Source organism: Monodelphis domestica, chromosome 2 (assembly GCF_027887165.1).
Source record: "Monodelphis domestica isolate mMonDom1 chromosome 2, mMonDom1.pri, whole genome shotgun sequence".
Taxonomy (NCBI): domain Eukaryota; kingdom Metazoa; phylum Chordata; class Mammalia; order Didelphimorphia; family Didelphidae; genus Monodelphis; species Monodelphis domestica.
The window spans coordinates 89,309,562-90,462,994 of NC_077228.1; the positions used below are offsets into that span (position 1 = coordinate 89,309,562).

Consider the following 1,153,433-nt stretch of genomic DNA (forward strand, 5'->3'; position numbering starts at 1 on the left):
AAAGAACTATATCCTTCAGAAAGAAAGTTTTATTAAGTGCCTACTATGTCCTAAGAACTTGCAGTCATACTTGGGTGATAATTAAAATGGTGTGCTCTTGATATATCTTTGTATATATACAAATATGATATGTGTACATATTTACAGAGAAAGATGGGGGCGGGAGGGAAACAGAGAGAGACAGAGGCAGAGAGAGAAAAAGCAACAGAATTTGAGTTTAGGCAAAATGAGGGTTTTTTTAGACATATTGAATTGAAGTTACCTATGAGATATACAAGGAGAATTGTCAAGCAAATCATTGGAAATAGGAGAATGAATGAATTTCAGGGAAGAGATGAGCTATATAGACACATGGAAAATGCATATATCTAGGAACCATCTGAATGAAGATGATTAGTGAAAGCCTAGGAAGTGATGAAATTACTAACAGAAGAAAGAAAAGAGAGGGTCCAAAATAGAGCCTTATAAAATGCATTTTATTTTTCAGTGACTATATGTTAAATTTTACTTGTTCTTGAGATATGGGAGTAGTATACCTTGGAAATGTCACAAAATTGAAGTTTTAAGTGACTGATGCACAACATTATCAATGAAATTCTCAACTTCCTTCTTATATATGCCCATATAGACCTATGCTATGTTTAAAAAATGAGAAAAAGACCACCTAAAGGTCAATTCCCATTTTCAACCATTTTAATGGTTGGCTGATCATCTTGTAGTTGACTCGTCTGGTTGTTGCACAGTCATTCATGCAGCTGAAAATTCTGATGTGTGCTTACCACAGCTCAGTAAATAAATGCAGCAATAATCAATAAGTCACTGAGAGGTTTGGAAGTAGGAAAAATAAAGTTGTCTTTCTTCAAGTCTAATTCTCCACATGCAGCTTTTCATAAATATTTGCCAGGTGCTGATGAACATTTATGAGAAAACCAGAACTGTGGAAAGAGAGCTGGATGTGAAGTAGATACACCTTGTGTTTGAATCTTGTCTCAGATAATTATTTACTGAATAACCCTGAGCAACTGCTAGCTTTATAAGCTTATGATTCCACATATATAAAATGGGATAATAGCAGCAACTACCCAAATATCTAACAAGGTTGTTGTTATGATAAAAAGAATATGGAAATTTTATCATTATTTTTTACATGAACCTATTCTACATATGCAGACTTAATTTTAAAGATAGCAATTGTAATTTCCTTGACAATATAAGGCATGAAATACTATTCCTGAACATACTTCTTCCGAATGTCAGAGAAAAAGTTTTAGGCATGACCTAAGAAAATTTTTATAAAGGAAAAATAATTAAGGACAATTCCCTAAATAGCAACAGCAAAGAAATGTCCCATATGGCATTACTGAAATATGGAGAGGGAAAATGAAAGTATAGGAATATTTCTCTGGAAGCAAAATTCTGAAAATTTAAAAATGGTAGAACATTATTTTTTCTGGAAACAACAGTCATGATGTCAGTAGAGTAGGAAGAATAAGGTGACTATTAGGTGTAGGCATGGAAGATGATGTGGGTGGCTCCTTGTGCAACATATGGAACCACACTCTGAGATGTTTCTGCTGTGCTGAAGCTAGGGGAACAATAGAATTAAGAGGAGACTGATAGAACCAGCACTTCTGTTTCAGAAGAGCTAGATGAATTGGAATGAGCCTCCTATACATTAGATCAAGTTGTTCTGTAGATGGTAATTAGATTTATGATAAGAATACATGGAATGAATGCAGGGGAAAGATTAAATAAAACTGAAAGGGACAGTTCAGATGCAATCAACTCATGTTTTGGGCTTTCTTTTTCAGTTACATCACTGGTATAAGTTGGAGCAGATCAATTTTTTTTCTTTCTCACTCCCATTCTGCTTTAATTTGCACTGTTATGATTAAGATCATCTGGAGACTGTCTCTTAGTCTAATAATTATTATTCATTATATAGAAAAAAGTAGGAGAGAGAGAGAAAGAGAAAAAGAGAGATAGAGAGAGGGAGAGAGAGAAAGAAAGAGAGGGAAGAGGGAGAGAGGGAAGAAAAGAGAGAGAGGGAGAGAGAGAAAAAAGAGAGGGAAGAAGGAGGAATGGAGAGAGAGAAAGAGAGAGAGAGAGAGAGAGAGAGAGAGAGAGAGAGAGAGAGAGAGAGAGAGAGAGAGAGAGAAGGGAAGGGAGGGAGGGAAGGAAGGAGAGAGAGGTGTGAAGGGTAAATTTTAGGCTTGAGACTGAATATATATTTTTAATTGGTCATCCAGGGATTAAAATTCTAAATAATGAAATAAACAAGTCAGAATGAAATTTTACAGTGGTTAATTTACAATAGAAGGAAGAAATTAAAAATGAGGGAAAGAGAGAGAGAAAGGGAAGAAGATATCTTCCAGCCTGGTCTGAGCCAGGGGGAGTTCAGAGGCCTCAGCCAAAGGCCCTTCCCAGAAGATTAAATCTAGCTTGACTTCTAGTCATGAGGCCTCCTCCAAGATGAGAGGCCTCCTTGAAGGGTAGTGACTCCAGAAAGAGCCAAGGAAAGGGGAGTCAGAGTTAACACTCACTACATGCTCATCTCAGGGAAGCAGTCTGAGGTCACACACTTGATTCTTCCAAGTCAAGTTCCACCACCAAAAGTCCTCTCACAGGAAGTGACATGAATTATAAAGGCAGTTCTTTACATCACTTCCTGTGTCTTACATATACCAATGGTGGCTTAAACTTGGCTTTGGACAGCCCAGGAGGTCAGTCAGTTGTTTCTGATTTGTCACTTGCTAGCACACGCAGGTCATAGACCTTCCTCCCCCACACTTAATCCTTAAGGGGAGGTGTATAAATTCCTGGTTGATAAATTCTAATGACTAAGCTGGGTGGAATAAATCTAAAATTCACAGAGGGGAAGGTAGAGAAGCAGGAGTCACATGTAGACAACTAGATTTTTCAGCTACCTCCTCCATAAGTAGTCTGAACCAGTCCAGAACCAGACTGTGTGCCCTCTTGGGTTCCTGATTCCAGGAAAAAGAGATCAACTTCCTGTACTCTCCACCAATATATAATCCTCATGATATCCCTTTCCTGAGTTTCTTTGATCAAAGGACTCAGACCTCAATCAGGACAAGAGGCAGAACTGTTGAACCCCACAAGTAGCTATGCAGTATTAAGAAATGTATGGTATATGGACACTTTTCTCTACATGGCTCTGACTAACTCATTTAATTACTTTCTAAACCCAAGAGACTTCTTGTTTACAGATAAATAAAGAACTTGTCTCAGTTCAGGCTGGGGGGAAAGCCAATTTTACAGATAGGACAATTTTTTAGCATTAAAATCAAAAGGTTGTTTTCAGAAGCTGAAAAGGGAGTGTAAATTAATATTAACTCTCCACAATTAGAAATGTGAAGAATTAAAAGTGGCAAAAGCTGAGGGTTGTTCTAGTCTAAAACTATCTACTAATATTGGAATAGCCATGCTGAATCCACATTTCTCTTTCCCATGATAGTGCATCCATACTTTTGAATTCCATATTGAGGAATTTATATTTGATTCCAAAGCTTTAAGAGAATAATGTGATTTATTAAACAGATGAATGAAATGGTCAGATCTATACTTTAGGAAAACTATTTTAGTGGCTCTGTGAAAGATGGACTAGAGTGGGGAAGAATGTGAGGCACTAAATAATCCAGATGATAGATGATGAGGACTTGAACTAGAATTATGACTGTGTTAGTGGAAAGAAGGAAATGTATAGGAGGGATAGGTTGAAGACAGAAACAAGATTTGGCAACTGATAGAGGGGAGTGAGTTGTAATTCCCATTTCTTCCCTACTTAAAGGAAGACTTTGGGAGAAGTTTATTATACCCCCATCTAGCCCTTTAATCAGAGAGAGAGGAAGCTAAGGAAGGTGGTATCCAAGACTTTAGTCAGCAGTGTGGTGAAGAGATTAAAAATGAATTCATATTGGGAGGAACATCTTGTTCAGTGGAATTGAAACAAGGAAGAACTATAGGTACGAAATTGGAGGGGAATATTCCATTGAGCTTGAGATGTCTATGGGACATCCAGTTTAAAATGTCATGTATTCTTTTTGTGACATTAAGCTACAGCTCAGAGGACTGATTAAGGTTGTATATATAAATTCAGGAGTCATCTACATAGAGATGATAATCAAACTTATTGTAGTTAAATAGGCTCCAATATGAGAGAATATAGAGGAAAAAAAAAAGATAAGATGACCCTGATCAAAGTCTTTTAGCACATTCCACTAGAGGGTATTACTTGACAGCTTGCTTCCTTTTCTTTTCCCTTCTTCCTACAAGTTTTCCAACTTAAAAGTCTTAGAATGTTGCCTGAGGCCTTGAGAGCTTAAGTGACTTCCACAGGCATTTTGTGTCAGAAGTCAGCTGTTGTTCAGTCCTGCCCCACTCTTTGTGACCCCATTTGGAATTTTCTTGGTAAGAATAATGGGCTTGTTTGTTATTTCTTTCACCAACTCATTTTATAAATGATAAAATGGAGATAAATAGGGCTAAATGACATCCATGGTCAGACAGCTAAGCAATATCACAGGCTGAATTGAACTCCAGTCTTACTAACTCCATACGCAAGCATGTTAAGGCTTCCCCTGGCAGAATGGGTGGATACAAGTAATTTGTTCCAGTGGTTATGAAAGTGGCTGAAGCAGGCACTATGTAATACTTCAAATTTAATTGAATGTCAAAAAGTCCATGTCATCCACTACATCTTGGGTCATTGACAGTCACCTTGAATTTTGTATCATGATGTCTTTATGTAATTCTACCTCATTTAATACAAACCAATAATAAGTCAAGACATCACCCCATGATGCCATCAGTTTTCTCAGCAAATTAAGAGTTAATAACAATTACATGAATAATATAGTACAAAAAGGATTCTGAGAATCATCCAGAAGGAGATAATTTGCCACCATTCTATGTCTCCTTTTCCACTTATCCCTGTTCATTGTTTCTCAACTCTTGATTTATAATTTTAGATATCGCCCCACCATAATCAATTCGGTCATGCCCTGTGTCTATCTATACTCCTAATAATTGCACTAGCAATGATAAAGTTCTTAGGAGTTAGACATATCTTCCCATGTAGGAATATAAACAGTTTAAACATGAGATATGTTATGATTACTATTTCCTGTTTACCTTTTAATGCTTCTTCTGAGTCTTATATTTAAAAATCAAATTTTATATTTAGATCTATTCTTTTCATAAGGAAAGACTAAAAATTCTCTTTATTTATTACCTATTTACCACCCAGAAATATTCTCAGTTTTGCTGGGAAGGTTATCTTTGATGTAATCCTAGCTCCTTTGCCCACTCAGTCCTCTGATCATTTAATGTAGACCCTGCTTGCTAAATTTTGTCTTAGTGTGACACAGATTCCTCAAAACTGATTTTTTTTTCCTTCTGCCTGTTTGCAATACTTTATCCTTATCCTGTGAACTCTGGAATTTGCCAGTCATATTCCTAGGAGTTTTTAATTTTGTTTTGTCTTTAAGAAAATTGACAATGATTTCTTTCTTTCTTTTTCAATTTCAGCTAATATTTATCTTCATTTCTTCTATGTATACTCCTTTTCCTTGCTCTAATAGTGATAAAGTTCTTGAGTATCTTAGTTACTTTTCATACTTAGTTACCTTTAAAGCTTTAAAAACCTTACCTTTCTCTAGAATAATAAATATCTTAATTACTTCAAAGATCACTTTCCCAGATATGAATGTACTCAAATCAACATTATCAATCCTTAAGTTTTTACTTTACCTTTTATACTTCTCTTGAGTTTCAAATTTGCTAATCACATCTTTTCAGCTTCATTAGGAAAATCTGAAATTAATTTATTTCATTGAAAATCAATTTCCCTCTTGGTGCACTATGCTTACTTTTGCTAGTTATATAATTCTAGGTTGTAGTCCTAGATCCTTTGCATTTTGTTAAATCATATTCCATGCCTTCAGATCCTTTAATGTGGAAGCTTCTACAGTCTGTCTAATCCTGACTGTGGCTTCTCGATATTTGAATTATTTCCTTCTTGTAGTTTATAATAATTTTTCCTTGCCCTAGAAGTTTTGGAATTTGGCTTTAATAATTATGGGGTGTTTCATTTGGGGGTCTTTTCATGAAATGATTGATGGATTCTCTCGATTTCGAATTTCCTCCATTGTCTGAGAATATTTGGGCAGTTTTCCCTGATGATTTCATGCAATATGGTGGCCAGACTCTTTTTTTGTCCTGATGTCTTTCAGGTATTCAGATGATTCTTAGATTATCTCCCCTGAAACTTTTCTCAAATTGGTCATGTTCCCAGTGAGCTATTTTAAATATTTTTTTCATTTTTAAAATTTTTTGTCATTGTTTCCTGATGTCTTATGGTTACATTAGCTTCTATCTTGTGAACCTTAAAAATTCCCAGACCCTACTTCATAAGATTGGATTAAGACCATTCCCCATTTGGGCAGTGAACTCTACTTAGATCAGTAATGTGAGAATTCACCTACTTAAGTCTGCCCTAGGGGAAGATAAAGTTGTAAACTCTTTTCTGAACAATGAAAAGTACTTAAACCCATACTTAAGCCATGCCTATTTTAGGACTAATACAAAAAGGGTGCTAAGTACCTATAAAGGTCAAGCAACTTGTGAACTTACAAGGAGCAAAGAGGTGAAAACTTACTCAGAGATTCTAGTCTACTCAGGTGTGAATTACTCAAAAGATTAGTCTTCTTAGGTGTAAACTAAGAATTGTCTGTCCTTTGAAAAACATCTACTGTGATTGGTAGATGGAAGAACTTAGGGGAGGTGACATAGGAGAAAATTCTCTATATAAGGACAGAACCAGTCTCTTGGAAAGAGAGTCTCTAAGGAGGCTGTTGAGAAGACGGTCTCTAAGGAGGCTGTTTGGAGAGAGCTCTGGAAACAGGCTCTTGGGACAGTCTCTGGCTGGAACTCCCTTTGAGGAGGACTCTGGCTGGAACTCCCTCTAAGGAGACTCTGTCTCTCCCGGGTCTCTCTCAGGACAGTCAGCTGGGAAGTCTGAATTACAGCTGGTGCCTCTCTGATCACTAGAATCCTTGCTTGGACAGATCTTGTGGTGAGTGATTAAAGACTGGCTGATCTCTCTCTCTCTTAAGACTCAGGTCTAGGCCATGTTGGCTAAGACCCTTCATACTTATTCCTTTTTTATTCTCTCTCTCCTTCTTTAATTCCTCATTGGGTTAATTAATTAAAATCTCTATAAAACCAAGTTGACTTGGGTATATTTCATAATTGGGAATATTTGCCTGGCGATCACCTTATATTTGATTTAAAAACAAGACACTGTAGTGAAACATATTTTCTGTGGTCAAATTTACTCACCTAGTCTTTATATCTATCACAATTATATCTTCCACTATTTTAATCACTACAGTTTAAGGCATATACTATTTTAACTCTTACAGTTTATGGCTCCCACTCATTTAACTGCTACAATCTGTCCAATTCTATTTCGGAGGAAATTATTTTCTTCCTTGAGCTTTTGTGCTTCCTTTTTGATTTGGCCAATCCTGCTTTTTAAAAGAGTTGCTTTCTTCAGTGTTTTTGTTGTTGTTGCTTTTTAGTTTTTGCATTCATTTGCATTTGGTCCATTCTATGCTTTAGAAAGCTCTTTTCTTTAAGATATTTTTGTACCTCCTTTTCTTTTTGGCCTATTCTAATTTTTAGCGGGTTGATTCATTTGATGATTTTTCCCCCTTCGCTGTTGAGTTTTTCTGTCAATTCTTTGATAACTTTAAAAAATTTTTCAAGGTCTTCCAGGAATCCTTAAGGGCTTTACATCCTTTCACAATTTCCTTTGAGGAATCACATTTCCTTTCTGATATTGTTATCTTCTGATTTCATATTTTGGACTTCCCTGCCACTAAAGCAACTTTATGAGATCAGGATTTTTTTTTTGCATTTTGCTCATTTTTCTAGTTGTCCCCCCCCTCCCATTACCCTATCTATCTGTTAAGGTTCTCTGTTCTTGGGGTACAGGGAGTACTGCTGCAAACTTGTAGAATTCTCTTCTCTGGCACTTGGTGTAAGTGTGGCTGACCTTGTTTTTCATAGTATGTTTGTCAAGTGAGTGGCCCTTTTTTTTTTCCTTTGGGGAGGTTTGCCACTATTTGATCCATCTAGATTCAGCAACTTATACTACTAGTTCCCTCATTATTTCAGAGCTCTTTCACCTCAGGCACTCTACTACCATATGAGAGTAAGTAGGTTCTTATAGTTCCAGTTCTCCCTCTCTGCTCCCTTGTAGCTTCAGAGCTCTCTTGCCTTATTGAAGTTTGTAGGTTCCTTGCCTTCTCTGCCATTTATTCCTGGGTAGGCTGGCTCAGGCTGGGTTTATTTCCACTCTGCAGTTTCATTTCCTCTGGTCGAGTCTTAGTGTGTTGGACTGCTCCATGTTCTGCCCATTCTAGCAGATATTGTGCTGCATTGTGTGTGTGTGTGTGTGTGTGTGTGTGTGTGTGTGTGTGTGTGTGTGTGTGTAGTGATTGGGAAAGTGGATAATTCTTTTCTTTGCCATCTTGACTCCCAACTAGAGGATTCTTTGCATTTTTATTATAACCACTCATTCTCAGACAGTGTTGGCAATCATTTTTGAGATCTTATGCCCAAAGTGCAACTGCAAGCTGTCTGTTAGACCCCTACATTACCCCAAACAGTGGAGGGGAGGAAGTGATTACATTGGACAGCTAGACAGAAGGGCAGGGCATTTGTAAGGGGTAAAAGGGAGTTTTTATAAAAAGGTTGGAATGAATTATTCAAAAATATGGTTGCCAGGAATTTTATGAAATTCCAAAGACATTTTATTTACAATTATTTACAAAATATAGAAAGAGTGAAGTAGGAAATCAGAGAGAGGATAAGGTAAGATATCTAGCCTAAGATCTAAGTATTTTGCTCCAACCCCTGGCTTAACCCAGGCAGGGAAGTTTAGTCCTTAGCAGGAGAGGCCTTGGCTTTTGAGCCAAGGACCTGGGGATGTAGGGAGCCTCTCTCAAGAGGATATGTCTTTTCTGAGCTTACTCTCTTCAGAAAATCCAGGAAAGGAGTCAGCTCTTTTCATTAACCACATGTCAGTCCAAAGGGAGAGATTTGAGAACAGTCTCACCAGGAACAGGGAAGGCAATTTGGAACTATGCCCAAAGGGCTTATAATGACTGCATACCCTTTGATCAATCAATACCAATGCTGTATTTGTACCCCAAATAGATAATAAGGAAAAAATACTAATATAAAATATTTATAGCCAATTTCATCATGGCAGCAAAATAGCAAAAAAAAAAAAATAGAAAATCTGGGGGGGTGTCCCTCTAATGGGGATGGCTGAATAAATTGTGATATCTGATGGTAATGAGGTACCATTGTGCATTAAAGAATGATGACCTGGAGGATTCTCATTAGAAATGAAAAGACCTCTAGGAATTGATGCAAAACAAAATTAGGAGAACCAGGAAAACATTCTACATAGAAATGAAAAAATTTTGGCACAATCCAATGTAATGGACTTCTTTACTATTAGCAATGCAATGACCTAGGACAATTATGAGGGACTTATGAGAAAGAACACTATCCACATCCAGAGAAAGAACTGTGGGAGTAGAAACAGAGAAGAAAAATATATGATTGACCACATGGTTTGATGGATATATGATTGGAGATTTTGACTTTAAAAGATCACTCTATTGCAAATATGAATAATAATTGCAAATATGGATATAGCTTTTGAACAATGATACATGCATGCATAACCCAGTGGAAGGAATTTCTTGTCAGCTGGGGGGAGGGGGAGAAGGAAGTAAAGAGGGGAGGGAAAGAATACAAATCATGTAATCCTGGGAAAATGTTCTAAATAAATAAAATTTTTTAAATGTTCTTGGGAACTGTGGAGAGGGGAATAGAGTAGCCCTCCATATGCTTTCCCAGAACTTATGCCATGGCTTTGCCAACACAGTTCTAGAATATTAGAGTAGTTTTCCTTGATAACTTCTTATAATATGATATTATGATAATAGGCACTCCTTTTTTTAATGTATCTTTCAAGTACTCCAATAATTCTTAAATTATCTCTCCTCAATCTATTTTCCAGGTGAGTTTTTTCCAATGTGATATTTCACATTTTCTTTATTTTTCATTGTTTTCACTTTGTTTCTTATTTCTTGATATCTTGTAGAATCATTAGCTCCCACTTGCCAAATTATAATTTTTAAAGAATTGTTTTGTTCACTGAGTTTTTGTATCTCTTTTTCAACCTGGTCAATTCTACTTTTTAAAGAGTTCTTTTATTCAGTGAATTTTTGTTCATCTTACCCCCTCATTAGGCTAATTTTGCTTTGTATAGAGTTTTCTCACTGGATTTTTTGTACAACTATTTCCCATTTGACCAATTCTACTTTATAAGAACGTCTTCTCTTCATTGGATTTTGGGTCCTCTTTTGCCATTTAGTTTTACCTTTTGTTTCTCAATTGTTCTTTTATATTTAAAAAAAGATTTTTTTTTAATTCTTTGAAAAGTACATCAATATTGACTGTGAATCAAGTCCATGATATTATGTGTAAACTGAAATAAATTGTTGCTTTGAATTTTTAGCTTTTTGAAAGTTGAATAATTTACATTTGTTAATATTGACTATTTATATAGGAATACAATACAAAGAAGTAATTTGTCCAGTTCATTAAAATATTAACAAACTTGTGGGAAGGAGAGCCTTTTTATTAAGTTGAACAGTGTCTGAAATGGGTAGCAGTTAATCAGATAGCCTGATGTAGTCACATCCATTCCCATAGGGAAATACCACTAGTTTCAAAGGACATCATCTGGAGCATGGATTAGCAAACTGAGGACAGTGTACCAAATCCAGGCACCTTTCTGGTTTTGTTCAGCAAATAAGCTAAGAATTTGTTTTTTTGTATTTTAAAAAATAAAACTATATTTTGAAATAAAAAAAAAAACCTGAGGTCCCATGCCAAAAAGGTGGCAAGATGTATTTGACACTTTAGGCAATAATGTACTGATCTCTGATCTAAAGCATCTCCTTCATTTGAAAAACTAGGAAACTAAGACCCACAATCCTGAAGGTCTTGTTCAAGTTTACTGAGTTAAGGATATAATCTAGACTTAATGAAGAAACAAAGGTTAAATGCTTTGAGGGGCCCATAGTATACTTTTTTTAATTGTCATCTGAACAGAAAAGCCTCAATGAAACTGTATAAAAACTCAAATTTACTGCTCTGGTGAGTTTATGTGTTGCATCACAATTTAATTGAATTGAACTACAAGAAGCAAAATGTAAAGCTATTAGCTTTTTTTCTGGCTGATTATCTTCATTACCTTATAAAACTTATTTAATTCAAAGCATATATGATATATCATACAAAATCCCATGCTAACTAGGCAACTATTCCATAAAATATTTAATTTATATTAAAATTAGTTAGGTAGGTAGATAGATTGATAGATAGACAGACAGATAGAAAGTCTGATAGAAATGAAACTGTGCTTAGAGTCAGGGAACTATATATAGTTAAAAACTTTGCTCTGCTTAAATAGATCTAGTGACCTTGAACAATTATCTAAGCTCTCTTTTTCTGTCTCTCCAGAGATTAAAATGATGATGTTGAAGAGGGTGATATTTCAAGGTTCTTTTTAACATTTTATTATATACATACATAGAGAGGGAGAGATACACATATATGTATATCCTTCTATAGATAAACATATGCCACATATATGTATATATACTCATACACATATACATATATTCATTTATATATGTACATCCACACATATATAAAGGAATTGTTTAAGGTTTAGCTTAAGAATTCATTACAGATTCATCCTTTATGATAGAGTCCTAAGTTATTTTCAAGCAAAGTTGGAAAAGATGACTTTTCAGGCTTTTGATAGAGATTTTTATTTGAATACCGTTCACTTCTGTTACTCTGAAGTTATCAAAGCATCTTGGCCAATTTATAAGTTTTTATAATAATATATGATGCATGAGTTAGAACATAAAATCAGGATTTTAGATATTGGTTGTCCACATTCTGAGAAGATGCTTCAATACTTCTCTCATTTGCCATTACTTTCCATGTTGGTAATCTCTTTGCAATCATTCTGCAGATTGCAGCTCCTCTAAGACTTGATAATGAATTTCAAGTGTTTAGACAAAAAAAAATTTTTTTTTAATCCATCTCCCAACAGCTAAATAAGCAATGAGCCTCTCCAAATTTAGCAAGACTTGTCTTCAGATTACACAGTTCTGCACTGTGGCCCTATTGAAGCTCTTTTAATTCCCTTCCTGACCATATTACTGACCTTCTGGCTTTTGAAATCATGCTTCTACTGCTGTGTCACTCTCAGGCTTTGGTGCCTAGAGCCTCCTCAGCTCTGTGCAGACACTCTCTATGGTCTGCTCTCCCTATAAAATTCCTCTGCAAGTTCCAAGATCATTTTCTCATTGGTGAGTTGTTTTTCTTTTCCTGAAGCCTTCATTTTTGTGTTCAGGTGTTCAGATTTACCTTCATTCTCCTCCTGGTTCCTTTTCCTAACTTTCTGGACTCCAAGCCCTTCCCTGGATCCACACTCCTGCTTTTCATCTTCATATTGTGTATTGTCTAACTTAATTAAAATGTATGTCCATCAGGACAGAGCTATCAATCTTTTTTGCTTGTTTTTGTAACTCTAATATTCATCATAGTTATTACAATACAGTAAGTGCTTAATAAATGTTTGTTTTCTTTCTGCTGCTTTTTTTCAGCTTGGAACCGCCTCCCAAATGCTTACTCTACCAGTACAGCTTTTGAGAACCAAGACCATAACTCTCTATCCCAATGAGACACTGAATTACAATTTTACTGAGGCAAATTCAGTGTGCTAAATTATTTAGGATTAACATATTTAACAACATGTTTATTAATTATACTACCAAGAATTGAATATTTCTACCTTTGCTCTATGTGAATACTTATATTTTCTCTACCAAAAGAAAAAAAAATGTGATGTGCATTTGGTTTGGATCAGTGTAGATAATTCTTCAGTGAGGAAAGTCCCTTATAGCCATGCAGTCAGGCAACTATTCTACAACTTAAAATTCTTCAAATTTGCCTGGGACACTGAGACATTAGATTACTTACTACAACCATTTTGTAACAGAGGCAGGATTATAACTCAGGTCTTCTTAACTCATAAAAATCAATTCAGTCCAATATGTCATATTGCCTCTAAGATGAGACTATGTAGGGGGAAATAAAGCTTACACATCAGACTGTGATTTTATTATGAAAATATTGAGAAGAGAGAATATTAAATTGCCACAATATCATTAAGACGTGTTGCCTATGTACCAAAATTTATTGTGATCCAGAGATCAGAAGAATTTAATATGAAATAATTTAAGCAAAAATAAAATATTTTGCAGAAATTCATTCTTTTTGGATGTCATATAAGATTCTGACTTTTCCAAATTGCTAGACATTACTAGTACATTCTTCTCAGGTCCCCCCACCATTATTGCCTCTTTGTTCAGTTTAGTTGTGGCTGTACTTTTGCCTGTGCCCATGCAGAGCACACTATGTCAAATAAGAACTGACAAATCCACAGAAGTATAAAGCAAGAAAGCCAAAAGGCATGCTGCTAGGACCCTGTTGGTGCTTCCTTTTACCTCCTAAAAAAGAGAAAATATGTTGGCTTTTATTATCTAGGCTACTATTCTCCTGTTTTACATATTTTGTTGGTTTATTGTTTCACGACATTTCCTAGTTTTTAATTTGTCAGGTTCCATTACCCGTCTCAAAATTCCTAGAGCTCCATTTCTTACCATTACAAGCCTCCAAAACAATACCAACCAAGTTCTTGTAATCTTGTCAGCTATGTGGCAATGCAGTGAGAGTACTGAGGTCAGAATCAGGAAAAAAACATCTCAGTCATACTGGGTGGCCTTGGCAAGCTTCTTAAACTCTCTGTACTTCTTTTTTTTTTTCATCTATAAATTTGGGGATTAGGCTTGATGGAATTTAAACCAGGGTTTCTTAAACTTTTATGTCATAGGCTCTTTTGGCACACTAGCAAAGCCATGAACCTCTTAATATAATAATGTTTTAAAATGCAAAAAGAAAATATACAGCATTACAAAGGAAACCAGTTATCTTAAAATATAACTATAATTTTTAAAAATTATTATCTCTAAATATAATCATGGACCCCAACTGGCAAAGAACATATTAAGTAAGATTTATTCCGGTTAATTTTTTTTTATTTTATTATTTAAACTAAGAGGCATTGTAGGAGTAATCTCTTTATCTCTCTATAGGAATGCATTGAAAACTCAAGATAGATTCTTTTTAAAAAAAATTATAAATCTTATTTTGCCAGGTGCATGTTAATACAATTTCTTAATATTTGTTTTCTGATACTTTATAATCCATGTTTTCTCTCTCCATCCCACACCTTTTCCCACTTTAAGAAGGCAGTTAATATGATATCATTTTATGTATGTTATTTTACAATATATAGTTCTATGTTGATCATGTTGTGGAAGAATGTCTATTGCTTACAGTAGAGAAAATTTCATGGATTAAATAAAATGAAGAATAATGTGTTTCAATTTGCATTAAGACTCTTTTTCTTTTATGGCAGTAAATGTCTTTTTTTTTTTTCATGAGTCTTGGCATTATACTGGATTCTTGTCTTGCTGATAATAGTTAAGTCATTCACAGTTATTCATCATACATTATTATTGGTACTGTGTTCAGTGTTCTGATTCTGTTCACTTCATATATGTCTTTCCAGGTTTTCTTGTCATCATCTCATTAGTCATTTCTTGTAGCAAAATAGGATTCCATGACAAGGCATATACCACAATTTATTTAGTCATTACTGAACTGATGGAATCCCTTCAGTTTCCAGTTCTTAGTCAATACAAAAAGATCTGCTATAAATATCTCTGTACAGGTAGGTTCTTTCCTTATATTTTTAATCTCTTTAGGATACAGAACTAGCAGTGGTATTGATGAATTAAAGGCTATGCATAGCTTTATGGTTTTTGAGGTATGGTTCCATATTGCTTTTCAGAATGATTATATCAGTTCACAACTCCATCAGCACTGTATTATTGTCCTGATTTTCCCACATTCTCTCCAGTACTTATCATTTTCCTTTTCTATAATAATATTTATTCTAAGGGGTATGACATGGTACACCAGAGCTTTTTTATTTTATATTTCTCTTATCAATCATGATTTGGAGCATTTTTTCATTTGACTAAAAATAGTCTTAATTTATTCCTCTTAGAATTGCCTGTTTATATACTTTGACAAATTGTCAAATGGGAAATGCTTTGTATTCCTATAGATTTCATTCAGTTCTCTATATTATAGCTGAAAAATAATGCCCTTGTCATATAGACTTGCTATAATTATTTTTCCAGTTTGTTGTTTGCCTTTTAACCTTGGTTGCATATATTTTGTTTGTGCAGAATTTTTTTTAATGTAGTCAAAGTTATTAATTTTAAATCTCACATTATCCTATCTTGTTTTGACTTGAATTCTTCCTTTATCCATAGGTCAGACAGATAAAATATTTTGTACACCCATAATTTGTTTATAGTATCACCATTTATTTCTACATCTTGTATCCATTTTGACTTACCTTGATATATAGCAAGAAGTGTTGGTCTATGTCTAATTTCTGCCATACTGTTTTCCAGCTATTCCAGTTGTTTCTCAAATAGTGATTTCTTCTTCTGGAAGCTTGGATCTCTGGGTTTGTCAAATTCCAGGTTGCTATAATCATTAAGATATATATATTTCTCTCTCTATTGACTATTTATAATAGTCCTTCATCTTTATTGTCTCTTGAATATTACAGGAAATTATGCCAATTGTGTGGATGGATTTTAAAATAAAACTAAAAGATATGTATGTCCTTTATATTTAATATTATCTCAGCCTTAGACCCGGTTTCTAAGATCTGATTTAGTGACCTGGGAGGCAGGGTAGTAAGTGGATCATCTTAGAATCAGGAAGACCTGGTTTTAATTTCTTTATCCAAGATATGCTTCCTTTGTGATCATGAGCAAGGTACTGAAGCTCTAATTTTCCCAGGCAATTTTTTTAAGACTTGAATATGATCTACATTTCTAGAGGAGTTTCCACATCAGTAACTATCTATATGGTTGTATTTCCAGGTTTCTTTCCCACTCCAAGTGTGTGTCTAAACAAGCAAATTAAGGAATGAATTGTCTATGGACTTTGAATGAATTGTCTGTGGAAGTATCTTTGCATAAAACAAAATTTTTCTAATCCTCTTGTTTCTATTATATGTATAACATATAATCTACATGTGTATATGTATATATTCATGCATCATATATATACATATATGTATATATATATAATTCAGCTAAAAGTAAATATCAGTTATCCAGAAAGTCATCAAACATTTATTAAGCAATTGTAATTTGTTAGATACTATGTTAAGTGTTAGGGGTACAAAGAGCTCAAAAATATTTTAATAATGTAATTTGTTTTATTTGGTTGAAGTTGATATATTCTTCTTAGTTCCTAGAAATCTTTGAATACAAATATACTTGAGTTTATTTTTCTGCAATTAGCATTTATCAATGAAATTTTGAAAGCCATTTGATAGAAAATTAGTCCTATCTCATAACATGAATGATTTGAGGAAGAAGGATCTGGGGAAATAAAAGGAATTAGTTCTTTTATACTATTATGCAGGATCCTTCAGTATCCCTTCAAGTAGCCAGTTATACTTACTATCAAAAAGAAAAAAGATATGGGTAACTAAAGTTGGCATGGCATCGTTCGAAAGACAAGATCCGTCCAGTCACCAGGCTCATAACCTAGCTATTATATTCTATTCCTGATTCTCGCAACACCTTCTCCCTTCCCTGCAAAGTCATCAAATCTGTTTCCGAGACCTTGTGATTTTCCTTTGTAGCATCTCACATAGACATATCCCTTCTCTCTTTTGACCTACTGTTCATAATGTTTTTCATGTTGTGAGATAGAATGTAAGACAATTTTTTTTTGCGTTTTCTTTGTATTTGAATTAGCGGTGTGTCTGGTTTTTACTATGTGTTTAATGAATGTCTACTGATTGATTCCAGGGAAAAAAAAAGATATTTTGTGATCACATCATCCCATTCCTTACATCAAAAGTTCTTTTAAGTTACATCAACTTGAAAAGTGAAGGACCAAATTAAACTTACTTTTTAATATTTCAACCAACATGTACTGAGTGCTTAGAATATATAAATATAGCAGGAACAATGCTTAGAAACAAGGCTTTTTTCCTTAGAGAAGCTTATATTCTAGCTCCTAAGATAAGAAATGTACATTTGAAAAGTTAAGTACACTTTAAATACACAAAAAATTCAAAGCTTAAAGCTAAATGCCTTAAGAAATTGTTAAGAATTTTGGGACCTGACCAAACCACTGCAGTAAAAAGCAGTCAGGAAAAGTGTTATAAAAGCAGGCAGATTTGAGTTTCATTTTGAAGGAGATGAGCTTTCAGGACTAAAAAAAAAAAACCAAAACCATAGGATATAATCATCAAAAGTTTTGAAGCAAGTATATACTCTGGGGGATAATTGTTTGGCCCGACTGTCTGAAGTTGAGAGTTCGTATTAGGGGAGTGCCGGTCATGAAGGTTGAGGACAAATTGAAGAAAGCCATGAGTTTTAAGTTAAAGATTTTTGACTGTATCCTAAAGGTAATGTATTTGTAGTAAAGATAGAACTATGTGTTGAAAGTATAATTTCATGAAAATGAGCCAGAGTAGCCAGGGAAGAAGAGAGAAAAAGAGACTGGAAAGATGAAAAAAGACTGTGAAGAGCAGAGTGACATGAAAGTCAAGGAAGAAGGGAGTTCTAAGAATTAAGCAGTTATCAACAGAACTAAATATCGTAGAGCTAAGGAGTATAGAAGAATATGGACAGAAAAAGGGAAATGATGTGGAAATCAAGGGGTTGTGAAGCATTATTGAATGTGAGGTTTCACTAGAATAATGAGGAAAAGAGGCTAAAGTAAAAATGAATAAGGAAGACATTGTCAGAGTAAGTTTTGTTGATTATGCATGAGCAACATGACAATAGATGGAAGAAGAAAAATGGGATACCTCGAGTGGCATAACAATAGCCAAAAATTTTTTTTTTTGCATGACAGGAAAATGCTCTGCATTCTCACAATTATAATAGCTGTAGGTAGTCTGTGGTATATTCCACTGCCCCTCTCCACCTACAAAAATTATATCAAGACATATGGAGTTCTACAGTGGGAGGCAAAGTCAACACTAATACTATATAAAGTTTGAGGCATCACACTTCTCACCTACAAGTGTCAAAAACACTTCTTAATGAGCACGGCTTGCTCACCCAACTGGCTTTTAAAATAGAATGTCCAAGTTCCCAGATAGAGAATGCATGATTACATTCTGACTCTACTGGTTCATTGGAGCAAACATGTTGAGGGGAAATACACTTTCTCTGATTAGCAATATATCTCTTAAGCTACTCTCCAATATCTTTTCCTTCCTTCCTTCCTTCCTTCCTTCCTTCCTTCCTTCCTTCCTTCCTTCCTTCCTTCCTTCCTTCCTTCCTTCCTTCCTTCCTTCCTTCCTTCCTTCCTTCCTTCCTTCCTTCCTTTCTTCCTTCCTTCCTTCCTTCCTTCCTTCCTTCCTTTCTTCCTTCTTTTCTTTCTTTCTTTCTTCCTTCCTTCCTTCCTTCCTTCCTTCCTTCCTTCCTTCCTTCCTTCCTTCCTTCCTTCCTTCTTTCTTTCTTTCTTTCTTTCTTTCTTTCTTTCTTTCTTTCTTTCTTTCTTTCTTTCTTTCTTTCTTTCTTTCTTTCTTTCTTTCTTTCTTTCTTTCTTTCTTTCTTTCTTTCTTTCTTTCTTTCTTTCTTTCTTTCTTTCTTTCTTTCTTTCTTTCTTTCTTTCTTTCTTTCCTTTTTTTTTCCATTCTGGCCAGAAGAATTATCTGATGATGAAAATTAATGCTTTACTTTTGCTTCTGTATCATAATTAGGCTTTTAAAAAAGCAAATAACTGGTTCAAAGTAATACAATTAAAGAGTACAAAATTAAATTATTTCACAAATTATTTGTTCTATAAAAGACAAATTTGGATTAGGATTAATTTTGGCTTCTTTTTTCACTGAATCAACCACTTATTATGGATATCAATGAATGCTGTTTGAGCAACTACCCCTCAATAACAATTTGTTATCATCTGTCATGCAAATTAAAAGCATAGGGTTATATGATTGAAAGATAAAAAGAAGCTGAATGATCATCTTTTATATCTTCTCCCCCAAAAAACTAAAGCTATATCATTTTAAAGATTAGGATTGAGTCTAAAAGAGGTATACTTATCCAAATGTACATGGATAATAATAGTAGAGTCATGATTTGAAATAAAGACTTTTACCTCCAAATACTAAAGTTGCATTGCTGACTAATGAATCTTGATTTTCACAACAACAAAAAATTAATTCTTGTGATTTTGATTTCTTTTTATATGAATTTAAGACTAATTAAAGAAATTCTTCAAAGTAGATAAAAGTAGAGTATGCTAAGATTAATTATTTTGGGGGATTTTGGAATTTTACCAAGAAAGTTAGTTTTCATCTTGTTAGAAGATAACATATTAGTGGCATAATATATATATATGTTTATGAATATATACATACTTATATATTCTGATATAAAAATTAGTTTATAGGATTATAGTTTTGGAGCTAGAAGACAGACATAGTTTCTCCTTGGGGGTAGGAAATCAAAGCTAACAAAAGACACATGAACAATGCTAAAGTGTCATTTTGAGAGACTTCCTATGAAACAGTATTTATTATAGCAAAAGATATTTTTCTAGATAATATGGACAATAACAGTATATAATGATTCATTTATTTGAGACAGTGCTCATACAAATCTAAATAGTCTCTATGCCTTAATGACAGAGTACAATGACTCTACTACTATGTGGTGTTTTGATTCAATATATAAAATTAAAATAGCTTGCAGTTCAGTTGACCACTAAATTATAATTTTTAGAACCCCAAACATCAATCAAGTATTTCTAGCCTTTAATCAATGTGTACAATGACCAAACCAATTCAATTCTTTTTGCTGACTCAATGGATTGTCAAAATCATATTCCCATCTTTTAAAATCTAATTTACAGGATATTTTGTCCATGAAATCTTCTCCGGTAATTATTTTTCCCTCGCAATATCTTCCATCATATGATACAGTGTGACAATTAGGCATTATTTTGTATTATAGTTATTTATGTATATCATATTCCCCTCATAGATTGCAAGCCCCCAGAGGGCAGGACTTGGGACTGTTGCGATTTTTAGCATTTTATCAGCTTTTAATTTATCAGTATCTAGAGATGAATCTACATTTTGGGTCATAGGTTGTTCCTCTGTTTCTGTCATCCAGTTTGTAAACAAAGCATGTCAAGCTGTCCATGGGGTTTTCTTGGCAAAGTTATTAAAGTGGTTTGCCATTTTCCTCTCCAGTGGATTAAGGAAAGCAGATGTCATAGGATGCGAAGTTAAAAATAATAGCAGCTCAATAAGAGAAATTAAAAACAAACAAGACAACTAACAGCAAGAATTGTCCAAAAGCCATAAGCATGAAGATTTAAATGAAACAATCAAACCACAGTCCATAAACAAAGGATGCTACATAGGGTAAAAAAAGTAGAGTTCTTCAAGAGAATAATTGAGTATTCTCTGGTTTTGTCAGAAGTTGCTCATGTGTATGCTTTCAGTTTTTTTGGCAGCTTTTATAAGCAATCTCACACACATATACATACACGTGTGTGCCTGTGCATATATACATATACTTTAACCATGTATATTTCTGTACCTCTTCCAGTGTCAAAATCTCATGCTTTTCTCAGGGATTTCCCTAAGAAGTACATACAAGAATTGTAGTGTTCTGACACATAGGAAAAATCAATTAGATTGCATGCAGGAAAGTTCTAAGTAGTTTTCATTTAAATCTTCATTTTTTTAAAGCTTTTATCCATTCTAGGCAATCTGATACCAAAAATTTTCTTGTCTTTATAAAGAATCTAAAATCTTATAGACTTAAAGGCCAATACATATAGACCTGGGGTTAATCTTAAAATAAATTAAGCTTAACTTCTTCATTTTGTAAAAGATTAAAAATGAGGTCTAAGAAGGTAAGTCTCTTACTAAAGTTTACACAGATCAAATGGCAGAGCTAGGATTCAAACCCAGGTCCTCTAACACCAAATTCTAAGATTTCATTTTTTTTATTCCTATTTATTGATTCATTTATTTGGACATGAACCCTTTTTGGTGATGTATTACTGGAGAACAAGAGATTCACAGGTTTGAGTTGCCATTGCCCTTATATGATAAGTCTGTGGAATATTGATTGGACCTTCATTGGTTTGGAAAATTCCAGTATAAACCCATCATATTCATAAGAGTTCTTCAAGAAGAAAATGGTGATGGGTTACTCATTATGAAGTAGTTTGTGGTACATCAAGGAAGTATTACAAGATGTCTTTTATAGATCTATCATATCTGGGAAGTTATAAGTATGAAGTTAAGATAGGATAAGTTTTGGGGAATGATGAGCATAAAATATCTCACAAAAATTGTTGCATTCTAGTTGGATACATCTATGCAGGAAATTGGTGAAGCAAAACTGTCAGCAGGCAGTGGGAAAAGGCAGGTATCCTTTTATGGGGAAGTACTATTTTGGTGAGATGCAGTTGTAGTGAATCAGTCCATTCTTTTCTTACTGTCATATTACTTGCCTTCTTGTGGAAGGGGGAGGAAGAAAAAAATTAAAAAGAAATACAAAATAAAACAGGAGAGATGTACGGTGATGAGAAAGATGCAAATATTTGAAAAAGTGTTGGCAATGTTGATGGAAATCCTCCCACAGTCATAATAATAGTGCAGAGGAATTCATCTAAATTGGTCCCAAGTAGATTTCTCAGATGAGTCCAAGATTAGGTAACTGAATTCACAAAGATGGTAATATAATTTCCATTTTTTATCTTTCTTAAGAAGGACATTCATGACTTTGTTGACCACACTCTTGGAATAGCATAAAGATATATTACATGAAGTAACAATTCTGGGAGCAAACTCTAGTATTAAAATAAAATGAAAAGAATTTGGGTCTAGCAGAATAAGAAATATGCAAAGGTAATATATAATTCCCACATAAGAATTTAGCAAAACACATTCTTTAAAGGTGCCTGATCTTTTCACAGTAAGATTTTCTGATCCTTAAATAAAATGCAAAATTGCCTAATCTTTTGTGCAACTACTTAATTTGCTCCCATAGGGGGAAAAAATAAGCAAGGTTAAATTGAAGAAGATAGGGGGGAAAGTACTTTTGATACATCTTTATCAAGGGAAAGTAGCTTACCAATGATGTGTTATTATTATGAAATTAGAAAAATAAAATATTCCCTTTTATTTTTGTCTTAAAGAACTCATATGATTCAAGTTCATATTTGTTCTTTTGTTCTTTTCCCTCTCCCCAACCTTAGTATGGACTCCAAGGAATTCACTCATTAAGTTTTCCTTAGTAATCTTAGTGGAGACACTATTTTTTCTTCTTTTGGTGTCTAAATTCTCATTATTTTTTTAAAACCCTTACCTTCTGTCTTGGAGTCAGTACTGTGTATTGGCTCCAAGGCAGAAGAGTGGTAAGGGCTAGGCAATGGGAGTCAAGTACTTAGTGCCCAGGGTCACACAGCTAGGAAGTGGCTGAGGTCAGATTTGAACCTAGGACCTCCCGTCTCTAGGCCTGGTTTTCAATCCACTGAGCTACCCAGCTGCCCCCTCTCATTATTTTTAAGAATATTCATACTCAAAAAAAAAATCCCTAACTAAGGGTCTCAATGAAGCCTAGGAAGAATGGTCTAGGAGACTCTGGAAAATTACATTTGCTTCTGTAGTCTATTTTACTATAGGTACCATTACTGTTAGTGTCAACCTCTACTTTTAACCATATTCCTTTAAATCTTTGTGTATTGACATTTTCCCTTCCTTATAAAACTAAGCTCTCTTTTATTTCTGTCTGTGCCTTCTTTTTCTTAATGTTTTGCTCTTTGAAATTACAAGAGCTGAAATCTTCATGCCAAATAATGATAATAATAATCATCTACATTTATATATCATTTTAACTAGTGATACAAAGTGGCAGGATGTTCCATATCATACTATCCCATAATTCCTTGTCCCTGCTCAAACTATCCACCAGTTAGAAAATTTTCTCTTCTTAGGAAGACATCAGAAGTATTTTTGTGGTCTGAAGGAACTTCTCTGCATCATCCAACAGACAGGCACTTTCAGTGAAGCTGGGTAGAGCACAGTAGGCAAATTGTGATAGGAAAGAGGACAAGGTGGAGGCTACTTTAAACAGATCTCTGAGGAATTTTTTCAGAGTAAGAACCAGAAAAAAACTTGCACTAGAGCAAGGATTTTGGAGAGGGCTTCTGAACCATCCAGAGGAAAATCTTAGGAAATATAGAGGAAATATAGTTCAAAGGCATAGGATTTCCAATTACACACTATCCCATTCTAGGCTCTGACATTCAGGTCAAAGGGTTGAAGGAAGCAGGTATTGGAAGGCAGACAGCAATTGAATTTCCAATAGAAATCTTATGACTAGAGAAAATGGGAAATTGAGAAGTATCTGAGAACAAGACCTCACAGAAAAGGTACAGGAAAGAAGAAAGGAAAGCATCCATTAAGCATCTACTATGTGCCAGAGACTGTGCTAAACCTTTTTACAAATATTATCTAATTTTATACTTGTGACATCTGAGGAGGGGGTTGTTGGTACCATTGGTATTCTCATTTTACAATTGAGGAAATTGAGGCAGACAGGGATTAAGTGACTTGTCCAGGGTCACACAGCTAATAAGTGAGGTAGGATTTGAACTCAGGTCTTCTTAATTCTAGGCCTATCCATTGGAATGAAAAGGAAAGTAAGTAGAGAAAGATTTACTTTCCAAAAGGTGCTATGTAGGCCTATAACTATTTCTTAACATTACTTATTGTAGATTTGTTAACAGTCACAACCCATTATTCTGATCAGTGAGAGTGGAGCTAATGAGGCTAAGGGAGTCAGAATATCTTCAGGCTAGTTCTATCACAGTAGGTTATGATTAAGAGATTTATTCAATCTTTTCTTTTTTCTGATCCATTTTCTAGGCTGCTGCCAAATTCATAATTCTAAAGCATGGGCTTACTAAAGCACTCAGGAGTTTTCCTGACTCCCCATTGCCTCCAGAATTAATATCAAAAGGAAAAAAATAACCTCCCAATTTGAGTTTGAATATTATTATGTGACTATATCTGGCTTATCCTTCCAGGTTGGTTAGATATTACACTCCCTTCAAAATGTTTTAGGATATTTTTGTATTTTATATGTTTTCCAGATTACATATAGTTTAAATAATAATTTTCTCACATTTTACAATACATGTACTTTACCTTCCTCCCACCCCTCACCTTTCTCTGAAATGGGAAGTAATATGATATAGGTTCTACATTTGCTATTGTGTAATACCATTTTTCATGTTCCTCATTTTGTGAATGAAGACATATATGGCTTATATTAGAGAAAAAATTCATGGGAGAAATGAAGTGAAGAATAGTATACTTCAATCTGCATTCAAACTCAATCAGTTTTCTCTATAATGGTGAACAGCTTTTTTTTGCCATAACTCCCTTGGCACTATCGTAGATCCCATACTCTTCATTCAGCAAAAATGCCCTTTGGATTCCCAGTATACAACATTCTACTTCCCACCCCAATGCCTTTGCAACGGGCGTCTTTCTCATTCCTGGACAATTTCTCTTCTTTACCTCCATATTTTGGAATGCCTAATACTTTAAAACTTAGATCAAGTGTTCTCTTCTATAAGAGACATTTCTTTATCCCACCTTTTAATAATGGTTTTGTATTTTATCTGTATATATGTTATATTCCATTCTTATATCCATGGAATAGAATAGAAGCTTCTTTTTTAGTAATATTTAAAATTTTCCCAGCTTACAAGTCAATACAATTTTTAAAAAAAATATTTGCTTTTTGACATTTTGTAGTCCATCTTCTCTCTCTCCCTCTTATTTCCCCACTCTAACCAGGAAAGCAGAAAATATCATATAGGTTATACATATATTATTATACAATACATACTCCCATGTTGATCATGTTGTGAAAGAATAAACACATTGTCCATTGCCTACACTAGAGAAAATTTCACAAAGGAAATAAACTGTAGAATGGCATATTTAATTTGCATTTATAGTGGTGGATATCCTTTTTTCATCATGAGTTTCTTGAAGTTGTCCTAGATTGTTGATCATAGTAGTCATTCCCAGTTGATTATCATGTATTATTGTTGTTACTCTATATAATCTCCTCCTGCTCATTTCATTTTGCATCATTTCATGTTTTTCCAGTTTTTTTTTTTGGTGACCCTTTTGTTTATTATTTTTTTGTGACAATAGAATTCCATTATAAGCATATACCACAAAATTTTCAGCCATTCCCTAATTGATGGATGAATTCAGTTTCAAGTTCTTTGCCATTACAAAAAAAAATACTGCTATAAATACTTTTGTCCAGGTAGACTCTTTCCCCCCATCTCCAATTTCTTTGGGATACGTATCTAGTATTAGTATTGTTGGGTCAAAAAGTATGCAGTTTTATGGCCCTTTGGGCATGATTTCATATTGCTCTTTGGAATGTTTATATCCATGGGCAGTGCCTCCATTAGAATGTTAGTGTCCCGATTTTCCCACATGTCCTAGAACATTTATCATTTTCTTTTTTTTTGTCATGTTAATAAATCTAATGTGCCTGAGGAAGTACCTCAGAGTTTTTTAGTTTGTATTTCAATAATCAACATTGATTTGGAAATTTTTTTTCCAGATAAAGATAGTCTTAATTTCTGCATGTGAGAATTGCATATTCATATTCTTTGATCATTTGTCAATAGGGAAATGCTTCATATTCTTATAAATTTGAGTCAGTTTTCTATATAGTTGAAAAATGAAGCCTTTGTAATAGAAATTTGTAATAAAGCTTTTTTCTCAGTTTGTTGTATGATAGATTTCTAATTGAGTATGGATGTATTTCCACTTCATGTCAATTTTGATGAGAGTAGGGTCTAAGCATTTCCCATCACCCCACTTCCATATTACCTTCCACTGTATTGATTCTTATATTCCACCTCATGTGAGATAATTTACCCCTCAACTTTCTCTCCTTTTGTCTTTTCACAGTGCTTTAGTTTTTCTTTTCCCTTGATTTTTTAATATTATAATAAAATTCTTCCCAACTTAATTATATTTAGCAACATAAGTATCCCAAGTACATTAGTATATAGATATTTCAAGTATTATAGATATCTTAAGCATTTTAGCTATCACCTTCCTACTAGTAATGTATTCAGTTTAACCTCACTGTTTCCATTGATTACCTCAAGGTATCTTAAGTATCTTAAATATCTCATATATATCTTTCCCATGCAAAGAAGACAATCAGTTAAGCCCCATTGTTTCTCTTGATTACTTAAAGTATATTAAGTACTTTAGGTATCTCTTATACTATAGAAATCTCAAGTATCCTATTGTATATCTTATATCATGTGTATAATAAGATTAAATATTATTTCCATTGAAATATGCAATTAAATTTCATTGATTCCTTTTTATGTTTATCTTTTTAATGCTGCTGAAAGAAATCCAAAATTTAAAAATTTCTGAGGAGTAGGATAGGCAAATTCCTGAATTCCCAGGCCAAGAAGCCTAGGAGAAAAGACTACAAACAGCCAGGAAATAAAACAAAACAAAAACTATTCAAATATTGGGGAAGAGCAAACAAGACAATACAGAACCTAGCAGCTTTTAAATTAAAGGCTCAGATGTCACAGAATATGACATTCTACAGTGAAAAGGATCTAGGTCAAAAACCAAAAATCAACTACCCAGTAAAACTGAGCATAATATTCCTTGAAAAAAATGGACATTTTGTGAATGAGAGGAATTCCAGGAAATCCTAATGAATCAAACAGAACTACAAAGAACATTTTATGATCAAATTCAATACTCAAAAGAAGCATAAAAAAGAAATTGAAAGAATCAACTTTCAATTTCTATTTCACCCTCTTGTTTAAGAACATAAGGACAGTTTTCTCTGATAACTTCTTTTTATATGGTATCTAGTCTATTTTTTTTTATTATTATAGCTTTCAGGAAATCTAATAATTCTTAAATTATTTCTTCTAGATCTATTTTCCAGGACAGCTATTTTTCCAGCAAGATATTTCAAATTTTATTCTATTTTTTCATTATTTTGAATTTATTTTATTGTTTCCTGCTGACTCATGAAGTAGTTAGCTTTCATTTTTCTAGTTTTGATTTTTAGGAAGCTATTTTCTTCTTTGAAGCTTTGTACTTCCATTTTAGGGAGTTATTTTCTGGTTCAAGATATTGTTTCCCTTTTTTTAGAAAATTATTTTCTTCAGTAAGTTTTCATTCTAAGATATTGATTTTTTTTCTATCATTTTCTTCTCTAATTTTTCTTCTAAGTTTCTTATTGGTTTTTAATCTTTTCAGAGCTCTTCCAGTGGTTCATTTTGGGCTTGACATCCTTTTTTCACTTTCCTTTAAAGTTTCGCATGTTTTAATTTTTGGATTGCTATTCTTTTCTGAGTTCATATTTTAATCATCTGTCTTGAAATACTTTTCTAGCTTCAGGCTTTTTCTCTGTCTTTTGCTCATTTGAGGTTTATTTTTCCCTTGATCTTGTCTATATGTTGAAGTTAAGTTTTGTTCCTGAAGTGGTGGGTACTGTCTAGCACTCATATTGCACCTATCTAAGTCTAAGTCTCAGATTGAGCACTCAGCAGAGGCAGTCTGGTTGGCCAGCTATGTGGAGGTTTTCAGGGGTTCAGTTCAGCTGGTTCATGTTGGGTTCAGTTTCATCCTGCCAAAGCTGGACCTTTTTGGACCAGTTTCCTTTTACTGTTGCTTGTTTTGTATTGCACCAGTCTCTGCTCTTCCCTTGCTAAGTCTCAACTGAGCCAGCTGTACACTTCCCCCTGCTACTTGTAGTGTATTGTGTTTGAGTTCCCAAATAGAAAGTTTTTAAAACAAAGATTTTTATTTTGTTATTGATGCTACCATAATGTCTATCATAGAAACATAGACACAAAAATGTACTTAATTTTTGTTGATTTTAATTTTATTGAAACTTTTAATTTTACAAAAGGGGAAACTGAGTTGTAGAGAGATTAAATAGCTTCCCTATTACTACATAAATGACAAATAGCAAAGTCATAAATCAAGCCAGGTACTTTTGCTTAAAATCCATTGTTTTGGCCCCCATCCCAAAATGCATCTCTAGAATGTCAAAGCTAAAAGAGGCCTGAGAGACCATAGTCATTTTGTCCAACTCTCTAATATCACAGATAAAGAAATTGCAAATCAGAGGTAAAATGGCATTCCCTAATATCACACAGATAGCAAGGAGCAGAGCTAGCAGTTGAATTCAAATCAAGTAGTCTTTGAATTGTACCTCTGAGGGTCTCTTTGAGTCTGATCAGCAGTTTTCTTACATCACAATATCAAATTCATTATTATTTCTAAATAATTCTGCATTCAGCAATATGCTGCATGGTGTTTAGTTATGCATCAGGCATACCAAGTAACTGAGCTCATTGAGATTAAGGGGGAAGAAACTTGCATCATTTTATAGGCCTTAAAGCAAAATATGATGATTTGTATTTCATTAGGAAATCTGAGTTTGCTTATTATTTCATATTATCTGCAATATTTAAATCAAGTTGAGACTTGAAAAAAATAGATTCATTAAATTGGAAATAGAACCTGTAAGAAATCTTCTATAAAAGAACTTGTCTAAAAGGCTTTTCCAAATTTTCTGCTGGGGGGAAGAGACTAAGGTCATATCTATACAAATAATCAATGTGAATATTTACCAAGTAAATTTAGACTATGTACATGATTGAGAATTAAAAGATTTAATTCAGGCATGTTGGTATTTAATTAGTAACTACTCCTAGTCCTGGCATAAGCAAGAATCTTGGACACTTGGAAACTTTGTGAATTTGATCACTTAATCTTTGTATGGCTCACTATTCTCATCTCTAAAAATAGCTCCTACCTTTAGGGTTATGAGGATCAAATGAGATAGAAATTGTAAATCATTTATCCCAGTTCTTGGCACATAGTAAGCACCATATAAATGTTAGCAATTATTTTACTTTTTGTTGAGTGACATAAATATTATGCTCATCACATTTGTAGATTACATGATACCAAAAGGCATTATTTGGAAATTATTTGGAATTTGAAAAGCTTGGAATTTTGGGCAGCTTGATATAACAGTGTATAGGGGAGACCTAAATTCAAATCCTGCTTTAGACATTAATTTTGTGAACATGGGCAAATAACTTAATCTCTATCTTTTTCAGCATCCTCATTTATTTAATTTTTATATTGAGTATAGTGAAAGCTCTTACCTTATAGTATCATTAAGAGGACCAAATGAGGTATTTGTAAGCTTATAGTAGAGTGTCTAAAACATGGTAGGTATTATTTAATAGGAACTAAATTTAAATAAGCTCAGAGATAAAATAAATAAACAATTTTCTACTTTTCATCCGCTGTCCTAACTATTTTTTGCTCCCCAAAATGTTCTTCCTAAGAAAAGATCATAATTTCTAAACTCACTACCATACTGTTAGCTCATGGCTTGATTGAGACCTCCTCCCTCAGCATCTTCTACCCTCTTAATTAAGAACTGGGGAAAAGAACACCAATCTCCTCCCAATGCCTTCCTTTACAGAGGGGAGAAAAATAACTCTCTGGTCACTCTATTTTTCCTCTGCTGCCCTACCTGATTACAGCACCATAGAATAAGGTGCTACCATGCCAGGCAACCTGGTGTCCCTTTACCCAATCCCCTCTTTTGTGCCTCCTTTTGTATGCTTTTTACACTCCATTAGATTGTAAACTCATTTAGGACAGTGACTTATCTTTAATGACTTGTAAACATAGTACTTAGCATAGTGCCTGGCATATGATATGTGCTTAAAAATCTTTATTAAAAAGGAGATAAATGGGTTCATAGGTAAAAGTCCTAGGGCAGCGATGGCAAACCTTTTAGAGATGGAGTGCCAAGCCCCAGGCCCACCCCACCCTACTCCCAGACTGAGTGCTGTGCTAGCCCCTCACTCCAGAGATGGCATGCGTTGCCCCTCCTCTCCATTGAGTGTTGGGTGTACCCTGTCCCCATCCTTTCCCCCCCACAGGGGTGTGAGGAAGAGCCCCTTTTGGGCTTCTGAGTGGATGTGTGAATGAAGTGAAGAATGTCCTCAGCTAATTTAAAGAAGGGTAGGGGAGTGGAGCCTCTAGCTCTGCCACCTGTGAGCCTCCCACCTTACTCAATGTGTGTTCCCATTGGGTTGCTGGGCAAAGGGGTGGACGATGAGGAAAAATGTTATCAGGCACAGAGGAGAGGGTGAAGGGAGCAGTTCAGTCTGTGTCCCTCTGCCATTCTAGTAATGAATTTGGGGTAGGGGACGGGATGGCAACCTCATATTCACAGAGAGCACTCTACATGCTATCTTTGGCACCTGTGCCATAGGTTCACCAACACTGACTGACCTATGGATTCCAAGGGATTTCAAGCTGAATATGTTAGTGTAATGATACAACAGAACTAATGTAATCTCTTCCATAAAAAAAGACAGTAGTTCCCCCCCCCAAAAAAAAAAACAAAGATTTTCCTTAAAGAACAAGGATAACTTGTTGTTTCTCAAAATGTTCAACTAATTATCTTTTCTCTCCAGGATCAAATTGTATAAATTCCTTTGTCTAGAATCAAAAACCTTTTGCAAGCTGGCTCTAGCTAGCCTACATGTCCAGGCTTATAATAGATTCCTCCCCTTCACATAGGAGGTAAGTGGCAAAGAGAGTAGAATGCTGGACGTGGAATTAGAAAGATCTAAATTAAAATTTGGCCTCAGACTCTGGCTAGCTCAATGAGCTGGGCAAATAACATTTTCCCTCATCTATACAATGGGCATAATAGTTTTTATCTCACTTTGTTGTTGTGAGGTTGGATTATGATTTCACATATATATAGTATGTATTGTAAAAATTGCAAAAAATATAAAAAATATTGTAAAAATGCTATTATTGTCATGATAATGAGTAATTTTAATAGTCTACCCAAGCTTGCCGATTTCTACTTCTCATAATTATCTTTATGCTTTTGGATAGGCTATCTCTTGTACTTGTAATACAGCATCATCATCATTATCATACCTTGTACCTCATTATCTCTTCTATAGATAGATGTACAGTATGAAATTCATTCATTTTCTTTTAGACCAATGATAATAATTTATATAATACTGAGAGATCAATATTGTTTATAACTAGAGAAGAATCAGAAAAAGGGAATTATTTAGAGGTAAGATGATAGTAAAGATTTACAAACTCTGAACTTATTCTAATATGAATCTTTACAATATTGAATTTCAAATCTCATAAAATGAAACATTCCTGAATTCAAACATAAATTAAATTTAAAAATTAGTCCAAAGTTAAAGTCAAATATGTATGTATACATATGCATATATGTGTTTGTATAACAAATTTTATTTTAAATACACACTATTCCCTCCCCAACAGCTAAATTTATTCTTTTTTTACACTATATCTAGAATTCTTCCTCTGAATCTCTCTTTTCTCCTACCAAGCTATTAATTCCTATCCTGTGTTATATTTATTTGTTCATGTAGCCCATATGTCAAAGGGGAATTAAGTTTCTTGAGAATAGTAGTACTATGCCTTACATATAGTCTGTGCTTAATAAATGTCATTGAGTGTTTATTTTAAAAATAGACCTCTACAAGGACCAGATTTTTAGTCTAACACATGTATAATGTCTAACCATTGAATCAACTCTTTCAAAATATCTATAATTTCATAAATAATGTACACCCTCCTAGAAACATGGCTTTCATTTTTCCCTTTAAAAAATGTCCTGAAGAAAGACCTTGAGTTATGGATAGTCCAAGGGTTAACTTGATAACAGATGCTTTTGTTCCTTTGAAGCCCTTGGAGGGACCAAAGGTTTATAATTTTTTTGTTACTATAATGTTTTCCATTTATCACTGTAAGTTACAACCATATAATCCTTCCTACCAACTCCCAATGTGATTTTGCTTAGAGACTAATTTCATATGGTCCTGAAGGTTTCATCTACTTGATAAACTATTCAGATAGTTTAAATTTAGGGGAATGATATTTTTTATGGAAAATTTGTTCAATTTATTTATTATATTCGTGCTTATGATTCTCCATTTTAAATTACATTTTCACAAGAAAGTTCATATTTAATACTTCTATTTAAACATAAATTTAACACACATGTACTACATATATATACAAATAGTTAAACATACTAAAAAAGCATGTTAATTGGAATACTGAGAAAATGAATGCATCTATAGGGAAGAAGGAATGGATCTCTAGGGAGTCATTGTGTTCAGAAGAAAAAATTATTTCCTTCTACATGACAGTACAATCCAAATATATATATTGTTTCCCCATCCCTACCTTTTGGCAGTGTATGAACTCATTTTTTTTTATTTTTATTTTGTCTTTGTATTCTTGTACATGTAATATAGCACCTGACCCAGGGTCCTATAATGAATGCTTGTTGGCTTGGATTGGATTGCATTGCAGTTGAAATTCCCCCAAACATAGCCAGAGGCAAATCTGATGATAGAGCAGTGTAAGGAGCAAAATGGCCTCAATTGATTTGTCAGTCTTGGCAAAGCAGAATGGTTCCTGTTTTTCTTCCTTTATAACTCTCCAAATTTGAAGTTCCATTTTATCAATAAAGACTCCCAGACTACAGCAACCAATATCGAATTTTCTTCTGTGACCTCTGGTACCACCTAGAAACTACACTTTGCAACTTGCCACTTAATCACACGTTATATATTCTTCTTAGTTTCAGGCATGCCAGTAAACCATGAGCTCTGCAAGAACAGAGGTTATATACCACATTTTCTATCTCTTCCATGGTATTTAACTACACAATTCTTTGATAAGTATTAATTAATTTATTGGCAAATAAGTTTCAAATTTCATTAAACTAATATCATTCTGCAGAGAGACTAAATCATAGAGTAAATGGAGGAGGTTTGTTATGATTACCTATCATACACCAATTCTAATTTCCGGAGATATTGTCATAGCTTGATGAATTCTGTAATTATTTGTATATAGCAGACATATCATTCAGACCAAGTCTAACTCTATAGACATTATTAAGATGCATGAAGAGTCATAGTTGAAGTGTGATCTCAACTGTAAATGATATAAAATGAGAATGGCTATGTTGACAGCCACTTAATTGTGTTAAATGGTTCTTAGTCAATCTTGTAATATTGTTGAAGTAAAATATAATGCATTGAGTAAAAATATCAGACTCAGAATTTTTTCTTCAGACTTAAAAAAATATTGAATCCAGCAAGAGAACAGACACATCAAGGTTTTGCTCTAACTAATTGAAATGTTATTCTTGACAAACTATGAATTTTTGCCTGACTCTCTGTGACAAAATTTTTTATTACCACAATTATTGGTCCAGAGGCAATGAATTAATAGAATGGTTGCTTCATATAATGTATAGAGTTGGCTTCAGAATTAGGAAAACCTAGGTTCAAGTCCTATTATAGGTTTATTATTTTTTTTTATATTTAAATGTCACTTGATTTTTGTAAAATAACAAAAAATAACTAAAATAAGTCAAAAAAATAATAACTAGCCTTTATACAATGCTTTAAGATTTTTTAAGTGCTTTATAAATATCATTTCATTTTGTCCTCACAACAGTCTTGTGATATTAGAGCTATCAGTATCTCCAATTTACAGATATGGATACTGGAGCAGACCTCTGAGGTAAACTGACTTGCCCAGATTCACAATGCTAATAAACATCTTAGTTAAGATTTAAAATCAGGTCTTTCCAACTCTAAGTCCAGAGCTCTATCAAATAAATCTCAAAATTGCTCCCTTTTTGTTTCTTTCATATTCCCCCCAAAAATAATGTCTTCAGGGTCCTGACAAATCTCTTTTAAACTTTCAGGGTTGCAGATAACTTAGTTGAAAAACAGATGTTGATTTGCTTTGGCAAAGGGAATTTTCCCAGTGGTAGTCGAGAAGGTCAATTCAAATACATCAGTGAAATCAAAGATATTGTCTAAAAAATATAAGGAGGGTAAAGAGGTAACAAGCATCATAGGACAACATGTTGGGTTTGGAGTCAAATACTGCCAAGATCCTAGTGAGTTGTGAGACCCTGTCCAACTCAAATAAAAATGGTAACTGCTAAACTGAATATAAGCTTCTCTGTGGGACAACTATGAACTTGTAAGACCACACATTAATATCATCTATGTTTCATTGTATTTTATGCATTTTTAAAATCTATAACAATTACATTTTAATCAGATTTGGGAGTGTTGTGGGATCTATCAACCAAGTGGTTGACATCTCTGTCTGTAGTGCACAAATCTAACTGATATAACAATTAGTTTCTAGAGAGGGAATAAGTGACTTCATCAAGCTATGACCTTCTTGTTGCTAAGAGTTATCAGAGACAGCATTTCAGGCATGAGGGAGTACTATGTGTGAGAAATGGATAGAAGACCAGTTAGGTTGGGTTAGGAAAGCGGGTCATGTCTAATGAATCTGGAGAGATAGATTAGAGTCACATTGTGACAGTTAAAAATTCCAAACAAAGTAATTTATGTTTTATCTTTGAGACAATATGGAGTCATTAACACTTACTAAGTAGAGGAATTATCTAGTCAGGTCCAAGGAAAATCACTTTGGTAAGCTGTATAGAACTAGATTGGAAGGGGAACACTTGAAGCAAGGAGATTATTATAATCTAGACAGGATGTAATAAACCTGAGCTAATATGTTGATAAATAAACAAATTTTGGTAGATGGGCAACACTATGGAGGGAGAATCAGCAAGATTTAGCAACTTATATTTGTAGCATGAGGGAAAATGAGGAGTCAAGAAAAATGTTAAAGTAAGTTACAAACATGGAAAAATGAAAGAATGATTCTGCTTTTGGAAGCAATCAGGAAGCTTCTAAGAAATCCTCCTTGAGATGAGGTGGGGGAGTTCTGTGAGATAAGATCCATTTTGTCCATATTGAATTTGAGAAATCTATGGAACATTCAGTTTGAACTATATCTTCCTACTAGTTTTCTCATCAGTAATATCAGGAATTTAAGTAGATTGCCTCTATACAGCTGTCTATGATCCCATAAATTAGAATGATCTTTAACTGCAGCTTTAGGCAAAAGTGTAAAATTAAAATAGTGGAATGAGGAAAAGAGAGAACTGCATAGTCTAAAGAGCAGAAAATTGTCTAAATATGTTTGTGGGCATCTCATTAATAAATGATATATGCTAGCTGGTTTTAACTAACTCTCTTGTTGGAAAAGAGGCACATGAATGAAAAGATAAACAAATGAAAAAAGTATTAAGTGAACTTACAATATCTAGGATACTAAATAAAATAAAAATTTAAAAGAGAGTCCCTGCCTTCGAAGAGATTCTGTTCTAATCGGGAGAGATCATCCACATGGAGAAGTAGGACCACGGTGTGTTTAAGTTAGGGGACTCAAAAAGATTTTATGATTATTTACAGTGTAATCAACTGGTGTGTCCTTTCCAGAATAATTTGTAAAATGTATTTGATTACTTGTCCAGAGGAGAGAGATAGAGAGAGAGAGAGAGAGAGAGAGAGAGAGACAGAGAGACAGAGAGACAGAGAGAGAGAGAGAGAGAGAGAGAGAGAGAGAGAGAGAGAGAGAGAATGTTTTTGAGGAATGGTAGAGAGATACACATGTTGCAAGAGCAGATAGCAATATACTTGAGGAGGTAGACAGTTGTACAAATGGATAACTAGATGAGATATGGAATGTCATATTCTGGGTGTTGGTTAAATATAGAGGGCTGGGTATGTATTGGGCATTTTGTCCATCAGAATACAACTGGTTATCTAAATCTTGTGCACTGTCCAGTCACATCCATAAATCTACATATAGACCAATCTCTACAGACCCCCAACCTGACTTCTAGAAGAAATAAATAAAACTCAGACTAGTAGTAACACTAACACTACAACAACTTTTACATTTGTCATTCAGAGTTTCCTTCATTTTTATTGTTCAGTTAAAACAATATGAGGATTCTATTTCTCTGGGAGAAGGGAAAGGAGATTCCTATTTTTAGTAACTTTAATTCCATCCGTGTTACTTTTAAGTGTTCAGAAACCATTTTGGAGTCTGACCTCTCAAGTAATTTCTCCCACCTCATTTTCCCTGCTCCATTTCCTTTAGCCCATCCGCATAGGCTAAAGACATAGGCTAGATCTAAACAACCATTCAGAATGAGACATAATGGAGATATTCAGTGCTCTAATTCACCATGACTAATGAAGATTAACTCACCAACAGACAAATACTCCTAGATCTACTAACTTGTAAGACCTTTGCTATCTACTGGAAAGACTGCTGGATTTTTGGAGTCAGGGAAACTGGGTTCAAAACACAACTTACTGTGATTTACACACATATCAGATAAAGTTAAAAGTCTCTTTGTGTCATAGCGTCTTCCAAATTCTCTTTTCTGGCACCATTTTTCAGTCTTTTATATTTCTTGTGAATTAAAGCTAACCAATTATACCATATTTCTACAAATTATTGAAGTCCAAGATACTCTCATGTCTTACAGAATCTCAGATTTGATAGAAACCTCTAGAAGCCTTAAGAAGTCTGCCAGAATTCTAGACCTAGACTTCTACCTTTCCTCATATCTGCTTCCTGATTTCCCTAATTTCCTTCAAATCTTTTAGTAAATCCCAATTTCTGCAAGAAGCCTGTCCCAATCCTCTTCATTGTCCAAAATATATGGATATATATGTCCCTATATTACCACCAACTTACCTGTCTATTTCCCATTTATACATAGTTGTTTGAATTTTGGCTCCACCATTTGAATGTGAACTTCTTGAGAATAAGAACTACTTTTGACTTTCTTTGTACCACCCACACTTAGCATGGCATTATGATAAGTGCTTAATAAATGCTTAATGAACTTTACTGATAAAATCTCAGATGAATATTCGTCTAGGTTTTACTTGAAGACCTCTAATGATGAGGAATATGAAAAATATATGACAAAATATTGTAATCGGTAATGATAGATGTAGTCTTCATAGTAGAATGTGGAGAGAAGAAATGAGTCTGAAAAGAAAATTGTGGGTAAAGAGGAGCTTGTTAACAATGAAAGTGGGATTCTATAGGTTGTCATGGAAGGAGTGTGAAAATGTGAATTGGGACTTAGAGAGGGTTGGATGTGTTAGAATGAGAATCAAAAGCAGGATGAGAGGGGAAAGCATTTACAATAGTCATAGTTCAGGAGGACAGAGGAATAAGAACTTTGGTAATGCTTTCCATTTTAAATTTGTTCAAGGATCTCTGGGAAGTTTTCTTTGATAATTTTTGTAATATGATGTCCAAGGTTGTTTCTTGATTGTGACTTTCAGGTAGTCAAATCATTCTCAAGTTTCTAGGTCAGTTATTTTTTCAATATGATATTTTATGTTTTCCTCTGTTTTTTTTTTCATTGCTTTAATTCTGGTTTATTGTTTCTTGGTTTCTCATGAAATGAATAGTTGATAGATATTCAATTCTGATTTTTAGGACATGATTTTCCTTTGTCAGTTTTTGATTCTTTTTTTAGTTGGTCCATTTCGTCTTGCATCACTTTCCTTTCTCCTTGCATCACTTTCATTTCTCTTCCCCACTTTTCCACCTCTCTTAATTGTTTTTTTGAGCTTGTCCAGAATCTGTGTCCAATCCATATTTTTCTTTTGGATGTTAGGTGTCTTTCCTTTGCTTTTACTGTCCCTTTCTGTGTCTGTACCTTGCTCTTTGTCTCCATAAAAATTCTTTAGAGTTAGGTGCTTTTTTGTTATTTTCACATTTTTTATATCTACTTATAGGCAGGCTCTGTTTTCTGGGTAGTTGGAGTACCCTCTTAAACTTCAGGCCTTTCTTGATGCTATTTTCAATTTATTTTCTGCAGTTTTAGCAGTTTCAGTTTTTGGAGGATAATGTGATGGTCTAAGGGCCAAGAGCTCTGAGAGCCCCTCCCCTGATGATTTGATTGACCCTTGAGATCCTGATAGCTCAAAGACTTGCCTTAGGCTTGGTTGTAAGCTTTTGTTTTTGTTTTTCTCTTGATCAGGTCAAGAAATACTTAAATTGTAGCCTTGGGTGTAGGTACAAGTTTTTTGTCTTGCTGTGTACTTGTTCTAATTGGTCACATCCTTGATTGCCCTAGTTTTGTAGGTCAGCCCAGAGTTTTAGCCAAAAAGATCTAGTGCTTCCCCTCAGTACTATCAGCCACCCCAAACTGTGAACTATGTCCTCACCTCAAGCTCAGACTAGGACTCTTAGCTTTGCTCTGGGCCCACAGGGATTACCAACTTCAGGCCAGACTGGTTTGGTCTATGTCACTGGACCTCTCCACAGGTTTGAAATTTCAAGGAGTGTGGGTTGGCTTGTACCACTATTGGGACAATCAGGATCTAATGATCTGAATATAGATTTGTCTTTAGGTTCTGAACCTGTAAAAGCATATGTGGAATGGGGGAGTGGAGGTTGCTCTTGGCTTGCTCTTCCCTCTTGCTACAGCCTCTTGCTTGCTCTACTGTCCTCTTGTCATGGGCATTGTGCCCCCTGAAACTCAGGAAAACGATTATCAGGGAAATTCCTTTGCTCCCTTACACTCTCTGTCTGCCAACCCAAAACATCTGACCCTGAGATTGTCCCATTGATTTGAGATGGACAAAGAGACACACCTCATTCATCTGTCTTCCAAATCATGAGAACCACCCCCATACCTACGGGGAAATCTCCTCCCCAATGCATTGCCCCAAAATCATGTCCTCATTGCTGCAAAATATATAAAAAGCCCAGAACTGAGGCATTCTGGGAGCAAATTCCCTTGTTGCTCCACTCATGCTGTCTTGCTTGCCAAAAATTCAACATTACTAATAAATCTCTCTTTATTTTTAAGTTTCATGGTCTTGCATTCTTGCAAAAGTATCCTTTCCAAACCACAGGGGTATACCTCTACACCCCAAAACATCTGGAGCCCAATGTGAGGCATAGAGGACATTTGGCACCCAACATTTTTGTCTACCCTGGATCATCCATGAGGACACAGCTTCTCAGGTAAGAAGGCACCTTTCTTGGACACCTGAAACCCCCATCTTTTGGGTGACATCCTTGTGGGACCTCTCTTGTGCTCTCTCTATCTCATTGGCCCCAGAAGTCAGTCTAGTCTGGCCACTGATTCTGGGGTCTATTTGCTCGCCTTTTTCATACTAGAAGATATTCTGGTGAAGGGGAGACTCTTGCCTCACTAACATGAGTGCTATAGGTTGGGCAACCTCTGTGGATGCACAATTGTTGACCCTTGGTGTGGAATTCACCATTCCACATCTATCGTTGTGGGTTTTCATGCCCACCAGCCCCAGAAGTCAGTCAGTCTGGTAACTGGTTCTGGGATCTATCGGCTCCCCTTTTTCATACTAGAAGATGTTCTGGTGAAAGGGAGACCCTTGTCTCACTAATGTGAGTGCTATAGGTCGGATAACCTCTGTGGACATAGAGTTGTTGACCCTTGGTTTGGAATTGGCCACTCCACATCAAAATGGGACAGAGACAGAGTGTACCCTGAGATTCCCCTTTGGGATGTATACTTGAAAATTGGCAAAAATTGGATCTATATAACTTGAAAAAAAAAATATATATATATATAACTATATAACTTGAAAAAAGAGAAACAAATTTCTTTTTGTAATGTTAAATGGCCATGTTACACTCTTGATAAGCAAGAAGCATGGCCTATCCATATCCTAAATTATAATGCCATCCAACAGTTGGACCTATTTTGCAAGGGGAATGGGAAAAAGATAGCACAACGCTATATTTCAGTATTTATTAAACTCAGTCTGAATCCTGAGCTTAGGAGTGCTCGCCATATGCACCTTTCAGCACCTTTACTTTTCTCCTACTAGGAAAAGCCCTCCAGAGGACATTTTGGATGACTGTGTAAGAGGCGTGAATAAAGAGAGGATTTACAAGCCAAGCCAAGCATGCAAACCAAAGTAAAGGACCTGATCTTGCAAATCCTCTCTTTCTTCATGCCTCATCCACAGGATTCAGCACTCAATGGCAAATTTGCCGAGGGAACATAACAGCTCCCCCACCATCTGAGGTTTGACCACAGTCTTCCTCTCCCCCAACCTCCTCAGAACTAACATTGACTTTAGGATCCCCTCCAGGTTCAACTATTTCCTCTTCTCAACTCTCTGCTCCAAAACCCCCACCTTAATCTCCAGTCTCAGAGCCTGAGGCCATTCCTGTCTCCCACACTACTCCCAACCATAATATCCTGTTGTACCAGCCACCATGGCCTGATAATGTTACCTCACCCATCCCCCAACAAAGCCCAACCCCCAACCAAGCCCGCTCCATACCTGAGTGGACTGAATCATGGTGACAGGGTCCACCTCCTCTGTCTGAGAGAGGTGCCGGCACCAGATGGGCTGGCTCGGGTGCATGTCCCTTTTTCTATGACAGATTGAGCCCAAATTAAGGAGAATTTAGGTCTCTACTCAGAGAATCACTCCAAATTCATTGATGGGTTTCAATTCCCTTACGCTGCAATTTCACCTGTCCTGGGAAGATCTGCACATTATTATCTCCACCTGTTGCACCCCAGATGAGAAAAAGCAGATCTGGGATTTGGCTGTAGAAGTAGCAGATGAGGAGGCCCCAGGCGGCACATGGGCTGGAATCCCTGACACTACAGCTATCCCAGGGCAAGACCCCTGGTGGGACTATAAGACTGAAAGACACAGACAGCTTAGAGATCACATGATCGGCTGTCTCCTGGAGGCCATGCAGAGAGGCATGAGGAATCAAGTAAATGATAACAAGCTCAAAGAGGTTACTCAAGAACAGGAGAAAAATCCAGCTCTCTTCTTATCCTGATTAGTAGAGGCCATGAAACAGCATACAAATGTCTACCCAGAAAGCGCTGAGGGGGCAATTATCTTAGGCCTCCATTTTAGAGGACAGTCAGCTCCAGACATCAGGCAAAAACTGCAAAATCTGGGTCAGGACCCCAAACTCCAATAAGCCAATTAGTAGATGCTGCCTTTAAGGTTTTTCACAACAGGGACCAGGAGAAAATGGAAGGACAAACCCCTGAGAAACTGCTCACAGCAACCCTCGCCTCTCTGATCCATGGGCAGAGGCCAAGGAGTTCTTGCTATACCTGTGGACAGAATGGACATTGTTCAAAGGGTTGTCCTTCCAAGGGAAGACTGTGCTCGACTCCATGCCCAGCCTGTGGGCAATGAGGACACTGGAAACACCAGTGCTCCTCCACACAGAGACCCCAGCGACCCAAGAGGTGTCCACTTGTCCTCCAGTCTCCTGAAGACTTGGAAGAAGGGCACCCAGGGCCGAGGTGCTCCCAGGTTCCACTACTATGACCGAACCCAGGGTTAATCTCGAGGTAGAAGGTAAGATGATTGAGTTTCTCATAGATGCAGGGACAACTCACTCTGTCCTTACCTCACATGAAGGTCCTACAATCCCTTCACAGCACCAGGCTATTAGAGTTGGGGGTAGGATACTTAGATGAAGGGGAATAGCACCCCTAACGTGTGCCCAATTCCCCCGTATCTCAACTCTAATTTCCCTAGCCACTTCCCCGCAAAAGCCTCCAACAATCTCATCAGTTTCTGCCATAGTCCAAATGACAGAAGAGGCATCTAAAATAATTCTAGGCCAAACCCCAGAAACTCTGACCCCACATATGGTCCTGAATATTCTAGAGACTAAAGGCCACCTATGGCTCACTAGAGTCCATTTCACTAAATACCAAGCTCTCACAATTGCCTTAACTAGAATCGGGATGGCCCCTTGAGTAAATCTAGGGTTGAGCCCATTTGAACAGTTGTATGGGACTGCTTTTCTAACCTCTGATGTTCTTTTAGATACAGAAATCCATAGTCTTGTTAGGTTTTCTAAGCAATTTGGCCCAATCCTCCAGGTTCTGAGAGAATAGGATAATCATATCCTTCCCAAGCCCTCAAGAGAGGATATAAAGGAATCCTTCCACCCAGCCAGAACAGGAGATTTGTTATACCAGAAAACATGGAGTGGATCAAACCAGCTAACACCTCAATGGGAGGAGTCACATCCAGTCATTCTATTCAACCCCTTCCTCCTTTTTATTTCAAATATCTCTTGCTCTAGCTATGACTATCCTTTTCTTATACTTTCTGTCTTTTCCTGTTTTTTAATCATGCATGTCCAGCCAGATGGACAGATAATTCTCTGATTTGTAACCTTGTCACTTCTCTACTTGCTTGTAGTGTGAAAGCCCCCATTGGAGTCACTGAGGTGCCATTGCAACCCCGCAACCATCCCAACCTGAACCCCTGGACATTGCCTACAGTCAATACCTCTCTCTCTCCTCACAATAGGAAGGGACAGCTCTACAACCATTCTCAGCTCTGAAGAAGCTATAGAAGACTGAGACCATTTCCCTTTTTCTCTTAGCTATTTGGAGAGGGGGGAGATGGCATGGGCATTGTACCCCCAGAAACTCAAACTATTATCAGGGAAATTCCTTTGCTCCCTTACAGCCTCTGACTCCCAACCCAAAACATCTGATCTGGAGAGGATTATCCTCCTTTGATTGTCCCATTGATTTGAGATGGACAAAGAGACATACCTCATCCATCTGTCTTCCAAATCATGAGAACTACCCCCATGCCTTTGGGGAAACCTCTTTCTCAACCCCTTGCCACAGAGTCATGTCCTCATTGCTGTAAAAGAATATAAAAAGCCCAGAACTGAGGCATTCTGGGAGCAACCTCCCTTGTTGCTCCACTCATTCTGTCTTGCTTGCCAAAAATTCAACATTACTAATTAATCTCTCTCTTTACTTTTAAGTTAAGTTTCAGAGTCTTGCATTCTTGTAAAAGGTATCCTTCCTGAACCCCAGGGGTACACCTCTGCACCCCACAACACTCTCACCCCAGTGCCCCAGATGTTCTTTGCTTACCTTTTGGTTTTTTCTTTTCTTGAAAGTTGTTTCATTCTGTCTCCTTGTTGGTTCATTCCTGTATTTATTTTGTGGTGTTGGTAGTATTTAAATATTGGTTGGAGAGGATTCTCATGGTGATTCTATAGCTGCTCTGGTTTATTCCACATCTTGGCTCCCCAGAATTTTCTGGATGAGCAGAAGCAAACTACCAACCATAAGGAAGGAAGGGTATAGAATACAAAGGAAACAAATAGAGAAAATGATCCCTATTACCCATAAAAGCTTCAGAGAAGTAGCTTTATTATTGTCAGGGCTGAGCAGATGGTGTTAATTCTAGATGGTTCTGTTACAGTGGGTGGAAGCTAGGTGGTACAATGGAAAGAACTTATGGTCTCTAGTCAAGAAAACTTCAGTTCAAATTTGATTCAGACATTTACTAGATATGTGATTCTGGGCAATTCTCTAAACCTATTTCCTTCAGCTTCCTCATCTATAGAGTGAGCAAAAGAAGGAAATTGCAAACTATTATTATATCATTGCCAAAAAAAAAAACCCTCAAATGGGTTCAGGAAAATCTTAAATAACAAAATAGCATATATGGTGAGTAACTGAGTTGATCCATAATCATTCTCTATATATACTAACATTCTAAAATAGTCAATGAATTTATGGTAAGGTGGGTGGCTAGGCAAAATCACTCAAATTCTCTCTTGTGTTAACCAACAAGTAAAGAAGAAAAAAAAATCATATTTCCAGCTATATGTTAGAAAAGCAAAGATATGTGGAAGTTTTCATGATTTATACATATGAATTTTTTTTCTTTTTCTTACAAAACAATCTATGAGGATCATTTTTCTATTCCAAAAAATAAAATAATACAAAGAAAAAGAAAAAGTTTTACTTATGCATAACTGTTGTAAAAAATGTTCTGTGTAACTTCCTTCTACTACCCAAAACTAGAGAAAAAGATGTTTTATATCTCTTTCTCTTCCCAAATTATCTCAAAATTAAAAAAAAAAAAAGCAGAGTCCTTTTTAGAAATAAACACAACAAACCAAAAACATAACCAGTATTTGGGATTTTCAGTAATGTATGTCTTATTCCATACCTTTAGTTTATCATCTTTTATTTTTTTTTAATAAATTGAAGGTTCCAAATTTAGATTTTTTTAAATTAATTGTTGGCTAACCATAACCATTATTAAACAAAACTGTAATTGGCTTGTAGTATTCATTTTGAATTTCAAACTCTTGGTATTGTGTACCAAAAGATTCCTTCTCTTTCCAATTTCTTATATAAACAATGCTGGTTAAAGAAAAGTTCTTTACTTTAGGAATAACTATGTTTCACAGAAAACCAGAAAGATAATTAATGAATTTTCAAATTTTTTTCCATCTATGGAAATTTCCTGGTGGATGCATTTTAAAGCCATTATATAAAACATATATAATTGCTATTTTTAAATGCATTAATTCAATAATAATAAATATTTCAAATAGCTACATTATACAGAAAATAAATATATAACTAACATTTATTTCCCCTTTATTTTTTGCTATTTCTTATGTCAAGAAAGGGGTCTCCATGTCAGCTATATTCTTATCCTTGGTTCCCAGATCTTTATCATAAAGAAATTAAAAAAAAAAAGAAAGAAACAAAAACACTAGTAAAAATTCAAGTTCAAAATTCAAAATTCCAATGTATTATCAGAATCACAAAGTTTTTATTGTCAGAAAGTACTTATACATGTATCTGCTTCAATTCATACTCAAAAGGAATTCCCCACAACAAACTATCTTACCAATTGAGCCTCTGCTTGAAGAATTAAAAATAATTTTTGTTGTTATCGTGCTCAAGCCTAGGTCTATGAATAAAGACATTTTTATTTCCCCAAGGATGGGAGAATTTTCCTAGATATTTCATTTAACTATGGACCTGTAACTGTTATTAAGAATTAGGGTGAACAGAATCTTATCAGTCATAAGAATTTAAAGTCAATGATGAACAAATCTGATTTTTAAAGAAAACAAGAATAAAAAGAAATAACAATCTATAGAAATATTCATGTGTGTATGTATTTGCCTAATATAATAAAATGGATTTCTAACAGCTAACTGAATCTGAATAATTAAGCAGATATATGTATAATATATACATTTTATGTATATTCAAAAAGGATAAAATAAATTTCATTGGTATATTTAGCTGTGATTCTATTTCTAGCAACTGATAGTAGGATATGACTTTAAGCTAGAATTCTCAGACTTACTCATGATTTGGGTTAGGTTGAAACAAGAAAAAATATATGCTTTTTAAGAAAAGACCAAGCAAGTAAAAGGATAGGAAGAATGGGAAGAAGGAGGAAGTGATTTCACCCAGTTGTGCAAAAGCATTTGCTCCTGCATTATAGGGTGAGTCAGAGAAAAGAAAAGACTACTCATTCAAATAAAAAAATATTTCTACACAAATAGCATGTCTGTTTAAAAGTTCATTTGCCTGGACTGAGCCATTATTTCATTTGTATGATGAAGTCTTGGGAAGTAAAATTGCTTTATCAGTAAAGATCAGTAACTTTTCTGCAACTAATAGAAAGTCACATAAATTGCTGGGAAGATTAAGTGATTTGAGAGGCATACAGAATGAATCAGAAGTGGCATTCCAACCCAGGTCTTCCTGACTCTCAAGTCACTCCTTTGTCCACAGACGCAGTGTGCGCTCTCTCTCTCTCTCTCTCTCTCTCTGTATTTTTCTCTCTTTCTGATAATATCAATAATTAGTATTTACATATTGCTATAAGATTTAAAAAACAGTTCATAATATATTATTTAATTTGAGAATTGAAATAATACTCTGCATTGTTAAACCACAAGAATCAGTAAACTCCTCCCTACTCAAGCCTAGATTGACTAGTTCTGAAATTTGGTCTGAAAGTGGATCTATCTTCTGTCTACAGAATTTACCTATATAGGTACCCATAAACTCTTATAGACTTACACAATCATAAAAAAAAAAAAACTCTTGTCTACTCATCATAAAATGGAAACAACATTAACTCTGGGGTCAGAGGACATTCTTTTAGAATTGTCTTCAATATTTTCTTCTGTGTCCTTGGACAAGTCCCTCATGATGCAAAGACCTCATTTTATTCCTTTGAAAGATGAAGGGGCTGGAATAGATGGTTTCTGAGATAATTTCAAGCTCAAAGTCAATAATTCTACTATAAAACTGAAAATAGTAATATGAAAAATCCCTTTACATTCTATCACTCATAAGCCATTAATCACAATTATCTAAATATTATGTCCCTGTTGATTTGAATTTGAAAATGTGAATATCTAATGGAATAAAAGTTTATTACCAGTAATAGAGCAATCAGATAAGTTAGTATGAATGAAGAAGTAAAAATTCCACTGTATATTTTCCTGCTCAGATGATATTTTAGGCTCTAGTAACCTTGAGAGATTTTTAGAAGACACCCAGAATACTGAAGTGCCTAAGATTTCTGCAGGATGAAGATCTGTGGAAGGATTTAAAGTTTGATGGGAAAAATCATGTTTCTCTTTAAGTATTCACAGGAAAGGGATTCAAATTGTTTTGTTTGCCAGAGTTTAGAGGTAGAAGCATTGGAAATGGCTGTGAATTTTAAAACTGTTCCACCCTACTCAGACCATACTTTAGAAGATCTGATTTAGCTATTTCCTGATTAGTAAAAATGGAGATACTTGGTTTAACAGAATCAAGTCTTGGGAACTCTACATCTCTCCATCCTACTTAGTTTAACAAGATCAGGAATGTCTGCACCATACTCAAAGATTTAATTATCTGAGAAGATGGCCTTCAACAGACATGTGCAGAAACAGCAGACAGACCCCTGGGCTGTCCTAAGTCAAGCTAAGCTATCATTGGTACAGATGAGATGCAGGAAAGTGATGTAAAATCGTCTATATAAGACACGTCACTTCCTCCCTTCTCTTTCTTTTCCCGGAGAGGTGTCTCTGGCTGGCAGCGTACTAAGTGTTTCAACATCTTGGTGTGGTAGCAGCTATTTGTCTGGGTTTTGGTGGTGAGTTTGCCCTTGAGCTGATTCGGGTTCCGGCATCTTGGCTAAGCCCTTTGGAGTTCAGGCTGATTCCTTCCTCCTTACTCTTCAAAACCTTATCTTCCTAGAGCCTCTGGTCTTCCTCCTGGCACTAGCCAGGTGGGAGAAATCCTACACCCTTTTCCTTCTTCCTTCTTCTTAATTTCTTTCCACTATATCAATTAAATCACCATAAATCTCCAGCTGACTTGGTTATATATATATATTTTTTTATATTTGGGATATACATGGCGACCAAATAATTAACATAGTTTAGGTCACAACGCTAAATTATCCTTTACATGGCAGAGAGAAATTTAGACTTGAACTCAGGAAGAGTTTCTTACCATTTGTTGTTGTCCAGTCATTTCAGTAGTATCCAACTCTTCATAACCCCATTCAGGGTTTTCTTGGCAAAGATACTGAAGTGTTTTGTCATTTCCTTTTCCAGCTCATTTTACAGATGAGGAACTGAGGCAAACTGAGCTAAGTAACTTGTCTAGGGTCACAAAGCTAGTGTCTGAGGCCAGATTTGAAGTCGGGAAAATAAATCTTGGTAATGCCAGGCTGAGCATTCAGGCCACTGGACCAACCATCAGAGTTGCACAAAAGTGCATTGAAAGTAGTGAGTTTCCTCTCTTTGGAGAATTCCAAAGCAAAACTTATTAAGGAAATATACATACAGTTCATAATCTGAAATTCTGTGATATATTTATAACCATAGATATATACATATCCTCTTTGGTGTGTACAGACATTGGATCCTGAAGACCAATAGGCTATTTGTTCTCTTCAGAAAGGAATTTTATTTCCCCTGGTTGGCCTATTCAACAGGCAGTCTTTCTGTATCTTCTTGTACATTCATCTCTCAGACCTCAATACAACCTCAGGGACAAAGAAGAAGATCCAAATGCTTACTAAGGAAATATAAATAGGATTTTCTGACCAAATCTTATCTCATTACTCATGGAAATAATATACTATTTAAGAAGTGTGCTACCAGCTAAGCTTAAAAAATCATGACAAAGCTAAAGAAGCAACCTCCTGAACTTTCCAAATCTCACTCATAGAAATAGCCAGGAATCTGAGGCATTTCCAAAAATCTATAAAAATGATATGAATCATTGTATTCATTACAGGCACTACACACACACACACACACACACACACACACACACACACACACACAAGTAATTTAGAAAATAAAGCTATAAATTACAAGTAATATGATTTATCAGTGTTGTTTCATTTCCTTAATTGTAAATTATTTTCCCAGAAATTTTCTAAAACCCCAGAAATAGTATCACAAATAGTTTGAAATGATCTTGATTCTTGCAGTTTTCAAATGTTTATTATTATTTCTTTGAATTATCCCATGATCAGAAACATTAAGATTTCAGATTTTTTTTGTCAGTTTAACCCACTTATTACTGTCTTATAAAAGACAATTTTGGTTCAATTGTTTAATTTTGGGGTGGATAAATTTTTTCAAAACTCAGAATAACACCACAAATAAGAATAGAAATGTAGAATAATAGAAATTATAAACAGTCATCATTCTTGGGGCTTTAAATGTCAAAACATCCAGAGGTTGCCACCCTCATAGGGCTCGGCTCCACAGTGACCTTTTTTATTTTCCATATTAATATGCATATAGTACCACCTCCACTCCTAAAAAAGCTAAATGAGAAAAGAAAATGTTCAAAAGCTAAAAGAATATCTTGGTTGGGAACCGGGTGAAGGGAGGAGAAAGAAACAACCGATTTCAGTAACATCATTACATTTATGGCATTGGTGCTCGAAATTATCTTAATAGAAAAAATCATATTGTTGTGCCTCAGGCATTTCATTAGAGACTTCGGTAATAATCTTCATGAAGACAATGGAGGCATCTCATTTTGTTAAAGAAAACAAGAAATTGTGTCTTGCCTCTTCCTGGGAAAGAATTAGAATAAATGTTGAAAATACAGATTATAATTTTTAAAACGTTTCTTCCTTAAGTCAAGCAAACAGCTTCTATGCAGAGATGAAATTGGGATAATGAATCTTGCCTCGTATTATGTGGCATACAGAACAGAACTCCAAACAGCATTGTATTATTTCATTGATAGAGTAATCAATATTGATTTATAGACTTACTATACTTAGAAGGGAGAAATAAATTGGAATAATGGTAAGAGACAGATGAACTTTAGGTCACAGATATAATTCAACTTAAAAAAATGCCTTCAATGGTTACAGAGAAGAAAGGAACTACACTTTTATTCATCTATAATATTTAGTAAGGCCATTATTACATGAAGTCTATTGAGCTCTTCATGGGAAGGAACTCTCATCTCTGGTTCTCAGGAATGCAGCAGATTTACTCTTGCTGAATGTATGAATTTCTGTATTCATGTATTCCTAGTCAGAGTCAAGCTCTACAGAATGCATTTGCATACTGAGGAGTCAGCTACTCCCTGCCCTGAATAGGATATTACATTAAATGTTAGTAAGCTAACCTGATTGCTTCTTTATGTTTTTAATAGGTTAGTTTGAATAGCCTCATAATGTCAATAGCCATTTAGAAAATTATGTTATTTGGAAAGAGACATGGTCTGCCTTTCCCTGTTGCCATCCCTAGTCCAGATCTCCATAGCCAAAGTGATGTGGAGAATTGAGGTAATTATCCAGGAATGACGAACCCTACCTCCTCACTTTTACTCAAGATTGGACGAGCTCCACCAAACAGATTGGGCAAATTCCCTCTGAAGCCAGGATATGAGGCAGAGGTTCCAAGGAAGGGAAGCCACTGCCAATCTTTTTTCCTTGGCAAAATGCAAACCATACACATCACTCCATAAGCCCTGGTTGCACATATCTGATTACTTTATGAGGGACCATGACTAATTCCAACTTTCCATCCCTCCCATATTTAAGTAATTTGATCAGTTTGCTTTTTTAATTAGCTTTGAGAATCTAATTTCAAGGTGTAAAAATTCTTTTTAAAAATGGATATCAATAATGTTTTTTAAAAGCTTTCTAATATTACATTTTAACCAACTCCAATTATTTTTACATTACCTATGCCTTTTCTATCCTACCCTCTCCTCCCTTTTAGGAAGCCAACTCTTTTTTTGTACAATTACAATAACGTTTTAATTTCCCCCATTTAGATGGGAAAACAATTTTGGAGATTCATTTTCTGACATTTTGAATTCCATATTTTCTCCCTCCCTCCCTACCCTAACCTCTCCCTGAGACAGTAAGCAATCTGCTATTACTTATACATGTGTTGTCATTCAAAACATATTTCCATATTCATCACTTGGAAGAAAACACATAAACCTCAAAAACAACAAAACCTGAAGAAAATGAAGTGGAAAATGGTCTGCTTCAATATGCCTTTAGATTCCACCAATTCTTTTCTCCAGATCTGGATACCATTTTTCATCATAGGCTATTTGGGTTTGTCTTGAATCATTGTATTGCTGAAATGATCTTTCCTTCACAGTTGTCCATCATACATTATTGCTTTTCTTGTGTGTAATGTTCTCGTGATTCTGCTCCCTTCACCCTGCATCAGTTCATGTAGATCTTTCCTGTAATATTTTTTTCTAAAATCCCACTGTGTATCATTCCTTATAGCACAATAGTGCTTGATTACAATCACATACAACTTGTTCAGTGATTCTTCAATTGATGACCATCCCCTCCTTTTCAGTTCTTTGCTACCATAAAAAGAGTTGATATAAATATTTTTGTACAAATGTATCTTTTTCCATTTTTTTGGTGGGGGGTGGGGGAGAATTCCATGAGATTCAGAACTAATAATAATTTTGCTGGATGAAATATGTACAAGCACTTTTGGCACGCTTCCATATTGCTTTCCAGAAGGGTTGGATCAGTTCACAATTACACCAAACGTACATTAGTGTGCCAATTATATATATATATATATATATATATATATATATATATGTATACATATACATATATATATATATATATTTGCCATTTTTATCATAAAGGTTATTTGAAACTCAATTAAAAATTACAGGACCAAAAAACAATCCAGGACTAGCTACATGCATACATGATAACTAGAACCTAAACATGACAAAAAACAAAATTTCTCATTCTCCCAGAGGATTTTCCCTGCCAACAGCTTCATCATCTTGTTAGAAAAAAGAAAAAGAAAAACACCTTCAGGTTTATTCCCAAAGGCTATAATTTTGGAATGACTTTTATCTCATTACCATCCTGTACCTAGAATATCTAATCACTTTCTAAAGCATAATCTTCTTATTTGTTCTTACTGAAATCTTTATCTTTTTTTTGAGTTGCCAGTAAAAATGGCTAGATTACTTTGTGGGAATAGAAGGTTCATGTAAAGTATTGGCAGAATGTTTGCTTAAAGAGATAAACTAGGGGCAGATTTTTGAAGGTCTTTGTTGTGGTCAGAGCAATATTCTAACCACTGCCCCAGGTGAATTTTCCTTAAAAGGTATTAAAAATAATCCTTCAGATTTGATTAGTTCAACTAAAGACTTAGACTTTTAATATCAATCCTAGTATCATAAACCATCAAGAGAAGCTTTCTTCACTTTTCTGATAACTGACTAATGGGAAAAAAGAAGAAGAAGAATTAGCCAGTGAAATTCTCATTTCTATTTCAATATCAAAACTAAACATCCTGGAAAATGGCTTGAGTACACACATAGTACATTATACTTGTAAGAATTTTGGAGCTTATTCAATAGACAATATGCTATTGTTATTATAACTGTCATGCAACCTTTTCAGTCCTTTCTGATGAATCTTCATGATCCCATTTGTGTTTTCTTGATGAGGCTAGTGGGAAAAGTTTGCTATTTCCTTCTCCAGTGCATTTTACAGATGAGGAAATAGAGACAAACAAGCTTAAGTGACTTGCCCAGGGTCAACAGCTAATAATTTCTGTGGTCAAATTTGAACTCAGGAATATGAGTTTTCCTGACTTCAGACCTGGCGTTCTATCAACTGTTCATCCTATCTTCCCCAGACGAACTGCAGTTAGTCGTTATTTTATAGAGGATTGGCTGTGTATTTTTTCAGAGTTAAAAATATAGTAACTGAATGGGAGAAGAGATTAGAAACTAAGGTAATCTTTGATACATAAATAGACTCAGAAAAAGATGCCCTAAGAGTAAGATCTTCTCTGACTTTGTTAATTATTTCAAGTGACAATATTTTATTATGTATGTCATTGCTTTCAATGAGGCAGTTTTCATGAATGTTTGTTAATTTGAAAGAAATGGGAAATTATTTCAGTAATATAGAGATATGGTAAGGAGAGCCTAGATTAGCATGATGACTATGGGCATGGAAAGTAGAGGGTGAATTTGAGAGACATTTATAAGAGAAAAATTGCAGGATGTTGTAATTAATTAAATATAGGTTGCCAGAAAAAAAGAAAGAGTCAAATACTGGGAAAATATTAGTGCAATGATTGAAGAAGTAGGAACTGCTTTCAGCTGAAAAATGCTGAATTTAGTTTTTAGTAATACTGAGTTTGAACCAGATCTCAAATTACATTATAAAGCAGTAATTATGAAAACTATCTGGTTGGGAATAAAAAATGGTAAAATAGATGGCTAACACAGATTATCTAAACAATATTTACTTATAAAAATAACCATCACTCTGTTTAACAACTAATAAGTCTAAGAATACAAATTACTTGGTAAAGCACTCTTAATTCTAAGAGAACTGCTAGGATTAGAAGTTTGCAGTGAAATGGATTTAGACCAACAACTTCACACTATCCATTTCAAAAAATTTCAAAATGATAAGAAATCTAAATATTTTAAAATCACTCCAAAAAGATGATAAGCAAAGGTTATGTCTACATAACTGTAGAAAAGGGAAATATTATTAACTAGGAATGAAATAGAATCATAAAAGAAATTAGATTTTATTCTATGTAATAAGTTTTAAAGAAATAAAATCCATGCAGTTAGAATCAAAATAGCAGATGCAAAGCTAGAAAAAATTAATGCACTATGCATCTGTGTTGTTACTTTTGTACCCTTCAAATCTGCACACACATTTGTTAATTATCTGGTTCCCACTTTCCTTTCCAGTCATTGCAACATTATTACCCTTCAGAAACACTCAGAAAATTGTCTGTAAATTGCAACCTATAAATGGTGTTATTTCTCTTATCTACATGTCTATATGTAGTACCTATAATTTACTTCTGGTGCTTAGCACAGTGCCTGGTACATAGTAGCTACTTAAATATTTTTATTGATTGATTGATTACTTTTTTATTTATGCCTTTTGGGTTACTTGGTTTCCGTCAGATAAGAATTCAAAAGACACTTACAAAATAAGGCCTGATTCCCCAAGTTATTACCACCTTCTTTCCCTTCAAATGTATTTGTATTAATTTTTAGATATTTAGCATTTACTATCCTATGGACATGTAATATCCCTGTAAAATGTAAGCCCTGTGAAGCCAGGAGATATTTTGTTTTTATCTTTACACCCCCAGGATATGCATAGGCCTAGAACATAGTGGACAATTAATAATCATTAGTTTAATTGGCATAAACAGGCTTTTTTCAAAACAAGGAACAAGTATAGACAGTAATCTGAAAAAGAGTTTGAAATCTTGAATAATTATGGAAATGTAAATTAAAACAATGAGGTATCATTTTTAACCAGTCAGTCAAATATGGTAAAAAAAAAAGTCATAATCTTGATGTTATGGGGAAACTAATGCTAATTAAATGCTGATAAAGCTATGATTTTTTCTGGCTGACTGGGAAAGCACTAGTCATACATTTTGTTCCAATAATCTCATGGTTTAAAGCTCAAAGACATCACTGATGGGAAGAAAAATCTTATTTGTCCAAAAATATCGATAGTGTCACCATTTGTAATATAAAAGATTGGTACATTTTGATACTTGGACCCTTCATTACTTAATAAACAATAAGAAAAAATAAGTTACTATTTTTATATTGAGTGTTTATTTGTTAGCTTTTTCTATTTGCATAGAAAAATTGGAGGTTATGGATAGGGAAAGTATTTCTCCTACTAAAATTTAAGTTTTTACCTTTTCTTTTAGAACTTTGGTATATTGAAATTCACTCAATGCATATGGAGTATGAAAGACTTGTGTGCAAGAATTCCTCATAACATTCTTTTCTTCTGTGATTTTCTGAACTCATCTTCCATGAGACAATTTTTCTTTCATCATTTTCTAGATTTTCTTGCATTGTCCTTATGTTTTTTTTTCCTAATTATTCTACAACACCTCTCATTTGATTTTTGAAGTCTTTTTTAAACTCTTCCAAAAAGGTTGTTTTTTTTTCTTTTGAGCTTTTGGCCATTTATTGTATTTCTTTGCTGTTTTTGAAGTAGATGATTCTACTTCAGTCTCTTCTGAGTTTGAGCCACAATATTCCACATCCTTCTAAGAGTTATCAATACTTGGGTTCTTTCTCCTTTGCTTGCTCATTTTTAATTAACTAACTTATTTAGAGGCCAAGCTTATAGACCTAATTATTGGCTTTTTTCTGGAGTCCTGAAGTAACTACTATAAGGGTGAAAAAGGGGTTAGTTATATAAAAAGGTTGGACTAGATTATATTTAAATAGGGTCCCCAGGAATTTAATTTATTCCAAAGAGATTTATTTACAATTTATTTACAAAATATAGAAAGAGTGAAGTAAGAGAATCATAGAGAGGATAGGGTAAGATATCTAGCCTAAGCTTTAAGTAATTTACTTCTGGCCCATGGATCAACCTGGGCAGGGAGAGTTAGTCCTTAGCCAGAGAGGCCTCTGCAAAGCTGAGGACCTGGGTATATCTCTCTCAAAAGGTAGGTCTCTTCTGAGGCTAGTCTCTTCAGAAAATCCAGGAAAGGAGTCAGCTTTTTCACTTACCACATGTCAATCCAAAAGGAAGAGATTTAATAACAGTCTCACCAGGAACAGGATCTCAGGTCCAGTGAGAAGAATCTTCTCCAGCCTCAGTTCCAAAGAATGAAGAACTGCCTCTCACAGGAAGTTCAACTCCAAGTAGAATTCCAAGTAAAAAACTGCACTCGGGAAGTTGTAACTCCCTTTTAAAGACACTTTCTTTTGCATCACTTCCTGTGCCTTCCCCTAATTTTACATCTACCAATCACAGTTGAAGCTTGCTTTAGAATTGTCCAGGGGCAGTCAGTTTAATTCTTATTCATCACCCACTCTTGTACATGTGAGTCACAGACCTCCTCCATTCAAGTGTGAATGGGGTATTTAGCCCTTTGATGATAAAATCTAAAAATGGACAGGGGAGTTAATTTGGTTTTCACAATCAGGGGAAAGTTAATTAATTTCATTTTCACAAGTAGGGGACAGTTAAATTTAATCTTCACACTACTGTGTTGATGTATATTATCTTGGTTTTTAGGATTTTTGTGGGAGTGTTTGTTTTTTACTGGGTAATATTTAGTTAGTGTAATTTTTAGAGTTGAGAGTTAGATGTACTCCTAGGCCCCTATTCAAGCCTCAGTCTGTGATTAACCTCAGGAAGCCCAATGAGAACCCTCAGGCAGTTCTACTACCACAACTTCAACAGCTACTCCACTTCCTTCTATGGCAGTGTCTCCATTCACCTGGCATTGACCTCTGGCTCCATAGCATAGTCTCTTAGCATATACATCATTGTTACAGATGCCTTCCTCTCTCTTCCTCAACTATTGCTTTAGCCATAGACAAAGCAGATATCCAATCCAATTTTTTTTTTTGGTTGTTGTTTTTGTTTTCTGGGCATCCAAGTCCCTTGTTAGTAATGGGGCTTGAGTTCCTGTCTTTAGAGCCTAGCACTCTCAGACAGGGCCCTCTGGCTCAAAATCAAGTTCTTTGTAGGCTCTGCAAACATTGTGAGTTTGCTAATCCTTCCCTTCAGGATTTCTTTGTGGATTCCCTCTGAATATTTTGTTGGGCACCTTCCTCCCTCCATTGACCTTCATAATTCAGCTTTTCCTAGGGATTCTTATTTGTTTCTGCTACTTTTAGTCTTGTTTTTGTGGAGTTATTTTTGGTTGTTTGTGGGAGTTTTAGGAGGGGTAGAAAGCTTCAGATCCTACTCTACTATTCTCCCACAATGCCCTCCAACTATTTTAGAGAAAGGATTTGTAAAGTAATTTAGAAACATTTCTAAAACGTTTTAACAAAGATTTACCCTTATATGTATATATACATTTCACATGTACACAAAATTCACAAATGATGGTAGGTATGATCATGTATACATATATGCCATCATGTATACATATATGCCAACACATGTGTATACATTTACCTTAAATTTTTTTTATTTCATGAGTCAAGTGAAAATTATTAAGCAATGCAAACAAACTATAATAATTCTTCTTTTTTGGTCTCATCAATAAAACAGAATTCTTTGCTGGTTATTTTTTTCAATGTTCTCTTATTGTTTAAATGGGAATATGTTTTTACCTCCCCAAAATCTTATATGTAATGTCTGTATCACATATAGACTATTTAAAATGCAAAACAGGACTATCTGTGCCACTTTTGTTATCAGGAATAATACAAGGAAAGTCACATGATGGACAAAGCAGTTTGCCATACCATAGGGAGTTTCTTTTCTTTCTTTTCTTTTTTTTTTGTTCTTTTTTTTTAATGGACTCTGCTGCAGGGACATAGTCCAGAGAAGGAGCAGCCAAGATTGCAGCTTTCTCTTTTGGTCTGGATTTCTTAGAAGAAATTGAGAGACCCATAGAGCTCAAAAGAATGATAGTCAGATTGTTGAGCAATTTTCTCATTTCTAGTTTCTTTTCTTTTGCTATGCTATGAGGTTGTTTTTTTTCCTTCTTTTTTGGTAGATTAGAACCTTAAGGAGAAAATATTTCAAAGAAAAGCAAGGCAAAATGCATGTGAAACCTATTGATAAATGTTATGGTTAGAGCTTGTTAGGTGGGTGCTTGCAAGAGCTCCTGGCTTTAAATTACAGTGAAGTATATTGGGTAAATAATATTCCCTGTAGAGAGAGGCTTGTACATAGAGAAATCCTGTCGGGAAATGTTGAATACCTACATAACAAGAACTACTTTTCAGCAAGGAATTCTTTCTCTGAAATAATATAGAGGTCAGATTTGCATGAAAATATGTCTTAACTGATGTCAGGACTTTCAACTGAAGTAACTTCCAAGTTGGGATATAAAGAACTATGGATATTAATAAGAATTGCATCAATCTCTTTTGTGGCTTTTTTTTCCTCCCTGTCAATGTCTATGATTTTATTGTTATGGGAATTTTCTTCCAAAAAAGGCAAATTGGCAACTAATTCAGAACTTAAAATAGTCACAGAAAATTTCCCAGACAACTTATTGGGTTAAGTGACTTATCCAAAATCATATATAATGTTTCAGGGTGTTTACTTCAATCAAAATTTTCTGCCTCTGAGCTTGGTCCTCTATTCTTTATGAGAAGTTCAATGGCATAGTGGATAAAGTACTGAATTTGGAATCAGGAAAATCTGATAGCAGACACTTACTAGTTGTGTGAACTTTGTTTAGCCTCAGTTTTTCTCTATAAAAAATGCAGATAATAATAGCATCTACTTCACTGGGCTACTAGGAGGATCAAATGAGAATATACACAAAACATTAAAAAAAACTTTGAGTGTGTCATAAACATGAGTTGCTGTTATCCCATAATACCTCTCTAATATACAGGAAGGAATAAGAATGAGTTGGATTGACAGTCACATATTAGATTGCATGTAGGCTACTGAAAGTTCTAATTTGTTTGTGCATAACACTGTGGATATTCAAATGAGGACTTAGCCAGAATAAATTTATTTAGAAAATTAATTGGATTAGGTAGACCAAACTGCTTAAACATAACAACAATCAGATTAAATATTTCCAATGTGACTAGGAGACCTGAGTAAACAATAATAGTTCATTCATTCCTTCTTCCATTCACTCATTTACAAATTATTTGTAATACCTACATCAGTGAACCTTGGTGAATTTTGTTTTCTAATTTCAGGAGATAATGACATCAAGCATTCAGAAACTGACACTTATAAATGCTTGATAACCACGAATCAGTTTTCTTTATGTTAACTTTTCTGACACCTACTACTTAAAATCCCAAAGACAGGAATTATCCAAGGTTCCATATTCCTAATTTTTACTCCTAAGGGGGAAAAAAAAAGGTTAAGTATTTTTTCATGACATATTTTTATCCTTTTGAGTTCACTTAAGGCACTTGGATTATAATAATACAAATCTATTGCTAAAACTAAACACCGTCCTTGTATTCTCTGAAAAGTCACAATCTGTTTCCCATTATGGTGTGGAGATGACTTAGTTTCCAGGGTTATCTTCACAAAGTTCAAGCTGTAAAAGGTTGTTTTGTTTTTTCCTTTTGTCCCAGCTGAGAGGGCATTTAACATGGTTTCTGGGCAGACTGTGCCTTTTGTCTTAGGCTAAATATAGATAGGCTTATCACCATTAGGCTGGTGAATTTTTTTGGATATGACAATCGATTAAATAAAGATAAATCTCAACCTTGGCCTCTGTGATCACTTTCTGCTTTCAAAATAATGATGATGAAAACTTGTCAAAGAATGCTAAGAGTCATCCAGATTATACCCCATCCATGCACAGCCATTTAACTATTATTATCATAAATATGAGAGATTTTTCAAATGATCATTGAGTTGGCATCCTAGGAAGGAACTGAATCATATCAGTATTGATATCCTCACTTTAAATACTGTAAGAAAAGATAAAGAAATTAAAATTAAGGTTCTACTTAGGGATGAATAAAGAACTTGGCAGAGTTGAAATTATCATGTAAAAACAAAACAAAACAAACATATTTTCCTAGGACACTGTCATTTCAACTTGTATTGCTAGTGATGATGATAAGATTACCACAAAGTATAATTAGTGCACCAACATCTGTTGCCAATGATGTAGCACATAAATTCCATAAAGAACTTGACAAGATCATTCGTATGTTGTAAATTAGTCTATACCCTTTACCTATCCTGATGTCTGATAACTTCAGTGATAAAGTAGATCTTTGGGGAAAAGAATGGGAAAGGAAATATTCTGTAGGAAAACATATTTTTGAATTTCAAAAAAAGAAAGAGATGAAAGGTTTATAGAATATGAGCCTAAAATTCATGTTCCAGTTATAATTTTTTCTTAGTCTTGTATCCTTGAAATTTAAAAAAAGATAATTATTTTACAGAATAACTTGTTTTCTTTATAGTTCTCTATGCTTTACACATTTAAAAGCATTATTCTGAAAAGAGCTCATAAAGTCTTTATTAGACTACCAAAGAGCTCCATGACACAGAAAAATTTAAGAATCTATTCTTTAAAGGTTATGGTCTCCTCATAGATTGAGATTAAGGCTGCCTTAGAGTTTATAAGAATCTTTAATGGATCAGCATAAAAATTGGGATCAAGAGGATCACACTGCTATAATCTGACATAATATATACTATGGCTACATTTTATCCTATCCCAGATGTTATTTTCCCTTTAAGATATTACATCATACAGATGTCACCATTTAGTACTTATTCTATGACTCTAAAGCTCCATTATCTCTAATACTTGTTTATAATGTTGTTTCCACCTCTCATTTAGGAGTCATTGCCTAATAAGACATATTCTATAAAGTACAGTTGTTGTCATAGGAAATTAAGGAATCTAATTAAGTGCAGTTTACCCAAGTCCCTTAAGACTCATTGTTGACAATCCTAATGAAATTTCTTGGCTCTGATCTCAAGCAGATCTGATTCAAGAAGAGTTCTAAAATCAGGGTCATCCTTTGTATGCTTCTTTCTTTACTCAGCAAAAGTTCTGGTACTAAATAAAATGTAAGCCTCTAATCACATTAACTATCATCTAAAAATACCTTTGACTTAATTTTAATTCGTGCAAGCTTATCTCAACATTGCTACATTTTAAATTTTACTTAATGGGTGAGTCAACTTCTAATAATAATTCTCCAAGCTTTAGATAACTGTCTGTTAAGGATATCCAGGATTCCAATGACTCCTCTTCCATTTAAGCACAAGTCTAGGATTATAAATATTCCTTTCCATATGTAGACTGATCACAAAAGACACCGCAATACCAGCATACAAACCCTATCCAAAGTAACCCCATGCCAGAGTGTAAAATCTCTATTACCCTAAGATTTATTTATTTTAATGATGTTAATCAGCTAGTTTTCACACAGAGTATGGGGATCCACCTTTTCACTGGGACAGAGACTCAAATCAAGTTCCCTAACACAGATCCTTGAAAACGAAGAATCATTGTGTATATTGATATATGACTATAAAGCAACTTCCTTATCTGAGCCCAAGAAAGGGGAGATGTCTAAATTGATGACATACATTCCATTTTCCCTCATCAATTTGCATAGTATATTCAGAGTTTATCGTTGCATATGAGCATTTTCATCATTTTCTTGCACTAACTTTAATTTTTAGATAATATTTCCTTTGTAAAATTGAAAAATTCATGGGTGAGAAAGACTTCTTCAGTCCTCTATTTTAATCCATAACCAAAAATAATCTCTTTTACAACATACTCAGTGGGCATTATACAAACTTTACTTAAAGACCTCCAGTAAGGGAACAGGAGAAGAAGGTGAGGAGGAATGGTCCAAGGGATTTCATAAAAGTTTTGCTCCTGTGAATCATTAATTTTCTGCACACATACATGCAAAATCAGATGCCAGATATAATAGCTATCTTACCAAGTTCACTATGTTTGGCTTTATTTAAAAATAAAAAAGAAACAATTCCTCAAGCTAAATTGGGCCCAAATGTACTTGTGTACACTTATTGAAACAACATACTTGTAATACATATGTTTGTAGGCATACATGCATATTTAACACTTAGCTCTAAAAGTTTTCTAATTTGTGTGTCAAGTGCTTCAATCAAACATTCATCTCATTGCTGTTTTAGTATAACAAATGTAGTCAGATTTTCAAATCTCTACCAGTATCTCAGCACTTCTAAAATAGAATTCATATGTCATTAAAAAATATCTTTTCTTTCACCAAGGTTTAGCACTCAGTAAAATGTCTCCTTTCCTAGAAAGTGACATCTGGGAGCTTAAAATCTTTCAGTCTGCATGCATTTAGTCTCCAGTTCTTTTCTGAACACAATTACTAACCCATGAATATATTTTATAATCCACTTTTAGATTATTTTTGCATGGTCAGTTTTACTTTCACCTATATGCTGAGTTCCTGAGTCTCTTGAGCTCTATGATTAGTGGTACAATCTCTTCTCTCTCTTGAGAATGATTCTCTCTATTTTTGTAACAGAGATGTTATTGTGCAGACTTCATGATCTTGTACCTTTTTCAGCTTCAGTCTGTCCTTTTTTTTCCCCCAGATTCTCCAAATTCAGAAGGATCCCAAGGCTTTTTACTCTCAAGTGGTATTATCAATCTCTTAGTTGATTTTCTGAGTCCCTTAATCTGAAGTCACTTGAATTTGTAGTCTTCATTGTAATTGAAGGTTTTGTTTCATAAAATCATAAGATGTTAGATCATAGATTTAAAGTTGGAAGTAATTGTGGAGGTCACTTAGTCATAGAATCACAATTAGATTTGGAAGACTCCTCAAGGTCTATCTTGTTGAGCTAATCCCCCCCCCAATCCTTCCAGAATATACTAAAGAAGTGGTCACTTGAATTTTGCTCAAAGGTCCCAAAAATAAGCCAATCTTCTACCACTCCATGTTGTCCATTTCATTTTTAACCAGTTCTAATTGTTAATGAGTCTCTCCTGACATCAAGCCTAAATCTGCCTCTGTATTTTCTGGGCATTATTCTTGTTTCTCTCTTCTAGTGCCCCATAGTAAGTCTAAGCATTCTCTTACATTATAACCCACAAATCTTTGAACACAGAAACCCTGACTCCTCTGAATCTTCATTGCTTCAAGCCAAATATAAATATTTCCTTTAATTATTCAAGGCTCTGTTTGCCTTCTTTGGGTATCTCTTAATTTTTCATTGTTTCTCTAAAATTGTTATGCCCAGAATGATAGCAATACCTAAGATGTGGTTTGACCAGAGCATACTGCAGTGGGATTATCAATTCATTATCCCTGAAAACCATGGCTTTCAATGCTGTCAAATATCATAAAGTTTGGGGGATTTTTTTGCTGTCATATCAAATTCCTCTTCTGTAAAATGAGTATAATAATAGGATTGCTTTGATGATCAAATGAGATAAAGCATTTTTTCTTTCATAAATTTTTATTTTTTTAGATGACATGTCAATACAATTTTTATTGTCCATTTTCTGATATTTTGCAATCAATATTCTTTCTTTCCCTCCCATTCTCCAACCTCATCCCCAAATGACAAGTAATATGATATAGGTTGTTCACATATTATCATATAATGCATATTTCCATGTTCATCATATTGTGAAAGACACATATTGCTTACCCTAAAGAAAAATTCATGGAGGAAATAAATTAAAAAATGGCATGTTTCAACTTGCATTTGGGCTCCATTTGTTCCTTCTATGGTGGCAGATATCCCCTTTTTTGTCCCAAAAGTCTCTTCAAATTGCCGTGGATCTTTGTCGGTCACAGTTGATCATCATACATTATTGTTGCCATTTTGTACAACATTCTTCTAGCTCTGTTCTCTTCACTTTGCATCACTTCACATAAGTCTTTCCAGGTTATTTGTTGATCAGATGATCAACATCAATGTCATTTCTTCTGGCATAATTGTATACAATTAAAAGCATATGCCACAAGTTATATAAACATTTACTAGCCCTTTTTTTGACAAATTGCTAACTATGCCTAACCTCATCCTAATAGTAGCTTTTTAAGTCAATTCCTTGAAATCATGTAAAAATATATATTTTATTCAATTCCAGGTTAGTAGCCCAATTTAATGAATGAATACATTAAAAAAATTTAATAAATGCTTATTATGTGCTATACATCATGTTAATCACCAAGGTGACAAATACGAAAGACTCTTTTCCTCAGGAGCTTATTATAGGAGGAGAAAATATATATGATGAGTAGAGCCACAGAAAGACTATTTGGTCTGAGATGTCATGGATATAGTGATGACAGCAACAGAGCAATTGATTGAAATAGCTTTCCAGAAGTAAAGGTCATATTGATTTAGTTAGAGTTTTCAAAGAAGATTTAGAAACTCTTTTATAATTGAAAAAGTTATATACATACTATATTGAGGTGGGATATTCCTGGAGTGCATAATTAGGTCTTCAAGGAGTTCAGAGCTGAGTGGTTTATGTCCTCTAGGGCAAGTTGTAGCCTATGATGTCATTCTTTTTGGTTTCTGATTCTGACATTCAATATGTTATTTATTCTTCCCACATTTGTTTCATCTCCAAATTTTACCATCATGTCACATATTCCCTTGTTTATATTATTTTTTAAACCCTTACCTTCTGTTTTAGAATCAGTACTGTATTTTGGTTCCAGCAGAAGAACTGTAAAGACTAGGCAATGGGGGTTAAGTGACTTGCTCAGGATCACACAACTAGGAAGTATCTGAGGTCAGATCTGAACCCAGGACCTCCCATCTCTAGACCTGGCTCTCAATCAACTGAGTAACTCAGCTGCTTCCCCTCACCACCCCCTGTGGAAAGGAAACAAGACTGACAGTTTGTGGGGGAATTCGCAGTCAGATAAGTGGACTATCTTTTCTGATCGTAGAGGGAGCTGAAAATCAGTTCAGTCATCAAGGCAATAAAAGACCTTGTCGGCCCCCTGCTGTTTCCTCTCAGCAGGGGGCATCTCCCTCCTTTGCATCACCAAGCAATATTCCCTCTCTCTCCTTACCCCTATACAAACCTCCAATTATCCCCCATTTTTCCAATCCTATTTCCTTTCCCAATAAATATTACACCCCCCATTTATATTTTTGATAAAACTATTAAACTATGCAAGGCAAATCATAACCCCTGAGTCACTGTACCAGGAATCTTCCATGAAATTGATATCAGGACACTAATGACTCCTCATTGAGTACAGTCCATTTGATCAGTTCTAAATCAATGCAATTATATCATTTTTCATCCAAAATCTCTCTATCTTCTACATATGGTCAATGAGATAGTTTTATCAAATACTTAGCTAAAATTTTAAGAAGCATTTTCTTAATCTGGTGAGTATATTAGAAAATAAATAACTAGACTTAGACTGATATGACCTGTTCTGGGAGAAGTTTTGTTACCACTTTGTAATCATTGATTCCTTTTCTAGATATCCATTAGTTATTTTCTTTCATATTTTATCTTAGTATTTATTTTTTGGGGGTAGTAATGTTCACTAGTCAATAGTTGGAAATTTTAATTCTCTTTTTGAAAATGTTGAAAATCAGGTCATCTCTTCTATTGTTTAACAGTGCCACATTGTGTTTTCTGTTCCTTGATCTTTCAAATATTATTGAGAATGGTTTGTCTTTTTCAGCAACAAGAATTAGAAAGAGAAATCCCATTCAAAATCACCTTAGACAAAATAAAATACTTAGGAATCTATCTGCCGAGACAAACACAGGAACTATATGAACACAATCACAAAACACTCTCCACAGAACTAAAACTAGACATGGGTAGCACAAGCTAATATAATAAAAATGACCATCCTACCCAAACTTATCTATCTATTTAGTGCCACTGAACTTCCAAAAACTTTTTTACTAAATTAGAAAAAACCATAACAAAGTTCAAAACTGCAGTTGATGCCCAAAGGGCTTTAAAAGACTGTCTGCCCTTTGATCCAGCCATACCACTTCTGGGTTTATACCCCAAAGAGATAATGAGGAAAAAGTCTTTTCCAAAAATATTTATAGTTGCTCTGTTGTGGCAAAAAAAGATTGGAAAATGAGGGGATGCCCTTTGATTGGGGAATAGATAAACAAATTTTGGTATATGTTGGTGATGGAATACTATTGTGATAAAAGGAATAATAAAGTAGAGGAATTCCATGTGAACTGGAACAGCCTCCAGGAACTGATATAGAGTGAAAGGAGCAGAACCAGGAGAACATTGTACACAGAGACTGATATACTGTGGCAAAATCGAATGTAATAGACTCCCCTACTAGCAGCAATGCAATGATCCAGGACAATTCTAAGGGACTTATGAGAAAGAACACTGTCCACATCCAAAGAAAGAACTGTGGAAGTAGAAACACAGAAGAAAAACAACTGTTTGATCACATGGTTCAATGGATATGATTGGGCATATAGACTCTAAATGATCACCCTAGTGCAAATGTTAATGGTAAAGAAATGGGTCTTGATCAATGACACATGTAAAACCCAGAGGAATTGCGAGTTGGCTATGTAGAGGGTGGGGTAAGGGCAGGGAAAGAACATGAATCTTGTAATCATGGAAAAATATTCTAAATTAATTAAATAAAATGAAGAAAAAAAAAGAATTCTCTCAAGTCAGTCTCAAAATAATACTTCAGAATGAATGAATACCTGAGTGGCAGAACCAGCACAGGGACAGTTGAAGCAATCTTTCTTCAGAACACAACTTGAAAAGTAGCGAGTGTCCTTTTCACTGGCATGCAAGGGGAGTACAACCCAGTTCAAGGCTATACCTGGGCAACCCATCACTGACCACTCACTGCTTAAGGTTCTGAACTCAGGATCAGGCTAATATCAAGACCCTGAGACCCTGCCTAGGCTAAAAACAGAGCACCCTCACTCCTTGAAGACCTCAGCATAAAACAGCACTATATTTGGCCAGAACAAGCAGAAGGTAAGGTCCAGATGTGTTGTCCAAGCCAAAGGTGATGTCCCAAGTACCAGCAAAAGGCTTTTTTACAATGCCCCTGACCCTGCAATCCAACCACATTCCCTGTTGGAGACTATGTCAGTATCTCCCAGGTTTATTATAGCCAAATTCCAGAGTTCTAAGACCAAGAAGAAAATACTACAAATAGCCAGGAAAAAAAAAACAATTCAAACATAATTGAGCAAATGTCAAGATTACAAAGGACTTAGCAGCTTCTATATTAAAGACCTGAAAGGTTTGAAATATAATAGACAAAAAAACAAACAAAAAAAAAACAATTAGGGTTACAACCAAGACAATTAAATAATATAAATATTAAATCTATCTATCTATCTATCTATCTATCTATCTATCTATCTATCTATCTACATATGTGTGTATGTGTACCAAACTGTATAACCTCCAAAATTTTTAAGGAGAAATTAAATGAGATATAGGAAAAAAAGCTATCCAAGTGGAGGACTCCAATTAACCCTCTCAGAACTAGATAAATCTAACCAAAAAATTATCAAAAAAGAAATTAAGAAGTTGAATGGAATTTTCAAAAAGTTAGATTTAGTAGATCTCAGGAGAAAACTGAATAGGAATATAAAGGATTAAACTTTCTTCTCAGTGATACACGGTACCTTGACTCAACTTGGCCATGTATTAGGATGTAAAATCTCACAACCAAATGCAGAAAAGTAGTAAATGCCATAAAAATTACAATCAATAATGGCCATGGAAAGACAAATTAAAAATGAATTAGAAACTAAACAATATAATTCTCAAAAAAGGAGTGGTCTAAACAAAAAAAAACATAGAAACAATCAATTTCATTTCAAGAGAATGACAATGAGAAAATGTATCAAAATTTATGGGATAATATCGCACTGTCAGAAATAATGAGTAGGAAGATTTCAGAGAAATATTGGAAAAACCCACATGAACTGATGCTCAATGAAGTAAGCAAAACTACAAGAACACTATGCTCAATAAGCAATATTCTATGATAATTGAAGTTGAAAGACTTAGCTATTCTCATCCATACAACAATCTGAAGGTATGACAAAAAATTCTATTTTCTTTCAGAGAAAGAACTGTTGAGTCTGAATGCAGATCAATGCATACTATTTTCATTTTTATTTTATTTGTGTATTTATTTTGGAGTTTTGTTTTTTTCTGAGTATTCTCTCTCAATAATGACCAATATGGAAATGTATTATAAGAACATATGTGTACAACCCAGATCAAGTTGCTTACCATCTCAGGGAAGGGGAAGGGGCAGGGAGAGGGAGACAATTTGGATTTTATAATTTCAGAACATTTATGCTAAAGATATTATTACTTGTAATTAGAGAAATAATATATTTTAAAAGAAAATAGAATTAAAATAAAATAAAACTTTTGAATCCCTTTTCAAATCCAGTGCCTTTCTATGGTGCCCCTTTAAGGGAATTTTTATTAATATATGTCTTAATAGACCAAAGAAAACCATTTTCAGTAGAATTTTCCATGAGTGTTTATTTCCTAAATATTCCAGTCTTTCTTTGTTCATTACTAAGGCTCTATAGAGATAGTAATTCAGTAACATTACTTATCATGTTCAAAAATATTCACTAGCTTCCAGTTTTGTTTCATCTATACATGCTGTTATTTTTTTTTATTTCCCTATGTTTTTAAAATCATTGTTTGTCAGTAGATATTTGGTATCTCATAACACCTGCCCTAAACTTATATGAACTACTTCTTCGCTTATTCTTTAGATACAACCTTTTTAAATCCTCTTTTCCCCCCCTAAACACATGTTTAGTGTTTATATTTTGTATTTTATTTCAAATTGTAGTCCAATCTCATTTGTCCATTTTTGTTTTCAGTTGTTGCTTCCTTTCAGTTATTTGCTAGTATCTCTATTGACAAAATCTTAAAAACTAACAAGCTAAACAACTTAACACATACTTGGTGACATAAAAATATGGTTATTCCTTTATTATTCATTAAAGATACTTTAATGTTTTCAAATAGAATTTCTAGTTCACTTATTCTCACTCCTAGAGACACATTTTCCTCCAATAAGTTCTTCCATATTTTCTCTTTCAACTCCTATAGATTGTTATTCTTTATTTTTCTCCATCTAAAAGCTTGCTATCTACCATTTTAACAATTCCTTAATTTACTTTCGATCAGTGTCAGTTCTAGGAGAGAAGAGTGGCAAGGGTTAGGCAATTGGGGTTAAGTGAATTTACCAGGGCCACACAGAGAGAAAGTATTTGAGAACAAATCTGAACCCAGTGCATGCTGACTACAGGCCCCACATGCTACCTTACTGTCCCAATAGCTATTATTATTAACAAGCAACAAAATGAAATTTGACCTCATTTTATTTTATTTTTACAATGAATTAAGTCACTCATTTTCTAGACTTTTCTCAACTCTACCACAAAATCAGTCAAAAGTTGGATGAATGCCCACCAAAAAGGAAAATATGTCTTCTACTAAATTCACCAACAAGCTAGCTCCTGAAGTTTCAGTCACAAGCTCTTTCTACTATATCCCATAAAGGCTCAAACTCAAAATGTATATAGTCTGTTTTTCATTTGATAAGAAGAAAAAAAAAACCTTCATTGCCCACTTAAACTGGCACAGTCTTAAGAGTAATGGGCATTTTGGTAACACAATCTGAGGCAAATTCTTGCAACTATTTCTGGACATTTATCTCCAATAGGTCCCCCCACCCCCCTTGAGGAATGGCCCAGGCCAACCATTTTTCCCTCTTGTCCAAGTTTTTCAACTGATATGCCCTTTCCCAACCATCTGTTTTCCAATTTCTTTTAAAGTGTTGACATCCCTAGAATATAAGCTCCTTGTGTATGGATTCACTTTCTGGCACAAAATTAGCATTTAAATTATGTCTGTTTACTTGATTTCTAAGACATCTCAGTATTTAATTTATCCCCTTTTAATACCAATTTCTTTATTTGTATATTCCAGTTTCTTGAGATCAGGGGCTGCCTTTGCTTTTCTATTTGTATACTTAGCACTTAGCACAATGCTTGGCACGTAGTAAACACATAAGTTCTTTTTCATTCAATCATTCATAACATGTTTAATAAACTTTCAGTAAAACTGATACATTTTCACCAGCATGACCCACTAAGAAAAGAAAAGAATTCTTGGCAAGTAATGCTTTATATTTATAACTACATTTTATTGCTTGGTTAGCCTTTGTAAAATCTTCAAAATACCATTAGACTTAGTTTTTGCTCCAATGCTTTTGCTTGTTTAAGTCAAGTATTTTGGTTGGTTTCTTTGCTTCATTACAAATGAAATTAAAGTGAACTCTTAATTGCTATATTTTGTGCCATTTCATTTGCAACAAAATAAGCAAGGCCAGTTCCAGACTACAGAGAAGAAAAATTGTTCTTATAGCAGCTGGTCATAGAGAAGGATTGCTCCCCCAAGAACAATAAAAATCTTCCAATTGACAGCAGAGCAGAAAAGGTGGGAAGAAAATAAATAGCACTGTTAACAGGACCTGTCAACATGATTAATCCTAATGAGAAGTAATTAATGTGGATCTTTTCAAACAAGGTCCTTGGCTTGAAACTCAGAACCCACTGACTTGGAGATGGGTACAAGGAGACAGACAGACAGACAGACAGACAGACAGACAGACAGACAGACAGAGACAGAGACAGAGACAGAGACAGAGACAGAGACAGAGAAGATGAAATCCAAGTTCTGAGCCTGGTTGATTGAGGAGACAGTCAAAAATAATAGGAACAATAGGAAGATAAGAGGGTTGAAAAAGAAATCAGTCATTAAACATTTATTAAATGGCTACTATACTGTGTAGTGTTGGGGATACAAAACATGTAAAAATAAAATATATACATATATATAATCCCTGACCTTAAGGAGCTTATATTTTAATGGGAGAAATAATATGTGAAGAAATATACACAAAACAAGCTATATACAAAGTAAATAGGAAATAATAGAAAGAAGGCACTAGAATTGAAAAGAGTTGGGAAGGCATCCAATAAAAGATAAGATTATTTTGGAGACTTTTAAGAATCCAGGAAAATCAGCAGTTGGAGCAAAGGAGGGAGAGAATTCTTGGCACAGGGAACAATGAAAGAGTAAAGAGATGTAAGGTCAATGTCACTGGTTCCAAAAGCACACAATAGATAATGAGTTCCATTTTAAACATATTGAGTTTTAGATGTCCAGAGGTATCTAGTTTGAGATATTCAATAAACAATTGTAAAAGTAAAATTGAAGGTCAAGAAAGATTTAAGGGATGGATAGAAAGATTTGAGAATCATCTGTACTGAAATGATAATTGAATCAATTATTGCATATTAAATTGCCATGCAAAAAATATAAAAGAAGAGAAGAGGGTCCAGGACACAGCCTTGGAAGACAAGCATGTTTTACATGTACAGACTGGATGAATATTTAGCACAGAATGCTGAGGAGTGGTAAGATAGGAGAACTAGGAGAAAACTTTCATGAAAATCTATAGAAAAGAGAGTCTCAAGAAGTACAAGGTGTGTGAGTTTCCCAAAGCTTACAGTGTCATAAAATAGAGAGACTGAGAAAAGGTTATTAGATTTGTTGATTAATGAATTACTAGTAACTTTGGAGAAAACAGTTCCAGTTGAGGGAGGAGATCAAAAGCCAAACTGCAGAGAGTTAAGAACTATTTGAAGAAATTGGAGACTGGATTTCTTGTCTCTTCTGAATCCCTTGGTATCTCTACTATTATTCTTTTTCCATGATTACCAATATATCCAGATTAGTAGACACACATCAACAATTCATGTACTCTTCTATCCTTTTCAGTTTTTAAGCCTTGCCAAAAGAATGGCAATACTCCATCCAAAAATAAATAAAATGAAATTACTAGCCTTTGCTAGGTGTCCTCCATTCTTGTCCAAAAGTATTAACATCCCTGTATTTTAAATGGTGGTCCAGACATACAAATTACATACTTGGACACAATCTTCTTAAGTAGCCCTTTGGTACTTCCAATTTAATTTATTTCCTGAAGACCTTGCTTTTCTTTGACTGTATTAATGAAACCAGCTACTGTGACTTCAAGGAGTTGAGTTTCTTTACCTAGGACATCACAAGATTTAACAATATTTTAAAAATGCTTTCTGTCTGTGTCATTATTGCCCATGTATGTAACTAGAAATTAAAAATAATCACAATATTTTTTTTAACTGAGGTTCAACATCACACCCTGCAAACATACACAGGAAAACAATATTATTCATTATTCTATATTGATCATTCTATATGAAACATAGAAGTGTTGGATTGACTGTTGTGTAAAATGTTGCTCATTTTTCCTTTTCCATGAAAAAATAAGGTTATACACAAACATATAGAATATGTTTATTTCAGAGATATGGTCAAGGAAGACTCAAAGGATTGGAAGACTGATTTGATTTATAGCACTAGGTAATTTAAATTATAGATATATCAATAAGCGTTAGAAGCTAAATGCCTTTTTCCTATCATTACATAGATTCCTCTCTAAGAAGACCCTCAAAAGTTGTTCATTGACTTTATCAAATAAAACATGAATATTATACATCCCAATACACTTGACTTCTTGCTGCCAAAAACAATGGATAGTAATACAAGAAGTATCAACTGTGCAAATTGTAGTAGCTTAACAAAAATGTAACATGTACTACTGTACAAAATGGTTTGGAAAGAATTGAAGTAGGCAGAATAAGTACAATATGGACTCAGGTCAATGTAACAGAGGATTTGTTGGAATTATTCAAGAATATCAGTTCTCAGCAAATGGTATCAGATAAAAAACATTTTGACTAATTATTTGGTAAATTCTCAGTGCATAACTTCAATTTCCATTTGACTGTAGAAAAATAATCTGGAACAGTTGCATGAACTAGTAATGGTTATAAGCTTTTTCAATGAAGTGGCTCTCATCTAGTGTGTAAAGTGGAACTTCTCACTCTCTCAGCTTAATGAGTTTAATAAAACTTAATGAAACATTTTCAAAGCTAATGAAGCACTTTAAAATGCAAAACAAAGGAAAAATAAAGGGCAGCATATTGCTACCAACTGAAAAGGACCAAGGTTCTGAAGTGGGATGGAGCCATCCGAATGGAATTTTAGAACAACTCTACCATATCACTGGGTATTTTACACAGTTCAGAGAACATGTCCACGTAGAACATGCTGGGTAAAAATCAATGGAGGGAAGAAAATTATAGAATCAGATTTTTAGAATTGAAAGTGCAAGAAATGAATCTGATTGTAAATCAGCAAGCATTTATTGTATCCCATACCTGGAAAGGAATCCTTGCTACAACATGCCCTCAAAGTGATAAGCCTGACTTTTTTGAAAACTTTCAGTGAGGAAGGATTCATTCCATCTGGAGGTAGTTCATTCCATCTGCAGAGAGATCTAATGCTTGGAATGTTTTTTCCTCAAAATAAGCATAAAAATTTCACTTTGTATCTGATGCCCATAATTTCTATTTCTGCCTTTTCAGAGCAAACAGATCAAGCATAATATAATCTTTCAAGAATATTAATTTTGTTATCATATCCTCACCTCCCCTTCCTTAGTCTTCTCTTCTGGAGGCTCAATTCCTCCAATCCATCCTTATGTAACATGGACTCTAAGCCCTTCATTATCATGAAATCCTTCCCCTGAACTCTTTCTGGGTTATCAATGACCTTTCCAAAATATGGTACAAGGAATAAAACTTAAACCTCTCACAAAGACTAAAGTATAATTATTATTGCCTCCTTAATCCTGAAAATTAGTCCTTTCTTAATGTATTATCACTGCTTTCTGGCTGCCATGTCACAATGCTGAGTAAGATCTATATGAGCTATGAAGAGTGAAACAAGCAGAAACAAGACAACATTATGCATAGCAAATAAATTTTATTTGAAAAATGAATTGTGTGCCCAGCTTCAGAGAGAGAATTGATAAATAGAAAAAAGCAAGATAAAGTTTTATGTATACATATATCTTTTTGTCAATGCTTTCTCTAATGGAGAGAAAAGAGGGAAGAAAGGAGTGATCTTGGTATTTTAATGTAACAAATAAGTAAGTAAATTTAAATTAAAAAAAAAAAACAAGGGAAGGAAGCAGAATTACCATGCTCATAGTAAATATATCCTCAGATGGTACTTTTATATGGGAAGAGAGGTTAGGACATCTATTATTTTTTTTTTTTGTTACAAATATAAGGTTGACTGTTAACAAGTTTATGATGAGCTGAATATCCCAAATTTCAGAATCTTGATGAAACTAATTTTAAAAAATAAGGTAAAAAAGAGAATCTTGATGGAGAAAAGTTCTTGTAATCCTTTAGATGAGGGACTTAAAAATGTATTTTTGTTTGTTTAAAGCATGGCTTGCTACCCTAAGACCTCACTAATTCAGAGTGATAAAATGAAGTATAATTTGAATCAGTGAAAAGTATGAGCTATATGATAAAAAAATTATATTGTAATGAATTCTATACAATAGATCATGGAAAGTTAAAATATGTTTTGTTAATATCCTTTGATTTTATTTTTTGAAATTTTTATTTAATTAGATGATTTAGAATATTTTTCCATGGTTTAAGACTCATGTTCTTTCCTTCTCCTCCCCCAATCCCCTTCCATATCTGATGAACAATTCCGTTGGGTTTAACATGTGTCATTGATCAAGACATATTTCCATATTTAATATTTGTTGTTATTAATATTATAATATTTAATATTCCATATTAAGATCATTTGAGAAGGAATAAATTAGAATTTGTCATTGTGATTGTACTTTTGCACTATTGAGGGACAGTACAGAAGTTAAGAAGTAAAAGTTAAGGATTTGAATCCAGTTAATCTTTCTGATTATGATTTACTGACAAATGAAATGAGAAGGTTGGACTAGATTACTGCTGATATCCCTTTTAACTTTTAATCCATGATCTTATTACTGCCTGAAGCCTCATCTTCCTGTGTTCAAATTTAGCCTCTGATCCTTCCCAGTCGTATGACCTTGGACAAGTTATGTAACCCTGCTTGCCTCAGATTATTATGTATAAAATGAGCTGAAGAAATGGCAAACCACTCCAGTATTGTTGCCAAGAAAAGTCCAAATGGGGCTCATAAAGAGTCTGAAACAGCATGATTCCCACCTGTACCCCTTTTCTATTCCAAAGTAGGAGTCATTTAGTATCTTTCAAAACACCAGAGCAGATTTTTGAATATTTTAGAAGAAGATTAGCTTTAGGACTGAATGGGACTATAGGAGTCACCTAACTTAGCTCTATGACTTCACAAATGAAACTGAGAGCTAAGGAATTTAAATGATTTGTTTAATGTCACACAGACAGTAAGTCTTGAGAGAAGGAACTGTTCTCTGCCTCTTTTAGAATTACCAGGTGTTAGTACTGTAGGATTTTAATAATAATAATAATAAGAGAGGGAAAGGAAAAAAAGGTTCTTTCAGTCAACTGAGCAGAGCAAAGAGAGCCAGACTTACACCTGCAACACTTTACCAAAAGCACAAGCTACAAAAAAAGAGCCCCTCAGCATGGGTTTTAGCCAAATTTATCTCCCAAGCATCCTTACCTATAATGAGGATGTAACTTAAAAGGATGCTGGGAATGTAGCTCAGGTGTTGAGAATTTTCCATCCCCACAGTACTATGGATGTCTTATTAAAGTTTTATTGACTGATAGCAAGTGGTAGAGTCAAAGTTTGAATGCAAAACTTTGACTCTAGACCCAGCACTCTTTCCAGGACCCTACAATGCCTTTGACTAATTGAATCTTCATGACCAATCTGTGAGAAGTGAGCTTCTACCTTTGTGCTAGAAGTCCTGAAGGATTCACCCATGATCATTGTTCTTTGGGGAGCATTGTGCAAGAATTCTAATGAATGAATTATACTTTATTGCTTTCTTTAATTCTCTTTACTTTGCCTGCAAGACTATTGTCTCCTATAGGAATGCAACTGCTAAGAATAATCATAGAATCACATTGTTTGAGTAAGGAGGAGACCTTAAATGTCACATGGTCCAAACTCCCCTGCCTTCTCTCCTTTTTATAGATACTCAGAGAGGTTAAATGATTTTGATTAACTTATTCAGTCCAAATAAAACAGAGACCTAATAGAGGACTTATTCACATAGTATTGTGAAAGAAAAGCATATTAAGGTCATCCATACATGCAAGAGGTGATTAATTAATAATATGTTGTATATATCCAATAGTAATTAGTGGCTTAGAGAAAAGAAATTAAAACAGATCAGAGTTCCAGGAGAAGACTCTTTATAGGTCAGTCCAAAGGAATGGGTCTTCCTATAAGAGTCTAGTCTCATAATATTTTAAGAGAGTCTATTCAATTTGGAAGTTTCCCTACTCACTGAAGCTTCTCAACCACCATGGTCACTGACAACCTAATTGGGGAGCTTAAATACCTTTCAAGATGACCTGGGGGCTTAGGGCAAGAGGGACAGTTGATTGACTTTACTATGGCAAGAAAGGAAAATTAGGAGTTCTAGCAGGAATAACATGCCCTACAATGGACACAAAAGGGAAAGACTCAGCCCAGGGCTGGGCCACCTTGGTAATGGACCTTAGCTGAGGGGGAGAAACCATTGGGACAAAAGAGATACTTCAACATCAGATGGGATTAGCTATTCCCACCCAAACTACCAAGGATGTCTATTGTCTGGTGAAGTAGGACCTTCCCTCAGAGGGAAAACTCTCCTTTGACAAGGTCAAAACCTGGTGTTTCTACCTCCCAACTAAATAAACTGGGGATTTCTAGATTTCCACTTTGACAGCTATTTTCCAAAATAGTTTATAAAGTATTGGAATGAATCTTTCTTTAATTTTTTGGTAGAATTCACTTGTTAACCCATCTGGCTCTCAAGATTTTTTTTCTCAGGAAACTCATTGATGACTTGCACAACTTCTTTCCAATAATTGATTAATTTCCTCTTCATTGGTTGTGTACTCAAATCTTCATTTTTGATAGTCGTAATTTATTTTTCTTCTCTTTTTTGATCAAATTAATGAATTTTTAAACTATTTTTTCATAAAATCAGCTCCTGATCATATTTATTAATTCAATAGTTTTTTCTTACTTTCAATTTTATCAATCTCTCCTTTGAAATTTGTTATTTAATTGTAAATTTGTTCTTTTTCTATTTTTTTAGTTGTATGCCTAATTCATTATCAATTTTTAATTTTGTTGACCTAAACATTTAGAGCTATAACTAAGTACTGCTTTGGCTTTGCAATAACATTAGGAAAAAAATTTGGAATTGTGTAGAATACAAAAGAATAAAGATATTGCAGAGGACCTGGAGAGATTAAATGTAGAAGGACTATGGGGATAGTCTGGGCAAGAGGTATTGAGGGACTGGACTAGGGTAATTGTATTGTGAATGTGAAAGGGTGATAGGTGAATGATGCATCTGAAAAGACTTTGCAAATGATTGGGATTTGTCCCGGAGAGAGAAAATAAAGAGGCTTGAATGTTTATACAAGTTACAACCTGGGATGTGGGTGGGGAAAGGAATATAACTGATAACTTGAATAGAAATAGATTAGTAGTAATGATGATTGGATAATTAATGGTGGTGAGTCATTGTATATTTATAGGAAGAGAATTACAACATTTAAGTCACGAAATGAAGTGATGAGCAACATTGTCATTACTCCAAAGACCAAGAAAGCTGAGAATTGAATAAAAGGACATCTTCTTGACAAGGGAGCTTATTGGTTACCTTTCAGAGAGCAGTTTCAGTTGAATGATGTATTTGGAAGCCAAAAGCACCAGTTGCTAAGAAGTGAGAGCAAGGAGAGGAAATGAAAGAAAATAATGTTTGTCAAAAAGGAAGGAGTTAAAGCACAATAGACTGTGTAGGAAGTCAGGTCAAAGGAAAGTTTGTTTTTAAGAGGGAGAACATGTTATGGAATGTTTGCAGGAAGCACGCAGGTGGTCAACTATTTATTAAGTGTTTACTCTGTGCCAAGCCCTGTGCAAAGCAATGGGGATTCAAATGAAGGCAAAAACATGTTCCTTGATCCCAAGAAGCTCATTTTCAAATAAAGTTAACAGCAGGCAAACACTATGCATATATGAGATATCTTTACACAGCCCATAAGTGATGAAAAGTAATCTCAGAGGGAAGGTATTTTCCATGGGGGGAACTGGGAAAGGACTCCTGTAGAATATGGTATTTGAGTTGACTCTTAGAGAAAGGCCAGTGGTACAACTGAGGAGAGAATGAAGGCCACTATAGGTGAATTGAATAATATGTGGAAAATATAAAAAGCTTGGAATCATAGCAAAGGGCCAGGTTGTAAAGGGCTTTAAACATCAAATAAAATGTTTTATATTTAATACTTAAGGCAATAGGGAGCTATTGAATTTTATTGAATAGAGAGGTGACATGGTCAGACCTGTAATTTAGGGAAATCACTTTGGCAGTTGAGTTGAGGGTAGAATAAAGCAGGAAAAGATTAGAAGTAAGGAGTCTGCCACAAATCACTATTGAACATATAGTTCCAGAGGTACAAGAGGCAGGTAGTAATGGGAAACTGAGGCTCATGAGAGAAGTCAGAGTAGGATACATAGATTTTTAAAATCATTTACATAGAAATGATGATTGACTCTACAGGAATTGATGAAGATATAAAGGAAAGGAATAGGCATTTAGATAGCACCTACTATGTGGCAGACACTGTTTTAAGCAATTTTTAAAAATTTGGTCTTCACAATGCTACAAGAGAAGTGCTACTATTTTTCCATTTTACAGCTGAGGAAATGGAGGCAAACAGAGGTTAATTAACTTATCCAGGGTCACATAGCTAATGTCTGAGGCAGAATTTGAACTCAAAAAACTTCCTGGGCACTGGGAGGCCCAGCATCATATCCTCCATACTATCAGCTGTCTTTCAAGGTTCAAGAAATGCATGTTGGGAATATCTGTGATTGTCAAGTGTTACCTGGATCAAGAACCAACAAAGGGAAAGGAAAAAAGAGTGTTCATATAGGTAGTGGAAGAGCCAGGAGAAAAAATGTCAGAAAACTCTTAAAGGAAAGAAAGTATTCTGGGTAAAAAGATTATTAACAGAGTCACATTCTATACAAAGTTTAAAAAAGAATTAAGATTGAGGGAAAATGGTACTAGATTTAATAATTAGGATTGTTTTGGAGGGATTAGTTTCAATGGAATGATGAAGTTGGAAGCCATGTTGCAAAGGGTTAAGAAGCCAATGAAAGGAGCATAAATGGTGGCACCAAGTGTAAATGGCTTCTCACAAGGAGTTTAGCAATGAAGTTGTAGAGAAATATAGGACCTCAGTTAATGAGAATAGAAGGATCAAGTGAAGATTTTTTTTTTAAGAACAGAGGATTTAAAATTGTTTTTTATGAATAGCAAGAGAGGTTCTAAGACATAAGGAAATTAAAGAATAAAGAGAAAGTGGAAGTGTTAGAGGGAGCAATATACTAGAAAAGACACAATGGAATTAAATTGCTTTTGAATCTAGGGTAATTTGTCATGGCAAGAAGAGATGCAACCTCTTTATGAGCAAAGGATAAGAGAGATGGAGAAGATTCCTGAGTGAAATAAAATGAGTAGGAAGAAAGAATAGGGAGTTCATATTCAATGTCTTCAATTTTCTTCAGTAAAATATAAGACTCTGAATGAGCCATTGCAGAGGGTAAAAATGAAAGAGAGACAGAAAGATAATTTAGACAATTTGATAAAAGAAATTAGAGGGACTGGAGGCAAGAGAAAAAAAGAAAGAGATTGGACTCAATTAGGAGAAAGGCCACCCCTTTAAAAGAGATGAGAATTTTAAAAATAGGAATGGAAAGATGAAAAGGGTGAATATACTACCAATGAAGATGAAATCAAAGCAATTATTAGGAGTTATATTGTTTAATTAAGTGAGAATAAATTCAACAATGAAAAAGAAATAGAATACTGTAAAAAATAAACTGCCTACACTATCAGAGTAAGAATTAGAATGACTAAATTAAACTATTTTAGGAAATGAAACTGAACAACTCATAAATGAATTTCCTAAGGAAAACCATCAGTAGCAGATGGATTTACAAGTGAATTCTACTAAACATTGAAGTATAAGCTAATTCTAATATTAAGTAAATTATTTGAAATAACAGCAAAAGAAGGAGCTTTACCAATCTCCTTTTACAAAACAAATAATGATGCTGATACCTAAACCAGCAAGAGCAAAACAGAGAAAGAAAAGTACAAACTAATTGCATTAATGAATATTGATGCAAAAATCTTAGACAAAATACTAGCTAGAAGACAATAATATGTCACAAAGATAAATCAGTGTGAATAGGATTTATACAAGGAAGTCAGGGGTGGCTTAGTATAATGAAAACTATCAACATAATTGATAATATCAATAACAAAAATATTAAAAGGCATGTGATTATATCAATAGATGCAGAAAAAGCCTTTGATAAAATACAACATATTCCTATTAAAAAAACACTTGAAAGCACAGGTATGAATTGATTTTTTCTCAAAATGATTCAAAGCATTGACCTAAAACCATCAGCAAGTATAATTTTTAAAGGGGAGAAACTAGAAGGTTTCCAAATTAAAAAAAAAAAGGAGAATGAGAATGACATAGTAACATATTCTCTTCAGCAACTATCATCACTCACCCATATACCATTGAATTAGGTTTCCATGCTACTATAACTTCTCAGGACCCTAGGTCTATCTCTGAATAATTTTAATACTTGAGCTCAAAGGTCCACTTTTCACTATGATTATTCATTGAAAATTATTTTAACCATTAATTCGTGAGTAGCTTTTTTAAAAAAAGGTTATTTATTAAGGTAATATGGTAAAAAACAGTTGGTACAAGGTAAACCCACCAAAAGTTTGTGACACCTCCCACAAGAATGGACCAGAGTATATGTGAAAGTAGACTCAAGCTTAGAAAGAATAAATGGCAAATGGGAAAATCATGGTTCCTGATTCCTTGAAGTCTTTATCTCTCATTAGTGAGATGTTCAAAAAAGGTACTTTAAAGCATGGTGAGTCTGCCACATTCAGACTCTTTTAAGGTGACCCAACAACAAATGGGAGAAGAAGAGGAGAAGTCCAAGTCCAAATTCAAAGTACTTTTCACTCAAGTAATTCTTTTCCAGAAGGTTTAGGGGGAAATTTCTGCCTCACTTCTGAGTTTCTATTTTATAAAGACCCACAGGATATGACTAAGTTTCTTAGCCACCTCAAATATTCTTCCTATCAAGTCCCTGCATTTCATCAAAGGACATTTCAGTACTTAGTCTAAAGTGTTTGATGGGTTGGTAAAAAGTGTTCTCACCTCCTTATAGTATAAGTCACTATATCATTAACTTTAAATAAAGGGAGTCTTTATTTGATTAATTTATCTAATGAACCCACCCTTACAATAGTAAGGAGTTTTGAAGTACAGAGTAGCAAAGTAGAGGGAACTTGTATTAAACTAAAAAACTGGGTTCCATAACATTCACTCATTGTTCCTAGTACTGCCAATCATTATATAAGTTCAATCCATATTCCAAATGAGATACCTTCACATTCTTGAAGACAGCTGTGATCACCCTGTCTGCTCTTCATCTAACCAAATATTTACTCTTTATTTAACCTATCTTCATGCCTTGTTAGTCAGTTAATTCCAAAAAGTCAAGCCAATTTATTTGCTTACACATCTTTAAATGTTAAATGATTCTATATATTTCCTTTTTATAATTAAGCAAAGTTTTTTTTAAGGTAGAAAAAGTTGTCACTACTCATTTGCTTCTATTTATGTGATTATTTAGAGGAAATTTTCATTATGAACCAAAGAAACAAAAAGGATCCATCAAGGTTTTTTGTTTTCTTTTGTTTTGTTGATTAAGATTAGGATACCTAATTAAGATTAGGATACCTCTTTATGTAATGGACTTTAAATAATAATACCTACAGAATGTTCATGTTTTCTAAATAAAATATAATCAAACCTAAATTTCATATCAGCAAATATAAATTTAATAAGTAAAGCACATCTTAAAAGAAATAAAGAAGAGGTTGGTACTATATATAGAAAAAATATATGGCTCAGCTCCACCACCCCTCTCACCACCCCCTACAATTTATCTAATGATGATTTTTAAAAAGCACCAGATTACACAGTGATCAGGAAATCCAGGGAAAAACTACAATGGGTCATCTCTATAAAGTAAGATCACAAATTTGACCTACAGTGTTAAGGTCCGGGATTTCACCCACCACCAAGGAAGACCAAGGACAATGCAATCAGGCAAGGAAAAAGGCCATTTATTATGGAACTGGTATGCATGCACCAGGGGGAACCTCTGCCATCAGAGTTCCAAGTTGCTTCTGAGAGGCTGGGCTTTAAATACTTTTTAGCATGTATGCTTATCTGCTACATATCATCCTTGGAACTTTGACAGTTTTATGTTATTGGGGTCTCCTTGCCCTTTATCTGGTACCCACTTCAGCTGGGGTTTAGCATATTTATGCTTCTTATGTTATTGGCCTTTATCTGGTACCCCTTACAGCTGGGGTTTGGCATATTTATGGTTCTGACTAACTTCCAAGGCTAGCCAGCTTGTTAAGGCCTTCCTTTACTTTCAAGGCTGGTCAATTTTGCCTCCCTCAACAGGAAAGGATTAGGGTAGGAACTTTGGAACAGGGGCTGACAGCAATTCCAAACTCAGTACCAAGCATTCTGAGCTAATAGCACAGCATATCCAGAGTACTAAACCAAGTCCTCTGTCCATGATAATAGCCTTTCGTGTCCTGGAAAGTGACTCAACTCCAGGACCAGAAAAGTTCTGGGATAGCAATACTATCTCTCCACAGAGCAGATTAGAGGAGACTCAGCCCTGGTTCACAAAAGGGCTAGTCCAGTAAGCATGATTACTTTGAACCTCCAGAGCTTCTATTTGACTACTATAGACAACATCTAGCAAGATATGGCTCAGTGACTAGAGCAGAGGACTGAGAGGTACGAAGACCAGATTTCAAATTCTGTTTCAGACATTTACAAAGCATGGGACCCTGAGTAGCTCTCATAAAGTCCCTTAGCCTCATTTTCCTCATTTGTAAAATGAGGATAATTATAGCACCTCATTACAAGACCATTGTAAAGAACAAATAAAGTAACAAGTAAAATACTTGAGATTCCTTAAAGAGCTATATAAATGAAATAAAACTTCCTGGTTGCCTTTATATTGAATATTTTTATGAACACACAGGATGTATCCCCTTGTAGCATCTAAGTTACTTGAGGGCAAGGAGTGCTTCAATTTTATCTCTGTGTCTCTGGCAATTATGGTATCTGACACATAATAGACATTAAGAAATTCTTTTAATTTTTGATTGACTTCCTGGTACATCCATCTTTTTCTCTAAGGAACAGGCTTTGTCATGGTAGTCATTTCTCTAAAAAGGCTATCATCTTAAGTATCATTCTACTGATTTGTGAGTGCTTTTTCATAAACATTATTTTAGGAGAGGCTCCATCCATGATTCACTTACTCCTTCCTTGCCAAGTACTTAGTAGCTACTCTTCACTATATTCTTTTCTTCCTCCTATAACTTCAGTTTTGGAACCATGAACTATGATCAGTGCTTCAACTGTTCTTAGATGTGATGATCAATCTAATTCATAGTGGTCTCATCCATTATCCTTGAAACATTCTATAACAAAGTGCTCCTCTCTACTACATTCCGAAGTATGGTCTTTTCCCCTTTAGAATATAAATTCCTGGGGACAGTTGGGAAGCTCAGTAGATTGAGAGCCAGGCCTAGAGATGGGAGGTCCAAGGTTCAGATATGGCCTCAGACACTTCCCAGCTGTGTGACCCTGAGCAAGTCACTTGACCCCCATTGCCTATAAAAAAAAGTTGTTGTTTTTTTATTTAAAAATTAAACAAAGAATATAAATTCCTAGCCAAAGGCAGTGATCTCCTCTACTAGAGGAGGCTAAGACTAGTGGCTACTTGATGTAGGGGTACTAAACTATAGTATGGTTAAGATTGGTTAGTTGCTTGAAGAAAGCCTGACACTAGATGATGAGTCCACCAGAAAATGACTACTAAGTAGGGCTGAATTAGACCAATTCAGAAAGAAACCAAACCAAACAAAAACTGAGTAGGCTAAAACCATTATACCAATTTGTAGTTGAATTGTTTCATGAGTGGGTGCCTATAATAACATTCCAGGCATAGGAAAGAAAGAAAGAAAAAGAGAGAGACAGAGAGAGAGACAGAGAGAGAGAGAGACAGAGAGAGAGAGACAGAGAGAGAGAGAGGAAGGAAGGAAGGAAGGAAAGAAGGAAGGAAGGAAGGAAGGAAGGAAGGAAGGAAGGAAGGAAGGAAGGAAGGAAGGAAGAAAGAAAGAAAGAAAGAAAGAAAGAAAGAAAGAAAGAAAGAAAGAAAGAAAGAAAGAAAGAAAGAAAGAAAGAAAGAAAGAAAGAAAGAAAGAAAGAAAGAAAGAAAGAAAGAAAGAAAGAAAGAAAGAAAGAAAGAAAGAAAGAAAGAAAGAATAGAGAGGAAGATAAAGGAAAGAAAGGGAGAAGGGAGAGTATAAGAGAAGAAAAGCAGATGGAAGGGAAGGGAAATGAAAAGAAAGGAAGGGCAGAAGAAAAAAAAAGAAAGGAAAAGAATGTAGGCTCCTTTGTTTTTGTATATCTAATTCAGGAACTTAACCCAGTACTTGGCATGCATTTAAGTAAGACTCTAATAATGCTTTTTCATTTGACCATTCATTCATGTCCTCTGTTTGTCTAGGAAATTTTATCTGAAGTACCAGAGAAGCCCTGAATTTTCACTGTGGAACAGGGAAATAGAGCAATTAGAGAGGGATACTATTAATATTTGGGAGGAAAATGGCAAATAGACTAAGTCTTTCTGACATTTTATAGAACCACCTCCTCACCTGTCTACTATTCAGTTTCATTTCCAGTAGGATTATGGGCTTATTGTGGTAATATAATGCTGAATGTCTTGGGAAGGAAGAAGAATGGAATTTCTGTGGGAATACTTTTAGACTGACCATGTAGGACCCATAGTATTTTTGTCTTTGGAAGTAGACTCAAATATTGCTAACATTCCTGGTTTGGGGAAAGTTTAGATTGTAATGTGGAATATCTCCACTACTTTCCCATTGTTTTGTTTCTAAATACCTTCCATGGGCATGAAGCCCTGTGAAGGTCAATTAAAAGTTTGTGGTGTCTCATTGAATGATGTATTTGTGCTTGGTACTGTGACATTGATTAGGGTCAGTACTAATTCTGGCATTCAGCATAATTATGATGAACAAAACCATTCTGAGACTTGAATGAATTGGGATAGGATCAGAGTAATATATATTTGGGTTATAGGCACCTTTTCTAACTTCTAAATTGCATAGAAATTCTTCCTCCATAATTTTGATCCTCACTTTGTTACAACTTTCAAATATCATTCTGCCAATTTATGGTATTATGACATTCTGACAGTTTATAAATATTTCTAATTGGCAAGAGCAGAGTTAAATTATAGTGGCAATTGGGGAGAAAAGTGACTAGATACCTAAGGGACTTCAGGGATTCTTTCAGTGTATGAAAAAGAGATTTGCTAATATGAAATCTGTAGTGCTTTTCATGTAGCTAAAGGAGATTAGTTTCCAGGACTTTTATACAGATATCTTGCACAAACACCAAATTAACATTTTTTTAAAAAATTCAATACCTCAAATGAAGTAATTGAAGTGAAATGAATAACTATTAATATACTTTGAAAGTGAGCTTTTTTAATAACTACAGTTCAGATCTATAGATGTTCTCTATCTTAACATTTTTTCTTTGAACAACTACAGAATCTGATGCAAGTTACCAAAATATATTTAATAATGAAAACAGAATAAAAGTAATATTTTAACATCTTGGAAAAATGCAATGAAATTAACTTTGTCATTTACTTTTTTTATGGAGTTTTTAGAGGGGTAGATGAGTAATGTATTTGAAGTTCCCTAAATCAGTTGACCATTTCTTTGCTAGATACCTATTTACACTGACAATATCCTTGGCAAGATAAAGAAAAGGGTTATGAGGGCAATGGAGAATACTAGTATAGCTGCATGGATTCATCTTATGAGTGTCAGTTGAGTAAGTGAAATGCTGATTAGTGGATGAATAAAAACCTAGATAGCATCCTTTATTGGATTTTCATAGGGAGAGAACTGGAGCTAGAGTGCCTTGGTATACCTCTTTGCTCTACCTCACTTATATGACTTCGATCAAGTCAATTAACTCACTTAGGTCTCACTTTCCTCTTCTGTAAAATGAGGGGTTGAACCGAATGATTTCTAAAGTCTCTTGTGATTCTAAAATTCCATGATCCTAGAAATTTTATTATAATCTATTTTAGATGACAGAAACAAAAATGAAATTCAAAAAAGAGGGGACAAAAATTAAAACCAAATGAAATTATATGGTAATAAAATTTTTGAATTTATTTTAAGAAATCACTTACTGTCTTTCCTAGTATCAGTTCTAGGATAGAAGAGTGGAAAGGGCTAGGAAACTGAAGTTAAATGACTTGTCCAGGGTCACAAAGATAGGAAGCATTTGAGGCTGATGTGAACCCAGGTCCTCCTTACTGGAGACCTGGTGCTCTATCTACTACCTAACTGCCCCTCTTGCATTTATTATTATTTTTTTTAGAAAATCTATTGTACAAATATAGGATTGAGGTCTAGGGGAAAAGTAATTTCATACTTTAGTTGATCAGGACACAATATGTCAAAAGTCATAGAACATTTTTTTCCCTTTGGTGATTTGTAATAATATTTCTGCTTTTATAAACCTGCCTTTTTATATCCTTTAACTACATTATTCACAAAGTCACAGAATTTAAGAATTAGAAGAGAACTTAGAAATCCAACCCCATCTGAAAAAGAACTCCTATGGTAGCATATCCAATAAAAGATCATTCAAATCTTCATTTTCAAAATTCCTTTAAGAGGGATCCAATTATCTCTCATGGCATACCATTTCAGTTTGGGGGTAGATCTAATTATTAGAATTTTTTTTCCCTGCCATAAAGTTTAAATTTGCTTCTTTATTGCTATCACTCATTACTCTTTATTTCAGCTTCAGAGAACTGGCCCTTATGGGTTCCTCTGGGGCCAAGCAAATCAAGTCTAATCTCTCTACCTTTTAAAAACCTTGAAAATGACGATGATGTCCCTTATTTTTATATCCCAGAGAAACATTCCTAATATCTTTAAAGAATCCCGTTATGGCATGCCTTTGAGGACTTTCACCATCTTGGTTGCCTTATTCTGGGCACTTTCTAGCTTTAACAATGTCTTTTCTAAATCATGTTTGCCAGAAATGTACCCAGAACTAGACACATGGTCTGAAGAAGGTGGATTGCAGTGGGACTATCATCTGCTCATGAAAGAAGGAATTAAATAATGAAAATTGATTGAGATTATTATCTGCCAAGTATCATGCTAAGTGCTGAGGATGCAAATAGAGTACAAAGTGAGAAAGTTCCTGTCCATAAGGAGCTAGTGGTATTTAAATAGATTGAACTGTATAATGTTACAACATAAAAAAAAGCAACAAATAAAGGGTGTATTTAGGGAAGGGTATTTTAGCTTGTGCAATGGCGGGATGGTAAGTGGGACTACAGGGAAGTTGCAATAGCATTATTGATTGGATTGTAGTTCTCAGAGGAAGACATAGAAGGGGAGACAGTACTTAAGTTGTAGCAGGGCAGATTGCAAGAAGATGGATGGACTAGAAGGTGAAGTAAGGCTGGGGATATCTAAATATATTGAGCCATGTGAGTCTTTCCTCATGCTTTGTTAAACAGGATGGTATGGGACCTAGACAATAAGTTTCAGAGTTGAGATGACTAAGTCTCCCAGAATAGTCTGTGTAATCTAGTGGTCCAAAGTACTATCCATCAAGGCAGATAGCAAGAAGATGGCTAAGGCAGAAGGTGAGGCATGACTTGGCACTAGCTAAATAGAGTGTTTTGTGGTATTTTACACTCACATATTCTCCAGTGAAATAATTAGATGGTATGAGGATAAATTTTTGTGACTGAAATCAAGAAGAGTTGAGTTCAAATCAGCCTCTAGTTAATAAATCTGGGCAAGTCACTTAACCTCTGTTTGCCTCAGTTTCCTCATATATAAAATGAAGACAAGTGGTTCTTATGAGGATCAAGTGAGAATATTTCTAAAGTGCTTCAAAAAGCTAACACAATAATAGTAATAATAGCTAATATTATTATCAATGAGGATAATTTGGGTCCAAAAGTTGTTTGTCTCCTTAGATTGAATCAATGAAAGTTCAAAGCTCGACTGAAAATTGCTTTTAGTTTTACTTTGTGCTGCTCAGACCATACATGAATTATTCTATTCTATTCTCAGGATCACACTTTGAGGATGATATTAGTGAATTAGAGAGTATCAAGAATTGGGAAGCAAGACTTTGCATAGATAAATATATTGGGCCATGTGAATTTTTCTCTTGCTTTGTTAATCAGGACAGTGATGAACAGTGAGAAGCCCAAGATCCATGATATATGAAAAATGATTAAAAGAAGTAAAAACAACAAAAAAAAAAACAAAAAAAAAACAAAAAAAAACCTTGGGGGTGAAAATGAGGGCTGTCATGACAGCTGTTTTTTTTGAAAATTCACTAAAGTGTGTTTTAGATGTTTGCATTCTGTAATAGCTATATGGCACCAGGAGTAGAGTTGTTTTTATTTTCATAACGACTGAAGAGATTTTGCTCAGGCCAAATGTATCATGCCCTGTCAATGATCCCTTGTCTACATATATCAGCATAGAGGTTGAACCAACCCTCTATGAGAATGAGGAGATGATTGTGCACTCCAGAATTTTCCCAAGTAAAAATTCTCAATTTGTGAATGGAAAAGGACAATTGTATTCTGTGATTAAAAGTTTGCTTTGAACTTCCAAATAGATGCATTCTGCCTGGTATTCTAATCTAAACAGCCTATTTTTGCTGGTTTACTTAGTAACTTCCAATGGAGATTTGGGGGTTGGTAATAAGGGTAAATAGCTTTCAAAGGCTAGGTCTCTACTGAAAAAGGAAATTAGTGAATTATAGGAATGATTAGGGTAACTCAGGCACTAAAGTCTAATTTTTCTGGAATTACCTAGCCTTCTGGCCTAAATGTTTCTGATAATTCTCTCAAATTGTTGCTCTGCTAATGGAGATTTGGCCCAAGAGGGAACTTTAAGACTGTTTATAGGGCTTCCCTACAAGCTACCTCTTGAACAGCAGAATTAATCAGAATAAGGCTATGGCCTGAATACATTTCACCATATGAAAAAGTATTTTTTTATTTAAAAAATTTTTATGGAAAGCTGCTCTATATTTTCTTCTTAAATGCATGACCTCTTTTCATTCTTCACAAAGATCAGTAATACCTGTGCCCCTTCCCTTAAGAGCAACTGCAGAAATCTCAGTTTAAAAATTGCTTAAGATAAGCAGTGAGCATTCTCTTTTTGTTTCACAGACTTTGGAACAGATGAATTTGAGTCCCCCAAATCATACCCTCTTCTAAACTTCCCGAATGCTAACAAAAGAACAACCATACTCATAGTCACGGCAGTCACCATGATCATAACCTCTGTGTGATCCTTGACTCCCCCTAGAATTTACGTCACACATCTAAACAGTTGTCAAATCTTGTAATTTTTACCATTTTTTTTCTTACGTAGATGCCACTATGACATGGACTCCCATCACCTCCTTTCAGGAATACTTGCAATAAGCCATTGAATGGACTCCCTGACTCAAATCTCTTCCAAATTCAGTCTATTCTCCATTTAGTAACCATAGTGATTTCCTAAAGTCCAGATCTGACCATGCTATCCCTTCCCCCCAATCAATAAAAACCATTGATTCCTAATCACCTGTAGAATCAAATAGCAAATCTTCTATCTGGCTTTTAAATTTTACACCCCTCATCACGTGGTATGCCATTTTTTCCCAGTCTTCTTACATTGTAATACCCTCAGGTTATTCTTCCATTTAACAAAAGCAGTCTTATTCGGGGTCTTTGTATGGAACACTCCATTTCCTGACTCAACATTTTCACTGACTATCCCCCAGTCTCTGAAATGCTGTCCATTATCTGCTCTGTTTCAAGGCTTCCCTTTCTTCTTTCATGTCTTAACTAGGATTCTTTCTTTTGCAAAAGCTTTTACTGGTCCCACCCACTATATTGCTTTCCTTTTGAAAAAGAGGGAAAGGAGAGAGAGAGAGAGAGAGAGAGAGAGAGAGAGAGAGAGAGAGAGAGAGAGAGAGAGAGAGAGAGAGAGAGAGAGAGAAACAGGATATGAGGGAGAAAGGGAGGATGGAGAGGAGAGAGGCAGAGGGGGGAGAGAGACACAGAGAGAGAGAGAGAGAGGAAGGAGGAGGGAGGGAGGGAGGGAGGATGGAAAGCAGGAGACAGGGAGAGAGACAGACAGAGAGAGAAAGAGAAAGAGAAAGAGAAAGAGACAGAGACAGAGACAGAGGAAGAGGAAGGGAGGGAGGGAGAAAGGGAGGATGAAGAGAAGGAAAGAGGGAGAAGAGGGAGAGAGACAGAGACAGAGACAGAGAGACAGAGAGAGAGAGGGAGAGAGAGGGAGAGAGAGAGGAATGTGGTGTATATATATGTGTATATAAATATATATATATACATATATATATATATTTATATACACATAGTTGTAATTTATCCCCCCTGTTAGAATGTGAGCTCCTTAAGTTCAAGGATTGAATTTTTATTTTATTTTATTTTTTGTATCTTCAGTGCTTAGCACATGCTTGATATGTAGTAGGTACTCAATAAATGATGGCTAATGAGCCCTGGACATAATAGATACTTAATAAATATTTTGGGGGCAGTTAGGTACACAGTGGAAAGAGTGCTGGGCCTGGAGTCAGAAATACTAATCTTCCTGAATTCAAATCTGGTTTGAGACACTTAGTAGCTGTATGACCCTGGGCAAGTTGTTTATTATTTGCCTCAGTTTCCTCATCTGTAAAATGAGCTAGAGAAGCTAATGGCAAATCACTCCAATATCTTTGCCAAGAAAACCCCAAATGGGATCAGAAATGACTGAAAATGAGTCAATAACAAGAAAAATATACCTAAATAGTATTACACTGGATTACAGTGATCTAGAGTCTAAGCATCTTTAGGGCAAAAATTCTGCTTTATACCTTGAATATGCAATTTGATGATATTACTTACTTTTGCTGATAATAATTATAATGGTGTATATAGCATATATCAATCCTAGTGAATATATGTTAACAGATGTCAGACTTTATTCAACAAATCAACCTGATGAAGTTAATTAAACATTCACTGAATTTTTTTAAAATCAGAGAGAGAACTTCATCTTGATAACAATATAAAAAAATGAGCAGAATATGGAACTCGGAGTCATTTAATGGGGCCTAATTTTCAGACTTTTAACAATTCTGTTTAATTTAGCATGATTTTGTTTTTTGAAGTCTTATTTTTCTATCTTAAAAAATGAGAATAATAATAATAGTCTTCCTCTTCATGGTTAATTTGTGATTGAATTAGCCAGAATCATGGAGAAATAGAGAAGACAATTTTCTCTTGATAGATAGATAGGTAGATAATCTCCCCAAAGATTTTATTAAATCTATTTCTGCTTCCTTTTATTCCGTATCCTTCTTTCTACACCTTATATTCAGACAGTGTTTGTAAGATATTTGTGGTATGTCTGTATGTGCATGTTTATGCATCCATATATGGGTACAATTTTCTGTCACACCAAATAAGGTGTCAGGCCTTGGCCAGATAAGCTCAGACCTATTCAAGACTTTGCTAACACTTTAATGGTCAGGCATTTAATTCCAAATAAAGAGCTATGTACAGAGAAGATTTCAATAATAATTTTATTGATTAGACAGACACTATCAAGAATATTTATAGTTAGAATTGCAAAGACTGCTTCAAGGTGAGATAAGTGCTTTCCAAAACAGCTTTCTTTTTTTTTTTCCAATTCACCCTGTATTGTGAAATTTAAGGTTTTAACCATCTATGTTAAATTTAAAGCAATGTGACCCTATACCTGGCATGGCCTACCAACAAGTAGTCGGGAGATTCACAAAATGTAACTGAAATACCAGTTTGAATGTTTGAATAAAAACAAAAGTATGAAGGATAGAATATTTAATAAAATAAAGAATGGAAACTAATACACTTTAGGAAAATATTCAGCACTAAAATTTTAGAACAGTATTTTCTAGTTGACCTGCAATTAAGCAAATGAAAACCACCCACTTTCTGGAACTATTTATCAAGCTCTTAATACTTTTCTATGTCCTGCTTGGCCTTGGGTGAGGAATTGCAAGTTTCTTGAAACTCTCTTTCCCTAAAGATAAAGAATTTTAAAATTATATATGTGTACATATTGTAAACCTTAAAATTTCTTAGACTTATAAATGTTGGAAATTTCACCATTGGGAAATTTCATACTTGAAAAATTTTCTACTGATAGTCTATTGGAATGTTAACCCCCTTGGCATGGGAGGGTCTTTCTCCTCCCTACTTAAGATTACTTTAGGACAGAAACCTTTTGCTGAACAATGGATAGGGCTTTGACCTATGCTTAAGCATAGAACAGGAAGTTCTTTGAGTCATGATTGATTTTAGAATTGATACAATAGAGATACTTGGAATGACAGAACCAGGTCTTAGAACTTCCAATCTCCACCCTACTCAGGGTAACAGGATTTAGGAAGGGCTGCAGCAAAAGGATCAAAACTTAATTATTTGAGAATATGACCTTCAACAGACATGTGCAAAGGGGCAGACCTCTGGGCGGTCCTGGGTTAAGCTAGAGCCACCATTGGCACAGGGAAGACACGGACAGTGATTGGTAGATGTGAGAAGTGAGGGGAGGGAACTGAGATGGTTTGCTTAAAGATAGCGGGGTCTGAGGACTGGAGTTGGTTGGAGAGGTTTTGCTCCCAATGGTGAAATTTCCAACATTTATAAGTCTAAGAAATTTTAATTAATTTTAATATCTACATATATCATCTATACACATGTGTACATATACACATGTATATATATATATATATATATACATATATATACACATGCATACATATACATACAAATGGAGTAATTTTAGAGAATTAAGACAGTATGGCAATGGACAATTCCTTCACCTAATATATTTTTTTCCTAAATGCAACCCTAGACTATAAAAGGACTCTAAAGAATTTTAAAAGAGACCTTATAAAATAGATGATGTAATTGGTGCTGCAGAATTAGTGCTCAGATAACTAAGGGATTGCTATGACATATAGGAAGCACAATGAGGCAAGCAGAGCTTTTTATTCCTAGTCACTGAAGTGCTGATGTGATTATTTTTTTTTCAAAGTGGTGCAGAGGAAGGACTTCTGAAAGGGATTTGGCAGCTCAAATTTAAGCTGTCTCTTAGTTGGAGCTCACCCTTCCCAGGAATAAAAAGGATAGAATAGTTCCATGACAGTCTCAGGGGACTGAATTCTCATATCCTCCATCTTAGTAGCATGTGATAAGTGCCCAAGAATGACACCCCTTATATAATGGAAAATGGGGCACTGTTTTGTTTCAAAGATAAAGTTAAATAGGGGATAACTAGCCTTTTATCAACACTATTTTGGTAACCAGAAAAGGCAGAGACTGCATAAATAATTTCTTGTATCACTCAGTATGATGATAAGGTCACACCTGAAATACGTGCTAACCATTAAGAACTGAATGTTAACATATTTCAAAAAATCCCATGTTTTCTTATTTGTTTTAATACAGGATTGAAAGAGATTTTACCAAGTTCAGTGCCTTGTCCATAGGGCTTCAATAAATGTTTGCTGGATTGAATTGAATCTTCAGAAAAGTTTTGGATGACAAAAGAGAGTGGATAATTAGCACCGTTATTTGGATAATTCAGATGTTCAGTTAAGTCTAAATGATCTGGATAATGTTTTGAGTTATGAAGAATACTATTTCTAATTTTTGTTTCGCTTTGGCATTAAAACCTGTTATATCTGATCAATGTGCAACCCTATATTTGACTAAATAAAAGGGAAATATCGTAATGATTTATTCTACTTAGACTACCAAGAACTCTGTTTCCTCATAGTTATTCTAATCGAAGCAGTAAGAAACTTAACTGATTTATTTTTATATTTAAGGGAAAGAGTATATTTTTTAAATGTACCAGAACCCTATAAATATACTTATGAAAAATACAAATGTAATGAGCTTAGATAAAACATTTGGTATTTTTAAAAGTTTAGTTTAATTAGGATAATTTAAAAAAATGTTGACTATAGTAACATATCACTTAAACTGAGGTCACTTCTCTTACAACTACAGTTATACAGAACAACATGAGAAACTAGAATGAAGCAAGAAAAGCCTTTGAGTATATATTCAATTGACCTAAAGTTTGTACACAATATAGCTCATAAACATTGCTACAAAGGTATCATTCCAGCATAATTTTGTTTTATTTTAGACATATTTCCAAGCCCAAATCAGATCTATCACAGTGGTTAAAAAAAATTAAGAGGAGTTTATGGTTGAACTAACTAACTAAATAAATTGAACACAAATGGATAAATCAGGTATTTGGAAAATGCATACATGTAAGACAATTGATTTGTTGATAATATTACAAAAAATGTTTGGTGCTGTTAAAAGCAAATAAAGTAAAATGTGGGGTACTGGACTTAAGGCTAGTCTTTGAGTTAAAGGATATGGGGTGACATTCTGCCTCAGACACTTACTAGCTATGTGACCTCTGTGTTCATTTCCAAATGTATAAAATGACATTTTGGGACTTCATTATTTCTGAATTCTTTTCAGCTCTAGATCTAAAATCCAATGATTAAAACCTTCCTTGCAAAAAATATAGAGTAGAGTTATACATTCACCAACCATTCAATTGTGAATCCTTTGGAATGTGCCATGTTCCTTCCAGTTCTACTGAAACTGTTCTCCTTAACATTATCAGTGACTTCCTAACTGTTACATTCAATGCCCTTTTTTTGGTTCCTATCTACTTTAACCTCTATGATGTTTATCATATTTGAGAATATCATTCCTTCTCTTTCTGTTCACTTGCTTACTGTTTACTATGAAAAGATTGTACTTACCCTCAACTCCGAACACTAAAACCCTTGTAATTCTTTAAGATCCAATTTCAATGTAACTTTTTCTATGAAATTGACTCTAATATCCCTAGCCCAAGACCAATATCTTCATCATTTCTCACATCTCTTATAGTTTTTTGTTGGTGTTACATAGGCATTTAATTCTTGCTATTTTTATTATTATTTGTATATGATATATCCTATTTCCCCTAGAAGAATATAAATTCCTAAAGAACAGGGTAGAGATCTAATTCATCCTTCAATTCCTAAACATTTGGACAATACCATGAACATAGTAGGTGATTAATATTTTGGGAACTAATTAAATTATGTTTCTTCTGGAACCAAATACTCATATAGCACCAGAATATAATAAATTAATATTTAAAAGGAAATGCATCAGACAAAAATGAAAGTGCTTTACTGATTTTCTTTCATTTATTCATGCTAACAGATCTGCTGGAAGTTGTAACTGTCCTATATATTTGTTTGTTTTGTAAATTTTGAAAACATTAGATACAATTCTTCGATAATGCTTATATCTGATCTCAGTCATATTGTGATTCCTCCTATCAGTAGATTCAGATCCCTCCATGTCTTCTCATCTCACATAATTCTTATTGATGTTTTCCACAGATTCTCCTTATTGAGCTATCCCACTTATAGTGGATGAAATTATATGCATAGGTATAAGAAATCTTACTTCATGGGATATATTATATACTTGGAATATCTTATCTCTTTCTTGCTCTCCCTTAGAGATCTCATCTATTCCACATCACTTTTCTGTTTTGGATATCTTCCAACCAGTTTTAGCACTATTTTTGCGTCTCTTTTTGATTCATCAATACACATATCCTTCCACTTCAATGTGAATTTTCTCCATAGTCATTTCTGGGTCCTTCTTCTCTCTCAATGATCTCATTAGTTTCTATGGGTTCAATTATTATGTCTATGTGGCTCCCAAATCTACAAAAAAATAGCCCCTTGTGGTGCATAGAGCTTTGCTTTTTGTTTGTTGGCAGACCTTTGTAAGCTCACTTGGCTGACCATTACCATTCACTTTTCACCTTTCATTCAGAGCAAGAGCTTTAGGAATGTTCTCAAGTCTGTGGGTCCATGTAGACTATACACTATGCATATATTTGAATCAAACCTAATTTATCTCCTATAGTCTTGCACTTTACACTGACTTCAATTCAATGTCTCAAATTTAACTTTTTATCTTCCCTTCAAACTTCCCTATTTCTGTTGTTGACACAATTATTTACTAACTTCTCTCAGATTTGAAACCTCAGAAATGTCTTCATACCTTTCCTTTATCCTACTTTATTTATTGAATCATTTGCAAAGATTTATCAATTCTGTCTACCTTACAGTTCCTCAATCTGATTCCTCTTTTCACATAGTCACCATGATGCTAGGTGTTCATTACTATTAACCTAAACTATTTTAATATCCTCCTCATTTACTATCTCTGACTCTAATCTGTACCTTTTCTAATCTATTCTTTATGAAGCTGCCAAAATAATCTTCCCAAGGTAGGATGGATCATGTAATTCTCTTATCCCCCAAATTTCCAGTGACTTCTTATGGCCTACAGAATAAAACTTCAACTCCTCAGTCTGCTCTTTAAGGATCTCTATAGTCCGACTCTTTTGTTCCTTCCCACTTTTCTTGTTTTTTTTCATTGCTCTTATTACTACATATACTCTATGTTCCTGCTACACTGGATTTAATAGCTCTTTCTTGAACTCAGCAGTTCCACTTCTATACACTCACAGGTTGCCCCATTCCCCTTCACTTTTCCTTCTCATCTCTGCCTTTTATATTCTTTATCTTCCTTTTAGTTTCAACTAAGGAAGAATATCTATTTTTTATAACAAGAAGAGGCATTGTTTTAGTTAATTTTACAAATCACTTCACTGTTTGGCTTAATAGAAGACCAATTCCCATTTTTGCTTTTGTATCAATCTATTGCAATATAGTATTTTTGTTGAAGTATATGGAAAAAATCTAGCCTCACATAGATGTGTAGTTGGAAAAGGGAGGTATTTTTAGTATTATTATGAAAATAGTTTTGAGCTTGCACTCTCTCAAAAGGGTCTAGGACAGTGATGGAAAACCTTTTAGAGTCCAAGTGCTCAAACTGCAACCCTCATGTAGCATGTGAGTCCTCCCCCCATCCCCCTGCATTTATCCCAAACTGGGGAGGAAGGAAGTGCTCCCATTGGGCTGCTGGGCAGAGGGGCGAGTCATGTGAGAAATGCCATCTGGCATGCATGGAGAGGTGGAAAGGAACAGCCGCCTCCAGCAAATGTGCCATAGGTTCACCAACACAAGTCTAGAGGATCCAGAGATCCTTGGACTTCACTTTGATAACCCCTATACTAAGATTTTATCATGGTTCTCTTAATATTTTATGGATAACAGTCAACTATTTAGATTGCCCATTGTATACTTCACTGTTATTACAGAATTGGTACTCCCACTTTTCCTCAACACACATCCCTGATGATGTCTTTAATTATTTTATGTTAGGAGTAATATCTTTCATGTGGTCTTCTCTGGTCTCCCAGAAGAAAGTTTTCTATCCCATCTGAAGCAAATTCATATGGCTATTTCCTCACTCTTCTCCTTGTATTTTACTCCACTTTATATGTGCCATATGCCCCTACTTCCAACCTTCTCACTGTATTGAGTGATAAATTCTTGAAGGTAAAGAAGGAAATTTTCATTCACGTGTTTGCATACCCAGCACCTAGCAAAGCATCTTAGACAAAGCAGAAACTTAATGAATGTTGATAGAATTTGATTAAATAAATTTTTCTGTGAAAAATTAATGTCTAGCCTTAAGAATTGAATCATCCAATGTATATCCTCCCAAATGATTCTGTTTTGTAAGATGGTCTTATGTCCTTATACTAAACACCTATGCTTCAGAGTGGGTAGAATGTGGGACTTTGAGTCATGATTTTAAATTCTTCTTTTTGTTACTTATTAGTTGTGTGACATTGCACAAGTCATATCCTCTTTGTCAGTCTATTACATCATCTGTAACACTGAGATAAAAATGGCACCTACCTCATGAGGTTGTTCAAAACCAAAGGATACGTGTAAAATGCTTTGCAAATTTTAAAGCACTAGATAAAGCACCATTCTCATTATTATTACACGGAATATGCATATTATTTAAATTAACATTCTTTTAATTTTTGTTAAAGTACTGCTTCTGAATTTATGACTGTTTGAAAGTATTTTGTAGGGTTTTTCATTTGATGACACATAATCAATCAGCTACTAAGTAATGTCCAAAACTAAATTATTTCTAATGTGGGGAAAGAATAAAAGTTAGAAGTGGAAATTTTCATTTTAGATAATGTTTTTTTAAAAATCTCCTTTCCCTCCAAATAATTCTTACAAGTAATTAATTAACTTCTTATAAGTAATTAATGAGATTGCTTTTCTCTGACTGTTGGAACAATAGGGAGAATCCATAGTTATAGTAAAATGAAAAGCAATTAAAGAGAAACAATGGTAGGTAGGAAAGATCATCTAAAAAATGAATCAGTAGACTAGAAAAATTTGCTAAACATATTTTAAAGAAGAAATGTTCAATTGGCTACTTAAACGAAAAGAATAATGTGGTAAATTTGTCTGATGTAGCAAAAGAAAGCAAGTTAGTTTAAAAAAATGTGATCTAAAGTTTTCTGAAAAGAAAAGGTTAACCATGCTGCTCAAGTAAATTATAGAAATAGAAATGGGATTGTAATAGTATATTCAAAAATATGATAGAAATACAAATTCTAAGAATTCTAGTTTTATAAAAATGGGGATGTGATATGGTAGGTCAGTGGATATGACTTTTAAGTTAAAGAGTTTCAATGTTAGAAATCAATTCAATACTTATTTATTAAGTACCAACAGTTGACTAAGTTGTGGGAACACAAAGATGAAAATCACTCTTGTCCTCAAAAAGCAATACTTCTTAGAAAGATAATGTCACAACCTATAATAATAATATTAAATTTAGATAATCATCATTCGAGTTTAGACACTGAAACTAGCATTTTCTAGTAACAAACAATATAGGAAATACTTATAATTTCATTGGAAGATGGAACTCATGGGTCAGAAAACCCTCTTGGCCAGTGCAAGTGGGGAACCTTCTATAAAACTTAAAACTTTAGAAACCTGTCCTGAGCATTGAGAGAGTAAGTGGATTGTCCAAATCACAGAGAAGCAAGATTACACAGAATTCTTTCTGGCGTTGTGACCATAGAGTATAATGAATGACTTGAAAAGAATATAAATTCAAGTAAGACTTCAAATTGTCATGCCTGACAGATATATTGCAGAGTTATCTTAGTCAGAAATGAAAATAATGATTTTTCTCTGCAAATGATACATATTTACATATAAAAGAGTGGTCAGAAAACAATTTCTGAAGACTGTGTAATTTATCTTGTTCTTTACATAATTAAACTCTCAAAATGTGAAGTATTCTATTTACTTTATATTTTCCAATTTGAAAATAATTTTTTTCCCTAAATGTTGAGGAAATGTAACAATTAGTATATAAATGTGATGCAGACTAAAAATCCAGGCATCAATTTGATAGTGCTCTCCATTCAGGAATCAATTTCCATAATTATGGTAGGGAACATCATCTTGACCAAAGAATTTGGAAATACTAACATCCAGCTTTACTCCAGAAAGAAAACAAACATGTGAATTACTGACTATGAAGTCATTTTCACTTTAGAAAATATTTTGGCAATCTGATCAGTTTCTTTTAATATTGGCATAATTTTATAAGCAATCAAAATAATCAAATAGCCATAACAATCCTGAAAATTCTGACTTGTGGTTCAGAGTAGGATATAAGTTGTTAATAAAACATATACTATATTCTGTGTCCAACTTGGTTTGGGATTCATGAGTAGCTTTGCTGGTAGGGAAAATCTGAAGGTACTTTATAAAGTCAGAACTAGACTATTATTCATTCTCTGACTAATGAAAGGAGACAAGAAAAGCAAGTGGGAAGACTGCATTTAGACAAGGAAGAATCATCAATGTAAATTATTTGAGTGGTCTCATATTTTCTATAATCATTAATGTCCTGGGAAAGTTATTTACAAGTTTCAATGACAGAATTTAGTTTTTAAAATAAAACTGAAACTCACATCCCTCCTTAAAAATTGATTTTTCTACCTAGTGTTGAATATAATTAAAATAATCTGTTTATGAGAAAATACATTATTCTAGATTTGAAAACTAATCTACATAAGGGTCATTGTGTGACTTTTAAAAGATCAGAAAATATTCCAACTGGAGGAGACCTTAGAGATCATCCAGGCTCACATAATTTTGGGAAACTTGAGCACTACATTAGTGATTCAAGTCATGTTATTAGTTATTGACAAAAACCGAGGTGCTATTCTAACTCTCACTAGCTTTCCCTTCTGTTTAGACCCAAGAGATTCTAATTTGAATTGAGATTCTATTTCTACTTGCTATTAATAACAATGAAAAAATACAATTTAGTTAAAGCATTATATCACATTATAAGGACTGGTATTTAGATGATTGATTTAAATCATTATTCCATTTGATTTACACAACAACTCTGACAGTTAAGTACTGTTGTTATCCCATTTTTTTCAGATAAATAAACCAAAACTAAAATATACTAATTAACTATTATGCATAGACTATGACAACAAATCCAAATCTAAGTTGAATGCTTTTTTCACTGATTGTGAGAGGGGAAACAAAACTCTTAGTCTTTCAGCAACAAGTAACTACTGCCTTTTGATATTGCTACCTAGATTAACACAAAGTAAAATGGAAAGTTGGCATCCTTAATTTGATTAGTGTGGACATTCACACATGATAATTCAGACCCGGGGAATCTTCATTTTATACTTGGTAGGGAGATATGGAACACACACACACACACACACACACACACACACCCACACACACACACACACACACAAGAATCCTTTCTTGGGTAGAGGATATTTGATAAATAGAAAAGTACATACTGAATAGTCAGTCCTTGAATATATGAATTGTTTGTTGTCCTACATTTTGAATTAGCACCTAACAGGATGTTCCTGTTGTGTTGCAGCTACTTAAAGAATGGTTGTTTAATTGAATTAGTAAATACAATTATGCTCAATTAAAAGCAATGATTAAAAACTGGGCACCAACTTTGAAAAAAAGAAATGCAATATAAGTTTGTGATTAATTTCCCCTATTGTTTGTCCTTCAATAGGAATACCAAAAACAAAGTGACATAGGCATCCTTGTTTCTGCTTACTTTTTAGAAGGATAAAACAAACATGAGGTCAAGGATGGAGTAAAATATAGCCTTTTTTTCCATAACAAAAATTTCTCATGTATAGACAATGTTATGGCTTAACAAGCACATTCTCCACATTTAAATTTTTGGGAAGCTATGCAGATGAAGAAACTTCAGGTCTGGGAAGTCAGCTAACTTGTCTACAGATAAACTCTTAATAAGATGTAGAGCTTTAGTTGTTCGGATTGTATGTGTTTCTTATATGACACCATTATATTTCTCTTATAGCTAAGTTTAACTTAAATTTGAAACAAAAACTGAGAAGAGGAAGAAGGATCTTTATGGCTATATCTTTACTTGTAGCAGCCAGGGGTAGCCTATCTATATATATATAACCTAAGGCTCTATTTAGCTATCTGAAAAACCAGTCTGTGATTCTTGATAAGGCAGGTGCTGACACTGGAACTGGGATAGGGACAGATGTGCTGAGTATAAAGGATGTTCCCTGAAGACTTTATGAACAAGAATAGTAGGTTTATTTTAAGTTTAACAATGGATTCCTAGGAGAATAGTAGAACTTTTTTTTTTTTTTCAGAGAAACTAAAAGGCTACTGTTGTCGTTTGGAGTGCAGGTCATTGTGTTTGTTTTGTTTTCAGTCACTTTGAATATTTTTCTGATTGTATCTTTTAAGAATTTATTGTCATTATATCACATTTGTAAAAAAAAAAAAGCTGTTGAAGGTGGTGATAAATCCTTCTTAATTCTCTAGATTTTGGCCACCAGAAGAGAAACAGGCTATTGGTTGATATTTTTAGTATATTAGAGATTAATGGACACTGGAGTCACATGATCCTTCTATACAAGATGAATTGATTCTTATTGAAGTTAACACCAACAAAAATAATGGTGAGTAATGTATTCATATCTTTACATATAGTGAATCTCAACACAACAGCAGATTATAAACTCCTTGAAGGTAAAGATATTTCTTTTTAAAAAATTTCTCATGATTACTAAGACCTAGCAATGGGCATAAAAAAGATTAGTTAGGGAATTTTATTCATTGTTTTATTGGAATTAGGAAAGAAGTATTCCATTTTTCTTTACGATACCTAAATAAACTCACCAGAACAACCCAATTAAAAATAAAATACTTATCAATTAGGCTTCTTTTAAAATGTATTGAAAAAGTTTTGGAGAATGAAAGAATGTAATTTTTTATAGCTGTTTGTAGATAAGTACAATTACTTAAGCTGATTCAGCAATTCTGGAATTGAAATATTTTAAGAAACCATTTCTTTCTCTATATACTTTTATAATTAATGAGATGAAGTTTAACGAGTTAATCCCAGATTGGTTCCCTATAGTGTTATTTATTCAGCACCAATATTGAGTGTGTGGAATAGGGGGCAGAAAGCTGGACCAGTTGTTAGCAATACATTTGCTTGCTCTGTGATTTTGGACGCCTTAAGTTCTTATAGCTTTAGTTTTCCTCAGATGTAACTAGGGAGGATAATGGTTGTAGTAATTTACAATGGGGATCAAAGGAAATAAGAAACATAAAGTATTTTTATACCGATGTTCAATATAGATTTTACCTACTATCAGGAAGTGGAACTTACAGAATGTTTTTGATGCAATATCATGACATGTTTGTTAATTTGATAGTTTAAAATTGTTACCAGGATGTTTTAGCATTATAGAGCCACAGTGTCTAAGAATGAACATTTAAAAAATTTTTATCTTAGGGAGTTGTTATCTTAGGAAGGGAGTTATCTTCTCTTGAATCAAGAAAGCAGGAGGTATTACCTTTTATTTCTTTTATGTTAAAGTATTAAAAGCAAGTGGTTTTGCCTTCCCTTAGAAATATTAGTCATTTTCTGAGTTTTTTTTTTTATTTCCTCAAACCTGTCTTATTTGGACCAACAATGAAAGGAGCAAGACATTGCCCTTGAGTGCTATCTGTAATCAGGGAAAAGCTACCGAGTCAGATACTACTTATGGTTAATTTATAATGTAAAAGTAATACTCATACCCACAGACAAATAAAAATAGATATCTCAATATTCATTAAAACAAATGTTTCAACAATATATGTTTTATATAAATGTGGATATTAGTTTAAAAACCTAATTAACTATCAAATAATGTTTTCAAAATTATATGTATGAATAATTGATTTACTGTCCATATCAAGCATTTAAATGGAATTCAATGTTATAATGAAAGGTAAGCTCCTAATAAGATGTTAAAAAATTATTGAATATATTTTTAAAAATGACAGTTCTCCTTAGGGTGTAGGGACATCTTTACCCTGCTCTGAATTTTCCCCAGGCACTATTTAATTAAATATTTAAGTTATGCTAACAAATTATAGTATATAAATAGTAGTCATACTATTTTATTGATGTCAGCAAAATGATTGAATAGGAGGCACTCAGTAAATACTATTTTAATTAAATTTAAAATGTCTAATATTAATGCTCACTTCTAGTTACTAGAAGTTACAAAGTAAATTACTAAGGATGTTGCTAAGGAAATTAATTTCCCTCCTATATATTCTAGTTATAATTACAATGATTTTTTTTCTTTTATGCATATGTGTTTACTTAGGAAGAAGAAATAGTCTAATTTCTAAAACAGTGAGTGATTTTGAATTGAGAAATGATATTTTGAGCATTTTGGGGATATTCATTTCTAGGAAGAATTTACAAATTTGAGTGATAGAAACAGAAAGCCACTCTTGTGCCATCAACAATGAAAATATTACTGAAGAATGCAACATTTTACCAATATTTCAGTTTTCCATAAGGATTACAAAAGAGAATCCAATTTGCATCAAGCAAGGAACCTTTCCAGTGTTTCCAATAAAAACAAAAAATAAACAAACCAACATGCATTTTCCCCAACCCCTAACAAAGTTATATCAAAATAGAAGTCATTTCATGGGGGGAAAAAAAGGAATCCCACAGCACTTCTTTTTAATAACTGTTCAGCTACAAAATTTTATTGGTATCCTTTTATGTTCCCTCTAGAGGATGTAATGCACAAAAGCATTGCCACGGAACATATAAAATTACAAATGAAATTTATTGTAAAAAGTAGAATGTCTTCTAGACTGGTGTCAGTATTTATTTCATTCATAAACCAAAACTGCAGGTATAATATATTCATTGTCAGCAAGTTCATGTGTAAATTGCCATCCAACGGTATTGACTGATATAAGACAGATATTGAAAAGACAATTTAAATTTACTCTTCCAAACATAAACTGTTCCACAAAAGCACTGTAAAAACTCCTTCAAGGTTTTGGGTTGTGCTTGACATTTATGGTTAACTACATAATTTGGTTGTGTCGTAATCCATTGTGTTTGGCAATTTGGAGTTAAAGGCCTGCAAAGCAGATTGAATTCTCACCACCTCACTAGTCGACAACTTGAGTCTATGACGAAGCAAGCAAGAGAAAAGGTCAAGCCGACGCTGACCAGGTGGGGAGAGTTTATTTACACGGTCCCTTATCTCAAGCAGCTGCAAAAGTGCTGAGTCCTGGGATCCCTGAGTATAGGGGTAGTCCAGCTGCAAGATCAAATCCCGAATTGCTTCAGGGTCAAAGTGCATGCTGTAGCCAAATACTTGAATGTTGTTGATTTTCATGTAACCCAGATTGCGGGAAGGGTCAATAAACTCCAGGGGTTCATAATAGATGCTTTCGTTGCCATTTGGACCGTTTGACTTGATGCGACTCCTCAAGTAGATATGCACTGTTTCAAAAAAAGTCTTCCACTTGTTGCCCAGAGTCAGCGTCCAGTTATAACACTGAAGTGGTAAGTCCAACTTAGTCCGCTCCCAGTCTGGGAAGCTATTTTCGTTCACGGGCATAAACCAACTCTCAGAGTGGCTGCCTCCAAAAGGATTGACATAAACAGCCAAAACTGGCTCCAAGGTGCTATTTTTAGTTAAGCAGATCTGCAGAGAGAGCCCCAAGATCATGTGGACAAGGCTTGCTTTGTATTTGTTGCTCTTCAGGGTAAGGAGCATTCGTTTGCGCCAGGAAGGATCAAACCAGCTATTAAGGCGCATGTCGTTGCTGATGAAAATGGCATGGACTTCGATTCTCCGGTCAGTCTTCTGCAAAAGATATTTCATTTCCAGGTCCTGCAGGTCAGTCTCAAAACCGATATAGTGCTCTGTGGATTCTGCCACTTCCGGTTTACAAAGCCCTTGACTCAGCATATATCCGGTATTACAGTTTCCACAGCGGGTACGATTATCGGGAGCACAGGTCAAGCAGGAAGAACCGTCTCCCACAGTGCAGGGGAGGAACCCGTGGCAGGCCACCTGGTCATTCGGGCAAGTACAAGAGTGGGTTTCTTCAGAAAAGCTTCCAAGAAGGCCATTTTCATTGCAGTACAGAAATGACTGGATTCGGGTTAACCAGTAGGTCGAAGATCTAGGTAAAAAAACAAAATGAAAGCATAAGGAGAAAGTCATTACGATGAAGTCATCTCCTTTTTGATGTTATTATAAAGTAAGCTCTTGGACTGGGTGCTACAAAATTACAGATTCTGAGTTGAAGGGGACTTCCGAGATAAACTTGCCCAATTTATACCTGAGGCAAGAACCAACCCTTCAACATAGTAAGATCTGAATGAGACTTTAAAAGATCTACTTGGCCATAGTTCTTTTGTTTGTTGGTTTTTTTGTTTTTCCTTTAGATTAAAAAAGTGGTCTAAAGGGATTAAATAATTTATCCAAAATCCTAGGAATTAAGAGACAAATCAGGACTACAATATGGTTCCTTTCATTCTAAATTCAGCTTTCCTTCTGAAAAGTTAGCTTAGTCAAAATAGCCCCAAGGATGAAGAACTCCCTGCCTAATAAGCAATTCCAATACCAAAGGGCTGATATTATTTGAGTGTTTCTCCTTATACTGAGATAGAATTTAGTTCCATGTAACTTCTGCCCAATGGCACTAATTCTGTCTTGGGGGCCTGAGAAGAACAATTCTAATCCTTCCTCTACATGATTAATCTCCATATAATTGTGTCTTCCTTAACCTTCTCTAGGCTAGATTTCTTTAGTTCCTTAAACTAATTGTTATAGACTCTTCAGAGTAGTTGTTTGTTTTTGTTTTTTAAGACCAGAAAAATATGCTTATATATATGTATTATATATGTATTATATATGTAGCTTAATATGCCACATTGGAAAGATTTTATAATCCGTATAACCATATAGAAGGGTATATGCAGATGAGTCAAGTCTGAAATAATTTTTTGGTTTTATTCTAAAAATATCCACTTTAAAAGAAATACTAGCAATCATCTCCTAGCATAAACAATTTGTTTGCAACTTGATTTAATTTTTTTTATTCCAGTGAAAGACCTAAGATATAGTGAAATGAGAAGCCAAGATAAAAATATAGTTTTTTTTTATCAAACAAAATGCTTGTAGCAAACTTAAGTTATACAGAAAAATGCTTAATTTTCACTCATTTCAAACTCAGCAGCAGGAGGTATTAGTGCAGGAGCAATGATGCATAGAAAGTAAAACAGATAAACAGAAGAAAAAGAAGAAATGCATACATAAATGCGCATATATATATTTATTTAATCAGTGTATTTAAATCTTGGAGATTGATCCAGCTAAATAGACAAATGAATATCACCTGAGGTAAGTATACTTTTATCAAATACATTTGTTTTTTTTTTTAATTTTTTTTTCATTTGTTTTTTTAAGGGCCTTATAAATAATAATTTCTGTCTTAGATGTTTACTATGGGAAGAATACATAGTTTAGAGATGATATGCAGAAGGCTCAAAGGAATGCTTAATATATTTTATTTCTGTTTTGAACATTTTTTTCAGATACATATTTTAAAAAAAAACAAGTTAGTCATGATATCAAGCTTAGAACTAAAAATCAACTGGAAAATAATTCCTTATTTTCCATATCTTAAAAATGTAGGTGCTATTTAGGTCTCATAGCAGAAGGTAAATTACCATATTTTAAAATATGCTATTGTGTAGATATTCTGGTATCTGATGTTTTGAGTTAACAGTTTTCTAATAGCTCTGTGATTTTTAGAATTGACCTGGAATATCAGGATTAATCTGATAAGGCAATGATGCATGCCCAGGAAGGGACTCCACAGTGTTCCTAAGCAAGAATAGTTCAGTCCAGCCCTGAAAGGTCATCAGTCCCTGCAGATAATAAGTCAGTTTTCTTCCACATTATCAAAGTAACATCCTTGTTGACATTCCAGGTTGCTGAGGAACATCTGTTTGTAGGCAGAAGTTTCTTTCTTGTTGCCTATTCCTATAGACCCTCTCCCTTCTTTCTCAAAACATGAAAACTCTAACCTCTTTCTCTTCAGTGGACTTGGGTTTATTCAAACCTCCACATGCATCTTAATTCTCTTTTTAAAGGGAATAAACAAATTCACTAAGCATACTGATTTGGTTTTCAAGGGTACAGAATAGAGCATTGGTGTCAGTGTTGTGGGGTCAGAAAGATGAAGCCCCATTCTGCTCTCCATGGTCCAGCCAAAGTATGGTCCTTAGAGAGGCATTTACCAACTCAATTTGGGCTCCCACAGATTGCAGTGAATGATCTGCCCTTTTTCTAGTTTTGATTCCTGAATATCCCCCCCCCTCCCTTTTTTTTCTGATACAGTGACATTTTTTTCTTTAAGTGAGTGAATTTCTGGTGTTGTGACTGAAGAGAGCACTTGTCTGTCTCTTCTTGGGAGAGTTTTTGGCTTTTTGCTTTGGTTCTTTACTTTGGTAATGGGAATTTAGATTAGCAACAAGAAACTGCCTAAGGAACCAGGTGTCAGAGCATATAAATTTGAATTATCAACTTCCAGGAAACCTTCAGTGGGAAGCAGCAGTAGGTAACAGACATCTCTGTTATTTTTGGGTAAGGATCATTTAGTTTTAATCATGGTTAATAAAAATAACTCCCATACTTTATTGGCCAGAAACCGGGGATCAGGACAAAATTATTTAAACAAAATTGGCTCCAAAATTTAAAAAAAAGCCATCGTTTCTTCTCTGTTCTATGTATTTGTTGGTCTGCATTTGCGTTTGTGTGAGTTATGGGAGAGTGTCAATTGATGTCAGTCTCTGGGAATCTGTGTTTTGGTCCATCTGTGTTCAATAGTACACACAAGCTAGGATTTTAGAACGAAAATCTTTATGTGTCTTGTGATTTGTTTTAGAACTTTTTCTGGCTTTTCCTCATTATTTTCTTGAAAACTGAGAATGTTTTGAGAAAAAGAGAAAGATAATGGAAAATCTATGTTGTCATGAATTAATTAGGAATTACAAATCTTTAAATTGACCTTTAAATTATTCTTATGATATTGGAAGTATTATGTGATATTTTGAGTTGATATTCCATAAATTTTAAGAGAAATTAATTTAACAGGAGAAATTAAAACTATCCCTCAGAATGCTGGATTTATTTCTTTCAATTGCCAAGGAAGGAAATCATTCTTGGTTTTAGCAAAATTGTAGGAATATTCAAGAAACCTTTGTCAAATGAGGGTTAAAATTAAAAGTAAATAAGTTATTAGGATACTTAATTAGATGTTTTCTGTATTTTGAAGTGAAGTAGAAGTCACTCCTGAAAGGAAAAATTAATGAGCAAATTTGACATTCCAGAGAAGCATAAAAAGGTAGTTTCAATAAAGTTGAATAGAATACATTAATACCTGAGAAGGTGATAAATGAAATGATTAAGATAACTATGATATTTAAGATACATAAGACACTGAAAAAATGCAAGATAACTAAAGTACTTAAGAACTTAATCAGTATTAGAGCAGTGAAAAGAAGTATGTATAGAAAGAAGGAAGGAAATTTGGCAAAATGGGCCATTTAAAAAAAACAAAACAAAATAAGAGAGAAGAGAAAATGAGAGTTATAAGGGGGTAAATTATCTTTTATTAAAAGGTCTATAAGATGTAAATACAGTGAAGGAGAAGATGAGGGTGGTGGAAGGGCTATGCTTGAACCTTACTGTCAGCAAAATTGGCTCAAAGTGAGAATATGTTAAGGGTGAATTTTTAGGATTGACCCCGAATATATTATTTATTGGTTGCCAGGGATTTAAATTCTAAATCCAAAAGAAATAATCATGTCAGAATAGAATTTTATGGTGGTTTATTTACAATAGAAGGAAGAAATTAAGAATGAGGGAGAGAGGGAAAAGGGGAGAATAGCTGCCCTGGCCTAGTCTGAACCGAGTGGGAGTTCAGAGGCCTCAGCCAAGTGGCCTTCCCAGAAGATTAAATGTAGCTCGGCTTCTAGCCATAAGGCTTCCTTCAAGATGAGGGGCCTCCATGGAAGCTGATGCCTTCAGAAAGCCAGGGAAAGAGAATTCAGCCTTAACACTTACCATGTGGTCGCCTAAGGGAAGCAGTCTGAAGTCTCCATGCTCCAGGCCTCCAAGCCAAGAACCACTATATAAATCTGCCAAGGTTCCTCTCACAGGAAGTGACGGAAGTGACGCAACATATAATATAGGCAATTCTTTACATCTCTTCCTGTGTCTCACATGTACCATACTTAAACTTGGCTTAGGACATCCAAGGGGGTCAGTCAGTTGTTTCTGATCTGTCATTTGCTAGCACACATGGGTCATAGACCATCCTCCCCCACAGTTAATCCTTAAGTGGGGGTGTATACTTTCCTGTTTGCTAGAATTCTAAGGATGAAGCAGGGTGGAGTAAATCTAAAATTCAAAAATAAGACACACATTGCTATAGAAACCTACCTTACTTTATAGGCAAGTAGAAGTGTAAGTGGAATAAGGGAAGGGCAGGAGTAGAGGAGAAGGATGGACAAAAAGAAATATTAAAGAAAATATTTCAAAATGCTTATAGTCTAAAGTGTTATAACTAACCTGGAAGAGAAATCTTTATCATTATATCTTTAACTATCAATTACAAAATGATGCCCTATTCTTTTCAGATAAGCCCAGGGAATAAATTCTCCTTGAAATAATTGGGACCATGTGGAGACAAAGGCAAAGTGCCTTTGACTGCTTTACCATGACTAGATTAGGGTAATCATTAGAGGAAATAATGGGATTCTCTTTGATGGAAAATTCTTAAAGGGAATGGTCAAAGAGCAATCTTATTTGTTCTTAATATTTCTTCTTTTCTGATGGAATAATTTATTGTTTGGCCCATTATGATTTCCTTGTCAATATTTCCCCCCTTAAGTATTCTATTTTGAAGCTCTAATTTTATTTCTTTCATTTACTCTTATAGTCCAATATCCAGGACATTTATTTTTCTGGAATTCTATTTATATTGTTTTAAAAGTTACTTTCCTATTTTGAGTTTGCTTATCGGGCTTCTCTCAGTTGAAAATATTCATTTTCTTTGGTCATTTCTTCTGTTTACTCTTATCTCTCTAACTTCAATTTCTGGATTAGATACAAAGATGTGGGCCAGACTCTATTTCCATACTCCTGGATAGTATAGATAAACCTTGATTGATACTGAATTTAGTGACTAAGTCTAGGTCCTTACTTTTTCAGAAAATGTCTAGCCTTATTCTTTTACTATGGTTTTGGTCCATACTGACTAAGGATCTGGATGGTGGGCTGAGTATGCTCTTGCTGAGTGCTAGCCTGGTGCTATTATGCCACAACTGGGGCCCTGCATTTCCCCATGTTGGGCATAGTTTGGTTCTCAGTCTTGCTTTGGTTGGAGATTTCAAATACTTCTACACTAGGCCAGGTCATTTTTTTTTTGTACACATCTTTTTACATAGTCCTGGATAGAAGAATCTATACCTGATTTTCATTGATTTTTCATAATCATTATTCCTTCTGGTACATTTTTAGATTTTAGTCATATGTTTGTGAGAAAGATGGGCTCCTTTAAGTCCTATGAGACCATTTCATAATTCAGTGTCAGAATAAGAGTCAAAAAATACCCTGTTGTATTTTAGTTTTGATACATTCACTTAGAGAAAATTGGAGGGACACTGCACAAGAATCATTTTTATATGGGTCTAGGAAACTTGGTTGTGCCCCAGACATTATGCATAGATTGCTAAACTAGTTAGAACCACACTCTTTCGAGAAGTTAGAATAAGAATGATTTATTTAGTTGCATACACCGATTAGTAAATATGCGGTAGAGTGGAAATTTTTCAAGATGATGCAGGTGGAATGTAGCAGATCTGGGATTTAAACTATCAATGATTGGTATGAAGGAGTATCATATTTAGAGATCATGCAAATCTGAGACAAACAGCTAATAATAGTTAACAAAGACAGCATCTAAAATATTGTCGAGTCTTTAAAATAATGACCTAAATATAATAAGATAGAAATTTGTAATGATTAAATTTGTGTTTAAAAATTATTTTCAGTATAGAAGCAATTTGACATAAAGTGCCTAGAAAAAATACATAAGGGTTGCAGCAAAACATGAGTTTAGAAGGAGTCAACACTATGATGGGACATTTCCTGTACCTATCCAAAAAAAAAAAAAGAAACTCCATCATTTAGGCTATATGCAGTGCCTAGAATATAGGTGGAAAGAGTTTCCTATGTTTTGTTTTGACAATCTGAACTACCATCTTATGTTCTGGGTACATTTTTTAAAAAATGACACTAACAAAAGAGAAATGTGCAGGAGTGTAACTAGTATGATGTGAAGGCTAGAGACTCTATTGTACAAGAGTGGTTGAAAAGAATCAAATACATCTAAATATTACTAATATGAAGAGCAGGAAGAAACATAATCCCAGTCTTCAAGAAATTTACATTATAATGTGGGAACACAAAAGAGAAAGCTGAAAATGAGTGGGACTAAGCCTAGGAAAGAATGAAGTAGTAGGAGAAATGGGGAGAAGTTGAATAATGTATTTTAGATTCAATATAATGAAAAACTTGAACATCTAAGCTAAATTTCTCCATGGGCTACATAAATCTATTATGTTTAATTTATTAGACAGAGTATATAGTTGATGCCCCCAAAATATGTGATAGAATATTTGCATAAATTTAATTGTGCTTTTAAAGGATAAAAACAAAGTCTGAAAGATTTATTTATATGCATATATAAAATAAATATATACACATACATATATATTAACTTTGAAGACAGGAAGAAAAAAGACATGACAAAATAAAAAGCAAAGGATTATGATTATTTTAACTTCTGTCTTCACAAAATGTTCAACTAGCTATATTAACCAAAAATAATCATATGAAAAGGTAGGAAACAACATTTTGAAAGGAGTAATTTAATTGCCTTTCCAATAGATGTTGGTGTCTCAATTGTTATCACAAAACAAAATAGAAAATGCTAACTTTCATCCCAACTCTCTATTATGTTTACTTACATTTATATATTGTACTACTATTTTTCATATTTCTTATTCAGAGAAGACTGAGAAAAGATTGCTTTCTGGTGAATGTATAATTTTTATCATTTTACTATAAAATAGCCAGCATTATTTCATTCTTATACTTATAAAAACCATACAGTAATTCCATTATGTACAATTAGAGTAAAAAGAACTCCTACATATAATGCAGTTCTTCAATATGTGTATATAATCTGACAATAACTTAAAGTTATCTTTTCTAACCATTAAGTCACCTCAGAGGCACTGGAAACAGTCCCTCATTACAACTTTCCAAAACCTTTATTACTATCCAAATCTCTATGATACATCAGTGTTTTAAAACCCACAAAATATAATTTCATAATCTTTTTAGAGGTTAAATACCTTTTGAGGAGAGACTATTTCATTTCAGCCTTTAATTTTTTAGTATCTTTCTTGATTGTAATAGTTTAACCTAAACATGTTATTGGAATTTGTCATTGTTAACAAGTTCTAAGAGCATAAGATACTTATTCGTTCTATTGCAGATAAATAATAACAAATATTATTTAGTCATTCTCTCTCTCTCCATGAACTGTTTATCTCAAGCCACGCTTATAGTAGCTCCACTTTGAAAACTCTGTTTCCTGTTAATAATGCTCCTATTCTATGTAATGAAGTATCAGTTTTAAATTGGCACCCTTCTTCCTTCTTTCCATAAGGGACCTCAGCCTCCTGACCTGTCATTATTACATCTCAGGAAATTAAACATAGCTACATAGAGTATTATTCTTTGTCCCTTTATTCTACACTGCCCTTTTCCCTATTCCCTAATCTTTTTAACAAATACTTTTTTTTTTTTGCTGTGAATCTTTTATGGTTTATAATTTTCAAATATATTAAAGTGCCTGGCAGAGAACCAACGAGAAGGTAGAATAGATTTTATTAAGTATTTTGACTTATTTTTAAAATAATACTATTTAGAAACAAGGTATCACAAAAAAACTAATCAATCCAAAGTTACATGTTTATTTTTTAATTCTTATGAATGAAAAAATGAATTAAAACTATTTGCTTAATATATACATGAATGTTGATGGTAAATTTCAAATAAATTAAGAGAAACAAAGGCCATTAGAAGAAATAGATCAGGGGGCAGCTGGGTAGCTCAGAGGATTGAGAGCCAAGCCTAGAGATGGTCCCAGGTTCAAATCTGGCCTCAGACACTGTGGGTCTATCTGGCCTCAGCCAATACACAGTATTGGCTCCAAGACAGAAGGTTAGGGTTTAAAAAAAAAAAAGAAAGAAGAAATAGATCATTGTTAATGAGAGAGGAAAAATTAAATGGATAGGGAAAAGAAAATCCCAGAGTATCTTACAAGTTTTAAGGAATAAACTATACATACAAGTTTTAACAAATAAAAAGCTATGGTATAATTATGTTTAATAACAATTAAGGGTTAGTTAAATAACTAGGAAGAAATGACTACATTTTTTAAAAATGGTTGTTATCATGAATGAATGAAAAATGATTGGCCAGTTCATAATTTCTGCTTACAACATGAGGAGTACAAAAAGCAATCTTGTTGTTGAGTAAATAGATTTCTAATGATGAGTAGACATGAAATGAAAAGTATGGCTTAAAGTTGGGCCCACATTTCCAACATGTAGTAAACAAGTTGTATTAATTCAAGAAGTTCAATAAGCAGAGGGAAAAAAATAAGTTTCCAATATGTAAAGAATAGCTTCAATATTCTTGAGTTTGTAATCTATTTGAAATATAGTTTTAAGTTTGTCCTTTCTTGAACACACTGATATAAAATATTTGATAGTTTCCTTTTTCTGATTAGACAATTAGAAAATAATATGGTATTTTAAGGACTTTTAATTTTTTAACCATGAAACCTTTTTCTACTCATGGAAACCTTACTCCTATAAAGCAAAGTGGATGATATTTGAAGCTGCTGTGGCTAAAAATGTTTGTAATGATAATGACCACTCAATGTTGAACTGGAAGCAAGGAAGACCTGATTCAAACCCAGTCTAAGATAGCTAACAGGGTTCAAAAACTTATCTTTTACTTACTCGTTGTGTAACCATGACTTGTAATTGAGTTTGAAATTAATTTCCCTAATCTATAAAATGGTGTTAATTCTTAATTCCTAACTTTTGTTGCTGCAAGATGGCACAGTAGATAAAGTTCTATGCCTGGAGTTAAGAAGTCTCTTCCAGAGTTCAAATCTGACTTCAGAAATTAGCACTATGGCCCTAGGCAAGTCATTTACCCTTATTTGTCTCGGTTTCCCCATCAGTAAAATGAGGTTGAGAAGGAAATGGCAAATCATTCTAGTATCTTTGCTAAGAAAATCCTGAATTAGGTCATTAAGAATCAGATATAATTGAATAGTCTAAACAGTAACAACAATGTAATTCACAAAGTTGCTGTAAGATCAAATATATTGATCAACTGTGAACGACTTAACTATTATAAACGAGGCATGAATCCAGAACAACTTCAAGCAACTCCGTGAAGAAGGCTATCCACTACCATAGAAGGAACTGATAGAGTTGTAATGTGGATTGAAAGATACCATTCTTCACTTTTATTTCCTCTATGAATTTTCTCTAGTGTAAACAATATGTATTGTTTCAAAACATGACAACATGCAATATATAGTATATGATTACACATTTACAACCTATATCATATTAGCTGCATTTTGGGGAAGGACCAGATGGAGGGAGGAAATTTTCGCTTGCAAAATATCAGAAAATGATTATTAAAATTGTATCAAAATGAATTCTGTAAAAAATTAAAATAATAAAAATAAGATATTTCTTGATTAATTGATCAATCAGTTGATAGGTAAAGTGTTCCATAAGCCTAATTATACTAGATAGATATTAGCTATTCCTTCTTTTGCCAGACTCTTTTAAAGGCTTTTCTAGCTTGGTAGTACCTAGAAGACTTCATATTTTACTAACAGAGTCTTAGAAAATCCAGGGTCATCAGCCCACCGTGATGAGGCAATGGAGGAAGACTTCAGTGGGGGAATGAAAAAAGTTATTTTCAGAAGAGAATTTAAGCACTTTAAGACCAAGAATTGTTAGCACAATACTTAGTAAGTGCTTATTGATAGAATGAAAAGAAAATATAGCATCATAAATATTGCCTATATCTCTAGACTTGTTGGTGATAGAGATTTATACATTTTCAGCTGGAAAGGATATCAGAGGCCATACATTAGAATTGTCTCATTCTATACATAAAATTGTGTCACAGAGAGGTTAAAAACGAATTGCCATAGGTCACACAAGTAGTGACAGAGGCAGGATTCCAATCCAAGTCATGTGATTCAAACACTATTTTTTCCATTATTTCATACTTCCTCATTTGATACCATACTGCATCAGCAATACTATTTGAGAAATAAACTCCTCAAACCCTCCACACAAACATGAAAAAGAAAAGAAATCAGCTCAAAATAAAGGAAAACAGGAGGAACATGTCTCACTGGAATAAGAAGAGAGAGTAGCCCAGGCAGAGGTGGAATTGGAATGAGCCCAGCCTAAGCCACTTGATGGACAGTGAGGGGGCCAGCCTAGCCTAAATCACTTGACATGGGCAGAAAAGTCAGAAAGGGCAGGAAAAATCCCAACTCTCATGTGGCAACACAGCCTTTGAATCAGTGAAGCAGCAGGAAGGAACCAGCCCAGCCTAAGCCATTCCACAGGGATAGCAGGTAACCTACTCATTCCCATAGGACAAAGAAATAGCAGCAAAAGAAATAGCAGTGGGGTGGCTCAGCCTAAGCCACTTGGCAAGGGTATCAAAGGCAGAGACAGCATGAAACCTACTCACTCTCATGTAGCAGCAGAACAGCTGAGGCAGTGAACTGACAGTGCCTGAGGCAACGGAGCATAGGGCAGGGGACCTGCCCAGCCCAAGCCACTTGATAGGGGAAAGGAAGTGGCAAAGTGGGTCATCCCCCAACATAACAGGGAGACTGGTAATATAGGACCTATCAGCTTCTATGTTAAAGGATTAGAAGGTACATAATATGATCTTCTAAAAGGCAAAGGTTCTAGGACTATGACAAGAATTATAGACCCAGTAATGATCTGGTGAAAAAAATTGAGGTTTAATGAAATAGAGGGGTTTTAAACTTTTTTACAAAAAAAAAAAGCTTTTAAGAAAATTTGATGAGAAAATTCAACATTCAAGGGAATCATAAAAAGAAACACTTAAGGGCTTCAGTTAGGTACATTCATGCCTAGGAAGATGATATTCAAAATAATTAAGATTTCTATGATACTTGAGATATTTAAGGCACTTGAAACATGCAAGATACCTCAAGTACTTAAGAACTTTATCACTATTTGAACAAAGAAACAAAGAAAAGAAGTGTATGTAGAAAGAAGGAAGGAAGCTGAGTAAGATGTGTTATATACAAAAATAAAAATCAAGAGATGAGGAAGAGGAATATATGGGGAGAAGAGAAAAGGAGAGAAAGAAAGGGACAAGCTACCTATAATAAAGAGGGAAATAGGAGAAGATGAGATGGGGTGGAAGACTATGCTTGAATCTTAATACATATCAGAATTCACTTAAAGAGGGAATAAAACACACATGGCATCAGCTAAAGAAATCTGTCTCATGCTATAGGTAAGTAGTAGAAGGGAAGGGGAAGATGGACAAAAAACAGGGCAAATTAGTTAGTCAATCATCTAAAACAAAACGTCTGTGACCATGGATAGGTTAAAATGAGAGAAAGGAGTAAACGGAGTAAATAAGATAAAGGAAAACAAAATTAATAATCATAATTATGAATGAAAGTGGGATGAACTCAGCCATAAGACAGAAGAGGATAGCAGAGTGGGTTAAAAACCAGAATTACACAATATGCAGTCTACAAGGGGAAAAAAATAAAACAACATTTAAAGCAGAGATACAGCATAGTATAAAAGTAAGGGGCTTACACAGATTCTACTATGCCTCAGATAAAGTAAAATTAAAAAAAAAAGCAGGGGTAGTGATCATAATCTCAGACAAAGCAAAAGTAAAAATTGATCTAATCAAAAGAGAAAAGAAAGAAAAGTACAACATTTAAAAAATAACATCATAGGCAATGAAAGAATTGACATAATAAACATATATACACAAAATGCTATAGTTTCCCAGATCCTAAAGGAAAAGTTACATGAATTACAGGAGGAAATAGATGACAACCTTTCACTCTCAGAAATAAATCCAACCAAAAATAAAAAGAAAATTATATTAAGGAGATAAATAGAACTTTAGAAGAGTTTAATAGAACAGACCTAGAAAAAAGGGAATGGAAATAGAAAGGAATACAGATTTTTCTAGTCAGTATATGGCACCTTCACAAAAATTGGCTGTATAACAGGGCACAACCAATTGTAGAAAAGTAGAAAAAATACATGAATGCTTTTCAGATCATAATGCAATAAAATTATATTCAACAAAGGGCAGCAGAAAGACTAAAAAATTGAAATGAATTAATATTATTCTAAAAAAAGAATGTGTCAAAAACAAGTCATAGAAACAATGAACAGTTTCATTAAATAAAATGATGAGGTGATAACATACAAAAAGTTTATAGGATACAGCCAAACCTCTCCTTAGGAGAAAATGTATATCACTAATTGCCTGTGTCAGTAAAATAGAGAAAGAGCAGATACATGCATTGAGTATGTAAGTAAAATATTAGAAAAATAAAAAAGTTACAAAACTTCCAATTAAACACCAAATTGAGAATTATGAAAATTAAGGGAGAGATAAATATAATTTAGAGTAAGAAAACTATTGAACTAATGAATAAGACAAGCAGTTGGTTTAATGGTAAAACAAATAAAATAGACACACCTTTAGTTAAATTGATTTTTAAAAATAGGAAGAAGAAAAAAAATTGCCATTATTAAAATTGAAAAAGATAAAGTTAAAATTAAGAAGAAATTAAAGTAATTATTGGAAGATATTTTGTTTGTCTTTATGACAAAACACCTAGCAATCTTAGTGAAATTGATGAATGCTTACAAAAAATATAAACTACCCAGATTAACAAAAGTGGAAATAGAATAAATAACCCCAATTACAGGAAAATTAATTGAACAAACCAGCAAAAAATTTTCCCCAAAGAAAGTCCCCAGGGCCATATAGTTTCATGAGTGAATTTTACCAAACATGCAAAGAACAACTAACTCTAATACTAAAGTAACATTTTGGAACAATATGGGAAAAGGGAATTCCTCCAAACTTTTTAAATTTTTATTTATTTATTCATTCATTTATTTATTGGATTCTTAATTATTTTATTTATTTTAATTGATTAATTATTTTTAGATTTGAAAATTTTTATTTAAATAATTGATTTAGAATATTTTCCATGGTTACCTGTTCATGTTCTTTCCTTCCCCTCCTGTCACCCTCCCTCCTGTAACCAATGAGCAGTTCCACTGGATTTTACATGTGTCATTGATCAAGACCTATTTCCATATTAATATTTGCACTAGGGTGATTGATTAGAGTCTATATCCCCAATCTTAGCCCCATTGACCTATGTGATCAAGCAATTGATTTTTTTTTTCCTGTCTTTCTACTCTCACAGTTCTTTCTCTGGATGTGGAAAGCATTCTTTCTCATAGGTACCTCAGAATTATCCTGGATTATTGCATTGCTGCTAATAGAGAAGTTCATTACATTCGATTGTACCAGTGTCTCTGTGTATAATGTTCTGTTCCTTTCACTTTGCATCAGTTCCCGGAGCTCTTTCCAGTTCCCATGGAATTCCTCCAGTTTATTATTTCTTTGAGCATAATAGTATTCCATCACCAACATATACCTCAAATTGTTCAGCCATTCCCCAATTGAGGGGCATCCCCTCATTTTCCAATTCTTTGCCACCACAAAGAGTGCAGCTATGAATATTCTTGTACAAGTCTTTTGCCTTATGATCTCTTTGGCATATAAACTCAGCAGTGCTATGGCTTGATCAAAGGGGAGACAGTCTTTTAGTGCCCTTTGGGCATAGTTCCAAATTGCCATCCAGAATGATTGGATCAATTCACAACTCCACCAGCAGTACTTTAATGTCCCAATTTTGCCATATCCCCTCCAGCATTTGTTATTTTCCTTTGGTGTCATGTTAGCCAATCTGCAAGGTGTGAGGCGGTACCTCAGAGTTGTTTTGATTTGCATTTCTCTAATTATAAGAGATTTAGAACACTTTTTCATGTGCTTATTGATAGTTTTGATTTCTTTATCTGAAATTGCCTATTCATGTCCCTTACCCATTTATCATTTGGGGAATGGCTTTTTGGTACATTTTTTTTTGTATCTTTTTGTATCTCAGAGGCTAAAACATAATTATATGAGACCTTAAGCAATAACAGATTAGTAAAAGAAATATCAACAGTTAAAGGTAATCATAAAATGGATGTTGTCAAGTAACTCATGATTATTTGTTAAATCAGTCAATTGTATAAACAAAATCTGTAAATAGATTTCTTCTTTTTAAAAAAACCCTTACCTTCTCCTTGTATTGATTCTGAGGCAGAAGAGTGGTAAGGACTAGGCAATAGGTGTTAAGCAACTTCCCCATGGTCACATAGCTATTGTAATTAAATTTCTGAGAAGGAAAACAAAATTCTTCCTATTTAGGATTTGATGTGATCTTAAAATTCATATAAATTTTGGACAGATGAGAGGGAAAGTTGCATGTGCAGAACAGAAAAAATACTGAACTGTATGTCTTCATGACTCCTAGGTCATACATATTAATCCTAATGAATGGACTTGAAAATTTTAAATCTGGTTACTTAATAATATTGATCTCAAAGATCTATTCCAAGTCATAGCATCCTGTTTTTCATTATAATTGTATTTTAAAGATTTTATGCCCAAAACATGTTGCTAAGCCATTGTGAAAACATTTTTTTTAATAAGGGGACCCGGGGTATAAACTTAATCAAAATGAGTTAATGTCTTAGGACAGTGATAGTGAATCTTTTAGAGACCAAGTGGTATGCCCTGCCCCACCCAGAACAACCCCACTCACTTACCCAAGGCAGGGGAGGGAGAAAGCCTCCCATTGAGCTGCTGGGCAGAACAGAGGGAGAAGTGAAAAAATGTTCTCAGGAATGCATGGAAAGGAGGAGCCTGAGTTTTCTGGTCCCCTTCAGCTTTGCCACATGTTAGCTACCCACTTTACCCCAGACAGGAAGGAAGAAGTGTTCCCATTGGGCTGCTGGGCAGAGGGGCAGGTGAAGTTAAAAAATGTCCTCAGGTACAGTGGAGAGAGGGAGGAGAGAATCTTGGCCAGTCTCTGTACTTTTCTAGCAACTAACTCTGGCAGGATACAGGTGTATGGCTATAGAGAGGGGTTCCATGCCCACCTTGGCATGTATGCCATAGGTTTGCCATCACAGTCTTAGGGGATTCAGGGGAATCATTCTTTTCACTCTGTGGTCCATTTCATCCTCACTCCAGAGTTGGAGAAAGTGTCTTGAATTTGGCTCATATCTATAGCCTACTCAAATGTCATTAATAGGCTCCCTTTTAAAAAGATACACAATTATTAAATTTAAAACAATTATAGACAAATTGACAGAAAAATAGATCAGACTGACAGACAGACAGCTAGATAGATAGATAGACATAGAGATAGATATCTATAGACTGAGACAAATATAGAGATAAAAAGAAAATCAGGTATAGGACAGCTATTTCCACAAAAGTCCCTATTCTTGAAAAGCTTGCATAATGGAATAGAATACACAGATAGATACATACAAAGTAGATACATGAAAATCTTAAAAAAAATCATTAATATCTTAGGAGAGTTGGAAGGACTTCTTGCAGAAAATTTTACTTATGAATTTTTAAAGAATTTAAGGATTTCTGAGTCAGAGAGGAGGAAGGAGTACATTTTAGGCATGAGGAAACAACCAGTGCAAAGGCATGGAGAGAAGATATGGAATGACTTGTTTAAGAATGAATAAGTAGGATATTAATACTGGAATAGGACTGTATAAAGGAGAATAATGCTAAGAAATTGGAAATATAGTAAAAGAATAGCTTTTGTAATTTTAAATGAGAAATTAAAGTTTATATCTAAGCTTAGAGGGAATATGAGATCCCTGGAGTTTAATGAGCAGGGGGTAAAAGAGTCAGAACTATACTTTAGGAAAACCACTATGGTAGGTATGTGGAGGATTGATTAGAGTAAGAAGAGATATGAATCAGGAAGATCAGTTAGGAATCTATTGTAATAGTCCTACTGAGTGGTGATAAAAGAAGATAATGTTCATGTGAGTGACTAGAAGGGAATGTATACGAGGAATAATTGGTAACTTTATAGATAGTCATTTTAGACAAAGTCATATTGACTTATTGACATATTGACAAACAAATAGAGTTTATGAAACAGTTTGAGTGAGAGATGTTGAACTACAAAATATGGATAGATTTATTTTTTAAAGATTTTGTCTTCTCTTTTTTGCATAGGTAAGAAGTGCGATGGCCACCCACACACCAGATCCCACAGAGAGCTTTGCCATACTTCATTTTGGACATGGGGTGGTGTACTTTTCCTTAGACAACACTCTCCTTCCCCTTGCAGGATCATATAATGTTGTTACTGAATACTGACTTTGGATAGGTTTATTATTCCATTAAAAGATCAGAACTATTGAGTTCAAGAGATCCCTCAGCCTAAAGTTACAAATAGATTTTTCCAAGTATCAACTGGGTTTTGGGGAACCCCAATTTTCCCTTTGTCCCCTGAGAACTCACCCATAGGGAAGTCCCAGACTGACCCATTTCAGACTGAACAATAGACCTTAAAATATTTAATGATCCCAGTTTAGGTGGGACTAGTAGATGCAGTCAAATGTTAAGTACCCTTTTTGTCCTAGACTTTTCCCTCCTTGTATCAGAGAGTCATTAGGAAGAAGACCCACACAAGTGCAGGAGGCATCCTTTTTGTATCCATTGTAGTATGTGAATTTTAAAACTACTCCACCCTACTCAGACCATACTTTAGAAAATCTGAATTAGCTATTTCCTGATTAGTAACAATGGAGATACTTGGCTTAACAGAATCAGGTCTTGGGAACTCTAGCTCCACCCTATTAGTTTAACAAGGTCAAGAATGTCTGCACCATACTCAAGGATTAATTATCTGAGAAAATGGCCTTCAACAGACATGTGCAGAAATAGCAGACAGACCCCTGGTCTGTCCTAAGTCAAGCTAAGCTATCATTGGTACAGATGAGATGCAAGAAAGTGACGTAAAACCGTCTACATAAGACACGTCACTTCCTCTCTTTGCTCTCTTTCCCTGGAGAGGTGACTCTGGCTGGCAGCATGCTAAGCTTTCCAACATCTTGGTGTGGTGGCAGCTATTTGTTTGGATTTAGTGGTCAGTTTGCCCTTGAGCTAATTCAGGTTCAGGCACTTTGGCTGAGCCCTTTGCCGAGGTCAGGCTGATTCCTTCTTCCTTACTCTCCAAAACCTTACCTTCCTAGAGCCTCTGGTCTTCCTCCTGGCACTAGCCAGGTGGGAGAAATCCTAGACCCTTTCCTTCTTCCTTCTTCTTAATTTCTTTCCACTATATCAATTAAATCATCATAAATTTCCAGCTGACTTGGTTATATATTTTTTTATATTTGGGATATCCATGGCGATCAAATAATTAACATAGGTTAGGTCACAATGCTAAAATTATCCTTTACAAGTGGACCCCTCCCACATACCCCAGCCTCTGGCTAAAGCCTCTTTCCTAAGGCTACTTATAACCTGTCAATGTATGTTTGCTGTACCTACTTCCCCAAAAGGTACATAAGATCCCTATGTTTTATTGTTCTTCAGAGAATCATCTTGTGCTGTGATTCTCGCCGAGATACTGTTCCCAGAGTCCCAGAGTCCTTGGCTTTGTGTATTTTTTAGGCGCTTGACACTGTGTGGCGGCCAAATATTGAACAATCTTTCCAGATTAAAGATTTGGTTTTATCTGAATACTTTTGTAGTTCTGTGTTTTTCTTAGTTGACACATGGGTTTAGTTGAGAAGAGGAGAGATAGGTGATAATAGTCAGGATAATAGGATGTAGTGAAGGGTTGTGTGTGTGTGTGTGTGTGTGTGTGTGTGTGTGTTTTAAGGAAAAGGAAGATTTGGATGGTTTTACAGGTGACAGGATAGGAACTGAAAGAGACAGGGAGTTTGAAGGTAGTGAGAATGCTAATAAAGATGATCTGCTGAGAATATTGGAGGGGATGGGATCAGGGGAGTAATATGTTAGTAAAAGTTTAATGCTGGTTCTCCACAATAAAATTACATGACATATTTTATTTATTTTTAAAATCATTACCTTCCATTTTAGAATCAATACTGCATATTGGTTACAAGGCAGAAGAATGGTAAAGGTTACACAATCATGGATAAGGGATTTACCCAGAGTCACACAACTAGGAAGTGGCTGAGGTCATATTTGAACCTAGGACCTCCAATCTGTAGGTCTGGCTCTCAATCTGGTGAACCATCTAGCTGCTCCCCACATGAAACATTTTCAATTTTAATCTGTACTGTTAACATTTTCTTTGTCACTTTCTTCAGTATAATCAACAAAATAATTAATTTTTAATATTTCCTGACTTCTAAGGTATAAATGCTTATACTCTAACAACAGTCAGTCATCCTAGCCCTATATAACTGGATCCAACACACCAATGGATCAAAGGTACAACATGTAGAGAGTTTGGCCTTGTAAAGAGAAGGACCTTCTTTTTTTTTTTAATCCCTTACATTCCATCTTGGAGTCAATTCTATGTATTGGCTTCAAGGCCAAAGAGTGGTAAGGGCTAGGCAGTGGGGGTCAAGTGACTTGCCCAGGGTCACATAGCTGGGAAGTTTCTGAGGCCAGATTTGAACCTAGGACTTCCAGTCTCTAGGCTTGGCTCTCAATCCACTGAGGTACCCAGCTGCCCCCTAGAAGGACCTTCTTATCATCAATCTATGAAATGAATTTGTGCACTATTATAAAATTGAGTCCATATTTGTTCATTCCACTTCTGGAAAGAAGTGATCTGGCTCAGTGATGATAGATTTCCTCTGGACATTCTTAAGCTTTTCAAAATCCTTTTTAAGTGGATAATCTCCATTGAACACAGTGCTCTAAAAGACCTCTGCCTCCCATGAAGAGGTGGTAGTTGCCTCTGCTTAAAGTCTTTGAACAAAAGTGTAGACAATCCTCTGTCAGGTAATTGGGGAGATTGCTTTCATGCAATTCTTTAATTAAATGGCAACTAAAGTCCTATCCAACTCTGAGATTCTATGATGTGATGACAACCACATAGGTAAAATTTTTACATTTTTCATCAGGATGTAAGCATGAAAATTCCAAGCATTTTTTAAAAATAAAAAGCTAGCCAGCAAGCATTTTATTAAAAGTCTTCGTTGTTCAGGTATTGTGCTCATAAGGAACTCAAAATCTAATGAGACAACATGCAAACAATTATGTTCAAACAGTTGATCCAGAGTACATATTGGGTTTAATCTTAGAGTAAAGATTAACACTAAAATTAACCAGAGACTGTGAAAGGAATCTTGAAGAACATTGGATTTTAGCTTAGACTTGAAGGAAGTTAATAATGGAAGAAGACAGATAAGAAAGAAAAACATTACAGATATGGGTGACATTAACAACAAAGGAAAAAGACTAACATTAAGAGTTAATCAGGAAAGGTTACTCAAAGGTAAGATTTTAATGGAGGCTTGAAGGAAATCAGGGAAGCAAAGAGGTAGAGATGAGAAGGGAAATAATTCCAGGTATGAGGGATGACCAGTAAAAATGCTAGGAGTTAGGAGAGGTCACATCTTTTTTAAAATTAAAGAAAGGGAGCAGAAAGCAGCAGAGGCCCTCAGGATGCTGCATTGCAGGCAATGACCAGAAGATGGTAGCGAAAAACTGCATAAAGGAGCCATTAAACTATTCCCAGCAGAGGGCAGTGAGAAGAAAACTCTTTTTTTAGCAGAGAAAGGAGCTTGCCTCATGACATCACTAGAGGATGTGGCTCTATAAAACTGGAGATGGAAATCTCCCTGGACATGAATATTTACAGCTCACAGATATTCCTTCCCTTCACACATGTTCTCTGGCCACATGCAACACTTTCACATGTACTCCTTGATGACTGTTACATCTTCACATGTTCCTAGCATGTGTTCCCTACCCAAAAGTTAAACTGGTAATCTGCTGAAAAATTTACATCTGGGTCTATTTCTCATAAAACTAATTTTCTTTTTCTTTTGTAATTTTCTTTTACTTCTTATTCTGCAATAAAGACAATTAAAGTAAAATTTCACTCCTTGTAATGGTTGGCTTTCATAGGAGGATTATTTTCTCATAACCTTTAGAAACTTAAAAAAAAATCTGTAAAAAGGACTTGTCTAGATGGCATGGATTCTCTGTTCAATTCTGAACTATATCCCCCACATAGCTATGCATGAGTTGGCAGTATTGGAAGCTTTTGGAGCATGGCAAAATTTTAAAAAAAATAGGGTAATTTCACAAAGATGTAATATAGGTTTGGGAAAGCATGGTGATTATTTGAGGAGAAACATCAAGAAAATGTCAGATGTGTCTTGATTAACTAAACTCATCTGATGTTGGTGACAGCAATAAATTGGAGCTTTAATGAACAGCCAGGTCCTATCTATGCAAAGAAATCCAATGGTTCTAACACTTTGTTCTTGTCCCAAGAAGCCCTCTATTACCAAAAACTGTGGAAACTTTTAATAACACCTTGACAGTGGGAAAGTAGTTGTATAGTGGAAAAACCATTAGTTTTTCAGTCAACAGAACTGGATTTAAATCCTGCTTGGCATTTACAATGTTGGAGATTTAATAGAGTATTTAGTATCTTCTGGCCTCTGTTTCCTTGTTTTTAACAAAATCAATTAAATAACCTCTAATTATTCTAGATCTAAATCCATGATCCTTTTTTCCTCCTACTATGTTGTTGCAAAAACACAGTGATTAATCAGGAGTTGAGACTAATACTCCCCAGGAAATATTGAATGGGAATGACATACATACATTGAATGGGCGCATGGAGAATTTTAGTAATTAATTCAATTCCTGGTTATTTTCTTGTCATTCTATTTTAACGATATGCCTTTTCTGTGAAGAAATATTTTATTTACTCTGAATAGAATACATGGGATCCAGCTAATTTATTTGTTTTTGTATTGTTATTTATTAGATAAACTATTGAAACAGGTATCAACAACCTAGATTTATCTTATGTAAGATATGGGTATTTAATTTTTGGTGATAACTAGTTGTTTAGTTATATTTTGGTGATAAAGATATATAGTATTTTGGTGATAGTTTATCTTCATAGAAAACAGCACTTATATTTTCTCTTTATTCATAATAAATAAGCAAATTGGAAACAATTTTTAGCAAAGTAATCATTTAGTGGGTAATTCCTTCACACTAAAGACAATGTCTAGAGTCTAGCTAAAGCAGTTGGTAACTATATATATATATATGTATATATATATATATATATATATATATAAAAACTCTAATAGCTCACATTTATATAGTACCTTTCTCACAATGTCTATGTGAGCTAGATAACACAAATATTAGGATAGCCATTTAATTTTGAAGAAATAGATCTATAGTGATTCAGGGATTTGAATTTCCTCCCATAGCTAGATAATATCAAAGATGAAATTGCAACTCAAGGCTTCTATCTCCACATTCAATAATGTTTATTCTACCCAATATCAGAATTTCTTTATGGAATAGTATGATATCACTTATATTAATCAAATTATTTGGGGTAATCTGCTGAACACACTTGAAAATATATTTAAAGACTAAAAGCACACATTTTTGTAGGAGGCTGCTTTCAATATGGCACCATGATATAACATGCAATAACCATCTATGGTTACATTTACTGTTCCTTCTTTACCAAAAGTTTGTGATGGACTTCGCTTCACCAATAAGTCATAATATGTTCACATTATCTTAATTTATTTGTCCTCTCAGAATTTATACATAACATACCAAGATAGAAGTAAATTACTAAAAATAAGGAATAAGCTATTCAGAAAGGTCAAAGTTTAGAAGGTTAGCTTTTGTTTTCTTTAAAGCAAACTTGAATTTCCATGGAGCTTAACTCTTTTTTTTTCCCATTTATCAGTTCATCATCTAAAAGTGAACTTTCACAAGTTATTCTTCAGATATTAAAACGATATGTATATGCATTTTTTTGTTCTGGTTACTTCACTATTCATGATCTCATTTAGTTCTTTCCAAAATTTATTAATTTTGCTCACTTTTGATGATGACACATTAGTATTCTATCATAATTTTTTTTAGCCATTCCTCAATTGATGGGCATTCCCACATTTTCCTATTCTTTTCCACCATGTAGATCTGCTATATTTTGAAATCTATAGGTTCTTTTCCTTTTTCCCTGATCTCTTTGGGAAATAGACCTAGCAATAATATTGCTGGGTCTAAGAGCATACGTAGTGTTATAGCTGTCTGGGAATAATTTCAAATTACTCTTCAATATGGTTGGTACAGTTCACAATTACATTGATAGTCTATTTGCGCCCTTACTTTTCTATATCCCCTCTAACTTTTAATTTTTTTTTCCTTTTTCATTTTAGTCAACCTTATAGGTGGCTTCACTCTCTAAATAATGGGAAAGGAATCCTGTTTATGTATGAGATATGTGTGTGTGGGGAGGGAGAGAAAGAGAAAGCAGAAACAGAGAGAGATAGAGAAATACAGTAAACACATGTACATATGTCAGTATATATACATATATACTGTATATATATATATATCTATATATATATATAAATTAAACAATGGACATATGTAAGGGTATATATGTCCATTGTTTAATTGTAAGGAAATTGGTCTCTGGATGGTTTTATCAGTTACACAAATCCAGTGTTATTCAGAATAAACTCTTACATGTAGAGACAATTACTACATTACACATTAAAGCCTCATCAACTAGCAGAAGACAGAACATGTTTGTCTTTTATGCAGTTTAATATATTTGAGGAAATATAAATTATGATGAAGTCCTCAGAGCTATTGGTTGAGGGCTATTATTATTTTATTAATACCAAATTCATTTAAAAATATTTTGTAAAGGAGTTAGCAGGCTCACTTTTACCTTTTGGTCTTTAAAAATCATTTTGATGTTCCATTCAGATTCAGACATATTTACCTTTATCCTCTCAAAATAATGAAATAAAGTAGATATTTAGATAAAGAATAACTATATTAGTTCTGGGATCAGCATTCTCTTTAGTTCTGAAAGCCACTGTGTAATTAAGTAGTTGCCACTTAGAATTACAAGTAAGTCTTAGGTATAGGAAGATAAGAAGGGAAGGGAATGAACCTCTATTAAATTTCTACTATGTGTTAGGCATTGTGCTAAGAGCTTTTCAAATGTTTTCTCAGTTGGTCCTCATTACAACTCTGTAAAGTAGGTGCTATTAACTTTATGTTACAGTAGAGAAAACTGAAGAAGAAAGAGGGTAAATGACTTACCCAGGATCATTTATCTAATAATTGTTTGAGAATTGGAGTTGAGTCCAAATCTACTAGACTCTATCCATTGTACCATTCCATCACCTGGATGCTTTTAGAAGAACACAGAAAAGCAGTGGGAAGAAATTTCTGGAAACCTCTTGGTTTGTCTCCTAATCCAGATTGGACAGGTATTTGAGAAAACATTCTAAGGAGGTGAGTAAAGACACTGGCAAATAGTGAGGTATTGTAAGTGATTTTGTCACTATTAAGGACAATGTGAGTCACAGGTATCTTCTAGATTCCAGGCTTCTACAACCTAAATATATATTGTTCTTCCTATTTGAGTATATATTAGTGAATGATATGTATTGATCTAGCTGTTCTCTTGGATTCCTTATTTATACTACAGTCATAAGACTCACCCAATGGGCTTTCATAAAGAAAAGTAATTTTTTTTTTATTATGTATTGTGATAACTACAGTGGGTATAAGGTTCAATTCCATTATCTCTAAAAATTATTTTAACTTCAAATTTCTGTGATTCTTTGGTTCAAAATTTCCTCCCTATTACATATTGATTTATGACTGATTCATCCTCAAATTACGATTGTAGTAATAGTGAATTGGTCAGAGCTATATGGTAAGACAAAGGACAGGAAACTGAAACATCCAAGCCAGTCTTAATTCTAGAAATGATATTAATAGCATAAAATCTGTGGGAATGATGAGGTTTCCTTTTACAAACTGTCTAGTGGTAAAGAAAGGAGCTGACTTACTTTTGCTTCTTCAATCTTTAGAAATCATCTTTTCACAACAAACTGGGGTGAATAAAACCACAGATTAAAATGATCTCAAGAAATACTATTGCACTAGACTACATTGATGTTAAGGTTACTTCCTCTAATAGCCAATAGCATAGGCTTACTTTGTATCTTCCCCTGTCCCCCACCACCCAGACATTATTTGAGAATGAGTCTGTGTCCTCTTGGAAGAATCATTGTCATATATCTTATCAAGATTGTAAAAAGATACTTCTCTGACATCCTTGTAAAAATCACATAGTTGGAGACAGCAAAGATTTGTAGAATAGAAAAAATATGAATAGAATAATAATGATGATTTTTAAAAGTTTTGCCTTCCAAGACATAGATAATTGTAGTCAAAGCATTAGAGACAGTAAACAGGGAATATTTGATTTCTTTTCCAAAGATCAAACTGCTGACCTCTCTCCTCAAAAGACCAGGACAGAAATGTGAATGAGGACACAAAAGAGAGGGAAAATGAAGAGTAGATAAAATTCTGTTAGAGACATGATGAAAAATCTGCAGCATATTAGCAATGGTGATGAGCCACCTAGGATATTATATGTGGTTTGCCAGTGTTAATATGACAAAGTGTGAACTAAGAAAGCTGTTAAGCTAAAAATGAAAGTATCAGTGAAACCAACATAAAGATTTTTTTTATTAGGTGTGTGTTTTTAACCTCCCCCATTATGGTTAAATTTTTCCTTCCAAATTCTGTATCTTGTACTATGGAATGTCAGAATATTCCTAAATTGGAATTATTATTCCATTTCAGGGATGTGTACTCCTTAGAGGTGCTAGTTAGAAAGACTATTTTACTGAATATTTTTTAGTAAAATTATACCATGTATTTTTAAGCTATGCAGTCAAAGAAGTCAATGTGGAGTAGCCTACACATTTTTATGATTCCTGTGTTTCTGCACAAAAAAAGATCAGGATAACAATTTGTTATTCAAGTTCTTGAAACAAAGTCAGTGAATGAGAACTCATAAATAAATAATGCATATTTTTCCTCTTTTGATGAGCCAAAAGCCTTTCAAGTTTCTTTTCAATGTCTTTATGGCATTATTCATATTCTTTTGAGAAATGATTTATGGTATGATTTCTATTTCACTTTACTCTCACATATATTACCTCTGAAAATAGTCTGGGGAGGTTTAGCCCATTTCCCTCCCTCCAAATTGAAAGATACTTGTCATCCTACATCACTGCCTTAAATTGTTTGGATGAAAACCATGTTGAAACATTATGTTTTCCTGTAAGGTTCATAAGCTTTAATTCATTATCACAAATCAGTAGTTGCAACATGATTCTCTCATAAGCAAATACATCATGGTATTCTTAGGTTAAAAAGCATTGATAAATTGTTTTATCTACATTCTTCTATCCTACCAATCTGGGGCACTATTGTGAGAGCCAGCAATAAATACTTCTGGAAAATGAACTTTAGCTATAAAGAAAGCTGATAGGATATCTGCCTCTGATGAAAGGATATCAAAGCACCTAATCAATCAAAATAAATCTCTGAGTTCAAGAAAAATGTATTTTAAAAACTCATCAAATAAATAGATTCATAAGAATCACTTGAGACAAATTGATCACTTGATTGGACATATTCTGATTATTAAAAACATTTCTATGATGTTGCAGCAACATAAAACTCTTGTTCAAACTTCTATGGCCAAAGAATCTTAGAACTGGTTGTAACCTCATTTAGCAAATGAGGAAACCAATCAGGTTCATTTAGATGAAAACTGTAAGAACTCATATGGGAACCTAAGTCTCTTTATTCCAATTTTATCGTTCCTCTTTGTAAACTAATCTAGAGCTAAAACTGTAACAACTGAGCATGCCTAAGATAATAAGGATGGAATTTCATGTCAGGACTCAATAGACAGTGTTATCATATTCTTCACTAACTTCCTCTAGGATCTTATACAAATTTTCTTATAATTAAAGGTAGCTACTGAATTTCTGTAGGAAATATATAAAGAAGCCCATAATTGAATTTCTTCACAAACCCTGTGTTTTTAATGAGAATTAATAGAAAAGAATACCTTTGGTTGGAAGAGTAAGTCAGAAATTAATGTTATGATCTTTTATATTGACCTAAAGGAAACAGTAAAATGATGATTTTGTTCAATGTGGAACCACAATAGCTGTTGATGATTATCATTAGCATTTAGATATGATTTTTTAATATGGAGAGCCTCTTTAAGTAAGTTTAATTTTCTAGAGAGATAATGATTTTAATTAGATAACTAGTTTTATATATACTTGTATATATATAATTTATATATACGTATATATATTTAAAATTTACAGAGTAATTTACAAAAGCTCTCATTCACCTTTTATAACAACTCTTTGATATAGTTACAACTGGAAAAAAAGAAATTTAAAGATTTTAAATGACTTGCTCATGCCCCATAACTATTAAGGGTCAGAAGCAGAATTCATATACAGGTCCTTCCTCCAAATCATATCTCACAGTGCCCTTCGAATGTAACACAAACTCTTTCAGACTAACCCATCTATAAATCAGCAATCATTTATTTATTTGTTTATTTTTCTGGATAATTTTTTAATCCATGGAGAGAATAAATATGCCATTTCTAAAAAAAATTGTATTCTATAGATTAGATTTTATATATAGATTTATAAATAGATTTTACTTCCTTTTCATAACCTAACAGTTCAAACAATAGCTCATAAAATTTCTATTATATTAAGTTGTTTAAATTTGATGATGGGCTTCTTTATTTTATTTTAAAAATGTATTTATGTATTTGTTTATTTCATTTAAACATCAAATTCCTCCCTCTCTTCTCTTCCCCATCATAGGAAGCCTTACATATAGTTGATATAAACTGTCTTAAAGCTTACTTACTATTGAAAGATATTGTGCTAGGTGTTAGAGATACAAAAACAAAAATCAAATAGTCCCTGTCCTTGAGGAGCTTACATCCTAATGGGGGTGGGGAGCCATAATGCAATTTGAAATAAGCTCTGAATACAACTAGGAACTTTAAGAGGTAGAGGAGAAAAGGGAGCACACTGTAGTATTGGGAAACCACTCATTTAAAGATCTAGAAATGAGAGTTTGGATGAGAACTAGCAAGAAGGCCAAGAGTAAATGAAGGAGAAAAATGTATAATAAGGTTGAAAAGATAGGTACACATACTGATGGATAGTTTGTCCATACAAATAGCTACAAGCTGCCATGACAGACACATCATAACAGGCAGCTAGATGGCACAGTGAATATATCTGGTACCTAGAATTGGGAAGACTCACCTTTGTGAATTTAAATCTAGCTTCAGACACTTCCTAGCTGTCTGATCCTACATAAGTCATTTAACTCTGTTCGTCTCAGTTTCCTCACCTACAAAATGAGCTGGAGAAGGAAAAGGCAAACCACCTGGGTATCTTTGCCAAGAAAAACCCAAGTGATGTCAAAAAGGGTCAGTTACAAGTGAAGAAGAACAGCAAAAACTTGAAATCATAAATATGTATGTGTAATGTGTGTCTGTGGTTTTCTGTGTACATTATATATTGCTTTGGCTGATGTACTGTTGTAAGGCAATTTAAAACCTCATAAAAAGCAAAGGTGACAGATCATTTCCTACTGCAATTCTAACTAGGCCTATTTAGTGTTTGTTTATTTAAGAATAGTTTGTTTAATGGCCCTTAACACACATAAAATATGGTATATGTGATCAATTGCCAGTGTGTGCCCTATGTAGTTTTCTTTTTGCATTAGAAAGATAATAGAGTTTGAAATGAGTATATGTGTCCCTCCAAGGAAGCATCTGAAAATGTAATCAAGTATACCAACTCAGAAAGTCTAAATGTGACAGTCATTTGGTGGGCTTTGAGAAGCATCTTACCTTTGCTAATCTGTTTAGACTATACCTATTTCTTCCATTTCCTCCTACAGGGGTTAGTCTCTGTTCATTACTTCTTACCTACTGTAAAAATTAGAATTAAAATGGAACTGTTCCCTAAAGCTAGCTGTTCACAATACTGCAGCTACTTGGTAATTTTTAGTGAAACGGATGTAACACTACCAAGGATTTCAGCACCCTAAGCTTTTCTACAGAAGAAATGGCATGTTGCTCCTAAAAAGCATTAATTTAATGTACCTGCCTTTCACAAAGGTAGTTAAAAGCCATCATTAATAGCTGGAAGTTGATTGAAGTAGACATCTGCTTTTAGAAAGAAAGAATCTACAAAATAACATTATTGGCAAGTGGGAATACACACATTTCAGAAACACCATGGCATGTCCCACATATGAGAAAATGAGCTTTCAGAGCAATATGTCAACATTAATTTGAAGAGCTTTGTAATATCACTAATTGTAATCAATGAGGTGAGCTAAAACCACCTGCTGTCTTTTTGGTTATTTCTTGGTAAGATCAAATCCCAAAGTAACATGGCCACAACTTAGCTGAATACCCTCCCTAGGGGAAGGTGTCCTAGAATTTTCTTACAATGTCAGCATTTACTCACTTCTAAACTCATCACTGCATAAGGAGAAAACACATGTTACAATAATTAGATTTACATTCCATTTTCTAATAGAGTTTCTGATTCCAAAACTGAGTTGGCATACATATTACTTTTTATTTCCAGGGTGCTACTTGGAAAGAGATTGAAGGATAAAACGTACCTGGGAAAGGGGTTGGATATTTGTAATTGAAACACCATTTATAGAAACTTGTTCTCTACTGTTTAATATGTTTGGATATTGCTTGTTCCTCTCTGAAAGCCCAAACCAAAAAGACAGGCAGATTCTGTTTTTTTTCGGGGGGGGGGTTGGGGGGGGTTTGTATATGATTATAATGACATTTTTTTTGGTTCAGGGACTTCATAATCCTCAGCAGTAAGTCTAAGGTTTCAGAAGATTATTACATACAACTTGTTATGTTTTGTTGAATAAGGAACTATTTACCACTGCTTTTACAGTATTTAAACTCTTAGTAAAAGCAAAATGTGACTGACCTCCTAAAGGTAAAGTCTCTACTGACTGAAGAACTGAAAGTGTCAAATTCTCTCCTAATTCCCCTTTCCTCCATCACAGTGAGCAGATCCAGTGTCATTAAACTTAAATTGGCCAAACAGGACGCCTACGAAAAATTGAATGTTTGTCAAGTGCTTCATATTTGCAGCAACTATCCCACTAATGATTTAAGTTTAATCGTTTAAGACCACTACTCAAAAGTCTTCCTCTTTTATAAAACTTTTCCCCAAATTTAAATAGCTAAAATGCATTTTAGATAGAATTGCTTGTCAAAATATACTCATTAAAAGTATGTTAACTGATGCAACTTTCACACTCCCAGTTTAGGAGCAGAAAAACTAATTAATACCTATACTTACATGCCATCTAAATAATTGGCCCTGTTCTTCAACAGGCTCTAAAGTTTCCATAGGATCAAATAAATTAATGACAAAGCATTTATTAAACACTTATATGCAAAGCTCTTATAATACAAATAAAAATGCACAACAGTTCTTGCTCTCAGGGACCTCACATTTTAATAGGAATAGTGTGAAAAAATGTATAAAGTATAAGCTCCTATCATATGAAAAGTCTCCACAATTGTTGGAATGAAGAGACAAAACTAACCACCTATTTCCTTAATGTCAATTATATTAGTAAATATGGAGATAAAATCATATAGTATCAAGGACTTTGGCAGCAAGAACATTCTTTTTCTTGGTTTTAGTTATGGTGGCTGAAGAGGAGAAAAAGTTTCTGGGTCACTTTCCACATGAGAAATTTGAATGGGAAAGTTCTCTTCAGATTCACCTGTGGGTGGGAGAATCTAGTTCATCTTGGTAAAGATACTAGAGTGGTTTGCTATTTCCTTCCTCATCTCATTTTACATGAAGAAATCTAGGCAAAGAGGCTGAAGTGACTTGCTTGAGGTCACACAGCTAGCTACTAAGTGTCAGAAGGCACAAGTCTGAATTCAGGAAAATGAGCCTTCCTGACTCCAGGCCCAGCGCTCTCTCCACAGCACCATCCATCTAGCTACACCACTGACTGAATTACATTTACTTATATTGGGAAAATGGTGTTATGTTTTAGTCACAAGAAAAAAGCTGGTAAAAAATCCTGATATCTTTAGCTAATGAGACATTATAGCATATCAAAGAAGAGAACTTAGAAGCCATCAGATTCAACACATTCATGAATAAGACTGCTTTCCAAAACATCACACTGAATATCCTTCCAGGCACTCTCCCTAACCTCCCTCTCCCTCTCTCTCTCTCTGCTTCTCCTTCTCTCTCTCTTCCTCTCTCTCTCTCTCTCCCTCCCCCCCCCCCCCCCTCTCTCTCTCTCTCTCTCTCTCTCTCTCTCTCTCTCTCTCTCTCTCTCTCTCTCTCTCTCTCTCTCTCTCTCTCTTCCTCTGTGTGTTTTGTGTGGTAGGGGGCAGAGGAAGGCAGTCCAAAAGAGCAGTTAGATGGGAGGGAACCTATTACCTCCTAAAGCTTCCCATTGTATATTTTTCCATTTTTTTCATTTTTAGAAGTTGTTCTCATATAAAGTTCATATCTACCACGCTACAAAGTCAGTGTGCCTTGCTCGTAGTTCTGTCTTTGGGGGTCAAACAAAACAAATCTAATCCTTCTTCTACTAAATAGCTCTTCAACTATTTAAAGATAGTCTTCATGTTTTCACTTAGTTCTTTCTCCTCTGGACTATTTGAATGTAGTCCATTTAACCAATCATATTAGGTCATACTCTAGATTGTTTACCAGTTCTTCACCTTTCTTGGCTTAAGTTCCTGTTTATCAATCACTTTCTTTAGATGGAACTCCAAATGAAGAGATCTGACCCATTTATCATCTCTCTAATTCTGGAAACTATATCTCTATTAGTTCATTCAATCTTAAAAATGCTAGCTTTTTTGGCTATAATATTAACATTATTATTCATATTTGGATTGTATTTCATTATAACCAAAATATTTTATTTTTTTATTTAATTTACTACTTAGCCACAGTTCTGCTGCCAAGTTTTACTTCTGAAGCATTTTTTAAAAATCCAAATTCAAAACCTTTTATTCTTTTTAAATATCCCTTTACCCTTTTAGAATCTTTTCAGACTCAAACCAATATTCTTTTCTGCCCAAACTAATTGTATACTACCTCATATACTATGTTTGGTAGCTTAATGTGGCTAAGTACTTTACAAATATTATCTCATTTGATCCTCACCATAGCTCTAGGAAAGAGATGCTATGATTACTCCCATTTTATAGTTGAGGAAATGGACACAGACAAAGATTGTTACTTGCCCAGAATCATACTGTTAGTGTTTAAGGTTAAATTTGAATGTTGTTCTTCCAGACTCTAGATCCAGCATACTTTCCACTGAACTATTGAATTTCCTTAGGAATTCTCTGTTATACTAGTTCAACCAGCATGATCATTTTTATTTCCCTTTATTTCTACAAGTCTCCTGGGAAACATACACAATCAAGTACTTCATTATTTTTAAAAAATGACTTCTATGGTGAGGAATCAAAAAAGGTATTTGTTGTATTTTAGAGAATTTGCCTTAAACCTAAAAAAAAAACAATATTATTCAGGTTCATTAACAGAGACATGGGAATAGCTTTACTATAGGAAATGATTCATTGTAATGACATTCTTTTTTATGGGATTTTACCTGTATATTGCTTTGAAAGAACAGAGTTTTCCTAAAACTATATATTTTATAAATAATGGACACAACTATTAAAGACAACATTTGAATTAACACAAATCATGTACAGATTATATATCCCTCACCTAAAAAATGCATTAAGTTAAACTATAACAAGTGGTACTGAACTGAAAATTAAACTAGAGAAAATAGAAATAAAAGGGGTCATTTAATATTGTCAACTAAGGTAAAAACCTTATGGGTGAAATTAATTGGAGGATTATGAATAGATCCAGTGTATTTCAAAGCTAAAATAAGATCAAGAAACACAACCTCCTACTGAGTCCTATACAAAATATTCTAAGCCTATAGTTAGCTTTGTTAATGGCAGAATGTTACTGGTATAATCACAGAAAACACAGAGCCATGCTTTACTACATAGCTAGAAATTCTACAAAATAAAAGGAATTTTATGGAAAAAATAAAAATAAATTTTATAGTATATTCTGAATACCAAGATCTTATATTATCATTGAAAAAAGAAATATGAATCAAGACCAGCATATCCGAAGATGGTTTGGCCAGATTCACTGAGCTGGTAAACATTAGGAAATGAGACTTGAACCAACTTCACTAAAGTTCTTCTAGCACAAACTTTTCATTGTGTAAGTGAAGTGACTGTGGCCAAAAAAAGGTCAAGTTACTTGACTAAAGTCATGCAGGTAAGAAATAGCAGAGGTAGCATATGAATTCATTGTCTATAATTCCAGTTATAAAAGCCAGGGTGGGGAAATAGAATAGGCAAATATAGTGAGGAAGAAATAATCAGATGGTAAAGAAGAAGGTATTTCCTGCCTTTAAGATCTATTTAACTGGAGGAGAGGTTATTTTGGTTAAAGAGCAGTGGTAAAAATGATTTGCTCATATTTATTTAATTCATCCATTAATATTCATAATAAGTACATAATAAATGCTTTGCTTTATTCTTTCATTTAAACAAATTGATTAAGCACCTAATATGTCCAAAGCACTGTGTTAGGCATAATTCCTGTCCTGGTAGAGCTAGTAGTGTTAGAGATTAGACACAAAAATAAATAAAAATATATATTAATAGTATACAATATTATAAGTACATTAATGAGTTAGAAAACAAAGTTCTATGTAAAGTCAGAGAGAAGACTGTTACCAACAGGGAGATCATGTAAGTCTTCATAGAAGCTAACTTTAAAGGATACTTGAGAATTCAGCTTTCCAAGTGGGAAGATATATATATGTGGAATATATGTAAATATATATATTTCATATATATATATATATATATATATATGAAACTAGTATGCACAAAGGCATAAAGGAAGTAAGAGTTAAAGGTTTGTGGGCTTGGAGCAGAAAACAGTACAGTACTAGCTGGAGCACTATTTGCAGTATAAATATTAAAAAGAGAATAATGCCAAGGTATGAAAGACCTTAAACTTATATTTTATTTAAATGTTTTATTTTTCCTATTACATTAATAATTTTCAATAAGAATTTATTAGTTTCTTACTTTGTTTCAGGAACTGTAGAATTAAAGATTTCTAAAAACCATTTGGTTATGTGAGACAGTGGCCCAAGAGAGTTACTATGGCTGAATATATATTTTTGTATGAAGATGATCAGTAATCACAGAGGAACTGATGAGATCACTAAGTGAGATATTGAGTGAAAAAAGAAGTTGACCAAGGACAGATCTTAATAGACAACTGCAGTTAGTGAGCATGACATGATGAAGAATCAATAAAGGAAGAGTGAATGGTCAAGCAGCAATGAGGGAAGTATGAGACAAAAGGGTGATGGAACCTAGAAGAAAAAGATGTAGAAGAAAGGGATCAACAGTACCAAATGTTAAGACAGAAGATAAGAGTCGGTGATTGAGATCACTGTTATCCTTTGAGATAGCAATTCTAGCTCAATAAGATTGAAAGGATGACTACAGATGGTTTAGTACAAAGTAAGAGAAGAGAAAATAAAGGCAGCAATTGCATACAGCTTTCTCAAGGAGTTAAGTCAAGAAGGGGACAGAAAGTACCAGATGATAACTAGCAGAAATAGTAGAACCAAATGAGGATATTTTTAAGGATGAGCGAGACATGAGCATATTTGTCAGCAGCAGGGAATCAGTAAGTAAGGAGATATTGAAGTTTACAGAGTAGGTATGGCAGTGTGAATAATATTCCTAGTGATGCAAGGGACAGAAATCAAGAGTCATATAAAGAGGTTAATCTTGCCCAAAAAAATGACTATCTTTTCTGAGACTGGAATGTAGGGGAAGTTAAAGAATATTTCTGAGTGAGGAGGAAGAAAATCTCTAGGCAAGTGACCATTTTTTTCACTTAGGCATAATTTAAACTTATTAGTTGAAAAGGTGTGAGGCTGTAAACTAAGAAGGGTCAAGGTAGTCTGGACCAGCCACAGGAGGAACTCATTACAAGTAGAATGATTCCCTTATTGTAATGTTTTCCAGTTTTGATATGAGAGTGAAAATTTTTGATGAATCCAATAAAAAGATTTTGTAATTTCCTAGGCCTTCATTCAGCAGTATGTGAATAGAAGTGAAGGAGATAGTTTGTTGGAGTACCAGTGTTCATTGAGTTATGACTTTTTATAAGGCAAAGAATTTGAGAGTAAAAGATAGTGTGGAATAGAGATGATTCACCTACAGTATGGGATGAGAAAAAGAAAATAATTTAGCCACTGTAGAACCTAAGGGGAAAACAGATGGAGGTTTTGGTGAAGAGAAAGGACAAGGTCGTGGTGGTGGGGATAAAGCATAGAGGAGTATGGAATTTTAAAATATATGAATGAATTAAGGAATATTGTAGCTTGTGGCATGTCAATGGAACATTTCTGGGTAATCCCATATCAAAGAAATGATCATGTTTGTGTGTAGATGAGACAGGGCATCGAAGTAAGTCAAATGAACTGAGTAGATCTGAGGAACTGGGATCTTAGGGTATTGGAGGGATTATAGTATATATATATGTTGAAGGCCAAGATTTGGAGGAATGAAAGACAATAAGGTGCTGATCTTTTTGAGCAAGTAAGGAAATTTCATAATCTATTATTTTAGGCACCAGCATGCTAGACCAGATATAAAAAATTGTATTTAACATTAACAAATATATCATTCTCCATCTTCAGCATTAAAAGGCAAAATTATTGTACTCAGCAATAGTTTATTTCACTGCATATGATGAAGAAAAGGGAAATGGCAAAGAGAATGAAGGGAAGAGAAACAATTTGGTTTTGGAATATATTGAGAGTATCCAAAACAACAGAGTATCAAACATGGTCTCAAGGGTAAAACACACACACACACACACACACACACACACACACACACACACACACAAACCCTTGAGTCACATCTGAAATATTTAAACCCACATGGCTTCTTACTAGTTCTAGGGATCCTATCCAGAATCTACCTATTCCCAGGGGAAACTTAAAAAAAAACACACACACATTCAGTTGGGAAATCCTACAATCCTGCGTCTTTCAGTTGATGAATTAGAAGTAACAATTCTTAAATTCTCTTCATAAACCTCACTATGGCCCAAATGTAAAAATCTCCCCCATGATTTCAAAAGCATAGCAAAGCTATATTCTTTTTCCTACATGGGGAAAATTATTTTCAACCATTTTAAGTTTAAAACTATATGATATAGAGCTAATGCCTGAACTAAGCATTTCATAACTAGATAAATTTAGTTATATTGTAGACCAAAGGATGGCTTCTATGTACTTAGTAATATGGTACCTAATTGTGTTATTCTACCCCACAACAAAAGCATTAATATGAGTTTCACTACAATTTTTTAAGAATGAATTTTATCAGGAGTCTTTTCACTTCTGAAAAATTAAAACTATAGAAATCACATGTTGTAAATCTTAGCACTATGTTCCCCATGAATTGAAGAAGTAAACGACAGGCTTCTTTCACATCTAACCCTGTGAGACTTTTCCAATTAAAATATAATCCTAGAATATTTGTATTATGGCTGGGCATGCCAATGTTTTCCATTTTAGCATTATCTTCTTTGTCACGAATGAACAAGTATCTCAACTGTTTATTCAGACCATTCGAAGATTTGAATACTTCATAAACACAGCACATTTTCAGCCATCTGGCAACCACGTAGCTATTTTAAACACACACACACACATTTTAGCCAGGTAAGAGTTTAATGTGTTCTTTCCATTTTTCAGGGAGGGGGAGAATGTTCCTATATGCAAAATGTTTCAATTGTCATTGTTTAAAAACCTTTTTCAGAATAGAAAGTAGGTAATATTTTCAGGATTAATAGAGTAACTATAATTCTTCTTTTTGATTTCAGAAGGACATGAGAAATGTTTCACCTAAGACAGCAAGTCCAGCTCATGGTATACATGCCAAGTTGGCTTGCAAAATGACTGTTATACTGCTAGTCCAATTAATAAAACAAAACAGTGTAGAAGCACATATTTAAGCTTTTTGAGAATTGCAGTTCAGTTCCCTGTAGATGTTGTTATCAATAACTGAAAGAAATAGAGCAACAAGCTTAATTCTAGGTTTGAGATTAGGCTTACGCCATACATTGGGAGCATATAGAAAAAAAAATAATAGGAAGACTTTGTTTTTCTTTCTTTCCTTAATTGCATAATCATTTGGGGAAAAAAAAGAAAAATAGCTTTATTTTACATAATTAAAAAGAACGTTAAATAGTATATAGTAGTGTTATACAATTTACAGTGGATTTTACATGAAAGAATTAATCAAGGCTTACAATATTAGTGTATGATAGATAGCATAGGATTTCTCCTTATTTTAATGAGATTTCTAGAGGATAATGACTCATTCATGGTCACATAGTTTGAGTCAGAAGTGAGATTCAAACCCAAGTCTTCTTCACTCTTTTGGTGTCTCTTTGCATTCTTTATTTTGTTGACTTCACCAGTTCTCCTGGTTTAATTATCATCTCCATGCAGATAACTCACAGATCTATATATCACAAATCTCTATATATGGTCCTAATGTCCTCTCCTGCCAGTACGTAATATATATAGAGAAAGATGAGTGGATAAGAACAGGGGATACGGAAGGTTTGTAGCAGGGAATGGAGGAGTTGAAGGGAGAGAGGGAATATGGCTGCTGGTTAGGCAAAAGGAGAGAAATGCCCCCTGCCGAGAGGCTATTTTTTGAACAAAATGGGGTGTCCGAGAAATGGGCCACTTATGATAGCCTGCATGGATGTCTTCTCTATGGATTGATGCCAAAGATGCCCCAGAGCAGATAAACATGGACCTTCCTGAGGGACGAGCCTTTCCCCAGACTTTGGTCGCCCAGTAGGGGTCTGATAAGGACTATTTGTAGTTGAATGACTGAACTGAGGTTCAGCTCCCTCTATGCCCCCTGACAAGATAGTCCACTTATCTGACTGTGATATTCAAATAAGATAAATTTTAATAACCAGTTCAGATTGGAGAGGTATCAGGGAAGAGGGAAGAGGGATTTCCCTATATAAGGTTGAGTATTTCTCAGTTTTGGAGCTGAGGCCCGCCTCACAGGCTGGTGGAGGGTTTCTCTTATTCCTGTCTATGCTATATCTGTGCTAATCTTCTTAATTTCAACATCTTAGCAGTAGACAGCAAGCAATAATAAAGTTCTGATCTTCAGGGCTGGTTGGGCCTGTCTCTTTGGACTGAAGAAAATAGGGGCACTTCTATCCAGAGACTGGGAAGAAAAGCTCCTCTCACTTCCCAGGCCAGGGAGAAAGTCCTAGTCACAAAACCAACTGCCACTCCCAGTTTCCCCTTCCCCCACCAACTGTCAGTCTTGTCAATTTCTTCTCTCTCTAATATTCCCACTCTTGCTTGTTCCAACACAGTGGCAGAAAGTCCAGAACTTGTTTTAGTTTCCTTTCCAAAAGTAATACTAATGACCTAATGTATATTCTCCAATGGATGTCAGTCACCTCAAATTCAATGTATTAAAAATAGATTGTATTATATTTAATATTAATCCAACCTTGAGTTATCTGCATGGAGATGATAATTAAACCAGGAGAACTGGTGAAGTCAACAAAATAAAGAATGCAAAGAGACACCAAAAGAGTGAAGAAGACTTGGGTTTGAATCTCACTTCTGACTCAAACTATGTGACCATGAATGAGTCATTATCCTCTAGAAATCTCATTAAAATAAGGAGAAATCCTATGCTATCTATCATACACTAATATTGTAAATCTTAATTAATATAATTAATAAATCCAACATTGACTTAGTTTTCAGTGATACATTTCCAACTCCTCTTTGATTTAATATCATACTCCTTGTTGCAACTGGTCTAAATCCCTTCTGTTTCTAAGACTTTTATACCCCTACCTTCCCATTCATTTCACAATAGTATTTTTCCTCCTTTATTGAGAAAATGGAAACTATTTCACCATGTTTTCTTGTCCCATAGTCCACAACTGAAGCCATTCTACATTGTCAATCATTCTATCATTCTTTGCTCTAGTCTCTGAGAAAGAAGTAGCACTTTTCCTTGCCAAAGGCTGCCCCTCAACTTATTCCTTTGATCCCATCCTCTCTGATCCCCAGATTTTCAGTTCCTTAACCATTCTCCCTTATTCCTTTCTCTCTTCCTGTTGTTTTCAGAATGGAGGGGCTATTTTTCCAATTATTTGAACCTTGTAATCTTAGGTAAGTTGTGGACTGAGGAAGTATTGGATCAATAGGTGAAGAGTCAACATGGAGTTAAACTTTATGACAGGTTATTATAGGGAAAGTGTTATTAAATTGCAGTCTTTCTCCTTTCCAACCTATTAACCACATAGATGCCAACTGATATTCTTAAAGAACTATCCTAATTATGTAAAACTCCTATTCAAGAAGTTTCAGTATCTCTACATTGTTTCTAAGACAAAAATACAAATTCCTCCATTTGGCATTTAAAGTCCATAATGATTCTGTTGCAACCTATATTTCTTTCTTTCTTTTATTTTTTACCCTCACATTTTTGTCTTGGAACCAATACTAAGTACCAAATGAGGCAGAAGAGCAGTAAAGGCTAGGCAATTGAGTTAAGGGACTTGCCCAGGGTCACACATTTAGGAAGCGTTTGGGTTCAGATTTGAACCCAGGACTTCCAATCTCTAGCCCTGGAACTCTATTCACTGAGCACTTAGCTACTCTTGCAACCTATTTTTTCAGAATGATTTCTCATTAATGCCCAACATACACTTTATAGTACAACCAAACTAATCTACTCACTGTTCCCCATAATCACTCTTCTATATTTCATACAACAGTATGTAAATTCCATGAGAGCAGAGAATGTTTAGTTTCTAAATCATTGTATTTCCAGTATCAAGGACAATACCTAGCACAAAGAAGGCAATTAATAAATATTTGTTTAATAAATAAATGGATGAATGAAGTTATCTTCCATGCCTGGAATATTCTCCCTGACTGTTTCTAACTCTTCAAATCTCTTGTTTTCTTTTATGTTTATGGCAGGTGCCATCCCCTTCAGGGTGACTTAACTGATCCGCTCAGAAATAAGCATCCTTGCCATTCTAAATTAATTTGTAGTTATTTATATTTAATTCTTTGTGTTCATGTGTATTCCCCAGAATAATAAAAGCCTCCAGAGTCCAGATTCTGAATCATTTATGTATTGGAACCTCCAGCAGTCTAGCAAAGTTCTTTCAACATAGTAGATGATTTCATAAAAGCTTAGTGAATTTAATAACATTTGTTAAATGTTAGAAATGACTTTCCAATATTGATTTCAGGTCCAGAATGGACATAGCTTCCAAAAATATTAACCCAGTAATAAGTAATGATGAAAACATCTTGGTCTTAACAAGTATATTTTCATAAAAATCCAAGATTTAAAAATTTTGTTTGAGAAAGATCTTCAAGGAAAGAAGCTTGCTAACTCCTAAAATCTAGAGAGTGAACTGTTTGCAGAAAAATGCCTGAAAAACCTACACTATATCAAGAAGATCCAGAATGAACTTTGGGTGTGGTTGATTGAATATTTATTTTGAATGTATACTCTTATGCCAAAAGGGGACTACCCCCCAATTGGTTTTTGTCAATGTGCCCAGCAAAAACAGTGGTTTTGCTGTCACTCTCTTCTGTTTCCATCTTATCTCTAACTATTGTTGTTTCCTCTTAGAAGGTGAAATTTTGTATGTATCTGTAGTTAGAAGATTTAGAGGTACAAGATAATTATGTTATGTGATCAGTTGGGGATACTAGTCTCCCAATCATCATCAGGGGAGGATTGTGAATTTTAGATTTAGACTACCCTGCTAAGCTTTTAGAATTTTAGCAACTAGGAATGTATACACCCCCACTTAAGGATTGAGTGTTGGAGAGGAAGATCTATGACCTGTGTGTGCTAGCAAGTGACAAATCAGAAACAACTGACTGGCCCTCCACTGTCCAAAGCCAAGTTTAAGCCACCATTGGTATATGTGAGGCACAGGAAGTGATGTAAAGAGCTGCCTTTATATTTTGCATCACTTCCTGTGAGAGGGATTTTGGCGGTGGAACTTGACTTGGAGGAGCTCAAGCGTGAGACCTCAGACTGCTTACCTGAGATGCTCATGTGGTGAGTATTAAGGCTGACTCCTCTTTTCTTGACTTTCTGGAGGGACGAGCCTCTGAGGAGGCCCCCATCTTGGAGGAGGCCTCTTGGCTGGAAGCCGAGCTAGATTTAATGTTCAGAAAAGGCCCCTTGGCTGAGGCCTCTGAACTCCCACTGGGTTCAGACTAGGCCAGGGCAGCTATCCTCCCCTTTTCCCTCTCTCTCCCTCATTCTTAATTTCTTCCTTCTATTGTAAATAAACCGCCATGAAGATTCCATTCTGATTTGAGTATTTCATTGGGATTCAGAATTTAAATTCCTGGTGACCAACTAAAATATATATATTCAGTCTCAACCCTAAACTTTACCCCTTAACACAAGCATTTAAAGGTTAGGGATAAATTAAATATGTGTATATAAACATATATACATATATCCTATTAAAATATTTACCTAACCTCAGTGAAATGTTAAAATACTAACCTCATCTCAAACACACACATGCAAATAAATGTAGTCCATATCTATCTCTTTCTAATTATAAATATCTATCTTGGAAGAGAGTTATCGAGACCTAATGATTAGTATTTAGTTACTAATATAATTTTGAATTGAGATTTTAACAATCTATACTTTAAAAATTCAGAATATTCTAAATATTAAATATTTAAATTCTAAATATCATCTAATAAGACATACTATGTTTAAAAAGAAGGTTGATGGGGGAAAGGAAGGATACAACAAACTGAGTGAAATCATTGTTTAGGAATGAATTTTTATAAACACACATATACACACATATAAACAAGTTCTGATCACATGGTAACTTGAAAATACAATATTTTACTTATCAAAATGAACAATTTGAATAAGAAATGACAATGACAATGTAGAGAAGAGGTATTAAATGATAACTGCATCTTGTTCAACATAAAAAGAAACTAAGATGTGTAACATCATCACATTCATCTCCTTTTTGCTTACTGTACTTATACTGGAGTGCCTTTTGAATTTTAAATAAGAGTAAAGAGAAGAGCAGAAGAATATTCAGAATTCTAAAAATCAGGACAAATGAACAAAAACTAAAAAGAATCGTGGCCTTTTAAGTTTATAGAAAAAAGTTACAGAATGATAAGCCAGAAGTCTAGAAAGTCTATGATTGGATGTTGTCATGAAAATCCAAGTTTTTAACATGTTATAATGCTATTTTGAATAACTAGAAAGAAACAAAGTAGCAGGAGGCCTCACTGGTCTTTAAATCCAAAGCTGGCATTCCAATTTCCTCTTTCAAACTTGTGCGTGATCAGAGATGAGTTATTTAACTTCTGAGATATTTAATTCTTTCATTTGCAAAAAGCATACTTTTACTATTGACCACAAAATACTGTGAATGAACTATTTTATTATCTATTAAGCTCTCTATCTAGATGTGTATTTAAATATACCTCTAAACTTATTTTTAAAAATTAGATAGAGCTCTTCTTCAGAGATATCACAATACACATGGGATATTAGATTTTGTGACAAGATAAATCTGGATTTGCTTCCTGCTTGGCACCTGGTAAGTGATTAATAAATACTTGCTGACTAGTTGACTATGATCATTAGTAATTGCTGGCAAACCATGTGACCTCCCTGAGCCACAACTTCATAATCAGTAAAAGAACAATAATTCCTGATGTAGCTACCCTTCCAGGATCCTTATGAATAACAAATTAAAGAACAAAAGTAAAAGCAATGTGCAAACTTTTACAAGTTTTATGAATGAATGTCAGCTCATTTATCCAGGCAATAACAACCTATGGTTAAGGTGTATTTCTGTTATCAGACTTTTTTTTCAAACCTACCTTGCTTTATTTATCCTTAATGAATATTTCAGAAGATCTGTGATTTTACTAATATGGGCACAGTCTTTAGGAATATATGTTGTAATTGCTCATTTTTGCAAAAACTTTTTTTAATGAGGTCTTAATACCAAAATTGTTTCTCTCAGTGGACAGTCTGTCCATTATTCCATATTCAAAGTCTCTCCAGCTTGGGATGCCTTGGTAGAAATTGGAATTAATTCATATTCTCTTTAAAGATGAAGAACATCTCTGTCATTATGAGATATCAGGTAAAGGCTGTAGTGAGGGTATATAAATTAAGTCGTTTCTATGTAGAATGATAGAACTAGACAAAACTCCCTGAGAAGATGTGTGTGTGGTGCACTTATGATCTTACAATTGGTATGGAGAATGGCTTCACCATAATGCAGCTCTGTAGGGAGAGTGGTATTATATTGAGGAAACTGCTGGGACAGGTGGTCAGGGCAGACTGTATTTAGACTCTGGAGAATGATAAGACAAACTACAGGGATGATGCTCACAGTAAAGAAACACATTAACCTCTGAAAAGAGTGTGTGGCTTTCTCTGCACTGATATTGATATCCTATTGAAAAGGCTTATTTGCCTTTTTTTCAGTTACTTTCTAAAAAGAAGTGAAATGGAAATCCTTAATTTTTTAACTACTGAGTTACCTAGTTAGCAAATTTAATTATTCTTTTAAAAAGAACACATTCCTTTAATAAGGAATATCAAAGCATAGTTTAATGATTGAATGCTAAAAAAAGAGAAAGAAAATGGAATGTTAATTAAAATGATAGTTTTTTTCCCCAAATGACAGATGGTCAAAGGATATTAACAGGCAATTCTGAGATGAATACATTAATATTATCTTTATTCATATGAAAAAATGTTCCAAATCATTATTAATTAGAGAAATGCACATTAAAACAACTCTGAGTTACCACCTATCAGACTGACTCATATGACAAAAGGAAAATGATAAATGTTGGAGGGGATGTGGAAAAAATGGAACACTAACATATGTTGATGGAGTGATCTCTGAAATGATACAACCATTCTCAAGAGCAATGTGGAACCATGCTCAAAGTGTCATACAACAGTGTATATCCTTTGATCCAGCCATACCACCAACAGGTATGTATTCCAAAGAGATAAAAGTTATGTGGAAAGAACTTACTGTTACTAAAAATTTTTATAACAAGAAGGTTTTGAGGTGGCAAAGAACTGGAAACTGAAGAGATGTCCATCAGTTAGGGAATGACTGAACAATGTGTGGTATATGTTTATAAAGGAATATTATGGTGCCATCAGAAATGACAAACAAAATAATCACAAAAACCCTGGAAAGACACATGAAGAGATGCAAAGCGAAGTGAGCAGAACCAGGAGAATGTTGTCCTCAGTAAAAAACAATAATCTATGATGATCAACTGTGAATGACTTAATTTTATTTTTTTTTAATTTTGAACATTATTTTATTTGGTCATTTCAAAACATTATTCACTGGAAACAAAGATCATTTTCTTTTCCCCCCCTCCCCCCCTCCCACCACCTTTCCCTCTCCCATAGCCGAAGCACAATTCCACTGGTTATCACATGTGTTCTTGACTCAAACCCATTTCCCTGTTGTTGGTATTTGCATTAGAGTGTTCATTTAGAGTCTCTCCTCAGTCATATTCCCTCAACCCCTGTAATGAAGCAGTTGCTTTTCATCGGTGTTTTTATTCCCACAGTTTATCCTCTGCTTGTGGATAGTATTTTTTAGATCCCTGCACATTGTTCAGGGACATTGCATTGACACTAATGGAGAAGTCCATCACCTTCAATTGTACCACAGTGTATCAGTCTCTGTGTACAATGTTTTCCTGGTTCTTCTCCTTTTGCTCTGCATCACTTCCTGGAGGTTGTTCCAGTCTCCATGGAATTCTTCTACTTTATTATTCCTTTTAGCACAATAGTATTCCATCACTAACATATACCACAGTTTCTTCAGCCATTCCCCAATTGATGGGCATCCATCCCCTCGTTTTCCAATTTTTGGCCACCACAAAGAGCGCAGCTATGAATATTCTTGTACAAGTCTTTTTCCTTATTATCTCTTTGGGGTACAAACCCAGCAGTGCTATACCTGGATCAAAGGGCAGACAGTCTTTTATCACCCTTTGGGCATAGTTACAAATTGCCCTCCAGAATGGCTGGATCAATTCACAACTCCACCAGCAAAGAATTAGTGTCCCCACTTTGCCACATCCCCTCCAGCATTCATTACTTTCCATAGCTATCATGTTAGCCAATCTGCTAGGTGTGAGGTGATACCTCAGAGTTATTTTGATTTGCATCTCTCTGATTATAAGAGATGTAGAACACTTTTTCATGTGCTTTTTAATAGTTTTTATTTCTTTGGCTGAGAACTGCCTGTTCATGTCCTTTGCCCATTTGTCAATTGGAGAATGGCTTGATTTTTTGTACAATTGATTTAGTTCTTTGTAAATTTGAGTAATTAAACCTTTGTCAGAGGTTTCTATGAAGATTGTTTCCCAATTTGTTGCTACCCTTCTGATTTTGGTTACATTGGTTTTGTTTGTACAAAAACTTTTTAATTTGATGTATTCCAGATCATTTATTTTGCATTTTGTAACTCTTTCTAATTCTTGCTTGGTTTTGAAGTCTTTCCCTTCCCATAGGTCTGACATGTATACTATTCTGTGTTCGCCTAATTTTCTTATAGTTTCCTTCTTTATGTTCAAGTCATTCAACCATTTTGAATTTATCTTGGTGTAGGGTGTGAGGTGTTGATCTAAACCTAATCTTTCCCACACTGTCCTCCAATTTTCCCAGCAGTTTTTATGAAATAGTGGATTTTTGTCCCAAAAGCTGGGATCTTTGCTTTTGTCATATACTGTCTTGCTGAGGTTGCTTGCCCCCAGTCTATTCCACTGATCCTCCTTTCTTTCTCTTAGCCAGTACCAAATTGTTTTGATGACCACTACTTTATAATATAGTCTGAGATCTGGGACTGCAAGTCCCCCTTCCTTTGTATTTTTTTTTTTCATTATTTCCCTGGATATCCTTGATTTTTCGTTCTTCCAAATAAACTTTGTTATGTTTTTTTCTAAATCAGTAAAAAAAAAATTTGGAAGTTCCATGGGTATGGCACTAAATAGATAGATGAGTTTGGGTAGGATGGTCATTTTTATTATATTGGCTCGTCCTACCCATGAGCAGTTAATGTTCTTCCAACTGTTCAAGTCTAGTTTTAGTTGTGTGGAAAGTGTTTTGTAGTTGTGTTCATATAGATCCTGTGTTTGTCTCGGGAGATAGATTCCTAAGTATTTTATTTTGTCTAATTTAATTTTGAATGGGATTTCTCTTTCTAGTTCTTGCTGCTGAGCTGTGTTGGAATTATATAGAAATGCTGATGACTTATGTGTGTTTATTTTGTATCCTGCAATTTTGCTAAAGTTGTTGATTATTTTGATTAGCTTTTTGGTTGAATCTCTAGGATTCTTTAAGTAGACCATCATGTCATCTGCAAAGAGCGATAATTTGGTCTCCTCCTTTCCTATTTTAATGCCTTTAATTTCTTTTTCTTCTCTAATTTCTACTGCTAGTGTTAAATACAATGTCAAATAATAGAGGTGATAATGGGCATCCTTGTTTCACTCCTGATCTTAATGGGAATGGATTTAGTTTCTCCCCATTGCAGATGATATTAGTTGATGGTTTTAGATATATACTGTTTATTATTTTTAGAAACGACCCTTCTATTCCTATGCTTTCTAGTGTTTTTAGTAGGAATGGGTGTTGTATTTTATCAAAGGCTTTTTCTGCATCTATTGAGATAATCATGTGGTTCTTGTTGATTTGCTTGTTGATGTGGTCAATTATGTGGATAGTTTTCCTAATATTGAACCAGCCCTGCATCCCTGGTATAAATCCTACTTGATTGTGGTGGATGACCCTTCTGATCACTTGCTGGAGTCTTTTTGCTAGAATCCTATTTAAGATTTTTGCATCTATATTCATTATGGAGATTGATCTATAGTTTTCTTTCTCTGTTTTTGGCCTGCCTGGTTTTGGAATTAGTACCATGTTTGTGTTATAAAAGGAGTTTGGTAGAACTCCCTCTTTGCTTATTATGTCAAATAGTTTGTATAGTATTGGAGTTAGCTGTTCTTTGAATGTTTGATAGAATTCACTGGTGAATCTGTCAGGCCCTGGGGATTTTTTCTTATGAAGTTCTTTGATGGCCTGTTGGATATCTTTTTCTGATATGGGATTATTTAAGAAATTTATTTCTTCTTCTGTTAGTCTAGGCAATTTGTATTTTTGTATATATTCATCCATATCACCTAGGTTGGTATATTTATTGCCATATAATTAGGCAAAGTAGTTTTTAATGATTGCCTTAATTTCCTCTTCATTGGAGGTGATGTCCCCCTTTTCATCCTTGATGCTGTTAATTTGCCTTTCTTCTTTCCTTTTTTTAATTAGATTAACTAGTGCTTTGTCTATTTTGTCTGTTTTTTCAAAGTACCAGCTTCTAGTCTTATTTATTAGGTCAATAGTTCTGTCACTTTCGATTTTATTAATTTCTCCCTTAATTTTTAGGATCTCTAGTTTGGTTTTCTTCTGGGGGTTTTTAATTTGTTTGTTCTCAAGTTTTTTAATTTGCATTTCCAATTCCTTAATCTCTGTCCTCCCTAATTTGTTAATATATGCACTCAGCGATATGAATTTTCCTCTAAGTACTGCCTTGGCTGCATCCCATAAGGTTTGAAAGGATGTCTCACCGTTGTCATTTTATTCAACGAAATTATTAATTGTTTCTATGATTTCTTCTCTAACTATCCGATTTTGGAGTATCATATTATTTAATTTCTAATTAATTTTTGATTTGGCTCTCCATGTACCCTTACCGATCAATATTTTTATTGCCTTGTGATCTGAAAAGGCTGCATTTATTATTTCTGCTTTTCTGCATTTGAGTGCCATGTTTCTGTGACCTAGTGTATGATCTATTTTTGTGAATGTGCCATGTGGTGCTGAGAAGAAAGTGTATTCCTTTTTGTCCCTATTTATTTTTCTCCATATGTCTATTAACTCTAATTTTTCTAAAATTTGATTCACCTCTTTTACCACTTTCTTGTTTATTTTTTGGTTTGATTTATCTAAATTTGATAGTGGTTGGTTCAAGTCTCCCACTAATATGGTTTTATGGTCTATTTCCTCCTTTAATTCTCCTAGTTTCTCCATTAAAATTTTGGATTTGGTGCATACATGTTGATTAGTGATATTTCCTCATTGTCTATACTTCCTTTTAGCAGAATATATTTACCTTCCCTATCCCTTTTGATCAGGTCTATTTGTGCTTTGGCTTTGTCAGATATCATGATTGTAACTCCTGCCTTCTTTCTATCAGTTGAGGCCCAAAAGGTCTTACTCCAACCTTTAATTCTAACCTTGTGAGTGTCTACCCGCCTCATATGTGTTTCTTGAAGACAACAAATGGTAGGGTTTTGGGTTCTAATCCAATCTGCTATTTGTCTACATTTTATGGGTGAGTTCATCCCATTCACGTTCAAAGTTATGATTGTCATTTGTGGATTCGCTGGCATTTTGATATCTTCCCCTAGTTCTGACCTTTCTTCTTTAGCTATCTCCTTTTGAACCAGTGATTTGCTTTGGGTCATTCCCCCTAGTCCCCTCCCTTGAGACGCTTCCCTTTCTAGCCCCTCCCTTTTTGTGCTCCCTTTCCGTCCCCCCTCCTCTTCCCTCCCTTTTTATGCTCCCCCCCCTTAATTTTCCTTTCTTTCTTGCCCTAATGGATAAGGTAGAATTCAGGATCCCACTGGATTTAGATGTCCTTCCCTCTCAGATTTAATTTCACTGAGAGTAAGGTTTAAGTAATTCCACTTCACGCTCTCTTCCTCTCCTTCTTATATGAGAGTTCTTCCCCTCCCCTTCCCATGTGTATCTTTATATGGAAAATATTATTCTATTAAGTCCCCCCCATTTCTTGAAGTAAGTCTTAGTATTATTGACAGTTCCCCCCTCCCTTTTCCTTTCTTTGCCCCCACTTTCTCCAAATCTTCTTAATGCTCCAATCTTTCCCTATGCATGTTTCTTCTCACTACTCTTATGATGATGCTAAAATTTTTGAGAGTTACACAAAACATTTTCCCCACATATTAATATATATAATTTGATGTAAATGTAGTCCTTATAGAAGAGAGTTTGACTTAAAGAAAAAGATAAGATTCATCTCCTTTTCCCTTTCTTTCATAATTGCCTTTTCATGTTTGTCTTGCTTTCTGTGCTTGGATATCGAACTTTCCACAGAGCTCTGGTCTTTTCTTAGCAAATGCTTGGAAATCTTCTATTTTGTTGAATGCCCATACTTTCCCCTGGAAGAATATAGTCAGTTTTGCTGGGTAGTTGATTCTTGGTTGGAGACCCAGCTCTCTTGTCTTTCTAAATATCGTGTTCCATGCTTTGCGGTCTCTTAGTGTGTTAGCCGCTAAGTTGTGTGTGATCCTTATGGGAGCCCCCTTATATCTGAAGCTCCTCTTCTTGGCTTCTTGTAGGATTTTCTCCTTTTCTTGGAAGCTCTTGAATTTGGCAATTACATTCCTAGGGTTTGTCTTTTGGGGATTTAGAATAGAAGGTGTTCTATGAACCCTTTCTATTTCTATTTTGACCCCTTGCTCCAGAAGGTGGGGGCAATTTTCTTTTATAATCTCCTGTAGAATAATATCGAGTTTATTGTTTATCTCTGGTTTTTCTGGGAGACCGATAATTCGGAGGTTTTCTCTTCTCCCTCTGTTTTCGAGATCGGTGACCTTCTCAGTGAGATATTTTATGTTTTCTTCTAATTCATTAATTTTTGGGGTTTGCTTTATTGATTCTTGCTGTTTTATGATCTCACTTTCTTTGAGTTGATTGATTCTGGTCGTTAGGGACTGGTTTTGCTTTTCAGCTTTGTCTGCCCTTCTACTGGATGCTTCGAGCTCTTTTTCCAATTGAGCAGTCTTATCTGTCAGACTGCTGATCTCTTTCTCCCATTGTTCTTTCCAGGTTTCCATCTTTTGGGTAAGCTCCAGTTTGAGATCTTCCAGAGCTTGTTGATAGTTTCCATTTTGGGAGGCATGTTCTGATTTTTTTTAATTTCCTCCTCATTCTCTTCTTTTCCTTGGGTACTTCCACCATAAACGTTTTCAATAGTCACCTTTTTACCTTTCTTCCTGGAGGCTTGATTTTGGGCCATGTGAGCCATCCCTTTGGTAGTTTTATTCCCCTTTCCTTTTTGGTCTGGGGTCTGGGTGATGTGGGTGGGTTTTCTGTGAATTTAGGTTGCCTCAGACTAGTTCTTCCCAGTCTCCAAGGTTTCTTACAGTGCTGGGACCCTGATCACAGCCACACTGCCCAGGTGTTCAGCTCCGCCCAGATAATCAGCATGTGGTCCGCCCCTGGTGTTTAGCTCCGCCCAGATGTTCAGCACAACCACCCCAAGTACAGCTCCGCTGACCTCCGCGCTCAGAGCCGGTTCTCCAGTGAAACCACCCTGAGACGTTTTTTCCTGGCAGTCCCCAGATCCCAAGGATCCTGGAGTGCCCGCCCACGCCCCAGACAGAAACGTTCCCCACTCTCTCGCTGTCCCAGTGAGCACTCAGGTAGCTCACTCTGGTTTGTGGGGGAGGTGGGGGGGGAGGGTGGCTCAGTTCACGTTTCTGTGCAAGCTTTTGTCCTTCTTATTATAGTGTGGAAATGTTCAAACCCCATGTACCTTCGCCTCTGTGGAGTACTAGGGAGTACTGGGGTGTCCTTCTGTTCCTCTAAAGGTGATTTTTATGCTCCTTTGATGTAGTCTGTTTTGTTTGGTCCCGGGGAGAGGAAGAGTGTGGCATCTAGATTGCAGCCATGATTACCCGGAAGTCGAATGACTTAATTTTTAACAACAAGGCAAGGATCCAGGACAATTCCAAGGGATTCATGATGAAAAAGAATATCAATCACTTAGAAGGAATTGATGGAGTATGAATGCAGATTGAACTACACTCTTTCACTTCATGAATTCTTCCCTTGTATTAGCAATATATGTCTTGTCTCACAACATGATGAACAGGTAAATATGTATTATAGGATAGTAATATATGGCAGCCAATATCATATTATCTACCTTCTTGGGGAGGGGAGAGGAGTGAGAGAGAGGGAGAGAATATGGATTATGAAATGTCAGAAAACCAATATTAAAAACTGTATCAAAATATAATCTGGAAAAATTGGAAAATCAAATATTTACATGCAGACACCATATCTGTGATTTTAAAAGTACAGCACACTAAATGATGCTTATCTTTTAGATAAGTATGATTATTATTATTCTACTTCAGGATGAATTTCTGATGTGAATTGTATAACCATCCTATTGTTTATTTGCATATTGGTGCCATGGGAAATCAAATCTTAGCCAACATACTGCTGGACAAATCATAAATTCTCACTCAGAACAGAAATAAATTCGTGTTAGTTCCTATTCAGTTTGATGACCCATTATAGCTAAATCCATGATCAGTGCTTTTCTATGGGCACAATGAAATAAAAGGTGGAAAAACTTATAATTGATGAAATATTGTTCCCCTTTCCCTTGCTACTTAGGTTCCCTCCCTCTGTGTAACTAACTCAAATTTATTCATGTCAGCCAATAATTAAAAATAAAAGTATCTTTTCAATGGTAAAAAGAGTAATTTTATTGTCTAGTAAATGAAGGGCATGGAAAGAGCCATATTTTTGGTCATCTACATGCAAATCAGCATTGAACTGTAATTTTACTTTGCAATGCTATATTATTTACCAGTTCTGCGGATACTCGTAATTCATGCAGTAGATAATTACAGCATTATGTGCTTTTAAAATCCATTAAAAGAGAACAGGTGCAGTTTTTGAACACGGAGGACAATAAACCAATCTGTGTTTAGAGTGGCATGCCTTGTGTGAAGAATGAGGATGCCTTTGACAAGCTGAAGACTTTTAAACTGTAGTTGATGTTAGCCAACAAAAGGTTGTTTTTAGCTTCCTCATTAATAGCCTCCCTTATTCCTCTAGCATTTCATCCCACAAGCAACTGTAAGGCACAGAATATTTATAGAAAAAAATGGTTACATTAAGATCATGTGACACAGGTCTTGCTATTTATGTTTTCTATCTCTAAAAGAAAAAAAGAGATTCAATAAGATCTAAATAGTGGGAAAAAGCACTTGAACCAGATAGCATTTTCTTCATTTTTAAAACAATACTGTTACATGCCTATGCTTTGGAGAATAATAAAAGGAATGATTTTAAGTCTGCTTTCAAAGTTTAATGTTTGTCTCTCTACCTACATATGTATGGACATACAGAAAGAATATAATTATGACTAGAACATATCAAAGGCAAAATTGTGATTTTGAAAATAAGTATGTAATCACTATCTTTTGATTGTTCCTTTTAGTATTACTTTGCCCTATTTCTGTTTTCAGATACCTTATGCCTTCCTACAACCTCTGTCTTTTCTGGGGCCCACAATTCATAGCTACATTTTACCCAGGCATTCCAGTATTGTCGAGTTTTTCTCTTATAAACTATGTGCTCTCTCAAAATCTTTCTTTTGTAAAGAGAAGGAGATATAAGGAGGTTGAGGACATGGTGAGGAAATTCACATTTTCTGCCAACTAACAATGAGAAAAAATGAAGAAAAAGCTAGAGAATTCCAATATTTTTGAGAGGTATTATTGTCCATTTCTCCTCCTGTTGAGGGTAGGGGTTGACAGAGTAAAAGAGTCTATTGGAAAAAAAAAAAAGCTCTGTGATTGCAGGGGTACTTTGGTCTGATAACATATAAAGAGTGAATCAGAGAAGGATTGTGATAGTTAACTAATGTGATAGCTTTTCCAGAGAACATTATCCTACCAACTACTATAATGCTTTAATTAAAATCTCCTTAAAAATAATCTTTAATTATACCAATAAAATGGCAGGTCATAGCAGTAATAGGCACAGGTTAAGATGTATATACTTTTTTTATGGGAGTTAGTGTTATATTTATGATGGAAAGTTTTCTTTCTGAAATCCTTAATTGACATTCAGTAGGTGGTTACTGGACTGTATTGTTAACTATATTTATATATTCTTGGTCTTCTTTCATTATTGTTTATTTTTCTATTTTTGGTCAGTCTTAACATTTTATGGTGGCCTTTCATCTTCACATTATTTCGTCTTGACTCACCCTCTCACCAGAATGAACCCTTCTTTGTCAGAAAAAAAAACATTTTTAGAGGAAGCCAACTCACATAGCCACCATATCTATCAATGCAGATCAATTTCAACTTCCAGTCTCCACCTCTTTATGGAAAAGAGAAAGGCATGGTTCCTCCCTATCAAATTAATGAATTATTCATTATTCATTAGAGGTCAACACTTGTTTAAAAATTTAAGTAGTCTTTCATTGTTAAATTATATGTCTATTTGCTGAATCATGGAAAAATTAAAAAAAAATTGAGATTTCATCATTTGTCATTTATATGCATTTTCTTTATTATCACCTAACTCTGGAATTCTTTTTTTATTGCTTCTTGTCAACTAGTGGGCAAGATAAAAAGATAGGAGGTACAATTTTCAAAGAAATATCGACAGAGAACTAGTTTCTTGGTCAGGAAAAAACTGATTTTGGCCAAACCTCTACCACACAGTGAATGGTTTTGGGACTTTGCTCAAATGATTTAGTCTCTTATTTCTCTATGCAAGTCCTTTCTGGAAAATTAAGAAGATCAGTAGAAAAGCTCCAGCTCAGTGAGGTAAAAGGGCAATATCATCTACCATAGGTGGTGTCCAGGGAATTTACCAGCTAGGCCCCTATGTCACAGGCAGAAATACAAGCACAAATGGACCCATCTTTAAGTTCCCAAACAGTCAGGGCCCCTCAAGCCCCATGTCCAAGATCCTTTGAAGACTATTCCCTATATCCCAGGGCAGAGCCTAAGTTTAGTATAAACGAAGTCAAGAAATAGTCTAGAAAATGAGAAAAAAAGAAAAATGAATTTGCCCAGAGAAATTTACTGTGGGTACAGGGAAGATCGAAATACAAACTGAAATGAGTATGACAGAGTTAAAACAGGTATAATGCGAAGCCTCAAAGAAAAATATGAAATGGTGTCAGAACCAAAAAGAATTCCTAGATCTCAAAAAGGATTTTTATTTTTATTTTTAAAGGTCTCAACATAGAAAATTATTTTGAGTTTATAGAAGAACAACAAAATCAAAACTGCTACATCCAAAACCTCAAAGAAAAAAGGTTAATTTTCTCAAACCCAAAAATGATTACTAGAAAAGCTAAAAAAATGAATTGAGAGAGGTAGAATAAACATTTGGAAAAGAAATGAGAGTGATACAGGAAAATAATGAAAAGAAGTCAAAAGCTTCATAAAGAAGGCACAAAATATACTGACAAACTCAATACCTTAATAACAGAATAAGATAATTGGTAAAAGAAACACAACAATTCAATGAAGAAAATTTCTTAAAAAGCAAAATTGGGAGGAGGTAGCGTGGTGGCTCAGTGGATTGAGAGTCAGGCCTAGAGATGGGAGTACTGAGGTTCAAATCTGACCTCAGAAATGTCCTAGCTGTGTGAACCTAGGCAAATCACTTAACTCTCATTGTCAAGCCCTTTCTACTCTTTTTTTTTTTTCTTGGAACCAATACACAACAAATTCTAAAATGGAAGGTAAGGATTTTAAATAAAAAAAATATAAATAAATGAAGTTTTTAAAAATGCAGAATTGGCCAAATGGAAGAAGATAAATAAAATACAAAGAAGAAAAGAACTTTTTAAAAGGCAGAATTGGTCATATGGAAAAAGAGGTACACAAATTCACTGAGAAAGACCTCTTTACAAAGTAGAATTGACCAAATAGAAAAGGAGGTACAGAATCTCACTCAAGAAAATCATGCCTCAAAAATTAGAATTGGGTAAGTAGAAGCTAATGACTCCATCAGACATCAGGAAACAAAGCCAAAAGAATAAAAAAAAAAATAGAAGAAAATGTGAAATATTTCATTAATGAAACAACTGATCTGGGAAATAAAACCAGGAGAGATAATCTAAGAATTAATGTACTACCTGAAAACCAAGAACAAAAAAGAGCTTAGAAATTGTCTTCAGCAAATTATCAAGGAAAACTGCCCTGATATCCTAGAATCTGAGAGAAAAATAGAAATTGAAGGCAACCATCAATCACCTTCTGCAAGAGATTACAAAATAAAAACTCTCAGGAATATTATAGACAGAGCTTCTAGGCCAAGAAAAGTACTACAAGAGTAAAGCTTACAGAGAATTTAGTAACTTCTACATTAAAACATGAGAGAGTGTGGAATATGATATTTCTCAAAAGCAAAGGAGCTAGAATTAGAACACAAAATCACCTATTGAGAAACTGAGTATACTCTTTTGGGTTGGGGCTGGGATCTGGGGGGCAGAAATTGATATTTAATGAAATAGAGGGCTCTCAACTATTTCTGATGAAAAGACTAGAGCAAAACAGAAAATCTCATTTTCAAATATAAACTTAAGAGTTGTATTAAAAGGCAAAGAGGGAAGAGAAAACATTAAAGATTCAATAAGATTACACTATTTATTTACATGGAAAAATACTTTTAATTCTGTGGAACTTCATCACTATTAGAGCCGCTAAATGGAGCATACATGGATAGGGGGCACGGGAGTAAATTGAATATGATAGGATGATATTCCCCTACCCCCAAAAAATTAAGGCGTGAAGAGTAATATTAACTATGGAGAAGAGAGAAAGAGAATAGGGGAAAACATATGAAGAAGAAAGAAAGATTTATTACACTGGAAAGGAAGTTGGGGGATGATAGCAGTGCTTGAACCTTACTCTCATCATAATTGGCTCAGAGAGAGAGAATAACATCCAGACTCAGTTAGGTATACAAATTCTACAGTACTCTGTAGAGAAATAGGAGGGCAAAGGGTTTAGAGAAGTGGCAGGATTGATAAGATGGAGGGTAGTTTGGGGAGGCAGTGATAATAGAAACAAAACATTTGTGATGGAAAGGGTTAAAGGGAGAGACAGAGAAAGAGAGAGAGAGAAAGACAGAGACACACAGAGATGTAGAGAAAGAGAGAGATACAGAGAGGTAAGGACAGACAAACAGAAATAGAGACAGACAATGACAGTCAGACAATGACAGAAAGAGAGAGGGAAAGTGAAAAATTATGTGGAGAGAAATACATAGTAATCATAAGAATGAATGTGAATAGGTTATGAAAAATCACCCATAAAAGGAATAGGATAGCACAATGTATTAAAAATAAGAATCCTACAAAATGTTCTTTATAAGAAACGCATTTTAGGGACACACACACACACACAGAAAAGGTAAGGGTTGAAGAAAAATGTGCAGATAACGCTTTCTCCACTCTTTTTTTTTTCATAATATGGACAAAGTTTATCCTGTTCTTATTCCTGAGTCTTCATGTTCTTTCAGATATCCTTAAGAGTTTCTCAGGACTGTATATTTACAATTTTATGTGTGGCACATAAGGTTTACAAAATATTGTGTTTGTGTGCGTGTGTGTATAAAATCTCCTTTGATATTTATAACAACCATGGAAGTATGGGTTTTCTTTTCAAAATGTTTACAAAATATAAGTCATTTAATGTATTCTCAGTTTATCAAATCTTTTTCACAACTAGAAATTTCCTTCTTTATAGAATTCATTTATCTTTGCATTTTCAGAATTTCATTTTAAGAGCTTTTCAAACTTCCTAGACTCATGATGACCCCTGAAGAATTTTAGTTCATAGATTCCTATCAGAATTTTTAAATATATTCTTGAAGGTCTAGAGTGTAGGAATTTCCTTATGATTCTTTATCATAAATACTAAGAGATTCTTAAATGGTCTACACATGTGTTATGAACTTCTTTGGCAATCTATAGAAACATAAGGACACTTCTCAAAATGTATACACACACACACACACATATATATATATATATATATAATTAAAGTAAATGTTAAAACTTTAGGTAGAGGTTAGTAAAAAGGAAGACATAGTTTTTTCCCATCAAAGTCTGGTGAAAGCCTAAAATTTATGACCAAACCTTTTAGGCATGTTTTCTTTCCTCTAAGGTTCTCATTATTTCTTCTTCAGCAATTTGTCCCTTCTGGATGCTGAAAATCACGTCCAGAAGAGCAGATACGTTTATTGCTTTCTTCACCTTTTGAAGGATAAAGTCCTCATTAACACAAGCCAAGAAATTATTACCTGTTCTGCTTTTATCAACTAGAGAGCTCTAGCAGTCATCCAACTAATCGCAATACCCCATTACTACTATATAATGCCTATATCAATCCACTTTGTCCTAACAGGTCTCATTAAAAAAAAATCTGGAATGGGGAAAGTTTAAAGCTATTGGCTTATATGTTCATTTTAAAATACATGTGTGAAGACTTGTCTATCCCCAGATCAAATAGGTAAGGTTTTAATGTAAATAGTAAAACAAGTTTAATCTATTACTTCCACTATGTTGGCTGGACTAATTCTCTCAAGCATGTAAGAGGTTGTAGAGAAGGAGAGGCATTGATGAAACTAATTCCTTTCTCTTCCTTTCTTTTCTTTTCTTCTTTATCCTTTTATGCTGGTTTATGAGTAAAGTATTATTTTTTCAAATTTTGAATTCTTTGTTAGTACTTATATATTTTTTATTTATTTATTTATTTTTATTTATTTGTTCTTTAATGAAAATGCATTGTTAAATAGAGAAAGGAAATTAATCAAAAGAATTTATTAGTAGTTTTTGTGTTTAACAATGTGTAATATTTGGCTAAAATCTGTATTACTTTATTCTTATTGTCAAATATGCAAGAATGTATATGCCACATTGAAATAAAAAATAAAATAAAAAAGAAAGGAACCTGGGATGGCCTGGCCAATCTAGAATTTGAGCATTATTCTTTAAGAAGTGACATTCTCAGTAATTCTTTTTTTTTAAATCCTCACCTTCTGTCTTAAAATGTATCATGAGTATCAGCTGCAAAGCAGATGAGCAGTGAGTGCTAGGCAAAGGGGGTAAGTGACTTACCCAGAATCACTCAGCTAGGAAGTGTCACCAGTTTGGAAAATGTTAAATTTGGGTCCAGACATAGATTTCCACAAACATATGGTCAAGGACAATGAACTGGCTTTTAGTACAGAATAAACCTTCATTCTAGACGTGAAAAATATAGCAGGTTTTCTTAAGCAACTAAAGCTTTGAACCTAGTAATCCTATAATACCTATGTGGAATTTATCCTACTGAATCACTTGTTGTCATTGTTGTTCAGTCACGTCAGACTTGACTGCCTTTCAGGTTTCCGTGGTAAAGGTACTTGAGTGGATTGCCATTTCTTACTCCAGTTCATTTTGCAGGTGATGAAACGGAGAAAAATACTGTTCAATTATTTGCTCAGGGTTGAGAAGCTAGTAAATGAATGAGACTGGATTTGAACCCAAGTCCTCTGGACTCAACACATTTTCCTCTAACTACTGAATTTACCTCCCTGCCCTAATGTAATACAATGAATGAATCATTAAAAATTGGGTACTGGATTCCCCAATCTATTGAATTTTTAGACAGATTATATAATTTGTTAAAGGACATAGGTACTTACTATGCCAGTACTATAATTTCCAGGTTTCTTCTCAAAACTATGCAAAATGTGTGAATAGAGTGACAAATTTCAGGAAGTTTTCAAAGAGATATGGGACCAGGAAGCATATCTGCCTGATGGCTACACCTAGCAGGCAATAAGCAGGACAAAGAATTTGCAGGGATGACCACATAGTCTGAGTGAGTGGCATAGTCATCTTAAAATGGTTTATTCGAATGAAATACATATAGTAGATGACAATTACTTATAGCTACAAAATCATCCAGTAGACCTTAGCTTGGATTATAAATAACTTTGAAAACTTTAAAGGAAAATAGTTGGCTGCTATAATTGCTGATATGAGAAAAAGTTCTTTGTTGTGAGAGATATTGTATAAAGTTTTTGGCAGAGTAAAATTTGGGTTTGACCCAGATCTATCACTTGTGAAAATTTAGTTGAGTGACCTCTGGCAAATCATATAAACTCTCAATTTCAATTTTCTTATTCATAAAATACAGAATTTCACTGATGGATCTACCTCACAAGGTTGTAAGGCCCAAATAATATAATAATATAATAATATAAATTTTTAAAAAAGAAGAAAAAGCTGCAGGGTGAACCTTGTGCATCAAAGGCAAAACAAACTCAGGGTCCAGTCTAGAACTGGGGGGTGTGAACTTCTGTGTCTTCTAAGAGAAGCTACAACTGGCCATTGAGCAGAGCTCCTGAGACCTTTTCCACATGCATAATTGGAAACAGAGGGGACTAATCAAGAGGAGGGTGGGCTTTTTTCTTCCCATTTGAAACAGAACCTTTATTTTTAATAATTACAACAATATATAACTGATTGAAGGATCCTATTAAAAACTGGGCAGCAATATATTCAAATTGATCAAACTGATTTTTAATCCCTTTGGAAGACACACTGATAAAATATTTCCTATTTATTATGGTTTAATTATTGCTATTGTAAACAATATTTCTTATTGATGATGATGAAGAAACAAAATATCTTATTGATAAACTAGGAAAATTCTTTCCTTGTTTAGTATTGTCTGAAAGTTTCTAAGTTGAAAATAATAGGCTATGTAGGCATTATGGAAGATTCTCTAGTTTTTTGAGTGGAAAATAGTCAAGAGTCATGTGGCACTCTTCCTTCCTGCTTCTCCAAACCAATAATCCAAGGCATTCATATCATAGAAAATTTTGACACAAGTAATGTCCATACTCATACAAATTATTTTTAAAAAATATATACCTTCTACTGATGTAAAACCTGCTTTCCTATGACATTTTAAGAAATATTTTCTAATCTGAAGATTTATATACATGTGAATATAAATGCATCTGTTTTATATATTTGTAATACAATCCTAGTTTATATATAATGTATTCATATATAAACACCTTATATCATATATATATATAACCCATATATATAGGTATGTGAATATACACATACACACACATCAACATATTCTATAAGTAGAATTAAATCTCCAGATTGGTTTCCCATATGAACATAGATACAGGAACTTAAAGCATTCATTAGAACTTCTATAAAAATAGCTTAAAATAACACAAGAATAATGTTATAGGATTTTTAATTTTTTTAATGTGGGCTATTTTGCATGATAATTTCATGTAAGACTTTTCATGCAACTGCTTCTGGAAACATTCAGCACTCTAGAGTAGATATGACTTGTGTTAGAATTATTACTTTTGTTTGGCATTCATTACATTCAGCCTTGTCGACAGAATACTTTTCCCTGCTCTCAAAAGACATTTGAAAATTCTACAGTAATTTCTAACAAGGTAGCTGTACTTAATGATGTTTTTCATGGCCAGCACTGAACAACAAAAATGCCTTTTGGAAATTAAAGGAATAGAGAGAGAGAAGATTTGTCATAGTGAAAAGGAAAGGGTGAAATCTAGGCATTCTTCTGTATGTTACAATTTTCACATAGATGCCATAGCAACCAAGCATATTTTCTGAGATAGTTATGTTTCTAATGACAATTGTCCCCTACTTTTAAAATTTAGACCACTGTCTCAGGGATTCATCTTTTATGGGGTGTGTCAACACTTATTTAGTGAGTGTTTCCGTCATTTAATTTTGTGTTTAGATTAGAGCACCATTAAAATTACTTTGTTTTTATGATTATGCTATAAAATGTATAAGCCTAGAAAGAATGAGTTGGCAATTAAAATAATGACAGAATATTTAGATTCATAGCCTTCTGTTCTCCATCAGTAAAACATCATAGTTTCTCCCATACATATGAGATTTGCTTAAGCTGAATGTTTTCTGAGTAAAAGAAACATTTTTGAGGGGCTTATGAGAAAGAAAGCTATCCACATTCAGAGGAAGAACTGTGGGAATGGAAACAGAGAAGAAAAACAACTGCTTGATCACATGGGTTGATTGGGATATGATTGGGAATGTACACCTAAAAATGATCACCTGAGTACAAATAATAATAAGATGGAAATAGGTCTTGATCAATGACACATGTAAAACCCAGTGGCATTGTACATCATCTACAGGAGTGGGTGGGGGAAGAGAAGGAAAAAACAATAATTCTTGTAATGATTCTTGTAACCATGGGAAAATATTCTAAATGAACTAATTAAATAAATATGAACTAATTAAATAAATAAGGAATCCTCCTGCTAGACTCAAATTAAAAGGTATGTCTCCCAAAAGCCTGAATTTGAGAACATTCAGATTTAAGGGGAAGGAAGAAGGAAGGACCCCTCCCCTACCTATAGTACTGAGCCTCCATCAGTGGCTGGAATTTCTGGGCAGGCAAGGGAGCTAGTCTGGAGGGAGTACCTTGTGGGCAAAGCTATGCCAATCTCAGAGGCTATGAACATAGATGACGGAGAGGCAACTTGAGGAGAAACTCAGGGAAGGTAGCCCAATCACAGCTGAGACACTCCATATTGCCCCCCACCCCCTTCCCAAAGTTTTGGGCTCAGGGCACATCCAGTTGTGCAAGTACAATTCAGCTCTGAAATAATCTTATCAAGCCTTCAGAGGGCAGGGAAACTCAAGCTCCAACATCCCTCCCCTACAGACTGCTCTGAGAGCCTTGCTGATAAAGCCTCAAGAGTGAAGGCTACAACTACTATAGAACACCTTATTAATGAGGTGGGAAGCACAGCTCATTTTCAGCTTCTACTGACAGCTGGGGAAGATCTGACATCATGACTCAACCTGATCAATCGGCAAAGCAGAGAAGTTCCTTCAGGAAAGAAAAGCTCAAACCCACAGATCCAGCACATAACGAGAGGAGTAAGACTACAGAAACTACAAGGGGAAAATTAGGGGCAAATATAAGCAAACAACAGAAAAAGAAAAAAAATGCAATCGACAGATTCTGTACAGGCATATGAAACAGAGGAGGATCAAGGAACACCAAGGAAAAACATATAAACTCCAGTGAATTGAACCCAGGTTTTGGAAGAACTCAAAATAAAATTCAAAACACAAGAGAGGCTGTAGACAACTGAGAAAAGAACTTGAAAAGTCATCTGGAAAGAGAGGCACTTGAACTAAAACAAGAAAATAATGTCATGAAAATGAAAATTAACCAGCTTGAAAATGAGGCAAAGGACATGAAAGATGAGGCAAAGACAATGAAAGATGACCTACAAAGAAAAATCAGACCAGAAAGAGAAAGATGACCAAAAAGCCAAGGATGAAATTCAGTCTTTAAAAACTGGAATACAACAATTAGAAGGAAACGACTTCATAAGGCAGCAGGAAATTAAAAAACAAAATCAACGGAATGAAAAAAAAATGAGGAAAATATAAAACATCTCATCCACAAAACAGAAGATTTAGAAAATAGGTCCAGGAGAGACAACTTAAGAATCATTGGTCTACAAGAAGATAATGACAAAAGAAAAAGCCTGGGCTTCATTCTACAAGAAATTATCCAAGAAAACTGCCCCAACATTCTAGAATGAGGGAAAAGTGGAGATTGAAAGAATCCACAGACCACCTCCTGTAATTAGTCCCCAGTTGACAACACCCAGGAATGTTATAGCCAAATCAAGAACTACCAGACCAAGGAAAAAATATTACAAGCTGCTAAGAAGAAATCATTCAGATACCATGGAACTATAGTTAGAATAACATAGGATCTGGCTGCATCTACATTGAAGGACTGAAAGGCATGGAATATGATATTCTGGAAAGCAAGGGAACTAGTTCTACAACCAAGCATCAACTACCTAGCAAAACTGACTATTTTCTTACAGAGAAGTATGGTCATTTAATAAAATAGAAAATTCCCAAGCCAGGCAGGTCAAAAACAGAGAAAGAAAACTACAGACCAATCTCCTTAATGAACATAGATGCAAAAATCTTAAACATGATACTAGCAGAAAGACTCCAGCAAGTCATCACAAGGGTTATTCATTATGACCAGGTGGTACTTATGTACTTATCCCAGTAATGTAAGGATGGTTCAATATTAGGAAAACCATCCATGTAATTGACCATATATATATATATATATATATATATATATATATATATATATATATATATATATAGTAGCAGTCTCTCGGTAACCGAGGATGACGATTGTCTTTGTGCGTTTTCATCTATGATAGATGAGTGTGCACAAAGACACTTGTGCGTGAAGGTGATTTAAGTGGAAAAGTCGATGCACAGAGACAGTCCCACTCTCTCGGCATTGGAAGCCTGGGTCCATTGGCACGAAAAGTAATTGACCATATTAATAAGCAAACTGACAAAAATCACATGATTATTTCAATATTTGCAGAAAAAGTCTTTGACAAAAGACAATACTCATTCCTATTGAAAATACTAGAAAGCTTAGGAATAGAAGGACTTTTCCTAAAAACAATAAACAGTATATATATCTAAAACCATCAACAAATATTATCTGCAATGGAGATAAACTAGAAGCATTCCCAATAAGATCAGGAGTGAAACAAGGATGCCCATTATTACCTCTATGGGAAGCGGTGGTGGGAGGGGAGGGAAAGAATATGATTCTTGTACCCAAGGAATAATTTTCTACATTGACTAAATGCAATTTTCTAAAAAAAAGAACATAAATTTCCCAGAAGGTGCTGATACAAATCAGAAGATTTGTATCTTCTGTATTTGTATCAAGATTCTTCCAGAAAATCCAGTATGAATAAAATCACAACTCTAGTCCATAGGTACTACTACAATGTATTTTCTTAAGGGCAGAAATTCTGTAATTTTTTTTTTTAATTTTTGTCTCCATAGTACCTGACACAGTGTATCTCACATAATAGACCATTTTTTGGAAGAAAAAAACAAAACAAAACCACTTACCTTCTATCTTAATATTAATTCTAAGAGCAGCAAGGGCTAAGTGATCAAAGCAACTTGTCCGGGGTCACACAGGTAGGAAGTGTCTGAGGCCAGATTTTAAAATCAAATCCTCCTGACTCCAGGACTGGTGCTTTATCTGCTCTATCCATAGCTGCCTAGCTGCCCCTTCCAATTATTCTTTTAAAAAATCCTTATCTTCTATCTTAGAATCAATATTGAGTATTAGTTCCAAGGTAGAATAGCAGTAACGACTAGACAACTGGGAGCTAAGTATTTTGTTCAAGTTTACATAGTTAGGTCCCAAGATGTTCCAAATCTAGGCTTAGCTCTCTATTCACCTAGACATCTATCTGTCCCTAATTATCCTTAATTATGGATTTTTTTGGGCATACTTTATATTTCCAACCAATTTTGACCCCCTTGAGGATTTGGATGATGTCTATATTTTATCAAATATTTATAAGGTATCTATTCAATGGAAAGTTCACAGGTTATGTTTGGGAAGAAAATAGGTACAGTTTTCTTTCTGCACTTAAATATTATATTAAAAGAGGAAGTATTTGAGAGTGTTGACCACATTCTCTTTCTGAATAGCTCTACATATTTTATGAGAGGTTCTGCCTGGTCTCCTCAAGCTGTTAGTACATTCCCCTAAGTGTATGTTTTTCTTTACTGTATTATCTTTTATATACCTATATGTCTCCTCCATTAGAATGTAAATTTCTTGAGGCCAGGCACGGCTTCCATTCTTCCTTTTTGACCTGAGAAATAGATATATAATAATTGCTAGTAACTGGTGCACAGTAAGAGTTTAATATATTCTTTTGATTGACTAATTAACTGAATATTTAATGGATCATAAGAAAGGTGGTCATTTCTATAAGATTATTCAGGAAGAATTCTTCAAGTCCATTAGGGAAAATAAAGGAAAAATGTGATGAAGGTTGCAATTAGCAGAATTATAAATGATGGACATAATTTCCACAGCCAGAAATAAAAGAAAAGTCATTATATATTAATAGAATCATTGAGCCCAAGAAAGGGTTTTTTCTGAATCTTGCTTCTGTCTCTCTCTTTCTCTTGTATTCTTCACAATTATGTTGAACAGTTCCTTACACATAATAGGTACTATATATATATATACATATATGTAATATATATGTATTAAAGGATGGATGAATGACAACTACAGGTGGGCTATCACAAACATTAGGTATCTAAAACTTATCTCTTCATATTTTTTTATTTTCAAAGATAGTTTTCTATTCTGTCTTCAGAATTCAAATTCAAAAGGAATTCAAAGAATTGGGGACACATTCTAAAATCACAAAAAATGACAAATAAAGAGATCCCAATTTTATAAATCTTTAAACCTACTTAAGAATACAGAATATATAGAACATATTTTTGAAGAAAACTTTACTTTTCAATAATACCTAATATAATCACCACTATAAGAGAGTTCAAGGAAGAACCAGCAAGTGTTGCTACCACTATATAATTAAATTATATATTTTCCCCCTCTCATATGAGCTTTCCCTCTGTCACTCTCCTTCCAACTCTGTTTCTTCAAGCTTTGAATCCTATAAATAGCAGTCGATTAATAATCAGTAAAGCCTTATGTGGCAAAAAATATTTACGTTTCACTTCAGAATTTATAAAACAAATGAAATTATATAATTTAAGAAGTGTAGTTTCTGTCACAGACAGTTTAAAAAAGTGGGCAATCAAATACATCTTTGTGTTTGCAATGTTTATAATCAAATTCCACAAAAGCTAGTCAGAACTATTCTGAAATAATTCTTCTGTTCATTTCATTAATGAGAAATAAGCTGCAATAATTGGTTTTCACTAATCATTTCAAATTATATTTAGTGTAATCTTTAACTTCAAATTTTACTGACTATTTAGTAAGAAAAAAGCCCTCACTTTTCTCTACAATATCTATATTTATATTTAAGTAACCCTTTTCAACATTATTATTAATGTCCCAAAATTATGTTAATAATCATTTAAAAAGAAGCAATGATTTTTGTGTTAGCCTACCTAGATAGTTTAAAAAGGGATGTGAGATACCTTGGGAATATTTATTAAGGTAAAATAGTGTAAACACCTTATATTTATGACAAAATTAGACTCATTTGCCTACCAAAAAATAACTATCCATCATTTATTCAACCAGTGTCCTCAGATTTGTTTATCCTTAGCTCAAAAACAATAAATGAATAATTAGTGGGAAACCTATAAAGTTGATCTTTGCTTTGATTAAAGCTGGATGTTTTAGAAAGTTGGAAAAATTAGTGTTTCATCATATCTAATCATCAGCTCAACATTTGGGGACATTTAAAAAAATCAAAACCTCATTAAGAAAATATTTGTTAACTTGCTGTAATAAAGTGAATCAAAACTACAAAAATTCCCTTTTACAGACACTGAACCGGTCACATAATTCATTGATAACAAATTTAGTAGTCTTTGAATCCATTCAAGAGAAAGCACTGGTCGTTGTCTCTTTACTCATACTATAAGCTATTCAGAAAGCAATACAAGCAGCCTAAGGAGATTATTTTTGCCAAGTTTCACAGGTGCCTCCTGCAGAGAATGTCCCTATAGTTCTTCACTTCTTCCTTTCAAAACATGAATCTCTATTCATAAGAGATAAAAATCTCCCAGACAGAGAGGCTATTTTTTAAAATCTTTGAAGCCAATCCAATTTAGAGCTTTAGCAGTTGTACCTCCTTTTAAGCACAGGTGCAGAATGATACAGTGACTATCTTTTAAATATTTTTGAATGGGATCATGGCCTCCTCTATTTAAATGCTCTGAAGCTTTAAATGAGGCCTCTTCTTTACAGGTCTCTCTATTTTAAATTCATATAACTCTTAACTTGGGATGTCTAATCTTTTTTTTAAATCTATTGAGTGAAAGGAAGACCAGAAAAAGTGTAGCTCATGTAAATTTTATCAATGAAGTGTTAAGATGATTTCTTCCTTAAAAACATTATTTAGTTTAAGGGAGAAAAAAACAAAACCATTCCAAGATAGCTCTTCCAATCCAGTAACAGTAAAACATCTGCTTATCGATTCTCTGTCAATAGACTTTTACAGAGCCCATCACATTCACTTGCACTGGTAACTCATGGGATAGCTGGCTGCTGTTTTTCTCTGGTCTTGTAATAGAAGAAAATTAATTAATACTTAAATAACTTTGCTTAAATTAAACTTGGGCTTTTCTTTCATCAAATAATTTTGTCAGAGATGTAGTAGAGTATAGAGAATAAAACACTATCTATTAAGAGTGAGGAAGACCTTGGTTCAAAACCTTCTTTCCTTGTAACTTTTGCAAAGTATTTATTCTCTCATTTCCCTCGGGGGAACTTTTAAGACTTCTTAAGTGAAGGAAGGAAGGAAATGAAGGAAGGAAATGAAAGAAGGAGAAGAGGGGAGGAAAGGAGAAAGGGCGAGAGAAAGAAAAAGAGGGAGGAATAGAGAAAGGTAGGGAAAATGAAAAGATCAAAGGGGAATTAAGGAGCATAACTAGATTATCTACTATGAAAGTACCTTGAATGGTCTTTGGTGCAAGGCTAGATTGCCTAATAATTAAGCATTCTGCATCCCCTTCTACAACTTCCTTTGATTGGCTGCCTAACTAGAATAGAGTATGTCTTTAAAACTGCTAAGACTCTCAGACACTATCTGACTCTATAGAGAGTAAAGATCACAACATAGTTCAACCACTAATCTTCAAGGTCTTTTCCGGATCTAATTTTATTTCTAAATAAATTGGTTTTTTTTTTAAAGTTGTTCCCTTCATTATTTCCATTGTTCAGGATAAATTATGCATCCTATCAGATGAAAGACTAATGGTTAGTGAAAATTATTTAAAAATATAAATGTAAGGTTATATAGTATATTCAAGTTTCTCCTGGGATTACATCCTTAATAATTTTATTTTTGAGGGTAAACGCTGCATATCATCATTCACTTTATTTCATCTATGAATTTTTCTCTAGTATAAAGCAAATGTATCTTCTTTCACAACATGAGGCACATGGAATCATATATTGCATTATAGCAAATGTACAACTCATATCATATTATCTGTCATCTTGGGGAAAAGGAAATGGCAGGAGGGAGGGAGAGAACATGGATCACAAACTGTCAGAAAATGATTACTAAAATTGTATCTATGTGTAATCTGGAAACATATAAAAGATAAAACATGAAAAAGTGCAAAATATATAATATCAAAGTGATTCTTTCAACTCTTTTGGCAAATGTCCTTTTTTTTTCAACAAGCTATATTTGTGCATCATCAGTAACGTTCTTGATAATTTAAATTAATTTACAAAGATATATTTTAGTATAAACACAGAGCTTCATGTTTTCCATGTGTGACACATGACAGATGATAATAATATTCATCCACATCTCCTATCATATTGTCATGACCACAGCTATTGCATTTTCCACTTAATAGATTCAGCATAAATTAATGGCTATAAAAGGCAATTCCCTCCTCCACTTAATTCCTGTGAAATTAAATTTCGATTATAAAAAATAGAAATGATATTTTGTTCACTTACTCTATCTCCCAAAAGACATTGTGAATGTTAATATTTTTCAAGAAGTGTTTTACTAGATTCTATTTGCTGTTCCATAGAAGATAATCCAGGCAAACTGAATTAGTATGTGACATATCAATAAAAACCTATTCAGAAAAATTAATGTTACTTACAGGATTATAATGTAAAGAAATCCTTATTAAAATTTATTAGGAAAAATCTAGGAGGAACAAATATCGTGACAATTGCTTCTAACAGAAGTTTAAAATCAATTTCCACATTTCAGAGAATTATATTATTATAAGGAATCCTAAATTCATTTATGCTCCTAAGAATTTCTGCCAACAATTTGGAAGAAAAAATCTTCAGTAGCAATATTATTTTAGTAAAAATTTTCTATAACATGTACTGAGAATTAAGGACAACTCCAATCTTTTTGCATTCCCATTTTCTTGCAAATAATGATAATTTTTATTTATTATTTTAATTTATTTTAATTTTTATTATTTATTTATTATTAATTTTTTATCTCTATAGTACTTTAAGGTTTATAAAACATTTTGTATCTATCTGTATCCTCACCACAACCATGTGAGGTAGAGCTTATTCATTTTACAGATGAAGAAACTAAGTTTAAATGATTTGCCCAATATCACATAGCTAATAAGTATCTGAGACAGGCATTTTTTATTCTTTACTCAAGGTCTAACTTTCTGTCCTCTGAGAAAACAAGATTCCCAGAAAAATAATTATTGCAGATGAGAAACCAAGTTTCTATTTCATTATTTTTGTACACAAGGTGCCATTTGGTCCAATCTCCCAATAGATTGTACAAATCAACTGGATTTTAAATTTCATATACATCTAATTAATACTATTCAGTTTGTGACCTATGAAAATTTCTGATATTAAAATTATGCTATTAATTTATTCAGAATTTTTTGTCATTCATCTTAATTTTTTTTCCAAAAAAGCAATCAGGATTAGAAAACAACAACACAGAACTGTATAATCAGAAACCTTTCAATGATAATATAGTTTTGCCTTTTAACCTAGTATAAATGATTATTTTTGGTATAACCTCTTTTGACAACTTAAATTGACTTGAATCATGAGTTTGTTATACTTCAATATGTTCATGGATCTCTCTGATATGAGTACTCCCTCCAGTGGTGAAAATAATATGCCTTCTATGATTTAAGCTGATCACCGAATTTTGCTTTCTTTTATGCGTCTTAATATGATGTGGATATCAAGGAAGTACATGTGTTGTAACATGAGAATTGTCATCATGTTAGTTAATATAATAGTGACTAGCTGAATCCAATCTAATCCAGCAAGCATTTATTAAATGACTTCTATGTAAAACGGACTAGCAAAGGCACTACAGACACTAAGATTAACCAACAAGAGATCCTCTATTCTACTGTTTTTTTTTAAACATTAAGTAGGTTTCTGTTTTTAAATATAATCAATCTGTGGTTTTGAAGACGATGGAATGAGTAAATTAAGCTCACAGATATTTCAGTCAAATCTATTTATGCTGTTACTTTTAACCTCCTGCCCAAATAAATCTTCCCATGATCTACTAACAAGTAATAAAATGGATTGATTGGAATTTCACTTCTTTGCCCTTTCACTTCCCACATTTATAGAAAACAGGGAAAAGGCCACAATGATTTTGGCAAGCAGCCATGGTAATCCTGTCATCTGATGGCTATAGCTGAATATATATATATATATGTATATATATATAATTTTATTTTATAGTTCTTTGTGCTTATCCTAAGGAGGATTTTAATGCTAATAATATATTTTTTAATTTAATGGATTTGATATAAAAATGTTTCTAGAAGCAGGGTTTGAAAACTGAATTAAAATTATTAAAAAAAACATTCTGTTACCTTTAAATCTTATACTATATCATGTATTTCAAAGCATTTCTATATACATTATTCCTTTATATCTTCACGAAAAATCTCATGAAGTGCAATAGTTATCATAACCTCAATTTTACAGATAAATTGAGTACTAGAGAGATAACCATGGGCCATATATCACATATATATTATATGTATATTCCTAAATTTAGAAAGGATATTGAGGATATATATTCCAACTTTTTTCACCCCATTTTACAGATGAAAAAAGGGAACATAGATGGGAAGACTTAACCAAAGTCACTTATATTTGAACCTCTTACTTCAAACTAGTGTTTATTTTATACTGAAAGAAGCTATGCATAAGTTGTTATTAGGTTTGTGGTCTCTTGACTACTGCAAATTTAATGCTTTTCTACCCACCATTATGTGGAGTTTTCCATTTAATGAATGAAAAGGACTCATTGTTATTATGCAATATACTGTGTCACATGGTGGGATTAGACAAAGAAAAGGTAGTCCTTGCCCTCAAGGAACTCATGTTCTAATAAGTGGTTTCATCTGTAGTTCTAATGGAAAGTCAGCATCACATCAGTGGATATACTTGCTTTTTCCTGTTTTATTAATAAGACCATATCTGTTTTCTTTATTTATAAGCAACTTATAGAACTATTCACACTTCAATTTTTATACTTAGGAAAGTAATTATAATAGACAGGATTAATAAAATGGAGAAATGAAATTCGTAAATTTAATCTACACTGTCTGTTACAATTTAAAAATAATGAAAATTTGAATATCCTGCAAATTGATAATTATGTACTAAGCACCATAGTTATTAAAGAGTTTTTCTTATCTTGGCAAACAATAGTAGTTTCTCACAGCATTGTTTTCTCATGGAATCCATCTGAACCTTAGCCCAGGGAGCACGCATCATTTCAATGCACCTTATAAATGGATCACTGTCTGATAATCTGGGTAGCAATGTATTTTTTAAAGGTGCTAAGCTTTTATGAGTGAATATATAGGGCTTCTGATACGTTTCCAAGGTCATTTCTGCAAGAAGAATGGGGATATTTACACATTTCTGAATAATAAGAACCATTGTTAGCAACAAATAATAGCTTAGGAAGAAAGGGAATATCTGTGGGAAAGGTACAGCATAAGGCATGAGCACTTTAAAGAATTTTTCCTGTTTTAACACACTTTATATATTACTCTACCAAAAAAAGAAATAATAAAATCACAGAATCTCACAGCTGGAAGGGATCTAAGAAATTATCATGTTCAGCCCATTCTTTGCTTATGAACCCCCTCAAATTTATCTTTTATTTCTTCAAGTTTTATTTTTTCCCAATTTCATGTTAAAAATTCATAAGCAATATTTTATTAAATTTTTGGTTCATTCCTTTTTCCTGAGTAAATGAACAATTTGGTATAGATTTTGGTATAGATTTAGTTTAAACATGTGCAGTCATCCCAAAAAATATTTACACATTAAGAATGTTTCAGAGGAAAATGCAGATCAAAAATGACAACAACAACAACAAGAAAGAGAAAGTTTTAAAAAAATCTGCTTTACTGTATATTTAGATTCCCTCAGTTCTTTCTCTGGTGGTGGATAGCATTTTTTATCAGAAATCTTTTGGGATTTTCTTGGATTATTGCCTTGCTGAGAATAGCTAAACTATTCACAGTAGATTAGCATATAATATAACTGTTAATGTGTGCATTATTCACCTGTTTCTTCTTACTTCATTTTGCATCAGTTCATGTGTTTTCCAATTTTCCCCCTGAAAACCTCTTGCTCATCATTTATAAAGGCATAATTCTATCCCATCATAATCATATATTATAACTTGTCCAACCATTCACCAATTGATAAGAATACCCTTAATTTGCAATTCTTTGTCACCCCCAAAAAGCTGCTATAAATAAATATATATATATATATACACACATATCTATCTATCTATCTATCTATCTATCTATCTATCTATCTATCTATCTATTGAGAGACCTTTTTATGGTGATAAAGAATTCAAAGAGAAAGGAAAAGGAATTATAGATAATATAGAACCATTTTATAATATAACATCATATATAATATCATATAATTCATAAAATAAAATAAAGATAAATTAAGACAATAATATAATTTATAATATTGTCTATATCTCATATATAAATATTACTTGTAGCCCATTTTCCTTTTTTAAAAAATTCTTTGCCACACAAAGCTAGTAGGGTAACCCTGGGTCAATGAGTATGCAGTTTTATAGCCCTCAGAGAATAGCTTCAAATGTTATTTAGAATAGTCAGATCAGTTCAGAACTCCAATAATGGGTCATTAGTGTCCCAATGTTTCAACATCCCCTTCAACATTTATCATTTTACCTTTTGGTCACATTAGTCATTCTGACAGGTGTGAGATGGTACATAAGAGTTATTTTTTTAAAAGGTCAAAAATATCAAGGGAATCAATAAAAAATAAAAGTGAAGGACATTAGCCTATCAGTAGCAGAATTAAAAAAGTATTATAAAGCAGTAATCTTCAAAATAATTAGGTAATGGTTGAAAAATAGAATGAGTCTTTGTCCATATATATATATATATATATATATATATATTCTTAATCTGGAAGATTTAGAACAAAACTATATTTCTGGAAGATGGGTTTGAAAACTGAGTTAAAAATAACCCCTTATGTCTAACTCATGGGCCCACTTGGTGTGAGATGTGGTTGTAAACCTTGTTTCTGCCAAACTGTTTACTAGGTTTGCCAGGATTAAAAAAAATATTGACTTTTTGTCCCAGCATCCTTGGGTCAAAGGAATTGAACAATTTATTCACTCCAGGTTGATAATTCTAAATTAATTTCCATGGTTACACCAGTCCATAGTCTTACTAAAAGGCAATTACATTAATAATCAGGGAATTACTGATGGAAATTATTTTTGTTGTCACAATTTTCACGGGACTTAATAGCATTTTAACATATACATGGACAGATCTTTTTAGAGGATGAGCTTTCAGGTTCCTCTTGCTCTCCTGAATCCAATATTTATTTTAGTCAAGTAACAAGGACATTTAGTCATTTACATGAAAGTAAAGATATATTTATTGGCATAATATTATTTACCAAAGTTTGCCTATTCCATTTCATTACTTCATTAAAATATCTTCCATACTCATGTAGCTTTTAAACATAAATGCTTTGAAAACAATAGTTTGAGTAAAGTAGGCATAAAGGTTTGTTATTACTAATGTTCTCACTCTCTTTTTTTCAATACTAATTATGTCTGTGAATTCTTTCTAAGACTATGATCCCATCTCCTCTTACATACATATTGAAAAGAAATCCACTAATATCTTCAAAGTTGATTTATCACTGGAATGGCCCTGTGTACATGCCTGATTTGGGCCATTTCTTATTCCCATCATTGTCCTCTGGACTATAACTTCTTGCTATCCATTGTAGATTGAGGTGTCATTTTCAAATGTGACAGTTTATCAGATTTAGATGTGAAAAATAGGTTATCATAAGACATCTGAAAAGTATTTTTTTTCATTTTCATTACTGTCCTATGAATTTCGTCCTTAAATGCCCTCTTGATTATTTGGTTTACATGTGCCACTCCCTCACCATTCTTTCCCAATCCACCTATCATTTTTTTTTAAATGGAGATATTATTTTGCTCTTTCACTGATTTCACACACACAAATCAAATTATAGACAGAGGCTATCTTAGGCTATTTTCTTTACTCAATAAATGGAACAAGTATTTTGTAATTGAGGAGTTTCTTAGATTTTTTTTGCCTCTATGTAGAAGTGACTGATTTATATTGGCTAAATTTTCTTAGGATGCATTGATTGCTTTGAGTTGAGGTTCATTTTTATATCCATATTCCTCTTTAAGTATCAATAATTTATTTTTTTCTTAATTTTTCTTCATTTAACTTTTATGCCAACAACTTATATTCAAAATTTGTTTGGAGTTCTTTCAATTACACACCATAGCTTTTCATTGTAATTCTAATTTTTGATTAATTTTGATCATTGCTTAAATAAGTTAATAGTATCACTAAATACAAATAGGTAATATAGAAATGACAATTATATAAGTAGAAATTATTTTCTAGTTCTTCCTATAAAATATTTTTCTGCTGTTTTTCTGTAGTCACCCTGTCTAATGCTTACCTTTTCTCTGTGAAAATGACATACAATCTCTAAATAAAATCACAAAAAAGAAACCATTTTAATGAGTTCATTTTTCTGACCTAAGACCTCTCCTTGACACAAAGGTCCATCTTTTTGTTTTAGAAATAATGTATTTGTTGACATGCTCTATGATTCAAAATTATAGGATATGACAGACTTAAAAAGTAAAATTTTGGGTCACCTAAAGGTGATGTAGAAGTCACTGGTGGGTGTGAGAATAGGTTTCAACATTTTCCCCCTGATGAAAGAAAAATTATTTGCATGATGTAAGCTGTCAAGTGATGGGAAAAATAGTCACAAAGTTAACATTAAAGTGAGACCTGAGAGAATTGATGGAAAGCTCACTCGATTGTATTAGTGATATCTGTGTATTTTGTAAATATCAAAAGAGAAGCAGTCAGCATGTTGGGTGAATCTCCTATAAAAGACAGAAAGCATGGATAAGGATCATGTGTCATAAAATAATCCACATGAGTTGAAATCTATATTGTACAAAAGCTCTGTCTATCCACAGTTCATCACGCCACCTAATACCTCTTCTCTTCCCCATTTTCTTTTGGAGCTTCCCAAACACCAGGCTAGCTCTGGCAATGCATGCATCAATTTCATCACCTACATGGACATCCCTGTAATGTACACTAATGAGTGAATTGATCAACATCCTCCAAAATGTCTTCGTTTACTGGTTCCACATACAAATGCATCAGTGTTAGCTAGTGAAGAACCTCTGCTTTTTTTTGGTATCGATTGTCAGGTCAAAATTAGCATATGAGATGAAAATTGATCCATAATCTGTTGCAGCTCCTCCTCAGGGGCTGCATTGACTGCACAATTATTTCTCAATCAAAGGTTGAATAGTAACTCTCCTTCCTCCTTACTTTGCCAAGGGCCACCATTGTTTTCCTCTAAATGTAGATTGATGCAATTTTAAAATCTAATCTATTTATAATGCTGCAGTCGGATTATCTTATTATGGTAGAATGCCGTAAACAATATTATTTTTTTAAATAAGGAAAAGGTAATACAAGAAGTTTTGATATCAGCTATGAATTATTGCCTCTCTATGAAGATAATCTCATTTAGGAAAGGTTTTTTGTTTGATTGTTTGTTTTGTTGTTGTTTTTTTAAATAAATGTGGCAAAATGACCTGTCTGACAGCATCAGGAAAATTCTGAAAAAAAGCATGGGAGCAAGTACATAGCTATGCTCTACTCTGCTAGTGACTGAGAAGACATGAGCTCATTGTCCTTAATTGGGATCCCATGTGAACATGTATAGAAGTACAATATGGATGAATTTCTCCAGGCAACCGAATTTCACCAAGATGTTCCACAAGCCCTTTTGACTGACAGAAACCAAAGGCCTTGGTCAGGTTGATGAATATTGTATGTAATACTCTGTTCTGTTATGAGGCAGCACAGTGCAACAAAAGAAGGCTGGATTGGGAGTCAGAAGATCTGGGTTCAAATCCTTTGTTTACATATTTGTCACTAAATTTCTTAATCTGGAAAATCAAAGATTTAGACTCTGCGATCTCTAAATCCCTTCCAGTTTCAAATACATGATCCTATTAACATGGGATTAATTGAAAAACATCTTTTGTTCAGGTCTGTGAATTTTAAATGAGCCTGTTGTTGCTCTCTGGTACTTTATGTAAGTCAATTTGAATAAAAGTTAGGAAATAAAGAGTCCTATCAAATTGCCAAATTGTATTTTTGGACACAAATATAGTTTTGTTACATAAAACAGGGAGAGCAAAACAAAAGAAAGTTACAGAATTTCTTTAATGAATACTGATGTAAAAATTTAAATAAATTAGCAAGGATATTACAGTAATATATCATACAGATCACATACAATGATAAGATAGGATTTACATTATAGGTGTAGGGTTCAATATTAGGAAATTATAAGCAAAATTTCTATATCAATAACAGTAACAATAAAAAGCATTATTTATATTGATAGATATAGAAAAAACTTTGAAAAATAAAACATTCATAACTACTTAGAAACACTAATAAAAACAGAGAAATCAATGGAGCCTTTCTTAAAATACTGAGCATCATATAGAATGGTGATAAATTTGAAGCTTTCCTAATAAAATAATAAGTGAAGCAAGGATGTCCATAATAACCAGTATTAGTCAGTATTGAAAGGATAAAATGCCAGAAGTGACCAGAAAGATTCTTCCTAAGTTCAGTTCTGGACTCAGACACAAAGAGTAAACCAAATGAACAACAAATGGAAATGCTATAGTACTAAAACAAGAAAAATAAATTGAATGACTAGGCATGAAAAGGGAAAGTCCTCCTTTTAATTAGGTCTGACTGACTAGTTGATATTAATTGATAATCGGTGGGTGAAATTCACTTGAGAAAGTTCTATTTTTTTTAAAGCGATATCATGACCTTCAGATTCTTGGAATTCTCTAGAATTCTGTGGGGAGAAGTAGAAGCTTTACTCTGGGCACCTGACCTACCCCAGTTGGAAGTGAAGCGGTTGGAGGTTAGTAGTATCAAAGCCATCTTGTACTAGATCTAAATGAATGTATTTCATCAATTTAAATTTCACTTGCACTTTGAGGACACATGCTTCCTAGAGATGAATTATTATCACAGGATTCTTGTTCCTCAAATCATGGATATATAGCAATAGTATAATGTTATGAAGAACTGAATGGGAATTAAAAAAATAAGGGGGGGGCAGTTGGGTGGCTTAGTGGATTGAGAAGCAGGCCTAGAGATGGGAGGTACTCATTTCAAATCTATCCTCAGACACTTCCTAGTTGTGTGACCCTGGACAAGTCACTTAACCCCTATCGGCTAGCCCTTAACACTCTTTTGCTTTGGAACCAATACACAGTATTTATTCTAAGACAGAAAGTAAGGATTTAAAAATAAGAATAAAAAGTGTGTTAGAAATAAAAACTCTTTATAAAAAACATTATGAAGTATAAAATTTGATATTGACCATCCTAAGATCATGAAGAATATTTTATAATATGAGAGAAAAATTGAAGAATAACTTTGTAGGCTTTTGAAGATACCTATAAATTCTATTTAAATATTTATTTTTTATCCACTTATAAAAGGCTTTATCTTTTGTTTTCATACCTAGGGCATTAGTTCCTTTTCAAAATCCTCTGAAAGTATTTGTCATGCAGACTAAATTTAAATTGTATAGAAAGTAAAATATAATTGGAATTTGAGCTTTTCATAATTTCAGTGACTCTCCTTAGGTTTTTAACCCTACACATATTCCAGACATTCTCCATATTAGCTCCCAGAACAAATGCTATAATAACTTTGTGTGTGAGTGTAGTTGTTGTGAATTAACTGCTATTAACAATAACTAACATGATTATCAAGTAGCCAGCATAACCCAAATGCCAGGGAACTAAAAGCAAAATAATTCATCAGATTCCTGACATCTATTTTTGAAAGCTCCAATATGATTCCTAGAAATTCTTTTTCCCAATGAACTTTCAATTAGCACTTTGCATCAATAAGTCTATTTCATTTTCTGATTTCATTTAATCAGCAAGTTTTTCCTTTTCTCTTCTTAATTGCTGCTTATACTAGACCTGCTAGTTCATAAAATTTTCAAATCACCTTTAAAAAAACAACATGGAAATAAATGAACTGAGTAAACAGTTCTTCAGCATATGGAAATTTAGTTTTTTAATAGATTGAATCATATTGTTCCCTGGGTGGGCAAACATTTAATTTTCTTGACCATCAATTCAATTAAATAAGTAGGCAATCAGATTGTCATAAACTCATTGAATATATCTGACTTTTTAGGAGTGAATTTCTATTCACATTAGCAAAGCCACTTGTATTCTATAGAGAGTTCCAAGTGATATTGTATTATTATCCACAGAGGTAGCAGTTTTTCAGTTTAAAAACTGGCTACTTTGGAAATCAATTGATCCCCATAAAATATAGAATGACATAAATATATTTTATATATAAATGTCTTTTGCACACAAGTAAGAGCTTTTTATTTTCCTTTAAATTTTGGAAATAATTGGGTAGTGGCATTAATAGTATATGTTTCTCTTTGCTACTTAAAACTGGATTTTGTTATTTTCTCATTGATTTAATTTTCACTTTATGTCTTGCTTTCATTCTAGTCTAGATTAAGTCTATTGCAGTTCGATGAAAGGTATTATTACTTCAGACTATGTCTTTTTGTTTTCTTTAAGAAACTTATATGAAGACTGCCTGCTGAGTTTAATAGAACAACCACAACAAAATGACCTTCATTTTATTCCACATTCTTTTGTCACATCGCTGTTCTTTTGTACTATTCTATTTGCTGCTGGCTGAAGTGCACCCGAATGTGAGATGAGAATTTTGATCTTAATTGGCTTGATTCCTGAAATTTCTTTATTTACTTTTAACTTCTACTGACTCTACTTAAAGGAAAAGGATAAAATACTTTGTTATTCCTAGGAGTTTATTGGGAATGTTTCCTTTTCCACTGTTGATTGATAATTTGTTTTTAGATGTGTAGATTAATATTCAATAAGAGACAGTAATTTTATAAAATTTATATGGGTATTCAAAAGTCTGTATAGTGGGTGTAGGTATATGTGTGTATATATAATATATATAAAACATGTATATTTACATGTACACGAGTAAGGTAAAACTTTTAAATATCTAGCTACCTACGAACCTACCTATCTCTGGTTCTGTTTTCTCATCTAAAAAATAAATAAGTTAAGTTAGATGATACTTAAAGTCTTTCCTACCTGATACATTCTATATTCCAGTTTGATATAGAGTGATGTATGTAAATATGTATATGTACACACACACAGGTATCTGTTGTTTGTTATTACTTAGTCATGTCCAACTATTAACCCATTTGAGGTTTGTTTTTTTTTTTGACAAAAACACTGGGGTGATTTTCCATTTACTTCAACTGGTTTTACAGATGAGGAAACAGAGGCAAACAGTGTTTAGTGACATGCCCAGTTCCACAAAGTGTCTGGAGTCAGATCTGAACTCATGTCTTCCTGACTCCAGTAGCGATACTCTATCCATATTCACTGCATTACCTGACTGTCTTTGAAGATGAGGACTAAAAACAATGAAGAAGAATTGAAATTTTATCCTAGAGAATCACTAGAGGTAACCGAACAGAGGTAGGGTCATTTTAATAGATTAGGTGAGAGGTGAAAAGATCAATAACAAAGCCTAATGGTGTGTGAGTAGAGAGAAGTTTTCAGAAGGAACATAAATTATGAAGGCAGAAATATCGAGATTGGGCAAGTGATTGAATAAATAAGCTGAGAGAGAATGAAGAATGAAGAATGATTCTAACTTGAGGGACTCCAAAAATTGAGTTGCTGATTAAAAATTTCTTGTTGAATTGACTGACAGATGATTTTTTGTCTGTTTTGTTTTCCACATTAATAGTTATATTAAAACTTTCACTAGAATGCTAGCAGCTTTATGCTAGAATAGACTAATCTCAGGGACTTAGTCTATAAATATTTCTAGTTTCATCTTTTATTCTTTTAAATATTGTTCAAACAATTTTCAAATCTACATAACAATTATAACAAGAAAAACAAATCTGAAAAGATTATAGAGGTGTAGTTATTTTCTTTTACCCCTTTAGAATTTCCTAGCTGATATTAGAAGGACTATTCAGGATATTTCATTCTAAAATAGTCAGAAAAAAGTCTGCAATAAAGGAATGGAATGGAAATTAATATCCTCTTTTCCTGCAGTTCTTTATAGAGTTATAATCAGAAAATGTAGCATATATTACAAACTAAAAACCACATATTAATTGTATCTGACATTCTATAATATTAAAACATTTGGAAAGGGCAATGCAATATTTTATCTACCCTACATTGTATATTCCAGTGCTATGTTGCCTTCAGGTACAGAATTTATTTAAGGAGGCACAGAAGTTAGAATTAGGAATGTCCCAAACAGGACCCTGAGATTTTATAAGACAAATGACTCTATATCACTTAGAGGCAATGTATGTGATTCTGGGCAAGTTATGAAGTTAATGGAAAATTAAAGAGAATAATTTTACATATAATAAGGACCTTTAATGTTGGTAAAGATGTACACTAAGTTCTAAAGATAACAGATTTTTAAAAATGGAATAATCTCTAGTCTCAGTGATATAATTAAGGTATAACATTCATAGAAAATATATTCATACATATATAGAACTATATTTTATATATTTTATTAATGCACAACTATGTCAGATATATTTTATACATATACTTATTTTTGTAAGTACATATATATACACACATACATACATACAACCATAACACAAATTAGTCATCTACATTGCTTCAAGAGACCTCTCATGCTTCTTCCAATTGGTAGAAGCCCCTCAAATTATTATTTATTTATTTTCTAAATGGTTTCTATTAAGTAAATGTGTGTACATGTTCTCTTCTTATAAAATGTAAACTCCATTGTGGATAGAATCTAAATAACCTTAACATAACCAAATAAAAGGAATAATAAAAGTTATGGGGTTAGTAAAGTACACAGGGCCTGGATTCTCACAACTCCAGAGTCCTTGGTTGGGTCAAACTGCATTATCAAGATGAAAAGTCCTTACAAGTTTCAGGAAGGCAGGAGGTTCACACTCACTAACACTGTCCACCCGAGTGAAGGGGAAAGCTCACTTAACCTCTTTTTAAAGATGATCCAAGTCTCTGGCAGCTCCAAAGTTGATTTCCTCCATGTAAATACTCCATGATTATGACTTGCAAAGTCTAGATGTCATATTTTTACAGTATCCCAAAGCTTAGAGAGAATTCTCCATGTTCATAAAACTAGCAAATGTCTGAGACATGATTTGGACTCAGTTTTTCCTTATCTGGACTTCAGCATTCTATCTACTATTCCCTAATGTACCTAAGCTAAGCTGTTTTTTTTTTCCTTCAACATCCTCATGAAACTCCACATAGATTTTGCTCTCTACTGGCCTTTAGTTCGTCCTTGTTATGACTCTCCGAACATGACAAAGACAGTGTCAATGATAGTTGTTCCATGGACATTGCCACAAACACTCATGGGTACTGCAGATCCTTCTTATCAAAGTTCACAAAGTTTTCTCATTAAATAAGGTAATGGAAGAGAGAAGAAAGAAAGTCAATCTTTCACATCCAAAGGAAATTTCCTTTCAAGTGTTCTTCCCCATTAAATTGGACCACCACTACTCAACTCATTATTGTCAGAATGTGTAGTTCTAACATTGGTCTACACAGCTCCAGAAATGCTTCATATAATTTCAGCAAATCACATTTGAGGCATTATTTATCTTCATCCAATAATCAAAACATTTTATTTTCTCAAATTTATTAAGGACTTGTTGATATCTAGTTTATGCCTTGAGAAATAAGTTGAAGATTTGGGCATTTATTCTATTCTCCAGTTTTGCACTACTCTTAAAATGACATATTATTAATTCAAAATTCATAGAGGAAAATATGGAAAAATAGGAGAGAGAGAAATAAGTTACTTTCCTTGCTGGTCCATTTAGATTGCTACTGTGGTCAACATTAGGGCCCCCTATTCACATTCACAGAGAAGTCTTGCCATCAACAAAAATGGAAGAGAAGAGAACAAAAAAAAATCCACTCTTGCTTCAGTTTACCAAACTTTATTTTCCTACTAACTCTCATGCATCATCTCTCAGGAGCCAACTGTGGCTTTCTATTTTGCCTGGGATGCCCAGAGGGTATTTAGGGGGCAGTGCAGGGGACATTTGCCCTTCCCTCTGTCTCATGATCCCTTGATTCTATTGCCACATTTTCTGGCTGCCATTCTATCCTTGTTACCCAATCTACTCAATGATTTCCTTCACATAGTCCTCACCTCAGGGTCAAGTACAGGCATTCCGAGTTCCATTGGAAAGTCTTTTCAAAAATTTTCTGATGCCAAAGGATATTAGAACCTTACTAGATATTTTAGGTATCTAGGTGGCACAGCTAATAGAGTGCTGGGCTTGGAGTCAGTAAGGCTCATCTTACCAAGTTCAAATCTAGCCCCAGACACTTACTGGGAGCTGAGCAAGTCATTTAAACTTACTTGCCTCAGCTTCCTCTTTTATAAAATGAGATAGAGAAGGAAATAATAGACTATTCCAGTATCTCTGCCAAAAAACAACAACAAAAACTCCAAATGGTGTTAGGACAAGGCAGACATGATTGAAAATAACTAAATGATTGAATTTAGATTAGACATACTTAACCTGAACCCAACATGCTCAAAAATCAAATGCATTATCTTTCCCCCAAGACTCCTTCTCTCTTTCTAAATTACTTAATACTCCAGAGCAGCATGAATGAACCATTTAGAGATTGCCTCTCCCAAAAGCACCTTCAAGCCATCTGTGAATCTCTCACATTACCCCAGAGAGCAGAGGGAGGAAGTGTTCACATTGGGCTATTGGGCAGGGGGGATGGGACATGCAAAAAAATGTCCTCAGGTGTAGTGGAGACAGGGAACAGAGCAGCCCCCTCCATGCCTACAGGGCAAACATGCCATGTCTTTGCCAATATCCTTCTAGAGGATACCATCATCCCTCCCCCCACACCCAGTCACCCATATTTGGAACCTTGATTTTTTTTTTCATTTCTCAGGTAAAATCACATCTTTTACCAAAAGCCTTTCCAGGTCCATTTAACAGAGAGAAAAAAAAAATATATATATATATATATATCAGATTTTTAATACCAGAAAATACTTAGTTATACCCAAGTAAAAACTATCTAGGTTACATATTTTTAATTATGAATACCACACCAACATTGAATCACAATCTGTTTTGTTAATATTTTATCATTGATGAAATTATCTGACTACTAATAATTAAACCATTTAAGCCTAATTTTCTATTGAAAGTTGGTCATTTGAGGTTATATATACATACATAAAGACCATTTAAATTGAGCTACCTCTTTAGCAGCATGATTATTTCACTGTATTCTATATAAAGAATTTTTTTTAAATGCTGAACTCAACAAATATTTAGCAATTGATGTAACTTGAAACTCACATGCATTACTCAAGGTAAAAAAGTCAGAGATTATATTTAAGTTTCCTTGTTCACTTATAATTTTTTGCTATTAATGGGATGATTAACTTTAATCATGTGCTGGGGGAGACTGCATGTTAGGAAATGAGGATTCTGAGGCCAGATCTCTAGCAAATAGATATGGTAAGCTTGGACGTGTATAAATATGTGTGTGCATGTATTTATATGTAATATGTAAGTATGTAAATAAATATGCATATGATGTCTATTTACATGAGCTTTCATTTTAACAATATGAATGATCAGTTCACTAATATAAAACATATACTAATTTTAGGATCATAAGATTGTGCCTAAACTTTGAAAATCATTTTAAACTTTTAAGTTTTATGTCATGTCATATAGACAATAACTTATCTCTGGGAACAAAGAAAAGCTTTTAAAGAAAGAGAAATAAAGAATTTTCACTTTGAAAAAGGAAGGTTATTTAGCATGGTACTTAATGTACATAATGAAGCAAAGAAAAATGTCTAATAACTGCACAACACCTATTTTGTATTAGAGTGATTAAAAATAAACATTGTTAATGAAGAGGAGTTATTGGTACCCAGGTAATCAATATGAAATTAGATCATCTCAAATTACAAAACAAACAACAGCAACTAAAAACTGTCATTAGGATCACCTCATCCCATATTAATCATTCCTAATAAGATCATATGTCAAATAGAACTACTGGTTTCCAGAAACCCCAACTAGGTCAAATATTGCATTAATATTGGGTGCTAAATGCATTAACATTTGAGGAAAAACATGTTGGAAAACTTGGGAAAGATAAGATCAAGAAAACACATCTCCTGCATATAAGGATGGACCTAACTAGATAACACAACATAAATCGATATTCTATATGTGAAACTACCATAGTGAGTGATTTTTTAGACTATTTTTCATTTTAAGTTTACCAAAGACCCATTTTTCAATGAAACTTAACAAAATTATCTCCTTTTTATTTCTTTTTATTTTTTATCCCCAAGGAGAAAGACTGTATTGATTCTTTACTAATCTTTCTCTTCTTAGTTATTTGCGCATCAAATTGATGTTTCCATACATAACCTGTATGAGTACAAAGACAGCATGTTACATACAGAGCTTTATAGCTTCATAACTTTTCTTTGGAAACTTTATTTATTTGTTTTGTCAAAATAAAATAAATAAAAACACTTTTACTTACACAAAAAAATTACTAAATCTGGAGAAAAAACAAATACATTTCCTGCAAACAGTGGAACCAAATAACATAAAATGTATCACCTCCCTCATAAAATTTTGCCAAGCTTGCATGGCAGTTTGGGGAATTTTCTGAAAATACACAAAGCAAAATTTTCTTTGCTGTTTGAACTAGTAAATATAATAAACATTTCCTAGGTTTATTTTCAAGTACATATAATAAACATTTTCATTTCAGAAGTAAGAACATTATTATGTTCATTGTTTGCTTGTGTGGCAATGTTTTTATTTGCTTTTCTGAAGAATTACCTGGTGACTACCTTCACATGATTTATTGATTCTGATAGCATACATAAAGACAAATGAGTTAGTAGTTTCTGTTTTCCTGTTGTATCACTGCTTTGGGGAATATCTGAGAATAGTAATTCTAATGCACTAGAGGATACATTGCTGTCAATTCATCATTAAGGATATAAAAGCCAGTGTGCCCAGGGCTAATTACCATACCTGAAATCTGAAGAAGAATTCAATGTCAAAACAATGATCCCAGTTTCCCAGATTGTCAAAACATGTCTTACCTTTGTCTTGGCAGGCTGATGAGTGGTTGTTTATGACACCTCTTACTAAGGCTAAAAAGCTTGTGTACAATTTTCTCTGCCTTTAGGAAAAGTTGTTTCATGCTGTTCTCCAATTGTTCATAACGACGCTGAAAATTAGAATCCATTGTCCACAAATGCATTATGGTAGATGTGTTGAGGAAATAATTCATGGGAAGTCTTTTCATAAAGAGCTTGAATTCATCTAGAGAAATGGGGAGAAATACTTTAATGATGAAACATTTATTTGTTCTAGTAAATAAGCTTCTTATATATGAATGGAAAGTAATTATCCTATTTCATTTTTGAATATGGATAGCCTAAAATAATAGGAATATATACATAGTAGCATCAAATGTAATCCAATAGTTCTTTATATATGCCTCAGAATGGGTCTATGAAATCAGAGGAGATGTCAAATAGTAGATGAAAAAAAAAACATGTGCCAAAAGGAATTTAGAAATACATAATTTGTTTTAATTTTCATAATACAAATGCATTTGAATTAACTTTGTTCTACATATGAAGACCATTAATTTGATTTCCATATCCCATTATGACTTTAAGAGTCTTTTTAAAAGGCTTTCATAGTCAGATAATCTTTTGGGAAAGTTTTTTTTTTTAATTTAATGCAGGAAATGTGATCTTTGTCAACAAAATTTTAACTTTAACACTTTTGGAATTTAATAAACTTTCTTATTCCCAGTAATAAATTTGATTATCTTTTCAAATTATTACGTTTAAAATTGTCAAAACAAAATAATTTTAAATACCAGAAGATATTTATGTAATCAATATATAATTTATATAATCAATCATAAGAAGAAATCTTAGGAAGGCTTTTCATCTTCTAATTGTTGTCAATCATTTTCCAGTTTGTAATTGGTTACTATGCAAGTTGTTGATTATATAATAAACAAATTTTAGGAATATAAAGGAATGCTCCAAATTAAAAATGAAATAAAAGTATAAGAATGACAAGGTGGTGTCCAGTTACAATTTAATACAGACTGTTGTATAACATTTTCAAAAGAAATACATGAGTACAGTATTCCTGAATGTTTTCATATGTATTATCTCTATTTTAAGACATTAAGTTGCATCTTTTCAGTACATACAATAGATTTGTTTTAAAATATTGCAAAATAATAAGAATTATTTGAAAGGCTGTTAGCAGATCAGCTACTTAGGATATCAACACAGTAGTCATGCACTCAGTCAATGAGATATACATCACCTTTGGAAACCCATTGTTTTTACAAAGTCAAGTTAGTAGAGAGGAATTTTAACAGTATAATTCAATAAATATGGGGTGTCATTTGATGACCAGAAAAACAAGAATTCAAGCTATCTCCATGTCTCTAAAATGTCTTGATGATTAATTTAAAAATCCCTTATTTTATCTGCACCTCATTTTATTCATCTATGAAGTTATTTAACCTATGTCAAAAAGTCTTTTAGCTGTTAAATTCTTTCATTTAATGAATCAGTTATTTTTTTAAACAATTTGTTAGCAATCAACTGATAGGCAGTTACTAAGTGATTTTTTAACTAGTATGAAAACAACAATAACAAGAACAACTGGATATCAATAATTGTAGTGCCTTACCTTTATATAATATTTATAAAACTCCAAGCATTTTCACACATTTAAAAATGCTTATTTCTTTTGACTTGTTTTCATATAATGGTCATTTATAGATATCCTCCTACATCCCACCCACAACTGTAACATCTAATGATATGCTTTTGAAATTAATTAGGTAAACTTCCACTTCTGGTAGCTAACATGGCAGAGTAAGGAATATTCCAAGCTCCCCTAGAACACTTCCACAAAACAAGAAAGGGAAAAACTACCTCAAAACAAATTTTGGAATGACAGAAGCTACAGAACACAGAGTGAAGTAGAGTTTCAGTCAAAGAAAATGTAGAGGGGCAGCAGGATGGATGCATCTTGCAGAGGTAAGAAATAAGAGCAGTAGAATCAACAGGATGAGGAGTGGCCCAGTCCAAGCACATAGTGAGGAGCTTGAGGAATGAGCTGTTGTAAAGTTATCCAAGATAACCCTCAGTGAAAGGAACAACTCAGGCACCCACATCACTAGGGGAGCTGGCATCTGAGGAGTGAATACAGGCTAAATCCACAGCCTATAGCAACCAGTAAAACACAGGGACAGGACTCCCTCCACCTCAGATGTGGAGATAAGCCTTAACATATATGTAAGATCATGAAAAAAAACTTTTCTAACAAAATATAAAGGAAAGGACTGACTGGAAATGTATTTCAGCAAAATGGATGATTGAAATGCAAGCTCAGAAGAAAACAGCAATAGTAAAATGGGATGTGAGAACCATAAAAGGAAATAAGAAAGGCTTTAAGGCCCAAAGTAAACTCCTGGAGGAGCTTCAAAAGATACTAAAAAATAATAAGACACTTAGGAGAAAAACATTTTTAAAAGGATGATAGAAAAAGTCTATCTGAAACCATGATAAAAATAAGCCTGATCACCATATTACAAGAAATTATCAGGGAGAACTACCCTAATATTCTCAGAAACCTAGGGAAAATAGAAATTGAAAGAATGCACTAATCATTACCTTAAAGAGATCTCAAATTTTATATCTCAGGACTATTATAGCCAAATTGCAAATCTCCCAAGCCAAGGAGAAAATACTTCAAGTAGCCAAAAAAAAAAAAGATATCATGGGACCACATTCAGGAACAAACAGGCTGTATCAGTTTCTGTATTTTTGGGCCAAAAAGTTTGAAATACAACATTCCACAAAGCAAAGGATCTAGGACCAAGAATAATCTATGCAGTAAAACTGAGCATAATACTTCAAAGGAAGAAACACACATTTAATAAATTAGAGGACCTCCAGGCATGTTTGATGAAACAACCAGAGCTGAAAAAGAACATCCAGTGATCAGATACAACACTCAAGAAAAGCATAAAAAGATAAAAATAAAAGGAAAAGCTCAACAAACTCAGTAGGGTTGGAATGATCACACTCCTACATGAGAAAGTATCAGCTAAGATACTTGTGAATATAGGTTACTAGAGATACTATAAGTACTTAAAATACTTAAAGTAATCAAGGGATACAATTGGGTTAAGTTGATTGAATTATGACCATTAGGTGATAGCTAAGATACTTTAAGATATATTATATATACATATATATATATATATATATATAATTGAATGCCTAAGGTAACTAAATTACTTAGGATATTTATGACTTGGAAGATGCTTAAGAAGTTTATGACTATTCGGGCAGCGAATAGACACATGCATATATAGAAAGAAGTGAGTGTGTTTAATATGCTGGGATGATATGCAAAAAAGGCAAAATAAAATAAAGTGATAATACAATGAATAAAGAGAAAAGGATAGAGAAATCTCATGTAAATTCTATATCATGAGGAGATGCCTAAAAAGCAATACAGTAGAGGGGAAGATGGGAGATGGGTGGTGGCAATGTTTGAACTTTACTCTCAGAAGAAATGGTACAAAGAGAGAATTACATGCACACATAGTAGGCTATAGAAACCTATTGTGCCCAATAGGGAAGTAAGAAGAAAAGGGGCAATTAGAGAAGGGGAGTGGGAGAAAAGGGAAGTCAAACTTGGGGTAGTGGTAGTCAGAAGTAAAATATTTGTGAGCAGAGAAAGGCTGAAAGGAAAGAAAGGGGAAAATAAGATGGTGGGATATACAAAACTAATAATCATATCTTTGAATGTTAACTGGATGAACTCACCCTTAAAAAGGAAGAGGATAGCAGAGTGGATTTAAAGCCAGAATCCCACAATATGCTGTCAACAAGAAACACATTAACAGCAGAATGATATACAATAAAGGTAAAGGCCTGGAATGGAATCTACTATGCTTCAGCCAAAATTTAAAAACATGTAGCAATTATGGTCTCCAATTGATTGTAATGGAAAACTATTTGCCATATAAATTAATGAACAAGATGATCACAAAAGAAAAAATCCTGGAAAGACTTATATGAAGTGATGAAAAGTGAAATAAGCAGAACCAGGAGAATATTGTACACAGGAATAGTAATAAAGTACAATAATCAACTACGAATGACAATTTTTGCCAGCAGTGTAATGATGCAGAACATCTCAAGGAACCTATGATGAAAGGCTACCTGCTGGGAGTGAAAATGATTTTTCTATAGTATAAGTGATGTGTCTTCTTTCATAACATGATAAACAAGGAAACATGTATTGTATAATAATACATTACAACCAATATCATATTACTATGTATATAGTTCTTTATTTCTGCTTATGCCACTCTGTATCAGCTCATTCATATATTGTCATGATTCTTTGGATTTGCTGTATTTTCATTTATGGGACAATGTTATCCCATGGATTTATATATCATAATTTATTCCTCTGTTCACTGATCAAAAAGTACTTATGTTGTTTCCAGTTTTTGCTACCACAAATTGTTCTTATGCATGTATGTGTATAAGAATATCAACACATACAAAACACTCCTCTTTTTGGTTTCACATCTTTGAGGCACATACTTAGCAACATTAACTCTGGGTCCAGATTTATGAATGGATGAATTATTTTTCTACTAAAATTAAACATTTTTTTTCCATTATAGTAAGCCAAATTCATATCTCTTTGAAGCTGATTCAGAACGACTGTTTTGTGGCAGCCTTTCCAGAACTGTATGTTTAAATATCTTACCACTTTTGCCAATTTGCTAGGTGTGAAGTAAAACGTTAGAATTGTTTTATTAGTAATTTGCATATTTGGAGTAGTCTTTCATATATTTATTCAAATATTGCTAATTTTCCTTGGAAAATTCTTTTAAATTCCTTTGAACACCTGCAATTGGTTAGGTTATTGAATCATTTCATGATAGCGTGCTACTCTTTGTAATGACACTAAGCAGGGGAATAAGCCAAGGATAGCTGAATTTAGGACATGAGGGATAATTCAGAGCAGTTGGTGCTTTCCTGGGGCTGCCAAATATCAGCTGAATTATCAGAAGTCACTATGTAAAGAGTGTCATTCAAGTGGAACTGAAAATCAGAAAGTTTATTGTTATTTCTACATAGTCTTACATGAAGTATACTATACTACCTTTCACATTTGTTTAAAGGAAGAAATATTAGCTATTTCCCTCCCCTAAAAATTAGTATTCAGTTGATTAAATGTAAAAACAATTAATTTTTAATGAGATAACATCTTCTTGATTTTATTACTTTTATTCACATCCTTCAATACATCATTGGTTTAATTCTATTTAAACTTGCTTTTCATTAACTAGAGCCAATAACTAAACACTGTATAAGTCAACTTAAGAAGCATTTGTCAGGTGCCACCTCTATTCTAAATACTATAATAAAGTGCCAGATACAAGGAAAAAAGTAAAAAAAAACTATTCCCTGCCCTCAACGAATTAACATTCTAATGCATTACAAGCACATAAAAATAATAGCTGTTTTGTTCAGTGGTTTTTCAGCTCTTTGAATCTTCGAGATCTCATTTGATGTTTTCTTAGCCAAAATATTGGAGTGTGTTGCCATTCACATTTCCAGACCATTTGACAGATGAGGAAACTAAGGCAAATAATCATTCAAGGTCATACAGCTATTATTATTAACTATATATAACTATTATTATTAAATTATTATTAAATATTAACTGAGAAAGATGAATCTTCCTAATTTCACTCTTGCCACTTCATCCACTAAATAAAAATAGCTAGCATCTTTATATTCATTGTCTAATTGTTTTCTTCACAACAACCCATCTACCTGAAGGTAAGTGCTCTAATAATATATACAATTGAACATTTGTAGACATATAATTACACAATATGTAAATATTATCTCTAAATATACTATGTGCATATAATATATAATTATTAAAGATACTATATAATGAAGCCAAGTCAATTTCATTGTAAGTAATCTGAGGGCAATGTCTTCCTTCAGTGAAATACCATTGAATTTGAAATCCTAATAGGGTCTTTGGCAAAATCCTGTTATTTACTATCTATGACTTGAGAAAATTACGTGATGGTATTTAATATACCTTCTGCTTTTCTAGCTATAATTTTATAATTTCTATTCCTTGATCTAAGACTTAAAAAAAATTACACATTTCAAAGTTTATGTTAAACCATGCTTTATTGGCTGCTTATATGAGATGATTTCCTTCTTTGAAAAATTCCTGGTTTCTATTGAGACAAGCTCCAGGGACTATACCAGAGGGTTGTATGTTCAAGCAACTAGACGTATGAGTTGGACTAAGAAAGAACCTGTTTGAACAATGCAACATCATGGCTGAAGTTCAGGCTGCTGATAAAGAGACATCTTACACTTTCCTTATACCATTTATGTGGACATCTTTAGGTCAGTACTGGCAGCTGAAGAACTCTTACATAAGTTGACACCATTACCACTTGGAAGTTAAACTCCATCTGAGAGTTAACTGGATTTTTGAGTTTTTTGAGTTGAGTTTTTGTTTGCTTGGTGAGTAACGGGTTTCTTGGTCTCTGGACTTAGATTCACAAGTAGACAGAGAAGGAAATGTCTTACCAACATTCACTTCCCAAGGCCTGGCCTAACTCTAAAACAAAGAAAAACAGAAAAAAATGAAAAAAAGAACAATTTTAAGGTTTGTCCAATTAAGAACTAATGATGACTTGGACTGATAAATTGTTGAAGTCTCCTGAGTCACTTGTGACATTCTGAGCACCAGAAGTTCCCTTGGCAAAAGTAAAAGCATAAACTGATTTGTGAGTTCTCTCATTAATATGGCAGTGAGCCAGTCACTCCAAGACACTAGGGAGGTTCAATATTGCATTTTATTATCTTTCTATGTCCTACAGCAAATGTTCTCTAAATTATACTGTGAGTTTTCTTTCCTTTCAGATAATTTGAAATGAGGAAGGAGTTAAGAATATTAATAGGAAGTGAGAGGTGAGCAATATTTGGATGTTTTCCCAGAATTCTAGGAGGGGAGGAATAATGACCCAATTTATGAAATAATATATGTCAATTTAAACTTTTGACAATGTTGAAAGGAACTTGGGTCAAAGAGAAGGGCAAGTAGTTTTTCTAAATATAAGAAAATAATGTTGAAGTATATACAAATATACATTTAAAGAATCCATAAATATAGATGGTATTTAAACAATACTCTATTATTTATACACAAGGACACTCTGAAACATCCCTCATCATATTTTAAAAACATATACTTTAAAATAATTTAGTTTTGAAAATCCTACTCAGAACATTAAAGAAAGTGAAGTAGTGATAACAGGGTGATAGAGCAAATGAGCATTAGTGTATGAAGAATATTGAAACAAAGTTAGGAAAAAAGAGAAATTAGATGTTAAGAAATTATAAGTTGCAACTTTGTTCATGGACTAAAAAGAGATGAATATGTTCTTTTAAAGTTTTATTTCTCCAAGGTAAAATGTCTTAACTTTGGATAATCAATGTAGCATTTGGAATCTTAGAGAAATACAATATTTCATTTTTTGAGGATTATTTATTGATTCATGAAATGGTCATACTAAACAACTTCGAGCTCAAGGAAGTAAAAACAACATGAAAATTTTGATTGAAAAATCTATGAAATGTCCACCAATTTTCAGGTAAGATGTGCTTGATTCTTGGTGAAGCAAGTTAGGTATTTGCCAAAGATCAGTTTAAATGTCTGATACCCCACAGATAAAACACCCTAAACACAGAATAGAAAAGTCATAATACTTGGGGTGACAGAATCCTGAAATCAACATGCTGAAGTCTAGAGGTGACAATTTGAGATTTAATTAAATGACATAAATTATATCATAGATTTTAAAATCTTTATTCCTTTTATAAGCCTAGTATTGTCTAAAATTTTGATATCTCATTTCCCCTTCACAACAATATTTTCCATTGCAATAAAAGTGAATGCAGGCTGACCAACACTGAATTTATTAAACTGAAATCACAAATTACAGAGCTACTGAAAATGTTATTTGAGTGATTGATCTTCAGTAATAATACTATTTCCAGTTACCAAATAACTGTTCAATAAAATATTTCTTAACTATTATTCAAATATTATTAAGGTGATTTACAAAAGCTGTATGGCCTAAAATAGCCTCCTGTGCCTAAAATGCTTGAGATAAAATAAATAGTAAAATGTAAATATATTTTCTTTTGTGTTCCAATGATTTTGAGATTTTCATAGTATATTGCTTCATTCATTAACCTAGAGTGCCTTTTCATGATCTCAGTTATTGATCTTCTGGCCTGCTTCATGACTTTATAATCAGGAACAGAATTCATGTCCATTTCCTCATAATTTTCTGGCCATGGGTCAAAGGTGTATTATTCCTGGTCTCCTCAATGAATTCATTTCTCTCTCTCTTAGTGAGCAATTCCTCCATCAACAAGAAAAAAAAATGAGCATAGTCTGGGCCAAAGATTTTAATCACCCTCTGTAATTCTTTTATGACCTTATTTGGATTGTCAAAAACGTGAGAGGCTCTACACTTGATTGTTTCCAGGTCTTCTGAAGTGAATAGCTTATGGGTCTTAATTTGAAATACTCCATCCTGAGAAACAACTGGTATATCCCTCAGAGGAAACAGATTAACTTGGGTCTTATATAATTCTGCATTCTCTTTTTCTAATTTAGAATTTTTTAAACATTTATGTCATTTATATCATCAACCATATCATTTTCCTGTAAACCATATCCAACACCAACAGAATATCCTTGATTACTTTAGGTTTTGACTCGCACAAACTCAAAATATTAATTTGTATAAAAGTTTCTAATGTAACTAATATCAAAATTATATGACAATTTTGTTAAATTCCCCTCTAAATTTTTCCAAATAAAAGAATATATTGTGTTTATAGAGACATATTCAAAATTGGAATTCATATTTTCCATATTTTGTCAATTTCATTTTTCAAATATTTCCTTTAAATTTTGTCATTGTTAATATGTAGTTGTTCAAAACAGTGCTTTTGGAAAATGATCTATCTGTTTCAATCTGTTTTACTTCTCTGTCATGCTAATAACTTTTGTTCACACCTTTCCTTCAATAAAAGAGGTCATCGTACTTTCTAATTAATTTTATTAGTATTAACTATGAGATATGGAGGAGAAATGTCAATGCCATATAACTAAGATATAAATTAGGAATACTGGTTGATAAATGAATTGTTCTTCTGCCTCTTAAAATGCTCTTCAATAGTATCACTATCCTTATGAGTTTTATCTGTAAAATAAGGGGTGGAATAGGATATATGTTAGCCAATTCTCTACTCTTGAGTTATAAAAAATTATAAATGTTTAGATAGAATGCTTTACTGGTTGTGGAAAATAGTTTATTTAAAATGAAATATAAATAAAATGTGGCCATTAATATGAATAAAAGAAAAGCTGAATCTGGATTTAAAGAAAAAGAGAGAACCAAAAGCACACTGACATCTTTAAATTATACAGATTCCACAACTCAAAATGATTCAGAATATGTCTGAGAATGAAATTTATTTATCAGCATTGCAGTAATAACCATATAAACTGAACTGAGTAGATTTCACCTGAATTAGATCATGCCTGCCAGTATCTTTTCTTTATTACAATGTCAGGATAATGTTCAAAATATCTCAGCAAACTCCCCCCTTACAACTTTAATAAGTAGATTTGCCAGGTGTGACACTAGCAGGAGGCACAAAATGCACTTAAGGTTGAAAATGAGGCAATTATTTTTCAACGTTCTGATTGGCTACATCTTAATTTCTGGACTAGGAAATGAACTGATTTAGCTACTGACTTTCTGGAAGAACACTGTATATTGCACCTGTTCATTTTATTAAAACAGAAACACCTCCACAGGGGTGAGAAAATGGATACTAGTTATGGAAGCAATGACAGCTTAGAGAAATCTGTTCTTTAAATTGATCACATTTTTGTCATTCACACATATAGTTAAGATTAGCCTTACAAACTAAATGACAAATTTACAAATATAATGGGAATGTCCAGAGGTTATTTAAACTTAATTTTTATATTACTTGACTTCTTTCAAAATAATTTATATATATAGTCATATATATATATGTATATAGTTATTTTTCCACTAAAGGACATTTTCTAAAAATCTTCCAATTATTAAAATATAGCTTAAATTTGAATCAATCTTATTAGGAAATTTTAAAGAAACATGCAATATGAATTATTTTGCCTAAACATTCACTCACTCAGATGTTATAATAGATGTGGAATATATCAGTATAGTTTATTCAAATATTTAAGCAATCTCATCAAACAAGTAGTTTCTTGTTATATAATGAAGAAATTGATTTCTCTTCCAGTTCAGTTAAAATTAAGTCTAGCTGATGTTTAATGTTTTTGTTACCTTTTGAGATGAAAGTGGTGACCTTTCTTTAATATTTTTAAATGTTTCAAGACTGCAACAAATCTGCTCAGTCCAAAATGCTATTCCTTTTATACACATAGAATAATACCTTTAAATACTTTCTCATCCTTGGGTAATTATTGTCTGTTTCTCTGCCCTTACTCCAGATTCTTTCAAAGAGAATCTCTCCAATATACTGAAGGCTTTAGTCTGGATTTTTTTACGTTTCTTCAGTTCCAGGGGTTCAAAATTCAGCTGCCTATCTACAGTCACTCCTTTTCACTATATGGCAAGACAAGTTCATTCTGAAATTACATTTGTCAATAACATATAACCTATACTAATTCATTAAAATAGATTGCAGCCTAAAGTAAAGCAAAATGAGTCTCTGTGCCACTCCACATCCCTTTTAATGTGATTCTTTAGTAAGTATTGGGTTCTTTTTCAAGATTTGCAACCATATAATTCTATCAGAACATCTGTGTTAAGAAAATGTATTATAATTTTATTTGGTTTTATTCTGTTTTTCTAGTGACACATTTAAGTAATTTTTAATTTTATTTAATTTTTATTTATTTAATTTTTAATTTTAAAACACATGTAAATTAATTTCCAAAACTCCAAGTATTGTATTTTATAAAGTTTACTAATAATCACTTGAAGTAGAAATAAAATAAACTAAGAAATAGATGTTCAAACTTAATTATCGAACAAAAAGTAAACCCACATGAATGAGTTCTCCAGCCTCTCACCTCATGCCACCTCCACAAAAGGCGATCAGGGGAAGAGAGAGAGAGGCAGGGTTACCCAAAATGTATATCCTCCTTATGTCAGCACATAACATGAGAAGGAAAGTGGGATGCTGCATGGGACTATTGAAAGCACTATACAATTTTATAAACACAATTCAGCCAAATTTCATCCTAATATTACATTTTAGGCTCAAAACACTATCTGCTTGCAATGTCTATCTTCAATATGTACTGATCTACTATCCAATAGACTGCCCACCTGATCTGAATGCAATCAGCACAAAATAACCTATTTATAACATCTGAAACACTTTGGCATGTATAGAGGGTTATTCTTGCTTACACCATGACACTTTGTAATGATAGTAAAAAATTAGAATGAAATGTTTTATTAAACAGTGAGTTCTAGGGCTCTTCCAGTTCTAGGATTCTGTCAAAGTAGTTCAAAATTGTAATATTACACTCAGGTAGAAAATTTTCTTTCTATACAATGTCAAACAATTGTATATTATTCACAAGCATAAAAAGGGTCCACTGCTGAAAGAAATGGCCATACATGTATTTGCACATCTATACATATACACATCCAGCATGCCTCACAAGTCTCAGTGATTTTTTTATGCTTTAAAACTTGCAATGTGTGTATTTGTACATATGTATATGGCAGACTCAAACAGGAAAATACAATAGGTTAAAAAACGTAATTTATGAGAGGAGGGAATAGCAGTAGACATCTTTAAAAGCATATTTGAAATTTGATATAAGTTGGAAAATGATAATTTATTTATTACATTTTGAAAACTTTACCTTCCAAAGAATATAGGAATTATATAGGACATATACACACATATATCCCATATATTATATATACTTGTATATAATATATGTATGCCACATATATTACATAAATATCATTTTAATATGCTAAGCATTTCACAGGTAAATATATGAAAAATAACAAAAGGTCATTTAGGTAATTTATTTTTTTATTGTGAACATTATGCTCAATGGCACAAATATTAAATAGCAATCCAAATGAATATTCAAAAAAGTCTGATCAAAAGGTAAAATAATCAATGTGATCTTTTGCACAAAATTTCACATATCTTTAAAGGAACAGAGATGAATCATAGTCTAATGTACTCCAAGTAAGTTCTCAGGATCCTAATTTAAATCCAGTCCTCCTGAGACATTTAGTTCCCTGATCTTTGCTAACAACATCTCCCTGATTAAGAGCTCTAGGAATAAGCCAGGGTGTCAAAAGTGATTTTATAATGTCTTCAACTCAAACCTCCACTGTTGTACTTTCTTCCAAGATAGTCAATTGAGAAACATTTAGTCAGTGACCTTTGCATAACTTTTAGAGAGGGATATTTACTGTGGTGGTACCATAAACGCATTCCCCTAACAGTATGCGACAGTCTCCAACAACTACATGCAGAGTCTATCTATGTAAAAGTGGGCTCAATCTGATAAAGCACTTGTAGCAGAAAGGTTATTCATAGATCTTGGATAATGGAAGTTCTTTTTTTCTTATTTATGAGGTGTTCAGGAAGATTCTCTTAAGCATGATAAAATGCATCCATCTCTGTCCATGGCTTCTGATTCAAACTCCCTTTGGGACACCATTTAGGAAATTGATAAGGAGATGGGAAGTCCTAGATATCCTGGACCCTTCAAATCTAAAAGGTCATTATATGATCAAAATAGGAGTGGGAGTCAATGGAGACGAGTGAATCCAAGGTCTCTTCTCTCCCTCTTCTCTCTACATAGTTCCTACTCAGGAGTGTTATGGAAAACCATACTTACCTCAAATTATAGGATAGCTTCACCTCCAATGATTCAAACTATAATACAGAATTCATGAAGAATTTAAAATAACAACTGAAACAGATCTCTTGTTTTTTATAGTTTCCTTTTTCTGTCTTTCAAAGATGTTTCTCATTTAGTCTAAGGAGAAGGTTATTAATCTTATATTTTGAAATATACACACACATAAATATACATATAAATACATATATACTTGTATTATATTTAAATATAACTGGTTTCTTCCATAATCCCATATATGCATATATATTTTAATGAGGTAATTAAATATTAATCTGAGACACCACCAGACACTGAGTCTGTGTCAAAATATATGAAAAACTCCTTGTCTAAAATCTTTTGATTGAGCATGTTCCAACATAGTAAAACTATAATGCTAAAATTAATTGGTTGGTTTCAGATCAAGTACCCCTTAGTCCACAAGAAATTAAAGAACCCAATTAGCACCAGTCATCCTACTTCATTAGTATTCCTCTTAATTTTACACAAATTGCTTTTAGTTTATAAAAGTAATTCTTTCACTTGACCAATATGTCTAAAATTCTAATCAGGAAAGATGGATCTGCACATGTAGAAGAATATTTTATTCTTAAATGGTAAATTTCATTTTTAAACCAACTACTATTATATTATGCATAGTGGTGGTTTTCTTAAAGATAATAACATTATACATAAAATATACAGCTTTCAATCGAATCTTGATTTTCTTTCTAGTTTCTATATGTGCTAGAGATTAGAGTGTTTTGCCTAAAACTAAAATTTGAATGTCATTGACTTATTCACAAAATATATCTAGTCAGTTAACTTATGTAGTCAAATAGAAACATTTTAAAAATTTCCCATCATTCAAAAAACTGTATAGAAAATTTAACAAGTTATTAAATTGTTAGAGGGAAAAGTCAAGATCAAGTTTTTACTTTTTTTAAATAACCCAAACCACATGGTATAGTGGATTCAATAGAATAGGTACACAAGAGATTTTTGGAAGAACACATAAACATGCTTTGCATAAAAACTAAAATAGAACCATTTTGGACACTGATTGAAAGTAAGATATGTAATATAAGCTTTTGTATTAACTGTTTTGTGAAATCATTTTTTGTTAAAAATAGAAATTATGTTTTCCTTTGATGGAAAAATGTTTCATTAATTTCAAATAGTTAAATTAGTCCATCTGTTACTTTATTGAATGTAATACAAAATGTATATTCATTACATGATTAATATTGATGTTTTTCTTCACCTTTGTCTAAGACTGTCACACTGATGAAATAATTGTTTAAAATGTGGAAAAATTCTTATAACCAAAGGTATAGTTTATTTTTAAAGGAATTATAAGGTTGTCTTAGGAAAGTTTAGACAATACTGAAATTTCTTAGCAATGATTAATAATTATAGTTACTACTTATGTAGCACCTTTAGATTTGCAAAATACCTAATATATATTAATATTTCATCTTAACAACTCCTTAAGGAATTATTATTATTATATTTCTATTTTTATCCCTATTTTACAAATAAGAAACTTAGGCAGACAGAGGTTAGAGGCTTATCCAAAGTTGCAGAGCCAATGAATGTTTGTGGCTGAATTTGAATCCATGTTTTCATGACTTCAATTGAGTGCTATCTGTGTGCACTATACTAACTAGCTACCTATAAATATAGGAGTAACCTTATTAAATATGTGTCCTATATTCTATTATGATGACATCTGATGAATTTTAATTAAGTATTTATAACTATAATTATATACATATATATTATAACTAACTCAAATACTTGTTTTCTCAAAAAATGCAAACTACACTTGGAAAATTCAAGATTGAAATAATCTTTTGATGATGACAGTTTCATGATAGGAACATATCATTATTCAACTTGTGCCATACCCCAAATAGTACTAATTGAATATCTTTTAGTTAAGATCATGTTACTGGATTTTTTCCCCTAAGAATTATTGTGAAAATTATAGATTTGGGAAAAGCCATTTAAAAACCTGTTTTCAAGGAGTATGTTGTTTAAATGGCCCTTGAGATACTAATGAAATGCACCAATTTAGGATGAACAACCGTAGGATAGATTTTTGATAAGAGAACAGCTGCTTGTCTTGAAATGGTCGAAGCTAGTCTAAGAGGTCATAGGATATAGCGGCACAAAGAAGATATGCTAAGCATTGAACAGATGGTAAAAATAAATGATTCAGAATTGCTCTCTAGTCATTTCTTTGGGTACAAAGAATAAGAGGAACTATCTTTGCAACAATACTTGAAACTTTAAGTATTCAAGATACTTCTTTTCATGCATCATTCATTTACAATGAATGTTGAAAATGTAGCTTTTTAAATAGTATGTTTAATTAGGTTTTAGTTTATAAACTGACACTGCCCATAGTATATCTTGAGTAGGATTATATGTATAATTACAACCTTGCAACATTCAACTTAGATTTTCCTAAGATTCCAGAGGCAAAATCAAATGATAGTGACCAGCTCTCAGCTTATCACTAGATGCTCAATAAAATGCTGGAAGGAATGAACAGCCTGGATGGACAATTATATTTGGAATACAAAAAGAGGAAAATATTAAATCCTTACTCCTGGAATTTGCTGACCCAGAGAATTTATGAAATATATATATATATATATATATATATATATATATATATATAATTAATACAAATGTGATAAATATATGTATACAATATGTGGGTATATCCATGTATGTGTATTTGAGTGTGCATGTATATATGTACGTATATATAAAATCAAGAGTAAAGTAAATTAATTCATCATTAAATCATGACCTTAGTTTGCTCTTTCACCTCAGATGAGATATTAATTTCTGGTCCACACCTTAGATTCTTGTAGCAATTGTTAAGGAAAATATCACAGGTTTAATTCAGCAACACCATTACTCTTAATTGTCCTTTGGGAGATGACCAGTATTTTGGAACTGCCAAACTGTGAAAGGACATAAACTGTCTGAGCCAACATTTGTCTCAGAATTCCCTGGACACCAGAGAAGCAATAGCAGTCAAAACATATTACCTGGAAAATACACTCATAGGTTTAGAGCCATGTAGCCCAATCTTCCCAGTTTATTTATGAAGAAACTAAGACTCAAGAGAAATTCAGTACCTTGCCTTAGTTTACACATATACTGATAAAAAGATTTAAACCTCAGACCCCTGATTCCAAATGTTGTTCTTTTTTCCACTGTACTTCAGAGTCCAAGTATGGACCAATAGACTTACTTTCAAGATAGCATCCTATTAATGTCCTTTAAATTTGGCCACAATGTCTCATTTGCTCCATTCTGGTTATAGTTCTGCAGAAATGACTTCATGAAACTCATGAAATTAGATATTTTGGAATGACCCAGAAGTCCAGAGAGAGTTGACACATGGACATTTTACTCAGAATCTTTAGATTCAGCGTTTATTTCAGAGAGCATAGAAATTAAAAACAAAATAAAATTGTCTTTTATAATTAGTTCCCTACTTCAGAGATGTTATTTAAGACTTTCATCTAGGTCTTAGGCCATCTGAATGCATTCCCTATTTAAATGGTCAATGTTTTGGACTCCAAATCATAGGAACTGGCATTGAAAAATGCATAAAGACTAAAAAAATAAGTAATAGGAAGAGTCTCTATAGTTTTATAATACTATACCCACAGAGGTATAATTATTATATAAATTATTCTTTAACTGAATCTAAGTAATTACAATAGCAAATATGAGAAGATTGTTGTGGGATAATATTTTATTTGTTTGTCAGGTTTTTGAAAACTAATATACTGAATGGTATTCATTCATAACTTAACAGCCTTTTTTAATTGGTTGGAATCAAATCAACAAAATTCTACAATGGTTAATATCCATAAGTATAATATTGAAATGATCACTAGTAATGATCATAATAGGACAATCTCTATGGTGCTCCAAAGAATATAGCACATAAAAAAGCACATAAAATAGGTTTGGAACTCCAAGGGACCCCAGGAGGTCACCTAATTTAACTCTTGCACTTTGTAGATAAGAAAACTATTAATCAGAAAGTTAAATTAAATCATCCAATATCAAATGGATAGAAAGAAGCAGAACCAGGATTAAAATTCAGTCCTTTTGGCTCCCATTTCCATTCTTTTTTTACTATTCTCTTGTATTAAAATAATTTAATTTGAAAAGTTTCTTAATATGATATTTCCCTACTTTTAAGAAGTCAGTTCATTATTGTGTTCTTTTAGAGTTTATAAGGAAAATTTTTAAAAAAGACAATATTGGGATTTGAAGGCTAAAAGAATTAACCTTAAAACCTTTATTCTTTTGAAAAATCAATTTCTTACTCAATTCTTTCCAAACTAACTAGATTGTTACTTTGCTCCTTCTCTCAACACTATCATCCTTGAGAGATATAGTTTTATGTCCTATAAAGTAATAATCAGAGCTTGTTTGAACATTTTTAAAGTTGCCATAGAAATTTAGGAATTGTTTTTAAAGGTTGTTGAACAGATATAATTTTCTCCTTGAAGTCTGGCAAGTAGAAAAATACTTTCATTGTGAAGGGAAGTATAAGGGAATATTTGTGTATGAATATGTGTGCATATATGTCGGTATGTATTCATATCATATTTTGTCTATGTATATACATGTTGATAATAATAATATTTATATAATGTTTTAAGGTTTATAAAAAGCTTAAATATTAAAGGAAAATGAGAGGAAGCATATATCCTCTTTTCACAAACGAGGAACTTGAGTCAGATGTTAAGTAATTTATGTGTAATCATATAGCTGTTAAGTGTCCAAGATGAGATTCGAATTTGTGTCTTCCTGACCTAGAGTCTAATCCACTGGATCATATTTTATGCACGTTTTATGTTTATTCCTAGGACAAATCATACACATATGAACTTTTACTTTGCTTAGGTAGAAGCATAGAAATAGAAGACTAAAATCATCATGAAATGCTAGAGTGTCTGTACATAATACTGTAAACAAAGATGACTAATGATTATCTAAATTATTTCTCAGCTCCCTATAGTCAGGAGATCTGATTTATAGAGTCTGCAATTTATTATGTAGGTAGACTTTTCAAAATCACAATATTTCTGGGTCTGATTTTCCAAGAAATCTGTAAAATGAGTGATTTGGACTAGATAACCTTTAAGAATCTTTCTCTCTCTAGACATATTTTAATTCTATGATCAAATTCTATAGTTAGACCTAAGGTCACCAATAACAGTCAGCATTTCATTATCCTTATTGCTCTCCGAAAAGAAGAAAATTGCTTCCAATGAAAATCTATGGTCAATCCACAAGAGAGCAAAATCAGGACAAAATACCAAATATTGGTACTTTATTAAAATTTGTTTCTTTCTCAAATTGATTTGATCATTTTGATGGTGTATGCCAATTTTTGGCTAAATGTATTGGTTACATAAAATGATTATACATGAAGATATATGCAAACTTTGTTTACATGCTCAAATTGACTTTTTAAAGTCAAATTCATTCAATAACACTTAAGTTGAAAACAACCACTTTATTTCAGTCCTGACTGCACTGATCTTATTTTAATAACTAATCAACAATGATTACAATGAAAATTTCCTCTTATTAACTTAAAAGATAAATGTTGAACCAATATGTTTTAGGTCACTAGAAGTCTAGCATAATGCATATGGATAGCTAATTATACATTATCATGAGAAAAATGATATTGAATTTGGAGGTGGAATACTTAACCTCACATTGTATGAAACTTTTTGCTATTGTCATACTGCCTGAATTTCCACCAATTAGTTGTAATTTGGGTCTATAATCATTGTCTTATAAATATGCAAATGTATCTAAGAGTTTACAAATGTAATCATTCACACACTACATTCCTCATATTTACCTGAAGAGAATATTTGTTTCATTAGTGCTATTATAATATATATTGAGCATAACAAAGTTATAATCATATTTTATCAAAATATATAGTAGACATTTGCAACAATTGGAATTTTTCAGAAGCGAAACTATATCTTCTTTTTATAAAATAGATCCATGACATTGGAAGTATTCAAAGATAAACCCATTCTCAATGCAGAATTTCAAGTACTCTCATGATTCTATTCTAGTTGATTACATTTAGACAAATTTGAAGTTATTTCACATGTCAGAGATATAATAGAACACATCTCTGAAATATATAAGAAATTTGATATTTTGCCTCAGAAGAACAACCAGACCTAAATATCTGTGGTCCACTTGTGTTTCTGTCATTGAATGTATTATCTTGCCAATCCAGAGCTACAAAATTGGTCAAACTGCCTAATATACTGACAAAAATGTTTATATTCCACAGCTCCACAATGCGTGACAATATTAATGTATACCTTTTTTTATTATTGATCTTAACTACAAACAAGGTCCTTCCAAAATACTTTATCAGATATCCCCAAAAACAGTTTTAACTTTTGTCAAATTTAGAGCATTATTCTTGGGTCTAAATTTGAAAAAGAAGCCAATGTTCATTTGACAAATTGTATAGTTAAAAAGGTTAAATGTGAATTCCTGTGCCAAAAAATTTAGCAATGTCATGGGTATATCTTTATTATTGAAGGAGTGTTACAGAAACAGTTATTGTTTTTATTGGGGGAGGTTGAAGAGTTCTGATGAATTTAAAGCAAATAAGTATAGCAATGGGGAAAAAAAAACACTGTACTCAGAGTCAAAAAACCTTTATTAAAGTTTTAGCTCCTCAAATAACCTTGATGGCCTTGAGCAAATTGTTTAACTTTTCTGGGAATCACCTATAAAAAGAGAGGATGGGCATAAAAGGAAGACCTCTAAAATCATTCATTGGTCTAAAACCTCTAGGATTTTCAACATATATAATCATATCTTCTGAAAAAGAAATAGCTTTATTACCTCTTTGACCATTTTGATTTCATAAATTTATTTTATTTCTCTTATTGCTATAATGATTATTTTAATACAATATTAAATAATATTTGTGATAATGGGAATCCTTATTTCACTTTTGATTTCATTGGAAAGACTTCTCTCTTTTTCATGTTAAAAATATCACTTGGTTGATTTTAGGTAAAGTCCACTAATACATATATCTTTTAGTGTTTTGTTTTGTTTTTAAATGGGAATAAGTGTTATACTTTGTCACATATTTTTCTTATTTTTTGTCACTGATGTAAACAAGTATATTGATAGCTTTACTTATATTAAACTATTCCTACATTCCTAGTATTAATACAGTTTGGTCACAATAATTGTGTTATATAGTTTTAGTATCCTCACTATTTTTTTTCATTTAGGGTTCTTATATCCAAATTCATTAATGAAATTGTTCTATTATTTTCTTTATTTTTGCTCTTCCTGCTTTAGATATCATTATAATATTTTTACATATAATTTAAAATAATTTATTTAATTTTGGAATCAGCTGATCTTTAAATGTTTGGTAGAATTCTCTTCTAAATCCACCAGGTCCTAAATGTTGATTTTCAGGAACTTCATTTATTGCTTCTTTAATTTCTTTTTTTGTAAAATAGGTTTATTTAAATAGACTTCCCTCCTCTGATAGTCTAGAACAGGGATAGTGAACCTTTTAGAGATGGAGTGCTGTGCCTGCATCCTCAAGTCCAAGTGCAATGCTCTCCCCACCTCCCCCCACTGCCTTGCCCCAGACAAGGCAGGGAGAAAGTGTTCCCATTGGGCTGCTGGGCAGAGGATGGGTGATGAAAGGCCTGTATGGAGAAGAAGAGGAGAGTGACCCCAGCACTCTGTTCTCCTTCAGTTCTCCTCTCCTCTAGCTATGTGCACTGTGAGATAGGATCCCCTCAAACCTAGTTCTACTCCAACACAGGAATCCACAGGAATCACCTTCACCACAGATTCAATAGGTTGCCATTTGTGGCACACCATCATGTATTATGTGAGTTACCCACCCCACACACCCAGCACCTTACTCCAGTTGAGGGGTAGAAGAAAAGCTCCCATTGGGTTACTGGGCAGAGGGGTGGCTGAAGTGAGGAATGTCCTCAGGTCAATGGATGCAGGAGTGGAAAAACTTCACCCTGAGTCCTTCAGGTTTTCAAACTCTGGTTTACAACAGCAGGCATGCCCCCAGAGAGGGCTCAGCATGCCCTTTTTGGCATGTGCCATAGGCTCACCATCACAGGTCTAGACAGATTATATGTTGTAGGTATCCTTCCATTTTACTTTAAATTGTTTAATGTGTTGACATATAATTTGGCAAAATAACTCCTAATAATTTTTCTGATTTTATCTTTGTTACAGGTATTTTCACCTTTTTTATCTTTAATACAGATGATTCATTTTTTCTCTCTTTTAAAAAAATATTAACCAAAGATTTATCTATTTGGGGGATTTATTACATAAAACCAACTCCTAGATTTATTTTTTAAATCAATTCCTTTCTTACATTTAATTTTATTGATCTTGTCTTTGATTTTGAGGATTTCCAATTTGTGTTTAATTGAGGATTTTTAACTTATTCATTATAATTTTTTTAAAATTGTCTTCTTAATTCATTGATCTGTTCTCATTATGTTGATATAGCATTTAAAATGTAATTTTTCTGCTAACAACTGCTTTTCTTGTATCTCATATGCTTTGATATGTTTTCTTATTATTATCATTGCCTTTAATAAAATTATGTAGTGTTTTTATTAGTTCTTTTTAACTCATTCATTCTTTAAGATTGTTATTTAGTCTTAAATTATTTTTGTTTCCATGCCCCCTTATTAAATGAAATTTTATATCATTATAATCCGAAAAGAATGCATTTAATTATTTCTGCTTTTCTGCATTTAACTATAAAGTTTTTGTGTATTAATATATGGTCAATTTATGTATGGGTACAATGTACCATGGAGAAGGTGTATTCCTTTCTATTTCTATTCAGTTCTCTCCAGGTAGCCATAATATTTAGCTTATCTAAGATTTTTTAAATACAATGAAATACTGTATCATCAAAAAGCAGTTATTCTATTCATCTCGAACTTGAGCAGAAGTAAGGACTGATAAATCAACATATGATTAGAATGATCTAAATTAAAAATTGACTATCAATTATTATCTATAAATTTATATACTGGAGGTGACAGTTATGTTAACAGTCAATAATATAAACTGTAGATACAAAAAAGTCTTTTGTTTATTCAGACAATATTCTGATTCAATATTTCATTTACATATTCATATAAATAAGGTATTTCTATTTTCCTAGTCTTGCAAGATATGAATCTGTTATTATTTAAAATAGAGTAATGTATTTTAAAATAAACAATTCTTCAGTGCACTTTTTAATCTTACTGAAATTAATATTTACATCCCATAATAAAATATGAAGACATTTTAAATTTCTAAAGAATTAGTGATTAAGAGAAATTAAACTCCTCTAGCTTGGACTATACTCAGTAAAAATGGAGTTGAAATCTAAGCATACAAAAATCACACACAAACTAATATATCATTTGTCCCCTGGAATCCCTACAGAAGATTCCAAGGGGTGACATTTACAAATACTGTCACTGCATTGCCATCATCCCAAGAAAAGAAAAAGCAGGTCAATCTTCTATACAACTCATTTAGAGTCTCACTGGCAGCTACAGCTGCCCCAAGGTAGCACAAACACTTTTATACACTTGTCATTGGTCCAAGTAGCCAGATAGTTCTATTATCCTATTTATACCCAAAGCTATTAGAGATGCTTTGTAAATTCCATATTTTTTGAAATAGACAGTGATACACAAATGACATTCCATAACCAAAATGCACTACAATAATGATCATTATTTTACTAGGAATTATTCTATTAACACTAACTTAGGGACATGAATTTCATATATTTATAACCAGAATACAAACCATACTTATTATATAGTGCCTGGAACTTAATAGTCTTATATGAGAAAATAAATGAAAAATAAATGACCAGATTCAAAGTAGATATTAATCAGATAGATTTTCTATACTTTCAATATAACATTAACTAGTATGCACTAAATTTTTTATAATATAATTGTGTTTTAGGGTGGACTTGATCCTTCAGAGCTTATTAATGGAAGTCCAAGGGAGATCCAATTAGAGAAACAATATATTAGAACATTCAGTCTTTCACCTGTAAAGTAATCTTATAGCATTGATTCTGAGAACACTATTTCTCCAAATTTCCTGTTTTTACTGAAAAATTTGCTTTAATAAAGTTTCTAGTTAGGGTGATAGGAATGGTATTGATGATTTTTAATTAATTAAAATGAATGTCTTTTATTTAATAAAAAAATATTTTAATGTAATTTCATTGGTAGGGGGAGCTGCTGGTGAGGAACTCCCTCTACCACTACAGATGGGCATCAACTCTACACCTTATAGTCTTGAAATGTTCCTCAGGGTCAGAGAGTTTACATGAATCAGCCTCTTTATCAATCTATCTGATTTTAAATAATTAAATCTCATTTTGAATAAATGTATGGCTGGTGGAGTCAATAGATGGAGCCCCCCCCAAAAATCTCAAATATAGGGATAAGATTTGTAACCATCTCGCTGAAACTAATAATTAAAAAAGAAGGTACTAGTAAATTACTTGTTTTAAATCATTAAAGATTCTTGTTTGTACATCACTTAGATGATTAGAGTGTGATCAAGAAGTTGTTCAGTAAAATGCAATTAATGTCAGATAAACTAAAATCCTGAACATTCAACATGTCACAGAGGGAAGTTTCAGGGAAGCAAGATTCTGGTAACAAATAAAGAAAAAATGAATTAGTTGTAATTAAATCAAGTTTCTGTATCCCAAAAGACCCTGAACAGCGGTGTACCCACCAGCCATTCAGGTCATATATAGGCATCATGCTCAACTCATCACTCTCTCAGTTCCCATATATAGTATGTTGCAAGTCCTTTTGATTTTCCTCTTACAACATGTTTCAGATATATCTTTCGTTTCTCTTCTGCCACTGTCATTTTCCTGGTACAGATCTTTCCCCTCTAATATCCAGATTAATGCAGTAACTGCCTGGCTAGTCTTGCTGCTTCAAATCTCTTATCTACAGCCCATCTTAGATTTAGGTGTTAAATTAATCTTCCTAAAGCATAGATCTAATCACATCAGCACCTTAAAAAAAATTGTAGTGTCTCCTTATCACCTTCAGGATCAAATACAAAATTCTATTTGGCATTCAAAGCTCCTCACAAACTGAGACCCTCCTACCTTTTCAGTCCCCCTCTATGCCCCCCTCTATATACTCTGAGATCCAAAGGCACTGAATTCTTTGCTGTTCCTGTAGTAGACTGGCCATTTTCATTATCTACCTCTAATTCCTGGAATCCTCTCCTTCCTTATCTCCCCATGTTGGCTCCCTCCAAATCCCACCTAAAGTAATTTTATTTACAAGAACCTTTTTCTCATCCCCTTATTAATGCAAGCACCTATCCTCTATTGGATATCTTCAATTTTTCCTGTATATACCTTTTTCACACAGAGTTGTTTGCATATTATCTCCTCCATCGATTATCAGCCTCTTCTACCTTAAATTTTCCTCATACTTTCCATACTTAACTCAGCTGACAATTTAATCTTCCTAAAGGATACATCTGATTGTCTGAGTCCCTATTTAATAAACTCATTGAGCTGTTTATTGCTTTTCTTTTTGCTTAGCACACAGTCCTTAATAAACTCTTCTCGCAAACTGAACTTCTGATATGTACAATTTGTTGTTTTAGATAGATACATACAAATCCAGATACACATAAACATATGCTTACTTTTACATTTTTAAATCTTATTCTGTGCATTAAAATGTTTTATTGATGCTTAAAACAACATTTATTTTTCTTTCCTTCCTTTCTTCCAAGTCTATAAATAAAGGCTCCTATAAGTACTAGAAACAGTTACATTGTACAATGCTAAAGGGAAATGTAATATGCCTAATCAAATTAGTATTGCAACTGTTCCTTTTTTTCATGATTTTGAATCAATTAGCTGTCCAGCAATTTATGTCATAGTCATAAGCCACCAAATCTGGTTTTGAGTTTGCCTTTTTCAAATTTATAAAAATTCTCTGAGACAAATGGGATTGTGGGGTATATAAAAGTAGCTTTATGGCTTTAGGGATGAATCTTTTATGTTTTGCGTTTTAATTTTTTAAATAAAACAAACTGGGTCCTCTATCCCTGTACTATTAACTTAAATATTTGTATAGGAATTGAGGGTTCTTTTTCTTCTTTTCTAGACACCTAGACCTGTGGTATATTCTAATGTCCCTAGAGGAGACCACAAGTTGATTAAAGTAGCCAATTTCTGATGTTCACAGCAGACCAAAAGTGAAGGCTTAGTGAGATTTCACCCATCTTAGATCAAACCTGGTTTGTCTAGAGACAGTAATTCGGTCCTGAGAAATGGGTTGCAAAAGAAAAATGTGAATTCTGAATCAGAGAATGAAAGCATTCCTATAATGTATTAAAATTCACAGACAGCTTATTCAACCTCTTCTTCAAGACAATCTGCCAACAAATGCATCTAATGCAGCCAGATATTTTATGGCAATAGGAATAGTAGGAATTTATTTGTCTGATTTAATATTTTTCTCTTATAAGAGATAGCTGATATTGTTCAAGGGGCATTTGACTCTGAATCAGAGAAGTCAGTTTCAAATCCTGACTATGTTTCATACTTCTTGTGTGACTTTGTATAAACCACTTTCCAATTCTGAATGACATTTCAACATTTATTAAATGAGAACTGATGTAAGAGGCTCTCTGAAGTCCACTTAAGCTCTAAATACTACAATCTTGTCAATCCTCATCATTGTGGGTATCACAATGAAAATCAAAAAGTCCCTGAATGGCCTTAGGGAAATAGCCAATAATCACTTTCAGAATTGGAAAAAAAAAACACTAATGATAGGAAATGGTAAAAATATGCATTACTCTTCATGTCCTAAAGGATTAGAGCTATGACTGATAGGCAAATTCATTAGATTAATTCTCTCTTGAATTTTTTTAACTGAAAAAGAATGCTAGTTTGAGGAAAAACTTGGTCTAGAGAGAAGCATAAAACAAAAATTCAAGTTTTGTTGATGATATTCTCCATCCGTACTATGCTGTAATTCTTGCTTCTTTCTTAGTAAAGATTTTTTTAAATTCAAATGCATCCTAACAAGCTGCAGCCCCATTAAAACAAAGTGAATGTCCTACCTGATTCCTCAAAATCATTGTTGTAAGCATTCCAGGTCTCACTTATTCGAAGCAGATTTTCTTCCATGGCTTGAATATCCATGTAAGGACAGTTGCATTCTGGAAATTTGAGGCCACATTGACACCAACAATCATTGTCTTTACAGATAAACTCTCCTTCTGAATTGCAGGCAATATAACTTAGAGCTGCCTGTACAAAGCGTTCTTGTAGGTAGTCTGGAAGGATAACCTGAAGCCCTTTATTTAGGAAAAAAAAAGAAAATTAATAATAATTTTAAAATCATATACATTATTCCATTAATTAATGCAATTAAAATATTTATGGAGAACATATTATATGTTCTGGACAACATTGTCCTGGGCCCTAGGAATTCAAAGATAGTGCACCCTTCTTATTAAAGAGATTATATTCTCCCATAGGCACACAATTTGCACACAGCTAAGGAATTGTAAAATCAAGACATGGGATGAATAAAAAAGACTTCATGAAGGAGTTTTTAATTGAGATCATCCTTTACAGAAAGTAGACTTAAGAGGTGGATCTGTGGACTTTGTTCACAACATGTGGGATAGACTATGCAAAGGCCCAAAGGTGAGAAAACAAAATGTAGGGTAGGAATAGCTCATAAACCCAATCTAGTCAGAATGTAGTCTTGGAAAGGTATGGATGAAAAATGAGTCTAGAAAGGTTGGTGGATTCAGAACTTGATAGGTTTTTAGTATTAATCTGTGCATTTTGCATTTTATTTAAGAAATGTTTATTAGTTTAATAATAAACAGTTAACATATCTATACTTGACATTAAAAGATTCAATATGATAAATTATAGATTTTTGGAATTTTAATTCATCAATTAAATCAATATAGGGCTTTAAAAAAACTAACCTGAAGAGAGAATATTTTATCTCTCAGTCAATCAAAAGGTATTCTTTTCTATATTTTAGGTACTATGCTAGATTATGTTGATAAAACAAAAATTAGTATTAAAGAACTTACATTCCAATGAGGAAGATTAAATAAAGTGATATATTCATATTTACACATATATGTGTAGAGATATAAACCTCCACATATATGTGTATTTGGTGCATATCTCCATAGTTAAGAATATACAAGATAAATACAGAGTAGATAGAAGGTAACTTTGTAGGGGTAGAGGGTAATAGGAAAGGAAGACTCACGGGGGGTGTCATATGAATGGAATTTTAAGGAAGTCATTAATTCTAAGAATTAGACCTAAAAGGGATAACATTCCATGTATGGTAATGATGATCACATAAGCATAAGACTGGAATGTTTTGTGTTAGTAACCTATTAGGTCATCAAGTCTGAAAAACAGAAAGCAAAGAGAGCAGTAGAATGTAAGAAACTGGAAAGCCTGAAGAATGGAGATTGTGAAGATCATTAGATGATAAAGGAATTCATATTTGATCATGTTGGTAATAGGGTTAACAAGATTTTGAATCTAGGGGTGAACTTGTCAGATACACAAGTTATGAAAATAATTTTGGCAGCTGTATACATAGTGGAATAGAGTGTTGAAAACCTTGAGGGCAAGAGACCAAGGAGGTGTTTGCAATAGACCAGGTATGAGGTGATGAGGGTCTGAACAAGGATGATGACTTATGTGAGTGGACAGAAGGGGATACGTGCAGACAGTATTACAGAATGAAGAACATATTTCTGTATATGGTTATATAGTAAAGGAAATAGAAAAATAGAAATTAAAAAAATAGAAATCAGAAATAGAAAATGACAAGGTTATGAAAATGGGTGACTGGCAGAATGGTGGTGTCCTCAACAGTAACTTATGATATTTGGAGGAATTCTAAGGATTTTGTTTGGGAGCAAAGAAAGTATGTTCTGTAAAATTATCTTCCTTAAAGTTGATCTCAGATCCAATATTATCTTTTTAAAAATCATTATATACATGCATATATGTATGTATATGTGATAAAAATGAACCTAGAATTGTACGAAATATATCACCTCTAATTTCTATTAGATAGAAATATAATTACATAACTGTAACTCCCATAGGGCAACTTTATTGATCATTAAGGCTGGCCACTGGGAACCATACAGACTAATTTAGCCATGTTACAGTTCATTTCCTTGTCACATGTAGGAACAACCTTTGTCATTTTCCTTGTGAGTTCCTCAGATGAAAGATTTAATAAAGTGGATTTCTTTTAGGTGGACTGTCAAAGAATGAAAAAAGGGCTATAAAACTTTCATTGTTAGGCAAAATTCAATAAATGTTAAAATTTCTGAGATCTGTGCTATCAGAAAGCACAGGGGAAAACTGCAATTTGGCTATTCTCATTTGGTATCGATATTTGAAACTATAATATAGAGAGTTGAATACACAATATGACAACTAATAGGAAAACAGGAAACAAAAATAAGAAAATGTGTCCAATTACCCATTGCATTTTGCTACTAAAATGTATCATTTGGTATGTTCTTTAGTCACAAAGAAATAACTACTTGATTAAATTGTTGGTATTATCTGTGCTGTTGATTGAAAAAAATGAAAGTGAAAACTCATGCCTTGTGTGTGTGTGGGGGGAGTCTTTGTGCTTTTCATGAGTTGAGATCATGTCTTACCACAACTGACACTGGCTAGTTGATTTTTGTCATTACTGAAACTTTCAGATTTTATTAAGGAGCAATTTTTGTTTTAATGTTATATAAATATGTGTTCAATCAGTAGATCTTATGCTATGTGGGTAAAAAAGATATTCTTAATTCTCTCTTTATCTCTGATTCTGCTACTCCTTCTCTGTCTCTGTCTCTCAAAACTCTCTGACACAATAAATAGACGACTGTTTTTTATTAACTCTACCACTGCATACGTATAAACAGAAATTAAGGATAGAATGTTGATTATATTTTACCATGCTATAGCATCTTCTGAAAAACATATTCTTTGAAAGGAACAATATAGGTGATAAGTTCATACAGTTTAGTCACTATGTTGTTATTTTTTTAAATTAGAAATTGAGAGGAAATATTTTAATAATTTTAATAAAAAATGATGACAAAATGAATACTAGGAAAACATGTCTAATGTTAATTTAGATTAGTGTTAAATATTTTAATGACTATCTGGATGTTTTTATTTATGTTGATACCTTGATATTAGTTTTTTGATTTAGATATTATTTAAATAAACTGGTATTTGACCAAATTCCTTGATTTTGAAAATTAGACAAATTTTAGTAGGCTATTCTCAGTCACTCTCCTACTCACTGTTACAGAAAATGGAAACAGTTACTTTAGTGCTATATAACTTGAATAATGGACTAAAACAAGGCAGTTTTTCTTCTCTGTCTCTTTCTCCTTGTTTTAGAATCTCTTGCTTATAACATTTACTTGATCAATACACCCAGTATAGCCAGATATTTTATGGTAGTATCGGTTCATTATTTATATATTGTATAGCTATGTTAGGTTTTGATACAGTGTGTGATTATATGCAAGTAAGAATATATATCCATGCAAACCCATGGTACTAACTTCTTTTGACTGACACATTTTTGGTAGGACAGCTTCTTCTATTGACTCACCTAATACTATGAAAAATATATATTCTAGAAAAATTTTGAATTATTTTCAATAACATAATAAAAAGGAAAGAGATATTCTGAAGATACATTATAAATTCAAATAATTTAAAGAATTATAGGTTCTGTTTACCAGAAGGCAAATATGACTATGAGTAATAGTATTAAATTCATATTTTAAACAAATTATGTTGTCATAGTATGAATTCATATGTTTAAAACTGTGGAAGGAGGAAAATTTCATCCAGAAATAGAAATACACAGTAAATGGTGAAGATAATGGTTGTTACACCTAAATAAAATTTTAACAAGATAATTCATTTCACATTCTTAGAGAGCTATACATATTATGTTATCTGGATGTGTGTGCATATATATGTATATATATGTGAATATATGTTTATAATGCTTAATGTTTACCTATTATGAAGAAAAGTGAATATATGATATTTTCTCAAAGATGTCAAGAATTTATCAGAAAAATAAAAAACTGACATTTTTAACATTTCAAAATTCCAATATATTACAGATTATGTTAAAAAAGAAATATCACTTAATAAATGATATCCTGTTTCATATAAATTTAATGAAAGTACACCTACATACCTTGTAACTGAATCTTATTCTCAGGACTTTGAACCAGAACAGAACTGACTGAATCTAGGTTGTCATAGTTACTGCAGCCAAGAGGACCAGTTCGTGTTTCTGTTACCTGATGAACAAAATATTAACTTATTATATGAATCAGGCATTTAAGATATCCATTTCAAATCAGTTTAGTTGCTACATACAAATATTTTATTTTTTGTTGTAAATATTATTGAAAAGTCTAGGAACTGGAAAGGAAGAAAGAATAAATACTCCCTACCATATAAGAGAAAATTGTCTTCCTTTGCCCCAAATTCCCCACAAAACCCCACATATATCTTTTAAGAATATACTGAAAACTTCTCTATGGTCAGAGATACCATTCACAGATTGACATTAGATTTACATTTTGTCACAATAAAAATTTGTGATGTAGAGAAACTGAGGAACAAAGTTCTGAGCAAAGTCATTTTATTAGCAAACTATCAGTTGCCAATAAAGTGAGATCCTAAACCCCTCAATGATCAGCAATGCAATAGAGCAGACATCACAAACTTTTATTCAGTTGTTTACATAAGGTTTAGTGATGCTGAATTGTTGATTGTTATTGTTCTCTAGAAAAGGCAGAGCAAAGGTATAGAGTGGGCTAATATTTGGCATAATCATGCTGACATCTAAAAGGAAGGCCTAGCATAACAAGGAAAACAATTTGTCAACATATTCTGGATAGTCATAAGGCAGTCTCTTATGACTCCATCCACTTACTTTCCCTCCTCTCTTCTGTAATGGGAAAAGGATAGACATAGGATAAAATTAAGAGATGTGGAAGGCTGTCTTTAAGGTACATACTAGGAACTCAAGGGAAAGGATTTTAGCTGGCAGAAGGCAGAGGAGATACCATTTGGCAGTGACAACTGCTAGAGAGTAGTGACTTCCTGTTGGAAGTTAGGTAACTTCCTGTCCGGGAATGGTGGAGGAAAGCCAGTCTTGACATAGACCATCTACCTTAACCTGACTGTGGAGAAGGGGTAAACCCCTAATTCATCTTTGGAGGTACTCTATTGAACTGAGAAAGATGAAAAGGATCCGACCATACCTGCTGTGCTTTTCAGAAGGTTTTATCTAAAAATCCTGTCAGATCGGCTTTGAGATTTTACCTCAGGAGTCAGACTCCCTGGTATGAACTTAGCCATTGGAGTTCATTCATAATGGTTTTTGGAGACAGCTTTTAGGGGATAAATTAACCAACAACTGAAGGTCAGTTTTGGGGACACCTAGATAGAAACAAGGAGCTGCTAAGTTAGCTAGAAGACCAGAAGACTCCCTCTTGCGAAGGACATAGAGGATTATGGGAAGTTAGATAGATCCTTTAGAGTTAGGGACACCCTGTTCTGACCTTCAGTTTGTATTCCTTCTTAAAATAAAGAGATACTGTTTTTTTTTTTTTAATATCAATTGTCTCCAAGGCATTTGTGCAAATGGCCCAGTGAGAGAACGTGATTAAGTTTCACTCTCACCAACCCGAGGTTAGAATACTGGGAAGCATATTCAGGGGGAATCCCCTAGTGGATCTACTTTCATTAGCATCTGTGGGTCTCCCCTTATATTCTTTTTTTTTTACTTCTGAGTTAAGATAAAGTGAGTCCAGGCTGTAGTCCAGAGGAATGGGGAAAATAAACTTATAAAGAAGTCAAACTATTTTATTGATGCTAATGTTAAGAAGTCAAACTGTCTTGTTAAATCAAATAAATTCCTACATATTGATTCAAGTAATTAGAGACATAATTAATGCATGATACAGAATAGAGCAGAGTATCAATTTTCAGTTTCACATTCTACTATGATAAAAAATGCTCCTGAACATATAAAATAAACATATTCTTACATGAGAAATTTTTTCCCTAAAGTACCAGTTGTTGGCAGTCCTCAAACATAAAATAATTATAATAACCAAAAGTAAGAGCATGGAAACTATTTATTAATAAAATTTCTAACCAAATTACATACTATTTTTTTCCTCTGTAAACTGATCAGTTGTATTACCTTCCATCATTATCACCATGTCTCCAAAAGAGTATTTACTCCCAACTTTCTCATTTTTAAAAATGTAACATCTACTCACAAAAGTTAAAAATCTTATTAATCTTTGGGTCATTCTCTTATTCATTCTTATCCCCAATCAGTTATTAAATTTTTTAAGTTTTTTTTTCTGAAAAATTATTTGTGTATTTATTCTTCTAGTCCATTCTCACTACTGAAACATTATCCCAACCTTTCATCATCTTAAGCCAGAATGACTAGGACTTTGGTTCTACTGGCCTTCCTGTTCTTTCACTTCTCCTTATGGCTCAAGCTAATCACAAAATCTTCATGATTCTACCAACGAAAATAAACTATCTCTTTTTAATATCCCTTTTAAAATCATTGATCCCACCTATGAGCATGGGTAAAGTTCATTTTCTCTAACTTACAGTTGTTTAAGCAGAGATATACCAACAAATTATGAGAATGTAATTTCTTTTAAAGTACTGAGTTAGTAATTTCCCCCAGATTTCTATTTACTATGCCTAGAATAATATCTATAATAAGAATTTAATAAATATTGACATGATATAAAGTATGAAATTGAATTGCTAGTCTGCTCTAAGCCAATTCATTTTGCTTACTGCTATGAGAATAATTTTATTTCCCTTTTCCTAATATGAATCTTCTACACTATTTAGTTCACCTTCTGTTTATCACATAGGAATCCTCCTGGGGTAGAAAGTATCATTATAAGAGTACTGATTCTAGAGTCAGAAGACTTGGGTTCAAATCTTACTGCTGATATTTACTATTTGCTTGGCCTTAAGCAATACCTTGGACCTAGGTTTCCCACACATGAAGAGATACTATTAGGGTTCTTCCATCTCTAGGTATGATCCATTCTATGATTCTTATCTATAATCAACTATGCATTTCAATTTAACTTATTATTTTTTTAGTAAGAACATTGAGTAATATGATATGTTAGAAAATAAACTACTGTCACGACTTGATGGGACAGATATTACCTAACCAATCAATAAATATTAACAATAATAAATAAATATTAAATAAATAATAATAATAAATAAAAATTAAGTGCTTATGTTCTGGGGGTTATAAAGAAAGAAAAGAGATATTCTCTGCTCTTGAGGAACTCAGATTTTAATGGAGGAAATAATATTTATAACTACATACAAATAACATGTATAGGATAAATAATGACATGTATAGGATAAATAAGAAATAAAAAAGAGAAGGCACTAGAATGGAGGGGTATTAAGAAAGCCTTCTTATAGGAATTGGGATTTTATTTGGGATTTGAAGGAATCCAGGAGACATAGATGAGGAAGGGGAGCATTCCAGTTATGGGAGACACCAGTAAAAAATGTAACTAATGCAAAAAAAAAAAACCTGTTGCAAGAGGAAGTGCCTTGTTTAAGAACAGGAAGGAGGCAAATGTCACTGGAATGGAAAGTATTTGAGGTTGACATAAGGTGCTGGAAAAATGGGAAGGGACCAGACTATGATTGGTTTTCAGTGACTCTTTTTACTGAGAAATAACAATTTTTTAAAAAAATTAACAACTTTTCAGAGCATTTTTTTATTGAAATTGTTATCAAATTTCTTTTTTAAATCTTTTTTAAATCTAAATTCTATGCCTTTCCATATCCATCAAATATTGTATTTATTTTAAGAAGACTCCTTAACAAGTTTGGCTATATGTCAAGGCAGAGTCCCCTAAACAGTATTATTTAGGATCTTTTGTATTTTGATGAATCTTTTGATCTTATTGACAATGATATGATTCATTAATATTGATTAAGATTGCCCTACACACCCCATCCTGTGTAATTCTATTCCATATGTTCTATTATCTTTCTTCCACTTTCATCTTCAAATCTTCTTCAAATGAACTGGATGAAATGGGATAGTAAACCAGGTTCCTCTGCTGGTTCATTGTCTCCTGTCTTTCTCTAGTTTGGCAGTATTCTCCAAATGAACTTGTCCTCTAAGCCAGCATTGCCCTTGTAGCTTTTTTGCTCGATAGCAAGATCAAATATTTGTGGATTGTACTTTTGCCCTTTTTGTTGTGATGACCATTTTATGTCAGTTAAATTTTCCAAAGAATTGATGACAAGCAGAGTCAGTAGACACTTGTGCAATTCACATAATTTCAGGGACAGTAGCCTATTTAAGTCAGTAAAGTTGAAGTTACTGTAATCTCACAGTTCTTATTAGATCCCCCCACAGGCCAAACTAGAGCTATAGAGCACTGGAGAGTGCCCTGTAGGTGAGATGGGAGAATGCATGTAGCAGAAGGGTTGAGCTAATATCACTGTCTCACCCACTGTCTTCCCTCCGATTATAACTGAAACAGCCAAGCACCTGAAGTCCAAAGAATTAGGGATGTCCTACAAACTACCAGACCTATTTCTGTGACCTAACACATGCAGTTATCATTGAGGAGAGCAATCGTGGTGGAGAAGGGGTCCACCATTCTCATTATCACCAGCAACAACTGACACCAACAGATAAATGAGCCCAGGACCCCTTAGAGTTCCGGTCCTTCTTTAAGCCCAGCTTTTCATAGTCATTGTCTTAAACTGCAATTACTATAGAAAAGGTCCTGTTAATCTCCAACAGCTGCCAACGAACTGTCATGTATTGGACAGAAAAACAAACCTACTTGAAGTATTGGGATTCTCTAAGGGAAATGCAGTAGCCAGAATTGTGCCAGGCAAGTCAAATTATAACTCCTACCACTTTGAACCCCATTTCCCCAAGAACTCTTATGGAAATAGCTCAGGACCATGAAACCAATTCTTTTTTAATAGTAGTAATGCACAAGTCATATTTATTAATGATCCACAAAACAATTGCTATCAATGTCTTTGGCCCTGTTAAATGGTGCAACATGAGAAACTCATATGGTTTTATCAGTTGAAAATACATTAGAGAAGAAGCATTATAATGTTCTTTGATTCTGCTAAGAACCATGGAACATTTTTATCTGGAAAATAGCTGAAATATTCCATATATGTTATTCACCTCCATCCAGATGTGAGCTCCTGGAGAATAGGGTCATCTTCCTTTTCTTTTTGTATTCCCAGGGTTTAGTACAATGCTTTGCATGTAGTAAGCACATAATAAATGTTTTATTCAATAAGCCAGTCAGTCAATAAATATTTATTAAGTGCCTTCTACTATACAAAAACCGTTCAAAATCCTAGAATGTGAAGAAAGGCAAGAGAGTCTCTGCCCTCCAGAAGCTGACAATCAAATGAGGAAGAAGACATGTAAACACTTAGGTACAAACAAAATATACAGGATAAATAGGAAACAATCAACAGAGGGAAGACATTAGAAACTGTGAATTAATTCTTGTAGAAGATGAGATTTTAGTTGGGATTTTAGGGAAGTCAGGAGGCAGAGATGAAGGAAAGCAATCCAGGTAAGGACAGAAAGCCAGGAGATGGAGTTTCTTAAAATCACAGGCCTGAAGAATACAGAAGGTAATAAGGTGTAAGAAGACTGAAAAGGTAGGGGTAGTCTATCTAATTTAGGGCTTTGAGAACCAAATAAAGCATTTTATATTTAATCCTGTAAATGACAGGGAACCCCTGGGCCTTAGTGAGCAATAAGGTGACATGGTTACACTTACACTTTGAAGAATTACTGTAGAAGCTGAGTGGAAGATGGAATGATGTGGAGAGAGACTTGCAGCAGGCAGACCAAACTACAGGCTAATTCAATAAAACAGGCATGAGGAGAAGAGAATTTACACTTCAGATTAACATTATCAAGAAAAGAGAAGGGGGAAGGGGCTTATTCAGGGACATTGACAAAGGTGAAATTGACAGATCTTAGCATCAGATTGGATATGGGGGTGAGAGATAATGAGGAGTCAAGGATAATCCCTCAGTTGTTAGTCAGGTAACAAGAATAGTGATGCCCTTGACAATAATAGGGAAGTATGGAAGATAGGAGGGCTGGAAGTTCATTAACTCATTTATCCTTTCTTCGCTTCTAGTATTTATTTTGGTCTTTATTCTAATTAGTTCATGGACTCATTTAACAGACAATTTTTTTTAAGTCTTCGGTGTCAGTGATTTATTATTTCCTATCCTTTCCAATATATATTAAAATATCTTTTCTAAGGTGTTATGAAGATGAACAATATCTAGTTCATATGTTCTAAGCCTAAAATGTTTTAATTTTAGAAGATGTTTTGTGTGTGTGTGTGTGTGTGTGTGTGTGTGTGTGTGTGTGTATGTAATATGGGGATAAGACTTATTTATCTTTTAATTGTGAATTGCATTTTCCACTATATTTTTCAATATTCTCTCTCATTGCCATCTTCATACTAAAATCAGTGACCATCAAGCTTTACTCTGACTTTGTTTAGAGGACTTTGTCAGGTACTTCATAGAATTATTCTAGCTTTTTTATCCTTTGCCACAGATACTGTCATTTAAGGTGCAATAGTCTCCATGGAATCCTTTTTTGCTTATGCTAAGTTTGAACAATTCAAGGCAAACTAAGTTTCTATTTAAATAGTGTTTCTTCCTGTTTCTGGGCACATGATGTAATCATCTTAAGCAATGCCTCTGTGTATCTCCATGGAGAATCTGTGAGACACCTTTCTATTTGATAATGCTATCCTTAAAAATAGTCTAACTTGTAGAAACCACATCAACATTGATGTAGTTTATTTTCTACCTAGATTATAAATTTATTGGTAAATGGAGATATAATACTTAGAAAATCAACAACTGATCTGATAATTATAGATTATCAAAATCTGGGAGATTTTTAATTTTTGCTTCCTTTTAATTATATCATTGTATCTGCAGAAACAGAAAAAATCACATTAAGATTATTGTGTAGGGGGCAGCTGGGTGGCTCAGTGGATTGAGAGCCAGGCCCAGAGACAGGAGGTCCTAGGTTAAAATATGACCCCAGACACTCCCTAGCTGTGTGACCCTGGGCAAGTCACTTAACCCCCATTTCCTAGTCCTTACCACTCTTCTGCCTTGGAACCAATACCCAGTATTGATTCCAAGATGGAAGGTAAAGGTTTAAAAAAATTAAAAAAAAGATTATTGTGTAATTTTTTATTTTTGGTTACAGGTGTCTTTCTTCAATTAGTGCTCAATAAATTAGGACAACTGACATTTTGTAAGTCTTTAAATTTTTTACCCTTTACCCATATAAAGATATAACCTTTCTCCTTCCCAAAGCAACCCCCCCCATGACATACAAGTGATCTCAATCTATGATGCCTTTTCCAACAGATTTCCCCTCCCATAATTCGTACCCTCTCATTAATCTTCAATCTCTTTCTGTTCACTAGCTCTTTTGCTATTGTCCACAAACATGCTTGAATATTTTTCAAAAATACTTTATGTTAGACCTCAATACCCTCTAAATATCATCTTAGATATCTCCTGGCTTTGTGAGCTTCTCTGCTAAAAAATTCATTGGGTTTATTTCTTTTCTTCCACTCTCTTCTTTATGTAATCTCTCATCAGCCCTCAAAATTCAACTGAAAGTGCACATTTTGAAGTTACTAGTGTTCTGTGAATGATCAAGTTTAATGATATTTTCTCAATCCTCATCTATCTTGATTTTTTCATAGCATTTGATACTATGAATCACCCTCTTTTCCTTGACTTTCCCCTATCTCTAGGTCTTCATGATGCTTCTCTTTACTAGTTCTTTTCCTACCTGTCTCAGTAACCTTTAATAGTTCTTTATCCAGTTCTTCCTGCTTCCTAACTCTGAGTGTGCCCTAAGGCTATGTGCTGGGTCTCATTCCAGTTTTCCTCTATAATATTTCACTTGCTGATCTCATCACCTCTCAGGATTTAATTATCCTCTCTTTGTCAATAATTCTCAGATCTATTCATCCAGCCTTAATATCTCTTTTAGTCTATAATACCGCATCTTCAACAGTCTATTAGACATACAAACTAAACCATTATCTTTCTCCCCAAACTCTCCCCTCTTCCTAAAGTCCCAATTAACATGGCGGTCTCCAACTTCTTTTCAAGAACCCAGGCTCATAAATTCATAGTCATCTTTGACTTCTCAGGCTCTCTCATGTGCTCTTGTCTCATATATATTCCTTTGCCAAGCCTTATTAAATTTCTCCACACACTGATGTAGGCTATCATCTTTTGCCTGTAATATTTCAACAGTCTTCTGGTTGATTTTTCTATTTCAAGTCTCTCTCTATTCTGTTCCATCCTCCACTGAGAAATTAAAGGGATCTTCCTAATATACTGGCCAGATCATGCCACTTCCTGTTCTTTATTGGCTTTACTGGTTTCCTCTTACCCCCAACATCAAATTTCAGACCACTTCCTACCTTTCTGGATTCTTACACTTTACTCCATTTCCATATAGGATCCAACCAAATGACTTGGGATTCAATAGCCATCTTTGTACTTTATTTCTCAACTTTGTGCAATTTTATTGGCTGTTCACCATTCCTGAAGGTCTCTCTAAATCTATTTACATGTTGTCTCCCTCACTAGACTGTGAGCTCCCTGAGTAGAGACTGGGTTATGACCATCTTTTTTTTTAAATTTCCAGCACATAGCACAGTGATTGGCACATCATTAAATATTTGTTGGCTTTAGTAAACACAATCTAATTTGATTCCAACATCAATTCTGTAACTTAAGTCCTAATATGATAGCATCATCCCCATTTAATTGAAAAGGAATCTATGTCTCAGAGAGGTCACATTATTTCCACTGTGCACAAAGGTAGCAAATGTCAGGGGTATGATTTGAACCAAGTCTTCTTCACTACAAGTATAATACATTAGAAAGTAATACCACTACCAATCTACTATTAATGAACTTATATGAACTAGGTAGTCTGGTCCTCATACAGCAAGCATAAACTGTTCAATAATTGCTACTTTAATTCTTTCCAATTTGCCATAGCCTCCTTGGTTTAACATTCCACTAAAGTAGCTTTTAAGAACCCTCAACAGTGATGGGAAACACTGTCTTGTCATATGATTTTTATAAAGATGCCTTTAGCAATAATATATATGTACATACATATATATACCCACACATACCTTTATTAAATGGATTAATTTAATCTGTTTAATAACCCTTTCCTGCTCATTGTAAACCCCAGAAGAAGTAGGAAAGTTAAGTTTTTGTTACAATGGAGTAAGTGAAGAATAGATACAATTTTCCAGGTCTCAGGACGGTCCCTAAGTGAGAAGTGTTTGGCATCAGAATAAAGACTTGAAAGAAGAAGATAGGAAATATTATTAGAGAGGAAATACCAATTTTTTTTAGCTCTGAAGACTTTCCCAAGAGCAATACTTCTTAGTTAGGTAAATGTATTCCTGGGTATTTGTCATATGTTACTGACAATTCATGTGGTTACTATTACACCTCATGTAAAATACAGACCAAAAACACAGTGTAATAAAATATCGCAACAAATAGATGCATTTTCTTTGAGAATTTCCATGCCCTGTTTAATTCAAATCACTTCTGTGTTTTCACAGTTAGAACAGTTTATAGAAATGAAAGCAAGGAAGCAACCCTCCACAGCAAAAAAAGAGGCAATACAAAAGCATAAGCAAATATTTCAAAACACATTTTATTTAGATGAAAAAAATAAAGACGGGTAATATTTTTCATGGAAAGTAAATTAATTTTCTTTTGAATTCAGCTATAAAATACCCACCTTTGTACAAACTCAGTGTGAAGTTGAAAATGGTATTTAGGCACAGAAACCTGAATTCTTGCATAAAAATTCACCACTTCATCACAACATAATAATAATACAATACTGTTTATATACTGAGATATTTTGACTTCCTGAGGACAATCCATATATTTCTCATTATTAACAGTTTATGTAGTCTTGATGCCTTATTGAAAAATCATTTATACATATTCTTTTATATATCTGGAGAAAGGCATTAGGAAAGTAATTTTTCAAAGCAGATTGTAAATGTCAGGAACCAAATACATTTTTACCCAGAAAACTAAACATATGCAGCTTGTGTGGGTTAGAAGAATGACAGCATTTTGATAAACAATAACACTTGCTTTGTTACCTTTGTGATCATTTTTGTATTTGTACTAATTCTTAAAAATACTTCTTTAGTTCGTCTTTAAAATCAGTGAATATATGCAAACATATTTAATATTTTAATGCGAATACAGTACTCATCTCAGTCAAATAAACAGGCCTGACAGTGAAATTGATTACTGGCCAAATTGGTCACAACAGATGAACTTTGCATAATTTGTCTTCTAGGACCTAAGAGATACACAAAATTGTGAAGAACCTCATTTTTCTTTAGCTAACAATCTCTACTCTCTAGTGCCTAACAAATTTATTGTGCAGAGAAAATATAAACAGATTACATGATTAGAAATAATTTGTAAAGACATATATAAATAAGTATGAGAAAGTGAGATATTGACTATACATTGACATGCTTAAGGAAAGGAAAGAAAAGCTTCAGAATGGGAAAATATGATCAAGAGGTACAGGGCAAAATTGAGAAATGTTTTGTCCCCATTCCTTCAGGAAGCTTCCATGTACTTTAAGTGAGCCATTTATTACCAATATACACATGCACACACATATGCACACACACAAAGAAACCATAGGAAATCATTTAACCTTGTTGGCCCAAGTTTCTTCATCTATAAAATAAGCTGGAGAAGCAAATGGGAAACCACTTCAATGACTCTGCCAAGATATCATCAAGTGAGGTAATGAAGAATCAGACATAGCTGAAAACAACTGAACAGCAAGAGCAGTCCTATGTTAAGAATATACAGTTTTCTCAGTTTCACTTGATTAAACTATCAATGAGAAAACTATCAATTGGTAATATGTTAATTATAAAATATTGATTTTTCTTTTGTTGAAGGTTACATTTTCTCTTAATGTTATTGCCTGTAGAAGTTTACTTTTACATCATACTTGGTGATTTCCAAAGTATTTTTTCTACCAATACCTTGTGAAGCAGGTAATTGTACATTTTTTTAACCACCATTTTTCAGATGAGGACACTGAGGTTCAAATAACATAGGGTCAGAATTGGAATTCAAATGAAACTGATTTAGAGTCAGTATATACTCTACTCTGCCTAGGAATCAGATACTGTTCCCAATTTTGTTACATATTTTTACATATTACTTATTGTTACATATTTTACCATGCATTGCACCTTTTACATAGATAGATACATACATACACATAGATGCAGAGATACAGAGATAGCTATTTAAAGTTATTGCTTTGACACAAGTAAAACCCAGTGGAATTGTGTGTTGGCTATGGGGAGGGGAAGAGACGAGGGAAAGAATATGAGTCATGTAACCATGGAAAAATATTCTAAATTAATTATATAAAAATATCAGTTAAAAAAAAATAAAGTTATTGCTCATTGAGGAAAGGTAGCAATTATAAAGTTACATATCAAAGTGAAATTACCTTTTTCTGTGTGTAAGTCTTGAATCCTAACTCCTAAATGAATATTGCTCATTTCCTGAATCCTTCCAAGGCCTAATGTAGTGCTTTATACATAGCTAGTAGTCCATAAATATTTGTTATCTTATCATGGTTATTATTTTTATTATTTTGTTTTTAAAAAGGGAGAAAAAAGAGTCAAAGCCTTCAAAGTGCTTATGAAAAGAGTAAATGGTACCTATAGTTTTCATTAAACTAAAATATCTTTAACATTTTTAAAATTCAAATCCATATTTAATAATTTCAAAATATTGCATATATGCATTCATCTCTAAGTCTAAGTTTAAGAATTACTATAGTTTTTAAGACATTTAAATGATAGCTAAATTTTTGATTTGTCTTAACATAGATGTGATTTTGTAGGCAACTGGAAATAGAATATCCTATAAAGTAGAAAAACAGACGTATGTTGTTTCTTAATACCTAAAAGTCTTTAGGTAGCAGTAAATGCAGATTATAATAATATGGAATTATTTATATGAGTTTCTATAAGGCAAGGAAGTTATTTCCAAAGTTCAGCTTTCCCTAATAATATGCAAATACTGCTGTTCTTAGTTATAACAGTTTTCAGTTTCACAAATAAATACTACAACTTAGCATTAATGTGACAACTACCTACAGTGCCATCTTAGTTAAAAATCAGGTGATGATTAGGATATTGAAAAAGAGACACACTAATATTATAGTAGTAGTAACGAAAAATGAAAAGGTTCTTTTTTTGGGAGGAAGAGGAATAGAGGAGGAGATGGGGCAAACTTAGTTCTGTGATTGTGGGCCAATAACATTTAACATTCATTTGCTTTAGTTTCTCATCTATAAAATGAGACACACTGATGAAGGAAATGGCAAACCAATGCAGTGCTTTTGACATAGAAAACATGGATAAAAGTCCATGGTCCTTATAGTCCTATACAATCTAATGACTGAAAAATAACAGCAACTGTGAGAAAGGTTTTCATTTGTTTGATTGTGTTTCCCCCCCCCCCCCAATATCAAAGCAAAATTTTCTTTTTAACAAGCTTTCAACCATCATTTCTTTTTAAAAAATTTATAATATTTTATTTGATCATTTCCAAACATTATTCATTAAAGACAAAGATCATTTTCTTTTCCTCCCCCCCATCCCCTATAGCCAATGCATGATTCCACTGGGTATCACATGTGTTCTTGATTCGAACCCATTGCCATGTTGTTAGTATTTGCATTAGAGTGTTCGTTTAGAGTCTCTCCTCTGTCATGTCCCCTCAACCACTGTATTCAGGCAGTTGCTTTTCCTCGGTGTTTCTACTCCCACAGTTTGTCCTCTGCTTATGAATAGTGTTTTTTCTCCTAGATACCTGCATATTGTTCAGGGACATTAAGCCGCCACTAATGGAGAAGTCCATTACATTCCATTATACCACAGTGTATTAGTCTCTGTGTACAATGTTCTCCTAGTTCTGCTCCTCTCACTCTGCATCACTTCCTGGAGGTCGTTCCAGGCTACATGGAATTCCTCCACGTTATTATTCCTTTTTGCACAATAGTATTCCATCACCAACATATACCACAATTTGTTCAGCCATTCCCCAATTGATGGGCATCCCCTCGTTTTCCAATTTTTGGCCACCACAAAGAACGCAACTATCAATATTCTTGTACAAGTCTTTTTCTCCAATATCTCTTTGGGGTACAGACCCAGCAGTGCTATGGCTGGATCAAAGGGTAGACATTCTTTTATCGCCCATTGGGCATAGTTCCAAATTGCCCTCCAGAATGGTTGGATCAGTTCACAACTCCACCAGCAATGAATTAATGTCCCTACTTTGCCACATCCCCTCCAGCATTCATTACTTTCCTTTGTTATCATGTTAGCCAATCTGCTAGGTGTGAGGTGATACCTCAGAGTTGTTTTGATTTGAATCTCTCTGATTATAAGAGATTTAGAACACTTCTTCATGTGCTTATTAATAGTTTTGAATTCTTTATCTGAAAACTGCCTATCCATGTCCCTTGCCCATTTATCAATTGGAGAATGGCTTGGTTTTTGTACAATTGATTTAGCTCTTTAAAAATTTGAGTAATTAAACCTTTGTCAGAGGTTTCTATGAAGATTTTTTCCCAATTTGTTGTTTCCCTTCTGATTTTAGTTACATTGGTTTTGTTTGTACAAAAGCTTTTTAATTTGATGTAGTCGAAATTATTTATTTTACATTTTGTGATTCTTTCTATGTCTTGCTTGGTTTTAAAGTCTTTCCCCTCCCAAAGGTCTGACATGTATACTATTCTGTGTTTACCCAATTTACTTATGGTTTCCTTCTTTATGTTTAAATCATTCACCCATTTTGAATTTATTTTGGTGTAGGGTGTGAGGTGTTGATCTATTCCTAATGTCTCCCACACTGTCTTCCAATTTTCCCAGCAGTTTTTATCGAATAGGGATTTTTGTCCCAAAAGCTGGGATCTTTGGGTTTATCGTATATTGTTTTGCTGAGGTCACTTGCCCCCAGTCTATTCCACTGATCCTCTTTTCTATCTCTTAGCCAGTACAAAATTGTTTTGATGACTGTTGCTTTGTAATATAGTTTAAGGTCTGGGACTGCAAGGCCCCCATCATTTGTGTTTTTTTTTCATTATTTCCCTGGATATCCTTGATCTTTTGTTATTCCAAATGAACTTTATGTTTTTTTCTAAATCAGTAAAGTAATTTTTTGGGAGTTCAATGGGTATGGCACTAAATAGATGAATAAGTTTGGGTAGGATGGTCATTTTTATTATATTGGCTCGTCCTATCCATGAGCAGTTAATGTTTTTCCAATTGCTCAAGTCTAGTTTTAGTTGTGTGGAGAGTGTTTTGTAGTTGTGTTCATATAGTTCCTGTGTTTGTCTCAGGAGATAGATTTGTAGGTATTTTATTTTGTCTAAGGTGATTTTGAATGGGATTTCTCTTTCTAGTTTTTGCTGCTGAGCTGTTTTGGAGATATATAGAAATGCTGATGACTTATGTGGGTTTATTTTGTATCCTGCAACTTTGCTAAAGTTGATTATTTCAATTAGCTTTTTGGTTGAATCTCTAGAATTCTTTAAGTAGACCATCATGCCATCCGCAAAGAGTGATAACTTAGTCTCCTCCTTGCCTATTTTGATGCCTTCAATTTCTTTTTCTTCTCTAATTGCTACTGCTAGTGTTTCTAATACAATGTCAAATAGTAGAGGTGATAATGGGCATCCTTGTTTCACTCCTGATCTTATTGGGAATGCATCTATTTTATCCCCATTGCAGATGATATTAGCTGATGGTTTTAGATATATACTGTTTATTATTTTTAGGAATGACCCTTCTATTCCTATGCTTTCTAGTGTTTTTAATAGGAATGGGTGTTGTATTTTATCAAAGGCTTTTTCTGCATCTATTGAGATAATCATGTGGTTCTTGTTGGTTTGCTTGTTGATGTGGTCAATTATGTGGATGGTTTTCCTAATATTGAACCAGCCCTGCATCCCTGGTATAAATCCTACTTGATCATGGTGGATGACCCTTCTGATCACTTGCTGGAGTCTTTTTGCTAGTATCCTATTTAAGATTTTTGCATCTATATTCATTAGGGAGATTGGTCTATAGTTTTCTTTCTCTGTTTTTGACCTGCCTGGTTTTGGAATCAGTACCATGTTTGTGTCATAAAAGGAGTTTGGTAGAACTCCCTCTTTGCTTATTATGTCAAATAGTTTGTATAGTATTGGGATTAACTGTTCTCTGAATGTTTGATAGAATTCACTGGTTAATCCATCAGGCCCTGGGGATTTTTTCTTAGGAAGTTCTTTGATGGCCTGTTGGATTTCATTTTCTGATATGGGATTATTTAAGAATTCTATTTCTTCTTCTGTTAGTCTAGGCAATTTATATTTTTGTAAATATTCATCCATATCACCTAAATTGGTGTATTTATTGCCATATAATTAGGTAAAGTAATTTTTAATGATTGCCTTAATTTCCTCTTCATCGGAGGTGCTGTCCCCCTTTTCATCTTTGATGCTGTTAATTTGCTTTTCTTCTTTCCTTTTTTAAATTAGATTAACCAGTACTTTGTCTATTTTGTCTGTTTTTTCAAAGTACCAGCTTCTAGTCTTATTTATTAAATCAATAGTTCTATCACTTTTGATTTTATTAATTTCTCCCTTAATTTTTAGCATTCCTAGTTTGGTTTTCTGCTGTGGGTTTTTAATTTGATCGCTTTTGTGTTTTTTTATTTGCATTTCCAATTGATTGATCTCTGCTCTCCCTAGTTTGTTAATATATGCACTCAGGGATATGAATTTACCTCTGATTACCGCTTTGGCTGCATCCCAAAAGGTTTGAAAGGATGTCTCACCATTGTCATTTTCCTCGATGAAATTATTAATTGTTTCTATGATATCCTCTCTAACTAAATTATTTTGGAGTATCATATTGTTTAATTTCCAATTAGATTTTGATTTGGTTTTCCATGTACCATTACTGATTATTATTTTTATTGCCTTGTGATCTGAAAAGGCTGCATTTATTATTTCTGCTTTTCTGCATTTGTGTGCCATGTTTCTGTGACCTAATGTATGGTCAATCTTTGTGAATATGCCATGTGGTGCTGAGAAGAAGGTGTATTCCTTTTTAACCCTATTTATTTTTCTCCAAATGTCTATTAATTCTAATTTGTCTAAGACTTCATTCACTTCTTTCACCTCTTTCTTAATTACTTTTTTATTTGATTTATCTAATTTTGATAATGGTTGGTTCAAGTCTCCCACTAATATGGTTTTACTTTCTATTCCTTCCTTCAATTCTCCTAGTTTCTTCATTAGAAATTTGGGTGCTATGTTATTTGGTGCATACATGTTGATTAATGATATTTCCTCATTATCTAAAGTCCCTTTTAACAAAATATAATTACCTTCCCTATCCCTTTTGATCAGGTCTATTTTTGCTTTGGCTTTATCAGATATCATGATTACCACTCTTGCCTTCTTTCTCTCAGTTGAGGCCAAGAAGGTCTTACTCCATCCTTTAATTCTGACCTTGTGGGTGTCTACCCGCCTCATGTGTGTTTCTTGATGACAACATATGGTAAGGTTTTGGATTCTAATCCAATCTGCTATTTGTCTACATTTTATGGGTGAGTTCATCCCATTCACATTCAATGTTATGATTGTCACTTGTGGACTCCCTGGCATTTTGATATCCTTCCCTAATTCTAACCTTTCTTCTTCAGCTCTATCTTTTAGTCTAGTGATTTACTTTAAATCAGTCCCCCTTGTCCCCTCCCTTGATATGTTTCCCTTTCTAGTCCCTCCCTTTTTGTTCCCTCCACCTCCCCCCTCTTCTTCCCTCCCTTTTTTGTGTTCCCTCCCCCCTAGCCCCCTTGGTTTTCGCTTCTCCCTTCCCTTGTTGGGTAAGATAGAATTCAAGATCCCAATGGATCTGGATGTTCTTCCCTCTCAGAATTGATTTCCCTGAGAGTAAGGTTCAAGTAAAAACTCTCTTCCTCTCCTTCTTATAGGAGTTTTCTTCCCCTCCCCTTCCCGTGTGAATCTTTGTGTGAGAAAGATTATTCTATTTGGTCTTCTTTTCCCCCTATTTACACATTACATTTTCCCCACATGTTAATATACATAGATTGATGTAAATGTAGTCCTTATAGAAGAGAGTTTGAGTGAAAGAAAAAGATAACATTTTTCTCCTTTTCCCTTTCCTTCATATTTACCTTTTCAGGTATTCCATGCTCTTTGTTTTTCGATATTGAACTTTCCACAGAGCTCTGGTCTTTTCTTTGCAAAAACTTGGAAATCTTCTATTTTTTTGAATGCCCATACTTTCCCTTGAAAGTATATAGTCAGTTTTGAAGGGTAGCTGATTCTTGATTGAAGGCCCAGCTCTCTTGACTTTATGAAAATCATGTCCCATGCCTTACGGTCATTCAGAGAGGAACTTGCAAGGTCTTGTGTGACCTTAATTGGCATTCCTTTATATCTAAATTGTCTTTTTCTGGCTTCTTGTAAGATTTTTTCTTTTGCTTGAAAGCTTTGGAATTTGGCAATTACATTCCTGGGAGTTGTCTTTTGGAGGTTTACTGTAGCGGGTGTTCTGTGAACTCTTTCAGTGTCTGTATTGCCCTCTTGTTCTAGGATCTCTGGGCAATTTTGTTTGATTATATCTTGTATTAAGCTGTCGAGTTTGCTGTTTATTTCTGGCTTTTCTGGTAGTCCAATTATTCTTAAATTGTCTCTTCTCCCTCCTTTTTCCTAGTCTATGACCTTGTCAGTGAGATATTTTATGTTCTCTTCTAATTTCTTGTTCTTTTGGCTTTGCTTTATTAATTCTTGCTCGTTGTCTTTGAGTTGCCTAATTCTGAACTTTAGAGCCTGGTTTTCCTTTTCACTTTGGTCAAACTGGTTTTGTAGATGCGTGAATTTCTTTTGCATTATTTCCCACTTTTCCTCCCAGAAGTCTTCCATGTTTTTGATCCTTTCCGATTCCAATTCTTCATGTGTTTGTGGAGAGTTTCCTTTTCCTTTGGAAGGTTTCTGAGCATTTGCTTGTGTTTCCTCTTCTATCTCCTCTGTATTTTTTATTTTTGCTCCATAAAATGTGTCCAAAGTCACCCCCTTCTTCTTGTTTTTCTTGGAATTTTGAGGCTTTTGTGCTTCTGTGGAGTTTGCCATGTCGATCTGAGTGGGGAGGACTAGCTTTTCTTATCTCTGTCTGGTGTTCAGAGATTTTAGCCCTAGGCAAATTGTCTGGTTCTCCTCAGCTGTTCTGTCTTCCCGGGGAGGCCAGGAATTGCTGGTGTTTCTGTTTTGCTGCCCTCCTCAGTTCCCTCCCGATGCTTCTCTGTTGCCTTACTTCCACGCTCTGAGCCTGGCTCGGCTCTCTGTGAGGTTTTTCAGTGCCTTAGCCGGCCAGAAGAGCCTGCACTCTGAGGGGGTAGGGTCCACGGCTTCCTGGAGCTCCGAGGGCTCCTGATAAGATTAACTTTCATTGGGTTGAACTGTGTATGCCCTGGGGAAGGGACCTTCTGTGAGACTCCAATGGAAGGATCCAGCCAGGGGGTTACAGGCTCTCCCGTCTCTCTCTGTTTCCCTGCTGTCTGGGTGCCCCCAGGACTGAGTCAGGTTGTTTTCAGGAAGTGGCCTTCAGAATAGCCTGCCCTGAGGCTCTGAGGTTCCCTCTGCTGCCTGGGACCCAGTGCTCTGGGTTGGGGGGATGGGTCCTGGGACCCTCCTTCTTCCTACCCCTTAGGTCCAAGTGATCTCGGGTTCTGGCTTTTGGGGGGCCTACCTTTTGGTCTAGGTCCAGGAGGAGGATTCTCGGGGTCTATGCTGTTGTTTGTTTTGAATTACGGTGCCCTAGGAGCATATAGTTTGATTTTGGTAGGGAAGGGTTTCCAGAGATCTGAACTTTAGCTTTCTCTAAGCCACCATCTTGACCAGAAGTCTTCTCAACCATCATTTCTATTATTGTCCTTCAAAGGTGAAACAGAATAATCCCTCCTCCGTGACAGTATTTAAATATGGGAAGAGAGTTATTATATTCCCCAAAACATATATATATATATATATATATATATATATATATATATATATATATATATATAACACAGAAAGAACAGATGACTTAGGCATATTAGCAAAGATATTCTAAAAAAACTGACATTGAACCATTATTAAACTACTCTGTCTGGCCATCAGATCAGTTCTGAATACATCTAATGGTCTTATTATCTAATCTACATTTATCTATCTTTTTCATAAAAATACAATGAAATTATTCCTCAAATTATTTATTAAAATTTGTGCAAACAGAGGGGAGGCCACTTTCCTGGCATTTCCTGGGTCTGAATTGGAGAACCCACGACATGTGTCAGAGGGAGCTGCTTTTCTTCCCCTCTCCACTGTGTCTGAAGGCATTTCTCACATGACCCATTTGTCTGCTCAGCAGCCCAACCTGGACTAATTCCTACCTCCCCTGTCTGGCATAGAGGGGTGTTATGTGAGGGTTCCAATTTGGCCACTCAGTCTCTAAAAGGTTTGCTATTACTGGCTTAGGTGATGGACCTGCCTCAAACTTGTATCCAGGCTTCCAGATCTCACCCCCAGCAGGACTGATGTCTTGTGATCCATTCTGGCTTCATTGTGAGTTCTACCTATGACTTCCATCTCTGAAAGAGACCTTCCAGAGAGGCCCCACAAGTCCTCCCCATTTTTTATTTTATGACTATTAATGAATACAAAAATGTTTATTAGGCTAGTGTACTGTTAGTTATCATAATTTATAGTTATATCAGTATTATTTATACCAAAATCAATATAATAAGATGAACTTTAAAAAATTTTGGAATTTTAATATGTAATAAAGTGATTCTTATTTAGCAAAATACTTTTATTTATATAAAATATGCATGTACATATATAGTTATAATAGTCAATTGATTAAAAAGTTAGAACATACAAGATTCCAACATGCTTATTCTTTTTGATTATGTGAAAAAAATTTCAAAAACTGGGTAAAGGACTTATTTGTACTAAAATATTTATAGTAGCTCTTTTTTTTAAGGTAAAGAACTAAGGGTTTTCATTATCTGGGGATTGGTTAAGCAAGTTGTGCTACATGATTGTAATATAATTCTACTGTTTTATAAGAAATGATGAACAAGATTATCATAAAAAACAGAAAAGATTTATGTTAAGTGATGCAACATCAAGTGAGTAGAAGAAGGAAAATGTCATATACAGTACCAACGATAAGGTAAGATGATTAATTATGAATGATTTAATTACTATCAAAAATACAAGGATCCAGGACAACTCCAAGGTATTCATGATGAAAAAGGTTATTCACTGCTTTAGATGGAATTACCAGACTGAACACAGATTAAAGCATATCATATTTTATTTCCTTCATGAATTTTTCTTGATTATAAATTTTGTCTTCATGATGAATATGGAAAAGTATGTTGTATGATATCACAAATACAATCTGTATCATATTAATTAACCACTTGGGGAGAGGGAGCAATGGGAAAGAGGGGGAGAAGATGGATTAAAACATTTAGAAAACGATTACTGAAAATTATATTGATATAGTTTGGGAAAAATAATTGAAAAATTTAAATGTCAAATTTCATCCAAGCAAATGTTCCACACTTTATACATAAAAATCTACCTGAATGTATTAAATTGTACACCTATAGATATAAATTTGCTCATTGGCCTGCTGATCAACGAATATGATACAGGTAATAAAATAGGAAAAAATATGCCTTAAAAAGGTATACACTACTAGATTCAAAAGATTCATTAGAGTTCAAATTTAAGAGAGAATCCCAATAATTCTGTGAGGTTCTCCAAATGCTCCTTTATGCAAATATTGATTTATTCCTTATCTGAAACCTTATATCAGATCTTTTCATTAGAAAATTCCATTATCTTCTCCTATTAAATCATATTCATCTTTTCCTAATTATTTTATTTTTTATAAGCCTATTTTCTTTTTGTCATATTGTAATCCAATATTTTCTCTTGTTTATTGTGGAAATTATCAGGTCTTGTGTTATGCAGGCTGTAATTCCTTGATATTTGGTCTGCATCTTTCTGGATTTTATTACCATTTTCCCCCATGATATGGCATTTCTGAATTTTTGTTACAAATTTTCAGTTATAACATTTTTTAAGGTTTCTTTTCAGAAAAGATTGGAATATTCTTTTGAATTTTCCTTTGATATTTAGTTCTAAATCTAGGCAGTTTTTATTTATCATTTCTTAAATTATAGTATCCTGACTTTTAAAAAAATTGTGGTTTTCAGAAATGTGAATATTATCACATATCTTTTTTCAATTCTTTCCATATATTTTGCTTTAATATAATATTTTATTTTTTCTATTTCAATTATTTTGTTCTAATATTTCTTGTTATCTCATTTGAATCACTTACATTGGGATTATCCTAATTTTTGTGGATTCCACTTCTTGAGAAAGGTATGCAACTTTTCATATCGTCTGGGCTACTTATTCTACTACCAAGTTTTCCCTCAAGATTTTTTTTTGATCAATTTTTAAAATCACCTTTTCCTTTTTCTTTCAAGTATTCATATAGGCTCTATGGAAATTCATTTTCCTTTGAGACACTGCTTATAGTTATTGAGTCAAATCTGTTATTTTTTTTATATTGGTCACTGATTTTCTTTATTTCCCCATTTTCATTTTTTTTAATTGGGGTTCTCTGCCAGTGCCAGACCCAGTCTCCTAATGCACTTTTGGATGGAGGGGTAGTCACCCCTTATTGATCTTACCTAGGTCCCCTAAGTTATTGAAATAAACTTCACTTCCTAGGTTAATCCACATTAGAAGTTTGAAGTTAAGATCATTGGATTTTGAAAGCCTTCTCTGACAACTCAGGACAATGTATTAGGGGAACTTATATATACTTGCCCAAAAAAATATTGATAGCAGATCTTTTTGTGGTTGTAAAAAATTGTTATTTTGGGAAGGGATCAGAGTAAGAAGGGAGGAAGAGAACATAGATCACAAAAAGTCAAAAATGATCATTAAAAATTGCATGTACCAGTAATAGGGGGGTAATTAATTATCTTTCTTCACCTTTTTAGGAACAATTAAAAAAAAACTTCTTGACTTCATCATTAGTTCTTGATTGTAGATATGTATGTTCTTAAACAAAAAGACAATTAAAATATTATGTGGGTCACAAAGAGAAATTCTCAAGTTTTCAGTTGTCATAGTCTCCCATTTGTTAACTAATTAAGTAAGGACCAGAGAGAGCTGATAAGCCTGCTGCACTGCAAATGAATGGGCTCAAACATAATTATAAAGACAGAAGTAGAGATATATGTTCTTTGTTCAGAATTACCTAACTGGTATTGTTTTCTTATTTTCTCAGAATTAAATCTAGACATAATTGGCAAGAAAGTGTAACAGAATTTCAACATCTTTACCAATTCAAAGCTGTTTAAAAAAAGTCTCTAAGACAAAGGCACCCAAATCATGAATTATCAAGGCAGTAAATATCAAAGTCTTAGGTTTTATCTGAATAGTATAAGTATATTTTTAAATCTCTGAGTATGAAAGAAATGCATTATCAGTTATTAGTTATCAAATCAAAGAATAGCTTTATGTATGATTTGAACTAACTTCTGTCTGATTTATAATGTAGTCAGAGAAAAAATAACTTTAAAAATTAACCTTTAGGTTAAAATTTGATCAGTAACATATGAAACAAGAGAACAAATACAGTTTCATATCTACCATATTAAAATTAAATTAAGTTAAAGAAAGGAAACCTGAGAGCTTCATAGCTGTTAATTACACAATTAATATATTTGCTTTAATTAACATTTGGCCCCACATCTTTCACTACTCTACATTATCTTCCTTTAGAGTACTTTGTCATCAGTTTGCAGATCAATGAAGTAGCAAATATCATTTGCTTGGTCTTTAAGAAATAAAATGAAACAGATTTGTACATTAATCTATAATTTCTTATTGTATTCAGCAAAACTTCAAGTATCAGCTTTGCTGTAAAAGGACTTTTATAGATAATTTGTGATTTCCTTTTTCAGAATAAAAACTATTTTTTAATAATTTTGCATATAAATATTTTGAAATACACAATACAATTTACTTCCTTTTAAAATGGAATATAATAGAGATAAAGTGTCCCAAAATTCTTTGCTCATGTTTAAGGTTTGATTCCTGAAAATCAGACAAAGTTTTTGTACTGTATTTTGTTGGTCTTGTTTTTTCTTAATTATACATTATAATAATTCTTAAAATATTTATAATGCTTCATAACAGAGCATAATAATCAACTTAAACATATTTGAGGGCAAATTAGGTAGGTCAGTGGATAGAATGCTAGTCTTAGAGTAAGTAAGTTAGACATGAGATCAAATCTGATCTCTGACTATTACTGAATGTGTGATACTGGGCTAATCACACTATCTCTCTCATTCTAATTTCCTCATTTGAAAGGTGAAGAATAATAATAGTACTTGTGAACATAAAACCAAATATGCATAAAGTGCTTTGCAACCCTTAAAACTCTCAATATGTATTAGCCATTTTTATTGTTATTACTTTGATTGTCAACATAGCTAAAGGGGTTAGGAAGAACATGATTTTAGAAATTTTATATGGAATTTTTACTTTTCTTTGTCCTATTTTTTTTTTGCTGTGAGATAACTGTGGGTCCTCTTCTGTTGATTCCAGTATTATTTGACCTGGAAACCAACCAACCAAGTGTGGCTGAATTGTATAAATTGGCCTTTTAGTGGGTAGGTAATGTTTGGATTGAGATCTGTATCCTTGTACTGAAAAAATTAAAATTACTTGGGTTTTTGTTGATGGCCTAATAGAGATTTCCCTATGAGAAAAGTATATCCATTTTAGTGCATAAGCTTTCTGATATTTATTTTGAGTCCTTAGGGGTATAGTTTTTGCTTTCTTCTAGGGTATATGTGAATTCTATACAAATGAGATTGCCAGATTAAGTAATATTCAAATAAATGATGTGTTATTCTATTGCTATATTTAAAAATCCATCCCTAAAGATTACCTTTAACATTATAGCATACAATGTAACCAAAATTATGAAGCATAAAACACAAAAAACCTGGCAATTTAAGTAAATACAAAATAATTAATTATCTGTGAAGCAATCTAAAAATCAATACATATACAATTTAAAAATTTCCTTAAATTGAAAAAAGTAAACTTTACTTAGAATGAATAAGTGTTTACATAAATAATAACAGTAGCTAGCATTTATATATAATCTACTATGTGCCAGGCACTATGCTAAGCACATTTACAAAAATTATCTCATTTTATCTTCAATATAACTTTTCAGATAGGTGTTGTTATCATCCTTATTTTATAACTGAGGATACTGAGGCAAACAGTAACTTGCCCTGGGCCACAGATTTAAGAGGTGTATGAGACCAGGTTTGATTTCAACTCTTCCTGACTCCATGTCCAAAGCTCTATTCCTTATAACCACCAGCTACCTCATTCAACAAATGGATAAATTATGGCATGTAACTATAATTGCCTACTAGAAGATATTTATCATCCTGATAAATATAAAAGGCATGTGAAAACTTACATGAATGGATGAAAAGTAGAGAGAAATATTTACAATGATTAAAATAAAGTATATAGAAACAACAAGAAAAAACCTCCTGACATACTATGAAATTATAATGACCAAGTTTGGACCCAAAGAAAAGATATAAGAATGTGTTTCCCTATCTTACTTGAATAGGTTAGGGAATATGTGTGTGGACAACATATAATAGAAGACTTCATTGCTATATTGATTTTCTTAACAAGTGTGTACATACAGAAACACATATACACATTATATATTTATTTTCTGATTACAGGGAAGTGTCTCTGAGAGTAGAGGAAGAAAGAATGTATAAAGAGTGTGACATAAAAAATAAGTATATTTTTGTTCATAAATTGCAATGGTTTCTAGCCTAATTCTGAGACTTACTAGCAAGACAAGTAATTTGATCTCTCTGAGATATAGTCTGTAAAATGGGCATAATAATGTCCCTACTACCACCTGAAAAGATTGTTGTGAAGCTCAGTTCTGAGCATATTTAAACCACTTTAGGCTTGAAAGCTAAATATCAGTAATCATCATTCTTGTTACTGCATCAACATTACTACAAATTTCAGATGCCAACTGAAGAATATATTGACCTTGTTAATAGTTGGATTTGATATATGAGAGCACTTATCATAAATCTGTTGAAATACGATTTTCCCAAGCTCAAAAGTAACAACAAAACTAATTATTTAAAAAAATATGTCTTTAGGGAAGTTATAAACAAAAGCAATGTTACACCAGAGAGAGGAAAAAATCTCCATTATGTAGAACTTGTGCTAGGATTGAATGAGAGATAGAGATAAATTGCATTTTGGAAATTGTGCAGTGTTTTCACTTTTCCCAAGCTACTGTCCAGGACTAAATTCCCTATTTTTTAATAACACTATTTTTCCTACTATTTCTATGTGGGTGTGACTCATAGAACTCAATGATCACCAAAGAATAAAAATTATAGGTGACTCAAAAGGAAATGGCAAATTATGCAGTAGGTATAAGTCGACTTTAATTTCTTAAACCATTAACTTTTATTCAATAGTCAATCTATGTATCAGATCCAAGGTAGAAGAGTGGGATGGTATAGGAAATTGGTGTCGTGACATGCGCAAAGTCACATAACTAGGAAGTGTCTGAGATCAGATTTGAACCTAGGACTGCCATCTCCAGGATTTGTTCTCTATCTTGCCTCAGTTGTCCTATAAGTAGAATTTAGTATATTGGAAGTGAACATTTAAGTAGCAAAAAAAAATCTTGGAAATTGAGTCAGAAGAAGGATGTATGCTAGTCATGCAGTAAGAGCATGGGATAATACATGGACCACATGTAGTGCTTTGTTAAATGGCTAATGGTAAACTAATTAAAAGGAAAGACTCCAAAATATTGAATATAAATATTTATGAGAGAAGATAAGGAATTACTTCATTGATACCATGAAGTAGATGCAATATTCCCATTAATTTGAACATAAAAGTCTAAGTATGTATCTAATGAAAAAAATTTGAAATACCAAAGCCACAATCATGAAAGGCTAGAATATTTCCATCTGGCAGTAATAATGACTGGCACTGGGATAAAACAATGATGTATATAAATGACTTTATAATAAGGATGATAACAATAACTCATTTATATTATTTTATAATTTCCAATGAACTTTTCAGGTGTAATACCTGTTCACATTTATATAGCACTTTATGGTTTTTCTAAGATTTTGATGAAAAAATCTTGTGAAGTTAGTATTCTTTTTAAAAAAAATAATTTATTTAGTCAATTTAGAACATTGTTCCTTGGTTACAGTAATCACATTATTTCCCTCCCTCCCCTCCACCCACCCTTCCTACATCCAGTGCACAATTTCATTGGGTATTGTGTCCTTGATCAGAACCTATTTCCATGTTGTTGTTTGCACTAGGATGTTCATTTAGAGTCTACATCCGCAATCATATCCCTTGGACCCATGTATTCAAGCAGTTGTATTTCTTCTGTGTTTCTACTCTCACAGTTTTTCCTCTGAATGTGGATAGTGTTCTTTCTCATAGATCCAAGTTTTTCAGGATCAATGCATTGCCACTAATGGAGAAGTCCATTACATTCGATTGTACCACAGTGTATCAGTCTCTGTGTACAATGTTTGCCTGGTTCTGCTCCTCTCACTCTGCTTCACTTCCTGGAGGTTGTTCCAGGCCCCATGGAATTCCTCCACTTTATTATTCCTTTGAGCACAATAGTATCACATCACCAACATATACCACAATTTGGTCAGTGATTCCCCAGTTGAAGTGCATCCCCTCATTTTCCAATTTTTTTGCCACCACAAAGAGTGCAGCTATGAATATCCTTGTACATGTCATTTTTCCTTATTATCTCTTTGGGGGTACAAACTCAGCAGTGCTATGGCTGGATCAAAGGGCAGACAGTCTTTTAGCGCCCTTTGGGCATAGTTATAGATTGCCCTCCAGAATGGTTGGATTAATTCACAACTCCACCAGCAATGCATTAATGTCCCAACTTTGCCACATCCTCTCCAGCATTCATTACTTTCCTTTCTGTCATGTTAGCCAATCTGCTAGGTGTGAGGTGATACCTCAGAGTTGATGTGAATTGCATTTCTCTGATTATAAGAGATTTGGAACACTTTTTCATGTGCTTATTAATAGTTTTGATTTCTTTAACTGAAAATTGCCTATTCATGTCCCTTGTCCATTTATCAATTGGAGAATGGCTTGATTTTTTGTACAATTGGTTTAGTTTTTATAAATCTGGGTAATTAGACCTTTGCCAGAGATTTTTGTTATGAAGATTGTTTCCCAAATTGTTGTCTCCCTTCTAATTTTGGTTGCATTAGTTTTGTTTCTACAAAAACTTATTAATTTGATGTAATCAAAATTATTGATTTTACATTTTGTGATTTTTTTCTAGCTTTTACTTAGTTTTAAAGTCTTTCCTTTCCCAGTGATCTGACATGTTTACTATTCTGTGTTCACCTAATTTGCTTATAGTTTCCTTCTTTATATTCAGGACATTCACCCATTCTGAGTTTATCTTGGTGTAGGGTATGAGATTTTGATCCAAACATAATCTCTCCCATACTGTCTTCCAGTTTTCCCAGTAGTTTTTTTTTTCAAATAGTGGATTTTGATCCCAAAAGCTGGGATCTTTGGGTTTGTCATAGACTGTCTTGCTGAGGTCATTTACCCCAAGTCTATTCCATTGATCCTTCTTTCTGTCTCTTAGCCAGTACCAAATTGTTTTGATGACCACTGCTTTATAGTATAATTTGAGATCTGGGGCTGCAAGTCATCCTTCCTTCGCATTTTTTTTTTCATGATTTCCCTGGATATCCTTGATCTTTTGTTCTTCTAAATGAACTGTGTTATGGTTTTTTCTAATTCAGTAAAAAGTTTTTTGGTAGTGCAATGGGTATAGCACAAAATAGGTAAATTAATTTGGGTAGGATTGTCATTTTTATTATGTTAGCTCGTCCCACCCATGAGCAATCAATGTTTTTCCAATTGTTTAGATCTAGTTTTAATTGTGTGGAGAGTGTTTTGTAGTTGTATTCATATAGTTCCTGTGTTTGTCTCATCAGATAGATTCCTAAGTATTTCATATTGTCTAGGGTGATTTTATTTTTTTTTTAAATAGTCAAAAATTTCTCTTTAATCAAGGGCAAAAAGGGGTTCAGTGCTAGGAGTCCTCAATACCGAGCTGTGTACCACACATGATGCACAGTCTGAGAATTGAACTCTGGCTGCTCTGGACATTGACCCCTGAGAGTGCCACTTAGGATGATTTTAAATGGAATTTCTCTTCCTAATTCTTGCTGCTGAGATGTGTTGGAGACATACAGAAATGCTGGTGACTCATGTGGGTTTATATTGTATCCTACAGCTTTGCTAAAGTTGTTGATTATTTCAATTAGCTTTTTGGTTGAATCTCTAGGATTCTTTAAGTAGACCATCATATCATCCACAAAGAGTGATAGCTTGGTCTCCTCATTACTTATTTTAATACTTTCAGTTTCTTTTTCTTTTTTAATTGCTACTGCTAGTGTTTCTAGTACAATGTTAAATAATAGAGGTGATAATGGGCATCCTTGTTTCACTCCTGATCTCATTGGGAAGGCTTCTAGTTTATCCCCTTTGTAGATGATGTTTGCTCATGATTTTAGATATATGCTGTTTATTATTTTTAGGAAAGGGTCTTCTATGGTCAAAACCTCCTGGAAGGCTGGAGGAATATGAAGGGTCTTCACCTCTGTGATCAGGCTGTCAGCTCTGCTTTCCCTCTTTAGTTCCATCCCCACTGCCTGTGTTTGATGCTCTGAGCTTGGCAAAGTCCTGCCTGCAAGGTACTCCCTCCAGACCAGGGTCTTTGCCTGCCCAGAGGTTCCTGCTGTGCTGGAGGCTAAGTGCTCTAGGTGGGGGGAGGTATCCTGGGTCCTTCCTCCTTCCTTCCCCTTAAATCTTAGTGTTCTCAAATTCCAGCTTTTGGAGGGGTGTACCTTTTGAATTGAGTGTAGCAGGAGGGTTCCTTGGCTCTGTATTGTTGTTGGTTTTTATTTTCAGTCCCCTAGGAGCATTTAGTTTGTAATTTGCTGTCTCTACACTGCCATTTTCTGAAGTTAGTATTCTTAGTAGTAATGTCACCATTTTTACAAGAGAAAGTTAGAGCTATCATATATTTGAGGTTGATATACATGCACTTTATCTATTTGTATTTTTTCATATTTTACATAGGAATAACTAGTTGTGAGAACTAATAAAATCTTAGTTTGCACTAAAAGTGTTATGAGTAGTGTCCAGCCTGGGGTTGAAGGTGATTAGTCTACTGTTACCTTTCCCTTCTCAGAAAACATTTGAATTATTACATTCTGTTTTCGGTATTTTATTTTAGGAGGGATACTGATAGGTTCCAGAGGACCTTATGTAAAATTATGTCAAGTCACAAGATCATCCCATGTTAGGATTAATGGAAGGAAATGGATATATGTTCAGTTAGAGGGAATACCTAGGTGAGACATATTTTCTTTAAAATACTAGATATCGGAATTCAACTTCTTGGTCCTAGAAGAAGGAATAAGGACCAATAGGTAGAAGGGGTACCGAGGCAAATGTGACCTAGCTTTGTCATATGGGAAAAATTGTTAGCAATTTGAAGTATACAAAGTGGAATATGCTGCATGTGGAAAAAAGGAATTCTCTCTCTCTTGAGATTTTTATGCAAAGAATAAATAACTACTTACTGAGTATGTGGTAGAAAGGATCCTTATATAGATGACATGACTTTTGATGTATTCCATCTCTAAGATTATATAATTTTGTTATATATTTTTGTTTCACTGTGAGCAGAGTCTTTCTGTATAGAATTTTTTTCAAGAATGGAGATTAAAGTTAATGAAAGGCATGTCAATATCATAAAAAAATAAAGAAGGAGCAGTATACCTTCCTCTAAAGAATTGGTTTTCAAAACCAGATCTTTTTATAGTATTATAACAAAGTAAAATATTTCAGAAAAGTTATAAAAAGAAAATACCATTGTCACGATTGTTAAAGTTGTGAAGTATCATTTCATCTTATTCCTTCCCTTTTCAATTCACTGTTTTCCCCAGGCACAATACCATTTCCACTGAGATTCTCAAACTTCATATTAAATCAAAGGTTAACTTCTTCAGAGATTGAACTAAATTACTATGGCCACTTCTCAGTTACGTGAAAGTGAGACTACATTTTTCACAGATGCCTAAAAAATTTAAAAAGCTTTAACCTTTGAACTACTCAGAGTCAAACATAGCTAAGGCCATAAACTTAAAAGTTGGCAAGATAATAGTATTCATGAATGAAAGTCAAATTTTTTTTAAAAATATCTACTCATATTTAAAGTGACAAAGGTTTCAATTTATGAGTCAGAAAATTTCCAGTAGATGACTGTAGTTTTAAGGAAACTTCAATGAAGCTCAATTCAGATCTAGTCACCTAATTTAAGTAGACAAGAATTTTGGACAAATATCAAATCACTGTGGCATTGTCAGATATCTGCCCAATGGGTAAAAGCACTTTAAAATGGAAATTAACCTTAAATTTTGAGACCTGGCTGAGAGACCAAAGCTAAGATCTATTCCCAGCACAACTTAACTCTATTCTGACTTTAAATCAATTAATCTCTAAGCCTTGCTTACACAGAAAGGTGGACTAAATATTCTTTTTAAAATGAAGTAAATCAGTAATGTTATTAAGCTCCATATTTGGTTACAAATTAATTACTTTAGATAGAATTATTTTTATTAGGGACCAAAATAGGAAAAATGAGCATATAAAAGGACCCTTTTTAAAGAAGAATTGATCATCTGTTGTATGTTTACAATGTGGTTCTGAAAATGGATATATGAGTGCTATAAATGTAGGGATATAAATTTCTTTAAAAAATTCACATCTAAAATCTGGAAAACTGAAAGAATAGTTCTCTAGGCATATTCTAAAATGTATCATATTTAAACATTTATTTTTACCAAGTAATTGACACCATAAATATGATAAATATATATTTAAAATTTTGTTGCTGGCTATATTATTCCCTTTTAGACAATAATTTATTTACCTTATTACCAAATAATCTAGAGGGTAATACAAGATTTGGATAGCACTCATATGAAATTATAACATAATATTAAAAAGTAACAATGTTAGTGGCAATTGAATATAAGGAAACAGCTAATGTATATTTAATTGATTTATGGAAAAATAATGAAATATAAGACTCATCACTTCCCTTAAGATAGGTAGGATGCAATACCCTCAATTTGGCTTAGTTCCATTCTTCTTCCATAGGCCACATTATCTCCTGTGACATAAATTAAGTTTCCCCTAAAAGGAAACAAAAGAGCCCCTGGAGTCTGATTGACTCTTGCTTCCTTATTCATTTTTTTCTATAAGCATAAAAATTCCCAAATAAAATGAAATCAAGGTTTCTCAGATTTGTTGGGTACTTGGAGACTGGGGGGAACCCTACTCTACCTGCATCACCTCTATTTCTATAAGAAAGACAAGACTATTTTTACCAAAGCTGATCCTAAGTGGCACTGTGTCCTCATTGTATGCCCTTGCAATTAAGGACAAAATAAATACCCTATTTGCTAACATCTCAGTGACTTAAAAATATCCCTTTTTGTCCCCAAATCTAGGCTCCATTACAAGGGGAAAATGTTTTTAGGTTCAACTTGAACACTGAGGAAGAAAGATCTTCTGGGAAATGAGGCAGAGGGGAGATAAGTTTGATTTTGGACATAATTTTAGTGATGTGATATCAATACAGATATTCAATGGGAAATTGGAAATACAGTACTGATCCTAGAGTTAAAGTGAGATTGGGATTAGGAATTAGAATAAAAGTTACAATAAATATAGCTTCTTCACAATTACCAAAAGCACATTCTTTCAGTATTTCTTAATGGATAATACAAGTATTCTCTGATTACAGTACTATATGGATGACTCATCACAATGTGAAAATGGCCTTAGTGCTGTAAAAATAATAAAGCAATGGATTGAATATTGATTTATAAACATCCTTATAGTACTCTAATCTATGTTAGTGGTGCACAGCCTTGGCAGGTCATATAAAGCTTGAAATGCTTTGAGTAGAGGCCCAAGGCTGGTCTGTAGCTCTATGGTCAGAGCACCAGCCCAATTTTATATATAGAAGCTTATGAAAAGAAGGGTGGCCACAAAGCCATAAATAGGAAGTGTGTCTTTAGGGCCAAGGTAGTAGAAGAAAGAGTTAGAATCTGAGCATGACTGGGGACTGAGGTCATTGGTGCTATGAGGGCTGAGAAAGTAGAAGGAAAGTCAAGATGATCAAATTAGAATAAAAATTGAGTTGGCAAAGCGGACTATGGACCACATAACCCAATCACTGGGGAGGAAGAAGACTCCATGAATATAAGAAGACAGAAATCATATTACCATAAAAGATCTAAAATGATGAGTTTAATAATAACAGAGCAAGGTTCCATGGTAGCCAATCAGAAGGGAGAACAGAGGAGACTATGGACTTCAGGAGGTTATTAGAGTAGTGTGATAAATATGGAAAGAAGTATCAGGAAAAAGGAGTTAAAATGCATGTGTGTGCAAGGAGAGAACATAGGTGGCCCAAAAGAAACATTACAACATTCCAACATCTGTCCTTAATGTCAGCCCTAGGGAAAGGCTGTGGCTACCTTCTGCTAATTATAGTTCAGAATGGTTCACAGGCATGGCATCTCAAGAACCTATCTACTAAGAAATCCTAATTTCTATATCACTAGCAGCCTCTAGCAACTAAGTTCCATTTGGGGTTTTAAATCTATGTTATTTTGATTATCCATGTCTCTCCTGAAAATCTCTTTCATTTGGTTCATTGTAAGGAGGATGTTATTGCTCATTAGAGTTGTCTGACGATTCAGCAGATTGACTCGCAAAGTAGAGAACTCTTCATTAGACAATCTAGATAATTATCTATTTGGGATATTAACTCATTAATTCATTCATTTAACACACATCATAGATCTATTAAATACAATATAAAGAGGCAGAGTCAAGATGGCTGCTTAGGAGCAGCAATAGTTTAGACCTCTGAAAACCCTTCCTTACTGATCACAAACTAAATGCTCCTAGGGGACTTAAAATCAAACCTAACAATGAGACAGAGTCGGGGAACCCTCCTACTAGACTCAATTCAAAAAGAATGCCCCCTTAAAAGCTGGAATCTGAGAACACTCAGGCTTAGGGAGAAGTCAGAGGGAAGGTCCTAGGACCCATCACATCCCCCCTCCCCCAATGAGAGTGCTAAGCCTACAGTGGCAGTGGGAACCTCTGGGTGGGCAAAGGCACTTGTCTGGAGGGTGTACCTTGCGGGCAGGGCTGTGCCAGGCTCAGAGCATTGAACACAGGTGGCAGTGAAGCAGCTGGAGAGAGAGCGAAGAGCTGTCAGCCTGGTAAGAACAGCTGACACCCTCCATATTGCTCCAGCCTTCCAGGAGGTTTTGGCCTCAGGTCACATCCAACCCAACCAAGCTGAAATTAATCCCATCAAAAGTCTTCAAAACTCAGGGAAGCCCAAGTTCCAAAACCCCTCCCTCACTGACTGCTGGACTTTAATCCAATCAAAAGCCTCCAGAGGACAGGGAAGCTCAAACTCCAACACTCCTCCACCAGAGATTGCACTGAGAGATCTGACAAAGCTCTAAGAGAGGAGACTGACAGAAAGCCCCAAATTTAAAAAAAATGAGAGGAGCAACAGCACAGACACATATGAACAACAAAGAAGGGGTAAATATGAGCAAACAACAGAAAAAAGAAGAAAGAAATTAGAAATGACAGCTTCTGCACAGGCAATGAACCAAGAACAAACAATACACAGGAGGCAAGTAATAAAACATAAATCCTAGCGAATTGGATACGGGCTTTAGAAGAACTCAGGATGCAATTGAAAACACAATTAAGAGAGGGTGAAGATAATTGGGAAAAGAATTTAAAAACTAAGATAAGTCATCTAGAAACAGAAAATAGTGTCTTCAAAGCCAAAATCAACCAGCTTGAAAATGAAGCAAAGGAGATGAAAGATGAGGTAAAGGAGATGAGAGATGAGGTAAAGAGAATGGAAGATGACCTCCAAAAAGACAATCAGACAGAATTATTAAGTAAAATCCCATACATTTAAAAAATTAGTGGCATCATTTTTATAGTCTCAAGCTTTTGGGGGCATGCATTGACATTATAGCAAATGTATTTTAAACTTACATTACTGCAAAATCAAAAAAGTTAAAGAAAATCTTAATGCTGGTGACATGTGCTTCAAATATAAAAAAGGAGAGAAAAAATAAAAAAAACCTGAAATAGTATGTTGCACATGCAAGAAAAAATATCAATGAAAGAGTTTTAAAAATTCAAAAATTCAAAAAAAGCTTATAATCATTGACACACTGTGTCAGCTAAGAAAATATAGAATGCAAGGCTTTCTCAACAAAAATGAGATAAATTTCCTTTTCATATCTGGCCATGATCCACTGTATGAGCAAATGAATGTTAAAAGTTTTTTTTTATTTATAAATAACAGTATTTCAAATATGTAGATATCAGTATCCCAAAAATTCTCAATAGCCCAACTTATTACAATAACAAACAGACTATCATAATTCACATAAGTTGCTGTATAGCATTTTTTTAAAAGCCTATGAACTGATGGATATTTCTCACAATTATTTCCAAACGTAGCAAATCTTTCAACCTTGGTGAATATATTTTTAAACAAAGTAAAACTCATTTGGGGTTTAGAACATCATCAAGAAATCTAGATATCATTCTGGTGGAACTAAAATAGTGAGCTGAAGAGTATAAATGTGTGATCTTCCTTTTTTGGAGGCTTTATAGGGGTACAAATGCCCTGAGATTAACTGCCCAACTTCCATTCACATATTTAGAAATGCGGGAAGGTTGGGGGTTATAATTGTATTTCACTTCAGCTACTAGAATGGGCCTTACACCTCATGTTAGGAGCAGGCAAAAATGACCAGCGATTGTTAAGAAAATTCTAAAATTCATGTCTAAAAACCCCTTAAAATCAATTGAGATATTTAGCACATTAAATTTTCCAAAGGTTATTATAGCAATTGTAACCAGTTCTTTTTTTTTTTTAATGGGCTATTTATATTTATTGTTCACAATGGTTCCTGGGAGGTTGTTGTTCGGTCGTGTCTGACTCTTTGTGACCCCATTTGGGTTTTTCTTGGCAAGGATCCTGGAGTGCTTTGCCAGCTTATTTTATACATTTGGAAACTGAGGCACATACAGGCAAGTGACTTCCCCAGGGTCATCCACCCAGATTTGAACTCAGGAATTCTTAACTCCAGACCTGGTGCTCTGCCCACTGGACCACACAACTGTCCTACCTCGTGTGGAAAGCAATGAATAGTTCCTCACCCTTAACCTAGTCCATCTTCAGCATTTTATAGAGGAGACAACCGGCAGCCCACAAGGTAAGGCCCTGGGCCATCCAGATGGTATATGATGATTCAGCTGTGGCCCCAGATAAAGGGGAACCAGTAGGGTGGCTCCGGGTGTCACTTGGGTCTCTGATCTCTCATGTGGCCGTGGGCACTCTCCCTTCAGCCTCAGTTTGCTTATCTGTGAAACAAGGCTCACTGTGGTGAGATAATGTTCTTAGGGAGCTTCGCAAACTTGAAAGCAGTATTTAAATGTCAATTATTTGTTTGTTTTTTCAAAGTACCAGCTTCTAGTCTTATTTATTAGTTTAATAGTTCTATCACTTTCGATTTTATTAATTTCTTCCTTAATTTTTAGGATCTCTAGTTTGGTTTTCTTCTGGGGTTTTTTAATTTTTATATGTCAATTATTGTCCTTATAAGCTCATAAAACGAGGCCTCTGAGGCTCAGCTGGAGTCACCTTTCAATGTTTTTATGCCCTAATACATGGTCAACTTTTGTAAATGTACCATGTGCTGCAGATAAGAAGGTATATTCCTTTTTGTACCTATTTATTTTTCTCCACATGTCTACTAACTCTAATTTTTCTAAGATTTCATTCACTTCTCTTACCTCTTTCTTATTTATTTTTTGGTTTGATTTATCTAGTTCGGATAGAGGAAGGTTCAGATCTCCCACTAGTATAGTTTTTCTATCTATTTCGTCCTTGAGTTCCTCTAGTTTCTCCTTTAGAAATTTGGATGCTATGCCATTTGGTGCATACATGTTGAGTACAGATATTTCCTCACTGTCTATACTGCCTTTTATCAGGATGTAATTACCTTCCTTATCTCTTTTAACTAGATTTATTTTTACTTTGGCTTTGTCAGATATCATGATTGTGACTCCTGCCTTCTTTTTCTCAGTTGATGCCCAATACATTTGGCTCCACCCTCTTACTTTCACCCTATGTGTATCTACCTTTCTCATATGTGTTTCTTGTAGACAGCATATGGTAGGGTTTTGGACTCTAATCCACTCTGCTATTCGCTTGTGTTTTATGGGTGAGTTCATTCCATTCACATTCAGAGTTATGATTACTAGCTGTGTATTTCCCAGCATTTGATTTCTACTCCTGGTCCTGCCTTTTCTTCTTTCACTATTTCCTTCTACACCAATGTTTGCTTTTGAACAGTCTCCCTTGTTCCGACCCTTATTTTACTTCCCTTTCTACCCCCTTCCTATTTATCCCCCCTTTTTCCCCCTGTAGTTTTTCTAAAATTAACCCCTGCTCCCTCCCTCTCTTGTACTGATTCCCTCCCCAACAGACCATTTGTTACCCTTCTACTCCCCTATAGGGTGCAAATCTATTCTCTGCCCCCAATGGATTGGATTGTTTTTCCCTCTTTGAGTCACTTTCAAAGCACATAAAAGTTGAGTATTTCATGTCTCTGACCTCTTTACCCTTCCAGTGTATTGATGTTCTCCCCTCTCCCACCATGAGCTTCTTTATGACATATAAATTTACCCCCATTTGTTTCTTTTCCCATTTCTTTTAATATTAACCTATTTTTAAGCTCTAGTTATATATATATATATATATGCATACTCATGCATATGTATTTTTGCATGCATATATCTATATACCTATTTATGTCTTGTCCTTTCATCTTATACAGTTTGTTGCTGTTCTCTCTAAGTATAATTCTTTTTGCTGCCCAGCTAATAACAACAGTTTTTAAGAGTTACCAATGACCTCTTTTCTTATAGGGATACATATCATTTAACTTATTGAGTTTTTTTTAAAAAAAATTTTTGTTTTTCTTTTTTCCCCTCTTTTTTAATTACCTTTTTGATTATTCTCTTGAGTTCTGTGCTTGGACATCAAATTTTCTGTTCAGGTCTGGTCTTTTCTTTATGAATTCTTGAAATTCTTCTATTTCGTTGAATGACCATACTTTCCCCTGTTAGAATATAGTCAGTTTTGCTAGGTAGTTGATTCTTGGTTGTAGACCTAGTTCCCTTGCTTTCCAGAATATCGTATTCCATGCCTTTCTTTTTTTCAGTGTGGATGCAGCCAGATCCTGAGTTATCCTCACTGTGGTTCCTTGGTATCTGAATGACTTCTTCTTGGCAGCTTATAATATCTTTTCTTTGGTCTGATAGTTCGTGAATTTGACTATAACATTCCTGGGTATTGTCAGTTGGGGATTAAGTACAGGAGGTGATCTGTGGATTCTATCAATCTCCACTTTTCCCTCTTGTTCAAGGATTTCGGGGCAATTTTCTTTAATAATTTCCTGTAATATAATGTCCAGGCTTTTTCGTTTGTCATGGTCTTCTGGTAGGCCAATAATTCTTAAATTGTCTCTCCTTGAACGAATTTCTAAATCCTCTGTTTTGTGAATGAGATGCTTCATATTTTCCTCAGTTTTTTCATTCTTTTGGCTTTGTTTTATAGTGTCTTGCTGCCTTGTGAGGTCGCTCGATTTAAGTTGTTGTATTCTGGTTCTTAAAGACTGGATTTCATCCTTAGTTTTTTGGTCGTCCTTTTCCTTTTGGTCGGATTTTCTTTGGAGGTCATCTTTCATCTTCTTCACCTCATCTTTCATCTGCTTTGCCTCATCTTTCATCTCCTTTGCCTCATTTTCCAGCTGGTTGAGTTTGGCTTTCAAGACACTATTTTCTGTTTCCAGATGACTTATCTTAGTTTTTAAGTTCTTTTCCCAATTGTCTTTAGCCTCTCTTAATTGTGTTTTGAATTGCATTTTGAGTTCTTCCAAAGCCTGTATTCAATTCGCTGGGATTTCTGATTTTTCCTTTGCTGGGTTCTCCCCCTCTGTTTCATTCGCTCTTTGCTCATTACCTGTGCAGAAGCTGTCTATTGTAATTTCTTTCTTCTTTTTCTGTTGTTTGCTTGAGTTTATCCCTTCTTTGCTCCCCGTATTTGGCTGTGCTCTTGATCCTCTCATTTTGTTTTGGTTTTGGGGCTGTCAGTATCCCCTCTTGGAGCTTTGTCAGATCTCTTGATACAGTCTCTAGGGAAGTAATGTTAGCTTCCCTGTCCTCTGGAGGTTTTTGATTGGATTGAGTTCAATTGGGTTGGGCTGTATGTGGTATGAAGCACTGAGGCTCTGAAGACTCCTGGAAGGCTGGGCTGCCCAGGCTCTCTCCAGTTCTCTTTCTCTCCAGCTGCTTCTCCACTGTCCGCAAGTGCCTTTGCCCGCCTCCCTAAACTCTGAGGAGTTCTGATGGGATTAGTTCAACTGGATTGGTCTGGATGTGCCCGAGGCAAGGGTGAGACTGGAGCCCGATGGAGGGATCCAGCCACAGCCCGTTTCTCCCTGGCTTCCTCCCCGCTGTCCAAGCTGGATGCTCTGAGCCCAGCACCCCGCTGCTCACAAGGTAGACCCTGCAAACCAGCACCTTTGCCTGCTCAGAGGTTCCTGCTGCTGCTGGGGGCTCAGACCTCTGGGTTGGGGGGGGGGGGGTCCTGGGACCTTCGCTCTGCCTTCCCCTTAGCCCTGAGTATTCTAGGATTCTGGGTTTGGGGGGCGTACCTTTTGATTTGAGTCCAGAAGGAGGGTTCCCCGCTTCTGTCCTGTTGTTCAGATTGAATTTTGGTGCCCTAGGAGTATTCAGTCTGTATCAGTAAGGAAGGGTCTTCCATGAGGTCTGAACTTTTGCTGCTTGCAAAGCTGCCATCTTGACTCTGCCCCCTCTGTAACCAGTTCTGATGAAGTCCATCTATCCTCTATGTGACAATTTACAAAGTCAAAAATACAAAAGCTGTTTTTTATCCGGGCTTATTCAATGTTTATTCAGTATGGTTATAGGGGAAAAGCAACAGAATATAACAGTAGTTAAAACTCAGTACTTTAAAATGAACAGTGTAACAGAAATTTGTTGAATGTTGTAATATATGAACTTAAAATCACAAAGTTAAATCTTAAACAAAACAAACAGTAAAATGCAATAGAATACAGAGATTTTCATTGGAGTCTGAAATGCCTTAAACATATAACATCCACTCTTTTTAAAGTTCCTTGTGTTTTGTTGTTTTTTTTTTATCCATTTAGATGCCTATTGTTAGAAGGCAGATTGGTAATGGTTAAGCAATTGGGTTTAAGAGACCCATCCAGGGCCACACAGATGGGAAGATTCTGAGGCCAGATTTCAACTGAGGACCTCCTGTCTCTAGGCCTGGTTCTCAGTCCACTGAGATACCCAGCTGCCCCTCCAAAGTTAGCTAAAGATTTGCAGAGAGCTGAATTTCTTTCCTGAATCTCATGTGAGGTTAATGAAAGGACCAATATAGTTAAAAGATATCCTTTTAAATCAGTCATGGTTATAAGTTTCAGTTTGGAAAAGTCTTCTTTCCCTTTCTTTCTCCTCTCCTGTGATTCCCCTGCCCCCAGTCACAGCCTAAGGGAAAATTACCTCCCTGTCTTTTACCAGCTGATAGAAATGAATCTTGAAGAAATCAGGTCTGCTACCAGCAGCCTGGGTGATGAGCCATCTGGGTTGGAGGCCAGAGGTGCGGGAATCAGCTGGGCCAGGTGTGCGGGATCTGGGTTAAACAGATCCAGATTGCAGGCAGACAGAAACAGGCAGAAGCAAGCTGGGCCTGCAGGAAAAGCTCAAGGAAGTTCGAAGTGGATGGCTGCAGGCAGGCAGTCATGGACTGGCTGGGCCGGGCCTGCCTGGGAACCAGTGAGATATCTAATGGCTGGAACAAGCTGGATCATCAACAGCTTTGTGAGGGTAAAAAACCTCGGCCAGAGAAACGTGTCTTAAAAAAAAATCAAACTAGGCACTAGCTATTAAAGGCTGATCAGAAGCTTGAGGGTATTTGTTTTCCCAAAGTGGTTACACCAAACTGTTATGATTAAAAATTGCCAAACTGTGGCACGTAAAAATTATTTTATCTGCCAGAAGTATTATATTTTTATGAGGTTTATTAAAGATTAGGAATTTAATAAAATATAAGTAATGAAGAGGAAATTAAGGCAGTCAATAAAAACTATTATGCCCAACTATATGGCAACAAATATGGCAATCTGGGTGTTATGGATGAATACTTTCAAAAATATAAATTGCCTAGACTAACAGAGGAAGAAATAGATTTGCTATACAACCCCATATAAGAAAAAGAAATCGAACCATCCATTAAAGAACTTCATAAGAAAAAGCCCCGGGGCCTGAAGGATTCACAAATAAATTCTATCAAACATTCAGAGAACAATTAATCCCGATATTATAGAAACTATTTGACAGAATAATCCAAGAAGGAGTTCTACCAAATTCATTTTAAGACACAAATATGGTACTGATCTCAAAGTCAGGGAGGTCAAAAACAGAGAAAGAAAACTATAGACCAATCTCCTTAATGAATATAGATGCAAAAATACCAAATAGGATACTAGCAAAAATATTCCAGCATGTCATCACAAGGGTTATTCATTATGACCAGGAATGCAAGGATGGTTCAAAATTAGCAAAACCATCCCCATCATTGACCATATTAACAAGCAAACTGACAAAAATAACTATTTTCTCAATAGATGCAGAAAAAGCCTTTGATAAATTAAAACACCCATTACTATTGAAAACACTAGAAAGTATAGGAATAGAAGGGTCTTTCCTAAAAATACTAAATAGCATATATCTAAAACCATGAGCAAACATCATCTGCAATGGGGATGAACTAGAAGTCTTCCCAATAAGATCAGGAGTGAAACAAGGATGCCCATTATCACCTCTATTATTTAACATTGTACTAGAAACACTAACAGTAGCAATTAGAAAAGAAAAAGAAATTGAAGGTATTAAAATTGGCAATGAGGAGACCAAGCTATCACTCTTTGTGGATGATATAATGGTCTACTTAAAGAATCCTAGAGAATCAACCAAAAAGCTAGTGGAAATAATCAACAACTTTAACAGAGTTGCAGGATACAAAATAAACCCACATAAATCATTAGCATTTCTATATATTTTGAACCCATTTCAGCAGCAAGAAGTAGAAATTGAAATTCCATTTAAAATCACCCTATATAAAATAAAACCACACAATAAAAAATACTTAGGAATCTATTTGCTGAGACAAACACAGGAACTATATGAACACAACTTCAAACACTCTCCACACAATTAAAATTAGATCTAAACAATTGGAAAAACATTGATTGCTCATGGGTGGGACGAGCTAACATAATAAAAATGATCATCCTACCCACAGTTATTTACTTATTTAGTGCCATCCCCATTGAACTACCAAAAAACTTTTTTACTGTATTATTAAAAAAAATAACACAATCAATTAGGAAGAATAAAAAATCAAGGATATCCAGAGAAATCATGAAAAAAATGCAAAAGAAGGAGGACTTGCAGTCCCAGATCTCAAACTATACTATAAAGCAATGGTCTTCAAAACAATTTGGTACTGGCTAAGAGAGAGAAAGGAAGTTCAGTGGAATAGACTTGGGGTAAGTGACCTCAGCAAGACAGTCTATGATAAGCCCAAAGATCCCAGTTTTGGGGACCAAAACCCACTATTTGATACAAACTGCTTGGAAAATTGGAAGACAGTATGGGAGAGATTAGGTTTGGATCAATATCTCACACTCTACACCAAAATAAACTCAGAATGGGTGAATGATCTGAATATAATGAAGGAAACTATAAGCAAACTAGGTGAACACAGAATAGTATACTTGTCAGATCTATGGGTAAGGAAAGACTTTAAAATCAAGTAAGAGCTAGAAAAATCTCAAAATGTACAATCAATAATTTTGATTACATCAAATTAATAAGTTTTTGTACAAACAAAACTAATGCATCCAAAATTAGAAGGGAAGCAAAAAATTGGGAAACAATTTTCATTACAAAAACCTATGACAAAGGTGTAATTACTCAAATTCATAAAGAGCTTAACCAATTGTATAAAAAATCAGTCCATTCTCCAGTTGATAAGTGGGCAAGGGAAATGAGTAGGCAATTTTCAGTTAAAGAAATAAAAACTATTAAAAATACATGAAAAAGTGTTCTAAATCTCTTATAATCAGTGAAATGCAAATCAAAACAACTCTGAGGTACCACCTCACACAGCAGATTGACTCACATGACAGCAAAGGAAAGTAATGAATGCTGGAGGGGATGTGGCAAAGTTGGGACATTAATGCATTGCTGGTGGAGTTGTGAATTGATCCAACCATTCTGGAGGGCAATTTGGAACTATGCCCAAGGGCGCTAAATGACTGTCTGCCCTTTGATCCAGCCATAGCACTGCTGGGTTTGTACCTCAATGGGATAATAAGGAAAAAGACTTGTACAAAAATATTCATAGCTGTGCTGTTTGTGGTGGCAAAAAAAAAAATTGGAAAATGAGGGGATGCACTTCAACTGGGGAATGACTGAACAAATTGTGTTATCTGTTGGTGATGGAATACTATTGTGCTCAAAGGAATAATAAAGTGGGGGAATTCCATGGTAACTGGAACTACCTCCAGGAACTGATGCAGAGCGAAAGGAGCAGAACCAGGAGAATATTATACACAGAGATTGATACACTGTGGTACAATCAAATGTAATGGACTTCTCCATTATTGGCAATGCAGTGATCCTGAACAACTAGCGGGAATATATGAGAAAAACCACTATCCACATTCAGAGGAAACACTATTGGAGTAAAAACACCAAAGAAAAACAACTGCGTGAATTCATGGATCAAAGGAATAAGTTTGAGGATGTAGATTAAATTAACATCCTAGTATAAACATCAACATCATGGAAATAGGTTCTGATCAAGGACACAAGTAATACCCAATCAAATTGCACATGGGCTGTGGGAAGGGTAGGTGGAGGGGAGGAAGGGAAATAATGTGATTATTGTAACCAAGGAATAATGTTCTAAATTGACTAAATAAACTAATTCAAATGGAATAAAAATAAATAAATACAATATAATGGAAGTATGGTATATCTTATGTAATGTAATTATGCTATTGCAACTTTTGATCTAGTAGAGGAGATAAGGTACATATGGACAAAATCAAAATATAAAATAAAAGTTTTATATATATATAGTGTGTGTATGTGTGTCAAATGAAGTTGAGGAGGGGAAGTATTATAGCCTCACATAAAGTATCGGCAAAGACTTCATGCATGATGTAGTTTTTGAATTGAGCTTTAAATAAATGTGTAGACCTGCCACAAAATAAGCAACCAGAGGGAGGGCCTAAAATTCCAAGATTTGGGAATAGTATAAACAATAGAAGAAAAGCTGAAAGCCTAAAGGCATATATAAAGAATGAAAAATAGTCCAGTTTTGCCAAAAGTCTGAGTATGTGGAAAAGAATTATAGCATAATATTGGAAAAATTGTAATGTCAGGCCGTGGAGCACTTTCAACATTAGACTAAAGGATTCTAACAATTTACTGGTGACTAGGAAATAATTGAAGAACTATAAGAATCCTACTTTAGGTAGTAAGATGGATTGGAAGACCCTTAATATACTTTTAAGCTCTGTCTTTTGATAATTCCAACAAGGCCTATGATAATCTACCTTATCTGGGGTATTTCCTTGAAATTCCCTACCCTTTGATATTTTTCTTCTCTTTTAATCATAAAAAAACTGAAAAAATCTAACCAATTCTTTATGATCTGTGTAAAACAAACAGATTCAACTCTATAGAATTGCCTTAAAATCATGAATTTATCTCTTGCTTCATGATGGCAGAAGTTGTTTTACATAGGCTGAAATAGTTTTCTTTAAGGAAAATGGGAAAATCATTCTTGGGATTTGGCTCTTAGAAGGCAACTTAGAAGTCAACCAATTTAACATACCTCACTGGATATCAGATGCAGAAGAATCCCTGCATATGAGAAGTTCCTCAGTCTTGATTGAATCCCTTTGACTGGGGATATTAATATATCTTTCTGAGCACATGCTTTTTGAATCGTAAATGCAGAGGAAAGTTGTGTCTACCTGAAGAAATGTCTATTTTCATTTTGAAGCAGATATATTTTTAGCAAATTGCATATGGTCCATGAATCTTTCATTGCATTCCAGTCCAGAACTTGAATCACTTAATTTCTCTGATTTATGACTAGCACTGAGTACCACCACCACTCTTCTCAAACAAGGTATGAATACTTTCAGAAAATGTTCCATCCCCTGCCCTATGTTTAAAATTAAGTTAAAATGTTGAAGATGCCATTCTCTATTTAGGAAATATTTATTTTAATATAAGCCAAGCCTTAATTGGTCTATTGACTAAACCATTTTCATTTTGTTTTGCAGGAATTAAACTTCTACAGAGTTTAATTCAATTTCTACTATTACATAACTGATACATAGCTGTCCACTTACCTACTCCTATTTTTATTAATGCCCTGGTAACAGCACATGTTTTTTTATCTATGGAAATGTGGATGGAGTTTCATGGTAACTCACCCCTTCCACTCATCTAGCATGTATCAGAAAAGGAATATTAACATATGGTTCATAAATCCAGGGGAGGAAGATTTCTATCATGATCAATTGAATCAATGTTTTGGAGCCTTAAGGCACAGAAGTCTCTATTTGCTTAATGCTGATCAGATTTCCCTCCTTCCAAAGTAATATTTCTGCTTTCAGAGTTCTCATTGTAGAGAAGTGTTACCATAGTCCCAAGGGTAGAGGTAAAAACTGTGCAGCATGTGGCCTAATTTGACCAGAGATCATACCTCATCCCTCCTCTTTTTTCTCTATTAAGTCAATATGATTGAAAGTGAGATATTCACTCATTAGACTTAGAAGAGTTAACCTCTATATAGGAATAAATGCATGCTTTTGTAGTTTAAGATTATTGTAAGAATCTTCCTTTTATTGTATATACATCATTATTGATAGATTTTAATGTTGATGAACAACTGATTCTTGTAATAGTCTATGTGTTTGTTAGTTCACTTTACCTTAAGCTAAAGAATTCCCTTAAGTCTATACTTGGTTGATCTCCATTATGAAAAGAAAACAACAAAAACCCTTTCTCTGAACAAAATTGTAATTATCTAATTTTTTCATTTTTATAGATTTGCTAAGACCAAGGTCAAGAGATTCCAGGAGTTTCAGTACCCCCAATAGAATTAGGGGTTCAGTGTACTCAAAAGCTTATAGAAATTATAGGGAAATGGATATGTTCTCACTTCAAGTTTTACTGACACATGTCATAAAATAATGGATGTTTAAAACAAGGGAAAAGTATTGTTTTTTATGGAGGAATATAAAATAAATTTCATTTTTGACCAATTAATGTCTTTTTGATCACTAAAAAGATACTTTAAAAGATCTCCAGAATTCATCAATAAAAATATACATGATAATCCAGGAGGATTTAAAAGGCTCGATTTTTTTTATTTGATAGCAAAACATGAAAGGAAAAGCCTTAATCTATGTCTTACCATTATAACAAAAGATACACACACACACACACACACACACACACACACACACATACACAGAAGGCTCAAAAGCCTTTGTGTAAAATGAATCTGTATTTCTAAAAAATCTGGAGCAGAAACTGGAGTTCAATGATTTTGAACAGCTGATAAACTCTACCTCTTAAGATAAAGACAAAGATATAGAAAGCATCTGACAACATAGTTGTCTACCTGTTAAAACTTCATTAGATTAATTAGTGTTGGTATCAACAAACTATTTTTAAACCCTTATTTTAGCTTCATATGCTGCTTAGGAAATATTAGTTCTTCAGAAATGTTTGTAAAGAATTATTTGTGGTGGCAAAGAATTAGAAATTCAAGTGATGCCCATCAATTTCAGATTGTTTAAGCAAGTTGTGGTAAATGACAGTAATGGAATATTGTCCATAATAAATGAGGGAAAAAATGGTCACAAAAAATCTTGGAAAGACTTATATGAAGTGATGCAAAATGAAATGAGCAGAAGCAGCAGAATGTTGTATAAAGTAACAGTAAAAAAAGTATGATAATCAATTGTGAATGACTTCACTATTATCAGCAGGACAAAGATCCAGAACATCTCCAAGAGACTCATGATGAAAAAGGTTATCCACCATCACAGAAGGAACTGAGAGTAAAAATGCAGATTGAAGTACACCATTCTTTGCTGTATTTTCTCAATGATTTTTTCTAGTGTGATATGTTGTCTGTTACAAAACGATGAACATGGAAATACATATTGTATGTTAATATATGTATAACATATCAAATAACCTGCCATCTTGGAGAGGGGGTTAAAAAAGAGAGAGAAATCATGGATTTTTTGAGGAAAGAAAGACTGTTGGTGATATGCTTCAATCTATATTACATGAGGATATATTACTGATATTGACAGAATGTGAATGAACTGTGCTAAAGAAGTCAATGCAATGGCTTCAGTCTCTAAACAATCTTATGACCTTGACTGTACTATGAGACCATGGCTTATAAGTTATCTCAAAAATATGTTTTTATTCCAATGAAAATTGAAGGAAAATGTGGGCAAATCAGTACAAATACACCACTAGTGATGAAAATAATAATAGCTAACATTTATATAATATAAACAAAAAAGACTCAGAGCAGATCTGAGCTAACTGATTTCACTGGGGGAGGTGTATATCACAATGCTTAGGGTCTACAGAGGTACCCAGCATGGTCTGAGGAATATTATTATATCTGACAGATATCTATAGTTTTAAAAGATAATATAGTAAGAAGTTTGATTACTTTCTTTTTCAAAGGGTGGGGAAGTACAGGTTTTTTTCTCAGGTTTTCTTTTACAGAGGTCTGTGATGTGAAATATTATATCATACATGGGTAATTTGAGCATTCTGGAACCACAAAATGTTGGTCTTACAGCAAGGAGCACAGGTTTCATACTAGCCACTATCTGTAATAGGTCTTGTTATATATTTTAGAGTTATATTGTAGCATGTTCTGAGATGCTGTACCTAGGCATCTATTATCTGTTATCAGACATAGAGGAAATACTGTGACCTATGGATGGTATGTACAGTCTTCCCTCTCTCTTAGGGAAAGAGATCAAAATTATATATTCAACACACACATATATTTATTTAATTATCTTTTCTTTCTGTGTCTTTTTAAATTAATTATTTATTTTGGTTTGTTACTTTACCATAGCCAGTGACAAAGAGATTATTATATGTATGTTTATACATATATAGATATATATTGTAATTTCTGTTCATAATTTCCTTCTCTGGATGTAAACATACACAAATAATTCATAAAACAATATTTCTGTTGCTATATATAACATTCTATTGGTTCTGTTCATTTCATCCTTCATTATTCCATGTAGTTCTTTCCACATTTGTCTGCAATTATTGTGTTTTTAATTCAATTCTTATTCTTATCATTTGATTCTATGGTTTTTGTCAGTATTCAAACATTCAATCAACTAATAACTAATGTCACTGTTATAAATTGTAAATTAATAATAATGATTAGAAGCTACATACTTATAAACTTTGTCTTTAAAATAGTGTTAAGGTTTGTAAAATGCTTAACATTTCTCATGCCATCTTCACAATAACCCTGGGAATAAAGTGTTCTTGTTATCTTTGTTTTAAAAATTAAGAGACTGAAGAAGACAGAGTTTTAGTAAACTTATCCAGAGTCATATAGCTAAAGTTGAATTTAAATGAAGGTCTTCCTACAGCACATCTAAATCTGAAGGTCCAGGTCTCTAACTTCTGTGCCATGTAGCTCTGCTGACTTAGTATGATTTTATATATAATCAAAATCATATTGTATTCTCTTCAATAGTTTTAAACTTGATTAAGTCATAAAATTATGGCAGAAAGTTATATGATACTTTACTTCATATTACATCTGTTCAGAACCTGTATTCAAATTATAATATAATCAGTTCACCCAAATCAAGAGATTTTTTAGCTAACAGTTTACTAGTGAAAGTACATATTCTGATCTTCTTTTAATATAACTTCATTTAATTTTAATATTAAAAAAATTAACGTGGGACAAATATTTTTATTTTTATTACTTACCTTCCATCTCTTCCTTTCCTCTATTCATAGTATTAAAAGAAGTTTTAAAGATCAATAAAGCTATTTTCTCAACCACTCTCATTGATGCTACATGTACTTTTAGTGATATTGACCTAATCTGTGGTAATGCTTTTACAAACAGAGAAAGAGGTACATCAGATAGGAAGAAAGGCAGAGACACTTAAAAAGAAAGAGACAGACACACAGCCAAAGACAGATGACAAAATAGAGAGAAGGGAGAGAGACAGGTAGACAAGTTGTGGAGGTAGAAATTAAAAAAAATTATTAACTGATGTGTGAGTGAATGACAGTAAAATGTCAAAAGTAACAATGAGGTTGTTATCCAGGATACTATAAGAATGATATCTTTGAAAAAAAGGATGCCCATTATCACCACTATTATTTAACATTATGCTAGAAACACTAGCAGTAGTAATTGAAGTAGAAAAAGAAATTGAAGGTGTTAAAATTGGCAACGAGGAGACCAAGCTATCACTCTTTGCGGATGACATGATGGTCTACTTAAAGAATCCTACAGAATCAACTAAAAAGCTAGTGGAAATAATCAACAACTTTAGAAAAGTTGCAGGATACAAAATAAACCCACATAAGTCATCAGCATTTCTATATCTCTCCAAAACATCTCAGCAGCAAGAATTAGAAAGAGAAATTACATTTAAAATCACCCTAGACAATATAAAATACTTAGGAATCTATCTGCGAAGACAAACACAGGAACTATATGAACACAACTACAAAACACTTTCCACACAATTAAAATTAGATCTAAACAATTGAAAAAATATTAACTGCTCATGGGTAGGATGAGCTAACATAATAAACATGACCATCCTACCCACACTTATTTACTTATTTAGTGCCATACCTATCGAACTACCAAAAAACTTTTTTACTGAATTAGAAAAAAAAAACATTACAAAGTTCATTTGGAAGAACAAAAGATCAAGGATATCCAGGGAAATCATGAAAAAAATGTGAAGGAAGGTGGCCTTCCAGTACCAGATCTCAAACTATACTATAAAGCAGTGGTCATGATAACAATATGGTACTGGCTAAGACACAGAAAGGAGGATCAGTGGAAAAGAATTGGGGTAAGTGACCTCAGAAAGACAGTCTATGACAAGCCCAAAGATCGTAGCTTTGGGGACAAAAAATCCAGTATTTGGAAAAAAAAAACTGCTGGAAAAATTGGAAGAGAGTGTGGGAGAGATTTTTGGATCAACACCTCATACCCTCCACCAAGATAAACTCAGAATGGATGAATGACTTGAACATAAAGAAGGAAACTATAGATATATTATGTGAACACAGAATAGTATACATGTCAGATCTTTGGGAAAGGAAAGACTTTAAAACCAAGTAAGAGCTAGAAAAAAAATCACAAAATGTAAAATCAATAATTTTAATTATATCAAATTAAAAGTTTTTGTACAAACAGAGCCAAATGTAACCAAAATTAGAAGGGAATCAAAAAATTGGGAAACAATTTTCATTTCAAAAACCTCTGACAAAGGTCTAATTACTCAAAGTTCCAAAGAGCTAAATCAAATGTACAAAAATTCAAGCCATTCTCCAATTGATAAATGGGCAAGGGCAATTTTCAGTTAAAGAAATCAAAACTATTAATAAGCATGTGAAAAAGTGTTCTAAATCTCTTATAATCAGTGAAATGCAAATCAAAACAACTCTGAGGTATCACCTCACACCTAGCAGATAACATGACAGCAAAGGAAAATAATGAATGCTGAAGGGTATGTGGCAAAGTTGGGACATTAATTAATTGCTGGTGGAGTTGTGAATTGATCCAACCATTCTGGAGGGCAATTTGGAACTATGCCCAAAAGGCACTAAAAGACTGTCTGCCCTTTGATCCAGCCATAGCACTGCTGGATTAGTTTCCCAAAGAGATAGTAAGGAAAAAAGACATGTACAAGAATAATCATAGCTGAATTCTTTGTGGTGGAAAAAAAATTGGAAAATGAGGGGATGCCCTTCAATTGAGGAATGGCTGAACAAATTGTGGCATATGTTGCTGATGGAATACTACTGTGCTCAAAGGAATAATAAAGTGGAGAAGTTCCATGGAGACTGGAACAACCTCCAGGAAGTGATGCAGAGTGAGAGGAGCAGAACCAGGAGAACATTGTACACAGAGACTGATACACTGTGGTACGATCGAATGTAATGGACTTCTCCATTAGTGGCAAGGCAGTGATCCTGAACAACTTGGAGGAATCTATGAGAAAGAACACTATCTACATTCGGAGGAAAAACTGTGGAAGTAAAAACACTGAAAAACAACTGCTTGATTACATGGGTGGAAGGGGATACGATTGGGGATGCAGACTTTAATGAACATCCTAGTGCAAACATCAACAGCATGGAGACAGGTTCTGATCAAGGATACACGTAACACCCAGTGGAATTGTGTGTTGGCCATGGAAAGAGCAGAGGGAGGGGAGGTAGGAATAGAATATGATTTTTGTAACCAAGGAATAATGTTTGAAATTGACCTAATAAAAAATAAATAAAAAAGAATGACATCTTTGACAATAACATAAATTTAGCTAAAATGGAGGAAATGATATTGCTTAACAGCTAATTAGAGTAATAAAATTTAGTAATTTTTAAGTATGCGGGGTACTTAAGCATATTTAAAGTTAGTAAGGCACGAAAGGTAGAGGATAATTATTGTGGAAATCTGTAGAAGACATGAAAAAGATATGATAAAAATGAATACATCATGATGTGGTTCACAAGGAAATGAACTACCTCTTCATCAGAGGACAAAGTACAGGAGCAGAAAATTGGTTGAGAGGATCTGATATCAAGAGGATTTGAGATGAGTGGGAGAACAGGGGAAAATTTCCACAAATGGCTTTGATTTTCTCAGTGTGTTATTCTTTTCTCTCAAAAATTCACTAAGACTATTCCCTTCTCTTGATAAAAGGTAGGATGCTGGAACTCTAACTTTCACAACATAAGACCACTTAGGAAGTCATTTCTAAGGCCAATGCTTTTCATAACATTTCCCTTTTAAAATTTATTTCCATCAGGAAGGCTAAAGATTCCAGATTTGTGTTGCTGAGGCAATCACCTCACCTGTCTCTAAGAGGCTGGAATTCAAAAAGTTTGATGCACTGTATAAACTTTCCTTTTATCTCTCCAGGAGACTTGGGTTCAGAAAGAATTAAGGTTTAGGAAAGATCCCATCAATCAACCAACAGGTGTTTATCATGTGCCAAGTTCTGTGCTATGCAATGGAGATACAAGTCCAAAGAATGCTCATAAGAAGCTTATACTTTATGTAGAGAAAGGGGAAACAAGTACATATTAAATATAGGCTGCATAATGTAAACTTAAAGAAAACAATACAAAATAACTAAGTTTAAGGGAATTAGGAAGCAGAGCACTAACTAGCATTGAGGAGATTGAAATGTTTCATACAGAAGATGGTACTTGAAGAAAGAGAATGTTTCTATGAAGGAAAGGTGTAGGGGGAGTATATTCTAGGGAAAGTGTATGACCAATGAAAGCACACCAATGTAGGACATGAAATAACAAAGAAAAGTTTCATTTGGTTGATTCACAAATGCAAAAGGTCTAGTCCAATGAGACTGGACTGATATATTGGGGCAAAGCTATATAAGGCTTTAAAAACTAAATACTATTCTATTCTCTGACAAAGTAAAGCATTTCTCTCTCCTTATATGAGGTAGCTAGGTGGAAGAGTGGATAAATTGATACATCTGGAATCAATAAGTTGTGAATTCAAATTTGGCCTCAGACACTATTTGTGTGACCCTGGAATAATTACACTTAACTGCTTTTTTCTTCAGTGAATTCATCTCTAAGGTGGGAATAATACTAGCACCTTCTTCCTAGTTACTATAAGGATTTTTAAAATTCTTTGTACCGTTATTAAATGGTTATTCCCCTTGTTTCCTCATTGAAGAAAGAGAGTGTTTCTATCATTTCATTAAAAGAATATGTAATTATTCCCAATCTCATGGAGAGTAGAAATGCATAGACTAAAGTGAGTTCTGTATTTGTGCTTGTATGTATATACACCAACATATAGATACAAAAATGTTTATATATGTATATACACATATATGTATATATGTTAAAAGCTACTAGAAGAAATACAAACTTAGAACACTGGCACATTATAAGTCTCTTAGTCTTCTGTATTCAATAAATTATGACCTCAATAAAATGTGATTTGAATTAAATTACTCATATTTTCCCAATAAACAATTTATCAATAACTTACTTTCTAAGGAGATACATAGAACATTAAAAAAGACTATCAACTAGATTTCAGGTTTTCATACCAATTTTCTTAATATATATATATGTGTGTATGTTCATATATTATATATTTATATACACATGTATCTCATTTATATAATTGTTATTAATTTGACCAATATTTATCTCTTAAGTATCTACATTTTCCTGTTTTAAAAGCCTCAGTGATAAGCTGATCCTTTATAGACACCAGTAACTTTGTCAGGCTAGAGCTGTACTTCAGTTTCACAAATGAATCTCAATATCACTTTGTGAATTCTTATAGCTGAAAGCCCATTACATTGGATATGCTCTGAGCTTTGAAAGTTTTTTTTTCCTCTTGATTCAAAAGCTTTCCAAACTAGTGGGTGAGTTTTGCTGCTCCCTTGGGATTTGTTCCTTAGAGACATCCTACTCACTAAATTTATTTCTATAGTCCTGGGATTCACTAAATCTAATGAACAATTGGTAATTGAGAGAAAAGGAAGAATTGAAATCTCCCCACTAGAAAGAATTCAGCAAGCTCCCTTGGGCAGACAAGCTCCAGGTAGGTGTGCTGACCATAAATGTGCAATAATTCTGAACTATACACCCTCAGGTAGTATAAGAAATAATAAGGTCAAATAAGAAATAATAGTTAGAATTAATCTTTGAGGCTCCATAAGACTGTCGAATGGTTGTATAACCTACATTACCCACACGTTTTATTACTTACCTTTTTCTAGTCTCTATATTGGTTCTATCTCCATGACTTGCATCTACTATACTTCAGAGTGATGATTATTTCAAAAAGGGCATGAAAGCTCCAACTGTAAACATGTTATATTGATTTGTAAAACATTTTTCATTTATGTACTGTTAAGAATGATATTGAAATTTATCATTTAGATATATAATCCTAAGCATATTGATCTGTTATATGAACTAAAATACCCATTGAGACAATTTCTAATCAAAGTTACTTTATCTAACATTAAAGCATCTGGCATCGTTTCCACATTTTCCCCCATTTTAAAAGCCTTTGAGCTTCCCCCTACCCCATATTTAGTTTATATTTCAATGCTATACAACACAAATCAACTAAAAAGTTTCCAGAGTTTCTTTAAGCTGAGGAAAAGTGAATATCCTCTCTCTTACTGTGTGTTTAAAGGCTTTTGTGACAGCAAAGACTTTAAGCTTATTGCAAAAATCTGACACTCTAAAGATAATGGTTTCCCTGGACCACTCATTATCAACAATTCTTTCTGGGTTTCTATAGACCCTCTCCCTGTGTAGAATGTTTCTTTGTGTGGAATCTGAGGACCCAAGGTATTAAATTGAAGAATGTTATCAAAGTTCTTGCCTCCAGGGCTTACTGAGGTACCCAGCAGGTATATTTTACACTGGGCTTTCCAGCAATACAATTTAATAGAAAAGAGTTAGGTTATCTTTAATAGTGCTGGGTAGAAGCAAAAGGCAATATATGACTGTTCTTGAAATTACCTAGTGACCTTTGTAAAGCTCTCATTTCCTCACACCATTTATGTCTTAAGCCCTCGATCCAACACTCATACTATTCACATTTCCATTGGTACATCAAAGGGGAGGGGTGAAGGATGATCTTCAAATATACCTAGTATGGTTTAATTTGATTCAGTTAGATAGTCTGCATTTAGATAAGTTTTCAATCTAAGAATAAGACCTTTATATGTGATGGTACTACTTTTCTTGTTTCTATTACTAATTAATATTTAACAGTAATAGTTTAGTGATCAAAATGACAATTTAAATTAAATGCATGTTTTTAAAGATGGTTAAGACATTTTCATTTTCTTTTTCTTTTCTTTTTCTGTCTAGTATTGTATCTTTTGTATTGTATTGTATACTATATATATACACATATATAGTATAGTCTAGTATTGTATGTATTGTATAGTGTAAGTAAAATAGAGAACTACTCCTTGACACTTCATCCTATGTAGAGATTCTATAAGCTTTTCTACTTCTTTGTTCTTAATTGAACTTTATCTAGTCATGGGGAAAAAGTATATGTGTGCTCTAAGAAAGGTTTGAAAATCTTGATTTATGGGTATTACTGTGAACTAGTAGCAATAATTAAAGAACACATGCTTAAGTGATTTAGATGAGATTTTCTGAGATTAAATATAGGAATATTTATTTTAAAAAAGAACAAGTAAGTGTGAATGCATATTTGCATTTTAACAGCATGGGTAAAGAGGTTAAATCAACAAAAATGCCAAAAAAAAGTCCAATGTCTTATTAGGTGATTAATGCCTATGCCTTGAATGCCACTTCATACTGTATGGTGCTATTTTTGAATTTTCCTTCTCAGTAACATTTACTCAACTCCCTTTGATCCTACTGGAAATCCTTTCAAGAAGATATCCTAGCTTTGAACCCATTGCAGTCTTAAGTTTCATCCACAAAAGGCAAACTCTAAATTTCAATAATAAGACACTGTTCTATGAACTGAATTTTAAAAGAAGTTTAAGAGGATTGCCCAAATCAAACATTAAAAAACTTCCAACTTATTTTACTCATTTTATACCACAAGAAATATAAAATTTTATAATATAACATGATTCAGCTCATATTCACATAAAATAATAAAAGAGGTGCTAAATTTTTAATAACGATATACTGGACACCTGAATATTAATATGACTTAAAAACCAATATACATATTAAAATCTAATAAATGGGTTGTAGAGAAAAATATAACTTTTCTGAAGGAAATAATTGTGTCTTTGGGAGATAGTGTCCAGCAACAAGCAGAAGATGATTATATTTTAAAATAAGTTAGTAATATATATTTTAATTTTGTTATAACCCTCAGAATATCAGGATCATTGTATCCAAAAGAAAGACTAGTTTTAAAAACATATAAGTGGTAGATTGAATACTAAAACTTAAAATTTACAAGTCACTTTGTTAACTTCTGAGGCTATAAATAGAAAGGATCAAAAAGCTCATAATCCAAAGAAGGTAACACAAAGAGGAAATTTTCAATGCAAGTCATATAAAAGATCCACTCTACTTTAAGTTGCAGCTGTAAAGTCCATAACAATGTGTCTTCTTTGATATTTTTTCAATTGTTAAATGTGACATCTATTTCAGGAATTAAACTATTTTCTTTTTTAAAATTAATTTATTGAGTCAATTTAGAACATTATTCCTTGATTACAAGAATCACACTTTTTACTTCCCTCCCTCCCCGGCCCTTTCTGTAGCCAACACACAATTCCACTGGGTATTACATGTGTCCTTGATCAGAACCTGTTTCCATGTTGTTGGTGTTTGCATTAGGATGTTCCTTTAGAGTCTACATCTCCAGCCATATCCCCTCAACCCATGTATTCAAGCAGTTGTTTTTCTTTGATGTTTCTACACCCACGGTTTTTCCTCTTAATATGAATAATTTTTTTTCTCTTAGATTCCTACAAGTTGTTCAGGATCACTGCTTTGCCACTAATGGAGAAGGCCATTATGTTTGATTGTACCACAGTGTATCAGTCTCTGTGTACAATGTTTGCCTGGTTCTGCTCCTCTCACTCTGCATCAGTTCCTGGAGGTTGTTCCAGTTCACATGGAATTCCTCCACTATATTATTCCTTTGAGCACAATAGTATTCCATCACCAATATATACCACAATTTGTTCAGCCATTCCCCAATTGAAGGGCATCCCCTCATTTTCCAATTTTTTGCCACCACAAAGAGCGCAACTATGAATATTCTTGTACAAGTCTTTTTCCTTATTATCTCTTTGGGGTACAAACCCAGCAGTGCTATGGATGGATCAAAGGGCAGATGGTCTTTTATCGCCCTTTGGACATAGTTCCAAATTGCCCTCCAGAATGGTTGGATCAATTCACAACTCCACCAGTAGTACATTAATGTCCAGAATTTGCAATACCCCCTCCAGCATTCATTACTTTCAAATTAAACTATTTTCAAGTGTCAAGTGCCTTGGGATTAAGGTGGTAGCAAGATAGTTTGGTTTCCAAAATATAAAAATCTGAATCAAATACAGGTAAAAAGTAACATTTTAGGAGTTCCAGAAAGAAAAGAGACATGTCATTAATTAATAACTACTACATTCACTGTTCAAGTCATGGCAATTATAAAGTCAAAATCAGTAATAGTCTTACTTAAATAGTTTATATTCTACTAGGAGACTATATTTTTATATTTATATATATACTTGCATATGTATATATAATAAATATATCTACATATGCATATATATGTAATAAATGTATACATGTATAATAAATCCTAGATGATTTGAGGGAGGATGAAGAATCAAATACTTGGAAGATCAATGAATTATTCCCTAACATCCCACACATTAGCTGAATCTTAAAGGACTAGATATTCTAAGAGGTGGTGAGAAAGAAGTGAATTTTACATAAGGAACAGCCAATGTAAAATTAGGTAGTCAAGAGATAGGGTGCCAAGTTCAGGCCAAAAATTAGACTAGGAAATAAAATGTAGAGTGTTTAAAAATGACAAGCAATAAGCCTTGTAAAGACAGACTGGAGTTAAATTATGAACGTCCTTAAATTCTAAAATAAGTATTTTACATTTATCCACAAATCAATAGGAAACCACTAGATTGTCTTTAGGAGAAAAGTGATATGGTCAGCCTTGGGGAATAAGGAAAATTATTTTGGGAGCTATGTAATGACAAATTGGATAGATAAGATCCTTGAAGCAAGCAATATAATTGGAGATGCTATTTCAGTAGTTTAGAAAGGACTACAATGCCCTCAAACCAGGACACAGTAATCAGAACATAACAAAATAAATAAAACAACAAAATATAGATAACATGACATCATAAAACTAAGTCAATATGTGGCCCATGAAGATCTTTATTTTTTTTTAAACCCTTACTTTCCATTTTAGAATCAATAATAAATATCAGTTCAAAGGCAGAAGAAAGATAAGAGCTATGCAAATGTGGTTAAATGACTTGCCTAGAGTCACATAGCTAAGACATGTCTGAAGCAAAATTTGAATCCGGAACCTCCAGTCTTTATGTCTGACTCCCTATCCATGAAGCCGCCTAATTGCCCCTTCACAAAGGTCTTTATATGTGAATTAGTCCTCCTCCGCTTCCATTTTTATTTGAGCTTAAGACCATTGGGATAGACTATAGGTGATGAAAGACTGAAAGTAGGTAGTTGTGACAGGAGAGAAAGGGATACATGCAAGATATATTGTAGCCATGCAAAAGACAAAACTTGACAATCAGCTGAAGATGAGTAAGAATAAAACAAAGAGAGATATTTTGAAGTTGCCTCAGTAAGATCAGGATTGTACTCTTGCCTCAGAAATTTACTATCTCTGTGTCTCTGTGTCCCAGACTGTAAATCCACACGAGACAATTAGATTCCATATTCTCTGCTCTCTCATATTCCTTTAAATCTACAATCCTGTGAAACTACGGAAGCTGGTAAGATCATCAAAAAAGGATGTAGAAACAGAAGAGTGTTCCAGGGAGAGCATTGAGTTCATCCACAATTAGGGAGCAGGGAATGCATGATATTCCATGAAAAGAGAATGAGATGTGGTCAAGCAGTTAGAAAATTCAGGCAGAGATTAAAGTGTCCTCCAAATCCAGGAAGTAGTAAAGGTGATCATTAAGATCAAAAGTTGAGAAGTCAAGGATTAGAATTTAAATTTACTAATTAAGAAATAGCTGATAACCTTCAAGAGAACAGTTTCAATTGTTTGAAGTCAGAAGCCAAATTACTAAGGAATTTAGAGGTAAAAGGAAAGAAAGTAGAGGATATTATATATATATACATGTATGTATATATATATATAATATTTAAATTTTAAAACAGCAGTAGTTCGGGTTGAAAGGGAGGAGAAATATATGCCTATGCCTTGAGGAAGTAATACGGTCAAGTAAAGCAGTTTTTGGTTTAGTCAGTGGGGCAGGATTCAGCACATTTTTTAGAAATTGAATATAACAAATTCATAGAAAAAATGATAGGTTTAACTGAAGGAAATAGAGAATAGATAGAGTCAAGGTCTTGAGCAAAAGAATTTGTTTTAGTGATAATTGCCATCATGTCTTATTAAGGACTGGACAGAGGATGAGAGATTATGGAATGATGTTTGGGGACTTTGAGGTATAGAAATGGAAGGGAAATGGAATATAAAGCATATAGTCTCTATTTTCAAATAAAGTAGATAGTGAGGTTCCTATGCTGACAACGAAGTAAATTTATTGTAGGAGGTTTGAGGAAGAAAGGGTATTTTAAAAAGTATCTGGCAAGAATTAAATTCAACAATGATTTACTAAGTGAAATTTTTTTCCAAGTTTTGCTAGATACTGAGAATACAAATACAATAAGGAGTTCCCATTCTTAAGGATGTCTTCTCTTGAAGACAAATACTCAATATATACATAGTAATTTGTGGAGCAAAGTCTTAGATATCATAGCAAATGTTAGTTTACAAGACAACAATTCCAGAAAGCTCTATGGAATGGTAGTAAGGACTGGGATAAGAACACTTGAGTAATAGAACTGACCCAAATTAATGTGAGGCAATGGGAAATAGTGGTACTAGAAGATTTATACTAGGCAGTATATAATTTATTAACAGAAGGATTCTGTGTGTCATTTTTCACAGCAGCAAAGGTAGAGTTAAAGTTATCTTGATGATCAATCCTTGTGCAAGATGAATAAAAGATATAGAAAATATATGAGAAAAACATAGAACATATTTACAAACATAAAAATATATTAAAATTTTTATGAAGCAAAAACTTATAATTGCGTGAGAACTTTTTACGTTAGTAAAGATGATTCATATTTATTTTAAATCTCTTTAACAAATGGTATTTATCTTATAATTTAGGAAATATTTACACAAATTCCCCTCTTGCTTACATTACCGACCTATATAAATAATGATGATGCACACATTTCTTTCAATAAGGAGAACCACTATCCTAATATAAAATTTATTAAGTTCTCATTTTTATTTTACCTTCTACTTTATTGTGATTCATTTATTGCATTTTCTTTTTGGCCTTATACATTTAGAACTCATCCCTCTAGGGGCTATCTATTTTTATAAATAAATGAAGTGTGGTTCTGTTTTCTCTATGAAATTCCCAGAAATTACTTTATGAATTTTACATTGTGTTTCCTCTTTTCGTTCATTATATATATATGTTCTGATTTCCCCCTTAATTTCAAATTTATATTCTCACTCTGTTCTAGCCTTCTCTAAATTGTTAGATGTTGCTCTCTCTATATATGTTTGTACATATATTTTCTTATTTAAAAGGATTATATCCAAAATCTTCATTTCAGATATGATCAAGAAATTGGTATTCAAAGAAATTAATTTGACATGCCTTCATCAGACATACAGTTATTTCAATCTATTCATCTCTCATGACCTATTCTTCCATCCTGTATCACCTAAACACAAAGACAGTCATATCCTTGATGGTCATTATCCAAAAATCCCTTCCTTCCTTATAAAGACTTCCAAAATCCCCTTATATGATAATAACCAATTGCCTTTCAATTAATCAAATAACATTGATTGTGTCTAATATATGCCAGCCACTGTGTTCTACCACATTTGCAACTTTACTGCCACTGGGTCTACTTGCCTCAAGTCTCTTCCTATTCGCAACCACCAAAGTGGTTTAACTAAAGTGAAGGTCTCATTATGTTTTTCTACTTCTTAACAAATTTCAGAGTCTCTCTTTTGCCTTCAGGATCAAATGCACAATCATGTTTGGTGCAACCTTCTCTTCCCCTTTCCAGTCTTCTTTTGATTCATTTCCTGATTATGTACTCACTATTCAATCTAGTGCTACTGGTCCCCTTTATTACTTCTCAAACAAAATACTCCATTTCTTAGCTTCAGGTATTTTCTCTCACTTTTACCTATGACTAGATTGATCTCCCTCCTCATCCCTGCCTAATGGCTTCAACGACTTCCTTCAAGTCCCAAATAAACTCCCACTTTTTGTTAAAAGCCTTTACCAACCTCTCTTAATTTTGTGCCTTCTCTTTTATTTCCTTTTTTCCCATGCTTACCTTGTTTGTACATTTTTATTCACTTGTCACCTCCATTAGATTGTGAGTTCAGGACTCTCTTTTTGCCTCTTCTTATATCCCCAGTGCATTGGCTGGCTCATAGTTTGAATTTAATAAAATTTTATTGATTAACTTATTCCTTTGATTTGTCATTTAAACCTTTAGACTTCCTCAATGACTCTCATTATCTTAAACTGTCATTGGATAAAAACATATGCATGTGTAATTATGTTTTCACTTTTCCTTCTAAGTGCTTATATGCTGATAATCACAGGAATTTACTAATTAACATACTCTCTTGACAACTTAAGTGCATGATATTATTCAGCTGATTATATCTGTTTTGCTGGGGGTTCCAAGAACCTTTTAGACCTATCTTCAATTCAGCTGCTTAGTAACTAAACCAAAGATTTATATGTCTTTTTTTAATATTTCCTTTTTCTCATAGCATATTCAGGTCAAAATGGCCCTGAGTTACACCTGAGCTCCTTCTTTGAGTTTATTCGTCCTCATTTATTTCATCATTGGTGGCTTCCTCAGCAGGCTAAGATAAATGTGTATGAATAAAAATTACATGCAAAGTTGATGAAGTCTAGTAGCAAAGGTCACATCATTAACCTATCCAACTTTTGAGAGGAAACAAAGTGCATGCATTGAATTAACATGGGAATTTATTATCAATAAATTTAAATATTTATGCAGGCTTCAAATTATACCTATAAATACATTATTCCAGGCTACTTGTATCATGAATGTTGTGATACCTTAGACTCTTATGAAGTATTTTGGAGAGCCATTTGAAATATACACTATACTGCTATTTTTCTTAATAAGATTTCTATTAATTCTGCATGTACTATATACTATACTCAGAATGAATTTAGCACTCAATAGTTTAAATAATAAAATATAAGAAAAGAATTAATGTTGTTTTCAGAGGAAGAAATCCAAGCTAAAACAGCCATGTGAAAACAAAGTTCTGCATCAATAATAATTAGAGAAACTCCAATTAATATAATTCACAGTTGTCACCTTACATCCTTCAGATTGGAATGGTTGACAAAAAAGAGTGTGAAAAATGGTGGAGGGTCAATGAAAAAACAGGTACACTAACATACCATTGATTTAAATATAAACTGCTTCAACCAACCTGGAAAGCAATTAGTAACTATGTCAAAAATATCAATTGAACTATGCATATCCTTTGACAGCAGTAACAATGCTAGAATTTTACCTCACCAAAAATATTTTTAAAAAGGAAGAGTACATACATATATAAAAAATACTAATAGCAGCTCTTTTTGTGATGGGAAAGAATTTAATAACTGATGGAATTTGATGGCTGAAAAAGTATTGAATATTAATATAATGGAATACTATTGTTATCTAAAATTTATGAAAAACATAGTTCCAGAGAAACAAGATTTATACAAACCAATTTAATATAAATTAGACAAATTAGAAGAAAAATTTATACAAAAATATTAAGACAAATAGTTTTAGAAGAATTGTGATCAACAAAATAATCAAGCAAAATTCCAGAACACACTTGTTTAAACATTTTACCTACATCTAGAAAAAGTCACAGAGAGAAAAAGAACATTTTGTTTAGTTATCTAGATCTATGAATGAACCTATCTATCTAATATTATACTATAGTATATTATATAATAATATACTATATTATCTTAAATTATATATCTTAAATTATAAGCCAAGTATATCACATTTAGAAGGGGTAGAATTATTCTTAATGAATCTTCTTCAACTGCAATCATCATATTAATCAAAATTCCTAAGTCTTCCAAAGCTTTCCTAATGGCTTTACATGATCATTGTTGTTAACATAGATGTATATGTAATATACATGAATATATAGATAGATAACTATACATAGATAGACATAGAGATAGAAAGATAGCTATTATATATGTATAAATGTGCATATATACATATTTATGTAAGATTTTTATTTAGTTTGTTTGCATATATTTGTTTCCTTATTGTTAGACTGCTAGCTCCTTTAGACCTTTAGCTCATTTTGCCTTTTTTGTGTGTGTTACCAGCACTTGGCATAGTGTCTGATATATGGATGGTTCTTAATGTTTACGATTGATTATATGGTATAGTAGATTGTATATTAAATATTATGTTGTATATTACAAGTTATATATGTATATAGTAATAGATTGGTATATTTCTGGAGAAGGCCTATGTGAGAATTTGTTTTAGTTTGCAATGGCTTTTGTTTTCCATACATTTTTAGTGGGTGAAGAATAGAAGAGAAAGAATAAGGACCTGAAAATGAAATAAATGTGATTTAAAATAAACATATAAATACAAATAAATAAAAGAAAGGGAAACATATTAAGGGTGGAGATTAGGGGTACTGAAAAAAAGCAAACTGGTTTAAAATGATAGAGCAAGAGAAGAAAGGAACAAACTAGGAGAGAATATCAAAATGCTGGGGAATACACAAGTGGAAGTCATATATTAAATGTGAATGGGATGAACTTACCCATAAAATGAAAATAAATAGCAGAGTGGATCAGAAACCAAAATCCTACCATAGGTTTTCTACAAGAAACACACTTGAGGTGGGTTAGAATTAAAGGTTGGAGCAAAATCTATTGGGCCTCAACTGAGAGAAAGAAGGCAGGAGTTACAATCATATCTGACAAAGCCAAAGTAAAAATAGATCTGATTAAGAAGGATAGGGAAGGAAACTACATTCTGATAAAAGGCAGTATAGATGATGAGGAAATATCAGTAATCAACATGTATGCACCAAATAGTATAGTATCCAAATTTCTAAAGGATAAACTAGTGGAATTGAAGGAGGAAATAGGTAGTAAAACTATACTAGTGGGAGACCTGAACTGACCACTATCAAATCTAGATAAATAAAATAAAAAAATAAATAAGAGGTAAGAAATGTGAATGAAATCTTAGAAAAATTAGAGTTAATAGATATATGGAGAAAAATAAATAGCAACAAAAAGGAATATACCTTCTTTTAAGCAGCACATGGTACATTCACAAAGATTGACCATGTACTAGGGCATAATAACATGGCAAACATGTGAAGAAAAGCAGAAATAATAAATGCAACCTTTTCAGATCATAATGTAATAAAAATAATAATCATTAAGGGTACATGGACAGCCAAATCAAAAATTAATTGGAAATTAAATTATATGATTCTATAAAATCAGTTAAAGAACAAATCATAGAAACAATAATTTCAATGAAGAAAATGACAATGATAAAGCATCCTTTCAAAAACTATGGGATGTAGCCAAAGTAGTACTCAGGGGGAAATTTATGTCCTTGATATCATATATTAACAAATTAGGGAAGGCACAGGTCAATTAATTAGACATGCAAATCAAAAAACTTGAAAGCAAACAAATTAAAAAGCTACATATGAAAACAAAATTAGAGATCCTAAAAATTAAGGGAGAAATTAATAAAATCAAAAGTGTTAGAACTATTGAATTAATAAATAAGAGAAGAAACTGGTATTTTGAAAAAAATAAACAAAATAGACAAAGTACTGGTCAATCAAATTAAAAAAGGAATAAACAAATCCAAATTAACAGTATTCAAAATGAAAATGGAGACCTCACCTCTACTGAAGAGGAAATTAATGGCAATCATTAAAACTTTTTTGCCCAATTATATGGCAACAAATATGGTAATCTGGTGATATGGGTGAATATTTACAAAAATATAAATTGCCAAGATTAAGAGAAGAAATGGAATTTTTTAATCCCATATCAGAAAAAGAAATTGAACAAGCCATCAAAGGACACCCTCAGAAAAAAAAAATCTCCAGGGCTTGATGGATTCACAAGTGAATTCTATAAACATTCAAAGAACAACTAATCCCAATATTATACAAACTATTTGACATAATAAGTGAAGAAGGAGTTCTACAAAATTCCTTTTATGTCAAAAATATTGTACTGATTCCAAAGTCAGGCAGGTCAAAAACAGAGAAAGAAAATTACAGTCCAATCTCCTTAATGAACATAGATGCAAAAATCTTAAACAGAGTACTAGCAAGAAAAATACTCCAGCAAGTGATCAAGAGAGTTATTCATTATGATCGGGCAGAATTTATACCAGGAATGCAAGGATGATTCAATATTAGGAAAACCATCCACATAATTGACCATATCAACAAGCAAACTGACAAAAATTACATGATTATCTCAATAGATGCAGAAAAAGCCTTTGACAAAATACAACACTCATTCCTATTGAAAACGCTAGAAAGTATAGGAATGGAAGGTCCTTTCCTAAAAATAATAGGCAGTATATATCTAAAACCATCAGCAAACATTACATTATCTACAATGGAGATATACTAGATGCATTCCCAATAAAATCAGGAGTGAAACAAGGATGCCCATTATTACTTCTATTATTTATCATTGTACTAGTAACACTAGCAGTAGCAATTAGAGAAGAAAAAGAAATGAAGGTATTAAAATAGGCAATGAGGAGACCAAATTATCACTCTTTGCAGATGATATGATGGTCTACTTAAATAATCCTAGAGAATCAACTAAAAAGCTAATGGAAATAATCAATAACTTTAGCAAAGTTGCAGGATACAAAATAAACCCACATAAGTCATCATCATTTCTATAGATCTCCAACCTATCTCAGCAGCAAGAATTAGAAAGAGAAATTCCATTTAAAATCACCATTGACAACATAAAATGTATGTATTTTAGTAACAAAAAGTGCTGAAATCTAGGTGTTGCTTCCATGAGTTCATTAGGCTTAAGAGGAAAGACCCTTCCCATCACTTTTTGTATGAACATTTTAAGAATAAAAATTGACTTTTGAGTAATTTAAATATAATAGAACTGGTATCTAGATGAAACATATACCAAATGAATTGAAACAGGTACAGATAATGCATTAAAGCACATTTTAGTCATAAAAATAGGCAATGAATATTAACACACTTATGTAATGTTTTATGGACATAAAATACACACATTATCAATTTGCTTTCTGTGATAAATCTGTAAAGTAACAATTATATGATGAATTGTTATTGACTTAATTTGATGGGTAGAACGTTGGCTCTGTGATAACTTAAACACTAATGCAATAATAACTTTTAAAATGAGAGTGAAACTTTGCACAGACAATTAAGAAGGATGGAATCACAAAATACCTGAGATATGTTCTGAAAGTAAAAGTTTAAAAGAAGTTGGAAATGAAGTGAGGGTACTCTTTTGTCTACCAGCATCAAACAAATGAGTGTATGTAAAGGGTGTGCAATAAACCAAGGTTAGGCCACCTGGGATCAGCAACATTTTATTTTTTAAAGCAAAATAAAGCTGCTATACAAATACAGAGACAAAGTATGAAATTAATTCATTGATTTTTGCCTTTTGTAAGCAAACTACTTCTCTACCAAAGGCCTTGAGAGAATTATTGTTGACTCATGTCAAAATAGTATTTAAAATTAATATAAAGTCATTTTCTCCATACAAAAACTTGAATGGTTTGGGAATATAATCTTAATTTCTCTTGTAATATTGTATGATGTTCTGAATATAATAGGGTATATTGAAAAAGGTATCAAGTCTAAAGTTGTAGTGAGAAAAATTGACCTTTAATTTAATTTTAATATTTCTTTCTAGCAATTTATTTTTATATTAGTTGTGAAGACATTTGATTTGAAATGTTCAAATTTGCCTGGTTTATATTTCTTTAATTTGAAAAGAAAGCTCAAAATGCAGAATACATTTAGGTTCATTTAAAAATACATAAACTACTTCTTTAAAATTCTTAATTTTTTGCTATGTGTATATATGTGTGTATGTATATATTTATATATGTAATCTTACTTTTAAATTGGGATATTTAGGCAAATATATTAAAAAAACTCAGATCTTATGTTTTAAGTGTCAAGTAATGAGGTGTATAAATAAATGCTACATATACACACCTATATATATGTAATATATATACTGACACCCAGCTCTCACTTGTGGCTCCTAATAGTTGCTAGCATGCAGCAGCAGCCACACCCCGGGCAATGGCTTCGACAGGCGGGCTAAACCTTGTGAGGGTAGCCATCGGGTCTTCGACCCCTGGTGAACTAAGGCTTTGCTCACCCAGAATGTGAAGACTGCTTCGGCTGAACAGACGGAAGAAACCAATAAGAAGGTTCAACAGCTGAGAAGGCAACGCAGCAAGGCACTGTGGAGTGCTTAAGGCGTGTTGGAGCACAAAAGACAACACAGCCATCCAATGCAGCTGAGGAAGTCTCCAGGTGTAATGATTTTTCATGCCACTGGACCCAGGCTTCCAACGCCGAGAGAGTGGGACTGTCTCTGTGCATTGACTTTTCCACTTAAATCTCCTTCACGCACAAGTGTCTTTGTGCACAATCATCTATCATAGATGAAAACGCACAAAGACTATAGTCATCCTCAGTTACCGAGAGACTACTACTACTATATATATAATCCTAGAAGAAACATTGAGTTACTCTTCTGGGAGAAAGATGTATTACATATTATTATAATATAATTTTATATATGTGATATATAATGAATATAATAATTTATTTTGCTAGGGAAAATTAACTTCAAACATATCTTTTCAGGGAACAGAATGTTCTGGAAGTAGAGACCAATTATAAACTTTATAATAGACTTCTAATTATAGACGAAAACATCATTCTGAAATTAATAGTTTTATATATACATATAAATATATATGTATGTATATACATATATATATATATCATTTTCATAAAATTTAATAGTGAGCTAACCAAAACATTCAAATTTAAACAACTTTGCATTTATCCATGAATTGATGGACTATAGAAATGATGGAAAACCTATGACACTGGTGTCAAAGATGGTACACAGAGTACTTTCTGTGGGCACTTGGCCACCCTCCCTCCCCACCACCCATCCCCAGACTTTGTTACTAGAAAGGCAGAGGGACTCCAGCAGAGCTGTTTCCCTTCTGCTTCCCACCATGTCTGACAACATTGTTCACATCCCCTACCCTAAGTGTAGTAGCCCAATAGGAGCACAGGGAAAAAAGGTGAACAGCTCCCAGGTGGCAGAGCTGGAGGGGGTTCAGAGTGCTCATGTCACTCCCCTCACCCTCTCTACATTCACTTGTTTGGCTCAGTTTCTTCATCTATAAAATGAACTAGAGAAGGAAAAGGCAAACTACTCTAGTATCTTTACCTAGAAAACTACAAATGCTGTAACACTGTCAGATGTAATTGAAACAACTGAGTAACAACAAAATTCACAATATGATCAAGTCAAATTGTCCTTCTAACTCAATCCCTTTGAAAACATTAGAAACAAAATAATAGCTCTTACAAATACGAGTTACATTTCCCAAATATATATTTAACTATCCCTGTATCTAGATTTGCTGAACAGAAGGAATTACACCATTAAAGATATAGACATTAATTTTATTTTATTTTATTTCAGTTTTTAAAAATACCTTGTAATGGTATTACAGTATTTTCTCAACCACTCCAAAAATTAAAATAAAATAAACCAAGTCATTGCTTATACAACAAAACACTGTTTTGTGGTCTATTTATCTGAAGATTTATACTCCTTTAACTCACAAGAGTTCATAGAAATTAGACATGTAAATCTCTCAATTCTTAATTGGATAAAACCCCATTTTGAATAATAATGATGTTGAATGCAAGAAAGCAATAGTTTTATAGGGTACAGCCTTACCCTAAAGGTATCTTCTCTGAGAAAAAATATGGTTTTATCAAATTTTTCTTGAAGAAAAAAGCTGCCAGGTCATTTAACCTAAATAATACAAAAATGAACATTTCTAAAATTATTCTAGATATGTTTTGGAAATTAATTAGAATTTCTACACAAATACAAATGAGATATTATTGTAAGAATTGTGCCAAACTGTTCAATGTTGAAGAAGATTATATATTGATTATATATACACTAATCACAACTCATACATTCTGGACTCTCTACTATTCTGGACTCTCCCTATTCTTGTTATAATCCTGCCATACTCACATCTTATTTTTGTGGAGGATACCAAAATAGTTCTAGTAAAGCAGACTGGTAAACAATGTTATCTTTAACACCTTACTCTCATTCACCCTATTCATTCTAAATCTTTCCATTTGTATAGCATTCCTAACTTCTACCCTTCCTCTCTTCACTCAGGAAATCACCAAGTTGGTTTAGTCTCTTATCACCTCTTATCTACACTATTACAATTGTCTCCTAATTTGTTTGGAAACCAAAAGTATTTTACATCCTCAAATAACCCTTCACACTGATGCATAATTGATTTTCTTATGCATAAATCCAACTTTAGAGACTCCTTATTATAATCACAATAAGATAAAATTTTCTGATACTTTAAAGTTTTTCACAATTCAGTCCAAACCTATATTTCTGGTCTAAAACACTCTTATTTATACATTCTAAAGTCAATAAAAGTGTCAATGTTATTGTACTTCATGCCACGAACTTTATTTCAATGTACCTATTATGTTCCAGGCACTATGTTACATCTGGAAAATAATATAAGTGAAAGAAATACAGTTTTTACCCTCAAAGAGCTTACACTCTAATATGGTAAGATAATCCACAAAAGAAAAATGAAATGTAAAGGGAATGAAAAGTTAAGGCAAGGTACTCAGAAAGCCATGATAGTAGGGTGAAATCTAGGGTATTAGCTTTTGGGAAATAAATATAAGATCTTTTCTGATTTCCCTTTCCCAACTGCTAGTGCCCTCTCCTCCAATTTACTTAGCTAGTTAGTTTATTTATATAGACAAAAATGGATAAAGACATATTTATATGTAAGAACCAGAGGAATTATGCATAGGTTGTAGGAGGGGAATTAGAGGAGGGCAGGGAAAGAACATAAATCTTGTAACCATGGAAAAATATTCTAAATTAATTAAATAAAACTTAAAAAAGACATATTTATATATTCATGTGGTTGGATAGATAGATGGATAGATAGATAGATAGATAGATAGATAGATAGATAGATAGATAGATAGATAGATAGATAGATAGGAGAAAGAAAATATTCTCAGAGGGTAGGTCTTGAAAATCAAAGACTATTTGCTTCTGTCCTTTTAACTCTACAATGTAGTAAAGTATCAGGCACAGAGCTGGTGTTTAAAAAATGCAGGTTAATTTATTACAGAAGAATAACAAGAAGTAAGACTTGGAAGGAGACACAAATCATGAACAATATTTAACAAAGCAGCTCCTTTTTAATATTCTTGATCAATTTGCAATTGTACACAAAATATCTTGAGGAAATAAAAGGCATCTATGTGGACCAATGGATAGTGTGCCAAGCCTGGAGTTAGGAAAACAGTTTTATTTATTTTTAATTTCATTTATTTATGTATTCGTTTTTAATTTAGTTAATTTAGAACACTACTCCTTGGTTACAATAATCATCTTCTATGCCTCCCTCCCCAAACCCCTCCCTTCCCATAGCCCACTCATAATTCCACTGGGTATTACATGTGTCCTTGATCAGAACCTATTTCCATGTTGTTAATGTTTGCACTTGGATGTTCATTTAGATTTGATATCCCCAATCATATCCCCTTTGACCCATGTAGTCAAACAGTTGTTTTTCTTCCTGGATAGTGTTTTTCTTTTATCTGGACAGTGTTCTTTCTCACAGATCCCTCCAGGTTGTTCGGGATCACTGCATTGCAACTAATGGAGAAGTCCATTACATTTGATTATACCACAGTGTGTCAGTCTCTGTGTACAATGTTTCCCTGGTTCTGCTCTTTTCACTCTGCGTCATTTCTTGGAGGTTGTTCCAGTCTCCATGGAATTCCTCCACTTTATTATTCCTTTGAGCACAGTAGTATTCCATCAGCAACATATACCACAATTTGTTCAGCAATTCCCCAATTGAAGTGCATCCCCTCATTTTCCATTTTTTTTTTGCCACCACAAAGAGCACAGCTAAGAATATTCTTGTACATGTCTTTTTCCTTACTATCTCTTTGGGGTACAAACCCAGCAGTGCTATGACTATGTCAAAAGGCAGTCAGGGAAGACAGAGTTTTATAAGTTCAAATCTAGCCATAGACATTTATTGGCTGTGTGACACTGAGTAAATCCCTTAAACCTGTTTGCCTCAGTTTCCTTGTCTTTAAATAGAACTGGAAAAGAAAATGGCAAGCCACTCCAGTATGTTTGTCAAGAAAATCTGAAATAGAGTCATAAAGAGTTGGATACAGCTAAAACTACTGAACAACAATGATAATCAAGAGGGGTTAGTCATGACATCCTCACTTTTCTATATGTTTTCAGTTTATTGTGACAAAAAGTCCTTTACATATTCATGCCTCCATGTATTTATATGCTAGATTACTAAATGTTAATTAAGCTAATGAAGCTTCATGTAATGGACTAGTTTAAGAAATCAAGGATTAGAGATAACACTAAAACTGAGCACAAGCCAATAAAAACAAAATGGTACAGCTGAATTTTTACACAATTAGTACTACTTCTTCAGTCACTTTGTGAGTTAAAAGCAAATACAGCTTAATCAGATTGGACAAGAAGTTGGTTAAAAAAATTACAAAAATTACTTTGATAATGGGATTTTATTTTCTATCATTAGTGATCAGCTTGATTGACTTTTGTTGTTGGTCCTTGAGATATTAATGATATGAAGCCATTACAAATACCAAATTTTTGTAAAGCTAAGATTTTCTTGCTAAAACCAATGTAAATATTACCTATAAAAATTCCATTTTGGAAATATAATTTTCCTAGCTATTTAAAAATCTCCCAATGAGTTTCAGTGGGTTTTTAATACCATTTGTTAAGCATACTAAATGCAATAATAAATATTTTAAGAACAATTGACACAGGAAAGGTAGAAATTTATTAGATGAATTTCAAGCAAAACTTTGCAAAATTGGTGGATAGGATTATAAAATGAGTATTATGACTTAATTTTCCTAGTCAACTACAATAAATTTCTGCCTTTTAGATCCATTTTATATAATTTTGTGAAGCATATTTTAGCTACAAAAGCCATTACAACCAGGTATCAGCATATATTGATTTAAAATTGTACTTACAAATTGGTATATGACAGTATTTTAAACAAAGATAGTAATGAAGCAAACTCATCTCTACTATTCTTACTTAAACCATTAATGGTATCTTTAAGTGCAATGAACATGATGATTTTCTTAAAATTAAAAAAAATAAATCTTTCTAAGCTTCAGTTCCCTCATTTATAAAATGAGGAGATTGAATTAGAAAGCTTTTGTGTTTCCTTATAGCTCTTGTATGATTCTAAATACACATATGCATATGTAAACATATAATTTTTATTTCATCTTCATAAAATCCCTTTAAAATTCTCCAGGTTGTATATCTTAGAGGTTTTATATATAATACACATATTATATGTGTGTTGTGTGTGTATATGCATATATAATATCATAGTAAAATATAAATAATGTATGAGCAAAGAAATGTTTACTTATTGGACAGTACAAGCTACAAACCTCCTATAAGTAGGGATGGCTGCCCAATCACAAGAGTTTAGATATGTCTAGGCTAAGTCAAGAAACTGACACAGTGTAAAAAGAACAAAGATTTTGACTAAAACAAGAAATTCAGTCACCATATTCAAGTTAACAGTTCTTGACCCTTTTTGAAAGAAAATAATGTCTTCATATCAGCTAATTAGGGTAGTTTTAATTTTATACTTCCTAATTACAAACTTTAAGGATGAGGACACAACTTCCAGGTAAAATTAGTGTCAACATTATCTTACAATTACAAATGTCTATCGTAAAGAAATAGGAAACAAAATAATACTCTTAGCTAATATTAATGGTAGTCAGTGCATATTTTACTTTTTCAAAGAAAGAAAACTACAGAATTATACGTTTGCAAAACAAATTCATACCTTTATGGCAGTGGATGCAATTTGAATGTGGTGAAGTCTCCGTAGTGTGCTGTCCCTATCAATAAAGTAGGAAGCAGCAAGTTGATGAAGGGTCTCAAGAGTAACTGAGGAACTATTTGTTGTTGCCTCACTTCCTTCTGATCTTTTGCTCAACTTCCGCTTGTCCACAAAAATTGTGAGTGACTCCTCTCCTGAATGAAGAACATATTGAGTAAGTCATTAACTTCCATTGAGTATATCATAAAATATACCTACATATTTTCCTTTCTACCCAAAGCATTCCTTTTCAGGTTCTGAAACATTTTACACTGGATGTTGTAGTATTCTCCTCCATCAATATTAGTTGTATTTCCCTTTAAAATACAATGATTATGCTACTATTTTGTTCAGAAAACTTTTTGATCTCTCACTTGCCTATAAAGTCTAAGTGATTTAGTCCTTCAAAAAGCACATACAACCTCTGCATTACTAAGACTCAAGGAATTTAAATTCTTCTTTTAATACTATTTGCATGACCTTGAGCAAATAATTTAAAATCTCTGAGCCTCAGTTTCTTCATTTGTAAAAGTAAGAGTTTTGAGAAGATAATCTCTCAGGTTCCTTTTATCTCTAAGTCTAATTTTAACTCTAATTATTCCTCCACACACTCGTGCTGTGTCTTACGTCTCCAGTCATATTCTCCTTGATCTTTTCTGTGTTCTAGACAATGAATATTCTCTATAATTAGCCAAATAGGCTCTAAAGTTTTTTGGTTTTTTTCTACTCTGAAGATTGGATTTAGCGATCTCCTGATTGTAACAATGAAGATACTTAGCTCTTTTTTATTATGAAGATAAAATTGTAATCTGATTGTAACAATGAAGGTACTTAGCTCTTCCTTTTAGCTAGAATTGTACCATACAATCTATTTTTAGGTTTTAACTATAAGAAGGTGCTAAATAACTACAAAAGGTGAATCAATCACAAAAAGGTGTAAACTACAAAGGGTAAATTTAACAAAAGAGGATTTAAGTAGCCCCCAAAGATATAATTTAACCAGGGAAGGTGAGAACTAAAGAGTGGGCAGTCTTACAGAAAATTGTTTGCTGTGATTGGTAGACGTGAAAATTTAGGGGACGTGACACAAGAGAAAAAAATCTTAAAATAGAGGGAAAAAAGATTGAAGGACACATTCAGTCACACAGGCTTGGAGTGAAGGATCAGTCACTCAGAGCTGAAGAGAAGATGGACATTCAGACAGTCAGTCACATGGGTTTGGAGTGAATGATGGAGGAGCAACTGGAAGACAGACTCAGAGGAGAGACTGGAAGACCAACACCCAGACTTCTTTTAGACTGTTACCATTTGTGAGTGAAAAGCTGACTTAGTGACCCTGCCTTTTTGGAGGCATGAAACCTACAGGAAAGGACCAACTTCTTAAGACTCTCTTCCCCTAGCTGGGACTTAGAATTTCTAACTGATATAAGAAGCCAGAGTTTTCTCTCTCTCTCTCATTCCTTAATATCTTCCTTCTATTGTAAATATTGTAAATACACTACCATAAATTCTATTTACTTTAGTAATTCATTTTGGAATTTAGAATTAAATCCCTGGTGACTACCTAATTAATACATTTCAGTCTCAACCACAAATAAATTTAACACTTCCCTTCTTCTTTTTCTCACAACATGCCCTTCATAGAGTGCCCAATCTACCCACAACTACTTTGCAAAATATTTTTTCCATGGATTTTTCTCTAGTTTCAGAACATGACAAATAGGGAAATAAGTATTATATGATAATATGTGCACAACCTATATCATATTACCTGACTTCATTGGGAGGAGTGGGAAAGAAGGGGAAAAAAGAATGAAAGATAGATTTTTGGACATAGATAATGGGTGGATTTGTTTCTATTAGATAAGCATATTTATTAAACTTTATTACATATTTAGAATTAAAATATGTATTATATTGTTATTATGCTATATATTATAATGTTACATATGACAAAAATAGAAATAACTGGTAACCAAAAATTATATTAATTCTTCTATTTTATAAAACTATCCCTAATCTCAAAGAAACAGAAAGTCTTTTTTCTCTTCATGGTTCTCAGCTTATCATTGTAAGTTTTATGACCATATTTTATAGCACTTCACTCATTCCATATAGTTATCATTATTTACCATTTATTTTGATGTCTTAAACAGTATGGTCTTTTTAATTACTCCATGCATTCCACCTCCTTTATATTATTCATCTTCCCACCACCTTCCTTCTTATTCCCTACTTGTTGTTATTCTTCCCTCTATGAGCTGATTAGAATGAGGTTAAGATTTAAGTATTACCCATCATCAGCCTCATCTTCTCCTCCACTGTAATGGTTTCCATTACCCCCATGACTATTTATGTGATATAATTTACCCCATTTTACTCCTTCCTTCTCAGTGTAATCATCTTTTTCACCCTTTGACTTTTTTGCATATCATCTTAAAAAGATTACTACCATACCCTCCATCTATGTATACTTCTTCTAAATACTATGATAAAGATAAAAAAATTAAAGTTACAAGCATCATCTTTCCATATAAGAAAATACACAATTCAACTTTATTGAGGCCATTAAATTTTTTTCTCTTTCTTATTTACCTCTTTTATGATTCTCTTGAATTTTGTATTTGGATATCTAATATTCTGTTTAGGTCTGTGTTTTTTTTTCTTCAGGAATGCTTGAAATCTTTTGTTTTATTAAATGGCGATTTTTACCCTGAAATAATATAATCCATTTTGATGGATAGATGATTCTTTGTTGTAAATTCAGTTCTCTTTCCTTCTAGAATATCAGATTCCAGTCCTTCAAATCCTTCAAAATTGAAACTGCCAGATTCTATGTAATCCTGACTGGGGCTCTATGATATCTGAATTTCTTTTTTCTGACTGCTGTATTTTCTCCTTCACCTGGGAATTCTTGAACTTGGCTCTAACATTCCTGGGTGTTGTCATTTGGGGATTTATTATAGATGGTGATCTGTGGATTCTTTCAATTTTGATTTTACTTTCTTATAAGAGAATATCAGAGCAGTTGTTTTTGAGAATTTCTTGCAATATGATGTTAAGGCTTTTTATTTATTTATTTTTCATCATGATTTTCATTGAATTTAATTAATTTTCTTTCCTGTATCTATTTGCCAGGTCAGTTTGTTTTTGTTTTTGCTTTATTTTTCAGTGAGATATTTTATATTTTATTTATTTTTTATTTTTTAATTATTTTTTGATTCCTTATTAAGTCATTAGCTTCTATTTTGCCCATTTTAATTTTTAAATAACAAATTTTGTCCATGACCATTTTATCTTCCTTTTTCATTTGGTCCATTCTACTTTTCATGGAACTCTTTTTTATTGGATTTTTTGCCTTTTTTCTTTACCAAGTTGAAAAATTTTTCTTTTTGTGCTGTTATTTTCTTTTTTCATTACTTTAATTTGTTTTCCCATTTTTCTTCCACCTCTTTTATTTGATTTTTAAATTCCTTTTTTCAGTTCTTCCAGCAGCTGAGGACAATTTCCATTTTTCTTTGAAGTTTTTCATGTGGTAGCTTGGATCTTACTCTCTCCTATTGACTCTGTGCCTTGCTTTTTGTCTCTGTAGACATTTTCTATGGCTAGGTGTTTCCTTTGCTGTTCACTCATTTCCCCAGCCTTTTCTTTCCTATGGACTAAAAGTTCTGAAAGCTGCTGAATCTGTCTACTCTGCTGTTGGCTTGCAAGGGCACAGCACTCTGAGCTATTTTGTCCTTGGGCTAAAGGATTCACCACAGCTCAGGCTTGAAAGGGCCAAGCACTACAGAATTAATAAACTCAATGTGGGCTGGTGCCAGAGCTTTGGAATCAAGGGGTATATGTGGGGTGCTCTGTTATGGGATCACAAAGTTGGTCTATTCCCAGGCTCAGAACCAGGCTCAGTAGGTGGAGGGTGGTCAAACAGCACTCCTCTGTGTGCAGTTTTATTTCTGATTCCCCCTTATCCAATAAAAATCAATTGTCTCTGCCTTCCTTTCAAGTTGTTTTCCACAGGAAAGTCCTCTTTCTCCATCTTGATATTGTTTTTTTGACTCCTGTCATCTTGAGGTACTTTTTAAGATTGCTTCATAAGGATTCTCAGATTAATTTCAGTTTTTGCTACCCCTAAGATTTCACCATGGCTCCTCCAGGATAGTATGGTCCTTGAAGTTAGAGGCTTTAAATATATTCTTAGCACCAGCACATAGTATATATTTCAAAATTGTTTTCTAATTAATATTAATTAATAAGTATTCATAATATTTTGTGGGTTTGAAGACTATAATTAGATCTATTTTCAGAGAGCAAAAGAAATTTGGAACCAGATAAGAGTATTATATCAAAAATTTTATATTGAATAATTTTTAATATTTATTACTGAAGTAATTTTCATCCATTTTTATTTCCATAATAAAAATTTTGACAGTTCTTAAGTATATCCAGTCTTCTGGATACATCTGTATTTGATTTTTATAATAGTATATGTGAAATTATAAGTACTATAAAATATTTTAAAATGGATCTCTATATTATCTATTTTTAAATTATTGTTATAGTTTGTAACAACTATTTCAGAATTCTAAAATTGCTCTAGTTTAACATCCCACATGTGAGTGCTACAGACCATATCTACATTTTTGTGGTCAATAACAGTTAAACTTGATGCTTGATATATTTCTCTTGCATTCCCATCTGTTATTATGGCAATATGCCCACTAGCAAGATAATATGCAAATTCCAAGCAAGCATATGAGGCAGACAACATACTCTGGAAAGATATAAAGCTTATCCTTTCCTCCCTACTTAACATCCACCCATATACACTTATGTATGTATATATATATATATATATATATATATATATATATATATAAAACCATGTTGGAAAATTAATTCAAATTGAAAACACATGCTTCTCTATGAAAGAATTTTATATACATTTATATATTTATTTTATACCATTATATATAATATATAATGAAATCTAAATATTATATTTATATATATTTACAAAGGGGTAGCAAACACCATTATCTGAAAAATTACATTTCCAATTCATGTTTCTAGAAAGAATACTACAACATTGGTTCAAATACTTGTTGAAATTTTCCTCAAAATTTAGGTTGTCTGAAACCTGAATGCAGCCTAAAGTTTCATAGTTAATGAACTAGAGAGCACTCTACTAGGGTATAGTAAAAAGTACACCTCTCAAAAGTTTTCCTAAGGAACATCAATAGTTGTAGCATCATCTTTCCTATGACCTCTTGTCTACATTTATACTAGAAAAAAAATTGTGCACGGTAAATTCCTCTCTTATATTGAACCAGCTGTTTGCACACATCCAGTGAGGACCTTCATCCTACTTGCAAAGTCTCTTAAAGTAGATTTCATTGCAAAAGGCCAATGCTGTGAAGTTTTCTATAGGAATCTCACTCCAATGAGATTGCACTACATTGTTCTGATATTGGAGTTCAGCTTCCCATTTACCAAGATGCAGGGCAAATATTGCTTGGAACTCAGTCACAATGCTGAGGGAAATAGAGTTAAGTAATGGACTCTGTAATATAATAGGGTACCCAGGTTTGGCAACCAGGCTAGATATCACCTTGATGAAACAAATGAAGAAGGAGGTAGAGTTCAAGTAAAGTAAACCTACAAATGCTCTGGCTACTGTCTGTTTCTAAGAGTTAGAATTTAAGATACAATTAGTTCTCAGTATATACTGAGAATTAGTACTGGCTACAGAATTCATTGTCATAATATCTGAGTTTTTTATAACCTTGGGCAAGCCACATCACATCTTTGAGTATCAATTTATTCTTCAAAATTTTCTTATTTTAATGAAAAAAGATCAAACTTGAAGATAGTCTATACTCAGGCCAATATGATGCATTTTACTAATGTGTGAAACAACAATTGAGTACTACAAGGATAAAAACAATATTGTACCAACAACTTTCAAAGGTATAAAAATCATAATCAATGCAATGACCTAAAATTCACCAACATGGCTAGAATTCAAATTTCCAATTTGATAGGACATGCCAAAGTGTGTAATCTGCTAGCATGGCACTAGAGAACCAAGGATCACTATCCTACTATTAAACACTTAGTAGCACTCCTGAAACAGCCTTATTCTGAAATGTTTTAATAGATTTCTTTACATTTTGAAATGTATATATTTCAGAAAAACATAACATGGTTTAAAGGTTGGAGCCTTGAAGTCAGGGAATCTGGGCTGAAATCTTAGTCTTATCACATTAGTTCTATGATAATAAACAAATCAATTTTTAAAAAGTATATAAATAATTTTATTTCATATATGCAAATACATATACAACATTAGAAAATATTTTCTACAATTTTCTCAAACACTGAAAATTATGATGTTCTGTTCTTAAAAAATAAAACAAAACAAAACAAAACACATCACATCACCTTTTCTATTTCATTGCCACAGGAATAACCCACAGAATTTACTCTTATTCAGTATCATCACAGTCTTTCTTTTTTCGATTTCTGACATCCATCAAAATGCAGACCTGTATATAAACCAAGTCTTCTCCCATTAATCCTATTCCTATAGCTCAAAAGAAAAAAAATAAATTTGTAAGTTTAAATTAACAGAAAATGTTTTCCCATATATATGCCCTATTTCATTGTAGAGAATAGTTTTATATTGTAGACTTAACTAAAGGCAGAATGTATGCCTCAAAAATGAGCATTTCAACCAATTTTATAGATAGTTCACACTTTATATGTAATGGGGCCACACTATCTTTAATTTAATTTACATTTCTATACCACAAAAGAACAGATTGAGAAAATCACTTAAAACTCTTTCTTTTTGACTCCAGGAAACTAAAACTTAAAATTAGATCTGAATTTTTAGGAGTTTCTTCCCCAGAAGTTTCCTACATTGATGAAGCCATGAGTCCAGATTACTTTCAATTTTTTTTAAAGAAATATGTGATAGATGCTGGATCACTTGGATTTTTAGAATCTCAGAAATGTTTTATGTAACAGAGACCACTAGCATTACAGGGTGATGCCTTGACTTGAATTTAAATGAGATTTGCACAGTTATTGGCTTTACTTTCTCTTCCAGAGTCATTAAAGTCCAATGGCAAGAAAAAAAATCAGTAGAACTGATGATGGCTTAAGATGAAATGGATGACCTTGGCATCTTTGATGTCTGACCAAATTCTAAGTGGTTCACAGAGCTTGTTTCAGCTACACTCATGGCAGAACAAATTATTCTCACTCACTCATTCTGCTGGAGGAAGTCTTCACATATTTGGTGCATAAGCCCCCTAATTTGCCAATAGACTTGAGGCCCTTTGGATAGACTTAACCTTTTGGCTGAGATAATTTTATCAGGATACATATACTACACATGCTATAGCTTCTTGGAGCTCAGAGATAAGAGTTGGGTGATAGGTAGACAACAAAGGTAGATGAGCAGCTCTGAAATGGATTTAGCAAGTTCTCATACCAGAGGTGCTAGTCATCCCACACACTCAAATAGGTAAGGATGAGACAATAAAATTTGTAATATTTGAGTGTTTTTTCCTGGGTCAGGACAGCTAATGAATGATAGAAAGGGGAACTGAGCCCAGGTTTTCTGACTTCAAGCCCCATTTTTCTTCCCAGTATATTCTGGTATATCATATATGCATATATACATATATACCCTGCCACCATAGAAGAGTTTTAGTAACATCTTCTCCATGATGATTTCCGTAATCCCTCCAGTAAGGAATGATTCCCTGTATTTTCTGAAAATTACAGGTCTGACCTACGAAATTTTCTTTTTCCAAAATTGCAGGTCTGACCATGCCCCACACCTGCAAAATACAGCCTTGTAGCTGTATTTTACCATCCTTTACCTGGCTTTTAAAATCCTTCAATATCAGTCCCCAAAATGATTGTATCACTGTCTGTCCAATTTTCTTATACCATTTTACTCTTGTCAAACTCTGCATTCCAGTCTTATTGATCCTCTCTTTGTCACAAATAACATTGCTTTTCTCATCGACGTACTTTTTTCTCAAATTGTTCCTCTACTCTAAAATGTTTTCCCTTAAGCAACAATTTGGGAAAAAATCTTTATAATATAAACCTCTGACAAAGGTCTAATTACCCAAATAAATAAGGAGTTAAGTCAATTGTACAAAAAATCAAGTTTTTCCCCAATTGATAAATGGGCAAGGGGCATGAATAGGATATTTTCAAATAAAGAAACCAAAACTATCAATAAGCACATGAAAATGTGTTCTTAATATCTTATAATTAGATAAATGAAAAAATTCAAAACAACTCTCAGTTATCACCTTACAACCAGCAGATTAGCTAATTTGACAGCAAACGGAAGTAATACATGTTGGATAGGATGTGGCAAAATTGGGACATTAATGCATTGCTGGTGGAGTTGTGAATTTATCTAACCATTCTGGATGGCAATTTGAAACTATTCCAAAAGGGAGCTAAAAGTCTGTCTGTCCTTTGATCCAGCCATAGCACTGCTGGGTTTGTTCCCCAAAGAGATCATAAGGAAAAAGACTTATACAAAAATATTCATAGCTGCACTCTTTGTGGTGGCAAAAATTGGAAAATGAGGGGATGCCCTTTGATTGGAGAATGGCTGAACAAATTGTGGTATATGTTGGTGATGGAATACTATTGTGCTCAAAGGAATAATGAACTGGAGGAATTCCATGTGAACTGGAATGACCTCAAGGAATTGATGTAGTGTGAGTGGAGCAGAACCAGGAGAACATGGCACACAGAGACTCTGTGGCAGAATTGAATGTAATGGACTTCTCTAGTACTAGCAGCAATGCAATGATCCAGTACAATTCTGAGGGTTTTATGAGAAAGAATACTAAATTCAGAGGAAGGACTCTGGGAGTAGGAACTCAGAAGAAAAAAAAAAACAACTGCTGATCCTATGGCTTGTTGATTTAAGATCACCCCATCCCAATTTCTTTACATGTCCAGTTCAGGAAATTTTCTCATTCAAAGACAGTAGGCCAATTTGTAGGCTTTAAATGGGGCATTTTAGGGAAAGTTCTCCTGAATATTTTCATTAATGGATTCAAAGGATTCTTATGACAAAAGTAATCAAACATATGATAAAAAGCTACAGAACAGAACAAACATATGTAAAACCTACCGAAAAAAACTGGGTATTGATTCATTTTATAAGCATTTCCTTTTTGCATTGTTTAAACTTAGTTCATCTTGAAAACATGCCATATACTTCAGAAAAGATAAAAAAGGGAACTTTTGAGATTTTTAGGTTTTTCTAGTGTGAACAATTTTATTGTTTGTGGAACTGTATTATTGTTATTATTTCAGCATATATATTGCTATTATTATTTCATTATTTGTCACTATTTTATTACAAAACTATTATTTGATTCTGAATACAGTCAGGCAAAACAACTACTCACCGAAAGATCAGTATCAACAAAGAAAAATGATAATAATGAGTATTTGGCAATATGGCAAAGAATATTAAAAACTGATCTTGGAATAATTCCACAATCAGTGGCAAAATGCATATTTATGGATTTGAATCTGAGGACTTTTGCTAAATAGAACTGTTTTAACATATTTTAGAGTAAGTATAAGGAACAATCTAAGTCAATGGAGAGGAAAAAACACATGAACCCTAAAGAAGATATTGAAAGTTTTAAGTGGAATCTATACAGTTTTCTTCTTCTTTTTTTAAGCCCTAGCCTTCTGTATTAGAATCAACACTGTGTATTGGTTCCAAGACCAGAAGAGTGGTAAGGTCTAGGTAATGTGGCTTAAGTGACTTGCTCAGGGTCACCCAGCTAGAAAGTGGAATGTATTTAGTTAAAGGATTAGAGGATGATAAATCTAAACCTGGAAGGGAACTAAGATGACATGAACAACCCCATCTTATAACAGAGGAAGAAATTGAGCCCCCACGAAAAGAAGAGACTTGCTCAAAATCACTAAGGAGGTAACTGAAAAATCCAGTAATTTTGATACATTTTCTTTAAAAATAACTTCTAAGGAAATATTATTTTAATAATTGGAACAAGTTACAGGAATGAACTTAGTCATATATCTGCTAAAAGATCAGCTATTTCAGTTGGACCTAGATGATTTATAAAATTTTTAGAGTTGTAACAACCAATGTTTAATTGCAAAGACTTACTTTTCTCCTAATCTAACAGTGTCATGTGAATGTTTAAATTTAAATAAAATAGAATTATTGCAATCAGGTAGAGGGCATTAACTTTTTTAATATTACTTGAAACACATGGGGAAAACCTAAAGTTTCAGAAATTAGATTCATTGTTAGGGACCACAATATTATATTAGCTAACTTAATAATACTTGTTGCTACTAGTATATCTTATGTCATTTGTTTTCTGAACAATGACTGAACAGTTCTTGATACCCCATAACATTCCAATTCCATGATGAATTATAATAAATCGAATCAGCACTAAAAGGGAGGTTGAAGGAGGGAAATTTATCAGAAAAGGATTTACATTAGCTATTTTATAAATATAATTAACAAAATAGAATGAGATGAAAATTGGATTTTTAAAAATATAAAATAACAAAGTTTTCATTTCTCCATTCACCATTGTGTTTTAGTCGATGAAGTTCTCTATTTTCTACTGTTCACTAGAGACAAAATTGATAAATGATACTGTGTTGGGTTGACTCATTTTAGTTCCAACTTAAAGGATTTGTTTGTTTATATATACATATTATACTCCTACTGTCAGATATAAATATCTGTTTTTCAAAAATTAATCTTCTGTCTTCACTATAATTGTTAATACCAAACAATGAATAATAAAGTTTTCAATTTCTAAAAGTTAGGCTTTTATGAAGGTTTATTTTCATGGCAGAGACAAAGGTCAAGTCTTGTCCTGATACTTGGAAAGTACTTTATACAAATAATTCCCCCTGAGCCTCAACCCTATGGCCTCTGCAAAGCTAATATGATGAAAATGAAGGAGAGAGATAAATTGTCTTGCCCAGCCTAACATATCTTATAAATAAGGGAATCAAGGCTCACTTCCACATATTGTCATGCAAAATCTTTTAAACTTTCCTTTTTACCAGGATAGTTATAAAGATTTAAGATCTTTCTTGAGTAATAATTAATTACCCCTGAGTATAGAATTTTTATAAACATAATTTTAATTCATAATACTCCCTGAATTTATAATATAGCATAAGTATGAAAGAAATTTTAATAAATTGCATGACCAATTAACTTTATTAAAATAAAGGAATGATATTTTCATATTGTTTCCCCTCCCTCAAATTTTTATTTATTTTATTTTATATTTTAATCTTTATTTTAATATCACATTTCCACATGAGTCTTCCAAAGTTATGTGATTCATGTTGGCTCCCTCTCTTTTTTTCCTAAGCCCTGGGTTATACACATGGATTATCATGCAAAATAAATTTCCATGTTATTCATTTTTATAAGTGAATTATCTCATAAAACCAAAACCCCAAATCATATACCCAAGTAAAAAAGAGATTAAATCATATGTTTTCATCTGCATTTATATTCCCACTGTTCTTTCTCTAGAAGAGGATAGCATTCTTTTTGATAAGTCCCTCAGAATTGTCCTCGATCATTGCATTGCTGTAAATAGTAAAGTCTATCATATTTAGTCATTCCACAATATTCCAGGTTCTATGGATAATATTCTTCTGGTTCTGCTTATTTCACTCTGCATTGATTCATGTAGGTCTTTCCAAGTCTTTCTGAAATCATCCTCTTCATTATTCCTTATAGCACAATAGCATACCATCACCATCATATATTGTAACATTTGTTTACCCACTCTCCAATTGAGGGACATCCCTTTAGTTTCCAATTCTTTCCACCACAAAAAGTGCAGCTATAAATATTTTTATACAAACAGGTCCTTTCTCATTTTTAAAAATCTCTTTGGGATACAGATCTAGCAGTAGTATTGCTGAATCAAAAGGTGTTCATTTTTATAGTCCTTTGGGCATATTCCAAATTGACCTCCAGAATGGATCAATTCATAACTGCACCTGCAGTGCACTGGTGTCCCAATTTTGCCACATTCACTCCCATATTTTTATTTCCCTTTACTGTCATATAGGTCAATCTGCTATGTATAAGGTGATACCTCAGAGTTGTTTTAAATTTGCATTTTACTTATTAAGAGGGGTTTAGGACATTTTTATATGGTTATTAATAGCTTTGATTTCTTCATTTGAAAATTGCCTATTCATATCCTTTGACCATTTATCAATTAGAGAATGATTTGGATTCTTATAAATTTGACATAGTTCATTATACATTTGAGAAATTAGAGCTTTATCAGAGAATTTTGTTACAATAAAAAATTGTCCCCCAAGTTTATTGCTTCCTTTCTTATCTTGGTTAAATTAGTTTTGTTCATACAAAGATTTTTTTTAACTTAATATGATCAAAATTATTCCCTTTACATCATGTAATATTCTCTATTTTTTGTTTGATCATAAATTCTTCCCTTTTCCACAGATATGACAGGTAAACTCTTCTAGCATCCCCTAATTGACTTATACTATCACTATGATTAAATCACATACTCATTTCCTCCTTATCTCTGTATAGGGTGTGAGAGACATTGATCTAAACCTAATTTTTGCCATACTGTTTTCCAGTTTTCCCAACAATTTTTGTTAGTATCTTTGGGTTTATCAAAAATTAGATTGCTGAGGTCATTTAACCCTGGTCTATTACATTTATCCACCCTTCTATTGCTTAGCCAGTACTAGTTTGTTTTGACTTTGCATATTTCTTATTTGAAATCTTCTATGTCAGCTTTGAATACTTATTATTATAGCTTGGCTACAACAGAACATGGCTTTTAGATGCTACAGGGGCAGCAAATTGAGGAAGATTCTGTGCAGGTCATCCTCTATGTAAGGAAAGTTGGAGTATTTTTAATTTCAAAAGATATTTATTAAGTGAAAACTAAATATGCATATTAAATTAAAACACAATTGAATATTAATTCATTAGATAGAAAAGTGAACTATAAACATTTATTTCATAGATACTATAAAAAAGTAAATGTTCTTAAAAATTTTATCTTCATTTGGGGTAAATCAAATATCAACCTAAACATACATATTTTTCTGTAAAGATATAAAGATAGATTACAAAGTGATATAAATGAAAGAAGTATTTATACTTTATAAATTTCATTTTTCCCAATTACATATAAACGTTTTAAACATTTCAAAAATAATTTTGCACCTCAAATTTTCTCTAATCTCCCCAATTCCTGTTGAGATGGATTATCATCTCATATAAATTTTATATGTGCAATTATGTAAGGCATTTTTATATTAATTCTTTTATGGAAGGAAACAAAAGTATTTCTAAATGAAAGTGAAGAAAGTTTGTTCTGGTCTAGGTTCAGTTTTTATCAATTCTTTCTCTGGAAGCAGACAGATGGAATTTTTTTTTTCATGAATCCTTTGGGATTGTTTTATTTTTTGTATTTCTGAGATTAGCTAAGTTATTCACAGTATCCCTGTTTCTGTGCAAAATGTTCTCTTGGTACTGTTTATTTCACTCTGTTTCAGTTTTCAGGTCTTTTCCAGGTTTTCCAGAGCTCCCCTGATCATCATTCCTTACAGCAATATAGTATTCCATTACAACCATATAATATAACTAATTCAGACATTTCCCAATTGATGGATATGCCTCCAGTTTCCAAATCTTTGCCCCACAAAAAGAGCTGCTTCAAATATTTGTGTGTGTTTGTCCTTCCCCTTTCTGTTTTTATCTCTTTGAAATATAAACCTAGTGGCACTATTGCTGAGTCAAAGTCTATATACTGTATTATAGCCTTTTGGCTTAGCTCCAAACTGCTCTCCAGAATGGATGAATCAGTTCACAACTCCCCCCACAATGCAGTAATATCTGAATTTCCCCACATCCTCTCCAAGTTTGATCATTTTCATTTTCTGACATAATAGTCCATCTAATCAGTTGGTGATGATACCTCAGAATTGTTTTAATTTACTTTTCTCTAATTACTAATGATTTAGAACATTTGTTTTGCATGACTGTAGAGCATTTTTATTACTTTGTCTAAGAACTCTGTTCATATCCTATCACCATTTATCAATTGAGGAATAACTTGTATTCTTATACGTGTGACTCATTTCTCTACATATCTGAGAAATAAGGACTTTATTAGAGAAACTTGTAAAGCATTTTGCAACATTATGATTGTTTTCTTTTATTCTCCAGTCTATTTCTCCCTGTGTAGTTTCTGACCACCACATTTTGCCTGGTATATATATATATATATATAGTTTAACAGAGGGTCATTTGTATTTGAAATGTGAATGAGGTACTGAAAAAATATCTGTAGCATAATAATTTGATGATTAAAAATCTATGATCACATGACTTTGGCTGAATAGACTGCAAAATGTCCCAAGGGAGCAGACACTGGGGCTTGTCACAAGCTTCATCAATATAGCTTTACATCTTAATTTTGAAATTTCATCATACAAATTGGTTCTGTTTTTGATCTGGCAAACTATGTCACAATCACTCCATCTACTGTTATTTGACAATATTTGATTTCTTCACTGCTTCAACTGATGGCCTATTGAAGATTTTCCCTGTTTCTGCTGTTCACCAATGGTAATGACTATTCCAATTTGTCTCAGCTCATGTAATAGTTACTGAGGATTCCTGCCACCAGATTCCTTTTTCATAACACCATATTGTAAAAAGGATTGGTTTGAAGGAGTTGGGCTGACCATATTTGAGGATATTTCCTTTGATTATTTTTTTCCACTAACTAGCCTTGGTTCAAAGATGATATTGATAAAAAGTTCTTGGAACAAAATGGGCTCTAACAAATTCATGTTGAATAAATGAATAAATGAACAAAAAGCTGGCAAAAGCATATATGATATCCAGATATGCCTATAATGGTTTTCAGCTTTTCTTCAAACCTCAGTATTGCTGAAGACAAAAGTTCAAATATTTGATGATACAGACAGGGGAAAAGTTCAGTCCTAAACTAGAAAAAGAAGATCGCACAGTGCTTAGTGCAATGCCTGGAACACAGTGGGATTTTAATAAATATTTTTGATTGATTTTTCAAAAATTAAAAATTTAAAAATTTTATTATATAAAATTGATTTTTAAAACTATACACTATATGAACATTTAGAATAGGAACAGGTAAAGGCAAAAATTCTTTATGTTCTTTTTTCTGTAAAAATATTCTCATTTCCAATATATGCATAAGAGACTGATTAACATTAATGATAATAAATATATTAATATTAATAAAATAATGATAATTGGGTAAAATATGGCAAGCACTTTTGAAGGAAAAATAAAAACTCTCAAGAAAAATGAATTATATTATAAATACTCAAACAAAATAAATAAAAATTAAATTAATGCAAATTAAAATAATTTTAAAGTTCTAGTCAGACTGAGAAAAGAGAAAAAAAAAGGAATATGACCATTTTCAGAAATGAAAAAAGGTAGCATAGTGTATAGCTTTTGGTAATAATTTTCTTTTAAAAATTTTTATTTGAGAGGTCCTAGGTTCAAAAATCTGTTGTCAGACACTTCCTAACTGTGTGACCCTGGGCAAGTCACTTAACCCCCATTGCCTAAGCCTTACCACTCTTCTGCCTTTGAGGCAATACCCAGTATTGACTCCAAAATGGAAGGAAGGGTTTAAAAGAAAAAAAATATTATTTGATTGAGTAATGGGATGGATGAATAATTTTTAAATCATTCCTTAAATATAAAAATATAAAATACACAATAAAAAAGGGTAGGGGAAAATTAGGTATTTTGATATTTGTCACAATATCACAGCTTGTTAGGTTTATTTGATTTTTAAATAATCTTGTCAGGTACTCTGTATTTTTATTACAAAGCTGAAAGAGGAAGAGTGTCAAGCCTCTTTTTTGATAACTTCTTTCACACTATGAACAATTTTACACATTCAAACATTCAATCAATTAGAATTTCTTAAAAAGCAGCAATTACTTATGTGTAAGGTAAAATGTAGCATTTAAAACATTCTCTGCCATCAATCTGTTTATAATTTTATTTTAGGTGATACAAATACAGAGGGAAAAAAGGACACAGACAAATTTGCCATTTTTAGAGCTCTTCTACTCTTTTTAATGGTGTTCCCCTTTGTTCCTGAGCAACTAGGATAAACCTCTTCACATGAAATATTAGAATTAAGTATGTTGTGACAAAATTTCCAGTTATCTCTAACAGGGAAGCTTGTATCAGTAGAGCTTTGTTGCATAGATCTTCCTGTGCTCTTTGCAGTTGGCTTTCCACTCTTGGTTTATTGTTTTTTAATTTTTTAAAATTTTTATTATATCATCCATCATTCCTTTTTTCCCATCAAAAGCAGTACAGATTGTGATCATTCCATATAAGTTGTCTAGAGAGTTGTCATAACCAAATCTGTCATCCTGTAATGAATCTTGCTTTAAAATTATACAAATACAGACACATTTAGAGAACCTCACGATTTATAAAAGAATCTCTCATACTTGGACACAGTACAGTGGTGCACATTTTTGTCAGGCCTCTGTTTTCTAGCTAATTGTCTAACTCACTACTGATAAATAATACATGGGTGAAAAAAGCACATCATGACAAATCTTGTAAAGAGTGAATTAAAACAAATGTTTTAATTCAGTGTTGATGGAGTTGTGAAGATATATTGGAAAGAAATTTGGAATAATGTCCAAAAAGGAATCAACAATCAAAAAGGGATATACATCTACACATCCTTACCCTCACTCTATGTATATCTATTTTTGTATCTATATCTATATAGCAGTTGCTATTGTAATGAAAAAGACTCAGAAACTCAGATTCTTATCTATTGACAAATGATTGAAAACAGAGTAACTTTTCAGCTAAAATGTATACACAAAACTATAATTATGGACTCCCCTAATCCCTTTACTTGCTTGGAAGATTCTGAGACTTGAATCATGCCTGAATAGGAAAAAAATAGTTTTCATTAATCATCTCTCCCCTTAACCCTTTAATCATAGAATTCTAGTGATTGCGTAAATGCAATCAAATACTATTATGATATAAGAAATTGCTGTAGGGATAGTTTAAAAATATGGGACAAATTATGACATCATGCCAAGAAATGGGAAGATAACAAGGAGAACTGTTTATAAAAATACCAATTTTATTTCATTTACATTGATTTTATTCTTAATGGCAGTATTTTAAATACAAATAACTTTGATATACTTAAGAACTCTGATTAATATAATGATCAACCACAGTTCCAGATAGTAAAGCATGCTATCCATTTCCATAAAGAAAGGTTACAGATACAAGTTGCAAAGTAAAGTATTTTTGTTTTTTGACCTGGTCAATGTAAGGCTCTCTCTCTCTCTCTCTCTCTCTCTCTCTCTCTCTCTCTCTCTCTCTCTCTCTCTCTCTCTCTCTCTCTCTCTCTCTCTCCCTCCTTCTCTCTCTCTCTCTCTTTCTCTGTCTCTGTCTCTCTCCCCCCTTTCTCTCTCCTCCCCCCCTTCTCTATCTCCTTTACTCCAGTGAAAGAGGTGGGGAAAATCACTTATTGTTTGATGAAAATAATTCTAAAAATAGATAGAGAGACAGACAGATAGATAGTCATGGAATCCTTGACCAAGTCATTGGTGTCACGATATCTATCGGGAAATCTTTGATATGATGTTAGTATACATGTGGCAAGTTTTTGTCAGAGAAAAGCTATTAGGATGTGTTTTACTTTGCTTAGTTAAATGTATCTTCTGTAATTAATACAAAGATAGGAAGAAGTAAATCCCCTATCCCTTTCAGGAAATTGTGTAACCCCATAAAAATTTGTTTTGTTTTGGGAATCAGAAAAATCCTGCATTCTCTTTTCTCATGATTTTTGTCTGGGAAAGAAATCCAGTGTTTTGGATAGATCTTTTATGTAAGATATATAGGAAGATATAAAAGAGAATAATACAATTAGAATATATGAATGGATTGTAATTTATACAGATGACGTGAATGTCAACATAAATCAGAGCACGGATCCATTTAAATATTGAATTATATCTTAAAAATAATTTATCTATTATAAAGAAGAATATATGACTATACTACTAAGCTTAAAAATACTTTATTTTGTCTAATATACTTACTTTCCTGGATAAAATTATTTTATTTAACCTAGAAGTAAAATTGTTTCGTTTTTTAAGAGCTCACAATCTGACGAGTGTGAGAAATCTTTACTATATTAGGCAGATATGAAGAGCCTAGTATTGTAATTGGCTATGAATACATAGGTTCAGATGAAAAAACACTTGTAAATACATAATTAAGAGTTCAATCCTTCTCAAATCATGAATGACTATTACGTAACCATAGGTTAATATGTTCAAGAAATTTTACAATTGTAAGTGATGCCTAAATTTCTCTTTTACACATATATTATTCTCTCCCAACATCAATTTTGTAACTTTTTATCAAAAGAAGCAAAGAAATAGCATGATATTTTTATTAAGCAAAGAAATAAATATTTCAGGCATAAAAGTTAAATATAAACAGTTAGGTTCTCTGGTATAATTTTAAAAAATATCATTTAAAAAATTACATATTATTTTAATGAACAATAAAAATAATCTATCATTTTATTGGTTAAGTCAACTAATTGAAATTATTTAGGAAATTAGTTCTAGTTTTATTCTATTTTAAAATAAATGTAAGTTTAAATATTGGATATGATAGCCAAAAGGGAGATTCTCAAGTTGCCTATGAAAATAATAATTAATGTTTTAACCAACATATGAGTACTTCATAAATCTTGGATTTTTCCAGTGAACCCAACTCCCCAAACATGTGCCACATTTCTCTAGCTTAATAAATGAACTTCATGAGTTGCTGTGGCCAAAATATATTTTTCTTTTAATGAGTCTCCGGGTACTAACAACAGCTGTTGATGAGCTTCTTTTACTTAGTTAGGGTTGGTCCTCAAACAATTCATTAAGAGACTATGACTGGATCTTTATTCAGTGTCTTTACAAGTTGAAGCCAGTCAAATTTCACATATTTCCAATCAGCCAGAGCTTGGGCTTTGCTCGCACAAAATTTTAGAACTCAGTGTCACACTACCAGCACACTTTTAAAAATAAGGTACTAAAACATATTCTTAATATGTTTCATTATAGATGATTTAATTATAAATCTTTACTTTTAAAAATTATACACAAGTCAAGTAAAGTAGATTCATTTTCTATTCTGTCAGGATAAAACTTTTATTTTATATTGCAATATTTATTAATTTCCAAATGATGTCTACTTTATCCTGGTATGACATTTTTTTTTCACTCAGATGATTTAAACAACTAAGGATTCTCTTTCCCCCTATTTAATAGTTGTCTACTTCTGTATTCAGTTCAATAACAAAGGATTTGATTTCAGTGTTTGCTAAATATTGCATCATGATGAAACATATTACAAAAATAATTATGAAATATATTCCAAGCCAAAATCAATACATCCTGGGTGTGCAATCTATCTCTGTATTGACTCTTTGAATGAAATGCTTATTTTAGATATTTAAAGTTATCCACTTTCAATATCTTTTCCCAAAACAAAAACCAGCCAAGTAACTCTCTTGATAAATAGTTCATATGTATGGTGAAATGTACTAAAGGTTTTGTTTTTCTTTTCTCTTAAAATAAACTTTTGAACATTTTTCAAAAATATAAAGATAATATACCAATAATAAAAAATAATAATGGATTTTACTATTATAATAGTATAGTCATTAAAATATCAGATATGCACCATTTTTAAATGTTATTGTTAATAATTTAATGAAGTCCTAATACAGTGCTTAATGTGGTGATAACTATGTAGTAAGAAAAATGCTACTTCTTTTCGAACCACCAAACAGAAAGTCATAGATTATGAACTTGATGAAAAAATGTTCCTTCATTAGAGGACTAGCCTAGCTAAATTAAAATATCTCATCACCTGGAGATTGGCCACTAAGTGAGGAATTCCTTTTTTTTTTTTAGCTAGAGCAACTGAAAACACTGAGGGACTACCAACAATAATAGTAGAGTGGATAACAAACCCATAAAATTATAAACACTCAAATTGTTGACAGTAAATCATTTATTTTCATATGACTCCTTTTTTCATCAGTTCTATACTGTCTCCACCAAAACAAAATTTTTTTTACAAAAGCTGTTCAATTCAAGCAAAGATAGAGGTACTTTTTGAAACTGGTAGTTTGAACAAATTCAAGAACAATCTATTTTTACCTGATATAACAAAAGTTTAATCAGTGGGGTGAGAAATTATCAATATCTAGATGATGCATATTGCTCATTTCATAAATGGATATAATTTGATTATTTATGAAAAATTTCCAGAATAGTCAAAATGTCATTTCATAATATTCCTATTGAAGATATTATTTCTAATGAGGTTTCTTAGTTGATTTCTGTTCAAGAAATTCTGTGAGTTTTCAAAGTAACTTAGTAGAGGTTATATCTGATTGTGATATAACAGAAGGCATTTAACATTAAATAATTCTCTTTACATATGCGGATAATGGATGAAAGGAGATCAGTCAATTAATTCTATTTCCATTGGTCATACAGATTTGTTACATAGGCTTAACACATTATTTTAATATTTAATATTGACTTCATTTCTTTAATTTACTCTATTGCTAAATTATGAAAATTAATTAGGTTTTACCTAGGAACTAAAGGACATGGACTCACTCAGAAATATCTCATATTTTATATTAGCTACTTTCACAACTGTTTTAAGCATCATGGAATTTTTAAAAAGGTTAGATTATTGTTAGCAGTTAATATGATCCCTTTACAGTCCAACTTTTAGAAAGAGTCAGTATATTTTTAGAAACCATTTCTTCAGCTTCAATTTTCAATCCCTTCTAGTCTGACTCCTGATCCTGCCTCTTGACTGAAACTATTTTCATCAAGGTCACTGACAGTTTCTTAACTGCTAAATCTGATTGCCTTCTCTAAGTTCTACATTATTTTAAATACCAACATTTTACTTTGTTGATCAATCACCTACTTTCATTGAATGCTCTCTTTCTTGGCCTTCATTAAAGCTGTTCTCTCTTGTTTTTTTTTTGTTTGTTTGTTTGTTTTTCTGGCTTTTCCAACCATTCTTGCTCTATAAGTGCTAGTAATACAAACTCAATCTGGGTCCTCTTCTCTCTACATATCTTTTTTTTTTTTGTAATCTCATCAGCTCTTAAGAATTTTATTATCTCTATGCAAATATGCATCTCTATGTACATTTGAATATATCTGTAGATATATACACATATACATATACATAGAAACTTACAAATATATATATATATATATATACCTCTACTTATTTATATACTCATGTGTGTATGTATATATACATATTCCCTATAACACGCATATATACATATATATATATATATATATATATATATATATAGTTTCTCCTGAACTCTAATCCCAATTACCAATTGCTTCCTGAGGATCTCTACTCAATTATCCAGTAGAACATATACTATATTACACAAAAACTATTTCCACTCCAACCTTTTTTTATGGTGCCAACCTTGTCTTAATTACTTAGGTTCATAATCTTGGAATCAAGCTTACCTCTTCATTCTTCCTGTCCCACTCTTACCAATATCTAATCATTTGTAAATTATAAATTCCTTCTTCACAACAATCTCCTCTGCTCTCTGTTTACCACTTGACCTCAAATTCTTATCACATCTAACTTAAATTGCTACAGAACTCTTCATATTCATTGACCTGATTTATCTGTCTCTATTCTCCAATCCATTTTTATATAAGGGTAAAATTAATATTCCTAAAAACATATAAGACCATAATGCTCCTCTCCTTAATAATTTTCAGGGCCTTCTTATTGTGTCTACAATTTAATGCCCCAAACCTCAAATTGGCATCCACAATCCTCCAAAACTTAAAGGAATCTTTCATCATATTTTATATTTCTCTCTATCACAAACCCCATGTAGTAGTCAATATGCTTGATTGCCTTTGAACAGACCCTTCCTCCTTTCTGAAATGTATTTTCTTCCTCACTTTTCCCACTTAAAATATCTATTTTCTTTTAAAGAACAGATTAGGAGGTAATGTCTACAAAATGATTTTCTTGACCATCAGGACTCTATTAGTGCCGTGAGTGTTATCTCCCCCTAGAAATCACTTTTCATAAGCATATATATTTACATATATGTGTATATGTTTCCTTTTGTGTGTTGTCTACCCCATTAGATTGTAAACTCCTTGAGAGCTGAGACTGTCTTTTTTGGTTATTTATATTTCCAATAGTTAGTATAGTGCCTAGTACATAACAGATTCTTAATAAATATTTATTGGAAAAGATATATATGTATATGTATGTGTATGAGTGTGTATATGCATATATTTTTAATAATGCATTTGTAAAGTAGAAATCAAATTACTTGAGATAAGAGATCATTTCTTTTCTTTATTGTAGGAAGGCAAGAGGAAATCTTTATATCACTAGTATCCAACTCAGTGCCTTGTCCACATTAGGTTTTGTGATTGAATTCCATTGAACAAATCAGGAAATGAAAAACGATATCCAAACTACATATCTAACTATATTTAGTTACCTCATTATGAAACTGTCATTAATCTGCCCACAAGAGATTATATTCTTTGAAACTTATAGTGAATTTAGCATAAATTTACAATGTTAAACACTATTAACATTAATTCTGGTTATTTGTAAAATGCTCAAAGAATTAAACTATTTAGAATTCAAAAGGTTCTTTAAAAAAAGAAATCAACTTCAGTACCCTCATTTTATAATTAATGTTCCCTTGGTGGATTACAAACTCCTTGTGGTCAAAGAAAAGAGTTTACAATTGATCCTAAAAACTTCCAAACTATTACATCTCAGATATTAGAACAACTCAACAAATATATGTGGGAGGAATGCATCTTCATTGTCACAAATGTTAGAATTTTAATATCACATCATAGAGATTGTAGTAGATAATATTGGAGGGTATATTTGATGGATACCAGATAACTAATAGATCAGGCAGCTATCTTTCTTTTGCCTATCCTCCTCCCTTTTATACCTCCCTTCCTCCCTCTTACAATTTCCCTTCCTCCCCTCTTCTTCACTTCAGTTTCCCCTTCCCCCTTCTTCTTCAACCTCCTTCTAAATTACTCAGGGTGAGCTATGATGTTTCAGAGGAAATACTCTTTTCTCTTCTTCATCTCAAGTTAAGAGTTAATTGGGAAAAACAGGAAAGATGGAGGATGAAGGTAAGAGGGGTGAGATTTCCCTATTATCTACAGTGAGTCATCATAGTTATAAAATAAATTCAGGGATGAGAAAATATCCTGCAAATAATAATTTTTGTTGTTATTTTTTCTTTGTAGGAGGAAGGAGATAATCACTCTTAAATGCCTCCTATGTGCCAGGCACTGAGGTAAGCACTTAATATTCTTATTTTGTATCCTTATTACCATTATTACTGAGGGGCAGAAGGTAGAGGAATAGGTATTAGCGAGCTAGATACCATCATTGATAGGAGAATTTGACCTGAAATCAGGAAAATTTGCATTCAAATATAACTTTGGATACTTACTATGTTACCATGGGTATAGTCATTAGACCTTTGCCTTTCTTTTTCCTCAGTGTGTAAAATGGGGATACCAATAGTTCTTACATCCTAGAGTAGTTTTGAGGATCAAAAGGGATATTTCTAAAACACTAATTATATAAGTAAAAGCTAATATTGTTATTATTTTTTAAAGATTTTTTAAATTTAATTGAATAACAAGAAAGAAGAAACTAAATTTACAAAAGCATAGCTCTTCATTTTTTATATTAGTCTACACTGATCTATAATTCAAACATGTGATATCAATAAAATAAAATTTTTGCAGATAGTCATACCTCCCAAGGTGGCTGATAGCAAGAAGTGGGTCCCATATTTCTTGATGAGATTTTCCGTGATTTGCTGAAGGGTGGGTCGACGTCCCAATAGCCTTATATTGCGGAAGAATTCAGGGGCAAGAGGCAGTGGGGAGCCAAGGAAATTTCTTCTCTCCACAGCAAGATTATTTACTTTCCAGCGGCCAAACTCCCTGAAAAGCAAATTAACTTTTATTCATAAACACATAATCTAAATATGTGTTTTCATTTGCCAAGGTCACTTGATAGTTTAGCTGGGTCCATTGTGTTACAATTCCTTGTCACAGTCATGTGTCATTTTCTATCAAAGAAGAGTGATGTTAATAATGGATTTAACTAGAGGGAATACGCCATTGATAAATATGAAGAAGACAATAAGCTATTTTGAATGGTATAGTTTTTAGTATTTTCTTTCTGTTTCTCTCTCTCTCTCTTCTCTCTCTCTCTCTCTCTCTCTCTCTCTCTCTCTCTCTCTCTCTCTCTCTCTCTCTCTCTCTCTCCCTCCTTCTCTCTCTCTGTCTCTCTTTTTTCATAACAAGAGGTGAAACAGCTGTTTGATATAACATGGATAAAATGTAAACTGCAAAGCCTGTAAGTCATAAGTTCTATTTATGCTTCTCACCCATACTAGCTATGTGATCATGGGAGAGTTATTAATCTCAGTGACCCCTGGTAATTCTCTAATCCCTTAAATTATGGCTCCATTGCTAATCTTCATTGATGGAGTGAGTTTAAAAACCAAAAATTCAATGGTCCAGATCAAATTAGCAAAGAAACAAAACCTTAGAGAATAATCAGGAAATAGACAGTTATTCTTAGAGAAGCCAAAGAAACAATTTCACTTCCTTATATACTTCATTCTCCCCACTTCCACTTGTCTCAAAATAATATAGAAAAAATCAACTGCCTATGTGGTAAAAAAAAATACCTAATATTTATCTTTCTGGAACTTAGCAGACGTTGAGCCAGAAAAGAGTCTTTGAAGAATACAGGAAATCTTTTCTTCTTTTAATAACTCCACAGGATGCAATATGGGACAGAAGCATGGGGTACATGTTCTTTGAAATTCAGTCAAAGATACTGTCTTTTCTATGAACACAGTGGCCTGTTGCTTTTGATAACTAGATTTATAATTAAGCTAGTTTCTCCAGATCAGAACAAGAACATTTGGTACTTCTCTCACTAAATAAGCATATTGACTGCTGTTTATCACATTTCTTTTGTGAAATTTTATTTATATGATTATATGAATGAGTTTGTTATTTCTGTTCTGTTGATTTTAAGAAACAAACATGAAATGTTTACTTTATAGACTTTGAAAATATTATAATAGTCTGTACAATTAAAGAAACATCTAATGAACATTCATGAATTTTAAATTAAGTTAGGACATGACCTGCCCTTAGTACCTAGGCAGTTGGGCATTTATATTTAAGGTACATATATCAGTTGGGAATATATTACTATCCCATATAAACCCTGCCACCACCACAGTTGTACCATTCCCCCTCTAGGCACAATCACAACTTTACACATGACAAGATAGATTAGAGTCACTATTTTATTATGTTCTATCCTCTCTTTTACAACACGTAAGCAATGCCTTCAATTGTTCTTTAGCATTTTTCTCATCTGTAAAAGGAATTTAAAATTCAATTCCAAAAATATGTTAAATATTTACTATGTGCAAGGCACTTTGCTAGAAAGTAGTGATAAAGAAATGAAATAATACAGATCTTGTCCTCAAGGAGATTACATGGATGAAGATGTGTGACAGGGAATTAAGAAGTAAGAAAATGGGTTAAATGCAAAGTAGAATTATAGACAAAAGAATGTTTTGTCATAGGTTATAGAGATCAAAATTTATAAAGCTTGAATATCTTACAATCCAACCTACTTCAGGTAAGGAGAGTCTATAAATTCTGTCAGAAAGTAAACAAGCTTACAAGCAGTATTCAAAGATATCTAAAGATGGAGAACTTACTACTTTCTAAGGTAACCCTAATTTTTAGGAGAAAAAAAATAATACAGAGCAAAAATGTCTGTAACTTTGTCTAAATTCTACCTTTTGCCAAGAGGAAAAATATATAATTTCAATTACATTCAATGTTAGCACCAAGTATATATAAGATTAAAAAAAGACGAAAAATTGTTTCTGTTTTCAAGGTTCTTTCGATCGAATAATATTAATAATAGTTTTTATAGTACCAGATACTACCTGCCACTTTACTGTGCTGTTTTTTATAAATATTATGTCATTTAATCACCACAACAAGCCTGGTAGTCAAGTACTACTATTAGCCCAATTTTCAGTTGAAGAAATTCAGGCAAACAGAGATTAAGTGATTTTTGGGTCATTCAGCTATTAAGTGTCTGAGACTGGATTTGAACTCTTTATAAACATCTTGATATTTAGTAGATATGGATTGGGCATAGACATAAAAGCCTGTGGTGCAAAGTAAATTGCAGTCAAGTCAAAGTGAGAATTCCGAATGTTATAAGAAATATGTAGGGGCAAAGAACAGTTTCATCTGGGAGGAAACAAGGGCACGTTCATGGAAGAACTGGTACGTGAGTGAGGCTCTATTAGAAGGGAAGAATTCTGAGAGAGATGAGATGACAAAGAAGGAAACATACAGCCCAGATCCCCAGATAACTATTACAAGGAAGGTTTCAGTCTATCTAGCACCAGACTGTTCAGAAAAATGAGATATTATAATGTGTCATCTATCCAGTTGAAGAACACAAATTTGAAACACAGGTCAAAGTGATAAGAACAGACACCATAGAATAAGGTGGACAAACATCACTGACAAGATCCTAGCAGCAGGAGAAGAGACTACCAGGCTGTTACTCTAAAGTAGGAAAAGGAATTTTAAAGTTATAATATGAGAGACAAAGAGGCCCCCTGGTACTGTTGCTCTGTTGAAGTTATTATTGGAATAAAACACTGACAGTATAATAATTGATGAGACAAATGACAACCTTATCAAACAACTATAGTCTGGTGAAACTTGTATAAGCCAAATTTTTTTTTTTTGATATTGACAAATATTTATTATATGGATAAAAAAAAAGCTTTTAGACAAGGTAAGGTATACTTAAGGATCCTCAACTCACTCAAGGAACTTTTTTCTATGAATGAAGGGGAGGGAAGCAAATTTCTCAAGAGAAAGGAATAAAGGTTAGAATGCTGGTGGTCTTCAGTGGATGAGAGTAGCTGGAGTGACTGAGTTAGTGTCAAAATGTAGGGAGATGAAAGTCAAGGTAAACAAGTTGAACTTTATACTTCAAGGTAATGGGGAAACCTCAAAACCTATTGAAGTAGGATTGACAGTAGCAGTAAAGAAAGATCATGGGGAAGAGTAAGAATCAGGCTTCTATTTCTTAAAAGAGGTGGGTTGGAAGGGACAGAAAAGAACTAGAACCAGTGAGCCAAGTTTTGGAGATCAGACAAGTTATTGTAATGAAAATTTCCAAATTTCTATTATAACAAAATATGATGGTTTGGAAGGCAGGTTGTCAGTCATAAAACATCTTCAATAGACAATGTGAATTACAACTTGTTGGGGACTGTTTATTACTAATAAACATAAAAAGCCCTTCCAAACCTAAAACAAAATATGTAAACACAAAAAAAAGTGGACTTTATATGAAACCAGGAATGCTAGCATCATACCATTTTCTTTAAGTATAAAATTCTTTACTTTCATTTCAAAATATTTGTCATGCTATTTGAATTTCTCTTCCTTTGTGTGAATTTACAATATTGCAATGGCCATTAAGACATCATTATTGCTAAACCCAACCTCATTTCTCCTCCAAAAACAGTGTTGAGAGGATTTCTAACACCAACAAAATTAATCCCCATATTGGGATTAATCACTGTAGTCAAAATATAGGTTTCTTTATGCATTCGAGTCCATCTCTTCTGTCTCAAAACTTTGTCCAGTTGTCCAGTTTTTTCATTACTTTCAGCATTATTTCTCTTTACATTGTTGATTTTAATTCTTGATTCTGCTCATTTCACTCAGCATCAGTTCACACTACCAGGATTCTTTCTACATTTCTCTGGATTCCTTTGTTTCTATTCCAAACTTCACACTCAGTTCTGGTCTTTCCATCAAGAATGCCTGAAAATCTTCTACTGAATCAAATGTCCATTTTTTCCCATATAGGATTATGCCAAGTTTTGAAGGATAAATTATTCTAGGTTGTAAACCCAGGTCTTTTGCTTCTCTAAATATTGTATTCCAAGATCTCCTCTCATTTACTGTTGAAGCTGCAAAGTCTTGTGTAATCCTAATTGTAACTCCTTGGTATTTGAACTGTTTCATTCTTGATTCTTGCAATATTTTCTCCTTGATATGGGAATTCTGAATCTTAACTATGACATTCCTGGGAGTTTTCATTTGAAGATTTCTTATAGGAGGTGATCTATGGATTCTTTCAATTTTTACTCTCCCTTCTGGTCCTAATTATAAGCCAAATTTTATTTCAAAGTCCTCATCTGGAAAATAAGATTTGGAAAATTATTTTTTAATTAAAATATAAAAAGCTATTGTAAGTCCATGGAAAACCAAGAAAAAACTCAGAAAGGAAGAATAACTGCCAAGTATTTAAATGAAGTTCATAAAACCATAAATTATATACTATAGTAATTAGAATTTATATAATATTTAATAATAATAATAATAACAATAACTAGCATTTACATAGCACTTACTATTTGCCAGGCACTTTGCTAAGCTCCTCAAAATTATTATCTCATTTGAACTTCACAATAATTCTTGGTGGTTAATGCTATTATTAATATCCATTTTGTAGAAGAAGAATATGTCAACCAGAGGTTATATAACTTGCCAATAATGACATAGCTGGAATCTATCTGAATTTGGATTTGAATTCAGGTGTTCCTGACTCTGGGCCTGACAATATATCTAATGTGTCAACTATCTGTAATTTTTAACTTAAAAAAAAAAGGATTGAAAGTAGTTAATATGATGGATAAAATTAGATTTCTTTTTTCTTTTCTTTTTTATTTAAAATTTAAACATTTTATTTAATTAATTGATTTAGAATCATTTTCCATGGTTATATGATTCATGTTCTTCCCCTCCCCTCTCCTCCCTCATAGCCAACAAGTTATTCCACTGGGTTTTATATGTGTTATTGATCAAGACATTTCCATATTAATATTTGCATTAGGGTGATCACTTAGAGTCTAAATCCCCAATCATGTCCCCATCAACCCATGTGATCGAGCAGTTATTTTTCTTTGGTGTTTCTAATTCCACAGTTCTTTCTCTGGGTGAGGATAGTGTTCCTTCTTATAAGTCGCTCAAAATTGTCCTGGATCATTGCATTGCTGCTAGTAAAGAAGTTTATTATATTCATTTGTCCCACAGTGTATCAGTCTCTGTGTACAATGTTTTCCTGGTTCTGCTCCTCTCACTCTGCATCACTTCCTGGAGGTTGTTCCAGTCTCCATGGAATTCCTCCACTTTATTATTCCTTTGAGCACAATAGTATTCCATCACCAACATATACCACAATTTGTTCAGCCAGTCCACAATCGAAGGGCATCCCCTCATTTTCCAATTCTTCGCCACCACAAAGAGTATGGCTATAAATGTTTTCATACAAGTATTTTTCCTTATTATCTCTTTGGGGCATAAACCCAGCATTGTTAAGGCTGGTAAAATTAGACTTCTAATGAAAAAAAAACAACCTCAAAAAGCAAAAAAAGCTGTGGTAGAAAGACATTATAATTAAAACTTAGTACAAACTTAGTACAAGAGGTACATAATCTTATCCAAGTTAAATTATTATATGAATTATTTAAATTATCTGAAAATTAGCATCAATTAACCAGAAGGTGAAACTCCATGAAACAATAAGAAATATTAGAAGTCAAACAAGTTTAAAAAGTTGAAGAAAGTGTAAGGCATCTCATATCATGAAGAGGTAATCCAAAAAAGTAATCAAGGGGTAGTAATTTTAGAATCTTTAAAGAGCCTGAAATCTTGAGAAAGACTGAAAACCATGACAAAAAGAAAGGAAAGAAAAGAAAAAGTCTATTACTTCAAGAAAGTTTGGGGGTAAATAGCCTAAATAGTTCAGAACAACAGGACAATGTGAAAATAGAATCTATTTACCCCCCTCCTGATAGAAACATCAAAATGAAAACTTCTAACAATTTACTTGCCAAAACCTAGTGTTTAAAGCTCAAGGTGCATTGAGGGTGGGGGTTGGGGTGAAGCAAATCCTATTGCAATCAGGAAAAAAAAATAAAGAAACTTGAGTCAGAACCATACATAATTTGGCAGCTTCCATTATAAAAAAGCAGAAAGCAGGGAATACAGTATTCCAACAAAACAGAACAGTAGTGAAACCAAGAATAATTTATCATTTACTTATCAAAACTTAGTCTAATTGTATGGGGGAATGGCATTCAATAAAATTAAGGATTTCTAAGAATTCCTAATGAAAAGACCAGAGATATGTAGAAATTATGAAATATAAAGACTAGATTAAAGTGAAACATAGAAAGAAAAATATGTGTTCAAATAAAAGGGACTTTATGAGGACAAACTGATTTTTTAGGCATGGGGATGGAATAAGTGTTCTTTCAAGATCATAACATCATTAGAGGTCATTAAATGATTAAAATAAAATGGAGTATCTGTGAGAGGTATTATATTTTGATGTTCTTAAAAAGAAGACAAGAAAGAGGAGGGATAAAGGATGCACTATGATAATAGGGGGAAAGGAAGATTGGAAGAACTTTTTTTTTGTCTCACATAATCAGTTAAGCAAATAGAAGATAATACTAGTTTATTAGATGTAGAAATTTTAGGTGTTACCTGAAATCTTACTGTCATATGAATAAAGTACCTGACCATGCCCCCTCCAGATTTTGTTATAAGAATATAACAATGTAATTAAGGGGAAAACAGATTCTGTAAGAGATAAGTTATAAGCAAAAAAAGCCCCCCATATATATATATATATATATATATATATGTACACATCTTAATTGTGAGATGTGGGAGGTAAGAAAGAAAGAAAGAGAGAAAGAGAGAAAGAAAGAGAGAAAGAAAGAAAGAAAGAAAGAAAGAAAGAAAGAAAGAAAGAAAGAAAGAAAGAAAGAAAGAAAGAAAGAAAGAAAGAAAGAAAGAAAGAAAGAAAGAAAGAAAGAAAGAAAGAAAGAAAGAAAGAAAGAAAGAAAGAAAGAAAGAAAGAAAGAAGAAAGAAAGAAAGGAAGGAGAGAAGGATGGAAGGAAGGAAGGAAGGAGAGAAGGAAGGAAGAAAGGAAGGAAGGAAGGAAGGAAGGAAGGAAGGAAGGAAGGAAGGAAGGAAGAAAACTTGCAATAAATAGAGTGGGGAGGAAAGAGAAGAAAAATTATAATGGAATAGCGTAACAGAATCACAATGAAAAGCAAAATGACTTATTGAAAATATGTAGACAGTAAAATTATAACAGTTGAGACTTCAATGTACTTTTTCAAAGCTAGACATATCAAGTATTTGCCCTTCCTCAAAGACATTAAGGACTGAATGGAATATCAGAAAATATGCTAGATCACAAGTACATTTTAACAGAAATAAAAAAGAATATATCTTTTAGTATGCATGACACTATAATATATTGTTTATACTTAACCCATATTATAATAGAAAAACTTCATAAATATATAAAAGTCATAATATTAAACATATCTTTTATTAAACACAAAATAATTTTAAAAATACATATTCAATAAAGGTTCAATGAAGTTTTAAAAAATTAGCTGAATATTAAAGAATATAATCAAAAAGAATTGATCCAAATAGAGTATACCACTTGCTTCAATCTCATAACCAATCACATCAAGTTAGAAGCCCTCCGGTTTTGTATGCTAGTTCACTGAGGAAAGACTATATTGGCAAGGTTGGGCATGTTCCATCTGCTCCAAAGGAACGACTTCAATCTGTACCAGCTGAAGACATCTTCCATCTCTTTCTGACAGCCCAATCACCAAGTTTGTATAAGGAGAAATTTCTGTCCAAAGTTCAACCCCTCCTTCAACTTCAGAGTCCCCATATCCTACTTTGCCTAACCTTAGAGGGTACAAGAGTGGTGCCCTCCGACTCATTGAAAAACATTCTCACAATTGTTCATACCCATTACATGCCAGAGGCTCTGTACTTTTGTAGATCATCATCCAAACTCCATTTGTAATTCCTTCCCTCCCAGTTATTCATTTCCATCCATCTCAATAATCCCTACCCAAATTTCATCCTACCTATCCAATACAATGCCCTCTAAAAACCTTGTTCCATATACAAAAAATTTACTTCATCTTAAATCTATTCCTCTTCCACTTCTTCTATATATTAGTTCTTAACGAAAGTTAAGTTGGATTCTTTCTGATGACAGCCTCTTTAGGCAATCTTTACCAATACCTTCCAATGCCTTCATTCATTCTTCTTGGCTCATCAATCAAAGAAATTTTTTTCTCCCCATTCCTACTTCCAGGTTCTCTCCTTTCCTTCATTACTTAGTAACCTATCTTGCTTTGATGTTATTCATATCTAGCACCCAACTGACATCTCTGTAGCTGTTTTTGAAAGATTCCTCAGGACAGTCTCTTTCCTTCCTCAATGAGCTTCATACCTAGCTTATGATTTTTCTCTCTTCCCCAACTATTGTGCTCAGGCAAAAGAACTTCCAAAACACACACACACACACACACACACACACACACACACACACACACACCTATATATATATTATTCTTCATATGCATTCACCACACATTTCCTCAGCCTACTCATCTTCACCCCTTCTTTGTCACACACAAAGAGGGTCATATCCTTTACCTTGCTATCATCCAAAAATGTTCTAAATCCATGTCAATAATTCTGAAATACCATTTTCTGATCATAATTTATTGACTTTTTACTTCTTTTCCTCTGTCTTCCTACCTATAACCATACCCTATGTCCTCCTGACCATCTCCAAAATCTTAACCCTTCATTTCTCTCTCAACAGTCTCTCTAAACTAGAAATTGTCTCCTTTTATGTCCTATTTGGATCCTTGGTGAACTATTTCAACTCGGTATTCTATTCTTATAAATCCCAAGGCCCTGTATCATATTGCCAATTATGCCTAGTCAAACCTCAGCCCTGGATTACTTCCATCATTCATTGTCTTTGCCTCTACAACTGTGTCATTGAATGAAAGTGGAGAAAAATTATACAATCCTTCTGACTATCCACTCTATATTTATGTCACAGTACCTTAACTGGATGCTCACTGCTTCTAGTAAATACTACTATTCCTTATAAATTGACTCATTATTCCATTCTCCACAGTGATTATTCTAAATTTTTTTCATTACTCCTTAAGCCTCCCATGACACATTCTCTCTGCTCTTCCACTCTCTCAGCTCAGAAACTCACTTCATATTTTATACAAATAATTGAGACCATTCACTTTGAACTGTCTCTTTTCCTCATACCCTATCATTCAGATGCCTTCTATCACTTTTTCCTTCTGTCTGACATGAGGAGAAGGTATTACTTTTTACTGAGGCTATCGTATCTACTTTGTTTTGGCATATATAACCATATTAAAAAGCAAATTGAGGCATTTTTAAAATCCTACTGCATTCCCATCAAATTGGTAAAAAATATCAGAAAATAACAAATATTTGAAAGGATATAGGAAAACAAATACATTGATTCACTCTTGGTAGAATTATGAATTGTCTAGGTATTCTGGAAAGGAATTTCATACTATGCATAAAAAGTAACTAAACTCTCTCATATAAGTATTAGACTTGTATCCACAAAGAGATTTTAAAAAATAAAATAGGAATAATTTCAATGTGCATAAAATATTTTAGCAGCTCTTTTTGTGGTAGCAAAGAACTGGAAAATTTAAGATATGCCCATAAATTGGGTAATGGCTAAACAAATTAGGGCAAATGAATATAAAATAGGATATTACAGTGCTCAAAAAACTGAGGAAATTATGCTTTAATGGAAACCTAGTAAGACATATATGGACTGAAATAAAATAATGTCAGCAGAACAAGGAAGGAAAAGTTGAGGGACAAAGCATTGGGAACATTTGAAGAGTCTGAAATGTAAGGGAGAAGAGGGAAGAAGGAAGCCACTTCATCCAGGGTACAGAAAGTAGGCAAGAGGAAATTCCCCTGTGTAAAATGTTATAGAAAAGTTAGACAGATTAGTTCTTTAAAAGAAACTTCACTAGACTTGATCATAATGTGAGAGGATTATAGGATTTGGAGCTGAAGGAACCTTGCAGAACATTTAATCACTTTCTCTCATTTTACCAGTGAAGGGCCTGTGTGGGTGGGAAAGGTTGTGTTCAAGCAAGCAGAAAGCAGCTGATCCAGGATTCAAAACCAGGTTGACTGTGTCCTTGAAGACACTAAAGTGAACAGATTAGTAAGAAGTAGGACATAAATCATAAGTTGAGGACTTAGAGGCAGTGAGTGTAGACTACACATTCTAAAAGTTAATCCATAAAGGGAGAATGAGTAAATTAGACTAAGGTTAAAAAAAGAAGGAAATTCATGCCACAACAATTTTTGTCCTTTGCTCTTATAATTTGGAGTTAAAATATTTAAAATTAAATTCTCTTAATTGACAGTAAAATATTAAAAATAGAATGTTTAAAGTGACTGAGAAAATTGACTTTCTCACTAATCATAGATGACAGTTTAGTTTGATCTCATCTTCCTCGGATTTAAACTATAATATTAAAAACATCATTTACTACCTTGCAACTATGAAATTTAGATTATTGATTAATAACTAATAGTTTTAACTAATTAATAGAACCCATATTTGCAGTAATATTTATATTCAGTTGTATGAGTCTCAGTGGTAGAGTTTATAAATGTTTAACTCCTCTATTATTATAAGTTATAGTATGAACTCAATCAGTTTTATTCCGGAAGAGAGGAAAGGGATAAAGAAAGGTGAATCAACCTGGTCATGAGATGCTGTGCTTACTAGCACAGGGCTTTCTAGAGGATGTTGACCACAACTATGTTTTCCTCTTTGCCATGGATTCTGGAAATCCCATCTTATGTTTAAGCAAAATATAAGTTTAATCTCTAGATCTCCTATAGACCAATCACAGTTTCAGTTTAGTTTCCATCATTGGACCTTATGTAACCAACTGTATAAAAAGTTGCTCTGACAGTCAAATGCATCCTTTGACACTGGAGTCTTGGATCTCAAAATATTGGGAATTATTAACTTTGTTAATAAACTGATCATGTTTAAACTTCTATCCCTCTGTTTTGATCACAGGTCTATTAGGACATAATTGAATATAAAAAGTTCATCATTGTAACTTTCCTCTGTTACCAGGCTATTTTCCCACCTGCAACTCATTCATAGATTGCCTATTTGAATGTCTATTAGTTAAACAGACTAATTTATTTTTGAGTATGTACATTTACCATCTTTAAATGTTGTCCTGTAATATCCTGCCTCTTTGCCTCTTTGCTTCTGTACATGACCAGAGCTAAAACATTTAAACCATTCCCTTTGCCTTCTCTGCTCTCTTTTGCAGCAAAGGGGTAATGCCATGTAAAGCAATATTAAACACCTCTATGCTGAAAGCGTAAAATGTACAAGGAGTTTTTTTTTTTTCCCCGTCAAGTAGTCTAGTTTACTGTTTTAGCATTTTTAGCTTCCTCCATTTCTTCCTTTATCAATTCATTTCAGATTTTTTTCTTTTTTTCAGATAAAAAAATCTTAGGTAAGAAGATATTTCAGAACATTGTATACAACAATGACAATAATGTATCATGATTAACTGTGAATGAATTAAATATTATCAACAAGGAAAGTATCCAGGACAACTACAAAGGACTCATGGTGAAAAATAATATCCATCAACATAGAAGGAACAGTCTAAATGCTGAATGAAATATATCATCTTCCACTTTATTTCTTCCATGAATTTTTTCTAATAAGCAATATGTGGCTTGGTTCACAATAGGGAAATCTATTATATAATTATATATAGATACATAAATGTATATTTATATACATTCGATATCATAACATCTGACTTCTTTGGGAGGTGGGAGGCATAGGAGAGGGAAAAATTAGGCATGAGACAGAATTTTGGATATAAAAAAGCTGTAGCCTTTTGGGAGAAAAAAATGGTTCTGGGAAGTGAGAGCAGATATTTAAACTGATTTCCTCACAGCCTCAAGGCTTGAGAATGCTTTAAGAAGGATTAAAAGTTGGTGGACTAGATTTGTGAGCCTGGTGTAGCATAGATACAAACTAAGCCACTTACAGAAAATTGTTCATTGTAAAGACACTTTTGGAATAACAGAGTGAAAAAATCAAGTTGTGAAATCAAATGTCTGATTAGGTAGTTATAGTTATGGTGCCTGAGCGTTAATATGGCTGTACTTATATAGTCATATACCTACTTGTCAGGCCTAATACATGCCGTCAATATAAAAGAGAATGCGCATTTATAAACAAGACATTTTAAAAACAGAGTGCAGTTAAAAAGTGATTTCTTTGTTTTTTTTTTCTGCTCACCCTAGATTATTTTTATTGTGTTTCTCCGTCTGTTAGAGCAATAGCAATTGCATGAAATATCAAGGAAACAAGGAGCACTGTCACCCTAGGCTATTATTTTCAAGTCAATAAGCTTGAGTAGCTGATACTGACATCTATTTTGCCACACGCTAAATAGATCCAGTTATTTGATTTTTTTCTGAAAATAACTCGCCAATACCCATAGGTATCACAACAAGAAAAGTCTATTCATAATCTTTATCTTATAAACCATGCAGAAATATTATATTTTATCTATTCTGGAGAAATTATCTGTAACTAGAAAATATAATATTCAGTATGCTGTTCTATAACCCTACTTTTTGTGCTGTGCCCATGGCTTGTAGTAAGGAAATGATTCTTTATCCTGCCTATTTATTTCCAATCACCATTTCATTTTATTTTATTTTTTGCTCTAGTTATAAGGAGGAGAGGTATTCTCATGAATACATTCAGAGCTAGAAGAGACTTTAAAAATCATCTAATACATATGTTATAGTTGAGGAAAGTAGATTATCAGATGAAATTATTTTCAAGGTGCATGGTGAGGATTTGAACTTAAATATTCTGATTCTAATGCTATGCTTTTCTACTTGATTATAATACCTATCCTAGGACAATTGAATTAAGACCTAAAATAGATATTATTGGTATGCATGCAGATTTCTCTGGTTCAGGTACATGTTGACCAAAATGTCCTGTCCTTCAAAGTTTTCAGTTCATTTCCAGAAATGCAGGGCTACAATACATCACATTTTGCAGTGACTTTATGAAATTATCTTAACTTTTCTATTTAATCCAAAAAATATCCTTTCTATTATATATCATGTATTAGTAGCCTTCATTTGGGTCTGTGTGAACTAGAAGTTTGAAAGTATATTGAATATGTTACTCTTGAAAATTAAGGCAAACTGATAGACAATGGTTTGGGCATGATCAATTTCTGTTACCTTGGCAATAACCAGTACATTAGGGAAGTTAGGTAGCACAGTGGATAGAGTCAGGAAGACATGAGTTCAAATTCAGTCTCAGACACTTATTGGATTTCAAAACTTGGGCAAATTACTTAATGTTGTTTGCCCCAGTTTCTTCATCTATAAAATGAGCTGGAGAAGCAAATGACAAACTACTTCAGTATCTTTGCCAAAGAAAACCCAAAAAGTGGTCATAGAGAATAGTACTGATTGAAAATGACTAAACAAAATAATAACCAATAAATTGGGTCAGTGGTCTCTTTCAATTACCAATGACCCTGAGTGAGGGCTGACTACAATTTTTTTTTAATTTGGAAATTTTTATTTAATTAATTTATTTAGAATATTTCCATGGTTACAAGATTCATGTTTGTTCCCTCCCCTCCTCTCAACCCGTTCCCATAGCCGACATGCAATTCCCCTGGGTTTTATATGACACAATCTTTTAAACTAGCTATTCCTAGTTTCTTGGCCTGCTATCACATCCTTTGAACCTCTCAAGGAAAGAGAGAGACAATCTTTATTGGCAAATAATTTGATGAAGAAGTTAAATAAGAGCCATCTTAGCTCTTCTCCATTGCTTCCTCATCAAGAGATGGGAGTAATCCACAAGTGTCAGAATTACTCTGTAGACATGTACAAATCTGCCATGACTTTGAATTAACATGAATTCCAGTTAAGAGGGTGGCAAGGAGATATTAATTTTCAATTTTGTAGATGATAAGATAAAGAAAGCATAATTCAATAATGTATTATGTTTCTCTTAAAGAAAATGAAATAATCTAAGCATTCAAAGGTTGTCAAGGATGTTTGGGAGTTGGGGATATCTTCAAACAGTGATAGATCACTAGAAAATACATAGATGTACTTTAGTCCAATCAGACAAGTTTAAGCTTCTTTGTCACACACAACATTCTATCTCATATCTTCATGCCATTGCACAAGGTAATTCCTCCTAGGAAAGGTGCCCCCTACCCTCCACCTCTTAAAAACAGATCATAGTTATAATGTCATCAAGTTGGGCAGTTGCATTGGAACCAATCAATTCATCTACCTCTGGCTTTAATTATATACATATTATATACACTGTGTATTATATATGCTGAATAAAAACTTATTTTAAAGTATTATATTACTTCTTTTATCACAAAAATGGCATGGTTCTATATTTTTATTAAAAAGAGTGAAATTACCAATAGAGTTTCAAACAATTATAGATTAAGTAATTGGTATAGTAGTTCAAAGATAATATATATTTTTTATCCTTCTTTAAGGAATGGCACATTTATTCTAATACATCTTTCCTTTAAGAAAAATGGGATTTAGGGTCAGAGAATAAAAAAATTAAATTATAGACCAACTACTCTACATATAACCTTGATCTTATCTCCATCAATATTCTATAGCAGACTGATTCCCCCATCATCCCCATTTTAATCTTCTCTTTTCTACTGATGACAAATATATCCATCTTTCTCATCATGAAAAACAAAAACAAAAACTAGAACCTAATATTTCTTCAATATATCTCTTCCCTTCACAGCCAAGGCAGTAGAAGTAGCTTAATTTATTCTTTTCTTCTTACTTCTCAAAGCTTTGTAAGCTAACTTCTGACCTCATAACTCCACTGCTCTCTCCTTCCCAAAGATCTCTTAATGGCATTGACTTAATGCACTTCCTTTCTGAGCTTTCTGAAGCACATATAACTGTGAAATTTTCTTGTAGAATCTCTCTGTTTTCTGTGATTCTTCTTTGTTTCCTTTTCCAGCCTATTATTTCTTGGTTTTCTTCCATTCTTCATATCCTATTTTCTAAATGTGGGTTTATACCAAGGCTTTGTTCTAGCAATTTTTTTGCTCTCCTTCACTCTTTAACTTAGTGACCTCATCAGCTTACATAAGTTTAATTATCATCTCCATGCAGATGTCTTTCCTACCTATATTCTTGAGCCCTAGTCTCTCTACTGAGTGTTTCGAAATGAATGTAAAACTGGGGTCTATAATTGAAAAAATTCTCAAAACAAAACACATTATCTCTCCTCACCTTCCTTTTGAATTTTTCACTTTCTTCCAAGAGCACCACAGTCCTCTCAATTGTGCAGATTCCAAACCTCCTTATTACCTTTAAATTCTCATTCTTCCTCACCTCACATACTAAATCAGTTGACAAATCTTTACATCTTGAGTACATCTCTAAAAGCAATTCCTTTCTATCTATGCACAGTGCCTTCATATCTCCTTTTGTATAGACTATTCAATTGGCCCCCTGCCTACCTCAAGTTTCTCTCCAATGTTATCTACTTTCTACATAATTGTAAAAGTGATTTTCCTATACTGCTGATATATCAACATTATTTTCCTAATCAATAAATTCCAATGACTCCTTATTTGCATTAGGAGTGACTATAAAATCCTTGATTTGAATTTGAATGTCCTTCACAGTCTTCCCATTTGCACTCCTTTACACGTTTTCTTGATTTTTCAGTTCATTATCCACTTCCCTATGTTACATTATATTTATTGATATATGCTTATCAATGTAAATATCTAACCCATTCAAATATATGTTCCCTGAGGGCAGAAACTATACCATTTTTGCCTTAGTATCGCCCAAACCTACCAATTGAGATATTTGATAAAATACTTGGTTTTTTATTTGTTTATACTGTATACAGTCTAATTATAACAGGAAAGACAACAGAGGTAACCATTTAGTAGCTATTTATCAATATTTAATTCAAAACATACCTTTTTCCCTTTAATTTGGTAAGGTTCCAGGGATCCTTAAGATGGAAAATGTTCTTTGAAGCATTGGACACTATTGACCAATTCCTTTCTTCACACTTCTCCTGTTGCTTCAGATATAATACACTCTCCTGGATCCCCTCTCTTTTAAAGGTTCCTTCTTAGTCTTTTTCACTGTTTCAGTCATCCTCTTCTTGATAACAAGGTGGGCATACTCCCAAGGTTCCATACTTGGCCTTCTCTATTATCTATCTACTTTGTCTCCTGGAAATCTCATTAATTCTAACAACTTCTACTATGCAAGTCTAAACAGGTAAATATATATCATATATAATGTATATTATATATACATATACATAACATGTGTCTGCATGTCAGACCAGTGTCATTGACTAATTAAAGAGGAGTTCCAACTGGATATTCCATTGTCACATAAAAAATCAACATATTCTAAATCTGAACTATTATCTTTCATCCTAAAATTATTCTATCTCTTTTACTTTCCTATTTCTGTCAGTTACCACAATTCTCTCAGTCTTGAAGTTTGGCTCTTTGTTATTGTCTTTGACTTGTCCAGCTCCTTGAACTCTTTGAAAAATCATTTGTGAAATATTTTAATCTACTCCTGCAATATATCTCAAAACAATACTTTCTTCTCTTCTCACTCTCATCATCTTCATCCATGACCTCACTACCATCCACTTGAACTAATAAAATAACTTCATAACAGTTCTCCCTCCCTTCATTTCTCTTGCTTCCAATCCATCCTTCATACTGCTACCAGAATAAACTTCACAACAAAGTCTTTTCATGTTACTTGGCTCAAAAATTCTCAGAAAGTAACCTTCATAATAGGAATATAAACAAAAGCAGATACACTAAATTTTAAGAGCTGTTCATATCTTATAAGGGCAGTGATGAAGATAAGTTAATTATTTATAGATAAAAGCAAAATAGTAGGTGATAATGAAGATATGGTGATTCTGGCATGAAAATTCCTTTTACTGGTACTGATCTTAAACTTGATTCATTGTCTTAGAAGGATGCCTGGGCCACTGAGTGGCTAAGTAACTTGCTATGGTTAGTACATATTAGAAGAAGTCCAGGTCTCCTTCTCTCTATCTCATGTCAGTCTTTAATTTATTTATTACATTATGCTGCTGAATAGGAAAATATGGAATGGGGGTGAAATCTTTGCTTCATACAGCAATCCCATAAAAATATTCACTAATTGATCAAAGATGCCTATACATAATGAGCATATACAATCTACGCTAAAAGCATTTTCCCGCAATAATCAAAAGATAACAATTAAAACAAATTAATCTGAAGTAAACAGTAAAGCATGACCTTGATAGAAAAGTGCAACATAAAAGTAGCAGGACTTCCTATAGCAGGAATGAGGCATCTCATTTCAAGAAAGATTTGGATTTGAAGCAGGCAAAGATATTTTATAACAGTAATATTAATAAGAAATAGTTGAATGTATTTTCATTGTAATTGCCAGGAAGAATTAGCAACAAAAATACCCTTTTAATATAAACCTGATGCAATTGTATTTTTCTAGAATAATTTTTAAATGCATTATATATTTGACATTCAAATGACTAAATAGCAAATGTTGCTCATTCTATTACTAAAATGTTCTGACTTTTTCCCCATAAGGTATGTAAATAAAAATTATTTTGATATATATTTGAATCGGTCAATGTTAAAAAATTAAGTACAACTTCTTTTGACATGCTTCTAGTTTGATAATTTTCTCATTTGTTAACTCTTCATTCAAAAATGGAGGGACTGACTGGCCATATGAATATGAGTGGGTCTTGAAGAGCAAAAAACTTCAGGAAGATTTATGATCTAATTTTCCTGGATATCTATCAGTATTCATCTGGTAATAGTAACATGTCACTGTGAATCAAAGACATGAATTGTCACCAGTAGTTTTATGAATAAAATACCTGTAAAGTGAAAATTGGTAGTGCCATTTCTGTTCTGGACTTTACTGTCAGATTCTACAGCTTACAAATTGGACATTGTTGCCTCTCAGGCACTTAGGCCTCTTATCTCTCAGGCTTAATATTTATGTTAAATTACTTGGGAAAATAACACACACTACAGACTTCAAAGTTACTAGTAAACACAAGATATTTTATCTTCATCAAGTCTTATCGATGGCAGTGCTTAAAAAAGAAAGGAGAAAAGAATCTCTTTCTACATTAAAAAAGAAGCAATAATTTCAGGAAATAGTGCAGTCATATCAATTTTTTTTCAGTTTATTTCACTTTATTTCCACTATGAACATTTTTTCTTTCAAAGTATACACGAAAATGTTTCTTATAGCCCATTTTAGAAGTAAATTTTGTGCTTTCCATTTTAAGACTAATTTATGGGCATCATAACTTCAACTACATGTGGTGCCCCATACAAAAATAAAAAACATCTCCTGCTCTGAGGCTTTCCAATTCTCTTCCACTATCATTTTTTTTCCAAATCTATTTTTCATACTATGGCATTATTTCATACATATTTTATTTTTTTAACTCACTGGCAGAGTATTGTTATGTTCAATGTAGTCTCTGGAATGTTTTGAATGCTAAATTGTTAGAATTAAAGAGAATACATATTTTTTCTTCCCCCTGCTAGAGACTTTTCACCATTTTTAAACTAATCAATGATCATACCATCCTTGAATTTATTATTAAACTTTGCTAGACACTAATAGAATTTTAACTTATATTGTATATATTTCTACACACACCTTATACTCATTTTTATATCATAAATTTCTTAAAGGAAGGGATTATTTTGGAGAAGTTTTTATTTTATTTTATCCCACAATGCTAAATTTCCTTGTAAAAAGATAAATATAGCATTTGAGGCCAATGCCATTTAGAATATAAATTCATTTACAAAATCACATAAAGGAGGAGGATTGAAATTAATCAAAAATATAAATTCTTTAAAAACCAAAAAGCGTTTTATTGTGAAAAGAAAGTTTGCAGAAAGACAGTTGTCCTACACTGCTTATTTAAACCAAATCATTCCAAGAACACTTCAAGATTAAATTGGAAAAACAAGAGATAAAAAAAATAGAAAAGACACATCACACTTTCTAAAATAAATACTTTTCTCCTTTTATGAATGTGGAGACCTCACATTTGTGTTCTGATGTAGTACATAGAGTAACAAAGAAAATGAAAAGCCAGCGTGTCCAAGCATACAAAAGGAAAGTTATGAAGTGACTAAAATAATTTTTCCTCCTTCATGTGGAAAATAAGTGATTGATTCTTGGGAATTTGAAAGAAAAGAAGATATTCATGACTAACAAAAAAAACACAGATATTAGTATGTTTAAAAAGGAACTGAGGAGACATAAATCATGATCACATTCCTGTTTTTAACTGTACAAAATATTTCCCCATGAAAAAAATTTCCCCATGTCAAAGATATACTTTTTTTTATTAACAATATTCTATTGATAACCATATTTTAGTTACCTCATTGACTAAAAATGAAAAGAATGCTAGAGGCATGCATCCATTGCAAAGAATTTGTGAATATAAATATATGCAAGTCACATATGATAAGGGGCTGTGGATAGCTTGTGAAGAACATTACTATGGGGACTGATACGTGGGCAGCTAGGTGGTACAGTGGATAGAGCATTCGGTTGAGAATCAGGAAGACTCATCTTCAGGAGTTCAAAGCTGGCCTCAGATACTTATTGGCTCTGTCACTCTGGGCAAGTCACTTAAACTTATTTGCCTCTGTTCCTCATCTGTAAAAATGAGCTAGAGAAGGAAATGCAAACTACTATAATATATTTGACAGGAAAATCCCAAAATGTGGTGACGAAAAGTTAAACACTATTGAAATGACTCAATAACAAAGGGATTGATGAAATCTTGGATCCACTGAAGCACTGAAGTATTTCCCATCCATTACATGAACTTGAATTTAATAAGTGTTTGCTGAATTGAATGCCCATTTGAGGGTGGAGAATTAAAAGTTGAAATTGGTCATTTCTTTGATGATTATTTGCAGCTGTTATAAAAACTTGATTGAAGCTGCAGTTACTTACAGAGTGGCAGAATGGTTCAAAGCAATCAACTTGTGTGACAATATAAATGATCAATATTTGAGGGATTTTGTTGATCCTACTGCCAAGTAGAAGTTAATTTAATATCCAATATTTTAAGTGAGTAGGGTGCTGGGGATCATAGTTTTTAAGGTAACATTTAACTTACACAGTCATGCTAAATGCCCCATGCTAATTGTTTTGGGGAAAATATAGTTAGAACAGTTGGGGGGGTTATTCTGATATTCTATAGAGTCTAAGTATAGCTAAATCAGATTGCAGGCTCCTTATTATATATAGCCCCAACAGGAACAACATTTAGAAATTCCATTTATGTTTCAGTGATCAGTGTTTACTGACACAGCCTGAACCTGAACATTAACAAAAATGATTTTAATATAAATCTGATGCAAAGGTATTTTTGCTAAAATCAAAATAGAAAAAGTAACATACATAATATTAACATTTTAGTGTTTATTAAGTAATGCTTATTAATTTAAAGTTTTTTTAAGGAGTGTTTCAAGTCTACAATTACATAAAGACACCTTAATGTGTTAATGCTAAAACAAAACTCTTCTTTTAAAATCAAATAATTGTTGTTGTGGTGTGTATACCTATTTGTTATATAGAGTAAGCAGTTTTCACTGGAAAAAGATCCAGCCTGGATCCCAGGAGGACCTAGAGCACCAGGGAGTGATTAAGGAACCTGGGTTTGAGTTTCACCTCTGGCACAAACTGTCAATTTATTCTTGGGCAATTTGATTAACCACCCAGTGTTCTAGCAACAGAGAAGTTGACGATATACATTGATTGTTATGGGAAATGTCCTCACCTAGGAGTTCCCTGTATCAATGAAATCATAAGACCAGTCCTAAAGCTCTAAACCTCTTTGGTATCAAGTACAACTTGAGTACCTGGTACCACAATGGTAGTACACATATAAAGTTGATAATATTCACAACCACATAATCAGTTTTACTCACTGAATAAATGTCTTTTAAAAATATTCGCTGATTATTACAAATAATATTGATGTTGCTATTACAGTTAGTACTACTACAACTCCCACCACCACCACTAACAAAACTACTACTACCAACAATAATAATAATAGATGACATTCATATACTACTTAGCGATTGACAAAGTGTTTCATTCATATTACCTCATCTGAACACATTTAATTCAGCCAAATCAATATTAAGAGAGAAAAAATGGACCTCATTTTTCTACCAGCTTTTAGAGAAAATTTAACAAATAAGAATTTATTGTTATAATCAATCTTCAGAGTGAAAGCCAAATTATAAAGAAAATTTTTGTCTTGTGTAAACCAATTAAAATATATATCTTATCTATCTCAAAACTTGGATCACTGCTGGAAAAAACAACAACATGTTCTTATACAAGGCTTTTAAGAGATTCCTGAAATTCATTACATTATCTGCTGAGAATAACTCTTTAAGGAAGGTAGGACAAGTAATTAAACTTGTCATTTCATAAATATGTAAATCAAATTCTTGGATGTTAAATGATTGGCCCAAGATGGTAATAGACAAAGCTGAAACAAAAAGTCACCTTCTTATGTTAAATACAGTGATCTTTGAATAGTACCAAGAAGAATATAGAAGACATCCCTTTTATAACTTCTTTAACAACAAATATGTATGTCATTTGTCAGCTTGTCATTTGAAGTGTAAAAATAGAAAATTACTTTAAAAATCAAACCTCTGTACAAAATTGTGCCAAAGCTCCATAGAATCTGGTTCATCAGGGACTGAGCGGAATATTATTAGTATTTATTTAAAATAAATTTTTTTCATACAAAATTACTTAGCACAAAATTTCTGATTCTCAAATTGAGTAAAATACTTAACTTTTAGATAAATAAATATGAACATTAAAATAATATCTAGATTTTGAAGTTGCTACTTCCAACAGCTTCCAGAATATTGAGATGTGGCAAGGTGTTCTGTATCCCACCATGATTCTTAACTTAAACTCATTTCCTGGCTTGAGCAGAAAATCACTAACACAGAGCTAAAAGCTTACTGACACTATTGACTCTGACATGATTAATAAGCTTTTGGAAGAATGATAGAGTGACTTCTTGTTTCATTTGCAGGAAAATGTTGTAGGAATGTATACAATGTTTATATAGCCTAAGTTCTAGTAGCTTAAGTGGTTCTGAAGGGCAAGAACTTGAAATTCTTAAATTGTGGTTCAGGAGAAGGTTGTTCATCTTCACAAACTTATAGGAATACTTATAGGAAGTATACTTATAGGAAGCTGACTCCCAGAGATTTGTGCAAACCTAATTTCCAACTTGTAGGGAGAAGAAATTAATTTACTGTATAATTAAATTTATTCTTAGCTTCTTCCCCATATGGTCATGCTTAATACAACATACCTATGTTATCAAATGTTTAAAAAGGGGAGAGTTAAATATCAAATATAATCAATATATTTTATTGTACTTGTGAATGGAAAATATATTTTGATTTAACATGAAATTTAAAGACAAACTTTTAATTGATGCTATGACAATTTTATCCAAAGGCCTAATTTAAATAATATTTTTTCATATTTAGATATTTACAATGGCCAGAATTACAATGGAAGACTCATGAAATTCAAGAATTAAAAAGAGAATGATTATATTCATGATCCATATATGATCAAAAAACAAGGTTAAAAAATAAAGGAAAAATAACCAAAATAATAAGGAAAGAATGTACAATGCTCAGCAGGCTTCTGAACAATCTTCCGAGGGAACCTACCCCATGTAGGTAGACAAAAGTGGCAGTTTTTCATGAATAATTTCAGGGTGAGTTTTCAAAGACTTAAATTAAAATTTATCCAATTAAAAACCAAGCAGTAAGGATCTAACTACACTATGAAGTACATAAAAGCATCTGCCCCAAAACAATGATTTTCTTGTAGTGAAAGGAGTTTCTATCTCCAGAATAACAAATTTATGCTCTGCTGGATAGGTAGATTGAGTTCTTCTTTGCAGAAAATGCAAAAATGTTTAAACTGAGTGAAGATGGGTCTGAGATCTGGCTTAGAAAATCTCCCTACTATAGAGGAAGTGATTTGGGGCCTTCATAATCCAGACCCCATGATAATAAAATAATACAGTGCATGAAAAATAAATTCTCATAGATTTCAAATGAGATACAATGTAGATTATTTTATCTGTTTTTCATTTTATCTTACATAATTTTATTTTTTTCAATTATATGTAATAGATTTTAACAAGTTTTATGAAATCATAAGATCCAAGATCTTCCTTCCTGAGATGGTAAGCAATTTAATGTGGGTTATATATATATAATGATGCAAAACATACAAAACCAAAACCCTGAAATAAAAATATTCACAAAAAATAAAGTGAAAAATACTATGCTTTTTTTTCTGCATTCAGACTCCATCAGTTCTTCCTTTGAAGATAGATAGCAGAATGTAAAATTCTTGAGGAGAGTAATTGTTTTATTTCTAGAAGTCTATATTTCCTCAGCATCTAGTATCATATCTGGCAAATATTAAGAATTTAATAAATGATAGTTCATTGAAGAATTGATTGATTTCAATTCACATGTCCTTTTATAATGACATCAATGAATTAAATCTCTTTGCTAGACAAAGTGGACTCCAAAATAAAGATTAGGATCACTGAATACTTTAATAAGACAGACTGAATTCAGGTACACAATCTGACATCCCCCTCACTTTCTAGTCTTATTTCAGATTACTGTTTCATGCACTGAAATTGAACTACTTTATCCTTAAAATATGTCATATCTTTTTTCCATATGTATGATTTTGCTTCTGAGGTTCCATGAAGCTTTTACTAATCTGACCTGAGTATTTGTATCTGTTCCTCCTACATGTCCCTGTCTTTTTATTTGAGAGGTAGCAGGGCACAGTAGATTGAAAGGTGGTCTTGGAGTAAGCATCACTTGAAGTTAATTCCTTCTTCTGACATACACTAGTTGCTTAACTATGGATTACTCATTTAACCTTTCAGTTCCCTAGGCAAATCTCTAAATTGTAGAGAAATTATCAATCTTTGTGTATGCAGGGAGTTAACATAGTCAGTGTGTCAAACAAATAACAAGGACATACCTTCTACAACTAAACAACACACAGACAATATATAGGTATATTTGTTTTATCCTCAATATTTTTATCCAGTTGGCATTTAATGTTGAGTTGAATTATATTATAACACCCTCTCAATAAGTTTTGTGATAGTATAACAATTCCTATCTCTATAACACCATTATATTTCATTTTAGAAATCAAGAATTATACTAAATACTCATTCCTCTTTTGGTTTCTTCCCATTACATTATACCCTAAAATAACCAAAATCCTGATTTTGCTATTTCTTCTCTGATTGTTTAGAATTCCAAGATTCTATCTGCTCTAGGCATTCTTCCTTTGTTTTATTTTCTTGGATCTCTTATTCAATCTCCTGGTTTCAAATATAAATTCTAGGCAATTGATTCCAGGATCTACATAGCTATCCCTAACTTCTTATGATGGCATGAATCTTTCACTAAAAATTGTCTGGCTAAGAAAATATTCAAATATGCTACTCTCCTCAAAAACCTAAATTGACACTTCATTGACTACCATATAAAGTATAATTTCCTGGTTATATTATGGAAGGATCTCCACAATTTGGATTCAGTCTCTTATATTCACAAACTTTGTTTTCCATGAAAACTGACTTTTCATTTTTTGTTATATTCTTGATTTTTCCCATCTTTGTGCCATGGATCACACCTTCCCTCTCTGTTAGACAGTCTGTTCCAATTAATCTGTGTTTATGGAAGTTCTTCCTTTTTCCTAAAGACTTATCTTAGGTCAGAAGTATAAAAGGTAATAAGTGAAGACTAATGCCTCTGGATTTAGGGTTTGCTAAGCTCTTTTCAGTGTGAAAAATAACTTTTTTATTGATTTTGATTATTGATTGATTGATCTATTGATCCATGAACCATCCATCAATATCTATGATCTCTCTAGATTATTTTAATTCAGTATTGCTCAGTTTATTATGATTATATAAGTGATTGTTCAGTATACCCATTCATAACTAATCAATCAAGTTTGATCATATAACTATTGATCCATATTATACTTACATCAATCTAAAGAGATTTTTTCTTACTCTTAACATCAGACTTTTTAAGTCATTAGAAACAGATTTAAGATTGTATACTGAGGTACTAGTGCTCTTACTTAATCACACACACACAAAAGGTTTACCCAGAGGACCTCCTCACATATGCCCTAATGAATAAATGCCAACATAAGGGAGAGAATCAACTGGACCCCCAACCTTTGATATTTTATCCTATCCCAACATGGAGATATAAGCATTCCAATGTCCATCTTATGACCCTTTAGTCAGCAATGAGTGTATATTCTTCCCATCCTATGAGTGGCGATAACCCTTATTTTGTCCCTCTTGGGATCACTTATGGAAAGTCCCCAAATTACTTTAGTAGCTTCTTTACCCTTTGTAATTTGATTTGATTGCCTAAATTTGGGTGGGATTCTGCCTACTTAATGATTGTCTAACTTCTGCTCATTGCTAGGGATTGAATGGATATCTGTCCCTGCAGCCACCCCACCCCCATTGCTTTGGGACCATTCATAACAATTTGTATTTTATATTGCATCATCTGAACTGTCTGAGATGTAAGGGTTATAAAATCTGGATGGAGGAACATGGGGGTGTCTCAGATCATGAGGAAAATCTGAAGTACCATTCATTATAGAGGACCAGATCCCTTTAAGAAATGATTTTTGGCTAGGTGTTTATCCTCAGTGGTTTTTACTGAAATTTGGGCAGATTTTTTTTTCCATTACATCAAGTCTGCTCATTCACCTTTGGTATCTACCTATCATTAAAATCTTACCTGTGGCTCCAAGAATCTGTAGCATTACAATAGCCACATCCCAGTAAAACCAAGGCTGAACCAGACTGAGAGTAATCAATAGTCCTCAAACCAGTCAGTGAGTTAAAGGGATATCCACCCTAACATGTAAAGACCTGAAACAGAACAATTTGTTCTAATCACCATAAAGATGCAGCTGAAGCAGACATTGCAGAACACTTAGATCTTAGACAGACATCTAAGATGCCAAGTTCATCTACTGCAAACTGGACCATTACCAGGCACCCTGACTTTCATCATACTACTGGACTTTGAAGACTGGATGAATGAGTGAAACGGATTCTTTGTGCAACTCTGTCTCACTTAAATGTTCTTCATAAAAATCAAGATATCACCCTGTGATGTCATTTATCCTTTTCAAAAGGAAAGATGAACATCTCAGCTCCCATTCACTTTTCTGAAACTCTACCCATTTCCCTCTCCAACTGAAAATAATAGTTCCCTCATTCCATTTTCTGAAGCACTTTACCAGGATCTCCCCTTGTATCTATTCCACAGTCACCTATAATAGGTGAAAATATCTTCTAACTTTCAGATTCCAACTTCCTTTGAATAGTCTCTTCATTTTATTTATAATTTCATTTCTAATCCAAGAACTATAGAATGTACTTAATGTATATTTAATTAAACAAGATGAATACATAAACTGAATTGAATAAATAGATTAGGTAAGGATTCCACCAACTATCTTTACCAGATTGTTATAATTCAATTTGCAAATTAAGGCTTCAATTAGTTTTTCTTTTCTTTTTCTTTTAAAAATTCTTTAGCAATGAAGGCAATATGAAAAAGCAAAATGTTCAGCCACCTCCTTGAAATGTAATTTAAAGAATACAACACCAAAAGATCTCATTGTTCTTAAATGATCTTCCAAAAACATGTACAACTCATTTTCTGCTTTACTTTTAGAATCTTTACTATTGTTTTAGTATATAATGGCATAGAATCAGTATAGATAGTCCAATGTATGTAGAGATTTAGCTTCTTCACTATAGTTGAATTAAATTCTCTCTCTGATCTCTTCCATCTTCAAAATTTTGGTTGTATGTTATTATAGAAAATTAGTGCATTTACTTTCCTATTACAAAGTGCTATTTTAAAGGCTAATGCTTAATGATATAGAATATATGATTCAAATATGAATGAAAAATTCTTAGGATGATGAAATTTTGATAAATCTTAAATTTAGTTCATTTATTTGTAATGAAATATGGTGGAGGAAAATAAAATCCTAATTACATAAAAATATTTTCTTTCAAAACAAAAACTTATTTTTCATTGATAGTGGTAATAAAACTTCTATGGTGACATATCAATATAGATTTCAAAATGAGTTAATGATTGAGACAATTCATAGACAGATTTTTTTATTCAGGTTTTGTGAAAATATTTACTATGATATTTTTTAAAAAATCTATATTATTAGATTTTTCTTTCCTTTTTATCTGGAATATTTTAGGAGATACATCTTTTATTGTAGTAACACTTAAGAAATATTTCTATTATACACATGGATGCATATATAAATATGTTTATTTTTCAATGTAATTCCAAGCATAAATTTTTAAGTGGTAGTGCTAAATTTGTCAGATATTCTGGAAGAAATAAATTAGAAAGAAAAGTTATGAGAAGGAAACCATTACTTTGTATATTAACAGAAAATATATTCTGTAAATGCATCAAAATATTTTATTTAGAGACTTACTGTTTTTTGGGGGACTGGATTAATATTTAGAAAAATTAGCCACTATTCAATTACCCTGTGGGATAGTGATTGAAAAATAATTATCAAAAATAACTCAAACTAATCAAAATTCCACTAGGAAGGTCACCTGGAGCAATGAATTCCAAAGAAAGTTTTGTTATTTATTCTGTCACACAAATTGCTAATGAATATTTTTGTTACAATACAGAACTTTTTTTGGACGATTGTTGAGGAAGAATGAAATGTTGCAGAAATACTTCTACATTACACAGAAGTGAATTATTTTAATGTACTAATATATTTGAAATGCTCCTTAAGAAGAGGCAAATAAAGGACCGAGAGTACAGGAAACCCCAAGGTAACTGAAATATCTATTTCTGTGATGGCCAAACATTTGTTCAAAGAATGAAAGTTTTGAAATGAAGTGAAAATATTTATTGAAATTTATTTAATGAAATATTTATTTATTTTCTAAAATAAAGTGTGCTTCTGGAATAAGGGAATTTAACTTGATAATATAAGTTAAGCAGCTTTTTAGAAGGAAATGTCAAACTAGGCTGAATAGATAAGATGCTAGATCTGGCTTCCAAAACATTATGACAGATTAGAATAACAGAACTCATCAAATGAGATTCAATTTAGTATAAATCTATAGGGTACAGGTATAACTCTACTAGATTCTCTGAAAAAAAATTGGTTAGTTCCCGATTGTTCCATATTTCCATAAGATCGTCTTCCCTCCAAAGCCCTAGATACTTTCAAGGTTAGTGAGTAAAAAAGAGTTAGCATGATTCCTAACCTTCTAAACTGGAAAATGTAACCTGTCTGGGAATCTAAGAAAGGAGTTTAAGAACCAAAGCTTTCTCTTGTACTATTAGATGAATAGAGCACTACTAACTCTCCTAGAACACTAAAGAATGTCCTCTGAGAAGTCATGGGACTCTGTGGAAGGTAATGGAAAGAACAGTTAGGGGGACCTAGATCAGTGCAACATTAACGCAAGGACTAGAAGGAAAATAAGGGAGGAAAATAGACAAAGGTGTCTCATTTTTTGAACCTTGACAGAATTTTTGTATAATTTCATAGAAATAAGGGTAGATCCATCATCTTTAATAGTATTTCTTGCTCATTCAGTCAGGGAGACAGTTCTGTGGCCTTGTTTCATAAGAATACTGGAGGATAGCATTCACTGAAATGATATATTAATTAATAAATACAAATTAATAACATGCTAACTACTAAAAAAAAGAACATTTTGGACTTCCGGTTAAGATGGCGGCTTAGAGAAAGCTGAAGTTCAGATCTCCGGAAAACCCTTCCCGACCCATCTCAAACTAGAAGCTCCTAAGGCGCCGAAATTCAAAACGATCAACAGCACAGACCCTGGGAACCCTCCTCCTGGACCTGGACCCGGTTCAAAAGGTACGGCTCCCCTTAAAAGCCAGAACCCGAGATCCCTCGGACCTCAGGGGTAGGAGCGCAGAGTCCAAGGCTCCCGGAAGCGGCAGCCGCGCCGGGCTCAGAGAGCAGGGTCTGAGGAACAACAACCCTCAGGGTCTTCTACCCAAGTCCCAGTCTGGGTGAAAGTTACTGCCTGGGGCCTCCGCTGCAGAGAGCTGGTCAAAACAACAGCAACCCTCAGGGCGGGCAAGACAGCCTCACGGGCTGGATCCTGCTATCCAAGTCTCAGTGAAAGTCTGTGCTCTCGGAGCTTGGGGAAGCGGCAGCCCATCCCCCCGCAGGCCGACGAAACAGCCTCACGGCCAGGGATTCTGAAGGCAACTTCCGGAAATCGAGCCAGGGGGAGAGTGTGGCCTCGTGGTCCGACCCTTCCATTCCAGTTCCAGTGAGGCATATTCAGTTTAACCCAGGGAACGCTCATAGAACCAACATCTGCCCAGGACTAAAGCCTCTGATCATCAGACAAAGACAAGAAAAGCCAATCCTCCACGTTCAGAGATGACAAACTCCACAGAAGCACCGAAGCCCCAAAATACCAAGAAAAATAAGAAGAAAGGGGCGACTCTGGACACATTCTATGGAGCCAAAATACAAAATACAGAGCAGATAGAAGAAGATATACAAGAAAATTCTCCAAAATCTTCCAAAGGAAATAGAAACTCTCCACAAACCCATGAAGAATTTGAATCAGAAAGGACCAAAAAGATGGAAGACCTCTGGGAGGAAAAGTGGGAAATGATGCAAAAGAAATTCACGCATCTACAAAACCAGTTTGACCAAACTGTAAAAGAAAACCAGGCTTTAAAGCAAGAACTAATAAAGCAAAGCCAAAACACCAAGAAATTAGAAGAGAACATAAAATATCTCACCGACAAGGTGATAGATCTGGAAAACAGGGGGAGAAGAGAAAATTTAAGAATAATTGGACTCCCAGAAAAGCCAGAAATAAACACCAAACTGGACATGGTGATACAAGATATAATCAAAGAAAATTGCCCAGAGATTCTAGAACAAGGGGGCAATACATCCACTGACAGAGCTCACAGAACACCTTCTACACTAAACCCCCAAAAGACAACTCCCAGGAATGTAATTGCCAAATTCCAAAGCTATCAAACAAAAGAAAAAATCCTACAGGAAGCCAGAAAAAGACAATTTAGATATAAAGGAATGCCAATCAGGGTCACACAAGACCTTGCAAGTTCTACGCTGAATGATCGTAAGGCATGGAACATGATCTTCAGAAAGGCAAGAGAGCTGGGTCTCCAACCAAGAATCAGCTACCCAGCAAAACTGACTATATACTTCCAAGGGAAAGTATGGGCATTCAACAAAATAGAAGACTTCCAACTTTTTGCAAAGAAAAGACCAGAGCTCTGTGGAAAGTTTGATACCGAAAATCAAAGAGCAAGGAATACCTGAAAAGGTAAATATTAAGGAAAGGGGAAAAATGTTATCTTCTTTTACTCAAACTCTCTTCTATAAGGACTACATTTATATCAACCTATGTATACTAATATGTGGGGAAAATGTAATGTATAAATAGGGGGTAAAGAAAGACCAAATAGAATAATGGTTCTCACACAAAGATTCACAGGGGAAGGGGAGGGGAAGAAAACTCCTATAAGAAGGAGAGGAAGAGAGGGGGGGGTTTACTTAAACCTCAATCTCAGGGAAATCAACTCTGAGAGGGAAAAACATCCAGATCCATTGGGATCTTGAATTCTATCTTACCCAACAAGGGTAAGGAGAAGGGAAAACCAAGGGGGGGAGGGGGAGAGGGAGAACAAAAAGGGAGGGAAAGAGAGGGGGGAGGGGGAGGGAACAAAAAGGGAGGGACTAAAAAGGGAAACATCAAGGGAGGGGACAAGGGGGACTGATTCAAAGTAAATCACTGGACTAAAAGGTAGAGCCGAAGAAGAAAAGGTTAGAATTAGGGAAGGCAATCAAAATGCCAGGGAGTCCACAAATGACAATCATAACTTTGAACGTGAATGGGATGAACTCACCCATAAAACGTAGACAAATAGCAGAATGGATTAGAATCCAAAACCCTACCATATGTTGTCTTCAAGAAACACACATGAGGCGGGTTGACACCCACAAGGTCAGAATTAAAGGATGGAGTAAGACCTTCTGGGCCTCAACTGATAGAAAGAAGGCAGGAGTGGTAATCATGATATCTGATAAAGCCAATGCAAAAATAGACCTGATCAAAAGGGATAGGGAAGGTAATTATATTTTGTTAAAAGGGACTCTAGACAATGAGGAAATATCATTAATCAACATGTATGCACCAAATAATATAGCACCCAAATTTCTAATGGAGAAACTAGGAGAATTGAAGGAAGAAATAGACAATAAAACCATACTAGTGGGAGACTTAAACCAACCATTATCAAATTTAGATAAATCAAATCAAAAAATAAATAAGAAAGAGGTAAAAGAAGTGAATGAAATCTTAGAAAAATTAGAATTAATAGACATATGGAGAAAAATAAATAGGGATAAACAGGAATACACCTTCTTCTCAGCACCACATGGCACATTCACAAAAATTGACCATACATTAGGTCACAGAAACATAGCACACAAATGCAAAAAAGCAGAAATAATGAATGCAGCCTTCTCAGATCACAAGGCAATAAAAATAATGATTAGTAATGGTACATGGAAAACCAAATCTAAAACCAATTGGAAATTAAACAATATGATACTCCAAAACCGTTTAGCTAAAGAAGAAATCATAGAAACAATTAATAATTTCATCAAGGAAAATGACAATGGCGAAACATCCTTTCAAACCTTTTGGGATGCAGCCAAAGCAGTAATCAGAGGCAAATTCATATCCCTGAAAGCTCATATTAACAAACAAGGGAGAGCAGAGATCAATCAATTGGAAATGCAATTGAAAAAACTCGAAAGCGATCAAATTAAAAACCCCCAGCAGAAAACCAAATTAGAAATCCTAAAAATTAAGGGAGAAATTAATAAAATCGAAAGTGATAGAACTATTGATTTAATAAATAAGACAAGAAGCTGGTACTTTGAAAAAACAAACAAAATAGACAAAGTACTGGTCAATCTAATTAAAAAAAGGAAGGAAGAAAAGCAAATTCACAGCATTAAAGATGAAAAGGGGGACAGCACCTCCAATGAGGAGGAAATTAAGGCAATCATTAGAAATTACTTTGCCCAATTATATGGCAATAAATACACCAATTTAGGAGAAATGGATGAATATATACAAAAATACAAACTGCCTAGACTAACAGAAGAGGAAATAGAATTCTTAAATAATCCCATATCAGAAATTGAAATCCATCAAGCCATCAAAGAACTTCCTAAGAAAAAATCCCCAGGGCCTGATGGATTCACCTGTGAATTCTATCAAACATTCAGAGAACAGTTAACCCCAATACTATACAAACTATTTGACATAATAAGCAAAGAGGGAATTCTACCAAACTCCTTTTACGACACAAACATGGTACTGATTCCAAAACCAGGCAGGTCAAAAACAGAGAAAGAAAACTATAGACCAATCTCCCTAATGAATATAGATGCAAAAATTTTAAATAGGATACTAGCAAAAAGACTCCAGCAAGTGATCAGAAGGATCATTCACCATGATCAAGTAGGATTCATACCAGGGATGCAGGGCTGGTTCAACATTAGGAAAACCATCCACATAATTGACCACATCAACAAGCAAACTAGCAAGAACCACATGATTATTTCAATAGATGCAGAAAAAGCCTTTGATAAAATACAACACCCATTCCTATTAAAAACACTAGAAAGCATAGGAATAGAAGGGTCATTCCTAAAAATAATAAACAGTATATATCTAAAACCAACAGCTAATATCATCTGCAATGGGGATAAACTAGATGCATTCCCAATAAGATCAGGAGTGAAACAAGGATGCCCATTATCACCTCTACTATTTGACATTGTACTAGAAACACTAGCAGTAGCAATTAGAGAAGATAAAGAAATTGAAGGCATCAGAATAGGCAAGGAGGAGACCAAGTTATCACTCTTTGCGGATGACATGATGGTCTACTTAAAGAATCCTAGAGATTCAACCAAAAAGCTAATTGAAATAATCAACAACTTTAGCAAAGTTGCAGGATACAAAATAAACCCACATAAATCATCAGCTTTTCTATATATCTCCAACACAGCTCAGCAGCAAGAACTAGAAAGAGAAATCCCATTCAAAATCACCTTAGACAAAATAAAATACCTAGGAATCTATCTCCCAAGACAAACACAGGAACTATGTGAACACAACTACAAAACACTCGCCACACAACTAAAACTAGACTTGAACAATTGGAAAAACATTAACTGCTCATGGATAGGACGAGCCAATATAATAAAAATGACCATCCTACCCAAACTTATTTATCTATTTAGTGCCATACCCATTGAACTACCAAAATACTTCTTCACTGATTTAGAAAAAACCATAACAAAGTTCATTTGGAAGAACAAAAGATCAAGGATATCCAGGGAAATAATGAAAAAAAACACATATGATGGGGGCCTTGCAGTCCCAGACCTCAAACTATATTACAAAGCAGCAGTCATCAAAACAATTTGGTACTGGCTAAGAAACAGAAAGGAAGATCAGTGGAATAGACTGGGGGAAAACGACCTCAGCAAGACAGTATACGATAAACCCAAAGATCCCAGCTTTTGGGACAAAAATCCACTATTCGATAAAAACTGCTGGGAAAATTGGAAGACAGTGTGGGAGAGACTAGGAATAGATCAACACCTCACACCCTACACCAAGATAAATTCAAAATGGGTGAGTGACTTAAACATAAAGAAGGAAACCATAAGTAAATTGGGTAAACACAGAATAGTATACATGTCAGACCTTTGGGAGGGGAAAGGCTTTAAAACCAAGCAAGATATAGAAAGAATCACAAAATGTAAAATAAATAATTTTGACTACATCAAACTAAAAAGCTTTTGTACAAACAAAACCAATATAACTAAAATCAGAAGGGAAACAACAAATTGGGAAAAAATCTTCATAGAAACCTCTGACAAAGGTTTAATTACTCATATTTATAATGAGCTAAATCAATTGTACAAAAAATCAAGCCATTCTCCAATTGATAAATGGGCAAGGGAAATGGATAGGCAGTTCTCAGATAAAGAAATCAAAACTATTAACAAGCACATGAAGAAGTGTTCTACATCTCTTATAATCAGAGAGATGCAAATCAAAACAACTCTGAGGTATCACCTCACACCTAGCAGATTGGCTAACATAACAGCAAAGGAAAGTAATGAATGCTGGAGGGGATGTGGCAAAGTAGGGACATTAATTCATTGCTGGTGGAGTTGCGAACTGATCCAACCATTCTGGAGGGCAATTTGGAACTATGCCCAAAGGGCGACAAAAGAATATCTACCCTTTGACCCAGCCATAGCACTGCTGGGTCTGTACCCCAAAGAGATAATGGACACAAAGACTTGTACAAAAATATTCATAGCTGCGCTCTTTGTGGTGGCCCAAAACTGGAAAACGAGGGGATGCCCATCAATTGGGGAATGGCTGAACAAACTGTGGTATATGTTGGTGATGGAATACTATTGTGCTCAAAGGAATAATAAAGTGGAGAAGTTCCATGGAGACTGGAACAACCTCCAGGAAGTGATGCAGAGCGAGAGGAGCAGAACCAGGAGAACATTGTACACAGAGACTAATACACTGTGGTATAATCGAACGTAATGGACTTCTACATTAGGGGCGGTGTAATGTCCCTGAACAACTTTCAGGGATCCAGGAGAAAAAAAACACCATTCATAAGCAAAGGATAAACTATGGGAGTGGAAACACCGAGAAAAAGCAACTGCCTGAATACAGAGGTTGAGGGGACATGACAGAGGATAGACTTTAAATGAACACTCCAATGCAAATACTATCAACAAAGCAATGGGTTCAAATCAAGAAAACATCTAATGCCCAGTGGACTTACGCGTCGGCTATGGGGGGTGGGGGGAGGAAAAGAAAATGATCTATGTCTTTAACGAATAATGCTTGGAAATGATCAAATAAAATATATTTAAAAAAAAAAGAACATTTTAAATGAGGTTGGCTCCATCAGAAGATGGAGTGCATTCATTATTTAAAAGTAGAAGATGGTGTCATTAATTTTTAAAGTTAAAACTTATCATATCACTAAAATATGATTAGAAACACTAGCTCAGTTAATCAGCTTTGCCTACACTTTACAAGATGTTCTAATTGGTGAACTATAATTTACTTCTGAATAAATTCATTAATCAATATATTTTAAAAACATATTATTATAAATAGAATGGCTATTTGAATGATTAGCTCATTATGATCTACTTAGTGAGACCTGGATTAGCTAAGCTAGACTTTGGGTCCTGTCTGTCTATTTGTCTATTTTCTTAATTTGTCAGTCTGTCTAGGATTTATACCTCACCTTCTCATAAAATAATTTGAGGGTTTTTTTAAAAGCAAATGCAAAATGAGATAATTAGGAATAACAACAGAAAAGAAACCTGTTTATGAAGCATTAAAATAAATGCTATTAAGTATCTCCAATGAGCCTACTAATATATTTTCACCCTGAATTTGTTTCTAGTTTTCCTGGTAGCTAAGGGTAAATGTTTTCTGTTGATTTCTAGTTAAGGGAAGAAATTCCCTGTAAAAAAATTTAAAAAGAGATCTTTTGTTTTGTTTTGTTTTATGAAAGTTAACTATGAAAGGATCTATCAAGTGTATCATTTTATAGCAAATACTAGATAATACAGTGATCAATATATTGAACTATGATTATTTTTTAAACATAGAAATGTTGAATACTGGAGATTATTGTATCTCCTTTCTATAATGGCAGGGGGTATATTAGAACATAAATGTGTGAAAATATTTTGGACAACAAGAAAATGTGGCTAATATTTTTATATATGCTTAAATGTGGATAACACTTGAAAACTTTAGATCAATAGTTCCCAATCTTGGATCCAGAGTCATGATGTGGAGTTACTGAAAGGGATTGATGGATCCATATGTTATGTTGGCAGCATCATTTCATTCTATATTTAGCTACAGTAAAAATTTTCAGAGTGACTATAAAAAAGTAAGCTGAAAAAGGACTCACAACTATATAATATTTTAAGTGAAATAATACTAACATTAATAATAACTTTTATATGACACTTACTATGTGACAGGCATTGTGCTAAATGCTTTATAATTATCTCATTTCATCCTTACAATAACTCTGAGACATAGGTGCCATACAAAATGAGGAAATTAATGAAGACAGGTTAAGTAGATGGGGAGCATAGTCAGCATGCAAAAATATAAGTCCCTTAAGGTTTGAGGTTGCTTTGAATTTGTCAGGGAGGCTTCTCTCTTCTTCACCATAAATCTTATATCGCCACAGCTTTCCACTGTGCTCATTACATGCTGGGGGTTAATAAATGTTGGGTAGAGTAAAATGAATGTATTTTTTCAGTTAGTGAATAATAATAGTATAACTTATCAAATGTGCATATTTTTAAAACTATTCTGACAATTTTCAAAAAGGTTAGGAAAGAATGATTTAGATACATTGATTGGCAATACATGTTCAAATCCTGATTCTACTATTTATTGTATGTAATGTTAAGCAATTCACTTTCCTGTGCCTCAGCTTTATGATTTGTAAAATGAGTGTTGGAATAGGAGACCTTTCAAGTCCCTTCTAGTGCTAGGGTACTGATTCTCTCAAATATGAACTGTCCTTAGCATATACGTCTCGAGTACCTGCCAGGTTTGGGGAGTTCTATTTCTTTTAGCATGTGATTTTCTGTCTTTTTTTTCTACTCTAGCCTCTATTAATTTTTGAGAGGATTTATTTCTAATATATTAAATTATTTCAATTATATTATATTAAGACTCAGAATAACTCTCAGTCTCTGTACTCATTCCTTTGTACCTAGAGAATTCAAGAACTATCCCACCATGGAAAATCTTCCATTGTATTGCTAATAGAAAAGGGTGGTGATTCTATCTTGCCCAATAAATTAGAAGCAGTATAGGCAAGTAGCAAAATGGTCTTTTATCTCTCATTGAACAGTGTTATCAAAAGACACTCCAAACTAAGCAGAGCTTGATTTCTCCTCTAAGTTGGTGGGGGCATGGGAACAAGTATGTAACTATCACCCATCACCCAAGGGATGGGGAGAGGTTGAGTATTCTGATGGACCACTTACTTGTTGGCTATTCACCAAATAGAGTGTCTTGGGATGTCCAGGGGATGCTAAATAATGAGCTACCAAAATTATATTTAATGATTCACACAGTGGAATTTCTTTGTGTTTGATCACCAAGAAATATCACTGACCAATTTATTTATTGGTTACTGAAGGATGGATCAATAAATTGATTTCACTACCTGGAAGCTAGATACTTATAATATTTAATCATTACATTTGGCAACACTTAACAAAATAAATATTCAAGTTAATTATTAATAGAGGCTTTCTTTTGACTATATTACAGTCTCTGAATGATCTTACCCTTTAGTTCACAAATAATACTGCTGCCAGTCCTCTTCCCCCAAACTTTACTTTTTTCCCTTTATTTAGTTTCAGAGAATAAGATTGCCCTCTTTTTATCAAGTCTAATTCTTATACTCATGCCCTTGCTTATACCCTTTCTATCTCTCTTGGAAGCCTTCTTCCTCCTCTCCCATTTTTCCCCAGCTTCCCCTCACTCCATATCTTTTCTTTGTCTTCTCATTTTCTCTTCTTCCATCTAATTTTTAATCTACATCTATTGTCTTCCCAATCCTTTCTGATATCATAATATTTTACTTTATATTTGAAAAGGATGTGCAATGAGGTGATATGGTATAGTGGAGATAGAACTGTTCATGTTCCAGCTCATACTAAAAAAGATATATGACTTTGCAAGACCTTTAACCTTCTAATACTCTGAAAAATACCATAATACTATAAATTAGATGGAAGGTATTGACCAGTATTTGAAGGAGTTGGTTCTTATACTTTTAAGATAAATATCCAATCTCTATACTTTTTGATCAAATGAGTCAAAATGATCAACTTTGTTAAAAGCACTTGGTAATGTTCCTGGCCCATAGTAGGCTCTATGTAAATCATATTCCTTTCCACTTCCTGTCCTCTTTTAGAGGCAGCATGTCTCCATTGCAAAATATAAGCTTTTTCCAAAAGGAAGTAATTATTTTATTTTTGTCTGTATGTTACTAGTTTTAAGCAGACTTTAAACTAGGTGGCACAATAGATAGATCTCCTAGCCTGTTTTCAGGAAGACTCATCTTGATGGGTTCAAATCTGACTTCAAATGCTTAGTTATGTGACCTTGGGTAAATCACTTAATCATATTTGCCTCAGTTTCCTCATTTGTAAAATGAACTGGAGAAGGCAATTGTAAACCACTTGTTTTATTTTGTTTTGTTGCCACGAAAACCCCAAATGGGTTAGCAGATTCTGTCATGACTGAAACAGCTGAACAACAAAAATATTTATATCTTGCCTGCCTGTCTTTCTCTCTCAAATATGTGTATATTAAAAATATCACCATGTACATATATGTATATATGATTAATTGTATATTACATATAGTACACTTTTAAACTAGAACAAGCACAGAATATAAAACAGTAAAATCTTCAAGGTCACTGCTCTCTGACATTGGCCTATCCTGTGAATAGTAGGTACAATCAAAAGTTTAACAATAGCTGGGTCTTTGACACAAATTTAACTTTATTTAAATCTTTATGTTTTGCCCATGGCCCAGAACTCATGAACTCTGAGCATGACCTAGCACTAAAGAACATAAAAAGCACAGGGTGATACGCATGTGATACACTCAGGAATACCCAAACCCGTTAGCCAAACTGTTCAGCTTTGATGAAATTCTGCGTATCTGTACTTTCTCCCCTTTAAAACTAACATTTTCTGTTTCAGAAGTTTCTTTAAGTGGGTCTGAAATAGCAGCAACAAAAACTCTACTTCTTTTTCTTACTCTTTGTATGTGGTGTCCAGAGGCAGAAACGGGTCCACTCCTCAGGGTTGCTGACCTTGGTTTCAGCCTTGATGATACACAGTTCAACTCTATTTCTTTTTTGGGTTAACAAAAAGTGGGTCCAAATTAAACTGATAGAAATATGTGGGGATTTTTTAAAATTCTAAAATACTTTTAATCCTTTGTACAAGTTATAAAAGAAATACTACCCCTTTTTTCAACTCATGTCATCTCATCTGTCCCTTTCTCTGGACTCATACAATAACCACTCCAATTCAGACATCCATTGCCTATTCCTCCACTGGACTACTAGTTGATCAAACTCAAAGTTTTTGTGACACTACTCAATTCTACAGAAGTGCCAAAATTAATTCTTAACATGTGGATTAGACTATGTCGGTCACCAGCAAAATTCAGCAGTTCCTTTTAATCTCGAGAATAAAATGTAAACTATGATGTTTGGCACATGAACTTTTAAAAAATCTTATGGCTTTCTTATTGTTCCTTTATGTGAAATTCTATCTTCTTTTTCCAAAATGTTGAAAACTCTTTCGCGTATACTTGGAATACAATCCTACTCTATTCTACCTCTTATAATTCCTAGTATCCTTAAGTGTTCAGCTCAAATTTCATTTAATATATTTGACCTTTCTTTTTTTTTAAATACTTATCATCCATATTAGAATCAACACTGTGTATTGGTTTCAAGGAAGAAGAATAGCAAGCATTAGGCATTGGGGGTTAAGTGCCCAAGATTACACAGTTAGGAAGTATTTGAGGTCAAATTTGAACCCAAGACCTCCCATCTCTATCTAGGTCTAGCTCTCAAGCCACCAAGCTCCCTAGCTACCCCTCTATTAGATCTTTCCTGATCCACCCAAATACTAGTGCCTTTCCCAGAAATGTGTCTGTGTGTATTACTAACTTTGTCTAAATTTCTCTTCTTTTATATTTGTGCATATTGTTTCGCCTAGACAGCTTGAGGGATCAAAGGTTAAAAATTGAGCATAGAGTGAGGAAGACATGATTTCAAATCCATCCACAAACATTTACTAGCTATGTATTTTGAGACAATTCACTTAACTTCTTTCCACCTCAGTTTCCTCACTTGTAGAATGGGAAGAAAAATAGCAGCTATATTATAAAATTGTGGTAATAAAATATTTCTAAAGCATTTAGCACAGTTTATGGCACATTATATATATAGTTAATGTTTATTCCTTTTCTTCCCTTTCCTGAAAGAACATAAGCTTTCTTCATGAAGGGACTATTTGATTTTTTTACTTTATATCTCCGGAGCCCTGAATAGTTGATTTCTCACAGAAGCTATTTAATAAATGCTTGTGGATTTGACATTAAATGGGTTCTAGACTCAAGTTTTGCCTTTAACATCTATGAAACATTGAAAGTGTCAGTTAACTCACCAGTCTCAGTTTTTTGATCTTTTGAATCAGGTAATATCTACTCCTTCTACTGCAAATATTTACTTTCTATATTAAAAATGTCATTGTATTATAACAATAGCCATGTTAATATTTTCTAATCATTTTCCTAATGAATTAATAAATATTTTTTAAAGATGCCTATCAGTAATGGAGATGACACTTACATTTGGAGTCTTAAAACAGTTTCCCCTTTTTGGATATTCAAAATTGTTAGCAATAAGTTAGTATTAATTTATAAACAAACCAGTTAAAACTCATTAATAAAGTTAAACATAATCTAACAAATATGTTTTGTTCTTTACTTATCTCTGTAATAGTAATTTTTCATTTACATAGTTTCAATAGAGAAAAATCTACACATTTATTTACATTATATGTTCTTTTATATAATTTAATGTTCCTTGCGTTGATTTAAAAGCAACATCCAATAGAATTATATAGAAGGAGAGGCAGAAAATTATTCAAGAGTTAGTTGGATTTGGCTCAGCTTTTGTTTTATTTTGATCATACAAGCATTCTCGTAATATATACATTAGGGAGAGTAAAATTGTATCCTCTTCGGAAAATAACACTCCTGGATGCAGGCTTCCCTGCTCAGCCCCACTATTATCCCATACTATCAGACTGCAGAGAGAGGCATCTTCTGGAATTATCTTGAATATCCTCATATCCTCCCAAGGTGCATGAAGACTCAGTGTCATCCTTAGAAAGAAAGGTTGGAAGCCCTTTTAAACCTTTGGTAGCTCAAATGCAAATGCAAAATACTTCCCAAGGACAGGGCAAACAAAACCTGTTACTATGGTCTTCATTCTGACCCCGGCTAACATTTGGATCAATGATCTGTCAACAGTTCAAAATTAGCATATAGCTGACCACTGGACAGTTTAACCCAAGACCACATACTCACTAGAAATGCATGTAATACAATAGCAAGAAATCAAGAGATTTTCCCCTTTCCTCACAGTGTATCAAAGCTAGATGCAGGGAGAAAAAGTATCCTGTATCAAAACAAGATATGTATCCTCCTGCAATTGTAGGGTAGTCTTTGTAAGGAATGCTTCTTTTGAGGAATTGCATGACTTTCCCTATTATCAGATGAGAGCTGAGAAGAGCTGCAGGCAGAGAAAAATAGCAATATTAAAGAGATGACTAGAGGCACCAATGGATGTCATTGATAATGAGGATAAACAAGAGGCTCCCCTGCTGGGGCTATTCATAGGCAGGAGTCCTAAATCTTCCATGACCTCTTTTGTGAATACTATTTGTTTTCTTTGACTTATGAATTAACCTTTCTTTTTTCTTTAAGCATTATGAACCATGTTTTTAAAAGGGAAAGGGGTGACAAAATACCAAGTGGTTTCTGATAATGAAGTTCCCAGAAAACATGAGGAAATGTGTTAGAAAAGTAAGAAATCCTGCAAATGTGCCCAAGTTGCTTTGTGTCACATTAAAGTCTTGGATAAAATGGAAGAAGATAAAAAGGGAGGAAAATAAGAGAATGAAAATGGGAGGGAAAGAGAGAAAGTAGGGAAGAAGGAAAGAAGAAAGGAAGGAAGGAAGGGACAGAGGGAAGTAAGAAATAGGAAGGAAAGGAGGGAGGGAGGGAGTATGATACTATTATATATGTTATAACAAATCAAAGACTGACTTTTTTTTACATTCCAAATCATCAAACTTCTTTATGTCTCTTTTATTGATATACCAATATATTGGAAAATGAAAACTGGTAAATATTCAATTAGAAAATTAATAATTTTACATAGGGTCGATCCTTAATAAGCTTTTCTTCATATATTGTAATTTAAAAACAGTTTGTTAAGTATAAATAAGTGTATAAGCAATGCTGATTAAAGATTAAAAGAGAAATATATACATAGAATTGACCAAAATTTAGGAAATAGAATGAGGATTGATTGCATTTTCACTTTCACTGATATAAGTTCCTGGTGAGGAACTTCTAGCAATTTAGGTCTGTATTTTCTCTGAAACATATTCATAAAGCAGGGGCTCCTAACCTAGGGTCCATGAACTTTTTAAAAAATAGATTGATAACTTCAAAAGTCTATAAAATAATGTTAAGAACCATTTTTAGATAGCATTATCTAAAATAGCATCATGTATAGCACTTGGAAGCTTAAGTAATTTGTCCAGAATCACTCACTCAATATGTGTTGGATTTGATTTGAAATGACATCATTTTGATTCAAGGTAAGATCTCCATCCACTGTAACATAATACCTTTAAAAAGAAATATCTAATACGGAAAGCCATTTTCTGAAATAGCTAAGTTGTCAATGGGTATGGATAAAAGATTTTGGAAACAGATTTGCAAACTATAAATGACTATATGAAGACATGTTCTAAATTACTAATAGAAAAATAATTTTAAATTTAAAACAATTCAATATTTATCTTCTTAACATAGAAATTGAAAAAGATGAAAAATAGAAACATTTTCTGAAAGGAATAGAATATTTTTGTAATAACTATGAACAGAAAGAATTCAGAGAAGTATGAGAAGATTTTTATGAACTTATTTAAGGCAAAATAAGCAGAACCAAAAGAACAATATGCATATTGATGACTTAATATATAAAAAAGAGCTTGTTGTTATGTAGAGAGAACTGACTTTGAAGCCAAGGGGACCTTACTTTATGTCTTGCTTCTGACACATACCAGCTATGATGCTTAGCAATTGATTTAATATCCTAATGTTCTAGGAAAGATTTTGAGAGTATAAGTTTCAAATAAGATATTTTTTGTCTTTGTGAAGGGTAAGAAGCAGTAGCTACCTGAAAATTGTTCATAGTAATCTAATCACACACCTAGCCTCCATTAATGTCCTTAAAATAAAATCACCTTCTATTTTTTGAAATTTTATTGAGCATATACTACTCTTTCCTTGAAATAAAAGTATTAACATTAGCTTGTCAAGTAGTAGATAAGCCTTTGGCATATAAATTTGTATGTATATTTTCATATATTATATATGCCTACATATATATTATATTTAAAAACTGAACCAAATTTTCAAATATATTTTGTGTAAGAAAGTGAAAGATACTTTTATTGATCACAAGATCCCCATAATAGCCAAATTCTAACTCTTCAATATAAACATTTTACTTGGTATGATCCTTGACTCCTCACGTAGCCCACATATTCAATTCTATGCCAATCTTCAATTATTTTATTCACTTACATATTATATGTCACCCCTTTACAAATACCACCATAACCCTAGTTTAGATCGTCATTACTTCTTATTTAGACTACAGAGAAGACTATGAAGAATATTCTGGTAGTCCCTCTATTCAACAGAGTTTTGATATTTGTCTCAGCTCCTCTGGTTGTGTTACCATCCCAACCCCACCTTCAGCTTTATTCAATGAGTTTCAGTGCTTCCCTATCATTTCCTTTATTAAAAGTAAATTCTCATGTTAAGCATTTCAACCACTTCATATCCTTGATCCCTTCTTATCTTCCTGGTTTCTTATATGTTTCTCTCCCTCAAACACTATATGATCTATCTAAATGTTCCTCTTATAGTTCTCCAATCATGACTCCATCCCCCATCCCCACACCTCTTCACTGACTGTCTACTCTGTTCAGAATTCTCTGTCTTCTCACCTGCACTTTTTAGTTCACCAGTCTTTCTTCAGAACTCATCACAGAAACCCCATTTTCTCAAGTTGGCTTTTCTTAGTCCTCTTAGTTACCAACACTACCTCTTTCAAATGACCTTCCTAAGGGTAGCTGAGTAGCTCAGTGGATTGAGAGCCAGGCCTAGAGATGGGAGGTCCTAGGTTCAAATCTGGCTTCAGACCCTTCCCAGCTGTGTGACCCTGGTCAAGTCACTTAACCCACCTCTGCCTATCCCTTGCCACTCTTCTGCCTTGGAACCATTTTTTTTCCTAAGTATTCTTAGACAGAAGGTAAGTGTTTAAAAATAATTAAATGATCTTCCTCCAACATGTTGAGTGAACTTTTAGAGGGACTGGAGAATAGATTAATTGGGATCTTATGTTCATGATTTAAAGTGAACTCCAGAATTGATGTAATAACAGATTCATTTAAGAATAAGAGTATTTTTCAACAATAACAATGAAAAATATTCACTTAGTATCTTCCATATAATTAACATTTATATGAAATTTGTATGTGCCACTCACTTTGTTAAGTCCTTGATAAATATTTCATTTGATTTTCACAAAAACTCTGTGAGTTCTGTGTGGTTATTGTCCCCATTTTACATGAGGGGAAACTGAGGCTCACAGTCTATAAGTGTCTGAGGCTAGATTTGAAAGAATAAAATTATTTTCAATTTTAGGTCCCATGCACTATCCACTGTACCATTTCATTGGTTGCATTTTGTAATGTCTTACATCTAAAGTCTGTCTTTACATTGAAGTCAATGAGTTGTAAATAAATATGCTGATTTAATTTTGAGTGTCTTATTAAGTTCTCTGTATAATTTATCTTCCTCCTTTACAATAAATGTTGATGACATTACTTTCATGACAGTCTTAGTAAATTCTTACTGTAAGTTTGAGTATCCCAGCTTACAGAGAGAAGATATTTGGTTCTAGAATTTCTTCAGATCCTGAAAGCAGAGAATGACTTTATCAGGAAGCCAACATATGAGGGAGATTCCCACCGTAAAGTGTTCAGAGAATTTGCTATAGGTGCTAACTAAAACTTTCTCTTATGGCTGAGCTAAGATTTCTTAATCCCAATCGGAGAGCTCAAAAGAATGTCTTGTCAGGCATATTCTCATATATATAGTAAAAGATCTTTGTTTGCTATCAGATTGGCTAAACAGGCTAACTTGTTATTAGCTATATGTATTCAATGTGGAATTGGCATTCAAGGTCACACAGGCAGTAAGCACCAGAAAGGGAGTGTCAAGTCTTGTATATACAGGTCAGGTCATTCCTTTCTCATTTAGAGATCGAGAGCAGAAACTCAGCTTGAAAATAAATAATTATTTTTCCTAGAGAAGCAATATTTAGATGGGATGGCCAGAAAAAATTCCAAACTGGTACTTCCTCTGTCTCAGGAAAAGAGTAACCAGCTTCTGGCCAGAATCAAAATATCCCACAATCTAGCAATATCTATTCTTAACTCTTTATGGACCACATCTAGTTGAGCCCATATGGATACACATAATACACATGGGCAAAACACAGCATGCATACCTTTTACACTAGTTAATAAGAGGTAGTGCTCCAGAAAAATCAATATGTTTCTCTTTTCTAGGCTTAAATAATCAATTCTTAATCACTCTGTTTACCCACTGAAAAGAGCTTGCATTGCTACATTTTAGGACAAGAATAAGAAATAATACTGATTATAATGATAACATTAATAATGTAGGCTTTATATGGTACTTTGCCACCATTAAAGTTCTACATAAGTGTTATTGTTATTATCTGTAAAAAATAAAATTGAAATTCAGTTAACCTGGGTGTGGAGTTTTTATTTTGTTTCTTTTAATGCCTTTATTTGGTTTATGTCAAAATACAAATAATTGTCTGTTAGTTGTGAGATTTTTGTTGTTATTATTGTTATTTTGTGTGTCTTCTCAGTGTCTTCTGATATAATTCACCATTGCAATGATCTCATGAACCAAAGGCTCCTCCTCTCTAAAAAGAAACTTCCTCAATTATTTTGCTGCCTTTATAGCATGGAGAGCAATATGCTCTCAGGGCAACTGTGACCTGTAATCTTAATAAACTACTTTATTAGAGGTGTGAGGATCTATCAGGGCAGAAGTCACATATAGTTGGCAATTATATGCAAATAGAGTACATAAAAAGTCTAGCTCACTGAATAAATCTTTCTTAGTGATCCCTTGCTTCAACTAGCCCATCTTGTCACCTCACTTTGACCCGTTCCTCTCTCAAATATTTCTCTTCCTGTATGCAAGAAAGGTCTCTTCTCTAATGAGTGTTGGTATATGGCATTTCACAGAATCTCCGAGTAAATAGCTACAGTAATGCTCTGGAGAGCTGGAAGTAGTTTGTTTCTACTGAGTGGTCTGGTTTTCTTTCCTGTTCCTCACAACCCTTTATTGGTAGCCCTGGCTATTAATGATCCACAAGGGGCAGTGAGGAGCTCATATGGTGTCTGATTCCCCAAGTTGTAGATATATGGTGTCTGTGTTGCTTTAGGCACAGAATATTCAATAGGATATGTTAGTGATGATGATGTGCTATGTTCTGTAGATGTGGCACAGTAGATAAAGTGCTAAGTCTTAAGTCAGAAAGACTCTTCTTCCTGAGTTCAAATCTGGTCTCAGACAATTATTAGCAATGAGACCCTAGACAAGTCACTTAACCCTGCTGGCCTCCATTTCCACATTGGTAAAATAAGTCAGAGAAGGAAATAGCAACGAATTTCAGATTTTTTCCAAGATAATCCCAAATGAAGTCATGAAATGTCAGAGACTGAACAACATTCTTCATGAGAGGAGAGCCCTTTCTTTCAGGAAGGAAAAAAAAAATCATCACTGGGTATCTTGATGTAAAATACACCATTCTCAAAAAAACAAACAAACAAACAAACAAAAACTCTTTTGCCTGCTTACCTTACAAGGAATTAGTAGAGCTGCTGAATAAGTTGAGGAAATCATGGGAGAAATTTCAGAAAATAACCAATTCAGAAGGAATGTTGTTTTTGCAAATGAGGACACCTCTCTCTGCTCCCATTATCAACACCTGCCCTCAGAGTCCTCTATGTTTTTCTGCCTTTATTTTTGAAGGCAGAAAGCACTTAGGTTGTTTTCATAGTTTGAAATAGCCTTTTAACCCTGACTAATGTTGTCTTAGGGAGTACTGGGGAGTGGAAGATATTGTTGATTCGATGACACTGTTAATAGAGAAAGTACTTTGCAGAGACACCAGCCACATTTCAAGGCTGCACCCCAGGTGATTTTTTAATCCATGCAGAGAAAGAAAGACAGCACAATGTTAATGTGAGGATTAAAGAACATTACCCAGGCCTACATAATTAATTTAATTTCAGTAGCTGGTAGCTTTCTGGAACTGGAAAGTTGTACTATTGAGTGAGATTAACAGAAGGGTATAAATATATATCAGATATGAGAGTCCAGGATTTAAAAGAGCTAAAATTTAGCTGAACAAAAGAATGGAGATACAAAGAAATGGTCAAAATTTTATTAGACATATCACTGAGAGCCAGTTGCTTGCTTCAGGCACTGGGTGAATTTGTGCCTTGGGACTAGCACAAATTTACCTTCTTACATGGCAAAGGTAATCATCTGTCTTGGATCAGAATTAGGAAGTGCCATTTATGCTAGAGGAACCACTAGAATGAAAAAGAAATGACCACATGGCAAAATGAGATGGGAAATTTACTTAGGACTTGGGAGCCTAGAGTGGAATCATTCATCTCATTTGATATGAGAAGATGATGATAACTTCTTCATGGACTATAACATACTTTTAGGTAGTTTCTTCAACAGAAACCACCTCAAGTGTACATGAAGTTACCTCAGGATCTAATTCCAAAGCACTAACAACAACAATCACAAAAATGACAATAACTACCAGCATTTCTAACATATTTTAAGTCTTACAAATCACTTTTCATATATTATCTCATTTGATCTTCATATAATTACTCATTGAAGGGCATGTTTTTATTAACCACGCTCTGCAGGAAGGAAACTAAGGCTAAGAACAGATAAATGACTTTTCTTGGGTCATAAAGACTTTAAGCTTATAAGACGAGTCAAACTCAGAACTTCCTGACTCTAAAACTAGCACCTCATTCATGAGGTCACTGAAATACTGATGTAACTGCAAATGTGCTAAGAAAATAGGATGTGAATCAGGTATAGTCTCAGTGAACTACCATGGCCTAATTGATAAGACCTTAAGTGTTTTTGACAAATAGTATAGGAATGCATTCTCTCTATGCACAGAAAAGTTCTTAATTCAGCAAAGGAGGAGAACATTTTAGGCATGAGTTCAAATGAATATAAAGCATAGATACTTTGTAAAAATCTGTTTTGTTTCCTTCCCAATAGGATGTAAACTCCTTTGAAAGCAGATTCTGCCTTACTTCTACCTTTTTATTTCTATAGCCTGGCACAAAGTATGTTCTTTGTATGTGATTGTTTAATGAATAAATGATTGCCAGCAGGGAACCCCTGTTCTTTGTCCGTTAGGAATAAAGAAGATGGAAGGGCAGTACCTTGCATGGACTGTAAGATCAAGGAACTAACCATCTGCAGTCATTAACTCTTCTCTCAAATATCCTAGAAAGAATACAAGAGGTATGCATTCATATCAGACTGAATTTTCAAAGGGATCATACTGTCCTGAAAACAGCCACTGAAAATAAATAGAAGACAGTTTTACATGCTTGATTTGCACATGGAAAAACTGATTTCTGTAGACCCTTTGGCATTGCTGATGCTTCAGTAACATTTCAGCATTCAGTCAAAATTTCATTGTACTCCTATACTATTTGTTCATCACTAAACACTTTAAAAATATTTTTCATATTATAAACAGAACTATATATCTACTATGAAGAAGTTAATCGAGTTGGCTTATAACATGGAGAGTGGAAAACTACCTTTGATTTTGACATGATTTGATATCATAAGGAAGCCGTCCATGATTTAATTAGAACAGGAAATTTTGAGATGAGGAAATTTCCCCTTCAAATTTAAGTCAGCTTCTTTGTAATTTCTCTTCTTAGAATTACAAAGAGCCCTGACAGGTTCACTGACTTGCTTACATTCATACAACCAATATATGTTAGAAGCAAGGACCCAAATCTAGATCTTGTGAATTTTCTAGCTAGTCCAATGCATAGAGCATTGAACCTGGAGTCATGAAGACCTGAATTCAAATTTGATCTCCATATACTTACTAACTCTATGATCCCGGGTATGTCACTGAAGCTCTGTCAGGTTCAATTTCCTTGTCTGTAAAATGAGAAATTAATAGTATCTATCTCCCAGTGCTGTTATGAGAATCTAATGAGATAATATTTGTAAAATGCTTAGCAGAGTTTCTGGAATAGAATAAATGCTATATAAATGTTGGCTATCATTATTGTTATTGTTAAAACAATTAGCACGGAGTCTGGCACATCGTATTTAATAAATGCTTATTTCATCATTCCCTTACTTCTGGTTCTGGGGTCAGTTTTCTAACTAGTATGCAATATTTATTATTATCCCATTTCATAAGTTGAAGAAATGAATTTTTCTCAATATCATGTGATATTCATTACATTGATTTTAGTAAAAGATATGATCTAGATTGTTTGCAGGTCAGATGTAGCTGGGTTCCAATTCCTGAAGTAGAATTCACATGGGGTTATTTAGGAATTAGAAGTTTGTCCTTGACCAAAATTTTATGAAAAGAGTCTAGATTTCCATGGAGGCTGGAATAATTAGGAGGTTTTGGATGCTTTGAAGAAGTGATTTGTAAAATGAAAAAAAAAGTGATTTGTGATTGTTTCATTATTATGAAATCATGTTCTTAAACATCTATTTGTTTTTGTATCAGAGGTTCTTTTTGGCATTATGTTTACTGGAAGAATTTTAGGTGACAAACTCAGGAACTGTGAAACTGAATTCACAGAATATAATTATGAAATAAAGTAAAGAAAATTACTGGAATTAAGACAGCCTTGGAATCAGGAGTTCAAATTCATTCTTTCTTTGGAATTTTACTTTCAATCATTTGGAAAGAATATGGCAGCCATAAGACAGTCTACACTGTACACAAACATCTACTAAATTTTGAAGAAATGTGTCCCTGTTAGTACATTGCTTAAAAGAAAAGCTGTACTTCCTCAATATTTCTTTAGGTAATTAAAATATCAAGGCTTGGAATTACAAACCTAAATCTATGATCCTAAGGACACAGTGAGTCAGACATTTCATTATGGAGTCTAGAAGAAACTAAAATGTAATATAATTATTTATAATTTTGTTTTGGGGAAAAGGAGAGATTTTTGCTAAACCCAAGACTCAAGGAAACAATATTTAATTTTTTTTTAAATATTGGGAGCATCATGTCACCTACAACTTCCAATTTATCTTCTCCATTTCCCAGAGATCCTACCTCATAATCGATAATAAAAAAGATTGGGGGAAATGATTAAACAAAACTAACACAAAAATTGATTTTGATAGCAAATGAACTATCCTATATTGACAGTCTTCTGATACCAACAAAAAAGTGGAGCTGACTGGGAATCAGTTTAAAATTTCTTCAAAGTCAAGCTTGGTTACTATAATTCTATAGCACTGAGTCTCAGTTGTTCTTTAGTTCTTTACATTTTGTTATTATATTATCTAATTTTGCAAATTTTGCAGATTCCATTTACCTTACTTTGCAATGGTTCATATAAATCTTGCCAATCCATCTATATATTTATCATAAATTTCAATTATCACACTGTAGTAATACCCCAACTATGTACATATTCTATAATTTCTGAGCTTTTCCCAAATAAATAGGCATCTCATTTCTAGAACTTTCTTTTCTTTTTTAATGAACAAAGAACTGCTCTGAATGTTTTACTTTATATAGAACCAATAATAATTCAGTAGATGAGTTAAGGTTTTCCTGTTATACCAAATCGAGATCTAGAAGGAAGGTTATGGAACTTAACAATATCTAAAGAATGTGTGAATGAAAAATTCATGTCTTTTTCATTCTTAATATACAAAAATTGTGGAAATCATTGGAGATACAAACAGAAAAATTAGACAGTCCCTGTTCTCAAGGGGATCATAGGAGAAACAACATAGATGGAAATATTCATCTGTTAATCAGATTGAAAAGTCTCAAAGTCTTTAAACGTGCAGAAGCAAAACAGATGTTAATAATGCCTCTTCAATGATTTTTCCACTGATAAAATACCAAACCATTTGGCAGTGCCAAGACATTAAAATTGTTAGAACTTTCTTTTCTGGGTCTCTAGTAGCTGTGATTGTACCAACTATCTGAGCAGTTATGAAACTATCTTTCTAAAGATGATGCTTCCTAGATGATGCTTATGGGTACTGGAGAAAAATTATGGCTACTTGCAAGGTTCATGGTGTCAAAATCTTGAAGTGTCTTCATTGTAGTTTGAGATGAGATGGTGACTTGCATGTCAAACCACTATTACCACCACCTTGACCACTGAATGTGTATTTTTAGTGTCAATTGTTTTGTTGTTCTTCCCATTTACATTGTTTTAATCAACTATATGGGCAGCTTTGTGATGCAGTTGATAGGGCACTGGGTTAGAATCAGGAAAACTCATCATCATCATGAGTTCAAATGCAATCTCATAAACTTATTCATTGTGTGACCCTGGCCAAGTCACTTAACCCTGTTTACTACAACTCTTCATGTGTAAAAAAGAACTGCAGAAGGGAATAGCAAATCATTCCAGTATCTTTGACAAGAAAACCTCTAAATTGGATTGCAGAGAGTAAGACACAACTGAAACTGTTGAAAAATCATAACCATACTGTATATTCTTTGCCTAGTTCTGCTTATTTTATTTTACACTACAACACATCTATGATTTCTGATTCTGTTAAGAATTAGGTTATATCTTTTCAAAAATATTACCTAGATGTCTACCCAATAAGCAGTACATCTTCCCCTAGATGTTTTTTAATATATGATAGCTATCAATGCAACTTTCATTCATTCCATCTGTTGCTTCTATCTTTCATTTCATTCTCCTTTTACAATCATACATGCTCTAACTTATATATTTATGTCACTTATTGCAAACAAGTAAAATCTGTACTAAGCTTCAGCTTTCTTATATCTACTATATGTCTTTTCATAGCTCTATTGGTTCCTATGAGATATTATTGACTGCCACACAGCATAACAGAGTAAATACGGATGCCAAAAAGATGTGCTTTGGCAGAAGCTTGTTCCTCAAATGCTCACCAGCCTGTTTGCTCCCTACTACTTAGTCTGGGGCATGGTTCATTTCCCACATACAATAGCTGTCTCTCACACACATGCAAATTTGCATGTATGTTGATATTTACAAATAACTAAATAGAATACTCATCCTAACTTCATCATGCTTTTATGTCTCCTCTTATATAGTTGCCCTTTCCATTATACCATATTTTCTCTTTTCCTATTCTAAAGTATACATACATACACAAATATCATAGTGGAATATAATAAATTATCTTCATATGCCTCATTTTTCCAAATCACAAATTTATCTCTCACCACCATATTTTGAATTTTAAAAAGCTAGATCTCACTTAATTTGAATCTTGATCTTGATTATCATTATCAAATGAAATAATATATTCAATTTGATTAGCAACTCTTAAACATCTATAAAAAAATATCAGCTCCTTTGCTTGGTGTTTTGTAGTGGTGGCAATCTCTGTATTTTACCTTGCTTCCTCTATAATACCCATGGTATTTCCAGATAATTGATTATATCACAGTGTTTCATGCCTAATTCGTTTTTCTATAATTTTGCCTTCCCCAAGATAAGAAAAAAATATCTCTTCATAGATGTCATCAAGACATTCTTTTTTTTCAAAATCTTTATGTTTTCTCATACTATCAGTTTTAAGACAGAAGAGTGGCAAGAATTTGGAAATCAGAGTTAAGTGACATGTCAGGGGTCACTTAAGTGGGAAGTGTCTGAGGTGATATTTGAACCCAAGTCCTCCCAACTCCAGGTCTGGGGCTCTATCCACTGTGCTACCTTGCTGCCTCTTGTCAAGGCACATCCTATGCCTATTTCCAATTCCAATTTTAGCCCTAAACAGGAACAGGTCAAATAGGGCAGTCCAATATCTAATGCCATTTATGGTAAAATTAGCATAGGGTATCTAGGAATTGGCCCAGGTACATAAGTCCCAAAAGACATTTCTTTCTCTAAGGAAATTCTTCTTTTTTGATTCATGATTGTGATTCCATAGTCCATCATGATATCTTCCTTTTCCTTACTGCCCATAATATTCCATCTGATCTAAGGAGCCATGTTACACATAGTTCTGGATCAGTTTGGATCAGTAGAGTGATAAATGGGACAAGTTTTGGAGAAGAACAAAGACCGTTAAGGACAGCATGCCAGTCAATTCAGTCAGAGACTTTTCTAGACCTTATGTGCTTCTGTCCACATTTTCCATTGTGTGTCCTGGAACCATTCTCTATTTTTAAAGTTGTTATCCTTCATTTCTTCTCATCACATTTCTTTTTATTGTCGTATAATCTATGAAACCTACATTTCTCCCAAAGACACTAGGTCTTTTTGCACTATTATCAAAAAATTGTTTCTTCACTTCTACCCATCTAAATATCCTGGTTAAGAAGAGATTTAGTATATTCGCTTACCAAAGCCACTTTTAGACCTTTCCTCTGGTGCCATTGCACATAATGCTCTCTTTTCCTTTAAAGGTTAATACAAATTTTCTTGATGCTTGTTGCTGTAATCTTTGGACCTTCAGGTCACATTCTATCATTTTTAAACAAAGTCAAAACATTAATCATGGTCCTCGCTATGTACTATGTCCCCTTTAAACACCTTGCCCTTAACCTCAACCTCCCTTACTCTAATTACAACTTTCTCTAGTCAAGCTCAATATTGAGAACATTTGTCAATAATTTAAAGTCTTTATCAATTTCCCCTGCTCTTCTTAATCACACTCCTAGATGAATCTGAATTTGTTCTAGGTATTATCATTTCTCTGAATGTTTCTCAAAGTAAGGGATTAGACTTCTATTTTTGTTTATGTATTTGGCTTTGGGGAGGATAATGTTTTTTTAGTTTATAATTGTTTCCTATAATTGGTTTCCTAGGGGTTACTTATTTTAAAGTATATGATAAATTCTATGTATTTACATAATTTTCCTGCTTCCCTTTAATTTCTTCTGAATTTCTACCTGTTATACACCTGAAAAACATTAAAATGTCTGTCTGAATTTTGGCATGGATAGTGCTAATACCTTTTCACATGGTCATTATCCAATTATAAATTGAGATAAAGAGAAAAATTATGAAATGCAAACAGATAAGCAAAACAAATCTGTATAGTTGACATCCTCTAAAAATGCATACATTTGTCCTATTTACCTTTTCTGGCACTGCACCTTGTATGTATCACCTTTCTCTCAAGAGGTAAAGCCTTCATTATAGGTCCTTGTGATATGGTTGGTCATTGATATCAACAGAGTTCCTAGGTCTTTCAAATTACATTTTCTTTATAATGTTGTTTTCCTTGTAGAAATCATTCTAGTTTTTAATTTTTCCCCTGCATCAATTCATGCTAACCAGGATGCTTTCAATCAGGAAAATTTCCCCCATACTTAAAGAATCAGGAATTTCATCAATGTGATTGAGTTCTACAGCACACTCACTGTACTGATTTGATAACTTGGTTGTTGTCTTGTCAACCTTTGCCTCCAAGGTATTGAAGTTAATGCTCAAACAAAAGTCATGTTGAAATCAGTAGGCCTGTATTTAAAGACTTTTCACTTTCAGAGAAACTGCCAGAGCTTGAGTTCCTCTGCCATAACCTTCAAGAGCGCAGGGTCACTTTCATAGTACAATAAAACTCTAGAGGACTTAAGAGATTGGCCAACTTCCTTCTCAAATTAAAAGAAAATTTGGATGCATTAACTTAAATTGGTGGGGTACATTACACTAAACTTAGTAATTGGAATATATCATTTAATTTTCTGGATCTCAGCAAAAAGTAACAGATGGGACTCATACAAATGGTCATAGCAACTTGAATTTTATTAAAAGGTCATGCAAATAAATCCCTCAGAAGAGTAATTAAAATTAAAACCTTTTATAATGGCCTTAAGCTGTAAAAACTCTCAAACACTTTGTTTAAAACTTACCTGAAATCCTTTGATTATATTTTCAATGAAATATTTGATAGCCAGTGATTGCAAAGATGAAAGGGACAAAGCAGATTTTAACATGTATTATATACAACTAATATATTTCAAATAGAAAGCATTGATTAATTTCTATTGGTAAATGTCAATACAAATGTACTAGGTCAAACTTCAAATTCAAATTTAAAATGAAGTAGGATGTTCAATTTATTTCATACAATTATAAAATTGATATTAAAGAACAATGAACATTTAAAACCAAAGATCAGTCATTTAATCAATTTAAAAGTGGATTAGTATTCAATGAAATTCCAATTAAGTGTTCTAACAAGTGGCCCTACTCTTTGTAGTTTAAGCTTGAATAACTATTTTATAAATTAGGTATTAGAACTCTTGTGAAAGAACTGGGTCAATTAAAAGTTAGCAAAGCCAGCAGTCCAGATGGTACTCAATTCACCCAACTAAAATTAACTACACCAGTTTTGGCTCAATCTCATTATTCAATTATTCATGTGATATATGTGAATATCTGGCAAATTGGAAAATTGCCGGTAATGTGCCCCTTCAATGGGAGATGACTCACTTCTACTAATTGCATACTAGGATGCAGGAATTTTCCTCAATTCCCAAAATGTTTATAAAGGAATGGGTTCCACAATCAGAAATTTTAATAACCAAAAATTACAGTGTAATTTTAATTTTTATTCTACTAATGACCTATCCATATCATACACTCTAATCTTTGATGATTATCTATAACATTCATTGAAATTCATGAGATTAAAATTGTCTGTAGCTAAAAAAGTGTCAGAATATAATTAAAGAAGGGTTTTTAAATATTATATTTTCCCTTAACTTTGAAATCACCTTTTTCTGCTCATAGATGGGAAGGAAATAAGTATTTGTTAAATATCTACTATGTGCTAGGTACTGTGTCAAGCACTTTATACTTATTAAATTATCTGATTCTGACAACAGCCCTGGGAAGTCTGAGCTATTATTATCATCTCCATTTTATAGTTGAGGAAACTTGGGCAGATAGTAATAAATGACTTGTCCAGAATCATGCAGCTAATTAGTGTCTAAGGTTGGATTCGAACTCATATTTTCCTGACTGCAGGTCCAGCACATTATATAATCTGCTACCTAATTGCCTCAGCTACATTTCTTAAAATATTCAACTAATATTGAAACAGAGAAGAGAGAGAAACAGCTTGGAGAACAAGGCAGCCCAGACCTATCATCAATGTAGGGAGCTCCCAGTATGGAAATTGCCTTTGTTGATGCAGATGAAAAAATGATCTATAATTCATAATTCTACAGAGTTCCTGGTGGTGCTATGGTTAAGTGACTTGTCTATTTTCATACAGCTAGTCAAAGGGAAGGCTTCTATCTAGTTCTTTTTATTTACATGATCAGCCTTTGGCATCCAGAGACTTAATTTTTAAATTTATGAAAAGCAATTATCTTCTCCTAAACCTCGAGTATTTACTTTCCATATTCTAGAAAGCATGTATAATGTTTTCCCACAATTAATGAAAGCTACATGAGAGTAAAGGAGGTCCATTTTTCTGTGTATCTCCACTACTTATCACCATGCCTAGTACTAAATAAATACTTGTTGATCATTTGATTGATAGAATGAAAGAACAGAAACAATCCAAAAGATTATTTAAACTAATTTTAATACAAATAATATAAATTACATCAAACTACTAAATCTTATTACTCAATCATGGTATACTATTGCAATGTTTATTATTCACATTCTTTTAAATTATGAAATTAGTGCCATATTTCAGATTCAGATTCAGATTCAACACACAATCAGCATCACAGAATTTCAAAGTTGAAAAGAAAGTCCCAGGATAGCAGGACAACTGGTATCTAACCAAAAATTTCTGCTACAAAATATTTGACAAATGCTCATTCAGTATCTACTTAAGGACATCAGGGAAGCCAAACCCATTATTTTTCCTAGGCATTTTGCATCTCCATTTAAAAAAGCTCTAGTTCTTGGGAAGATTTTCAGTTCTTTATCTGTGTTATTGAAAGTTTCAACTATTGTCTCTTATTTATAACAATAATATGCAAATGCAACAATGACAAAGTAGAGTCACAAGGCAGAGAAGAGATAAACTAAGAGATTATATTCCCCATTAATATTTTTTCCATTTAAATTAGTTTATTTAATCAATTTAGAACATTATTCCTTGGTTACAATAATCACATTGTTTCCCTCCCTCCCCTCCATCCCCCCTTCTTATAGCCAATGTGCAATTTCATTGGGTACTACTTATGTCCTAGATCAGAACGTATTTCCATGTTATTTTTTTTTTTTGCACTAGGATGTTCATTTAGAGTCTACATCCTCAACCACATTCCTTCGACCCATGTATTCAAGCAGTTGTTTTTCTTTGATGTTTTTACCCTCACAGTGTTTCCTCTGGATGTGGATAGTGGTTTTTCTCATAGATTCCTCCAGGTTGCTCAGTGTCATTGCATTGCCATTAATGGAGAAGTCCATTCCATTCGATTGTACCACAGTGTATCAGTCTTTGTGTACAATATTCTCCTGGTCCTGCTCCTCTCACTCTGCAACACTTCTTGGAGGTTGTTTCAGTCCCCATGGAATTCCTCCACTTTATTATTCCTTTTAGCACAATAGTATTCCATCACCAATTTTTTGTCCTTTGGGCATAGTTCCAAATTGCCCTCCAGAATGGTTGGATCAATTCACAACTCCACCAGTAATGAATTAAAGTCCCAACTTTGCCACATCCCCTCCAGCATTCATTACTTTCCTTTGCTGTCATGTTAGCCAATCTGCTGGGTGTGAGGTGATACCTCAGAGTTGTTTTGATTTGCATTTCTCTGATTATTTTCTTTTCCTCCTCCCCCCCCACCTCTCCCATTGCCAACGCGCGATTCCACTGGGTATCACATGTTACTTGATTCAAGAATCAAGTTACAAGAATCACATGTTCTTGATTCAAACCATTTCCATGTTGTTGGTATTTGCATGAGAGTGTTCATTTAGTCTCCTCAGTCATATCCCCTCAACCCCTGTAGTCAAGCAGTTGCTTTTCCTCAATTTTATTACTCCCACAGTTTGCCCTCTGCTTGTGGATAGTGTTTTTCTCCTAGATCCCTGCAGATTGTTCAGGGACATTGCATTGCCACTAATGGAGAAGTCCATTACGTTCGATTGTACCACAGTGTATCAGTCTCTGTGTACTATGTTTTCCTGGTTCTGCTTCTTTCGCTCTGCATCACTTCCTGGAGGTTGTTCCAGTCTCCATGGAATTCCTCCACTTTATTATTCCTTTTAGCACAATAGTATTCCATCACCAACATATACCACAATTTGTTCAGCCATTCTCCAATTGAAGGGCATCCCCTCATTTTCCAATTTTTGGCCACCACAAAGAGCGCAGTTATGAATATTCTTGTACAAGTCTTTTTCCTTATTATCTCTTTGGGGTACAAACCAAGCAGTGCTATGGCTGGATCAAAGGGCGGACAGTCTTTTATCACCCTTTGGGCATAGTTCCAAATTGCCCTCCAGAATGGTTGGATCAATTCACAACCCCACCAACAATTAAATAATGTCCCTACTTTGCCACATCCCCTCCAGCATTCACTACTTTCCTCTGCTGTCATGTTAGCCAATCTACTAGGTGTGAGGTGATACCTCAGAGTTGTTTTGATTTGCATCACTCTGATTATAAGAGATTTAGAACACTTTTTCATGTGCTTATTAATAGTTTTAATTTCTTTATCTGAAAACTGCCTGTTCATGTCCCTTGCCCATTTATCAATTGGGGAATGGCTTGATATTTTGTACAATTGATGTAGCTCTTTGTAAATTTGAGTAATTAAACCTTTGTTAGAGGTTTTTATGAAGATTGTTTCCCAATTTGTGGCTACCCTTCTGATTTTAGTTACATTGGTTTTGTTTGTACAAAAGCTTTTTAATTTGATGTAGTCAAAATTATTTACTTTACATTTTGTGACTCTTTCTAATTCTTGCTTGGTTTTAAAGTCTTTCCCTTCCCAAAGGTCTGACATGTATACTATTCTGTGTTTGCCTAATTTCCTTCTTTATGTTCAACTCATTCACCAATTTTGAATTTATCTTGGTGTATGGTGTGAGGTGTTGATCTAAACCTAATCTCTCCCACACTGTCTTCTAATTTTCCCAGCAGTTTTTATTGAATAGTGGATTTTTGTCCCCAAAGCTGGGATCTTTGGGTTAATCATATACTGTCTTGCTGAGGTCACTTGCCCCCAGTCTATTCCACTGATCCTACTTTCTGTCTCTTAGCCAGTACTAAATTGTTTTGATGACCGCTGCTTTATAATATAGTCTGAGAACTGGGACTGCAAGGCCCCCTTCCTTCGTATTCTTTTCATTATTTCCCTGGATATCCTTGATCCTTTGTTCTTCCAAATGAACTTTGTTATGTTTTTTTTCTAAATCAGTAAAGAAATTTTTTGGAAGTTCAGTGGGTATGACACTAACTAGATAAATAAGTTTGGGTAGGATGTTCATTTTTATTATGTTGGCTCATCCTACCCATGAGCAGTTAATGTTTTTCCAAATGCTCAAGTCTAGTTTTAGTTGTGTGGAGAGTGTTTTGTAGTTGTGTTCATATAGTTCCTGTGTTTGTCTCTGGAGACAGATTCCTAGGTATTTTATTTTGTCTAAGGCGATTTTGAATGGGATTTCTCTTTCTAGTTCTTGCTACTGAGCTGTGTTGGAAATATATAGAAATGCTGATGACTTATGTGGGTTTATTTTGTATACTGCAACTTTGCTAAAGTTATTGATTATTTCGATTAGTGTTTTGGTTGAATCTCTAGGATTCTTTAAGTAGACCATCATGTCATCTGCAAATAGCAATAATTTGGTCTCCTCCTTCCCTATTTTAATGCATTCAATTTCTTTTTCTTCTCTAATTGCTACTGCTAGTGTTTCTAGTACAATGTCAAATTATAGAGGTAATAATGGACATCCTTGTTTCACTCCTGATCTTATTGGGAATGCATCTAGTTTGTCCCCATTGCAGATGATATTAGCTGATGGTTTTAGATATATACTGTTTATTATTTTTAGGAACGACCCTTCTATTCCTATGCTTTCTAGTGTTTTTAATAGGAATGGGTGTTGTATTTTATCAAAGGCTTTTTCTGCATCTATTGAAATAATCATGTGATTTTTGTTGGTTTGCTTGTTGATATGGTCAATTATGTGGATGGTTTTTCTAATATTGAACCAGCCCTGCATCCCTGGTATAAATCCTAATTGATCATGATGCATGACCCTTTTGATTACTTGCTGGAATGTAAAATAGAAATAATAAAGATGGTCCTTAGCTTATAAATCTCGATTATTATTATTATTGTTGTTGTTGTTGTTGTTGAGAGAAAGAAAGAAGCTATAAAGAAGTAAGAATTTTGGAAAAAATGATAATGAGATCTATTTTAGAAAAAAATATTGATTTCAATATGCCTATAAAATCCAGGCAGAGATATTTAGCAAACAGTTGTAGATAAAGCACTAGAAGGAGAGAGAAAAGACTAATTATGTAGATTTGGAAGGCATTTTACTAGAGAGAATAGATGATTCTGTGGGAATTGATGAGATTAGGAAAAGTAAAAAAAGAAATTTGGGAGTTCCTTTATGCACAGTGTGACTAGTAAAAAAAAGAGGAGAGAGGGGGATAATGATGATCATACTACAGAATCAACTGAGACATAATCACACAGGTTGGAGGATAATCTACTCCACAAAGCAGTATTCTTTTTTTTAATTGAAAATTTTTATTTAATTAAATAATTTAGAATATTTTTCCATGGTTAAATGATTCATGTTCTTCTCCTCCCAACCTTCTCTCCCCCCAGTCTAAATGCAGTTCCACTGGGTTTTTACACATATCATTGATCAAGACCTATTTTACAAAGCAGCATTCTATTGCAGAAATCCAAGAAGTAAAGTTTGTCAAAGAAAATGGATTTTCAACGTTAGCAAATGTTGTATGTAAGGGTATCAAAAAAGGACAAAGACTGAGAAAAAGCCATTGAATTTGGCAAATTCAAAGATGACTGATTAATTTGGAAAGAGCAGATTTAATTGAATGATAAAGGTAGATTAAAAGGGATTGAAAAATGGGAAGGAAGAAAGGGGAGAAAATGATGACAGGTAACATTTTTCAAATTTTTTTAGCAAGTTGTAGCTATAAGCAAAAATTGTAGCTTGATCTAAGAACTTACTTGCTCTTAAATAATTTCTCTCTGTGTGTCTCAGTTTCTGTATGTTTATCTGTCTGTCTCTCCTACTCTCTCTCTCTCTCTCTCTCTCTCTCTCTCTCTCTCTCTCTCTCTCTCTCTCTCTCTCTCTTTCTCTCTCTCTCTCTCTCTTTCCCTCTTTCTTGTGTATATATGTGTGTCCTCTAAGTTCTCCAGACTCACAACTTACTGACATCTTGAATGCACTCTCTCTCATATTCTCCATTGTCCAATCTGTTTCCATTCCTTATCATTTCTAACTCTTTCTCCTAATCACAGAATAAGTACCCTGGGGCATGCACTTGTCCTCTCATTGTATTTGCAATAATATTCAATAAAATTATAATACTTTTCCACAAAGTTCAATAATATCCAATTAATATTCAATAAAATTAAATTTCTCAAATTGCAGATGTGTCCATGTCAGTCCCTTAATCAATAAACTAGTGATCCCGAATTATCTCTAAAATCAAATATAAAATCCTGTTTTCCAATTAAAGCCTTTTCCAACATATTTCTCCTTTTCTAATTTTCTTACACTTTACTTCCCTCCATGTTCTCCATACTGATCTTCTTGGTTTTCTGCCTACTCAAAAAAGTTTTCCCGCCCAACCTTTATTTTAATTCATCTTTTTTTTTTTTAATTCATCTCTGGTTCTTAGTTTTCCTTCTTTTTTCCAAAATTCAGCAAAAACCCTACCTTCTGCAAAAGGACCTTCCTAGTCATCAGAATTACCTTTCTTCTCTCTAAGATTACTTTCCAAATGCACTACATTTATGTATTTTTTAGATAAAGAGATTATATTAATTACATATATTCACATATCTCCATCAAACTGCAAGTTTTTAAGGGCAGGAATTGTATATTTACCTTTCTTTGTATCTTAGTACATAGCATAAGGCTTGGCAAATAGCAAGATAGCATTACAAATGCCTGTTGGATGAATAATTTCTTCCTTGTAGATACAGATATATATATATATGTATATATATATATATATAAATATACATATGTACACAGATAAAGCAAGCATTTGTTAAGATCTTATTATATGTCAGCCCTCATGCTAATCAATACAGATAAGAACACAAGCAAAAAAGTCCTTATTAACTTCAAGGAGTTTATAGTATTGATTACTTATATATCTAATGGGTAAGACAAGATATAAAGGAAGAAGGGAGGGAATTAACTTTTACAGGGGCAAAACAGCTGGTAATCAGACTAGAAAACTGAGCAATTGTACTGATTTCTTACAGATATATACTACCAATGGTATTAATAATGTATATCTTCAGAAATGGTATATAAGCCAAAGGGAGAATATATAATGAAGCTCAACTGTGATAATTTATGTAAAACACAATGTAAACATTAAATAGCTATGTCTCAGTGATTATTATCATATTATTATTATTAAAATTATGGCACTCTAAGCCATTTTTAATTTCATATTGAAGTTCCACAACACTGTCAAACATTTTGTTCTGTTGATATTAACAATAAATTGTTTACTAAAGGATAGGTAAGTATTGAATTCAATAAGCTTCTATTAAGTGTATAATCTAAATGAAGCATTATGTTATTTTCAATTAATTGTTAGTTGAATCTCTATGATTTTCAATATATATCACGTTATCATGTAAGAAAAGAGATTGTTTTACTACTTCTTTGCCCATTCTGATTCCTTCAAAATCTTTCTCTTCTCTTATTGCTATGGCTAACATTTCCAATACAATATTAAGTAATAACAGAGGTAATGGGCATCCTGTTTCACTCTTGACATTGATTATACCAGTTCTTTCATATAATCCACATTTCTATATGGCTTATGTCACAATTACACATATAATAAAGAAACTCAGGAAAAATAAAGTGGAATATAGTATATTATAAATTTCTGCCTCTGATTTTAATGTTTCTGGATTACATATCACCACCATGTTTGTTTCATTAAAGGAATTTGGCAGGATTCCTATTTTGCCAATTCTAAATCATTTATTTCATGATGAAATTAGTTTATCTTTAAACATTTGGAAATTTTTACTTGTAAATCCATCTGGTCCTGATGCTTTTTCTTAAAAAGTTCATTTATGGCCTATTCAATTTGTTTTTCTAAAATAGCAACTCTCTTTGTGGTGGCAAAGAACTGGAAATTGAGGTGTCCATCATCTGGGAAGTGGCTAAACAAGTTATGGCATATGTTTGTGACAGAATTTACTACGAATTAAGAAATAATGATCAGGTTATTTTTAGTTAAACATGGAATGACATACATGAAATTATGAAGAGTAAAAAGAGCTGAACCAAGAAAACAGTATATGCAGGCCCAGAAATATTGTTTGAAGAATTTGTATGTATACTTATACCCCTAGTGAATGAACTATTAAATAGAAACAAACAAGACATAGTTTGATATATATGTATATATATATTTGTCATAGTTAAATAATGGCTTTTCTAGTATGGAGAAGGGATGGAGTATGGGAGATACATTGGGATTTTAATGTCACAAATAAATAAATAATTTTTAAAATAGAATAAAATTCAGGAAAATGCACCATGGCAGGCACCGAGGATGAAAATACAAAAAGGAAAAATGGCACCTGCCCTAAAGAAGCTAATCAGTAAAAATATGTAAGGACTTGTGCTAAATATTGTGACATATAAAATATTATGCAGTTTGAGAACTTGCCCTCAAAAAATTAATATTCAGATGATGAGGATTGGAAACATTAATTAAAAAGACCAACCATAGTTGTTTCACATACAAATGCCATATTAGATAAGTTTAACAGAAGTGTAAATTAAGTGTAAAAGTTTTACAAAGAAGAATTTCAAATTGAGAGTGAAATTATTAGGGAGGAAGCATGATTTAAGCCATATCTCTGATTAATAGAAAGGGATAGGATGAAGTCATTCCTGATTAAGCAAATTCTCTGAGTAAATGTTTTAACAAAGAAGGGTCCTTTTATTTACCAAGGCCAAGGCTTCCACATATGCCCTCAGTCTCAAACAGATTACCAACTCCAAAATACCATTTTTTCTCTATAATTTGCAGTCTTTCCTTAAATATTGTTTCCTTTTTTCTCTACTGCCTTGAAATATTTCTGTCTCTTCAATCCTTAGAAACCTTAAATAAACCTTTTCTTCCCCTCAAGCTATTACCCTATATCTTGTCTTCCCTTGGCCAAATTCCTGAAAATGGCTTAATAGACTTGCTGCTTCCAATTCATCTCTTTTCACTAACTATAAAACTCTTTAAATATGGCTTCTGAATCATTACTCAAATAAAACAGTTCTCTCAAAACTTATCAATGAATACGTAATTGTAAAATCCGAGGGTCATTTACAGTCTTTATCTTTCCAGTCCTTTCAATTATTATCTGCTAAATTTGAACACTATATACCACTTACTTGAAATAGAGCTCTCATGTCACTACTTCCTTCTGGTGATCCTTCTTTCTGTTTTATTTCTTCCACTTAGTTCTCTTTGATGATTCACAATCCAAATGATGGCCTAAAACTAGGTATTTCCCACAGCTTTGTTCTTGTGTCCCATTTCCAGTTGCCACAATGGCAGAGTAAGTAAAGATCCTAGTTGGTATTTGTCCAAACTTACCTCTAAATAGCCATAAATTTTTAAACTCCAAAACAATTATTTAAATACCTCATTTTTTTTCTGGAGAAGCAGAACCAACAAAACAACAAAACAGACTGAAGCAAGGTTTCAGTCAAAGAAAGTGTTGTAGGACAACAAGAAAATTCTTTCTAGCTACGGTAGAAGAGGAAAGCAGTAGAATCAGCAGCAGTGATGAAAGAATCTGTGTAAGCATACACTGAGGAGTATAAGGAGTGTCCTGGTGCTTGTGACACCAAGGGAAATTGGGTAGCTGAGCACATGGCACCCCAGTGAATCTGGGATAATACTCCCTTGACCCCAGAAGTAGAACTGAACTTCAATATATAGAAAAAACCTTGAAAAAGCCTTTGAAAATGAGCAAAAGAAAAAGAAAAAGCCTGACCCTGGAAAACTATTTCAGCAGCAGGGAAGACCAAACACAAGCATAGAAGAGGCCAGCACTTCCAGAATGGAAACTTGTGAAGCTTAAAAGTTTTGTTTTATTGATTTTATTGATCATTTTGATTACATGAATTTAAATGTTTTTGCACAAACAAAACTAATGCAGTTAAAAAGGAAAGCAGGAAACGGGTGGGGGTGGGGGATTGCAACAAGTTTCTCTAATAATGGTCTCATTTCTCAAAGATATAGGGATCTGAGGCAAACTAATAAAAATGAGTCATTATCTAGTTCATAAATGGCCAAAAGATCACAAGCAATTTCCAGAATAAGAAATAAAAGCTATCAATAGTCATATTAAAAAACATTCAAACTATTATGGATTTGAGAGATGCAAATTAAAACAACTGTGACACTACCTTATGCCTATCAGTTTGCCTAACATTACTGACATTACTCATTTAGTGTCATATCAATCAAACTACCAAATGTACAAACCAACAAACTGTAGGGGATGTGGAAAAATGGAGACACGGATGCATTGTTAGGAGATTTGTGAACAAGTCTGACCATTCATTCTGTGGAACATTTTTGAACTGTTCCAAACAGGCTAAAAACAGTGCATATCCTTTAGCCTAAAAATACCACTAATAGGTCTCTGTCCCAAAGATGTAATAGAAAAGAGAAAAGGACCTATTTGTGAAAAAAAATATATAGGATATTTTTTGTGGTCTTAAATAATTAGAAATGGAGGTGATGCCCATCATCTAGAAAATGGATGAATAAATTGTGGCATATATTGTACTGGAATACTATTTTGTTAAATAAAAATGATGAACATGATTATTTTAGAAAAACCTGGGAAGATTTATATGAACACATGCAAAATTCAGTGAGCAGAACCAGGATAACATCACACACAGTAAAAGCAATATTGTAAAGATCAATTGTGAAAGACTTAGTAATTGTGATCAACAATAATCCAAGACAATTTCAAAGGACAAGTTATGAAAAAGGCTACTCCACTCCAGAGAGGGAACTGACAAACAATTCAGATTAAGGATTGTCTTTTTACTTCATTTATCTTGTTTCATTTTTTGTCTGTTTTCTTTTGCAACATGACTAATATGTAAATATGTTTTGCATAATTTCACACGTACAATTAGTATCATTTCTTGCTTTCTAAAGGGGGAGTGATTGGGAGAAGGGAGAGATTTTGAAACTCAAAATTAACAAAATTAAAATTATTTCCATATAATTGATAAATATTTAATGAGATAAAATATACCTAAATAAGTACTTGTTTTTGATTGATAGAAAATGCAGTGCATGTTTAAACCACAAATAGTAAGTAAAAGTTTGCTAAAAGATGGCAAATCAGAGTTCTAGACCTGGAACAGATAGCTCTTCAGGAAGGCAATATAAATTCAGTATAATTGCATAATCTATTCATGGTAACTAAGAGGCTCAGAGCACTGGACCTTGAGTCAAGTAGACCTGTGTTCAAAAAATATCTCAGATACTTACTAACTGAGGATTCTGGTCAGATATTTTAACCTCTGCCTGATTCAGTGTCATCCTCTGTAAAGCAGTGAAAAAAGAAACACCTAACTTTCTCCCCCCAAAAAAGTGCTAATGTGAGGATCAAATAAAATAATATTTTATTGTGCATTGCAAACCTTAAAGTTCTACATGAAGATTTCACTGTTTTTTAAAAATTATTCTTAGAAGATAAAAGTAGGGTATATTCTTCTACTCATAAGCTTTGACATAAATACAAGTTACAACTTTGTTGTAATTTGGTATTTTTCATCTGTAAAATGAGAGAAGGGTTGAATAACATAAATTCTCTGACCAAAGATTGATTTCAACCTTAATAATCAAAGATTTATAAAACAAATAACTATAAGACATGTATCTACAACTTGTTCTACTTGATGCTTTCAGATGCTGTAATAATTATATTCATATTTAACTTCAAAATAAAGAAGCAAAACATATTTTATTCAGTAATACTGCTTGCATAAAGTCTAGGATGGGTCTTTTCTCTCTGATAGTTCTGTTTATCATTTCTTTGACTTGCATCATAATTTACAACCTTAAAAATCAAAGAAAAACAAGATAAGTCTATTTCCTATGGGAAAGTTAATGAAATTACACGCTGAAAAATAAAGATGAGAGGAATGAAGGTATTTTCACTACATGCAGTGTAGGAGTAATTCTGTGGCACAGGAGGTAGATCGGGTTACTACAGAATCAAGACCATAGAAAAAAAAACTGTTTTAGGGTACGGGACCATGGTCTTCACACAGCTATCAGAGGGTTTAGATTTCACTGCAGTCTGGCAGAGACCATTATCTGCAGTATTCTATTACTTGCAAGAATATGCCTACACAGGCAAATCTGGTTATCCATTCAATCAATAAACATTTCTTAAATGCCAATTTTTGTTAAATATGGTTTATGAACTACATTCAAACTAAATAAACTTTGCTGAGGTAAACAGATTATTTAATATGTTTACATAAGTAGAGTAACCCCTATGCATATAGTTCATAAAACAACATTGTATGTTTTAATTAAAAAACTATACAAATGTATGTCTAGTATATATTGCTATCCTAATTTTAATAGCTGTGTTTAACGACCATAATTTCAAATGCCGATAGAAATAGAAAAAAAATTCCTTTAATATCAAGCACCTTTCTTCAATAAAACTGCACCATTTAAGAAATGACTTTCATCATGCCCTCCCCCCCCTTTTTGCATCTCTTAGACCTATATGTTGGCAAAGGGACAAAAAGATAGCTACAAATCTTAGAAAAGCTGCTTAACAGTGACATTTTCAAGAAGAGTTTGTGCTAAAGGAATCAGTAAATTTATGATCAAGACACTTAATTCTCAAGCAATGCTGATCTTACTCCTGAAGTTATAATAAAAATTATTTTGCAAGCAAGCTACAAATGATCGGTGTAGAAACTAATATAAATATTTTTACAACTCTCAAACCTAGTTTACTTTTTATTGAACACAAGATACAACTTTATACAAGACGACAAAACTGAGCCATTCAGAGATTCACAAAAAAGAAGTTTAAGGTGAAATAAACTTTAACTATCTTGATTTTCTGAAATTTGTTGCTCCTAAGTGGTTATATTTTTTATATCCCAACTATAAAAATTAACATGTGAATTAATTTTGCAATATTCCCTAAATATTACCTTCCTCTCATTTACACCACAGGCTAAATGAGAGTAAAACAAATCAATTAAATAAAATGATATAGACATTCTGGATATATTATATTATAAAACAAATCTAGGCAAGAATTAACGAATAACACTATGCCAAATCAATATTAATATGCTAATAACAATATAATTTCAAAAAAGAAATGTTCTTTGGATGATGCCACTCTTTTCTTTTAGTGGATGAACTATATGCCCATTTAAAATGAAATAAATGCTAGTGCTTAATAGCTGCAAAAAACTAGGCTCTAGTGGGATTTTGAAAGAGCAAGTGAGCAGAGTCGTATGTCAGAAATAAAACATTTCTAGGTCATCATATGAGAGAGATCTAGTTTCCTTGTAAATGTCTATCTTTTTGTTATCACAGGGAAATGTTAAGAAATTTTATTAGTATTTATATAAAATATTGCAATGTATAACAATAAGAGTATTTTACATGCAATTCCACCAGACAAGACATACCCAGGAACATCATGAACTTAACTACAAAACACTTTTCACACAAATAAAGTCAGATCTAAACAACTCAATAAAACATCATTTGCTCATAGATATGCCAAGCTAATAAAAATGAATATTATTGCTAAATTAATTTATCTATTCAGTGTCATATGAATCAAACTTCCAAAAATATTTCATAGTATTAAATAAAATAATGAAGATAATCTGGAAGAACAAAATGCCAAGAATATGCAGGAAATTAATGAAAATAACATAAAGAAAGATCATTTCACTGTACCAGATTTTAAACTGTATTGTAAAGTGGAAAAAACATCAAAACAATCTTCTACTGGCTAAGAAATCAGGTAGTAGATCAATTGAAAATATTAGGTACTCAACATGCAATAGTAAATAACCATTTTAATCTAATGTTTGACAAAAACCCATGCTTTAGAAAATAGTAATATTCAGAATAAAACTACTTGGAAAACCAGAAAAGAAGATGGCAGACACTAAGCACTAAGCCCAGACCAACATCTCCTATTAAATGCCTACTAAAGTACTGTGGTACAATCAAACATAATGGACTTCTCTACTAGCAGCAATGCAATGATCCAGGACAATTCTGAAGGACTTATGAGAAAGAACACTATGCACATTCAGAGGAAGATCTGTGGGAGTGGAAATACAAAAAAAACCAAACAAACAAAACAAACAGCTGCTTGATCAGATGGGTCAATGGGGATATGATTGGGGATGTAGACTCTAAACAATCACCCTAGTGAAAATATTAATAATATGTAAATAGATCTTGACCAATGACACATGTAAAACCCAGTGGAATTGTGCACTGACTATGGGGGGGTAGAGGGAAAGGGAAGGAAAAGACCATGGTTTTTGCAATCCTGGAAAAATATTCTAAATTAATCAATTAAATAAAAAAAATTTTAAATGCCAAAGTAAATTTAAAAAGATACCATTTAGAAATTGAGGGCAAAGCCATAAACAAAATAGAAGAGCATAGAATTCTTTTCCTGTCAGATCTATGGACAAGTGAAAAATTTATGTCCAAACAAGTTCAAGAGAATATTATCAGATGTAAGATAGGTAATTTTGACTACATAAAATTAAAAAGATTTTGCAAAAACAAAGCCAAGGAAACTAAGATTAGGGAAAAAAAAAACCAACTGGGGGGAATTTTTATAGCAAGTGTCTTTGACAAAGGCTTCATTTCTCAAATAGATAATTGAGTCAAATGTACATTTTATATAATTGATACAAACACAAAGCCCTTTTCACTTGTCAAGTGGTCAAGAGATAATGACAAGTGGTCAAGGGCAGTTCTCTGATGAACAAATTAAAACAATCTTTAGTCATATGAAAGAATGCTTCAAATCACTATTCATCAGAAAAATGCAAATCAAAACAACTCTGAGGTACCACCTCATAGCTATCAAACTGATTGATATGATAGAAGAGGAAAATGATAATTGTTGGACTCTGTGGGAAAAATGGAACATCAATACACTGTTGGTAAAGATGTGAACTAATACAACTATTATATTGAACAATTTGGAATCCTGCCAAAAGGGCCATAAAAACCTGTGTATACTCTTTAACTTAACAATACCACTAATAGTTCTGTATCCCCAAAACATTGAAGATAGAGAAGTACCTACTTGTTGAAAATTATTCTTAAGAACTCTTTTTGTGGTAGGAAACTACTGGAAACTGTAGGGCTGTCCATTAATTGGGCAATAGTTGAATAAGCTGTTTTAAATATTTATAATAGATTATTCTTGTGCATAAGAAATAACAAAATGATCATAAAGTACCTGGAAAGACTTATATGAAGTGATATCAAATTAGTGACTAAAACCAGTAGAATATTGTACCCAGTGACAGCAATAAAGTAAGATGATCTCCTGTGAACAACTTAACTGTTATCAGCAATGCAAGGATTCAAAGCAACTCAAAGGGACCCATGACAAAAAAGGGATATTCACTGCTATAGAACAAACAGTGTTTTAATGTGAATAAAAGTATGCCATTCTTTGTTTTATTTCCTCCATGAATTTTTCTCTAATATAAGCAATATATGTTATGTTTCACAAGATGATAACTATGGGAATATGTGTTGCATATTAACACATGTACAATCTATATCATAATACCTCTCATCTTAGGGATGGGGTAAGGGTGGGAGGAAGAAAGAGAACATATCAAAATGTCAGAAAACTAAAAATGGTATCAATATATAACTCAAAAAAAGCCCTAAATACTTATTTTAAAATAAAAAAGAGGTATTTGGGGGTGAACCTTAATTTTCCATCACAGAAATTTGAAAATTGCCATTATAATAGTACAAACGTCTTATTTTTTTCTGATGTCTTTAACTTAAATAGATTTTGAGAATATATACAAATGATTATATCATTTGTCCTTCAACTCATACATGCAGAACTTCTTTTCTGGAAATATCAGTAAAATGAAGATTATCCTCTTTTCCATAAATATGTCAGAAGTCAAGTATAACCCACAACATCACATGAAGTTGTGGAAATTTTTATTCAGATTTTCCTCCTTCCCTTGATCCAAACTTCTAAATCCCTATGTCACTTTCAGGGCTATTACACAACACTTCCTTCTTTATCAAAGTTCTCAATGCCACTCTTCTCTTCTGCCAGGTAGCTGAAAAGCCTGTATTTTCTCCTTCTGATGTCTTTTTTTTTTCTGCAAACCACAATCACCTACTAAAATCCTACTCATCCTGCAAGACCTAAATCAAATATAACATCTCCACTGAAATTTCCATTAATTTCTCAACTTATATATGACCTTTCTTCCATGTTCACATACTATTTTGAACCATTCATTATATCAAATTACTGTTTTTAGATCTATTATATTATATATCATCTTTACTGGTATTGAAACCACGTGTTAATTACCATTTCACCTAGTGCTAGCAAATAGTAAATGAAAGGTAAAGTGAAGAATGTTTTTCAAAGGGATCAAGATTAGATGTAGATGAACTAGAAAATGAGTTTGTACCAATATGCTATAGTTATAAAACTGGGAAAGGATCTCCTTCCCTTCTTAGGTGATATATGGACCAACAGTTCTAAGGGTTAAATCTGAAGAATCACTGAAAGAGTGAAAATGTCATGAAACAAAATTCCTTTGGTACATTACTAACTCAGCCCCATCTGAATAAGGTAAACACAAAAGTCTGCTCTGTTTAGACTACAACTAGGACTTTCAATGTACTCAAATTATAAGAATTAGTGCATAACTGAATAAATATGTATATACACCTATACACATGTATGTATAAATGAATATATAAATGCATACTTATTTATGTACACATATGTTTACATATACATATTTAACATTTAAATATGGACTATAATTTTAAGAGATTAAAAAAAGAACATGGGGGGCATCATAGAGAAATGGGTAGAAAGTCATTTCAGAAGTTATCAAGACTTTTCTTTGAGTATTGTCTCTGACAACCAAATTGGTTGTGTGGGCATGGGAAAGTAATTTTTTTCTTCAGTACTTTGCGTTGATATTATATGGTCTAGGACATTTTGGTTTTCATCAGTGAAGGAATTTCTAACACTATGAATAACCTAAATTATAAAAAAATATAAAAATGTATTTCAAAACATCTGTTGTTAAAATGTTGTAATAGGGGGGTTTTAGGGGTAGGATCAGATGGGACATCAACGGATTACTTTGGGCCAGTATCAGGATTTCCAACTGTTAGTTGAATGGTCTAACAGTTAGCCCTGACCAGAACAGAGCCTGATCTGGGACCAGCACACAGATTTACTCAGTCATAGTAAATGGATGGTGTAATTTATTTCCAGAGAGGGGGTGGGGAGGGGGGTTTAAGGGTAAGGGCAATCCATGTCACTAATTCACTAGCTACAAAACCCAGTCTAAAGCTCCTCCTGGAGGGTCTTCAAAGATTTAGTAGACTACACTTATGACCCTCTCCTCTCTAATCTATCAACCCAGTCCCTGTTCTAAATAACTTGCACTAAACCCTTGGTTATTACTAGAGTTGATGGCCTGTGACAGATTTGTCAGGGCACAGGGTAGGTCCCAGGTCCAAATGGACCCAGACCTCGGCTTACTGACAGTGCAGATAGCTGGTTCAGGATCACAGATTTCTTCTCCCAAGGAAACACAGCAATGGGGTAACAACAAAGACAGTAAGCAGGATAGGATCAGCAGCCCCAGGACAGGCAGCCACAGTCCCCAGGTAGCATCCAGAGAGAGACAGCCAACCTCGCTGAGTTCCAACATCACCCCTCCTTCTAGCATTCCAGAATCTTCCTCTGCAGGTCTCAGGCATCTGTCATCTGCAAATCTTCATTTTCCGATTAACTTTATCTCTACCTCATAACAATGCACATGGCAAAAATCATCAGTCCAAAACAATAATATGAATAATATATAGGTATGGGCATATTTATATAGCCTAAAGGACATAAAAGAATGGAGAAATAAAAATATTAGCACTTCTAAAATATTTATAATTTGTAATATAAAATGTAAAAATGTCAAATATTTAAAGTATTTTATGAATATCTTCTAATGTTATCCTCACAAAGATCCTGTAGACATGTAAATAATTTAAAAAGATGAATGTTTCTATGCATGCAGTTCTAAAGAGTCCACTATAGTTTCCCAGAAATATTTAACTAAAAATAAGAGAAAAACTCCATTCTGTTCCTCAATCTGCACAATCACAGAGCATCAAATTTCAGAGACCTAAAACTGATCTTGTCTCCCTTCACTACACCAACAAGTAGTAAACCCAATCTCTCCTTCTCTTGAAAATGATTCAATATTTACCAAGGCAGCAACTTGTATTACCTTCATTCACCTCTAATCATTAGGAATGCACACATTGTGCCTAAATTTCCTTCTTTACAGATTTCAAACATAGCCAATAGTTCTGTCTTCTTGAATGTAAGAGCTTCTTCTATATAATCATCCCTTAAAAACTTGGATACAATTATGAAATCAACTTTCCTCAATTATTTTTCCAGGCTAAATGTGTCAACTTTTTAAAACTCATCTCATGGCATGATCTCTAGTCTCTTTTCAAGAACTCAAGAGAAGCATTTAGATGTTGCCTAAAATGTGTTCGATATTGTGCTAGATCCTGAAGATATGAAGAAAAACACACATGTACACATAAACATACTCAATGTTTGCCTTTAGAGTTTAAAGCCCTTCACAACCTGTGTCCCACTACCCATAGGAAGTAATGTAATAGAGGGGATAAAGTCCTAGCTCTGAGGTCCCAAGACCTAGTTTCAAGTCTAGTCCATGATAATTAGAACTTGTATCTATGAACCAGGGGCAAGTCACTCAACATTCCAGCATACAAGCTCTTTATTTGTAAAAAGAAGGGTATAGATTATTAGGGTCCCTCCCAATTTTATATCTATGATTATATGATCCTTTCTTTCCAGAATAACTTTGTATTCCTAATATGATACTATCTATACAGAAAGATTTTGCAGATTCATTCTACATTCCAGCCAATCAGTGAAACCTAGTCAGTCCTGACTGTCCATGACATTCTATCTCCCTCCTCTACATTTTATATAGGTTCTCCCCTATAAGTTAATGGATAATGAATGATAATTAAATAAACATTTATTAATTGCAAAGCATTATGCTAATTGCTGGATATATAGTTAAGAGAAGCAAGACAACCCACAATCTCAATTAGCTAACATTCTAATGGAGGCGGGAAGGAAAACTCCCCATCTAGCCAGAATAACAAATTTCAAGTCATTCCAAGTCTAATATGACTCAGATTGCCTAAGTATGTCTTTTAACTAGAGTTCCAGTTAGTCATTGTTCATTCAAATTTCAATCACAGAGAATATAGCCATACTTCATTAACTCTAATGGGATGTTTATACATTTGTTACCACATCAATATCTCATCTCTTGTGCTTACATTCTCTAACTCCATCATCTGAGCTGGGGTGGGTCATTTGTTTTCTCATTTACTTTGGAAAAATTATTTTTAATCTCAATAATCATCCAGATGAGATCTTACTTAAACTTTACAATCTTTATCATCAACATGGCTTCTTCTTCCAATGGCATTCACAACCAATTCATGTGGATGGCCAATGGACATTTATAAGCTCATTAAATATTCCTAAGACCTCTTTCTATCCCTAAAAATCTTTTTATTAGATTAACTATTAATCTAATAAATTATTTAAATATAATTGAATGGAGTAGATTTAGATATTGAACAACATATGTCCATATGTTAAAAGTCTACCATATTTTTCTTCCTGTATTTTTCATCTTATCAATTCCAGACTTTTTATTTAGTTTAATATTAAAATAAAACACTTTCATACAGAGAGTGACAGTGAATCTACAACAGGAGGTATAAATACTAAACATTTCCAAATTAATTTCTCTAAAATTTTTTGAAGCAAAATTTTAATTCTGCTACTTAACTTGGTATACTTACTTTCAAAAGGTGAGAAAGAAATCATGTTACATCAATGGTAATTGAAGAAGACCAAGACAGTAAAATGGATTTTTCAAAATTGATTTATATCATTTCTAAATTACCTGAGATTGTTGCTTCTAAAAAACCAAACAAACTTGGTCTTCAGTAAATAAAAAGCAATGCCTAAGGATTTCTGTAAAACTCAGAAAAGTTTAATTTTCTTAATTATCTTTGTATCATATTTCCTCTTAAGGAAAAATTGATTTTCCCACTATTCTTAGGAGTTAGGAAGACAAAAATAAGTTAATTAAAAGGATTAAGTTACTTAAAATTGTGTCTGATTTCTCCAGATGCTTCTCTAGCTGGCAGAACCTGTTTCATTTTTCGTGTAACTTAATGTTATGATAATTATTTTGTCAAATAAGCATCTTATAAACCTTGGGTGGAGAAAAGTTGTTTTTTCAAGTTAGAGAGGTGTGGTAAGAATCATAAAATTAATTTGACCTTGTGAGGCTTCCAAGGCAATGACAACTATAGACAGATGAGAGATAATGATGATAGATGAATAATTCCCTAATTTACTTTGCCAGTCAATGTAGAAAACCAAAGTACTTGATGAAGCCTAATTAAGTTCCTGAACAAGGGAATGTCTAACAGTGAGAGCAATTTTTAATATCATCTCTGCTATAGTCCTATTTTCTTCTTAGGTTTTATAACTATCAAAGTATTTTTCAGAGAAAATTAAATTAATCTATTTGTTACATGAGCTCTGTTTACATATATTTTCTTTTGATCAAATGTTTCTTCTGTGTAATTCTCATTCAGAGACTTATAGACAGGAGGAACCTGAAAGGTCATTTCAGCCAACTTCCTTTCTTATAGATAAGGTAATTGTGTCCCTAAGGTTTAAATGACTTGCTCAGTATCATGTTTATGGTGTCTGGAAGGACCACAAAGGAGAGAGTTGAGTGAAAGTTAGTTAATAATATAAGAGGGTTCTCCTTGGCCATAATTGGGAAGAGAGTGACTAACTTAAGAGAATTAAAGTTGAAATAGTTATGGAAAGAGAGCAGAGGAAAGAGTGGTTTTCACTTAGCCAGGACTCCTTTGTCTCTAGGACTGGGAAAAGAGGAGTTCAAAGGAATTTGTTAGCCCTAAGACTATAAAGCATCACCTTCTGACTGGGGCTTTGACCTCCTTGTGAGTTCTAAAAAGAGAAGAGGACAGAGGTAGTTGTCTTTCAAACACTACTGAAGAATGGAGTTTGTCCATTCTTCAGGATGTTAAGGACAAAAGGATGTTAAGGACCTTTTCTATAGATGAACTTCTGAAAGCAAGAGTTCTGATGTATGAATATTTGGTTCTAGGCTTGGTTCTTGGGAAAGGAGGTCTGTTCAGGAAGCTCTGTTGCTAGAGATAAAAGATTTCATGTCGGGAATTTAATTTTAAAGGGTTTATTATTTGATCCTATGTCTAAGACTATGCATGGAGGTAAAAGATGAGGTATGTGATGCTTTAATTGTAGGGTGGGGTCAGTAATAAAGGCTCCTCACTAGTCCTGGTATGGTGATAACATAGAAAGAGATAAGCTGGAGCATGCTGTATGAAGTCAGAGCAAAAAAGCAAACTCCATTCTAGCAGGGTGTGAGGGCAAAGCTATGGAAACCAGGATACAAGAAGACATTCTTCCTTCTCTCACCTACCTTCCCTGTAGATGGCTGGCTTGAATCAAAAGCTTTCTAATTCCTGTGGTCTTTGTTTTCCTGCTTACTTTACAAGGTCTTTTCTAGTTTCAAAGTATTAAATGTATATTGAGAAGTCTAATTCATTTTCTTTTCTGAAATGTAAAGGCAATTCATTCTTGAGTCTGCCAGATGTCCATTCAATTCAATGAACATAAAGCAATTACCATGTACCCGTCTATCATCAAGTAACAAACCCTAGGGATACAAATACAAAAATGAGCCTCTTGTCATGTTCATGGAACTTACGCTGTACTAGGAGAGAGAAAAATGCACACAAATGAGTGAATTCTGCATATGTGCAAAGAAATTTTGGAGGAAATGGAAAAAGTATTTGTGTAGGAAGTGGCGTGTGGCCTGAAATTTGAAAGGAGTTAGGGATTTCAATAGTCAGAGGTAAGTTAGGGAGAATATTCTAAGCATGAAATTTATAGTGTGGCCAAGTTAGCCACAGGGAAGAAGTAAGACACCCTGAGGGAGAAACAAGAGGCAGTAAGTGCCAGGCAAGTTTAGTCAGATACAGTAGTCTCCTGGACACAAGGAAGGTGTTCTAAGGAGCTATTATTATTCCCAAGATTCTCAGGTTCTAGATCTTGGGCTAGCTTCATGCTGGTCTCAGGGGAAATTGGGGTCAAGGCAATACCAGTGGTTTAACTTTAAGTCTGACTCTGGGGAGAACACTTCAAAATAAACTGCAAATAGAAGAATGGCATTTTGAAACTTTGAGATAAATTACAAAGGAATAATTATCAAAACTTGTTGCAACTAGCTAAAGAAAAAATTGAAAACTAGGTCAGTGAAATAAACTAGAGAAACAAGAATCAGGGGGGAAATGAACTTGATTACTGTACATTATTAGATAAACTCAGGAAAACTGGAAAGCAGTCTGGCAGAAAATGGACATAAGCAAGCATCTTATGCTATATCTCAATAAGTTGCAAAAGGGATAGGTACATGAGAATTAAGAAATCCTAGGGCTTCTAGTATGATCATTTTTATTACAAAAATGATATCTTTTTTTCCAAGTACAAATTATTTCAAAATTACTGGACCACTAGTTCAGCTACTAATCACTGATTAACCATTCTATATTGTCGGTTTTAACCAGAACAGAAATAGTCCATTTCCTCTCCATAGCCTATTCAGCTGACTATAGAAGAATAAGTAAGAGTGAACTCTAAATAGAAAAATGGTAAAAGAGAAAAGAAAATCAGTTTCCTACCAACAACACATATTTCAATGAATAAAAGTTTCTGTCTTTCCAATATCCTTAGTTACTGAATATAGAACATTATGCTTTAAAAGACCAAACAATCAATGGTTTAAAGCATTTTAGGCTAAACTTTAAAAATATTAAAAACGTGGACATATTTTGTGCTCAAACAAGGTAACTAACTTTTATGTTTAGAACAACAACCAAAAAAGTAAATAGCTCCTTGTGACAAGGCACCATCTTTAGGAAAAACAAACAAACAAAAAAAATCAGAAAAAAATTCAGGCCATATCTCCATTTCACAAAGACATCTCCAGCAAATAAAATTGACAATGAGAAATAAAGCAGTATTTTAAATGAAAATAAAACTAAGTATACTACTGAGATATATTTAACACAACGTGAAAGGTTTACACTGGGTTTTGCTCATTTGTGCTATGAATGCTTATTTAACTGTTCTGTGTGCTGGAATAATGTAACTCTTGTCACTGCGATTACATGAGGAAGCAAGACAAACATGACAAGCAGGCCAGAATCATGAAGCAGCTGCATAATTTCCAGTTCAATAAAAAGCCTGAATATATTTTATAAACTGTACAGGAAAATCCCACTGGTAGGTTTGTAGTTCAAATGCACAAAAAAAAAAGCTCTTGATAAATACTTATCCTTTGTGAAAGAAATATATAAAATTTTACAAGTTGAAGTACAAAAATAATCAGTGTTTAAGAGGAGCCAAACACATTGGCAGTAGGATATACTTCTGGCATTGGAGATATGAACTCTAGGCCAAGAAAAGGAGGCGGGATACTTTTTTTATGACCATCCTACAGCTAAGGCAGTTAAAGCTGCCTTGCAGAATGATAAGAAGTAAAAAGAGTGAAAAGAGTATCATTCCTGACATTTGGAAAAGGTTGCCAGTGCTACTCCAGCAATATTCTTCTTTTCAAGACCAGCTATTCACTCTGAATTCTACAAGGCAGTGGGGGTTGGTGGATGAGAGTGTAGGAAAAAAAGGATGCTCTTTTGAGAGAACCATAGTTGTTTTTTTCTTGATGTTTATAAAAAGGGGGACAACATAAGAAAGAAGAAAATAGACAATAGTAAAAAGTAGGGTAAAATGTAAGGAGATTTATTTTGTAGGACTGTTCAAAACTCAGCATCCATGAGGCCAAGGACCAAGGCCAGTTAACTTCACTCTGTTCTACAGTCATAGACTATGCCTCAGACCCTCAACAGCTTTCCAGGAAATACTGAAATTAAGGAAGTAATGCAAGAATATGATAGATCAGGAGTAATATATTTCCATTTGGGGTAAAATAAGTCATGGAGACTCTCAGATAATGCTTAGTATTTATATTAACATAAAATGACATGGAATCATATTATTATCTCAGTCAACAGAAATTTATTCACAAATAAACACATGAAGTTATTAAAGTTTCAAGTCAAAATAAACATGCATCACTTAAAAAATCTTGTCAAAATAAATGCATGTTTTCCTTCTTTACAATAAAGAATAATACATAACTGTGTTATATACCCATGTATCACTATGACTCATATGTCAAATGGCAAGTTTTGGTCATTTTAGAAATATGCTCTTTATAAATTACTTTATATATATATTCTTTATTAATTTTTATGAATGTTACACATTCTTCACATAATATAAGCTCCTTCATTGTAAAGATTTTTTTTATTTTTCCATTTGTATCTGTAGTGCCTAAAATAGTACTTGACAAGAAGGAATTCTAATAAATTGCCTTTATACTGAATGGAATTGAAAGTAATCAAGTTATCTAAAGAAAAGGTATTTTAATTTCTTCTAAGGATTATAAGTGTTATGCTAATTATTTATTACAATAATTCACTTACAACACTTTGAAGCAGATAATACAAGTATCATTATTTTCACCTAATAGATTAGAATTGAGATATTAGAAAGGTTCAGTGATATCCTCCACGTCTCCCAGCTAATCAGTAGATGGACAATTCTCTGAAATAACTGTTTTGTTTGTATTATTGAATTATGGTCACAGTTTTAGAAATCACATGTATAACAGAAACTGTTCACACAGCCCAGCATATGAAGCATAGTGCTTTTTAGTAAAAGTGAGTTAATCTTTAGTTTCCAGTTTGTTTCTTTATAAATCTCTTCATAAAACAAAATCACATAGTTGAGATGATATGGTAGGAATTCTGATGCCTGTCTGCTTGATAATTCTGGATTGAGAAATGGGTAATTTGTGAATAGAATAGTTGCCAATGTCCTTAACTATAACAGGTATTGTACTATGCATTTAAAAAAAAGTATGACATGTAAAACCCAGTGGAATTGAGTGTCGGCTACTGGAGGGGTGGGGAAGAGGGGAGGAAGAGTACATGAATTATGTAACCATTGGAAAATTATTCTAAATTAATTAATTACATAAAATTTTTCAATAAAAAAGGAAAAAAGTATTAGACAAAAATAAGATCCATAAAACATAAAACATTTTATTTTTTACAAAATTATCATCTTAATAATCCCTTTTCATCCAAATATTCACAATATAGGCATTATCTATTACACTTCATAGCACAGAATTACCATAGGATAATCATATCTCTAGAAAAGGAAGCTCAGAAGCTATCTAATCTAATGACATCATTTTGTAAATGAGGAAAGGAGACATAAAGAATGCAAGATTCTTCCAAGGTCACAATGACAATTATTGTGATTCAGGTAGAGAATGAGCCTGGGATTGAATTCAAGTTCTCTGACTCTAGAAGCCATGCATATATTATTCCGTGTTTAAACATATTGATGTCAGCATCAAGAAAGGTTTACATAGGGAGTATATGATGAAACCACTTTTATCTTGGTATAATTTTCTTTGCTATATTTTCAGGGTCTTTTCTTCATTGGAATAAGATCACTTTAAAATCACATTATTTCAAATAGCATTGATTGATAAGATGGCCTAGATATGAGGAATAATAAAAAAATTACTGAGAAAGCTCGTTATGATTCTAGGCTCTAACATTCATTAGCTGTATGATCATCCATAAGTCATTTAAATCTCTTAGACCTCAGTACCATCATATGCAAAATCAAGACGTTATATTTCATGATATGCCCCCAAAACTTCATATGAATAAGTATTGTATTAACATAAGTTATGAGCTCTCAGGCTATATAGTACATACTTTGATCTCCATGGACAAAGACTTCATCATCTAGTGAGGAAAAACTGCTGGATTTTATCTCTTTCTATGCTTAGTGAGGGTGAACCCAAGATACCTGAAACAATCTTCATTCAGATTCATATTTATAAATGTTGAAATTTTCTATAAGCTGCAGAGCTGATACAACAAATATGACAATCTTAAAGGATCTAACTTGGTCTAGTTAGCTAGGTAGGTAAAATCAGGTGGTAGAACTGTGCTTATTACTCAAATTTTATTATGTAGTTAGATGGGCAGTCTTTTTATTTAGTCTATCACACTATATAGAAATTACCTTTGTGTCAACAGTGTGAAGAAGCAGGGGAGAGACAGACAGACACAGACACAGAGAGATAGAGAGATTCTAAATGTCAGCATCAATGCCATGAAAGAATAAGAAATGTATATAAATATATTGGACCATCACTCACTAAAGACCAGCAAAAAGCTCAACCCAGAAATGAATAAACATTCAATTAAATGGGAAAAATAGCATGGTGCTTTCCATGATGCAAACCTTCCCTTTGCCACTAAAGCCTGTCTTTGAAGTGTCAGATTACTAAGAAGGATGGCAATTTATACAAAGACAATTAACTGAGTTTCTTTTGAAAGATAAACAATGGGTAGTCAGTCAGCCTTGGTGGAAGGATTGGAAGCAGTAGTGGCACCCACAGACACCACAACACAGGGGGGGAGATAAGGCTAAGTTCCCTAAGAAAAGGAAATACTATACCTAAAACAGGAAAAATTACTCTCTAATAAAGAGAATACAAACTCCCAAAGAAAAAAAATGACTGCCTAAAAATTAGAATTGGACAAATGGAAGCCAAAAACTTCACAAAAGAGTAGGAAACAATAATTAACAAATTCAAAATAATGCAAAAAATGGAAGAAAGTTTGAAATCTCTCACTGGATAAACAACTGACCTTGAAAATAGATCCGGAGAGTTAAAATAACAATCATTGGATTGTTTGAAAGCCATTATCAACAAAAGATCCTCATATATAAGGAAATTATCAGGGAAAGCTCCCTTGATATTCTCAAATTGGAGGAGAAAAATTTAAAAGAAACCACATCCTAAAAGAAATCCCAAATGTAAAAATCTGAGGACTATTATAGCTTACTTATAGGAATCCTAAATCAGGCATTCTTGATGAAAATGCCAGAGATAAAAAAATTCAGTGATCAAATCTGATACTTAAAAAAAGCATAAAAATGTAAACAGATAAAAAGAACCAGAAGGGTTAAACTAATCATATCCCTAGATAATATTTTAATAACTCAAGGGATAAGAAAGTATATACATCCTAAAAGAGAAAAAGAGAGAAAGTTAGAGGGTAAATTATCTCATAGAAGTAGGCTTTAAAGGAAAAAAATACAGAAGCTGTGAAGACAAGGGGTAATGTGCAATGTTTGGACCTCACTATCATTGGAATTGGCACAAAGTGTAAATAACATACACATAAGTTATAGAAATCTATCATATTCAATAGGAAGTAAGAAGGGGAGAGGAAAAAAAGGAAATGAGACAGATAAAAATAAGGGAGAATTTAAGGAGGACTGTAAATAGAAACCGAAACATTTGTAATTAAGAGAAAGGCTAAAAAGAAAGAGAAAGAGAAAAAAATATATGGAAAACCTTATGAGATATAAAATGGACAACTTTGACTACATTAAATTAAAACAGTTCTATATAAACAAAACAATGAAACCAAGATTAAAAGGAAAACAACAAAGTGGGAAAAATTCATTATGGCTAGTCTCCTTGAAAAAGGCTCTATATTTCAAACATAGAGAACTGAATTATATAAGAATACAAAAAATTTCCTAACAAGTGGTCAAAGAATATGAAGAGACAATTCTCAGATGAAGAAATTAAAACTATCTTCAATGATATAAAAAATAGCCCAAATCAGTATTAGAAAAATTCAAATTAAAACTACTCTGAGATACCTACCAACTTACACACATCATATTGGCTAACATTACAAAAAAGAAAAATGATAAATGTTGGCTGTGAAAGGGAAGAATTAGGGAACCAATACAGTGTTATTGAAGTTGCAAATTGATAGAATGATTCTAAAGAGCAATCTGGAACCATTCCCAAAGGGTCATAAACTATGTGTACCTTTTGACTCAGCAAAATCACTACTACGTTTGTATCCCAAAGAGATTAAAAAAAGGGAAAAAGAACCTAACTGTCCAAAAAATATTTATAGCAGCTCTTTTAGTGATGGCAAATAACTGGAAACTGAAATAATGCCCAATAATTGGGGAAAGACTGAACAAGTTGCTTATAATGGAATATTATTTTGACATGAAAAATGACAAAAACATGTTCACAAAAAACTGGAAAGACATATGAATTGATTCAAGCTGAAGTGAGCAGAATCAGGAGAATGTTGTACATGATAAGAAGAATAATATGTAATAATCAACCGAAAGACTTAAATATTATCAGCAAGGCAAGGATCCAGGGCAACTCAGAAACTAATGACCAAAAATTATATTGATGGTAATATCCACCACCATAAAAGGAACAGAAGAATTACGAGTGCAAACTGAAACACAGTATTGTTAATCATCCATGATTTCTTCTCTAATATAAATAATATGTATCTTTTTTCACAACATGAAATACATGGAGAGATTATATAATAATGCATATACAACCTATATCAGATTATTTTAGGGAATGGGGAGATGTGGGAAGTAGGTAGATAAATTGAATTACAAAATATCAGAAAGCAAATATAAATAAATTGTATTAACATATAATCTTAAAAAATAAAATTCATTATAAAAACTAAAAAAAAGAAAGATAAGCAGTCATTTGGCTAAAGGCAGAGATGGCATTTTTATCAAATTTGCGGTCATATATTCAGAATTTGACAATACTTTAATATGCTAGAACATTGTCCTTAATCTGATAAAAATAATCTATAAAAGTCATTAACAATCCTTTAATGAACAAATATATTTTAATTTTTATGCTAAGCAGTGGTGATTCAAAGAATAATTAACAAACAAAAAACTTTTATTTCAATGAGTTTACAATTAAATGGGAGAGATAACATGAAAATATTTTAAAAAGAGTTGCCAAATTAAAATAATATTAGAAGGAATTTTATATAAATATTTAAAATCTGTGATCCTGGATGTATTGCCTACCCTCTGTCTGCCTCAGGTTCTCATTTCCTAAATGGAGAAAATTATAGCACCTTCTTCTTAGGATAGTTATGAGAATCAAATGAGATGTTTGTAAATCATTTTGCAAACCTTAAATTTCTAGATAAATATTTTTTTTACATTTACATGAACAAAATTAACCTCATAGCATCTAAATGAGTGAGGCATGACTACACCAAATCATTTAAAAATTGGAATGTGCATTATATTAATGTATAAACTAGGAGAGTAGGCACTCTATATTATTAAAACCACACTTAGGTGTAATAAAAACTCAATATTACAGTTTCTTCAGAACAACTTTTTAGGCAAGGCAACAACATTCAACAATGTGAAAATGTAATTTACATAAATATTGTTTATGATAGCTTTCTTTCAAAAACCTACCTTCAACACATGTTTAATTCATTCTCAAATTATCCACATTTATTTTTCTCATTTGTAGCACGACTTTGGTCTTCTTCCTCATACCACAAGAATTTTATTATACTGTAAGATCAAATCAGCTTTGGTACTCACACCTCACTTTGGTACTCACAGTTGATCTCTCTAGTCCAGAAACTACTCTGAAAAATAGGTGAAGCTAAGAGGTCTGTCCCATACTAATATTGAGGACAAACCAGAGGCAAGTATTCACCACCACCATTCCTTTCAGCTTTCTTTTCTATGTTGCTTTTCCCCCTTTAGATTGTAAGCTTCTTGAGAGTAGCAATTGAATGTTCTTTTATTTTTGTAGCCTCAGGTTTAACATGAGTTCTGGCACATATTATGCCTAATAAATGCTTATTGACTGAACATATAACTGAGAAAGTATGCATGAGCCAGTATTTGCAAATTTCTTTCAAGCAGTGTGTAAAGAGGAATTTTCACATCTTTAGTAAACCCCCTCTTCCACCTATATTGAACAACAATCCCCTCAATTCCTTCAAAACTACACCACTTTCACCCAGACACCCTCATTCACTTGGTCTAGTCTAATTTACTTTTCCAATATTTGCTTCATCAGTTCCATTTCTAATTCTTAAGAAAGCATAATTGGCACTGTGATGTTAGATTTTAAATGTACTGGCATCATCGTCCTTGATGGTAAAAGAGTATATAATAAAAACCTTTACAGGTCTTTTCCTATTTGCTACCTGTTCATTGTCTTTCTTCTAGTTTCATTCTCACATGTCCTTGGGATGACTCTAGTTAATTTGATCTCTCACAGATTTTTCTTTGAACTTCTTTTTATGGCAGTGTTTCTTACTATTTTATGAGGTAATACCACTTATAATCTTCCATCTTCAGGCTCTAAAATTTTATAAACAAGTTTGTCTTCTAAACAATCTTTGCCCTTGTTTGATATCTCTCAGCCTGGAAAGGAGATCTAATGTTTACTACTGAGATAATTTCTGGGTAATCCTGGTTTTCTTAATACAGAAATTAAATTACATTAATTTAACCTTTTGGGGGTAAATTGTTATAATCACTGTTGATGTTATAAAAGGATACATGTCATTTCCAAATTATGTTACCTTGAATCTACAGACAATAATTTCTTTCTGGGTTAAGCAATCATTTCAGTTGTAACAATAATGAATGGCTTTGCTTCATTTTCTTTTTCTACAGGATTTCTCAAACTCTTATAGAATATACAATGTCTTTATATTGTATTCCATAAGATTTGGAATCTCTAGCAAAAGTTAGATTTGATAGTCAATTTAGAATGCTCATATTGTTATTGTTATTCAGTCACTTCTGTATCGTTCAATATTTTCTGACCCTATTTTAAGTTTTCTTGGCAAAGATGGTACAGTGGGTTGACATTTCCTTCTCCAGCTCATTTTATAAAAGATGAAAGTGAGGCAAGGTTAAGTAACTTGACCAGGGTCACAATAGTTAGCAAGTGTCTCGGGATGGAGTTAAACTCAATTCTTCCTGACTCCAGGCCCAGAACTCCATCCACTAGCTACCTTAGTGCTCCAAATACAATGAATAAAGGACTCTTAAAAGTCAGAAAGAGATCTGTCCTATGATTTATCCCAGTGTTAAAATGTAGTAAATTAAAATTTTTTTCATCAATAATATATACTATTCCCAATTAGAAACCTTTATTCAGAGGCTACATAATATAATAGAATGAGTGATGGTTTTGGAATTAGATAATTTTATTTTGAATCCCAAATGACATGCAGATGACATTTCAAAACCTCAGCTTTCAAGTAGTAAAGGAAAATAGAACAAGTATTTAATAAAAACTTTCTATGTGCCAGGCATTGTGCTTAAAAGCTTTACAGATTTTTCTCATTTGATCTTCACAGCCCAGAGAGGTATCTGAAATTATTATTGTGTTTTACAGTTGATGAAACAGAGGCAAACTGTGTTATAATCACTTACCCAAGGAAACACAACTGCCATAAGTCTGAGGCTAGATTTTAACTCAGGTTTTCCTTATTCCATTTCATTGTATTATTTGTCTCTCAGGTTCAATTAACTATTAAAGTTCCTTCCACTTCTAGCACCCTAACTGTGTTCCATTTGGCTTTTTGTATCCTCTGATCTAGAGATATATGTACTTAAAAGATGATGATGATGGCTATACTCATATCAATAGTGTAATAAACTCTACAGTGAAGATACTTTCTCATCAATTCAAAGTGGCAACTATTTTACAATTTATGATTATTGTCAAGGAAATTAAGAAGCTAAATGGTTTGTCCAGCATCACACAAGTAGTATGTTTGAGTGGGAAGACCTAAATATGAAATCATCCCGACTGTCTGGGAGACGTTCTATCTATTTCTATCTACTGTATCTCATTTCAAATAAGATACATAAATATCCCATGAATTTCCTTAAAAAGAGTATTGGCAAGGAGGGAGGAGGATGTATGTTATAGAGGCATCCTATAGTTGAGCTGCTTTACAATTTATGTATATTTACAAATTACAAAATGCAAAATAAATAATTTTGATTACATTAAATTTAAAAAGTTTCTGTACAAACAAAACCAATGCAATCAAAATTAGAAGGGAAGCAACAAACTGGGAAACAATATAACAAAATCCTCTGACAAAGGTCTAATCACTCAAATTTACAAGGAGCTAAATCAATTGTAAAAAATCAAGTCATTCCCCAATTGATAAATGGGAATGGGACATGAATAGGCAATTTTAAGATGAAGAAATCAATACTATTAAAGCACATGAAAAAGGGTTCTAGATCTCTTATAATCCGAGAAATGCAAATCAAAACAACTCTGAGCTATCACCTCACATCTAGCAGATTGGCTAACAAGACAGCAAAGGAAAGTAGTGAATGTTGGAGGGGATGTGGCAAAGTCGGGACATTAATTCATTGCTGGTGGAGTTGTGAATTGATTCATCCATTCTGGAAGGCAATTTGGAACTATGCCCAAAGGGCAATAAATGATTGCCTGTCCTTTGATCCAGCCATAGCACTGCTGGGTTTGTACCCCAAGGAGATAATAAGGAAAAATACATTTTATAAGAATATTCATAGCCTCGCTGTTTATGATCAGAAAAAATAGGAAAATGAGGGGATGTCCTCTGATTGGGGAATGGTTGAACATATTGTAACATATTGTGGTATCTAATGGTGATGGAATACTATTGTGCTCAAAAGAATAATAAAGTGAAGGAATTCCATGTGAACTGGAACCATATCCAGGAATTGATGCAGAGTGAAAGGATCAGAACCAGGAGAACACTGTACACAGAGACTGATACTGTGGTACAATAGAATGTAATGAACTACTCTACTAGTTGCAATGCAAAGATCCAGAAGTATTTGGAGGGACATATTAAAAAGAACACTCTCCACATCCAGAGAAAGAACTGTGGGAAAAGAAACAGAGAAGAAAAACAACTATTTTATTACATGGGTTGATGGGGCTATGACTGGGAAAGCAGACTCTAAAAGAATACCCTAGTGCAAATATTATTAATATGGTAATGGGTCTTGATCAATAACACATGTTAAACCCAGTAGAATTGCATGTCAGATACAGAAAGGGGGTGGGAAAGGGTAGGGGAAAGAACATGAGTCTCGTAACCTTGGAAAAATATTCTAAATCATCTAATTAAAAAATTTTAAAAGAAAAAAATAAAGAAAAAATCAATCAATCAATCAATCAATAATTTTCCAGGGATTTGTTTCAGGTAAGGCTCCTTAACCTGTGTTCTATTCTCTCTATATTAATCTTAAATGAAGGACTTAACATTAGCATCAGTAGCAATAATTAAATTCATACATAATCATGATAGTAGTAGTAGTAGTAGTAGTAGTAGTAGTAGTAGTAGTAGTAGTAGTAGTAGTAGTCACAGCTAACACTTATATAGCACTTTTGATGTGTAATGTACTTTAAAATATAGGGTGTCCCAAATTGTAATGCTTTAGGAAGAAAATAAGGTTTATGTAGCTCTACTATACATGCTATGAAATCCTTTCCCAAGAATTAGTTGATCAATATATTAGATTTTTAAGAGGAGAGGTTGAAATTGCTCTTATGAATATATCTACCTGTCTCTCTACTCCAGATGGCAACCTCTCTTCCAGAGATCAAGCACAGAAATAATGAGATTCTTTACAATACAGAACAGATTATATAGAGTAATGGTTAAAAATTTTACTCCACCAGGTTGTAAGCTCCTGGTACACTGGTTTCTTTGTTTAAACTTTAACTCTGTATCTTCACACCACCATTTCCCAATAGTTTATCACAAGTTTCTTGTGATAAATATATACCTAATATACCTATATATATATAAATATACCTAATATACACTTAATGCATGTCCCTTATTGTTGTACTAGAACAAAAGACACTACTGAAAATAAAACTATTTGGTAAACTGAACAATTTTTTTTAATTTGGAAAATATTATTTAATTAATTAACATAAAATATCTTTCCATGGTTACATGAATTATGTTCTTTCTCTCCCCTCCCCCTCAGTCCTCCCATAGCTGACACTCAATTCCACTCAGTTTTACATGTTAAACTGAATATTTTAATGCAATAGGAAAGTCTTTTGTAAATAGAGTGATACAATCAATTATGGTCTTCATCTATAAATACCCAGAGTTATACATTAGCACTTAGCAAGACACTTCAATGGAGAAAGACCTAGAAAGGGAAGTAGGTATGTTTTGCAAATGAACTAGACCAATGGCCAGCTACTTCAATATGGACCACTATTTCCATTTTCCTATTGATTGCTCTGAAGAAAGTGAATTGTAAATTGTAATTCATTATGGAAACATAAGCATTTTTATTAATACATGTTATACATACCATCAATATTTACTGAATAAACTCTAGCTTTTCTTATTCTTATTTATGGAGACCAACTAAATCAATAGTGCTTAATGTTTTTGTTGTTCGTGTGTGTGTGTGTGTGTGTGTGTGTGTGTGTGTGTGTGTGTGTGTGTACTAGACATCTTTGGCACTATTGAAGCCTTTGAGAAGAATATTTTTAAATAATTGAAAAAAGTGAAATTTATTTAGAGGACAGTAAAAATAAATATTTATCCCCCCCAAATTCACAACCCCTTTGAAATTTAACCAAAGATTAAAACTAGGTCTAAATAATAATGAGAACTTGGACAACTTAATAGATCTTAAATTGCAAGGATCCAGGGGCAAATAATCCATTTGTGACTTCAATATGGATTTAAGGGAAATAATCAGATTTAAAAGACTGTTATACCTGCTTATTTTACTAGTATTTGTACTAGGGCAGGTGGCAGGGGAGCAGTCCTTTGCCACAGTCTGGATGGTACTTTAAACTCTTGTATTTCATTTTGGCAAGAGACCAGAGATTGGCAGGAAGCCTTGAAATGGCTGGCTTCCCTAAGTTGGCTTCAAAGTTAGTTTTTTTTTTAAATTGAAGGGATTGAAAGTAGCAAGAAATGTATATCTAGGGGAAAATATCACATGTGAATTTGGTAGTCATAGCAAGTTGTTATATGTGTCAATAACTATTTTCTATACAAAAGTTATATGCCTCTTCTGTACTCAGATGATGTAGAATGGGAAAAGGAAATTTCAATCATAAATGCATTTAATTTGAAAAACTTCAGCAATAATCAAGAATTATATTATATTATTATATATTTTATAATTATATATTGTCTATTCAATTTAAATAATATTTTAAGTATCTACTACATGCAAGGAACTGGGAATAACCTTTTTGGGAATTAAACCTATATTTCTGATATAATCAGTGTCATACTCAATCAGACTAAGCAAAAGAGCCTTGTATTTACCAGAGTTTATCACTAAATCCTAGTAGTAATATATTTTCTGGTATATATTTTATGTAAGTCTCTACATTTTCAAAATTTTGTCCATACCAATAAAAAGAAAAGCGACTGAATATACCAAAGTTCACCAAATTTTAAAGCAGTTTAACTTTTAAGTTTGTCCATAAATAAGCCAGAAAAATAGGCAAACATTTAGAATCCATATACATGGGTGCTCTGACAAAGCCTGAAATGGAGGACTGTTGTCATGATGCTTCTTCATGTAGTCAGAAATGATGGGCTGACCATCAGGTAGCATGATTCTTTCACATAGTCAACAAGCATGTCGCCATATTATAAAGTTCTCTTTCATCTCCACCTCTCCTTTTCCACCTCCCCTCTCTCTGTTACTTGATATATTTCATAGGCTGAAGTAAGATATTTGATAGAATATTTTATGCTAATCATATACATATTGCATATGCAATGAGCTACTTATCAAGAAGAGAGTATAGTGGTATTAAGAGAGTGTAGTGGTATTTTTGGAAGGGATTCTTAGTCACAACATACTCACTTCACTATCTTTAGAAGTGTGTTCTTTCACTGTATTCCCAAGAATGGCTAATATGGCTCTGTTAATATTTTCTTTCCTTGAGGCTTTACTGGGTGCCTAATGCATTTCCAGCTGTTCCAAAGACATCACTAGCATTTTAATTTGAACTATCACTTTGGCAAATGATGGTTGTCCCAGAATGTTGCTATAAATTGAAATTTCCTTCCTCTGTACAGTCAAGGCCAAAGAAATTCTGAAGATTCAATTCTCAGTCAAATTTTAGTAAAAACAAAAATAGCTTTCAACATTACTGCTATTGAAGTAGAAGAAAGTAGCTTCTGGGCTACTACATATTTAATTCTTTTTTAGGATCGAAGAAGAGATAAAACACAAGTATGTCTAATCAGAAATAGAGTATACAATGGGTTAAGTACATCTGCTATAAAAATAAACTTTACCAGTTCTAGGACTAGCAATTATTTTCATGAACTATCTTGGGATTTGGCCATGCCCATTAATCAGTGTCGAAGCATTTTTCAGGTCTCATTTTATTTCAACTGAAATAAAATAGTTCCTTCATTTAAAACCATTTGGAGACTTTTCCCTTTGGGAGAGTATGCAAAAGGTAAAGAACAAAAGCTGAAGCAGAAGGAATAGGGATTAAAGATGGAAACCAAATTTATAACAAAGTATACCTCTCATCTAATGAAGATCATTGCCTTTTCTCCTGAAGTGACTGGGCTATTAACCCATTTATAGAAATTTCCTCCTTTATTTGACTTCTGTAGAGATTATCAGAGGGATGAGATATCTGTGATCACTTAAGGGGAAAACTGGGGTGGAGGGGTTGCAAGAGAGGGAAGAGTGGTTTAGAAACATTAAATGACTATTGCTTTATTAGATGGAGAATGTTGACTCCAAAGCATGTTTTTAATATTTTCTCATAAAATAATCCTATAAATGTTACCTCAAATTGGGAAATGAAGATGTCTGATAAGGGAGAGTGAAGTTAGGAAGGGGAAGTATGGGAGTTTGGATATTCTCTCTCAATGAGCTAGAAATTCTTGGATTTAGGAAAAAAGTTAATTTAATAAAATTCGCTTCTGATGGTCTATTTTTATTCAGTAATTCAAGATAAAAAACAGTTTGGGCTTAAGTGGACTCAAATATCAAATATGCTATTCAGATCTCCAATGAACTAGCCAATTGCTGCCAGTTGAAAAGTTATGCAACACTAAATATTTCTCTTGATAAATCTAAATAATAACTTGGGAATGTAGCAAGGTTTAGAAAAAAGAGAATTACACAATTTAGGAGATTTGGACTTTAAATCTAAGCTCTGCTATGAGTCAACACTATGAAAACAGATTAGTAATGTAACTTCTTAGGACCTTTTAATTCATTTGGAAAATGAAAGGGATAGAATAGGTAATTCTAAAAATCTTTCTTGTTCTAAAGTTCTTTTGTTTCCATGATTATAAATGTAAGGGCCATTTTATAGGATGGAAAAACCCATTGAATTTAGGTTCAGGAAGAAAACATCTAAATATGAAAAACCAACAGTTTTTGAGGGAGAGAATTCTAATCCTGGCTATGCCCCCTTCCTACCTTCAACTTGAAATATTGCATCAACCCTCTAAATTAGTTTCCTCATTTCTAAAAATAAAGGTGTTAGACTAAATGGTCATTTTGAAAACTAAATTCTATTAATTTTGCTTATTCTCTCTACTGAATGTATTTTTGGCTCTTAATAGAAGATTCTTTAGGACTTGTGGGCAAGGAAGAAAGAAGATTCATTAATACTTGTAGACATTTATGTGATTGCGTGTGTAATTGCTAGCTAATTACATCAGTGGAGACAAAGAAAAAAGTACAATAGGTTTTAGTCACTATTAAAGTATTCTTTTGGGGAAGCAGTGTATCTTTTCAGAAGAAATATTACATGCTCTCAAAATTTGTCTCTATTAGAGAAAGCAGAATATGATACAAGATTTATAACTCCTTGTTTAAGCTACTTGGTTTTTCATAAATGGTTGCATTATGAAAGATAATATCATTATTTTATGACCTAAGACCAACATTTAAATAATCTCTATTATTAAATACAAAGGATCTGAGAAAACTAATTGAATCATAATGCTGTGCCAGAATGTCCCTTTCAGTGATTTCATTGAATAGTTGTAGTCTTTGAGTGAATATTTCTAATGAGGAAGAAACCACTATTATGCTACCACTTTGAGATAGTTCTAACTGTTAGGAAGCTTTACCTTACATCAAAACTAATTCTACTTCACAACTACCATGCATTGTCCCAAATTCTACCCACTGAAGTCAAGTTTGTGTTCCTATAAAAGTAGATCCTCTTTTCCCTATAAATATTAGTATATTGGTGCAATTGTGTCATCTGGATTTATATGTAGATTGTGATAAATTTTACAATTTATAAATTTGTTTTAATATATTAGTAATTATGATACAATTGTTTTGCCTTAAAAAGAGTTATTTTAAGAACTAAAAGTACCATTATCATCAAAGACTAGTTATATAAACATTATACATTGGGTGAACATTAAACTTTGTGAGTAGGTAGTTATATAGACAGAAAATGCAGTAGATAGGGTCTCAAAAGCTACAGAAGTGAGTAAGGAAAATATAATTACCTTCATCAGAGAAATCTGAGAATTAAATTTCAGAATATAAATGTAATCATGTAATGATGATCTATCTCTGGGAACTTAGACTTGCTTGCATAAGAGCATTTGGAGGAGCAAATTAAACACAACGAGTATCTTTCACTGTATTTACAAGAATGGCTAATATGGCTCTGATAATATTTTCTCTTCTTGAAGCATTAGAGGGTGCCTAATGCAGTTCCAGCTGCTCCAAAGACATCACTAGCATTTTAATTTAGACTACCTCTTTGGCAAATAATGGTTATCCTAGAATATTGCTATAAATTAAAGGTTCCTTCCTCTGTCCAGGCAAGGTCAAAGAAATTCTGAAGATTCAATTCTCAGTTAAATTTTAGTAAAAACAAAAATGGCTTTCAACATTGCTGCTATTGAAGTAGAAGAAAATAGCTTCTGGGCTACTACATATTTAATTCATTTTTTAGGATTAATGAAGAGATAAAAAACTATATTGTTTAATTAGAAATAAATTAATCTAAAAGAAAAATCTTGGAAAAGATTTCCTCGGGCCCTATTGGTGAATGTCATATGCTCTAAAGATGTTTTTGCCTAAAAACACCTTAGATGAAGTCATTTAATCATGATAGAAACATCACATGAGAATCAGTGCAGCATAGTTAATAGAATGATGAACTTTGAATCAGGAAGGCATGGGGACAGATGCAGCCTCTGACATTAGTCAGTTGTGTGACCACTAGCACGTCATCAAGTTACCAAATCAATAGCTCAGGCCTATGACATATAAGTATAAATTTTATAAGTAGAATGACAATGCATTATTGGTAATCTCCTGATAGGGAAATACAATCTCATTTGATTATGTTTTTCTCCCTTTCTGATATTGATCAAAATCTTCTAGTTAAGAGAATGAAATCATAGATAAAAATTAATGAAGCCTAGTACTTGAGGTTGCTGTCCATCACAAGTTCATGTGCAGAAAATTATTCATTAATCACTGAAAAACTTGCCCATATCTTTTTAATAAACAAATTGAACTTTCATGAAGAACTAAGGTGCACAAATATTGAAGAGGATCTAAAGTCCTTTTCATCTCCCCCCCAAAGGCACTGAAGAATTTTTTTTGGGGTATAGATGTGGTCCATGAGAATGAACACTGTGATCCTCATCCAAATAATCAGGAATTCCCCTCCAATTTACTTTGCACATTTAGATAAGAGTCAGAACACAAATGAACATAAGTGCAAAATGTCAAATGTTCACAGCTATCAGTCATCTTTAATTCTCTCAGCTATGAAGGAGTTTTAACATTTTGACATGCTAGATAATCCATCTGGATAATGATAGTGCCAGACCTGGTATTAAATTATGATTTTTCATAGGGGAAAGTTCGTTATTTGAAGAATTTCACATCTACTGTAACCTATACACCATAAATGACCTTAAGGGAGAAGAAATTAAAAAGAGACTATTAGGACAGGGTGATGAAATACACTAATTAAAATTAGAAGTGGTGAGCACTTCAGGAGCTGTATAATTGGCTTTTGTATTATTTTATCTAATATACATCACATATGTTGTCATAAAAACTATCCAAAATGATTAATGATTGTATAAATCATGGGATAAATTTCAGATCAGTACATTATGTCCATTAACCTACACAGTATTTTTAGGAATGCCCCCTGTTCAGTTACAGTTTCCTTTCAATGTCAGATCTAGTTTAAAGGTTGTAAACATTGAGAAGCATGAGCCTCAGAGAGACCTCAATAAGTCATCTAGTTCAGATCTTTGCCTCCAGCCAGGTTTGCACTTAAGCCATCCCTGGAAGATAGATGGCTACTTTTTTTTTAAATATCTCCTTAGAAGATATTCAACAGCCTCCTTCAGTGGACCATTCTAAACCCCCAACTCTTAATTTAAGAAATTCCAACTACTGCTAAATACAGACATGACAATCATCTTAATATTTTAAGGAAATCAAGTGTGATTTTTCAGGCTTAAAGTACCCATTTTAAAAATGTTTTTCTTTTTTCTGTTTCATTCATCTGTGCCTTTGGTAGGATTGTGTCCACCTGCAGCATCTAAAATTCTGTATTTAGTTATTCTCTCTGTGGATCAGTATGAGAACATAGTGATGGAATCAGGAAGCGTGGGTGAGGTTAAGGCAAACTGGTTAAGTCTAATAATGTGTTTTGTTTAGTTTAGTTATTTTGTTTTTTTTTTTATTTGTGTTAGTCTTGTGGAGAGGCTAGTGTGTAATAAAGGCCTGTATTTGTGGCTCTAAAATTATAAAAACAAAACAAACAAAAACAGAAGCAGCTTATTGAAGAAAGTCACCAAGGTGAAATATGGGAGGGCATGGAGAAGAAATACATACAATGAGAAAGCAGGAAATGTCTTCAATCTGCACTAATACAGACAAAATCCACAATTATAAGATGGTTAATATACAGGCATGTAATCACTTCATTTTTGCTTAAACTTTTGACAAAACTTAATCTGAAGCCTATAATCTGCCCTTAAGATAATGAAATCATTCACTGGAGCATAAAGTGCAAGTTCTCTTTCCTCTCTCAAATTACCAGGTTGTGTGTGTGTGTGTGTGTGTGTGTGTGTGTGTGTGGTATAAGAGGCATTTTGGCACAGCAGATAAAGAATTGGTCTTGGAAGTAGAACAACCTGGGTTTAAATTTCACCTCTAAATCCATATAAGCTATGTGATCCTAAATAAGTTAGCTAATCTCTCCATGCTCTAGGGAACTCATTAATACTTTTAAAAAGTTAGATTTCATATGCATTTGTGTTATGTCAGGCTAGCAAATAATATTTCTGACCTCAGAAGATAATCATTACGAGTTTTCTTGGCCAAAAAAGTCATTCCCTGATGTTTAACCTCCAGGTGATGAGACTTTTCAATGTTAACTAGGTTAATCTTTTTTTCAGTAGACAAGTCCCTTTTCTCAGTCCTTGTTCAATATTTTTTTTTCCTAGACCAGTAAAAATTATTAAAGTCTGTTCCCCTGGTGTTAGCTTTAGAATCAAGGTTCACCTTCATATCACATTGGAACAGAAACAGTAAAGATTGTGATTGACATATGAAAAAATTATTTAAAAAATCTTACAGCACTATTCCCTTTGCAAATAAATGCCTCATTTTATAACCATTTAATTGTTGTGTTCATCACTCTAATTGTTCATTTTTCTGTAGTTTTCAATCTGCATTAATGAAAGTTATATGACAAATTTTCTCAAAAGATGTTATGAAAAGTAAGTAGATATGAAAGAAGGATTAGATCTTTTAAAATATTGCTCCAAATGACACAATTAGAAAAGTGGGATAACAAAAAGGCTTTCTTTTGCTTTGTATGATTTGAGTTTATGGATGGATTGTGGTTATTTTGTTTATACTTGCTTTTGCATTCTTATTAAATAAATGCTTCATGATAAAGGGTTTTGGTATCATTTTGGTACCCTGGTGGACCTCAGGGAGTATATTTAGTTCAGAGTAGCAAATATATATCTTGACCAACAGCAAGATTGCCTTTCAAACTATAATGAAAGTTATATCCCCTGACCAATTCTATGAGGAAACATGTCAACCATCCATAATAAATATAAGTAAGATGAATGAGTGAGTGGACCTTAGTCTAGGAAGAAATTGTCTGAAGTGAGTTGGTACACCATGCCTACTCCTAAGGCTATAGTGTTGAGTGTCTATGTGCACACTATGCTGAAGTTCTAGAGTTTCTGGCATTCTTCTCAATATATTTATAACATTATTGTCATTTTTTCACTTAGTCATTGTCTTTAAAGCCAGAGACAACACTCTAATGAGAATCATTCTACTGAAATTAAAATTAAATGAAAAATGTGGATCATTGATAGATTCTTAAGCTAAAGAGGGTTGTGATCTCTGTCAGAGGCAATGCCCACACAAATGAAATTTGGGTCTTTTTTCAGCCACTTCAACCTTTGGACTTACCCCACACTGAATACAACACTTAATGATGTGTGAAAAGTTGTCAGTGATTCCTTTTTTAATTATCACAACTACCAAAATATATCTAAATTCTATTGAATTCCAAAGGACTCATTTTGAAACATGTTCTTTCAAAATCAAAGGATATCATAAGAGAATTCAGGTCATTTATTCTAATCCACATAGGGTAGAAATCATTCTTGATTAAAAAAAAAACAGTTTTCTAAACTCAAGTTTTCTACAAGCAAGATTTAAGGGAAAAATAATACATTCACACAAACATATACAAACTTATGTATATTTATACTGTTCCTCTCTACCTACTTATTCAAGGTTCCAAAAAAGAAATTACTCAAAATCCTCTCTCTCTCTCTCTCTCTCTCTCTCTCTCTCTCTCTCTCTCTCTATATATATATATATATATATATATATATATATAACCTGTATAATTTTTCTTTCTTTCTAAAGTCTCTCCAAACATTTGACCAATTGCAAGTCTATCCATTCCCACAAAGCTTAATTCAAACTCCCCATACATCATGAATATTTATAGGATGCTTCAAATCAGTAAATCTCTCCTGCTTTGCCTTCATTTAGCATTTTGTTTTGAAACTGTCTAATCCATTTTGTATTATCTGTTTGCATCTTTTCCTCTTACCAGATTTATAAACTCTGTGAAGTCAAGGATTATGGCTTGATGTATAAAACACACAGCATGTATTTAATAAATGTTTATCTAAATTAATACTGATAGGATGATCTCCTCTTAAAGTGATGTTACCTGAATGAATCTCCATTACTTCTGAACCAAAAGCATTCAGACTAGATTCAAGCTGTATCTCCTGGAATTATACATTTATCTATTTAGAAGCTTATTTCAAAGGTAACTTAACTCATTCATCACTATTCTTGGCCTTCCTTGACCCCAAAATTACTATCTATCCTCCAAACACCATCCATCAGTTGAGCCACCCTTCCAATATGTACCCATATGATTTATCTAGTGACTGCCAGATCATTTACTTATTACTCAGTTTCTCTCTATGGTTGGAAAGGATATTATGATCCAAGTGAGAAAGGAGTGTGAGGTCAAATTCTAAGGGTATAAATGTAGATGCTGTCCCTGGGAACTAAACACCCTGCAAGCCTAGAAGTAGTACAAGGGGTGATGATGCTTTCAGAACATATATTCTGGTTGAATAGGAGTTTTTTAGTGCTCTTGATTGGTGCCAAGGGCATCAACTCTAGTAAGAGAGAAGAAATTTGGGGTTCTAGAAGTGAGGAAAGGAAAATGGGCAAGGATCAAGGAAATTGTCTTAGAGTTGAATAAAACTCCTGCTGGTATGAATGTTATTGCTTTCTCTCTTTCTGGGCTGAAAAGTAATAGCTACAGATGTCCTCCCAGCTGCAGTTCCCATCTTAAAAAGCTACAATTGCAAGAATCCAGTGCTTCACAAATATGGCTCTAGTGTGCAGATATGCAATGCATTTCAAATCTTGAGAGTCTTTGGCTTAATTACTAGATGAGTTGCTAACATCTTACCACTCCCTGTCTTTACCTCAGGTTGATATCTTAATATAGCAGGTCAAAGAGTTTCAAGATGATGAACTCACAAAAACCTATGAGTTCAGTTTTCTTGGTGAATGCTAAGATAAAAACTGAGGACTCACCACCTTTATTCCCTGAAATTTGTGGTTTGGAAAATGAGTGAGGAAAATGGTTGTTTATTTGAAGTCTTATTTCGTATTTTATCTTACATATCACTTTAACAAATATTCTTTAGTGTTACTACATTTTCACAAAATAAATTATGGCTATTTGAGGAGTGAAAAACTGGGGGCTATAATCTATTTGCCAAATAAATGGGAAACAATAATAGATTCTAGAAAGGAGGCTGTGGGATGACTACATAAATAAATCTCAGACAAAGTTGAGGATAAATTTCCAAGATTCATCCATAAAGAAGAAAGGGAGCTTGGTCTGCATCTGTGATGATTTGGGGCTGTACTATTAAAGGATCTTCTATTCCTCCTTCAGTACAGTCATAATGTGATCACAGAGAATTTTTGGAGAACACAAGGCAAACGCTCACACAGATGTCAGAGGAAGTAATACAAGGACACTCTCCATGTCTTTCTGAAAAAAAAAAAACTTTGGAATCAATTGTGAGATATGAGAGACACTGGCACAGGACTATCCAGTATGGCATGCCCACATTAAAGAAAGCTTTGTACTCTATGAACAAAGCATAAATGCAGTTTCTCAAAAGAAATGTAAAATGCATATATTTAGAGCTATCTTCAACCCCAATTTTAATATAGGCTACTTGTGATCAACCTGTAGGAGAGCCTTCCATGATCATCCAAACTATTAATAAGATTTTGGTCCTCAAATGTGAAGGACAAAAAAAAATCAACCAACATTTATCTTTCTACTGCAATTCAATTCCATCCATTAAGCCATGTTGTCTCATAATAGAAATAATGTTTAAATTTGAAATATACTATTTCAGCACTGTTAGTGTTAATGTCTTTCTTGAAATGGAATAAATAATTTTGAAAAATTGAATACAAAAAAGGAGTCAGCCCATTTGAACTAGAATAACTAAAGAAAATGATAATTTAATATTGCATAGTCAGTATAAGTAAGCATTTATGAAACTAAGACTGGTTCATATAAAAGGAACTATAGGAAGACAGGTAAATTGGTTCTAAATGGAATAGCTTCTAAGATCTCCCTTTTTTTCCCTAAAGGATTTAAGATACTTTATAAAATAATAAATTATATTAATGGTGGGATTCAATCAAAAAGCTATATGGCTACACATTAAAATTTGTAAGATAAATTCATAGATCATTCAGGAGTCTAGGAATCTCAAGAAATATAAAAATTTTTAACAAATTCTAGCTTTGCATTTATGGGAACTGGGGCAAAACATTATACCTCCTGGGACTTGTTTCTTAATCTGTAAAATTGATGAAATTGGAATAGATCAAATGATAAACATTCTTTTAACTTGGAGTCTGTGAAATGGTTTTAAAAATGAATTTATTTCCATATAATTGGTTTCCTTTGTAATCTGGGGCACTTTAAAATATTATTCAGAGAATTTCATAGGTTTTGTTACACTGCCAAAGGGAATCCATGATGCACAAAAATGGGTAGGAATCCCTAATCAAAATGATGTCTAAATTCCTTTCTGTCTCTAAATCCAAACTCTATGAATATTCATTTTTGTTTCATTGCAATGGTAATCAATACCTATATGAAAGTTATGAGGGCATCTATTTTTTTGTTTTTATAGTTCATTGAGTAGGAGAATAAATTGTGAATATACCCAATAAACATGTTAAATGGGATCATATTTTGTAGTTTCATTATTATGAGTAATCAATGATTTTTGCAAACTTTTCTAACCTATACAGTATTTGATACCAAAATTCTTCCAACATCACGACTATATGTGTGCATATAAATATATATTCCTATACATATGTATGTATTAATACCTATACCTATCTATATCTATCTATCTTTTTAACTTTGGCAAAAAGAAGGAAGGAGAGAGAGCGAGAGAGAGTGAGAGAGAGAGAAAGCATAGTATGTATGTTTATTGCCCAAAGGGAAGCCTTAAAAACATGAACATATTAAAGAAAGTCAGAAAAGTTTAAAATATTTTTGAGAAAAATAATACTGGCCAACTAATACATTGTACATTATTTATCTACCAATTATACCAAGCTAAGCTTTACTAAGTTTCCAGCTATACACTAAGCCTGTTTAATTCTTACATAGCTTGTTTGAATAATTTTAAACTGATCAGTAGCTTCAGTAAGGATATGAACTTACTGATATTTTCCTCCTCAGAAAATGTGTGAGTTCTTTCTCCACTGATAAAACACTTGATTTTATATAGAATAAACTCAGTAAATGCTACTTATCAAAGACCAAGATAAATAGTGATTTGAATGATGGACTATACATGGATAAGAAATCCAAAGTCTTACTGGGGAAAGTCAACTGTCAGATCTTCTGATTACAGAGAGAGAAAAAAAATAAGTCAGAGAACAAATAAATTGTATTTCAAACTATAAATCTATACTCTCCTCACAACCAATTAGTAGAATCCATCTATGAATAATGAGAAGTTCTTTTCCTCCTGATGTGTTAGTATTCATGCCTAGAAAGAGCTAATTTATTGGACAGAGAACAACTCTAGCAGGAGAGGAAAGAAAGATGAAATATTTTTACTGGGGGAGAAAACAATACCAAGCTTCTTTGAAAAACAGAGTAAGGTAAAAATAATCAAAAGACTATTGGTGTTTTTTTTTCTAAATTTGTGTTTTTCTCAGGAAAAGTTACATTTTAAAATATTAAGGTGAAAGTGTGGCAAGTGTCCTTTGAAGAAACAGAATGTTTTCTTTGTATCATACTTTGTAGATATCTCATATTTTTAATAAATTCCTGTTTATATAATAAATGAATTTTTAATACTATAAGGGGTATTTAGAGATCATTTTGTTCAAGTCTGTCCTTTTATGAGACAAAGAAATATGATTTGTCCTTCTGTGTGCAGTCTGTCCAACTAAGATCAAAATTATGAAGCAGCTAAAATTTATCTTTGGTGAGCTTACCTTCCCTTATCTCCCTCGTGGATCTTTTTGTTGTTTTGCACTTTCATTGTTTCTAATTTCCCCCCTAACAATAGGCAAACAGACCCTTTATTCCCACTACAGTCTAAATGACTAACCTCTTAAAATATTACTTCTCCATGTGCTTAAACAGGGATTGGAGATATAGGCTAAATAAATGAAACTCTAAAGGTTGAAATATCTTGCCCTAAGAAAGATCCAAGATAATGGAGTAGGAAAGACAGTAGGGGCAGGTGAGGAAAAAATCCATCCAGCATCACTTAAATTGCATCAGATAAAAATTTGTACATTTTCTTTATAGTCAGGGCAGCCCTCTATCAAGGTATAATTTTCAAAGACAGAAATGTTCTTTAAGATAATATTGTCCCTTGGAATCTTAATGAAAACAAAAGGAGAAAAGATTACTGGTGTATCTCTGTTTTCAATGCTTACCTCCATAATTAATGCATTTTGAAGCCTTTGTACTCAATGGCATATGTCCATTCAAGTTAGGAAAGAATTATAGGGAAGAGTAATAATAATTGATCATGAAACATTCACAATATGAAATGGTCAAAAGGTTGCTTCTTGCACCATATGTATTGTGCAACATGATAACAAACTGTAAATTATAATATTATGAAACCTAACTTCACAACTCACACTATTTTGATTAATGGTTAAGTGAAACAATAGATTTAGGAGTGAGTAGGTGGGAGAATTGTCAGTAGCATTACCTCTCATTAAATTTTACAATTTAGTTTGATTAGGTTTTGACTATTATCAGTCATGGGAATGAGCCTGGTTACTTATTCAAAATTAAGCATTCCACTTTTAAGCACTTATAAATGGAGAGTCACATTCTGAAAAGAGATCAATTTAAGAAAGTTTTTCTATGGCAGTAGATATTCAATATGATATTTATATTATAAGCAATACTATATATATATGTATACTATATATATATATATATATATATATATATATATATATATATACTATAAGAAACAATATATAAGAATATAATGTTGCTGTCCTCAAGGCAAAAGGAAACCATTTAGGTACCATGATTTTTCTAGAATTCTCTTACTTTCACTCAGTATTTGTACAATGGATCGATGAATATACAAAGTAGAACTGGCAATATTTGCTTGTCAAACAAAATTTGGCCAGGGAGAATGGTAGATGACTTCTGATAAGTAACTATCTAGAGAAAGATTTTCAGAAAATAAGGAAATGAGAATAGTTTCATCCAACACAATGAGAAATCAAGTTCTCTCTTATTTAGAAAGATTTGCTTAAAAAGCTTGCTTAATAAAAATCAAATTTCCTTTACCTAAAACCTGTTGCTTTGCTGCAGTGTGTATGTGTGTGTGTGTGTGTGTTTACATGCATGCAAATATATATGTTTGGGGAGTAATACCTATCTGAATCAACTGTTATCTCCTGGTAAGAAAAGTTTCCCGGCCACTTCCGGTTAAGATGAAGGCTTAGAGAAAGCTAAAGTTCAGATCTCCGGAAAACCCTTCCCGATTCAAAACGATCAACAGCACAGACCCTGGGAACCCTCCTCCTGGACCTGGACCCGGTTCAAAAGGTACGGCTCCCCTCAAAAGCCAGAACCCGAGATCACTCGGACCTCAGGGGTAGGAGCGCAGAGTCCAAGGCTCCCGGAAGCGGCAGCCGCGCCGGGCTCAGAGAGCAGGGTCTGAGGAACAACAACCCTCAGGGCCTTCTATCCGAGTCCCTGTGAAAGTTACTGCCTGGGGCTCCCGCTGCAGAGAGCTGGTCGAAACAACAGCAACCCTCAGGGCGGGCAAGACAGCCTCACAGGCTGGATCCTGCTATCCAAGTCTCAGTGAAAGTCCTTGCCCTCAGAGCTTGGGTTAGCTGCAGCCCATCCCCCCGCAGGCCAACGAAACAGCCTCACGGCCAGCAATTCTGAAGGCAACTTCCGGAAAGCGAGCCGGGGGGAGAGTGTGGCCTCGTGGTCCGACCCTTCCATTCCAGTTCCAGTGAGGCATATTCAGTTTAACCCAGGGAAAGCTCATAGAACCATCTGCCCAGGACTAAAGCCTCTGAACACCAGACAGAGACAAGAAAAGCTAATCCTCCACATTCAGAAATGGCAAACTCCACAGAACCACAGAAGCCCCAAAATACCAAGAAAAATAAGAAGAAAGGGGCGACTTTGGACACATTCTATGGAGCCAAAATACAAAATACAGAGCAGATAGAAGATAATATAAAAGAAAATGCTCCAAAACCTTCCAAAGGAAATGGAAACTCTCCACAAACCTATGAAGAATTTGAATCAGAAATGACCAAAAAGATGGAAGCCTTCTGGGAGGAAAAGTTGGAAATAATGCAAAAGAAATTCACGCATCTACAAAACCGGTATGATGAAACTGAAAAGGAAAACCAGGCTTTAAAGGCCAGAATCAGGCAGCTGGAAGACAACGATCGTGTAAAAGAGCAAGAATTAATAAAGCAAAGCCAAAATACCAAGAAATTAGAAGAGAACATAAAATATCTCACCAACAAGGTGATAGATCTGGAAAATAGAGGGAGAAGGGATAATTTAAGAATAATTGGACTCCCAGAAAAGCCAGAAATAAACACCAAACTGGACATGGTGATACAAGATATAATCAAAGAAAATTGCCCAGAGATTCTAGAACAAGGGGGCAATACAGCCACTGACAGAGCTCACAGAACACCTTCTACACTAAACCCCCAAAAGACAACTCCCAGGAATGTAATTGCCAAATTCCAAAGCTATCAAACAAAAGAAAAAATCCTACAGGAAGCCAGAAAAAGACAATTTAGATATAAAGGAATGCCAATCAGGGTCACACAAGACCTTGCAAGTTCTACTCTGAATGATCGTAAGGCATGGAACATGATCTTCAGAAAGGCAAGAGAGCTGGGTCTCCAACCAAGAATCAGCTACCCAGCAAAACTGACTATATACTTCCAAGGGAAAGTATGGGCATTCAACAAAATAGAAGACTTCCAACTTTTTGCAAAGAAAAGACCAGAGCTCTGTGGAAAGTGTGATACCGAAAATCAAAGAGCAAGGAATACCTGAAAAGGTAAATATTAAGGAAAGGGGAAAATGTTATCATCTTCTTTTACTCAAACTCTCTTCTATAAGGACTACATTTATATCAACCTATGTATACTAATAAGTGGGGAAAATGTAATGTATAAATAGGGGGTAAAGAAAGACCAAATAGAATAATCATTCTCACACAAAGATTCACATGGGAAGGGGAGGGGAAGAAAACTCCTACAAGAAGGAGAGGAAGAGAGGGGGGGGTTTACTTAAACCTCAATCTCAGGGAAATCAACTCTGAGAGGGAAAAACATCCAGATCCATTGGGATCTTGAAATCTATCTTACCCAACAAGGGTAAGGAGAAGGGAAAACCAAGGGGGGGAAGGGGAGAGGGAGAACAAAAAGGGAGGGACTAAAAAGGGAAACATCAATGGAGGGGGCAAGGGGGACTGTTTCAAAGTAAATCACTGGACTAAAAGGTAGAGCCGAAGAAGAAAAGGTTAGAATTAGGGAAGGCAATAAAAATGCCAGGGAGTCCACAAATGACAATCATAACTTTGAACGTGAATGGGATGAACTCACCCATAAAACGTAGACGAATAGCAGAATAGATTAGAATCCAAAACCCTACCATATGTTGTCTTCAAGAAACACACATGAGGCGGGTTGACACCCACAAGGTCAGAATTAAAGGATGGAGTAAGACCTTCTGGGCCTCAACTGATAGAAAGAAGGCAGGAGTGGTAATCATGATATCTGATAAAGCCAATGCAAAAATAGACCTGATCAAAAGGGATAGGGAAGGTAATTATATTTTGTTAAAAGGGACTATAGACAATGAGGAAATATCATTAATCAATATGTATGCACCAAATAATATAGCACCCAAATTTCTAATGGAGAAACTAGGAGAATTGAAGGAAGAAATAGACAATAAAACCATACTAGTGGGAGACTTAAACCAACCATTATCAAATTTAGATAAATCAAATCGAAAAATAAATAAGAAAGAGGTAAAAGAAGTGAATGAAATCTTAGAAAAATTAGAATTAATAGACATATGGAGAAAAATAAATAGGGACAAAAAGGAATACACCTTCTTCTCAGCACCACATGGCACATTCACAAAAATTGACCATACATTAGGTCACAGAAACATAGCACACAAATGCAGAAAAGCAGAAATAATGAATACAGCCTTCTCAGATCACAAGGCAATAAAAATAATGATTAGTAATGGTACATGGAAAACCAAATCTAAAACCAATTGGAAATTAAACAATATGATACTCCAAAACCGTTTAGTTAAAGAAGAAATCATAGAAACAATTAATAATTTCATCGAGGAAAATGACAATGGCGAAACATCCTTTCAAACCTTTTGGGATGCAGCCAAAGCGGTAATCAGAGGTAAATTCATATCCCTGAATGCTTATATTAACAAACAAGGGAGAGCAGAGATCAATCAATTGGAAATGCAAATGAAAAAAGTGGAAAGCGATCAAATTAAAAACCCCCAGCAGAAAACCAAATTAGAAATCCTAAAAATTAAGGGAGAAATTAAAAAAATCGAAAGTGATAGAACTATTGATTTAATAAATGAGACAAGAAGCTGGTACTTTGAAAAAACAAACAAAATAGACAAGGTACTGGTCAATCTAATTAAAAAAAGGAAGGAAGAAAAGCAAATTCACAGCATTAAAGATGAAAAGGGGGACAGCACCTCCGATGAAGAGGAAATTAAGGAAATCATTAAAAATTACTTTGCCCAATTATATGGCAATAAATACACCAATTTAGGAGAAATGGATGAATATATACAAAAATACAAACTGCCTAGACTAACAGAAGAGGAAATAGAATTCCTAAATAATCCCATATCAGAAATTGAAATCCAACAAGCCATCAAAGAACTTCCTAAGAAAAAATCCCCAGGGCCTGATGGATTCACCTGTGAATTCTATCAAACATTCAGAGAACAGTTAATCCCAATACTATACAAACTATTTGACATAATAAGCAAAGAGGGAGTTCTACCAAACTCCTTTTACGACACAAACATGGTACTGATTCCAAAACCAGGCAGGTCAAAAACAGAGAAAGAAAACTATAGGCCAATCTCCCTAATGAATATAGATGCAAAAATCTTAAATAGGATACTAGCAAAAAGACTCCAGCAAGTGATCAGAAGGATCATTCACCATGATCAAGTAGGATTCATACCAGGGATGCAGGGCTGGTTCAACATTAGGAAAACCATCCACATAATTGACCACATCAACAAGCAAACTAGCAAGAACCACATGATTATCTCAATAGATGCAGAAAAAGCCTTTGATAAAATACAACACCCATTCCTATTAAAAACACTAGAAAGCATAGGAATAGAAGGGTCATTCCTAAAAATAATAAACAGTATATATCTAAAACCAACAGCTAATATCATCTGCAATGGGGATAAACTAGATGCATTCCCAATAAGATCAGGAGTGAAACAAGGATGCCCATTATCACCTCTACTATTTGACATTGTACTAGAAACACTAGCAGTAGCAATTAGAGAAGATAAAGGAATTGAAGGCATCAAAATAGGCAAGGAGGAGACCAAGTTATCACTCTTTGCGGATAACATGATGGTCTACTTAAAGAATCCTAGAGATTCAACCAAAAAGCTAATTGAAATAATCAACAACTTTAGCAAAGTTGCAGGATACAAAATAAACCCACATAAATCATCAGCTTTTCTATATATCTCCAACACAGCTCAGCAGCAAGAACTAGAAAGAGAAATCCCATTCAAAATCACCTTAGACAAAATAAAATACCTAGGAATCTACCTCCCAAGACAAACACAGGAACTATATGAACACAACTACAAAACACTCTCCACACAACTAAAACTAGACTTGAACAAATGGAAAAACATTAACTGCTCATGGATAGGACGAGCCAATATAATAAAAATGACCATCCTACCCAAACTTATTTATCTATTTAGTGCCATACCCATTGAACTACCAAAATACTTCTTCACTGATTTAGAAAAAACCATAACAAAGTTCATTTGGAAGAACAAAAGATCAAGGATATCCAGGGAAATAATGAAAAAAAACACATATGATGGGGGCCTTGCAGTCCCTGACCTAAAACTATATTACAAAGCAGCAGTCATCAAAACAATTTGGTACTGGCTAAGAAACAGAAAGGAAGATCAGTGGAATAGACTGGGGGAAAGCGACCTCAGCAAGACAGTATACGATAAACCCAAAGATCCCCGCTGTGGGGACAAAAATCCACTATTCGATAAAAACTGCTGGGAAAATTGGAAGACAGTGTGGGAGAGACTAGGAATAGATCAACACTTCACACCCTACACCAAGATAAATTCAAAATGGGTGAGTGACTTAAACATAAAGAAGGAAACCATAAGCAAATTGGGTAAACACAGAATAGTATACATGTCAGACCTTTGGGAGGGGAAAGGCTTTAAAACCAAGCAAGATATAGAAAGAATCACAAAATGTAAAATAAATAATTTTGACTACATCAAACTAAAAAGCTTTTGTACAAACAAAACCAATATAACTAAAATCAGAAGGGAAACAACAAATTGGGAAAAAATCTTCATAGAAACCTCTGACAAAGGTTTAATTACTCATATTTATAATGAGCTAAATCAATTGTACAAAAAATCAAGCCATTCTCCAATTGATAAATGGGCAAGGGAAATGGATAGGCAGTTCTCAGATAAAGAAATCAAAACTATTAACAAGCACATGAAGAAGTATTCTTAATCTCTTATAATCAGAGAGATGCAAATCAAAACAACTCTGAGGTATCACCTCACACCTAGCAGATTGGCTAACATAACAGCAAAGGAAAGTAATGAATGCTGGAGGGGATGTGGCAAAGTAGGGACATTAATTCATTGCTGGTGGAGTTGTGAACTGATCCAACCATTCTGGAGGGCAATTTGGAACTATGCCCAAAGGGCAACAAAAGAATATCTACCCTTTGACCCAGCCATAGCACTGCTGGGTCTGTACCCCAAAGAGATAATGGACACAAAGACTTGTACAAAAATATTCATAGCTGTGCTCTTTGTGGTGGCCCAAAACTGGAAAACGAGGGGATGCCCATCAATTGGGGAATGGCTGAACAAACTGTGGTATATGTTGGTGATGGAATACTATTGTGCTAAAAGGAATAATAAAGTGGAGAAGTTCCATGGAGACTGGAACAACCTCCAGGAAGTGATGCAGAGCGAGAGGAGCAGAACCAGGAGAACATTGTACACAGAGACTAATACACTGTGGTATAATCGAACATAATGGACTTCTCCATTAGTGGCGGTGTAATGTCCCTGAACAACTTGCAGGGATCCAGGAGAAAAAAACACCATTCATAAGCAAAGGATAAACTATGGGAGTGGAAACACCGAGAAAAAGCAACTGCCTGAATACAGAGGTTGAGGGGACATGACAGAGGATAGACTCTAAATGAACACTCTAATGCAAATACTATCAACAAAGCAATGGGTTCAAATCAAGAAAACATCTAATGCCCAGTGGACTTACGCGTCGGCTATGGGGGGTGGGAGGGGAGGAAAAGAATATGATCTATGTCTTTAACGAATAATGCTTGGAAATGATCAAATAAAATATATTTAAAAAAAAAAAAGAAAAGTTTCCCCTCTGGGGCAGATAAGTGGCTCAGTAGATAGAAACAGAGAGCCAGGTCCAGGGTTCAAATCTGATCTCAGACCTAACCCTAACCCTAATTGTGTGACCCTAAACAAGTCACTTAACACCAGTTACCTAGCACTTAACAGCTCTTTTGCCTTGGAATCAATCCTCATCAATTCTAAAATAAGGGTTCAAAATTTTTCCATTATACAAATAAATCAGTGAAATGACTTGATGATACAGCAATATGTGAACCCCAGGCCACCTGTCTTCAGTGCTAAAGCTCTTCCTTTTATGCTTGCTTGCAAGATGCCATTTGCAAGGAAGGCATTAAAATGGGGAAATTTCTGTCCTTCACTTCAACTCTCTATTGCTATCCATCCATAAACTCATCAGGTCATGGCTCATTCCATCAACCAGGATGTCAGGGTCTATAGAGTCTATCCCCACAACCCCATGGGCATCTACATCTTGCCCAGAAAACAATATTAAAAGCAATATTTTCATTGTTAATGGAAAATGCTTTGTTGATCTACCAGCCTGTGGCTCCACTTACAATCCTTGTAATTAATCAGATCAAAGCTCCCCTGCTTGGACACTATGATCTATGTGCTATAAACCCCTCTTCCCCTGAATCCCCACTAAGTAAAAATAAATATATTCCTAGAGAACAGGTGCAAGCTTACTTATATTTGTACCCTCACCATCCAGCAAGGAGTCTGGTACATAGTAGGCACTTAAAAAAAGCTGATGGATTGATTCATGGTATTAATGGAGATACTTTTTCAACTTTCTACCCTATTGATCCTGTGTTCTGAGAAACATTCCATACTGTAATGATGAGTAGTTTGCTAGTTTATTTTAGTAAAATTAATGTTTTAATTCAGGAAGGCTAGATTTCAAATCCTGTCTTATACACATATTACTCTATGATCTTGACCAGTTCATTGAACCTCTATGAAGGTCTTTCCTTATTAAAAGAAAAGTGTCTAGTGCCTCCCATCTCATAATACTTATCTGGGTATCATTAACATCACATAGGTAAAGCACTTTGCAAATCTTAAAGCACTATATACATATGAACTATTACTATTAGTGCTGATAACCATTGGATTTGAAATTTATATCACCAAGTTTCTTGAGCAAAATATGACCATAAAAGATATTTGTTGCATTGAATTGAAATGTTAGGAGAAAGTAAATTTAAATAACATTTTTGTGACTAATCAAATAATAATACTAATAAACCAAGCTAATAATAAAATAGTAATTTATTTGATCTATCACCTTTTTTAGCAGTAACCAATATAGATTTTATTTAATCTGGGATCCATGCTAAGAGGCACATTAAATAGAAAATTGGATATGGAATCTGGAAGACAAACCAAAATCCAGGCTCAGACATTTGTTAGCCATGTGACCCCATGAAAGTTATTTAATCCCTGTCTGTGACATTTTCCTCATCTATAAAATGGAGATTATTAATAGCAACTAACTTGTTGTGTTGTTGTGGGGATCCAATGGAATAATATTTGTAAAGCACTTTTGCAAACCTTAAAGCACTAAAGAAGTTGAAATTATTATTTACTCTTATTATATAGGTTTATGATTTTTAGCTAAAGATTAGGCTATAATCATTCAAAAACAATTATTAGCATTCATATGGCTCCTCTATCATTTCCTGTCTTTAGGAAAAAAATAGATAATATATGAGTTTTTCACTTGCTAGTTTTTAAGTAAAAATTGTCCTTGCAAATTTATAGTTTTAACCATTGAGACACATTCCAAAAGCAGTTTTTTTCTTAAAAGATATATTTTTAAAAATCAGCAATCCCTATTCAATAATCTTAATTTTTTTACTCTTCAAAGGTCAGGGTATTTTTCTCTTTTTAACAAGTTTCCCTAGAACTGATCTCAAAGGTAAGTTCTTGAAAAAGCTTTCTTTAAAAAGAAAGAATCCAAACTAAATTGAAGCAAGTAATATGAAATTTCAAATGACTCCTGTAAGGGATTGATAAAGTTGGAACTTAAAGGGATTTTTTTAAAAAATGCATACATAGGACATCTTTATTAAGAATTCTACCGTAACTTGGGTGTTCTTTCTTTTAAGTTCTGCTTTGCTCCAATTATATTTTGTTTTATAAATTCAACATGAGCTAACATTTGAAACAAATGTAAGTAATGTGTACAGTCTACATTATTAATTTCAATGTTTTGCCAGTATTTTATGGCTAGAAAGTGGTGGGAAAAAAACTTTAAAAGGCATAAAGTTGGCATAGTAGCTAGAATTCTAAGTACTGAATGAGAGAAATCTGAGTTCAAAACTAATCTCAGACACTAGCTGTGTGATCCCAAGCAAGTCATTTGATTTCTGTATCTCATTTTTCTTATATTAAAATGAGTGAAACAATAGCACCTGCCACCCAAAGTTCTAGAGGATCAAATGAAATAATATTTATAAAGTGTTCTAAAAAGGGCCTTGCACATTTTAGCAATAAATGGTTGTTCCTGTCCTTGCTATAAGCTGGTATGTTATTATAAGTATAAAGGATAATCTGTAGTGTAGAAATTTATTAAGGAATATATTAATGTCTATTTTTAACATCACAATTTATTGTGCTAGATTTTTTAAAGAATAATGAACACAATATATATGAAGATGAAACTTCCAGAGATAAGCAAAGGCATGAAGGTGGGATATTGTCACCCAGCAAATAGGTCAGTTTAACTAGAATATATTGAAATATGTTAGGCTGCTCTTCATATACAGAAATAATGAAGAAATCCCATTAAAATGGTACACTGTGTTCAAGAGGAGGATTAGAAGCTAAAGAAAGAGCCAACTTGATATCTTTGAGAACCCTATAAAAACTGAATAGATCAGACTGGGACTTAAGAGATGAGAAGAGCTATAATGGGCAAATGTCTACAACTAGAAAAGATGATGAGGAAACCAGGAAATTGAGAGAAATATTAAGTAATCCTCTTTGGGGAAGACAAATAAGAAAAACCTCTTCCTCCCAATCCTCTTATCTGAACTTTACTAACTTTATTTCAGCAGAAGATTTTCCTTTGTTTTATCAATAAGATATTTTGTCATGGTGTACAAAGGAGAATGGATTTCCTGGATATTTTTCAGGCTGAGTAGACAACTGTATTCTCTGTATTCTTACTGGTCAATGAACAAGAAAACTACCAAATTTCAATCAGACCTTAAATAAAATAATAATGATAATAATAATCTGGTCTTTAGAATAATAATATGACTTGAATGATAATAATACAATAACAGTTCCTGACATTTTCATAGCATGTTGCAAAGCATTTTAACAGATTACTGTCTCACAAGTTTCTGTCCCTCTCTGACTCTCCATATATATATATTTATATTCACATATGTGTGTGTATTATACACATAGTCACAATGAAGTTTTATAAGCCAGCAAGATGTAGTTCCAATCTAGCTTCTAGCTTATCTTCAGCATCATGGCAACATGGAAACTCTGAAACTCTGAGGGACAGGAACACTCCAAACTCTAAGGGATCAAGGACCATGGGGAGTAGCATTATTTCCAGTCTCAAGGGAGAAGGAACCTTGAGTTGAAGTATTAATTGCAATCCCAAGAGATCAGGCATCTTCTTTAATAAGGACTAGAGTATATACCAAGAGAGGAGTGATCATACCTCTTGCCAGATTACAACAATCTGAAAGCACCAAAATCTTTTAAAACCCCAGACTTACACATGCAAAAAAAGAAGAAAGGTGAAAAATCTTATCAGAAAAACAACTCACCATGAAAATAGATCAATGAGACCTAATCTAAAAATTATTAGGTTGCTTAAATGCCATAATCTAAGGAAGAACCCATATGTCATATATCAAGAATTGATCAAGCAAAAATGACCTTAGAACAAGAGAGTAAAATTGAATAAAATATCCACTAATAACCTCAGATTGAAATGAAATCTTCCAGGAACATTATAGCCAAATTCCAGGACTTCCTGGGGCCATAAAGACTCTGACAATTTCTTGAATATTATATCTAGGCCTTTTATTTACCTTAATTAACATAATATTCACAAATATTAATTTTAACATAATACTACTTTAAAGGAGCAGAGCATTTTGAATATTTGACTTTCAAATATAAGACAAAGAAAATCACAAAAAGTTAAACATGAGGGGCTCAATACGGCCAAAATATTTATCTTTCTATATAGAAAAAATGATAAATGTACCTTTTTAAGAACTTTATCATTGTGAGGACATTCAGAAAAATTCTACATAGAAAAAGGGCTTAGGAATAAGTCAATTATGTTGAGATGATGTAAAAAATGGATAGGTAAAAAAGTAATGCCTTGAGGGAAAGAGGAAATTTGAGGAAGGATGGGGAGAATTATCTCATTTAAAAGAGGCATGCAAAGAAGTGCACTTACAGTGCAGCAGAAATTGGAGTGACGGGGGCAGCAACGTTTGAACCTCACTAACATCTAAATTCGTTCAAAAGCATAAAATAATAAACATACATTCAAATGATAATTGAAATTAATCTTATGCAACAATGAAGCAGGATAGTCAAAGGATGAGAATATAGAGTGAAAATAAAAGAGAGGGCAGATAATCAAAAAAGTAATAATCAGAAGTAAAACAGATTTTACTTTTTTGGTTTCTTGGTTTGTTTTTTTTTAGTAAAACAGATTTTAGAAGAGCAGTAGGAAAATTCATTGTTAGTCATCATGACTGAATGTGAATGGGAAAAAAATCACACAAAAATGAATGTAGCAGAATGGATTAGAAAACAAAATCCAACAATATGTTGTTGCTAAGAAATGCACTTTAAACAGAGAGATACAGTTAAAATAAGGGGCTAGAGAAAAACCAATTAAAGTAAAAAAGGGCAGAAGTAACCATCATGATATGAGACAAAGTAAAAAATTAAAAAATAGACCTATTTAAAAAGTTTATGCAGAGAAAGTAAAAGAACTAAACTAACCTAAAGTTAAAATGAAAAAAAAAAAACCATAGGTGATAAAGTAATACAAATGCTAAACATATAAGCATGAAAGAAAATAGCATCCAAATTCTTAGAGGAAAAGTTAAATTAATCATTTGAGGAAATAATAAAACTCACCTAGTGACAAACCTCAAATTTTTCTCCTCAAAGCTAAATAAATATGACTACAAAATAAATGAGCTAGAAGTCAACAAATTAGATAGACTCTTAAGGCCTATTTGGTCTTAATCATTGATCTTGATTAATGATTGAATTCTGACAAATATTTAAGGAAAAATTAATTCTAATACCATATGAATTTTGAAAAAATATATGGAAAGTAGTCCTAACGAATTCCTTTTATGTCACAAATATGACACTGATACCTAAACAAGGCCAAGCAAAAACAGGAAAAGAAAACTATAGTTCAATTTTCATGATAAACATTGATGCAAAATTTTTAAATAAAATATCAGCAGATTGCAGTAATATAGAACTAAGATCATACAAGCTTATCAGGTGCAATGTATACCAGGTATGCAGTGCTGGTTTAATATTAGGAAAATTATGAGCATAATTTACCATGTTGATAAGAGGAACAACAAAAATCATCTGATTGCATCAACCAATTCAGGAAAAAAAATCTTTGACAAAACAAACACACATTTTTATTAAAAACACTGAAAAGAATTTGAATCATGGAACCTTTTTTAAAATAAGTAGTATCTATCTAAAACAAAATAAGAACATTATTTGTAGTGACATAAAATTGAAGTATTCTTAAAAAGATCAATAAATATTGCTTATTAAAGCAAGAATGTCCATTATCACCATTCTTATACAATCTTATACCAGAAATGCTAACTATAACAATAACAGAAGAAAAAAGAAATTGAAATGATAAAAATAGACAATGAGTAAAGAAAGCTATTATTCCTTGCAGATAATATGATGGCACACTTCAAAAACCGTATAGAATCAACTAAAAATAATTAATTGAAATAATTAATTACTTCAGCAAAGTCAAAAGATATAAAATAAATCCATGTTATCAATTAACATTGCTATATATTAACAACCAACCCCAGCAAAAACAAACAATAACTAGAAAGAACAATTCCAATTAAAATAACTGCGGAGTGGACAAGTATGTGGCTCAGAAAATTTAGAACTAGGCCTAGAGATGGGAAGTGCTGGTTTCAAATGTGGCACTAGACAATTCCTAGACATATGACCTTGGGCAAGTCACTTCACCCTTGCTGCCTATCCCTTACCAACCATCTGCCTTGGAACTAATACACAGTATTGACTGTATAATGGAAACTGAGGTTTCTAAAAATTAAAATGAGTGCAGAAAATATCAAATACTTGGGAATCTACTTGCCAAGACAAATTCAGGAATTAATATAAACAAAATTATAAAATACTTTTTTATGCAAATAAAGATAGATCTAAACAATTGGAGAATTATTCATTGCTCCTAGGTTACTGGTCCCATAAAATAAAAATTACAATGTGAAGCTAATTTATTTTTTCAGCATCTTAATAATCAAATTACTAAGGAATTATTTTATAGACCTAGAAAAATAGCAAGAAAATTCATTTTATACTCATAGTAATTTCTTATTGCTTTCTCTGGCTTATTTTACAGATGAAAAAACCAAGGACTTGCCCAGGTTCATAAAGCTTAGTGTGTGGGGACAGATTTGAATACTGGAAGATGAGTCTTCTTGATTCCAGACTTGGCGCTCTATCTGATGTGCCACCTAACTGCCTAAGAAATTTTGATTACATGAATTTAAATATTTTTGTATGAACAAAAACAATATATTCAAAATTAGAAGGAAAATAGTAAACTGGAAGAAAATCTGCAGCTCTTTCCTCTGATGAAGGATTAATTTCTCTAATTAATGGGACTGAACCAAATTTAGAGCAGCTAAGTGGCATCACAGAGAGGATGCCAGCCTAGAGTTAAAGAGACTCATCTTCTTTCCTTCAAATCATATCTCAAACCCTTGCTGACTATATGACCATGAGCAGTTCACCTAACCCTATTTGTTTAAGTTTCTTCATCAATAAAATGGGTAGCACACTAAGAGTAATGCAATGATCCTGGACAATTCTGAGGGACTTGTGAAAAAAAAACACTATCCATATACAGAGAAAGAACTATGGAAATAGAAATGCAGAAGAAAAACATGATTTATCACGTGGTTCTATGAGTATATGACTAGGGATTTTTAATTTGTTTTGAGCTATAAGACATGTATAACCCAGTAAAATTGCTTGTCAACTCTGGGAGGAGGAAGGAAAGAGTGGAGGGAGAAAACATGAATCATGTAACAATGGAAAATATTATTAATTAATTAATTAAAAAGAAACAAAACAACCAGGAGAAGAAAATGACAAACCACTACATCACCTTTGCCAAGAAAATCCCAAGTGGGGTCAGGCTGAAACAGACCTTACTGAAAATGACTAAATTTCTTCAAATAAGAGCCACTCCCTAGTTGAAAAATGGCCAAAAGTTATGAACAGGCAGTTTTCAGAAGAAGAAATTAGAGCTATCTATATAATATTTTTAAAATACTTTAAATCACTATTGATTAGAGAAATACAAATCAAACAGCACTGAGATACCATCTCATACCTATCAGCAAAAGAAAAGGTCAAATGATAGAGCTACATTGAAAATCAGACCACTTATACACCATGGGTGGATTTGTGAATTAATTAGTTCAACTATTTCCAGAAAATAATTTGGAACTATAAAATTGTGCATACCTTTTGACTTGGCAGTATCACTACTAGGACTGTATCCCAAAGAGATAAAAAAAAATGGAAAATTATCTATCTGTTCTAAAATATCTATAGCCACTCTTTTTTGTTGCCAAGTAATTGGAAATAGAGGGGATACCAATCAATTGAGGAATTGTTAAACAAGCTGTGGTATATGACAGCAATAAAATTCTACTGTGACATAAGTGACTGGCAGGAGTGTTTTAGAAAAACCTGGGAAGACCTGAATGATATAATGTGTGGAGGGCAGAACAAGGAGAACACTGTACATAATATAAGAAAAGTTATAGGGTTGATCAACTACAGAGATCAAGACAATGATAAAAGACAATTGCAAAAGGACTCATGATAAAAATGTTATCTCCTGATAAAGAACAGAGGTACCCTGAATGCAGATTGAAGAATATTTTAAAACCATGTCTTTGTCTTAATTGTTTTATTTTGCTTCATTACTAATATGGAAATATGTTTTGCATAACTTCACATGTAAGATAAAAATCAAGTCACTGATCTCAAGGAGGAGGAAGGAAGGAGGGAAGCAGAGAACTAGTAATTCAAATTGTTTTATTAATTTAAAGTTATTTTTCATGCAATTTGGAAATATTAAACCCAAACCAAATAGCTTTAAAATATTAAATAATCCGATAAAATGAATGAAAATCAATAACCAAGGGTCTCCAAATACTGGGTTAACTTTGTCATAGTCAATTTAACAACTGCTTGAGGACACAGTTTCAGTTTCTTATTAAAGGTCAATTTAATTTTTTCTAACCACAACATCCTAATGCAATACTACCACAGATTCAGAGAAGTCTATCACTTTTCCTAGATTCCAGCTTAATAAGGTGTCTACAACATACATCATCTCATTCTAAAGAAGATTTTTTTTTCTGTACCTGTACTGTTGGAATTCTATAATTGTTTCCATGGTTATACTTTTTAGCATGATTATATTTTTGACACTTTAAGGTAGCTCTTTTATATTTCTGATGATCCTTAACATTAAAACCTGTCATACTAATGATAACTTAACATCACGAAACAATTTTAATTATAAAATTGGGATGACATAACATAATTAAAAGTAACTATGATAACTGTTAAAACTTTCATTTTTCAGCTGAAATAATTCAACTTCTTAAATTTGAAATAAGTAGTAAGGAGACATTTAAAAATAAATATTTTCTTGGGTTAAAATAAGTTTTTATAAAAATAAAATAAGAATAAATGAGTACAATCATAACTAAAAATGATGTTTTCAGATTTCCTTCCTCTCTCTCCCCAAGAGTCTATGAGTAATCCTTGCAATTATCTTTGAACTCAACTGCTAAATATTGTACTTTGAAATTTTGGCATTTTTACCAATGGTTGCCTGGTCATGTCATGTATATTTTCACTAACTCTATTTTCTATCAGAAATAGAACTATCTCTAATTTCACCCTTTTCTATTATATCACTGAATAACATAATTGAACATTTGGTCTCGAATTAGTTGATAAAAGAAGCTATATACATTGGCAAACTATTTATATTTGGGGAACATTTTTGCAGTGACTATAAGGAAAGCTCTTAACTTCATCCAATCCTCCTTTGTTTCCACTTCAAAAATGTGTTGCTATAAATATTTATATGTATATATGGAGACTTTCTCCTTATAGACGGCCTCCTTGACATATAAGGCTAGTTATAGTCTGTTACTCTATTAAAAATTACTCAATTCAATACTACTATTACTGCATGTTCAATAGTGACATATAAAGGGACAGATAACTTATTTATTAAACAGATGATATGTTTATCAAACTTGAAAATGATGTAAAACTAGGAGAAAGAGAAAGCATGTTCAAAAACAAATTCAAGATCCAAAAAGTTCTTAGTTGGCGAGTATAGTAGGGTACAATGGAAAGAATGGTGATGAGAGTCCGAAAATTTTAGATTCAGATCTTTCCTGAGACATTGCCACCTTATTCAATGCTAAAAGTCTTCAGACTCTATGCTCAACAATCCTTCCATTTAATCTCATGGCCTCCATTATTGCCAATGTTACCTCATTTATTTTCAAGGTCTTTTTACTATCTCATGTTTTACATCTCATTTCAAACACTGGACCAAAATATGGCAAATTATCTAACTTTCCCAAGCTCTTTCTTATGAAATTTTGTTCTATCTTTTCCCAGATTACTAAAATTCCATGAACTCTTAAAGGTTCAGGTAGTTAGCATTTTATGATTTCCCCCCATAATTCCTGTGAAACTACTTTGTCCATGTGCACATACACACATATACATATGTGCATGTATTTATGTATGTATTATTTGTCTGTGACATATTTTCCCCAGAATAACATAAATTTCTTGAAGGCTGCAATGTGTTGTTGTTGTTGTTGTTGTTGTTGTTGTTGTTGTTGTTATGATTGCTATCATTATGGATTGGTTTGGTTTGGTTTCAGTTTTTTTTCTTTTTTTTCTTGGTAGTAATTGTTTCTTCATTGCCTACAATAATTGCTTGACACAAAGGACACATTTAATAATTGTTTATTGAATTGAATTTCAAAAAGTCAAAATTTTTGCATATCTTCTTGGATTTTATGGAAATGTTTGCTAGTGGAGAAGCAACTAGTACTTATTATATTCTTAATATAAGTTCCTTGAAATTTATTTGCTGGTTTTGTTATGCTGAGTATAATTTTTAAAATAGAGATAAGAAATAGTTGGCATCTATGTAGTACAGTAAACATTATTTATGTGAGGCTCATTTGAATCTATTGAGGTAAAAATCACATTTGTTTTAATTTCCATTTTAAATATGAAGATATTTATAGTTAGGAGATGAAGTGACTTGCTCATGGTATCCACAGAAAGATTTGAATTCAGCTCTTTCTGTTTTCAAGATTAGCATTCTTTTCACTTTTGTGTGAAAAAATTAATAACTTAGTTTAATAGGTGAAAAATGCATGACAAAATAAAAATGCTTTCAATTCAAAGACTATTCTTAAAACAACTAACAATACAACTTTGTACCATGAGATTGAAATAACAAGCTGATTAAACAGTATAGCAAGACTCTAGAGGATTCTGTCCTTTTGGAGCAAATTAAATTCCATATGTTTGTATTCATCAACAGTAAATTCACTATTTAAATAATTTCTTACCCTCATTCTTCTGAACAATAAAGAATATAATTTTTAAAGAAAAGTTCCCCCTAAATCATTTGATTTGTAAAAACATTCCCTTTTCCAGAACATAAAACTAAGTAAAAGAAAAGCTATGCTAGCTATTTTCTGTTTTGTATCTTCTCTAATGAGAATTTTAATTCCCCTTCATGACATACTTAATTGTAAAAACAAAAAAAAATCTATCTGTGTTACAATAAAGCCAACTCTTCCATAAAAACACAATTTCAGAGATTTTCAAACTACCAAAAAACCACCTTTATTGCAACCAAGAAAATACCTTTTTGATAATTATAGGGCTCCTTGAAATCCAAGGGGCTCAAAACCTGTTAGCACTAAATTAAAAACATTTTCACAAGACTAATAGAGTCCCATAAGCATTTTTCAAGCTTGAAAAATTCTAAATGTTGGTAATAATATTGCAGATGCAACTGACTAAGAAATACGGCAGAAGAGGTAAAATCATTTGACTTTTATGTTACTCAGAGGCTTGTTCTGATACTCATTTGATTCTTAAATTGCAAATGACATAAAATCTAGATGGCTTATTATCCTTACAAGAATGTGACATTTTAATTAATTATTTACCAAAAGTCTGGGTGAGAACATATATGTATTTTTCTATTGCCAGTTTGTCTCTTGTCTGACAATGTCTCTTTCTCTCTATGTCTCTCTCTCTCTCTCTCTCTCTCTCTCTCTCTCTCTCTCTCTCTCTGTCTGTCTGTCTGTCTCTCTCTCTCTCTCTCTCTCTCTACATATATATATATATATATATATATATAAATAAATAATGTGTGTATGTCTGTGTCTGTGTGTGTATTTCTTTGGATTATCTGTACCCACTTAGATATATGTGTATACTATATGAGAACATATAAAAGATCAAATTCCAGAAATTAAGTTTCTGTTATATAAATTTTATTGTATTAATTTTGGATGTTTGCTATTATAACTGGTTCATTATATTTTTAATTAATAGCTACTTTTCACTACATAGAACTTTAAAGTGTAGAAAACACTTATTGCCTCCTATCTTGTTCCTCACAACCCTGTAAGGTACAATAATTACCTTATTTTAAATAGCTAGTAAATATGTGAAGTTCGATTTAAACGCAGGTTTTCATGATACTGAGTACATCTTTCTATCAACTACATCACACTGTCTCCAATTAATAAATAAAATAGTTCAGTTAAAATTTTAATCCCTTGATTAAGAGTTTTTTCATCATTTCACTCTCATTGTTCCATTTCCTTAAAATATTTGGATTCAAGTGATATACTTGATAGAGGAAAGGTGGGAAAGAAAGGAGAGAAGAAAAGAATGTAAAATAAATTGATATATTATCAAGAAAATTCAAGGAGAGGTATACAGAAGCCATCTCCTAAAGTTAACTTATAATTTTTCATTGTGAAAATCTGCAGTAAAAATTGAAAAACACCACACTTAAAAACTTGATTCATTTATTTTCTAGACTGAAAAGGAGTGGTAGAGAAAATGTTAAAGATGCATATTAAATGTAAAAGTGAATCATGCATGCCTCTATATGATATAAATTATCCCACTTTTGTATTCCCATTTCTCTTAGTGCAATCCTCTTTATCACCACTCAACTTTTTTTCGCATATCATTCTAAACAGCTTACAACTACACCCTCTGTCTTTGTACAAGTCTTCAAAATACTATGATAATGAGCAAAACTTTAAGAGTTACAAATTAAAGAATGAATGATCAACTGTTCTATTATCAGCAATAGTATGATCCAGGACAATTCTGAGGGACTTATGACACAGAATAATATTCACCTCCAGAGAAACAACTGTTAGAGTAAAAATGCATATATTTGGATTTTTATTTTGGGGTTTTAATTTTATAATATTATTCATAAAAATAAACAATATGAAATATGTTGTACATAATTATATATATATATATATATATATAACTCGAATCAAATCACTTGTCAGTACTTAGAGTAGGAAGGAAAATAAGTTTTATAATAGAATTAGGAAAACTCATGTGGAAATTTATTACATGTTATTGGTAAAAAAAAATTAAATAATTAAAAAATTAATCATGCATTTTTGGAGAACTGGTTTTAAAACCTTATCAGCACAATCCTGGTTTAAAGCTAGTTTCAAGAAAAATAATCAAAATGGTTAATTTTGCCACAATCCAAATATCAATGATGAAATGAAGTTTTACCTATATTATCCTTACACTAAATATTTTGGTCAAAAGTTGATTTATGAGCGATTCCAATTAAACTGAAAATACTGCAAGCCACTGGAGTCATTTTCTTAGACTTAAGTCTTGGAAGCTGGGGAATTAATTTATGAGATTATGCTGCATCATATGGCCTTTGAATGGAGATGTCCCATTGGATTTACTATACTTTAGAAAAAGTTATGAAAAATAATCCTAGGAAATACTAATGCTGGACAAGGTATCCCAACCTTTACTCCCTTCAGTCTTTGAAACAGAATCTTCTCAAGTTTTCTGAAGCTATTTATCAGATGAGATCCACCATGAATTGGGAGATCCTAACTTCTTAATTCCCCAGACTTGTACATTCATCTGCTGTGAGTATAGCATCTAGACCCTAACAGTACTCAACATCTACATCAGCTATGAGGTTAAAGCTCAGTCAAGAACTTAAAAAGTCTAATCATCTGTCTCCTTCATCACACCTCTCTCCCACCACTGACCCTCTACTTGGACTCATTCCTGAAAATTAGGATACTTTTACCCGATTATAATCTCCCCATCCCAGTAATTCTGAGCCCATCTGTCATTAAACAAACCTTATTTCCCATCTCCCACTATCCATAGTGTTAACTCCCATCATGTGTTAATCTTCTCCCACCTTGGCCCCACTGGTCCACTCCAAATATACCTGTCCCTTCCACTGTACTCTCTAGAATGTCTGATCCATAGAAAACACACTTACTTTTACCTTAAAAACTCTTTCTTTCCCATTCTTTCAATCTTTTGACTCTCACTGAGATCAGTCTCTCTTCCTACTGAAAGTCATCTTCTTTCAGATCCCAGATTCATTAATGTAGAATGTCCTCTGTTCTCAGTGCCAATTTTAGACTTTCTCTCTACCATCATCACTCACCTCTTCTATAAGTTTATTAATTCTAAATTGATAATTCAATGAAGATTCTGGCTGATGTTATCTTCCTCCCTACAAAATTATCTACTTCCTTCCTTAATGAGTTCAGTGTCTGAATCACAAATTCTCACTGCATCTCAACTGCTATACTCATTCTAGGAGATTTTAACCTAAATATGAATACATGAATACCCCCAAAGTAGTTTAATCTTCTATATTCTCAATGCTCATGACCTAGTCTATCATTCTACTTCCATGTTTAATATAAGCCCTAAGGGTCTTGTTCTTTTTTCAATTTAAATTTACTCTTCTTACCTTTTAAACATTTCCAAATTACTATGTACTTAGAAACCCTGTTATAGCTTTTTCAGTTGTATAGACATAGGTACACACAGGAATAACACCTCTCATCTTGTAATAACCTAAATAGTTAACTTCCATGTTCATAAAGTATAAAATTCCTTATCTGATCATAATATTGTATGATTCCTCCTTTCCTTTTGCCTAATTATACCTAACGCTGTTCTTTGTCTTCACCATGACCTGCAATTTGCTTTTCACTCAGTTTTGTTATTTTTCTTCCCAGTTCATGATTCCATTACTAGTTATATTATCCTTCCTTCCTTATCTTAATTCCTTGGTGAATTTGTTCATACCCAAATTATTTTCCACACTTCTCCATTTTGGGGAGATGGTCATGTTTCATTCCTCTACTTGCAGTTCATCTATTTATCTGTCATGCCACTGGCATGGGTACTTTTTCCCTTTCTTTTTTAGATCCTTTTACATATCTTTTCCTACTAGAATCTTTTAGGGAAAAGACTATTTATTTTTGGTTGTATTTTTATCCCTAATATTCAGCATACTGCATAATACATTATTTTATTCATTTGGTCATTATTGTTATAGATATTGTTATATTGTTATTTTTATTAATTCAGTCATATATGGTTAGTCATTCAGTCATGTTTGACTCTTTATGACCAAATAACCCATAAATGTCCATTGGTTTTCTTGGCAAAGGTAAAGAAGTAGTTTGCCATTTTATCCTCCTAAAGTCCTAAAGAAGTCCTAAAGTAGATCCTTTTGTCAGGCAATCAGAGGTTAAGTAACTTGCCCAGGGTTACATAACTTGAAAGAATTTGAGGGTAAACTTGGAGATTCTGGCCTTCCTGACTCACAGTGCTCTATCCATTGGCCCATCACCTGCCTCTTACCACTACTTCTATCCACTAAGCCATCAGCTACTGAGGACATTGACAGTGCTTTATAAATTGTTGTTGCCTTGACTTGATTAAAGAACATGAAACTATGCTGACTGGATCCATGACAAATTTATAGTACATAATCTTATCTTGACTCTCACTGCAGTAAGGCATTTCTTTTATACTTCCTTAATTATTTCAATATTCTACTCAGTACAGTATTTCAAGCTTTTTCATCCTGCTTCAAGCCTCCCATGACATCCATTCCCACCAACTCCATAGCTAAAAATCTGCCTTGTAGTTCAAGTAATTCTCCTTTTAACATTATTCAGATTTTGTTTTCTTTACTAACTCTTGTTTCACCTTTTCTCATTTGAAAAGTTGGTACTTTTCTTTGTAAAGGAAAGCTCCATTACATGTAGTCTTATTTCATGCCGTCTTCTCCTTCCTATTGCCCCCCTCTCATCTCCATTCTTTAAATAATCCCTAATCTTTATTTTCTACAAACACATCCATCCATCTCTTCCCCATCCTCAAAAAATCTCTCACTTTATCTTTCCATTTCTCCTTTTTTTCCTATATTTCTCCTCTCTTTTGTGACTCAATTCCTTTTAGAAGCCTATCTACAATAATTTCCTTCATTCCCTTTCCTCACTCTTTTAAACTCACTTTTAAAGCAGTTTGGGTTTAAAACATAACAAAACTGAAATTACTCTCGCCTAAATTAACACTGATGTATTAATTGGCAAATTTAACAACCTTTTCTCAAGTCTTATCCTTCTTGACCTCTCTGCAACTTTTGTTGCTCATGCTTTTTTCCCTTCTCTAGGTTTTCCCAACACTGCTATTTCCTGGTTCTCCTACAGGAACATAATTGTTTTCTTTGTTTCTCTCATATAAATTTGAGTGCTCTGGGAGGTCAGAAAATAGGTGTTTACTTTTGTACCCCTAGCACTTAGCCCTGTGAATGGCACAGAATAAGTGTTTAATAAAAGCTTGATGACTGAATTAGATAATGAATTATTATTATTCCTTTTTATTATTGTGGACTCTGAAGGTGAGGTTAGTAACATTGGTAGGAAAAAGAGTGAAATCAAGAATCTAGTAGGGTTAACTCCTTGAACATCTTGCTTACAGTGACACTCCATTGTTTCTCTACCCAAACAAAAGAAGTCCTAAATTCCTATAGTCATATTTTTCTTGCTTATTAATAAAAAATCAGAGCTACTAATTATAATATAGTCTTCAAATGGGTTGGCCTTCAGTAAAATTTTGAATAATATAAATATTCTGTTTGATCATAACCTTGTCTCTTAGTAACTCTACCATACCACCATCACTTCCCCATCCCACCTTCTCCATTTATAAACCAGGGAAACAATTTTCTCCAGATAAGTCTGATTGACCCTCAATCTCATGGAAATGGCAAGCAAATACTTAGTGTGTAAAACTATTCTTCCTTTTAAGGATCATATTTATTGAACTAATTTGTAACTTGAGCTAATATGTTTTTATGTATTCATAATCCTTATTTTAAGGTCATAAACTTTCAAAGGTTAGAATTTTCTCAGTGCCACATATTATTTGGGAGACAGCATGGTGTAGTGAAGCAAGTCTTGGGTTTGAAGGATTTTGATTCAAATCCTGGCTATTCTACTTATAATGCACCTTGAGATAAATTATTTAAAGTCTGGGCTTGAGTTTTCTTATCTGTAAAATAAGGTCTGGGGTGGATCATATAAGCTTTACAGTTCTGTGTGAACTGTAGACACATTGGAAATTTCCATGTGGTTTCCTTCTTACTTGGGCATAAACACAATATGTGTGTGTGGCAGGTTGGGGGTGGGTATATCTGGGAAAAGTGACCTCATAAAATTATGACAATCAAAAGCTGTCTGCTGAAAGTTAGTTCAATGATTCCAGATGAGTTGTAGAGAAAACTGACTTCATTTGTCAATATATTTGTTGATATATCAATCACAAAAGAAACTTTTATCATGAGGCTGTGTGAAAAATCCCCATGAGAACATATGAAAAAGGGACAGAATATAAAATTTTCATTAAACCCACTATCAAATCCTCATTAGTCACACAACCTAATTGTCATTCAGCACACACCGATGTCTTTTCAGCTGTAGGCCAGTACTTATTGTCAGGGCTATTTCAATATCTTTTCTTCTTTTCATGTAGAAGTGTGGGGAAATTCATGTCTTCTGCTATTAATAGTATTTTTCAACTTAGGGCTTTGTAGTCATCCTGAAGCTTCCATTTAAAGCTTACTGAATTCTGACCAAGGGAAGAATGAATTCTAAGTGACTAACAAATGGTAGTGACAGAAATATAAGTACAAATGCACAGAAATACCTCAAGGTCATCAATACCTTTTGATAAAAGAATGTGGCAATCAATTTTTCCTTACACTATAAACTATTTATTCTTAAAATACAATAATAGCTACAGGGGAGAGTAACCCTGTTCTGCAATTCTCTGCAATTCTATATTCCTGTACAATCAATTAAAATGTAAAATTCGTAAAAATAAGAAGAGATTGTGAAACAGCAAGATGCATGTTCAATCCAGTCCCTGAGGGTCTTCTTTTTTTAATTTGCATTTATTCTTCTAACTCTTCCAACTTTTCCTAATTACTATGCACTTAGAAACCTTGTCACATCTTTCCCTGTCTACACAACAGGGATTTACATTCTCTTTCATAATATACTACTACAAATGAAAACATTGTTTCTAATTCCAACAGCGAATTCAATAGTGGCCAGAGAAAATTAGAAATGTGGGTGCATTAACACAGTTCTAACAAAATCAGACTGTAATTTCATGTAGAGTGCTTTAGGAATTCTACACCAGAAAATTCCTATAGGACTGCATATTTAACTAAGAAGTTTTGGAGCTTTAGGGAGGATTTGTGGATGCTGTATTTTTAAAGTAGAAACAGAGAAAGTTCTTTTTACTCTCCAGAAGGAAAAAAAATGGAAAGCCTATCATTAATCAATAGAAAAGCAAAAATCATTTTAATAAGATCTTTTAAAATAATGACTTTCTTGATTTTCCCAGTCACTAATGGTCTCCAATACCTTTATTATTGTGCATACATCTGTATAAAATATATGTATAAATGTGCTCTTCCCCAGAGGGATGTAAGCACCTTGAAGGTAAAAAACTATCTTGTTTTGTACTGGTATGCCCAGTATTTAGCACATAAAAAGCACTTAAATGTTTGTTAATTGGCAGATAAAAATAAATCCCATAGAAAGGCAAACATGTGCCTTCTAATTCCTTTGCAAAATGGCAAACATATATTTTCAGAATCATTGATATTTTTTTTGTTTGTTTGTTTTGCTTTGTTTTTGCTGAACTGTCTTGGCTGGTCTCTTTTCTTTATTGATTACAAGGGATGATGATCTGAAAAAAGAAAACATTCCTTTTTCATAAAACACAATTAAGGATGAAAAGGGATGAGTCATGGGGGTCATCTCACCTAATTTGAATGTGTATGTTTCATAAGTAAAAGAGTAAAATTAAATAGAAGATCAATATACACATATGAACACTAAGATTTTAAGAAGTTGTTGATTTGATAGAGGAAATTTTGAGAGTTATGACTTTGTTTAAAAATCAGAAAACAAACTTTCATTTAAAATCTCAAGAAGAATATGGAAGACTAAAAGGCCTCAGGTTTAGCAGGAAGAGAAGAATCAAAATCTGAGAGGATTTTAAGCACAATACGTGTGTGAGAGACAAACAGAGACTAAGAGAGAAAGAGAGAGGAGAGAGTTAGAGGAGAGAGATAGAGAGAGAGAGAGAGAGAGAGAGAGAGAGAGAGAGAGAGAGAGAGAGAGAGAGAGAGAGAGAGAGAGAGAGAGAGAGAGAGAGAGAGAGAGAGGGAAAGGGAAAGGGGGAGAGAGAGAGAGTGGGAGAGGGAGAAGGTGAAAGGGAAAGGGAGGAGAAAAAGAAAAAGTGGCTTCATAGTTATGACAGTCAAAAGAAATCAGCTGAGAGAAGGTTTCAGTTCAATGATTCCAGAGGAGTTGTGGAGAAAACTGACTTCATTTGTCAAGAGTTCCAGAGACAACTACCACCTTTCATCTCACCAGGACCCTTCTAAAAGTTTCTCTCTGTTTCCACCTTTGGCTTGAGAAGAGAAAAGCAGAAGAGGCTGGTACAATTGCTATGTTATCCTGGAAAGCTGTTCTTAAAAGTGAACTTCAGCTATATCTTGGTGATGGCTTAAAGAGAACTAATATTCCTATTAAACCCTAAATTCTTTCTCAATATTCTTTTATTTTAAGGGTGATGGTTAATTGGAAAAGCTTGTAATGGATATTTGAGTAGAGAAGAAATGTTTCCATAGCTTAAGAGTGGTCAGGCTCAATAGTTGAGCAGGATGCAGAGAAGCCTTTTCATGTGGTGTGGATATTTCTGATAAGATAAATAAGGTTGAAACCCAAAGTTTAGCATTGTGAACTGCCCTCTGCACCTGAGGGATCTCTCATCGTGTGCTTTCATGCTAGGCTCCTATAAATATAAGCCCATTCTTTTCCACTTTCATTGATGCACTGGTGGGAAAGTGTGATCTGGGTTTTAAGTGTATATTATAGTGTATTATAATTTATGTAACTGGTTTAATATTTGAACAAAATCTATACATAATATTATATCATATATACCTATACATAATATAAATAAATCTTAGTATTTATTTTGCCTTATTAAATAAATACAAAGATTTAAATTTTACGTGTCATTATTGATAATGCCTAGCTGTGAAAATGTCAAACACTTCATGAACACACTGCTTTATGAGTATAAATAAAAAACATATTGGGTTGGGGGCTCACAAGCTGTAGGGGTGAATAGAGAAAAAAAAACATTTTCCCTCAACAGGGTTACCTCTAGGATCAGTAGAGAATTTGAATGCAACCACCATGTACTACTGGTAAGAAATCTCTGGGAGTTTAGATAGTCTAGTGTAAAAGGAAATTGGGTGAGTGACCGAATCTCAGAGAGAAGTTAGGCTTTGATATACTTTAGGTGACATGTGGGAAGACCAAACTTGACACAATAAGTGCATTGATATAGTCCCTGGTGTCCACCCCATCCCATTAGGGTCATTTGTTTACATTTATTTTTTTAAATAAACATGAGCATTCAAGACAGTTTACCTGGCAGCTCTATGTGCTTTTGTCAGAAATTAAAGCTGCTTTTAAATATTCAGAATTCACCCTCCCCCGTGACATTGGAGATGTGATCACTGACACAATTCAAGGTTAAAAAAAACTTTGCCAACCAGGATTTCCATTTTCTCTCTGCACACTGTGAAATCATGAAAATTGCTGTTTCTCTTTCTCACCACACAACTGGCACTACATCAACTAGTCACCCCAATTTGGCAGACCATGTCGCACAAGACCTGTCCAATTCTATTTGGTTTTACAGACCCAGCCTCAGAGTGCATTTCCTCAAGTACTTTCACCATTTAAATTTGGAAAACTGACAACCAGCATAGATACTGTATTGATTTGTATCTTCTCAGTGGTGCAGGTGGAGCAGAGAGATGAAAGAAGGTCCTTGAAATTAGTAAATTGGCACTCCTCCATCCCTGGGTGTATTTTCTCCTCACTATTCATCTCATTTTGACCAGGATAATATCTAACTGGATGCTTTGTATGAGGGTCATTCACAAAGTAATGCCCCTTGGTTTTTAATTTCTTTGGCCAGCCATCAACCTACACTGGAATAGTTTCTTTTGGAGAACTTGAATTTCCTGTTATATTCTTGAAATAACAATGAAGCCTGACCTTGTGGCTCATGGAAAACACTATTAGTCACCACCTTTAGATTGCAATAATATGAGACAGAGTAATTATCAGCAAATAGAGTAGCAAGAAAACATGCTAATTAAGGTGGAAGACATCTTTCCTTTTGCAGAGGCAAGGCAATCAGTGCATCCTTTTATTTTCCTGGCAAAAGAATGCAGTCTCATAGCTGAATATTTTTCTGGCTCACTCTACACTTATAAAACAATGTGCACATTCAGTACATATGCTTCATTTACATTGGTATGCTTTTGACAATTTTAGTGTTTGTTGTTTTTATTTTTTTTGGCAGTAGATGCTTTATATTTACTATGTATTTACCAATTTTTAACCCTGATCATGATTACTTTAAAACTGGCAAAAGATGTTAGTCTTTGTATGCAAAACAAAGTGGCGTTTCCCCCCAAGGTAGCTTTTTTCCTGAAGTTCATACTTTGTACTTTTAGTTAAAGAAGACAGAAAAAGAGGAGCATTATCAGAGATTCAATGGGTTACTTCACAATCAATGGAGCATCTCCACTGAGGGGAAAAAAAACAAGTGTCATTCAATTCAAAATTTCGAACATGAGCTTTCTCCTGTTACCCAAGTTGAAAAGAAAAAAAAATAATGCCAATTCACATTCATTAGCATTCCAAGCTTCATGATATACTGCCTTTGGTCAGTTAGCAAGCATTTATTTTGTACTTGCTGGGTACCAAATACTCTACTAAGCAATGAAGATATGGAAAATAATTAAAAAACAAAAATAGTATCTGACTTCAAGGAGATCACATTTTAATGGGAAAGACAATGTGAAAACAGCCACATATATAAAAAGCAACATCCAGCAGATGGAAGATAATTTCAAAGGAACAGAAAAGGTCTGAAATACAGAAAGTGGGATTTTATCTGAGTTCTGAAGGAAGCCAGGGAACTCAAGAGGTAGAGGTAAGAAGGGTAAACATTTTAGGGGAACAACTAATACAAAAGGAAAATGGAGGAGGAGTGACATGTTCAAAGAACATCAAGTAGTCCTATATAGCTAGATATTACAGGGTGTGGGAGGAAGTAAAATTTAAGAAGTTTGTAAAGTTAAGGATAATAGCTATGAATAGCTTTTAGTGTCCTAGAAACACTTCAAAATTTTAGAGGTAACAAAAGAAAGCCTCTTCAATAAAATCAGACACCAAGTGATTCCTGGTTGTAAAAACACCTGCTAACATTAAAATTATCCACAAACCAAGGATAATTAATAATGGTAAAGTGGCATTTTACATCTGTCAGATATGTTAAAGATGGAGATTCCTTTTCACATGTTGTATATCCTAAGTGGCCACTGAAGTCTATTCCTCTATGATTTTTTGAGAGTTTCATTGCTGGTTTTATATCATCAATAGCAATATATTTTGCATACAATAGGCACTTAATAAGTGCTTGTTGAATTTAGCTGAATTATTTAAATATTTAATGTTTTATCAAAGTGAATACTCACTTCACTGATGTTAAATTCGTCAATGGAAAGTACAACCCTTACTTACTATATAGTTTCTGAGACTATAGTTTTATAAGTAACTTTTAATCTAGCTTCAGACAACCTGTCAATGAGTTTCTTCAAATTTAATGGGATCGATCCTCATATAACAGAGAATGTATCATTATCTACATATTCAAAATCTTTAAAATTTGTAAATATCTGCATGTGCATTGTAAAATATTTCAAATGTCACTCTTCTCCATCAAAGTTATAATCTTGGGTTCAGAACTGATTGTACAAACAAAAAATGGAAGAGAGCACACTTGAACTGATCACAACTGGGTGTTAGAGTCAATCTTAAATTTAATGCTAATCAAGAGAATCACAGAATCAAAGAGGCTATCTAGTCTCACCCATGCCTGAAAAACAGGCTAGATAACTTGTCATCCAAACTTTGACTAAAAATTATATTGTTCTTTTTTTTTCTACTTCTTGAGAAAGTTATTCTATTTTGGGTAGTTGTAATCATAAGGAAGATTTTCTTTAACTTCAAGAATAAATTTGCTTTTTGACAACTCTGATTCTTCTAGTTTTGGCTTTTGGAGGCAGGAAGGACAAATCTAATCCCTTTTCCATATGACAGTGTATGAAATATTGGAATCCAGCCTTCCTGTCCTTTATAAGTCTTCTCTAGTTTAAACATTCCCAGTTCCTTCTATGAGTCTTCATATGGCATTATCCCAAAGCACTTCATAATAAAATTGCATCCTCTGGGGTCTCTACTTTATTAAGACTTTTCATAAAATGTGGAGACAAGAATATAATACTATTCAGCTGTTACGATGTTAAAAGTCCAGAATAGTTTGACTTCTCTAAAATTAGACATAATTACTCTCTCAGTACAATCAAAAATTACATCAGTATTTTGGGTTGCCATATCACACTACTGACTCATTCAAAGCCCATGCTTAGTGCTCAAAAGGACAAATGTAAGCAGAGGCTACACTAATAAATGAATATTGTCCATTTTTAAATAGAGCATATTTGAAATATTGTGTTCCATTCCCTGGATCTTAGGGGGTGTATGGAAGAGTCAATAAATACAGAAAGGAGGGTAATTAGAAAAGTGAGGGGTCTGGAAATCATAAACCATTTGTAGGATAACTGGTTCCATCACAGTGTGATTAAGGTGCAGGTATGTAAGTACAAGTAAGAAAAATAATATCTAGAATAGGGTTGAAAGAGAAAGAAGCTTCCCCCTGATCCCATTACTAGAAAGAGATATTCATATCTAGGGGAAAGGTTCTCCCATACTAGTCAAGACATTGGATGGAGGTTACTCAGTGGCCTCTAAGTTTCATTCTAAATCTAAAATTCCATGAATCTCCGACTTTTGGTGGAAATAGAAAATTACTGTGTCTGAAATAGATAGTGAAAAGACAGGGATAAATTTTCAATATTTGTCCAACATAAAACACAATTAACAAATGAGATTTTAATCATATAAATTGGAAAATACAAATACAGAATAGAGAATGTATTGGGAAATCAGGTTTGAATAATAGTGATGTAGGAGACAAAGAAAAAGTTTGAGTACTTTATTAATATAATATATAGTATATATAAGATAATATATAGTAATATAATCAATTCAGCTAAAATTCTGAGATGATCTTCTAATATTCTTCTTATTTAAAAAATAAAAGAGCTTATCTAGATCAGTTTTACAATGTATCTTTTTCCATGTATATGAATTCAGCTATGTGATCCCTGAGCTCATTTTCACAATGATACTGTTAGCTATACTGTATCATTCTATAACATTTATATTCTTAAAAAATGAAGTTATAATTGAAAAAAGAATGATGCTATTGTTCAGTTCATAGAGAAAGTATGCATTAACCCTTATGGGCGTTTTAAAATGAACTCTATGTAGGTTCACAACACTTCTATAAATGTGGGAAGAAAAGATGGAGAAAGACAGCTTCTAAAGGAGATTTTGAACTTTTACTTTAACATGTATAAGATGAATTTTACCAAAATAAAGGTGTTATAAATAATATGGTTTTTCTAATAAAATACATGAAATTTTAATGGAAGAATTTAAATGTCTTTCTTATGCCCCTACCAATTACACACTGCATCCTAGATATCTGTCAAACCTCTCTTTCTCTCTCAGCACTAATATATATTACACAATCCACTCCAAATCCAGAGAAAGCTATAGATCATTCCTGGAAATAGGTGGAGCTATGTATACATTTATGAATATTATAAGACAAAATAATCATGGCATTAATTTTATCAATATGTTTATATGATAGCTTTTGTTTGTTAATTAAATATTTTGTTTTTTAATTATGCATTTTTTTCTATAATTTCCAATTGATTTACCAAATTACACTGAAAATTTATCTTCTTTTCTTTTCCATGGGACACTGGGTTATTTTCAGATGAAATTAGTTCTCTAATTTCTATAATTTGGTCCTAAGTGTTTAATGCAGGCTCTCATTCTCAATGATTAGAAACAGCCAGTTTTCTAAAATCTTTCTACTTTAGGGTACAATAATACTACATATGTAATATGTTGAATCAAAAACTTTAATTCAGGCATAGTTGCTGTTCATTTGCTTTTCTAACCAGCAGCAAAAGAAATAGATTTTTAAGCATTCCCAGATGATAGAAAGCTCAGTAAAATTACAACAATAAGAAACTATTAAGCTTTAGATCAGACCAAGAATCTGGTTACTAAAAAGAAAATCAAGGAAAAAATTGTAATAGCTAGGCATTTTATAGTACTTTCTGGGTTTCAGAGCACTTTATAAATACTTCCTCATTTCATTTTCACAACATTAGAAGGCAGGTGCTATGGTTAGCCCCATTTTACAGTGAAGGAAATTGAGGCAGAGGTTTAAAAATAAACAAATGGATATATTATATATATATGCACACACACATATATATGTGTATATATATATATATATAATTTTCTTTCTTTCTACCACAATTGATATTATTTTCCTAAGCCTAAAACATCCCTATTTTCTATCATTGCCTTTTGAATGTTATATTTCTATAAAGGTCAATTCCAAAGTACTACTTCCGTGATGAAGTCTTCTGTAATGAGAAATCATCTCTCAACTCCCATCCTGCATACCACTTAAATTTCAAGTTACACAATAATTTACCTACTTTGAAATGTGAATACACAATTATTTACATAATAAATAAAAATTAATCTCAGTAGAAGGTGAAATGGAAAATGTATCTGGATTACCACAATCTTTTGATGTCTCTAACTGGCTAGCTCTTAAGGAATAGAGTTATACATTATACTTCCAAATAGCATACTCATTATAAGAGACTACATCATATTCACCTTTTTATTCTCCATAATGATTAGCCCATTATTTTAAGGTGAACTATTAATTAAAGTAAAAAGAAAGCATTTATCAAGTGCCTATGATGTACAAAGTATTATAATTAGAACGGTGAATACAAAGATTAAAAAATAGTCCTTGACTTTGTCACTTACATTCTACTATCAGTTATGGTAGGTATACAAAGAAGTATGACATGACACTTAGAAGGCTAGAATTTGAATAAATCTATCCTTCATTAGATTCATGATTCATCAATAATCATCACTCCCTCAAAAAAACAAACAAAAAAAACAAATTGCAAGTCATTAACATTTTTTTCAAATCTTTTCCATGTCCACTTCTAAACACTCTAGTTTTCGAAGTGAGAGCTGGAAGTGAGGAAATGATTCATTTTTCTAGATATCTTGAAATTAAGTATATATTAATTCAATTGTCATTATTGAAATGACACTTGACTGTCATTTGTTAACCTTAATCCTCATGCTTTGACTGACACAAACACTTATTTATCTTTCAGCCTCTTTATTATCTGGCATGTCATTTAGAGAGTACATAATCCATCCTTCATAATGTGCTTTAACCTTTTTATATTCTCCATCCACTTTTCCTTTGCCATGTAGGCAACTCATTTCTATAACTGTTCAAATCCATTAATAGATACACAGCATCATCAAAGGGATAATAATGTTGAAAACTGATCTTTGTTTCAGTGAAAAATTGAGAGTTGACTGAAAATATTATACAATATCTCAAATGCAATCTTCTTCATCCTCTTCATTCTATTTAATTCCAAGCCTAGGTCATTGTCCCATTTAAAGGTCTGCCCAAATATAAATGATGAATTGATACTGTGGACTACACATAGAATTGCATTCCATACATAGAATTGCTTATCACAGCTCAGGCAAGCAGTTCCCAAAGTGTGATCTAAAAACCATTGGGGATCTCCAAGACCTTTTCAATAAGGCTTTGAAGTAAAAACTATTTTCATAATAATATTAACATGTTTTAACTTCTAAAATGGTAATTACCAAAAAGCAAGTTGTTTAGGGATAGGTTAGTTTCAATACATTTTAAGAACTTAAGAACTTGCTATGATCAAAGAGTTTTAAAAATTTAGGTCTAGTCAGGAGACAGTTTCCATCTACTTTTTAAATCTGTTTTTTCTTTGTGTAGACAATTAAGTCAAAACATTTTGAGAAATAAATATTTTCATTGAAGAGATTTGTCATGGTTCTAGAGGCTGACCTAAAGAACTCAATTTTCATGAAAAAGGAATAATAGTAGGATATAAGATATTCAGCTTCAGCAATGTGTCATCATAGGGCATTGGATTTGGTTTCAAGAATACTGAAATTCAAATACTACACTAGACACTTGGCTGTGTGATCATGGATCGTAACTTAATTTCCTTTTAGAATAGGGAGTAAATTAGGGAGGCTAATATTTGTAATATTAACCTCACAATGTTATTGTGAGGCCCAAATAATTACAGATTAATAAAATATAAAAAGTAACATATGAATGTCAATTATTCCACTTGAGTGACAAAGTGGCATAATGGATAGAGAACTGGTCTTGAAGCACAGAAGACCTGGGTTCAAAGTCTATCTCTTATACATACTAGAATTATGATAATAGGGAAGTCATTGATTTCAATGTTTTAAGAAACTTTTTAAGATCATTAATTGCTCACAGTTTCATCACCAAAGAATACCCCTTTACCAATGAACAGATCTAGCCCCATTCTTATTACTCTACACTGACTTCTCAATGACAGCGATAAATGTCTTTAGTGAAGAGGGATTAGCAAGCAGTTAGGTGACACCATGGATAGAGAACTATGCTAGAAGTTATGAGTACCTGAGTTTAAATCCACCCTCTAGACACGTACTAGCTATGTGATTCTAGACAAGTAGCTTCATCTGTTTGCCTCCATTTTCTCAACTGGTAAATGAGGATAATAATAGCACTTAACTCTCAGAATTATTGCTATGATTTTAAAGTGCTTAATACAGTGCCTGGAACATAGTAAATGCTACATAATAATGATGATAATAATAATTATTATTATTAACTAATTTCCTATATTATGCATCTTTTGATAGTAATAATCATAATTGCCAAAGTTATCTCCATTTTGTGTATTGTATATTACCGTAACATTTGGCACATTGACAGGACAGGACCCAAAAAGAGTACACAGGGCACTCATAAACAGAATCTGAGGAGACCAAAGTCTCGAAGCTGTCAAGTCTCTCATTGCTCCCAAACTTCTTCCCTCAGGACTGGCAGTTCAACCCTCTAAGAAGCCTCTCAGAATTCTGAGTCAGACCCATGAACATTCTTTCCCTTGCACTCCAGCCAAAATCTTCTATTTTCACTCTACCACAAATTGTATTTCCCTTTATCGTTCTTTCCTTTCTCTTAAAGGATAGCAGAAATCTATTGGTCGTAGGAACCAAAAACTTTGGTGCAACTAAAAAAAGCAATTAATTACCTATTTAATTCAATCATTTTATTATTCATAACCTTATCAACATTTCCACTATTGTATGACATTATATTCCCATATAAAATATAAAACTTTCCAATATACTGCTCAAATATACTGATACAAAACTATCATTACTATCATTTTTATAAACACAGGGCAATAAACTACTATTACTAATTGATGGAGAATCTCCATCCATACCTTCAACATCTCAAAAAAAATTTAAACTAGGCTACTTCTTCATTATCTTTATCCTAATAGCATCACTTGTCCCCAATCAATCCTAGAATTCTCCTTTTGAAATATACACTCTGACCCTTATAGATTCTTATTTTTCTATATCTAATCACATTTTCTTTTAACAATAATTAATCTAGACTCCACTAACAACATATTTCAATTGTTTACTGGCTGAGAAGATGTGGAAATTATGTCATTTAAGCTCATTGGATAATGATATAGATGTACCAATAACAGCCATACAAGCTATACTTTATTGGCATATTGACTTTAACTGTAATATACCATTTATTAATAACTCATGGGTCTTCAATATATTTTATAACTGATATAAACATGCTAGCTCTATGAGGACTAATTAATGTTGCTACAGGAAAGTCAGCCCAATTTGGCCTCCATCCATTATTCTCTTCAGCCATAGAAGGACCAATCCCATTTTTAGTTTTGCTTCACTCAACCACTAAAGTTGTTGCATGTATTTTTATTTAATTCAATTTCATTCTATAATAGGAAAAAACACAGTGCTAACATTCGCCCTATGCGTAGGTGCTATAACAATAACATTTGCTTATATTTGTAAAATTACACAAAAATGATATTTTTAAAAATTGTAGCATTCTCAACATCCAAACAGTTAGGTCTTATAATAGTAAAACCAAGATTACAACAACCACATTTAGCCTTTCTCCATGTTTGTACACAATACTTATTCAAAGCAATGTTATTCCTATGTTTTAGTTCCATTATCCATATCTTTAATCATGAGCAATCCATCCAAAAATTAAGGAAGTTTGTACCTCCTCTCCCCTAATAACAAGCAGCTTAGTACTATTAGCAACACCATTCCTAGCAGGTTTCTGCTCCAAAGATTCTATAATCAAAGCTACAAGTACATGATATTCTAAGAAAAGAGCCTTTTCCTTGTTACTTCCTTGCTACTTCCCTTATAGATGTTTATACTCTATGAAATTTCTGTTTTATCCTATCAAACCTAACACTCTTCCTTTCATGATCACCCATGAATGCAAACAACCCCAACTTAATCAACTAATCATGTGCTTAGCTTTAGGAAGTATTTTACCAGGTTTCATCTTAGCCATAACCATTCCCCCACATCTATAATTACTATAACCAGACCAATTATACTCAAAATTTCAGCCCTTGTTAATAACAATTATTGGACTAATTGTAGGAAAATAATCTCTCTCTAACTTATAAATCTTTCATCAACATAAAACATACTCAAAACTTCCCAAATATATTATGGTATTTCACTCATATTTTCCATCAAATTGTAACCTTAATAAATTTACAACTAGGCTAACATATTGCTACCATACTCGTTGATCTAGACTGATATGTAAAAGCAGGACCTAAAGACCTTCATGCCACAGCCTCTGCTTATATTATCTCAATTCACAAAAGTTTAATTAAAATATACTTATCATTTATTATATCTATTCTTATTAATTTTAATAATTAATTAATGACCACAAACCACTTCTAATATAATATAGTCTAATGGCTAATGCCTTCTCCCCTCAGGCTGTCTTCCATCTAACTTATAAATGTCTTCTATGTACATAATTTTTCATGCTTTTTTATTCCATTAGAATATGAACTCTTTGAGGTCAGGGGCTTTCTTTGTTTAGCTACTATTCATCCCAGGGCCTGCCAAATAGTAAACATTTATCAATGCTTGCTGACTGATGTGCCATTCATTATATCTCTGTAGGAACTAAATGAAGAAGGTCTCAGTAAATCCTGAGGTCTTCTCTTATATTTAAAAAATGTTTCTTTCACTTTCACTCCTTACTTAAGCTTATTTAGTCTCATCATTAGAGAGTATTTAATGAACTCTTTGAACTGAATAGAACTTCTTTTAAAAAAAATACAAATGGGATTATTAAACAGAGTACAACAATTAAAATGTCATTATTTTCAATAAAACTGATTTTAACTGGTAATGAGGGTCTAGTGCTGCTTTTCCAGCTACTAATTCTTTTTTCTACAGAGGCTGTGCATATGCACATGCCAAAAAAAAGCAAAAGCCTTAAATTTATATAGTAACAAAATGAGCTAGTTTCTTCGATCAGCACATTTTAAGTGGTAACCTTAAGGGCCCTTTCCTTTTCTTAAATAAGTTACTTCTGTGATGTCATCTATTTGTTACTAGAGAAAGGGATAAAATTAAAACATGAATGCAGGATTCTTACAAGATGAATGATGATTAAGAAATAAAACCTGAGGATTAAAAAATGTTTTTAAATTTCATATTTTATCAAGACTTAATTCACTATTATTAAATATTACCATTTGTTATTCTAAATTATCAGTTATTATCTTAAAAAGACCTTTACCATTAATATTCCCATAATTTGCATTTATATCACTGAATTATTGTTTATAATTATTTTTAAGATCTTTAATGTAAATATTCTCATAATTATAAAAATTATGTGGGCATTTGTATATTTATCAATCATACCCACTGAGTAAATGTAGCACTTATGTATTGTCAAAAGATAATGCCCTTTAAACTATAAAGATCTGAAGAATCCAAAGATAATTGTATTTAGCTTTGTTAATGTTTATATGAGGAATAAAAATCAAAACCAAGCAGCAACACAACACATAGTACTTCTCTGAGCCTATCCACACAATGATCAGAAATGAAAAGATAATATGTAGTCAGTTGGAAACTGGAAAATGAGCACTCAACTTAGGTTATGAACAAATGTTTTGAAGAGCAGAGTTTTTCATTGTTAATAACAAGAGAAAAGAGCATATTCACAAAATTTCATTTATTTATTTTGCAAAATTATATCTTTATTAAAACCTAAAACCAGGATCCTTCTCTTCAGTAATGTGTTTAAAGCAAGACTGGGAGAAATACAAACACAATTAGGCATCTGAATTCCTTAGCCTAAGCTATTATAATGACCTCTTTAATGCAATTATGTTCCTCCCTCATAAACATGTATGGCACTAGTATACGCACATACCCCAAGGTTGATTAGATTGTTTTTGCCTACTCATTTGAAAGTTTTCTTCAACTTGAAACCTCCAAGAGCTTCCCATAGCAACTCCTAAGTCCTGTGTCAGCAGTATTTTCAATTTCTTTCCTCAGATGCCAGAAAATACACGCAATTCAGCATAAATAATCTGTTTGCCTCCTGCTTTGACTATTGACATTTAGAAAAGTATCTATTTGTCAGACCTACCATGGCTCATGTCAATGTGAATCCTTATGATCAGAAGGGAGTAAGTTTTCCCTTTCAATGGAATGTAAGCTTCCTGAGGGCAGGGGCAGAACCTTCAGTGCCTGATCCAAAGTAACCACTTATTAAATGGCTATTTGTTTGAACCTATAAAGACAAAATTAATACAATCCTTGCAAGGAGGACATTAAATGTTATGAAAAGGGTGTGACATGTACCCATAAAAGTAAATAAAAGTGATTCAATACATGGAAGAGTGGAGGAGATATTGGGTTTGGAACCCTGAGCAAGTTGTTTAATATCAGTATTCAAAATAACTAAGACTACAAATTGTGCAGAAGATGAAGATAAATATGTGTGAATAATATTTCCTCACTAGAGAATTTCCTAAAATAATGACAGGTCTAATTGCTATTCCTAAAGATCATTAACAAATAAGGTAGGATAGACCCAGAAAGGGTCTCATTGCAAGGGCTGTACCTGAACTAAAGCTTTGAAAGAAAGAGATTCTGGGGAGTAAAAAAGGAGTACATGGAAGGCAGCTAAGGTCATCTTGGCAAAAGTTATGATGGTAAGAAATCCTGTTGCACATGTCTAAAATATCAGTCTTCCTCAAGTATAGGATATACTGATGGAATGAAAAGGAAAGGACAGTGGGAGATGGACTAAGAACACTTACAAATGCCACATTAAGAATAAAAATGATAGTAAATGAAAGACTTTTAGTGAAGGGAATAAGTAAGGTCAAACCCTTGACTAAGGGAGACTATTTTGGCAGCTGTAGAGAAAATGAATAGGAGAAGGTAATATCAACTAAGATATTATTAAAAGATTTCAGTTAAAGTGTGTTAGAAACCTATATATTGCAAGGGCTATTAATAATGAAAAAGAAATTTCTGAAAAAGATGTAGAAAAGTTGTTATCTCTTTTTGACATTCAATGGTCTGTTTCACCCACACAATGGATGGTAAGGGATATTTCATAGTCTACTATAATGAATTGCTTCCTGGAAGCATCTTTGACAGCAAAAGAGAATTGTCACTTTCATTTGAGTTGTTCACATCCTAGAAAAAAGACTCTATATTGTGTTTAACTACAATTTAAGTACAATTAGGTGCTTAGTGATATGTGTGTGTGTGTGTGTGTCATTTAACATCTTTTCTATCATTTCTATGTGATATTTGAATCATGGGATATCTAATGATCATGAAGGGATTTTAGGTACCTTTTGGTCCAAGTGCTTCTTTAGATGAAGAAAAGAAGGATCAAGTAGGTATTAAATTGTAAAACTGGGACTAAAATTCAGTCTCATTCTACATCAGTGCTTTTTCAAAATAATTTCATCTATGAAACTTAAGGAAAACACATTTGCCTGGAGACTTCAGAATCAGAAAAAGAGCCTTTTAAATTGAAAAAAGGAAGTCCAGGTAAAGGTAGGAAATTGCCTACCTTCCTTTACTAAGTGAGATAGGAGGTACATCATAAGCAGAATAGGGAAGGAAAAATTCACATAAATAAATGTTTCAAAAAAAGGAGCATTAAATAGGTTCAGTCAATATGAAGTAATTTAGTATATACAATAATTAAATAAAGTAAGGTAAAAATGTAAATTAAACCTTAGAAGTATCATTGAAATATAAGGAAAATGTCCATTTAAAATAGAAATATTTTAGATATTGTAATTATGATGGCATTAAGTAAATTTTCCTTCTTATATCTTTAGGTGGAAATCAGTGGAAGTAAGAACAGGTATATGAAACCATTCAATAACAAAATTGCCATATACAATGAAATATCATTCATAATAAAACATATTTAATATAGTAATGTAATGTTTACAAAACTTTCATTTAAGACAATATTGGAAAATAAACATTAAAATTATTATTACTTCTATTTTTATATGAAGATTTTTCCCAGAGTCCTAGAGCTAGAGACTGAAAAAGTCAAGACTTGATATCCAAACTTATGACACTAAAACCTAGGCTGGTTTCAATATAGCTCACTGATTTTTAGTGAAACAATACTAAAAAGAAGCATATGCCATAAAAAGACTCCTTTAACCAAAAGAACGAAAGAATTAGAAATACATAAATGCCAATATTATATTCAAATTTAAGCAAGTATGAACTTAAAATGCTCCACTGAAGACTAAGGACCAAGAAATGTGATGACTTGGGGAAGGAAGTGAAAAGAGAATATAATAAGCCATTGGAAAAGGATTGAGACCTACATGTTACTTGTTTAAATCAGATCATTTTACAGAAATGGAAAATGAAATCCAGAGGAGTTAAGTGATTTTCCACAAGTGACAAATTCTCTCTAATTGCATATTAGTTTGTATATTCATCACCTTTATCATCTTTGGTAACTTTAATATAACTCCCACTGTGTGCCAGACACTATGGAAAGCACTTTACAAATATTATGTCATTTGATCCTCACAATAACTCTGGGAGGTAGGTGCTATTATTATCCCCATTTTACAATTCAGAAAACTGAAGAAAAAATAAAGGTCAAGTGACTTGCCCAAGTCACTAGTTATACCTAGAAGATGCCTGGGGCAGTTTTTGAGCTGCTGAACTCCATCCTTCAGTTCCAGTGCTTCATTCATTAAGCTGCCTCTATATGTATGAATATTGATTCTGATATTTTGAAAATTCATATTACTACAAATTCAGCAGTGACAACATATTGTATAAGTATTTACTAATAGAAATTTGAAGATTTCTAGTTGTTTATCTTAATAGACATGTAATTCAATCTGCTTTTTTTAACCAAATGAATACTGAAAAAGATTACATCTTGTCTTAGACAGATGAAGAAAAAGGTTCCAAATTAATCTGATTTCTTTTTAAATGTGTTAAGTCAAGGAAATAAAATCCTTTTTTTTTCATTTAATTGTTTCGGTGTACTATATAAGTCAGATACTTATTTTACCTTAAATCCAATTACCTTAAAGTTTTGTGTAAAAAAAGGAGTCAGCAAAGTTCCAATTCATGTTTTAAAAAATCAGTATTTAAATTGTCTCTAATGGTGCAACTTTGAAAAAGGGTTAGTTGTTAAACATATCAATAAGGGTGCTATTCAACTTTAAAAAATCCAATGCAATAAGCTAAGTCTACAAGATCTTAATAACAATAATTAGAATAAGCAAGAATTTCTTTTTGTTCAAAATTCAATTTTTTAAATGTGAAATACTCAATGAAATAAATCTATTCTCCCTCTTTTATTTCTCTAACCCACTTCCTTCCTCTCTTCTATCTAAATGCTAAAGGCCATGAATAAAATTAGAAGTCTTCTCCTGAGAACTAATTTGGAATTCTCTGTATGCCTTCACCAAGTTACAATGGCTTAAAGCTAAGTATAAAAGTAACACTGCTTGGGCAAGTAACTGAACTATGCCTTTATAAAGTGAAGCAAATAGTTACCCTCTTAGATTTCCCAATAGGTTTTACTAATTAGAAAAACAAAAATAAGTACTTGGATCTCTTCCACTTCTTTTTCAGTCTCATGATGAGGATAAGCAATAATGAAATTGAATCAGGAAAATGGACAATCTGTTTTCCCCTCCTTAATATTTAGAATAAGACTAAAATAAGAACAAAAGAGAGTATCTTTAAAAATTATAGAGAAAACAAATTAGAAATAAAAAATACTGCAGAAATGATTAAAAAAATAAAAGGTGGTTCTTTTAAAATTTAGTAAAAGTGATCAACTTTAAAGCTAACCTGATTTTTTAAAAAATTGGGCAGAAAGTTAGTTCAGCAAAATTAAAAATGATCTTGGTAAAATAAACAAAAAGGAATAAATAAAATATATTCTCATAATCTACTTTCCACAGTTATTTGCTTGTACAACTGAGAACAAAAAGAAACAGAGGAATATATTCAAAATATTAAATATCCCAAGAAGAGATCTTAATCTAATTTTGGAAAGAAGAAAATGTTCAAAAGGAACATCCAAAGGGTGGGGTGGGGAGAAAAGTTACGTTTGGTCATCATATAATTATTGGTAAAGTCTATCAGCTTTTTAAAAAGATTTTAAAATACAAAATTTATTCACAAAAACTCAGAAATAAAATTTTATATGAAAAAAATTTAATAGGACAAATATAATCCTAATCGCTAAATAAGAATGGATAAAACAAAGAATAAGACATTAGCATTGTAAAACACTATCAATTCAATTTTTCACAAAAAAATATGTCTAAAATATTACCAAAAAATGTTTTTCTAATCCTTATCTTTCACCTTGGAATCAATACAGTCTATGGGTTCCAAGCCAGAAGAATGATAAGGGCTAGACAATGGGGGTTAAGTGACTTGTCCAGGGTCATATAGGTGGGAAATGTCTGAGATCAAATTTGAACCTAGGACCTCCTATCTTTGGACCTGACTCTCAATCTACTGACCCAGTCAGCTATCACCCCAAAGAAAGTTTTAAAGAAATAATTTGTTAGGATCAATTTATAGTCATACTATGAATATCAGATGATTCAAGATTAGGAAAAATATCAACGTAATCATATGATTTTAAAAATACTTAATACTACATGATTTTCACAATAAATGAAGAAAAGACCTTTGACACAGTACAATAATTATTTATGGTAAAAAGCCTCACACAATTATAGGTATAGCAATATCTTAAAAAATATTATCATAAATTAGTGTAACCAAGATCAGAAAGTGAAACAACAAACTAGGAAAAAATTTTTAAAACAATTTTTCTAATAAAGGCCTCACTTCTCCAATATGTAAAGAACTGAATAATACTTATAAAAACATGTCATTCTCTTTGTGAAAAATGGTAAATGGATATGAACAAACAATTTTCAGATGAAGAAATCCAAACTAATAATCATATGAAAAAATGTCCTAAATCACTCTTGATTAGATAAATGCAAATTAAAATTACTTGGAGGCATCATCTCATACCTAGCAGATCTATCAATATGACAGTAAAGGAAAAGGATAAATATTGAAAGGGTTCTGGCAAAAAATGGGAAACAGATGCCTTTTTGGTGGATTTGTCATCTAATCCAATCATTCTGGAGGGCCATTTGGAATTATTTAGGGTTATAAAACCTTGCATACCTTTTGATCCAGTAATATAACTATTAAGTCTGTGTCCCAAAGATATGAAAAAAGAGGGGGGTGGAGAAAGGACCCATTTTTACAAAAAAAGATTCATAGCAAGGTATCTGTCAATTGGGAAATGGCTGAACAAATTATAGTACATTATTGTGATGGAATACTATTGCTCTATAAGAAATCAGGATGATTTCAGAAAACCTGGAAAGAAAGCCCTAATTAAAATGATCCAGAGTGAAGTAAGGGGAATATTTTATGCAGAAATAGCAATATTGTATGATGATCAACCATAATACACTTAGCTATTCTCAACAATACAGAATAATTCTGAAGGACTTATGACAAAGAATGCTGTCCACCTCCAGAGCAAGATCTGTTGATAGAAAGCAGACAAAGCATACTAGTTTTCGCTTCATTTTTTTTTTTGCTTTTGTTGCTGAAGTTTGGTTTTATGAAATTGTTCAGACAAAACTGACCCACAGGGAAATATGCTTTGCATGACCATACATGTCAAATTGTCTATCTTTCCATCTTCAGGATGGAAAAGGGAAAGGAAAATAAATTTCAATTATATAATTTTGGAAAACATATGTTGAAAATTATTACATGAAATAGCTAAAATAAAACATTTTAATTATCATAAGTATATAACATCAGAAGTGAGCATCAAATTCAACTAATATAATAACTAGCATTTATATAGTGCTTTTGATAAGCTTGCCAAGTGCCTTATATGTATTTTCGGTACAAATTTTCCCTATAAACTCAGGAGTAAAGTAAGAATGGCTATCCTACTGGCTATTATTTAATAAATGTCTGGTAATTCTAGAAAAAAATGTAAGACTTAGAAATGGGGAAAGAAGATTAAAGGCTATTGTTATTTGCTGATGTTTTACTTGGAAAATTCAAAAGAATTAGGAAGAAAAAAATAACTAATTGAAATAAATGCTTCATCAATGTTTTAGACTTAACAACAACTCTGCAGATCAGCAGCATTTCTATACATGTTTATAACAACAATAAAATCCAAGAGGCATTGATAAAAAGTAAAATAGCAGTAAAATATGTATAAAATTATCAAATTGGTTGGATGTCAGTCCACTAAAGAATATTTCTATGTATTCTAACAAGTAAGCATTTTTTGTCAATGTGCAAGGTAGCATTGAAAAAAAAACATATATTTTTAGGGCTTCTATAGCCACCATAGATCTTTTACTTTATTTTTTTAATGTTTTAATTTCCCAATGGAATATAATAACAATGTTAACATGATTTTTCCAATATTATAACATCAAAATTGTTTCTCTTACTTCTTCCTTCTCTTCTCCTGGAGATGATAACCACTTGATCTGAGGTATACATATATTCTGTGCAAAATATACTCACAACAGGGCTTTTAGCTCTACATTTTCCAGTAATTTCTTCAATTTTATATTTTCCTTCTTTTAATATCTCTATTAAGCTTGTTCATCTCTGAGAGAGGAAAAAGAGTTTCCTTCTGTCATTATTACTGTGTTTTGTTGGAATTCAATTACTTTTTCCTTTGTGAATTTAATTGTATGCAATGTGGAACAGAGATGATTGCTATTGATATTGTTTTGTTGTCATGATTCCTTTAAGCATTCTGTGACTTCTCTGTTCATTTGTTTATGCTCTTAACCTTTGATTTACATTGACTGAGAATTATTGCAACTTCTGCTTTTCTGCATTCTTCTGATTCATGATATATTTTGTTTCAATCTCTCTTTTTGTTCTTTGTATTGTTGCTTTTGGGCTGTTTTCTTTAAAACAATAATAATTTTGTAATGTTTCATTTTTTTCCAATCATTCATACATGTTTTGTGATAAATTCATTTTGTCTTTTCCTTCATTTCTGTCCTGAGTATTTTCTTTCTCTAAATTGAGGGGATTTTTTGGTCCACTTCTTTTAAGTCAGTACTTTGTCACTAAAGTAATTTTGCTATATCTTCCCCATGTCTGCATGTTTCCTTCTCCCTACCTTCATCCATAACTCTCCTCTTTTTGTCAAAGCTTTCTTTAGTTTTGAAGTTTTATTTAAATTATTAATTTTCTTTCCTTTGTTTACCTCTAAGATTCTATATCTTATTGTTGCCCTACTCATTCACTTCTCAGTCAAGTGGTTAATCCAAATCCCCCCTACTTCTGACATTATCTTCTATTTTTATCTTTACAACTTTTAGCATAAAACTAGCATAAGGGAATAGTTTAATGGATGCTTTTTAACTTTACTTTTTTTGGCATAGCATCCAAATTTCTAAGGAGAAACTAGTGGAGCTCAAGGATGAAATAGATAAAAAAATCATACTAGTGGGAGATCTGAACCTTCCTCTATCAGAACTAGGTAAATCAAAGCAAAAAATAAATGAGAAAGAGATAGAGAAGTGAATGAAATCTTAGAAAAATTAGAGATAATAGATATGTGGAGAAAAATAAATAAGGACACAAAGGAATACACCTTCTTTTCAGCAGCACACATTATATTCTCAAAGATTGACCATGTACTAAGACATAAAAACATTGAAAACAAGTGAAAAAGAGCAGAAATAACAAATGTAACCTTCTCAGATCACAATGAATTGAAAATAATAATTATAATGGGTACATGGAGAGGCAAATCAAAAATTAATTGGAAATTAAACAATGATTCTCCAAAATCGGTTAAAGAACAAATCATATGAACAATAAATAATTTTATTGAAGAAAATGACAATGATGAGACATCCTTTCAAAACCTATGGGATGCAGCCAAAGCAGTACTCAGGGGGAAATTCATATCCTTGAGTTCATATATTAACAAACTAGAGAGGGCAGAGGTCAATGAATTGACCATGCAAATTAAAATAAAAACAAAACTAGAAAGTGAACAAATTAAAAACACTCAGATGAAGACTAAATTAGAGATCTTAAAAATCAAAGGAGAAATTAATAAAATTGAAAGTCAAAGAACTATTGATTTAATAAATAAGACTAGAAGCTTGTACTTTGAAAAAACAAATAAAATTGACAAAGTACTAGTCAGTCTAATTAAAAAAAAGGAAAGAAAAAAACAAATTGACCGTATCCAAGATGAAAAGGGAGACCTCACCTCCTCTAATGAAGAGGAAATTAAGGCAATCATTTAAAAGTACTATGCCCAATTATATGGCAAAAATATGGCAATCTAAGTGATATGGATGAATACTTACAAAAATATAAATTGCCTAGACTAAAAGAAGAAGAAATAAATTACCTAAACAACCCCATATCAGAAAAATAAATTGAACAAGTCATCAAAGAACTCCCTAAGAAAAAATCCCCAGGTCCAGAAGGATTCACAAATGAATTCTATCAAACATTCAAAGAACAACTAATCCCAAAATTATACAAACTATTTGACAGAATAAGCAAAGAAGGAGTTCTACAAAATTCCTTTTATGACACAAATATGGTACTGATTGCAAAGCCAAAGCAGATCAAAAACAAAGCAGGTCAAAAACAGAGAAAGAAAATTATAGACCAATCTTCTTAATGAATATAGATGAAAAAATCTTAAATAGGATACTAGCAAAAAGACTCCAGCAAGTTTGTACCCCAAAGAGATAATAAGGAAAAAGACTTGTACAAGAATATTCATAGCTGCACTCTTTGTGGTGGCCAAAAATTGGAAAATAAGGGGATGCCCTTCAATTGGAGAATGGCTGAACAAATTCTGGCATGTGTTGGTGATGGAATACTATTGTGCTAAAAGGAATAATAAAGTGGAGGAATTCCATGGAGACTGGAACAACCTCCAGGAAGTGATGCAGAGAGAAAGGAGCAGAACGAGCAGAATATTGTACACAGAGACTGACACACTGTGGTACAATCGAAGGTAATGGACTTCTCCATTGGTGTCAATGCAGTGTCCCTGAACAATCTGCAGGGATATAAAAAACTCTATCCACAATCAGAGGATAAACTGTGGGAGTAAAAACAATGATGAAAAGCAACTGCTTTACTGCAGGGGTGAAGGGGATATGACTGAGGAGAGACTCCAAATGAACACTCTAATGCAGATACCAACAACATGGAAATGGGTTCGAATCAAGAACACATGTGATACCCAGTGAAATTGCACGTCGTCTATGGGAGAGGTGGGGGGGGGGAGGGAAGAAAAGAATATGATCTTTGTTTCCAATGAATAATGTTTGGAAAGGACCAAATAAAACAATATTTTAAAAAAAGACTCCAGCAAGTGATCATGAAGGTTATTCACTATGAGCAGGTAGGATTCATACCTGGAATGCAAGGATGGTTCAATATTAGGAAAACCACCCACATAATTGACCATATTAAAAAGCAAACCAACAAAAATCACATGATTATCTCAATCAATGCAGAAAAAGCCCTTAATAAAATAATTACAATACCCATTTCTATTAAAAACACTAGAAAGCACAGGAATAGAAGGATTGTTCCTAAAAATAATAAACAGTATATATCTAGAACTATCAGCAAACATCATCTGCAATGGGGATAAACTAGAAGCTTTCCCAATAAGATCAGGAGTGAAACAAGGATTCCCATTATCACCTCTATTATTTGACATTGTACTAGAAACCCTAGCAGTAGCAATTAGAAAAGAAAGAGAAATTGAAGGTATTAAATTAGGTAATGATGAGACCAAGCTATCACTCTTTGCAGATGACATGATGGTAGACTTAAAGAATCTTAGAGAATCAACTAAATAGCTAGTGGAAATAATCAACAACTTTAGCAAAGTTGCTGGAAACAAAATAAACCCACATAAGTCATCAGCATTTCTATATATCTCCAACCCATCTCAGCAGCAAGAATTAGGAAGAAAAATTCCATTTAAAATTATCCTAAACAAAATAAAATACTTAGAATGAAGGATACAAGATAAACACAGAAACTATATGAACACAACTTCAAAACACTCTCCATACAATTAAAACTAGATCTAAACAATTGGAAAAACATTGATTGCTCATGAGTTGGACAAGCTAACATAATAAAAATGGCAATCCTACAAATATTAATTTACTTATTTAGTGTCATACCTATTGAACTACCAAAAAACCTTTTTACTAAATTAGAAAAAAGTGTAACAAAGTTCATTTGGAAGAACAAAAGGTCAAGGATATCCAGGGAAATCATGAAAAAAGAAATACAAAGGAAGGTGGCCTTGCAGTCCCAGATCTCAAATGCTATTATAAAGCAGTGGTCATCAAAACAATTTGGTACTGGCTACGAGACAGAAAGAAGGATCAGTGAAATAGACTTAGGATAAGTGACCTCAGTAAGACAGTCTATGATAAACCCAAATATCCCAGCTTTGGGGACAAAAATCCACTATTTGATAAAAACTGCTTGGAAAATTGGAAGACAGTATGGGAGAGATTAGGTTTGGATCAACATCTCACACCCTACACAAAGATAAACTCAGAATGGGTGATTGACATGAATATAAAGAAGGAAACTATAAGCAAATTAGGTGAACACAGAATAGTATACATGTCAGACCATTGGGAAAGGGAAGACTTTAAAACCAAGCAAGAGCTAGAAAAAAATCACAAAATGTAAAATAAATCATTTTGACTATATCAAATTAAAAAGTTTTTTTGTATAAATAAAACCAATGCAACCAAAATTAGAAGGGAAGCAACCAATTGGAAAACAATCTTCATAACAAAAGCCTCTGACAAAGGTCTAATTACTTAAATTTACAATGAGCTAAACCAATTGTACAAAAAATCAAGCCATTCTCCAATTGATAAATAGGCAAGGGACATGAATATGCAATTTTCAGTTTAAGAAATCAAAACTATTTATAAGCACATGAAAAAGTGTTCTAAATCTCTTATAATCAGAGAGATGCAAATCAAAACAACTCTGAGGTATCACCTCAAACCTAGCAGATCGGCTAACTTAGCAAAGGGAAGTAATTATTGCTGGAGGGGATGTGGCAAAGTTGGGACATTAATGCATTGCTGGTGGAGTTGTGAATTGATCCAACCATTCTGGAGGGCAATTTGGAATTATGCCCAAAAGGTGCTAAAAAGACTGTCTGCCCTTTGATCCAGCCATACCACTGCTGGGTTTGTACCCCAAAGAGATAATAAGGAAAAAGATATGTACGAGAATATTCATAGCTGCGCTCTTTGTGGTGGCAAAAAATTGGGAAAAGAGGAGATGCCTTTCAATTGGTGAATGGCTGAACAAACTGTGGTATATGTTGGTGATGGAATACTATTGTGCTCAAAGGAATAATAAAGTGGAGGAATTCCATGTGAACTGTAACGATCTCCAGAAATTGATGCAGAGTAAGAGGAGCAGGACCAGGAGAACATTGTACACAGAGACTGATACACTGTGGTACAATTGAATGTAATGGACTTCTCCATTAGTGGCAGTGCAGTGATCCTGAATAATCCAGAGGGATCTGTGAGAAAGAACACTATCCACATTCAGAGGAAAAACTGTGGAGCAGAAACACAGAAGAAATACTACTGCTTGATTACATGGGTTGAGGGCGATATGGTTGGGATGTAGACTCGAAATGATCATCCTAGTGCAAACACCAACAGCATTGAAATAGGTTTTGATCAAGGACAGATTTAATACCCAATGAAATTGCATATCGGCTGCAGGAAGGGTGGGTGGACAGGAGGGAGGGAAATAATATAATTCTTTTAACTAAGGAATAATGTTCTAAATTGACTAAATAAATTAATTTATATTAAAAAACTACTTTTTTCATTTTTATATGTTTTGTACAACTATGTATTTGTTTTAATCTTTTCCTTTAAGTTGTCTCAGAATCACAGAATTCAAGAACTAGACTTAAGGTGTTCCTAGTCAGTGCTAAAAAAAGAATTATGTCTGCCAATACACCTGGGTATCAGTAATTCAGGTTTTTTTCTCTGAATACCTTGAATAAGGGGTAACTCATTGTTTCCCAAGACAGGCCACTCCACTTCTTTGCAGCTCCAATTGCTCAAAAATCTAATTATTACAACCTCTTATGAGTAGTGATCATGCCTCATTTTTGTACTACATTCCTACAGCGTATACAGCAAGTAGTGAAAAAAATATTAAAGGAATAAATGAATACTCTGTTGTAAAGTATTATTAAAAATCCTGGGAACCATCTGATTTCATGGATAACCACTTCTGCTGCTGAAGCAGATCTGACCAGTCTATTCAGAAACAAACAAATGGTCAGCTCAAGCTGTGAGCCACATAAAACAGTTTGGGAGTCAGCAAGAGGAAAATTATTGAATTTAATCAGCTGATAGATTATTTTGAAAACAGCAAGCTTAATTCAGTGAAACAACAAAAGGCTAATTAGTTTCTCTTTTTTAAATAACTGGCCATTCCACAGAACATAGGGCTTGTTTGCCTTTTCAACCAGTTTCTCTGACAACTACGGTTATGTGACAATTCATTGTTTTAGCATGATTTGACTATGAAACAACCATTTTAGTTAAAGCGATGGCATTAATCCAGGATAGAAATTCCAGTTCACTGAAATTATTACCTCTATGAAGAGAACAAAGTAAGCATTTATGAAATGCTACTACACACCAAGCACTGAGCTAAGTGCTTTTTGCAACATCCCTGAAATATAGAAGCCATTATTTTCTCCATTTTACAGCTGAGGAAACTGAGGAAAACAGAAGTTAAGTGACTTGCCCAGGACCATATGGCTAGTATCTGAGTGTCTGAGGCTATTTTCTAATCCATCTATTCATGACCTTTGTTTCAGTGCCTGTTAATTTATATACTTTTCGTGGTATAATTCTTTGGTATTCATTTTGAAAGTGAGGTTGTCATTCCACATTTTCATAGGTTCATAAATCTCCAGCTGTCATAATGTGGTAATAAGAAAGGGTAAATATGTATTGTATCCATTTTAATTCTGCATAACAAAAACTTTTCTTTCTGAAGGAATAAATAATAATGACTGTTAATGACTAATACTAATAATAATGAAATAATGACTAATAACAAAATATAGAATATTCAATATACAACATTAGCTAACTTGGAAAAAAATTAAGGGCAGCATTTGAAACCCATAAATTGCTCTGTGAATTAAAAAGTATCTTCACAAAAGAAAATTCATCAAATGCTCATTAATAAAACTTTCTATTGTAGTGGCAGGAGCATAGTATGACAGGGAGGACTTAAGATTACTAATCAGTGAACCAATTAACATTTCTAAATTCAAGAAAGTCACATCACCTCAGTTATCTTACCTATGAAAAAGTCCTTGCAGCTCTAACATTCTATGATTATGTGTTGAAGTCATGTTTCCTGTGGTACTCTTTCCCAAAAATTTCCATAGTAGTAGAAGTCAAATTGGTCATAAAATATTTTTTCTAATTTATTAAATGATTAATAATATAATATTAATGGTAATAAAGTCCATCAATAACATTTTCATGTTCCCTTTGTATTTGGATTTGTGAAATTTGAAGACTAAAATATATATTAAAATGCAGATAATTTAATCAAGGCCAATGAAATGTTAATGCTTTTTTTTAAAAATGCTGATTTACCAAAAATGTAGAACCTGCAATTAGTTCCATCATTAAGAATATTTAATATTGACAATAAATTTCAAAATCCAATTTACTAAGAGGAAAACCCTTTCCGTTTCTGCATCCAAAGAGAATTTCTTTTGAGTTACTTCCCATGGAGTAACTGTCTTATTAAATTCACCAGGGAGATTTCACAGAACAGATGAAGAAACTCTGGGCTTGTGTATTAATGCAGATATAAATACAGAATTAAGATTGCACTTCATATTCAAATAAATAAATGTAAACTATATCAAAGGATCTTGTCAAAATGGAGCTTTCCATTCTGTATGACGAGGTTGAAATACTATTTGTAAAAATTCTATTAACAATTGGTCATTTGATTTTGTCAGTAAATAATTAATCATTGCTTTCTTGTCTTCTTTGAAGGACCATTTTAATTTAGTTTCTTAAAGGTATAAGAAAATATTACTTTTTGTCTTTAAGAAACACTTTTTCATGTAACTTATAGAATCTCAGATTTCCTTCAAAGCTCAGCTCAGAGGCCACGTCTTAAGGGAAGTTTATGTTAATCCTCTGTTCCTTGTGTGCTAATAATATACTCCTCAAAAAATTACTTAGCATATATTTTAGATTTAATTTCCTTGTAAAGTTTATTTTGCCAACAATAGAAAATAAGCTCTGTGAGGGAAAAACATGTTGCCATTTCTCTCTTTGCCTGGCACTTAGTGCGTACTTAAATGTTTATTGGGTTGAATGAATTGATTTTGAAAAATAGAATCCTCTTAAAATGACATATACTCAAGCCATCTAAAAAGCCTGTCTGATAACAGATCATGATAAAGAAATGTAGCAATCTGGCAAGAATCTGATCTGGTATACAATAGGTTTTATTACTCTATTTTATGTAAGAAGAGATTATTAAATTGTATTCATTTAAGCCCTCAAATTCAATTGGACAGAAAACAGATTCTAAAGCCAAAAGAGCAGCTGTATAACCTCAGGACTTGTGTGGAATTTTCTAGCTAATAACCACATGAGTGAACCAAAAGGCATGACACAGCTGAGCACAATGAGACTGGGCACCAAATATCATCAAGCCATATCAAAAGGGGGGAAAATGACAGTCAAATTTTCCTTTTCTACAGAAAATAATAAAATCGATAACCATTCCACCTCATCCTACAAGTTGTATGGGGGCAGAAAAGGCTTCCTCCTTCAAGGAAAGTTCCCTACCTTTATGAAAGATAATGGTAGCAAGGACTAAGAAAATATTGAATGTTGTAGTCAAAATGTGTCTTTGGCATTTTCCTCCTTTTTTGATGATCTTTCTCTTAGGTTACCCATAGATAACAGAGGCCAATATTCCTTTGCCTTCCTTTTCAACCTTCCATGTTTACTTGCTATTTGTAATTGCCAAGGATGTTGACTATTAAAATTGATCTATGCTTTATGACTTTAGGACCCCCAGGTAATTTAAAATTTGATAATTTGATACAATTCATTATGCTTATTTGAGAATATTCCAGGTACCAAAAGTCAGTGTATCCAAAACTAAATTTATTTTCTTCCTCATGACACCAACTCTCTTTCTTGATTTTCCCATTTCTGTACATGCCCCCATCATTCTCTCAGTTCTACCATTTGATGACCCATTTAGTACTCCTTTATCTCATATTCTGCATAACTAATCAGTTGAGTCCCCAAAATACCAGTGCTATCTTTTAAGTGTCTTTTGTATCAATCCTTTCCAAATCCACTAACCCTCCCCTAGGCTAGTCTTTGCTATAATTTCCACAGATCATAATAATATATTCCTAAATGATTTTTCTCCCAAGAGTCTCTTCAACTCTCAGGCATTTTCCTCAAAACTAACAGATAAATATGTCTAAAATACAGTTATAATAGAATTACTTCCTCATATATACTCGAAAAACTAAACTTCCACAGTAAAGTTAGTTTGCTTAATGTAAAGAGTGTTAGATTTGGAGGAAGGATGTCTGGGTTAGAATCCTCCTTCTGACTGAAAAATTCATTTCACCTAACTCGACCTTATTTTCCATATATGAAAAAGTAGATTAATAATGATTGTACCACCTACCTCTGAGTGTTCTTATTTATTGAATATTTTATATAAATGTAGTCTCCTGATATGGCATAGTGGATAGAGCACTGGACCTGAAGTCTCATTTTCATGAGTTCAAACCTGCCCTCAGACACTTAATAGCTGTATGACCCTGGGCAACTCCCTTATCACTGCTTGCCTCAGTTTCCTCATCTGTAAAATGAATTTGAGAAGTAAATAACAAAGCACTTGTATATCTTTGCCAAGAAAACCCCAAATGGATCTATGAAGGGTCAGACTCTACTGAGCAACAACAACAACAAACCCTGGCATTCAAAATCCTTTGTGTTCAAGTTTCACATTTTTTCCCATAACCCTATACTTTGACTAATGCCCATGTTCATACAATATATACACACTTCCCAATATATACATTATTTTAATGACTACAGGTCTTTGCTCATAATATTTGTCTCAGTTGGAAAGTTTCTTCCAACCTTTTGAAATTATATTAATGCTTCAAGATCTAGCTCAAATGATACCTCCTTCATGAAGCCTTTATTCATCAATCAAATGAGAATGAACTTTCCCTTCTCTTATGTATCATATATATTTCTGAGGACAGTAACTCTCTTATTACATTAATCACAAAGTTTTAAAAGTACTCCAAAAGTCATTTAATTCAATTCAAAATTGAACATGAACCTAAGATCATATTTTCATAAAATGATCATCCAGCTTCAAATGAGAGAGTTTCAATGCCTGGGAATTTACTATCTACAATACAAACTCATTTTATTGATGAACAGTTTTAATTTTTAATAGTTTTGCCTCTTAAATTTAGCCAAAATATACCTCCTGCTCACTTCTATCTAATTCTGCCCTCTAGCACCAAACAGAAATGTCTAAACCCACTTCTAAATGACATCTTTTCATATATGTGAAACCAATGATCATGAACTAGGTAATAGGAATGTGTCATACTGAGAGGGAATTGTTAAATGGTCAATGTGAACATTTACACTCCGGAAATCTGCAAACACTACAAATCAGGGCTGTTGTTTTTTGATTGACTTGATTTATTATAGTGATGGAGAACATGTTGATAGTTCAGAATTAATTAACTTAAAAGTCTGCCACAAACAAATTTTTCAGTAGCGCTATTTATAAACATTTACCAGTGTATCTTTAGTTCCTTATTCTCCTTTTCCCCCAGATTAAATATGCTTCTTTTTTTTTTCCAAATGATCCCCAGATGGCATGTTTTTAGTTGCCTCATCATTATGATTGTTCTCTGGAATACTTTCTCTTTTAAATATGTTTCCAGAACTATGAAAAATATTCTATATGAAGGTAGAAAAAGATAAAATACAGCAAGACCATCATCTTCATTATGAACATTATGCTTCCATTATTATAATTCTAGATCTTAAGGACTGTACTGAGAGTCAAAGGGCATGGGTTCAAATCTTATCTGACATATACTGGCTATATGACCCTAGAAAAGTTACTTAGTAAATCAGTAACCCATGTAACTCTCTAAAACTATATGTTAGAGAATAATAATGTAATGATAGTGGTGGTTCTTTGCCATGTGTTCCCTTAATCAATGATATCATAGGTCTGGTGATTAGATAACATTTTTTTGACTGCTACATCACATTACTGCCATCTCTTGAACTTGAAGGCCCTTGTTCTTTCCTTTTCCATTCTGTATTTGTAAAAATGATTTTTTTTAAAGTATAAGTACAGGGACATTATGAGTCACTATTAAATTTTATTTTTGAGCTATTCTTCACTGGTAAAAATTCACGCAACCCACTGATTAAATAAGGACATCACTGATGCAACCATGCAAATAACTGCTTATTTTTTAAAAGCATTAAACTCTAAAAAGTGATCAGAACCAAGAAAATGGTCCTAGATGTTAAAAAATCAATCACCAGGTGGACAATCATTTACCAATCATCTTTGCTTCTGGTCAGTCTACAAATTCTGATTCTCACCTAAATGTAATGTTACCTGGTTCATATTCCTCCATCCAGTCCACAAATATATTGTGATAAATTTTGTCGAATGCCTTACCAAAATACTATACCAAAAGGAAATTTGGTATTTTTTTTCATGAAACAGTGTAACAATTTCTGAGGTTAATATGAATCACCATTTCCCTTCTTAATTTCAATATATATTTTCATACCAAAAATATGCTTTGAAACTCATGACAAAAGAAAATTTAAAACTACTCAAAAACACTGTTTTCATCTGGAAATGGAGAAATATTAAAAATTTAGATGATAGTGATTGTTATTATAATCACAGTCCATTGAATTAAATTAAAAATTAATTAAAAAACACATCAAAGCAATAAAACTTCAAACTATGAGACAATAATATGATTTTGTTCAAAAGCATTGAATTTATAACAGAAAAATATATTTATGAAATGATTTGAGAAAGTTGAACCATATTGAATTGAAATTAACAATGAGTATAAATATTGATATAGAAAAATATGATGTTTACTGAACAATAGAAAATACTATGATACAAATTGTGATCCTTTGTACTGAATAGAACTATTGTATCTGCCAATTTCCTCTGCTACTTATGTCCTTGTTCATTAAAATACTTACTTCAACTTACATAGCAGAAGACTAATAACTATTCAAAGGCTTTATGATTTGTAAAGAAATAATGAAAGAATCATATTACTCAAAAGGATCAGAAAGAAAATCATCTCTGGAAAAAAGAACGGTACTGAATATAGATGTAGTTGTCATGATTAACATTTATAAATAAACATGGAGCAGTGATGGTGAACCTATGGCATGGGTACCAAATGCAGGACACAGAAAGCTCTCTATGGTTACACACACTGCCCTTTCCCCACCAGAGTTCTTTAATAGAACAGCAGAAGGACTTGGATGGACCTGCTCCCCTCTCCCTCTCCACTGGGTCTGACAACATTTTTACACATGTCCCACCTCTTTGGCCAGTAGGCCAACAATGGGAATATACAGGGGGTAAGGTGAGATGGGCAGCTCACAAGTGTCTGAGCAGGAGGGGAGCAGAGTGCTCAGGCCACTCCCCTCCCTTTATCTATACTTGCTAAGGACACTCCTCATTTCACCTGCCCCTCCACCCAGTAGCTCAATGTGAGGGCTTTCTCTCTTCTCTCTTCAGGATAAGGAGAATACTTGCCACTCTGTGTAGGGATGGGGTAGGGGGCAGGTCCCGGCACTATGTATCCAAAAGGTTGGCCATTGCTGATAGAAATCTTCTTTCTGATTGGATTCTCTGATCTTTCTCTACCAAAGTTCTTGTTGGGAAAAACAGTTTTAGAAATTTAACTCATCACATTAATAACTCAAAAATGGGCAAGAAGGAGAATGAATTGAAATGAACAAGCAATTGTCACAACTCTTAAAGGAGTGATGTGTGAAATGCCTAAAAAAGGATTCAAAAAGACATATGTCACATAAAGAGCCAGGGTACTATGGGTCTCCTATTTGGCAAGAGCTTTGGGATTGTGACTTTGAACATACCATTTAACCTTTAGAATCCTCACCTTTTCATTAGTAAAATTAATAATTTGGCTACAAGATATTTGAGGTTCATTCTAACTCTTTACAAATCTATGAAAGGTAGATGAAAGACAAATTATGGCAAACTTTGAATGTTACACTAAGCAATTCACATTTTTATTGTATAAACAATAGAAAGGCAAACAAAAAAAATGAAATAAATAGGGCACAATGTGAAATAGATTACCCTGGCATTAGTATGTAAGGTAAACTGAAGGACAGGAGTTGGGGATGAGATTAGTGAGAAGACAAAATAAAATGTATCAAACAAACATAGTAAAGGCATTAACTACTTCAATCATGTGTAAAAATGTTCTGAATTATAATAATAATGAAATTATTACAGTGGAAAAATTTCCCAATTCAAATGACTTAATTTTATAAAAAGCTGAACTCTGTAAGGGATAGATTTATGCTTTCTGAAAAAGAACATTTCTAGAAGTGCAATTTTATCCATGTATATAATTATTCTATCATATAGATCATGAAAACTTCATCTGTTATCATACTCTCTTTGCAAGGTGCTTTGGCTAAAATATGTATCACCCTACAACCAAATTAATAGTAAACTTCTCTAAAATAAACAAGGTTTTACCTCAGATGAGATATTCAATCAAATTTTGTGATACATTCATGTATGCTTCATACCTTCACAAACTCCCAGTGCCTTCTATATCATAAATAGGACACTGGAGGAAAATTTTAATATGGGTGACATGGCAAAAACATACTTGTAATGATAAAAATCAAATTTTCTACTCCATAAGAAATGATGAACAGGCTAATTAAAAAAAGAAAAAAAAGAAAACTTAGAAAAAAACTACATAAAATAATGAATATTGAAATGGGTGGAAACAAGAGAACATTATATAAAGCTACAGATTTAATATTCTAGAATAATTTATAAATATTATCTGTATAGAATGAATTGAAAAATGGATACATGAAAGACATTATCTGTGTATACATATCTGTCTCCCAGATGATGCCTTCTGTGATGTGGGCAGGTTAACAAGGGGGTTTAGATACTTATAAATAAATTATATTCATGAGAAAAAAATTAAAATCAACTTTTCTGTATTAATAGTATCTGAGTTATATTATTCATAATATCATTCTTTCTTGTCTGTACCTTTAAGAAATATAAATGAAGACTGAATCATATATATACCAAAGAATGTCAATATCATCAATAATGAATGTATATTGACGTAGAGCAAAGACAGTGGAATATAGGCAGAAACCCAGCTGAAATCTCTAAACATTTCCCTACAATGAGCTTTAAAATAGTGCCTTAATTCAATTTTGCAGCAATAGAGCCAATATAATGTAAGAGACAGACATTTTTTCCTCCCTAAGATAACACTGGAGATTGACAGGAGGGTCAGGGCTCACATAGCAGCAGCACAAGCACTGGGCTTTAGAGGATGCTGCTGTCACCATGGAACTGCCAACCCAGCTACTTCAAGGGGAATGGAGAACTGTTCTGAAGTAGATTAGAAGGAATTCTTTGATGGCATTGGTGCAAATAGAGCTGACTGAAAATTCTATTGCTCATTTTCAGTTCTAGGGCAGAGAGGAGCACTTGGGGTAAATCACAAGTGAATAGGGACCCTGGTCATAGTTCCCAGGCAAAGAGGTTGCATAAGGACAAGACATCATTCCTAGGTAATGACCAGGATGAAAACCAAGACTGTGGCCATGTTTTTCTCCAGATGGAAGCATTTTGGAAGCAAAAGCATTCAGACCCAAAATTAATTCCCTAAAATTAGAATTAGGTAAGTAGAAGCTAATGACTCCATAAGATATTAAGAAACAATTAAATAAAGTTAAGATATTTTTAATGAAATATCTCACCAGAAAACAACTGGACTATAAAATCAATAGAGGAGAGATAATTTAAAAATTATTATGCTAACTGAAATCCATCATTAAAAAGAGTCTTTGCATTATATTTCAAGAAATTATGAATGAAAACTACTCTGATATCCTAAGCATAACAAAAGTGGAAATTGAAAGAATCCATCAGTTGCCTCCTAAAAGAGCTCACAAAATGAAAACTCCAAAGAATATTATAGTCAAATTTCAAAGCTTCTAGTTCAAGGAGAAAATATTGCAAAAAGTCATGAAGAAACAGATCAGATATCACAGAGGCATAATCAAGATCACACAGGTTTTGACATTTTCCATGTTAAAGTATAGGAGAGCTTGGAATATGATATTCTGGAAAGTAAAAAAAAGCTAGAATTGCAACCAAGAATTACATACCAAGGGTAGCCCCCAGTAGTAAGAGTAGGCCACCTGATTTGAGTCTAAAAATTAGTTGAGTAAAAGTCATCTCAGTTCCTACACTAAAGCTGTGGAGAAATGTCTATCTATGATAAATCACTATGGTCAGCATGAACAATATATTCTAAAACATACTCTGAAAAAAAAAAAACCTGATAAAAAATACAAGCTTAGAATTCCATTTCCAAGCAAATAAAATTGTAATTTAGTTTTCTAGCCTTACACAATTCATACAAATCAGACACTCACCATGCTTTCACTTGTTAAATTTATATTAAAAAAGGAGCAGATGTAACCCCCAGTAGTAAGATTGATCCCAGGAAAATCGAAACCATGCAGGAGATGGAGTCAAGATGGCAGCTTAGAGGCAGCAAAAGTTCAGACCTCCACAAACCCTTCCTCACCAATAAAAAACACAATGCTTCAAGGGGACCCAAAACCAAATATAACAATAGGACAGAGCTATGGAATCCTCCTGCTGGATTCAAATTAAAGGTACGCCCCCCCCCCCAAAAAAAAAACCTGAACTCTGGAACACATGAGTTTAAGGGGAAGGAAAAAGGAAGGTCCCAGGACCCCTCCCTTACCTACAGTGCAGCCTCCAGCAATGACTAGAATTTCAGGGAGGGCAAGGGAACTAGTCCACAGAAAGTACCTTGCTGGCAGAGCTGTGCCAGTTTCAGGACCCTGAACACAGGCAGCACAGAGGCAACTGGAGGAGAAGGATAGAACAGGCAGCCTAGTTTCAGCCAAGATGTTCCATCTTGCCCCCCCTCCTTTACTAGGTTTTGGCCTTGGGGCACATCCAGCTTTGCAGATCAACTCCTCTACCCTGGATCAATCTCATCAATATGGAAGATAAAAAGTCTTCAGAGTGAAGGGAAGCTCAAGCTCCAATAACCCTCCACTACAGACTGACCTGAGAGACTTCTTGACTAAGATCATAGGGCAAAGACTGCAACAAACTACAGGCTACAACCTTGATAACAGAGCAGGAAGTCAAGCTCCTTTTAAGCTTCTGCTGTCAGCTGGGGAAGATATGACCTGATCAATCAGCAAAAAACAGAGAAGAAGCCCTTTCAGGACAGAACAGACCAAAACCACAGCACCAGCACTTAACGAGAGGAGCAAAACTACAGGCAACTACAGAGGGAAAGAAGTGGAAGAGTATGAGTAAACAACAGAAAAAGAAAAAAGGAATTATAATTGGCAGCTTCTATCCAGGCAATGACAAAGAGCAAATGGAACAGAGGAAGATCAAGGAATACCATGTAAAAACACAGAAACTCCAGTGAATTGGACACAGGATTTGTAAGAATTCAAAATACAATTAAAAAAAATTCACAGAGGCTGAAGACAACTGGGGAAAGAACTTGAAAAGCAAAACAAGTCATCTGGAAACAGAAAATAGTGTCTTGAAAACCAAAATTAACCAGCTTGAAAATGAGACTAAGGAGATGAAAGATCAGAAGGAGAAGGATTACCAAGAAGCCAGAGGTGAAATTCAGTCTTTAAAAACTAGAATACCTCAACTAGACACAAATGACTTCACAACACAGAAGGAAGCTATAAACCAAAATCAAAAGAATGAAAAAATTGAGGAAAATATGAAACACCTTATCCACAAAATAGAAGATAAAACAGGTCCAGGAGAGACAACTTTACACTCATTGTTCTACCAAAAGTTCATGACAAAAGAAAAATCCTGGACATCAATCCAAAGGAAATTATCCAAGAAAACTGCCCAACATTCTAGAGCAAGAGGGAAAAGTATAGATTGAAAGAATCCATGGATCACCACCTGTAATTATCCCTCAACAATTGACAATTGATAATACCCAGGAATGTTATAGTCAAATTCAAGAACTACCAGACTAAGGAAAAAAATAGTACAAACTGCTAAAAAGAAGTCATTCAAATACCAGGGAACCACAGTGAAGAAAACAGAGCATCTAGCTACATCTACACTGAAGGACAAAAAGGCATGGAATATGATATTCCAGAAGCTAAAGGAACTAGGTCTATAACCAAGAGTCAACTATCTATGAAAACTGACTATAATTTGCAGGGGAAAGTATGGTGATTTAATAAAATAGAAGACTTCCAAGCATTCCTAAAGAAAATACCAGAATTGAACAGAAAAGTTGATGTTCAAACACAGAATTCAAGAGAATCACAAAAGGTAATTAAGAAAGGGAAAAAACAAAAAAAACAAAACCTTTTTTTAAGGGACCGAATAAGTTAAAATGATTTGTATCCCTACAAGAAAAGTGGATATTGGTAAATCTTTAAAATTGTTATTATCGGGCACTTCTGGGTAAACATGGCTACGATCTAGACATGAATCAATTCCTCTCCCCTGGCACTGAACAAAATAGACTACCTCAAAAGAGCATAAAAATCATCTTTGGAAGAATGGATGGACTCTCCAGTATGCCACACTATAAGAAGGAGGAAAAGCTTTCACAAAAACATGAACTGAGCTATACTCCCCCACCTCACTTACGGAACCAGAGTAGGGGACAGTGTGCTCAAAGGAGACAGCAAGTGAGCAGGGAACGTCTGGGGGCACACCAGGGCCCTTGGGGTCTAATGAAGACGGCCAGGGAACTACCCCTCAGAGTGGTTTCACTGGAGACCCCTGAGCACTGGAGAGCACGCAGACCGTGGGTGCTCTTGCAAACTGCAAACACTGTGGAGACTCTACAAACTGTAGAAACTGCCTGAGGCAAAAGCTCCATTCCTCGCTGGAGTGAGGGGGGCATTCCAGGGTCCTTGGGAACTGACAAGGGCTACCAGGGAACTACCCCTCAGAGCAGTTATAGAGGAGACGCCTGAGCACCAAAGAGAAGAGACCACAGAGCACAGGGGTGGGTGTGCTAACCAACTGTGGAGGCAGGGAAGAGCTAGTCTGAGGCAAAAGCACCGCCACTTAAATGCACAGAAAACCCACTCATATCACCCAGAACTCTTACTAAAAAGGAAAGAGAAAACCATCAAAGAGATGGCTCACACTGCCCAAGATCAACCCTCCAAGAAGAAAGGGAAAAAAGTGACTATTGAAAACTTTTAAGGAGGGAAAACCCAGGCTACAGAGGAAAAAGAGGATGAAATTCAAACAAAATCAAAACATGCCTGCCCTCCCCCAAATGGAAATTATCCACAAGCCCTGGAAGAACTCAAAATGGAGCTTATCCAAAAGATGGAAACCTTCTGGCAAGAAAAATGGGAAAGAGTTCAGAAAGAGGTCAGTAGCCTGACAGACAAAAACTCCCAATTGGAGAAAGAGCTGGAAGCCTCAAACAGAAGAGCAGACCAAACTGAATAGCAAAATATGTCCTTAAAGATCATAATTAAGCAACTGGACTACAATGATCTTGCAAAACAGCAAGAATTAATAAAGCAAAGTCAAAAAATTAACGAATTGGAAGAAAATATAAAATATCTCACTAACAAGGTGACAGACCTGGAAAACAGAGGAAGGAGAGACAACTTGAGAATCATTGGTCTACCTGAAAAACCAGAGATAAACAAAAATCTCGATGCCATACTACAAGAAATGATTGAAGAAAGTTGTCCTGATGTTCTCAAGCAAGGTGGCAAAATAGAAATAGAAAGGGTTCATAGAACACCCTCTATACTAAATCCCCAAAAGACAACCCCCAGGAATGTAATTGCCAAATTCAAGAGCTTCCAAGCTAAGGAACTAGAGGTAAGAAATAGGTTAATACTAAGAGAAAGGGGAAAAGAGAAAAATGCAGTTAGTTTATATTTCATAAAGAAGCACATGGCAGGAGTGGGGGAGAAAACCTATACACTGGAAGGGTAAAGGGTTGCAGACAGAAAGTACTTAATTCTTATGTGCATTGAAATTGACTCAAAGAGGGAAGAACAATCAGATCTATTGGGCAGAGAATTGATTGGCTCCCTATAAGGAAGTAGAAGTTACCCAAACAGACTGGTGGGGAGGGAAGCAGTAAAAGGGAGGGAAAGGGTTAGGGTATTTTAAAAAGACCCTAATGAAAAATAAGAGGGAAATAAGAAATGGGGGAAAAGAAGAAAAACAAAGGTGAGAATTAGGGTGCCTGATTATAAACAAAATACTGGTGTAGAAGGAAATAGTGAAAGAAGAAAGGGAAAGACTAGGAGTAGAAATCTAATTGTTGGAAAATACACAGTTGGTAATAATAACTCTGAATGTGAATGGAATGAACTCACCCATAAAACATAAGCAAAAAGCAGAGTATGGATCAGAAACCAAAATCCTATCATATATTGTCTACAAGAAACACACATGTGGATGGTAGACACACACAGAGTAAAGGTAAGCAGATGGAGCAAAATCTATTGGGCATCAACTGAGAAAAATATGTCAGGAGTCACAATCATGATATCTGACAAAGCCATAGTAAAAATAGATCTAGTTAAAAGAGATAGTGAAGGTAATCACATCCTGATAAAAGGCAATATAGACAATGAGGAAATATCAGTACTCAAAATGTATGCCCCAAATGGCATACCATTCAAGTTTCTAATGGAGAAACTAGTGGAGCTCAAGGATACAGTAGATAGGAAAACTATGCTAGTGGGGTACCTGAACCTTCCTCTATCTGAACTAGATAAATCAAACCAAAAATAAATAAGAAAGAGGTAAGAGAAGTGAATGAAAACTTAGAAAAATTAGATTTAGTAGATATGTGGAGAAAAATAAATGGGGACAAAAAGGAATATGCCTTCTTTGGATTGACCATGTAGTACGGCATAAAAACATTACAAACAAGTGCAAAAAAGCAGAAGCAATAAATGCAATGTTTTCAGATCATAATACAATGAAAATAATAATTAATAAGAGTAAATGGAGAGCTAAATAAAAAATTAATTGGAAATTATATAATATGATTCTCCAAAATTGGTTACTTAAAGAACAAATTACAGAAACAATAATTTCCTTGACAAAAATGATAATGATGATAAATCCTTTAAAAATCTATGGAATACAGCCAAAGAAGTACTCAGGGGGAAATTTATATCCTTTAGTTCTGTGGAATGGAAAACTGAATCAAACTTTGAGCCTTTCTGTTACTCAGGTGAAACCGACAGCAGTTGGAATGTTGGAGGGAAGACATTGACAATGATGACAGTTGTTGGGGGGAGGGGACTGGGAGAGTGACAGTTGATCTTGAGGTCTCTCTTTCCTGGCCCTTGGACTGGATAGAGGTATATCTATTCCTGATTTTTACCAACTGTGTGCTCTACCTGGATTCCTATGATTGTATCATTCGACAAAAGGATTTAAAAGGAGAGGCTTGAACTGTAAGATCAGTCTTTAGGGCATTAGCCTGAAGAGATAGGCCCAACCAGCTCTGTTGGTGGAGCTGTAAATTGATATAATCATTTTGCAGTGCAATTTGTAACCACATCTAAAAGGTTATAAAACTATGTATACCCTTCAATACAGTAATATCACCCAAATAGGCTCTATATCTCAAAGAGAACAAACAATGAAAAGTGACCTATTTGAACAAAGATATTAACAACAACTCTTTTTGAAAATAAAGAATTGAAAACTGAAAGAATATCCCTGAATTGGGGAAGGGTAAACAAATTATGGTAAATAATTCTAATGGAATGGAATTGTGCCATAAGAAATGATGAAAAGAGCAATCATATAAAACAAAGCTGAAGAAACTTGTTTGAATTGATGCAGAGTGAAATTAGCAGAATTAGAACGTTTTACATAGTAACAACAATGATGTGTGATGATCAACTATGAATAATTTCTACATTATCAGCAGGCAAGGATCCAAGATAATTCCAAGAACTCATGATAAAAAATAATAGTTAACATTCACCATAGAAGGGACAGATAGAGTGTGAATGCAGATTGATGCATGCTACTTTTCACTTTATCTCCTTTGTGAGTTTCTTCCTTGTTTTAGTGATGCCCCCTTTTACAACATGATAAATATGGAAATATTTATTGCATGATAGAACATGTATATCATATATTATATTAGCTGCCATCTCTGAAAGGGGAAATAGAGGAAGGGAGAGAGAGAACATGGTTTACAAAATATCAGAAAAAATTATTAAAAACTGTATAAACAAGTAAAAAAATTAAAGCCATTCTTCAATTGAGAAATGATCAACTGATTTGAAAAGATAGTTTTAAGAAGGTATCAAAGATACTTATAGTCATACAAAAAAGTGCTTTGAAAGTCACTCCTGATTAGATAACTTCAATTTAAAACAACTCTTAGGTACCACCTCACATCTATCATAAATTATAAATGTTGTAGGAGAGGAGGGAAAATATGCAAACCAATGAACTACTGATAGAGCTTTGAATTGGTCTAACCATTGTGGAAAACAATTTGGAACTATGTTATAAAACTGCATATTCGTTTATCCAGGTATACTACTAGGCCTATACCACAAAAATATTAAAATAAAAGGAAAAGGGCCAATATGTACAAACATACTTATAATAGATCTTTTTTTGATAGTAAGGAATAAGAAATTGAGGGAATATTAATCAAATGGGGATTGGCTGAAGAAACTGATATGTGATTGTGATGGAATGTTATTGTTCTGTAAGAAATGAGAGGAATGGTTTCAGAAAAACCACGACAAACCTTTATGAAACATGCAAAATTGAGGAAGTTGATGAAATTTAAGTGCAAATTGAAGTGTAATTGTCCTTATTTTCCTTACTTTTTGTTATATGGCAAATATGGAAATATGTTTACATGATTAAATTGTACTAATACAATTCATATGATATTGCTTTGCCTTCTCAGTGGATGAAGTAGCGATGGAATGGATGAAGACAATGTTTAACTCAAAATTTTAAAAGAAAAGAATATTAAATTATATAATTTATATAACTTAAAATACTATTTTTATAGAATGTAATAATGAACCTATATGGAGCTATAATAATGCAGTACAATTAAAGTCAGAGATACAGATTGAAAACTTAAGAACTCCTTCAGAACAGTAATGCAGAAGAAAGACAGACACAGAAAATCTGATCCACACATATGGAAAGGAAAAGCTGAATCACCAGCCAGAATATTCTGAAATGAGGTAAAATGTATCACTGAATTTCAATTTTAGCATTTCGGTTAAACTTTCTTAATACCAAGTATGAATTTAATGAGACAATCCATAAATTGCATTTTCCTATGAAGTTGTCTTATCTTTGGATAAGCCAGATATCCTACCCTGTATACACAGAAATAAAACTAATCCAAATTAATCCAAATTCATTTCAGATTTTTAAAAAAGGTATATATCCTCTCATACTAACATTGTACTAAGCAAAGAATTCAAAATTTCACATATATATGTACACATAAGGATTTATATACAAGAAACTAGATATATGCATAATATTTTTAAGGTTGACAAAATAATTTGCACCCATTTTCTCATTTGAGTCTTACAAAAATTGTCAATAGGAGCTTCTATTGTCCCTATCTTATAGTAAAAGAAATTGGATTAGAAAAAAGTGAGTTGCTTTTTGTAAGCACACAGAGAACATCTCTAATGAGATCTGAATCCAAGTTTTCCTGACTCCAAGCATATGTATATATAAATTTATGAGTAAACACTTATACATATGTAATAGGTAAATTTGTTTATAAAGCTTATAGATACATTCCTTCCTTTTTATTTATATTTGGTTTTTGAGGAGTTTTGTTGTTGTTAGACACAGGTTCAGCATATCTATGGAAAAGTACCATAATTCCTTGTTAAATATTACAATTGATAAATTCAGATTTAGTTAGTATTTTTTTTAATTTCCACCTTCTTCATCTGTCTCTAACAGCAACTTTTCCCCCAAATGTACATTTACACAAAAGGAAAACAGAATATAAATGAATTTGTATAACAAATGGAAGGAGAAAAGACAGACTATTTTAGAAACTTCTGTGACTGAAAAGGTAACTGCTCTTTTCTCTGAAAGGAGAGGAAGGTTCTAGTGGACCAACAGGAAGAACAAGACGACAGGATGGGAGCAAAACAGTCTGCTTGATTGAGCAAGCGGGTGACCCAACAAACTGTTGAAACTTATTTAGGGGAAGCCCTGTAATCAGTTTTCCTTGTATAGCAGAACAATACTCCATGAGGTTCATTCAGTTAAATGCTGCAGAATGCTGCTGATTTCGGAGTGTACTTCAAGCCAACCTAAAAAGCTATATCTATAGCCCAGGGGGGAGTAGAGTGAGGAGGATGTTATTACCAACAGTCAGTCTCTCTTAGAAGTAATATATTTCTTTTCTTTCAAGTTTGACCTATAGTTTTATGGACCCACTGGTGAGTAAGTCTCCCTTAGCTCTCTAAGAAGTCAAGCTGAACAATTCCCAGCACTACAAACCTGTTTTTTGTGAATACTGCAAAATCTCAGCTAATATGTAATGTTTCCATGATTAGTGCTTTTAATGCTCATTATTAATGACTCCATTCACCATTAAATAAATAAAAATAAATTCTTATAAGTAGCATTTTTCCTTATAGGTCCTTTATAAATTTATTTCTTCTAAATTTTATTAGAAATTTTTAAATTTCAGAATACTCTTTTGCAGTTGGCCATATTCAAAGTATCTGTAAAAATAAGGATTCCAATGATCATGTTTCATCATATCTTTAAACTAATTTAGTAAAATATCTTTTTTCCTATCATTTGGAGTTTCTTCAGATTTTGACATGAGATTCAGGGTTCCCCCTAGACACCCCAAAATCACATAGATATTCCAGGACTTTTTTCCCTTGTATTCCTACAGTGTGGAAGGAAGGTAACTTTGAGCTGGGAGGCATCCCTTTGTATCTATCATATCAAATCATCCCTTGTGGTAATTTGGAACTAAGCCCAAATGGCTTTAAAAGACAGTCTTCCCTTTGATCCAGACATACCATTGCTGGGTTTATACCCCAAAGAGATCATAAGGAAAAATACTTGTACAAGAAAATTCATAGCTGCACTCTTTGTGGTGGTAAAAAAATTGGAAATTGAGGGGATGTCCTTCAATTGGGGAATGGCTGAACAAATTGTGGTATCTGTTGGTGATGGAATATTATTGTGCTCAAAGGAATAATAAAGTGGAGGAATTCCATGTGAACTGGATCAACCTCCAGGAAGTGATGCAGAGTGAGAGGAGCAGAACCAGGAGAACATTATACACAGAGACTGATACTCTGTGGCACAATCAAATGTAATGGTAATGGACTTCTCTACTAGCAGAAATGCAATGATCTCTACTAGCAGAAATGCAACAATTCTGAGGGACTTATGAGAAAGAACACTATCCACATCCAGAGGAAGAACTGTGGGTACAGAAGAAAAACAATTGCTTGATCACATGGGTTGATGGGATATAATTGGGGATTTAGACTCTAAGCAATCACCCTAGAACAACTACCAATAATATGGAAATAGGTCTTGATCAATGGCACATGTAAAACCCACTGGAATTGGGCATTGACTGGCGGGGGGTGTGATGGGAGGGAAAGAACATGAATCATGTAGCCATAGAAAAATATTCCAAATTATTTAATTAAATAAAATTTTTCAATTAAAAAAATCAAATCATCCCTTGAACTGCTCATGTCATCCTTTCTGTCTTTGAGGCCCAACACATCGCCCTATCCCTGATCATATAGCTCCTGTTGTCTAAAGGGTATAATTAATACAAAATCTTATCTCTTTGGGGAAGTAGCTTCTTCTCCTACACTTGCCTTCTGGTCATTCAACTTCTATTCAACCTTACAAATTTCTCTATTTTTAAGATATTGGAGCCTATCATTCTGGATGAAAGCATCCTTCCCAGCCCTGGATTTTAATCTCTAGCCCTCCCACAATGGTTTTCACCCTGAAAAATTAGGTGGTATGTATCCCTTGCAAAAAATTTTTCCAAACATTAGAAATCTTTAAATTATACCAAAATATCATTTATCTTGTATATTAGAGATTTTTGTATTATTGAGTAAGTATTTACTAAATATTTGGTGAATTTAATAGGCATATTGGATTGGGCCTCTGAGATTGTGACAAAATCCACATTATTTTACTTGAGGTGACTTCTGATAAGTCCTAGAGGCTTAAGGAAAAAAAAGCACCCTATTTCTAAATATTTATTCTAAGGCCAGTGCCAATTAAAAATAAAATTTTCTTTTTTTTTGGATCTTAAAAATCCCTTGAATATACATTCTCAAATTCTAAAAATTAGAATATACATTTTAAATATACATCACAATACATTTGTATTTTTTTTGATAAATATACCTCTCAAAAGACTAATAAAATAATTATCTCAGAGCATCAATTAATATGGTTAGCTTCAATGACTTGAGCAGTACAGCTCTTTTGGCAAGTAGGATGCCTTGCATTTATACAGCATTTTAAAATTTACCAAGTACTTTCCCCTGCAAAAGTCCTAGGAGTTAAATAGTTCACATTATTATGTATTTTATTTTTAATTGAAACTTTTTATTTAATTAATTAATATAGAATATTTTTCCATGGTTACATGATTCATGCGCCCCCCTTCCTGCTCCTCCTCACCCTGTAACTGTTGTGCAATTCCACTGGATTTACCTGTGTACGTCACTGATCAAGACTTATTTCCATATTATTGATAATTGCACTAGGGTGATTGTTTAGAGTCTACATCCCCAATCATATCCCCATCAACCCATGCAATCAAGCAGTTGTTTTTCTGTGTTTCTGCTCCCAGAGTTCTTTCTCTGGATGTGGATAGTGTTCTTTCTCATAAGTCCCTTCAAATTGTTCTGGATAATTGCATTGCTGCTAGTAGAGAAATCCATTACATTTGATTGTGTCACAGTGTATCTGTCTGTCTCTGTGTATAATGTTCTCCTGGTTCTGCTCCTTTCACTCTGCATCAGTTCCTAGAGGTCATTCCAGTTCCCATGGAATTCCTCCTGTTCATTATTCCTTTGAGCACAATATTTACAGTCATACTCTTTGTAGTGGCAAAAAAAAATGGAAAATGAGGGGATGCCCTCCAATTGGAGAATGGCTGAACAAATTGTATTAGGATTCATTTTAACAATGAAGAAACTAAAGTTTATGCAGTTTATTTGACTTGATCAAAGAGCACAGAACTAACGAGTGCAAGAGCCAGAAATCAAAATAAGGGCTTTTGAATTCAAGCCCAAAATGTGATTCAGCCTCCTTTTACCTGTGTATACACTTTGCTATGTATCTCACAGAGCAGTATTATCCAACAATTCAGAACACCACAGGCAAAGATTTAGTCCCATTAAAAATAATAATTCATAACTGGATTCTTCAGAAAAATGGATTTATTTGTATTCTTTTCATTTTCAGATCAAGCACGAAAGAATCATTGTATCTGAGAAAAAGTAGAATTGTTACTGTCTTTGCTTCATCTGTTACCCTCTCTCAACTCGAAATAGAGATTAAAATGTTTTGCCTTCAGTAAAGCAGCTTTTCAAAAGTCACATAAAAATAACTTTGATATTTGTGAATTTGTAGTGGTGCTGAGTAAGCATCCAGAGACATTCATAGTAGACTAGTGCATAACAGAATCAAACAAATAAACAAAGGATAGAACTTAAATCTAGGTTGGGTAGTAATAAAGTTTAAGAACCTGAAAAACACTTAAGGCAAGTTGAGTTCTTGTTTAGCAATCCTCTCCAAATAGGGGGGAAAAAACAACTAGAAGCCTAGCTGAGTAATTACAAGACTCAGTTCTACAATAGGAAAACCAGATTCTCTGTTCGATTCAGGAATGAATTATACAGGGAACCACCTGAGCCAGGAGTTGACTACATAATGGATATATAAACTTTTCAAGACCCAGGCTGCTTAAACTAAAAGCACAAATCCTACTGTTCTTTGTATTCCCATGCTAAATATCACCTGGACTGTGCAAAATTTGGTCAAATAAGACACTTGAAATACCTGTTAATATCTTTAAATCCAGGGTAGGAGTCAAAAATTCTTAAATAGAGAGAAAATCCATTAAAGTAGTGTCTCTGATTTGGTCAAATAAATTAAAATCCCTCAATTTTCAAGAGTTAATCTTTCTGTTAGAGATCATCTACTTACAGGTTATGTAATAAAGATTAATTTCCTATAATAGAAACAGACAAAGCTTGTTGAAATCATCATACATTTGTTTAGGCTTCTATATAATACCAAATATTGAATTATGAATTTTTTGTATTAATTCTCAAGTCTATATTGATTTATTTGGACTCTATAGTTCTTATCATGCCAATATATTAGCTAAATTCTTAGGACATATCTCTACTTCATGAAATTATTCAGTAAATTTTTGAAAATACATTCCATGATAGTCTATATTCTTGTTTTAGTGCCCAAGGAATCTGTCAAGAATTAACTTTAATATTTCTCTATGTTTTTATATGCTTTGAAGAATAAGGAATATAACTGGCCCTTTCTTTAGCTTCCTAAATAATTTCCATTGTGAGCATATAATTATATGTTATAGGCTGTAACATTGTACCTACATAATTAGCTAATATAGAATGTGCCTATAAGGAAATTTATATTAGCTATAAATATTTATAAAGAAAAATTCAACATGAGATAATGAGCCATAGTCTGCTTCCCTGGCATAATGGATGACTAAGAGCAGATGTGGGAGGAAAATGGAAAATAAAGCAATAAAAGCCAAACTTCAGAATTTTGTGGTTGTTTATTTTCTTATAGTCATTTCTGACTCTTCATGACATCATTTCAATTTGGGGGGGGGGCAAAGATCCTGGAGTACTTTGCTATTTCCTTCTCCAGGTCATTTCTACAAATGAGGAAACTGAAGTAAAAAAAAGATTAAGTGACTTATCCAGAGTCAAACAACTATTAGGTCTGCAGCAAAATTTGAACTCCAGAAGATGTTGTGACTCCTAGCCCAGTGTTTTATCCATTGTACCACAGTATCTGTCCTCCTTCAGAATTGTTCATTTTTAAATATTTAAACTTTCCACATGTACAATAAATAATTGTTCTATAATCGACATGATTCTCTTATTTACTGCTATTGCCATGCTTCATATTAAGAGCTTAAAAGAAATCAGTGGTAATAGAGTCAACTCCTCTCACCTCCCACTTTACAAATAAAGAAACTGAGATCCAGAAAAGTTATTCCTTGTCCAATGTCACACAGCTAATGTGGCAGAGGTAGAAATGAAAATCAAGTGATCTGACTTTTATCTCAGTGTCCCTCCCATTGCACCAAGCTGGCAGAAGTCTCATGCAACCAAACCTACATAAGGATGGAAAAAATACTTAATTTCTTCTTCAACAGGAGGCAAATGCAGGATTTTCTTCTCTTGGTGATTTCAGAGGAAAAAATCTGTTCAACTCAGAAGTGCTAAAAAGAAAATTATGTGAAGATTTTTCTTGGGGTTGTTTTTAAAACTAAATAGTTCCAACTCCTAAGGACTTTTAACAAGAATAAACATGGCTTGTTTTAGAAGACAGTAGCCAGTCTAAATATCATATACTGATGGTCTGGTGAACACAACTGAGTCCCACATTTTGATCCCCTCACATGAGCAAAGAAGAAAATCTTACGTATTCCTGGGGATATCTTTGTTATTTAAGATTACCATACTTAACTTTCCTACCTTTTATTAGTGACCTAGGCTTACTAGATCTTAAAGGATTTCTTTTTAGCTCTTAACATAGGACTTAAAACTCCATTTAAATAATGACTTATCTGTAGTAAAACAAATTGCTGTGACAGAGATTTTTGCTTATTCCCTGAAAATGTTGGAATTAATATTCAAACTAATATGGATTCATAATTAAAGATAAAGAAATATCCATAAATAAGAAATAAATATTTCATGGCATTTATATGTTTTTTCTTACAAAGTAAAAATAACACATAAACAAAATTATAACTTTAGCATTATAAATTAGTAATTCCATATTAAATGTTATGATATTTAAAAATCTATGAATATAATTACATATTACAAATTAGTGACTTTCAATATAATGCCAATTTTTTTGTTTCCTTTAGAATATTAACTATGAGGAACAGTACTCAAATTTAGGTGTGTGAGATACTCAAAGGATCATAATCTGACATGCTTACCTTTAATGACATAGTAAAGTTTGCTTTTAGTGTTCTATAAATTGTCCTCTCTTCTCTGCCTTTTTTAAACTCATGTGCACACACACTCAAACACATACACATGGTCAATTATTTTGGGCTTTATCAAGTTTATATACACATTAAATTTACATAAATATGAACATAGCATGCATTTTGGTTCTCTATATATTGCAGATAACCTCTTTGGATTAATGATTATTTTCCTAAAATATTCATTCAAAGCTAAACTTTCATGAAATTGTACTTGTTCAATTTATGTTTATTCTTAACTAAATTATGATTTCCACTACTAATTTTACAATGAATTGCTACTTGAGTCTTCAAAATAACCAGGTTCTTGGGGATTCTTGTATACTCTTCCCCAAGCTGCTCATAGCTCCTCCAAAATAAATGTTACCTGTCAAGTTTAAGTAAAAACTTGAAAAGAAATTAAATTAAATTTGATCTATTTTACTTCAATTACATATTTAGCACCTACTTTACTGTGCTAGGAAACAGAGTCAGAGACCAAAAAAAAAAAAGACAGCCAATTCTCTCAGGTAACTTACATTATTCAAGAAGATAATTCAATTGGATAAATAAGTAAATAAAAGGTAATTTGAAAAGGTAGATGGCCTAATAACTTGTGGGAAATGAAAAATATTTTTTATAAAAGAATCACTCTTTAGTTGAGCTTGGAAGTACACCAAAGTTTCCAAGAGCCAGAAGTGATGGAATAGTGAATTCTAGCCTATGAGTCAGACTATATACAAAGGCATGAATGATAGGGAATATGGCCAATCATCAGAAAACAAATAAGTCAGTTTTGGCTAGAAATAGAGAATTAGTTAATGGGGAATAGTGATATGTAATTATTCCTGAAGAGGTAGGTTAGAGACAAAAGGTGAAGGACAATAACTACTAATCTTTGTGTGTGTGTGTTGTTTGTATGTTTGCTCTGTTTATAGTTTATCCTCAAAAATCACTGAAATTCATAATCAATGAAAATTCATTACTTGCAATGTAACGTGGCCAGATTTTTGCTTTACAAATGTTTTGGGCAACTATGTGAAGACAAGAGGGATTGGAAGCATGATGACTGGACAGAAGATTATTACATTAGGTCAAGTTAGAAGTGATTTGAAACTCAAGTAAGGTGGTGGCTTTGTAAGAGAGGATATCTTCTGATTGTGTGTATGGGGGACAAGGGACAATAAAGATCTTTTTTGAAGCAATCAATGATTAAGCATTTACTTAGCAATAACTATGTGGCACTCATTAAACTAAGTGTGCGGGATATCAAAGGGAGTAAAAGACAATTTCCACCTTTAAGGAGTTTATAATCTAATGGGGGGAGATCACAATGCAAACAAATATATGCGAAACAAAGATAAATGGAAAATAATGATTAGAGAGAAAGATTATCTATTAATTCCAGAAAAGCCAAAATATATAATATATATGCATATATATACATACATATATATGTATATACTTTAATGACATAGTAAAGGTTGCTTTTAGAGTTCTATAAATTTTCCTCTCTTCTCTGCCTTTTTTAAACTCAGGTGCACACACACTCACATACACACACACACACCAATTATTTTGGGCTTCATCAAGGCAAATCCACAGTGTGAGTTGCTAGGACACTTTATTTTCAAAAGAAAAACAAAAGGTCATGTATGCTTGTGCCCCATTGAATAGGAAACTTTGATGCCTGTGTCAAAAAATGAAGTTTCAAATCCTACCTAATCCTTTTGAATTTCATGAATATTATCATATCAAAACTTCTTAGTTTCAGTTTACTTTTCTGTAAAGAAGGGACACTAAGACTTAAACTATGTTTCTCAATGGGCAGTTAATAGGGAAAGCAATTTGCAAACCTTAATGTGGTTAGAGTAGAGATTTTTTTAACCAAAGGTAAAGATTTTCACCCAGAGCCTCCATTTAAGTGAGGATGGGACCCAGGACAACCACCTCATAATCTCCCACCTGGCTGCACTCCTACACTTTATCATTTTCATCAGAAATGTAACTTCCAGTAAGATCATATTAACTCTGAAACACAAGTAACCCCTGTCCCTGGGGTTCCCTCCCCTCTCTCTGATGAAAGAAGATTAAGGTTGGACATTTGGAAAGCTCCTCTCAGATCCACCACATGGGTTCAGGGAAATGATCTTAAATTTATTATTTTCCAATTAGCTACAGGACAGTTAAGCACTCTTCCTTTTCCCAATACATCTACTATTTTTAATGTATAGTCTTTCTCCATTTGATAAGGAACTCCTTGATGATAGAGATTTTCTTTGTATTTCCAGAGCTTAGCATAATTGCTAGTACATAATAGATGCTTAATAAATATTTATTGACTAATGATATTAAAGGAATATTTAAAGATTTTTTCTGGAAGTTCAAAAATGAAACAGATGAAATATATAATGCTCCCTTAAAGGAAATAGCACAGTTAAGTAAAAATTTTTTTCATGTTAGTTGTTTTGATATTTTGGTTTGTATGTTTAGGAGATTGTTATTGTTGTTTTTTTTTTAATTTTAAACATTATTTTATTTGGTAATTTCCAAACATTATTCACTGGGAACAAAGATCATTTTCTTTTCCTCCCCTCCCCTCCTCCCCTCACCTTTCCTTCTCCCATAGCAGACTCACGATTCCACTGGTTATCACATGGGTTCTTGACTTGAACCCATTTCCCTGTTGTTGGTATTTGCATTAGAGTGTTCATTTAGAGTCTCTCCTCAGTCATATCCCCTCAATTCCTGTAGTCAAGCAGTTGCTTTTCATCTGTGTTTTTACTCCCACAATTTATCCTCTGCTTGTGGATAGTATTTTTTAGATCCCTGCAGATTGTTCAGGGACATTGCATTGCCACTAATGGAGAAGTCCATTACCTTCGAATGTACCACAATGTATCAGTCTCTGTGTACAATGTTTTCCTGGTTCTGCTCCTTTCGCTCTGCATCACTTCCTGGAGGTTGTTCCAGTCTCCATGGAATTCCTCTACTTTATTATTCCATTTAGCATAATAGTATTCCATCACAAACAGATACCACAATTTGTTCAGCCATTCCCCAATTGATGGGCATCCCCTCGTTTTCCAATTTTTGGCCACCACAAAGACCGCAGCTATGAATATTCTTGTACAGGCCTTTTTCCTTATTATCTCTTTGGGGTACAAACCCGGCAGTGCTATGGCTGGATCAAAGGGCAGACAGTCTTTTATCACCCTTTGGGCATAGTTCCAAATTGCCCTCCAGAATGGTTGGATCAATTCACAACTCCACCAGCAATGAATTAGTGTCCCCACTTTGCCACATCCCCTCCAGCATTCATTACTTTCCATAGCTGTCATGTTAGCCAATATGCTAGGTGTGAGGTGATACCTCAGAGTTGTTTTGATTTGCATCTCTCTGATTATAAGAGATGTAGAGCACTTTTTCCTGTGCTTATTAATAGTTTTGATTTCTTTGGCTGAAAACTGCCTGTTCATGTCCCTTGCCCATTTGTCAATTGGAGAATGGCTTGATTTTTTGTACAATTGATTTAGTTCTTTGTAAATTTGAGTAATTAAACCTTTGTCAGAGGTTTTTATGAAGATTGTTTCCCAATTTGTTGCTACCCTTCTGATTTTGGTTACATTGGTTTTGTTTGTACAAAAACTTTTTAATTTGATGTAATCCAGATTATTTATTTTGCATTTTGTAACTCTTTCTAATTCTTGCTTGGTTTTGAAGTCTTTCCCTTCCCAAAGGTCTGACATGTATACTATTCTGTGTTTGCCTAATTTTCTTATAGTTTCCTTCTTTATGTTCAAGTCATTCACCCATTTTGAATTTATCTTGGTGTAGGGTGTGAGGTGTTGATCTAAACCTAATCTTTCCCACACTGTCCTCCAATTTTCCCAGCAGTTTTTATGAAATAGTGGATTTTTGTCCCAAAAGCTGGGATCTTTGGGTTTGTCATATACTGTCTTGCTGAGGTTCCTTGCCCCCAGTCTATTCCACTGATCCTCCTTTCTGTCTCTTAGCCAGGACCAAATTGTTTTGATGACCGCTGCTTTATAATATAGTCTGAGATCTGGGACTGCAAGACCCCCTTCCTTTGTATTTTTTTCATTATTTCCCTGGATATCCTTGATCTTTTGTTCTTCCAAATGAACTTTGTTATGGTTTTTTCTAAATCAGTAAAAAAAAAGTTTTGGAAGTTCCATGGGTATGGCACTAAATAGATAGATGAGTTTGGGTAGGATGGTCATTTTTATTATATTTGCTCGTCCTACCCATGAGCAGTTAATGTTCTTCCAATTGTTCAAGTCTAGTTTTAGTTGTGTGGAAAGTGTTTTGTAGTTGTGTTCATATAGATCCTGTGTTTGTCTCAGGAGATAGATTCCTAAGTATTTTATCTTGTCTAAGGTAATTTTGAATGGGATTTCTCTTTCTAGTTCTTGCTGCTGAGCTGTGTTGGAATTATATAGAAATGCTGATGACTTATGTGGGTTTATTTTGTATCCTGCAACTTTGCTAAAGTTGTTGATTATTTCGATTAGCTTTTTGGTTGAATCTCTAGGATTCTTTAAGTAGACCATCGACCATCATGTCATCTGCTGGGGCCCTGATCACAGCCAAACTGCCCAGGTGTTCAGCTCGGCCCAGATAATCAGCGTGTGGTCCGCCTCTGGTGTTTAGCTCCACCCAGATGTTCAGCGCAACTGCCCCAAGTACAGCTCCATGGACCCCCATGCTCATGCCGGGTTCTCCCGTGAAACCGCCCTGAGATGTTTTTTTCCTGTCAGTCCCCAGATCCCAAGGACCCTGGAGTGCCCCCCCCCCAGACTGAGACATTCCCCACTCACTTGCTGTCCTGGTGAGAGCTCAGGTAGCTCACTCTGGTTTGGTTGGGGAGGTGGTGAGGGGAAGGGCGGCTCAGTTCACTTTTCTGTGCAAGCTTTTCCTTCTTCTTATTATAGTGTGGAAATGTTCAAACCCCACGTACCTTCACCTCTGTGGGGTACTGGGGAGTCCTGTTCCGCCAAAGGTGATTTTTATGCTCCTTTGATGTAGTCTATTTCGTTCGGTGCCGGGGAGAGGAAGCATGTGGCATCTAGATTGCAGCCATGATTACCTGCTTATTGTTGTTTTAAGGACAGGAGATATCTGAATATGTAGGAATTATGGATGGAACAGATAAAAAAAAGAGACTAATGATAAAATAAGTGGAATGATCAAAAAGGGCAAAATCTCAGACAATAAGGACAGGTATATAAACAAGGGTCTGGTCTAGCTTTGACTAGGAGAAAATGTATCTCTTCCTAAAAGATTAGAACAAAAGAAAATCAGAGATGGGATAGAACTCTGAGGTGCAGGGTAGGCAAGAAGGAATATAAGGCAAGCCTCTTTTGTTTGCTTACTAAAGTAAAAGATGAGATCAGCTGTTTAGAAGAAAACTAGAAGAAATACTATAGAAAAAACAAGAAGAAAATAAATTAAGCCAATTTTAAAGGGGGGACAGGATAAAACAAATAATAAGATTTCTATATAGTACTTGGGGTCTGGTTTAAATTCAATTGTGGGATTACACAACTTCACCGAGTTATATTTGGCAGTGGAATATCTTGTGACAAAATATATAAACTACAGGTGTCACAGGTATTTATTTATTTTTAAATTCAGATTAGACAAGTATATAATATCATTTCCAAATAGACTGTCCTAATATTTAAATACTTGTTTGTTTGACTACAAATTGAAAAGAAGAGGTAGGAGAATAGTGTGAAGAATATAACGGGACAATTAATGTTCAAATAACTGACCAAAGTGAGACTGGGAAAGAAAAATTGTCCATTATTTACAAGCAAATTTGTAATAAATCCAACTCTGTAGTTCCATATCACTGACTCCTCCCTTGGTGGTATTGTCCATTCTTCCTTTTCTTAACCCTGCATCTGCAATCCAAATCTACTCTACATGGCCTTTGGAGTAAAGTGTTCTCCTCCAGTCATTCTGCCCAGAGAAGAAGTCTTCATATGCTCGGGGTAGACATCCCCTGTAAAAGTAAAATTAAATCTAAGATGGTTTTTCTTGGTGTGACCATTGCCCATGCTACAGCTGCTTGGAGTCAGGTGAGAACTGGGGGACAGGTAAACACTACAGGTGCAAGTCCTCCCTGAATGTCCCATACATAAAAGTATTTTAGAAGTTGATATTGATTACACTGTTATTTAACCTCTTTGGACTAAGAGAAGAAAACAACACCCCCAAAGAAGATGATAAAAAGCTCTCAAGATGGGAGAGAGGACAGGAGGGAGACAGCTCAGTGAACAGTATGTTTAACCATCCATAAAATAAAGGGTTTGGACCATTTGAACTCTGAGGTCCCTTCCATATCTAGATCTATGACTCTATGGTCTAATCTGTGACCCTATGATTCCTCTCAAAATTCACAAGACCAAACTATTATGGTTCAGTTGACATTTTAAAAGAACAAAAATATGCAGCCTCTGCCTTCCTGCTATTTAATTGGAGAATCCTTGTTTTGAAAAAGAATATTGATTTTTTTCTCTTCACTCTTTTCAAGGTTGCTTTCTGAGGTCAGATAGAGGACCGATTAAAATAAGACAGTTCTCTGCTGAAAGAAAGAGATGGTGAAAGAACATTTTTGTCCCCAATGAGCTACAGGAGTAGAAGGTTTAAAGAGTAGAGGCAAGAGCTATCAATCAACAAATCCTTAATATAATCCAGGCACTATGCTAAACACTAGAGTTGTAAACAAACAACAACAAAGCCAACTTCCACCTTGTAAAATAGAAAATTGATTTTAAATCCTGTTTTGTTAAGACTTACTCTAGCTAGGTTGAATATCGCCCTTCTCTTTTCCTTACTCTTGCAAGTTTACTCTGGTAGTCAGATTTAGATCACAATTATACCTTTGGCACCTGTAACTTCACCCTTTACCTATATTCAAGAGAAATGTGCTTAATCTAAAGGTCAAGTTGATTCATTCAACGCTGTCATGACAACTCCCAAAGTCTATGTTTGTGGTTAAGTGAGTTTCAAAAGGGGAGACCTTATTTGTGGTTTAAGGGGACACAGAAGGGGGAATCCAAATGTCATAGCATCAAGCTGACAGGAGAGGTTTTTACCATCTAGCCAGTCAGAAGAAGGCACCTTTTTTGTTGTTTGAGATGTTGCTCTGTCATCTTGTAAATCACTATAAAATTCTGTAAGCCCTCACTTGGGAGTTTTGTACATTAATGACCATTGACCCCTTTATTGAGAATTGCTAACCTTGCTAATAAATGAATCATGCTCAGAACTTTGTGTCTCAGAAATTCTCTCCCTACAGCCTTCAGAGATCTCACTTTCTAAAATGGGGAGGAAACAAACACATTTATCTGTATACAAGAAGCATACAGAATATACGAAAGGTAGCCATATAAAGGAAGCCACGAGCATTTGGGGAGATAAAAGCCTCCTATAAAAGGTAGTATTTGTATCGAGTCTTAAGATACTAGGGACTCTAGGAAACAAAGGCAAGGAGAGAACATTCTAGTTTCAGGAGAAGTTTACATTCTAAAGGGAAAGACAAGTACACATAAACACACGCACATTTAGATAGATAGATAGATATTGAAAATTTTATTTAATTAATTAATTTAGAATATTTTCCTATGGTTACAAAAATCATGTTCTTTCCCTCCCCCTCCTGCCCCAACCCCCTTCCCATAGAAGACGTCAATTCCACTAGGTTTTAAATGTGTCATTGATCAAGACCTATTTCCATATTATTGATATTTGCACTAGGGTGATTATTTCATAAACACATATATAAACTATAAATAAAAATAAAAGCAAATACAAAATATTTGGAAAAGAAGGCCAGAAGTAGATAAGAGGATCATGAAATATTTCATATATGTATGCATATATATTGCACATATATATGCATATACATATGCATATATGTATGCATAATATATATATATATTTTTTTTTGGTTATGCCTTGAGCTCTTGAAGAAAGAGAGATTCTGTGAAACAAATAAGGAAAAAAGAGCACATTCCAGGCAATTTGTAGTTGAGTCTTTTCAATTGCTTACAATTCTTTATAACTCTATTTGGGGTTTCTTGGCAGAGAGAATAAATGGTTTTCCATTGCCTTCTCCAGCTCTCATTTTATAGATGAGAAAACTGAGATAAACAGGAATAAGTGACTTGCCTAGGATAGTAAGTGTCCAGGGCCAAATTTGAACTCAGGAATACCAGTTTTTCAGATTCTACGAGCAGCACTCTATCCAGAGTCCCCTAGCTGCCTTATCCCCAGGCAAGGGAGAAGACCAATTAGAAAAACACAGAGACAGGACATATGGTTCTCTATGTTAGGACCAAAGAGAAAGCCATTCAGAATGGATTTCAATGTGTGGAAGCAGGAATAATTTGCATATGAAATAAAATATTGACTCACTTTTAGCATTCTAAATGTGAGATCCTTGAAAAAAAGAAATATAATATCGGATTTGGACGTACTATTCAATGAGGTTGTAAAGATAGGTTGGGGCCAGGCTATCAAGTATTTTAAAAGCTAACGGTTTATACTTTTATCTAAAAGTATTAGGGAGCCAGTGGAGCTGAGTGAATGGGAGAGTCAGTGGGTCAGATTTGTGCTTAAGGAAAATCACTTTGACAGCAGAATGTAGAATGTGCTGGAATGAGGAGAGATTTGAAAGATATCCATTAAGATGTCCTTGCAATGGTACTTGAGAGAGACTGAGAGTCTGAACGAATTAGATAACTATATGAGCAAAGAAAAGGAACCAGATGGGGCAGATATGAAGGTATAAAACACTCAAGATGTGGCAACCAATTGGAGATGTGTGGTGAGTGGGAGATAAAGAATTTCAAGATATTTGCACTGCTTTGAACTGGGGAAGACTGAAAAGATGTTTTTGAGAAAAGTTTGGAAGAAGAGAAGATTTACAAAGAAATATCAGTATTTTTAAATTCAAAGATATTTTATTTTCCCAATTACATATAATAATTTTCAACATGTGTTCCAAAATTATAATATCCAAATCATCTCTTTCCCTCCCTTGCTTCTCCCCACTTGGAAATGGGAAGTAATTGGATATGGGCCATACATGTATTATCATTCAAAAAAACAATTCCATATATTGGTCATTTATATAAGAGCAACCAAAATTAACACCAAAATAAATCTGTAAACACACTGATGTGAAAGATAGTATGCTTTGATCTATGTCCATCCAACTCAACAGTTCTTTCTCTGGAGATGAATAGTATTGCTCATCATCATAAGTCTTTCTGAATTGTCCCAGATCATTAGTGAATATCTTTTTTGATGTGTGGATTTTTAGATGTTTTGTGGATATTCAGTTTGAAATATCCAAGAGGCTCTTTATCAAAAAGAGAGATGGTATGATAAAATCAACAGAATTTGTATGATTTGGAGGAAACCAAAAGGGTATTTTAAAACTTTAATCAAAAACCAAGAAAATTTTTTATATGTTTTAGACTTTTATTTTTCAGAGATGTAAAATTGAAATGCAATGCCTATAAGTGTATCAGCATCATGACTTGATCTCAATAGGAAAACATATTTGAAATAAAATCCTGGCAAGAGGATGTTTATACACAGCTGAGTACAATGTTTAAAAAGTTAGGATACTGAAGAGATATTTTCCACAGAAATGTATTTTCTCTTCTTAGTCTTTTGCTTAAGTCTTCCCTTAGATATTTATCTTCTTTCCTGACTACCTGAAGAAATCAGTTATTTCCAGAAACAGTAGTCAAGTTCAAATGCCTAGATATAGGCCTTAATCGATTCAAATGGGAATTTAGACTAAAGCATTTGCAAAAATATATTTTTTCAGATAAGGTCATATTCATACATTTGAATTATTTACATGTATTTAAATATATTTGTCTCTCATGAAATGCAATAGAAATATTAGTTGTTTTTTATATGCACTCACAAAATTGAATTTGAGGGATAAAATTAGATTTTTCTCTTTGGATATTTACATGGTACTTAAATAAGATTCATCCAGCAAAGAGATGACTTTGCAAGTATCTTAACAGCTAAAACTACTCATGAAGGAAAATCCACATTATAATGCCAAAGAACAATGATAAATGGAATTTATTTGCTAGAGAAACTACAACCTTTAAATTGGTTGGGTTGATGTCCACTGTCATCCAAATAAGTAGGAGTATTATCTCCCAATTTTTTATATGCTGCTTTCAATTGACAATCTATGGACCAAAAAGAAAACAAGAAGTCATAAACTGCATGAGTGAGAAAATAGTAAATAGACCTCCTTTCTTTTTCATATTTATATCCTTACCACTTAGTTGCACATTTTAGAAAATTAATATTTATTTACTATTTACTGTGGATAATTGACCTGTATATTAACCAAATGGGCCAATGATTCAGGAAGTAAAACAACACAAATGACAGTGCCCAAGTGCAGTCAAGTTAAGTCAACAAGAATTTATTAATCACCATTTATGAGCCAGGTAAGTACAGAATTGATCTCTCTTACTATCAACCTCTGGCATGTAATAGTTTTGTATATATAGGCAAAATTTTATCTTTCTAAGCATCAGTTTCCTGATCTATGAAATGGGAATGATGTTACATGAGAGACTCTATGGAGAAATGAATAAAGAGCTGGCTTGAGTCAGAAGAACTAAAGCAATTTAGATTGGTTGCATGATCTTAGACAAGTCATTTAACTTCTTTCTGCACCAGTCAACTCTCAAAAACTGTTAAATATAAAATAGTGATAAAAATTGGTTAAAGTATCTCTTTGATCTATAGCCATCCAACTCAACAGTTCTTCTCTGGAAATGAATAGTATTCTCCATCATCATAAGTCTTTCTGAATTGTCCCAGATCATTAATGAGCATATTTATCAGCATGTGATTATGGGCAAGTCACTTGACCACAGCTTTCCTCAGGTAAATTTCTAAGATTATAAACTAATAAATTGCTACACATGTGGAGGGATTTTCCACATGATGAAATCCCAAATTGCAATACCCATAGTAATAATTTTTTCCAGGATTATTGTGAAAATCAGGTGAGAGAACAAATGTAAATCACTTTGGAAATTTACAGCCCTCACAATATAAATGCCAGTCATGATAATATAATAATTAGATTGGTTTTAGGTATTTAATGTACTTTCCTTACAATAGTTTTGGGAGGTAGGTATTGCAAATATTAGCATCCACAGTTTTCAGGTGAAAAAATGAAGTCTCTAACAGATTGACTTTGGACCCTGATTTGACTCCAGGTTCCATTCTTCTCCACTATATCACTGCGTTGAGAGTTTTGATGGTTCACTAGGATTAATCCTGTGTTCAAGAGTCAAAATTCAGCTTGAACCTACTGACTAGTACCATACTGACAGCTGGTGAAATTAAGTAGCATAAGCATGATTCATTTATTAAAATTTTCTAGACATTAACTAAATGGATCATTTTCCTAACTCTGGGCATTCTACTAATATCAGTTAGATAAATTAGTTATTCTAATCAAAACCCAATTAAAATAAATTCATAAATTCCTCATCTAATTTTAGTAGTGTATTTGGTTTTCACAAAGATGTATATATCAAATGGCCATTTAAGTCATTCAACTGCAAAAACTATCATCCTGCCCTCAAACTCAGAACAGATCTTATCATGTCTAAAAAGTAAAATAACACCAATCCTGTGAGTTCTCTTAATAGCACCAACAATTTCATTTGGGGGACCAACAAAGATATTGTTGAGATTTTATGGATTGCCAAGACGTTGAACAGAAAGTTAGCAAAAAAGATTGCACTTACAATGGGATGTCAGTTCTTCATCTAAAGGTTTCTATTTCAGTTAACAGAATAGAGGTTAGAAGAATAACCCAGTTCAGTCAAGCCTGTTAAACACACAGGTCAAAGGTTTCCTACTCTTCTGGCTTCTGCAAATTTAATAGCTACATGATTCTCACTTACTGTGAAAAAGAATAACACAAATTTCATCCTTGACTGCTGCTATGTCATGTCAACCTAAGACTTTTATCAACTAATAATCTGAACACATTCAGCTTTCATCAAAATATCATGTTCTAGATCAGGTAGTGCCAGGAAGCATTTCAAACTAATTTCAAAATTATGAATTGGTGCTGTCTATTCAAATGACTTTGACAGAAAGGTGAAACCACTTTGATCTTTAACTCAACACTAATTATAACTGAAGAATGAACTCTGTATGTTATACTTCAATAAAATCTTACCCATTGAATTCATTATGTGTGCATTTAGTAGATGCTATAAAATTCATATCACAAATGTCATATTTTTAGCATTAATTGGGACATTCAAAATTCACCATTAAGAGTCACAGCTGTGAAGCATAATTGAGAATAGTGCAGTGAAGCAGATCATCCATAGGACCAAATGTGGAAGAGTTAATTTGCTCCCCAAACACATCTAGCTGTGTAAACCTGAATATCTAATAGCTATTCTGACCCTCAATTTCCTCATCTGTAAACTGGACATATTCATTGTGGAATTGTGATATATAAAAGACCATTGCAAAACTTAAACCATTAGATAAGTGTGAATTAATTTTTTGGGGAATTCATTCAATAAATTGTTTGTTGAGTGCTTATCTTTTAAAAATGAATTGATATGCTTTGTCTTTACATTATATACATCTACAAATTATTCCAACTTCCTGAGAAGCCTCATAACAAAGTAAAGCAGTGACTTCATTTGAAAGTCCATCAAGAGGCTATCCAGACATTAAGAAAGAACTGAATGTATTGTGATTTATGAATGTGATGGAGTACTATTTTACTGTCAGAAATGATGAAAATGGTAAAACCCAGTGGAATTGTGTGTCAGCTATGGGAAGGGGCTAGGGGAAGAGGAGGGAAAGAAAATAAATCTTGTAACCACAGAAAAATATTCTAAATCAATTAATTAAATACATTAAAAAAAGAAATGAAAAATGATGACTGAAAAACATGGAAAAGTATACTATAGGTACCGATGCAGAAAGAAGGAAGTAGAACCAAAAAAACCACGTAGAACAATTTTGAGTGCCCACTACATGCAAGGCAACACAAATAACACAGTACTAAATAAATAATGTATGAAATACAAAGGCTATGCCATGATGCCTAGTTTGATGGAACTTCTGATCTAATAGAAGAGATAAAATATACATAGATATCTATAATACAAGATGTAATATTACAGTGAAATAAGAGAAATATAAAGTACTTTATTCAGTGTAATTACTTTCATTTGAGAGAAATGGGGAAGGTGTTTTGGAGGCACCATGCATGGTAGAAAGCATACTAAAGGGAGCACCTGGGTAGCTCAGTGGATTGAGAGTCAGACCTAGAGACGGGAGGTCCTAGGTTCAAATCTGGCCTCAGACATTTCCCAGCTGTGTGACCCTGGGCAAGTCACTTGACCTCCATTGCCTAGCCCTTACCACTCTTCTGCCTTGGAGCCAATGCACAGTATTGATTCCAAGACGGAAGGTAATGGTTTAAAAAAATCATACTAAATTTTAAAAGAGAAATTCAGTTTAATCCAACATGAATTTGTTAACTGTCTACTTCATGCCAAGTATAATTTTTGAGAAAGGATACACTAAGACCATAACAACACTGTCCCTCCCCTCAACATGATACATTCCATTGAGGGAGAAGAAGTAATAGTAAATAAGTGGGGGAAAGCATTACTAAGTAATTTCATTGGAAAGGAAAAGCACTAACAACAAGAGAGGAGAGCAGGAAAACCCTCCTATTGAGTTGAGCCTTAATGGCTTTTAGAGAGGTGAAGAAGGAGAGAGTTCTGGGCACAGAGAAGAAGCCATGGAGAAATACAGAAACAAAAGATGAATATTCACGTATTAGTAATAAACTGTGGTTCAGTTGGAATAGCACATAGATCATGGGGAAGGCAGTAATTAAAAATAAGTCTAAAGAAATGAGTTGAAGTGAGTGACTGGTAAAAGAACTTTAGAATCCAAAAAGAAGAGTATCCATTTTATAATCAAGGAAACAAGTAGCTTTTTGGAGCTGTTGGAGCAGGGAAATGACACCAGATATTTATTTAGAGTTCTTCAGGTCATCTAATCTACCACATTCCATATATAATTTTTAACAGATGAGAAAACAGAGGTTCACATAGGTTAAGTAATTCATTTAAGATTACATGAGTAATAAATAGTAGAGTTAGGTCCTTTGTACTCTTCCTAATGTATCATACTTCTTTGAGGTCAAATCTGTGCTTTAAGAGTATCAATTTGGAGTTGTGTGAAGGACTGATTAGAGAGGAGGAAAGATTAAAGACAGACCAATTAGGAGGGTACTACAATGTTCTTGTTTCTTTTGAATCTGTCCTTCCTGTTGAATATCTGTTAAGGAAATCACCTTCCTTTTGTCACTCAGTCTTGCAAACTCTAGGTTAATCCAAACTCTTCAATCTCTCGAATTCTATTGTTACTCAGTTCTGTGAGTGACATGATGAGGGTCTGACCTATGGTGATAGTCATCTGAGGGCACAGAAAAGGATAGGAATTAGATATTTTATAGAGTAGTGATTGGGGAACAAACATTTATTAAATGTTCACTTTATTCAAGGCTCTGTGCTTAAAGGCTTTATACATTTTTTTCTTCATCTAGAAAATGAGCTGGAAAAGGAAAAGATGAACTCCAGCATCTTTGCCTAGAAAACATCCAATGGAGCCAAAAAGAGTCAGATACAATTCAAACAACTGAATAACAACAGGATTAGAGAGACTAGAGATTTTAGGTTGACACGGAATTTGCAAATCTGAGAGATGAAAGGATAGTGGTGTCTTTAACAGATAATCATCAGGAAGCCAGTTTCCCAAGAAATTAGAGTTTTGCAATTTATTGATTTTGAGACGTGAATGGGATATTTTGGTGTCAAAATACAGTAGTAATATGGTAAATCTAAAACTGCAGAGAGCTCAGAGGAAACACAAGGGCTGTAGAAGTAATTAGAGAATCATCCTAATAAAGATGACAAATGAATCCAAAATAGCTGATGTGATAAAGAAGAAAGAGCACATAAAAAAGAAAGGAGGACATCTACCTACCCTGTGACAGATATTGATAAGGGCAATTGGAAATAGGTGGTGATCTAATTACACTTGGGAACTAATTTCCTATGATATTTACAAGCTGTCAGTCTCCTGATTCTTAAGATGGGGAGAACAATCTCTGGAAACTTCCCAAGTAAGTTGTTACAAGGATCAAATGAGACTATGAATGTAAAGAACTTTGCAATTCTTAAAGTGTATCTGGTCTCCATCTTGAAGGAAGAGGAGGAATTAGGGAGGCAGAGCTGGCATGGAAATAAACATTCCAGATGAAGGTATGTATTAAAAAATCATGGAACTAGGGAAACTTTAGTTATGTTTCAGGAAATGTGTGTGTGTGTGAGTGTGTGTGTGCATGTGTGTGTGAAGGACAGCAGGGGTGAACAAGGAAGGAAAGATAAGTTGTGCCCAAATTGTGAATGGAACTCAAGAATAAGCAAAGAAATTGAAAGTAAACATGCAGATAGATATAACCTTAAATTTGTTGTGTAGTCTTCCTGTAGCTAATGAATCAAGAGATACATATTCATTTTTTCATTACTTCTACTTTATTTTAACTTTCTAATATTCTAATAATTCTAGTCATTTTAATTTTTATAATATTCTTTTATGATTTATATGAAAAAGATGAATATGACAGTAAATACATACATCCGGCCCAGAATTTTATCTTTTAAAGTATTTTATTTTTTATATTTTATAAAAGTCACTTAACTTCATTATTTAAAAGTATTTTATAGGGATATTTTATAAAAATCTGGAATTGTCTTCTATCACATTAACCTCAAAAAATTACAAGTATATAGAAATTAGACATTTAGTTACTGTCTCTTAATATTTTAATAAGGATGTCAGTAAATGTATCTGAATGCTTATTAAATTCATGTACTTTTATTTGTGTCATTTCATATAATAATGGAGCTTCCCTGCAGAAAGGATATTATTCCTCTTTAACTGTTTCTATATCCCACTTCCCATATTGACTGTTCTAAACCTTCTGTTGTCTCTTAAACGCTTTCACATGCACACAGCATATGATTTAAGAAGTTGCCTCAGACTTTATAGAGAAAATAGAAACTATTCTCTGGGTCCATTATTTTCATTTTCTCTTCATCTCACAGCCCTCTGACATGATGCCCCATTCTCTCCTTCTTTGCTCCTTTAGCTGACAAGGAGGTGGTCCTTCTTGTCAATGTTAGTCCTTTTTAATATAGCCTATTAAAGCATCTCATTCTTTCCATTCCAGTAAATTGCAACCACAAGCTTGCATCTCTGTTTTCTGATCTCCAGCTTTTCCCTATTTACTTTCCCCCTAGTTACTTTCCTGCTGCTTATAAATGTGCTCAAATCAATCCTTAAAATCCCTGACTAGTTCCTAGGATCCTCTGAAGTTACAGTCTTTTAACTTTGTTCTCTTTCTCAGCCACATGCCTTAAACAAGATGTCCATACTTCTGGCTCCACTTCCTCTTTTCTTCTAACCTTTCACATCCTACCTCATCACTCTACTAAAGCTGTCCTTTCCAAAAGCACCAATATCTTTTTTTTTTTCTTACCTTCTGTCTTAGTATGACAGAAGAGTGGCAAGAACTAGTCAACTGAAGTTAAGTGACTTACACAGAATCATAATGGAAGAACATAATCCATATTTGAACTAAAGTCCTCCTGATCCCAGGGCTGGTAAACTATTCACTATGCGACTTAGCTGTCCTGACAAAATATTTACCATGTAAAGAGATCAGGTGGTTATATTATGTCATAAACATTCAATGCAAAAATCATGTATTATTCATATTTCAATTTATCAAAGTACCAATGTGTTGGAGTTTAGGCACAGTATAGACTAATCACATTGATATAAAAATATCAAAATGAAGTGGTAAGAAATAGCCTAATGCAATTGAAAATGTTTATTATCTAGATTTCCTTAAGTATTTTATGATTACATTTTCTGATCCAGATGGATCAGAAAATATAAACTTAAAATATATGTAGCAGGAATCAGAAATATTTGAAATAAGTTTTACTAAACATAAACTATATAAATTCTCTAAAACCATATTCTCAAATTGAAAAAAAAACACATCTACCAACACAAAATGGTATATAATGCACATTTAGGAAAAAAAACCACTATATTTTAATATTAGTAAATTATACTTGAGCTTTGAATGTTCAGTGTTTTGTCCTCCTGTGCAATTTAACACCTTTAAAGTAGGATAGTTTATAATTTCAATTTATATGAATTTGGTGAATATACACTTTATGAATAGATGCTTAATTTGTTTCCTTTTATGTACAAAATGCTACATATAATTTCATCAAGTAATGAGGGAACATATTTCAATTTTCATTCATCAATGAAAAGGCAAGCCAAACTCTAAATTTCTTAATATATTCAATTTAGTCATAACTTTCAAGTATTATAAATGTAAGAGGAAAATAAAGTTTTTTTATTGCATTATTTTTCAGTTTTATTATTGTCTAAACTGCAGTGCTATATTATGCTTTCTTTTTACCTGTAAAGACAGAAAATTTTACTTTTCCAATCTTTAATTTAATTAAATTACACAGACATTTATTAAGGTCCTAATGTATATAGATTATCATCCTAAATTTGGGGGGGGATTTCTTGGGAGTAGGTTAGAAGAGATATAAAATTTAGGCAATAGGGTGTATAAAAGAATAATAAGAATTAACATTTCTAAAGCTTTAAAAATTTGCATAATTATCTTATTTGATTCTAAGCACAATGGAGCCATATATATGCTATTAAAATCCCTTGAAATTCAGACTCAGGAAGTTGAGGTAACTTAAGCTACTATATATCTGAGACAAATCTGAATCAAAAAACTATTGGTTTGTGCCCTAGACATTATTCACTGACATGCTACCTCTCAAATCTGCTAAAATTGAGAATACAAAGAACTTAATTCAAATGTCTGCTCTATTACTTATTATCTTTGTGTCATTTGGTAAATCTTTCTGAGTTTGAGTTTTCTCATTTTCTCAATGAGAAGTGACCTTTATTATCTACAAAGCTCATCTCCAAGAACCAACTCTAGTCCTCAATTGAATGGCCTATAAGAAAACTCCTGCCCCCTAATAGTTTATAATTTAGTGGTGGCAAGGGAAAGAAGATAAATAAGGTAATGTGAAAGAAGACTATGCAATAATTTGTGATAAATGCATTAGAAGCATGCAAAATAAGATAGAAGGTAAGGAGGAGGAAGGAGATATGCATATATATATATATATATATATATATATATATATATATCTTCTACTCTGTGCTAAGTACTGGGACAGAGGCTGGCAGTAGAAAAGGCTAGGACTAGTAGTGCAAAGGGTCCCACTAGCTTTCTCATTACATAACATAAGACCAGGGGACAAGTATATGTAAAAAAATTTGCCAAAGACAAACCCACAGAGTCCATACGATGTAGCTCTCACCACTCCTACATCAATCAAAGTAGCAGGAAAAGATTCTTGGCTTCATGAATCTCATGTTAAACATCACTATGCCCATGATACCATACCAAAAGACAACTTAATGGAAGCCCAAGAATCCATTCAAACAGAGAAGCCCCCAAAACAACCCTTGATAAATAAACATAGAGCCCATGAATCCAACAAAATCTCACAAGAAGAAATAGAGATACTGAACAGAGACAGTGAAACCAAAATAAAATAATTGCCAAGACAGGTAGTATAAATTGGGTTAGTTAGATTAGGGAGGATTAGTGTAGCCTGTGAAACACAGGAGAAGCCATTCCTTATGGAACCTGGGAGTTTATTTGGGTGGATTTAGAATGCCTTAGAATTATTAAAACTATATACAAATTTCAATCTCAAATCTAGACTAAAATATCATTAACCTCTACAATCAACCACATAGGAATAGTATAATCTCCCTTACAATCATAAATTAAGAAAGATACCTACATTCATTACATAAATAAGAATCTCACTTGCACACATGAGGATGGCACAAATATCCTGTATGAGGTTGCACTCACATGCATCAACATATTCACTCTTACATGCATGCATAAGTTAATCTTACACACACACATAATCGTATAGTTCCGAATACCTGAGATCATCTTTCAAGGTGAGACGACAGGCAGGTATGTATCCTGTAATGGAGAAGGCATCCTGGACCTGTGACAAATTTCAAGCAATACCAAAGGATGGAAGATACACAGACAACTGAAAAGAACTTTGAATCAAAGACATTATGGGGAATGAACTTCAGGAAAACGGGTCATGTAAGATTAATTGACAATCACATTAACTTCACATATGGGGAAGTACATTCACATTGGAATGAATATGCATCCACTACGATGTATCTAAAACATGAACAAATTTCACACTGACATTAGGGGCTCTACCATAAATAATGACATAAACTGTATATCTATAAATAAATCTCTACTGTCAGAGGATGTATATATGTATATAAATAACATGTGACATATGTAAATGTGTATGCATAACAGACATGTATAAACATATGTAACATAATAATGATCTAATACAGTAATAGATAGAAAGGAGAGAGTTAAAACACCAACATTAGACATTAACATTAGACAGTGACAGAGTAGTTTAGGGTGGAAAAGGGAATGTTGTAACTAGAGAGATAATATAGTGACAGGATAAATCAGATTATATTTAGATACAAGTTAATATATATATACATATATATATATATATATATATATAAATGTTATGAATTGTTACATTGGAATTAGTATTACATAATGCATAGGATAGCTCAATTTTACTTAAGTTAAATTTTATATTGATTGCAATAGGAATGACTTTTGTATTAAGGAATTGTTATATTGTAAACATTTTGTTGGCACATAATCCTAACCTTCTTCCCACAACTCAATATTAGCATAAGATAGGAATTTAGATTAGCAAATAGACAGATTAGGATGAGATTTATTATTTTGGGAGGGGTGAGGTTAGATGGGAGCAATAAGTAACACAGATAGATTAGAATAGATATAGAAGGTAAGTAACTGGTGTGGGCCAGGGTGACACCACACGAACAACAAAAAAATGGAGGATTTGTGACAGAGGCTGGCACTAGAGAAAAAATGCCAGGCTAAAGAGTATGTGAAATTGATCACCTCAACTGGGGAGGGGATCCAGGAGTGGATTCCAGAGGATGAGAAGACTCCAGTTGGGAGAGGAAGGTCTCTTGGTCTTGAGAAGTCAAAGAGAGCAGTTGGAAAAAAGACTTTCTCCTGAGGGTTACCCATTTAGGGGTACAGAGCTAGTAAGTGAATGAAGCTAGATTTGAAGTCAAGTTTTCCTGACTTGCTTTGTATCTACAGACTCAACAGATGCCTCAAAATGTGGTTATGGTTTGCTGTAGTTGGTCAAGTTCAGTTATTCGGTCATGTCTGACTCTTCATTCATCCCTGGGACAATGGACAATGTGTCCATTTGTTTTTCTTGGCAAGAATAGTAAAAGAGGTTTAACATTTCCTAATCCAGTAGGCTAAGTCAAACAGTTATTATATGATTTTTCCTCAAGATCAAACAACTAGTAAGTGTCTAAGGCCATATTTGAACTCAGGACTTTCTAACTCCAGCCCTAGCATTATGTCCACTGATCCACCTACCTATCTCCTGGGGTTAGGGTTACCATACACAAAAAATTAAAAATAAAATAAACATAAAGAAAATAATCCTGTGCAAAAGGGCCTAATAATGCAAATGTGTGATTTACTACAAACAAAGAATGATATGTAGTGCTTAGTTTCAGTAGGCAAATGTCAGAGATCTGGGAGGAAAAGATTTATTTTCCTAGAGTAGTACAATTATATGACCTTTTTTGAATTTATTTATAAAAGTTCAAAAAGAAAGAAAAAAATTTAAATGTCAGCTATGTACATATCTCTAGGATAATCTCAAAACTCAGAAATATTGTTAATTTAATTGAGAACATAATTAAATATTAGAGATTAAAACATCAACAATACTCAGTATGAGACTATTCAAGAAAAAAAGATATATTTAATTCTGCTACATGCCTTGATTACAATAATTGACTAAGTCCCCATGGTTTTATAAACATCAGGGCACACTTAATTAAAATTAGATTGCCCAACTACAAAAAAAATGGCATACATTCCTTCTTTCCCATTTAATTTCTGTTTGTTTCTTATGAAAACTGAAAATGATCCCACTGAAGTCAGATGTTGGCATTTTTCTTATTCTACTGATAAAGGAGTATCATTGATAAATATGGAAAGATTCATTTCTAAACATGGGGTCTATATACGGGGTTTTTTGTTAGCTTAAATTTTTTAAAAATCATTTAATTACTTATTTCATTCAGAACAGAAAGTTAATTGCACCATATTGTTTGATCTCCCCTTTTGTAAATCATTAAATCTAGCATTTATTAAGCATAGGTAGTAGATATTACAATAGGATTTCTATTGGAGCACCATTCCCTCCTATATATCAATCAATGACTGCATGGTAGAGAGGGTGTTTGTGAGGTCATGGGAGCACACTCCATTAGGAACTGTGGAACCCTTTTTAGGGCTGCTATCCTGCTTTGGTGTTTACCAGCCATGTAGCTCTTACCTGTGCCTCCAAGAATCTGTAACATGCACAATGGCCAAAACCTTGGTAAAACCATCTTGACATGCAGATGAGTTAAACCAGATAGAAGCTAACAGAGAGGCACCAAACCCACTGATAAGTTAGAGGTGTATCTTCCCCAAACATGTGAAGACTTCCCCCTATGAAACTACCAGATGAAAACAATTAGTTTAAATGGCCCTGGAAGTGGCTAAAGTAGAGACTGCTGAAGTGGGTACCATGGTTAGGCATTGAAAAAGTCAAGGTCATCCATTGCATCCCAAGCCACTACCAGTTGTCTTGACTTCTGTCTGGCCACTAGTCAGGAATGAATCTCTAAGAGAGAGGGAGTCTGATGACTTTGTGCAGCTCTGATTTACTTAAATCCAGTTTTTGCTGGTGTCAAAAGACATCACTAGTAATGTCATTTTAGTTCAGGGCAACAACCAAACAACAAAGGAGTAGATTATAACCAGATGATATAACATAACAAATTATTATTGATAAAAATTCTGTTTATTGCTGATTAATAGCATTGAAATATGCAAGTCCATTTGGTATTCTTCATACATACATTTTAGCAGTTTTATTGGAAAAAAACTTTTTCTTATAATTTAGTGTTAAGAAAAAGGAGGATCTTTTTCTTATAATTTAATGGTTTCCAAAGGAAAACGGTAGGCAGTACTAGTGAAAGATAAAATCTTTAACAAGTCTGGCCAAATCCAGCAGTGGCAAAGATGCAGACTCATCCACCCAACAGTCATATAGAATTTGGATATGAACTTGGTGCAGTGAATGGAAAGAAAAGATTATAGTAAGTCTGAGATCACTCTCGGTAAAGATCAAGGAGGTATAAATCTGAAGTATAAAAAAGGAGTAATTGCCAGGTGTTAGGGAGTGATAGTTAAATAAAGTGAATGGTTTTAACTTCTATGTATGTTGGCTATATTTTTGAAGTAACCATCCCTTACTAATAGCTGATAGATGCTAACTGGTTAAATGGAAATAGAGTGGATGGCAGTAGAGAAAATACACTAGAATGGATGCTAGAGACTATAGGATTAGAGAAACATAGATCCAAAACTTCTGAGGTCCCCTAGAATTCTGAGACAATTTCCTAGTCTTATTTTGAGAGAATGTGCTGAGTGTTTCTCTCTATTTAATTATCTATTTAATTATATGTGTAGGTATGTATATAGAGTTATACAACATAGGATGTAGTACGTATATCATGTACATATGTAATATATATGCATTATATGTTTCATATATATTAATTAATGGAGATAGAAGTGTATATATTTAAATAGCATGTATACATCTCCAAAAATAGCATCTAAACTTCTTGAGAGTAGGAACTTTTTTCATTTTTTCCTTTGTAACTCTAATGATTGAATGGCATAATGCCTGGCACACAGTAGTTGTTTAATGAATATTTTATTGACTGATTGTTTTCAATATAAAAATATTTTGGAAAAGCAATTTTTCAAAGAACTATAAGTTTTCTATTTTAAAAGAAAAGTTTGTTTACTACAAGCCCCATAAAGACAAATTATATTTTCAACTTAAAATATCATTAGCTTCACTAAATATACATGACTTAAAATTTTAAACATAAAATCTATTTTTGTATTTTGTTGGAAAATTTTATTCGCAGCAGCCTTCAACTTTGGGGATAAATGTTAATGGCTTCACATACCGGAATTTGTTTTTATAAAAACCGACCCATCACAATGAGAAATTCAATGCTCATTTGCATTCATACAATGATTCGTACATAATAAGAGATCATTTAGTGCAATAACTGGTCATTGAAGAAATCTTTTCATTCTGCAATAATTGACTATAATCACTGGTATATTTTCTTTTTTAAGTGTCTGAAAACTTTCCCTCTGAGGGTATCATAAGAAACTAAATTCCAGGGTCTTTCAACAATGGTGAAAATTATCTATATATCCTCAGATTAAGGAAATCAACTTCCAATCATTTGAATAAAAGCAACCTCAATTTTAAGTCAGAAAGCCATGGTAATCCCTTTTACTATACATCAGAGGATTTAACAGGCAAGAGTGCACCTTATGACAAAGAATTCTATTTCACACCTTGAAACAAGGACATTAACAATAAACCAAGTAAAACAAAATGAACCCTTTGAAATTAGACTGAGTCAAATGGTAACACTACATAACAGCTAAGTTGGCAAAAACCTTTGTTTGACCTTAAGGAATTATACTTGTAAGAATTATTTCCTAATCAATAACCATTAGACACAAACAATGTTGATTTGTGTCTTTATTGAAAGGTAAATGGCTCAAACTGAAATCGTTGTAATAAAATCTTCCTCTCTTAACTGTGTCCATTTCAACAGGAAGCCAATAAATCTGACTTTCATAAAAAGTTAATGAATAATGAAAGAGTGAAAGTATTTTTTAAACCATCAAGAATTTGAATTTTCAAGTCCATATACAATAGTTATTTTTTCAGCATCACATTTATTTTCTGATGTATTGATAGATTTATGGAAATTAAGAATTGAGCAAATATGTTTTATTCAATTCTCAAGAATCTTCACTTGTTATTTGGATGAGAAAATATAACAATAAATGTCTATACCAAGTACATAATTCCCACAGCCATCTCTAAGGGAGAGATCCTAAGATCTCTGGGCAATACCTCTCTCCTATCCCTCATTCTGTTTGCAAGAGAAACAGACTAGATAAAACTGCTGAAGATGCAACTAGAGAATGTAATTTAGGCTTAATTTTGTTCCCTTGTCTAGATAACCAGACTCCTTCTATTACCTTATCCATTAGCATTTCTCATTCTCTGTTCTTCCTCTTTTTATTTCTATACCAGCATTCTCGATGAGTAATACATCTGATTTTTCTTGTCTCCAAATATAAATGTTGAGCATGTTTGCCTGTAATGTTGAGTAAATTTATCAGTGTGAACTTTTTAAAGTTAAATTAGAGCCTTGATTCTCTCAACCATAGACCCGAGGCAGTCCAGAAATTCAATAAGCTTATACAGGGAAGAATTCTGTAGATGTGAGAGAAGTTGATTTTATCCCCTACTGGAGGCTCCAATGGAGAATTCTCTCTGACTACTAAGCCTTTGGAGGGAATGTTTTCAGAATCTTGAAATTGGAAAAAAGAGATGGAGGCTGCATGATAATAAATGACTGCAGGCTGAAAAGGTTTTCTCAATTTCCAGATCTTTAGTTTAATGATCACCTGTTGTACAAAGCTTTTCACTAAGTACCATGGACAGATTTAAAGAAACAAAATTTGGGAAACAAACCTAGTTTGGATAGGGAAAAATGCAAACAAATCATTATTTAGCTTTATTTCAATAAATTTAAAGAAATATTCTTATACTTCACCTTACTCAGTAAAAAGTTAACTTATATTTTTAATCAGAACTTTTATAACTTTATGTGTGTTTTAATTGTATTGTGGAACTTGTTATTAAAAAGAACCTTGAGTGATTACAAGTAACCATATATTTTAAAATGATTAATACCCTACTTTTTATAAACAAATTAATTTGCTTAAATAGGGTCCCAGTTGAATAAAATATTCTATTTATAAAATAACTGGTTTTTAGAATTATTTTAAACAATGAAGATAATCTAGGCCAATTTATGTAAATAAATTCATGATAAATAAGGATATCAAAATTTATGTTTCCCAACTTAAAAAGTAATATACAATGTTGCAGTACTTCCTGCAATTCCACTTTATTTGAAGAGTTGATGGAGAACCAGGCCTGTATTGAAGAAGAATTGAGTTCAAATCCAACCTCAGATACCTGCTGGCTATGTGACCCTGAAGCAAGTCACTTTAATCCATTTGCCTCAGTTTCCTCATTAAAATGAGCCAATGTAGGCAATGACAAACCACTCCATTATCTTTGCCCAAAAAAAAACCCTGAAATGAAGTCACAAAGAATCAAACATAACTGAAATGATTGAAAAATAACAATAACTTTAAAAACTATTTAGTTGTCTCTTTGCTCTAGCCATGCCACGGCTGGATTTGTACCCCAAAGAAAAGAGACATGTACAAGATTATTCATAGCTGCACTCTTTGTGGTAGCAAAAAATTGGAAAATGAGGGGCTGCCCTTCAATTGGGGAATGGATGAACAAATTGTGGTATATGTTGGTGATGGAATACTATTGTGCTCAAAGGAATAATAAAGTGGAGGAGTTCCATGGGGACTGGAACAACCTCCAGGAAGTGATGCAGAGCGAGAGGAGCAGAACCAGGAGAACTTTGTACACAGAGACTGATACACTGTGGTACAACCGAATGTAATGGACTTCTCTTCTAGCAGCAATGCAATGATTCAGGACAATTCTGAGGAACTTTTGAAAAAGATGCTATCCACATCCAGAGAAAGAACTGTGAGAATAGAAATGCTGAAGAAAAATATATGATCAATCATGTGATTCAATGGGGATGTATTTGGGGTTTTGGTATTAAAAGATCACTCTATTGTAAATATGAATAGCATGAAATGGTTTTTGAACAATGATACAAGTATAACCTAGTGAAATTGCTTGTCAGCTCTGGGAGAGGAAGGGAATAGGGGTGGGAAAAATCATGAATCTTTTAACCATGGAAAAAATTCTAAATAAATAAATAAATTTTAATTTTAAAATGTTTTTTAAACCCTTACCTTCCTTCTTGGAGTCAATACTGTGTATTGACTCCAAGGCAGAAGAGTGGTAAGGACTAGGCAATGGGGGTCAAGTGACTTGCCCAGGGTCACACAGCTGGGAAGTGTCTGAGACCAGATTTGAACCTAGGACCTCCTGTCTCTAGGCCTGGCTCTCAATCCACTGAGCCACCCAGCTGCCCCCCATTTTTAAAATGTTTTAAAAATTATTTATTTGTATTAAATGAATGAGTGTGGCTCTTCCTGAAGTAAAGGTGGTTTCTCTGGTGTGATAACTGAAGGGGTTTCTTATATAGCTCCTACCTCTATGTTCAGAATTCATTATTGCCATAAAGCAAATCTGATAAGACTATATAAAACATCAAATTTGTATAATTCTTTTTTAAATTCAACAGACTTTATGTGCCTCCCATACACAAAGTACCCATGTTGGGCAACAGGGATAGAAAGACAAAATTTGTCCAACATCACACAACTAGGAAATATAAATAAAGGCACTGAAAAATTAAAAGGAAGTTGTGAAAAAAGCCATGAACAGACTGAAGGAACATGCAATTTGAACTGTCTATGTAAAAAAAACTGAGAATAATAGTTGAAATTATCCTTCTACAAGAAATGATCAAGGAAGTCTTTTCCCATTATAATGAAAGAGAGAATGAATGATGTGCAGAGGACAAAATATATGGGGACTTATTTCTATAGTATCTCATTTATCTCATGAGAAAAAATTGAGTATTCTTGTGAAGAAGTGTTATCCTGAATGAACTTAAGTTATGGGATTGTTTTCAGAAAAGAAGAGGACATCTATAGTTAGAAAGAAGGGTAGAAGTTACTCTGGTTGTGATCATTTAAAAAAATAAAACATTACATATAATCAGGTTTTTGTTTTTATTGTAATTGGTTAGTAATAAATTATATATTCAGTAATTAATATTTATTTAAAATAAATTTGTATTTAATTGAGAACAATATGGATAACTGCTATTTGGGAAAGCAGATTTATCTAGTTTGTAAAATAAATAATATTTGGGTGAACTACTTGGGAGTTCTTAGTTTAGTTGAGATATTTGATAAAATTTTAGTAATTAATAAAAAATACAAAGAAAAATATTTTGACTCAACATAAGGTAAATTTCTTTAAAATGGAGCTATTTGGAGATGTTACCATCTTTCTTTGTAGATAGTGAATTTTCCACTATTATTAGTCTTTAAGTTTCAGTTTGCCAAGGATACTTCACAGGGGAGTCTTATTCAAGTGAAAGATGGTCTAAGTTTATAGATGTGAAAATTAAAGTCCATTAAACTACTAATTAATAAATTAGCATTTAAAATAACAGTTGGGTTTTAAAATCATAGAAGTTTGCTAATATAAGACATCCCTTGGTAATGTGGGTTCAAGGCAAATAATTCTTTTTAGTAACCTAAACAGATTTTGTTTTATTTTTTTTCAGTTGCAATTTGATTTAAGCATTAAGTAAGGGGCAGGTCAGGAAGGGATAAAAGAAGACATAAAAAGTCAACATAATGCTTAAAAATTGCTTGCCACCCGCCTATCTGTCTGAGTGTAACTACGTGTTAGAATTAAGGGATTCTACAGGTTCCTGTTAGTACAGAATCCCCAATCATCCCAATTAATCTTATCCAAGGAAAGGCTGTGATTTATAACTCCCACACATTGTATTAAAACCATCATCATGAAAAGTGTCTTCATGTAACAGAGAAGCCAAACTTCTAAAATAAACCCCCTCTTATTTTAACTCTGTTATTTTCAAAAATTACAGAATGCTATCAGAATTACAGAGTTGGAATGAAGCTCTGAGGCTAACTTGTCCAACTAGGAATTGAATCTGAATTTTCTCTACAACATACCCAAAAAGAAGACATCAACTTTGGCCCTAAGATCTCCAGTGAATTGGGTATGCCCCTCACTCACAAGGCTGTGATAGCTGACATTCTTAGGAATATTATTCCCCTTATATTAAGTCTAAAGTGTGTTTGTTTTTAAAAATAATTTCCATGAACTCCTAGTTTTATTTTCTAGGGCCAAGCATAACAAAGGGATAACTTTTCACTTGCAAGTCCTTCAAGTATTTGAGAATAGTGATAGTATTTTGTACGTCTTCTTTTCTTGAGGATAAAATCATTATCAGGTCAAAGAATTTATCTAGGGCTTAAAGGTTTGCAGAGTGTTTTAAAAATATTATATCTTTTTATCCTCAAATAACCCCAGAAGATAGGTGCTGTTAAAATTCTCATTTTAAAGAAGACCCTTAGGCAGGCAGTGATTTTGTGACTTGCCCTGGGTCACAGAGACCCTGTTTTATTTTTTCCAGATTTCATTTTGATACAATTTTTAATAATCATTTTCTGATGTTTTTCAATCCATGTTCTCTTCCACTACCACCCTCCCCAAGAAGGTAAGTAATATAAGTTGTACATGTTATCATTAAATACATATTTCCATATTTATCATATGAAACAAGATATATTTCTTACTCTAGAGAAAAATTAATGGAGAAAATAAAATGACGAATGGTATGCTCCAATCTGCATTCAGACTCCATCAGTTCCTTCTATGGTGCATGTTTTTCTTTTTCAGCATGAATCCTCTGGAGCTGTCCTGGGTCCTTGCTTCATTAATAATACCCAAGTCATTCACTCTTGATCATCATACACTGTTGCTGTTGCTGTGTTCTCCTGGTTCACTTTGCATGGTCTTTCTAAGGTTTTTTTTTGTCTTCATTTTGTCATTTCTTATGCCATGATAGTTTTTCATTTCTACCATATACCACAACTTGTTCAGCCATTCCCCAATTGATAAACATTCCTTTAGTTTCCAATTCTGTGTCACCACAAAAAGAACTGTTATAAATATTTTATAGAGGTAGGTCCTTTCCTCCTATTTTGAATCTTTTTGGGATACAGACCTAGTAGAGTTATTTCTGGGTCAAAGGGTAGGCACACTTTTATAGCCCTTTGGGCATAGTTCTAGATTGCTGCTCAAAATCATTGTACCCATTCATACCTCCATCAACAGTGTAGCTGTGTCCCAGTTTTTCCACACTCTCTTCCACATTTCTCATCTTCCTTTTTGCCATATTAGCTAGTCTCAACACTAAGTGTCCTATGTTGAACTGGAAATTCTTCCTGACTCTAGACTTATTGCTTTATTTACTTCATCACCCAAAATGTCCATTTCCTTCAACCTGTCCTTATGTCACATATATTGGAGACCTTTCCCTACCCTTATTGATTTCTTCTCTTTGTTCTCTTTGCTACTAATCTGTAGGGCTCAAAATTAAACTTCCAATAAGAAACAGACTCTGATCATGTTCAATCATTAAAACTGTCAAATGACTTGATATTATTTTTATTTGGGCATATACAAGTTATCTTACACTAAAAAACTAGAGGGAAATTTTACTTAAATTAAATTGTAATATTTTAAGGATGATCAGTCATCAGCTTTCAGACATATAAAAAGAAAATTCACAGTCATGAAATTCATATTACATTTCTTAAACTACTAGTGTTGCTTTTTTTTACTTCAAGAAGCATTACTGTTGTCCTCTGAAAATTCAGATTTAATAAAATTAGTGAAATCCTTGAGACCAAGTATGAACTTCTTTATATCCCCAGAACTTAGGGAGGATTTTAATAATCATTTTCTGATGTTTTTCAATCCATGTTCTCTCCCACTACCACCCTCCCCAAAAAAAGTAAGGAATATAAGTTGTATTATATTGCATTGTATAGCATTGTATAGTAGCTGCTTCACAAATGGTTGTCAGAATAAAAAGTGAAGCCAATCTGTGATCCAGAGCCCCAGGAAAGCCTTCTGCATTTACCAGAGTTAATCTTAGGGATTTTTTTCCATGAGGTCATACAGAAAGAAATTATTATGCTAAGCCTACTCCTACTTCAAAGTGGAGGATGACTTCAATCACTTAGAATGTAAGTAGAATTACTGTCCCTTTAAATCATGGTATTACGAAAACACTAATTTGCTACTTGGTTCTCTCAGCTTACTTCTCTCAGTTCTGGGCTTTCTCCAGGGATTCTGCTGCTTGATCTAGATGTGACTCCATTATGTGGCTAGTGCTCCTCCATGACCTATCTGGTTTCCTGAAGTAATCTTGTGGTTTCAGAAACCTTTCTCCAAAAAAAAAAACCAAATATATACCCATATGTAGGTGCTCTTTGCTATCCATCAGAACTCTTCTCTGTACACTCTTTTAAATGCTGTTCTATTTTAAAGGGAATTTCAAGTATAAAAGAGTACTGTGAACTAGTCATGAACTTGATTTGGTGCTAGAACAAAATTCTTATTAGTGGTACAGGGAGAACTTTACCCTTCCTCTTGTCAAAGAGGCATGAGAAGCAGGAGCCTCTCAAGTTGGGGCATTCTTGGTTATTCTGGCTCCTACCTGTCAGTTTGTCTACATTAAAAAGTGAAACTGGCTCCTCTCCCCCTTCATTTGATTTTGTAAGCCTCCATACCCTAGGCTACCCTATTCCAGAAAGACCCATATTTCATTTACCATGAGGTGATTCAGGAAATATTCAACTATATTTTAAAATCTCCTTAGTCATACCATGATAAATTGCAAAATATTGTGCATGGCCACTCAGTAAATTAGTTGCTCAGAATATTAATCAAGGTAATGTTCTTTCTGGAGGTATAATGGAGAATACATTAAAAAGATCAAATTATAATAGCAAAGTAACTCTCAGGTATTAACTAAAATCATCATAAAATTTAACAGCACTGTCCATATCATTTTTGTCAATATTAAATAAACAATAAAACAAGATACTCTTTTTGTGAAAGATTGAAGTTAAATATAAATAGGCACTGGATTTTTCCAATCATTTTCTCAGGAATATACAGAGTAGAATAATTACTACAACAAATAAACATTTTTACAACCTTCTTTTTTAATTAAAATTATTTTATTTTTGTTACATTTTGAGTTCCAAGTAGCTTCCCTCTTCCCAATTCATTTGATAGATAGATATAGAGAAAGAAATATGTGGAACCATAACATATATACTTCAATATATTCATTTTTTCTGTGGATGTAGATAGCATTTTCCTTCATAAGTCCTTTGTATTTGATTTGAATGTTTATATTATTCAGAATAAAACATTTTAGACAAATATATTTAGTATTTGTTATTTTGTGACAAATAAAATTTTTTGAAATTTAAATTTATTCTATTTAAAGGCCACAAGTACACATATTCTGAATACAAGTATAAAATATATCCCATCATTATTATTCATGAAAATTCCTTCTCCAATAATACAACCATTATCAGTATTTGATGATCTGTAGTATTGGTTCAGACATTTTAAATGGAAATCTAAATTGGGACCAAAGTGATATTTTCTGGTTAAGGATGAAATAAATTATAACTTCAAAATGTGAGGAAAATATAAGCTCAATAAAGGTAGAATTACATTATTATAATTAACACTTTCCATAAAAGTTACACTTTAAAGGTCTTGAAAACTTTATAGTGGGTTATAATTTATAAACTCATTCATTCAATATTTGACTGGTATATAGTAAGTACTTAATAAATGCTTATTGACTGACTGACCAACTACATTCAATATGCAAGGCATGGTGTTAGATATTATTGGAGGTTGAATTTTTTTCAACTATCTCTAAGCCCCTCAAAGATAGGGACTAAGCAAATACACAGATAATAAAAGGTATTAAGAGATTAGATACCCTTAAGAGTGCTGGGAAAGGAAAGTTCTAAGGAAAACATGTCTAGTTTTAAGAGAAATATATATTATATATATATGTTATAGGTTGAATATCATTCAAAAGCTTGACATGGTAGCAAAAAAAGTAATATGTCTAAATTAATAGAGGCATAGATTCGATAACATTGCATAGCTTTAGGCATTGATGTCACAGGTATGGAAAGCCACAATTATGATGCGTTCTGCTCTAATTAGATGACAGTGGCATTATTCTGTTCAGTCTAGAGCCTCCTTTTTTTGGAAAGATGTAGAAAAAATATATCAAGATGGTGCAAGTCCTGGAGACTACAACTTATGAGATTTGTCTGAGAAACTGGAATTGTTTAGCCTGGAGAAGTGAAGACTTAGGGAGGACATTTTAGTAGTCTTTATATATTTAAATATCTACATAAAAGGGTTATGAGACTTGCTCTTCCTGCCTCTTAAGGACAAAATTAAGAGGAATGAAAGCTTCCTAAGAATTAGAACTATAGTGTTGTTTGGTATGAAAATAAATAGAATTATCATTTTTAAATTAAAAGTTATGAACAGACCATGATTAGAAATTTTAAAAATGTTATTCTAATCTTTAAAAAAATTGCACTGCCAGGACCATCTATCTCTAACAACCTTACAAGCAAAATAAACCAAGTGACCAATTTATAGCTCCCTTTTATTCCATCATTATTGAAATAAATTGCCCATACTTTTTCCAATAGTCTTTGAGAATCTTAGAAGATTTCAAAATGAACTTATGCTGTCTTGGTTTTCTCTCTCTCTTATTGAATCAATTCTTCATCTCCCTCTTTGATCAAACCAGATATAGCTGTTTACTTTTAACTTGAATTCAATTTAATGTATGAAGAAAAAAAGCTCAAATACATGTTAGTCAATTTTGTTATTTGCACAGATAATAAAACCTATAATTTAAATAAAGTTTAGAAATGTATGGGATTTTCATTTATCTAAAGCCTACATTAGGTTCAGCAATAATTTCCAATGATCGATGAGATGAAGAAATTATTGAATATTAAATGAATACATCCTACATTTTATTCTTATGAAGAATTACTTTCAAATATTAGATTATTGACAAAAGATCATAATTTAATTTCATGAAGCAACCAATTCAATTGTAAAATTTTCTGTTGCAACTAAGCATTAAAATTAAAAATTTTAGTATCATGCCATAATTTTAGATGAGTTCTGATTAATTATTCATTCTGTCAAATTGTCTCTTTTGTTTTTGTAGAAATGCTTTTTGGAGGGTGATAAAAATTCTTGAGAAACTATAGGGACTGCTAACAGGCCACAGGAAACAATGACATTTATGACAGATGGTCTACCATATATAAATGCAATTGTAGAGAATTCCTCTTAGATAAATGTAATTTAGAGGTTAGGACAAAATAGTGTATGATTGGCATTCTAACATTAAAAATAAATTTGCTTGTAAAGAAAGTAAATTCAGGAAATTTACTATTTCCTAAACTTTTGGACAAGTTACATGAGATTTCATGAAATTATAAACTTTATTGAATTATTTATAATTCAGGTTATCTAAGCAGGTTTTTTGGTAACATTAAATTAATTGACTTTTCAACTATTAAGTATTTTTAATTTTTCATCCTCATCATTCCTTAATTATAAAAGGAAACATAATGATCTACCTGAAATGCTACCAAATTTTATCTAGGAACATTATATCAAATACAGGAATATATTCATAGACATCAAATATAATAGCATTCATAAGAAACCAAATCTTTTTTTTTATTTAGAATTTTCTTGCATTTTTGCTTCTTTAAATCAGAGTTAAGGTAAGCAAGATATCTAGATCTTTGCAACATTATGTTATACTGTATATGTTTTACAAAAACTGCTCAAAAGTTTTCCTGAATTGGTAAGAGATATTGTTTTAAATGCCCCCTTTTGCCTCACCATCCCCAGAGTCATTCATATTTAAAGCAAAACAAAATAAGTGGAATAATTCATGACATCCAAGGCTATTTTCCATATGAATATCTTTGGAGAACACAGTACTGAAGTACTACCTAACTCTGCTTGGGGTCAGACATCTGCACTGGAAATTCTTAGGCACAACCAGAAATCTTTGAATACTAAGAGCTTTCTCTGAAGCCAAACCTTAGGTAAATTCCATTTTATTTGACAGAAGTATAATAATGGTTGAATTATCCACTTCCTCACCTCAAACTAAAACTATGTATAGCAAAATCTTAATATTACCATCCATAATTCATAAGATTGGGTATAGCAAGGTTCCAGTCTAATTATTTTTAATATTTGGGTATACAAAATTACTTTATTTTTCTTCTATTGTCATCATTTTATGCTGAGAGAGATAAATGACAAGATAACCCTACCTACTGATTACAAATAAAATCTAAATATATTTATTATTTATAGCATTTTGCTACCTACATGTAGCATGTTTAGCATATTTGCTACATAACATGTATTATTTGTAAAGTGTTTATCAACGTTAGAAATGGCAATATGATGAACCTCTGAGAATTTGTTTGTTTTTTAATTTTGGGGTTTTTAACATTATTTAAAACATTTTTAAGTAGGAGGGAATTTTAAAGTGTTACAGTCACATTTTTGATTCACAGATAAAGAAACTGGATCCCTGGAGGGTTCAATGTATCAGAGCTAAAATCACAATCAAAGGTTCATTCAAAATTTAGTTTCTTTCCACTACACTACGGTCATAAACTGCCATCTATTAGACCTCTACACATGTGACATATTCTGTTGTCCTACACATGCATGAGGAGTACCTACATTCTAGTAATAGGTAAAAGCTTTTATATCCCTATTATTCTGGAACTGAAGAAATGAGATTAAGCTAATTTTGTGCTTGTTTCTAATCTGGACCAGAGGGACTCTGTTCTACAACTGTGCCTCTCAATTAAAATACCACTTTAACTTATTAGCAGGAGAATATAGTATGTTTGTCACAGGAACACTGCATCATGTTGATAGGAGCCCTCCTGGATCCCCAGTAGATCAGGGGTTAAAAGATATTAATAGGAAGTCTCAAAACTATAAATAACAACAGGAAAAAAATCCATCATTATCAATATAAAAATTGCAGATGAAAACCTCTCCGAGGTTCTACTTCCTGCCCAAAAGATGAGGGAAAAAGAACAAAATGAGAAAATGGGCTTTTCTGGAGATGCAAGAGGAGGTCAGGTACACTCATACAGCATTTTCAGAGCTTTGATTTAGTTCAGCCATTTGGGGAAATAATTTGGAGCCAGACAGAAGAGGTCAGTAAACTGTACATATCCTTTGACATAGTAAAAACATTTTAAATAACCTTCACAAAGGAGAATAGAGGCAGGAGAGAGAGGGAGAAAAAGTTAGAGATAAGGAGAAAGGTAAGGAAGAAGGGAGGGCAGGAGAGAGACAGGTAGACAGAGAGAAGAGAGATGATAGACTGATATGTAAACACACATCCATATGGTGTATATGCAGGTGTAAATCTAAATATACATATATGTAAAATGAAAATATGTTTAATTTTTAAAGCTACCTTCTCCCATTCTAATTATTTTTACATGCACATATGTAAATCATTTACACTCAATATAATCTAAATTCCTTATTTTATTTTATTTTTATGTTTTTTCTTCATATCTTCAAAAATTGACCAATATTGGTACTTAATAATTGCCTTTTGGTTAAATGAGTAAAATTATAATTATAATTAAGAAAACTGAGAGTGAGATAAACAGGACTTGCTCGAGTCCACACAGCTAATCTGTGGCAAAGGAACTTATATTTTCTCTTTCCAATTCAAAACCATCCCTGCTGCCTCTCCCAAACAAAGCCTTGTAGAGTAATATCAATTATAAGAGGAATAAGCTAAAAGGGATTATAGGATGGGAAATGGCTGAACTAGTTGTGGCATATGATTGAGCCATAAGAAATTATGAAAAAGATGATCACAAAAATACCTGGAAAGATTTATATGAAGTGACACAAAATAAAGTAAGCAGAACCAGGAGAATGTTTTACAGTAACAGCAATGATGTACAATGATCAACTGTAAATGATAACTCTTATCATTAATACAATCATCTAAGACAGCTCCAAAGGATTCATGGTGAAAAAGGTTATCCACTGCCATTGAAGGAAGTATCAGTATGCATGCAGATTGAAGCATACCATTCTTCCTTTATTTTATGAACTTTTCTCTAGTGTAAAAGATACATGGAATCTTTCACATGATAAACATGGAAATGCATATTGTAAAATAACACATGTACAGACTATATGTCATATTACCTGAAGACTTGAAGAGGGGGAGGAGAAAGGGAGAGAATATGGATAATAAAATCTCAGGAAATGATTATTACAAATTATTCATGTAACAATGGAAAAATATTCTAAATTATTTAAATAAAATTTTTCAAATTAAAAAATTATATTGACATGCAGTTTGTAAGATTTAAAAAAAATAAGTATTGCAGGAGAAAATTAAAGCCTTGAATCATAAAAAAGAAAAAGGAAAAAACAATTTTGTTTATTTGGTCTTTTTCCATAATCAAAATATAAAAAGTTTTGAAAATATAAAAAGATTTGAATCACTTTGGCCCTGACAAAAACCCAAATTGCAAACTGGCAAAGAGCATTTGCAGAAGTTAAGAGTTTTATGAGGAATGAATTTTTTATTTGTGAAAGCTGGTCTCTAGAAAAGCTTGAGCCAACAGTGCTGAGAGGGGGGATTTGAGATCACATCAAGGAATCTTCATTCTCAAGCAAAATGATCAAGCTGGATTTAGTCATCATTGAAACTTTAAAGTCTAAAAAAAAGCATGGACAGAGACCTTGAAGCTAGCTTAGTCTCCAAGGCTAACAAGAACTAGTTTAGGGTACTAGGTGGCAATGTGGACAGTGTTGGGTGACCAGGAGTGAGAAATATCTGAGTTCAAATCCAGCCTCAGACTCTTGTTACCTGTGGGTAAATTACTTGGCCCCCATTTGCTTCATTTTCCTCATTTATAAAATAGGGAGAACAATAGCAACTACCACTCACAATGAAAAATATTATCCACCTCCAGAGAGAGAACTAATGAATTCTGAATGAAGATTAAAGCATTTTTTCACTTTCTTTTTTATTCATTTTTATCTGTTTTCTTTTGTACCATTGTTAATATGGAAATATGTCTAGCATGACTACAATTGTGCAATTAATATAAAATTGCTTGCCTTGATAAAGAGAGAAGAAAGGCAGATGGGAAGGAAAGAATCCGAATTCAATTTTAAAAAATGAATGTTAAACATGTTCCTGTCATTGGGAAATTCAACAAAATAAACAGATATATGAAAAATCTCCTACCTTCCAGTTTTTGTGATGATAGAATGAGATTATATTTGTAAAGCACATTGCAAACATCAAAGGGTTATATAAATGTTAGAAATGATTATGATGACGATGTGGTGATGAATAAAGGTGAAACAAATTATATGGAGAGGCTATTTCCCTCCAGTGCACACCAGGAGACCTTTACACTAGCTAAAGAAAGACAGAAAAAGAAAGATTACAATCTCTAGGTGATTAGGTAAGTAACTAAAGGTTTAATAGTTTTAAGAAGAACCAGCTAAACTAAAGTTTTACATGTTGCTAACCCCTATGTTTTAAAAGCAAGAAGAGAATAAATGAACTCAAAAGTACAAACACTTTTAATCCCCAGGATGCCAAAGAACACATGGGTATGATAACAGAGGTTATTGGTAGTTTATAGTGTAGTCCTTGGGCACACCAAGATTCAGATATGTTGCCAGGAAACTTTAATGTTAGCACATATCTTTAAAGATAGATAAATAACAATGAAATATAGTATTATAGTTTCCAGAATTCGTGCCTGAGCTTACTACTCTATTCCTTTTTTTCATGATTACTTTTGATTGTCATTTTTGCATTTGATAAGAGTTCGGGTAGAGACAATACAGGGATAAATGGCTAACTTCTTTTTACATTGAGTTTTTAGCAGACGATTGTGTAGGTTAATAAAACAATCATATTTGTAGCTAATTGCAAGTTTTAAGGAATAGACTCATATTCTATAGATGCCCTGAAAACATCTTCTGAATAGTAACAATAAAAAGGATGGCAATGGTTTATATGTATCTTGTCCTGTCTCTGCCTAGTTTTGATTTCTTCTACTAGTTCTGTATAATTTGATAACATCTTATTCCAAGTAGTTCACAGGTTGTGTTAAATATGGTGACTTCTATTATTATTATTATATTTATTTTTATCATTATTATATTAACTGATGTTTCTCATCCTGTTCAGTGAAGTTTGGAGGAAAATAGTCCTGAGGCAAATTGCTATCCTGTGGATATTATTTTATAATCAATGTTAAAAGGACTATTGCATGGGTGAATAAAAATTACTGCTTTTTGTAGTTGAATAATGGTATTAGGATATTAATTTTTCTTTTGTAGATTCATTAAAAACATCCCCATTGCAATTCTAGTAGCAGACAGAACAATAGGAATTATATGTACCTCAACTTGTTCCCATATCAATTTGATTATTTCCACTAAATATATTTAAGAGGTTTTCATTTACTAAATATATACATATGTTCTATATGAAATATATTACATATATAATAAATTTTATGGACTAGTGTTATATGGAACAGTAATTAATAGTAGTATCTCTGTAAAGAATTGACAGTTGACATCCTCAGGCACAAAGGTCTGCTTAGAATTCTAATAGAAAACAAAGTTACTGACAGAGCTTTTTTGTTATCATACTTTGGTTTAGATAAGCACAAATGCTCAGGGGAGATCATTTTGCTTATATCTCAACTACTTTATATGTTTCATCTAGAGGTTAAAAAACAAAACAAAACAAAATTTAGTTAACATTTTAGAGATAAAATGATATGTATCCATTTCAGTCTTTATACCTGATTTTTAAATAATATTCCCAAAGTGTTTCAAATGTTTTTTACCTGCTTTCCATGGATTTTGAGAAAATTTATCAATCCTTGAGAATTCTACATTCAGAATTCTTCCCAAAATCTTATCTTTCCAGTTTCTGTGGAATTTATCTTTGGAGCTTGACCTAGGGCCATCTTAGTTGATTGATAACTTAGTAAGAAACTAGTGCACAAAGGTCCACTATATCCATTGGCTACTTCTAGACACTGTGCTCTGCTTTCAGATTCATTCATTCCTCTTCCTTTCTTGTGATAAATTATCATTAATCATTCTATAGTTGCTTCAAAGTAATTAGCCCTGTGTTTCATTACTACTCAATGGATTTTTATTAGGATACTTTCCAAATCTGCTATGGTCCATTTAAAGTTCTGACAGTATATGTTAAGGTTGGTAATACATAGGTGTTAATTACTTTAATCATGTTCTTCCCACTGAACTTTAAATTCAGGTTGTCAAAGAATCTCTTGACATATATAGTCATATCTTTCACATGAATAATTCCATGATCAAAGTGTCTTCCTTAGAGGAAACCAAATTATTCATATAAGTATTGACTTAGTCCACTGGTCAAATTGGCTTCTAAATTCAAGCTGAAATCTTTTCATCTTTTTTCCCTTAATATATGTCAAGAATTTTATATTTGAATTCAAGATATATTATCATATCCTGGAGAAAAATCCTACAAGATTAAGAATGTTCTTATTATGCTTTTTAGCAGAGCCATGTGTAAACTTCATGGCATGTATGTTATTTAAAATGATTAATAAAATATGATCCTTTTGGAAGTACAAATGATAATGGGTTAAAAGATAGGAAGAATCATAAGAAGAATAAATTGTCTCCTTAGAAGTGCTCATGTCTACATCAGATTTTCCTATAATTATTGTTAGTGGTATGTTTTAAAAGAGAACACATTCCATATGGAAACAAAATATTCTAGCATTCTTTACCAAATATATTGTGGAAAATGTTCATTCATGAGGACAAATGGCATAAAAAAATTAATCTTTTGAAAACCTTTGCTTGCTGATTAGATTCATGCCATGAAATTTTAAATGAGTTTCTTCAAATTTCACTCAGGTATGGCCATCTCCTTTTTTCAAAATTATATGTTACTGATTTTTTATCCTTTTCATTATATGTGAAAATATCTGAAGTTTTCAGTAAATTAATAAATCCAAAAGCCTCAGTTTCTTCAATTTTTTCTTTCATATTTTAGTAGCTCCTTGATTTTAACTAATTCACTTAATTAGGTTTAGGAATGAAGTTGTTTTTTATTCTTGGTCTACAACACATTTATGTGTGACTTGGAGTTGAAGATTGGCAAAAAGCATAAGCATGGTAAGATTCCCTTCCAGTTTAAACTGATGCAATCCTAACATTATGAAAGGATTAATTCATTTCAGGAACACCTGTGGTTTTCCTGCTTTAACAGTAGTATTATCTCAAAATGAAACATTTTTGGTAAGTGAGGTATTGGTATTTCTGATTTTTTTCCTTCTCTTTATACCAGAAAATTAGTGAACATAACTCATTTCACTGTCCTCAAGTTGATCATCAAAATATTTCTGAATAAAGCCAACCTGAAATCCAGTGTCACCCTATCTTTGACTTTGGTGAATAAATGTCATATACTGACAGGGATGCTAACCCGATCAATTGTGCTACCAGTGTCCAATTAAGCAGTGTTTCAGGGTTCCTCCCTGTTTTAGAGTTCCTGGTCATCAGAGCAACCATAGAGATATCTAGGCACATTCTCCACCATATATCACTCTAGCTAGTCTTTCCCTACTTTTATAGCCTCCCACTCACTCAAGAACCAGAAGAAAATGGATTGCCAGGGAAGGGGTAAAAGTATGAATAATGAGCCACCGCCATCTGGCGACTCATATTTGAATTGCAGCATGGTAATCTAGCCCTTCTCAGAATGTTTTTAAATGCATAAAATAATATGGATAGGATACAAAGGAAATAAACTATACTGTAACATTCATATAAAAACACTTAATATCACAAGTTAAAAATACAAGCTTTAATTGGCATACATGGTAAATGAAAAGGAACCATCAAGTAGTCAACAATTTGAACACAAAGAGGCTCTGAGGCTCCTTAATTTACATCGGAAATGTAAATTATAGCTATATTTTAGTTCTCGGATTAATCATCCAATTTCTTTGATACTTGCTTTTCCCACCTATTATACTGGGGGGGAAAGGAGTAAAGGTGGATGCTAGGTGAATAGAGAGACTAATATGATGAACTTTTTTATATATTGATCATTGTATTTCTATATAATTGTTTTCCATTCTAATTATATATGTTTTATTAAATGTATTTAAAAACATTTTGAGAAATGTACATCAGCTTTCATCAGACTTCCATAGTGGTCTATAACACCAAAAAGTTTAAGAATCACCATGCTAATTATAATAATTTGCAAAGTTCTTCTTAACTCATTCCTATGATATGCCTTGCTAACACTATATTATGGCATCTAATTTTATTACAAAGAATCCTAGACTATGAGTTAAGAGATCCAAGTTCCAAGGTTAACTATGTGTTATGTGTAAGTGTACTTAAAGTTCTTCATTTGTAGAGTTAGAGATTTAGCATAGGTTTTCTCTATACTTTCTACCAACTATTAAATATGTCTTTATATTTTATTAAATATATAAAATAACTATATTTTATCCACAATTATAGTTATAGGACTTCAGTATTTAGAAAATTGTAACTAGAAAGGATATAAAACACTACCTAGTATTACTCTCTCATTTCCCAATTAAGGAAACTGAAGCAAGGGAAAGGGAAATGACTTGCCTATGCCATATGGCTTGTTAGGGTTGGAGTTAGGACTAAAACTCAAGTCTTCTGATTCTTTAAATAATATTCTCTTGTTATACTATACATTCCTTCCAGTCTAAGCGAAAGTCCCAGCTTCTTTAAAAAAATTCTTTTCAGATCTTTATTTATCTTGTCTTCCAAGATTATTTCTAGTTTATCCTTTTTCTACATAGATCTTTGCATATTGTCATTAGACTTGGAATTCCTTGAGAATGGGGATGGTATTTTTTGTTGTTGTTTTAGTTTGGTTTATATTTGTATTTGTCTTTCTTTTTCTCTCTGGCATTTAGCACAGTGTCTGGTGCATAGAAGACACTTAAATGCTTTCTAACTTCATTACCAAAATATTTGTGTATACTATATGGTTTTAAATATAATGTAAATGTTATAATTTTAAACTTCTTGGTCTACATTTAAAATTGTCAAATGCTGCTTTTTTAACCTTTTCTTTCTGTCTTAGAATCAATGCAAGTATCAATTCTGAGGCAGAAAAAATGGTATGTCTAGGCATTTGATGTTGAGATTTGCTCAGGGTCACACAATTAGGAAGTTTGAGGTCCGAAAAAGAATCTCCCATCTCTACTTCTGGCTCTCTCTCCACTGAGTCACCTACATGCTCCTAAAAGTTGTTTTAAAACTACTGAATAATATTTTTAATGCTAAAACTAAAAAACACTAATTTAATTCAACATTAGATGTGAATAAATTCACTTTACAATGTTTATGGAAATCTAGTAGTATCCTGAAATTCTCTAAGGACAGTATTCCACAGTATCCTGAAAGTATTCTCTTTTGAAAAGATTCATAAGAAAACTAAAAATAAGATCAGTCATCAAAATGAGAACTAAAAAATTATGTGTGTAATTTGTAATTTCATCATCATAGAGCTTTTAGTGAGCAAACTCCAGCAATCCATTAAAGAAAACATCTTGGAAGGAAGGAAAGAACAAACAAATGAACAAAGGAATGAAGGAAAGAAGGAAGGAGAAAAAAGCATTTATTAATTGCTTACTCTCAGGCACTTAATACAAACATACCACTTTCCTTATATCACTCATCAACAATTTATTTAGCATAAGATCTGAGAAATAATATATGAATGAAATCAAAGAAATCTGGTTGTTTCTTCAACAAAAATATACAGTTTAAATTAATATCTATGGATCCAATATGAACTGTCAAAAAAGGCTTAAAATGGATTTCTCATAAAAGGAGTTTCCTTTTAATTGTTTGTTTCATCACACATTGAAAGAATTGATTATTTGTTTCATTATGCATTTAACTTCGTATGTACTTTAATGCCTTACTATAATAAAATATATAGTTCTGGAAAATGATTCAATTCTACAAGATATTGCAAGTCCAGATACAATTATGAAATCTCAATACTTTTGATTATGGATTGAGATATAGAAAGGACCTTGAGGTCACTTAATCCAACTCTCTCATTTTATAGATGATATAGTTAAGACCCCCAAAATTGAACATGTTTTGCCAAAGGTCTTGCAGTAACCGCCACATTTCTTGTATTCAATATTCAATGGTCTACATAATAATAGCTTCTGTAAAACCACTGTATATCTAAGAATACAGTGGAATTGGGAATCTATAACATCTAACAGAATGTCCCTTTTGTATTTTAATAATTAAAATTCTTGAAAAAATGTCTGAAATAATTCCACTTTTTAAAACTGAATTCTGCTCTTAGAGAACTACATGTAGGAAAAGCTATTAGATTTCTAAGCCAGAGGAAGATGTCACAAAAGCATTACATTTTTCATCAAGCCTGGTACAAATCTCACCTTTTACATTTACTAGCATGCAGCTGTATGCAATTAATTTACCTTCTTTGAGTCTCAGTTTCCTCATATGTAAAATGTGAATAAGATAATAGAAATATAGATTTTGAGCTAGATGAAAACTTAGAGGCATTCAACCTCAATCCCTTAATATTACAGAAGAGAATATTGAGACTCAAGATTATATGATTTCATCAAGTATATGCTGCTATTCGATATCTGAGGCAAGGTTTGAACTTAAAAGTAAATTGTCCATCTCACTGAAGAACAGTTTTCTAAAAATATCAGATCTGAAAAGCCCAATTTCTTAAAATGATCAACTTATTTTCAGTGGTTGAGAAGAGATTATGATATATATATAATTTAAGTTATTTGAAATTTGTTGTGAAAATTATCATTATTATTTCAATAAGAAAATTAGTTTGCATCATTCTCTTATTGGCAGTCCATGTGTGTATATATACCATACAACATTTACAAATAACACATGTATGCATCCATACCCATAAACTCATTTTCATACATGCATACATGAATATATGCATCTACATTTCATTTAATATATACTTTTAAAATTACACTCAACAGATTCAGATTCAGATAAATTCTTCTATCTTGTGATTTATAGATTGAAAATTTCACATTTGTTGATGTTTGTAAAGTTTTTAATTTAAAAGAAAAATATTTAAAGAACTAAAGGTGTTGGAAAAGAAGCATACTTGGCAAAAGTGGCATGAAGTATAAATAGTGGAATTTGACAGAGAAAGAGAAAGAGAAAATTTTCCCCATCTTAACATCTCTCTCTAGGTCAACATTTTTAAAGGAATTATCTTCAGGAAGAGGAATGTATTAAAGTGGTATCAGTTACTTACACCTTTTTTTGATGTTGTTTATATTGTTTATGATAGTGGTATTTTTTATTTTCATAGGAAATTTTGTCCAATTTTTAATTTTGCTTAGAAATCAGCCTTGGGTCCATGCAAAGAGATTTAGAAAATTACCAGAATCATCCATGATGTATAAAAAAGGACAAATGAATAAAATAAGAACTATGACTGAAATTGTCAGGAAAATGAACAATTTCAAAATGATATATGTGTAGGAATTTGCATCTATTTATATACATATACATACATCTATATACACATATATAATACACATATACATGTGTGTTTGTTCACTCCAAGACAAAAGCAGTCTAAAATAAAAAGCAATAAGGTAAAATGGTGGTTTTTGAAAGTATCATGAGTGCTAGATTATGAAGAAAAATCACAAAGGATGGAATGACTGTTGAAAGTCCCCAGAGCCCTTCAAGTTTCCCATCAATAAAAGGAAATGAGAAGCTGAGTAAAGGAAAGGAATAGGTGGGGAGAGAAGAGACAAAAATAGAAACAAAGACAGAGACAAACAAAGACAGATACTGTCCCAGGCAGACAGAGGGACTATAGGGGAAATACAAATTTAGATAGATGAATAGAAGGCAAAAAGAGAAAAGATTATAATAAAATGAAGAAACTTCTATAAGGAAAGAATTAAATACAACTGGCTCACCAGAGCAGAAGGCACAAAAGGCTTTGGAATGAGGAAAGAACAGGTGAAAGAGAGGAAGGGATTGGAGACTACATAAAAGAGCAGGTCAAGTTGAAGATGAAGGCAGAAAGCATGACAGATTAAAACAGCCGAGGTATGAATCAGAGTAATGGTAGTCTTTTGTCCAATCTACCTGTATCTAAATTGAAATCTGTCCAGAAGTACAAGGTCCATTTTCTTGTTCATTTCACACTGTCATGCAATTCTCTTTTTTAGCTTTTTGCTACATATTTTTAATCCTGATATCATACCGTAGGGTATAATTTGATACAACATATAATGTCAACTTGAATTTGTCTGTATAAAAATTCAGGTTTCAATATCCACCTGACATAAAGGATATATCTACATTGCGTTTGTAGGGATTTGCCTAATTTATAGCCCTCTATATTCAATGTTGCTTGTTATTTAAGCTATAAACTATATAATAATAATAAACCACTATTCCTATCAAAATAAAACAAACTATATATCAATTCATATATGAAATATTTTTGTCTTTTCCCAAAATAAGCCCTGTACTTTTCCACTTTCCTCTCTCTATTCATGCTATAGTTGGCTATATTCAGTCCACCAAAATACGTTTCAGTTCCATATCTTCCTGTTGACAATTACCCAGATTCCACTTCTAAAAGTTTTATTGATAATTCCTTCTATAAGGGGCCCCTTCCTCTGCTCTGCCATTATTCTTACTTTGTATCTGTTTTCCATAACTGATCACATTTTGCCTGATATTATAGGTATTCATATATATGCCTTTTTAAATAGATTATAAGTTTGGGGGAGCAGTGATCCATTTTTCTACATTTCATTTCATACATAGCAGCCATAACAATGTCTTGCATAGAGAAAATAATAATAATAATGCCAATGTCTCATCCCTAAATATCACTTTATGGTTTATAAAGTGCTTTATACCAACAAAAATTTGTTGAGTGAAAGAATGAAAGTGAGAAATTGGTTTTAATGCTATATTTCTAAGATTCTCAAAATCAACCTCAAAATCAATTTCAAAAACACAAAGCCTACATAAATTAAAGCATCTCATGGGACAATAGTTCTTAAACTTCCCAAAACTTTAAAGTGCCTTATTGAAATTAAAAGATAATAAATGAAATTAAAAAGATCTTTAAAAACATTTAAAGAGATTATTAAAAGAACATGGATAATTCAAAATATGCTTTCTGTATCAAATATGAAGGTTTTATATTAATGGAATCTAAGAACCTATCATAAAGGATATCTAAAGGTCATCTATTCCAGTCCACACCTGAAACATGAATCCTCTTTACAACTTCCCCAAAAAGAGATCATTCAGCTTCAACTATAACACTTTCACTAATTGGGAACATTCTACTTCCAAAAGTGACCCATTTCAGTTTTTAGTCCTGAATTGTCACAAAATACTTCCTGATGTGGAGCTGAAACATACCTCTAAGAAACTTTGATATATCATCTCTAGTCCTAATCAGAATACACTTAATTTTTCTTCAACATAATTCCAATGAGCCTATGATCTCACCAATGCAGGAATACCTTCCAGCAAAGCAAGTTGCAATCCATCCATACCCACCCATCCTGGGCACTCTCACATTCATGTCCCATAAATTCAACATGTTTATATTCTCAAGTCAAGTGAATAAGCATTTATTAAACACTTGTTATGTGCCAGGCACTGTGTTAAGAACTTTACAAATATTTGTTAACATAAACATGAAATATAGTGTTTAACTTGATCCTCCCCAAAACTCTGTGAGTAGGTGCTATTATTATCTCCATTTTGCAGTTGAAGAATCTGATTCAAAGTTTGAGTGACTTGCACAGCCATACGATTAGTCAATATCTGAACATAGATTTGCAATATATCCATTATGCCTTTGAAGTAAAAAAGCAAAATCGATTCTTTTCTTTAAGAATTTTACAAGCTAATGGGGGAAGACATGCAGACAACTCTTTACAAGAAAACATATAGGGGAAAATTAATATTTATTGGAGGTTGTGGAATACGACTTGAATAATCCTTTGGCTTTTGAAAATTGTCATCATATCTTCTCTCCAGTTTTCTTTTATAAGCAAATCATTCCTAGTTCCTTCAACTAGATAGAAAGAATTTTCTTTATGACATGATATGACTACTCTTCTATACTGTCTCTGGGCACATTCCAGCTTGTCAAATGTTCCAATTAAAAGATCGAGCCTAGAAACAACAGTGCCCTAATAAATGTTTAACTCTCTCCCTTTCTCCCACCTCCTAAAAATAAATACACACTTGAGCACAATACACTTTTAAGTTTATTCTGTATTATTAACATTTTAACCATCATTTTCTTATGTCCAGACAATCAACAAAACAATAAACCAAGATCAGTTTTACAGCATTTGGCAATTTCCAAAGTGTAAATATTAAGTCTGAAAAGTTGATACTTAACTCCAGTTTAAGTCAGCTCTCTTTGAAGTAAACAAAATCCTCTCATCTTAAGGTTGAACAACACAAAATACATTGGGTATGATAATAAACTTCTATGCTCTGGAGAATATGCTTATATTCATGGAGCCTACGATTAGTCAGCCAATAAATATTTAAGTGTCTACAAGGGTCAGACACCCTGCTAAGCACTGGGCATGCCAAGAAAAGCAAAAGACAGTCTCTGTCCTCAAGGAATTCACAATCAAATGGGAGAGATAGTATCTATTTTGGGTGCCACATCACAGTTTGAACTACTATTGATTCTGATGTCTACTCAACCCACCAGACCTCTTGAATTTTTATCTAACCACATTTCTTCACCCTGTCCTTATATTGTTAGTAATATGAACCTGAGTGTAACACTATATTTACTTAACCATTCATTTGTAGTCATGACTTTGCTGATGAAGACACTGCCTCCAATACAATTTTCACCAATACAATGTTAATCCAATTGTCCCATCCAGAAGACCTGCATTGAAAATGGTGAGTGATTTCCCAGTTTTACCTGGATGTAAAGAAACTGTGCTACACCTATTAGTGATGTCTTGTAAAAGACTTATATTTTATTAAATTTAAACTTTATTTGACTTGGTTCATTTTTCCAGGGTATAGAACTTCTTTTCATAACCATTTCCCCTCTTCTCTTTCCCTCACATATTATGTATCAAGCCATAGGTTACTGTCTCATAGAAATTTAACAAATATACAGTTTTGTCTTTCTCCATGTCACTGAAAAGAATTGACTATCATAATGCTAAACAAAGAACCATATATCAAAGACTTCCCTACTGGTTGACAACAAACTAGTAATCAATACTCTTTGAGTATAGTTCTACCAGGTCCACATTGATCTAGCTATACTATTATCGAGAGTGCATCCCTCTGTCATATGCACAAAGATATCTTGAGAGATTTAGCTGAACACCTTGCTGAAATCTATATTTAATATACTTATATTTGATTCAAAAATAGTCCTTTTAAATAAGGTAATGCCATTATTTATTCACAATGGACATGCACTGCCTTAGAAAGGAAGACTACTTCCTTTCTAAGTGCACACAATCTATCAATTTCGATTTAATTCAACAAGAAATGCCTCCTATGTTACAATATTATGCTAGGTACCAGGGACACAAAGACAAAAAAAACATACTGTGTCTAACCTAAACTTGTATATAATATGTATTTATAGGAGTAAATATATATATAGGAGTAAATAATAATATAATATATATATATTATATAATAAAATAATATAATAAATAATAAAAAGTAAATATAGGAGTAAAAAAAAAAGCAAAGTAAATTCAGACAGGAAAGAACAATAAAACTGGGGAAATAGGAGGATTAGGAAAGCCCCTGTATAGAATATTGCAGCTAAGCTAACCTTAGGAAGGAGCTAAAGCAGAGATTTAAGGAGCAGAAATGAAAGGAAAATATTCCAGGAATGGTGGACAGGCTGAGCAGAACACAGAATCAGTCAACAGAACTTCAGGCAAATTGAAAATAGGTAGAACAGTTTGTAGAGAGAGAAGAATGTGGAAGGAGAAGAAATGCATTTTTTAAAATAAGGAAAAATAAGCTAGTAAATGATTATGAAGGGCTTTAAATATCAAGCAAATCTATATTGTATGTTGGGGATCACAGAGAATGAGTAAAGCTTTTTAAGCAAGATAGGGACAATTGAGGAATATCAAATTATCATCAATAAAGAGTATAGTTTGGGAAGGGAGGGAATGGAAACAGGGAGAGCTATAAGGGCTCCACTGTAACAGCGAGGTAACAGGTTATGAGGTCAGGGTCTAAACTGCTATGGTAGTCACATGACTGAATGGAAATTCACATGAAAGTTGAATTGATAGGATTTGACCACGTTTCATTTGTTGGGAAGGGGTAAGAAAGTGAGATAAGGGGAAGGAAATTGAGTCACAATTGAGAGTTAAGGTCACTCTAAAAATGATGGTGGCATTTTCAAAGAAAAATTAAGACGATAATGTGTTTTGGGGAAAATAATAATATTGCATTTGAAAATATTTGAATTCCAAAGCAAAATAGACTGTTAGGCATGGACTAGAAAAAAGAGAAAAAAGGATATTCAGAAGAAAATAAATGAAGGGAAACACAAAGTAGGTAATTGAAACTATGAATGTGAATGTGATGAGTTTACTCTTAAAATGGAAGCAAATGGCAGAAAGCATTAGACAACAGAATCCAGCAACAAAAGACACACTTAAAACAGAAAGACACAGAGAGACAGTTAAAATGAAAGCCTTGAAGAGATATAATGATTCAACTAAAGTAAAAAAGTTAGGGGTAAAAAGCAAAAATAGACCTAGGTAAAAGAAATAAACTGGGAAACTACAATGTGTTAAACATACAATAGACAATGAAATCAAAAGAAAAAAAATTATAGCAAGTTTCTCTGATAAAGGTTTTATTTCTGAAATGTATAGGGAACTGAATCAAATTTATAAAAAAGAGTCATTCACACATAAAAAATGGTCAAAAGATATTTACAGTTTTCAAAAGAAGAAACCAAAGCCAAATTTAAAAAAAAGGGGGTTAAATCACAGTAGAGTAATTCAAATTCTTTAAAATTCAAAGATATTCCATTAAAATACATAATAAACATTTTCAACATATATTTTCCACAATTTTAAGACCCAAATTGTCTCCTCTTCCTTTTCTCCCTATTTCTGGAGAGGGTAAGCAATTTTATCTGACTTATATATACATTATCATGCAAAACACACTTCCATATATGGCCATTGTTGTAAGATAATACACATACAAACCCCAAAACAAAATTGTAAATATTATAATGTGAAATATAGTATGATTTGATCTGTATCTAATGCCTAACGGTTCTTTCCCTGAAGGTGGATAGAATTCTTTATAATAAAGTCCTTCAGAATTGTCCTAGATCAGAGTAGTTGGAGTAGCTGAGTCTTTCAGTGTTGATGTGGTTTTTACTATGTGCCATGTTCTCCTAGTTCTGCTTATTTCATGTAAATCTTTCCTTTTTTCTGAAATCATGCTGTTCAATTTTTTTATAGCACAATAGGTATTCCATCACAAACATATACCACAGTTTGTTCAGCTATCTCACAAATGATGGGCATCCCCTCAATTTCCAATTCTTTGCCACCACAAAACAAGAGCTGCTGTGAATATTTTTTGTATAAGTGATTTTCCCTTTTTTAGTATCATTTTTGTATACAGACCCAGTAGTGGTACTATAGGATCAACGGATATGCACAGTATTATAGTCTTTTTGCATTGTTCTAAATTTCCTTCCTGAATGGCTGGATCAATGTGCAACTCCACCAACAATGAATTAGTGTCTCAATTTTACCATATCCCCTCCAACATTTATCACTTTCCTTTATTGTCATATATATATATATATATCTTATACATGTGAATTGATACCTCAAGGTCATTTAATTTGCATGAGAAATACAAACTGAAACAACTTAGAGATATCACTTCACATCAATCAGAAATGATAAATGCTGGAGGGAATGAGGACAAATAGATACACTATTAAACTTCTGGAATTGTGAATTGGTTCAACCATAATGGAGAATAATTTGGAACTGTGCCCAAATGGTCATAAAACTCTGCCTTGAGCTAGCAATACCACTACTAGATCTGTAACCCAAAGGGATCAAAAAAAAAAAGGAAAAGTACTGAAATATACAAATTATTATAGCAATTCTTTCTGTGTTGGCAAAGAATTGGAAATTGATAGGATAGCCATCAACTGTGGAATTTCTGAATGTATGCCACATACTTGTGATGGTATGTGATGGTAGGAGCTTGTGGCATATGATTTTAACAAGGGGCTTGTTTCAGAGAAAAAAAAAATATGGCAATATCCACAAGAACCAATGCAAAATGAAGTGAGAAAAACTGGGAGATCATTGTGCACAGTAACAGCAATGTTGTAATAATAATCAACTATATGTCTTGGTTAATCTGATTGATAAAATAATCTAAGAAAATTCCAAAGGATTCATGATGGAAAAAAAATGTCTGCCTTCATAGGGAGACAGATAAACTGTAGTGAAAAATGAATCAGAATTTGCTCACTTTCTTTTTCTTTTTTTGAAATATGGTTAATGTTAAACAGGTCTTATATAATTTCACATGTATAATTGATATGTTGGTTGCCTTTTCATTGGTTGAGGGGTGGGGAGGACAAAAAATTCTAGAAATCATAATTTAAAAAGAAAAAATGTTTAAAAAATAGCATTTTAAAAAAGAAAATAAATTGGTATTCATAAGCTATCCAGGCAAAGATATACAGAAAGTCCACAGTGTGAGAAAGAACATGTATATCTCTATGCATATGTCTGGATATGCATAATGCATATATGTGAATTTGCATATTTATAATGGATATACATATATATGCATAAATGTATTGGAATATGTATATGCACATATGAAGGTCACCTGCATGAAAATAATAAATGAATTCATGAAAACTGAGAAGATCCTGAAAGAATTTAGAAAAAGAAGACCCAAGACTCATACAAAGGAAAGATTGAGAAGGAATAATCTGAATGGTTTATGGGCAAATCCCTAAGCAGGGATCCTTACTCTGTGGCTAGGAAATTGTTCGATTTTCTAAAAAATGTCTTAGTATTATATTTCAATATAACTGGTTTCCTTTATAATCCCATGTATTTTATTTTATGCATTTAAAATATCATTCTGAGAAAGGGTCTATTGGCTTCATCAGACTAATACAGGAATCCATGATAAAAAGTGTTAAGAAAGCCCTTAAATCTTAAATCTTATAACTATTAAATGAGAAGGCTGGTTCTTCCAGTTTGATAATTCTAAAATACAATCTATCTTCAGGATTAGAATCCTGGCTCTAGAGTTAATTTTCATGGTAAACTAAGCATTAAAGAGTTAATCAGAGAAAGGAAGCAATTAATAGTATCAAACTGCAGAAAAGTCTGAGAAAAGGTCATTAAATTTAACAATTAAAAAATCATCAGTAACCTTTGAGAGATAAGCTTTAAATGAGGAAGAATTTGGAAACCAGATCAGAAAGCACTGAGAAGTGAATAGAATATGACAAAGTCAACTTAGATTTTTCTTTTTTAAAGAATCAGGATCAAGTTCTATAATTTGAAGAATCCACACTATTCTCAGTTTTGAAAATAAAAGCAAGGTTTCTCAGTCTCCAGGGGCAAAGCACCTTCCATTTCTGACAGTGGCTCATCTCTATAAAGATCAAGTTCTTTCAATTCCCTGGGATGTAATTCATCTAGGCCACATGATGAACTAACTAATTTGCAGCAGTTAGGTGTCTGCCTACTAGCTCTATGCTTATCTTGGATTTCAATTTCCTCTTAACTATTTTTTTTTTGTTTAATCTTATCCAGTTTGATGCTCATTCTTCTGGATAGGGAAAATGGAAGCAAAATTTAATTTGTGCAATCTGCTCATTCATTAGTATTTTCCTATTCATCCCAAGCAATGGATCTTTCCCACTATTTTTCCTTTTCTTCAACATAACTTTACAAAAACAATTCTTTTGTTGCCCTTTTAAAGCTTCAAATCACCTCATTCTGGGCTTTGCCTTTAATTATTTTGGTCTTTATCTTTCCTTATACTATTCCTAGAAAACTAATCTATAACTAATTCATATTCAGTCCCAGATTTAAGCTTATATATATATATATATACATATATATATATATATTTATAAATTTTTAAATCTTTGCCAATTCCTTATGCAGTTAAACTGGTTTATTTAGCAATGCTCATCTTTCCTTTTCTATTAGAACCGTTTGTGATAGAACATTTAGAATTTGACAGATTCCCTGTTCATCTTGGGCTGACTTTTCTTTGACAGGCTTAGGCCATAAAATCAGACTTTTACTTTTCTCTGAGCTGTGATTCAGGGAAATGACTTGACCATATTCATTCACATAAAAATAAATAATCCAAGTTTTCTAACATAAATTCAAAAATTTCTCAATCAATTGATCCCTACCCTCTTTATTCCCCTCAGAATACACAGAACAGAAAAATGTCTAAAGCAATTTGATTCTGATTACCATGTTGAAATTGGAATAATGTGTAGGATTTTAAAAAAACTATTTTCACTTTAGAAAGATTCACAACAATAACTTGGGATGGACTGTTGAAGATCTATATCTCTGGAGAGGGTTACCTACAGAGATAAGAGTACAGATGTATTAAAGTTAATAAATGTGCCATATGTTCATCAACTAGTATACTCAAATGTGATAGGTATTTTAATCCACTCTTATGAAAACAGAATAGTACTGCGGAGTTGTAATTGCCATGAATTCATAACATAACATGTTAGAGTTAGAAAGGAACATTGGAGAACTTGTCCACAGACACAACTATTTATAGGCAGGCAACTGTTTTGTTTTTGTTTTTTTAAACATCTCGGTGTTAAAAAGTCCTACTTTTTATGTCACAGATCCCTTTGGTGGTGAGGTCTCCCCATTAACCTCAGAAAAAGTGAATAATAAGTCTAAAATTAATCCACTCTGGTCAAAATCCACAGAATTTTATATAAAATAAATAACAGAGCAGAAAGAAGATTTATGCCCTGGCCATCTCAATTTCTAAAGTTGATTCCTTTTTCTTGCCATCATATGTAATCCCTTTCTTCAACCCCTACTGGTTGTTCTCAGTTCTGTCTCCCAAGAACAACGGAAACAAATCTTTTCTCTCTACAACTTTCAAATACTGGAAGGGTATTATTATCCTGCTTTCTCCTCTTTCCACAAGCTTGTTCTCCAGATTAACATTTAGTTTCTTTAATCAATCCTCACATGATCTCTAATTCACTATTCACTCTTCTGGTTGCTCTCAAAATTATCAATGTACTTCCTAGAATGCCATGCCCAGGACTGAACAAACTATTCCAGATGTTCTCCAACCAGAATATAGTTTAATAAGACTATCATATCCCTACTTTTATATATAACTCTACTCTTTGTGCAGTCTAAGATAAACCAACTGCTTTTCTTGGATGTTGCTGACCTACTAGAAAATATTCTAAATGCACTGACTTTTAAAAATTCCTGTAAAAATATTTCACCACTTATAAATGCCAGTCTTTTGTGAGCAGCAATGATCAATGTACTAAAAAAGGACTCAGTCTTCTTTAGATTGTAATAATAGATACAAATCTATAAAGAAGTAAAATATTAATTCTTAATAATAAATTGAGTATAGCTTATATATTTTATATACATGTGCATTATATATGTATGTGTATATATCTCTATATAATAAATATTATATAGGTAATGACCTAATGAAGACTGCATAATGCAGAGTGTGTGTGGTAAAATGAGCACTGCTTTGGTCATCAGAAAAATTAACTGCTCTGCCCACTCTGCAACCATACTAAGTAGGTGCATGATCTTAGCTCCCTCATTAATTGAATAATACCAACTTATACACTATAATAATTGTATTTATATATAATGTATAAGTAAAAATGTTTCCTGCCACAGTAATTTTCCTCACTAAGAGACTATAAAATAAGTCACATTTGATAGAGATTCAGTTAGGTAGAGAGAATGCTGGACTTGGGATCACAAAGAACTGAATTAAAATTTGACCTTAGAAACTTACTAGGTGTCCTAGCCACTTAACCTCCCCACCTGTTCAATTTCTTCATCTGTAAAATGGGACTAAATCATAGCATCTTCCCCCTAAGATTGTTGTGAATATCAAGTAATATGATATTTAGAATGATTTATAAATTCTTAAGCAACATAAAATGCTATTATTATTATTATTATACCTTTAAGATAGTAAACCATTTTTATACAAGCTCAAATTTGACAAATAATATAGCTACACTTATAGTGACATAGAAGTACATATTGTTCACATATTTTGTTTTCACTATTAAGATTTGGAAAGTACATCATAAAATAAGGAAAGACTTACATGAAATTATGAAAAACCAAGAGTACATTATAAACAGCAACAGAAATAATCTTTGAAGAATGACTTGTGTATCTACCTCCAGAGAAAGAACTGCTAAAGAGAAACAATGGACAGTTTAAATATACACACCTCTTTTTGTAAAAATAAAAATGTGTTCTCTAAAGGGGTGGTAGGGGAGGAAAGAAGGAGTTGTGTGAGTATTGTAATATTTTAAATGTTGAAACAATTTTTATATCAAGATTGACACTTATAGCAAGAGATATTCAACAAGGGAATTCATTCCACCTTAAGTGGATTCAGCTGAGTGAAGCCCCTTTCCCATAGTTGCCCATTATAGTCTAGTGGTTTTATATTCAGGCAATCAGAAACCGATGCCAAGAACCAAAGGTTTGAGTCCCCTGAGTCAACCAAGACTGAAAGATATTTTTACTACTTTTAGGAATAAAAGTAACCTAACTTGGAGAAGGAAATAGGATAATGTTCCCTCTGCAAGTGCCACATATTAATGTCATTTCCAAGGGAGGGGAAAAGAACACTTTAATTTTGTTTTATTGTTATTATTACCAATATAAAACAACAACTCATATGGTCCATTCAAAGACATTGTTGCATAATAGAAGGATCACTGAATTTGAATTCAGGAGTCCTTTAGCAGGTTCTAATTCCATTTCTGCCATTACCCTATTAAATTATCTCAGGCTAGTATTCCACAACATGGTGTCTGTTTTTTTTTTATATATTTGTCTATATTTTGATGACTGCATTTCAAAATAATTTCTTTCTTTTATTATCCTATGATTTTTTTTTACTTTGAATCTTTACTTTGAATAGGGTTCCATAGGCTTCATCAGATTGCCAAAGATGTCCGTAACATAAAAATGGTTAAGAACCCGTGCCTTAAGTAAATCACAGAATACTTTCAGTCTAAGTCTCACCTTTTATTCCCTGTAATAAAAAGAGTTGAGTGAGATGATACTGAAGAGTCCTCTCTCTAGAATTCAATGAAATAGAATGGTCACATTTTTATATAATAGTAACTAAATCTCAAGCTACATCAACCAAGGAATATGGGATATGTAAGTAAAAAAAAAAGACAGAGATAGATACCCATGACATTTAGCCAGAAACTAGATTGTCAAAATAATTTGCTGGTACAGTTTGATACTGATTTAGGATAAGGACCATTGGAAAAGGGAGGTTACCTGGTAAATGTCACATAAGGAGAGAATATAGAATAGAGGCTAAGCATGTGTGTGATGCTGTTGAGATAAGGAATAGAATGTAGTAGAAAGACCCAAATTAGGGCAGCAAGATTCGGGGAATAGTCTACAGAGATATTATTTCCCCCTAATAAACAGGGCTCTAATTTCAGACATTTCAAATCAAAGTAACAAAACATCATTTCTTTTAAAACTTTTAGGATTTTTCAGCACAACTTTCCCTTATTAATGAGGATTGCAAGAGGCAGTATGGCATAGTAAATGAGGAGGCTGCTAGGAAGCACCTAAGTTCAATACCTGATTGTCACATATGGGACTCAGAGACAGGACCTCTCTACATTCAAGGAAACTCAAAATGTAGAACCAAAGTGCAAATGTGAACCTGCAGTGGCAGATGGAATTTATCTTACCAATAAAATCACCATTTCTATCCCTATTTCTAATAAGTTTTTGCTACTTAAAGCAAAACAAAGAAACCTAATTTAAAAAATAATTCTCACCCTTTTTCTTGTAACAAAAGCTTTTTTTATCTTTTATTAAACAATTTAATTGCATTAACTTAGTATCAAGATGGACATTTAGGATTTAAGCTCCTGTGAGATCCAGAAAAGCAAGCTAAGTGATTATGTATCTTTTAAAAGTAATAATCTCAAGCATTTTTCTTTAAATTAATTAGTTCCTATTCATTGCTCCTGTCTCTATGATCTTTCAGGATTTCTGGCATTGGCCTTCCCCTCCTCTCCATGATCCCTTGCCTCCTCTCCATGCAGGATTCTTTTGTATTGTCTTTACTCATTAATTGTCTTTCCTCATTAAAGCCTACTTGTAGAGATGGGAATTTTTTTGTTAGTTTTTATTTAATTTTGTGCTAGGGGTTTATAATCATGATCTCATTTGATCTTCACAAGAACCCTGAAAAATTGGCACCTATCAATGAGGCCCATTTTAGAGGTGAGAAAACTTCAGCAAACAGACTAAGTGACTTAACCTTGGTTAGTTACACAACAGAACGTGTCTGAAATCATATTTGAACTAAGATCTTCCTGATGTCCCGACTTGAGGTCCAAATGCTCTTTTTCCTAAGGTAGCAATATATTTACATAATAAACTTTTAATAAATTCTGTCTTCTTTCTGAAACAAATGAATGGAAAAAAGCATTTATAAAGTCCATTCCTCAAAATTTATTATCAATTCCATGCCTTATTTTCATAATAAATTTAAGTGCCTAAAAATATTAACAACTAAAGGAGTAAGAAAGAAGATAGAAGATGTAATATTTGTTTTAAAGTTTAATGAACTCTACTAAATTCAAAGTAAATTTAGAGACCTTCTTTCGGATGACCAATATCTCAGACACAAAATACTTGGCTTTGTTTTAAAGTTGTAAACTTATTCTTCAAACAATTGATAGATTTTCTTAAGATTGAGAAACAGACAGGATCTTAATGATGACCAAAGCCTATTCCTTCATTTTTATAGGCAAGGAAAGAGATTAGGTTAGTTCAAAAGATCACAGAAGCCAGTAAACAACTTCATAGGCACTCTTCTGAATTTTAACTGCCCTAATTGGGATTTTATAGCTGAACTGGATTTTTTAAACGAATATCTATTATTTCAAAACCTACCATTCTTTGCCTAGCCATATTCCCTCCCTAACATTATTTTTGATGTGTTGGAATGTTATTTTGTGTTGCCAAAAGGTTATGAATGTGCTTGTAGGTAGGATTAGATCCTGAGCATTATCATATCCTCCTGAAGAAGATTTTGAAATTATCCTGAAGGTTCATAGACTAAGATTTTTTAAAATCAATTTTAGGCAAGGATATCACCAATAAACTGGACCAGGACAGTAGATCTCCCCAAGAAAATGCTGTGAGGACCATTGTGATTCCAGATGATCTTAATAAGATAATAGCAATAGAAGATCTGCCCAGAAATCATACTGCATCATGAAACTCCAAGTAATCTTTGGATATAACAAACTGAACTATGGAGTTTGGGCCTCCATTGACTTCCATCCTCCTCATGTAGTAATATTTTATTTTAATTGTAAAACTTTTGTGCCAGAAAGGGGGAATGCCCCCTAATGGTTCATTGTCAATGCATCTATCAATCATTTTTTTAAATGTTAAGAAAGATTCAAATGTAGTTAGACTCTTCATGTAATATATAATGTATTTGTTTTTTTCAAAACAAAAAAAATTCAAAAAAATTTGTTCAAACCTGAAATGTATAGATATCATATGTGGACTGATTCACTGGGGAGACTAAAAAGACTCCCAGGGGGATTGTGAGAATTCTCTAGGCTGAATTCCTATTCTTTTGTGGTAACGCCACTTTTTAAATTTTTTATTTAATTTTTTATTGATTAATTAAGAATATTTTTCTATGGTTACATGATTCATATTCTTTCCTTCCCCTCCTCCCACCATCCTTCTATAGCCAACTTGCAATTCCATTGAACAACTCCACTTTTGATTACATTAAGAAACAATGCCTGAAGCTTCTCTGTATAAGGAAACCCATCTACACTCTGGTGAGGGGATCAGAAGGCACGTGGCTTCCTGGCACTCAGAAGACACTAGTCTCTTGTCCCACGTGACTCCCGGCATTCAGGTGACTGGCCTCTGACCCGCCTGAGTTCACATCCCACCAATCGGAGAAACCCAGGAAACCATTGTCGCAGAATGTATAGGTTTGGATGGAGAGAGAAAAACCCTTTTTTATCTGGCTCTGTAATCACAGCGTGAGATGCAGCTGTAGTGGCACCATGCAAGCAGCTCAGGGAAGACTGGCTAGGTGAGGAGGGTTAGAAAGAGAAGAGCAGGCCACATGCAGCTGGTGTCTTTTCCTTCTCTGACTCGTTTTTTTTTTAAGTGTTTAATAAGTAATTACAAATTAAAATACATTCTCCATAAAATTTTAAACTTAACAGATGGAAGACAAAAATGTGAGATGCATGTCACCATCCAAATCCAGAGATTATTGACTGTCTAGGCTAATTTTAAAATATTATTTCAGGTAGTTGGGGACTACATACTATGTTTGAAAATGAAATCTTACCAAGAAACTAAATTTGTATTTATAGAACATAAAGGGGAGAGACTCATAAATTAGAAGGTACGAATTTGAAATAAAAATTCTGTTATTATGACATTTTATTTTCAAAAAGAAGGTGGGATTTCTCATAAAAATATATCATGGAAATGTTAACTCAAGTTAAAAAATTAATCCAAATAATTTTGGGTTCCTCACAAATTAGAGAATTTGGTTTGCTATGCTGATAGTAATAATAATAATAAGTGGAATTTATATATTACTTTAAAGTTTGCAAAGTGATTTTCTGTGTTATTTGAGCTTCATAATAACTGTGGTAGGCACTACTGTTATATCCACTTAATGAATGAAGATAAAAGAAGATAAGTCACTTGCTCAGAATCAAATATTCAATATCTGAGTCAGGATGTGAACTGAGGTCTTGGATTCAAATTTAGTTCTATTTAATTCCACATCCAGCTACTTATCTGATATTCCACTTAACTGCATAATAAGAGTCAAAACATACATTAATATTGATCAGCAGTAGAAGATCCCAAGCCATTTAGCTGTATTTCCATTGGGAATACAAATTCAGTTCAATAATATCTCACCAATATTATTTCTATTTAGTAAAAAACAATTTATTAAAATACTATGTCCTCCTTCCTTTCTTCTAATTCTTAGAACTCCTTTCTTCCTTCATTGATCAGCTCATGTTCCATCTTCTTCAAAAGATCTTTCCTTATCAGTTACTGAGTGTTCTTCTCCAAATAACTGTGTTTATTTTGCATATACTTATTCTGGGAGTATGTTGTATTTCCTGTATTAATTCAAACTCCTTGAGAGCAAGAACTGTCTCATTTTGGTACTTTTATTTCTAATGCCTAGAATAGCAACTGACCTAATTGTTTTAAAAATGCTTGTTGATTGTTTTATTAACCAATGTTATATCTGAAAAGTATGAAAGAGAAAAGACAGAAATATTCAATTTCTCATATACAAGCTACAAGTCCTATTGATTGTATTTCTCAAATGTCTCTAGCATCTTTTTTTTCCGTCACCAAAGTCACTACACTAAGGTAGTCATCATTGTATTGATTGTCACCATTGGATTGGAGTCCTGTAAAAGCTTCCTAACTGGTCATCCCAATTTCATTATCCTTCCATCTAACCTCTATGTCCTATGACTTCCAGACTAAATATTCCCTGTGCATAAATCTGGTCACAGTGCTACTATGCTTAAAAATCTTCAGTAGCTCCTTTATAATATGGCTCCATCTTTACTTTTCTGTCTTTTCTCAAATTACATCCATCCATATTCCCTATTCTCTATCTAGACAGAACTACTTGTTATCCTCCAAGCATGCACTTCCCTTTGCCATCTCTATGTCTTTCCTTCCTCTATTTTCTATTCCTACAGGATGCTTCCTTACCCTCTTCAAAAATTTCTACATGTTCTTTAAACTTAACCTCAAAAACCATTCTTCATAAACCTTCCCATTTTCATCTCTATAGGTAATATTCCCCCTCTGGAACCCCTTGAAACTCATTAATTATTTCATATTATGTATATGCGTGGAATAATATCATATTAGAAGAAATTGTGAAATTGAAGAATTCAGAGAAACAAAGGAAGAAATAAACAAATTGATAACATACAAATCATTAAAACTAAACCCAGAAAGAAATCCAGGGTAACCGTTTTAGTCAGCTCTAACAACCATGCAATTTTTCAGCTATTTCTTAACTCAGAGGAATTGTAGTAGTTTCATACTATTTTATCTCTGTCTAGAATTACAGTCTAGGTCTGAGCAGCCACAATGGCATGGGCAACAGTCTTTTATATAGAAGCATTTTATGACTGCACAAAAAAAGGTCTCAGGCTTCTTTGGAATACATCAACCCTAAGTAATCTATATCAGCATAGATAGAGAAATGCTGGTTTTAGGGGTTTCTTTCATGGATCTAACAGTGATTCTGACATTTTCTGTAGACCTGCTTGCTCCCTTCCTCTTTATAGGGGAAGAGAGGGTAAAGAGGGGAGGGAAAAAGAAACTTAATAATATAATATAAAATATTAATAATAAATAAAACAAATATATTTCATAATATATAATATAATTTAAATTAAATTAAATATAATAAAATAATAATAAAAGTAACTTAAAAAGAAAGTTGACCAGAACACAGTATGAACAGATGATAACAAATTGAATGAATAAATTCACCAATATTAAATCAAAAAAGGCAAATTCTAAGGAAAAAATCTACATTCTTTTAACACTCAATCCTTTTTTTGTTTTCATTTCAAACTTCTGAGTCTAGGGAAAACAAGACAGAACAGCATAAATCAATGTCTGTCATAAGATAATAAAGATGGAGTTATCTTTAGAATTATCTAGTTTAATCTATATAAAATCAGAGTACCAGAAATATACAGAATTTAATTTAAGGTATGGGGGTGTCAAGTGACAAGCATGTGGAGTTGAAGTCCAACCTCTATTATCTATTCAATCTAAGCAGCCTTTCTGAACATATCATGTTGCTTTTTTTCTAGGCAATCTTTTTTAATTCATATAATGTAATTGAAAAAATTACATACAAAAACAATTTTTGACAATTATTTTTTGGCATTTGTGATACAGATTCTCTCTCTCCCTTCCACTCTCCCCTACCTTCCCCACAGTGGTAAATAGTGATACTAATGCTTTTGTGCAACATCTATTTTCATATTCTAAGTATCTTTATTCTTAAAATGGAGATAATACTTTTTTAATACTTTCATCACAAGGGTATAATGAGGCTCAATTATATATTTCTCATGAATGTATTTTATAAAGCACATATATATGTTATGCTATGAAATATGAGTTATTACTGATTTGAAAAATGTTTTGTTTTTTCTCTCAATACAAGTAAAAGCAATTTTTAATCTTTTGGTTTTTATTTAAAATTTTGAGTAAAATTCTCTCTCTTCTTTAGCTATCATCCCTTCTCCCTAAGACAGAAAAGAATCTGAAAGAGTTTTTACATGTGAAATAATGTAAAACACTTTTCCTTATTAGTCATTTTGTGGAAGAGAATTCAAACAAAAAATGAAGAAAGAATGGGAAATGTTATGTCTTGCTCTTTATCCATACACTTAGTTCTTTCCCTGGAGGTGGATGGCATTTTTCATCTTTGGCGCACGCTTTGGATCATTGTATTTCTGAAAATAGTTAAGTCAAATATAATTGTTCACCATACATATTTTTGTTACTCTGTACTATGTTCTCATTCTGCTCACTTCTCTTTGAGTCAATTCATATAGATCTTTCCAGGTTTTTCTGAAATCATCCTTTTAGTCATTTCATGTAGCAAAATAGTATTTCATTACACTCATATACCACAATTTGTTCAACCATTCCCCAAATGTTGAAGGCTATCTCACTTTCAATTCTTTGCTACAGGAAAGGAACAAAAACACATACACACACATTTACACACACACACACACACACACACACACACACACACACACACACACACACACACATATATATATATATATATATATATAATTCCTTTTCCCTTTTTAAAAAATCTATTTTGGATACATAGTAGCATTATTGATGGATCAAAGGGTACAGCTTAAAAATTGTTTGGACATACTTCCAAATTTCTCTTCAAAATGTTTGAATCAGTTCACAACTCTACCAAAAATGCATTAGTGTCCCCAATTTTCCCACACACTACAGTATCTAATATTTTTACTTTCTGTCAATGTTAACCATTCTGATAGGCATGAGGTGATACTTCAGAGTTATTTTCATTTGTAATTCTGTATTCAAGAGTGGTTTAGAATATTTTTTCATGTGACTTTAACTAGCTTTGATTTTTTTCAGCCAAAAATTGCATGTTCACATCCTTCGGCTATTTGTCAATTAGGTGATGTTTGAGTTGTTATTACTTTTAATGAATAAGTGATTTACTTAAGGTCATCTAGTGACTAAATGGAAGAACTGGGACCAGAATTTGAGTTTCCTAATTTCCAGGGCTATAGCATTCTATTTATAAAATCTTAATGCTCTAAATGTTAGATAAACTCAAATAAATATATCACTATGGAGTCACATTTTACATTTATCATTCAGTATTAATTTTAACAATATCAAAAACAAATACTTTTTGTACTACATGCATATAAGGTGTGTGTAAATATACATATATGTAAATATACCCATCCACATATATTACCTCTACCACAAGTCAGCATTAATCAGTAGTGAACATTTCTTAATAGGATTTTTTATGTAATTGTATTTTAGAGTATATTTTGTTAAGCTCTATACTTCCATGAAAGCCTCAAGATGAAACGTTCACTACCCAAAAATAGGACATGCTAGACAATAAGCTTTCTATCTGAACATATTTTTTCAGAAATATCAGTAAGGAAGCTCTTCTGTTGTCAGTCAAATTATAAAAATGTCCTGCACTAGAATTGTGGTGTGGGTGATAGAATATTGATGTATGGTTAGATTTATCTCTTCAACAATAAGAATCATACATATTTAAGTTTGTCCGTTTTTAAAACCCTTACCTTCTGTCTTAGAACCAACACTATGTATTTGTCCAAGGCAGAAGAGTGATAAGGACTAGGTAATGGGAGTTAAGTGACTTGCCCAGGATCACACAGCTAGGAAGTGTCTGAGAACAGATTTGAATGCAGGGCCTCCCATCTCTAGGCCTGGCTCTCAATCCACTGACCTACCCAGCTGCCCCATTAAATTATTTAAACCCAGTTTTTGTTGATAATTTACATAATAGTTTATTTCTAAGGTCCCAGATTTTCAAGATAAACATCACAAACCAAAGAAGAAATTTTATACAGAGAAGTACTTATGATAGAATTTTTCCCAAGACTATTTTCAAAGACATCTAGTTATCTTAGTAACATGATTCACTTTTTGTTTTAATAGCTGTAAATTCCAATTGTGGCAATTTAAAGGCCAAAATTTGTTCATTCAATTTAAATCTAGATTTTAATCACTCAGTCTCAATGGAGATATTACCAGACACAGTCTTGCAATATTAACTGAAGCTTAAATAACTTAATAAATAGAACAGATACATTCTTTTAGAAATGGTAACAAGAGAGGTAAACCTAAAAACAATGTTCCTCAGAGATATTTAGGTTATTTTGAGCAAAAAGCAGTTCCTGGCAGACTGAATGGGAACACAAGGAAGAGGACTGGGAGTAGAGCAGAGTATGAAAATGTTAGAAGACCTGAAGGGCATAGAAAGGGAAAATTTAGCCTCTGGGGGAAAAAAGACTTAAGAGTGACAGGCTTATAATTGTCATATATCTGAAAGATTGATAGGTGGAAAAAGTGTTGGACTGAGTCTTTCTGGCCATAAAGGGCAGAATTAGGAACCATGGGTGAAATTTACAGGGAGGGAGCTTTTAGACACTATTAAAAGAACTGTCAAAAATGAGAAGCCTGCATTCCCAAATTTAACATTTGCTAAACTCCTACCCTGCATAAGGAACTGTGTGGGTTGTTGAAGATGCTCAGCAGAGGATAAATGACCATTTGTCAGGAATGCTGTACCAGTAATCAGAAGCTCAGGTATAAACTGAATTAGTTAAAGTCTAAGATTTGTGAAAGTATTCTTATCTAAAGCAAAAAATTTAGATGGGAAAGTTGGAGGTCCAGGTCTGAGGTGAGAAAAATGAATTATCCTTAGATGACAAAAGTACATATGGAAATGTAACCATTTTTAAAAACTAAAACTTGTGAAGAAATCAGTGTATAATAAGTCTGTTTTCAATTATTTCCATTTTACTTTACTTTCTAAAATTTGCATTCTAAGAAAAAAGTGGGAGTTTCTTTCAAAGTAAAAATTTTCTCAAAATAATAATAGCTTATATTTATGAAGCACATCAATCAGTAAGCACATCCCTTCTATGGATTCTATGAATTCATGAACACTTTCCTTAGTCTCTAAGACAAGACATTCCATCTGATTCCTTGCATTTTTCCTGGCTTCTCCCCATGTCTGCAATGTTTGCCCTTCACATCTCTGCTTCTTGGCTTCTCTGGCTTCCTTTGAGTCTCAGCTAAAAATCCTGCCCCCTACAAAAATTCTTTTGAGCTCCTCCTTAATGCTAGTGTGGTGAGTGTGCCTTCCCTCCGAGAGGACCTCCAGTTTATCCAGTACATATCTTTTTGTACAAATATTTTTTCATAGTATCTCAAAGTAGAATGAGAGCTCCTTGAGGTATCAGCCTTTTTTTGAATCCTCAGGCCTTAACAAAATTCCTGGGACATATAAGCACCACAATGAAGAGCTGACAAATGTTATCATTTCTTACAATAACCCTGTATGATAGGTACTGTTATTATTTATTTTAGAGAAGAGGAAATAAGCCTGAAGGAGATGAAGTGACTTCCCTAGGTCATAAACTTCCTACTATTCAGGGCTTGTGACTTAAGTCCTACATTCTATCTAGAGACCATCTAGTTTATTCCATTAGAAGCTAGTTTATAAAACTTCAGGGGAGTCATGAATCTTTAAAAAATTAATAAATAAATTCTACACTCATTTCAAGTTGCCTTCATTAAAAATATGGGTAGTTTGCTATTTTAACTAACTAGATGAAAACCATAAGTGAAAGGATTCTTTTTATGGAAAACCTATCCCAGAATATAGTTTCTAGTCTTAGAAATGTGGAGCCTTCATGTGGGGGCCATCCTAATACCAGGAGTGTTGCCTTTTGCCCTGAGGAGGAGGTATTAGTTGTTGCCCTGGTTGTATCCTTCCATAGTTGTCCCTCTTCCTATGTTCCACTCCTGAGTGGAACACCTTTGAACCTTCCCTTATATGAATTAAAAGAAGCATTAATAAAATTTTATTACGTTAAACATTTTACTGGATAATCAGATTTTTAAAGAGCATCTCCCTTAAATTCTCAAAATGATCTGAGTGATTAGGACAATAAGAGACTAGTGATTTTATTATAGTATGCTTATAATTCATTGAATATAAAAATCATGATGGCAATTTTTTATTTTTCTTCCCTTCATCCTTTTCCTCATTTTTTGGCTTCATAATAAAAGAATTTAATTCACTGACTTGATTATTTTTTTTGAAAGGGGTAGGAGGAGTGATCTAGACCTATGAGATCATCTCTTTAGGGAATGTCTGGCATAGAAATACTTTGGCATCAACCAAAAACTCCAATGCATGAATTACTATTTTAAAGAACTGCATGAGAGATAAAGAGATAGTGACCTAGTCATGGTCATTAAGCCAGTAGGTGTAGAAAGCAGTATTGAACCCACAGTTTTCCTAAGTCCAAGATCAGCCCTTGATATACTCATACCAGGTTGCTTCTTCCTTTCATATTGACCTTAATGAATATTTGTTGAATTGACCTGAATTCAGAGGAGCTATGTCCAGGTAAATAATAATGACCAAGATAGAGTAAGACTCTTCAAATGACTAAGCTTTTCATTTGTAGAGGTGAGAGAAGAAATAGAGAAAACATTTCCACTGAGATCTTCTTTTTCCCTATAATAAGAACTCTATCTTAAAATAGCAAAACTGAATATTTGTTTACCAATAGTTTACCTTTGGGGTGGGAAGCTTTTTAACCATATAATTCTGATAAAATATTAATACAAACTCCAGGTACAGTTTTGGTTAAATTTACATGAGGACTGTTTTTTGTCACTTTTTTAATCTCCAGCACTTAGCAGAATATTTGGTACATAATAGGTTTTTAATAGGTGTTTATTGACTATTGATCTTCATACTGCGTAATCTGAACCAAGCTATTTTTTAGACAAGCACATTACATGACTGTAAAACTTTTCCAAAGAAAGGCCCAATTTCATTCACACCTTCATATATTAACTCCATTTACTCAGCATCTTATAAAAAAATGAAGAAAAACCTAGAAAATAAATATATATTTTTTTTAATAAAACCCTTACCTTCCTTACTGAGTATTGGCTCCAAGGCAGAAGAGTGGCAAGAACTAGGCAATGGGGGTCAAGTGACTTGCCCAGGGTCACACAGCTGGGAAGTATCTGAGGTCAGATTTGAACCTAGGACCTCCCATCTCTAGGCCTGGCTCTCAATCCACTGTGCTACCCAGCTGCCCCCTAGAAAATAATTATTATGATCTTTCATTTAGGATTTTTCTGTCTACTAATGTGACTGGCCAACTTTTATCAGGCAGATTAACATTTGCTCAGAATTTATTTCTTTACTAATTAACTACTATGAGCTAGATGTTTAGAGAGGCGAACTTGAATTTTTTTTAAAAAGGCAGGTTCATATCCTAATACAGATGATTATTGGTTGTATGGCCATAATAAAGTCACTTTACTTCGCTGCACCTCAATTTCCTCATCTATAAAATTAAAAAATTGGATTCAATGACTCCTAAAGTTCCTTCCAGTTTTAAAAAGTATGATCCTATAATTCTAAACTCCCTAAGTATTATATACAAGCTTCCAACAAAGACAACTCTTCAAGAAAATAACTCCACTTCCATCCCCAACATACACACATATTTTGCTATATTTCTTGGATAATGGATGACAAGAATGAAATGCATCAGTTTCATGGTAGGGAGAAGGAGATAGAGGTCATTAATTCTCTGGATGTTTGTGATTGGTTTCTCTCTAATAGGTAAGGAAGTCAGGTATCAAGAGTTGACTATGAAAGGCCAGTTGAACAAGCATGAAGCACACAAGTTTCTGGAAGACTTCAGAATATATCTGGGTGAGTTGCTAAGAAAGAAAATGTAACTAGGGAAGAGACACCTCGCATTGAAAGATTAGACCATTACACATATATACTAATCTTACAAACTCAAATGTATAAAGTAAACATATATGTCACAAGTATTCAGGAATTAATTTTTTTTCTTTAGGTGTGAAATTCAAAAGTTGAAAACCAAAATAAGAAAATTGAAAAAATGAGAAACAATACCGGTTTCAGTGTTGCAGTTAAATGTGTGAAAAATCAGAAGGGGCACTCCTTGTGAATCATCATTTTTTTTTCTTTGGAAGTTTTTTTTAATCAAATTATAAAGGGCAGAATGTAAGGGTTAATATAAAAGGGGTTAATATAAAAGGTTTGGCTGGATTATTTAAGAGTAGGGTCACCAGGAATTTTAATAATTTCCAAAACTGTTTTTAGTAATTTATTTATAAAATATAGAATGAGTGAAAGTAAGAAAATCAGAGAGAAAATAGGGTAAGACATCTAACCCAATACACTAAGTATTTTGCTCAGACCCCTGGCTCAACCCAGGCAGGGCTAATTAGAAACTGGAAGGAAATATCTTTGTCAAACCTTTTAGCTTTATTTTTGTACTCTAAAAGTTCATAAAACTCCCTAATCTCTCCTTGTTTGAAATAATTTATTACCTATAAAATGGTAAAGAAAACATGAATTTAAAAACACAGATTCTGCCTCCTGGACACTTCTTTTTTCTCTTATTTTGGAAAATTTACTGTCAGAACTCTTAGGAAATATATTATCCACAGGATATTTTCTTATTTGAAACAAGTGTCCTATAAATTGGTAACTGAGTCCTTTGGTTGGTTTCTCTAAGCTTGAACAAGCACACACACACACACACACACACACACACACACACACACAAATATACACAAAAGACTGAAGACAGCAGATATGGTAGAGAAAGGGAAGATTAGTGGAGAGTAAGTGACAGTAGCATGACCAAAAAAAAAGAAAATTCGAGAACAAGTCCAGTAATTTTAACCTTTTCTGTAAGAAAGCATTCTCAATAAATTTCCTTGGAAGAAAAATTGTACTTATTAGAAATTTAAATGTTGAAGGATATCCAATGATTTCATTGCTATACCCCAAAACATCTGAGTTCTATTTTGTAATACTTTTGTAGTAATTAAGAAGGCTAATAGAAAGAAAATTGCTCCTTTGACAATATACAGCTTTTAATAGCTGCATATATGTAATCACTGTGAGATAATTTAATAAATCAATGTTTGGTCAAATTAATAGGTATAGATTAGTACAATTCTTGGGTATTGTACCTTTATTTTCTAGGATTTGGGTGCATAGAATTAAACTGCATTTTAGTTATTTCCATTACTATAATAGCAAAACTGTTGATAGTTTTCTGTTTTCTTACCACATAGAGAGTTAATTAATGTGTAACAAATTCAACAAAAAAATGATAGACGCATTGGATAAATTTGTAGAGGGGATGAAGAATCATGTTAATGGGAAGACTGAATCAATCAAGGTAATGAATTTGGTGTGAACAAAGCCTCAATCACCGCACTTAAAACAACTTCTCTTAGTCAGATGAGAGCATCTCTATTGAAACACCCAACAAAGGACATTAAATTAAGTTCAAAGAATCCTTGAAATCCACTGGATGAAATATATGATATTGCACAGGAGTTGTATTTGGAGTGGTAGAAGAAATTCAGATATACCGTGTGAATCTTTCATTAAAAATAAATCTATTTTGGAACACATGCATTAGTCCAGTGTGGCTAGAAATTGGTAGAGATAGTCACCACTAAGTTCCTAAGAAGGAATGTTTAGAGGCAAGAGATGAGAGTGAGGTGAAAAATAGAACATCTTTATCTCTTACCCTCCCTAGACCAGAAGATGACCTTGAGAACTTTGGAAAGTTGGAAGATTTGGGATTTCTAATCATCATTCTAGCAAATAGAGAAATAGGCAAACTGGATCTGGGAAAAGGTAGCTTTGATATTCTATGAAGAGTTTTCAAAAACTTATCCCCTGCATAAGGGGAACTTTATGAGGTCATGGTGAGTGGAAGGAAAAAAAGGGGAATTTTTGTGGTTTTAAATGATCATCTTTTCACAGGTACTCTAGGTTTAAGCCTAATTTCCTCTGGAATTAACATAAACTTTTGGTAGAGCATATCAAATATCATATCAAATATTTAGGGGGATATTTTATACCAGATATTTTTACAACTTTACCTTATAATATACCTTTCTAAAAGCTAGTTAAGTCTGGTTGACTAATTAACAACAACTGACAATCATGGAAAAAAGCTTATGAATAGGGACCATCTTACAACTCTTTGGGTCCCCTAGAACCCTGAGGAGGCACATAGTTTCTCTCATTTTGTGGATCTGACTTGTCAGGGTCAATAAGATTTAGAGTATATCCAAAGCAGGTAGGTTTACCGGATAAAAAATGAATACAGTCTAGCCTCAATAACATAGCAGAAAGATAAAGTCTACACAAGTAACTATAATAAAAGTTAGTTTAGCAGAATGTCTAGGAGAAGTTAAAGAGAGGTAGATGTAGAAGGTTAAATAGAGAACTTGGCCTTGAGTTGTTCTTGTGTTCATGACCCTATATTAGGACTCTAAATAAGAATGCTAACTCAGATTCCCAAGGGCAGGAGTACCTACCAATATACAATGAATAAGAGATGGAAAGGGTCTTAATTATTAATAGAAATGTATACACACACACATATATATATTATATCAAGCAATAATAATTTTTTATAAACCTTGGAAGAAGGATAATCTTCAGTTGTAATATTCTAAAAACTGAGTTTATCTCCATAAACATTACAGATGTAATACAGGAACAGAGAAATAAGACATTATAGAAAGCAATGAAAGTTTGATGGCCCTGCTATAAGGGCTTCATTATCACTGCGTGTCCAATCCTCACCTAGCAGCTGCTGAATTGCTGAATGGGAATAAGCATTTAAACCTGCCTCATTCTGACTCTTATTAGTTGGACACAGGATGGAGACACTCGATTCAAGAAGCTTTCTTTACTTCTAAAAGAAATCCCTAAGCTCTGTAAATGAAGATGTGCCAAATGAAGCAGCCTGTGTCTTATAAAGAACTCTTCTTAACTTTCCTGGGCTGCAAACAACAAACCAACTAACTGACAATATGTACTATCCATGGCCCATTGACTTAAATAAGGACAAACTCTCAGTTTCCATTCATTCATTCAAACCAGATTCTTTACTTTCAAACAATATAGAATGTATTCAAATTCTATCTTATTCATTCAGCAACTACTATATCATGAGCATTCCTACTTATACTTACCCTAACAAGTACCTAGGTGAGAAAAAAGGTTCTCATCATCTTTTTTGGCACTGAATGTAATTGCCTTTCTGATCTCTGCACAATTTGTACTGACAGAACTAAAGAAGCAATTAAAAACAAACATTTGTTTTCAATGCCAAAATAAATCAACATAATTCACTTCTTCTAAATGAATATTAAGAGGTAAAATATTGATTATCTGTGATAAGATGTATAAAATTCATCAATGAAAAATAAAAAGTATCAGAATAAAATAAAGAATAGATTTAAGAACCAATGAGTGTTCAACAATTTAACAATATTAACTGATTTTTTTCATGATTAAAAATAAATAATTCAGCCACTAACCAAAGAATAAACTCCAAAGGTTAAATGAGTCTAGTGAATTTCTAGGGACTACATAAAGCCTGGATTGTCTTTCAACTTCTTATTTTTAGAACACCCAATTTTCATCACTTTCTTAAATTGAACATAATTCATTATTAAATTCTCATAATCCTTTATTAGAATGTATGAGTTATAAGAAGTTTTCTACCACATAAACTGAATTTTCTCCTTAAATCCTACTATCACAAGGCTATATGGAAATAGATAATTCCTAAGTATTGCAAATAATCTTCCTTCCTTCTAAGACACTTATGATTTTCTTAAATTATGCCTTAATAAAAAATTTAAAAATAAGTTAAACTAATGAGTGAAAAGCCATTTATTAAGCAGTTTCTACATGCCAAGCACAATGCCAAGCACTTTAAAGATACATATGTACATGAATACATATATATTCATATATAAAATTGCTATATTATTGGAAAGATTTGGAAAATATTCATGGAGTAGGCCACCAGGAATGGATTTTTTGAATGAGGAGAATCAATCTAAAAGAAGCATCAGGGGTTAGAATCCCCCCCTCAAAAAAGGAGAAAAATGGATCAAATCTAGGGATTAAACTATAGTTTTAATCATACATTTGCTTTGTTGTTTGAAAAATAACAAAAGAACAAGTACTTGGATGCCTGCTAAAGCAAAAATCAATGAACCTTAGATCAAGAAATTAAAAGTCCTTGTTTCATGCTTTGATGCCTCAGTATTGAAACTTTTCATGTATCCCATATCCTAAGAAAGGATGATGAAACTTTGGATAAAAGTTATAACTCAGTATGTGTCCCAAAGATATTAAAGAAAGGAGAAAAGAATCTACCTGTATAAAAATATTTATAGTAGCTCTTTTTTTCTGGTGGTAAAGAACTAGCAACTGAAGGGATGCCCATTACTTGGGGAATGGCTGAACAAATTGTGCTACATGATTATAATGGAATACTATTGTGCCACAAGAAATGACAAACAAGATAATCTCTCTCTCTCTCTCTCTCTCTCTTTCTCTCTCTCTCTCTCTCTCTCTCTCTCTCACACACACACACACACACACACACACACACACACACACACTAAAAGCTGGAAAGACTTAGATGAAGAAATACAAAGTGAAATGAGCAGAACAGGAACATTATACACTATAAAGCAATAATCTATGATGATCAACTGTGAGTGACTTATCTATTATTAACAGGGCAAGGATCTAGGACAGTTCCAAGAGGCTCATAACAAAAAAAAAAAAAAAAGGATATCCACGCCATAGAAAGGAATAGGTGGATTCCTATTCATTCTTTACTTTATTTCCTCCATGATTTTTTCTCTAGTAAATGAAAAATGTGTCATCTTTCAAAGCATGATGAACATGGAAATAGGCATTATATGTACTATATCATATTATCTGCTTTCTTGAGGAGGGAAAAATGGGAGGGAGAGAACATGGATTGCAAAATATCAGAAAACAAATACTGAAAAATTTTATTGACATTTAATCTGGAAAAATATTTAAAAATTTTTAATTTTTAAAGTTATAAACCCCTGTCACCAAAACAACTCTACCTTGGGTTTTATATTATTGTTTTAATATAACTGATCTTAAAAATAAGGTGTGATAAGACTATGGTTTAGTTGAAGGTCTGTGAATCCTTAACATGAATAAAACTATATGAACAGCCTGAATAGATAGTTAGTTTGAGTTTATATTTATAATAGAATAACTAATAATACAAGCCCATGATTTAGTGTCATCAAACCTACCCTTAGCTAAAGGAAATATGTATTTCTTAATAAAATGATTCCCAAATTAGTACTTTTAACTAAGTAAGCAACTGTTTCTTTACTCAAAGTATGTTCAAATGGAAAAAAGTTAACTATTTATGCTTTTTAGAAGTTCATAAATTAACAGAAGAACAAAAAATGTTGAAATAAGAGTTAAGCTTAAAATAATTTCATGAGTCATTACACATTCAAAATGTAAAATATATGATAAATGAAGATATATGTATTTTGAAGTAATATCTTCATAAAATGATTATATGCAGGAGTTTAATCAATATAGGTTAACTGCCATAACCAAGAACCCCAAAAATATCTTAGACCATAAATTCCTGCCTTAATTACCAAAAAAGAAAACATATTGCTACCAAAGGCAAATATTGAGTTAGAATATAAACTTGTTTGTGAAATCCTACAAAAAAAGGATGACAGATGATTATGAGCCATATCATCTCAGTAAGCACAGAGAAACAGTAGAGGATAAAACCAGCTTAAAGAAAACTTGGAATGATATCAAACTGAGCAAAACTATCCTAAGGGCATTTAAGGATGAAAGTGGACTAGGAAGAGAAAACAAAATTGGAAGAGATTTGCAACAAAATAAAGTATTGTTAACACTGCCAAAAACAAAAGCACTCTTAATAGACTTTTATCCAGAACAGTAATTCCCCCACCCATAGCCTTAAATCACACTCCTGGAGATATTTACAAATGTAAACAGCACTTAAAAATATAAAAAGGCAGCTAGACTAGACTGAATACTTGTAGAGAAGATCCATGCTAGAATTAATGCAAGAAGGAAAGCAAAGACAGACCAACATAAAGTATTTAAAGGGGAGAAGATAGTAAAAGCATGTAAAAAATGTCAAACCACAATTTTTTAATGATCAAGAAAAGATCATCAACTAATATCAATATACCTATTATCCCATCTATACAAAAATTTTATTGCAACCATCTATACATATCAGGGCATCTCTGATAAGACTATCTATCTATAGAAAATAAGGCTACTGCAAGTGGTAGTCAACATGGACCCTGGCTTTGTCATTTCACAATTGAAAGAAGTACAAAATACAAGATCTCATTGTGCTTATTTTTGTTATGAAAAAGCATTTTGAGATAGTAGAACAAAGTGTTGCCATATAAGACTCTTAACAAAGCTATTGCAGTATAAACAACAAATTCATTCAAGATTCACTGACAAATATGACCAAAATGCTCTCTGGTAATAAACATCAGCCAAAGAAATGTATTTCACCACTACACTGGAGGAAATCCAGCATGGAACCCAAGTTAAAAACGGTTTCCTTGTGAATGAGGAGACCTTCCAGATGTCTTGTTTGCAAATGGCATTACATATAGCTGGATTGGCAATCCAAAAGGACAGTAAGTTGGGCCCAGAATTGAAAAGATGGAGAATGGTTTCTCTTAATTTTGAAAAATTGCAAAGCACCTTTGCTGCCCATAGGCTTCATACCAAAGCAAAGTCCATGTTTTCAAATCTAGCATTCTACCATTGTTATTGCAGAGCACTTTTGCTAACTGGAAAAAAAAAAAAAACTTCCTCCAAAGTACTCAACATAAATAGTACACAGAAGACAATGGAGAGCTAAAAGATGGTTATCAACATGCTTGCTACAACATATAACAAGGAATTCCAAAGAAAAATACTGAATGAAAACATCATCAGGAGAAGGATGATGTGACGAAAATCACTGTAGAATTTAGCTACTTCCTAAGAAGGAATAGATATTAAAAGAGAAAGTAGAAGGAGATATCTTTAAAATATGGAAATTATCTTAAGAAATTTTGGTAAATTCTAAAAAGACTCTTGGAAAAAAATACACTATGCCAAAAATACAATTAACCATAAAAAGAGTAATTTTAAAGAAGCTATAAATTAGGCATTGGCCCAGTTGAAGTTATTTGTTTTGTTTGTTTCGTTTTGTTTTATGATATGCTATGGCCAGTAAAATAAAAAAAAACAAAAAGAAAGAATTGTTCACTAAACTTATTTAAAAGACTAACTACTTACAGAGAGGAATCAAGTACATCAAATGAATGAAACTGTGAATGAAAATGCCAGATTCCTTTATGGGGTCATGCTCTATGGATTAAGCCATTACTAAGTAAAAGGATGATGTAAGCCTAAGAAACAAACAAAATTATTTCACTGGAAAGAATGAGGAAAGGCCATGCTCTTTAAAATGTGTACCCAAAAACAGGAGTTTAAAAACTAGGAGAAAGTACATTTTTTTTTGTGTATGATTTGGATTATATTTTGATTCTGTGTTCATCCTTTCATAGATAATGTTCTGTAAAATAACATTAGAAATTTAAATGCCATAATCTTTCACTATCCTCCCATTATTAATTCCAAGAGTACTTAATAAAATGTTCACTGGCAACTGCATTATTTCTGAAATATATACAAAATCAAATGCAAATTGTTATATAGTTGAACTATGGTTTTAATACTACCCAAGTCTGGCTTTGGAAAGAAAATAGAAAAATAATTTTAAAAAATAACAGCTTTTTTTCCCAACTTATCTTGTTATGAAACAAAAACTTTCCTTCTACTTTAAAAATTCAGAATTGAATGACTGATATGTCAAATGAAAGCATAAACACACACACAAAACCAAACCAAACCAAACTAATACCACACACACACACACACACAAAAAAAAACAAAGGTCATGGTCCTTCTGGTGCTATGAACTAATTTCATTCATTTTAATTAGTTCTTTAAAATTCTGCCCCAAGTTACTAAAACATAAGATATTCTTACTGCTTAAAACTTAAGGAATTTGCTAGTTTGTAGCTACCAATAAGATGATAGCTCTCCAAAACCAGTTAATGACCACTAATGAATAAACAAACAAACAAAATGTACCAGCTTCTTATATTCCAATAAGATATTTGATCTATTGAATGACTCAATTGTGATTTCTGAAACTTAATTTTTATATTCTTTTGTTTTTGACAGATTTTTTTTAAAGATTCCTTTCAAAGTTGTTACAAGGTAATAAACCTGTGTTACAGTTCTATGAATCAAATAATTTTTCTTTATAAATTAAGCATTAGTATAAACTATACTTTAACACTCATTCTATATAGTCTCTTCCACAAATTGAATTTCCTGAAATGATTTACAGGCTATTTCTCAGTGTGCTGTGCAAAATTCTGTATAAATATTGACCTGCAGCACAGTGCCCTCTGGTGCACACAAAACAGAAAATAAATCTTATAGTTATGTAGCACACACAAACACACACACACACACACACACACACACAATTTCTAAACCAGTTTTACATTATTCTAGAATTTAAAGTCAATATTTAGGGATTCTACTCATAAAAAAAAAACACTTCACATATAACTATTATATGAAATCCATGCAGATGACCATTTGTGTATTCTTCTAGTTTATGGGTTGATCGGATTTGGGGCAATAGCACGTAAAAGCATCAATCAAAATAGATTTAAAATATAGACTTATTTTCTGAAACATACAAAATCAGATGCAAAATAGCAATTAAAGAGTGAAAGATTGCTTTTCCAATTCATTTTGTCCTTGATTAATTCCTTTCTTGCTGCCTTTTCTCATCTGTTTTCTCCCCAAAACCTTTGAAGTCACAGGTATTTTTATCGAGGCTACAATTTTAACATCATATCAGGATTCATACTTCAGTAACTAACTCAAAATAGTTTTACATTTGCATTCTTCTAATATGTTATAAAGCATAAAGCCAAAATAATTAATATTAAAGGGAGACAAAGCTTCCAGATAGCAAAACTATTTACTTTTTTAATTTTAATTGTTTTTATGAGCTTGGAACATTCTAGAATTTGTAAGGCACAAGTGGTCACTGCCATTCGATTTATTTCCAAGTCCTTTAAATCATCAATAAATACTTTTAAAATGGAGAAAGCACTCCTGTGATATACAATATACAACAACTACATATATATTTAGCTATGGTGATTTTTCTAGGGCTGCGTAATTTTGTTCCCCATCTGAAACTTTCCCTTAAAGAAATCTATCATTATTTATATACAACTTCTAGGATGATATCTCTGTAATTGCTTTCCCTTTGCTTCATACCTGTAAATCTTGTATCTTGTGCTAAATCCCTGCCGGCTTCTGTCCACAAAATCTGTGTATTCCTGTGAGCGATGGAAGGGTCCCTTATCAGAGAGGAGCCAGTCGAAGGGGCTTGTGGCATGCTGATCCGAAACAGCAGCAACTGCTAAAACCCAGCAATGAAGACTCAGTGCTATCCACTCCCATAGAGCCATCAGAGAGAGCAATTCAGCACCAGCACTGCACCGCCATATCATGCTTCCACAGGGTACTTAGAGCCTTCATTCTCTTAGCTTTCCCTCAACACCTAGACAAAATACACAGGCAATTAGTTAGCCTTTAGAAGCTCAGACCATTCCTTACTAGCAACTTTCAGGTGTGCAATCCTTCTTTTTTCCCCCCTTTTAAATAGCATAAATCTCAATAAATTAAGTGATAACACAACTTTGAGGTATTTGTTACAAAATAATTATTTTTACAATTGTGAGACTTTTCCTAAATGCTGCTTTTCTCTTTCTTATATTAAAATTTAGAATCACCATGAAATAATGCAAAAAAATTTCAACACTAGTATAAAACGAGTTGACTAAAAAGTCTTCACAACCTACTTATTGTGTTCATTTGGAATTGAATGACGAAACAAGGGATTTGGTGGTCCAGTATTCTTCACAATTTGGCATACTTGCACCATATGTTTTCATATGACTTCGATTTTTAATGCATCATTCTATTAGCAATGATGCTATAGCGAACTTTTCAAACTTGCACACTTGTATAATAATACAACATTACACAATGCTTTAAATGTGAATTCTTCTGAAATATTGTAAAATATAGATTTTTTCACTAAATATTTCATGGATAGGATTCAACATAGAAAAAACTGGAAGGAATTATATTCTATAAACTTATTTCCACATTTTAGAAAAACCATGAAATTAGTATTGGTAGGTTAGCTATAAAATTTTGAAGAGTTTCACCAAGAATACTTAACATATACGTATATGTGTGGATATGTGTGTAAACATGCACAAACGGATGACTATTCATTTTCTTTCCACATTTTTTTAGAAATACCAGTGCTTCCCTGCTTACTTAAAAATAGTTAAATTCATACATGTATCTTAATTTTATCTGTGTTTTATATGTACACATATTCAGACATAAAATTCATATGCAAACACATAAAAGGAGACAATCTTGGTTATTTATAAACTAAGCAAAATAAAATATTTTATGCAATTCATAAATAAACAAATAAGAGCTTTACTTCTTGCGAATTATGTTCCAAAAGAGTCATGAAAGAAACAATTCATGTAGTGTGTATGTTCAAAGAGAAATATTCTCATAGATTATATTCTAGTTCAGTTTTATGCTCTTTACATATATACCTCCTTGAATATAGCACAAAGTTCAGAATGGCTAGTCTGGATTCTACTTAAATCAGAGGCCTTTAAAATATTAAATAGAAGAGCTTCCATAAAACATATCTTTCTTCAGTAAACAACTGGAATACCAGATGAATATGAAAAAATTATTTTTGAGATTCTATTGTGAGATAATATTGTTATATTATGGGAGCTGACATCTTTTAATTAAGTTTCCAAAATGTAATCCTGGGGGGGTGGGAACCACTATTTTAACATTATCACATACATAGAATTAATTTAAACAAAAATGTTTAAAATTGAGTATTCACATTAAAGTGATTTTATTTTCTTTCTAGCATTTTGTAATTGTGGGTCTTCTGCTAAACTGGAATATCATCCATATTGGAAACAAATTTTATAATGATAACAAACTAGCTATTCAAACATGAATTTGTACTATTTTGGAAGCAAAAAGAATAATGAAGGGAACTACAGTAGTCATACCTACTGATGAGAAAAAATTAAGGCACTGTATTGATAAATGTAATTAAGAAGGGAAATATTAGCTGTAAGGACTTTATTACTATTGTTCGGTTGTTTGAGTTGTGTCTTAATCTTTGTGACCCATTTAGGGTTTTCTTCACAGAGATACTGGAGTTGTTTGCCAATTCCTTTTCCAGCTCATTATACAGATGAAGAAACTGAGGCCAACAAGGTTAAGTGACTTGCTCAGCTAATGAGTCAAAGTTTTGATTTGAACTCATGAAGATGAGTCTTATTGACTCCACTGCTGACACTCCATACACTGCACCATCTAGCTGCCTCTAATGTATTTCAGAAGCCACTAATTTAAAATGAAATCAATTTTTTTCTAATCTACCATTAATCAGGAAAGAAAAATTTAAACCTCTCAAAATTCAGACAAGTAAGCATTGAAATCTGACTATTCTAAAGTATCATACATAAGTTAATTTTATTTTAGGTGCTAAAAAACTAAGTTATAAAATGGAATTCTTCTAAATAAATTTTTCTATTAGCTCATTCTCAGTCAATCCCTTTGCAGCACTAGAACATCTTAGGGTCAACTCTCTTGAGTGCTTCTCCTGTTTGCCCTTCTTTCTCCTTTTTCTCTTGGGGAAGTTGGTTGTGAAGCATAATGTAGTTTTGCTGTTGCTACTATTCAAAAGAATAAACTAAAAGTTGGAAAATAAATGGTCAATAAAGACAAATCACAGAATTACACTTTCATCATTCCTTCTCAATGTATTTTCATACACAAATTTCTGTGAAAGTGACTTCTTGTGTGTATTTGTTAACAATCATGTATATTTTATACAGACAACTTGTGATTTCATTTGTTAGGGAATTTCTGGATGAACTCCCTCAATCTTTGTCTGTGTCTTATCTCTGTCTCTCTTTCTCTGTTTCCCCTGTGTGTGTCTGTCTATATATATATCACACATCTCTGAAAATAAATAGGAAGAGCAGGAATGACTAAGGCAATGTAAACAAACAATTAAATGTTTTTCCAAAAAAATCACTATGTGTGAAATATCAAGATAGACTCTTGGATAGACACAAAACTGAGGCAAATCTAGATTCGGGACTTCATGAAGCTTGGAGGGGGTATGTGGGATACAATAATATAGATATTGCTAATATAAACTATAACATGATAACTGCATTAGAATTACAAAGTAAAGGACAATGTTAAGTCTGAGGCAAAATAGATTAGAGAGACTTCATGGAGGAGATAGCTATGTTGTGGGGCATTTAATTCTAGTAGGAGTTAGATATGCAAAGCTGGGAAGGACTGTATTTCTAGGTATAAAAAAATGGCTAAGCCTGTTATGGTATGTACTCAGAAATAGGTCTATTTGCCAAAAAGATGAATTTGTCTGCAAATGGACCAATTAGTCCTTAAATATAAAGACACACTTGTGGTCTTTCAAACTAAAATGGGTTCATTGACTCTGACTTCAGATAAACACAAAACAAATCAATGATACTCAATAGAAGGTATTGCTGAGACAGACTTTGAGAACCTGCCTTAATCATTTAGAAAAGCAGGAAAGGTTAGTTTAACTAGATCTCCCCTAAATGACTGTTTTGTTTCTTTTTTATTTTACTCATCACAAGAAAAAGTAACTTCACATTTTCATCTTCTCTTTCAAAATATATCAATGTTTCTGTTTTGAATGGCTTATATTTTTCTACATTTGGTACTGTCTATTAGCTGCACCTATCTTGGCAGAAGCCAATCTGCTAATAATTTGGCTTCAAAATATAATATCTATATGCATAAATGATTAAAAAACAAGGTAGTAGCAACTAATATCCTAATTAGGAATGAAGGATCGCATGAATTAATATTTGTGGCTAGAGAGGCCTTTATGTTGAAAAGAAAAGAAGGAAAATAGAAAAATAACTGAGGAATCTCTATACATCAATCAGCAATATGTATCCCTTAATCACCTATTACTGGACAGACATGATGATAAGCATTGAAGATACAGATATGAAGAATTAAATAATTCATCATCACTCAGGAGAGAAAAATAAGCACATATATCAGTAGATTTGGAATAAATATATGTGGAATAAATATAAATATAAAGGAGGAAGGGACAGAGAATAGTAATAGTGAGAAAGGGAAATAAGGAATGTCTTAATATAGGAAGTAGTGCTTGGGCTTCATCTTTAAGGAAGAGATAGACTCTACATCAGAGATTAGAAAAGAATAGAAAGTGTTCTAGATATATGAGACAGCAAATAAAAAATTATGGAGACTGGTAAAGAAATACCATATGTAAATGTAAAACAATATAAAGGCCAATACCATCAAATAGCAAAGTTAGGATGACTAAAATTGATTAGCCAAATCCTTAGAAGAAAGAGGAAAAAAGGGAGAAAGGAAATATATTTCTATATAGTCTATTATTTCTGCATATATTGGCCAAAAACAGGTATCCATGCATAAAACATGCTAGTATGCCACAATTAGAAGGGGAGGGGGGAAGAAGAAAGACAAAGGTGTTTTTAAATAACCTCTGAAGATACTGAATTCTTCAGGAGAATGTGAGATTGTGAAAGGCAGGTATTATTTTGTTTTGTCCTTTTTGACTCATAGTAGTCATTTGATAAATTTTCAGTGAATAGATGGGTAGGAAAAATTATATTGTTTCAAGCCAAACAACAGTTATCATTTTTTGGTAAAGTGAAGAGGGGCAACAAATATTAAAACTTCTGTTTCATTAAAGTGATAGTTCCTGATAAGTCCAAGGTTATAGACTGTGTACTCATGAATAATCAATTACCTCTAGACACATAAAAACAGCATAAAGTCTCACTTGATTCAAGTTCATCATTTGGATACTCTTGATGTAGAATCTATGTATTCTTAGGGAAACCATATACATGTTTTAGTATATATGCAAATTACTAAGAATTATTTGAATAGTATACCTGATAAAAATGCAATAGTTTCTTATCTAGGGAAGGATCACTCAAACATGTATCACAACATTACAAAGAAATGACAGTTCCAGTTAAAATGGTGTATATACAAACAAAACGTCCTCTGAAGATTAGTACAAGATTGTAAATAGAAAACTATCCTGGAACTTGGGAAATTTGAGTTTTTTATATCAATTATTATACTTAATAGCTGAATTACTTTAGGATAATTCTGCTTTCTAGGCTTCCATTTATTTCTTCATCTTTGCAATGAAGGAATGGCATCTTGTAGGTACCTCCCAACTCTAATATTCTAAGATTATATAATCTATGTGTTAATTTTAATTTTTAAAAAGCATTAAAAACAAATTTTTCCACATCCAAGGATAAAAAATATAAAGAATCCCAAAGAAGAGTAAAAATCAGATGATTCATTTTGGGTCAGGGTGGGGAGTAAGACAAAAACCGGAAAATAAAATATTGATTCATCACTTTACTTCCTCATACCTTTTACATCATTAGGAGAATGTAAACCACACACACACACACACACACACACACACACACACACACACACACACACACACACACACCATTGGTGAACGTGTGAGGAAGGAAATGGAAGTGCTTTACAGATGACTTTCTTTAATATGCCATATCTCAGAAAATCACACAAGTATCTGTGAGGTGTGTTTATTGTGTTTATTGTTTGTTTATTAGAAACTCAATGACTAATTTTGATAAAATAATTTTTCAATTTCTCCATGAAGAAGGTATCTCCCATGTATAAAATAATATAATTCCTTGATAGATACCATGATAAACCTATATACAACTATTCCAAGTATCATTGGTGATGTGTAGGAAGACATGTGCTCACTAAATGACTTCACAAAGAATGGATATCCTTTGTCATGGCAGAAGTATTTTTGCAAAATATTCAAACAGAAAATAGATTTTCTGTGAATGGCAAGATTATTCAGATGCTCTTATTTAAAATGACATTATATTGACTACTTCAAATCCAAGAATGTAATATCAATTTTCCTAATGAAATGGGAAATCACAGATTAAAAAAGATTAATTTATCAATATATTTTTTCAATATATATCAATATATTTATCAATATATATCAATATATACACAAGAGAAATCAAATGAATAAAGTATATGCATATATACATGTATGTGTGTTTGTTTGTAAGATGGACAACAAGGTGAGCTCAAAACTGAATAGAAAGGGGAGATTGTGTTGCATTTTATTTGGGTAATGTTATGAGATTATCTGTCCTAAATGATTCCCAGACATAAAACCTATTTTTGTACTTCAGTATTCTTCTGGCGATGCAATATGACTAAGAATCTTAAAAACAAACAAACAAAAACTTTAGGAAAATCAATGTTATAGGTAAGCCAAAGGGAAATGAAAGATAGTGGGGATAAATGGGTTGCAGCATATTAAAAATAATGTTCTACATATGGGAAAAATGTCATAAAAATCATCAAGGGCATGGTGGTCATATATAATAGTAGTAAGGAATAACATGGGGGAAGTACGCACTAATACTCATGACATATTCAAAGGACCAATGAAAAGCCTTCAATGGAATTATTTGGTAGTTTTGCTATAAGAAGACATGTATGAGAATGACAAACAATGAAACTTATTATGACATACACCAATCAGGTTATCCACATCTTTTGGATTACTCCAATATTTTAAAACAAGAAATTGATCTAGGTCACATTAAAGAATCTGCTCTCTTGCAAATCAATAACTATTGATATGCTTATATTTTATTTTTAAAAAATAGTTATCATTTTGGAAAAAAGCACCTATGATTTTATACTATTATTGCTATATTTTAATTATTCTCTCACATTTCATCAGTCTATTCCTTTATCGTTTCATTCAACAAGTTCCTGCTCTATGCAATGAACTGTGTTAGTGAAGGATATTCACAAATAAAACAAAAATGACTAGACAATCAGAACCTCTGACATTCAGAGGCTTTCAAATATTACAAAGGCTTCTAATGGAAAGTTTAAGTCTAAGGTGTGACAATTATTGCTTGTTTATTGCAACAAATAGATTTATATGAAATCTTAAGAAACTGAATAAATCATCTTGTCTAACTCTCATTTAACTGAAGAAAATATCGAAACTAAGAGTTGAAATGGCTTGCCTAAATGTCATTTATCTCTGTGTCTCCTAATTCCTCCTTGTCCAATAACCTATCGACTACCTCTATATTGCCAGGGACTGATTCTATAAAATAAATTTTAAAATATAGTTGTTTGCAAGACTCCAAAACATGGAGTTTTAGAGCTGGGGGGATATTCAAACTACCTAGCCCACTTTCTTCATTGAAAAGATAAAGAAACTGAGGTTGTAATGCTTTTGATTATATAATGTTATCCTCTAGGGATAAAACCAAGAAGGGAGACTGGATCTCCTAGCTGCTAGCCTGGTACTCCTAACATTAAATTGATATATAATTATCACTATGATCTCTGGGCAGGGAGTCAGGAAAATCTGAGTTCAAATCTCACCTCAGACACGTATTAGCTATATGAGTAAGGCCAAGTCATTTAAGATCTGTTAGCCCTGGTTCTTCAACTATAAAAGGATGACAATAATAGCACCTGCCTCCTAAGATTGTTGGGAGGCTCACATGACATAATAATTACAGGTGTTTAGCATAGTTCCTGCCACATAATAAATGGTATATAACTACTAGCTATATTATAAAGATGATGATTAATATTAGTTGAGTCTCACTTATGAAACATTCAAGGTTAATGATGAAAAACACAAAATATTCAATATCCAAAAGAAAATCAATGCATAACACCAGAGATTTTCCTTCTATCATTATCCTATTTAGCATTTTACCTTATTTTTAATGCTAGTAATACAAATGAAAATTTGAATTAAAAATGTTGAGCCAAGATGGCATAGCAGAAGCAGAAACACTAAAATTTCCCTGAAAACTCCCTCCAATCAACCTTAAAAGAAAACTTCAGAATGAATATTGGAGTGTCAGAAACAATAAGGGGATGACATATGGCAATTTTCCTGCAGAGAACAATTTGGAAGGTAGATAGAGAAGGTCTTTTTTTGCTGCAGTCAGAGTGGAGTTCAGTCTTTATAACAAAGCATCTCCAATAGTGTAGGTCAATAATGAGTGGCCCTGTCCCCCACTGCTCAAGGTTCTGAATCCAGGCTCAGGTCATCAGCTAGACTCTGAAACTCTGCCTTAAGCAATGGCAGAGCATTCCCACATTCACCCCTTGTATTTCGTGATCCTAATACAACCCCCAAATGCCTGGACAGTGCAAGCCTGTAGTGAGGGCCCAAAAATCACCACAATCCCATAGTAAGATCCTGAGTCTCAGCAAATAAAAAGCAGACCCTGAAGGAGACTGAATCAGTAGTAGGAAGTATCTTCAAGAACTCTCAGCCCAGAGGTTCCTCATATAACCTTCAAAGAAAATAAGGTGGACATGAAAGAACTGAAAATTGGAAGAACTGAAATATGCAGACACCCAAAAATACCTAAGAGTGGCAGCAAGAAAATACAAAAAATTCTCTATCCTGACAACAGAGCCTACCTTTATGTTAAAAATAAAAGTCAAGAAAAAGTCTAGGAAAATGTGTGTACATCTAAAGAAAAAGACAACTATAGAAAATTATTATGCAGATGAGATGGAGCAAAGCACAAACTGAGAAAGGAAAATGAGACCAAGCAGCTACATGTAAAACTTCAAAGAAAAGAGGAATTGGTCTCAAATTCTATTAGAGCTCAAAAAGGATTTCAAATTTCAAATAAGAAAGGCGAAAGAAAAATGGAGAAAAAGTACTACGTGAAGAAAATAACACTTTAAAAAGCAGACTTGATAACATATAAAGGAGGCACAGAAAATCTAGTGAAGGGAATTCCTTAAAAAGAGAACTGATCAAATGGAAAAAGGTACAACAACCCAATGAAAAAAAAGAACCTCTTAAGTAGAATTTGCCAGATGGAAACAAAGATTCAAATGTTCACAGAAGAAAATAATTTCTTAAAAATTAGAATTGGACAAGTAGATGCTAATGACTTCATGAGACATAAAAAAATACAAAATTAAAAGAATGAAAAAAGATGAAAACATACAATATCGTATTTTAAAAACTGACCTGGAAACTAGATCTTGGAGACACAATTTTAAAATTATTGGTCTTCCTGAAAACAATAATTAAAAAAAATTAAACATCATATTACAAGAAATTATCAAAGAAAACTCCCCTTATATGCTTGAACCTGGCAGCAAAATAGAAATAGAAAGATGCCATCCATCATCTTCTAAAAGATATTCCAAAGGAAAATAATATAGCCAAGTTCCATAGTTCCTAGGTCAATGAGAAAATATTGCAAGGAGCCAAAAATAAATAATTGAAATCATCATGAAGCCACAGTCAGAATTTTATAGGACTTAGTAGCTTCTACATTAAAGGATCAGAGGGCTTGGAACATGATATTTCAAAAGGCAAAGGAGCTAGGTTGATGAATAAGAATCATCTACCCAGCAAAATTGAATATATTCTACCAGGGAGAAATGATCACATAAAGAAATAGAATATTTCCAATATTTCTGATGAAAAGGCAAGAGCTGAACAGAAAAATCTGAAGCTCAAATACAAAACTCAAGAGAAACATAAAAATGTAAACCCAAAAGAGAAATCTTAAGAGATTCATTGAGGTCAAATTGTTTACTTTGCTATATGAAAAGATGATAATTATAACTCTAGAATTTTATCATTATTAGAGAAGTTATAAGGAGTATGTATACATAGACAGAAGGTAAGGGAATAAGTTGAGTATGAGAACATGTATTGAAAAAAATCAAAGGACTCAAAAGAGGATTGCACCAAGAAAAGGGGGAAGATGTAGTTACGTAAATTGTCTCAGTTGAGGAGGTGCAAAACTGTCATTAAAATGGAAGGAAGGATGAGGATGATGATGCGCAATGATTAAACTTTACTCTCATCAGAATTGACTCAGAAAGGGAACATCATCCACATTCAGCTTACCCTATAGGTTATAGGCATGTAGGGGGGAAATAATAAAAGGAGGGGCTAATAGAAGGGAGAGTAATTCCAGGGAGGCAGTGGTTAGAAGAAAACACTTAAGAGGGACAGAGTGAAAGGAGAGAGAGAGCAGAAATGAATTGATCTAGCCATACTGTTGCTAGGTTTGTACCCCAAAGAGATAATAGGAAAAAATACTTGTACAAAAATTTTTATAGCCACACTCATTGTAGTGACAAAAAAAACAAAACAAAACTGGAAAATGAGGGACTGTGCATCAATTGGGGAATAAATGAACAAATTGTAGTATCTGAGGGTGATGGAATACTATTGTTCTGAAAGGAATAATGAACTGGGGGAATTCTATGGGAACTGGAACAACTTCCAGGAAGTGATGCAGAGTGAAAGGAGAACATTATACACAGAGACTGATACATTGTGGCATAATCGAACTTAATTAACTTCTCTATTAGCAGCAATGCAATGACCCAGGGCAATCCAGAAGAATTTATGAGAAAGAATGCTATCCACATCCAGAGTAAGAACTGTGGGAGTAGAAACACAGAAGAAAAACAAATGATCAACCACATAATGAGATGGGGATATGATTAAAGTTTTGATGTTAAAGAATCACTCTACTGCAAATATGAATAATATGGAAATGGGTTTTGAACAATGATACATGTATAACCCACTGGAATTACTTGTCAGCTCCAGGAGATGGGGAGGGAAGGATGAGTGAACCATGAATCATCTAACCATGGAAAAATATTCTAAATAAAAAAATAAATAAAAAAGAAATTAAAGGTATGTCCATCAGTTGCAGAATGGCTGAACAAATTACAGTATCTGATTGTGAAAGGATACTAGTATGCCAAGGATAAGCATGACCTCAGAAAAACCTAGAAGAGGTGATGCTGAGTGAAATGAGCAGAATCAGGAAAATTTTGTACATAATAACAGCAATACTGTACAATGATCATCTGTGAAAGATTTAGCTATTCTGGGCAATACAATGATCCAAGATAATTCTGAAGGACTTATTACAATGAATGTAATTAACTTCCTGACAAAGAACTGATGGAATCTGAATGTAGATCAAAGCTTTCTGTTTTTAAATTCAAATGTATATTTATTTTTGGATTTTTGTTTTATATGAGTATAACCTCACAGCATTACTTATATGGAAATATGATTAATAAGATCATATATGTGATCCCAACTAGATTACCAAAAATATTTAGTTGAGCTAAAAAAATGACAAAATTCATTTAGAAGAATAAAAGATCAAAACTATCAAAGGAATCAATGAAGAAAAATGTAAAGGAAAGAGGTCTATACCAACTCTTAAATTATATTATAAAGCAGTAATTACCAAAATTGTCTTGTAGTGGCTAAGAAAAAGAAAGGTAGACCAGTAGAATAGAACAAAAATACAAAAAATAGCAATAAAAGATTATAGTAATCAGGTATTTGACAAAATCATTGATCCAAGATTTGGGGATAAAGCAACACTGGTAAAAATGTCTAGGATAACTGGAAATTAGTTTGGTAGAAACTAAGTGTATACCAATATCTCTTACACCATTCATTAAAATAAGATCAAATGGATACATCATCTAGACATAAAAGGAGATATCATGAGTAAATTAGAACAGGAAACATACCACCTCTCAGATTTATGGATAGAATAATTTATGAATCTACAAGAGACAGAGGGTATTGTCAAATGTAAAATGGGTGATTTTGAATACATTGAATTGAAAAGTTTTCAGACAAAAAAGTGTTGCCAAGATTAGAAGGTGAGCAGAAAATTGGGGGTGGGGGATGGGATTTTATAGGCAGCCCTTAAGACAGTGATATCATATCTAAAATACATAAAGAAATGTGTCAAATGTTTAAGAATAAGAGTCATCCCCCAATTGATAAGTGGGCAAAATAAATGAATAGATAATTTTCAGAAATCAAAACCATATATAAGTTTGTAAAAAAATAGCCCAAGTAATTTCTGATTAGAGAAATGTAAATGAAAATCTCTGAGATCACCTCAAACTCACCTGACAGGCTAAAATGACAAAAGGGATAAGTGACAAATGTTGGAGGGGATGTGGAAAAATAGGGACACCAATGCATTGTTGGCAGAGATGTGAAATGATCCACTCTTTGGAAAGCAATTTGAAAATATACCCAGTGCTATAAAACTGTGTATACCCTTATGCCCAGCAAAAAAAAAAAATTGTTGGGTTTGTTTCTCAAGGAGATCAGGGGAAAAGGGGGGAAAATTATGTTCCCCAGTATTTATAGCAGCTCTCCTTGTAATGGCAAAAAATTGGAAAACTGAAGGGCTATCCATCTATTGGCAAAGAACTGAACAAATTGTGGTATCTCATTGTGATCAAATAATATTGCACCATAAGAAATAATGAACAGATTGATTAAAAAAACAGGAAGGGTCTATAGAAAAGAGTGAATAGTGAAATGAGTAGAACCAGGAGAACATTATACAGTCACAATAAATTGAGAATGTTATTCTCTCAATTTATATAATAAATATACAATACAATAAATTGAGAATGTTACCATACCAGAAAGTAAACAGAAAGATAAAACAGAAAAGACTTTATATAAACATGTTGACCTCCTATGTGATACAGGGAGGGTGAGGAAGGGTTGTGACACTTGTGGATAGAATCTATTATGTAGATATGAAGAAAAATAAGCTAAATGTGTAGGAGATTTGTGATTTAATTTGTGAAATATCCTCTTTATTTATATATACATATATGGAAATGTTTGCTTTCTTTGATTTTGTAAACATTTGGGATAATAATATTTATTTAAAAGGGGGAAAAAAAGATTATACATATATAATCCAGATCACCTTGCTTACCATCTCAGGGAGGGGAGAGGAAAGGGAAGGACAGTGTCAATTTAGATTTTATAATTTGGAAAAACATGGAAAAGATTATTACATGTAATTGGGGAAACAAAATTATTTTTTAATCTCTAAAAAAGGCTGAGCTATTATTTCCCCTTATAAAGTAGTCTGTTAAATTCATCCATGGTAATTTTTGGAAATATCAAGAAAGAACTATAATTAGCAGCCTTATAAGCCTGTGACACTTTTCTCTGTAGGGAAGTCACCATTATCATAACTATAGTTTGTAAAAATCTAAGATATTTTCCATTCCATTTCTTTAGAGTTTCCACAATGATCCAACACACTTCACATGAAAAAGAAATTAAGCACAAATTCTGCTGAACAGGAAACTTTTATTATGATATGATGGATTTTGAAAATATTAAAGTAAAAAGACTCTTTTCCCAAATGAAAAGTAAAAACTATTGATAATCAAAAATGAATTTTTCATACCACCAATTATTTTTAAGTATTGTATTTTATGACATTTAAAATTTTACTGTTATTTCTTTTAATATCCCTAGGAGGTAGATAACATGGGTATTATATCCTACTTTTATAGATGTGAAGATTGAGACAGGTTAAACCTATAACCTGTAATCACCTAGATTATAATTGGAATCCAGGATGCAAACTAGTTCTTCTACATGAAATCCTATTTCTTTCCTTCCCATGATTATTTAAATTATTTTGCCTTACCAACTGTAATTGCTCACTAACATTTTTTAAAACTTATGTTCATAATTACCTCTGAGTACTCTGATGGTATCAATAATTCACCATCTTAGTATAACATGAGAGCTTATTCATAGAATGGAAGTGAGAGACATCGTATGAGTTGATCTGAAATTATTGTAAACAAATTACCATTAGTGTAACCATTATTGAAGACTACACTGAGTAACCTGTGTGCTATTCAGAGAGAGTGTGATGCTGAAGGTATCTGACCTCTTAATTTAATCAATCATATTATGAAATGGCCCACCTGCATTAAAATAACCTCCATTTCAATCAAGAGAGTAACAAAATCTGACAGTGTAAAAATGATGCAGGTGGTGGCTGGTGATATGAAGCATGATATTTCAGTAAAGAAATGCCTTGTAATATTTTCCTGAAATACAATAGCAGATTGGTGATTAAGGTCAGATTTCTTCATGGCCCCTAACAGACTGGATAATGGAAGTGGATATGAGGGTGATTTCTAGCATGTAGTCATTGAAGCACAATTTTGAAGGGCTATCGTCCAAAAACTTGAGAGTATATTTCAAAGATATTTTTATAATCCTACTTGATGATTAGGTGCTTTGAGGTAAGGAAGGCAGGCAGACAGCTGTAAAGGTGCTGTTTACCTATAATAATGGTAAACACAAATCTATTGAACATATTCAAACCTTTCTGAACATCATATATCCTATATTAGACTTAGTGCATTTGTTTATGGGTTTTATATTACTTACTAGTCTCTGTATATAGACCCAGATATTACTTTGGGGAATATATGTTAAAGGAAATAAGTAATTATATGCTATTATACTTGTTATAAAATATTTGTCAAGCTCCATCTTTTTTTTATTTCAAAGATGCATACAAAGAGTAAAATAAAAATATTTCCCATTCTTTGATAATCTCTAGTGCAAAAACAATAATCACACACACAGGACCTGTAGTGTTTATTTCTAGAGTAAGGAAGTAAGACATCATATTAGAATGTAGTGTTTATTTCTAGAGTAAGGAAGTAAGACATCATATTAGAAGGTACAACTATATGAGGATAGAAGTCCTATCTTACTAATCTTTGTAAATCCCCAGATTTTAACCTTTTTTTTCTGCATATAGTTCTGTTTAACTGAAATAGTCCATCACTGATCAGAAATCACTTAGAGTCAACTGATTTTATCAGTTTAGTGGATAGCTGTCATGGATCTATGTAAGGACTGGGAAAAGTCAGTTTATTTTTCTATTAAAGTCTTTTTCTTATTTAAATCATCTCTTTGGGGAAATAAAAAAATATGTAAAAAGATCTGACAGAATCTGTTTTCCCTAAGACAAACTGTGCTAGTTCTGAATTTTTTTGTTTATGAAGAGGAGGAATTTCTATGTATACATTAATACTTATGTGCTATTGTAATTTTCTATTTGGTTTCATCAGAAGAATGAATTTGGGGAGTTTGTTTGGACAAGTAGCATAAAAGTTCAGGCCTGTTTTAGAATTGCACTCATGGAATCTTTCAAGTCATTTAACTTTGCTAAGCCTGTACATCAGTTTCCTACTCTTTTATTTATTTTAGCTGATGAGGCAATGCAGTGTCCCTGAATTACAACTTTAAGTGTTTTCCATCTTAATGAGGGTTAGTATTTCTCTGGGGAATGAATAGTGTTAAGGGAACTAATCTTCTGCTTGATCTTGTCAATAAAATCTTGTCTTACCAATAAAGAGGAACTTAAGTGTGAGCATCTGACAGTGGAACTGATTGGGGAGGATATAGGAAAGTGGATGAGATTGAGAAGTATCCCATTCTTCAAATCCCCTTAGCACAAATGTGAAACTATTCTTAAAAGTCAAAAGTAGGATAGCACATCCATCCTCTTAACAGTAGGAAATAATAAAAATTAAAGATGATGGAAAATGTGCTTCAGTAGATATGGCTCAAATTTTCTATGGGAAGCCTCTAATTCTAAGCATGCCTTCCTTCCATTATTCATCATTTCTCCTAAATATAGCTTGTTTGTACACATGTGTTTGCTTATTTTCTCCCTCAGAGAGTCCCTTCAGGGCAGAGACTGTCTGACTGTCTTTTGCCTTTTCTTATGTCCCCTAGACTTAGCACAGTACCTAGAACATAGTAGTCAATACATTCTGACTAAAAATTGACTTGAACTAAGCACTGAGCAAAAGTGATTGAAAAATAAAAGAATTGAATTTCAAAGATCTAGTTACCGTCAGGTACAACTTTCTCTCCGTGTTTGTTTATGTCCTTCCTAAAGTCATGCACAGATCAGGGTGGTGGCCATTGCCTCCTTAGTATAAACAAAATGAATAACTTTCATCATTGCTATATTGCACTGTTGCCTCATATTGAGTTTAAAGTCCACTGAAACCCCATAACTTTTTAATATGAACTGTATATAGCCATATCTCTCCCATCTTGTGCTTGTGAAATTGATTTGTGGAACCCCAGTATAGAACATTATGTTTAGTTCCATAAAATTTCATAATATTAAATGTAGCTTCTCACTTTAGCAAGAGATATTTTTCCATCATATACCAATGTAATGCTTTTCTGTTGTTTTTGTTTCATCTGAAAATTTGATTAGCATGGTATCTATGCTTTCACCCAAGTCACTAGTAAAAATAAATAAATAAATGAAACACACAGTAAAGGACAAGCTTCGAAGCACCCCAATGTCTAGATTGACTCTCCAAGAGTGCTTAACATACTTGATCTTTTACTTAACAGAAAAACTATCCCAAAGAAGCTATAGAACACATATTAGAGTTGAAGGACCCTAGGCCCCATCTACTCTAACCTCCTAGTTTTTTAGATTTGTACCTAGCTCTGAATCTGAAAAAGGTAAAGTGATTTGCCTAAGGTCAAACCATAAAGTAGTGATAAAATTGTGACAATGCAAAACAGACGTGAATTCTTTCTTAGTGCAGTGATATTTAGACTACACAACAATAAAGTCTGGCAAGGAAAAATATTTTTCCTTATGTCTTCTAATATCAAAATCAAAGCATAGCTGTCTTAAAAACACAAAATTCCAACAGAATGAGCTAAAATTTTTAGACTAGAAAGAGACAAATAATTATACTGTATATCAGGCATGCCATGGATAAGATGGTACTAGAAGACCTTTTATAGCACTTTCAAAATTTCATAGCTTCCACATATCACTGTGGTAGTTATTCTTCATTATCTTACATTCTAAAATAGGCTTCTCCATTACACTGATGCCATAGGGACTAGCTAGGGAGATTTAGCTCCCCCTACCACTATAACTTTTGTCTAGGTATAATGTGGAATACAGTTATATTGTAATTGCAAAACCTGACAGTAGATGCTGCTAATAAATTATGTAAAATTATCTATAGTGCTTAAATTTGAGGTTGTAAGGTAAGCAAAATATTTACCTTACTAGTACTTTAAGTTCAAAAGTCAACAAAAAACATTTACTTAAAATAAAGGCCATCTAAATATGTGTTATTCTTATAAGGAGAGCAAGTAGACTAGTTCTAACAATTAACTTGTTATTTAACAACAACAACAAATTATCAAGAGAAATTTAAAGTAGCTAGCTTGGACATGATTTTAATAGTTTTGGGCTATAAACTCCCATTATCCCCAAATTTGGGAGATTTTCTCCTCCAAAAGAAGAGGTTCAGAATCACAGCTAATAATCCTATTAGAAGAACTGGTGGTTCTAATTAAATAAATATGACTAAACAATGAAATATGTATATATTGTCCAAAGGTTAATATATAGAATATAATCTAAGTACATCAGTAGACTATTATTTATTTCAAATGTCCTACCACTTTTTTCTTCTACTTGTAAACAGAAGATCTAAAGCATTTCAAATATCTTTCTTCTTCTCCCTGTGTCTACATTCTCTTTTGTCCCTTCAATTTTGTCATAGAACAGGAAGAAATGTGTGTTAAAAAAGAAATAACCCATTAAAACAATACCAAAGAGAGTAGTAAGAAATGTTTGAGGAAATGAGTCTGAGTATGTAGAATTCTTAGTCTAAAAGGTTGATTATGAATAACATTTATATGAAGTCGATTTTTCCATATGATGAAGAAATTAGGAGTTATTAATACTACCCACCTTGATATAACTGTGTAGTAAACAATTTATTATAAAACCTAAGCAAATCCCAGTAAAAGTGCTAGAAAGCCCAGCAAACAACACAATATACTGGATTGATCAATAACCTTCAAATTATGAAGACTTAGGTTCAAGTTCTACTTCAGACAAATTAAGAACTGTATGACCCTGGACAAATTATTTAGTCTCAGTCACTGAGAAAATTCCCTAAAAGTATGTAAAAAATAGACTCGAATACAGGACTACAATCCCCACAAGCCTTTGCTCCACTTCCCCAAAATGCTTTGTAATCTCACAGGAATTCTGAGGTGGGCCGAGATCGAGGAAGGATTTAAGCTGGTGGCAAAGGTTTTTGGGTGCTCTTTTGGACTTCCCTTTTGGAACAGGCACGTCTCTTGTGTGATGTGAGGTTATTTTGTCTAGGCCTCTGGCCTAGGCACATGTTTCTTACTTGTATATTCTTTAATCTTTAACCTTTAATAAACCTCTAAAAAAATATAATACTCCTTGCAGAGAGAAACTAATTTCTACCTGCCTCAGTTGCCCAATATTCCCTAATTTTAATCTTTACAAGTATACCTCAAAGAAGACTTACTAAACCACAGCATTTGAAGGGATAAATGAGGGGAGGATCCATAAAATGGAAATTTCCATACCAATGAAATCACAGATCTTGATGAAGCAACACAAACCATAGGCCTAACTTAACAGCTAGTTATGAATCATATCACCTTTTTTAAAATTATTTTTTCTTCTTTCTTTCATAATAAAATGTATCAGATTTAACCTATTTCACCTGTTACTCTTAGTGGAGTCATTGATATGTCTTTTTTTAAATTAATAACACAAAAGGATTTAATAGAACTGCTAATACTAGGTATTAGAACTTCCACACAACAGCAGACAAATAAGAGTAAGTTCATAAAAGTAATAGTAATAAAATAGTCTTTGTTAAATATCTTTTTTTTTAAACCCTTACCTTCCATCTTGGAGTCAATATTGGGTATTGGTTTCAAGGCAGAAGAGTGGTAAGAGCTAGGCGAGGGGGGGTCAAATGACTTGCCCAGGATCACAGAGCTGGGAAGTGTCTGAGGTCATATTTGAACCTAGGACCTCCTGTCCCTAGGTCTGGCTCTCAATCCACTGAGCTATCCAGCTGCCCCCTTTGTTAAATATCTTAACTGTTTTTAGGTCATGTTTGTTCCTTAGTTTTCAGAGTGGATAAAACAATATTTAAAGATATATCTTCATCACAAATATACATATGGATTTTTAATATGATATTTTACATAAAATTCACAAAGCTTTTAAAAACACAATAAAAGGAAAGGCAATTGATATTAGTTGTTTTAAGTAGGTTTTTCTTTGACTAAAATGCTTAATGCAACTTCAAGTCAAAGCAATGATTCTTCAATCAAAAGTAAAGTGAAACCAATCCTTGATTTCAGAATTCTAAATCTAATGAAAAAGTGATATGATTCAATTTACATAAAATGGAGATTTTGATGTTTAAAGTAAAAACACACATGAATGTATACAAATATGTGCATATATATGTATATAAAAATAAGATTCTTAACATAACTAAGAAAAATAAAGTTAGTAGGGAGAATGTTTTTATTGTTTTTAAATATTCAGATATTTTTTCAGTGAATTGGACTTTTCAAAGAAAGAAAGTAATGACCAATATTGAGAGGGGACCTAAAACTGAAAATAATTGAAGGAACTCTCAATGCTTAGTCTACAGGGTCATGAGAACTGTTTTCAAATATTTGAAGAATGAATGAGATCTATTCTATAAGCACTTCAGAATTAGAACCAAGGTTAATAAAACACAAGTTAACATCACAGAAATTTCAGTATTAGGAAGAGCAAATTCCTTAAGTAGAATAGGGTACCTCATAAAAGTAGTGAATTTTACATTTCTGGAAGGGCTCAATTGGAGACTGGAGGATCCCTTTATTAGAGAGATTATAGAAGTAATTGCTGAATGGAGAGGGAGGTTAGATTAAATTGCTTCTCATTCAACTCTAATATAACAAATTAGAATATATAATAATTACATAATGGCTTTTCTGTTTTATATTATTATGGAGATCAAGCACATACTGGTAATTTTATAGTATGTTATAATAGAGAATATGCCATACTCAGAGGCAGAAAACCTTGTTTCAAATCCAGCCTCTGATGGACATTAGCTACATATTCATGAAATAAATAACCTCTCTGGTTCTTCACTGAATCATTGGAGATAATAAAATCTGAAATACCTACCTCACACAAGTTTTCTGAGGCTAAAATGGAAAAAAATAAGACTGTAAACTTCAAACTGAACATAAATATTGTGTCGTTACTATTGGTAATAAGAGAAAAAATTGTCAAATTCAAATTGTAATAAAAAGATAACTTGATTTTTTGTTTACATGTTATATTAACTCAAAGCTATCCTACAAATAGCAACTTCAAAGCCCATCATAAATAGAAAACATTAGCATTACATATGATTCTAGAAACCACATATCCAATTAGATATCAGGTATCACAGTTGTATGTTACAGCAAATAATTTTCCTTTTCTTAAAATTATCACATTTAACATAGAATTATTTGAAATATGAAATTAATCCCATAGTCTATGAAGCTAGAAATATTTTTGTACTTTTTTTCTTTTGTGGAAATTCTTTGCTAGTAACTCCACCAATCTTTCTGTTTGTTTGTTTGGAATTTATTTAAGTCTCAGTAATCTGGTCTTCCTAAACACCAACCAGTCCTACAGAATATTTTTTATTAAAACTTTTAGAAACAGAACCATTATCTTTGATGTATTCCAATCATATTTTAATAAGTGTGTGTCACAGGTTCAAATCCTAAAGACATGATTCAGAACTATCATATTTAAATGACCAATTATATTCAGTTACAGTATATCTTTTATGTTATATAAGAAAATAGAAAAGAGTGGAGGGAATCATTATGTGAAGTCTGTACCTGTGTAATTTTGAGTGGACAATTTAATTACCTTATAAATTTTGCTTTTAGGCTCTTATGCTTTATTATAATATTGTTTAGAAAGTATTAATATCTGATAAGGTTGCTTCTCCATTTGTATAAATAAATTTGAGTGGTTATCTGACTTTCTGATATTGTAAAAACATTATGGAAGTAATCACTTGATCACTTGATGATCATTTCTTCTCCTGAAACTTTCTGGTTGATTTTTGTACTAACTCTCATTTTGATCTCTTTTAAACTGTGAAAGATCCTGTTTATTTATTTTCATATTTGAAAGAAGTTCTTAAAACTTGAACATTAAAGAAGATGATTCATAAGATATATGAGTACAAAGGTACCTAAAAAATGCTCTATGTTATCTATAAGTTATGGAGCAAATAAGGATGGCTGTACACCTTACCAGAGAGGAGCTTTTAAAAAAGGTAGTTTATTAAATATAACCTTTTATTTTGAAACCAACTTAGCAAAGAGGTTCTTTTTTTTTTCAAACTGTTTAGTATATAAAGACAAAGCCTAAAATGTTATTGAAGAAATTATATAGGGCCTAGCATTCTAGCATCAATAATCAAAAATTAGAGAAAACTGCTCTACCTAAGACAAGGTTATATTTCAATACTTCAGAATTTCAAGAATAATTTTCAAAATTCAGTGGCAAGCATCTTTTAATTTTTTTTAAATCAGCTCAAGTTTGGTTACTATTTCTGCAGAAGTTAAGATGAATAATTTTTTAAAAGCAGATGCATTGAAATACATCAATAACCTTCTCCAATAAATTTTCTAATAGAATTTAAAAGGGCTTTACCATATATATGAATTATTTCTTTTGTGTTTTTATAAACTATAGAGTTACAATACACTTTATTGTAATGTTCACATATTTATTAATTCATTAAATCAATAAATGTGGATTTTATAGATTTCATTTACTGGAATGGTGACAAGTTATCTATCTTGCTCTCAGTTATTTTAGACCATTGATAATGTTTGGGTATTCATAAAAAGTTCTGCATATCAGAGAATGCAATTATAAGTGCTTAAAGAGTTCCCAAAGGAGGAAATTTCAATTAAAACACATAGCATAGCAAAAAGTATGTTTAGGTTACCATTACCCTATCTTTCTATCCAATAGCTATTTAAAACAGAATTTTTTAAAACAAACAAAAAAAAACCAACCAGCCCATTCATTGTTATTGAGAAGAGAAAAGGAAAAGATTAAATAGTTCCATTATATGCCAGTCTTCATAACTAAATTTATAATACTTAATCAGAAGTAAACTGGTGTCTAGGAGACAGAGATTTGGTGCCAAAAAGATCTATTAGGTCAAATAACAAATATTTTTAAATGTAGTATTCCAGACCTCTTCTACTATAAAGAAAGAGTATGAAACTAAATATAATTAAGCTTATTTTAAGGACAAACTCATCAATTTGTTATTGAGTAGTTACCTGGTAGATACATAACAATGCAAAACAACATCACACTGTTTGTAATGTGTAAAAAAAAAAGTTGAGGTAGAAAAGAACAGATTCATGGATCATAAAATAATTGTACATTAAATCCTAGTAACTGGATAGCACTGAGAATGGGTAATTGGATACAAATACCTTGAAGCAATTGCTCAAATGTGCCCAAAATTGATAGTGGCAAAAGCTTTTGAATCTTGCTGACAAGGTTATTCAATGACCAGTATTAAACCTTATGATTAATTTCTATTCTACCCCTCCCCCATCTCCTACAAATACAAATGATGGATTTAGTATCATCATGGCCAACTTTCCCAGGAAGGCCAAAGCTAAAACTAATTCATTGCAGGAAAGTACAAGTATTCTTCCTGTATCTGTGCAGGACTGAAAATGTTTACACTCACCTACATCTTAATTGAAATTAAGATCATTCCATTAGATCCTTTTAAAATACTAGATACTTACTCTGCCCTCTTTCAGAACTAATGCATTGTAAACTTTAAAATCAAAATAGAAAAAAATGGTAATAATTTTAGAACATGGTTGGAAGAACACTACTTCCAAGTTGTTTTGATGAATAAACCAAAGCAATTTTCTCTCAGAGGTCCCTCATCATCAATGACCAATTAGCTAAATATGAAGAATTTTCTAAAAGGTTTCTGGAATCTAAAAAAGTTTTACTTTTTAAATTGTTCAAAAATTTTAAAAATGCAAATATTTATGTGAACATGGTATTCTCTCATCTTTTTCTCAGCTCCCTCAGCACTAGAACACATCAACACAAATCATCAAGTTGGTGTCTTCATCTATAAAACTCCTAAGAAATCAAAATCATCTAATTACATAACACTACTGGAAGGAAATTAATATCAATGTATTGATAGAAGTGAATATTTACAATGAATACCATGAAATCAACATAAAATAAAGTTTAATCTGTACCAGAATTTATACTCCTTCAAACTTCCAGGTATGCTTTAGAAAAGAATACCAAAGCAAATAAATGGTTGCAAAAAGAAAAATCCAGACCAATTGTTCTTTGGTATTATAGGCTAAAAACATCTATTTGCATTCAATATCCCTTTTATTTAAATTGAATTCAGCAAAACTATTTGAAACTAAAAAAGTTTGACATATGTAAATAAATTTTAACAGTAAAACATATGTATAGAGAATTTTTATTGTGTAGAATTACTTTTTTATATCTTTATTCACACAGTCCTTTGAAGAGCAAGTGCTAAATTTCTTGATCTAACTAAAGACCAAATGGAGAGTGGTCTACCAGAAAGGTCAAGTTCACATGACCTAGTAAGAGGCAAAGTTAGAGCCAATGTATTGCAAGGGATGTTACATTAAGCATTATAAGTTTCAGGTTCAAATCTTAACTCTGTCATTTATTCTGCCTGTGACCAGGTGCAACTCACAATCTCTGGGACTGTTTTCATCATCTGTAAAATCAGAGGATTAGCTTAAATGCTCTTGAAGGTCCCTTCCTACTTGAGATTCATGATACTAAGACTAGAACCTGAGAGCATTAATTTTTAGTTGAAAGGGTCCTCCAAGATCTCTGAGCCCAGTGACTTCATCTCAGAGATAAGAAAACTGAAGCCACAGGTTTCCTAATTTCCAAATTCTATCCTTTTTTTTTTCATTAGACATCATCAGCTTCAGGGCAAAGCCTTGTCTTCTGCATTTAAGTAGAAAAATGGGAGAAAGCATATCTAGATAACATCCAGCTTTAAGTCAGAAAAACAAAATAACTTCCTCTTAAAACACAGTTGATTGAAAATGTGTTCATATTATTGACATGGGATATTACTTTGTATAACTGATACTTTTGATATAAATAATTTATGAGTATTCAATTATTTAAGTTATATTTAGCAAGTATTCTTCTTAACTTCCAAAGGAAAAATTAGAATGGTGCATTTAAAAGTTTTTAAGATAATGTCAAACCCTGAAACCACTAAATTGTTTATAATAAAATGAAATGTTGGCCTAAAGTAGAATGTAAAAGTTTGAAAATGTTATTGGACGTATGCTGTGGAATTATTGAGAAGAAACATTTTTAAAATATCCTGGGGGGAAAAGGCAAAATATTTTAAGAAGGGGGTAAGGGAGAGTCAGCATCCAATGATATAATTTCTAATAAAGTTAACCTGAAAGGATGCTTCTTTCCTAATCTATCCTCTTCCCAAGAGTTCACTCCAAACTTCACTCAGTTGACTTGTGTTTCATTTTTTCCTTTTTGTTTAAAAGAAAACTAGAATGGAAATATATTGTTTGCAAAAGTGATTAGTAGGTATTATCAGTCTCTTAAAAGAAAATGTACTATTGGAGTGTTAAGTCACATTTCATAATCTCATTCTAAGACAAGTAAAATGAACCATTTTAAGACCACACAAATCATGTCTAGACAAAATTTGAAAACTATTAACAATATGGTTTTTAAAGAAAAACATTCCTCCCCATCCTCTAGCATAATAAACATATTCTCTCTAGAAAATACACCAAAAACAAAAATATGAAGGGATTGAGGGGGGGGGGAATCATACTCATTGATGAGGTTCCCTTTCCAGTAGGAATAAGAACTATCTTTTTTCATCATGCTCAGTCAAGTGTTCTAACTTCATTAGTTTATGTCCCTAAAGTGCCATGTTTATCCTTTATTGCTTGAAGGTTCTATTGGTGAGTCTTGCATGCACCAAAATTATTGATCTGGGATAGGCATCGATCGATGTAATTAGTAAAAGTATTTCTTATCCAAACTCACAGGATACAAGTTCTTAGATTAGAAACAGCATCAAAACTAAAAGGAAGACTTTTGCAATTAAATCTTAATAATATCTAGTGTCCAAATGCATAGTGCTCAAATTAGACTTCTCTAAAAATCTATGTAGTACAAAACAAGAAACAAAATTAGTTTTAAACAATTCTTAAAATAATTCTTTGCACAATTTGGTGGCCTAATACTTTAACTTAACTCTCATGTCATTGTGATGTGAATTTAAAACATCTTTCATTTTCTGAGTGTCTGGATACATTTTGTTTACTGTTTTTAATAGATCATAGTTTTATCCACTGAAGTAAGCTATAACATTGCTTTTTATAGTACATTTTTTAATTTTTCTCATCATTTGATGATTGAGATATTTTGAATATATTACTTTTATATAATTTGAGGATGACATGAAAGTTCCTACCCAGTATTGTTTTCAAGTTTGTCATAGCAATTATTTCAGGGTTCAGGAATGGCTGGATTTTTTTAAAGAAGTTGTTCTCTTCTCTCTTTGAGAAGTTTATCTCAAAGTAATACTTTAAATGTATTTTAGCATTAACCTTCCACATACATCATGGTCATGCATGTTATTCTTGAATTATCTATCCCTCTTCTGTCCTCCAAATTGCCATTTGGGTCTTTTTTACCCCAAAGATGAGGAATGGAAACATAAACACTCCAAAAGATTCATAAGAGATAAAATGTGCAAGTTAAGATTCTATGCAACAGAGTAGAACCTAAAGGGGAGGAGGGGGGTGGGGTGGAATCTAGTACTGCTGGAAAGAGAAAGTCATTGCAGGATAGGTCTCACATACAAGCTAGCTAAATGTAAATGGGAAATTCATACTACAAAAGCCAGATCTTTATCCCTTACCTGCTCAAATGCATGATGTCAAAGACATTTAAATATCAAAGATGGAAAAGGGGGGCCAGAAAATGAGGCTTCTGTCCTCCAACCCGATGTGGCAGCTTTACACCCTGCAGTTTCCTTTACCTTGCTTCTTACACCAGCCTACATATAATTCATTACTTCTGTTGCCTAAACCTGGTTAGTACATTAGTAAGTGATGCCGGGAATAATTTGCAACCCAGGTCGTCTCTTCCTTATATCAAACCGCCTTTGGGCAGCTCACGCAGCTGGAAGTATACACCTCTGTCTTCTGGGGGGGGCACAGGCAGGGAAGCGTTTCCCCTGAATTATTCCCATGAGAATCGCCACGATGGAAACAGGAGGGCGATTCTAACTGCTGTTTGCCATGTACTGCTGCGTCCTCAAAAACTGGTGCAAAGTAAGAGCCTCCCAGGTTTGACTCTCGTGGAAGAGGAAGAAGCAAAGGCAGTCAGTGGAGACTCAAACTATCTGCCTGCCACTGCTTGGCTGCAGAACCAGCTGAGAAGCCAGTAGCCAAGAAGCACCACCCCCTCTCTCCGTAATGCCAGAGGAAAATACACTTTGAGTCCCAGACCCTCCTCCTTTTCACCACCACCCCCCTTCCCCCACTTCCAGCAAAGTAGAGAGAGAGGAAAAGACAAACTTTAAAGTGGATATTCTAGGTAGTAATGAACCCTGAGCATTAGTAGCAAACATATTATGGAGGGAGCTCCTCCAGCTTTTAGAGCTTCTCCATGATCGAGCTAGAGCTCTTTCACGGAGTTGGAATTCACATTTCCCTCAGCATCTCCTGGACTGAGAGAAAAAGAGGATCAGGAAGGACACCAAGATCATTGTGGGGTTGAGGTACGGAATTCAATGAATGAATGTAGACCAACCCAAGGCAGCCCCAGTCAGCACTGGAAGCAATCTCTCAAGATGCTCCCAGACTTCTCATTCCCAAACTGAAATCTTTATGCTGGTCTAAAGAAGAGGGAAGAGTGGCTATTCTCCCGCCTGGCCCCAGAGACACTGGCAGTGGAGCGTGTCAAAGAATGGTGGGGAGGGGAGTAGGCATTCCCAACTGCCGACGCGCCTGCTCGCGGGCTGCAAATGCCCAGCAAGCTGGTGCTGGCGCCTGTGGCAGGAAGGGGCCGGACTGGACAGACTCACAAGAAGCATTTCGAGCTTGAGGGCAGCAGGACAGAGCCACGCTTTGGTACGACAGACCCCCCCACACACACCCTCTTCTTCCCCTCCACACCCAACCAACATCTGGACCAAGCTGTCAATGAGCCAGTCAGTCTGATAGACACCTTAACTATCCTTCATGCTTGCTCACACCCTGGCGAGCATCCAGGGATCATTTATAGGCGTTGCTCTTAGCTGCAGGAAAACCTAAAGAAAGCGGGTTAGTTGCCTGTTGCTAACCTTCTAAATCTCAGGGTGCTCTTTTGCAAATGGGAGTTTACCCTATATGCAGTCCTAGGGGAAAGGGTCGGGGGAGAAGCAGACTACTGTACAGCCACTGATAGGCACTTACCTAAAAGACCATATGTCTGTTCATTGCCAGAGGAGAGACTAGGTTAAGGAGAAAGCGTCAGGCTGCGCTGAAAGTTTGTTCCCCCTGACCCGTGCGCAGAAGCAGCAGCAGCAGCAGCAGCAATCCCCTAACAAGAATTCTGAATTGGTTAATTGTCCTAAATCTTGGTTGCTCCAGAAGTCAAGGGAAATGATCTCCAGGAGACACTCCCCTGCTAGGCTAGGCGATTGAATGAGCAAGACCTCAACCATACTCGGAAAGGAACGAGGGGTGAGGGGCGGTAGGCGCTCAGATTAGAGTGTCTGTTGAATCTTAGGCGGCGACCAAGGGGAAAGAACCCTTGAGTCCAAAGTCTGGGAATGGAGACCCAGGTGAAGGGAACACTTACACATCTGGATGTGAGGCTTTTGAATTCAGTCACGTTAGTTGCTTTCCGAGAACATTAGCAATGACAGGACTACAAAGGGAGAGGGGAAAACTCTAAAATGATATTTTCAAATCTATTTATCTTGCAAAGAGGATTTCAAAGCCCTCATTTGCTTTTTAATGGATGGTATGGCAGAAACAGTTTAAAAGCATATGCATACATTACCCATCCAGGCAGTTTTACATTGAGTGAACCCTGTACTTCCCACAAGATGTTTGAAGAGATTTATATACTCAACATATCCTCACTGGAGAAAGAGAAGATAATCATAATAATTCATTAAACCCATAAAAATTTCAAACTACTCTAAGGGCCACCTCCAGGTACCTGTTCACCCTGAGGATTTTTTTGGGGGGGTAGGAATAGGAGTGGAGGATTGGGGGAAGAAGAGTAATGGGGAAGGGTTAGGGTGGTCAGATTTCTCTAGTAGGAACTGTCCGTGTTTGACTTCTAGTACAGACAAAATAAAGTTGTTTTCTTTTAATCAACTCACCTTAACCCAGTAAAATATACCCCTGTGCCCAATTATGTTCACCACCAGATAAGTACATATAACATGAAATGGGATTAAGGGACCCAAATAATACAACTGAATTATGCTATATTTGCTACCTACATACAACACTTCTTTCTTGTATTATTTGGAAATGAGTAAAAATAAATGTCCCCAAAAGGCATATTATTTTGCATACTACCTATTAACATTTCACTCCTTGTGTTTCTGTAATCCTAAAGCTTTTTCTTATTCTATCCTGAGAGTACACTTAATAAGGTTCCTTTAGTTCAGTCTTATAATTGGCTCAGAATAGCAATATAATGACCTGAACAACCTTCTGCAGATCAGAAGGAGTAATGAACTTTCTTAGACCCTTGTCCCCCAACCCACTCAAGGAGGACTTTATAAAGCTCTCTTAAGATACACACATATAACTTAACCTTTTTCATAGCTCAAATTTTAATGCCAAGAAAGGGTTAAAGAACAGACAGGCTAGAGATAGATCATATAATGCAAATGTGAACAGAAGTGAATAAGCAAAAGAATGTAAAAAATGGTAGGAGTTACCTAGTTGCATGAAGTATGATTTGGTTCCTGTGTCTGACTAATATGTTAATTAGTTGATTTAATTAAAAATCTTTGAGTTCTAAAAGTGTCAAAGATTTAAAAAAAAACCTTCAGAAACAAAGGTTTTTTTTTTTTTTTAATTCCTTAGTACCATTAAGTTCCAAAAAAATATACAAAGGGAATAACTTACCAGAGGAAATTTCAGGAAGCAAGATGACTGTGAGAATAATGTATCCAGAAATCAAATAGACATTCCATGATGTTGCAGATCAAGCTAAAGCAGTGATCTGCATGGTGGTGGGACTTAGAAATAATCAGCAGTTCTTTGTGGCTTGGAACCAGGAATAAGCCAGATATACAGAGAGTCACCAAATCCCAAACAAAAGGAAACAAAAATGTGAAGAGGAGAGGAAAAGTGGATTTGTGAAGATCCTCAGGCAGAAAAAAGTGAATAATTACAGGTTGTGGAATCCCACAAGGGGGGGAAAGAAAGAGGCTGTGAAAACCCAGTCAACAGGGGGAGGAATACAGATAAATCTGCCCGGAGAAGTAAAAGGATGTGGGGAAGACAAGGAGATAAAGAGAGAACTAGTGAGAGAGGCTGTAGTCATCCTGATAGATATAGCAGCAGGAATGATTTAGGGAACCAGGGAGGATCCAATGAGAATTCAAGAGAGGACAGCCTCAGAAATCCTGCACTGCTCTTCACAATCTCAGTTCCTCTCAAGATACCCGAGTTGTGACCATTATTAATAGGACTAATAGTGTTCAGTCAGTCAGTGCCTTTTATTTGGGATTTCCCTCCAAACCCTCTCAACCAGCAGCAACTTACTGCAGAAGGGTGTTGGGGAAAAGGAACCTACAGAATCAGCCCCTACTGACAGGAGCCCTCCAGCTGGCTCTATTCAAGGAAAATCAATCGAGGGGCAGAGAATGTGGAAGAAACCCAGAAGATAAGGAGCTCTAAAGGGGCATGTTGCTGATAGGCTTAGGGAGAAGCAGGCTTTGGGAAAGGAAAGTGACTAGTTCCAGCAGTCACAGCAGTCACAGCAGCAGCAGCAGCAGTAGCAGCAGCAGCAGCAGCAACAGCAGCAGCAGCAGTCTGCTTCTTGGATGAATTCCATTTGCAATCCACTTAAAGGGATTGCCTTCCTTCTGAAACCACAAGTTCCCTTATGAGAAGCGGATGAGGGTTGGGAAAAGCACCTACGATTGTGTTTTGGGAATTCCAGGGGACTATCCCTTGGGAGCAAAGGCAATGTCGTGATCAAGCCTTCCTCCTCTCCTTTCCCAATGCCCCTATTTTTGCCTTCGTGCTTGATTTCTAACGAGAGGAAAATTAGAAATGGCTCTCTCCTGAATGCATTTATCTTGCAATTTTCCTAATCCTGATTCCTCAGCCTGAAACTGAACAAACGATCGTATGATCGATTGGGTAAGATTAGCTTTATTCTTTCCCCTTTCCCCCACCCCCTTTCCAATTCCCTGTTCCCTTCCCAGTTCCCCCATCCTACCCCATTACCTCCCTATGCCCAGAGTCCTTTAATTTTCTGGGCTCTTAAAAATGTTATTTTTAATAGGGGATTCAGGAACTTCTTTTCCCTCTTTTGAGACCAGCTTTCCTTTGGGGATCTACCTAAATGAAGGAACTGGTAATTTTATATGTGGATTTATACGTGGCTGTGATGGGCATGATTTTCCTCCTTCTCTCCTCTGCCTAGCAGAAGATCCCTATTTCTCTTGTTCTTTCCCCGTTGGGTTCACTCTTATAGCATGGATCTGTATAAAGAGTTCGGTGGGAGCCTTTTGCCCTCCCTAGATCTTCAGGAGAACCCCGAAGCTTTAAGAATTGTCCATCTCTCTCTTGCGGGAGTAAGAGAGAAGGTAGGATGGAAATTGATTTCTTGCAGAGACTGAAGCGCCGGATGATCGAGGGAATAAACATTTGCCCTAGTTCAAAATGTTCTTGGTAAGTAATCTTATTTTCTGCAGCAGAGAAGGAAACACACCGCTTTTCCCTCCTCACATCCCCCACCCTCCCACTCCCCACACCCAGCCACCATTCATTTACTAGCTCTGTATGTAAATCACGAGCTGGGTCAGTCGAAATTTTCCTTTCCCCCCTTCCCAAGATCATGGCTAAGTGAAAGAACGATTTTGAAAGGGGATTTTTTTTTCCTTCCAGGATGCTTTCCTCTCCTCATTTAACGTTCTCTGATAGGCTATATTGGAAATAAACACTGACCCGATGAAAAGCCAATTTTTGATGGCCTCTTGTGCATTTATTTAAGTGATGCCCTAAATTTCTCTGCTGTTCTTCCTTAAACTGAGTATGGTTCTGTGGATTTGTCCTATTTCTGCAGCATTAGCATGGCTTGACCATGTTCTGAAATATCTTTTAAATCTTCAGTCACAACCAAAAAACTAGCATGCTCGTTTCCCCCCATAACCTTAGGTAAATGAATCCTGTAAGAAAATACATTTTAATGTGCATCTTGGTTTGGGTCCTATTTATTGGATACACCTTAGAATTCTTATTGGCCATTTACATGTTCCAAGGATACCTATAAACTTAGAAAACCCTTATGTGAGTCTACAGCACCCCCAGCCTGCAGATCCCCATTATGTTAAAAACAGAGAATGTGGGAGAAAAAAGCAAATGATAGTCTTTGATTAAGCTTAAATTACAGGGTCCACAAAAATAAGTTTTGAAGTAGCAAGTTTTGACATATAAGCTGGTTACATTTCTGTGTTGAACGAAAGAAAAGGGGAAATAGTATTACCCTGAGAGAATGAGTTTCATAGTTGGCATGTAGAGGCATATAGTTTTTTATGACAAAATATTATTTTTTAAATAATAAATTCTCTCTGTTGTGATATATGTTTTCCCTCTCTGCTCAAAAAGCTGGAATAAAGAGGAAAGTAAGCAGAGGTCACCTCTTGTATAAACAGGACAATGTGAATCTTGTCTATGATTTGATTTCTAGCTTCATTGACTGGCAATAGACTTTGTTCCAGTCAATCCATATGAATATCATACATTTTCTAGAAATTATAAAATCCCAGAAGAGAGTTCTCAGATGAAATACTATGCCGGCAATGCCAAATAGTGCATGTAGCCCAAAAAAGACAGTGTTTATTATTGTCAAACTTGTTGAACTCAAAGAAAAGCTTTTCTCATGAAGATTGTTACATTTGTGCTAATATCTTTATTTTTTTTTCTCCTCCTTAGGCTTCATTCCAATCCTAATGATATCTCTGGCCAGATAGATTTCTGCAGTCAACTCATTTTACCAAGAGGGCTATGGGTGTTGTTCTCGGGGTTTGGAGGAAGTGGGAAAATGGGGAGGTCTGGGGGTGGGAGGAGCAGAAATTAGAAGACTACAGAATGAAAGAGAAACAATCAACTGCAATAAATTATTTAAAATTTTTAAATGAAGAATTATGAAGCATTTTAGTGAGCAAAAGATCATAAGATGTTCTCTAAAGCAACTGGACACCAGCTGTTCTCTTTTAATGTTCATAGTAGTCCAGATGTATGTAGAGCTAGTAACATCTCACCTGAACTTTTTAAAATTAGAATATTATAACATTCATTTTTGGAAGAATGTATGTGAGACCGTTCTCAAATATTTAATCATAATTTTTAAAAGTCACAGAATAAGGGTGTTATTGTTCATCGATTGTATGGTATACGATTACTAAACTTTAAAATGTGTCATTTCATTTTGCTCAAGGATTTTAAGTACTAGACTCAGGGTCTGTTCAGATGTGATCACTGTTTATGTAGAACCATAAGGCCACTCTAACTAGGCTCTCTCAACCCACCCACCTGCTTACCTATTCCTTTCCCCTGCTACAAGATACTTAATATTCTTTAGAATTTAGAAGCCTTTTAAAATTTATACATTTTATTAGCAAATGATTTATCTGGTAAGTATAATACACTTCATTTGCAGGTGGTTCCTTGTAAAATTTTGTGGATTGGCAATATTTTATGTGAGATATACTGCCACCTTAAGTGCCTGGATCCTACTTAACACATTCTTGTCTATCATCTAATCGTCTACCATAATTTCTGTTCTAAAAACTACATTCTGGATATGTTCTGTTAGAGAAACCATACTTGAGTATTTGAAATGCTTAGAGGAGCAATACCTCCAAACTACCTGAGCATTTTAAGAAATCATCTTAGAAATTATGGTTAAATCAAGGTAATTAAGCTCTGAATTGCTTATGTTGGTTATGGTCTTTCATAGGAAAGGAAGAAAGTTCAAAGCATGTATATGAAATGTGCATATTTCCTTCGATAGGAAGAAATAAGTAAGCATACTATTTTTAGTAATTCTATCACGTATGCTTTTTTTTTGGTCTCTAAAGCTCCTCAAAAGTCTGAATGTTTTAAAGCTTTAATGCCTCTTATTTCCCCCCCTAACTCATGCATCTTAAAAGCAACCTGACTGGAACTATGAAGGTATGCTATGGAGAAATCAGCCTCCAAAATATAAAAACATATATTCTAAACATAGAATTTTGGAGCTGGAATGTATCTTAGAGCTCACTCAATATAATGCCCTCATTTTAGATGCCCAAGGAAACAGAGCTAGAGAACCAGAAAACTTAGACTCACAGGAACACAGACATAGATCCATAACCAAAACTTGAAGGGACCTGAGGTCATACATTCCAACCTGAGGAACCTCAGGGTCAGGGAGGTTTAGTGACTTACCCAAGATTAAATAAGCAGTTAGTGGCAGTTCCTGTGACTAGAACAAAGGAAACAAGTATTTATAAAGCACCTAATATTTCCAACCACTCTGCTGAGAGGGCTAACTATATTACCTCATTTGATTCTCACAACAGACTTAGTATATAGGAGCTATTCTTCACAATTTACAGCTGAGGAAACTGAGGCAGACAGAAGGTGACTTGCCAAAGTCACACAACTAGTAAGTAGTGAAACTGGATTTAAACTCAGCTCTTTCTTACTCCAGAACCATCAAGTACTCTTTCCACTGCATCACCTGGCTAGTGTAAGCCAAGTCCCTTCAAAATTAAATCCTTTCAAGTATTTGGTGGATATCAAATTCATATCACTCAAACTTTTTTTCATTCCTCCCCATTTTTCCTCCTATACAGAAGGACCACTTTTATTTCTCATCGTGTCATTCATGTGATTGGACTCTCAAATGTCTGAAGAGGATAAGTTCTAGCAGGTTTTAGCAAGCTAGAAATATTTCTAAGTCTCACTTGGATGTCATCTTGAGTCCAGAAGTATTCAATCTTCAACAAGAAGGTTAGCCACCAATTGACAAACCTTCTGTACATGTCACCTCATGAAGGCAATTTGCTAAAGCATGGAGGGTTGTGATCTGGATTTGTTATTTGAGTACCCACAAGGATGACATCATTGATACCCTCAAATATTTAAATGAAAAATAAATGTTTCTTTCATACTTTCTTATGAACTGTATAGTCCTTCAAGGTGGAATCTTGCATTTTTTAAACAAATAAGTCACTGCTCTTTGTGCTTTCTGTATATAGAACACCATATTATCCCCAAACTTATCCAAATGACTGCCTCAAATTCTACCCAGTTGAGATTTGATACTCTTATCATGTCACCTCCCTTTTCTTTGAAGTTTATAAAATGTTCTACTAATCTAGAAAATAGGATAATTCAAGAGAGGGAAAAAGGTATCATCTACAAATAAATTTTATCTAATACCTAATCAACTGTAAGGAAAAGGAGTTTCCTAAGTCTTTAGTAAATGTGAATTAGGTTATACGAACAGAAAAACTAAGATGATGTTTCTATAAACTTTAATAAACTTTAAAAAAATGATATTTGTTGCTTTCAATGGGGGTAGGGTGTGGAACAATAGCTAGATTAGTTGAGACTGAAAATAGCAAGAGTTATTGACAAGGTCCCATGGGATGCTTCATTCAGCCATTATTGGGGCACATAGTTATTAAGGCTCCTGCAAGTGCTTTTGCTAGATTCAAGCCACAGCAGCTAACTTCACTCTCTTACACACATCAACAAAGCTGGGCCTTAAATACAGTCTTTTTACTGAAACTAGGAAATGGAATCTAAAAAGGCAATTTTCAAATCCAAAATTGCTTTTGCTACTGTCAATATTTCAACTGTGTAATCATTCACTGATTGACGGTCTGGGCTACTAATGGAATGAAATCAGCACAGCAGTCACATTTTAAAATACCTATGTCGGACTTCCAAAAAGTAGTCTGAAAGTTAGTTTACAGTTTGTCAACACTAGAGAAATGCCACCTCAGTTATATTATATTGTCAGAGTAGAAAACCAAAATTAGTTTTTTTCAAAATTTAATTGTAGTTATATTTAGATTCCTAAATGCATGTTAGAATAATAAAAAAATAGGATGAAAGAACAAGGTAAATATCATCCCTGTTATTGTTATGTGTTTGTAAAGTCTCATGTTTGCCCATTTTAATATGTAACTATTAATATATAAATATACATACACATTTGTATATGTGTATAATACATATGGGGCAATTAGGTGGCACAGAGGAGATAGACTGCCAAGTCTGAAATCAAGAAGATTCATCATCTAGAGTTTAAATCCAGCCTCAGACAATTAATAGCTATGTGACTCTGGGAAAGTCATTTAACCATGTTTACCTTAGTTTCCCCATCTGTAAATTGAACTGGAGAGGGAAATGGCACTCGAGTAGGCAAAACACTAACAGAGGTCATAAAAAGTTGAACATGACTAAAAATGACTGGTCAACAACATTCAATACACATGTTAATACATACAACACATATATAATCTTATATGTACATATAATCATGCATAACCATTTATTAAAAACCATATGCCATCCTCTAGGGATACAAAGAAAAAACAAAAGCAGACTATTGAAGAAGCTTCTAATAGAAAAGATAGCATATAAATAAGTAGGATGTAAGAAAAATACAGAAGTGAAACATACATAGTTTCATCAGTATTAATAAACCCAACCAATACACTTCTCAATCCTTGTACAAATCAATTGATTCATCTTCAAGAATTTCTGTTAGATGAAAAATTAATAATTTTCTGTAACTAACCTGGAGATGAACTTCTCTAGTATTTTCTGGTTCTTGGTTAGCAATCCATTAATAAAATTGTATTAAACACACACAATATGCCAGACACTGTGCTAAGCACTGTGGATACAAAAAAGGCAAAAACTATGCCTACCATCAAGGGGTGGTAATCTAATACAGATCAATATAAGCAAAGTAAGCCATATCCAGGATTAATAGGAAATAACTTACAAAGGTAAGGCACTAGAATTAGAAGGAGTTGGGAAATGCTTCCTATAAAATATGGAATTTCAGTTGGGGATTAAGGAAAACAAGAGAAAGAAATAGATTGAATTGGGAAGAATGAATATTCCAGATATGAGGGACAGCCAAAGAAAATGTCCGGAGAAGAGAAAAAGCCTTTTGCTAGGGCTGCACGCAAAGCCTTTCTAGCTTGATCAGAATTACCAGAGATAATACTTTTCCAGGTTTTGAGAACCCAGCATTCTTCCCATTCAGGAAAAGACACCAGAGTAGGACTTTAGTGGACAACACATACAGGGATGTCCCAAAAGCCTTAGTGTGTTTTTAAGTTTTTAATTGCATAAAACTGCCCTAAGACTTTTTGGCTAGCTGTATATACAGCTACATGCATAAATAAATACATAGATGAGAGAGATAAAAAAGAAAGGGGAGGGCTTATTTTTCATCTCACATAATTAGAAAGCACACAGTAATTAATTAGTAAAGGATAGCACATCCACAAAATTTTCCCTGGTTGTCATAGTGTCTATGAGCTTATATAGAAAATATTTCTAAGCTTTCAAGTACTAATTTACATTTATAAACTGCCATTTTATATGATCCTCAAAAGAATCTCATAAAGTAAGGTAAGTATGATATCTTTATCCTCATTTTACATAGGAAATTGAATTGTGGAGAAGTTCAGAACTTATTGTTTGTTGTTTGCTGAAGGTCAGAGCCAGTTGGTGGCAGAATTGACTAAAACCCATTTCTAAATTATTTGACTTTGGATCTTTCTACTGACCATCACTGATTCTTCAAAAGATCTTATCTAACTCACTGGCATGGGAGAGGGTGATGGAGAAGAAGAAATGAAGATTGGTTGTATAATGTTCAAAACCTCTTATAAAGCACTATTTATTAACTATTTACATGCAAAACAGGTTGGAGGGAATGATGGCAAAATCTGTTCATAAATGTAGTCTTTTTAAAATTCAAAAAGGGAAAGAAAAACAGGAAGGAGGGAACAAAAGAGAGAAAAAGAAAGATAAAATAAAGAGAAGGAAGGAAGGAAAGCAGGATGGAATGGAGGAAGGGAGGGAGAAAAAAGGAGGGATAGAGAAAGAAGAGTTCTCAATAAGTCTACTATTTTCATAGAAAATACTGTATTCACTTGCTAAAAGGCAAGTGCTATGAATACAAATAAAAAAGGAAGATTCCCTATTCTCCAGGAGCTCACTTTCTAATGGGGAAGCCCACACATAGGAAAGGTAAAACAAACATTTATGAATCGAGGTGTCTATGTAACATTTTTTTTTCTTCCTGATCCCAAAGAATAAGGAAAGACTACCCTGTGACAAACAAATATAATGGAATGCACAATACATGCACTCCCAATTATAAAATAATGCATAAGCACCATTGAAAGATTAGTGATTTCCTTAGTGTGCAGAAATTTGTCCATAAATTACAGTGACAACCATCTGAAACTTGTAAAAATCATAAGTTCAGAGCTGGAATGAATCTTAGAAGCCATCCCTTTCATTTTTAGATAAAGAATCTGAGATCCAGAAAGAATAAGAGATTAGCCTAGGGTTACAAAGTTGAAAGAAGCAAAGCAGAGATTTAAATTTAACTCCACATTTAGCCCTCTTTTTACTGTGCCACCCTGTATCTCAAGACTTATGGAAGTACACAAAAGTTAAGGAACTCCCCCAGGATGACAGAAGTAGTGTCAGAGATGGGATTTGAGTCTTAGACCTGGAAGGGACATGAGAAACCATAAAATACAAACCATATCTTAATAAGAATCCTTTCTACCATATCCCTGACCAGTGTCAAGTCATTCATCCTTTCCTGGAGGACCTGTATTGAGGTTTAATCCACTACTTTCTAGGATAATCATTCTATTAATATTATTATTCTTTGCTACTTCTTCCATCAACAGTATCTCAGAGTTGGAAGCGATAGATATAAAAATGTCAACTTTTGCATAATAAAAAAGAAATATTCTACAATATATTTAACAAATGGTCATTTGGTCATTTCTAAAAACTTATTGTGAGGAACAGTTCCAATTCAATGTCCAAATCAACTTCTCAATAGATCTACTTGATAGGAAACTTTTCCTTTTATCAAACTTTTTGGAAGCCCAATAATCTAACCACTATCTGCATTCCTAAATTTATAAATACAAATTGATGAAAAAAGTTTTGAGATAATGTAAAACTATGGCTTACAAACAATTGTACTTTAAAATATAATTAATGTGGTACAGTGAAGAGTAATGTACCTGGAATCTAAGAACTCAGGATGGCTCTTTAACTATTTTTCATGACTTGAGGAAATCAGTGACTGAGTCTCATGTGCTCATCTCTGATGCAAAGCTGTTGCACAATATTATCTCCAAGCATTCTTCTAGTCACCTTGAAGAGGCTATGAAGTACCAGTCTCTAATGATACTGTTTAGATTTTTGTTTGTTTGTTTGTAATAATCATTAATTCTGTTGATTCTCTTTATGACCTCCTTTAGCTTAGTCAGTCACTCAAATGCAAGAGGAACTGAAAGGTAGAGGAGCTAGCATCATTTAGAGATCCTAACACAAATTCAAGTAGAGTCCATTTATCCCCTCATAAATGTGATCCTGCATCAGGATCTTGAAACCCAATTGCAAAGGATGGAAGTAGGGAGAGAGATGAAGTGCCATCTAATTATATCCAAGATTTAAAATAATTAAATAGCTTGGGGAAATTTTTTAAAAACTTTTTTGCTCCCTGTTTAGGCATGTAATTTAAGAATTGGAAAAGTACAAGTCTTCGAATGAGACAAGTAATGAGTAAAAGTGCTTAGGAACACTTCACTAGGAGATAGGTCAACTACCTATGTTGTTGACTCCACGTAATACCCCAATGTATGAACTTTAGTCACCCCATTTTCCCACTTTTTTTTTCCTCAGATTTTCTCCTTTATAAAATGAGTTTGATTTTTAAGCCCCCCCCCCGTCAGCTCCAAATCCTCAGATTAATGTCAGAATCAAGCAGAAATTGGTAAATAATAAAAGAAAATATGTAATACAGAATGGAACAAGAAAATGAATGACTGACAGAGAGTGGGATGATTTAAAAATTAATGTAAGAAAGCAATCTTGAGGACCTATTGATATAGAGCAATCTTAATCTTTCACTCCTTTGTATTATATGAAATACTATAATCAAGTAAGGAGCTGAACATTTAGTGAAATTAGAAAGTAACATTAATTTTGGTATCTTAGGAACAACTAGGAAGTTTAACCCTCTAAATGAAAATAAACAGAAATCAAGATACATGGTTCTCAATATTCTTTGCAAGTGCAAATCTTTCTAAGGCTTGTGCCATCTATGCAAAAGACACACATAACAGAAAGGAAGATGAAAATGAATCATTCAGACCAATCATGGAATTATTTTTCCTGTGCATAAAATATTCTTGGACAGCCTAAAGCATCTTGGCAGCATATTTAAAATGAATTCATTGCATATCAATGGAAAGGAACCACAATTCTTATCACAGGGAAAATAATTTTTGCTTGTTCCATATCATTTCATTTCTATGTCTTTCCTACTACAGGCGAGTCATTACATCTGTAAAGTAACCTCTGTGGCCTCAGGGTCTTCGATCCCTATCCACTTTTAAGAGTACAAAGAGGTTCAGTGACTTTACACAGCTAATTATTTGAAGATCAGGGATTAGATTCATATTCATAGAATAGGTAGAATTTCAGTTCAGGTAAAGACCTCCAAGTTCTTTTAGTTCAAATTGAACATGATCAGGTATCTTCTATGTAATATCTCCCTTAAGTAAACATGCTGCCTATATTTATAGACCTCCATTGATACTGGAATTCACTGCACAAAGAAACATAACATTTCTATTTAGTACAGGGCTACCTTCTTGAAGTGTTGCCTCATGTCTAGATGAAATCTACTTTCTTACAAATGCTATCCACCCATTATTTAAAGTACTAACACCTGAGGACATGGGGGGAAAATAATTTTACTTGTACATAAGAACCGTTCAGTTCTCTGATTTTATTTCCTCAATCTTGTTTTCTCCAAACTAAGCATCTTCAGTTTCTCCAACTAATCATTACATAGTATGATATGAAGTCCTTGAACAATCCTAGTAGCCCCTTATCTAGAGTATTTCCAGCTAACCAATGTCATTTCTTAAAAAAAAAAAATACACAAAATTAACTTCTAAATTCCAGATGTGGCCTGAGGGGAGCAGAGTATTGAAATATATTTCTTGTGGAAATAGGGTTATTCTTATTCTATTTGATGTCAGTGGGAAGAGGGAATAAAAATGGGTTAGCTATAAACAGGTGAAAGTTAGTCTTGATGTTAGCAAAACATATTTAATATTAGGACTATCCAAATATATAATTGGATACCTTTGAATGTTGGGATGTAATGGGTTCCTCCTCATTGGAGTCATCAGAAAGTGGTTATAGTGGTGCTATTTCTGTTCAGACATAGACCAGGTAGCTGCCTCGTCTCTTCTTAGTCTAAAATTTGATGAATCTGTGAGTGAAAAGTACAGGGTTCTATTCACATGGGCTCTGGGCCAGCTTCCACCTCTTCAGCACAAATCTCTCCTTCTGATAATCCTATGTTGCCTTGAGGTTGAAGCTAACTTTTTTGTTAGCTCTTGTCACTCCCAAATTTAATTTGAAGCATTATTTTAAAGATATTTAGAGATGAACCCTGCAAATACTCAACTTAGTGTTTATTCTTGTTTCCAATATTCATTAAATAAATAAAATTACATATATATGTGTGTGTGTGTGTGTGTGTGTATCTCAGTAGATATAAAGATATACACATATATTCTGAATTTCAACAATTCATCAAATCAGATACTATGCTAAAAGAAGACTATTAAGAGGAAATCTGATATCAATGGTATTAATTTTTGAAAGATTATTTTCTATAGTAAGCTTTTATACAGCTTTATCCATTTGGCCAATTTTGCCTTTTTTTTTAGAAATTCTTTCCTTAGTGATTTTTTGTATCTCATTTTCCATTGACCTATTCTGCTTTCAAGGGGTTCTTTTGATTAGTAAGTGTTTATCCCTCATTTATAATTAGAGCATTTCTCTTTTCTGTAGTATTGTATTTTTCATTAATTTTTGTGCCTCTTTTACCAAAATGTTAATCCTCTTCATATTTTTCTTGCATCACTCCTTTCTTTTCCCAGTTTTCTTCTACCACAATTTTTTTCCTGTAACTCATCAGGGAATTCTTGTTATTCCTGAGTCCAATTATTGTTTTTCTTTGAGGTTTAGTAGCAGCAATTTTATATTGTTGTCCTCTGCATTCTTGATTTGGTCTTTCCTTCAAAATAACTTTTTGTGGTCAAATTCTTTGTTATTGTTGTTGCTTGATCATTTAATAATCCTCTTTCTTGACTTTGAACTTTATATGAATAGGGAGGCACTTACTCCCAGCTTCAGATTTTTTCATCCTACTGTTTTCCAAGCTAATACTGTTTTCTGGGGGCTTGAAGTTTTCAGTGCTTCCCAGGTTGAGTAATCCAGAGAGAGATGTAGGTCACTATTTTCTTGGCCTTTTCTCTGGTGTTTATTCAGGAAAAAACTCATGTTCCCCTGTAAGAAGAAATGCTAATGCTGCTTCTCTTGGCCCTGGAACTGTGATTAGGTCCCTGCTCTTATGGAGCCACAAGTGCTGGTGTTCCTGGAAGCAATGGGACTATGACTAAGTTCCCTGCCCTCTTGAGGGAATGTTCCTTTCCCAACTAAAATTGTAACCTAAAAGTGCTTATGAACAATAGAGTTACCAATTAGTGACAGATGCACCCAGTGTCAGGAAAGAATTCTTTGTACTTTCTTTCTGACCAGTTGTCTACATCCTCTTCTCCCCAACTGACTCTGCTCTGAGAATTCCAAAAGCTGCTGCTACATTGCTCTCTAAATGCTACCTCCAAGGTTCCTGCTTTTCTCTGGACCAAGCCTAAGCCCTTACCTGGTATCATGGACCTCCCCTGAGAATATTTTAAATTATCTTAGGCTTGAAAAAATGACTCACTCTAATTTTTTTTTCTCTGCCTCTCCTAAATTTGATTTGAGGAATTATTTTAAAGTTGTTTGGAGGTGAATGTTTGGAGAGTTCAGCTGAGTTGCTGCCTGCATATAATCTACTACCTTAGCTCTACTTGTCAATATTAATCATTTTGTCATGGAGTCCTGTCAAAAGAAGACCTTGTCAAAAAGAGTAATTATAGGAAAGGAGTTCAGGGCATAAAGCACAAGTCTTCCTTCTCTTCCTCTCCTTTTTCTTTTTCTTCCTTCCTTACCTTCCTCTTTCCCTTGATTTCTTGCTTCTTCTTTTCCTTCATTTTTTCTTTTCCTCTTTCTCTCCCTTTGTTCCTTTTTCTCTCCCTCCATCCCTTTCTTTCCATTAGATGAAAGAAGGGGGAAGGACAATAACAATGCTTCATAATTAGAAAAATTTTAAATTTTGTAAAAGTTGGGGTCAAGATGTCAGAGTAGAGGTCACAGTCCCCAAGTGAGGAATTCCAAAGGAGCAAGGACCCTTCCTGTGTAAAGATCATAGGAAAGATGAGGAGAGACTAGTCCTTGGATCACATGACCTTAGGAGAGTTACTCAAACTGCCAGATATGCAGAACTAGTTCTGAAAATAGGAATGTTCAAAAACTTGAAGCCCAGAAAAGGGAATCCCCACCCCATTTTCACCCCACCGTGGAAAGTAAAAGATGACATGACAGAGGAAGCAAAGGTTTGAACTTCTAGAATACAGATTTATCAAGCAATGCATTCCAGTTCTCTAACAAATTGGGAACAGATCCATTCTTAACTTAGGGGCCCCCAATATAGGGAGAGACAAAATTATATATATATATATATATATATATATATATATATATATATTAAAAACAATGAATAAAATCACACCATTATTTAAAATGAAATAATTAACCAAGATACAACATTAGGTGATCTGAATTCTAATTGGAGGAAAGATGTGTACTTTCTAATTTTATGATTAAAATTCTCTTGAGATTATTTTAAAATTCATAATTTTTTATTAGATAATGAAAAGCAGGCCAGAGGAAAAGAAAGACATTAGCTATGTGTGGCTGGCTGCCTTCCCTTCCTCACACCTTCTCATTCTGGAATTCCAGGGAAAAACCTCACATCCTTCCAGTGCTGCAATTTATGCTCTTTTGGGGCACTAAAAGACTACCTGCCCTTTGATCATAGCACTGCTGGATTTGTATCCCAAAGAGATAATAAGGAAAAAGACTTGTACAAGGATATTCATAGCTGTGCTCTTTGTGATGACAAAAAATTGGAAAATGAGGGGATGCCCTTCAATTGGAGAATGGCTGAACAAATTGTGGTATATGTTGGTGATGGAATACTATTGTGCTAAAAGGAACAATAAAGTAGAGGAATTCCATGTGAACTGGAAAGACCTCAAGGAATTGATGCAGAGTGAAAGGAGCCGAACCAGGAGAACATTGTACACAGAGACTATAACACTGTGGTACAATTGAATGTAATGGACTTCTCCATTAGTGGTAATGCAGTGATCCCGAACAACCCTGAGGGATCTTTGAGAAAGAACACTATCCACATTGAGAGGAAGAACTGTGGGAGTAAAAACACCAAAGAAAAAACAACTGCTTGATTAAATTGGTTGAGGGGAATTTGTTGGGAATGTAGACTCTAAATGAACATCCTAATGCAAACACCAATAACATGGAAATAGGTTCTGATCAAGGACACATGTAATGCCCAATGGAATTGTGCATTGGCTACAGGAAGGGTGGGATTAGGGGAGGGAGGGGTAGAATATGATTCTTGTAACCAAGGAATAATATTCTAAATTGATTAAATAAATTAATTTAAACAAATTTATGCTCTTTTTCACATTGCTTTCCCAAGACTTTTTGTCTGGAGAACTTCAGTGTCAATGTGGACCAGAGATGGGTCTTCCAGAAGCCAGGAGTCAGAAGAACTTTAGCATAACTGCACAGTTTCTAATATCCACTTTTTTCTGCTACCCTCTCTTAAGAGGTTTGTTTTCAGATATGCAAAAAAACTTTGTTTCCACCCCTTATTTAGCAAGGGATAGAGGAAAAAGCACTTGTAGCTTCAATCTTAAAATTTAACTTTTTTTCTTCCTTTTAAAATCCAAACATTGACTTGTGCCAAAAAAAAAAAAGGTTATAGCGCAGTGATAAATTTCTACACCAAGTTGAGATTGGGGAGGAGTGAAACAAATACAATTTTTGAAATTAGAAAAAGAGGATTCTTCCTCCCCAACTATCTGTACCCATCAAAGAAACAAAAACATTAACTGATTGACCAGTGCTCAGCCAGTTTTCAGATAAGACACTTGGGTTGCTTGAGATGTAAAGCTGTGAGAAAAATCATTGTATCAATCTTTGGATTTCTGGCTTTCTAGGAAACATAAACAAAGTCCATAGTTAAGGGTCACTAAATAGCAAGTAGTGGTATTTTAGCCTCCTAGCCACACCAGACTAGTTTTGAAAAATACAATAAGGTTTTCTCCAAATTCCCATAATTTAATAAAGTTTTCTCCTCCCAAGACAGAAGTTGGACTAAACTCATAATTGAATCAAAAAAGAATTGAACTATCTCCAAAACTGAGTAACCAGATGGAGTCAGTGTCAATTCCCATATTTAACCACTTGCTTTTTTAATCTCCAAAATTTCCTCAATTTATCCTGTTTGGTTTATGGAAGAGTGGGTAGCCCACTCTGACTATAAGCTAAATTTAAAAGTTTGTTTTCATATAATCATAATCAAAATTACATAAGTCATGTGACAAATCAAACTCTTTTCAGGACTCACAATAAACTTAATTTGAAGAAGGGAGATTTACATGTCATGAAGGTAACCAACAGAACTAAACATAAACATAAATGCCATGAAATAAAAGGGCAATATATTATTACAATAATCATCAGTATTAACTAGCATCAAGTATCCTTGCATTCTAAGTTAACTGATTTTCAATATCTATTTAATCAGCACATTCTGAGTCAGATTTCTCATATAAGTGTCCAATAACTAGAGATTTCTTGGACATTCTGGAATAGACTGCAATCTCAGGGCAACTCGAAAGGAGTTTCTGCTTCTCTGGTTCCAAATCATTTGAAAAGGTTCTGAAAAAATTCTACTAAAAAGTGATAGTATGGGAATTATTAAATTTAAGTACAATCCCTTATATTTGGTTCTCCAAACCTGAAACTTTAAAGAATTTTTGTTCTTTACATACAACTTGCCATTTTTATCTTTACCTTAATTCTGTGCCTGATAAAATAATCTAAAAAGAAAAATTACCGTAAAATGAACTCTTCTGTCTTTTAAAATTATCAGATACTTTAAAAATGTGGAAATAATTTTACTTCACAGTTATCAATATAATTTTATGTATAAATCCTTAATCCAGTTTGGAGAATTTATTACTAAAACATATTCAAAGTCTGAATTTCCATGTTAGGTTATTTAAAAGTCAATCATATACATATGTTTATAGTTCATAGAGAAAAGTCTAATCTATTATTTCTCATAATTTTAATTACATATAAGTAGAAAATTTTAACATTATATCTTTGTCTCATTACTTTAATTTCTCCTTCAAAAGGATATCATCTCTATAATTTGATCACAATACACATTAAATATTATAAAAACTTTCAAACTTGCATTTTATTATATTCTGTTACAGTAAATCAGAGATGTTCCAGTATCAATCTACTAATTAATAGATTTGATATTATACTCATAAAACTTTTTCTACTCATCTGTCCTAATTATAGACATTTCCTATGAAAGAAAAAGGAGAGATATAGCTACAAAAATGTCAAGACTTGTACCTTTAAGGGCACAGGGTGACCTGACATATACCAAACCAGTGGGAAAATTCCATTAACTCTGATCCTCTACATGAATCAGATCTGAAAGCCAATCATATAGAGTCACAGGGTAATAAAAGTTAGGCTCAGTATTAGCCAGGCAGGGAAATCTATTCAGAAAAGAAATAGAATAATGGGTTAATTGAGTCGAGAGGACCTACCTTAGGTCATGTCAAGGTTGTACCCTCAACTTTTTCCAACTTATCTTAAACTTTAGTTTTTACCTTTAGTTCTCTGATTGTAGCAATTGCCATTGCCTACTATTGACTTTGTGACAATTCAGAAAACTATTCCTGCAATCAAATGCAGAACAATGATAACGTATGATCTTAATAATTATTATCTCAAATAGTAAATTTTCACTAACCACAACTTATTAGTTCTCACCTTCTTTGGTTAGATTTTCTCCAGAACTGTCCATTCTTTAGTTCTCACCTTCTCTGGTTAGATTTTTCTACAGGACTGCCCACTCTTTAGTTCTCACATTCTCTGTTTAGATTATATCTTTATGGGTTACTTATCATCTCTTTTGTTAAGTTCATCTTTTGTAGTAACTTAACACCTTTTTGTAGTTAAAATCTAAAAATAGATTGTAGCTTACAATTCTAGCTTCACTATAAAGGAAGAGCTATGTATCTTCATTGTTACAATCAGGAGATTACAATTTTATCTTCACAATAAAGAAAGAGCTAAGTATCTTCACTGTTACAATCAGGAGATAGCTAAATCCAATCTTCACAGTATATAAAGAAGCAGTTTTCCCAAGAAAAATAAACTATCAATAGTTACATTAAAAATTGCTCTAAATCACTCTTGATTATAAAAATGCATATTAAAATAATTTTGATATACCACTTTATACCTTTTAGATTATTTAACATCACAATTAAGGAGAATAATAAATGGTGGATAGGATCTTGAAAATTAGTTACGTAAGTCACTACTGGTGGAGTTGTAGTCTGGTTCAACAATTTTTCACAAAGTGCATTTCCCTTACCTAGCAATATGTTTTGGACTGAATCCCAAAGATATCAAAGAAAAAGGAAGGTGATCTATTTGTACAAAAATATTTATAATAATCTTTTGTGTTAGCAAAGAATTTGAAATTGAAGTGATGTCCATCAATTAAGGGATGGGTAAATGTATTATAGCATGTAATTGTGATAGAATATTGTTGTTCTTCAATTAATAATGATCAGAATGGTGTCAGAAAAATCTTGGAAGATATGCTAAGTCATGCAGAATGAAGTGAGCAGAACCAGGAGAACATTGTACACAGTCATAGTTTTATTATAAGGATAATCAACTGTGAGACATTACAACTCTATCAAGACAATGATCCAATACAGCTCCAAAGGATACATGCTGAAAAATTCAATTTACCAGTAGAGAGTGAACTGGGGAATTTTGAATGCAGATTGAAGCATATTTTTTCACTGTCTTTGTTTCTTAACTTTTATTGTTTTCATCTTTTTTATCAATATGAATAATATGGAAATATATTTTACATGATTTTATGTGTATAATCAATATCATTTCTCACCTTCTGAATGAGTGTAGGGAAATAAGGGAGGAAATTTGAAATTCAAAATATTTTAAATGAATTTTATAAATCAATATAAAATAAACTAGTTAAGCAAAATCATAAATATTTTAAAAGACTAGTCATTATACTATTCCTATCACTACAAATTTTTCTTTCTTAGGCAATATAAAACAATATATACATCTACTATTCCTAGATGATCATATATTACTGACCAAATAAGCTTGGAACATTGCTTCTCCAAGTCTAAATATAATGACCTCTTAAGATCACTTCTAGTTTTAAATCTTTGATCCTATGAACCATTAGATGTACCAAATGTCTTAGAGGGAATTTATTCATATTGCTTCATAGTTAGTCCTTTCCATAGACTGAATTTTCATTTCTATATTTATTTCATATATTTATGCATTTTCTTTCTCAGGGAGATACTAATCTCATCAAGGGATGGGATGTAGCCTTCTGTTTAATTTATATTACACCACTAACTGCACAGAGATAATCTGATAAAGTAAAACAAGTTTAACATATTCCAGTGAGTTAATTGTCTTTTTTTCAATTAGTGGAAATATAGACTTTCATAACCTTGAAAAGTAAAGCTTTTTGTTTATTTTCATTATAAGGAAGAAACATGAAGTAGCTGGCAAAAGCACAGGCAGAGTTTTTTTCTGTAAAAGTGGGAACCTGGTTTTTCAATGATGTAGTCCTGTTCTTATTCTGGCATCTTATTGTTCTGTTTAATATATTGAAGCAGAGCCTTCAGAGGATTCTTGTTAAAGCAGAGTGATTCTATTTTATTTGAACATGATAATTAGAAAAGATAATCAAAGAAAGTTTTTTTCTCCCTATCAAAAGTTCCAAAGGTTGTGTCACTGTACCCTCTAACACCAGGAATGAGATAATCAAATTGAATAATAATCTCCAACATACTGGACATTTTAATGGGATGTTCATTGTCCATGTAAGGAGTGGATGTCATCATAGAATAATAGCAAATATTCATTAAACTTTTTCCTGAAATACTCATGGGGAAAAAATCTACATTTCAAAATATACAAAGGGTGTTTTTTAATTAAAACTTTTTGTAACTTATTTTGTTATGTATAAATAAATCTTCAGCTCTTTTAAAAGCTGAAGTACCTTCCTCCAACCCTTTTATGCACTTTGAATCTTCTTAACTGACTCTACCCCTCCACAGGTCTTTGGAATCAAATATGAAAAATGGTTATTTCAATGAGCTAGTTTCAAAATTCTACTTGAGTGAAAAATAATTTTACTTGAATTAATAGCACTGTATGTATGCCTTTGACTATAATATTACTTTTTTATGGATATATCATTTATTCAATATTTGATATTCCTTATTGTGAAAGTAAAAGCAAACCATACATGAGACTACAAAATAAATATTTATAAAGCTCCTACTATGGGCCAGGCAGAGGATCTAAATAAGAAAAAAAGAAAAGCAATTCCTGCCCTTAAGGAGTTTACAATCCAATGGAAGGAGACAAAAGAAACTGAAAGGAATTGAGCTGGTGGAAGAGGATGGTTTACAACTGGGAGAATGGTGGAGAAGTAAGTCAGAAATTTCCGTATAGTTATTACAAATAAAATTATCTAGAGAAACTGATTTTGGGGTAAGAATACAAGTTTATTGATTACATTAGGTTTGTTAGTTAGGTCAGCATCATAACTAATGAAACAATATAGGTCTCTGTAATTCTTTCTGAACTAGACATCAGCTGAGCTGGGTCAGGCAGCTTAATAAATAGTTTTGGGGGAACCCATTATTTACCTCCTTCCTTGACTATCCCAAGACATCTTTAACTGGTGATAGTTAATTAGAAGTAGTCTGTCAACCTGTCTACATATCTTCATCCCCACAGATTAGACGTGCCACATATGCATAAAATAACTCATCCCCTTCATTAATTCAGCAAATTCTGTTAAAAAGGAAGATATTTCTTGACATTACTAAAGACAAGAAAATACAAAAAGCAGCAGAGATGTATTCATGACCAAGACCACAATCACAGGAATACACAGTGATTCTCCTTAATAAAGAGGAATTAATGCAGTATATGAAAAATCAATTCTCATAATCCTTTTTCTGCTTTTTGGGAAAATTGGATCTCAATTTCCCCAACCACAAATATGGTGTCTATACATTACCTGGAGGACCTAAATATGATGCTTGGGTGTTTATAATATAATGCCAAAAATGAATTATAAACTCATAAATACATAGTTATTAAGGGTTAGCACTGCTCTTCTGGGAAAAAGAGATTTACAAACAAAATAATGGCAAGTGGGAGAGACATGAAAGAAATAGATCTATAATGGCTAAGCTTTTAGAGACTGAGTGCCCAAACTGCATCTGCATGCCACATGTGAGCTGCCCCCTTATCCAAGAAAGGGGAGGGAAGAAGTGCTCCCATTGGGCTGCTGGACAGAGGTGCAAGTGATGTGAGAAAATGTCCTGAGGTATGTGGAGAGGAGGAAGGGAGCAGCCCCCTCAGGCATGCATGCCATAGGTTCACCAACATATGAATAGGTGATCCAATCCTGACTTTATGTCCTGTCCATTATGTCTACTCCATAAAGTCTCATGATGCAGCAGTCTGATTTCTGAGGTCCTCTCATATTACTGTCATCTTTGGCCATCTGGAATGATGATGGTCCTTAAAGCATTTTCTCTGGTTGATCTTCTTTGTTCTGGTCCAGGGTCATTGATGACCCCTTTCCCTAAAATTGCTTGAAAAATACATCTTCATACAATTTAATAGTCACCAAATATTTTCATTGCCAATAGTTAGGTCAGATGAGAGTAGCTAACTCAAACCTTAATATCCTAATTTTATTCATATAAAAATATCTAATTATGAGCCTCCACATTAAAGAATTTACATTTTCTATCCTTTTTGCTGTTTTTTTTTTTTTAAATTCCTGTCTGCACCAAACACTTACTTTGGAAAACTGCCAATAACAAACAAAGGATTTTTTTAATCTATAAGGATTTAACCTTTAGAGATAGCTTTTCTAAAAATAAATTGACATATACCCAGTTTCTGCAACTTGGCATTAGAAAATGTTCAGTGCCTTAGAAACAATTAGAAAAATATTTGACACAAATAATCATTTGATTTTTTTTTACTTTCTGCAGAAATTTTCACTTCAATTATTATCTCATTCTTTTCCATTTCCACAGTTGGATAGGTCATGTGAGTAGAAAAAGAATCCTTGAACCCTTTGATTATTAACTGAATTCTATTAAAAAAGTAAAATATTCCCTGGGATTCCCAAGAACAAAAAAAAATGCAAAAAGCAGGACACTTAATGGTATTTCTGACCCAGATCCCAAACACAAGAATACAAAGCAATTAATATAATAATTTTTTTAAAAAGGCATTTTACATAAAATGTTTAAGTCTCTGGACTAGTGGTCTCAAATTCAAATAGAAACAAGGGCCATTGAACAATACATAAAGATCCCCTGTGGCCCCACTGACTTAGAAAATCACATATTAACATTATGTTCAGTTGTTCAGTTGTATCTACTTTTTTTCTGGACTCCATTTAGGATTTACTTTGCAAAGACACTGGAGTAGTTTGTCATTTCCTCTTCCATCTCATTTTATAGATGATGAAACTAAAGAAAACAAAGATAAGTGAGTAGCCCAAGGCCATACAGTTAGTAAGTGTCTGAGGCCATATTAGTGACTCCAAGCCTAGCACTCTATCACAGTGACATCTAGCTACTGTAAGAATGTTATATCACAAAAAGGACTAGAAATCCCTAAGACAGTGTAAGGGGGGAAAGGGGTTAATTTTTAAAGGGTTGGACTTGATTATTTAAGAGTTTGGTCTCCAGGAATTTAATTAATTCCAAAGAGATATTATTTACAAAATGTAGGAAGAGTGAAGCAAGAAATCAGTGAGAGGTTAAGGTAAGATATCTAGCTTGAGCACTAAGTAATTTGCTCCTGGCCCCTCTGGGCAGGAAGAATTAGTTTCAGACAGGCTTGGCAAAGCCGAGGACCTGGGAAGTCTCTTCAGAAAATCCAGCAGTTTAGAGTCAGCTTTTCACACACCAAGTCTCAGTCCAGTCAGCAGATTCCTCTTCCCCTCTTCACTAGCCTCAACTCAAAAGCATGAAGAACTGAATCCAGCAGAAGTGGAAGTCCATGTTGATCTCCACTCTAAGAAATTCTGTCTCCACTTTCAAAAATGAAGAACTGAGTCTCACAGGAAGTGACAGCCCCTTTTAAAGACATTTTCTCTTGTGTCACTTCCTGTGCCTTCCCCTAATTCCACATCTACCAATCATAGTTGACACTCTGTTCTAGGACTGCCCAGAAGGCAGTTAGTCGATTCTGATTCATTACCCATTATTACATACATGGGTCACAGACCTCCCACTTCATGATTAAGTGGGATACTTGCATTTTTTGTGATTGAATCTAAAAAAATTGGCAGGTCTTCATTCTTAACTTTTAAGTAGGGTGTTTACACTTACTGGGATTAAAATCTAAAAGGAGATATGAGTTACAATTTAAATCTTCACAATCAGGGAAGGGCTAAGTACCTTCATTGTTACAATCAGGGGAGAGCCAAATCCAATCTTCACAATAGGCATGAGATATAAATACTCATACAGAAGTATAAGTATTTCAAAGTATATTAGAAAAGATATGAAACAACCACTTGGCCATAGCAACTGGCAATGAAAATTAACCACAAGAACTATATCTTTCTAGGGATCTCAGTAAAAGTAATTGGGATTGGCAAATATTTTATTGTGCCTCTCATTGAGCATATTATTTGTTTTTCTATCAGTCAGTGCTTATTAACATCTGATTGTACACAAAATGTAGCTCAGGCACCTTTCTAGAGAAGGTAAAAATGTTGGAAGGATGTTTTGTAACTTTTCTTATTATTAGAAATAACAAAATATGCTTTGAAAAGAAGGATGCATTTCTATACTGATGAGAAAGTTCTAACTTGTTAGGAGATTAGACAGAAGAAAAATGTGACAGGGGAACAAAGGAGGAAAAATCAATGGATCTTTAGAATTTTGTAATGGCTATGAGGTTCTTTCCATTATGTGTAGGATTTATTCCCTAGGAAAGAATGTGACTTCTTGTACTCTAAGAAATTTTCAGGAAGATCTACATGTCATGCTACCTTGGAGAGAGAAGGAAGAGAAAAATCATGTTGTCTTGTGATTCTCTACTTAAGAGTACCGAGGCAAACATATTTTAACCTGATATGGATTATTGAGCGTTCATAGGTATATAGGTCATGATGGAGAGCTTCCTGAGACTTGTCAAAATTTACAACCACTACTTATTCTAGTGGATTCATGCTGATACAAATTATGCTGCCACAAGTAATTTAGAAAGCATTATGGAAGTTTATGAAATTCTAGGTGAGAATTAAATACACTAGGGGCAAAGGTATCATTGCTGTCAATTGTAGGTAGAGACTTCAGAAGTGAAAAGAAAATTTGAAAGATAAATAGCTAATTAAGATAATGATGCTGAAAATGGAATTTTGAATTTTGAAACATGGCTTTAAATGTTGGAATAATGGTATCTTGGCCAAGAATTTAGTGTATCTAACATGGGCTTTTAGTGTATATGTATTTATGTATGCAAATATATACATGTATATATGTATTTATGTGTATGTTTTAAACATTTTGTTTAATTTTTTTTTTCATTTTTTCCCAAAGTTTTTCCAAAATTTTCCATTTTAAGGAGGGAGACTTCTAATATTTTTATAAATTTGGCAAATTTTATTTATTTAATTAATTAATTAATTTAGAATATTTTTCCTTGGTTACAAGATTCATGTTCTTTCTATCACCTCCCACCACCACCCTTCCATATCCAATGTGCAATTCCACTGGGTTTTACATGTGTTGTTGATCAAGACCTATTTCCATATTCTTGATGTTTGCACTAGGGTGATCATTTATAGTCTACATCCCAAATCATATCCCCATTGACCCATGTGATCAACCAGTTGTTTTTCTTCTGTATTTCTACTCTCACAGTTCTTTCTCTGGATTTGGATAGTGTTCTTTCTCATGAGTCTGTCAGACTTGTCCTGGTTCATTACATTCCTGTTAGTAGAGAAGTCCATTACATTTGATTGTACCACAGTGTATCAGTCTCTGTATATAATGTTCTCCTGGTTCTGATCCTTTCACTCTGCATCAATTCCTGGAGGTCATTCCAGTTCCCATAGAATTGCTTCAAATCATTATTCCTCTTAGTACAATAGTATTCCATCACCAACAGATACCACAATTTGTTCAGCCATTCCCCAATTGATGCATACTCCCTCGTTTTCCAATTTCTTTGCCACGAAAAAGAGTGTGGCTATAAATATTTTTGAACTAGTCTTTTTCCTTGTAATCTCTTTGGGGTACAAACCCAGCAGTGCTATGGCTAGATCAAAGGGCAGTCAGTCTTTTAGCACCCTTTGGGCATAGTTCCAAATTGCCCTCCAGAATGGTTGGATCAATTCACAACTCTACCAACAATCATTAATGTCCCAATTTTGCCATATCCCCTGCAACATTTGTTACTTTCCTTTGCTGTCATGTTAGCCAATCTGCTAGGTGTGAGGTGATATCTCATAGTTGTTTTGTTTCTCATTTCTCTAATTATAAGAGATTTAGGACACTTTTTCATATCGCTGACATTTTGAGAAAGTCATTTAATTTTTTAGTACTCCAGGTCAATCTATGCTAATGAAAGGTATTTCACACTGGAGCATCTTACACTGAATAATAAACATACTTTCAACAACAACAGTAATAATAATAGTAATAATACTACTACTAATAAAATGACTTCTGAAATTTATATAGCACTTTAAGGATAACAAAGAACTTTACATATATTTTCCAGGTTGATCTTTACAAAAAGTTTTGGAAGTATGTAGTAAATTACTACAAAAAGGGGTACTCCTATTTTATAGTTGGGAAAGGAATTCATATTAGTAATCTCCTCTATGACATTCACCAAAAATGATGATCTAAGATTGCTTATTCAAGACCACTAAAATGGGAAAAATTATTAGCAGATAAGGCATTTTATTTCTCTTTTGAACAATTTTAAATGTTAATATATTTCTTTTTATCAATGCATTCTCTACCAACTTCCATTCTGTGAATCTTAAAAACTACTCAGACTGTACTTTAGAAGATTTGATTTAGTTATTTCCTTATTGTAACAATGGAGATACTTGGTATAACAAGAATCAGGAATGTCTTGGGAACTTTACATTACTCCACCCTACTGAGACATGCTTTAGGGGAAGCTAAAGTTGCAAACACCTGATTGAACAATGAAGGTACTTAACTCATAGTTATAGTGAAGCTAGAACTTTAAGCTGTCTATTTTTAGATCTAATACAAAAGGATGTTAAGTACCTGTAAAGGTTAAATTAATAACAAAAAGGTCAAGTAATTCACAAAGGGTAAGCTTAACAAAGAAGTGTGAAGTACTCAGAAGATATAATCTAACCAGAGAAGGTGAGAACTAAAGAGTGGTGAGAACTAAGAATGGACAGTCCTGGAAATGGACAGTCCTGGATTGGTAGGCATGAAAATTTAGAGGAGGTGACATAAGAGAAAATTTCTTTAAAAGGAGGAGTAAAAAGTCAATTCAGGCAATTCAAGTCAAGTGGAATTCAGTTCTGAACTCAGTTCAGGAAATTGAGTTCAGTGGAGGACTGGAACCCAGCTTGGAGATGGTCTCCTGGTAAGTGATAAGACTGACTCCCTTTCCCTTAGAATCTGTGAATTTCAAAACTACTCCACACTATTCAGACCATTCTTTAGAAGATCAGATTTAGCTATTTCCTGATCAATAGCAATAGAGATACTTGGAATAACAGAATCAGGTCTTGGAAACAACATTTTCCACCCTACTCAGTGTAACAAGATTAGGAAGGGCTGCAACAAACTCAAGATTTAATTATTTGAGAATATGGCCTTCAACAGACATGTGCAAAAATAGGAAAAACCTCTGGGTGGTCCTATGTCAAGCTTGAGCCACCATTGACACATGTGAGACACAGGAAGTGAGGTAGAGAACAGCCTCTTGTGTTCTCAGGACTTCCTGTGAGGAGGGTGAGAGTTCAGTTGGATCCTGGTGCCTGAGGTTGGAGGAGCCCTCAGACTGTTTTCCTTCAGACTGGTCACATGAGTGATAAAGACTGACCCTTTTCCCTGCCTTGGCTCTCCAAGGCCTTAACACCCACTTTGGTTCAGCCTGAGCCAGAGTGGTTCTGAGTTAAACTCCTTTCTTTCTCTCTCTCTTTCCTTCTCTCCCCCCGCCCCTCTCTCTCCTAATATTTTCTTCCTCCTGTTGCAATTAAATCACCATGAAAATTTGGCAGCTGAATTGGGTAGTTTATTATTTGGGATTTCCCTAGGTGACCATTTAAATTTAGATTTTTTTTTTCAGTCTCAACTATAATTTTAACTGTTACAGTTCAGGTAGGCCACTTTGGCCTTTAACTACTGCTGGGCTCATCCTGTGCCAGACCAGTTTAAATTAATTCTCTCTCTCTCTCTCTCTCTCTCTCTCTCTCTCTCTCTCTCTCTCTCTCTCTCTCTCTCTCTCTCTCCTTAATTCCTTCTCTCTCTATTAATTAAAATCTTCATAATTCCCAGCTCACATGGTTATTTTATTATTTGGGAATCATTCCAGGCAACCAATTATTCAGATTTTAAGTCAAAACACTAAAATTATCTTTACACTTTTGTAAAGATTCTTATTATGTTCCTGGAGGGAAGAGTGGTCCAAAAACCCCAAATATAATAACATTTATTTTTATTTTTTCCACATTACATATCAATACAATTTTCAATTATTGTTGTCTGACATTTTTCAATCATGTTCTTTTCCCTTCCCTAAGACACAGGGTAATATAACAAATGTTGAACATGTGTTATCATATAATACATATATTAATGTTCATCATGTTGTGAAAGAAGGTACATCACTTATACTAGAGAAAAGTTTATGGAGGAAATAAAGAGAAGAATGGTGTACTTCAATCTGTATTCAAACTCCATCAATTCCTTCTCTGTCGATGGTTGAACTTTTTTTCATTATGAGTCCCTAGAGGTTTCTCTGAATCCTTGCATTGCTAATAATAGTTAAGTCATTCATTCACAGTTGATCAGTATACATAATTGCTGTTACTGTGTAAAACATTCTCCTGGTTATGCTCCCTTCATTTTGAATCACTTTGTATGTCTTTCCAGGCTTTTTTCTGATAATTTTGCTTATCATTTATTATGGCATATCATTAAAATCATATACCATATCTTTTCCACTTGATGGACATACCTGCAGTTTCTAATACTTTGTCAGCACAAAACGAGGCAATATAAATATTTTCATATAAGGAGATCTGTTTCCCCTATCTTCAATATCTTGGAGATATCGACCACCTAATGGTATTGCTGAATCAATGGGTATAATAGTTTGATGGCCCTTTTGGTATTGTCCCAAACTATTCTTTAGATTGTTCATATAAGTTCAAGGATCCATTAATAATGTGTTAGTGTCTCAATTTTTCCATATATCCACCAACACGCTTCATTTTTCTTTTTTGTCACATTAACCAACTCGGTATGTGTGAAGTGTTACTTTAGAATTTTTTAAATTTGCATTTCTCTAATTAATAGTGACTTGGAGCATCTTTCATATGACTAAAGAGTTTTAATTTCTTCATCTCAGAATTGCCTGTTCATATTTTGACCTTTCGTCAATTGGCAAATGCTTTGTATTCTTACAAATTTGACTCAGTCTTCTATATATTTGAGAAAGGAAGCTTTTGTCAGAAAAATTTGCTATAAAAACTTTTTTCTCTGTTTGTTGCTTCCTTCTAATCTTGGTTGCATTGGTTTTGTAACTTTTCAACAAGATAGTTTTTCAAACCCTTGAAGACAGATATAATACCAATCCACTTCCCTAATGAAAAGTCTTCCCTGTTCTGTATTAGACATTGCTAGGTCCTTGAAACAATCCTCTCATAGAATAGTTTCAAGTCTCTTCACATTCTTAGTCATCCCCTCTTTTCTTGTTAATATCCAGTCTTTCAATTTTCTTCCTCACATATATTGCCTAGAATTGAATATGTTGTTCTAGATTTTGTATGATCTAAATGAATTGAAAGACAAAAATTAAAAAAAAAATACAAATAAAAAATTTAAATGGATTTAAAGAAATGCATAAAATGGAAGCAAGCAGTGTATATATTTATAATAGTGAAATGATTGTTAAAAATAGTTTCCTTAAGAATATTATCTAAAAATACTAAAATTTATAGTAAGCTTAGCTAGACTAGAATTTTTTTAATTTAACTCAAATTGGAGGTAAAAGCAAGATCTAAAAGGCAATGAAATGATAGTAGATAAAATATTAGTGAATGATGGAGAGTAGGAAATCTTAAATGTTATTTTTCATTTTTTCTACCAAGAAAAATCATCTAAGGACTAAGAAGCATAGAGAAAAAGTACTCATGTGAAGTTGAAAATCAAGATGAATAATAGCATTTTAAGGGGAAACCTAGGTGATTTCAATAAGTTCTAGTTACCAAAACTGATAAATTATATCCCATAATAATATAGGAAAACCACTTGCTATGTAGTTTTTTAAAAAGCAGTAATGATAAATAGATATGTTATTTCTGTATAGTGTATAAAATTTGCCCTTCCTATATTTATACTTCAAAATCTCGTTTTGGAACCTTTTTTGACCATGTTCAATATTTAGCCATGCATGGAAGTCTTTGAGTATTAAAAGGTCATGTTGAGTTCAGTGGTGGGGGGTGGCAGTGGTCTTATTGAGTTTTTCATTAAATAAACAAAATAGAGTGAAATACACAATCAGAAATTGTAAATATGGGTAGGCTGGAGAGGCAGAGTCAAGATGGTGGCTTAGATACAGACAAAGTACAGACCTCTGAAAACCTTTCCTCACCAATTGAAAACAAAACGCTCCTAGGGGACTGAAAACCAAATCTAACAACAGGAAAGAGGTAAGGAACCCTCCTGCTTGACTCAACTTAAAAGGTACACCCCCAAAAGCTTAAATTTGAGAACTCTTGGGTTTAAAGAGAAGGAAGAACAAGGTCCTTGGACCCCTTCACCATCTGTAGTACTGAGCCTCCAGCAGTGGCTGGAATCTCTGGGCCAGCAAGGGCACTAGCCTGGAGGTTGTACTTTGCGGGCAAAACTATGCCAGGCTCAGGGCTTTGAACACAGGTATTGAGGATGTAGCCAGAGGAGAACCTCAAAGAAGACAGCCCAATCCTATCTGAGATACTCAATATTGCCTGCCTCTCTTCCCCAGGTTTTGGCCTCAGGGCACATCCGGCTCTGCAAGTTCAACTCAGTTGGGATTAATCTTATCAAGCCTTCAGAGGGCAGGGAAGCTCAATCTCCAACACCCCTCCCCCATAGACTGCTCTGAAAGCCTTGCTAAGCTCCAGGGGAGAAGGTCAACAGAAAAGCCCAAAACTACAGATCTAGTACATAATGAGAGGAGCAAGACTATAGGCAATTACAGAAGGAAAAGAAGGGGCAAATATGAACAAACAACAGAAAAAGAAAAAAGAAATTACAATCAACAGCTTCTATCCAGGCAATGAACAAAGTGCAAATGTAACAGAGGAAGATCAAGGAATACCAAGCAAAAACACAAAAACTCCAGCGAATTAGACACAGACTTTGGAAGAACTCAAAATACAATTCAAAACAATTAAGAGAGGCTGAAGACAACTGGGAAAATAACTCAAAAAGCAAGATAAGTGATCTGGAAAAAGAGTCACTTGAACTAAAATGAGAAAATAGTGTCTTGAAAGCCAAAATCAATCAGTTTGAAAATGAGGCAAAGGAGAGGAAAGATGAGTCAAAGAAGATGTAAGATGTCCTCAAAAGAAAATCAGACCAGTAGGAGAAGGATGACCAAAAATATAGGGATGAAATTCAGTCTTTAAAAATCAGAATACCACAATTAGAAGCAAGCAACTTCACAATGCAGCAGGAGACTATAAAACAAAATCAAAAGAATGAAAAAATTGAGGAAAATATGAAACCTCATACACACCTCATACACAAAACAGAAGATTTAGAAAATTGTTCCAGGAGACACAACTTAAGAATCATTTGTGTATCAGAAGACCATGAAAAAAGAAAAAGGCTAGACATCATCCTACAGGAAATTATCCAAGAAAACAGCCCCAATATTCTAGAAAAAGAGGAAAAAGTGGAGATTGAAAGAATCTACAGATTGCCTTCTGTATTTAATTCCCAACTGCCAACACCAAGGAATGGTATAGCCAAATTCAAGAACTGCCAGACCAAGAAAAAAATATTACAAATTGCTAAGAAGAAGTCATTCAGATACCATGGAACTACAGTGAGGATAATACAGGATGTGGCTGCATCTACACTGAAGGACCAAAAGGTCTGGAATATGATATTCCGGAAAGCAAGGGAACTAGGTATATGACCAAGAATCAACTACCCAGCAAAACTGACTATATTCTTACAGGGGAAAGTATGGTCATTTAATATAATAGAAGAATTCCAAGCATTCGTGAAGAAAATACGAGACCTGAACAGAAAATTTGATGCCCAAACATAGAACTCAGGAAAAACATCAAAAGGTAATTGAGAAAGTGGGAAAACAAAAACAAAAACAAAAAGAACCAAAAAAACCCACTTTTTTAAGGGAACCAATAATTTAAAATGATATGCACCCCACTTTTTTAAGGGAACCAATAATTTAAAATGATATGCATCCCTACAAGAATTGTCATCATCACCTGGGTAGCTAAAAGAATTACACATAGAGAGAACAGTGACAAACTCTATAGGATGAAATGCCAAGACATAAATATATAGACATATTTAAGTATAAATATATGTATATTTATGTATATAAATATATATACATATATATTATATACAACTAGATTTTTTTAAAAAGAGGTTAATATTAAGAGAAATAGGAAAAGAAACAAAATGGAGTAAATTTATATGTCACAAAGAAGCTCATGGCGGAGGTCAGGGAGAACATGAATACACTGGAAACTTAAAGAGATTGGAGATAGGAAATACTCAATTCTTACATGCACTGAAATTGAATCAAAGAGGAAAGAACAATCAAATACATTGGTGCAGAGAATTGATTTTTGCCCTATAGGGAAGTAGAAGGGTAACAAATGGACTGGTGGGGAGGGAAGTAATACAAAGGAGGGAGAGGGTTGGGTGTAGCTTAAAAAGACTATAATGAAAATAAGAGCAGAATAAGAAGGGAGGGTTAGAAAGGGAAGTAAAAGAAGGGTGGGAATTAGGGGGACTGATTAAAAACAAAACAATGGTGTATAGGGAAATAGTGAAAGAAGAAAGAGCAAGACTAGGAGTGAAAATCAATATGCTGGGAAGTACACAGCTGGTAATCATAACTCTGAATGTAAATGGAATGAACTCACCCATAAAATGCAAGCAAATAGCAGAGTGGATTAGAAACCAAAACCCTACCATATGCTGTCTACAAGAAACACACATGCGCTAGGTAGACACACATAGGGTAAAAATAAGAGGATGGAGTCAAATCTATTGGGCATCAATGGAGAAAAAGAGGGCAGGAGTTGCAATTATGATATATGACAAAGTCAAAGTAAAAATAGATCTAGTCAAAAGAGATAGGGAAGGTAATTACATCCTGATAAAAGGCAGTATAGACAATGAGGAAATATCAATACTCAACATGTATACGCCAAATGACAATGCATCCAGATTTCTAAAGGAGAAACTAGTGTAGCTCAAGGAAGCAATAGATAGAAAAACTATACTAGTGGGAGACCTGAACCTTGCTCCATCTGAACTAGATAAATCAAACAAAAAAATAAATAAGAAAGAGGTAAGAGAAGTGAATGAAATTTTAGGAAAAAATAGAATTAGTAGATATGTGAAGAAAAATAAATAGGGACAAAAAGGTACACACCTTCTTTTCAGGAGCACATGGTACATTCACAAAGATTGACCAAGTACTAGAGCATTAAAACATTGCAAACAAATGCAAAAGAGCATAAATAATAAATGCAACCTTCTCAGATCACAATGCAATGAAAATAATAATTAGTATGGGTACATGGAGAGGCAAATCAAAAATTAATTGGAAATTAAGCAATATGATTCTTCAAAATTGGTTAAAGAACAAATCATAGAAACAATTAATAATTTCATTGAAGAAAATGACAATGATGATACATCATTTCAAAATCTATGGAATGTAGTCAAAGCAGTATGCAGGGTGAAATTTACATCTGTGATTTCATATATTAACAAAGTAGGGAGGGCAGAAGTCAATGAATTGTACATGCAAATTAAAAAAAAAAACTAGAAAGTGAACAAACTAAAAATCCTCAGATGAAAATTAAATTAAAGATCCTAAAAATCAAAGGAGAAATTAATGAAATTGAATGTCAAAGAACTATTGATTTAACAAATATGACTACAAGCTGGTACTTTGAAAAAACAAATAACATAGACAAAGTACTGGTCAATCTAATTAAACAAAGGAAAGAAGAAAACCAAATTGACAGTATCCAAAATAAAAAGGGAGACCTCACCTCTAATGAAGAGGAAATTAGGGTAATCTTTAAAAACTATCATGCCCAATTATATAGCAATAAGTATGGCAATCTAGGTGATATGGATGAATATTTACAAAAATATAAATTGCCTAGATTAAGAGGAAGAAATAGAATACATAAACAACCCCATATCAGAAAAAGAAATTGAACAACTCATCAAAGAACTCCTTAAGAAAAAAATCCCCAGAACCAGATGGATAGTAGTAGTAGTATTAGTCTCTCAGTAACCGAGGATGACAATTGTCTTTGTGAGCTTTCATCTGTGATGTAGATGAGTGTGTACAAAAACACTTGTGCATGAAGGAGATTTAAGTGGAAAAGTCGATACACAGAGACAGTCCCCACTCTCTCGGCGTTGGAAGCCTGGGTCCATTGGCACGAAAAATCATTACACCTGGAGACATCCTCAGCTGCATTGGATGGCCGTGTTGTCTTTTGTGCTCCAACATGTCCTAAGCACTCCACAAATGAATTCTATCAAACATTCAAAGAACAACTAATCTCAATATGATACAAACTATTTGACAGAAAGGAAAAGAAAGAGTTCTACCAGATTCCCTTTATGACACAAATATGGTACTGATTCCAAAGCCAGGCAGGTCAAAAAAAGAGAAAGGAAACTACAGACTACTCTCCCAAATGAACATAGATGCAAAAATCTTAAATAGAACACTAGCAAAAACAGTCCAGCAAGTGATCATGAGGGTTATTCATTTGACCAGGTAGGATTTATACCAAGAATGGAAGAATGGTTGAATATTAGAAAAACCATACACATAATTGACCATATTAACAAGCAAACTGCCAAAAAAACACATGATAATTTAAAATATGCAGAAAAAGCCTTTGACAAAATACAACACTCATTCCTATTGAAAAAACCAGGAAGCATAGGAATAGAAGGGCCTTTCCTAAAAATGATAAAACGTGTATATATATAAAACCATCAGCAAACATCATCTACAATGGGGATAAACTCGAAGCCTTCGCAATAAGATCAGGAGTGAAATAAGGATGCCCATTATCATCTCTATTATTTAACATTATACTAGAAACACTAGCAATAGCAATTAGAGAAGAAAAAGAAATTGAAGGTATTAAAATTGGCAATGAGGAGACCAAGCTATCACTCTTTGCGAATGATATGATGGTCTACTTAAAGAATCCTAGAGAATCAACCAAAAAGCAAGTCGAAACAATCAACAACTTTAGCAAAGTGCAGGATACAAAATAAATCCACATCAGTCATCAGCATTTCTATATATCTCCAACTCATTTCAGCAGCAAGAATTAGAAAGAAATTCCATTTAAAATCACCCTAGACAATATAAAATATTTAGGAATCTATCTAATACAATTTATTATTGCTGGAAGGTACAATAAAGTTGCAATACAAAAGGGAAAATTTAAATCTCTAAAAGTTTTAATCAAGCAAAGAAACAAAAGCAGATCAATGAATCTGGAATTGAACTAAAAGTCCCCCAGGAAATAAATAAATTAAAATCCCTCAAATAAACAGCAAAATAGAAATTTTGAAAACTAGAGGGAATAATAACAAAATCAAAAGCAAAAAATACACCAAATGACCCAAGTTACCTCCTCATATTTCCCACAATAGTATGAAAGATGTAATAAATTGGTAAATCATATTTAGAGAAATGCACTCATCTGCCAGTATACTGGCCTCATTAAAAATGATGAAATGGAACTAGTCTATCAAGACCTATTATTGATCAATCATTTATCATTCAATAAACATTCATGAAATGTGTACAATATGCCAAACATTGTACTGTGCCCTGAGTCCACAATGAAATTCTATTATCAATGATGTCCTTTTTAATGATTTGTTTCCTTCTTTTAAGAAATCCATTCTAAAATTTTAGAATGTTGCCAGGAATCTGAAATCAAGTTCAATATCCAATAGTTCTTCCATATGTATCCTTCATAATTTTTCAACTCTTAAAGATAATAGAGCAGTAATTACATCACTCAAGAGCCAACATCCTTGGGAAGTGACCAAATTTCTTGACCTCATCAAGAGCAAATAAGTATTCCCTTATATTGTAATTATCTAGGTAGGGTATTAATTCTTATTGAGTATTTTTGTTCTGGAATTTCCATTCCAAATGTTATTCTCAGAACAATGGAGTAGTTACTTAGATTGTAATCTCTGTCTAAACCACCAGCCAGCACTCCAAGCCTTTGCCTACTTCTAATATGTCTAAATCTCTACTCAAAGAGTAGGGGAAAAGCCATAGCCTCCTTGTGCATTTCTGTCTTCTTAGCTAGGGCCTGGAATCACTGTCATTGATATTTTATAAATTTATCAAAATTATCTTAGCCCTTATTTTTCACTAACATTCTTATCTCCTTATTTGCATATAACCCAAAGTGCAATTTTACATGTGCAATTTTACAATATACTACAATTGCTGGAAAAAATCAGAAATTAAAAGTATATGAAAATTCTGGACAGCTTTACCATTTCAATAAAGTTTTGAATATTTCCATTTTCTTCCTCTGAAACCTAAAAAAGGTAATCCCAGCAATATTCAAGTGACCTTTTAGTAGAACAAATTCCTTTTCTTCACTTTCAAAATCAATGAATAAAAGAGAAATTGTTTCACCAACACCCACTACTCTCCCTGGTGCCAAAGTGAGCACATGATCAGATTCATGGTTTGGAGTCATCTTTAACTGCTATAAAGAGCAGTCACTATTAACCATCTTCCCTAGAATCTATTCTCTATACTGGTTATCTCATCTTTCTTCTCTAAATAGGCTCTGGTTCATTAGTGTCTTCAGTATCCTTGTGCCCATGGACTAATAAGCATTTCACATTTCATATTTCAGGTAGCCCTCAGATTCCAGAAGCCTAGGGCTGAGAAAGAACAGGAGTGCACAGTAATCAGCTTCTATAAGATAGATCATTTAATATTCAATGTGAATATTTACACCTCAGAAATTTAAAATCTCTACAAATCAGGGCTTAATTTATTATTTATTGATCATCTAGGTTTAGGAAAGTATTAATTATGTAGATCAAACTATTTAAATAAAATATCCTTTTTTTCCAGATTACATATCTTAATAGATGTTTCTAATATTTTGCAATCCATGTTATGGCTCTCCCTCTCACCCCTTTTGCCTTTGAACTAAAAAGGTAGGTAATATGATATAGGTTATACTTATCATGAAATATTTATTTCCATGTTCTTCAGGTTGTGAAAGAATACACAGATTGCTATCACTAGACAAAAACAATCATGGAGGAAATGAAGTAAATGATGGCAAGTTTCAATTTATATTTGGATTCTCTTCATTCTCTTGCTCTTAGGGTTATGCTGGACCCTTGCCTTGTTGTTATTATTTATTACTAGTTGATTATCATACATGATTGTTCCTGTGTACAATGTTTTCCTGGTCCTGCTCACTTTACTTTGCATCCCTTCATAGAAAACTTTATGGGTTTTTAATGATCATTTTGTCATCTTGATGGCACAATAGAATCCCACTGTTAGGGTGGGATCTCTTGCACAAGGTGGGCACCCACATTCACTTTACTTGTCTGCAGATCCTGGCCGCAATAGTACTCCTAGTATGGGATGCTGACAAACTAACCCTCGGGGAGGCCCTCCATGTGGCCACCTCTCACATGATCGAGGGAGTCCTTAGACAGCCTCCCAGCAGGTGGCTATCCAATGGCTTGCCTTGCCCACTACCAGAGTCTGTTACTCAATGTCCCCTGAATCTCATTCCAAGTGACTTTTGCCCTGAACCTCTCAATCCTGCTGCCCGACTCAGAACCGGATGTGCCCCTCCATGACTGCCAAGAAATCCTCGCCACTGCCACCTCCGCCCATCTGTGCCTCTCCCAAATGCAGACCACATATGTTTTACGGATGGCAGCAGCTTCATCATAAATGGGCAATGAAGGGCGGGCGCTGCAGTGGTTGATGCTTCCGGTAACCTCATCTGGGCAGCTGCCCTTCCCAAAGGTACATCAGCTCAAAAGGCAGAACTGATCACTCTGTAGAAAGCCCTGGAAGAGGTAGAAAGGAAATGCCTGATGGTATACACCAACAGCAGGTATGTCTTTGCCATCCTACATGTTCACGTGCCCATTTACCAGGAAAAGGGGTTCTTGATGACTAGGGGGAAGGAGGTTAAACATTTAACTGAAATCCAGGGCCTTCTATCAGCAGTATGTCTGCCAAAGAAGGTGTTGGTGCTTCACATTCCTAGACACAAAAGGGGGAATTTCTGGAGGCTCAAGGAAGCAGGGCAGCAGACAAGGAAGCATGAGAAGTGGTACTCAATGCCCCCCATTTTAACCCTTCCCATGGTGATTTCACCTCCCCCTGAAAGGAAATCCCTCTGAGACAGACCTCATGTGGATTCAAAAGCAGCAGGGTAAGGAGGACAGCCTCTGGTATAAAGACCCAGAGGGCAATATACTTCTCCCTATAACTCTGGGACAGCTGCTGAGCACCCACCTGCACTACCTTAGCCACTTAGGGGACAGAAAACTATCCCAACTCCTGGAAAAAGGATAATTGCAATTTCCAGGGAGATGGAAATTCTTAACCTGCTTCGTGGAGGCTTGTTGGGCCTGTCAGTTAATGCACTTGGCCAAACACGGGAATCACATTGGCCACTGCCTACGGGGAGATCGCCCCTGTCAGTCCTGGGAAGTGGACTTTACTGAAGTAAATCCTGGACGGTTTGGATTCAGGTATCTCCATGTTTTTACTGACACCTTTTCAGGATGGCCTGAAGCGTTCCCAACTAAAACTGAAACAGCTCAAAAAGTGACCCAAAAGTTCCTGGAAGAAATCATTCTCCGAATTGGATTCCCCACATCCATTGGTTGGGACAATGGACCAGCACTTGTGAATAAAATCATGCAGGTAGTCACCACAGCCCTAGGAATAGATTGGAAATTACATTGTGAATATAATCCCCAGAGTTCCGGACAGGTAGAGAGGATGAATAGGACAATCAAGGAGACCTTATATAAATTGGACCTCAAGACTGGCATAGATTGGGTGACCCTCCTTCCTTTAGTCTTGTTCTGAGCCCGGAACATTCCCGGCCCATATTCTCTTTCCCCCATGAGATTTTTTTTAATCCCTCTTCCCCCCCCCCATCCACCCCCAATCATACCTAACCCTCCTATCTCCCTGATACCTGGCATCCGGGGAGACCTTCGATCTATGCTGTTGTGACTAGTAGACCTTCATCAAGATATATGGCTCCAATTAAGGGAGCTTTTTCAGGCACCACCACATACTCCCCACAACTTCCAACCTGGGGACTGGATTTGGGTCAAAAGGCATAGGAAGGGGAACCTCAAGCCTCATTGGAAAGGACCCTATGTTGTCCTCTTTGTAACCCCATCTGCTCTTAAGGTAGACAGAATTGGGCCTTGGATCCATCATTCTCACATCCATCCAGCTGCTCTGCCCTCACTGACCATCAGGAAGAGGTGGAAAGTAACCTGGCACCCAACTGACCTGTTTATGTTGTGCATCACTGAGGACAGTAATGCATGATGCTGCAGCATTCCCTAGTCACTGTGTTGGGCTTGATCCAGACTGATTTCTTTTATCAACCTAACTGAGAGTTGTTCTGTATTCCCCACTAACCCTGGAAATGGACCCTGGGAAGTTGGGACTCCTCTACTATCCTACAAACTTACATTATTTCTGGCACTCCTAGTTTAATTCTTCTCCCCTGCCATTTTATTGTCGCAGCTGAATCCTGTGTGGTCAAGGTCCCTGGGGCCCTACATATGCAATTCACCTACAACAACTATTATATTTACCCCTCCTCAAATCTAGGACTGTCCTATTGTAACTCCCTGGGACATTACTATTGCTCTCATTGGGGATGCGAGATGCAGTCAACTGGTTGGTCTCCAGCTAGGCCGGACCTGTTTAACTCTCTTTTCTGGGGACCCCAGGGCTATAAACCCCATATAGATCCAGGGAGTCACATGGTGACAGGACATATTAAATCCTGGATAGATTGTTAGAACTTCAACTTAACAGTCCTTAGCCTGCCCACAAGATCAGGGGTGGGTCTTTGGCCTCAATTGGGGCATACATGCCTACATGAGCGGTGAGGATCCTGGAGGGTTGTTTGTGATTAAGAAGGAACCTCCTTACCTAGCCCATGCCCCTGTTTGGCCCCATTAGAATATTGAACACCCCCGCAAATCCCTGCCAACCCCAGAAAATCTACCCCACCCACAGAAAATCCTAGCTCCTCAGCAGATGCATCCCCACTACCCATGGCTACACCTTAGCCCCTTGGCTCCATCGTGGAACCCCAAGAACCATACCCCTTGTGGTCCCTCTTGCAAGCCTCATATACTTCCTTACATCAGACCACACTGAATCTCACTGACTTGTGCTGGCTCTGCCTTGACACCCAGCCCCCCTACTATGATGCCATCACCTTGAATTCAAGTTTTAATGCCTTCCAGTAGGAATTCCCACCCGAGTGTGATTTGAATGAAATGAAGTTGGGCCTGACCATGCAGTCTGTTCTAGTCGCTGGTCTCTACATAGGGAATATTTCCCCCCTCAGTCTCATGTTTGTGCTCAACACTCTACCCTGATGACTGGTAAATATTTTATTCCCCCCCCCATTGGAACTTGATGGTAATGCACAACTATCGGTCTGACCCCTTGTATCTCCATCACCACCTTACAACAGACACAAGAGATGTGCCTTCTTACTATCATCATACCCCATGTCCTCTATCACGCCAAGGCTGATATTTTTGGATTTTGGGAACCCTGGTCTGGTTCTCCTGCTAGAACATGAAGAGAGTCAATAACCACCATCACCCTCACTGCCATCTTTGCCTTGCTTGGGTAGGGACGGGTATTGACTCTCTCACTCTACACCATCAGAGTCTCTCAGCACTTAGGGCAACAGTAGATGAGGATCTTGCTAGGATTGAGGCTTCTATAACCCACCTTGAAAAATCTCTTATCTCCCTGTCAGAGGTAGCACTCCAAAACAGGTGAGTATTAGGCCTCCTATTTCTGCAGTAAGGGGGCCTCAGTGCGGCTTTAAAAGAGGAATGTTGCTTCTATGCTGAGCATATGGGCTAGTTAAGGACTCTATGTCCAAACTCTGAGAAGGCCTTGCCAAATGCCAAAAGGAGCGGGAGTCACAAGAATCATGGTATAAGCAACTTTTTCCACTGCTTTCCTTGGCTGAAAAGCCTCATATCTATGTTATTAGGTCCCCTGATCATCCTCCTTCTCCTTTTAACCTTTGGCTCATACATTCTTAATCACCTAGTAGCCTTTGTCAAGGATTGCATTAATACCGTCCAGCTAATGGTCCTTCGCCAGCATTATCAAACCCTGACTCCTACCGAATCACCTTATGATGATATGGTCGCATGAGTAAGATTCTTCATGTACAGCAAAAGAAGTGGGGAACGAAGAACCAGCTCCTGAACCTATTTTTCCCCTTCCCTGTCCCCCTCCCTCATAGAAACCCTTCAGGCAAGTTATCACATCCTGACATATGCCAGGAACCGATAACGACTCCAATCCCAGAAGTTCCTATTCACTCCCCCAAACCCAGAAGTTCCTGTTCACTCCAGTGTATAAAAGACCTTCGAGCCCAGGAGGTGGGGCTTGAACCATTTTAGAGAGCCAAGCCCAAGCTGCAGTTTGTTTAATAAACTCCCTCTTGTGCTTTACATTGTTGGTCATCGTTTCATCCTTGGGATCGATTCACTGGGCACTTCACTGAATTCCAGACTTCAACTTCAATTCTTGAAGCTCTGGACCAGCAAGAGACATATTCTATCCCAGGAAATTTTGGAAACAAAGTACCTATCCCTAATCATTTCTTTTCTATTGATTTTCTCCAGTGGAATAAGGTTCTTTAGGGCAAGGACCATCTTTGCTTTTGCATTTGTATCCCCAGTATTTACCACTCTGCTTGGCACATAATTAAGTTCTTAATAAATGCTTTTTTCATTCATTCCTTTTCTCCGGGATCTAAAAAATGCAGGAAATTGCCAATGTAGAATATGAGTTAGTGAAAATTCTAAGCTTTTGCACCTGGGTGACTGAGAAGACAGTGATATCAGCAGCAGAAATAGGGTGCTTAAGTGGAAGAACAGTTTTTTGGGAAAATATCAGTTCAATTTGGGGCATGATGAATTTGAGTTGCCCACAGGACAACCAGGTGGAGAATTCTATAAGACAGACGGAGATGATGCAAGATGGGAGCTTAAATACAAAAATAAATCCCTGAGATGTTCTCTCATATGACTCCCCTGAACCAGGCAGTTCATGCTTTTCCGTCAAAATGTTTTATTTTAAAATTTAACTATGAATTAGTATAAAAGAAAAGAATGAGCATAAATAATAATATATAGAAGTAAAAGGAATATTGTGACACGTCTAAACACAAATGTTAAATAATTAACTTAATAAAGCTTTTGGTATTGGAGGTAACAGCTTATTCTACAGCTTCATTTGGAAATATCTGACAGCCTTTTCATTGTGGAGAGATCTCTGTCCTGCTCTATTTGAAACTAGCTGCTTTTAGGGTGTCTAAACCTTAAAACTGGCCTATGGCTATCATTACTAAAGGAGGTGCTGAAATGAAAATTCCCTTTGTCTTTTTTCCCTGGGTATTTCAAGTGAACAAAATTTAAACTAACAAAGTAACACGTTGCGCCCCCACCTCCCCCATATTCCCTTGTCAAAAAATACCCATCTGGCTATCATACTTTTTCTACATGACTACTTCTGTTGCCTCTCTTACATAAATGAAGAACATCTCTAATTGGTTATTTTATTTACTAATTTATCTGCTTAGATTTAAAAAAATTATTGGCAATCTGAATTAGAGATTTCATCACAACTGAAGGTCTTTTCCAGAGGGGTTAAGCTCTTTTTGTTTTGGTTGTTCTTGTGTGAATTTTTAAAACATGAATAAAACAGAACCATTGGTGGTTTTTTAAAAAAACTTTTTAGTGGTACATAGAGAGATCATTTCATCTTGTCTGCCATCTGACTACTGAGACAGAGTCACTGTGAAATAGAAGATAACTAACTTACAGTATGAGAAAAGAGATTTATTAGTTATATCAGAAGAGGAAATTATTTCTCAGCCTCAATTTCCTCATCTGTAAAATAGGGATAATAACTATTGGATGCAGGTAGTATATAAATCAAAGAGTTCATAGGATTCACTATATGAAGTTGGACAGGACCTTTAGAAGTAATGAAATCCATTGCTCTTATTTTTTAGATGAGAAAATGCATAGGCACCTGAATTTCTTAAGATCACACAGTTAAGTAGAAAAGAAATTATCTGACCCCAAGTCATCTGACTCCAAACTAAATATTCTTTCAACTATAATTCCACTGAGCATAAAGATATAAGCTTCTTTGAAAACATTAAGATGTTTTGTAAAAGGCATTTGTCATTATTATGGAAAATCAGACTCAAATTAGCCTTAACTTCAATTTACTAGCTTCATGGCCTCAGGACAATTGATTCTATTCAATAAAAATTTGTTAAGCACCTGCAAGGATTTGTTGAGTTCCTTGTAGGTCAATGAACCAATAAAGACAAAAATTCAGACATCCTCTCTTTAAGGAACTGATTATATCCAACTTGAATGATACAATAGCTAAGAAAAGGACAAAAAAAAGTATATTTACACAGATAGACAAATATAATGTCCTGGAGAGAGTAGGGAACTTTGAATCAGGATTACTTGAGTTTATAGTGCTCAAGAGACATTTGATAGCCGCGTGACCATAAGAAGCTTTCTTTTTTTGTGTGTTTGGTTTCTTCATCTGTAAAATGAGGATTATAATAACGCACAGGTCTTTTTATGAAGAGCACCTGAGATAATATACATTAAGTGATACATGAATGCCAGTTATTATTTGGGGAATGAGAGCTTACAACTAGCTGGAGGATCATAATAAGGCTCCCTAGGGGAAGTGGAACATGAATTTAGACTTGAAGGAATCTCAGGATTCTTAGAGATATGAAAGAAGAGAGCATGCATTTTTGATATGCATAAGTAGAAATTCTAGGCATGGTAGGACTAGATACAAATAGCCTATGCAAAAGCCTGGGATATGTAATGTTGGGCTCCTCCCATTTTTATGTCATGTAGAAATTTGATAAGCCTGTTAACTTGGGCCTTATCCATATTATTGATGAAAATATATAGAACAGGAATAAGAACAAATCCCTGGAGTCCTTCACTAGAAATTTCCATCCAAGTTGCTATTGAATCATTATTGGGTCCTTTTTGGAACAGTCATTCAACCAGTTCTGAATTCATTTACTTGCATTAATATCTAATCCAAATATCTCTATTCTTTCCACAATAATGGTATAAAGGACTTGATCATATGTGTTCATAAAATCTAAGTATACATATATACATCTATGTATATCTATGTGAGAGAAAGAAAGATAGAGAGCATTCTTCTGATTTATCATCTTATAACTGTTAGAAAAGGAATGATGTTAGTCTGGACCATCTTTGAATGAAACCATGATGACTCTATGACCATTGCTTCCTTTTTAAGACAGTCATTAGCCATCTCTTTATCAATACTGGATAGAATTGTTTTTTTCAGAAATCAAAGATAAAATCATTATGTTTCCCTTTGCTGGTTCCACTCTTTTCCATTTTTTGAAAATTAGCACATTTTAGATGAGGAAACTGAGCCACAGATGAAAAACTGATTTTTCAAAAATCATACTGATCAATAATAGCAGGTCCAGGATTCAAACTCAAGACATAATTCTAAATTCTGTGTTTCAATCAAACCATGTCTTCTCAGAACCTCTGGGTTACCATTAAGCTCTGATAATACAAGAATCCATTGATTTCTATTATCATCTTTAAAGGGGTGCTTATATTCCTTTGTCCAAACCACATTTCTAGGGCAGTTGTGAAGAGAATGATTTATAAAATTTAAAAAAAGTATATAAATATGTGTTGCTATTATTTTTCCTTTGTCATCTATGTGTATTGGAAAGAAACCTCCATTTCCTTGACATCTAAAACATTTTAATCCTTTTGTTAGAGAAAGTTTTATTAAAACTAAATATTTTAATATATTTTATAATATTGGCATAACCTAAGTATTATATTGCTTTATGTGGGCATATTTCATAGCTTAAGATAAACAGTACTAGGCTCTCATGTAATTTTTATAAAAGGGATTTTCTAAAACTTGTAATCAGTCAGTGGGAGGAAATTTAAACTTCAGAGAATAATTTGGAGATTATCATCATTGCATGCCACTGTGTGCAAATTTGAATTACCAGAACTAATTAATCTTATTTTTGAATTAGAAACTAACTTTAATTATATTACCAGTAAGAAGAAATGCAAAAATAATTTTTTGCTATAATTTAATACAAATTTTGAGTGGATTATTTTTCATATTAGTTAAAATGAGAAAAATGGAAATAATGATATCATTATTACATTCATAGAATTCTCTTAGAAGACACATTTATTTGAATATAGTAGACACTTAATAAAATAACTGTTGTGAATCAAATTGAAACTTCAAAGTATTTATTCTAGAAAAAAGTTAATATAACACAGATATCATCCTAGGTATGTTTATAACCATCCCCAGACCAGAGATAGAAAAAAAAAAGGTCTCAAAATGTTAAATTATAGTAACACTGTTTTTGGTATTAATATATTAGAAACAAAGTAAGTGCCCATCAATTTAGACTGTAGTGGATGAACTTGGCTCCTCCAATGCTAGCTAAAATCTAAGTGCTCCATTGATACTTGCTTTAGCCATTTTCATGGTTGTGGAACAAATTGTTCTCCTCTCTTCTCTTCTGCTAGAGGAAGTCTTTACATGCGTAGGGTTGACACCCCTAAACTCACCAATGGATTTGAAGTTTATTGGTTTCCCTCAACCTGGTTTAACCCACATGTTGAGATAGTTTACTGAGGTGTGTCTTCTGTTGCTGCTCCAGCTTCTTGGAGCCACAGATAAGAACTGAGTGGCAGGTTGACATCAAAGGAAGAAAGCAGCCCTGGAAAGGGTCCTCACACCAGAGATGCTAGTCTTCTCTTAAACCCCTATATATCCCATATGTGCATATTCACAAAATGAACATATGAGTATATATATATATTTTTGTAAACACATGTAAATATAAATACAAGCTCTTTTGGTAGTGACCAAGAACTTGAAACTAAGAGGATGACTACCAATTGGGGAATGGCTGAACAAATTATGACCATAATGAGGTAATATTTTGTTATGAGAACTAATGAAGGGAATGGTTTCAAAGAAAACTGGGAAGACTTGGATGAATTAATGCACAACAAGGTTAGTAGAACTGGAAGAACCCTATATACTATAACCATACTATTTTTTTCATAAAGGAAAAATTTCAAAATATTTATGAAATTTAATCAGTGAAGTGATTAGTCATAATTCTGGAAGTCTGATGAGGGTGAAGTCAAACTACCTCTTGATAGAGAGCTGGTGAACTAATATGCAGAATACAGCACATTTTGGATATGGCCAATATTGGAATTTGTGTTGCTTAATTGTTTCTGTTTGCAACAAGGGTTTTCTTTATCTCTTTCCATTTTGGGGGAAAAGAAGAGAAAATAAATGTTAATTTAAAAATGTTAATTAAAATAAGAAAGTCACTTTTGCTTCTTAACTTTATGGAAAAAATAGAGATGAGGAGGGCTGCTAGGCAGCTCAATGGATTGAGAGCCATGTCTGGAAATGGGAAGTTTTAGGTTCATATCTAGCCTCAGATACTTCCTAGCTGTGTGAGCCTGTACAAGTCACTTAACCCTTTACTGCTTTTCTGCCTTGGTACCAAAACACAGTATTGATTCTAAGACAGTAGGTAAGAGTTTAAAAATAAAAGAAAATAAGAAAAAAACAATAAGCAGGCCTAGAGATGGGAGGTCCTGGATTCAAATTCGACCTCAGACATTTCCTTTCTGGGTGATCCCAGACAAAACACTTAACCCCATTTGCCTAGCTCTTACCACTCTTTTGCCTTGGAACAAATACACAGTACTGATGTTAAGACAGAAGGTAAGAGTTTTTAAAAATACAAATGAGGCTATATATATATAATAAAAAGCATTAGTAATGTTTAAGAGACTTTAGTTGCAGTAGACAAAAGTTTCTTCTCCCTTTTCCTTTTTTTTAATTAAAAACCCTTATTTTCTGTCTTTGAATCAATACTGTGGATTAGTTCTTTTTAAGAGCCTGCCCATCCCAGTCATTTTTTTCCACGGAGGGTAGCATATAAAAATCTTTAGGTCCCAATCCCTTTCCACACTCCACATGTGTGTTTCTAGCCTGCCATAGCCTGTATAAGCCCATGAACATCTTGCCTAAAACCCTTGTCACTAAATCCATTGAAGATCACATGTTGCCTTTGTTAATCATCATATAGATGATGATGGATGGATTTCAACCAAACTGGCTAAATTCTATGCAACCTTTGGAGAATTTTTTTTTGTTTTTCTTTTACTTAGATTTTTGTAGATATAAGACTTTTACATTGTGTATTTCATCCACAAGTTATTTTTCTTTTATTTGGATTTTTTGATGTTTTTGTTTTTCTTATGCAAATTGATTCATATTCCTCATAACTCAGTCATGTATCCCTGTATCCTCCTCAGAGGACATTATTATTATTATTATTATTATTATTATTATTATTTTCCTCAGGGGTGGGACTATGTAATTACTGTGATGTTTTATTTGATTTTGAGCAATTTTAGGATAAGAAACTTGCTATCTCCCAGAGTCCAGAATGCACCATGAAGATAGATGCCTGCAGAGACCACATACTGGACCAGAGGATCCAGAGTGAACTTTGGGATGTGAATTGAACTATGAGGGTTTTAAATGCCTTTGTTTTGAATGTATATCCTTATGCCAAAGGGAATTGCCCCCAAATTGGCTTTCTGCCAACCTAGTAATCATTGGTTTTCTTCTCTTTTCCTTTTATCCACAAATTATTGCAATTTTTAAGTTGATTATGTTTCCATGATCCTTTTGGGGAAACTGGCTTCCCAATAGGATCACATGGAGATTATGTATAAATGGAGATTTTGAGCCTTTGGACTTCATCCCCTGGCAGTCCCTTAGTATTTCCCAAAATTCCCTTTTCCTGTTGCCCCTGCATTTTGAGTGATTGTATTTAAATGACTATAACTCTTCTGCTCTTGGACCTGTGACCAGGCTGAAATCAGGCAGTTCTTTTGTTTTAGTTATTATTAAAAAACCTTTATAAAATATAATATTTAGTTGTTGTATATAATCTTTATATAAGAAGGAAGGAAGGAAGGAAAGAAGGAAGGAAGGAAAGAAGGAAGGAAGGAAGGAAGGAAGGAAGGAAGGAAGGAAGGAAGGAAGGAAGGAAGGAAGGAAGGAAGGAAGGAAGGAAGGAAGGAAGGAAGGAAAGAAGGAAGGAAAGAAGGAAGGAAAGAAGGGAGTTATCATTATTATCCTCTTCTTTGGGGAGAAACATTATTACAACAGCATATCTGTAGACTGTACAATCCTTCAGGGGAAATCATTTTTTCCATTAATATACCATTTGAAACACAGCTCACTAAAAAAGAAACTTATTAGTACAAACTGTTGTTTTCAATTGATATTAGGATGATGATCAAAGTAGCCATCCTCTCAATTGAAAGTAATTTTCTCCTTTTCATGAAGTTCCATTCAAATTCTACGATATAGCTTCATGCATTCTAAAAATAAAAAGAATTTTGTTGTACACAAATGTCATAGCTTATACCCTGGAAAAATATAAAATAATACAAATAAATAATTATATAATAAAACTAATTATTAGAAGTTGTATTAATGGAGGAATCCACTTCCGTGGGGGGCAGCTGGGTGGCTCAGTGAATTGAGAGTTAGGCCTAGAGATGGGAGGTCCTAGATTCAAATCTGGCCTCAGACACTTCCCAGCTCTGTGACCCTGGGCAAGTCACTTGACCCCCATTGACTAGCCCTTACCACTCTTCTGCCTTGGAGCCAATACACAGTATTGACTCCAAGATGGAAGATAAGGGTTTAAAAAAAAATGAGGGGATGCCCGTCAATTGGGGAATGGCTGAACAAATTGTGGTATATGTTGGTGATGGAATACTATTGTGCTAAAAGGAATAATAAAGTAGAGGAATTCCATGGAGACTGGAACGACCTCCAGGAAGTGATGCAGAGCGAGAAGAGCAGAACCAGGAAAACATTGTACACAGAAACTGATACACTATGGTACAATTGAAGGTAATGGGCTTCTCCATCAGTGTCAGCAATGTCCCTGAACAAATCTACAGGGATCTAAAAAATACTATCCACAAGCAGAAGATAAACTATGGGAGTAGAAAAACTGAGGAAAAGCAACTGCTTGACTACAGGGGGGAAGGGGATACGACTGAGGAGAGACTCTGATTGAGCACTCTAGTGCAAATACCAACAGCATGGAAATGGATTCGAACCAAGAACACATGAGAGATACCCAGTGGAGTCGTGTGTCGGCTATGGGAGAGGTGGTTGGTAGGGGGTGGGGGTGGGGTGGAAAAGAGAATGATCTTTGTTTCCAATGATTAATGTTTGGAAATGACTAAATAAAATAACGTTTAAAGAAAAAAAAAAGAAAGACATCAACTGTCAGGAAGACCAGAGTTCACATCTTGACTCAGACACTTATTAGTTGAATGACCCTAGGCATATCACTTAACATTTATCTGCCTTCAGTTTCCTCATCTATGACATAATTATAATAAAAGCAGCTACCTCCAAGAATTGTGAGATAACATTTTTAAATGCTTTGCAAATCTCAAGAATCTATGTAAAATGGAGCTCTTGTTATCTGAAAAGGATTAATCGCATAGAAAGTATTTTTAAGATAAAAACATTAGATCATATTTGGAGAAAACATTAAAAACTGGTTATCATGCAGTTAGAGTTTAACGCAGTAAGTGTGAGCCTGCGACTAATTCTAAGAGATTAATTTAGTGTAATCAAATGGCCTAATACAGAGCACTGTAGGTGTACCTTGCTTTATAATAGTTGTGTTGTTGCCAAGTTGAGTGAAAATCAGGTTTCTGTAAATCAAATCTTATTTTGCTACTCAGGTTATAATTTCATGCTTCATTTTCTGATGATTTCTCAGTTGGCCTCAGTCCCTGATACTTTAGCTGAAGTGTCTCTAGGTTCTGGCCTCTCAGTTAAGTAGTTAATGATCTGTAAGCAAACACTTAAAGCTACTGGGGGTGCTAGTTCAGTAAAAGGACTCTGCAACAAATCTTTTGGAGACTGAAGAATTTTTTTGTAATGTAAACACATGCCATTTTACCTATCTGTTTTGCAATATGGATGTTCAGATAAGGCTTCTGTGGAGTCTATCCCTTAATACTTCCAAGGCAGAATGGTATAGCAGTGGCTAGTGAACTACAAAGACTGGAACACAGGTGTTTAAGGGTCTTGTCTATAAGGAAACACTGGCTATGAAAGCCTGTGCAAATCACTTTAATAACCCCATTAGGACTCTAGGGAAGACTTGAATTTGGGAAGAATGTGGAATTCCCTAAATCGGTGAAATCCACATACCAGATTTGTCAATAAACGTTTATTAAATGCTTAACATATGTCATAGCGTTGTTATTTTTATAGTAATATTTTCCATGCACAATGTGTTACAAGGGAATCACTTTAAAAGACTGATATATATTAATTTAAGGTCGCCAAGGAATCAGCTATGTAATTCCTAAATGAAAAACTCAAGTCAGCCGTCAGCCTTTTTTGGAGTTTAATTACAATAGGAGCAAGAAAGGAATTAAAGATATATATAGAGAGAGAAAGAGGAGAGAAGGGAATAGGGCTTAAATACCCCTTCTGTTTAGGCTGGGCCAAAAGGCCCAAGCCCTTAGATAGCTGGGGCAAAGAAAAGAGATCAGTCCCTTTCACTCACGTGTCCAAAATGGAGAAACAGTCTCAGAGGCCCCCACCTTCAGCTTCCTCCAGAGCAAGCTTCCTCCGAGCCCAGCAACCACACCGACCAACAACTCAATCCTCTCCTCCAGTCTCCAGACCCTCCTATCTTTAAGGACACCATCCAAGTTGCCTCCCCTCAGTCCTCACATCTACCAATCACTCTTCATCAATTTCCCTGTCAATGGAGGCTCTCGCTTAACCCAGGACCGCCCAGAGGTTTCTGGCTTTTGCACATGTCTGTTGAAGGTCATATTTTCAAATGATTAAATCTATACTCCTTTGCTACAGCCCTTTCTAAATCCTGTTAACTTGAGTATGGTAGAGATTGGAATAATTAAATTTTGATCTAGGCTGCAGCCCTTACTCAATCTTATTAGGACTGAATAGGGTGGAGTATCTCCATTGTATCAATTCTAAAATCAATCAAGACTCAAAGAAATTCCTGTTCTATGCTCAAGCATAGGTCAAAGTCCTTTCCATTGTTCAGCAAAGGGTTTCTGTCCTAAAGTAATCTTAAGAAGGGAAGAGAAGGAACCTCCCATGCCAATGGAGTTCCCATTCCAATAGACTATCAGTAAGAAATTTTCCAAGTATGAAATATCCCAATGGTGAAATTTTCAACAATTATAAGTCTAAGGAAATTTGAGGTTTACAAATGCTTATAGCTAGGAATAAAACAAAAGGTAAAAGAAAGTCCTTGTCCTGAAGGAGGAGGTGGCAGGTAAGATGACTCAATGGATAGACAGCTGAGCCTGGAGTCAAGAAGTGTCCAACTCTTCCAGACCCCTTTGGAGGTATTCTTGGCAAACATCGTGGAGTGGTTTACCATTTCCTTCTCCAGATCACTTTATAGATGAGGAATTTGAAACAAATAAGGTTAATCAAGTTGCCCTGGGTCACATAAGTCTCTGAGGCCAGGTTTGAACTCAGGAGGATATGTTTTCTTTCCTCTAAGCCCAGCACTCTATCTGCTTTGCTTCCTACCTTCCTAAGAATTCTTCTGTTCAAATACAGCCTCTGATATGTATTACTAGGTATGTGACTCTGGGCAAGTCACTTAAATATATCTTAATCCACTTGAAAAGGAAAGGAAAGCCACTCCAGTATCTTTGTCAAGAAAATCTCATGGATGGTGCTGGGATACAATGATCCAAGACATTAGGAAGAGGACAACAAAGACTTAAAGGTAATCAGACTCTAATAGGATGAGAAGGTGGATCCTGAGGGTTTGATGAAGTCCAGAGGAATATATCTGTTGGAAAATAATAAGATGTCAGCCCTGAGCTCCTTCCTTCAATGGAAGATTTGAGAGTGCTTACCACTGTTTACCCTCCACTTTCTCCAAGAAAATGGAAGGAAGAGACTTCAGAAATAGGATATCAAGGACATTCCAATTTCTGGGTAGATAGCATCATTGAGGATGCTGAAATTTCATAAAATATGTTTCTGGGTAGATGGGATCATTGAGGATCCTGAAATTTCAGAAAATATGAAATTTGGAGTTGTTTATCCAGTAGGAATACTTATTATCAGAGTACTAATTTTTAAAAAGGACGAGGGAAGGGTAGTGGATGGACAGTGGCTCAGTGGAGAGAATACTGACCTTCTAGTCAAGAAGACTCATCTTTCTAGGATCAAGTCTGGCCTCAAAAACTAGCTGTGGGATGCTGGAAAAGTCACTTAATCCTGTTTGCCTCTATTCCCTCATCTGTAAAATGAGATGGAGAAGGAAATGACACAATATTCCAGTACCTTTGCTAAGAAAACCTTAAATGGCTACCTCCCAGATTTTACTCCAAGCCTTCCCTTGCCAAGAAAATTCTCTTATGAAGTCAGTCATGGGAAGGGGTGGAGGAAGGAGCTATTTCATATCCATAGTTTATATTGCTCTCTTTCAGATACCTGGTATAGCCAAATTGCTATGAACTCTTGATCTAGATCTAGCATCCTTTTTTCAGCCTTTCCTGGCCCTAAGAGATCTGACTGATACCCAGACCCTGATTATAGGTGGCTTTTCATGAAGGCACTCTCTAAATAGCTTCCCTCTTGGGATGGATATTAGCCTGTCAGAGGATAAAAAGACAGGAAAGAGAAGTGCACAACATAGTTGGGAGCTTAGCATAGAGAAAAATGTTGCTTTGGCAAATCTTGGGTAATGGGAGAAATATAGATAGGGCAGTGTTACAAGGCAAGTGACATTTGGGGGAAAAGTGGTGAGAAAAAAAAACTTTATTTGTACTTTTGGAAACCTGGAGACTAACCAATATGTTACCCCTCTTAATTTAAAGAGCCATAGTTTTGCTTGACTCATATGAGTAACAAAGAACAGGTGGTCTGGAGGCTCAGCACCAGAGTTATAAGCATTTATTAGTAAAGAGAGAGAGAGAGGTTGATAGAGATAGAAGTCTCAGACTTTCTCACTTAAGGTAGATCAGCTTCCAGATTTGAGCCCAGAGTGGTCCCCTCCATGCTTCACAGCCACTTACAAGCTCAAGCCTAGGGGCTCATTCTATTTAAGAGAAGAAGTAAAAAGTCTCTCCTTCCCTCATTTGTCTTTTAAATCCCACTAGCTCCTCCCTCCATGGTGACAGTGCTCCTTAATGCTTATGCTGACTCATGCTAGGGCTGGACTCAGATCTTGGGATCAACTTCCCCTAAATAGTTTATTTCACACAATTCCCCCCATCTTTGATTCTTTTGGAGACAGAATGTTAAATCTCCCCCGCCTCTTATTTCTCCAGGAGATGAACATGTCAGATCTCCCCAATGAATCATTCCACACATGGGGTTTAGGATTTTCTCACTAGGGGGTATAAAAATATAAAATATATTGTACATTTCATGGAGTGAGTTACCACAATTTGAATAATAAAAGAGAAAGAGAAAGAAAAAATGATTGATGGATGTGTTGACAAAAAGGCCAATTAAGGGACATTCCCCTTTGGCATAAGAGTTTATAATCAGAATAAATGGCAGACTCAGACCTCCCTTCAGTTCAGTTCATTATATCCAAAAGTATATTCTGAATCTCCCCATGTAGTGTTTTATTTCTGAAAGCATCCTTATAGCTTCTTCTCCAGAAGATCTGATTTCCTGGTCCATGGTGTTGGCAATTAAATTTTCCTAAAATTATTTTATAAGATCTTAAACTTTGAACTTTTAGGATAATTACACAAATGTCCCCTCAGAAGGACATATATCAACAATAGAATTGACATAGGATGCATGGCTAATCTATAAGGTATATGAATCAATTCTCCCAAAAACAAGAGGAGAGAGAAAAAATAAACTAAAATGTTAAAAAATAATATATGTATAAATATGTATATGTATAAATAATATGTATATGTATATATGTATAAATAAATATGTATAAAACTAAATTTAAATCATAACATGTCCTTGATTTACCATTAAGGTCCAGTTTAGATAATTCATATCTTACAAGCATGTAGGACAGGTGCAGCAATTTTGCACTTATCCATCATCAGCCTAGACTACAGAAAATTGCTATACTAAAGAAGAATAAAGGGACAAAAGTTGAGGAAAAAGGGAAATATGATTCTCTGGTCTGATTTCTACTTCAATCACAGGGAAGGTGAACCAAAGTTAAAGCCAAACATATATATATATATATATATATATATATATATATATATATATATATATATATATATATATATTTAATTTCATGTACATGTAGGAAAGAGGGAAGTCCAACTTCAAGACTTGTCAAACAGCCATTTCCCAGAATCCTCAGAGATAGCCCCTCTGCCTTGGCATAGATCCTCACCAATCCCACAGTGAATGTTGGTCACTTTTACCTTGTGCTCCTTCACACTGATCAGTGACTCGTTAGCAGTCCCTCCTTCTGAAATCAGACACGAATATCAGTTAAAAGTCCCATAATATTTAACAGCCAGTAGCAGGTTTCAATAGTCTTAAGCTTTAGGGTATGCAATATTATCAGGTCTAATAGGTATTATAAAATGATCTTTCAATATCAAAATATCAATACCGATTCCATATATACATAGTTTAAAAATAATCAAATTTAAATTGGGAAAAATAAAGGAGAAAAAATAAAAAAGAAAACATATTGAACATCCCATTAAAAATGGACCAGCCAGGGGGCAGCTGGGTAGCTCAGTGTGTTGAGAGCCAGGCCTAGAAACAGGAGGTCCTAGGTTCAAATCTGACCTCAGACACTGCCCAGTTGTGTGACCCTGGGCAAGTCACTTGACCCCCATTGCCTAGCCCTTACCACTCATTCATCTGGGTTGAGGCAGTAACAGTTGTAAAATACATGCAATTATGTATTCCATCCTTTGTGTTTTCTAGCTTTGCCTTTGCACAAATAAAGGTTGCAGTGGGGAATGGAATGGTGAGATTGCAATTTACATTGTCCCCCAAACACCAACTACTTAATAGAACCTGACCTCTCTTCACACACAAGTCAAAGGTGATTAGTCAGAGGTAATGGGGCTCCCAAATATCTGAAAACCACATAAGAAGACCCATTTAATCAACTGAAATTTTCAGCTCTTAAAATTTCTCAAAGATCAACAATACAGGTTGTGATCAATAAAATGGAGATCATCTATCTATCATTATTTAAATGACATTAACAAAAGCAAAAGGAGCAAAATGTTTGTTTGACCTTCCTGGGGTGCATGTTATGGCAATGTCTCATTCCTAGAGCCTGTAATTGTTGCCCATTCCTTGGTGTAGATCTGCATTTAAGATTATATTACATGAGATTTTTCAATAAGGAGAGGGTAGCAGACTGAAATAATTAGCATCAACAAGACTCTGGGATATGAAAAGGAATAAACTTCACCTCCAGACTCCTTGAGGTTACTTCCCCTCCCTGGTGCAATTAGAAATCCTGATTATTTTGGCCATAATCCAGATTACTTTGGTCAACCCTGTGATAATTCCTCTATGATCCCTCACAGTGAATACAGGGTCCTTGAGGGGTGTTATGGTTTGAGTTATGATTTACCTCATTAGAATTATTAGTTCTGTTGGAGGATCTTCATCTGTTCCGGTTTTCCTAATTCTTCTTCCTACAATTCATGGCTACATGGCCTTGCTTCCCACAGAAATAGCATTGTATTGACCCTCTGCCTGCCAGGGACCTTACCACTTTTCTCAAAGGGCCTGTGATTTCCTCAAATACATTGGTTAAGACAGGAGCTAAAGTAACTACTTCATTTACTTTGTTCTGTCTTTTCTAATTCCTCTTTTTCACCTTTTTCCTTTTCTCTCTTTTCATTGCCTGCAAAAACAAATCCTTCTATTCTCTTCAATCTCTCTATGTCCATATTAAAGCCAGTTTGGACATCTCTTCTGAAAATACTCTCTAATTTCTAGGAAGAGTGATTTACAAAATAATTCCTTATAATTCTAGAGTCTGTCTCTTTTGATGCCTCCAGTCCAAGATATCTAGCTCTTAATTCTACAAATTTATCATAAAATCAGTCTGTTTATGTCCAAGGAGTCAAAGTCTCATGATGCAGCAGTTATTCAACTCCTGGACTCATCTGCTATTGCTATTATCTTCTTTGGTAATCTGGAGTCATGCTGGTCCTTAGAGCAGCTCCTCTGGTAGATCTGCTTGCTCCTAGTCCAGAGTCACTGATAAGTTAATTCCTTAAAATTGCTTGAAAAATAGATCTTCATACAATTGATGAACTTATGAAGAGGATGACCAGCTCAGTGGGGCCCAGCAGTATATAATCAAGTCCTTGACAGAAGAAAAAACCATGAAGTCATTCAATAAGAAGAAAGATGAACAGTCAATAAGTCAGCAGAGGTGAAAACACCAAATCACATAGCTGATTCACCAGACTAAGGAGTGAGAATTGGAACTGAAGAAGTTAAGATCTAACATGGGCAGATCTTCCCACTCAACTTCAAGTACTGTGCTTACATGTCTGGTGATTAAATCAACAAATAGACAGAGGATTACAATTTACATTAACTGTTACAATCAGGGGAGAGCTAAATTCAATCTTCACACATTATTAATCTGTTAGTATTTCCATTAATATTTTCCAACTTTAATACTTAATTCCCCCCTCCCCAGCAAAGGATGAGATTCTTCAAGGGACCTTATCTTTCTGAAATTGCCTTAGATAATGGCACTATTTATAAACATATGGCTTTTATGCACAGCCTTGATGGTAATGTACATGAATTTATTTAAAAGATGTTATACTCTTTCCATTATAAAATAGACTTTGAATGGGAGTCATAAAAAACTAGGCAAATTATGTTGCATTATATTGAATAAATTATCCAATGTCCAAAATAATCAGTTGATAACCATGCTTAAATAAACTAGATATTACACTTACATAAGATTAATGATTATCCTGATCCCCCTGTATAATCTGCTTGTGTTTTAGAATATAGACCACACTCAAGTGCTGGTATTACAACAAATATCAAGTTGAGATGTCACTTAGAACTAAAAAAAAGATAGAAATTCTGGGTAAACATGGAGGCAGTCTAGACTCAGGATACTTTCTCTCCTTAGCACCTACAGATATAGAGTACCTCAAAAGACCAAAAAACCCCACAAATTTATATGAATGAAGGGACTCTATAGTAGGGCACAGAATTGAAGGTACTTTGGATTTGGGCATTGCCACAGTATAAGGGGGTGAAAAAGCTTCCACCAAAATGTGAGCTGATCTACCATCCCCCACCCAAACTACTGAACCAGAATCAGAGCCAACCCACACTAGAATCAGTGAGTGAGTGAGAGGCACCTCTAGGTGTTCTTAGGCAGCTGACTAAGACCACCAAAGACCTACCCTGAGAGCAGCTACACCTGAAACCCTAGCAGGTTGAAGAGTTCAGACTGACCGTGGGTGTCTACTGGGAGATAGCCCAGAGAAGGGCAGCAAACAGTAGAAGCTGCAGAGATTTGAGAGCTGGCCTCAGGCAAAATCCTTGCTCCTTAGCTCCATACACAGAGAGCCTGACCTCCTCACTCAGATTTCTGTCTGTAAAGGGAAGGAAAAACCAGCATAGTGATGGCAAACAGTGCCCAGGAACAACAACCTCCCTCCAAGAAAAACAAGAAGGGATTGAGCCTGGAAAATTTTTATGGAGGTAAAACCCAGGTTACAAAGGAAATAGAGGAGGGATTTCAAATAAATGCACCAAAACCTTCCCCAAAATGAAAATTGTCCACAGGTTCTTGAAGAATTTAAATTGGAGCTCATCAAAAAGATGGAAGTCTTCTTGCAAGAAAAGTAGGAAATAGTTCAAAAAGAAAATAAAAGTTTAAAAGACAAGAACTCCCAATTGGAGAAACAGCTGGAAGCCATGAAAAGCAGGATAGATGGAAACAAAAAGGAAAAACAAAAGATTATAGCAGAAAACCAGGCCTTAAAGACCAGAATTGGGCAATGGGAAGTCAATGATCTTGAAAAACAGCAAGAATTAACAAAGCAAAGTCAAAAGACTGACAAAATAGAAGAAAACATAAAATATATCACTGACAAGATAATGGATCAGGAAATCCAATCATGAAGAAACAATTTGAAAATCATTAGTCTACCTGAAAACCCAGAAATAAACAGAAATCTTGACATCATACTATAAGAAATTATCCAAGAAAACTGCCCTGATGTTTTTGAACAAGGGGAAAAAATAGACATTGAAAGAGTTCATAGAACACCCTCTACACTAAATCCTCAAAAGACAACTCCTAAGTATGTAATTGCCAAATTCAAGAGCTTCCAAGCTAAGGAGAAAATTTTACAAGAAACCCAAAAAAGACAAACCACATATCGTGGAGGACTAATCAAGATTACACAAGATCTGGCAGTTATAACACTAAATGACCACAATGCTTGGAATATGATATTCAGAAAGTCAAGAGAATTGGGTCTTCAACCAAGGATCACCTATCCATCAAAACTGACTATATATACTTCCAGGGAAAAGTATGGGCATTCAACAAAATAAAAGATTTCCAAGTATTTGTAAAGAATATACCAGGACTAATTGGAAAGTTTGATATCCAAACACAAAGATCAAGAGAAACATGAAAAGGTAAATAAGAGAGGGAAAAGGGGAATTTTTTTAATTCAAACTTTCTTCTTTAAGGGCTTCAATCAGATCAAATTATTTATATTAATATATTGGAGAAATGTTATTTGTAACTCTCAAAAAGTATATTCACTATAATAGTAATTAGAAGAATCATTCACAGGAAGAGATTGAGGTAATAAGTGGTATATGATGATATAAAAAAAAAGAAAAAGGGAATCAGGAATCAAAGGTGGCACCAAGAAATATTTGAAGAAATAAGATAAATAATATAATATTTATCACACAAAGATACACATGGGAAGGGGAGGGGAAGAATAAGCTTATAAGAATGAGAGGAAGAGAGTGCTAATAGGTAATACTTAAACCTTACTCTCAGTGAAATAAATTCTGATAGGGAAGATCATCTAGATCAGCCATTCTCAACCTCTCAATTTGAAGCAATGAGAATACATAATGCATATCAGTTATTTACATTCTGAATCATAACTGTAGCAAAATTACAGTTTTGAAGTAGGCACCAAAATAATTTTTTGGTTTGGGGTCACTGCAACATGAGAAACTGTATTGCAGGTTCAGAGCATTAGAAAGGTTGAGAACCACTGATCTAGATCCATTGGGTTATTGAATTCTATATCACCCTACTGGGAAAGTGAGAAGGGAAAATTAAGGGAGTAGTGGGGGAGGGAGTACAAAAAGAGAGTGAAAGAAAGGAGGAGGGAACTTAACAGACCCTAAAAAACTAATAAGAAGGTAACAAAAATGGTGGGTGAAAAGGGAAGCATATTAAGGGTGGGGATTAGGTTGGGACTGATTAAAAGCAAACCACTGTTTTAAAAGGATATAGCAAAAGAAGAAAGGAAAGAACTAGGAGAAGATATCAAAATGCTGGGGAATGCACAAGTGGCACTCATAACTTTGAACATCAATGGGATAAACTCACCCATAAAACGAAAAGAACTAGGAGAGTGCATTAGAAACCAAAATCCTACCATATGTTGTCTACAAGAAACACACATGAGATGGGTAGACAAAGTTAGAATTAAGGTTTTAGAAAAACCTATTAGGCCTCCACTAGAGAAAGAAGACAAGATTTGCAATCATGATATCTGACAAAGCCAAAGTAAAAATAGATCTGATTAAAAGGGATAGGGAAGGTAACTACATACTGATAAAAGGCAGCATAGACAATGAGGAAATATCAGTAATCAAAATGTATGCAACAAATGGTATAGCATCCAAATTTCTAAAGGAGAAACTAGTGGAGTTGAAGGAGGAAATAGACAGTAAAACTATACTAGGGGGAGACCTGAAACTACCACTATCAAATGTAGATAAATCAAATAAAAAATAAATAAGAAAAAAGATAAGAGATGTGAATGAAATTTTAGAAAAATTAGAGTTAATTGATATATGGAGAAAAATAAATAGGGACAAAAAGAAATACACCTTCTTTTCAGCATCATATGGTACATTCACAAAGACTGACCATGTACTAGGTCATAAAAACATTGCAAATAAGTGTAAAAGAGAAGAAGTAATGAAAGCAAACTTCTCAGATAACAATGCAATGAAAATAATAATCAGTAAGGGTACATGGAGAGCCAAATCAAAAATTAATTGGAAATTAAATTAAATGATATTACATTCTCCAAAATCGGTTATCTGAAGAACAAATCATAGAAACAATTAATAATTTCATTGAAGAAAATGACAATGATAAGATATTCTTTCAAAATCTATGAGATGCAACCAAAGCAACAATCAGGGGGAAATCTATATCCTTGAGTTCATATATTAACACATTAGGGAGGGCAGAAGTCAATGAATTGTACATGCAAATCAAAAAATTTGAAAGTGAATAAATTAAAAATCCCCAGACAAAAACTAAATTAGAGATCCTAAAAATTAAGGGAGAAATTAATAAAATCAAAAGTGACAGAATTATTGAATTAATGAATGAGATTAGAAGGTGGTATTTTGAAAAAAACAAACAAAATAGAAAAAGTACTGGCCAATATAGTAAAAAAAAGGAAAGAAGAAAACAAATTTATAGTATCATAAATGAAAAGGGAAACCTCACCTCTAATGAAGAGGAAATTAAGGCAATCATTAAAAACTATTTTGACCAATTATATGGCAATAAATATGCCAATCTAGGTGATATAGATGAATATTTACAAAAATATAAATTGCATAGATTAGCAGCAGAAGAAATAGAATCCATAAATAATTCTATATCAGAAAAATAAATTAAACAATTCATGAAAGAACTCCCTAAGAAAAAAATCATCAGGGCCTGATGGATTCACAGGTGAATTCTATCAAACATTCAAAGAACAACTAATCCAAATATTATACAAACTATTTAACAGAATAAGCAAAGAGGGAGTTCTACCAAATTCCTTTCATGACACAAATATGGTACTGATTCCAAAGCCATACAGGTCAAAAGCAGAGAAAGAAAACAATAGACCAACCTCCCTAATGAACATAGATGTAAAAATCTTAAATAGAATACTAGCAAAAAGACTCCAGCAAGCCATCACAAGAGTTATTCATTATGACCACATGGGATTTATACCAGGAATGCAAGGATGGTTCAATATTAGGGAATCCATTCACATATTTGACCATATCAACAAGCAATCCAACAAAAATCACATGATTATCTCAATAGATGCAGAAAAAGCCTTTTACAAAATACAACATTCATTCCTATTGAAAACACTAGAAAGTATAGTAATAGAAAGTCCTTTCCTAAAAATAATAAACAGTATATATCTAAAACCATCAGCAAACATCATCTGCAATGGGGGTAAACTAGATGCATTCCCAATAAAATCAGGAGTGAAACAAGGATTCCCATTATCAGCTCTATTATGTAACATTGTACTGGAAACACTAGCTATAACAATTAGTGAAGAAAAAGAATATTTTAATATCTTCAATTTCTTCATATCTCTTTGCAGATGATATGATTGTCTACTAAAAGAATTCTAGGGAATCAACTAAAAAGCTAGTGGAAAAAATCAACAACTTTGGCAAAGTTGCAGGATACAAAATAAACCCACATTAAGTCATCAGTATTTCTATACATCACTAACATCTCTGCAGTAAGAATTAGAAAGAGAAATTCCATTTAAAATCACCCTAGATATATAAAATACTTAGGAATTTATCTGCTGAGACAAACACAGGAACTATATGAACACAACTACAAAACACTTTTCACATAAATAAAACTATAAACAATTGGAAAAACATTAACTGCTAATGGGTAGGATGAGCTAACATAATAAAAATGACCATCCTACTCAGACTTATTTAGTTATTTAGTGCCATACCCATTGAACTACCAAAAAACATCTTTACTGAATTAGAAAAAAAAAAAAACAACATAACAGTCTTCATTTGGAAGAACAAAAGATCAAGGATATCCAGGGAAATAATGAAAAAAAAAATCCAAAGGAAGCTGACCTTGTGGTCCCAGATCTCAAACTATACTATAAAGCAGTGGCCATAAAAACAATATGGTACTGGCTAAGAGACAGCAAGGAGGATCTGTGGAAAAGACTTGATGTAAGTGACCACAGCAAGACAGTCTATGATTAGCCCCCAAATCCCAGCTTTTGTGAAAAAAAATCCACTATTGGATTAAAACTGCTGGGAAAATTGGAAGACAGGATGGTAGAGATTAGGTTTGGATCAACATCTCACACCCTACACCAAGATAAAATCAAAATGGGTGAATGACTTGAATGTAAAGAAGGAAATTATAAGTAAATTAGGTGAAAACAGAATAGTATACATGTTAGATCTTTGGAAATGGAAATGTTTTAAAACCAAGCAAGATTTAGAAAAAATATCACAAAATGTAAAATAAATAATTTTGATTACATCCATCAAATTAAAAAGTTTTTGTACAAACAAAACCAATTCAACAAAAATTAGAAGGAAATTAACAAATTGGGAAACAATCTTCCTAACAAAAACCTCTGACAAAGGTCTAATTACTCAAATTCATATACAGGTAAATCAATTGTACAAAAAATCAAGCCATTCTTCAATTGATAAATAGGCAAGGGACATAAATAGGCAATTTTCAGTTAAAAAAAATCTAAACTATTAATAAGCACATGAAAAAGTGTTCTAAATCTCTTATAATCAGAGAAATGCAAATCAAAACAACTCATACCTAGCAAACTGGCTAACATGACAGCAATGGAAAGTAATGAATGCTTGAGGGGATGTGGTAAAGTTGGGACATTAATTCATTGCTGGTGGAGTTGTGAATTGATCCAACCATTCTGGAGGGCAATTTTGAATATGCCCAAAGGGAGCTAAAAACTGTCTGCCCTTTGATCCAGCCATGGCATTGCTGGGTTTGTACCCCAAAGAGATAATAAGGAAAAAGACATGTATAAGAATAATCACAGCTGCACTCTTTGAGGTGGCCAAAAATTGGGAAATGAGGGGATGCCCTTCAATTGGGAAATGGCTGAACAAATTGTGGTATCTGTTGGTGATGGAATACTATTGTGCTCAAAGGAATAATGAACTGGAGGAATTCCATGTGAACTGGAAAGACCTCCAGAAATTGATGCAGAGTGAAAGGAGCAGAACCAGGAGAATATTGTACACAGAGACTGATACACTGTGGTACAGTCGAATATAATGTAGTTCTCCATTAGTGGCAATGAAGTGATCCTGATAAACTTGGAGGGATCTATGAGAAGGAGCACTATCCACATCCAGTGGAAAAACTGTGGGACTAGAAACAGTAAAGAAAAATAACTGATTGTTTACATGGGTCGAGGGGGATATGATTGGGGATATAGATTCTAAATGAACATCCTAGTGCAAAATCAACCACATGGAAACAGGTTCTGATCAATGACACATGTAATACTCAGGGGAATTGTGCATTGGCAACAGGAAGTGTGGCGGGAGTAGAGGGATGGAAAGAATATGATTCTTGTAACCAAGGAATAAAGTTCTAAATTGAATAAATAAAATTTAAAAATTAAAAAAAAGAAATAACAAAATATTGAAATCATTTTTCTTTAAGATAAATGGCTGCACACAAATTGTCTCGGTCAAAACCAAAAAAAATATGATCTTATCATCTTTTGAAACACATTGGAATTATATCCTGATCTTGATGTTCCCACATCCTTGACTAATTATATCACTCTGAAATATTGGAAGTATTATAAATAATTAATGATAGACAATAAAGCCAAATACTTATCTTATTTGATTGTGTCTAAGGATTAAAAAAGAAGTATAATTTCAGATTGATTAACTTTGATGCTTAACACCAATAGCTTAGAAAATTTTAGATTTAAACCAAAAGAAAAAAGATTTAATATAGTATTCATATTTTTCATTGATCAAATGCTCTGATTAAGAGGAATTTGTTATGAGTGGAAAAGACAATGACAAAATGCACACAACATTATCTCAGGACCTTTTGGTCTGTTTGAATTCATGTATGAATCATAAAAACTCACCAGGCAGCCACAGGGAATCACAAAGAGTTTCAGATTCACTTAGGTGTCTTATCTCCACCATCCTTAGGTCATTCTTTTAACTGTCCCAGAGGCAGACCTCAGAAGCACATGGCTGTTCCCTTAAATTGATGGAGGGTCAGATTCTTAAATCTAAAAAATCTTAGAATAGAAGCATATTAAAAGCCCCAAAGCCTTTCCTCCAAATCAAAACCTTCATCATATATAGCTTAGGGGCTTAGGGTTAGATTATTACATATTCTTTACGCCTCAATATTGATGAAGCATACTACTGATCTTGTCATAAGAATAATTAAAATCTAAGCTTCCAGAGTGAATAGTAGTTTCAAAAATATAACTCCACTATATTTCAGTTATTAACAAATACAATTACATGATTTCCCAAATGATCTAAAAGAAAAAAAATTCTCATATAAGATTTAACTCATAAATGTTTCATATTTTACCATACAGAAATATTCAGTTATGTATGACAATACAGAGTTTAAAAACACTGCCAGAAGCCTGATAAGATCTAATAATCATGTTTAACAAATAAAGATTTGAGAGGAATTTACTATTTCTTTTAAGAACTTAACTTAATATCCCTTGTCGAATAGTAGAATAGAAGAGAAAAATTATGACATATTCAATGTTCCAATTTAAAACATCAAATTTATTCTTAGTCAGGTGATAATAATTCAATTCTAAATTCCCTTTCACATTTTATCAAGCATACTCAATAACGTTTCCAAACTAATATAGAGAAAAAATTTATAATTTATGATAAAATACTTCTGCAAAATAAATTCTTAATGACCCACAACCCTACCCCCATGCTTATTCTCTCTAATGGAAGAGATAAGAGATGTTATATACTTTAAGCAAATAAGGAGATTTAAACAGATCTCTTCAACTTTCTCCTTTAAAACATCTAATTGATAGGATAAGTTTAAAAAGTTAATTTATTATTTCTATAAATAGCCATGAAACCCAAACAACCAGCATAAAACTTAATGCCTCTAATTAGAATTTAGAATTAGATTTAGAATTAAACTCCAGAACAAAGCAGTAGACTATATTACAACTTTTCCAAATATATGGACACACATACACATATGTATCAACCTGAAAAACAAAACACTAAACCACCAAAGAAATTACAAAAATTTAATGTTTAATCAGGACAAGGGAGACAATGCTCTTTTGGCATTTTTGGCACACAGTCACACACACACACACACACACACACACACACACACACACACACACACACAAACAAACAGAGTTTTCCAGTGGAACACAATCTCCAGGAAAAAACACCAAGAATGGAAATTTACTTAGAACCAAAAAACTTAGTTTTATATTTACACCTAATTGAGTACAACAAAAGAGAAAAAACAGATAATCACATAGAGATTTGGGAAAGAGATTATAGCCCCAGACTAGTGGCACCTGAGAGCAGCTTAAATACAGTAAGAGAAACTAAGACAAAAGGATACTTAAAACAAAATATGCTAAAGTATTAACCTATTGTCTTATCTTAAATATTATCTTCATAAACAATATTTAAGAATTAAAAACATGAAATAATCAAATTTTCAAAGAACTAGCTAGAAATCAACAACTTTTTTTCAGGTGAAATAAATTTAGGCATCACTTGACTTATGATATTGGGTTTAATTGGAATGGGACTCTCAAGGACTGTCAAGCATCCTTCTAAATTTATGATTTCTTTTGAAGAGCCAACTGTCTAGATATACACAGAACTGCTTTATTACATTTATAACATATTAAAGTATTTCATATCAAGTAACGACATTCCATGGAAAATATTATTACATTTCATTAAAGAAATAAGTGGTTATTTATCATTATTATTTACATTCAGTTGTGAGTCAATAAAACTATAAACCTGAGAGAGCTTACTTTCAAGACTCAGTTTGAAAATTTCAGCTCCCTCTCCTTTCAAAGAACTGGATCAATTTTTTGTTTACTACATGAAAGCCAATCAATTCTTTTGTCCTTTTAATTCATCTTGAATATCTTTCTGATCTATGGTAGTCTCAAATTCCCTTCCCCTAGTAGGCAAACATGTAGGGTGTGCCTCAACCGAAGTATCTGGGATTAGAGGGGAGAATAACCTCTGAACAGAAATGAAGAAAGATGCTTGGTACTCTATCCTCTCCAAAAACTGATAATAACCATGGGCCAAAAAGAAATGTTAAACTCTTAACTCAAGACATACTCAGAAATGAAGAAATCACAATGCAAATTAAGAGGAATATTTTAATTCAGATGGAATTTTGAATTTCTAAATGGAATACACATACCAACTTTCTTGCAACTCACTCTTGTCATTACTCAGTTTCATGTTATTTTTATTACCCTCCTCCCAAACCGGATACCTTGGCAGAATTTTTTCAAAGGGAAGGTTTGGGAACTTCTAAATTTGGGGAATTCAAGTTCCATTTCAAAAGAACATCTGGAGTTTCCTTAATTACAATATCGATAGATAGTTGGCTCTTCAAAAGAAACCATAAATTTAGAAGGATGCTTGACAGTCCTTGAGAGTCCCATTCCATTTAAACCCAATATCATAAATGATGTCTAAATTTATTTCACTTGAAAAAAAGTTGTTGATTTCTAGCCAGTGTGTTTTGATTGTTAAACTTCAAAGCTAGATTCAACCTAATCCTTTCCAATATCTTCCAATACCATGTTGGGAGAATGACATATAGTTTTCTTTCTCTGTTTTAGCTCTTCTTGGTTTAAGGATCAGTACCAAATTTGTGTCATAAAAGGAATTTAGAAGAATTCCTTTTCCCCCTATTTCCCCAAATTGTTTAAATAGTATTGGAGTTAGAGTTGATAAGACCACTGAGAAGTGTAGTAACTTGATAGGGGTCAAAAAGTCAGTATGTATCAGAGGCAGAACTTGAATCTAGGTCTTCCTGACTTAGAAGAAGCTCTTTTTTTATATAAAAACTGTCTATGTCTATCTATGTGTGCCCTCCTCAAACTGCCTTAGTGTTTAACTACTTTACATTTATTATCTGAATATTTATTACATATACATGTATGACCTTTTTGTTTCTCCCATAGCTCCTTGGAACTCTTATGTAAATGGGATGTTTCATTCCTTCTTTTTCATCCCTGGTGCATAGCACACAGTCTCCTTGATGTAGAACCTTATTTAAAACAGGTTTATTGATAAAATAAAAATAATTTCATTACAGAATAATATATTGAGCAAATAATAAAAATACAAAGTCTTATGTGAGGTCTGTGGGGAGCAGATGATTGGAAGTTGAGGTCATAAAGGTGGTTTTTTTGGAGGTGTTATATTTGAGTAGGGCTTTAAAGATGCTTAATAATTCAATAAATATGTGGTTTGAATGGGATGAGAACATGGCAGGCAGAAGCAGTCACATGAATAAAGTTATAGTATCTAGAAAATGCAGGATCTAAGAAAATAACACGTCTAGTTTAATTATAGTGTAGAATTCTGGGAAAGAAGAAAAGGGAAATTAAATCTGGAAAAAGCTGTGCACTGCCAAATTGGGAAAAGACCTAAACACCTTCTAGTAGGCATTAATGAACCACTGAACGTTTTGAGCGGAGATGTAACAGAGGAACAGAGGATTATGTCAGTGGTGTGAGTTCTGTTGTGGGAAGGATGAGGAAGGAGTTAAGGCATGAAAATATGTGAGCTGATTACAGTGATTCAGGTAGGTAGTAATAATATCCTGTTCCTGTGGTAGTATATTTAATTAACAACAAATTCCATATTTATCTAATGATATTCATGTTATCTAATGATCTAAAACCAACCAAATGAGAAAAGTGCAAAGGTTAATTGATAATATAATGTCTGGCTTTTTTCCCCCCTAGAATGAATGTATACTGAATGGATTCATTTTATAAACTTCTTCCTAATGTCTACCTCATTTTTCATGAAAGAAGGAATGCTTTTATTGTGGCCATGAAATTTAGAAAACTTCTTTGGGAATGTTTTCATAGGAAAGCTTTAGGAGACTTTTGGAGAGATGGGCTTACAAGCTACTCATCCAGAAATGTCTATTTTGTTATCTTTTCTCGTTGAAATTTTCCCACGAGGACTCAAAAGATCAGATTACTGGTTATCCTGTTACCTTAGACACAGAATCTCTGCTTTCTTGAGCTGCCACCCCTTCAAACAATTTATTCTTGCTCCCCTGATCTTATGTTGTCATGTGTGCTTTTAAAATGCAATGAATCATCCCTTATTTGCATTACTTTTCCCTCCTTTGATCCCTCATCAAGGTGACATGGTTTTTTGTTCCCATTCAAAAGCTCCATATTTTAATGATAGAATGTATCAAAGAAAAATAATTTTGAGTTTAATGCTAAATCCATAAAATAAAAAAGTCATGACTATGGGGAAATAATTTACTCTCTCTGAGCCTCAGTTTCCTCATCTGTTACATGGAGATAATACTATTTGTACATTACATCACAAGGTATTTTGAGGAAAGCACTTTTCAAATTTCAAATCACTGCGTTAATATAGGCTTTCATTACTACCTCAAAGTCCTACATTTTATCTTATAATGAATCACAATAATAATTAGGCTACTTCCCTTTTCTAGTCCTAGAGTTGAGACAGCAAAGTTGTGTAGCAGTTCACAGCTATGTTTACTCAAGACAGATAATTAAGCCATAAAGTTAAGCCTGAGAAGAGCACATTCTCTGCCCTGTGCATGGCCAGTAAGGCAATGAACTTTGATCCCAACTAGTTTGGGCTCAAAAGTAGGTTTCTTTGTTCTCCCCAGGCTGAAAAAGGATCCGCCCTTATCTTATGACAATTTACCTTTCTACCAATGATAATCCCCTATGTCATTAATTACTATGCATTATGTATCTTGATACATAATGATTTGTATGATAATCAATATGATTATGATATGATAATCAATATGATAATCAATAAATAGATGAGCCCACAGGCCCAGCCCAGCTTTTACCACTCATCTCTCTTCCTTAATACTATCTCTTTTTCTCTCTCTCTTGGAGATGGCCTCTGGCCATGCTCAGCACCTCTATTTCTCTAATCCCTATCATTAAGCCTTAACTGTCCCTGCTAATAGCATGGGTTTAAGGACTGTGGCTGGTCTCTATTGATCTCTAAACTTATTTCCGTCACCCATGATATTGTGTTATGGTCTTCTCACTGTCTCATGTGTCTATGAAGTGGAAGGCTGGAGCTTTTCTGTGGGCTCGATTTATGTATTTGGTGCCTGGTTCTCTCTTGCCATCCCTCCGGGCTTCAGATCCTGGTTCCCCCCAGAGATAAACTTCTATCTATCTTTCCTCTTGTGCCAGGGCTGCTGGCCAGTCTCTCGTCACAAGTTGTCTATTAAATTCTATCTTATTTAGCATTTATTTTGAACAAAACCATTTCTGAAGATACAAGAGACCCATCATTATTTATTAAAGATATATAGCTTTAGGAAATTGATATATACACAAGGATTTTCCAGATCTTGGTGCGGCACCCCTAACCCCCTGTGATGTGGAAAGGAACAATGTATATACTTATTATTTATGGGCCACAGAATATGTGGCTTTTCCTAGCTCAGTAGCCAATTCTCTGACAGAGCCCCGCCACCTTCTACACTCCATATCAAGGGGACTAAGGAAGCAACTAGATCTTGCATGCAGGGAGTCAAAATGCACACACCTAGCTCCTTGGAAAAAACACCAATTTACTGCTTCATTTTCTAGCTTCTTTATACTTTAAATATATATATATATATATTTGATAAATATAAATTTGAAACTTTGCACATTGGAAATTTTGCTTAGTGCTCTGGTTTGCTTCATTCCTTGCAATGTGGTCTTTGGAGCCTGAGTACTTTGTTCAGGCCTTGGCTCTGCCACTTAAAAGCTGTGTTGCTTTATTGCCATAAGGGTAGCTCACTTTTCTCAGCTATTAGATAATGGGTTTGGAGAAGATATAGTGTAAGATCCATTCCAACACTAAGTTTATGATCATATGATTCAAATAGTAAGTTTGAACTTTCTCAATCAATTCCATGACTGATAATAAATGACCTGAGAAACCTCAGTTTTATAGTCCTAAAGTCCATAAAGTTCTCACAAAACCAAACAAGAATCATTTTCCTTCATTTTTCTTTTATTATATCATAGAAATTTCATATTCCCAAACCCTTAAAAGCCAAACTAATAGCTTTATTTTCATTCTTTCTCTCTGGGTCACATTCCAGTCCCATGTGCTTTCTACACATCGTACCTTTCTTTGCTGAATTGCTTGCCTTTAACTTTTTTTTTTCATATGTTTCATAAATGTATTCTGGTCCTCATGTCTGTAACAATATGTGACTTACTGATTGCCAAACCCCTGAGTTTTCTGTCAGTCTTGATTCGACTCAATATTGCTGTGGCCTTTCACACAATCAATCATAATGTCCTTATCGCTTGACTTCATGGGGTAGCAGTGCTTACCTGGCTTGCATTTGATCTTTCCAATCATTCTTTTTAGCTTGTGTAGGGAAGAAACTTCCTAAGATTCATAATATATCACTTATAGAATACGAAGGGCCATGCAAGTACTTTGGAGCACCATGGGGTTTCTTGCTCTATATAGCATTTCCCAAATCTGGACTCGGCTCTGCTCTTAATAATAACAAAAGCACTGGGAGTGATATATTGAGGGAAAAAAAGAAGTTATTTTAAAATAGTATTGTTTTCTTTGAAAATAAATTCTGTGTTCAAATTATCTTGACTTTTTTTTCTATACTGAAGATTTAAATCTATGCTTCAAAATTATCTTACTTTGTGATTTAGAACTAAATTCTCAATATTGGGGCTTTCTGGATGCTGTTTTGTAATAATCTCTTTCCTTTTAAAACTAATCTTTGTGTTCAAATTATCTGGATTCTTTCCTTCAGTTGAGATGTAAGTCTATGCTTCAAAATCATCTTGCTATATAATTTTGAACCAAATTCAAGACACTGGAGATTCCTTTTCTAGGCAGAGTTATTAAAAATATAAGTAACTATGTCTAACTTGTTGATGAATTATTTCAGTAATAACACATTTTTTGTTCTTCAATTTACTGTCATAAATTTATACCTATGCTCTTTTTTATAGGTTTTCATATTTGAAATGTAAAAAGACATTCTTTTGAAAGTTCCAAAAAAACCACTGATGGGACCTGAGAGTATTAATACAAACATAATTCTCTAATTAAACATATTGACCTATTTTTAAAATAATGAAAAAAACTAAGAAATATTGAGTGACTTTAAAACAAACCATCTTATAATGTTGACATCAACATTTAGTTTATTTATAAATGTTCCAGGACTCTTACTTGGACAATACAATCATAATTCAGTGATTCAAATGTCTCATTAGATAAAATTTTTCACTTATCATGAAGAGGCCAAGGTATATTCACTCTGTTCCCATCTTAATATGCCTTATGGACTTCTTCCTTACCTGTGTCCTCATATCCTAGAGATAATTCTACCCAGAATCCATCTCACCTGATTAGAATATTCTAAACTCAAATTCCCATTTCATGAGGGGATCCTGCCACCATAATTCCCTCTCAGCTCAACCTATTTTCTGGACCTCCTTCCCTCCTCACCAACAGCCTAGATTTTTCATGGATATCATCTTTTTGAACCCCATTCCTTTTTCAGGTCCCCATTGTCTTATGTTCCTCCAATATTATATCATATTTTCCCATTAAAATATAAGTTCCTTGAGGGTAGGTATTCTCCTTTATTTCTCTATCTCTGTATCCCTGGTGCTTAACAGTCTACCTGGCAGATAGTAAACAGTTAATAAATGTTCTGACATTTTATCAGGAAACAAAGAATCACTACCCTCAGACATTTGTAAAAATGAGCTGGAGAAGGAAAAGGCAAACTACTTCAGTATCTTTGCCAAGAAAACCCTAAATGGGCTCATGAAGAGATGGATGCGATGGAAAAGACTGAACAACAATGAAAATAGAGATAAAGATATGTAGATTGATAATTTATTAAGATTTTACTATGTGCTAAGAACTATGTTAACTGACTAGGCTTTGGGGATATGAGTAGAAGAAAACATTCCAGTCATTAATTACAGTTCTAATAATGAAAGGAGCCTACTTTCCAACATTTCAATTAGAAAAGACTAGAGATGGGAATCATCTGAGGAGGATATTTGTCTAGAATACCTCAAGAAATGTTGATCTGAGTCAAGAACTGACCAATCAGTGAGTAGACTTCAGAGGAGAATTTAAGGAAAAAATCAATTTAGTAGAAAATTATATAAAATCTTTCTGGTTTTGTTTTGTCCTTATAATTTCCTGAGAGGATAATTTGAAAGTTAGCCATTTGGAAATATTCAGATCATTTAATAAATATGTATTAAGCACTTATTCTGAACCAAGCAACTAAGTTATGAAAATAAAATAAAGTGGTACAATTGGCCCCTGCCTTCAGGAAGCAAACAGACTAATGAATCTTCACAAAATAATATGCTATTACAGCTTGTTAGATATATTTCTGAGCATAAAGGGCTATAAATGTGTTTATAACCTTTATCCCTGAATTATCACTACTAGGTCTCCATCCACAAGAGATAAAATAAAAAGGAAAAGAAACTATGTGTACAAAAATATAACAGGTGTTTTTTTGGTTGTTTGTTTGTTTTTTTACAGGTGTCAAAAAATTGGAAATTGTAGGGATGTCCAAGAATTGAGAAATGAATAACTAGTGGTACTATATGATTTTGATGAGAAAAGAAATTATGAGGGAGATGGTTTCAGGAAAAAAAATAACTTAGAATAGCTATATAAACTGATACAAAGTGAAATGAATCAGATAATTGCATACAATAACAAATATTTTAATGATAATCAATTGGGAAAGACTTAGCTACTCCATTCAATATAATGGTCCAAGACAATTCCACTGGATTCATAGTGAAAACTACTATTTACCTTCAGATAGATTGATTAACTTTGAATGCAAATTGAAGTAAAATTTTCTACTTTTCTTTTGCAACATGGCTAATATGGAAATATGTTTTCTTTGGTTTCACATATATAATTAGCATGCTATTGTTTTTCTTCTCACTGAGTGAGGGCTAGAATTAGAGGGAGGGGGACAATTTGTAAATAAAAATTTTAAAAGATGTTAAAAATAAATTAATAATTATAAATGTATGTTTCTGAATTGTTCTAAGGATTATTTAAAATGGTAGACCATCTAGCATCACATTAACATAGAATGTCCTAAAATATCAAGTCCATTACTTAATTTTTCTAAATAACATTAACCTTTAACCTCCCTCTCAAAAAAATGAAGTTGAAAGTTGATAGTCTAATCAAGTGAAATGCTTTTTATTAATTTTTTTTACATTTCTTTGCATATAATAGGAAATTCAAATCTTTATCAGTATGTCACAATCATTTGAGTGGGGTATATTAGATTGCTTTGAATAATTAGTATATATGTAAGGAAAATTCCTTTAGCCAATAGAATATGTTTTATTATTTGGCAGCTAGGTTTTTCAGTGGCTAGAACCCTGGGCCCAGAAACAAGAAGACCTGAATTCAAATCGAGCCTTAGACACTTACTAACTATGTGAGCCTGGGTAAGTCACTTAACCTTGCTGATCTTAGTTTCATAATTTGTAAAATGAGCTGGAAAAGGAAATGGTAAACCAATTCAGTATTTTTGAACAGAAAATTCTAATTGAGGTTATGAAGAATAAGGCCTGATTGAAAAACAAAATGTTTTATTAGTAACCTAATGAGTTCATGAAGCACATTTTATTTCTTTTCTATCACTTTCCACTTATTATAGATACCAAGCAGTACTACTTACCTTAGTTTATTGAGTACCCAGTAGCCTTATCTCAAAAACTTCAAAATGTTTCAAGGCAAAATTCTACTTATATATGAAATGTAAATAGTTATTCAGAATTTTAAACTTTGTGTATATTCAGAATTTGAACAGTTATCAATAGAAAAATTTCCCCTTCAATAAATAGGAAAATGCACATTTAAGGTACATAATGTATATAAAACATGGTGGTCAGTTTTTATTTTTCTCTATTTTTTCTCTTTTTCATTAAGCTTCTGAATGTCAACATTAAATCTGTGCTTTTAATGTGCACATTTTGTTCTAAAAACTCCCCCAAATTTAGAAATAATATTTTATTTTTCAAAAAGACACCCCAAAGCCCATTGCTTTTTTTTTATTTAGATCAGATCTGATTTAAAGGGAAAAAAATCGGCAGAGTATTTGCTTGTACTTGCCAAGGCATGGAGGGAAGCTGGATTAACCTAAGGCTAGATATAATTTTCCCTAATACTTAGGACTTGAGCTCTGCAACCATTTTCTAATTTACATTTAGTTTATTTAATGCTGTCTGCTTCTCCTGACAAGTACAAAGGACAGCTCCATTTGGCCATATCCCTTTTGCTATATTACCACCTTCTACCTTTATATGATATTTGAAATGAATATTCATTTTAGAGAGCATTTAGAAGAAAATGGAAAATTACTCAATGTGTGGTATAGAAAATGGATTTTCACTTTCACCATGCACAAAAGTGGCTACCTATTAAATAATATTTCATGGATTTCCTAAGTGGACAAAAAGTATGATTATCCTGGCATAGAAAAGTCTGTTGATTTAATTATAAAATATTTATTTGTTTAAAAGTTATATATTGCATTAAGATCAAAAGGATGATAGAGGGGGCAGCTGGGTGGCTCGGTTGATGGAGATCCAGGCTTAGAAAATGGAAATCCTAGGTTCAAATCTGGTCTCAGACACTTCCTACCTGTGTGACCATGGACAAGTCAGTTAACACCCATTGTCTAGCACTTACCACTCTTCTTCCTTGTGTGTAATTGAAAATCTGTTACCATAAAAAATAAACTACATTTCCCGGGAGCCCACTGACTTCCTTTTGTTAAGTACTTCCTGTAGTCATGGGATATTTGGCAAGGATATGAGGGGTTCAACTCTTTTTTTTGGCCCTGTCAGCGAGCATGATGGTGGTGAGTAGGGATTTTAAATGGGCTTCCATTGGTACATGGTCTTTATTTTGTATCCTCTTTATTCCTTTATTCCAATGATCATTAATAAATCTCCTAAAATATAATAATTTTATTATTGAGATTTAATTTAAATTTTAATTGATGGCAACCACTTGGAGAAGGAATTCTTAATCTTTTTAAGATAGTCTAGATAAATTTTTTAAGCCACATTTCTCCTGCCAAGGCTTTTTGCCCCTTCCCAAATCCCCTACCCCTAGCAAACTCCCAGAGAACTCCAAACTCTCTAAGGAGTTGCTGTTTTACTTCTCATGTCCCTACCTTTTGCCTGGTCTCTCTCCCTACTGGCCAGGCTATTTTTAGCCTGGGACTCTTGGAGAAGAGGTGATAAATCACTTCTCTTGACCATCTGCTTGAGTCCATGTTCCTCAGTTCCTCACTGCTGCCTCTGGCATTGCTGATACTGATTCCTCCTGATCTCTGGCCCCTGACCCCGATCCAGCCCCAGCCCCAGCCCTGGGTCCCAGATTGCTGGTAGTTGCTTCTGTGTCTTTGGAACTCACAAACTTGGAGCCAGTCTCTGGGCAACTGGTAAAAATCTGGGGTATATTTTCCTTAGGCAACAATTAACCTCCCTGTTCATGTGGCAGGGGAAACAAACTGCTTCCTAACATTTTAACTCAGGGGGGAAGGGGAAGGAAGGAAGTTACTCTTCCAAATGGGAAGTAAATTACAAACATGGCATACTCTATGAAAGAGTAGTACCTTGCCTATTTCAAACAGTTTCTACCATTCATGAATGCACTGATTCTTTCACTTATCTTGCCTGAAATTCAGGGGAAAAAATCATCTCCCTACAACCCATTGCCATTTGGGCCTGCCCAGTCTCTAAGATTCATCCAATTTGTAATTCCTCCACACTATGCACAGCAAGGATTTCTCCCTTACTATGGGAGATCCAAGAGTTCTGACAAAAGGAATCTGAACGGATAGAGAAAGCAACTCTAGAGAGACTGGAGGTGAAAATTTAAAACCTTTTCAGACTCCATTGTTTTATGAACGTCTGTATTTTATTGTATTTTGTCAATTGTCTGCTTTAAGATTTAATTTTGTTTTTTTAAGTTCATATATTAATGTATTCAATGCTATTCTGTTACACTGGATCATTTTAATCTACTGTGTTTAATTTATTAGATATATTCTGGTACCTTTCTGCTATAACTATGCTTTTTGAATAAGCCCCCCCAAACCAAAACAAAACAGCTTTTTCTTCCATTTTTGCTTTGTTAATTGTCACAAACATGATGGATGGATTTCATCAAAACTGGTTACAATTGTGTAACAATCTTTGGAAAATGTAATGAGCTAAATATCTCAAATTGATTTTAAGGGGTCTTTAGACATTATATTTAGATTTTTTTCTTTCAATAACTCTGACTGATCATTTTGCCTACCTCTGAGTTATTTGTAACAAGAGGTAAAGGGTCCATTTTAGTAACTGAAGTGACATGCAATTATAATCCCCACATCCTACATTTGCAAAAATGTGAATGGATACCAAAGGAGCTGGGAAGTTGATCCCAGGGCCTGGTACCCCTGATGACTCCCAAGAGGGAGCAGCTCTCATTTTTATCTCTTCATCTCACTCTACCCTTCCACCAGAATGATCTAGATTCTTGGTGACATTTTTAGACCCAACATCAACAGTATAGAGGTTTGTTTTTTTTCCTAGACCCCTATGCCACATTTTTGTAATGATGGCAGTAATAGATTTTTAAAAAATATCTCAGCCAAGGTTGAAATATTGCTATACATGAAAAACATGTGACAAGTATCCATTGGCTTCTAAGGTTTTTTAAATGTCATACAGCAGACTCATGTGAATCCTAATGAGAGTGTGTTTGTTTGCTATTGTCAATTAATGGGCTATTGTAATTTTGATACTTCTTGAATGCGCAATACATGTTGTACTATTATTCTTTATAAAAACTGTTACTTTGAAAATCTGTTACCCTAAAAAAGAACTACATTTCCTGGGGGCCCACTGACTTCCTGTTATTATGTACTTCCTGTAGACAGGGGATATCAGACAAGGATATAAAAGATCCCACTCTTTTTTTGGTCCTGTCAGCAACCATGGCAGTGGTGAGTGGGGATTTTAAATGAGTTAATCAGCCATGGGCATGTTGTCTTTATTTTTGTATCCTCTTTATTCCTTTATTCTAATGATCATTAATAATTCTCCTAAATATAATAATTTTATTATTGAGTTTTAATTTTAAATTTTACACTTGTAACCAATACACAATATTTATTCTAAGATTGAAGGTAAGGGATTAGAAAAAAAATGATGCTAGACCTTGAAAAAAGATAATATGTTAAGTTATAATCATATAAAAATATATCCATGGACTGAAAAGTATATAAAAATATATTGTGGAAATCAGTGATCTCATTTTTACAAAGGAAGACCATTTTTATAAACTGAAAGACCAGAGTTATGAAATTATTGTTCAAGATAACTAATCACTCACATTTATATAGAACTTTAAAATTTCTAAAGAACTTTACAAATATTATCTTTTTTTATCCTCATTACAACCTTTGGAATTGATGCTGTTATTATCCCCATTTTGTAAAGGATGAAACAGAATTCCTATAGCATTTATTAAGTGCCAGACACTATGCAAAGTGTTTTACAAATATTATTTTATTTGATAATCATGATAACCTTGGGAAGTAGTTATTATCTTAACTTTACAGATGAGGAAACTGAGGCAGATAGAAAGTTATGTAGCTTGCCCAAGGTCACAAAGATGGGAAGTGGCTGAAGTGCTACTGATAGGCTGATTACTATATTTGAGAAAGGTACCATGAAAGGTACTCTTGAAAGGCTCTTTTATTTTACTTATAGCCATTTTTTTCTAAACTTAGGTTTTCCTGACTCCAGCTACAATGGTCTATCTATGGTACCACCAATCTTCTAAGAGCAACTTAAGACCACAAGGCATTAGACTTGAAACTGAAACTTGAGTCTTCTGCTTCTAGTTCATGGTACTTTCTATGACTTTCCTTTTGTGATAAGTTTAATTATTTTCTCTCTCTACTTTGAGGGGAATTTGGGAGGTAAGTAGACCAGACCCTATCCTTATGGGGATTTCCAGGGTGGAAACATTCTCCAATAATGAAGCTAGCCTCTTATCGGTAATTAATTACAGGGTCAGAGAGTAGAAAAGAATCTTGGGGGTTGTCTATTCCAACATATAAGCACAAGGTTTCCTGATAAAAACCTAATATTTGGTCATGAAGCCCCAGCTTTGAAGATCTCCAATCAAGAGGAACTCTTATTCTCTTGAAACTTTCCACTCTTCTTTTGGATAACACATTATTAGGAAGCTGTCCCCCCTCTCCCCCCGACAAGGTCTAAATTTGATTCTTTGCAACTTGCATATGTTGTTCTTAGTTATGCTTTCTCAGATCACACAGAACACACCTATTCCTTATTTCATATGACAAAATTTTAAATGATCAAGCCAACAAGCATGTATTAACAGGAGCTTACTATATTCTAGGCATTGTGATAAGTAATGATGGGGTGTTCAAAATAAACAAAAAGGACAGTCCCTTTCCTTAAGGAGCTACTTGAGGAAGGCAATGAGTAAGAAGTACCTAAGAATGGAGAGACAGTATTTACCTGGGGACTTGGTGGTGAAATCTAGAAAATCAAAAATGAAGCTGGGAGAAGAATGAAGGATGTCAGGCCTAGACCCTCATTCAAATGGAAGTTCCAAGAGGAATTTACCAATGGAAGAAGATGAGTGTAGTGAAAGAATCTTCCAGAGTGAGATGTTTAGATGAACAAAGGGTGCTTCTATATTGAGAAAGTACCTGAGGCATGATGTCTAAGTCCAAGGAACCAGTGCAACCAAGGGAGGAGGGAGATGTCTGAGCTAAGTTGCTTCCTTAGATGGAGGTTTGAGGTTCATAGCCCTTCCTTCCAATAATAGAGAGATAAGGCAGTAATGAGGTGGAGTAGCAAAGCTAAACAACTCTTAAAGGATGGGGAGATTATCCCAAATATGAGCTTCCTGGGATAGAGTGGAGGAATTAGTCATAGAAATCTCAGAGAATTGCAGCTGGTAAGAAACAGGATCTGACCAGGTCTAGCACTTCTGGTGTGAGGATTTTCTGAGCACTTTTCATCCATCCATCCATCCATCCATCCATCCATCCATCCATCCATCCACCAAGAGTCTTCTGCCTTCTAGTTCAAGGATATTTCTATTTAATTTTAAAGTCCTCCTTTTCAATGAATATAGAGTTTGCAATGGTCACACTTTAGTAAACTATCTCAGTAGATGGGCTAAAGTAGATATAGATGGTAATAGTGGGCCACAAATTCATTGGTCAATTGGGATTATCTACCCCAACCTGTGAGGCCTTCCCCTGATTTAATGAGTGACTGACAGCAATTTGTTCTACCTGTGAAGGCAGTTGAAGCAGGTACTTTGTTGAGATTAGAATTTGGTTAGACATCAAAGATGCCAAGATCATCTATTGTATCCTGGGCCATCACTAGTTGTTCTGACTTTTGTCTTCCACTGAACTTTGAAGACTCCAGAAGAAAGCATGTGCTTAATGACTGCATAATTTTGCCTCACTTAAATGTAATTCATACAAGAATCATATATATATATATATATGTGCATATATATATACACTTTTCATTTACAAATGTCTTACTATGAAGATTCTTCATGACATTAAAGTAATATTGGAGTTTAGAATCCTGAAGATTATGACATTTAAGAAAGCTCTAGCAAGTTCTATAAAGTTAGAAAAATATTGAGTTTGGACGGTTTAGCTCCAGCACTTCTTTTTGCAAGCTGGTTTTTTTTTCCCCCCATCAGGCTTGAAGTGAGGGAGCCTGTACTCCCATACATGAGATATGATTACTGTCCAGGAAGATGTTGTCCAGAAATTGAAATCAAGCTAATGTTATTGTCTCTCAGGGTCTTTTCAAATTCCTGTTCTTATTTCAGCAATACCTAATCTTTTAGAGTTGTTTTTCTTGTTTAGTTTTTGCTTATTTGTTTCTGAAACTATAGTATGTACCAATTATAAATTTGGAACAATTTGGACCTGGAAGATACTCTGGTTCCTCCCATACAAATATATAAATGTATATTACATCTGTTGTGAATTTTAGATTTAATCCACCCTGCTTAGTCTTTAGAATTTTATCAACCAGGAATGTATACACCCTCCCCCTTTAAGTATTAAGTGTGTGGGAGGAAGGTCTATAACCCAAGTGTGCCAGCAAGTGACAAATAAGAAACAACTGACTGACCCCCTGGGCTGTCCAAAAGCCAAGTTTTAAGCACTATTGGTACATGTGAGACACAGGAAGTGACATAAAGAATTGCCTTTATATTTTGCATCACTTCCTGTGAGAGGGCTGGGTGGTGAAACTTGACTGTGAAGGAGCTTGAGTGTGAGACCTTAGACTGCTTCCCTTAGATTGTCATGTGGTGAGTGCAAGGCTTACCTGCCCTTTCCTTGGTTTTTCTGGAGGCAACAGCCTCTGGAGAGGCCCCTCATTTTGGAGGAGGTTTCTTGGGTGGAAGCCATGTTAGATTTAATCCTCTGCCCTCCCTTCCCCCTTGGCCCCCTTGGGCCTCTGAACTCCTGCCTGGTATCTCTCACTTTTTCATCTCTTTCTTCCTTTCTTGATATCTTCACTCTATTGTAAAAAAAAAAAACACCATAAAATTCCATTCTGATGAGTATTTCTTGGGATTTAGAATTTAAATCCCTAGCAACCAACTAAAATATATATTCAGTCCAATCATAAGTTTTACCCCTAACACTGTTAAAGAGGTGAAAATTATCTCCTACTGGAAAAAAAAAAAGTGTCTCTGTTGGCCAAGGGTTTTAACCTAAACTTTGAGGAATCCAACTTGCCAAAGAGAAAAGTGATTTTTTTTTATTTCAAGTTAAGAGTCTTCTGTGACTGATAATGAAGAATCAATGATGCTTAGTTCAAAGATACTGATCACTTGATATTTGAACAATAGATAAAAAATATTTTAGTTTTAGGGATTCTGTGAAGATGAAATTAACTCTCCCCTACCTATTTTTAGATTTAAGCACCAGAAGTATATATACACCCCCATTTCATTCTTAAGTGGGGGAGGTCTGTGACCCATATCTGCTAAAGTGGATGATGAATAATAAAGGACTGACTGCCCCATGGGCAGTCCTAAGCAAAGCTAAAGCTACAATTGGTCCACCTAAATTGGAAGGAATGCACAGGAAGTGATGCAAAGAAGCATTTTTAAAAGCAGTTGCAATTTCCTGAGAGAGGAGTTCTATGGTGTTTGAAGTTTGAATTGGAGGCTGGTGAAGAATCTGCTTTGTGGTCCTGAGATTCTGAAATTTGGTGAAACTGTTCTTGAATCTCTCCCTTTGAACTACCATGTGGCTGAGTGAAAAGGCTGACTCCTTCTTCTGCTTTTCTGGAGAGACAAGCCTCTGGAGAGGCCCTTGTTTTGGAGAAGGCTTCATGGCTGGAACCCTAGCTTAGTTGACCTCTGGTTCCAGTCTCTGAAGCCCTGCCTGGCTCAAACTGGGCCAGAGTATTTGTCTACTCTACTCTCTCTCATTACTCTTACTTTCACTCTTTCTCCTTTTGTAAATAAACTGCCATAAAAAGGCATTCTGACTTGAATAATATATTTTCAGTGACCACATTTTTATACCTTTAGTCCAACCTTAATTTTAACCTTTATAGTTCTAAGGAGTGCATAACAGTGCATAGAACCTTCTACTAAGAATGTGAAGGGTTTACAACATGCATAATTATAAGCAATATCTATAGTAATAAAAACTGCAGATGTTTGGAGGTACTGAAGTAGTGTGTGAGCTGATAAATGTTTTCATCCAGGTCTCTGGGGGAAAATGTATAGCAACTTTAAGTTAAATCTGCATTATTGGCTTTTTTCTCCATTTCTTTAGCCTAGACAATCAACAAAACAATAAATAACTTTCTTAGTTACAACCTTTGCTGATTTCTAAGATTTATGTGTTGGAACTAGAAATATAACAATTAACTCTCCCAAGCCAACTAGAGCTGGCTCTGGTGCATCCCTATATTGACATATATAATATCAGAGCTTCTTGCTCCCCCTCCCTTTATTCTTCACTTCCTAGCCATATATTCAGGCCTTAGAGTGTTGACTGTATGTAGTATTACAATAAGGAGAAACAATTTGTCTGATGGCAAGAAACAGGCAGACCTAATGAACTTCTTTGATTCCTCCTTACCCTCAAAAAAATGATACAGTGTATTACATGCAGAACATACTTTACCACATTTGCTAAAGAATGGTACTTGTTTTAAGATGACTATCTTGGATCTTATCCAAGACCTTATCCAAGAGAAATAAGTTACAGAGTGCCAAAAGATATATCTTGGCAAAAATAAGTAGTTTCACATATAAATCTTTATCTTGGACTCTAAGGCCTCACTGTAGAAACAATACTGGGTAGGAAGGAAGGAAAAAAGAAAGGAAGGGAAAAAAGGAAGGAAAGAACTCACACACCAATTAACAAATAAATAAAAAGAAGATTGAATTTGAAAAAAAGGCTTCCAATTTAGGCAATGTCCAACTCCTATGCTTGCTATTTCACTTTAATTTTTGCAATATCTGTGGCTGACAGTCATAACAGTAGCTGATTATGTCATTTGGATGAATCATTTTTCTTTTCTTGGATTCAGGTTCTTTATCTAGAATATGAGGAAACTGCATTAGATGAAATATGATTTATCTTACTGCTTCATGGTTCTATGGGTTGCTGCCATTTTCAACTAAGTCTTCAGGTGTACATTCTATTAATTAATCCAGGCTAGGTAGCCCTAAATCTAATTTCCTTTAGTCCCATTTGATTAAGTTACTTTCTACTTCTTATTTCCAGGTGGACCCACCTCTAGCTTTTCACTACTAACTACTAATGAAATTAAAGTTAATTCGAAAGAGTCATAGAACCAGACACTTTTCTTTCAGAAAGGATGTGATCTGCCACCCATCATTGGATTATAAGTCATTTGGGGCACTCTGCTGAAAGGACATTACCAATAAACTAAAATACTTCCCCAACCTATCATTTCAACTAAGAATTCATGGACATATCAATGTGGCAGTGTATTCTCAAGCTTTCTTCCCTACGAATATGCAGAAATTTTACTGGTAACAACATATTTAATATGATTTTGCTAAATAGTTTGTATAACTAAAAACATCTTAGATCCATTCACTATAATTGTTAGGAGATATTGAACATATATATTGAATATTTGTCATATTTGTTTTTAGTATATTTTTTAGTATTTTTTTAAAATAATGTTGCTTAGAAAAATAAAAATATAGTCCAGCAATGTTTGAAAGTCTGAAATTTGGGTCAGCACTGCCACCCAAAGCAATACTTTTGTGCTTCTTGATGTAGCATTTTAACATTACGCCTCATAGCTTTCCTGTCAGCAAAATGACGATGATATTCATTTGACTCATGGGGATGGTATAAGGATTAATTAGATAATCTTTATAAAATGCTTTGGAGATGAAAAGTGCTAAGCATTATTATTATGCTTATTATTTCAATCTTGACTCATCTCTGTTCCTAAAGGACTTAATCTAGTATTTGGATAGCAATCAACATTTCCATTCATCAAAGCTCTGAAAATAGCTTCAGAACCTTAGCAAAACTTCATCTCAAATATCCTCCTTTAGAGGTTGTCTCTTACTGAAGTAGCAGACATCCGTTTACCACATTAAACTCAATCTAATGTTGTCATACTTATTCAAATAGACCTTAAGTAGCATAAGCTCTTTCCCCAGTAATTGATCTCTTTTAGTGGATTTTGGATATTGATTTGGCAAAATGTATATACTGGAAAAATAATAACTTGGAATGGATGGAATGCTTGGGTTGGTGTCAAGATAAGCTAGATTCAAGTCTGTTCTATGACATTTACTAGTTGTGTTATGCTAGGCTAGTCACTGAATCTCTTTGAGTCTCAGGAAATATTCTGGGACATAAATATTAAGGTATAAAATATGTCATATATAATATATGTATATATCATATATAACCTAATTTAGAGAATAAAATAATGCACTTAAAATTCAAATATGGCATGACATTGTAATGAATATACTATGCAATTTACACATATTAGCTATATACTATACCATCAATACTTAATTATATGCACATATTATATCATATATAAGTATTTGTGACATATAATGTATCATAAGCATATGTATGTTTTATATGTCATTCATTTGATATGATGTATAAATGTTTATTATAAATACAATATGTACACACATTATATTGTGTATGTTCACACATAAAATGTATAAATACATATATATTATATAAATTATATCTTAGATTATTTAATATATAATATATTAATATATTACATTACATTATATCACATCATATCATATCTTATCACATTATATCATACCATATTATATTATACTATATCATATATTATATAATAATATACTATACATCAGTCCTGACTGAGGAGAGTCTGACTAAGAGACTAATGAGATTAGAGTGAAATGGTACAGCAAAGCTTTATTGGAGGCAAGGAGGACAAGGGAGGAAGGGAGGAAAGGAGCAGTAATGGAGAGAGAGGCCTGAAGGCAAGAGAGGCAACTACAGACTCACATCTGAGTGAGGGGAGGGAAATGGGAAAAGGTATTAGGGAGGCATCACCACCACCAAAGGTGGCTACTGAGTCTCCGCCTGAGTGGAGATAGATTAATGTTTTTATCGGGTTGTTGTCAAGGATGAGGAAACTTGGATTGCCTCTGTTGGTTCAGGTGAGCTTCTTGGACTCAGTTCAGTGAGTGATCCTATGGGTGGGAGGTTTTGGTTTCTGAGTGTGGGGAGAAGTTCCCAGGCTTCATGGTTAGCCATACAGGATGGACTAAGGAATGAAAAGAGTCTTGGTGTCCTACCAGACAGGTGTTGGGGCTGGCAGATGCTGGGGTGGAGGGATTTTGGTTTTTATAGAGATGATGGGAAGGGGGATTTTGGTCTCATAATCTATCACTATATTATATTAAATTGTATTGTATCATGTTATGTTATGTTCTATTCCATTATATTATGTGTGGGCATGTATGTATGTGTTGTTGAATGTAGCAGCTGACCATCAGATGATTTTGCTGGGTTTCTAGAGCCACAATTATCTGAGAATAGATCAAACCACTTTCCTTCCTCCCCACCCTTTGGCTACTGACATCGTTCCCAGTTTTTGGACTTTTAGTTGTTAATACAAAACCATGTATGTAATCTCTTCTCCAGGCTGTGCCTCTAAAATTTATTTAAACCATATTCTGGTTGTCCCTCATATATACTCCCATGCTCCATTGTCGTGAGGGACCCTGGTTTATAATATTTTTGCCTTGATTAAAGACTTTTTTATTATTAATTTGGTAGTTTTGTTTTATTCAGGTTGATAGATCAATTGATAGATGATAGATTAAATAGAGATGTAGACATAGATAGATTAGATAGAGATATAGACATAGATATATGTGCATGTGCATACACATGAACATACATACTCACACACAATAATGACTCTGTGCAGGAAGTCCCATGCTAGGTACCCTCTGTACTGATGAAATCATCAATACTTCAAGTTTTTAGATAGCTAAGTAGTGGAGTATATCTAGAATATCAGATCAGAAATCAGGAAGATCTGAGTTTAAACACAACCTTAAATACTTACTAGTTGTTACTTACCCTCTTCTTGTTCAAGTTTCCTCAAATATAAAATGGGAACACATAATATTAACGCCTTCCTCTACAGACCAAACAAGCTTTGAGAAGAACAATCACTAATGTTGGTACCCCTGTTGATGCCACTACTGCAATGTTCCTGCTGCTACTATACCTTGTGCCTGAGAGAAGCCTCACTACTTCTTCTCTTAGGAACATTTTAAAATAAACTTGTCTACATGAAAACTCCCTCAATTTCCATATTCTATGATCAATTTCTCTCTTCCTGAATTGGAAACACCCCCTAGAATCTTCAGCAACCTAAGTCTCCTTTCAAGACAATCAATCTAAAACTTGACAGAAGGACTGAGACAGAGAAATATTGATTGTATCATATGGATATAAGTACTGTAATTACTGCTTAAAAACAAAGACATTGGAAGGCAGAAAGCAATGTACCCTATTACTGGCACTTCCAGAGATGGGAATTCCTGGAAAATGTCATTTTTGAGCCCAAAATTCTGTTTTGAAAAGGGCAGATTTGGCTTATGTTCCATAAAGTTCTATGGGACCACAGCCATGCTCTTTCATTTGTGAATTATCCATGGTTTCTTACACACTACAGGGAAGAGTTGAATATTTGTGATAGAGACATAGTCATTGCTTTGTAGTGATCTTCAATGCACAAATCAAGGTGATTTGGTTATAATGATTCTTTAGAGTGCCACATCTATCACATACCTTGACAGTTATTTTTTTTATTGACAGGGTATACACATCCCTATATGTCTATTCTGCATTGGATCCAATATAATTTGAATTAATTTGATCAAACAAAACTCTTTCTTCTAAAGTCATTGAAGTCCAGTGTCAAGAAAAAAGCCAGGATGACTAGAGATGGCTAAGGATGCAGTGGATGATCTTGGCTTCTTTGATGTGTAACCAAGTCTTCATATGCTTGTAGCAGAACTAGCTCACTGAAGGACTTGAGTATTGTTGGTTAACCTCAACCTGGTTTATCCTGTCTTCTGAAATGTTTTTTACTGGGATGTGGCCACTACAAGATGCTACTGCTTCTTCAACCCACAGGTAAGAGTTGGGTAGATCCTAAAGATATATGAGGAGCCCTGAATAGGTCCTTCCTGAACACTTCATACAACCCTGACCTAGGACATAAATACCACACCCTTACTGGGTTGTGATCTTCACAGCTCTTATAGACATAAATACCACACCCTTACTGGGTTGTGATCTTCACAGCTCTTATAGCAAGGAAGGAATTCTCATAACAAGGTTTCCTATACCCATTAAATAACAGACCATTTGTGTGTTTAATGATATGTAAATAAACAATGGAGATAAAAACAGAATCCAAGCAAAAAAATATCACTTTTATTTGGGAAATGATAGAAGAGGGAAGAACAAGGAAGGCTTCCTGGAAGAGGTGGCATTTAGGCTAATTCTCAAAGCATGGGTAGATTTTCAATAAATAGACATTGAGGGAATTGAGGTTGTCAGAGAATATTCGAGGAATGGTTAGAAAAGTGAAAGAGGTCCCTACAAAAGTAGTGTGTGAGTATAGGGAGTTGCAAATAGTCTACTTAAAAGATAAGCATGGTGGAAATCAAGATAGAAGACTAAATATGTTCTTTTGTTTTTCTTCAAGATACACAAAAACTTAATGAGATAAATTAAAACCCTAAATTCTTCAACTAGTCTCTTTGACAGTATGACAAACCTTTATTTCAAGTTATAACAAGATAGATTTATGATTTAATCTAATACTTGAATTTGAATTTCCAATTCTAGTGATAAGTATCATTGAAGTATATAAATACATAACTATCTCTTCTAAGTAATAATCTTTTATATGACTCAATTTAATATTACACAAATGTATTATGTCCTCATTTTAAAAGAAATGTTAGAGATCTCAGTTTCTTGAAACTAGATCATACCATCATACATATGTAAAAGAAGTAACATTTGTTCTTTATACAGATATGATTGCTCTAGTTCCATCCTGTTGCTCTATTCCAGCTTAATTTAGAGAAAATTACAATATACTGTTAATATATTTCAAAGTATGCTAATATATTTTACTTTGACCATATGGGGAAAGTAAATATAGATCCTCTTTCCTACTAAGGCAGTATCTATTAATAGGATCTATGACTACAATGACATGTAAAATAGGATACAAGACTTTGTTTCTGCTTTATATATTAAGCGAAGATTTTATGGATATTGATTGTTAAAATCCTATAATAAAAAGTAATTGTGACTAGCATATGAAATCTGTGGGGATGGAAACACATCACTTTTAGGTCACTGAATTAGTATATCCAATGCAATACCCACAAAGACAGATCTTGGGTTCCATAAAACAAGATATTCTGTGCCTTAGATATGTCTCTGTCTTTATTTATAAAGATAGTAGAATTATAGACAGTGAACATATTCTTTCAGAGGCCTTTGTCAGTTTAGTCAAACAGCATCATCTCCAGAAAACAATGGGGAGATAAAAGAATTATTCTAAACCCAGGTATGGCAAAACAACTTCTTAAAGCTCTAGTTTAGAGCTTCAGAGAATGAAGAAACTTAAAGAGACCAAAAAGATGTTACTTTTAAATTTGGTTCATCCTAGCTTTAAGGATCCTTACATAAGTTGTGATTCTGTCTCTTGTTAAAGTTCTTATACTCAAATAGACTAAAAGAGGACAGAAAGGAACGTTCTATTTCAGTGGTGGCCCTATACTGAAAAGCCTAGGAAAATAGAAATATAGGGAGCCGTATTTAGTTATTTCTTAATGGACAGTACCACTGGTTTATCACTTTTTTGAGATTAACATATGAGATGTGTTGCAATTAAGTAAGAGTTTGTTTAAGTTACAAAATCAGCAGCATCTGTGACTTACAGATTTTTTACATTTTGGGAGATGTCTATGCAGTCTACAGAGAACAATAAGAATATATTATATTCATATGTAATGCTTTCTTATTTAAGGTTACAAAGTTTTTTATGTATGTATGTTATGCATATATGATCAAATATTATTCTTTATATATATATATATATATATATATATATAAAATCTCATGAGGTAAGTAGAGCAATTTTTATTTTCGCCATTTTGCAGATTAAGAAACTAAATCGTAGAGAGTTTTAAGTAATTTTTTTCAATTTACACAAGTAGTAGTTGGTGGACTTGTGGCTCAAGCACATGTCTCTCTAAATGCAAGTCCAGAGTTCTGTCCACTATATGATCAGCCCACTATATTTTGTTGTTATCATTGTTCAGTTGTTTTGGTTATGTCCAACTCTTCATAACTCCATTGTGGTATTCATGGAAAAGATATTGAAGAGGTTTGACATTTTTTTCCAGATCATTTTAACAAATGAAGGAGTGAGACAAACAGGATTAAATGACTTGTCCAGGGTCACACAGCTAAGCTATCTTGAGTATCTGAGATCTAATTTTAACTTAGGTCTTCCTGTATCCAGCTCTGGCACTCTATCCACTGAACCCTCTAGCTGTTCTGCCCCACTATATATTGTATCAGTAGAGACACTATGTAAGTTTCTATTTTTACCTTAATCAGGCTTTTTTCAGATGTGTTATAATACATATTCGCAATTTTCTTATTTCCAAGATTTTTTCCCCTGCTATTATATCTATGACTTGCTGTTGTCCTCATTCTTTATGTCTTTTTTCTTTAAAATACAATTTGATTATATCTTCCTCTAAAACAAATCCACTTACATTAATCTAAATTCACTCTACTTCATATTTCCTACTGTAGTGTCTCTTGTTTGGGACTATTATTGAATATTTATTACTACTCAATTTAAGCCCCCACCAGGAACAAGTGGCAACAAAGTACCACTTTGATATTCACAGTAACCCATTTATTTACTCTTCAATTTCATAAGTATCAACATATAAGCATCAGAAGTATCAGAAGATTTATGAGAGGCAGAAAGAAAATTGGGATGTTTCCATTTCTTTTTTTTTTCAGGTGGATGAAAACCAAGACACTTAGAAACAGCATGTGAACTAGCTTAGCATATAGTTCACAAACTGAGCTATGTTTATAAAACATTTATTCAAAATCTCATTACTTCAATGTACTGCATTTGTATGATTCCATCAATGATGGCCCTATAAAAATAATTTTGGATTAACCAGAAAACTATCTAGGTTGTCTGAGAAAGAATGGAAAGGCAGAGGTATAGTTATATGATATTACAACTATTTGGAATTCACTCCATACACTTCAATTCCTGAGCAAGCATCTCATCTTGGCACTTCTACCTGCTTACATAATATTGCTTGGAGCAGAAATCCTACTTCTTTGAGTTAAACCATGTAGTCCCACTTCTTTCTCTAAAGGTGGGTAAAAGAAAAAGATAGAATAGCTCTTTTGTGCAAGGATCATATTAACCGAGTACACATTCTCCTAAAAATGAAAGTCCTTGGAGACTTTTCCAGTGTGTTTGGAAAATTATTATCTTCATGAAGCAAGGACTGGTGGGGAGAATATAAGAGAGCCTGTGCTTATCTGTGCTCTCACAGTGGAAATCTATGGGTAGGAAAAATAAGAAACTGTGATGCCCCTTGCCTTTTGTCTTTAAACATTCATAAAATGCAGGAAATGTGTCTGACAAAGTATTGCCCCATAATAGCATCAGCTATAGCTGCCATAGCTGGAATGAAAAATGCATTAATCCCTATAGAGTGATATATAAGACTCTGTTTATTGTGGAAAATTAATATTGAATTGTGATATCTTTTCTGAAATTATTTTTCCTCTTTTCTGTCCCTCAGAGTCAGGATGAAACCATCTGATTCTAAGGGGAAGCTAAAATAGTTTCTTCCCTCACACTTTGAAATTGGGTTGGAATGTCCCTTTTGTTAAGACCTTTGTTAAGGATGAAATACTTAAGGGCAGGGCTGAGCAACCACTTGACCCAATTGAATAATTAAATGAAATCAGTAAGTTCTAGCCACCATATTAGAAAATCTGGTGGCCTGACCATATGGTGGGGAGTATAGGGCATGTTGGTAACCTCCTGAGACCTACATCTTCCTGTAATGAAGTAATTAGAAAGGTGTTGGGATATCTAAGTTTGCTTCCTCAGTGGCTATTTACCAATAAGATGTCTTGGGATGTCCAGGGAAACGACTGAGTAGTGAGATCACAAGGGGTATATATTGTCCTGACTATGAGGAATCCTCTATCTTTTGTCCCTCTTTTGTTGCACTTTTTTTTTCTTTTGCCACTCTCTCTTTTGCCCTGCTCTTTGATCCTACTTGATCTCTTGTTCACCCATTATGGTTGTGGAGTAGATCTACTTGTCTTTCCAGATTGTCTTGAGGGTTGATTAATAAATTAAATAAAAATTTTAAAAATTGTCTCAAGAATTTCAATTATTATTTCAAAGATCTGGAAACAAAATTAAGGTTATCAATTTATATTTTGTTGTCCAGTCACTTTCCGTTGTGTCTGACTCTGTGTCCCCATTAGGGATTTTCATGTGATAAGTTTGATTATTGATTAGGGATCATCATTTTTTAAAAATTGAAATTGTTGATTTATTAATCTGATTTTGTAGTAAAAGATAATTTCAGATATTAGTAAATTGAATAGTGGAGGTGCCATTAAATATTTAGAATCTAATTGTAAGCACTTTAATCTAACCATGCATAATGATTTAGAATATATAATCACATTAATCATACAAGTGTTTTAGAGTGGCTGTTTTTCTTTTACCCACACTTTTCTGTCCACGTGAAACCTGTTGACACCTTCACAGAGACTCAAAGAGATCAATCTCAAACAAGAAAACTCCAAACAAACCACAAAAGACCAGAACAGAATGAGGTTGCAGAGTCTTTCTTCAGTTTTTCCTGTTTGCTTTGCCCTGATTTTTCCCATTATTTTTGACATAATCACTTGCTTTAAACATAAATAAGTAGCTTTGTTCCTTTTTTTGTGTTTGTCTATAAAAATCTGTAAATATTCCTATGCAGGGTCTTGGAACAATCTGCAATGTCTTTAGATCTATTGATTCTGTATGCCTTGTAGACACATTAGTCAGTGTAGCAGAACGTGTGTTCCCACAGACTAGTTTTCTTTACAGATGTTAGAGTAGCTTGCCATTTCCTTCTCCAGGTTATTTTATAAATGAGGAACTGAGGCCAAAGGCCAGTTTGAACTCAGGAAGACTCATCTTCCTGACTTCATGCCTGGCACTCTATCCACTGTACCACCTATCAATTTATATGTAAACTAACAAGCCATGATATAGAGACATGGCTTAATATGATAGCTCCATGAGAAATGATAGCTTCTGGCAACCCTGAAATGTACACATGAACTGATGCAGTAAATGAACAGAACTAGGAAAATAATCTATATACTGGCAATAATATTAAAATATAAATCTTTGAACAACTTACAAATAATGATTAGTGAATGGCTTTAGAAGATTGATAATATAGCATATTTTATACCTCTTGGTAAAAAGGTAATGGGCTAGATATAAAATGAGACAAATATAAAATGAGACAAAATATGAAACGAGACAAATATTTTCAGATTTAACCAATTGTACATTTGTTTTTCATGGCTAAATTTGTTATAAATGAGTAGTTTTGGTGGTGTATGAGTGAGAAGTGTATCCATGTAAAAGGCAAGTTGAAAGATGCTTTGGGGGCAATTTTTGATCCCTATATGATAGAAATAAAGTTCCTACCAACACATTTGTTCAATATCTGAGGAACTTTATTCTTAAAATCTTTTAAAAAACCTTAACTTTTTTCCCTTGGTTGGACATATGGAAGAATAAACAATTCAAGATGAAGAGTATGATAAAGAGAAAGCAAAGCTACAGAAATCTTACTTCTATTTTCTCAGATAAAGATAACAATCATGGCATTATGAATAATAAAGAAAATGGGTAACAAGCAACCCATTATGATAAAATGGAGATAATAAGAGAGCACCTATGTGGTACAGTTGGAAAGAGTACTAAACTTGGAGCTAGAAGATCTAAGTAAATAGTTTGACTTTTCTCCCCTACCTTAGACCTACTGCCTAAGTATCATTGGGGGAAAAAAAAGACATGTCTCTGAGCATCATCTGGTAATCCTGAAGTTCATGACTTGTACCCAACTATAAAACTTTAGATTTATCTCTACTGAGTTTCCTCTAACTTGATTCAGCCCAATGCTCTAGTCTGTTAAAATATTTCTGGAACCTGTCACCCACTATATTATCTATCATTCCTAACTTTGTTATTTAAATATTTGACTAGTATGCTCTCAAAATCCTTATCTGAGTAATTGATAAAAATGTCAAACAGCCTAAGTCCAAGGAATAGTTCTTTCTGAAATGTTCTCCAGGAGTAAGATTAGATTTTGGGTCATGGATGATGATGTAGCTAAAGAGAAATTGTTAGTTCCTTCCTTCCTTCCTTCCTTCCTTCCTTCCTTCCTTCCTTCCTTCCTTCCTTCCTTCCTTCCTTCCTTCCTTCCTTCCTTCCTTCCTTCCTTCCTTCCTCCCTTCCTCCTTCCCTCCCTCCCTCTCTCCCTCTCTCTCTTTCTTTCTCTCTTTCTTTCTTTCTCTCTTTCTTTCTTTCTTTCTTTCTTTCTTTCTTTCTTTCTTTCTTTCTTTCTTTCTTTCTTTCTTTCTTTCTTTCTCTCTTTCTTTCTTTCTCTCTTTCTTTCTCTCTTTCTTTCTCTCTTTCTTTCTTTCTCTCTTTCTTTCTTTCTTTCTTTCTTTCTTTCTTTCTTTCTTTCTTTCTTTCTTTCTTTCTTTCTTTCTTTCTCTCTTTCTTTCTTTCTCTCTTTCTTTCTCTCTTTCTTTCTCTCTCTCTTTCTTTCTCTCTCTCTTTCTTTCTCTCTTTCTTTCTTTCTTTCTTTCTTTCTTTCTTCTTTCTTTCTTTCTTTCTTTCTTTCTTTCTTTCTTTCTTTCTTTCTTTCTTTCTTTCTTTCTTTCTTTCTTTCTTTCTTTCTTTCTTTCTTTCTTTCTTTCTTTCTTTCTTTCTTTCTTTCTTTCTTTTTCTCCAAAGCAATTTAGCACATTTCTTTCTTTTACCTTTTCTGTTCTAATTTTTCTGCTGACCTTCAATCTTGCATTTTCAACTGCCCTTTAGATATCTCAAATTTGATGTGTAGTAGAGATGTTTAACTCAATACAGCCAAAACAGAAATTAATATCTTTCCCCAAAACTCTTTCTTCAACCTACCTTCCCTATTAATTTTGAAAGCAAGAACATTCTTTTAGTCTCCCACCCTAGGAGTCATCTTGAATTCCTTACATTTTTTAACCCACCACACAAGCTATTGCCAAGGCTTACCAATTTTATCTTTGCAACATATCTTGAATATGCCAGTGCAAGCCCTCATCATCTCACACTTTGTTTACTACAAAAGCCTGCTAGTGGGTCTGCCTGCTACTAGTGAGTCTGTCTCAATTTTCTCTCCATTTCAATTCATTCTCCATTCAACCACTAATGTAATTTTCTTACCACAGGTCTGATCATGTCACTTGTTTTTTCATTAAACTCCAGTGACTTTCTATTGCTTCCAGGAACAAATTCAAAGTTCTCTCTTTGACATTCAAAATCCCTTGAATACCTAGCTTCCTCCTATTTTTAGAAATCTTCCTAAACTTATCTTCCCCAATGCAAACTCTTCATTCTAGTGACTTTGGTCTCTTGGCTATTCCATGAACAAGACACTCTTATGTTTTGTTCTGAGCATTCTTTCTGGCCTGGAACACTCTCCCTCCTTCACTCTGACTTTTGAATCTTCTAACTTCCTTTAAGTTCCAATTATAATTTCTACTTTCAACAGGAGTAGAAATTCTACAATTTTGCTTAATTCTAGTGCTTTTCCTCCTTTAATTACTTCCTATTTAATCTATATATCATTTTTGTTTATATATATGCATATCTATGACAGAGAGAGAGAGAGAGAGAGAGAGAGAGAGAGAGAGAGAGAGAGAGAGAGAGAGAGAGAGAGAGAGAGAGAGAGAGAGAGAGGTTTATGTTTTGTCTCCCCAATTGGATTGTAAATTCTTTGAAGGCAGGGACTATCTTTTGCTTTTTTTTTTTTGTCTGTGCATAATACAAGGCCTACACATTACAGGCACTTGATGAATGTTATTGATCAATTGGTCTATTCAGTAGATCATCTGTTTCTTCTAGCCATAGCTATTACAGAGTAGAAATTCTGAATCTTCCAACTTGTCTATAGTTTTCATCTGGAGACTATTTTTTGCTCAGTCCACCAAATTTTAACATGCATATCAAATTTTTCATTTAAAAATTTTTGTACATATTACACTTAGATGCTTATAAAGACCAGAGAATTCACAAATTATTTCTTTTATAGGAAATATTGTTTGTTATTCCAATAGTAATTACAATGAAGTAACTAGTTTCCCATGGGAGTTAAAAATCTTTTACATAAGGTGAAATATTCAGTCCCACATAGACCTTTCTAAGGGTCATTGAATCAGAGTCCACACTGCTTACTTGGGTTTTCATAGGCATGGAAAGTACATTTTGAGTCACTGCACTCTGTAAGTGAGAACTTTCAGGTTTATTTACCTCCATGAAAGGAAGAAATGAGAAAAGGAAAGAAATAATCCTTTATTAAATACCTACAATGTTCCTGGCACTATGCTAAGTGCTTTACATTTTTATCCCATATGATCCTCGCAATAATCCTAGGAAGTAGCTTGATTATGATCTTCTTTTATAATTATGTAAACTTAATCAACACAGAGGTCAAATGACTTGCGCAGGATCATATAGCTAGAAAGTATCTGAGTTTGGATTTCAATTCAGTTCTTCCTGTTTGCAAGCCAGAGAGCCTTATCCCCCCCTTTTTTTTAACTAGTTGCCATGGGCATAGATCAGGAAGACTGTCAAACCAACACTGTGGAGTCAGATCATCATATAAGAACAACAGATGGCCATTCAAACAAGCTTGGATCTTGTAACATCTCTCCATGCCAAGTGTCTCAACCTTTAAGATGATACTACTCATTAATGAGAAGAAGATTCTCTTCTAGTTGCTTATGGCAAAAATGATGTGGTGTTCTTCAGAATACACATGGACCTAATTCAATTGACTCTTGTCACAGTCACTTAAAAATTATAAAAACTGTTGGTCTTTTTTTCTGAGCCTTTATGTACCTTCTAGAGAGAAACTTCAAGACTCGTTTTCTCATAAAGTGCCCAAGTAAATCTCTCTTACCTCTTCTGGGCAGTAAGAACACTCAGGTGCTATTGAGGTTCCTGGGATATCAATCAGACTGCTATAGTTTTAGAACAATATGATTATTGTTAGAATCATTTAAAAAATCCCTAACATGGAATTTTCAACAGCTAACCCCCTTTCTCAACCTAAAATATTTTATCAAAAGAGGGTAATAAGGTCTCATCTCACTCAGATCACCAGAAAAATGAATATATATATATATATACATATACACATACATATTCCTTAGAAATGCACTGATCTCATTATGAAGAACATTATGATTATCAATGGTAAGAATTTTACATCAGTCATTACAGACATTTTGTACAATGATGATGACTATTTAATATCTAATTAAATTCATTGGTGGGTATTGATATAGAAATTAATAACTTAAGGTACATAGCATGTGAAATTGATTGGTTCACACAATACATGCCATGTTCCTAATTAAACTATTCACGATTCCTTCCAGAGAAGTATTCAACAGGAATAATAGAGTTGTGTTTTTTTTTTGTCCTAGAAACAGTAGACATTTTATAATACACAATATTGGCTGTGGGGTGGTACATGTTGTTTTTGTGCATGCGTGCATGTGTTTGTGTGTGTTTGTCTATATGTTTGTGTGTGTTTGTTTTTTGAAAATGGGAGAGGATTATTTTTAAATTTTTTCCCAGATGAATTGTTTCTCTTTTTAAATTAATTTTTTTTTCAATCAGTGAAAATCTGCCTTCTTCTTCTACCCTACCATTAAAAGAAAAGGATAAACAAATAGAAAGAGAAAAGCTTTGAAGTATATTTAACCTAACCTTTTTTGGCTCAAACTCTATGGGAGGAAAACTTCATCTAAAGTGTGATAAATGAATTCAATATTAAAGGGCTAGTTTTCAGTAGTCCCCATGTTGATCACCAGTAATAGAGTAATCTATTTACTAAAGTGTTTCAGTAGTTTCCCTTGTGATTAATTTGAGTCTATTTTAGCAGTAAGGTAAAATTTAATTCATCCTAAAGACATGTATACTATAACAAGAATATATTCATCATTATGGCATTTAGAGATTTAAATAAAATCAAATTGTAAGTTGGCAAGAGATCCACACTATATATTATTTTCTCTGTCTTTAATAGCTGGAATTAATATAGATATTAAAGTTAGCAAATCTCTATTAAGACATATACACATATATTTAAATATTATCTCATTTCCTTATTTGAGATTCATATAAACTCCTTGGTAGAGAACCATGAGAAAAGGAGGCATCATTAGTTTGTCCATCTCATGCTCTAATCTTGAAAACACTTGGATATTAGAATAATGTTAATTTAAAAAATTATCTACCACACTTCTTTAAAACACAAAATGCTATTAATATTTTTCTTCAATGCTTATAGTTTTTAGGTTTATTGTTATCATTTTCTTAATACAAAGGTCAGGTTCATACCTGACAGCTCTATCTACATAAGAGAATTTTGTGAACTTGTACTTTAGTAATTATTACAATCATGTATTGTAAGCCAGCTAGAGCAGGTAGATGGCACAGTGCCAGGACTGGAGTCAGGAAGACTCATCTTCCTAAATTCAAATTTAGACATTAACCCTTACTAGCTAGACCCTGAGAAAGTCACTTAACTCCTTTTGCCTCAGTTTCCTCATGTGTATAATGAGATGGAGAAGGAAGTAGAAAACTACTGTGTTTCTAGTACAATGTTAAATAATAGAGGTGATAATGGGCATCATTCTTTCACTCCTGATCTTATTGGGAAGACTTCTAGTTTGTCCCCATTGCTGATGATGTTTGCTGATTGTTTTAGATATATACTGTTTATTATTTTTTTTTAGGAAAGGCCCTTCTATTCCTATACTTTCTAGTCTTTTCAATAGGAATGAATGTTGTATTTTGTCAAAGGCTTTTTCTGCATCTATTGAGATAATCATGTGATTTTTTGCTGGTTTGCTTGTTGATATGGTCAATTATGTGTATGGTTTTCCTAATATTGAACCATCCTTGTATTCCTGGTATGCATCCTGCCTGGTCATAGTGAATATCCCTCGTGATCACTTGCTGGAGTCTCAATATTTTAAAAATAATTTTGAGTCTCAATTTCCCACCTCCCTGCCACTTCACTGAGATATTAAGCAATAGATATAAATTTTACATGTTCCATCATGTAATTTTTTTTTGCTTTATCCTTTTGTGGAAGAAAGCCTGAACAAAAAAAAATATTAAGAAAAATGTGAAAAAAAGATTTTCTTTGGTTTGGATTCAGATTTCTTTAGTTTTTTTTTTCTCTAGCAACAGATGGCCTTGTATTTTTAATCATGATTCCTTTGAGATTCTCCCATCTCCCACCTTCCACTCCATTATAAAAGATCTTTCAGGCCTCTTTTTTTGTGAGAAAACTTACCTCATTCTCTTTCTCCCTTCCCCCTTCTCCCATTGCATACCTCCTTCTTATCCCTTAATTTAATTTATTTTTTCATATCATCCCGTCATATTCAACTCACACCTTTGCCTTCTGTCTATCTATACTTCTTCTAAATACCCTAGTAATGATAAGGTTCTTAGAAGTTACAAGAATCATCTTCCTATGTAGGGATATAAACAGTTTAATTTTACTGAATGTTTTTGATCCCTCTTTCCTGTTTATCTTTTAATATTTCTCCTCAATCTTGTATTTGAGAATTAAATTTCCATTCAGACCTGGTACTCTGTAATGTTCAGAAGTCCTGTATTTCATTGAATAGCCATTTTTCCCCTTAAGGATTTATTCACTTTTGCTAGGTAAGTTATTCTTTGTTGAAGTTCTATTTCCTTTGCCCTCTGGAATAACATAACCCCATCACTCTTATCATTTAATGTAGAAGCTCCTAAATTTTGTGTTATTCTGAGTGACTCCATGGTATTTGAATTGTTTCTTTTTTGGCTGTTTGCAATAGTTTCTCCTTAACCTAGAATTCTTGAATTTGGTCATAATATTCCTGGGAGTTATGTTTTTGGGTTCTCATTCAGGACATAATCATTGATTTCTTTCATTTCTATTTTAACCTTTTGTTCTACAATATCAGGTCACTTTTTCTTGATAATTTCCTGAAAGATGATGTCTAAGCTATTTTTTTTGATCATGGGTTTCATGTAGTCCAATTTTTTTAGAGTATCTCTAGTAGATTTATTTTCCAGATAATTTGTTTTTTTTCCAATGATGCCTTTCCTATTCCATTCTAATTATTTTGTTCTTTTGACTTGTCTGATTGTTTTTTAATATCTCATGGAGTCATTAACTTCCACTTGCCTAATTCTAATTTTTAAGACAGGGTTTTCATGAGTGAGCTTTTATACCTGCTTTTCTATTTGTCAAATTATATTTTTAAAGAGTTCTTTCCCTCAGTCAATTGTATATCTATTTTTTTCAATATGGTCAATTCTACTTTTTAATAAATTCTCTCCATTGGATTTTTGTGACTCTTACCAATTGGTCTATTATGTTTTATAAATATTAAATTTCTTTAGGATTTTTTGTGCCTATTTTACTAAGCTGTTGACTATTTTTTCATGTTTCCCTTATAACTTTCATTTCTTTCCTCAATCTCCCTTTATTACTTGATTTTATTTGATTTCTAAAATCATTTTTGAGTTCATCAATTATTACTTTTAGAGCTAGTGACCAATTAATTTTTTTTTCTTGGAGGTTTTGGATGTAGTGGTATTGACTTTATTATCTTCTGAGTTTGTGTTTTTCCTCACCAAAATAACTTTGCTTATTTTCCAGCCTTTTTCTTTCCTTTTAATTTAAAAACAATCAAACAAAAAAAAAACTGTTACCCTTAATTTCTCTGCTTGTGGAGAAAGAGGCACTTGTCCAACTTCAGGTTCTTTGTTCAGCTGCCTTCAGAGATAGCTCTGGGATCTATAAAATTTCAGTTCTTCAAAGTGGTATGATGTCAGGAAAGATGCTTAATATTCTCCCCGCCTTTACCTTAATCTGCGAGCAACCATAGCCACTCTTTTCTACTTTGCACCTGCTCACCTTGCTCCATGATGGCTGTAAATGCTGATGTGTGCTAGTGCTTCTCCTCACCCTCATACTGAGATCAGGATCTGGTATGAGCAATGCAACAAGAATCTTGTACCCAGATCCAGCAAAGGGACCTCTGTAATCTCCTTCTGAGCAGTTGTCCAATCCTCCCTTACAGTCTTTCTCTGACAGATCTGGAAGCCTTTGTTGCTCATTCAGCCACCCTCCAGGCCTATTGCCAGGATGGGGTCTACCTTGGGATGCTGTTTTATGCTCCAGTTGGTGCAATAGATTTTTTTATGCTGGTCTAAGTTGTTTTGGGGTGAAAAATTATGTTTTCTTTTTGTGGATTATACTGCTTCAGAATTTGGTCTTTTCTTTACAAATACTTGGAAATCTTCTATTTTGTTGAATGCCCACACTTTCCTCTGGGAGTATATAGTCAGTTTTGATGGGTTGGTGATTCTTGGTTGAAGACCCAGTTATCTTGCCTTTCTGAATATCATATTCTAAGCCTTGTGTTCCTTTACTGTGAAAGCTTCCACATCTTGTGTGATCCTGATTGATGCTCCTTGATATCACAATTGTCTCCTTTTGGCTTCTTGTAAACATTTTTTCTTATCTTGGAAGCTCTTAAACTTGGCAATTACATTCCTGGGGGTTGTCTTTTGAGGATTTAGTGTAGAGGGTATTCTATGAACTCTTTCAAGGTCTGTTTTTCCCTCTTGTTCAACAGCATCAGGGCAGTTTTCTTGGATAATTTCTTATAGTATGATGTCCAGGTTTCTGTTTATTTCTGAGTTTTCAGGTAGACCAATGATTCTCAAATTGTCTCTAATAGACCTTTTTCTTTGTTGTGAGATATTTCATGTTTCCTTCTATTTTGTCTTTTGATTTTGCTTTATTAGTTCTTGCTGTTTTTCAAGATCATTGGCTTCCAATTGCCCAATTCTGGTCTTTAAATTCTGGTTTTCCACTATGATCTCTTCATTTTCCTTTTCGGTTTGGTCTATCCTGCTTTTCATAACTGCTAGCAAGTAATTTCTGGTCTTCAATTTGTTTATCATTTCATTATATTTCTGGACAACTTTTTCCAATGTTGAGACTCTGTCTTTTAAACTGTTATTTTCTTTTTGAACTATTTCCCACTTTTCTTGCCAATATTCTTCCATTTTTTTTCATAAGCTCCAATTTAAATTATTCAAGAGCTTGTGGTCAATTCCCATTTCTGGAAGGTTTGTATGCATTTATTTGTTCATCCTTGTCTGCTATTTCCTCTGTAATCTGGAGTTTTCCTCCATACAAATTATCCGGAGTCATTCTCTTCTTCTTGTTCCTCTTGGTATTGGAAGGTTGTTGTTTCTGGGCATTGTTTGCCATCACTTTGCTGGTTTTTCCTTCCCTCTCCAGTCAGAAGTCTGAGTGAGGAGGGCAGTCTCCCTGTGTATGGAGCTAAGAAGCTTGATTTTTGCCTGTTGGCCACCTCTCAAGTCTCTGGATCTTCAACCATTTGCAAACCATTCTCTGTTATATATCTGTGCCCAAGGTCTATGCTCTTCCACATGTTGGGATCTCAAGTCTAACTGCTCTCATGGTAGGTCTTTGGTGGTCTTAGTCAGCTGCCAAGGACCTAGAGGTGCCCCTTGCTTACTCACTAATTCTAGTGAGCACTGACTCTGAGTCTAGCACACTGGCTTCATAGGTGGGGTGGGGGAGAGTAAATCAGCTCATGTTTTGGTTGAAACTATTTCACCCCCTTATAGAGTGGAAATGCCTAAATCCCACATACCTTCAATGCTGTTCCCTACTGTGCAGTCCTTTCATTCACATGAGTTTTTTTTTGGGGGGGGTGAAGGGGGATTTTTGAGGTAGTCTATATTGGTAGGCACTAAGGAGAGGTAGTTTACTATGTCTAAACTGCAGCCATGTTTACCCAGAAGTCCCCTCTCCTGAATATGTTTTAAGTCATTAAATCATAGTCATTTGGAGGGTAATAAGGTATAGATAAGGTGGATCTATATTCCTTCTCCAGCATCTTGGCTCTGCCCTCAACAAGCATTTTCTTAAACATCTACCATGCATTTGCATTAGGGAAACAAAAAATGAAAAAACAAAACAATAACAAAATAAAACTCCTCAAAAAGTCCAGGCTATTTTGGGAGAAAAAATGTAAAAAAGCCCAATGTATGAATATATGATATATGTACATATATATGATAAATTAGAAATAATTCCAGAAGGAAGACTCTAATATTAAAGAAACTTAGGAAAGGTTATTGAAGCAGGTATATATTAATTGAGACTTGCTGGGAACCAGAAAAACTAGAAGGTTGAAGATCAGGAGATACTGAATTCCAGGTATCTGAGGTAGCCATTCGAAATATGGTTTCAAAGCTATGGTACACAGAAGTTATCTACCAGAGTACAGATTGACCACATAATCGATATTCCCAGAGTCAGTGAAAATGCTTATTATTGAGAGATGAAGTGTCTTATGGGAAAAACAAATAGGAAGTCAGTGTGACTGGATTATAGAGTACATGGGGACAAATAAGTTGTACCAAGGCTATTTTCAAATAGTTAAAGGATTAATATTTTGGCTCTAGTCTATTGCTATTATTGATCTACAGCAGTGAAATGATGTAGAGGCTAGGAGAGAATGGAATGTTTTCTGTATTTTATAAAGTGCCAAAATCCTAGTTGTCTATATTGAACTACTGCTCCCCTACTATACAATTTCCAAAATTTGATTTATAAGTGATATGGTGCTAACAAATAATTTTTATATAATGAAACCCACTTACTGACACAATTTATAAAATTAAATTACCTTAGTGAAAACTTAGGAACTATTTTCTTTGTCATTTCCACTGGACTTTTCTGTTAGAATGTAAACTTTTTGTGGCTTAGATTTTTTCATTTCATCTTCAGTGTCCAGCATTATTAGACTTACATTAACAATATAATAGCATTGAACATGGATAATACTGCCAAGGTGTTCTTTATGTTATTTTTTTAAAATTATATCTAAGGCATATTAATAAATTAAAACAACAAATTAATTAAATGATTTCCATGAAATGATATTGTTACTCAAAAAGCAATGCAAAGAGAGGGGCAGCTGGGTAGCTCAATGGATTAAGAGCCAGGCCTAGAGACAGGAGGTGCTAGGTTCAAATCTGGCCTCAGATAATTCCCAGCTAGGTGACCCTGGGCAAGTCACTTAGCCCCCATTGCCTAGCCCTGACCACTCTTCTGCCTTGGAACCAATATACAGTATTGATTATTGATTCCAAGATGGAAGGTAAGGGTTTAAAAAAATCAATGCAAAGAATAACAATGAAAAACTTCAACCATATCCAAAATGTAGTATTTATTACTAATATTAACTAAATACTACTATTTAATTATTTATTGTTATGCACTTAGGAATATTGATACATCAATGTATCCATTTCAATGCTTTCATTTTAATAGACAACTTAAAACATGTTCTCAATGGATTTTGATAGGAAGTACATAGAAATAGTGTGAAAATATCCCAATATCTGCAGCAGTTCTGGAGTTAAATGAATGAACATATTATATTCTAAGATAAAACAAAACAAAACAGCACACTCTTGTTATGTATTTTCAGGTAGATTTGAAGGTTTGAACAAAGGCTACTTGAACATCTTTTTGAATATAAGATGTGAACAAATCCCCACTGAAAATTTTCTAAGGGAGGATCTCATCATGTTCACATACATGGAGGCATCTTGTTCATCAGTGTGAGATATATTGTAGATGTCCTGCTGTTCCATTTATAGCAAATACCATTAACTATTCTCTTTTAGAAATAGAACAGGGAGACAGGCTTTGATCCTGTAGCCTCTTAGCTAAGCCTGTAGACTTTGGGATTCAAATATATTAGAACTTTTGATTCTAGGATAAAGAAATATACTTAAGGTTTTGAAACTGTTTTCCTGTGGTCAGATTGTTTAGTTTTTGTTTTGTTTCCTCCAATTTTTGCATATAGTTAAGATTTTTGTACATGTTTAATAAAATCTGTGTGGTTATAAAAATATTTCCTTCTCCCATCTCTCTCTGTCTCTCTGTCTCTGTCTCTGTCTCTGTCTCTCTCTCTCTCTCTCTCTCTCACACACACACACATACAGACACACACATACAGAGAAAGAGAGAGAAGGAGAGAGAGACAGAGAGAGAGAGACAGAGACAGAGAGAGAGACAGAGAGATTTAAAAAAAAAAGTTATACCTCACTTTGTAATAAAAAAAATTAAAAAGATAATAAGTAACATGAGGTAGTAGACCAAGAATTAGAATGTGAATAATGCCGATTTGGGTTCCAATTCTGCCTTTGAGGTGCAGTGACTATGTGTCTTGAGCCAGTTATTTAACATCTCAGTTCCTTTGGCAATTCTATAAGACTTGCAGAGATAATTTCCTCACTGGGAGTTCCATAACTAATGAAAACCTAGATTCCCCTCTCCCCAAGCATGTTCTGAAACATGAAAATAAACTGACTTAATTTTTAAATTATTATCCTAATGTACTGTCTTTTAATATGACATAGTTTGTTGCTAAGTTGAGTACCTTGGCAATATATTTGTCTCTGATGGTCTAAGACAGTGTTGGTCAACCTTTTAGAGATTGCATGTCCAAACCACACCTTCAAGATGCCTGTAAGCCCCCTGCATTACCCCAGACAATAGAGGCAGGAAGTGTTGCACTGGGCCACTGGGAAGAGGGGTGGGGCATGTGAAAAATTCCCTCAGTTGCTGTGGAAGGGGGGAGGGGAGCAGCCCCCTCCTTGCCTCCAAGCATGTGTGCCACACTCTTGCCAACATGCTTCTAAAACATACAAGTACTCTGACTTAATTCTGAGACAGTCTGTGTTCATTTTGAATGTGGCTTGAGCAGTATGTTAGAGCAATACTGGAATCAGAATGTTTCTATAAGGGTGGTACAAACATAATTTATCTAATTGCATGTAGATGATGAGAAATTAATTATTAAAAATAAGAAGGAGGATCATTTGCAGAGGAGACTAGAGATTGAATGCAGAAAGAAGTGAGAAAGAGAGAAATCTGAAAAGGACAAATTTCAAAAATTCATTTTTTAAGACAAAAGATTAAAGTGATGCATACTATAGGTGTTGCAAAGGAGTAAGTCCATTTGAGCAGATAAATATCTTGGAAACAAAGAACTGGAGAAGTCATCTAGTGAATAGATTAAATTGAATTAAACATGTCTACTGATGAATTAATATAGAAATTATAATTATCAAAGAAGTTTTTTGGACAGCGTGTCATAAAGAAGATGCTAATTTGAATAGATAAAGAGTTGTGAATTACCTAAAGAACATGAATTTTCATCATTTGTATATTTCTTTGTCAGCTTTCTTTAAGAGATATGCATACTTTCTCTTACAATATACTGGTGAGAAAGTGTGACTCAGGTTTTATATATATATATGTTGTTATATATTTAGGAATCTTGCTTTTAATATAAAGATAGCTGTGACAGTATTGTTCCTTTTACTTTACTTGAAATATAGAAGTGTTATTATTATGACTATGGATTTATGTTAAAAAGAAGCATGTTAATGAGGCTCAAGAACTAAAGTGAGGATAAAGGGATGGGTATATACCTCATAAGAGGATTTTCACTAGACATTTAAGAAAATTTTAGTGTACTTGTGTGGTGTTAGTATTTCCTTGAGAAACTAGACCTTCCAGTGTGAGGTAAGGATGGAGAAAACAAGAGAGCCCAGAGAATCAGTAGGTATTCATATATTATTCAAGTTTCCTATTTAGCAAAAGCATCTACTTTCTATCTACTATATCACTTAGCTTCCAGGGGATGTCAGGAGCAGTTTTTGATTATTTTAACTGTTAAATCAATGTTGAAGAGGGTGATCAGCATATATCCATAGCAGATCTCAGCAGGATAAAGAAACTAATCTGTCAGAATTCTATTTGAGGCACAAATACAATTTTATCCTCACAAATTCATAACTGATAGAGCCAGGTTACTTTTTTCCTATTTTTTTATTTTTTAAAATTCTATTTTTAAATATTTTCCATAACATGATTCATTTTCTTTCTCTCCCCTCTTTCCTCCCCTCCCAAAGCCAACAAGCAATCCCACTGGGTTATATAAGTGTTATCAATTGATACCTAATTCCATATTATTCACTTTTTCAATAGATCAATCTTTTAAAACCAAAACACCAAATCATATACTGTAAGATAAGAGAAGAGAGATTTTACATGGACAAGACATTATCTCTTGGAGAGACTTGCTGAAAGAACAGGGGAAGGGAAAGAAAAAAACTGTTCCTTCTAAAGAAGGAACAGAGGCTTGGAGATCCAACTGGTAACTTTCTTCTGGCCTGGGGAAGGAGAGGTGATAGGTGGGTCCCCAGAAGCTAAGGAGAAACACATTTCTTTGAAGATCTACTGTCCTTTCTGAACCCCTCAATAATTCCAATCAAATTTTCAGTGACAATCTAAAGTCCTCAATGGGAATGTGGATTGGGACATTTTGAAGAGATCCTTTCCAAGGATTTCTCTCTCTGTCTCTCTCTCCCTTACCTCTCCCTGGACTCCCATATTCAATTTTTATTTAGCTTAAGAGTAGAGACTAAAAGGCAATTGGCAAGAGAGAGGGATCAAGCTGAGAAGCCTCGAACCCCTAGTCTTTTAAGGACCAACCTGCTAGAGGGGGTAATTGTAGGGCTTCCCTGTATACCCACTTTCCTACTTGATATCCTTGCCACACCTTTCCCTGCTTGAACCCCAATAGATCACCTGATATTTAAGATTTAGGTCTGGGCCAGTCTCTAACAACATAGTGAAGGGACTGAAGATTTTTGGAGGCTCACACCTCCCCCCCAAAAGTGAGTTGACATCTAGATCTCAGGAATTCAAAATTGCCTGACCTAAGGAATAGACATCTCTCCATGGTAGCTGAGAAGTCCTAAGATCCTGAAGGGGACTTGATGTCCCTGGGGAAATCAGAGGCACTAGGAAATCATCTTGCCTCTCAAGGCTCCTCTGAGGGGGGCATCTTGTCATCTCACTAAGGCATTCCTTCTCTAGTCTCCTGTCCTCCATCTCCCAGAAAACATTCTCTAGGGGGACATACTTTCCTTTCAAGGAGACAGGATTTGGCTATTTCTCCTCAAAAGTAAGGGAGGAGAAGAAGGATCTCTTCGCTCTCTTTACCCCATTCCCTCTTTCTCTCCAGGATCATTATCCCTTCTCCAAATCCATGCATTGTAATACTCATATAAAAAGTGCCATGTCATATGTTTTTCTTCTGTATTTCTACTCCCACAGTTCTTTCTCTTGATGTGGAGGGGAAAAAAAAAAACTATTCTTTCTCCTAAGTTCCTTGGGATTGTCCTGGATCAGTGCATTGCTACCAGTAGTAAAGTCCGTTACATTGGATTGTTCCATGTTTCACTTTTGGTGTATAATGTTCTCTTTGTTCTGTTCATTTCACTCTGCATCAGTTCATGGAGAGTCTTTTAGTTTATGTGGAAATCCTCAAGATCATCACAATAGTATTCCATCACCATCATATACCACAATTTATTCAGCCATTCCCCAATCAAAGGACACCTTCTCATTTTCTAATTTTTTGTCACCACAAAGAGTGTGACTATGAATATTTTTGTACAACCCTTTTTTATTTTCTTTTTGGGGTACAAAATTAGTAGTTGTATTGCTGGATCAAAGGGCATATATTCTTTTAAAGCCCATTGGGGATTATTCCAAACTGTCTTCTAAAATAGTTATATCAATTTAAAACTCCACCAGCAATGCCACATCTTCTCCAACAGTTATTATTTTCCTTTACTGTCATATTGGCCAGTCTGCTAGGTGTTGTTTGATTTGAATTTCTCTAAGCAGGAGGGATTTAGAACACTTTTTTAATGTAATTATTGATAGTTTTTATTTCTTTGTCTGAAAACTGACTATTCATGTCCCTTCCCCATTTATAAATTGGGGAATGGCTTGATTTCTTGTAAATTTGACTTGCTTCCTTATAAATTTTAGAAATTAGACCTTTTTTCAGAGATTTTTTAATAAAAATTTTCCCAGTTTGTTGCTTTCTTTCTAATTTTAGTTGCATTGGTTTGTTTGTACAAATCCTTTTTATTTTAATATAATTGAAAATATTCATTTTACATTTTGTAATATTCTCTATCTCTTACGTGGTCTTAAATTCTTTCCTTTCCCATAGATATTACAGGTATACTATTCTATGTTCACCAAGTTTATTTATAATTTCCCTCTTTACATTTATGTCATTTGCCAATTTTGAATTTATCTTGGTATAGGGTCTGAGATGTTGATCTAAAACTAATTTTTCCCATGCTGTTTTCTAATTTTCCCAGAAGTCTTTATCAAATAGTGAGCTCTTCTCCCTAAAACTAGGATCTTTGGGTTTATCAAACACTAGCTTGCTGAGGTTATTCACCCCAAATGTATTCCATTGATCTACCCTTCTACCTCTTAGCCAGCCTTAGCCAGTACCATATTGTTTTGATAATCACTACTATATAGTACAGTTTAAGATCTGATACTGTTAGGCTTCCATACTTTATAATTTTTATTATTTCCTGTGATATCCTTGATCTTTTGTTCTTTCATATGAATTTTGTTATTTTTTTAATTCTAAAAAATGTTTTTGATAGTTTGGTATGGTAGTGAATAAGTAAATTATTTAGGTAGAATTGTCATTTTTATTATATTATCTCATCCTACCCATTAGCAATTAATGTTTTTCCACTTATGTAGATCTAGTTTTAATTGTGTGAAAAGTGTTTTGGAATTGGGTTCATATAATTCATGTGTTTGTCTTGGCAAATAGATTCCTAAATATTTTATATTATCTAGAATGACTTTAAATGGAGTTTTTCTTTTTAACTCTTGCTACTTTTACTGGAAATATATAGAAATGCTGAAGATTTTGGTGGGTTTTCTTATGCACCCTACACCTTTGCTAAAGTCGTTAATTATTTCCACTATTTCTTTATTTGATTTTTTTCTCAGATTCTCTAAGTACACCATCATATGATCAGGTTGTTCTTCTTCAACAACTTGCCTCAACCACTAGTCACTTAAAATTAGCCTAATTTCTCATACAATGCAACAGGTATGAAACTAGTATCAGGCATTAAAGATACAATGATAAAATAAAAAAAATAGTGATAACTTCAGAGAATAGATATAATAGACAATACAATCAGAGAATATATATGGAATATATACAAAAGCACAAATAATAGTTGGTGTCTATAAAATTATTTTGTAAGAGATTGACCTTGAACTGAAGTCTAAAGAGTAGAATTTTCAAGAAAAGGGACATGTATGGGACACCACCTGTACAAAATCTAAAACCTCAGCTCCACTATCTATCCTCTTCTTCCTTAAATCTAATTAAAAATAAGAATTTCTATATTGGTGTAGTTTGTAGGAAAAAAAACAATTCAATAAAGCAATATTAACATCTTAAAATTGTGTCGGATTTTCCCTCTATGTCCAATATGTTACATATTTGTGGCTTATCTTGGTTAGCAAACTGAAGTGACAAATTTAGCTGATTTCCTGTCTCTGTGCATCGACGTTTCCACTTAAATCTTCATGCACAAGTGTCTTTGTCCACAAAAACACACAAAGACAATAGTCATCCTCGGTTACCGAGAGATTACTACTACTACTACTACTACTACTACTACTACTACTACTCCTGAATTAACACTAAACCTATAAATTTTTTTCATCACAAGTTAGGCTAGTAATGATTGAAAATTACTTGTAGAAGGTTACTGATACAGTTATATTTCAGTTTGATAGCAATATTTGGGAATACTGCTTTTGTCTATGTATTTAGGATGTGACAGAGAATCTCAGAAAGTCTTATTAAACCTGAGAGGGTGATAAATTTGAGTTCAGAAAAACTAGATTTGAATCCAAATGAGTCATGTATTCCTTTGTATGACTTCAGACATATACTTTAATTTCTCTGAATTTCCTTATCAACAAAACAAGGATATTGGGCTCAGTTGTTACAAATGGGAAAACGTAAGGAATTATATAGTCTTCAAATTAAAGACATGGGCACAATCAAAGTATCAGAAATAGGAAGAAATTTAGTTGAATTGTGGCCAATATTTGAACCTAAAAATCTTAAGAGCTTTTCCTAAAATAAAATAAGACAACTAATGTCTCAAACTCAAAATCTCAAAGGATCTTAAATTATTCCTGAAAAGCTCATTTCCTTAAGTAATTAATTAAAGAAAAGTACATAATTTTTGTGTCCCTGGTACTCTTGGATTTGGAAATTTCCTGTGTTCTCTAAGATTTGAAAAAATTGAATTCATCCTTGTCTCCTTACCAAGAAAAATTACTCTCATATATTTGCAGCATAAATACTTTACTTTCCAGCTCTCAATGTACTTTCTGCTTGTATTTAGTTGTCTTCCTTAGTTTATATATAGTTCTGCATCAAAATCTAAAAATTAAAAAATGCCAATTTCTTTTTTTGAAGTGTAAAACTTTGTTGGAAAGAAATACTACATCTTCACTTTTTAAGATTTTCTGAATTATACATTTTCCTCTTACTTGGAAATGAAAACCACATTAACACATATTCTAACATTATGTAATTAAATGAAATCTGGTGTCTTTCTCACCTGATCCTAAATCACAACACTAGCCATTGGACATCTCTGGGTCTCAGTTTCTTCATTTGTAAAATGGGCATTATAGAAGCACTTCCCTTACACAGTTGTTTTGTAGATTAGATAAGCTAAATATAAACATGTTTTCAAAACCTTAAAGTACTAAATAAATGTCAGCTAGTAGTAGTAGCATTGCTAGTAGTCATGGTGGTGGTGGGGTGGTGATGGTAGTAGGAGTAGTAGTATCTTCTCTATGAACTTTAAGACTAATTTTTACAAAGGCTGATAGATCAATAGTTTATGCCCATGTAGACTTCTTAGAGGAAGAAAAGGTGCAAAATTCTACTATAATACATTTATCAAAGTATAAACAACATTGAAAAGAATTTCAATTGAAAAATAAATATAAATTGATTAAAATTTATTTTAAAGTGACTATTTAGATGAAAATAATGAATCTCTACTTTCATTGATACCAAGTATTGGATAGAACAGTAGACTTGAAGCTTGGAAGACACGAGTTAAGATAATGTTTCCTACAATATTCAATACTTCCTGTCTGATGAAATGATCTTAAATATTATTATTGATAACAATAATGTTAGTTATTATCAGATCATTGATGCTATTGGGATTTTTTTGGTATTATTATATGGGTAGTCCTTCAATAGTGTACACTGAAATCCTGCTAATAGCTGCATAACTTGGGTTTTCCATGTCCTTGAATGAATCTTACCCAGAGTTCACCTAATGTGCTATCTTCTCAATTGTTTTTATAATGTGTGAAAACCAGTGGAGTTCACAGGCTATCTAGTGCTCATTTCAGCTATGTGATTTGCCAGTTTCTTTTGATGGTCATACATTCCTCTGATAATATGCTTTAGATCCCTTCTAATGTGTAATTCTTTATCAGCAATATGCTTCAGTATGTAATTCTTCATTAATTGTTATTATTTGAAACCTTTCTAAGCCCACAGCTCCTGGTGCCTCACTGACTCTTCATCACACTGAAATGATTCTGTTTTGCATTTGTACATATTGCATATCAACTTCTGTATATGTGTTGTTTCCCCTGGTAGAATGTAAACTCTTTGAGTCAAGGTCTGTTTTATTTTTGTTTTCATGTATCCAGTGGATAATATATTCCTGACATAAAAAGCTTAATAAATGCCTTTAATTGAGAGACTGGCATTCCATTTTTACAATGCTTGGATGAAATCTAAAAGATATAGTCTTTTTATCTGCATAATAATAAAATATTTTTGTTTTATGAACACATAAGACCATAGAATATTTGATTTTTCACTGAAGCATTGGATATTATAGGGATACATACTTTAAGTATGAAAAAAAACCTGATTCCTAACCAGACCCAACAGGTCCATTCTAAGAGTTCTTAAGCTCTTTGGACACTTTAACGATAGGAAATAAAAGACAAAAATAAAATTCAATTAGACAAAATGATATAATAAATTTCAGTCCTACTGAACTACTCCAAATCAGCAGTAACCCATATGCATTGACACAATATGTTCCGAAGGCCCAATTGTTTAACAAATAAAAATTCTGTACTCCCTTACAAAAGATGCCTCACCCTCCTAAGCATTCACTTTATATTCCTTGCTTCCCCTTTCTTTTTATTCACTGGTAAAGACTAGCTTAGCTTTATAGCTCCTGTCAGTACTGAGGGTGATGTGTTTCTCTCAATACAATTTGGATAGTACTCCATGGAACAGTTGGTAGGAGATATCAGGGCATTGTATAGCCAGTCATCCTCTTTCCCAGAAAACTCTTAAATCCTTTTTATAACACACTTCATCATTCCCATCCAAGGGCCTGATATCCTGAGTCTATTTCATGAAAATGGCATAGCTCAGCTTTGAGAACTGTCTATGTATTGAATTGGACTGTACAATATATCTAATAAATGTTGGTTTAGTAATAAAATTAGTGGGCATTATTTGTTTACTTATAGGACTTAAATTCCCACCTGGCATTTGTTACCAGGCATGATTCAATTTTGAGAAAGCAGTAAGCATCCTGTTCAATCTATTAGGTCTTAGCACAGATGAAGTCATTTATGTATAGACATATATATGCACAATGAAAGGTATAAGCTGCTTGAAAACTACTCATTTATTGCAAATTATTATGGAGGAAATTTGCTTGTTTTTTATAATAGCTATAACTGAAAAACCTCTCTTGCATTGGATGCATGTTATATGAAAGGTTTATGAGAAGTGAGAGACAAGAGTCACACAGGATAAGATGGCACAAATAAGTTGTAATCTATTCTGTTGGAGGGATGATTACATTTCTGAGGTCATGGATCCATTGAAATATTGAAATATAAATATAACTGAGAACATGCATCTGCTATTTATGGACTTTCTTTTTAACATATGAATTTGGTGATTATGTATACCATAAGAGAAATAACTATGTTATTATGAACTGGGCCAGTGGGACCGGCCATTTTGCTAGTCTCACTCTTTTATCCTTCTTGACTTTCTTGCAGCATTTGCCATTATTGATAATTCTCCACTTCAGAACACCCTCTTTTCTGAGTTTTCATGACACTGCTTTTTTAGGTTCTCTTTGGCTCCCTTTGCTGGTCTTCAAATCTAACTACTGAGCATTCCTCAAGGCTCTGTCCTGGGATCTCTTCAGCTTTCTCTCTACATTTTCTTTTCTGGTCACTTTGACATCTCTCAAGCATACAGTCATTATCTCTTCAAATGACTCCAGATCTGAAGATACTGCCCTAGTGTCTCACCTTAATTCTAGTCTTAAATCACTTAAAACCTGTTGTACATTTATTGAACATTTCAGAAAGATATTCCATTAACATCATACATTCTATAGGCCCTGAACCAAATGGATCATCTATGCTTCCTGTGTCTATACTCCTCTATTCTTCATAATTTCCCTATTACTCCTGATTATACCATCTTTCCAGTTGCTTAGAATCCCAACATAGGTATCATCCTCAACTCCTTACTTTCTCTTATTTCCACAACATCTCTTAAATGTGTTTCATTTGCTCTGTTGAATCATTGTCTTAGTTTTGAATCTTACCACCACCTCCCTGAACTAATACCACAAAAATTGTTCCTGCTGGTTGTCCTCTCTCTGGTCTTTTTCCACTCCCATCCATCCTCCACATAGCTGTGAAAATGATTTTCTTAAAACTCAAGTCTGGCCATGCCATTCCCATACTCAATAAATTCAAATGTCTTCTTATGTCTAGAATCAAGTATACATTTTGATTTTTAAAGCTTTTCACAACCTTTTACATGTATTCTACAGCCCAATCCTAACAAATGTTCCTTATATATGATCCTTGATCTATTGCATCTGTGACTTTGCAGTGGCTCTCTCCTTACTCCCTGGGATGTATTTCCTTTACCTCTGACTCATAGAATAACTGCTTAACTTCAAGACTGATTAAAATCCACCTTCTCCAATCAGATGTCTTGAACATTTCTTCACCAGGATCCCTTTATCAGTCTGGTGAATCCTATGAACACCTTCATAGAAGAATGATTTTAAATGTATAAAATTCCTTGTAAATTCCTTGAGGGTGGTGACTATTTCCTTTTTGCCTCTGTACCCTTAAATATTTTTCATGGTGTCTCAGACATTATGGAATGTGATAGAGGCTAGACTTTTGATTTCATTTGTTTTGGGAATCCTGGATGAGGAAATTCCCTTTCTCAATTTAAGCTAGTAACTTCTCAGAAATTTAGTTTTATAAAGTTGCCTAAATAACTGAATGTTTTCTAATCTGTCCAAGGTCACAAAACCATAAGTGACAGAGCAAGAATTAAACTTGGGTTTTCCTAGATCTAAGACCAGTTAATTAATTAGTAAATTAATTAATGCTTATCAATTGACTTGTCTTAGTAAGTTGGAGGGAGAGAAGGAACACCTAGATAATCCAACTAGCCAAATTGCAATATGTTCAATGTTATTTCTCTCCAGACTATGAGAAGAATATAGCTTTAAAGTGGAAAGGATTCATGGGGTCATTCTGGTCCCTTCAGTTTATAAAAGAAGTATACTCATGGAACTTAAGTGGCTTTTCAATGTGATTTAGATAACAGTCAATAATCAATAAATTTCAAAGTATATGAGATATTCAGAGAACCTTTGGCATGAGAACTTGCTGAGCCCTTTTCAAGGCTACTTTCCTTTTTTGGTATCTACCTGCCACCCAGCTCTCCTCTGTGATTCCAAGAAGCTATGATATGCACAGTGGCCACATAAACCATTTCAGCAGGCAGGTTAAACCAGGTTGAGGTTAATCAGCAGACTACCCAAGGCATGTAAAGGCTTCCCCCAATGGAAGGGGGCAGACAACAACAATTTGTTCAGATGACCAAGAAGACCAGAAGCATGCTCTGTGGAGAGCTTAGAATTTGGCCAAGACATCTAAGAATTTGATGTCATTCACCATATCCTGATCCATCATCAGTAACTTGACTTTTATCCTGCCACTGGTCTTAGATGACTATGGAAGAGAGAGTGAAACTGATATCTTTATGCAATTTTGCCTCATTTAAACCCACCTTATGTGTGAGTCAAAGGGAAACCAACAAACCAACCAATCAATAAATGTTTATTGTCCATTGTGTAACAAGCCCTATGCTAAGCACTGGGGACAGAAAAAAGAAAAAAAGAGAGTCCCTGCCCCAAAGACCTTACAGTCAAATGAGGGAAGACAATAAGCAAAAGGAAGCTGAAAAGAAGGAAGAGGATGCCTCCAGAAGACACCCTGCCAGTGGGGGTATATTGCTCATGGAAGTGAAACCAAGCAGAGCAGCTGATAGGAAACAAAATTAGGTGGAAAATATTGAGCCCTTTATAAGGGGAAGCTTTGGGAGAATTTGTTACTCCACTCTCCATCCTTCTGATTAGTACAGAGAAGCAACTGACAGTACTGAGGAGATGAGTGTCAGAGCTGAATAAATCTCCATGATTGTGAATTTCAAGAGATATAATAAATAAGAATACCTGGACTCAAATCCACATCCTTTGCTATAAATCTGGAACCTTTTTCTCTGTGTCATGTTGAGGCTCAGGAATCTCTAAACTCACCAGAGGCTTTGCTTCATTATGTCTTTTCATGTTAGAACTCTTGTTCCAATAAAGTCTCACACGATAAGAGCAAAAGAGAATAATGAGTCAGATTTCACAATCTTTTTTCTGTTCAATAAGTTTGGTTTATTTGAGATGCTCTGTGGTACAGCTTATGACTTAAGTTCAATGTGAATGAACTAAATGCTGTCAATATTTAGAAGAACTAAAATGCTGGATTTTGAGAGGCATCGTGCATTGTAGTGAATGTAATGTGACAACTTGAGTCAGGAGACCTGAGTTCAAACCATGACTCAGACTTGCTGTGTGGTTCTAATGAAGTCTCTCATGTGCTCTAATCTTCAGTTTCCAACCATTTAAAAGGGTAATAATAATTATATTGTTTATCACCAAGGGTTTTTTGTGAGGAAAGCATCTTGGAAACCAGAAAACATCATATAAATATGACCTATAACTATCATCATTATTATTTTAACATAGCTCTCTGGGTACCTTCCTTTGGTGGTTCCCTCATCCCTCCTAAATTGAGAGTACCAGGTGGGATCTTAGGCTGAACAGCTGGTTCAATATAGGGATAGTGCATTGATATGTAAGGTTTGACAGACATATTCCTATGTGCCATTTTCTTCTAGAGAGTGAAAATTTGTAAAATTTATAAAAGGACATATACCCCAAAACAACCAAGATAGAATTTAACAATGAATTAGGGGGAAAATTAGCAAATGTCTCTAACAAAGGTCTCATTTCTCAAATATGTAGAAAATTGAGTCAAATTATAAGAATACATAGCATTCCCAAACTGACAAATGGTCAGAGGAGTTAAAAAGGAAGTTCTCAGTTGAAGAAATTAAAACCGTTTTAATTAAATAAAAAAAAATGCTTTGAATCACATTAAATCAGAGAAATGCAAATTAAAATAATTATAAGGAATCCCCTCATACCTATAAGGTTTGCTAATATGACAAAATAAGGAAAATTATAAATGTTGAAGGGGAGATGGTAAAATTGGGATACTAATACCTTGCTATTGGAGCTGTGAACTGATACAACCATTACAGAAGGCAATCTGGAACCATGCCTAAAGGGTAATAAAATTATGTATAATCCTTTGACCCAGGAATAAAACTTTTAGGTCTATATCCCAAAGAGATAAAAGAAAAAAGGACTTTGTAACAAAATAGTTATAGCAGTTCTTTTTGTGGTGGCAAAGAATGGGACCGAAGGAATGTCTATCAAATAGAGAATGGCTGAACAAGTTGACAAATGATTATAATGGAATACTATTGTGCCATAAGAAATGATTTGAACAAGATAAGAACAAAAAAAAATTTGAATGAATATATTTGAAGTGAGCAAAACCAGGAGAATACTGTACACAATAAAAGCAATACTATATGATGATGAAATGTGATTGACTTAACTTTTATCAACAAGGCAAGGATTCAAGAAAATTTCAAGTGACTCATGAAAAAGGCTGTCTACTGCCATAGAAGGAACTGATGTAGTCTGATGAATATTGAAGCATATTATTCTTCACTTCATTTCTTTAATGAAATTTTCTCTTTTATAAATGTCTTCTTTTACAACTTGTCAAACATAGAAATTACATAGAAATTACATGATCACATATGTGCCACTTATATCATATTACCTGCCATCTCAGGGAGGATGGGGGGAATGTGAAAGGGATGGGAGAGAGGGAGGGAGAAAACACAGATCACAAAATGTTAGAAAATGAGTATTAAAATTATATTAATATCTAATCTGAAAAATATAAAATTAAAAAATTTGGAAACATAACTTGAAGAAATATGAACAATGAGTGAAAGCTACAAAGAGAACAGTAATAAGCTTAATATAAGGAGTCATTTTCTTACAATCTGAGGTGGAATGGTTTCCTATCCAAGGTGAAATGGCCTTTCTAAGAAGAAGGTTCTTCTTCATGAGAATGTTCAAGCAAAAGCCTGATGACTACTTATTTCAGATATTGGTTAGACTAGGTGACCTCTGAGGATCCTTTCAATCTTGAAATATTATTAATTTCCATATCCCCTTTTGTATTCTTTTTTATAGTATGGTTTTCTGAATTTTTGTGTGATAATAGACCTGCACACAGCATGAACCAGTTATGCTGACTTAATGCCTAACTTTTTTTTTAGAAGGACAGTAATGATGGATAGATAAACAGCGCTCCTAGAGAGGGATGTTTTGTTCAGCTCCTACCTCTGTGTCATGTCACCTGTAAGAACATTGGTAAATTCCTTGTTTCAAAGAAATAATAGGAAACTGGGATTTTAAGAAATTCATTGTCATGAATTACCAGTCCTCTTGAAGTTTCCTAGTGCAATCTTCTGGACGAATTTCCACCAGTTCTGACCTAGGTTAAATGCCATTTGTTAGGCAGAGTAGGAAGAAAGTTTCCTCATCTATGAAACAAGAAAGTTGGACTCAGTGATCTTAAGGTCCCTTTCAACTCTGAATTTTAGAATGCTCTGAGGCCTAGGATGTAGTTTAGGCCAAGAAAGTCTTGGGAAGAGACATGTCTACTTAGATGGGACTAAAGTCAGAGATTTTAATGGAATTTTGGAAAGTCAGGACTATTTGGAAGTTGATTCAATATCATTCTGTCTTCTGGTTAGGCTCAGACCTTTTTTTGAGTGTTATAGTGGACTCCTGTTCTAGGTTCCCAACAATATTCAGAACTCTTTAACATTTTACTCCTATTCTATAGATCCTTTCATAGCTACAGCAGCACTATTCAATGTCCTATATAAATTTATATGAGAACTTAAAAGAAATCTCATGTTTCCTCTGGAATAGCTTGTAGGAAAGGTGAGATATTCTAGATCTTATTGAAATTTAGTATTGTAAATATCAGCCTTTAATGTATCAGAGATACATAAGGGAAGTCAAGAATGATTTACTTAGGGCAATATATATATATATGTTTATATATATATATATATATATATATATCTTTGTCTCTTTCTCTGTCATCTATTTCTATATCTATCTTTAACTATGGTTATGTATGTGCATATATGCATACAAATGTTTATAAACATATCTATAAATAATCCTTAAAATGGATTTTGTGATGACATAATTTTGAGCATGTTAAATATTAGCTATTATGTTTGACTCTATGATCAGAATTTGAGATGGCTTTTGGGTATATTGCAGGTAAATATAAATTTCTCTCAATTTAAATGAATTGAAAGGAAATCATTAATACAATGATAGTTTTTTTTTTCTACTCTCAATGAGTAAGTGCCAGCAAGCAATTAAAAACACCAAATGTGCAAACTCATAACTCAAACTATCTCAATTTGCTGTTGCTGTTCAAATTACTTAGTTGAAAACAGAGTAATTTTTGTAAATAAGTGATTTTAATTAAAACTTTGTGGTCATGCTAGCAACTGTCATATAGGAAGTCTAAATCAAATTGATACAGGAAAGAGGTTGTCCCTTGCTTGATAATAACAATGTGGATAACTATAATTGATGATGTCCTTTCCATTTAAATGTAGAAAAAAATTGCACTTTTTCTGGTTTGTAAAACCCAGTATAGAATTCTAGTGAAAAATATTGAGCCAGTATCCAGTGATCAAAAGTAATTGCTTTTTTGCTTTCTACTTCTTAAGTGCAGGAAGGCATAATGAAAAATGTGCTGGATTTAGATTCCTTTTCAAACTCTTATTGAATAAGTGCTTGACAAGTCACTTAAATTCACCAGTTCAGTGATATTTTATATTTCTCATGTTTATCTTGTGATGTTATTTGTAGAGTAATGAAGTTGGCCTGAATGACCTTTGATGTCCTCCCAGTTGTAGACTTGTGATTTTATGTGTAACTTTGACTTGAGTTTATAAGGTAGATTTACAAAACATGGCCTGCATAAATATTAATTCAACAATTACAAGTTATGAAACAGCTTATGTTTATGCCAACAGTTAGAGAACAAAATTCTTAAATAAAGGGATAAGAATTGTGTTTCCAGTCCTGTGTTGGAAAGATCCCTCTCTCCTGTATTTTCACAATTCACAAATAAAAAGGACACATGACAAAATAAGAACAGAGTTAGCCAGAGAAATTTATGAAAAATTAAATATAACAAATATATTAATTAACAATAAAATTTTTTTAAAACAAAATTCAGTGGAATCAAGGCTGGGGCAGGTTAGGAGGCTTTTTAATGGCTTGTTTTTTCTCAATTTTCCTGTTTTATAATTAAAAACTACCCAATCAGAACCAAACTTCCAAGCTCATCTATTTAGAAGTCATCCTTCCTGGTCCAAAGAATAAACTGAAAAAGTGGGAGAAATTGGGTACTATCTGGGGCAACTTGTGCCAAGAAATAGTTTTCACCTTTCCTTTCTTCTCTCCTAGTTTTTCTCTAGATTTCTTATATACTTGCTACATAATGTAATAAAAAATTCCCATTTCCTTAACTGATATTCAAGATGATCTTGAATGAATTTCTTCTTTCCAAACTGAGAAAAAGGACAATCTTAGTTTGTTTGTTTGTTGCCAGCCAACTCTTTGTCAGAAATTTATGTGAATTGCTTATTTCTTTGGATCTTACTTTAAGAATACTCACATCCTCCAAACTGGGCATCCTTGTAGATGTGTGGGCAGACGCATTACAGAGTTATTTATAATAAAAACACTCACTATTGTTTTTGTAAAATGACCCATGTCCATATATTTCCTTAAATATGCAAATAAAATTTTTGAGTAATTAAGAAAGGTTATTTTGAGAAATTGTTGGAGAAATTAATTATGAGAAATATTTATAATGGTGAAATGTCTTGCAGATTTTAACCAATTATTTTTGGAAATAGAATATTTTAGTCATATCATTACATATGGAATATCTGGTAGTGAAATAATTGCTGACTTTTAAAGAAAATCATGGCCAAATATATGTTATGTGTTTTATAATATATACATATGTATGTATTTACTCCTGAAATAAAAGAGGCCAAAGGCTTATGGACTAGCTTGAAGTATTGAATAAACAGATCATGATTACAGGGATAGTAGTAATTCCCTAAGTAGCAGTCATATTGGCTGTTTAGAGCAAAAGTGAAATTAAATAACAAAGTAGAAGAGAGAATAAAGACTAGAAGAAGACACAGATGGAATTATAGAAGTACCAACCCAAATTCATTTAAAAAAAACCTATTAACTATAAAATGTTAAATGTACAAAATAAAATGTTTTACTTTTTATCCTGTTTTAGAGAAGTTCACACTAGGATTCTTCAATAGATCTGAAATTTTATTGTGATCCATCCCTGTCCATACATCAATCTTGTCAATTTTCTTCCATAAATCCTTCACTAGAGTCCATCCAACATGCTTGGAGCCTTGATCTAGTTCTCTTGTCTTTATATGGATATTAATGAAGTATGTAGTAATCTATGAGTTATTATCTTTTTCTACCCACATGTCTAGTTCACCTTCCATCCAGGTCATATATTTCTCTTAACACATATTTTTTTCTTTCTTAACTTTTTTAGTATTTAAAGAATTATGTTATTTTGACCTTTATAATAATCAATAAACAAAACATTTCAATATCAAATAAAACAATAAATATTATCATTGGGAAAACTGTAGTTTAAAAATAAATATGTTAATGATTGTAAGATATAGAATACTGGTGTGCTACTAAATATTTAACAGCTAAAAAAAACATTAAGCATTTTAAAATTTAATCTATATTATCTACAATTAGTCCATTCCTTTCTTAAATCTAAACAATTAACTGAACAATAAATCAAGACCTGATTTAGAGTATTTGCCAATTTCCACAAGTTAAATGTTTTTACTGAGAATTCAACTGACTTTTGGAAGCAGGTTCAAGCTGGCTCCAGCACACTACTAAAATTATAATATTTTCATATCCTTCAAGTACTTCTCTCCTGCCCTTTAGTTAACCTTCAGCTTTTACTTCCTGACAATTGATTGTCAATATTCAAAAAAGGATTAAACAATTATTTTGAAAAAAAAAAATTTTAAGGTGCTGCTTCTGGCAGTCAAGATGGCAGAATAGGGAATGCACTGAATTTGTCCATTCGTCTCCAAATACTGTGCTCTCCCTCTACCAAAAAATGTATCACAATAAATTCTGGAGCATCAGAATCAACAAAGGACAGAATAAAGCAGTGTTTATATCAAAGAAAATGTAGAGAGATAGCAGGAAAGATTTGTCTTGGTCTGGTAAGAGGAAAATACAGCACCATAAGGAGCAGCCCAATGCACACAGAATAGTTCAGTGCATACAGAGAAGCAACCTGACACTTGTTAAAGAAGATGAGGAATGGCCCAGTACAAGGACAACAGGGGGAACCCTCAGTGGAAGGACAATCTGCAAAGCAACTGTGAAAGAACATCAGGCTCAAAATGAACTGGAAAAGCTCCAAAAGAGGTGGTACTTGTTTTAATTGTATTTTGGTGATGTGACTCCTTCACTCACTGTATCTGGAAAAGACAATATTGACCATTAGGGTCAATTGAGGTCCCTGATGCTTTCTCCCTATATGCAACATTTTAGTCCTGTAAAAGCACCTTTCTCCTTAGTTTCTAAGCTTATTTTTCCCTTTTCAGGAAAAGGAGATTAATCTTAGAGGAGAGCAAGCTAAAGGAATCTAGAAGTCAGGGTATAGAGTGAGTTTTGTAGTCAGTCTAGCATTGATGCTCTGAGCACCAGAGAGTGGACTGGCCTTTTGGACCCAAGACAGTGGAAACTAAGATCAGGACTCATTCAGACCATCAGACCAATCCAATGTGGGAAATGAGCTAAAGGCATATCCTGGAGTTGTTAGGTAAGTAATAACTAAGTCTTTATAAAATGTAAAACATACAAATACACATGCACACAAAACGATGGATACCTTTTATTTTTATTGTCTTTTATTTTCTGAAAAAAAAACACCTTTTTCTCACTAACTCCAGATTGAATCCTCTCTTGTAACAATTGAATATTATTATGGTTAATGTATAGAACTGAGGATTTTTATTTTCATAAGTTCATAGTTTATTTTTATTTGTCTTAATTTCCTGAATTTTCATTGTCAAAGAATTCATCACCTATTGATAATGAACTTCTAAACAATTAGGTAACTCTTTGGAAAATAAATTTTGTTACTAGGATTATATCTCAAACTTGTTTAGCCTGGTTGAACCTATTAGTTCCTGTGCATTTCAAGGTCACCTTGATAACATATTTTCATTTTAAACTTTATTGAATAAAAATGGGGGTTTTTACTCATTTATAATTATAGGAACTTATTAAGTAATGTGAAAACTCTACTTTAAAAGTAATGATAGAAAATAGGAGGAAAGTTGTGGAAAGATAACTGGATTAGAATCAGATGTGTCTCCTGATCCATCTTTGTCAAACTTAGTGTTCATGATAAGGGATTAGAACTCTCAAATTGATGGGATGATAATAGGTAAAGGGGAGAAGACAGAATGATTAAACTTTTCATTTTCTTCTTTCTCTGTTTAGAAAACTTATCTTCAGACAAAAAGGAGGGAAACAAAAGTGGCTAATGTGGATAGGAAACCCAAGGGAACTCTAACGCCTTTGCTGATTGCGGATCCTAGAATTCTACTCCAGATTTGAGGAATGTTATGAGTGAGGTTTCTCACTCATTAAAAACCATGGCTCAAAAGAAACTAGTTTTTTTTTTTCCAACATCAAAAGGAAGAGGACACAATATTAAAAAACAGCAACAACAACATTTAAACAAGATAGCAAGAAGTAACAAGAATGATTCCTTCAATTCCAATGGAACACAATTTTCCCACATCAATAGTGGGAGAAGGGAAATATGTCAGAAATATGGATGGAAGGACTCCTTTCATTTTTATAGGGAACAAATGTGTCCAGGGCATCTTCTGAATCTATCTAATGTTTCTTCTTGCTCCCTTTCAGAACGAAAATGTCCTATAGTGAAGTCATGGAGTAAGTTCCTTTCTTTTTTCTTAGCTAGAATTCTTCATTACTCTGTTCTCTGTGCTGTGAATTTCTCTACTGGGTTTTTCTACTTCACTGTTATCTGCATATCTTCAGCTGTTGAGTTTCTTCCTCCCACATAGGAGGACAACTGTGTCAGTTCATTCATCTTTGGTGACTTCAAACCTCAATCATTTAGATGCAGATAACCAGGTGAGCTTTTTAGGCATTTATTGGTTTTTGGTTTTTTGAACTGGAGTTTACTGCCATGTAAAGTCTTTCCATCAAACCTTTTATGTGAACTATGTAGTGAAATTTCTTTTTACTCATCATATTTTTGGGTTGAACTCCACTTAGTGAGAGCTGAAAGAAACTAGGTGAAGAATATTCTTTTCAACTTATGTAATACTGGCTGTCAAGTAGTTCAACTCTGAAGTCAGACATAAGAGGGTGAGGTGGGGCTAGTAAAGCTAGCAACTTTTGTCCTGTTTCCTTACAGTGACAAAAAAGACAGCTACATTATCATATCCAATACCTCAATGAAAACACCTTAAATTTTGGTCATGATATAATTTGCACACCAAGCAAGAGCAGTACTGGACATAAAAATTTATTAATTCCATAGTCTAAATGATTTACACTTTAAATAAGCCAGGATATAATAAAAGAGAATATAGATATTTACAATGCATTTCTTACAAAACTCAAATAAATAGTAATCCCAAAAGTCAGTATATGTGAATGCTGATCAACTCTCCCTGGTATTTGAAGGAACATGAATGCAAGATATTCCATAGAATTGAAGAATGAAAAAATATCCTAATAAAAAAAAAGAGAAACATAGACAAGTATGTAAACTATAGGAAACTAAGTTTGACTTTGATTCCTAAGGTGGAGAGGGGAGGGATGAATAAATAAAGGAATGTTTAGTGCACATTTGAAAAGGTCAGTCTTTATTACTAAGAACCAGCATACTTTCATCAAAGATAGATAAAAGAAAACTAATATTGTTTTTTTACAAGATATTCTTGTAGATCAGGACCATGTTATAAATATAGTCTCCCTTTTCTTCAGTGTACATGTGTGTGTACAACTATCTATCTATCTATCTATCTATCTGTCTGTCTGTCTGTCTGTCTATCTATCTATCTATCTGTTGTCTGTCTGTCTGTCTGTCTCTCTCTCTCTATGTGTGTGTGTGTGTGTGTGTGTGTGTGTGTGTGTGTGTTTATATATATTTATATGGGCAGAGCCAAGATGGTAGCATAGTAGCAGGAACATTCTGAGTCTCCTTCCAATTGTTCATTACAAAGAGTCTCAAAAGGACAGAAATCAAAACAGGATGAGTAAAGGGGCTCTCCCACTGGATACAGCATTAAAGGTAGGCAGTCAGTGGAGATCCTATGCTATAAGGGGGTGAAACTGTACTAATCAAACTGCAAGCTAACTACCCTCCCTCCATACTATGTTCAAAGCCAGAATTAGAACCAGGGCTGGAGATATCTTTAGATTCTTGGGAGATGGCTGAAAGTACCACAGACTTACCCCTGAGGGCAGTGCAAGGCCTTGGCACTGAAACTCGAGGCTGAAGCATGGGGAGTTTTGCAACAGGGCACAGATCTTGGGCAGAAACACTAGTCAAGGCATCATGGGCTAGAAAGATAGACTTAGGGCAAAATGCTTTAAAGCCCATGCTACTCAAATAACATCACAGATCTACCTGCCCTCATTCAGGGCTTCTTCTGACAGGGAAGGGAAGACACTACCAAGGCAATGCCCTGCAAGACAGAAGGAAAGAAAGCTATGACCATCAATATGCAGGAACCCCAAACCACTAGTGGCAAAAGGAATAAGCAATAGCAAAAATAACTCTTGACCCTGGATAATTTCTATGGAGAAAAAAAAGAGCAAAATGTGGAAGCAACAGGAGAGAGTGAAAAGAAAGCAAATACATCCAAACATTCTCCCCAAAATGGAAATTGGTCACAACCTCTCAAGTATCTCAAAAAAAAGTTCAAGAACCAAGTAGGAAAAATAGAAGAAAATGGGAAAAGGGGAAAGAGAAATGAAAATAATAAAGGCTTAAAAGACAAAATTGCCCATATAGAAAAAGAGGCACAGAAATCAAATGAAGTAATAAGTAAATTGGAGACCAGAAATGAACTGTTGGAAGTCATGAAAAGCAGGATAGACCAAATGAAAAAGGAAAATCAAAAGCTCATAGCTGAAAATCAGTCTTAAAAGACTAGAACTGGGCAAATAGAAGCTAATTATTTCAAGAGACAGCAAGAATTAAAAAAGCAAAAGCAAAAGTGAAAAAATAGAAGGAAATCTGAAACTCACAATTGAAAAGACAAATGACTTGGAAAACAGATCCAGGAGAGACAATTATTGGTCTATCTGAAATCCTGGAACAAAATAAAAGCCTTGATATCATATTACAAGAAATTATTCAAGAAAACCGACATTCAAAGAATCCATAAATCACCCTCTACATTATATATATACATATATACACACACACACACACACATATATATATATATATATATATTCCTGAATTGCTGATTCTCATATCTGATTATATTTCTACCTTAATAGTTGACCATCAGCAACCAGTATATTCACATTTCTATGTGTACATATAATAATCTTTAAATATAGACAAAACATAGAGGTACCACAGTGCTATAACTAAGGAACTACAGTTCCACTCTGTTCTAAGATTGAAGGGACCTCAAGAAATGACCTTAGTGTTTGAAAAATGGTTTCCTTTTAGTATTCTTCATTACACTGATTTTTGAAATGATTTTACAAGTCTAAAGGTCATACATCACATCTATTTATATTTCCTGTGTATGTATCATCAAAAAAGTCCAATAAAGGAATATGGGTTGTTTTTATTTTTTTAGACAGAGTCATTAAATTAGTGTTAAAGTCTATGTGCATGAGCAAAACATTTGTAGAGAACAAGAACTGTATCTTCTTTATAAAAAATCAAAGAAAGTAAATTATATATATGTATATATAATTATGTTTTTTACACTTTTAAAATTTTTGAATATATGAATATTTATCATGTTTTGAAGGTGTTTCTTTTAAGCTGTAAAATATTTCCAACTTTACTTCTGAGTTCTCTCCATATGTGTCTCTTATAAGGAAGAAGGGTAGAAATTTAAATCAGATACCAGGAATTATATTTGAAAAACAAAGTAAAAAGAAAAAAAAAGTCACAGATAAGGAATTCCTACAATCCTTGAGGAAGATAAAACTATATATCACTTTTAATTTATTAATATTTTCTCCTAATGAGATTGCTATATTCCTTTCAAAAAAGTTTTTTTAATAAATTTCATTTTTGAAAATGAGGGTAGGTAATTTCCATCTGTAATCAGGAATGTACTTTTTATTTTCCCATAAATCCCCTGAGAAGATGGTTCAGATTTTTTTGAGAAGTTTTTAGAAGTATAATTCTGTAAGAGAGTCACTGAAATAAGGTTTGACTTAGCAATGTACAACCTCTTAGGACTGATATCTCAAAGTCAATGAATTGCAGAGATGGAAGTTTCTGCACAAACCATGCTATTTTACCTCTACCAAGAAAGGAATCTTGTCTTCAGAACAGCACGCAAGAAATCATTCAGAATTTGACTAAATAACTTTTTTATAACATCCTGTCAACACTCTACATCTTTTTGCTTACCATTCTACTATTTATCTCTAATTGTGAGGGAGTTTTTATTTCTATCAATATTTGTCTTTGCATCTTTCTACTATTAAAAATAGCCCCATTGGATGGCATTGCACAAATAACACACCACATTTTTGGCGAATCTTGATAAACTATGTCCATAGAATCCATTTTATCTTTCAAACTAGTAAATGCCAAAAAAGAAAATGAAGTTAGTCTGACCTAAACTTAATTGAGATCACTCTTTCCATTGCTTTAACAGTTTTTCTAATGATTTTTATTTATTCACATTTTCCCTATATCCAGTATATCAATGATCTTTTAAAAGTGTTTAATTTTTAAAGAAGACATATTTTAAATATTTTTCTTGTCTTTTCCTCATTAGGAACCAAAAATTTTAAGCACAAATTCTTTTTTTTCCCCAAATCTTACCTTCTATGATAGTCACAATACAAAGTATTGATTCCAAGGCAGAAGAGTGGTATTAAGAGACTTTTCTAGGATCACATAGCAAGGAAGTATCTGAATCCAAATTTGAAATGCCATCTCCAGGCATTCTCTATACACTATGCTCCCCATTGTTCAACTTTTCAAAGGCATATAGGGTTAAGTGAGCAGCTCAGGGTCATATAGGCAGGATTTGAACTCAGGAAAATGAGTCTTCCTAACTTCAGGCCCTGCATTCTATTCACTGTGCCATCTAGCTACCCTAATCACAAATTGAAATGAAGCATAAAGTCCAAGGAAGAAGAGTTTGTTGGAATAAAAAAAAAAAGATATAAACTCTGGGTAAGAAGACTAAATACTTCAAATCTGTAGTGGAGGCAAAATCAAATTCTGAAGACACAAAGAGAAGTTCTTCACCTCCAGAAGGTTAAAAAAAATGGTGACATTTTGGTTTTGACTTCCTACTTACCAGATCAGAGACTTTGGAAACTTTTTTCTCTTTAAGAATTTAAAACTAATCTTACATGTGCTTTTTTTAAATATAGGAAGGCAGTTTTAAAACTTCTAGAAAAGGAGTTCATAGTCTGAGGGCTATACTTTTTTTCATTTTCATAACAGTATTTCAATATAATTGCTTTTCTTTATAATCCTTTGTATTTTATTTTATAAATTAAAAAAAAATATTATTCTGAGGAGCCCACAGGCTACCAAAAGGCAGTTTTACATTTAAAAAAAAACTAGAGAAAAAGGACTTTTTCACAAATTGTTCCTCAATGAATTCCAAGAACTTAACATAAGTGTTATTTTAAAGAAGTCATTTATTTCCTCCTTGATTCATTGATTTTAAATAAAATGCATTATTACAATATAAGTGTTAGTCTTCTGCTTTTATCTTGTGGTCCAAATAGGCTTTAATTTTAGGTCTGACAAATTGAGATAGAGAATAATACAATTTCCTTCTCAATTATCCTTTGTTTTAGATAAAATACATTTCCTTGATAAAAATAGAAAAAGCAACATTTAAGAGCCATAATTTAAAATTGTTACTGTGGAGGAAAAAAAGTAGAAGAATATTTTTTCTCACCAATCCCTGACTTTTATCAATCTATTTAAACTAACCTGATTTTCCTGTAGATTTGAGTAATAATAGCTCATATTTATATAGTACTTTTTAGTAATAATATCTATCATTTACATATTACTTCATAGTTTAATAAGGCATTTTATAACAAAATTATGACATAGATACTATTATTATTACCATATTAGAGAGCTGTTAGGCACAATTTCTATGGAACTAACCTTCATCATATTATAGAATTAAAGCTAACAGGAAGGGGCAGCTAGGTTGCTCAGTGTTTTAAGAGCCAGACCTATAGATGAGAGGTCCTGGGTTCAAATATAGCCTCAGAAACTTTCTAGCTGTGTGACCCTGGGCAAGTCACTTGACACCCATTGCCTAGCCCTAAGTGCTCTTATGCCTCGGAACCAATACACAATTTTGATTCTAAAAATTAAAAAATACCTGATAGGAATTTTAGGTACCATTGAGTTCAGTCTTCTCATTTTGTCAATGAGGAAACAAAGGCAAGAAAGGTTAATTACTTAAGATCATGAAGGTAATTTGCTTTATCTGGTAGAATTGGAGCAGAGATTTTCCTGACTCCAAATTCAGTGCTCTTTTCATTATAACACATTGCATGATCCTCTTTATCTCACATTGAAATTCCTCCCAGAATGATTCTAGGTGATTTGGTATCAAAACCTTAACAGGAAATATATTGCTCCGGAAGTAATTTTCTCTAGCTCTATTAGAAATGGACTGCATTGTCCTAAGGATAGATCTTGGTTTCTCTTTCTTTTTTTTTCCTTAGTAGCATAACCAAAAGGAAAAATACATTTCAAAAGCCTTTTGGTTCCTTCCTCTATGAAACAGAAACAAAAATGGTAGAATGTAGTTAAGTCTTGCAATACTGTTTTTCCACTCAGAAGTGTTCTCACCTGATTTTACTCCATTCTCCTGACAAATTCTATCCCTCTTTCTTTTCCACCCATTATGCACTTATTTTACATATACATATAGTTGTTTCCCTCAGAAACTTGGGTTGCCTTGAGCAACAAACACATTTTCAAACTGCTTGGGATATGAATGATTTTAGGGAGAAAATTCTAAAGGAACTTACATCTCTCAAAGAATAAAGTATTTTAAAAAATTTAATCAGATCTGAAGAGATTCAAAATGGGTTCATGATAGTTGTTTCCAATATGAAATACACAGTTACTTCATTTGTCAGTGTAGAATAGACTAGGGTGATTGATTTTTACCTAGAACTGAATTTTAAAATATATAGATTTCCAAAATCAGTTTGAAAGACTCATAATCCTGCAATCACCACCTCAAGAGCAATGATATAGTTAGGGCCCACTGTGCTGGATAAGAAGCTTTTGCAAATAATTTCTCATTTTGCAATATCTCCTTATGACGCTACTCCGTTATTGTGATGGGAGAGAGAGTCTGTCAAAAGCTTCCATTCATTTAAAATAATTTAAATAATTATCATTAACTGGTTAGATTGGATAGACCAGAAAAGTGATCATATTGAGAGAATGATCCACTGAAGCTCTTAGAGATAAATAAAAAGAGAACAACAACAGATTGAGGTTATTGATTGTGGACATCAATGTTATATTTGTGAGGAAGTATTTACTTAAACAAGGGGAGATGCCAAACACAATACACTTTGTGTATCATGTATATTGAGAAAACTACTGCTGACTAAGGATGGACAAAAACCAAATGATGCAGGGACACAAATACTTGACCTTCAACTTTTATCAATTCAAATATGGCATAAGAAGTCTCAAGTAGCAGGCGTAGCTCTATGAATCCAGTTTTGCTTTAAGAAAAGAAAATATAATAACCAAGCATAGTAGAGAAAAGCATATATACTTAAGGAGGGACATTAAGGCTACATATTTACACTTGATTAATTAACCAAATCATTGTTGGAATAGGTATAGCTGACAGCACAAAGCTTGCCAAAATTAATCTTTCCTATTGTATAAGTACTGGTATGAATTGAACACACAAGGGAACTCCAACAGCATTGATGTACATTTCAAAATGTCATTAGTATTTCCTTGTGATTTAGAAATGTTCAGGGGAATTTTTTAAATATTCAAGTTTGTTAGAAATTCTTGTTCATTAATATTTCACTTTAGGATGCTGGACAGAAGCAGTGTATCACATAATACTTTTCCATAAGTATTTTTATTTATTCAACTTCCATTCTTCTCCTTCTGAATAAACAGATTTATGACATTCACTGTATATAGAATGTCATAGTGGTAAATAATTTTCAATACTGTATATAAAAAAAAGAAAATAGAATTTCTGGAACTTGGCCATGTTTTGATTTGGTCTCTTGTTAGGGCTAATATTAATTCTGAAAGCATAGAAAGATAATTGATTTGTGAAAAATGATGCAGAGAGAAAAACTATCTGGTAAAGATAAGATATAAAATCTTCCGTTGCATTAATCTTAGAAACAAGTATATTATAAGATAACCTTTAATTATATAAATTTCCTCCTCCCTGGTAATTTCTTCAAAATTGTCTCAAATATGTAAGATGATGGGACTTTGTTAAACTTTTTTTTAATTTATCTTTTATTATGAGAACAGAGCAGATACGTGAGATAAATTTTACTTCCAGCTTTTTGTGTCATTATTGCTGATCACATGGTTTCCATCACATTGTCAATCCCTAAGTATTTTAATAAGTACTTACTATATGACAATTACTGTGCAAAATTTGGGATCCAAAGAAATGTAAAAACATGGTCTCTGACTGCATGGAGCTCATATACTAAGAAAAGACAAAATCAAATAGCTATGTATAAACAATATTTCTATATCTCTATATATCATAAATGGAAGGTAGAGAAGACAAAATTAAACCTACTACAATTTTCAGGGAAAATTACATCATGATTAGTGATAGACTCAGCATATTTCATGTGAGAGACATTTTGGTATAGTTAGAATGTGGGTCTAGAAGCACTGAGTTTTAGTCCTGGTTTGGTCATTTTGTAGTTATGTAACCTTAAGAAAATTGCCTTGATTCTCCAGGACTCTGTTTTCTCATTTATATATAATGGAGGTAGTAATCCCTGTCTGATAGGAGTGTTATTGTTATCCCATGAGATAACAGGCAGCAAAGCATTTGGACATGTATGAAATATCTTACAAAGAAAGAGGATTTTCTCAGCACTTGAGACTGGGAGCCCAAAATAACACTTCTTCATACAGTTTAGTGTTAAGATACCTGAAAAAAAGGGTAGTGGTAATTTCTACTTTAAACTGTTAACATATAAGAACTTAATTCCTTTCTCAAAAGGAAAATTCCAGTCACTCTGAATTTTTCCTGAATCTTTTTATTGATGTGTTGTTTCTACCCATTAGAACATTGTCTCTTTGAGGGATTGTTTTTGGTTTTGTTTCTATCCCTAGTGTTTTAGCATAGTGCCTGGTCTTAGTAAGCACTTAATAAATTCTTGTTTTGATTTGTTGACCCCTCTGTGTTCCAAGGGTTGGTTGTTGCTGCTATATAATCTGAATTTAGTTTCTTCATCCTTGAGACATAAATACTTACTAAATGCTAGAACAAAGAATTTATATTCCCTATTTCTAAAAGCTTGAGAAAATGAGGCAAAAATATCATATGAAACTAGATTGTAGTTACTGTGACATAATATAATTCATAAGTTGGATGTATGTTGAATATATATTTTAGTTACTATGCTATCATGTTACTACATTATCTAACACATAACTAAATCAACCCAATGTCTCAATATCTAAAACATTCAAATGTAGTTAAGTTTAGATATCAACATATGAGTAAGTGAACTAAGAATACTTGAACTCAAAATGCTTGGAGTTGAGATCTACCTCAGCAACACACTATCTGTGTAACCATTAGAATGTTACTTAATCTCTTGGTGCCTCTGTTTCCTTGTTTCAAAAAAGAAATAATAGAATCTATTTGCTCCTCCTACTTAAATTGTAGCCTCAAAGATTCAGAGTTGCTAAAAGAATTATTGAATAAAAAAATGCTATGTAAACCATAAAGTTCTGTGTGAGTTAGTAGTGTGGTAAAGTTATACTTCCAGTTTATTTGATTTTTTTAACTATTAAGTATATCAACAGAAAATAATCTCTATATCCATTTCTATTCTTTACACTATTCCTCTTTTTATCATCAATCAATTGCCAAATATCACAAAGCATGTCGGCAAGGCAAAAGACTAAGCAAAAGTGTGAACAAAGGTACTATAACAAAGGTTGCTATTATTAAAATTCTCTTGTAAGTGTTCTGAAACCTTTCTGAAAAAAGATGACTTTGTGAGGCAAAATTTAAAATTCTCAACTTCTTGGAGTACTTTTTCTGTCTCAGGCTCTATTTCTCTGTCTCTGTCTCTGCCTCTCTCTTTCTCTGTATATATGTATTATACATAAGCACCCTGTCAGAGGCTATCACATGAAATAATACAATTTGGGGGATTTTTAAAATATACTTCTGGATTATTGCCTCCATCCAGAAAATCTGAGAATTTTCCTCTATGCCATCACTCAGTGTTTTGTCATTCACTTCCCTGGAAAGCATACAGTTTACAACATAAGAGAAAACAACACCAACACCAAAAATATTATTTACAGGTTGAAAATCCAATGGACCTCTTCTCATAGAGAATATTGGCATCCCTTTGAACAGTCAAGAGATGCCTACATATATCCAATCACCTGTTGATTAGCCCTAGTTAAACTCCTAGTGGCTTGTTGTTGCTGCTGACATTTCCTCAGTTTCATGCAGTATCTCTCTCCAGTTCCTAAAAATAGTTTGTTACCTTCCTCTTAAGCTCCTCATAGTCCTAAGCCTAGTGACATTTGGTTTCCTTCTTTGTGGCTCTCTTTTGCTCTCACGTTGAGACATTAGTGACAGTTTTCCCAAAAGAAAAGCCTCTATTCTGTCATGGCCCCTGGATGGTATTACAAGGGGGCAGATCCATAACTAGGGCAGGATAAAGGAGGCTTTAATGCAGGTGCCAAAGTTAGAAGCATTGAAAGTACTTTATTGATTATAGCAACATATATGAAGACAAACCCAAGAACTATATCATCCCAACTATACACTTCACACAAATAAAATAAGGTCTACACAATTGAATAAAACATTCATTGTTCATGTGTAGACTAAACCAATATGATAAAATGACAGTTCTCCCTAAGTTAATTAACTTCTTCAGTGCCATGCTAATCACAATGCTCAACAATTATCTCATAGAGATAGAAAAAATTCAACTGGAAAAACAAAAGTCCTGGAATATCAAAGAAATTAATAAAACATATGAAGGAAGGCAATTTAACTGTATCAGATTTCAAACTAAGTGGGAACCATCCAAACAATCTAGTACTGGCTAAGAAATAGAGTAATAGACCAATGGAATGGTCTTGGCACTCAATACAGAGTGATAAATAACCACAGGAACCTAGTGTTGACAAATTCAAAAATCTAAGGCATTAGAAAAAGAAATCATTATTCAACAAAAACTTCTGGGAAAACTAGAAAACAGTATGACAGAAATTAGACATAGATCAATACCTCAGGCTATATACCAAGGTAAAATCAAAATGGATACATGACTTAGAAATAAAGGATGATATTATAAACAAATTAGGGGAGCAACAAATGCTTTTCACATTGGACCTATGGATAAGGGAAGAATTTAGGTCAAAAAAGGCATAGAGGACATTGAGATGTGAAATAGATAACTTTGATTACATTAAATTAAAAAGTTTCTGCACAAACCAAAGTAATACAACCAGTATTAAAAGGCAACAATAAACTGGGGAAAATTCTTTATAGCAAGTGTCTTAGAGAAAGGATTCATGTCTCAGATATATAGAGAATTGAATCAAATTTATGAGACTTTTTCTTATGAACATTTCCCAATTTACAAAGAGTTAAAGCATATGAAGAGGCAAATCTCAGATGAAGAAATTAAAACTACCTTTAGTCCTCTGAAAGAAATACTCCAAAGAACTACTGATTAGAGAAATACAAATTAAAACAATTCTGTGGGACCATCTTATACCCCAAAGATTGGCTTACTTTAAAAAAATGATAAATGCTGGAGATAATATGGAAAAATCCGAACACCAGTACACTGATAGTGGACTGTGAACTGACAACCATTCTGGAGAACAATCTGAAACCATGCCCAATGGGCATAAAACTATGTAAACCCTTTCACATAGATAAACAACCACAAGGTCTGCAGCCCAAAAAGATTAAAGATAGGAGCAAAGAACTTAACTGTACAAAAATATGTATAATACCTCTTTTTGTGTTAGCAAAGAATTGGAAACTGAAGGGATGTCCATCAACTTACGAATGATTAAATGTGGTTTATGCTTGTAATGGATTACTATTGTGCCATAAGAAATGACAAACAAGAGAATCTCAAAAAATAACATGGAAAAATTATATGAAGAGCTGTAAATGAAGGAAACAGACCCAGAAAAATGTCATTCACAGTACAAACAATAATGTATGATGATCAACTGTGAATGATTTAACTATTAGCAACAAAAGAAGGATCCAGAACAACTCTATGAAACATATTACAAAAAATAAAAGATATCCACCACCATAGAAGGAACAGAGATTGTCTGAATGCAGAATGAAACATACTATACTTTATTTCTACCATGAACTTTTGTCCTGTGTAAGCAATATGCCTTCTTTTACATTATGATGAACATGTAAATATGTATCATATGATAATATATACACAGTTTATGTCCTATTACCTGTCTTCTCAAGGAGAATGGCGATGCGGGAGGGAGAGACAGAACATGGATTGTAAAATATCAGAAAATGAATACTAAGAATTTTTATTGATATTTAATATGGGGAAAATTATTGAAAAGAAAAAAAAAGAAAATACTTTATCTTTTCCATGATAGAAACAATAGAGCTTCATGTGTACCTTTGCCCTGTTTAACATGGCCATTATTCCATAAAGATAAAGAATAAGATACCACTAAGTGAAATGTAATATCAGACTCAAAATATGTCAGCAGTGGTGAATCCATGCAGAACTGGAATCAATGGGCAGATCTATTCTCCTCCACTTACCTTTTCCCTACATCCCATCTTTTTCATGCAGGAGATCATCTTTCACATCCAATTTCCCTTCTTTGTGCTATTGGAAACTGTGGCCTAACTCCAGAGAAGAGGTAACAAAATGCTGAGACCCTTGCATGAACAAAACACATCAGGAGGGAAGGTTTTTGAAGAATGTTTCTTGTTTGTAGCTCTGCTACCTGGGGCCAAATGAACACTTTCCTGACCCCACACACCAGCATGATTTTAGGTGGATTTGCTGCCACTGTGATTAATTCTGTCTACTCCACCCTTTCCTCATCCATGACTTAAAAAAGCTGATTTGAGGTTTCATTTCCTGGCACTGCCCCAGGAGGCACAAATAGAGCTAGCTGTGGTTCTGTGTGATCCAGAGTTCAGAGGTGGTAGTGTTATAACCCAAACCTGGACCAGAAAAGAACATCTAAATGGCATTATTGTTCCAAAAGATGCCTGCCTTCACAGAGGACTGTTTTGAGGAGATAAGAATACTAATTTATTATTTCCTTTTCTGGCCCTGTTTCAGTTATTGATTTCATACTGGATTTGGGTGAATTCACAATTAATGTCCCCTTTCTCCTAGATCTTGGGTGACAGTTCTCTTTTTTTCACTACTTCTTACTGGCAAAAAGGTTATATCATTGTCAGGTTTTTCTGTTGTTCAGTTGCGTCCAATTCTTCATGACCCCACTTGGAGCTTTCTTAGCAAAGATATTTGAGTGACTTTGCTACTTTTTCTCCAGCTCATATCACCAAAGGAGAAACTGAGGTGAACAATGAAGAGACTTGGCCAGAGTCACCTAGCTAGGAAGAGGCTTGGTCTTCCAGATGCACAACACAGTATTCTTTCCACTGCACCCCCACAGCTACCCTATTGTTAGCTCCATAAAAGATGAATCTGAGTGAAAGGAGAGGAGAATCTCTGCTTTGTCAGTTGTAACCTTTTCGATATTGGGCATGCCATGTAACCTCATTTTAGGACCTCAATTTACTCATCTGTAAAGCGAAGGGTTTTAAGTACATGACCTCTGAGATCCCTGCAATTATAAATCTGTTTTTACACTTCTATGATAAATCAGGAGTATAATTAAAAGGCTATTGTAATAGATCATAACATCACAAAATCCCTGAGTTGGAAGAGACCTCAAAGGCAATCCAAATGAACTCATGCATGAAAATTAATTGCCTCTATAACCTACATAACAAGTGGTCATCCAGAGATTGTCTGAAGATCTCCAATGAGGCTAAATCCTGAGGCAGACCATTTTGGCTTTGGATGGTTCTAATTGTTATGGATTTTTTCTTATATTAAATTAAAACCTGCCTCTTGACATATCCCTTTTAGAACAAGTACTTCTGTTTGAGGCTAAACAAAAGCCAAATACTATACTATAAGATAAGCCTTCCGAAACTTGAAAAGAGGTAGAAAGTCTTTTTTTTTTTCCCTAGGTTGAATATCTTAATTTGCTTCAACTGATACATTATTATAGGTTTCCTTTATATCAGGCCTAAATCTCCTTATTTACAACTTCCCTGTGAGATAGAAAAGAAAAAGGCCATTGGCTTCCCAATAATAGTTTTAGGGAAGAATATTATTGAATTGAAAAAGTGTTATTTGGCACTATGGAAGCAATACATTTCCTCCAGAATGATTTACAGCTGTGCAGTTAGTCATCATGCAAAGGGAAGGCATAGAGAGCATTCAAGTACCTCCTACCAGCATAGATTCATGGAAACATAAATATAAGTGCTACAAAAAGAAGACTTTAACAAGGTTGCATCAAAGGGGGTTGTGTCTCGGAACAAGTCCAATTATTTGTAGAAGTTACTGTTGTGTCTTACGTGTCATAGGATGAGTGTCATTAAAATTGTTTTTCAGCATTCATATAAAAGATGAACTTTTGAACTTTGTGAAATTGTTGGCATCTGTCTTCTAGAGAGTAAGAGCTTGACATTGTTGATTTCAGTCCTGAGCATTGAAAAAGACATTTTAGCTTTTCCTTTTTCTCTGCATTGCCTACTGTACATAAACAGACAGAGACATAAAGTTGATGATTGCTTTACTAGGGCACATTAACTCCTTCATAGTGCATTTCAAAAGACACTTAAATGCTTTGACTCATTTTTAAACTCTTATTTATTGAAGTTGTGAAAAGTTTCAAAATGCAAGGCATCCTTAAAAAGAATATATTTGTTTGCTTCATTGTCTTTTTTTTTTAAAGAAAGCAATCCCTATTGGAAATGAAGATAAAGAGGGATTCAGGAGTGTGCCAAGGCTATTTTCTCAGGAGAACATCTCTTTTAAAGTAAAGTAACAACACACTAAAGCAGCCAGTATCATATTTTTGGAATATAAATTAAAAAGGTCAGTACCATATTTTGGGAAATTTTTTAAAAATGGCATCTGCTTTTTTGCTATCACACCCTTATTCAAATTCACATCGTATATTCTATCCACCAAGTGGCTAATCCATTTAATTTATTCAAAAATCTATGTTTCTAAAAAAATCTATGTTTCACATTAATTTTGGATGATATTTTTCAGATATATTTCACAAGCATTTTGGGGTTTGGGATTTATATTACTTTTTTGGAAGGTCTTTGCAAATTCCTTAAGATCCATGCCTCACCTGCACTTAAGTACACGTAAACACACTTTTTAATATTAAAAAAAAAATGTTGCATCATAAATTTTCTCTCTTCCCCCCACCCCAACTGAGATAGTAAGCAATATGACACAGATTTTACAGGTGAGATCATGTAAAATATTTCCCCATAGCAATTATTTTTTGAAATACAACTTAAAGAAAAAAAATAAGAAAGTGAAAAAGTTTGCTTTGGTCCAGATTCAGAAACCATCAGTTACTTCTCTGGAAGCAGATGGCATTTTTTATCATGAGTCCACTAGGTCTGTTTTGTATAATTATATTGCTGAGAATAGCTACATAATCCACAGTTTTTCAGTGAACAATATTCCTGTTACTGTGCACAGTGTCCTCTTGGTTCTCCTTATGTCACTCTGTATCAGGTCCGGTAAGTCTTTCCAGGTTTTTCTGAGCTCCTCCTATTCCTCATTTCTTATAGCACAATAACACTCCATTATAGAATTTCTCCAGTTGATGATGAGCATCCTCTCGCTTTCCAATTCTTTTCCACCACAACAAGAGCTGAATTAAAATTGCTGTTCATATAAATCCTTTTATTTTTTGTTTTTTATCTCTTTGGGATACAAATCTAGTAATGGTATTGCTGAGTCAAAGGATATTTACTGTGTTACAGCTCATTAGACATAGATCAAAATTGCTCTCTGTAATAATGATTGTATCAGTTTATACCTCTCCCAACAGTGCATTAGTGTCTCAAGTTTCCCACATCTATTCCAATTTTTCTGTAATGATAGTCAATCTGATAGGTGTGTGGTTGTAACTCGGAGATATTTTAATTTGTAATTGTCTGTTTTATAGTGATTTTGAGCATTTTTTCACATAACTATAAATAATTTTAATTACTATGTCTGAGAACTGCCTATTCATATTCTTTTGAACATTTATCAATTGGGGAATTATTTGCATTTTTAGATACACTTTACTTATTGCTTTATATATTTCAGAAATGAGAACATTAAGAGAAACTGTTAATTTTTTTCACAATTATGATTTCCATGTATTACTTTCCATTCTCTGTGACTTACTATTTATCTTTGTTTCTCACTTTTGACTATCTCCATTCTTAAATGTGTTTAGCTTCAGACTACAGCCACCCCCCATTTTCTCCCCCAGTTTCTATCAGACTGGCCCCTTCTCTTATGTAAAATAGATTTCTATACCCAATTGATTGTGTATGTTCTTTCCTCTTTGAATCAATTCTGATGAGCTTAAGGTTCAAACATCCCTTTCCCCACTTCTCCCATATTCTGCTCCATTGTAAAAGCTTGTTCATGTCTCTTTTATGTAAAATAATTTACCCTATTTCTCCTGTTCCCCTTTTCCCAATGCATTAATCTTTCTTACCTCTTAATTTTATGTTTTTAGATATCATACCATCATAGTCAAATCACACACTTGCCCCATTTATTTATACTCTCTCTAGGTGCCCTAAAAACCTCTAAGGAGTTACAAAAAAATCCCATGTAGGGATGTAAAAAATTTAATCTTATTAAATATCATTTGATGACTCTTTCCTGTTTACATTTTTATACTTCTTTTCAGTCATATTTAAGAGTCAACATTCCCATTCAACTCTGGTCATTTCATGAGAAATAGTTGAATGCCCTCCATTTCATTAAATGCTTATTTTTTTCCCTGGAGGATTATTATAAGTTTCCCTGGGTACATGGCTCTAGGATAAAATTCTAGCTCCTTTGATCTCTGGAATATCATATTCCAGCCTCTCCAAACCTTTAATGAAGAAGCTGCTAAATCTTGTGTTATCTTGACTGTTTCTCCATGATACTTGAATTATTTCATTTTGGCAATATTTTTTTTCCCTTGAACTAGCAATACTGGAATTAGGCTATAGTATTTCTGGAAATTTTCTTTCAGCATCTCTTTTAGGGATATTAGTGGAATCTTTTCATTTCTATTTTATCCGGGGGTTCTAGAAAAGCAGAAAAGTTTTCCTTGATTTCTTGAAAGATGATGTATAAGCTCTTTTTAAAATCTTGGCTTTCAAGTAGTCTTATAATTCTTATATTATATTCCTGAATCTATTTTCCAGGTCAGTTGTTTTTCCACTGAGTTATTTGACATTGCCATCTATTGTTTTTTCCTTCTTTTTGTTTGTTTGTTTGCTTCTTTATGGTATATGGTGTTGTTCCCTTGCTCAAGTCTAATATTTAAGGCATTATTTTCTTCAGTGAACTTTTTCAACTTTTTCATTTGCCAAATTCTAATTTTTAAAATAGTTTTTTCTGCAACAAATTTTTGCCTCTTAACAATTTAATTAATCTGTTATTTAAGGTATTATTTTTTCTGCATTTTTTGTGCCTTCTTTACCAAGCTATTGACCCTTTTTCCATGATTTTCATATGTCATCCTCATTTCTTTTCCCAATTTTCTTCTAATTTTTTCATTTGGTTTTTAAAAATATTTTCAAATTCATCCATTAGTTATTTTTGGGTTTGAGAACAATTCATATTTTTTTCTTGGAAGCTTCAGATGCAGCTGCATTGAGTTTGTTGTCTTCTTCTGAGTTTATGTTTTGTTCCTCCCTATTACTGACATAAATTTATATATTATGATCCCCCCCCCATTTTCTAGTCTTTTTACTTGAAACAAAACAAAACTATTATAAATAGGTGTCTTTCCTGTGGTAAAGGGGATACTTTTTAAAATGTCAGGTTCTTTTTTTGGAACTTCATTCAGAGCTATCTCTAGGCAAGTTTTTAGTTCTTCCAAGATGGTATGATTTAAGAAGATTGTTAAGGGTAAAAGTTAGGGTTGAGACTAAATATATATTTTTAATTGGTCACCATGGAATTTTAAATAAAAATTAGAATTTTAAATTCTAAATTCCATTGAAATACTCAAGTCAGAATGGAATTTTATGGTGATTTATTTACAATAGAATGAAAAAAATTAAGAATGAGGGGATGGGGAAGGGGAGTATAGCTATTCTGGCCTGGTTTGAATCTAGTGGGAATTCAGAGGCCTCAGCCAAGGGACCTTCCCAGAAGATTAAATTTAGCTCAGCTTCCAGTCAGGAGGCCTCCTCCAAAATGAGGTACCTCCTTGGAGGCTGGTGCCTCCAGAAAGGTCACAGAAAAGGAAAAAAGCCTTAACATTCACCTCATGATTGTCTCAGGGAAGATCCTCCATAGTCAAGTTCTACCACCAAAGTCCCTCTCATAGGAAGTGATACAAAATATAAAGGCAGTTCCTCCCCCACACTTAATCCTTAAATGGGGGTGTATACATTCCGGGTTGCTAAAATTCTAAAGACTAAGCAGGGTGGAGTAAATCTAAAATTCACATAATGTGTATTTAATATTCTCCTGGCATGGGTTCTTGTCTATGAGCAACTACATGTTTATATCCTGGAACAGTGATCAGTGAACTCTGATTCCCAGTGGATGAAATCTCTGTTGTGTTCTCTTTCTTGTCTTGGGACTTGTATAATTGAAAGTCTTTTACCCTAAAAAAGAACTACATTTCCCAGGAGCCCACTGACTTCCTGTTATGTACTTCCTATAGACAGAGGATATTAGGCAGGGTTAGGATGGTCCTGGCTTTTTGCTTCCTGTCCTGAGCTTGGTGGTGGTAAGCCAGGCATTTGAACTGGCTGATCAACCATGGGTATGTGGTTTTTATTTTGTATCCTCTTTATTCCTTGATTTCTAATGATCATTAATAAAGCTCCTAAAAATGTAACATTTTATTATTTGACATTTAAATTTAAATTTTACAGACTACAACCAAGGTCAGAAAAATGGGTTTGCATATGAACAATGAAATAGTCTTATACTCAGAGCCAGAAAAAGAACTATTATTTCCTTCTGAATAATTTTCCTACTTCCCTTACTGTCAGTGGCTCTCAAGGGCTAGGCAAGTTTCCTTAGTGGAGGCTTCCTTGGGGTCATGCTATACTTCTAGCCTGGTACAACAGATGTCTCCCAGCCTTCTAAGTTGTTTTGGGCTGAAACTTTGTTTCACCTCATCATTTTGTGATTTTTTATAACACCAGAATTTATTTTTAGGTATTATATCAAAGTTGTTTGGTGAGGTATTTGGTAGAGATCAGGGGAATCTGTGTACCTGCTCTGCCATTTGGCTCCACCTCTCAGTTTCCTAAAACATAAAGTTCTATTTGTGCCTTTATGAAATTAGTTATTCAATTCTTTGAGCTGTGTATGACTCTTTGTGACATGATTTAACATTTTGTTGGCAAAGATACTGGAGTGTTTTGCCATTTTCTTCTTCATCACATTTTACAGAGGAGAAAATGAGGCAAATGGCATTAAGTGGCTTGCCTAGAGTCCCACAGCTACTAAGTGTCTGAGGTCTTTCTCACTCCAGGTTTGGCACTCTATTTAGTAGCCTTTCCTTATGAAATAACTATTACTAAATTCATACATAAAGCATTTTCATTAAGTGGATGTATTCTATAATCTAACTTTTATCTGGAAAAATAGACTATTTAACTCTAATTCTTTCTTAAATTAACACATTGTGATGATTGTCCTGAAAGCATATTTGACAATTCACTGACTATTGACAATTGGCCACTTTCACTGATCAATTTATAGAGCTTTCTCTGAATTTATGCTCCCCACTTTGGTACTGTTTTGATAGTTATTGAATTCTGTGCCCACTACTTTTCCAAAGGTGTTTATTTCATTAATTTCCTAAATCAGGAAATATGTTTATTTCATAAAATTAATTTATAATTAGGCTCCTCATATTGAATATAGGCATAATATATCTATGCTTTCTTTGTAACATCTAAATAAGCCTATTGCAAAATATGTATTAGATACTGAATAAATCTTTGCAGAAGAGAATGAAAAGGAAATCATAGTGAATATAATAATAGGTATGCTAAATGGTAAAATCAACATAGAGACAAAATTAAGTTAAAATCACACTGAAAAACTAATGTAGACAAAGACTTCAGATAAAAAACAATGGGAGACAACATGAGTGAAAAACTGTCAAAATAAATGAGAAGGATGTAATTTTCACTAAGAAGAATTCTTCAGAGGAGACTGATGTGGGTAGAAGAAAAGAAAGAAATTAGAAAAGCTGCAACCACTTGTTATATTCTTTGCTTCCTTCAAATAATTTCCAAAAGCTATTTCTTCAATTTAAGTTAATTCAAGGTTACACAGCTTTTCATTCCTCTTGAGGAAGCTGAATTTCTTGTTCTCATCTATCTTTTACTTGTGTTCTGATACAGCATTTGATAGCTGGATTTGTCTGTTACATTTTTACTGGTAGGAGCAATATTTTTTCATTAATTCTCTAAAAAAATGGGCCACATTGATGAATAATAGCATTTCTCCATAAATTTTCATGAATTATTTCTTGTGTTAAATTGTAATTAGGGGTTTGATTAAATCTGTAATTAATTTGTAACAGTCAACCACAATCATAAGCTTCCATTTATTCTACAAATTTTTGCAACATTCTTTTGAAAAAACTGCATCCAAAATACCTGCTAGTTTTTTTTTAATTGAAATGATTTGCACATGTATAGATCATTAATACGTAAAAGATATTTTAATAAGATAAGTGTAATAATTACAACCTCAATTTTATATGATATTTTGTATATATATACACATATATGGTATTTTACTAAAAACATCTCCTTTTGGTTGGTAGTGCAAGAATTATTATTTCCATTTAGATATGAGAAATTGAGTCTCCCCAAAGTTAAGAAATTTTCCTACGCTCACAAAAGCATTAACTGTCTGAGCTAAGATTCAAAGCTAGTTCTTCCCTGCCTCTAAAGCCAGTTCCTAAAATATCATACTACCCCTCCTTTAGGCCTGAACAAATCCTACTTTATTATTAAATAAGAAAAATATATTAAATAAGTTTATAAATTGAGCAAATTTGTTATATTTCTTCATATATATATAGTCAGATGACAAGGAACCCTTGTCTTTAATAAACTTTATATCTCTTCACCTCCCTCTTATGCTCTCCATGAAGTAGTTTTAAAAATATTTTTGAAATCAAAATAAAATGTTTAATAATATATAATATATTAAAATATGTATTTACCTCATTATATTAAATTTGTGCTAGTTTATTATTAAAAATAAAAATAAGTCTTTTTCTTCTCTGTTTCAGTTAGTACTAGTTAACTATCAAAACACTCACCATATTCACCACCTTTGTGAATTTTGATATATTTATTTAAAAGTGTTTGATTAATGCCATTTGCATTATGGTTATCTCTGTAAATACCCATCCCTACCCCAATGCACAAACAATAGCAACCTTCTTTGCAACAAAGAAAACCAACTGTGAAGATTAAATTTAACTCTCCCGTCATTGAGAAAATGAAATTAGTTAACTTTCCTTGGATTGTGATAATTAAATTAACTCCCCTGCCCATTTTTAGATTTAATCACCAAAAGTATAAACATCTCATTTAAGTGGGGGAGGCCTGTGACCCATGTGGACAATAGTGGGTGATGAATCAGAATTAACTGAATGCCTCCTGAACAGTCCTAAACAAGGCTTTAGACTATGATTTGCTCATGTAAAAAGTGGAGGAAGACACAGGAAGTGACACAAAAGAAAGTATCTTTAAAAGGGAGGGACAACTTCCTATGAGATTCAGTTCTTTATTCTTTGGAGTTGAAAGTGGTGAAGAATCTGCCAACTGGACCTGAGAACTTGACTTTGGCATGACTGTTCTTAAATCTCTCCCTTTCGACTGAAATGTGGTGAGTAAAAAAGGCTGACTCCTTTCCTGGATTTTCTGAAGAGACTAGCCTCAGGAGAGACCTACCTCTTGAGAGAGGCTCCCTGCAACCCCAGGTCCTCATCTACAAGGGCAGAGGCTTCTCTGGTTAAGGACTAAACTCCCTTGCCTGGTTTTGAGCCAGGAGTCAGAGTAAATTACTTAGTGCTTAGGCTAGATATCTTACCTTATCCTCTCTGATTTTCTAACTTCACTCTTTCTATCTTTTGTAAATAAATTGTAAATAAATCTCTTTGGAATAAATTAAAATCCTGGAAAACCTATATTAAAATAACCTAGTCCAACTTTTTATAAATTAATCCCTTTCCAATTTACACAGCCAATGAAATGATCATATCTGACCACATCATTGTAGCATTCTGCCCTTGTAGTCTTCTTGCTCTCTACCATAAAGACGAAGGTAATTGCCATTATTTTGGAACTACTGCTATCTTTTTTTCCCTTCACTTACAGTTTGGTATGCCTTTAGTGAACTTTGCATTTATTTTTTGGTGGGGATTTATATGTATGTGTATGCATACATATTCACAATACATATCTGCATATATTCTCACACATAAAATGTATAGAATATCTGTATGTATCAGTGTATTATATTATCCATATTTATATATATGCATACATATACATGTATGTGTATATGCACACATATACATGTGCATGGAAACACATTAATCCACTGATAAAAATTCTTTAATTTTTTAAAATATTAAATTAAATTAATAATAATTTAATTTAATAAACTTTAAATTAATGGATCTTTCTGCAGACCTTGAGGGAAAGTTAATTTTGTTATAGAGGATGAAGGAAAGGATGGAGAGGGAGAAGCAGGGAGGGGTATGTAGAGGAGGGGGGCTCAGAGGAGTGTAAGGGGTAAAAATTAGGGTTTTTGACTGAATGTATTATACCAGTGGTTGCCAGGGATTAAAATTCAATCCCAATAAAATATTCAAGTCAATTTAGGATTTTTATGGTGGTTTAATTACAATAGAAGGAAGAAATTAAGAAGAAGGAGAGAGAGGAAAGGGTATAAGATTGCTCTGGCAAGCCAGGTAGGAATTCAGAGGCCTAGGCCAAGGGGCCTTCTCAATCTAGCTCAGCTTCTAGCCATGAGGCCTCCTCCAAGATGAGGAACCTCCTAGGAGGATAGCACTTTAGGAGGTAAAGGAAAGAGGAATCAGCCTAAATCACTCACCAAGAACTCTAAGAACGCTGCCACAAGCTCCCAATGCTGAAAGAGCCCAATGTCTCTGCCAGAGAGACACAAGCAAGAGCAAGAAAGAGCTTGGAGGGAGGAAGTGATGTAAAATATATAGACCATTCTTTACATCACTTCCTGTGTCTCACATATACCAATGGTCACTTAAGCTTGACTTAGGACAGCCCAGGGGATCTGTCAGTTGTTTCTTATTTGTTATTTACTAGCACATGTGGGTCATAGGCCATCCTCCTCAACACCTAATCCTTAAGTAGGGGTGTATACATTCCTGGTTGCTAGAATTCTAAGACTAAGCAAAATGGAGAAAATCTAAAATTCACAGGATCAAAAGTGGGAATAAGAACATGAAGGCTTGGGGCCACTCATATTGGCACCTGGCCTACCAAGAGGAAGAACATGGATGGGGAGCTGAGGGGGAGACACTTGAAGACCTGAGAGACATATAGTAACTCAGCTCAGAATGAAGTCTAGCTAGGGACAGACACAGAGTGGGGTGACCAATGTGGAGAAAAAATCTCCTCTCTAAGTGGCAAAGCTCTCAAGGCAAGCCCCTGATCCAGGCATAGGTCTCTCTGCATGTGTGTGTTTTTTTTAATTTTAATTTTTTCCAGATTACATGTTGACATAATTTTTAATATTCATTTTCTGACATTTTGCAATTCAGTTTCTCTCCTTAGCTCCTACTTCTCCCCCTGCCCAAGAAGCCAGGTAATATGCGATAGGTTGTACCTATATAATTATATAATATACATTTCCATGTTTGTCTTGTGAATCTCTACATCTGTTCCAATGGGTTTTTGTTTTTGTGAGCATGGTAGGAGGCTTTAGAGGATGCATCTGAGAGACAGGGGCTAAGGAAGAACATGGTGCAGTTGGGGTAGGTTAGCTTTATCATTGGCATAATAATAAATGGACTAATTGGAAGAGTTAGATCCATTCACATAAGTATACCAATGATGAATCTGGGTTCCCACCTTCCCACAGCCTTGCCAACACTGACTTTCTTTTTTCATTGTTGTTCTTTTTACCAGTTTCTGAAGTGTGAGGAGATACTTAATTGTTTAAATTTGCATTTCTTACTATCAGTGATTTAGAGTATAATAGAATTTATGTGGCATTTTAAAATTTGTAAAGCTATACATATATAGGAATGTTTATATGATACAAGAAATTTTCCATTTGTTATTAACCACATATAATTAAAAATTAGGGGTAGCTAAGTGGAGCAGTCTCCTGACCAACCTGGAGTCAGGAAGACTAATTTTTCTAATCAAATCTTGCCTCAGATACTTGCTGTCTCTGTGACCCTGGGCTAAATACTTAACCCTCTTAGCCTCTTTTTCCTCATTTTTAAAATGAACTGGAGAAAGACATGGCAAATCAGTCCTGTGCCTTTGCCAAGAAAACCCTAGATGATGTCATGAATAATCAGAAATGACTGAACAATAACAATTATAAATATAAAAATGAAAAACACATAAGGAAATCAAAATTGAGGAAAGTTTTATGACTTGTCCAAGGAAAATCATGTAACTAGTATGTAAGGCATTGTCTGAACTCGGCTCTTCCTGATACCAAGTCTAGCCCTCTTGCTAACCTGCTAACTAGCTGCCTCAGTAGGTTTTCATAGTGCTATAGTGTGCCATTTTTATTTCAAAAGCTATTATTTACATGAGACAAAATCCAAGAAAAGAGAAAATAGTGAAGCTGATTTCCCTCAAGGATTATATGCAAACACCATTTCTATATAATTACAACAAAGAAGAGAAACCAGAGATAAAAATAAAAAGGGCATCTTTAAACCCTTACTTTCTGTCTTAGTAACACTTCTAAGACAGAAAGGCAAGTACTAGGCAAATAGGAGTTAAGGATCACAACAGTGAGGAAGTATGCAAGGTCACATTTGAACCCAGGACCTGCCTATTCCAGGTCTAACTATCTATTGCGCCATCTAGCTTCCCTGGGAAAGGACCTTTTTGATTTCATCAGAAACACTGTGATTTAGTGTGATAAAAAACATGATTAGCATGTAACCTGTAAGAAAAAACAAATTAAAAAGAAAACCATGATTAATATGTGACTTTGGTTAGGTAACATTTTTGAATCAAAAAGTATAGAAAAATGGGGTTGAGATAAAATTGAATGTTAATGCGAGAAAATATAGGAAACAGGGCAGATTCAGTATGACAGAATGTATATGAGTGAGGAACAGAGATAGGAGAAGCAGAAATGATCTTGTCAATTGAGAATACTATAGAGGACTTGACAGAAAAAAAATCAAGAGTTCAAAAAACATTAAAAGTCTAATACACAGGCCAGATATAGCAGTAATGATGAATTTTAGGCATCCAAACATCTTTTGGTCTTCCCCTTTATCAAAAGGAATTTATTTGATCTTTCAAAAGGGAGAAGGTGTGAGATGTTATGTTAAAGCACAAAAGATGCTTTAATACTTTTATCAATGACTAGAATTAAGGCATGGATAATATGTGCATCAAATTTTCTTATGACATAAAACTTGAGGGATAGCTAACATAATGTATAACAAGAGTCTAGATTTAAAAGGATCTCGATAGGCTATAACATTAGTCTAAATCTAATAAGATGAAATCCCATAATGATAAAGTCTTGAACTTGAGGGCAAAAAAAAAAATCAAATGTACGAATATAAGATGAGAGAGGAGAGAAAAAATGTTTTAAATGGAAGAGTGGGTTAAACAGTTAGATTTGAAATTGATAAAATCTGAATTTAAATCTTGCCTTAGACATTTCCTTAACGTATGACATCAGACAAATTCCTTTAAAAATGGAAACCTTGAGAAGGGGGGAGTTCATCTTCTTTAGAGATCTTCAAGTAAAGTCACTTGTCGAATATGTTATTTTGGAGTTTCCAAAGGAAACATGTGAGTTAGACTAAGTTTCCTTTAATTTGAAGTTGTTTTAATTTGAAGTTGCTTCAAATTAAACTTTAGTGACTCTATTCTGTTTATATCCATTAACTATTTATCTATTGAGGGATGGCTTATGTGTTTCTATATTTTTGTCGGTTCCTTGTGTATCTTAGATAACAGAATTGTGTATGTCAAAATATTTCCCTTTACTTTATGGTTCTTTTCTATCTTCATTAATTTAACTTGTACAAATATTTTGTTATTTTGCTTTGTAGTTTCATGTAATCCAGACTGTCTTTTATTATCTCCTCTGTCCCTTGGTTAGGAATTTACTCTTTAGCCATAGTTGTGAATGATACATATTTTTTTTCTACCTTTCATGTGACCTTTATATTTGGGTCATATATTCATTTTGAGACATATATATATATATATATGTATATATATATACTCTAGAATCTTGAGATGTGAACCACTATTACTAAGAATTAATAATTCATGTGAAATCCAGTATAGAAAATACATTGCTATATGTATTCCAGGATCTTAGAAGAGGGATTTTTTTTGAACAAATGTTGTAACACTAAAATAAATATTAGGAAATACTTATCATTTCCATAAATTATAAAAAAAATAATGAACTATTATTGGAGATATAGCTTTAAAACTAACAATCTTTGTTGTGAAGTTTAATCACTCACAAACAAGCTCAGTCATAAAACTGAGGCCACAAATTTGTCTCACCTAAATCTTTTGAATCAGCTATATATTAAAAGAATGGAATATTCCTGTTCCCACACTCCCCATCCTTAATAGTTAAATAGAATAAATAAAATAGAAAATGTCTCAAGCTTTTTCATGAAAAAAAGTTGTTATATTTTATTTTCATCCTTCCCTTTGTTTTCTCTAATGAAGTTTGAATTACAGATTCTGACACTCGAGGGACTTCTAACCTAAACCTATTTTCCTAGCTTTAGCACAAATGATTCTCTTATTCTATCTTTTAGCCAAACTGGATTTTTTGTTATTCTTCCTTGAGTGTTATACTCTTCCTTCTCTGAGTCTTTGCATGCCCAACTCTTCTCCCTTCCCCAATAGTTTCCTTTGTCCATCTTCATCTGTTAATGTGACTTCTTCTCTTTAGACTTTAATTTATCTATCCTATCCTTCATTAAACATGTTCTGACTCTTCCTTACTCTCAGTCTTAGTGCTTCCTTTCTATCATCTCCTTTTCATTATACAGCCCAAATCTCATTATGAATTGCTTGTTCCAATCTCTCCTTCTAAGGAAGCTCCTTGAGATCCTTGAGATTTTTTATTTTTTGCTTTTCTTTATTTCCTCCTCTCTTAGCACAGTGCCTGACACATAGTAGTATTTTAGTGGGTGTTTAATAAATACTTATTGAATTGACTTGACTCTAAAATATCTACTTTGACCACAAGTTCATATGATGTCTTTCTCCTCAATTTTCTCAGAGCACTTGATATGGATGACTCCTTTGCAGATTTTTTTCAAATTTTATGCTTTCCATTTTAATTTAAATACATGCCTTTTGGCCATTAGCTTGTAAGTTCTTTGAGTTCCTGGTTACATAAGTTTCTGTATCTCCAGAATATAATAATAATATAGGCACCACTCATTTAAAATTTTTAAAGCTTGCAAAGCATCTTACAAATATTATCCTATTTTTCCAGCAGGAATAAGTACTCTTTTGAATCAAATTGAATCCAAAGATATTATTGCTGAAATGGGTGAATGACCCTTGAGTCCATGACTTGAGTTTATGCTTTAAGACCAAGACACTTAATCTATTTCAGCATTAGTTTCCTCTTTTAAAAATGAGGATAAACATAACAACCCTGTCTACCTCTTTGGCTAGTTGTAAAGATCAAATGAGTTAATGGCTAAGAAAATACTTTTTAAACTATAAATGTCACAGGATTTAGAATAGAAAAGAACCTTCTAGACCATCTGGTCTAACTCCCACATTTAATGGATGATAAAACCAAAGCCCCAACAACTTGTTCACCCAACATCACACAGTGAATAAATAACAGAAACAGGATGAGAACCCAAGAGTTCTGACCCAAAATCTAGCACTCTTTACCACTATCTCAAATTTTCTTTTAGCTAAAAACTCATATCTATACAGTACTTTAGGGTTTACAAGATATTTTTCTCACAACAACCATTTAAAGTTTGCAGTATTGTGTTACTGTTATGCTCCTTTTAAACATGAGAAAACTGAATTCAGAAAGTTTATGAAATTTACCCAAGGTCACATAATTAGTACACCACAGAACTAGGACTTGAGCTGATTCCAAAATCAGTGTTTTTCCACTGCACTATGATATGTCCCATTTAAATATAAATTACAGCTATGGGCAGATGGTTTTCTCATCATTTTGTACTGTCCTAATATTTTTCCTTGAATAAGGTAGCTTTGCATTTTGAATTACAAAGGCTTATAATAGCATAAGCAGGAGTTTATAGAGTTCCTATTATGCAGGCAGCATTTAGGGCACATTGACCAGTCCTTGATTCCCCATATTGTCTTCAGGTCCTTAGATTTTGGCAAAAGTTGGTGCCATGCTGTAATATAGGTCATTCACTTTTATGAGCTATTGTTTCATAATTTCACTGTCAGGGTTTTATGATACTTAGTTGTATATAAAATAGTGCTTATCTATATTCTTATTCCACTGACTGGAAATTGTGATTATACAAAATTTAGATGGGATAATGGGTGCAGTCCCTACTAAATAATAGAGGGATGAATAGGCAAGAAATGCAGTACTACTTAATTAATCATTGGGTTCTTTTCTTAATTAGGAATTCTTCAAAAATTATAAAAAATTTTAATATATTTAATTTGCAACATATTGAAATAACCCATAAGATGAAAATCCCTCCATCAATGAAGATCATTAGTTAAGAATTGGAAGGAACCTTAGAGGTCATGCAGTTCCCATTTTTTGGTTGAAGGTTAAAACTCAATAACGTTAAGTGACTTTCTAATTGGTATACAGGTATTATCTGATAGAACCCATATTTGACTCTTATTCTGTGTTGTCTACAGTAAATAGACTATTTAGACTATTTCCTCCTCCTCCTCTTCCTTCTTCTTCTTCTTCTTCTTCTTCTTCTTCTTCTTCTTCTTCTTCTTCTTCTTCTTCTTCTTCTTCTTCTTCTTCTTCTTCTTCTTCTTCTTCTTCCTTCTTCTTCTTCTTCTTCTTCTTCTTTCTTCTTCCTTCTTCTTCTTCTTCTTCTTCTTCTTCTTCTTCTTCTTCTTCTTCTTCTTCTTCTTCTTCTTCTTCTTCTTCTTCTTCTTCTTCTTTCTTCTTCTTTCTTCTTCCTTCTTCTTCTTCTTCTTCTTCTTCTTCTTCTTCTTCTTCTTTCTTCTTCTTTCTTCTTCCTTCTTCTTCTTCTTCTTCTTCTTCTTCTTCTTCTTCTTCTTCTTCTTCTTCTTCTTCTTCTTCTTCTTCTTCTTCTTCTTCTTCTTCTTCTCCTCCTTTCTTCTTCTTCTTCTTCTTCTTCTTCTTCTTCTTCTTCTTCTTCTTCTTCTTCTTCTTCTTCTTCTTCTTCTTCTTCTTCTTCTTCTTCTTCTTCTTCTTCTTCTTCTTCTTCTTCTTCTTCTTCTTCTTCTTCTTCTTCTTCTTCTTCTTCTTCTTCTTCTTCTTCTTCTTCTTCTTCTTCTTCTTCTTCTTCTTCTTCTTCCTTCTTTCTTTTCCCAATTTGAATGTTTTCAACATTTCTTGAACTACCTACAATACCTCACTAAAGTTTTGCAAAAAAGAATCATTTATAAATGTTTGTTATAGAAATATGATATATATAGTTATTTCTATAGTTTCTATAAATGTCTTTTCTTCCTCAGTATATCATTTTCTCATAAGAGGAAAGATTAAGTAAGTACATGTTTTTATTCTCAATAGTTCCTAAGAGTGCAGTACACATAGAGGTACTCTAAAATTTGTAATATGAATGAATAAACTAAAAATTTTAACATAAATATATGAAAATTGGATGGTAGATAATCTAAGATTGAAGAAAGAGTAAAGCTAAATCACTAAAATGGGAAAGATCAAATATTTTCAAGATAGGATAAGATCAGCCTATTTGAAGAAAAGAAGCCCTGCTCAGAAGTAAAGAGGAATATTTCCACAGCATTGAATATTTTCCAAGTACATTAAAAAATGGAAGGGAGAGAGAGACAGAGAGACAGAGAGACAGAGAGAGACAGAAAGACAGAAATTGGATGTTCAAGGTACTGTACACTCAAGATTTTTGTAGAGGAAACTATGTTCCAGGGTAATTTAATGACTTGTACAAAGTCACAAAGTTGGGATTTGAATATAAGCCTTATAATTCCAGTCAGTACAATGGCTCTAGGTATCTGAAGGCAGAAATGGACAGTATTGACTATCAAGGAGTTTTCATTCTATTAACTAAATAGAATGTGCTAACAGATAAGTGAATAAAAGGTATTTTGAGGAGGGAGATCACTGACAATTGGGGAAATTTTTTATGTCCTGTACCCCCTTGGCAATTAGGGGAAACTAATGCAACCCTACTCAGAATAATGTTTGTTACCTATATTCATAATTGAAGGAATTGAAATTTCAGTTATGTTAGTGAAAATGAAGTTCCATTTTTTTTCTTATCCAAGTCCATAGACTTTCCAAATCTAAACACAAATCCCTTGTATATTTATGTATCTTAAATTAAGAACCCTTGAGTTAGAGAACTAGATTTGAATCCCACTGCTTCTGTTTACCCCATATGTGACCTAGAGCAATTGATTTTTTTGGCTCTGTCTCTTTATCAATACAAGGAGTTTAGATAACTTTCTTTGCATCTCAGATCCTATTAAGGGATTAACCCTGTAAGGAAAATAGGATAGATGTCATTATCCCCATTTCTAGATAAAAAGATTGTGAATGAAAAAGAACATAAACTTTCTGGCATAATCAGTTTTGGAGTAGCCTTCATCTTCCTCTGTTTGTGACATTCATACTGGCAACACATGCCTGTTGCAACAAATCTTGGCTTAGGGTAACTACTCAGATAACTAGTGGTAGAACAGCAACTAGTACTTTAGTCTATTTCTGGTATTCCTTTCATATAACTTAATGGAGGCCAGTTGGATTTCTAGCCTGAAGAACCTATCAAAGATGTATTTTTATTTGAGGTGAAGTGGCAGGCAGATATATTTAGTCATTATTTGTTAATATATGATGAAGCATGTGGTTGAAAGAAGGTTAAAAATGATTCCCCAATTTTGACATGAATGATACCTCCATCACAGGGGGCTCAGTTATGTGTTATTTCATAACAGAGTACATGTTCAAATTACACATGAAAGGAAAAAAATGTTTTACAGTCTCAAAAGGAAGGGTAAAATGGAATTGGAAATAGAGCACTTTCTGAATGTATGAAAGAGGAAGAGATAACAGACCACAAAGCTCGAGGGTATTTTTCAAGATTAAGAAGTAAACAACTCCATATTTTAACATTTTCCCATTATTTTCTCTAATCACATAATGTTATTTCAGCTGTATGCTACTACATACATAATACATTATATGTTTCTTTGAAGGAAAAAACTCGATAAATATGAGAATTGATTTGGGGGGGAGAGTATTTTTTTTATTTGAGAATTTTGAAGAAAAAAAAAACAACTTGTCTATGCATACTGCATTATATTAAAGGAGACTTTCAGTAAGTCCCAGTCTCCCACATTGAACATATGCTGCTAGAGTCTGATGTTGGATTTCTTATTAACAAAATGCATTAGCATCCAATCAAAAGGGTACCTCTGAGACCCTTCTTTCCTTAATGGACACCAGTGACCAATGACATTAGCACATTTAGAACTAATTGTAAGCTAAAATCTGCCTATAAATGCTTTGAAATGTCCCTCAGAAATGCACTAGTTGTTGATTTCACCTCTCAATCTTTCACAAAAATATTTGACAAGCATTAATCTCACAAGGAGAAAAAGCTTAGATTCCAAAGGAAGAAACATTAAGACCGATTTAGATTATTTGGCTCATCTTAAGTGTTTACCATATACTTTAAGCTATTTAGGGCTTGATTAATGATTTCCAAAAATGTAAAATCTCTTACGAAGAAGATTATCTTTTCCTGCCAGAACAAATAGAGCAAGCCCTTTAAAAATAAAGTGCTAAAATTTCTTACATGTCTTAAATATATCTCTCTTCCCCCAAACAAAGTATTTCTGAATCGATTTTATAATAAGGGGGAAATTGTGAATCTTTGGGAACATAATCTTGACAACCTTATCTACAAATAGCATAACTCTTAAGTTCTCAACTACTTGATTTTCTCAGTTCCCATGATGTATTCCTTCACTCTACTTCAAATGCACAGAGATGATCATACCAGTAATTCTCTCATAACTCACAAGTATTCCATTTAAATGCTCATGAAATCTGTGATTTCTTTAATTGATTATTATCTTTTGTCATTTTACTTTTTTTCACTGGTTAAAATCCCTTATCTTGTACTCCTCAGCTAAATATTCATGTCCTTCAATTATGACCTGTTTACATCTCTCTACATGGTCTCTTATATGGTAATTTCTCCAGCTATCACAGATGAAAATATTATAACCAAAAAGATGTTTCTCAGGTTTATCTAGACCTAACTTGTCTTCTGACTTCCATCTTTCAACTCTGTTTATTAGACATCTAGAACTGGATGCCACATAAATACCTTAAACTCAACCTGAACAAAACTGAATTTATTATCTTTACCTTTAAACTTTTCCCTCTCTTCTTCTTAATGTTCTTATTACTGTTGAGATAGTCACCATCTTCTCAAGGATGAAGATTTCCAACCCAGGTATTATCCTCAATTATTCACTATTTCTCATCATCTCTATCTAATCTGTTGCCAGGCCCTGTTGTTTCAATCTTTGCTGATGTTTTTGTTTCTGAATTTCTTGTGTAACTTCTTCATTCTGACACCACCACCAAACATAAACTATTGCAATAATTTTCTAGTTGCCCTCCCTGACTTGGGTGTCTCCTCACTCTAGTCCATCTTCCAACTGGTTACTAAAGTCATCTATTTAAAGGGCAGATTTGGCAATGTTTTTTCCCTCCCCAATCAATACATTCCAGTGACTCCCTAATACTTCTATAATCACATTTTAGAATCCACTGTTTTTCTTTTAAAGTCCTTCATTTCATTCTGTTCCTTAGACAATTCTGATTCTGCATTTTTATGCTGTCCCCAATGCCTAGAGATCTCACCTTCCTTACTTCTGCCTGCTGACTTTTTTTGGTATTGTTTAAGTCTCATTTGGAATTCTTAAAAAAAAAAAAAAACCCTTCCCAATTCCCTTGTATATTAGTATTTGATATCCATTATTTATCTCTAAGTTAGCCTATATATCTTCCTTGTATATAGGTTTTGTATGTTATTTCCTCCCATCAGATTATGAGCTCCTTGAGAACAGGGACTATCTTTTGACTTTTTGGGAATCTCCATTGCTTAATACAGTGTATGGCAGAGAGTAGGTACCTAATAAATACTTGTTGATGGCGATATTTCTTTCCATGATTCCTCTTTTAAAGAAATGGTCAACAATCATTTGTGATGTCTTTTCCCTTGTGTCAGTTTTCAAATTTTCACAATTTTTAATTATAATTCTCCAACCTATTTCCCTATTCTTTTTTGTTGTTTAAATTTTCCCCAAGGTTACATCTGTACAATTTTCATTAATCATTTTCTGACATTTTTAAATTCTTGTTCTCTCCCTCAATCCCATGACTCCTCTATCCTCAAGATTGCCGGGAATGTGATATAGATAATATATATGCTATTATACTATATATATAGACATATACATACACACATGTATTATGTTCATCATGTTGTGAAAGAAGATAATTAATAAAGGAAATAAAATGAAAGTGGCATGTTTTGATTTGTACTCAGACTTTACCAATTCCTTCTATTGCAGTAAAATACAGCCTTTTCATCATTAATTTCTTAGAGTTATGCTGGACCCTTGCATTGCTGAGAGTATTTAAATCATTTAGAGTTCATCATCATAATTTATTTCTAATATTCTGCATAACATTCTCCTGATTCTATTCACTTAATATATATCTTTCCAGATTTTTTGTGATCATTTTGTTTGTCATTTCTAATGTTTCAATGGTATTCCTTTACAATCAGTATAGAGATCATAATTGTTACAACTGCTTTAAAAAGTGACTGAAGTATAGAAAACTCTATTCTAGCTTTTTACCTTTACTCTCTGTTTGTATTCCTTCTTTTAAGATATTTCTTATAGACAGCATATTGTGGGATTCTGGTTTTTAATCTACTCTGCTATCCTCTTCCATTTTATGGGTGAGTTTATCCCGTTCATATTCACAATTACAATTACTACTGTAACATGTTTACCTCTACTTTATTTTCCCTTGTTTATCTTCTTCCTCTCCTTACAGCCTCTCCCTATTCACAAATATTTTTGTTTCTGACATTGACCTTCCACTCTTCGCTTTCCCTTTTTCTGTCCCCCCTTTTTCTTATTTCTTCACATTCTCCTTCATTCCCTATATGTAAGATGGGTTTCTATAGCTATCTTTGTCCAAATGTTATTCCTGCTTTGTGCTAATTTCTATAAGATTGAGGTTCAACCATCATCTGCTATCCTTATCCCTGTCTTCCCTGTCACTGCACTTGCACCAAACTATTTCTTTTTCCTTATTCATTAATCTTTTTAGAAAAAAAATTCCTGTCTAGTATACCCTTTTATTAGTGTGATTCTAGTCACACTAATAAATTGGAATTCCTAGGTTAAGAGAAAAATAATATTTTTCAACTGATTTGTTATTAATATCATTATTTTTATATTCAATGTTTCCCATTATATTCCTCTGAGAGCTATCTGTTACAACAGTAGTGGGGAAAAGAACAATGATACACAAAAAGTTCATAAAAATTAACCAACACATTGAAAAAATGACATTTTATGCCATTTTTTTCTGTAGCATTTCACACCCAGAGATTCCTTTTACCCCTTTGCCCTGATCACTTGATGACTGGTGATTAGTACTTTCTGTTTCTACTTTGAGATTAAGCTTAGTCATTATAATCTTGTATTCAGTTTCATTAATTTTGTAGTTATTTCCATTTACAACATTATAGTTGTGAGTTTAGTGAGGAACCATCTAGAGAAAATGGACTCTGGAAAGTCATGATCATATACAATAGCAATGCTTTGCTTTCCAATTTGGTGCATGTACTAACATTTTATAACTGGTACTGCTAACCCTGTGGTATAGAACTTCTTTGATTGAACAGGATTTTTTCTATCCTTTCTGGAATTGAATGAGAAAATAATATTGTCAAGGACTCACATATGTAAGAGTGATATTGGGCCCTATTTAACCCATAAACATCTTTATATGAAGCCAAGAACACTTGACCATGCTATTGTTTCCAACTCTGATGTGTCTTCCCCTCTTCCCCTTTCTAGGTGACAGTGATTAGCAATATTTAGAACCTTTTGAGTTTCAAAAATTCAGATGTGTGAGCCATGGCAATGTTCAGGAGGAGAATTTCTATTGGATTTTATCATGAGCTAGTTTTAGCACTGAATTCCCAAAGATTGACCTTTGGGTCTCAGTTCTTTAGGAATTAGATGTGGACACTAATAGCTATGTGGAATTTACATGTGATCTCAGTGAGACCAATGCTATATAGACATTGTATTAAAAGTGAGCCAATCTCCTAGGGATAGAGGATATTGTGTCCCTTTGTGTTCCCGGGAAAATGTTTGAATTCATTTTCTTATTATATTACAAAAGTTAATACTCTCTTGTAATAAGCTAATTGTGGTTACTTGGTAAATGAAACTGTAGAATGACTGACCAGCAGTTAATAATGGTGGTTGGGCAGGGGGGATCTAGAATTATTAGTCAACAGATATTTGTGTATTGACTACATTAATAGACCTGGTTTTGAATGACCCAAAAGAACTGACAGAGGTTAACTGAGAACCATTGGTGCATTAGAAATAGTATTTATTTTTTTAAAGTATCAACATGCATATGGAGCAGAGAAAGCCTAGTTTTAGCTGTTCAAAGACAAGCTATGGCAACACCATAATGATTGTATCTTTGAGAAAAGTGGAGTTTAGGAGGTAAATAAAGTCAAGGAATGTTATTGGTGCTCAGATATGCATTCACTTAACTCAGATCACAGATCTTTTGAAATGTCTAAATCTCAGAGCCTGCATAATGGTGAGAATGAAACACTTTCTTAAGGTTTTACTGTTCTGTCAGAGATATCACTTCACCATCATATCCAATGGTTATTGAATTTTCTTCTCCCTGTATATCTGGGAAAAAGGGAGCTCAAATATAAATTTAAATCTATGTTCTTTCCATACCTACTATGTGCCAAAAATATATTTTTTCTTTTCATTGTTGTTCAGTCATTTTCAGTCATTTCTGACTCTTTGGAATCCCATTTGGCATTTTCTTGGCAAAGATATTGGAGTGGTTTGCTATTTCCTTCTCCAACTCATTTTACAGATGAGCAAACTGAAACAACTAGGGTTGCTGACTTCCCCAGGATTATAGAGCTAGTAAATATCTGAGGACAGATTTGAACTCAAGGAGATGAGTCTTCCTGACTCTAGGCCCAGCATTCATTCTATCTATCATGCCAACTTTCTTCTTGCCAACAATATTACCACTACACACACACACACAAACACACACACACATACATGCAGTAATGGCTATATCTATATATTTTATAAATAATATATCTATTTCTTATACATTAAAATATTTATAGCAACACTTTGTGTAGAAGATTTGGTCCATGAATATAACAGAATATCACCATTCTGTTAGAAATAATGAATTACAGAAATAGAATAGCATGGGAATGTGAAATAACAATAAATGGACAAATGAGAATCTCAAATGCCACATGTATATGCCAACTGCTCTGGCCTTACACCAGGATAAACAAAGTTCTACGAGTACCAGTGAATGTTTGCACACATATACACATCCATGCTACAGATATGGTGATTTATAGAGAGATACACATGTGTGCATATGTGAATTTGTGTGTTCCTATAAAATATTACTCTCGAGGGTATATATTTAACAAAAGAATTTCTGAGTCAAAGGTATGTAACTTATTCACTTTCTTTCCATAATTTCAATTTGTTTTTAGAATCATTGGAACAATTCAGAGCTCTCCTGAAAGTGCATTAGTGGACTAATTTTTCTACAAAATCTCTAATATTTCTGATTATGAACTTTTACATGTTTGTCAGTTTACTAGGAGGGGGAAATTTAAACTTTGAAGTTTGATTTTTAGTTTTCTTATCACCACTGAGTTACAATGTTCTCTTAAGAAATGTTCATATTTTCTGACCATCGATCTATTAAGGAATATTTCTTCTTCATTTCTATTAATTGACTACATTCAAAAGTCATGGTGTAGTTTTAAATCACAAACTTTTGTCTTAAGTTTAATAACTTAAAACTATACTAAGACTTTTAGGGCATGCGGTATGTCTTAAAAATTAGACTTTTCTTAGAAATCTTTGATAGAGATATCTAATACAAAGATATTTTCCCCAGTCAATTGCTTGTATTCATTTATTTGCCTTAATTGTGGTCAATCAATCAAAATTAATTCAATCAAATCACATTAAAAAAAAGCTTATCAATTCAATGGAATCCCAATTACACATTTTATTTTATGTATATAAACCTGAACAAGGTTATCTTCTTAATGCTGCAAATATCTCTTTTCTTTAAAATTACAGATGAGTTGCTAGTCTTCATCTGTGGTGAGATTTTCCCTAGAAATACTTCCCATACAAACACATAACACATGCACATATATGTATATGTATATTATATATATAATTTTGTTGCATAATAATAGCAATAATGTATAATGATCAAGTGTGAATGACAACTTTTATAAGCAATGAAAGGATATAAGGCAACTCCAAAAGATTAATGATGAAAAAGGCTATTCACTACCATTGAAGAAAGTAATGGATGCTGAATGCAGATTGAAACATACCATTTTCACTTTATTTACTTTATGAGTTTTTTTTTTTAGTGTATGAGTGATATGTATAAGTTAGTCTTCTTTCACAGCATTTTTTATGGATAAATGTACTGCACATGTACAATCTATATCATATTATCTGCTCCATCAGAGAGAGAAGACAGAAGGTAAGAAGGGTGGAAAACAGGAAGAGAACATGCATGACAAAATGTCAGGATATGATTATTAAAATTTTATCTATATGTAATTGGAGAAAATGCAAAAAAAATTAATTCTGTAATAACATGTAACCCCCAGTAGTGAGAATAGGTCCCAATAAAATCAGAGCCATCAGCTACTTAGAACCAGAGATAGAGCTTACCCCATGCCCCAGCATGAGATCTCAATCCAATTTCTTCCCAAATACTAGATGTTCCTCTAAGAAATCAATGGTATAAGAACTCTCTGAGAAACTCTTTAGATGGTTACACATTGACATATTGAATTACTATCCTATAGAAAACTCTGTTTAGAACCACTGAGATCATCTAAATCTATTGACTCCATCTGAAGAACAAAAGACCAGGATATCCAGGGAAATCATGAAAAAATGCAAATGAAGGAGGACTTGCAGTCCCAGATCTCAAACTATAAAGCAGTGGCTATCAAAACAATTTGGTACTGGCTAAGAGACAGAAAGGAGCATCAGTAGTATAGAGTTGGGGTAAATAACCTCAGCAAGACAGTCAATGTTAAACCCAAAGATTCCAGTTTTGGGGACCAAGACCCACTGGGGTTCAGCCATTGGGGAATGGCTGAACAAAAACTGCTGGGAAAATTGGAAGACAGTGTGGGAGAGATTAGGTTTGGATCAACATCTCACACCCTAAACGAAGATAAACTCAGAATGGGTGAATGACTTGAATATAAAGAAGGAAACTATAAGCAAATCAGGCAAACACAGAATAGTATACTTGTCAGACCTTTGGGAAAGGAAAGACTTTAAAACCAAGCAAGAGCTACAAAAAAATCACAAAATGTAAAATCAATAATTTTGATTACGTCAAATTAAAAAGGTTTTGTACAAACAAAACTAATGCATCCAAAATTAGAAGGGAAGCAACAAATTGGGAAATAATCTTCATTATAAAAACCTCTGACAAAGATCTAAATACTCAAATTTATAAAGAGCAAAACCAATTGTACAAAAAATCAAGCCATTCTCCAATTTATACAATGGGCAAGGGACATGGATAGGCATATTTCAGTCAAAGAAATTAAAACTATTAATAAGCACATGAAAAAGTGTTCTAAATATCTTATAATCAGAGAAATGCAAGTCAGAAGAACTCTGAGGTACCATCTCACACCTAGCAGATTGGCTAATATGACAGCAAAGGAAAATAATGAATGCTGGAGGGGATGTGGCAAAGTTGGGACATTAATGCATTGCTGGTAGAATTGTGAATTGATCCAACCATTCTGGAGGGCAATTTGGAACTATGCCCAAAGGGTGCTAAAAGACTGTCTGCCTATGATCCAGCCATAGCACTGCTGTATATGTACCCCAAAGAGATAATAAGGAAAAAGACTTGTACAAGAATATTCATAGCTGTGCTCTTTGTGGTGGCAAAAAATTGGAAAATGAGGGGATGCCCTTCAATTGGGGAATGGCTGAACAAATCGTGGTATATGTTGGTGATGGAATACTATTGTGCAACAAGGTATAATAAAGTGGAGGAATTTCATGGGGCCTGGAACAACCTCCAGGAATTGATGCAGAGTGAGAGGAGCAGAACCAGGAAAACATTGTACACAGAGACTGATACTCTGTGGTACAATTGAATGTAATGTACTTCTCCATTAGTGGCAATTCAGTGATCCTGAACAACTTGGAGAAATCTATGGGAAAAACCACTATCCACATTCAGAGAAAATACTGTGGGATTAAAAACACAGAAGAAAAACAACTGCTTTAATACATGGGTCGCAGGGATATGGTTGGGGATATAGACTCTAAAGGAACATCCTAGTGTAAACAACAACATGAAATAGGTTCTGATCAAGGACACAAGTAATACCCAATGAAATTGTGTGTTGGCTGTGGAAAGGGTGGGTTGAGGTGAGAGATGGAAACAATGTGATTATTGTAACCAATGAATAATGTTCTAAATTGACTAAATAAAATAATTCAAATGGAAAAAAAGTTATTATTTTAAGAATTGTTGAAGAGGTTTTAATGCTCTAAAGTCAATAGAACAAGTAAACAACCACTGTGTCTTCCAACTAATATCGTAAAACCAACTAAGAGTTTTTTCTTTAGTTTCTCCATTTCTCTCTTTATGGTAGGAATCATAATCACAGTGAGTTGGGCACCTATTGATAGGAGGAGAGGGTTATGACACTCATATGCTCTCATGAAGAAGAATCTAAAAACTACCCAATACTTTTATCTAACAATCCATGTCAGTGGTAATACACCATTGTAGGTCTGTGATTTGGACACTTTTTACTATTAACTAAGGACAATCAGGGCTTTGCCCCTTTAAGTCAATCAATATCAATTCATTAAACATCTATTTGCCAAGCCCTGTGGATGCAAAGAAAGGCAAAAGAGTCTTTACTCTCGAGGAGCACAAAATCTAATGGTGAGGCCATACTCGAATAACTATGTACAAACAAGCTATATACATAATAAACTACAACTTATCAACAGCAGGAACACTAAATTAAGGGAGACTGTGAAAGACTTCCCATAGAATATATATATATATATATATATATATATATATATATATATATATTTATTTATTTATTTATTTATGTATGTATGAGCTGAGACTTGAAGAAAGCAACACTTGGAGCACAGCTTAGCACTTAGGGCCCTTTGCCAAAATAGAAATAAATGACTGGATCCATTTTGCAAAATTAATTGGCTAAAAAAAGAAGATATCAGATGGCAGAATAGGGCAATTTTCTCCTTTAGTCCATCCAGATCTCATACCAACAGACATACAAACATGTATAGTCTTGTCTTTGCTAGTTTTCTCTTTTATATTAATGTGTTTAGGTGAATGGTTTCTTCCCATTACTTTCCTCAGGGGTCATATAAACTTCGATCCTAATATTTAGCTTTGCTGATTATTTCCTCAGAGGTAATACCACATTTCTTCATGTCTTATGGACTGAGTGAGATCACCTTGTAAAGATATAAACTGGTAAATATTACTCTCTCTTTGGGTTTTGGAGTTTCAACATTTGAATAACAGTAGATCTATTTAATTTGGATTCCATGATGCTATTAGCAACTGGCTTGCTTGAAAAAAATAATTATTTGACTTTTTGAATGCCTGGCACTTTGTATTATTATTATTATATATATAATGTCTTCTAAGCAAATATAATAATTTAAATAGGCAACTCTCCTACCCTCCTTCATCTGAAACTTTTAAAAATATACTTAATTCTCAACTATATCTTCAAAGAAAGAATTTATATAATCCAAAAGGTTTAATAATTCACAAGTAAATTGCATATAACATCATTAGTTTTGTATTTGTATTTGTATACATATTTGTATACAAAATACATCATTTGTATTTACATCATTAATTTTTGTATTTACATTTGGATATAGCTACTTCTAATATTATGCAAATTAACTTCAAATGAGATTTTAAAAAGCTATTATGACAATATGATTCCAGCATACTAGAATGATATTAAATTAATCTGTCTTATTCTACTACTTGTTCCACCACCATATGGAAAGTAAAGCTACAAAATGGTTAAGATCTTCTCCTCCTTTAATCCAACTCTTTGACAAAGGAGGCCAATCACAACCTTAGTTTGATAGTGGTATACCTACACACACAGTAAACAAAAGTAACTTTTATTTCAACAAACTAATGAGTTGACTATTAAAATATATACTTTATTAGAATGCATGTTAACCGTCTATGAAGTGAAAAATGATACTTTCCAAGAAATCTCAGGAAATGTGTAATCCTGAGAATTATAAATAATTCATTCCATATATTTGGCATTTTCCATTTACTTTGAATTTGAAATGTTTGTTGTAAGTCAATAACTTATTTCTTTATATGAAAGTTATTTTTCCCCAATTTCATTTTCTTTAGCTGCTTAGTCATATAGCTTTCATGTGCCTCATTCCTGAATATATTCTGACTTTTTAGAATTCCTATATTCAAAGCTCAATTCAAACACCATCTCATATATGAGACCACAATCCTCTCAAATGTCAAAGTTTCAATCCTAAAATCACCTTGTGATAACTTAGAATATATTTATTTACATGTACATTTTATTTACCCTGATAGAAGTTTCTTGAAGGCAGGGGAGACTTCATTTTTACCTTCATAAAATTCCAGTGTCTACCACCAAATATCCAGTGCCCAGGAGGTACTTAGTAAATGCTTATTTCTTGATTGATTGATTTTTCTTGACTAATCCAAACTTTTTTTTTTGCCTTAGCTCTTCTGTATTCATATCTTGTGATATTAGCCTAGACACTTGAAAACTCCTATTTTTTTAAAAAAGTTTTAAACATTTATCATTTTCCATTATCCTTTTGAGCAATTGTCAATCCTTAGTTTGAAATCTATTATTTTTCTCTGAGTACTTCATAATCATTCCATTAGCCTGCACATAACTCCCTTATGCTTTGTGTCATTGTTATTGATATGGTGATCTCTTTGGTACAGGTCCTGGGTAACACACCTTTTGTTCTCCTATCAAACATGCTATTGATAAATCCTGAAAATAATTCTTACATTGATTCCTTACAAATATTCCTGTTTCTTGAAACTAAATTCTTTTTATTTTGTAAAATTTAATTTGTTTCATATCTTCTTATGATATATTAACCTCTTTTCCTTTTCTTTATTCTATTTCCATTCAAACTGCTATTTCTCAAATAATTTCTTTTTCACATCAGTAACCATATCAATTACCAGTTTGTTGTATTAAGCCTGCTTTACCTTCCATATCTGCATTATTTTTGAGTCTATTTATAGTTCTTTTGCTTCTTAGACCTTCCTTTCTCACTTTTCCCCACATAACCAAATTATTTGTTTCAGTCACTTTTTTTTAATGTGAATAAGTCAAGCAAATTGGTGTCTTCATAATTGTTGGAAAATCCAACCTGCCAACAAACATCCTTTAAACATTTATGTACCAGTTACTATGCTAAGTTCAGGGGATACCAAGAAGGTCACATATATTCTCTTCCCTCGAGGAGCTCACATTCTAATGGAGAAGATAATCTGTGAAATGCTAGATTCCCACATACTATATATACATACATATATATATATATGTGTATATATATATACACAGAAGATAGAAAGTAATTATGGAGGAAAAAGTATTAACAGCTATGGGGATTACAAAGGCCTTCTACAAAAGACAGATTTGAGCTGAATCTTAAAGGAAACTAGAGAAGGAAGCTATGGAAAGAGGAAGAGAATTCCAGGAATGGAGGATAGAATGGGAAGTGGAGTGTCATCTATGGGAAGAGCAAGCAATCTAATATGGCTGGATCATAGAGTTCTTTAAGGAGAATCAAGTTTAAGATGACAGGAAAGTTCAGAAAAGTACAGGTTATAAAGAGCATTAATTGGTAGATGATTTTATTTTTGATCCTGGAGGCAGTAGGAAACCACTGGAGTTTATTGAGGAAAGCTATACAGTCAGACCTATGCTTTAAGAGATTTTTTTTTGGCAGCTAAGTGGAAGATGAAATGTAGTAAGGCGAGAATTGAGACATGTAACAGTTAAAATTAGTTTCTCTGCTAAATGTATTATATTTTTTTTAGGTTTATTAAAGATTATTAGAATTAAGAAATAAAGAAAATACAAAATAAGGAAAGCACATGCCTAGGCCCAGAGCCCATTCACAACCACTTACTCTACATCTTGCCTGCTAGGTAGAGAGCCAGGTGTGCAGGGAGAGAGACCAAGTAGGTGGTACAGTCAGTTTAAATACCCATTTTGTTCTCGGTCCAGGTGGGTATCTTCAGTGGGATTATAGGGAATTCTGGGAGCTACCAAGGACTTCTGGGAATTGAAGTCCGGGGTTCAAATCTCCATTTTTACAGACAGTGAAATGAATTAGAATCCGACCTCAGATTTCTTGTTGACTCTTGGTCTAACACTACCCATTTTACCATACTACTTCCTAGTTTGTTGTCATATGACATGAAATCAAATCTTTCCACTATCCTGTTTGCCCTCCTCTGAATATTCTTCATTGTATCAATTTCATTTCTAAATTGTGGTTCCCAGAAGAGGCCACTTTGCTCCCTGTGTGGTCTGACTAGGAGAGAAGGAGAAGAACTCTCATTTGCTTATGTCTAGAAAGTATTCTTCTTATTGTGTGGTCCAAAATCATATTAGTTTTTTTTCCCCCTACTGTCATTTTACACTATTGACTCACAGTTAATTTGTGGTACACAAAATTCCCCAAATATTTTCCAAGCAAAATACTATTTAATCATGTTCCCACCCCTCCCTCATCTTTTGATTTTGATTCCTTAAACCAAGTATAAGATGACATTCTTTCATCTTTATCCTTATTCAATTTTTTCCTGCCCAATTTTTTATATTTTTTCTTTTTTTAATCTCCCAGAGCTCATTTAGTATGTTAGCTACCTACAGCAGCATTGTGTCATCAGCAACTTCTAAAAAGATGTCATTTGTATTTTTATCCAAACCAATGATAAAAATGTTAAATAGCACAGTATCAGGCATATATCCTTAGGACCTTCTTTTCAAATTGAAATGGAATAACTAATCACTCTTTCAGTATGACTATTCATCTAGTTTTAAATCCATCTAATCATGTAGTTGTCTAGTCTGCATATGCCATTTTGTCTATAAGAATCCCAATTTAAAATATATATATATATATATATATATATATATATATATATATATATATATATATATACTATTTCCTTGATGTGCCATTAAGTAATTCTATCAGAAAGGAAGTGATACTAACCTGGTATGATCAGCCTTCTTGAGGCCATGATGGATCTTCATGATTATGATTTCATTTTCTAGCTGTTCTTTAGCCACAGCTTTCATAGTTCATTCTAACATTTTTCCAGGAACTTAAATGAAACTGATTGACCTGTGGTTATTAGATTTGTTTTCCTTTTTTGGAAATCAAAAGAATATTTACCCTTCTTTTGGCCTTCAGAACTTCCACCATTCTCTACAACCTTTGATATATCACTGGCAGTAGCTCAGCAGTCACACCTGCTAGCTTGTTCAATACCCAAGGATGTAGTTTATTGGGGCCTAGATGCTTGATTTCACAGAGGGCAGCAAGGTGTCCCTTACCAGTTCAAAATTTATCTTGGTTATTAATTCCTTACTAGTTATTTTTTGTTTTGTCCTTTACAGTCATTGGGTAATTCTCCTTGGCAAAGGAAAGCGAAATAGAAACTGAACAGTTTATGACTTTTCTTTCATTGATTATCATCACCTTGTCCACATTGAACAATATCTCTATCTCTTTTTAATTCACTTTTGTCCTATAATATAATTTTTTTAAATTTGTTTTGAGTTAGTTTTTAACCTATTTCATCTCATTCTGAGCTTTAGTTCTCCTAAGACAGTCTTTCATTATTACATTATACTTTTGTCTATCTTTCATCACATGTTACTTTTGTCATTTTTCTGTTACCTCATTTTGCTTCTATGTTTTGTAAGTATATTTTTATCCTTTTACAAATATTTTCCCAATTACATGTAATAACAATTTTCCTCATAATTTTTTTTTAATTATAAGATCCAAATTGTATCCATCCTTCCCTTTTCTCCCTTATCCCAGAGACATTGGGTTATAAATTTGTCTTTGTATATCTGTTATACATGTACTGTCACTGTAAATATCTTTTAAAATTTTAAGTTGCCTGGTGAGTTCTCAGTATCTCCATATGATTAGCTTCAGACAAGTCTTACTTTTTTTCTTCCTAAGATTTGCTTTCCTTGATGTCTTCAGAATTTTGTTCTTCAGTTTTTCAGCTGACTTCCCCTGTCGAATTTTACTCCACTCTCCTATACTTCCTCTAAACCCTTTGAAATCTCTTAAGATGTTCAGTGCATTTCATACTGCACATAGATTTCCTCTCCTCTATCACGAATTCTGGCAGTGAGAGATCACGTTCACCTAAGGTTTTCATTATTTTCACCCCAGCAACCAGTTCTATTTTTTTCCATTAGACTCATGTCTAGAATAGAATTTTCCCATGTTGATTCCTCTACTCTTTGAAGGATTAAATTTTCATTAAGTCAGGAAGTTATAAGTTCCTCTGATTTTTGGAAGAGGAGATTCAACTGTTTTCTCAATGACTCATGATCTCCATCAATCCTATCTGTTGTCTTCCTGCCAGTTATATGATCTATTTATTGAGCTTTTCATCTATTTGCTTGTTCTATCTAGTTATATACACTAATGACAAAATTTCTTTTGTTTCTCTTTTCCCCTTACTGATCTTCACCTAGACATTTTCTATCATTGCTTCATGGATTTCATCATCAGTATGCCTTGTTTCATATATCTTCCTTTATATCTTTCCTGATTCTTTGGAATAAGTTATACTTTCCTTGCTGTTGTTTGGCTGTTCAGTTGTATCCAATACTTTGTGATCTCACGGTTCATGCTGTCCATGGAGTTTTGTTGTCAAAGATACTGGAATAGTTTGCCATTTCCTTCTCCAGTGAATTAAGACAAACAGTGATTTGCCTGGGGTCACATACCTAGTAAGTGTCTGAGATCAGATTTGAAATCAGGTCTTCTTTACTCTACTCTATTCAATACATCACCTAGTTGCTTCCTGTGTTATATCTAGCCAGAGACAAATTTCATTCTTGAGTCTCACACCACTAAATCTCAGTGAGAGCATGGGATGAATTCACCTCTTTATATTAGGAAATCTAGATAAATTTTCTGTTTCTATAAACTTTTCATATTCAACAGGTATTCAAATATAGTGACTTTTACTATAGACTTCTTAGTTTTTGTCTCATGGAAACTTCTGGCTTAATTGCTATTTTTACTTCACTGTAGTGATGCTCTCTGTCATCTTTCTTGGATATTATATATATATATATATATATATATATGTATGTACATATATAGGTATGTAGGCAGTTTTCTCCCACCCCATTCCTTTAGACTGGAGGAGATCCAGGAGAAAGCAGTGTTAGGAAAACCAGAAGAGGAGAGAATAGCCAGAAAAAAAGGATAGGACTAAGAACATGTCTTTAGAATTAGAAATTAAGAGATTTAACTAACTTTGTCACTTTGGAGAGAGAAGATCCAATTAAATGATATGATCTGGAGTCAAATTGCATAGGTATAATGCATATGTAAAATGAGAGGAAATGGTGGTAACTAGTGTGAACATCTTTCTAATGTAGTTTGGAAAATGAGAAGACAATAGCTAGCTCAAATAAATGATAAATGAAGTGAGAGGTTTTTGTTTGTTTTTAGGATGAGAGAGATAGAAATATAAGTAGCAGGGAAGAAGTCATTAGATGGGGAGATATTGAAATTAAAAGAGTTGAAACACTAATGGGTCATTCTGATGGAGAAGAAAGGAATGATAGCATCAAGTATATGCATATTCACATATACTCATCCAAATAAACATACACATACACATAGATTATACTTAAATACCATATATTCCTTAACCAAGTTGGGATTGAAAGAAGAGGTAGTGGGGTAATATTTCTAAATAATGAGGTGAGTAGCAGAATGAAGAAGGGGTTGGTGGAGAATGACTTATTTTATTAAAGTATGAAGTGAGATCCTCAGCTGAGAAACTGATGTAAGAATAGTCTCAGAGAGGCTTAAATACAGATGAGGTGGTTTGTAACACCTGCTGTAAAGAGTGGAAAAGTGAATTGATCAGGGAAGAATAAAATCATTATCTTAGCATAGTTTTTACTCAATTGAAATTAGAAAACATAAATTGGCAGTGGAATTGAACCTAGTTGTCACAACTCCATTGTTTTCTTTAGCTCTTTTCAGCAATATGTGAATAGGAATGAAAGAAGGAGGATGAGGAGTGTAACCTATTGCTGTGTTATGGCAAAGCATAATTGTCCATAGTAAAGTAAGGCAAGAGTTTCTAGAATGCAGTGTAGAATTGACCCAGTACTTCAAATGGCTCAATTATTGAAGGGTAAAAAGGAGAAAGATCTAGGGACTAGAAGGAATGGAAAGTACAGTGAGTATGGGGAACAGGATTAGGGTTCAAAAGACAGGGAAAGGTGAAATAGGAAAATATTATGATCAGATAAAATAATTTGTTGTTCATGAAAATGGAAGGAAAACATATGATTGATTGCCAGATCAAGGGTATCACCATATCACTGTGTAGTGGATAGAATGAGGAATAATTAATGGGAATTGCATAGATTAAAGAACTGAGAAATAAAGGTGTTTGAGAGGGTCATATTAAGCATATTAGAATCTTCAACTTGCTCACCAGTTGAGAAAGATGAATCAGGAACTGAACTTCCTAGGAAAGGAAGAGGGACATCCTGGAGGAAGGAAGGGAATATACACACACATATGATTTTGCATATGAAATCATTGAGCGATTGTGGTAGAGGGGGAGCCTGAAAGTAGCAATGAAGTGCTATGTATTCTAACATCCCAAGAATAATGAGTCTATAGGAATAAAAGAAAGTCTAGGCAGTATTGAAAAGGGAGGAGAGGGGTACCTTGTTAATCAGAGACAGCCAGATTTAAGCAAGTAACAGAAGTTGAATGCCATAAGAAAGTAAGAGATAAAGGCTCAAAGGAACTTTATTAGTGACATAACTGATATCCCAGAGGGTTCATTAAAAGGGGCAGACATGGGACATGGGAGTGGGCAGGATGGAGGCGGAGGAGAGTAAGGAAACAGGCAGTTGGCAATGGGGTAATGGGTTTGTATATTGATAGTTAAGGGCTTAATCTGTGCGTTGCTGGGAATAGAAGGGATGAAAGTATATTAACCCTTGTGGATTAAATGCAGGTAGAGTATCAGTTTTAGAGAGAAGTCCATCCAGAGAGGAGTATGATTAGATAACCTGAATGTGGCCTAACGACCCAACTGTGTGTCATATGGTAACGGCGCATCATTTCATGCCTTAGTTTACCTGTCTCAGAGAAGGCAAGAAGAAGTGTGGAAGGCAGATCAGGGATGTTATGGCTTTGAGGCCATGGTAGCCAGAAGGCAAGGCAATGGATATGACCCTGTAATCTTGGTAAGGTGCATTCTAGCTCAGGCTAGAAGTTATTTTTGAACTTTAATCTGTGGTTCAGAAATCCACCTTCCATTCTCTGATACTTTCTTGGCCAATTATTCATTGCACTGCCACACAGATGGTGACAGATGAATCTAGAATCATATGTAATTTTTGTTCCTCAGTTGACAGTGGATCCTACTTTCCCTTTTGCATCAGCTTTGTGTATTTCTTTGTTGTTCTTCCTGGGAGGAACATTTTCATAAATTCATTCATATATTTGTGTCCTAGAGTAGTTGGGAGATTGGTGCTATTATCTCCATTTTATGTTTGAAAAACCTGAAGCAAACAGAAATTAAGTACACTGAAGATCACAGAAGTCATTTTGGGAAGCTGCTCAAGAAAACACTCAAACTTAGATTTTGCTCTCCAGCATTTATTGGCGAGCTTGTCCGGAGGTATTCTTTCTGGTCGTACATAATCTATGCTTATAGCATTTTTGGCTCCTCAATGCAAACATCCCCCTCCCCCCTGAAACTAATTATAGTTCAGAAAGTTGCCATTTATTTATGTTGTGCAATGGAAAAATATTTTGTTTCTCCTATACACAGGCACCCTCTTCCTAAGCCACATAATTTACTTATTCTTCCTTCTTGTAAATATATTGTGGATTTCTTATTTGAATCTTAGAGTCAAATCTATTAAAAACCCATACACTAAGCCTGCTATCACATATCCAGGGTTAATTTCTTCCAAAGCCCTTAACATCAGTACTGAGGGTACCTCCTGGTGCTCCTTAAATAGGCCAGCAGAATGACTCGCTGCTGTGTATCTTTGCACTCTCAGATACTGCATGCCAGCCTCTTTGGCCAGAATCCTCATTATCTGACAGATATTTCTTTCCCGTATGCTAGAGTATTATAGTAAGGAGAGAAGCACAATAGATGATAATGACAGTCCTCTGAAAAAAAACCCAAGCTATGAAGTCAGTCTTTTATTAAAGGATTATAGACTCGATCTAGTGATATATAGTGTCCTTAGTGGCCTTTTTTTCATTAACTGATACCTTATTTTGACTGCTGTGATCCATCTCCTAGTTCAGATGCTACTGATGTATGAATTTCTACCTGTATTACTAAAGCTAAGTGATGGAGCAAGCCAGTATTCTTATAGTTTTATCATTATTATCATCACTGTTATATTATCATTATTGCTCACCGTATGCTGTAAACATAGGTTCAACTGCCATTTGGAAGTACTTTTTTTACTAAGCAAAAGAAACACTTGATTTATGCATGCTTTATTTTGATCTTTTTTTTCTTGCATGTTAAAAGTTAATAGTGTTCTTTGGAGCATAGCTATTTGTAGCTTCATAATTTAGCATAGCGGAAAGTTCAACATGTTTTCTTTTGTTTTCCCCTTCCTTTTAACTTCTACAAAAGGTCACCTTCTCTGTAGCTCCTATAAAGTTCTTTCTAAGGATATTTATTAGTGTCTCAGCTGAGCAGATTTCCCATTCTAAGATAACTGTCACCTGACCATATGCCATTTTAAAGTTAATTATAAACACCAACCTAACATAGATTTTCCTCCAGACAAGAGTTACCCTTACTTGAAACAGAGCTTTTTGTCTGTATCTACAAGAGTAATATCAATTGAGTGAGGTCCATGCAGTAAAGAGAGTAAAGAGAGAACAGGACTAGAAGTCAGGAAGATCTGAGTTAAAATCTTTCCTCAGACACTAGATCTGTGACCCTAAGCAAGTCACTTAAATTTCTGTTTGCTTCAGTTTTTTCAAATATAAAATGGAGATAATAGCACCAATCTCCCACGGTTGTTGTTAAGATAAGATGAAATAATATTTGGAAAGTGATTTGGAAGCCTTGAAGTGCTATAAAAAAGTTATTGATCATTATTTCACAAGATTCATTGCTGTCAAGGAGCTGTCCTGTGATCCTCTTATGAATAGAGTCCCTACTTTGGTATGAAGAAAGCTAATGAAATAACAAATTATGGAACAGGATTCTGGTATAAGTCATAAGATATAAGTGATTACTTCCATACCTCAATAACTAATGAAAGCAAGGAAATTCTAGAGCTGACCTAGGGAAATTTGGAGTGTTTCTCTCAGATGCTTTGCTCTAGGACTCAATTATGGACCCTCTGGATAGAGAGAGCATAAAGGCAGTTTTTGCAATTTTGTCAGAGTTCATGAAACTACAGAAAACCTCCTTGGTAATGTCCTTGTGGCCTTTCTGTTCATGTTTTATTTGTTTCTTTCTTCCTGAACCACTTTCTAACCATCTTGAGCATTCCTTCCATATGACGATTGTGGAATATGTTTTTAGTAAAAAGTCTACTTGTTTGAACCCTCAGGACATGAGTGATCTAAGATATCAGATGCAGAAGAGGGACCTAGACATGGTTCTAGATCCAAAGGAACACGGAACATAGAACATTTTCAACAGGAAGCACCCAGGGTAAGATGTTGACCCTTTTCATGTTATCTTACTTCAATAATCATCAAATATTCATCAAGATATAACTCTGTAGTTCATAGATTTCAATCCATATTCATATATATAAGTAAATGTATTCATAAATATCAATAAATAAAACTGAAGCGCATGAGTTATTTGTTGAATTTTCTTTTCTTTTCTCTTTTGTCAGTGATGTGGAGCTAACATTAACCTTATAACTAAATAGTTAGAGAACCTTTTCTGCTAGATGATGGAGAAAAGTAAGGAGAGCTTGATCAACCCTCTGATTCTTCTTATTATACCCATGAACCTACTAAAATATGTAGCTAACTACTCAGATGCTTGTATTTTGCAACACACCTTTCACTAATTGTTAATATCTGCATGTATATATGCACATATGTATCAAGGAGTCATAAGGGGTAGATTTGGGAGCAGGTATGCACATAAACAGCCATACTGATATATGAATGGGAGGGTACTATAGTGTAGAACACTTTTTTACCAGAAAGGGAGAAATCAAACAAGTTCTTCCTTTTATTCAAGTCATGGTAGAAGAAGCCTGTTCATTTGTCAAGGGGTTGGAGTAGAAAGTGAGAAATAACTACTGTTGAGTTAACATTTTGGTAGACAAATAACTTTTTTTGGGGGGGGTCTTCTCAAAGTTACAATTAGAAAAGCAATTAGATCCCTTGTTTTGATCATGAGGATTATAAATGACATATAGTAAGTATAGCATTTTAAAGAATAAAGGCAGCTAGAGAAATTCCTTTATAAATATGATTTAAGCAAATATTTTTCAATACTGCTCAATAATTTAGTAATGATTATTGAACAATTTAACTTTTGCAAATGATTATTAGAAATTTCTCTTAAGTGATTAGAGTCAGGAACATCATTGTTGTTTATAGGTAATGGTTCAGTTTTTAATTATAGATCTCTTGCTATGACAACACTCTTGCTATGTCCAAAAGAAGGTGTGAAAATATGATGAAACTATTTCTGTTTACTAAAGAATATTACTTATTTTTGGGACAATGATGTACTTTGTGGAAAGAGTAACAGGAAAATATTATTTATTTTGTCAGATCAGAGTATTTAGATCTGGAAAGGATTTTTGAGATAATCTAGTCAAACCCATACATTTTACAGATAAGGAAACAGAAGCCTAGAAAGGTTAAGTGCATTGCCCTATATCACAAAGGCAGAAAGAACCAGACTTGACATTCAAAGTCAGATTTGCTGATGTCATATCTAATACTTACACAATGCTGCCTCTTCCAAAAGTTCTTTATTTGCTGTGAATAGTGGGAAAGGAGAATAAGCCTTTAAAAGAAATAATAAAAGCTTAATTACTAATTTCATTTTTGAATATATGATTAAATTTGTGGAATATCTTTATGTACAACAAGAGAATGTCAAAGCAAGGACTAAATGTAAAAAATACAAGTGGCCAGTTTTCCTATTGAACCTTTTCATTTTTTTTCATTCAGTTTGGATATTATGTCTGCCAATGGAAATCACAACTCTATATTTCATCATTTGCCATGACCAAATTATTATTTGTTGACCTCCTACCTTGTAATGATGAATCTCATTGTACCTAACCCTGTAGAATGTAATCTCCTTGTGATTAAGATCATTTTAAAACTTGTTTCATTTAATTTTTATCACCATGAGCATTAACACATCAGTCAATCCACAAGCATTAATTATTTGCCTACTTAGAATTATCTACAATTTTGAATAGTCCTAGATGTAAGTACTGATGAACTAACTTGATGAATTGTCCTTACAACAGTATATCATAGTTAGGACAAAAGGATTTTCTACTTTTTTTTTCCTTTATGAGTTGGTAGGCTGGTCTCTTCTGAGTAATCATAGGTCTCACTGAATATTCTGAGGTTTGATGCATTTCAATATAATATCATGAGAAAAGAGGAGTATATTTACTAATGCCAATTACAGGTAATCCTTCTTCCATTGGGTCTTATATTCATATATCCATCATTTAAAGTTGTCATACCTCCTAAGTAGTTGTAAAATGTCCTCAGTCTTCTAATAAAAACTAGGAATTATTTTTATGAGGATTATTCAAATTTTAAATATGTATAATTTGAAATTACAAATTTCCATTAGTAAATTGCTTGTTTGGGCATAATACATGGGCTCTAGAGATTTAAGTAAGTTAAAATTCACAGAGCTTTGAAAGGGCAAATAGTTTACTCCATTTTACTGATTTGATAGCATCAGATTCATTCAATGGTTATTGATCTTCTAGTACAATTATATGTGAATCAATGAATATGTGAAGGTCAATTATATGTTATAAATGAAAGAACATTTACATAGATATATTTTTAAATTATGTACCTCTCTAATATACAATATCAATATAGATAATGATACAAGCATGGATGAGAATTAACCACATGATTAAAAATAGACTTGTAATAGAAAGTTAAAAATTGATGAAATAATAATAGAACCAACCATGATCTTTCTGATTTTGCAGCAAGATCCTGCTCTACCAATCTGCCTTTGTTTTTTAGATTTCTTTTTTTTTAAATCATTACCTTCTGTCTCCAAATCAATACTATGTATTGGTTCCAAAGCAGAAGAATGGCAAGGGCTAGCCAGATAGGTTTAAGTGACATGCCTAGGGTCATACAGCTAGGAAGTATCTGAGGCCACATTTTAAACCCCAAATATCCTGTCTCAATGTTTGGCTCTCTATTATAAGAGCCATCTAGCTACCCCTGTTGTTCTGAATTCAATAGTAGATTTATTTTGCCATCAGAAACAGGATGGAGGGCTAGGTGATGCAGTGGATAGAGTATCAGGACTCAAGAGTGAGAATGACTCATCTTCATAAATTCACACGTGGCCTCTGATTTCTACTAGCTGTATGACTTTGGGCAAGTCACATAACACTGTCTTAGTTTCCTCATCTGCAAAATGAACTGGAGGAGGAAATGATAAACCCCTCCATTGTCTTTACCAAAAACATCCTAAATGGTGTCAGGAAGAGTCAGACAAGGCTGAAACAACTCAACAAGTAAAAGGAGTGACAGGAATAGGGAGGATGGAAGGAGAGAGGGAAATGGGGAGAGAGGGAGGGTGAAGAGATACTTCTTCCCCCTCTCTTTTCTGAGAGAGAGGGTACCCAAGTCTTGTCTCCCTGACAGAGGGAATATGTCTCCTCAGAGGATAGTTCTGGGAGATGGGAGGACAAGAACTGGAGAGATTAGCTTTGGCAAGATGACCCAATGGCTCCCTTTTGTTCCCAGCTGTTGTTGAGAGGCAGGATGGATTCTTCTGCCTCTGGTCTCCTTAGGGACTCCCACTGTCACTTCCCTTTAGAAACCTGGGGTCACCCCACTATCAAGGAGAGCTGCTCCTTGGGTGAGAGTTTGGATCCCTGGGATCCTGAGCTAACCTTCCCCTTTTGGGGAGATGTGATTCTCCCCAAATCTTCTGCCCCCTTTCCTAGTGTCAGAAACCAGTCAGACCTAATTCTAAAATAGTAAATAATTTATTTGGGTTCATGCAGTGAAGGACAGGTAGGGGTGTCCGGCAAGGAAAGTGGGGAAGTGAGAAGCCCTAACAATTGTCCCCTCTGGCAGACTGCCCCCCAAGTTCTCTGGGTTCAAGGCTGAGTGCCTTGTATCCTATTCCAGCCAGCTACCAGTTTATCCCTATTCCTCAGCTAACTAGCTTTTAATTCAGGAGTCCAGAAACAGGTCAGGGAGAGAGAGAAATCTCAGGGAGAGATCTGGATGGGTCTGGCCAGAGTGAGTTTAAATCCAAAACCCCCTTGAGAATTCCAGTAGCTGTTCTTGAAGAGTCCTAATGGAGGTGTTTTGGGTCCCAGAAGGAATAACAGCTTCCAAACTGATGAGCTCTTTCTCAGCTTCCAAGAAAACCACCTCCCTCCATCTCCCAGGCTGGAAGACCATTGGCATTTGGCTTCAGAGTTCGAATCCCTTTAGAACTCCTGGCTTCTCTCTCTGCCCCTCTCTGCTCTTCAGCTGATCTCTCCTTCTCCTTCTCATTGCAGCCCCCTGGATCTCTCTTTCTTACATTACAAACAACAACAACAACAAACAGAAGGGAGAGATATCCTGGAAAAAAAGGGGGAGGGGTTCTAAGAACTAATAGATTAGCTTTAAAAAAGCATAAAATGAAATAAGTAGTATTTATTGTTTTATTTTTTTGCCTTAGAATTTTCTTCAGATCACATCTTGAAAGAAAGGTTTGTTGGTTTAGCATATGATAATAGCAAGCTTCAAGTTAAAGCCTAGTCCTTTGAAATGAGACTATTTGGTCCTTGTAAGTGTAACTTCAAGGGCAGCAGAGAGATAATTCAATACATTTAACAGATAAAATGATTGGAATCTAAATAATAGCATCATAATAGATGTAGACTCACAAAATGCTTTGTTTGATGAAATAATTCTTCTCTTAAAAGCATCAGTCCTGAAAAAGACCAATCCTAGGTGGTATGAAACATGAAACAGAAAAGTCACTGCAAATTGAATTTAGATGGGCACCATTCATTTCATTGATGCCTTCTTGGATATGTTCCATTTTTTTACCTGTGACATTTAGTACATTTGTTACAAGTCTCACATCTATATTTACCTGCTAGTCTATGTTCACATAGGTCTTTTAAGAGTCAGAAATAGTCAGCAATTATGAACACATTAGGGTTTGACTGAGTTTTGCTTAGTTTCTATAATGACTGAATGTACATAATTAATAATTATTTTATTATTATATAATATATAATAGATTTTATGTAATTAATGTATAACATGTAATAATAAATTCTAATAGTTGGCAAAGTACTTTATATGCTCTTATTTGATCATGATGAAAACTCTGGGAGCTTAGTGTTATTTATTGTAACCACTGTATAGATGAGAAATCTGAGGCTGAGAGGGGATGAATATGCTGCCTCACAGCTAGTAAGTGCCTGAGGCAGGATTTGAATTCAAGTCTTTCTGATTCTAAGTCCAGCATTCTAGGTACTATTTCCTTTCCTTCTTGTCTTATCCACAAATAATCAGAGTTCTTTACTTCTAAATAAATGGATCCAAATCAAAGATATAAAAACTTTCCTCCAATCTTATAGATTGATACAAACTCAGAGGATATTACATGGAAAGAACTAAAAAAGTTCCACTTAGCTCAGACCTATTATATAGTAACTAGATTGAATCTTAGTGAGATGAAATGACTTGCCCATGATCATACGAACATGCTTTATCTAGAGTTCTTTCCATTAATCTCACTTCATGCTATAGTAAAGACATGATCCTTAATTCTTGAGGGTCTACATTTCCAAACTGGGATTAATTCCTGGGGATACACCCAAGACTAGATTGCTGTCCCACTTCCAAATGACTTCCAGTGTATCAAAGGCAGTGGTCAACACCAAGAACAAGTACTGTATGTACAATTTTTAAGAGGCACAAGAGACTAAAGTTCTTTTTTATTATAATTTATAGCTTAACTAAATTGATAGCTAAGAAAAATGCTTTGCATCTTATCTTCATTTTAGAAAAATGTTTAAGAAAATTTCCTGTTCTCTTCTAGTATAAAATATTGTGAGATGTACCCAAGATAATAATGTAGTTTTCCCAACTCACTGATTGAGAAGAGGAAATTTGAATACTCTGTGCTCTTCATTTTTACTTTCAGGTCCTCTCTATACCTCCATAACTCATAATGTTTTCCCTTTTGATATTTACTCAATCCATATCTGTCACCCAGTCACAATGTTGATATCCACCAGAATTTGTCATCCATCCACTTCCAGGACACGTCCCCTTCTTTCCTCAATGAGTTTATTTCTTGGTTTATAATTCTCCCCTGCTCAACTCCTACCTTAATACTAGGAAACATGAATATATATCCTGAAATGCCTTCAAATACCAAACTTGTCAGTTCCACAACTTTCTTATTTCCCATGACTTCTTCTACCCCACCTTAACTACACAAAGAGATGGCCATGCCTTTGAAATTACCATCATCTTCAAATATACCACGCCTGTGCTCATGAACTACAAAATTCCCTTATCTGATCATAATCTGTTGAAATTACATTATTCTCTTTGCCTCACTAGTCCAAACTCCCATTCTCCATCCTCACTATGACCTCCAGTCCCTGGACCCCTTATTTTTATCTGGCTCCTCCAGGCCATTACTCCTATTCTGCATCCATACTTTTTCTCTTCCTCTTCTTGACCCCTTAATATACCAATTCAACTGTACACTATCCTCTTCCCTTTAAACCTTTTCTTTTTATTCTATCACTAATCTTGCCCAGTCACATCTGAGCCTTGGTTGACTCCTACCATCTACTGCATCCATTCATACTTACAGGGTGATGATTGAAAGAGAAAAATCACCAAATGATATTAACTGGATCTACTAAAATTTATGTAATCTCAACTGGATCCTCACTGTGGCAAAGCAATCCTTTTCTATCTCCCTAAATAACTGACTCTCCCACTAACCACATGGATTTTCATCCAGTGGTTAAACCTTTTGTATCTCTGCTTCCCCCTATCCTTTCAACTGATACAATTTCTTTATATTTCATTTAAAATCTTAAGGCTATTTATTAAGATCTTCATCTAGGCGATGAGTGATAACCATGAGTGTATCACAGAGCATTGGTATCACAATTTCCATATTCCCCCCACAATTGCCATTTTCCTTTTCTGCCATGTTAGCTAATCTAATAGTTTATCCCTGACACAAGTTTCTCCCTACTATTTTATCCTTAACTTATCTGGCAAAGTAATCTTCCTAAAGTTCAGGTCTGATTATATCAGTTCCTCTACTCAATAAAGTCTAGTGTTTCCCTTTTACCTTGAGAATCAAATGCAAAATGATCTGTTTCATGTTCAAAGCCTTTGATAATCTGTCCGCTCTAACCTTACTAATCTTCTTCCACCATATCCTCCACCTTATACTTTGTGACCCAGTTATATTAGCTTCTCTGTTAATCTTTGCATAAAACTCTTGCGTTCTGAATCTAGGATTTTTCACTCTGTTCTTCATTTCAAGAATACTGAAATGTTCTATTTCCTTCCTTGTTTCCCTGGTTTACTTCAAGTCCTAGCTAAAATTCCATTTTACACAAGAAGCCATTATATAGAGACATTGGATAATACAGTGACTATATTGTTAAGTCAGGAGTCAGAAAGCCCTGAGTTCAAATACAGCCTGAGAAAATTATTATTGTGTGACCCTGGGTAAGTCACCCAATTTATGTTTTCTAAGTGTAAATGTAGATAATGAAAATATCTATCTCACAAGGTTGTTGTAAAGACCAAATGAGATAATTTTGTAAAATTATTTAACAGTGTTTGGAACACAGTAGGCACTATATAAATACTTATCCCCTTATTCTCTTTTGGTTCCCCTTTAATTCTAGTGCCTTCCTTCTATTAACCATCTCTAATTTATCCTGTATATATCTCATTTGTATGAAGCTGTTTGAATGTCATTTCCTCCATTAAACTAAGAGCTCTTCAACATTAGAAACTGTTTTTTGCTTATGTTTCTAACCCTTTGCCCAACACATAGTGTGCTCCTAAATGCTAGTTGAATGACTAATAAATGCTTTCATTCATTCATTTAAATAGAAGCAAATAATACGATCTTGAAAGAGCTTATTGTCTAAGAAGTGAGAACATCAGAGTTAAGGGAGGTAAAATTATAAAGAAGGAAAGGACAAGAATACATTTCCAGTTATAGGAGTCCAATGTGAGGAAAAGGAAGACCAGATATAGATAGTATGCTCTGGAGTAGAACTGATAGTGATTAATTTTTCATGGCTATACTTTGACAATATAACAAAAATGATGATACTACCTAAGTGAATTTATAGATATAGAGCTATACCAATCAAACTCCAAAAAGATTACTTCATAGCACCAGGAAGAATAATAAATTTTATTTGTAGAAACAGAAAGCCAAACATTTCTAGGAAAATAAAGAAAAAATGTAGGGTGCCTTCAATTATTAGGTCTCAAATTATACAAAATAATAGTCATCAAAAACAGTTTTAAGCTGGTTAAAATAAATAGAACACCAGATAAGTAATACTTGGAATTTAATAAACACAGTAGCCAATGTTCAATAAACCCAAGGGCACTGAAGAAAATTATTGTGTTCTAAAAATAATAACAGCACCAGAAAGACAATAATGTTAAAGGAATAGTGTTTGGGGAGCATAACTCCTATGGTTGCTGGAAGCCTCCATAACAACTTACTTTCTTATTAATAAGACAGGTTCCCAAAGCTAAATTGACTACACATTTCTCTTGGGTCCTAGAGGTAGCTTTGTGTGTCATGAGAAATTTTGTGTCATTGTTTAGAGGTAATAATAAAAACTGTAGAAAGAAAAGAGGTTGATCAGTACGTGATTTCAAACCACAAAAGTTTTTTCATTAAAGTGATTTGGTGTTTGTTTAAAAAAAGAGAGAGATGTCTGTGAGTGGAAGGTACATAATATACAGGAATAAACACACATACACACAACAGCATCCCAGTGGCACTGGAAGAGCAGGACAACCAAAGTCATGGCTTTCCAGTGTACTGAGTTGTGTTTAGAGTTAGTTAGAAGATGCCAAATGGAAAGCTTCAAAACTCCTTTACTTATCCCAAGCTTTTTTTTTTTTTTTTATAAAAGCAAAGGCCAGTCACCAAAAGTCTTCTCGGGTGATTGGGAGTAACAGGGAAAGTTCTCATTACAAGGAATAACTTTTCCTCTTTGGCCATAGCTGTTTGACTACTCACAGTGTGTGGATTGGGTGGGAGTAGACAACTCTATCCACTCTGATGAGATGGAGAATCACTAGAACCTACCTGCTTCCCTTCCACTTCCTCCTAAAATCCTCCAGACTACCTTATCTACAATCTGTCAGTCCAACAGCATTGTCATCTTAAATATTTTCATAACCTGAGTATTTCTAGACATTACTATCTTCCACAAGCAACATGCTCAGGATTCTAGACCTTTAATCTGACCGACAAACTTTCTTTTATATGTTGTATCCTCCTGCTCCTTGAGAGTGGAAACTATCTTAATTTTTTCTTTTTTTTCTTCGTATTTTCAGTGTTTAGCATTGTACCTAGCATGTAATAAGTCCTTATTTAATGCCTTTTAGCTAATTTATTCATCTTAATTATACCAGTATCCCATTGATGTTAATAAATGGCACTATGTCATAAAATATAAATAATGGGGGGCAGGGTTCAAGAGAAAGAAAGGTTGATATTGATCATGTTAGGCATACTCCACACCCTGGGTTGTACTTATGGAAGAATAATGAAAATAGTTATAAAGGATGGGCATGCATCAGTGTTTGCAATCTGTGTTGTTGGAGGCAACTTGTTTTTTGAGATGCTAGATAATTTGAATATTTGAATAAAGGATATCTTAGTCAAGCAGTGGTCATCAAAACAATATGGTTCCGGCTAAGAGACAGAAGGGAGGATCAGTGGAATAGACTTGGGGTAAATGACCTCAGAAAAACAGTGTACAATAAACTCAAAGATCCCAGCTTTTGGAACAAAAACCCAAAAACTGTTGGGAAAATTGGAAAATAATATGGGAGAGATTACATTTAGATCAACATCTCATGAACTATACCAAGATAAACTCGAAATTGGTGAATGGCTTAAATATAAAGAAGAAAACTATAAGTAAATTAGGCCAACATAGAATAGTATACCTGTCAGATCTATGGAAAAGTAAGATATTAAGACCAAGCAAAAGATAGATAAAGAATATTATGAAATGTAAAATGAATAATTTGAACACGTTAAATTTAAAAAAGTTTTTGTACAAACAAAACCAATGCAACCAAAATTAGAAGGGAAGCAACAAATTGGGAAAAAATCTTTATAACAAAAACCTCCTAAAGAGGTCTAATTACTCAAATTGATAAGGAGTTAAATCAATTGTACAAGAAAAAAAAAATCAAGCCATTACCCAATTGATACATGGGCAAGGGACATGAATAGGCAATTTTCAGATAAAAAAATCAAAACTGTCAATAAGCACATGAAAAAATGTTCTAGATTCCTTATAATTAGAGAAATGCAAATTAAAACAACTCTGAGGTACCACTTCACATCTATCAGATTGGCTAACATGACAGGAAAGGAAAGTATTAAATGTTGGAAGGGATTTGTCAAAATAAGGACATTAATGCATTGCTGGTGGAGTTGTAAATTGATCCAACCATTCTGGATGGCAATTTGGAATATGCCCAAAGGTCATTAAAAGACTGCCTGCCCTTTGACCCAGCCATATTACTTCTGGGTTTGTATCCCAAAGAGATCATAAGGACAAAGTCTCGTACAAAAATATTTATAGCCATGCTCTTCATGGTGGTCAAAAATTGGAACATGAGGGGATGCCCTTCAATTGGGGAATGGCTGAACAGATTGTGGTATCTGTTGGTGATGAAATACTATTGTGCTAAAAGGAATAATGAACTGGAGGAATTCCATGTGTATGAACTGGAATGGCATCCAGGAATTGATGTGGATTGAAAGGAACAGAAACAGGAGACAAATACACAGTTCACAGAGACAAATACACAGTGGCCCAATTGAATGTAATGGACTTCTCTACCAGCAGCAATGCAATTATCCAGGACAATTCTGAGGGATTTATGAGAAAGAACGCTATCCACATCCAGAGAAAGAACTGTGGGAGTGGAAACACAAAAGAAAAACAACTGCTTGATCAAATGGCTTGATGGAGATATGATTGGGGTTATAGACTCGAAGATCATCCTAACGCAAATATCAATAATATGGAAATAGGCTTTGAACAATGTCACATGTAAAACCTAGTGCAATTGCTTATTGGCTATGGGAGGGGCATGGTAGAGAAAGAACATAAATCATGTCACCATGGGAAAATATTCAAAATTAATTAATTAAATAAATAAACAATTAGGAAAATAAATAAATTATATTTCAGGAAATTCTCTGTGGCAAGAGAGCATATTGTAGAGGATTTAAAACAAATAAACAAACAAACTGGTCTTCATCAGGGACACTGTTTTAATTCTTGCCTCTAAAACACCTTGGTTGTGTCCTCTTGAGCAAGTTAGTTTAACTCTTAATTTTTTCTAGATAATTCTCTAAGATTATAAGTAGCAGAGAAGTTCCTGCTGTGTATTTACAAAAGGAGTTTCCTCATCAGCTTGAATTCAAATGAAGCATAAAAGTTTTTGATCCAGTTTCCCATTTTCAACATTGTGATTCAAGTCTGTTTCTTGAAAATAATGTGTTGTTAGATTTTCCTATCTAATTCATTCTATCTTATTCCATATTGTGGGTGAACACATCTCATTTACATTCATAGATGTGATGATTAATTTTGTGTTTCCATCTATCATATCATTTTATATATTTCCTTTGTTACTGTACCTCCCTCTTTATAAATAAGATGAAAATGATAGAAAAGAAATTTGTCTGATATTGGTGTTCTTATATGTGAAACAGTTCATTCCTTCTGTTACAGTTCTTTGCTTCTTACTCTATCCCTATGCCCAGAATTTTTACTCCTTATTTTCTTTTAATCTTCCCTTCTTAGTTCCCTCTCCAACATTTAAGGTTATTTTACTTATGACTATTTTCTTACATAGCCTTCCCTTTCTTTTACTCTTATCTTGATCCCCTTCTTGAGGATACTATTTCCATTTTAAGATTAATATTTTCTATAATGAGATCTCTAGACAGATACATCTATTAATCTTTTGTATTAATTGTATTAATCTTCTTTTATCTGATTCAGACTAAAGAAAATTTCATAGGATGCCCAATTAAATTAGCCCTTGCTTCATGGCCATATGGTTTTGATCTTATTCACCTCTATAATGCAATGTTAATTTTCCTTTCCCTCCTCCTTAATTCCCCTGTATAACAACCTTTCACATATTTGTCTTCTCCAAAGGCCATTAAAAAGGAGCAAAACTATCCATAGATCATTTGTTATTTTAATTTCTCTCTATGACCTTTAAAATTATTAGTGTTCTGAGAAGACAATTGTTTCTTAAAACTATATTAAGGTGGAAATAATTAAAGTATCCTCACATATTAATTTTCAAACATATATATGCATAATTCATATGTTTATCTTCATATCTACATTTCAATTTCTAATATCTACTCAGTTATGCTATTTATGTTAGGAATTCTTTTAAATCCCTTTTTCATTAAATATCTATGTTTTTTTTCTCTAGGATTATACCTAATTTAGATAGATTGGTTATCTGTGGATATTAAATTCTGTCTTTTGCTTTTCATGATATCATCTTTTAAATTCTACTCCATTTTTAATGGCAGTTGCTTTCTTGATTAACCCATAATGACTTTCTTTGAAGTTTGAACTTCTTATTTTTGGCTTTTGGCAATATTTCATTCTTTGATTTTTTAAAAATCTATTTGGAGTTTCTTTCTGATGACAAGTGAATTTTTTTTTGTTTTCACTTTCTATATTACTCCCACTGTTCTAATCTCCTAATCAGACATTTCCTGTCATAATTTACAGAAAGTCTTTAAATTCCTAAATTGTTCCTCCTTGACCTGTTTTCCAAGTTATTTTTTAATATTATATTTTCTTATTTGTTTTTTTTCAAAAATTTTCTTGGTTTTGTTTTGATATTTCTTTTTGTCTTGTTGAAAAAATGGGTTTGGGGAGTATAGTTCATTTTAATTCTCAGGGCATTCAGTTCTTGCATACAGTTTTCCACTGTCTAATCAAAGGTGTCAATTTCCATTGCCAGTCCTTCCTTCCTTCCTTTCCTTTCTATTCTGTCTTTCTTGGGTCCTGAAAGAAACTGCATTTACATTTACAATTCTTATGATCAGGGAATTTTGTCCCTTGATATGTTAAGATTGTAAGATTTTTTTGTAAGACTGGTATTATTTTCTAGATTTACCCCCTAAATGTCTCTCAAATCAAGCTAGTGATTTTCTCAGGGTGTATGGAATATTCCTTGATTGTCCACTGGGGCTTGGATGGGGAAGCTGCAGTTAAGTGAAGCTCTTCAACTGAATGATATGGGCATACCCCCATTCTAAGTAAGTGGGATAGACAAGTTCTCTCCTTCAAGGGACTCTGAGGTTGTTTCAGTGCTAGGATCTGTCTGGAGGGTCAATCTTGTCACAGGACTTAGAGACCTCTATCATACTGTAAGAAATTAAATTTAGGGATTTGAATAAATTATGGGAATTCTAAGTAATATTTTGGTTGCTGATTTTAAAAATATTATAGCTCAAATCAAGCAACTTTTAGTAGCTTTTATTTACAAAGAGGTGGAAAGAGTGAGAGTAGAGAAATGTAAGAGGAGGATAGAAAAAATATCTAGCTTATCACACTAAATGTTGCTCTGGTGTCTGTCTCAGCCCTGGCAGGGCTCATTAACCTTCAGCCAGAGGACTCAGCGATGTCTTATACAAAGGTTCCACCAATTCAGCCTCCTCCAGGAGAAGGAGACCTCTCCAGAACTAATCTCTTCAGAAACCAGGAAGGGAAAGCCATCTACTCACTCACTCAATAAAATGTCCAAAGGGGAAGATCCAGGAGCAGTCCTCCAAGAGGCAGTCCAAGAGCCAAGGTTCCAAGTTGAAACTGAAGGTCAAATCCAAAGCCACCTCCAAAAGCCAGTTTACCAGGGGAAACTCCAAGCCAAAGATCCAAGCCAAAGGTTCTTGGATAGGAAGTTCAGGACTTTTTATAGTCCTTTTTCCACATCACTTCCTGTCCCTTCCTCCACTTTATGGGAACCAATTGCAGTCTTTAAATTTGCCTAACACTGCCCAGTAGCAGGGAAGTCTCCTCTGGGGTTGTCACCCACTTTTATTAAATGACTTGGGAACTCCCTTACTTAGTGTTAAGCAGGGGTATTTAAGCTTTTGGTTGATTAATTTAAAAAATGCTGATTGATAGACAAAAAAAATTCAATTCACTTCTTCATATTCCTCAGGTCCAACCTGAGTTGAAAGTTTATTCCCATACTGGATTCAAAGACTACCCAGAATAGATTTTGCCAAGAAAGATTGTCACACTGTTTGACCTTGTCCACTTATATTTTATGTCTATCAATTTTCTTTTTTACAGATTACATGTCAATACAATTTTAAAATATTCATTTTCAGATCTTTTGCAATCCATGTTCTCTCCATCCTTCTCTTCCCTCCTTCCTCTTCAAGAAGGCAGATCATATGATGTAGGTTGTACATATATCATCATATAATATATATTCATTGTTCCTCATACTGTGAAAAAGACTTATATATATTTCTTACACTAAACCAAATTGAGGAAGAAAATAAAGTGAAGAATGGTATGACTTTGGCCATTTTTATAGCACTGAACCCTGCCTGGTATGTCATGAAGCTACTTTCTCTGTTAAGTTAAAACTAAGTTTCCATGCTTTTGGGTCTGGGCTGGAGTCCAGCTCTAGAAGTGCATATCTAGATCCACCAGGAATGCCTCGAATTTGTTCTCTTAATATCAGGCAGTCAGTCATAGTTTAGGAAAGGCTCGGGTGCTATCTTTCTTGGCCAAGAAGCTACCCCCAAACTACCCAAAAGTGCTTTCTTCCTAACACAGGTTTTAGAGAAGGTTCAGGCTAGGCTTGGAGTAGAGATGCTTGGTTGCCATAGTGTTTGATAAAATAGTGCAAGATTGTTCTTGAGGATTTAGGGGCCACTGCCTATGTACTTGTTCTCTGAACTTTGCTTTTGACCAGCTTTAGCTGACTGATTCGCATTCTCAGAAGGACCCTCTGTAGCTTCTTGGGTTGAGTTAATGTTGCTATATCTGTGCATCACTAATCACTAATGGATTGTTTGTGTGACATTTGCCAACCTTTTCATCCTAGTATAAAGTCATGCTTCCACAATCTCAGACAGCACAATTGACAAATATTATATGACTTATTCCCAATATCAAACCTATAACATAAGCACTATTATTACCTCTGTTGTACAGATGAGAAAACTGAGACTGAGAGAAATTAAATGACTTGCTAGTGGGTAAATGTCTGATTCTGAATTTGAACTCAGGCCTTCCTAACTTCAAGTCCAGCACTTAATTCCACTGTACCTCCTAATTGCCAACCCTGATTTATTTCAAGTGTGAAGAAGGGAATTGACTGCTAAAAGTGAACTAAAATAAATTTTGGAAGATATTTGAATTATTGTCAAGCAACATGAGTCAACATAAGAGAATAATTTGTTTGTTGTGATTGAATCATTTCATTTATGTCCAGCTCTTCATGACCCCATTTGGTGTTTTCTTGGCAAAGAAACTGGAATTGTTTGCCATTTTCTTTTGTAAGTCATTTAATATATGAACAACTGAGGCAAATACAGTTAAGTGATTTCCCCAGGGTCATATAGATAGTAAGAGTCTGTGGCTATATTTTAACTCAAGTCTTCCTGACTCAAGGACATTGGTTTATCCACAGGATCAACTAATTTTTTTAGTGATTTAAAGAAAAACAACTTTGAAATGTAAGTTAACTGCTCAATCCAATGATCAATCATGACTTCAGATGACCGAAGATGGAATATTCTTATTACTCATGGTGGAGAAGTGATGGACTGGAGGTGTAGAAGGATACCTACAATTTCAGACATAGATAAGCTGTGGACTTATTTTTAAAAATATGTTTGTTTATTTTCTGCAAAGAAAGACTTTAGCTAAGAGTGAGAGTTGTTGGGTACTAATAGTGATACAAAGAAGAAAAGAAAAGAACAGAAATGACTTCTTTAAATACTCAGAATAGATGATAAGGAATTTTTTTAAGTTGAATGATTTGCATTTTGGCTATCACACTTTTATTTTAATTTAATTGTTATTCAATTTAGTTATTATTTAATGACAAAAAATAAAATATAAATTAAAAATAAGATAAATTACCATACTACAAGAGAGAGGGAGAGACTAGGAAAAGAAATAGTTCAGTACTCCTTAATGGATTTATTTTTTGCTTTATTTTGGTGCTCTTAATATAGTTACACACCATTTATTGTGACTTCATAAATGGCTGACATTAAGTGCATTTCTGATATATCTCTTATGTTTGAGCAAATTTTCTCTCTTCTTGGAACTTGATGATCATAAAATCCATTTATACTTTGCCTTCTAACAAGACTCTAGTGTGTGGTATATTTTTAGTTTTTTTCTCAAATTAATATATTTGCTACTAAGAGATTTGTTGAACACATATTTAATCAAAATAGCTTCTTCTGAATGTTCATTATCTCTCAAAAATAGTTAGGTGAGAGGTAATTCTCATCAACCAATATTTTCTACCATTTCTTCCAGGCTTTTTCTCACCACAATAATTTATTAAAATTAATTAATGCTAATAATTGCTTCCATTTTTTATTTCTATCTTTCATTCATTTAGTGTCTGTGCTTTGGACATTTTTTCCTTTCTTCTAGTTAAGTCTTTATCCAGGAAATAAAAGTTTATTCTCTTGTTTTAGTCCTTGTACCTATCTCCTCTCACTTTTTTTTACCTTGTCTTAACTCTACTCTTAGGACAATGATTATTCTATTTTTGAACCTTTTTCCTCCTTTCTCAAGCCTGCTCAGATTTCACCTCTTATTTTCAATTATTATTCCCCACAATCTTCTTTTTCCTTAATGAACTTTTCTTGCATTTGTAGAATTTTCATCTATGCACCTTGCTTTAATTGTTCTGTTGAGTCTTCCAATTATGTCTGGTTTTGTTCCATGGTCCCTGAAAGAGCTTCCTACTGATTTTATGTCTATTTTTATTTAGCTCCCTACATTTTTGTGAGACTAAGAAAGAAGAAATTCATATCAGTTTGATGCACATATGAAATTTTCTTCTTGCTTCATCTTCTGGAAACATGGGGCTTTTCATTGTTCTTGATGGAAGACATCCAAATATCAAAGCTGCACTGTGTTCTCACCTTGACAACATAGGGAAGAAATATATGGAAGAAAGAAGATAATAAAAGGCTGATAACTGACATTGAACAAAGTGAATAGTTGCCTCCACGAACCGAATTCTCACTTTTGAAAAACTTTTGATTACAGAAAAATACATCTGCTGTTTTACTTTGACAAAAGGAAAAGAAAATGAAGCTAAACAAATAAGTGGGATATAACATGCAGGGTGGCTATTAAATTCTTTTTATTCTTCCTTCTTCATCCAGTTATGAATATTGATATCCTACTTACCAGCTTGGGGAATATGATAGTTTCAAAGTTAGGGTGATGACTGACAAAACTGTGATCTTAAATTTATCAACAGCATCAAAATGAATGACTTAAAAAGTCATTTATTAAGGACTTCTTATGTGCCAAAATTATCTCAGGCATTGGAGATATGAACAGAAAAATCCAGTACTTCAAATTCTGAAAGTTTTTATAGCATTATTTTTGGGGAAAAATAGAAAAGTAAGCTCAGTTGTAGGGTATTTGGAAAGACCAAAAGGTCCTAAGAATTCAGCAGTAATGGTGACAAGAGCCAGAAGTCCATTAGTGGGACAATTGACAGTAATGATCTGGAGATTGTAAAGGCAGATTATATATTAAAACTTGGAGGGTATTAGGTGGCCATTTCAGGTCAAATAATAGGACTTGGTAATCTTCTATTGATATGTAGATCTGTGACATATGACAAATTAGTATGTGTCAAAAGATGGTTATGAACCTCTAGCTGTTATGGAATGCTGAATCTCAGTTAATGATTAATATAAATTTATTTATAGCAATCTGTAAAGAAATACATATGTTTTTAAACCTTTAAGACAAACTTTTGTTTATTTTCAACCATGGCTCAATATAGCATGCTATAACAGATTTATTTAAAGAGAGATTTACATTGTGACTCACCTCTGAGTGTTATTAGAATGACTTTGAGTATATTGTATATAATCTTTGAATTTCACTTTCTTCATCTGAAAAATGTGGATATTGATGTTCATGGTAATGGATACAAAGTGTTATCATAAGGATGAAATGAAATAGTTTTTTGCATAATGTTCTGTAACCTTTAAGATTCTATATTGGATGTTTCAAGGAAGTTTAATAACTTAAAGTTGTACTAAGGTTTTGAACAGTACAAAAATGTCAATTATTTCTATGGCTCTTGCTGTTACTACCAATACTAACATCATTTCCCCTATGAACATCACTTATGGTTATACCTTAGACTTGAACCAAAACTGATTTTTAGTTCATCTTGAATTTTTTTTTTTGAGTAGCCTCTGGAAGAGCAGAACTTTTTTCTGATAATAAATTAATAAAAAGAGTCATTAAATATTCTCTGTAGTACTCCCAATTAGTAGGACTGAGTTCTCTAAAAACTACTTAAAACTTCTGATTGCCTTGCTGATTCAGTCCAATCTTTAAAAGGCTACTCACTTTTTAAGGAAATATTACATTTTTTCTTCCAGAACTTAACATTTAAAACATTTTAAAACCTGTAAAATGTATTTCAATAAAACATAGTTTTTTCACAGAAGTTATGTCTGCATAATGCCAAAAGATGTATTCAACTAAATTGGGTAAAATGTTTGTGTTTATTTGATGCCAAAAAATAAAAGGATGCACTATTTTAACAAACTATTTAGATTTTCTATTCTTTTGGTCTATTTAATACAAAAATTTGCAAATTAGAAGAAAAGGAAAAAGTACATTATTTCTCAATTTGTCATCTACTATCTTCTGTAGAAGAAGTTAAGTGTAGATCAGGTATTATAAGATTTTCCAGTTTTATATTACTTAGAAATTGTATGAGAACAATATGTAAAAAGCACTGTAAAACCAATTTGTCATAATGAATAACCAAAGAAATGACTTTACTACTAGTTATAAATCAATCAACATTAATTTTTTCATAGTTTTGTATATTTTGTAATTTTCCTAATTTTGTACATTTTAGCTAATTTTATTTTGAATTCAAACTTTCCATTTTAATGTATTTTGAGTCATAAACCTAACACAATTTGGCACAAGACCATTTATTCATTTCTTCACAGATTACATGTTCATGCAATTTTAATAGTCATTTTCTGAGGTTTTGTGATCAATGTGTCTCCTTGGCTCTCAAACTTCCTCCCTTCACAAGATTGGATATAATACAATTTAATTTGTACAAGTGTTATCATATAATACATATTTCCAAGTCAGTCTTGTAGTAAAACAAGGTGCATATAACTTATACTAAAGGGAAAAAAAGAACTACATTATATAATTTATACTAAAGAAAAAAAAAACAGTGTAAATAAAGTGAAGAATGACATGTTTGAATCTGCATTCAAACTCTGTTACTTCCTTCTATGGTGGTGGATAGCATTTTTCATCATGAATTCCTTTGAGTTGTGTTGGATCCTTTAATGATGATTATAATTGTCATTCATAGTTGATCATCATACTTGATTACTGTTGCTGTGTACAGCACTCTCTTGGTTCTTTTCATTTCACTGTGCACCACTTTTATACTTTTTTAAGGTATTTTTTGTGATCATCTTGGGTTTTTTTTATTCCTTATGGCATAATAATATTCCATCACAACCAGATACCACAACTCATTCAGCCATTCCCCATTAGATGGACATCCCTTCAATTTCCAGTTCCTTTTCCATGACAAAAGTTCTGCTTTATATATTTTGGTACAAGTAGGTCCTTTGTCCCAATCATTGATCTCTTGTGGATACAGACCTAGTAGTGGAAATGTTGGGTCAAAAGGTGGGTGCAATTTGGTGGCTCTTAGCTCATGGTTCTAAATTGCTCTTCATAATTGTTATGTCAGTTTTCTCAACTTCATCATCAGCGTATTAGTGTCCCAACTTTTTAGAAAATAGTTCCAGGAGAGACAACTTAAGAATTATTAGTCTATCAGAGAACCATGACAAAAGAAAAAGTCTGGACTTCATACTATAGGAAATTATCCAAGAAAACTCCCCCGATATTCTAGAACAAGAGGGAACAATGGAGATTGAAAGAATCCACAGATCACCTCCTGTACTTAATCCCCAACTTACAACACCCAGGAATGTTATAGCCAAATTCAAGAACTATAAGAGCAAGATTAAATTATTACAAGTTGTTAGGAAGAAGTCATTCAGACAGCATGAAACTATAGTGAGGATAACACAGGATCTGGCTGCATCTACACTGAAGGACCAAAAGGCATTGAATATGATATTCCAGAAACCAAGGGAACTAGGTCTACAACCAAGAATCAACTACCTAGAAAAACTGACTATATTCTTATAGGGGAATGAATGGTCATTTAACAAAATAGAAGAATTCCAAGCATTTGTAAAAAAACTACCAGACCAGAACAGAAAATTTAAAGCCCAAACACAGAACTCAAAAGAATCATCAAAAGGTAATTAAGAAAGAGGGAAAAAAAAGAAAAACAAAAAATATTTGAGACCCAATAAGTTAAAATAATATGTATACCTATAAGAAAAGAGGTCATTGGTAACTCTTAAAAATTGTTATTATCACCTGGGTAGCTAGAAGAATTATACTTAGAGGGAACAGTGACAAATTGTATAGGATGAAATGCTAAGACATAAATATGTATATAGATATATGTGTGCATAAATTCATATATATGTATGTATATATATATATATATACAACTAGAGCTGAAAAGAGGTTAATACTAAAAGAAATGGGAAAAGAAACAAAATGGGGTAAATTTATATGTCACAATGAAACTAATGGTGGGGGTGGGGGGGCAGGAAGAACATCAATACACTGGAAGTGTAAAGAGGTTGGAGAGAGGAAATACTCTATTCTTACGTGCATTAAAATTGACTCAAAGAGGGAAGAATAATCCAATACATTGGGGCAGAGAATTGATTTGTGCCCTATAGAGAAGTAGAAGGATAACAAAAGGACTGGTGAGGAGGGAAGCAGTAAAAGGGAGTGAGAGAGTGGAGGGTAGTTTAAAAAGACTGTAAAGGAAATAAGAGGGGAATAAGAAGGCAGGGGGTAGAAAAGGCAGTAAAATAGGGTGGGAATTAGGGGGAGTGATTAAAAACAAAACATTGGTGTAGAAGGAAATAGTGAAAGAAGAAAAGGCAGGACTAGGAATACAAATCAAAATGATGGGAAATACACAGCTGGTAATCATAACTCTGAGTGTGAATGGAATGAACTAACTCATAAAAAGCCAATGAATAGCAGAGTGGATTAGAATCCAAAACCCTACCATATGCTGTCTACAAGAAACACACCTGAGCAAGGTAGATACACATGGAGCCAAAGTAAGAGGATGGAGTCAAATCTATTGGGCATCAACTGATAAGAAGAAGGCAGGAGTCACAATCATGATATCTGACAAAGCCAAAGTAAAAATAGATCTAGTCAAAAGAGATAGGGAAGGTAATTACATCTTGATTAAAGGCAGTATAGACAATGAAGAAATATCAGTATTAAACATGCATGCAAGAAATGGCATAGCATCCAAATTTCTAAAGGAGAAACTAGTGGGGCTTAAGGATGAAATAGATAGAAAAACTATACCAATTGGAGGCCTGAAATTCCTCTATCAGAACTAGATAAATCAAACCAAAAAAAATAAATAAGAAAGATGTAAGAGAAGTGAATGAAATCTTAGGCAAATTAGAATTAGTAGATATGTGGAGAAAAATAAGTAGGGACAAAAAGGAATATACCTTTACAGCAGCACATGGTACATTCAAAAACATTGACCATGTTCTAGGACATAAAAACATTGCAAACAAGTGCAAAAGAGCAGAAATAATGAATGCAACCTTCTTAGATCATAATGCAATGAAAATAATAATTAGTAAGGGTACATGGAGAGGCAAATCAAAAATTAATTGGAAATTAAACAATATGTTTCTCCAAAATTGGTTAAAGAACAAATCATAGAAACAATTAATAATTTCATTGAAGAAAATGACAATGATGAGGACATCCTTTCAAAATCTATGGAATGCAGCCAAAGCAGTACTCAGGGGGAAATTTATATCCTTGAGTTCATATGCTGGAGGGGATGTGGCAAAGTCCGGACATTAATGCATTGCTGGTGGAGTTGTGAATTGATCCAACCATTTTGGAGGGCAATTTGGAACTATGCCCAAAGGGCGATAAAAGACTGTCTGCCCTTTGATCCAGCCATAGCACTGCTGGGTTTGTACCACAAAGAGATAATAAGGAAAAAGACATGTACAAAAATATTCATAGCTGCACTCTTTGTGGTGGCAAAAAAATTGGAAAAAAAACTGGAATGTCCTTCAGTTGGGGAAAGGGTAAACAAATTGTGGTATCTGTTGTTGATGGAATACTATTGTGCTAAAAGGAATAATAAAGTGGAGGAGTTCCATGGAGACTGGAATGACCTTCAGGAAGTGATGCAGAGTGAAAAGAGCAGAACCTGGGGAACATTGTACACAGAGACTGATACACTGTGGCACAGTTGAAAGTAATGGACTTCTCCATTAGTGTCAATGCAGTGATCCTGAACAACTTGGGGGGATCTACGAGAAAGAACACTATCCACATTCAGAAGAAGAACTGTGGGAGTAGAAACACAAGAAAAACAACTCCTTGATTACATGGGTCGAGGGGGGTATGATTGGGGATGTGGACTCTAAATGAACATCCTAATGCAAACACCAACAACATGGAAACAGGTTTTTATCAAGGACACATGTAATACCCAGTGGAATTGCACATCAGCTATGAGAATGGTGGGGGGAGAGAAGTGTGGGAAAGAATATAATTCTTGTAACCAAGGGATAACATTCTAAATTGATTAAATAATAACTTACAATGAAAAAATAAATCTTATAAGGTAAAGAAATTGTCTTAGGGCTTTCATAGAATAGGGAGGGAGAACATACTCAGTTTAAATTTCTTAGTTTACAAATTATATTAAGTTTTTCTTTCGAATCTATGTCTAAGTAAAATACTAATGATTTATGTCCTGAGTAAGTAACATTTTTCTACTGAATCATCATAGGACATTCTCATTTGTCTAAACTTCAGAGATTGAATCTCTCCCTGGGTAGTCTCAAGAAGACTATCTCAAGTAGGTCAAAAAAATAAGACATGATTCCCTAACCTGAATATTTGAATTTTCTTATACTCTGGGAATCTCAAACAGGATGAAAGCAGAATATTGTACAGAAAAAGTTAAGAAAACTGAAAATGGTTTAAAATAGTTGCAAAAGTATAAAACTTTGTATTTGCTTATGGAATATTCTCAGATACATTCTGATACACTGTTGATGGAATTGAAAAAATTGATAAAAACCATTCTGGAGAGCAATATGCATATTAAGATCCTTTGAATTTGATTCAAAATTATGTTCTATTAAGTTTTTCTACTACCATTTGGATACTACTAGTTAGAAGATTATGAGAGTGATACCCTGGAAATTGAGGGAACACAAGTAGAAACTGAAGAATCAGGCATTTTATTACTCACAGACTTAAGTTTCTTACTTCATATCTCCTTTGTCCCACTGGCAAGGACAGGTACCTGTGGACAGTACCTGTGGATAGGACCTATGGACAGAGAGATGAATACTCTCATCAAGAACTCAGATCTCTGAGTTTCTGCCATTCTATCTAATTTTTATATCTGTGAAGATTCAGAGAGACCAAGTGACAAGAGCAGTCAATTGGAGACTGACCAGGAGCAAAATCTTCCTTAATAAACACAAAGGGCATGTGATTAGAAAAGTTTGAAAACATTGCATGACTGGATTAATTGAAACAGGTTATTGATTATGATCAAGAGACCCTTGAATTCCTTGCCTAATTGATACTGATTAAAATAATTTTAGGTATATATAGAAACTTCAACACAGATGGGTTAATCAGTATTCAAACATGGAGTTACATTTATCAATTAGGACCTAGTTACAAGCCAGGCCCATATTAGCTGCCCTATCTGATACTTACTAGTATTCACAGAGAGATCTACAAATTAAAACTGATTGAGAGAATAAAGAGGAAGGGATTCCTATTACATATCTAAATTTGAAATGGAATTAAAGTATGCTTCTATAGCATGATAAAACTGAAGAGTTCTAAATATATACTCAAAGAAACTTGGTTTTGAATACTGTCTCAAGCTGGTTATTTGAATATGAAAAAAAATCAAGAAAACTTTTTAATCCAATATCCTTTTCTATAAAATTTAAATATTAATACCTCTAGGAATATTTATCTCAATGAGTTATTATGAAGTTCAAATAAAGTATATACTTTGCATTAAACAATCATATAAATATTAACTATTACCATTCCCTCATTCCTTCAGAGAGCTACTTTATCTGTATCATTAGTATTTTGTTCCAATTTTTCTAAATGTCTAGTGAGATAATGATAAATGTATAGAAAAATAATTTCAAGAGAGGTGAGGCTAGCTAAACTGAACACCCCCTTCCCATCATCTTATTGGTTTTAATAAACAATCTGTCAATAAAACAAATTCTCTGTGATAAAACAAAAAATTTAATCATAGGACATATTTTAGTTTTGTGTTTCAAAACTGTTAAAGGGAAGAAGTTTTAGGATAATAATGTCAAAAATTAGCACGTAGAATTTATATTAAAATATTTTCTATTATTAACATTTATTATTTTCAGTCTAGCTCATTAAATGTAGCTTCATATTCACAGCAGGCATCATTATGAACTTTACTGAAATAGCACATTAATCAAATTGCACACTGTCATGCAATGCTGGATATTATGGAAATTGATTGTTACATATAACCATTGTGCAAAATTCTAAAATAGTATAACAAGGTCAGAAATCTGGAACTACATTTTAGATGGTACCGCTACCACTGAAAGTCCTATAGAGGATCAAAAATGAGTGGTTACTGTTTGCTTTAGAATTTGGAATTCATACAGAATAGAAATCCTGTAAGATTCGAGACTGTTTTGAAAGTTCTAAAGTGAAAACACAAAACGGGTGGAGTGGGGGAAGAGCCAATTTTGTAGTGATGTATAGCGTGATTAGAGTGGATCAATCAGATAAATGAATTTTAATCATGAAGGTAAATTATTGGAATGACTAAAATAGATCAGCCAAATATCTTTTGATTCCTATAGTTAGTATTTAAAAATTAGAAACATGTTTCAGTGTTTAGCTTTGTAGCTTATTTTAAATGTTATGTATTTGAAATATTAATTCATAATTAATTCATAATCAGAGATCAACATTATAAATATTGTCATGTATGATAAAAGGAATATATACCTATCACAAACTATTTTGAGTGAGAATCATTACATTTATTCATCAAATAGGTGAATATGAATGATTAGTACTACATAGTAAATGCTACAGGAAGAGAGAAAATAAATATTTATTTGACTTGAAACCTGTTTTCCAAAAAAATAATGGGAAAATTTCCTTAAGAATAAGTACTGTTATTATATTATTATTATTATTATTATTATTATTATTATTATTATTATTATACCAGAATTGGTGGTACATGCATATAATCCTATCTGCTTGGGAGGCTGAGGCTGGTAGATTTCTTGAGATTAACTTCTGTTAGTGGGCTACATGTGAGTGACCAATATGGTGAGGACCTGGGAGGTCATCTTGGTGACAAATGGAGTGTCAATAAAAGAATCAGGTAGCAGAAGACCCAGTCTTTAAGAAAGTGAAAAAAAAAACATGATAAACATAACCACCACATAACATCATCAATAATAATTTTATTTGTATTTTTCTTGGGGAATCAAGGGGAATGTTAGAAAAATTGTCAAAATGCTCCAAAAAAGGCCTGTGTTGAAGACCTAGTTTTAAATTTTCGAACACCAAATGAATTTCAGTGATTAATACTGAGCATTTTATAGTTTTACAAAATGCAGAAATGTTACATTTGACAATGATTCAGAAAAATCAGTTACACTACAGAAGGACCTATTGCTAAAAGAAATTCAAAAAAATATTGAATCTTGTTGAAATTTAAAAGCAAAAGAGCAAACAAGTTCTCTTGGTTTGCTCTCTAACCTTTCACTCCAATGTCCTTTAGCTTCTTTGTTTTTTATTCTCTTTCTCATGATAAGTGGCACTGTTTAACCATCCTTCCTTGCCAATCTGATTTGTCCATAAAGAAGTCAAAATTTCAGGAAGACAGCTTCAATCAGCTGTCCACTGAAGAACATATTTTTAAAAATCAAATTTGCATTGTAGATTCATTGGAAAAGAAGTATTTGTGTTTCTTGGCCAAGCAATGGCGATTTTATGTTAATATAAGAATCTCAGTGAGTGGAATGGGGGGGTGGGGAATGAGGAACAGGAAAAAGATCTATTTTTAATGGGATTTCTGTGTTGAGTCTGAAAAGGATACAGAGGAAAGAAGATGATGGAAAGAGTAAAAGAATGCTAGCAATTCTTGAAGGGGAAAAAACCCAACTATTCAAGGAGCAAATAAAAGCAAGTTTTTTTTTATTATTTATTGTCAACTCAGTAAACAATAAGGTTGATTAAAGTTCAATTTTATTGATTTTTAATTATTTTTTAAACCCTTACCTTCTGTCTTGGAGTCAATACTGTGTATTGGCTCCAAGGAAGAAGAGTGGTAAGGGCTAGGCAATGGGGGTCAAGTGACTTGCCCAGGGTCACACAGCTAGGAAGTGGCTGAGGCCATATTTGAAACTAGGACCTCTCATCTCTAAGCCTGGCTTTCAATCCACTGAGCTACCCAGCAGCCCCCAATTTTTAATTATTTTTGAGGTTGTATTTTTAAAAGCTGCAGAGCTTCTTTAAGTTGTTAATTTAATAAGGAATTAGATAATTGTTAATAAGAAGAGAGGGCATATACCACTTTCTTTTTATTTACTACTATTTTAATTTTTTACTCAATAATTGATCTTCAAGAGTTATTGTAGAAGATGGGAGAATACAGACAGAAAACAAAATAAAATTTTTATCATTTGAACATTTATCTCCAAACAACTATAAATAATTCTACAAAAGACCAGAAGGCAATAAAAATTACATTCAACAAAGAGCAGCAGAAAGACAGACTAAAAATTAATTGGAAACATTAATTATATTCTAAGGAATGAATGTTTCAAAAAGCAAATTATAGACCACTATAAGGAATTTCATTAAATAAAATGACAATAAGTAGACGACACTAAAATTTATGGGATTCAATGAAAGCTGAACATAGGGGAGATTTATATCTTTGAATTTTTACATCAATAAACTAGAAAAAGAGTGGATAAAAAAATTGGGCATGCACTAAAAAAAGTAAAAAGAAAAAATTAACCCCCAATTAAAAACAAATTGGAAATATTAAAAACCAAATCATATTTTAATAAAATTTAAAGTAAAAAAGTATTTAACTCAAAAATAAGACAAAGAATTGTTATGAAAAAATAATTTGAAAAATTATTTTTTAATTTGGTTTCAAAATTATCATTATCAAAAACAAAAAAGATGAATTCACAACTAATGAAGAAGAAATTAAAGTAATTATTGGGACTTATTTTGACCAATTATCCACTAATAAATCTTACAATCTAAAGGAAAAGATGAATATTACAAAAATATAAACTGTCCAGATTTATCAGAAATATAATACTTAATTCCATAACAGAAAAACAAGTTGAGCAAACAATTAAAAAAATTCTCAAATAAAAAGACCCAAGGACCAGACAGATTCACAACTGAGTTCTACCAAACTTTCAGTGAACAATTAATTCCAATAATACATAAACTCTTTGGCAAAATAGGAAAGAAGAAATTCTTCCAAATTCCTTTTATGACAGAAATATGGTATTAATATATAAACTAGCAGGAGCTAAAACAGAGAAAATTATAGCCCAATCTCCCTAAAGAATATTGAAAAAATTTTCTAAATAAAATAATAGCAGATTACAGCTTTATATCACAAGGATTATACACTAAACCCTTGAATTATATACCTGGAATGCTAGGTGATTCAATATTAGAAAAATTATCAATATAATTCATCATATCAATAATCAAATAAATAGAACCTATACAATTATCTTAAAAGAGACAAAAAAAGGATTTTGAAAAATACAAGTATTATTTACAAAAACATTAGAATAAAGGGAAATTTCCTTAAAGTGATAATTGGGCAGCAACCTAAAACCCTCAGCAAGCATTATCTTAATGAGTGCAAACTAGAATCTTTCAAAATGAGATTAGGAATGATACAAGGATACTCATTATCACCACTACTATTTAATGATATACTAGAAACACTAGCTATAGTAATGAGAAGAAAAATAAATTGAAGGAATCAGGATAGGCAGTGAGGAAATCAAACCTCCTTCCTGGCAGATGATATGATGGTATATATAGAGAACCTCAGAGACTCAATTAAAAAAAAAAACCTAGTAAAAGCAATTAACAACTTTAGCAAAGCCATAGGATACAAAATAAACCCTTATAAATTGTCAGCATTTCCGTTTACTACTGTCTAAATTCAACATCAAGAAATAGCAAAGGATATCCCATTTAAATAACTCTAGACAATATAAAGTAGCTTGGTATATAGTTACCAAAACAAACCTGGCAACTATGTGAACATAATTACAAAATATTTATTCCTACAAATAAAGACAGCTTTAAACACTTGGAGAAATATTTGCAAACAGATAAGCTGATCCAATAAAAAAATAACAATCCTGCCTAAATTAATTTACTTATTCGATACCATGCCAAACTACCAAAAATTATTTTCCTAGAACTAGAAAAAATAATAAAAAATTCATTTCTAAAAACAAAATATCAAAAATATCAAGGGAATTACTGAAAAAAATTTTTGAGGAAAGAAGACTAGCTATCCCAGGTCTCAAACTATACTATAAAGCAGGAATCATCCAATCTGGTATTGTCTAAGAAATAAGTGTAGTGGATCAATGGAGTCAGTTATGAAATCAATGCATAGTAGTTAGGACTATAGTAACCAATTGTTTAGTAAACCCAAAGATCCAAGTCTTTAAGTGAAGAACTCACTATTTAACAAAACAGTCAATTAAAAGTGATGCTTGTCCTTTTAATTAAAGATCAAACAAAAAATAAAAAGGAAATTATCTTTCTTGACTGTGGGTAGGGCATATATTCTCAACTAAATAAGGGACAGAGGCAGTTATGAAAGATAAAAAGATAACTGAGGTTCAATGAAATAAAAAAGTTCCCAAACAATAAAGAAGAATGCATCTAGGATAATAATAGAGATTGTTGTGTAGGTGAAAAAGTAACTTGGTAATACATTTCAAAGATAACTCCTTTGTATCCCATATATCTATATACATATTTATATATCTGTAGCTAATTAAAATATAGACATATTGTATACATGTCAGACATACACATAATCTATTCTTCAATAGATAATTGATCAAATGATATAAACAATTCATAAAATAAAAATACTCTAATTATTTACTGGTTATTAATAATGAATTACTACTAATAATAAAATTGGATAATAACTTTGAGCAGATTGGAAAAGATAAAAAAGATAGGCACAATCAATATTGGAGCATCTTGGGGAGAATATAACCATATTAATGAATGGTTGATGATGTGCATATAACTATTTTAGAAAACAAATTAGTTACAAAAATAAACAACTACACTCTCCATACATGTTAACCCAGAGATTATACTCTAAGGAGGTAATTTATAAGAAGAAAGTAATAATAATAATAGTTATAATATAATAATTACTATATGTCAGACACCATGCTTGGTACTTTATAATGATCTATTTTGATTCCAACAACAATCCTATGACACCAATGTTATTATCCCCATTTTATAGATGAGAAAACTGAGGAAAATGGAAGTTAAGTGATTTACCCAGGGACATACAGCTACTGAATGTCTGAGGTTGAATGTGAACTCTCTTGTCTTCCTGATTTCAGACCCAGAATTTTGTCCATTATACTATTTTCCTTGTTAACCCCAAACATTCATTCATTTATTTGTTTGTTTATTTATCTTCCTTCCTTCCCTTTCTTTCTTTCTTTCTTTCTTTCTTTCTTTCTTTCTTTCTTTCTTTCTTTCTTTCTTTCTTTCTTTCTTTCTTTCTTTCTTTCTTTCTTTCTTTCTTTCTTTCCTTCTTTCCTTCTTTCCTTCTTTCTTTCTTTCTTTCTTTCTTTCTTTCTTTCTTTCTTTCTTTCTTTCTTTCTTTCTTTCTTTCTTTCTTTCTTTCTTTCCTTCCTTCTTTCTTTCTTTCTTTCTTTCTTTCTTTCTTTCTTTCTTTCTTTCTTTCTTTCTTTCTTTCTTTCTTTCTTTCTTTCTTTCTTTCTTTCTTTCTTTCTTTCTTTCTTTCTTTCTTTCCTTCCTTCCTTCCTTCCTTCCTTCCTTCCTTCTTTCTTTCTTTCTTTCTTTCTTTCTTTCTTTCTTTCTTTCTTTCTTTCTTTCTTTCTTTCTTTCTTTCTTTCTTTCTTTCTTTCTTTCTTTCTTTCTTTCTTTCTTTCTTTCTTTCTTTCTTTCTTTCTTTCTTTCTTTCTTCCTTTCTTTCTTTCTGTAGTTACAGAGAACTAGAAACAAAGATGGAATCTATTGAATGGAAATTACTACTTAAATTATGGTACATGAATGGAATAAAATTTTTTGGAGAAGCATGGAGAGACAACAGTGTTTGATGGAGAGTAAAATAAGCTGAGATAAGCAAAAAAATGTACCCAATTCTTACCATGAAACAATTGCAAGTAAATGTTGCGGAATTAGGGAAAACAAATATGACTCCAGAGAAAAGGAAAAAAAAAAGAAAACTCCGACTTTCCTTAGCCCAGGTGGGAGACCTGCTGGGTATAGAGTGTTCTATATATTTTCAGACTTGTCTGATGAATGAGTTTGTTTTGCTGATTTTTCCTCCTCTTTTTCCTTTTTTAATCTTTAAAAATATACTTTATTATATGGTATGTTTCTTTATGAGTGTGATGGAAGAGAAATACTGGGCAAAATTTAAGTAATTTAAAAATGAGTTTTAGATAAAATTTTGTTTTAAAAAAGACTATATTCTTGAGTACAGGAACTAGTTGACTTTTCTATTTGTATATCCAAAATTTATAACAAGCATTGGCATATATTTAGTACTTAATAGACATTATTTATTTCATCGAATTGTTCATCCTTTCATTCATTATTCATATTGTCAGGAAGCTTTTTGAGAATTGCATTGTCAGTTTATGAGCTGAGCAAAAAAGTCATCAGTATTATTGCTTTGGCATACTTTAGGTTTAAACTAAAATGCTATTATACAAATTAATTGCATAACTTGATCAAAAAGACAACCTTTGGATTTAGAATTCTTGGATTTTAATATTGGTTCTATAACTTACTATCTAGGTGATCCTGGATAATTCATAACTTCTGTGGACCCTGACTTATCATCTGTAAAATGAGGATACAAAGTTCGATGAGATGATTGCTTAAGATCCTTCCAGGTTCATAAACGATGAGTCATTAAGATTTGACTTTAAATTACTCGACAGGATAAAGATTTGTCACCATTAAAACAAAAAAATTTCAATCGTTTAGAGAGAGTATGAAATAGTTTTAAGGGAAAAGGAAATATTGATGGAGAGGTGTGAAAACACTTTTTTCAATTGTTTCTAAAAATGAAAAAAAAATAAATGGATTTATTAATAAAATCACTGGGAAAAAGGAAGGTATAATCAACAGATGTTAGGACTTTGAAAAAGAACACTCATTTAAATATATAAATTTAATACTTAATTTGTAAATACATTTAAAATGTCTATAGTAAATTTTCTCTACTAAAATTTCATGTAGAGGCATAGGGAGAGAGAGAACTTGTAAATCAAGATGCAAGAAAATGGAGACCTATCTGTCAATCAAAAGAAGGAGTTTCAAAAACAGAATGTTCCCAGGAATGGCAGTTGGGGGTTTCTGTACCCACTGAGAAGAAGGATCTAAAAGGCTTTGGACTTTGTCTCTGGCTCTGAGCAGATGAAGCTGACCAGGGGAGAAGCTTTTGAGTTGGTTGTCTCTTGGAGAAAGTTGAGCTGGCCAGGAGAAACTGAAAGACTTTGGACATTTTTTTTTTCTCTCTGGGGTTAAGCTGAGAGACCTTGCTGATTTTTGTGAAGAAAAAAGATTCTAAAGGCTGTTGTCCTCCATCTCTGACTATCCTTCTATCACACTTGTGACTTCCCAAGTCCTCATAATCCTTATTTAGATTAGGGACATCCTCATCCCTCTCACCTCAGTTTCCCATCCTGTTTTCTCAATAAACCCCTCGACTTGAAAAAGGAACAGAAAAGAGAATCTTTGTAGTTCACTCAGGGGGAGGGAAGAATTGGGAGGAGAGGGTGGCAAGAGGAAGAGGGTTGGAGAAGGGAGAGAGTGAAAGGGAGGAGGAGATTAGAAAGATATACTGATCCATCAGCCATCAGTAAGGACTAGTAGGCAAACCCTAGAGCAGACCCCAGAACATTCCCTTGTAGGCAGTTCCCCTGTGTACCAGCTTCCCATAGATTTAAACTAGGCTGATCTACCTTTCCTATTAATAAACTTTACAAAATTAATTAATGGATAGATATATTAATTTAATTATAACACCCAGGAGCTCTACAAAGGAACTACATGTCAAACTTTCTCTGGACTCTACCCTAATTCCACCTACACATCCAGCTTGATCCTGTTTATCACAAGTCTTGTGGTTTATCTTTCCTCCTATGAGGTTTCATCACCAGAGTGAGAAGACAATGCTAGCTCATTATGATATAATTCCTCTTTCTATGTAAAAGATTTCTGACCCAAACTTTAGGCTTCATCTTCAGTATGTAATTCTTGTTTATCTCCCTGATACAACTACTCTGAGAAGTATATGCTATTATTATCCCTATTTCATAGTTGAAGAAACTGGGGAAGATTGGTTATATGAATTAGCCTAGGGTCAAAAAAAACCACTACTGAGCATCTGATATCAAATTTGAACTGCAGTCTGCTTGACCTCAGAAACATTATTTTATCTACTGATCTCCATAGCTGCTTAATAGTTATCATATATTTCTTTCTTTATCCTTCAACCGTTCTGTTCTTTTTGACTGGCATGGCCTTCCAAAGTCACATAAGAAGCCTTATGAGACATTACATGAAGTCTCGGTGACACATGTAGGGAAAGATGCTTGATTATCTTGGGTTCTCTAATCAGCAAAGATATGCTATTAACAAGGCTTCCATAGGGGGGCAGCTGGATAGCTCAGTGGACTGAGAGCCAAGCCTAGTGATGGGGGGTCCTAAGTTCAAATCTGACCTCAGACACTTCCCGGCTGTGTCACCCTGGGCAAGTCACTTAACCCCCATTGCCTAGCCCTTACCACTCTTCTGCCTTGGGACCAATACTCAGTATTGACTCTAAAATGGAAGGTAAAGGTTTAAAAAAAAGTCATGTGTACTCCATCTGGTAGTTATAAAATTGAATTTTTGAGTACAAGAATGAGAATTTACATTTATCTATGTGGAATTTAATTTTATTAAATTGAAAATACATTATCATTATGATAGCATGTCTTCATATTTCCAAGACATAATGACAACCTCTTAATAAAGCATATTTCCAAGAGATAATGACTTAACTTCTCACTTTGATGTGATTATATATGAAACAAAGAATCCAATTCTTAATTAAATCTGGAAACCTTAAAAGTCCACCCTAAAGTTGTATTGAGGGGTCTCGTCAGTGAGAGTTTAACTGAATAAAGGAAGTATAGGAGACAAATATGTGTGTGTGTGTGTGTGTGTGTGTGTGTGTGTGTGTGTGTATTTCAAGGAAGAAAGCAGGAAATTAAGAAAAGTAACTTTCTTCATTGTTTATATATTACAAATAAATGATCAGTCATTACTTATTATGTGCCAGGCACTGTTATATGAAATGGAAATATAAATAGAAAGAACAGTCTCTGCACTCATAGTGGTTATAGTCTAATTAATGTAGGTGACCATGAACAAAAAAAGAAAAGCAATTAAAAAAAAAGAGGAGTAGGGAAAGGTAGGGATATGATGAAGAAAGTCCAGAATGTCAGGAGTGGATCATAGAGAGTACTGAAGACATGGTTGACTTAGGCAATCAGGGACTAGGCAATCAGGGAAAGCTGTATCAGAGTAAAAGTAAACTTATACGGTACGAAGGCTGCTATAGATTGTAGAGAAGTTCCAGAGAGACAGGAGTGGAATTGGGAGAGAAGTATAGAAAGAAGAAAGCAATTTTTGAACTGATGCTATTGAATCTGAGGCTTTGTGTGACAGAGATAAATCCACTTTTCCTTAAATCTTTGCAGCTTGAAAAATGCATTTTTCTCATTCTTTACATTTAGATATCTTTCTGGACCCGGATTCAATATTTTCTTGTGCAATTTAAAATGGGGTATCAGAATTATATTAGAAAATCTGAGAAAACCAGATATTTTATGTAATAAAATACATTGAGTCCTATGTATCACATGTATATATATATACATATGAGCCCTATACATTTATAATATATACATATATAAGATGCATAATTGGTTTTTATGATGATATGGATCTTGGATTAGATGTACATGGGAGATTCACTCTAAAACAGTCAAAGAAACAAGCTGGATGGATGATACTAAAAGGAGATGACCTTACTGTACTACAAAGTGTCTCTAACGAGAAATATATGATCAGTGATGTCAGAAGGCACTCAGAAGACCTACATATTATTACCCTTAGTTACACTAGCTGGGTTATGAATAGTTCCTCACATTTTCCCAGATTATTTTATCTTTCTTTTATATTATTAAAATAACAATAAGTAAGATCCCCTGAGTTTTTTCTATTAAAATATATATAAATAATGAATATACTACATATGTATATACAAAATAAGAGTTTTGGATTACATACTAATTTTTTCTAGTCCTTGGAATGTAAAATTTGTCTTTAAATTGTAATATGACATTTAGTCAATAAGTTCATTGGAAACTATATGAATTACTACTTCTGTGATCTTTCTTATGAACTAAAAATCTGTCAAAGTACTTTTAATGCATTAGCTATGCTATACAATACATTTTGTGTTATTTCTATTTTCCTTTAATAGCTGTCTAAACACAAGCCCAAAGAGATTAAGTATCTTGTAAAAAGGCAGAGAAAATTGCTTTTTGATTAGTAAATGGAATTGACCTAGAATTTTTGACTATCATCCCAAAGGACTGCTTATTTGAAAGTATTCTTTTATGCTTTCCCTAGATATGTTTTCTCATATCTATATTATATACAAAATGTCATTCAGAAGTGATTTCCATGTGTAAATTTATATTTTAGAATTGCTAAAAGATCATTTTGGTGATTGTATAGTAATAATAGTAAAACTATATCTTACTATAAATAAATATTATTAAAATGTTATAGCAGATTACTTCATAAAATAGTCTCTAAATATTAATAAATAACTAATATGAGAAGAAAATAAAGTATAAAAGCATTTATTTATTTAATCATTTAATTCCATTGTCAGGTTTTGAAAATATTTATACAGGGTGTTTCAAGTTTAATGAAGTTTTAAGCTAGTAAAGTTTAAAACAAATAAAATGTTTGCGGTACTTTACATATATGCAAATGTATGTATACATATATTTACATGGGTGTATATATGTAGCTATGTCTATACATACATGCATATGTAAATATAGATATATAGATATGCTTGAATTAAATCACCAAATTGAGGGCAATTGAAATTATGAAGTAAAACGAGTCTCAGTAACAAACTAGATGTCTAGAATTTGAAAGTAAAATTTATTTCATATTGTATTATTTAATTGTTCTCGGTCTACTTGATCTGTTTCCAGTTTTTTAATAAGGTTAAATGCCCCTTCTTTCTGGTTACTTTTTATCTTTTATTTTCATTACACTCTTCTGTTATGATATTCTTTCTATTTGTTGGCACCAACCTACACAATCTCATTTACAAGATTATATTCATGTATTTCCTCCCATAAGCTGATATAACTTAAAGTTTTATCTAAGAACCTCTTCTTTTTTCTACATATAAATGATATCTATTTTGTTCCCCTTCCATTTCTAACTTCCCCGTTGGAGAAGAAATTTGGTTTATTGTTAAGATATCAGAAAAGTGAATAACTGGAGTTTAATATTATAAGTATCTAGAATCAGAGTGCAGACTGAAGTATGCTATGCCTCACTTTATTTTCTCAATGAATTTTTCTCTAGTATAAATTATTTTTGTCTTCTTTCACATGATGACCATGTAAATATATATTTTATGATAATACATATACAATCCACATCATTTTACCTGCTGTCTTGGGGAGGAGAAGAGGTAGGAGGGAATGAGAGAACATGAATCACAAAATGTCAGAAAATTATTTATTGGAAATTGTATTGACATCTAATCTGAAAAAAAAATAAGCATCAAGTAGCATATTTCAGTACTTACTTAAAGGATCCATAACTTCATGAGACACTGTTAGTGCTCCTACCAGTGCAGATTGCAATCCTGCTATATCTCAATAATGTGTTCTATTTGAGGGGTGGTTTAGTTGTAATCGAGGGTTTCAGTTTTTCAGTATTAAGAGGTGGAAAAAAGAGGAGAACCTCCCTTCTTAAAAGCTGGGTTCAGGGGAGACAGCTGATGTTTAAAATTGGCTCAGAGAGAGAAGAGGGGTTTTGAAGATTTTCCCCATTCTGCCTTCCCCCCTTAGCTAAGGCTGCTCTCCCAAATTCACTCTTGTCCCTCTTGCCCCCCTCCACTGCTTGAGACCAAAGATCTACCCTTGATCTGTTCACTCATACTTATTCACAGCTTGGGGAACAGAAAACTTTTAATGTCAATTCAATCAGAGTAATACAAAGAATAACTAGCAGGGAAAGAATGGGGAAAGGGGTTCCCAGTCTCTAATTAAATCATTTCACCCTCCCTCCTCAAGTTTTGGGGGGAACTCAAGCCTTGGCAGCCTGAGTCCCCTGAGCCCCCCCCCCCCCATCCTCCCCGGAGAGAAAGTCAGGTTGTCTCACCCTGGGTTTGGCCTCTTGGCCACAGTTCAGACTCTGGGAAACAGGAGCTGAAGTAAATTCGGACAGAGATTTAAAATGTCTTCAATAGTCTTTTCAGTTGGGGAATATTGGGGGGAAGGATTTCCAGTCACAAGCAGGAAAATGTGGGTAACCCTCAGGAGAAAGTTCTATTCCACTTTCTCTCTTTGGCTTCTCCAGACTGAGAGCCTCACTGCTCTCCCAGCCAGAATATTCTACTCTCCTCAAGATTCCCACCTCCTGGGGCCCCGCCCCTGTTGAGGTGATCAGTTTCAGACACTTCAGTCTGGCACTTCTTCATGTACCAGCCTCTGTCACAGTGTAAAGGAAGTTATTTAAGGGATCCTTGATCATAAGGACAGAATCCAAGCTCTGGTCAGTGGGAAAGCCAGAAATTAAGCTGGGGGACAAGGAGGCAGAGGAAATGTCCCAATTTTTCTGCCCTAGCAAAGAAGGAAAGGGAAGGCCAACAGTTGGCCCACAGGCATGACGAGTTGGCTGGGGAAGGTTTGAAAAACCCAGGCAGGAATACACTATGCTCTCCCTGGACTCTTGAGATACAACAGCCACACTGCTGTTGCATTTGGCCTTGCCAGCCAAATGGAGAATTGATCCTAATCAGGATCATCTTTCCTTAAAGAAAATGAATCTATATCTCTTTTTTCTCTCATATATCACTCTCTCATTTTATTAATAAATGTTCATAACTCCTTCCAGACCACTTTTTCTTATGAACAATATAGAGTTTTTATGAGGTGCTTTAAACAAAATAATCAGCACAATCTTGTTGAAGCCAAGCTTACTTTTGCAGTTACACATTCAAAAGGCAATTAGTCCTTCATTAGAACTGATATGAAATCCTTCTAGGTTAAAAGAGACTGCCATAGTACAGAGTTTTTGGACATCACACTATCCTGAGGCAACCAGTGAACATTTGAATGGAAGCATTTCTGCAAATATTAATTTATTAATTCTACAAGAATTTATTACACATCTTGAACAGAGCGAAAGGAGCAGAACCAGGAGAAAACTGTACACAGAGACTGACACACTGTGGTATAATCAAATGTAATGGACTTCTCCATTAGTGGCAATGCAGTGATCCTGAACAGCTTGGAGGTATCTATGAGGAAGAACACTATTCAGAGGAAAAACTGTGGGAGTAGAAACACAGAAGAACAACTGTTTGAATATATGGGTCGAGGGGGACATGACTGGGGATGTAGACTCTAAATGAACATCCTAGTGTAAACACCGACATCATGGAAATGGGTTCTGATCAAGGACACAAGTAATACCCAGTAAATTTTCACGTCAGCTATGGGAAGAGAGGGGGAGGGGAGGGAGGGAAAGAATATGATTCTTGTAACCAAGGAATAATGTTCTAAATTGACTCAATAAATAAATAAATAGAAATTTAAAAGTTCCTCCACTAGGCATTGAAAATCATAAAACAAATATGAAATAGTTCTTTGTGTTCAATAATAACATAAAAAGTCTGACATTTGTTTTTTTTCCATTTTTCTTTTTAGTATTGAGCTTTAATGTGTTCAGCATGAACCTAATATTTTTAGCAGATTTTTATAAGTGTATGTGATGACTGTCCCTTGAGTTTCTGGTTCTAGTCTATTTCACTAAATGTTAAAAAACAGGTGACATTTTTATCTCTTTTTTTAAAGTGCTTCTTAACATTATAGAGAAAAATAATTACAAATGGACAATTTAAACCTTTTAAGGCAAATTAAATCAGGTTGAGTTCATGGAAATAGCATACTGTAACCAAAAACTTAAGAAGCTCAAACTACATAATATGAATAAGTGAAACATATATATTTTTCTATTCTCCCCTCTCACTCCTTCCAAAGTAAACTATAAGTTTCTTCAAAGGCATGGGGTATTTTAAGAATTCTATCTTCATATTTCCACCTAGAAAAGTAGTTTGACTATTGTGATTAATGACATTTAAATAGATCTTTATAGCTTAAAATCATTTATATTTTATCCCTACAAAAATTCTATGAGAAAAGTACTATTGATTGTATTATTTCCATTTTATAGATGAAGAATTTAAGGCTTACAGAGCCTAGAAGATTTTTCCATGGTCTGTTGATTGGTTAGTTGTTGTCCTTTTAACTTGAAGTGGTCCAAAATAGCATTACTGGTGATATTTTTTGATTCATGAATAAATTGGATCTAAGTGAGTCAGAGTGGCACAAATATCCATTTCAGTCTTCATTCCAGTCATTAGAGTGTAAGACAAAAGTCACAAAGTAGGTATGCAGAGATAGGATTTAAATTTGGGTCTTCCTCACTCCAAGTCTAGCAACTTATTCATTGCTCCAAACTTTTATTATTCCCTGAAAGAACTTGATAAATCTGCTGCTGATTGTCACTAAATTTTATTGTTATTGGTTCAATGCTAATATTCACAGAAATTTCTGTATATATCAATGCCCATAAAATGAAGAAAATAATTCGGTGCTTTTGACTTGGACAAAGAAATTCTCTCAGTATCCTTGCTTTTGTTTAAAATAATCATCCAACAATCAAGCATCACTAATGTCTACTTTGTAATACAAACTATATCCTGTAGTATAAAAAGGCACGAATTTTAACACGGAATGATGGCAACATTTCATCATTTTTTTCAACTCTCTATAGGAAGTAGGAATTAAATGATTGGCTCTAGGAATCAAAATCTTAATTAGTCCTGAATTATTAGTGCTATAGGATATATTAAATAAGCTGTAGTTAGTAGTAACACTGAGAGAACCTTTGGCCTTCATTTCAAAGATGCTTAACCACAACACTGATTCACAATGTTCTTTTGGATGCTGCTATTCACTAGGTTTTTTTATTCTTGAATTTTAGTTGAGGTGAAGGATACACATGTACAATATCTGTTTTTATGTTCAGTGGGTTGAGAGGTTAAAAAGTAAATAAGTTAATTTTAGGATGCCCAAATTTCCTAAAGCCTATAAGAACTAACTAATAACAGGGCTCTTTCTGTAGGAAACTGTTACCAAGGAGGAACTGGTTGTGGAAGGAGTCAAAAGACAGAAGCTAAAATCACCATTTAACATGGGAATGGGCCAGATATTTATGTGGCTCAGGTTGATTAATCATGTTGCCTATTCATAAAAACACAAATGCCTGGAAGAGTGATAACCAGTGTGAATGAAAGTAATTTAACTTCAATTCTGAAAGGAAATAAGAGTAATTTACTAAACCCTTAAGAGAAACCTGTCTAGCTTAATTCAAGATTCAGCTCAAATAATAGTGTTGTCTACTTCAAAAATTATTTTGTATATATTGTCTAGATAGTTATAGGTGTATGTTTTATTACTCTCTTCTTCTCAATTGAAGTATAATTTCATTGAGGACAAATACAATTTACTTTTTGTCTTTGCATGATGTAATAGAGACTTAGTTAATGTATGCTCAATTAAGTTTAATTTTGGGATGATAGGCAATCTTTTATTATTAACCATGTGTTTCACTACATATGTAATAAGGTTTGTTATATTACTTCTGGCACTATCTTCTGAAATTTTTTTCAGCAAGTTAAATAAAGAATATTTTCCACAGATCCTACCTCTTTTGGATTCCTTGCCTGATTTAATTAATCATTAACTTTAGTTTGTGGAGTTTCAGTTAGCAGAGATGAGGTACTTAATAAATTCTTGTTGATTAATCGATTAAATGATTAGATCATACCACGAAGCATTATTTTAAGGCAGCTTCCTGGACTTGACCAAGTATGTAACACAAAGCATTTATTGATGAACATTTTAAATAATAGAAAAAATAAATTTCTACTTCCTTTAGATTAATTCTCTGAATTAGAAATTATTGTATCCATAGTCATCCCAAGAGGAAAACTGACCTAATGCTGCCTTGCTTATTTTGCTTTCGGGAAGCCAACATCTTCAGTGGTTAACAAGAGAAAGCACTTCCCAATTCTTGGTAACAGAATATGATAAATGTAAATACATCTTAAAACACTTCATTTGTCACAAAGTAAGTTGGAAGCCAATATTCATGAATTTTTTATTGCTTATTTTTATGTTATAAGCCAGTCCATTATCCATTTGTGCAAATCTCCATTATAGGAAGTAATTTATATCATAATCAGAACAGCAACAAAAAAAATAAGTCACCTTGTTTTTCTGTGAAGTTTCAATAGTTAATTTTTTTAAGTTAAATGGAGAAATATGGAATCACATTCAAAAGTTTTGATTAATGTTAAGATTCTTTCTATTTCTTGCATCATAAACTATGTATTTATAGACAATCACCATTGCAAATCAATTTAATAACAATATACTAAATTCACCACAGGAAATGCTCATTTTTAATATGCCATCCTTACTATCTTGCCAGGTGGTAAATCTCCCCCCATAATAATTATTTGGAAGGGAAATAGATTATGAGATTCTAAAATATCATTAATACCCTTAATTATCTCATGGCAATAGGTTGCAATCTTGTGACATTAGACTATAATAATTTAATCCCTATGACTTACTTATAAAAATGATAAAATGAAAAATGTTTTCATAAACACATGGAATGATTACTAGATTTAACAAATTATTTTCAGGTTGAAGAGATCATAAACTGAGTCATATTTTAGCAATGGATACCTCATTATTTGTTGCACTAAATAGAAGAGATTGAGTCTTCTAAGTTCATCCTTTTTGAGACTCAGTTTATTTTAGAGATCTCATGCCTGAAATTAGGCTAGATGTCACTGGCAGCAGTCAGATCTTTTCTTGGAGCTCAGGACAGATAATTTAGGTCTTGTTAGTTGTGACTCTTTGATTCATCACCTTCCTATTTTCATGATTTCTCTTTTCCTAACATTAATTATATTTTAGAACTATATGATATTACTTCAAAAGGTCTTACCTTTTTACTCATTCAGATATCTCTTCCACTGAGATATATTATAAAGAGTTCACACTATTTCACACCTTAGTAGGTAGTGACATTAATTTTAGTAGTGCCCAAAATGTTTCTATCTGATACCCAAATATTTGGTGATTATCATCTCTTAATTTAACTAGATGGATCCTCACACAACATTCTATTGAAAGGAATAAACTTAAAACATTTCTAGCTGTATAGCATATGCTAAAATATGTCTTTGGTTGGCATAGACTTCCTGAATGTATATGGTCATTACCATGTCAAAATGAAACATTTGAACAGAACTTCAGTGGAAACTTTAGGATATATATGTTCATTGTAATAACAATATTAAATCTCTAAATAATAAAATATTCATTTTGCCTACTCTAAAGTCCTTCTCCAATTGATCTTCCTGACATATAGGAGACCCTGGGTTGTTGAAAAATAAGAAGGGAGCAAAATATCTGGAAGGTCCTAGAAAATGAAAAGGTTTGCAATAAATTTTAAGTGATAGGCTAAGGATCTATGACAGAAAGACCAACAGGACTAAATTGGGAGAGTGTCATTATTACCAAATAGTTATAGTTACTCATTCATAGCCATGTTGAAAAGATTTATCTAGCAATTGAGGGAGAAGAAATTTCAGTGAGATCATTCCACATCTTCTATATTTTCCTCTGTTCAAAGCAAAATATTATCTTGAAAATATGTCTTATTTGAATTTGTTTAGTGCCTGCCTAGATAGTATAATGGTTAGGTAATTGGGTGTAGAGTCAAAGCTAAATGGGATTAAATTCTATAGTGTGAAATTAGTATAAATTATACATTTTCTTTCTTTTGGAAAGGAAAGTTTTGAAACAGACCCACCCTTTGATTAGTCACACTTAAGTATTATGGGATGATGTAGAGGCTTCATGGTTCCCTGGCATCATGGAACATATTTCGCTCTCATCTCCCATGATTCCTGGAATCCAGAAGACTGGCCTCTGTAAGGGTTAAAATAAAAAAGGATGGAATAAATGTATAAAACCAAAATTATATCACTCAAGTCAGGATGACTTTTTATGGTAGTTTATTTACAAAAGGAGAGAGTGAAAGTAAGGAAATAAGAGAGTAGATAATTACTCTAGCCAGTCCAATACAGATGGGGCTTCAGAGGCCCCAGGAAAGGGGACCCAGAGGTAAATTAAACAAGGGTTTTAGCCACAAGGTCTCCTTCAAGAGTTAGTACCTCCAGAAAAAGCCAGGAAAAGAAATCAAGCTTTTGACTCACCCATGTGGCAGTCCTAAAGGAAAATCCAAGAGCAGTCTAAGGTCCCAAGCCAGAGCTTTTTCAAGCCCAAGTTCGATGGCAGAAAAAGTTGGTCACAGGAAGTTACCACCATTTTTAACGACAATTCTTTGCATCAGTTCCTGTGCCTTCCTTCCACTTTACATGGACCAATTGCAGCTTTAGATTTGCTTTGGTCTCTCCAGGAGGCAGTCAGTCATTTTTGATTTGTCATTCATTAGCACATGTGGATCATAGAGCCCCCAACCCCCAATTAAGAATTAAGTAGGGGTATATACATTCCTGGTGGCTAAAAAATAAAAATAGCTAGGGGAGAGCTAGGGGAAAGTTAATCTCATCTTTATACCCCCAACCCAAAGTGAAGTGAAATCTGTCTAGACAAGGAAAACCCAGAAGGATTGGTGATGCAGGCATTATAAGAGAGGGGATTATTGAAATGACAATCTTTTTTTGACTTTAAGGTTCTTGGCATTTGGTCTGGAAAACTGATCATTCACAACAGCTTTGGCTAGGTTTGCCACCATTTTCACTTTTTCTGACCCAGCTAAGCAAACAGATAAGAGGTGCCTCAAACTCATATGAGCTCGGCACAGCTAGGAGATTATATAATTATTTTTCTCTCTCTAACCCTAACCTTTATTATCTATTAAATAATTATAAATTAGTATACTGTCTCTAGATAATTTTAATCCTAACACTATTTCTGACGATTTCTTATTTGTGATCTTAGATAATCCTCATTATCTCAGAATAGCAATTGCCTCTTATTCAAAAAGGTGATAGTAATGCTTATGGTAACTACCTCTAAGGCAGTGTAATGTAGGGGTTAGTGAGTGATTCAGCCTTAGAGTTAGGAGTTCTCGAGTTCAGACCCTGTCTCTCAGGTATAGTCACAGGGTGACATTAAACAAATCATAACCTCTGTGCTCCAGGCAAATTACTGATACTATAAATAGCAGAGTGGTTGTTGTAAGGGGAAATTTTAGGGTTGTGACTTCATCTAAATTTAATTGGTTGCCAGAGTATATCCCAAATAAAATACCCAAATCAGTTTGGAAATTTATGGTGGTTTAATTAATAGAGAGGAAGGGAATTAAGGAGAAGAGAGAGGGAAAGAGTATAGGATTTCTCTTGCCTGGCTTGTGCCAGGGGTAGTTCAAAGACCCCCACCACGAGGTCTTTTCAGAAGATTAGAGGCTTTCCTAAGAGGATAGAGTTTTGGAAGGTAAAGGAGAAAAAAATATCAGCCTAAACTCCAAGAGAGCTCAGAGAAGACACCTTACCTGAACTAGGTTACTAAACTTCCCCAGTAGTGTATCAAGTACTTTCTCAGCCAAACCTGGACAATAGCTTCTGCCACTCCAAGATGCCAAGATGCTCAGCATGCTGCCACTAGAGCCACCTCTCCACGAAGAGAGCCAAGAGAGGAAATGACAAGAAATATATAGACCATTTTTACATCACTTTCCTGTGTCTCACATGTACCAATGGTAGCTTAAACTTGACTTAGGACAGTTCAGGGGTCTGTCAGTTGTTTCTGATTCGTCATTTGCTAGCACATGTCTGTCATAGGCCATCCTCCTCAATACTTAATCCTTAAGTAGGGGTGTAGACATTCCTGTTTTGTTAGACTAAGTGGGGTGGAGTAAATCTAAAGTTCACATTGTCAAAGTGCATCATTAAAGGAAATGTTGTCATAGCACATTCTTTTTTGTCAAAGAAATCCCTGGGCTTATTTCCTTCGTTTTCCACCTATTCACCAATAACAACAAAATGTCCACTTCTGTTTGAAGCACAATCTATAGTATAATGTAAACAAAAGGTATTGTGAATGTTAAAATATTATACAAATATCAAGTATTATTATTAACCCTTCCCACCCCTATGAGTTCTGAATTGCTCTTTATTTTTTGGAAGGTAAAGGAGAAAAAATATCAGCCTAAACTCTAAGAGAGCTCAGAGAAGACACCTTACCTGAACTAGGTTACTAAGCTTCCCCAGTAGTGTATCAAGTACTCTGTGAGCCAAACCTGGACAATAGCTTCCGCCACGCCAAGATGCCAAGAATTCCAGTCTTTACTTCATGATGATAGCTGATACAGATTTTTCTTTAATACTGACTGAATAACAAGAATCTACAGGAAAACAACAAAAGAAAAATAATTTCCCTATGAAACTCATTTTAAATATGTACACAAATACATTTATATCTATGGATATATGTACACATTCATAGCTTTTAATACATCCTGTGTCTATATGTATATGTGTATGTTTGCATGCATATGATACACACTTTTTATAGAGGACACACATGATGTTCTACTCTGACATTTGGAGAGTTATATTCATTTCTGTGCATCAAATTTTACAAAAAGATTCACAAGTAAGAATATGTTCAAAGCAGGTTAATAGTGACCTGCCCAAATCCTATAGTATGAGATTTGATCAAAGGAACTTAGAATATATCACCTAGAGAACAGAAGACTTAGCTAGTATGTAAGAATTTTTATTATATTTGAAGGATTTGTACAATCTTGAAAGAAGGATTAATTTAGCCTGCTTGGCCCTAAAGGGCAGAACTAAGAGCAGTGGATAGAAGTTGTTCAGGAGATTGTTAAGATTCAATGTAAAGAAATCTTAAGAATCAGAATCATACAAAAGTGGATTGGGTTTTTCAAAATAATATTTCACTTTTTGTAAAAGTGGAGTTTTCATTTTTTTAAACTGTAGACTGAGAATATGACTTTATTCAAAGATTGGTGGACTAATTTTTTAAATTTAGTTTTACTTTTTCAACAATCACATGTACAAATGTGTTTCCAACAATTAAAAAAAATGAATGTCAAATTCTATTCCTCCCTTCATTTCCCATACCCCTGCAGAGATGGTAAGCAATCTCATATAGATTTTGCATGTACAAACATGTAAAAGATTTTTCCAAATTAATCTTTTTATAGAAGAAAATGAACAAAATATTAAGAAAGTGGAAAAAAAAAGTTTCCTTGGTCTGGATTTGAACTACATCAGTTCTTCCTTTTTTTCAAATATCTTGAAATCAATACTACATATTAGTTCCAAGGCAGAAGAGTGAGTGGTAAGGGCTAGGCCAGCGGTTCTCAACCTCTCAATTTGTAACAATGAGAATACATAATGCATATCAGGTATTTACATTCTGAATCATAACTGTAGCAAAATTACAGTTTTGAAGTAGCCACCAAAATAATTTTTTGGTTTGAGGTCACTGCAACTTGAGGAACTGTATTGTGGGGTCACGGCATTAGAAAGGTTGAGAACCACTGGGCTAGGCAATGGGGGTTAAGTGACTTGCCCAGGGTCACACAACTGGGAAGTGTCTGAGGCCAGATTTGAACCTAGGATCTCCCATCTCAAGACTTGTCTCTCAATCCACTGAGTAACCCAGCTGCCTCCTACACCAGTTCTTTCTCTGGAAGCAGATGGCATATTTTTATCATGAACCCTTAGAGATTGATTTGGATCATTGTATTTCTGAGAACAGGTAAACTATTCATATTTATTCATCATAGAGTATTCCTATTACTGTGTACAATATTATTCTATTTTTACTTATTTCACTTTGCTTCAGTTCATGTAAGTTTTCCAGGCTTTTCTGAGCTTCACTTACTTATCTTTTCTTAAAGCACAATAGCATTTCATTACCATCATATATTATAAATTATTAAACCATTCCCTGGTAGATTGGTATCTCCTCACTATCAAATTCTTTTTCTCCACAAAAAGAGTTGCTTTCAAAAAAGAATTAGAACATTTTTACATGACTTCTGAGAGCATTTATTAATTTGCCTGAGATTTGAGAACTGCCTGTTAATATACTTTGATGATTTATCAATTGGGGAATGATTTGTATTCTTATACATTAACCTCATTTATGTATTTAAGAAATGAGGTCTTTATTAGAGAGACTTGTAAAAAATTTTAAACCATTATGATTACTGTGAATTCTTTTTTTTTAAATTAAATTAATTAATTTAGAATATTTTTCCATGTTGACATGGTACATGTTCTTTCCCTCTCCTCCTGTTGCTAATGGGTAATTCAATTGGGTTTTACATGAACCCTGATTCTTAATAAAGATAACAGAAACAATAATTAAATCAGTAGTAGCAATAGGAATGTATTACAAGGACAATGTGGTATTTGCTTTTGTGAAGGATTTAAATTCACTGTAGGTTCCTCAGAGTTTATGGCCTGGAGAATCCCCTTTGGTTTATCTTTGTCAGTGTTATAAGTTAAGTCTGATTATGTCAGTCTAGTATTTATAGTATCAAATAGAGATGACTTAATTGTATCCTGATCAGATTTATTTCCATATTTTGTTATTGTGATTTTCAAACTGCACTGATGAATGGTGCTTGTGTTATATCTTCAATCATATGCTCTAGAGACTGAGACATCTTTGGTGGTGATCTTTGTAATCCAATGTCTAAAGTAAAAAGTGTTAATTAGTGCTAAATTATCAGAAAAAGAACAAATAGGGGCTGCCTGTCTTAAACCTTTATTTGTAATTTATTAAATATTTTAACAAATATTTCCTAAATGTTTGTAATGCATTTTGTACATTTAGTTTTATTAAACATTTTTGTTAACTGACTGTCAAAAGACTATAAAAAGGACTGTTATCTAAATGAGGTCATTCTCTACAGACAGGGTGTGATGAGATCACTGACTATTTACCCACAAATAAAGTCAGTTCAAGTTCAGAAAGATGGCACAGTTTTTCCTTATATGTTATAGAGTTACAAGAATCATCTTCCCATATAGATATAACAGCTAGTTTTTTGTACCTCCTTTTCCATTTGGCCACTTTTACCTTTTAAAGAGTTCTCTTCCTCACTGAATTTGTCTCTTTTTCCTTATTGCCAATTCAGTTTTATGAAAAGTTGTTATCTTCAGTGTATTCTTGTGCCTCTTTTACCAATTGGCCTATTTTGGTTTTTAATGAATTAATTCATCCAAAATTGTTTGTGTCTTTACCAAATTGTTGTCCCATTTTTCATGTTTTTTCCTGTATCACAGTCATTTATTTTCCCATTTTTCTTCTACCTCTTCTTTGATTTTTACGTCTTCTTTTTTTATATCCTCCATTAATTCTTTTGGGACTTGAGAGAAATATATATTTTCTTGGATGTTTTGTGTGCAACAGTATTGACTGTTTTCCTCTGAGTTTGAGTGTAACCTGTCACCAAAATAACTTTCTATGCTGAGTTTCTTTTTTTGTTGTTTGCTCATTTTCCTACCTTTTTCCTTTCTTTTAATCTAAAAAAATGTTCAAGTTGGGTTTTGTAGCTCTGGTGAAGGGAGCACCATTCCAAACTTTGGATTCTTTGTGCAGATGCCTTTAGAGCTGGCTCAGGCGATCTATTTGTTTTCTTTCTTTCATTTCTTTCAAGGTGGAAGATTGAAGGAGAGGTGTATTTAATACTCTCCTGGCCTGTGCTCTTGTCTATGAGTAATCACAAGCATTCGTTTTTCCCATTGGAACTGTGACCAGAGTCCCCTGCTTCCCAGTGGCCACAAGCATTAATGTGTGCTATTCCTCCTACTCACCCTGAGACCCTGACCCAGGAATGCAACCTGGATTTATGTATGGGCAATGTGACAAGAGTAAAGGAATCCTTGTAACATCCTTCTGAGCAAGTGTTTGCCACCTTACTCTCTGTGGCTTAGAGATCTGGATGTCTTTGCTTCTTATTCAACCACCCCCAATGCCTCTTGCTGTGGTGGAATCTGCCTTGGCATATACTACTTTGTCTTCCATTTCCACTCAAGGGTAATAGATCTTTCATTCTAGCCTTTTAAGTTGTTTTTGGCTGAAAAAATATTTGCCCCATGTTTTTGTTAATTATGCTTCTCCAGAATTCATTCTGAGTTTTAAATCATAATTATTTGGAGGTTAATTTGGTAGAGATCAGTTAGGTTTGTGTACCTTCTCTGACATCTTGGTTTTGTCACTGCAAAAGTGGAGCTCTTCAAAAAGAAGCTGAATAACATATGTGGGCAAAGTTTTAAAGGAATTCTTACTTAAATATGAATAGAACTAGCTGGTTTCCCAAGAATCTACCAGCTTTGAGAATCTGTTATCTTTTTAATTTCTTGTCTATGATTCTGCACTTTCTGCTGAAAGAATCTTGTCAGAATCAAACATATTTTTATTCAGAATGATTTAAAATCTTTTTGAACATAAGCATAGCATAGTAAGAAAGCATAAAGAAACCTTTAGGATGCAGAATAATGTGGTTTCTTCACCCTGTATACATTGAATAAATGTTTTATGTATAATTATGGTTAAAGTCTAAACTACAGTTAATATTTTTAAATTTTCTGCCCTTGGATGTCTGTTAAAGAGTAAGATAAATAAGTTTCAAAGACAGAGCAAAACTCAGGTGCCACTAGAGAATAAAGCCATTATAAGAACAACAAAAGCATCTTGATTCAGTCGCATCTTGAACTCTTCCATCTACATTTGCTCGCTCTCCTGAAGCCAAATCATTTTTTAAGTCAGTCTGATTTTCACTTTACAATATCTCTCACTTTCAACCTCTTTTCTATTTTCTCCACTCATGTGGCTATCGTTCCAGTTTAGATCTTCACAAATCTCTACCTAGACTTTGTAGTAACCTGTTCTTGGCTCCACACAAATATCAAAAGTATTTTTCCATGCCACAGTTCTACTTAATAAGTTCCCTTGCTCAGAAATGAAAACAGTTTGAGGCGGGTTATGAGAAGATTATGGATACTAACTTGATGGGAAACATTAAGTTCATAAATACAAAGAATCTGACCTACTTAGTTCTGAAATTTTGTCATGTCATTTGCATATCAATTTTAATAATATTGAAAATATGTATCTGGAGGTAGGATATAATTTAACTACTTTAGTTACTATATGTGCATATATTCCCTCTGTAGTTCAAACAACAGAGTTGAATTTCAAAATTAAGATATATTATTCTCATGAAAATGCTACAATCAATCACATTTTGGTGACAGATGATGAAGAGCCTTGAGTTTCATCATAGAAGGAATAGTTGAATCAACTGGGAAATTTTAGCCTATAGGAAAGAAGACTTAGATTGTGTGGTAGAGAGTGAAAATAAGAAAATTGTCACAGTGGAAATAGGTAGTGAATGAGATCTCCTAGACTATAGAGAGCAGATCTAGAAGTGGCTTTAATAGTGGTTTTCAAAAGCAGAGTCCAAAGACTTATAAGTGATCCTCAAATTCCTTTCAGAAATCTAAAATATCAAAACTATTTGCATAAATTTATTAAGACATTATTTGCCTACTGAAATATTCTTCCTTTTCTCAGGTACATATCATTTGTGTAGTTGGATTTTCTTTATATTTTTAAATTTAGAATATTTTACTATGGTTACATGATTCATGATTCCCATCCCTTTTCCCTTCCCCTTCTTGGCTGACAATCAATTCCACCAGGTTATACATGTATCATACAGGCTTTCTTTATAACTGAGGCTTCAGGGAATATCCTGAAAATTCTCCTTCTTGATACAGCAAATCAGATGTGCTAGCTCAGTGCTTTGACACTTTGGGGATCACCAAGGCTTTTCTTGTTTCTAGTTATGTGTGATCAATCACTGGAGGATTTTCACTATGATATGACAATATAACTTCTTATTGGCCATTTCATAAGGATACCAGATCATTCAGTAGATCCTTAAAAAGAGTGACCTACCCTCATTTAACTCTCTCATATTTCAACTCCACAGTGTGGTAAGTAACTCTTTTACTAGCTTCCTAAAAAGGGATAGAGAAGGGCCCTACACCACAGTCAAAGATAAGAGACTCAAATAGGCAAGGTTAGGGCTGGATTCTAGACTCATTTTCCACTTTCTGTTTTCTTTTCTTAGTAGATGATTACATATAGACGTATCCAGAATTAGAAGTAACCTTATGAGTTCAAGAAGCACAGAACTTCTAAGACCAAGAGGTAGTGCTTACTGGAGGCAAAAAAAAAAAAGATTTTACTTTGGAGTAAATTGATTATATAGTAGACTTTAGCTTTGAGAGAGAGAATAAAGTCAAAATGAAGTACAATTTTTCCACAACTTTGTGAATATTTTGAAAAGATTTTAAGTTTTAATCTTTAGGAGATTATAACTGGGTTGAAAATTCTTTGGTGTTCCTTCAACATGTAAGGAAGCAAAGGATGGAAGAGCCTTGAGCATGGTTGAAGACAATAGAAACAATCATTTGATAGGAAGGTGTTGAGGATTTTTTAAAATTTAAAGGGTGATCCAGATTTACATATAGAAAAAAATTCTTTCACATTTTCCTGAACAATTTCACTCCTATCAATGTACAGGGAAACTGAGATCCAAACTCATCTAATAATAGGATAAATTAGTTTAAAAAAGAAAGAAAACAATATTAAATGAACCACAAACATGAATGGGATTCTCATATAGATGATTTAGCAGCTAGGCATGTTGGATTTAGTTCTTCAATTGTGGGTGTTATCCTCATATCTAACAATAGAAATTATTACTACAGTGCCCTAGGACCAAAGGTCTGTGATCCTAAACTCAATCTTTTCCCACAAAGGTGTGAATCTGTTCTTGATCCATGCAAGTGGTCCAGAATTCTTTCAGTCCCAGGGGAATATGGCCTTTAATGAGATTGGTTAGACTTTCCTCTTATACTTTTTGCCTCATAATTAAAAAAAAAACACTTATAATTAGTTGTCATAAACCTAAGGTGGGGTGGGGGGAAAAGCATGCTTTTCTATCATCGTCTCATGGACTTAAAAGAGATCTATTTGTCTTATAGGAGATTTTAAGGAAGATATAGGTGACTGAGGGTAGATCACTTCACTTAAATTATTAATTGAGTCATTCATTCTTCCAGATCAATGGCCAGTGAGGGGACATTATCTCAAATTGCCTCAGTCCTCCAATTGAACCAAGTTACATATGGCAAAAGAAATCAGTGATTTGTCATTTCCAAAGCACCTAATATTCTTTAGCAAGCACACAAGGCCAGCAGGAATCAGAGAAGACAATTTGGTATAGATCCTGTTGCTAATTTCCCTTCTTTTCAACCCCTTTATGCTCATTCTGTGAAACTATCTTAGTGCAATTCACTAAAAATTTTGCACTATAGTTAGAGATTTAACTAAGTTGTTGAGGAATTTTGTTTATGATTTTAATGAAGCTTTGGAATATATCCAGATCACTCTGAACACAAAGAAACCCTGTATCTCCCTCTACCATATGGATAAAAGTAGCCTCTTTTAATTGTTTTCATAGCCTATAAAAAGCTGTCAGACTACAACTTTCCCTCACCCCTGCATGTTGTTTCCCATTATATCCAGAGAGCCATGATTTCGGTTCACCCACAGAACAGGTGCATTGAAATGATACAAACTCTTTCACCCCAGATCTGAGAAACGGGTATGATATTTCCCTTAGTAATCATTTGTTCATCTTACTTTCAGGTACAAGTGATATTCTTCCATTGAACCTGGAAACCATGGTGACTAGGGAGCCACAGTTGCAGATACAGTCAGCCAAACTGGTATAGAAGCCCAGAGAAGCCAGTGTGCCTGGAATTTGAGCCCAAGACAAGTTTTGGTGTTGGAACTGGAATTGTAATTACATAAGTGAGATAAATTATAAACCTAATCCATTCCACAGAGATTGAGGTGGTGTCATGGTAGAGGATGATTAATTTGTTCATGTTGGGGAGTTAATTTGTTTATTTGTGATTATACCTTTGAAGTAAATAATTCTTTGTAAAATGAAATTTAACTATTCAAGATTCAATGATACTGGGGTGCTAGAGACCACCCTATACTTTGAGGGTAAACTATCAATGGGAGCTGGAACTGCTGGCAGAAAGCCTAGATATTTCAAAACCCTTGTGGGTACCAAAAAGTATCTGAGAAAGGGGTGATATATAACACAATTGTTTTAAAGCAGGGGTTGTCAGGGTAGCAAACATTGCATAAAATTTTTTTTTTGCTCTCTATAGAGAGCTCATTTAAAGATACAGCTATCAATCTGAAAGAATTTCTTCAAATCCCTTTGCTCCAACTCATCCTTTCCTTTCCTCTTCTCCCAACATTGCCTGGGGCTTGGTTCTAAGGAGGATGTGTAAACAGAACCAGGGATATGTCAAGAAGAGGTATTGGCAGTCACAATTCCCTAAACATTTTTATTTCAGTTCCATAACCCATTCTGTTCAAACCAATATCATTCTGACTGATTAAAATTAAATCAATAGTTCAGCCTATCTTATATCTATATTAAGAAAATAGTATCCCTTTTTGCATGCATTGATGTATCATTTCCCCAGATGTGTCCCTGTTTTCTCCACAGTAATGGTAGAAGAGATGGAAATGGTAGAATGGTTAAATGCACAGTATTTCAAGATTGAATGCATTAGTCATATAAATGAAAAAAAAAGTTACAGATAAGGAAACACGGAAATCCATGAATACAATTAAATTTGGTCCAAACTTTTAAATAATGAAAATAATAATGATAATATATATATATATATATACAGACATGCAATAACAATAATAATAGCTATTAGTTATATAGCACCTATGATGTGCCAGATATTCCTAAGCACTAAAATTTTGTCTCATTTGATCCTCACAACTATCTTGTAAGGTAGGCATTAGTATTACACATATTTTATGGTTGAATAAACTGAGACAAGGAAATATTAAATAACTTGCCCAAAGTTACCTAGCCATTAAGTATCTGAAGTAGGAATTGAACTCAGATCATCTTGAATCCAGGGCCAATGCTATATCTATGGTGCCACCTAGCTTCCATTATATGAAAAGTACAAGTGCTTAACAAATATTTTTAATGATATCTAAATCTTCTGTAATAGAGAGAGAGAGAGAGAGAGAGAGAGAGAGAGAGAGAGAGAGAGAGAGAGAGAGAGAGAGAGAGAGAGAGAGAGAGAGAGACTCAAGGAAATTCTAGAAGGACTAAACTATGGTTAACTACAGGGGAAACTTTATAGTCCTCAATATTTCAAAACATATTAACTTTACCTGTGTGGATATGATTTTGAATCCCACAGTTCTCCTTAAGTCTGATAAATAAATCACTTTTTCTACTAAGAAATAAGGTTGAGTAGGAGAAAGGATGTGTGAAAGCATTAGATTTTACTTGTTTCCCTGCTTTTTAGTATAATGCTTCACATTTGTATTTTAGTGATACTGCTTTACACCATTCAAAAACAATGATGTTTGTAAAATAATGAGGGGAAACACCTTATTTGCCTCAGTTCCATTTTCAATAACTCAATTTAATTTAATAAGTATTTATTAAACATCCACCATATCAAGGCATAGTGCTAGGGGCAGGGGATAAAAAGAAAAACAAAACAATTATATTGGTATTTATATTAACACAGAAATTATAAAAAATTATATAATAACCCCATGATAAAATTATTTTTTCCATTGGGTTTTATTTTCATATATATATATATATACACACAAATATGAGGAATTTCTAACAAGTACCTCATATATAACAATCAAATATATTTCCTATATTTTCATTCCAATTCCAATACAGAAAATAAATCCTCAGTTAATTAGGACAGGAAAATGGAGTTTATAAATAATTCTTTCAGCTAATTTTTTCCCTTTTTATAAGGAACCAATATCTCAGGTTCTTGGGGGGAAAAATTATTACCATAGCCCAGTCTAAATATAGCTTCTGCTTTTTGTTTTATTCCCTCTCCAAGGTCCTGAAAACTAAACATCTAGTTCTAAAATAGGATTCCTAATAACTGAACCGAATATTTAGTAGCAATTACAGCAGTCTTAATTTGTCTCTTTTGAGCAATGTTTCAATACTGTAGTGGTGCATGGGAGTTTGATCTGAATTAGCAGCTATAATTTTAGACTTACTTGTTAATATAAAGCACAGAAAAGTGTCTGAGAAATTAATAATGCTTTGATTAAACTGAATCCTTGTAGACTGACAAATGAATAATTTCAGTTAATAACTCAACCTGCTTAAAAACCACTATTTTATTACTTCCAAGACACAAATTCCTGTATTCTAGCAAAATACAATTTTGATTTTTAACATTTTTGAAAAATAATGAAACATAAATGGAAACAATTTGATCAATCTTAATTTTTACAATCTGGTGTTGAAATTATATTGCTTATGATTATTAGCATAAATAAATCATATTTTGTGAACTTTTGTAAATATCTCTCATTTTATTGCACTTTTATTTATTGTATTTCCCATATACTGCATGTTTTGCTACTTGATGATTTGTGGCAACTCTGTGATAAGCAAGTCATTTTTTCAATACCATGTCTCTGTCACATTTTGGTAATTATACTATTTCAAACTTTTCATTATTATATCTTTGATCAATTACCGTTGTCATTTACTATTGTAATTGTTTTGGGGCTCCATGAACAGCATCTATGCCCTATAAGATAGCAAACTTTAACTGATAAATGTTGTATATGTTCTGACTGCTCCACTTATCAGTCATTTCCTCATTTTTTGTCCTCTCCTCCAGCTTCTATAGTCCCCGGGACACAATAATATTGAAATTAAGCCAATGAACAATTCTACAATGGACTCTATGTCTTCAAATGCAAGGAAGAGTCAATCAATGAGGCAAAATTCATTGTTTTCTTACTCTACAAAAATTGCCATAGACACCTGCAACCTTCTGCCACCAGTGACTTGATCAGTCTGTAGTCATCAACAAAAATATATCATAAATCACCAAAGTCTCAGATGACAGGCAGCATATTTTAAAATAAATTATTTTAATGTATGTATATTTTAGACATATTACATTCTTATTATATTACTGTATAGCATAAACATGAATTTTATATGTAATATGAAACTAAAAAATTTCACGTGGCACACTTTATTACTGATCTGGAGCCAAACCTGCAATTTCCCTGAGATATACCTTTTTTCAAAGCAGAGGGGCAAACTATGTATTAGGACTGCCTTCTTAGCAAAATGATATCTTGGAATATAATCACCAGACCTATGTTCAAATCTTGTTACCACAATATAATTAATGTCTGACTGTGGGCAAATCATTTAGCACCTCTAGTCCCCAGGATCTTCACATGAATAGTGAGGGCTTTGAACTTGGTGATTCCTAATGACTCTTCAAGCTCTAATCTATAAATTTATGAGCTGATGAAATTAAATCAGGAAGAATTCATAATCTAAATCAATATCATTTTCCTCAACAAAATTCTATTAAATATTTATATGTAAATATTTAAAATTAGTAATAATCCAACAAGTGTGATACAAATGAATTAATAAATATTTCTTGGGCACTTAGAAATTATCCAAAGAATAATTAGATCTTATTATTGGTTTTTGCATGTCCTTAAATTAAGATTTTAGTGATTAGAGAAAATTTTGGAATAGATGTGTGTGTCATTGGTTGTCCAATATTGAGACTTTTTGCCTTTTGAGGGCATGAGTCTTCAAATATTCTGTCTAGCATTCAATAATTGATTTATTCTTTCAATAGCCACTTATTAGGTACCTACTCTGATAAAATCTCTGTTCTGGTGCTATTGGGAAAACAAAGATAATTAACACATAATTGCTATATTTGTAGAGCTTAGAATTTAATCAGGGAGCTGTGACTTAAATAGAAATATACCCCATCATATACAATAAACTCATAAAAATTTTAAGTAAATAAGAATCAGAAATTGCTGAAGATGCTCCATTATAGAAAAAAAAAACTTTCAAAGAAATTCATGTAGGAATGGGTAGAATTTTAAAAGGGAAAGATGAGAAGAAAAGAATTCTAGGCATCAAGAATGACCCAGGTATTGGGTGGGGGGATTGGAGTAAGGAGTGTAGAGTTAATGATGTGCACAAATATGATAAATATTTCTGTTTTGTTGCTATTTGTGTAATTTCGCAGAAGCATTATCAGATGAGGTTTAAAATTTAGAGAGAAATTAGCTATAGTGACTTCTGTGTGTTATACTAAAGAGTTAGAACTTTGTTTAATGGAAATCACTAAAAAGTTTAAAAGGGGGGAATGACAGGATAGCACATATTAATAAGGAATATTGATCTGCCAGTAGTTTGAAGAAAGCACAAAGTCAAGATAAATGAAGACCATTTAAGAACTATTCTTTTCTCTCTTTTCTAATTTTGGCAATCTAAATTATGACTGCATCATTCAATGGAAACTACGTTTTTTTCTATGTTACTGGTGATATCAAAACTGCCAAATTGAATGACCTTTTCTCCATTCTTAACTTTCTTCACATTTATTGCCCTTAACACTATCACCTTCTTGATACTCTCATTTCTCTAGGCTTTATAATACCAGTTACTCCTGGTACTCCTCATACCTGTCTGCCATTCCACATTATTTCTTGCAGATTATTTATCCAGATTATGTCCATGAGCCTTCAGGGCTCTCTACTGAGCCCTCATCTCTTCTCTCACTACGTAATTATATTTAATTTCATCATTTCCTTTAGTTTAATCTTCTCTAAGCACACGATTTTCAGATCTACTTGTCAAAATCCAAATTCTCTCCTGATTTTGCAGGCTTATGTCTCCAATTGCTTTTTGGACATGTGAAACGGGATTTGGAACAGTGTCCCATAGACATCTGAAATTCATCATACACAAATCTGAACTCATTATCGTTTTCAATGAAACCATCCTGTCAACCTAACTTCCCTATTAGTCTTGAGGACACATCCATCATCCTAGTTACTCAGTCTTTCAAACAAGGTGTCATCTACTCAACATATCTAAGTCAATTTCCAAGTCCTGTCAATTCTACCTTCCCAACATTTTTGTATATATTCCTCTTTTCTGATACTGATTGGTGTAGAGCTTCAGCACCTCAGAGATTATTGCAGTGTTTCTCATTGGTCTCCTTACCTCATCTCATCTCACCCCCCTCCAATCCATATGCCATTTAGCTACAAAAGCAATTTTATTTAAGTGTAGGTCCTCCCTCCCAGTCAATAAACTTCAATGGTTTCCAATTACCATAATCAGCAAATATAAAACCTGCAAATTGTCTTTTAAAGCCTTTTATAACCTGCCACCTTCCTAAATATAGTCTTTCACATCTTGTTCCCTTTCAGGTATTCTTCATCCAGTGACTATGCCTTCTTCCTATTGTACAAGACTCACCATCTCCCCACACTATGCTTTCGCTGACTATTCCCCACCTTGGAGATTTTTTATTCTCATCTCTACCTCTTGATCCTCTTGGCCTCCTTAAAGTATCTACTAAGGTCTCAACTTTTATAAGAAGTTCTTCCCAAACTGGTGCCTTCCCCTTGACATTATCTCCAATGTAAATATATATATATATATGTATGTATGTATATATAATTAGGTGTGTATGTATATATATAGACATATATATACACAAATAATTATTTGTGACCTCCAAAAAACAAACAAAAAAAAAACCTTATTTTCCCTTACATTTCTTTGTGTGCCTAATATTTAGCATAGAACCTGGAACATATTAGGTACTTAAGTGAGGCCAACTTGACTTATCTAAGTAGGTGATAATAAGTATGTATAACAGTATAGTGACTGTTGCAATTCAAAGAACACAACCTTCTTATAGCAGATAAGAAAGCAGATACTTTGAATTTGTACTCATACTTCTTCCTCATGTCATGATCACTTAGATGATACATTTTATTGATCAACAATTTTTCATTATTTCCTGTACTAAATTTGGAGAATATAAAGACAAAAAGAGAAATGGTTTATATTTTCATAGAGATGACAGTCAGGCCATAGGGGCCAACACTCATATATATGCACACAAAAACACACAGAGGTGGGCTGATTAATGTTTCATTAAGTCTACATTTGACCTTGTAACTCCTGATATTCAATCAACTCCAGTGCTACAAAGGAAGGAAGGAAGGAAGGAAGGAAGAAAAGAGGGAAGGAGGGAAGAAAAAATATACATCCATAATACTTTTAAGTTTAATATTCATTATTAACATTTTCTTTACTATATTTCTGTCTATCAAATCAATAAAAATAAATAAATAAACTCTGATTCATGGTACTTAACCAATTTACAAGGTATAAATACTGGCACTGAAAATGCACAATTGGCTCTACCTAATCAAGTTGAGCTGCCTCTATTACACTCATGCTATGAATATTTAAAACACAGAATAATAGAAGGTGATTTTTATTTTTTGGAGTAGGGGAGTAGTACTACCAGTGTTGGGTTAGGAATGTTGAAAATAGAGCAAATAGTAAAAGATAACAATTTTGAGCATGGATCACTAGGTGAATGTTAGTGAAAGAAAATCAGAAGAGGTTTATTTGGGAGGAAAGGTAAATGTTACATTGTAGAAGACTGAATAATTAAATTGTTGGGAAGGTAGGAGTAAATGTTGCCACTGGTCCTAATCAGGTACCTCTCTCAAAATCTGAGTAATGTTTTAAGGCTAAAACTGCCTCTTTTGGAGAGGAAAGGGAGCCAAATGACATCTCTTTGTGGAAGAAAGGTGTTCCAGAATTCCTGGGTTTTATTACTTGAGTATTTTCCCCCACAGTTTCTCTCTTTATTGTGTGTTCCTTAAGAAAGTATTTTTATAATTAACAATGCTGGAAGCTGTTAAAGATTTGGGGCACTATATTGGAAGGTTTGTCACTGACAGTTTTGTGTCAAAAAGTCAAGAATAGGCTTTTCTTGAGACACTCACTATTCTGAATCTCTTCTTATCAGGCCTTTACAATATATTGTATTTTTTGACTACGTTAAATTATGAGTCATGCTGGGCAATTCAAGGACAGAGTTCCAATAGGTAAGTCAAATTTGCATATAAGAATGAAGAAGAAAGCTTGAAATAAGAAATAAATATTTGAAACAAGGCAGGTAGAAGCATAGAAATTGTAAACACTGGAATGGATAAGATTATTAGGGAAGCAAATATTGGGGGAAAATGATGATGGCTAACAGAGGTAAATACTATCTTTGTATGAATAAGAGGGTGGAATTCCAAGGGATGCTTTGTCCTTTTTTTTTTCCTATTACATTTTCTAGATAAACATAATCTTTTAAAAATATGTATGATGCTAAAACATTATCTTAAAGTCCAGCCTAATCTTTGGTTCATGAAATTTATTTTATTTTATTATTTACTTATTTTTAATCATACCTATCATTGAAAGACCACAGTAAGCTCCTGATGACATATGTCCTCTAACAATATAGCCTAGAATCAACTCTGTGTCTTAGTGTTTTTCTAGTGAGTTCTTAATTCAAATATTTAACGAACAACTTAGCATTAACTTTGGCTCATTCCTTTAGTTTGGGCTGTATCTAGATTCTGAAAGCATTCCAGAGACCTCAGAGATCTGTACCAGATTAAAGAATTATAGCCCATTCTGGCTGAGTCCTTGACATTAAGCAGGCTGACTATTTTATTCTCCATCAGCTACAGCATTCAGGTCATCCACAAAGGTAGGACCAAGTAGAATACATTGCAGTAATAAAGTCTTGAGGTCATAAAGTCATGTGTAACTGTGATAAAGCTTTCTTCTGGCAGACATAGCTACAATCTCTTTGGTAGAAAGGAGTAATTTGTGGATGAAGTCAATCCAACACATAGTTTGATATTTCAAGAGGAACCTTAAGTAAAGAAATATAATAGATTCTTCTTATTACATGCTTCAGTTTCATTATATAGATTTTAATATATCAAAAATCTAATCCTGTGCCACAAAGCATTACTAAGCAAGCACATTTTTAATAATTCTGTCCTTCATCCTCATGTCCTGGAACTGCTGTATAATTAAAAACTACATTTTTTTTTCCAGGAAGCCATTTTGGTCTTTCAACAACTATGTCCCTTTGGATAGCCAAATCAGTTTTGTAACAAATTTCATGTTCCAAGTCCAAGTTATAAACATAACACCAGATATATCATAGAAATCATTTCTGCTACTAAATCAAATATGGAAGAGTCCTATAATATATCAGGGTCCTAAACTACAATATTAAAAAGGAATTTACTATTTTCTTGAAAAAGAAGGAAAACTATAGCATTTTTTTTCTTAATCTGCCTTCTAGGATTAAACTGAAACAAATTCCCATGAATCTGAATTGCGTTTAGTGATTGAAATGACAGAGCATGTTTAGTTGTTTTTTAAAAAATCATCATAGGTAGAAAAGATTTTTCTATTTGTACCTAACATATATGACACAAAATGATAAAAAATGAATTTGTATATAAATCTAGTAGCCTGGTTTATGGAAGGGAAAATATTTATTTAAAAAATAATTTGGTTTGAGGTCCCTGCTATGCAGCCTTCTACAGAGACTTATAAAATCCATTTTTGTGTCTATTTGTAAGACCATGGCATATTGTCATATTTAATGCTTCCAGAAAGATCATTTTGTTATGACTTTAATGAAAGTAAAATCCTTGAAGATATAACTCATTATGATTAGCTCTTGACTCATTCTTTTCTGTGGAAAGCAGAGGCTGTACCTTGCTCAAAGTGTAAAATGATATAAAAATAAAGAGCAAGGTAGCATAAAAGCAGCAAAACCAGGCTAGAGAATCTTTTTGGAGGTCATATTCACATTTTTGTAGTATGCCTCCCCAGTAGAATCATACTTCTAGGAAAGGGAGAATCATAGAATTGTATAGTTGACACAGATCTTAATGACCATATGGTAACAGAACCACTGAAATGCATGCTTTTAGGGAAAGGGAGGGAGAATCTAAGAGATCATCTTTCTAAATTATACCAGGAAAGGAATGCTCTCTAAAGCATGCCTGAAAAGTGATCACTGAGCCTCCCACTCAAAACAAAAACAAAAACAAAAACAAAAACTTTAGTGCCTAGGCTTTCAGCACCATTTTGAGGCAACTTTAATCGTTAAGCTGTTTTCCCCCATGTTGAATTAAATATATCTCTCAGCATCTTACACCCAGGGCTCTTAGTTCTGCCCTCTGGGGCCAAGCAAAGAGGTTCTGATCTTTCTTTCACTTGACAGCTTTTCAAAAGGTTGAAGCTAGCTATTGAATTTCTCCTCTCTCTTTTCTCCAAGCTGAACATCACTAGTTACTTCATCTTATCGTCATATGGGAGAGGAGGTTGGACAGAAAAGCACTGGACCTAGAATAAGATGAGATGTTAAGATAATTTCCACAGCAACTAAAATTTGTGTGGCTATCGGAAAATTAATTAAGCCCTCTGAAGCTCAATTTCCTAATTTGTAAATCAAGAACAATAATATCTTTAGTATACTTCTCTGTGAGAATCAAATGAAATGATGTATATAGAATGTTTTTCAAAGCTTAAAGTGTTATATCAAACATCAGGTAAGCTTTGGTCTCTAGTCCTTCACTGTCTTGATCACTCTGCTCCAAAATAGGTGGACTTTATTATATCACATTTGTTTTTTCCTCAATTCTCCCAAAAATGAAAACAGTCCACTATGCTATGACCTCACTTTTGAAGGATGCTAATTATATTTTTAAAGTGATTAGTCTAGAAATGTAGTAGTTTTAATAAGAGCTTGCCTATCCTTCCATTTCATATATTGGCTTATACTGAATTTATATTCTATCCTAACCCACAGTATTTTTTTCATATTTTTTTATTAACTATATTTCAGTTATGTCTTTCTTATTCTATATATCTGTGCAGTTAATTTTTCAAATTTTTCAAATTTCAAAAGAGATTTTTATAATTATTCATACTAATTTTAATATTATTCAGATCAAGTCATTATTCTAGTCTATTAAGATTATTTAAATCACTATACAGTCACTTATGGTATCAACTCTCTTTCCCTGCATTGTTATTGGAAAAATTGGTAAACATAAATCTGTCATATATACCTCCTCATTTCTCTTAGAATTAGTCCCTCATCATCTCTTGCCTAGATTGTTGAAATAACATTCCAATAGGTCCCTCTTCTTGAAGACTATTCCCATTGAAATTAATTTTTAACTAAGCTGCCAAAGTGATTTTACTAAAGTACTGATGTGATCATGTCATATCCCTACTCAGTAAATTCCAGGTGTACCCTATTAACTCCAAGATATAAAATTATCTATTTAGTATGTGTTGCTCCTACAACTTGGCATCTTCTTAACTTTTCAGTCTTTTTATGCTCTACTCCCCTCTACACATACTAAGATCATGCCACACTAGTTTACTTGCTATCTCACACAGTTGACACTTCATCCCTGATTTCATGCCCTTAAAATGTCTGTCATTCCCCAAATATTCTTCTATACCTTCTCTTCCTAGTTTCTAGCTTCATTCTTTTTTATTTTGGTTATTTATTTTTCCAGGTTAAATAAAAAAATATTTTAATATTGTTTTCTGATATTTTGTGATCCATATTCTCTCCCTCCTCCCACTCCATCCCTTTCTCCAAGTCAGCAGACAATATGATATAGGTTATACACGTGCTATTATATAATACATATTTCCGTGTTTATTGTGTCATAAAAAGATACATATTGTTTATACTAGAAACACCTGCATGACACATGTTTGTGTGTGTATATCTATATAATAAATATATTTATTTGCATATTGACTGTTCCATTCTATTATAAGCTTCTTGAGATCAACAACCATGATTTTGCCTTTTTTTGTGTAGTATATGTACTTTCTGGCCCTATACTGCTGGAACTAGGCTGCTCCATCTGTCCCTTTAGGGTGTAGACACTCTGAGTTATTGGGGATTTTTCTTTTCCTGTATATTTACATGAGGAGGATTAGTTTTATAATTTAGCTCAGTTCCTACATAGAATTTGCCCTACTAAGTTATTGCCAGATGAATGGTTCCAATGGGCAAGTGTTCTAAAGGTCCTAAAGATGACTGCTTGCTCCTAAGAACACCAATGATATTCTGGTTGAAAAAAAAAATGGATTCTGCCTCTTGGATTAGTATGGTTTGCTGTTCAGAAAAAAAGGTTGGAGACTCCATTCTTTCTACCTAGAATGGAAAAAGAGAATGAAAAAACAAAGGAGTCCTGTTTCTTTTTACCCATGTGGACTCATGTGGACTCAGAGGGGAGAAGGCTTTAAAGCCATAATCCAACTGCATGGTCTTTCACTGAATGATAGGAGGTAAAAATAAATAAGTTTCCTAGATATAAATGAAATAATCAGGTCACTGAATCTAATAAGCCTTTTTGATGCCTAAAAAGCCTTCTTCCAAAACATTCTCTGGCTTTGGCCAGAACTAGTTACAGGATGTCTACTCATGTTTCATACTTACTGAGAGGATCTTCCCTTGTATTTCACCAAAATTCTCCCAGAAGCAAACTCCCCAGGGTCCTCAAAGTGAAGAGAGCTAAGTAAACTTATGGAGTATGTATGTATCAGACTCCCTATTATATTTGACTCCCTATTATATTTGTATGCCCATTGCTTAGTATGGTGTTTGGCAATACTAAAAGTGCTTAGCAAATATTTGTTGACTGTCTAATTTAATCTATCCCATTTGTTAATTTGATTTTAATATTCTATTGCTTTTTTGCCCTTTGCATTTCTCTGTGTCTCCCTTAAGATATACATTTGACAACTTAACAATGAATTATTTTTCATTCAAAATGTTTTAATAAGGAAAGTTGATTGTATTCTTCCTGGGTATTTTAGAATTCTCAGATTACATAGTGTTCAAATTCACAACCATCTTATTATAGTTAACTTATAAATATATATGCTTATATCCAAACATACAAACAATGGAATCTTTAAAAAATGCTCTAAAAGCAATTCAAGGACATCTTAATATTTTAGAATTTCTTAATTACAAGTTAATTATTTAGGTAGCATGAGAATGTGACTCAGTAATAGGCAATGCACTAAGCAATGATTTTGATTAAGTAGTTTTAGATTGGAATGGCTCCAGAATCATTTCCCAGCTCCCTCAACTACCATCTTTTTTTTTTCCTTTTCCAATAAGGTGAAAGCAAAACAGAGACCTGGCTAAACTCCAACTCTGGGACATTAATGAATTATAAAAGAGAAATAATTGGATAGTTTTTCTGAAAGAAATCTTGGAGACTCAAATAGTAAGTAGAAGAAGCCAGTGTATGAAGCTTAAAAAAATTAGAATTGGAGGGATTTAGAAGAGAAGAAATCTGCTAATGATTATTTAGCATATTGCTTGGTCTTTACAAGCTTTTCACATAATCTTGGAAAGGCATAAGTAAACAGTATCAATTTATTAGACTTTTAAGATTTGGGGTTATACATGACTTTGAAGATTATGGGCCATATATATTTTAATAAATGTCCAGTTTCACTATAAAAGGTGATTAGAAAGATTAAGGCCCATAACATGGGGGTTTTAGAATCTAGTTGATTTAATAATCATCTTCAAATCTAAAATTTATAATTAGCAATCAAATCCTTAGATTCTACTTTAGATCATCTTATTTGTTTTTTCTTTTTAATAGATAAAAACATCAAGCAAAAAAAGTGATAATATAACAAATATTTCAGAATCTTAGTTTTTCCTGGCATTTAGGTATATTTTATTAGATACATGTTTCCAGTATGTTTATGTTGTTGTTATCCATCATATCCAAAGAGGACAGAATTATACCAATATATTCGGGGGGTCAATGAACATTGTGTTCATTTGTGTCTGATCAGACCAATACAAGATCTGAAAACTATGATCAGGCACAAAGTCCCTATGGATATTTTGAATGAAGATCTCTAAATTGCACAGCCCACATTTCTTTTGAACTATCATAATTCTGCTTTGTTTGTATAGCATAGAGTTTTGTTCATATCACCTTTTTGAAGAAAGATGCCATGCTTGATGGTCCTTTGCTAGCATCTATTATGTCTCACAATAAAAGTCCTCATATTGCTTTCTCTTACCTCTGTGTGAGCATTTTTGCCTTATGTAAATTCTCCATAAAAGACTTTTAGGAAAATATGTTTCTAGCATTTGAATAATGTGGCTAGCCCAACATGACTAGCCTTCCTAGTAAACATTTACCAGTTCAATTTAAGAAAGGGCCTCAGTGTCTGGTTACCTTATCTTGCCAGCTGATCTTCAGAATCTTCCTGAAACAACTCAGATGAAAGCATTTCAATTTCATATATATTGCCCAGTTTTCACAGGCATACAATATAAGGTTAGCTCAAGGACAATTGTTGAACTGGAAAAAAACACAGAACTATTAAAGAATCAGAAAAACCATTTCTCTAATTAAGGTGAGACATGCAGTGATTTACTCAAGGCCTCCACTCAAATGCCCCAATCCTCTGGTCATTCTGGCTACTGACCCCTGGGAGTGCCAACCTTCCTAGACTGATAGCTCCAAGGAATAAAAGAATTTGGGAAACATATACTTTTTAGGGGAACTGAGGAAGTGAGTATAGTTGATTGACTTTACAATGGCTACAAAGCAGATGAGGGGATTTAGATAGGATTATCAGGGGAAGGCTGATGCTTTATAATGGACACAAAAGGGAAAGATCCAGCCTAGGGCTAGAAAAAAGACTTTTACACAAAGAGAGAAACTACAGGGACCAAAAGGGTACTTAATACCTATTAGCTAGTTCCACCTAAACTACTTTAAGGTCTATTGTTAATTTGAGACTGAGAAACTCTCATGTGACAAGGTCAACCTTGAGGTGTTTACTTTCAAGTTAAACTGAACTTGGGGGTGGTTTTCAGATCTCATGTGACAAGTTTGGATTTTTCTAGATTTCCAAGTTGACACAATGAATAAGTCAATTCCATCCTATACATGTACTTCACTGGAAAATATGATGCCAAGTAAGTGAAATTCTCCATAGCATTCAAAATTTTCTCCATTAACTATAACTGATGGTTCTACATTTGAATGATGTGGTGCTGACTGGTAGACAACTATTATTTTTTTAGTATTAATTTTGAGGACAAAATTAGCAAAACTGGCAGAAAATTGATCCATATTCTGTTCCATCTCAGCCTCAGAGGTTACACCAAGTGCACAATTATCTGCAAACAGAAATTCATTCACTAACTCTCCCTCTGCTTTAGTCTTGGCTTGTAGCCTTTTCAAGTTAAATAATTTATGGTTGATGCAGTTGTTGACTTTGATGCCATTTTCATTCTTGTCAAAAGCATTTTGGTGACTGGGAAAACTCAAGATCATTATTGATTATCCACAGCTTCTGGCAAGTACACCTCCATGAAACTGCTGTACAATATTATTGAAGTTCTCTGGGCAATCAAAGTTTACTATGATCTTCTACAAGCCCTTGTATCTAAGAGTATCAAATCCCATCAATGATTGTCCTATTCTGTTCTGCTCCTACTATTTTTCCTAGAGTGGTTGAGCAACAAACACCACATTGGCCATTCTTTGGCACTTTCTGAAGACTGGATCTCAGGTAGTCAGGCATCTTCCAGGTGAAGAACAAGTCTAAAGGAAGTTATTCTAAGAGAGAGACCCCCCTGCCCTGTGATTGTCATAGGATGGACAACGTAGATATATTTGATTTCCTAAAGGATAACTTCCTCTTGTCATGTAACCCAGAAGATTTCAGTCAGCTTTTGCAGGAGCAGAAGACCCCCTATCTTGTAAATCTCTGCTGGAACAGAATCAGCACCAGGTGCCTCACAACAGTAGAGGAGTCTAGCTAGAGAGGGATTGGCTTCAATCTAGGGTATACCATCAGTTATTTCAGCATTGTTTCATGATGGTGTATGGAAACCATTCCAGAAGTGTTCATCTCATATCTCCAGCATCATGTCCTTATTCCTGTCACTACTGCTCCATCAACATTAAGTAATTAAGATGAATTATAGGTATTTGACCCATAAATAGCCTTTTGGGCCTGATAGAAGATCTTTGGTTTGTTGCTATAGGTATAAAACTGAATTTTATTTGTGCTTTTATCGAACCAAAAATTCAGCATCCCTCTAACCTCCACTTGCACTTTAGGTGGAGTTAAATGTTGCTTTCTTTGAGACAGTCAAAATGCCTTCCTGGTAACCTCTGGGATGTTCCCATTTTTCATTTAGAGGATTCTAAATTTCTCCATGACTTGCATCAAACCCATTCTTGATTTGGAGCTGTATGACCCAACTGAGTTAATGCAGTGCTCTATACCAAATCTTTGACAGCTACCCACTCCTTTTTACTCCACTTTTGCCAATCATGTGCTGGCTCAGGTGTCCCTCTGAATCAGACACAAACTGTCTCCTGACCCCAAAAAGCACTCTAATCTGATAGAGTTAAGTCTTCTGGAAGTTGTCTTGGGAGCAAGCCACAGCTCTTGTTGAATGCAAATGTTTAACTTGAAGAGGGTATGTTTATGACTGGTTCAGCATCATAAAGAGCCCTTTCACTCTCACATCCTGCATGTCTCTTCTCACAACAATAGTCTATTAAATGCCAATGTTTGCTGTGAGGGTGCATCCAAGAAGTTTTAGTGCATTGAGGTAAATGGAAGACAGTGTTGGTAATGAGATCATGAGACACACAAGACAGTAGCAAGTGACCAACAACTGATGTTGTTGCTTCTGACTCCATTCCTCCCAAAGACTCCCTACCATGCTTGATAATCACTGTGCCTACTCTGGCATTAAAATCTCCCAGAACTACAAGCTCGAATAACAGTTCTAGTCTTTTCTGAGAACCCCATGTAGCCCACTTCTGATATAAAGTGAGAAAAAATAGATTTATAAAAACACATGGCAGAGAAGATGATTTCTGTCTTAACAATGTAGGACTCAAGAGCTGGAAGAGACCTCAGAGGCTATCACATCAACCCCCTTAATTTTATATTTGATTAAATGAAGGTCCAATGGGGTTCTGGGATTTTCTTTTAAAAAGACAATCCAATTTCAGTACTGACAAAATTAAATTAATTTAGCAATATAGGTTTTTTAAAGGGCCTACTATTTACAATGAATTGGGCTAGGTAGTTTTGTAATGGGAAACAACACTAAAATAAGAACTGATTCCTACTTTCAAGTAGTGTTCATTCTAGTTACAGAGGAAAATGTGCCTATTTAAAGATAACTAACATATAACAAAATAATAATTAGTGGAAGATGAACGATGTAGAGGAGAGGTATATTTGGAAGAGGTCATGTTATCAAAGTGGGTATAATTCCTGTAAAGTTCATGTTTATTATTAATTTTCATACAATATGAAATCTAACATAAATTCATCAAGCTGGGTGACTCCTTTGTAAGAGAATTTTCTGAGTCAATCAAGATTAGAAGGCATGGCTGGATGAATTGTTATCTGCACCATTAACCTGAACAACCTTGATAAGATTGGAGAGCCATTGAAGTAGATAAGTGTGTCTTTTTGAAAAATATTATTTGAATTCAGTTATGCACAATTAAAAATTACTTAGTCTTTTTTGAGGATTGAAACAAAATTCCATAAAAATTTAATCATCCAGTAAGATTTAATTCCCTTGCCAATATTTCATAACACTACTTTTTGACTATTCTGCAAACCACTAACATAAAGTGTTATGATATATAAACAGAAAAAGGTTTATGTCTTGTGTCACAAGCACCTCGAAGAGCATATTTAGCACAAAATCAATGTCGATAGAACAATGTATTTCTTTAGTATAGAGAAGTTCTTGTATGGGAATTCCTTTTCCCAAAAGATACACTACTTCTATGGATACTTTAGTTACTAAGTCTTGGGAGGTGACCGAGAGAAATAAGGACTAAATTATGTGCCCAGGGCAAATTGGTACATGTCAGAAGTAGAATTTGTAGTCGTCTTTCTGATTCTAGCCCCAGAACAATACTACTAAGTTGTGTTGCGTTGATGCTCAGGGGTAATTACAAGATTATTATTATGATGTGGTGAAGTAAAGCATGAGATAGTAGAATGAGCTCAATTTTGAATCAGAAAACCTGGGTCTGAATCTCAAGTTTATTGTTTATGTGATGCTTGATAGATCTCTTTTGACTAGTTTCTCCATTTGTTAAAAAAAAAAAAGAGTATATAATGGAGTAGAGAATTTTCTGATCTAAATCTATGATATTTCACTGATGCATTTTCGAGTGCTATTCCAAGCATTAAAATAATGATCTGGATTTCCTGCCTATTCTCCAACATTTAACAGCTAATATTTTCTCAGTTAGTTATATACTGAATGTTATTCTACCACCACTAAAAGGTAAAAGCAAAACCCAAGGAAGAGCTAGCACAAAGATATTTTTTATGGCCAGGAGAGAAGTTTGGTGTTCTTAAATTGGAAACTATTGCAGAAATCAGTTATATCCATTTAGACCACAGGTGAATAGGAAATGTGGAGTATGGAAGCTGGCAACAATCACCTCAGCTACTTCCTTTGGGTCTGTAAAATTTCTTCTGATCCTGTAACTGCCTTTTCCACACTATAACATATGCCAATGGCCCCAGGTGAGATGTTTTTTTAAAATGTGGCTTGGGACTGATTTACTCCTGCTCATAGTAAAGAGATTGCTTCTAACATCAGTTCCTAAGAGTAAACCAGTTCCTCCCAAATGTATTTGAAGCTTTGAGAGTACCAATCATCCTAGTACATATGCCTGAATTTATGGGCAGTTCTTTGGAGTGCTAATTGACCTGGGAACACGTGCCTACCAAATTTACTGTCTTTTTTATACTTCTGCTTGGTCTTTGACCTTTATCTACCTCAAGTAAAGTAACTTGTTTTCTGGGAAGTGAAACTATAATGGATCAGTTTCTATTATTAACCTAAGGATAAAATATGGTCAATTATAGATGTTCATGGTTCTCTCAGGAAGAACAGGCTCTTCTCCTTGCAAATTAATATTCAACCATGACAAAAGCTAATTTGATCTAAAAGGTGATGGTACTTTGTAGTTTTTTTAAAGTCTAAAAGAAAACTTATACTTCTGATAAGTAAATTTAAGAGATTACAATGTGTAATACTTCAAAGAAAACTATTCTTTCTTAACAGGCAAGCAAAAATGATTACAATTAACCATACTTAACAGGAAGGTTTATTCTGCTTAGGAAAGATATCTCTCAAAATATGAATAATATAGTCTGGCATCATTTTCCAGATAGAAATTCGTACAGCTATAGCACCTCTAACCATGAGGTAGATCATATCATTCAAAATAAAGTACCGACTGATGAAAATAAATGCCAACCAGGAAAGGTAAGAGTTACATTAAATTATTCTAATTGCAGTTACTCACGTGTTATAAATGCTTAAAAGGTAAAATATATTTATGTCCAGAAGAGACAGAGTTCTTTAAGTGAGAGAATTTCAGTCTAAAGCAGATGCATTGTTAACTATGGATTAAATGTAAAGAAAGTTTCAGAAAATGAAGATACTTAACCGTGGTTCAAAATGTGTTGACTACTCATGCTAGGTTCTACCAGGAGAAATTATATTAGAGGTTTTCCAGTGGCCTTGAGTTATAAATAATTATTGGATAAATTTTAAATTATTATTCAGTTATTAACTGGTAGCATCCAGGTACCAGCATTATCCTCACTTTCACTTTTTAAAATAATAAATGTAAATCTATTTAAAATAGAAGTTAGAGAATATAATCAATCTAATCAAATCCAATAAACATCAATTAAGTTCCTATAACATTCCAGACAGTTTTTTTAAATTCTGGGGATGAATTCATTAGAATAATAACTAATAAAGATAGATAGCCTCTCTCCTCAATGAGTTTATAATCTAGAAGGAGAGACAAAAGAGTGCTGAAAAACCAGTAGGGACATCTCATGTGGAGTTGAAACCAGAAAGGAAAGCAGATGCAAAGAGTACAAATATATATGGAATTATTTAAACTGTGTAGACTACTTGTATCACATATCGTAGTGTTTTAAGAAGCATAAATGAAAATGGATAGATAGAATGAACTAATTCAGTGTGGAGAAATTTGAGTATGGGTTTATATGTGTTTTGCTATAATCCATTTATAGGGGAGAGCTAACCATTAAGGAACCATTTTCAGTTCAAATTCTCTTATTGTAACAAACAATAAAATAGAACAATTTGGTTTCCATCTCTGAGACTAATTTAATTTTTATTGGATATATGAGCCTCAGTGGGATTCCAAGTATACTAAATTTATCAATGTTTCTCTTCTTTCAAAATGCTATTTCTCTCTATTTCTCTCTCAAATCCACTCCCACACATATATACAGGAAGACAGAGAGAGAGAGAGAGAGAGAGAGAGAGACAGAGACAGAGACAGAGACAGAGACAGAGACAGAGACAGAGACAGAGACAGAGACAGAGAGAGAGAAGGGAGAGAGAGAGAGAAGGGAGAGAGAAGGGAGAGGGTTAGAGAAGGGCAAGTGTTTACTATTGACAGATATATTATCCTAGTTCCAGGCAAACAGATGGTACAGCATATAGTGCTAGACTCAGAGTCAGAAAAATCTGAGTTCAAATCTTTTCACAAATTTATATACTATATGACTCTGGCAAGCCATTTAAACTCTCTCACCTTCAGTTTCATCATCTGAAAAATGGAGATAAAAGCATCTATCTCTAAGGGTTGTAATGAATTTAAAATGAGATATGGAAAGCACTTTTTAAAAATTTAAAGTACCATAAATAAATGTTAGTTATTAATATTATTATTCAACTTAGCTAGTCAGGTTAGTATATTCATGAAACTCTTTTTTTATCCCAGGAAATGTATTGATTTTTATCCTTTTCTATTCTCAAATTTTGTATTTTATCCTTATTTAGCAGTTTGCTTAAGATAGTTGATAAGGTTGAAGATACTGCCTTCAAAGACACCAGTTCCATCTGATTCATCGTACTATTTCCTCAAATGGATTACTTCTATACAGCCATTTGCAAAGTATTAGAGATAATATCTCTTATCATTCCAGTCCTTTTCCTTTCCACTAGATGACTAATGTATTTCCAGGAATGGTTATTTTTATCTTTTCCAATATTTCAGATAGTTTAACATAGAGAATCTCTAGATCACGCTTTTTTATTCAATGACTTAAGATGCTTGACTGCTATGGAAAAATAATATGTAATTTATAAAGCAGTTCTATTCATTTCCTTCAACCTACAATACAACATGACTAGTATTTCTCACTGTTTTCTGTAGTTTTCTATGAAAATCCCTTTCTTAACTCAAATTATTATAGTCGAGTCTCTTAAAGGTACAAAATCAATTCTACTCAAGGACTTTCACAACTCAATGATTTAAAAAAAAAAAAAAAAACTATTAGGCAGTCCTTGACTGAACTTTGAAAATACTTCTGTTATAACCAAGCAATGCTTATTTTCATTACTTGAGAGTTGGAAATCAATCACTTTAAAAGATTCCAAAATCAATATCGTTCTCATAAGTATTTTGACTTTTTCTGTAGTTTTTTGGCAATCTAGACATCATTTGTGATTTTTTTTTGCTCTCATCTTGGGAATTAGATATAGGTATCATACAGAGGGCATCTGATAGGTAAGAACAGGCCGTAACACATTATTAAGAGGAGAACTTTAAAGAAGTTAAGTAGAAGATGTCAACAAAGAAACATATTCTGGCAAAGAAAATGGGCTGATTATGAGTGTATAAGAGTCAATGTTCCATTAGTATTCTTGTGATATTAAGAAAAGTTAAGTGTATCTAACAACATGTTATATGGGCTTATGTAAAGATATGGATAAGAATTTAAGAATATGTGTAGGTTTATAATGACTGCAATCTGCATCTCATTAGGGGGAGTAAACACACTAATGGGATCACAGATCCATATAATTATTTGATACTTGGAATGAAAAACCTTGAACCTAATAACACCACTAGAAGAATATTGTGGATAAAAGTATTTAAATTGAATTTGAATAGTGTTTTTAAAGAATTTCTATTGAATCAAATCTAAATTCACTGCTGATCAATGAGTATTTATTAAATGTCTACAATTTGCAGAGTACTGTATTAAGTAGAAATTTAACATTTAGATAAAATATAAATCCTGCTCTTTTGTATCTTACAATCTGGGAAGTTAAAAACCAATGAAAGCAAATATGCTAAACAATATCCTGAGTTTATATTAGGATATATTCAATTTTACAAAGTATTCACCTCATAAACCCTATTTGTTGGATAGCATGTGTCATCCTGAAGGGGGTGAAGAATATCACAAATTGAAGGCAAATAAAGACAGAGACATTAAAAAGAAAATGGAGAAGCCTCAGTGGGAAACTTAACATTCTCACCCTAGAAAGGATGGGAGGCATGAACACATTAATTACTCAGGAAGAGGTCAAAAAGACTATAAGAATTCCTCAGAGGTAGAAACAACATTCACACCTTTGTCCCTAGCCACTCCTCTAGAAAAGATTCCTAAAGTTGTATAAGAGGTCAAAATAAGGAATTTACCCAAAGGCAACATGAAGTGGTTTATGGAGGGAAGAGTCTTTTGAGCAATGAAAAAAAATAATTGGAAAGCTGAAGGTAATCACACTAGTTGAGGAGGAGATAGTGCCCTTTCCCTGGGCTTCCAGTCAAGTAGTAGATGAGATTAGAAGAAAGATGGAAGCCAACCATCAAAGTGTCCAGAGAAGAGCAGGATGACCAGGTAACCTCCCTGGTCTAGCTCAACAACAGCAAACAAGGCTTCCAGGTCCCAGAGTTTCAGAGTGGGTAGGACACGAGTCCCTACAACTGTTCTTTGATTTTGTACCTCCTCTTTCCCCTTACAAGATTGGGGGTGATATTGGTTGAAATTCTTTTGTCATAATGTTTGAGTAAAATGTCTTTACTATAGAACTGTCTATTAGATGATAGACATTATTAGATGAAAAAGGAGAAGCACATCAGTGGGTATTATTGAGCTAGTGGAGGAGGAAGATGTACATCCACAGGATGATGCCTAGATTCTGGAGAGTAAGGTTCCTCCAGGTTTCAACTTCCCTTCTGGGAACTTAATTTGCCAAATGGTATAAGTTGGGCCAGTGAGCCCAAGGGGACTGCATAGCCAGGACCATTGACAGAATACCTATACATGGTCCACAGTCTTCAAGACACTTCCATTTCATGTCATCACATTTCTCCCAGAACTGAGGTCCTTAGCTTTTCTACATGCTGATACCCTGGCCTGGGCACTCTGAACATTCTTCAGACCTCAGTTACAGTATTATTCCAATATTACCCAGTAAAGAAACTGAAGATTCTTTAATAAGTCATTACTATAGAACTGTAAGGAACCTTAGAAGTCACCTCTTCCACCCTCTCACTTTCAAATGAGGAAACTAAGCACTATAGAGGTAAAGGAACTTGCCCAGGTCTATTTAGTTAGTAAACGGCAATGTTAAGATTTTAAAGTAGGTTCTATAGACCCAAATCTCACATTTTATTTGTGTCATTACTCAGAAAGGTAAAGCAATCTGCTCTAGATCACATGGCTAGTAAGCAACAGAGGCAGAATTAAAACTCAGATTTCATCTAGGTCCAGACACCACACTGCTAACATTTTCCTCAATTTAATGGCATTCTGTCACTTATTTCTGTTTTTGTGCAATACAAACTCCATCCCTCTTGTGAACTTCCTCCTCCTTGTCTCTTTTCTCTTTCTCTCTCTCTCTTTCTCTCTCTCTCTCTCTCTCTCTCTCTCTCTCTCTCTCTCTCTCTCTCTCTCTCTCTCTCTTTCTCTCTCTCTCTCTCTCTCTTTTTGTATGTTTATCTGTCTGTCTTTCTCCAAATTCTCTACTTTCTGCAAGTGTTAGTTTATGTCCAATCTACCTGTGGAAACCTCTTCTGATGCCACCAAGAACAATTCTCTCCTTAAATTACTTGATATTTACTCATCTGAAAATAAATTCCTTCAGGGAAAGCCTGTTCTCTAATTTTTATCTTTCTATTCCACTGCCTGGCATAACACTGGATATTTAATATCTGTTTATTGAGTTAGAATGAAATACATTCTTTCCAATAATTATCCTAATTGCAAGAAGCTCATTTCCTTTCTAGTGCTACTCCAATATAGTTTGCCCATAGAAATAGTCTAGTCCATTGTTTCCTTTGAAAACCTCATGATTTTTGAAAGAAAACAAAATAAAGATTTCTCTACATCATTATCTTTTCATTAAATATTCATTCTAGTTCCTTACACTAACAAAATCTGATTTTGTCCAAAATATGTCATATTCAAAGGTGTGCTGATAATTGTTTAACAATTGTCTCTGTGAACAATTTGGAATGATGTTTAAGTGTCTAAAATGCTTTAAGTCCTTTGGCACAACAATATCACTACTAAGTCTGTGTTCCAAAGAAATTTTAACAAGGAAAAAGGAGCTATTTGTACATAAATATTTATTGTGGTAGCAAAAAATTGGAAATTGAGGGGAAGTCCTTCAACTGGCAAATTCTTGAACAAGTTGTGGTATATGATTGTAATGCTACAGCTGTTTTTATAGCACTATTGTGCTATAAAAAATGACAAGATGATTTTAAAAAATCCTCAAAATACTTACATGAACTGATGCAAAGTGAAGTGAACTGAACCAGAAGAACATTATTGGAAGTAACAGAAATATTTTTGATGGATTAATGTAAATGACTTGGTAATTCTCATTAATATAGTGATCCAAGATAATCTCAGAGATTCGTGATGGAAAATGCCATCCACCTCCATAGAAAGAAATGGTGGAGTCTTAACCCAAACCAATTCATACTATATTTCACTTTCTTCTTTCTTTTATTTGAGATCTTTTCTGCAAAATGACTAATATGGAAAAATGTTATACATGATTGCACAGGTATAAACTATATCAGATTGCTTACCATCTCAGGGAGCCAGGAGAATTCAAAGGAGTAAAGAGACGGATGGGACAGAGGGAGAGAATTTGAAATTCAAAATCTTTTTAAAATTATAAAATTGTTTTTACATATGATTAGAGCATATTAAAATCTTATAAAAACAATTGTCTCTCTAGAAAAAATACTGAGGTAAAAATACTCATATTGAAATTTTAACACAAGACTCTCAAGAATCAGTTTGAACTGGATCCAGCACATTTCCTGGTTATTTTCATAGTAACCTTCTGCAGTTGACAGTATTCCCACTCAAACCAACCCAGACCCAGGAAGAAGGGCAGGCAAAGTACTTGCTGCTTCTAGACAATTTCTATATAATGACATGTTAAATTCATGAAATCCATATATGCTATACTTTTCTCATTCTTGTCATTATCATTTGCCTGTATAATGGCATTCTTTCCTATTTTCTCAATCACATTAGTAAATGACTTATTTTCTTTCCATATTTGCTTTCACCATTCATTTTCCTCAGAGACCTGGTTTCATTTTTTTAAAATCTCTTTCTCCTATGTTCCAAAAAGAGATTTTCAGAGATTAGAAAGATGATCAGTCTCTCCCACTAAGCCATCAAGTACCCATTGAGCATCCTGAAAAATAGGACAGGTATATGCAGTCTTCTAAATTTCTCTTTTTGTATGTAGACCTCTCCAAAGTACCCTATCCTGGGGCTAAAACCTCTTTACTAAGCCCCTATGTAATCAGTCAGTTATTTCTCTTTACTTATATGGCATAAGGTATGTGTGTGTGTGTGTGTGTGTGTGTGTGTGTGTGTGTGTGTGTGTGTGTATATATATATATATATATATTATGGCATAAAGTATGTGTATATATATGTATATATATACATATATATATATATGTATATATATATATATATTTCCCAAGTCCTTCAGTTGGAAGGAAATTCCCTTTCTTGGTGTTTTTCCTGGAGATATCATTCCCAGAGTCTCAGACTAGGTGGCTCTATGGTGTGTTTCTGTGTATGACTCTCTGTGTAGGCTATAAGAGCAGTCTCCCTTGTGCTAATTAAAAACCTGCACTTTTGTAACTGCTTTGGGGGTTATGTGTTGTGTTGTTTTTTTTTTTCAGGATGATAATAGCAGATGTCATATTACCTGCCTTCTTGGGGTGGGGAAAGGACAGGAGGCAGGGAGAGAATGTGGATCACAGAAAACAATTATAAAAAATTTTATAGATAGGTTAAAAAAGGAAAACAATAAAGTTATGGCAATAAACCGTCTAAAAGAGAGAGAAACGGCTTTGGAAGTAGTTGTAATTTTGAGATGTATGAAACAATTGACTTTTCAGAGAACTTAAAGATATTGCAGAGAGACAACAAAAGCTCTTAAACCTTTAAAAAGCAATAATAATAATAACTAATATCCAAATAGTGCTTTCAGCTTTGCAAAGAATTTTACTTATGTTTTCTCATTTGATCCTCACAACCACCTGGGAAGGTAGATGTTATTATAATTAATACCCATATATTATATTCCCATGAAGAATTTGAGAATGGATAAACTGAACGGCTTGTGCAGGGCCATTGAACTGGTAAGTGATCAAGGACTCCAAGTCTTTACTCTATTCTCTGTTCTACTTATCTGCCTGAACATATAGAATAATTACAAGTTTCAAGGATCCCAGTTTTTCAACCATGGAGCAAACGAGTTACACTGTTAGTCAATTTAGTATAAATATTTGTTCTGTTAGGAAGAATTCTCCTTTTTTGAAGACTGCAATGGCAATGACACTATATGAAAACAGTAATAATTGGATATGACTCCTGTCCAAAGTATCTTGATGCTGAACTTAAATGACTACTGCAGACAGATATTGGCACCTTATAGGCATGGATGGCCTCTCAAAGTCACAAAAGGTCTGACTGGACAATATTAGGAAAACCATCCGCATAATTGACCATATCAACAAGCAAACCAACAAAAATCACATGATTATCTCAATAGATGCAGAAAAAGCCTTTGACAAAATAAAACACTCATTCCTACTTAAAACACTAGAAAGTATAGGGATAGAAGGGCCCTTCCTAAGAATAATAAACAGTATTTATCTAAAACCACCAGCCAACATCATCTGCAATGGGGATAAACTAGAAGCCTTCCCAATAAGATCAGGTGTGAAACAAGGATGCCCATTATCACCTCTACTATTTGACATTGTACTAGAAACACTAGCAGTAGTAATTAGAGAAGAAAAAGAAATTGAAGGCATTAAAATTGGCAACGAGGAGACCAAGCTATCACTCTTTGAGGATGACATGATGGTCTACTTAAAGAATCCTAGAGAATCAACTAAAAAGCTAGTCAAAATAATCAACAACTTTAATAAAGTTGTAGGATACAAAAATAAACCCTCATAAGTCACCAGCATATATATATATATATATACAAAAAACATATCAGCAGCAAGAATTAGGAGGAGAAATTTCATTTAAAATCACCCTAGACAATATAAAATACTTAGGAATCTATCTGCGGAGACAAACACAGGAACTAATTGAACACAACTACAAAACACTCTTACACACAATTAAAACTAGATTTAAACAATTGGAAAAAAAATCAATTGTTCTTGGGTATGATGAGCTGACATAATAAAAATGACAATCCTATCCAAATTAATTTACTTATTTAGTGCCATATCCATCTAACTACCAAAAAACTTTTTTACTGAATTAGAAAAAAAAACCATAACAAAATTCATTTGGAAAAACAAAAGACCAAGGATATCCAGGGAAATCATGAAAAAAAATGTGAAGGAAGGTGACCTTGCAGACCCAGATCTCAAACTATATTATAATCATCATCAAAACAATTTGGAATTGGTTAAGAGACAGAAAAGAGGATCAGTGGAATAGACTTGGGGTAAATGACCTCAGCAAGACAGTCTATGATAAGCCTGAAGATCCTAGTTTTGGGGACAAAACCCCACTATTTTATAAAAACTGCTAGGAAAATTGGAAGACAGTGTGGGAGAGATTAGGTTTGGATCAACACCTCATACCCTACACCAAGATAAACTCAGAATGGGTGAATGACTTGAACATAAAGAAGGAAACCATAAGTAAATTAGGTGAACACAGAATAGTATACATGTCTGATCTTTGGGAAAGGAAAGATTTTAAAATTAAGTAAGACAGAAAAAAGCACAAAATGTAAAATAAATAATTTTGATTACATCAAATTAAAAAGGTTTTGTACAAACAAAACCAAAGCAACCAAAATTAGAAGGGAAGTAACGAATTGGGATCCAATCTTCATAGCAAAAACCTCTGACAAAGGTCTTATTACTCAAATATATAAAGAGCTAAATCAATTGTAAAAAAAATCAAGCCATTCTCCAATTGATAAATGGGCAAGGGACATGAATAGGCAATTTTCAGTTAAAGAAATCAAAACTATTAATAAGCACATGAAAAAGTGTTCTTAAATCTCTTATAATCAGAGAAAATGCAAATCAGAACAACTCTGAGGTACCACCTCACACCTAGCAGATTGGCTAACATGTCAGCAATTGAAAGTAATGAATGCTGGAGGGGATGTGGCAAAGTAGGGACATTAATGCATTGCTGGTGGAGGTATGAATTGATCCACCCGTTCTGGAGGGCAACTTGGAACTATGCCCAAAGGGCATAAAAGACTGTCTGCCCTTTGATCCAGTCATAGCACTGCTGAGTTTGTTCCCCAAAGAGATAATAAGGAAAAAGACTTGTACAAGAATATTCATAGCTGTGCTTTGTGGTGGTAAAAAATTGGAAAATGAGGGGATGCCCTTCAATTGGGGAATGACTGAACAAATTGTGATATCTGTTGGTGATGGAATACTATTGTGCTCAAAGGAATAATAAAGTGGAGGAATTCCATGTGAACTGGAATGACCTCCAGTAATTGATGCAGAGTGAGAGGAGCAGAACCAGGAGAACATTGTACACAGAGACTGATGGTACAATTGAATGTAATGGACTTCTCCATTAGTGGCAATGCAGTGATCCTAAACAACTTGGGTGGATCTTTGAGAAAAAACACTAGCCACATTCAGTGGGAAAACTGTGGGAGTAGAAACACAGAAGGAAAACAACTGCTTGACCAAATTGGTTGAGGGGGATATGATTGGGGATATAAACTCTAAATGAATATCTTAATGCAAACACCAACAACATTGAAAAAGGTTCTGATCAAGTACACATGTAATACCCAGTGTAATTGTGTGTGGGCTATGGGAAGGGTAGGGGTAGGGAGGGATGGATAGAATATGATTCTTGTAACCAGGGAATAATGTTCTAATTTGACTAAATACAATTTTTAAAAATGCTTCCAGAGGAAAGGAAGGGTTCCATAGCACCTAATGTGTTCCAGGCATTGTGCCGAGCACTTTGTAACTATGATTTCATTTGATCCTCAGAACACCACTGTGAAGTAAGTGCTGCTTTGTGACCCTTTTATAATTAAGGTAACAGGTAAACAGGTTATGTGACTTGCCCAGGATCACATAGTGTTTAAATCTAGAATTGTACTCAGGTTTTCCTTAACTAAGCCCTAAGCCCACACTCTATCCTCTGCAGCACTTAACTGTCTTTCTCAGAGGAGATCTTGTTGATCTTTTTTTTTTTTGGAAGGTTCTAGACAAGAAACATTTGTAAACTTGGCTTAAGAGATTTTTCTCTTCTCTGAGGGGGCATAGTAAGCCAATGGCAATGAAAAGACTTCTGATCACTGATGAGTACACCATATTCAGGGTAGTCAAAACCAGTAAAACCCAAGAAACTCTGAATTCAGTGGGGAAAAGAAACACAAAATAGGAGAGTAACTAGGATGTTAAGTGATAAGTCTCAAGTACACTTAGACAAGCATATGTACTTATTGCATTGTAGCAACAATTATAATTACACTGGTGATGCAGGACAGAAGCGCCCTCTACCCATTCATGGAAAATCCAACAAAGAGCTAAGGGGAGTCTGAAATCAACCTCCTGGAAAATGGAAGAAGAGAAAGAGATTTTGTGGTGAGAAAGGGAATATTTGGGAACCAAGATAATCCTGGTTTCATAAAAGGTCAGAACATGTATTTCAGCTGAAGTGGTCAAGACAGAGGCTCAGCACCACTCATGCCTTGCCAGATAACCTCTGCAGACCCAGCCCCAAATATGTATCATATGGGAGGCTTCAATTCAATTCATGCAATGCTTTTTTCTTTATTACAAAGGTATTGACAGTAAAAACAGAGAAACATATAAAATGAGGTGGCAGTCTGAATGGAGTGAAGTCAAGGGAAATTTTAGCATGTTGGTTACAAAAGCAAGTAGAAAGGGAGAGGTTAAAAATGAAGGAGAGAAAAAATGATAAATAGGACAAGTTCTTAAAGGAAAAAGAGGCTGTATGAATGATATAAATATAAGGTTTGTTCTATGAGTAAAATTACCTTTTTTTCAGAAAAGTAGTAACAATGATAGGTTAAAAAAATAGATATGGTTGAGAAATCCAAGATTTAATAGAGGAGTTATTCATCTCAATCAAATATAAGGCAAAGTTGTGGGTTGACAGAAAGGAGTATGAGATTAGTGAATTAGTGAACAGTTGAGTAGGGGGAGGCTTAGAAAAATCATTGAAGGAAATAGGTTAGAAACAAGTAATAGGATTTCAAGACCACAGTGAGGTCAATTTTTGATTATTATGTAACAAGGATTAGTAGTAAAGGCAAATTGTACAATTTCATTGTCATTCAGTAACAGAGAAGATAAATCAGGTTGGATGATTGATTGGTAAAAGAGATCTGACTTGTAGTAGGGTGATTGGTGTGATATTATTTATCAGCAAAGTTTATCAATAGAGGACTAGCAGCATTAATCCAATCTAAAGATAAATAAGGGTTACCATAGGGACTCAAGCTTTGCTTCCATTTGGTAAGGGAGACATTTGGATGAAGAGACTCCCCCAACCATTACAGTTTGGCACCTTTTTTGAAATTTATACTCTTAGAAAATCCCTTGGAGCAATAAGAGATAAAGTACTTTATCCAGGATTACAGGGATAGTCCACATCAGAGGACTGGCTTAAAAACAGATCCTCTTATGTGGTTTTTTAGGTAGCCTCCTAAGTGACTTTCAGACTCAGTTTTGAGACTGCTAGTTCAGTGGTCCAATCATTTCCTTTCATGAAATTAATGCTAGAAGCTGCATGATACAATTAAGGACCAAAAGATTACCAGGAATAAGATTCCCAAGTATATTTCAAAAATACCAAAACTTCTTTACTCACTTAAAGCAAAGCATTTGAGGAATATTATTTTAAATTCTAATAAAATTCATTTTTCAAAGGATAGAATTGATGAATGGGAAAAAATAACATTGTGGAGCTGATTCTCATGAATAAGGAGGAGCTCCCTGTGTACATAAAATCTTATAGCAATCTTGGGAGGAAGAGCTCAAGCCATCAAGAGTAAAAGAGAGAAGAAGGCAAACGTTGGTCATGGTCTATCATATCCTAGATGTTTGGAGAATTAATTTCAAAGAGTTGAGAGATGGAACTAAGGAGACTGAAGTAGAGATTATGTGATTTGCCCAGAGTTATCCAGTATCTGATTATCCTAGCTTTGATTTGAACTCCCTGACTCAAGGGCTTCATCCACTATGTCACCTAGATGCCTCTGATTAAACATAATGTATGTGTGTATATATATATATATATATATATATTTAACACATGACTACACACATACACATGCATATGCATACTCATATATGTGTGAATATTTATGTAGATGTACATATACATTTATACATATACTTATTTCCACACATATGTATGTGATCTTTCTATCTGTCTGTCCGTCTCACCACCCATCTATTTATCTTCAATCTACCCTAGTTTAAAGCACAAAAAATAAAAAAGCAAGTGAGCAATACTATTAAAAATAACTTAAGACTTGAAAAATTATTCCCAGAAGTTAGATTTTTTTCCCTGAAGAAATATAACCTGATATCAAAAATAGAGAGGTCTGTACTCTTACACAGAGGATATATACAAGATGTGACAGAGAACCTCCTAAATCTTGTCAAACTGAATGGCTACCACCCACTTATTATGAGTCACTTGAATGTAAACAATACTGCAGACACTTTGTATACTTAGTTCTTAGCATACTGCTTGGCATGTATTAGGAATTTAAGTGTTACTTATTAACTCATGGATACATATATATGTACATATATATGTATATATATTAATATTTGAGGTTTTTTATGTTTCTGTGCTTATGGAAACTCAGACATGATTTCATTGATATAATGAGCTCCCATTGTGGATCAGACATTTTTCTGAAATACAGTCTTGGAATGTTGTTTGTGGAACTGAGAGACCAAAGGACTTGCTCCAGATCATAGCCATGCCTGGACAGAACCAGGACCAAACCAGGTCTTCTAATAATCAGCTTAATGATTCTCAAAAATATTATTAAATATTAAATATTATACTTACTCCATTGTTTTAGCTTTTTGTGATCTTTTGAGTTTATCCATCCATTTACCTTAATGGTCATCTTTTAAGCTTTGTGTCATCTACAGATTTAATAATTATGATGCCTATATCCTAATCCAAATCATCAAATAAAACATTAAATAGAATGGGACTATGACAGAGATCTGTGATAACACAAAATTTCCTCTAGTGGCCTTCTTACCCAATTTTTTTTTCTTTTATACAATTGAACTGGCAAACATGAACTTTTGAAACAAAGACCAGAAAGGGGGATTTCATAGGTAACCATAAAATTTTATTTATGTTTATTTAAAACTGAAATACTTGCCTATATCCCCTTTGAAGCTTCATTTTTCTTTTTGAGTAATTTTCAAAGAGCTTCATTTATTGATCTTTTCTTTTCTTCCATTTTGTATCACTCTCATTGTCCACCAACTTGACTTTCCAAAATAGCAATCTTCCTTTGGAATGAAAAAGCATAGTAAAACAAGATATTTGCTATTCATAAATTTGAGTCTCTTTCTGCACTTATAATTCATCAACTGATAAGAAGGAAAGTTTGCTTTCTTAGAAGTCTTCAGAAATATTGATTGGTTTTACTGCTTTGACTGGAATTCTGAAGTTGTCAGTATTCAAGTTTTTCCCTCTTATAGACCCTCATTTGGTCCAGGGGGCCAAACTACTGGCCTGGGTCCTGGTTGTTTCTTGGGCTTGTGCTTGCAGATCCCAGACTCTGTCCTGGAGTCAAGCTCTCATTAGACTCGAAGTTCACTTTCCCAATGTTTCAGAGTTAATCAGTCTAGCCTGAAGTCCTTTAACCTATAAATAGGAAATAATAGATACAATAGAACAAGATGTGATAGGATGCTCATGAGGACACAGGCCACAAGGAAGTCCCTGATCCCATCTAAGTAGAAAAAAGAAGATGCCTTGGCCAATTTATGCCTTTTCAATGTTTTCTTTGTCAGTCAAGTTCAAGCCAATTGGAAGGGTCCTCTTCTCACATCATAAGAGGTATACAAAAATTCAGAATACTTTAAAAAGTTCTGAATTGGAGAGGAAGTCTTTTCTATTTTTTGTTTGTATTTGTTTTCAAGAAATATGCTTTCCAGGCTATTTCAGTGGCATGACAACAAGGAGAGCTTGTGACACATGCTCTTAGGGTGAAGGTGGCAGTGTTTAAGACTTCATACAATACCTTCTTGTGTTCATTATTTAAATTGTCCCTGGGTTCTGCTTACTTTACACTGTGAGTGTAGTTCTGTGAGTTCCTAAATGAATTCTTGGGTTTCTCTAAATTTGTCATTTTTGTTATTTCTCTTTTTAAGTATATATTTCATTGATTAACTTATATATTACCTACATTTACCTCAGAATTCAGTTCCCTTTTTCCTCCAAGAAAGTCATCACTAATAAAAAAAGGAATTGAAAAAAAAAATGGAAGAAGAGAAAACATTCAGCAAAATAATCAACACATTAAAAAATATGAAACTATATGCAACTTTGACTAATTCATGATTTTTTCCATTTATATTGTTGTATGATCCCTTGGCTCTGCTTACTTAACTTTGCAACAGTTCATACGTTTTTCCATCAGTTCCTAGAAATGCACAGTTTGAAATTTACCCATAGAGTTATGGTAGTTTTTTCTTATAAAAATCATTTATTAAGTTATTGATATCTTCTATTTCTTCTTTTGAAAACTGACATTAGATTAATTTTTGCCATTTATTGTGGGAATGTTTTTTATTTACATGTATTCATATCAATTGCCATGTTGATGTCAGAACGTGATCAAATATATTCTCTGTAATTTTTTTTGTTTTTCTCATTTAACTATTTCTCTTTAACTTGATATTTTTATACAAAAGCTTTTCAATTTTACACAATTAAAATTACACCTTAACTCTTAATTTAAAAAAAATCTTTCTTCTATCAAGAGTTGGAAATGTAGTCTTCCCTTTTCTAAATTCTATAGGATATTACTGTTTTATGTTTAGGTCATGTAAGCCATTTAGACTGTTGTGGTTTTTGTTTTGTTTGTTTTTTATTTTTGTTGTTGTTTTTGTTTTTACTATCTGATGTGAGATTTAGGATTTAAACATAATTTTTGCAAGACTATTTTCCAATTTCTCACCATTTTTTCCCCGAATAGGGAGATACCCAGAAGTTTACATAACTTTTTATTAAATGGAAATTTTTATGTTACTCTTTTATTTCCATCCCAATTCCATTGACCTTTTATTGGTATTTAGTTCTGGAAGGTAGAAGTCATCTAGTCAACTCTTTTTCTCTCTATAGCATGAAGTCTCTATTCAGATTAGCTAACAATTGGATTTCTAGTTTCCAAATGAAGAATCTGAATAGTGGGAACCTCTTTACTCCTTGGGTGAATATGTTCCATTTTTGACATTTCTTATCACTAGGGAATTCTTTATACGAAGTTAAATTCATTCTCCCTGTTAAGTTCATCTATGGAAGCTTGCTCACCAAGTATCATCAGATAAAGTTCATATAACCAAAAAATGTTGGCATGTATTAGAGTCATGTCATTCAATTTGTTATTCATTTAGCATCTGACTGAAATATAATTGTGATGACATCATAACCCTCGGGTAGGAATGGAAAAATCAAAGACCTTGCCAAAGCTTTTTTCCTAATTGTTCTTTGGTTACACTGATAACTTCAGAACATTCAAATATTGAAACCTTTTTATAACTCTAAATAATGGCTACCACAGCAAAGAGCTATGTAATGTCTCGTTTATGTGAAAAACTCAGTGTTTTGATAGCACAATTGGTGTGAGTTAATGACTGATAAATAATTAATTGGGTCTGAGAACATTTTAATGGTCCATGACTTTGCCTTAGGCTGCTGAAAACTAACTTGGTCCTTAGATAGCAAATGATTTAAAGGTACTAATACATTATTATTAATGTCTTCATACTTGTGTTTAAGACACTGCTAGTCTAGAAAAGTGTTATATAAAATGTTATAAGGTAAAAATAATGGTCATAGTTGATGAGGAGGTTGGATTATCTGCTGCAGTAAGAAAGTTTTAAATAAGTTGCAACTTGATGACTTATGTAAGTGAAATGAGGAATTACTTCAAATATATTGCATTGGTAAGGAATGGAAGTAGCATCCGTTATGCTTCATCTGCTCAAAATTATTTCAAGCAGTAAAACTTAGTCTATCAATTTACAATAAAAAAGTATAAAATTTCATCTGCACAGAATGGTTTGATAATGACTTCTTTCTACTTTAATAATGGCTTAGATTTTAGTCTATATATTTCATTCCATCAGATTTTTTCAAGACTCCTTGCCTAGTATCATTTTCAGTTATTTTAGAAATACTTGGATAACTTCAAGAGATAGATATAGCAGTCATACATCTTTATGTGATGCTTTTTTTTTTCATGTCCACATACTTCCTAATAATTACAATGACATTGTGGAGGGAGGGCAAAGGGAGTTGATACTGAATTTACACATATTTATTTTCTAATATAATAGCTTATACATATATAGACAAATTTTAAGTGTTACAATCCTGTGGGTTAGCATGACTATTGTTACCCCCATTTTACCAAGAAACAAACATTCCATTATGATCATAGATCTGGAAATGGAAGTGACCACAAAGGTCAGAGTACTATAAGATTGTGAATCTAGACCTAGAGGAGTCCCCACTAGCCATGTACTTGAATTTATCTCCTTTATATATGAAAAATCTGAGGTCAAGGGAGGTTAAGTGAATATCCCAAGGTCACATAAGAAGGAAGAGCAGAAAAGTGATTTGAACCTATGCCCCCTAATTCCAAAATTAGTGATTTACAAAATGGCACATAGCTAAAATTTAGAACATGAATCAAATCTCAGTCTTTTGATTATATCTAATGTTCTTTATACCATATCATCCTGCCTTTCTAAGGTCATTATTGGGAGATGGAATCTTTATCATATATTTTAGGTTATTGTTTTCTGAACATATTACCTAAAATTGGTCCACATTAAAATTCCCCTATCCTTTCCTCCTATTCAAATCTTTTCATGAGATCATCTTGCAGTGTGTTTCCATCATCTTGGCATTTCATTCAATTGAAAGACTTTGTGATATCTTCAAATTAGGAGATTGCACTGTGTTCTAATTCTTTAAATGTAGCAATACTGAGACTTCTTTCAGCACAATTCCAAAGTAGTCTCTACTCTTTGCTCTTCTTAATTCAGAAAATAGCAATTTCCTTTCAATTTTATTTGTGACTGAGGATATTTAGTCCCATGGTGACTACTTCTTTTTAAATTACACGTTTATATCTTTAGATTGTAAGCTCATTGAGAAAAGAAAACTGTCTTTTGCCTCTTTTTTGAATTTCTGGGGCTTAGAACAGTGTCTGCCTAATAAATATTTGTAGAATAATTATTTCTTATGAAGATTTGTCTTGAAACACTTCATATGCTTGTTTTACTTCACCTAGTATAGCTGAAAAAGGCATTTCCTTCCTTTAAACCTTTATCAATACAATAAGTGACAACTTCATGTGTCAATGGGCCTCCAATAGCACTAATTTTTATTATGCTTTTTTCATATTGTGATTTGTGTATATCAAACCTAATTATGGTCTAGAAAACTTGGTCACTTAAGCTTTGAAGAAAGTGAGCTGATAAGTACATTTTCTGACCTAAACAAATTATTATAAAATGTATATGAAAGTCATAATAATTTAAAATAGGTGGAGCCAATTGTCAGTTGCTAAGCTTCTGTCTCACAGATATCTCAATTAGTCTTTGACAAATATTTATTTTTCTTTAATAATGATGGTAGTTGTGGAAGCCCACATAATATAGCCAATTAGATCATATACATAAAGAAAATGCTCATTTAATGAATGAAGAGGAAAAAAAGGTACTAAAGTGCTTATACAAGATTTTAAAATGCTACAAATGCTATGATTAACATAGATGTTGTTAAAGCAAAATATAGACACTTTAGGTATTAAACTACTTTCTAATCATGAGAAAAATTAGTTGACGATGCAAGATAAGCTGTCACTATTTCTGGGTCCTTCAGTTCAATCAAATGTTTTATATCAACTGCTCTTCTACCATAGAGATAAATAGAAATAAGCCAATTTGAAATGAGTTGTTGCTTAGAGAGACAACACAAGTGAATGTAAGGATTTAAAAAAAAATATTGGTCAATATAGTAATTTTTAATCTAAAAGTGCCAGACTAGAAGCCAATATAATTGAACAGCAAAGCTGTGAATTCCATATGGTTTGAGACAGAATTTCTAGCTAAAGTATTTTACACCAGCTGGCATTTTATTCATACATGCTGGGAAACCAGCAAAAAGAACATTTCAGGACTCTAAATACAATGACCCAAAAGACCTCATCACCAGCAAGATAGAAAGTTGTGTATTCTTGGAAAAAATGTCCCCAGTGTCACAGCTGGCAAACTTGATCTGAATAGAAACATTATTTCAATATCAATTCCAAATTCCTCAGCACTCCACTGCTAGTCAAAGGGAACAAATTCATCAGAAAGTGAGAAAAAATATGATTGAAGTCATTACCTAGAGAAGATCCTAAATAGTTCTACTTTTTTCTCCATTAAGCTGTAAGAATTTTCAGTGCAGGAAAACAATGTACACGCACACACACACATATATGACTTGACATAGTAAAGGGGAAAAAAAACACAGTTCAATTAGCATACTCTAACTAAATGTACCATGACTATGTTCCATCAGCATATGAAAAGATCATTCTAGGAAAGTAAAATTACCATAAGATTGCTCAAGCAAACAATGAGGTTCAGGAAATAGTTTTTTGAGGTTCATAGGATTAATGAGTAACTGGACTTGGGAAGGAGAGGACACTATATATTAGTGAGAACCATAAGATGTTTTGAAACTTCACATAGAATCAAATAACCATAAATGTATGGGTTAACTGGAGTCACATATAAGAAAGTTAGCAATAATCAGTATTTTCTAATAGTTTTATTTTTATTTTGATATATTATTAACAAATCCTGGTATTATATTTGAATTTGATGTCAGAAATATTTCTACAAAGGGATACAATGGAGTTTTGTAATTTATTACAAATGGATAATAGGGTTTTAGGGCAGGAAAAGACCTTTTAAACCATCTAACTAAAGAACCTCATAAGCAAACTAAGGTCTATTAATATCACACTGTGAGTAAAAGTGTTTGACCAAGTCACAACCTAACTGAGTCTTCAGCAAATGACTTTCTATCTATTGCCTATAGGAGAAAATACAAATACTTGATTTTATAACTTGAAATACTCTGCAATAGGGTTGTAGCCCTTATTTCATTCTTTTATTTATGACACACTCTTTCACTTAACTAGTACTATTGGCTACTGTATTTTCTCACCTCCATACATTCACATGGGTCATTTCTCATGCCTAGAATACACCCTCTTCTCATCTCTAGCCACTGAAATTTACTTTCTTCAAAGATAAGGTACCACTTTCCAATGAAGCCTTCCTTCAATCTTTTACTGAAGTTGATTTCTCACTTCAGAAGCCTCCTTAGAACATCATTCTTACTGGTATCAAACTTACTAATGCAGTGTGTGGGGCTTATTATTAGATCATAAGCTTCATGAAACCAGAATTAATGACATCATCTACTTTTTACTCCAATCCATAGCTTAATGTTATATTAATTTTTTTATTTTTTTGTTGAGAGACATAATAGAGGCTAAAATTAATTTTTGATTTCCAGTTTTGTATTTTTCCAATATTGACTGTGATGATTAATAATTTTAATTAGGTGAAAAACAGCAGTCTATGGAATGAATGAGGGGAATATACATTTGTATATAGGTTAAATGGGCAATTAGAGATGTAGAGATAATTTAGTTGTTAAAGAAAATATATTTGTCATCTGAAACATTTCCTTTCCAATGTATTTTCTATAAAATAAAAATAATTTAGAATTATTACAGCTAGTGGCTCTTTAGTTGATTTTTAAAATTTAAACAGAATTTTCAAAGACTACATCTTGATACAATTTTCAACAATTGTTTTATGATATTTTGCAATGAATATTCTCTCCCTCCCTTCTATCCCTCCCCTTTCCCAAGATCACAAATATTATGACATAGATTATACACATATTATCATATGACATTTTTTCTTCATTGTGTTGTGAAAGAAGACATATATTACTTAAATTAGAGAAAAACACATGGAGGAAATAAAGTGAAAAATAGTCTACTTAAGTCTGCATTCACATGTCATTAGTTCCTTCTATAGCAGTGGATAGTTTTTTTCATTAGTTTTTCCCAGATCCTCACTTTGTTGATAACTATTTAAAACATATATATATATATATATATATATATATATATATATATACTCACAGTTGATTATTATAAACTGTTGTTTTTACTCTGAACATCTTCTTGGTTCTGATCATCTCACTTTGCTTCATTTTAAAAATGTCTTTTGTGAGTTTTTTTTGTTTGTTTGTTTGGTTTTTTTGGATGGCCTTTTTCTTTTGACTGCAATCAACTTGTAATGAAGAATGAGTGTTTCAAGGTGATCATTTGCATTTAGGCATCTTGTATATCCTCATTAATGCTACATTTTAGGGGAATTTTGCAAAAATTCATTCCATTGGAAAACAGCTAACAGAAAAATGATGAAAAACTATTTTTGTAAGGAATTAGGAAGTATATGATTTTAAAAGGTATAGAAAAACATATGAATCATGATACAGATTGAAGTAAACAGACTAAGAAAAACATATAGTTAACATAAATATTATAAAAATAATTTTGAAGACATAAACTGATGAAATTCATTAGAAATAAGCAGTTAGGCTAGACTACAGGGGTTGAGGGGATATGAGTGAGGAGAGACTCTAAATGAACACTCTGGTGCAAACACCAACAACACGGAAATGGGTTCGAATCAAGAAAACTTGTGATACCAAGTGGAATCGCGTGTAGGCTATGGAATAGGTGGGGGGTGGGGGGGGAGAAAATGATCTTTGTCTCCAATGAATAATGCTCAGAAATGACCAAATAAAATAATGTTAAAAAAAAGAAAAAAAAAGAAATAAGCAGTTAGGAGAAAAAACATGTAATAAAAACACCATAAAACTCAACCCCTTTGAAAGTTGTATGAACTATGATCAACACAATGATTCCAGAGAAAGATGATGGAACATTATCAATTGCCTAATAGAGATGATTGATTTTTAGCTTGTAGACTTACATATATACATTTGTATATAGCTATTGAGATAATTTGTTTTGCTTGACTATATATATATTTGTTACAAGGAGTTTATTTTTCTTCTCTATTTTTCAATGGAGTGGGGAAAGAATAGGTTTCTTTTAAAAATTAAAAATAAAAAGGGAGGGTACTATGTATGTGGAATGTTACATTTTAGATGAGATCATTGTGTTTTAACTTTTGATTTATTTTACTTTATTTGAGGCATTTCATGGAATGGAGGTAATCTATAAATGTAATGCAAAAACATATCATGTCAATAAAACTTTTTAAAAAAGATAAAATTCCAATGAATTCTAGTCCATAGATTTTTACATGCTCCAGAATACATTTATTAAAACTCAAAAATGTCAGGAGGAAGTGATTTAAAGAGGTTTTCTAGTCTAATTCATAGTTGACTAAAATTTCCTTTTCAACCTCCCCAGAAATATATCATTCAGCCTCCCTTTGCAAACTTCAAGTGAGGGGTAACTATTATATACTGGGCTATACAATTCCATTTTTTGACTAGATTTTATAAAGCTTTTCTTTTTATTGAAACTAAACTTATGTCTCTGCATCTTCTGCTTATCACTCCTACTTCTGCTTTCTGAGGCTAGATTGAACAAGTCTAATCTTTAGGAAACTTTGGTTAGTGATTAAAAGTCTAGGATTTGAGTCAAGGAGATAAGTATCCATGCCCTTTTTTTCTGATGAGCACTAACTGCAATCACTCAATTTTTTTGATCTACAAAGATGGTGATTGCAAACCATTCCCTGCCCCTTGCCTGCTGGGGTGATGAAAAGACAAAGGGGTGATGAAAGGCACAGGTGGAGGTGTGGAAGGAAGTAGGCCGAGTGCTCCACTCTCCTCCAGCTCTGCTCCCTTTTAGCTATGTGGTACATTACAAGCTATGCTCCCCTCCAACCTCAATAAGGAAATCACCTTCACTATGGACTCAACAGCCTGACATCTAAGCTACACCCTTACATATCATGTGAGTTCCCCACACCTCCCAGGACCTTATATCAGGCAGGGGAGAGAGGAGGCATTCCCAATGGGCTGCTGGGCAGAGGGGTGGGTGAAGTAAGGAATGTTCTCAGGCACATGGTGTAAACCTCAAAATTTCTCAGACTTATGAATGTTAGGGGTTTCCCCCATTGGGGAATCTTCTACTTAAAAAAATTCCCAAGCAGATGGTGAGAACTCTACTTGAGTATGGGGGATCCTAGCTATGGGAGTGTCCCTGCTCTACCCTACTTAAGACTGCTTTAGGACAGAAAATGGCTTGCTAAACAATGAAAGTACTTTCATCCATGCTTATGGAAGGGACAGGAAATTCTTTGAGTCATGACTGTTTTAAAATTGATACAGTGGGATGCTAGGTACCCATATAGGTGGGACAATTTGTAAACTACTTAAACCTAAAAGGGTGATAACTTATTCAGAGGTTTTTTCTTAATGAAATTTGTCGATACAGCAGCATTTTTTTCTGACTTACTAAAGAGATTAAAACTACTCAGCTGTGAATTCAAAATGGGTGGTCCTTTAGAAACATCTACAGTGATTGGTAGATGTAAGGACTTAGGGGAGGTGACAGAGGAAATTTTGCCCTTAAAAATAAGAGCTTGAAGCTCATTCAGGGATTCTGGATTTCTGATTCTCATTCTGAAGGAGAGCTCCTTGAGGAGCTCCTCTGAGGAGCTATGTCCCTCTGCAGTAGGAGCTCTGGAGGCTCTTGAGAGAGGCCCTTTGAAATAATCTCTGGCTGTAAGACTCTTTGAGGAAGGACGCTGGCCTGGTGTTACTAGAATCCTTGTTTAGTCAGACCTTGTGGTGAGTGTTAAAAAACTGACTGATTTCTCTTTTAAGACTCAGGTCTAGGCCATATTGGCTTGAGGCCCTTCATACTTATTCCTTTCTTACTCTCTCTCTATTTTCTTTGATTACTCATTGTATTGTTGATTAAAATCTCTATAAAACCCAATTGACTTGGGTATTTGAATAATTGGGAATATTTCCCTGGTGACCACCTTATATTTTATTTAAAAACCAAGACACTGTAGTGAAACATATTTCTGTGGTCAAATTTACTCACCCTCTCTTATATCTATCACCATTTATATCTTCCACCATTTTAACTCACTACAGTTTAAGACCTCAACCATTTTAATTCTCACAATGGAGAAGGAGAGGAGAATAGCTCTACCATGAGTCCCCCTGGCTTTGTAGTAATGAACTCTGGTGGGTCACTGCAGGCATGCACACAGAGAGGGCTCTGCATTCCCTTTTTTGGCATGTGTGCTATAGGTTCACCATCACTATACTAGGAAATGCTCAAAAGCTTTAAGTTACTGAGAACACAGAGTTCTTCACTCTGATGGAATCAGATCAGAACTCATTTTCATTGTCTTGATCTCATCAGCATTCTTTAATCATTTTTGATTATCATATCCTTAGTAGTTCTGACAGTAAACTTCTAATTAATTAAAAGTATCTATGTACATTTAAAGAAGAGCTCATCATATTTAAAAATTTTAACACTAATATTGTTTTTTAAGTATTTTTCTAGAAGTTTTAAATTAGAAAATCTGGCCATCTTTATTAGTAAAATATATGGATATGATCTCTGTTAAAATTCATGTGTGTGTGTGTGTGTGTGTGTGTGTGTGTGTGTGTGTGTGTTTGTGAATGCATTGTATAGTGGAAAGAGCCCCAGATTTGGGACAAGAGGAAGTGAGTTTCAATTCTGGGTTGGTATTACTAAGTATAAAACCTTAGATTAGTCACTTAATTTCAATCATCTTTGAAATCAGTGGATGGAAATGCAACTCCTGCTCTTCTGTTAGGTGGCTCCAAAATAAACTATATATTGATGTCTCCCCAAATACCCTTTATAACAAGTTCCTCAGTAAAGTGAATTCTCATGACCTACCCCACTACATCTCAAATGCACATGGATGATTTAACACTTGATCTTCCCATCACCTGTGGCTACTTGACTTCTAGGAACAAGAGCACTGATATTCCTTTATATTTTGTCCTCTTAAGCACAACTTCTCTCTATACCTACATAATATTAAATCTTTATTCTTTCTATCTACAGTCTCTCCTCTCTTCAATACTTTCTCAGACCAACATTTCTCCTTTAGCTTCACCTTCTCTTCCCAATCTCAACCATATGGCTAACCAGTTCAATTTAACACTACCTTTTATTTTCAAATTCCACATTCTTTTGTCCTAGCACTACTTATCACTTTCCAAATCTTCAATTACTTTTACCATTCATCTTCTCCACACTTACTCATGTACTACTAAATGGATCTAGACAAAATAGAAAAATGATAAATGTTTGAGGGGATGTGGAAAAATTGAGGCACTAAACAGACTCTTGGTGGATCTGTGAACTGATACAACCATTCTGGAGAACAATCTGTTCTGATGCCCAAAGAGTCTTCAGATGATGCATACTCATTGATCCCGCAATACCACTACTAGGTCTGTGTCCCAAAATGACCAAAGATAGGGTAAATGAATGTTCTTGTACAAAAATATTTCTCATAGCTCTCTGTGGAAGCCAAGAACTAAAAACAGAAGGAATATCTATCAACGGGGAATGATTCAAGTTGTGGCATAAACTATTGTACCATAAGAAATGATGAATGAAACGATCACAAAAAACCTGGCAAGACTTATATGAAGTGATGCAAAGTGAAGTGAACAGAACCAGGAGAATATTGTACACAATATTAAAAATAAAGTAAGATGTTCAACTGTCAATGACTTAACTATTATCAGCAAAGCAATGATCCAGGACAATTCCAGCAATGCAATTTGATCCAGGACAAAGGATTCATGACAAAAAGAAGGCTATCCACTGCCATGAAAGGAAATAATAGAGTAAATATCAATGGAAGCATATTATTCTTCATTTTTCCTCCATGAATTTTCTCTAGTGTGAGTGATATGTGTCTTTCACAATATGACAAACATGGAAATATGTATTGTGTAGTAATGCATTACCGTCTCTCTTGGAGGAGAGGAGGATTGAGAGAGGAGAAGAGAATATGGATTGCAAAATGTCAGAAAATGATTAATAAAAATTATAAATATATATATATGTATAAATAATAAACAAGGGGAAAAGCATGTAGGTCTACTGGAAAAAAATGTATGATGATTCCTCTAATATTTATCCCACGGACTTGTTGTGAACCTCAAATGAAGCAAAGGAGAGAAAAATACTTCTTACATGTCATTTATTATGCCATAATATTTAATTATATAACATTCATTTAAATAATATATCATTTAATATGTCATATATTAAAGCACTCTATTAATGCAATTTTAATTTACAAACTTTTAAAATTATTTTGCTATCTGGTTTCATATTGTAATGATCACAGCTGCTCTTCTTGCTGCCTACTATTTTTATTAAAAAGCAGGCAAAATATTTAAAAATATATTTCTTCTTCTCAAAAAACAACCCCTCTCCCAAATTACTCTTTCTTTGATTGTCTCCAAATAGGGTTATTGTAAGGATAAAATAAGATAATATTGTAAAGCACTTAGCATGGTGCCTGGCATTATTATTATTATTATTATTATTATTATTATTATCATCCTCAAACTTGACAATAATCTCTTAGTTTTAGTAGCAAGAAGCCTACATTTAAAAACAAGTAAAGGATCTAAAAGGGAAATATGCCTATTTGGTAGGACAGATTTTGAATTCTATATCTTGACTTTGCTTTGCCTCAAGGTCTTACGTTTGTTATATCCAAAGGTAAATTGACATTTATATTATTACTTCTCTATAAGATCTCCTACTTAAGAAATTGTGTAATGTCTGTATTTCAGAGTTCCCAGGATTTTTTTTAGTCCTCAGAAATTAGTAAGTTTCATTCTAGTAGAACCCTTATTTTGGTAGTCTTTCATCTGATAAAACCACTTTCTATAGATCTGCAACAACTACAAAGGCACTATGGTGGAGTTGAATGAGTGTTTAAATGACACTGGGACATTTGAGTTCCCAATTCTACATCCATTAGATTATGTGATCAAAGGTGAATTACTTAATTTCCTCTGTTCCAGTTTGTTCATTTAGAAAATCAGAATAAAAACTGTTTTATTAGAGCCAAGAGAAGCAGATGAATATGTTCCCTTAACAAGCACATCTGGTTTCATATCTCATCTCTGACATAGACTCATTGAGTGACCCTTGATAAATCATTTAATTTCTCTGTACCACATGAAACTTCTAGGAAATTAATTAAAGAACAGTTTCTGTTTTTTATTGGCCTAGGAAACTTCCTTAATAAGAGGTCTCTGTACTATTAAAATCATAAGTCTATATACAAATAAATCAATTAATTAGGTGATATGCCTTAAAGGACTATTAGAGCTAATTAAATAATGAATGTAAACTATAAAATATAATGAATAAAATTACTAATTATAGTATTGTGGGATTTACATCTCAAAACAAATTTTAGTATTATTTTGACTGATCCCCTTATTTAAAGATGAGGAAACTAAGGCAGAGAAAAGCTGATTTTCCCAAGGTTTTACAATGGTCACAGGTGAGTCTTGAATCTTGAGACTTGAATCTAGGTATTCTGACTTCAAATCTAATGATTTTTCTAATAGAGAATGGTAGGAATAATAACAGCTGTGCTATCTACCCCAAAAGTGTATTATGAGGAACTCATGGGGAAAATAAAACAAATTTGTGAATGTGCTCTGTAAACATGCATGCTATTCAAATATGAGACATTCTTATTAACTTTCAGCAGTATATCATGCTAATTATCTGTGACTGGTTCATCAAAACCTTAATGAAATGCTATCATTAAAAAGAATGTCTCAAATAGATATATAGAAACCTCTTAGGAATCATGTGAATCTTGTTTTTGTTCCTCTGTCTCAGCTATAAAATAAGAATTTTGAGTAAACATAATGAGGAACGGGTTGCTTTGTGTTTGGACTTCAAATTAAGTCCTATTGGAAATTATTCTTGTTCATTCATTTCAGTTGGATCTGACTTTGTGACCCCATTTTGGGCTTTTCTTGGTAAAAATAATAGAATGGTTTACCATTTCTTCCTCCCCTCTTCATTTTATGGATTAGGAAATAAGGCAAAAATAGTTGTGACTTGCCTAATGTCACACAGCTATAAGCATTTGATGCCAGATTTGAATTCATGAAGATTATTCTAGTTCTTGCCAACTGCCCATTGGTCGATCTCACAGATAGATATGACACTCAAATATATGAGGTAATGAACAGACTTTCTAAATATTAAACTGTTCGCTGTACCCAGTGCACACAACTTGGAGGGTAGACAATTGTTAGGTAGAATAAAGAATTAAATCAGAAAATCAAGTCATCTTCGAAGTTTGACATCTTTCTTCTTTTTTATGAGTTAATGAATGCCTATGGAAAAAAAGTTCCTCAGAATCCAAAGTCATGATGAGTTTCCTCTTATTTCTATGTAGATAGATCCAAAATGAATCTAACTCTCCCATTACCTTCCTTTTCTGCCTATTTCCTCCTGTCTTAATAACTTTACAATGCTCAAAAACACTCAAATCCAAATCTAGGAAATAATAATTAATATCATGGCACCTCACTCATGAACACCCTATATTTCCTGACAATTGAGTGAGCATCCCTAACACAAGTTCAAAGGCAGGACTTTTACAGTTCAAAAGAGGAAATATAAGAAACTATCGTTGGTCCTGGCACTCAATCACCCTAATCCTGAGGCACCACACTACCAGTTCAATCTGGACACTGACTTCACAGATCACTATGCCCTTTGGGTCTTTTATACTCCTAATGTATTCCATTTGTACCTCTAAAGCTAGGTATTTTTTCCACATTTTCCTCTTCCTAATATGAATGCTGACTTGCCACAAATCACTTATTCAGAGTAACGTAATACAAGGAAGGACTAGTCCTCTATGAAATTTTCATTGGTTACTTCAGCTTGAAATTCTTTTCTAAATAACTTTGGTTAGTACCCTAATATGCTATTTATCACTTACTGACAGTCATCATGGGGACACAGTGCCCAGAGCATGATATCACCAGGCATTTCCATACTCAGTAAAAGGCAATCGGAATTAGAACAGATGTCTTATCCTTTCTTATTGTTAGATTAGCTTAGTTATTTTCAGACACATTTCTTTATGCTTACTTTCTGATACATTTTAAGTTCATTTCCTATTTCCTCAATTTATTTCAACTTCTTGCTAGGCAGGATCTATTGCTCTCTTATTTTTTTCTTTTCCTCAGAATGCCTAGCACAGAGTCTTACATTTACTAGGCAAGTATTTGTTGAATGGACAGATAAATGCATTAAAGATTAAATGGGAAAGAATTGAAAATGGGTATAATTATCAGTGCTGAGGTAAAATTCTTAAAGATTTCTTGTATTGTACAAGTACAAAAATTAATAATGATTCATACACATTTAATAACTTTTATAAGTGAAGATGAAATCACTCATGAGTAGGGAAAATTTTGGGGGTATTTTTCTGGGAGTAATGATGGGTTTTCATCATTTAATACTTTTCTCTATTCCTTTTTTCCACATATATATGCTCCCAGAATTGAGGTTAAAATGCAATTTTTTTCAGATAAGAATAAACCTCATAACTCCATATGAATTTAAGCCCCTACCCTTGGCTGATTGGTACCATGCCCAACCCAATCAAAATCCTAGTCAAAATTGTCAAAGGAAAACAATTCACTTCAATTTATTCTTATTACTTCTTTGTAGTAATAGTTCTGTTTTAGTATGATAGAAGAGAGACTGAGATATTTACAAAAGGAAGGGAATCAAGAAAATAATTAATGGATGTTTATTGTACATATGTGCCAGTGAAAGGTCTGATTTATTTTATCTCCCTAGTTTTAGATCAAAATCATATAGAATTGGGAAGCAAAAAAAGATAAAGATGATTTGTTCACATGATCAATTAACAACATTTCTCTTTGTATGTCTGATAGAATATGAACACAAACTTTTTTAGCTATGGTTGGGACATATCTCAAATTTCACATATGCTAGTGAAAGGCAAGAGGATCCAGCCTAAACTAGCACTCAAAATTAAGAACTGCAATAAAAATATTGCTATATTTACCAAAAAAGTCATGTCTTCACTTTGCTTTTTTTTATTCTCGAATGATGTGTTTTCTTAGTTAATCATCATTCCACATCTGTTATTGCCAGCAGAAGTTACTATTTTCTACATAAAAAGTGATTATGCTGCCAAAAATATGAAATTCATATTTCTTTAACTTAGTGGAATTTAGGAAACATAAAGTACAGTGATAACTCTAATTTTTAAAAAATCATGGTAATATCTTATAAATAAAATTTTCACACTTTCATATCTACTAAAAGAAATTGAATGTTCCACTTGAATTAATTTTCTTCTGAAGAGCTACATATTTTTCTAGGTATGATATTGTGTACTATAATATAGTCAGCCAGTAGATAAGCACTTAATAAGCACTTACTATGTACCAGGCATGATGTTAAGTTTTGGAAATATAAATGCAATAAAAAAGGAAGACAATCTCAAGGAGATTAAATTATAATAGAGTTAAACAATACAGAAAAAAGAAAGCTGAAAAGGAAGAGAAAAAGAAAGGTACCTGATTTCAGGAACATAATAGAGATGATCCAATTTCACTTGGGTGAGAAAGAAAGAGATTATTGATCTGGGTAGTCTCCTTAAATGGAAGACCTAGGACAAGTTAATATCATCAGAGGTAATGGTCTCAGGGGCAAAGGGCAATCTCAAAATATGAATTACAGAGTTGAAGTGAGTCCTTGAGAGAAAAAGTGGAAAGAATATTGAACTGGAATCAATATGTCTATATTCTATGTCAGGCTCTGTTGTGAATTTGAGCAAATGGTTCAACCTTACTAGAACTCCGTTTCCCCAATTCTGAGGTATAGTGGTATAAATCATCTTTATATTTTACCAGGAGTTAAAAGATTTCCCCATGAATGGCTGAACAAATTGTGGTATCTTATGGTGATGGAATGCTATTATGCTGAAAGTAATAGTGAACTGGAGGAATTCCATGTGAACTGGAAAGATCTCCAGGAATTGATGCAGAGTGAAAGGAGCAGAACCAGGAGAATATAATGGACTTCTCTACTAGTAGAAATGCAATGATCTAGGACAATTCTGAGGGATGTATGAGAAGGAACACTATCAATATCCAGACAAAGAACTACAAGATTTGAAACACAGAAGAAAAACATGATTGATCACATGATTCAATGGGTATATGATTGGGGACGTTGATTTTAAATGATCACTCTATTGCAAATATTAATATTATGGAAATAGGTTTTGAACAATGATACATGTATAACCCAGTGGAATTGCTTGTTGGTTCTGGGAGGGATAAGGGTAGAGGGGAGCAAAAGAACATTAATCATGTAACCATGGAACAATATTTTTAATTAATTAATTAATCTAAAAAAAAAGATTACCCCATAGAGCCATAGCCTGGACTTGGTCAACTCAGAGCCCTTCAGGATTTTGGACACAGATTTTTAGACACAGATTCAAAGATTTTTAGATTTGGAAGATGTATTAGTAATCATTTTGTAAAACCCAAGTTAAAATAGGACTTTTACTAAAATATGCTTGATAAGGTATCCATTATTTCGCTTGAAGACCATAAATAAAGATGGAATCACTACTTGTAGAGATATTCCCTTCTACTTTAGGAAATTTAGTAAGTTTTTTCTCACATCCAATATAAATTTACCTCTTTAACCTCTTCTACAAATTGTTCTTGTTCTTCCTTCTGTGATTAACTAGTAAAAATTACATATCTCTTAATGACAATTCCTAGAAATACTTGAAGACAGACACTATGTTCTCCCCTCTCCCCCAAATTTTCTTTAGATCAAGAATCACAGGTTCCTTTATAAGTTGTGCTAATATGCCATGGATTAGAGATTCTTCAACAAATTGGTTGTCTTCCTTTAGACGCTCTATAGATTACCCATGAAATGCTTAAAATTCACTACCTATAACTAGACACGATGATCCCAGATATGATTTGGGGAGAGTATAGCAGTACTGGCACTCCACTAGTCCTGAAAACTATCCCTTTCTTAATGGAGATTAAGATATAAAGGATTTTTGTCTATCATACCCCATGTTAGATCTAAATACACACACATATACACACATATGTATAACTTTCATGTATTACAAAGATCTGGGGTTGGAGGGGAAAGGAGATATGCATCATTTGGGGAATAGCTAAACAAAGAATGGTGCATGAGCATAATGAAATAATGTTGCCATTGGTCTCACAGAAGATAGCCTAGAAAAGTATCTGGAAACAATTGAATCAATATAAAACAAAATAAGCAGAACTAGGAAAATAATATGAAGAATAACTATAATGAGTAATCAGAAGGAATAAAAATATGCTGAACACAGATGTGATTATTATTTGCTTTCAAGAAGAGATTTGAAAATGTGATTCTTCTTTCTTTAGAAGGGTGGGGAAATATTGCTGCGGAACATTGCATTTGGTTCTAGACAAATTCTATTTTGATTGTTTTTTCATACTTCCTTATTTCCTTTTTTCATTATAAAGGGTTGTTAATTATATAAATAAGTCTATTACAAAGAATGAAGGTTAAACAAAAGACATTTTTTAAACTCTTACCTTCTATCTTAGAATAAATACTGTGTACTGGTTCCAAGGCAGAAGAATGGTATGGGCTAGGTAATGGGGATTAAGTGACTTGCCCAGGATCACACAGCTAGGAAGTGGCTGAGGACAGATTTGAACCTAGGATCTCCCATCTCTAGGACTGGTTCTCAATCTGCTGAGCCACCTAGCTGTCCCCAAAAGAAAATTAAAAAAAATATATTTAAAAATTCACAAGAAAACTTATTGAGAAAAATTTTCACAAACCTTTAAAAATTAAAAAGCCTAGAAAGTCTTTTTCATGATATTGCATGAGTAGTAGTCTCTCGTCACTGAGGATGATGATTATCTTTGTATGCTTTCATCTATGATATAGATGAGTGTGCACAAAAACACTTGTGTGTGAAGGAGATTTAAGTGGAAAAGTTGATGCACAGAGACAGTCCCATTCTCTTGGCGTTGGAAGCCTGGGTGCAGTGGCATGAAAAATCATTACACCTGGAGACTGCCTCAGCTGCATTGGATGGCCGTGTTGTCTTTTGTGCTCCAACACGCCCTAAGTACCCCACAGTGCTTTGCTGCGTTGCCCTCTCAGCCGTTGAACCTTCTTATTGGTTTCTTCCATCTGTTCAGCCGAAGCAGTCTTCACATGCTGGGTGAGCAAAGCCCTGGTTCACCAGGGGTCGACCACCCAATGGCTACCCTCACAAGGTTTAGCCGGCCTGTCCAAGCCGTTGCCCGGGGTGTGGCCACTGCCGCATGCTAGCAGCTACTGGGAGCCACAAGTGAGAGCTGGGTGTCAGGTGAGGGTCAGTGGCTGGAGAACTGCCCTAGAAGGGCACGACAAGCCCTCCATACCAGAGATACTACTCCTCCCTGAGCACCCCATACACCCCATGATATTGTATACCAAATGGTAAACTATATGTTTCTATCCTAACTGAAATAATTTTCATCAATAATAATATATCATATATAATGTTCCCTCACATTATTTGTGATATAAGAATAATCCATAATTTTTACATGAAATTCTACAGGTCATAAACATTTATTTCTTAAATTGAATTTCCTGCTTTGTATGTTAGTCTCCTATAAGCGAAATCTTCTTTGAAAAAAATGGAAAATATCCCAAGGCTATGAGGCACATTTCCATAATTATACTAATGAAGCTGAGCTTCTTAACGCATTCAATCATAAAATCAGTACCCAACTACTAGCTGCCTTCAGATGAGAAGCAGGTTTTCAACAGCTACAGGGCAATTCAGGCAAAAATAATAAATATTATAGAGGTTGGCCAAAATATAAATTGAATATGAAACTACTTAAATTTATGTATTTCCCAAAGCTCCCTGATAGTTCCTTCAATATTCACATTCACTACTGAAGAAATATAAAATGGAAGACTAGGGAATCACTTCAATAGAAGAAATTAAGATAAGTATTCCTTTTTCCCTTCAGTTTGACAAATCTTTTGCATGTCAGTTAATTTTTAAAATTTCATTCAAATGGTGTTATCTGATTATTATGAATTTAAGTTATAGAATTATAATAGGCACAGCAATAACAGTATATTTAAATCTGGGCAGCAATAAACTGGGGCTAGTTAGGGTAAAATGGATTCAAGAGCTCAGTAAAATACATACACCCTGGGAAATACAAAAGTGCTAAGAAGGCAAAGGATTATATCTTAATAGGAAAGTTAAGGCTAGGAAAAAAAAATTGCAAAGTGGCCATGAAGTCAGAATGTCAGCAAATACAAGTCTAGCAAGTAGAGTTGGTGATTCCTTTTTCAAAATTCAAGGCAGGTTCCCCACTCCATACCCCAAAAGCACATGGGATCTTAGAAAGAAAAGTAATCTTAAATGGTTTGAGTACCTGAATAAGAATTCCTTATACTATTAATTTATCTGACAATCAATGATATAGTCTTTGCTTCACTAAAAATGAGGAGCTACTCACTGCCTCTTCAGGCATCTCATTGCCATCTTTAATAGCTATAACTGCTAAGAAGTTGTTTTTTTTTTTCCATGAGCTATTATTTACCTCTCTGGGCTGTAGTGGCTAGTCAGGGAAGTCTAGTACCTCTGGTATAAGGACTTGCTGAGCACTTTTCAGGGCAACTTTCCTCCTCTAGTACCCACATATCACCCATTTTGTATCTGTGGCTCCAAGAAGGGAGAGTATACCCAAATGACTACACCCTGATAAACCATCTCAGCATGCAAGCTAAACCAGGTTGAGAGTAACTCAGTGAACCTGCTAGTGAATTAAAGGGAGTCTAACCAAGGCATGGGAAGAATGCCCCAATGGAAGTGGGTATAATGGAGTGCTTAGTTTACTCAGACATCAAAGAAGCTAAGCTCGCCCACTGCATTCTCAGGCATCCTCAATCATTTTGATTTCTGCCTTGGAACTGGACTTCAATGACTCTGAAAGAGAGAGTGAGGCTGACAACTTTGCACAAATCTGCCTCATTTAAATCCAATTTATACAAGAGTCAGAAGACATCACCATGGGTGGCATTTTTGTCCTCCAAAAACGAAGGGCAAAAACCAACCATTTTCCTCTCTATAACTTCTAACTAATACCTTGAGCAAGAAAAACAAGTATAGTACTCTCTACTTCAGGAAATATCTTTGAAAAAAACAACTAAAAGACAGGTATATCACCTCTGAGCTGACTTTTCTCTAAATAGCCCTAGTTCCTTCCACACATTTTAGAATAGGACATTCCCCATTTTTGTCACTCTTCTCTAGACTACAGTTTTCAAATCCCTTTTAAAATGTGATATCCAGATCTAAACATAATATTTTGATGTAGTTGTATAAGGATAGTATAACAGTACTGCTATAATTTCCTTCAATCTATATACTATGGATTTATTTCTAAATCATATAATTGGATTGCTTTTTGGCTCTTTTATCACATTAGTTATTTGTTTTGAATCTCGAGAGAGGGAGAGTGAGACAGAGACAGGAAGAGACAAAGAAACAGTCAGAGAGAGACAGAAACACACACACACACACACACACACACACACACGAGATTAAATTCAAAATTTTTTTGGTATTCTATACATGGAATATTTGTTTTGCAGGGGAAGGATTAAAAGGGTTGAACAACTGAAATCCTGAAAACTATTTGATGAAAATATAGAATATAAGTAGCAGATATTAGAGAACATTTGGTGTCAGTTTTTTTGTCTCTTTCCATTTGCAGGAGTTCCATTCATAAGATATAAAGGGTATGAATACTTGAGTGATTCATGCCTGAGTGAAAAATTTGTAGATTGTAAATAATGAAAAAAATGAAATGTCTCATTCATAGTTTTTAATGGAAGTATAAAGAAACATTTATACTTTGCTATATTAGGAGGTATGAATAAATTTCTCTTTTACACATTATAATTAGAAGGTGCCAGCCATTGGTGATCAGTCATGCCCTAAGTGACCAGCTCAGAATCAGTTGAGCAGGACATAATTTCTATTGTTCTAGATAAAGTCATCACTGGCTATTTGAAAAGAGACATCATGGTAAAAGAAACTAGATCTTGAGAGGGAATTGTTCTTCAGTTTTTCCTTGTACTTATTCCAGAATATGGTGGAAGCACAGAGGGGAGGGAATTATTGGCAATAGAATCTTACAGCAGATTACCTGGTCAGAGATGCTCTGGAGTATCTATCTAGCTGTGGAGTGGTGCAGAACTACAGAAAGAAGCAGGATCAAGGAGATCTTTTGAGTCACTTGCTCAGTTAAGAGGAAGCTACTTATGGATATTGTGAAAAGAGAAATTATAATTGAATCTATAGCCAAGAAATGAGATAATTTGACCAAATTTGTTCCCTAGATGTCTGTTTTTTTCTACTAGTGATTCTATATTTATGGTCACTCTTTCCACTGATTATATGCATAAATATGCACACACATATGGAAGAATATACCTTTATTAAATACCTTTTTTAAGATAACTATCATTCAGTTAACTATTAAAAGTAAATATACTAGTAGGATTTTATGTTATAATTTAAGGGATACTCCAAAGGTGTTTTATGTAGGAATCTGGTGAAGTAATAGTGGGTGTTACACTTTCTTTTCTAAATGTTTAAAGATGGAAAAGTGACACATTATAGAGTGAGTGATTTTGACTAAGCTAAACTCACTTTGAAAACCTAATAGTAGCAATAAATGGAACAAGTAATGTAAAAGAATAACAACCAAAAGGGGAAAATGAAAGACTGATCCTTAATTAAACTTTGTAGGAAAAGAAAAAGAGACACTGAATAAACAACTACACCAAAAACAACAAAAAAGAACCTCAATACAATAATCAATAATTATGAAAAAGAAATGTACTTAAAGAAAAAAGATATCCTCAGACTTTAAAGCTATAAATTATTTCAATAATTCTATAAAATTATTTGCAATTGTTATAAAAGTGACTTAAGTGCTTATACCTTGTGATGTCGATATCTTATTCCTGATTAAGAATGTAAAAGACAGGATGGTCACATATATACCAAAATATTCATATCAGCACTCCCTAGATTAGCCAAGCCATGGAAAAAATGGATTCCCAATAATAAGGATATGGTATGTTGATGGAATAGGATATTATTGTGTTTAATATAGGGTTAATATGAAGAATTCTGAAAAGTATAACAAGTCCAGCATGAAGTGATTCAGGATCAATGAAACAGAAACAGCCCAATAATATACATGATGAGTACAAATATAATTTGAAATGAGTAAAATGTAATGTTTGTGTAATAATAATTGATAATTTTACATAATGTTTACATTGAAGCAAATAATTTACAAATATTATCTCATTTTATTCTTAAAACAATCCTGGTCCCAAAAATGGGGGACCTATTATATAAAAATATTTATTGTAGCTCTTTTTTTGTGGTAGCAAAGTATTGGAAATTAAGAGGTTGTCCGTCAATTAGGGAATGACTGAACAAGTTATGATATATGATTGTAATGTCATATCATTGTTCTATAAGAAATAATAAGCAGAATGATTTCAGAAAAACCTTGAAAGACTTACATGAACTGATGCATCACAAAGTGAGCAGAATCAGAAGAACATTGTATATAGTAACAGCAATATTTTTTGATGAAAGTTATTCTCAGCAATAGTGTTCCATAACAGTCCCAGCAACTCATAATGAAAAATGCCATCTGCTTTTAAAGAAAGAATTGATGGAGTCTCAATGCAAACCAAAGCATACTATATTTCACTTTCCTTGTTCTTTCTTGTTTGTTTATTTATTTAATTCTGTTCCACAATATAACTAATATGGAAAGAAGTTTTACATGATTATATTATGAATAATCTATCAAAATGCTTGTCATTTCAGGATTTATGGAAGGATAAAAGAATTTGGAGTTCAAAATTAAAAAAAAAATAAATGTTAAAAGTCTTTCCATATTTAATTGGGAAAAATAAAAATATCATTAAATTGAATAATTAAAAAGGGAGGACACAACAAAAGTTTAATTTGAAAAAGAGTTTGTAGGAGGGTTCTAATATGTATGTGGGCATCATTACTAAGATATAAAAAAGAGCACCAACAAAAAAAATTACTGAATGCTTAAATAATTTCTAAAGCATTCCTGGACAGCAATTTGTTAAAAATTGTCAATTCTCAATAGGTAGGATCTGTACCTAATACTTATTTTACAAATAATATAATGTGATTACTGTGGCATATAAAACAAGATGCTAAAATAACTTTTAGCAATATTATGCAGATCAGAGATATTTAGAATATTACCTTACCATGTCTTCACCTCTTTGTTTTGCTTTTTTCTGGTTTTGCCTTGAAGATTTGTTCCAATATGAAGCAATTCAGTGTCCAGTTACTGTTGTTTCCCTCCAATTTGACAATCATCACCTCTTCTGGGAGACAGGAAGTAGCTATATTCAATCTGTCCTTTGTATCCTGATTCAATGAAACTGATTCATACCAAAATTAAAAACTTGCTTAATTTAAAGCTTCTCCTTCTGCCCTTTTTTCCTTTCAATCACTATTGGATAATAACTGAATGCCCTCCCGAATCTGCTCTTCACAATTCCAGTTCAACTCAACAGATATTCATTTAACACTTTTTAAATTCAAGTAAGGGCTTGAACCTCAGTTTTTTCTAACTCTAAGGTCAAATGTTTGTCAATCACACCATACTCCTTCTCAAACACATGTTGACTATGTGACTAAAAGCAACTCCCTAAATTTCTACATGCCATTTGGCAACTTTCTAAGACTAAGAATTGCAAAACAGGTGTTAATCTCCATTGGTAGAGTATTTTATCATCAGGTGTTCTGTATGCCAATAAAATACAACCATACTCTACTTTCCTCAAAAAACACCTAAGCAGTTAAGTCACTTTTATAACTATTGCAAATAATTTTACAGAATTATTGCAACAATTTATAGCTTTTATAAGGATAATATGTTTGTCATTCTATGACTTCTGCAAAATTACTTCCATTTTTAAAAAAATCATTTTTTTCAATTGAAATGTACAGGATAAAATCTTGGAATTACCTTAATTTGTATTTCTTTTACTATCAGTGATTTATTGAATACTTGAAAATTATCATTTATAGTTTTACAATTCTTTTGAGAATGTTTTGTTCATATCCTTTATCTATTTATCTATTCGTAATTGATCTTGGAATTATATAATTGTGTTAACTCCCTCTTAATAAAGGATATCAGATTTTTATCAGACATATTTAATGTAGTGATTTTGTCTAATTTACTGGATTTTTTCCATTTTCATTTATAAAATTGAAATTATCTCTTTTTTTTATGATCTCTTCCTTGTTTGGTTAAGTGTTTTCTTCCAATTTCTATTCCTCCATTTTTTTTTTACTTTTAAAATTTATATTCTCGTATCCATTTGAAACTCAGTGAGATATGTGTTTGGAGTTGTTGTTCCAATTCTATTTTAAGCTTATCTATTTTCTGGTTTGTCTAGTAGATCTTCCTCAGCAAAGTCAACAAGTTCTTTAATCCAATCCTTTTATTTAAACACACAGACTTATCAAGCTTTCTAAAGTGGTATTTTTTTGTTCTGTTATCATAGCTCTGTTTCTAAAATGTTATACTCCTCTTGAGCCATTCTTTTTTCTCTTTTGTGGTTAAACTCCTTGAGAAGACATTTACAATGGAAGTCTCCACATTTTTTTCCTTTCACTCTTTTTTTTATTTACTTCAGTATTGATTTTAATCTCATTATTCAGCTGAAACCACTTTCTCCAGTGCTTTTAATGATTTCTTTCCAAATCTAATGACCTTTTCTCAATCCTCATCCTTTTTAACCTCTCTGAAACCTCTCATTCTGTTGATCAACTTTTTCTCCTTGATACTCTTTTCTCTTTAGGTTTATGACTTTTCTCCCTCATGGTTCTCTTTCTATCTGCTTGACTGATCTTTCCCAGTCTCCATTACTGGATCTTCATCCAAGCCATGCTAGTTAGTGGTTGGTGACCTCTATGATTCTATCTTGGACTTTCTTCTTTTCTCTCTCTATCTAATTTCACTTGGTGATCTCCCTAGCTCCTAAGGATTCAATTAGCATTTCTACACAGGTGATTCTTTTTTTGTTTAATTTTTTTTACAGATTACACGTTGCTAAAATTTTAATAATTATTTCCCTAGATTTTTCAAATGCATCTGAATTTAAGATATATTTGGCCTCCTGATTTTTTCAGCTGTATTAAATTACCTGAATTCTTTTTATGATCCAGTAATTAGCATAGGGTCTGGCACATAGCAGATTCTTTAAAAATGTTAATTGATTTTTCATTTTGAGATTTAAGATTTCATTTTAAGATTCTGAGCCTTTTAACTAGCTGTCTCTTATGCCTAAAACTCTTCCCTCTTCATCTTTGACTTCTGACTTCTTTGACTTTTTAAAATCTCAGCAAAAACCATTTTTTAAAAATCCTTTCACAGTTGTAAACAAGTTTCTTCACTTTGTTGAATTGCAGGCGTATTTTCCTTTACAAATCAAGGGGGAATGGACTGTATAATCTCTAAATTTATTTTTTGCTTTTATGTTCTATTTTCTATTCTAGAGGTTTTCAATGAATTAATTTTCTTTCAGAATCACCAACTTATTAAGAAAGGTTAGTTTAGAACAACAGTAATTACAATGACTCCTCATTTTTATATCCTTCTAATTTGTCATTTCTTTTACCCTGTCAGAATTTTTCTCATATAGAGCTGGCACTGAAGGGTTCATTATGCCATTTCTTTTATGTTTAGGCACATCAATTTCATTTTCTTTATAATTTATTTCCGTACTTAATGACTTGACAAAAACTAAAGACAATGACTCTCACCACTGCCATTTTATGAAGATGTTTAAACAATATGACACAACCAAAAAGCAACAAGAACCCAAGAATTCATTTAGCCAATCTATAAATCTAAACATAAAGACATAGCAATCAAAGAGAATAACTGCTTAGAGAACAAGAATATTTGTGAATCATGTGAAGTATAATAAAGGCATACCAAAATGTTGAAAAGTAATTGAGAAAAAATTGAATCTGTAGAGAACTTAACATGAGATCCAGTTAAATCAAATCATCCCAGATGAAGTTTCAGATGAAACTAGACAATAGATAATAAATACATATGAAATAACTGGTATTTTAATGTTATTTTGATAAGATAACAACTATGGAATTACAACAACTGAATTTTATCACTTTATTTGCAATATAAAGGACTGAATAAATTCAGTTAAAATGATTATATGAAAAATCATTTTAACCTAATGAAAAGTTGAGAAAATCAGTATTGTAATATGTTACATTTTATATACTATAAATTGTAATAAGGTATATTTGACATATATTTGATATTATATTTATATATATTCATATATTTAAAATACAAAAATTTTAACTTTCTGATTTAAGAATAGAAGATTCTGAATGTTTGAGGTATAGCATTTTTATTTTTTAATAAAATAAGAAACCAAAAACATATTGACAATTATTGATCTATATATTTTCTTTAAAATTTTTCTTATAATGTCTTTATGAAGATAATCTATTCCTGGGCTGAAGTTGTCTTCAATAAAAACACAAAAAACAACAGACTTTTTCCCAAATAACTTAATGGAGCATTTATTCAAGATATTACTGAGCATAGAAATATCAGTATTCACAAATCCACATTATGTATAGTTTTATATGTGAAGCTTCTTTTATGTATACAAATATTTTTAAAAAACAAACTCCATGTAAAATTATCTAGAAAAATTTTTAACATTTAGATTGATATCATCAAAGTTATCTCTTGTCTTACTTAACAGCCCAAACAATATCAAATGGTTGCTCAACTGTTCTTACTTGCAGAGAATTGAAAAATACCATAAACCTTCCCAGGTATATATAGGGAAATGAAAAAGATAAATTAAATCAAATCAAACCAGAATAATAGAGTACTTCAAAAATTTTTATTATGTGGATTATTATACAAAGCTTAAATGGCCACATATAAAATTTGTTCTCATCAATGAAAAGGTTTCAGACAAGCAGTGCTAACAGATAATGAGAAGTAAATAGAAGAGAAAATTTAACTAAATGACCAGTCATATGATTTTGGAAGGATATGTGGTCATTATGTCTTATAATGTTAACCCCCAAAGTGTAAAATAGCCACCATCAAAGAAAAATTAGAGTTAATGAATAAGTAGCTGGCATGAAGAACTTATATGAAAAAACGTCAACCAAGACTTTCAAATGAAGTCACTATTCACTTTGATTATCTGTTACTTTAATGAAGTGACCAAAGAGTTGGACAGAAAAACAAACAAACAAACAAAAGAATGTTGGAAAACATAGTTTCAATTATTCACAGTAGTAGTATAAAAGCTGTTGCTGTTGGCCATACAAGGTCCAGGGACATGACATCAGAAATTATAAAAGTGTTTTGTTTTGTTTTAAACCCTTACATTCCATCTTGGAATTAATAATGTGTATCGGTTCCAAGGCAGAAGAGTGGTAAGGGCTAATCAATGGGGGTCAAGTGACTTGCCCAGGGTCACACAGCTGGGAAGTTTTTGAGGCCATATTTGAACCTAGGACCTCCCATCTCTAGGTCTGGCTCTTAATCCACTGAGCAACCCAGCTGCCCCAAAAGACTTTTTTAAAGTCTAGATTTATCATTCTGTGCAGATAGAATGAAAAAATAACAAAAACTGTGCAACAAATCACTACAGACTACAAAAATTTAGTACTTACCAAATAGCTAGTAAAACATAGAACTTGGTTTATGTTTCATAAACTAAAAATATCCAAGTGAATTCAACCAATAAACCACTGGAATTGAATTCTTTTCACAGGCAGAATTGAAGCCCAAAATCACCTAGAACTAACATTGATCGATAAGACCTATGAACATCTTTCTATTTTAACAACTGTTGCCATATCAAGCACTAATATTCTTCAAGCAACATGGAATTAAAACATTTTCAATATGAAAACCAAGAAGAGAATATTAATCATTGTTTGATCTCAAGTTATTTATTAAACCACTTTAATATTTTTTTAATTCAAGGCTGATTTCAACTTTAATAGAAAGAATATTGTTTGTGTGCATTGTATATATAAAGTATATATTTAAAATATAAATATAAAGAATATAATTAATAGAAATATATAGTTTATATGTATATGTATCACATATGTGCATGTACACATATGTACATGTGTTTATGTATGTATTTTGTAACAGTTAAAATTTAGGAATATGGGGAGACTGAGGCAGGTAGAAATTAGTTTCTCTCTGCAAGGAGTATTATATTTTTTAGAGTTTTATTAAAGGTTAAAGATTAAAAAATATACAAGTAAGAAACATGTGCCTAGGCCAGAGGCCTAGACAAAATAACCTCACATTACGCAAGAGCCCGCCTGCTCCAAAACGGAAGTCCAAAAAGAGCCAAGAGACCCTCAAAAGCCTTTGAATCAACTTAAATATCTTCTCGATCTCGGCCCAGGCATTCTGGGGAAGTGGAGCAAAGGCTCATGGGGATTGTAGTCCTGTATTCGAGTCTATTTTTTACATTCCCCCCCTTTGATCATTTGCAAAAAATTAATTTTTTTCCAAAGGATCATGAAAACATAATCAATTTAAAGATTACAATAATTGAGGATAAGAGAAAGAAAAGAATAAAACCAATAATTACTGGACGCATTGACAGAAAGCCAGTTAGGGGGCAGTCCCCTTTGGCATGAAAGTATGCATGCAAATAAACGTTAGCCTTTAGTCTTTAAAGTTCCTTGGGCTTTGTTTGTTTGTTTTTTGTTTTTAATTATCCATTTAAATGTCTATTGTCCGAAGGTAGAGTAGTAAAGGCTAGGCTATGGGGTTCAAGGGATCCGTCCAGGGCCCCATAGCTGGGAAGCATCGGAGGCCAGATTTTAACTAGAGACCTCCCGTCTCTGGGCCTGGCTTCCAGTTCCCTGGGCCACCCATTTTCCTCCCCAAAGTTAAAGTTGAATCTTTGGGCTGAGTCTGCTCCCTGACAGGCAGGTAAAATCAATGAAATTGCCAGAAGAGTCAAAAATCCTTTTAAACAGCCCATTGCTTTTTAGGTTTCTGTTTGAAAAGTCTGTTTCTGATCTCTAGTCTTTTCTCTCTTTCCCCTCTGATCCCCCTGTGGCCAATAACCCCATCCACGTGGAGGCTTAGCCTAAGGGAAAATTACCCGTCTCCTTTCCCTCTCGTCTCTCCCCTCCGCCCATGTGGCCAATACTGTTACCAGCTGGTCGCAATGAGTCCTCAGCGATCTGCTCCAAGGATCTGGGTGATGAGCCGGCTGGGGTCACGCTTCTGGGTCTGGGGCGCAGAAATAGGCAGGCAGCGGGCCGGTGATAGGCCAGGAGCAGGAGCAGCTGCGGGCGTGGGCAAGGCCGGGACCAGGTACCAGGTGAGGAGGATCAGGAGCAGAAGCAGGAGCCAGAGAGGGCTGCAGGCAGGAGCTGATCAAGATGGTTTTCTAAAGAGCATCTCGGAGAACCTTGGCGTTAAAAAAAAATTCTCTAGGCTAAAAAATTTTTGAGAAGTTCTCATCCCTTCGTGGTTGCCATCTGTAACAGTTAAAATTTAGGAATATGGGGAGACTGAGGCAGGTAGAAATTAGTTTCTCTCTGCAAGGAGTATTATATTTTTTAGAGGTTTATTAAAGGTTAAAGATTAAAAAATATACAAGTAAGAAACATGTGCCTAGGCCAGAGACCTAGACAAAATAACCTCATATCACGCAAGAACCCGCCTGCTCCAAAACGGAAGTCCAAAAAGAGCCAAGAGACCCTCAAAAGCCTTTGAATCAACTTAAATATCTTCTCGATCTCGGCCCAGGTGAGATTACAAGGCATTCTGGGGAAGTGGAGCAAAGGCTCATGGGGATTGTAGTCCTGTATTCGAGTCTATTTTTTACAATTTATGTTATATTCATATATTTAATTTAAGATGTATATATTATTTATACAAAACCAAAAAATGAGAATGCTACTTACCCTTCCAGATAAAGGCCAATCACTTGTTTATATATATATATATATATTACACCCAGCATTTATAGCTCATATCACTCAAAAATATCAGAAATATCAGATAACAATATATTAGCTCAGGCAGAGTGAGCAAACTTTATTAGTGTTTTCTTATTGAGAAAAAAATCAGCCTTTGGTACTTATCAACACTAGAAGTACCTGAGCATTGTCTCAGTACATTTTCTAGAGGTTTACTAACTTGCTCATGTGAACACATGCTTAGCAGTATATAACTTGCCTATGTGAGTATTGCAGCTGATATATATCAAAAGCAATTTCTGACAGAGTTTGATTTGGCATCTTTACAATGTCTGCCTAGGACTTTGTATTGATATTGAAGAAAATATCCATCTTCATTTTAAATACCAAATTGTCATTAAGGTAATGCAGATGTAGAAAAGCTGACATCAACTTTATGAGGTAATTATGCTTACATATTGCAACAAAAGGTCTTAGTCTCATCATCTGCTCAACTATTTCTTTTGAATGACCTAGAACGGAGTTTTCTCTGGTAAGAAATACAAATATATGCTTAGAGCAAAGAATAGTTCAAAGTTCCAATCAAAATTGTCTGCAAGCAAAAAAGCTATTCCACAGCATTATAATGACTGATTATCAAAGTAACAATGCCATATTGGAAACTGCTAATGAAAATTCAAAACATGCTAAAGAAGCTGATAGTATTACTTGGGGAGACTATTTTTTTTCTTGAGACTCTTCTCTATTTTTACTTATGAAATCTACACCATACAGATGTGACTGTCTTTAATTTTCTGGAAGACTCCTTTCCTATAGTTTTATTTATTTTTTCTTGCAAAAGTAATAATAGCTGTTCAATTTGATTTTTTTTTCTGGAAGCTAGAGTAAACTAATTAAAAATCTTAAAGTTTTATATCATGATAAAAATGAAATTAAAATGAAATGTTCTATTTAGATATAATTAATTTTATAGTTTTCCATTTTACACAGGATACATATTACATTTATTATAGGGTTTGAAATATAGACTAGATTTTTGATTTCACTCTTGTTTAGAGTACTTCCAGATGAATAACCAGAATAACCAGTAAAGGTCGAACTTACTGTCTTAAAGATCTTTCTATGCTATTAAGAGTTTAAGTAACTTGTCCTGTTATACTTTCATTAGATTTTACTGATATTTAGCATAATTTTCCATGTTAAAATTTTAATTTTGATAATCATAAGAATGTAAATAGTAAAGTTTTTATTGGTTTAATTTGTAAACAAAATTCATAGATTTGGGGCTTCATAGCACATGCTATAATTATAGCATAACTTGAAATGCTCAAATGGCAAATCTTATTGCTGACTCCAAAAATGCTAGTTTATTGGTCTGGACACTTAATATTAAATGATCATTAAAAAAATCATTACACAATTTATTCTATGTTCATATTTCCTTTTGCTGATAATATTTACATTGCTAAATTTTTTTCTTGGTAGAAATGTAGAATTTTATAATTAAACAAGTAAAATCAAAATTGATATACATGTTTATTAATTCAATTTGGTACAGAAAGACAGATAAAATGTTTTTTTTTCTTTTAATCTCTTTAAGATAAGAAAGGAAGAAATTTTCTCTCATGCCTTATTTAACTAGTGTTAAAACTTGGGGAGATAGTCTTCTTTTTTATAGTCTTGTTCCATTCAGTTATAGCTCATTCTTTAAAGTGATGAAGGTCAAAACTTGATCAATTTCATCAGTCTGGACTACTAATTTCTAAAATTATATTAAATTACTCACATTTAAGGAAATGCTGATATTGGAAGGAAAGAGGATAAATGAAGCTGGACGGATATAAAAATTAATCACCCTTTGATAAATTGCAGATCTCTTTTCCCTGCCTTTAGTTACAAGTTTTCTTTTCATATAATGGCTTACAAATTGAATGAAACTAATTGACTCAGAATTGCTTCATCATAACTACTCTTCAAAAGTGAAGAGACTATAATAATATTTCATTGTTCTTGATTCAAATTATATGGAAAGGTAAAATTGTCATCTTTTAAAAAAAAGCAAGTACTTTTGTTTTTAATATTGGAATGATTAATATCCAGTTGAATTGCAGTAGAACTATGAAATTCATTCAATTCAAATATCCATGTATTTACCTATTTTTGCATGGAGTATTTCTTTGTGATAGATGAGGGAAAAGGCTTTTTTTTTTTTTTTCAGTTTCTGGTTTAGACAGATCTCATAGAATATTGAAAGGTAGAAAACCAAAGACAGAATTGCAATACAACTTTTCAAACCAAATGCAATAAATCTGTAAAATCTAGTAGCTGATGTGAAGTTTAAAATTCTATGGTGCAAAATTTTTTTAGATATTCATTTCTTATTATTAATAATTATATATAAGTATTACTTTTTGGTCTTTGTCTTAATTCTTTGACTCTTCATTTTTGTGAAGGAGGGGAAGTGGGGCATGTACAGTCCTGTGATTTTAAAGCTATAGTAAACTCGGGGTAAGAAATTCCTTCCACATATTTTAATTCAAATTTCTATATGATTACTTTAAATATACTGTTGCTAAGCATATGTAGCTACTAATAATTCAAAGGAAAACTTTCCCTACTTCTCTGCAAATACAAAGTATTACAAAAGTGTTAAAACATTTTTAGCCTTCTGAAGTTTAAAATTACACTAAGATTTTTAGGATACCTCATATAAGGCATAAAGCATTTGTCTTGATGGCAAAGTTTAAAATTTATCTGTTTCACCTACTTCTACAATGGATTTTGGAACAGAGGTTATATAAAAAAAAACTTTAAAAAGACTAACTTGCTAAATTCATTCATTATTTTAAAATTGCTCTATTGTGGCTCTGTGAACTAGGAATTATTTTATCTTGAATGATTTTTTAAGGTTTGCATATCTCCATTGACATATTATATTCAACCTGCCATATCAATATGTGGTATGATCTCGATGAGAGTGTTTTTTTCTAACTGTGAGATTTTTAGCTTTTCGGTTTTACAAACAATGATGACACAGCTTTCCCTTTTGTAGATACAGTTTTTAATAATCATTTTCTTACATTTTGGAATCCATGTTCTTTCTCTTCCTACTTCCTCTCATCCCTCTCTGAGATGGCAAGTAATATAATATAGATGTCATCTATATTATATTACTATACTGCTATTATGCAAAGCATGTTTCTATGTTTGTCATATTGTGAAAAAGATAAATCTCACTTAAATAAGGGAAAAAAAAACTCAGGAAGAAAATAAAGTGAAAAAGAGCTTCTTTTGATCTTCACTCAGACCCCATCAGTTCCATCTATAGAGGCAGATAATCTTTTTTCATTATGGGTCCATTGGAATTGTTTTGGATCTTTGCATTGTTGATAATAATTAAACCTTTAACAGTTGAGCATCTCACATTTTTGCTGTTACTGTGTAAAACATTCTCCAGTTTGTGCTTACTTCACTTTGTAGCACTTCATATAAGTCTGTTCAGGTTTGCACGTGTATGTGTGGATGAGATTGCCCTGTTTGTACAACATGCCCTTGCAATAAACTAAAGATTTTTTGTGATTCTTTGACAACATAACTTTGTAGTACAACCTATGAAAACACAGCCTGTGACAACAGTCTTTACAGATTATTAGATTGTTATAGATTATATAGATTACTACAATTAAATTGACTAAAATTTAATTTTATACTTAATTTTAGGAATTAATTTAATACTTGCTCTCCAAAAAAGAAAAGTTTCTCAAAACATTAATTTTTTTTGAATGATTCAATACTTTTTGAAAAATTCTAGAAAGATGATTCACTGGGCCTCAGTTTCCTCACTGGTGAAATAAAGGTATTGAACTAGATAAATTCTAAGTTTTCCCCTACTTTTAGGTCCTATTATCCTATGAATTGCATTTTAAGAGGCATTCCATAGAGTTTTTATGCTTTGATGTGATGCTTCCATGCATAAAATACATAGTGAGAAGAGTTGCATCTTGTCTATCATATGAGATCATATTTTTACTGCCCCCTGAAAAGAAGCTCAAATGTATTAGACTCAGTCTTTTAAGGAAATGACTAGGGTCTTGAGAACCGTAATTTCTGTTCTTAGTTGGTTATTGACAGACTATATAACCTTAGTGTTTTTTTTTATCTTTATAAACAATTGCTACCATGTTCAATTGTGATCCTGACTCTCAATCCACACAGCTACCCAGTTGCCCCCTAAATAAGGGGTTTTTAAAGTAAAAGAACTAATAGAAGGGAATGTAAAAGATCTCGTAATGAGAGGTAACATAGGGTACAATGATTCCCCTCTCAAATAAAGAAGAAAATGTTCCCCAAATGAAGCACAAAATGCAATTTTTTTCAGAAAAACAAATAAACAAGGACCTGAAAACAGATTTACTAGGCCATTATTGTGGGTGTTCTTCTTCTATCTGTCCTACTCCTCAATCCTCTTGTCATTGTGATCCTGAATTCATTCTAGTGACTGACAATTTATAAACTCATTTTTGGAGTATCAGAAAAACTTAGTTCCTAATGTAGCATGAGATCTATAAATAGAATCAGCCTATAGACTCTAAAGAAATTAATAGATAATTGTTGAATGAAATAAAATAGAATTTATTATAAACCATAGGAATACTTTCTTAACAGCAAAATGCAAAGCAAACTTTTTTATGCTATCCATTTCTTCCCATAAATCACACATGATGGATTTATCTAAAGCAATAGAGTCTTTTCTCTTGTCTCTTTATTATTTCATAGACACCAATCTATCACTAGGACAGTTCACCCGAAAAAGTTTCTTTTTTTAATTTTTCCAACATGTCCTGCTGAATTCCTTTTTAACTTTCCTTATCTTGAATGAAGTTGTGTTTTTGTTTTTACCTCTTCTTACTCAAAAATTAACTATGATATGTTACTCTAAGATCCACCATTTACCTTTTCATTGCTCTTTGGGTAATTTTAAAATTTCATATTTCTGAAATTACAATAACCCATGATTTGCAACCATGTAAAATCAATGGGAGAAATGGATATATTTCAGAAAAAAATGGCCTTTTGTGGCAATAAGCAGTTTGGAATCATTGGAATCCCAAATGTGTAGTTTCTCAAATGGCTTGCAGCCCACTTCCCTCCTCCCTCTCAATTCTGGGTCCAACTCAATGTCTGTTAGAAGCACCTATCCAAGAGAGGCATATTGCTGGAATAATGCTGTCCATTGCCCACCCCCCCAGCTGAATGTTACCCTGGGCAATAGACCTTTTTATTTTGCTTTGCTTTTCCATTGTGAATGGCTAGACAAATCTCATTTGCATATCTCTGGATTACACTGATGAGACTTTATAGTGTCCTGGGGGCCAGTGCAATTTGTACAATGTCATTTGCCAATGGAGGTATTCAGAAAACCTAACCAGTGTTTGGGATTCTGTCTTTCCTGTGAGCACAGTGAAGCTAATTCTATAGAACACTAGCCACATTAATGAGTAAAGTTCTTAATATGTATGTAACATTATGCTAAGGGTTATTGTACAGTAGATTAACATAGCTTTAGCTGTATAATTGTGATTTATTGGTGCCTGGAACATAGTAGATACTTACTAAATGTTTAGCAAATTAAGTTGAATTGCTAGAATACTATAATCACAGTATCCAGTAGTTGGATGCAACTTTCAGAAGTGATCTTATACAAAGTATGAATTTCATTTAGAGCATTGCTGGCAAGTGCATATATAGAGACATATTTCCTATAATATGGTGGATGTATAACCAGTGATGTTTCTAAGATCTGAAGATAAGTTAAAAAAAGGAAGGGATGACTATATAGCTTTAAGGTCTATCATCTGTAATGGAAAGAAAGAATTCCTGGACAAAAAGTTTCTATTAGAGACATCTGCCTTGAATAATGTTGTGCAAGTATTTCTTTGTTTGGATCCTGTTACACATTCCTTTTTCTAATTGTTCTTCTATTTCTCACGTTCTAGGTACCATTTCCCCCTTAATCTTATGAGTACAAATAGAGGTTCACTAGTTCTCTGAAATAGTAAAATCATGTGTGAAATAGTAAATTCAATTTGGGGCGTGATTATTTAAGAGAAAAAAAATTGGAAAGTATTATGTCTATAAAAGTACAAGCTGTATCATTAGGGGACTTGAAATCATGCCATTTCAGGTATAGTTTAAGAAACTTGTATATTTAAGTAAATAAGTAGATTCTAAGAATATATGTGATTGTAATCTTGAATATTTGGGGAATTATATGTAGAAACATAGGCATGCACACAGTGTGAATCAAATGTCTCAGCACACATGGGGGAGTATCTCTGTTAGTTCTTCACCTTCCCCCTAAAATATTTGAAAACTGATAGTGTGGTTCCTTCTTGGGTTTTGCTTATCCACCTAAATATTCTCAGATTTTTCAACAATGCTCCAGATAGCATAATTCAAGTCCCTCTAAAAAGAAAAGTGGATGTCAGAAAATCTGCTTTTTCCTCTTGGTCACTCTACCAATAAAACCAAGAGAGAGTAATGGTGGCAGAAGAGTCTCTGTCTCTGTCCAAAATTGCTTTGACTCTATGCCACCATCCACAAGAGATGGACAGATAATAGAATGGGTCAGAGATGAATTTAGCCTAACTTAATGAAACTGCCATGCCAAGATGCAGTTAGAGGACAGCATCAGAGGTGGAAGCCAATAGAAAAGCAGAAACTAGCCCTGATGCCATTTCCCAAAACTATCCCATCCAGTTTGACATTGATCTTTGAAGAGAATATGACTAGGAAAAACAGATCAGAGTAGCATTGCAGGCAGGGCATATGCTTTATCTCCCACACGGGAACATTTATAAAAGCTTAACTGTTTTGAGCTTACCTTGGTCTGGTTTTGAGGGAATTACTGTTATGTGCCTTCTATGGTAGTTGTTTTAAGAATATCTTGACTCTTATTTGATCATGAGGGAAGATTGTTTACAGTTAGAGACAGCATAGTAGAGGAGAAAGATTTTTAGAATCAGAAAACTTGGGTGTGAAACTCATCTCTGTCATTAATACCTGTACGTGGACCTTAGGAAAGACACTTAACCTGTCCATTAGCATGTAACCTCTCAGCTCAGGGAATGACTGATTTGCTTTTAGGGACATAATGCATGGCAGTGACCTGTCTCTATCGTTCTGTCTCTCTCTCTCTATTTCTCCTTGTCTCTTTATCTCTTTCTTTGCCTCTCATTTTCAGTCTCCTTCTCCCTCATCCTCTCCCCCTCCAAAGAATTCTCTCCAGTTTCTGGCCATTTCAAAATCATATTGTAGTAATTCTATCATCCTTTCCCTTCTATCAAAACCCCAAATCCTACCCCTTTGATTTAGTGATCAGAAGAATAATATTTTATCTTATTTTTTTCTACCCTGTGCCACTTCCCAATCAGTCTAAAGCTATGCTACCTCTGATCTCCTCCTTCTGGGTCAGGAAGAATTAGTAAGTCTCTAAGAAGATAAATTATACAAGCTCAGAGTTCCCTCACTGAAAGTTCTCTATATCAATGAAATCTGAGGTCCTATGGGGAAAAATATATCTGTTTTTATTATTTGAATTCTATTTTCTATACTCCATATCACTGTATTTAAACCTTTATTTCTTTTTATTCTTCATATTTGTCATTTTCTGCAACATAATAGTTCATTATATTCATATACAAATCATGCTTCTATGAATATTTTGTTGCCTTTTTTCTTGTCAGTAAACAAAAGACAAAAAAAATCTGTTGTCAGAATCACTGAATTGAAGATGTGAACAATCACCAAGATTTCCTTTTAAACTTCAAATAATTTGGATCTTGCTGGCTAGTGAAGAATATGTTTTCTTGGTGCTAATTATCAGGGCAAATTTAACATAAACAGTAGAGTATCAACCAAATCAGAATACTCTTCAATGAAAGATAACTTTGCTTGTTAAAATGGAAATATGAACTCTTCAACTTTCCAAATGTGGAAGTCTTTTTTTTTTTCTGGACTGAAGATGATGAAAAGACTTTTTCAAAAAGTCATGAGCTATTTCCTTTAAAAATTTTTATAATGATTTCCCTCCTTGAATTAATAACATTTTCTCCAAGAAGATTTTCTTCAAAGAAGGATCTCATTAGTCAACTAATTTGAGTTTGGACTTTTAGGGTTTTTTCAAAGAGCAAGTACCCTCTTGCACTTGCAAGCAGTAGCCCAGGAATTCCTCTCTTGTTGCATAAGAGGACTTTTTTTGAAAGTTGATGATTTTTAATTGAATAATAGACAAGGTTTATTTCTTAATTAAAAAAATAATTGATTTTTTTTGTTTTTATAAAGCATTTACATTTTCCAATATACTCTATTCTCTAATCCCTCTCCAAAAGTCATCTTTTTAAGAAATAAGAAGATAAGCACTGAGCTGTGATTTTATTAGGTTAGGGAATTCTCAGTTTAGGAAATTCCCCCTAATAATGTGGGTTTTGCATCTACTTTTCAACTTATAGTCTTAGAAAGTTACCTAGAGCACTAAGAATTCAATTGACTTGCCCAGGGTTCAGTACTTATATTTCAGGAGCAGAACTTGAACCTTATTTTTCCTGGTTTTGAAGCAATATCTCTATCTGGCATGATTCACTGACTCTCTGATTGAAGCATAAAATAAAAAATAAATATGACCAAAACTGATCAACACTAGGCAACATATTAAGAAATTTTATTTACTTTGCAGTGTTCTTCTCCTATATTTGCCCAGCTCTGCAAAGAATCAGGGGGTGTTACCTTATCAAAATTATTCTTTAGAGCAATTCTTGATCCTTACAGTTTCAAAGCATTTTTTTTTTGATAGTTTTGTTGTCTTCTTCATTGTTTATGCTGTTTTCCCCAATGGTGATTATTTTGTTAGTTCATGTAAGTTTTCCTAAACTTTTTTGTATTTATGAATTCATCATTTCTAACATCCATTTTTACCCACTCCAATAATATCATTTTAAGAGATTTTCCTCATTTTAGGGAATTCTTGATAAAGAGTATTATGCAACGGATAAAGAGTTGCCACTTAAGAGAGGATGATGTCAGTTCTCTTGCTACCTGTCTAATTGCTCATTCTGCCTCCTTCACTGACTCATGATCCATATCATGCCCCCAAAATGTGGATATTATCCAAAAACTAATACTGAGTTCCCTTTTCTCTCTCCACAAAATTTCTTATGTCAGGTCAGGCCACTTCTCTATGTCCACATAAATACCACCTCAGTTTAGGCCCTCATTGACATCTCTTGCTTAGGTTACTGAGTCTTCCTAATTGACCTTCCTGCCTCAACTCCTCACCACTCCAATCTATCCTGTATTGGAGGTATAGATGTGACCATGACTCTGCTGCTCAACAAACTCTAGCAGCATTCTGTGTATTCTGGAATCCAATATAAACTCCTCTGTTTGGTTTTTAAATCCCTTTACAACCTAACTTCATCCAATAGTTCCAGATTTTTTGTACATTACTCTCCCTCCCAGATTCTGTGATGTAGCCAAACTATTCTCTCTTTCTTATAAATGATATTCTGGATATCCCCAATGCCATCAAGGAACCCTCTTCTTTGCTCTATTTTTAGAGTTCCTCTCTTCCTTCAAGATGCAGCTCCAAGACCACCTTCTACATAAATCTTTCCCAATATTCTCAGCTGCTAGTGTCATTCCTCCTAAACTATCTTTTATAAAATTATTTTATATTTGCTTTTATGAATATTTTTAAAATATGAATATATCTCCCACATTAAGTTCCCCTAAAAAGTTTCATTGGTATATAATCTGTTCATTCCTTGTATTTGTATCATCAGATCCTGGAACTGTGCTTGACACCCAGTAAATAGATGCTTGTGGATTGATCCCTTCATTCATTCTGACCCTTACTGTCCTGGACACCTGTCTATAATTTTAAGTTACAGAGATCTAAAATCTAAGTTGTTAAAGTTACAGACCAATCTACATAGGTACAATGAGTTTCTTTTATCTGCATATGTATATGCATATGCATCAGTAGAACATTGAAATGAGGAGTCCCATTCCTATATCTCAGATAATTAAAAAATGCCATGTAAAAGGAATAATTTTTCATATCTTGTATCAATAGACAGATGGTAGTGAACAAAAAATAGCATAATTGTCAGATCTTTGGGAAAAAGAAAATTTTAAGACCAAGAAAGAGGTAGAAAAAAATTACAAAATGTAAAATAAATTATTTTGATTACATTAAATTAAAAAGATTTTGTATAAACAAAACCAATGCAAACAAAATTAAAAGGGATGCAACAATTGGGAAAAAATCTTTATAACAAAAACCTCTAACAAAGGTCTAATTACTCAAATATATAAGGAGATAAATTAATTGTACAAAAAAATCAAGCCATTCCCCAATTGATAAATGGGTAAGATACATGAAAATGCAACTTTCAGATAAAGAAATAAAAACTATCAATAAACACATGTGTTCTTAATCTCTTATAATTAGAGAAATGCAAATCAAAACAACTGTGAGTTACCAGCTCACACCTTGAGGATTGGCTTGAGGACAGAAAAGGAAAGTAATGAATGCTGGAGGGGATCTGGCAAAGTTGGGACATCAATGCATTGCTGGTGGAGTTGTAAATTGATCCAATCATTCTGGAGGGCAATTTGGAACTATGCCGAAAGGAATTTAAAAGACTGTTTGTCCTTTGATCCAGCCATAGCCCTGCTACAAATGTATCTCAAAGAGATAATAGGGGAAAAGACATGTACAAAAATATTTATAGCCGCTCTTTGTGGTGGCAAAAAATTGGAAAACAAGGGGATGCCCATCAATTGGGGAATGGCTGAACAAATTGTGGTATCTGTTGGAGATGGAATACTATTGTGCTGAAAGGAATAATGAACTGGAGGAATTCCATGTGAACTGAAATGACCTCCTGAAATTGATGCAGAGAGAAAGGAACAGAACCAGAAGAACATTGTACACAGAGATGGATATACTGTGGCACAGTCTAATGTAATAGACTTCTCTCCTGCAGCAATGCAATGATCCAGGACAATCCAGAGAAATTTACAAGAAAGAACACTATCCACATCCAGAGAAAGAACTGTGGGAGTAGAAACAGAAGAAAAACAACTGCTTGATCACAAGGGTTTATGGGGAAATGATTAGGGATGTAGACTCTAAATGATCACCCTAGTGTAATTATCAATAATATGGAAATAGGTCTTGATCAATGACACCTGTAAATCACATTGAAATTGCACTCTGGCTTCCGCCCACAGGTGGGGGATAGAGAGGAAAACAACATAAATCATGTAACCATGGAAAAATATTCTAAATTAATTAAATTAAAATGTTCACTTAAAAATAAAATTAAAAATAGATGGTAAACAGATGAAAAAACAAATGCTGACCACAATATAAAACTAATAAAATAGAATAACAAATAGCTAACATTTTTATAGGTTACTATGTGCCAGGCACTGTGATAAGCACATTATAATTATTAGCTCATTTAATTCTCACAACAGTCCTTTGAGGTAGGCACTATTATCATCCCCTTTTTACAAATGAGGAAACAGAAGCAGCCAGGATTTGTGATTTGTTCAGGGTAACAGAGCTAGTAAGTATTTGAGGCCAGAATTTAACTCTAAGTCTTTCTGAGCCCAGGTTTTTCACTCTATCCACTATACCTACTAACTTCATAGATATGTAAATGGGATGTTTGTCAAGTACCCATTAGGTGCTAAGCACTCTTATAAGTGTTTGTGTGTGTGTGGCGGGGATGAAATACAGGCAAGCCAAACAGTTCTTGCTAGCTAGCAGCTAACATTATAATGAGGAAAGACAATGAATAAAGGAGTTACAGAAATGGGAAATCCCAAGTAGGACAAAGTGAGAAAATTGCCAGGAAGGGCCAGGGAGCCTGTGTCCCAACAACTCAAGGAAAAATTCATGTCTTAGAGTCAGGGCACAAGGGAGCAGAGTCCAAGACTCCTTTGGGAAAAAGATGAAGATGGTCAGTGAATAGATGTCATAGAGAAGAAATGGCCAAAATTTAGTCTAAAAGCCTAGGCCCAGAATGATAAGGGAAATTTAATTTTTTTCTTTATTTGTTTTTAATCAAAAATGGTAGAAGTGACTGGAGGAATGAAATGACCGATTAGTTTATTAATATGGATTGTATTCGTAATTATTTATGGAAAGTGTTAAAATAGCTCTACGTGCCTATTAGAGCAACTGATACTAATTTGAACATTTTAGAAGATATAAGTCAAATTATTTCTTAATGGATGGAAAAAAAAAGATTTCCTCACAAATGAAGGGAACAGTGAGCATAGACAGGATTTTGGCCTGGCAATTTGTAAATATAACACCTATCTATGAATTTAAAAATGAACGCAGGAAGTCTTTTTCTTAAATTCTAATTTAGTCTCATTTTTTATCCATGAAAACAGGAATGTAAAATTTCATCAAAAACAAAATTCAGTGTGATGTGGCATTACCTCTAAGCTTGTTGATTCCTTAATCAATAAAAACAGCCTATTACTTTTCAGAAGGATGTGGTCTAAGATAAGTCAGTTTTGGTAAGAAATAGAAAAATAGAGTTAGGCATCACAATAAGAACACCAAGAAACTAGGGAGAAAAAAATATCAGCTGACATTTATTTATATAGTAATTTTACGTCTCATAATATTTTAGATGAATATCTAGAAAACACCTTAAAAGTCACTTCTCCAACTCTCTCTTATTACAGATGATGAACCTGAGGATGCGTAGAGTTTAGGTGACTTGTTCAAGGTCACACAGGTTGTAAGTAACTGAGGTGGAATTAAATCTAGATCCTCTAATGTCAAATCCAATGTTCTTTCCCTGGCAGACTGCTGCTTAAAGAGCTTAATACACCTAATTTCATTTGATCTTCATAAAAATAAATCTATGAGGTGTTATTACTCCCATTTTCCAGCTAAGGACATTGAGACTAAAAGAGTTTAAGTGTGTAACTCAGTCACATCTGTCTAAGCATGGATTTAGATCCATTCCATCCTGATTCCAATGCTCTAGGCATTATATCTTGGGATACTGACTTAGAGTGGTGATATTGGGGAGCAGAAATGTACAGAGGAACTAAAGATCCTCCAAGGGACAAATAATTGATTTTATTACTTTAACAAAGGTCAGCCCTGCTCCCAGATGGTAATGAAATAAATATACTCCTTCTAAATGGAATTAAGTTCTAATTTGGCAAAAACTCAACATAATCAAAATTGTGTTTTAAAGTGTTGATGAACAATTTGGTATACTTAGAGGGCAACTTTCAGAATTTGGTACTTATAAATCTTGTATTTCGGAAAACTACTTTACATTTATGTATTTGATAGGGCCTGAAAAATTGCTACAGAGCAGCAAGGTGGCACAGTGAATAGAGTACCAGACCTAAAGTCAGGATGACTCATCTTCATTGGTTCAAATCTGGCTTCAAATTATTACTAAATTTGAATTCCTGGGCAAGTCACTTAACCCTGTTTGATTTTCCTTATCTGCAAAATGAGTTGGTGAAGGAGTTGGAAATCCAATCCAGTATTTTTACCAAGACAGTCCCAAGTAGGATCACAAAGAAATGAATGAAAAACAACAAAAATTGCTGCATTCCACTCAGTCATAGTTTGCAGCATAAAGGCAAACAAACAAACCAAAAAACAAATAATTTACATCAAAACAAAAACTTTACTAAGCCAAAAATAGCAGTATCCCTAAGGCCCTAGAACAGTTTCTGTTACAGAAATTGAAATAGAAAAAAAATGGAAATGAATTGAAAATGAAATGAAATGAAAAAATTGAAAAAATAAAATAATTGTGGAAAAACTGGTCAATGATCTCCTTCCCCCAAACTACTAATGGGCTGCCACACATTGGGTAAGCAAACCAACCTTGATGAAGTAGCAAAGCACCTAGAGAAAGAGAGAGAGGCAGAATGTACCAGGCAGCTCAAACCACCACTAAGTTGATCAGAATCTCTTTTCATATGCTTACAGGGACATCCCAGGACACTAAGTCTTCCAACCCAATTCCCACAGCTATCATGTAAGAAGAAACCTCTAAGGAGATATAGCCTAGCAACTGTTCCCATAGTGCTATAGCCACAGCTATTAAAGACCAAGTAAAGAAAGCTCTTACCACCAAAGTACTTGGCACTGTCAAATAGTTCAACATCAGAAACTGCAATAACTTTATAAGTGGGAATGATATTAAGTAAGCATTTATGTCTACTTTGTCACCACATGCAAAGGGTCATTGGACCTTTCCATCTGACTTGGAGCTAAATTTTTTCACATATAAACTTCTTGAAAGCTGTTATACTTTTCCGTTTTTATCTCCAGAACTTAATGCAGCTCTTTGCAAAAATGTGCTTAAGAAATTATTCTTTTAAAAAATCATTCATTGACTGAATAGTGACTTGATGGCTGGCCCTTTTCAGAATTAAAATCTAGAACAAGCTTAGAAATGTAAACATCTGTATGACCTATGAACCAAGAAATAGAATTGTGGCAAAGATATTGCTATTTGAGGGTTTCTTTTGTTTCAAAGAGGACCAGTGACATTGCATTATGGAATGATGTCTTGCTTTGTACAGGAATTGGATTAAATTAAACAAGAGTTGAACAAAGACATCAGCCTCATTTTCTCTTCCAAAGTCATCAAAAGTCCAGTGGAGAGACAAAAGCCCAAAATACTAGCTGTGGCCCAGAATGCAGGGGATGACTTTGGTATCTTTGATGTCTGACCAGGCTTATAAGCACTCCACAGCACTTTATTCAGTTGCCTTCATGGATGTTAGAACAAGTTGTTCATGACCACTCCTTCTGCCCAGGGAATTCACATACTTGGGTTCAAGGTCTGCCAGTTGCCCTCATGGTTTAGACCATCATTTGGAACTATTTTACTATGATACAGCCACTGAGCATGAAACTGCAGTGAAAGAACTGGGTGAAAGGTGGACACCAAAGGTGGATGAACAGCCCTAAAAGGGGTCAGTGAACCCTTACACCAGAGGTGCTAATTGTCCCTAAGCACCCCACACACTCCATTTGAGAATGTAAAAACTTCTTTGTCACAGTACAAAATACAACAGGATGAGCAGAAATGACCTGAGAGCAGAAGTCAGAATAAAAACCATGGAGTTTTCACTTAATGTTTCAGGAAATGCAAGATAGATGAAGTCAATTTTCAGAAGTCAAATTTTAGCAAATGATCATGAAAGAACTTTTTAGATTTTAGGAAAAAAATGTTCTGATGTTAAAGGAAGATTATTTTCCCTCTGTCTGTAAACTCATAGGTAATATAGACACCATACTATTGTGGCAAGATCACCAGGCTCTGATTTATTAGATCTGAATTCTAATCATAGTCATGCCATTTAGCTATGCATTTAAGGTTTGCAAATACTTTACATCACTGGATATCACAACAAACCTGCTAAGTATATTGTAACAGTAATTGTCATTTTAATACATAGTAGAGAAAAAAGGTGAGATGTATTGCCCATTATGGCCATATAGCTAAAATATATAAAGAAAGAATTAAATTCACAAAGATGCCTCATTGATTCCATCACTCTCCTGCCAAGTCCTGCATTCTTTCCAGAATACAATGATCCCTCTCACTTTTCTGGACTTCAGCATCTTCATCTTTGGAATGAGGGGATTAGATCCAGTGGGCTCTAAAGTCTTTCCCTACTCTGTAATCCTTTGGTGATAAATATCTGCAACTATCTCACAGGACTGTTGTAAGAAAATCAGGCTTATCAGAAAAGAACTGATTGCTAAAGGGCCATCTACACAATAAAGGTTGTATCCCTATGAGCTATCAGTATAATTTCTTTGGCTGGACACCAGGCATCACTCAGAGGGCACAAATAGCCTTTTATGTTGAACATGAGGACAACACAAACAAAAAGGCTTTACCTGCAGGGGATCTTAGAAATATATTGTGGATATAATGCTTTTATTTTGATAATCTATGCAGAATTCTATTCTTTGGATTGCTGTTGTTTTTCTTACATTGGTCTCAAGGCCTAAGGGCTTTATAAACTAGTAGAAATTCAACAATACTTAATACTCCATCTATCAGGGGGTTGAGGAAAAAAAAAGTTTTAATTTAAGGTTTTCTCTACCATTGTTGCTGAATATTATTTTGTTTTCCTTTTTCATGTTTTTGGGCAAATTTGACAACAACAAAAGAAGCCATCTGCTACACTATTCATCACAGCCATTATGCAAAATATTTTCTATGCAAGAAATACCAATATTAATCTCCAATCTGTAAGTAATATGCTATCCATTAATAATTTCATTTAGGGAAAATGAGAGAATGGAGCTAGTGATGGGATGATTTTTCATATTTTTCTTGGTATTGAAAAGCCCAAGAGACATACTCAATAAATACTTGCTGACTGATTTATTGATTTCAAATATCTTCAATTTAATTGTCCTTTTACTATATGATAATATATTCTTTGGTGAATTCAAAAAAGAAAAGTTTTCTAATGTAAATTAAATATTACCAGTAGATATTTATCCTACCTCTAATGCTCATTAATTATGTAATTTTGGGCAAGATGTTTCACTAACATGTAACTCAGTTTAGTTATCTCTAAGTAAGGAGATTCAATATCCTCTGTGGTCTCTTCTGGGCCATATCAATGATGTCAATCTAAGCATATTATATACATACATAGGTCAGAAACTGTTATGGAATGGATAAAGTGTCAAACTTTTAGACAGCAATACCTGTGGCCAAGTTTTATCTCTGATACAATTTAGTTATGTGATCCTTGACAAGTCACTTTACCTTATGACATTTTTTTACATTCAACATTAATTGTATAAAATTTTGAGTTCAAAATTCTTTTCCTCCCTTCTATTCCTCACCCAATCATTGGAGATTAAGCAATATAATATGTTATGTGTGTGCAAAATCATGCAAAACCCATTTCCATATTAACTATGTTTTTAAAAAAAGCAAGAAAAATAAACTGAAAAAGTTATACTTCAATGTATATTCAGAATTAATCAGTTATCTCTCTGGAGAGATACTGACTTTTTCATCATGAGTCCTTTGGCTTAAATCATTATATGAATCAAGGAGCTGTTTTTCATAGTTATGGTTATAATATTGCTGTTACTGTGTATAAGAGTCTCTTGGTTCTATTCACTTGCATCAGTTCATGTAAGTCTGCCCAAGTTTTTTTTGAAAAGTGTTTTTTTTTTTTAAATAATTATATAGTACAACTTGTTCCTCTGTTCCCCAGTTGATGGGCATACCTTCTATTTCCAATACCTTGACACCACAAAAAGCTGCTATAACTATATTTATATAGGTTCACTCTCTAGTTCTTTGGAAAATAGACCTAGTAGTAGTATTGTTGGAGCAAAGAACAAATAGAATTTTCTATCCCTTAGAGCAGTGGTTCTCAACCTTTCTAATGCCATGACCCTGCAATACAGTCCCTCATGTTGCAGTGACCCGAAACCAAAAAATTATTTTGGTGGCTACTTCAAAACTGTAATTTTGCTACAGTTACGATTTGGAATGTAAATGCCTGATATGCATTATGTATTCTCATTGCTAGAAATCAAACATAATTTAAACATAGTGATTAATCACAAAACAATGTTTAATTATATGTTGAGAAATATTAATCCAGCAGGAGGCAGCCTGAGTGCTGGGGCGGGAGGTAAGTCCTGCCTGGGGAGGGGGTCTGCAGACATTGCCTTCTTCCTGTCTTCTCCCTCCAGCTCAAGCTGAGGCTTCACTTTGCTGGGGTTACTCGGCTCCATTATCTGCTCCAGGAGTTATCTGCTCCAGGACTCGTTCTTAACCCCTCTGGAGCCAGGGCCCAGGTGCTCTCTCTGGGTCTCTGTTTGAGTCTGGTCTCCAGGCAACAGGGTAAATCCATCGTCCCTCATGGGGGTGAGGGGCTGCTGATCGGTAACTAATATTAGTACAATGTGAGGGCAGCAGGGTCCCTGTTCTTTCTGAGATCTTGCTGTAAAGTAGTGCAATTTCTCAGCAGCTAAAGCCATCGAAATATGTATTTTCCAATGGCTTTAGGTGACCCCTGTGTTTTGGTTGTTCGATCCCCATTGGGGTTGCAACCCACAGGTCGAAAACCACTGCCTTAGAGAATAGTACTAAATTGTTCTCCAGAAATGTTAAATCACTTCATAACTCTATCAGCAATGCATTAGTATACTTATTGTTACACATCTTCTCTAGCATTTGTTGTTTATATTAACTAATTTTAAAGATGTGAGGTGGTATCTCAGATTGTTTTAATCTGCATTTTCTTAATCAACACTGAAACAGCTATTTGAAAAACACGATTATTGATTGATAAGTTGGAATATTTTATCTGAAAACTTTTTATATACTTTGACCATTTATCATTTGGGGAATGAATTATATTCTTATAAATTTGACTCACTTTGCTATGTATTTGATAAAATTAGACTTTTGTTAGAAAAGCTTGTAAATACTTTTCACCATTATGATTACTTTGTGTTACCCTTCGTTCTATTTCCCCCTATACATCCTACTCTTTTTTTCTCTTCATCCTGTCAATTCTCAAAACTGTTTTGCTTCTGAACACTGCCTTACCTAATTTACTCTCCCTTTTGTTGTTTCCACCATCCTCTCTTATCCCTTTCCCATTTTCTTTTCCATAGGATAAGAAATACTTCTAAATCTAACTGAGGGTATATATTCTTTCCTCATTGAGACAATTCTGATGAGACTAAGGTTCAAGCACACCCCTTCCCACTTCATCAATATCTTCATCCACTATAAAAACTTTCTCACTACTTTTATGTGAGATGCTTTTTCTAGAATTTTCTGAAATCATTCTGCTTGTCATTTCTTATAGCACAATAATATTCCATCTCTAACATATACCAAAACTTTTTCAACCATTCCCCAATTGTTGGACAACCCATTAATTTTCAAATTTTCACTACATATATATATATATATATATATATATATATATATATATATATATATAGCTATTACCACTGATTCAGTAGCCTCCAAGACCTTTGCTGGCTTGCCTAGTTGGGGCATGCCTTGGCGAGCTGCTAGTGTTCAGCTTCTACCCATGCTCACTTTCTAAGTTATCTTCGTCTGAAAAATAATTATTTTACTACATCTTTTTGTTGGTTCTGCTGACTCAGAATTAGTTTTTCCGAATTAAATCATAGTTTGGTGGTCAATTTGAGACAGATGAGGAGTGGCCCTTATTTCTTCTCTTCCATCTTGGCTTCTCCACCTAGTTCAATAATTCTTTAATTTTTTTAACGTTTACCTTTTGTCTTAGAATCAATATTTATTGATTCTAAGGTAAAAGATAAGTAAGGGCTAGGCAATAGGGATTAAGTGACTTGCTTAGGGTGACAACCTAAGAAGCATCTAAGGTAAGTACACAGGACCTCCCATCTCTAGGGATAGCTTTTAATGCACTAATCCTTGTAGCTATCCCTTAGTTTGATAATTCTTAAATTTTCTTTCCTTGATTTATTTTCCAGGTCAGCAATTATTTTCTTCAATAAACTTTTTAAACTACCCCCCCCCCCAATTTGGTCAGTTCTGCTTTCTAAGGAGTACTTTACTTCATTGATTGTTGGTTTTTTTGCCTCTACTACCATTTGGAAAATCCTTCTTTCTAAGGGATTTTGTTCTTGAATATTTTTTGTTGCCCATTTTTACCAAGTTTTTAATTTTCTTTTAATAATTTTCTTATATCACTCATTTCTCTTCCCAAAATTTCCTCTACCATTTTTGTTACTCTTTTTAGCTCTTTCAGGAATATATTATGGGTTTGAGTCCAATTTACATTTTTTTCTTCTTTGCTTTGCTCAAAACTATGTTCCCATTGTTGTTTCTTCTTCTACATCACCATAGAAACATTTAATGATCTGCTTTGTTATTGTTGTTGTTGTTATTTGCTCATTTTTCTAGCCTTTGTCTTTACTCTTTAACTTTATGATAAAGTTGGCTTCCATTCAGGAGATGGGAGGAGGAGATCCAGTCCAAACTTAGGACTTTTTTGTGCTACTTTTTTTCAGAGCTAATTCTACAGCTATTTGCACTCTGGCATGGCTCTCATGCTGGTGTTACAGATCTCTTCTTCTGATCTCCTAAGTTGTTTCTGGATGGAAAAATATCCCACCCCAAACATTCTTAGCTTTGATGCCCTACACAATTCAATTTGATGCATTAAAATTGTTTGGAAGGGAATATTGAGAAAGTTCTGCTTAGCTGATGCTTCTATCCTGCCATCAAGAACCACTATATCTATCTCATTTTCTTTGTGGATAATCCAGTATTTTTGTTTTGTGGGGATGGGATATGAAGAGCAGGGGTTTCTCTATTATTATTGTTGTAGAATTATTTTTTCCTGAATTTTATAATGAGAATTATTAACTCATAGCATTTTAAAAAATTATTTTCCCCAAATGCAATAAATTTTTTAAAATTATTTTTTAAATTATGAATTATAATTTATCTCCCTTCCTCTCCCTCTTTGAGACAGTAAGCAATCTGATATAAAATTTACATATGCTATCAAGTAAAATATAACTCAAAGCATGTCTTATCATTTTAAAAGATTCATAAAATTTGCTCACAGTTTTAGTGCCCCCTCTTCTAGAATGTAAACTCCTTAGGTCAGAGATTATATTGCTTATTGTATTTGTACATGTTTTAAGTTTTTAATCCAGCATGCATATTTCAGAAATCAGCAAATGTTAAAAACCAGTGCTTATATATATTTTTAGTTGTTTGTCCAAACTTAAGAAGGTGATGGTGTCAAATTTTGTAGTGGAGATTAAACTTAAAAGTGTATAATGCATAACATTTTTGGAGAGCTGATCATTAAATATTTTAAAACACACTCGTGACTTTGTCCTTCTCACTAGACCTCCATATATCCTTCTTATATTTATTCACTGTTCATTCTACTTATCTACCTTGTTTGATAAAAACAATTCATAGCAAACAAATGAAATGCTAAGCTTTCAGGTATAATAAAGTACTTTGGAACTGGACAAAGTTGTCTGCTGCTGTGTCATTTGGAGGCGAAAACCACATCGATATCTTCCAGCTAAATCATTGCTTTATTCTCTACATTGTAAATTCTAAATTAATTTATAGTTTGGCTCATATAGTCCCTTTTTTGGACATGTTCCTGATCCCCTAGGCTGTTGATATTCTCTCATTTCTCAAATAATACTTATTTATTTACATATTGTATCATACCCATTCCTTGAAGATATGGATCATTTTTCTTTTTGTATTCCTATCCTCAGTCCCTAGCACCATGCCTTGGGTCAAGTAGATGCTTAGTATATAGGATTATCTGAAATTGGATTAGATAATATTAAAATGTCTCCTATCATAAATCCATCTAACCCTGAACACAAATTATATACATGTATATATTTATATATGTATATATAATCATATTTTATTTATAATCCTTTATAATATAAATTGCTATGTGAAACATTATTGTCTCAGGAAATTTGGGTGGTGAACAAATAAGTTGCCAACAATATTACCAGATTGTAATTAATGGTTACTTATAAGGATTAGAAGGAATGAAATCTTTGAAAGTGCTAAGCAGATTTTAAAAGAAATTTAAATATGTTTTACATCTAAATTATCATTTCACTCAAAATCCATTCTCTATAGAAAAATTCCCCCTGTGAAAATGTTCTGGGATTTAACTAAAAAAAACATTCTGTTAGTTTCCACAATTTCAGAGATGCTTCATACTGACCTTTTTTTTTCTATCCAGGGAGGGAGTTAGTAATACTTTATCAGTCTCTTCCTTTAGTTTTGATTTAAGACAACCTCTCATCATTTCCCTTATATACCTCTCCTATCACCACTTTATAGCCCTACCACTGGATTTGATGAAATGTAAGTTATTTAACCTGAAACCTTACTGTCAATTGGAAGGAATCTCAGTTAAATTTGACCCTTGCTATCAATTGATGGTTTAATATCTTCACACAGATTACTGCCATTTTAATATTTCAGTAAGATGTTCACTAAATGAACCATTTAAAAATCAAATGCATTTAACTGACTCCTTTCTATTACTTTAATGCATCTTTTTATTCCAAGCCAGGGTTATATATTACTAATTGCTTGACCTGAGGCTGCCAACTATATTATTATATACTGGAAGCACTGGCTTAACTAAATTGGTTTCCAATCTTTTATAAAGTAGGAGTTTGAATGAAAATCACTAAAATCAAAATTGGAATGTCAGTATAGTTTGATAGATTCATGTGCCATGTCTGGAACATGCTTTTTAATTGTGTCTTAATCATGGTGAACTTGTCATTCCCTTCAAAGTCCTCTTTCCCAAGACTATAATATTATATATTTATATCTATATGAATATATATCAATATGTGTGTATATACACATATATATTTATATTCAGAAATAAAAAAAATTACATCATTCAAAGATACAATTGAGAGCTAGCTCAGGGTCAAGTTTTCTGAATTTATTATGTAAAAAGTCTCATTATTACTGATTTTATGTATAATGTACCAAGTTTCAAATAGAAAAAAGCTCAGGGAGGTTTCACATAATAAATATTTTTGCAGAACCTATGGAACAGAAAAGTATATTATGCATAATCTACATTTTAAAAAATAGCAACTTTTGGATTTTATTTAAAAAAAAATTTTTAAACCCTTACCTTCCGTCTTGGAGTCAATACTGTGTATTGGCGCCAAGGCAGAAGAGTGGTAAGGGCTAGGCAATGGGGGTCAAGTGACTTGCCCAGGGTCACACAGCTGGGAAGTGTCTGACACCAGATTTGAACCTAGGACCTCCTGTCTTTAGGCCTGATTCTCAATCCACTGAGCTACCCAGCTGCCCCCTTTATTTTTAAATTTAAAAGTCAGCATGGAAAGCAAACTTCAAGTAGGGAGACTTGAACGAGTCATTTCACATCTAAGAATTTCAGTTCATTTCTATGGAATATTTTCTTTTATGAAAATGTATTTCTTTATCTGGAAAATAAGACAAAAGGATTAATCTCTAAGGACACTAGTAGCATTGAAAGTATTGCTTCTCTTTCTAAAGTAGTTCATGTTGTGCTTGGAGAATTTGGAAGATTTCTCATTTTGTCCAAATCATATATCCATACTCCATTCATTCCCCCCTGCATACATGGAAGTGTATGTTGCAGTAAAGGGGTAAAAATAACTCTCCTTCTGTCTAAGTCATATATTATAGTCCAGGATCTCTTTTAAACTTGTTTAAACGTATCAATGACATTGCTGTCTTGGCAACAGGTGACCCTACATGTAGCTAGTGAATCAGACATTTGCATCACTGGGGCTTCTGATAGATAGACTGTCTATGCTTTCTTTCCCAGCCAAATTTCCCAGTTATAATTCTGTTCACTGCCATTTATTCTTTGATCACCACAATAGAATTTTCACATAGTATTGATTGACAGAGTAGAGACAGAAGCATATTTTCTTATCTTAAAAAAAACAAACCCTTAACCAAGGTGAATTAAATAAGATTTCCATTCTCAGACAACTTTCTTCATGAAAATTTCCTTCATTGTAAAACTCTAGACTTGTGAAGAATAATTCATTTTATTACTCATTTATGTTGATTAACCATAGATGGCCGTCTAATTGTTAAAATGAATTGCCAGTGTTCAAAAAGGATACAAGTATATATTCTGTGAATACAGTTGATAGACTGATTGCTCTGTAGTGTCTGTAATAGAGTCACTCATTTACATACCTAGGTCATTCCGTTTACCTTCCTTAGATAGCTTTTGTATAATGCTTTAAATTTTGCAAAGTACTTTACAAATACCCTCATTTTATCTTCAAAATAATCCTGGCAGGTAGATATTATTATTCTCATTTTATGGATGAATAACCCAAGACATTCAAAAGTTGTGACTTGTCCATCATCATAAAGCTAGAAAATATTAAGGAGTCAAATTTTAATTTATGTCTTCCTGATTTGAAGTCTAGAACTCTATCCATTGTCCACCAAGCTGCCTCATTAAAAATAAGAGATTTTTTAATATATTGCTATAAATCCTCTACAAAGGATTTCCCCAAGGAAATAAATTTAAAGTTAAAACAATTTAAGATACCACTCATCGTAATTAATTATTTTTAGTTAATTTTTTTGGTCAGGAGAGGTTTTTTTTCCTCAACTTTCTTCAATGGATAGTATTAATTCATATATTTTGTGATCCAAGGTATCTTTAACAATGTCAATAATAGTTCTTAATCTTGGGGGAGGGGGATCATGTGAGGACTTTCCAAATTAGAAGGATCTCATATATAATGAAATAATCATTGCCACACTTTGGTGTATTGAAAAGTTAGAGGAAAAGTAGAGGCTCATTAATTAAGGAATGGGTAAACATCATCTGCACCTTCTAACTTTTCTTGCTTCTTTCTAATCCCACCTGAAATTCCAGTTTACCAGTAGACTATTTGGCATCTTCCTTAATGCTAGGACCTTTCTTCTGTTGATTAAATCCAATTCATATAAGTTTATTATTTAAGCTCATATTGTTTGGATATAGTTTTTTGCATGTTGTATTTCCCATGTAAAATTCTTGTGAAGAGGGATTGCCTCTTAAGTTTCTTTTAATTCCCAGTACTTAGCAGTGGCTGGTACCAAGTGAGTTATTAACAAATGCTTGTAGACTAACAAATGTTAATATATTAATGTAATGCAATTTTAATTTGCCATAAGAAAGGATGGATATGAAGAATTCACAAATTCCTAGGAAGATTCCCACCTCTCTCTCCCTCCCTCCCTCCCTTCCTCCCTCTCTTCCTTCCTTCCTTTCTTCATTCCTTCCTTCCTTCCTTCCTTCCTTCCTTCCTTCCTTCCTTCCTTCCTTCCTTCCTTCCTTCCTTCCTTCCTTCCTTCTTATTTTATAACAGGTATTTTTTGGATAGGGAAGCGGAAATATATTTGGAAGGAAAGGTGAAATAAATATGAAAAATCCATATCTAAAGCTTTTTTGTCCAATTATCAAAATATCCCTAAATGTCACTAGATACTCATTAAAGTCAATAATGATTTCTCCTTCTTTTAGATCCCCTATATTACCTAACATGGTGCTGGCTATACAGCAAGAGCTTAATAAATAATTTCTGAATTGAACTGGATATTCCTTCTAATAATTCTTTCTAAAAGCATAAACTACCTGGAAAAATATTTTCATTATTAATATGATACATTATATATATAATATATAGTATATTAAATTTTGTGAAGCCCTTTTTAATATTATCAACAACCCTAGAAGATAGGTACTATTATTATTCCCATTTTATATGTGAGGAAACTGAACTAGACTGAAGTTAAGTGATTTACTCCCAGGCGCAAAACTAATTTGAGCCTGAGGTGGGATGTGAATGGAGGTCTTATTGATTCTAGGTCTAATGTTCTATCCAATTCATCATTTTATTATCTCTATAATAATCAACTAATAAGGAAGTTACACATGCAAAATAACTTATTAAAGAGAAGAGTGATATAACACAGAACTTATCAAAGTTATAAAAAAGAGACTACTAAACCATAAATAAGGTTCCTTAGAAGCCTCAAATTGACTTAGATTTAGAATGTAATAATGATATTTTGTTGCAACTTTTAATTTTTTTGATTATATATTTTCCTATTAGATTTTAATGGGTTTCTAAAAACCCTAGCACCCTGCCCATGTTCCACACCTCTGGTATTGTAAGTAACTTTAGAATCTGTATTCAAGTCCTCCTATCCCTAAAATTATTTAATGCAGTTTAATAGGCAAAATGGTGGAAAAATGTATAGCATGATGGGACTGGGATAAGGAAGGACCCAAGTTCAAATCTAACATTAGACATTAATTATTTGTGTGACACTGCAGAAGTCACTTAAATTTTTGCTTGCCTCAGTTTCCTCATCTGTAAAATATGGATCATAAAAATACATATTTCTTGGGTTGTTGTCAGGATCTAAATGTAACTTAGCACAATGCCTGGTACATAATAGGTGCTATATAAATGATAGTTATTTTATTATTATTATTATTATTGGTGGTACACTGAATAGACTGCCAGGCCTGGAGACAGGAAGATTCCTCTTCCTGAGCTCAAATCTGGCCTCAGACATTAATTGTCCCTGGGGAAATAAATTAACCATTTGCCTTAGTTTCCTCATCCTGAAAATAATCTGAAGAAGAAAATGGCAAGTCACTCCAGTATCTCTGCCAAGAAAATCTAAAATGGAATCTAGAAGAGTTGGACAAGACTGAAATGACTGAATAACAACATCATTGCTATTAATAATGAAAATTAGCTTTCCATAAGCTCAGTAAAAGTACAGAATTGAAAAGAATGTCAACATCAAAAGCTTTAGCATATGTAATTTATTCTAGGACCATAAGATGTTCTATTTTAAAGTACCTAAACTAATGTATTGACTTGTCTTTTGTAATTAAAGACTATTTAAGGATTCAAAACATTAAGAAAAAAATTTTATTTTAGTTTTCTCTTTTTCTTTCTAATTGCTTTCAGCTATTTCCTAACTTGTATTTTTTCCCTTGATTATGAATTAAGTTAGAGATTAATTTCTATTCTTAAGAAATGAGATGTTCATTAGTCTACTTCTCTGATTTGTATTAATTTGATACTATTTTGTTAGGCATTTGCCAGTAATGCCTGCTCCTAGACTATTTCTTTCCTGGAGGTGCTGTAATCCTTCTTTAGGAAAACATCATAAATTTTAAACACAGTGGCATTTTACACAGCTTAAATAGACTTCAGTGCTTTCCCCCTCCCCCCCTTTTTTATGCTGAGGCTTTAATTTTAATAATTATTTCCTGATCATAAAGATGTTAGTGAAATTTGATTCTGATGGCTATTTCTGTGTTGAAATAATTATTATTTCCCAACTAGTATAAATGGTGAATCCTCTAAAGTAACCACATGTAATGAATTTGCAATATGATGCTATAATTATATAAACTATGGCAATTGATTCTAGTTCCATGTAAATGAGTTCAAATTCACACAATATGACCATTTCAGAGGATTCATTCTTCCTCTTAATAAGGGTATAGATGTTGTTAAATCTGAATTTTTATGGATTTTCACTTGTATTCTACTGTCTTTCTTCCTACATACTAGCCTTTATCTGACTGTAATCTTTAAAACCAATGTAATTTTCTAATTCGTTGTTCAGACACTTCAGTCATGTTTAACTTTTCGCAACTCTATTTGATATTTTCATGGCAAAGATATTCAAATATTTTGCCATTTCCTTCTCCAGTCCTTTTTATAGATGAGGAAATTGTGGGAAACAGGTTAAATGACTTGCCCAAGACCACTCAATTACTCAGTGTCAGTTCAGATTTGAATTTAAGAAGACAGGTCTTCTTTTTTTTTTTTTAAACCCTTACCTTCCGTCTTGGAGTCTGCCTTGGAGTCAATACTGTGTATTGGCTCCAAGGCAGAAGAGTGGCAAGGGCTAGGCAATGGGGGTCAAGTGACTTGCCCAGGGTCACACAGCTAGGAAGTGGCTGAGGCCGGATTTGAACCTAGGACCTCCCGTCTCTAGGCCTGGTTCTCAATCCACTGAGCTACCCAGCTGCCCCAAGACAGGTCTTCTTGACTTCAGGCCCAACATGCTATCTACTATACCATGAGCTACTATAGTAACAGTGAAATACAATTCCAATACTTTCATGAAAACTATGGTGAATATCAGGTTCTTTGGTGGTTCCTCTGCTCAGTAGGCCAAGTATCTATAACATTGTTAGAAATCTTCTTACAAGTTAAATATTCAGAAATGAGATCCAAATTGTGCAACTAAATCCCTCATTTACATACTCAAACAGACACATGCTCGAAAATGGATAATCAGGAACCTAAATGCCTCCTGGCATTTGGAAATATGGTGTTTGCATAAACATTTTAGTGCCTATATTTAAAATTAGGGTTCTTATGTATAATTTTTAGCATATTTGTTTATCTGGTTTATGAAGGTTTTCCCTTATGCCTTGATATAATGGTCTTTTATTCTGTCCTATCAAAATAATAACCTTTTTTTGAAAATTAAGTCATATTATTTTCCAGAATATTCAATGATATTTTGGTTTAGTTAGTTATTTCATTTATTTTTATGATCCTTTAACCATCAATGGAAAGATAACAATGGAATGAACATAATACAAATATTCTTGAATTAATTTCTACCTTTATTCTCTGGAAGTATTTTTCATTTCATTTCCCGAAGGTCCTAGAATATAACATTTTCCTTTCAAATACATCAGAAAACTGGGGTGAAGATTTTATAGCAAAGAACTCAGTAAGTTTGGTTTTGCTATTATCATAGTATACTGTGTTAAATTGTATCATAACTCTTTGCAAACTTTTAGTTCCCCCTTTGCATTCTATTTAAGCTGTAGAAAATCCCACCCAATAGAGAAATGTTTATTTCCTAACAGAAATCAACTAGATCTGTCTTATTTAATATATAATTAGATGCAATCTTTTAGCCAATGACCTAAATATATATATATGTATATATATATATACATATATATATATATATATATAAGATTAAATTTAACTCTCCCCTGATTATGAAGATTAAATTGTAACCACTGACTATTTTTAGGTTTTAATCACCAAAAGTGTAAATACCCTACTTAAAAGTTGAGTATGAAATCTGCCCATTTTTAGATCTAATCACCAAAAGTGTAAACATCCCACTTAATCATTAAGTAGGAGGACTGTGACCCACATGTGAAATAGTGGGTGATGAATCAGAATTAAACTAAAAGCCTGTGGGCAGTCTTAAAGCAAAGCTTCAACTGTGATTGGTGGATGTAAAATTAGGGGAAGACAAAGGAAGTGACATAAAAGAAGCATCGTTAAAAAGAGCTGTCACTTCCTGTGAGAGACAGTTCTTTATTCTTTGGAGTAGAGACTGGAGACAGTTCTTCATTCTTTTGGAGTAGAGACAGGTGGAGAATATGTTGACTGAACTTGAGACCCTGTTCCTGGTAAGGCTGTTCTAAAATCTCTTCCTTTGAACTGACACGTGGTGAGTGAAAAGCTGACTCTTAACTGCTGGATTTTCTGAAGAGACTAGCCTCAGGAGAGACTTCCCCAGGTCCTCAGCTTTGCCAAGGCCTATGGTCTAACTCTCCCTTCCCAGGATTAACTAGGGGCTAGGAGTAAATTACTTAGTCCTTAAGCTAGATATCTTACCCTAACCTCTCTCTGATTTTCTTACTTTTCTTTTTCTACATTTTGTAAATAAATTATAAATAAATCTCTTTGGAATAAATTAAATTCCTGGTGACCACACTCTTAAATAATCCAGTCTAACCCTTTTAAAAATAACCCCCTTTCCCTTACTTTATATATGCATATATAAAGTATATATATAAAACTATATTCATCTCTCTATCTCTATATATCTATTTTATCTTCATAAATTTCTTTATATATCTATTTTCTATCTATCATCTATCTATCTATTTATCTATCTATCTAACTATCTATTATAAAAAATGGAGCCCTGAACTCAGTACTCCAGTCCCCAGAAGTCCTTGCTCACTTCCCAGAATGCTTTGTAATCGCACTGAATTCTCACCTGGGTGAGATCACAAATTATTATTTAAAGGAGTTCTCCGCCTACTGAGAGGCTCTTCCTATTTCCACTTCGAGGGAGATGCTTCTTTCCACCTAGCAGAAAAGATGTGAGTGGCTGTGAAATGGCCTCTCTGGGCCTAGACACGTGCTTTCTTATTCTGCATTTTCTTTAATCCTTAACCTTTAATAAACCTCATAAAATATAATACTCCTTGACAGAGAGAAACTAATTTTAACTGTTACAGTTATGGTGACCTAATGGGACAAAAGACTCTCAATTTTTTTTTTAAGTAAGGATAGTCTAGATAATGATTTCTAAGCCACATTTCTCCAAGCCTTTTTAGCAAGCCTTTTGACTCATCTCGGCCCTGCTCCAGCTCATGGCCCTGCTTTCCTGCATTCCTATCCCAGCCCTGCCCACCCCAGTGGTCTCTTGCTCATCTGGCCTAGCTGATCCTAGTCCAGCAAAAACAGGCCTCCCACCCAGATGGCTCCGACCGAGCCCCAGGACTGAGGCTGCTGGTAGCAGACCCAGTTTCTTTCTTTTTTTTTTAATTTGAAAATTTTATATTAGACTTTATTTCTTTGTGTCCTGATTTTTCCCATATCTTTTTTTCCTTTTTTAAACAATATTTTATTTGATCATTTCCAAGCATTATTCATTAGAGACAAAGATCATTTTCTTTTCCTCTCCCCCAACCCCCACCTCTCCCATAGCTGAAGCGCGAATCCACTGGGTATCACATGTGTTCTTGATTGGAACCCATTTCTATGTTGTTGGTATTTGCATTAGAGTGTTCATTTAGAGTCTCTCCTCAGACATGTCCCCTTCACCCCTGTAGTCAAGTAGTTGCTTTTCCTCAGTGTTTTTACTCCCATAGTTTGTCCTCTGCTTGTGGATAGTGTTTTTTCTCCTAGATCCCTGCAGACTGTTCAGGGACATTGCATTGCCACTAATGGAGAAGTCCATTATGTTCAATTGTACCACTGTGTCTCCGTCTCTGTGCATAATGATTTCCTGGTTCTTCTCCTTTGGCTCTGCATCACTTCCTGGAGGTTGTTCCAGTCTCCATGGAATTCCTCCACTTTATTATTCCTTTTAGCACAATAGTACTCGATCACCAACATATACCACAGTTTGTTCAGCCATTCCCCAATTGAAGGGCATCCCCTCATTTTCCAATTTTTGGCCACCACAAAGAGTGCATCTATGAATATTCTTGTACAAGTCTTTTTCCTTATTATCTCTTTGGAGTACAAACCCAGCAGTGTTATGGCTGGATCAAAGGGCAGACAGTCTTTTATCACCTTTTGGGCATAGTTTCAAATTGCCCTCCAGAATGGTTGGATTTGGTTTTCCATGTACCCTTACTGATCATTATTTTTATTGCCTTGTGATCTGAAAAGGTAGCATGTATTATTTCTTCTTTTCTGCATTTGTATGCCATGTTTCTGTGACCTAGTGTATGGTCAAATTTTGTGAACGTGCCATGTGGTGCTGAGAAGAAGGTGCATTCCTTTTTGTCCCTATTTATTTTTCTCCATATGTCTATTAACTCTAATTTTTCTAAGATTTCATTCACTTCTTTTACCTCCTTCTTGTTTATTTTTTTATTTGATTTATCTTAATTTGATAATGGTTGGTTCAAATCTCCCACTAATATGGTTTTACTGTCTATTTCTTCCTTCAATTCTCCTAGTTTCTCAATTAGAAGTTTAGGTGCTATACTGTTTGGTGCATACATGTTGATTAGTGATATTTCCTCGTTATCTAAAGTCCCTTTTAACAAAATATAATTACCTTCCCTATCCCTTTTGATCAGGTCTATTTTTGCTTTGGCTTTGTCAGATATCATGATTGCCACTCCTGCCTTCTTTCTATCAGTTGTGACTCAGAAGATCTTACTCCATCCTTTAATTCTGACCTTGTGGGTGTCTACCGCCTCATGTGTGTTTCTTGAAGACAACATATGGTAGGGTTATGGGTGAGTTCATCCCATTCACGTTCAAAGTTATTATTGTCACTTGTGGACTCCCTAGCATTTTGATATCCTCCCCTAATTCTGACCTTTCTTTAGCTATAACCTTTTAAGCCAGTGATTTACTTTAAATCAGTCCCCCTTGTCCCCTCCCTTGATATGTTTCCCTTTCTAGCCCCTCTCTTTTTGTTCCCTCCCTTTTATGTTCCCTCCCTCCCTATCCTCCTTGGTTTTCCCTTCTCCCTACCCCTGTTGGGTAAGATAGAATTCAAGATCCCAATGGATCTGGATTCTCTTCCCTCTCAGAGCTGATTTCACTGAGAGTAAGGTTCAAGTTATAGGAGTTTTCTTCCCCTCCCCTTTCCATGCGTATCTTTGTGTGAGAAAGATTATTCTATTTATTCCCCCCCCCCATATTTCTTGGAGTATATCTTAGTACCATCAATGATTCCCCCCTCCCTTTTCCTTTCTATCCCCCCTTTCTCCATATCATCTTGATGCCCCAAATGTTCCCTATGCGTGATTCTTCTTACTACTCTGATGATGCATATAATTTTTGAGAGTTACACATTACATTTTCCCCACATATTAATATATATATATATATATATATATTGATATAAATGTAGTCCTTATAGAAGAGAGTTTGAATAAAAGAAACAAGATAACATTTTTCTCCTTTTCCCTTTCTTTTATATTTACCTTTTCAGGTATTCCTTGCTCTTTGTTTTTCGATATCAAACTTTCCACAGAGCTCTGGTCTTTTCTTTGCAAAAACTTAGAAATCTTCTATTTTGTTGAATACCCAAACTTTCCCCTGGAAGTAAATAGTCAGTTTTGATGGATGGCTGATTCTTGGTTGAAGACCCATCTGTCTTTGCCTTTCTGAAAATCATGTTCCATGTCTTACGGTCATTCAGAGTGGAAATTGCAAGGTCTTGTGTGAACCTGATTGGCATTCCTTTATATCTAAATTGTCTTTTTCTGGCTTCTTGTAAGATTTTTTTTCTTTTGCTTGAAAGTTTTTTTATTAGGGAATTATATTCCTGGGAGTTGTCTTTTGGGGATTTAGTGTAGAGGGTGTTCTGTGAACTCTTTCAATGCCTATATTGCCCCCTTGTTCTGGAATCTCTGGACAGTTTTCTTTGATGATATCTTGTTATAATATTGAGATTATTATTTATTTCTGGCTTCTCTGGTAGGCCAATTATTCTCAGATTGTCTCTCCTTCCTCTATTTTCCAAGTCTGTCACCTTGTCAGTGAGATATTTCATGTTCTCTTCTAATTTCTTAGTCTTTTGGTTTTGCTTTATTAATTCTTGCTCTTTTGCAAAATCACTGTCTTCCAGTTGCATGATTCTGACCTTTAAAGCCTGGTTTTCCCTTTCAGTTTGGTCAAGCTGTTTCTGTAGTTGCGTTTTTTCATCCTTCAGATTGCCTAGTTCCTTGAGGATTTTTTCCCATTTTTCCTCCCAGGCTTCCATCTTTTTGATAATTTCTGATTTAAATTCTTCAAGAGTTTGTGGAGAATTTCCTTTTCTTTTGGACAGTTTTGGAGCATTTACTTGTGTTTCCTCTTCTAACTCCTCTGTATTTTGTATTTTTGCTCCATAAAATGTGTCTAAAGTCACCCCCTTCTTCTTGCTTTTCTTGGTGTCTGGAGGCTTTTGCAGTTCTGTACTGTTTGCCATCTCTATCTGAGTGAGGAGGACTGGCACTTTGTATATCTGTCTGATGGCCCAAGGCTTTAGCCCCAGGCAAATTGTCCATTCTCTGCTGCTGGTCTGTCTTCCCAGGGAGGCCCAGGGTCTGCCCTCCCCTGCCTGCTGGTGTTTAGGGGGTTATTGCTCTCAGTTCCCTCCAGTTGCTTCTCCGCTGCTTTCCATGCTCTGGGCCTGGCACAGCCCTGTCTGCAAGGTATCTCAGTGCCTTTGCAGGCCTTGAGGTTTCTGTTCTTTCAGAAGACCCTGCTCTCTAAGGGGGGAGGGTTACTGGCCTCCCTGGGTTCTGAGGGCTCCTGATGGGATTAAGAAGAAAAAAAAACCGCCTCTGCAGTTTGTGTTGAATGCCCTGAGACTGGCCCAGGTTACTTTCAAGGAATGCTCTTCAGAGCAACCCCTTTGCCGGCTTTGAGGTTTCTGTCCTTTCAGAAGCTCTGAGGGCTCCTCATGGGATTAGGTTCAGCTGGTGCACTGAAGCTGGAACCTCCCGTGAGACTCAGATGGAAGGACCCAGCCAGGGGGCTACAGGCTTCCCCCTTCTCTCTCTGTTTCCCTGCCTTCTGTGTTTGGTGCCCCAGAGACTTGTTCAGGTTGCTTTCAAGGTGAGTCCTTCAGAATAGCCGGCTTTGAGGCCCTTTTGCCATCCCTAAGGTTCCTGCTGCTGCGGGTTCAGCACTCTGGCTTGGGGGGATGGGTCCTGGGACCTTCCTTCTACCTACCCCTTAGATCCAAGTGATCTAGATTTCTGGCTTTTGGGGGGAATTCCTTTTGATCCAAGTCAAGGAGGAGGCTTCCCCGGGTCTGTCCTGTTGTTCAGTTTGAATTTTGGTGCCCTAGGAGCATTCAGTTTGTGATCGGTAAGGAAGGGTTTTCAGAGGTCTGAACTTTCGCTGCCCCTAAGCCGCCATCTTGATGGGAAGTTGCAGACCCAGTTTCTTCAGAATCAAAAACCAGCTGGTAAAAAACAGGGGTATTTGCCTCTATGTGGGAGGAGGTATCATAGGAAGGGAGAAAGTAGATGGAAAGGAGAAAATGATTTTTCCAAACAGGAACTTAAAAGCATGGCTATTTTACAATGATATCTTTTAATTGTGTTGATCCTTTTATTGATTTCATCTGCATGTCAGGGGAAAAATTCAGGCTCTCTTTTTAGCAAAATTTGAAATTTCTAAAATCCAATCTTACTATGGGGAAGAAACTCTGCTGCTCAGTGAACTGAGAGCCAGGCCTAGATATGGGAGGTCCTGGGTTAAAATGTGGCCTGAGACACTTCCTGGTGGTGTGGCCTTGGACAGATCGCTTAACCCCCATTGCTTAACCATGACCAATTTCTTGCCTTCCTACAATAGGCATCTAAATGGATAAAAATCCAATGAACTTTAGAGACTGGAGGTTATATTTTTAAGGCATTTCAGACTCCAATGAAAATCTCTGTATTTTATGGCATTTTACTGTTTGCTTTGTTTAAGAATTAACTTTGTGATTTTAAGTTCATATATTACTGCATTCAATATTATTATGTTACACTGAATCATTTTAATATACTGAGTTTTAACTACTGTTATATTCTGTTGCTTTCCCCATAACTATATTGAACAAATATCATCATAATTAAGCCCATATATGAAAAAACAGCCTTTCTATTTTTGACTTTGTACATTGTCACATAGAGGATAGATGGACTTTATCAGAACTGGTTACAATTGTATTATAACCTTTGGAAAATTTATTGTGCTAAATATTTCAACTGATTTTAAGGGTTTTTTAAACATGATTTTTAGCATTTTCTTAACAATCTCTGGTTATTTTGCCTGCCCCTAACAAGAGGTGTAAAGTCCATTCTAGTAGTTGAAGTGTAATACAATTATAACCCCCAACCTTCCCGCATTTCTAAATATGTGAATGGAAGTTGGGTCAGTTAATCTCAGGGCATTTGTATCCCTAAAAAGCCTCCAAAATGAGAACCCCTTATTTATACTCTGCAGCTCACTACTTTACTTCCACCAGAATGATATCTAGATTTCTTGATGATGTTCTTAACCCAAGATGAGTTTTACTTTGTTTAAAAATATTTATTACCAAGGTTGAAAGATTTGTTACGTTTGTAAAAACTTGTGACAAAAATCCATCAGTTCATAGGATTTTAAATGCCATACAGCAACTCATGTGAAATATGATAGTGTGTTTGTTTGCTATTGTAATTAATTGGGCTATTGAGAATTTTGGGGATATTGATAACTACATATTTGTACTACTTCTCAATTCATTTTTAATCGCTCACAGTGGATCATGGCCAGATATGAAGAGGAAATGCATCTCATTTTTGGTGAGAAAGCCTTGTATTCTACATTTTCTTAACTGACACAGTGCATCAATGATTGTAAGCTATACTTTTGAATTTTTAAAAATCTTTTATTATCATATTTTTCTTGTATGTGCAATATACTTTTTCAGTTTTTTTTATTTTTTCTCTCCTTTTTATATTTGAAGCACGTCACCAACATTTAGATTTTCTTTAACTTTTTGATTTTGCAGTAATATAAGTTTAAAATACATTTGCTATAATGTCAATGCATGCCCTAAAAGCTTGAGACTATAAAAATGATGCCACTAATTGTTTAAAATAAATTATAGGACTTTACTTAATAATTCTCTCTGATTCCAGGACAAGATATACACAAAAGAGCCATTCCACAGGGCCAAAGAAAACCCAATCCAGGATGGATTGATGCATTTCTAGGCCAATGCAACGGTTTTGAACCTAGCGTGAAGACTCGAGGTTACTGTGTTTAACATTGTTATGACCTAGGCTTTCCTTATGTCCACAAGCACTCTGAAGATACTTATAGATGAGTATCCCCAAACCTTGGCTCCTATAATATAGTCCCTTTTCTGTCTTTCATAGTGTGGTACCTTTCTGTAGTCCTGGCTCCTGACTGGTTAAATGCATCATTGCTTAGATCATCTTAATTGGGCCCTAATTCAAGGGCCTGTTATAGATTTATTTTTCCTTTACATGGAATTTTAATACATAAAACTTTGATAGTCTATATTTTCATCCAAAAATTTTTCTTTTTTATTTGGATTTTTCTGATGTCTTTTTAATTTCTCTTACCAATTGATTCATATACCTCATAACTCAGCCATGCATCCCTAAGTGATCCTGTGTTTTTCAATCACCCATAACATGGGGAAATGTAAAAAATATCATTATTTAAATTGCAAAGTTTAAATTCCCTTTAAAGAAGAATTTTAGGTAAAGAAAGATGATACCTCTCTGGATCCAGAAACTGAACTGTTGGAGAAGACACCATGAAGAAGCCTCCAGACCACAAGCTACACAAGAAGATCAAGAATGAACTTTGGGCATAGTTGATTGAACATTTATTTTGAATGTACACTCTTATGCCAAAGGGGACTGCCCCCAACTGGCTTTTTGTCAATGCATCCAGTAATTATTGTTTTTTTTTCTCTTATCCTCAAATTATTGTAATCTTTAAGTTGATTATGTTTTCATAATTCTTTTGGGGAAAATCTTTCCCAAAATGATCACACAGGGAAATGTAAAAAATGGAGACTTGAACCTAGGACTCCAGTCCCCAGATGTCCTTGCTCACTTCCCAGAATGCTTTGTAATTGCACTGAATTCTCACCTGGGTGAGACCACAAATTATTATTTCAAGGAATTCTCCACCTACTGAGGGGCTTTCCTGTTTCCACTTGCAAGCAGAGGGCTCTTTCATGATGTAGGTGAGGTTAAAATGGGCCTTTTGGCCCACCTAGCACGTGTTTCTCTTACTTGTATATTCTTGATTTCTCAACCTTTAATAAACCTCTAAAAATATAATACTCCTTGCAGAGAGAAACTAATTTTTACCTGCATCAGTTTCCTCTAAATTTTAATCATAACAGTTGAAGCTTAACTGTTACACTATCTATCTGTCTGTCTGTCTATGCACTATCCTGGACTTCGAATCTTTAAAATTTCCCTAAGTGGAAAATATGAGCAATTACCCATATCCTTCATTATTTCAGTGAATCTATGATGTCCTTAATATGGATCCTTCCTCTACTTATTTGTGTCATCCCCCCCAAAAATTTCTTCAATTACTGGACCTCCCCAACATGTGATAAATAAATTTTTAATAATCTTGTGGAAACAACGGCAACTTTTCACCAGTTTTTCTCCATTCACATTAGAAGATCATTCCAACTTCTTTTCTAATCATATATCTCCTGAAAGATATCTTTTTTGACATTTGTTTCATGAAAATAATTGTTTGTGATTGTGAATTGTGAAATTGTGAAAATAATCTTGTGATGTTGTTGTACATCCTTCATTTTCAAAGAGGACCACTGATATCACAAGGCAATGTCTTGATTTGCACGTGATTTTAAATTAAGTGAGACAGAATTACATACAATCGTCTAACAGGAAGCAGTGGCCCAATAAGCATATTCAAGGAGTGACTCAGCATGGAGTGCTCCCCTTTTCTTACTTCAGTTTCCTTCCTGGATGTTGGAACAAGTTGTTCTACTCTCATTATGCCAAGGGAAATTTTCACATGATTAGGGTAGACATCTCCATAACTGAATGATTAGTTTGAAGTCTATCATTGGCCCTCAGTCTGGCTTAGCATGCCTACACTGGTGGTTTTATTGGGGTCCTACCTCTACACATGGTTCTTGGAGTCACAGGTTTGAGAGTTCAGTGAATGGTGAACATCAAAAATGGATAAAAAGCACTGTAAAAGGGCTTGGCAAGCTCTCATTCCTGAGCTGCTAGTCCTTCCTGAAAAGCCCATATCCTCAAAATTTTATACTATTAATATACCCCTTTAGTTTCCTTACATTCCTCTTAGGGTCACTGGTAATATTCATCCTTTTAATACTGTGGTGTTCTATGAAATATAGTCAAAGATAAACTATAAAATCTTTATAAGAACTATATACAAATATCAAGGGTACCATTGATGAAAAAGGAGACTAAATCTCTATATGTATTCACTTTCCAAATATGACAAAAAAGCTTTGGCTGTTTTTCAAGAGCAAAATACATCTTCCTAGTCATTCACTTTAATAAAAGCCACAGAGAAAATGAGTTAACAATCTTTTTGTCATTAAATGAACACACAGAGTTTACTATATTCCATAACCTAATTATCAGTTTCAAGCAAGGTATAAAAAAGGTACATAAGTGCATTAAAATATTTGCCACTGTCATTCAAAATATATAGACATTTTGAACATGGTAGTATTCCATAAATGAAATCTCTAAGAAATGAAATTGTCCTCCAAATGTTCATGTTTGAAAATGGGATTGTTTGGTTTCACTAATGATAAAAGGCTTTATTTTTAGTTTGATTAAAATGCTATTTTTTTCAATTAGCACAGTTTACAGCACTTAGCACAATATATTATCCTATTATGTAATGTATTTTTACTATACATATATTATACATTGAACATTAAAAATAATATTCAATTTAAATAAGCAGTGCTTGATTAAGCTCTTGCTGCATGCTCAGCAATAACTGATTTAGGGGGATACAAAAAATTATCATCCTCACCCTTTCAGGAATATATAGTCTCATTTGAAGATATAAAGCACATTTAATTGTAGATACGTAGACAGAATTGTTGATTAAAGGATCTAATCCACTTTCAAATTAAAAAAAAACTTTGAATCCTATAAGTTAGCTAATATATTATTGAGTATATAGCAAGAACTTAAGAAATTACTACTTAAGATGTTTTCCTGAGTATCTATTTTAAATAGGTCAGTTTTTGCCTTTGTTTTATCTGATCATGATTACCATTCCAGCCTTTTTCATTTCAACTGAAGTATTATTGATTCCATTCCAATCCATTATTTTAACACTATGTATGCCTCTTTCTGTTTCAAGTGTATATATTGAGTTTTAGTTTCTAATCCATTCTTCTATCTACTTCTCTTTTAAGAGTTAGTTCATAACATTTACATTCACATTTTATGATTGCTAATGGTATTTATCTTTATCCCACTTTTTTATCCTTATCCTTATCACTGTTTTTACCCTTCTCAAACATATGTTTTGTGTGGTATTATTGCCTCATTTATCTGCCCTTCCTTCTATCATCGCCCACCTTTTTCTTTACCCCTTCTCTTCCTGATTCCCTATTGGATAAAATGGATTTTTCTATAACCAACAGAGTATGTGCTGTGTGTGTGTGTGTGCGTGTGGTATGTGTGTGTCAATGTATATACAAATATATAAATATATAATCTTCCTTATTTGAACCATTTTAGATAAAAAATGTGGTTTTAAGCATTGCTTACTACTCACAAAGCCATTTTCCCCTCCACTGTAAATGTTTTCCCTTGTGCAACTTTTTCATATCCCCCTTTCTTTCTCTTCTTTCCCCCTTATCCCAATTCATTCTTCTTACTCATCCATTTACTTCTTCTTATATAATCTCAACCTAATCTTCTCACTTCCATACTCTAAACGTATGTGAAATCCTTTTAACTTGCCTAAAAATGTTTTTAGGAGTTACATATATCATTTTCCTAAATAAAAATGTAAAAAGTTTAACTGTAACCATATGTGAAATTTTTTATTCATCTCTTCTTTTTTTTAATTTTTATTTATTTTGGGGGGGATTAAAATGTCTTATTTAATTAATTAATTTAGAATATTTTTCCATGGTTACATGCTTCATGTTCTTTCCCTCCCTTCCTCTCTCCACCCCACCCCCAGGTAACTGACCACAATTCCACTGGGTTTTACATGTGACATTGATCAAGATCTATTTCCATATTACTGATAATTGCACAAGGGTGATCATTTAGAGTCAACATCCTCAATCATATCCCCATCAACCCATGTAGTCAAGCAGTTGTTTTTCTTCTGCATTTCTACTACCACAGTTCTTCCTCTGTATGTGGACAGTGTTCTTTCTCATAAGTCCCTCAGAATAGTCCTGAATCATTGTATTGCTGCTAGTAGAGAAATCTGTTACATTCAATTGTGCTACAGTATATCAGTCTCTGTGTATAATGTTCTGATTCTGTTCCTTTCACTATGCATCATTTCCTGGAGGTCATTCCAGTTCAAATGGAATTCCTCCAATTCATTATTCCTCTCTTGGTATCCTTAGCTCCCTTCAGGGCCTGGCTCAAGTTCTGCCCACTAGTAGGTGATCCACTGCATTCCAGGCCATCACCAGTCATCCTGAATTTTTGTCACTGGACTTAGATGACTCTGATTAGTGACTTCTTTGTTCATCTGTCATTCGGTTTCTTTTGTTGGTCTTGATATTATTTAACTTGTTTGGAGTGCCTTGAACTAAGATAAGGGGAGGGGTGTAATTCTTTAACTAACCTGCCTATTAGTGATTTTTTTTTGTTGCTGAATTTCATTGGCTAAATATTCATTTTGATATTTAAATATTTGGTTTTGATATTATTTAACACTGATAATAAGGTCTCACAAAAGTATGTAGAGGGAAAAATTGTGAGTAAAGCCATTGCTATATTTTTCAGGGTGCTAAAAGTGTCTGTTAATCTGTTCCAGTCATTCCTCAGTTGCATCCATCTCTTTTTTAAAAATCAAGAATGTTTAAAAGTCATCTATTTTGTTAAATATTCATTTTCCTCTAAGAATTATATTCTGTTTTGTTAATTAGGTGAATCTTGGCTGTAATCCTAGTTCCTTTGTCTTCTAGAATATTATATTCTAAGGTCACTACTTTTAAAGTTGAAGTTTCTAAGTCTTATATGATCCAGAGATCCATATCATTTGAACTGTTTATTTTGGTTGTTTCAAATATTTTATCTTTGAACAGTGAGCTCTGGAATTTGGCAATTATATTTCTGGAAGCTTTCATTTTGGGATCTTTTTAAGAAAGAGATTGTATGATTCTTTAGATTTCTGTTTAACCCTCTGGTTATTATTGGATATTGGGGTAGTTTGCTTTGATAATTTTTTGAAAGATGATGTCTAGGTTCTTTTAAAAGAAAAGTCATGGTATTTAGGTATTCTTAAATGATCTATCCTTGATCTATTTTCCAGGAAACTTATTTTTCCACTAAGTTATCTGAAAATTTCTTTTTCTTATTCTTTTGATTTTCTTTGATTTTCTCTTGATATTTCATGGGGTTATTATCTTCCTCTTATCTAATTTAATATTCTTTAAAATTAATTTCTTGAAATTGTTTGTAGTTCTTTTTCCACTTGATCAATTCTACTTTTTTGATGTTGTTTTCTTCACTTAATTTTTCTTTATCTTTTACCATTTGATCAATTCTGTCTTTTAAATGGTTCTTCTCTTCAGCATTTTTGGTGGCTTTTTAGTCATTTGCATTATTCCATTTTTAAAGTGTTATTTTCTCCAATAATTTTTTGCATTCGTAATAGTGCTGATGACTCTTTTTTCATGATTTTCTGGTATCATTCATTTCTTTACAAGTTTTTCCTCTACTTTTTTTCTTTTTTTAAAATCATTTTATTGACTTATTCCAATAATTCTTTTTGAGCCTGAACCCAACTCACATTTTTCTTTGAGGTTTTGGATACAGTGATTTTGACTTTGACCTCCTCTTTTTTCTGGGTTTATGTCTTGACTTTTCCTGACACCAGTGAGTTCCCCCCTCCCTCCATTGTTGTTAGGTCATTTCTTCGGGCTGTATCATGACTTTTAACTTTATGTTATTTTGGGCTCTGTTCTTGGGGTAGAGGGAGTATTATTTCTGGTTACTTTCCCTGTGCCTGTGCACAGGGTTTAACTTCTGTCTTTCTGGGCATGGCCTGTATTGGAGTGTCCTTCACCCTTACCCTAGGAAAACAGATTTTCCCTGTTAACTTTCTAAATTGTCTTGGACAAGAAATTTGTTTCATTGTTTTTTTGCTACTTCTGTCCCTTCAAAGTTCTTTTTGAGTCTTTATCTTAAAATAGTTTCAAAGAGTATTTGGGAATAAGTAAGATGATTTATTCCTGCCTTTACTTCTAGATCTTGGCTCCCTATTAGTATATTTTGATAAGTAAACTTTGCTAGTGTTTAACATACCAGCTTACCATGAGGTTCTATTGCTCCTGATCATCATTGATCTTTCCATTGTTCTTTTCAGAATTAAGAATTACCTGTGGGCAAGTATCAATACCCAACCTCCCAGACCTCTTTATGTTGCAGGCTATTCCAGTCTTTGAATTTTTCTTTGTTATGAAAAAAATTATGTAATCCTATTGCATTTAAATCTTGTTTAGCCTGTCCTTTCTGGGATTCCTTTTACTCCTGTCCCAATGGACCCCTGGTTAGAATTTTCTAGTCTCAATTAAAGACCTTTTAGTATCATTAATTTAGTAGTTTTTAAAATCAAGTTTACACTCAAAAACTTGTGTCTTCAAAAAACATTCATATTGTTGGTTTTTATATCTCAAATTTGGAAGCATCATTATATTGAAAAGTCAAAAGACTTAGGTTGATTACCATGTCACAACATGTGCAAATATTGTTTTCTTGTTGAGTTTGGGTAAAAAATAGCCTTAGTCCATTATAAAGGCAAGATGATTATTAATGGATAAGCAAGATTGTTAGTCACATGTAAGGTTAATGATACCTTTATAAATCATTATTATTCATCATCATCTATGGCATTTATATTGTGCTTCAAGATTTGAGAAGTGCCTGCCAAGAATTAACTTATAATGATAATAAAAACAACTTTGGATAGTAGGTTCTTATATTATCCCAAAAATACAGATGAGAAAACTGAGGTATATTAGTTAGCATCTGAGTCCAGGCTTGAAATCAAGCCTCCCTGATTTCAGGTCTAGTTGTCTATCTGTTGCATAGTCTGACTGAATCTATTTTTAGTTATGGAATATTTTGCAGCATATTAGCAACTTTTACTGATTGCCTTAATTTATTTTAGAAATAAGGAGTTGAAAAATGTAAACAACAGATGAATAACAGAAACATTATTCTTCTGATGGAAATAAGTACATCTAAAGATGTACTTTTGTACTAAAAATACCAGTTCAGTAGAAATCTACATTTGGATTCAGATTTTTTTTTTAAAACCTTACCTTCTGTCTTGGAGTCAATTGACTCCAAGGCAGAAGAGTAGTAAGGGCTAGGCAATGGGGGTCAAGTGACTTGCTCAGGGTCACACAGCTGGGGAGTGTCTGAGGCCAGATTTGAACCTAGGACCTCCTGTCTCTAGGCCTGGTTCTCAATCCACTGAGCCACCCAGTTGCCCCCAGAATTCAGATTTTTAAAGAAAATCAAAGTTGAACTTCAAAACCACAAAAATTTAAAACTAATTGACTTATACTAATGGAATAAATTACCTTTTTATCCCTAGGAATACAAACTTCCAGGAATGATTTGAGATCAGCTTGTGCTATACAATGAATCTTGCTCTGAAAAATCCTGTGGGTTTATTCTGTGAATAGAGAAAATCAGTTTCCAAGGCAGTAAAGACACAATTTTACATAAATACCTCATTCACTGTATAAAAAAGTTCTAACTTCATAACTAAAAAATAAAACCCAAACCAAAATGAATGAAAAGCAATCACACCCCAAGGAAGAATATATTATAGACAACTTTTTCTTCAATGATGAAATTATAATTTAGATATGTGTAAATCAATTCTACCTATCATCCAGTGCTCATAAAATTTTATTTATTTACTCTATATATGAACTATTCTAATTCATTATCAAAGGCATACGTGTACGTTTATTTGTTTCTGATAAAAAATAAGTAGTTCTCCATTTGCTACACTTAAGCTCTTGCTTCTTGTTTCTTCTTCTCAGACAGGAACAATTTGTTCCCAATTATTTTCAGCATTTTGAACATCATTGCAAGGGGACAATTAAGGGACTGTTTTGAAAGTTGTTTGTCAATATTTCTCATACATCTTAAATATGATTAGATAAAACATAGGGGATTTAAGCACAATAAATTGATATTTTGTGTCTATATTGCAGGTATTGTTTAAAATAAAAATGTTCCCTGTCAACTTTGATAGAGACTATGTTGTTGTTTCTGTTATTGTTGTTTTGTATTAGGTCACCATGACTTCAATTTAAAATAGTGTTAAAGAAGTCAAGGAAAGCAATACTTTGATCCCTCAGTTATTACTGGAGTTATGTTCCAAAGGACTCCCCACCCAACCCCATAGGTGAAAATCCACAAAGTACTGACATTATATTTATTTTATTATTTAGATATATTTTAAGGCTTTATAAACCCTTCCCACTCCCTTATAAACCTTTTCCACACTCTTTTTAACCTACAGTCACTGAACTAATTAGCACCCAGGATACAGAACACAGCTCCGTGGTTGGTCACCTTTCATTCCATCAGCCAATAGTGTGCCATCTCACACTATAGATTGTACACATTAGTGTACAATCTCACCTTGGTAAACTTGTGCAAATGGTAGTTGAATACTGTATTTCCACTATGTGTAGTACATTATTCAACCACAAAAATCCCATGATATCACAAAAACTCCATGTTACAGAATTAAATATATTTCTTTTAAACACAGGATACACTGAATCCTCAGTAAGTGAATCCATTGTAGCGAGGGATGACTGTAATAACAAAAGGAACTAGGGCTAATGTTGAAGCCTTCTGTTAAGAGACAGAGGATTTAGTGTTTTATTTCCAATAGAGCTGTCTTAGAAGACACTAAATTAAAAAAAAATGTGAATCCCATTTATTCTTGCATCCAGATGAAGTTAGAATTCAAATTTTTATAGAAATGCTAGATTAAGCTCACACTCAGTTGAGGGGAATTCTATACAGTGAGTGGAAATCCATAGTAGGCAGACATGGGTTCTATCCTCACTGCTGATACATACTGTTTGATCTGCTTCAAATTATTTAATCTCTCAAAATTCTTAAGGAACTCTATAAGATTTTAGATCAAAGAGAGATGCTCATTTGTAGTGGGAATGTCCTTACTCGCAGCTCCCTATAACAATAAAATTATAGGTCTGGTCCAATTTATCTATAAGATGTGATTTCACTGATGAAGGTATTCTTGATACAGAAATACCTCATGGGATGTTATATGTTTTCTATTCATATGGATTTTGCCAACAAAATAGATTGAATTCTTTTATACCTTAGCACAGTTATTCTTAACTTTATGTCATAGACCCTTTGGCCAGACTGGTGAATCATATAGACCCCTTTCCCAGAATATTTTTAAATATATCACATACACACAGACATCTATGAGTTTATAAGTTACCAGCTGAAATCCATAGACCTCAAGTGAAGAATCCCTGTTCTTCATGAATTATTTCTGTAAATGACTTTTCACCTGGTAGTCTCAGGTGATGAAGCTCTCAAAATTCAGTTAGGTTGTTCCTCTTAAGACAGAAAATCTATCACATTTGCAATCAATGCCTTTAATATCTTCATAGGATCTGTCAGAGCATGTGCTTGCCTGGCATACCCTCTGATAAACTAGGGATCCCTCTATAGTGTAATAAAGCAACAGGACTATTAGTTAAAACATTCTTAGTACTTTAAAAGGTAAATCTATTCCACTTTATTAAGCAAGGAACTGAGTGATGGAGATGTCTAAGTACAGAATAAGGTAAAACTCTCCTGGATGATCCTCTTGACAAGGTTAACTCATTAACATTCTTAATAAGGTTAACATGATGGAGGAAATGATATGTCCTTGATAAGCTAAGGAAATTTGGTGACCCTTTAATTGCCCATTGAGGACAATTAATTGATTTATAACTGCTCTATACATTTTAGTTATGCTCTTGGACTTGGGTTTTGAAAAAAGCTAAAGGCAGGAAATAGACAAATGCAAAGTGCAAAAACTTAAACAGAAAATGAGGATATGTTACATCCAGAAGAACTGTAGTTCCATGTGCAAGAATTCCTACATGGCCATATCTCCTTCAGGGGAACTACGTAACTCTGGGAGAGGATAGAAGTTAAGGTTCCAGAGATGTCAGCAGATGGAGAACAGCAAGGAAATCATGGAGTAAGCCAGAAGCTTCAAGAACATAAACCAGTAGCTTTTTTCCTCAGCAAGTAAAACAATTCTGGGACCCAGATGTCTAGACTAAATGTGGTTCCTGAATGGTGTCTTTTAGATAGGAGTTTGTGTAAAATGTCTAGTTGCTAGACCAAATGGAGAAATTCTAAGGCATTCAAGAACAAAAAGTCAAAGTCATTAAGGGGCAGAAATGTGGAATAAAAAACTTAAGTCTTGTCTTCCATTAACTCTGTGAGTTATGTGTACTCAGAGGGGAAAGTGATCAGTTATCTGAAAATAATAATAACTAATATTTGCATAATATTTTAATGTTTAAAAATGCTTTTAAATTATTTTAGCAAATATTATAGGATAATAAACATTGACAATGTAATTGAAGCTAGATTTTCAGAAATCTAAATACTTTCTTCATTATTTCATGCTATTTCTCTTAAAAAGATTTAAAAAAAATTTTCCAATATTTTTATGTATATTACTTCACTTGATCCTCACAACAGACCTTCCTTTGAGATAGATGCTATAGCCAATAAAATTTTAAAAAAATTTAAACATTATTTAATTTGGTCAATTTCAGACATTATTCATTGAATACAAAATCATTTTCTTTTCCTCCCTCCCCTCCCGCAGGTATTCCTTTAATGTCAAGGACCCTGTTAGCACATGATATTAACCCCTTCCTAGAATGTATTTTAAAAATTCACATTTAAAGGATAAGCTAAATTTCAGTTGGATTTTTTGAGATAGATATAACTTTTTTCTCATCTAACTTCATGGGCCCCTTGAAATTTATCCATGGATCCCTACCTTTTATTTTTACTCTGATAATTTGTTTTATTCCCAAAATCAATTAATTCTTTTCTATTCTTTAAAAATGTTGTTTTCTTAAAATAGGATAAATGATTCCTAGGTTATTCAAAGATCATGATCTTTTCATATATCTCAAATCCAGTTCTATACATGAGAGTATCCATTGACTGAGAAAACATAACAAAAGCCTACTATGAATCCAGCAAAGCTTTAAGTCATCACAATAGAATATCCTTACATTTGAAAAATAATGAGATGTGTATATGTGTAATTTATTTACTTTACCAAAACATTCTATTAATAGAATTGCATGTATACTCATAGGCTCTTTGTTTACATTCCATGGCCACAGGCTGGAAATTATACTAAATGATTATGGACTTGGTTTAAGTTTTTGTACTTTGTGTTTTCTTTCAGATAAATTACACCTATATCTGATTTACTTCAAGCTTTTCTCAGAGTTCTGTCTCTATCTTTTTCTTTTAAAGACCTCGACCAAAGCCACATTCTGTCATTCTCAGAAGAAATGTTGTAGGAACATATGAAAAAAATAATAAATTTGCCCAAATTAAATCTAGTCTAAATGAACCCAAATCACTAATCCTGATCCTTGAATTAATAATTGCAAAGAAGATCTAGCTTGATTCTTTCACGTATACTCCAAAGGTATAAGCAGTGAATCTCCTAGAACAGTGATGGAGAACCCATGGCACAGGTGCCAAAGATGGCACTCAGAGAGCTCTTTGTAGGTACATGACTATTCTCTGCACCACCAACCCAAGTTTGTTACTAGAAAGACAGACAGACTCAGGTGGAGCTGCTCCTCTTCCCCTTTTCTAGCATGCCTGATAAGATTTTTTATAGCCTTAACCCCTTTGCCCAGTAGCCAATGGGAGCGCATGTGGGTAAAAAGAGGAGTTCACAGAGGCAGCAGAGCTCTAGGCCCTAGAGTCTAGGGGAACAGAGCATTAGGGTCACTCCCCTCCCCCTCTCTGTGCATGACATTCCTCACTTCATCCTGCCCACCAGCCCAATGGGAGCACTTCCTCCTTCCCATTTGTGGGATGAGTTGGGGAAGGGCACACCCAACACTTGATAAGGGATTGGGCACAGAACAAGGTCTGGGAGTGGGGCCTGACACTCCTTCTCTAAAAGATTCATCATCACTGTCCTAAAGCTTTAAAAAGGAGCATACCTCAAGCAGTGAGTAGAACAGATAAATGCTTATATGCTTTTCCCATGGATTCAGAACAAACTGAAATATGAGTTGTGTATAGGTTTTATAGATTTTGAAGGCAGATTTTTTTTCCTTGAAAAAGTAAATTAAGACAAAATTACACATTATGGGTCAGTAGTTTCCTTTAATGTAATAGAGAATGGACATAATTATGGAAACATATAGAAAGCATAATTTTTAACCCTTAAATGTGACTTACTTGGTCAATTGTGTCAAACAAATAGAAACAGCATATTGACTTAGAAAACCACATATTATCTTTGTTTTATTGCATTTTTATTTATTTTTCTAAATGTTTTCCAATTATATTTTAATCTGTTTCAATTGCATTTGGGAATGTTATACACCTATGGAATCTATGAACTGTCTTTCAATTCTTTTGCCCTTGTTCTCCACTTCAATTCAGTAACTTCTTCAATGAATGAATTTTTAAAAGTGGTTATATATAATATTATAAATGTTATGCTAAGCACTAGGAAAAAAAACAGAAAAAATGGTTCTTGCTCACAAGGAACTAATTTGAATTCTGGAAGACAGTAAAATATAAACAATATGGAAAATTAGAATAGAACATATAAATATTAATATACAAATAGAATACATAAAAGTACATTTTACTGGAAGTTGCTTGGAAAGAATCTGAGGGACTAATACTCCTGTAGTAGGGTAGATGGCAAGGTCCAGGAATCTATAGGATTTCAATAGGATGTTTGTTCTATAGATCAGGGAATCATGAGGGCAACAGAACAATCCCATTGGGAAAAGAATCAGAGCAGGATGAGGAGTACATTTACTTTCATATTATTTAAGAAAAATAAAGGGCTTTATTAGTCATCTTAATAGTGTTAACAAACATGTACAGAGAATGTTCACATTATTTAAATGAATAATTTATTTTAGCCTTTAAAAGCATTTACATGAGAAAATTATATGTTCAACAGTAGCAATTCTTATCTTTTAATTAAAATAAATTTTCCTATATCCTCTTTGACAGTACTTGTTAAGCCACTTTATGATTCTATGTACTTTGAAAGGAATTACAATTTAAAATTATATAATTACAATTTTTCATTAATTCAAATAAACTTTCCTTTTTACTTTGCTCAAATAATATAGATTTCATTGTTTTCATAAAGCAACATGGAATATGATAAAGGAAATTCAAAAAAAGCAAATACTAAATTTTTCTAGATTCTACACATAAGGAATATCCATGCCAAGAATGAGATATGATTTTAAGGAAATGAGGATGAGTCTTTAAAATATCAACCTATATTTAAAAAAAAATCATCTGCAAGAGGAAAGCCATGTAGATTAGCCAAGAATTTCAAAGTACTTGGCACATCTTTCATATGATCATCATAACAGTACTGTGGTATAGATATTATTATCTGCATTTTATAGCTAAGTAAAATAGGGTTAAATTGTATCCCCAGCATCACACAGCTAGTTTCTGAGCTAGGATTTGATCAAAGATTCTCCCAACTTCAAATATTCTTTACTACATAGAAGTAAAAAAGTTTTCCTACTACACAGAAAGATGAAATATCAGCTAAATGCAAGAGATAGCATCATCTAGTCTCCGGGGTGCAGGAAGAGAAATCAAAGGAAATGTTGGGGTGTCACCTATTCCTATATGTTTATAAGTGCCAGGAGCTTTCTCATGTACCGTTTAAAATGTTCATCTTGCCTCTTATTTGACCTTTCTGCCTTTTCTGATTCTCTTTCTCCCCAATCTCAGTATTAATTTAATGTCACATCACCTATAATTTACCCACCACACAGTATCAGATAGGTATCTCTAAATAAACAGCTCCATGCCCACCTGGGAAAGACAGAGGTGTTTGTATGAGTGTGTGCATGTATGTATATGTAAACATGTTTATACACATAGGTATATTTATCTATATATTGGAAATTCACAATTTTCATATAGTCATTTTTCTACTTTCATTATGGAAATGGTTATCCTATTTGGTATTTTAAGTTCAAAATAAAATATCCATGAATAAGGAGAGACATATATACAAACACACACATATGTATGAAAGATAGAAAATAGGATAAATATGTACATTGGTCTGGAGTGAACATCTAACAGTAATGAAAATTGAAGGAATGCAAAATTCTGTCAACATCATCCTGACTCTCACTGTGATATGTGAATTGAATTTCCTTTTGTTTTCACCAATAGCAAAGAGAGCCCAACACAGCCTAGAACTGATAGTCCCATCAGTAGAACCTAATTTCCTAAATCATCAGGAGGCTGAATAAATCTATATTAATTGACCCAAAATGACAGAATCACCAGGAGCAATACTAAGAGCCATATGTGGGATCAATACATTATATTAGCTTTCAGCAATTATTAAATCTAAGCTGTTTGTGGGTGATAATGGAATAGAGGTAGGAACTGAGCTTAAACGTTCACTGACATCAAGAACTACTGGGTGAGAAAACTCCAAAATTGCAGAGGAGTAAATGCTCCACAACTTGTAATTTTAGTTGTCTATAGCAGTGGTATCAAACTGAAACAGAAATTTGCAGGATCCATTTTGAAGGCATTAGAAAGGTACAAATTAACATTTTCTATACATTTCCCAATTAAATGCTAATTTGATCCTGGTTACACTGAGTTTTGTGGACCACCTCAGGTCTGGAGTCCTAAGAGATGAAGTGACTTGGCCTGAGCAATCCAAGCATTATGTGTTCAGAGGTAAGACTTTAACCCAAGTTTAAGTGGATCCAAGGCTATCTATAGCTCAGCTGTTTCTGAGTGGCACTAGACATCTAGAAATGGAGGTAGGGCAGTTTATGGCCACTCAACAATCATTTACAAAATAGAAGTTACAATGCAAAGTAAGAGATATAAAAGGTTGAGGAATTTGTTCCCTGCACTCAAATACCTTAAAAAGAAGGCAACATTTGTTCAAATAAAAATCATACAAATTACAGTGATGTATGTATAGGAAGTGTAAAATAGAGAAGTCTAAAGGAAGGAATTATTTAAGCATTAATGCTATATATAGGGTCAAAATATTATATTCTAAGATCATTTTGTCAGGATTTTTGTTAATTTTGTATGGCTCTTTGCACCTATACTTTACCTCTCTTCTCATTCTCAGCTGAGTTTAGTCCAGGATATCTATGTAGAATGGGAAAAAAAAATGTTGCCATGAAGAAATGGGCCCTTGGATTTAAGGACTCAATAAAAGAACTATGTAAATTTACAAAAGAAAGGTAGACTACATTTTTTATTTTGTTCAATTCTAAACCCAGCCCACTGTCCATTTCAAATGCCTATACTAGTCAGGTGGCTAAATAGGTACATTCTTTACATCTACCTTATATTTTCTGACTTTTTTATTGTCATTGCACTTGCCTGTTACTCTATTCAGATTTAAATTATTGTTTTGGTTTATTTAATTTGAAGGGACTTATTAAGTCCTTCATAAAATTCCCGTCTCACAACTGCTATGAACATATAAGCTGAAATTATTTTCATAGTGGTGTCTTTGCAAATAGGGTCATATTTTGAGATGACCAAATATCCCATGAAATTATTTTTCTTTTTGCTTTTGTATGCCTGACCAAAGTTTATCTGCCAGCTTCTTTATTTGCCTCTCCCAGGAAAAACTATTTACCATTTTTGCTCTCAGCAGTAACATTCATGTCTTCTGGATTTATATAAAGATTAGAAACATCAGGATTGGTACATTTCAATTTCTTCAGCAGCATGCTGTAGTACTCAAAGGTTTTTGGACAAGTTTCTCTTCATTAAAATATTAACTATTCAATTACTGTTATAGGCAGCCTAAAAACTGATTCTTAGAATCTTAGCATCTTAACATCTTGCCAAGACACCTTCAGATGAGGAAGGAGTTGTTCAAACTCGAAAATTATTTTGTATTTTTCTTTATTTAACAAGTTACCATAATTAAAGAATTAATAATCAGTTGGTCAAGTAACTAGTGATGATCTCTATTTAGATACACTACCTTTGGATTGCAGACAGTTCACAGACAGGAATCTAAAGTTCTGTACATCTACAAAGTTATATTAATGCCTCTTTTGCCTCTTTCTCTGCTTGTTATGCTGTGTTAAATAAATAGATATGATTGGGTAAAGGAAACTAAAGGGAAACATTTTTTTCTCTTCTCCTCTTTCTTCTGATCATTGGAAAGGAAGAAATTCAGACAGAACTGTACACCGTGTAGGAAATCAAGTAGACTATTATTCCTAAGCAAGATATAAAGCTAGAGAAATGTATGGACATCTAAAAGTCTTTTTTTTATAATAATAATAATTAATATTTATATAACACTTTTAACATTTGCAAAATGAAGCAAACATTGCCATCAGGAAACTTACTTTATATTGCTAAACATGAGTTTGCAATTTATGTAATTTCATTTGGTCCTCATTTTACAGCTGAGGAAACTGAGACTATGAGAGGCTCAATGGCCTTCCAAGGATCACACAGTTAATAAGCATTTGAAACAAGATTTGAAATGAAGTGTTCTTGATGTCAAGTCTGACAGCCTGCACTATGCCACCTGGCTTTTTTTTTTTTGACTTTTTAAACATTATTTTATTTGGTTATTTACAAACATTATTCATTGGAAACAATGATCATTGTCTTTTCCTCCCCTGCCCCCCTCCCACCACTTCTCCCATAGCCAGCGCACAATTCCACTAGGTTTCACATGTGTTCTTGGTTCGAACCCATTTCCATGTTGTTGGTATCAGTCATTTCCTCTCAGCCCCTGTAGTCAAGCAGTTGCTTTTCCTTGGTGTTTTTACTCCCACAGTTTATCCTCTGCTTGTGGATAGTGTTTTTGAGATCCCTGCAGATTGTTCAGAGACATTGCATTGTCCCTAGTGGAGGAGTCCATTACCTTCGATTGTACCACAGTGTATCAGTCTCTGTGTACAATGTTTTCCTGGTTCTGCTCCTTTGCTCTGCATCACTTCCTGGAGGTTGTTCCAGTCTCCGTGGAATTCCTCCACTTTATTATCCTTTTAGCACAATAGTATTCCATCACCAACATATACCACAATTTGTTCAGCCATTCCCCAATTGAAGGGCATCACATCATTTTCCAATTTTTGGCCACCACAAAGAGCGCAGCTATGAATATTCTTGTACAAGACTTTTTCCTTATTATCTCTTTGGGGTACAAACACAGCAGTGCTATGGCTGGATCAAAGGGCACGTATTTAGGTTTGCTTGTTGATATGATCGATTATGTGGATAGTTTTCCTAATATTGAACCAGCCCTGCATCCCTGGTATAAATCCTACATGATCATGGTGGATGACCCTTCTGATCACTTGCTGGAGTCTTTTTGCTAGTATCCTATTTAAAATTTTTGCATCTATATTCATTAGGGAGATTGGTCTATAGTTTTCTTTCTCTGTTTTTGATCTGCCTGGTTTTGGAATCAGTACCATGTGTGACAAGGAAATCACTTTAAAAGACTGATATATATTAATTTAAGGTCGCCAAGGAATTCAGCTATGTAATTCCTTAATGAAAACTCAAGTCAGCAGTCAACGTTTTATGGAGTTTAATTACGAACAGGAGGAAGAAAGGTATTAGAGAGAGAGAGGGAGAGAGAGAGAGAGAGACAGAGAGAGAGAGAGAGAGAGAGAGAGAGAGAGAGAGAGAGAGAGAGAGAGAGAGAGAGAGAGAGAGAGAGAGAGAGTGGGGGGGGAGAGAGAAGGGAATAGGGCTTAAATACCCCCTCTGTTTAGGCTGGGCCAAAAGGCCCAAGCCCTTAGATAGCTGAGGCAAAGAAAAGAGATCAGTCCCTATCATTCATGTGACCAAAATGGAGAAACAGTCTCAGGGGGCTCCACGTCCAGCTTCCTTTAGAGCAAGCTTCTCAGAGCACCACCTCTCAGAGCAAAACCTCTCCCACCTTCCTAGTCCTCAGACCCCACTATCTTTAAGGAAACCATCCAAGTTCCCTCCCCTCAGTTCTCACATCTACCAATCACTGTCCATGTCTTCCCTGTGCCAATGGTGGTTCTAGCTTAACCCAGAGCCCAGAGGTCTGTGGCTTTGCACATGTCTGTTGAAGGACATATTCTCAAATAATTAAATCTTGATCCTTTGCTGTAGCCCTTCCTAAATCCTGTTACCCTGAGTAGGGTGGAGATTGGAAGTTCCAAGACCTGGTTCTGTCATTCCAAGTATCTCTATTGTATCAATTCTAAAATCAATCATGACTCAAAGAACTTCCTATTCTATGCTTAAGCATAAGTCAAAGCCCTTTCCATTGTTCAGCAAAAGGTTTCTGTCCTAAAGTAATCTTAAGAAGGGAGGAGGAGGACCCTCCAATGCCAAGGGGGTTCACTTTCCAATAGACTATCAGTAGGAAATTTTTCAAGTATGAAATTTCCCAATGGTGAAATTTCCAACATTTATAAGTCTAAGAAATTTTAAGGTTTACACATGTTTGTGTCATAAAAGGAGTTAGGTAGAATTCCTTCTTTGCTTATTATGTCAAATAGTTTGTATAGTAATGGGATTAACTGTTCTCTGAATGCTTGATAGAATTCACTTGTGAATCCATTGGGCCCTAGGGATTTTTTCTTAGGGAGTTCTTTGATGGCCTGTTGGATTTCATTTTCTGATATGGATTATTAAGAATTCTATTTCTTCTTCTGTTAGTCTAGGCAGTTTGTATTTTTGTATATATTCATCCATATTGCATAGATTGCTGTATTTATTGCCATATAATTGGGCAAAGTAATTTTTAATGATTACATTGATTTCCTCTTCATTGGAGGTGATTCCCGCTTTTCATCTTTGATGCTGTTAATTTGCTTTTCTTCTTTCCTTTTTTAAATTAGATTGACCAGTACTTTGTCTATTTTGTTTGTTTTTTCAAAGTACCAGCTTCTTGTCTTATTTATTAAATCAATAGTTCTATCACTAACAATTTTATTAATTTCTCCCTTAATTTTTAGGATTTCTAGTTTGGTTTTCTGCTGGGGGGTTTTAATTTGATTGCTTTCAAGGTTTTTTTATTTGCATTTCCAATTGATTGATATCTGCTCTCCCTAGTTTGTTAATATATGCACTCAGGGATATGAATTTACCTCTGGTTACTGCTTTGGCTGCATCCCAAAAGGATTGAAAGGATGTCTTGCCATTGTCATTTTCCTTGATGAAATTATTAATTGTTTCTGTGATTTCTTCTCTAACTAAATGATTTTGGAGTGTCATATTGTTTAATTTCCAATTAATTTTTGATTTGGTTTTCCATGTACCGTCACTCATCATTATTTTTGTTGCCTTGTGATCTGAAAAGGCTGCATTTATTATTTCTGCTTTTCTACATTTGTATGCCATGTTTCTATGGCCCAGTGTATGGTCAATCTTTGTGAATGTGCCATGTGGTGTGAGGAGAATGTGTATTCCTTTTTGTCCCTATTTATTTTTCTCCATATGTCTATTAACTCTAATTTTTCTAAGATTTCATTCACTTCTTTTACCTCTTTCTTATTTATTTTTTGATTTGATTTATCTAAATTTGATAATGGTTGTTTCAAATCTCCCACTAATATTGTTTTACTGTCTATTTCTTCCTTCAATTCTCCTAGTTTCTCCATTAGAAATTTGGGTGCTATATTATTTGGTGCATACATGTTGATTAATGATATTTCCTCATTACCTAAAGTCCCTTTTAACAAAATATAATTACCTTCCCTATCCCTTTTAATCAGATCTATTTTTGCTTTGGCTTTATCAGATATCATGATTGCCACTCCTGCCTTCTTTCTGTCAGTTGAGGCCCAGAAGGTCTTACTCCATCCTTTAATTCTGAACTTGTGAGTGTCTACCCACCTCTTGTGTGTTTCTTGAAGTCAACATGGTAGGGTTTTGGATTCTAACCCATTCTGCGATTCGTCTACATTTTATGGGTGAGTTCATGCCATTGACGTTCAAAGTTATGATTGTGACTTGTGAATTCTCTGGCATTTTGATATCCTTCCCTAATTCTAACCTTTCTTCTTTAGCTCTAACCTTTTAATCCAGTGATTTACTTCAAATCAGTCCCCCTTGTCCCCTCCCTTGATATGTTTCCCTTTCTAGCCCCTCCCTTTTTGTTCCCTCCCCCTCCCCCTGTCCTTCCCTCCCCTTATGTTTTCCCTCCCCCGCTTCCCCCCTTGGTTTTCCTTTCTCCCTACCCTTGTTGGGTAAGATAGAATTCAAGATCCCAATGGATCTGGATGTTTTTCCCTCTCAGAGTTGATTTCCCTAAGAGTAAAGTTTAAGTAAAAACTCTCTTCCTCTCCTTCTTATAGGAGTTTTCTTCCCCTCCCCTTCCCATGTGAATCTTTGTGTGAGAAAGATTATTATATTTGATTTTTTCCCCCTATTTACACATTATATTTTCCATATATTAATATATATATAGATTGATATAAATGTAGTCCTTATAGAAGATAGTTTGAATAAATGAAAAGATAACAATTTTCTCCTTTTCCCTTTCCATCATATTTACCTTTTCAGGTATTCCATGCTCTTTGTTTTTTGATATCGAGCTTTCCACAGAGCTCTGATCTTTTCTTTGCAAAAAGTTGGAAATCTTCTATTTTGTTGAATGTCCATACTTTCCCTTGGAAGTATATAGTCAGTTTTGATGGATAACTGATTCTTGGTTGAAGACCCAGCTCTCTTGGCTTTCTGAAAATCATGTTTCATGCCTTATGATCATTCAGAGTGGAACTTGCAAGGTTTTGTGTGACCCTGATTGGCATTCCTTTATATCTAAATTGTCTTTTTCTGGCTTCTTGTAGGATTTTTTCTTTAGCTTGAAAGCCTTGGAATTTGGCAATCACATTCCTGGGAGTTGTCTTTTGGGGATTTATTGTAGAGGGTGTTCTGTGAGCTCTGTCAGTGGCTGTATTGCCCCCTTGTTCTAGAATCTCTAGGCAATTTTCTTTGATTATATCTTGTATTATGATGTCAAGTTTGCTGTTTATTTCTGGATTTTCTGGTAGTCCAATTATTCTTAAATTGTCTCTTCTCCCTCTATTTTCCAAGTCTGTCACCTTGTCAGTGAGATATTTTATGTTCTCTTCTAATTTCTTGGTCTTTTGGCTTTGCTTTATTAATTCTTGCTCGTTGTCTTCCACTTGCCTAATTCTGACCTTTAAAGACTGGTTTTCATTTTCAGTTTGATCAAATCGGTATTGTAGATGCGTGAAATTCATTTGCCTTAATTCCCACTTTTCCTGCCAAAAGACTTCCATCTTTTTGATCATTTTTCGATTCAAATTCTTCAAAAGTTGGTGGAGAGTTTCCATTTCCCTTGGAATGTTTCGGCACCTTTGCTTGGGTTTCCTATTCTATCTCCTCTGTATTTTGTATTTTTGCTCCATAAAATGTGTCCAAAGTTGCCCCCTTCTTGCTTTTCCTGTTGTTTTGAAGCTTTTTTTGCTTCTGTGCTATTTGCCATCTCTATCTGAGTGAGGGGGGCTGGCTCTTCTGTTATCTATCTGGTGTTCAGTTTAGCCCCAAGCAAATTGTCTGTCTTCCCCAGGAAGCCCGGAATTGCTGGTGTTTAGGTGTTACTACCCTCCTCAGTTCCCTCCCGATGCTTCTCTGTTGCCTTACTTCTATACTCTGCGCCTGGCTTGACACTCTCAGATGTATTTCAATGCCTTTGCTGGCCAGAGGAGCCTGCACTCCGAGGGGGAGGGGCCATGGCTTCCCAGAGCTCTGAGGGCTGGTGATAGGATTAACCTCAGACTGAGTATGCCCTGAGGCAAGGACTTTCGGTGAGACTCAGATGGAAGGATCTGGTTAGGGGGCTACAGGCTCCTCCTGTCTCTCTCTGTTTCCCTGCTGTCTGGGTGCCCCTGAAACTGGCTCAGGTCGTTTTAAGGGTGTGTCCTTCAGAATAGCCAGCTCCCCAGCCCCTTTTGCCTGCCCTGAGATTCCTGCTGCTGCCTCAGATTCAGTGCTCTGGGTTGGGGGGATGGGTCCTGGGACCTTCCTTTTGCCTACTCCTTAGATCCGAGTGACCTGAGGATCTGACTTTTGGGGGGCCATACCTTTTGATCCCGATCCAGGAGGAGTGTTCCCTGGGTCTATTCTGTTGTTTGTTTTGAATTTCGGTGCCCTAGGAGCATTCAGTTGGAGATCGGTAAGGAAGGGTTTCTGGAGCTCTGAACTTTAGCTTTCTCTAAACTGCCATCTTGACCGGAGGTCCCATCTAAAAGTCTTAACCTCGATGAGAACAGGTAAAAAAGAATGAAATCAGGAGCCTGAAATTTCCTCAAAATTGATTCATACACATCTAAAGAAGATTTTCTATACTTGGCCACAATAATAATCAGAAATATGACAACTATAACTGGCCATTAGATTCTTCATATAACTGACTGACACAGTAACCTAATTGATGGGTTGAATGGTATAAATAGATGAGACATAATACTGGCAGTACTACAAAGTGCTGAAAGCTTTAAAATAAGGCATTTCATATGGAATAACATGGATGAGAAGCACAAAGAATAAGAAGGTACTGATTAGCTATAGTCTGCACCAAGGTCTTTTAAGTGACTTAGTATCCCCATATTCATAAATGATGGACTTGATCTGAGCTTGAACTGAGATAGGAATATTTTCTACTTTTTTAAGTTTCTTTAATAAAAATATAAATTCTAAATTTAACCACTAAAAGAAGTCAATGAGAAATTCCATATACAAAGTTGAATAAAAAAAGATCACTTATGAAATTAGGAATCTCTATTTCATACTGCTTGTTTTTGTTTTCAAAACACATATACAAATTGAGGTTACAAGTTGTAAAATTATCTTGGTCTGGACTCCCTTCTGTACCCCTTTGTTTTTCTGAAAAATATTTCAATATCCCTGTTTTTTTTCCTTTAATTTTTGATATTATCCTTGCTAACTCCCTTCCCCTGGAAACCTTTCCCTCCCTTGATTTAAGGAAACCTTGAAACAAATGATAATATCCAAAACTCTATGTTTCTTTCTGCACCTTCAGCCCATAACCTACCTCTCTGTCAACATGCTGGTAATTTTATTCCTCACATGTCTCTCAGAAATATGGTTGGTTATTGCTTTGATCAAAGTACAGACCATCAGAGATCAGTGCCTTTTCATCCTATGTGCTTCTTATTCCAATTGTTCTATACTCAATAGCTTCTTCTAAGGCTTCCTATCTTTTGTGGTTATTAGTGGGACATGCATAGGATCCATTTATTCTTACTAGCTCTCACCACATGAGTGGTCTACCTCCTTTACCTCTACTTTTTTCCCTTAATTTTTTTTAATGTGAGAGTGGGTTTCCCTGTCTTTGCAGACTGAAAGTGAAACAGATCTCCCCTCCACAAAACCACTCCTCATCAGCATAGACGATTTAACTTGATCTGTTTCTGACTTGGTCTGGTTTGATCTTTATTAAGCAGCATAGTATCTCTCTATTTTGGTAAGTTCTAGCTATTGTTGCACATACATCAGATCTGCTCTAACCTGACTAAAGTTCAGAATTCTTGAACTCTCAAGATACACCAGTCTCAGTTCCCCAATAACAGAGCCTATAGTTGTGCACAAACACAATTTACTCTTTCAAAATTATTTTTCCTTACTTGTATTTATTTTCTAAATTTTCTTTTGTTCTACTTACATTTTTATCAGTTCATATTTCCTGAAATTAATATCTCTTTTTTAATCTCAAGTCACAATAAGGTTCCACTAAAATGATTTACCATTATTATTTCCCCATTAACAGGGGCTCCCTTAGTTTCCTTGGATTTTTTTTTTAAAAGTAAAATGTATGGAAATTCATTCTAAACTGCAGGAATGATTAGCAATTGTTTAAAAGTAGAAATGAGGTACGAAGCATGAGTAGAATAGATGGTCATATTTTCTTTTAATATTGTTTAATTTCCAATTACATGTAGTTTTTAAATGTACTTTTTTTTAAATTTTGAGTTTATAATTTTATATTTCCTTCTTTCCCTCCTTTCCCCACTCCCTCAAATGACAAGCAATTTGATATAGGTTATAGATGTGCAATCATGCAAAATATTACCATATTACATATATTGCTAAACTAAATTAGAAACATTTTTAAAGTATGCTTCAATATGCATTCAGATGCTATCATTTTTCCCTCTGGATGTGGATAGCATTTTTTCATCATGAGTCCTTAAAATTATCTTATAACATTGTATTCCTAAGAATAGCAAAGACTTTCACTATTGATCATCATGGAATACTAATGTTATTGTACAGAGCATTCTCCAAATTCTACTCACTTCCCTTTGAATCAGTTAACACAAGTCTTTTTTTTTCCTTTTTTTTGGTCTTCCTGCTTTAGGTATTGGCACCATAAGTGTGTCAAAAGAGGAATTTGGTAGGACTACTTCCTTTGTCTATTTTTTTAATGCTTCATATAGGATAGGAATTGTTACTTAAATATGAGGATTCACCTTTAAATCCATCTGGTCCTGGCAATTATTTTTCTTAGGGAGCTCATGGACAAATATGTCGGCTTCTTTTCCTAAAATGGAGTTATTTCCTCTTCTGTTACCAAGGACAATTCATTTTTTTTAAAGCCTTCATCTTCTGACTTGGAGTCAATACTGTGTATTGGCTCCAAGGCAGAAGAGTGGTAAGGGATATCCAGTGGGGGTCAAATGACTTGTCCAGGGTCACACATCTAGGAAGACAATTCATTTTTTAAAATACTAATCTATTTCACTTAAATAGGTATGTTTATATGCATATCACTGGGCAAAATATCTCTTGGTAATTGCTTTATTTTTTATCTTCATAAGTGTTGCATTTACTTTTTTCATTTTTGATATTGTTTTTTCCTTCTTTTTAAAATCATGTTAACCAATAGTTTGTTTATTTTATTGTTTTTCCCCTCATAAAACCAGCTCCAAGATTTGTTTGTTAGTTCATTGTTTTTTTTTTTAACTTCCACTTTTTGATTTTTGGATTTCCATCTTGGTGTTAAATTTGGATATTTAAATTTTGTTCTTTTTCTAGATCTTTTTAGTTGCAGAATCAATTCATTGATCTCCACTTTCTCTATGTTAGTAATGTGTTTAGAGATATGTTTTTCCCCTAAGTACTCCTTTGGCAGCTTCCCATAAATTTTGATATGTTATCTCATTGTTGTCATTCTAATGAAATTATTTATTGCTTCTATAATTTGTTCTTTGTCCCACAATTTCTCAGAATTTGATTATTTAGTTTTAAGCTTATTTTTAAAGTATATTTCCATGACCCATTATTAAATGTAATTTTTATTGAATTATGATCTGAAAATGACACATTTAGTATTTCTCCTTTTTTGAATTTTGCTATGAGCTTTTTGTCCTATAGTACATGGTTAATTTTTATATTGATGCAATATGTCACTGAGAAAAAGGTATATTTCTTTTTTCTCGTTCACTTTTCTCCAGAGATTTCATCAGATATAACTTTGTTAAAATTCTATTCATCTTCCTTTTCTAAAGAGAGCAAACATTTATTAAAGTATCCACTGTGTATCAGACCATATGTTAAATACTGAGGACACAAAGAAAAGCAAAAACATAAACTTTGTTCTCAAGTAGCTCACATGTTAGTTATGTCATCTTAACATTGTTCTTAGTATTTTTCACAAGCTTCAGTGCATTCTTGACTTCAGCAAAGACACCATATTCTGTCACATATTATTTGTATGACAGGCCAAGTCATATCACTTCTCTGGATCTGTGTTCTCATCTATAAAATAAGAGGCTAGAGAAAATGTTTCCTAATGTCCTGTACAAATCTAAATATATAACCCTCTTCATTCTAATTAATTTCTTAAACTCTCTTCTTATTTATTTCTTTTGTTAAAGAGGAAGCTTGGAGTCCCCCACTAGTGTAATTTTACTATGAATTTTATCCTTTAATTGAATCGGAATTTCTTTTAAGAATATGTATGATCTGTCATTTGGTGCATACATGTTTGGTATTGTTATTATTTCATTATCTAAAGGGTTTGTGTCTTTTAATTTGATATACTTTTTCTTCGTCAGATCATGATCATCATTCCTGCTTTTTTTTTCACTTTTGTATGAAGCATTATCTATCTTGCTCTAGACCCTTACCTTTACTCTATATTTGTCTCTCTGCTTCAAGTGTATTTCTTGTAAAGAATATACTTTAAAATTGTTTTTTAATCCGCTCCTATATCTGTTCCCATTTTGTGAGTGAGTTAATCCCATTCATGTTCATCTATGTTCATTCAATTCATTCAGTTATGATTACTAATTGTATATTTTTGTATCCAACTGCACACAAATCTTATTCCAACTTTCCGACAATTCTAATGAGAGTAATATTTAAATATCACCTAGTACCCCCTGCATTATCCCTTCTTTTTTGAAAGCTTTTTGCATCTCTTTTTTGGGAGATAATTTAGTCCATTCCATTTCATCCTTTTCCTCTTCTTCACTAGCTTCAATTTAACAATTTTCCTTTTTCAGAAATTATTTTTTTCAGTGAGCTTTTGTGCCTCCTTTCCATTCATCCATTTTCCTTCAGTGAATTTTGTACATATTTTACGACTTGCAAATTCTGCTTTTTAGGACTTCTCAGTGGATTTTTGTGCCTCCTTTACCATTTGGCTTCTTCATTTTTCTTATGGTGTTATTTCCTTCAGTATTTATTTTTATATCTTCACTACGTTGTTCACTCTTTTTTTCTGGTGTTTTTTTGTATTACTCTAATTTCTTTCCCCAGTCTTTCCTGTCCTACTCTAATTTTATTTTTAAAGTCATTTTAGCTCTTCTAAGGCCTGAGACCAAATCACATTTTCCTTTGAGAGTTATCATGTAGGTGCTTTGATTTTGTTATGTTCTTTTAAGTTTGTGTTTTGATCTTCTCTGTCACCAAATTAATTTTGTAAGGTCACATTCTATTTTATGTTGATGACTCATTTTTCAACCTATTTCTTGACCTTTACATTATGTAAATTTGAGTTCTGCTTATTGGTGTAAAAGGGGAACAATTCCAAGCTTCACGCTTTTCGTGCTGCTATTTAAGAGCTACTTCTGGGAGTCAATAAGTTTTCAGTTCTTCCAAGATATTATGATTAAAATAGAAATGTGTTCATTGCTCTCTTGGTCTGTGCTGTGGTCTGTGAATTACCATAAGGACTCTTATCCTAGAACTATGACCAGGGTTTTTGTTCCTGCTAGTGTTCCTCCTGGGAAGCACATGAGGACAATACATAAGAGCCCTTCTAACAGTATCAGTAATGGGTCCTCTGTAATATGCTTCACCAATTGTCTGATGCCCTTACCCCCTTATAGCCTGAGGGCTCTGGAAGCTGCTGCCACAATCACTACTGATTCCATTACTCCCAAAACCTGCTGCTAATTTGCCAGTTTTAGCCTCCACTCGTGCAGCCTGTACTTTACTGTGCTCCACTCACCCCAATGATACAGACCTTTCCTTCTAACATTCAAAGTTCTTTTGGAATGAAAAATTGTTGTATTTCATGCTTTTGTTAGTTCTACAGCTCCTGAATCCCTTTTAAAGCATTATTTTAATGTTGTTTATAGGGGAACTTGGGAAAGATCAAGTAAGTCCCTGTCTTTACTCCACCATCTTGGTTTTGCCCCCTTGGACAAATCTACTTGAAAGCCCATTATTAGATAATAAAAGCTAATAATAATAATAATAAGAGTCAAGTTTAAAAAGATACATTCTGGTGAGAAAAGACATAGTAAATAAACCAGAAATAAGATAGAATCATGGACTTTTTTTAGTCTGAAAAGATCTTAGAAATACAATTTTATTATAATCTAATTTCTTTTGTTTTACATGTAATATTTCACTTTAAAGTACCTGTTTGTAATCAATTGTACAATTGTAATCAATTGTACAATTGTAATCAATTGTAACCAAATACATTTGGTAAAAGGGATATGGGAGTGGAGGAGAGAATACTGGTCACTTTCCCCCCTATTTCATTGCTTGTCCTAAATAGGAGAGAGTAGTTTCCTATTCCCATTCAATTTAAAACAATAAATCTTTCCCTCTGGTCTTTCTAGAAAACTTAAATATCATTGTCTTTGTCTAATATGCCACAGACTCATATATTGTGATTTTAGGTGAAATGCACCTGATAATATTATCTACATATACCCTTTAATATCTGTTGCTAATTATTCTATATTACATTCTGAAGAAAAATAGGTTCCTTCTTGAATCATCATGGATTTCATTAAATGTTGCCAAAACTAATAACATTGAAGCTATTGGCCAGAATGTACAATGCCTGTAACAATATTCCAATGAGTTTAATTAGCTTATATTTTCTAACTTAAAAATAAAATGTTTGTTAGGGATAATGGTTATAAATTTTAAACAAATGATCAAGAACTGTTGGTAGTAACTTATAATTCCCAACCAAAAAAACAAATAATATTTATCAAGTGTTAAAGATATTTTAGGGGGAAGTTGGGTAGCTCAGTGGATTGAGATCCAAGCCCAGAGATGGGAGGTCCTGGGTTCAAATCTGTCCTCCGACACTTCCCAGCTGTGTGACCTCGGGCAAGTCACTTGACCCTCATTGCCTAGTCCTTACCTCTCTTCTGCCTTGGAACTAATACCCAGTATTGATTCCAAGACAGAAGGTAAGGGTTAAAAAAAAGAGTTAAAGATACCATTTGCATCCTTTAAAGTGTATCACTTTATGAGAAAGAAAACTTATAAGTAATTGTTTTTGGTTTCTATTCAAATCCATGTTCCTTGCTAAAGAGCGAACAATCTGATATACTGATCCACATGCTAGTTCTATTGTATTGTCAATGCTAGTAACGTTTGAATGTAATTTAATGATTTTTTTTTTCAGTTTTATTCTGACTTTCAATGTGGAGGGACAGAAAACAGTCAATTTTGGAAAGTTTTTAAAAGTGTTTTATTTTAGAAAGTTTTGAAAATCACAGGAAATATAATAATTGTGCAAAATGCTTCAAATTATTTCCTTCTCTATTTGGTAGCAAATCTATTCTAGAAAGATAGCAGAGAATCAGATGATAGAAAGGAACTAACATGATGAACATGACAGAGAAGATATGTTTGTGAGAAGCATGTTTCAAATGCAGAACTTACATTTATAGTTTTAGTCTCATGGACACATCAAAATGTCACTAGCTCTATGTTTCAAATAGAATCAACAGTTATTGAATCTGATATGTATCCAACTCTGTATAAGCAATGATTTAACATTCTAGGGGAAGAGGATTATAGTAATTATAGTATAGTATAGTATAGAATAGTATAGTTATATTATATTATAGTTTTTTATTTTATATTTTATATTATAGATTATAGTATAGGTAAGTAACTTCCAAATATGTACAAGTTTATTTTAATTAAGGGAGAGAGAAAAAGAGACAAAGACACACCCACGCACACACACACACACACACACACACAGAGAGAGAGAGAGAGAGAGAGAGAGAGATTGACTTAGTTAATGAGAATAACTCAGAAGAAAGTGCATCAGAACTGTGCCTTAAAGATATTTGTCTTTGGTTTTTTTTTGCAGAAAGAAATCTCATAACTTCCAATGAAGTATATATTTACTATTTATCTTGCTTGAATGAGTCCTAATAGTGTGCTGCAATCCTAGATTGATAGGTGGCTGTGTGCTATTTTTAAAGAACTACATGAAAGGGAGAAAAAAGAGTTGATGGGCACACAATCAGACAAAATAAATAGGCAAATATGTTGAAAGAAAATGGCTCAAACTTTGCTCTTTCTTTTCCAAGGGTATATGTGAATAAATATTGGTATTTCAATGCAATGAATAAATACAGAAAGTCAGAATTATGTAAAAATGTTATTTTAAATTATTGTTGCTATTGGTAAATACTTTGTGGTATTTAAATTTGTTAGTTCTTTTTAGTCATCTAGGTTAAGCTTTTAATATGTGAATTCTAAGTTTTGTTTTTTTATTAGTATGGGTACTGGTTAATATAACAAAATAGATATTAAATTAGAATTATTTCCCTTAAACTTCATTGTATCATTATTTATTCTATTGAATGTAACAGCTTTTTAAAAATTTCACTGCCCATACAGGCCAGAAGCTCAAAGAAAGGAGAACAGCACTTATCTTTTTAGCTGAAAGCTTCTCAGGGAGGGAATAATTCCAACAAATGTGGCAGAAGTGCTTATTCAGTTGTCAGATTGATTCTATATCATTTTGTTTGATTTTATAACTGTGTTTACAGATTGTTAGTGTTTGAAAGCACTCTACTTACTAGGAATTTGATAAGTGATTAAAAATTTGGCGAACACTTTCTCCAAATGCCTCCAAGCACATTCTATAAACAAAGCCAAGTAAATTGAACTACACCATGAATGATGATTTTGCCCTAATGGCTTCACACTACTTAGAGTGTACAGTAAGAGGTGTGTTAAGAACTGTTTTCCCTTTTCTATGAGGTTTGGGGAAATATATGAGCATACAGCAAAATTTCCACAAGAGGGCTTCATGTTTCAAATCAGCATTATCACTTTGATTTGGCAAGATGCCCAGGAAAATCACTTATTGCCTGTTAGTTTACAAAATCAAGATGAGTTGTGATGAAAATATCTTATAATTCCTCAGTAAAATCTGAATAATATTAGATCAATAATGAAAAAATATTCATATCTTATATTTGTGGAGAGATTTCTAGTTATAAATTGTTTTAAAGACATATATTAATTTGATTTTTCCAATCATTTAGTTTTTATTATTTATAAATATCATAAATATTATTATCCCTCTTTTTAGATAAGGAAACTGGTAACTAGAGAGTTAAATAATTTGTGCAAGATCCTATAGGCAAGTTGAAAGAGATATGACTTCTACCTAGTTTTTACTCCAGTTCTATGGTACTATACTATCACTATAATGTAAGAATTTAAATTAAATCTCAATAATAAAAATATTATATTTTAAGGGATTTATTAATGATCATTAGAAATCAAGGAATAAAGAGGATACTGTAAACCTTAAAATTTCTTAGACTTTTAAATGTTGGAAATTTCACCATTGGGAAATTTCATACTTGGAAAATTTCTTACTGATAGTGTATTGGAATGTGAACCCCATTGGCATGGGAGGGTCCTCCTCCTCCCTTCTTAAGATTACTTTAGGACAGAAACCTTTTGCTGAGCAATGGAAAGGGCTTTGACCTATGCTTAAGCACAGAACAGGAATTTCTTTGAGTCATGATTGATTTTAGAATTGATACAATAGAGATACTTGGAATGACAGAATCAGGTCTTGGAAAATACAATTTCCACCCCACTCAGTCCTAACAGGATTTAGGAAGGGCTGCAGCATAGATCAAAATTTAATTATTTGAGAATATGACCTCCAACAGACATGTGCAAAGCCACAGACCTCTGGGCGGTCCTGGGTTAAGCTAGAGCCACCATTGGCACAGGGAAATTGATGGACAGTGATTGGTAGATGTGAGAACTGAGGGGAGGGAACTTGGATGTTTTCCTTAAAGATAGGGGGTTCTGAGGACTGAGGGGGTGGTTGGAGAGTTTTGGCTCTGAGTGGTTGGAGAGGTGCTCTGAGAAGCTTGCTCTGAAGGAAGCTGAAGGTGGGGGCCTCTGAGACTGTTTCTCCATTTTGGTCACGTGAGTAATAGGGACTGATCTCTTTTCTTTGCCCCAGCTATCTAAGGGCTTGGGCCCTGTAAACCTCAAAATTCCTTAGACTTATAAATGTTGGAAATTTCACCATTGGGATATTTCATACTTGGAAAATTTCTTACTGATAGTCTATTGGAATGGGAACCCCATTGGCATGGGAGGTTCCTTCTCTTCCCTTCTTAAGATTACTTTAGGACAGAAACCTTTTGCTGAACAATGGAAAGGACTTTGACCTATGCTTAAGCATAGAACAGGAATTTCTTTGAGTCTTGATTGATTTTAGAATTGATACAATGGAGATACTCCACCCTATTCAGTCCTAATAGGATTGAGTAAGGGCTGCAGCCTAGATCAAAATTTAATTATTCCAATCTCTACCATACTCAAGTTAACAGGATTTAGAAAGGGCTGTAGCAAAGGAGTAAAGATTTAATCATTTGAAAAATATGACCTTCAACAGACATGTGCAAAAGCCAGAAACCTCTGGGCGGTCCTGGGTTAAGCGAGAGCCTCCATTGACAGGGAAATTGATGAAGAGTGATTGGTAGATGTGAGGACTGAGGGGAGGCAACTTGGATGGTTTCCTTAAAGATAGGAGGGTCTGGAGACTGGGGAGGGTGGAGGTTTTGGTCGGTGTGGTTCCTGGGCTCTGAGAAGGCTTGCTCTGAAGGAAGCTGAAGGTGGGGGCCTCTGAGACTGATTCTCCATTTTGGACACGTGAGTAATAGGGACTGGTCTTTTTTCTTTGCCCCAGCTATCTAAGGGCTTGGGACTTTTGGCCCAGCCTAAACAGAAGGGGTATTTAAGCCCTATTCCCTTCTCCCCCTTTTTTTCTCTCTCTATCTCTAATTCCTTTCTTACTCCTATTGTAATTAAACTCCAAAAAAGGCTGACGGCTGACTTGAGTTTTTCATTTAGGAATTACATAGCTGATTCCTTGGCGACCTTAAATTAATATATATCAGTCTTTTAAAGTGATTCCCATGTAACAGCCCTTTGGCCCAGCCTAAACAGAAGGGGTATTTAAGCCCTATTCCCTTCTCTCCCCTTTCTCTCTCTCTCTCTCTCTCTCTCTCTCTCTCTCTCTCTCTCTCTCTCTCTCTCTCTCTCTCATTCCTTTCTTCCTCCTGTCTGTAATTAAACTCTATAAAAGGTTGATGGCTGACTGGAGTTTTCATTTAGGAATTACATAGCTGAATTCCTTGGCGATCTTAAATTAATATATATCAGTCTTTTAAAAGTGATTTCCTTGTCACAATACAAAATAAAGACCTTGTGTCCATGGCTGATCAGCCCATTTAAAACGCCCCTCACTTAGCTTACCAAGACCACCATGCTGGCTGTAAGCCCAAGAAAGAGACCCAGGAGAAAGGCTCACTCTCTAAAATATCCTCTGCCTACAGGAAGTATGTAAATACAGGAAGTCAGTGGGGCTCCCAGGAAATGTAGTTCTTTTTAGGATAACAGATTTTCAATTATATAATAAATAGTGCTGAATGTTTTTGTGAACATATTAGTATCTTCTTAAGTAACAGTGTTTAACATATACCTTCCCTCCTATCCAATACCTGAGTTTTAAAGCGCCCCCACCAAAAAAAAAAATTGTTGAAATGTTTTTTTATATTTTGTTCATAGCTTAGAATGTTTTCTCTGACTGCCGTATTTCTTGTTATGGGAAAGAGTTACTTACTCTTCAGTTTCCTAGTTTTTTAGTCTATATTGAAATATGTGAGTTATATCAATGGTAAGTATGTATATTTGGTGTATCAAGGTTTGATGGCTACTCAATACACCTAATTGGGAATAGGACCAGCAGGCCCTTCTGGGCCCAGAACACTATCTGACTCTTAGACTAAGATTTAGAAATACCAAAGATAGGTCTTATTATTATTTAAATATAGGAGGATGGGAGGACTAGGAACAAAGGAATCCCTTTCTATGAATTCTGGATACTCCTCCCACCTTTCCAAAGGGCCTTACAAAAGGACTTCTTATCTTCCAGCTGCCTGTTTACTGCATTCTCTGTCTATGAATCCCAACTATATAACTACCTGTAAAGATTAAAATTAATATTCAATACTCCAAGTATTATTTTAATACTATTTATTAAAATTCACTTAGAGCAGAGAGAAATTAAAAACAACTAGAGACTAACTAATCCTACCAAAGAACATTTAGATAAGTTTATATTTGTCAGAGTAGTCCCTTTGAACTCTTCCTGAGTCCAACTCTTCCGACTAGGCCCAAGATGGCTTCAGGCCTTTCCCAGTTAGTTTACTGGCTTACTGGCAGTTTCTCTACAGCAATCAGGACACACACTCAGGACTCAGGAACAGTGTTAGATGATAAAATTAGGAGACAGCGTTGGTGGCATCTCAACAAAAGGATACCAGGACAGCAGGATAGGTAGCTTCAGCTCCACAGGGAAAAGATAGGCAAACTCCCACTTGGCTCAGACAGGAACAAATCACAGGAAGTTACCACTCCAAGTTCTTCCGGGGACAGGAAAGGAAAAGCCCCGACTGTCTCATTGTGTTCATTCTTATATCTTCCCCCACACTCTAGAATAGAATTCTTATAGTTCTGTGACTTGCACCACGTCCTCTTTGCAAACTCTCCTGTCTACACACTGTTTGCAAACCCATTTCATTCTTTTTCCTTCTTACAATATGCATGTATTAAGAACTTACTACTGAATCAGGTACTTTGTTAGCTACTCCAGATGTAAGTACAATGGATGAAGCAATCCTTATTTTCAAGGATTTTACATTCTAATTGGAGAGAAAAGGGCAAATATAAGTATATACAGAAGAAATATTAACATAACAAATACAAATAAATACATATAAGGTAGTTTGGGAAAGGCAACAATAATAGCCATGGGTAGTAGGGATGATAAAAGGTTTAATAAAGAATTTAATTTAATTTAATAAAGAATTTAATAAAGAATTCAATGCTTTAGTAGAAACTTGAAGGAAGAAAGGAATCATATGAGGCAGAGGTGATTTAAAAAAAAAAAAGCAGATTTCAGGCATAGAGCACATAGGTACTGAGATGGAAGACCAAGTATGAGAGAGAAGGCCAACTGGCCAAATCAGAGCATTAGAGAAAAAGGAATGGAAAACGAGACTGGAAAGACAAGTTGGGACCAGATCATGATCATTACCATTCTTTAGAAGCTAAACAGGAGTTTATACAGGTATCCCTTCCACATTACACCTATCCCCATTATGGTTTCAATTTATGGTGGGTCAGCATTAGAAATTAAATGGGAATTTGGGGGAAGTTTTGCAGAAGCCACAGACAACATGCAAAGGCCAGAAGACAACACAGAAAAAAAAAGATAAATTTAGAAATGCACAAAATAGAGGCAATGTCTGCCACTCAGGAGGTAGCTAGGAAGTTTCCTGAAACCCTGAAGAAAATGATGGAAAAAGAAAGGTTACAAATGAACCAATATTCAATGTTGAAAAAACTGCCCTACCATGGGAAAAAATGCCTTGAAAGGAAAAGAAGAAAAGCAAGCTTGAAGTTTTAAAGCCACAAGGGACAGGGTAGGTACTATAAATACTCAATTAAATAAAGAAAAAAACAGGATTTTTCTCTGGTGAATAGGGAGAGACAAAAAATGTACCCTCATTTTACATATTGCTGGGGTGTAATGCCCCTAACCTCAATGTTGTAGAAAGAATTCTTGTTTTTCATTCTAGAGGCCAGGAGTGTTGAGATTTGAGCTAAGGTTGTGGTTTTGTGAGGGAAGAAAAGCTACTGATTGCAAGAGATATTATGGAAATAGATTTAGCAAGATAAGGAAAGTGATTGGATATGTGGAATGAGGAAACAAGAATAATGCTAAATTTAGAACTTGGAACTAGAAAAAATACTAAATTTTTAGGTAGAAATAGGGAAGTTTTAAAAAGATGGCCAGTGTAGAGGAAAAGATAATGAGTTCTGTTTCAGACATAAAGTTTAAGAGGCCTCTGGGAGATTCAGTTGGGATTCTCCAACAGGCAATTGAGAATTGGGATGTCAGTGGAGAGATCTGAGTCATTTGCATAGAATGACTATTAAAGTCATAGTAATTTGTACTTTGCCCACCACAGTAAGGAAGACTAAATTTTAAATGGTGTTTTACCTTTATAAAGTGTTACAAGTGTTTATCCCTATTTTACATTTCAGGAGAAAGCTCAGTGAAGTTAAATCACTAGGCATGGTCTCAAAGCTAAGTATATCACAGAAGCAAGAAAAGAACCTAGATTTTCTGGATTCTAATTCCAGATACTCACTCATTGTACTATATATGATCTATCCACCACTCACTAGCCTGCTAAATTATAGAAATATTCTATAGTTTATAAAATTAAACTGAAAAATGATAGAAAGGAAGAGAGAGAGAGAGAGAGATTGATGGGTGGATATAGATATAGATATAGATATAGATATGGATATGAATAGTAATGCCAGATCTTTAAAATTTTGTTTTAAAATCACTTAGTGGCTTATTTTTAAGACAATATATGTCATAGTCAAAATTGAACTGTACTATTACAAAATACAACCTTAAAGGTCCTTTGTAGCACTAAAGTTTGTTTTTCATAAGTATACTATTTTATTTTTTAAACATTTCTTTCTTTTTTCATTCATTTATTTTTTAATTAAATGTAAAAAAAAATTAACATTCTTAAAAATGACTTCTAAATTCTGTCTCTTCCTTCTACCTTTCTCCTCTCTTTGAGAAAGTAAGCAATTTGATATAGATTATATATGTGCAGTTATGTGAAACATTTCCATATTAGGCACATTGCAAAAAAAATGTAGACCAAAAAAAGCAAAAAAGAAGAAAAAGAAAAAGAAAGTTTAAAAACATATACTTTAGTGTATATTCTTTTATAGTTGGTCAATGTACACTATCAGCCCCTAATTTATTAGTTCAATGGTTTCCCTTCACTTTTATTAATCTTATTTTTGATTTTCTTTTTTAATTTAATTTTATATATTTCTTTATTTGTTACATTAAAATACTCCTCCTCTCATGAGATAAGGCATTATTTCACAAAACATATATGCCTAAGTTAAATTATGTCTTGCTTTTTTCTGTTTTTCAGATCTTTTTCTGGAAGTGTACATATACAGACCTGCCTTCAAACAATATTTCTATTGCTCTATATAATGTTCTCTTGGTTCTGTTCATTTCAAAGCATATTTCTTTTAGCTTTCTGTAAAATTTGGACTCAACATCTGGGGTGAAGGGAGGCACTGTCTCAGGTTTGAGGCATTTTTCTTGCTGTTTTAAAAGCTGGTTCTGATGTTCTCTGGCTTTTCAGTGTTTCCAATATGATATGCTCTAAGGAAAAGAATGGTCATTACTCCCCTGGTCTTTACCAGGAATGGAATTTGATCTTCTCTAGCCCCCAGCGCTATCACTCCTCCAGGCTTTGAGACTGTGAGTAGGTCTCCTCTTCTGCTGCAGTTACAATTGCTAGTCGATGAGTTGAGAGCTTTGAGCCCCCAGATTGTTTCTGTGCTTTCTGAATTGTGCTCCAATGGACCCAATACCTCCATGGTGAGATTTTCCTTTCATGATGACCTCCCAGGTTGTTTTAGGATACAGTAGTGTTTTACTCAAGCTTTCTATGGTTCTCCACATCCAGAATTGATTTGAAGCATGATTTCAGGGTTGTTTGGAGAGTTAGGAAGGCTCAATTCAGTATTTCTCCACTCTACTGTCTTTGCTCTGACTCTTCAACTCACTATTCTCAAGGCACTACATGGGACGTTGTGAGTTATACAAATAAACCTAAAATGCATTTTCTGCCTTGGAAAGGCTTATATATCTATTTGAGAAAAATACTAGAGTGCAAACATAAAAAACCCATTCTAAATCTAAAGGAAATCTGGAATCATAATGCTAATGATGCTGAGACTGATAAAAGGCAGATAGATACAAGCAATGGATGCATTTTAATTATGAGAGGAGGAAAGAGTATAGATTTTGTTCCCTGATTGTTAGCAACTCACTATGGCTAGAATATAAAGAAATCAGTTGAGATATAACATTTGCTTTAAAAGGGAGTTTTCTCTACTAGGGTTGGGATATTAGGCAACAATTTGGGTGTAATGCAAACCTCACCTTTACTTATATGGGATTTTGAGAATGAGGAAAGCCTTATACTTCTGACTCCTATCAAGGGGATGACCTTACCCAATGGCTTTCGTTGGGGCAGGGATGGGCTACTACCTTTCAGTGGGGTCTGTGGGAGGAGGAAATCCCAGACTATCAAGAGGGAGAAAATAAAGATCCAGTAATTTTTTTTTTACCTGGGATGTGAGAACTGCTAAAAGGCTATAACTATAGGGGGATAAGAGAAAAAGGACAGAACATGACAGCATAAAAGAGGGACCACTGTTCCCTGCTCCTAAAGCCGCTAGCCACCTCCTATTCAGAGCCCACATTACAAGGATGTGGTCCTGAGTCACCTACCAGGAAAATCTTGATCTTCCCAAAGCACCTTTTTGGGGGGAGCTTCCATTCCACTTTATTTTTTAATTTTTTAAAAATTTCATTTAATTGATTAATTTAGAACATTTTCTCAGGATTACAAAAATCATGCTCCCCCAAAGCACCTTAAAGAGGTCAAGCTTTGCCTCTAAGGATCTCTGAAGCTTGCATTATAAGTGACCAAACCTCAGAGACTATTTGCAACCTAAGGTGCAGGTTGCCACCACTATTTATTATGGTATTTATTATAGTATTTATTATGGTCTTTCTTAACTATTTAATGTCTATAAAATTGTGCAACTCTTGTTATTAGAATCCTATCATTTTAAAACTTGTCACTGATGAGTTTTTTGAGTGTTGTGCCTGTAAACCCATATGTCTTATAAGCTTCAGGGCTCTTATTGTGTGATTTTACAAACTTAAGTGGTTTTTTTCAGAGTGAATCCATCATGGTATAGCACAATTGACTATATATTAAGTCTGGAATGTTAGACTAAGAAATTCATAATCTATCCAAGAGAGTAAAAGCCTCTGGAAATCTTTTTAGCTGAAGTCATAGAAAGAGTTGGCTATTGGAAACATTGTCTGGTTATTTATTTGTTTTTTAAAGATGAATTAGAAAAGAGAGAAACTGCAGGCAAAAAAGGTCATTTCTAAGGCTATTCACATAGCCAAGGAGTAAGAAGATGAAGGTTTGAAATCAGTAGCTCATCCTTCAGTGGAGAGGAGGGAGTAAAAGTGAGGCATATGGAGACAAATCCAGTAAGAACTGAAAACTGGATATAGGTTGGGTGAGGATATGGAGCAGTCAAGGATGTTTCTAAGGTTAGGAAACTGATGGACTGGACTAGGTAATGAGTGCCCTTTTGGATGTGTCGATTTTCAGAGAATGATGGGACATAGACTAATGAGTTGGCAATACATTATTTGATTTTGGGAGAAATATTATATTAATCATATACATGTATATATGTTAGTATGTATGCATGTACATGCATATGTATCTATATATACATGTGTTATACATCTGTGCATATGCTTGTGTGTATATTCATATTGGTAGATAAATTTGTCCCTGATACAATCAGATACATTAAATTGGGTGAAAGATTGGTTAACCAAGAGAGTGCACTCTCATGGAAGATAATAGAGAAGAGAGTATCCAGGAGAAAAGGATTATTAAAAGGTGAAAACCTGTAGGGAGACCAAGGGGCAAAACAACTAAGAAAAGAAATTAAATACAGTATACCTAATTCATGTATTCATATATATTTATATATATTAAAAAAGAAGAGTTTTCATCAGTGAGGTCATTCTTTTTACTGATATAGCCTTCCCTTCACATCTTACAACATACTGCCTATTTAATTTGTTTTTGTTTTTGTTTTTCTGCCATATGTGTGTGTACACACATCCATAAGTGAAATAGTGAATAGAATGCTGGGTCTGGAGTCAAGAAGACTCAACTTCATGAGTTCAAATCTGGGCTCAGGCATTTACTAGCTGTGGGAACCTAGCCAACTCCCTCAATCCTGTTTGTATCAGTTTCCTCATTTGTAAAACAAATGAGAGAAGAAAATGGTGAATAACTAGCATTTTTTCTAAGAATTGTCCAAATGGGATCACAAAGATTCAGATTTGATTGAAAAATGACTCAACAACAAGAAATTTTATTGCATGAGAGGAGGAAGATCTCTATCCCCCCATTACATGTATGCATATCTTTTCATATGTATATGAGTGTACATATATACTTACTCACCATGCTTATATATTTTGCACTATAATCCTATTACATCTCAGAGTAACATGGAAATGACTTCTAATTTTAATTGGTTTTGCTAACACAGTACAAGTTCTAGAAGGTTCTATCAAATTACAGAGTTTTCTGTGTGTTTAGCAAACTATGTATCTATCATTTGAGGACCACTCTAGGAAATTTTCATCACCAGACATTTTCCAAACAGGTAATTCATTTTTGGAGGCCATTGCAATAAACCACAGTTACGTAGAGTCCAGAAGCTGGCAAAATACTTTCCTCAGCAATCCCGTGTGTAATAAGATAGTTCAGACAGTTCTTAATTAAACATAAGATGCTTATTGCTTGAAAAGTTCAAGCAACTAACCCAAAGTCAGGCAAGTAGGGACATTTGAACCTGTTCCCTAATTAGAGGTTCAATTAAGTCTCTACTATGCGGGGCTGCCTTTAAATATCACACCGTCTACTAAATGAGAAAGGAATTATTATCTGTAGCAATCAGAGAGAGTTCCACTAATAATGATGCCATTGTTCTATTGAGGTGTTTATATGCACATTCATGCACAAACACATAATCATACATATATAAACTCACACATGCACACCTATATATCCACCTATATATTAACATAAATATATGTATCAAAATACATGTATATATGAATATATAAAAATCTAATTTTAGGCATAATTTATGCTCATGCCCTAGCATTCATTATCTATTTGGGAAAGTTTAGGTTCAACTAAAATAGGACATAATCAAGGAAAGTGGCTTCTAAAAGCTCTATTGGCTTCTTGAAATCTACTTTGACTAAAATAAAAATCTCTAACCTTTCTTAAAAGAATTGACTGCCTGCATACAATGATTGACCTAGCTGTGCTAGAAATAATTCATTTGGGCTGATGGCAAAATGCATGCCTTGAACAATATAAATGCTCTTTGGGCTGATAGAGATGATTGATCTGTTTCAGAGAGAGATACAAATTCTTTTATGACTGGCTTGGAAAAGAAAAATATTTCATTACAAGTTTTCAAATAATTTGTTTTCACTCATATTGGTTTTTACTCAGGTAAATTTTAAAGAGAGAAGAGGGTCTAGGGTTCTGAGTACTGAATGAGTGGCTCTATACTTCAACTCCAAAGCTCTCCATCTAACTCAATCAATTGCATTTTTCTTTGTAGCACTGAAAATGTTTTGCAGACCTCATATAAATTATGACCCAAAAAGCATTATGGAAAGTTAGTACAAATCATTCCGAGCCATTCACTGAGAGAATGTAATAGACACATCTTAAAATGATTTTTTTCTTTGATACAATTTGTCATACAATACCACTGTGACTTTGAGACCACAATCAAGGCAAAACAGAGAGTTTATGAAATCTTTAATTTATGAGGAAAATTCCTGGAATTCTTACAAAACTCAATTAAATCGGTAGAATAAGCTGAGATAGGAGACAATGGATTCCTCTCACTAGAGAACTTCAAGCAAAAGATATGTTGTCAAAAGGATTCTTATTGAGCTATAAACTAGACTAGAGGCTGCTGAGGTTCCTTTTCATGCCAAGATACCATTATTCTGTGATTCAGAGAAAGGGAAAGATAAAAATAATGACCTTTCTTTATATATGGATTTAAAGTTTACATAGCACTTTGCATTTGATTCTCACAAAGACCCTTCATGGCAAGTTCCTATTTTTATTCACATTCTATGGATAAGGGAATAGCATCAGAAATACTGATACTTGTACAATATCTTGGATCTAGTAGATCTCTGAAGTAGATTTAAATCTTTTTCTTTCTTACTTCATTCAGCTCCCTCACACTACCCAGGAGAAAGTATGTCTCAATAAATTGTTTCCTTATTTTCCTTAAATTATTTAGGTAAATTCTCTTGCCTTCTACTACATTTGGATTGTATTGATCAAAGATTGGGCAGTGCATGTTCTAATCTAGTTGATCCTGTTTTATATCTTCAAGCAATGACTGAAATATCAGAGCTTGAGTAGCATCTTCTACTGGAAGGAAGTGTTTTTTTTTTTTAATATTTCCTTCCATCTTAGAATCAGTTCTGGGTATTGTTTCCAAGGCAGAAGAGGTAGGGAGAGGGAATTAAGTGAATTGCCTACGATTACACAGGTAGGAGAAGTCCGAGACCAAATTTGACTTCCAATCTCCAGAGGGAATAAATATATAAATTATTTTACCAACTGTAAAGTGAAAAGAGATTTTTGAGATCATTTAATACAATTCCATTCTACTACAGATACAGAAAGGAAATGAAATTCCAGAATGGGAAATAGAAAGTTCACAGAGTTGGTAAGTAGTAGATCCAGATCCTCTGATACCAAATCTAGGACTTTTTTCTATCATGCTTTACCTGTTCAGTGCCATACCAATTGGACTACACAAAAATTACTTCATAAAACTAGAAAAAAAATAAAATTAATCTAAGGACAAGTAACCATGACTATAAGGGGAATTAGTGAAAAAATATGCAGGAATATGGCCTAACTCTACTAGATCTCAAACTGTATTATGGAGAGGCAATTATAAAAACAAGAAAAATCGAGTAGTGGAGCAATGAAATAGATTAGGCACTCAATACACAGTAGTAAATGGCCATAGTAATCTATTATTTGACAAACCCCAAAATTTGAATTCTTAGAATAAAAAGTACCAGGTAAACTAGAAAATAGTATAACAGAAACTAGACATGGGCCAACATCTCACTGCATCAAAGATAAAGTCAAAATGGATACATGATATAGAAATTAAAGGTAATACCATAAATAAATTACAGGGGCAAAAAAGTTTACCGTTCAGACCTGTGGATAAGGGAAAAAAACTAGATCCAAACAAGACCTAGAGAAATATCATGACATGTGAAATACATAACTTTGTCTACATTAAATTTAAAAGCTTCTGCACAAATAAAAGCAATGCAGCCAATATTACTAGGCAAACAACAAACTAGGGAAAATCTTTATAACAAGTCTCTCTGACAATGGCTTCATTTTCCAAATATATAGAGAACTAATTAAAATGTATAAGAATCCATGTCATTCTCAAACTGATAAATATTCAAAGGACATTCACAGGTAGTTTTCAAATGAAGAAATTAAAGTCACGAAAAAGTGATTCATATCACTATTAATTTGAGAAATACAAATTAAAACAACTCTGAGGTACCACCTCATGCCTAGCAGATTGGCTAATATGACCAAAAAGGAAAATTATAAATATTGGAGAGGATATGGAAAAATTGGAACACAAAAAAAAATGCTGGTGGAGCTGTGAATTGATATAACCATTCTGGAGAGCAATTTGGATCCTGCCCAAAGGGCTAGCAAACTACATAACTCTTTCACCAAGTTATACCACTAGTAGGTATATCCATACTATACTATACTATACTAGAAACTGAAGGGATGTCCATCAACTGGAGAATAACTGAACCAATTGTGATATATAATTATAATGGAATACTTCTGGACTATAAGAAATGATGGACAGGATGATCATTTAAAAACCTGGAAAGGGGGCAGCTGGGTAGCTCAGTGGATTAAGAGTCAGTCCTAGAGATGGGAGGTCCTAGGTTCAAATCTGGCCTCAGCCACTTCCTAGCTGTGTGACCCTGGGCAAGTCACTTGACCCCCATTGCCTAGCCCTTACCACTCTTCTGCCTTGGAGCCAATACACAGTATTGACTCCAAGATGGAAGGTAAGGGTTTATAAAAAAAAAAAAAAAACCTGGAAAGGCTTATATGAGGTTATGTGAAGCAAAATGAGCAGACGCAATAGAATGTTGTATAAAGTAATAATTTATGATGATCAACTTTGAATGACTAAAGTATTATCAGCAATAAAGTATTATTAGCCAATTATCAACAGCTCTGAGCCTCATGATGAAAAAACACAATAGAAAGAACTGATAGAATTTGAAAACAAATTGAAGCATAACATTTTCAACTTCATCTCGATGTGATTTTTTTCTTGTAAAAGCAATATATTTCTTCTTTTACATGACAAGCATGAAAATATCTATTTCATGATAACTTATGTATAACCTATATCATATTTCCTGCTGTCTTGAGGTATAAAGAGGGAATGAAGGAAGAGATAAGGATCACAAAATGTCAGAAAATTATTACTAAAATTTTTATTAACATGTATTCTGGAAAAAATATATAATTAGAAAAAATTTAATCTTTGTCCCTTCACTCATCTTACTTTCTTTCTTATATGGTTATTAGTGTATATTAATATTAATATTTATAAATAACAGAATCATATAATTAAAACTGTATAGGTTCCTTGACTGAAGGGTCATCTAGTCCAGATTCTTCAATTAATGATGAAGAAACTGAAGACCATAGTCTTTAAGTATTTGTTCAAAGTCACACAGAGACTGACAAAGTCAAGATTTGAATTCACATCCTATGACTTGAAATCTAGTCTTGAAATCTACTCATTTTTCCCTTATTGATTTGCATTATTTCATAAACTTCTTTCCAAAAATAGAGAATTTTAGAAAATAAGCTTTATGGTGGATTTAATAAGTTCCAATTTGGAAAGTTAGATTTTTAGATACTTATGCAGAGATACACATGTCCAGCAGGCAACTGGCAATACTTAGCTTGGTTTTAGGAGAGATATCAGCATGGCATATATAGATTTGGGACACAGTTGCATAGAAATAATATTTGAACTCAAGGGACAGATGATATCACCAAGGAAGAAAGTGTATATTGAAAAAGGCACAGGAGAGAACCTCGTTGGATATCCAAGCTCAGGGATTTCTGGTTTTGTATAATTCAAGGATCCCAAAGTCCACATAATTGCTTAATATATATGGAAAGCTGAAAGTTGAGCTCTAAAGAATATAACTGCAAATGTTTATACTTATATCAATCACTGAGTATTCATTAAACTCATATTAGGCATTCATTCACACTGGGCACTATGAGACAATGCCAAAAGGAACTTAAAGATCATTCTCTATCTTCAAGCTGTTCATTATATCAGGAATGTTTGGAAGACTGCTAATTGGGAAAGATAATGTATTTATTTCTGTATGTGTTTACTTATATCTCTGCTTATCTTGATAGTGGAATGTAAGCTTTTTGAGGGTAAAGGCTATTGAGTTTTGTTCTTCCAATTTCTAGCACCTAAAATAATGCCTCTGACATATGGTAGTTATTTAGTATGTATTCAATTAAATTATTTTATCAAAATTGAAAAGAATAATAATAGCAGTTAATACAGACAAATTACTTAGTACTGTGCCTGGTACACAGCTGGCACATGACACATGATTACTGACATCATCTAGCTCTTTATGGCTTAAAAAGCTTTTTACTCTTAATATTGCTGTAATTCTATAGCAACCATATAAGGTAAGAAGCACAAGTAGTGCCATCCTCACTTTACAGGTAAGGATTCTTAGGTTCAGAGATATTAAATGCCTAAGCCAAGGTCCCACAGGTATTAAGCACCAGAGAGAGCAGCTGAACCCATCTCTCCTAAACCTCCATTCTATGCTCTTCACTCTGCTCAAGCTTCCCTGTGAGTGTATTTAACCTTTCCTGTGTACTTAGTTTCTGTCTCCCTGTCTAGAATAGTAAAAACAAAAACTGTCTTTTATGCCTTTTTATTAACCATCATCTACCTGGTACAATTAGGGGAATTTCAACCTGTTTTGTTTTTTTTTTTAAATCCTAAACTTTTCTCTACTGGCAAAGCAGATCTCCTTAACTAAGCCCTTAACTAAAGGCTTCCTGTTCCTCCAGGAGCAAATACAAACCCTCTGTTTGGTATTCAGAGCCACTTGTAAGCTAGTCCTGTCCTACCTTTCCAGTCTCCTTATTCCCTACTCTTTCAAAAGCACTTTTTGACCCAGGATACTAGCTAATGGATGTCTCAAGAATAAGACATTCTCTCTCTCGGCTCAGAGCATTTTCTTTGACTATCTCCTTTGCCTGGAAAGCTCCCCTTGCTTGTTCTGATTACTTACTTCCCTGGCTTCCTTTTAAATCTGAACTAAAATTCTACTTCCTACAGGAAACCTTCCTCAACCCCTCTTCCTTTCAGTGCCTCCTCCCTGTTATTCCTATTCATCCTCTTGATGGTTTGCTTCATATATGTTTGCTTGCATGTTGTTCCCCCAATTTGAGTGTAAGTTTCTTCAGGGCAGGGACTCTTTTTGTATTCCCAACACTTAGTAAGGGGCCTGCCAGGTGGTAGGTAGTACTATTTCTTTATGGAAAATGTTTGCTGAATTGAATTAATTGAATCAATACCAACGTTCTCCAGTGGGCACCATGTAGGCATGTATCATAAAATACCAAAATTGCAGAGGAATAAAAATTTCAGGTGATACAAAGGGCAATGGAAGGACCTACTGGTGGGTGTGATGGGATGTAGCATCTTATCAGTGATGGATGAGAGGAAATAAAAGATACCATAAAAGATATTACATAAAAGATACCGGGAAACTCAGATATATATGACTGAGAAAGGAGATAATCCACTCCCATAGCAGGAATTTGATATTGATAACCAGATGGTTACTTTAGTAACTTCAAGATAATAAAAGAATCTGAGAAAGTATTTTGGGTAGGGAAATGCATAGAGTGTTGCATTTGGACTCAATGACAACATCTGTTCCAAAACTAATATGCCCTTGTGTGACCTTGGACAAGAGACCTGACTAATCTGGACTTTAGTTTTCTCATTTGGATCTTAATTTCCCCAGCTTGATAGTTGGCTTAGTTTAAAGAGTGCTGGGTCCGAAATTAGGAAAATCCAAATTCATGCCCTGCCTCATTAGCAGTGCGACCCTGGTCAAGTCCTTGACTTCTTTGCCTTGTTGACCCTTTTCAAGAGGATGCTTAGTCCAGTGCTTTGCATGCAGCTGGTACTTATTCACATGGATTTGAGGAAAAAAGAGAACCTCATTTTTTTCTTAGACACATACTAAATGCAATTTTCTAAGGTGTCATTTTGTAATAAAAATGAGTTCCTCTATAGCTAATTCCAAAATACAGTTTAAAAGTCATTATTCTAGTTGAATTAGATAGTAATTCTTACTTTTATATTGTTTTAAAATTTGGAGTTAACGCAGATACATGCTTGAAAGCTAGAGAATCTCTAGGTCTATATCATCAGGTAGAAATATGAGAAATGTTATTTTAAAAGAATCTGTTTGGTGGTAATGAAATAAAATTTAGAATAAATATAACTTCCAAAATTATAAAACTTTAGGAAATTAATTAAAATCAGTTCACTTAAAAACAAATTTAGTCTGTACACAAATATGTTTAAACATTTGCTAGACAATCTGGGAGAATAAACAAAATAGCAAGTTTATTTCATCCTTTGTTCATTAAATGTAATTAGAGTGATACAATATACACAGATCATGAAAACAATCAGATAATCATATATTAAAAACTGGAATATGCTAGTTTTGGCAATGGCAACTAGTCACTCATCTATTGTACCTATAATGAATGACTATAAGATGAACAGAAAATGATTTAAATTTTATCCATTTTACCAGTAGTGATCCTAGCAATTGAACATGAGTATAATGTAATAGTTTCTTTTAGCACTTATATGGCAGAAATACCTCTACTGAAAAAAAAAAAAATCATCTTGAGGACAAAACATCCTGTCCTTGAAAATACTTGTTAATTTATTCACTTGCCCAGAGGGATATGCTCTTTACCTGTTCAGAAATTACTTTTAGGGTTCATGATTTCTAAAAAGGAAATGATTGACACCTATGCACATTGTGAATTTTAAAACTATCCCACCCTAATCAGACCATTTTTTAGAAGATTTGATTTAGCTATTTCCTGATCAATAATAATAGAGATACTTGGAATAACAGAATGGAATAACATGATTTAACATAAGTTCACCCTTTACAACACTTACCTGTTAAGAGGTTACCACCTAGGTAAATGGCAATGGAAAGGACTGATCAGAAACATTCCCCAATCAACTAAATGAGGTTAGTGAGGTTTAAAAAAATGTTTTTAATTGCTCTTGCCTCTCCTTATCATGTGGAATTCATACTGGCACTTTGTTGGGAGGGAAAAAATAAATTTGATTTATTCTGAATGCCTGAAGATGCTCCCATGATGTCTTGGTTGGCTCAGACCCTTGGGAAACCAGATGCTTGTTAGAGGAATTAGCCCATTATATTGGCCAATATAAGTAAGTCATTCATTTCCCTGTCTTCTTTTCACTTATATTTCATTCAGCCTATCTTCCAGATTGTGTGTTGTGGCTCATAGATATGTCCTGAGGGGGGGAAAAACCTCAAGAATAATGTTCTAGAAACCCATCCTTCTATTTAAGAAGGGAAAATAGTCATTTTCATAGGCAGTACAATTCTTGAATCTAGACTCCCTGCTAAAGAAAGGGAATTTCTTCATTGGTTGAAGCATAAGGGATTGTGTTGTAAGTAGCCTCACATTTACAAGGTTGGAGATCTGATTCATTAGTGAAAAAAAGGGGATATCATGAGTAATATGTTTTTTGGAGAGAGGAAAATTGCCTCTATGGTTTCTTAATTGAGAGGAATGGTATGGGAACCAAAGCCATGGCATAGAGAAGCAGGAAGCTAGATGGTACAATGGAGTATAGAGCTAAGCCTTACATCAGAGACCCCACTTCAAATCTGGCCTCAAACACTTATCTGCTGTATGACTCTGGGTAAATCACTTCACCTAGTTTGCCTCGGTTTGCTCCTCTGTAAAATGAACTAGAAAATGAAATGGTAAATCACTCCGGTATTTACCAAGGAAATTTTGCCATCAACAACAACAGAAAAATAAGGAATTTCAATCTTGCCAGATCACTGTAACTGGACAATTGGAGGTGAGATGCCTACCCAGTGCCCCCAAAATGTGTATTTATCTCCTGGCAGAAAACTAAATCATAGAATGGCAATGATTCTTGGGATAATTGCATGGGCCATATGGGCAAGTGTCAGTTCAGTAGACTTTCAGAATATTATACAACTAGGAAACCAAAATTCAGTTTGTTTCTAGGTTATCCATAAGTTATGAAGCAATTAAGACATAGAGAAGTAGACTCAACAGAAGGAGAGAGGTGAATTTTTACAATCAGTGATGGCTTATTGTGAGTCATTTTATGTAAGTTTTATATAATTTGTGAGCTCCAGTGAGTCCTTTTGATCTTCTATATTTTCAATGGGGTTAAATATTGCCCTTTAACTTTCAATTTACTATCTTCAGTTCTTACATAGGAACTGATAACCATACTAATACTACCCATATTGAGAGAAAAATAGAGATGAAATACATAAGCTATTTTAGTTTCTGTTTGAAATATCCTCTGCTACAGAAGTTATAGAAACAATTACTGTCTCTTTATGTGTGCTGTCTTCTCCTTATTAAAAATGTAAGTGCTTTGAGGGCCTGAACAATCTTTCTGCTTAGATTCATATTTAAAACACTTGGGATGATATTTAACACACAATATGTGCTTCAAATGTTTTATCTATTTATTTTTTTAAAATATACATAATATTGAGAAAAGCTGACAGTTAAAAAAGTTATTTGAGACAATGACTTATTATGATATATTTCTAACTTATGAGTTTGTAAGAAGGGGCATAATTTATCTTTGATTCATAAAAATCTATGGAAAATGAAGGGAGAAAGGTTTAGTATGAACTTCACTTTTTTTTCATAAAAATTATGAAGTTCTATAAAGAGAATTATATGAAGATCCCAACAGAAGCTTAAAAATGTTTCCTATCAATGCCAGAGAGAAACTGAGAGATAAGTATAATGGAAATAAGGAAAATCTTTGCTGTTGAAACTAATTTAAATGTTGTTTTAAAAAATATACAAGCAAAATATCTATTTATGTACATATAAACCAAATTTTATATATAAAATTTGTAAATAAATTTGTATATAGATATAAAAATTATATATATATACATATATACACATATAGGAGTTTATATATATATTTGGAAAGGATGTAAAGAGCCAATCATCATATGACCAATTTTGGTGTCCTACACCAAATTTCTGACAATCAGCATGACAACTTATGATTTTTTTCACAGCTAAAATTCAGTGTCCTCAAAGTTTTATTTCATTTTTAAAGTAAACAAGTAAAACTTACTTTCATTTAAATTGCTAAAGTACTACTGTGTGTTTTAAAATGGATCTGAACCCTGGGAGACTACATCTCCCAGGGCTCTCTACTTCAACTTCCTCAGACACCCCCCACTTCCTTTTTGGGAGGTGTCTGAGAAAGTATAAAAGAAGAGAGAAACATGGGTCTACATACTCTTTCTGGAGAGGTGTCCTTTCTGGAGATGTGGCCCTTTCCCTAGAGTGCCCTTTCTCCAGAAAGAGCCTTTTGCTTCTGTAGCAATCCTAAATTAGCAAGAGAATAATTGACAGGTCTTGAGACATAGAACATTTCCTGAGCTGATTGAGTCAGAGTTCAAAGGGGGCAGTTTGCCAACTGACACTCTGGAGCTGGAAGAAGGAGAAAGGTGTGTAGCTGAGACATCGTGATAATCCATCCATCAAACAAATGGACTTTGAGGATCAACTGGCTGGGGGTGAGAGGGAATCTCCAGGCTTATGGTGGACAGTTACTGAAGAGCTCACTTCTACTTTGCTGAGACCATCTGAGAACACCACAACTTGGATTCCTGATATATGACCAACCACTGACTCTGTGTGTGTGAGATTCTGGGTTTGCTGGGGAATTTAGGCTTGATAGTTTTTAGTTAGTTAGTCAGAGTAAGCTTAATTAGATAAGTAAATATAGTGGGTAAAAGTCAGATGTAAAAAACCCTTTCCCTCTTCCATTCCCCAAAACTTTCCCTTACCTGTTACTAAAATTGATTTTATTAATATGTGATTCTTCCCTTATGTATACCCTTCCTCTCCCCCTTCCTAAATGTCAGAATAACAGTTTGGCAGAGTTAGCTATGCTAAGAAACCTTAGGAATATAGATTTAATATAGAAAAAAATAGTTAGAGAGCCAAGAGTCAGGCTGCAAGATTCCATCTAACACTCAGAAAATGGAACATTCCACAGTGGGGGCCAGTGGAACTCTGGGACTGTAACTGAGCAGGAAGAGACATTAAAAGTGTAAATAACCTTCTGCCACATGGTCTAAGCATCCATATTCGATTAAAAAAATTTTTTTTGAATGTTTTTCCCTTTTCCTTACTTGTATATAAATAGGGTGAACGCAGGGGACTATAACAACACAAATTCATTTGTATATATACTGTTGACTATGAATATAAACATGTCTGGGAAGATGTTAACGGATCTTTTGGTTGTATTATGGGAGTATGTTCTTCATATTCCATTTACTGTATTTATTCTTTTCCCCAAAGTATGTTACATAGGTCTGGATTATCACTGGATGAAACTTTGCATGGAAATTACTGTGCAAACTGTCTTGTCTCATATCCCTATATTGTGTATTTGTCTCTGTGTTGTATATAATTGTAGAGTGGTGTTGTTAGTTATTGGCAAATGGTTTAAAGCTACAAGGGTTTGGTTAACTAAAGATTCTGAGCTTAAACAGTTGGTTAAACAAATGAAACAGCAACTGGACCAGATTGAAGTGTATATAAAGGATAAAAAGCTTATGAATACTGGATATGATTAAGGGTCAGAAGAAATTAATAGTGCAACTAGAAATCTAAATAGATTACAGAAGGAAGAGGCTGAAGGGATGGTTATCTTATTTCCCCTAAGAGATCTCCCAGTAGTTTCAAAGGATGAGATCTTCTAGGTAAAAACATAAAAGATTCACACCAGAGGACTTGGAATCATTAAAAAAAAGAACACTTACCTTCGTGAACGACCCTAATAGGGTCATTAAGGAAGTGAGGAGGGCTATTGATTTATTTGACCCTGATGATAACAATTTTGCCTGTTAATGAAAGAGCTTTTAACAAAAAGGGAGAGAAATAAGTTCATAGAGGAAACAAGGCAGGATCCCTTGTTAACACCAGGGCCACAGGCTCATAATGACACTGACATGAACAGCAAAGAGCAGTATGAAACAATAAAGGAATGCAGACAGGCAATTCTGAAGGTCATGGGTAGACATACTAAGAGACTAAAATGCATGGTCCAAATTTGAAGGGATAAAACAAAAACCCACTGAAACACCTACATCATCCCTAGACTAAATCACTGAAGCTGCTGAGACATACCTGAACATGGCTGTCCTTGAAGAGGGAACAATAGCATATATAAAAAGATCTTTGTAAAAAATCCAATTCTTAAATTAAAATTATTCTTTAAAAACAATTATCTTGATTGGGAAGAGAGCAAACTGGAAGATATTAGATGAAAGGCTACATACCTGTGCACAGATAGTGAGGATTAATATGAGGAGAGAAACACAGTGATAGAAGATGTTAAAAGAAAATTAAAGGAAGCAGAAGGAAAAGCTAGAAAATTTGAGATTAAAGACATTAAGGCAGTGGCTGCATTAAGATCAATGAATCCTAATAAAAATTATGATAAGCCTAGGGTTAGAAGATCAGGTCCCCAATGTTGTTTCCTCTGCAATAAAATTGTTGATTTTGTAAAGGAATGTAAGTACAGAGACCAGTTTGCAAGATATATGAACAGGTATGGAGGATTTAATAGGCAAAATAATTGGAACAATAATAATAACTGGAATAATAACAATAATGGCTAGAATAATGCTATAATAATTACTCAAGAAGAAATAATGGAAATACATGTCAAAATGCCTGCTGTCAGGGAGCTCAAATAACAGATCTGAGCATAAGGCAGGACTCGGTTATGTCTAGAGCAAGGTCTAAATATAGTCAGGAGGTTAAGGGTGATCAGAGCAAAGGGGCTTGTTCCTTATGAAGGTTTCCCCAGTGTTCTTCTGTAATTAAATCCAAGAATAAGGAATTGAGAGTAAATGAAAATGAGTGTAATGGTAATAAGATTAATGAAGACATAGATGAATTAATTGAATCAAAGGATAATGTAATTGGTAATAATAATTATAGAGAAAAAGAAAGTTGTAATGTAAAATTAGTAGAAAATTCTAATGAATGTAAAATAAGGGGAAATAGGGAAGAATGTAAACTGGATAATGATGATTTAATTGTAAATGAGAGCAATGATACCAAGGTAGAGAATATAAGGACAAAAAGGAGGAGTGAAAAAGCTGATGATGGAATTAAATATGCAAAATCCTGGGGAATATCATGCAGTTCAAGCAGATGTAAACTTGGATGGACAGGAAATGACTGAGCTTTCTACTGATGTTACTGTGCTTGCACCAGTATTAGAAACATTTCAGCCTCCAAACCGTACAGAACCATATATATCTGTCACTATACGTGATCAGATGTATGATCTTTTGGTTGATACTAGAGCAAGTAAATCAGTTTTGCAAAGTCTTCCTAAGAATTGTAGAGCTGTTGGTACAATAGAAGTTGTAGGAGCTACAGGTAAACCAGAGAGAGTAGCTAAATTATAACCTAAGATTATTATTTTAGGTCCTTTATTTGTGGAGCATACATTTCTTTGTATGTCAGACCATCCCATGATTCTTCTAGGTATCTAGGTAGGGATTTATTATGTAAATTATGAGCAAAATCCAATGTGCTGGTACTGGTGATATTTTATTGCATTTACCAGAAGAATCTCTGAAAACTTTTCCACTGCTGTTCTTAGATTCAATCAGTATAGAGGATGACTTGAATTCAATCTATCCTATACCTGAGGATATCCCTGAAGGTTTATGGTCAAAACCTTCCACAGATGCTGGTCTATTGAAATCAGCTACTCCTTTAAGGATGAGGACTAAAGAAGGATAAATTCCTTGTACACCTCAATATCCCTTAAGTAAAGAAGCAAAAGAGGGTATCAGTCCAATAATTGAATTGCTAATCCAACAAGGAATTATAATACCTTGCTTCTCAGAATGTAATAAACCTATACTTCTAATCACGAAGTCAAAGCTAAATCAAAATGGCAATGTGGTATTGTATTTTAATTTAAAATCCAAGATTTTTGATTTTTTGTTTGAGATTGTATTTTAATAAAAATCCAAGATTTTTTGATTTTGTTCTAGAAAGATCTTCAAGGAAGAAGCTTGCTAACTCCTAAATCCAGAGAATAAACTGTTGCAGAAAGATGCTAGAAAACCTACACTACATCAAGAAGATCAAGAATGAACTTTGGATATGGTTGATAGATAGTTAGAGTAAACTTAATTAGATAAGTAAATATAGTGGATAAAAGTCAGATGCAAAAAACCCTTCACTATTCCATTCCCCCAAAATTTCCCTTACCTGTTACTAAAACCAATTTTATTTATATGTGATTCTTCCCTTATGTATACCTTTCCATTACCCCTTTCCTAAAAATCATAATAACAACACAGAGACCTGAAGAGCCTTTCGCTCCCAAGAGCTTTGGTCCCTGCAAAGCTGCTAGAGATCAAATTTTCTCTAGCTTTTGCAAACCTTTCTTTTCCTAGCCTAAATAAACCTCTCTAACTATCCCTAGAATCTGGCTTGATTTAATTTAATTCCTTAGCCTAGTTATAGTTACAATGAAAGCCTGGTCAATTTCCCTACTGGGGTTTGGGGGTGGGGTGGGGAGACCCAGCTACCTTCCTTCCTTTTTCCCCTACTTTTTCCCTCCTTTTTACCTTCAGCACTATCTTAAGAGTTTAGGGACACCATGTTTTTAAATAATTATATATACTGCATTAATTTTAACATTAAATGATAGAATTCAAGAATATTATTGTTGAAAGAGGCTTCTACTCATTAAATAATATTTGCTAGATTGAGGTGGGAGTTTGAGTCAATAAGTTATTAAATGAGGTCAAGATTGCAAGTTTATTAATAAAAATATCCAAAATATCCCTTTAAATCTATAGAGTGTAATAGGATTAAAAAGAAATATGCAACAATGAATCAAGTGGCAAACCAAGACTGAGTGAATTTGGGCTAGTGTTGTTACATCCCAAATCCTCTGTAATCTTTTTAAAGAATGCTTCCCATATCTTTGAAAAGTTAAAAAAACTAAAGAGTCAAAACACTATAAATCTTCTAAGAATACACTGGAGCCCAGCTCCATATTTGTAGGAACTTAAAGGTTTGTAGGCTATCATTTGCATTCAGAAAATGATGTATAAGATTGTGTTTTCTATGGAATATGGAAAATTGGGGATAATCCTTCTCATTTACTCTCTAACATTTGACAGACGACTTTCTCTATAGTCTGTTATTAGTCTGTAGCATAAGTTAGATTTTTCTTAACATATGAATAAATGCAAAAACTTTCATAAAATTTTAAAAATCATTGTACTTCACATAATTTTATATTAATCCCTTATTAACATTACTAAATCTATGACATATTACTCTAGTTAGATTTCATCTTATAGAGAGAGATAATAGGCAATACTTAAATTGTAGGACTTAAGGACTGTCATGTAAATATCTCTCCCATTCTTTAGTCATTTTTAGTTCCTGACAGAAATTCATTTTGGAAGGCATTGGTAAATTGTATTTAGCATCATTACCATGGAGAAAGAGAATCAGCTACAGATAGGCATGCTGGTCCTGAACAAAGAACATTGAAATAAGGAGTGATGAACTCTGGACTCTAGTCCTGGTCCTGTCATTATGTGACATTAACTATATGAGTTAATCTTACTGAATATCAGTTTCCTTATTTTATATTTTTTCGATTAATGTATCTATTTTCTTTTTCTCTGAGGCCCTTCATTGATAAATTATAGGTAAATAAGTTGTAGTTAAGTGAAAGATAGAACAATGAATAAAGAGATGAATGGTTTGAGAGATAGATAGAAAAGGCATTCATTCTATGTCCCTAGCACTATGATATAAATTCAGAATACAAATATAAGCAAATAGAAAGGTAGTCTTTCCCCACAAGAAGTTTATATTCTAGTGGGGGAGAGATCTTATAGAAGGGACCTTAAAAGCCAATTTTAGGGTGAAGAGGGAGGAAGGTGGAACTATAATCTAGGTTAGTGAAGTGAGCTATATTGGGAGTGAGAATGGCTGACATAGGTGTTTTCTATAATGGAGGTTCTGGAAGGAACTCATTCATTTAAAGTGGAAGCTGTAGAATTGTGGTTGAGAAGGCCCTGGGGGGTGGGGGGGGGAATGGATCAGTAGTCCAGGGAGTCATGCTGAGATGAGGTTGAATTTTAAAAAGAAAACAAATGTAATAAATATACATCAGGAAGCAAAAAAAAAGTATTCCTATATTAGTCATGTTAAAAAAAAAAGTCTGATTTTGTACCTTGAGTCTATCTCATCTCTGTTATGAAGTGGGTAACGTGTTTCATAATCTGTCCTCTGGAATCATTCTTTGTTCATTAAATAAAGGCTTTGGGTAACATAACTACAGTTTCAATATGCTTTCATTGATAATTATAATACATATTCTTTGGCGCTTTCAGGTTTATATGACATTTTTAAATAGTTCTATTAGGCATTATAAGCAAATATTATTATGCATATAATGCAGATGAACCAACTCATCTTATAGATGAGAAATTCAGAGGTACTAAATGATTTGCTCTGGGTTATACAGTTAGCAAGTGCTTGGACTACTCAATAATCACTCTTTATGGAGTCATATGAGAATATGAGTTCAAATATTACCACTAACTTTTACTACCTGTGTGTCCTTGGCAAAGGTTCCAGGTTAATTCTAATTCCATTCCCCTGATAGTTTAGGCTTCCTATTAGAATAAAATGATACTCAGAGGTTATTCAATTGTCAACAAAAATGAAAGTACTTAGCCATAGTATGAGAAAAATATTCAACAAGGATGGATGTGGAGAATATTTTGATTTGATTTAGCTGAGTGAAGTCCCCTTGCTTAATTTGTCTGTTATGATATATCAGCCAAGCTTCAAAAGAAGCTTAGAGCTTTTCAAACTTATTTTATGTTTATGTTATGAGGAAGTGAAGTCAATAGTAAAAGCCTTTGGTCCTCTAAACAAATCAGATCTCAAGATTTATTTCACTACTTTTTAAGGAAAAATTAGCCTAACTTGAATGAGAAAGGAATTGGGATGTTGTCATTTAATCTCTCAATTACTCATGACGCTATCAATTTCCACATCTATAAAATAAAAGAGTTGGACTAGATAGTCACAGAAGTTCCTTTTAACTCTAGATTTGGCATCCTAAAACTATGTTTTAAGACTAATGTTCGTTTTGCTGCAATGTATTGTGTGTTAATGCTACAGACCATAATTACTATCTCAAGGAGTTAGAAGGAGTTGGTAGAAGCAAGATCTGGAGTAAGGTGCTGCTTGAAAGGACATTATGATAAAATATACTTTTGAAGACAGTCTAGTTTAATCACATCATAATACTGCCATGAAAGACATTTATATTAGTTATAACATGAACTCTGTATCTAGTTTTACTGATGAATTTTACAGGAAAAAAACAAAGGAGAGTTTTCTAGCATAGCTTGTGAGCTTCTGTTATACTTCCATGACACTATTACTATTACTATTATTCTTAGTCTTTATCAAAACAATCTCTACCAGGTATACTCTTTAGTTCCTTGATTTTATCATGTGAGTATATCTTTGTCATATTTAATGCTACTCATGATGTTCATGAATCAGATATTCTTGAATTTTCCAGGTAATTTCAGATCCAATACTTGTGTTACAATAATTTATCACATTTTTTCTTTCTCCCACTCAAATCCCAAGATTAAGGTTCAGGGGAGAGTGTGCCAGGTCATACATAATTATTGAGAGGGAAAAAGCCATATGGAAGGCTCATTTGTGTGGTGGTGACTCCTCTGGCCACACTTGCCTAAAGGTCAGGGGATTTACTTTTTAACCATTTAGTGTCAGGAACTAGCTAGTTTCTGCAATTGGCTCAAGCTTCTACTAATTGCCTTCCCCCAATCTGAGGAGTCCCCATCACTCCAGTTCCATTTAATGGCTCAACACATTAATTTTTACAAAGGAATATTTGTTTTAAATGTGTAGCAAGAACAGATATAGGAATGATTCCCTTCTCCTGTACAACTGGGTGAATAATCCACTATATAACTACTTTGTCTCTGAGGAGGGGAGAGAATTAAGTTCACCATTTTCCTCATTTGCTATATAGAATTAGTTCCACTAAGTTCCAAGTCCAAACCTGCCCTATGCTCAAGTCCCAACACAAAGATTCTCAAGGCTTCCTGTAGAGCTGACAGCAAAATCCAGGCTTTGATTCTAGCTCTAAGGTCACCACAGCTTGAGCTCCAGGATCTAGGGATTTTATTGCTTGTTCGTAAAACAGAAAAAGGAAAATAAAGAAACCTTAAAGCTTTAAGATGGATTCTTTGGGGCCTTGGAGTCCAAAGGGAAGGAGACGTAAACCTTCATCTGCATTTGTCTTAGTGAATGGTGCTTATGCCTCCTATGTGCAGGCCATTGCCTGGAAAAGAGTGAGATTGTGCCATTCTGATCATTTTAAAGATGAATCCTATTTTTTCTATATAGCCAATGTAAAGAAGAGACTTCTCTCCATCTTAAGGAAGATTACAGAATGTCTTTTCCCCGAGGTATATTTGCTAGTCTGCCATATGAGGGTTGGCATTTTAGGTGATCTAGGCATGCATAAAGCCCAGTTACCACTGAATGAGAAATACAGGTAGTGATGTAATCATCTTAGGTGGCAATGGAAAGACCATCATATCTGGAATTAGAATATCTTGGTTCAAATCCTAGTCATGTGATCTCTGGCAAGTGACATAATGTCTCAGTTTCTTCATTTATAAAACAAAAGGATTAGATGATTTCTTAAGTATGTGTGTGCATGTGTATATCTATCTATCTATCTATATATACATATATATATATATTCCAACAAAAATAAATATATTCAAAGTTATTGATGTCCCTGCTTATAAATCCCTATTGATCATGGTCAGTATCAGTTATGTTATTTGTGACTGAATAAGAATGCATAACAGAAAATGGGGCAATCTGGCTTTTAGATGTCCTATAAACACCTTCCGTATTTTGCCTTCCTAGATGTGTAAGACTTTTGTGAACAAAATTCCAAGAGATGAGGTTTCAGTATGAAAAATCAATTTGGTAATTAGATTGGTAATAATCAGCAAACTAATTGCCACTGGGCTCTTTTAGTAACTAAAAACAAAAATGTAGGGTCAGGAATCATCTTAAATGCCCCAGCTGTCTTCCTGCCCCACAATACTGAGCCCTCTCCTGGACTGAAAAGGGCAGCCTTAATTGATGGACACTTAATGGAGAGGTGGCCAAAGGTCTCTGAGCCCCACCTCATTACTACTTTGTTGAAGGGGAAAAGTCAGCTAAGAAAGTAGCCTGGTTATGAGATTACAGTAGTCCCTAGCTATGTGGGCATGGAAAAACACTTTACTTAGGTTGCTTTCTCATGGTCCAAGTTGCCTCAAACCTCATTGAGGAGGGAGAGGCACATGGGCAGAAGCTTATTGCCACTAAGGAGAATTTCTCTTTAGCTAGGTCCTGTTTACAGAATTAAGAGAATTTAGATTCCCAGTTGGATGGGGTCCAGTTCACTCTGATTTAAAGGAAATGAAAGCCTTTGAGCAGGAATTCAAGGACATCTCTAGGACCATTGAGGGAAGGGCATCTTTTTAACCTTTAGTGTAAGAGATTGCCTTTTGGCAGAGAAGGAATTATAAATTCATATTAATAATGAAATGAGATAGCATTAAAATTAATTTTCCACATGTAATGCTTAAGTTGAGATAGCCTCATGAAGAGCTTGCCTAATTATTTGAAATACACAAACTTTATTGCTGTACTTTTTAAGAGTTATTTTGTTTGATGCATTATTTAGTAATCCATTGTCAAGGCAGAGTTTAAAGATACTTTTTCCACTTTTATTCAGTTTATATTGTCACCAAAGATTTTAATTTTTAAGTAGAATTTACACTAGTATGTGCCTTCATTAGTAAAGTTGATTGTCAAGCCTCTAAGACTGCTGTTTGAACAACTAATCCATATCTATTTTGTACACAGTTTGCCCTGAGTTGCTCAGCTTGAGTTTTAAAAAATTTACATTCTACTAATATTTAAAGTTTTTCTCTATTTTGACAGCGGGATTATCTGCAGAACCTCTTTGAGATTGTAAAGTGAAGGAATTATGAGTGACTATAGAATCACTATGTCATAACATTTCAGAAAGAATAACTTGGATAACTAATCGCAATTTTCCATCAGTCTATTTATATGCAGAAATGGTCAAAGAAACAATACAAAATATTCACAACAGAAGGTGCTTGCTATTTCTAAGAATTAATTTATCTGGAGGATATTGTATTTTGAGGAAATTCAACAATTCAAACAATTTAAATTCAATAAACATCAATTGTCTGCTAGAGGAAAGTCACTGGGTTAGCAGTCTAAGTGGTACAGTAGATAAAGCAGAGTATCTAAAATGGGAAAGACCTGCGTTTAAATCCAGTCTCTGTACTTACTAAGTGCCCTCTGTCTGCCTAAATGTCTATCTGTAAAATCAGAAAAATAAAAGGCATATACTTTCCAGGGTTGTTATAAGGATTAAATAAGATAGTATTTATTCTGTTTTATTTTTATGGTGTTAAATTTTATTTTATTTTTTTCTAATTACACACACAGTATGTCTATAGATTCAACCCCATAAAAATGGGAGTTCTCTAAAAGCAAGGACTGTCTTGCTTTTCTATTTATATATACTTTGATCTTAGAATTGATTTTTATACAGAAAGTGCTTAATGAATGCCTTTTCGTTTCCCCCTCCTTCTTCTGTCTCTGTCTATCTCTTATTATTCTCTGTCTCTGTCTCTCACTTTGCCCCTTCTTCCCTTGCTCTATGATTTGGAGGAGACCTTCAGAATCACCTATGGAATATATATTCAGTGGTTATTCAGCTTAAACATCCCTTAAACCCCAATCTTAAAATCACCCCAACTTCTCTTTCTTCTCAGAAATTTTTTTTTTGCATTTACTACTTGCAACTTATTATCAAAATTCCCAAAAACATTTCAAATAGCCATACCTGGAAATCCTGTAGGCAATACCAGAGATGACATGACATACTCAAGTCATTAGCTATTCTTTAATTAATCAATTCTTTTGTGCACTAGCCCTGTGCATCCAAAGGAGTTAAAAGTAACTGGAAAAATACCCAAGAAGTAATAAATGCCTAGAGATGCTATCAAGATATCACATGTTAAATTCAGAGAAATGCATCTTCTATTTTTAGCAATGTCAGTTTTCTCTTGTGAAAGACAAAGAAAAATTCTGAAACTATATGCAGTATGTCAAAGGTGAATCAGTCATGCTCCTTTTTATGGTATGTTATCTGTCAATGAAAAATGCATTGCTTTTTTTTTTACCTGGCAGTATCCAATATGTGTAAAAAGTAAATTGGAACCCAGAAAACATCATGATATTCAATATGTTATCAAGGGAAAATAATATATGGCCCATCTTATTTCCATCAGTGAAAATGAAAGGTGTGGGATTAATCCCAGAATCTCTGGGTTGGAAAACACCTCAGAGAAGAAATTATCTAATCTATTTTAATAATCAAAGGGTCAGCTGATTCAAAGGCAGAAGTGCAGCACCTCTACTTCCCTCAAGAAGCTTACATTCTACCTGGGGAGATAATTAAAGAAATAATTAAGTAGATAGTGACAGGAGAAAGGGCTTAAAGAAAAACTAGGAAATTGAAAAACCAATTAAACTCTTACTCCTCTATAGACTGCAATTCAATCTTCCAGCACCATATGCTTGTTCTTCCTCCTGAAGTCTCCTTATAGCCCAGCAGTTCATAGGTTAGAAGTACCTTCTGCCCCTCTGACTGTCTCTCCATCTCTCTGGCTTGGAGAATCTCCATTTAAGGGGAGGCCTCAGATTAAACAAGTCTCATTGTTTTCCAGGCAGCAGGTGGACTTCCTCTAGGATTACTACCTGAAAAGCACATTTGCCCCTTCTTTCTCCAGCTTCCATCACCCCCACACACATTCCCCCCCCACAATGAGAAAATAAATGACTTTTATTTCATAGGGAAATACTATAGGGAAAACTGAAGGGAAATTCTTTCCTCCCTCCCTACCTCCCTCCCTACCTCCCTTCCTTCCTTCTTTCCTTCCTTCCTTCCTTCCTTCCTTCCTTCTTTCCTTCCTTCCTTCCTTCCTTCCTTCCTTCCTTCCTTCCTTCCTTCCTTCCTTCCTTCCTTCCTTCCTTCCTTCCTTCCTTCCTTCCTTCCTTCCTTCCTTCCTTCCTTCCTTCCTTCCTTCCTTCCTTCCTTCCTTCCTTCCTTCCTTCCTTCCTTCCTTCCTTCTTTCCTTCCTTCCTTCCTTCCTTCCTTCCTTCCTTCCTTCCTTCCTTCCTTCTTTCCTTCCTTCCTTCCTTCCTTCCTTCCTTCCTTCCTTCCTTCCTTCCTTCCTTCCTTCCTTCCTTCCTTCCTTCCTTCCTTCCTTCCTTCCTTCCTTCCTTCCTTCCTTCCTTCCTTCCTTCCTTCCTTCCTTCCTTCCTTCTTTCCCTTTGAGTGACAGTTGGGGTTTCCTGCATGGCTAAATTCCACATGAAAATTCCACAACAGACCTACTTCTGAATGACCCCAAAAAACTGACAGAGGTAAATTGAGTACCATTGGCATGATAGCGACAGCATTTATTTTCTGAAAGTATGGACATGTGTGAAGAGCAGAGTGCCTAGTCTCAAAGTCTCAACTACTCAAAGGTTGTGGCAGCACCATAATTATAAGATCTTTGAGATAAAGGGTGAGGAGGGTAAAAAAGTGAAGGAAGGATTGATGGGGTGCTGGGACACATGTTAGTTTACTCAGATTAGAGATTTTTTGGAAAGTCAATCTGAGAGACAACATAATGATGACAAACATCTGAGGCTGGCTGGATCAGCTCTTTGATTTCACACATGCTTCATTTAATGGAGTCACTGAAGTACCTTTGCAAGACTTTGTCAGAGACATCATTCTCCTGTCCCATTCAATGGCTATTGAAATATCTTTCTCTAGTATAACTGGGAAGAAGGCAGCTAAAACACATACAATCCAAATTCTTTCCACACTGTCTATCTTTGTTTCTGTCTCTCATTCTCCAACTTCCATTTGTCTCTCTTTTTCCCCAACTACTATAAATTTTCCTTTCTGAGATAAACATCATTATTCCTTCAGTCTTTTCACAAATGTCATGGCCTCCATCCAGAGGTATGCTGATAAATATTTAATAACTGGATCTCCTAAAATGTACGACGCACTTTTCAATTCAATCTGCATTATTAATATTTTCCATCACTTTCTTAAGTGCACCCAATCAACAAAACAATAAATCATTCCCATATTTGTAGAATTTTACCAAGGTGTAAATGACTACAGTATGTGACAAGTTTATAGTGGTTTCTTCAGAGCTGGTTGGGGCTGACTCCAAGCCTCTAGACACCTCCACCCACCCCCCATTCTAGTTACCCTCCACTAGAGAAGCTCCGCTTTATCAATGTGGTTCTCAGAAGGGAACACATTACAACAAATGATACCTGATCAGAGTTAAGGTATATAGCAGGACTGTCATTCCCCCTTCTCTGATCATTGTCACTATTAATAAATAGAAGTATAATGCAAACATTGAAATTTTAAATTTCATTTCTGAAAAAATATATTTCAAGTCAATATTTTAATAGAAGATGTTTAAAGTTAGAATTCATACTAATTTCTATTTTAATCTATATATTTAGAATTGTTTTTTGTGAATAAAATGTGTAAACTCAGTGAATACAAACCATTAAGCTTTGCCTATGTTGTATTTTTATTTTATTACTAATAAATTTTTATAAATACTTATATATATAACTATGTTATATTGATATATACCTATATTATAACTAAAATTTTATGAATATTAAATATTCTTTAGGGATCTCTATCAAGGCAGAATGTTTGTATTTTAAACCAGGGGGAAAAGATTTGGAAAGATTTATTAAAAGTCAAATAAGATAGGATTCTTCATATTTCAGTATTATCTTCAAAGTTTACTAATAATATTGATATAAAGATATTCTTAGTTAACAAATGGCAGAACATTAATGATACTTGGTGTTTCCTTATGCATTTTTGATAAGTTTCAAGGATTGAAAATTATTTCTTAATTTGTTTTTAGTATCCATAAAGCTTGGGAACAACTTGTACTATATGATGCACTCAAGTATGGAACATGCCCTTTGATAAGCATAGCACAGGCAGTAATAGGCTATGTTGTAAAGTTCAGTATCCTGTAATGCTATAGCCTTCGAAAAGTCAGCTACTGAGCATGCCTATAAGAATGTGATGGTGACCTTTCTACAGCTTGTGAAAGTAGGTGCTCCATAAACTATTGATGAGAATAACCCCTTCAGTGTGTTCCTTCTAATTAAAATGATGTAAAAAAGAAAAATCAGGAAAATAACTAGTTCCTCTTTATGTGATAAACAGTTTATAAAAAATAATTATACTGCAAAAACTCTTAATATGTCTATGCAATACAGGGGCTTATCAAAGAGAGTTTAATTATTTGCTGTTATTCAGTTACTTCAGTCCTGTCCTACTTTTTATAACCCAATTTAGGGTTTTCTTTGCAAGGATAATAGTTTGCCATTTCCTTTTTCAGCTTATTTTACAGATGAGGAACAGAGGCAAGTAAGGTTAAGTATCTTGTCCAGTCAACACCATAAAGCTAGTTCAGTGTCTGAGGACAGATTTGAACTCAACAAGATGAATCTTCCTGATTCCAGGACTGGCCGTGTAACCACTGTGGCACTTAGCTTACCCTATTTAATTATATCCAACTTGCAAAAAATGTATTTGTTATTTTTTAACTGAAATTCATAGACTATAATAAAGCTGAGTACAACATGTTTTCCCCATTTCTCCACAAATACAGTGAAAAATAATTTTCAATACCTATAGTATTCCTAGAAATTTTGTATCAATATAATATATAAGCCCATATTGTTATCAATATAATATAATATAATATAAATAGAATAATAAGTCCATTATACTTTTAAAAGGAAAACAATTACAGGGAAGTCTCTGTGAAAATTGAAGAGAAGACAATGTTTGTTCTTCCTGAGGAAGAAAATGCAGCCTTCAAGGAGTATGACAAAGCCACAGATTTCTGAGAAAGATTACATAGAACTATATGGTCTGCAGTCATCAGAAAGGAAGGATCATGGGGACCACAATAAAGACAGATGCAAATGGCAGTAGTATTTACAAGTAACATAGGTAGGTAACCAAGTGTCAGTCTGCTTTCACACACACACACACACACACACACACACACACACACTCACACCAAGCTTTGGGAAGGACCAAAGATAATATTAGTCTTTTGATCATACCAACCTACTTTCTTAATCATATTACTATAGAATGTGAAAAGAAAAATTTTGTGGTTATAGCTAAACAACAGCTTCAAAAGTAGGGTGAAAGTAAGCCATGTGTTATTTTAATTAATTTATTTTCATTAATTTGAATTAATGAATTAGGTTTTAATATTCCAAATACATTCATAATACATTAACTTTTTCATAGGCAATTTATAAAAGGAGAAAAAATAAGGAATCGATAAAAGTTAAATTTCATTTCATGGATTTTCTTTCAAAATGAGCAGCAGAAATCACTTTTTCAAGTGTAGATTATTAGACATTATGCAGATTAATTTCCTTCTCATTAATGCTTTGTACACTGGCATGTACTTTATAAGGGGAATAATGCCGTAACTGATTTATTATTTGGTTCTCTAGTTTTTCATTCTTTTCACAAGTTGTTTCCTGTTGAAGTTAGGAAAGAAGCTATGTTTTTGAAATAATGATATTGGAATATCTATTTCTGAAGAGCAGGAAAAAATCACATTGAAAATTAACTTTACAATAAAGGTACTTTTGAAATTATCACACTTATCAATGTCTCCTTCAATATATTTCTCTCATCTGGTGTGTCTTTCTGTACAGTAGTATCCCATGGCACTGGTTAAAGGACTGGAGAGAAGGGACATTTCCTCCTCCCTACTCCTCCTCCTCCTCCTCCTCCTCCTTTAAAAGGATTCCATTTAGTATGCTGTAGAGATGGTCCTTATTTACTGTAAAGCATGTGATTGTTTATGGCCAATTTTTCCACTTTAATGAAATCCTTTTTATTCTATGTGGTAGCATTTTAGAAGGTAGATAACACTCTCCATTTATTATTCTTATCACAATAGAGGTGGCTAAATTCCTCTTTATTATCATTAGTGGTCCAGGTGAGTCTATTGAACTTTCAGGGTAGGTACTGTCTGGGGCTGATGGAGTGCTTCAACTTCCAGTTAGTGAGATTTTGCTCAATCAATACAAAGTGCTGAGGTGACACATCCCATTTAAAATTGTGTAGGGTCTTTTTAAGTATTCGACTATAATGTTCAATGTCAGGGTACCAGAGTGATTTATTTAAATTTAAAAATGCCTTACTGGCTTTAAGTGCAATAAATTTACCTTTTGTGAGTGATAATTATAAGTTTGACTTTACAGAAGTTTGGCAGAGACTCACTTTTCTTCCAGCAAAAATTAAAAGTGAGTTGGTCTATTTTTAATGGTCTATTTCCGTGCAGTCCTTTCAGTTTTTTTTTTTCCAGCAAGTCAGCAATAAAAGTCAGGTAACTGTTTTATCACTATAAACACCTTGTAATTTGATTATTTATCAAGATTCTCCACATTTGTGTAGAAAAATGCAGGGATTTTTTAAAGAAGATATCTTCTACATTTACAGAAATTACAAAAACAGCTTAAAAAAGATAGAAAAGTTTCATTTTCCAGGCACTTCAATTAAACAAATTGATATATCAGCTCTACTACCCAAAAGGGATAAATCAAATACTATCTATTTTTTCAAGTGTGAAGATTATAAAACCTTCAAAAAGGAAGTACAAAAACTATATTCTATATTCTATCTTTGACATTAAAAAGTCACTGCTTAATTCTCTCTTTTCCATTTATGATTAAATTTTTTTGATAACCCTCTGTCCTCTACTAGCAATTGTCTTTTTTCAATGTGGATACGTTCTATAATAATTTTATTTATGGTTCTTTTTCTTTGGCTGGTGTGACATTTTTTTAAGAAATGCATGTATATGGATATGAGTTGCCTTGTACAAGAGAGCATTAACTGAATTGATTTTTATATTAAATTTCATTCTAAAAATGTTGGGTGTATGACTCAGATTCCAGTAACCAAGGAAAATAAGTAGATGGAAAGAAAGCTAGCCATTGCAACTTACGTTTGTTTTTGTGTTGTATCTCAGAAAATAGGATCTCTGAAATGTTTCCTTTTTTCTTCCAAAATGTTATAAAGAAGAAAGAAGATAGAAGGCTATTTGATCTCAAAAAAATCATAGAAAACTAGAACAGGACACTGTATAACAAACAGATGCAGAAAAGAACAGAGCTGTTATGATACAATCCTCTCTTAATAATAAACAATTCTATCTCAATAGTTATTCTGTGTGAGGAATTGACAATGGCACTTTTTGAATACCATAATTCAAGGGAGGAAAAAATGCTTACATTGAAAGTTTTTTCATTTTATTTTTATTATCATTTAATTTAACTTTACATATAATAAATAACATGTGGCATGATAACAATACATATAATTTGTTATAAATATGTAATAAATGTATTCATCCAAAAGAAATTCTCCCATTAGCATTGTCCAAAAATCTGTCTATTCTATTTTTAATGGTCTATTTAATCTGTCTATTCTATTTGTCATGCCCTTATGACTTCTCCAAAAAGGCAGGCAAAATGATATTGGTTTATTTTCATATAATATATATTTCCTTGTTAATCATGTTGTGAAACAAGGCACATATTAAACAAGAAAAAAAATCATGGAGAAAAATAAAGTAAAGAATTTTGGTTTATTTCTGTCTGCAATGAAATTTCATCTGTTCCCTCTATAGTGGCAGATATTCTTTTTCATTTTAAGTCCTTTGGAATTGTTCTGAATCCTTACCTTGTTGATAACAGTTATCAATCACCATTGATCATCATATATAGTACATACTGTTTACTGTGTACAATGTTTTTCTGTTTCTGCTCACTTCACTATTTAACACTTCGTGTAAGTCCTTCCAGGGATTTTTGGTGATCATCTTGTTTGTCATTGCTTATAGTACAATTATATTCCATTACAATCATATACTACAATTTGTTCAGCCCTCTCCTAATTAATGGAAATCCCTTTAGTTTCCAGTTCTTTGCTACCACCACCAATGCTGCTATAAATAGTTTATCATATATATTTTCTTTTCCTTTGTCCTCGATCACCTTAGGAAATAAGCCTAATAGTGGTATGACTGGGTCAAGAGGTATATACAGTTGTATAACCCTCGGAATATAATTTAGGATTGTTCTCCAAAATGGTTATTAGTTTACAGTTCCATCAACAATGTATTAGTGTTTCTATTTCCCACATTCCCTCCAACATCTGTCATTTTGCTCTTTTAAAAAAAAATTAACTAATATATCTGTGAGATATCTCATTCTTGTTTTGATTTGTATTTCCCTAGTCAATAATTATTTACAACTTTTTAATTAATTATATGTAGCTTTTTTTCCATTCATCCAAAATCTGTCTTTATATCTTTTGACTATTTGTCAATTGGGAAATAGGTCATATTCTTATAAAGTTCTCTATATATTATAGATATGATACCTCTGCAAAACTATAAACATTTTCTAAGTCATTACTTTCCTTCTAATCTTGGATATGTTAGTTATATTTGTACAAAAATTCAATTTAATGTATTCAAAATTATCAATTTTATATTTCTCAATGCTTTTACTCTATGTTTATCTCTCATTTTAAAATGTGTTTCTTGTAAACAGCATTTTTGGGGGTTTTGGTGTTTAATCCATTCTACTATTCATTTCTTTTTTATGACTGAATTCATGCCATTCAGATTCAAAGTTATAATTATTAGCTATGTATTTCTTCCATTCTATTTTTTCATTGTTTTTACTTTTGTTTGTCTTTTGATCACATTTCTCCTTGGAAATCTAATTTTTCTTTAACCACTAATTCGCTAAACCCTACTCTTTCTTGAATCATCTATTTACTTTCATCTCTTACCCTTTTAAGAGTGTTCCCTTTTCTCCTCCCCTTAACCTCCTGGCCCTTAATCTATTTAACCTACTATGAGTTCCACCCTTATCACTCTCTTATCCTCTTATTTGTTAATATAAGTTTCATCTGCAATTTCCCCCCTTGTCATCAGTTTGCCCCCTTTTTCTTAATCTGTATGCCATTCTAAGATTCTTTTTTTTAATCTTTATCCCTCATCCTTTTATCTTTTTTTATGATTTGAGAAAAAAAAATGTACCCTTCTTTTGAGTATGTATTATCTCTTATGAAGATCCTATGTATCAATCTCTTATGAAGATCCTATGAAATAAGATACTGGTATTACTATCCTGCCATCCTCTCCTTCCCTTAATTACAAATTACCTCTTTTATATGCAATGATTATTTCAATAATCCCTCCCCATTGTTATGTTCAACTTGCCCTCAAAGCTTCTATCTATAAATATGGATTCAAATAATGCAATAAATATCATTCTTAAGACTTAAAAAAACTATTTTCCCCATATAAAAATATATTTTCAAATCATTTATAATAACTGGTCTTGAAAGTTATTTACTGATGTCTATTTTTCAGTCTTGAATGGAAAATTTTCCATTCAGTTCTTCAAGAATATTTGAAAGTCCTTTATTTATTTGAATGACTTCTTTTCTTGAATAGTAATACTCAGTTTTGCTGGGTAGGTTATTCTTGGTTTTAAACACAACTTTTTGCTCTTCAAAATGTTGTATTCCATTCCTTTCATTGTTTTAATGTAGGAGCTGATAAATCTTATGTTATCTTTATTGTATCCCGAGAGCACTCCAACTGTTTGTTGTTGTTGTTGTTGCTTATAGTATTTTCTCTTTAACCTGGTAGTTATAAAATTTAGCTATAATAATACTATTAGTTTACCTGATGGAATCTCTTAAAGTGCTGATCAATTAATTCTTACGAGTTCTACTTTATCTTCTAGTTCTAAGATTTCAAGGTAGTTTTCTTGAATTATTTCTCAAAAAATAATATTTCACTATTGAATTTTCAGGTAGGCCATGAATTGTTATATTCTCTCTTCTCAGTCTGTTTCCATTTCAATTGCTTTTGTAATAATATTTTTCCTAACTCCTTTCTTTTTTCCATTTTTTCCATTTTTGGTTATTATCTTATCAGCTTGCTGTTGCCCAATTCTCATTTTTATAAATTATTTATTTTGGTGTGTTTTTGAATATTCTTTTCCAAATTATTTATCTTTTATATTTAATATATTTATATGTTCATTGTTTTTATTTTTTACTAATTTTTGTCATACTTTCTCATTTGGTTTTCAAAGTCTATTTAAGCTCTTCCAAGAACTCTTCAAAGGCTTCTGTCCATTTCATTTTTTTTCTTTAAAGTTTTAGAAGAAGATTCATTTATTTAAATGTCTCCAGAATTATATTTCTAATCTCCTTTCTTTCGAAAGAAGCTCTCTTTCCTTTTATTCTTTCTCTTTAGCTTACACATTTTTAAAAATTTTGAGTGGTCTATTTCTTAATTGTCTATTTTATGCAAATATCAGGTTCTTCACCCTGTGTGAGGAACATCTCAGTTTTGCATTTATTGTTGTTATTTCCTTAGGTCTCTTGTCTTTGATCTCTTGGTTATTTTAATTTCCATATTTCAGTGTTCCCAACAACTCTATCTCTTTCAACATTCTTACCCACTATGGTTTCTCCAGTGAAAGTAAGCATCTTCTTATCACTCTATTCTGGAACTGCAATCATGGAAAAATGTCTCAGGATTTAGGTTGTTGTTGTTGTTATTTTATTGTTGTTGTTTTATTTCCTGAGCTCTTTAGTGATCATTGATCTTTGATCTTTTAATTTTTTTAACATTTTAAACATTATTTTATTTGGTCATTTTCAAACATTATTCATTAGAAACAAAGATCACTTTTTTTTTTCTCCCACTCTCCCCCACCCCTCCTGAGTGTTTGTCTCAGGAGATAGATTCCTAAGTATTTTATTTTGTCTAAGGTGATTTTGAATGGGATTTCTCTTTCTAAATCTTGCTGCTGAGATGTGTTGGAAATATAAAGGAATGCTGATGACTTATGTGGGTTTATTTTGTATCCTGCAAGATTACTAAAGTTGTTGATTATTTCGATTAGCTTTTTGGGCTGATTCTCTAGGATTCTTTAAGTAGACCATCATGTAATCTCCAAAGAGTGATAACTTGGTCTCCTCATTGCCTATTTTAATGCCTTCAATTTCTTTTTCTTCTCTAATTGCTACTGCTAGTGTTTCTAGTACAATGTAAAATAATAGAGGTGATAATGGCCATCCTTGTTTCACTCCTGATCTTATTGGGAATGCATTTAGTTTATCCCCATTGCAGATGATGTTTGATGATGGTTTTAGATATATACTGTTTATTATTTTTAGGAAAGACCCTTCTATTCCTATACTTTCTAGTGTTTTTAATAGGAATGGGTGTTGTATTTTATCAAAGGCTTTTTCTGTGTCTATTGCGATAATCATGTGATTTTTGTTGGTTTGCTTGTTGATATAGTCAATTATGTGGATGGTTTTCCTAATATTGAACCAGCCCTGCATTCCTGGTATGAATCCTACTTGATCATAGTGAATGACCCTCCTGATCACTTGCTGAAGTCTTTTTGATAGTGTCCTGTTTAAGATTTTTGCATCTATGTTCATTAGGGAGATTGGCCTATAGTTTTCTTTCTCAGATTTTGATCTATGTGGCTTTGGAATCAGTACCATATTTGTGACATAAAAGGAATTTGGTAGAACTCCCTCTTAGCTTATTATGTCAAATAGTGTGTATGGTATTGGGGTTAGCTGTTCTTTGAATGTTTGATAGAATTCACTAGTGAATCCATCAGGCCCCAGGGAATTTTTCTTAGGGACTTCTTTGATGACCTGTTGGATTTCTTTTTCTGTTGTGGGATTATTTAAGAATTCTATTTCTTTTTCAGTTAGTATAGGCAGTTTATATTTTTGTAAATATTCATCCATATTGCCTAGATTGGCATATGTATTGCCATAAAATTGGGCAAAGTAGTTTTTTTTTTAACATTAATTTATTTGGTCATTTCCAAACATTATTCAATGGAAACAAAGATCATTTTCTTTTCCTCCCCACCACCACCCTTCCCTCTCCCATAGCCAACACACGATTCCACTGGTTATCACATGTGTTCCTGTTTCTAACCCATTTCCATGTTGTTGGTATTTGCATTAGAGTGTTCATTTAGAGTCTCTCCTCAGTCCTATCACCTCCACCCCTGTAGTCAGACAGTTGCTTTTCATCGGTGTTTTTACTACCACAGTTTATCCTCTGCTTGAGGATAGTATTTTTTATATCCCTGCAGATTGTTCAGGGACATTGCATTGACACCAATGGAGAAGTCCACTACCTTCGATTGTGCCACAGTGTATCATTCTCTGTGTATAATGATTTCCTGGTTCTGCTCCTTTCACTCTGGATTGCTTCTTGGAGGTTGTTCCAGTCTCCATGGAATTCCTCTACTTGATTATTCCTTTTAGCACAATAGTATTCCATCACCAACATATACCACAATTTGTTCAGCCATTCCCCAATTGAAGGGCATCCCCTCATTCTCCAGATTTTTGCCACAAAGAGCACAACTATGAATATTCTTGTACAAGTCTTTTTCCTTATTATCTCTTTGGGGTGCAAACCCAGCAGTGCTATGGCTGGATCAAAGGGCAGACAGTCTTTTATCGCCCTTTGGGCATAGTTCCAAATTGCCCTCCAGAATGGTTGGATCAATTCACAACTCTACTAGCAATGAATTAGTGTCCCCACTGGACCACGTGTTGATTATCTGGGTGGAGCCTAACACCTGGGCAGTTTTGCTGTGATCAGGGACCCAGCTCTCTAAGAAACCTTGGAGGCTGGGAAAAACTAGTCTGAGGCAACCTAAATTCACAGAAAACCCACCCACATCACCCAGATCCAGACCAAAAAAGAAAGTGGAATAAAACCACCAAATGGATGGCTCACATGGCCAAAAATCAAGCCTCCAGGAAGAAAGGGAAAAAGGTGACTTTTGAAAACTTTTATGGTGGGAGTACCCAAGGAAAAGAAGAGAAAGAGGATGAAATACAAAAAAAAATCAGAACATGCCTCCCAAAATGGAAACTATCAACAAGCTCTGGAAGATCTCAAACTTGAGCTTACCCAAAAGATGGAATCCTTCTGGAAAGAAAAATGGGAGAAAGAGATCAGCAGTCTGATAGATAAGACTGCACAATTGGAGAAAGAGAGGGAAGCATCCAATAGAACGACAGACAAAGCTGAAAAGCAAAACCAGTCCCTAATGACCAGAATTAAGCAACTCGAAGAAAGTGAGATCATAAAACAGCAAGAATCAATAAAGCAAAGCCAAAAAATTAATGAATTAGAAGAAAACATAAAATATCTCACTGAAAAGGTCACAGACTTGGAAAACGGAGGAAGAAGAGACAACCTCCAAATTATCAGTCTCCCAGAAAAACCAGAGATAAACAAATAATCACATTGTTATTCTAAATGAGATTATTGAAGAAAATTGCCCACACATTCTGGAGCAAGGTGGCAAAATAGAAATAGAAAGGGTTCATAGAACACCCTCTATACTAAATCCCCAAAAGACATCCCCTAGGAATGTAATTGCCAAATTCAAGAGCTTCTAAGAAAATGAGAAAATCCTACAAGAAGTCAAGAAGAGGAGCTTTAGATATAAGGGGGCTCCCATAAGGATCACACATGACCTAGAGGCTAACACACCAAGAGACCTCAAAGCATGGGACACAATATTTAGAAAGGCAAGAGAGCTGGGTCTCCAACCAAGAATCAACTACCCAGCAAAACTGACTATACACTTCCAGGGGAAAGTATGGGCATTCAACAAAATAGAAGATTTCCAAGCATTTGCTAAGAAAAGACCAGAACTTAGTGGATAATTTGATATCCAAGCACAGAAAGCAAGAGAAACATGAAAAGGTAAATATGAAAGAAAGGGAAAAGGAGATAAATCTTATCTTTTTATTTAAGTCAAACTCTCTTCTATAAGGACTAGATTTACATCCAATTATATATATTAATATGTGGGGAAAATGTTTTGTGTAGCTCTCAAAAATTTTATGCATCATAAGAGTAGTTAGAAGAAACATGCATAGGGAAAGATTGGAGCATTAAGAAGATTTCCTCTTCATTGGAGGTAAGGTCCCCCTTTTCATCGATTTTAGAGTCAATTTGATTTTCTTTTCTCCTTTTTTAAAATAGATTGACCAGTACTTTTTAAATTTTGTTTGTTTTTTTCAATATACCAGCTTCTTGTCTTATTTGTTAATTCAATAATTCTATCACTTTCAATTTTATTAATTTCTCCCTTAATTTTTGGATTTCAATTTGGTTTTCTTCTGGGGGGTTTTAATTTGTTTGCTTTAAAGTTCTTTCATTTGCATGTCCAATTCATTTATCTATGCCCTCCCTAATTTGTTAATATACTCACTCAGGGATATGAATTTTCCTATGAGTACTGCTTTGGCTGTATCCAATAAGATTTGAAAGGATATCTCACCATTGTCATTTTCTTCAATGAAATTATTAATTGTTTCTATGATTTGTTCTATAACTAACCTATTTTGGAGTATCATATTATTTAATTTCCAATTGATTTTGATTGTGGTCTCCACATACCCTTACTGATCATTATTTTTGTTGCCTTATAATCTGGAAAGGTTGCATTGATTATTTCTGCTTTTCTACATTTGTATGCCATGTTTTTATGACCTAGTGTAATGTCAATCTTTGTGAATGTGCCATGTGCTGCTAAAAAGAAAGTGTAATCCTTTTTATCCCTATTTATTTTTCTCCATATAGCTATCAACTCTAATTTTTCTATGATTTCATTCACCTCTTTTACCTCTTTTTTATTTATTTTTTGATTTATCTAAATTTGATAGTGGTTGGTTCAGATCTCCCACTAGTATAGTTTTATTATCTATTTCTTCCTTCAATTCTCCTAGTTTCTCCATTAGAAATTTGGGTGCTATACCATTTGGTGCATACATGTTGCTTAGTGACATTTCCTATTTTCTATACTCCCTTTTATCAGTTGTATTTACCTTCCCTATCCTTTATAATCAGATCTATTTTTGCTTTGGCTTTGTCAGATATCATGATTACAACTCCTCCCTTCTTTTGTCAGTTGAGGCCCAATAGATTTTACTCCAACCTTTAATTCTTACCTTGTGAGATTCTACCCACCTCATGTGTGTTTCCTGAAGTCAACATATGGTAGAATTTTGGATTCTAATGCACTCTGCTATTCATCTGTTTTATGGTTGAGTTCATCCCATTCACATTCAATGTTATGATTGTCATTTGTGAGTTTCCCAACATTTTAATATCCTCCCCTAATTCTGACCTTTCTTCTTCTGCTATTACCTTTTAAACCCATGGTTTATTTTAAAGCAGTCCCCCTAGTCCCCTCCCTTGTAATGTTTCCATTTATAGCCCCTCCCTTTTTGTTCCCTTCCCCTCCTCCCTCTCCTTCCCTCCCTTTTTGTGTTCCCTACCCCCTACCCCCTTGGTTTTCCTTTCTCCCTTTCCCTGTTGGATAAGATAGAATTCAAGATCCCAATGGATCTAGATGCTCTTCCCTCTCAGAGTTGGTTTCACTGAGAGTAAGGTTTTTGTATTACCAGTTAGCACTCTTTTCCTCTCCTTCTTCTAAGAGAATTCTTCCCCTCCCCTTCCTGTGCATATCTTTGTGTGACAAAGATTGTTCTATTTAATTTATTTCTATTTCTTCAAGTATATCTTAGTACCTTCATTGATTACCCCTTTCCCTTTTCTTTCGTTTTTCCCTCCCTCCCTTCCAAATCATGTTAATGCCCCAATCTTTCCCTTTGAGTGATTCTTCTGATTACTCTATTAATGCATACAATTTTTGAAAGTCACACATAACATTTCCCCCCTATGTTAGTATATATAATTTGATCTAATTGTGGCCCTTATAAAAGAGGGTTTGAATAAAAGAAAAAAATGAAGCACTTTTTTTTTTTTCATTTCTCTTTCTTTCATATTTACCTTTTCATATTTCTCTTGCTCTTTGTGTTTGGATGCCAAAATTTCCACTGAGTTCTGGTCTTTTCTTGATGAATATTTGAAAATCTTGTATTTTGTCAAATGCCCATACTTTCCCCTAGAAATATATAATAAGTTTTGATGGGTAGCTGATTCTTGGTTGAAGACCCAGTTCTCTTGATTTTCTGTATATCGTGTTCCAGGCTTTATGGTCTCTTAGCATGTTCACTGCTAGGTCATGTGTGATCCTTATTGAAGTGTCTCTGTATCTGAAGTTTCTCTTCCTAGCTTCTTGTAATATTTTCTCCTTAGATTGGAAGCTCTTGAATTTGGCGATTACATTCCTGGGAGTTGTCTTTTCCGGATTTGGTATAGAGGGTGTTCTATGAATTCTTTTGATTTCTGTTTTGCCCTCTTGTTTGAGAACATTAGGGCAATTCTCTTCTATGATTTCTTGTAGTATGGCATTGAGGTTTTTGTTAATCTCTAGTTTTTCAGGTAGACCCATGATCCTCAACTTGTCTCTCCTTCCTCTGTTTTCCTGGTCTGTCACCTTGTCAGTAAGATATTTTATATTTTCTTCTATTTCATTAATTTTTTTTTACTTTGCTTTATTAATTCTTGCTTTTTTGCAAGATAACTGCCTTCCAGTTTCTTAATTCTGGTCTTTAAGGACTGGTTTTGCTTTTCAGTTTGGTCTGCACTTCTGATAGATGCTTCTAGCTCTTTCTCCAATTCTATCTGTCAAGCTGAAGACCTCTTTCTGAATTTGTTCCCATTTTTCTAGCCAGAAGGTTTCCATCTTTTGGATAAGCTCCATTTTGAATTCTTCCAGAACTTGTGGATAGTTTCCATTTTGGGGGGCATGTTTTGATTTTGTTTGCATTCCATCCTCTTTTTCATCTGTTTTCCCTCTATAAAAGTTTTCAATAGTCACTTTCCCCCTTTCTTCTTGAAGGGTTGATCTTGGGCACTCTGAGCCCTTTAGTGGTTTACCCTTTCCTATTCAGTCAGAAATCTGAGTGAAATGGGTGGATTTTAATGTTTTTGCCTCAGGCTGATTCTTCCCAGCCTCTGAATCTTGTTAGCGCACCTGCCCACACAGTCTATGGTCTCATCTCTCCCATGCCACAGGTTTCCCCTGTAAAACTGCTTCGTGGTGTAGTTCCCTGGTAGTCCTTGTCAGTTCCCAGGGACCCTGGTGTGACCCCCCCTCACTACAGCAAGGAGCAGAGGAGATTTTGCCTCAGGCCATTTCTAGAGCCTCCGTGGTGTTCGAAATTTGCAGGATCCCCCACGGTCTGCACACTCTCCAGTGAATCCGCTCTGAGGGGTAGTTCTCTTGGAGTCCTCTTTAGATACCAAGGAACCTGGAGTAATCTTCACACTGCAGAGATGTTCCTCACTCACACGCTGTCTCCAGTGCACTGGTCCCTATTCCAGAGTGGGGGAGGACAACTCAGCTCAGCTCATGCTTGGCAACGGAGCTTTCTCTCCCTCTTATAATGTGGAAGTGTTCAAACCCCACGTACCTTCATTGCTGTGGGCTGCTGGAGAGTCCCTCTGATCTTCTTAAGATGATTTTTATGCTCTTTTGAGGTCTATTTCTTTCGGTTTGAGGGAGAGGAAGCAATTCGCAGCTAGATTGCTGTCATGTTTACCCCAAAGTCCTTTAATTTCTATACTGTAAAAATTTGGAAAGCAGTCAAGGATCAATTTCCAAAAATTATTCAAAAGTAAGATGTATATGATGGAGTGAAAAGTATCATAGACATAAATATAAACAACTAAAAAAAAGTAAGTAGTCTAGTCATGTGAATAAGAATACATAAAGTACATAAAATGTGCCATCATTTCACTAAACACATTGTTAAGAGCAAATGACAGTCTTTGCCTAAAAAAAAGCTTACATTGTAATATATTTCCCTATGTATCTGGGATATCAAACCTTTATCAGGGAAGCTTGTAGTAAATATGTGTCCCCTTAATTCTTCCCTTTCTAAATGTGGCTACATTGATTTCATTTGTACATTTTTTTTCAATTCATGTACTCAGACTTGTCCATTCTGTTTACTGTAATCTCCTCTATCCATTGTTTGATTTAGAACTCTTTCCCTCCATAATTGTGTAAGGCATTTTCCCCAACAACATCTATATTCATTCAGATTCATAAATGAAGTCTTGATGAGAAAAAATTCCTGATAAGTTCTTCAGAATCATGATTTTTAATGATAAATAATTGTATTCAGTCACTAGCATTTTCCAACTATATCATCATATTGAGTACAAAAAGAAATACTTTTATTTCCTCTTTGTTATTACTATTCTGATTTCTCCAATTTCTTTTTATTCTATTATTGCCATGGTCAGCATTTCTAATATAATATTGGTGATAATACACATCCTTGTTTCATTCCTGATCTTTATGGGAAGACTTACCTCCATCATAAATAATCATTGCCAGTAGTTTTAAATAGATACTACTTATCATTTAAAGTGAAAAAATATACTTCAATCTATGCTTTCAAGTGTTTTTTAAGAGAAATGAATGTTTTTTGTCAAAATATTTAATGAATCTATTGATATGAGCTTATGATTTTTGTTACTTTCATTACTGATATAATTATGTTAATATTTTCCTTATATTAAACCATTATCACTTTTTGAGTATAAATCCTGTTTGGCCACAATATATTTGTTATATATTATGGTAATCTCCATAATCATTCATTATTTAGTATTTTTGCATCTATATTCATGGATGAAATAGGTTTATAATTTTCTTTCTCTGTATAGGCTTTTAATTTTAGGTGTATTTTTAGGTATCAGCACCATATTTGTTTTATATAAACATTAGCTATTATTACAAAAATAATTTAATATTAGAATTAGTTAATCTTTTAATGTTTGATTTAATTCATCTGTGTTTTCATAGTTCTTTATTATATATAAAATATTATATATAATTTTATTATATTATGATATGGAAAATAATTCATATAAAATTTCTGCTTTTCTATACAACTCTTAAATTTTTATGTTCTAATATGTGGTCAGTTTTTGAAAAGGTACTATGTACAATTGAGAAAATTATATTCCCTTATGTTTTCATTCATTTCTATCCATATATCTTTCATAGATATCTTGTCTAAGATTTTATTAATCTCCTTGCCTCATTTCTTACTTAATTTTTGTTTAGCTGTATCTAGTTCTAAGAGGTGAAGGCTATAGTACCCCAATTTTGCTATCTATTTCCACCAAAATGAATTACAATTCATTTTACTTTTCCTTTGAAAAGCTAAATGCTATATTATTTGGTGCATATAGGTTTTATCTCTTATATCTCTGTATCTTTCAATACCTCTGGTACATTTTCACATAATTTTGTTTCTCTGTTTATCTCTTTTAATTAAATGTATTTTAGCTATAAATTTGTCTTAGATCGTTATTGCTACCCTTGATTTTTTTTGCATCAGCTTAAGCATACTATACTTCAGACCTTTATTTTTACTCTGTGTGTCTCAGATTTTTAAATGTATTTCTTGTAAACAATAATGGTTTTGGTTTTTGATCCATTCTGTTGCCCATTTTTGCCTATGAGTGAATTGATTTTTTTACATTCAAATTAATAATTACTAGATGTCTTTCACTCCATTCTTTATTTCCCTCTTTTTATCCTATCCTTCCTCAGAAGTCCAATTTTATTCTGCTAAATCCCTATTCTGCACTCCTTCTAATAGTCCCTCCCATTATCCTCTCTCCTTGCCTTCCTAGTTCTAAATCAACCCACTTTTCTCTTTTTTAACCCACTCTTCTGTGGGTCCCTCCCTTGTTCCTTCCCCTTAATTTCCTAGTTCTTAATCTGCCCACCCTCCTAAGAGTCCCTCCCCTATCTTTTCCCTTTCCTCTGTTTTCTCTTAATCTGCACACACCCCTATAAGTCCTTATCCTATCTCTTACTCATCCTATCTCTCTTTAAATTAAGGAGACTTTTGCTTTGTAGATGTGTTACTCCCTCTTTGACCCAGATCAGATGAGTAAAAAGGTTTTAGCACTACCAGTCTTTTACCTCCTACTCTTTTTCACTAGAGCAGTTCTTCAATTTGTGCCTCTTTTATATGAGATAATTCTTCCATTTTACCTCTTCCTACCCAATTTATTTATTTATTTATTTTTATTACAGGATGTTCCATTTGACCTCAAATTTTTGATCTATATAAACTCTTTCAAACTAACTTGATAAAGATATCATTTTAAGGGCTACAAATAAAATTTAAATAAAAATTTAAAAATCTGACCTTATTAAGTCCTTTGTAATTGGACTTTCATGTTTACCTTTTGAGTTCTGTTTTTCCCGCAAGAGGGAGAAAACACCTTGGATGGATAGTCTCCTGGAGACTTCCATACCACTTTTCCAGAATAAAAATAACCAAGAGATATTGCTTTTAAAATAAATATCATTATTAAACAAAGACATGTATACATAAGTGGAGTTTTGTCCCACTGCCAGAGGAGCTCAGTTCAAAAGTGCAAGAAACACATTAAATAATCTTCTAGAAAAGAGGGGTGTGTGAAGTGGTTGGAATAACCTGATGTAGGAGGGTTCTGAGATGATATGGGTGGAGAGTTCCCAGGACAGGGGTAACAGAAATTCTTTGGTATCTCTATGTGGAATTAGACAGCATTATAAGACAATGAAATAACTCAGTCTCAAAGTTTCAGTAATACAATGACCCAATGAGTTTAGGGCTAGGTATCCCACAGGTTAGATCAAGTGATAACATTTAAGCAATCCAGAAATAAAGAGTCTGGGACCAGAGATACTAAGTCTCAGACCAGACATATGAAGTCTGGAATTAAACATGTTCACTTAAAGTACAAGGACTTTAGTTATTTCCTTCTAGATTAACTATGAGAACTGATATGTAATGAGTCAGTGACTAATGGGGCACAACTCCAGTAAAAAATCACAGAACTGAGCTTCTCAGTAAACATGGTGGCAGTCTAGATGCAAGACTCTTCCTCTCCTCAATACCTACTGATATAGACTACCTTAAAAAAACAAAAAATCCAAATTCGTGTGAATTTGGGCCTCTATAATAGGGTGCAGGACTGAAGGTACTTGGAATTTGGGCATTTCCACACTATAAGGGGGTGAAAAACCTTCCACCAAAATGCAAGCTGATCTACCCTCCCCCACCCCACCTTCGAAGCCAGAGTCAGAGCCAGAGCACACTAGAATCAGTGAGTGAGTGAGGGGCACCTCTAGGTCCTTGGCAGCTGACTAAGACCACCAAAGACCTACCTCTGAGAGCAGCTAGACTTGAAACTCCAGCAGGCTGAAGAGCACAGATAAATGGTACCAGTGGGGAGATAACACAGAGAAGGGCACCAAACAGTAGAAGCTACAGAGATTCGAGGGCTGGCCTCAGGCAAAATCTTTGCTCCTTAGCTCCATACATAGAGAGCCTGCTGTCCTCACTCAGATTTCTGACTGGAAAGGGAAGGAAAAACCAGCATAGTGATGGCATACAGTGCCCAGGAATAACTTCCCAACACCAAGAATAACACGAACAAGGGGTTGACCCTGGATAATTATTGCAGAGGAAAAATGCAGGATACAGAGGAAATAGCAGAAGAGGAAATACAAATAAATGCACCAAAACCTTCCAAAAAATGGAAATTGGCCACAAGCTCTTGAAGAATTTAAATTGGAGCTTATCAAAAAAAATGGAAGCCTTCTGGCAAGAAAAGTGGGAAATAGTTCAAAAAAGAAAATTACAGCTTAAAGGAAAAGAACTCGCAATTGGAGAAACAGCTAGAAGCCATGAAAAGCAGGATAGACTGAATCGAAAAAGAAAATCAAAAGATTATAGCAGAAAACCAGGTCTTAAAGAACAGAATTGGGCAATTGGAAGCCAATGATCTTGCATAATAGCAAGAATTAATAAAGCAAAATCAAAAATCACAGAACTGAGAGGTCTGTTTTCCATGGTTACCTCAGCCAGCTTACTTCTTTAGTTCTTTTAAAAAATATTTTCTTAATTATATGTAATAGCAATTGTATATATATTAACTAAAATTAGAAGAGCCAAATTGTTTCCCTTCTCTTCCTCCTCCTCTCCCAGAGATGGCAAATAATATGATGTGGACTATATGTGTATAATCAAGCAGAACATTGTTCATTGTTATGAGAGAATAGTCCTTTAAAATCAAAAGCCCAAAATAAAAACACAAATAAATGAAACTGATCTGCATTTTGATTACAAAGGCTCTTTCTCTAGAGATGAATAACATTCTTTGTCATAAGTGCTTCATAATTTTCCTAGATTATTGTATTGTTGAAAATAACTGTCATTCCCAAGTGATTATTGTATGTCATGGCTTTCTTGTATATAAGGTTCTCCTGGATCTGTTTACTTCACTCTGCATCAGTTCATATAGGTCTTTCCATTTTATTCTGAAATCATTCTGTTCATCATTTCTTATAGCACAATAATATTCCATCATCATCATCATATACCACAATTTGTTCAGCTATTCCCCAAATGATGGATATCCCTTAATTTCCAATTCTTTGGCACCACAAAAAGAGCAACTATAAATATTTTTGTACAAATAGGTCCTTTATTTTTTTGAAAATTTGTTTGTGATAGGATAATTATAAGTGATAATACTGACTCAAACAGTATATACTTTTATAGCCTTTTGAGCATAGTACATTGTCCTTCAGAATAGTTGGATCAGGTCACAACTCCACCCACAATGCCTTAGTAGCCCATTTTTGCCACATCCCCCTTCATTATTTATCATTTTCCTTTACTGTCAAATTGGCAAATCTGATAAGCACAAGGTAGTACCTCAGAGTTGTTTTAATTTTCCTTTTTCTAATCATTAGTGATTGTTTAATCAAAAATTTTCCCTTATTCATAAATCTAACAGGTTAACTATTTCATGATCTCACTTTTTACTTTATATGTAAATTATATACCCATTTTGGTCTATTCCTAGTTTTTACCATACTGGTTTTCTAATTTTCTCAGATATTTTTGTCAAATAGTGAGGATCTTTGGGATTATACCATTAGATTGCTATCGTCATTTGCCACTGTATATTTTGGATCTAGTCTATTCCTTTGATCCAGCATTCTATTTCTTAGTCAATATCAGATTGCTTTGATGATTAATGCTTTATAACAGTTTGAGATCTCGTACTGCTAGGTTATCTTACTTTGCATTTTCCCCCATTAATTCCCTTAATATTCTTGAACTTTTACTCTTCCAGGAGAACTTTGTTATTTTTTTCTACTTTTATAAAATCATTTTTGGTAGATTGATATGGGTGTTACTTCTAAAGATAGTCAATTCTTCAAGTTATTCTGCTTCCTAAAGATAGTGAGTTTCTCTATATCACTCTGATACCCAGGTCAATTGAGTCAGTCTTACACATCTTCATCACCTACATAAATAGGGCAACTTGAGCATCTCAAGATAATTATCAAGATAACCTACACAAGCAGCTATTATACCTCCAATACCTGACATTCTTCCCCCTGCCACACACACACACACACACACACACACACACACACACACACACACACTACTCTTCTTAGGAATTTGCAGTCTTATTTCCCACTGCTGGACTAGTTTATATGTGCCATTTTCTCCAATTAGAACATTTCTCTCTTCAAAATAATCTTACCTTGGACAATGTCCTTCCAGATGAAAAATTTTATCCTTTGGCTTTCATTCAATTATACTGTTTTTTTTTTTTCTGTTAAAGGCCTATCAATATATGAGTTAGCTGAGAGGCATCTAGTCTTTGATGAATGATTTCACTTACCAAGGATTAACATAAAAAGTTGAAAAAGATAAACTGGTGACCAAAGTCACAAGAAAATTGGGAAACAGAAACAAATGAAGTAGAATTTGTGAATTTTAAAACTACTCCACTCTACTCAGACCATACTTTAGAAGATCTGATTTAGCTATTTCCTGATTAGTAACAATTGATTTACTTGGTTTAACAGAATCAGGTCTTGGGAACTCTACATTGTTCCACCCTACTTAGTTTAACAAGGTCAGGAATTTCTGCAACCATACTCAAGTATTAAGTACCTGAGAAGATGGACTTCAACAGACATGTGTAGAAACAGCTGACAGACCCCTGGGCTGTCCTAAGTCAAGCTAAGATATCATTGGTACAGATGAGACGCAGGAAAGTGATGTAAAACCATCTATATAAGGCACGTCACTTGCTCTCTCTCCCTTTTTTTCCCTGGAGAGATGACTCTGGTTGGCAGCGTGCTAAGCGTTCTGACATCTTGGTGTGATGGCATCTATTGTGTGGGTTTAGCGGTGAGTTTGCCCTTGAGTTGATTCAGGCATCTTCGCTGAGCCCTATTGGAGTTCATGCTGATTCCCTCCTCCTTTATTCTCCAAAACCTTACCTTCCTAGAGCCTCTGGTCTTCCTCTTGGCACTAGCCAGGCGGGAGAAATCCTACACCCTTTCCTTCTTCCTTCTTTTTAATTTCTTTCCACTATATAAATTAAATCACCATAAATTTCCAGCTGACTTGGTTATATTATTTTTATATTTGGGATATCCATGGTGACCAAATAATTAACATAGTTTAGGTCACAATGCTAAAATTATCCTTTAAACATTGTAATAACCCTAGAATAAAGGTTAAATTTAAATATACTTATAATGAAATATATAGAACACAATCTGAGGTTTTAAAAAAAGTTTCACTGTGGATACAGATACTTTTCGAAGTTTTGCTCATGCTTGGTACATTTTCTGATACTTTTAACTTTAGGCATTTCTAGCCCCCAGTCCAGTACCTAGTTCTTATTCTGTTTGGAATTTAAAGGCTCTTACTAGAATAATTTAGTAGTTTTCTGTATCATACATATAGAAAGGGAAACCCACCGTAGTCTGAATGTTCGATGGGAATCCTGGCCTTTTTCTCATAAATATACTCATCTGCCAGTTTTAAGGCAGGAGACCAAAGACTTAGACACCTGGAAATTCTTCATTCTGGTTTTATTCATTTAACTAGTTCTACATTACTCAGTCAAGTTTCTATTCTCAATCTCTACATACAGGTGTTGCTAGAAGCTTCATTCATTCAGTAAGTCTGGCCTGACTCTTCATATCCCCATGGGCAATAGCATGCCAATTCATTCTACCCTCCATTATCTCTTGAAGTCTGTCCAAACTCATGTTCATTGCTTCCATGACATTATCTATCAATCTAATACTTTATGATCCATTTCTCCTTTTGCTGTCAATCTCCCAACATCGGGGCCTTTTTCAGTGTGTCCTGTCTTCTCATCATATAATCAATGTGCTGAAGCTTCAGATTCAGTAATAGTCCTTCCAAAGAATAGTCTGAATTAATTGAAATATTTACTGGTTTGTTCTCCTTGCTACCCAAGGGACTATCAAAAGTCTTTTCCAGCATCACAATTCAGAATTATTGATTCTTTACCAGTATGCTTTCCTTGTTGTCTAATCCTTTACATCTCACATTACTATTGGGAAAAATTATAACTTAACTATATAGACTTTTGTCAGCAAGATGATGTCTCTGCTTTTTAGTACAGGGTCCAGACGTGCCGAACCTTTCCTTCCAATGTGTAAGTGTCCTTTAATTTCATGGTATCAGTTGCTGTCTAGAGTGTTCTTCAAACCCAAGAATATAAAATATGACACTGCTTCCATTTTTCCTTCCTTTGTTTGCAAGGAAGTGATGGGAATGTTTTTTTTTTAATTTTTTTGCATCAATTTTCAAGGTAAGCTTTTACACTCTACTCTTTCAACCTCATCAAGACACTTAATACTTGTTCAGTTTTTGCTATCAGAGTAGTATTGTTTGCATATCTAAGATTATCAACAATTCTCCAAGCAAACATAATTGCAACTGTTGATTCCTCCAGCCTTTCATTTATCATGACTCATTCTGCATATGATTTCAATCAAGTGACAATATACAGCTTTTCCATACTCCTTCCCCAATCTTAAGCCAATTAGTTGTTCCATGTTCTATTCTCATTGATTCTTCTTCATCTCTATATAGGTTCCCTTTGAAACAAGTAAGATGATTTGGTACTTTTATGTCTTTTGGCAAAATTATTAATTTTTTTGCTTCATTTTTTCTCTAAGGCTAAACTTGCTTATTATTCCAATTATCTTTTGATTTCTTACTTTAGCATCCTAATTATTTGGGATAAATATAACTTTTTTATATTTTCAGAAGATAGTATAGTTCTGCATAGAACTGAGCAACTTGACCTGACATTCAACCATTTTGATTGGTTGGCCTTGGATTTGAACAGATATTATTCTGTCATTTTTTTTTTGAGATTACACTCCAAAACTGCATTTCTTACCCTTTTCTTGTTCATGAGGGCTTCTCCATTTTTTTCTAAGGGATTTTTGCTCATAGTAACATAGGTAAAGATCACCCAAATTATTTCTTTTCAATGACATGTCAAATATGTAGAGTTTAATCGTTCCATCTGTTTAACCACAGACTGTTTACCTTGGTTCAAAGACATTATATTCCAGGTTCCTTTAAAATATTGAACTTTGCAGCATAAGATTTTCCTTTTATTATAAGACAGATCCACAACTAAAATCTCTTTCAGGTTCCTCCCACCTCCACTTCATTCTTTCTGGAGTTTCTTCTAGTTGTCCTCTGCTCTTCTCAATTAAGGTATTAGAGACCTTCTGACTTGAGCAATTCATCTTCTAGAATCATAACTTTTGTACTTTTAATACTGTCCATGTGGTTTTCCATTTCCTTCTCCAATGAAAGAGTTTTGTCAGAACTCTGTACTATAGTCTGTTGATCTTGAATAGCCCTGCACAATATAGCTCAAAGTTTCATTCAATCATACAAGTCCTTCCCATTATAATAAGGCAGTGATACACATAAAGACTGGTTTCATACTTGGCTCCTGTTTTCTCTAGATATTACTATGCTGAAAATCTCTCCCTTTTTCACTGCTTCAATTTTTTATGACATAGAATCATAAAATCATAGAGTTAGAAAGAACTTTAGAGATTGTATAACTCATAGGCCTCATTTTATATTTTTATATAAATTTGTTGCCCAACTGGGCAATGGATTAGATAGGAAAAGCATTTCAGGATAGATCACAAATGGAAAAAAAATATGCAACAATTTGAAGTGATCACAACTGTTTATTTTTTTCTGACGTCTATCTTTTATTTTGATCTCTAATTTTGGTGATACCATATGACTATAAATCCTAGAACAGCATGATCACAGAAGAATTGAAATTGCAGGTTCTCACCTGCCAATTGAAAGTTGCATAGTGTAATGTAGGGACTAAAGGGAATAAGGAGGATGGAGGGAGAGAGGGAATTGAGTGATAGGGTGAAGAGAGTGTTTTTCCCCTCTCTTCCTTTTTTGGGGAAAATAGTCAAGTCCTGTCTCCTTGACAGAGGGAGCAGGTCTCCTCAGAGAATGTTTCGGGGAGATGGAGGACAAGAACTAGAGGGGGAAGCCCTAGTAAGATGACACAATGCTCCCCTTAAGGTACAATCTCCTCTTGAGAGACAAGATGAATTCTGCCTCTGGTTTCCTCAGGGACACCAATTTTCAGTTCCCATCAGGATCGTGGAGCTACACCACTACCAAAGAGAGGTATTTATTCCTTGGGTTTGGCAGTTTGGGTCACTTGGATCCAGAGGTTAACCCCCTTTTGTGGAGAGGAATAACCTCCCCAAGTCTTCAGTCCCCTTTATTATTGCTAGAAACTGACCCAGACCTAAATCTAGAGTAACATATGATTTATTTGGGTTCAAAAAGGGAAGGAGTAGTAAGGGTATCAAGCAGGGAAAATGGGGATACCAGAAGCCCTACACTTGTCCCCTCTGGCAAATTGCTCCTCCAAAGTTTAGAGATTCAATGATTTCCCAGCCTTGATCCCTCTTCTTGTCCTCTGCCACTTGAGCCCTACTCCTAAGCTAACTAGCTTTGAATACAGGAGTCCAGGAACAAAAAAGGGAGAGAGACAGAGTCAGAGAGGGAGATCCTTGAAATAGGACCTCTGTGGATGACTTTCTTCAAAGTGCCATTCCACAATATCCACTGATGGCTTTTGGTTATAGTTATTTGGAGTTGAGTGAGAGGTATCCAGGGGTTCAGGAATAGATAGTTGATCTCCAGAGATACAGCTTCTTCCCAATCTAGGAGATCTGCTTCTTCCCACTGGCTCCCAGCTGGAAGAAGTGCGTAGTGAAGTTGTCAGTTGCACTTCTCAACTTCTGATCCTCTCCTGGAACTTTCAGTTTTTTCTCCTTGCACCTCCCATACTCTCTCTGAATCTAGTCTCTGTCAGAGACTGCTCTCAGTGCAAATTAGATTGTCTCTCTTCCTACATTACAATAGTTTGCAGCTGTATTATACCAATGTGTATGAAATGTGGTTAAAAACATAATTGACTTATTAGGTGGTTCAGTTATAACAAAAATAATAGACTATGTTTTTTCCTGAATGAAGTACAGTCAAAATCATCTAATGGAAAAGGTGGATATTCCATGTTATATTTACGCAGAGCTTATGCAAGAACTGTTCATATTGCCACTTGAATGTGTGGTCTGAGTACTTGCATCAACAAGATCATGAATCCGTTGAAGAAAATTTTATACACACACGTATATATATCTCTTTTTCCCATTTCTACTGTTCCCATTCTAATCTAAATCTTAGTCTCTTTATCCCAGACTATTTAAAATACCTTCCTTGCTGGTTAAATCAGGGCACATAAATAGCAATGGTCAGTCAAACTGTCATTAGACACTGAGCAAGTCAAAGTGAACTTGAGGAGGCAAAAGTTCTGAAGAACAGAACAAAGTTGGGTATCAAAATTCCCAGTTTTTAATCAGGAATTAAGTGGCCTTCAAGAAAGGGAAGGGTCGGTTGAATGGTTTTGATAGAAGATAATATGCAGTGAGAGATAGATAATAGAATCATTGGCAGACTGAGACAGGAACCATGATGCCAATGAACATGGCAACAAAACAGATGTGTAGTTTGTAGTCCATTGCTAAAAATGAATATAGTAGAAGAAAGGAGTTGAGGGGTTAATGCAACAGCAGCACTCTCTGGACAGCAGCCTGTTGTCTAAGGCAATAATTACTCCCAGAGCAGCTGGAAGGATTTCTGCTATCTTTTAAGTTAAAGCTTCTCAGACCTAACTGCTCAAGCCTGTCCTCCTCTGTCAGCTTTGCTGCATTTAAAGGGTCCTTAGTGATATCTGACCAGCCTCCTTTACTGCCAGTTTCCTCTAGTAGGAGCAGAGTTTCTGGATGGAAATGGCCTCAGGACCTGAGTCTCTACTTCATTGCTCTTTAAATGGTCTGAAAATTAATCATTGGAGGAGGTCTCTGTGGTTTCCAAGAACTATGTTATGTTAGAGCCAATATATTCAGAAAACATTAAGGTTACAATGCAGAAAAAGGTAGGAAAACCAAAAAAAATGAGGGAAACCTAATCTGCTAATAATTATATTAGTGAATTAAACTTAATAAACATTTTCTATAGATAAAATCATATAGTTTTAAAAGAGTAACATTAGTACACTTCTGTTTTCTAAATTTTAACTCATTTTAAGATATTTTGAGTTGTTTATAATGTAACGTGTTACAGAAGGATTTTTATTTTGTCACTTGTCTTTGGGCTGTAGTAATTCCCTCTGTCTGTCTGTCTCTCTCATTGTGTCTGTGTCTCTCCTCTTTTATCCAGCACTGGATAAAGTGCTGACCCTGTTATCTGAGCTCATATATGATTGGAGACATTTATTCGTGGTGATATCTTGGCCAAGTAATTTAACCTCTGGTTTTCTCATAGTTATTTTAAGTACCAAATGAAACCATATTTGTAAAGTATTTAGCACAGTGCCTGGCACATAGTAGATACTACATAAATGCTATCATCTTTTGCCCCCCCCCTCCAAATCCTTCTGAATACACTTGAAAAATAGCATGTTCCCACTTCTGCGTTTTATGTTTTGCTAGTGCTAATACGTGCTTATTTATGTTTGATGTCCTCACTCATTATTTGTTGAAAGAAAATACAGCATTCTTACTGCTGTTTTAGAATATAATTTCACCACACTGGTGCTCAGGAAGCAATGCACAGCTGTACGGTTCAGAATGAATTGAACTCAGTCAAAGAAGTTCACTTTAGCCTGCCTAAAGCAAGATTTTGAGGCTCCAAAGTGCACTTCAGCTTAGACTCCACTTCTGGGATTTCTCAACGATAAATCATTATATACAACATTGTGTCTCTGCATTACAGTTTAATGCCTTGAGAGAAAAACAAGATTCCACAAGGAAAGCCAGGATTGGTGTAAGAAAGCTCTCCTTAGATCATGCAGAGAGGTTCAGAAGACATAACAAAAGAAGTTAACTTCAAAACTTCCCACCCACAGTTTATCTCCAAGGATATACTTCATTTAGTTGTTGTTGTTGTTGTTGTTGTTTTACAGACAAGGGAATAAAAAGATAGAGCACAATAACTTCACATTTGATTCTTGGTTATTAGGAGGATTAATACATATTAAACCTAAAGAAATAACATACAAACAATAGGGAAGGGTATGTTGAATTCTTGAAGCAATGTAAAGAAAATTAGACGTGGGAGTGGGAATTGTGAGAATAATTCATGTAACAAATGGAACACTAAAATTCTGATTTCTGCCTACCAGTTCTTCAATGAAACTGCTTATTTGCAGAAATATGAGGGTGAGTCTCAACCTGGATATAGAAGAAAAAACAAAGCCATTTATTTTAAGGCAGAATATTTTTTTCAGCTTGATTCTATGAAGCTAAATTTCTGTGAAAATTTGAATTTCTGTAGGAAGTGGTTTATCTGTTTATATTTAATTATTTAAATAAGCATATTTAGCCTAATTCTAAAGTGACATCATGAGAAAAAGAGTAGAAAGTTAGAATTAGTGATTTCATCAACGTGGGGAACTCCTGGTGTGGAAACCTGGAAACTCTCTCCACTGAACCAGATTGTCAAAGCATATATAATATACAGCCTTAGAGACCTGCTGAGGAGTATTGAGAGAGTAAATGCTTCCCCAGTGAGCCATGCAAACAGTATGGGTCAGAGACAGGAGCTAAACCTACAGGGCCTTTTTGGTTCCAAAGCACCCCATTTCTCAGTACTATCATAATGCTGTACAGAAAGTGGAATCCAACTTTCAGGGATTGGTGACACAAAGTTCAAATACAAGGAATTAAACTGATGGAATATAGGTCTGGTCAGTTCAGCTACTGTCAAGGGACTTTTTTTTTTCCTCTTCTTGAATCAAAACAAAAGCAAGAGCTTTTTATTTCTTTTGAACTTTTCATAATGACATATAGTAGTGACTTGGCTAAATAACACAGGGCTTTGGTTCCCCTTCTTGTTAAATATGTTGGCAGACAATGTCATCTCAAATGTCCCTACCAGATTCAAAATCTCATAATTCTAGTATTTTCAATTATCCTACCTTAACCATTTTTCTATTTTCTATTGAATAATTATTCATGTTTCTAATATAAAGTGTGGCACAGCCTATAATATGTTTGTTGTTGTACTAAAAGTTTGTATTTTGGGAAAGGAAAAAAAAAAGAGTGAGTAGTTTTAAAAATAGTGTTGAAAAATAGAAAGTGGAAACTGAAAATATAATCATTAAATTATTTCTCTCTGATAAGTTAAAGGAGTCTCCCATGTTTTTTTTTTTAATTTCACTAGTGCTTTATAATAGTATTTTTAAAAACCTTGAAGGCTATCCAAAGTAAAATGGTATCCCAATATATAAAATTATGAAGTCACTTTAGATTGTGCCCCTTTGTTTTGAGACAGTGATCCCAAAGTGTATAACATTCCCATCATTACATTTAACATGTTGGTCTGAGTGTGCCAGAGGGTCTCTATATATGCTATATAAATTTGTACATAAATGCTCTTGGAACCATGGATTTGTTATAAAAATGAAAAAAAAATCTATCACTTTAGCTCTGTGTTTTATGTATGTGTTTCAAGACTCTGGACTTAGAATTCTCCTAACTCACAAGTGTATTAACAAGCCAGATTTCAGCATAAGGCTACATAATCTTCTCAGGATTCTAGGGGTACTAATGAGAGATCCAGGTGATGTCTTTTCTAATACCTTCACCTGGCAGCAAGAAATTATAGACACAGAAGAGATAGAACCAATAGGAGAAAAATGCAATAATTGGCTTCTTGGCGATGGACAGGAAGGTAAGCACCATTTAGCAGCAGCCAGTTATACTCTTGTTACTCCTTTTCCCAACAATGAAAGGACTATGAGCTTAAAACTTCAGGCTGACTCTGGGGCATCAATTGCCCTAGTCCCTTCCCATACCTGGAGGTCTACAGCAACTTGCTTTCTTAATGCCAATCAGGAAATAGAAACACTTTGCCTACTGAATGTTTTTGTACCCATTTTGAGTTCTGCCTATTCAATAGCCACTCAAAAGACACCTCTTCTTCTATAACCCAGAAAAAAATAAGATGGGTAAAAGGTGAATGAGGAAAGACATGTTTCATGAAAACCTGGAGAAGAGAGGATTAAGAGTGAAAGGACTGCATGGAGGTCAGAAAGGATGAGGATTGGGAAAATACCATTAGATTTATTAAGAGATAATATAAAATAAATTTGAATAGGAAATTTTATGTTGAATAATGAGTTCCAAAGTCAGACTATAAAAGGCTTAGAATAGAATAAGTGAAAGCACATTGTGTAGATGGCTTTCTCAAAAAATTTAGTTTAGATGGAGATAAAAAATACTAAGGGAAATAAATTGCATTTTCTATAAATACTACTATTAATATGCTTAAATAAGTTAGAATTTTTTGCTTTTAAAAGCTTTAACTAAAATACTATAATAATGAAGCACAAAAAGTTGAATCCTTTAGAGAATTTGATTTTATTTAAAATTTTATTTAATATGACTATTTCATTTTTTGCCTTTAGATATTTTATCCTGTGTGTACAATTGTCTTCCCTACAAGTCTTGTTAAAAAGAGCTCCTGTTGTGTCACGGTATTAGGATATTGAGTCATGCACTGTCACATAGGCTTTTATGTGATTTAGTCTCAAGATACTTAAACAATTTTACTTCTCTAGAAGGCAGAAAGAGGTGTACTCAGAATTGTGTGTGCTATGAATTGATGGATGTTGAAAGTAAATTCTAAATTTCTTATTAGAAAACCTAGTAAAACATTGCTACATTTCTGTCTTCTGAGTGCTAAATCAATATAAATACATTCTGGTCCCAGGACATTAGCACTTAAATTTTCTAAAACTAGTGCTTTCTTCCTAAGTTCACTAAAGTTTGGATCATCATCTATATTTTTTGCCAAATGACTCTTTGTTCCAAGAAAACTTCCTATTACTTTTTCATATCTTTGCATTTTGCACAATTTAATTTCCATATCATATATTCTAAAATAGCTTTAACCTGATCAAGTTCCATGTATTGCCTGTAGTAAGGGACAAAAGGACCCGTATAAGTTATATAAGTAGAATTTAGGCAAAATGGGAATATCACTTTTTGAAATTGAATTTAACATTTCGATAAAATTAGTCATTCATAAAAATCATGCCAGGAAATAACCTATATAAAATGAGGATCTCTGTATTGCTGATGAGATTACAGTGGTTCCAAACCACAGCAAAGGGCCAATCATATGAATCAGTGAACAAGGATTTATTGTCCACTATGTTCTATGCTCTCTACTAGGCACTGGGGACACAGGTGTCAAGGATGAAGCAATTCATCAACAATAAACTTAATAAATACAAATATATAAGAAGTTTGAGAGGATAGGCAGTAATGATTAGTAGCATAAGGAAAGTTTAATGCAGTTGATGCCTGAGTTGCATCTTAAAGGAAAAGAGGGTCTCTAAAAAATGGAAGGAGGAAATCCAGTCTAAATATGGGAAGGAGGCATTGTAAAGGCACAGAGATGGGAGAGTGTTCTGGGTGAGGAGCATTAGGGTCAGTTCAATTAGATAACAGCATGAGGCTGGTTGGAAAAGGAAAAGAAGGGCTAAGTTGTATGGGGCTTAAAAAACTAATTGTAGGAATTTTTTATTTTATTCTAGAAGCCATAGAAAACCCCTGGAATTGAATTTGTTTGGATAGCTGTAGACTGAAAAATTACTTTGGTAACAGTGTAAAAGAAGGACTGAAATGATTAGAGTCCTGAAATATGTAGAATACTTGCAAAGCTATTATAAAAATATAGTTGAAAGATGCACTGAAGGTAGAAACAGCCAAGATTTGGTAATTGATTAGATATTTGGAGTGAGGGATAGTGAGGAGCGCAGGAAAATGTCAAGAATATGTACCTGAAATACTGGAAAGATAATATTTATTTGGTTTATTTTTTACATAAATAGAGAAGAATAGAAAAGAAAAGACTCTAATTAAGATACTGAGTTCAGTTTCAGACATGATTTTGATATACCTTTGAGTTGTATCCAATCTGAAATGTCCAATAGGCAACTGATTATCTGGAACTGCAACTTGAATTAGTGAATGACAATATATATACAAATCTAAGTATCATAAACATAGAGATTATCATTAAATGCATGGGAGTGCGTGTTTGCCAAAAAGAGAATATAAAACGAGTTCAAGACAATCCCAGAGTTCTCAAACTCTTTTATGTATTATAGATCTTTTATGTTTCCCCAAACATCCATTGTAAAAAAAATAATTGAAGTAATTTTCCCATATCAAAATTTAGTGAAAGTACTCAAACTCTATTAAATCTATTCATAGACCCCTGAGTAAGAACCCCTATTCATAGAGGGAGAAAAAGAGCCCAGGGTAGAACCTTGAGGAACAACCAGAGTTAGAAGACATGATGAAGCAGTAAGGGAGACAGAAGAACTAATCAGATAGGTAGAAGGCAAAGTAGGAATAAATGCCAAAAATTCCAGAGAAGAGATAATATCCAGGTGACCATAGTCAACAATGTCAAAATGCAGCATGCAGCATAGAAGATAAGAAGGAAGAAGCCTCTCATCAGACCATTACATTCTACAATCAAGACATAATTAGTATCTTTGGAGCAATTAGATGAGTAATGAAACCAAAAGCTAGATTGCAAGGATTTGAGGAGAAAAAGATAGAAGTTGGAGTAGAGGCAATGAGTCTAGACTCCCTTGTGGTATGTCTTAAAAATATATGAGTAAGAAAAAATTGAAAACTTCTCTAATTTAAGATAAACTGCTATATAGAGAATCATAACCTATTCTGCTTATCATGGTGAAATGTTATGACAGAAGCTTTCTATTAATGGCAAGAAATATCAAGAAAAAAAGAGAGAGCAGAGAAGAAGCCCCTTCAGGAAAGAATAGCCCAAACCAACAAAGACAGCAAATAATCAGAGGAGCAAGAATACAACCAATGACAGGGGGCAAAGAAGGAAAAAAATTAGTAAACAATAGAACAAGAAAAGAAGAAATCATAATTGACAGTTTCAATATAGGTAATGAACAAAAAGCAAATGGAACAGAGGAGGATCAAGAAACAGAACACCAAGCAAAAACGTATAATCTCCAGTTAATTGGATTCAGAGTTTGAAAGAACTCAAAACACAATTCATAAAATAATTAAGAGATATTGAGGTCAGGGAAAAAAAATGGGATGGCACGTGGGCCACAGGGGTCCTTCTCTCTTGAAGAAGGATGGGGATGGATATACAGTGAGTGAGAATTGAAAGCACTCAGTCTTCTGATGTTCAACAGTTTATCTTTAATCTCCACATAATCTACCCAACTATCTAACTAACAACAGGTACAGTTATAATTTTTACCTGTGGGAAAGTCAACCCCACCCAGCATCAGAAACAACAAGTCACCAAAATAGATCTTTGGAAATGTTATTCTCTTAGAATTCTGATAACCCCTTGTTTTCTACAATCAGGGAACAGATTAGACACCTGGAGCAATGACCTTGTTGAGCTCATCCTCCTTGTCTTAAAATCTTGTCTCTTTCCTGAGTCTGTACTTCCTTGTCTGGACTTGTCCAAGAATGCCTAGCAGGGAGGGAAAATAGAGCAAAAAGGACTTAACTCTTTATGTTCTCTACAAAGAGAGGTTGAAGACAATTGGGAAAAGAATTTAAAAAGCAAAATAAATCATTTGGAAACAGAGGTACATGAACTAAAACAAGAAAATAGTGTCTTGAAAACCAGAATTGACTAGCTTGAAAACAAGGCAAAGAAAGTGAATGATGACCTACAAAGAAAAACAGACCAGAAGGAGAAGGATGACAAAAAAGCCAGGAATGATATTCAGTTTTTAAAAATTAGAATCCAACAGCTAGAAACAAATCACTTCACAAGGCAGCAAGTGTCTATAAAACAAAATCTAAAAAAATGAAAAAAAATTGAGGAAAATATGAAATACCCTATTGTACTACAATAAAATCATGACAATGACAATAAAATCAAACTTTCAGGAATGCCAATCAACTGAGGAGGGAGGACAGTTCCAGTGGAACCCTGGAAAAAAGCAGATAAGAACCTTCAGCTTCCTGAGACTTTATATTCCTGCTTGGCTGTTTCTACCTGAATGTGGAAGACAGACCTCTTCATCTCCTCTCCTCTCCTCCATTGCCTTCTACCTAGACTGTGAGCTGAGGAGAAATTTGGTTTACCCCAAAAGAGGCTTGTCAGCAGTGCTGTTAATATCTACCCTTAGGGGAACATAATTTGTTTTCTGAAACTGACTATATCTCAAATCTTCAATCAACAAGATAACTTAGAAATTAGGGAGACTCTAATTTCCCTCTTCCCCCTCCTTAACCTCTTCTTACCTCTTTCCCCAAAGAATAAAACCCTTTAGTTAAAAGACTGGTTGTAGGATTTGACTATTAAGGAGAAAATCTTCAACTTACCACCTGTGGGAAGATTTCTTCATCTAGGCAGTTAATGAAGAACCAGGAAGTAGTGTAGGGGAGGAGTTCAAAAGATTCAGTCTCTTTTTTGGCTTACTTTCTGGTGCAACTTCTTTAAAATTCCCCACCTCTATAATTCACCCAGTTCCATTATCTACAACACCAGGAATGTTATAGCCAAATTCAAGCACCACCAGAGGTAGGAAAAGGTACTACCAACTGCTAAGAATAAATCATTCAGATGTCATGGTACCACAGTTAGGATAAAAAAAGACCTGATTGCATCCACACTGAAGAACCTGAAGACATGGAATATGATATTCTGGAAAGCAAGAGAGCTGGGTCTAGAACCAAGAATCAACTAACCAGCAAAATTGACTATATTCTTGAAGGAGAAAGTATAATCACTTAATAAAATAGAAGAATTCCAAGCATTCCTAAAGAAAAGAATTGACTTAAAAATTAAAAAAAAAAAAAAACTGATGCCCAAACACAGACCTCAAGAGAATCACCAAAAAGTAATTAAGGAAGGGGGAAAACTTATTTTAAGTGACCCAATAAGTTCAAATGATTTATATTCCTATAAGAAAATATGATACTGGTAACTCTTAAAAATTATTATCTTCAGGGTAGCTGGAAGAAATATACTTAGAGGGTACAGTAACAAACTGCATAGGATTATATGTCAAAAATATATTAAAACTAGGAGTAAAAAAGAGGATAACACTAAGAGAAATAGGGAAAAGAGAGAAAATGGACTAAATATATATTGCATAAAGAAGTTCATGGAGGGAGATGGGGAGAAGACCAATAGAAAAGAAGGGTAAAAGAGGTAGGAGACAGTCTCCAAGAAAATTTTAATCATTTTAATGGGAAGTGTCAGAAAAGTTCAAATGGAAGGAAAACCTCCAACTCCAAATTCAGTCATCATCATCATCATCAACAACAGCAAAATCACCAGCATCATCCACAATATCATCAACAATGTCATCAACATTATCAACATCATCATCAATATCATCATCAACGTCATCAACAGCATCATCAACAATATCAGCATCATCAAAAATGCCATCAACATCAACATCTAACTCTCTATCTTTCTGGCCTAACCTAATAACATACTAGGCAGAAAATTGAATGAGAGCCAAAAGACCTAAGTGCCAGGCTTGAGGGCTACTATGTTTCCTTTGGGAGTAAAAAGAAATCTTTCTTTTTCCTGGACTCAGTTTCCTGATTTATGTATGAGTGAAGCTTACCTGGACTCTGCATTAAGTTAATCAATTAAATCAAAGAAGAAACAGGTGTAAACAAGGAAAAAAAAAGCCTTTCTGTAGCATGGTAACAGTTCAGAAAATTAAAATTCATGCTATATATAGGCCTCTTATGTCCCTGCATGACTAGGGCACTTTGTTCTTTCTCAGGCTGAAGATAATGACTGGATCAGTACCTTTTCATTTCTACATCTAGGAACTCCTTGCCAATGTAGTCTATGCTTAACATGTTTAAATACATTGTTTCAATGTAAAGAACACTTAATTAAAATGGAATAAAAATTAAATAACAAGGGAAAAAATCCCATATGCAAACAGGTATGATTTCCCAGAGATTCTCCATATTGTCAGAGGGAAAGAAACATTTCCTGAACATTTCACCCTATGCTCCCAACTTAAAGTCTTCTTACAGCTTTTTACTGTTAAGGGTCATTCATGACTAAGTTGTTTTCTGCTCAGTTATTGTCATTTACCAGATAGCTTCTTTCATCACTTAGGTTACCTCTTCAAAGGGAATAAATATTATTAGATTTGGGGAAGACTACTATTCCTACAGCCATATGAGATCTTTTGTTAACTCAGTCCATAGATACACCCATCCAGTACAGAAAAGAGTTATTAAATTCAAGATTTTCTTTTTGGACAGACTTCATCCACCATCAGGATTTACTCCAGTCCTGCTTAATGGGTGGGTTGTTGTAAATGTCAATACCTTCTAAACTTCTATAATTTTCTCTCCATTCACCCAGTCAATATCTTAGTTATAAGGCCATGATTCTTTCTCACCTGTACAATTTAAATAGCCTCCCATTTGTTCTGTAAACCTCTAGTTCCTCTCCCCACCAATCTATGTTCCATTTAGTTGCCATGAATTAATACTAAAGGATGCCAGGCCATGTTACTTCTCTACTTAGTAAACTCTTAATGTCTCTCTCTTGCTTCTACACTTAATCCTCCCTTAGTTTCCTTTGTGAGGGAATGTCTTTCACAACGTGGTTCTATTCTTCTCTTCCAGAATCATTTCTCCTTCAGGCATTCTACATTCCATTAAACTGCCTTGCTTCTTGTTCTCCATATACAACATCCCTTTTTTTGCCCATCTCAAAGACTTTGTCTCAGACCTAGAATGCATTTCTGCATCACTTCTACTTTTTGATGTCCATAACTCCCTTCAAAGTTCAATTGCATACTCTGGAAGAAAAAAAAATACCTATTTGGGTTAACTACAACACTAGTGCTACCTCTGTAAAAACAACTTTGTTTATATTTCATATTTAATTTCTACATATGTGTTCTTTCTTCCTAATAGAATATTAGTGCCAAAGAGAAAGCTTGTTTTTGCTTAAAAAAGACAATTTTTTAAAAAGAGAAATGTAGAAAATTATAACAGTCACTGCATCTATTCAAGGCTATCCAAGGTATAAATATAACAGCATTTGGTAGACAGGATTATATATCAGGAAGATGAATTTATTTTGTAGTAGAGGTAGTTCTAGGCTCCTCTAGGGTCTGGGCTAACTGACCTTGAAAACATGCAATTGCCTTTGCTCCAATTCTATGCTCACCTCGTTGCCTTTTGATGACATTTTGATTTTCAGGTATATTCATACTTGGATAAATTTTCCCTGGAGCAGAGAAGAATGCATTTTCATTACTAAATAAGTGACCTTTTGCTCTTCTTCCTTTACTTTTTTCCTCCCCATTCTGTCCCACATTATAATTTGGAATCAGTCTTAAACTACATGACGATAAAACTAATTTTCTCTATCTACCTAATTGAGGACTAGACTCTAATCTCATTGAGGTGCAGATACCTTTTGGGACTCAGTTTGTTAAATAGTTTATTGAGCAAGTCACTTAAGCTCTTTCTGCCTCAGTTTCCTCAATAATAAAATTGGGATAATAACCATACCTACCTCAAAGGGTTGTTGTGAGCACCAAATGAGTTAATATTTGTAAAGCACTTAGTGGAGTTTTTAGATTTTTTTGTTGTTTAGTTATTTTGATCTTTGTGACCCCACTTGCAGTTTTCTGGGCAAAGAAATTGGAGTGATTTACCATTTTCTTCTCCATTTAATTTTATAGATGAAGAAACTGAGGCAAACAGGAATCAATGATTTTGCCAGGGTTACAGTTAGTAAGTTGTTGAGCCTTATTTGAACTCAGATCTTTCTAACTTCATTGCCAGGGCTCTATCCACTCTGCCAGCCTGGCAAATGGTGGGCACTATCTAAAGACCAGAGGCAGCTAGGTGGTGCAGTGGGTAGAGTGTCAGGCCTGGAGTCAAGAAGATTCATCTTCCTGAGTTCAATTCTGACCTCAGATGCTAACTTTAGCACCCTGTGCAAGACACTTAACCCTATTGGCTTCAGCTCTTTATTTGTAAAATAGGTTAGAGAAGGAAGTGGAAGGCCATTCTAGTATCTCTGCCAAGAAACACCCAAAAGGGGTCATGAAGAGTCTGACATGACAGAAAAATGACTGAACAATAATATTATAAATGCTTCTTCCCTTCCTCCCAGATATCTTCACATTAAGATTAATATTGGATCCTCCAAAATTACAAAATTCTATATAAGACTTAGGAATAGTGTGCTTTCTTGAAGCAATAAGTGGCACAATAAATAGGGTGCTAGTCCTAGATTCAGAAAAACACAAGTTCAAATCCAGCCTAAGACACTCACCAGCTCTATAGACCATTGCTATTATTATTTCTCCTTAGAAAAAGGCTTACCCTTTGTCTTATAACTGATACTAAGTATGGGTTCCAAAGCAAAAGAGATGTAAAGGTCAGGCAAATGAGATTAAGTGACTTGTCCAGGTTCACACAGCTAGAAAGTGACTGAGGCAAGAATTGAACCCAGAACTTCTTATCTTTAGACCTGATTCTCTACCCCTTGAGAAACCAATCTTTTCTTTGTCCTTTATTTTTGAAGAAGACCAATGACATCAAAAGGATGATGTCTTAACTTGTGTTAGATTGGAACAAATAACCTTTTATTTGGTTGAGACAAAGGAAAATTATCTGTGTGTGCCAACAAATGGAAGAAACAGCCAAAATTCCTGAGAGAAAATAAATTTGCAACAAAGGCCACGATACAAGGAGATGTAGCCTAAAAAGCACAGAGAATCTGGAAGAATCCTATTATTACTATTATTAATAAATAGAACTAATAAAAGCTACAAAGTTTTAATGTCAAGACCTGAAAAGTTTTCTTCAATATGTTAGAACATGTTTTAATGGTATTCTTATAAAAATTATTTAACTCTGAAGTTTTTGTACATCAGTGATTGTGAACAGGTGAACTTGTGAATAGGTGAACAGGTACTTTTTAATAATAATCTAAGTATCCCTTTTATAACAATGTCCCTTTTAGATTTGGTCATAATTTCAATTCCTTGTCCAGGATGGGGTCAAAAAAGAGAGCAGCATCCTTTTCTTGAAAGAAAAGACTGGGAATTTGGTTCCAGTTTTTGAGACTATTACCATAAACTTTATTTTTTGAGTAAAATGTTTTTTATAAAACAAAACAAACCAACCAAAAAGAGCAGTTAAATAGCAGACTATTCAAGATAGTCCCTATGTCTAGGAAGAAGAGAGTTTTCGTGGATCATTTACACTTGAGGCAGAGTTGGGCAAAGCCCATGGTCTCATTCTTTCTTCTAGAGATACCAAAGTCCAGTGGTAGAAGAGGAGTCAAGACAACTGACCCATGACAGGTTAACCTTTCTTTGCCTCAATTTTCTCATCTATAAAATGGGAACAGAAATACCACCTGTTTCCAAGAGGTATTATGAACATCAGAAGTGAGTATTTTTGAAAATTAATTTATAAATCTTAAAGTACTGTATAAATGTTAACTATTATTGTTTTTGTTCTTATTTGAATAAATTTTTTTATTTTTCCTTTCAGAACCAGTGTTCCCAAATTGCCTTCTTTCTTTCATCACCTTCTCCCCCACCATAACCCCTCACTTTATATTGGTCTTGGCTTAGAAAGGCTTTAAATCAAGAATTTAACTAGTAACATATTCTGCTCATTTGCACAATCTCAAGCACACCTATGGTGTGCTGCTGCTTTAAAACACCTGAAGCTTTAAAAATAACATTTCACTGTTGTTGCAAGAGCAGCAGGCAGGAGCTTCACTAGAAGAGGAAGGGGGGAGCAAATGCATATTCATTCTTTATTATCCTTTCAAAGAAGGAACATCCAGAGATTTGGAGCATCTTTTTTCTTCTTTTTTTTTGAAACAGACTTAAGAGAATAATCAGTCATCATGGAAAAAAGAAAAAGAAAAAAAAACAAATAAAAAAACAAAGTCGGATGAACAAAGAGTGAAAAATAGGAGACAAAAGAGCAAACTATCTTTACATATGAGTATTGTTTTTCCTCTTAATTTATTCAGTTTCATCTTAGCCTGAATACATGGCAGAAAATACACTTGAGTAAATGTAGGTACGATGAATTTGAAATACTTTGGAACCAATTAGACGTTTACTTCTTCCTTCTCTTGATATCATTAGCATATTTTCATATGCCCCATAACTATTTCTTGAATCCCTTTACTATAAGACTCTTGATTATAACTCTACCTGCATACTAGAACATGTAATAATTACTGACATTTATTTGTAGTGTTCTGAGGGTGGCGTGATCCCTTATATACATTATCTCATTTGATCCTCATAACATTATAAAATACAGGAGGTCTTATCCCCTTTATTGAGATAAGGTCGCCCAGTCTCCAGTAGTCTAACTGATTAAACCCAAATTACACAGCTAGGAAGTAGCAAGGCCAGAGCTTAAATTCAGGTCTTTGATCTCCAAATCTGGGATGTATTTCATCATTCAAAAGCCATGTCCTTGAACATGGTGATGATTATTATTTATTGTTTTATAGTTCACAAAGCATTACCTTCCAAATACTATTTTAGGGAGAGAATAGAAATAGCATTATTTCCATTTTATGAAAGAAGAAACTAAATCTGAAAGAAGTTCAATGACTTGATCACAATCAAAAGGAGAGTAAATTGCAGAGCCAGGACCCCGACCCATAGGACTCATTTCCCTCATTGCATCGTATTTCAAATTACTCACTTTGAAACTTGTTCATTCCAGTCTGAATTGTTGTTATTTAAACCAAACATGTACTTACAAGTAGGTGGCCTGAGTGACGGCTCATTTTATCACACCATGGTAAAGTGACAAGGATTATTATGTATAGACTCTTAAATGCAATATTAGTTGAACATAAGTAGATAGCCTTAGAACTAACAAGCCAAAACTTTTCATCACAGACTCAATATTTCCCCTCAAATTGTTTCCATATAATGAAGCGTGGGAGATTTGTACCCCCTTTTATCTGGCCAACCCGGTCTACTTGTTGGCCCCCATTTATTATATTCTGTCTTCCACATCCATGTTGTTATACAGATTGTCTTTCATCTCTGTAACAGTTTTTTTTCCTCACCTCCATCTCCTGGATCTTGTAGGTCCCTTGAAAGTTTAAATTAAGAGCCATTTCTTTCAAGAAGATTTTGCTGATCCCCTTAGTTGTTGTCCCCCTACCAATAACTTTGTATATCATATATTTTATGTAGTGGATTATGAGGATCATGATAACCATGATTGATTTTCCTCATTCTCATTTAAAATCATAGAAGGTAAAAGGCAGTAAAAGAGACAATCAATATTAATGGAATTAGAGAATTAGAGTAGGCAATGACTTACTAAAGGATCAACCACACTGCTGGTGGCCCTTTGAAAAGCAATGACACTCAATCAAAAAAGGAAATAACATCCTCCCCAGGATCCTCACACATTAAGTCTAGAAGGGGAATAACTGTGGAAGAATGATCTAGCCCTTGAGGTGGAATGGTTTCTCACATTGGGGAGGAGAGGGCATGGCCACTTCCCCTGTTGGCATTGACATCTTGCCAGTGGAGAATTCAAAAAGTAATTATATTGTCTCCAGCAGGGAGAATATTCACTGAGCATGAGAAGAGTTACTTCATGAAGTCAGAGAGAGTTAGGTTGGCCATTGGAATTCAAACAATATATGGTAACAGGCCCAAGGAGTGAAGATGAGAAATTAATTAACAGAAATGTCATGCTCAGGGACAAGAGCATGATGTGAAGAAAAAGAACAAGTGTCCCAGATGTGTCAGCTCCCCGAATCACATGCCTTCTGTGTGTATATAAATATATAGTTGCTGATGTTAGTCCTTCATTCCAAGGAGGATCAATGTCATTACTGGGTGGCATCTTGACTTGTACGTAAATTGGATTTAATTGAGGAATAGCTGCACAAAATCATCACCCTCACTCTCCTTTAGAGGTTGTGAAGTCCAATGGCAAGAGGAATTTGAGAACTGATTTTGACCTAAGATACAATGAATGACCTTGACTTCTGTAACTGCAAAAATGTGGGTTTCCAAGACTGTGAATTGCCAAAACTATAAAGGTTTCGGCCAAACTGTAAAGATAATTTTTAGCGTCCTGATTTAAATCAAAAATAAGTGGTCACCATGGGAAAATTCCCAAATATGAAAATGCCCAAGTCAGCTGGGTTTTATGGAGATTTTAATTAATACAAATGAAGGAATTAAGGGAAGAAAGAGAGAGAGAGAGAGAGAGAGAGAGAGAGAGAGAGAGAGAGAGAGAGAGAGAGAGAGAGAGAGAGAGAATAGTTGAAATGGCCTAGGCCATTTGGAGAGAGAGTCAGTCTTTATCACTCACCAAAGATCATCTCAAGCAAGTTCCAAACCTCTGAACTCCATCTCCAACTATGAACTCCAACAAAGTTCAGAGACCCTCCTCTAAACTCCTGACCTCCTTTTAAAGAGAATTTTCTCTTATGTCACCTCCCCTAAATTTTCACATCTACCAATCACAGTAGACACTTTTCCCCAGGACTGTCCATTCTTAATTCACATCTTCTTTTGTAATCACCTTCTCTGATTAGATTATGTCTTCTGAGTATTTCACATCTCTTTGCTAAGCTTGCCCTTTGTAAGTTGCTTGACCTTTTAGTGATTAATTTAACCTTTAACCTATATAGGTACTTATCACCTTTTTGTATTAGATCTAAAATAGACCACCTAGCTTAGGGTTTTTGCTTCACTATAAGTATGAGTAAGGGACTTTTCATTGTTCAATCAGGAATTTTACAACTTTATCTTCCCCTAAGGCTGAGCAGGGTGGAGTAATTTTAAAGTTCTCAATACATTCCTGACTAAGTACCTCCATTGTAGAAAATGGGGAATAACTTAATCAAATCTTCTGAAGTAGATTCTGAGCAGTTTTAAGATTCACACTTCTTCATTGTCTGACCCAGCTCTGAGCACTCCATAATACTTTCTTTGGCCACCTTTATGGCCACTGGGAAAAATTGCTCTCATCGGCCCATTCTGCCAAGGAAACAACTCTTCACACACTTGGGTTTGTTGAAGGGAAAAATTGGAGGAAAAGGTAGGGGAAAAAAGGGAAGGAAGGTAGCGTGGTCACCCCAGTTCTTGTAGGGAAATTGACCAGGTTTTCTTCTTAATGATAATTAGGCTAGGGAATTAAATTAAATCAAGCCAGACTCTAGGGATAGTTAGATAGTTTTATTTGGGCTAGGAAAAGAAAGGTTTGGGAAAGCTAGAGAAAGTTTGATCTCCAGCAACTACACAGGGATCAAATCTCTTCAAGGAAAAGGGTCTCTCAGTTTTCAGGAAAAGGCAAGAAAACCCACGTTTCTCTCTTCTTTTATGCTTTATCAGACACATCCCACAAAGGAAGTGGAATATGTCTGAGGAAGTTGAAGTAGAGAGCCCTGGGAGATGTAGTCTCCCTGAGTTTAGAGCCATTCTAAAACACAGAGATTAGATATCCCCATTGCTCATTGACAGGTTCAAGGACCATTAGTTACCCTTAATGTGGGTTAGCCCATCAGTGTGGGCATTGTGTATGCTATAGCATCATGGATCACAGGTGAGAGTTGAGTGCCAAGTACACCCAAAAGGTGGATGAGCAGCCCTGAAAAGGACTCCTTCCAGAGGTTCCAGTCTGCCTTGAACACCCATACACCCCTACATGCATAGTATACTCTATATGTGTGCCTGCTTTTCAAGTGGAAATTGTGTGTCTTGGAGAGTAAAGCTCTTGTTTATAATGGATTGTTTGATATTATTGCTCATACTATGCTACTTCAGAAAATGTCTTTGCTTTGTGCTTCCTGTGTCGACTGCCTGACTTTTAAATGGAAACATGCAAGTTGTGGCTGATAACCTATAGTTTCAGCAGTTTAGGCACAAAAAAGTGCCTTGAATCTAGAAAAAGCTAACTCTGGGGAATAACCAGTGTGTGCTTGTATATGTGTGCTTGTGTGTGTTTAAGACAGGAAACGTTAATACTATATTTATTTTTCTGACATATAATCTCCCAATAGAATATTAGTTCCTTAATGATAGGAATTGTTTCACTTCCATATTTTTAACTTTCACACTTAGCATAGTATCTGACACATAGTAGGCATACATAAATGCTAGTCTATTGATTGAAATGTTAATCATAGGATAGCAGATATTATCCAACATCTCCAGAATTTGTCATATTTTCAGACTCAGAAGAAAATGGATCCTGGGACTCATAATGCTCTTCCCCCATAGCCTTCTGGTTACTTAGAGCACAGTGAAAAATATGTTTTTTACTTCAAGAAAATTTCTCCTCAAAACCTCTAGACAAGATTGTGGAATGCTCTTCAAACTTGTGATTTTATTGTGGTTCTTATTTGTATTCTAAATAGTCAAAATTATATAGAAGGATGAATGTATTATTATCCTTAAATTTATGAGCCATAATGACTTACTCTTCCTTTAGGATTTGGGATAGTACTCCCCCCAATGTCTTTGCAGTCTCAGGAGGACTCCATCTACATCCCATGTGGATCACAGGATGAGAAGATCATAGCAGAAGGGCTGGAAATGACCCTATATGGTCCAACCCCCTTATTTTACAGATGAGGAAACTGAGGCTTAGAGAAATGAAGTGACTTTCCAAAGTTCATACAGGGAGTAATCCTGGAAAGCCCAGTCCTCAGAGTTGAGTCCTCTATCTTCAAAGTCAGAGGTTTTGCAATGAGAATACCTCAAAATAACTAGGAACTCTGTCATGGACCATTACAAATGGCTCAGCATATTTTCTTGATTCATTTTTAAAGGGAAGGTTTCAAGAACCATAATAGGTAATGACATAGAATGAGTGAGTATTAACCTAAAAGTCATAGTCTGGAAATTCTGCATTGCTGCTCCAAATTTGTGAACTAACACTACAAAGGCCAATCAATAGTATTGGTTTACATGGTCTGTTGATAGAAGTTGTTTCAAATATTCATATCAAGTGACTTGGTTGCATTTGGAAGGTTTTCTAACAATCTATAAGTAGCCTTTAGTGAACAAACATTTATTAAACATGGAATATGGGCCAGGAATGCTGTAGTATAATGAGAATATAAAGGAAAAAAGTAGTTTCCAGCCTCAAGAAGCTTATGTATTTATTGGAATAAATAGCACATTTCCTTAAATATTATTTAATTGTATTATATTCTATTTAAATGTTATTAAATGTGGAAAAATTTACTTTGTAATTGTTTTGCTTTGTTAATTCTAGATTTTGTATCCTTTTGGAGGTTAAAAAATAAATGCCCTTACTTCTGCAATATCCAACATAAGACTACTTTTAGAAGGTGAGAATTGAGCGTGATCCAAATTAGTAGGTGAGGTACTTTTCATAGGCATGTCTATCTATTTTAATTCCTCATGACAACATTTGATTTAGAACTGTACACATATACTTTTATCTTTTTTTTCACTGAGTCACTATGCAGCATAAATTTTATGGTGCTGGTAGATAATTATAAATTACCCAAAACACCAACCAGTAGCACCTTTTTCTGTTTTCTTTGGATATAATTATTTTTATGTAACAATCAAAAGTAAGTCAATAGGGGGAAGCTGGGTGGCTCAATGGATTGCGAGCCAGACTAGAGACAGGAGGTCCTAGGTTCAAATTTGACCTCCACCACTTCCTAGCAGTGTGATGCTGAGCAAGTCACTTAACACCCATTGCCTAGCCCTTACAGCTCTTCTGCCTTGGAACCAATACACATTTTTGATTACAAGATGGAAGATAAGGGTTTAAATCTCCTGCCCCCTTTTTTTAAACCTTTAACTTCTGTCTTGTTGACTCTCAATCCACTGAGCTACCCAGCTGCCCCCATGAAGGCAAGGATGTTTTTAAAAAAGTAAGTCAATATATTCCCCTTTCCCCATCACTCCATTTGCTATCTTTGTAATTTTCAAGCCAGAACATCATGCTGTAGCCATGAGACACCTTGATGTGTTTTCTTTCTCTATTCTCTATTTGAATATTACCTCCTTGGGGAACAGGAATTTTCTTCACATTTTGTCTCTGCATTATCAGTGATTGGCAAAGTGGATGGTATATAGTAAATATTTACCAAATTCTTTTTCTCTAATTTTAATTATTTTTTTCCATTCATAAAGGAAAACATCCTTGATAGATATTTTAGATATAAATTACGGACAGACATCAGAAAAAACAAGAAAGGGACCTCTAATTAATGTACCTATCTCTCCTTTACATTACCCTCCACCCAACCTCCCAAGTTAGCTCTCTTCTGATTAAAATACTGAAGAAAAACTCAAAGACATGCCTGAACAGGGAAATTTCTTAAGAAATCCAGAGGACTCAGGAATATTCTTCTTAAGCCCTAAAAGCTTACCTGGGTCTAAACTAACTCTTTAGATAATCTGCAGTAGCTCCCAAATGGTACAAAAGGTTAGTCTAGTTAAATCTACCATCAAATAGTGGTTTACACCAGCTAGTAAAAATCCAACCATTTTAGTAATCTGAGTGGGCAATATTACATAGTTTAAGAAAGTGAAAAGGATATTGTTGTTCCTTGTTATAAGTATGGGTAAAGCTTTATATATATATATATGTATGTATGTATATGCTTATATATACATGTATAATATAAATAAATTAATAGAAAATATAAAACTGTATATATGTATACACACACATATTTCTTTAAACCTCACACTCACTCAAACCCTGATTTCTATTGCAGAGATGTGTTTGGCACAATAAGAAGAGCTATAGTTAGTGCCATGACCAGATGTAGTAGCCCCAGCAGTAAGCACTGAAATGAAAAAAAAATTCTAGGTATTTCTTCTATAAATGATGCTAATTCTTTACTAATAGTACTAAGGAGATTTTTGTATTGGAAATCAAGTTTTGAGAAAGTTTGGAATTTATAAAGCTAAAAAAAAAGAGTACAGGGGTAGGAGGACCATCAGGAAGGTAAATTCCAAAGAGTTTTGCCTTAGCTTCATTTTTATGGAATATGATTAAAAATAATACATTGGATTCTAAAAGATATAATCTGACATTCTATTCAATCTGTGCAAATTCCAATCAATCCATGGTTGCCAATAATATTGTGCAAGTTGTACCCATACCCTGCCAATAGTTCACTGAAGAATATCTATCTGACATGTTGAGAACTCTTCTTCCTTTTATTTTAGATAATGAGTCCAGGCTCACTATTTAAATTTTTTTTTTTAGATCATATACTTTTATGGAGAAAATTTTACCCTGCTTCCTCTGTGTTATTGCTGATCAATAGTGTGTCATTACCTGATCACTCCCACTTTGTTCATTGGCTTTTGGTTAATCCTTTGGAGGTTATAAATTTTCCTAAATAACATAAACTATACCCATTTTCCTTCTCCTGTACCTTTAGGCACACAACATCATCAGTTTGAAATCATTGTCAGCTCTACACTGATGGACTTTCCTTGTGGATTATCTCTTTATCTGCATATTATAATTGAAAATAACAATTCTCTATTCACTCTTTTTCTCTCTTTATATATATACCAAATTCTTTTGAGTGATTATGGATATCATTTAGAAATATTTGCAATGCTCTCGTCTTTGATGTAATCACCAAAATGTCTTTTGCAAACAGGAAGCTCTTTAAAATTTTGAGAATTGTTGGGAACTTCTTTTCTAATTATATTCTGTACTAGATCTTGCCCAAGAAAGTGGTGAATACTTTCAGTGAGCTAGTCTCTCCCTGTTTTATATCCAAGAGCTATACCCAAAAGCTATTTCATAATCACCTCTCCAATTTTGACATGGTTTCTTGGAGGTTGTCTTAAAAAAAATCTTGATAAATATTTTCTGATCTTTATTTTCACTAGCATATATATAGCCTTTAATAAACTACACTGTTCATTTAAAGATAGATACTAAATCCAATGCTTTTCCCTAGGCATTTGAAAACTGGAAAGGGTCAGAGATATTTTCTTTCAACTGGTATTGCATCACTTAGGATATTACTGAGATATAGAATTAAATTATCTTTGATGTCTTCATGAGAGCTTGCTTCTTCAGTGATCTGAGGCAAGGGCTATGCAAATGTGAGCAGTATTTAACTGAGAATTAAAACATTGCAAGCATATGTTTGAGATAAATGAAGTGTTCCATTGAGGAAAGAGGTAAAGAGATGAAGTAACCATGAGGGAGCAGGTCCTTGAAATTCAAATTAGAAGGTTATATGTCATGCCTGTGTAGATTCACTCAGACACTAGGCTTAATTCTCAATAAACTGAAATCTTACTAGTGTATCACCAACCATATGGCTGTAGAAATGGGGCTCATCATACTTTAAAAAGTCTATTCATTTGAACTGGTTGTTTTTACAGGACAAGTTCTTTGGTATGTGTATGGGCATCTATATAACATATACATATGTGTGCGTGTGTGTGTACATATATATCCTTTCTAAAAATAGTAGAACAATGTCATGTTGTATTAAAAGGTTATTATGACAGGAATTAAGAAGCAATAGTAACTGAGAGGACCAGAAGAGATGGTCCAGTTTCACAGTTTACTATAGAATATATGATTAGCTTTGGGAACTAAAATTTATATATCTTAGTAGCATATCATGGTAGCAATAGAGATTCTAAGAAACTGAGAAGCCAAGCTCATGGGATTAAATATTTGCCTCTTTAGAGAAATGTATAGGAATGTGTTAGAATTATGTAATTTTGTTTGCATATGGAACTACGACTATGAGAACTATCCTTTCCTTACCTCCCCGCCCTCGTCCCCTTTACCTCCTCAGACAATATGACTATAATTTATCTATGATTTAGTATATAATAAGTGCTAAAGAGTGTTCTGGAAGCACAGTGGGTAATTGAAATTATGTAATAGCAGTGGAAATAGGACTATCTCTGGAATCATTGATCCAGGTTAAAATCCTACCTCTGATGTTCCTACCTGTTATGGAAAATTAATATTGAAGGGTGACATAATTTTCAACAGCTTGATTCTAAGACCAAGTTGAAAAGGTTTCTCTCCCAGGCTATGAAATTGGATTCGATCCTCATTTCTTTTTTGAAGATCTTTGGTGAGAATAAGAGGATTAAGGACAAGGTCAGAGGGCTACTTGACCCACTGAATAAATGAGAGATCGCAAGTATACTCTGCAGCCTTGTTGGATTGACCTAGCTACCTGGCAAAGAGAAAGGGCTTTGTTGGCATTCTTCTGGGATCTATCTCTTCTTGTAATGAATTAATCAACTGACGAATGATTGATCAAGTAGTGCTATATGAGTGTAATAGAATAGCATTTTGTCATAAGAAATGACCAACAAGAAGATCACAAAGTTGAGAATTTTGCATTTTTAAGTCTATCTGCTCAATGGCTGTTTACCAATCAGAGATGTATTGGGATATCCAGAGGCAAGACTGAGTGATCCAGAGGCAAGACTGAGTGATTATGTCACAAGGTAAAATATCAGACTCTATAAGAAGTTCCTATTCTCTTTTCCCCCTGTCTCTGTCCCTGTTCACTATCTTTGCCACCTGTTCATGATGTGGAGGGAATCTATTGTCCATTTCAGGTTTTCTTTATTAAAAAAAGAAACCCTTACCTTCTGTCTTGGAGTCAATACTGTGTATTAGTTCCAAGGCAGAAGAGTGGTAAGGGCTAGGCAATGGGGGGGTTAAGTGACTTACCCAGGGTCACACAGCTGGGAAGTGTCTGAGGCCAGATTTGAACCCAGGACCTCCCATCTCTAGGCCTGTCTTTTCAGGTTTTCTTGAGCAGTAAATTACTAAATTAACTTTAAAATAAGAAATACTACCCCCTCGAGATTGTTAATAATTACATTGCATAACCTTGAGAAAGTCATTTAACCTGAATGGGCTTCAATTGTATCATCTATCAAATGAGTGGGTTGGACTTGATGACATCTTGCCCCACAACTGTAATGTATCAGCAATAGAATTTGAATTTGAAACTCGATTTTACTGATTTCAAAACTCTAGTTACTAAACTTTACCACATATAAGAAGGAAAAAAAATGGTACTCAGATGTATCTAAATTTCATCAATTTGTACATTCTCTCCATGATGCATATAATAAACTTTTCATGCCTTCTAATTTCATGTAACCTTTTTCTGCACCTTCCCATAAAGAGAGAGATCCCACTCAACATGTTTGTGGCCTTGCTTATCATTCTTTAATTTTTTTTAATTACACATTGGTTCAATTTTTAATAATCATTTTCCAACATTTTACAATCTAAGTTCTCTCATTCTCTGCCACAACTCCCACCTCGACAAGATAGCAGGTAATAAGATGTAGATTGCATAAGTGTTATCATACAATGCATATTTCCATGTTCATCATGTTGTGAAAGAAGATGTATATTGCTTACATTAGATAAAAATTAATGAAGGAAATAAAGAGAAGAGTGATTTACTTTTCGTTAATCACTCTTCAGACACTGTCAGTTCCTTCTATCATGGTGAACAGCCTTTTTTTATCATGCATCTGCTGTAGTTGTTCTGGATTCTTATCTTGATGATAATAGTTAATTCATTCAGAATTGATCGTCATATATTATTACTGTCATTGTATACAACATTCTCCTCATTCTTATCATTTCACCTTTTATTAATCCATTTAAGTGTTTCCAGATTTTTTTATCTTCTTGTTGGTTGTTCCTTATGACAAAATGCTATTCTATTACAATCATATGTCTCCACTCGATCAATCATTCAACTGATAGACAACCCTTCAGTTTCCAATTCTTTACCATCACAAAAAGAGTTACTATAAATATTTTTTGATAAGTAGGTAATTTTTCTCTCCCTTTGATCTTTCTGCAATATTGACCTAGTAGTGTTATAACAGGGTTAGATGGTATGCACAGTTTGATTACCCTTTTGGCCTGGTTTCAGATTGCTCTCTAGAATGGCTGTATCAGTTCATAGCTCTACCATCCATGAATTAGTGTCCCAATTTTCCCACATGACCTACAACATTTATCATTTTCCTTCTTTGTCATATTTGCCAATGAGATAAATGTGAATTGTTTTAATATGCATTTCTCTAAATAATTGTGATTTAGAGAAAATTTTCATATTATTGAAGGTAGACTTAATTTCTTCAGTTGAGAATTGCCTATTAATATACTTTGAACAGTTACAATTAGGGAATGTTTCGTATTCTTATAAATTTAACTCAATTATCAATATATTTGAGACATGAAGCCTTTGGTCAGAAACATTTGTTATACAAATGTGTTTCATTTCTAATTTTGGCTGTATTGATTTTGTTTGTGCAAAATCTTTTTAATTTAATGTAGTAAAAGTTATCTATTTTACATCTCAGAATATTATTTGTATCTTCTTTGGATATGAATTCTTTCCTTTATTTCTAAATTACATATCCATTTTTAGACCCTTAATTTCATTTTAGTATTAATTCTAAGACAGAAGAGAGGCAAGGATAGGCAATCAAAGACAAATGACTTGCCCAGTGTCACCAAGCTAGGAAGTTTATGAGGCCAGTTTTGTATCCAGACCCTCCCATCTCTGGGCTTGGTGTTCTATCCACTCTACTACCTGGCTTCCTCATCATGTTTCTATGCTGACTCTACTGTAACTTCAGTGAAAAGGTAGGAAAAAAGTGAGAATGAAGACAAATACATGAAGAATATGATTCTAATTAAAGAAATAAAAAATCAAAAACATTACAGATTTTACAAAAACCTCACACATTTAAATGCAAAACACTTTCTTTAAAGTTGGTGAGCAATGAATCTGATGAGAATGAAACAACATCACAAATAACAAAATTGACAAAATTCTCACAGACAGTGCAAAATAAACCTTTATTATGACAGAGTAATTACTCCTAAGTCAGATTTCTAGACAAGTGAAAGCATCAGTTCAAAGAGCTAAGATTAGAATTTATAATAAACAAGAAAAAAGAATAGTGATTAAAATAGTTATAATATATGATTAAGAATATTTAAATTTAAATTATTTATACAATGTATTGAAAATCAAAAAATGGAAAAATTGATAAAGGAATAACAGCAAAACAGAATATAAAACTTCATTAAGAAATTTAAAATTGTAAATAATTACTACAGTAACAAAATCAAAAGAGGCCACCAAGTTCTTGTGTCAAGAAACATTTGGCTTGTTTGTAAAGCAAAGAGATGACAGCTAAAGGTAATGTTGGCTTAGAATATAAGCCCTTTCAAAGTTTTTGAAAAATGATTATGGATAATTATGAACAATATTGTTTTATGAAGCAGAGATAATTAATGAAGAGTATAACTATTTAAATGGAGCTTGGAAAGATAATAAACTAAGCATAGTCATCCCAAGTGCATTCAAGGATGACTCCAGAGAGATGGCTACAAGCATAATAAAAATAGTAAAGAATAGCAAACATCATTTTAACATACCATTTCTTCTATCAATGATAGTGGGAACCAATCACACTTGACCTTAGTATGGTAGTCCCTGAAGTATTTTTAAATGACCTAGAAAGTCATTAAAGATAGCAAAGATAGGGGAAAACAGTGGGATTATATTAAGCTGATATAGAAGCTATCTCTGCTAGAAGCAATGAGGGTGTTGAGGGGCCATTATACAAACTATAATAAAGAGTAGAATACTAGAAGATCCATACATGAATTGACTAAGCCTCCAGATGCTATGCTGTTATAATACTAGTACCAGCATCAGCCCTAGGAAAAAAAATGTGGAAAGGGCCAGATATATGCATACTAGGGGCATATATTCCCTATTTGAGAATCTCTGAATTTCCCCAAAAGATCCCAGTTTTTTTTTCTTTTCCAGTTTCTAATATCCTGTCTTTAAAATGTACATGTGACCATAAAAAGACCTGCCATTTTATGGATTCTTTCTCTGATGTAGATCACTGTCTCCAGTATACATTCCAATTTTGAATCTTATGAAGACCTTTCCTGAAATTCCACTTAGAGCATCCATCGAATGTGTCAGATAAACTTTAATATCTCTAATAAAACTTCACATGAAATAAAAAATGAAATAGAAGGGAAAAAGGAAGAAAAAGAATGAGAACACTGGAATCAGAGGGCTACCTTCTGAGGAGGTTCCCTGGTGATTAAGAATATTCAGATGAAAGCTGACCTCTCTTTGTTAGATGACATCCAACCATCAAAAACTCTATATTAATATAATTGAACATACATTAAAGTCTTCAGTAAAATAAAAAAGAAAGAAAAGAAAATGAGTGGAATATATGAAAAGTATGGGGGAAAATCTGTCCTTATTTACTAGAAGAAGATGATGTAAAGTATTTCTGAAGTGCAAATGACCACACTGCAAGCTTAATAAGAAAAAAGCAAAGGGATAAATAATGTTTATTTCACTCAAGCAGATGGATGTTTCTTTGTAGCTTTCCATAATTGTCTTCCTATTTATAGATTATAACAAGTCCCATAATCCCCTCAACATTTTGCCTCCTCCAGGACACACAGCTGAAAAGGAAGTGGATGAAGAACATCTCTTGTTGAGACTATGACATGTAGTGAGATGAGCACTCTATAGAGCTTATCTGTTAGCTTTGTCTTGAAGAGACACTGGACCCAGATAAAGAACAAAACAACAGAATTCAAAATGAGAGCTGGATTCCTTATGGAGAATTTCAAATTTAGTTTAATGACTTTAAATTTCTTCTGGAAACAAAGATCCATGGTTTTAAGACCAATAGACACACTTTGACCCCAGATAATATTTAGACTACTGTCTGTTTTTGTAAAGTTGGTGAGCTATAAAAAAGTTTTTGTTTTTGCTATTATTGGGAAGTAAATGTTATTACATTTAAAAATGTAAAAGAAAAAAAAACATTCTTAGCTTGGAGGGCAGGATATGGCCTTGGGTTTAGTTCTAAGTGATCCTTTCATATGGAATTATGTCATGAAATATCAGGAGTCATCAAATAAATATAGAGCATAACCCAAAGGTAATGATAATGATACTAATAATAGCTATGTATATATCACTCATTTAGTGCCAGTCACTGAGTTACATGCTTTATAAATATTAATTTATTTGATCCCCATTGCTCTCCTGAGAGGTAGGCTATTATTATTTCCATTTTATAGATGAAGAAATTGAGGCCATCTGAGGCTAAGTTAATTGCCCACAGTCACACAAGTAAATAAGATCAGATTTAAATTCATGTCTTCCATACTCTAGACACAGCATTCTATCCACTGTGTAATCTAATTGTTCCACTAGAGAAACACTAGTGAGCTGCAGCAAGTAAGGAAATATCTAGGAAGAGTACATAGGATGACAGCAAAGAAATGTATTATCAAGAAAGAATAACCACTGGTTACCTGGTGATGATCATTTCATTTACTTAATTTGTATTTCAATCCTATTGAGTAATACAGTGGAAAAAAAATATTGACTTTGAAGTCAGAGTGACTTTGGGAGATTTACAATCAATCAAATTCATTAAGTATTTATTATATACTGGGCTTAGTACTTATGTACTAGGCATTAGGGTTTAGCACTGGGGATTCAAAAGGGGCAAAGGAAAATGCCTTCACAGAATTTGCAATCTAATGAAAGACACAAAAATAAGGATGAATAGGAAATAATTAACAGAAGATAGGAACTAGAATTAAGAAAGTTGGGGAAGGCTTCCAATAAAATATGGGATTTTAGTGGGCACTTAAATAAGAGAAATCAGGAAATAGAAGGAGAATGTCCCTGATTTGAAGGTCAGCCAGAGAAAATACCCAGAACATAGACATGGAGTGATCTCTGGATCTCAGTGTACCTTTTTCATAAAATAAGGAGAATGGAGGAATTGCCCACTCAGGTCCTTCTACCTCTAAATCTATGATTCTATTATCTTATGAATTCTAGATAAGGTCATATCATGTTGTGGAAGTTGTGTAGAATGGGTAAACACAAGTGAGTTAAAATCCATATTGTTAGAGCCAACACAGGTCACAAATCCACAGAAGTATTGACTTTCAAATATAAAGTAATTTGGGTAAAAGAGCACTGCAAATTGATATTTTAAGAAAAGTTAGGAAGAAAAACCTTAGGTGGAGTTTAGGGATTTCAAAAGGAGAATTATCAAAGGGGTAACAGTCTATGCAAAGGAGTAAGGTAAAAGATAAAATGTTTTGTATGACATATAAAGTAAGCGAGTCATTTGTGAAGAATATAGAGCATATGAATGGAGAATAATGAGAATCTATTCATAGAAGGAAGGCTAGAGACAAGTTTTAATGGATTTAAAATGCTAAATAGACTATCCTTTATTTTATTCTAGAGGGAGCCATTGAAAAACATCTTAAGTAGGTCTATGGACATAGCAGGACCAAGCTTTAGTAATATCAATTTGCAAAGAGAATGAATTACAATGAGGAGTGTTTCTAAAAGGAGCAAAACAAATTTGGAAGTTCTTGCAATGGATCAGGTGGGAGGAGGAAAGGACCCAAGGCAATGTGGAAACATTTTGAGTGGAGAAGAATATAGTAAGAAATATTATGAAGTTAGAATAGATAAAATGTGACCATTGATTTAATACGGAGAACTGCTAAGGAAAAAAACTCAAAGGAAATAATTCTCTCATTCTTGGGTTAGTCAAGAAGTTCTCCTTAGGCATGATATTTTTTCAGGGCTTTTTTGGAGTCCTGAATCTACGTTGTTTGTCCTTGACTCCTCATTCAGACACTGCAATAAGCTGTCCAGGGCTGGTATTAGAGTATTGGGGAGAAAGTTCAATATCATCTGATTCTTTTGAAGCTGTCATAGAGCATTCCTCCAACCATAGAAATAGGGAGAGAAGACCTAGGCCAAAGCAAGGCTAGGCTAAGACCTCTTCTTTCTCCCCAGTTGGTTCCTCCTCATGGGTCTCTTGGAATGCTCTCCTTCTCATGATGTACCATTCCTTAGACTTTTCCAGTCTCAGACAACTTATGGTTTTATAAAGGATGTCGTAATGAAATCCCTAAGTCAACTGGAGTAGGCTTCCTCTCTGGTTTCATGTCACTTTAACCAAGGGCTTTTAAAGACTTTTCATAAGTAGTTCAAAGCTTATGATAGAGAATTTGAAGATTTTTAGTAAAAAGATGCTTTAATTGCAGGTAGTGGGCTTCTTATTGTATGCTGGAGCTCTGTCCCATGGTGGAATAGGCAGTTATGTGGAATTTATGGTCTTTTGTCCAATTTATTCCCCAGTAGAAGGAAGGGAGATCATGTATCGCTTCAATTTATTTTAATAATGAAATGAATTTGATGTAATCTGTAAAGATATTTAGAACATAAATGTATAGTACCAAATAGGTCATAAAATATTTTATATTCACTAGGACTGAACTACAATAGGGTGAAAGAATTTTCTTAGTAATATGGATTTATAATTTAAATAGTTGATAATTTTCAATGAAATGTTCTTGTACAGGCTGTTCTAGATTTTTTCTACCATGTCATCCAAACATCTTCAACTGAGAAGTTCTCTTTCTACCTGGATTTCTCACAAAGAAAATAATCTCTGCCCTGGACCATTTCCACTGATTACCTACTTCTTCATGAAAACTCCATTAAAAAACAAAATATCCAAATTAGTCATGTCTAGATAATTCTAATTCAACCTTAACACCTGATTTTCCAGACTTTTTCACATAAATGCCCCAAATACTTTCTTCTCCATTTTTCATTTTCCTTTTATGTGTTTTCTTCTACTGGATTGTTCAATGGATAGAGTGCTGGCCGGTCCAGAGTTTTAAAAAAAGCAAACTGTGAATCAAATCTGGCTTTAGACACTTACTAGCTCTATGACCCTTGACAAGTTATTTCATCTTTGTCTGTCTCAGTTATCTTAATCACAAAATTAGTATAATAATAGCTCCTAACCCTAAGAGTTGTGAGAATAAATCGTGATAATATTTTTAAAGGATGTAGGACAGTATCTGATATATAATAAGCATTTAATATGTTTATTTCTTCTCCTCCTTTAGAATATAAGTTTATTGAGGGCAAGGGTAATTGTTTTTTTAATTTAAAATTTTTCTCTTATAGTAATAATAATGTAATGCTACATTAATTTCTGAAAAAAATCTATATTAAGCACTTACTATGGTCCAGGTCCTACACTAAACACAGATGATAAGAGACAGACAGACGCAGACACACACACAGAGACAGGCATCACACAGACAGTCTACCCTCAAGAAGAGTATCATCTAATGGGGAAAGACAAAAAGCTGAGATAGGAAAGAAAATACTCCAAGAAGAGGAGAGATGGAGGGGAATGGTGAAGTAAGAATAATTCAGCCAAGCAAGAAACAAAAAGGTACTTGAACTGAATCTCTTCTTTATAATGAAGTATTTCAAAAGTAATGACATAGTAAACACTTAATAAAGGGTAGTTTACTTGTCAACTGGGGCATCTCATCAAGAAAATACTTCTCTGTTCTACAGGAGACAGAATGTTTTTAAAATTTCAGAAAAATTCCAGGAATAACCTAAATACTACAAAGAATATAGAGGTAAGTATTTACTAATAGTGAAGTAAAGGATGCCACAACTTTAGTAAATGGGGTTTTAGATCCATTTTGAAAAAGAGAGTATTTCTGAAACCAGTAGAGCATTGCAGAAACCTAAGTAAGGGGTTGGGAAATAAACATGGTTTAACACATTCTACCATTTGGTGCCTCTGAATATAAGACTCTGTGTGCTGAAGTGTAACTCATAAGGGAACATGGAAATCATGTGAAACTTAGTAAGATATGTGGAACATGGTTTACTAAGGCTCTGTGCACTCAAAACAAAACTTTAACCCCCATATGTATGCCAGGAGGCAGTCATTGAGGAGTATAAACCAGCAGGTAGATAGAATCGAATTAATTGACCATCTGGAGAAAATAATAATAGTAAAAGTGGCCAAATTAAACAAACATCTTCATTCAGCTTCAGTGAGTAGACCTCATTATATCACTAGATACCTGGCACTTTTCCAAAACTCTTAAAAAATACCACCAACTTTGACATTCATTTGGACCCATTTCATGTTTCTAAAGACCTAATTATCTCAACATAAAACCAGTCCTCTTAAGGCTCATATTTGAAGATTAAAATTGTATCCAGAAAAGAGCACTCATGGATTTCATATGACTTTTAAAATATATTTTTAATTTCATTCTTTCATTCTGCCTATTTAATATGTCTGATTTCTAGAGATAGAAGGAATAAAACAAAAAAATTTGGAAATACACATAAAAAAAAAAAGCTTTCACGTTCATCTATATTATTATTGTTTCTACAGCAATACCAGAAGCTTTTTTAAGGGCAAAAGTTTTATTCCTCACAGAATCCAGAACAGAACAGAAAATCTAAAATGAATTCAATAAATACTTTTTGATTGATTAGTTGACTGATTGAAACTATGTCCTCTCTCCTGTGCCTTGAATTGAGATGAATACAAGTCATAAATAAGTTACTATTAACTAATTTTGAAGAAAATGGAGTCATAGATTATTCAGAATAACAGAAATTGGAGAAAAATAGAAGAAATTGACTGTATAATTAAGAATTAATCTGGAAGGCAGCTAGGTGACTCAGTGGTTAAGAAGCCTGACCTGGAGATTAGAAGTCCTAAATTCAAATCTGGCCTTAGACACTTCCTGTGTGACCCTGGGATAAGTCACTTAACCCCCATTGTCTAAACCTTAAGGCTCTTCTGACTTAGAACCAATACTTGGTATTGATTCTAAAAATGGAAAGCAAAAGTTTAAAAATAAGTGTTAATCTGTCTCTCTGGAGATTTTTTATTGACTCTGATTTAATTTCAGGGACAATATAAAACAGAAACTTTAAACATTTATATTCAATTCATTGTCATAAAGATAATTTGAATTAACCTTATAATTGTATAATATTATGAGATCTTCACTGCCATAGTAATATAGTTTTCTTTTTGTTTTTTTACTTTGTAATTATGTTTTCAATTTTTCCCATACTTGGTAATCTGGTAAACATGATGATAGATATGGTTGATTCACCAATAGATATAATATTACAATATCCTTATTTCTAATATTGGTTTTGTGCAGGCTGCAATTCTGCATCAGGTACAGTATATTAGAAAGATCCCAATGCTTAAAAAAGTAAATATAAAAAACCTTTTACTAAAATCATATTCTAATATTCTTATTTTGAAGCAATTCTGAAAGTGATTAACATATGTAAAGAAATAAGATAAAAATAAATAAGAACAGATACCAACATGGTTAAATGAGGTTCCTAAAGCTTCTTATAAAAATCCTTAAAAGCAGAACCAGGAGAACCTCATACACAGAGATTGATACACTGTGGAACAATCAGATTTAATGGACTTCTCTACTAGCAGCAGTGAAATGATCCAGGACAATTCTGAGGGACTTTTGAGAAAGAATGCTATTCACATCCAGAGAAAGAACTGTGGGAGTGGAAACACAGAAGAAAATCAACTGCTCAATCATATGGGTCAATGGAGATATGTTTGGGGATGTCAACTCTAAACAATTCCCCTAGTGCAAATATTAATAATATGGAAATGGGTCTTGATTAATAACACATGTAAAACCCAGTGGAATAGCTTGTTGTCTATGGGAGGAGAGTGGGAGGAGAGGAGGGAAAAAAAAAACATGAATCATGTAACTCTGAAAAATATTCTAAATTAATAAATTAAATAATTTTTTTCAAATAAAAAATAAAATACCGGGCAGCTGGGTAGCTTAGTGGATTGAGAGCCAGGCCTAGAGATGGGAGGTCCTAGGTTCATATTTGGCCTCAGACACTTCCCAGTTTTGTGACCCTGAGCAAGTCACTTAACCCCCATTGACTAGCCCTTACTATTCTTCTGTCTTGGGACCAATACACAGTATTGATTTCAAGATGGAAAGTAAGGGTTTTAAAAAAAATAAATAAATAAAATAAAACTAGCAATCACCTTTCAAAAATAAATAGCCCTTAAAACTACATTATACTACCTATGTCTCAAAAACAGTTTCACTGAGTAATCCACCTGAGGCAATACTAATCCCAATTTTTGCAGGTCTGTTTACATCTTTATTTCTTACAATATCCCCTTATCTGGTTGTTGCTCATCCTTTGTTTTTGAGGAGGATCAGACACATCATGATTTGTTTCTTGACTTTTACCTGAATTGGATTGAAGTGAGACCTGTTGGCAGAGGTTCACAGTCACCAGCCTCTTCTAGAATCATCAAAGTCCAATGACAAGACAAAAATCAAAACAGCTGGCATTGGCCTGGGGTAGAGTGGATAATCTTGGCATCTTCAATATCTGACCAAGTTCCAGGAGCTCCACAGTACCTGCTTCTGCCATGTTTATGGCAGTTGTACCAAATCATTCTCATCCATCCATCCCACCACGGGGAGGTTTCACATGCTTGGGGTAGACATTCATCCATGGACTGAGATAGTTTTACCTGGGTACTGTGGGAGAATAAGAGGCTGACTCAAATTTCTACCTACAGTTTCATCCATCTTCTGATCCATGGCATCTTAAGTATACAGCTGACAACTTCTGGTTGTTTGGGGATCAGAGAAGTGCCTCCATCCTTTCCATTCTTCTTCCCCAGCTATTTCCAGTACAGAAACGAGCCGTGGTACATCATATACGGAGAAGGGCAAGTCCCTCTTGGTGCTTAATTAATATGGCAGACCTTGAGGAGAGAGATGTATCTACATTCATGTATTGGAGATCAGACACTACCGAACTGATTTCTAAAGGTGATGATTTCAGTGTAGTCAGGCACTGCAGCATTATATCCCTTGCAAAGTTCCAAAATGGTCAAATATTGTGATGTTTATAAGATATTGCGTTGCTTTTTAAGGAGATGGAACTGAAATGGAGTACATCATTGAATGTGGGTTTTGACCAGAAATAGTCAGCAGAGTTTCTGCAGATTAGGTCCTTAAATTTTCTTCCTTTTTTTCCATTGCTTTTGGACCCTTGAGGAAGCTGGAATCAGTCAAGCAGTTAGTCAACAAACATTTATTCAATGCCTACTTTATTTCAGGGAATAGCCTATGTAGTGGAATCTGCTGGTTCTCCTACTTTCTGCTCTTGATTCTGGGCTAAGAAAAGAGCTTGAACATTACATTTATGTTCCTATTTTTCCTCTCTTTACATCTGAGAAAATGAGGACATTGGAGGCTCAGTTTCTACTCTGTTACTTTCCCTCTGACAACCTAGAAGTTCTTATATTTTTTTAATCTTATCTTGAAGGTATGGAAGACTAGTTGCCATTTTTTTTTGCTATTGTTCCTTCTCCTGATCAAACAGGAGAGACTGTTCCTTCCTTCTGATCTTATCTGGTGGCCTTGTTCTTCTTTAAATGCTGCTGAGCCAAATAGCAAGGACAAGATTTTAGAGCCTTCTCCCTCCCTCTCTATCTTCAACTTTCCTTATATACTCTGTGTGATCCTGGGGAAATTACTTAATCTCTCTGATCCTCGATTTCCTCATTAAAAAAACAAAACAACAATTAATTGTACTAGATATCCTGTAAGGTTCATATTAGATAGAATTCTATGATCCTATGTTATCTATTATTTTTTACAGAGCCAAGAATCCCCCTCCATATTCTTATAATCTATATATTATTATACAATATAATATATAATATAATAAATTAAATTAAATTAATTAAACAAATAAATTTAAAAAATATATTGATTAAACAAATAAAATAAAAACAAAAATAATATAATAAAATAAATTTAAAATTTCTCTTCTGAGCAAAACTAGTAGTTGTTATAATTCCCAAGTCAAACAACTTTAGGTTTCTGATCTGATTGTGCAGATCTAAATGATCTACTTTGGAATTCTGACTTTGGATGTATAGATATGGAACCTATGAATAGATCAAGTTTAGGCCTCTCTATTAGAGAGTGAGAACATATAATCTGGAGGAAGCTGGGAAACTTCCAGCCACATGTTTCCTATATTTATATTTTTCTTCCCCTTCTTTTATGGGTTTTCATTTTTACTGTTCTAGATGAAAACTCTTTGCCTCAGTCCTGTTCTTGACATAGCTTCTCTCTTTTTAAGCTCAGAAGAAATGTAATTCCCAGAGTCTTTAGTGACTTTAGTTTCCTCAAAAGTCAGCCAATCAAGGCATGGCCAAAAGAACTATTTCATTATTTTGTGGGTTTACCTTTACTGGGACATAAAGATTAATTCCAAAAGACCCCAGGTGTCTTCACACCAGAGTAAATTTAGTCATAGAAATGATAACAGCTGGAAAGTACAGGTGTGTTTGTATGTGACCTCAGGCCTAAGTTCAATTATCAATAATTTTACTTTGTTTCCAAAATATTTTCTTCTGTATATATTTTAATATTCAAATATTTTAATAATAAACATAAAATAGGGTAGTATTTCTTTCTATTTATTACAAGGAAGATATAATTCAAAGACTAATTTTTATCTATAAGTTTGCTTTAAAGTTCAGACTTTTTGATGAGTAGGTATAAAATTATAAACAAAATCCTGATTTCTAGCAAATTCTAAGGGAACAGTATTGTTCCTTATATATGGCATTTTCTATTCCATTTTTTGCCTTTGTATGCATCAATTTCTATACTCTATGTAAAAGTTAAAATTAAATCTCAATAATAATATATTTTATTCAATTTATTAATGGTTATTAGAAATCAAGGAATAAAGAAGATACAAAATAAAGACCACGTGCCCATGGCTGGTTAGCCATTTTTAGCCATCCCCACTCACCATCATCGCTGCTAATTCTACATCAGAGAGGAGGAGCCTCCAAAGCCCATGCCCTTTATCATCTGACCACAGGAAGTACATAATGACAGGAAGTCAGTGGGCTCTTGGGATATGTAGTTCTTTTTTAGGGTAACAGATTTTCAATCATACATTCCCCCCTGAGACCCTCAGAAGACTAGTCTCTCCAGTGGGTCTGGTAAACATACCAACTTTGAAATTGCAATAATTTGAGAATAAGAGGAAAATAAAATAAAACCAATAATTGCTAGGCACATTGACAAAAAGTCAGTTAGGGGGCAGTCCCCTTTAGGCATAAGAGCATACATTCAAATTAAATGTTCAATCAATCTTCAGTTCAATCAACCACACCCAGAGTTCATTATGGATCTTTTTAATATAGCTTGTGGTCTGTGGAGGCATCTTCATGATGCCTTCTAAGAAGAATTCATTTTCTGGATTTGGAGAGGTATCATGTTTCTTAATCTAAAATTACCCTCAAAAAGAATTTAAAATTTGCAATTTTTTAAATAATAATAATGCTTTTCCCCCAAAGAGAGTGTTGAAAAACAAAGGGATCACTTAGGGATGCATGGCTGAGTTATGAGGTATATGAATCAATTGGCAAGAGAAATAAAAAATATTAAAAAACATCCAAATAAAAAAATAAGTTCTGGATAAAATATAGACTATCAAACTCTTATGTGTAAAAATTCTACGTAAAGGAAAAGTAAACCCATAACAAGTCCTTGAATCAGGGCCCAATTAAAATGATTTAGGCAATTGTGCATTTACCCAATCAGTAGTCAGGACTATAGAAAGTCTGCCACACTCTGAAAGACATAAAAGGGACTAGATTATAGGACCCAGGCAGAAGCCAAATTTGAGATACTTGGTAGAATGTGGGACAAGGAAGACCTGCTTTTAACACATGTTAAACAACTACAACCTTGAGACCCAAACAAGTTCAAGTTCTCTTGTCTTGGCTCAAAATTTTCATCAATCCCATTGGGATTAGTTGGTCTCTTTGACCTTATGCTCGATTGGCACTATCCAGTTTAGCTTTGTACTTCTTTGGCACTGTGCAATGGCTCTTTTTGTATTTCCTTCACCTTGAATCAGACAAAATCATTAAGCAAAAGTCCCATAATTTCTTTAAACAATCAATGTCATCATTTTATAGTCTAAAGCTTTTTGGATATGCATTGACATGGTAGCAAATATATTTTAAACTTGTATTACTGCAAAATCAAAAAAGTTAAAGAAAATATTCTCAATGTTGGTTACATGTGTTTCAAATACAAAATGGAGAGAAAGAATAAAACTGAAATAATATATTGCAAATGCAAGCAAAAACAATAATAAGAGAGTTTTAAAAACCAAAAATAAATGGCTTACAATCATTGACACTCTGTCATCTAAGGAAACGTAGAATACAAATGTTTCTCACCACAAAATGAGATCCGTTTCCTTTTCAAATTTGGGCATGATCCACTGTGAGTGCAGAGAAAATGAGTTTTTTATAAGGGCCAGCAATACAACAGGTAATGCACATTCAAAAAGTATCAAAATCCCCAAAGTTATAATAGCACATTTAATTACAATAGCAAACAAACCCAATATCATATTTCATATAAATTGCTCTATGACAAAAAAATGAAAAACAAAAAAGAACTGAACTGATGGATATTTGTCACAATTTTTATAGATGTAGCAAATCTTTCAACCTTGGCAAATATATTTCTAAACAAAGTAAAACTTATTTGGGTCTAGAACATCACCAAGAAATCTAGATTGTTCTGGTGGAAGTAAATTAAACTGAAGAATTTTGCAGGAGCTCTTTTTGGCTTTATGCTTCATAGAAACACCTTGACAAGAACATTTCTTTATTTCCCTACCTTTAATAAAACATTCTTTATAATATAAATATTAAAAAATGATTCATTCAGAAACCACTAGTTAATTAAAATTATTTCTGAAGACCCAATTGAACAATTGAAATATTTAAGAGATAAGATTGATAAACTGGGAAAAGGGCATGATACTCAACCAATGGTATTTGCCCCTCTCCAGGAATCTAACTAACTGCCAATTCTGTGAGAAGAAGGGCCATAGAATGATAGAGTGTAGAAATTTGTTCAAGGAAATCAGAAATAATATGCAGTTTAATAACAACTACAGAAATAATAAATATAGGAATAACTATAATAATGATAATAGAAACCACAATTTTAGGAATGATAACTATAGGAATAGAAATTGGGATCAAAAAAGGAGCACTTAGGTGACACAATGGATAGAATGCTGGACTTGGAGTCAAAAAGATTCATCTTCCTAAGTTCAAATCTGGCCTCAGACACTTACTAGCTAGGAGACCCTGAGCAACTTTCTCTGGGTCTTTCTCACCACTAGTTAAGAGTAATCTAGCCAGCTAGTATTGTCAGTGAGGGTTGGCTAACTGGGTTGTTTGTTCCATAAGGTAAGGGAGATTTGGAAACAGTTTCCTTGCCATGGCCCTGCCACTTAAGGTTAAAAAATGGTTGTGTTCAATTCAAATTAAGGAGAAAAGAGAAAAAAATAATGTTTTATACTCACCTGATCTTGCAGATGTGTTTTGAACTGCTGAGTTAGATGTTTAAAAGACTTACTTGAGGAGGTAATAAAGAGAGATAAAAAAAAACCAATCCAGGTAGGATTGAGGTACTTCTAAGCCATTACAAAGGACTTGAACCTAGTGTGAGACTCAAGGTTGCAACGCTTGACATATGTTAAGACATATGACCTCCTTTTATCCACACTCTTTGTTAAATACTCACAGACAAGTACTGAAGTTTGGCTATTGTCCTGGTTCCCCACATCTCTGAGAATGACAAAAAATTAGACAAGGAAATGTTTTTTCTCTTTTTAGTATGGCAACTTCCTGTAGTCTTGGCTACAAATGGGTAAGTGAAATATTACTGGATTCTGTCTTACAGAGTTGTGGGATAGAAATTACTTTAATTGGATCCTAATAAAAGGGCCTGTTAGAAATTTATTAAACCCCAATACAAAAGTGGGAGGGGTTTTTGGACTTTGTCTCTGACTGGGAGACACACACTCTCTCCCTGGAGGTTTGAAGCTGGCTGAAAGATTTTTGTGAATCTGATTTGATTTTTTTGGTTTTCTCTGACTCTAAGTAGTTGAAGTTGACACTGAGAAAAGAAACCTGGCCTTTGGGACTTGGTCTCTGTTTCTCTGGCTCTAAGCAGTGGAAGATGATCAGGGCTGAAGCTTTTGAGTTGATGGTCTATAAGAGAGTTGAGCTGACCAAGAGAAAAGGGGAGACTTTGAACTTTGTTTCTTTCTGGGGTTAAGCTGAGAGATCTGGCTGATTTGTGAAGAAGAAAGAAGATTTTGAACTGCTATTGTCCTCCATCTTTCTAATTGTCTAAGAGTCACACTTGTGACTCCCCAAACCCTCAATTTTATCTCATTTAGACTAGGGAAATTCCTCATCCCTCTTACCTCAGTTTCCCATCCTGTTATCCCAATAAACCCCCTGACTGAGAAAGCAACTGTAGCATCTTTATAGTTCACTCAGGAGGGAGGAGAGAATCATAGGCTTTAAGAAAATTTGGGAGGTGGGGGAGGCAAAAGGGAGAGGTTGGTTAAGGGAGGGAGTGAGGGAGGAATGGGGTTAGGAAATAGATTGATCCATCAGCAATCAGCAGGGATCAATAGGCAGAAACCCCAGAGCAAACCCCAGAGCAGTGTCCCCTGTGTATCAGTATCCATGTGTGGTGGCATTCCCCAGAATTTCTCATCCCTACCTCCATTACTAATAAGCAGGTTCTGGTCCCTATAGTAGCTTCTCTAGTCACAAGCCAGAGAACAGCAGCCATTGTGAAGTAACAGTTTCCTCTTAGTTTACCATTCTCCATTTCAACAAGAAATAGTTTCTCTCAGTTTACATTTCTTTATTTCATCAGTTAATAACCCCTAATTTTACCCCTTACATCTGAATGGCTTTTCTACTTATCTTTACTCCTTGGGAATCCCTAACTCTTTTCTAGGCTCAGTTAAAGTACCATCTCTTTTTTCACAAATGATCTTTCCTTTTTCTTTTAATTGCTAATACTATCCTAAAGAGACAAACAAAAATGTTATGTTTTAATGTTAATTTAATGATTATTTTAAATGCTATCTATTTCTGCACAAGAGAAGGAAGCCTTTTAGTGGAAAGTCCTCTTTAATTCAAACATCTAAGTGAGCCTGGCACATATTGGACACTTAATATCTGCTTGTTGAATTGAATTAAAAAGTTGAATTGAAATATGTGAATCAATATACAATACAAACTAAAATGCAGGATGAATTCCATAGTTTAAATAGCTTTGCCCTTTTTAAAATAGAAGCAATTGATATACACTGGATAGATTGCTATATTAGATAACATCTCAGATCTCATCTTAGTATGAAATTCTATTAAGTCATGCAAAGTCTTTGTTTTTATTTTGTTTTTTTTTTTAATTTTACTTCACTTTATTGTGCTTCACAAATTGTCTTTTTTTTAACTGAAAGTTTATGGTAACCCTGCATCAAGCAAGTCTTTTTTGTTGTTGTTGTTGTTGTTGTTGTTGACACAAATTTCAATAATCATTTTCTGACATTTTTTATCAACACCCTTACCCATTTTCCCACCCCTTCCACCTCCCCAAGACGCCAGGCAATATGATAAAGGTTGTACACATGTTATCTCACAATATATATATATATTCATGTTCATCATACTGTGAAGGAAGACCAACATCACTTAAACTGGAGAAAAATTATTGCAGGAAATACAGTGCAGAATGGTATGCAGCAATTTGAATTCAGACTGTCATTTCTTCTACAGAACTATGTAGTCTTTTTTGCCTTGAATCCTTTGGAATTGTTCTAAATCCTCGCACTGCTGATTGTAATTAAATAATTCACAGTTGATCATTATGCTTTTTTTTTTTGCTATTACCATTTAAGCTTTTTGTTTTAAACCCTTACTTTCTGTCTTAATTTTTCCATTGCAAGAAAGAAATGTGACAAGGCTAGGTAGTTGGGATTAAATGGCTTGTCCAGTCTCACACAACTATTGTAATAGAGGCATGGGGAGAGAGAGAATTTATAATCCAAGATGCTTCCCTTAGCAGCCCTCTCTAGTTACAAAACCAGAGAACAGTACCCCACAGTTTACATTCTCTATTTCAATCAGTACTAATTTTCCCTCAGTTTATTTATTCTATTTCAAGTGGCACCCTTAGTCTGGCAGTACCCAACAATCCCACCGGCAGGAAAGATACTAAAGATGTTCAAACAAGTAGTTTTTGGTGTGGTGGTTTTGGCAGCCATCGCTTGCTTTTGGGTTCATCATATTCTTTACCACAAACTGACTCAAATGGTGGTGGAAACCATGGCTTATGTAGGCAACTTGACGATGACTGTGTTACAATTACCATTCCAACATGAATTAGTTCTCTGGCAAGTCCTGGCACAAGTATATGTACTCTTCATGGCTGTGTTGCAGACTCTAACACAAGTGAAGAAAGTTTTCAGATTCTTGATTCCCCTTAAGGCAGAGAAGGTTATGACCATTAGCAACAACTTAGACATGATGATTAAAGCAGTGTTTGAACAACTCATTAAGGAAAAAGGTTTATATCTAGTTATGGGCAAGGACAATGGGCAAACTGAGAATGCACCTCAGGGAAATGAGGGCAGCAGTGAAAATGATAACCAGGCTGCTAGTGCCCCTGAGAAAATATGTCTATTGAAGGTAATCACCACTCTAACAAATAATGCTGGTGTTATTCACTTAAAGGCCCATTGTCAATTCAAGACCCTCAAGAACTTGAGTCCATTAAATGCAGCTTTCCAAAATTTGTGGAAAATCCTTTTAAATCCCACAAGGAGCTAAAGAGAGCTTTTTGAATCTTTGATCCAGATTTCGAGGATGTTGAATTTCTTTTATCAGAACTGTTTAGCTCTCATGAAAAAAAAAGGAAATTTGTGGAAACAACTAGATCTGATGGCAATTTGACCAGCTGGCCCACTCTAGATCAAAGAGAGGATTTTTACTTCGCCAATCCAACCTGTATGTCATACCTTAAATGATGCAGAGAGGATTTGCTTCAAGTCATTAAGCAATGCTGTTCCAAACCTAGTGCATGTTCCAAATTTGACAAAGTTAGGCAGGAAAAAGGGGAATATCCTGCCACATACATAGACCATCTGTCAGAGATGGCAGAGGCAATCTTAGGTTTAGAAGCAGATAATGAAGAGACAACTGGCCCTCTACGTAGACAATTTCTGAGGGGATGCACATCCAATTTGAGGATATTTATTAAGAACTATTTCCCTAGATATGATTCAGTTTCCCTAATTGAATTGAGAGAGGCTGCAGGTTACTAATTTGAAAACAGTTCAGAGCAGAGTAAGGAAGTTCAAGACCTTAAGGAAATGTTAGAGAGGACTGAAAAGGATTTGAAAAGGAAGGAAATTGAGGAAATCAAAAATTTCAACACAGTTAGGACTTTCAAGACACCTGTTTCCCAGAAACCTAGTTACCAGGCAAGATCAGTGCAAAAAGAAACTAGGGAGTGTTTATTTTGCCACCGTAAAGGGCACGTGATTAGAAACTGCTTTTTAAAGGGAAAAAAAAAACAAGAGAGCACTAACAGAGAGAAACATACTACAGAAACTAGGTACAAGAAATCCACTTGCTGTTCACACTGCAAGTTGAAGTCCTCACAAAAAGCTCCAGACTTGAGGGGAATGCAAAAGGCAATAGAAACTGGAGCTGAGCCTAAATATTCAGAAATGGTTATAAGGGAATAATGAAGCCAGGCACTTGGAGGTAGAAGAAATAGTAACACAGAGGCTGCAGACAAAAATAGTAGAAAAGAGTTGGGAAATAGTTTCAAATTGGTTCAAGAAAGTGTTTCTGTGAATAATAGCCATTGCAATAAAGCAAGAGAAAGGCAGAACTAGATTAAAGAAAATGAGGCAGAAATTAAGGAAATAACATCTCAAATTGCAAATGAAATGAGAAACTTTGATAAGACCTATATAGTAACCACACAGGAAAAGTCTGTAAAGGAAATCAAATAATTCCTAGAAAACTTTTTCCAGTGTAGAGTGGATAATGGGATTGAATGATGTAAAAGAAAAAGAGTCAGAAGAACTCGAGAAAGTTAGTGACTAATACAGAGACACATAATTTCAATTCCCTAAAGGTTACTGTTGATAAAGATAACAGGACTCTAAAAACATTCACAGAAAACCCACCAAGCTTAGTTAATTATCCCAAGAGCTTTATGGCAGAGGTACCCTTTGTAAATGCATCTAGTTTGAATCCAGAAGCTAGTACTTTCCATCCAGCAGTGAGTGATATAGATAAGAAAAAACTAACTGAAAATGAAGCTGACATTACTTTTGAACACAAAGATTACCATATTCAAAGTATTGGAGGTGACATTTAAGTTAAATTTGAATCTGGGGATGGAATGATAGACTTAGTAACCACCAAGGATTCAGTTAGTGCCAACATTCTATGGAGCACAGGAGCCAGAGCAATGGCCATGGTTTAGTTTCATGTTCCATTGAAGATTTCACTGGGATATGAATCAAATCAAGAAGAATTGACTGGGTTACATATACACCTGGAAGAGGGTAGCAAAGGCATAGACAATGAGTCAGAGGTCATGAATACCTTGGCTACTAAACCAGAAACAGATACATGTTGTTGTGGGAGGCAACACGAAGGCGCCCATCCTATTACTGATGGTGCAGGGGGAAATGCAGAAGTACAAACCTTATTCCCAGAAGACATTAATGAATTAGTGGGAAAGATTACTATCTCTACACAGTCAAATGAGAAGGGAAATGAACATAAACTTCAGACTAGTGTTAGAGTAGGATCTGTGATTATTAACAGTGGAGAAGATCTGCATAACCCCATACCATCAAGTTTACCAATTCAAGAAATAACTCTAAAGCTTAGTACTGACAACCTAAAAGAAAATGACTTGAGAAACAGAAGCTTAGATTGCAATGCAAAGCCAGAGTTACCAACATCTGACAAGAGTTCACATGGCATTGAGCAAGATCCAAATACTATAGTGATTGCTTTAGTGACTGATTCAGACACTGAATCTGAAGGAATACCAGAAGATGTAATTATAATGGATGAAGATGATGTAGAACAAATGCCTTATCAGTTTTATAAGCTTTATGAAGAGGTATATGAAGGAGGGGATGTGTAGGATGCAAGTGAAAAGATAGAATACCTGGAACCAGTGCAAACAAATTCATACCGATACAATGACGAGGAGTTATTCTTTGGGCACAGAACAAGTTGCATACCATTGGAAAAAAATTATGCAAGCAAAATTATGCATGAAAATGACTTTATAGAAAAATTAAATTACATGACTTATGCTGATATAGATTCTGAATGGGAAGGATAATATCAAGAAACATGTTGATAAATGGAGGAGGGGACATAGATACAAAATTTCATTTCTAGTCTTTAATTTGAAACATATGACAAGTACCATTGAAGCTGTAACAATGAAACCAAGATTAGTTGGAGTTCAATAGGGTAACATACTACACAAAACCTTATGTGAATGAAGACTGGTCTGGGGGTAGCATAGTGAATAAGTCACACAGCTAAAGAAGAAGTCGTAATTCAACAAAAACACCTAAACTTGTAGCAAAATTTCAGCTTCATAACTAGGACAGACACAAACATCTAGAATGCTGGAGAAGCATGGATTTACATTGGTTGAATCTGTTATAACGTGACTTTAACAGCAAGTTGTAGATAAGAACTGAAAAAGGTTATCCATATCTCTCAACCTTCATCCTATAACAGTCTATACCAGGGGAAGGAAGAGAGAGAGGAAGATATTTCATAGTTTCAGATATCTCACTAGACATAACAATGTGATCATGTCATCAGTGATGACACATATACTGATAACATCTGAAAAAAAAGTCCTAGTCTTGAACTGCAACACGAATAGCCCAAGAAGAAAGCAATAAGAAGCCTGGTGACTATAAGCCTACTGAGAACAAAGGAAAACACTGGAGAATACTTGCCACCAGAATACAGTAGAGAGAACCCTGCATATGTTAAAATAATGAAAAGATAGCACCCATGAAGATATACAGCCATTAACACAGAAAACATAAGGAAAACTTGCATTTGAAAGAGTAGCAGCCACAAAGAAGCAATGCCTCAATGTAAAATATAAAATAGTCTCTGCCTGACATATTAACAAATCAAAAAGAACTATCTCCAAGTAATACATACAATAACCATTCAAAAACTACATATAGTAACCATATGATAGACCTCCTTGATGAAAAAAAAAGAAAAATTGAAAACTATACTTTTATGCATAATGCATACACCCATGCAAGAAGAAAAACACAAGTTGACCTAACTTGCAAGCATGAAGAATACACATGCAAAAGTTTACCCCATATGCATGAGGAAAATCATGTTATCTTAGTTATACACACAATATATTGATCAATTCTGCATTCACGAAGATTTCAACTCACTTCCATGCAAAAGTAACTTTTCACTCTTGCACACACACACACATATATATCTTCACACACATACATTGTTCATGTGTTTCCGGGTTCCTGATTGTACCAGTGGATGGTGATTGGAAGAACACGAGTCTTCAATCAAGTCTGGATGATGGCAAATGACATGCAGACTAGAAGAAGGATCAGAGTGGAAAGGAAGAGAATTTCTTTTTTTTTTTTTAATATTTTATTTGACCATTTCCAATCATTATTCATTAAAGACATAGATCATTTTCTTTTCCTCCCCCCAACCCCCATAGCTGATGCGTAAATCCACTGGCATTACATATTTTCTTGATTTGAACCCATTGCTATGTTGATAATATTTGCATTAGAGTGTTCATTTAGAGTCTCTCCTCTGTCATGTCCCCTCAACCACTGTATTCAGGCAGTTGCTTTTCCTCGGTGTTTCCACTCTCATAGTTTATCCTTTGCTTATGAATAGTGTTTTTTTCTCCTAGATCCCTGCAAATTGTTCAGGGACATTACACCGCCACTAATGGAGAAGTCCATTACGTTCGATTATACCACAGTGTATTAGTCTCTGTGTACAATGTTCTCCTGGTTCTGCTCCTCTCCCTCTGCATCACTTCCTGGAGGTTGTTCCAGTCTCCATGGAACTCCTCCACTTTATTATTCCTTTTAGCACAATAGTATTCCATCACCAACATATACCACAATTTGGTCAGCCATTCCCCAATTGATGGGCATCCCCTTGTTTTCCAGTTTTTGGCCACCGCAAAGAGCGCAGCTATGAATATTTTTGTACAAGTCTTTTTGTCCATTATCTCTTTGGGGTACAGACCCAGCAGTGCTATGGCTGGATCAAAGGGTAGATATTTTTTTGTCGCCCTTTGGGCATAGTTCCAAATTGCCCTCCAGAATGGTTGGATCAGTTCACAACTCCACCAGCAATGAATTAATGTCCCTACTTTGCCACATCCCCTCCAGCATTCATAGGAAGAGAATTTCTACAAGCAACATGAATGGACATGGAAGGACTTTGAAACTTTGTTTTTTTGGGACTCTGGATCATGAGGATGTATAAGGATTCTTTGTACATGTGAACATCACATACATTTGCACACACATCCTACATATCAAAGTAAGATATTCATGGATTGGGTAAGTATACAACATACACAGTTACATGACAACAAATGAACACACTGACAAAACTTTTGGTGGGACATTCAAACAGAAAAAGATTTTCGTTTCTGCATGTGTTTGCACAGAAATATACAAGGAAGTACATGTGTAAATTCATATGTACACATGTAATTACTAAGTTACTAACATGCTAACTTTTTAAAGTAAGTTCATTAATAGTCTAACTACTAACGATAGTAATAGCATAGTGAATTGGTTTAAAGCTTAAGAAAGTAGAGACATAGAAGTTTTGAAGTATAGTAGTTAGATTATATTATGATTGTAGGTTAGCATATGTTAGTGATAGGTAATTTACTTAGTGAATTTATAGACTTTAGAAATTAGACTATTTGCATAGGCTTAATGTTAGTGAAATTGTTGGTATGATTTGAAAAATTGTTACTTATTGTGTTATGGAAAACTATACTCATGTAATTTCCCTTCCTAAACCATTTTCCTATGACCCATTCTTAGCTTAGCATTTAGATAGATAGAACACCTAAAATGAGTTTAGGATTTGTTATTTTTTTTGGGCGGGGGATAAGAGTATATCACAAGATAGCAAACAGTTAAGATAGAAATTATATTATTAATAAGGTAAGTAGCATGGAAAATGCAAGATGCATTTTTTTGCCTAATAAAAGGGGGGACTGTAATAGAGGCATGGGGAAAGGGAGAACTTATAAGCCAAGATGCAGGAACTGGGGCTGAAGATCATCTGTCAATCAAGAACCAGAGTTCCAAATGGAATATTCCCAGGAGTTGGTAGTTTGAGTTCCAGAGGGAGGGGTCTGGACTTGGAGTCACTCTCTCTTTCTCTCTGGAGGTTGAGGAAGCTGGCTGAAAAACCCTAGTGGGCTGATTTGCGGTTTTGGGGGTTTCTTTGCCTTTGGACAGTTGAAATTGACAAGAAGGAGAAACTTGGCTTTTGAGTTGGTGGTCTATTTGAGAGTTGAGCTGGGCAGGAGAAACTTAGAGACTTTGAACTTTGTTTTTCTCCGGGGTTGAAGCTGAGAAAGGAGACAAGCCAGGCTGAAGGAGAGATTTTTAACTTTGTTTCTTTCTGGAGTTAAGCTGAGAGACCTGGCTGATTTGTGAAGAAGAAGAAAGAAGACTTTGAACTGCTATTGTCCTCCATCTCCCTAACTGTCTCAGAGTCACAGTTTGTGACAGGAATAATTCCTCAAACCTTTCTAAAGTTATCCCCATAGTTTAGGGAAATCCTCATCCCTCTTACCTCAGTTTCCCATCCTGTTATCCCAATAAACCCCTTAACTGAGAAAGAAAACTAGTATCTACTATAGTTCACTCAGGGAGTAGGGAAGAATTGGAAAGAGAGGGTGGCAGAAGGAGAGGGTTTGTTAAGGGAGGGAGTGAGGGAGGAAGGAGGTTAGGAAATAGATTGATCCATCAGCCATCTGTAGGGATCAAAAGGCAGAACCCCAGAGCAAACCTCAGAGCAGTCCCTTGTGTACGAGTATCCCTGTGTGGCATCCCTCAGCATTTCTCATTCCTACCTCTATTACAAATAAGCAGCTTAAGGTTCCTGTAGCAGCCTTTTCTAGTCAAAGCCAGACAACAGCAATCATTGCAACAAGAAACAGTTTCCCTCAGTTTACCTCTCTATTTCACCCAGTAACAGTTTCAGTCAGTTTACTTTTCTACTTTACTAGGAATTGTCTGAAGATAGATTTGAATATAAGTGCTCTTAAGTCCAGGCCTGAAACTCTTTGTGCTACCTAGCTGGTCACATGTCTCCCCCTGCTCCCCATCAAAAAAAATAAGGAATTTTTCAGTGATTTAGTTTCAGATGGCATAATATTGTTACATAGTTATTGTTTTGATGGATATAAATCTTCCTAAATTCCTTTTAAAATAAATATTAGATTATAAAAGCCTTTAGGGTAGAGTCTATTCTTTGTCTGTCCTTTAGCACTCAACATAATGCATAATAATGAATGCTAAGTGAAATAATAGAGGAACTAGTATCTTATTTGAAAGTTTGCATTTCCATCATAAACATGCAAGAGGTTTAATCCCTTGAAAGTGCCTTCTTCATTCCTATTTTAAGAAATGCAGTGCCATACCAATCAAAATACCAAGAATTACTTGATAGAACTAGAAAAAATAATAACAAAATTTATCTGGAAGAACAAAAGGTCAGGAATATCAAGGGAATTGATGGAGAAAAAAGTGAGGAAGGTGGCCTAGTTGTACCAAATTTCAAAATACACTATAAAGAAGTGAGCATAAAAACAGTCTGGTACTACCTAGGAAATAAAATGGTGGATCAGTGGAATAGATTTGATACACAATATTATAGAAGTAAATGCTTTAGCAACATAGTGCTTGATGAACCCAACTTTTGGAATAAGAAGTCACTATTTGACAAAAACTGCTGAGAAAACTGAAAAACAGTGTGGAAGAAATCGTGTAGAATAATGTCAGACATTCTATACCAAGATAATATCAAAATGGGTAAATGATTAGATGTGAAATAAATTAGGAGAAAATAGAATAGTTGACCTGGCAGACATGAGGAAGGGAAGAATTCATGACCAAACAAGATACAGAGAGTATTAGAAGATATAAAACAAATAATTCTGATTATATTAAATAAAATGCTTTTAGTATAAACAAAAACAGTGTAACAAAGATTGTAAAGGAAAGAACAACCTGGGGGAAATTATAGCAAATTTCTTTAATAAATGTCTTATTTCTCAAATTGAAAGAGATCTAAGTCAAATTTGTTAGATTACAAGTCATTCCCCAATTGACAAATGGTCAAAGGGTACGAACAAGCAGTTTTTAGATAAATAAATCAGTTATATTTAATCACATGAAAAATGTTTTACATAATTCTTGAGTACATAAATGCAGATAAAAACAACTTGAGGTATCACCTCACACCTATCAAATTGGTCACTATAACAGTAAAAGAAAGTGAAATATTGGAAGGGATGTGGCAAAATTGGACATAAATGCACTTCTGATGGAGTTTAGAATTGATCCAATCATTCTGGAGGGCAATTTGGAATGATATCCAAAAAGTCTATAAAACTTTTCATGCCCATTGATCCTGAAATCGTGGGTATGGATACAAAAGAGATCATAAAAGAGGGGAAAGCACATACTTGTACAAAAATATTTATAATGGCTCTTTTGGTGGTGACAAAGAATTGGAAATTGAGGTGTTCTCTACAAACTGGAAAATTGCTGAACAAATTGTGGTATATGTTGGTGATGGAATACTATTGTGCTATAATAAATAATGAGCAGGATGATTTCAGAAAAAAATAGAAAGATCTACATGAATTGATGTAGAGCAAAAAGCAGAATTGGAAGAATATTTTACATAGTAACAGCCATGTTGTGCAATGATTAATTGTGAAAAATTTGGCTTTTTCAGCAATACACTGATCCAGGACTAATTTGAAGAACTTATGACAAGCAACCTAGCTACAGAGAAAGAATATTGGTTTTGGATGCAAATCAAAGCATACTATTTTTTCACATTAGTTAATTTATGTTTTCATTTGGGGGTTTTGGTTTTACATAAGTATTCTCTTAAATATCAATAACCAATATAGAAGTATATTTTGTATGATAATACATGCATAACCCAGATTATATTTCTTACAAATTCTGGGAAGGGGAAAGGAAGGGGGAGAGGGAAACAATTTGGATCTTATGGTTTCAGAAAATATATGCTGAAAAAATTGTTATTACATGTAATTAGGAAATGCAATATATTTGAATATAAAAAAAGAAAATCAGAGAACTTCTGAGAATAATAAAAATGAGAAAAGTTGATTTTTTAGATGTGACTTTTAGAAGAAGGACTTGAAAAGAAATGATGCAGATATATTCCTCTTTGTATATCACAGCAGTATTGCAGAAATGCCTGGTGATAATGCAGCCCTTTTTCTAAGAATTGATCTTCAGGAGAAATCATCAATCTGACTTTCTCCTTCAATGAATAGCTCCCCTCTACCTCATTAAATAGTTTTGTATAAAAGACAACGTATTTTTGAAAATGCTTCATACTTTACAGAATGTTCTCATAGGAATATTTTTTTTCTGGGAAAGAGATGTTGAAAATCAGAATAAATCATTCTAATTCCAAAACATCTAATTTCAGAGCACTTACTTATTTTATGTGAGGTACTATACTAGAGAAGTTAACTTTTCTAGACCTCAGTTTCTTGAATGCAAAATGAGGGGGTTGGATGGCATGAGCATTAAAGTTCCTACTTTAAAATTAGATAATTTATGAAGTGGTATAGGAAAGAGGAAACATTACTTAATTTAGAATGAGAAGATAATAGGATCATATATTTAGAAGGGAAAAAGACCTTGGGGGTCATTTTGGTCCAACAAAATTAGATGTTAAATAACAGAGTTATGGTCACATAGGTAGCATGAAACAGAAACAAGATTTAGACCCAAGTTCTTTAATGCTAAATCCAAGATACTTTGCACATCTTGATATCAATGATCAAATTCCAGCTCTGCCAGTTACAATCTGTGTTACCTTATGTATGTTATTTACACTTTTTCAGGTTCAGTTTTCTCATCTGAGAAATTAAGGATTTGGGATGGATAATGTCTAGTTTCTCATTCTCTTCTAAATCTATGATGCTACTATGAAAGCTTCAGATGTGATGAATATGAGAATGATGATGTACTAAAGTCAGAGGATTATAGAAAAGGCTATAGAAAAGAGATATATCAAATCTAGAAGATAGTAAGTATGCTTTTTAAAAGTACTTAAAAATTCTTATGCTATGTCTCTTTAAACCAATACCAACATTTCTTCCTAATAGTCTCACTGAAATTAAATTCAATAACCTGATTATTTTAACTAAATTTCTGTTAACATAATTAACTGGACACATATATGGTATATCCAATACCACATGCAGTGTTAAACTAGTTTATTATATACATTATAAAAATATAGGAGGTAATGATTATTTAATCTTATAACTAAAAAAAAATCTGAATTTTTAAGTAGTAATTAGGAAAAACTAGAATTACTTGTTAAACAATGTATCTCTGGATTAAACCCACGGTTTTTTCCTTTCCTTTTGTCAAGCATAGTCTTGAATTTAATTGTATATTTTAATTGTGCATCATTCCTTTTGAAATTGCTAAATTATTCCTGTAATTCTTTTTATATTTCCCTTCATTCTGAGCCAAACCATTCTTTGGCAATTCATTATTACTGATGCTGCAATTAAAAGATTTTTTCCTCCTGTTTCTCCTTGCAAATGGCTAAATAGCTTATACCCAATTTCAGGGTGGCTCTTTTGGTCTTTTAAGAGAGACTGTGGTATAAGCCCATTCAAAAAGACCTTTCATTCAAAATACATGGATACTCCTTCACAGAGAAAGAGCATAGCAATGACAATGTTCCTTATGTGGAAGCTGGTGATTCAAATGAAGGTTAATGGTTAGTATTGCAAGAATACCAGTGTACAGACTGTAATTAGGAGTGCCTGCTGAAAGCTTGCCCTATAATGCAAACTGAAAACATCTGCATTTTCATAGTAATGACTCCCCCCTCTCATTCTATGTCATTTTTCTATTTTAATAGCATGTTTATCATAATCTTGGATGCTCATTAAATCTCAAGCTATAGGAAAAATACATGGCTAAGTAGAGCTTCAGTAAACAAAGGAAGACATTTACCCTACCTTTTTATTCCTATTTCAAACCAAAAAGAAAATAAGAATACACTCTACCATGAGCCTTTGTTTGTCTGAGTCAGTGATGAAAATTATAGAAAGGTCAAATATTTCTTTGATTTTAGCTAGGATTCTTTTTCATTTATTCCCTTAGTTGATCTAATTCTTAATTTTAGCCTTTTGAGGAAAAAGTTATGAATATAACAAAAGGGGAAGTATATCCAATAAAAAATGATCATGTTGACCTCATAGTTGCCAGTGATGTAATAAAAAATCCTTCTAATTCACTGTAAACTTTCAAGGACTTTTATGACTTTTAACTCAGATCAATCAAATATTTATTGATCTTATCTGTTCAAGGTACTGTATTAAGTGTTTTGAGTGATGCCAGAAAGTCTAAGAATACTTTCTAGTATATACTAGATAAAGAGTAGATGGCAATATTGACATTTTCACCATGTTAATTATTTAATTCTAAAATGTATTTGATTCATTATTATTAATATCAAATGAAATACTCATCTTATGTTTTACTGTAGCATCAATATAATCCTGAGTTCTCAATGCTTTGCGAATAGTAAGCACTTAAGAATTTTTTTAATTTATTCATTTGCTTCCTCATTGATTCAAATGTTATGCCAGGGGATCTGTAAATCTGGCAATTCCTCCCAAGACTTTGAGTACACAATTTGTGATGCCTATTCTCAACCTATAATCTGAGGCAACATAGCTAATTCAGAGAAGCTCAGTTACCTGAATACTGTCTACTAAGTCATGGTGAAATATGAATCTATAAAAGAATAACTAATTGAAAACATGAACGTCGTGTTTTCCTTAGAAAGCTTAAAAATAAATACTTATCAAGGATGATTTTTCACTTTCCCAAAGTCAATTAGACATGTGCAACAAAGTCAAGATATCAGAATGATTAAGACCAATGAGGAATAATATTGAAATAGATATTGAATGATAATACATGAGTGACCCAGTAGAATTGCTTCTCAGCTCTTGGAAGGGGAAGGAAAAGGGGAAGGAAAAAACATAAATCCTGTAGGCAGAAGAGTGGTAAGGGCTAGGAAAATGGGGTTTGACTTGCCTAGGTTCACCCAGATAAAAGAATATCAGGTTAGATTTGAACCTGGGATCTTTTGTCTCCAGGCCTGGTTCCATCCCCTGAGCCACATAGTTGCTTCAAAAATCATTTTTCATTTAAAAATAAAAGTGTGCCTCTGTTATGTCTTCCAGGTAGATTATTTTCTTTCATGGACATATATTTCAGTCAGATTGTACTGTTCCCTCCCAAAAGTAATTAAATATGCACATTTATCAGTGATACCTTCAATGAAAATATGAGAAAGGAAAAGATACATCATTATAAATGATTTTTACATCAAATCAGAAGTTCAATTACATAATTGATTAAAAGGTATAGAAAGTACAAAATCCTGATCCTAATGTGTGTGTGCATATATATATATATATATATATATATATATATACACATATAAATTAAAATGTATAAAGAAGTCCTTGCCTTGGCAGAAAAAGAACAAAATTCAGTCTTAAACATTCTTCTCCAGTAAAGTGTCTTCCATAAGTATATTGAGATCATATAAGATAACACCAGATATTCAAAACAGAGACACATTTGTTTGATATGTTTTGCTATTGTTATGAGATGAAACATAAAAAGAGACATGCATTCACCAAATATGTTCAGTCCCTCTCATAGAAGATGGCTTGTTAAGCATCTAAATGAAGAAAGATGACCTACAAATGATGAAGTCATCTAAATGATCTCATTTGCAAGGAACTTTGTGTAACTTTTGACAAGCCTCAGAAAACTATGGAGGCTCTTAATTGAGGTTCATAGTCATTCACAAAGATTGATCTAATAACTCACACACACACACACAAAAGATAAATAACATCAGTTGCTCCAGTCATGCTATACAATTGGATGAGTATTTGGCTGAGTTAGTCTATCAGGACAAATGTCAAGTGCCCACACTTAAGATGGATAATTAGTTGATCTCAAAATTGATTGAAAGTTGTCTGAATTTCATTTTATAGTGGACTTCAAGATTTGTGTCATGTTCATTTAACTGACCTATTTTTTCTAGCTGTTATTTCACAGCTCAACTCTTTTCATTTGAAAATATTGATGAGGCTATAATAAGCCTCCGTTAAAAGGCAAAACTTCTTTCACCTGTGGTATAGATTTATAGTCTTCAATGGAGTCCTGCTGGGTAGAAACTCATAATAAACATTCAGTTTTGATAAATACATAGAGCATATTTCCTGGGCTTCACTATAGATTCATCTATAGTGAAGCTCAGGAAATTCATAATTGAGAATAGTTATTAATTAATAATAAATGACCCTTATATAGTTAAAATAGAATTTTAAATGATATTTCTAAAACTGTAGTTTTCTGAAATGAATATATTTGGAGTTGTTTTGCCAATTATATGCAAATATATCTGATAATTAAAGTGAAATAGATCAATATTTAAAGAAATATAAATTCCTCTGTTAACAGGAGAGGAAATAGAATAATAGAATAGAAAACAATACCATCTCAGAAAAAAAAAATGAACAAGCGATTAATGAATTTCCTAAAGAGGAAAAAAATGACAAAATGGCTTCACAATTAAAGTCACAAAAAATTAAAGAACAATTAATTTCAATATTATGTAAACTATTTGGAAAAACAGCTAAGGAAGGAACTTTACCACTGAACCATATTTGTCTTATGATATAAATATGGTTTAGATACTTAAGCAAGGAAGAAGAGAAAAAAAAGAGAAAGAAAAAGAAAACTACAGACCAATCTCTCTAATGAATATTAATGCAAATTCTTAAAAATAAAATATTAGGAAGGACATCAAAGTAACATATCACAGGGATCAGACACCATGATCAAATAAATTTTATACCAGGAATGGAGAAACAGTTCAAAATTTGGAAAATTATCAGCATAATTGACCATATCAATAAGAAAACAAACAGAAACCATTTGATTATTTCAATATAAGTAGAAAAAGCTTTTGACAAAATACAACACTTAACCCTCTTAAAAATACTAGAGAAAGGAATAAATGGAACATTCATCAAAATGATAAATAGTATCTGTTTAAAACCATCACAAAGCATTATCTGTAATGAGGAAGGCTAGAGGTCTTCCAATAAGATTAAAGGTGAAGTAACAATGCCCATTTCTCTCCACCACTATTAAATTTTGTACTACAAATGCTAGCTATAACAAAGAAGAAAAAAAAACTGATGATAGGTATTTTCAAAGCATAGAAAAATCCTAGAAAATCAACCACAAAAGCAATAGAATCAATTAGCAACTTAATCAAATTTTCAGGATATAAACCAACACACATAAATCATATGCATATTTTATATACTATATACTATATATACTATATACTACCAATAAACCCAAAAATAAAAGATAGAAAGATGAATCCCATTTAAAATAAATGTTGATGATATATAAAATATTTGGGAGTCACCTTGTCAAAACAACCCTCGGAACTATATAATCAAATTAAAATACATTTTTAATACAAATAAAGCCAAATCCAAACAACTGGGGGGAAAACACTAACTGCTTATGGGTAGGCTGGGCCAATATAATAAAAATTATAATTCTACCTAAATAAATTTAATAATTGCCAAACCAAACAAGGTGTCCCAAAATATTTCATAGAGGCAGAAAAAAAAATCGCCTTGAAGAACAAAATGCCAAGACTATCAAAGGAATTAATGGAAAAATATGAAAGATAAGGCCTTAGCTATATGAGATCTCAAATTATAAAGCAAAACCCATCAAAACAATATGGTACTGGCTAAGAAATAAAGTGTAGATCAGAGGAGTAGATTAGGCACTCAATAGACAGTGGTACATGACCATAGTAATCTAATATTTGACAAACCCCCAAATTCAAGTTTTGGGAAGTAGAACTCACTATTGGACAAAAAGTTACTATGAAAAATGGAAAACAGTTTGACAAAAGCTAGGCATGTACCAATAGCTCATACCATATACCAAGGTAAAGTGAAAGTAAATACAAATTTTGAAATAATTGATAATATAAATAAATTAGGGAATCACAAAATAGTTTACCAGTCAGGCCTATGGATAAGGGAAGAATTTATGTTCAAACAAGACATAGATAACATTTTAATATATAAAATAGATAATTTTGACTATGTTAGAGTATAAGTAAGCAGGACCTGGTGAATGCTGTGTACAGCAACAACAATGTACAATGATGAATTGTGAATGATTGACTTATTGTCAACAACGCAAGGATCCAGGACAATTCCAAGAGGAAAAGAGCTATCCACAACCATTGAATGAACTGATAGAGCCTAAATGCAGATTGAAGCTTACCATTCTTTATTGATGTACAGCCTACATTATATCACCTGCCTTCTTAGGGAGTTTGGAAGAGTGAGAGGAAAGGAAAGGACATGGATCGCAAAATATCAGAAAATGAATATTAAAAATTGTATCAAAATTTTATCTGGAAATAAAGAAATGAGTTTAACAATGAATAGCTCTTCTAGGTTCTGTTTGGTCTACCTTGACATAAGACTATATGAATTTCCCAAGTCTTTTAAAAATTAATTAATTAATTTTTATTTTTAAATATATTTTCATGTTTACATGATTAATTTTCTTCCCCTCCCCTCTTCTATTCCTGTCTTCCAGAGCCAACAAGCAATTCTACTGGGTTGTACAAATGTTATCACTTGATATCTGTTTCCATATTATTCAGTTTTACAATAGAGTGATTTTTTAAGGCCTAACCCCAAATCTCATACCCACATATACATGTGTTAAGTGATGTCATATGTTTTGCTTTTGCATTTCTACTCCCATGGTTTTTCTCTCTCTATGTACACAGCATTCATCTATGTAAGTCCTTCAGGAATATCCTGTCTTGTTGCATTGCTACTAGTAGCAAAATCCATTAATTTGGATTTTCTTTATTTTATGTACAGTCTTGATATAGAAAAAGAATTTAAAAAACTGTCACTCTTCTGTAAACCAGAGTGTGCCCTACTATTTATAGAAAAGTTGAATATTTATATTATTTTCTAGTGGTTCATCTTCCAGAAGAGAAGAGAGAGAGAAGATAAGACATAGCCCTGTTTTATCCAACAACCAAGGGAGGATACAATGAGAACAAAAAGATTTCAAGAAGTCTGTATTTTCAAATTCTATTTCCTAATTCCATTCAATCATATTACAAGCTTGTAACATGATAAATATATCTTCAATTCCACTCCTGGTGACATCTATTTTTTATAGATTTGAAACCCAGTCAAATTTTCAAATCAGGTGAGATGTCCCCTACCCTTTTTTCCCAAAGATCAAGTTTGTTTTCTATAAAGGTGACATTTTCCTGCCTTAATGATAAACATAAAGAACTGAAACAACCTCAAAGAATTGATGCAGAGCTAATGGAGCAGAACAAGGAGAACAATGTACACAGAGATGGATACACTGTGGTACAATCAGACATAATGGACTTCTCTACTAACAGCAATATAATGACCCTGGATAATCCAGGGTAATTTATGAAAAAGAACATTATCCACATTCAGAGAAAAGACTGTGAGAGTAGAAATGCAGAAGAAAAACATATGATAGATCACATGATTCAGGGGAAATATGATTAGAGTTTTGGCATTAAATGATCACTCTATTGCAAATATGAATAACATGGAAATAGGTTTTGAACAATGACATATGTACAGTGGAATTGGTTGTCAGCTTTGGAAGAAGGGAGGGAAAAGGAGTGGGAAAAACATGAATTATATAACCATTGAAAAATATTCTAAATAAATAAATAACTTTCAAAAAATAATAATAAACAGAAAGTCACTTCTTTTATATAGGCAACATCAAGTTTTAAGACTCACTGGAGGGGATGTGTCAAAGTGGGGACACTAATTCAATGCTGGTGGAGTTGTGAATTGATCCAACCATTCTGGAAGACAATTTGGAACTATGTCCAAAGGGTGATAAAAGACTGTCTGCCCTTTGATCCAGCTATAGCACTGCTGGGTTTGTACCTCAAAGATATAATAAGGAAAAAGACTTGTACAAGAATATTCATAGCTGCACTCTTTGTGGTGGCCAAAAATTGGAAAATGAAGGGATGCCCATCAATTGGGGAATCAATTGGGGAATGGCTGAACAAATTGTGGTATATGTTGGTGATGGAATACTATTGTGCTAAAAGGAATAATAAAAAAAGACTCACTTATTTTTCTAGTTCAAACAGGAATGTGAGAAACCAGAGATTATATACCCCCCTAATTCCACATATTTAGAAGGCATTTGTCATTCATTATGTTATTGCCAAGTATGACTAAGGAGATAGGTCCCTAAAGATGATCATTTCAGTGATCTCAAGCATCTCCTCTCTGACATTAAATCATATCTTTTAGATAACTAGTGGTTCTTTATGTGACTACGAATTGTGGAACCTTACAATCTTCAAGTATTCAGTATTGTAGGTGGGCCAAGTGTCCATTGGAGATATAAATTTAGGCTGTAACTCAATGACAATAATGCATTTATTCCAGTCCTATAGCAGTTCTAATGAGCATTTTCAGTTGGATATTCTTTTGGCATCTAAAACTCTTTATATCTAAATTAGAACTCATGGTCTTTCTCCCTAACCTCACCCAACTTCTGAGTTTCCCTATTACTATAGAGATTAGCACAATTTTCAAAGTACCTGGTTTCACAACTTTGGCATCATCTGAACTCCTCTTGCTCACAACACATATTTGATCAATAGTCAAATGTAATTTTTCTCTATATCCCTAATGCATGACCATTCACATATTCACCATCATTATTCACCTTTTACTTGCACTACTTAAATAATTTCCAAATTGTTTTCCTTGCTTGAAGCCTAACCTTTCTCATCCATCCTCTTTGCATTAGTCAAGGTGATTTTTCTATATCACAGGTATAATTATATCACACCATCCCTATTCAATAAACTCCATTAATTTCCTAATACTTCAATTAGTAAATAAAACCTCCCAATTTTGAATTTAATGTTCTTTACATTAGCTCTTTATTATCTCTTCCTAGTTTTTCATACTTTTACTATAGTATTCCAATTCACACATTTTAAGGTCCAGATATCTTGAGGAGATCAAGTGAGATAATATTTGTAATGTACTTAATACAGTATCTGGCATATAGTAGATTTTGAAAAAAATTTATTTTATTTGCCTATCTTTCTTCTTCCCGTTGTAATTGACCTTCTTCATAAAGAATAGAATAGTAAGTAAGATTTATAGTCAGCATCATTGCTCTCTGCTTGACAAAATTAGCTCTTCCTTTGCTTCTTGCTCTTTCCTTTGTCTAAAACCATATAACCCATTCTTATTCTTTATTTCTTTCCTCTTAAACTCCTCTTTATAATCTACTCTATGAATTTGGTCTATTGTGCTTGTGACTAATCTTTCCCTTAGTCTATGCTTTCTTTTAGATTTCTCTTTTTGCACTTTAGAAAAATATATTTGTGTTATTGGAATCCTTGTCATGATAATAACTATTTGGGGAATCATTCTTCTAACCATCCTGAATTGAGAATTTGTGGTAAGGGTAGGCTCTGCACATTTTGGGAGGGAATATCTGGGCCTTGCTTGGTATTGTTTTATATACTCTTTTCCCTTGCAGTTTCCTGCAGTTATTGAGTGCTGTATTCTTCAAGAATCCCAAGAGCATCTCAGGGACCTAGAAGCTTTCCATGTACCCTAAGTGTTTTGCTCTATAGAGAAGTGTGATGGGGGGATGAAATAAAGAAGAGAATAATTATTAATACAGCTCCTACTAAATTCTAGTTGCTGTGCTAACTACTTTACAAGTACCTCATTTGATCCTCAAAACATAAAAACGTAGGTAGTATGAATTATTACTGCTGCATGAGCCTAGAATCCAACCTGAGCCTCTCTGATGTGGCAGACAATAATTTTACCACTGAACCACTTAAGCAGGGGTGAAAAGGCTACAAACCAAGACTAAAGTAGGTGCAACATAGAATGAATTGATTCTCTGTTATTTGTGCTAATTTTTCACTGGCAATTAATAGAAAGAAAATTGAGATGCTACACTAGCCAATACCTATAAAACCATTGCTTAGAGTAAATGAACACATTTTGAATACAGCAAATCAGCTTACTTTCTTAGTATAAAGATTAAAATTAATATCTAGTACTCCAAGTATTATATTTAATAATACTTATTAAACATTAATCTTGAAGCATAAGGAAGTAAGACTAGCAAAAACCAAAAGCCACTCCTCCCTCTTCCACCATGGAACCAGAGAGCCCCATGGGCAGAAAACAGAAACTCAAAACTTCCCCCACATAAGGAGATGCACAAACAGGAAAAGAAAAATGGGATTGTGGGAAATGTAGTCTCTAGGGTTCAAGATTCTAAATCAATAGAATTCCCCCTGTGATTCTTTGGGAGACCAGTCTCCCCAGTGGATCATGAAAACATAACTAACATAACATTGCTGGTTGTCTCTCGAACCGAGGATGACGATTGTCTTTGTATGTTTTTGTGTACAAAGACACCTGTGCATGAAGATTTAAGTGGAAAAGTCGATGCACAGAGACAGTCCCACTCTCTCGGTGTTGGAAGCCTGGGTCAATTGGCACGAAGAATCGTTACACCTGGAGACTTCCTCAGCTGCATTGGATGGCCGTGTTGTCTTTTGTGCTCCATCACGCCCTAAGCACTCTACAGTGCCTTGCTGCATCACCATCTCAGCCGTTGAACCTTCTTGTTGGTTTCTTCCGCCTGTTCCGCTGAAGCAGTCTTCACATTCTGGGTGAGCAAAGCCCTAGTTCACCAGGGGTCGACGTCAACCCGATGGCTACCCTCACAAGGTTTAGCTGGCCTGCCGAAGCTGTTGCCCGGGGTGTGGCCGCTGCTGCATGCTAGCAGCTACTAGGAGCCACAAGTGAGAGCTGGGTGTTAGGTGAGGGTCCGTGGCTGGAGAGCTGCCCTAGGAGGGCACAACAAGCCCTCCATACCAGAGATATTACCCCTCCCTGAGCACCCCATACACCACAACGTAACATTAACTAGAGGTATATACAACTTTTATAGTTTTTAAAGGAAAATTATAATAATTTGGGAATAAGAGGAAAATAAAAGGGAAAAAGAACAAAACCAATAACAGGTGCATTGACAAAAAGCCAATTAGGGGGAAGTCCCCTTTGGCATAAGAGTGTACATTCAAAACAAAACATTTCAACCCCCTCCAAAGTTCAAATTTGCCATGTCTTAAAGTTTACTCTGGATCTTCTGGTATAGCATGTGGTCTCTGCAGTCATCTTCACAGCTCCTTCTAGATTCAGGGAGGTAGTCTCTTGTTATAAAGGTAGCTCAAATTTAAGTCAAAGTTCACAGCAATAACATAGTCCCCCCTGAGGAAAATAATAATACAACCCCCCCGTCCCGAGGAGGATACAGTGATGCATGTAGGAATTACATAGGGATACATGGTCGAGTCATAAGGCATATAAATCAAGTATCAAAAAACATAAGGGCATGAAAGAAATTAAAATAAAAATAACTTCTGAGTCAGATAAAAAATATAAAAAAAAACTTGAAAAAATATCTGGGAAGAAGGAAAAAAATCACAATTCACAACAGGTTCTTGTAGTGATCCATGTCCCATAAGCATACAACAATTAGTCACTAACCCAATTTAGCAGTCTGGACTATAGTAAGTTGTCACATTATGAGAGAAAATAGAAAAAGAGACTAGATTTCTAGACAAATGGGAAATAGAGTTTCCTGGTTCAACTCTTTTCTTTGTTTGTTGTTGTTGTTGTTGTAGTTGTTGTTTCTTTGTTTGTTTTGGGGATAATGGAACCAGAGCAAATGACATGCTTGATATAGAGTGTGGTACAAGGAAGTCCTGCATTTTGACACATGTTAAATAGCCGCATCCTCAAGGCTCACACATGATCAAGTCATTGTGCTTTTTGTGCAGAATGTCATCAATTCCCGTAGGATTGGTTTGGTTTGTCTGTAGAGAAAGAAGTCCCAGCTAATGTTGGATTTGCTGTTATGACTTTGTAACTGTCCTACTCAAACCTGTCAGCTGAATGCTGGACTCCTGATTTATTTAACTTACAGCTCAGTTCCTTGAATTTTCCACTTCTTCCTCAGTTCAGCACCCTACTGCCTCATCTTGGACCCTCTTGATGCCATCTGCACTCAATGGGAAAGAAAAAATCAGAACTTTGATCTTTCATGATTAATGAAACAAAGGACTTTGAGACAATGCATACCAAAATATTACACAAGTGTCATAATGAAGAAAAGATGAAGGATGACTCCAAAAGCAAAGAAAGAAGGAGCACCAGAAAGAACTCAAGAAAGTGGATGACCACAAACTCACCCCTAAGAAATTAGAATAAAAGCATGAAACAAACATCATCCAAGATCTCACTAGCACATAAGCTGCAGAGGTCTTGACTTTGATGGCCCCAATGTCCTCAATCCATTCAAAGACACTCCAGAAATCATCAAATTCCTCAAACAAATGGTTGGTGGATTCTCCAGCTTCTTGTGGGTAGGAGCTATCCTATGTTTCATTGCCTATGTGATTGAATTTACAAAGAAAAATTCTACTTCCATGGACAATCTCTTTTTAGGTATTGTGCTTGTCCTGGTGGTCATCCTCACTGGAATATTTGTTTATTACCAAGAGGCAAAAAGCACCAACATCATTGGGAGCATCAGCAAAATGATTCCTAGGAAAGTCTTTGTCATCAGAGATGGAGAAAAGTTAAAGATTCCTGCAAAGGAGCTTGTTGTTGGAGATATTGGAGAGATTAAAGGTGGAGACCAGATTCCTGCTGATATCAGGATCCTAGACTCCCAAAGATATAAGGTAAATAATTTATCTCTTACTGAGGAATCAGAGGCTCAGTCTTGTTCTTGTGATTTTAGCCATAAGAACACTTTGGAGACAAAGAACATTGGATTTTTCTCTACAATTTGTCTGGAACTGCAACTGGCATAGTTATCAACATGGGTGACCATACCATCATTGGAAGAATTGCCTCACTGGATTCATCAGTTGGGCATGAGAAGACACCAATTGCCATAGAAATTGAGCCCTTTGTCCATATTGTGGCTGGGGTGGCTGTTTCCTTTGGTATTGGGTTCTTCATCATTGCAATATTCATGAAATACTGGGTCATGGATGTTGTCATTTTCCTGATTGGCATAATTTTGGCCAATGTGCCAGAGGGCCTGGTGGCTGCTGTTACTATGAGTCTGACTTTGACAGCAAAAGGGATGGCCAAGAAGAACTGTCTGGTGAAGAACCTGGAAGCAGTGGAAACTCTGCACTCTACTTCCATCATCTGCTCTGACAAGACTGGGACCTTAACCCAAAACAGAATTACTGTGACCCATCTGTGGTTTGACAACCAGATCTATCAGGCTGATACAAGTGAAGATCAGAAAGTCCAGAACTTTGATCAAAGTACTACAACCTGGGCCTCCTTATTCAAGACATAACACTGTGCAACTGAGCTTAGTTCAGGCCAGGACAGGAAAATGTCTCCGTCATGAAGACAATTGTGATGGGAGATACCTCAGAAACTGCCCTCCTGAAGTTTTCAGAATTCATTATGGGAGATGTGATAGAAAGAAGAAAAAGAAACAAAAAAGTGGCTGAAATCCCTTTTAACTCCCTAAATAAATCCCAGCTCTCCATACATGAGACAGATGACCCTGATGACGAAAGCTTCCTCTTGGTGATGAAAGGAGATCTTGAGACAATCCTATAGAAATGTAGCACCATTATAATCAATGGCCAGGAGCAGCCTCTTGATGAAAGTGGAAGAGAAGTCTTCCAAACTGCTTACAGATTGCTGGGAGGCTTAGAGGAGAGAGTATTGGTTTCTGCCATCTGTACCTGCCAGAAGATGAGTTTCCAGATACCTACTCCTTTGATACAGAGACTATGAACTTTCCCACCTCTGACCTCTGCTTTGTAGGGCTAATATCATTGATTGATCCCCCTCAATCCACTGTCCCTGATGCAATCATCAAATGCTGCAGTGCTGGTATCAAGGTCATCATGATGACTAGTGATCATCCAATCACAAACAAAGCTATTGCCAGAAGCTTGGGCATCATTTCAGCCAACAGTGAGACTGTGGAAGACATAGCAAAACCTCTTAAAATTCCTGTGGAACAGGTTAACCAAAGGGAGGCAAAAGCAGCTGTGGTAAGTGGAATGGAGATGAAGAAGATGAGCCCAGAGCAGCTGGATGAGCTCCTGAAAAACCACAGTGAGATTGTCTTTGTAAGGACATCTCCCCAGCAAGAGCTGGTAATTGTGGAGGGCTGTCAGAGACAGGATGATATTGTTGCAGTGACAGGAGATGGTGTTAATGATTCTCCAGCCCTAAAGAAGGCTGATATTGGGATTGCCATGGGCTTTGCAGGCTCTGATGCAGCAAAAATTGCAGCAGAAATGGTCTTACTAGATGACAACTTTGCCTCTATTGTGACAGGAATAGAGGGAGGTCGTCTAATCTTTGACAATTTGAAGAAAATCATTGCATTAGGTAATATACTTTATAGGGAGGTCCACATTGATAATGAGATTGATCCTCACAATGCCAGAGCTAGCTCAGCATTTGAGAGGTTCCCCAAGAAAGCGTGGGAGAGAAGCTTCAGTCTGTATGTCAACTGAAGATCCACAGAACCATTGTGCTGAGTTCATTATTGTCTGCCTCTGAAACTTGCACAGTATACCAGCACCACAATACCTCTGAAACCTAGACAGTATACCAGTGCCATGATGCCCCTGAAACCTGGATGGCATACCAGCACCACAATGCCTCTGAAACCTGGACAGTATACCAGCATTATGTTGCCTCTGAAACCTGGACAGCATACCAGCACCATGATGCCCCTGAAAACTGGATGGCATACCAGTGCCACGATGCCTCTGAAACTTGGATTACATACCAGCACCATGACTCCTCTGAAACGTGGACAGTATACTAGTACCATGCCAGGTACATTGAATATCTTTCCTTTGAATTTTCTTAGGAAGATTATGAAGTTCACTTGGCAAGATAAAGTCCTAGACACTGAGCTGAACTGTGAAGCATTCAAACTCTACTCTACTGAAAACAACTCCAATGGGCTGGCCATGTTGTCTGAATGCTAAACGTACATTATCATGAAAGACACTTAAACCAAACAAGTGCTCCCATGAAGGTCAGAAGAAGAAAGACAAGGGCACTGTGAAGTTCTTTCTAAAGAAGTTTCATAAAGTTTATGAAGGAAACCCTGGTACAAGAATGCCCTGATTGGCATGCTCATATCATAGAAGGCATTGCACTCTCTGAGCAAAGCAGAATTACAATGGCTCCAAAGAAAAATGAGATACACAAATTTAGAAATATCTCCTTTTAAAATGTTCACATGGGCTATTTGTGACAACAGTGGTAGAGACTTCTAAGCTTATTTTGGTCTGAGCAGTCACAATTGGGTGCACAGTACATTGTTTTTGACATAGTAATATCATTTTAGTCCTCTTTGAGCACAAAGGAAAATGAGCAACCATTATTTTACTTTATACTTGAGGAAACTGAGGCAAAGAGAAGTTAAATGACTTTCCCAGAGTCACATACATACTAACTGGCTGAGGCCAGGTTGAATCTCAGTTCTTCTTGACTCCAGAACCAATGTTCTATCCACTGCATTGCCTTGCTGCTTCCAAATTGGTTATTGCTCTTCTGTTATGTATGAATTTTGTAAGCTTCTGACCTAGATTTGGTCTGAGTTATGAAATTTTAGTCATACTCCTTAGAGCTCCAGAAGGCTGCTTCATGTTCCAGAAACCTGTTATTTAATCAGAACACTAATAAGGCCTTGATGGAAAGAACTGTAGTCTTCCCCTTTTCTGAGCTTCCCATTCTGGAACTACAAGCATCAGTTTGTGTAGGGAGCTGAATGTGACAACCTATTCTAGGGTCAAAACAACCCAGCTGCTGCTTATTTCTGAGCCCATTTCTATACTAATATCCAGCTTCAAATTAGAGCCTGCTCTTTGGCTTGATTCAACCTTAGTGCAATTATTACAGTTATAGTTTGATCCCATCTTTAGTCCAGAATGAATATACAACAAAACTCTGGGGCATGAGTGATGGAGAGGCACTTGACTCTTATGTCTGCTCTTCATAATTTTGGCCCATATCTGATGATTTGGAGACTACTTATCACTGTATTTTATAGCAGGAGGGCACAATTCAGGCAAATGGAGGATTTGTGTAGCACTTTTCTGGACAGACCCTATAACAAGTTCCCTTTACCTCTATGAATCTCCTTATGCTGATATGGACTGAAAAAAAAAAAACCTGACTCACTGTGACTCTTCCTGGAATTTTTTAATCCCATCTCAATCTGATATTCTTTCTAAATTCTTGTTGAAGTAGTTGTGGGCAAAGCTGGGTATTACATTTCAGTCACCTTTGACATATGTATACACATATATACATATATACCACCCTCCTCCTCCCAAATACAGTTTTTGATCTTCTTGAAGTGTATTGTTCGAGGTGGAAAAGGCCCTAGAGATCTATTAGTCATTTTTCCTCATTTTCCTGATGAATAAACTGTGGACAATAGCAGAGCCATGCACTTTGCCCAAGGTGTGATAGAGTTGGAACCTGACTTACTGGTATGGGGTTTTTTCTATTATTGTCTCTTTCCCCCCTATATTATATGAATGAACCTAATTCTCTTTCCTCTATCCATCAAAGCATCATAAGAGGCTGCCATGCTCATATCCTAGCCAAGTAGGATCATTAAGCCATAGCATTAGAGCTGGAAAGGCTGTTATAAGTTGTGGAGCTCAATTTTTATACTGTAAATTATTTAGATGAGGAAACTGAAGCTCAAAAGAAAAAAAAAAAGAACAAAGACTTGCCCAAGGTGACTCAGGCTTTGTTTAAATGGAAGAGGGTAGGTTTTATACTGAGGTCACGAGCCCTACTGTCCCTAAAATTAATATAGACATACTACTCAATAGTATTTTTCTTCTTCTGCTCTAGAAAGTTCCACATACCTGTGAACTTGTGAGGAAACTATATTCTGCTGCATATTCAAAAAAAAGCAAAAGTACATTTCAGTTATTTTTGTTATTCACAGTAGAAAAAATGTTTTGCTCCTGAAAGAATAAAGAGTCCTTCTAAAAGAAAGTCAAATTGGGAACCTGCCAGGAACCATTATGAGAAGTGGAAGAGTTAGTAAACAAAGCTATAAATTGTAAATGTTTATATTTATCACAGAATTTGGAGCAGCAGGTGAGGTACAAGGAGACACACAAGAGGCAAGAATTGATGGGCTAGGAGAAGATATAGGGAGAGGGGTTAGCTAGAGTTTCATGTTAGCTTTTGGTTCTCTTAAATCATGTAGGAAACGAAGACAGAAAGATTTTGATGCTGACAGCTTCGGAGATGCAACTAGCTATGACCTAACAATGAAGCATTCAGTATAGTAGCTGAGGGTTCTAACATATTCAAGATACCAAAACCAATTAATTCATTCCAAATTCTAACACCAAAGGTCTCAAGAGTTAATAGGTAGACTATGCAGAAAGATGCCTAGTGCCATTCATAATAGATTCCCAGGAATCACAAAAGAAAATGAAACACTAAACGGGAGATATAGCCAAAAGGAAGCACTAGATAGACTGGGCTATCCAACAAATGATAATGTTTATGTAATGCAGTGTACTTTCCCATTGGATCATCCTAACAGTTCTGTAATGGAAGCAATATAGGTGTTCTGTTATTATGATTTTTAGCAGAGTGGGAAAAGAAGGTTACACAGAGGGAGAAGGCACATATAAATAAAATTGAATTCATTAACAGGTAAGGGAAAAGTTTTGAGAATGGAATAAGGGGAAAAGGTTAGCATCTGACTGTTATCCCTCTTTATTTAATTATCTAATTAAGCTTACTCTGACAACCTATTTAACTAAAGACTATCAAGGCTAAATCCCCCTGCAAACTCAAAATCTCACACACAGACTCAACGGTTGGTCATATATCAGGAATCCAAGTTGTGGCATTCTCAGATGGTCTCAGCAAAGTAGAGTTCTGATCTTCAGTAACTGTCCACCAGAAGACTGCAGATTTCCTCTCACCCAAGTCAGTAGATCCTCAAAGGCCCGTTGCTTGATGGAAGGATTTCCAGGATGCCTCAACTATATACTTTCATCCTTCACCTTTCAACTGCAGAGTGGCAGTTGGCAAAACTGTTCCTTGGAACTCTGATTCAACCAGCTCAGGCAAGTCTCTATGTCACAAGACCTGTTGATCATTCTTTCCCTCGCTACAGTTCTCCCTGTCATTTATAGTTGAGGAAAATGAGACTTAGAGGTCCACAATGAATATATGGAGTAGCTAACATAAAACTCAGGTCTTTCCCTAACAAAATGCCTTTCTAATTTAAGCACCACAGATAGTTGATTTTAGATGAAATTGCAATATTGTTCTGTCCCAGAATCAAGAGAATCACAGTCTTGTATGGTATCACAGAGGAAGTCAAGTCCAAAACAATTAACTACATTAGTATTTTAAATAGAATCCCTTAAGTTATTGTTTTGAATTTATATTGAGATCTTTTAGAGTAACTATTAAGTTTACTGTTTGAATGCAATACAAGAGGTGAATGCAATGAACTCAATGCAATCATTTTCATTTGAAAGCCATTTGACCCAAATTCACATTAATTATTGACAGTTTCAGTTTTTACCTGCCTTTTTCCTTTGGGCTAAATGACATCATAGGACACTAGTACCATCTGGTGTCTATCATGTAAATTGCAGGTACAAGGATTGGAGAAAATAATATGCTGTTATAGAGTAATTCTAACTAGATGGGGGTGGCAAGCATAAGACTGATAAAATAAGATTGATGATAGGATGATAAATGTAGAGCTATAGGAAAAATTAGAGGTTTTGTATTTCAACTCCCATATTTTACAAGTGAGTGTGCAGATTAAATTTAACTCTCCCTGATTGTGAAAATGAAATTAACTCTCCCCTGATTATGAAGATTAAATTGTAACACCTGCCTATTTTTAGATTTAATTACCAAAAGTGTAAACATCCTACTTAAAAGTTGAGTGGGGAGATCTGCCCATTTTAGATCTAATTACCAAAGGTATAAACACCCCATTCACACTTGAGTGGTGGAGGTCTGTAACCCACTTGTGTGATAGTGGGTGATGAATCAAAATTGACTAACTTCCTCCTGGGCAGTCTTAAAGCAAAGCTTCAACTGTGATTGATAGATGTAAAATTAGGGGAAGACACAGGAAGTGACACAAAAGAAAGTGTCTTTAAAAGGGAGTGATGATTTCCTGAGTGCAGTTCTACTGACAGTTCTTCATTCTTTGGAGTGGAGTCTGGTGGAGAATCTGTTGACTGGAGCCAACACTGTTCCTGGTGAGGCTGTTCTTAAATTTTATCTTCCTTTCTACTGACACATAGTGACTGAAAAGCTAACTCTTAACTGCTGGGTTTTCTGAAAAAAAAATAGCCTCAGGAGAAACTTACTTCTTGAGAGAGACTTCCCTAGGTCCGAGGCTTTGCCTAGACCAGCTAAGGACTAACTCTCCCTACCTGTGCTGAGCCAGCAACAGGGAACAAATTACTTAGTGCTTAAGCTAGATATCTCACCCTAACCTCTCTCTGATTTTCTTACTTCATTCTTTCTATATTTTGTAAATAAATTGTAAACACATCTCTTTGGAATTAATATAAATTCCTGGTGACCCTATTTTAAATATAATCCAGTCTAACATGTTTTTATAAATAAACTCCCTTTTTCCCCCTTACATGAGGAAACTGAGACTCAGAAAGATGATTTGCTCAAGATTGTCCAGGGAGTATTTGGGAGAAACAGAATGGAATCTATTCTCTGTTTCCAAATCTAGTGTGCTTTCCAGGGTAATTATTATCTTTGTTCAGGAATTAGAAGGAAGAAATCATAGACTATAGGAATGGGAAACAAAAGGTTCCCCATATTTGCAATGATATATGACTGCAGTTAGAAATTGAAAATAAAGTGGTTCAGAACTCAAAACCATGCTATGTGATATCATGAGAATGAACTGAAGATGTTTAGCTTGGAAAAGCTGTGATTTAGGAGATTCATTTAGCTTGCTACAAATACTTGTAGGGCTAGTTAGAAAAATTAAAAAAGAAAAGACATTAGATTTGTTTGGCTGGGCTCCAGAGGACAGAAGTAGAAATTATGAGTCAGAGTCTCAGAGAAGAGTATTTTAGCTCACATTTATAAAACTGCCTAACAATAAAGCTATCCATAAAGAAGAATGGACTGCCTGAGGAGGTAATGAGTTATTCATCTTTGGAGGTCTTCAAGAGAGGCTGAATTATAACCTGTTGCAGCTGACATATCTCCCTTTTCTGTTTTAGAGCCCAACATACCCATAACTACCATAATTTTCTTTCTTTTTTTGTAGGGGACAGTTTATTGTCACTAGCATAATACATATGCTGAGTTATATACCACTTTTAAAGAAAGGGAAACAATGATTTTGGAAAAAACTAGGTAGTCTGGAGACCTAAGATTAGAACTTTCAGTCAGGAGTAGGAATAGGGAGAGTTCTTCCACTTGTAGATAGGTGGTTAAGATTCTCCAGCTCTGTCCTTTATACTGAGTCTGGATTTCTGGTGTTTCCTTTTATCAGCCTAAAATTCTAAGACATTGTCCTTCATCTACCCATATCAATTTTGATCATTTGGCTCTGACTTCTTGTATTTTTGACCTTGATCTTTTTCCCTCTACTATTTCTGCTTGATATCAGATCTTAATGCTATTTTTTCCCTCTCCAGTCTGGTAACTAATTTTCATTAATTCTGTTCTAGAGATTCAGCAAAAAGTGCCTGAAGCCTATTAAAGTGACACATGACTTTTTACATTTTGCCCTCTGGTTCCAAGAATGATTGAAGGAAATATTTTGAAGAGTTGTTTCCAAAGCAGAACGATAGATTTTTTTAAATTTCTGTTTTAAAGGCCCTTGTGATGCCAGAGTAAATAAGAGACTAAATAATGCCATAAGCTTACAGGAACTTTCTTATTTAATGAATTTTCATATTAGTGTTTTTTTAAAGTTTATTATTTTTTTTTGCTTTTCTAGTATTATGTTGAGTAATTGCTCTGTTAAGTGAATTATCTTCTTTTGCCTAGAAATATTTACTTGAATGATTATGTAGTTTACCATTACTTTCATTCCCTTCTAAGGAAAGGGCATCTTTCCAAGAGTATTGTAGACTTCATTTCCTAAATCTATTTCACTTTAGAATTTCCTTAATTCTGTGTCAGATCATGGACTACAAATTTTTTAAAAATTCTTTGTCCCTAAGTAATATAGAAAATTCCCTTACTTCTCTGTTATATCCCACCACTAGAATTGTGATGGAAGTAAGTGCCATTATTTACAGGTTTTAGTTGAAAAAGTATTTTTTTTCCTAGCTTTCCTTAAATAACATTCAAAGACCAGATATATTAGTTATTAGCATATTGTGTTAGCTACTTTACTAAAGTAATCTTAAAGTCCAGACATTTCTTTTCAGAGTTGGAGTAATGCTATGAAAACAAAAAGTTTACCCCTCTTATCCAGAAAAACTGCAGAGAAAGGAGCGATTAAATAATGTTTGAATGAATTAAGGCATATCCCATTCCTTAGTGTTTTTAATTTTTAAAAAAGGTTCTTTTCCTCAAGTGTAAAATGTACTCTTTAGAGTAGACAACTAAAGAGAACATAACAAATATCTGAGTTCTCCAAAACAGAAAAGCCCTAGAAATGCATGTGTGTGTGTGCTTGTGTGTATATACATTTGTAGATATAGATATAATGATGCTTTTATTTATAAAAATAAATATTATCTTAATATATGTGTATGTACAAACATACACATACAGAGGTAGATAATAACAAGATTTGTCATTTTAATAAGATATTTGAGGAGAAAATATTGTCTCTAAATCAAATATTTTAAGAATTCTTTAATAAGCAGAAAAATATGTACTTATTATGATACTAATAAGCAATATTTATCATCCTAATACATTCAAAAAGTGATTTGAAGAATAGAAGAAAACATTTATTTTGCAAACTTAAGATTCAGAAAGAGAAATCATTCTTTTTATATGCTTGAGAAAAGTCAAATGTTACCATACATACATATATACTCAACATCAAAGTAATTCCTCACTACATTTCATTAATTTCATTATAGAACTTTTTGAATATCTCATAGATGACTTAATACCTTCTGGTGTCTTTCAAAATATAATTTTATAAAAACTATTATTAATAAAATATTAATTGTAATAGTCAAAATAAAAATTATATTCAGAAAAAAGAGCATATGCGATTTAGAACCTCATAGGGCACAATGTAGCCTTTTCCCCTGATATATATATATATATATATATATTTATATATATATATATATATAGGTTTTGAACAATGATACATGTATAACCCAGTGGAAGTGCTTGTCAGCTCTGGGAGGAAGGAGAGAAGAGGGGAGGGAAAGAACATGAATCATGTAACCATGGAATATATATATTTCCTTGACAATTATTTCTACAATAATTATTTTAAATTAAAACATTCTTTGATCAATTACACAGTTCTAATATAATTTATCACAATGTACTTAAAGATGCCTTAATACAGCATTGGTCTTGGAAAAATTAATGTAATTTGATCACTTTAATGTGCCCCCTTTAGCCCTATAGAAATCAAACAGAAAAAATAAATTAGCAAAAGATTAAGGATCTAAATAAAATTTAAAGGAAATTAGACATAATACTTCTTTAGTGGATGTTAAACAGAAATCATCCTAATAATTTTTTTTCAGTTTTGCATAACAGTTTGCACCAAATTTTTTTGGATTGGGGCACAAGCAATAAATAAACAAGTATAAAAAGGAAGAAACAAACACCTCCTTTCGAGATTAAAAACTCAAAATAAATTATAATAAAATGAATATATAAAAATCAATTAGACTTTAATAAATTCAATATAATAATTAAGTTGGAATATAAACTATCAAAAAATCATAACAATGTGACAGAATAACAAAAAACTATGAGAATCAATAAAATCAGTCATAAAGTGGCTACTCAGAGAAGGCAGTTAATCAATTATTTGTTATTTTTCAAGAGCTTTTCAGTTGTGTCCAACTCTTCATGTAAACCCAATTGGGATTTTTCTTGGCAAAAATATTGGAATGATTTGACATTTTCTTCTCCAGCACATTATACAGATCAGAACACAGACATAAACAGGCTTACATGACTTGCCTAGTGAAACACAGCCAGTATTTGTTCCAGGAAGTCTTCTTGATTGCAGGGTTCATCATCTGTCCACTACACCACCTACTTGTCCTGAATATATTAGGTATTAAAAAACAAATTGGTAACCACTACAAAATACAAACAAACAAATATAATTTAAGTCTTTTGAAAGGAAGAATACTAAAATTATTTAATAACTAATAAAATAAATAAAATAATTTGATTTGAAAAAGAAATCTAATATTCGTGTTTTTTTTTAATGGAAAAAAGCAATAAAGGAAGAGCAAAGAAAATTTCTTATTGACTATTATCCTGATATACATGCCAATGATAATGAAAAAGTAAGTGAAATGTAAGACCATTAACAAAAATATAAAATATCAAGGATAACAAAGTGGAGTCATATTTGAATGAACTTAAAAACTCAACTTCCAAACCAGATATTGAATGTTACAAATTAGCTCATAGAACAAAACCCTATGCTTGAATTGATTTAAAAGTGAATGCTAATAAACATTTAAAGAATGATTAACTCCTATGATATAAAAATTCACAAATACATAATTACATATTTGTATTTGTAACCTTTTAAAAATTTTATGAGGTAAATACTATCCCAATTAGGGAATAAAACAACAGAAAATGAAATACAGAGATTAATAACACTAATATAGATTTATAACACTAATAAATATTGTGAGCATTTTTTCCTTTTTTTTTCTTTAGAATATTTTTCCATGGTTACATGATTCATGTTCTTTCATTCCCCTCTTCTCTCCTTCCTCCCAGAGCTGACAAGCACTTCCACTGGGTTATACATGTATCATTGTTCAAAACCTATTTCCATGTTTTCATATTTGCAGTAGAGTGATCCTTTAACATTAAACCCTAATCATATCCCCATCAAAGTACATGATTGATCATATATTTTTCTTCTGTGTTTCTGTTCCCAAAGCTGAACATAATTTTTGAAGAGAGTAGCATATTTTAATATAATTCACTGAGCGAGTTTGATTTGTATCTAGAATATAAAGACAGTTCAGTATTAGAAAAACTAAAACATAATGTGTCAAAAAAGAAAAAAATAATAATTCTATCAATAGATGCCAAACATATTTGACAAAATATAATACTTAAAAACACTAAAATCATTAGAATCAATACCTTGCATTAATATGAAAAAATTACTGGTCATGATTGAATATTAAATCTAAAGGGAACTGCTAGGTGAGTTTTGATGAGAGGTAAACATGGATTTAAATTATTATTACTATAATTTTATATAGTTTTAATTAACTATGTCAATGAAACAAAAAAAAAACATAAATTGAAGGAAGAAAATACATAAAGTGAAGCCAAAATAAGCTCTATCTGCAGGTATATGAATATAATGGAATTCTATCCTGCCAGAAGTAATGATATATTTGAAAAATTTGGAGAAAGTTGGGGCATCTTGTAGGAACTGATGTACAGCCAAAAAATCAGAACAAGAAAAAAGTACACAATAACTACAATCATTTAAAGGTAATATCGATAAAAATATCTCATGTTAATCACTGATAAAGTGATTTTAGGGTGTTATAGGCAAACTATTTCTAGCTTTTCATAATGAAGTGGTGAATGAAAGGCTCAGAATAAGGTGTACTTTATCAGTGTCCCTAAAAGACAACATGTTTCTTTTTCTTTTCTTTCTTTTTTTTTACTTAGCTGTACTTACTTTTAAGTTTAAAAGAGGGGTCTTGTTGGGCAGGGGGAGGTTATATGATTGAAAAGTAATAGTAATATAAAAAATAGTATCAAAAACATTTATTTATATATATATATATATAAAGTGAAAAGTATACAACACATATTGGCAGGTAAACAGAAGACAATTAGAAGATATACTTAAATAAAAATATTTTTAATCTCAATAATAGGAAATCCTATTTACTTTAATTTCACATACTAATAAGAAGATGCTGTTACCCAAGTAGTTTAAACATATTAATGTGGGATTTTCATTAGATAAATGTAAGACAGAAGAGAGAAAATCATTCTTAATACCCTTCTACTTTTTCTGATACCCCAGAGAAGTGGACAAATAGGTAGTTAACAGGTTGAAAGATAAGAATCTGGGATTAGAGATGTGTTGACTAGTTTCTGTGAAGTGTGTCTGCACCCATTATTAAAAAGTAACAAAGAAGGGGTAGATAAATGCCTCAGTGGATAGGCAGGCTGGGAGGTGGTGGTCCTGGGTTCAAATTTGACCTTGGACACTTCTCTATGACCCCAGACAAATCACTTCACCCTAATTGCCTAGCCCTTACTGCTCTTCTGCCTTGGAACAGATATTTGGTATCTATTCTAACTTAAAAAGTAAGGATTAAAAAGTAGTAATGAAAAAGGTATTGTTGGGGAGACCTCTAAAACCTAATTGGTCTACCATACATACTAAATATCACACAAATTTAATTTATTTAATTACTATTTGATTGAATTAATTAAAAAATGGAAGCTGCTAAATTTTCCATTTTGCCTGAAAAATAAAACTTTTTTCAGTATGTGGGAGAGCAAAACTAGTCTAATTATACAAGATCCATCTCATATCACATAGAGATAATATTATTTTTGGAGAAATTTAGATTCTTTTACATTGATATGCTATGTTTCTCTATGTATATTATTAATTCTCATTGCTTTCACTCTCACCTCTTTGTCAATAACTTTTGAATTTGTGCTGAATATACCCACATAGATGTTCTATTTTTGCTTCAGTCTCAACATTTACAAAATAAAATTATTTAACTTTTTTAAAAAAAAAACTTGGCTATTTCTTTTAGTGGGACCTCAAAGTTACGCATTTTGGAAATATAGAAATATATTTGACTTTTTCCTCTCGTGTGCTTTCCACAATTAGTACCCCAATTCTATTGATCTTACCCTCCAAAATGTCAGACTCTTATACTAATTTATTTGTATATTTTAGAATAAGTCTCATACTTTTTTTAATATTTTCATTTGCAAGCTTGCTTTTTAATAGACTGGAAAAATTTTTGAGGAGAGAAATCACCCAATACAAATTTTTGGATCTTTGATGGCATATAGTAAGATTTCAAAACTTGGATCGGTAAAAATATAATTATTAGTTGTTGAAATGGACATTCTAGTGTGGAGAACAAGAATGAATTGAGTATTGAAGATTAGAAAATACAAAACGAATAGATTTTTATAGTAGGGTATTCTAAAGAATTTAAAGAACCTCTGGAATATTATCCAGACTATTTTTGAACCTTATAATGGACATAAAAATATTTTCACTCCTATGTTAATATATTTTAAACCTAATTATGTTCTTTAGAGTTTTCCTTGAGTATCATCTTATGTAATTACATTCAATCAATATCTTGCCCTACTAGCTACCCAGATTACCATTACATCCCTTAACCTTCACCTATGACACAGAACTGTAATCAAAGTCTAGCCAAATTCATTTTACATCAATAGGACTTATACTTTAAGTAAGCCTACTCTTGTACTTGATATGTGTAGCATACTTTTAAAAAAAGAAATTCCACAAGCCTTCAAGACTTTCTAGAAAAACAAACTTCCAATTTAACATTATTTTAGCTCTTATCTCAGTTTGAGGAACACATACTAAAATTCACAATAATCAGTCTTTAACAGGTAAATCTTCTTCAAAAATATTCTACCATGATGATTAGTGATTATTCAATATCATTTGAGCACTACCATTATTCACACTTTAACTTACTGCTTAAAATTTAATAAATGAACTTATATTCACAGTATACAAATGACTCAATGTAACTTCAGAGTTTTGTACAAATAATTTTTATGGAATGTTATTCTTTCTTTTGAACTGAGGTCACTAGTATTGTTCCTTCTGAGAATAATATGAGAAAAAAATTTCTCTGTATTATTGTCTTTCCAGATTCTGTACTTCAGACATTAGCTGGCCATTGTTAAGGATTTTCGAAAATAATTGGTGTATGCTTGATAAATGAGCATTGGTATTTTCTATAATTAACAGCACTATCTTTTCTTCTCTTACAGACAACCACTACTGTCTATACCAATAGATTAAAAGAATATGAGTGGGTTGGCAGCCCATAAATTAATTTAGTTCCTTATGTAAACCTCAGAAAAAAGGTTTAGTTACAGTATTACTATAAAGTACTAGTGATTCTAATAAAAGTTAAATAGGTCAAGGGTCTGTGATTTCAATGCATTAACACAAAGTACAGTCCATTTATCATTTAGTACATACATATCTTTGTTAATAGGAAAAGTGAATAAATAATCTACAGAGTGTATGAGACCATGACATTTTTTGACTTTTTGTATCCACTTGTGTACACATTGTGGGTGCTTAATGAATGTCAGTGATTGATTGATGAATTAAATGGCATGCCTATAGTTATGTAGCCACTATATGTCAAAGACTCCCAAGTCCAGCACTGCATCTACTTTGTAATGCTGCCTCTTGTAAAATTAAATAGAAGGCACAAAATCAATTTAATTTTCACTAGCTCCAATGGTTCTCCATGAAGAACTAGGCAGTTTCTACTTCTTGGGTAAGGGGTCTTGTGCTGAACAACATTGAGAATAAAATTTACCAAGTGTACTAAATGATCCTTAGACTGGGAAAATGATACATTTAAAGCTATTAAACATTTGTCTCATTTTAAATTAGATACTTGTATATTAACTTTTTATTTTAAGAAATGAAAAACATTAATATGATAAATGAAACAATTCACAATACATATTATTCTTAAATTGGTAACAAAAAACAAATCTCAAACTTTGTCATTAATACAATTCTTTATTTACTTCAACTCAACAAATATTCCTTGAATACTCATTTTAATACTATATGCTGATGCAATGACCCAGTACAATCCGGAGGGACTTATGAGAAAGAACATTATCCACATCCAGAGGAAGAACTTTGGGAGTGGAAACACAGAAGAAAACAACTGCTCAATCACATGGTTCAATGGGGATATGATTGGGGATGTAGACACTAAATGATCACCCTAGTGCAAATACTAATAATATGGAAATAGTTCTTCATCAATGACACATGTAAAACTCAGTGGAATTGCTCATTGGCTATGGGAGAAGGGTGGGAGGAGGGGAGGGAAAGAACATGATTCATGTAACTATGGAAAAATATTCAAAATCAATTAAATAAATAACCCTTAAAATGGAAGAAATTTAAAAAATTACTATATGCTGGACTCTGAAAAGAAATATAAAAGTCAGAATATGATTCCTAGAATATCATAGGAATGATAAAATCTGAACTTGGAACATTATTCAAAGAGTAGGGGGAACTATTTTGAAATAAATTGTAAAGTAGTTCATGAGATTTAAAAATAACTTTAGGACTTTGAATGATATGAAAGATGACAAAAATGAATATTACATGGTTAAGTTTTTCAAACCTATGGAAGTGTTAGTAAATTGACTTCTCAACCATACTTGGCAATACTGAAATGCTTTCAAATAATATCTGGTCACTTTTTAGCTTTCAGAGTTGGAAGAAGGTGGGGAACAGCAGGCATATCTCTTTCTCCTCCCACTTGCATCCTTCCAAGAAAGTAGATGGTATTGAGATATGAAGGAATTGATGAAATAGCTTTTATAAAGGGTGTAAGGGGAAACATCTCCACAAGTGTTTATATCTAAAAGAGCTTGAAAAGTACAAGATAAGATATTGCTTCTAGAACTTAAAAGTAAAAACCTACCTATAAATCAAGGAGACTTGATGATTATAGAACTTACTACCAGTTGAATATAAGTAGAACCCAGAGCATGAAGGCATAGGTTTTCCCTAGTCTCTGACTCATTTTCTACTCTAAGTGACCAATAAGAGTTGAAAATTTATTTTTGCCTCCCTTTTTGATAATATTTCATTTTCCTCTCCAATTTTTGACATTAAAAATGAGTCCCATATTTGAACTCTCCTCTCTCCTCCTCTTTTGCTGAGATAAGGAATCTGATAAACATGAAAGTATATGTATAAACTCTGTTAGATTATCTGCCTTCTTGGGTATTGGGGGGAGGGAAATGAAAGGACAGGAGAGAACATGGATCACAATATGTCAGAAAATTATTGTTAGAAATTATATATGCATGTAATTAGAAAAATATAATTAATATATATATATAATAGAGTTTTGAAAGACATGTTAAATATTCAGAAGTGAATAGTTCACATTAACTTATTTAAAGAGACAAAAAAATACCTTCTTTACCTTTTAACAGCATTGTGATGTAAATAGTACAAAGTTTATTGTTTCCATTTTCCTGATGAGGAAATTGAGGCTTAAAGAGCATCCATGACTTGCCTAGTACTTTAAGACATCTCATCAGATGTAGATATATTACTTTCAAATCTCTGTATTATATACTCAGTAGTCTTTGAGTCTGCATTCTGTTTAGATCTAGTACAGGGGATATCTGGCTGAGGGTACAGAGTTTGGCAACATGGGCCCATCTTCATCCTTACCCTCCATCCTGGTTTGCCCTGGGTTCACAGATTTGAGATTTCCTTTTCCTCCTTGAGAAAATTAGACTCCCTAGCTCTTCATTCCAGCTTCACCCCAACATCCCCTCCTCTAACATTCCTAAGCAAGGGTGCTACTTACAAAATTACTTAATATAGACATTGAGTTCACTTGAATTTTGGGGCTTTCCCTAGAAAGAAAGGGATGTAAAAAGACATCCTGCTGTGCAAATATGAATAAAATTAGAAATAGAATTCATTTCCACATTGAAAAATAATGCTAAGCAGTAACAATTCATAAAACTAGAAAGATGAAATAGAATCCAGCCATATGGGTCTCAAGACATTTTGTAAATTCAAACTTCTCTGGTATACAGTTTCTGTGCAAGTCTACTAATTAGTCATTTCATATTTTCACCTGTTCTTGGGACAATATGCACAAATACCGAGTAAAACATTCTTTCTAGTGGCTCCAGCTTTCTCTCTGATGGAGACCTTTTCCTTATTGAGTATCTCCTCTCATGAGTATTTCACCAGCATCTTCTCCAATAGGTATTGCTGCTTCTCTCCAGCATACGAAACTTTTTGATCTACCTAAGATCTGTGATAAAGAAATGATATCATAAGATAGGAATAAGCTTCCAGAGGTCACAATATATGCCTAATTAGTTGAATTTTTTCTGCATATGGGGAAATACAAGCAAATGCTTTTACCCAGAAGTACAGGAAGTTTTTTCTTCTTTTCTCCTGATTGAAATCATATTTTACTGTCTAGAGTACAGGAGCCAAGAGAAAAGCTAGCTGGAAGTTGTCTACTCTTCCTGACATGGTGCCCCACAACTTTAATTTTTTGCCAGCAACCATCAATAATCTGAGGGAGTCTACACAGTGATAGGTTGAATAGCATAGTGAAAAGCAGGGTGAATATATAAGCCCATAATCAAGTTTCATTGAATTTTCTCAGGGGCAGTGAAATTGTTTTCAGGAAAACCCAAGTAGCTGACAAGAAGATAAGGATGTGTTCCTATTCTATCCTGTTCCTATACTATTTTTATTTCTTCATCCAAATTTCCTTATACTTAGAGCTTTTCACCCCTCATAATTAGGAAGTTATGAATATTTAAAATGGTCACCTCAATTTACAACTTTATTCTTAAGTTATGGGTAATAATTTATTTGTTGAACTCTTTGAGATCTAAATTTGTAATATTGGGATCTGTCATCTGTCTATCCATAAAAGAAAGCAACATTTTGACATAGAATTTAAGCCATCAAACCATTTCTTAAATAATTAATAGATGCAAAATTTCTTCCATTCCAAAGTATTTTTTTTCAAATTTTCCCACATTTTATGGAAAAAATATGGCATGTTTGCTAATTTTAGGGTCCTTTATAGTGAGTTGTGTGTAGTTTCAGGTGACAATGATGAGGTCCTACATTGCCATCATAATATCTTCATTCCCTCCAGTCCCTCCAGCCTGGTATCTTCTCTTTTCCCTCAAAAAAAAAAATCTGTCTCAGTTCTTTTTTACAGATCATTGTCAGTCTTATATATCGATACCTATCTATATCTATATCTCTCTCTATACATCCATCTTCATATATATCTATATCTATCCTTATCTACATCTACATCTATATCTATATCTATATGCTTCTGGCTTTTAGGCATCTGGTTAAACTAGAATAGAATCAATAATATTTTCTTTCCTTTTCATCCTTGGGACTTTGGGGCACACCTTTTTTTGTTTCCTAGCCAGTATATTACTTTCTTGGGTTTATAGATTCTTTTTAATGATATGAGAATGCTTTTGATGAGGTACATAAGCATGCAATCAACCTAGATTTGTAAGGATTGCTGGTTTTCTTATATTTTTAAAAGAGATATATAATGCCTTCTATTAAGAAAAATGAAAAAGGTTTTGGACCTAAAATAATTTCTTAAGTTCTTACCTGGTCATTTAGGTGCCACTGATAATTATGTATTTTATCAAGGCCCTACTATTTTCTAGTTTTGCAGATAATCTAGAGCTTTAATCAGATCTCTTATCATAACTACTTTATAACTGGTTATATATTACATTTATGCAAAGTTTCTGCTTTTTACTTGTTACAACTTTTATCATTATGTTGAAATTGTTACAAACATATAGACAAGTAGAAATTGTTCACTTCTTCCTTCTTTATACATCCTCTGTTATATATACCCAATCTTTTATTTAACAATTGGTTATTATAATATTGTTTATTTTGTAATAATTACCTATGTTTGTTTTAAGACATTTTTTGTAGATCTATCTCAAGTTGATTCTATCATGGGTGGTATTCAATTTCTATGATTAGAAGTATTATTGGATAGATTTATTTTTCCTGGTGCAATTCTTATGATGCTTATGAGAAATTTTTAATACTTCGCTAAAAATATTTTTTGGAGAATTTAACCTTTCATCATGGTAAGAGTAGATATCAGTTTTTTTTCATTGTCTTATAATTTGTCTACTAGCTAGATTAATATTGTCAAACTAAGAAAAATATTTTTATAATTCCCATCAATTGACATTTATTGAATTTTGTAATGACTTTAGTGTGTTTAATTTGACCCTCTTCAAATTTCTTTAGCTCAGTGAAATCACCTATTACATAAAACTAAATTTAGAGTATGTTCTTACATTTCTCCTGCCTTTGTTGCCAATATATTATTTCATGACTTGGAGCTAATGGTGAACAAAAATATGAAGCCTCCTGCATATGACTAAATTCTATTTCCAATTTTGTTATGAGATAGTATTGACACATAAGAAATGAATTCATGTCTTCTAATTATTTCTATTCCATTCAAGTTTATAATTTGTCTACTCTGGTGGTCAGTGAGATCCATACTAAAACATTAGCAAGAGGATTATTGGTATTTCTGATTTGAAAATTGGTAGGACAGATTAGTGAGTTGGAAAGTTAATGATATATGGAGTTGGTGAAAGGCTCAATGGCAGGGGAGGTAAGTGTGTATGTGAAGTTGTTGAGACTAAGGAAAATAAGTTAAATGAAGTTGACAACTTATTAATTGACATGATTGCCTGTATAAAATTTTAATAGATGTTTAAAGTTGAAACAACCACAAATAATTCAGAAAAAGGCAAAAAAAAAAAACAAACCTCAATTTGATCAGAGAGGAGGGAGAATTTTACAATATCTTGCATTGTGCTTCATATAAGCATTTCTTTTTCAGCAAAGTAACCATTGCCTGTGTTCTAAGGGTAGGGTGACCCCCTCTCTTGGAAAGATGAAGGTACTGAAAGAATGCCTCATAACAATTCAAAATGTTAGGGAAGATTAAATATTCTTAAAATAAACAAAACTTGGCCTTCAAGAGCAAAGAGGAACTGATGTAAAGGAGGGAAAAGGAGGAGATTTAACCATCATTAAAATATTGGCTAGTGTTATATATAGGAAAAAGAGAAAGAAAAGACATCTGTAGAAGAGTTGAGACACTTCCTAATAAGGATAGAGCTAGGATGTTCTGAGGAAGTTATTTCTCCTCCAAAGTAATATAGACTTGGGAGCAATCTTGTGAGAAATCACCCAGTAAATGTCAGAGAAGAGGAGGAGGAATAGTTACTGATACTCCATTCATAAGTTCTATCTATCTATTTTTTTGCCTTGACAGATTTGTCATAGAAATAAACATTTATTAAGCACCTACTATGCACCACATACTGTGCTAAGCACTTTACTAATATTATTTCATTTGATCTTCACAATAACTCATGTAGTTAAATATTATTATCCCCTTTTTACTGTTGAAAAAACTGAGGAAAACAGATTAAGTGATGCCTAGGAAAAGGAGGACAACTACTCACTTATGGTGCTTCATATGTATGCAAATGCTGGTCCTTAACCTTAACTTTAACCTTAAAATGTATTTTCACTGCTTAAAATGTCTAGTGAAATGGATTCTGTTTCCTTCATTGTTCCATTGAGAGAAAGAGATGGGGAACAGAACTATAGATATGAGGTGAATATGTGATGCAGAAGGTGGTTTTGCAAAGAAAATAATTTTCATTGCTAGCTTCCATAGTTCTTTATACAAATATTCATACAAAAATACAAAAACAAATATTCATACAAATATACTCTTCAGTACTCCCAATGTTTGAGAGATACCTATCCAGAAGCATGGTTCAGTCATGGGTTTCATTTCATCAAGTCTCAGTGATATATGGGAAGTCTTGCCTTAATAATAGTAATTCAGAGGTTTTGAGGTTTTTAATCTTAGGAAGTGAGTGTGTGTGTATGTGTGAGAGAGAGAGAGAGTGAGACAGACAGACGGACGGACAGACAGAAACAGAGAGAATGACAGAGACGGAGTGACAGACATAGAGACAGAGACAGAGACAAAGAAAAAGATAGACAGAGAGAAAGACAGAGAGAGAAAGACAGACAGACAGACAGAAACAAAGGGAATGACAGAGACAGAGATGGAGCAATGGACGTAGAGACAAAGAAAAAGACAGAGAGAGAGAGAGAGAGAGAGAGAGAGAGAGAGAGAGAGAGAGAGAGAGAGAGAGAGAGAGAGAGAGAGAGAGAGAGAAGGACGGAGGGAGAGAGACTGAAAAACTGACAACGAGAAACTTTGGCAGTTTAATGAAACCTTTGGAGTCCGTTCTTAGATTAATACTTTAAAATTCATAAAATAAAATACAAAGGATCACAACGGAACTGACTACATTAAACTATACATATCAAAATGTTTTATGCCAAATTCAAGTAGTGATAGCCTGAAACTCTGTGACTTGCCATCTGCTTTTATGACTGACCTTAAGAGCAATTGCACCTTATTGGCTAAATGCTAACCCAGTGTTGTCATAGCCAAATTAGTCAGCATTCTGCATAATAATAATTATAAAATACTTAATACTTGCCAAGCCAGCTCTGTGCAAAGGGCTTTACAGTTACCTCACTGATGTTCACAACTCAAGCAGAGAGGTGCTATTATTATCTTCATTTTACTGATGAGGAAACAGAAGTAAGCAGAAGTTATGTAATTTGCCCAGGACAACACAGCAGATGTGTCTAGGAGTGGATTTGAATTCAGATCTTCCTAACTCCAGGTCCAGAACTCTATTTCCTGTGCCATCCATCTACCTCTCTACTGATATTAGGAGGCACAGAGCCTCCTCTGTGCATCACTCTAACTGACCTTCCTTTACTCAATCCTATGGACCAGATTCCCTGACCCTTTAAAGTGAATAGGTGTTTCCTGTGGGAAAGTGGTGCATATTAGATGATTGAATATATGGAGAAATGGTAGGTGGTGGACATAGCAAAATGACTGGTGCACTTTATGAGTTCTGTGGTTAAGCAGTGATGGGATATATTGATTGGTAAATTTGGATTCCTTGAAAGAGAGGCAGTTGAATAATCTACATTCTCTACCTCCCTGCCACTAATCCCCTCCCCACCTGGCAAAAAAAAAAGAAAAGAAAAGAGAAGAAAAGAAAAGAAAAGAAAAGAAAAGAAAAGAAAAGAAAAGAAAAGAAAAGAAAAGAAAAGAAAAGAAAAGAAAAGAAAAAGAAAGAAAAAAGAAAGAAAAAAGAAAGAAAAACAAAATATCTGCTACAAATATGTCCAATCAAGCAAAATAAATCCCCACATTGGCCCTGAACAACAACATATGTCTTAGTCTGCACTTCAGGTGCTTCAACTATCTATTGTAAAGATTAAAATTAATATCTAGCACTCCAAGTACAACATTTAATACTTTATTAAATATTTATCTTGAAGTATGAAGAAGTAAGGCTAGCAAAAACCAAAAGCCACTCCTCCCCCCTCCACTATGGAACCAGAGACCATGTGGGCAGAAACAGAAACTCAAAACTCCCCCCTTCCAGGTAAGGAGATGCACAAACAGGAAAAGGAAAAGGGGATTGTGGGAAATGTAGTATCTAGGGATCAAGATTCTAAATCAATACACTATCAATAAATGACTAGTGTGTTTTAACATCATTTGTCTTTAATTATTGTTGACCATTGAACTGATCAGAGTTCCCTAGCTATTTCAAAATTATTTTTTGTTACAATAGTGTATAAATTGTTCTTCTGGTTCTACATCCTTTGCTTTGCATCAGTTCATATAAATCTTCTCAGGATACTCTTTTTATACATTTTATACCATTATAATATTCCATCAAATTTATAAATTATATATATATATGTAGCACATATACTTATAGATCATAACTTATTCAGTTAATCCTGATTCAATGGATACTCCACCAGTTTCCAATTCTTTCATACCACAAAAATGACCTGCAATCAATATTTTTATACATTGCTATTTAGAGTTAGTTTTACCTAGGACTAATTCCTCACTTAATCTACCCTTCTTCTTAGTACCTCATCTCCCTTCAATACTTTTTTATAGTTGTCTCCTACGTGCATACTATGTGCATACATAGGAGATCATTTTCCCTGTCTTTTTTCCTTTTCCTTCTACAGTATATTCTTCTTTCTAGAACTAAAAGTAATATTAATATTAGCTAACATTTACATATTGCTTTCTGTGTTATATATAGTACTAAGTGCTTTACAAATATTACTTCATTTTGTCCCTGGGAGGTAAATGCTCTTATTATGCCAATTGTATAAATGAGAAAACAGAGGCAAACAGAAATGAATTGATTTACCCAAGGACACACAAGTAATATATGCCTGAGATCATAATTGAACTCAGGTCTTTCTGACTCCAGTCCAGTGCTGGATTGTCTACAGTACCTCCTAATTGCCCCAGGAGGCAGTAATGGATTCTGAACATGAGGGAGACCCACTGTGTAAACCATAGAAATGGTAGATGGTATGCCAATTATAAGGAAGGGAGGAAAAAGTTTGGCTGTACACAAATGAATCACTCATAGTAAGTGCTTAATAATACATCAGATTTAACACTTACTATGTGCCAGACACGCTGATAAATACTACCAATAGAAGAGCAAAAACAGAAATAATCTTGAAACTCTTAAGAAGTTGAAGGACAGTGATGTCTATGTAACAAGGCTGGGAATGTAAGTTACAGATAAGCTATAAAGTATTTTAAATGTCAAAATGAAGAGTTTATATTTTATCTTAGAGGCAATAGGGACCCAATGGACAAATTTATAGCAAAACAGATTTCTCAGTCCCAATGAAATGCTCTTCTTCTAGTCAAGAATGGAATATTTCAACATTTTGCATCAAAATACAAAAACAAAATTAACAATAGCTTTCATTTTTGGCTATTTAAGGTTTACAAAGCACTTCATTATTTCATTTTTTTCTTTGCAGCTCATATAGGTAGTTACTATTATTATCTCTTTGTTACAGATGGACAAATTGAAAAAAAGATAGTGATTAAGTGACTTTCCCAGACTCAGAAAACTCTTTAGTATTTGGGTCTAGATCTGTCCTCAGGTTTTTCCTGTTCCAGGTCTAGTACTTTATCAACCACTCCACCCAGCTATCATATTCTTTAATACCATAGATGTGGCATTTTTTAAAATTATATATTATTTTTCATTCTAAAGTCGAAACTTTCAATTGAAAAAAAAAATGAAAATGATATTTATATGCTTTAATATTTTTGTATCCTACAAGTGCCTTCATAATTACTCATGTTTTTTTTTTCCAATTTTCTCTGGAAGACTACATCTGACTATCGTGCCCTCAGTCAGTCATATTCCCAATATGTTGCAAGATGGCAGCACATCCCTTGATTGACTCTCTTTGCTTCACCGACTCTTGATTTCATATCCCTCCAAAGGCAGCTATTAAAGATGACAACACATATTTTCCTTATGGAGCTAGCAATAAGATTCCTCACATTTATTGTACCAGCAGATTCTTCTTATTTTACAGAGTATGGAATTCTGTTTCTTCCTCAGAAAATTAAACTATATATTCTCTAAGAAGTCTTTTTTTTTTATTGCATAGCTCTGGTATTCATACATGGGTACCATTTTGAGATCATTTTATGACTCCTCAGAAATTATTCTTTCTTGGTTTTTGTTTTGATAATTTTTCCCAACCTCATCTAGGAACTTGATCCATAAATCCACATTTACCAATCTTTTTCACTGTTCAACATGGTTTTGGAAGTAGAATAGCATGTTAATATAATACATCAAAGAATCTTAAAGATGAAAGGTATCTTGAAGGTCTTATATTCCTATTTTCACCTGACCAAGATTTATATTTTTTATTATATTCAAAAAATGGGCCTCTAGATTTGCTTATTGCCTCAAGTAGGAAAACAAGCATCATATGATATACCTAAATTTGCCTAAAATAATTGACTAAATTTTTAAATCTCTAAGATAGAGTGATAATAAGGTTAAATTCCTTAAATGAATTTTATTTAGCTGTAATTCTGGAAATTCTTGCCATTATTTATTTAAATGTTGGTATTCTATATGATTAAAACATTTTTTAGACTTACATTGGGCAGATCTGCATGATATGTAAATATATGTATATATTTATAAATGTATACATACATTTGCATATTAAATTTGTTTAACTTAATCTTTTAAAAGGCCCTGGAATTTATGTTAATTTTGTGTATTGTATAAACATTGCAAGAGACTGGAGACTGTATAAAATGACTCACATTGAAAGCATCCATAAAATTAGGTATACAAGATTATTAGATGTGCTGACCAGAAATATATTTCATTACTACAAAACCTTTTTTCATTTGTAGGCAATGTATTTCAGTACTTGAATTCTCAAGGATAATATTTTTCAGAAAACATAGAGTTGAGATTGTATTTCAACGATGTTTTCATAAATGAATTGTGATTTTTATTAAATACACAGCATTCTGAACTTGTGCCTAAGTGATTTTTAAATAGAAAATATCATTTAGAAATAATTTTATTGATAATTTTGGTTTTTATATTGCTTAAATTTCCCTTTTGATTCCTTTTTCCCCCATGCCAGGGATTTTCCTTATCAGAAAGCAGAATTACTCAATATTTTTTTCAATATGAATAATCACAAATCTCCTTGAAATGTTGGAATAATTCTTTATATCACATTTAAGCATTATTGACCAACAATTCATAAATCCTTCCTTTGAAATAAAACTAGTTCTTTTGTGGTGTTTTAAAAAATCAAGTGAAATTTATGTAATATCACCTGGCTAACACTTTTGAGGAAACTAAAAAAGCTCTCTAGAACCCAGAAGGTTATATTTCAATATATTACTAGAGGCCAATATCTCACTGACTAGCAAGGTAAGTTACATTTTAACTTACCTTCTCTATTTATTTCTTTGTTTGTTTATCCATCTATCTGTTTGTGTATTTATTTATTTAAGGAACCTAAATATTGGGACAACCCCACAAAATAAAATTAAAATGATTAACAGCAGGAACAGGAAAATAAGCTTAGATAAAACAGAAAACAGATTTGAAAGAGAGAGACATATTTGGGTCCAATTTCAAAGAAAAATATCCATTTCAGAATTTGTTTTCTGGGAGAAGAATGTTTGCAAGTTGTATAGGGCAGTAAATGGACTCAAAGTCAATACAGCAGGCCTTGTAGTCATTTGCCCACTGCCCATTTGAATAAAGTGTCTTTCTTGATAATATGTAAGCATAAGTAATCTTGTTTACAAATAAAATGAAAACAAAGCAAACAAAAAACTTCAGCACCTTCTTGATCCCCTGAGAATCTCTCCATTAGAAGCAGAGCTATAGCTTCCTTTTGATCTAACATTTTAAAAATAAAAACATTTTATTAGAAAATATATATTTTACCTTAAAAGAATTGGGCTGGAAATTTAAACCCAGTTGTAATAATTTGAACACTTAATATTAAATCATTTGAAATTTTGATGTTGAAATATATTGAGTGATTGTGTGTGTAGAGGGAATGGAAAATGTGGAAAAGGGAGAGGATCAATACAATTAGATGTGAAAAAACAGGTAACAAATCTAAACTGAAAGTAAACATAACTTGACATCTCAAAAATACAGAATCTTATATCTCTCTGGAGGCATCATAAATCATTCTCAGTCTTAATAGAAACTTTGATAAAGGTGACTAGCTCTCATATAGTAAAATGCCACCAGAATAAGCTTTTTTTTCTTCTTTCATGCTAAAATATCATTCAAAAATCACATGTTCCTTCCAATTCCGAAACTAGAACTCTTATTAATCTTAAAATAATACCACTTCTTCCAGAAAGAAAAAAAAAGGAAAGAGAGAAAAGTAATAATGGAATCTTTTTATTTGAATTTAGAAAAAAAAATAAATGACATGCAGGCTTCTTCTGCTATTGTCCAATATCTATATCTGGTAATGAATCCCCAGTATTGTGCTCTTTTTTTCCGCTACAATCTATTATAATAAAAGTAGAGTGATAGCCATCAGCTCTTAGAGAAGTGAAAGATCCCAGGGGCTCTGTAGTCCAGCTCTTCAATTACAGTGAGCAAACTGGTTCTGAGAAAGATTAAGTTGGTGTATTTGAGATGAAGATCCAAGTCTTCTTTTTTGTCAATCTAGTGTTCTCTCTATACATTTAGCGGCAGGAACCTTTTAGAGGGAATGGTTTAAGAAAGTCATTGTTTGAATAGACACACTTCAAAAAAGCTTTTTAAAGACATAAAGTAATTAACATTGTGAACAATGCTACTCATTTTAGGAAATTCACTCAGGTACATTTTTGTTTTCCTGAGGTTGGAGATTTATTCTTACTTTCTTAACTGTCTCAGTTATAGTTGAATCAAGTGTCATACCTCTTTTTCATAAACACCAAAACAAAAACTAGTCCTATTCCCATTAGGCACGTAGCATCCAGACATTTAGACATTGTCCACACATTGTGAATAAAATAGCATTTCATCTTAGATTTCTCTTTCTTTGCTGCAAGGCACTACAGTCTAGATATATCAGTAATGCTCCAAGCATTTTCTAATGGAAATAGAACTTGTTTTTGTTTTGATGTTTATGGAAAAAAATGTATGACCCTTGATCTAATTCTAAACTAAGGGGGAAAATTACAAAAACAATTTTTAGCCTGAATAAACAAAAATATGTGAGTGAATTTCCAAAAAAACTGAGTAACACTGTATACATTGCTAATTATTTTATGCACTAGAAAACTTTAATGAAGTATGACTATTAAAAGAAGAATAACTGTCTTTGAAACTGTTTCTCTCCTTTGAAAAGGTTGCTGGGTGACATAGTGGACAGAGTCCTGGATCTGGACTTAGAAAGACCTATGTACACCTCTGACTGCAGAACTTAGATGACTCGTTTAATCTCTATTTTTGTCACCTATAAAATGATGAATAATAACTACCTCTCAAGGCTGTTGTATGGATCAAATGAGATAATATTTGAAAACCCCTTGGCATATTGCCTGTAACATCCTAGGTACTATGTAAATGTTGATTTCCTTCCCTTCCCCTGAAAACCTAATGACTGTATGATTTATAGATAGACATACAAAAACATAAGAGGTTTTTCTAGATCTTTTTAAATATGGTAGATAACTGGGATTTCTTATGGGAAATAACAAGAAGACAGATGATGCAGGATCTTTATATGTCCTCAGTCTATGAATAAATTTGGAGGAGTATAGTCAAGGTTGAGACCTTAGTTGCATTTTCCCAGGCCCCAGAAAATTTTCAATACCGTTGATCAAGGTATTATAGTTTATATGGTATTGAGACTGGTTTTGAAAATATCAATTATTTCACTTAGATTGCAAATTATAATAGAATATAATTGAGCTAAATTGCTCTTAATAATTGCTCTAATTTCATCTTCATTGGTTGTGTAAAAATAGACTTGAATCCAGGATTTCATTCCCCAGATGCCCTTTCTCCACTTCCCCAGAATGCTTTGTAATGTCACTGAATTCTCACCTGGGCCAAGAGCAAAATCATTATTTAGAGGGTCTCCACCCACAGCAGGCTCTTCTTCTCTTCCTGGCTCCGCTGGCAAACAGACGTGTCTCATGATGTGAGTGAAATTTGGGTGGGCCTCATGGCCCACCTAGCATGTGCTTCTCTTGCTTGTATTTTCTTTAACCCTTGATCTTTAATAAACCTCATAAAAATATTACTCCTTGCACAGAGAAACTAATTTCTATCTTGCCTCAGTCTCCCCTAAATTTTAATCTTTACAGTTGCATAGTCACCTTTTGCATTTTTTAAAACCCTTACCTCCTCCATACCTCCTTCCCAGGGCTAAGTATTGATTCCAAGGCAGAAATGTGATAATGCCTAGGTAATGGAAGTTAAGTGACTTACCCAGACTGTGTACTTTAGATTACTCCACCCTACTCAGACTAACAAAATCAGGAATGTCTACACCCATACTTAAGGATTAAGTAACTAGGAAGATGGCCTATGATAGACTTGTGCTAGCAAATGACAAATCAGAAACAACTGACAGACCCAGGGCTGTCCTAAGTCAAACCTAAGTTACCATTGGTACAGGTGATACTCAGGAATGTGATATAAAACCTTCTATATATTTTGCATCACTTCCTCTCTCCAGCCTCTTTGACAGTGGAGAGGTGGCTAGCGGCAACTTGCTAAGTGTGATGGCATCTTGTTGTGGCAGCTGCTATTGTCCAGGTTTAGCAATGAGTTTTCCGTGATACCATACTGGAGGAAGCCTAGTAACCTAGTTCACGTGAAGTAACCTAGTTCACATGAGGCTCTTCTCCAAGACTCCACTGGGAAGGATCTGAGGTCATATTTAAACTCAACAGTTCCCATCTCCAGGTCTGGCTTTCAATCTACTGAGCAATCTATCTGCATGGACCCATGGTTTTCTTTTTTCTTTTAAAACTTAAATTACACATTTATTTTATTTTTATTTATTCTTATTTTTAATTTAATATTTAATTTAACATATAATTGTATTGAAATTAAATGAAATTAACTTTTTTCTTTAAGTCAGCTACTAGTTTTATTTATTAGTCCAATATTTTACCTTTCAATTGTTAATTATCTCTCATTTGTTGTTTTTCTTAATTTTTTTATTTACCAGCACAATTTATGGATCTTTATTTTATTTTAAGATATAAAATATGCAATACTTTGGTGCATGCCTCAGATTTTGGTATGCTGTCTCAGGATTGTTATCATTTCCTTTAATGTAATTATTGATTGGTATCTATAATTTGTTCTTTGACGGACTCATTCTTTATAATGAGATTACTTAGATTCTGAGTAATCTTTAATTTGTGCTTTTATGATGCTCTTTTGAATGGAATTTTATTACATTATCATCTGAAAATGGTGCTTTTAGTATTTCTAATTTTCTGCAATTGTTTGTGAACTTTTTATGCCTTAATACATGGTCAGCTTTTATGAAGGTGACATGTATAGTTGATAAAAAAAGATTTTCTCTTTCCTATTCTCATTCAGTTTTCTCCAGAGGTATATCATATCTAACTTTTTCTTTAATCATAGTCATCTCCTCAGCTTCTTTCCTATTTATATTATGGTTAAATTTATGTACTTCCCCCCCCCCCCAGATTTAAACATTATTTTATTTGGTCATTTTCAAACATTATTCATTGGAAACAAAGATCATTATCTTTCCTCCCCCCTCCTGTCACCCCTCCCATAGCCAACACGCAATTCCACTGGGAGTCACATGTGTCCTTGATCCGAACCCATTTCCATGTTGTTGGTATTTGCATTAGTGTGTTCATTTAGTCTCTCAGTCATAATTCCCTCAACCCCTGTAGTCAAGCAGTTGCCTTTCCTCAGTATTTTTACTCCCACAATTTGTCCTCTGCTTGTGGATAGTGTTTTTTTCTCATAGATCCCTGAAGATTGTCCGGAGACATTGCATTGACACTAGTGGAGAAGTCCATTACGTTCAATTGTACCACAGTGTATCAATCTCTGTGTACAATGTTCTCTTGGCTCTGCTCCTTTCACTCTGCATCACTTGCTGGAGGTTGTTCCAGTGTCCATGGAACTCCTCCATTTTATTATTCCTTTTAGCACAATAGTATTTCATCACCAACATATACCGCAATTTGTTCAGCCATTCCCCAATTGAAGGGCATCCCATCATTTTCCAGTTTTTTGCCACCACAAAGAGTGCAGCTATGAATATTCTTGTAAATGTCTTTTTCTTTATTATATCTTTGGGGTACAAACCAGCAGTGCTATGGCTGGATCAAAGGGCAGACATTCCTTTAGCGCCCTTTGGGCGTAGTTCCATATTGCCCTCCAGAATGGTTGGATCAATTCACAACTCCACCAGCAATGCATTAATGTCCCAACTTTGCCACATCCCCTCCAGCATTCATTACTTTCCTTTGCTGTCATATTAGCCAATCTGCTAGGTGTGAGGTGATATCTCAGAGTTGTTTTGATTTGCATCTCTCTGATTATAAGAGATTTAGAACACTTTTTCATGTGCTTATTAATATTTTTGATTTCTTTAACTGAAAACTGCCTATTCATGTCCCTTGCCCATTTTTCAATTGCAAAATGACTTGATTTTTTGTACAACTGGTTTAGCTCTTTATAAATTTGAGTAATTAGACCTTTGTCAGAGGTTTTTGTTATGAAGATTGCTTCCCAATTTGTTGCTTCCCTTCTGATTTTGGTTACATTGGCTTTGTTTGTACAAAGACGTTTTAATTTGATGTAGTCAAAATAATTTATTTTACATTTTGTGACTCTTTCTATGTCTTGCTTGATTTTAAAATCTTTCCCTTCCCAATGGTCTGACATATATACTATTCTGTGTTCACCTAATTTACTTATAGTTTCCTTCTTTATGTTCATCATTCACCCGTTCTGAGTTTATCTTGGTGTAAGGTGTGAGGTGTTGATCCAAACCTAATCTCTCCCACACTGTCTTCCAGTTTTCCCAGCAGTTTTTTATTAAATAGTAGATTTTTGTCCCAAAAACTGGGGTCTTTGGGTTTATCATAGACTGTCTTGCTGAGGTCACTTACCCCAAGTCTATTACAGTGATCCTCCTTTCTGTCTCTTAGCCAGTACCAAATTGTTTTGATGACCACTGCTTTATAGTATAGTTTGTAATCTGGTATTGCAAGGCCACCTTCTTTCACATTCTTTTCATTATTTCCCTGGATATCCTTGATCTTTTGTTCTTCCAAATGAACTTTGTTATGGTTTTTTTTCTAGTTCAGTAAAAAAGGTTTTGGAAGTTCAATGTGTATGACACTAAATAGATAAATAAGTTTGGGTAGGATGGTCATTTTTATTATATTGGTTTGTCCTACCCATGAGCAGTTAATGTTTTTCCAATTACTCAAATCTAGTTTTAGTTGTATGGAAAATGTTTTGTAGTTTTGTTCATAGAGTTCCTGTGTTTGTCTCAGCAAATAGATTCCTATATTATATTGTATAAAGTGATTGTATTTATATTGCATAAGGTGATTTTGAATGGAATTTCTCTTTCTAATTCCTGCTGCTGATATGTGTTAGAGATATGTAGAAATGCTGATAACTTGTGTGGGTTTTATTATTTATTATCCTGCAACTTTGCTAAATTGTTGATTATTTCCACTAGCTTTTTGGTTGATTCTCTAGGATTTGTTAAGTAGACCATCATGTCATCCGCAAAGAGTGATAGCTTGGTCTCCTCATTGGCAATTTTAATAACCTCAATTTCTTTTTCTTCTCTAATTGATACTGCTAGTGTTTCTAGTACAATGCTAAATAATAAAGGTGATAAAGGGCATCCTTGTTTCACTCCTGATTTTATTGGGAATGCATCTAATTTATCCCCATTGCAGATGATGTTGGCTGATGGTTTTAAATAGATACCGTTTATTATTTTTAGGAAGGATCCTTCTATTCCTTGAATAAATTTATCTACTTCTAAAGGTGAAAGTAGCAGTCCTCCACATTTATAGTTTTGCTTTCTATTTCTTCCTATAACTCATTTAACATTTCCTTTAAGAATTTAGATGCTATGCCATATGGGGTATATGAGCTTAGAACTATTAAATGATGCCTTTTAGCAAGATGTCATTTCCCTGTTCTCTCTATCAGTTTTTATTTTTTGCTTTTGCTTTGACTGAGTTCATAATTGGATAGATATAGATATATTTAGTCTGGAAGACTATACAGTTTTACTGAGTAGGTTATTCTTGGTTGTAATTTTCATATCTTTATCTTCTGTAATATCCTATAGCAACCCCTCCACTACTTCAAAGTATGAGGTACTAATTCTTGTGATTCTCACTATAGCTTAATGTTATTTGAATTTTTTTAGGGGGTGGTGCTCCTTGACCTGAGAACTCTAGAATTTGGCTATATTTCTGAGAATTTTCATTTTGAGAACTCTTTCAGGAGATGCTTGGTAAATTATTTCAATTTTTCTTTTACTCTCTAGCTCTAGGATATCAGGGAAAGTTTTTTCAAGTCCTTTTCTTTCCCAGAAATACCCTTGTTCCTTTGCACCTATAAGTAATATGTTCCTCAGCTTTCCTTAAGCCTGAAAGGAATGCTATTCCTCAGGGCTCATGATCCCTTGTGACCTCAAAGAATACCAATTCTCAGGAGTCTTCATATCTTTTTACTGCAATCTTCCCTTACTACCTTGGAACTATGATGACATTGAATAAAAAGGAAAAATAAGATGTTGCTGCTGCTGCAGTTGTTAAATATCCACAAATGACTTTATATATGCTTTAAAGTTTAGAGCAGTCTTCTTCTCTGTCCCCTAAAATATTAGAATTTCACTTTACCTAAGAAAATACCATTCTTTTTGCAGTCTGAAGGAATTCAGATATGGATAATAGTGAGGTATTATTCCTGAGATTCTTGGGAAGAAGAGGTAAAAAAATAGAATTAAGCAGTTTCATAAGATTAAGTAAGTAACAACCTATTTGATAAACTAGTATGTTAAAACCCAGATTGTATTTTATCATATTTGGGCATTTTCCTTTTTTAAAGATTTCTATAACTGTTACCTGTAAACCTCAAAATTCCTTAGACTTATAAATGTTGGAAATTTCACCATTGGGATATTTCATACTTGGAAAATTTCTTACTGATAGTCTATTGGAATGGGAACCCCATTGGCATGGGAGGTTCCTTCTCTTCCCTTCTTAAGATTACTTTAGGACAGAAACCTTTTGCTGAACAATGGAAAGGACTTTGACCTATGCTTAAGCATAGAACAGGAATTTCTTTGAGTCATGATTGATTTTAGAATTGATACAATGGAGATACTTGGAATCAATCTCCACCCTATTCAGTCCTAACAGGATTGAGTAAGGGCTGCAGCCTAGATAAAAATTTAATTATTCTCAGGTTAACAGGATTTAGAAAGGGCTGTAGCAAAGGATCAAAGATTTAATTATTTGAAAATATGACCTTCAACAGACATGTGCAAAAGCCAGAGACTTCTGGGCGGTCCTGGGTTTAAGATAGAGCCTCCATTGAGACAGGGAAATTGATGGACAGTGATTGGTAGATGTGAGAACTGAGGGGAGGCAACTTGGATGGTTTCCTTAAAGATCAGGGGGGTCTGAAGACTCAGGTGGTTGAGGAGTTGATCGGAGTGGTGGCAGTGTACTCTGAGAAGCTTGCTCTGAAGGAAGCTGAAGGTGGGGGCCTCTGAGACTGTTTCTCCATTTTGGTCACGTGAAATAGGGACTGATCTCTTTTCTTTGCCCCAGCTATCTAAGGGCTTGGGCCTTTTGGCCCAGCCTAAACAGAAGGGGTATTTAAGCCCTATTCCCTTCTCTCCCCTTTTCTCTCTCTCTATCTCTAATTCCTTTCTTCCTCCTATTGTAATTAAACTCCATAAAAGATTGACTGCAAACTTGAGTTTTCATTTAGGAATTACATAGCTGAATTACTTGGCGACCTTAAATTAATATATATCAGTCTTTTAAAGTGATTCCCTTGTAACATACCTCAGATGTCTGAGGGAAATGGTGGACTATGTCAATTTGGACATTTCTTTTTTCTGATGTAAAAATGCTTAGATTTAAAATAATATTAAATTAATGAAGATTATTTTTGAAGATGTTCTTAAAATGCATAATTATAAATTAATATTTACCCTAATTTTTTTCACTTGGTGTCTGGGAATAGTCCAAATAATACTTAGAGTTTAAGTAACTTGACAAAGGATATGTACAATGATTTTTATTCCCAATATATCTTATGTAACCTTACCCACTATGATATATGTATGTATGTATGTATGTATCTATCTATCTATCTATCTATTTATCTATCTATCTTCTGCCTCTCTTTCTGTCTCGCTCTTTCTCTTGCCTATCTTACTATATGTCTATCTCTCACCAGATCTTATTGCCTCCTTTACTATGCTGTTATTTATTTTTTCATAATTTTCTTGCATCTCACCCATTTCTTTTCAAAATTTTTCCTTACTACTTCCTATTTCTCTTTTTAAATCTTCCAGAAATTTTTGTATCATTTATGTCTAATTAATATTTTCTGAGGCTTTGGTCTGTTTTTGGTGGCACCAAAGACCAAAATATTAACTCAAAGAAGGGAACAATGTGAAAACAGCTACAAGCAAATTAGTTTGGTAATTTTTTGTCATGGTTTCCTATTTTTTCTAGACTATTCACTTGGAATTTTTTTGTTAAGTTGCACCTAATGTAAGGAATTAAATTAGAGGTTTGACTAAATATGTGAGAATTCTAAAACAATATAGTGGTTGCCAATTTAAAATATTATATCTGAAGTCAAAATTACTTTTAATAGTTTTTATTTACAAAGAGTTGGAAAGAGTGAAAGTATAAAAATACAAAAAGAGGCTAGAGGCTAGAGAAAATGTCTACCTTATCACACTAAATATTGCTCAGGTACTTGGCTTAGCCCAGCAGGGCTTGTTAACCCTAGACTAGGGGAACAAGTGCTCCTCCCATGTGGCCTCCTTCAAGAGGGGAAGGACTCTCTGGAACTAATCTCTCCAGAAACCAGGAAAGGAAGGCCAACTAATCACTCACCCAAGCAAAGCTATAAAGTAGAAGATCCAGGAGCAGTTTTGCCAAAAGCAATCCAAAAGCCAGAGTCCCAGGTTGAAGTTTCAACCAAGCCACAGTCCTAGTCTAAGATCCTCCAAGTTCCAGATTCAGGCCAAAAGACTCCCAGCCAAACACTTTCAGGACTTTTTATAGTTACTTCTTGTCCCTTCCCCTCTTCAAAGGGACCAATCACAACTTCCAAATTGCCTAGCTCTGCCCAGAGGGCAATGTCTGTGGGATCCACTTTTCACTATCTGAAGGTGTCAACTCTTAGTCAATGAATTCACAAATTTCTGATTGATTGGGTTAAAAGGGTGGAACTCTGCAAATAAATGACTTGTGAATTCTCTTACTTGATAACAATATGTTAAGTAGGGGTTCGGTAGAGGTTTCTTAGATTGATTAAAAATCGACAAAGAGAATGAAGAATCCCCTTTCACACTGATTTACACATAGAGTTTGGGAGGTGCTACTTCAAGTTTCAGTCTTTTTTCCTTTTACTTATTTACAGAACTAGTTCTGTGAATCTGAAACTTTGGGTTATATCCAGGGTGGTATGATTTTTCACTTCTTTCCTGAACTACATTCTGGACATTCCCCAGCAAAAGGGCACCATATAACCTACCCCTAAAAGGGCTAGGTTTCTTTTAGCTTTAGAACTAAGGTCAAGGTCCCTGCTGCCTTGTGATTGGTCCTAAAAATCTTTTCTATCCTAATAGTCTAGAACTTTGTAGGCCTACTAGAATTGCTCTTCAGTGTCAACTGTACCTAGTATTAGCAATGGGTGTTTCTGACCAATTGTCTACCCCCTTTACTGCCTCAGACTGCTATTCCTCTTGTGCTGCATGTGTGGGTTCCAGAAAAGCTTATACCTCAGTGTCACAAACTTTTCCTGTTTTTACCTCCTAAGTTTTTTAGGCTTGAAAAATGTCTCACAATGGCTTTTTGTGACTCTACCAATCCAAAATTTCATTTGAATAGTTATTTTAAAGTTTTTTGGAGGGAAATGTTGAAAGATTTCAGCTGTAATGCCTCTAATTTTCCATTTTGACACTGCCCTATAATCCTTTGATTTCTTTTCTATGCCTTCTGTACTGCTCTAGCCCAATAATATTAAAAATTTTGTCCTGTGACAGTTTGCCCACTTTAGATAATGTGGAAATAGAGGAAATATAAGAAATAGACAGAATCAAAAACATTTTTCCTTTTTATAAAAGCAATTTTGAATCAACACAGCCTCTTTCAAATATTTAATACCTCCTTAAAAGAGACCATTTTAAATCTCAACACTTAAATAGAATGCAATGAAGCATCTTTATCTTCAGTGACTTCTACCTAAAGAATGTGGAAGTTGCACTTGAGGACATCAGTTATTTGAAAGAATTTTGTCAGTATTAAAGGAGTATCTTTGAAAGAATTCAATAGTAGTAGTAGTATCTTAAGGAAGAATCTTACCTCTTAAATTTATTTCTAGTTGATTCTTAGACCTATGTTGGATAAGAACTCCCTGGAGGTCATGGGTCTTAGTATATTTCTAAAGAAAAAACCAAGAGGATTTATTTGAAGATTATATTATCTTTAGCACCAAAGAAGTATTGTAGCTCAAACATGTTCCTTCAAATGACCTGTCGTAAGCTATTAAAAAAAGATGACCTTTCGAAAATGGAGAATTAATCTTTTTCCTTTGAAGTACCAGCTTTAGATGAATCCTCAGCATTTCTGAATTCTACACAATTCAAACTTGGCTTGGAACTGATATGATAGAGGAGAAAATGGAGATGAGGGAATTATTAATTAATGTTTGTCTTCAGAATCCCTGATCTGTTCATAAAGTTTCAAGAAATTTTCCATGTAATTTTTTTAAATGAAAGGTAAAATCTATATTATTAATAAAAGATAGAATAATGCTAAACATAAGTACTTCATTCTGAATACATTATTATTTTTAGGATATATGAAGGCATCAGCTCTGCCATTTAATATTGGTATTTTTTCTACACTGGCTTAATTTTTATATTTATTTAGAATTTTGGGCCAATCAACATGGACTAAGTATTTAATATTTTCATCCCTTTTAACCAATTTGTATCTCTAAGGACTTTGTAGTTTAATTGGGGAGTCAAAATTCAGTTACAGAAATGACTGAAGAATATTAACAAAACTAGATAAACAAATCAATTTAGTATAAACCTATCAGAAGAAGCAAAACAGGAAGGTAAATACATAATTTGCCTTAGAGTCAAGAAGATAAAGTTCCGGTTCTTTCTCTTATACATACTAACTCTATAAATTGAAAAGTCATCACTGAGGTTGGAGTCAAAGGTTCTAGTTAAATATCAACTACTCAATGCCTATTTAACTTTGACAAATCACTTAACTCTTCCAAAATTCAGTTTTATTATTTGTAAAATGATAGGTTCTACTAAATGACCTTTCATGTCTTTTCCTACCATAATTCTATGGTCCCTAGCTTTTGCTCTACAAAAACATGGAGTTAGTATCCATACCCACACTATAAAATTTCATTGATAAAATCACAACATAGCTACAAATAAGGTAAAATTGTATTGGAAAATCATAAGAAATTGAGAGATAAAAGTTGAAGAAGAATTTCTTGCATAGCCAGATTATGAGAATTAAATAATTTTAGCAAATATCCAAGTCAAAAAATAAAAAATGAAGTTAATGAGTGAGGGACTGGAAAAGAATTGGTGGAATCTCTGAAATATATGGTTAAGAATTTTGAGAATACATATGTATATATATGTATATATATAAAACAGTAGAATACTTGAGAGCATAAGAATCATTCAACTTTAATTTTCATTCATTGAAATATAAACAGTCAAATGCTTCAGCAGTATGTGGAATCTCTGATCTCATTAAAGTGGCACTTCCTTTGGTGTAGCTAGAATCTCAAATATATCTTCTTACCTTATGTTATTCTTATCCATGTTTTTACATAGATCCTCCCAAAAAGGCTCCATTAAACCTCTGGAGTCCTCCTTTTAAGTATTTTTATTTTGTTTTAAATACTTCATGGAGCTTAGTTTCCTTTTTCCCTTTTCCTTCCCAAGACACTCTGGAAGTAAGATGAAATTGCACACTAAGTAAGACAGAAGGCTTCATGAGTTTCCATGAATATAATATAAACACATTGGGGAAGAAATTAAAACAACATGGGAAAAAGATGAAATTTATACAAAATCATGTTTTCCAATTTTTCTACTCCTAGAGTTATCCTTTTATGTGATTAAAATGAGTCTACAGAAGATGAACTTAAAATTTAGCATTTTTATTCAATTGCATAAAATAATTATTTTCCTCTACTTCTATGGTATTTCTCCTAACACTAAATATATTCCAGAAATAAACATATTTCTATCAAAATGCCAATCAATTACAAATTACAGATATGTTGAAAATAAAATTAATAATATTAATTAGAAGAAAAGAAGGAAAATGAAAAGAATAAGGAAGAGGATAAGAATAAGAAGGAAGAAAAAGAGAAAAGGAATGAAAGTAGATAAAGAGAAGAGGGAGAAAGGAAGGTGTGGCAGAATTTAACCAAAGTTAGAAATACTTGCATTTTAATTATGGTACTACATTCTATTCACTTTATACTTATCATTTCAACTTTCTAGGTATTAATTTCAAAGTATATAAGTTAAGAGAACTGGACCTGATCACCAAATTCCATTCTCACTCTCAGTCTCTGATTTTATATACATAAAAAGAAAAAAGAATCCTGGAATTTGTAATTGTTAAGCATTGAGAAAACCTGGCCAATACTTCCTAAATTACATTTTAGGAAGAATTTTAGTCTTTACACACGAATTCTTATTAGTTAGTTTAATTTGCTTCTCTAACAATATCACAAGAAAAGTACTTGTTTAGTCATTTGAGTGAGGAAATCTGAATGTTTCCTACTGATATACTATTGACCTTTCTGATGTCTGTTTTTTTCTATTCTTTCAATATAGGTCATCTTATTCCCAAATAATGCCATTCATAAGCAGCCTTAATAAAGAAAAAATATAATTTTTTTTAAAAAATACCTGACTAATCTAATGACTATCCCTACTTATTATCACTTTATTAAGAGCCATGCTATATAGGATTCCACCAGAAAAAATAGCATAACAATGTATTAATGAACAGAAAACATGATTTCTCTTTTTTGGCCTGTTACACACCATATCATTTCTAATAAGTTAGGATATTTTAATTTATTTTGTTTTTGAAAATGTTAAATGTGGTTGTCTGAAATAAGATTTTCTCACCTTTCTTTGGTGCTTTTGGAGGTCTAAGATTTACATGGTGGTAAAAATGACAGTACGCAGGATAATGTAGTATACTATTACACAAATGATTAATATTATCATTTGTGACAGCCATTTCACTGATCACCTTCTGTTGTTTGTGACTACAACTGTGTAATTGGCTAGAATACAAGAACAAAGGTTTCTTCTCCAAGTTTTATAATGTGCTCATTTTCACAGAAATCATACTTAGTGAACTCTATGGCTTCTATCAAATCTTATGTTGGCAGGCCTCATCAAACTGATGTCAGAAAGTATTTTTTTTCTCATGCTGCAGGATGATAAAGCTCAAATTTCTTATAAATGCAAATTTGCCCTTTTATAAAGTTTAATTCAATTAAATTGCTACAACCAAGGCAGTGACATAGGACTGAACTAGGTAGATTGAAATTCTTATAGTTGCTCTAAGAAAGACACATGTTTATCTGAGATGTGTGTTCTTAATATAGTATTCACAGACTATTTTCTTCCATATTCATGAGAGTTAGTTCTACCGGAGAATAATGAAATATAGTTTGTGAACATTAATACTATGTATTATACAAAAACGATTTTGGAATTAACATAGATTCTGATTTGTTTGTAAGTAAAGTATACTAATGTAATGTACAAAGTAAACTAATGATTAATAAGGAGCATAATCCTAAAATAAATAAAAATATTAAAATAAATAAGAAAAGATATAACTGCCTTTTAGTTCATCACCACTTTGAAGAAAAAATATTCCATGTTACTGAAATAAATTATAGATTCGAGCTTCTTTGGGAGGATAAGGCAGGAACTAAGATAGTGAAGCAAAGTTATCAATATTGATATTGCATCACTCTAAAAAACTTAGAAAACACAATAGGACCAAATTCTGACCAAGAGAACCAATAAAAAGTCACAGTTAATGTTTTGGGTTCTTTTAGTTTCTGGGAACTTAGGAGAACAGAAAGAGATACATGTGGGCACTACTAGAGAGTGAACTTAAGCAGTGGAAACAGCTGTAGGTTTTATTGGCAATAGCAGTAGTAGCACCAGGAGCACCCATCACTGAGGGATAGAAAGACAATCCCTGGTGAGAAAGAGATTCCAGGCAGACTCTTTTGCTGGTATAGGGAATAAGATCAGGTGACATTGGGAAATTACACCACCCAATAGCCAGTTTCAGTTTGCAGTTTCAGGGCAGAGAGAAAGTACTTTTGGTGATGAGGAAGCAGTAACCCTATTTGGATACAGGTAGTAATTTCATGTCAGATATGAGTTTTTGTAATTATGAGGGTATATAGGTCCCATTTGAATGAGTACTAAAGGATAGGTTAGTAGGTCAGTGATCAGATTAAATCCTAGATTTTTAGAAGCAGCAAAAATTTATACATCCCAAAACAGCCACATCTTCCCCTTTTCACTCAGAACTTATCAGAGCCCAATTGTAATATGATGTCCATAGTCAAGAAATAGATTGAAAAAATGAGCAAACAACAAAAATAGAACTTGGCTATAAAATCTACTTATAGCCACAGAGAAGTTGAAAACATGAACTCAGGAAAAAAATGACATAAAATATCTTCAGACAAAACTTAAAAGAAAAATACAAATTGGGCAAAAGTCAAATAAGCATTCCTAGAAACCTAATTAAAGAATTTAAAAATAAAAACAGCAACAACAACAACAAAACAATTTAAAAAGCCAAGTAAGAATGCTATCAGAAGAAGTAAGATAAATGCAAGAAAATTATGAAGAAAGAATTAACAATTTGGTAAGAGACAAAAATAAAAAACAAAAACAAAACAGAAGATAATAAATTCTTAAAAATCATGAGGCCAAAAGGTAAAAGAGATAAAAAGTTTAATAGAGAAAATAACTTCTTAAAAATGGGATTAGAAGCTAAGTGTAAGCTATCAAGAAACAAAATACAGTGCTAAGTTAGTACTTGTCATTAATTTGATCCAGAAGTCAAGTTGAGAAACAAATAAATTTTTCCCATAGGGAATGATGCAAATTGAATTAATATATTCCAGACACCCAGAAAACCCAAATTTTATGTCATTGTATACATTAATAGAGTTGCATTTTCCTAAATAACCACTAATAATACATAAACATAAATAGAAACAATAATTAGATTAAACAAAATAATTTTAAATTAACTTTACCCGTAGTGAGTGTTCATAGCCTGAGGGGATGTTGAAGTGGACAATGCTATTACCTGGAAGAAGACTCCTCTTCCATAATATCTGAAGGAAACTGCTCCTCGGGAATTCTATCTCTTTTCTCCCCTTTATCCCTACAGAACCCTGCTTGAGATTCACCAGATGAAAGCTTCACAAGAAACCTATCCAGTGATGTTTGGTTGTGTCTATTTCTCAAAATTTCTCTAAAGTAGGAAATGATCAGGTCATTTAACAACTTTACAATTCTGCTTATTTAGACTTTATCTGAGTGATATTTTTCAACAAAGTCTTGCACTTCCACTCATTTTGTACCCTGTAAAAATTAAATTTGTGTCTAGTAAAAGAAATATTATATTTAAGAGGTTTATTCAAGATTATTAGAAATCAATGAATAAAGAAAATAAAAATACAAAAACCATGTGCCTAGGGCTGATTAGCCCATTCAAAATCCCTGCACTTAGCTTACCCACTTCATCATTGCAATGGCCGACCAGGGTGTGAGGCAGAGAGTCTGTTAAATACTCATTGTGATCTTGCCAAGGTGGAGACTCAGGTGAGATTATAGGGAATTCTGGGAAGTACCAAGGACTTCTGGGGATTGAAGTCTAGGGTTCAAATCTCCATTTTACAACTCATTACCTTGATTAATTCATTGATAACATCCTGTTTTGCTTCCTCCTCATTGGAAGAAAATCCTCCTATAACTAGCTGTCATTACTACCATGAAAGTTCCAGCAGCTGCTCAGTGTTAAGCTCTTTATGCTCCTGAACTAACTTATGGTCTTTTCTTTAGGCTGAAGTGGGCATATGCTTCTCAAGAGAATGGCAAGGAGATCTAGCAAGTACAGCAAATGTCAAGCATACATCGAATACTGTGACAAGTTTTTTGGTTTTTTTTTCACATCAAAATGCCTCATATACCAAATTCAATGAGTTCCAAAAACCACAGAGTACCAAGGTTTGACTGTAGTTATTTGTATACATGCCTAATGTCCCTGCTAGGCAATGACCTACTTTGGGCAGGCATTGTATCTTTTTTATCTTTCATCTTTAAAAACTAGCACAATGCCTTGGACTTAAAAAGCACTTAATTACATGTATGGATTGGAATTTAGACCATGTTCCTTCACCTACTTGTTAAACAGCCTTGAGCAAGTCTTATCACCAACCTGGGTTTTCCATTGCTTCAGTAAAAGGAGGCATTTGGATGAGGAGATCCCAGAACCCTTTTTTACTTCTAATAGTCTTTGAGTGTAAAGAACAATAGATATCATTTGACAGCATTCATATCTCTAATATTTATGAATTAGGTGGTATAGACAATTTACATATGAATATATTTGGGCTCCATTATGATCTTTCCTTATACCCATGTTTGTTTTTCATTAATTATGTAAGATCCCTTTAAAGGAGCCTAAATCCCAATGTGTTGCCAGCTGCATTCCAAAATTTCATTTTTATGCATAAGGTGCACAATGGGGAAGCCAGATCCTTAGGGGAGGATTTAATTCAGCTATTAGTGAGTCATGGAACCATCACTTCTCCAAGCCTACTTTCTCCCTTTCTCTCTCCCTCCCTCCTTCCCTCCCTCCTCCCTCTCTCCCTTTCTCTCTCTCTCTCTCTCTCTCTCTCTCTCTCTCTCTCTCTCTCTCTGTCTCTCTCTCTCTCTCTCTCTCTCTCTTGGCCTCTCTGTGTCTTATTAGATAAAATGATCTTTAGTTTCCCTCCTATCTCCATTCTATACAATCTTATGACCTATGAACATAAAATACTTGCATCAGGTGCCAAAACAGATATTTAAAGTTAAAGGAAGAAAAATCATAGCCTCAGGGAAAAGTTGTCTTCTTTCCCCAAGCATTTTCTGGCATCTTTGTTTGTACATAGCAACAGACAAATCTAAAATACATGCCCAATCATCCATCCTAAATAGTGTTTTAGTTATCTAGAATTATAATCTACTTTTGAGTTTTGAGGAGCATCTGAAAGAAAACAGAATAAAATATTAATATATTTTTCTTTTAATGTGTCTTCATAATTTCTTTCTTTTCATGATGACCACTCTTTTTTTTTTTTTTAATTTTAATATTATTTTATTTGGTCGTTTTCATACATTATTCACTGGAAACAAAGATCGTTTTCTTTTCCTCCCCTCCCCCCCCCCCCCCCCCCCCCCCCCCCCCGCCTTTCCCTCTCCCATAGCCGACGCATGATTCCACTGGTTATCACATGTGTTCTTGACTCGAACCCATTTCCCTGTTGTTGGAGTTTGCATTATAGTGTTCATTTAGAGTCTCTCCTCAGTCTTATCTCCTCCAACCCTGTGGTCGAGCAGTTGCTTTTCAGCGGTGTTTTTACTCCCACAGTTTATCCTCTGCTTGTGGGTAGTATTTTTTTTTTTTTAGATCCCTGCAGATTGTTCAGGGAAATTGCATTGATACTTATGGAGAAGTCCATCACCTTCGATTGTACCACAATGTATCAGTCTCTGTGTATAATGTTTTCCTGGTTCTGCTCCTTTCGCTCTGCATCACTTCCTGGAGGTTGTTCCAGTTCACATGGAATTCCTCCACTTTATTATTCCTTTTAGCACAATAATATTCCATCACCAACATATACCACAATTTGTTTAGCCATTCCCCAATTGAGGGGCATCCCCTCATTTTCCAATTTTTGGCCACCACAAAGAGCGCAGCTATGAATATTTTTGTACAAGTCTTTTTGTCCATTATCTCTTTGGGGTACAAGCCCAGCAGTGCTATGGCTGGATCAAAGGGCAGACAGTCTTTTATCGCCCTTTGGGCATAGTTCCAAATTGCCCTCCAGAATGGTTGGATCAATTCACAACTCCACCAGCAATGAATTAATGTCCCCACTTTGCCACATCCCCTCCAGCATTCATTACTTTGCATAGCTGTCATGTTAGCCAATCTGCTAGGTGTGAGATGATACCTCAGAGTTGTTTTGATTTGCATCTCTCTGATTATAAGAGATGTAGAGCACTTTTTCATGTGCTTATTAATAGTTTTGATTTCTTTGGCTGAGAATTGCCTGTTCATGTCCCTTGCCCATTTGTCAATTGGAGAATGGCTTGATTTTTTGTACAATTGATTTAGTTCTTTATAAATTTTAGTAATTAAACCCTTGTCAGAGGTTTTTATGAAGATTGTTTCCCAATTTGTTGCTACCCTTCTGATTTTGGTTACATTGGTTTTGTTTGTACAAAAACTTTTTAATTTGATGTAATCCAGATTATTTATTTTGCATTTTGTAATTCTTTCTAATTCTTGCTTGGTTTTGAAGTATTTCCCTTCCCAAAGGTCTGACATGTATACTATTCTGTGTTCGCCTAATTTTCTTATAGTTTCTTTCTTTATGTTCAAGTCATTCATCCATTTTGAATTTATCTTGGTGTAGGGTGTGAGGTGTTGATCTAAGCCTAATCTTTCCCACACTGTCCTCCAATTTTCCCAACAGTTTTTATGAAATAGTGGATTTTTGTCCCAAAAGCTGGGATCTTTGGGTTTGTCATATACTGTCTTGCTGAGGTTGCTTGCCCCCAGTCTATTCCACTGATCCTCCTTTCTGTCTCTTAGCCAGTACCAAATTGTTTTGATGACCGCTGCTTTATAATATAGTCTGAGATCTGGGACTGCAAGACCCCCTTCCTTTGTATTTTTTTTCATTAATTCCCTGGGTATCCTTGATCTTTTGTTTTTCCAAATGAACTTTGTTATGTTTTTTTCTAAATCAGTAAAAAAAATTTTTGGGAGTTCCATGGGTATGGCACTAAATAGATAGATGAGTTTGGGTAGGATGGTCATTTTTATTATATTGGCTCGTCCTACCCATGAGCAGTTAATGTTCTTCCAATTGTTCAAGTCTAGTTTTAGTTGTGTGGAAAGTGTTTTGTAGTTGTGTTCATATAGATCCTGTGTTTGTCTCGGGAGATAGATTCCTAAGTATTTTATTTTGTCTTGGGTAATTTTGAATGGGATTTCTCTTTCTAGTTCTTGCTGCTGAGCTGTGTTGGAATTATATAGAAATGCTGATGACTTATGTGGGTTTATTTTGTATCCTGCAACTTTGCTAAAGTTGTTGATTATTTCAATTAACTTTTTGGTTGAATCTCTAGGATTCTTTAAGTAGACCATCATGTCATCTGCAAAGAGTGATAATTTGGTCTCCTCCTTGCCTATTTTGATGCCTTCAATTTCTTTTTCTTCTCTAATTGCTACTGCTAGTGTTTCTAATACAATGTCAAATAATAGAGGTGATAATGGGCATCCTTGTTTCACTCCTGATCTTAATGGGAATGGATTTAGTTTATCCCCATTGCAGATGATATTAGCTGATGGTTTTAGATATATACTGTTTATTATTTTTAGGAATGACCCTTCTATTCCTATGCTTTCTAGTGTTTTTAGTAGGAATGGGTGTTGTATTTTATCAAAGGCTTTTTCTGCATCTATTGAGATAATCATGTGATTCTTGTTGGTTTGCTTGTTGATGTGGTCAATTATGTGGATAGTTTTCCTAATGTTGAACCAGCCCTGCATCCCTGGTATGAATCCTACTTGATCATGGTGGATGACCCTTCTAATCACTTGCTGGAGTCTTTTTGCTAGTATCCTATTTAAGATTTTTGCATCTATATTCATTAGGGAGATTGGCCTATAGTTTTCTTTCTCTGTTTTTGGCCTGCCTGGCTTTGGAATTAGTACCATGCTTGTGTCATAAAAGGAGTTTGGTAGGACTCCCTCTTTGCTTATTATGTCGAATAGTTTGTGTAATATTGGGGTTAACTGTTCTCTGAATGTTTGATAGAATTCACTGGTGAATCCATCAGGCCCTGGGGATTTTTTCTTAGGCAGTTCTTTGATGGCTTGATGGATTTCAATTTCTGATATGGGATTATTTAAGAAAACTATTTCTTCTTCTGTTAGTCTAGGCAATTTATATTTTTGTAAATATTCATCCATATCACCTAGATTGGTAAATTTATTGCCATATAGTTGGGCAAAGTAGTTTTTAATGATTGCCTTAATTTCCTCTTCATTTGAGGTGAGATCCCCCTTTTCATCCTTGATGCTATTAATTTGCCTTTCTTCTTTCCTTTTTTTAATTAAATTAACCAGTACTTTGTCTATTTTGTCTGTTTTTTCAAAGTACCAGCTTCTAGTCTTGTTTATTAGCTCAATAGTTCTGTCACTTTCTATTTTATTAATTTCTCCCTTAATTTTTAGGATCTCTAGTATGGTTTTCTTCTGGGGGTTTTTAATTTGTTCATTCTCAAGTTTTTTGATTTGCATTTCCAATTCCTTGGTCTCTGTCCTCCCTAATTTGTTAATATATGCACTCAGGGATATGAATTTTCCTCTAAGTACTGCCTTGGCTGCATCCCATAAGGTTTGAAAGGATGTTTCGCCGTTGTCATTTTCTTTAACGAAATTGTTAATTGTTTCTATGATTTCTTCTCTAACTAAATGGTTTTGGAGTATCATGTTATTTAATTTCCAATTAATTTTTGATTTGGGTCTCCATGTACCCTTGCCGATCAATATTTTAATTGCCTTGTGATCTGAAAAGGCTGCAGTTAATATTTCTGCTTTTCTGCATTTAAGTGCCATGTTTCTATGACCTAGTGTGTGATCTATTTTTGTGAATGTGCCATGTGGTGCTGAAAAGAAGGTGTATTCTTTTTTGTCCCTATTTATTTTTCTCCATATGTCTATTAATTCTAATTTTTCTAAGATTTCATTCACCTCTTTTACCTCTTTCTTATTTATTTTTTGATTTGATTTATCTAAATTTGATAGTGGTTGGTTCAAGTCTCCCACTAATATGGTTTTACTGTCTAATTCCTCCTTCAATTCTCCTAGTTTCTCTATTAAAAATTTGGATGCTATACCATTTGGTGCATACATGTTGATTAGTGATATTTCCTCATTGTCTATACTTCCTTTTAGCAGAATATATTTACCTTCCCTGTCCCTTTTGATCAGGTCTATTTGTACTTTGGCTTTGTCAGATATCATGATTGCAACTCCTGCCTTCTTTCTATCGGTTGAGGCCCAAAAGGTCTTACTCCAACCTTTAATTCTAACCTTGTGAGTGTCAACCCGTCTCATATGTGTTTCTTGAAGGCAACATATGGTAGGGTTTTGTGTTCTAATCCAATCTGCTATTTGTCTGCGTTTTATGGGTGAGTTCATCCCATTCACGTTCAAAGTTATGATTGTTATTTGTGGATTCGCTGGCATTTTGATGTCTTCCCCTAGTTCTGACCTTTCTTCTTTAGCTTTCTCCTTTTGAACCAGTGATTTACTTTAGGTCAGTCCCCCTAGTCCCCTCCCTTGAGATGCTTCCCTTTCTAGCCCCTCCCTTTTTATGCTCCCTTCCCCTCCCCCCTCTCCTTCCCTCCCTTTTTGTGCTCCCTCCCCCCTCCCCCTCCTTAATTTTCCTTTCTTTCTTGCCCTAATGGATAAGATAGAATTCAGGATCCCACTGGATCTAGATGTTCTTCCCTCTCAGATTTGATTTCACTGAGAGTAAGGTTTAAGTACTTCCACTTCACGCTCTCTTCCTCTCCTTCTCATATGAGAGTTCTTCCCCTCCCCTTCCCATGTGTATCTTTATATGGGAAAGTTTATTCTATTGATTCCCCCCCTATTTCTTGAAGTTAATCTTAGTATTATCACGGTTCCCCCCTCCCTTTTCCTTTTTTTGCCCCAACTTTCCCCAAATCTTCTTGATTCCCCAATCTTTCCCTATGCATGTTTCTTCTAACTACTCTTATGATGATACAATTTATGAGAGTTACACAAAACATTTTCCCCACATATTAATATATATAATTAGATGTAAATGTAGTCCTTATAGAAGAGAGTTTGACTTAAAGAGAAAGATAAGATTTATCTCCTTTTCCCTTTCTTTCATATTTACCTTTTCATGTTTCTCTTGCTTTCTGTGCTTGGATATCGAACTTTCCACAGAGCTCTGGTCTTTTCTTAGCAAATGCTTGGAAATCTTCTATTTTGTTGAATGCCCATACTTTCCCCTGGAAGTATATAGTCAGTTTTGCTGGGTAGTTGATTCTTGGTTGGAGACCCAGCTCTCTTGCCTTTCTAAATATCGTGTTCCATGCTTTGCGGTCTCTTAGTGTGTTAGCCGCTAAGTCATGTGTGATCCTTATGGGAGCCCCCTTGTATCTGAAGCTCTTCTTCTTGGCTTCTTGTAGGATTTTCTCCTTTACTTGGAAGCTCTTGAATTTGGCAATTACATTCCTAGGCGTTGTCTTTTGGGGATTTAGTATAGAAGGTGTTCTATGAATCCTTTCTATTTCTATTTTGCCCCCTTGCTCCAGAACGTGGGGGCAATTTTCTTTTATAATCTCCTCTAGAATAAAATCCAATTTGTTGTTTACCTCTGGTTTTTCTGGGAGACCGATGATACGGAGATTTTCTCGTCTTCCTCTGTTCTCCAGGTCCGTGACCTTCTCAGTGAGATATTTTCTGTTTTCTTCCAATTCATTAATTGTTTGGGTTTGCTTTATTGATTCTTGCTGTTTTATCATCTCACTTTCTTCGAGGTCCTTAATTCTGGTCATTAGGGACTGGATTTGCTTTTCAGCCTTGTCTGCCCTTGTATTGGCTGCTTCGAGTTCTTTTTCCAATTGAGCAGTCTTATCTGTCAGACAGCTGATCTCTTTCTCCCATTTTTCTTTCCAGAAGGTTTCCATCTTTTGGATAAGTTCCAGTTTGAGATCTTCCAGAGCTTGTTGATAGTTTCCATTTTGGGAGGCGTGTTCTGAATTTTTTTGGATTTCCTCTTCATTCTCCTCTTTCCCTTGGGTACTTCCACCATAAAAGTTTTCAATAGTCACTTTTTTCCCTTTCTTCCTGGAGGCTTGATTTTGGGCCATGTGAGCCATCCCTTTGGTGGTTTTATTTCCCTTTCCTTTTTGGTCTGGGGTCTGGGTTATAAGAGTGGTTTTTCTGTGAATTTAGGTTGCTTCAGACTAGTTCTTCCCAGCCTCCGAGCCCAGGTATTCAGCTCCGCCCAGATAATCCGTGCGCCTTGTTCAGCGCAGCCCGCCCGAAGTCCGCTGGCTTCTCCAGTGAAAGCGCCCTGAGACGTTTTTTCCCTGGCAGTCCCCAGATCCTAAGGACCCTGGAGTGCCCCCCCAGACAGAGACGCTCCCCACTCACTCGCTGTCCCGGTGAGAGCTCAGGTAGCTCACTCTGGTTTAGTGGGGGAGGTGGGGTGGGGGAAGGGCGGCTCAGTTCACTTTTCTGTGCAAGCTTTTCCTTCTTATTTTAGTGTGGAAATGTTCAAGCCCCACGTACCTTTGCCTCTGTGGGGTACTGGGGAGTCCTTCTGTTCCTCCAAAGGTGATTTTATGCTCCTTTGATGTAGTCTATTTCGTTCGGTGCTGGGGAGAGGAAACGTGCCGCGTCTAGATTGCAGCCATGATTACCCGGAAGTCCCGACCACTCTTACTAAAACTGCTCCCAATAATGCTCCCAATAACTTTTTCAATCATCCTAGAATTAATTATAGTTTACCTTCATCTAGATCCTTATGTCTACAAAGTGCTTCACCTACCTGGTCATTTTTGATTACTGAATAACTCTTTAAGAGATCTAATACAAATTTTATTTTTCTCATTTAGCAAGAGAAGTAACTAAGGTGCAGAATAAAGTCAAAGTAGGAGTGAATTTTTTTACTAGAATTCCATTCTTTTAACAAGTTTTTTTTTTTTTGTGTGTGTGTGATTTTCTCTCATTTAAACCATAGTTTCTTCTCAACAATGTAAACAATATAGTATATGCTTGTGAGTATGGGAGGATTTGATAAAGATATCCCTTATAGATTTATTTTTCCCTAACCCAGTAATAGCAATGGAGAATACAAGAGATGGGTAGCAGAGTCAATGAAATGTTTAAAGACTTAAATGAAATTCAAAGAAAGTCTTATATTTTTTCCTCTCTCAGTTGATTGAATCTGAAGGTAGATGACCCTTATGACAGACTTGTAGATCTAGCTGCTCTTTAAAAGGCCAGAGGTACTTAAGATTTTAGGGGGAGAGCCAGGAGAAAGTTTTGAGTGGAGTAATTCCTATGACAGTAAGAGAGTCAGAAATGTTGTGGAAGAGTTAGAGATTCAAATCCCAGGCTTAGGAAGGATGCTTTCTTCAAGAATGACACGTTCTAGTGATACCTTAAAATAGAGAAATATATTCAGTTGAATACAAGCTGAATTATTGAGTTGAATTACTGGGAGGTAGGTTTAGGGAAGATGCTGCCTCCTAGAGGAAATGGGGGTTTGGATTCTTATACCCTTTGGGGATTAGAGATGGGTTGAAGGGGCAATGTTACTAAGTAACCAGAATGGGTACATAAAGTGATATGTTGTCCCTTGAAGACAGAAGAAGTGACCTGCGAAGTTCAGGAGATGATTAGAGCTATATTTTATACAAACTTATTAGAGTAAAACTAGGAGCTGTCTATTTTGTTCATCAAGAACAAAGGAGAGGGACCAAGAAAGTCTCTCTATCTCTCAGTTCAAAGTCATCTTCCTTTGGCACTGAAGGAATGCAAGGGACAAAAGCCTGAGATAACTTTGAGGTTTGGGGTAGTGCAAGGGAAACCCTGAATCCCATGCCAGAACTAGAAACTGAAAATTGAGCTGCAGAGAGGAACAGGAACTATATGAGTCCCTTGCCCACCATGGATGCTGAGCTGGAACAGGACAGAAGGGTCATTTAGTCCTAAAAGTATGAGTTACCTTGTTCACATTTGTTCTTAATTCATATGTGTTTCTACTAGAGTACTTTATACAGTGGGTACCACTCTTCCATTTGAAACTGGGTGATTCTACAAAAGTATACTGCAGGTTTGAGGAGGGGATGTTTCTTTAATCTAGTATTTACAACATCATATCCATAAATGTGCTTACTTTGAGCTATTTGCATACTGGTGGGGGCTTATAATCTATTATTTTAGGAGTAAAGGTTCCCAGAGCACTTGTAATGGAAGAAGATCATCCTTTTGGTATCCAACTTGTGAATTTGATGCTTCCTGAGATGAAGAGCTACAACAAGAAGATTGTGATGTACATAACAACCTTGTTTTATGAAACCTCAAATTGACCCTTGTCTGGAATTACCTACCTTCAAGAAATTCCCTGACTGACCCTTGTCCCAGCTTGAACAATAAATTCTCTAGCACCCAATGAACACCCTAGATAGGATTAACAGATATAAAAATTTTTAATTATATGGGGGGCATAGATTCCCCCCTAGGCACCCCAAACTCCAGAAGTGTTCTGGGTCAGAAAGGACATAGGAAATCCCTTTCTGCTTCCTAAGGGAAATATTCCCATTGGATTTTCTCATAGATCTTCAATTAACATAAATATGCACCTCATAATTCCACCTTCATAAGTATTGGGTTGTACCTAAAGTAATCATTCCTTGAATTCTAGACATTGTCCCTTATACCCCCAACCTCAATGAATTACCTCATTCCTGATTCAACCCATCCCCCCCCTTTCTCATTCCTGTTGGTAATTCCTGTTGTCAATGGGGTATAAAAACAAGGAGGCAGTGTTCCACCTGCACAATGCCTCTCAACCTTTCAACATGACTTGCAAATTAATGAATTTCTTTTTTATTTTTAAGCCATTTATGTAGTCTTGCATTCTTCAAAGGGCAACTTGTCCTGATCCTGGGGTTTCACCTCAATGCTCTCCCACAACTTTTAGAGTACCTTGTCCTGATTAAAGACTTGTTCTATTAGAACTACTTTGATAGTTCTGTGAATTTTTTTAGGTTGAGATAAATGATATAAATACAGTTATAATTCCAATTTTGGAAGAGGGGAAGAAGAGGTTGATTTTGTCAACCTGAAAGTGTCTCATAACTAAAACCTTTTGGAGATCATTGTCTCAGGAAAGACACCAGTAATGGGAATATCCACTGAGCTGTAGAACTCAGGGTGTTACATATACTTTTAGGGAGTACATGAAAGGAAGGACAACTAATTGGTTACTATAGGCTTGGGAAAGAAGATGTAACCAGAGGTTAGGGTGCTTGGGAGCAACTGAGATACAATAAGAGAAATTAAGGAGACAAAAAGAATATATATTTTTGTATTTTGATTATGTCCACTAATCCTATTTAGGTGATCAATGGGTGATGGAAGAATTATTGTTTAGTCTGGGAAAAGGGTCTGTTGGGGTGTTTCTTGAAGACTGGTTATCTGGGACAAGGATCAACTTGGGGTTTCCTAAAACAAAGTTGTCAGTTTGGACATGTAATTGATCTGTGTGTCAAACTCCCAGTGCAGAAATCACCAACAATAATATAGAATAATTGATTGCTGTAACTTGGAGGGTTGCCTAAGGATGATGAGAAGTGGTCCCAAGCCTAATACATTTTCTACTCTACTTTTGTAGATGTCCTTTTAGATAATTCCCTATGATGCAATGCACTGTACTATTTGGTATCATTTTTGTGCCAGATATGATTGCAGAGGAATTTGCTCTGTGCTGCTGTGAATTGACCTTCAAGGCTGAAAAAGCTAATCCAGGTTCAACATCATTTATAAACAGAAAAAGTCATCTCCTCATCTGTTTGTTGATAGATATTCTTTTCTTTGTAAATAATGAATGGATGTTAAGGATCATCACCCTACCTACAGAGTGTAAACCTGGATGAAAAGACACAGTTGTCACTTTGATGTTAACAAAAAGCAGAAATGTCATGCTGTTCAGCCCCCCATTGGCTAAAGTGTCACTTTGTCTATGGAAGCAACCTATTTATGGTCCTACTAATCTGAAGATTATGGAAAAAACAGAAGCTAAAATTGTCCTTGATCTGACATAATTAAAAGCTTATTTTGAAATGCATCACAGAAATTTATGATGCTAATATTGCTTAATATGCTTCATGATTACCTGAAGCCTTTTATGGATGGGTAATTTTTTAAAGGATTTCTAGATTTTCTCTCAGTTTACTAAATATTAGCATTTTGCCCAGTGGCATTTAAGAGGGTAGAGGCAATATTTTTATGCATATGTAATTCATGACCTGGAATAAAGAATTATATGGTAGCCTCTCAGAGGTGTAGAGTTGAATTTGCCATAAACAAGGGATTTATTTTTCTTTTTCAGCTCATTAAAAATGCAGTGTGGCATGATGGATAGAGAAGCAGCTTTTGATTCAAGAAAACTTGTTTTCAAGTTATACCACTGAAAAATATTTTCCTGTACTCAGGGCAGTTACTTAACTCCTTCATGTCCAAGCTTAACTATAATTGAAGGACCCATTTTGAATTGTCTTTATTAGAATGAGGGGGGGAAAAACAAGGAAATAAGCCTTTCAATATCATTTACTGTATGCCAAGGAGTTCCTTTTTATGAACATCTCATTTGATCCTGACAACCATTTTACATATGAGGAAACTGAGGGAGAGATTAAATTACTTGTATAGAAGCATACACTAACTTAGTAAGTATCTGAATCTCCTCTTGAATTCAAGTCTTTCTGACTGCAGGCCCAGCACACTATCCATGGCATAGTTACATAGAGTGGTCAATTCACCAATAAAATCCTAGGTCTAATTATTTTTTAATTGCTATGATGCATTTAAGTTTTAGACAATCTATAGACCTGGACATGCCAAATTTTAATACATGGGTCTCCATAATAAAGAAAGTGAATCGAGGCTTACTAAAATTTCAGCAATGGACTCTGTAATCTTTCCAAAAGTAGTTATGAACGTCAACCTTAGGTACCAGGTAATGGACAAGGGCTGAAGATAGGAAGGAAATATACATTAAAAAGGCCTTGATTTCAAGGAACTCCATCTAATATGGCAAACAACAGGTGAACAACTATGTACAAATAAATATATAGAGAGGATAAATTGGAGATTATCAAGAGATGGCAGATATAAAAGGTTGAAGAAGAAACCACTTTCTTGCAGAAGGTTGGAATTTAGTTGAGACTCAGAGGAAGCCAAGTAAGCCAGAAGGTGGAAATGAGGTGGATGACAGTTCCAGACAGGAAAAGACAACCAGAGAAAATGTCTTGTGTCAAGAGAGAGAGAATCTTATGTGAGAAAAACAATTGAGGAACCTGTTGACCCTAGATTTTAGAGTAGCTGGAGGCAATCAAGTTTTAAGAAGTCTGGAGAGTGAAGAAAAGACCAGGTTATGAAGGGTTTTAAAAGCCAAAAAATATAATTTTTAATTATGCCAGTAATAGGGAGTGCAGGAATGGGATCAGGCCCACAGATTAGGAAGATCACATTGGCATGGGGTGGAGTGGAGAATGAGTTGTAGTGAGACTTTTGAAAAGCACACTAACCAACAGGCTTCAAAAACAGTTCAGTTACAAGGCAATGAGGACCTGCACTATTGTAAATAGTCCTAAGTACAAGTATAATCATATACACCAGCATAAGGCTAACAAAGGAGGTAATGCTTCAAATTCATTTTGGATGTGGTGTAAAAACTGCAGAAATCTGGGTCTCACTGTGAATGTATATCCTGCAAGAGGCAGTCCTTTATCCATTTAATAGAATCACACTAAGATCATTCAAAGTAGACTTTAATAGTGAGTAAACAATTGCCTCATCTAATGTAGCTTAGGGTTTGACAGTTGGATATAGGGATGCTGACAGGGATAACAATGCAAAGACTATGATCTTGATATAATGAGCAAAGGAATATTGAGTAACTTAAAAGACCACAGACATGTTTTTATCAAATATGTCAGCTCTCCTTAATACAGTGTTCTAACTTGTGGAAATAGGGGAAAAAAGTGAACACTGTGAAAACTCATAAGCTAGTCTAGATACTGCAAGTGAAAGATGAATAACAATTGACAATTCATCATAAGAAACAGGCTCACAGATCAAGAAATTTATCGTAAAGATCAGCTGATCACTTTGCCTTTGAAATGTAGGTCTTCCATATAAGGTAGACAACTTTATGAGAAAAAATGTGTTACACTCAATAAACAGCCTTATAAATAATGAAATACAGTCAGACAAAGAATGACTGCAGAAAAGTGAAAGGGGAAAGGGAAATGTTAATGCCCAGCAACAAAACAATTAAACATATTAAATGACTTAAATGAATCAAAACTGAAAGGAAGGTGGCCAATGCTTTTAATTTTCCTTCCAGCAAGTCAGCCTATTTATTCATTTAAAACAGACAATCCTATAATAGTACCTACTTCAGAGAGTTGCTTTAAGGATAAAATGAGATAATATACATACATACATACACATCTATATAAAGCATTTTGTAAACCTTAAAGAGTTATATAAATCTTTGCTATAATAATTATAACTATAATTTGACTAAAAATTCAAACCTAAGGTTTTGTAGAATCTATTATTCCCACAGTTTCTGAATTTACCTCAGAAGAAATCAACCTATTGGAATATAGCATCATTGATTTTGAGCTAAAATACAAATGCTTCATTTTATAGATGAAGAAATTGTGGTTCAAGAGGCTTAGATTGCAGTGGGACTAAGCGTTGGGCAAATTTTGTAACCTCAACCTGGAAATATAAAGCCTTGGCATCTTACACAGAACAAAGATTCTTTATAGTCAACCAATACCTGAACAAAAATATCCTCCACACCTTCCAAACTCTCTCTAAACCTTCCCTACAGGTGTGCCATGGCTGATTTCAGTCACATTGTTGATTAAAATATAAAAGCTCAGAGGGTCAAGGACAACTTTTTAAGGCTCTGTTCCAGGGACCTTCCTCCAAGTTGACAATCAACGAGTAATTAATTTGATTAATTCTGAATCTACTTCATTTTGCTATTTTCTAGTCTACGTAATAAAAATTCAACCTGTTAAGAGTAGAAAACACAAAGTAAAATCAAAACAAACAAGCAAAACAAGAACAAAACTTATTTGTAATGAGATCCATACAAAAGAAGAATGGGCTTCTACATGAAGCAGTGGTCTCCTTTTGTTGGGGCTCTTCAAGCTGAAGCTGGATGACTAGTCCTCAGCTTTGTTAAAATGGGTATAAAGGCTTGTGAGCCATAAACCAGTACTTCTCAAAGGAAATATTTGTAAAGTACTTAGTACAGAGTCAGGCCCATAGTAGGCACTATATGAATGTTTATTCCCTTCCTTTAATACATCAACTAGAATGGAAAGAGAACAAAGATTGGAAGAGAACATGAATAAAATCTCGCTACTTGGTTACCAATTCTCTCCCCTCCATTTCCTGTTCTCTTTGGCCAGTGTTTCAGCTTCTTTCCTTGTGATCCTGAATCTCATTAGGTTCAAGGTCCAGTTCTGCTTAAGCTCCTCAGGCTGCCAGAACAGATATCTCCAATTCACATTTCCTTAATTTTCCACAGAGTTTAAGAATAAGGGAAAACTACAATTCCTAAAATTCCTAGGGGTAGTCGTGGGGATTACACAAATAGATCTAAAATCTCTTTGCTTTGGCTACTCCTTCCAATAAGGCTGATATCTATCCAGCTTGATGCATGAAACAAAATAAATATTTAGTAATTGATCTATTTCTCTTCCTCACATTTGATTATCTGTTGTACATAATATTCACCTTTTATTATTAATACATATATGCATCATATATTAGTTTTCCTCTTCAATGTCTTTTGGGTTATTCACAACTTTAGTTCTTCAGAGCCAGTGGTCTACAATGATTTGGACTTTTTCTGTGAATGGTAGCAATAAAGCATCACTTGAAGACTTTTGAAGTTAGGAAGATAGCCCTTTGGTTACTCCTCTGGCACTGGGGTCCATTAAAAGTATGAAACAATTTCTCCATTGAGAAATTATAAGGAACCCAGCCTAGGCTTCTCCTGCTACTCAATTCAGAGCCCAAGTCACTGTTCATATGCTGTGCTTAGAACATTATTCTTTGAAATATTTTAAATCCTTTCACACTAAGGCTTATTTCACACATCAAAGTATAGACAATAGGCATTCTTTGCATTTTTTCTTTGTTTTCTTTGTTCTGTGAGTACTTGTCAGACACTTTGGAATGATTATGGATATCATTTAGAATCTGATACATTACTATGACACTTGATGAAAAGAGCATTATAATCCACAAACAAGACCATCCAGATGATTACCTTCTCCATAGGGAACTCCTTCTTACTAGTTACCTTGACTAGTTATCTTTTAATATGGTGCCAAACACCTTGCACAAAATTTATACTTTATGATTTCTTTGCTATTAATAATAACTAGGGCTAGTAAAAAGATATATTTCATTAAATATTTTAAAATATATTTTGTGATGTAATATATGTATGGGAAATAAAATTTTATAACTATCTCTAAAATTACAAATAAATGTAATTTAATTGCAGTAGTAAAGTAGTAGTAGTTCTTAAAATTCTTTTTCACTAATTTTGACATTTTTGTGCTTGATTCTTCACTATATATTGTTTGGAAACTAGCAATACCAACTGCAGGGATGAAAGAGAGAATGCTTTTTCTATTTAGCTACTGTATTTACTCTTCAGTTCAAGTCTAGAAATGGCCAAAGGAGTGGGCTATTACAATAATGGCAGCATCTAATAATTATCAAGCAAAGGATTATTTTATGACACTTTATACTAGTTATATAGAATGCTTCCAATATGACTTATAGGACTGCAACTATACTCAAAGGACTTTTGACTATGGGAAAGCACCTGTGAAGGAATGAGACACTTTTGCTTCTCCATTGTTATTCAGAAAACTTCAAGTGGATACCAAATATTTTCCATTCCAATGGCAACCATTACTTTCTTACCTTAGGCTACAACATATTTTGCCTAGAGAAGCCTCTGGGACATTGTAAATATATTTACTGGACCAAATGTAAAACACCAATGCTCTATGATGTATCATTGGTGAAATATTTAAGTAGAAAGCTGATTAAGACATGCTAATATTAAAAGATAGATAAAATTTTTAAAAATAAGTAATTGCTTACTGAAGGGTACTGTGGGAATTCAGACCACTGAGTAGCTTTTGATTTGGAAACATTTTAAATCAATTAAAATCCTTTGAATAATTGTACATAAAAAAGAATACTTTCAAAGTAATCTTAGTCTTAAAATGCTGATGGTAACCATAATTTATATCCCTTTATTCCTTGTAATAATTAGGTTAATTAGCATTTATTAATGCTACTCTGTGCCAAGCATTATATATACATTTTGCTGAGAATTCAAAGAAAGGAAAATTCAGTCTCTGATCTCACAGAGCTCAGTCAGTCTATAACTCTAAATTGGAGTTTAACAATTTTTAGCCCTCTGATACAGAGGCACCCTTATCTTTTTTACATCCTTAAGAAATTAAAAAATAAGTTAGTATTAGACATATATTACCCCTGTATAACTGAAAATCTGATCACTATAAAAAAGAACTACATTTCTCAGGAGTCCACTGATGTCCTGACATTATGTACTTTCTGTATACAGAGGATATTAGTGAGTGGGTTGTCCTCTTGGGCCTCTTTCTTGAGCTTGCAGGCAGCATGGTGGAGGTGGTAAACTAAGTTCAGGGATTTTAAATGGGCTAATCAGACATGGGCACACATGGTCTTTATTTTGTATTCTATTCCTTGATTTCTAATGATCATTAATAAATCTCTTAAAATATAATATTTCATTATTGAGATCCAATTTTAATTTTTACATTGACATCAACTAGAAGGGATGAGAAACAACTCTCAATTAAAAAAATATAGCCTAGATCAATTTTTTTTAACCATGTTTCCCCTGTCAAGGCTTTTTGTCACCCCACCCCAACTCTACCCACTCTCAAACTCCAAGAGAATTCTGAAGTCTCTATGTTGGCTGCTGCCCTGCTTCTGCCAGTTTGTTTGTTGGTTTTCTTTTTCCTTTCCCTATTTTTTGCTGATTGCCCTCCCTACTGGCTACTACTAATTTGTATTTTTTGATGTTTTTGATTTTCTCTTGCCAATTGATTCTTATATATACCTCATGTCTCAGCCACGCATCCCTAAGTGATCCCTGTGTTTTTCAACACCCTATTGGGGGGTATTATTATTCTAAAATTCAAAGTTTAAATTTTTTTGAGAGTAATTTTAGGATAAGAAACATGCTACCTCTATGAACACAGAAAGTGAACTGTTTGGAGAAGGAACCATGAAGATGCCTCCACAGACCACACACTGAACCAGAAGATCCAGAGTGAACTTTGGGATGTGATGGTTTGAACTATGTGGGGTTGATTGCATTTGTTTGGTGTGTATACTCTTATGATGAAAGGGATTGACCCCAACTGACTTTTTGTCAATGCATCTAGCAATCATTGATTTTGTTCTCTTTTCTTTTTATCCCCAAATTATTATAATTTCAAAGTTGATTATGTTTATAAGATCCATTGAAGAGACTCCTCTTCCACAGATCTCAGGGGGAAATAGATAATTGAAAATCTGTTACCCTAAAAAAGAACTACATTTTGCAGGAGCACACTGACTTTCTGTCATCATGTACTTCCTGTTGACAAGGGATATTAGCAAGTGGGTGGTCCTCCTGGGTCTCTTTCTTGGGCTTGCAGTCAGCATAGTGGTGGTAGTAAGCTAAGCTCAGGGATTTTAAATGGGCTTATCTGCCATGGGCACGTGATCTTCATGTTGCATCCTCTTTATTCCTTGATTTCTAATGATCATTAATAAATCTCTTAAAATAAAATATTTTATTATTGAGATCTAATTTTAATTTTTACACCCCAAAGAAATAAAAATAAATACAAATATTAAAGACATACTGCAAAAAATGTTAGCCATGCATTCCATACTGCAACCAAACTAGACACCATCTGTGTACTTTTCTGCCTATAGATTATTTCTTTTTTCATGATTTTCCCTTTTTCTATAGTATCTTTCTTCCATTCTTTCCTGATTTCCTACCTATCCTTGAAAGGCAAAGGATAAATTTCCATGATATATCCTGTGATTCCATAAATCTTTAAGGTTCATTTCCTTCCAAGACCTTACGAAATGTTCAAAATTACAAAATTAGAAGTCTTAGAGACAGAGTCAGGATGGCAGCTCAGAGACAACAATAGTACAGACCTTCATAAACCCTTCCTTACCAGTCAAAAATGCAATGCTTTGAGAGTATTGAAACCAAATCTAACAATAGGACAGAGGTAGGGAACCCTCATCCTGGATCCAACTTAAAAGGTATGCCCCCCCACCCCCAAAAGCCTGAATTATAGAACATATGCGTTTAAGAGGATGGAAGAAGGAAGGTCCCAGGGCCTCTCAACCACCCAAATTCTGAGTCTCCAGTGATCTCTGAAATCTCAGGGTGAGCAAGTACCAGTAGTGCAGAGGAGTACCTTTCCAGCAAAGCCATGCCAGGCTCAAGGCTTGGAAGACAGACATTGTAGAGGCAGCTGGAGGTGAGGTACAAAGCTGGCAGCCTAGTCTCAGCCAAGATGCTCCATCTTACACTGCCTTCTGGAAGTTTTGGCCACATCCAGCTTTGCAGATCAACTACTCCACCCTGGCTCAATCTCATCAATAGTGAAGATAAGAAACCCTCAGAGGGCCAGAAAGCTCAAGCTCCAACACCCGTCCCCCAGAGACTGATATGAGAGCATTCCTGACTAAGCTCCAAGGGCAAAAGATGCAACAAACTACAGGCAACAACCTTGACAACAAGGCAGGAAGCACAGCTCCTTTTCAGCTTCTGCTGTCAGTCTGGGAAGATCTGACTAGCCTAATCAATCAGTAGAACACAGAAGAAGTCCCTTCAGGACAGAATAGCTCAAACCCACAGATCCAGCACAAAGTGAGAGGACCAAGCCTACAGGTAACTACAGGGGACAAAGAAAGGGGACATATGAGTAAACAACAGGAAAAAAAGAAAGAAATTACAATTGAGAGCTTCTATCCAGTCAATGAACAAAGAGCAAAAGGAAACGAGGAAGATCAGGAACACAAAGCAAAAACACATAAAGTCCAGCAAATTGGACATAGCCTTTGAAAGAACTCAAACTACAATTCAAAAAATAATTAAGAGATGATGAAGGAAACTGGGAAATTTGATGCCCAAACAAAGAACTCAAGACAAATCACCAAAAGATAATTGAGAAAGGGGAAAAAACAAAATAAAACAAAAACCATTTTAAGGGACCCAATAAGTTAAAATGATTTGTATCCCTACAAGGAAAGTGGATATAGGTAACTTAAAATTGTTATTATCACATGGGTAGCTAGAAGCATTATACTTAGAGGGAACACTGACAAACTGTATAGGATGAAATGCCAAGACATTTGTGTGTGTGTGTGTGTGTGTGTGTGTGTGTGTGTGTGTGTGTAAAACTAAAGGTAAAAAAGAGGTTAATACTAAGAGAAATGTGAAAAGAAACAAAATGGGGTAAATTTATATGTCATAAAGAAGCACATGGCAGGAGTAAGGGAGAACACTAATATCCTGGAAGGTTAAAGTAGTTAGAGACAAGAAATACTTAATTCTTACAGGCATTGAAATTGAATCAAAGAGGGAAGAACAATCAGATTCATTGGGGCAGAGAATAGATTCATGTCCTGTAGAGAAATAGAAGGGTAACAAATGGACCGGTGGGGAGGGAAATAATACAAGGGAGGGAGAAGGTGTGGGTGGTTTAAAAAGACCATAAAGAAAATTAGAAGGGAATAAGAAGTGGGGGGGTAGAAAGGGAAGTAAAATAAGGGTGGGAATTAGGGGAACTAATTAAAAGCAAAACACTGTTGTAAAACGAAGTAGTGAAAGAAGAAACAACAGTACTAGGAGTGGAAATAAAAATGTTGGGAAATACATAGCTGGTAATCATAACTCTGAATGTGAATGTAATGAACTCACCCCTAAAACACAAGCAAATAACAGAGTGGATTAGAATCCAAATGCTGTCTACAAGAAACACACAAGAGGAAGACAGACACACATAGGGTAAAAGTAAGAGGATGAAGTCAAATCTACTGGACATTAACTGATAAAAAGAAGGTAGGAGTCACAATCATGATATCAGACAAAACCAAAGTAAAAATAGATCTAGTCAAAAGAGATAGGGAAGGTAATTACATCCTGATAAAAGGCAGGATAGATAATGAGGAAATATCAGTATTCAACATGTATGCACCAAGTGGCATAGCATCCAAATTTCTAAAGGAGAAACTAGTGGAGCTCAAGGATGAAATAGATAGAAAAACTATACTAGTGGGAGACCTGAACCTTTCTCTATCAGAACTATATAGATCAAACCAAAAAAAAAAAATAAGAAACAGGTAAGAGAAGTGAATGAAATCTTAGAAAAAGTAAGAGTTAGTAGATATGTGGAGAAAAACTAAATAGGGAAAAAAAGGAATACACCTTCTATTCAGCAGTACATGGTACATTCAAAAGATTGACCATGTACTAAGGCATAAAAACATTGCAAACAAGTGCAAAAGAGCATAAATAGGAAATGCAACATTTTCAGATAACAATGCAATAAAATTAGTAATTAGTAAGTGTAGTCGAGGCATAGCTGTAATGGCTAAAGCCCTCCTCTTCTCCCTGCTTGGGCTGCATAGTCAAGGTCGTGGCTTGAACTGTGTATGACCTGCCCAGCTGCGTGTTCAAAGTTGGAATAGTCAGCAGAGGGAGGTTTGATAACGACTGTGAGAAACTGTGAGAAACTTGTTTTTCTGCCCTTTTTCGGAATCCTCTCGGTTCCTCCTGTTGCCTGGCAGGTAACGTCATGAATTCCTATGAAGTTGCCCAATTATTGGTTCCTGCTGTTGCTGGGCTGTAATGTCATATCTTCCTGTCTTTTTAACCTATATATGCTTTGTCTGAATCCAATAAACTTTGTCGCTATGCATTTCATATAGCGTCCATTAGTTACTCTTCATTTTTGTTACCCCAAGTAAGGGCACACAGGGCTGGCTGACCCTGGACCTGAGCCTTATAGTAAGAGTACATGGAGAGACAAATCAAAAAAATAATTGGAAAATAAATAATTCGATTATCCAAAACTGGTTATTTAAATAACAAATCACAGAAACAATTAATAATTTCATTGAGGAAAATGACCACGATGAGACAGACATCCTTTCAAAATCTCGGGGATGCAACAAAAATAGTAGTCAGGGGGGAATTTATATCCTCAAGTTCATATATTCATAACAAATTATGGATGACAGAGGTCAATGAATTGAGCATGCAAATTAAAAAACTAGAAAGTGAAAAAATTAAAACCCTAAAATGAAAACTAAATTAGAGATCATAAAAATTAAAGGATAGATTAATAAAATTGAAAGTCAAAGAACTGTTGATTTAATATATAAGATGAGAAGCTAGTACTTAAAAAAAACAAATGAAATATAAAATTACTGGTCAATCTAATTAAAAAAAAGGAAAAGAAGAAAACCAAATTAACAGTATCAAAGATGAAAAGGGAGACTTCACCTCTAATGAAGAGGAAATTAAGGCAATCATTTAAAACAAATATGCCCAATTATATTGTAATAAATATGACAATCAAGGTGATATGGATGAATATTTACAAAAATTAGACTTACTTAAGATTGTACTAGAAACACTAGCAGTATCAATTAGAGAAGAAAAATAAATTGGAAGATATTAAAATAGATAATGAGGAGGCCAAGCTATTACTCTTTGAAGATAATATAATGGTCTATTTAAAGAATCCCAGAGAATCAACTAAAAAGCAAGTAGAAATAACCAACAACTTTAGCACAGTTCCAGGATACAAAATAAACCCACATTAGTCATCAGCATTTCTGTATATTTCCAACACATCTCAGCAGCAAGAATTATAAAGAGAAGTTCCTTTAAAAATCACCCTAGACAATATAAAATACTTAGGACAAAGCAAACACGGGCACCATATACACACATCTACAAAAGACTCTCCACACAATTAAAACTAGATTTAAATAATTCAAAAAAACATTATTTGCTCATGGGTAGGACATGCTAACATAATAAAATAAGGCACCTACACAAACTAATTTATGTATTTAGTGCCACATCCATCGAACTGAAAAACAAACAAACCTTTTTTTACTGAATTAGAAAAAAGCATAACCAAGTTTATTTGGAAGAACAAAAGATCAAAGATATCAGGGAAATAATGAAAAAATAGTGAAGGAAGGTGACCTTGCAGTACCAGATCTCAAACTATACGATAAAGAAGTGGTCATCAAAACAATATGGTACTGGTTAAGATTCAGAAAGGAGGATCAGAGGAATAGACTTGGGATAAATGACCTCAGCAAGAGAGTCTATGATAAATCCAAAGATCCCAGCTTTTTGGACAAAAATCCACTATTTGATAGAAATTGCTGAGAAAATTGGAAGACAATGTTTGGATCAACATCTCACACCCTATACCAGCATAAACTCATAATGGATGAATGGCTTGAATATAAAGAAGGAAACTATAAGTAAATTAGGTGTTCACAGAATATATTTGAGAAATGAAAGATTTTAAGATCAAGCAAGAGCTGGAAAATATTACAAAATATAAAATAAATAATTTTGATTACATTAAGTTAAAATGTTTTTGTACAAACAAAACCAATGCAATCAAATTTAGAAAAGAATCAACAAATTAGAAAAAAAATCTTAATAACAAAAACCTCTTACAAAGGTCTAATTACTCAAATTTATAAAGAGCTAAATCTACTGTACACAAAATAAAGTCATTCTCCAATTGATAAATGGGCAAGGGTCTTGAATAGGCAATTTTCAAACAAAGAAATCAAAACCATTAATAAGCACATGAAAAGTGTTCTAAATCTCTTATAATCAAAGAGATGCAAATCAAAACAACTCTGCGGTACCAACTCACACCTAGCAGATTGGCTAACATGACAGCAGAGGAAAGTAGTGAATGCTGGAGGGAATGCGGCAAAGTTGGGACATTAATTCATTGCTGGTAGAGTTGTGCATTGATCTAACCAAACTGGAGGGCAATTTGGAACTATACCCAAAGGATGCTAAAAGACTGTCTGCCCTTTGATCCAGCCATAGCACTGCTGGGCTTGTACCCCAAAGAGATAAAAAGAAAAAGACATTTACAAGAATATTCATAGTTGTGCTCTTTGTGGTGGCAAAAAATATTGGGAAATGAGGGGATGCCCTTCAATTGGGGAATGACTGAACAAATTGTGGTATATGTTGGTGATGGAATACTATTGTGCTTAAAGGAATAATGAACTGGAAAAATTCCATGTGAACTGGAATGACCTCAAGGAATCGATGCAGAATGAAAGGAGTAGAACCAGGAGATCATTGTACACAGAGACTGATATACTGTGGTACAAAAGGATGTAATGGACTTCTCCACTAGTGTCAATGCATTGATCCTGAAAAACTCGGAGGGATCTTGAAGAAAGAACACTATCTACATTCAGAGGAAAAACTGTGGGGAGTAGAAACACAGAAGATCAACAACTGCTTGATCACGTAGATCGATGGAGATATGACTGGGGATGGAGACTCTAAATGATTATCCTAGTGCAAACATCAACAACATGGAAATAGGTTCTGATCAAGGACACATGTAATACCCAGTGGAATTGCATGTCTACTATGGGAAGGGTGGAGTGAGGTGAGGGAGGGAAAGAATATACTTCTTGTAACCAAGATGTAATGTTCTAAATTGATGAAATAAAATGAAAAAAATATATAAATAAAATGAAAAAAATTGGGGAAAATAAAAAATAAAACTTTCAAAAAAATTCAAAAATTCCAAAATATTAATCAACTATTTTTTCTACTTACATTTGCATTCTAAATCAATTTAGAATGCAATCTCTATGAGGATTAACAACAACAACAACAACTGTATTTCAGCTAACCTTTTGTGTTTCCTGTTCAAATTAGCAGAAGAGTGAGTGTGGTACAAAGAATGTTGGATTTGGAGTCAGAAGACC

At 33.8% G+C, this 1,153,433-nt stretch overlaps 1 protein-coding gene, 3 long non-coding RNA genes and 1 pseudogene across 6 annotated transcripts; 4 read left to right on the top strand and 1 right to left on the bottom strand.

Annotated features, from left to right (window-relative positions):
- Positions 1-103,795: 103,795 nt before the first annotated feature.
- Positions 103,796-605,727, bottom strand: BRINP3 (BMP/retinoic acid inducible neural specific 3). Of its 3 annotated transcripts, none has more exons than XM_007480975.3 (8): positions 604,509-605,727; positions 575,534-575,819; positions 317,793-317,983; positions 293,723-293,913; positions 220,679-220,784; positions 216,504-216,740; positions 190,259-190,481; positions 103,796-105,267 (listed from the first exon to the last, which is right to left on the bottom strand). In XM_007480975.3, the coding sequence occupies exons 2-8, from the start codon at positions 575,767-575,769 to the stop codon at positions 104,151-104,153; spliced, it is 2,301 nt and encodes a 766-aa protein (XP_007481037.1). In that variant the 5' UTR covers positions 575,770-575,819; positions 604,509-605,727; the 3' UTR covers positions 103,796-104,150. The 3 variants fall into 3 exon arrangements, with proteins under 3 accessions (XP_007481037.1, XP_007481038.1, XP_001367234.1); XM_007480976.3 differs by lacking the exon at positions 604,509-605,727 and adding an exon at positions 602,829-603,189; XM_001367197.4 differs by lacking the exon at positions 604,509-605,727 and adding an exon at positions 601,289-602,398.
- Positions 113,195-121,898, top strand: LOC103096923 (uncharacterized). The gene is made up of 2 exons (XR_461404.2): positions 113,195-115,917; positions 121,701-121,898. It is a non-coding gene; the product is annotated as an uncharacterized LOC103096923 (long non-coding RNA).
- LOC103096811 (uncharacterized) lies at positions 604,878-610,163 on the top strand. Its single transcript, XR_461403.3, has 3 exons — positions 604,878-605,753; positions 606,229-606,287; positions 607,551-610,163. It is a non-coding gene; the product is annotated as an uncharacterized LOC103096811 (long non-coding RNA).
- A 74,820-nt stretch (positions 610,164-684,983) lies between these two features.
- LOC103097603 (uncharacterized) lies at positions 684,984-833,928 on the top strand. The gene is made up of 4 exons (XR_001627744.2): positions 684,984-685,061; positions 691,108-691,428; positions 780,015-780,118; positions 832,922-833,928. It is a non-coding gene; the product is annotated as an uncharacterized LOC103097603 (long non-coding RNA).
- A 251,350-nt stretch (positions 833,929-1,085,278) lies between these two features.
- LOC100619540 (potassium-transporting ATPase alpha chain 2-like) lies at positions 1,085,279-1,087,805 on the top strand (annotated as a pseudogene).
- Positions 1,087,806-1,153,433: the final 65,628 nt, after the last annotated feature.

Bases quoted from the DNA above. Each gene is read 5' to 3' on its own strand.
- BRINP3 (XM_007480975.3), bottom strand. From the start codon at position 575,769: ATGATATGGCGGTGCAGTGCTGGTGCTGAATTGCTCTCTCTGATGGCT. The intron at 317,984-575,533 runs GTATGAAGCAAA...TTTGCTTTTCAG, and splicing joins ACAAGATACAAGATTTACAG to GGAGTTTGGCCGCTGGAAAG. The intron at 293,914-317,792 runs GTATGACTATCT...TTCTTCATTCAG, and splicing joins GCTATCAGCCACCTTGGGAG to GAGAGGAGTCACTCACAATT.